The sequence below is a fragment of the Lepus europaeus genome, chromosome 9, assembly GCF_033115175.1.
Source record: "Lepus europaeus isolate LE1 chromosome 9, mLepTim1.pri, whole genome shotgun sequence".
NCBI lineage: Eukaryota > Metazoa > Chordata > Mammalia > Lagomorpha > Leporidae > Lepus > Lepus europaeus.
In genome coordinates, this window is record NC_084835.1 from 24,662,168 (window position 1) to 25,810,297 (window position 1,148,130).

The 1,148,130-nt window shown below is 47.1% G+C and overlaps 13 protein-coding genes and 2 pseudogenes across 39 annotated transcripts in view; 9 read left to right on the forward strand and 6 right to left on the reverse strand.

Annotated features, from left to right (window-relative positions):
• Window positions 1-124,561, reverse strand: part of CACNA2D2 (calcium voltage-gated channel auxiliary subunit alpha2delta 2) — a 132,032-nt gene extending 7,471 nt beyond the window's left edge. Inside the window, exons 1-22 of the mRNA XM_062199954.1 lie at window positions 124,338-124,561; window positions 98,993-99,074; window positions 59,586-59,702; window positions 20,677-20,736; window positions 13,440-13,484; window positions 10,315-10,456; window positions 7,831-7,962; window positions 7,647-7,704; window positions 7,038-7,088; window positions 6,825-6,924; window positions 6,545-6,703; window positions 6,180-6,287; window positions 6,006-6,084; window positions 5,436-5,485; window positions 5,157-5,246; window positions 4,895-4,966; window positions 4,628-4,702; window positions 3,345-3,419; window positions 3,192-3,263; window positions 3,050-3,121; window positions 2,895-2,956; window positions 2,018-2,094 (exon numbers count right to left, since the gene is read on the reverse strand). Of these exons, the coding sequence (XP_062055938.1) occupies window positions 2,018-2,094; window positions 2,895-2,956; window positions 3,050-3,121; window positions 3,192-3,263; window positions 3,345-3,419; window positions 4,628-4,702; window positions 4,895-4,966; window positions 5,157-5,246; window positions 5,436-5,485; window positions 6,006-6,084; window positions 6,180-6,287; window positions 6,545-6,703; window positions 6,825-6,924; window positions 7,038-7,088; window positions 7,647-7,704; window positions 7,831-7,962; window positions 10,315-10,456; window positions 13,440-13,484; window positions 20,677-20,736; window positions 59,586-59,702; window positions 98,993-99,074; window positions 124,338-124,561 (2,002 nt within the window). The remainder of the gene's footprint in view (window positions 1-2,017; window positions 2,095-2,894; window positions 2,957-3,049; window positions 3,122-3,191; window positions 3,264-3,344; window positions 3,420-4,627; window positions 4,703-4,894; window positions 4,967-5,156; window positions 5,247-5,435; window positions 5,486-6,005; window positions 6,085-6,179; window positions 6,288-6,544; window positions 6,704-6,824; window positions 6,925-7,037; window positions 7,089-7,646; window positions 7,705-7,830; window positions 7,963-10,314; window positions 10,457-13,439; window positions 13,485-20,676; window positions 20,737-59,585; window positions 59,703-98,992; window positions 99,075-124,337) is intronic.
• Window positions 124,562-170,489: 45,928 nt separating this feature from the next.
• Window positions 170,490-179,685, reverse strand: C9H3orf18 (chromosome 9 C3orf18 homolog). Of its 5 annotated transcripts, XM_062200980.1 has the most exons (6): window positions 178,413-178,604; window positions 177,112-177,229; window positions 176,600-176,992; window positions 173,985-174,010; window positions 173,193-173,340; window positions 170,490-172,100 (listed from the first exon to the last, which is right to left on the reverse strand). In XM_062200980.1, exons 3-6 carry the CDS (start codon window positions 176,831-176,833, stop codon window positions 172,020-172,022), a joined length of 489 nt encoding a protein of 162 aa, XP_062056964.1. In that variant the 5' UTR covers window positions 176,834-176,992; window positions 177,112-177,229; window positions 178,413-178,604; the 3' UTR covers window positions 170,490-172,019. The 5 variants fall into 5 exon arrangements, with proteins under 5 accessions (XP_062056964.1, XP_062056966.1, XP_062056965.1 ...); XM_062200982.1 differs by lacking the exons at window positions 177,112-177,229; window positions 178,413-178,604 and adding an exon at window positions 179,110-179,685; XM_062200981.1 differs by lacking the exon at window positions 177,112-177,229.
• HEMK1 (HemK methyltransferase family member 1) lies at window positions 179,605-212,107 on the forward strand. 18 transcript variants are annotated; one of them, XM_062200964.1, is made up of 17 exons: window positions 179,615-179,812; window positions 180,992-181,074; window positions 181,171-181,565; window positions 181,806-181,897; window positions 182,160-182,253; window positions 186,811-186,945; window positions 187,271-187,335; window positions 187,596-187,645; window positions 188,549-188,657; window positions 189,425-189,520; window positions 189,656-189,769; window positions 189,911-190,030; window positions 201,157-201,330; window positions 205,900-206,112; window positions 210,552-210,651; window positions 211,669-211,804; window positions 211,938-212,107. In XM_062200964.1, the coding sequence occupies exons 3-12, from the start codon at window positions 181,305-181,307 to the stop codon at window positions 189,945-189,947; spliced, it is 1,053 nt and encodes a 350-aa protein (XP_062056948.1). In that variant the 5' UTR covers window positions 179,615-179,812; window positions 180,992-181,074; window positions 181,171-181,304; the 3' UTR covers window positions 189,948-190,030; window positions 201,157-201,330; window positions 205,900-206,112; window positions 210,552-210,651; window positions 211,669-211,804; window positions 211,938-212,107. The 18 variants fall into 18 exon arrangements, with proteins under 18 accessions (XP_062056953.1, XP_062056958.1, XP_062056955.1 ...); XM_062200962.1 differs by having other exon boundaries at window positions 180,989-181,565; XM_062200965.1 differs by having other exon boundaries at window positions 180,992-181,565; window positions 205,862-206,112.
• A 761-nt stretch (window positions 212,108-212,868) lies between these two features.
• Window positions 212,869-218,356, reverse strand: CISH (cytokine inducible SH2 containing protein). 2 transcript variants are annotated; one of them, XM_062200985.1, is made up of 3 exons: window positions 216,886-217,996; window positions 214,627-214,857; window positions 212,869-214,415 (listed from the first exon to the last, which is right to left on the reverse strand). In XM_062200985.1, the coding sequence occupies exons 1-3, from the start codon at window positions 217,166-217,168 to the stop codon at window positions 213,883-213,885; spliced, it is 1,047 nt and encodes a 348-aa protein (XP_062056969.1). In that variant the 5' UTR covers window positions 217,169-217,996; the 3' UTR covers window positions 212,869-213,882. The 2 variants fall into 2 exon arrangements, with proteins under 2 accessions (XP_062056969.1, XP_062056968.1); XM_062200984.1 differs by lacking the exon at window positions 216,886-217,996 and adding an exon at window positions 218,225-218,356 and having other exon boundaries at window positions 212,870-214,415; window positions 214,627-214,847.
• Window positions 218,357-223,014: 4,658 nt separating this feature from the next.
• MAPKAPK3 (MAPK activated protein kinase 3) lies at window positions 223,015-253,253 on the forward strand. Its single transcript, XM_062200986.1, has 11 exons — window positions 223,015-223,096; window positions 223,368-223,644; window positions 244,213-244,352; window positions 245,458-245,522; window positions 245,982-246,061; window positions 247,938-248,061; window positions 249,219-249,294; window positions 249,568-249,692; window positions 250,170-250,255; window positions 250,484-250,564; window positions 251,912-253,253. Exons 2-11 carry the CDS (start codon window positions 223,420-223,422, stop codon window positions 252,062-252,064), a joined length of 1,155 nt encoding a protein of 384 aa, XP_062056970.1. The 5' UTR covers window positions 223,015-223,096; window positions 223,368-223,419; the 3' UTR covers window positions 252,065-253,253.
• Window positions 253,254-345,204: 91,951 nt separating this feature from the next.
• Window positions 345,205-801,077, forward strand: DOCK3 (dedicator of cytokinesis 3). The gene is made up of 53 exons (XM_062199955.1): window positions 345,205-345,262; window positions 368,372-368,455; window positions 416,842-416,882; window positions 424,937-424,992; window positions 458,086-458,182; window positions 541,733-541,881; window positions 554,507-554,591; window positions 575,627-575,668; window positions 576,236-576,390; window positions 617,143-617,224; window positions 623,517-623,577; window positions 624,827-624,974; window positions 683,195-683,283; window positions 688,405-688,530; window positions 696,696-696,820; window positions 698,239-698,401; window positions 698,906-699,012; window positions 699,575-699,746; window positions 700,124-700,221; window positions 709,490-709,573; window positions 715,039-715,139; window positions 715,544-715,625; window positions 720,929-721,099; window positions 723,940-724,132; window positions 728,340-728,467; window positions 730,738-730,884; window positions 733,065-733,163; window positions 743,879-743,973; window positions 745,836-745,911; window positions 746,306-746,406; window positions 746,681-746,739; window positions 748,648-748,796; window positions 758,827-758,912; window positions 761,759-761,785; window positions 761,919-762,014; window positions 765,190-765,250; window positions 765,745-765,838; window positions 768,013-768,161; window positions 773,142-773,228; window positions 774,503-774,607; window positions 779,177-779,318; window positions 780,312-780,478; window positions 780,631-780,717; window positions 781,150-781,329; window positions 781,934-782,017; window positions 782,139-782,255; window positions 785,452-785,573; window positions 786,827-786,965; window positions 787,452-787,599; window positions 793,113-793,231; window positions 795,227-795,314; window positions 799,609-799,691; window positions 800,568-801,077. The coding sequence occupies exons 1-53, from the start codon at window positions 345,205-345,207 to the stop codon at window positions 801,075-801,077; spliced, it is 6,114 nt and encodes a 2,037-aa protein (XP_062055939.1).
• LOC133766674 (protein SET-like) lies at window positions 554,607-573,237 on the forward strand (annotated as a pseudogene).
• Window positions 763,021-763,121, reverse strand: LOC133767387 (small nucleolar RNA U13; annotated as a pseudogene).
• Window positions 801,078-804,509: 3,432 nt separating the features above from the next.
• Window positions 804,510-807,623, forward strand: MANF (mesencephalic astrocyte derived neurotrophic factor). The gene is given in 6 exon segments (XM_062200987.1): window positions 804,510-804,547; window positions 804,549-804,610; window positions 804,613-804,729; window positions 805,355-805,482; window positions 806,174-806,315; window positions 807,198-807,623. Coding segments are annotated over 6 exon segments (672 nt in total). The 3' UTR covers window positions 807,383-807,623.
• A 1,813-nt stretch (window positions 807,624-809,436) lies between these two features.
• On the forward strand, window positions 809,437-812,452 carry RBM15B (RNA binding motif protein 15B). The gene has a single exon (XM_062200988.1). The coding sequence runs from the start codon at window positions 809,437-809,439 to the stop codon at window positions 812,125-812,127; it is 2,691 nt and encodes an 896-aa protein (XP_062056972.1). The 3' UTR covers window positions 812,128-812,452.
• Window positions 812,453-815,430: 2,978 nt separating this feature from the next.
• On the reverse strand, window positions 815,431-900,091 carry DCAF1 (DDB1 and CUL4 associated factor 1). The gene is made up of 24 exons (XM_062200990.1): window positions 899,952-900,091; window positions 885,900-886,017; window positions 878,406-878,482; window positions 875,596-875,669; window positions 872,553-872,666; window positions 861,106-861,243; window positions 857,097-857,609; window positions 856,693-856,794; window positions 854,128-854,286; window positions 850,565-850,744; window positions 849,892-850,101; window positions 847,521-847,690; window positions 844,217-844,341; window positions 841,385-842,648; window positions 840,069-840,267; window positions 839,541-839,623; window positions 838,967-839,051; window positions 835,616-835,849; window positions 833,694-833,787; window positions 831,960-832,064; window positions 831,336-831,409; window positions 830,866-830,967; window positions 819,534-819,786; window positions 815,431-816,400 (listed from the first exon to the last, which is right to left on the reverse strand). Exons 2-24 carry the CDS (start codon window positions 886,007-886,009, stop codon window positions 816,342-816,344), a joined length of 4,524 nt encoding a protein of 1,507 aa, XP_062056974.1. The 5' UTR covers window positions 886,010-886,017; window positions 899,952-900,091; the 3' UTR covers window positions 815,431-816,341.
• Window positions 900,092-929,944: 29,853 nt separating this feature from the next.
• Window positions 929,945-1,064,249, forward strand: RAD54L2 (RAD54 like 2). Of its 2 annotated transcripts, none has more exons than XM_062200992.1 (22): window positions 929,945-930,046; window positions 980,000-980,192; window positions 1,030,061-1,030,262; window positions 1,032,842-1,032,981; window positions 1,033,444-1,033,560; window positions 1,033,780-1,034,006; window positions 1,036,585-1,036,767; window positions 1,036,882-1,037,015; window positions 1,039,591-1,039,787; window positions 1,042,405-1,042,747; window positions 1,043,406-1,043,583; window positions 1,045,041-1,045,292; window positions 1,045,503-1,045,621; window positions 1,046,767-1,046,885; window positions 1,050,620-1,050,719; window positions 1,051,763-1,051,968; window positions 1,052,367-1,052,539; window positions 1,053,042-1,053,238; window positions 1,055,801-1,056,000; window positions 1,057,813-1,057,902; window positions 1,059,688-1,059,780; window positions 1,062,847-1,064,249. In XM_062200992.1, exons 2-22 carry the CDS (start codon window positions 980,054-980,056, stop codon window positions 1,063,839-1,063,841), a joined length of 4,404 nt encoding a protein of 1,467 aa, XP_062056976.1. In that variant the 5' UTR covers window positions 929,945-930,046; window positions 980,000-980,053; the 3' UTR covers window positions 1,063,842-1,064,249. The 2 variants fall into 2 exon arrangements, with proteins under 2 accessions (XP_062056976.1, XP_062056975.1); XM_062200991.1 differs by lacking the exon at window positions 929,945-930,046 and adding an exon at window positions 930,134-930,309.
• A 6,553-nt stretch (window positions 1,064,250-1,070,802) lies between these two features.
• On the forward strand, window positions 1,070,803-1,099,409 carry TEX264 (testis expressed 264, ER-phagy receptor). 2 transcript variants are annotated; one of them, XM_062200993.1, is made up of 6 exons: window positions 1,070,803-1,070,888; window positions 1,071,806-1,071,869; window positions 1,075,921-1,076,212; window positions 1,083,815-1,084,036; window positions 1,095,481-1,095,649; window positions 1,098,821-1,099,409. In XM_062200993.1, exons 3-6 carry the CDS (start codon window positions 1,075,955-1,075,957, stop codon window positions 1,099,087-1,099,089), a joined length of 918 nt encoding a protein of 305 aa, XP_062056977.1. In that variant the 5' UTR covers window positions 1,070,803-1,070,888; window positions 1,071,806-1,071,869; window positions 1,075,921-1,075,954; the 3' UTR covers window positions 1,099,090-1,099,409. The 2 variants fall into 2 exon arrangements, with proteins under 2 accessions (XP_062056977.1, XP_062056978.1); XM_062200994.1 differs by lacking the exon at window positions 1,070,803-1,070,888 and adding an exon at window positions 1,070,981-1,071,281.
• Window positions 1,099,410-1,103,182: 3,773 nt separating this feature from the next.
• On the forward strand, window positions 1,103,183-1,112,339 carry GRM2 (glutamate metabotropic receptor 2). Of its 2 annotated transcripts, XM_062200165.1 has the most exons (6): window positions 1,103,183-1,103,507; window positions 1,103,663-1,104,246; window positions 1,106,374-1,107,211; window positions 1,108,893-1,109,968; window positions 1,111,438-1,111,618; window positions 1,111,831-1,112,339. In XM_062200165.1, exons 2-6 carry the CDS (start codon window positions 1,103,797-1,103,799, stop codon window positions 1,111,902-1,111,904), a joined length of 2,619 nt encoding a protein of 872 aa, XP_062056149.1. In that variant the 5' UTR covers window positions 1,103,183-1,103,507; window positions 1,103,663-1,103,796; the 3' UTR covers window positions 1,111,905-1,112,339. The 2 variants fall into 2 exon arrangements, with proteins under 2 accessions (XP_062056149.1, XP_062056148.1); XM_062200164.1 differs by having other exon boundaries at window positions 1,103,183-1,104,246.
• Window positions 1,112,340-1,129,964: 17,625 nt separating this feature from the next.
• On the reverse strand, window positions 1,129,965-1,130,558 carry IQCF6 (IQ motif containing F6). Of its 2 annotated transcripts, none has more exons than XM_062200167.1 (2): window positions 1,130,544-1,130,558; window positions 1,129,965-1,130,333 (listed from the first exon to the last, which is right to left on the reverse strand). In XM_062200167.1, exons 1-2 carry the CDS (start codon window positions 1,130,556-1,130,558, stop codon window positions 1,129,965-1,129,967), a joined length of 384 nt encoding a protein of 127 aa, XP_062056151.1. The 2 variants fall into 2 exon arrangements, with proteins under 2 accessions (XP_062056151.1, XP_062056150.1); XM_062200166.1 differs by having other exon boundaries at window positions 1,130,487-1,130,558.
• Window positions 1,130,559-1,148,130: the final 17,572 nt, after the last annotated feature.

Genomic DNA, 1,148,130 nt, shown 5'->3' on the forward strand with positions numbered 1-1,148,130 from the left:
GCTGTCTGCCAGGGCCTGGAGGGCCACTGCCCAGCTTTCTGGAAGGCTCTCTGGCTTGGGCACCTTGGAGTGTCAGGACCTTCTCCTTCATACCCAGCCTTACATCTTCCATACTCCTTTGCTGGCCTTGGGGTGACAGATCCCATTCCAGCCCTGGCTAAGCCCACAGCCCCTGGGGCAGCCTGCCTTTCCCTATGGGAACACCTTCCCCACACCAGCTGACCCTCTCTGTGGGAGCTGCCAGTATCCCAGGCATGGCCGAACCCGCAGGAAGTAGCCAGGGCTGACAGGGCACAGGGGCTTCAGCACCCAGGCCAGTGCCCAGGATGGCGGCGTCAGCCTTGTGCTTCCAGCCTGCCCTGAGCCACCCCTCAGCCCCAGGTCAACACCTGAGGCTTCCGCGGCTTCCTGCCTCCCTTCCTGGATGGCTGTGAGCTTTGGAGCTCTAGCCGAGATCAGAGGAGGGGGCTGTTCAAGAGGAAGCCAGCCTCTTCCTCAAAGCCCCTGCCCTGCTGGGTGGGAGTGGGTGTGGAGGCATGGAGCCCTGAACCCACTGTTGAGTTGTCTTGAAGGGACAGGGGAGGCGGGGTGGGGCGAGGGTCTTTCTAGAGGGAGTGAGGAATACCAGGGTATGAGGAAGGGGCCAGGGCCCCCGGATCGCGCTGGAGAACACCCTGCAGGCGGGGCTGGGGAGAGGGCCGCCAGCCGGAACGGGTGTAGGGGTCAGAGGAAGGCAAGAACCAGAAGAGCCAGGGGGATGCTGGGAGGGGAGCCTGGCTGGTCCTGGGTGGGAGGGGGGCAAGCAGGGGTGTGAGGGCGGGGTGGGGTGCGCTGGTGCTGGATATACTTGCCCTTCAGTTTGCTGATTGGCACTGGGACAGTCCACCAAGAGAGAAAGCGAGGAAAACAAAAACAACACAAACACAAAAACAAACGAAAAGGGGGAGGGGAAGGGGAGGGGCACAAACAATATTTTATTCAATGGCTGTTTGAATGAAAATATTGTGTCTCATCATCATACCGAAAGGAAACTTCTTGCAAAAAACGACATGAGAGAGAAAGAGAGAGCAAGAAAACTCAAAGGAGATGAGCCCCAGGCAGCCAGGCGGTGGGGATGGGGGGGCGCCTGGTGGGGCCACAGCCCCAGCCTCCCTCCCAGTGACCTCGGGGCAGGCAGGGCCACAGGCTCTGGAGACTGGGGCCTCTCAGGAGAGGCCCAGGGGGAGCGGGCATGCAGGGCTGAGCCACAGGCAGAGGGAGGAAGGTGGGTGGGGGAGACTGATGATGGGGAGGGGGTGGGGAGGGAGGAGAGAGCACAGGGGGAGTGGGAGGGCAGGAGGGAGAGGGACACAGGTGGGCGTGAGCCAGGGACAGGGAGAGAAGGGTGTTGGGGTGGGGGGGAAGAGCCATAGCAGAGGTGAGCAGAGGGAACAGGGTAGAGAGTGGGAGATGGCAGAGGCCACACAGGTACAGGGGGAAGAGGAGGGAGACAGGGAGAAAGAAGGAAGGACAGAGAGAGCCAGAGAGGGAGAGGAGGGGTCAGAGGTCAGAGGTGAGACAGGCAGATGAGGGAGGGGCGGGAGGAGGAAATGAGGGAAATGAGAACAGACTGGGGGGGTGGCGAGGAGAGACCCTGGGGAGGGGGCACCACAGTGGGAGCTGAGCGGGAAGCATGGGTGGGAGAAAAGAGGGGAAGGGGTGTCTTCCAAGAATGCAGCCCCCAGAGGTGTCCAGGGCAGGCAGGCTTAGGAGGAAAGACACGGAAGAGGAGAAACCAAAAACAGAAACCTCAACGGAAACCATGAGAGGATGGTCTAGAACCAAATCTGAAAAGGCCAGCATGCAGAATTCCAGACTTTCAAAGGCCAGGGCCTCAGCCTGCAGGCACCTGGGGTGGGCAGACTGGGCAGGAGGGGCTGCCCTGCCGGCAAGCAGTGGCTGCCTGTGCTGCCCGGGGCCGGCCAGGGTGCGGGAAGAGGCAGGGGTGCAGGGCGCAGGCAGGGGCTGGGCCACTTACACTTGACCTGCAGGATCTGGTCGCTGAGGTTGGCTTGGAGGTAGAAGGTGCTGTAGGGCGGGAGCACCAGCCCTAGGCTGGGGAGGAGGGGGAGGAGCGCAGGTTACGGCTGGGGACAGGGCTGCCCATCCCCACAGCCTCAGAGCTGGGCAGAGAGGCCCAAGCTGTGGCAACCCCTCCTCCAACCACCAGGCCAACCTGACCCTGCTTAGCTGCGGGAGAGTCAGCACCTTGGAGATGCCCAGGGGCCTGGGTCTTTACCCAAGTGCTCCTGGAGGCCTCTGAACTCCAGCCCCAGAGCGAACCACCACCCCTGCGCACCCCAGCAGCCTCCCGCGACACCCGACCTGCCCGGCTGGCCTCCTCCATCTGACCAGCAGCAGACTCACAGAGGCTGGACACTAGCAGTGAATTAGCTGCAGGGGTGGGAGCTGTCACGGGAGTGGGTGCCATGGTCCCAGGACACTCAGGCCCCAGAGGGCCAGCTCAAGGCAGGCCAGCTCCACCATGGTGAGGGACAGTCTTAAGCTGGCCCTGGGGGGGCGGGACACAGAGGACGGCCTGTGCTGATGGGGCCTGTGGTGCTGCTCGAGAGCAGGCAGTGAATGTGCTGGGGCCAGGTCCTGGGGAGCAGACACCTAGGGATGCGGTCCAGGCGGCAGGAAGATGGGCTGCTGGGGGAGGAGCCATCGGGCGTGCTGCCCTGCCTCTGTCCTGTGCTGGTCCCAGGAGGGCCGGGGGTGTCCCAGGAGGTAGCGGGGGGCCCTGGCTGCTGGGACGGTGGTCACAGCAGGCTGCGGGGGGGGAGGGCTGCAGCCGGGCTCAGACGCCGGGACCCCCGCCCTCCGCCCACCCGCCCAGCCCCAGTCCCACTTACCTGTAGTTGGTGCTCCTTATAGGCACCCAGGTGTAGTTCCGAATCACCTCATCTACGTACCTCTGGGGGAAAGGCAGGTCAGGCACTCGGCGGTGAGGGGCCGGACGGGGAGGGAGGGCTGGGGTAGGAGGATGCCCCCGCCCCCGCCTCCTCACCTCATCCAGGGACTTGACCAACGTTCGGATCTGCCTGTGGCCCTTGTTGCCGTCGATCATACTGCGACGGATCTGGAAGGCCAGAGACGTGACCCTCTGTCCGCAGCACCTGCTCCTGGCCCGCCGCCCTCCTGCCCCTCACCTCCTCCTTGTTCTCGTCCTCCAGCTCTGCGTCCAGGAAGTCCAGAGTCACGGGCTCCCGGAAGTTGGTGGTCTGCGGGAGGCAGGGTGGAAAGTCAGGAGTCCTGCTCTTGGAGGGGTCCCCCACCCCCACCCCGGCCGACAGCTGGCTCACCTGGGGCCTCAGATTGGGATGCAGCAACACGTAGCCGTTCGGGTCAATGGCAAACACATAGCCGTTGGCTCCAAGCTGAAGGCGCAGAGCAGGGGCTCAGGGCTCTGGAGGACTTGGCAGCGACTCCCTGGGCTCCAGAGCTCTTCCCCATTCTGTCTTCTATCCTGCTAGGCAGTGCTGTTTGCCTGGCTTGGCCAACATGCCACAGAGCCATAAGCTAGCCTCTCAAGCCAGGCCAGAAGGCTGGGTGTCTCTGCCGCACCAGCTTCTGCCAAGGCTGAGCAGCTCCATGGCCGGCATCCTGTGCCTCTGTCTCTGCCGCTGGGTCTTGTGGAGGCCTCGGTGAGCCCAACCTGACCCTCCCCCGGCCCACAAGGCTGCTGCTCTTGCACCACCGTGGCCCTTGGCTCCCCATTCCTGCCTCTGCTCTGGCCTCTTCCTTCTTTCCAGCTCAGTAGCACGCAGGGGCAGGAGGAGACCCTTGGGCGTCCTGCAGGTCTGGGGGCTCCCCTCCAGGCGGGCAGGCCTAAGTGGGAGCCTGCACCCAGCTCTTACCCCTTTGAGGCAGTTTTCTCATTGTACGTGGAGGCCCACACCATGGCCTCTGCCCTTTCGGGGCCAAACAGGGACTTCATGTGGCTGCGGCTCACAGATACGGTCACACAGGCCCCGCTCCCGCCTTTTCACACCTGAGACCCCTGCTCCCTGTCCAGGGCCCTGGGCTAGTGACTGCCCACATCCTCCTTCCCTGGTCCACGATTCTGTGTTTCATCCCCAGGCCTTTGCCCAGAGGGTTCCCTCTGCCTGCAGTACAAGCCTTCCCCTGCTCTGTGCATGGGCGAGTCTGGCCTGCCGCCTGCTGGTATATGGCTGGTAGCTGCGAACAGTCGGTTTATACATGTTTGGAAAGAAATCAAAGAATATATCTTTATATCTCATGACCCATGAAAATTACTTGAAAGTCACTGATCAGTATCTACAAATAAAACTGTGCTGGAACAAAGCCATGGCTGTTTCTTTACACTTTGCCTGTGGCCACTTTTGTAGTATGACAGCAGGCTTGACTATAGGCTGGGAATTCAGGCTAGCAAAGACTAAAATGTGCATGGTCTGGCCCTTAATGGCTGTCCCTAGTTCGGGGCCCAAGGTCACCTCCTCAGGAAGCCTTCCCTGATTCCCTGAATGCAGAGGTCCCCACGGAGGTGCTGTCGTCCTGTCTCTGCTGCACCCGGCTGTGTCCCTGTGGGAGGCAGAGCAGGGCAGGGGCGCAGGTGGACACTCACTGTATAGTTGGGCGTCAGCCTCTTGATGTCATTCAGAGCCACGTCGATGCCCATCACGCCCAGGATCAGCTGGTTCTGGGAGCGGAGGTGTGGGGGAGGGGGTCTGTGATGGGCTCAGGTCCAGGGGAGCGTCCCTCCTCCGTCCACACTCAAGGCCTAGAGCTGCTCTCACAGGCAGCTGTCCGTCCTGTCCTGCCTCTGGAGACCTGCTCCAGGCACACCGACCCTCCCCAGCTACACCCAGCCCTCCTCCTGTGGGGACCTCACCTTCTTTTCTCCAGGGCCGTCCTGTGTCAGGTTGAAAACAGGGAGGGTCCCTGTTACCACCAACCCCAGCCCCTGAAGGGAGAGGAGGAGAATGGGGTCTTCTGTGGCCAGCTTTGCCCTCACCCCAAGGGCTCAGGCACAGGCCACCCCTTTCTCTTCTTCTTGGGTTACCCCCATAAAGGGGCCCTCAAGGGCTTCACCCTGGGGTACATCCCTGGGGGAAGGTTGCCAGCCCAAGCCCGTTCTTGCCCAGAGGCCTTACCAGGGCATCCTCATACACGTTGGTCCATTGCACCTGCTTGGCCTCCTTGCCTGCCAGCACCATAGGCCTGCCCAACACGTCTAGATATTCCTGGGGAGGGGCGAGCGGCAGGAGTCACAAATGCCCTTTCTACTGCATGCCCCTATTCTACCACCCTATGCGTGGGGAATTGTGTCCCAGCTCCCACCAGGGGGCGCTCTTGACCCACGGCAGCCCACTGCGCACAGCCTCTGGAGAAGCCAGGCGGCTGGGAGGAGGGGCTTTCCCCAACAGTCTCACCTGCGTGTTGATGCGGATGGCTCCGATGGAAGGAATCTCAAAGTAGTAACCTAGGAAGGAAGGCAAGGCCGAGGTGGGCCTGGCTAGCACTGCAGGAGATGCAGCACAGGCCCTGTGTCTGCAGCCCTGACTTGCCTTACAGGCTCCCTCTTTTGATGCTATCCCCTCCTCCCCCAACTCACATCCCTTTGTGCTCCCTGCCTTGCCCTGTCACTGTCAGAGTGATTGACAGGGGGCGGGGCAGAGATGGGGTGGGAGGAGGAGCCAGAAGCCTGAAGCCCCTCATTCCAGGATCGCAGGGACAGCCAGGTCCTCCCTGCAGCCAGGCCCAAGTGCACAGGGTGATGGACTGATCGGCAAACAGACGTGGGAACGGACTAGCTGGGAGACAGGTGGACAACAGACAGACGAGATGAGCAGAAAGATGCTGAGTCAGGTGCACAAGTCAGGAGGCACCCCAGCTAGAGAACAATGGGCAGCCACATGCATGGAAAGATGGCCAGATAGTGTGCGAGCAAACATCTGGACACACAGCTGGACAGGCCCCCGGCAGTGACATCGGGGGGGCACCTTTGTTGGCACAGGCCATCCACTGCAGCGGGGTGACGTCGTAGTTGTGCTGCCCCACGGAGAAAGTGAACACGCGCACCTGCAGGAGCTGGAGGTTACTGGCATGGCCACCAGGGGGCAGCCTTCCCCTGTCCTGCATCCGGATCAGGGCAGCCCGCCTGGGCTGAGCCTCACCGTCCGGTTGGGCCAGTTGTACTTCTCAAAGACGTCCTGCACACGGTCCTCGCCGCCATCCGTGAACATCATGATCATCTTATTGCAGTTGGCCCGAGTGATGTTGGACTGGCCAGGGTGAGCGCGGAGTCAGGCAGCTCCCAGCCCCTCCCCGGCCAGGGGCAGAGCCTCCCTCCCCACGGTGGACCTGGCGCTCTGGTCCTCTGGCCCTCCTCCCCCACAGCAGATGGTGCTCTGTGTTCCAGCTGCCTGTTTGGTGCTAACAAGGCCATCCATCTTGATTTTCCCGGTGTCACTGAGCCTGGGCCCCTGCCTGCCCCTGGCCGCCTATCCAGCCCCCGCCCCACCCCCGCCACAGGGCTCACGTTCTGCAGCTGGTCAAAGGCGTACTCAAAGCCGGCTTTGTAGCCCGTGGTGCCCTTGGCCACCATGCCCTGCACAGCTTCCTTGAACACCTTCTTGTTGCGCACGTTGGCCTGCACCAGGTGTGTGAAGCACGACACAGGCTGTGCCTTCTCGTTGAACTGCAGGACAGAGGGGTGGGGGAGGGGCGTCAGGCTGACCAGGGCAGCAGCTGGGGAGCAAAGCTGGTGCTGGCTCTGGCAGCAGAGCGGCCGCGTTCCCGTCTGCCGCCCTGGCACTCACCGAGGCCACGTTCACGTAGTCATCGTCAGAGAGCGTGTCCAGCATCTCGCACACGGACGTCTTCATCAGCTTCAGGGTCAGGCCGCTCACGCTGCCACTCCTGGAGAGGTCAGGCGGCGGCCAGTGAGGCGCCAGGCAGGCCTCAAGTGTTCCAGGCAGCAGAGGCCAGGCCCCGGCCCGGCCCTCCCCCCTCCCTCAGCACTGCTCACTCACACGTCCACAATGATGACCATGTCCTTGGGCGACGAGGCTCCCTGGATGTACCTGTCCAGGAGAAGCCTCAGTCAGGGCTAGTCATTCCTGCACCTCCATACTCATTCCACACAGTTCCACTGGGGAGCCCCCGCCCACGCCATGGGTGATCTGCTCCAGCAGCAGGTGAACAGGCCCCAGGAGGGTGTGCAGGTGAATCCAGGGCAGGCCGGGAGGTGGCTCCCTGGCCCCAGTGGGGTGAGGCAGGTACAGGGAAGGAGTCACTGGCTGCTGCTGCGGGAGGGGGGAGGGGCAGAGCGGAGGGAGGGGTGTCTGGGGCTCCCTGGGGTGGGGCAGGGCCAACCACCCAGCAGAGGCTACAAACGCCCTCTGGAGCCCCCATGGTCCCAGCTCTCAGTCCTGAGGGGTGCCACCGGTGGCCGGGGGCAGAGGCAGCTGGGAGGCCTGCCTGGGTGATGGGCTCCATTTTCCAGTGGCAACGATGTGTGAAATGAAAATTGGATAGAGCTGGCTGCGCCCTGCTCGGAGGCCTGGATACAGGAGGGAGGCAGGCAGGAGAGGCGGGGAGCCGAGGGGGTGTCCCTGCCCAGCCCCTCCCTGCCCGCTCACCAGGGTCTCCTGCGCACATCATACAGGTCTATCTTCTTGGGGGCTCGCCAGGGGGTAGCTGTGGGAAGACAGAAGGTAAGGGGGGCACCGGCAGGGAAGGGCCAAGCCCAGGGAGTCAGGCCTCCCAGGCTGCAGCTGGAGCAGCCTGGGGAGCTTGGTGGCAGGGGCGACAGCCGGCACCTACCCGGATAGTAGCGGGTGACGCCCGTGGCACTGCCGAACACCTGCCACAGCAGCGTGGGGTCCCGCCTGCGGTTCTCCATGAACACGTTCTCCAGGGCCTCTGTCCAGTTGAGTTCGTTGAGGATGACAGTGGCTGGGGAGGGGGAAGCAGGAGGCTGGGGTGGGGAGTGCCTGTGCGACACTGCGACACTCACGTGTGTGCTCCCCCCCTGGGAAAACTTCTCCCGCTCTCTGCCTATCCAGATTCCCCCTCATTACCCAGGGTCTGGCCGGGGCTGCGCCAGCTCCTCCAAGAAGACCCTGTAGTCCTTACCCCTCCCAAGTTGTCCCAGGAGCAGCTCAGTCACCCTTCAGCCAGGTCCCACGTGGGCAGGCAGGCAGCTGCGCCTCTGGCCCATGGGGAGAAAGCCACCCAGGTGGCAGGGAGTTGTGTGCCTGGACCCCTGCCCCCAGTCCATCATGCTGCCTGGAGCTCGTGGCTGTCCCCGGGGAGCTCACCCACTCAGCATGCACTCCAGGCCGCAGCCACAAGAAAGCAATTAAGGGCTCGCTGATGGGGCTGGAATTATTCAGCTATTAAGGCACCTGATAAGCTGGAAGCCACTCAGCTCCATGATTAATCAACTGGGGCCAGGAGCAGGCAGAGGTGGGGGTGTGGGCTTTGGAGGGCAGGGGCGGTGCCAGGATTCTGCTCTAATACAGACGTGTGCACTTGCACGCATGCGCACACACATACAGCCAGCATCCCCGGCAGGTATACCTGCACCTGACTCCGTTTCCAGCCAAGTGTGTGATCTCCTCACTCCCAGACACACCTGCCCAACAACCTGACCACTCCCACTCCCACTCCCACAGACGCAGGGCACACGGGCTCATACCCACTCGCTGCTCTGTGCCTATCAGAGGACCTGGTGTGTTCTGCCCTCACGACACCCCCACCCCTGCCCCTGTGACCCCTGCAACCCCTGCAGCTGCAAGCGTGTGGTCCCTGGGCCATGCTGACCCCTCCACAGCAGGCTGGCGCTCTTCTCAGATGAACGGGCTCCAGCCTGTGGCCCCTTGACCCGGACAGCCCCAGGATGACCTGAGCAGTCCCCCAATTGCCCTAAAAGTCTCCCCAATGTCTGTGGGGCACCTGTTCTCAGGCGCAGTGCACCCATGTCTGCACACCCAGAGAAAGCACCAGAAAGGGGCCCCTGCTTCTGCCAGGCCCTTGGTCTCACCCTATGTCTCACCTCCAGTTTCTTCTACCTTCTCTCTGCCCGGGGAGCCCTGCCACCATCTGTGACACCCTCCTCCCCGCCCTCACTGTGATCCTTGCCAAAGATCCACTGTGAGCGAGAACCCAAGAAGCCTTGCGGAGTTGTGATGCACCTGTCCTCAAGGCTCTGCCCACAGCCTAGGGAGCCAACACTCTCCTGGGCACCCTCTCTGCTGTCCCCGCCGAGCGCAGGGCCTCTGCTGTGTCCGATCCCTCTCCTCTGCTCTCCCCCTGTTTGTCCCCGTGGCTTCCCGTAACTGATTGAAATGTGAAAACAAAGCACATTTCTAGCATTGGCTCTGCCTGTTGAACAGTATGTCATGGTCCTATTCCTGAATTAGAAACTTAGTGACTTGAACAATTTCTATGTTTCTTTTTAAGGAAAAAAAAAAATAAAAGTCATGCCCTCAAATGTTTCACACACTACTCTGCTGGGAGTCAGTCCGGCAAGTCTCAGCCCTCCCGGCCTTGGTCTTCCCACCTGGCCGGCGACAGGCTGATGGCACAGTGTTCGAGAAGCCCCTGCAGAGCCAGCAGACGGGTGTCCCTGGTGCAGCTCCGGAGCCAAGAGAAGACCCTGCTCAGGGTGGACTGCCCTCCCCCAGCTTTGTGCCAACACCTGCCCGCCCCTCCCAGCCTGGCAAAGGCCTGCTACTCAGCACCCCCAACCCGCACCCACGTGCACACTGAGATCACGCTGAGTTGGCAAACGGGGACCATGCCCCCTCAGGCAGGCGATTACAAATTTAATTAAAAGTGACACAGTAAATAAAAAACATATAAAATGTAATTTGTGTGGGTAGCGAGGGGTGACTGGGGAGGGTGGTGTGGCTCCTGTTTTAATTAGCGTGGCTGTCTGTGATAGTGCCCCTCGACTGGCTCGGGCAGGTGGCCTCCGGGCAGCCTGGGGTGGGGGTGGGGGCAGCATCCTCCCCACTCCTGCCTGAGGGTGCCCAGGAGGCAGGCTGACCTGGAGGGCGGAAGAGGTCAGGATCCCTTACATCCTGGAACTTATCCAACAGCTCTGGGCCCTTGCCTTGAGACCCCTAGGCCAGTGGGCCTAGCAGCCCGAGGCTGCCCCTCAGGAGGCCACAGAGCCGAGCCAGAGCAGCAGCCTGGGGCCTTCAGCGCTGCTGCCCAGGCTCCCCAGCCACTATCTGACCCAGGCCTCCTCCTACAAGCCCTCCCAGGAGCTCCAGGACGCCCGCAGCTCTGCGCACTCACAGCCTTTGTAGATGTCCGTGGGGATCTGCACAGCCGTGTATGAGTAGTTGACCTTGTTCTTGAAGTTCGGGTCCTCGACGAAGTCCAGCCGCAGGGTGCTGGCCTTCGAGCCCCTGTCCACATCCTCACTCTCAGGGTCGTCCTGTGGGAGGCGGGGCCCGGCAGTGTCAGGGCTGGAAAACGGGGTTGGGGTCGGACAGGCCCACGGTGGGGGTGGGGAGGGCCTCATCCAGGAGACGGGGACGTCTCTGAGAGACTGCTGCCCTCAGAGACAGAGACAGATGGACTCAGGGACCCGTGACTCCCCTGCCTGCCCCCCCCACATGTGCTAAACCCCAATTCTGAAACCTCCCCTTTCCCCACGACCTTGATAACCAATTCTCAGCTGAGGAAGCCTGGAAGCCCCCCAGGAGCTACACACCCCCACACCTCCACGGGGCCCTGCCCATCCTGTGCCCGGAGTTCGTCTGGCATCAGGAAGGGGAGGAGGCGCACCCCCTGCAGCAGGGACGCATAGGGGCTGAACTGGGGGACAGACCTGGGGGGCTGGGCTGGGGGCTCACATTGAGCATTAGTGACCTCCAGAGGCAGAGCCCGTGGCGCCTGCTAGCAGCAGGACTGTACAGGCCCCCGTTGATTTTCTAAAATGAGCTGCAGTCGCCTGACAGGTGCCAATTACAGCATCTCGCGGCTGGGCAGGCTGGGCATGCGCCATGCGCCCCCGCCCACCACCACCACAGGCTGGCGGAGTGGGCCTGTGACTGCAGTGTGCATGCCGCAGCCGGGGGGGGGGGGGGGGCGGCGGCGGCGGCTCGGGTGCAGGTGTACCAGCGGGGGTGGGAGGAGGATGGAGGGGAGGGGAGAAGCCAGAGCCAGCAAGGGGAGGCGAACACAGAGGTGGGGCAGGGAGCACAGCTGGGGGGCTTCACACTGGAAAGAGGGAGCACACGGAGCTGCAGCCGCCACACCCCCCTGCCCCCCTGAGACCCTCATGACCACCCCTGGCCCAGGCTCAGCTCATTTCCTTGCCGCTGTGTCCTGGGCAGGCCCCTCCCCGGCCTTCCTGCCTGACTGTGCCTGTCTGGGAAGAGGGGGCCGAGCCTCTCCACCCAGGCAGCTCCACACCCCAGGGTGGGGGCTCTGGAGGGCCCGCCAGCTGCTTCAAGGGCATATTTTGTACAGCCAAATCCAAGCTGTCTGCTGCCCTCCCAGTGCCCCTCCCCCAGTGTGCCACCCCTGCACCCCCCCTCCCCAGCACGCCCCAAGGACCCCTGGAAGCCCCCGGGTGCTGGGATAGAGCCAGAGCAGGCGGCGGCCAAGTGTTCCGGCCGCCTGTGAAGCGTGCGCTGCTCACGTTCTGCTCAGAGGAGGGGGAGGTACGGGAGAAGAAAGCCCCCGAAATGTCAACGGCAGATGAAGGGCGCTGGAAAATTTAATCTCCCAACTTTCCCAACTAATGTGACATTTGGATTCCATTCTGATAAGCTATCAGCCGGCGAACTTTTTCCTTCCTTCTCTTTCCCCCACCCCCACCTTCTGGCTGGTAATTTAAAAGTAAATGGTCTAGAAAGATCTCTAACTGTACCTCTGGCAAAGATTAAAAAAACAAAACAACACAACAAGCAGGGGAGTCGGCAAGTGTGTGCGTGCTGTTATGTACACCGGGGTGGGCCTGGCTGAGTTTTCGGCTTAGCTGACCCTAGCCCAGGCCCACCCGGGTATCAATCCCTGTTTTGGGGGCAGCCCCTTGCCCTCCCCACCCCCAGCAGATGTCTAGGGGCTGGAGTCCTGGATACAGGCGGGGGTGCTGCTGGGAGTGTCTTGGTGGGGGCCTGGGCACCAGACTGGCCAAGGAGCCCCTCGGTGCCACCCCGGAGCCCAGGGCCTTGGGCTAGTGGGCAGCAGCAGTCTCCGGTTTATATTTAATGCACTGATTGCTAAAATTACAGCCCGCTGCCGAGGGGGGTAAGGAATTAGATTCAGGGTCTAATTAAAGGTTCGCTCTTCATTTGAATTTCAGATTCCAGCTTTAATTTTAGCAACTTCTCCGGGAGCCACGGAGCTCAGCCAAGGGGAAGCACACCTGCTTGAGCCCACCCCCCTTCCTTCTCAGGCCCCTGCTCTCCCCGAGATTCTCCCCGGCCGGCCCAGCCCTGCGTGCACTGCACAGCCCTTCTACCTCCTGGTGTCACTGGCTATCTCCTGTTTGCCCCAGGAGATCCCCCCACCCCCCAGGCCTGGGAAAGGAAGGCTGGCTCTTGGGCCTTCTGCACCGGTGAGTACAGGTGGGATGCCAGAGACTGCCACCCGGCCGCCATGAAGGCAGGCAGAGGGACTTGGGCCTTGACGAGCTCAGACATGCTGTCTTCTCCATAGCCACCTCCCCCCAAAATGGCTACACCCCTTTCACATGAGTTCTCTGGTGACGGGGACCTCACTACCTTACAGGAGAGCTCCGACTGCAGCCTCTGTGTGACATGGAGGCAGAGGGGCTCTGGGCTCTCTGGTCAGTCTCAGTGCCACCCCTTCTCAGGGGAGTGACGCCAGCCAAGCTGAACGTGTCCCCTGTAGGCTACCCCTACAGCTGGGGCAAGACTGATGGGGCTCAGGGTCCAGCAGTGAACCGGGGGCTGGGCGGGAGAACACTCAGTGCACTGTGGCTGTGTCCCCGCATTCCAGAAGGGGCCTGCACAGACTGGAAATGCACCTGGGTTTCACTGGGCCCTGCTCCTCCTGCCCACCTCCAGGAAGCTCCCCCATCTCTCTCTTCTCTACGCTGTGGCATCCAGCCCCCTCCAATTGCAGGGACCTGAACTGCCCTGTAGAGGGAGGTCTAAGGGTCTCTCCACCCTGCTCAGGCAGGGGGCCATGCCTGCCCACACTCTGCACATTGTCCAGCCCTCAGTGGCAATGGAGACACAGCCCTAGAGGGCTCGGGGTCCTGGGGGGATTACTGGAGATGGCGTGGGCAGGTGTCGCTGAGACAGACTTTGCAGGGTTGAGCTCAGAATCCTAGTCCTGAGTCCTAACACCCATTTTACAGCTGGGGCACAGAGGCCCAGGGAGGAGGCGTGGCTCCAGCACTCTCCCCATCCCTCCCCTGTGGCACAGCTCAGGGTACTCACCAGCTCAGCGTCGGCCTTGGCGTCATAGTACATGATGTCTTCCTCCTGGAGGGGCGGGGGGAGAGACCTCAGCACCCACAGCCAAGCATTCCTGAGATGGGGGCATCTCAGAGTGCTCAGGGACAAAGACTGTCCCCCTCCCTCCCTCCCTCCTCCACAGCCACCTGCCCCCTCCCCAGCCAGGCCCAGGAGGAGGAAGTGCCACAGTGGCTGGTGGGTGGGATCCTGTAGGCTCCCCAGCCTAGGGACCCAGCCCCATACTGCAGCCCTGCCGGGAGGCGGGTCCTTGGCTGGCCGCGCACAGATGCTGGCGGAGCCAGGACGGGGAGCGAGGAAGATGGGAAAATAGCGCGGAGCCTGGGCTCGAGCGAAATAATGACTCGGCGCCGCATCTTCCAATTTCTTCTATTAAAGAGCCTGCTCATTACGGGCATGTACTTATTAATTATCTGTGATTTGTTGTGAAATGCAAGGGGGTTGACACAACAGGAGCGGGGGAAAACAAAGCCCAGACTGCACGCCTGCCTCCCGGCCTCGCCCGCCCGTCCTGGCCCGCGCCCGCCTGCCCGCCGCCTGGGTTCTTGGCCATCTGCGCGTCATAATCACTGGCCGCCCCGGGGACCCGTAACACAAACGGGCTAATTTCATGTTTAATGATCTTTAATCAGAACCGAGCGCGGCTGACAGAGGCCGCCAGAAGGTGAGCCCGGTGTCAGCAAGGGCCACCTACTCAAGCGGGGCCGTGGGGCCAGCGCCGCGTCCAAGGCACCCTCTCCAGGTGCTCCTCAGTCCCGCTGGGGACAGCCCAGGCAGCCCCTCCCTCACTCAGGCCGGTTTCTTCCTGGCCTGCAAATGGGGGAGGTGAGCGTGTCTGCTTGCGAGGGCCTGGCTATAAGGCAGCAAGCGCAGAGCCAGCACTACTCGCACGAGGGGCAGGGGTCACCTCGGCCAGCCCCCCCGAGCACTCTCTGTGTGACCCCAGGGCTGGACGATTCCCTCCCTGAGTCTTGGGCTTTTCAGGCCACGGCTCGAGGTGGTGGGCACAGGGGATGGTGTCAGGGACCTGGGACGCGCAGGCTTAGTCCAAGCATCTGGGAACACTGCCTGCATGCTTGAGCCACACGTGGGCGAGGCCACAGCCCCCTGAGTGACGTGAGGCTGAGTGCAGCTTGACAGCTCCCAGAGCATGAGCCATCCGGGGGTGCGGGGCTTCCTCGTGACAGCCCTATGACCCCATCATACAGATGACGTCAGAGGTAAGGAAGGTTTTGCACCCTGGCTCCAACCTGCCCTAAAAGTTCATCTTCAGCCCCACCCACACCCACCCGTCCAGGAACCCCGGAGCCCAGGTGGGCTTGGGGCAGGGGCTGGGGCAGCGGCCCGGGCTCCAGGGTGCTCAGCCTTTCCCGGCGCCAGCGCCGGCGCCGACCAAAGTGTATAATGAAAGCTGACATTACATCAAACACAATAAGGAGTTTCGGTTGATGAAGATCATTCCTGAACACACAAACCCATTAAACTGAGGGGGAAAAAATATCAATTCAACACACTGGCTGGCGAAAAGAAAATGTGATTTGTTATCTAAAAGGGGGTTATAAACACGGCTCTGATGCTCTCTCCCTCGGAATGAAAGCAGGCAGGCGCGCTGGGAGGACTGCAGATTACAACCTGGGGCTTCACTTCCCAACTTTGTAGGCAAAGCTTCTGCAAGGACGAGAAAGGGCGCGGGCGGGGGCCCTGGACTCCCCTCCTGGGCTGCGGCGGCGGCGGCCTGCTTGCATTCACGGGGGCCGCCTCTCCAGTTGCCCCGACAGCTCTGTTTCTCCCTTGGTCCCACTGTTTCCCCACCTCAGTGGAAGATCAGATGTTGGTGACATCAGGGACACAGCGGGGACACAACATGCAGGATTCCTGCAGACTACAGGTGAGGCTCAGGAGTCTCTATGCTTTCTTTTCCTATGCCCCAAAACCCACATGTGTGTGGATAGCGAGGTCAGGCCATGCCCCTTCCTTGGTAAAGACAGGAGCCCAGGATGGTAGCAGGCAAGGTGACACATGTGAACTAATGCAGGGTATACACACTGATTGCTATGCTTGTGTGATGTGGAGCCAGGGGTGTGGCAGGATGGGGCCATCAAGGTCAGGGTTGGGGGAAGGTCCCAGGAAGGCCTGCAGGTCTGCTTTGGCCTGCACAGTGCCTGGATGTCCACCATTGGTGGCTACCTCCTGGGTTAAGCAATAAGGACGCGGCACTGTCCAGTGAATGAGTGGAGAGCCCTTGGCAAAGGGTCCTGGGTCCAAATTCTGACCCGGACAGGTGCGAGCTGCGGGGTCCTGAGCAGTGAGTGAAGACTGAGGCTGTCTCAAGGGCCCCTGCCTACAGGCTTGTCTGGTGGCCCCAGGAGGACTCCCAGGGAACACCCCCATCTCCCCAAAGAGGCCAGGCGGCCAGGTTAAATCACGCCAGCTCCATGGGGCTCTCCCTCTGGGCTTCCACCTTCCACTTCCACTTGCAAAATGAAGATGATGATGCCTCCCTAGGGTGCATACAGGAGGAGGAGGGAGGCAGGGCCAACCCACCTCCGGGTGGGGCCCCTTCATATTTGCACCTCCACAGGCCCCGGGAGACGCTGAGTGTAGAAAAGACCCCTGGCTAGGGTGATGGACGTTAGGACACCCTGCTCCATGACTCGGTACTTCCAGGGACATTTTGCTCTAACTGGGCTTGGGGTGGGGGGAACTGTGCTCTCCGAGCTCACACACATCCCCCCACCAACATGGACTTGTGCACATAGGTGACAGATGAGGAGTGGGCCTGGCGGGGCCCACATGGCCCAGTATTGGTGACACTTATGTTGGGACTTCAAAAAGTTCATGGAAAATGCACATCATAAAAATGATGCACAGATTTCAAATTTTTTTTGTACCAAAAGAAACGTCTTTTGGGGTGGGCTGTTGGCACCATGGTAGAGTCGCCCCATGGGACACCTGCGTCCCACTCTGAAGTGCCTGGCTCCAGTCCTGGCTACTCTGCTTCCAACCCAACTTCCTGCTAATGTGCACCCTGAAAGGTAGCTGGTGATGGCTCAGGTACTTGGGCCCCTGCCACCCAGATGGAAGACAAGGATTGAGTTCCTGGTTGTTGCAGGCATCTGGGGAGAGAACCAATGGATGTAAAAATGAAAATGCATAAAATATTTACACCTTCTTTTCATTTTGCCACAAACTTTTTGAAGTCTGCTTGCACATTCTCCTTGGGAGGTGGCACTGGGGAACAGGGGGCGGCAGGGGAGTTTGGGTGAACATGCGGAACAGTGGATTGCTGCCCTGGGAGGCAGCTGCCAGGGCTGGCCAGACACAACTGTGCCTGCCCACAAGCCCCTTGCAGGCCCCGGGGCCAGCCACCCAGCCACACCAGAGAGGAGGCCTGGCCTTCCCGCCTTGGCCCCTTGCCAGCTCGGCTCAGCTTGGCTCGGCCAACAGGACCATTTGCTGAAGAGAGCCGTCTGTTGCTGCCTTGGCAGGCAGGCAGGCAGCGGGTCCTATGACTGGGTCAGTGCTGCGGGCGGGGAGGCCACCTGTCCTATCCAGCCCGGCCCAGCCTCCCTCTAGATTCCCCAGGCAGAGCCACCTCCCCCACCAGCCTGTGTGTCAGTCCCATCAGACTCCCTAGGGAGGGCTCTTCCTTCCCTTTGACTCCTAGGGCATGGTTCCGTCTCCTGCAGGTCCTCGTGTTGGCACTGAGGCCCCAGGGCCATTGGCCACTGGCCTCTCTTTCCTCCTCTTGCCATGCCCTGGACCAGCGCCTCCCCGGGGGTGGCTTAGGTGGCACACAGTGCTGGCACAGTGTGGTGCTGGGACCAGGTCTGGCCCGGCAGGTGGCCCATCTCATCTACCCTAAGTGTTATGGGCAGCAGAGCACCTGGGCCTGTCTGCAGGGACTGTGGGAGGCGCTGCCTGGGAATTAAGGCAGCGGCCTCCCTGGTGTCCAGGGGCCTGAGCTGGCCGGGGCTGTGGCAAAGGGAGGAACGTGTATGGGACCACAACCTGGGGTCAGGAAGGAACACAGGAGGGTCTGATGTTCAGACGTGGCCCTCTGGATCTGTTGGCACAGCTTGGATCCTGCAGACTCCAGGATGCCCCACGTCCCAGGGCTGGTACCAGCAATGTTTCTGTGAGTGGGGGCACAGCCTCCTTCCTCAGAGGTCTGCATGCAGACCTGCTGGGTGCTGTCGACATGGCGGCAGGGCACAGGGTACACCCCACTAACTCTGGGTAATGGGATCCAGGCTGGCCCTGTGGGCCAAGCATCTCCTCTGTACACAGAACTGCCAGGTGCCACCCTCCCCATCTCAGCGCTACCTGTTCACTCTGTCACCAGGGCACCAAGCTGGGCACACGGGCAGTGGTGGGCAGCACCGAGTCAGGCCCGAGTGCTCCTGGCCTGGAGGAGCTGTGAGTGGGGTGGACAGATGAACCCTGGGGACGCTGGCCTGGGAAGTGTCTCTGACGCAGGCTCCAAAGGTGGGTGCTATTGGCAGTGGGCGCCAATCCCAGGGTGAGGGCCAGAGCCGGAGTCCTAGGTGGAGAACTAGAGGGAAAGGTTGTCTTTCTGAAGGGCGGGGTAAGGGCGTTCCTGGGAGGAAATCCAGCTTGGATAAAGGGCTTGAGTTCAAGGCTAGAGTCATGGCACAGGCCAGGTGCTTCTCCCAAGGCCTTGGAGAACACGGCTCCTTGCCTGTCGCTTCCTGAAGGTCACTACAAGGACATGGTTTCTGGGGTAAGCGGTGTCTTTGCCAGGGATAAAAACCACCTCTCACCAGCTTTAGTTGGGCACCCCCAGCTCGGACAGCCCCCACCTGCACTCCTGCTGCCAGCTCCTGGCAGCCCAGGCAGCGCCGGCCAGCGTGTGGGCTAATGGGCCTGCATTGGCATTGGCACCTTCAGCCCGGCAGGCGTGGAGGGAAGATCAGCCGGGAAGGAGGGGGTGACAGCCGTCCTGCTGTGCCCGAGACCCCCATGGGACATAGACGGGCAGCACACTGACCGGGGAGGACTGCAGGCTGGGCCCATGCCCACAGCTGGGGGCACCTCGGATCAAGCTGGGGGAAGGGTCAGCCCGAGATCACAGCCAGGGCCCGAGGGCTGGTGTGGCTAGATGCTCACCCCGCCATCAACAGCTTGGCACCCACGTGGCCTGCTATGTGGCCTGTTTGTACATGGTGTCTGAGGTGACAAGCAGCACCAACACCAGCAGCCCTTGCCAAATGGGGAAACTGAGGCCCCTGCAGGGTCCCCTAGGGACTGGCCTGAAGGGCATCTGTCTCAGCATTCTCTCGAGGTCCCTGAGACCCGGGGCACCCTCCTGGTGGGTCCCCACAGTGCCCACTCCAGCCTGGAATACACTGAGGTCATGGCAGGAAGAAAAAACAGGTTTGGGCCTCTGTGTTCCCTGTTTGAGTCTGGACAGGGAGGGAGAGGAGGCCAGGCTACGGGTGAGTCTTCTCATTCCCTTTTCCCCAATTCTTGTGCAAAGCTGAGGGTTCTAGGGGCCCAAAGGTGGGGGGCTTATAGGCTGGGCAGACAGGTCAGTGCAAGCAAAGGCCATGGGGCAGGAAGGGCCCTGCAGTTGAGTGTTCAGTGTGGTGGACATGGAGCAGACTGGTCAGGGAGGCAGGAGCAGCGGCCAGGGCTGGCCTTCAGAAGAAGCTCCCAACGCAGGGGCTGTCTGGAGGCGGTGGCATGGTCCGGGTGGTGAGTGAGAGCCAGTGGCTACTGCCACGTGCATTTCTGACTGAGGGCCTCGGGACAGGTGGTGGTGCAAGGAGGGAGGGAGAGAAGTGTCGGATCTCAGGCTCCAGGGCAGGCGATGGGCCTGGGGTCACTGGCTTGTGTCATTCACCTTATAAAGTCCTCTGAGGGCAGGCATTGGTCCTGCTAGCCAACACGCGGTGACTAAGCCTGCATCCCACATCCGAGTGCCTGGGCTCCATGCTCGGCTCTAGCTCCCGACTGCAGCTTCCTGCTAACATGGGCCCGATGAGGAAGCAGGCAATGGCTCAGGCTTGGGCTCCTGTCATGTGCAAGACCTGGACTGAGTTCCCGGCTCCCAGTTTTGGCCTGGGCCTGGCCCAGCCCTGGCTGTTGCAGGTAGTTAGGGAGTGAACCAGTGGGTGGAAGATCTGTTGGTCTCTTTTTGTGTGTCTCTGCCTCTCAAAAAGAAAAAATGAAAATTCATCTTTCATTTCCAACCCCTAGTGAACCTGCACCGGCAGTATCCAGAACCCACCAGGTGGCAAAGGAGGGATGTGGTGAAGTTGCGGGCAAGGCGGGGCAGGCTCAGGGAGACTGGGGGGGCAGGGACTGGGGAGGAGGAGTTGGATCATAGGCATCAATCTCTGCCACCAACAAGTCACCTCAGGCAGGTCTGACCACTCTGTGCCTCAGTCTTCTCATCAGTGAAGTGGGCACAACCCACCTGCTTTCCTGGGACAGGTGTGCTCAGGTGTGCCTGGCCCAGAGCTGGGCTGAGCCAAGGGTCTGCCCTACCCCACCCTCCTTACTTATCCCTGGGTTTGAGGGGCAGCTCTGCACTGACCTCCCTGTGTTGGGCACAGACATCACCAGGAGGTGTGGCCCTGATGCCTGAGTAGCTGTGGAGGACACAAGGCACTGGGCCTCAGTTAGGGGAGGGTAGACCCAGCCCCAGACAGCTCCAAACCCAACCCAGACTGGCCGGCTGCCCCTCGGCTCCCAGGAGTATCGCCTCGGCTCTGGTGGCAGAGCGGGAGGCTTCTCTGCCGGCTGTAGCCAGGACCCCACCCAGGGAAGGGACAGCGTCTTTCCCAGCTCCCTGTACCAAAGTTCGATGTGGCCTCCCTGGCCCAGGGGCTCTCCAGGCTCCGAGCGCCTCCCTGGGGAAAGACCACCTGGCAGCCACTCGTCCACTCATGGGAGCCTCCGGCGAGAGATGGGGTGCACAGGGCACTGGGCGCCTGGCAGCGGTGGGAACCTGCGCTGCGTGCTGGACAGAGGCTTCCGGAGCGACTCCCAGAGCCCTCAGTGCCCCTTGGGGACCTTGGGGCAGCCCCCCTCCCCGCACCCCCTTCTAGCCTTGCTGGGGCTGGGCCTGCCCAAGGTGTAGCTCTTTTTAAAAAATCAGTGCATGGATTTTTAACTGAGACCTGAAACGTGTGCCCCATGGAGAGCCAGTGAAGTGCTGACAGGTGCTTCTTACCTTGATGCTGTCCTGCCAGCGGTGGGCCTTCTGGAAGCTCTCTGCAGCGTCGGCCAGCCTCTGAGGGACAGAGGACAGGGAGGTCAGAGGAGGGCAAGGCTGCTTGCCCCATGCCCCACCACCCCACACCTTGTCCATCCCCAGACTCCAGGGCCCCGACCGGCTCATAGGGTGGGCACTGCACCCACCATGGCCAGGTGCACTGGAAACAGAAGCCTGCACAACAGGACTCAAGGGGCATCTCCACGGACTCCCTGCACTTCCCCTCAGCAGGGGGACCCCAGGGCTGGACCAACCCCAGGGCCACCTTCCACTCCCCACAAACGGGTGTCAGCCCAGTGTCGACAGGAAGGCCTTCCTAGCCGAGGGTGACTGCCCAAGTCACAGAGCGCTTGCCAGGGAAGTGCCCACCGGAAGTGGAAGTACCCACCACCCACCTCCACCCACCACACCTGCTGTCCCTGTTCCTGTCCCTCCAGGGCTCCTGAACCTTTTGTTCCCATGGGCCTGGCCACCCTTGGGGGCCGGTTCCAGTGGCCTCCTCCTGTGAGCAGAATGCTCCAGAGAGTGCAGCTGTGTGCCTGTGCAGCCCACACCTGCCACCACACACTCAGGGCCAGCCCAGGTCACTGGTGGAGCCCCTCACAGACCACAGGCTGCAGAGGGGAACTGACATATAATGGGGCAGAACCAGTAGGGCAGGAACCGTGAGATATGAGGGGCTTGGTGCTGTGGCCTTGGCAACTCAGAGAAGGCTTCCTGGAGGAGGTGCTGGGGTCGTCACCCACTAGCCTTGGCTCCCCTTTGCCCTCAGGCCAAGAGCACTGAATGGTGGGAAGGCTGTGAGACCAGGACCTAGGGAGCAGGCTGGCTGCAGCCCTCCTGGCCCCCACCTCCCTCTCCCACATAGGCTTGGCCGTTGCCACCATTTGTCCACCCTGTGCTGCCCTGCAGGGACCACAGGTCTTTCTACTCTAGGAGGCCGCCCGGCCATGTCCTGCCTCCAATCTTGGCCTCTTGCGAGCTCCCGGACCTCTGCTGGAAGGGCCCTCAGACCCACAGAGCTCACCACCTCTTGCTGCACAGGCCCAGGCACCTTGGAACCTCAGCCGCCTACCTTCCACTTCCACTTGACACTACTCACGCTGCTTTCTGTTTAGCCCCAGCTCACACTCTGTCCCGACCCACGCACTTGTGTCCTCCCTGTCCTTCATCCCTCCTCCACGCCGCCCTGCAGCTTCATCCAAAACCTGATCATGTCCCCGTCCCCTGCCCCCAAACCTTCCAGTAGCTCCCTACTGCTCTGCACGTATAAGGGAAGCTTCCTTGAGATTCAGTTAGGCCCGCCTGTGCCTGACTCCCGTCCTTCCTTTTCCAATTCTGGGGCGGACTCTTGGTCTAAACTGCGGATACCCTCCCGGAGTGGGTAAGGCCCCAATTCATAAGCCTGCAGTGCCCTTCCGCAGAGGACATTACGGTGTGATGTGTACGGTTAATAACACACGTCACTCATGTTAACTGAGCACGTACTATGCAGCAGGTGCAAGCTCAGCCCTTGGCCTGGAGGATCTGTGCAGCCTACGGCAGCAGCCCCTGAGGTCTTGACAGCTGAACCTTGGGCAGTCCCTGTGCCCCTGTTCCTTACTCAGAGGCCTGCTGCCTCCTCAGGGACCCCAGGTAGGGCTCTGCGGAGGCCACTGCCCTTCACGGGGGCTGTGGCTGGGGCACAACATGAGCCAGATTGGGTATCTTGTTCCAGAGAAGCCACAGGATAAACAGGGCTGGAGACAGGCAACTGACACCAGTGGAAGTCTCCAAACCTGGCCATGCCCTGAGGCACTGCCCCCTCCCTCCCCTCCCTCCACCCCCAGCCAGAGGGTGCCGGCTCCTCCTCGAAGGGCTCCGTGCGGGTGCGACCTTGAAAGCCTTGGGGCTGCTCAGGGTCCTGACTCAGCAGACAAGGCGTGGCAACCCCAGGGAGGGAGGGCCATAGCCCCCAGCCTCCTTTGAGCTCACGGGATCCCTTGGGCTCGGGCAGCCCGGGTCAGCCCGTTGACTCGTGAATAACGGAGTCGCAATAGCCACAGCAAAAGGATTACTTTTAATCCTCAGTAACGATCAAGCCATTATTATTTTTTCGGTGTTACAGATCAATCAGTCCATCCCCGGGCACTGGACGTGTGCGAACTGCTAAACAGGCAGGAATGGTGGTGCGAGAGGAGGGGGTGGCGTGGGCAGGCTGCGCAGGTCCCCTCAGGCCAAGGATGAGAGGCTGAGAGGCTGGGGGACACCCAGCAGGGCGACAGCTCTGAGTGGGGCTCTCAGCCTGGACCGGAACCCTGGCCGGGGTTCGGAGTGCAGCTTTCTCGAGCAGTGCCTGCACTCCTCTGCCTGGTCACCGCACCCCCCAGGGGGTGCATGGCAGCTCCGCCAGTGCCTCCTGGAGGCTTCTCAGCTGGCACTGAGGGTTCTTGCGCCCACCTCTCTATTTGGCCCAGGCCAGGCTCTCAGGGTCTTGGGCTCCTGTCCCCATGGTGCACCCGGTCAAGGCCAGCATGGGATGGCCAGGAGACCACGCTCACCCCGTCCCACAACTCAGCTTCCTACTGCTTCTCTCACCTGTCCCAGGGCATCCCGATGGAGCATGGGCAGGAGGCTGGGGACCGACACTGAGGCCAAGGTGTGAGCTGAGAACGCACCAGCTGGGGTCATGGCCTGGTTTGGGGGGATGTGCTGTGCTCCTGGCTCTGACCCTGAGCACCTGTGCCTCTGGGAGCAGCTCTCGGAGCCCCCTGCAGTGTCTGCTGCCAAGCCCATGCCCCTGCTGCTCCTCTCTGTTCACTCTGCCTAGACCCCTCCTGACCACCCCCTGACTCCTGCCAACTCCCTACGTCCCCACCCTCGCACCCTGGGAACCCTCTGCTGCATGTGCTTTTCCCGGTAGACTCTGAGCCTGGTGGGGCACTGTCTCATACCAGCCTCGGGCACACAGCAGGTGCCCAGTGAATGTCTACTAAATGAAGGCCAGAGTGTCCCTGGACTTGCGTAGAGGCTGGGTTTGAGCCTGGCCTTGCCTGGCCGGCTGTGTGACCTCAAGTGTGTTGGTTAACCTCTCTGAGCCTCTTTCTCTCACCGTAGGCGGTGGGACAGGTTGAGGGCTTCCTTTGAGGCTGCTGCTGCTACCAAGCCACTCATGGTGCCTTGCCTGGCATGCAATGTCCCCTTCAAGGCCATGGCATTGGAGGGGACCACGGTGGGATTGCTGAGCGGGGCTGCTCACAGCCGAGTCCATCAGGATAACAGCAGGCATTTCAGAGGCAATTATCAGAGAGTTTCACTTAACAATCAATTTCCCTCAGCTCCAGAACCATTCTTACAAGAAAAGGCAAGAAAGAGGAGGACTGGAGCGCGCTGGGCTGTGGACAATGCTCCCCCGGGGAGCAGCCCCCTCCGCGAATGCCTTCGGATTTCACTAAGTTAAACATCGCACAATTGCAGGGAGCTGAACACACAATGACTCGAGTTAAGGGACCCGGGGCCACAGTGGGCACCCTCCGAAGCCCCTGCCTGCTGGGAGGGGGCGCTTGGGGGGCTGGGGCCCTCAGGGGCTCTTTCTCCCCTCAGGGTGGGTGCTCCCCACTTCTCCTCATCTGTCCTCTGCCTCTTATTTCCCTGCCTGCGAGCCGCCCTCCCAGCACTGGGAGCCCAAAGGCCTGGGAACAACCAGGACTTAGTACAGCCCAGAGGGAAAGGCTGCTTGGGTCCTATGGTTACAGGGTGCAGGGCTGAGGTCTGGGGTGCTGTGGGCTGAGCTGGGGGTAGCAACCATGGTGGAAGGGGAGCTGTGAGCTGCGGGTCGGGGGCAGCGAGCCCACTGCACAGCCCAAGCACCAAGGTGATGTCCTGAAAACGCTGCCAGAGGTTCCCAGAAAGGTAACGAGGACACGACGACAGGGAAACACCAGCCTCTGCCCAGCCACCCACCTGCCCCAGGCCAGGGCCGCACTGGTCCTGTGCCAGGTGGATTGGGCTCTCTCCCCAGCAAGATATGATGATATGTAAAAGTGCATTTTTTTTTTTTTTGGAGAGAGAGAGAGAGAGAGAGAGAGTCTTCCATCTGCTGGTTCACTCCCAAATGCCAGCAACAGTCAGGGCTGGATCAGGTCGAAGCCCCTGGTGAGGAAGTGGACATCCAGGGAAACTTGATGTCCAAGCCTAGTGGGGTTGCAGCGACTGTCCCAGAGAGGGAGCCAGGTCTGGCCAAGGCGGTCCTGGCTGGTTGGGTTCGGCTGCCCCACCCCCACAGCCGTTCCTTGCCCTTCCCTCCTGGGAGGGGATGGGTGAAGCCTCTCCCAACCTTGGTGTCACTGAGTCAAGACCCCGGCAGGGGTGCCCAGCCTCCCGCTGCCAATGACATGCAGCCCCATGGGCCCTGTATTAGCTCTGTATTGTACACTGATAGGTACTAAATACACATTTCCAATTTCCAGAGCTGTTATGGTCTAATGAGTAAATAATATACATGTTTAAAACTGTCTAAAAACATATCTGCATAATTAAAATATCTGCATAATAACGAAGCGAGATGCAAGTCAGCAAGGAAGGAGCTAGAGTCCCTGGGCTGACAATAGAGGCAGAGGCAGGGTTGGTGGTACAGGCCCTGTGGGACTCTCCCTCCTGCTGCCCTGGCCTTCTGGGCATTTGTCAGTCTGTCCATAGCCTGCTCCAAGCAGGTGCAGCCCCAGCCAGGGAGAATCCCGGCCTGGCTGGCCTTGGTCTGGGCGGGGGGGGGGGGGGCGGCGCACGAATGGCGACTGCGACTGAGTCACCCCAGCACACCCTGGGCTCAGAGCTCCAGGCGCACAGCCTTACCATGACCTTCCCGAGGGCGGGCGCTCTCCCGATTCCTCACTTTGCTGGGTTCTAAGGGATGAAGGGGGCATGCCAGGCTGGCCAGAGGGGCCGACTGAGACACGTGACTTTCTCAGAGTGGTTGGTGGAGCCCCAAGAGCTCCTCTCTGGCAGGAGTGCTGCTGACCCGTGTCCCCCACCCTTTCTGAGTTAATGCACCTCTAGCCTAAATAGGAACAGCCACAGAACAATGAAAATCAAACACTCATGCCCTGCACCAAAACTCCAGCAACCAAAAACCATAAGGAAAGTAACCAAGGCTCCCGGTACCCGGGTGCTGCAGGAAGGGGTGGGGCACCATGGAGGCAGTGCCCTGACCTTTTCCCTCCACGGCTGCCCGTGTCCTCCACGAACTGGTAAAAAAATTTAGGAAAATGGGTTTCTTTCTTTTTTTTAGAAAAAGGTCAGAATACATGTAAGAGGGAAAATCTCATTCGCGTTACCGCGTCCTTGTGCCGCCTCTCCACCCCGGGCCCGAGCTTGCTGGCTCCCTGGGGGCATCACGGGCTTGGCTATTGATTCCTGGCCTCCCCGGCCCCTCCTGGGAGGGGCAGCCTGTGATGGAGATGGGCAGAGGCTTGGCTGGGAGTTCCCGGGACTTCCCATGTCCCTGTGGACGGCTGCCACGCTATATTTCTTCAAGAGGAGGCATGAAAGGAAACCCATGCTCTGCTGGCACTGTTACCAAAAAGTGGACACCTGAACATCCGGGTGAGGGGGCTGTGAGCTCTGAGACACGCCTTCCCAGAGATAGACACGCAGGAGGTGCTAAGGCGTTCTCGGGTGACAACGCAAAATCCCCTGGCCTCACTGCTTTACCTCCAGCTGGGGCCATGAGCAGTACACAAAGAATGGGGCAGTTGTGTCCATGTGAGCAGGCTGAGGGTCAAGGAGAGGCGCCTCAGTGGCTGGGCAGGGGCCCGCGTGGACCTATGGACCTCGAGCCCTGAGGAAGCCCTCCCCCTGCAGAGTTCCCGTCTGGCATCTGGCTGCATTGGGGGCTGCGAGTGGACCTGGCCAGCCACATGTTGGGAGCTGCAGGACTCTGCCCTGTCGCTGCTGCCGCCCTGGGCAGGCACCAAACCCCTCCAAGAGCCCTGAGCTCTAAGCTGCTGGGGAGTATTCCAAGGTACTGCCCTGCCCAGTCCAATCTCCCGGGGGCTGAGCCTGCCAACCGAGCCAGCACCTCTGCTCAGACCCCGGCGTGAACCTGCGCATCTCTGCAGGAGAACCAGCCCCTGGTGTGTGCGCCGGGTGGAATTTGTCCTAATCTTGCAAGTTTTGGCAGGTTTCCTCCCTTTGAATTACAACCCAGTGTAATTCATCAAGGGTTCCCTCATCCTTTAAAGAAACCACACTGATAGCATCAGGAGAGGGTATCAGGGCCGGGCTGTCAGCCGCTGCTCTCCGGTGACAGGAGCAGGGTGACGCGTCATTATCTGAGTGCAGCACGGAGCACGTCGTTGCCTCCTGTGCCTTCATCAGGCCACTCTCTAGACACAGGCGTGTGGGCATGGGTGTGCACGTGTGTGTGACAACGCCCCGCCCCCACGGCAGCGCTGGGGGCCTGGGTTCCTGCTGCTTGGCAAGCGACCCGGCACATAACTGGGGAAGCCGGCATTGCCCTTGCGTCTCCGACTCACCCATGGAATGGGCCCCAGACCTGGCCAGTCCCCTCCCAGGGCTGTGGGAGGCAGAAGGAGGGGGTGTGGGTGGAGAGCAGTTGCAGCACTCACTTTGGAGATACAACCCCAAGCTCCTGGCTTAATCCTTTCCTGGCCTTACCACAGAAGCCTGCAGACTGCCTCCCCACTAACCCCCAACCTCAGTTCTCTTGGGCCTTCTGACCTTGGCTTGATTCGGCCCCTCCTGAAGCTCAGAAGTACTCTCCCTCCTCAGTACTGTCTCTGCTGGGTACTGCAGTCTGCTGCCCCCAGCATCCTGGCCTGGACTCCCAAGTCCTGCCAGAGGCAGGTACCCAGGGCCCATTTGAGTGTTCTTGTCACTCAATGCCATCCAAGCTGGGCTATCACTTCCCAAGGTCACCATATGGAAGCTCTGAGTCCTCCACTGTGGCCCCTCCTCGCCTCAGGACCAGAACTGTCTGGAGCCCCCCACCTGTCTTCAGACCCCCATATCCATGCTATCTGACACGAGCTCACTTGCTTGGGCTCCCACAGACCCTAGGCCCCTGTCTGGTGCTCCTGGGTGCCTGGCTTCTCTTCCCCTCCTGCAGTCAGCTTGACAGGCCCCGCCAACCTCACTTCTCTTCCACCACGCTGATCTTGAACTCCTGCTGTGCCCTAAGATGGGGCTGCCCTTCCTCTCCCTCTTCCTCTCACCTGGCCCACCCTGCCTCGTCCTTTAGGAGTCAAGGAGTGTCCATCTTCTCCAGGAAGCCAAGTGTCTGGCCAGGCTGCGTCCGAGAGCCTGCTGCAGGGCTCCCATCACTGCACAGGTGTGTGACCTCCTCCCAAATGTGGTTCCTCAAGGGCAAGGACTTGGTCCTGGGATCTGCGCAGCCCCAGTGCTGGGATAGGCCAGCTCAGCAGAGAAGCACTAAGTGGCTTCAGGCTCCCATCATGGCCAACAGGGCAAGAAATGGTCAGGAGATGCCCTCAGGGACCTGCTAGCATGGAGGCCCTGGGATGGAGACACACAGACCAGGCCAGAAGCAGCTCTAGTGACAGAACAGGGATCCGAGATGTCCGGGTGAAGGTGTGGGCAGGGTGAGTCAGTCTAAGGGAGGGCGTCACTGGGTACCCCTCACAAATATTCCCAAGGAGCTGCTTCTGGGGTCGGAGCTGCTGACCTCTGCTCCCTAAGATCGCAACCTGATTCTGGACCTTGTGAAACTGTCCCCTGCCTGCCCCATCCGCCTGCTGCCAAGACAGTGACGGCATGGTCCAGATGCAAAAGCCACTAGGACTGTGCTGGCATGAGAAGCTGGGGCTGGACGACACCTCTGGGGAGTGTGATACCCCCTGCCCTGGCCCCAGGCTAGTGTATTCTCCTGCTGTGCCCCATCAGCTTCCTCCTCCAAGAAGTCTTCTCAGATACCTCTATGTCCCCTCACAGCTCAGGGGCTGGACACAGAGGGTGGTGGTTCTCGTGGGGAGGGGTAGATACGACCTTCCCGCCTTTCCATCAAGGAGCATTTACAGAGAACCTACTGCGTGCCTGACCTGGACTTGGCATGAGCGGTGCAGACGGGACCCTGCTCTCACATAGCGACCATCAGCAAGTTCTTCTTTGTATCGCACCTAACTTCCTCCCACTGCAACTCAGTCTCACTGCCCTGAGCTTGGAACTTGCTAGATGCCTCTGCAGTGACAGCTGTCTGGGCGGCAATTTCGCTGGCAGAATTTAGGAACCAGACGCCCCTCTGCTATGCAACGTGCAAGTGTTCCCACCAGAAAGCTGGGCCTGGGCCCCAAATGCAGTGAGAACAGCAGAGCCCAAGCCCCCACCCAGCCACCATGCTCCCTTTCCACGGTGTTATTTTTATACTTTTCCCTAAAACACAGCCCAAGCGGGCCCTTCTCGACTCTATTAACATTAGGAATCCAATCAGTAATCAGGCAGCTCATAATTTTCTGATTAGCTCTGATTAGGCCCAACCTCAGGAGAAGGAGTGGGGCAGTGAAAAGGGAGGCGGGGCTGGATGGGCCCTGGCATGTGCCTGAGGGGTATGGCTGAGCTGGGGGTGAGGGGCAGAGGCGAACGGGCCCCTGGTCCCTCTGTTGCCTGTCCTGGCGCAAGGATGTAAGCTGGAGTCATGGATTGTACTAGGCCAGGTGGGCTGCAGAGGCCAGAGTGCAAGGGGCAGCAGGAAAGGTCCCCCACCCCCACTCCACCTTGGCAGCAAGGACCCCTGGGCAGGTTAGACCCAGACTTTCAGCACCATGGACAGAAGCTTCCAGGCCGGCTGCTTTTGGGCAACCACCTGGGTCCTACCCTGCCTAGACCAGGAACGATCCATCATAACCTTGAGTGATTGGTGACAGTGACAGTGAGGCCCACTCAGAGGGCTGCAAGGTGTGATCTTGCATGAGGAGAACTGGACCTGGGTCACTCTTGCTGAACACACTACAGGCAGGGCCTGGCTTGAAGATGGCTAATTTCAGTGTGGAGACCAGGAGGCCAGGGGCCCGCTGGTTCCACTACACAATGGGGATCTGAGGCCTGGAGGAATGGCCCATGCCACGGCGCTATTCAGGCATAGAGTCTGGACCCTGCTGAGGCATCCCAGGCCAGGCCAGGTCTCCCTCCTGCCCAAGGTCTGTGTGATGTTTTTGCAGCATGCACAGATGGAAGCATTGGTGCTAGCCACACCAGACCTCCTAGGCCTGCTACTCATGCCCCGACCCCTGGCCTGTCCCTATCCCTGGCTGACAATGATTCCCCCTGCCCCCAACATCCCCTTCCACTGCACTTCCCCACAGGCCCAGGCTTTTGGAGCCATATGCTGGAGGCCTGCTCGGGTCAGACTCACAGCGGCCCTGCCCTGCCCCTGGCGTGGGATCACAGGTCACCACCCCTTGTCAGATGCAGCCATCTGGGTGACCCCTGATGAAATGCATGAGCACGTTCGAGGAGACGTGCACAGCTAATGCCATGCAAATTGGCACGGCGGCAATCAGCCTGACTCTAGAAGCTGCCCCACCGGCCGCAGGCTGCCTCATTGTCTTTTCTGTCAATTTGCATCTCATTACCCAGAAGTCTGTGCTCAGTGGAGGTTAAAAGATAAAGAGAACCAAGCAAGGCCCACTGTGTCCTACCTCCAGCTGGGGCACACCCCATGGGTGGGGAAGGGCTGCCTGGGAGACTTCCTTGTGAGGTGGGTGCACAGGGAGCCCTGCAGCCCTACCATCCTCCTTGCCAACCAACACTAGCCCTGCCACCCCCAGAACATTACTCCCATCGCCATCATCGCCGTCATCCCCACTGTCACCACTGTTCCCCTTTAACCACTGCCAACCTCCCCATCTTCACCTCCAGCATCACCTCCATCACCACTGCTGACTTTACTCCTGACATCATTGCCCATGTTTCCTTCATCATCATTATCACCTGCTCCACCACCACTTCCATCATCACCATCACCACCCACCACCATGAACTCCACCACCAGCATCACCTCCACTATAAACCATCCACCATACCATAAACTCTACTGCCGGCATCACCTTCACCATCGTCATCATGCCACCATGTTATTGGCTCCACTGCCAGCATCACCAGCCACCATCACCTTTTTTTTTTTTTAAGATTTTTATTTATTTATTTTTTTGACAGGTAGAGCTACAGACAGTGAGAAGGAGAAACAGAGAGAAAGGTCTTCCTTCTGTTGGTTCACTGTCCAGATGGCTGCAACAGCCGGAGCTGCGCCAATCCGAAGCCAGGAGCCAGGTGCTTCTTCCTGGTCTCCCACGCGGGTGCAGGGGCCCAAGCACTTGGGATATCCTCTACTGCTTTCCCAGGCCACAGCAGAGAGCTGGATCGGAAGCCAGGACTATAACCGGCACTCATACGAGATGCCAGCACCGCAGGCGGAAGATTAACCTACTGCGCCATGGAGCCGGCCCCAATCATCATCACCTTTATCACTACCACCGATCCAACTACCAAGATCACCTCCATCATCGCCATCACCATCATCAGCTCCACTGCCAGCATCATCTTCATCACCACCATCACTTTATTACTGCCACCATTACAGTCATCATGTCCCTGTTGCCACCTCTGCTGACACATCACTTCTTTTGGTTATCGCCACCTCCACTATTGTTCCCGTAACTACCTGCACCATCACCTCTGTGAACCTGACAAAAATCTGACGAGCAGAAAGAAACCTCTCACTCCGTCTTTCTCTGCCCATCACCCTCTCGCATCAGCAGGGGGTCAGGGGCCCTGTAAACAAATGACTCAGTGATGGGAACCTCAGTTTCAGCCCACATACGGCCTGGACACCAGAGCTTGTCCCCCAGTGCCTCAGGAAGGAAGCCCTTAAGGCCAGAGGCTGGGCAGAGAGACATCAGGAACCATGGTGCCCGGAGCTGCATGGGTGACATGCGCAGCCTGTGTTGCTCTCTGAATCTTGATGGTCTCATCTCTGAAATGGGCCTGCTCACAGTCTTGACCTCATGATGCTGTGAGGACAAGGGTAGACAAAGAGAGGGGGAGCCTCCAGCGCTTTGTGGGAGAGGAGGATGGTTAGGCCAAGCCCGGAGGCTTCAGGAAGAGGGGGCAACACACAAAACACGAAGAATTAGGTCAGATAGAGGTGAGAGGGAGGTGATTCCAACTGGGAGCCTTGGCAGGGGCAGAGGTATAGAGAGGGAGTGAGCGGGCCCCTGTGCGTGTAGGTCAGGGCGGGGGCGAGCAGGGGAGGCCAGGGCAGCTGGTGTAGGCTTTGGCACCTCCTGAGCCTTCCAGGACCCAAGAATTCACACCCTGGGGCCAGTATTGTGCTGAGGCAGCTAAAGCTGCTGCCTGCAATGTCAGCATGGGAGACATGAATGTAGTTCCAGGCTCCTGGCTTTGGCTTGGCCCAGTTCTGGACACTGCAGCCATTTGGGGGGTAAACCAGCAGATGGAAGACCTCTCTCTCTCTCTGCCACTCTGCGTGTCACACACACACACACACACACATACATATTTAAAAAAAAAAAACATACATCCTGGGTGTTGGCAGCACGGCCTCTTCCACAGGAGTGCATTTCATTGTTTCCACCTTGTTTCCCTCAATGGTGCCTCTAAACTCCACGAAGCCCACCTAGTCACTGCCCAAGACCACACAGTGGCAGAGCTTACAGTAGAACCCAGCTTTGCCCACACCAGGGCTGGGCTCTGACCTCTCCCTGCCTCCCTCACACCAAGGCAAAGAGATGAGGCTGGCCAAAGAGGAGGTTGGGGCTCCCCCCAGGGCCCACCCAGGAGAGTGGGACTGGGATCTTTTGGCCCAGGCCATCACTCTGCTGGACGTGGATGCCTGAGACCCCACCCTGTCACTGCCCACGGGCTCCGGTGGCAACAACACGGGCAGCACTCATGGCACAAAGCTGGGCACTGGCTGGCCCGGGCATGATGCTGGGGGCCCAGGCAGGGGTGACAGGCAGACAAAGACCTGTAGGTGGAGGGCGGGGTGGGCACAGCCCGGCTGCCAGGTGGCAACACCCAGGGTAAAAGCTGTTCTGCACACTGGCTGCATCCCGCTGCTGCAATCAGCCTCGACACTTGGTTATTATGAGGAGTAAAGGCGGCCGGCGGGACAGCTGGAGCCGTGGCGACAACATTTAAGGCGGTTGTCAGAGCCGTGGGACACGGACTGCCAGGCACTAATGGCTTCTGTGCGCTGCTGCCAAGTGAGAGGAGGGCGGGCAGGTGGAGGCGGCCTTGCTCCTGCCCGGGCCCCGTGCCCGCCCCAAGCTGCGCAGCCGCTTCACACAGGTAGGGCCCACCTGGGCTTACGGGTGCCTAGCAACAGCCACAGCGGGCAGCAGCCGCATGGCACATGCCTGCCTATTTGGGGCATCATTGCCACCGCCACCTCCATGCGGGCTGCAGTCTCTCTGCCTTAGGACAACAGAAAGGGACCCCTGAATTCAGTTGGCTTAGTCCCCATCTCCTCAGCCCATTGGGTTGGGCTTTGTGTGCGAGGGGTCCTCCTAGTGACGGACCACAGTGGACTCAGATCCACCCTGACAGGGATTTCAGTTTTCCTGGCCTCAATTTTCCTCTCTCTAAACGGGGGCCGGTGTTTGGCCTGGTGGTAAAGACACCTGCACCCCATACTGAAGTGCCTGGGGTCGAGTTCCAGCTCTGCTCCTGATTCTAGTTTCCTACTAAAGCACACTTGGGAGACAGCAGGTGATGGCTCAAGTGGTTGGGTCCCTGCCACCCAGGAAGGAGACCTGGATGGAGTTCCTAGCTCCTGGCTTCAGCTGGACTTGACCTTGGCAGTTGTGGGCATTTGGGGGCATGAACCCGTGGATGAGAGCTCTCACTCTCTTTCAAATAAAAATAATAAATAAATACAAATTTACAATAGGAAAACAGTACCATCACCCAGGGAGCCTGGCTGCGTTAAGAGGTGCCCCTGAAATATGTAGGTAGGCATGGAATTCCTGCACTTGAAAGGGCTTCTATAAGCCCCGGCACCAGCATGATGTGTTGTCATGGACAATGTCACCGAGTGCCGGCTGTGCCCTGGCACTGTTCATTAATCCCTACAGTAGCCCCAATAAAGCAGGTCCCATGTCTACCCATTTTGCAAACATGGAAACTGAGGCTGAGAGATGGTTACTCTGTCTGCAGATTCACTTCTCTGCAGGCATGGTGAGGAGTTGTTCCTGGGGCTGTGGTCACTAAGCCCCTCCTCCCATTCACTGATTCACCCTCAAGAAACCCGGAGACCCCTCTGGGAAAGAAGTGAGTCTTTGACTGTGGGTTAGAGAACATGGGAGGCAGGACACAGTGTGGCTGGGGGAGGGGCTCTGGGGGCAGGGGACCTAGGCATGCCTGAGCTCCATTGCTTGGTTCATTGCATGGTCTCAGGGCATTTGTCTCCTGCTCTGTGTGGGCTCTGAGTGCATGCCAATTCCCAGGGCACAGACTGAAGCTGGAGAGGCAGAGGGCTCCTCTGAAGAAAAGCTGGAGGGACCAGCGTGGTGGCATAGTGGGTTAAGCTGTCTCCGGCGACATCAGCATCCCGTATGGGTGCTAGTTCATGTTCTGGCTGCTCCACTTCGGATCCCTGCAATATACCTGGAAAAGCAGCGGAAGAAAGCCAAGTGCTTGGACCCCTACACCCATGTAGGATACTTGAAAGAAGCTCCTGGCTCCTGGTTTTGACTTGGCCAGTGCTGGTCTTTGTGGTAATCTGGGGAGTGAACCAGCAGATGAAAGCTCTCTCTCAAGCACGCACACACACTCTGTCCCTCTGACTTTCAAAACAAATGAACAAAGCTTAAAAATAAAGGGGGGGGGGGAGCGGCAGCACAGTAGCTTAGTGGGTAAAGCCACCACCTGTAGCGCCAGCATCCCATATGGGCGCGGGTTCAAGACCCAGCTGCTCCACTTCTGATCCAGCTCTCTGCTATGGCCTGGAAAAGCAGTAGAAGATGGCCCCTGCACCCACATGGGAACCAGAGGAAGATCCTGGCTCCTGGCTTTAGATAGGTGCAGCTCTGGCCGTTGGGGCCAATTGAGGAGTGAACCAGCAGATGGAAGACCTCTCTCTCTTTCTCTACCTCTGCCTCTCTGCAGCTCTGCCTTTCAAATAAATAAGTAAATGTTAAAAAAAAATAAAGGATGGGGGCCAGCGCTGTGGTGTAGCAGGTAAAGCTGCCGCTTGGAGTGCCAGTATCCCATATGCGTGTTGGTTCAAGTCCCGGCTGCTCCACTTCCAGTCCAACTCTCTGCTATAGCCTGGGAAAGCAGTAAAAGATGGCCCAAGTCCTTAGGCCCCTGCACCTGTGTGGGAGAACCAGAGGGAGCTCCTGGCTCCTGGATTCAGATCAGCTCAGTTCCAATCGTTTTTGCCATCTGGGGAGTGAAACCAGCGGATGGAAGACCTCTGTCTCTCTCCTTCTGCCTCTCTGTAGCTCTGCCTTTCAAATAAATAGGTAAATCTTTAAAAAAAAAAAAAAAAAAGGATGGAGCTGTGTGTCTTAAAGCCTCCATGGGACTCTCATGGCAGGAGGGCAGAGTCTGAGGCACTGCTGTCAGTTTGGTCATCAGCAATGACCCCAGTGACCCCTTAGGGTCATCTGCACCTCATGCCTGACTACGTAGATCTTCCAAGCTGTGACCTGCCTACTTTTCTTGGCTCTGCTTATATTGGAGACCACTGTCTGAAAGAAGGGCCTGGAGGGGCAGGTCAGGGCCAGGCCCACTGCCTGGAGGAGCAGACTTGAGCCCTGGGCTGGCTGGGCAGGCCCTAGGTCCATCCTTGCACACTTGTCAAGGGCTTACTGAAGTTCTGTCATGAGCCATTGCCATCCCATTTCACAGGTAGAGAAACCAAGGCTCAGCAAGAGGTGGGACTCTCTTAGGCCTGGTGAGCAGGGAGGCTGAGCCTAGAACGTGCTCACACCCTTGGGCCTGCTTCCCTTCCCTGCACCCACAGAGCTGGGTGCTCTCTGGAGCAGGGAGGGTCTCTGTACCCAGTGCCAACTCTGCCTCAGCCCACACAGGGTCCTCAGGCCTCTGGGCCATCTGGTTCCCAGCCCACCCCTCTGCCTGGTCCTGGCCTGCTGGCCCAGCCCTGGGGTTGGGCCCTCTCCAGTGTCCTAGAGCCCTGTGTTGCTCCCCTGACACTGTGGCCGCTGCAGGATTCCTCCCCAGGAAAAGAGAGTAACTGGAACCCTGTAACAGGGTCTCTTGGGGTCCACTGAGGCAGGTGTTCCAGGTAGGGGCTCTCAGGGGTCTGTGGTTTTAGTGGGGGGTGGGCCACTTGGGACACCTACATCCCATACTGGAGTGTCTGGTTCCGATCCAGCTTCCTGCTAATGCACGCTCTGGGAGACAGTAGGTGATGGCTCAAGTGCTTGGGTCCCTGCCACTCATATGGGAAACCAGACAGAGTAACTGGCTCCTTCAAATGAATATTTTTTTAAAAAATGTATTTTTAAAATGTTCATAGAAAAAACATATTATGAAAAAGTTATACACAATTTCAATTTTTTTGGGCATCAAAATAAATCCATCTTTTAATTCCATTTCCCACAAATGTTCTTAAGTACGCTCTTTTTTTTTTTTTTTTGACAGGCAGAGTGGATAGTGAGGGAGAGAGACAGAGAGAAAGGTCTTCCTTTCTGCCGTTGGTTCACCCTCCAATGGCCGCTGTGGACGGCTCATCGCGCTGATCCGAAGCCAGGAGCCAGGTGCTTCTCTTGGTCTCCCATGCGGGTGCAGGGCCCAAGCACTTGGGCCATCCTCCACTGCCTTCCCGGGCCATAGCAGAGAGCTGGACTGGAAGAGGGGCAACCGGGATAGAATCCGGCACCCCAACTGGGACTAGAACCCGGTGTGCTGGTGCCACAAGGTGGAGGATTAGCCTGTTAAGACACGGCGCCGGCCAAGTACGCTCTTACATGCTTGCATGCAAACACATGTGCATGTGTGCATACATGTGGAAACACGCATGCATGGGACCACACATGTGAATATGGGGATACACATATACATGTGCATGTCAACATGCTTGGGCACATGTGCACATGGCTGGGTCCTCACCTGTGGCCCCTGGACTACATTCATGCCTTGAACTCCCCTCTGCAGGTGCAGATGGGGCAGGGCTGCTTCCTGCCAGGGTTGGGAATGGGGTTCACTGGGTCCTGGTTCCTGGGGCCACAGGCTATTCCACCTGCCCCTCACGCCTGGCCATATGGATCTTCTGGGCTGTGACCTGCCCACTTCCCAACCAGATGTCCCCTCCTCAAATGTGCCCTCAATTTGTCTATTACTTTAGCTCCCACCAGGCCCTCACTTCAGCCTCTAACCTTTTCTTTACCATGTGAAAAGCAGAGAGGAGAGAGACAGAGATACAGAAAGAGTTCACTATTGGTTCACTTTCCAAATACCTGCAATGGCCAGGGTTTGGGCAGGTTGAAGCTAGGAGCCAAGAACCTAACCCAGGTCTCCCACATGGGTGGCAAGGACCCAACCACTTGAGCCATTACACACCGTCTCCCAGTGTCTACATTAGCTGGGAGTTGGATTTATTTGAAAATTGAGTTACACACACACACACACACAGAGAGAGAAAGAGAGAGAGAGATCTTCCATTTGCTGGTTCACTCCCCAGATGGTGGAAACATCCAGAACTGGGCCAGGCTGAAGCCAGGAGTTAGGAACTTCTTCCAGATCTTCCACATGGGTAGCAGGGGCCTCAAAACTTGGGCCATCCTTTGCTGCTTTTCCCCAGGCCATTAGCAGGAGCTGGATTGGAAGTGCAGTGGTTGGGACATGAACCTACACCCAAATGGGATGCTGGCCTCACAGGCAGCGGCTTTACCTGCTATGCCACAATGCCAGCCCTGGGAGCTGTTAGGAGCGGAGCCAGGACTTGAACTCCGGCACTCCGACATGGGATGCAGGTGTCCAAACTGGCATCTTAACTGCTAGACCAAATGCCCACCTCAGCTTGTGATCGTTTTGTTTTGTGTTATCTCAGCATGGAATAAAGGGAAAGGCCCCTCTTCTGGGCCTGGGCCTGTGCTGAGTGCCAATGACACAGATTGTCGGACCTGGCCCTGACTCAAGAGTTCTCAGTGGAGGGGAGGGACTTCCACTCCTCTCCAAGCTCACCCGCCCCCCACGCCACCCTGGACAGAGTTCAGCCAACAACAGCAGGCTACACAAGGAACTCTCGGGCACCAGCCCTGACCAACTGTCCCCCAGGGGCCTTTGTGATTCCAGGTGTCACTCAGGGGTCCCTACTGTCCCCATGTGACCACCACAACCATGGCGGGAGGGAGGGCAAGGTGGGTGTCACTCACCACTTTTCAGAGTCAGCAAAGCAGTGAGTGCTTCAGTTCACAAAGGCTGCAGGAGAAGGAGATGGGACCCAAACTTCCTGTTCAACTGCTGGGCCCTGTGATGGTTACACCTGTGTGAACAGCAATGCCAGCCCTGCCAGCAGCCTCTGAGGCTTGGGGAGGAGGGACCTGCCCAGGGGCACACGTGAGCCCAGGCACTAGCTCCCAGCCAGGCAGGTGGGGCTGAGGGGTGCCATCCTCAAGTCTCCCAAACACCATCCCATGGCAAGCCAGATGGGGCTTCCTCAGAGAATTGAAAGAACCCAAAACACTGGGAATCCCTTGTCCCCTTGGCTTCCAGGAGGCTCAGATCAACATCGAGGCTCAATGAGGCCAAATGCCTGGTCCTCAGGCTGCTTCCCTCGGCCCCTCCCCTCCTCAGCCCCACTTTGAATCCCTGTGCTGTGCTTTACTGGATGGGTGCTTGTGAAGAGCCGAATTAATTAGGGGATAAACCCAATTATATTCTCCCCAGCTCGCTTCCCTCCAGCAGGGCCCTGCTCCGAGCCCAGCCACCCAACCGCCCAACCACCACGGGCAGGCTGGCATCTGGCAGGCGCAGCCATCTCCCTGGAAAACGAGACGCTTCTTATTGAGATAACGAATCGCTCCATTTAGATCCAAATTAACCTCCCCCAATTACCCCATTTTCTACCACATTTCACCAGATCGAAATCCCCTTCTGCCTGCACAATCACGCGCTGCCCCCCTTCCTCCCAGGTCACGTGCACCTCAAAGGCCAGCAGGTACCCCCACCCCCATGGTCATCATCATCTTTCTTTCTGTTTTTGGGGGTGGGAAGCTTGATGCAGCCACTGCTGTAAGGAGTGGAGATTTTTATTTATTTTTTTTAGCTCGTTCTTTGAAATAAGGATGCAATATGGGATCAATTTTTGATGACAGTGAAGTAAAAGGGGAAAATAGTAGCAATTTTCTCTTCTGAACATGCCCTATTTAATGGAAGGGTGTCACGGCAGAGTTTTACCCAGAGGAGAGGCCTGGTCCCCAGGAACACACGGTCCGTCAGGGATGCTTGGCACCATCTCAGCCACCCCCTCCCTGGTGCCACAGTGCCCTCCCATTAGGACAGCTGCCAGGGCCCAGGATTTGGGGCAGGGAGAGGCTGAGCCTCCACCTCCCCTCCCCCTAGCACCAGGGTGGCCCCTCCCCACTTTGCTCTGCTGGTCTCAGCCTGCAGCAGGATTCCGGAGCTGGCCCCCAGGGACTCCGGTGTTAATTAGGGTTATAAAATCCTGTCCAGCCGCTGCAGTTGCCTTTGTGTTCAAACTGGGAAGCTGAGCTTCAGTTGGCCTGGAGCTGCTGAGTGGGAGGGAACGAGAGGGGAGGGGACAGCCTGGGTCCTAGGCAGGGAGCACGGGGGCGGGGCGGTCAGTCGGTCGGTGGGTCGGTCGGTTGGGGCACCCAGGCACTTGTCTCCAGGCTTGGAATAGAGAGGTGCGGCTGAGGAAGGGATCAGAGGACAAAGCAAGAGGAGTCCCTTGCTCCTCCTCTCCCAGGCAGGTGGAGGCCTCTGGGACCCAGCCCTGCAGGATCTACAGGCCTCTGCTGGGTGGGTGGAGATGCACCCCTGCTCTCAGCCGCCCCAGCTGAGGTTAAGCTCCCTGGGCGTAAGGCACGAAATTCACCCCAGGTTGATTCACCATGGAGCCCCTTGAGCTCTGGGGCTCCCTCTGCTGGTGCCCGAGCACACCCTGGCCAGTCTTGGCCCACCCTTCTGAGCCCTGGTCCTCTCTGGTCATGTCTCCTGATGCCTCCTTCATCTTGCAGTACAGAGACGGGGCGGAAAGGAGTGGGACAGAACCGCACCTGGAAAGCCCCGTGGGTCACGGCTACAGACATCCTGCTCACAGACAGACACAGACACACGCATGCGCGGCCAGTGATGCTGCAGGCCTGACGGAAACCACAGCCACAGTCATGCCGACGCCAGCCCCGGGGGCGGCCGCACAGCCAATACCTTTGGCTTCACACTGGGAGAAACCCACCAGGCTGCCTGGAGTCTTTTCCTGTCTGATACCCACAGAACCACCAAACACGCAGTGATCCAAGGCCCCAGCCATGACCTCCCAGAGCCCACACCAGGAAGGCGCTCCATGGAACAGCTACCGAGGGGTAGGACAGCCAGGCTCCAAAGTGCCCACAGCTTCCTGGAAGGCAGTGGTGGGGTGCAGGCTGGGCCCCTCATCCCAGCACCCCCACCACCAGACGCCTCCCAAAGCCGCCCCCACCCCTCCCCCGCTCGGTCGCAGCCAGGCCTCTGCAATAATTGGCAATTCTGCTCAACAAAACGCCAGCCCGATGGGGTAATAAACTCCAACATCTGTCAGAAGAGCGAGCGCCTACGGAATTGCCAAGAGAAACATTTTTCTCCGCATTCAATCCACATTTAAATCGAAAACAACCCCTCCAAGCCTGCGCCAGGCCGGCGGCGTGCAGCTCCGGGAGCCCACAAGCTGTTCCTGGGCCTGCGAAGGGGCTCGGACGAGTGGCGATCACTCACTCAAATTAACAAATCGTTTTATTTAGAAATGAAGAGAGTTTGTAAGTGACGGATGGCTTCAGGGCCACTGAGGAGCAGGGAAAGCACCAGCCATTGGCCCTGCTGCCCTGGGGGGGGGGGGCCAGCTCCATCTTCCCCTAGCAGAAAGGCCACAAGAGAACACGGGTCATGGGCATCAGCACTCTGCACCGTCACAGTTCCCCGGGTGCAGGCAGCTTTGGAATCACATGGTCATTCTGGGGTGGACACTGAGGGTCAATAAGGTGTCCAAGGGGCTGGCGCCGTGGCTCACTAGGTTGATCCTCCACCTGTGGCACCGGCATCCCATATGGGCGCCGGTTCTAGTCCCAGTTGCTCCTCTTCCAGTCCAGCTCTCTGCTGTGGCCTGGGAAGGCAGTGGAGGATGGCCCAGGTCCTTGGGCGCCTGCACCCGCATGGGAGACCAGGAAGAAGCACCTGGCTCCTGGCTTTGGATTGGCGTAGCTCTGGCTGCAGTGGCAATTTGGGGGGGTGAACCAATGGAAGGAAGACCTTTCTCTCTAGCTGTCAAATAAAAAGAAAACAAGGTGCCCAACTGCTCCTGCTGGCCTGACAAGAACACCAGCCACAGTCGGGGTGGGGGAGCTCAACTGAGGTTGACTGTGCCCGCAAACAACTTCCTAGGCTTGCAATTCCACCTTTGGGCTGTAGGAGGTGCTGTGCAGAGAGGCCTAAGTGCTGTGTCCAGGGCTGGGTCTGGCTATGGAAGAGCATTGCCAATAACAATTACACACCCAAAACAGGGGTCTTAGAGACCTGAATTCCAGACTGGGGCCACAAACTCACCATCTGTACAATGAAGGATACAGACTTGGACTGCCTCTAACTATAAGGGCCTCTGAAGACCAGGTACCAAGAAATGAAAAATATGGGGCTGGCACTATGGTGCAGCAGGTTAAAGCCCTGGTCTGCAGCACTGGCATCCCATATGAGCCCCGGTTCGAATCCTAGCTGTTCCACTTCTGATCCAACTCTGCTGCTATGGTTTCAGATTGGTGCAGCTCTGGCTGTTGGCGGCCAATTGTGGAGTGAACCAGCGGATGGAAGACCTCTCTCTGGTTTTACCTCTATCTATAACTCTTTCAAATAAATAAAATAAATCTTTAAAAAAAATGAAAGGCATGCTGCTCATAACAAGCCCAGTCCTGGCTAGATCTCTCTGTGGGGTTCCCATAGCACCCATATATCTCCATCATGTCCCCCAGAGCTCCCTTGTGCCTATATTACCCCACCTGGTCTGCCCTATGGACCTCACTGACCTGTCCTGCAATTTCTCATTGGCTGTGCAGCCTCTGAGGCATGGACAATGCTGTTCTTTTCCACCTCAGTGGTCCCAGTGCCCAGCACTTGGTAACTATTTGGTGAATGAATGAATAAATGATTGAATGAACATAAGGATCCCAGCTGCAGAGGCACTCAAATGCGTGAGACAGGGGCTTGATGAATGTCTGACTCTTATGACACACTCCCACACCTCCATGCTCTTGCTCATACCGTGCCCTCTGCTCGGAATGCCTTTCCCTCCCTCCCCTGCCTACGTCTTATTGCCCAGCTCAGGGCCCTCTCATGGGGCCTCTTCCAGCTTAGTCTCTCCTGCCCTGCACCCTGCCACAGCCCTGGCTACTGTATGGCAGGTGTTGAGCTGCCTTCCAAGCCTGGCTGCTCTAGACCAGGTTTCTTAAAGACATTTTGGGACCCGATTCCTCCTTGTACCTCCTCTGGCCGGGCTGGGTCTGTTGGGGGCTCAGGGCAGAGCTCACCTCTGAGAGCTTCCCAGGAGGTACTGCAGCAAACTCAGAGAAGTCCTTGGAGGGCAGAAGGGTTTGTGGAGGGGGAAGAAGACAGAGATGGGGCCAGAGGGGTGCAGCCCGACAGGAGAGGTTCCCAGGCAGGCAGGAGGAGGCTGGGCTAGAGCCAGGAGTGTCAGGGCCGGCAGTAGAGGTCTCGCTGAGACTTTTGTTTTTTTCTGCAGGCCACCTGCACGCATGAGGCCCAGGAAATGTTTCTCCTCCCTGAGCTGTTGGGGCTGTGAGCTCAAGGGCTCCACCCTGCTGACTCTGCGCCCTCACTGTGGACTCCAGGGTGCAGGCGGAAATGGGGTGCTCTGTCCTGGGCCTCAGGGGTTCTGCAGAGGAGGAGGGAGGAGACCTCTGCATAGGCAGTGAGGCCACGTCAGACCTAGAGGGGAACTTGCGGGACCTGGAACTCAGCTGGGTTACCGTAAGGCCTTGGACAAGTCACTTTCTCTTTCCTGAGCCATGATGTCCCATCTGTAAAACAGAGATACTCATGCCAGACCTGCCCACTGCTAGGTACAGTGGTGAGGCGACGGAGGCAGGGATGGGACAGCTGGGATAGGGCTGCATGCCATGAGTGGGTGTGTGCATGTGCTTCCCCCTGGGGCACAGATACACACGTGGGTATGCATGGACTGGGATGCACAGGTGAACACGATTCCACGCTCATCCGTGTGCATGTCTCTGCAGACTCATGGGGTGGGTGTGTACTCTGGGGTGCTTGTGTACTGTAGGTAGAAACGTGGGGACACGTATATGTGTGTTTTTTTTTTTTAGATTTATTTATTTGAAAGAATGACAGAGAGAGAGAGAGAGAGAGAGAGAGAGAGAGAGAGAGAGAGAGAGATTGATTTTCTATCTGCTGGTTCACTCCCAAATGCCTGTAACAGCCAGGGCTGGGCCAGGGCTGAAGCCAGGAACCAGGAACTCCCACATGGGTGGCAGGGACCCATGTACTCGGGCCATCATCTGCTGCTTTCCCAGGTACATTAGCGGGGAGCTGGATCAGAGCCATAGCAGCCAGCTATGGGATGCTATGATGAAATGGGATGCTGGCATTGCAGGCAGCAGCTTAACCTGTTATGCCCTAGTTGATTATTTTTAACTTAAAAATTTGGGGTGGCACTGTGGTGTAGTAGGTTAAGCCTCTGCCTGTGGTGCTGGCATTCCGTATGGGTGCTGGTTCAAGTCCCAGCTGCTCTACTTCTGCTCCAGCTCCCTTCTAATGGCCTGGGAAAGCAGTGGAAGAAGGCCCAAGTGCTTGGGCCTCTGAACCCACATGGGAGACCCAGAAGCAGCTCCTGACTCCTGGATTGGTATTGGCCCAGCTCCAGCTGTTGTTGCAGCCATTTGTGTGAGTGAACCAGTGGATGGACGCTCTCCCTCTCTCCCTCCCTCCCTCCCTAACTCAGCCTCTCAAATAAATAAATAAATCTTCTAAAAAATTTAAAATTTTATTTTAGAGTGAGAGAGTAAACTCCCATCTACCAATTCATTCCTCAAATGTCTGCAATAGTTGAGGCTTGACCAGGTCTGGAACCACAGCCCTGGTGGGGCCATGGGCCTCAAGGCTGCCAGCTGGGTCCCTGATTCTGCACAGGGAGAATTCCCAACTCGGCACTCAGGGGCACAGGGTCAGTTCCTGGCTTACAAGGCCGGGGCCCCAGGGATGCAGGGGGCACAGGTCTTTGACCTCAGGGAACCAGAACTGCATCTCTAATTATGGGGCTGCAGCGGGGCTGGCTCCCCCCTCCCCCCAGCCCTTTCCCCCTCCCCCGAGTCAGGAGGGAGATGCCACTCTGTCCTCAGGTCCCCACTTCAGAGTTGGAAGTTCTTCCTCATGCCTGCTGCACACATGCCCACCATGAGCCATCTGCTTAACTCCACATTCAAAGGACTTCAGCATAGAGGCCCACTCCACTAAGTCCTCCCTAACCAGGACACAAGGCTTGAGTCACCACCTCCTCTTAGAGGGGAGGACTGCCCTCTAGGAGGCACACGTGGCCATGCGGGGATGGGCAGCACCTGTTGCCAGGTGCCTCCAGCCCTGCCCCTCCCCCGCTCCTCTGCAAGCTGAGTGCCCAGCCCTGGGGAAGCTGCTACCCACAGCAGACTCGCCCGGATTCACGCCCATGTCCCTGCGAGCTGGCCCCCGGACCCCCACCACAAGGCGTCGGGTCCACACAGGACCAGTAACGTGCGGCTGTGTAATGGATGTCAGGGAAGTGGCAGGGGACAGAGGCAGCAGGGAGGCCAGGAGAAGGTGGCAGCACCCCTCCCCCACTTCCACTTGGGAAACCTGGAGCCCTGGCAGGAGTGAGGAGGAGACAGGAGGATCCCTACCTGGGATCTCCCCTCCACACTGCTCAGTCCACTTGTGGGGGACCCTGAGGAGACAGGAGTCTGCCCCATGCCCAGAAGGCTTGCCAAGGGGTGCCAGAGAGCAGGTGCCGAGAGGTTAGGCTGGGTCTTCACAAGTCGCCCAGCCCCAGGGCACCTTGAGCAGCTGCTGATGGCAGCAAAAAAGAACTCTAAGGCTCCTTCAGGGTTCCCAGCAGCAGTAGCAGGCTTGCCTAGGCGGGAAACAAGCAGAGGGTGTGTGTGCGCACAAGGAGCTGTTGCATGGCTGGGACATGCCCCATGTGCACGTCAGGCACGATGCTGGGTGGACATGCGTGCTCTTACGTGTGACGGAGGGGTGGGCAGGAGCTTCTGTTGGCAGAGCTGCATCTCGCCCGATGAGAAGCCCTGCAGGCGCTTTGCCAACCTGTGCCCGCAGGCAGCCTGGAGCAACGATGCAGGACGGGGCAGAGTTGGGAAGCCACCGAGGGGGGCGCAGGGCGGAGGGTGACTGGCAGCCTATCCCGGCCCAGCTCAGCCATGATTCCCTGATTCCTTGGATCCCCTGTGAAGACTCAGGGAGGCCTGACCCCTGATCCCCACCTGCCGTCCCCCTCCCCCTCCCATCTCTCCTTCCAAGAGGAAAATCACAGGGAGCACACCTTGCAGGGAGAAGGAATGTTTTTAATTAAAAGGGTAAGAGACTTTACTTCCCAAGGGAGTCTATGCAGGAGAAACGGCGAGAGGCGGGGCCTGGCGGGGAGTGGGAAAGTAGGCCGAGCTCCCAGCTCCCAGCAGGGGCCCCGGCATGGCAGACTCGGAGCTACACAGGGTCCCTGCACACAGGCCCCAGCAGCCCTGGCTTTCTACTCGGGGGGTAGACAGGAGCTCAGCATCCATGGCCAGGCCAGGGTGACAGCAAATTCTGACTAAAACAGCTGAACCTGCTGCACTGGGGCAGGCACTGAAGTGAGCAGTTCAGACGCTGGTTAAGATACTTGCATTCCAAATTGGAGTCCTTGGGGTCAAGGCCTGGCTCCAGCTCCTGTGTCTAGCTTCCTGCTAGTGCACATCCTGGGAGGCGGTGGTGAGGACTCAAATAATAGGGTCCCTGCCACCTACGTGGGAGACTTGGATTGAATTCCCAGCTCCCAGCTTCAGCCTGGCTCAGCCCCAGCATTTGGAGGGAGAACCAGCAGATGGGAGCTCTCTTTGTCTAAGTCTCAAAAAAAGCAAAACACAAAAAAGCCAGCTGCTGCCCTGCTCACTCTGCCTGGCCCCAGCTCTTGTGGCAGGGAGGGCAGATGTTCCTGCTCCCAGGGAGGAGGGTGAGGCCTGGTGTCCTCCGGTGGGAGCTGTCACGCTTGGTCAAGACCAAGGCCTGGGCCACATGTGACTCACGGGGGTCTGCCCACGTGTCTTGTCCACTGTCCACTACTCTAAGCAACCCTTGCCTCACAGCTGGAACTGTGGGGGCTGCCAGAAGTTGTCTAGCAGGTGGGGGCGGGCAGGCAGGAAATATTGAGGACCACTGGGGCTCCTGTCAGCCAAGTGCTTGCTGCACACCTGGCAACAGGTGCCGCCCATCCCTGCATGGCCACGTGTGCCACAGGCCATCCTGCTGTCCTACCCCCTTACCCAGCCTGCCTGCTACGCACATGCCCACCACGTGCCAGGCTATGCATAGGCAATGCCACTTACGTACCTCAGTAGTCCAGGGCTAGCACAGCTGGGGCCTGAGCAGTCCCTGGGTGTCAGCAGAGTACAGGGGTGTTCCTGGGGCAGAGCTTGGTCAGCCCCATGGGATCCTTTCCTCCTGGCACTGGGAGGGTGCTGATACCTTGAGGCCCAGTCCACTGACTTCCACCTACACACAGGCTCTGTAGCTGGTGCATGTATGAAGCGGGTAGGATGTATGTGTGTGTGCATGGAGGGTATGTGTGTATGGAGGGCATGTGTGTGCATATATGTGGAGTGTGTTTAGGATGTGCCTGTGTACCTGTATGTATGCACATGTATGGAGGGTGTGTGCATGTGCAGGGTATGTCAAGGGTGCGTGTGTGCACATGCGTGTGTACTGAGGATGAGTGTTTCCAGGGTGTGAGTGTGTGCATGTGGGGAGTGTGTGTGCATGTGCGTTTGTGTTCATTTGCATGTATATTGAAGTGTGTGTGTAGGCAGAGGGTATGTGTGTAGTGTGTGTATACATGTGTATGGAGGGTGTGTGTATGTGAGGAGGGTGTGCATGTGTATATGGAGGGAGTACATGTGTGTGTATGGGGTGTACATGTGTGTGTACAGTGTGTGTGTGTGGAGGGTATGCATGTGTGTGTGTAGGATGTATGTGTAGAGAGGGGTTGTGTGTGTGGAGGGTGTGTGTGCATGTGTAGAGAGGTTATGTGTGTGTAGAGGGTGTGTGTGTGAAAAGTGTGCATGTGTGTGGGGTGTGTGTGTGTAGAGGGCATGTTTGTAGGGTATGTGTGTGGAATGTGTGTGTGTATGTGTGTGGAGGGTGTGTGTGTGGAGGAGGGTATATGTGCGTATGTGCAGGCTGTGCTTATCTGCTGGCCCTGGGGACAGAGTCCTCCCGACTCTGCCACCAGCCCAGGGGGCTCCTCTCATCCCGTGGTGCCCTGCTCCTCAGCTCTCCAGCACTAAGTAGTGCAAGTGCACAGGAAGAGGATCTGGGGCCCCGAAGTCCATCAGTCTAAAAGTCAGCCCCCAGCAGGACCTGAAGCTCCCCAGCGCTGGAGCAAAGTTCCAAAATACAAGCTGAGGAAGGCTTTGCCCCTACATCTCCTGGCAGGGGTGTGTACCAGAGGCCAAATCTGCAGCAGGACCCTGGGATGGGCATACAGGGGCAAGGCCACACCCTCTGGCCCCTGTGACTGACTTCACACTGCTTACTTAGGGGCAGGCAGGCAGGCAGGCAGGAAGGAGCAGGTGGAAATAGGACCTCTTTTCAAACGCTCCCATGGCTCTGGGGGTCCAGCCCCCTCACCATGCAACCAGGTTCCCCTACCCCTAAAGCCACCTTCATCTCTCTCCTCTCCACGCTGGCAGCTGTCCAGGGTCCCCTCCCTTACCCGGCTGCGGCTTCCCTGCCTTGCTGCCTCGGCTGACCACTCTCCCAACCACCTTGGTGGCCTTTGTCCCAACTGCCCCACTTCTCATGGGTTGGACTCTAGCCGCCCAGACCAGTTGGAGACTTGGAGGGTCTAGCTCTGCTCCATTCCCTCACACTCACCCCTCTTCAGAACGTTTGTCCCCACACTCCAGGTAGCTGGGACCCTTTTCCAAGACATCTCAGAACGGGGCCCAATGATAGGCTCTTCCCTGCCAAGTCCCCTCCTGGAGACTTGGGTCCAAAATACAAGCTCAGAAAATCCCGAGCCCCCCGTTTGTGACAGCGGCACCCGTGGCGCCTGCCCATCTGCAGGATGGCCAAGCCTCAGGGCATAGGGTTGCTCCACCATCCCGCCAGGTGGACACGTGTTGCCCAGGTTACAGATAAGGAAATCCATTAAGTGCCAAACAGCTGGAGAGTGCATGCCCCAGCTGCAGCCTCACCTGGCCCTTCTGCTCTTGATCCAGTTGCCTGGTCCATGCCCTGGAGGCATCTGTGTCCTGAGCCTCAATGGTTCGTTTTGTCATTTCTTTTTAAAGATTTATTTATTTATTTATTTATAAGGCAGAGTTACAGGGAGGCAGTGGCAGAGAGAGAGAGAGGTCTTCCATCTGCTAGTTCACTCCCCAGATGGCTGCAACGGCTGGAGCCAAGCCGATCTGAAACCAGGAGCCAGGAGTTTCTTCCAGGACTCCCACACCGGTGCAAGGGCCCAAGCACTTGGGCCATCTTCTACTGCTTTCCCAAGGCATAGCAGAGAGCTGGATCAGAAGTGGAGCAGCCAGGTCTCAAGCCGAGACTTTACCTGTTACGCCACAGTGCTGGACCCAAGGCTCACTTTGGAAAAGCATACTTATGAAATGGATTGGTGGTCTTATTTCAGAAGTAAACAGGAGGGGCCAGCATTGTGGCTCAGCAGGTAAAGCTGCCGCCTGAGATGCCAACATCCCATATGGGAGCTGGGTTCAAGTCCTGGCTGCTCCACTTCCAGTGCAGCTTTCTGCTAATAGCCTGGGAAAACAATGGAAGGTGACCCAAGGGATTGGGTTCCTATAACCACATAAGAGACCCGGGGAAAGCTCCAGACTCCTGGCTTCAACGCGGCCCAGCCCTGGCTGCTATATCCACTTGGGAAATGAACCAGGGAACAGAAGCTATCTCTTTCTGCCTGTCCCTCCCTCTCTGTAACTCTGCCTTTCAAAGAAATGAGTAAATAAATCTTTATTTTTTTTTTGACAGGCAGAGTTTGACAGTGAGAGAGAGAGACAGAGAGAAAGGTCTTCCTTTTCCGTTGGTTCACCCCCCAAATGGCTGCTACAGCTGGCACGCTGTGCCGATCTGAAGCCAGGATCCAAGTGCTTCCTCCTGGTCTCCCATGAGGGTGCAGGGCCCAAGCACCTGGGCCATCTTCCACTGTCTTCCCGGGCCACAGCAGAGAGCTGGACTGGAAGAGGAGCAACTGGGACAGAATCCGGCGCCCTGCCTGGGATTAGAACGTGGGGTGCCGGCACCGCAGGCGGAGGATTAGCCAAGTGAGCCGTGGCGCCAGCCATAGAGTAAATAAATCTTTAAAAATTAAAATAATAACAAAAATTTTAATGTTCTTATAAAAAATGGAGTAAACAGGATGGGGTGGGCATACGGGCAGTGAGTTAAGTCTCTGCTTGTGATGCATGCGTGCCGTATCAGAGACCTTGGTTGAAATACAGGCTCCTCTTCTGATCCAACTCCTCGCTAATGCACCTGGGAGGCAGCAGATCATGGTCTTAGTACTTGGCTCTCTGACATCCACGTGGGAGACCTGGATGGAGTGCCTGGCTCCTGGCTTTGGCCTGGCCTAACCCTGCCTGTTGCATGCATCTGATGGAAGATATCTCTGTCCCTTCTTCTGTCACTCTGCCTTGCAAGTAAATAAATAAATCTTTAAAACAAACAAACCAAAAGAAGTAGTAATAAGCAAGATGCCATGTGGCCAACTGACTCATGTGGCTGAGAGCTGTGGCTATAGGGGCAGGGCTCTCCCCAGGCTCATGGCAGCTGTCTCCCCATCTCTGGGCCTCTGCTCTCTCATCTGTCTCTAGCAGCGCCCTCCTTAGTGCCAGCCGCCACCAAAAGCTGCCTGTCTCTGTGCTCCCCAGGACCGAGGCTCCCCACCCGCCTGCTGGCCCCAGCCTATATGGCTCATGCATGGATGCCCGCCTGGCTCGTGGCCTCCTCACATCCTGCCCTGCCCCTTACCGCCTTCCTGAAGATGCACCTGTCCATCTGCCTACCAGCTCAGGCCTTCTCAGGTGCTGCAGGACTGACAACTAGGAACACAGCAGGGGAGAAGGCTGGGCCTGGGGAGGTCGACGGGGTCGTGTACTCGGCTTTCAGACTTGAAGGCCACCTCTGCTAGGAGGACCCCCTGGAGACCACCCTCCCTTTTGGCCCTTTCTAGGTCCTGGCCCCTGCCCGGGCTGCCCTCGCTGGTCCCAGACATCTGCGCAGTCCACACCTGGGAGTCCTGTGGGCTGTCTACTTGCCCACTGACCTCTACCTTGTCCGGGGAGGGGCTGGACCCCAGGCTCCTCCTGGGTGGCTGGAGGATGGGGCCTCACGCCCCTGGTTATCTCTATGACCAGGCTCCAGCTGGTGTTGACACAGCAAGCACGCCGTGACTCGCATTCACCCAGCACACAGTGGGCAAACACAGGGCGGCTGCAGCAAGGGGCTGCCAGGCGTGGGCAGCCTCACAAATAAGGCCACAGGCCTGTGCCAGGAGGCCAGATGCTGGGAGCAGCCTGGGTCACAGAGGTGCGAGCTGGGGGACAGAGTCCCAACCAGGCTCTCAGAGAGGAGGGGCCTCTAGTTCGGGGCTGGTCCACGTGCTGCCACTGTCCACGGGGCCTAGCCCATGATGTGTCCCCAGGAATGTCCCCTCCTGAATTGGTGTTACCAAGACCCACGCATAAACTGATGACAGGTCTGTGAGGCCACGCTTGTTCCAACTGTGCAGCTAGGGAGCCTCAGATCTGCCAAGGGCTCAGTGGCTGCAGCAAGGGGAAGGTCAAGTCCCTGATTCTCAGTTACCTTTTGTGCCCTGGGCCCAGTCACATGCATCATGTGCCACGTTACACCTGTCTGAGAGGCACGCATGGCCAGATTCTTATTGTGGGCAGTGTCAGGTGAGGATGGTCCAGGACGTGATCACTGGGAGAGGGCTCAGCTAGACCCCAAGGAGTCCCATGCACACCTCTCCATCCCAGGGCACCTCAAGGTGCACTTGCACATGGTGCTCTGCAGGGCCAGATGAGCAGACAAGACTGTCCAGCACTGCACGCCTGTGCCCAGACGCTCAGCCCACAGGCCTCCCTCTGCCCCTGGTCTTTGTACTCCCTCTCCCTTGCTAAACCTTCCTGCCCCCAGGTCCCCCGGCCTGCGTATCACCTGGAGCACTCTGCACTCCTCCAGGGAGGGTCCTCACAAGTCTGTCCCTGCGAGCCTGGTCTGGGGCCTGCACTCACGACAAGCTCAGTGCTCAGCAAACAGAGGCTGAAGCGAGCACTGAGGCACCGGTGGCCTGGGACACAGTGAGCCACAGTCCACTGACCTCTTCCAGGACAACCTCAGGGGCCCCTGCCTGGGGCCACCACGGTACCTGGGCTGGCCTAGACTTCAGATGTGGGCCTGGGGAAGACGACTAAGGGGTCCACAAGAGGCCTGAGGGGCTCCTCACCATCCCTGCACCTGGCACCAGGCTGATGCTGGGTTCCTGGCACCACGCCCTCTGCACCAGCACCCCTGAGCCTGGTTCCTTCTGCCCAGTGCACAGGGGAGGCGCTGCTTGATCTGTATTCTAAGGCGCAGCGTATGAGGAGAGAGAAGTGACCGCCGTTCCCAGAGTGTGTGCTTCTGATGTGCAGCCACCGCTGCGGAACTCGCCTGAGTCCCCTGTCCCGACATGCAGGCCGCACTCACCGGCTCCCCTCCTGGCCTGAGCCTAGTCAGGCTCGCTCACCGCTGGAGCCAGGAGCTCTGGGAAGCTCCACCTGCCCCCTCCAGGCTGTCCCCGCAGGCTTGCTTGTACTGTGTGAACTGTCTTGCACACTTGGACCCCATAGCCCGCTGTCTGTCTTCTTGAAGTCTGGGGCCCTGGAGGGCAGGGATCAGCCTGGCTGACACGCCCCCCACTCTCCGCCAGCCCTTGAACACGAGGATTTCAGAACAAAGGGCCAGATGCTATTAAAACTCAATTAAATTTCTCACTTCTTTGATCCTAAATTAGGCTGGTCGTCCCTGCAGGCCTTCCCCTCTGCCTCCTGACATCTGCCCCCTTTGCCAGTCGGGACCCCCAGGGTGGGCACAAGCAAGAGGGGTCCTCCCTCAGTGCAGGCCTTCTCGGGGGGGGGGGCAGGGTCTCCATTGGGCCCTCAGTTCCTTTTCTCTATCTGGCTGCCCCTCCCCACCCCACCCCCCACCCGCCCTAGATTCCCTCTGCTGTGGTGGGAGGGGTATAGGGCGCAGCTCCAGGCCTCATTTGCGGCCCTCTCCAGCCCAGCCAGGCCTCCCTCTTCGTGTCCCCCGTCGAGGTCCTGCCCCTAGCCCCTGCCTGTGCTCTGCTCTCTGCCTGCAGTGCCCTCCTGCTCCCGGCCTTCCCCTCTGAGGCAGCGGCACCGCTCTGCCTCCTCCCAGACCCTGGGAGCTCTGGGAGGGGCAGGCGCATGGGCTCAGGAGCCAGGAGAAGCAAGGGGATTGTGACCCTGTTTCAGCCAGACAGTGGCCGGGGCTGGCATCCAGTCTCTAGGCCCCTGTCTCCTCTGGCCCTCAGCAAGCAGAGCTTGGCACCACACCCAGCCTCAAGCCAGATTGGGGAAGTGATTTGCTGAGTGACCAAGGGAACAAGTGGATGACAGGGAGCACGCGTGGCGTTCCGAGGGGGGTGCACCTGGTGGCAGCAGCAGGGCCATCAGCTGGAAGGGGCTCTTGGAAGTGAGTCTGAGGCCTGGGGGTCCTCAGCCAATGTGTCCCCAGTTGGGCAGGGAGGACGTGGAGGTTCCTGGCCCCACACACGCCTTTGTTCAGCCTCTGCTCTGGGAGAACGCAGTGATGGTCTCTGTGTGTGTCGGGAGAGGTCACACCCTGGCCCCCAGACCTTTCTTTGGCTGGCAGCTGAGGAATGGCCACAGCTCTTCTTACTCCCCCTGAGACCCTGCACCTTGGAGGAGGTCCCAGGAGAGGGATCAGAGAAGTCCAGCCCCAAATCTGTGACTCGTGTGCTGTGGGGAGCAGTGTGGCTGTGGCTGCCCAGGGCTCACACTAACCCTAAGAACCTACAGGTGTGTGGTGAGTGGACAGCAGCAGACTGTCCCTTCTGCACACATTCCAGCCACCTCCTTCAAGGAGCCCTCTCTGGCCCCCAATTCCTGAGTCCCTCTTCACACCCAAGTCCTCTCCCTCATTTCCTGGCGGGCCAGCCCTCTCTCTCATCGGGACTCCCAGGCAGAAGCGGTTGACTGATGTCCACTCTGTGACTCAAGGCTTCGCCCATCCTCAGGGACCCCCAGTCAGCTCCTGTGGCCGGCGCCTGGCTAGGAAGCAGCAGTGCCGTTTGGGTGCAGAGAACAATCACCGGGAAACGCTGCAATCAGGGAGAAAAGGCTGCAGGGGCCCTGGGCGCCCACGCGCACGCCTAATTGGCTGCGTGTGTCTGTGGGTCCTCTCAAGAGTGGGAAAGCGGAAGGGTCAAGATCTCTTAATGTTGGTAATGGAAGGGCGGCAGAAGCCACTGCCAGCCCCACATAAACACCTTTTAATTGCTCAGGGAGGGTGGGCGGAGGCAGCCCGAGCTGCAGCTCCCCTGCCTGTCTACCCCCCCCCCCCCCCACTCATTGTTACTGTGCCTCTTAGAGGCTCCCACCAGAACCCAGGGCCACAGCACTGGTGTCCATTGCACAAATCTTTCCGAGGCTCATCCTCCAGGCCAGGCAACAGGAGACACCCGTGATCTGGTCCACCCCCAGTCCCCCCGGCCAGCTGCTTGTCTAACCCCCATCAATGAATGTATCAGCTGAACTGGCCTGTGGTCGCCTCAGTGCCAAAGTTTCTCCTCTGAGTCCTTGCTGCCTCCACCAGGCAGCCTTCCCTGTTATCCCTCTGGACTCTTCCCCCTGCTCCATTCCGTCTGTAACTCTCTGAGGTTCCCAGTGTCCTTCTATTCCCGGTGGCTGCCCCTGGCTGGATCACCAGGACAGTGGCTCTCAATTGGGCAGCCTAGCCCCAGAGAATATGGGGCAATCCCTGGAGCCATTTTTGCCTATCACAGCTGGAAGCGTGGTGCGCTACTGGCATCTGGTGGGCAGAGGCCAGGATGCCGCTCCACACCCCACGGTGCACAGAGCAGAATGGCCCAGCTCGCTCAGACCAAGATTTAGAAAGCAGGCTGTCAGCGGCAGCAGTGGAACGTTCTCTTCCTGACATCGGCCGCCAGGCTCCCAGCTCCCGCTCCTCTGAACGCCCAGTCCGGAGCCCAGTTCCTGAACAGAGCCGGCCAAGCTGCCAACAATGCGTCAGTTTAATTGGGTTAAGTGGCCATTAGCGGCAAAAGCAGGGCGCTGTGAGCAGAAGGGTTTTTAATTTTGCCCTTTAAATGATGCTCACTCCCCAGAGAGGCTGCGGACGGTGGGAACGCTGCCCACCAGAGCCCCCAGCACCAAGGCCAGAGCTGTGCCTCCCCTGCCCTCTGCATGTGCATCTCACGGGGGTGCGGGGGTGCTGCATGTCCTGTCTCCACTGCCCAAGGACTTGTCCAAGGTCACAGCACCCCATGCCCTCTTGCCTCAGCCTCATCTACCTGTGATTGGCAAATGCCACGTGGTCACTCGCAGCAGCACCCAGGAGGGCCATCTGCAGGGTCCAGAGCCCAGCTGCCTGGACCCAAAGCCCAGTTCTGCCGTGAGAACTGGAGCAAGCGGCTCCTGGGCCGAGGTCCAGCACCCTTGGTGTAGCTTGGGGACAGGAGAACCCAGTGACAGGGGCAGGACTTGGAGCAAGCGGATGTTCAGCTTATCTCAGGCCCGACACTGGCAGGCCTTCGTAAAGGAGCCAGCAACTGTAGGAGTGAATTTTCCTGCCATTTTAGGGGAATCAGCCTGAAGCCTGACTGCATCTGTGCAGCACTGAAAAAATACCCCCAGACCTGCTGCTTGGTACCCCAGGAGAGTCTGCTGAGCTCCCCTGGAGGCGGGGCCTGGACAACAAGGCTTCAGGAGCTCCCAGGTGCTTCCACTGTGCAGCCTGGGTCAGAAGATCACTGCAGTCAGGCAAAGGTGCTGGCCTCTGGGGTAACAGGCAGGTCCCGAGGTGGAGCAGGGGGACCAGGAGCCTTGAGGAAGGGCAGGGCTTAAACCCAGGTCTGGCCTCTGGCTTGTCTGGGGTTGGAGTTGAAAAGGCCTCTGGCAGTTCAGGCTTCAAGCCACACTGGTGTCCTTCAAGAACCTGCCCTGGCCTGGGCTTCCCATTCCCTGGGAACCAGGCCCACTGAGCCACACTACCCTCAGCCTAGTCCTAGGAGGAGGCTGGCACTGCCTCCGCTGGGCCACCCCTCGCCTTAGCCAAGGGCTCTCCTCTGAGCCGCACAGCAGAGGTACCAGGGACCCCATGCACACGGTGGCCTTGACGACAGCAGCCCCTGGACTTGTGAAACTAGAGGTTTTACCAGGGAGAGTGCTTCACAGAGAGGGAGGCTCATGCCTGGGAGGGGATTGGCCCCACTGCCCCCCAGCACCAGCTGAGGGCCTGATATACAGGAGCCTGCGTGCCTGCTGCTGCAAGGAGGAAGCAGCTAGGACATCTCCACATCCCTCCTAGGGCTCAAGACTCTAAGAGGGCAGGCTCCGGCTCTATCTCCCCGGGTAGCCACAGTTCCAAGACTGGTCCCCTCCATGTCCCCGAAGGCAAGGACCCCACTTATTCCCTGACTTGGGGATGCTGGGTGCCTGCGTCCAAGGTCCCCCATCTGGCCTCCTCCTGCCTGACTCCTGGCCCCTGGAACCACTCCACACATCTTGGAAAAATCTGTTGGAAACATCTGATTGTCACTGACTAGATAAGACAATGAACTTCTCTCCTGTGCTGCTCAGCTCCCTCTTTGCAAGCCCCAAATTAAAATTCCAGACCAGAAAGAAGGATTTAAATTGGATTATTGGATGGGGTCCAGGGAGAGAGGAACAATGGAGTTGGGGGCGGGGGTCTAGGCCCCCAACACACATCTCTTCATATCAGGCTGCAAACAAATGTGGCAAAAGAGGAAGGGACCAGAACTCGACTTAAAACATAATTAACACCAAAGCTGCTCTTGAACAATTAAGACCGAGGAGGGGGAGGGGCGGCCCATTCTCACAGGCCTGGAACCAGGGGCGCTGGTTAGGAGGAGTTACTGGCAGGGAGGGTCCTGGGGGCACAGCTTCAGGGACACTCAGCACGGGGAACCAAGGGCCTGGCTCAGGGTCGGGGAGACCCAGGTTCAAATCCTGGCTCTGCCAAACCCACGTACCTCCGAGTCTTGGTGTCCTCCTCTATGTGGGGCGGCAGGGCCTCCCTCTGGGGCTGCTGTGACCATGACGTGTGGGGTGGGCATGGGGCACAGTGTGGTAAGCCTCTGCTTGCGGTGCACACGCCCCATATTGGAGCACCGGCTCAAGTGCTGTGCTTCTGACCCAGCTTCCTGCGAATGCACCTGGGAGGCAGCAGAGGATGGCTCAAGTACTCGAGTCCCTGCCACCCACATGGGAGACCTGGATGGAGTTCCAGGTTCCTAGCTTTGGTCTGGCTTAGCCCTGGCTGTTGTGGGCATCTGGGGAGTGAGCCAGTAGATGGAAGATATCTCTTTTTCTCTCTCTATGTCTGTGTGTGTGTCTTCAAAATAAATAAATCTTTATTTTTTATTTATTTGACAGATAGAGTTATAGACAGTGAGAGAGAGAGACAGAGAGAAAGGTCTTCCTTTTCTGTTGGTTCACCCCCCAAATGGCCGCTATGGCCAGTGCTGCGCTGATCTGAAGCCAGGAGCCAGGTGCTTCCTCCTGGTCTCCCATGCAGGTGCAGGGGCCCAAGTACCTGGGCCATCCTCCACCGCCTTCCCGGGCCACAGCAGAGAGCTGGACTGGAAGAGGAGCAACTGGGACTAGAACCTGGTGCCCATATGGAATGCTGGCACCGCAGGCAGAGGATTAGCCAAGTGAGCCATGGCGCCAGCCCCAATAAATAAATCTTTAACAAAATAAAAAGAAAGAAAGAAACTGCCCAGTAGGTGTGTATTTTTCCCATCTTTCTTCCATCGAAAATAATCTGTATTAGTGCTGATTGTACACCAGGCCATGGGCTGGAAAGGAGAGACATCTGTCCTCCCCCGAGGGGTAGGGTCCAGCACAAAGGGTGCAAGGAGAGGGGCGGGGCCAGGACCCCCGGGCTCTGGCTGTCCTCTGCCCCAAGCCATTCGAGCTGAATGTTCCTCTAGGGTTGGGCAAGGGGCTGTGGGGACTTCCAGTCCTGGGATCCCCAAGGAGCATGGCAAGAGGGTGGGACCAGGCATCTGAGGTGCCACTGAGGCCACCAGGCCTGGAGGCTGCAAATAGAAGTCCTAAGGGTCTGAAGGATGCCTCTTCCCACACAAGTTCAGGGCTGGGTGGGTAGCACTTTGTACATGGAGCAGAGGGCAGCAAAGCTGGAATGAGGGAAGAAGGAGACAGAGGAGGAAAGGAGGGGAGGGCGTCAGGTTGAGCCCAGTTCCTGGAAAGGCCAGGAGGTGCAGTGTGGAGTGCTGGCTAGGTGGGGCTAGCAGACAGGGTCCCATGATCTGTCTGGGAGGGACCTTTGGACCCCACTGGGGCTGCTGTCCCAGCCAAGGGCTTGGCTTTGCCTTCTACAACAGCTCACTTCCCCGACAGTCTCCCTGTACCTGTGGCTAGGAGATCTTGAAGATAAAGCAGGCATGCGCTGAACCCAGCTGTGGATCTTCTAGGTCTGCCATGGGCAGGACAACCTTGGAGTCCACTTTCTTTTCTTTTCTTTTAAGATTTATTTTTTTTTTCTTATTTATTTGAAAGTCAGAGTTACAGAGAGGAAGAGAGAAATTAATCTTTTATCTGCTGGTTCATTCCCCAGATGGTCACAATGGCTGGGACTGGGCTGGGCTGAAATCAGAAGCCAGGAGCTTCTTCTGGGTCTCCCACACGAGTGCAGGGGCCCAAGCACTTGAGCCATATTCCAATGCTTCCCCAGGCACATTAGCAGGGAGCTAGATGGGAAATGAAGCATCTGGTACTGTATCTGGTGCTCACATGGGATACCTGCGCTGTAGGCAGAGACTTAACCCCACACGCCACAGAGCCGGCCCTGGAATCCACTTTCTCCAGGCCTCTGGCCCTAGGATGTGGCCTCTCCCTATTCTATGAGACCAGGTTACAGCAGGGGTGACCTGCTGAGGGGCAGCAGGGCCCAGTGCCTGGAGAGGGGGATTCTAGTTCCCTCCTGGGGCCTGGGGATTGAGGGGTCTGGGCTGGGGTGGCAGCCCTGACTTGACCCTGCCAGCCTGGACATGGCTTGCATGAACTTTCTCGTTTTTAAAAAAGTTACTTTATTGAGATACAATTCACATATCAGCAAAATCGCCCATCTAAAGCACACAATTCCGTGATGTTTAGCATATTCAGAGTTGTATAACCATTGCCACAATCTAATTTTAGAATATTTTCATCACCCCCAAAGAAACCTTGTACCCATTAGCAAAGCTCTCCCCACCCCTTCCCCTCCAGCCCCAGGCAACCGCATATCTACTTTCCATTTCTATGGCTTTGCCTGCTCTGGACATCTCATAGAAATGGGATCACACAACATGTGGTCTTTTGTCACCAGCTTCCTGCACTTTGCATAATGTTTTCAAGTTCATCTACGTCACTGCATGTAGCAAGACTTCATTCTTTTTTATTGGCCCTGTCTACCTTCGACACAGGCTGCGCAGCTGCAGGTGCCTCTGATCTGGGGTCAGCCTGGACACCTCCTGCCTGTCTCCACAGCACCCACCAAGGGGTCTGCCTGCATTGTCAGGATGGCCCAGCAGGTACGGGCACCCTGCAGAACCCCTGGGGCTCACAAGCACATCTCTCTGAGGCCCAGGGATGAGGGTGGAGAAATGATGTGCCAAGTCATGGGCAGAACACAGGCTTCAGCCTCCAGCCGTCCATGCCATGGCTTCTCTGTAGAGTATCCGGGGCCCCTTAGTACCACAAGCCCCGTCATCAACAGCTCACTCTCCTGGCCAGGTCCTCGCCTAGGGCACTACCCACAAACAGCAGGGGACCCACAGCAATGGCAGACCCTCAGGCTGGGGGGAAAAAGGGCTCCCACCTTCATGCCCACACAGGGCCCCCAACACTCCAGGCCACCCCTTGCGCAGCCCACTCCAGACAAAACCCTCTCGCTCCCGCCTCAGCTGTCGCAGCCCATGAGGACACAGCTCTGCCTACCACAGCCTAAATTCAGAGGGCCAGGAAGCCATGTGCTGACCAAGGGTGAGAACATGGCACTCAGGACAGGGCTGCTCCACCTGGCCCTGCCTCAGTATGTCCCCAGCTCCCAGCCCCCATGCCTACCTTCAGGGCCTGCACCTTCCTGTCCAGCAGGCTCTCGATGTCCCCGGCCACCTTCTCCACCAGCTTCTGGGGCTCATTCTCCTGCACCTCAAACAGGTTCCTGTTGTCCTTGTAGATCTGGAAGGAAGCAGAGGCCGGGGTGAGGCTAGAGTGGTCCTACGCTCCCACGCCAGGGCCCCTGCATGCCTGCTCTGCAGGCTTCACCCCTTCCCACCCTGGCCTTGGCCCCTGAGAACGAGCATGGAAGACCAGGGCCCTCGGGCACCATCAGGGTCAGCTCCACAGCCTGCGTCCGGGATGAGGCCACTGTGTGGTTGGTGGGATCTGGTTGTCATCGTTGTCTCTGGGCCTCGGGGTTCCCCCTGCAGCACCAGGAGCAGCAGCCCCCTTCTTGCTCAGAGTGGCTGTGCAGAGCAGAGGGGGGTGGGTGGGGGGGTGGGTGGGCTGGCCAGAGGCAGGACGTCAGGAGTGATGGTGCCGCTAAGCACTCTATCCGCCCACAGGCCCACATGGAGGTGCTCTCACGCCCATGCACGTTTGTACACGTGCACACCCACATGCATATCACACACGCACAGCCAGCCCCCTCCTCCTGCCATGGGCTCAACTAGCCACGCTCCTTGCTGCTGCTGCTGCTGCTACCTCCGGGCATTCCTAGAAACTGTAGCCCCTGGGGGGCTTCTCTGTCACTGAGGGCATAGACCATGGAGGGCAGGGACCAGGGCAGAAGGAACAGGTCAGGGGGATGAATCTGCCCATCCCTCCACCTGGGGCTGGGGGTCTGTGCTCATGCGTACGTGATGTGAATCCGACAGCATGTGTGTGTGCATGTGTGAGACAGAGACCGGGCGGGGTGTGTGTGGGGGGAGACGGCACTACACATCGGCCTGTGTGCAAGTGCATTGTGTTGGGTATGGGGTTCTTAGGGCTTCTAGATGAAGCCTGGGGGCTTGCAGGACTCTCAGAAGCACATTTCTGCCAGAGCCTTTGTTCGTGGCTGGGGTCTTGAGTGTGGGCTCACGCATGCATGCAAATGTGTGCGGTATGTGATACACTCCTGCGTCTGTCTCCAAGCCTGATCAGGTCTGTGTGTCTATTCAGGTGACCCTAGGCAGTTGGGCCCCTTTCCCACGCGAGGTCACAGGCCAGACTGCCATGACTGTGCTGAGCCACCAGGCTGTGCAGAAGGAGAAAGAGGAGACAGAGAGGTGCTGAGGGGCGACAAGGAGGGGGCAGAGGCAGCTGATGCGAGACAGACAGGCAGAGATCAGGTCGGCAGAGGGACAGCTAGATGGTGGGGAGATAAGGCCTCTGCCGTCCGACAGGGGGAGGGGCCAGGCGCTGCCAGAGCTGCTGCCCTGCTGCCCACCCAGTGCCCGGCAGTGCAAGGGTTAAAGCACTGCTCAGAGCCGGCTCAGGCAATCTTCTCCTCCTCCCGCCACCCCCCATCCTCCCGGCTTCTCTTTTCTTTTTGTCCTTCTCTTAGAACAAAATAATTTGTGGTGAAGTCGCTCCTTCCCGCAGAGCAGTGGCAATTAGGGGGCGAGCTGCAAGGCCTGGCCGCGAGGCTGGGGAGGATGGAGGCCCCAAGTGGGCTCCAGGCCAGGCTACTCCCCAGACCCTTGGACGGGGGGCCCTCAGAGAGAGGACAGTGATAAAGACACAGGATGAGGAGGGGTCGGAGAACTGGGGTCACAGGGACATGCAGGGAGCTGCAGCCCAGTGCCTTACGGCTGGGGGAACTGAGGCCTAGAAACAGGAGAGGCTAGGTCAAGGCCATGTGACTGAAGGGCAACACCAGGTCTTCCATCTGCCCTGTCCCATCCTTCCCAGGTTTGGAGACACACTCCCCTTTCTCCAGTCTCGGACCACACCCCACAGCTGTGTTGTGGCCGTGGTCTAAGCCACAAAGGCTGAAGTCTCCACCAGGTGGTACCTTGGGCCCACTTGTGCCAGTAGGGGGCGCAGCAGCCTGGCTTCCAGGGTGGGGGTGGGGGGCTGGCGATGAATTTCCCCCGTCAAGGTCATTGCCAGTGCAGCAGTAGGTCAGGGCAGACCAGAGTGGCAGCCACCCCAGGATCCGAGGCTGGAGCCCACAGGTCTGACATCTCTCCTGGGGGAACCTGGGAATCCCTACCCCAGGGCCCTAGGGGCCCTTACAGCCTGGAGTGGTGCCTACACGGGGCTCGGGAGAAGAGGCTTCCAAGTGGCAGGGGCTCTTCCCAGGTGCCCGGTAGGGGACCTGAGAGTTTAGAAGTTGAGACCCTGCCCAAAGTCACCCATCTCTGAATCTCAGTGGCCAAATCACTAGACAGAGAATGGCTGTCCCACCTCGCAGGTGGACCCAGGACAGCAGCAGCCCTCTTGTCACTCCCGCTGCTGCTCAGGACTGCTAGAATTCTGCAGAAGGAGTCACAGTCCCCTCCCTGCCCCCGCCCTCTCTCTGCTAGATCTGCACACTTACGGCTGTCCAAAGCCATCAGCTTCCACGCCTCCAGCCCCACTCCCTCCTGTCGGGTCCCCACTCACTCTGTCCTTGTCTCTGACACCCCAGTCTCAGCCCTGGAGGTGACAGCAGGAGTCCAGATGCTGGGACACCCCTGACAAGGCACAGCGGGGCCAGCTCCCTTCCATCTCCCCCAGTTCTGTGTCTGTGTGCAGCAGATACTCGGTAAATGCATGTGCCCAACTCTCCATGTCCAAGAGCAGCTGAGACAGACCTCGGAGCCCAGGGATGGGCCTCTGTCCCGCTTCCTCCCTGCTCCACTTCTACCCAAGGACGGCCTCCTGCAAGCCCTGGTGCCAGCGTTTGGGCCTCTCCGGCCTGTCAACATGCCGTGAGCCTGCAGGTCTGGGGGGGCGCCCACTGCCAGCCACACCTGTTTCGCATACCGCATGAGGCACAGCAGTCCTAGACAGGTGGTCCCCCAGGGCCTCACTCCTCAACATTCTCCTGGGCCGGCTCCACTTGTGCTGTCTCCTGGGATGGGTCCTGAGCTGGGCCCAGAGTCCCAGGGGTCCCTGAGTGACACAGTCCAGGACATGGCCCCACCCTGGAAGATAGGTCATTACCACATGGATGTGGTCCAGGGAGGTGCTTTCCACCTGCAGGCCTTGCAGGGAGCCCAGGAGAGCTCTGGGGAACCTCAGAGCATGGATCCTGATCAGAGCTAGTTCCCTTGGAGCCCCAGCCTCCAGCCCTGCACCTGCGGCCAGCCAGGAGGCAGCAAGAAGCCCAGGGGCCACAGAGGTATGGGGCCTTGTTAACCACAGCAGGACCGCACAATGGTTGGTGTCCTTGGCCCAGAGTTAATTGGAAAGCCCCAACATCAGGGCGCCACCTCTCCTCAGGTGGTTGGATGGGGACAGTGATGGGGTCCAGCAGAGCCTCGGGGTGTTGCAGCTCCAAGCCAGCAGTGATGAGGAGAGGCAAGGGTTTCATTCTACACAGGACTGTAGAATGGTAGGGGACCTGTGGGAGAGGGCAGGTGATACAGCGGCAAAGGGGTTGTGAAACTGGGCAGGGGGCAGGGTGCCTGAAGCCATGAGGAATACTTCTGGAGGCTGTTTGGAACCCCTCAATTCCCCCACCCTGTGCTATGTACCTATGGTCACTGCTCACCTGAGTGTCCTCCTCCTGGAGGACACACCTACCCCCCAGTCACAGAGAGACCTGTCTCTCCATCCCTCCCCTCCCCTGGCGCCAGTTCCAACCCAATCCTCGGGGCCTAGCTATTCTTTGTTAAGAGACACATCTGGGGGCCAGCGCTGTCACGTAGCCGCTAAAGGTGCCATCTGCAACCCAGCAACCCATATGGGTGCCAGTTCATATCTTGGCTACTCCACTTCAGACCCAGCTGCCTGATGACAGCCTGGGAAAGGCAACGGAAGATGGCCCAGGTGCTTGGGCCCCTGCACCCACACAGGAGACCAGGAGGAAGCTCCTCGTTCCTGGTTTTGGCCTGGCGCAGCCCCCATTGTGGCCATCTGGAGAGTGAACCAATGGATGATATATATATATATATATTTCTCTGTCTGTCCCTCTCTGTAACTTAGACCATCAAACAAATAAATAAATCTTAGAAGGGCACTTCAAGGCCGGCGCTGTGGCATAGCAGGTAAAGCCGCTGCTTGTGATGCCAGCATCCCATATGGGTGCCGATTCGAGACCCGGCTGCTCCACTTCCGATCCAGCTCTCTGCTGTAGCCTGGGAAAGCAGTGGAAGATGGCCCAAGTCCTTGGGCCCCTGCACCTGTGTGGGAGACCCCGAAGAAGCTCCTGGCTCCTGGCTTTGCATCGGTGCAGCTCCGGCTGTTGTGGCCAATTAGGGAGTGAACCAGCAGATGGAAGACCTCTCTCTGCCTCTCCTTCTCTCTCTGTGTAACTCTGACTTTCAAATATAATAAATACATCTTAAAAAAAAGAAGGGCATGTCTGACAAGTCTCGGGGTTCCTCAGCCTCTTCTGGGGCCCCAAGCACAGTGCCCAGCTTTGTACTCCCTCAGATGGCCCTGCATAAACAGGAGGACGTGTGCAGGGGCAGTGACCTGGGACTGGAAGCCTGGCCCTCTCCGGGCTAAGGGGGGCCACCATCATCCCCACAGCTCCCAACAGAACTGACTGTGACAGGGGGTCAAGCTAGGAGCCCCGACATGGCTGCACCTGCACCTCAGCACCTCGGACAGCCTCCGGGGGAGACAAAAGGCCTCAGGACAAGTGGCCTGGGCAGACCCCCATCAGATGCATTTTGGAAGGCTCCAGAGAGCCAGCAGCAGAGGGGCCCAGACCTGAGCCAGCACCCAACCTGCCTAAGGTGAGGAGGGAGGTGGGAGGGGGAGGAACCAGAGATGGAGGAGGGGGATAGGAAAGGAGAAGCCTCAGGAGCACCCCTGTCTGCTGAGTGTTGGCTGCGGCCACCCCGGCAGGTGCTTTACACACTCATCTCTAGCAACTCTGAGGAGAGGTCATTCCAGCGTCCCCTCTTGGTGGACAGGACACCAGGAACCATCAGGCAAAGCCACACAGTGCAGCTGGGGCCTCACCGGCTCTGTGAGATCCAACGCCCTTGCTTTGGGTTCCAGTCTTGGTGCAGTTCTGTGCCTTGCATCTACCGTTAAACTTGAAGGTGAGGTCGGTGGGAAAAGGGGCTAAGGGATGAACAGGGTGTTCAACAGCGGGGAGAGGGACTGGGGCAGATGAAGGGGGACTGAGGCCACTCTGGAGGGGCAGGGGCACCGGCAGAAGCAGCCGGACTGACAGACTGGTAGACCGACAGACCAAGTCCCCAGCCCTGGGAGTGGAAACAGGCACAGGCACGCCTGCAGCTCCTCTCCACGGCGAAGGTGAACAAGCCCCAATCTCTGGAAGATTAAATTAGAAAGCAAATGGAACAAGTGAGATGTGATGCAGGCTCAGCCTCGCTGCTGGCTGAGTTCTTGGAGGCCTGGGCCTGAATTGGGGTCCAGCCAGGTGGCCCAGCATCCCAGACCCCCACCCTGTTCCACCAGCCCAGGGTGCTGGCAGGGTCCGGGCACAGGGGATCTATGGCAGGGGGACTTCAGAGCATCGGGCGGCGCCGGGAGGAGGCCCATGCTGCTCAGGGGCGTGCTCCCTCCGCAAATGCCGTGTGCCTCGCAGTCGCCGGCCCACTGCAGGTTAGGCTCGCGTGGAGTCAGCTGCATGTGGCGTCCTGTCTCAGTCAGGGTCTGTGCACTGTGACACCGGTTGTCACGTTGTTAATCAGGTAAGGACTGCCTGGGAGGAACACTTTCCCTGGAAGGGATCACAGACGCTAACCAGGCCGTGACAATGCGGCCTGGCATGGGCTATGGCGGACACAGGGGCAGCGTGGGAGCAGGAGCCATTGCTCCTGGCCGGCTGCCTGCAGCAGGGAGGACGTGGCCCTCCGGGGTTGGGGGCCCATCAACAGCACCCTCCTCCCTGCATCCTCACTGGGATCCTCACGAGCCCAGGGTAGGTGAGAAGCGCCCAGCGGCCCCCAGGTCCCTTGGCTGCCAGAGGCAGCTTCTAGAATTTCCTGCCAGCAGGTTTCCTTTTACAAAACTCAGAGGGGCATGAAGGCCCCGCCACCACCCCCAGCAACGCCTCCCTGTTTTTAAAGTTAAAGTTTAGTTGACTGTCATCCATTACCGCAATTAGTACATTATGTCTAATTATGCAATTAGTGTAAAAAGTGCACTTGCCGCTGAGAATGGGAAATCACGCCGCCTCGTTACGCTGTAAAATCCATGTCATAAAAAGGCTCAATCTCTTGTTTTTCAAAAGACACAAAAACCAACACAAAACAATAAACCAAATCCTCCCAGCCAGCTTCCCCGTGGTGGTCCCGGCAGACCCCTACCTCCGTGAGGCCTCTGCACCCTCCGAAGCCCCCATCTCCTATCCCAGAACACAAGGCCCATTCCTGGGCGTGGCCCTGTCCCTGCTCCTCTGACACTGACCTTGAAACTGTGGTGATACCGAGCACCCAGCTACTCTAGGCGTGGCTGGGAGCAAGGGCCCTGGTGTTAAGGCCTGGATCTCGGGCGAGAACGGTCTGGAGGGGTAACCCCTCCCACAGCTCCAGAAATGAGAGGTCTTCTCTCTGAGGTTCTGATGGCTACTCTGAACAGATGGGTACACTCTCGAGTATACTGGAGCAAACTGGAGGGATTTTCTCACACTCAGGGCTCCCAAATCTGGGAAACACTGCCTGGATAAGTAGTGAGCACCCTGTCACAGGGAGTATGCAAGCCCAGCTGTCAGAGATTCAGCACAGAAATTCCTCCACAGCCACAGTGTTTGGCTGCTAGGCGGTCACCCTCAGGGAATAGCACTCTGTGGCGGGGTGCCTGTGTGAAGGCTACAGGCTGTGACGTCATTTTCCCTAAGTTCTGGCCCCTGGTGGTCAAGGGAACGCTCTGGGGACAGGTAGAAGGTAAGAGGGGAAAATGACGGGAATGTCTCCCTACTACTAGGAGGTGACAGCCCCAAACGGCCCAGCCCATGGAGGGGCTGGGGAGGGAACATACTCCAGTGTCCCTGCCTGTCCTTGTCAGCACGGTGCATACTCCTGTGCACCTCAAAAGCAAATGCTGCAGGACCAAAGCCACCTGCACCCCATCTCCAGGGTCACAAGCTAGGGGCCACTGAGCAGCTTCCCTGAGCCCCTGCCTCCAAGCTCTCAACACTCCTTGATGTGAGATGCTCAACTGAGGCCTGGGGGTGAATGAGGCTGTGCTGGAGAGGCACTGTCACAGACAAGACCTGCCCTGGCTCGCAGGGTGACCACTGACTGCTGAGCCCAGACACAGCGTCCACAGAACAGAGGATCTGAGACATGGAGCCCCCAGCAGGCCAGAGCCCATGGGACATCATGGCCTTGCAGGTGCAGCCACCGGCATTGTGTACCCATAGGTTCTGGGTGTGCTGAGATGCCTGGGTGCTGACCACGCCCCTGCAGGAAGCTCTTACCAAGGCAGCTGGGTGGGGGAGAAGGGGATCCCACCAGAGACACCTGTCACCTAAACTCAAGATGATGGTCTTTGGACAGTTGCAGCCTAGAGGGCAGGGGGGAAAGCTGTGGCACAGCCCAGCCACTTGGATGCCAGCCATGGGGACATCCAGTGCTCCTCATCCTCTCATTTGGCCTGGAGAGCAACAGGGGTAGGCGACTTGAGCTGGAGGGGAAACCACACTATAGGCAAGATCCAGGGGCTCCTGCCTGCTCCCTCCCTGGGCCGGGAGCCGCACCGGCTGTCGAGGCAGCTGGGAGGGAAGCTGTGCCCAGCACACCAGCTGGCAACGGGGGAGTGCGAGTAAACAGAGCCGCACTTTCCCGGGTGGCGGCCGGCTGGTGTGGGCGCCCGTGTTGATGGGAAACAGACTGTTTGTGTCGGTGTCTGGGCCCCCTCGCCACCCACCCTGGCTCCGCTCTCTCCGCTGCCTCCACCTCCAGTTGGCCCCGCCTTCCTTCCTCCAGGATTCCTCTGGATCTCTACTGCAAAAGGACAGAGACAGTGACGGCAGGGCCCTCCGTGTGGCCAGACAGGACTCACCCCACTGAGCCATCCTACCCACCCCACAGGGCAGGTAGGGCTGGCATCGCCTAACAGCGGGAGGAAGCAGGGCTCTGGAAGAGGGGCACGTGGATGGGAGACTGTGAGGCAGGGAGCGGAGGTGCCTGCCTTCCTGCGCTTCTCAGACCCCAGCCAGCAGCGCCAGGCCCTGGGTGCCCTGGGCTCTCCTGCTCCCCAGATAAGCCTGGTCTGCTCTATACCTTAGTGCACTGCCTCCAGCAGCCCTGGCTCAGCTTGGCCTTGGTAGAGGACCGCGCCCTCGGAGCACAGCCCCCAGACCCTCCCTTCCATCCCGCAGCCCGAGTGCAGAGACCGAGGGTCTGGGTGCTGCTTGCCTTGCTGCCTCTCCAAGCCTGTCACCCTGTGAGCCTCCGTCTTCGGGCCTGTAAGATGGGGGTTAGCACAGGGTGCTGTCCACCCGTGCCTCAGAGCAGCATGCCGGGAGGGCGAGATGAAGGCTCTGGGAGCCAGGGAGTGGGCCGGGGAGGACTCCTCGTCACCTCAGAGCCCCATCTGAGGCGGCTGACCCTGGCAGAGATGTATACTCGAAATTCTTTCACGAGTCGGATTTGTGGCTCAGCCTAAGGTACGATTCTGAGGGCTGGGGAGCAAACGGCAGAACCCTGCTTCCCAGTCTGTGTGGTCTCCACCCTGCCCCCAACAGCACCGATAGCTCACGGTGGGCAACTCTCTGTAGGGCTGCGGCAGGTCCCCCAGGGACTCCACAGTCGCTAGAAACTGACCATGCCCCCGAGCCTCCAGTTGGATTTCAGGGTGGGGGTGCATCTGACTTTTTCTGTTCACCTCTCCCCATGACCTGCGACACCCAGGGGTTACCCAGCAGCTGCGTGCCTCCTCCTCCTCTTCTTCTTTTTTAAAAAGATTTATTTATTTTACTTGAAAGAGTTACACAGAGAGAAGGAGAGGCAGAGAGAGAGAGAGAGAGAAAGAGAATCTTCCATCCGCTGGTTCACTCCCCAGTTGACCGCAACAGCGGAACTGTGCCGATCCGAAGCCAGGAGCCAGGAGCTTCTTCTGGGTCTCCCACATGGGTACAGAGGCCGAAGGGCTTGGGCCATCTTCTACTGCTTTCCCAGGCCATAGCAGAGAGCTGGATCAGAAGTGAAGCAGCTGGGACTTGAACCGGCGCCCATATGGGATGCCGGCACTGCAGGCGGTGGCTTTAGCCACTATATCACAGCACTGGCCCCATGGCTCCTCTTTCACAGAAGAGGAACCTCAGATGCCAGAGGGTCAGACTCTGTCCACAGGGGTGGACATGGTGGTGAACTGAGTTAAATCACCACTTGGAACACCCACATCCATAGGGTTGGATTTGAGTTCCACCTCCACCTCTTATCCAGCTTCCTACTAATGCATCCTGGGAGGCAGCAGGTGATGGCTCAGGTGCTGGTTCCCTGCCACTGATGAGGGAGACGTGGATGGAGTTCCTGGCTCTTGGCTTCAGTCTGGCCCAGCCTTGGCTGTTGCAGGCATTTAGGGGAGTGAACCAATGGATGAAAGATCTCTCTCTCTCTCCGCTTTTCAAATAAACAAAATTAAAATAATAATAACAAAAAAAGAATCTGCCCAAGGGAGAGGCACCCTAGTCTCTTGTACCCATAGCTGAAAGCCCCAGGTCTGAATCCCAGCCCCTCTCTTTCCTGGCTGTGTGGACTGGCACCGGCCTTCAACCCCAGAGCCACACAGACCCCAGCCAGGCCATCTGGGACCTGCTGCCAAGGTAGAATGTCACATGTGCAGTGCTGGCTTCTGGTGGGCCCTCTTCCAGGGCTGTCCCCAAAACCCTGAGTGCCTTTCCTGCCCCATCCTGTCCTACAGGGACCAACTTTCTGGCCTCACAAGCTGGCAGTTTGCCCGTGGCCGCTGAGGCTTGCTGCTGAAGATGTCACCGAAGAATGACAGCACCAATGACAGCCGTGATCACAATGAGAGGCTCTATCGAGGCCCTCAGGCTGGCTGCTCTTGTGAAAACATGAGCTCCTGGCATGACAGGTGTGGGCCGTAAAGGCAGAGGCTGCCGCCTGCATGGTGTCCAGGGCCCCTTCCAGGAAAAGGCCATCCTGGGTCCTGCCCCACACCCACACACACACACAGTTCCAAGCACATGTGCCTGACCTTGCTTGCTCGAAGACCAGGTCACACACACCAACCTCAGGGTGCTCACACCCAAGACCCTGGCGGCCACCTGCTCATCTTGCTCTTGCCTTGCCCTTGGGCTCATGGAAAAAGCACCACAGCCCGATGGACCTGGCCAATGCCAGTGGATGCCCAGCAGCCCCAGACCTGGGTCAGGCTCTCTGGGTCCCTCCTGCCACCATCTAAAAGGTGGTCTGTAGCCATGTGAAATGTTTTAAGCAGCGGAACTTTGCTGAGGCTAAATTTGAAGGTCATGGCCCCATACCCCTGCTGAATACATCCTGAGAGGTTCCTTGCCTTGTGGGTGCGGGGCCTGGTGAGCGCAGGACAAGGCCTGACCGAGAGTGGCCTCTGAACTAGGGTCCCGGGAGAGCCTGGCTGAGCTCCTTGCTGAGTCCTTGCTATAGGCTGACCGCAAGGTCTGAGTGTCAGGCACTGATGAGGCCGTGGACACCAGCGCCAGGCTGGAGCTGCCTGTGGTGTGTGTGCAAGCGCACGGGGAGGGGGGGGGACACCCACGCAGGGCCCTCTCATCCGCCTCCTGCCTCAGCACCTCCCAGCTCCATCTTTCTCTCTCCCTTGGTTTTCTTTTTTCTTTCTCTCCTGCTCCCAGTTTATAGGCGCTTCTTGAATTTTATGTATCCTTGTAAGTGTCTTTAAATCTTCCAGAGAACAAGTCAGGAGTATAAATAAATAAACAGGACCAAGACACCATGGCTCTACACACACCAGAAATACGCCTAGGACAGTGACACGAAGGCACTGAGGACACAAACACAGTGGGGACATGCACTAGAGGGGACCGGCTCTCCCCCAAAATCCACAGCCTCTCCCTGGGCCTCCAGGAAGACTCCTGCTGGGGACCTGCTGGGAAAAATGCAGGGTGGTCGCCATCCAAAGGTTTCTCAAAGCTGGGGATCGGTGGTCTCTGGACCCAGTCTCCAGTGGGTGCTCCTGGGCAGGGGCCCCTCTCTACCTCAAGTTCCCCTTACTTCACAGTGGGGGAGGGGAGCAACCCTTGGCCCATCTTGTCCCAGCTTCTCTCTGTGAGTGCACAAGCCCCAGCAGCCACAGGGGCCGGCATTTACCTTCCCTGCGTCCCCGCAGTGTTTGCCATGCAAACGAACTGTGCAAACACAACTGGCAGACGCCATGTGGGCAAACACCAGGAGGGCCCCTCGCCTGAACAGCCATGAACTTCTAAGTAAGTGTGCTATGCTCAGGAGAGGCTGTTGCAGCACCTGGGTCCCCTCCGGGTGGGCCACCTCCTCACTGCCCAGCTTTCGGGGCCACAGGGTGGGGTGATGATGTTGCGCGAATGGCTACCAACATTGAGGGTGCTTGATGAAGCATCGAATCCTCACGGACTCCAGTGTCCCACTGCACAGACAAAAAGATGGAGGCAGGAACAATCGGCAGGGCTGGACTTCAGTGACTCCGTGGTCTAAGCACACAACACATGCAGGGCCCATACCATGCCCTGCACCCCACTCCCAGGAACCAGCTGTGCGGCCCACAAGATCCAAGGCTCTCCTGAAGCCCAGCTCTGCCCCATAGCCCTCCTGTGGGAAGCCACCAGGACTGCCCCTCAGCCATGCTCACTAGGCCACCGGCCCTGGGCTGTGAAAGTCAGCAAGGAACAGCTGAGTGCCCTGCTGGCAAACTCCATCCTGGATTTAGGTTTTGTTTTGTATTGATAGAGACAGAGGGAGACAGGGAGAGAGAGACACAGGCAGACATACACAGAGCTGCCATTCACTGGTTAACTCCCCTATGGCTGCGATGGCTGGGACTGGGCAAGGCTAAAGCCAGGAGTCAGGAACTCAATCCGGGTCTCCCACATAATGGCAGGGACCCAGGTATTTGAGCCATCACCTGCTGCCTCCCAGGATGCATACTTGTAGGAAGCTGGATTGGAAGAAGGTGTGGGACTCGAACCTAGGCACTACAGATAGGACACAGGCGTCCCAACCAGTGTCTTAACCACTGCACCAAATGCCTGTCCTCCCTCCCCTCCCACTGTCCATCCTGTTTGAATGTTCATTGAGATCTCGTTTTTTGTTTTTTTGTTTTTTTGTTTTTTTGTTTTTTTTTTTGACAGGCAGAGTTAGAGAGAGACAGAGAGAGACAGACAGAAAGGTCTTCCTTTGCCGTTGGTTCACCCCCCAAATGGCCACTATGGCCGGTGCGCTGTGGCTGGCACGCTGCGCCAATCTGAAGCCAGGAGCCAGGTGCTTCTCCTGGTCTCCCATGCGGGTGCAGGGCCCAAGCACTTGGGCCATCCTCCACTGCCCTCCCGGGCCACAGCAGAGAGCTGGACTGGAAGAGGAGCAACTGGGACAGAATCCGGCGCCTCAACCGGGACTAGAACCCGGGGTGCCAGCGACGCAGGCAGAGGATTAGCCTAGTGAGCTGCGGCGCCGGCCGAGATATCGCTCTTAATGGAAGCTGGGAAACCCCTTGCAGGAATCCAGCCCCCCAGGATAATGAGCCCTAATCCTTTGCCTGTCCACTGGGCCCTCCTGAATCCTCACTCTGTTCAGGGTACTCACCCATGGGGCCACCGTACCCCAAGGTCTCAGAGGGAGTGTGTGTGTGTGTGTGTTGGGGGGACACATGACTAGGTCTATTAAGGGGGCTTCCACTTGCAGAAAGGCATCCTGGTCATGCGAGGCTGCATGTCCAGGACCTTAGGTAAACGGAAGCCTGAGTGGGAGGGGTGAGCATCAGACCCAGCTCCCCTTCTGCGGCCCGCCCTGGGGTTGGCTCCAGAGGGTGCGGGTAGATGGGCCAAGGGCACGCTCACCTGGCAGACGCACAGCAAGCAGAGGTGGAGGCACTGAGGGCCCGCTGGAGAGAGAGGTTCACAAGGGGATGGTCTGCTAGAGCGAGCTCTCTGAGAACCGGGGGTCACCTGGCAGCCTGGGCGCTGGAGGCCGGCGTGCCCACACACTGTACAGCCTTGTACCCTCCAGCTCCCACTTTTCTGTGGCCTGGGAATCCGTCAGGTCCCAGCAGCAACCATCTACTGGGCCCCCACCTCCCCTGCCCTGAAACCTCCAGCATGAGGGAGGAGGTCTGAGCTTCCAGCTCCACCAAGGACTCCCTGAGCGGTGAGGCGGGGAGGGCAATGACGTCAGGAGGACAAGAGCAGAACAAATTGCCCCAATTATGTAAGGCAGCCCTGTGTCCCCCAGGCATGGAGAGGAAAGCTAGGAAGTCAGTCTTCCTACCCCACCCACCCGTGCCTGCCAGGCAGTCCCTCCAAGACAGCCCTCAGTGATCCCCTTAGGTCACCCAGGGGTGCTGGGCAGGACTCAGTCACTGCTCCTCTGAGCATACCCCAGCCCTGTGGCTTTTCCTGCTGCTACCCTAGGATGGGCAGTCTCCCTGCCTCCCTAGACCACCACCCATGTCGCTGTGGAGCACTGAGCTCCTCCACAAACCAGCTGTGGACCCTGCTGGCCATACCTGCACTACATCACAGCTCAGGCCTGCGCTTCTCAGTGCCCCTGGGAATCAAAGCAGGAAGCCCTCCACTTTGGGCCCAGAACTAGGATTAGATCCAGACCAGCACGGCCTCCGGGCTGCCCTGCCCCAACATGTGCACAATGTGGCTTCCCCCAGCCCTAGGACCTGGACCCCTAGAACTCGTCACCTCCCCTCATCCCAAGGCCAGCCCTTGGGAAGCCCTAGAGGTGGCCCAGGCTAAAGCCGCAAGGTAACGACCATGGCTGTGCTTCCTGGCCCCTCCCCGACTCTGCAGAGGTCCCTGTGACAGGCCTGGGAATACGCTGCCCTGCCAAGCAGGCTGGGAAACCCCATTCTACACAGAACACGCTTTGTGGAGCTGCCAGCACTCCGTGCAGCTCTGGCTATCAGGCTCTTTGCGTTTACAGTGCTGGCAGGTTTAGGGTTGCTAAACTGCAAATTTATCTCCTGCCATAAATCTGAATGATGCAGGAGCCAACGTGTGCCTGAGCGTGCCTGTGGGTGCACGCTGGAAGCATGCTTGCATGGCACACAATGTGGCGTGCTTATGGGAAGGGCAGGGGAGTCCCCATGCCCAGGGCAGGTATGCATCCTGGGGTGCGCATGTCCAGGTTAATATGTGCATGTGGGAGGGGCTTGCAGTGAACAAGACGGGGTGCATCCTTCCCTGAGTACAGCCCTAAGGCCCCTGTGTCCTTTGGTTCAAGTCCGGCACACACTAGGTCACCAGGAACACCTATGTGCACACAGATGTGCACGGTCTGTGTAACCTGAAGCAGACCCTGGCCCTGTTTCCCACCGTCTCAGAGGGACCGGAGCTCAGCACTAGTCACATGTTCAGAGCCAGGCCAGCCACTGAGCCCATGGACACCGAGACTGTCCCTTTCTCCTCCCTGATGTTCCAGGACAAGAATTCCCTCTTCTGGGTGTTTGGGGGGAGTGACAAGTGGGTCCCCAAAGAGGCCATTCCTCCTGCCCACCCCCACCCACAATGCTCGTGGCAGGTGAGAAAAACTACTATTCTCTAAACATGAAATATAAAGCCCAGTTTCCTTCAAGCAGGGCCCGCCTCCATCACCCAACTCCACACACGGATTTATTGAAGCTGAGAGTGCAAAACCCTCGGCTGATCACTGGGGCAAGCAGGTGCCTCCGCCCTGTGATCCAAGCCCAGATCTGGGACCACGCCGTGAGCGCAGATGATGCTGTCCGAGGCGGGCAGGAAGAGGGCGGCGGGAATCAGGTCCATATGCTCCTCATGCCCAGCTAATGGGCTGACAAATTAGCAGGTCTTCTCTCCAAGAGGTGATAGATGAGCAGTGGCCCAGGAGAGCGGGGGTTGGGCCACCTCCCCACAGCACCCGTAGGCTCAGCCCTGACTCTGCCACAGTGAGCCCAGAGGGTAGAGGCGGGGGTCGGTGGGTGACTCTGATCTGGGGGCAAGGGGAGGACAGAGAGGGCATAAAGGGGTAGGCCCATTCCCCAAACAATCCCAGCCAGGAAGGCCCAAACCCCTAGGAAGGAAGCTGATCCCTGCCCACCCCAGGCTCCGTTCAGATCACCTCTGACCTGTGCAGAGTGGCCCCAATGCCTGGAAGAGAGGGGTGGCCCAGCAGGGAGCCCATCCCAGGGGACTTCCTACCACACTCCCCACAGTGTAGACTCTGTTGGGTCCTGGGGGTCACCATAGGGTGGCTGCTTCTCCCACAGGTGCTATGCAGGAGCCAGGCAGGGCTCCCAGAGCCAGCGAGACCCCATCACAGAAGGGGACCAAGCAAAGGTGGAGCGCTAGGCTCGGCTGGTCCTCTGGGGGCAATTGGGCCTGACCATCACTTGTCTGATTTGCCTCCTGCTCATGACAGTCTCCTCCGCCAGGCATGCAGCACACCTGAGGCGAGGCGGACTCCCACCTTCCAGTAGCTGAGCCTTGCCCACTCCCCCTGACCCACAGTCTCTGTGCGCTCCCTGTGCAAACAGCCCCCAGCCCTGTCTGCCGCGGCCCCACCGCCCCCACCAGTGTACACAGAAACCGCCTGCTCTCTCCCAGGGGCTGCTAATTCCTCGCCAGAACTGCTCGGACGTGAAATTGGAGTGAGACAATGTGTGTTTAAGGAAATGAATCTCGAATCTTAAGAGGCTCGGGGAGCCCGCCCTGCACCCCCGGCACCCCGCCCGCCCACCCAGAGCCGGGAAAGGAGCACTCGCTCTCACGGAAGAGAAAGGCGGAGGTGATGCTCAGTGCCAAATTAACAACCGCCACAGCCAAATATTGTACTTGCCTCCAATCTTCCTTTATTTTTTGAAAGAAAAGGCTTTTACAATGCGAAAGAGGCTGTTGGCACACCAAGGCTGATGAGCGTTTTTAATAGGCGTGCTGGGCGCTCATGCCTGGCACGCCTCACCTTCCCCTCGGCTAGCTGTCTCCCCCCCACCCACAGCCACACCTAGCAGGGGCCACATGGGCTGATGTCACAGGTGCTGCTGTCTGGGGTGGCTGGGAGTCTGACACTGCGCCAGTTTTGCATGTGCCACCTGCCTCTGGGCTGTGTCCCTACCTGCGCGGGACCTTGCGAGCTCCCCAGAGCTAAAGTCTGGAACCACACTGCCCACAGAGGCCTCGACAAAAGTGAACTCTGCAAGGACTCCTGCCCACCCCCACTGGCCCCAAGCGTGCCCACCATGGACGGCCACCCTGCCTGTGCTCACCCTCCCCACCACCTGGGCACTGTTTCTGAAGCTGGGCCCCTGGCCTGTCTGATCCCCACTCCTTGGTCATTTTGTGGAACAAACACCACCAGCAGTGCTGGAGTCCAGTCCCTGGGACCAGCCTGCCTCCCTCTGCCCCTAATTAATGAAGCCGCAACCCAGGCTGGGCCCCTCCGTAGCAAACACCTCTACTCCAACCACTTGGCCATGCACCTTGACTTTGGTGGGGTTTCAACAGCAGTGCAGCCTTAGCTACACCTCCTCTTTCCACAAGGCCTTGATTTCTTTGTCTAGTGAGAAGAGGGGCAGCCTGTTCCGAGTCCCTGCACTCTCTCACCTGGATGGTGACTGGAACCTGCCCCGGCCCCACACAAGAACAGCTGTGAGCTCTTCCCACCCTCAGAGCTCAGGCCTAACCTCCTGGCAAGGTGGGGACATGAAGTGCCCCACGTACAGATGGGACACAGAGCTAAGAGAGCTCGTGGGTCTTCACAAGGTCCCAGAGCTAGTAAGGGACACAACAGAACCAAGATCGGAGCTGTGTGCACCTGCACACAATGTCCATCTCAGAGCCTAATTCCAGGGGACCAACCCTGACACGGCTGCTGGTGAAGTGGTCCCAGAAAGCCAACCCTAAGGTAGGCGCTGTTCTCACGGCGAGGGCGTCGCCACTGAGTGTGACAGGTGCAACCGATCAAACGTTCGCCCATCGTGAAGGAGATGGGCTACCTGTGAACGGGTGCAATATTTCAGGCATTTGACAGCCACAGACCAGTGTAATTATAAGGATTGTGGGATGGGATGGCTGTAGCTGGGGGCTATTGCTGCTTTGGAGAGAGACAATGAAAGACTCAAGTGTGATTAATCACGAATTTAAGGTGAACCGGCAAAGAGGCCCCCTTAACAGCTTATAAAGACTCTCCTCTCCTGCAGTCAGAGTGAGCAAAGCTGTGGGTCAGGCACAGGACTTAATCACAAGCCAAAGGCCCTCGGGGGTGGGCGTGGGAACAGGCTCAGCCTCAGCAAGCTGGCAACACCAAGACCAAGAGCCTGACAGGGAAAGAGTGAGGCCTTGAGCCTTGGGAGGTGGACATCTGAGTCATGGCACTCAAGAACCTGGAACCGCAGACCCTCTGGGCTCTCTGAGCCTGCAGAAGGAGCCCCTTGTCTCTGCGGAAAGCCAGGACTCCCCCTTGGCCGGGAGAAGTTGCAGGTGCCCCATGTGCAGACCCCGTGTGTGAATCTGTTTCCAGGAACAGGGCCCAAGACAGCCTCGGTCCTATCCCGGGGTCCAGAAAGCATCTGTGGGCTCATCCTCCCATCACCAAGACCCCACCCCCTCCATAAGCCAGAGTCCTGCTGCTGCCAGGCCCTCGTCCCTCCTTTACCAGAAATGCTCAACTCCCCTGCCCTCGGCTTCCTCCACGGAGCTTTCCCCTAAACCCCGATGTGCTCCTCTGTCCCTTCCTGAGTGCTCACAGCCTCTCCATCTGCATCCCCACCCGGCCCACAGTCGACAGCATGTTGCCTGACTTCTCCCTGCGCATCCAAACGTCCCCAGAACAAGGCAGAGCCGTGTCAGACCCCAAGGCCATCTCTCCCTCTTCCAGGCCCAACCTGGGCCAGGCTACCAAGGCCTGAGAAAGCCCTGCCACGGGGGCTGCTGGGCACCCAGGGACCCAGGCTTCCCCTTTTCCACTCCCAATTCCTGGATTCAAGCACCACCCCCTTCAAGGAGGTCTGATAAACTGGCCCTGGCACAGGTGAAGAAATCAAAACTCTAATGGGGAACTAGTCCATCCAAGATCCCAGAGATGGGAAGGGGCTGACGTGCCTGTGAACTTGGTCTGTCTGAGGCTTCCTGGCCACCATCTCTGGGACTCCCACTGGAAGGGGCAGACTTCAGGTTCTGGGAGCTTGGAGGCAAGGGCTCGCCTTGGGTTAAAGAGATGGAAACAGAGCCCATGGAGGACATGTTGAGGGGCTCACGCAGGGAACCCCAAGAAGAGGGTGCAGTGAGGGCAGGGACTGGTTGGTGGGTGCAACCAGGGAGTCAGGGCCCTGGTTTGGGGTGCTGAGTCAGGGGAGGGAGCTGTGATGGGTGTGAAGGTCGTGGTGGACACAGCCCAGGCTCGGGTCCTGCATCTGTTCCGCCCTGCCCCCCACCCCAGCTCGCTGAGCCCCATCTCTTCCCCAGGTTCCGGCGCCTGCTCTGAATGGCCAATGAGGCCATCTGATTGGCTCATCAAGGGCAAATAATAGCTTTTGCTGAATTCAGCTGCAGCCAATCAGAGGCAATCAAGCACACAAGAGGCCTGATGGGCCACGCGGGCACACCCACAGGCACCAGGCTGGCCCCTCAGCCTGGCTCCGGAAGCCTCCCTCCCCCACTCCTGTGTCTGAGCACTGGGGTGGGGGTCAGGGGAACCGAGGCCAAGAGGCCTGAGGGGAAAAAAGGGCGCGGGACCCAGCTGGACTGCACAGCATTTACTCGGCACCTGCTGTGTACCAAGAGTGCCGAGGAAGCTGTCTGCTGCTGGGGGAGACTCAGGCAGGGCACACAGGGGGCTCACGGGCGGCTCAGCCCCTGGTCCCCGGGGAGGAGGGGGCCCTCCACGTCAACCGCCCCCAGCCTGCCCTTCTCCGTGTTTCTGTGCCCAGCTATCGCCTCCTCCCCAAAGAGGCCCTGGGAAGCAATTTTTCAATCTCCGACTGCAAACACTAATACCGCCGAAGCTAATTTTACAGATTTCCACTCCGAGGCCTCGCCTTTGTCCCAGAATCCCTCAGCCTGGGAGATTAGCAGTTTAGAGACTGGAAAAAATAAGGTGTTTTAAAATTCAGCATAAAACTCTCCCTTAGACTCAGTGAGCTAAAAAAAAAAATTTTTTTTTTTCTTTGATTGGGAAAGAGCCTGTTAGGGAGGGAGGAGCCAGGTCCAGTCCTTGCTCCACCAGGTGCTACAGGAAAGGCGTTGTGCTGGCCCCGGCCTGGCTGCTGCAGCCGGACACAGTGGGGGGGGGGGCAGGCCCCACCCTCTGTGCTGGGCACCCTGCTTGCAGCACCCACAGGTCCTTTCTCAAGGCTCTGGGAGTGTGTCCCTCTCCAAGCCATCCAGGATTTCTCCAACCCTGTAAAGAAAGGCTTTGGCCCCAAGGATAGAGCAGGCCACAGCCTGCTGCCCACTCTGCCAGGAGGCCGAGTCCACTCCAGGGCAGGCCCATGCGGGGCCTGTCTCCCATCCAACCCCACACCAAAAGCCCCGGTGGCACCCAGCTCAGCACCGCACACGTTCGCGCTGGGACCCTGGCCCCAGAGAGGCGCGCCGAGCAGCATAATCACTGTGCTCTCGGGGGCCGCGAGCTTGGAAACGTCCTAATGAAAAATAAATGTATTTACAGGGAGCCGCCAGGACGAGTCAAAGTAATATTCCTGCGACCGGCGCGCGGACTTTTATTTCTTCCCCCTCCACGCTCCAGAGCTGCTCCTGCGGCGTGCAGAGATAAATATTTTAAATAGCGACACTTTGGCGATGCACGGTTATGCAAGACAAGGAATAATTAGAAAATAAATTACTTTTTTTAAACACAGCGTTACAAACATCAGGCGCATCGGATTACTGCGCTCCGCAGGCTCGGGGAGGCCAGCGCAGCAAGGACCCCGGGGAGCAGCCGTGTCCCCACTGCCCCAAGATGGGACAGCCCCGCCCTCCTGCTCCGGGAGGCTCCCAGAATTGAGCTGAAGACCACACTTGGCAGCTTCCAGAAAATCTCAGCCATGGGAAGGCTTCCTCCAGCGTCTCACCAGCAGTAGCACAGACTAAAAATAGCTTAATCTCCTTGAAAGCAAAAGGAGCAATCAGCAAAACAGACACTCAGGCCCGCTGGCTCCCCCTCCTCTCCATGCTCTGCCCCCATCCCTCCGGGCCTATGCCCAGCGTCACACATCGTCCACTGCTGACCGACCCAGGACAGCACCCACACTCCCCTGCTGAGGGCGTCTGCTGGCCAAGCCCCCAGGACGGGGGCAGGACAAGCAGTGCTTGACAGGGGAAGAACTGCGGTCTTAGAGGCATGGAGTCATCTGCCCAAGGCCAGAAAAGAGAGGACCGGTGTCGTGGCAGAACAGGCTAAACCCAACCCCAGTACTCCATATGGGAGTGCCAATCCGTGTCCCAGCTGCTCTGCTCCCCACCCAGCTTCCTGCTAATGTGCCTGGGAAGGCAACAGAACATGGACCTAGTACTTTGGCCCCTGCTGCCCATGTGGGAGACTCAGATGGACTTCCTGGGTCCTGGCTTTGGCCTGCACCAGATCTGGTGGTTGCAATCATGTGGGGAGTGAATCAGAGAATGGGAGATCTTGCTCTCTCTGTTGCTCTGTCTTTCAAATAAATCTAGAAAGAAAGAAATTAAGAGAAAAGAAGGAAGGAAGGAAAAGTGAAGGGGAGGGGAGAGGAGGGGGGAAAGGGCTGTGTGTGACGCAGGGCTCAGCCTCTGCACAGAGGAGCGTGATGACTTTAAATTAGTGCCTAACTTGAGTCTTTGGTGCTTGGTTCTCAAGAAACAAGCTCCCAGGGCAAGGAGGGCAAAGGCTGACAGGCAGGGAGAGGAGGGGCACAGCTCCCTGCAGGCAGGTGGGTCTGTCCCACAGTGGCCAGAGCACACTATGACTTCATTTTCACCCACTGGCCTGTGATGGGATCTGGGTCGTGTGTTCTGGCCCCAGCTTGCTATGTGGTTCACAGCCTGTCTTGGTCCTGTCTCAGTCCTGCCTCAGTTTCCCCAGATTGGGCAAGGTGATCTTGGAACAGCTGGCAACAGACGGTCCGGCTCAAGTCCCATTCCTGCTGCCCTCCCAGGCTTAGCCCTCCCTGCCAATGCTCTCCGCCTCGCCTCACCCAGTTCCACCTCTTAGCTTCTGTCCACCTGCCCTGACTCTATGCCTAACTGCCCGGGCCAGCAGCATGGACGGGGTCCTGCCTACCACCTCGCTGTATAGGGGAAAATGGAGATTATGCACAGAGGTCAGAGGGGGCACAGCAGGCCTGCTCCCAGGCCCTCTGTGGTACCCCTGAGGCCTCAGCAAGAATGTCTCCTTCTCGTCAGGGCCCAGGACTGCCTCTTCCCCTGCCCCCACGCTTCCTGGAATGAAGCCAGCTCATAAAACAGTCACAACTGGACTCTGGCAGGTGGTCCAGCTCGCCTGGTCTCAGAACGCCAGCAGGGGAGTTGGAACTGAGGCCTCCTTTCCTATGAAGTACCTTTCCTTGTAGCCAGCAGTTGCCTGCAAAAAAAAAAAATCACCCCGTAACCTCAGCTCCGAGCTTTTCAAAACCAGTCTCTGGCCCTGCTGCTGGAAGGCACTGTTGAGGGAGGAGCCGACCCTCCTCTCTGGAACCCTCTACCTTCGCCTCCAGGTCTCCAGGGACCCTGGTGCTTTGGCCCCCTGGGCCTGCAGGTCTGGGTTTGCTGCCCCATGTCCCCCCATCACTGCCTCAGCCACACATTTTCAGGCCCACTACCTGCAGCAACTACACCTCCCTCATCCCAGCAGGGCCTGAGGGCCGACGGCCTTCTCCTTCCACAGGGAAGGAAACTGAGGCCTGAATACCTGAGTTAGAGGGCTTCTGCTGATTGGATCGCCCTAAATAAGGTCCTGCCCAGGACCCACCCCCTCAACAGGTCAAGGTGGGGACTGAGGATGGCATCCCAAGTGGACAGAACAGTTACAGCCAGGGCACGTCCCCAGGGAGGTTAGAGGCCTGGGGCAGAGCTGGAGAGGGGACCCACCCTGTCTTACTCATAACCCATGGAGGCTATGGGAGCCGCCCCCAAGGGAGGAGCTGCCCCCGGGGAGGAGCCCCCAGCCAGCATGGCCAGGCTCAGGGCAATGCTCTGCATAGGCCATGAGGGCCCTGGGTGACTCCCACCTGCTGCACTCCCGGCACAGAGAAAGTGCTGGGTGGGAGAGCCACCAGGGAGCGGCTGGGCAGAGCTTGCTTTATCCGCAAAGCTCTCCCTACTGCAGGCTGAAGGAGCCAGGCCTGCTGGGGCTCCCCAGGGCACAGATGAATCTCAGACTGGTAGGGCCCCTCATGCCAGGGAGAGAGCCAGGCTGCTAATGTGTCTCTTGAGGCCGGGTCAACCTCCTGCCTCTCTGCCTTCTTCTAAACTCCCTCCTCTCATCTTGAGGCTTCTTGCTGCTAAATTCAAGTCAAGTCCTGTGCTGAACACACTCCTAGGCACAGGGCAGCAGTCGTCAAACTGTGTTCCCTGGAGCTCCAGGCAGTAGACAGGGGTCCCTGGCCTGCTGTGCAGGGTCAAGGGGAGCAAGAGGGAGGTCAGGAGGCTACCCCAGGCTTGTCGGCCCCTCAGCCAGAGGCCCTCCTGTCCATCCGGTCACTGGCCAGGGCCCTGCCTAGATTTCACTTCATCGCAAGGTAAAGGCTCAGAGGCTTTGGGCACTGAAAGGAGCAGTGCCCGTGGAACTCTCCCTCTTGCCTGAAGTCCCTAAACAGCAGGAAAGGGCCCTTTAAAACGGAGGGAAGAAATGACGGGGACAACATCGAGGAAGCTGGAAGCAGAGGGGCACTGGCGCCTGACTTAGCAGCCCTGGATGGCTCAACTATGCGGGCAGTGGGTTTAAGGCTGGGGAACCCCAAAATCTAAACCCTGAGACCCCAAGTGGACACCAGAAGAACCTTCTCCGGGGAACCTGCAGCCCAGCAGTGTAACTTGGGCAGATCACTCAGCACACACTGCCATGCCATGCCCACACTTGGTGTCCCCCCCTCCGTTGGTCTCGTGGCCCAGGTGGCTGTGTCAGTCCCACTCTTATCCTATCACATGACCCTCTCTGTCGGCTTAGCCAGCGGAGCACATGGAGCAGCAGACAAAGAGGGGAGACAGGCACGGTGGGGCCAGAGACCAAACCAACCAACAACAAAAATGAGACAGCAACCAGGCTGAGCAGGGAGAAGAACAGGTGGAAAACGCGAGGAAGCGTCAGTCACTCTTTATAGGTAGAGAGAACCGGGATGGCACTGGTGAAGGAGTCAGAGGAGGGGATGGCGGGAGCCTGGTGGGAGCCCTGCGGCACTGGACTGAAGCCACAGGCATCAGTGTGGGCACGCGGTTTTGAAGCTACATGGAGAGGGAGAGACACAGGTGAATATGGGTGTGTGCACACATTTCCCAGCAGCAGCGACGCCGCAGCAGCCATACATGCACTCAGCACCAGACCCTGATCTCCAAGTCCCATTCGGCAATATACGGAACCAAAGCTCCTCAGACAAGTGGCTGATGCCACAGCTGGGATGCGAGCAATCTAAAATAAGCTTGGGGCATCTGGTGGAAATAGAAGTAAAGGAAGCGCTCAGCAGAGGATGAGGGCATCGCCCAGGGCACAGGCGCCAGCCTGGGAGAGCTCCCCACAGCCCAAGCCGGAGCAATCTGGGTGATAAAACTAATACTGATATGACCCCGTTGTAACCTATAGAAGCTATTGAGTACCCATGAATTCATACTGACATGAACAAACAACCAATTGAAAAAAATCAATAAATCAGGGAAAAGAGCTCATTCTTCCTTACAAGAAGAATTCTGGCTAATACCTGTGGGAGAAAGGAGAGAGAGAAGTACCATCCAAACATCACAGTAATACCCACTGCAGGCAAACTCCACTGACAAAGGCCCAAATGAGTGGCAGAGAGTTTGAAGAGGAATGGGATATTTGCACAGCCTCAATGCACTTTCCCCGAGAAATGCATTAATTACAAATGCAAAAATAGCACCTTTACAACGCAGACACCGGCAGACACCACCTTAACCAAGTGATCAAGGTTAACATCACCAGGAATAAAATGTACTGACAACAAAACAAAATGTACTGACGTGGTATAAATCCTAATTTGACTCACATCTTTTCTCTGGTGTTCTTCCTACTAACACACAGCCTCCATCTAACCACAGGGGACATTAAACAACAGAATTGGCCAGTGCTGTTTTTGTTTGTTTGTTTTTTTTAAAGTTTTCTTATTTATTTTAAAGGCAGAGTTACAGAGAAAAGAGGGAAAAAGAGGGAGAGAGGGAGAGCTACCATTCACTGGTTTACTCCCCAAATGGCTGCAACAGCCAGGGCTGGGTCAGGTGAAAGCTAGGAGTCAGGAACTCCTTCCTGACGTTCTATGTAAGCGCAAGGAGCCCAAGCACTTGGGCCACTTCCACCACTGCCTTAGGAGCATTAGCAGGGAGCTGGACTGGAAGTGGAGCAGCCAGGACTTGAACTGGTACTCATAAAGGATGTGGGCATTGCAAGTGACAGCTTAACCCACTATGCCACAACACTGCTCACCCACATTTTTTTTTTTTAATTTGAGGGACAGAGAGAGCTCCATTTGCTAGTTCACTCCTCAAACACCCACAATGGCTGGGGATGGGCTGGGGCCAATGTCAGGAGCTAGTAATATGGTCCATGTCTCCCATATCTACCATGTGGGTTACTCAATCCATCACTGCTGCCTCTTAGTGTGTACGTTAGCAGGAAGCTGGAATCAGGAACTAGAGTGGGGAGCCAGAGCTGGGAATTGAACCCAGGCACTCTGATGTGGGATGCAGGTGTCTTAACCACTAGACTCCCAGGACTTTTTAAAGAGTGTCAAGGTCAGGGCCGGCGCTGTGGTGAAGCGGGTAAAGCTGCCGCCTATGGTGCTGGCATCCCATATGGGCGCTGGTTCATGTCCCGGCTGCTCTACTTCCCATCCAGCTCTCTGCTGTGGCCTGGGAAAGTAGTAGAAGATGGCCCAAGTCCTTGGGCCCCTCCACCCGCGTGGGAGACCCAGGAGAAGCTCCTGGCTCCTGGCTTCAGATCGGCACAGCTCTAGCTATTGTGGCCAATTGGGGAGTGAACCAGTGGATGGAAGACCTCCCCCCACCCACCTCTCCTTCTCTGTGTAATTCTGACTTTCAAATAAATGAATCAATCTAAAAAAAAATGTGTCAAGGTCTTGAAAGACAAAGAAGTATTAGAAACTGTCACAGATTTTACAGGAGACCAAGGAGATCAGACAACGAAATGCAATGTGGTATCCTGGACCTGACCCTGAATAGAAAAAGGACATTAACATAAGAGTTGGTAAAATGCAAACTAGGTCTCCACTTTGGCTAAGAGAATTATACCAATATGAATGTCTTAATTTGGATGTTTGTACTATGGCTACGCAAGATGAGACTTCTAAAGGAAACGAGGTAAAGGGTTAGGGAATTTCTGTACTATTTTTACAGCTTCTGTGCAAGTCTAAAATTATTTCAAAATAAAATGTTCTGGTTTATAAAAACTAGAATGCTATCCTAAAGAACACTGTGGCAATAAGGAGACAAGAACAAGAAGTTACCTTGGGGGCCAGCACGGTGGCATAGCAGGTAAAGCTGCCACCCGCAGTGTTGGCATCCCATATGGGCACTGGCTCAAGTCCCAGCTGCTCCACTTCTGATGCAGCTTGCTGCTTCCTGGGAAAGCAGCAGAAGATGGCCCAAGTCTTTGGACTCCTGCACCCCACGTGGGAGACCTGGAGGATGTTCCTGGCTCCTGGCTTTGGATTGGTGCAACTCCAGCCATTGTGGCCATTTGGGAAGTGAACCAGTGGATGGAAGACCTCTCTCTCTCTGCCTCTGCCTCTCTGTAACTCTGCCTTTCAAATAAAGTCTTTTTTTTTCAAGTGAGATCATGGGAAATTAAAATGTGGTGGTGAAATATAAAATTAATAAAAAGATTAGAAGATAAATCTTTTGAAGAGATAGGGATTTTTTCTTTGTTTTCTCTTAAATTTCCCAAGAGAAAAAAGGGGGCAGGTTTGAATTAAGGGTTCTACAGGAGAACAACAAGAGAAGGGAAAAAACAGATAAAGAAGCCACTTAGGAAGGTTTCCCAGAACCACAGGATGGCAGTACCTGGTTTGGAGGTGTCCATTGAGTGACAAGGACAGAAAACACACTCCACTAAGGCCACTCAGTGTGGAATTTCTCACCAGGCCAATGTAGAACATGAGAAAATATGTATGTTTCTGATTTTTAAAAACCCAAAACCACAAAACAGATCACAGGTGACGGATCGGGAGCAGACGACTCCAAGCTTCTCCCAACAAGCAAGGGAACAGGACAAGTGCTGACTTAGAAAAGTCCAGCCAAGCGTCGTGGCACAGAGGTGAAACTGCCACCTGTCGTGCAGCCATCCCGCATGAGCTCCAGCTCGAGTCCGGCTGCTCTTCGGCTCCCTGCTAATGGTCTGGGAAAGCAGCAGAGGATGGCCCGAGTGCTTGGGTCTCTGCCCCTCGAGGGAGACTGGGATGGAGATCCAACCTTCAGTCCCAGCCACGGTGGCCATCTGGTGAGCGGACCATTGGAAGGAAGATCTCTGTCTCTGTCCCTCTCCCTCTCTGTATCATTCTTTCTTTTAAAATAATACATGTTTAAAAAAGAGAGAGAAGGGACTGGTGCTATGGTGTAGCAGGTACGTCGGCTGCTTGTGACACTGCATCCCATGTGGGTGCTGGTTTGTGTCCCAGCTGCCCCATTTCCGATCCAGCTCCCTGCTAATGACCTGGGAAAGCAGTGGAAGTTGGTCCATGTGAGAGACCCAGATGAAGCTCCTGGCTTTTGGCCTGGCCCAGTGCTGGCCATGTTGGGAGTGAACCTGCACATGGAAGATATCTTTCTCTGTCTCCCCTTCTCTCTCTGTAACTCTTTCAAAATAAACAAATACATCTTTAAAAACTATGTGTATAAAAAAGAGAGAGAGATACAGAAATGGAGGAAGAGGAGGCTCAGGAACCAGGATGGAGGGATGTCCATCTCGGGAACACGGGCTGGCACTGTAGCTAGTCTTCACTGGAGCAAGGGGGACTTTCAGGGCTGGCGAACTTGCTAGAGGCCCATATCCATGCAATTGTAGGAGAGGACAGTCAGAGAAAATGGCAGGGAGTCTGGGGCAGAATGAGTAGAGATTTACAGAAAACAAATCCCAGACTCCATTGCCTGCAGGAGAAATAAAATCTAAACTAAACTAAAAAACGTATTGCAAGTGCAGTGAGCCCCAGCTCTGAAGAGCTTCTGTGGCATCAAGTGTGTCCTGACCTAGTGGTCACACAATGTGACAGCAGCACAGGGCGGGGGGCAGGGCTATGCACGGGGGAGAGCAAGGTTCCCCACTACCACCACAGTGGGAGGCTGTGCGTCGGGCAGCAAGAGCAAGGTTTCCCCTCCGCCACCGCAGTGGGATGCCCATGGGCAACATGCCTCACTCCCGTCTCCCCCTAGCGAGAGCGAGATCCCCCCCCCCCCACTGCAGTGGGATGCCTGCAGGACTGTGCATGGGTGAGTGAGAGCGTGCGGTCCCCCCTCCCCCCACCGCGGTAAGATGCCCATGGGTAACGCCTACAACGGAACCATGGCAGAGCAGCGACGTAAGTGTGTCATTTAGAGACACATGGGGCTTGCAGACGAGAGAGTGACAGCGCCCGGGGAGCTGGAAACAGAGGGGAGGGGCCGCTGTGCCCCTCACACAACCTGCCTGGTAAAGCTATTACTTTACACCAGTGCCTGTGTGATGCTGATCTAAAACCCTAAATTATAAAATCCATCTAGAAATGAAAGAGGAAGAAAGGAGAAAGGGAGGGAAGGGGAGGAAGAAAGAAAAGAGAAAAGAAAGGCAGACAGCCAGGGACAGGGTGCTAACTGCTTGGGTCCCAGCCTCAGACCTCAGGATGGAGACTCCCAGGGGGCAGCCAGTGACATCACCACTTCTGTTGATCCAACTGCAAATGAAGAGGCTTCCATCCCCTGATCAGCCCCTGTCCTCCACTCATCTGCAGGTAGACAGTATTGGTACCCCAGTCTGAGGTGCCACCCCAATAGCTCCCAAAAGTTGGGAGTAGGGGCTCGTGCTGTGGCCTCTGCCTGTAGCACTGGCATCCCACATGGGTGCTGGGTCAAGTCCTGGCTGCCCCTCTTCTGATCCAGCTCTCTGCTGTGGCCTGGGAAAGCAGAGGAAGATGGCCCAAGTACTTGGACCCCTGCATCCATGGGGGAGACCCGGAAGAAGCTCCTAGCTCCTGGCTTTAGATAGGCTCAGCTCCAGCCATTGTGGTCGCCTGGGGAGTGAATCGGTGAAAGGAACACCTCTCTCTGTGTTTCTCCCTCTCTCTGTAATTCTACCTCACAAATAAATAAAATAAACTCTTTTTTTAAAAAAAAAGCTGGGAGTCATCAGAAAGCAAGCAGAGAGACAGTGGCCTCCAGGCTCTGAGGAATGATGCCGGCCATAACGACCGCAGCAGAGGACAGCGCCAGGTGGGGAGGAAGAAGCTCCCAAGTCCCCCCACAATGCCGACGCTGCTGCAGGTGCTCCGTCTGTGTCATCCTCTGTTTACATCTGTGCCGAGGTCAGCCCTGCCTGGAGAGGGACTTGGGATGGGCATGGGTGGGACGTGGGGCCGAGTGGGCTACAAATGCATTTGCCAACTCTCACACCCTTATTGGAATTCCCATACCCTTGATGTAATTTCCAGGAAACGTACAAATGCACAACCTCTCAGCTCAGTGGGCTCCATGCACTGAATGGATACCATCTCTCCCAGGGAGAGAGGACAGAGGTGGGGCCTCCAGGCACGCAGGGTGGGAGGGCATTGTGTTACATGGAAGCTCAGACGCAGTCTGCAAACAGCCCAGCACACGGTGCTCCTTGGACGGTGGGCTCGGCTCCCCTAGCAGATCAGGGTACCAGGGGAGGGTTCCCTTCATCACCCAGGCCTTGACCAGGCCCAAGGACTTTCTTGTCCTCATCTACCTCAACAAGACCCCAGCCCCACCAGGGACCCACAAACCTGCTGGAGCTCCAGGATGTGGGGCTGCCTCAAATATCCAACCTTTTACATCCCGAGTTCACTGGGCACTCACTTCAGAAGGGACCCAAGGTTATCGGGGCTCCCCAGGGCCCCATGGCTGGACATGACCTTTCCCAGTTCTGTCAAAGGTTTCTAAGGAGGCTCTGTGGGTGGTATGTGCATTCCTGCAGGGCCTGCTGGCTCCGCTGCTGGTGAACCTTGTGCAGGTGGGAGAAAATGGCCTCCTTGGGCAGCCCAGGAACATGGTCCTACCCAGAGGCCAGTCTTAAGGGGAGGAAAAACCCCAGGAGGGATCCCGCGCAGCCTGCTGGGAGCCTCTGGTCTGTAGTGGGGGTGCAGCCAGGGCCTTCATAAAGCTGTGTTTCAAGGGAAGACTGTGTGTAAGCCCCAGGGGTCGCAGTCGGAGGTTGGAGGCTGCAAGCCTGGATGCACAGCTCCGGGTTTTCAGAGCTTGGTCTTCTACCTTCTCTGAGACGCTCCCAGACCTCGTTCCCCCTGAGTGGATCCTCCACCACTTAGCAACTGAGACAATTTACATAATGTATCGAGTGTGAGAGCAATAATGGCTGGGGAAGCAGGGTGCCTGTTCGTGTAGTTCGTCTAGTGGTTCCTTGGAAGGGAAAATATCTGCTCCCACACCACTGCTGCCTCTCTGACCATGCTCTGCCGTGAGCCTGCTAAGAACCATGTACCTTTCAGTGCTTGGCCACTGCCAAGAAGGGCCCAGAAAGGACATGCTAGCCTTGGGGTTGGGACTGCAGTGACCTCTGGACAGAGATGCACGTGGGAGGAAATTTCCAAAGCACCCAATTTTGGAACATAAAGCCACCCAACCGTGCTTCTGCAATCTGCACCCCTGCTGGGCCTGGGCCCTGCATCCTGATCCTTCCCGGAGGAGGCAGGCGGCTGCTGCAGCAGGTGGGAGGCTATAGCCAGCAGGCCAGGAGCCAGAAGCCAGGCTGCAGCTGCCCGGGAGGCAGTCACATTCAAACGCAAAGGCAGCAATGGAAAGGGAGAATACATAAAAATTACCAGCACGGTAATTGCTTTTTATATAAATGTTCTTTTAAAAGTTTCCCCCAGTGTGAAAGTCCCTCTCTAAAGAGAATAAATTCACTGCACACCAATTTATTCCACGCCTGCAGATGGAGCATAATGAAGGCTGCTCTGTCAATACCTGATCCAGAGGCAAGTGGCTGCCACTTGACCCAGCTTCAGGGACCAACTGCAAGACCACGACATGGTGGCGATGCAGGGCTGGGGAGCCTGGGGGGCAGCGGGCCAGGAGTCAGCAGCCCTGAGACTCCACAGTGCCTCAGGAGCTTCACACACCAAGGAAACCCACCACGGGCAGCTGTGACCACAGGGGGCCACAGGAGCTGGGGAGCACAGGGGCCCTCACATTCCAGGGACAGGAAGAGGGAGGCATTCTATAGGCTTTCAGGGGATCAGTTGTGGAGGCGACCTGCTGGGGACCTGCTCTGGGGGGGGGGGGAGGGCTGAACGTGGGAGTGGCAAGTCCTGTGCTGCAGAAAGCTCCCCCTGGATTTCACCTCTGCTCTAAGCCCCCAGGCACCCAAACTGTTCCTTCTGCCTTCAGGTCAGGGACTGGACCACGCCCACAAACTCCGCAGCAAGCCTCTCCCCAGGAGGCTCCTACTCGGTGCCTCTGTACCAGCCAAACGGGGACAAGGTCCAGGTGACCCCACCCCCACCCCAGCCTCCTGATCTCCACAGTGGGGTCCCTTGATCCAGCCCATATCCCAGGCACAAACACAATGGACTGGCATCCTGTCCCCTGCACAGCCACTGAGCACAGCATCAGGCGGAGTGACTTCGGGGAGGTTTGCTTGGCATGGGGAAAGGGTGTGTGAACGTGTGCGCCTCCCCCACCACTGCGAAGTCTCAGCTTCGCTAATTAATCAGCTAAGTAGTTCTCGCCTGCTCGGGTGACAGAGCTCTGGACACCTGCGTCCCTCTGATCTCACCCACCTCACACCATGGGTGGCACTCGGAGCCATGCAGTTGTGCACGTGCACACACTCGCTTGCCCGCACCCCTCCATGGACACACACATGCTCCCCTACTCATGCCCCCACTCATAGCACCCACATCCCGGGGTTCCCACATGCTCTTCTGCTAGCACACGTGTGCGTGCTCATGGTCCCCCTGTGGCATCACGTGTCTCCACTACTGTCTCCCCACATCATGTGTAGCCTACAGGCCACCTCCACAGCTCACCAGGAGCTGCCAGGACTAGTTACCTGACTGTGCCCAGGTAGGCCCCTGGCATGCTGGACATGCTGCCCGCCAACCATGGTCTCCACATCCCACATGATGGAGTCGCTGGATTGGAGCTGACCAGTTTCCTCTGTGTCCCTGCTGTATGTACCCGAAGGATGCAAAAGCTGAAGGCAGTGGGGAGCCTCAGCACTGTGAGGGAAGCTGTGGGTGGGGCTTAAAGCTGGGGACCAGCCTGGAAGGGGTGTGGTTAAGCGAAGAAGGTGGCTAGTGGACTTGGAAGATGGGCCAAGGAGCCCAGTGAGTTGGAGGGAGGCTCTCTGCACCCCTCACCAGAGACACACACCCTCGCCAGGTCTATAGTCACCTGGCCCCTCCCCAGGCCTGGGAAGCCAGCTCATGCGAGCAGCCCCTCCTCTCCAGGGCCCTCCTCCACAGCTCCTGCACTCTCCATTGCCTCCTCCAAGAACAACTGAGGGATCATCTCTGTGCAGACCCCCACCCAAACCTGCCCCTCCCAGGACATGTGGCCCCAAGGCTCAGCCCACAGCGCTGGTCTCAGTGTCCCCATGTGGGGCTGGACAGTCCCCAGGCAGTGTGTGACAGAGGCAGGGCCCCAACGCTTCCTTCTCAGTCTGAGCACCTTCTCCGTGCCAGCCCTGGGGTACCCGTGTACTCGGCAGGCATGGCCATTGCTGTACCCTGTGGGTGTGCACAGCCTGTCCTCCCCCAAGGCTGTACAACCACCCCTCACCCTCTTGCACACACACTGTGGCCAGTGCTCAAGCCCTTGGTTCCTTGATCCATGGGCACCAAGGATGGACAAGGAAGGGCCCGAGGGGTCTGTAGAGGACCTATCCTGGCTCCGCTTCCCCCTCTATGTGCAGCAGGTGGTGCCCTTCAAAACCACCAAGGCCAGGTCTGCGAGCAGCACGGGAAGGCCTGTGGCTCTGGAACTTTCTCCAGACATGCACGCACTCACGGCTTACAAGACAAGGGCAGCATCCTCAGAGAAGGGGAGGGAGCCCGCACTGGACCTCTATTTCCTGCCTGGTCGTGGTAAACGCTGCTCATGCTGCCCCTGGGGCCGGCTGTGGTTTGTCAAAACCAATTACTTCTCTGCCTCTGCCAAGTGCTTGGGGCTCCACGAATCTGAGGCGAGTGTCCCCGTGGCTGCTACTGATCCAGCGATGGACAGGAGTGGAGGGGAGGGGGGAGGGATTCACATCAGGTCAACCATTCCCGGGGGGACCCAGAATGGAAGCCCATTGGGTCCTCTGCTCCCCTCCTCCACCTCCCATCCTCCATCATCCAGACAGGCAGCCCTAGCACCCCTCCAGGGTGGATGCAGAGGCTGGGGGAGGGGATCAGGCCCCTGCTGTCCTGCTTAAAGGCCAGCCTCTCTGGAGACCCCAGAGGAGAGCCAGTGTGCTGGTCAGAATAGTATTTCTGACTGGTACAGCAGCTAAGCTGTCACCTGGGATGCCCATATCTGATACTCAGATTACCCGCATTCAAGTGTCTCTTCCTTAAACTGAGGGACCTCAAGGGACCCCCTTAAGAGTCCCTGACCCTTAGTGCTAGCCTTGGTCACTCTCATGCCACTGTCTGCCCCCAGACCTCCCCATTCTCAGTGCCAGTCCCTGGGGACAGCCTGGAACTCACTGGCTCTGTCCCACCCCCTACGCCACCACCAGCCAATCTCTGAGTAACAAGCCAGGAGGGCAAGCTGTCAACTGCTGGCTGACTGGGGCTGGGGCTCTGCCCTTTACCTCTGCCCGCCTCCTCCCAGGGTGGCCTCTGCAGATGGCTCCCTAGATTTCTGGCCTTCTCTGGGGCACAGGCCCTGGTTCTTCAAGCTCTGCCCTAGCCCAGTGGCTTCTGTGCCACATTCTAGGTGTCCCCTAGAATGCCCCAGACAGCGAGGAAGAGGGAACCGATTCCCAAACTCCTGGGCTGAGCCGAGCAGAGAGGACACCTGGACACCTCAACTCTCCAAAGTGTGGCAGTGAGGGGCACAGAGTCACCCCCGCATTGGCAGGGCTCTGTCTGCAGCCCTTCTGTGTTCCTGCTTCCCAAGGATCCTCCGTTCTCCTGTGAGGCTAGGACCGCTCAGATCCCCATTCCACAGGTGGAGAAACAGGGCTGGAGAGGCAGGAAGTGGGCCAGGCCCCCAGTGTGCAAAAGCCTGTGCCATGCCTGCCCACTTCCCTCTGTGCACCACCACTCAGCATTCAGTCGCTGCCATGGCACAGCCCTGGGTCCAACGCCAGCTCTGCCTCAGTTATGAGACAATCTCCCACCCCCAGCTGCTCCACGCCATGGGCGCTGACCTTGGATGTGTCCCCATGGTGACCTCTCGGCATAAACTGGAGGCCCCTCTCCCAGTGCCTGCACCTCCAGCCAATCCTACCCAGGGCTGCCCCAGCCACTCCACACCACGGCCTCCTGCCCAGAAGCCTGGGGAGCCACCCCCTGCTGAGATTACCCAGAATCCCAAACCTCCTTGCAGGGATCCCTGCCCCTGCTTGGCCCTGCCAAGACCCCAGGAGCAAGCTCTGAATTGGCCACTGAGGCTGCTGCTGCTGGTGCATTCCCAGCCCCCTCTGGGGTCTTCCTGTCATTGCACCCTCTCCCAGGGAGCAGAACAGGGAAGGTGTGAGAGGGGCAGGGGCTGAGAAGGGCACAGAACGCGGCCCAGCCTCAAGGGCTGTAGTGGAGCTGCTGACTGAGCCAGGGTCCCTGGGGCAGGCGTCCCAGAGCTCCCCACCCTCCGCACCCCGCGCATCCCCCGCGGGGTTGTGTGGAAAGGCACAGGAGCCCTCAGTCACCCAGCCAGCCTCAGGCAGGAGTTGCTGCCACAGATGAAGCAGAGTTTTTCTCCTGTGAGCAACAGTGGGGAGCAGGGGGACAACAACCACCCCCACCCCACCCTGAGTCTCCCAGCAGGTGCTCAGGAGAGAGCAACCTCAGACCTTGCAGGAATAGGGATGCCAGAGAGTGCCCCCACCCCCACCCAGGCAGGGCCAGGAAAGAACAGGAAGGAAAGGGGCAGGGACGGGGGTCGGCAGGGCTTAGGCCAGGCTCCCATGCAGCTGTCTCTCCATACCAAATTATGCTTGAGCAGCGGCCTCGCCACATTCCAGACTCCCTCCCAGGAGCCCCACCCCCCAGCCCCACGCATCCCCGCTGGGTGCCGAGCAAGAGGACCATATGGAGGGAATAATAAGACAATTAACTTTCCATTAAAGAATAATATATGTGGGTTTTAGGGAGGCAAGCGACAGCAATCCCTACCCAGCGGCACACTTCACACCCGCACCCTCACAGCTCCCCCCAACCCCCGCCCCGAAGCACCCCACGTCCCAGTCGTCTGCACCAGGAGACAGGGGCCACTGCTGGGCCTCACCAGGAGGTGGCTGGATGGAGGATAGGACCGCGTCAGGAGCTAGTGCACAGCCCCCGGGGATGACAGCTCCCAAGCTGCAGGAACCCTGAGGAGGGGCTGGGCGGTGCAGGGGTGAGGCTCACTCCCCACTCTCATCCACTTCTTAGCACATACGCAGGGGCAGCCTGGGCCAATCCTGAGGCAGGGGTTCACATGACCCAGGAGCTGCCTGCCTGCCTGCCTCTCGGCAGGGTGCACTGAACCCCAGTGCTCCAATGGGAGGACTGACCGTGGGATGTGGAGGTCCCAGGGCTACTTCCATCTTCTGGCACATTCCTCATCTCAGCTTCCTTCTTCCCCTCCTGCCCCAGTTCCCTCTACTATTTTGAGGTTTCCTGGCACCCTTGGCACTGCTGACTCCACCTGGGATGTCCAGATGCCCACAGCACACCCTCCCCAAGAAGGCACAGACGACAAGCCTCAGTGTGAGAGTGGCCATGTGTTTAGGAGTTGGTGGAGACAGCTGGGGCAGGGAAAGGCATGTCTCAAAGGCACCTGAAGGAGGACCCCGTCCCGCCTCCCGGAATGGGGCCTGGATGTGGCCAGGCTTTGCTTCTTGCAGGGAGCCAGCTCCAGATGTGGCACTCTGCGAATATTAATTACACATTCCCAGGGAGCACTGAGCAGACACGGCCAGGGGCAGACAAGACGGGGCCATTACCCAGCAGAGGTGAGGGCACATGGATATCACATGCCTGAACCATGACCGTCCAGAGGCACACTGCAGGGCAGGGAGCAGGATCCCCAAGTCCTGGGGTCCTGCATGCCCAACACCTCCCCCCGCACACCACCACTCAGGGCTGGCCTGCCAGGGCTCCTAGATGGGACTGGCCGGTAGAGGCAGTTGGTCAGGGCCTGGGTTTCCCCATTTTGTGATAGGACCATGGTCAGATCCAGATCAGGAACCCACCCCCGGGATGGTTCCTCCTCACATCTGATGGCAATCTCTCCTGCTCTGCCTTTCCACCCGGGCCCCCGAGTCATTCTCCTTGTACCCTCGACAGCCTGCCAGAAGGGCTCCTGTGTGTACCTGTCAGAGTGACTTGGGCTTCAGAGAGGGGAGACCTGCCTATCTCCACATCCTCCCCCAAGCACCCCCAGGGACCTGATGAATTATTCATCCTGATCAGCCTCATTATGCAAATGAGCTAAGAGCCCAAGCATATGCTCCGTGCTCTCCCCCAGGATGGGGACAATATGGTGCTGACGGGAGAAGGTGGAGAGGGCGCTGGAGAGGGCGCTCCGCCCCCAAGGGGCTCTGGAGGGGACAGACTGCAGCAGGGCCATGCTTCTGTGGCCTGGTCCAGGCAAGAGTGGGCCAGGCTGGGGTACCCAGGAGGGTATGGCTTAGGGGACTGGATAGCATGAGGACAACAATGGCAAATGACACCAGGCCTAGCAGGAGTTCCTGTCATGAGCTGGCTCTAGGTTAGATGGGGAAAGGTGTGGGGGTCTTTGCAGCCGGCACCCACATCTTGCTGAGATACGCCATGGTTTTCAACCTGCAAATGGGCCACAGTCTGCCCCCAGCCAAGCCCACAGGGTTGTGGTAAGGTCAGGAGGAGGAAAATGCCAAGGCAAGGAAAATGCTCCCAATGCCACCGTCTGCAGTTTCTGCACTTGTACAGCTGCCAGCCCTCGCGGCTCTGAACTCCTGGGGATGGGAGGGGCCGGCAGGGAGGACAGCCACGGAGGGGAAGAAGGCCGAGATGGCTCAGATGCCAGGACTTCTCAGCTGCAGGTGGGTGGGGGCAGCTTGGACTCAGCTGCAGGAGGCCTCAGGAGGGGCTACTCCCTTGGGGGCCAAGGCTGTCAGGTTGGTGGAGCTGGTGCCCGGGTCCAGGGCAGCATCCACCGCTGGGCCAGGCTCTGCTCCAAGCCTCCTGACCTGTCAGAATCAGGCCTGGATCAGGTACCTAGGCCTCTCGTGTGTACTGGAAGGAGAGCAGTGATGGCTTGGTCAGGGTCACGGGTGAGTTGTAGCAGGGCGAGGAGCCAAACCCGTTGGCTCCTTCCTATTCCCACGGGGTTGCCCTCTTCCTCTGGAACTCTACGCCAGCCTCCCACCTCTCCAGAGTGCCCTGGGCCAAGAAGCAGCCCCAGAGCTGTCAGCAGGAAGGAAGAGACCGAGGAAGCAGGTGAGGAAAAACTGGGGCAGAACAGAGAGCTGGCAGTTGGCAGGCAGGGGGAGCCAGCCAGAGCAGGACACCAGGTCAGCACTTCTCCGCTGCCTGCCGCCAGCTCAGGCCCGGCTCATCCTGTCCACCCTACCAAGAGGGGAGGCACAGCCAGGGAGGGGCGGCATCCTGCAGGAGTCAGGAGACCGAGCCCGGCCCCCACTGCACGACCAGCTTGTGGGGAAGATACCCTCGCTGGCCGGAGAGTCCCACCACACAAGAAGGAAACGCATCCTAAGAGAGAACAGGATTTACCAGGGAGAATCAAACTTGCTTTCTGGAAAAGGCGAGGGGTCTGCACCAGCCTGTCCACCACCATCCTCGCACACTCTTCCCAGCCACACCACGGTCACGGATGACCACCCTAGGGGGTCCCGGGCTCACCCAGAAGCACGCAGTGGCTGCTCTGGGCCAGGATCCCATCCCTGGCCTTCACCATCCAGGGAGATCAAAGGCCCAAACTGGAGCCCCAGGCCTGATGTGTGCATGGGATTTTCTCTCTGACAAACTTTCAGAGCATACAATAAACAACGTCCTCCAGCTAAGGACCCGAGGCTCGGAGGGGCCCTGACCCGAGGCGCATGGGTAACCCCTTCTGTGGAGTGCACTGTAGGTCCCGCTACGCAGCCAGGAGAGGTGCACAACGCACACTGCAAGAACGCTCCTTCCTTCATTAGCCCACGCGGCTGTACTTGGCAGTGCCCACTTAGAGCCTGGTTAGTGCTGAGTGCTGTTCCTGAGCCTAAATTGACTCCTGTTCCGGAACAGCCTTTCCTACAGCGCTTTCTCTGGAAGGCTCTGCTGGCTTCCAAGTGCAGCTGACTCATTGAGAGTTCACAGGAAGAGAGTGGGACGGGGGCTACTGCAGTTCCAGCCAGCAAACCAGGAACGGAGCAGTTCTCAGGCGCCGGGCATGGGGCAGCGAGCGGGAGAACACGCAGTAAGCTGGCGGCTCAGACCTCCAGGCCCGGACCCCCTTCCCTGCCTTGCCCACCTTGTTAGCTGCCCCGATCAGCCCCAGGCTGTGGCAGACGTCTAACATCAACACACCGACCGGCACCTCCACTTCCCACACAGCTGCGAGAAGCCGAGCACAGGGAAAGGACTAAGGATGCCCCCCACCCCCGTGCACCCTGAGCCCCAGAGGTCACATCTGCTGACCCCGGCCCTGAACAAGAATGACAGGAAGGCAGGGGGCTAGCCAGTCAGAGTCCCGGGCCTGGTATCACAATAACTCCATTTGTTCTGCTGTCTCCAGGCCAAGTATCAGCAAGGAGAGCCCCGCAAAAGCCCCCGCTCAGTTCTGGTCAGCGCCTCCTGGCCCAAGCCTCCAGCGACGAGATGCCTAGTGATCCACACCGGCCCCCGGGAGCCCCACTCCCACCACCCAGGGGCACCATCTCCGAGCCTGCGTTTCCACATAAAGAGCGACGGCTGCGGAGCCTGCAGCCTGACAGCAACACATTTGGCAGCCTTCTGGGGGAGACGGATGGGCTGCTCTCCACATCACTATTTCAAACATTAACATAATCTCCCAGGATGAATGTGGTTGCCGGCGCCCAATCAATCACCCCTCCCGCACCTTGCGCCCTCATCCCGCCTCGAGCAGGCTTCCCACTCCTCTCTCACCTGCCATGCGCCTTGAGTGCTGCTTCCGGGGGACATCTGGTCTAGCCGTCCCCTTCACTTTGTGGACAGTCCCTGGGGCGTCTGGGCACCCTGCCCTCACTGGCCCTTCTAGGGCCTGGGCTTCCACCATAGGCACTGCCTCCAGCACACAGCTCACCCACCTGAACCCTCAGACACCCACGCCCTGACAGAGGCAAGTGGCAGGGTCAGAGGGGACAGCTCTTGGCACCACAGTCACAAGTGTGTCACCAGGCCAAGCAGTCCCAGGACGGACCCGAGAGGCAGGTGGCTTGAGAGCCGTTGGGAAGGTGTGCTTGGTGGGAGGACGGAATCAGGTGCAGGGAGGGCGACAGGTCATCAGGCACCAGGGACCACATTCACACTCAGGAAGAGCAGACCAAGACGGGGGTGGCGGGGGTGTCACTGCTTGCCCAGTCATTTCCCCCACCTGCCTCCCCACCCCCATCCAGCAGCATCCCGCCACGCCGGAACCTCAACCATCCGAACACTCCCGGCTCCTCAATTCTGAAGCCCCACCCCATTCCCACTAGGAAGAGTGTCCCTGCAGGTCTCACCTCGCGGAGCTGCTGGACGCCTCCGAAAATGCGCATCACACCTTCGATCTCCTGCTCCAGGCGCCGGGCCCAGTGCTGCACCCTGTGTGTGGAGAGAGGAGAGCTGAGTCAGGAGGAGCCCCTGCCACCCAGGGGTGCCCCAGCAGCCACCCACTCACAGCCCGGTTTCCACTAGAGGAGAAACAGAGGCAAGGAGCCAGAGCGCGCCTGCGATTCCCTTTTGAGGCCCTCTCCCGGCACCCGGGTGCCCCTAGTGTGCTGTGGGCGCCTGGGGCGGAGAGGACCAGAGAGAGAGCTCAGTGGCTCCAGGAAGCCGGCAGGGAGAGAGGTTTTCCCGGAGAAGAAGCAGGCCTTGTTGTAGCCGCCTTGGTCACAAAGACTTCTGGAAACCAGGGAGACAGGGACAGGAGGACGCTAGGTGGGGTCTGCTAGGTGCTGACTGTCCCCAAGATCAGGTGGGGCCCAGGAAACACAGCTGTCACCACATCATTGTGGAGCCTGCGGCTCAGACAGCCCTGGTTGCCCAGCAGGAACCCCGAGGGCGCCCAGGGCCCAGTGCCCTCCTGCCCCTCTCTGGGAGCCAAGTGAGTCTCACAAGCCCCAGGACCCCTTCCCTGCACTACGAGCCTGAGCAGGCCTCCCTCTCAGCGGCGCCACCCTGGGATCGCTGGAGCCCCTCTCCACCTCGGCTTCCCCTTCTGCAGCATGGGGTGAAGGTGGGCTACCCCGAGGGCACCACAGGCACACACGAGAAAAGGGAGCTGAGGGCGCTCCCCAGGGGTCTTTGTGAGAGGACAAGAGGGACAGGCGGTTACGGGGCCCTGCATCCTCGGCCCCATGCCCCAGGAGAGAGAAAGGATCTTGACAGAGGCCTTGTTGGGGTCCAAACCCTTCAGACTGCCAGCTCAGGTGAACTCTTGCCAGGGGTCACCAGAGGGCAGTGTTCCACCCCTGGGAGCAGGGCTCCCCGGCCCCTGGCCTGAAAAGGACCTCAACTTGCCCTTCCCACCTGACTCGCTCCCTGCATAAGGACTGTTGCCCACAGGAGAAATCACCACAAGGGTTTAAATAGGCCATGGATCAAGTATAGCCAACAAGGTGTGGCGGGGGGCAGGTGCTGACAGCCCGCCGCCCTGGAAAGGTATCCCTGGAGCCAAAGGGCCCAGGAGACTGCCGCTGGCCCCAGTGCCCTGCCCTGGGCCTGCCAATTCCCCTAGTGCCACTGGGGATCTTGAAGGAATTCCTTTCTAGACCTCTAAGTCCAGAGTCCAAGCCCAAGCCCCCACCCCAGCCCCCTGCCCCAGATCCCTCCTCAGGCCTGTGGCTGGGGGGGGGGCTGGGCCAATGCCATTGTGTGTGCCCGGGTCGGTTGGCATGGGAACTTGGAGCAGGAGGAGGGCGGATCACTAATTGCAATTTGCAAAGCTGAATGTCAGGACCGTGATGGAAAAAAGAATCAACATCAAAAGAAAGCGGTATTAGCTTTGGCTTGTTGCTGGGTGAGCCACAGCCTGATTCCCACCTCCGCTCCCCACCACAGGGGGAGAAACACAACCCCGAGTCCACGTGGCGCCCAGGCTGCTAGCTGGGCTAAGGCAGGCAGGCAGGCCACAGCACCAGCCCATGGAGGGCAAGATGCAGATGAGATTCACGAGCTGCTTGGCCCCTGGCTGCTGGCCACCAGGCGCCGATCTCTTGGCCCTGGCTATGGGTGGACAATGTGGCAGGTGGGTCTTTGTGCTCTTGAGATGGAGCCCTGGTGGTGAACGTTGGGAGGGGCTGCCACCAGTTCTGTGTCCAGGCAGGCAGGTGGCAGACAAATGGGCAGGGTCGAGGATCTGACCTCCAAAGGAAACCATTAGCCCTGCCCTGGCCCTGACCCCGGCTCATCCATTCACTGGTCTAGGGGACAAAATGCCAACTGTAATCCTTCCAGATCACTAGGACAAGAGCATCCACTGTGTGCAAGGTGCAGCACCAGCGTGTCACCCGTCCTCACAAAGCAGCAAGCGTGATCACCCATAACGTACAGATGTGGAAACCGAGGCACTGAGGGTCTCAGTGACTTGCCCAAGGCCACCAGCCAGGAAGTGGGGAACATGGGACTCGACCCACAGGTGTGGTGCAGTCGCAAGAGCTGTGTTCTCACCTCCACCTCGGAGCATGAATCCATCGTAGTGGGAACATTTACACCACAGAAATCGGCACCTGCTGGAAATCATGGCTGCCTCCCTCCCGGAGAGCAAACTGCAAACATTACCAGTATGCCACCAGTGCCGCCCTGGGCTGTGGATCACTTTCCGCTCTACAGGTCTCTGTTTCTAAGATTTCACAGGCAAGTGGAAGAACATTAATTGGGAGGACAGACATGGACGCCAAATTCTTATTTTCCTCAGACAACACATGGCTATAATCTCCATCATTTCCTCTAAAAAGTCTACTGCAACACCAAAATAATTTTTAGAAGAACCAAATCTCAGGACAAACGTCAATTCTTCCACAAGATACATTCTCTGCCCCTGCACCTCCCTGTCGCATATGCATGCAAACCAGGCTGAGCAGCTCTAGCCTACTCTGCCGGGGCCGCGGGGCCTGGCCCACTGCGACACATCGGGACACACTCACGCTCTCCTGGGCCTTGGGCTGCTCTATAGTCCGGCACGCTGGGCCTCACAGCAGCCCCCAGGCCCCAGCTCCACTGCCCGACAGCAAATGCCAGGGAAAACAAGTTACTCCGATTATTCACCTAAATCAAACCCAATTAGGAAGGCAATGTGTGTGTCCTCGAGTTAAAAGGAACATGATGGATCACTCTTCTCAGCATCTCAGAGACGTGACTTTGTGGGTTCTCGGGTTTGGCCAGTGTCCTGGTGCCGGCTCCAGGGCTGACATAGGGGCACAGAGGAGCCAGGAGCTCACGATGCACCTGCAGCATTCCAGCCTCGTGCCCACAGAAGCTGCTCTCCAAGCCAAGCTCAACTCTGGCCATAGTCGTCTTTGTTCCAGAAAGGCAAGAGAAACACCACAGGGTCAAAGGCCAACTGACCAAACCGGCCCAGGTTCCCATCAGCTTGGGCCCCAGTGCCTGGCTCTGCCAGTGTGTCCCTGGCCAGACGGTGCTGCCATCCGGGAGGTCCACCTATTGGCTGCCCACAGCCTTGTGACTCTCCATGCCTGTCGCTGAGATGCCACTAGTTACTCTAAGTGCTTCTATGTGCCAAGTTAACATGACAGTGAGGAAAGAGTGTCTGGGAGGAGACAAGCACGCACCAGGGCCAGGCTTCATGAATGGTGTGGCTATGAGAGGCCGGGAAATGAATCGCCTCCTCCAATGTGCCCACACCTAGGGAGGTGAAGGCACTGTGGCCCCATTTCACAGGAGAGAAAACTGAGGTCCATGCACTTAAGAGAGAAGCCAGACCTGTCCTTCTGACTCCATTAGCTCCATGATTTCCTTTTCCCAGAGCAACGCAGATTCTGGGATGCCTCAAGGCAGAGGCTGCCTCGGCCAGCACCACGACCTTGGCATTCCGCTCCCTTGGAAGCTCAGCCTTCCCATCTGTGAATGGGGCTAACAATGACTGGCTGAATAGCTTTATGGTCATATTCACTGTCCATCACTAGGCAGTCCCCTGAGGGCGAGAAGCTCACCCAAAAGAGCCTCCTTCTCCAGAGCTGGGACCCTCTGAGTGCAGTGAACGCCTGGGGGAAGGTGGGCAGAGGGAGTGGCTGAGGGATGCCAGGGTCCACTTCAGAACAGGGAGTGGCAGGGAGAGGGGGGTGCAGGGGAGCCAAGCTATCCATGCAGACAGCCAGAGGCAGGGGAGGCCCCGACTCTGGGCTCTGAGGCCAGCTGCAAAGGCTCCTGCCGAGGGGAGGGGTGGGGCAGAGGGGAGAAAGGAGAGGCCGTGTGCGGATGCGGCAGCATAGATTAAACTGTTGCCAGTTGTTAATTTTATATGTGAAGTTGTTGATCAGAATGTGATTTAATTGTACAGTATAATCCAGGCTTTTGGAATAAATTATGCAGAAAACTCATCTATAATTAAACAAATCAAAAAACCAGAGACAGGTGACACTGCGGTTCACCCTCAGAGGGCACGGCATGGGGGGTGTGGGCGGCTGGACCCAGCACAGGGGCAGAAGGGAGGGCAGAGCAGCTTTGTTCAAGGGGTCGGACCCCTCAGCCCCCTCTGCAGGTCTGCCTGCCACTCACGCAGTGGCATTTTCTGCCTTCAAAGCCTGCTGCCTCTACCAGGCAGCCTGCCTGGATGGACGCTGTTCTGCAGGGCAGTCAGGTCTACAGCCATCCCCACTTGGCAGGGCAGCCACGGCCTGTGTGGGGGCGAGGGGCTGGGCCCTGAGGGTAGGTGAAGTGGGAGGCGTGGACGGGGCTGGCAGGTGGTGTGAGAGAAGAGGCCAAAAGGACACCACTTGCTGCCAAGGGCACCGTGAACCAAACTCGGCAATGGCAGAGGCCCCGAGTCCTTTGCTTCTCCCGTGGCAGGTTGACCAGCTATTCTCCAAGCTCTGGGGGAGGCAACAATTTTGAATAAAGGGCCACTTAATTATTCTGATTATATTTCAGCTGTCCTGCCACCTCTCATCTTGGATCCTTCGCCAAGGGCTGAAAGGGAAAGAAAGGAAGACGGCAGGAGGCAGGGTGGGGCAGGGAGACAGAAAGAAAGCCTAGGGAGTCCAGCGCTGGGCTAGAGGGCATCTGTGTGGAGCTGACCCCGCCCTAGCAGATGAGCAGCCACTCGGAGCTCCCAGGGCAGCTGCAGTCCCTGTCGAAGCAGCAAGCCCAAGGCCACACTCCAGAGTCAGGGCCTCTCCAGGGCCACCTCCCACGGGGAGCCCTCCTTGACCATCTGGGTAGGCATCCCTCTGTGTCCAGACTCAACTCTGGCTCTTCCAAGACCATGGATCAGACACACACTCTTAGGCCTCAGTTTTGCCATCTGGAAAATGGAGATAAAAGTTCACCACCATGTTCACCTCCCAGGACATAAGAGGAGGCAAATGGGCCCCAGGGCACTGCAGACCCCCACACCCTCGTGTGCACACAGGTCCCTGGGATGGTAGGACCAGTCTCCCTCCTACCCCTGCAGCTCCCTACATGTGGGATGGCTGTGCCCCCACCTCAGGGTCCTCCACCTGGGCCGCAGCCCCTGTCTGCCCTGTGTCAGCACCCCCACAGGGGGAGCACCTGTCGCCCCGGGCCTCCTCACATTCCTCAGGGCTCTGGGCCCAGCGGAAGACCCAGGGCTGCGCAGAGCAACGGTGCAGCCAAGGTCCCTCACTCTGCCGAGCACAACGGGACTGGGCAGCACTGGCCTCACGCTACCTGAACCCTGGAGGGGAAGCTGAGGCCAGCGTGGGAAGGGGGCACGCTGGCTCAGCGGATTCGTGGTGGAATCCCACTCCCCGGCCAGCGAAGTCAGACCCGAGCTTCCGAGGCGTGGGCCCATCTTCAACCTCCCTGGGACCCTCAGGCAGAGCAATGTGCAGCTTCCAGGAGCGCGGTCCCCACCCCCACCCACTCGTCCCACGTGCCACACACACCTGGGCCAAGACAGCCTCCGATTACCCAGGGGAGGCGCCGCTGCCGCCGAAGCTTGAAGCTCGAATTAGTCCGAGTCCTCCGGCCTTGACTACGTGTGCCTTGGGACCCTGCCCAAATACTGCTCCTTAATGAGGTTATTAATTACGGGGCTGTCCCTTCCTTTTCTCTGCTGAGAAAGAACTTTTCCTTCTAATTGGCGCTTGGCTGGGAGGCAGCGAGCCTTGTGCCTCCCTCTTCAGACCCACAGTGAGCTGGCGTCCGGCTTTAATTAGGGCACCAGGTCCAGCCCAGTGTTTACCATAACAGCCTGGGGGGAAGGAGGGAGCCTGGGAGCCCCACACCCCGAGGGGAATGGTCAGCGTCCAGGGTCACAAGGCAAATGACCATCAGAGCAGAAGCAAGGGCCCTCAGGTGCACTGGCAGTCAGGGGAGACTGGGTAGGGGCTGGAGAAGGCACAGGGAGTGAGGGGAGGCAGCAGGTGTGAGCGAGGAGGAAAACATGGGCGTGCGAGGGAGGGCATCACCTGTGTACCCAAGCCCCAGATCCAGGGCAGGGCTCGGGCAGGGTGATGGGGGGAGCAGGCACCAGGGTCCTGTGGCTCTCCAAGTCTCAGCCTCCCTCTCTTACAGAAGAGGAGTAGCCTGGGCCATCTAGGCATCTGCACCCCTGCCAGGGGTCTGCCCCTGAGAGTGGGTGGCACAGTGGAGACAGACCAGGGGCAGCCAGATCCCTGTCCTGTCTGTCTGGGGGAGGGAAACTGAGCCACAGGGCCACTCAGTGTCGCGCCCAGGGCCCTGGACGCCAGTCAGGACACACCCTGAGGGAGCTTGCGAGGGAGGCTGTGGGGGCACAGGAGTGCAGTGGCTGCCCCAGGCTGGCCCAGGAGGCTCCGCTCCCCCGCCTCCTCTCCCTATGAATTATTAAGGCTCGTTTATGAAGGGCCGCCCAGGCCTGTGGCTTCCCTGAATAATTCATGGCTCTCCCAGAAGCGCTGGTGCTGGAGCAGCCACTTCCTCCAGGAAGCAAGGAGGAGAAAGTGCGGAGGAGGAGTGGCCCAGACACAGCTGCCCTCCTCCCTGTCTCTGTCACACTGTCCCCACCCCGGCCCCATGATGCTTTCTTGCTTTCTCCTCACACCCCCATTCTGGTTCCAGGGGCGAGGCCCGGGTCTGTGCAGGCTCGCCCGTTCACCTGCCTGGGCCTCGGCTTCCCTTCCGTGCACAGAAGCTGGCCACGCTGGTGGTTTCCAAACTGCCCTGGCGGCGGCAGGATGGCCGGCCCGCCATCCTTCCCACAAGGCCCGGTGTGGTGCCCCGCTGCGCACCTGGAGTGTCAGCGTATTCTCGAAGCAGACTGCAAAACATGACTCCGTGGAACACTCGCCACAAACCCGAGGCTGCTCTGAGGGTCCCGATTCGGGACCCACGGGGCCGCGGCAGCTCCCAGGAGCTTTTGTTTTTTGTGTACTATGTTGAGACTCCCCTGCCCCCGCCCCCACCCCCGCCCCTGCCACACAGAGCCAGGCAGCCACACAGGTGCACAGAGGTGGGGGATCCTTTCCTGGTCTGAGATGAAACCATAGACCTCGCTGATGGCCCAGGCCGGCGAGTCCTTAGCATCGCTGTGTGTGAATCTCCCAGTCTCCAGGAGGGACTCACCTTGGAGCAAGGGGAACTCATGAACCAGCTGAGGCCTCCCCAGACAACCAGGGTCCTAGCGAGAGGCACCCGGACAGGTCTCTGCTGTCCCCTCTGGTCCAGGTCCGGAGCCACCTGCATGGGTGCCAACACTGACAGTGGGCATTTTGGGACAGCACTTCTGCCCAGCACAGGCCTCAGGGAGTCAGGGGCAGTGGGGAGGCGCCCTCTGCCCGGGCCCAGCAATGAGCACCCGGGAGCTCAGCCTCAGTGAGACAGCTCGCGGGAGGCGGTGTCCCCGCAGCCCTGGGTGCCCAGCCGGAGCTGTGGCAGGGGAGCTATGGCTGAGCCTGTGTCAGTAGGCAGAGGCAGGCGGAGGTACCCGTGCAGGTCACCAGGTGAGGCAGGAGGAACCCAGGAGCTCTGGCCTCCTGTTCCTGTCCACACCACAGCTGCAGCCTGGCCAGAAGTGGCAAGACAGACTCTGTCCCCATGTCACCAACCACTGTAGTCAGATTCTGTGATCCACACATTGCCATCTCCCCTCCCACCATCGTCCCCTTCCCCCAGCATGAGTCAAATCCTGCTGCGCCACAAATAGCCGTCCTCCATGCGTGTCCTCCACATGGCCTCCTGCCTGGAGGAGGACAGAGACCCCCCTGGGTCCTTTGGTCCCCTGAGGGCAGAGACCTCATGGAAGCTGTCAGGCCTCCTGAGGCCATGCAGCTACAGAGGGGAGGCCAAGTGAAGCTCTGTCCCCTGGCCTTATCCCTCCTCTACCTGGCCTAGGCACTTCTACCAGGAAGCCTTCCTGGATTCCCCCAGCCCCTTCTCAAACCCTGAGTGTTCCCCATCCTCTACCAAGCATCACCTTAGGCTGTGGCTACAGCCTGGTCCCACCACCAGGCAGCCTGCAGAGCTTGGCTTTGAGCCTGGCAAAGAAGGGTCTCCTGGAAACAGCCAGGGATAGGTTTTCCCAGACATCTTCCCCTCATGGGAGTCCAGTGGGCGAGACGCTGGAGGGCAGGGCTAAGAAAGGGGCTCCACCTTCAGCAGGAAGCTGAGCTCCAAGAACAGGGAACAGGACTGCAGGGCCCCTACCGTGGGCTGGGTGTGATTCCTGCTGAAGTCACACCATCCCCTTGGCCAGGTGCACGCTATTTTGTGCCCATTTTACGGATGAGAACTCTGAGGCCTGGGAAGATGCAGCCACTTGCCTAAGATCCCATGGCCAGTCTGTGCCAAAGTAGAACTCGAACCCAGGAAAGCCCTGGCACCTAGGCCACTGGGCCTCCCTAGTCTTGACGTCGACTCCGATGCACAAAACTCTGGGAACAGTATACAGAGGAGGGCCTTTTCCAGTTTTAGGAAGGGAACCCACTACCTTACCAAGCAAGCCAGGGCTGTACACACCGGAGGTCCTCCCTCACCGCCCACCAGAGCACCCCTGTGTAGCAGCATCGATCTAGCAGGGCAGAATCCCCACCCCAATCCCCCCATAATCGCCCACTTCCTCTGGGATTGCTCCTCACTGGTGCCAGGCTCCCCAGAGCCGGGCAAGCTGTGCAGAACTCAAATGTGGGGGCTCAGCTCGGCTCCCATGGCCTCCCCAGGGTGGTAGCCGGGCACAGAGGTGCCTCCCTGCCTGGGGCACAATCAGTGAGGCTCATTTCTGGCCCATTCCCCAGTAGCTCCCGCCCTCGTTCATTCAGACAACCAGTCAGTCATGTGACTGGTTACCAGGCACGTGTTGGGGTGCATGGATGGTCAGGCGAGTGAGCAGGGCACACGTGGGCCGGCCCTTGGGAACTGCACTCCAAGCAGAGCAGGCGACATCTGACCCATATGGGGCCTGATAAGCCCAGGGAAAGGAGTCCAGCAAGCCAGGGGGTGGGGCAGGAGTGCATAGCCAGGGACCTGACCTGGCCTAGGGTCTGGGGGATGAGGTGGGCTCAGCAGAGCTGCAGGGCGGTCCAGAGGGCACCGCACATGCACGGCCTTGTAATGAGCTCTCGGTGCACACTCACAGGCTCCGGGCATGCGGCTCCCATGCTCAACCCAGTGGAACCCTGAGCTTCAAGTGCCAGGCTCCCGGCCGCAGGGGGGATGACGGCAGCTGTGGGCCGGGCATGGCAAACTCCGGGTTCCCAGGGCAGGGCTCTCTGCTCCGTCCTGGGCACCCAGCCTGGGCAGGCACAGCTCAGCCCGGCCCCCTCCAGAGGCCCAGAGGTGTCTGGTCGGCAATTCAAACTCTGCAGCACCAAACCCGACCATGCCCTGGACCTGCTCCTCCCAGCCTCCTGCAGGTCAGCAGGTGACAACTCTGTCCTTCCAGCTGCTCGAGACAAACACCTTGGGGTCACATGGAGCCCCCTCCCTCTCTCACACCCAAACCCCTGGCGTGTCTCACCACCGCCATGGCCACCACCCTGCTCACGTCCTCCTCTGCTCAGTCCCTCCCACAGCTCCCAGCCCGCTCCCACAGTGGTCAGACTCACACTAACTAACGGCCCTGCCTGACCTGGCCACCATTACCCTCTGACGTCCTCTCCTCCATCTCCGTTCTCCTCCCGCCGCCCTGGCCATATTTGCACTGGCTAGTCCTGTGCTCAGAACACTCTTCTCCCAGACACCCACAAGGCTGCTTCCAGGTGTTGTTTTGCTTTTTTTTTTTCTTCCCCAGACTTCCTTTTTCAGTGAAGCCCACTCTGACCCCACGCAGGTAAACTGCAACCTCCTACCAATTCACGCTGTCGCTTCTCCGTGGTACTCACCACCTTCCGACACAGCAGGTCCTCTGTCTGTGCGCCCTCCCTGCCAGTGCCTGGCACATTCAGCATGCTCACATGTGCAGAGAGACGGAAGAGACAGCTGCAGTGAAGGAAGCAACACGCCCAGCGAGAACGAGCCAGGTGGAGGCCTCAGGCAGTACCAGGACTTCACTGGGCACCGCCTGCATGGCCAAGGCCGTGGAGCCGTCCCAGTGCCCTGCCTGCCACCCAAGGACAGCGCACCCCCTGCTGTTCCCCAGACCGCCTGCTTCCCAGCCCACACGTCCTCAAGTTCAGCTCTTGAGAAGGGCGGCAGGATAGACGGTCTCTCCCCATCGCTCAGAAGAGACAAGCAAGGCTGAGAGCGGCTGCCTGTTGGCTCTGGACGCTGTATTCAACGTGAGGTCATCCTGCTTATCCGCGGCCCCCACTCTCCAGGAGCTCCATCTGGCAGGGCCTGGGGGACCCTGGGCTGAGTGAGCATGGTAGCACCCGGGGGGCTGGGCCTTCCCACCGGGACAAGAGGGAAACAGACTGGCAAGAACGATCTCTCGGAAACAGATTTCATTCCTTCATTCATTCATTCACTCCAGAGATACTAACCTGTGCCCAACATGAGGGGTCCCGGGCAGAGCCTCCTGGCCCAGGCACCCCAATGCTCTGCCCTGTGCCCTGCAATCATGACCCTGAGGGCTGGCGGTACATAGGACAGCCCCACTGGACATCAGAGGTTGAGGACATTATCACCCCCTGACCAACCCAGCGAGATGCGAGCCCCTCTGGAAGACCCTCCTGCTGTGCCCCCCCACCCCGGAGTACCCACAAGGGCAACGTACTCACTACCCCCCCGATACTTTCCACCACAGACCGGTCCCTAGAGCCCCTTCTCCCAGGATGGGGTCGGGCACACACGGGTTGAAAGACTGCACGTTCCACCCTTATTATCAGTACACAGGAAACACGCCCATTGTAAAGACGAGGGAACTGAGGCACAAACTGACCCAAAGGTGGTGGCACAGGGGCTATCTTTACCGTGCCCGCCCCGCACTCCCCGGTCCCAGGTGCCTAGTGAGCAGCAGGTGTTTGCATCGAGGCCAACAGAGCCTGCAGCTCCGGTCCTGCAGCCACCGTGGAGTCCCCACCCTTCTACATTCGAGAGTAATGGCCTCCTGCATACGCCACCGGCCTGGAAATCACCTGTGAAATATATTTCCCCCGGCGCTGGCTCAGGAACCATGTAAATCACTCCGCTTAATGGCCTCTGGGATTGCTCCCCGCGCCCCTGCCCCAGCCACTCCACTCCATGCCAGGGAACTTGGGGCTGTGGGCTGCCAGGTGGCGGCGGCGGGGGGGGGGGGCAGTCAGGAGTTCTGGGCGCCCAAGGCAATCCTGGGTGCCAGGAGACACGGCCCAGGGGGAATGCAGCCTCGGGGAACACAGCCGATGGACAGACGTGGGGCCTGCCAGGAGCTTCAGGACCTGGGGCAGGAGCGCCCTGCAGGGCAAGCCTCAGCCTCCAGCCCCTGCCCCTGCCCCTGCCCCTGCCCCATGGCTTAGCCTAAGGGAAGGGCAGGTCCTGCACCACCCTGGCTGGGGAAGGCCCTGGCCCATGGCAATGCTGTGGCTCTCAGGAGCCTGGAATAGGATGTCTCAATCGGCCCTTGGAGGCTGCCTGCCACGGCTGGATGACCTCCCTGGGACACAGCGGCCCTGGCCACATGCACAGGCATGTGGGAACAGCTGGCTCCTCAGGGGCAGCACTGAACCTCGGTGCCTCTTGCCGGGCAGAGGTGGGGATCCTGTGTGCATCCTACCCTCTGAGCCACAGTTCTCTCCTGTGCTTTTTCATGTTTCTATGTAAGTTTTCACCTACCTGAAAGGGAGAGAAACATGGACAGACACAGAGGTCTTCCATCTGCTGGTTCACTTCCCAGATGCCCACAACCAGGGCTGGACCAGGCTGAAGCCAGGAGCCCTGAACTCCAATCTGGGTCTCCCACGGGGGTAGCAGGGGCCTAAGCACCTGGGCCATCATCTGCTGTCTCCCAAGCACATTAGCAGGAAGCTGGACAGGAAGCGGAACAGCCAGGACTCAAACCTGCCCTCCACTACGGAATGCAGGTGTCCCAAACAACTCACCCACAGTGCCACAGCGGCCACCTAGAGTTCTCTACCTTGGCGCACAGGAGGGCTCCAGAAAAGTGCTGATGGCCAGGCCCAGCCCCACTCAATAAAATCATACAGCTCCATGGGTACCTGGTTCTCCCTTCACCTCCCTCCCCAAGGCAGTCCTCAAAAGCAGCCCCTGGGCTAGGGCAACCCCTGGCAAGAGAGTAAGGGGATGTGCAGACTGGCCTCTGCCCTCCAATGCCAGCAAGGCCAGGCCCCAGCTTCCACAGGCACGGCCAGCGGGGGACTGTGGGCACCTGCACAGACCATGGGCTCCAGCTCAGCAAACGCTCATGCAGCACTTGTGCTTGCTAAGCCCCCAGGGAAGAAGACACGCGCTGCCCCGGTGGGCACTGTGTCCTGAAGGGAGAGGGCCCCTCCTGGGGGCACCCCCAGCCTATCCGAGCAGCCTTCCTGGCTGTGGCCTCCACCTGCACCAGCTTACGGTGAGAGGACAGCGAGGGCGAGGGGGTGGCATGGGTGGGGCCGAGAAGGGCAGGGAGCACGGGCGCCTGTGCAGAAGGATCCACGGCTCTGGAGCGCACAGGGACGCTGTGGGCACTGAGCTTGGAGGGGGGCAGAGGCTGGCTCAGACTCCCACGGTGAGCTGGACAGGTGCTAGTGCGGGTGAGAGGGGCAGGGGCAAGGGGAGGCCTACAGAGCCCTCCGCACCAGCACCCATCATTGGATACCTGAGTTAGTGCCTCCCTCTGTCCAAGTCTCCCTGCCTGGAAAACGCCCTGCCCAGCGCCAGGTGGGGGAGGGGGAGCAGTACAGAGCTGTGCAGGGCTCTAGACTGTCTCGCCCCTCTATTCCACGTGCACACAGGTGACAGGGGCCACCAGCTCCCAGCAGGCACCTGGGAGAAAGCAGCAGACCCGCCTGGCGGCAGGCCTTGGGCTGCAGAGGGTTAAGCCTGGAGTGCGTGAGCCCCGCCCCCTGCTTCAGACCCAGACTCCTATTGATGAGCACCTTGGGAGGCAGCAAGTGCTTAGGTCCCTGTCACCCACGTGGAGATCCACATGGAGTTCCTGATTCCTGGCTTCAGCCTGGCCTAGCCCTGGCTGTTGAGGACATTTGAGGAGTGAACCAATAGACAGAAGATCCATCTCTCTCTCTCTCTCTCTCTCTCTCTCTCTCTCTGTTGCTCTGCTTTTCAAATACACAAAAATGAACTTTAAGTAAATAAAACAAACTTTAAAAAAATAGCTTTCTGAACTTTTTTTCTTTCAAAGATGACCTGGATCAGAGGAGGCCTGTCCCGGTCCGGGAGACCCCCAGCTCTGCCCAGTAGAGGCAGCTCCTTCCCTGCCCTCGGATAGCCCCAGAGGACCTCGCTCCTGTGGCACAGGTGGGAGCAATGGCTGCAGGGGCACCCCGACCCAGGAGCAAGACAAGCCCAGGGCTGAGTCCAAGACCTGTGCCCCCGGCTGACCACCCCTGGACAGACCCAGCACTGGTGCAGAGACCAGAGCTCAGAGGGCAGTGGCAAGGCCAGGTGCGGGGTGGTGAGAATGCAGCCGTGCAGGGCCAGAACGCTGTCACCCGCGTTGGGGGAACCAGCCAACACAGCACAGGCCTCACTGCAGAGTCGGCACCACACCTCCCACATTGCCTGCCACCTCCCTCGCCCAAGATGAGAACCAAGTCTCATGGCCAGCATCCAGCAAAGTTGGCACCTACCACCCACCTGGCCACGTCACTTCCATTGTGGTGGCCCTCAGGCCGGGCCAGCTGTGCCACTCTGTCAGCGTCGCCAGCCCTGCCTACAGGCCCTGCCTAGGCCAGCAGCCTCCTGGTGCAGCCTGAGTGACCTCCTCCAAGCCCTGCCTGACCAAACCCAAGCCCGGGGCGCGAGGGCGCTGGCTGCTCCCGTCCTGGTTTGGGTTTAAGCTGTGCCTCAACTGTTGAGAAGCCCAAGGCAGTGCCCCTCTCTGGGACTCCTTTTCCCTACCTGTACCACTGAGGTGTTAAACTGGACCAGCGGGTCGCACGGTGCCCACTGGTCCACACCCAGCCCTCAGGCGAGGGTGAGGGAGACGGGGTGGCCAGGCCTTGCTTCTGCTCCCTGAGGTGCCTCCCAGGAAGCCATGATGGGAGAGTGTGATGGGGCCTGGGCTGCCCGAAGGTGAGCTGCAGAAGGGCCACACAGGGCAGTGACCGGGTGCTAGGATCTGAGCACCGGGCAGGTGCTGCTGCCCCCACCGCCATCCGTGTGACTTCGGCATCACTCAGCTTCGCTGAGCCTCACATTTTCCGGTTTGTGAAAACAAACCAAACAGATCGACCTCGCGGCTGGTGTTTGGCCTTGTGGTTAAGACACTGCTCGTCTTAAGTCCACAGCCCGTATCAGAGTGCCTGGGTTCAAGTCCTGGCTCTGTTCCCCATTCTAGCTTCCTACTAAGATGCACCCTGGAAGACAGCAGGTGATGGCTCAAGTCATTGGGTCCCTGCCACCCACATGGGAGACCCGGATGGAGTTCCCGTCTCCTGGCTTCGACCTCAGCCCACTGCAGTCATTTAGGTAGTGAACTCGTGGGTGGAAAACCCCCATCTGTCTCTGCTTCTCAGAATAAAATTGAAAATAAAAACTTTAAAAAAGGACTGACCGTGTTGGATAGCATCCGTGAGGTACACCACCCAGCACCCAGACTGACATTGTGGCTAAAACAACCACCTCCTTTACTAGGGTTCCCTGGGCACGGTTCTCGCCCTGCCCCCACCTTCTACTCAGCCACATGCCCACCATCGGCCTCTCGTCTCACCCTGCAGCAGACAGGGCTCAAGGTCCTCCGTCATCCCTGCCTTCTTGCTCACAAACCCTGGTCTGCAGCATCTCCCCCTCCAGCCCCAAGGTGACCCCCATCCTCAGCTCAAGGGCAAATCCTGATTAGTCTGAGCCAATCACAATGTACCATCTCGACTGCCAGTGATTGGTTTACAGAGGACATGTGACCTAGTACTAGCCAATGAAGTGGGAGGGCAAGTCGGCTAGGGGCTTCTGGGGAAGGTTTCCTCCCCTCTTAAGAGAAACCCAAAGGAAGCACCTCTTCCACCCCTCATGCCTGGGTCTGCACGTGATGCCTGGAGCTGTGGCAGCCATCTTGTTGTCATTAGGGAAGTCAGTGAAGGACAGACAGCCATACCAAAAGTGAGGGCCTGGTCCCACCCATCTCTCAATGCCCTGTCAGGGGACAAAGGGCCCAACCACACAGGAAAGCAACATCACACTGGGGTTGCCAAGGTGTGTACAGCAGCAGCCTTTTCTCCTTGTACTCAAACATGTTCCATGGATGCAGCTTTTGAGAGGCGGCAACGAGCCGAATGCCTGCTCCTGGAGCGCTCCCGTGACCTGGCACAGAGCCACAGGAAGGGCTCAGGGTTTTGGGAGTGTCCCACAGAGGGGCAGGGAGCCAGCTGGGAAGCCTCCTGGCCCAGCACGCAGGCCAGGCAGGTTAGCCTGGTAGAGGGCCACGGCAAGCAAGGGCCACAAGGTGGGAAAGTCAGAGAACCTCCAGGACCTGCAGGAGGCTCCACATGGGCAGGGGTGGAGGTGGATATTCCCAGGGTCAGTGGCCAGAGGCCAGAGCCAGCCCAGGCAGGCTCTTAGATGCCAGGCTATGAAATGGGGCTCTCTGCTCAGGCCGGATTCTGGGGTGCAACCCTCAATGGGAGACTCTGCAGCAAGCCAATGAGAGGAGGGAAGACTCCAAGGGCCCCTACCCCCGGCACACCCAGGGAAAATGTCCCTGCACGGAGACCCTGGGTGGGGAGGCCTGTCTGACAGCTCGTTCTCTTTTCAAACAAACAAAGCTGGCACAGGGCTGGGGTGGGCTGTTTTGTGGCTTGTTTGTTGGAACTGGTGGCAGCACCAGGCCTGACCTTTAAGGCTTCAAATGCAGCATTTCAAGCAGCGCCAGCGGCAGCGGCAGGAGAGCGCGGCTGCGGAAGGAAGTTACCACGACTCAAAGGCCACAGCAGGCTGGGGCCTCACAGCAGAGAGGCATGGCCCACCTGGGCCCACCCTACCCAGCAACAAACATTCTTCCCAAGACACCACGGTGTGGGTGCTTCTAGGTGGATGTCACCTGTCACCGTGCCAGGAAGTCACCCTGGGAACAGCAAGGAGCAAGCAATAGTGCTGGGCACTGGGCCCTGCCCACCAGGGTGGCCAGCCTACAGAACATGCGGCTGGATGCCTACTCCCCCACCCGGGGGCCTCAGTTTCCTTGTCTACGCAATGGTGCCTCCAGGGTTGCAAGAATCGACCAGAGTGGTCCAACAGACTGAAGAGAATCAGATTTATTGAACAGAATGCAAAGGAGCAGCAGGCTAGGGCAGCCAGAGTTGCTCTGCTACAGATACTACAACCCAAGAGGTATACTTGTAACTACAAAACTTATTAGTTAAGGTGACTTTTTGCCATGCTCCAATAGGTTTGTCCAGTTGGTGATTTGCATTTCTGGGCGGAGCTGGAAAGCCTGAACTACCCTTAGCTTTGGGACCCCTCCAGGTACCCTGGGGCAACCCTGCACACTACTGGCTCCAGTCAGCGAGCACTGCCTAGCACCAGGCCCCTGACTTGGCTGTGAGTAAGAATCCACGAGCGAGTCGTGCAACAGCGAACAGTGAGCAGCAGGCCACTGCATGGTCATGGTGCAGGCTCGCTGCGAGGGGAGTGAGCGTGATGAGGGTTAATGACAGGGGAGGCTCACGCTAAGGAAGGGCAGAACACTCACGCTTTTTCTGGAGAGCAGGCGGAGATTTCCCAGAATCTAATTACTGCCTTTTCTCTCTCTCTCTCTTTTTTTTTTTTAAGATTCATTTATTGGGGTGCCGGCACTGTGGCGTAGTAGGTTAAGCGTCCGCCCGTGGCACTGGCATCCATATGGGCACCAGTTCAAGTCCTCTTCCAATCCATCTCTCTGCTACAGCCTGGGAAAGCAGGGGAAGATGGTCCAAGCGCTTGGGCCCCTGCTCCTGCGTGGGAGACCTGAAAGAAGCTCCTGGCTGAGGATTGGCTCAGCTCCTCTAGGCTGCTGCATCCATTTGGGAAGTGAACCAGCAGATGGAAGACCTCCCTGACTCTCCCTCTCTCTGTTTGTAACTCTACCTCTCAAGTAAATAAATCTTTTAAAAAAATTAATTTATTGGGGCCAGCGTTGTAGCAAAATGAGTTAAGCAGCAGCACCAGCATCCCATACGGGCGCCATTTTGAATCCCAGCTGCTCCACTTCCCATTTAGCTCCTTGCTAATGCACCTGGGAAAAGCAGCAGAGGATGGTCCAGGTCCATGGCCCTGCACCCACGTGGGAGACCTGGATGAAGCTCCTGTCTTCGATTTGCCTGATGTGGCCATCTGGGGAGCGAACCAGAAGATGGAGGATGTCTCTCTCTTTATCTCTACCCCTTCTCTCTATAACTCTGCCTTTCAAATAAATAAATCTTTAAAAATCCTTTTTACATATATAGTGTACATATAATGAATAAATGCCTATTTAAAAATTTATTTATTTATTTGAAAGTCAGAGTTACAAAGAGAGAGAGATCTTCTATCCACTAGTTCACTCCCCAGATGGCCAGGGCTGGACCAGGCTGAAGTCAGGGGCTTCATCCAGGTCTCCTACATGGGTGCAGGGGCACAAGCAAGTGAGCCACCTTCTGCTGCTTTCCCAGGAGCATTAGCAGGGAGCTGGATCAGAAGTGGAGCGGCCAGGACATGAAGCAGCGCCCATATGAGAGGCTGGTGTCATTAGAGGCAGCTTTCTCCGCTACACCACAACGCCAGTCCCTTTTTGCTCCTTTTATGAGCCAATGCTTCCTGCCATGGCTGCTGGAAGCTGTGTAATTTAGCACACAGATGTATTACAATAATAATAAATAATTGCCTAATGCGCTGTAGGGCAACCTGGGTCCGAGTTGTATGAACCTGGTCCAGGCATGGGATCCACACCCATAGCCTACAGGCCTTGAGAGCGCAGGGACCAGCCCCTGGTGGCTCAACTGCCTGTCTCACTGTGGCTGTGACATGTTCTGCCATGTCAGCACCCACACGTAGCTCCCTGCCCCCACAGGAAGGCCACTGGCCTACAGGTTCCTGAGCCCTGGCAGCCCCTTCTGCCTTCCCTTTGCAGAAGCTCCTTCCAAATGCCAAGGACCCTGGGCCAACTCAGCACCGACCATACACAGGCCCCGACAACGCCAAACTGACGGTTCTCTCAGACGTCAGAATCCGCTGAGCCAGGGCCCACCCAGCCCCAGGGCCAGGGCCACGCGGACAGCGGACAGCTGTGTCTAGGAAGGCTCCATCCTTGATGGACAGAATCCACCCTTGAGAAGGAAGCGGCTTCTCTGGAGAGGCTCAGCACAGGAGGACACACAGGGGTCAGCAGGCCTACGCTTCGACACCCCAAACCATGCCTGCAGACTGCACGGATGTCTTGCTGGGGGAGGACCCCAAACCTGCAGCTGGTGCTCCACCGGCTGCCGCGCTGCTGCCCTTCAGTGTGCAAATGAGAAGCACCCACTCCCAGAGGGATGCGCGCCAGCCAAGGTCACACAGCAAGGGTTCCGCTCTGCACAGCCCGACCTCCACACCCACCCTCCAGATTCCCCCATGGAAGGGCTGTCTGCAAAGACGCTTCACTTCACAGAGACTCACAGGCTTCTCCCAGGAATCTAAATACCACTCAATTTGCAAAAATTTGAATTACAAGGACACAGCCTCTGCGTGTTTCCTTCGCACACTGTTGCCTTGCCAGTTGGTAGGTGATCAAACTTTCCAGCTCAGCCTTAACTCAGGCTGTTCCTGACATAAAAGTTTGCAAAACACTGGTCCCGACAACCAGGAGGCTTTTGGTCCCGCTGCCAGTGTTTGCCGAGCGGAGCCCTGGCATTAACCTCAAAGGCAGGTGCAGAAGGTGGGTACTGGGAGCACATTCTGGGCGCAGAGATAAACTGTGCCTGCACTACACACACACACACACACATACACACGCACGTCCACATCCATATGCATGTACATGTGCACCCACTCACACATGTGGATACACATGATCACACATGTGCATTCATACTGATATACATGTATACAATTGTGAGCATATGCACAAGTACATGCCTGCACACACAGGTGTGGAAAGCCCCACACACAAGCCTGCATGAGGACACGTGCCACGGCAATGGCCACACACAAGAGTAGGGACCCCAGAAACCACAACTGCATCCTAGCAGCCCAGAGGGCCTGGCTGGACACCAGGTGCTGCGAATGAGGCGAATCCCCCTGGATCCGGGCAGGACCCACCTGCCCTTCTCACAAACACCTGCCAGGCCCATCCTGCACGAGTTGTTGTCGCACCTGAACTCTGAGAGGCAGAGGATCAGGAGAACCCATTTTACAGATGAGGCCCTAGAGGCTGTGGGAGGTCCCAGTGTGAGGCAGCTGGTGAGAGGTCTGGCAGTCTCGGTGTTCACCCAGTCAGGGCTCACTACAAAGGCCTGGGAAAGGCTGAGGCACAGGGCCCAGAGTCGGGGGTTGGGGAGAGAGAATCCTAGTGGGAGCCTCTCGTCCTTCCCACCCACTCCTCCCCTTGTGGAAGGAAGACCACTTCCAAGGAGGGAGTCAGCGGGAAAGACTGCTGTGCCCCTCTGTCTCCGCGAAACAATCAGGCTGATCAGCACTCAAAGTGGGTCAGCCTGAAAAACCGCATCCAGACACCGATGGAGGGCCAGGGGCCAGGGGCCAGGGGCCAGGGTAGGAGGCCTGAGAAACCCTGCGCGGGAGGGGAAAGGGCCAGCGGGCTGGGGGTCAGGCCTCACCCATGGCGAGGGAAGCAGGGGCAGACAGACCCCAGACGGGTCTTCTCAGGGTGCTGGGATGCCAGAGGAGGGGGGCTGGGCAGGGAGAGCTTTGGCCCCAAGCAAGTGCCCAGCTGGGAAGTGGGCTGGGCCTGCCCTGACAGAGGCCCTGGGCCAAGGCAGGGAACCCCAGGGAACCACCGGCTGGTCCGCAACACCCGGGGCTCACCAGGCTCGGTCATCAGCACCACAGGGGCCGAGGGGATGGGGACAGCATCAGCCCACAAGGTCAGGCTCAGGCACCGCGGGCCCAGGTGACAGCGGCCGAGACTCCTTAGGCAGGTCCCAGGGCTCCCTGCGGATCCCCTGCCAGTCCCAAGGGGCATCTTGACCTCTGGACCTCTGGTCACCAGCAGACCCCCACCCGCCCCAGCTCAGGAAGCTGCTCAGGTTACACGGGACAGGAGGGCACAGGGGAAGCAGAAAAGCACAAACCACACACACACTTCCCTCTGGGAATACGAATATTGATTCTGTAGCTTCTTGTTTAGACAGTAGACACCAAGGAAAAACCAACAAGCAGACATGAAGAGAATTCCCCCCAGCGTGACAGGGCTTCCTACTGGCCCCGCAGGGGAAAGCCCCACCCTGCCTCAGGTGCCCTAGGCCCAGGGTCACCCCCCCCAATACACACTCCGGCCCCAGGTCTGGGCTCCAAGCCCAACCACCAGGTCTGAAGGCAAATCGTGGAGTGGAGATGGAATGGCTGGAAGGAGAAGAGAGAGAAGAGAGAGGAGACAGAGAAGCCACTCCTCCCACAGATACCACCACCCTGCCCGAAGGGCCCACACCTGTTTGTTTTGGCTCCCAAACCTTCAGCTGCACCCAGTCCTTCTCTAGGAATGAGCCCTCACCCTTGCCCCAGCCCCCAGCTCCCAAGTCCAGGCATGAACCCCACCATCTATAAGGTCTGAGTCTGCCCAAGGCCCTTGAGCCTGGCAAAATGGCTGAGAAGGGCTGGCCTTGATTCAATGCCTCGGGAGAGGGGGAGCTCTGGCTGGGCTGTTCCACGACAGCCTGGGGGCTGGCAGGGCAACCTTGGGCCAGCAAGGGTCCCTCAGGGTTGCCCCAAACCTGGAGCAGCAAAGAGGAACAGTGCCACAAGGGTCACAGCACGGAGGCCTGGGCCCACCGCCTCTTTGTTTTCTTCCCAAAGATTTGGGTTCCAGCCCCCACCCCCTTATCCTGGGCCTACTCCCCAGATGTCTCTGAGACAGACATTCCTCTCTCACTTCTGCCTCTTGTAGTTGTGGGCTTTGGACAGCTACCATCACCTTTCTGAGCCCAGTCGCCCTGTCCATGCAATGGGTGTGACCACAGGTTCTGGGGCCTGAGCTGTTCTCAGTGAGGAGAGGTCACCGTTTGCCTGGTGACCACACACACCACAGTCAAGCGGGGCTTCAGGGAGGCTGAGAGGGACATGGCCCAGTGTCTGTCCACAAAGAGCTGGTATCCCGTGAGTGGGAACCGCCCAAGGAGGTGCCGGGGGAGGCCCCTGGAGGTGCAGGCATGAGACCTTGAAGCAGGGGATTTAACCCCTGAGAAGGTCACGCAGTGGCTGGGGGTGCTGAGCAGAGACCAGAAGGCACTCAGCCCGTGGGAGGGCACTGGAGGAGAGGGCCCCTGCAGCCTCTGGGCTCAACAACGACACAATCACCGCGGCGGCACCTGACGGAGTCCCCACGCCCACCAGAGGCTGCACGCTCTCCCACCAATTCTCACAAGCAGCCTCTTAAGCAGATTCTACTATCTCAGCTGGGGAAACTGAGGCAAGGTCATCCCAATGCAGAGGGTCCGCCCAGGAGGCTGCAGTCCCCCACACTGCCTCCTCCCAGGAGCTGGCAGAGTCCACTCATCCACACCCACGGGGTGAGGAACTCGTGGTGCTCCCCTGCACACAGGCAGAGGGCAGAGGGCCCCGCTGCCTCCACCTGTGGTGCCAGCCTCACTCCGGAGGGAGCCGGTCTCTCCTCGTGACAAAAAATCCAGAGAGAGACTCGCCCTCGGACCGAGCGAGGATGCACGGAGAAAGGGGCCTCCTCCCTTCTCAGAGGTTGACCTGATCCAGCTGGCCAGAAGGAAGCTCCTATCAGAGGTGCCCTATCAGGGCAGGCACAACAAAGGGTCCCCCAAAATCCTTACTCCCAGAAGACGTGACGGGAGAGTGGCAGGAGCGCCAGCAGCAGCAGGCGGCAAAGCACCCCCCCCCCCCACCACCACCAAAGCTGCGGCAGGTTGGGGACGTGCAATGCTGCCTCCCTCCAACAGGGAGAGCAACAGGGAGGTGGAGACAGGGCCTCGGAGGCCCAGACAGACGCACGTCACCCACCATTAACCGGGGCTAGGTTGACGCATGCCCCGTCGTGGGCACTGCTCCCCATGTGTCCTCCGCTCAGAAGGGGAGCAGGCACTCTGGCTGTCATCCACCTGCTAGGGGCTCAAACCTCAGGCCCCCCACTGCTACCCCAGAGAGAGAGGTGCTGCCCAACACCACCCCCACAGCAGAGCTGGCAGAGGAGGGCGCAGCTAGGCGGGCCCCTCGACAGCTGTTGGACACAGCATTCAGCCAAGACTCCCTGGAGCAGGAGCCAGAGAAGGGCAGGGATGCCCGAGAATGGGGTGCAGAGGCCCAAAGACAGGACAAAAGAGGTGGGCAGGGCCGGGTGGGCACAGGTCGAGGGATGGGGAAGGAAGTGGAAGGAGCAGAGAAGGGGGTCAGGGGAGTGGGGTGGGGAAGATGCAGGGCACACAAAGCAGCAGGGACTGAATGCCACTGCCTGCCTGGTGGGCATAATGGGGAGGGGGAAGAGGAGGAGGAATTGGAGGGGGAGGGGGAGGGGGAGGCAGCAGCAGGTGAGGAGAAGTGTGCTCCGACTCCATCTCCTCCCGCCCCAGACACGCCAGGGCTCACACGCGCACGCACACGACACACCCAGGGCCACCTCATTTGAAACCCGGATCCAGGCACTGGTGGGGGTGAGGTCCTCCCTGCACCCGAGGACCTGTCCTCCCTCCGGAGTCTGCTCCTGTCCCCTTCTCAATCCAGCGGCAGCCTCGGTCTGCTTCCCCCGGCGGGCAGAGAGCCATGCCATCACTGCCATTACAGGAATGACGACCATGGACCCCAGCACTTGCTGAAGCCCCAGCAGCTTGCGACACTGGGCCCCTTCATGCTGGCAGCTGGCAGACGGTAATGAGGAAATTGCTTTCACATGGCCTACCCTCCTCACCCAGGGGCTGTCACCTCAGCACCCTGAGGCCGAGGGGGCTCACCCTCCACCTTGGAAATCCACCTGTATCAAAGTGTCCGCCTGGCCTGGCTCCACTGAGCCCCTAGCAGGGTCAGGGAGGCCACTCATCCCTGAGCAGCCCCCAGGGCCCTGTGGCCCCAGCAGCAGCTTCCGCCTTTCATATCAGCTCAACAAAAGCCCCAACTCCAGCCAGCCACGGTCACGGTGGGGCGGCAACCTCAGGACGCCCTCCCCAGTCTCGTTCCGAGGATCAATGTGCACCTGCATCTGCGGGCCCAGGGCAGCTGAAGGGCGCTGGTTGTCACGGCAAACCCTTCATGCCGCCTCTATTAGTCACCCCCCCCCCCGGGGCCTTAGGGCTGTATGCGTCCCCCCCACTCCATCCCCACTCTCATTCCCTAATTATGGTTTGCAAGATGCCCAAACCCTCAAATCCGCTCCAACTACACCGACACCAGGAGAGCATCCACAGCCGTCACAGCCACCTTGCCATCTCCCGGCTGGGGACAGGTGTCCACTCTGGTCAGGGTCTCACGCCACCCTTCCAGAGGAGACCCACACAGACCCAGCGGCCGCCTGTACCTCAGCAGGCTGCGGGAAACGGGAGTGGGGTCAGGAGCAGTGGAAGGAGACGCCTGCTTAAGCCATCACTCAAGGAGCTGCGACATGGCTAGGAAAGACATCTCTGTGGCTTGCCTTGTGCCTGGCTTTGAGGAATAAAGAACAACAAAAACACAGCGCTTTTGCTCAGTTCCAATGCCGTGGCTGAAGTCCATTTTCATCACAGCGAAAGAAAGACAACGCCCCCACCAGCCTTGAACTTCCACACGATTCTCTGCTCCCTGCGCACCCCAACACACACACGCAAGCAACCCAGACAGTTGACAGAGGACACGTTCGTGCCGCACCTGTAATTTGCCAACTGATCACCCGCCTGAGCACAGCCAGGCTGTGCAAGGAGAGAGACGACAAGACAAGGGAGGGACGCCGAGCAAAACCCTTTCCCGACTTTGCTTTTCCTTCATCCGGGAGAACCACAGGCTGGAGTCAGCAGGGTTCCTGGCCGAGCCAGGGGCTCCTACCCTTGTGCAGAACTGGTCTAATGACGCAGGGCCAGTCCTTCCCCTTCCCGGAGGCTAGACCTTTCCCTGTGGCCCCAGGCCCCAGGCCAAGGCACTAGTGGCAGAGTCCAGGGACAAGTGGCTCCTGAGACCCAGGCACAGGAAACAGAAGCAAGGTGGTCACTGTGCCCCAAAGGGACATCTGGGCAGACATCCGGCTGGGACATGGTGTTGGGAAAGACACAGACGATCCCTCCCAGCCCCAGACACATCTGGCCACCCTCACCAAGGGGAGGCCACTGAGTCTGCTGGCTCCTGGGGAAGGCTGAGGGGCTCAGGACTCCTGGGACCGGCACAAGCTGGCAGAGCTGGGGACGCTACTACCCTGCTGGCGGCAGCCTCCGTGGCGGAGGCAGGGGCACACAGGGGTCCTTCCTGCCATTCACCTGTCCTGACCCCCACACTTGCACCTCTCAACTGGTCTCGCCAGGGGACCCTGCCCTCAGGTGGAAGAGGGCCAGGAACAGCGCTGACCCTCTGTGGTGCCCACATCTTCTGCATCCAGACCCCCCAAAAAGAAAGAAGCTCATGAAGACAGGTGTGGAGGTGCCTGCACCCCTGGCTCCATAGCGCCTATCCCCATAGAGCTGGGAACGTGGAGGGACAAGCCGCCCAGCCTCTTCTGGGCGGGGGGTCCCAGCCGCCCCCTTACCCAATCCCGGATTCCCCTCAGCGGGACAGTGGCAGGACAATTAGCTGACAAGCTCAGACCCCGCATCCCGCGGCTTGGAGATCTCGCCTTGCCCCGTTTCGGGGGACTGGCGGGGAAGCAGGGACACCGCGGGGAAGTTTCGCGACGCAGCCAGAAGAGCTAGGACCGCGGCTGCCGGCTCTCAGGGCTCGGGGCCGCCGCCCCCAGACGCAGCGGGCAGCGGGATCCAGCGCCCTCGCCCCAGCGGACTGGCGCGGACCGCGGGGCGCAGAGGGGCGCGGAGCTCGGTCGGGGTCCCGCGGGCGACCGCGGACACTTACGTGTGCTGCTGTGGGAAGCTGTAGGCAGAGGCGCCGGGGGCGGCGAGCAGCGGGAGAAGCAGCAGCAGCGGCGGCAGCAGCAGCAGCAGCAGCAGCGGGCGCGGGGGCCGGGACGCCAGGCGCCGGGCACCGGGGCCGGGCCGGGGGCCGCGGCCGGGCCGGGGTCGCGCAGTACGCGCGGGGCCGGGCCGAGCGGCGCCGCAGGTCCGAGCCGGCACCGCCATGTTTCCATTCAAGACGCGGCGCCGCCGGGAGGGGGGCGGCGGCGGCGGCGGCGGCGGCGGGGCGGGGGGGGGCGAGGGCGGGGGGCCGCAGGCGGCCTCTCCTCCGCCGCCTGCTCCGCGCGAGGCCTCTGGGGTGCGCCGGCCGCAGCGCTTCTGCGGGCTGCGCGCCGCGATATCCCCGCCGCGCTGGCTCCGAGCGCTCTGAGCGCCCGGCCCGGGACCTGCGCTCAAATAGCTGCCGCCGCCAACCTGCCGGCGCCGCCCTCCCCTCTCTCCCCGCTACCCGGCCGGCCCGCCCCCGCGCGCCCCCGCCGCGGCCGCGCGCCCCTCGTGCCTGCGCAGCCCCGAGCCTGCCCTGGCGGCCCGTGCCGCTGACTGAAGCCCGGGCGCGCGCGTCCGGCGCCCCCGCCGCGGTCCCGGCGCCCAGGGTGCGCCCAGGCCCCTCGCCTCACCCCCTGGTGTGCCTCTTCGCCCCGGTTCTCGAGCAGAGCCCCCGGGCCCTGCGACCCCTGGCGGGCGCACGTGTGACCCTTCAGGAGCTCGACCTTCAACAGGCTGAAGGCCGGGAGTCATAGGTTTAATGGTGCAACGCCAGGCTTCGACAGGCTTCGGCAGGCCAGGAAAGAGGGCGCGGGGTCGAACTCAAAGCATACCTTGGAGGCTCAGCCCCTGGCAGAAAGAAAGGGCCGGACCTACTGCTACCCTGAGCAGCCGCGCGGGTCCGGCTTTGGGTGGGGAGCGGGTGCCGGGGTGAGTTATTCCACTGCCCTGGTCCCCCAGCCCCAGCTCCCAGAGCTTAACCGACTCTAAACTCCTCTAGGTCCAGGGAGCTCACTCCTGCACAGTCCCGACGTTTGTTTCTTCCCTGCTGTGGGGAGAAGGCTGAGCTGGTGTCAGTTCCAACTCTGCAGCTGGTGGGCCCCAGGGTGAATGTTTGCGCGGGTGCCCACCTCCGTGGCCAGGACAAAGGCGACCGGGGAGGACTGCTTGATAAACGGCAGCTCTCTGAGCTGGGGGGCGGCATCCCTGCACAGCCCTGCAACCTGCGCCGTGACTGCTGACACCTTCTGCCTGTCGCATGGGGACCAGGGACAGTAAGCAGCTGAGCAGCACAGCTGAGTGACACCCAGAAGCCCCTGCCTCCTGCTGTCTGGTTGGGCCTCCCGCCCACTTTCGCCCTGGCTCTGCAGGTGAGCAGGGAAGTGCTGCAGCTGCTGGCCTGAAGAGGGCAGAGGTAGGGAGGCCGGCAACAGGGCCCAGGGCAGACTTCACTTGCTCCCAGGCCTGTCTTGGGTCCCCTCCACCCTGCAACCCCAGGCTCATCCAAGCTCATCAGAGTGGCGGTTTTGTTCATTTGGGGGAGTTTCCTCCTCCACTGAAGTGAGTGAGCCTCAGAGGTCAGATTAACTTTTTGCAGCAGGCCTCAAACAATGAGGCTCCCGTCACATCATAGGAAGGCAGTGCAGGGGCCATGGAGTCCTGGGCCTCAGACCCGAATAGTCCTCAGGCCCAGTGGACAGGAGGGGCCTTGCGGGCTCTGGGAGGCCAAGGGAGGCCAGCTCTAAGAGGGGAAAAGCAGGACCTCACTGAGCCAGGTGTCTGAACAAGCTAGGTGCGGCCTCTTGCCCCAGTCCTTCCAGGCTGTACAGAAGGGCAGGGATCCTGCACAGTAGTCTCAACAAGCCAGGACTAAGCAGCCCCTCTTGCTGACGCCTGTCTTCAACACCCGTTTGTTCCACATGCCCAGGACAAGGCTGGCCTGTAGGGTCCTCCTGCACCTGTTACTGAACAGATAGCTCTGTTCATGGCCCCAGGGAACAGCATGAAAGACATCACTCCTCCATCACTCCTCCTGGATGCCCTGCGAGGCACACTCTGCAGGGGCCTGAGAAATGTCCAGGGCAGCCTCCCTGCCCTTTAGCGCCACGAGGACTGTCTATCCCTGAAGAGTGCCCTCGCCCTCAGGCACCTGTGGCCAGCCTGGGTGCAGCAGGTGGGCATTGGCAGTTGGGCATTTCGGTTGCAGCCTCCGCAGATGTGTACCTAATTGAGGCTGCAGGCGCCAAGGGAAAGTCTGGAGACTGGGTTGACAGGCCGTTAAAGGAAGACAAATAAGGAGAGGAGGGATTAAGGGTAACTAGTGGTAAGCATCTCCACGTTCCAACTTTTGATGCTCGCAGCATCCTTCCTGGCAGCTGGCTCCAGCCAAGGGTTAAGATCTTAGGAAGAAAAAATCAAAGCTTCCCAGGAAACAGGAGGACTTCCATAGTAGGCACATTGATGGGCTCTGCAGGAACGGCTGGAGCTTACTGCTTGGCTCCAGGTGTCCGTTCTGGAAGATGTGGGGAGGCAGGGGCAGGTGAAGCTGCAGTCAGCAGCAAGTTACCTGACCGTAGCAGGGGGCTCGGGCTTAGGGGAGGTCAGCTCTGTGAGCCAGAAAGCACTGAGAATCTACGATGAGCCACTCCAAGGGATAGGCAGTCCATCAGGAGCCTCTGGCCCCTCCTCCTGTCACCCTTTTGCACCCCAAGCTGACAGGCTGGACAGCTCCTTACTCAAGACTCTTGCACTGGGCCTTTACTCCTAAAGCACCTCCTGCCTGCAACATTCCCCCCGCCCTTTTCTCTGCCTCTTGAACCCAGGGCGTTTATGAGCACATCCATCCCCTTTGCCCCCCTGCCACTGGAGGGGCTTCACACCTCTGTCCCCTCTTTCCTGCCCCCTGCCCCAGCCACACACATAGGTGATGGCTTCTCTCTTGGGTTCAGAAACTCACTTGGACTCTGAAGTCTTGCCAAACTGAGACCCAAGGCTCCCTAGTTCCAGTCACCCCCTCCAGGCCTCAGACAGGACTTGGCCATTGAGAGGACACAGGAGGTGTTCATTTAAGGAATCATTTGAGTGGCCCATCAAGGGGCCAGGGGTATGCCCAGGAAGGGTGAACTGGCCTGGGTACCAGGGGCATTTCCTTTGGCGTCAGATATCATGGGTTACAAAGACAAATGACCGTGTCTCTCAGCACCTGATTCTTTGTCCATACACTAGGAAATGTGGCCCATAGCTGGCGGGGTTTTCTGAAGTCCCAAAGCACATGATACCCTGAAAGCAGAACTTGGCACTCAGCAAGAACTTACCGAGGGAGAGCTACAGAGAGACTCAGGCATCCCCAGGAAGGGCGGACCTATGTGCAGGCAGGCAGGGAAGGCTTCCTGGAAGGGGAGGAGGAATTCCATCTTGGTTTTATAAGGCAAGCAGGATAGCATGGGCATGTACTGGGCATGGGAGGAAGGGAGATTCCTAGGGGTGAGCATGACCTGAGCCGGCAACTGTCCCTCCAAGCCTCATTGAGCCAATTCTGCCTCCATCTAGGTCAGCTGGGCTGATCCCACCCCTGCCTCCTCCAGCCTTCTCTGACACTGATTTTCTGCCCCGTTTGGGCTGGACTCAGTAGGTCCCAAGGCCTCCAGCCAGAATCCACCCAGGTGTGGGCTGACTACCAGCACTTGCACCTGCCAGTGGCTGCCATGGCTCAGCTGCCAGTTTCATGGGGAAGACCCAGGGATGTGACTCCCCCATCTGAGTATGGCACAGATGCACCATGGCCCCCAGATGCAACTGATGGAGACCCACACCTCTGAACACATCAAGAATCTTTCAAGGATCCTCAGTGTAGTATCAGTCCACAGTTAGCTTAGTGCCATTCCTTGTAATAAATGGAGGGGGCTGGAGAGGAACCCTTTGAAGAAGTGCAAGCTGTTACCCCCCATACATCGAAGCGAGGGCTGAGTCCCAGGCTACACAGAACATCAGAGACCACAAGAACTCCATGTTAGCAAGAAGACTGAAGCACAAAGAGGTGAAAAAGCGTTGCGCAAGCTTTCATCATGACCGAGAGCGAGGTCGGGGCTGATGCTGTGGTGCAGCGGGTTAGTCACTGCCTACAATGCCGGCATCCCTTAGGAGTGCCTGTTGGAGTCCCAGCTGCTCCACTTCTGATCCAGCTCTCTGCTAACGTACCTATGCAGGCTTGGGCCCCTGTGCCCACATGGGAGATCCAGATGGAGTTCCTGGCTCCTTGGCTTCAGCCTGGCCCAGCCCTGTAACCATTTAGGGAGTAAACTAGCGGATGGAAGATCTCTCTCTTTCTCTCTCTCTCTCTCCCTCCCTCTGTCTCATTCTCTCTCTCTCCTCTCCCGCCCCCTCTTTCTCTTTCCCTCCTTTCCTCCCCTCTCCCTCTCTCTGCCTCTCCCCCCTTCTCTGTAACTCTCTTTCAAAGAAATAAATCTTTTTTTAAAAAAAGGTCAGTCAGAGCCCCTAGTCCATGACCTTTAATGTCATATCCTGACCTCTGCCAGCAGGGAAGCTAAGAACACATGCTGGGGCTTATGGGGAAGCCAGGCCTCCTTGTACTGCATTGCAGGCCCCTTGGGTAGGCCTCTACCATCATGTGTATAACCAAACCCAGACGGGGTGACAGAGTGGTGATGCTGGTTAATCAGGTAGGTGCTGGTAGGTGTAACAGGCTTGATCCATGGTCCAGGGAAGATTCCCACTTAGTGTGGGAAAACCACACATAATTATATCACATGAGTTAAATAGAGCGTGTGTTCACTCAGTGAAGGAAGGCCCCCTGGGGGGTGAGGGGCTTGAAAGTAGAACCAAAGGACAATAGTGCTTGGACAGATGAATGGCTACAGGTGAGGAGAAAAGCATCCCTGGCAGAGGGTCTGAGCAAAGGACCGAGCCAGAAGTAGGTGGGACCTCTTCCCTGGGGAAGGGGCACAGTCCCCCAGGAATGTGTGGAGAAAGGAGCCACAGGCAGGGAGATGGGGGGGGGTGCTCCCATGGGCAGCAGGGGACCAGGCTCAGCTCCAAGGCAAAGATGAGAAAGGACAACCAGACAGCTGCTCGCCTCTGTTCCCCGGACTCTAGGACCCTGGGTTACCTCCTCCTTACAGAAGAAGAACACAGGAGCTGGTGTCCATTCACTGCCTTGGCCACCCTCACAACCTCAGGTCCTCCCAGCTCAGGTAGGAGGGCGACGGGCAGGGCTGCTGGGCCCGGGGCCTGCTCGCCCCAGGGTCCCCTGTCCTGACTGCAGGAAGGGCCGCAGTGCTGGTTCCCACTGCAGCTGTTCTGGGCGGCCTGAGGTCTCCACAGCGAGGTCTGCACCCACCTGCTCATTTCACAGACGTAGAACCAGAGCCCAAAGGGGAGCAGCGTTAGCCTCATGGCTACAGGCAGAGGTCTAGGTTCTGTCCTCCGCATCCCTTCCTAGGCACTGGGGTCTTTGGAGTCTTCAAACTGCCCCCCAACCGTGAACCCTGACCTAAATGCCTGCCCCAGTGGAGTGGAAGATTGCTGGTGCCACCCCCACCCTGCAGGGCCCCGATGCTGGGCCGGCCCTCCCCTCGGGCCTTCCTCCTGCTCTGGCGAGAGGCAGCGAGGACAAAGAGAGAAATTCTCCCCTTGGAAGAGCATTAGGTGTGTGACCGGCTTTCAAATAAATAATGGTCTCCCGGGAGCCCCCAGCCAGTGCTGACAGCAGCTCTCAGTCTCTGCGAGACCCGCTTTCCTGCCTCCGGCTGGAAGGCAGAGGCAGCGTGACTCCACGGCCCCAGCAGGCAGAGCACAGGCAGCCTTGCGTCCATCACTGCCTCCGCCCCGGCCGCGCCCCCATGGAACGGCCCTGGGCGATGGCTGCTCTCACAGCCGCCCCTCCACGCAATCAGAAGAGGGTCGGGGCGGGCTCAGGCCTCCCACATCGAGGGTGCAAAGAGTTTCCTGGGCAGCGTCCTGTCCTGCCTGGTGCCGGGATCCAGCTGGCAGTCACCCTAGAAGTGACCTGTCCCCAAATTGGTCATCTTGCAAATGCAGAGAAGGAGGCACAGAGCACCCTGAAGACTAGGAGACTGGAACCAGCAGGCTCCTGAATGAACCAGCTCTGATGCATGTGGCAGGCATCAGGGATCATCTTGGGGCAGGGGCAGGAGCTCTCTGAGGGCAGGACCATCTACCTGTCCCTCCCTGCTCTCCCCCCAACCCCACAACAACAGCGAAAGGCACTTGAGTGACTGATGGATGTGAAACAGCAGGAGAGATCAAGACCAGAGGAAGCACCTGCAATGACTGGAGGACCTGCTTCTGCTTCATTATCGGCCCCGAGGCACTGGGGTCTCGGCTTCTGCTCGTGCTCCTCTGGAAGATCAGCCTCTGCCAGGCAGTGAAGAGAGGGCAGGACCGGGCTCCACCATCACTTAATTTAACTGATGGCCGCTGTTCTGTGCGGGGCATTTAGCACTCCATTTGTGGAGCCTGAAAGACAGACAAGGAGAGGCGATTCGTCTTTGATTCCTCAGGGGACGTCGAGGCTGCGTGTGGTGGGATTGTCCCTGCAGCAGCTTTACGTTATGAGAGGCTAGGGGTGCCCCACTTTCTGAGGTCCCTGCTTGGAGGGGCTACCTGTTCTCAGGACCCTGCCCCTGAATTCTTCACCATTGGCAGGAAGGGGAAGGGTCACAGCCAATAGAGAATCCAGCCTTTTCACTGCGGTGTGCATCCCTCTCACTCATGGCCCCATCTGCAGTCCTCCTGGCCACTCTGCCTGGGGCTAGGCCTGCAAGATCTCTGCCAGGTCTGCAGCCGGAGGCCAGGCAGGGGAGAGAGCAGGGAGGAAGGAGGCCTGTGGCCCCTCCCCAGCCGGCTGGAGTGAACCGGGGCAGTGGGTCTTGGAGGATCCTGGAGGATTCCTGGAGATCCACAGTCCCAGAAGTCAGGCTGTCAGCCTCAGACCTTCTCCAAGTGCACGGAGGTTCAGCGGCTTCCCAGGCCCTTGGAAAGGAGGGTGACCCCTGCCCCCAGTATCCCATGACATCCTCAATGGCGCTGACCCAAGACAGAATGGGTGAGCCATTCCACTCTGCCCAGGGAGGCCCGACTGCCTGAGGGCACCCCTGATAGCACTGGGAAAGGTGGAATAGGCAGCAGGGCCAGGAGTTCTGGCTCCTCATGCCACACAAAGGAGTGATGCAGGTAGGGGGAGAGGGGAAGTTCCCCTCCCCAGCCTGGGTGGAAACATGGGCCTCTCTCCTCTGCTTGTACCCCGTTAGGCAATGATGGGAGAATCAGGGCTGGATGGAAGATGTGGCCTGTGAGATGTACCGGGAAATGGGGACAGCCATGGGAACTGGTGGGACAAACAGGGCAGGGGCTAGCCTGAGACCATTTTCCCCTAGGTGGGCAAGCGGAAGGAGGGGTATCACTGTCCAGAAGGGGTAGGGTGTGGAAGGGCAGGTTGTCCAGGCTTCAAGTCCCAAAATGACCGTGGCTGGCCAGGATTCTGGTTCCCACCCCAGTTGGGTCCAGGATTAGGGCAGGTGGGAAGTAAGTTGGCCACCTGGGGGTAGACTGAGGTCCAGAGTCTTTTTCAAAGGACAGTGGGATCCCTGTGGACCCCTCTCTCCATCCTGTAGTTGGCAAACCAAGCCTAGTAATGCTCTGAGCAAGGACCAAGTCACCCAGTAAACAGTGCCACCTCTAGACTAGAACTCAGGCGCCCTGGTCCTTGCTTGGGGCCATATATGGCCTTGTCTGGTGGTTGGAGCTGGCTCCTGACCCCAGATGGTAAGTCTGTTTCCCACTTGCTGAGATGGGGCCAGAGTTATGGCCAGCAGAGCCAGGCAGTGCTGGGAGCCTCCAAGGCAGAGCCAGGTCTTCTTCCTGCAGAGCAAGGCCAGCAAAGAGCTTCACTGGACTCTAGGCAGGTGAGAGATGTGCTTGGGAGGCTGCACCAAGGTGGGAAGGTGCAGAAGTTGAGGAGGCGCCTGCGTGCTTACATTGCGCCCAGCTGGAAGGGTTTCTCCACCCAGCACTGCTAGGACCTCCCAGAGCCCTGCCTGGTGGCTGTGAGGCCCCCGTCTTGCTGAGGTCTTAATTTCTAAATGAGTGAGGAGGAGCTGCAGGGAGGCAGAGGCAGAGGCAGAGGCAGAGACTCGCTGAGAGAGACAAGGAGAAGCCTTGGGGAAGACCAGGACGTGGATGTAGCAGTTCGCAACAGGCCACCAAGGTCTTGCCAGAAAATCCAGGCCAGCTGCCACAGGGTGGCTGGGCACAGGCGGTGGACAGGAAAGCCAGCTGGTGAGTCAGACAAGGGGCGAGAGTGGGGACGATCCGGGACCAGGGCAGCAGGGATGCCAGGCATTTCAGGCCCTGTGGAGGCGGAGCACCACTGGAGCTGATGGATGAGGAAAGGACTGTGCAGTAATCCATCACCTCCTGCCCGCCGGGGCCAGCCCATCCCGCAGGTCAGATCCCTGGGAGCACGGTGGACCCCGTCCTCAGAGACACACATAACCACCTCCCAGACCCCTGTGCTGATCCCTGCCAGCCACGCCCCCTCCGATTGGACTCAGGGCTCCTTGCTAGCCCCAGCCACTCAGCAGCAACCCCAACACATGCAGTCCTCTGCTGGACCCTCCAGGCAAGATGCTGCCCACTCAGGCAGCTGGACGGTTGCCCTTACAGAAAGCTGGGCAGGTCTGCGATCTTCTCACCCTAGGCTCCATGACCCTTAGCCCTCTAGACCTGCTCTGGGCAGTCTTGGGACCCCCATCTGAGCCTCACTGAGTCTTGTCACACTGAGTCTTATCCCTGTAACCAGGCACTGGAAGGTTGGACCCCACTCTGGAGCACCCTACTTCCACCCTCCCCAGAGGACTGAATGTTCACTGTGCAGAGGAAAAGTTTCCCGGGCCATGGCAGCCTATGATTGTTGCACAAGAATTCTTGATGCTTCCTCCTGAGAGTACATGAGAATAAAAACTCCCATCGCCATCCCCCCTCTCCTCCAGCCCCTCTGGCCTCGCTTCCCACCAGGCACGGGCCCAGAGGGACATCTGATTCTCAAAAGAGCCTTCTAAGTAACATCAGTCCCTCTGGGCAGGAGAGGAAACTGAGGCCTGAGTGGTTCAGAGGGACTTTTTTAAGGCTGGCTGGGGAGCTGCAGAGATAGGCTCCACCTCCCGATCCAGCTCCTCCCGGGTTGACGCAAGAGGAGCATATTGTAATCTTTCTTTTTAATAAGCCCATCTTATCTCAATATGCAAAACTGTGCACACGGCATGCAAATTAGCATTTCCTGCCCGTTCCCAGGGTGGCAGTGCAGCCTCTGAGTTTCACCAACAAACCACAGTGCGGCCTCCTCTTTCCTACTTCCACTGAGCACCCTCTGTTCTGTCTGCCCCACCAAGGCCCTCCAGGCAGGGCTTTGTGGGAAAGGGTTAGGGATTTGCTCCACAGGGGAGGCAAGGGCCCAGGCTGCCCCTGTCCCTCCGCTCCAGCCTTCCAAGGACCCTGGCACAGCAGAATGGAGCGCCTGTACTGTGGGACGCACAGGACAGGGATTGCTTCCTGTTGCTGCAACACATGCACGCTTCCTGGAGGTGCGGGAGAGGACACTCAGATGACGGGGCACCGGGGAACCAGTAAAAGGTGTCCAGGTAGGGGCTGCTCCAGGAAAAGGCAGTGAAGCGTTGAAGGTCTGCTCTGCAGCGAGCAGCGAGCCTTCTCCTTGATGGAGGAGCCCATCGCAACGGGGCAGGCAGGCCAGGAGGCTGCAAGGCGGGTGGCAGGGCTGGATCCGAGCGATGCTGCAAATCATGGGAGAAATGTCCCATGAGCACAGGGTGGAAAGGACAGTCATCCCCGCGCCTGGGCCTGATTCATGGCTGGAGAGGCAGCGGACATCCGCTGGGCTCGGGTGACCTTGAGTTTGTTACCTAACGTTACCGCACCTCAGTCTCCTTGCAGGTGAAATGGGTTCAGCAAGCCCCTCATTTCCTCTCAGAGCTGCAGGGAAGCCCACGGAGCCCTGGCCCACTGCTGAGTCACCAAGTGTTTAGGGAAAGGCTACCCTCGAGCTGTCCTCCAGGCTCTGGAGGGAGGTGAGACAAAAGGGCTGCCTCCCACCCGACATCCAGATCTGGCACATGCAAGGCAGCATGAAACTGAGCCACCAGCCAGGGACAGGACTGAGACTGGGGCACATGTCAGAGTGACAAGTCAGTGAGGGTAGGGCCATGGGCAGAGGCCTGCCTGCTGGCTGCCCTGGTGCACAGAGAGAATGGGGTGGCGTAGGGGGCGGGGCGCAGAGTCTCAGAGAGAAATGTGCCAGGCAGGGACAGGAGAAAGGTGGCCCAGGTCAGTCTGGGATGGCATCTTCTGAGAGAAAGGCCTGAGGGGATGCCAGGAACTAAGCAGACGACTTGCCTCTGGCAAACTGTCAGATAGGGGTAGCTGCCAAGTTGTGTGGCGACGGCAGCAGCAGGGTTGGGGTGGGGGTGGGGGTCCGGAAGTCTTGTCTGCCTCTTCCAGGATGCTGGCTTTAAACTGGCTTTTAAGCAACAGGGGAGGCTTTATAAGCCTCATATGATGCACATCCCTGGTCTATAACAGACTGAAGTGGGGCTGCTCTGATGCAGGGTGGCAAGGGGGTCTGGAGGCTCCCAGAACAGTCAGAGGCCCACCTGCACCAAAGGTGGGTTTGGAGCTGAGGGTCGGGGAGGTGCTGGGCAGAAGGCCTCAGTGCCTAACAGAACCTGTCCAGCCTTCCGGGGCGACCTTGGGAAAAGTCTTTGCAGGTGCAGGCTGCTGCCCACATTTGCAGAATGGGGAGCTCCTGGAACCCCAGCCTTGCCTGGCCCTCAGTCTCTGGGACAGGTGTAGGGCAGAGACCTCTGTCCTAGGCTGCCCCTGTCATGAGGAAGAGGGTATTTATCCATCTTCGTGCAGAGCTGAGGTCTTGGTGAGCTCATCTGCCTCCCTACTCAGCTAATTGGAATCGCTTCTCCCCTTTCCCTCTGCCTTCCGTGAATTATGCGAATTCCCCCAGTCAGAGGCCAGGGTGATGGACAGCCCTGTCACAGCAGCCTAAGTGTTTAGAGAGCAATTGTTTTGGCGAAGGCTGCCATCCCTCAAGCTTGTGCTGCGCAAGGTGCCGTGGGGAGAGCCGGCTTGGCCCCGCGCCGCCCCTGCCCCGGCCCAGCCTGTCTCGTCCCGGCCACCACAGCCTGCGCCTCCAGGACGTTATCCTTGTCATAACAGTCAGAGCAGCCGAGAGGTATTGCTCTAAAACCCTCAACACACATTTTTATAACCTTTCTGTTTAATAAGAAAGAGACAGCTCCAATTAGCTGGGAATATTCTGCAGAAATGGAATTATTTTAAAAGCTCTGGCAATATTATAAAATAGCTTCAGCAAGTGAACAGCTGTTGCCGGCCCCGCCCGCCATGCGCACTGCGCCTCCCGCACCCTGGCACCAAGGCTGGGGCCCCTCGTCCCTCCCTGGATGTTCCAGAGTCCCTGAGATATGAGTTGTGGGGTGCAGGGCACATAGCCCCCTTACCCAGGCTAGGGGGAGGCAGCAGGCAGCTTGCACGCTGCCCTGGGCTTGGACCTTGGCTTTGCTGGAATCCTGTCTTTCTCAGACAAGCCCATGTGGGCATCTCTGTATCTGGAAGACCTGCAGCCCACTCCACCGCCTCGGGGACCCACACACTCTCCCCACTTTTACAGGACTCCCACCTGCTCCCAGGTCTTCCCAGCCTCTACAGTTCTACAACCGAGGGGGCGGGTGGGTTAGGGCAGCAACTGTGCCTTTTCTGTGTCTGCTCTGCCCAGGTCGCTCACTGGGCCAGGTGAGGTGTCACCTGGCGGCTCCCTCCTTCCTCCTTCTTGAGGCCAATTGCCACACACACACACACACACACACACGAGCCTCTCCCCTTCCCACCGGGCCTGCCGTGTTCCCTGTTCCCAGAAGGAGCCTTGTCTGGCTCCTCCCCCAGCGCAGGGGGCTGCCTCCTCAGTAACTTTCCTGGAGGTCCCATTGTGTCCCCCCCCCCCACCGCTGTATCTTCTCCACAGCCTGACCTGAGCCACTGGAGCCAGCCCAGCCTCTGTGTGGTGGTCCTGCCAGGCAGAGGGGAGAAGTCTGCTCTCCTGCCCACTCGGTCCACTTGCCCCCTGCCCACGGTACTGGGCCCCACAAAAGGTTCAGGATGAGCAGCTGATGACGTTTGAACAACTTTCAGGGAAGGAAAGATATTGGAAGGGGACTTCAGAGTCTGCCATTGAACTTGTTATGGAGGAGACTGTATCCTGAGACCGGATAGGAGGCAGGGTCCGGCTGCCAGCCTTAGCCGTGGCATTTGACCTTTGGGGTACAGGTGGGATTTGAACTCTCAGCTCAGGTGCAGTGGAACTCAGTGAGCCCTGCCTCAGCTGCTCACGTGACCCCAGGCAACTCCTCCCCCTTTCTGAGGGCAGGACTCCTGTGGCTGATGGGTCGGGACTCAGGGCAAACTGCCAGGCAGGGTGGACTCCCGGGGGTGCTCCATGGCAGAACGGGGGCAAAGACCAGGCCAGCAGGGGCTCGCTGGGGTCCCAGATGCCCTACCCAGCCACCCTGCCAAGTCCCCTCTAGACCTGGCCAGGGAGTGCGGGTCAAGGGAGGCTGCTGGGAGCAGCTGCGCAATGGGCCCCTCCCGAAGCCGCAGCCCCGGCTGCACTGGGCCCAGGTCTTAGGGACCCTGCCTGGGAAATGGGGACAGTCTTGGGGCATCCTTGGGAGGAGACCACAGCCCGGGGAACCGCAGCACAATGCAAATGCACCATGTGCTAAATGGGGAAAAATGAATTTTACACCCAGACAAAGTCACTTTTATCATGTTAACGACCATGGTTTGCTCATCGTGTCTGGTGCAGTAAAATGGGGCCTGTGGATGTGTTTCTTTTCGTTCTGCTTTTAAATGGAGGCATTTTCTCCCCTCAGAGCAGACAAGCCAAGCCCCTCAGATTGGGATGACAGAAATGCCGATTCAGCAAAAACAAAATGGAAGGTTTTTTTCTTTCTTTCTTTTTTTTTTTTTTTTTTTTTAAATCTTCATCTGTGCCTTCCAGCAAAAAGAGAGCTCAGAACGAAGAGCCGTGGTGTGGCATGAGTCACCCTGGCGGGGGGTGGGGGGTGGGGGAGCGGCCAGAGTGTTGGGGGGGGCGGGTATGGGGCAGGACTGTGGTTCTAAGCTGGCTCATCCCGTGAACCGGGACCTGCCTTCCCAGCTCCTGACTCAGTTTATCCACTAGAGTCAGGAGGGAGGTGGGTGCAGGCAGAGGTTCTTTCAGTCTGAGAGCTTCTCTGCCCTGCCCCCGCCCAGACATCCACATCAAACACTTCACACTGGTCCCGTCTGGGTCCAGAACGGCCTCTTCTATTAGGCTGGGCTCCCAGAGGGTAAGCCAGGGCAGAGTCATCGCCAAATCTATGATGCCCCCAGCGGCCAGCACGAGGGCCTGCATGGAAGGGGCAGAGGTGTTGGCACACGAGGCCAGGACCACTTCCCCGACATGTGCAAGCAGTATTCAAGGGTGGGCTCTGCCAGCCAAGTCCCAAGCACCGGCTTCCAAGCTGCACACAGCGCACATCGTGGAACGTGGCAACTCCATATTGTGCCCATCAAATTTCAGGAAAACACCATCTGATGCCTTGTACAGTTGCCCAGCACGGCACCCAGTACCCAGCTCCCCGGAGGCAGCGGAGATGGGCGCGGTGAGGGGGGCTCATCAGCGGCAAATGAAGAGGCCTTGGTGCTGGCATATCTAGGAAACCTCTGCCTTGACACCATGCAGCGCTGCCCCGGGAGGCTCTCCTGGGTCAGGCAGGCAAGACATTTGATGAGCAGAGATCAGTGGACAATTAGCCAGCCCCAGCGGAGGTAATTAATCAATGTTCGGGGCCTTCCATTGGGGCTGCCTGTCCCGGGGTGGAAGTCAGGCTGACGGGAGTGGACTCGGTAGCTATTGGCATCCTAACTGCCCACACAGACACTGTCACCACCACTGCTCCCAGCAGCTGTCATTGGTATCATCCCCATCACTGTCACCTTGACATCACCACCACCATTGGCTTTCACCGTCATGGTAGCACTGGTGCTGCCCCCCATCACCACCCACACTCACCTGTGCTCACTCTTCTCTGACCCCAGGCACCTCTCCCGCCCCCTCATTGGATTCTCCCCACAGTCCCAAAAGCCTCACAGGTGGGAGATCGAGGTGTAGAGGGGAAGGGCCGTGGTGCAGAAGCAGAGCCAGAATTCAGCCTGCTGATCTGTAACCCCTGCCCAACAGCGCCCACTTGCGGGGCACCCCTTCCTCCTCCATAATCCCCCAGGATGGGCTGGCTTAGGCCGCCACGACAACCCGACATCTTCATGGCTTCCAATGAGGAAGGTTGATTTCTTTCCCCTGCCAATGCCCTTCGTGGGTCAGCGGAGGCTCTGCTCCATGTCACTCTCTCCCTGGGACCAGGCTGATCAAACAGCCAAAGCCCAGAAGACTGACTGCTCTCTGGCAGAGGGGGAGCGGGTGCCTAAAGGATTCATGCCAGCTGTTCAATGCCAGGACTTGGAAGTGCTGCCTTCGCTCACCACTCATTGGCCAGAACCAGCCAGGCAGCCCCACCTGACCATAAAGGGCAGGAAGGGGCAAATCCACCTTTAGCCAGGAAGCAAGCAGATCAGATCTAACAGCAACTCTCAGGGTCCCTTTCCTTCTCTCCCTGCCTCCACCTCCCAGCCCATGCACTGTCCAGCAGGCTTGTGAGTAGAGTGAGCGGACCAGTCTTCTTCAGTCCCCCTGGAATCTCAGGCTGGGCTTCCTGCAGCAGGCCCCAGCTCCCAGATGCTGCAGAGTATTTCCTCAGTGAGACAGAGCCAGAGGCTTTGGGAACTCCATCCGTACTGGGGTGCTGGGTTCAACTTCCGGCTCTGCTCCTGGTTCCAGCTTCCTGCTAATGCACGCCCTGAGAATGCAACAAGATGATGGCCCAAGTACTTGAGCCTTTGCCACCCATATGGGAGACTTGAATGGAGTTCTTGGCTCTCAGCTTCAGCTTGGCCCAGCCCTGGCTGTTGTGGGCATTTGGGGAGAAAGTCAGCAAATGTGGGCTCTCTCTCTCCACCTCTCAAATAAATAAATACACTTTCAAATATTAAAATAAGTCAATAACCACAAAATTGTCTTGATTTTTCAAAGGATGCCTCTGGGGCCGAGGCTGGGTGAGCCTGTCCTGCCTCAGTGCAGCCGGAGGACAGGGAGGGAGGGGCTGAGCTGAGTTTCAGGCTGCGGCTCAGGCCACAGGTGCAGTGAGGGCGGCAATGCAGAAGAACAGGCAGAGACCAGCGGGGCGAGTTTCCTGGGGGTTCAGAAGGAAGAGATGTGGCCAGCTGAGGGTGAGGGCCTCAGTGGGCACAGAGGAGAAGAGTGGCCAGCTAGTGGCTTCCCCAGCTGGGGACCCTTGAATCTAGGCAGGAAGTTATAAGTCACCCTCTGGGGCACCATTCACATGCTGAGCCTCCAAACCTCTAACCTGGATGGGGGCTCTCTGCTGCTCAGCCTCCCCAGAACTGGGGAGAGAAATGGAGGGGGGGCTTCTAGGGGGTTCTGGGCAGGCAGGTCTGCAAAGGACTCCAGGTTCTTAATTTAGGGCTCATTTTGGTCCATCACCCCAGGTCAGGGAGGTGGCAGGAGGAGGACAGGCCCAGGGGTCTGATTCTCCTAGCACTGGGGTGCCTGTACCAAGAGATGTGGGTCCTCCCATGTCATCCATCATGGGCCACAGAGGCTGCTCACGAGTAGTGAACTGAACAATGATCCTTCCTTATGGAGTGCAGGTCTGAGGTCAGTGCCTGCCGAGGCGGGATGCAGCCAGGGTGTGGGGAGGTCTCCAATGAGAACAGCCCATACCTGGGGTCTTGGTCCAGGACTGGGGCTGTTTGCTGCCAAGCAGAGCTACCCCAGAGTCGGGGGCAGGGCCTGGGAGAACCAGGTCCATTTGTCACCTGGGGGCTGCCTGAAGGAAGTGGGTGGCAGGCCAGTGCACCCCCACCCAGCTGGGAGACGAGGCCTGGACCTACCTCCTCCCTACCTCCCCATCTGTTGTCCCCCTCTTTCCTTTTCCTCCAAGCAGCCTATGTCAGGGGAAGGGGACACAGCAGGGAAGTGACCGTGAAAAATCCCATCCACAAAGCAAGAGCCATCCTCTGCCTGCCCATCCACCTCCCTCAGCTCAGGACACCCAAATGCCCAGCCAAACAACAATTTGTCACTACTGCCCCTTGAGGGCCTGTCCTCCTTGCTGGTATGGAAAGCAGGGGTCTCCTGATGAGGCAGGAGCCACCAGCACCTGGAACCTGGGTCCCAGCTCCTGGCAAACACTTGGGGTCTGGTGTGGGATGGAGGAGCCACGCTCTGAGCCCCTCTGAGGGGAGGGCAGGCTTAAGGTCCTCTGCCAACAGCAGAGGGGAGCGTGGGCTGTGCAACCACGGCTGCCTCGCCCCCCATTTCTGTTCGCTGTCCCGTTCCAGGCCCCGCAGAGGGGAAATCTTTCTCCATCAGAGAGAAGGGACGAAAGGAGAAGTGATTTATTATTCTATTCCATTATGCCTGTTTCCAGAGAAACTAATTATGGTGCATTGTTGTATTAGATACTTTCAAAAAGATTACATTTTCTTACTTTGGCCGATAAAAAAATTAAATCCATCAGTTTTCCTAAACACATTACAGTAAAGACAGACTAGCTCCTTGTAATTATTAATCAGTCGGATTTGGGGACGCAAAGCATTTGACTTAAGCTCAATACAGCCACGAACAATGTCCCAGGATCGCATTTGGTATTGAAACAATTTTTCAATTTATTAAAAAGTCATTAAGGCGGTTGGGGTGGGAGGTGGGGGGAGCTGGACTAAGCCGCTGAGTCAGGGTTGTGCGTGGAGGGGTGCGTGGGTTATGCAAGCAGGAAGAAGCCCCAAGTGTGCTGCACTCCTAAGCCCCGCTTAGATCTAAGGGGTCTGTTCAAGTTGAAATGGGACCCTGAGAAGTCAGCCCTGCCCCCACCCCAGGGCCCCACTCAGGCCTGTCACCTGCCTAGACTCTACTCTTCCAGCTATGAGCTCCTTAGGACAAAGCAGTGACAGAAATGGGTCACCCACAAGCTACAATTTGTCCTACTGAGCCCTGAGCCCATGTTCCAGGGGTCCTGCACAGAGAGCTGAGTCAGCCCGACTCCCATCCCTGGCAGGGTGAGACAGGGAGGGAGATGGGTCCTCCCGCCAGCTCAGGTCCTTGGAGCCCCCAAGTGGGGACATGTGCCTGTTTGGAAGGACACCTGCTGTGGCCGGGTGCCTTGTTCCGGTTGCTGGCCCTGCTCACTCAGTCATTTAATTACTCCTCTGACACTTCCTGCTCCCAGGAGGGATTTGCAAGGGTTTAGGAGGCCAGTGAGCTACAAGCGCAGCTTAGCCTGAGTCCTGGCTCAGGTCGGAGCTGAGGGGTAGCAGTGGGACCTGGGCTTAAGTCCCAGCTCAGCCACCTGCAAACCACTGACCTTGGACAAGTCAGTCCACCTCACTGAGCTTTAGTTTCCATGTTTAGAGACAGAAGGTACTTCTGCCTGCCTCCTTACACAGGACAAGATGCCCACAGGAGCTGTGCCTGACCTTTCTGGGCTGGAGCTGTCACGCCAGCCCTCTGTCACTCTACTGTCAGGACTAAGTCCTGTCCTCGCTTAGCGGCTGCTTCACTTGTGTTGCAAATGCCCACCCCCCTCCCACAGCTCTTCCTTCTGCAGAACTCCACCCATTCTTCCTTCAGGCCTCTGCTTTAATAAGTTTCCCCAGATCTGGGTGAGGAGCCCTTACGGTGTTCACACTGCCCCTGGGCTGCATCTTCCTGTCACATGGTGTCCAGCCAGGGCCACCTCTGGCCGCATCAGTTCTGGGTTCCCAGAAGGCTAAGAGCTGAGGTCTGGTACCCACGCTCTATGTGCAACTGATATTGACCCAGCCTTGGACCTCGCAGGATCAGGCAGGCCTTTCCTGTGGGTGGGTCTAGGACCTCAGGACCGGGGACCAGACATGCTGGGCCCTCATAGACTCTCATGATCCAGTGCTGAAACACCCCCTCCAGAACACCCAGCTCTGCCCCTAGCCAGCCCTGTCCCCTGCAGGGAGGGATCCAGCTCCACTCTCAAGATGCTCACGTCCTTGGGACAATCAAGGGGCCAGGGCAGAATTTGCATTGCCCTTGGCTTCCAGGGAACCCTGCTCTGCCTCTGTTTACCTTAGTTTTCCCCCAAGTGTACAATGCCCCCTTCTTATTAGGTGAACGTAAATGGAACAGGGGATCACATATCTGAATGGAGACAAAGACTCCAGAGAGAAATGAGGACCTGGGGTGGGGGTGCTGGGGTTTAAGCAACAATATTAATGAGGGGTGGAGTGGGGCTGGGGAGGCAGGAGCTGGATTTGAGCTCAGCTGAGTGGCAGGTCTGTTGTGCTCCCCACTGTTCCAGACCACAAGGCTTCACAGATGGACACTGGGAATCCAGCTCCTTGCCCCTCCCTGCGCCTCTCACCTGCAGGCAGGTGGAATTGAGCACGTTCCAGACACTCCATTTCCCAGGAATTTATGGAGGGTTTTATCTTCCCTCCTTGATCACTGGCGAGGGGAAGGAGAGGGCATGCTTGGCTCCCTTCCCTCTGGAGGGAGAAAAGCAGCCTGCCCTGCCCCCTTAGCTCAGAAAGCACTGTTGGACCACACCCCAGCACCCTGCTCCCCCAAGGGGCCTCATCAGGGTCTGGCAGGTAAGGGAGGAGATAGCAGCCATTTAAGCTGTCACTAGCTCCACCAGCAGACTTAAATCACTGACACAGAGTGACAGTACCATAGATGACAGTGCAGGAGCCACGTGGGCAAAGCCCAGCAGAGGTGAGGGGGATGGGAGGGTCCTCCATGGATGGGGAGGGGGTCTCAGCTGCAACTGCTCAGCAGGGAGCCTCCAAACACCTGCCCTCCCTTCTACCCATGTCGGTCCCTGACAGATGTTCCCATACCCCTGGGCTGCTCTGGAGCCCCTCCACAGATTGGGACTCACCCTTCATATCCTCCAGATAAAGGCTGAGGTCTTGGTCCACGTCTTTCCCTGCCTGACTGTGGTCCTTGCACCCCGGGGCCTCACATCCATGGGCACCCCTGAGCATGTATGTGGGGGGGTGAGGGCACCTGGCAGGGAGCCTGCCTGCTCCCGCTCACAGGCGCCCAGCCATTGTCTCTGATTGCATGGTATTAGCTGTAAATTACAGCCTTTGGGAGGCCGCATGTAAAAATAAAATAAAATAAGTGTCAAAAGACAGAGAAAATATTGATTCTTCAGGGAGAAGAAAGGATGGCTTGGTTAAATTAAAACTTTGAGGGGAGGTAGCATGTGGGCAGAGGGTCTCCAGGACCCAAGAGCAGCCTGGGGCAGGCCATCTTTCAGGTGGCAATAGACTCACCGGTCCTGAGATCTTGGCCTGTTTGGGTCAGTGTAGGGGGACACCCAAGCAAGATGATGCCATACCCATGGGTGCATAAGACCCACCAGGGGGGACCACAGACATTGTCTCACAGCAGAGAGGGGCAGCTGAGCTTAGGCGCAGCCCGGTAGTATTGTGGGAGCTCTCCGTGGTGCTGAACCTATCTGCGGTGGGGCTGCTGTCTAGTCTGCCCTTCCCTCCAGGGAGAATCCAGAGCCTCTCCCTCCTTGCCAAGGCCTGGGGCCTATGGGGAGGCCCACATTAGAGCCCTGCTTCCCCCCACCAACACAGCTACCCCTTCACAAACACACCTCTTCTGGTCCCTCCTCACCCTCTTCTTACCTTCTCCCACTAAAAGATGGGAAGATTTTCCAAGATGGCCTCAGGGCTGACAGACTGATGGATGGACAGAGGCCCTGACTGCTATGCAGATGGATCGCTCCCTGGAAAGTAGCATTTCCTACTGGGGTCTGATACAGACTCCAGACCTATGGTCTCTTGAGGTCAAGGCCAGGTACTCAGCAACTTTGTACCCCCAGGCCTGTGGGATTGAGTCACATAGGGAAGACACTCAGAGTACCAGGGCTTTTGTGTCCAAGGGGCAAATAGGATCCCCTGGATGTGTTGCTGACAAGGGTTGAAGTAGCAGAAGATACTCCCACAACCACACACAGCCCAGACCTCCGGGCGGTCCTCTGTGGGGAGACAAGGGCAGTTCTTAGACTATAGCTATTTTTCTAAAAGCTGCTGGTCCTTAGGTTGTGGTGCTCATTTGTTTCTTCAGTGAGCAAAATGCACTCAAAGGACATTGGACTCCCAGAAACAGCTCCTAGGTTCTTGCCTTGCCCACCATAGCCTTAGGGGCAAGGGAGGCCCTGGGCAAGCCCTGCCAGGTTCCCATTGCTGTTCAGAGATGGGAGGCATGGCAGGAACATCTGCAGGGTACTTGCCATGAGGGACATAGGAACTGGGTGCAGAAAAGACTGGGCAGCTGGACAGGGCCTAAGCTGGCTCCTGCCCGATCAGGGAAAGGGTTCCTAGTGGCAAGCAGACCTCATCATCAGGCCCCCAAGCACCTCCTCCTGAACATCTCCCCTCTTCCAGCCCCTCACTCCAGTTATCTAGTGGCTCTCACATGCTGAGCCCACTGCCCCGATCTGTTTGATCTCATTCTGGGGCAGGATGGGACACTGAAGCTGGACAGTCCCTCATATGGCCTGAAGTTCAGTATCTGCTCCCTCATGAGCAGGGCACCCTGTGTGCCATAGCCTAAGACCCTGTCTGGGAATGCCCCTGGTTAAGGTACCCACGTGGCATCAGGATTCTGGGCTGACAGGTGTCTGTCTTCCTCAAGAGAGGGGGACAGCAGCCTCCAGCTAGGTCTCCCCCCCAACTTCCTGTGGATGGTTACATTGCATTCTCCACAGGCACTGAAAGCAAAAAAAAAAAAAAAAAAAAGCCTTGTCTTAGCCTCCTCTCAGCACCTGGACTTTCCTGACCCTGTAGCCCATGTCTGCCTTCTCTGGATTCTCATGCAGGAAGGTAACTCCAGGACTCAGGAGGTGCCTGGCATGGGTCCCCAAGGACCCAGGCCTGAAAGTCCCTGCCTCCTTGACCAGTCCACCGATCCCTGGTGTCCTTGAGCCATCCCCACCTCCCTGCAGCCTCACCGCCAAGTGCCCCTTTTTCCACTGCTTCTCCCCCAGGCACCCTCACCCCAGAGTCTCTTTGAGCTCCCTCCTTTCAGTGCCCTCCCCATCTGTGCCTCGCCTTGCCCAGCCCAGGGGCCAGGCTGGCAGATTTCTCCTTGCAGCTCCCTTATCACCATCTCCATCTCCTGCTCACCTTTGCTGAAACAAAATTGTTTTCTTTGTGCCTGCCCTGAGCAGTGGGGCCAGAGTGGGTGCAGGGATGAGAATGGGCTATTGTGAGAGGAAATTCAAGGCCTAAGGTCCAGGGACCTCCTCTGCCCCCTTTTCCTGCACTCAGACCCATCTCTGTCTCATTCACCCCTGGATATCTGACTTACCCTAGTCTGCTGCTCATGGCCACACTCATGCACCCCTCCCACCCTGGGACCGATCTCCCCCTCCCCCACCAGGGTGAACCTGAACCCCAAGGCCTGTGCTCACACAAGCAGATGCCTGTGTTCCTTTGGAATGCCCCCCTGCCCTTTGCATTCATGCCCCTCTCTGGGCACACACACTAAGATGTGTACCTACAAACCAGAGCTCCAGAAGGTCAGAGTCCAGACAAACTAGAAGTGTGACCTCCCCTGACAAGTGCCTGGGGGAAGCAGAGGCCCAGAAAGGTGGAGTGGAAGTGGAGAGCTGGCTGGGAAGTGCGGCTGCACCCAGGAAGGGGTCAAACCAGTTACCTCCACTGCTTCCGAAACAGGTCCCCAGCTGAGCCATGTGCCTGGGCACATTTCCTTGCCAGCCTCTTTTCCTGTCCAGAGCAAACAAGATCTCAACTCTGCCCTGGGGAGCCAAAATGCCCATGCCCTTCAACCCCTGCCCTCTACCCGCTCCTCGCCACCTCCAGCTCTCTCTCTCAGGACCATCTCTCCAACAGGAAAGTCATCTCAGGTCCAGCCATGCTCTGAGGTCCCCGCTCCTGCTGTGTGACCTCAAACAGGTCACCTCACCTCTCCATTTCCTTAGTAAACACAGAGACCAGCAGAGCTGACCTCATGTGCTGTCGTGAGGCAGAGAGGCTCACCTGGAAGGGACTTGGTGCAGGGCACACAGTATAATAGTAACAGCAACAATGATAAAGCCGTTGTCCTTCCCCACATCCCCCAACCCCCAGCTCCCCACCCACGGGAATCTTTTCTTCATCAGACATTGCCTTGTGCAAGACGCCACTTCCTTCCCGAGCACATACTCCTACACACTCATGCCTACCCGCGGGAATGTGCCCCTCGTGGGAATATGCCACAAACCCACACCTCCATGGGACATGCACACACATGCTCACACACGTGTGCACAAATGGTAAACAGAGTGTAATTCATTTGTAAAGGAGACTCCAGTCGTGCCGTCCATCTTAAGCTAAAATCCAATACTTCCTGGGCCTTGATGAGTGGAGAGAACAAGGCTGGCTCCCATGCACCTGCTAAGCTACCCTCTCTGCAGCAGCAGAACGCCAGCCATGAGGACCCAGCATCCCAGCCATGAGGACCCAGCATCCCAGCCATAAGGACCCAGCATCCCAGCCATCTTAGCAGGTCAGTGTTCTAAGAGATGCCAATAGGAAATGCTCTGACTTCAGCTATCCCACCTAACTCCCCTTCTCTGATGCTGTATTTTATTCTAGGCCTTTTGGGGGAAATGCAGCCAAGCAAGGGGGAGGGCAGGGGCACACCTGATGCCAGCCCCCACCTCGGTTCCACCTCTGTTTCTCCCTCCCAGCCTCAGGTCCCCCCTCAGCCACTGCAGCAGCTTGGCTGCCCTATTCTCTCTCTCTCTTTTTTTTTTTAACTGTTGGCATTTTACTATTTTTTTTTTAAAATGTATTTATTTGTTTGAAAAACAGAGTTACAGAGAGGCAGAGGCAGAGAGAGAAAGAGAGGTCTTTCATCCGCTTGTTCACTCCCCAGACAGCCACAACGGCCAGAGCTGTGCTGATCTAAAGCCAGGAGCCAGGAGCTTCTTCTGAGTCTCCCACGCGGGTGCAGGGGCCCAAGGACTTGGGCTATCTTCTACTGCTTTCCCAGGCCATGATCCAGAGAGCTGGATCATAAGTGGAGCAGCCGAGACTCGAACCGGCGCACATATGGGATGCCAGCACTGCAGGTGGTGACTTTACCTGCTACGCCACAGCGCCAGCCCCCAACTCCCCTATTCTTAAAATCTCCCCCATCCTTATGGGACCTGCACCCCCTTAGAGCCTGCAGCCACCTCTCAAGCACCTCTGGCGTTTCCAAGGCTTTTTCTCCCACCCTGGGTCGCCATTCCTCCCCTTTAGTCTGGAGAACTCTTCCATGTGACTCAAAGCATAGCTCCAACATCCCTCCTCCAGGGTGCCAGCCCTGGCCGTTCTGGGAACAGCCAAGTGCAGGCAGTCACCATGGTTAGAACCATGAGGTAGGGAGCAGTGACGGAGGCCAGGGGGACTGTCCCTGCGCCACCATGCAGGCTCCTGTGGGCCAGGTGCCAAGGTCGAGGGAGGGGGCAGTGCAGTCAATTTGAGATGCCTGGATGTGGCTCTGGAAAGACGCACCAGCCCTGCGCCCCGCCCGGGAAGACTGGCACCCGGCTCGCCGAGCGGAGCGCCCTGGCTGCCGGCTCTGGAGCTTTATGGCCCGCGGTGCTTCCTCCGCAATGGCCTGTGCTGTTTACGAACCCCTCTCTGGCTTGGAAATAGACTGTCTTTCCTGAACGATTTTCTCTTTTCCCATTTACTAAACATTGATTTCCCCCCTCCTGCGCCTCTAATAGAGCAGAAACCAATACGTCTTTGTTTGCTTTTCTCGCGCGTTCGGGGTGCGGGCGGCGGCGGGGAGCGCAGGCTGCGGAGCGAGGCCGGGCTGCCGCTCGCTCGGCGCATGCGCGCCCGTGCAGGTGCCCCCACCCCCGCGCCCTGCCCTTAGCCGCCGGGTCCAGAGGCCGGCGCCGCCAGGTGCCTGCGGGCTGCAGGCGTCAGGGACGTCCGGACAGGAAGTACAAGGGCTTCTATATGAGGTGCCAGTGAGCACCTGAGGCTACATTCGGAAGAGGCCAGGTGGGGCTGGCACATGCATTCAGCCACCAAACCTGTCAGATCACCTGATGGGGAGGAGAGGAATGCAAGACAGGTGACTGTCCCTGCTCCAGGGTCTCTGACACAGCTCCCTTGCTGCTTTCTTCTCAGAAGGGGAGGGGGTGGAGGTAAGCCCCAGCCTAGGGCTCATCCTCGTCCTGGGGCAGGAGCTCTTGCAGGGGTGGGAAGAGCATCAGATTCCAGGGGGTGGGCCGTGGGCTCAACACTGGCCCCGCTAAAAGCTTCAGGCTGCCCAACTGTGAAGCAGGGTTGTAACAGCTCCTCCTGAATAGGGTGACTTTGGGGATCAAGTGTGGCCTGGACTAGCATTGAGGCTGCACAGTGTCACTAAAAGTCCCTTCCTGGCTGGCACTGTGGCGTAGCAGATAAAGCCGCCACCTGCAGTGCTGGCATCCCATATGGGCGCCAGTTCGAGTCCTGGCTGCTCCAGTTATGAACCAGCTCTTTGCTATGGCCTGGGAAAGCAGTAGAAGATAGCCCAAGTCCTTGGGCCCCTGCACCTGCATGGGAGACCCAGAAGAAGCTCCTGGTTCTTGGCTTCAGATCAACGCAGCTCTGGCCATTGTGGCCACCTGGGGAGTGAACCAGCGGATGGAAGACCTCTCTCTCTCTCTCTCTCTCTCTCTCTCTCTCTCTCTCTCTGCCTCTCTTCTCTCTGTGTAACTCTGACTTTCAAATAAATAAGTAAATCTAAAAAAAAAAAAAGTCCCAAGTCCCTTCCCATCCTGGCCCTGCCTCCTCTTTGCCCTGCTGAACCCAGACCAGGGCAAGGGGGAAGATAACTGCTGGTGGGAGGACCTCTGCTGCCTGTGACCAGAGAAGGACCGCACATTTTCCTGGCTAGCCAGCGGTGTAGTCTCCCCCTGCCATTTTGGGTCCCATCTCCACCACCACCCCAACCAGAGTCCCAGCAAATGAAGCCTACGGAAGACCAGAATTCCCATGTGGCCACCAAGCCCCTAAAGCCCAGTGAGGACTCCAGGATCAGAATGTAGAGGATTCGGGGGCGGGGAGGGGCTGCCCGGGTTCGAGGCCCCAAAGGATGGGTAACCACGATGACCCCTGGTTTTGTGGTTCCATGTCCTTCCAAAACCCAGAACAGTGATGGGCCGGGTAGAAACTCATCTGTTTCTATTTAGAGATGAGAAAAGCAGGAGCCCCGAGCAGGGAAGGAGGTTGCCGGAGTCACACAGCAAGATGGAGGCAGAACTCAGAAGAAGGCCCTGGCCTTCTGACTCCAGGCAGGGATGGCTGCTGGTTGGGCACAAGGGCCTGGAGACAGGGATGTGTTTGCCACAGGCTGGGGCGTGTTTGTGACCAAGTGAGATGTAGGAGAGGCCTCAGGGCAGACACCAAGGGAAAAACTGAGGTTGGGGCAGATGCAAGAGGGGCCAGGGCACAGAAGGGCAGACAGACTAGGATACCCACAGACAGATGGGTAGCTGATGGACACATGGATAGACAAATGGACAGCCAATTCCAGCAGAGAGCAACGAATAGGAGTCAGCAGAGCCAAAGAGAGAAATAGGGGCACGTGTGCGTGAGCAAAGGCTCAGAGGTGAGTGTGGCTGAGTGTGACTTCTGCGCTGGGGGCAGTGGCCACAGGAGGCTGGTGTCTGTTATAGCAAATCGCAGAGGCCCAAGGCCATCAGCAAAGCAGGGCCATGGTCCTGCACAGAAAAGGGGCCATTTTCAAATGGGTCCAGTCTTTCACATCCCCAAGGATGCCACCCCCTGTATAGCCAGTGCCCAGCGTGTGCTTACAGGAAGGACCTGGATCACGGTGCCTTCGCTGTGCAGGGGCTAAGTGTGTGGCTGACAAGACTCCAGGATAAGACTGTGGCCAAAGGGGCCAGACCCAGGGCAGGGGGCAGGCAGGTCTCAGCCAGCCAGGAGTTAGCCAGCCACAGCCTCACGCACAGGGAGCCTCACTCAGCAGGGCTTGGGCCAATTAGGAAGGAAGGGGAGGCAGCAATAATTAAAAATTAAAAGGCAACAAGACAGCAGTTTAAAAATGGAAGGAGTGAGGAAAAACAATTAGCAGACAGGAGGCAACGGCGCGGGCGTGATACAAATGGAGCTGGTCACCGAGCACTAATGGCGTCGGGAAAGCTCATTTTCAGGGTGTCAGGACTGTGATTGAAGCGCAGGGTCTGCTCCCCTGAACCGGTTGCGTGCTTGTCTGAGGGCGGCGGGACCTGGTCTCCCTCCATGCATCTCAGCGGGGCCAGGAGGCCGAGGATAGACGCCTGTGGGAGAGGCTCAGAGGCATGGACAATCCAGGGGGTGTTGGGGGTGCAGAGCTGAGAGCCGGGGAAACTGAGGCAGGAACTGTCTCCCACCCCCAAGTGTCCCCACCGAAGGCGGCTGCGGTGCTGAAGTCACAGTCTTCCAGTCACACGCACCGGTTGCCGCGGAGACCAGGGACCCTCCTGGCAGAGGGAGGCTGAGTCAGTTTGAGTAATGGCGGGGAGCGGTGCCGCTGATGGGGAAAAATACATCTTCATAACAGGGGGAACCTTTTGGAAAATGGAATAAGTAAAATAATTGAGAGAAAGAAAATTGAGTTTTTATTGCTTTTTAAGTGTTTAAGTGGCGGTTTCATTTAGGGAAATTATCGCTGCTTTTATTTTTAGCTGCCCTGTGGGGTGGGGAGGGGTCTGGGGGAGGCATTAATTTAGGGCGGGGCTCCAGTGTCCTGCCCCTCCCCCTAGGAACTGCTGAGCACCCCCATTACACAGAAGAGGGAAGGAGAGACCTCAGCCGAGGTGCTGCAAGAGGCCATGGTGCCACTGTGCTTCCTGGTGCCCCTTGCCACCCCTCTAGGCTGGCCGCTGTGCCGCCTCTCGCTCTGCCCAGGGCCCACCCTGACCCACCTCCATGTCTTTGCCCACACAGGGACTTCCACTAGGAATGTCCCCCAACCTGGCCCGCCCTTGCTGTCCGGTGTGGGACGAGCAGAGGCCTCCCCAGGCTCTCCTGCTCCCCTGAGCCTCCATGTGTTCCATCCTGCCCACCCCTACTGCTCCTGTGTCTCAGTCCCTAGCCCAGCCCCATAGCATGGTGGGGGTGAGAAGGGGGTCCCAGCAAACCTTGCTGATCAGCAGCCTACTGCCCCTGGGCAGTCCTTAGATGCTCCAAGGGCCACATCCAAGAGGTGCCGGCTGAGCCGAGTTTATAGCCTCAACCACACTGCTCACCACCATACTCCCTGGCCCAGCCCTGGTGGTTACCTTTCCCCACCACAGGAATGGCTCAGGGCAAGGCCACTTGCCGGCAGCTCCCAAGTGGCCGAGGTGGCCTGCCTCCCCCTGTACCAGGCCCAGCTGCCCCGCAGGGCTGTCCTGGGTCTACTCTCCCATACTACCTTTTCCCCTTCTGGGGTTAGCCTCTCCCGAAGATATCCCAGACTCCCCACTGAGACCCAGCGGGAGCCTCCTGGTACCAATCCTCCTCACTCCTCGCAGGCCCCTCCTTCTACCCCAGGGCCCTCTTGCTCGGTTCCACTCCTGATCCATTTGCTCCCAGACCCCCTCGTCTCTGAGACAGACCTCCAGAAGCTGCCTACCCCGCTGCCTCCACGGAGCTCCCTGCCCCAGCAGTGTCTCAGTTCCTCAGCAGCAGCATGGTTTTCTTGGCCCCAGGGCCTTTGTTTATGCTGTCCTCTCCGGGCACTTTCTGCCCTCAGGTCATGAGTCAAGACGCAGAAACCGTGAAGTGGGTTGAGAGAAGTCCCAGAAGCGCGGTAACCTGCCCAGTGGCTCCTGTGTACCCAGAGAGGACCCCAGGAGACTGAGAAGGCACAAGCCCACCTTCCTGGCTGCCTTCATCTTTGCCCTCCTCCTCCTCCTCTCTGCCACCACCCACTCCCACCCTGGCCCCCTTGCTTATTGGCCTTGGCCAAGGCTCCTTTCCGCTCCCTTCCACTCTGGCCCCCTCCCCATGCATATCCCACTGTCGTCCTGGGCAGCCACCCTCCCATCTTTCCCTGCCAGCACCCCACCTGCTCCCCGCTCAGCCTCTGTCCCTGGCAGCCCTGTCTCGCGACTGCCACAGCTGCTTTGCTCTCCGAAGCTAAGTTGAATGGATCTGCTGTTTAATGGCCTCATGTGTTCATTACCTTGGGCAGAGGCGGGTGAGGTGGCTGGCAGGTGGACAGCTGGGGCAGCTCAACACCTTCTCACCTGAGAGTGCAGCAGTGCAGGTGAGTTTCCCAGGGGGTCGGGGAGGCAGGAGAGGCATATACACAGCTGCCCACACATGCATTCACACACACACACACACACACACACCTTGTTGTGTTTATATGTATAACATAGCCATGTCCCCACATCTCAGTTGGCCAGTGGGGCATGCATATACACACAGGCATGTCCATGTGCACACCCGTGCCCCATTGTCTCCCACACACAGGCTGTCCATGCCCTCACAGCTGGAAGTACCTCCTCTGTCCTGGGCCTGACATACAAGGCCTCTGATCAACCTCAGCAGATGACTCCAGCCGCCCCTCCTTGAGGTGTCCCTGGACACGCTGGGGGCAGAGCAGCCTCGAGGCAGCCTCTGCAGGCCCAACCAGAAGAGGGCAGGCTCTCCGTGGCTGTCCGTCTGGCTGTGGAGGTTTCTGGCACCCTGGGGCAGAGGCTCTGAGCTCCCCTCTACAAACCTTGCTGATCCCGAGAGGGCATGCAGGGCTGGGCCAGGCCTGGCACTCACCCTTCACCTCCCCTCTGCTGCTACCCTGGCTCTGGGCAGCACCTGGACTCCCACCCACACCTGAGCTGATCCCAGCCCTGGGGAAGACAGGAGAGGGCACCTCCGGGCAGAGGCAGAACTCAGAGGGAAATAAGCCCTCCCTGAGCACCTGCATGTGCTGGTGCTTCCCAGCCACTGCTGCACCTGCACCTCCCATCACCCCATCCTCTGCCCACAGGTCCCCTCAAGCTCCCGAGGGGACACCTTTTCCGTGTCACACACAGTCTGGTGGACCATCTCCAGTGTTCCTGGGCTGTTTTCCCAAGGTCAGGGGTAAGTCTGAACTGGGTCTCTGTGGGTGTGTGGGGGACCCACTTTACAGATGAGGAAAAGTCAAGACTTTGGGCGTGCACATGACTGTGAACTGAGGGCTCACAGATAGGAAGAAGCTGTGGCAGGAAGTGACCTTGGGTCAGGTTGCTGCCTGGGGTGGGCTGACCCCCACACCCTCCACACAGGTCAGGGGAGGGGTTAAAGCCCTGAGGTCAAGAAAGGAAGGTGTGCAGTGACCCTGAGCCCTGGAGGTCTTGTGCAGCCCACCTCCCTTCTCCCCTAAGGGACTCGTGAGACAGGTGTCCTGCTCGTGGGGTGGGGGTGTCAGTGGTGATCCAGGGAGGAACCTAGCCCGCTGTCCTGTTTATTAGCATGAGCTCACACCCCCTTCCCCGCCCGATCACGGGTCTCTGCAACCACCCACACCTTTCACGGTCTTGGCCCGAGAGAGGACCCAGAGAGGACCTAAATAATGCGGTTTTCCCTGGGTCTTTGTGTCCTGTAAAACTTTGGTAAAATAAAGGTATGCTTTTCTCTTACTCAGCTGTCTTTCGTTTTAGGGGGGTCGGCCACGGACCTTGCACGACGCTGCCTTTTCTCCCCTGCTGCGTTCTTTCTGGAACCTGAGGCCAAAGCTCTGTCTGGGCTGCCAGGGCCGGGAGCGGACCCTTGCAGACCGCAGCTGCGTCTGCATTTGGTGAACAACCCCCCACCCCTCCTGGCCTTCTATGTGTGGCAAGGAAACCACCGCCAGGGCCTCTTTCTGTCTGAGGTCAGCAGCAGCAGATTGGGATGTAGAAGGAAGTGGTCAAAGGGATTTTTGTCCAACGGGCCTGACCTTGGACGAGTGAGTGCAATGGCTGCTGTGCATGGCCCCCCAGCGCCTCTCTCTCCTGGGAGGGCATTGGGAAGGAGGGGCAGGCAGAGAAGAGGGAAAAGGGAGGGCAGGGGAGGAAGGTGAAGGGGGTGGGGGAGGACACCCACCTGACCTGCGGGGAGGCTGCAGGGAGGGGGAGCCTGAGCCGCAGGGGAGCCCTGCAGGGCTGCAGGAGACAGATAAGGCTCGGGAGAGAGAGCAGCGGCTGAAGGGAGTGCAGGGATTAGGGGCTCCCAGGGACTGTCCTGGATTGCGGGTGGATCCCAGGGAGAGGGGAGGCTGGAGGAGAGCAGAAGGAGGTTCCCCTACCCCCTGCCCTGGGGGAGCAGTAGGAAAGCCCCAGCACACTCCACCTCTGCCTCCCAGAGAGATGTCTCAGCACTGCAGCACATCCTGAACTCAGGGCTCTCCTCCCATCACAGACAAGTCACAGCCATGGCCCAGCCCCCAGGGGCCTTGCCTATATGCATCCTGATGCGCTGACAGCTCATGTGTCAGCCGGGGAGGGAGGGCAGGGGCTGTCCTGTGCAGCTGTGTCCTGACCGGCTCACAGCCACACACCTAGCCTTGGAGCCCTCCTGCCTGGGGCCTCCTACCTGGCCCATAACAGCCAGGGTAGGGAGAACCCTGTGCTGGATGCCTAGATCTCAGGGCCAGATTTTCACCTCATCCTCATCCCAAGTGCTGCCTCCTGAGTCCAGGGCCCCAGGCCATCAGCTTGAGACGCTAGCACTGGCCACGAGGCTGGGCCTGGGGAGCACAGCTCTGTGTGGGACCCTGCCCTTGCTCCCCTGCTCACCGTGCCCAGCACGTAGTGGGCAAGTGGCAGGCATGCACAGATGTCTGCGGTGGGTGGAGCCTTAAGGGTTAGAAGCTGGCTGTCCCGAGGGCTTGATGGGAAGGCCCCTCAGGCCCCTGCAGCACTGGGCAGGGACCTGCCTGGTTTGATCTTTCGGGGTATCCAGCCGATGAGCTGAGTGGAGGAAGGGCCGCCCAGCCCCAGCCCTGTGGGATGCAGTAAGGACCCGAGGGCTGGGAGCAGGTGAGGGAGATAAATGGCTCCTGTCCCAGGTGGGGGCCAGGGCCAGGGCCAGGGGAGGTGGCCTTGGGCCTGATAGATGACTCCAGCTGGGCCAGGAAGTCCAGGAGACCTCCAGCAGTGGATCTGCCTGGGCGGCACGGACCCAGCCATGCACAGCCTGTCCTGGTGCCCTCCCTAAGGGCTGAGAGCACGGGCAGGGGCCGAGCCGGCCCAACCTGTCCCAGAAGGGGACACTGAGCCCTGCTGGGCTCTCACCTGCAGAAGGAAGGTGTGGGCTTTCCCAGGTGTATTTGCCAACTCGAGGTGAGGGCGGGGCCTTCAGAGGGGCCAGGTCCAAGGCTGTGTTCATTCATTCGTTCATTTCCCTGCCTGTCCTTTCTGATCTGTGATGAGCCCCTCTCCACCCAGCGAGGCCCAGCCCCCATCCCCAGCACTTCCTTGTTCATTCTGCTCCCATGCAGCCCCTCGCCTCTGGTCTGTGTCTCCAAGAGACCCCTGCTCTCTTACTTTGGCTGGCTTTTTTGTCCTCTGGGCCCCTCCTGCCCAGGTCCCTGCAAGGTTAGCAGCTTTGGCTACCCAGGAGAAGCTGTCCTCCTGGGGTTTTGCTTCCATAGGGTCCCTGGGTTTGTTTCTTTCAGAGTTTGCAAGCGTCTTGCTGATTGGTTCACCTGTTTCTAATCTGGCCTCCCAAGGCACTGGGCGGATCCTGAAATAAGAGGCCCTGGCCCAGGCCTCCCGAGAAGCCAAGATCTCAGCTGCTTTCCTCTGGCCTTGAGTGCCCAGGTCTCCAGGACCACTTGGGTCTGGGCTGCTCACAGACTGCTAACTAGAGGACTGTGGCCAGAGCAATGGGCTGCCCGTGTCTGAGGGGCTTATGGCTTCGGATCCAGGCTGTCGGAAGGAAGCTAGATGGCCAGGATCTGGGGACCCCACACACCCAGAAAGCAGGTTCCCCAAGCCATGCCCTGGCTGGATCCTGCAGCTGGAGCCCAGAGAGTATACACGTGGACGTTGGCATCAAATCAGGGCACCTCCGCCCCTGACATGATGGAGACAAATGAGAGGTGTCTGGTGCTGTCGTGGGTGACAAGCAGGCTGGCGCGGCCTGATTGATGCAGGGCTTGAGAGGGAGACAAGATGCTGGGAGGATCCACAGAGGCTTCAGGGCACTGCCCCGTGGGGGGTGGGGTGGGCAAGGCCATGTTCCACAGGTGGGAGAGGCGGCCCTGGGGGCCTGCTCAGCTTCAGCCCCTGCAGGGGCAGCACCAGAGCCTTTGGCATCACCCGCATGCCAAGCCCTGAGTGGGGAGCCAGGGGGCAGTGGAGGAGCCTCGGCCACCAGTTCTGGCTCCCCTCCCCACACACTCCACCCTCTCCCTCTTCCTCTGTGAGCTCCAGGAAGGGTCCTCTCTGACTGCCCTCTGGGAATCAGCAGGTCTGGTCAGTGTGGACATCTTGGTGGCCAAGCTCCTAAGACAGCCCGGTTGCTTTCTGTGTGGTTCCTCCAGTCCAGCCAATTCCCTGAATGGAGAGGAGCCACGGCCACAGGCTCCTGAGATGGAAGGTGGTCCTATGTCTCACGGGGGTGTAGCCCCATCATTCCTCAACTCCTTTCGGGTCCAAGGCTACCGGATAACCTCAGGATCTCTTTAGAGGTCAAATCCAGCACTCCAGAGAAGGGATGCAGTGAGGCGCAGTATGGCGTTCACTTCTGCCACCTGGTGGCTGAAAGAGGTAAAGCACCTAAATTGCCGCCTCCAATTCCGGTGGCCTCCTGGTGGGGGGAGGAGGGAGCAGACGGATGTGGGGTGCGGGGGTGGGGGAGAGCCTCCACCATACTGAAGGGGAACCAAAGGCCAAACTAGAAAGATGAATGGGGATAGGGAAGCAGGGAGAAGCTTGAGCTGGGATGTGGTGCAGCAAGCCAGGCCCTGCTGTCCTGCCCGTGCCTTGCTCACAGATGCAACTGGTCCTGTCTTTGCAAGAAGCTCCATGGGGCTCACCGCAGCACACTGTCACCACTGATGTGTGTCACCATACAGCTCGCCCTGCTCTGGAGCAGCTCTGGGGTCAGGGACAAGGGCAGCTTGCTCACGACCCTCAACTGAACTCAGCAGAGAGTCCTCAGGAAAACCTAGACTTCCTTTCCTGCCCACCCCTCAACTACCCACCACTCTGCCTGCATTGCATCAAGGTTATGTCAAGGTCATGAAATCCATGGAAGGAATTTCAGTGTAGCATCCAAGTTAAACTTGGGTACCAAAAATGACCGCTCCTGGATTCCCAAGGAGCTTTCCCTGCCCTTCCCTCAGCCCCCAGGAGGCACAGCCTGCCTTGCCCACCTGTTCTCCGTGGCTGCTCTCCTGCCTGCCAGACAAGGAGCCCTGCTATCTCTCCAGTTGTCCATCTCCCAGCACCTCGGCAATTCTAACAAGAATAACCTGCAGAAATCTGGGTGATCATCTGGAGTCGGGGGAGTGAATTGGATCCCTACCTCACATCACGAAGCAAAAGCCGATTCCAGTTGGTACGAGGACTAGAGGGACTAAAGACGGATGAAAAAAATTCCCAGCAGATGACAAGGGAGCTTTTACACAGGTTTGATGTGGTACAGCCTTTATAAAGCACAACAAAAACCAGAAAAGCCATGGAGGAAAAAAATGGATGTGTCTGACTACATAAAAATCAAACATTTCCATGTGGAAAATATATCAAAGTTTAAAGACAAGCAGTAAGCTGAAGGGGAAATTGCAAATTTCATAACATTTAAAGGGCTTCATAAGCCTTTTAAGGGAAGGAAAAGATCAACAATCCCGTGGAAAAATGGGCCAAGCAGACAGGCACAGGCACAGGTCAGACAAAAGGAAACTCAATCATCGCAACCAGGCTCAACTCACTCCTCTAAGAGAGAAGCAGATTAAACAGGCAAAGCTGAGAATGGTTGATGCGCTTGCATCATGCTGGTGACCATGGGGAAAGCAGAAACTCAGAGCTGCTTGTGAGAAAGTCAATTGTGCAGCCTGTACGAGGGCATTAGCAGTGAGAAGGGTGGTCCTATGTAGTCCCTTGGCCCCTCCCAGTCCATCCTCCACCCAATTTTTCTAAACCAGAGATGGCCACATCCCTCCCTGTTCCAGACACTCTGCGGCTCCCTGCTGTGCACCAGATGGAGGTCAGATCCCCCACACAGCTTTTATTTTGCTCTTTTTAAAATTTGTATGTATTCATTTATTTGAAAAGCAAAGAGATATAGAGAGGGAAAAAAGAGAAAGATCTCCTGTCCGCTGGTTTACTCCCCAAAAGCCCCCCAACAGCCAGGACTGGACCAGGAGGAAGCCAAGGACCAGGAGCTGGGAAGCCCACCCAGTTCTCCCACGTGGACGGCAGGACTCCACACACTTGAATCATTACCTGCTCCCCCCCCCCCCCCGCCCAGGGCACACGTTAGCAGGAAGCTACAATCGGGAGCAGAACAAGAACTGAAACGCAGACCCCCTGGTTTGGGGTACAGGCGTCCCAACTGGCATCTTTGCCGAATACCCCCCAATTGGCTAAGTTTTCTAAAGATTTATTTATTTGAAAGGCTGAGTTACAGAGAGAGAGGGAAAGGGAGAGAGAGAGACAGAAGGCATCCATCTACTTGTTCACTCCCCAAACGACCACATTGGCTGGAGCTAGGCCAGACCAAAGCCAGTAGCTTCTTCTGGGTCTCCCACATGGGTGCAGGGGCCCAAGGACTTGGGCCATCTTCTACTGCTCTCCTAGGCACATTAGTAGTGAGCTGGATTGGAAGTGGAGCAACCAGGACTTGAACCAGCACCCTATGGAATGCTGCTGTTGCAGGCAGCAGCTTAACTCACCACAGCACGATGCCAGCCCCAGCCCCAGCACCAGCCCCAGCCCCAGCCCCAGCCCCAGCCCCAGCCATCGGCTTTTGAGGGTCTGTTCCTGGCAGCCACACATTCTGTAAACTCTGACTTCTAACAAACCTCTGGTCTCAGCACAGTTCCCTCTGCCTGCACCCCTTCTCCCAACCCAGGGGCAGCCTCACAGGGCCTCCTTGTCCTGTCTGGCTACTGTGCTCCTGCCCTCACAGTGTCAGCCCTAGTGTAGTGCCTGCCCCAGGGCTGGGCTCTGCCAGAAGCCCACCCCACCCCAGTGCTCCTGGAATGCAGAATTTGGCCACATGGACAGAGGGAGGTTCCCAAGGCTCTTGGACTCTGAGACCCTCTGGGGGTCTCTGCTGCAGAACCCTGGGAGGCTGGACCAAAGCCAGCCAGGGAGGGCCCAGGGCACTGGTGCCTGGAGACCAAGGAGGAAGAGCTGTGGCTGTGTGGAGGCAGCAAGAAGCTGTGTTTGAAAAAACAACACTGCTGTCAGTGGCGGTGAAACAATATAACAAATATGAGAAATAAACCTCGTTACCATGTAATGAGCTGCCTTATTAATGTGTTAAACTTGTAAGAAATGCTTAAGTGTTTAATTGGCACCTAATGAGGGTGCCAATTAGGGATCATTATACATTTCTTTAAAAATCCTCATTGGCAGGGGGCATTTCAATCAATGCCACAGGGCTGGTTCCAGGGGACCCTGTCCTAGCAGCCCATCTGCCTCTGGAGCCCACAGCCAGGTCAGGGCCACTTGGGTTGCATCTGGCCCCAAACCCACCAGTACCAGGACTCAGTTTCCCCTCTGCACCCTGGTAATCAAAGTCTGAAAATGGACTTCTGAAACAGACTTCTGTGGGGCGGCTGCCCACTCCCCCCACTGGACGTGGCCTGTCCCAAGGCTTGGGAGTCTGGGGACGCACCGAGGACCAAGGAGCCTGGGCGGGCAGGTGTTTCCAGAGGCTGAGTGAAGGCCTGGCTGGGCTGAGGTGCTGTGCAGGTGCAAAGCTCTTGGGGCTGGAGAAAGGCTGGGAGGCTGTGCTGCAATGCATCCTGGGATACTCTCGGGGTCTCCCAGAGGCAGATCTGGGTCTCTGTCGGCTAAATCCCCTCCTGGCCACCCTGCCAAGTAGCCCTGGTGTGCCCAGCACCGTTAGTGATGGGACTCTGGGTAGATTTGGGTCCCTCCCTCGGAGTCAGCCCCCTTCCCAGGGAGCAGAAAGCCAAGCAGGTGTTTTTCCAGGCCAGGCCAGAAGAGGCACGTCCGGAGCAGCAGGAACATGATTAATCACCAAACTAATTGCCAAATTAATCACCTGGGTAACTGCCAGAGCGCTGGGAGGGGAGCAGCAAGGGAGGCTGCCGCCCACCATGGGCTGAGCCCAGGCATGGGACCCTGGCACGGGCACGGGGCAAGAGGGCAGAGGCAGGAGGCTGGCTCTGCCCGAGCAGATGGCTTGGGTCCAAGGGAGGCAGCAGGCTGAGGGCCCTGGAGGCCAGACTGGGGCCTTCTGGAGTGTTCCACAGAAGCCTTGCAGGCCGTGAGTGGAGGGATGTGGGGGCAGTGGCAAGTAGGGCATGGTGGGGAGGCCCAGGAAAAGGCAGCAGGTGGTCCTTACGGTCATGGGGGCATGGCAGTGACCAGCCTGGGGGCTGGGGGTTGGGGCAAAGCCCTGGTTTCTGGCTTGGAGACTGAGAGGGCAGTGGGTGCCCCTGAATCAGCAGAGAATGAGGGCAAGAGACCGACCCCTCTCCTGCTGCCTGGGCCCTGAGCCTTCTTTGGGTGCTGCGCTAGGAGTGACTGGGAAGCAGCCGGAGAGTCTGCCATCCACGGGCTTTCAGAAGTCACAGGAAGCTGAGGGACCCCACCCTTCTCAGTGGAAAAACCTCCCCTGGCCTTGTGCTGCAAGGCTGCAGCTGGGAGCCAGATCAGAGGGCTCAGGCCCCGCCCAGCCTTCTCCCCTGCTCCAGCTGTCCTCACTCCTCCCTCCCAGATGGGATCCCAGCACCTGGACTCCATGTCCAGGAGGCAGAGGTCCGGCCAGGTTTGGAGCAGGGGACTGTCTCGTGGCTCTGACAATGGACGATTCTGCTGGGCAGCGGCAACTTGAGAAGTCAGGCCACTGGGGAGGGTAAGAGCAGAGGCTGAGCCAGGAGGTGTGGCCTGGAACCAGGCAGAGCGGGGACCCTGTGTGCCCGGGGTTGCCTGAGGCTGAGTCTGCATGGCTCCAAGTCCCCCTGCTGAGGCCCCGTGCCCCTGGGTCACCCTTTCGAAGTTTACTGTGTGGCTTATTTTGCAGGCATCAGCCTGGTGTTCCTGCTTGTCAGACACTGTTCTGGGCCCTAGAAATAGGGGCTCTTTTAAACGCTTAAGTAGGGAACACCTGCCCCACGTGGCAGGTGAGGAAGCTGAGGCGAGAGGTTCGGAGACTTGCCTGGGGCTGCAGGGTGGCTGATACGGGGCCTCGAGTGCTGGGGGCGCTCGAGAAAGCCCACTTGCCCCGGAGTCCTTGGGCAGGGGTCTCTGGAACAACTGGCACGGCACCTCTGACCAGCAACACTGACCGGCTGTTGTCCCGCCTCAGACAGAACGTGGGGCCAGCCCCACCCCCCAACCCCCGCCCTCCCCCCCCCCCCCCCGCCGCACTTGACCACTAGTGATCCCAGCAGGAGCTGCGTGTTTCCTGCTGTCCGCCTTGTTGGAGGTGATGAGTGGGGAGGAGGTAGCTCAGCTCCCGCCCTCCCCAGTGGGCCTGGCTGTGGAGACAGCAAATACCCTGCCTCACTTGTTCACGGTAGGGATGCAGCATCCCAAAGGAGGCGGCCCTCAGAGACGCAGGAGTAGACCCAGAGTCCAGGCCCTACCTCCACGAGGGATGCAGGCATAACCCAGACACATCAGACCTGGCCTTGGAGCCCAGCAGAGCTGAGTTCAAATCATGTGAGACTAATCACCGAGCCTTACTGAGCCTTGGCTCCTGGTGACAGTCTCACGAGGGCTCAGTGGAAGGAAGCTGCCTCCCAGCGGGGTGGGGAAGGAGGTGGCAGTGAGCAGTTGCCCATCCTTCTGGGCCGATGCCCTGGGTGGGCACTGAAAGGCAAGGACGAGACTGGCATTTACAGTAGGGGTCCCAGGTGGGCAGAGGTGTGCAGCGAGAGGGGCCCTGTATGGGGCTGGGGGATCCAGCCAACTCTGTGACCACCCAGGGATGTGTGGTCCTCCACCCGGGGGAGCCTGCCAGGAGTCAGTGCTGACAGGGACAGCAGGAGGCAGCTTGGTGGGGTCTCTTGGGGCCCAGTCCCCGTAACAACCTTAGTGACCCCAACAGGCACCTGCCATGCCCCAACCGCCCACCCACCATGGCTGCTGCATAAACTGGCTAGGCCTTGGGGGCTGCTCTTTGACCCCCACAGAGAGAGGCCATCCACATCCCAGGGGGGGCCCACAGAGCAGCTTCCCATGGCCCAGCGCGGGTAGGGGCCTCAGGGGCCCTGTCCACGTTCCCAGAAGCCAGCCTCCATGACTGCAGCACAATGACAGCATGTGTTTAGTGAAGGCTCTCCAAGAGCTTTGAATATGGCAGCTTGCTATGCTTTGAAAAGGGTGTGGCTCCCGCCAGACTGCTGGGACCACCCGATCGGGGACTGTGAGCTGAAGCAAACCTCTTCCTTCCTAAGAGGCTCGTCCTGGTGTCTTGGTTAAAACGACAGCAGGTGGGGGCCGGTACCTGGCATAGTAGCTCAAGCATCTGCTTACAGTGCCGGCATCTCATGTGGGCGCAAGTTCCAGTCCTGGCTGCTTCTCTTCCAATCCAGCTCTCTGCTATGGCCTGGGAAAGCAGTAGAAGAGGGCCCAGTGCCTGGGCCCCTGCGCCCGCGTGGGAGACCCAGAAGAAGCTTCTGGCTTCTGGCTTCAGGCTGGCCCAGCTGTGGCCTTTGAGGCCATTTGGGGAGTGAACCAGCAGGTGAAGACCTCTCTCTCTGTCTCTCCTTCTCTCTGTCCGTAACTCTACCTCTCAGATAAATAAATAAATCTTAAAACAGAAAAAAGCAAGTGAACACCCAGCTCAGTTAATTCTCATCTGTTCCATCCTCCCTTCAATAAGGAACCTTGAACACCTACTATGTGCCAGGTTCCATTTTGGAGGCTCAGGCCACCGCGGTGAGCTGACTCCCGTACTCAGCTCATACCGGACCTGCTTCTTGTAGGAGGAAGCAAACAACTCCAGTGCAGGAGCCGCTCAGAACCCCCAGACTCGCAGAAAGAAAAGTCTCAAAGCCAAATTGCCTTCCAGGCCCCCGTCGCTCACCCGCCAGGCACACCCACCCAATAATCTGGGCCGGCACCGCCATCTGGTGGTCACAGTGGGAATGGCTCCAAAGCGCCAAAGTCTGGCAAAGGAACTTAAGTCCACCGTACCTGGCTGGGAGAGACCTCTTATAGGGGGCTGGGAACAGGCCTTCTGGGCTCCTTTGGAGGGAGTGTGGGTGGGTGTGGTCTCCCTGGGGGCATCGCAGAGCCGCACCCCACCAGCGCCAAAGGAGGAAGACAGGCGGTCCGTTTGCAGGGCTCACCTGGTGAGCGCTAGGCCGGCCTCCCGTACCCCTTGCTCCCTGCCCCGAAACGTCGCCGTCACTTACATCAAATCCAGCGCAGGGCCCTGCCCCCCGGTCAGGGGAGACGGCTCCCCTTCTGAAGTCTCCTGTCCCCTCAGCCGGTGAGGGAGGAGGTGTTGCTGCCGTGGGTGCTGCTGTCACTCCCGTGGCCGGGCCCCGTCGGGGCGCCGACTGGAAAAGTTGGGACGGTTTGAAGAGAATGAGTCGGGGGGCCGGAGCTCCAGCATCAGGGAAGTCTTCCCTTCCTTGAGTCTTGGGAGGGAGCCCCAGGGTTAAACAGCCGGCGGTTCTGGGCCTGGGTCCCCCCAGCTGGAACAAGGAGGCACGAGGGGCGCCCACTCTGGGTTGTTGGGGCGGGAAATGGACCCCGGTTCTGCCTGTGAGCGCCCGAGGAGGTTCACACGCGCTTGTCCGGCCGCGCGTCCGACGGTCCCAGGGATTTATGGCCGGGACCCCCGCTCCTTCTTCGCCAGCCTTCGGAGCGTCCTGGTGTCGCCTCCTGGTGGAGCTCCTGCTGATTCCTTGATCTCTCCCAGCTGCTGTTCTCCGTCTCCTCGTCGCCTCGGGAACTGGGCCTCAGGGAGCTCTGGCCAGGGCCGGGCTTGTCCACACCGTTGGCGCTGGGGCCTTCAGGAGAGGCCGGGGCGAGGGTGAGGCGGGTTCGGCGCCGGCGCGCAGGTCAGGAGAGAGCAGCGCCAGCACCTGGGGGCGGCTGCGCCTTTCCACTTGAACCTCAGGCCCCTCGCTCCTCTCACCTCGTCCGGGTCCCGCCAGGTGAGCCCCCACCTCAGGCCTGTGTGGGGGCTGCTGTCCACACCGCGTCGGGGAGCGCCTGAGTGCAGCGGAGAACCCCTGGGCCGCCAGACTGGTGACCTGGCTAGGGGCAGCAGTGCCAGGAGCAGCCAGCGGGTGGCAGCATGGGCTGGCGTTGGAGGCCGGTAGGCAGGAGAGCCAAGGGGGCCCCATGCGGCAACAGCTCCTCTGTCCCTGGGGCTTGTCTGAGGCTCCTTCCCAGAGCGGTGGAGAAGGGCCCAGCCCCTGGCTCTGAGCCCCATGACTCTAGGTGGCTTCCAGAGGGGCCACTGAGGTAAAGCGGGATGCAGCAGGTTGTACCAGTCACAGATGACGGTAACTGGGACCAGGTTCTGGCCCTCCGTGTAGTCCAAGACCCATCCTGCACTCTCCCGCAAGGGTGCCTGTGGATGGTGTTCCACGGCCCGGCTCTCCCCGCACGAGCCAATGCACGTCTCTGGCTTGTGGCGTGCGCTCAACACATCACACTCCTGTGATTACTCTGATCTTGTCGTTATCACCCCAAGCCCTTTACAACTCTCCCACAATCCCAGCAAGTGGAACCCAGCTGCCCTAGCCCAGGCCCGGATCTCTAGGCCTCCAATAGAAGAGCACCCAGAGCCAGGTGCACAGGAAAGGCTAGGTAGGCCCAAGCTCTCATTTGCTGTCTGACCAGTGACCGGAGGACAGGGGCCTGTGAGCCCCACTGGCTGAGGCATCTGCTGTCCCCTAAATGCAATGGGAGGGATACAACCCACCTTTAGCCACTGTGGGCATCCAAGATGGTGCAGCTGAGTCCTGACCTGGAGCCTGGCTCCGGGTCCACACAGACAAACCTGTGGTGTGCAACTCCTGCTGCAGGGGCTCGGGAAGGGCTAGGGACACCCAGGGCGGGTGGGGGCAGCTGAGCAGCCAGCTCTGCACCCCTGTGCTTGTCCTGGCCCACACAGAGGCCTTGCCCACTGACTTGTCAGTGAGCGGAGCATGTGGGCCCGGCCAGTCTGGAGACACTGGCCAGGGGTGGGGAGGACGCAGCTGCCCTGACCGGCTGAGTGCCCACTGCCCATGGGAAAGCCCCCAGCTGCAGGAGGCTCAAGACATCCACCTAGGCCGCAGGACAGTGCCAGTAGCTCCAGCCATGGAGGAGGCTCAGTGGAGCAGGTGCAGGAAGAGGTCCAGGTAGAGACACACAGACTGGCTCGGGGTGGAGAGAGAAGGTGGGAGAGTGCCCCTGGCAGTGGAGTGGGGCACAGGACCCCTTTGCAACATGAGCTCATGCTCTGGGTGGGGGCTGGTCTAGCTGGGTAGGTAAAATTCACACGTGGAAGAGTTGGCTCTAGGGGAGGGCCCACACCTGTGTCCCCTCCAAGTGGGAAAGCCAATTAACATCCGCTGTGCCTACCTGACTTGGTCAGGGCCGGGGAGCAGACTCGCTGTCTGTTTCTGCCCAGCCAGTGCCACTACTGGCTGGGGACACGGAAGGGGCATCGAGCCACCTCACAGGCCAGAGAGCGGGAGGCAGACAGAGCTGGACTGAGCCCTCCAGCCAGCTGCCACCTCACTGGCCATACATGTCCAGGAGCGAGACTTGGGGAACCGCAGTCAGCAGGAAACCATGGGGGGCTTGTGGGCCCCGAGATCAGGTGAGCAGTGAGCAGGGGTGGCCTCTGCTACTTGCTGCAGGGGGAGTCTGGCTTGCTCTGTGCCTCTCCCTCCCCATTTGGACTGGGGGTGGGGGTCCTGTCTTCCATAGGCGTCCCCACGAGCAAGGCTGCCTGTCAGAAAGTGGCCTGGGTGGGGCGAGGCTGTGAATCACTTTTCAGGGTGCAGCTGTGCACTGGGAGCCAGCCCAGCTGTGCCCTCCCGACCCTGCCATCCCTGCCTCCCAGCTGTGTGACCCCAGGCTAGGCCCACTGCCTCTCTGAGCCACCCTGTGCTTTCTCTGTCTGATGTTTGTCACGGGGATTACATGAGATGGTGGGAGGCTGCCACCCCCTGACCTGCAACCCTGGCCCTGGTGAGTCAGGCAGAAAGGGGAGGCAGCTGGTACCTTCCCCTCTGCCTCTTCCAGGCAGCCTTCCCTGGCTGGAACTCTTTGAGCTATTCTGAGCCTGGGGTCTGGGTAGCCCAAGAAGAGAAGGATGCCAGATCTCAGCATTATACTCTAAATACTCGGGCTGCAGGCCACAGCCCAGCGGGACTGATGGGACAGGGGTGGGGGCAACAAGAGGTCCAGTTGAGGGGAACCCAGCCTTCGACATGACTGCCGCCAGGACTCGATCCCTGGGGATGCCCAGGATTCTGTCTTCGGTGGGCAGGATGTGAGGGGGGCTGGCTGGGGTGTGGTGAGGTCAGACCTGAAGCCCTGGCACTGCCTTCAGCCTCACCAGCGCTGTCCGATGTGGAGGAGAAAGGTGCAGATGCGTCCCTGGCCCTGGCAAGGACTGGCACTGGTAGAGGCAGCCGGTGTCTGACCTGCAGAGCCTCCAGTCCCGGTCTGGGCCTGGCCAAGGCTGCAGTATGGAATCCTGAGCCTGAGACCATGCAGCAAGGTGCCCAGGGCCTCGGCGAAGCCTTGCCCAGGGATACAGGTCGTGGGGCTCTGCTCCCTCCAGAAGACAAGAGGGCTCCAGGCCTCTGACCGAGCTCTCTGCCACCCACCAGGCTAGGTCTCAGCCCCGGCCATGCCCTCAATGACCCAGGAACTGGCCTATCCACGTCTCTCCCCGCCCCTTGGCGAATGTCAGCTGCTGTCACCTTTTAGGCCACGGTGGACACTGTGTGGGCCCGCCGTAGCTCTCAGGAGCTCCTCTGGTGCCAAGAAGTTCACAAGTCAGGGGCCTCTGAGAAGCTTACAGGACTCTCGGGGTCAACAGTGGTTTCGGCCACTTCACCCCAGCACCCAGCGACTTCGCGCTATGTGACTCTCACTTGGCTTCCATATTAAAGGTGGCTCCCTGGATTCTGTCCTAAATGTCAGTATGCAGCCCACCCATTAGAGCTGACCTGGCTCATCGTGGACGTGGCCTCCGACCTTGGAATAGAGGCTGTGTCTCCCCTGTTCTCAGAGAAACATCTGCAAAGACCCGGCTCCCAGGAGGGGGCGTCTCCTCTCCTAATGACTGCCCTGAGTTCACACAGGAACCCCAGGGCCACCACACTCACCCCCTCCCATCAAGCTCCCGAGGTCACCTTGCCAGCTAAACCCTGGGAGGGTGGCCCTTCAGAGCAGAGGGCGATCTGAGAAGCAGGCTGGCCCCTTGACGGGCTTCCCCCTACCAGGGCCTGGGAACTGGGAACCCTGCTCCCAGACAGGTCTCAGTCCCACCCACTGCTCCGCCCCTCCCATGGACCCTCTCAGAACTGAAGGCTCTAGGCCTGGGGCTTTCTCTGGGATGGGTGAGCCCGATTCATTCCTCGGTCCTCCCTGCATGCCTGCTGTGTGTTCCCTGGTACCCTCAGGGATGTGTGTGTGGGGTTGGGGCTGGGGGGCCGGTGTCCCTGGGGAGCACTGCCAAGAAGCTCTGGCAGGGCGGGGGGTGAGAGCGAGCACCAAGACAGACCCAGGCCCAGCTGGGATGCCACCCTGGTCACCTGCTGTGTCCCATCTGGGGCATCTCCACGCTTCTTCCCCTGTCTGCACATTGCTGCTCGCTTCTCAGCTTCCCTGGCCTGTGAAGGGTATGCTCCCGGTGATCACGTTTGTCCTCAAAGGCCAGGGTCCCCTGGGGCTCCCCAGATTTCTTCAGCCTGCCTAGGGGTGCAGCTGCACTTGGTAGGGGGGGTGTGCCCCCAACCTCTGGACACTCAGGCCCCGCCCTGCCTTCTCAAACATCCGGCCACAGATACGAAGATACAGAGACATGGTAGGCGCATGCATGTGCATGTGACACGGGAGTACACACACAGCCACCCCTTGTTTCCTGTGTGATGTCCTCCTCCTCCTCCCGGGCTGGACTCGCGGAGCCCGGGTAGGTTTGCCAGTGGGCGCTGGGCTCAGGACAGGGGCTGGGTCCTGCTTCTGAAAGGTGCACACAGCAAGGGCAGCCCGCTTGCCAGCATTTCTGTCTCCCCCACGGAGGTTTCCCCTGCATTCCAAAGGCGTCCCCAGTGTCTGCCTGCAGCAGGCTCCAAGGTGAAGCCTCACTTCATTAAACAAAGGGACTGCTTCCTTCGGAGGCGTCCATCCACATCCACCCTGGCGCGCCCCCTCTGCCAGCGCCGCAGCTGCCACCCCCAAGGCCTGCTCGCTCTTCACCAGGAAGGATCACTGATAGGATCAGACAGGTGTCAGACAAGGCAGCATTCCTAAAGGACCCTAACAGTCAACTGCAGGAGCCGGGGGCAAGTGGGCACCTCCATCCCACCCTGGGCCATGGGCTGGGGCAGTGAGGAGGGCACCAGTCAGCCACCAGCAGGACATGCAACAGGGCCCGTTCACCTCCATCTGCCCAGCTCCCACCCTTGGTGGAGGCTTCGGGACACGCTGGGGAGCTGGTTTCCTCAGGGCTGTGAGGAACAGCTGTGGAGTGGGAGAAGGTGGGTGAGGGGATGAGGAGGGGACTATGGGGACACGAGAGATGAGAAAGCAGCCTGTCTGTCACCCAGGCAGGCCCACCCATCAGGAGAGAAAAGGACAGGGATCTCCCCGGAGCCTCTGCCCAGCCCTGGTCCTTCGGGGCCAGCCTCGCTCCACAGGCCCTGTTTCTGCAGTTCCTTGAGACCCAGAGCCGAGGGGCTCTACAATCAGGCAGAACACACAGCCCGCCCACTGCTTCTCTCACCCCAGGCCCTTCAGGAATCCTCTGGTCTGCCAAGGGAAGGAGGCACCTTCCCAAGACCAAGGTCATCTGCACAAGGCCTGGCCTTGACCCATGTGGGTGACCCCTGGAGTACCTGCTGCTCAGCCTTACCTCAGGGCCTGTCCTGCAACTCCACCTCCAGCCCAGCCCTCCACTGTGGAACCGGGGCCTCGCCCCTTCTTCCCTCCCATCATGCTAGCCTGAATGCTCAGCTGTCTGGGGAAGGGGCACCTTTCAGTCCAGGCCGGTGGGACATTCACTGTGAAGACTGGGGCAGTCCTGGGAGAACCACAGGGTCACTCTGGGGTCACTCTTCCCCAACCCTTGTGAATGCTGCAGATGGCCTGTGTTCTGGGAAAGGCTGCGTTGTCTTGTTCCTTTGTGTATTTCAGATCCAGTTCCCTGAGGCACAAGATCACCCCCGGCCCGGGGGCTCAAGTCCCCTCCTTCCTCGTCCCACAAGGCCCTGTCTGCTTGGCCAGGAAGTGGCAAGCCTGCTGACCCATTCCACAGTAAAGACATGAGGCCTCCAAGCAGTCTGGACCTCAGGCCAGAGGCACTTCCTCAGTTCCATCAGGGAAAGCTACTGGGCTGCCACCTCCCAGCTGCCCCTCCTCCACACCCCCACTGCCACCCCCTGCAGCCCTCTGGTCCCCCCTGGGGTTTCACACCCTGAGTGCCACAGGCTATACTCTCCTTGTGTAAACATCTTAATTACATCTTTAATGTTCTCACATAGAGATGCTGTGAGTTAAATTACAGCTTTGTGCATCCCAAATTACCCACAGCCCTCCAGTTAGTGCAAGTACCAAAGTATTTATAGCATCTAGAGGAGGGAATAAATCCAGAACCTTCCCCATGGGGCCTCCTAGGCCCTCACCCCCTGACATGAGGTATTTGCCCAATGGAGGATCCACACATGCCCTCCCCGGGGCACCCCTGATCAGCCAAAGACAGTGATGTGATGAGACCACTACGCATGCCTGCGTGCATATGCATAGCCAGTGTAGCCCTTGGGGTCTGTCTCTGCCCAGTGCCTTGCCCTTGGCATTGGTTCCCAGCCTTCAGGGCTTAGTGGGAGGCCAGATACAGAGGATCCTCTTCCTCAGTGCATCAGCACTGGGAGACTCTTTCCACAGATGGGGTGGAGGTGGAGAATTTAAACACAGACCAGATTTCTTCAGTCTTTGCAAGGAGCACCCCCCCCCCTTCAAGCAGTGAGAGCTGCCCCCACTACTCTGTGGCCGGCAACCACCACTGTCAAACCAAGTCTCCAACCCTAGGTCCTTAATGTAGTCCAGGACAAGAAGACAGATGGAAGTGGATTGGCCTGCCTTCTGCAGCCCGCAAAGAAACAGAGTGGACAGCAGGACCTCACCTTGCTTCCCTCTCCCTATGGTCCCTGAACACTGAGGGCAGAGAAGGTGGCCTACCCCGAGGTCCCACTTCCTGGCGTGGGGGTGGGGTTGACTCACAGGTGGGGCCAGTGCAGTTTCCATGCTGCCCTGTGCTGGGATGGGCACACATCTGCCTGAGAATGCACTCATGCACGTGCCTGGGTCCTTTCTGCAGACCTGGTGGGCTGTATCCTCCCCATCTGAACCCCTACTGCATTTTCCCTGAGCTCCCTCTGGGTCTGGTGAGCTGCTGGCTGTGGGAGTTGGGTGGCTGGGGCAGCTCAGGGCCACGCGGGTGGAATGGGCAGCCCTGCTCCTGACATCCTGCCTTTTGTGCAGTTTCAGCTCCATCCCCAGGCCTCTCCCAGTCTGTCACAGATGCTGGCCCTGGGACCCACGCGGCTGCCTCTCCCCACCCCAGAGAAGGCTCCAGATTTTAAAGCACAAGTCTTTCCCTGATACTGGGGAACCTCCACCTCCAATTTCTCCCACCTCCTCTCTCACCCATGTCTCCCCTCCATTTCCTCCACGACAGAGAAGCAGACCTGGATATAAGCAGCCTGGACATGAGAAGAGAAAGCCAGCAGTGCCTCATAACCTTCCTGGCTCGAGGGAGGCCCTCCATGCCAGGGCCCGCAGGGCAGGAGAGGTCCGTGGCCAGATTCCCAGCCTGGCCAGAGCCTTGGAGATTCAGCAGGTGGGTCTGTAGAGCAGCTGGGGCCTGGTCTGGCCCTTTCCTGACTTGGCAGGGCAGGTCCTGAGAACAGATCTTGACAATCAGCGAGCAGGCAGCCCTATGGGCACCATGGTGGGCGTCTGTCAGAGTTCCAGGCCTGTCCCCAGGCCACTCATGCTTGGATGGCGTTGGCTACGTCGGTAAACACCAGCCGGCTGGGCCTCTGCAGAGGGCCCTGGGAGGGGACAGTGGTCTGCAGTGAGAGAGGCAGGGACATCAGAGACCTCAACCAAAGCCGTGTCCTTTCTGACCTAGTCACTTCCCCCCTGGCTTCCTGGTGCCTGCTTGTGCCTGACACCAGCGATGCCTTCTGCCTGAAAACTCATCCTAGAAACATGACCTGGCTCAAATGACTCCGCCCCAGCAGCTGTCCCCAGATGGCTCTGTCACCTCCACAGCACTTGCGGACTCAGGCAAGTCCAATCAACTGAAGTATGCATCGCTTTCTCCCAGCAGGGGGGCTCGACTCTGGACTTCTGGACCCCAGCATGAGGGAGGTGCCTGGCAACAACTGTCAAATGATCAGTAGCCCCAGAGGTTGGGTGGACCAAGGTTCTTAGTGTGACTTCCAGAGCATCCCAAGGGGATCCAGGTGACACAGAAGTGGCAGAAAACCAAGGGGTCTCCAGACTCTCGGCATGGAAACTTCCCAAATCCAGGAAGATGCAGGCTGGGCGGGGCAGGGGTGGGGGACTCTTCATGATGCTCTTGGGGATTTGGGGCAATGGTGTCCAGGATGACCACATAGGTCCTTGCCCCTTGGACACAGGAAGAGAATTTGGCTGGGGTCGCCACCTGCCAGGTATCTATCTGTCAGTGACAAGGAGTGCTCCAGCCCATTCCAGCCCGAGTCTGACCCTGTCCATAACCCACTCAGGACTGTGGACCCTGGAAGCAGAGGAACTTAGCCCTGACATGTCTCCCACCAGTCCTCTCCTACTTTCCCAGTCAGGATATGGGGGTGCACAGGACAAGAATTGGGACTTTGATTTGTGGCCAAGAGAACTGAGGCTCCAAGATACCAAGGAGCTTCCAAGATCAGCAGGCTATTGGGGCAGAAGCAGGCTGGAGTGTGGGGCTGCCCCTGGCCTGGCCTCACACAGAATGTGCAAGGCCAGGGAGGAATTCTCCAGCTTCTGAATAAACTGGGCCAAGCCCATATACCCAAGAGCTGCCAGCTGACCACCTGGCAGGTGTGGGCAAGCAGCATGGGAAAGGAGCGAGGCATGGGCGAGGGAGACATGAAGGGCTGCAGGCTGGGTTGGGGAGCCTGGCTGGTGCCCACCTTGCCCTGCACAGCCTGTGCAGAGGCGGCAGCCTGCATGGAGGCCGCGTCCCGCCCGTGTTCCAGCAGCTCCTGCTCCAGTTCGTCTTGTTCCTCCGTGGGGTCGAAGTTGTACATAGGCATGAGCTGGTGGCGTAGCTTCTCCAGCCTGGGGGTGGGGGCAGAGGCTTCTGGGGGCAGGACACACCCTTTCCTACCCCAAGCCCTCCAGACCTTGCCTGCTGTCAGCTGAGCCATTGCACACGGCCTTGTTTTGGGACCTATGATTTCTCCTGGGACTAAATGACAGACTTTTTTTTTTTTTTTTTTGCACATGCTATACCTGCTCCATCTCTCAGAAGGGTGACCTGGGGAGAAGCAGTTACCCAGTCCTGGGACTGGTTGGGGCCTTGGGCCACACAGCTGTCATCCATGGGGTCCATGAGGACTGCCTAGGCCAAGGCCTTGCTACAATCCAGGTTCTGAGGGATGTGGCGGGGGTGGTCAGGGGCAGTCAGAGTAGGGCAGCAGGGCAAGGGTGGCCGGGCAGTCAGGTGGGGGTGTGCCCAGCCTACTTCTCCTTCCCCTTACCACCCTTCCCAGTCCCACAGTAATCCCTGCCTGCCCTGTCTGTGAGGTCCTGGTGGAGCCCTCCAACCTCCCCAAGGGAGAGTAGTCACCCCCAACCCAGGACCAGCAGGACGAGCAGCCCCAGTGGTGGTGGCCTCTGTCTCCCTTCCCACTCACACATGCCCCTGGAGCCCAGCCCAGCACTGCCTATGGGCTGAGTGTTAGGTGGCAAGTGGGAATTACCTCTTCTTCTTCCTGATGTACAAAACCTGCAAGAGAAAGGGCAGCGTCAAATGGCAAAGCAGGAAAGCCCTGGTCAACCCAGTGGTCCCTCTGGTTGGGGGATCCATTGAGGCTGAAGAATGGGAGATCTGTGGGTGTCCCCATCCTCAGGGTCCCCAGCCTACACTCATGCCTCCCTTGGGTGTATTTAGATGCTGATAGCACCCAGACTGGGCCTGGGGTCTCAGAGGTAGGGACCAGCCTGCCCTCGAGCAGCCTGGCCCGGGAAGACCACACAGGTGGTGGGCTCCACTGTGCCGATATAGCTCCTGGAGCCTGCCTGTGACTCCTAACAGCCAAAGGGGCAGGAGAAGACACACAGCACCCCACCGCCAACTTTCTCCTGGCCCAAAGCCATGTATAGGTCAAAAAGAGCAGGAGAGAGGGGGAAAAAAAAAAAAGAGCAGAAGCTAGGGGGTGGTCAGGTTTTGCAGGGCTGAGGCTTAGGCAAGGGGCTGGGCTGGGTGCTGGGCTCCTAGAAACTTGATGGCCCACAGTCGACAGAGGCAGGAGGTGGGGCCTGAGCCCCTGGACGCAAGCCCAGGCTAACCCCTGAGAATTCAGACGCCCCTGAGCCCTTCCTCTGTGTGCAGGCTTCCAGGTGAAGGAGCGGGCAGGCAGAGAGGACCTCTACAAGCTCCAGAGGGGAGCAGGAGCCGCGGATAAAGCACTGAGAGAGAGAAGGGGAGGTGAGACTTGGGCAGCCACATCCGGCAGGGATTCCAGGGACCACTGCCACTACCCTGCCCTCCCCAAACTGGCAGCTTCAGGGAAAGCCACATCCCTAGAGCCTGTCCCAAACTCTCTGTGGCTCCAACACTCTCTCTAGTGCATTCACAGCTTCTATCCGGTTTGGCTTCCAGCTGGCCCAGAACTCTTCCTGGGAACCCGAAATCGGGAAAGAAACTAGGATATCCTTTGCTTGCCCACCCTTTCCAGGTGGCCCCATGTGGGGGTGCCCCTTGCTTTCCTGTGGGTGGGAAGATCTCTGGGGTCTTCTGGCCCAGTCCCAGCACCTTGTGTGTTGCTGCCCGCTCTCAAAGCCCCTCCCTCTCCTGTGACCTCGGGTTCAGAAGGCTCCATGGGAAAGGCCAGGATCTTCACCAACCTCCAGGCCTTTGCCCCTCTGCTCCAACTGCTGGCACTCGTCCCACATCTGCCTCTCCAAACCTTCCTTCCCCCACTTCTCACTGTCCATCTGCAGCCCCTCCTCCTCCAGGAAGCCCTCCTCCACTGATCCTGCCCACACCAAGCACTTTTCCTTCTGTGCAAAGCACACAGCCTAGCACCACTTTGCTCCTCCTGGCTAGTGTGAGGGGAGAGGAAGTAGCAGTCAGTGGACATCTCCAGACTTGGTCCCTGTGTCCAGGAGTTTTTCCTGACCGTGACCCCCTACCCCAGCCTTTGTCCCACAACCTACCTGCCTCTCCACCTGTGGCAAGCAGGCTCTCCCCAGAGCCCCTGAATGTTCCTCTAGAACAAAGAGCAAGGAGCAATCCCAAGTTGCACAGAGAGTAAGGAGGGCAGGTTCCAGGCTCTGCTAGGGCCCTGAGGTTAGGGGACCTGGGTTTGCTTTACCAGCACATGACGCCAGGGCAAGCTCTGGCGTTCCGCCTCCTCGCCCCAGGAGACCTCTCGGGCCAGGCTTCAGCCTCCGTATGCTGTGTCCAGGCCCTGCCTTCAGGCCGGCAGTTGGTCCTTGGCAGCCATCCCGAGCCTGTGGGGCCCATATGGTGATCCTGGTTTACCAGAGGCTCCAGCCAGGCCATGGATGCACTCTCCCCAGCTCTATCTGTCAGGGCAACGTGCTCCTGAGCCTGCGAGGTCTCCTGGGAGACCACCAGCACACTGCCCTCCCCCCATCTCAGTCTGCACAAGCTCCTGTGGTCCCTCAGCGACACTCTGAGCATCTGTGTGTCCCCTGAAAGGATGAGACCACATCCTCAGGGCTGACAGCAGCTGGAAGAGCCCCCTCCTCCCCACAGCCCCTGGATGCTTCCTGCAGGCTCCTGGGTTTTTAAAAATCTGCTGCTCACATTTCTCATAAGAATCTTGTCTCCCCAGCCCCTATGGGCTCCTAAAGGCCTGGTCCAGGGCAGGTACCCATTAACTTATCACCACGAGACTAAAAGAACACTCCTGCCAACAGTCCAACATGGGCTGAGTCTGCCACCCAGACTCCACAGCCCAGGGCCCAGCCTGGCCCTCTCCTGCCCTCTACTTCTGCTGCAGCCCCACAGCCCTGTGCCTCCTGCCTGCTGCTCACAGGAGCTCCCTCCGGCCTCCAGGACTCGGATCCACCAGCACCCTCCATGGCGCACAGCCTCCTCCCCAACTCCTAGGAGGCCTCATGACCCAGCTCAAACACAGATCCTTTCCAATTGTTGCAGTCAGATAAATTACCCCTCTCAGTGGACAAATCTCTGGGGAAAGGGAGGACTGTGTTGTCATAAGCAGACAGCTGCCTCCAGACTGGCGTCTCTATAATTCCAAACACTGACCCTCACCCCCCGACTAGGGGCCTCCTGGCCAGCCCCGGCCCGCCCCAGCCCACCCTGGCCCGCCCCAGCTCTCACCACCGCCACAGCCAGGCCAATCACCGTGATGACCCCAAAGGACAACAGCATGGTGCCCACGCCGGCTGCGCCATTGGCCACGTCAGGGACTCTGGTGTCATTAAAGCTGGTGGCTTCTGGGCTGAGGGTGGTGGTCTCAGAGGCTGGCCCACCTGAGGCAGGTGCCAGGCCAGGTTCAGAAGTGGGTGGGCGGCTGCTGAGCCAGCCCCTAGCAGAAGGGATCCTGTAGTTCATGCTGGCGTGGAGGGGCCCTGACCGAGAGACTGCCCGTCACCAGTCAATTGGTCCACTCGCCTCGGACATCGGCGCGCCCTAGCCGGGGCTTCTGCCACCTGTAGTGGCCACCTGCAGGGCCACCTCGTGGGTAAAGGGAGCTCCCTGCCTCCCTACGAGCTGGAAAGAAAAGAATAAAAATATGTGAGGCTAAGGACGGGGCCTGGTGGTGAGAGGAAGTCCCTCTAGCCCGGAAGCTCCTGGGGGAGATAAAGGTTCAAGGGCAGGGGTGTGGATACATTCAGAGGCCATCAGGACACAAGCTGGATACAGTGGCAGTTCCTGTGAGGATCTAGGCACAGGGAAATGAAGCCTTGCCACCCCTGTTTGTAGGGAAGGAGATCCCAGTGATCATACCTGGAAGATACAAAAGGGAGTGGGGAAGTTTGAAAGAGAAAGTCCCTCCCCTGTGTAATAAGTCCCCCACTCCCACCTCCTGACTCCCTGCCCCCCACAACCCTCATCCTGCTTAGGGAAAAAAAAATGCTGCAGAATTTTTTCCTTTCCTGGAGGGAAACACTTGCCTGAGACTCAGGCCAGCCTGTCTTTGAATTCCAGCTCAGGTACCTAACGGAATGGCCCAAGGCAAGTCACTCCGCCCCCGCCTCTCCGGGTCCCAGTTTTCCCATCTAAGGTGGGGTTATTGGGATAGTGGGAGCAGCCCACAGGATCACAGAAGCACAAATGTGGGAATGAACGGCTTCCTAGAAAAGACTTGGCTCAGCACAAGCCCTCTCCCTAGTGAGCGCCCAATGTTAGATCTGCTCCCAGGCCAACCCAGTTAGAGAAGGGGGAGTCACAGGAGTCTCTGGGCCCAGTGCACTGTGTGGTCCTGGGGTGGAGAGGCTAAAGGTGGTCCTCCCACAGGGCTTCTCTGCAGGCTCCTGGGGTCATTCGAGCTCTGACCCCTTCCCCTGTGGGAAGCTGGGGGCTTCTAGGGACAAGAGAAAGGTAAAGGAAGTGCCTTCCTACTTTGAGGTGACTTCTCCTTCCCTGAGGGGTGGAGGGGTAAGACAGGGGTGGGAAGGGAACCTGGCTGAGCTACAGATGGACAGACCCACACAGTAGAGGGCTTCGCAGTTCATGGCTGCACACATACTGCACCCGTGCAGGTGCATGAATGTGTGTGTGAGGCAGGTGCACACACATCCATGGTGGCAGGGCAGGCAGAGGGACCGGAGGTAGGTGTAGGCTCTCCCTCAGACTATGCTAGGTCAGGGGGCCCAGGTTCTTTCCTTGGCTCTGCCACTGACCCCAAGCATGACCTTGGGACAGACTCTTAACTCTTGCTCTGGGGCTCTACTGACTTGTCCACCCAAAGGAGCGAAGGAGCCCTGCTGACCACTCTCGGGGCCTGCGTGGGGGCCCGCAGGTGAAGGCAGGGAAAGTGGGGTGAAGGGGCTCGGCAGCGCGCCCTTTGAGAACCCGCATGCCTTTTTCCACCGGGTCCTGCAGTCCTCCCTGTCCCGATCCCCACGCCCGCCTCCGCGGCTCTGTGATGCCTCCATTTTTGCACAGAAGCAGCGACCTCAGCACTTACTTAATCCTCTCCGGGGCGCCGAGCTGTCAGAGAGTGTAAGGGTGGTGGTGACCGGCAGGAGGCCGGAGCGGGGCGAGGGGGAAACCCTCAGGTTCTGCAACCCTCAGGGCTGCAGGTACGACCTGAGGTCAGCGCTCGCGGCACGCTCCGAGCCGCGGGCCCGGGCCAGGTAGCCGCAGCTGCAGCGGGTAGCGCCGGCTTTTCCAGCCTGGACTGCGGTGGGCAGGGCCAGAGTGGGCAGGGCCTGAGCGCCCGGCGGGGGCGAGGCCGCGCGGAGCAGCCTCGGGGGAGCCCCGAAGCTCCAGCACCTCACCTCCCGGCCGCTCCGCGCCCCCAGGCCTCGATTGGCTACCAGGTCTAGAGCCCGCCCGGTATTGGCCCGCTAGCCTGTCGCTCGGCTCAGGCCCCGCCCCCAGCAGAAGCCGGGAGCGGGGAGGCTGGATTTTGGAGCTAGGACTCGGTTCCCCGAGACCACCTTTCGGCCCTGTGGCCCGCGCCAAGGTCGGGCGAGGAGCTGTGGGGGGCCAGGCCCTTCTCGGTCCAGGACTCGAGCCCCCGACCAGCCTGCGCTCCCCCTGCGCCGCGCAGACTCGCGCTCCCAAAACGCAGGCGAGGTCTTCCAGCCTAGGCTGAACTCTGGCCCGGCCCTCTGCTGACTCTGTAACCTTGGGCAAGCTCCCTGGCCTCCGCTTCCTACCGTGGTGGCGGGTCTGGTGTGGGGCCCCTTGGCTAGAAATGGGGAGTCTTCAGTCCAGAGAGGTTAGGCACGGGGTGGTATTGTTATCTGGATGGTGTCATCTTTGGGCACCCCGACCCAGGCAGGCCGACATACAACCAACCCTTCACGATCGCTAACGTCCTTGGCGTGGTCATCTCAACGGCGAAGTCCTCAGAGAGCCTTTAATCCGCAGGTTTGCAAAGGCACTTATGGGGTTGCCAGGTACAGGCGCCTCTCCGAGGCTTCCCTGGTCCGGGACGGAACGCGGAGAGCCACGTGTTTAATGGCAGTAAATAGTGTTCTAGTTAATGGTAGATTCTGGTGCTTGGCGGTGACAAGCCACGCTTTGTGGGACGCTGCCATGAATTTTATAAGAGCAGCAACTGAGGCCCGAGAGGACTGGGTACCTGGACAAGGCCTGGCGACGAGTCGCCAACTTTTAGGATTCGAACTCAGGTCTTCGGCATTCGGTTTCCAGTTCCCTGCTCCAAATCCTAATCGGAAGTGAGCGGGTTAAAACCCGCCCCCAACTCGGGAACCCTGCGCACTGCTGGGTCTGTCGCACCGGCTACGCTAGGCCACGCCCCCGACGTCGCGTCCAGGCCCCGGATCGCCGGTCCGTCGGTGACACGCCCCCGTTCCGGCCAGCTCTGGGGTTCCGCCGACACGCTTCCCCAGTCAGGTAGCTAAATCCCTTCTCCTTGCACCCAGCGCAGGCTGGACCAGGTCTTTGCTGTGTTACGCATTCCTAGGCCCCTAAAAAGCACCCCACACTCATCCCTGTAGTTTTCGGCTTATGGGTTTACGGGTATGGTGGGCGTGGAGTTCACAGCCTTCCCACCCTCCGCTGGGGTCTGGGGAGGGGGCGGAGCGGGGGAGAACTCAGCAGCAGTAGGAACCCTGGAGCAGGGAAAACGGGTCTGCCCGAGCCCTTTCTCAGCTTCCCCGGCCCGGAAGCGGGGCTTATGAGGGAGCGCCCTGAAGACTACGCACTTCCGGGCGCTTATCTCCGGGCCGGATCTCCCGGGCGGGTTCTCCCGGCGGGTGGGTGGGGTAACCCCTTTGACAGGTATGCGTTAGAGTTAGGGATTGGGATGGGGGCTCCTAGACTGCAGCACCCTTGAGACCTGTCTGGCCTCATCCTCCACAGTACAGAAGGGGAAGCAGCCTCGGAGAGGTGGGGGGGGGGGGGCGACCTCTGAGTCAGTGGCGGTGCCGCACGCCGCCTCGGTTTCTCCCGGGGTAGCGCAGGGGTGTACAGCTCCGCGTCTGGAGTCAGGCGCACCCGGGTTCGTGTCCTGCCTGGGAAGGTTTCTGGCGGGGTGTCCGTAGGCACGTCGCTTCCCCTCTTGAGCCTTGCTGCCTCTGAGGATGTGCCGTTTGGCAGGCGCTGGGTAAATGCTGGTTTGGACCCTAGTCTCTCTGGAAGTAACAGGGACCACTGACTTTCAACCTTCAGTTAAACTTACTTGTGACACTTGGATTATAGCATTCTCAACTTTTTTAGCTGGCAGTTTATGCCGATGTTAGGTTAAGTTAAAGGGGAATTTCCAGCATCCAAACAGTGGCAGTTCATGCAAGTGTCTGAAGCAAAGCCCCCCAGAAAGGAGAGTCTCCTGTCTTTTGTAACATTAGTTTAATTAGCAATGTTGAGTCCCTGCTATGTGCCGAGCTGGTTTCCGGGCCCTTGATATTCCTACTTTGCAACATGGGGTTGGTGCTATTTCTGTTTCACGAATGAGGAAACAAATACAGCAATAATGGTTTGCCCCAGGTCAAGGTCACTTACACTGGGTCAAATGCAGATCTATCCTACCTCCAAACCCATGCCCTGACCCACCGCCAGCCTCTTTTTCAGCAGGTATTGAACTAAGGTTCAGTCCTCTTCAACTGAAAACTTGGAGAAAACAGAACTGGCCAGGACAAGAAGAATCAAGCAGATGGGTGAGGATCTGCAAGGAGTCAAGAGGTGACAGAGCAGAAGCGTGCTTGTCCCACATGGCCCAAGTGCTCACCCGCTTCTCCCCTCCGTCCCTCCAGGTGGCAGGCGTGGCTGAGGAACAAAGCCATTCTGGAGAGCCAGAGCCTGTGACCGCTCCATCTACCCCGCCGGGGCCAGGGGTCACTCTTAGTACTTACCTCAGCAGCTTCTAGCACCAGGGGGGTTTCAGAACATGGGGGCACTCAGGAAAGCCCTTTCCTGGGACGTGAAACTTTGGGGCCGAGTGCTGAGGCCCCTGCTGTCCTGCCAAGGCAGGACGGGAGGCACCTGGGGCAGGACTTGCTGCTCACGGCAACCCCATCCGGCCTTAGCTGGGCTGTTGAGTGCCACAGGGCAGGTCAGCCACTGGACGGAGGTATTTGAGAAGAGAGGCATCCCTGAGGCCCGGGAATCCAGCGAATACATCGTGGCCCACGTCCTTGGAGCCAAAACAGTTAAGTGCAGTGTTGGTAGGAGGGCTTCACTATGTCCTTAGCTGAGATGGGTGGCATTTTCTGAAGGAATGTCAAATATTTATTCAACAAATGAGTCCAGTGTGTGTGTGCCAGGCACCAGGGGTTCAGGAATGGCCAAGGTGGCCAGAGCGGGGCCCGTGGGCATTGTCTGCATTCAGAACCTGGGTTGGGGCCTCTGGACCATGGGAGCCAGCAGCTCACCTTCTCTATGGGGATAGTTTCAGAGCCTGAAGCCAGTTCTTTGGACCCAGCCCCTGACACCTTGGCAACTACAGCGCATCCAGGAGCTGTGTAGCCACCGATTGCAGAGGTGAGCATCCATGGGTCAGACCTGAGGGCTCTGCATGGGGGAGCAGAGGCCCAGCCTTCCCCAGCCCCTGCCAAATTCATGGTCAAGGAGGAGGATCACATCCAAGGGTTAGGGAGGTGTTGGGGTGACAAAGTCGCAAGAGGGGGGCCCAGCCTTGGCAGGGGTCTCAAGGCAGTGGGAATGTGGCCTTGCCAGACAACCTGTAGGCACAAATGGTATCCTGGTTCTGGCACTGATGACCACCCGGCTGCCCCTTCTGCAGGATGCCTGTGCAGTACATCCTTGGGGAGTGGGATTTTCAGGGACTCAATCTGAAGATGGCACCCCCAGTGTTCATCCCTCGGCCAGAGACAGAGGTGGGTGTGTCACCATGACGAGGCAGTGTGCTGCCTCAGATTTCCTCCAGGGGGCGCTGGGGCCACATGGGTGCAATTGTCCGAGCTGGTTGGGTTAGTGAGGCCAAGAGGACAGAGGACTCCTGTGGGGCCCCTTCACTGTCCTCGTGTCCCAAGTCATGGTCCCACCCCAGGGCTGTGAGTAGCCCAGAGTCAAGTTGTGCCACCTCAGTGCTTAGCTTGTCCTTGGCATTTCCTCGGAACTATATTGGGGGACACCATGGGAAATAATCTCCCCCAGCAACATCTCAGGGGCGTGGGGAAGTGGCAAGGACTCCACGTGGACACCTGCAGGTTGGCTCTGAGTTGTGTGACCTTGGGCAGATCACTGCTCCTCTGTACCCAGATGATGAGGGGGTTGGGCCTACAGACCATGGACTCTGTGATTTGGTGGTCCTCTCAGGCCCACTGGTCAGATAATTGCCTGTGTTGGGTTTCAAATGATTAGCATTGGTGCTGTCCCGTGATGAGACACCCTGATCTTGGGAGAGGCCCTGTTGTGCCTTCCCCTGACCTTACAGAGGCAGAGCTGGGACCCAGAGAGAGTAGATTGAGGAGAGCATAGCCTGGTGGGCAGGCCAGAGGGTGTGATGTTCTGAGACAGGAACCCAGGCACACAAAACATTCCTGGGAGAAGCCAGGTCCAGTCCTCCTGGCCTCAGTTTCTGTCCCCCAGCCAGGAAACCGACGGCTCTCTGGCCATGGCATGCAGTTGGGAAGCTGGTTCTTCTCCTCACTGCCTGTGGTCAGGACAGGCACCGTAGGGAATCTGAGGCCTTGCTGAAGTCACAGGGCCAGCAAGGAAGGGAACATGAGAGCAGCACTTGGACTTCCTGCCTCCTGTGCGAGGCTGTGCCATTGAGGATTGGCACGATCTGGGGTACAGTGCAGACTCATAGCAGGATGTGGGCTGCCTCCTGCAGTCTGCTGGGTACCCACCCTGTGGCTTCCCCAAACGTGCAACCTCTAGCCAGGAAGTCGCTTGTCATCCCCTGAGACTGCCAAGGGTCATGACGTGGGAAGGCACTTGTCAGGATGATTTTCGAGTTCCCCTCAGAACTGACCTTGCTTGCACCAGACATGTGTTCTGGGATTCTGAGTGTCGGGTGTGGGTTCCTAGCTCCCATGTGGCCCCCCCTTTCTTGGACATATCTGGGCCAGGAGAGCAGCTTTGCTGTGAGGAGTGGGTTGGGACAGGACTGTGTTGCTGGGAGGCCAGGTCCTCACCTAACTGTACAGACATTTCTGAGAACTCGCCAGGCTTGCTGCAGTGTGAAGCCGCGTGGGGAGAGGGTGCGCTACCAAGAACTCAAGAGGACGTGGCCTGTGGCAAGAAGTGGGGAGATCGGGTGCAAGGGAGGGGTTGTGCTGCTGTGATCTCCCCATCCACTGTGAGGGAGTTTCTGATGATGGGTGCAGAAGTCTGATGCAGAGTTGCAGGTGGCACGTGGCTTGGAGCATGGAGGTTTTCCTGGGTTGAGAAGGCAGCTCGGCTCTGGCCTGCCAGTGTGTACAGCAGGAAACCCTAGGATGGGGTATGAGCCATTCTGGCGCAGCCTGGTGTGGAGAGGCTGTCAGGGTGGGGGTGGGGCCCAGGCCTTTATCTGTGATTGGTTTGGGGGAGACACCACCTTCTTGGGGTGCTTCTCCAGGATGTGATCCGGTCCGGGCTGACTTACTAAGGGATATGGAGTCCAGGGTTGGGCAGCGGCTCTAGGCAGAGCCAGCAACTGCCTGCTCCCCGCCTCCTTCTGGTACCTCTTTGTCCCTCCAGCCATCATATTCTTGGATTCTTCGCGTGTTCACCAGGAGGAGATACCTAGGACCTGTGACTAGCTTGGTTTTTAACTACCCGCAGAGGGCTTACCTGTAAGCTGGTGGGGGGCTCTTCATCGGGTGAGGGAAGAAGTTTCTAGACTTCCTGGGGGTCTTCACCCAGCCCTCCAGGTCCCACAATCAAGGTGAGCCTTGGCCGGCACCACGGCTCAGTAGGCTAATCCTCCGCCTTGCGGCGCCGGCACACCGGGTTCTAGTCCCGGTCGGGGCACCGATCCTGTCCCGGTTGCCCCTCTTCCAGGCCAGCTCTCTGCTGTGGCCAGGGAGTGCAGTGGAGGATGGCCCAAGTGCTTGGGCCCTGCACCCCATGGGAGACCAGGAAGAAGCACCTGGCTCCTGCCATCGGAACAGCGCGGTGCGCTGGCTGCAGCGCGCCGGCCACAGCGGCCATTGGAGGGTGAACCAACGGCAAAAAGGAAGACCTTTCTCTCTGTCTCCCTCTACTGTCCACTCTGCCTGTCCAAAAAAAAAAAAAAAAAAAAAAAAAAAAGATGAGCCTCCTGTGGTCTGGAGTGAGAGGTCACAGGAGAAGCACCTGGCTCCTGGCTTCGGATCAGCACAATGCGCCAGCTGCAACGGCCATTGGAGGGTGAACCAATGGCAAAAAGGAAGACCTTTCTCTCTGTCTCTCTCACTATCCACTCTGCCTGTCAAAAAAAAAAAAATGTATATATATATATATATATATATATATAGAGAGAGAGAGAGAGAGAGAGAGAGAGAGAGAGAGAGAGAGAGAGAGAGGTCACTGGTGGTGGTGGGGAGGGGAGTGGTCCATCAACCTCACACCTGCCTCAGGTGGGTAGTCTCTGAGACCAGAGGCCCCTCTCAGGGTGGCTGACCAGTGTGGCTCATGGACAGGTCATCTCCAGCCAGAGGAGGTCTGTCTGTGGCCAGAAAACCAAGACTCACCCTGACAAGTCTCAGTCACCCTGCCAGCCACTGGGCACATGACCTCACCACTGAGACCACAGGGTCTCAACCACAGCCCAGACTGCACACCCTGTGCTGGTCCCAACCCTCGACACCAACTTGCTACAAACCCCAGTAGTGCCTGGTGGTAGCTGCACAGCGAGCGACTGCAAGGTGTTCCTGCAGGTGCCAGGCACCCTCCGCGGCGTGCAGTAGCTTCCAGAGGGGCTTGCATCGGGGAGCACTGGGCCTGCTGGCCAAGTTCTGCCTGCCTTGAACTTGTTACTTTTAGAGTGACTAAACTTTGCTACTGGAGTTGGGAGGGCCCAGAAGAATGACATGCTTTCTGGGACTCAGCATGAGGAACTTATATGGAAAATGGGCCAGAGTCACCCAGAACCCTCTGCTCCAAAGCTGGTGGCTTTGATGCCTTGTGTGACCTGGGAGTGTGAGACTTGGAGGGTTGCTTCCTGATGCCACAGAGAGCTCGTCTAGCCCGTGAGAAGTAATCAAGAGGCCCCTCTGTGGGCCAAGCCCTGCAGGTGTGGGCCCATGTGACAGTCAGACTCCAGGTTGTGGACTCCTCCCATTGTGGAGTCTGGTGGGAAAGGCAAAGCCCCTGCCAGACTTTAGACCCCAGGTGGGGAAAGTTGCAGTAGGGCAGGCCTGACAAAGGGGTTGAGGAGGGCTTATGGAGGTGGGCCTCTTTTCAGATGGGAGAAGCACCCACTTGCTCCCCACTCATTCTGTTCCCTGAGCCAGTCCTGCCCTGGGGGTAGAATCCCAGGAGTCCTGAGCTTCTAATGAAGCTCCTCTGCCCATGTCCAAAGGGATGGCTTTGGGAAGGGGCCACACTACCCTTTCCCTGCTCCACACCTGGCTACTCGGGCCTCCTCCCCATGCTGGCTCCCATGCACAGAGCCTGCCTGCAACAGATGGCAAGGCGGGACTCAAAACCTTCTTGTTCCTTAGTGACAATGTCTGAAATGTTCTGCCACCATGGTAGATATAGTGCAGTTGGGTACTTACCACTACATCCGTGGTGTTTACCCCATGGTGTGTTTACCCCATGTTGTGTGTATGCCCCAGCCCCCTTTAGGAATCCCCTCTCACTCATGGAGGGACTTCCCTGTCTCTTTCTTGAGCCTGGGAGCCTCCCTGGGGACTCCCTAGCTCAGCTCTTTGAAGGAGCTGTGGCTGTACCAGTCCCTGATTCTTGGCTACCATGAGTCACAGGCCAGTCTCCATGGGGGCCTTAACCCCTGGGGTGCAGTTTCTTCCTGGGCCAGTTAGGAGGATCCATCAGATCAGAACAGGACCAGGAACAGAAGGAGGCGTGGCCAGGTCTATCAGGTGTGGTTCTTAGCATTTCTGTGAGCACAGAGAAGGGCAATGTCTGTAAGGGCTTAGTTTACTGAGCACCCGGGTGCCTTGCCGCAGGTAAGGGGCCAGTGCCTCACAAACGTGCTTCTATTTAGTCTTATCTTTTCCCCCAAAGAAACTTTATATTTAAGGAACACAGACTTCATGCATTTCATAAGAACAACTTCAGTAATATAGTGATTCTCCCCACCATACCCTATTTAGTCTTCATGAGTTGGGTTGTCCTCAACTGTGCTCAGTTTTACAGATGGGGAAACTGAGGCATGGGGCAGCAAGGGGACCTGCCCATGGCCCCAGCTGACATGCAGGACAGCCTGACTTTGGCCTCTTGCTTTCTATCACAGCCACACGGGAGCTGACTGTGATCCAGACCCCTCTGTCTTGCAGGAACTGGTTGAGTGGGTGCTGGAGGAGGTGGCCCAGAGGCCTTGTGCAGTGGGAGCCCAAGGCGGCCCCCTCATTCTGGAGGTGGGCTGCGGATCTGGAGCCATCGCCCTTAGCCTGCTGAGCCAGCTCCTGGAGGTGAACCCTGCTGCGCCCCTCTCCCCAACCCTGGCTAGACTGAGACTGACGCTCACACTCGCTGGCCTTCCTGTTGGCCTTCATCCCCTCCCCTCACTAGGAGCACTTGGGAGAAAATGACCAGAGAAGGGAGGATAGGGCTGTGCCAGCTTCCCGTGGTCACAGCCTCTCCCTGTGCTCCCCATCTGCCGCACTAGACCATGGCTGTAGAGAGGAAGAGGCTGTTGGCTGTCTCCTTCTCCTGGGGAGGGGTGGAGGAGGGTCCCCAGGCCTGACACTCCAAGCACCCTGCCTCCTATGCAACCTCTGTTTCTTCTTGGGGCAGAGCCGAGTCATTGCTGTGGATCGGGAGGAGGCCGCCATCTGTCTGACCCACGAGAATGCTCAGAGGTAGGCAGGCTGGTGGGGGGAGGTGTCAGGTGGGAGAGTTGGACTTTAAGGCTTGGACTTGACGCTTATTCAAGTATCAGATCCATTGGTGTCTTTTTTTATTTCTAATTGGGAAGAAAAGGGAGTGGCCTGGCAGCTGTCCCACAGGGTTATGACAGGGCATGGGTATCTTGCAAGTCTGAGAAGGTTCACTATCCCTTCCAGTCCCTGTGACCAAGAGCAGTGGTCAGCCCCATGTTCACCCCACCCCTTCTTTGCAGGCTTCGGTTGCAAGACAGGATTTGGATCGTCCCCCTCGATGTGACCTTAGGTATCACCCTCCCTACTCCTATTGTCCCTGAGATGGGAATCCTGGATGCTGGGTGCTGCTGGGTGGGTGCCACACTGGGGACAGCAGGAGAACTTCCCACTGCCCCCTCCCCACCTGCACATGGGGACACACACACACACACACACACATGGCATCTGAGAGCAGCCCTGGGTTACTGTTGTTTCCTTGGCTGACCTGACCCAGGAGGGACCCGGCTTCAAGAACTTTCTTACTGTCTGAATTTTCTGTAACCAGTGAGTTTCACTAGGGTTTGCTTGTTATCAAGAGATAAGCAGATGCTCAACAGGAAGCCTTTAGGACCAGAGTACTTGAGTGCCCGCCCTGCCTCCACCTGTCTTGGGAAGGAGTGGCCCCGACACTGCCCCCTCAGCCACAGCCTCTACAGGGTCCTCAGGTTTCCAGCACTGGCTCCATCACATCTACCACAGGATCCTTGAGTTTCAATAGAGCTGGTGTGGCAGCTGGCCTGGGCGGAACCAGTCAGCAGCCATCAGGATCGGCTCATGGAGAGCAGGCCTGCTCTCTGCCCTCTCAGACCATGCTGGCTGTAGGGCAGAGAGTAGCAAGGCCAGGGGGATGCAGAGGAGAGAGGCTGTTGTTTTATCAGGTAAAATGAGAGGGCTTCCTGGAGGTGACACATGAGGTTTTTGACAGGAAGAGGAGAGGGCAAGGACATACTAGGTGCAGGATTGCCCTGTCTGGGAGTGCACAAGTGTGGTTAGGCTGGGCACTGATCTGCAAGCGTGGCTCATGAGGTCCAGAGACAGGCTCAAGGGCTGGCTTGTGGGGCGGAACTACCCAAGAGACATGGTAGCTAGCGGAGCTGACACTCTCCCTGCCACTGGACCAGCTTGTGCTATGTGTCTGTTCCTTTGACCACAGAGGAGAGCTGGACACACCTTCTGCCCTGGGGTCCTGTGGACCTGGTCGTCAGCAACCCTCCCTACGTCTTCCACCAGGACATGGAACAGCTGGCCCCAGAGATCCTCAGGTGCTGCGGGTGGGAGGGGGGCAGGCGTGCTGAAGGGCCACACGGTCAGGAGGAGTGGGAGGCAGGAGCTGAAAGCGATAGCAGTATTGAGAGGGTGCTTTCCAGAGCCCACAGTCCTGCCTGCATTCAGCTCCTGCCTTCCTGCAGACTGCTGGACAGCCCTGAGCCTCTCTGAGCCTCTGAAAGGAAGCGGTAGTGCTGTGCAGGGCTGTGGGGAGGTCTCCAATGGCCCTGTAGCATCGGATGCAGGAGGGGCTTACAGATGGGGCATCATTTTACACAAGACTGAGGCTCAGAGAGGAGGGCACCTGTCTCAGGTTGCGTGGGAGCTTCGCTACCCGCTCCAGCTACTCACCTGGTCATCCTGTTATCCCACAGGGGCTGAGAACCAAGGCCTCCAGACAGGGCAGCAGAAGTGTGGGTTGGGGCATGGGCTCCCACTTCTTGGGCTCTCAGGAGCAGTCAGGACCAGTTCCAGACCCCTTCAGACCAAGAACCGGAGCAGCCCTGTTTTAGGCAGACATCCTTGCCTTGGGCTGGCAGTCAGTGAGATTCAGCAAGCTTGCCTGGCCCTGCCTGATGGGGTACTGCTTGCATGAGGAGGTGGGTAGGAGCTGCCATCTGTTCAGGGACTACCTCCTCTTGGTCCTCAGACTTGCAGCGTAGAGTACAAGTTCTGGAGAGTCCCTCTGGGAGAACCTTGTCTAGCCCCTCCACATTTCAGCTGCCCCACACAGGTTGTCACCTCCCACTGTTTTCCTGTGTAGTTATGAAGATGCAGCCGCCCTGGACGGTGGGAAGGAGGGCATGGACATTATCACGCACATCCTTTCCCTGGCACCCCGGCTCCTGAAGGACTCTGGGTATGGATGGGACAAATCTCCCAATGCGTGCCAGACACACCCCTGACACTCATTCTGCTCTGCCCCTCCTAGCAAACTCAGAAGTGCAGGTCCCAGTCCTGCCCAATTTAGCTGACCCATTTCTCTCCCGTGCAGAAGCATCTTCTTGGAAGTGGACCCAAGGCATCCAGAGCTTGTCAGCAGCTGGCTTCAGAGCCGGACTGGCCTGTCCCTCAGTCTTGTGGCTGTGCGCAGGGACTTCTGTGGGAGGTGAGGCTCTACCATCCCCTCTGCCCCCACAGCCACTCAGGCCATCTTCTGCTCCTGCTGCGAGGGTAGTGTGCTGCTCCTGCTCCTTGCTCATCCCCTGGAGCCCAGGATATAGCCAGTTCTTCATTTCTGTCTCCTCAGGCCCCGGTTCCTGCATATCCGGAGATCTGGGCCATAGCGTGGCTGTCCTGCAGATGCCTGGCCATGGTTCCAGCCTGCACGACTGCCTGGCTGGCCCTTATTGGAATGCTGCTCAGGGAGGTGGGTCATTTTCCAGGACTCTGGGTACTGGTGGCATTTCCCATGATTCTGTGGGTCCTGTGCTCTGTGTTGCTGGGAGGCCTGTGGTAGGAACAAGGCTCGAATGTTCTTCCTGTGGCATCAAAGAGCAGGCCCAACCCGTGTTTAGCTCAGGAGCTGGGCAGACCCAGGCTTCTGGTCTGGCTCCCTGTATGTTAGTGTGGCTGAGGGCAGATTCTTAGGGTCTCTGGTGGTGGAATTGCTTTGGGGAATTGGGAAATATGGACAGTAAAGTATGGAGAGACTGACAAATGGTGACTGAGTCTCTGTTATTGTGATTTGTGGTTCCCTTCCCCTCGCCCTCAGGCAGTGCTGGAGCTGAGAGCTTCCTTCTGTCCAGCAAGGTGGCTGTGAGTGCCCTGCTTGGTGAGGAATGTGGGAGGGAGTGTGGAGGAAGGCACACTCCAGACCTGGCAACTGTGGGCCTGGTACTGAGCATCTCTCATCCAGAGACTGCCTTAGCTCCGGGCTGCAGGTGTCATCACCTGCCTCATCCCAGGGTACACATTAGTAGGAGGCTGGAATTGGGATCCAGGCCAGGACAGAAACCTGGGTACTCTGATGTGGAATTTTGGCGTCTTAGCTGCTATGCCAAACATCTGCCCCAGTTTACTTTATAATCTTGTAACTTTAGTTACAACATCCTTCCAAGTTGACCTTGAGGTTTCAAATGATCCACCTGCCCCTGGCTGGGGTGGGGGTGGTGAGAAGCTAGACAGTGGCTATGATTTTGCCACCCCAGCTATAGTCTTCACAGACTCTTGGCCACCAGGACACTGAAAGGCACAGCCCTGCCCTCAACAGCAACAGGAAACCTGTACGTCAGTGGGTACTGGTGTGAGCTTGCATTGGCGTGGGGCCTAAGGAGCATGGCAGACTAGACTCATTCTGCCAGATATTGTCTCCTGTCCTGGTTCTTTCAAGGTCCTGACCCAGGGTGCAGCAGCCAGAGGCATTGTGGTCCAGTGGATAGCGTACTGTGCGGGAGCCAGGAGAGCTGAGACCCAGGGCTGTGTCTTGCCGTGAGAGCTCAGGCAGCTGCTTTCCTTTTGAGAAGCTGGCTCTTTTAAATCCAAGGCCAACACAAAGTGGAAGCCTCGTTTTAGTCCCAGTCACCCAAGTATCCTGTGTTTGTTGGCATCTGAATGCCCACTCTTCTCCAGGCAGGGATACCAAGGTGCCAAGAAAAAAATATGGCTTGCCTGGCATCCTATGTTGGGAGGTGGCCAGGAGGAGACAGGAAGGTTGGTCCCTGCTTTTGGTGGGTCTGTATCACACCCAGCCTGATCACACAGCCACAGTTGGGGGCTGTTTACACTGGCACTACTATACTACGGTTCCCAGGACCTGCCATCCTGCCCATACCCAGGCCCTACTGCAGGGACCCTGAGCTGCCCCCAGCTTCCTTTGAGGAGGACCCAGGGGCTTCATCTCTTGGCTGCGTCAGAAGGAAGCTGGGAAGGCAGGACTTGCTGAGACCCCCATGGCCTTAGACCTCTGCTCACCAAGGCCCTCGTGGTGCCTGTGCCCTTTGACTCTCACTGCCTTCAGTGGCATCTCAGGACACTTGCGCTGACCTCAGTGGCCTCTTTGTCAGCTTGGGCTACGCTTAGCCAGTGCTGACCCCTGATGGTTTCAGCCTCCTGGCCTCAGGCCCAGTGCTGAGGAAGGGCTGGTGAGCATGTCAGTGTGGTGCTCGAGAAAGTGTGACAATGGAGAGTTACAGCGTGGGGCAGCCGGGGTCACTGGAGCAGGAGCCACCTCTATGACAACTTCTTTCCAGAAAATGTGGGGCTTGATTCCCCTGGGAAAAAGGCCCCAACCAAGTGGACTGGTGGGCAGAGGCCTCAAGACTGCAGCTGCAGGCTGGATTGGACCTGGACTCCGAGACCCATATGCACATGGCTGTCTCTGTGGGGCTCACCTGGTTCCTTTATTGACTTTATTATCCCCCCACCCCCCGCCCTGCCGGGATCTGTGTGGTCCCTGTGTTGTGCAGCAGTCCTGCTCTGAAGAGGGAAGACGGTAGTGGAAAGGGCTCCGGGGCTGTCGTCAGGACCAGGGCCCACTGCTGACAGATGTGAGGGCTAGCGGCCCAAGCTGGGGGACCCTGTGACTTCTTTAGACCTGCAAGTCTCCCCAAGCACCCCAGGATGCTTTTCTCTACTGCGTGGACATCAGCCCCCCGACAGGACTCGCCATTCACTGTACACACCTTCCCTTGGCCCAGGCAGTACTTCTGTGAGGATGCCCTTGCCTGCCATTGCCTGCCTGAGTCATCCCCTCCTTCAATTTCCAACGCAAATGCTGCCTCCTCTGGGACACCTGCCCTGACCTCTGTGTTCTCTCCCTGCCTGCCCATAGCCCACATCTCTGCCAGCGCCAATGACATTCTGTCCCATGCATTTGCAAACTTTCCCGTCTCCTTCCATCTCTCTGGACACCCTCTGAGTCTGGCATACTCAAGTTCAGTAAATGTCTACTGATATACTAGCGGTATGTTCATACTCTAGAACAGGGCTGGAACTTCCCGTGTGGCCCGCATGTGAGTGACCTCGGCTCTCACGTATGCTAGTCAGCAGGGTAGGGCAGCTGTTTGAGCTGAGCCGTGGTCACTTCAAGGGCTCCAGTGCACGTGACCCCTGTATGCTACCACTCCAGCAGAACAAGCTGTCCTTGGCAGCAGCAGGGGCAGGCACCAGGTTTCCTGGAGCTCTTGGCTCAGCTAGCTCCCAGCCAGGCTATTGGCTAGGGCAGTGGTCTGGTCCTCTCTCATGAGCCCTCTACCCTGGTCAAGCTCCCTGGACTGGGCTTGGGACTGGCAAAGCAACCTGCCCCTCCGTGGTAGGCACATGAATGCCTCCCAAAGATGCTCATGTCCTAATCCCTGAACCCATGACTGAGTTACCTTCTGTGGCAGAGGGACTTTGCCAACGTGATTGGGATCTTGGGATGGAAAGGTTATCCTGGCTTCTTTGGGTGAACTCAGTGCAATCACAAGTGTCTTTAAAAGAGGGAGGCAGGTGGGTCAGGGAGAAGACTGAGGATGGCAGCAGAGGTACCAGGCGTGCAATTGTTGGAGGAGGAATCCTGAGCCAAGAAATGTGAACAGCCACCTCTCCCCTAGAGCTTCAGGAAGGAACATAGCCCTGTGACACCTTGATTGTTGAGCCCAGTGACACTGACTTTGGATTCCTGACCTCCAAAACCTAAGATGATAAATTTGTGTGGTTTTAACCACTACCTGTGTGGTAGTTTGTTCCAGCACCCCAGGAAGCTAAGCCAGGCGTCTGTGCCTGAGGTAGAGTGCTCCTGTAACACACACTGACAAGTGGGAGGGGCTTTGGAATCGGAATGTGGAAGTGATCAGAGGCTGGAAGGATTTTGAGACACATAAAGCAGTGCCTTGAATAGTTCTCCCTGGAGGGTGATGTGGCCGGGGGTGGGGGCAGGGGAAGCTGAGTTTGCAGGCCTGGGCTACCCAAGTCCCTCACCTCAAGTCTGACTATATTGCTAGGGAGCTGAACTTCTGGGAGCAAGAGGACTGGAAAACTTACTAGGGTAGACCCCAGAAAGGCTGGCCCGGGCCCTGGGAACAGGTGAGGAATAGAACTAGGCTGAGAAGAGAGCGCTCAGTGCTGGCCTCCCCGGTGCTCTTCAGTGGCATGGGGACCCCCTAGGCCTTCAGAGAGAACCTCAGAGACTGGCCCATCTGGTCCTGTGCCCCCATGGAGTTACATGGCTGTCCCAGCCACACTGAGTATGTGAGAATGAGCAGGGGTCATGTACTCTCTGGGTTGCAGGTACCATGTCTGTGACATGAGCCCACATCCTCTGGCTTTGTTTGGCCTGACCCCTCCATGTAAGCTGTGGAAGGTTGAGCTCTTTCTAGCCACCAGGCAATGCCTAACTTCTGCCAAGGGATGTGATAGGGCTATGTTACCATTCTGTCACTGAGGTAGATTTGGGTCATCCCTCGCGTTCTTAGCCTCTTGGTCTCCAGAGCTGAAATGGCCAGTTGGTGCTTTTGCCCTGTCCTTGTCCAGACTAGCACCCCTCATTTACTGAGGGGATCTTGGCAGCACCATCTCACCTGGCTGAATCCTGGTACTCATGAAACCTGGCCTCACCCAGGAGTCACAGGGAAAGCTCCTGGGAGGCTGGGCACAGGCCTCATTCTGGATTTGAGAGCTGAGAAGCCAAGGGCCAGCCCATCTGGACTCTTGGGCCCAAGGGTCAGCTTGCCCCAAATACCCCAGATACGCTTTACATGAAGCCAAGAAGGTCTGTTTGTCCTGGAAGGGGTGGGTCATGCCAAGACTCAGGCCCAATCCCTGATTCGCCCTCTTCCCAAACAGAGGGAAGAGGCTGTTTGAGGTCAAGCAGCCCTTGTCTCCTGACTCCTGGTCCAGTGTTCTCTGCCACCATTATTTCCAAGGGCCCATGGCCATTTCATTAACTGGTACTCAGCGGGCTCTCCATGGAGCTCCTAAACACAGAATTCTGGTCCATGAAGCTCTCAGGTTCATGGCCAAGTTCAGCCGCGTTAGCCCATCAGTGGTCGCTGGGTGTGTGAACAGATCTGGGACTCATTTCAAGCCCTGGTAGCTGTAAGAATAAGTGGACATCTCTGTCTTTGAGGAAACTTTGCTATGCACGCAGCCCCCAGCCCTTGGGGGATTCCTGAGGTATCTGGAAGGCTCTTAGGGCATCTTTGGTCTTAGAACCAAAAATCAGAAATGTGACAGCTTCAGAGATTTTCTGTTTTCCAATGATTCCCCCACTTCCTGCCCCTGCCCTGTCCTGCAGGAAAATGGTCAGGAATGGCCAGTTGTACAGTGCACACAGAGAGGGCACAAGGAGCCCAGCTTGACCTCCCTGGGGACCCTAAACTGGGCTCTGCCTTCTCACAGCAGAGATGTGGGCAATGGGGAAGTCAGATATCCCACCCACTGAGCCCAGGCGAGATGATTGCAGCTTGAAGCCCCACAGAGGTGCTGCAGATGAGGAAACTGAGGCACCCCAAGGGCAGGTCTCGTCTCTGGCTCCTAGCTAGTAGCCCTTCCTCGGCCAGCTGAAGACCCCCACCCTGTCTTACTTTCCAGGAACAGCCCTGCCTGCTAGGAGAGTCAGCCAAGTCCCTCTGTCCTTCTTGGAAGTCAGCATGAGGCTGAGCTACACGAGCAAACACAGCGAACCCCGAGCTGGCGCTCACAGAGCCTTGCTCGCCCTCAGACCTTGTGGCTGGGGAAAGGATTCAGGCTTCCTGCCAGACCTGCTCCACCTCCCTGCCTCTTGAGCTCCTGCTGGGCACTGGGCTCCAAGCAGCTGCTTTATATTTATGAATTTTATATTGCACACAGCTGCAGATGGGGTTTTGACTCATCCCCGTGTTGTAGTTGACACCAAGGCTCAGCAGGCTGCATGCATGGTTCGGGTACCAGAGCTGGACTGGAAGGGAAGACGAGGCAGCCATTGGTGCCCATTTGACTGTCAGAGACACTGGGGCTGGTCCAACTAGTTCCTGTGCTGTCCCCTGCAGAGTTCAGTGCAGAGATCCTGTGTACCCTCAGAGCAGGAGCATGGGTTGCCAGGGATATTCCCAGAGGGCTTTCTAGAAGCCCATCGGCTTCTCTTATGGACCCTTCTCCTGAGGCATGTGCAGCACAGGGCCGGGAATACAGATTCACAAGTCCTACTGTGTGCCGTGTTCCAAGGGACAACCAAACGGCAGGGCTTATAAAATACGGAACTTGAATAGTATACCCTGAGCCAAGTGCTTCTGGGATATCCTTTTTTTATGCCTTGATTTTTATTTATTTATTTTTACTTATTTAAAAGGCAACAAGAGTGAGAAGGAGAAAGATACCTTCCACCTGCTGGTTCACTCAGCAGATGTCCTCAACAGCCAGGCCTGGGACAGGCCAAAGCCAGGATCCTAGAACTCCATCTAGATCTCCCACACGGAGGGCACGAATCCAATCATTTCAGCCATCACTTACTGCTTCTTGGGTTACACATCAGCAGGAAGCTAGAATTGAAACCTGAGATGGGGCTTGAACCGAGGCATTCCAGTATAGGATGCAAGCGTCCCAAGTGCTGTCCACAAGCCCACCCCTGGATTATCTTAACCCTCATGACACACAAGATAGAGGCATTGAACCTCTCATTTTACTCACGAGAAAGCTGAAACTGAGAAAGGCTAAAGACCTGGCACCCACATGCTGTCTGAGCTGAGATTCTGGCTCAGGAGGAGTGACCAGGGCCTGAGGCCTTGGTCATCACACCAGGCCTGAGGAGGGGAGGATGCAGGATGGGGATGTACCTGGCCACGGGCCTGAGCCTGGAGGCCTGAAGGCAGGGAAACGTAGGGGTGAGGTAAGGTTTGGGGTACCCTGGGCTGAGATCTGAATGTGGGTTTTTGCCCCCTTGACCAGGTGGGCACTGAAGGGGTTCTTGCTGGCTGGGGCAAAAGGCTGTACCTATCCAGGTCCTGGAGTGGCTGGGGACTACACTGGTGGCATCAGGCATTATAGAACAGAATTGACTCATAACCCTTGCTGAAAGTTGGATGTGGGTTGGCCAGGACCCATGATGGGGCCAGAGTTCTGATTGGGACCTAGGTTGCCAGGAACCACTCTGAGCTAGAGACCAGGGCACCAGGGACAGTCGGGATGTGAGTTTGGGAGTGAAGGAAGCCCTCAGGACATCCCAGATCCAGATGCATCCATGTGAGGACACAGCCCAAACTGAGCCCTTACAGTCGAGTTGGGAAGACCACCCTCCCAGCTCGGGCACTGGCAACAGCAACCGGATGTCTGCCGTGTGACAACCTGTGCTCACTGCACAGATGAAGAGAGTGAGGCTTCACCTACCCAAGGTCACTGGCAGCAAGTGGCCATGCTGTGGTTTGAAGCTAGCCCTCTGACATCCAGCCAAGGAAGGCTGAGCAGGCCACGGAAGCCAACTGCAGCGCAGGATCACGACTTCCAGAGGGGCCCCAGAAGCTGGTTAGGGTGGTCCCAGGGCTGACGTGGGCTTCCAAGACAAAGGGGAATGTGGTGACCCAAATAGAAAGTGCCAGACTCGGGTGAGCTTCCTCCCAGCCACCTCTGGGCACCCAACCTTCACATCTTCACGGAGGGGCCAGGCGGAGAATCCTTGGTGTGGGGCAGGGGAGGGCAGTGACCGTGGCTGCTGCTGAAGGCAGACTGATGACTCTGAATGTAGGGCGGCCCTGACAACTGAGGGGGATATGGAGCCTGCATTTCAGGTCCAGAGGACTGGGGTCTAAGAAGGAGGCACCATGGCCGGCGCTGTGGCTTAACAGGCTAATCCTTCGCCTTGCGGCGCAGGCACACCAGGTTCTAGTCCTGGTTAGGGCGCTGGACTCTATCCCGGTTGCCCCTCTTCCAGGCCAGCTCTCTGCTATGGCCCGGGAAGGCAGTGGAGGATGGCCCAAGTCCTTGGGCCCTGCACCCGCATGGGAGACCAGGAGAAGCGCCTGGCTCCTGGCTTCGGATCGGTGCAATGCGCCGGCTGCAGCGGCCATTGGAGGGTGAACCAACGGCAAAAAGGAAGACCTTTCTCTCTGTCTCTCTCACTATCCACTCTGCCTGTCAAAAAAAAAAAAAAAAAAAAAAAGGAGGAGGCACCAGATAGGTGTGCCTAAAAAACCTTGAAGGCACCCACAGCTCAAGAATTGACCATGGTTCCCCGCTGTCTGCTTGCACTGAAACCCACTGTCTTTGCCTCATTCTGCCCAGCCCCCTAGAGGATGGAGCTTGTTCTTTGAAACCATGTTTCAATGCGGAACTCAGATATGAGGGAACTCAAAAGGTTCGTGGAAAAATGAAGTTGAAAGATAATATACATTTTCCATGAACTTAGATTTTAAAAAGATAAAGGCATCGGCTTATTAATATATTTTACAAGTTCAAATTCTTAGCATAAATTCCATCGAGGCCAACAGCAAAATGAATGTGAACGTTTTACTGGAAGCCAAGCTGAGAGTTGCAGCCTCCCTTGGCCTCAGCGTCCAGTCACTTGCAGAGTTTGCTTTTGGCAGCGAGAACCGCGGCTGCGTTCTCGTGGATCAGTGGTTGCGAGGGCAGTGTTCGTGGATGGACACGCAGTGTCTTTGATGGACAGGGACAGCAGGGACAGCCTTGCTCGGGCTCAGCAGCAGCGCTGTTCTCTGAGCGTGGGCAGAGGACTCCAGTGTGTCATAATTTGGGGCTGTGCCCATTGGAGTCTGGAGTTTTTTCAGTAATTAAAAACATGAAAGAAAAAGAAGGAAAGAAAGAATGGAAAAGAGAAAGGAGAAGAAGGAACTCATGGATGGTGGGGCCCCTGGGCACACTGAGGCAGCCCCAGGACCACTTGCTCCCTGGAAGCCTGCCCTGCCTGCTCCAGTGCCCTTCACGGGACTCTCTCTCTCTCTGTCTTTTTTTTTTTGACAGGCAGAGTTAGACAGTGAGAGAGCTGTGCCGATCCGAAGCCAGGAGCCAGGTGCTTCCTCCTGGTCTCCCATGTGGGTGCAGGGCCCAAGCACTTGGGCCATCCTCCACTGCCCTCCCGGGCCACAGCAAAGAGCTGGACTGGAGGAGGAGCAACCAGGACAGACTCCGGTACCCCGACCAGGACTAGAACCCGGGGTGTCAGTGCTGCAGGCGGAGAATTAGCCAAGTGAGCCGCGGCGCCGGCCAGGACTCTCTTACCCGGACCTGTCACAGCAAACACATTTGGTCCACATACCCCTGAAAGGTCCCTGTTCCCTGGTGGATGCTCCAGACTGCCAGTCACCAGTCAGAGCAGGGGAGAAAGCCCCAAGCAGGAGACATGGGGCAGGGGCTTCCCCAGACCCCGGGCAGAGCGTCCAGGGGTGGGAAGACAGGAACCCAGTGCTTCTGAAACCCAGAACATCTCTGGTTCTGGGTACCTTCATTTCTGGGAACTGACTGTGCTTTGGAAAGAGTGAAATGAGAAGCAAAACCCTCGGGCCCCAGCATCACCCCCCCTCCTGCATTCTGTCTTCCTTCCGCTGAGTCACAGTGAGAGCCGAGCGCTAAAGCTTCACTGAGGGCTTCTTGGGTAGGGCAGGGTTCAGGGTCAGATGAGGACACAGAATCTAGGATGAGTCCCTGTCTCCTGCCAACATCCTCTATGAGAGGCCCTAGGGTTGCTGGGGGCTGAGACAACCTCCTCCAACTTGTGGAGAGGGTAATCGGAGCCCTCATCTGTCCTGACGCCCCTCCCTTCCCCAGGCGCAGCGTTTACCCACAGTCACTTTCTGAGAACCTGTGGTAATCTAGGCCCGTGCGGTAGATGGTTTGGGGGGCCTTGCTCTTGGGGAGCCCATGGACTTGGGCATAGATGCCTCCTGATGGGCCCCAGTGAATGGCTGGGTCCTCAGGATTGCATTTGGTCTGCGATGGGATAGCCACAGGCGTCATTTGACACAGGGGAGACCAAGCCCCATCATGCATGCATGTCACAGACACCTGCACACCCCTACACTGTCACCCGCAAGTCCAGGGTTGTGGGACTTGAGCACTTGGGCCAGTGTCTGTGGTCACAGGCGTCTGTGCAGGGCCTCTTTGATGGGGAGTGCCAGGTTCCAGAAAGAGGTCAGGGCTGTGTGTGTGTGTGCACGTGTGTGCATGTGTTGTCATCACCCTATCTCAGAGGCTCAACCCTGAGCCGTGGGAGCTCAACACTGCACTCCCATTCATGGGATAGAAGGCCAAAGCCCAGAGAAGGCTCATGACTTGCCCAGTGTCACACAGCATGTTGGGGCAGGCCTGGGAGGGGAATGAGCCAGACCTGAGCACCATATCCATGCCTCTGACCTTTCTGGTTTGGTACCTGGGGCCGGATAACCTCCAAGGACCATGCTTCATCAACCTCTGGGAGGTAAGGCTGTTGATTCTCCCAGTAAACTCACCGAGTAACCAACCACAGGATACTCTCAAGTCTTACCGACCCCTTCCCAGGATTTTCCACACACCACACCTTTGCTTGGACTGTCCTGGCCACCACAGTTTCTCTCTCTCCTCTCTCCTCTCTCTCCTCTCTCCTCTCTCTCTCGTCCCTCAAGGCTTTCCAAGTTCTACTCAAATGCTTCCACCCTCGCTGGAACTCTCAGATCTCTTATCGTCCCACCAACTTCTGACCACCTCATTCCTACACTCTGGTCCCTCACTCAGTAAAGTTGCAATTGACCCTTTGAGCTCTGAGCTTGGGTAGAGGATCTTCCAGCCACAGCCAGCCCAGCCCAGCCCTTCAGACTTTACCAGTCACACTAGGGTGGGCCCCGGAACCAGAAAAGGAAACTTCTGCCCCCCAACTCTGCTCCTCCTGCAAAGGCCCAGCCAGGCCCTGTGCAGCCTCCGAGAGCAGGAGAAACTTGTGGCTGCCAGAGAGGGCAGGGGTGCTGCCACGTAGGCCAGGTTTGGGCCGTGATGTTTACTGTTCGAGTTTCATTTATTCCTCATACCGTGGCACCCCTCACCTGTATGCCAGGCCTGAACTGCTTGGCAAGGTAAGGGTTGGGGCCAGATAAAGTGTAGAGAACACGCAGGTTTAGTGGGTGTTGCTGTGTCTCTAAATGGCCCCAGACCCAGTTCTCCATTCTTTGCCCAGAGCCCTCCCCTTGGAGAGGGGCAGAGGGGTTGCCTTTACCTCCTGAAGCTCTGAGCCCCATTGCCGTCTGGCTACCCCCCGTCCCTGTTTGCCCACCATCTGCCCTAGTCCCTGACCGAACCTGGGAACCTGCTGCCGCTGCCCTTGATGTTACTTTGTCTCAGGGGATGGACCCAGCAGCTCATACTCTGGGATAGGCAGCTTGAGTCCAGCCCATGGTACAGAGGGGTCAGCTCAAGGAAGGGCATCAGGACCTGGCTTGGGCGTCCTGGAGAAAGTTAGGGAAGGGGGACAGGAGGGTAAATTTCATAGCCAAGGGGAAGGTGGCTTTCCCTTCCCCACACCTCATTTTCTCCCAGCTATGGCAGGCCCAGGCCTCTGTGAAAAGTGAGTTTTTCCTGCTCATCTAGTCTCAGATTCCTGTTTTGTTATCTATCACACAGAGAAATGGCCTAACTGGTTCTTGCTGGTGCGTGGATGAGCCATTCCATCTGCTGGTTCACTCCCCAAATAGCTGCAATAGCCAGGATTGGGCCAAGCTGAAGCCAGGAACCTGGAGCTCCATCCATGTGTTACAGGGGCCCAGGGACTCGGACCATCTTCTACTACTTTCCAAGGTACATTAGCAGGGAGCTGGATTGGAACCAGTGCTCCAATATGGGATGCTGGGGTGGCAGGCAGAGGCTTAACCCACTGTACCACAATGCCAGCCCCTTTGTGCATTTATTTTGTATCTGGCCACCCTCTTGGCTTCTGTTACAGGATTTGCTATTTGTTGCTTCTCTTGGACTTTTTTTTATTAACATTTTACCACTGAAAATGACAAAACTGTCTTTTCCTTCTAATACTTCTTGCTTTTATTTAGTTTCCTTGTTTTATAGCTTGGCTAAGACTTCCAGTATAATATTGAAAAATAATAATAACTAGAGCATTTGTGTCTTATTCTTACTCCCTGGGCATGCCCTAATAGCTGCCTATCAAGTGTTCTTGCTGCTAATTTTGGATAGACAGCCATTCTCTAGTTAAAGATGGCTCAGCCAAATCCTGGCTGACTCGGAATTTGTTGGTTTATTTTAGAAGTTTATTTATTTGCATCTTTCTTTTTTTAAAGGCAGACTTTACATGAACGAGGTAAATTTGTCTCTGGTTGGAAGTTACTTTTTTTTTTTTTTAAGCAGAGTTACACAAAGAGAAAAGGAGAGAGGAGAGGCAGAGAGAGAGAGAGAGAGAGAGAGAGAGAGAGAGAATCTTCCATTCGCTGGTTCACTCCCAGTTGGCTGCAACAGCTGGAGCTGCACCGATGCAAAGCCAGGAGCCAGGAGCTTCTTCCGGGTCTCCTACATGGGTGCAGGGGCTCAAGGACTTGGGCCATCTTCTACTGCTTTCCCAGGCCATAGCAGAGAGCTGGATCGGAAGTGGAGCAGTCGGGTCTCGAACTGGTGCCCATATGGGATGCTGGCAGTGCAGGAGGCGGCTTAACCCACTATGCCACAGAGCCGGCCCATATTTGCATCTTTCATTCATTCATGCAGGAACCCTTCAATGAGTGAGGACTGATTGCCAGGCCTACACTTGGTTCTGGGGTGTGAAAAAGAAAATTGACACAGCCTCAGCCCATAAGGAGCTCATAGCTCGGTGGAGCAGAGGCAAGTCAGTAGGCCCTGGACCTGGGGCCGTAGGCGTGCATTTGATCACTGTCGGTGGAGCACTGTGCCGGGCAGGGGGGATGGGCAGTGTTCAAAGGCCCTGCTGACATGCACCTCACAGTCTGCTAGCATTCAGGTTCCCACACAGCAGCTGTGACGCTCAGCAAGGCTTTGTCTGCCGCAGAGGCCAGGTCAGGAAGTAACCAGAAATGCCAGGGAGCTAACGACCTGCAGCAGCCCTACGCCATGAGGCCAGGAGGTCTGCGGCTTCGTGTCCCGTGTTCCTCACCATTTGGGTGGGACAACCCTGATCCTCAGTTGCCTGCAGCGGGAACCCACTCACTAACATGTCTGATTTGGCTATCTTTCCTTCCTGGTCTCACTTCCTCTCTCCTTTATGTCAACAATGTACGGGCTAAGATTTACCTGATTGCATGCTAACAAGTTAGTCTGCCATGATCTCGAGGCTGCTGGCAGAAGGCACAAACTGCCGGTTAAGAAACAAAGAATGGATGGGCATTTGGTATAGCCATCAAGACATTGGGATGCCTGCATCCCTGAGCAGAATCCCATCTCTGCTCCACATTCCAGCTTCCTGCTAATGTGCAGCAGGTGATGGCTGAAATAGTTGGGTTTCTGCCACCCATGTGGGACACCTGAATTATGTTCCTGTCTTCTGGCTTCAGGGTGGCTCAACCCCAGCTGCTGCAGGCATTTGGAGGGAAATCAAGAGCACAGAAGACGTCTCCCTGCCTCTCTGCCTTCCAAATAAATTTTTATTTTATTTTATTTTTTAGCCAATCAGCACTTTCTGCCACCACTTCCCTGCACCCCATCCCCCAAGGTCTGCACTGAAGGCCAGGTGGGTTGCATTACACAGAAGAGCCTTGAGTTTAGGGGACCTGGATCTTTTCTAGTCTCTGCAAGCAGACCTGCCCAGTAGGGAGATGATATCTTAGTGTATTGGACAGTAAACGAATTTGCCCTTTTCCCTGGAGGAAGACACAACATTTATCTTCTTCTTTTAAAAAAACTGATAGGTGGAGAGACGGAGACAGAGACATCCTCCATAGGCGGATTCACTCCCCAAATGCCCACAGCCACCGAGGCTGAAGCTGGGAGCCAGTAACTTAATCCAGTCTGCCATGGGGGTGGCAGAGACCCAAGTGCTTGAGCCCTTACCTGCTGCCTGCCTCCCACCGCTGCACTGGCAGGAAGCTGGAATCAGGAGCCAGGGTTTCAAAGCCTGGTACTTAAGTATGGGATGAGAGCCTCCTAACCTGTGTCTCAGCTGCTGGGCCCAACACTCGCCCTGCCTCTGCCCTCCGAGGCTGGTGGCCGTCATAATCACTGTGGTGAGTTCTGTTCGGAAGAAGGGCAGTCAGTGCCTCTCCTGGCGGGGGTGCAGAAACGGGAGAGAAGCACAGAGAATTCCAACACCTTGCCGGTGCTTCTTGGCGTCACTTCCCAAATAAGCAATTTGCCTTTGAATCCTTGTTTCAGTCTGATTCTGGGAGAAAACTCTCAAAATGGGGAGACAATGCTAAGTGGACATCAGTGGATTTCTGGAATTTCTGGAATTCCACCCCCGCCAATCCCATCGTCCTGTAAATAATGCAGGCAGCCCTGTGAAGGAAGCTGGCGCCCAGAACTGCTACTGCTGTGATGCCTGGGGCAGAGGTTTCTAAAGAATGCCTAGGGTTTCCTTTTTAACGTTTAAATATTTGTTCATCTAGAATTTATGGTAGTGGCAGATGTGAGGTAGACACTGGACTTTTTTTTTTTTTTTAAAGAGTATTTATTTGAAAGGTAGAGTTACAGAGAGAAGGAGAGACAGAAAGATCTTCTATCTGCTGGTTCACTCCCCAAATGGCCTCAATGCCCAGGGCTGGGCCAGGCCAAAACCAGAAGCCTGGAACTCCATTTCAGCCTCCCTTGTGGGTAGCAAGGGCTCAAGTACTTGGACCATCTTCCACTGCTTTCCTAGGCACATTAGCAGGGAGCTGGGTCAGAAGTGAAGCAGCGGGGAGTCAAACCGGCATTCATATGTGATGCTGGGGTCGTAGCCATCAGCTTAATCCACTGTGCCACAACACCGGCCCTGGAGTTTATTTTTTTTCCAAATTGTTTCGGGGTTAACACTTTGCTGTAGTGGGAAAAGCCGCTGCCTGCAGTGCCAGCATCCCATATGGGCACTGGTGCAAGTCCCCAATGCTCCACTTCTGATCCAGCTCTCTGCTATGGCCTGGGAAAGCAGTAGAAGATGGCCTGAGTGCTTGGGCCCCTGCAGCCATGTGGGAGGCCTGGAGGAAGCTCCTAGCACTTGCCTTCAGACCAGTGTAGCTCTGGCTGTTGCAGCTATCTGGGAAATAAAACAGCAGATGGAAGACCCCCCCCCACCTCTCTCTCTCCGCCTCTGCCTCTGCCTCTCTGTAATTCTGCCTTTCAAATAAATGAATAAACCTTTAAAAAATGCCATGTATTAGAAACTGTGCCTGGGGCTGGCGCTGGAGATTTGACACTCAGCATCCACTCTGTAACACTGCGTGGGCCCAGGGAAAAGTATGGCTGTGCCCCTACTCAGCTGCACAGCAGACAGATCTGCTCCACAGAGGATTTGGCTGCGGATTAGGAAGATTTCTTCCTATGAAAAAGTTTAACAACATTAATAAACATTTCAAAAACTGAAGTCAAATTTCAGTTTTAAATAGTTCTAATTTAAATGTTGACAGTTTATTATAAGCTGAAATAGTCTATTTTGTCTGACTTTTTGGAAATGTTTAAAATGCTCATACTTTGAATTTTAAATGTCTTTTGTTTGATTTTTTATTTTAATATTTTAAATATTACCAAAAGAAGAGTAGTTGTGTGAAAATCTTGATTATGATAGCATCATCAGTCATTTAAGTGGAATGAAGGCAAGGACAAAGAATGTTACAGAATATCTTCTGAATCAGGCCTGTCTCTGTTCTCTTTTTTTTTTTTCTTAAAGATTTTTTATTTATTTATTTGACAGGTAGAGTTACAGACAGTGAGAGAGAGAGACAGAGAAAAAGGTCTTCCTTCTGTTGGTTCACTCCCAAATGGCCGCCATGGCTGCTGCTGCGCCGATCCGAAGCCAGGAGCCAGGTGCTTCTTCCTGGTCTCCCATGCTGGTGCAGGGGCCCAAGCACTTGGGCCATCCTCCACTGCCCTCCCAGGCCACAGCAGAGAGCTGGACTGGAAGAGGAGCAACTGGGACTAGAACCCGGCGCCCATATAGGATTAACCAAGTGAGCCACGGCGCCGGCCCCTCTGTTCTCTTACTTAAACCTCAGGCCCATCTCTAAACACACAGACTAAAACAGTCATAATTAAGCTCAGGATTCTTTTATAGTTGCTGACTTTCAGATATATAAAAACAACGGAATTACAGATGTTTTCTCGCTGTAAAAGTTTATATGTGAGTAGGAGGAGAAAGCATGTTTTATTACAGTTTGATTTATGATTTTTCAATATTTAGATTTTGGTATGTGGGCCTCCACTTGCCTTTCTCCGCAGAGCACTGCCAACATCGGATCGGGGCCTCCGCTCCAACAGGAAGGAAAAGCAGCCGTGAACACAGGTTCTTCCTGCTGCAACAGGAGCCAGAGAAGGAGGGCTCCTGGTGCTCTTGTCCGTGTGGGCTCATGGCGAAGTGGGAGCCAGAGGCGTGGGTGGGGCCCGGAAGAAGCAGCACTCAGCAAGTCTACACACTCACACCTTGTGATTAAGGTAAGTGACACCATTATCCCCACTTCACAGAGCTGGAGTGAGCTCCCAGAGGGCTCAAGATTTGCTCGAGATACAACGTAAGTTGTGTGGCTCTGGTACCCCCCGTAACAGGGCACAAGGGTCCCATGAAAACCCAGTAGATGCCACCCAGCAGCTCTTTTCACACTGGCTGTGTGGGTACCAGGTCAAGTTCTCCCACAGTTGAATTTTCTGAGGCCAAGGCCAGCCTGACCGAGGCTGTAAGTGGCAGAGAATGTGGCATTTCCGTCAGCTGCCCCCAGTAGCCCCTGAGAACTGGCTGCTCCCTGGGCTGCCCCCGCTGCCGTGCTACAGTGGTCAGAGGACCCCGGTGCCCAGCTGTACCTCCCAGCTGTCCTCTGGACAGAGTCCAGGCCCTTCTCTCCAGGACTGGCCCCTGCAGGATGGTGAGCTGGGGATAGGTGGGTGGCAGTGAGGGCCACGGAGTGACCTGGGGGCATGAGCACCCCTGTCCAGCCTCGGCCAGGGGAATCCGCCTCCACTCCAGGCAGACTGGTGCTGAGTGGTTAAACGGCTGCCCCAAGGCCTCCCAGCCAGACGGAGGCCCTCCCTTCCCTTCTGTGCTGACCTTGACTTGCTCTGCCAGTGCCCCAGCTGATGGTCAGCACACTGATGGCCACCGTCTGGGAGAGTGTCCAGACCCTAACCCAGCCCTAGGTCACACCCTCCACAGCCTCCTGGGAGCTCCAGGAGCCAGGCATGGGCTCATTGCCCACCTGCAGCCTCCCATCTCCATTCTACAGGTAGGGACACAAAAACTCCCATGGGCATAGCAGGGCCATGGTGCTGGGACTACTCTGGGCAGCTTGATGCTGAACCCAGGGCCGATAGGCCCTGCTGTGGGACGGGGAATAAGGATAGGGACAAGGTTGGCCTGGAGAGTTAGAGCTGCCTGCCCATCAGCAAGGGGGCTCAGCGAACAGGACCTGGCACTGCTGACCCTGCTGACTGTCCTGCCTACTCTCCCTGGGCCACTCTGACTCCAGGTGCTTCCCACTCTGGGGCAGCTCTGTCACACCTAATCTCTCACCACACCCACACACTGCCCCTCACAGGCACCTGCACCCCTTTTTTCTCTACCCACACACCCATTTCTGACTGTCCAGTCTATGTCCCAGCCTGGGCACTGGGCATTGCAGAGTCTGTGCCAGACCTAGGCCTGCCCTGGCAGAGCCTTTGGAGTGGCTCAGCGTCCTCAAACTGGGATGGGGGAGTCTTAGGGGGTACCTGCAGTCAGGGAGGGCTTCCTGGAGGTAGAGACCCAAGCTGCGGCCTCAGCACCCTCCCCCACCCCACATCACTGGCCATCCTCGGCGCCTCTCCCTGGAATGGCCAGCAGGTTCCTGGAAGCGTCCCCTGGCCCTGCCGTGCTGGTTCCAAGAACTGCAGCTCCTGGCAGCATTTGCTTGGGATCCTTTCCTGGAACCTAGGCCTTGCCCTGCCGCGGTGGCTGAGGTCGCACAGGGCAGCCAGTGCAAGTCCTGAGGGAGGGAGCAGCTTGGAGGGGCCTCTGGAGGGAGGACACTCCGTGGACCAGACACTGACAGGTGGGTCCAGGACAGGCTGGGGGACGGGAGGTCAGGGAGGTGTAAGTGCTTTGGCCCCCAGTCAGCCATGGGGACAGACCCATGAGTTCTTGCCCAGAAGGGAGGCCCCTCCCTGGGCCACAAGTGGACTCACCCTCCACCCCCAGCCCTGACACCAGCCTTCATCAGATTAACTCTGGAGGGACAGGCCAGGGGACAAGGGACAGGAGTGGCAGCTTGTGAGCAGGGAGGGGGGTGGGACCCTTGGAAGGTCAGAACACCTGCGTTATTATTCCTGTTATGATTGCACCTTGGGTGATTACAACAACAGTCAGTCACACGCACCCCACCCCTGCAAGTTAGGTGATTGGGGGCCAGGCCCTGATGAATGGGCAAGGGCAGGGCCCAGCTCACCTCAAGGTCACCAGGCCTCCTCTTCTGGGGTGTGTTCTCCACCCCCACCACTTCTGATCTGGCACCAGGCCTGCCCACCCGCCTGGGACCTGCCAGATCACGTTGAGCAACCGGTTCCTGAGAAGCAAGGAAGGCTGTTTGGTTTAAAATTAACTCCCCCGCTCCCCTCCCTCCTGCGGCCTCCTCTGAGTTCTTGGAAGAGGCGCTCAGCTCTTCCTGGGAAGAGGCCTCCAGCCGCAGCAGCTGCCACAATTCTGGCGAAAACACCTCACCCGGGGTGGGGGTGGGGTGGGGGGTGCCTGCACCAGGCCCTCCTGTCCTCTGCCAGGCCCTGGGATCCTCTAGGAGCTCGGCACCCCAGGTTACCCGGTGAGGCTGAGCACAGAAAAGGGGTGATCACCCACACTCTGGGAGGAGAGGCCATTACCTCTGCTTCCAGCCGCGAAGCCCACGGCTCGCAGCCGGGCACTGCTGGCTTAGAGACCCTGCCTGGGCACCTCTTGGGTAGGAGAGGGAACTGATCCCGTTGGCAGCAAACCCAGGACCTTGTCCTACTCCAGGTGGCTCCAAGAGAGAAAGCAACCTTCCCTGCTTCCCCGGCTTTGTCTGCCTGTGCCCAGCCTGCCCACCCACGAGGTACCCGGCTGACGAGAACCACCAGTCAAGGAGGCCCAGGGCGCACACTGTAGGCCCCCATATGCCAGAGTCATGGTGCTGTCTGCCAGAGGTCCCATCTGCCCTCTCACCCAGACCCACAACTGCCTTTGGGCTCCATCTCCTTCTGGGTGAGCTTGCGGTTTCTGGAGCTCTTGAGCTCCGTGGCTCTGAGCTGTGGGGATGAGTTTGCTGGGAACCCACTCTCCCAGTAGCTCCTCCTACCACATCCCCTGGTAGAAGCTGAGAGAAACAGAGGAATGCTGGCCAAGTGGAAAGGTTAACACACTCAACACACCTGCAGGTGCACACACACACACACACTGGGGTGTACTTGGAGGTAGGGCTGATGGGAGCGGGGAGCCGAGAAGTGCTCGGGGAGGAGGCAGCTTTTGTCACGGGTGTGGGGAGGGTCCCTGGAGCAGGGCTCTGCCCCGGGATACCATTCCCTCTCTGGCCACACCCTCAGGGCATCATTGGTGCCAGTGTATTCATTGGCAGCGGGGACTGAGTGGGTGGAACAGTCCTGGAGTTGTGGCCACCCAAGTTTCCTCAGCTTTCCGTAGCTGCCCGCCATACTCTGGGCCCTGTGTATTTCCACCAGGTCTAGGTCATGGGAGCAACTGTCTTTCCACTGAGCGGAAGCCCTGGACGCACCCAAGAGGTTCCCCCTGCCCTGGGCCTGTTCCTCTCCTGCTCAGATGAGCATCAGCCTCCACTCTGCATCCCCCAAAGCCAGGCCCAATCACCTTCCAGCCGCCCTGTGGCTCTCATTTGGGGTAGATTGCAGCCTCCAGGGACTTGGTAGACAGGGGGAGCCCCATGGAGTAAACCCTGCTGTTTCCAGGCCGGCTGGGAAGAGACTTAAATTCCTGGTGCAGCTCAAATCTTTTATATTGAAACTGGTCTGACAGGTCGGGGTGAAAGGGCTGCGGAGGCCTGTCTAGGCTCCGCCTCTCCTGGAGCGGGGCGGTGTTCCTAAGGCCCAGAAGCTCTGTGCACAGACCCTAAGAAGGCTTCAGGCCCCTCACCTTGTCACTCCCTGTCTGTGAGCAGCCACACAGCGCTGGACTCCACCTAGGATCCAACTCCAATCCCCCTGCCCTTGGCCTGGTGGAACCCTGCAGAGCCCAGCCCCCTTTTCCAGAAAGCTCCCCCTGGCCCTCCCCACCCCTCCACGTGGCCCCCGAACCCCGTGCATGCTGTGCCGAGGGTTTAGTGAATCAGTCTGTGGAGGCAGAGCGAGCTGTGGTTACAACAAACGAGATCTGGACCTGGCTCTGCCTCTTGTGAGCTGTGTGGCTCTGAGCAAGCTGCCACCTACCTTTCTGAGCCTCACCCTCAGCTGTACATGGGGACAAACCCTGGGAGCACAAGCCCCACCAGGGCCCCAAAGCTGTGACCCTCAGCTCCCCTGCTGCTCACTTCACAGTAACCCTCCCAATCCCATACCTCACAACTCTGGCCATCTGCCTCCATGTCCTCATGTAACCATTCCCCCGAGCTGACCAGATGTCCCTTAGGAATGGGCATCAGGTCAGGTCACGGCTCTCCCGGCTAACCTCTGCAGGGGTGCCCCTGCCCTGCCCACCCCTCAGAGCAGCTACTGTGGATGCACTGGTGGTCAACTTCAGCTAGGACCCTTCCCCAAGGTCACCAACCCTTCCCCAAGTCACCTGCAGGGCAGCTCCTACTCTGTGCCTGGGTCCCTTGGCTCAGGGCCACCTGCTCCAGGGCTTGCCCCACCCCCTGCTTTGCTTGTCCTGTGCACTCATTTGTCCCCTTGTTTACTGTCTCTTGCACTAGCCCCTGTGCCCCATGAGGCTGGGGACTATGTCTGCCTTGTTCCCTGACGTGTTCCCAGAGGGAGTCTGGCCGGATTGGTGTCTGAGGAGCACGGTCAAAGGTCAGTTGTTGTCTGTGTGTTGTGCTGGGTCCCATGCACCCAGGTAGTGCTGGCAGGGGGTACCCCTTTTGCTAGCCAGGGATCCCCCAGGGGAAACATGTTGGCCAGAGGATTTTCACCTTTGTTAGACTGGGTCTCTGACTTGGGCCTGGGCAGAGCTGCCACTGCCCCTGTTCCAGGCAGGCATCACTAACTGGGAAAATGTCAGGAGTCAGATGGAGCGTGCAGCCTCTGTCCAGGATAGAGCCGGGCCCTGGCTTGAGCTAGAGCAGAGGTGAGGGGCTGGGACCCCACTGGCCAGGCCAATGGCTCCAGAGCTCTCAGCAGGCAGGGAGAGGGAAAGGAAAACTAGTATCCAAAAGCACTTTGCTGGAAGTCATCTCCCAGGCGCCTGCTCCTTCCGCCTCCCATAGGGACCCTGGGGTGGGCAGGCAGGCAGAAACCCTCAGGGTGAGCTCTGCTCTCTGCCCCGCTTACTAAGTGACCTCAGCCAGCCTCTTGCCCCCTCTGAGCCTCGGGTTCCTCTGTGGAGCGTGGTAGGATTTGGAGCCCACACTCAGTGTGGTGAGTGCCTGGCATGCACCATGTGATGTCCCCCTGTGTACGGTGAGGCATTTCCTTGCTACCTCTTGCCATGGCAGCCTTCTGATCAGGCCATAGCACCTAGTGGGGACAGCCTACCTCTGGCCCCTCTGGGTCTACTACCTGGCCACTAGGACACTCAAATCTAGGAGTGGAGCACACAGAGGGGTCACCTCAGGGAGCCACCGAGGAGCTGATTCAGGACAAAGGAATGGGGAACTGTAGACAGCCCTGGCAGGGCCACGGTAACCCCAGGGGTAGAGTGCCAGGCCCCACAGCCAGCCAAGGGCCCAGGCTGCCACCAGCAGCAGGGACAGTGCCAGGCTGGACATCTTGGCCTGGGTACCGCACCAGGAAGGGCAGCCCTCCCACACCAGTCTCCTGCTCACTCTTACCCAGTGGCATTCCCTTTCTTTGCCACAACCATCCTCACAGCCCCAGGCCTAGGCCTCTGGAGTCCTGCTGTTGTTCCTTTCCTGCCTTCTGTCACCAGCACAGCACTCCTCAGCTCTTCCGGCGCTCAACCCACCAGCAGCTGCTGCTTCTCGTCGGCAGCTTGGGAGGCAGCATGGTGAGAAGGGTCTCTGGGGGACGGTGCTGTGGTAGACTGGGCTAAGCCTCCGCCTGTGGTGCTGGCATCCCATATGGGCGCCAGTTCAAGTTCCGGCTGCTCCTCTTCCAATCCAGCTTTCTTTTATGGCCAGGGAAAACAGTAGAAGATGGCCCAAGTGCTTGGGCCCCTGCACCCACGTGGCAGACCAGAAGAGGTTCCTGGCTCCTGGCTTTGAATCGGCTCAGCTCCTGCTGTTGTGGCCATCTGAAGAGTGAACCAGCAGGTGGAAGGCCTTTCTCTCCCTCTCTGTCTGTAACTATACCTCTCAAATAGTTAAATAAAAAAAAAAAATTTTTTTAAAGTGTCTCTAAAGGAAGGTTGAGGAGCTATGAACCAGGCCCATGGGTGCTTTCCTGCAGAAGTTCAACGCATTGCAGGACCCAGCGGGAGCCCATCAGTGAGCGTGTCCCAGAGTCAGGCCATTAACTGGAGGGGTCAGGCGTCAGGTGCAGGACCCTAAGTGGGAGGACAGGGTCCCCCAGCCCCACCATCCCCATCTGTGGCCAGATCCTATCAGCTCCCTGGCCACCATCCTCAACTCAACTGCTCCCCTGCACAGAACGAGCCCTCCCCAGGCCTCCTGGCATCAGGAATACGAGGTTCCCGGTCATGCCTCAGCACCTTCACCCTCACTTTGTCCCTGGAAGCACTGGCTCTGCCTTTGCTGTTAGTTTGCTCAACTGAAGAGACTCTGTCCCCAGGAGCAGACCATGCGCTCTCCCCACTGGCCCTCTGAACTGGCATTTCCTTGTTTACACACCTGGGTCTGGTGCCCTTCTGGCACCCCACCCCACCCCCACTTGGCAGAGGCCTGGGCAGTGATCCAGCTGGCTTTCACCTCTGCCTCCCATTCCTCACGGGGAACAAGAAGAGGTGAGAGAAGGGCTGCTCCTGTGTCCCCCACCCCTGAGCCCCCCAGCAGGGACTGCTCAGCCACAATAAGCCTCTGGGCCTTGGCTAGCCCAGAGATAAAACGGGGTCAGGATAATAGGATCAAAGGGGAAAAGCCACGGACAGAATTTTAAAGAGGCCCCCGAGGGCTCCATAAATGAAAGGTACAATTTTATTGTCATTACAGAAAAATCAGTGGAAGAAAAAAAGATCACCAAACTGGTTTTTGTGTCATGGTAATTATTTTATAAAGTCTTATCAGTTCTCTCCCTCTCTCCTGAGCACAAAGCAGGTGCAGCAGCGCAGCCCTCGCACCAGCACCCTACTTCCCGACACAACACCCACACCCGCACAGGGCCTGCGCCACAGGAGACCAGCTCTGTGCAGCTCACCCTGCCCGGGGGTGAGCCAGGGCTCTGTTGGGGACCGAGGCTCTGGCTCCATTTCCCACATGCCCACCCTCCCAAGACAGGGCTGGGGCAAGAGGGAGAGGACACATTCACGGGTGAGTCAGTGCCAGGACACCCAGGACATGTCTCAGGAGGGGCCTTGTCTGCGGGGAAGAATCCGGAAGCTGGCATGGAGCTGGGGTCTCTGGACCACCTAGGGCTCAGGGCAGAGAGGTGGGGGGGCTCAACCCTGGACCACCCCCATGGAGAATAAATAAATAAATACTGTTGCATTGTGCAGCCCCTCAGCCAGGCCCACTCCCCGACAAGGGGGACTGTCACTCCCACTGCCCTCCCAGAAACAGAGGCTGGAGGTCAGCAAGGGCCTGCCCCAGCCTGTGGATTGAGAAACCAGGGCTGGACAAGTCTGCACAGTTCAGGTGGCTGGGGCAGGCCAGTGAGTGGGGGCCTGGGCCTGGTCCACGGGGTGAGACAGGTCCTGCCTGCCTCTCTCCTCTGACACAAGGCTCACCACAGTGGAGCCACAGGGGCCTGGGGATGCCGGCCTCCAAGCTGTGTGACACCTCCCCCCACCCTAGCCCCTGGCTTGCTCCCTGCTGGCTCTTCCTGGTGTAGCTGCCAGATGCACACAGGCACTGGGGGGCTGGAGAAGGGACAGCAGGAACCCAAGACCAGCTGGGGCCAGTGTCCCCTCCAGCATTGTGGCCAGGTGGGGCGGGGCAGGTGTGGGCTCAGTCAGAGCCGGAAGGGGTACTGTCGGAGGTAGTCAGCCATGCGCCGGGGCAGCGGCAGGCAGTCCACGTCGGTCACCAGGCGGTTGATGACAAGGCGGCAGAGGTGCTGCAGGCTGCGGGCGCTGCTTCTGCGCACAAAGGGCTGCACCAGTTTCAGGTGCACAGCAGTGGCCACGGGGGCAGGCAGCGCAGAGTCACTGGGCGTATCTTCCTTAGGGACAGGCAGGGCTGGGCTGGGAGCAGGATCAGGGCTGTCGCTTCGAGTGTCAGCAGCACAGGAGGCCACGTAGTGCTGCACAAGGCTGACCACGTCTGGGAAGGCCAGGATGCGTGGCCTGGACAAGCAGTTCGAGTCCAGGCGGAAGCTGGAGTCTGCATACTCAATGCGCACGTTGGTGGGGCCGCGGGTGGTCTTGACTGACAGCGTGAACAGGTAACTGGGGTGGGTGCTGTCTCGAACTAGGAACGTGCCTTCTGGCATCTTCTGCAGGTGTTGCCGGGCCTCACTGGCCGTAATGGAACCCCAATACCAGCCTGGGCAAGTGGAGAGGAGGAAGAGGGCCTGGTCATGGGAGAAACTAGCTGGGGTACCAGCCCCTCCTCCTTCACACTTCCCTGGAGTGCACTTTACCTCTCCCATCACACACTCCTGGGTAGGGCCATGCCTCCCAAGTCAGACTCAACAGGCACAGCTTCACCCCCCTCCCAGACCTCTCAGGACTGGCCTGCCTCGCTGGCGACTCACCAGATTCCCGAAGGTAGGAGAAAGTCTTGGCTATGCACATCAGATCCTCCTCGGGGTCCAGCACCTTTGATTCACTCTCTGGCTGGGCTGGGGTCTCCTCTGCCACCTCCTCCAGGAAGGCCACAGCAGGTAAGGGCTGCATGGCTGGTCCGGGCAGCTCCAGGGACTGGGCCCACAGGGGCCGCTGCCCGATCTGCTCCACAGCCAGCAAAGGACAAGGTCTAGAAGGAAACAGCAGGCAATGAGTGGAGGCCCCATGCTGCCCCATGTCCAGAGATCCCTAGGGCTGCAGACCAGCTGCACTCCTGTGGCCAGCACTCTCAGCATCTATTATTTTTAAAAAAGATTTATTTATTTATTTGAAAGGCAGAGTTACAGAGAGGCAGAGAGAGAGAGGTCTTCCATCCGCTGGTTCACTCCCCAGGTGGCCACAATGGTTGGAGCTGCGCTGATCCGAAGCCAGGAGCCAGGAGCTTCCTCTGGGTCTCCCACTTGGGTGCAGGGGCCTAAGGACTTGAGCCATCTTCTACTGCTTTTCCAGGCCATAGCAGAGAGCTGGATCGAAGTGGAGCAGCTGGGACTTGAACCAGCGTCCATATGGGAGGCCAGCACTGTAGGCAGCAGCTTTACCCACTATGCCACAGTATGGGCCCCTCCCCTGCACCTATTAAACACTAATTAATCTCTCTCTATTTTGTATCAAATTAGACCACAGCTTACTCCCTACAGGTACTTCCAATACCCTTGACATGCTGACTGGGATCACCAAAAGTACCTCACGCCGCCCTCCTGGCCGAGGGAGGCTGATTAAATAGCACTAATCTTGGCTGAGCCATAGGATGGGCCTGCAGGGAGTCCTCTGGGACGGCCCCAGAATTACAGCAGGAGGCCCGAGGCCACACTCTGCCCACCATGGCTGGGGTGTCTATTGGAGGCACCCAGGACAAGATGCCTTAGAGACTCAAGAACCCTCTAGCCTACAGGTACAGCTCCCAGCCTGGCTCCTGCTTGTCCCAACTGAGGGTTGGGGGGGAGGAGGGTGGCCTCTAAAGGTGCCTCCAAGTCTCACCTCCCATACATATGAACTCTCACCAAAGGGCAGGGTACTCAACCCCCACTCCAGCCTTCCCAGGCTCCATGACCTTGTACACAGCTTGCTCTTCACCAGGCATTTATACCCAGCCCACAATGTGGGGTCCCACAGCTCAGTTCAGGGGCTCAGCAACTCCACATCCTTAAATGGCTAGGGCTGGAGAAGCCAAGCTTTCCAAACTCTGAGCAGCAGCTGCCTCCTCCTCGGGGAAGCCCACCAGCATGGTGACTACCTGCAAGTGTTGCAGGGATAGGCCCTGCTTTCCGAGGGAAATACATCCCAGCCCGGGGCCTAGCCCAGAAGGAAGGGGTGGAGGAAAGCCCTGCAGGTGCCGAAGACAGCATGGATAAACTGCCAGTACTGCCTGTGGGGCAGCAGGCAGGTGGAGCCAGACCTGACCATGGAGACCACAGGTGACCCTGAGAAGGTGCTCCCAAATCACAGCCCTGTGATCGCTCACAGGGAGGAGGGGCCTGCTGACTCTGGCCCCCACAGCCTGCAGAGGACTTTTCCACACCCGTCCTGGCTGTGCTGAGAGCTCTGGGATACTGCTCAGGGGGCCAGAGGCTGGATTTTTAAACATTAATTTATTTGAATCACTTCTCAGCATAAAAGTCAAATTACTTGAGAAGCAGAAACAAAGACAGAGGGTCCATCTGCTGGCTCACTCCCTAAATGCTCACAACAGCCAGGGCTGGGCCAAGACCAACGCCGGGAGCCAGGAACACTATTCAGGTCTCTCCTGTGGGTGGCAGGAACCCAGTTCAACTAACTTAGGCCAGCACTGCTCCTCCCAAGGCCTGTATCAGCAGGAAGCTGGAATCAGGAGCCACAGCCAGAGATCAAACCCTGGTGTTCCGATGTGGGATGTGAACATCTCAACTGGTGTTTCAACTGCTGGGCTGCATACTGGCCCCACAGGCCAAGTTTTGAGATGACCCACCTGGAGCCCAGAGCTTGGCCCAGGCTCCTGTGGTCTGAGAATATGGTAGGTGGCTAACTGCTTGGGCTGGAGCCTCTGGGGGGTAGCCATGTTCAGACAGCTCAGCAGGGCCTCTGAAAAAAGTCCCCTGTGTGGGTGTGGGAACCTCTGGGGCCGGTGTGTTGTCTGAGTGTGTGAATGGCTGTGCTGACCTCCATAGGCTTCTGGTGAACCACTGAGCATTTGGGTGTGTCCATAGCTGTGTCATCATCAAGGCGGGGGCAGTGGTTGGTGTGTTCCAGGTACATGTGTGTGCCTGCTGTAGAATCCAGCCAGTGAGTCCTGCCTAGAGACACATGGCAGAGGGGTGAACCCAGCCCAGGGCTGGGGGGTTCCCCAGCTGCTCTCCATCCCAGGAGGGCACTAGCTGTACTGTAGCTGTGTGTGTGTGTTGTGTGTGTGTGTGTGTGTGAGAGAGAGAGAGAGAGAGAGAGAGAGAGAGAGAGAGTGTTAAAAATCTCTGACATCCAATACTGGTGCCGAGGTTTACAAGGGGGGCCTCAGCTAGGGGGAAGGGAAAGAGGCTGTGGGACCCCAGGATGGGGGCTAGGGGGCTCCAGAGGAGGAAGGCAGCGGTTGGGGGAGGTGTTCAGCAGTCCCAAAGTCCAGCAGGGAGGAAGGAACACACCCAGGCAGCCAGGGAGAAGCAGATTTCGCGGCACCTCCACACCCCTTCCCTGGAATGAGGGCTGCTCAGAGCAAGGGGCACTTCAGCCTGGTGCCACCTCTCACCCTTACTTGGTAACATGCCAGTTCTGATAACAGCAGTTATTGGGCCACTCTGCTCACCCTTGGGTGTGGGACACCCAGTGGAGCCGCCCCCTCTCCTTGAAGCCTCCTGAGCTCAGTGTGGAGAGCACCCAGCCCTTTGGCTAAAAGGGGATGCTGAGGGTCAGGCAAGTGGGTGTGTGAAGAGGGCACAGGCCAGCCCAAGACTCTGTCCTATCAGCAGCCCCTCTGTCGTCCCTCGCCCCAAGTCTTTGAGAAACCTGGAGAAGGGAAGTAGAAGCCAAGGTCATTCTCACACTGGGATCCCAAACTGGGCAGAGAGGAGGGGTGAGGCAATTGCAGGGGAGCCCCAGGCAAGACCAAGCCAAAGCCAGGCTCTCCAAAGAGCCGCTTGTTCTCGGGTGCCAGCCTGCGGCAAGGCTCTCAGGCTAGTCCCCAAGAATCGACAGTTTCGGGGCAGGGAGGGGACACCTAGGCACAGTAGGCAGGGCTCTGGGCTGGCAGGGCTAGGGCGCTCTGGGCCCTGGTCTGCGTTGGGAAGCCACGTCTTGGGAGGACCCTGCCGTCTGAGAACCCAGGCTGCGCCCACTGTGCTCCTCGGTCGCCGGCCGGCCCCTCCGCTTCCCACCACTGTGTGAGCAAAGGGGTGGGGTGGGGGGTCGCGATCCCGACAGCGCCGCACTCGGCCACCTTCTGCCCCGCCTGGCCCTCCCAGTGCCCGGCAGCGGGCTCTAGGCCCGCGCGATCCCGCGACCCCACGCACACGCCGGGCGGGGACGGAAAGCCGCGCTTACCCCTCAACGCAGAGGACCATGTCCCGGCGGCGGTGGCGGAGCGGCGGCTTGGGAAGGGGGCTCCGCGGGACGGTAGCGCGGGCGGGAGCCAGTGGGCGCGGGCGAGCCCGCGGGGAAGCTCCCGGGTGGACGGCGGCGGGCAGGAGACTGAGCGGCGGCGGAGCGGGCGGCCCGGGAGGGCGCCGGGGGAGGGCCAGGCGCGTGGGGCGGGGCGTGCCGCCTCCTAATCTTTTGTCCGCCGAGTCCCAGCCCTTCCCGGAAGCGCCCTCTTCCTAGAACCGCAGGCTGTGCGGTGGGGCCTGGGAGGTGGGGGAAGGGCGCAAGGGGGGGAGGGGGCCGCTGGGACCGGTATCCGGGGCCCCGCGATGCGAAAGGAAACACCTTTGACTAATTTCCAAGAACTTTCCAGGAAAACGGGGCGGGGCCCCGCGAGGCGACTAATAGCAGAGCAGGGGCGGAGCCGAGTGGCCCGGGCGAGCCAATTGTAGCGCGCAGAGCCGGGACTGACGTAGCCGAGAGGGCGGGACCAAGAGAGCCCTAGGAAAGACCCGGTGGGTGAAGTTAAGGAGCGGCCGAAGCTCGGGTCCCCCGAGCCTGCTTTCCCCTCTCTGGGTTTGGGCTCCCTTATCTTGCAGTCGAACAAGTGACAGCTCTGGGCGGGGTCTTGAGCCAGTCCTACTTGCTGGCATCAACTTCCAGGCGGTCTGTGGGGTTGTGCAAGCGCCTCCAGTTGGGCCGCATCTTCTGTACTCCGGGTGTGGGTGTCGTAGGGGGAGGTGGGCGGCCCGTGGTGGGGTCTGGAGAGAGACGCAGAGGGGCGGCGGGATGCAGACGGTGGTCCCAGAAATAGGCAGGTCAGCTGGGGTCGAGCCTGCGACCACCCAAACCAGAAAGATCCAGGCAAGAACTCTGGAGAAGGCACATCCCAGCCCTTTGTCTTTGGCGGAGCCGTGTAGGCTCGGCTCTGCTGAGGCAGGAGTGGAGCCTCTGTGCCCAGGCGGCTTTGGTGAGCCACAAAAGGTGCTGGGAGAGAGACCAGGAGCTCCTGAGCTCCGGAGGTAGTCTGGGAGTGGGTGACAGAGGCAGGCGGTGGAGCTGGGACAGCTGACTCCCGGCGGTGCTGGCGACTTTGGATCCCTGGACAGCTGGTACTGCCACCATTATGCAGATGAGTAGATCGGGCCGGAATCAAATTCCCTTGTCTGTTCCTGGCGAGATGGAGTGGGTTGCTAGGAAAAGACAGAGCCAGAGCTTGACCCTAGCTCACACCCTGACCCCCTCCTGCATTTTTAGTTTACTGGGGAGTACTCTAAGGCACTTGTGGGGTCTGTGCAGGCCTCCCCCAACCTCTAGAACCAGGACTGGGAAGGGATGGGACTTTGGAGAGGGCCAGGTTGGCTCCCTGGCCCCGTGCCCAGTGCCTGCCCTCAGGTCTCCTTGGAAGGAGGTGAGCTGTGATGTGCAGGGCAGTGGTTAGAGGCCTGAATGACAGTGCCCAGGCTTTCCCCGGGCAGACAGGGCTCAGCTTGTCCTGTCCAGGCTGGGGCAGAGGACAAATGGGACCTTAACACAAAACCCTGTGAAACAGGAAAAAAAACTAAAATTTAGGGGACCTACTTCTCTGTGATTTTGCTGATGGGAAGCCAAGGGTGCGGTGGGATGGATGCCTCACTGTCAGCTTTGAGGGTGGGGTCCCTGGGTGGGGCCCTCCTTCTGCAGTGGGAACGGTTCACTGCCCCACGACTGTGAAGTCAAAGGCACTCCACACTTGCTGTGCAGCAGAGCCATGGGTTTGAACTGGGTCCATAAGGGCCAGATCCCCAGCTCCACCTCGGGACTCCACCGTCCCCTCTCTCTGACGCTTCACTGAACACACTTTCCATGCCAGTCTCACTTCATTGTTGCAGGTACAAGCAAGGGAACTGAGGCTCAGAGAGAGTACAGCGTACCCTGGATCTCACAGCTACTGAGTAGTGGGGTGGCGCTAAGCGACCCCCCCACCCCAGACTTCCTCTCCAGGTGTCTGTGACGTCCCTTTTCCGAGGTATCTAGGTGTCGGCTTTGAGGTCTTCCATGAAGCTTCCCTGGGCCTGACCAGTCAGTGTTGGAGCACCAAAGGCGTCCCCTTGAAAACGTCCTCTCCAGGGGGCTGAGGGTAAACCAAAGGGTGCCAGGGGCTTTGGCCTTCCAACCATGTTTTGTGACTTTGACACCTGCTGCTAGGAACAGCGTGCTCCTCTTCTGCCCTGGCTGCCTGCCCGTCGGTCCTGTGTGCCCCTCTGGCTGGATCCTTGTCACCGCTCCTGCCCCACCCGTGCCCAGGAGCTCCCACTCTGACTGCTGGGCCTGCACTGCCACCCTGTGGCACTCCCTCTGGCGGCCTCAGCAGCAGAACCTCCACAGACCGTCTCTTCCAGGAGGACCCCTCTGCACAGCAATGCCTTCTGCATCTGGTCTCTGTCCTCCTGCCGGTGCAGCCCGCCTTCTCTCTGAAGGGCAGTCCACACGTATGTATGGGGGGATTCAGCCCCTCTCATTCTGGGGCTCACTTTCTGGACCCCTTTGTCACTAGAAGCTCTTCCAGACGCCTTGCTCTCCGTCCCCATGGACACACAGACATCGTGAAGGCCCGGTGCTGGGATCTGCCACCATGACCCCTCTTTTGCCCAGGCCCAGTTGTCCATGGACAGACTCTTCCACCACTGTGAAGGTGGGTGTGGCAGGGGTTGCTGGGACGTGAGCATGGAGGGGACGCCATATCTGAGTGTCAGTGATGCAGGTGGATGCTGCAAAACAGCCGTCTATGACGGACCCCCGTGAGGACTGTGTGCAGAGGGGCATCCGTTGGTTGGCACTGTTTACCTTTTGCATTTCTGTGCAGGTTATCATGCCCAGCAAGTTTTACTTATGTGATTACACATTTTAATAAAAAAGACTAGCTTAGCAATACAATTATACAGTCTTTAGAGCAGTTGTAATCTAATTCTGCTTTAAAGAAAGAAGACATCATCTCCAAGCGTGCTCTGAGATGTTCTTGGCTGGGAGAGGGAAACAGCCTCCACCCTCAGCTCCGGAGCTCTTCACCTGTGGGACTCGTCCAGCCTCACGTTCGCTGGGCCCAGCCAGCCATCTCCAAAGGGCAGAGCCTTCTCCAGCCCCCCAGCAGGATGAATGTTTGGGTCACAGGGTTTCCCCCAGAGCCCTGGAATCTAGGATCTGATTCTCAGGCAGGGCAAAGGGACACGAATGCTGGGGCCAGCTAGGCATAAATGCAGGTGAGAGTGTATACACGTGTGCACGGGTGTGTTGTGTCCACGTGTGAGCACATGTGTGCATGCCTGCATGTGTAGATGTGTGTGCGGAGGCAGGGATCAGGCGGGGAGCCCATGGTGTGAGGGTATGAGCCTGGCCCCGACGTTGTACTTGGGGTTTGGAATGGGGGCACTGTCAGAAAAGCTGCTGATTTGGGGTCTGCCCTCCCTGCTCTGGTCTCAGTGGATTCACGGAGGGTCTCAGCAGAGCCTCTGGTCTGCAGGCAGTGTTCAGTGTGGTCAGCTGAGGCTACTGCCTAGGGTCCCCGGCTTCACTGAACGCTGCTGGCTTGGAGGTCGCCTGCGGGGACCGGCAGGGCCATCAACCCTGCACACTGCAGCTACCCACCAACAGCGGCTGCTCTTCACTCACTTGCTCATCCCCACACTCAGAGGGGTCATCAGGCACAGGGGAGGCGGTTACCTAGGCAGAAGGGCACCAGGTTCCCACTCACAGCCCGGTCAGAGTGTGTCAGCGTGTGTGTTGGGGCGGAGGGCCAGGAGGAAGGCGCCCGTGGATTGGCAACTCTAAAGCTGGTCGAGGACAGGAGACACACCTTTGGGTAGAAGTTGCAGTGCGTGCAGTCCTGAGAATAGCCTGTAGATGGCGGCAGAGGCCCGCGCAGAGACTCTGTCCCGAGCGCGTCTCCGGCGTCCAGTTTGGGGATTGGGGTGGGAGGTCCTGTACGAACAGACAACCACAGCCAGGCTCCCTGGGGCTCTAGACAAGATATTTTTCCTCCGGGGGCTTTAGTTTCCTCTGTAAAGTGAGCGTTGGCCTGTGTTGAGAACACCTGCTCACAACAGGCCAGGTAGTTTAAGCCGGGGTCGGAACGCTGCAGGGCGAGCAGAGAAATCTCTCACGGAGGAGGGGGCGGCGAGCAGGGGTGAAAGGCTGCTGGGTCTGAGCAGATGGTAAACCAGGACTTACTGTCCCCAAAGGCCATCGACCGAGGTGGGCCAGGAGCCAAGGGTACGGAAGGGGAGGGTCGCCAGAGCCGGGAGGGGGGGGGACACCTAGGACGAACGAAACAACCAGGCGCTGCCCGCCACTTCGCCGGCGCTGGGTGCAGCCTGGGGAGCTGGGCGCGCCCGCCGCCTGCCCGCCAAGGAGGGCGGAAGCGGCCGGCCCTGCTGGAGGCCGCCTGGCGGTGCGCAGAGGAAGCACCGGCCCGAGAGAGAAACGAGACGTCCGGCACCGGCCCTTCCTGGGTCTCGGGCAGCCGGGGCCGCCAGCACAGCTGGGAGCGCACGTGCGAAGTTCTCCCTGGGCGTCCGGAGGAGGTGGCCGCCCTCCACGGGAAGCCACGCCCCCGCTTTTGTCCTGGCTCCGGGGCGGGGCTCGCCCGGGGACTCCTGCCCCGCCGCGCCCAGCCCCGGCCTGCCTGGCCCTTTAAGGCTGACCTAGCGGGGCCCCAAGTCGGGATGACGCGCGGGGAGGGTGTCACGTGGGTCGCCGGCGGCGCGACTCTCGGCCCAGGGCGCCCCTCGGCCGACCGCTGCCTCTGCCCCTCGCCGGCGCAGCCGCCAGGTGCACCCCCAGCAGGCACGCCCTCGCCAGGTACGACTAGCCAGAGTGCCTCCGCGGTCGCTCCCGGGACCTCGCGGCCACTTCGGCCGCCCGGCCCCTTCTCTTCCTGACACGTGCCCCGGCGGGACTGAGGAGCCCGGCGGCGCGACCACCGCCCCCTGCCGCACGCCCATCCTCCCAGGCCGAGTGCCCTGCGTCCCCAGCCTGTCCCCCGCCTGCCGCCTTTGCCCGGCTTAGGGGCTCCAGGGCTGGGGTGTGTTGGGAGAGCGTGGGCGGGACTCACTCTTCCCCCTTCCCTCAGGTGCCGCTGGACGGGCTAGGCTGGGGCCGCCTCTGAGCGCCCCGCGGGGGCCATGGAAGTCGAGACCGCAGAGGAGCAGGGGGGTCCTGCGCCCCCGCCAGGTGCACCCGGCGGACCCGGCCTGGGCGGGGCTCCGGCCCACGGGGGACGGCGGGAACCCAAGAAGTACGCGGTGACGGATGACTACCAGTTGTCCAAGCAGGTGCTGGGCCTGGGTGTGAACGGCAAGGTGCTAGAGTGCTTCCATCGGCGCACGGGGCAGAAGTGTGCCCTGAAGGTCAGTGACCGCTCCCTGAGCCCCGGGGTGACCTGGAGGGCCCGTCAGAGAGGCCTGTGGGGGCACTGCTAGGGCCAGGGCCCCAGCCAAGCCTCCTGTGCTTGGCGTCCTGTCCCCAGAGTCCGCTATAAGGTCAGGCGGATGACCTTCCCTGCTTTACAGATGGGGAAACTGAGGCTTAGCCTGGCTAAGTGAGAACGGGGTGGAGCCAGAATGGGCAGAGCCGTGGTACCCGGAAGCAGGGGAGGAGTAGCTCCTTGCTCTGTGGTTCTGGCCGGGTCACTGTATTCAGGCAGAGGGTTAGGCTAGGCTGCCCCTTCCACTTCCACGAGGAGCTCCTCTGAGGGGTGGGGCTGCTTCCTCCCTGCAGCCCCTGCCTGTCCCGGCTGGAGTGAAGGGAGCCTCCTAGTGCAGGGCATTGCCGATTGCACCTGTGGGAGGGAGGCTGCTCCTGATGAGTCACTGTCCCCATATAGGAAGGGGCAGGCCCTGCTCCAAGCCCCACCCACCCTGCTTCCTGGCCAGAAGGTGGGTCACCCATCCAGCCATAGGACCTGACACTCTGACACAGGTGGGATCAGGGGATGGTTTTTGGAGTGGCTGATCTGGCTACCTGGTTCTGGCCTCAGGTACACAGTTCAAGGCCCAGGACCCTGCCCCAATACCCAGGATTCCTTGAATCTGTTATCTCAGGGAACTTTACTCACCTGCAGCCTGTGCCAGTGGCCACCTGGATGGAGTGGATAGTGGCAGTGAGAGTGGTTTCTGGAAGCCACAAGTGCAGCCAGGGATGTTCCCATTTTACAAGTTGCCATTATGAGGCCCAGTGCAGAGCCCTGCTGATGTGCTGTATAATCTCTGCCCTGTGTTTGCCAACTCCGTGACCTTGGACAATATCCTGGATTCTTGAAGCCAAATTTCTGCCTGTGCTCAGAGGGAAAGATGAGTGGCTGATGTGAGCTTGAAGGCAGATAATGTGGGCGGAGGACTTGTGCGGGGCCTGGTGCCGGCCTGGAGAGGCTGCAGGACTTGTTTGAGGCACAGAATCTGCAAGTACCTGAGCGGGGACCTGGGCCCAGCTCTCTGCCTTTCCCAGGGCCACTAGGGCTTGTAGAGGTCATATCCCCAGGGGGACCCTGCAGGGGATCAAGCAGGTGGGGCTGTAGGAAGATCTGGGTGGGCTGTAGGGGTGGGGCCCCAGGTGTAGCATCTTTGCTTGCTAACTCAGAGTGGAATGGGGCTGGGGGTGTTTATGGAGCCCCGGACAGGAGAGTCTCAGAGTCCTTTAAGGCAAAGGTGGGGGAGGGGGATGAGGAGTGGAGTCGGCCTCTTCCTCCCCAGGTCCATGCAGCTCTTCCACCTGTGCTGGCTGGAGGGTCTGGTGGGTAAGGGGCTAGCTGAGGCCAGAGAACAGCCTTGCAACCAACGCTTTGGCCGTTTGAGCCAGGTCTGAGCTCTTCTGTGAATGAGGCAGGGATGGGTGGGAGCCTCGAGTGGTAGGAGGCCCACGCAGCGCCCCTTCCCTCAGGTGCCCTGGCTGATGGGTCACTTGGGGGCACTTCTGATGCAACGACTTACACAGCACCTCCTCTCAAGTCCAGGACCCCAGTGCTCTCCCTCTTCTGGACTGGGCAGACGTGGGCACCTTCCTGTTCTTGGTCCTCCACACCCCCTTCCTGACCAACCTAGAAGTGTCTGCCCAGGCAGGCAGCCCTCACTGCCATCGAAGATGGGGCTAGAACAATCACTGGCACAGTCATTGTGCCTGTGAGTGGTGACTGTGGCAAGAGGAGGTGTCCCACCTACAGCTTCCGTGTCTGCCAGGACGGCCAGGATCCGGGGTCTTCAGTGCAGGGGCAGGCCTGGGCCAGGGAGCTCAGGCAGCTCACGAATGGGTCCCAGCCCTCTCTCTGTCTCTGATTAACTCCACCCTCCCCAAAGCTGCCTTAGCTCTGCCTAGATGAAGGCCATGGGCTCTGTGTCTTTCACCTTCCAGGGCTGTACTCGGATCACCAGGCTGGAGTGTTCTTGTCACTGGGACTTGTTCAGTCTGTCTCTGTCACCCTCACTCCATGCTTGTCTTCTAGCCCTGTCGCCAGAGATGGCAGCTCGTGCTGAGCAGGAAGTCTGGAATGCAGCAGGCACTCTTAAAACAGGAAGAGCTGTGCTCAACGTCCCTGCGGCTGTTGTGTGAGGGCTGGGGAGCTGGGCCTCTTCCCCTTTCCCGCAGCTCCGATCACCCCGCCCGCTTGCCCCAGCTCAGCCTCCCCACACCCAGCGGCTCCTCCCTGGACCACCGTGTGCTTCTTTGACCCTTTGTTCCACCCCAAGTGTCCCCTGAAGCTCTGCTCTTAGGAACCAGGGGACTGCCTGCCTTCCAGGAGTCCCCGCTGCCTGCTCTTCCCGCTCACCTCTGGCTCGTGCCTCCTCCTAGGCCCCTCCTGGCGCCTGTCAGCGCCACCGCTCTGGGGCCAGGCCTGCAGATGTGTCACCCAGCAGGTGCTCCACCTCATCCATGACTCTGCCCCCGAAACCTCACATACATGAAGATCAGAGGCCAGAATTCCCTGCCCTCTTCACTCCCTGTCTGTCCTGCGGTGGCCATTAGCTTCCCGGCAGGCGGAAGTGACCAGAGCATGCAGTACGTCTAAATGAAAAGCCTTGGGGAGACGGGATCTGCACAAGGGAGGAGGGATGGGCTCGTCTTTTCTGCTCCTGTTCTCTGGACTGCAGTCCTGGGGACCTTCTCCTCTGGCCACTGGGCTCTGGTGTCGTCTTCATCCCTTCTTTGTCGAGGGGAGTGAATGATAGGGTGGCGTATGTGCATGCCCCCAGAGAGCCCTGCGGGGCCCCCTGGGTGGAGCCCCTGCAGCGAGCATCCTCCCCCTGGCCCGCCGGATCGGGGGAGGTTGCAGGGGCTGCCTCGCCCAGGGCAGTTCAGGTCCGCGTGGTGCCAGCTGACTGCCGTGAGCCAGGCTTCCCTGAGTGCTGTCCTCGGTGTGGCATTGCAGTGATGCCCCGAAGTGCAGCAGCTGAACAGTGGGGAATGGAGCTCTGGTCCCACGGGGCTTGAGGACTTGGCTGAACACATGTCACGCCTCCAGCAGTGGCATCAGAGGCCTCTGTAGTGCAGCCCACCTGCCTTTTCTATCCCAGGTGATGTCTTTGCTCCTGCACTGCTGAATCCCTTCCATCTGTCAAAATTCAGCCCCAGTGCCACCTCTTCCAGGAAGCTGTCCAGTGTCCCTGGCTTTTGAGCAACTTTTTGGAAAACTCCTTTGTCCCCTAAAGCCACAATAACCTATTTTGGCTCAACTCTGTACCCAGGGTCTTGCCTACGTTAGGCGCTCTTGATTGGCTCCTCTGAGCTTTGGAAGGAGCAGTAGGAGCTGGACTGTCCCAGGTTCTCCTCCTCTCCAGGAGAGAGGTTCTGGCCGTGGGGAAACGCTGCTCCCAGAGACCATCTAATCTAACAGCTCCTCTGCCTCCAACAGAGCCCCTGCGGAGGGCGTGGGGGGAAGGCAGTGCCTGTTCATGAGACCCTCTCTGCCCTGCCTGCCATCCTGAAACACACAGGGAGGCTGTCTCCTGCCAGGATGAGGAGGACGGTAAAATATGAGTCAGTTGCAGAGAAGGGGGCAGTGGACCCAGAACCTGGACCCTGGAGGCCGTGCCCTGCCTTGGTGGGGGACACGGGGCCCTGGCTCCACGGGCGGGGCTGGCCTGTTGAGACCCGTGCTGCCGAGCTGGATGTGGGGCCAGGTGGCAGCCGCTGCCGCCTCCCCTCCCGTTTCTAGACCGGTCTGATCAGCTGCTGCGGGGTGCTCGCTACTGAGTCAGCCACTCAAGGGGCACGTGGGTGGGGGGCTGGCAGCTCTGTGTGGTGGCGCCCCTGGGAGTGGTTTCACGGCATTCCAGGTTCTCCCCCAGGCCATCCCTCACCTGTAAAGAAAGAATCTGCGGAGCGCGAGGGCTGGCACACCGCGGGAGCCTTCTGCGCTGCCAGGCGTGGGCAGTTTGTTTTTCACAAGAAGATCCTGAGGAGGGCATCAAACCCTGTGAAATGCAAACGGTGGAGTTTTAGGTAGAGCTTAGCTGTCTGAGATGCTTCCTACAGTGCCTGGCTGGCCTCCCTGGTGACTTTGGAAGCTGAGCGCACAGCCTGCTCCCAGGATCCTCTCTGCAGGTGCTTCCAGGGACTTCTGCATCCTATCCAGGAGCTGATGCCAGAGCTCAGGCCCTGGTGCTGTCCTTCCAGAGTATTCTACGTGGCAGACCCTGTCCCCAGTATACAGCAGGAGGCATTGCGCCCAACTCTTGCTCTTCTGTCTTTGGACGAGGGCACCGGGGTTCAGAGAGGTCGGTGACGTGCCCAAGGTGCACAGCTTGTGGACAGCAGCGCTAGGACGTGAGTGTAGGCGGTGTGATGTCAGTATTGGCATCTAAGTCACTCCACCCTTCATGTGAGGCTGCAGGGGTGCGGCAGGGACTCTGGGACTTGGCCCCTGGAAGGATGGGCCCCGAGTGATGCCACCAGCGCTGGCTGACACCTGCCCAGTTCTCCTCACCGTGTGGAACTCTGTGCCTGTGAATGGGCAGGGGCTGGCCCCACAGGGTCAGTACACTTAGACCAGCTGTGGTGGTGGGGCTTGGCTGGGGCCTCCTGACTCACACAAGTCCAGCCCAGCAGAGCACAGAGCAACACAGACAGGAAGTCAGGCTGGTGAGTGGGCGGGAGGAAACTGGGCTGGGCCAGCCAGGGGAGCCTTCCTGGAAGAGGTTGCCAGCTCTAGTCCAGACTTCTGGTGTGAGAGAGCTGTGGATGACAGCAGAGGGCACAGTGTGAGTGACAACGAGCCTGGCTTAGACACTTGGCACCTGCTGTGGAGTGCCACTTCCCCAGGTGTAGACTTGTGTCCTCACGGCTGGTGTCAAGTTCCCAACAGGCCCTGGAGGGCCTTGCAGGGGAGTGCCCTTGTCAGGGGTGCTGCAGGAGCTCCCGGGTCACCTGGGCTGCTGCGCAGGCCACGTCGGGGAGGGCCTGGTCTCCATGACAGCAGAGGTCTTTGTCACATCTCATCTCAGTTTTGTAACTTGGGAAGTGATTTTCCTACTTGGATCCCTCATCTTTCTCTCCTTGGGCTGTGGGATGTTGTGGGGTGTCGGGTGGGGTGGGGGCGGGGAGCACTTGAGTAGCAGCAGCAGTCGGAGCCCTCCTTGATCCCAGCCTGATGGCTGCCTGCGTGTGTTCAAGGGTGATGGCCAGCGGAAGAGCTGAGGGCGGGGTCCTCTCCAGGTGCGGCGGCACGCCAAGCGTACCTGAGCGAAGGATTGTGCACCAAGTGCTTCACCAGAGCTCACTCTGCTGCTTCCAGGGCGGCGACACAGTGGCCTGGGTGTTTCCCAGGAGGGCGTTCATTCTGCTGTCCTTGATCCGTCTGTTGGAGAGCTCGTGTGTTCCCAGATGAGACACTGCCATCTGCAAGAAAAGCAGGACTTTGAGCTTAAAAATCCTGCCTGCCATCTTCTCCCCAAGTGGCTTGGAAATCTTTTTTTTAAAGATTATTCATTTATCCAAAAGTCAGAGCTACACAGAGAAGAGAGGTAGAGAGAGAGAGAGAGAGAGAGAGAGAGAGAGGTCTTCCATCCGATGGTTCACTCCTGATTGGTCACAACGGCCGGATCTGGGCCTGTCTGAAGCCAGGAGCCTCTTCTGGGTCTGTGCAGGGGCCCAAGGATCTGGACCATCCTCCACTGCCCTCCTAGGCCACAGCAGAGAGCTGGATCGGATGTGGAGCAGCCGGATCTCAAACCGGTGCCCATATGGGATGCTGGCGCTTCAGGCCAGGTGTAAGCCTGCTGCGCCACAGTGTCAGCCTGGCTTGGGAATCTTGTGCAAAACCATGGTGGTTGTGGTGCCGCTCAGCCCAGGCTTGGCTGTGTGGTGGGGAGCAGGCTTCAGTCCAAACGGCCTGCAGGACTCCCAGAGGGCCATGCTCTCCTTTGGGGTGGCCTGGGTGCATCTTTGGTGACACCTTATTGGCCTTTATGAGGACTCACCTGGAGTCACCCTGCACCTGAGCACCCCCCCCCCCCCCCCCCAGCTGGAGGAAAGAGCCACTTTAGCTTTCGGGACTAAGTAGATTAGGCCAGGTGCAGTCCTGCTGCGTGGGAATGGGGAGGTTTTACTGAGGCAGGACTGGGAGGCAGGAGAAGCGCCTGGGGGAGGGGGAGGGGCAGCCTAGGGAGCTCTTGGCAGTGCTGGCCAGGCCCGAGGTTCTGCGAATGCTGGCGCTCGCGGGTTCGCTGTTCTGGCTGCCTTTTCTTTCCCCGGGCTTTCTCTCCAGGTGCTGTCTGTCTCTGCCTCCCTCTCGTGTTCGTTTCTCCTTTCCACCCGTGTTCCCGCTGTCACTTGGTCCAGCCTCTCTCTGGCCTTGCTGCTCTGCCAAGGCTAGGTCTCTTGACTGCGGCCGGCAGGCAGGGGCCAGGTGCTGGGGAATCTAGTCAGCCTGCTGCTCCCCTGTCCCCAGGGCAGGAGCACCTGGCTGTACCGTACCACCCTCCCGTGTCCCCTGCTGCTGCTGGCCTTGACCAGGTGCTGTACCTTGGCAGTGGGACCAGTGAGTCAGGCGCACTTGGGCTGAGCTGTAACCTGAGACATCCCCTGTGCAGTGTGGGCAGTCGCTTCAGCTGTGATTTGGGTCTGAGGCTGCTGCTTGGGACAGTGATATGAAACTGGACACTTTATGACCTCCATTTCACAGAGGACAAGCACTGAGTGTGAGGTGCCCACACCAGCTGGAACGAGCACCCACGCCTCAGGCCTGCGCCCCGCACCTGCCGCTCTCAGCCCAGGAAAGGGGTCAGCGGAAGAGCTGAGGACAGGGTCCTCTCCAGGTGCGGCGGCACGCCAAGCGTACCTGAGCGAAGGATTGTGCACCAAGCGCTTCACCAGAGCTCACTCTGCTGCTTCCAGGGCGGCGACACAGTGGCCTGGGTGTTTCCCAGGAGGGTTTTCAGGGGCCTAAGAGTTCAAGGCCCTGATTTGCCACAGGCATCGCCCCCTTCCTAAAGGTTTGGCCTCCACAAGGCACCTGTAGCTTTCTTCATGGATTCTCCACATACACAAATGGCCCACCCTGAGGTGTGCAGAGGGCCCGGCAGGTTCTCTCCATGCTCTGGCAGGCAGTGGAACTCTGGCTGAGTGCTCCCTCCATGCTGAGCACAAGCCCAGCAGGACCTGAGAATGGAGTGTCACCCCCATATCGTGGGTGCAGAGAGTGAGGTTCAGAATAGCCGAGTTACTCACCCAGGGTCCCATTGCAGGGACAACCCCAGGCTGGGCTGGACCCTAGGCCTGGCTGGCAGCCAGGTCTTGGCTTTCTGCTATCCTTCCCTGTGTGCCGGCGCAGCTGGGGATCAGGAACACGCTCTGTCCATCTGTGTACTGAGGGTCGGTACTCTGCTTGCAAAGGGGCCTCCCTTTTGACGGTGCAGATACTCTGGGTTGGCCGTGGCCATGGCAGTGCTAGGGAGGCAGGCAATGAGACTGCTCCTGCAAGTAGGGCAAGGGTGGGCCTATCTGCAGCCAGGCACAGGTGCTTTGCTGGTAGAACAGGGACCACGGTGACACCACAGCAGGGTCTGCAGTCTGCTGGGGAGAGTTCTTGAACCTGAAGGCTTATGACTCAGGTTTGAGGACTCCTCTCCACCATACCCCATGGCTCAGATGCTTGCATCAGGCTGAGCTGCTCTCAGAATGTGTCCTTAGCCTAGGGAGGAATGAGAGAGAGGGACTGAGTTACTGTAGCTCATTCCCACCACAGGGCCGTCCCTCTTGGCCAGGGCCATGACCTCTCTTCCTGTGTCTGGGCCCACATGTGTTGTCAGAGTTGAGCAATGTCTTCTAGGGACCAGGAAGGGGTTGGTGCCCTCTGGCTAGACAGGAGCAGGGAAGAGTAGCCTGGGACCGGGAAGCTGCAAGCCTGGACATCCATTGTCCCTGTTGTCCCAGAGAGGAGCTGAAGGAGAGCAGAGGTTGACTGTGTTCACCCAGGCCTCCGTGGGGGGCTGCAGGGATGTGGATGAAGCCAGGAGTCGAAGGAGAGGTGGTGAGCAGACACAATGGAGGCTTCTGGAAGGGCTGCAGTGGGTGGAGTCTGAAGGATCCCTGGGGTCTCTATGCCAAGCTCTGAGTAGGACTCAGGCCCCCACCCAGATTTTATTCCTTTGCCATCTCTGTGACATTTCCTGCAGGGGAGAGACACCAGCTATCACTCTTTGGAGAGCTAGAGGGTCTTGGGTCCCTGCCTTCAGAGCTGGCCTGTTGGGTTTTATTTGCCCTGATGGCCCCCTGTGTGGGGAGGGTCCATTCTCCCAGTAACCCATGCCAGCTGCGTGGGCATTGCCATAGCACAGCCGGCTCGTAAGGGGCTGCGGTGCGGTGTCTGCTGGGAGACCCCCACAGGGACTTTATTTCCAAGGTTAGGACAAACATTGTGTCTGCCAGAGTTTTCCAGCCCTAGGATGGAGACGTCCTACTTTTGCACTGCCACGGGAGCAATAGAACCAGGATAAGGTTTCACAAATTGTGGAGCTGATTTTGACGGAATCTTCAGGAGGGTAATGGGCCTGGGTCCTCCGAGCGTCTATTCAGGGAGCTCCCAGGGGGTCTGTGTGGCCTCTCCCTGGCTGCCCTGCAGGAAGGCCCCGAGTGAATGTTGGGAGCGGCCCCAGTGGGGCAGGGGGAGTTACCGTTCTTCCATGTACGTCCTTTGACACCTGGGCGAGAGGGAGGAGCCCAGTGTTCTCCCACGGCCTCATTCCCACCTGTACAGTAGGCCTATGTATGAGGGCGTGCAAGCCCATCGCATAGAGGGGGCCCCGGAGCACAGGGAGATGACAGGACTGGGCCAGATTCTTACTCTTTGCGGAGGGGGCCACTGCTCAAAAGGACACTTGGGGAGCCGAGGGGTGTGAGGTGTCTGCCATGGGCTACCAGAGTGGGGTTGGGCCCCTCCTCCAGGCCACCAGGCTGGTGGTTGGTTTCCTGCCTTGGCCCCAGGTCTCCGCAGTGTTTTCTGCTACCAGAGTCCTTCCCCAGATACCAGGTCCCCTCTTCCTGCCCTAGAGGCCTCTCCCCATCTTCCTGAGCCTTTCCCAGCACACAGGGTCTGTAGACTCCTGATTCTCGGTTCATCTTTGGAAAGCCCAGCCTGGCCCTGGCTCTCTGAGGATCTAGGCCGTTTCCTGGGACGTGCGGGGCTGGAGGATTCTGCCTTCCTGGGACTTGCGGGGCTGGAGGGATCTGCCTTCCTGGGCTTCCAGAGGCCACACCTGGATTTCCCTGTGTTCAGGGGAAACAGAGGGGAAGAGCAAGAGGCCGCTGCAGGGCAAGGCCCACGGGATTCCTGAAGGCAGGATGCTCCAGCAAAGCTGGAAGCCGTTCCCACCCGTGACGCCGGCCGCGCCTCCGTAAACTCACTCCGTGACCTGTCACCGTGAGCTCTGTGTGCGGGTGCTCCTTTCATCCTCATGGTCACTGGGCACAGGAGTGCTGTCACTGCCTCCACTTTGCAGATTGAGCCAATGAGGCTCTGAGACGTTGAATGGCCTTCTCAAGGCCATGGGTGAGTCGGAGCGGGAACTGGCCTTTGCAGCTCAGTCTGCCCGACCTGGAGCCCTGTGGCCACAGCTGGTCCTGCTGTGAATGCTCCCTGGCCGGGGGTGGGGAGCACTGCCGCTCCCTGGCCTGCCCCAACCAGCATTCCTGTTCCCACTGCCCCCCGCCCCAGCCTAGCTTCCTCTGGAAGCTTCCTCCCCACTCCTCACTCCCCCCCCCCCCCCCCCCGAGACCTGGCACTTCGGCCTTTGTTTCCAGGCTGTCTGGGGCTGGCAGGAAGCAGACAGACTGAGGCCATCAGATTTGAGCAAATTGGATTTCGCAGGGTGTGTTGGCCGGCCTGCCAGCCGGGCTTCCTGGGAGGACGTGGCCTGCAGCCTCTGCTGCTCCTTCCTCTCCCAGACTGGTGGGCAGTGGTCAGGGAGGTTCCCAGTCTGTCCCCTGTCCCCGCATCTTTTGTCCCAGCCCTGTCCTAGAAGGGGCCCTGTCTGCTCATGGGTTCCCTCAGAAGGGGCTGACCTTCCCCAACCTGCCTGCTTGGCCAGGTTCTGGCTCTGGGAAGAGAGGATGGGGCGAGAAGAGGAACCAGTGTCTGTCGCGCTGGACCACATCTGCAGCCAGCATCCCAGGGGCAGTAACTCATCTGCAGACCCCCAGATCCTGAGGACAGAGAGCCTGTGGCAGGCAGGGCCAGTGAGCGTTGCAGGAGTTGGGAAGGGATCAGTAAATGGACCAGCATCTCTGGATGGGAGTTGAATCCTGGTTCCTAAGAAACTGTCAGACGTGGAGGTGGCCATGAGGGGACCACGTGACCCACGGAAACCACAAAACTTCCCTGAGCCTCGGTGTCCTCAGCTGCAGATGGTGGTTAGCAGTGTGGTGGTTAGAGTGGGGGCTGTGACACATCTGGAAGGGGCCAGGGGCGCTGTGGACCGCGGCCCTGTTGTGGTTGCCACCAAGAAGCAAAGCCTGGTTTAGATCCAGGAATGTGGGGCCAGGCTGGGAAGGAGCAGCTGGGCTCTCCCACCATGTCCCACTTCCCCCAGGCTGCTGGGTTCGAGCCGTGGTTCTTTTTACGCAGCTGAGTGACTTTGGGTGGATCTCTTAACCTCTCAGAGTGACAGGGTCCCTTCTGTTACAAGCGTGCTGCTAGGGGCTGGCACTGGGCACAGCAGTTAAGATGTTGCTTGGGAGGCCTGCGTCCCTTAGCAGAGAGTGCCTGGTTTTGATCCCAGCTTTGTTCCTAATTCCTGCTTCCGGTGAATGTGCAGCCGGGGAGGCAGCAGGTTGTGGCTCAAGTATGTGGGTCCCTGCTACCCATGCAGTGAGACTTGGATGGAGTTCCTGGTCCCTAGTTTCAGCCTGGCCTTGGCTTGGCCTCGTCCTGGCTTCTGCAGGTATTTCAGGAATGAGCCAGTGGATGGAAGTTCTCTCTGTCTCTCTTTGCCACTCATCCTCTCTCCGTAACTCTGCTTTTCAAATAACTCAACACATCTTTTTTAGAAAAGGGGGTGCTGCTGGTCCTTCTCGGGTCCCCAGGAGCCCTGTACGGGGTGATGGCAGCCCAGCACTGGGCGCCGGGCAGAGGTGGTTGCTAAGAGGCGGCGCTGACACTGACACGACTCCATCATCCCCTGGGCAACCAGCTGCGCCTGGCATTTGGGGTCACTGGCATCACGTGAGCCTCCGAGGAGACACAGTAAATGGGCAGGGCGAGAAGGAGGGCAGGATGTGGTCAGAACTTAATGAAGCCAGGTCTGATCTGGCGTGAGGCCAGCTAACCCACAGCTGTAAAATTGGTTCCATTAGCTTCTGTAATGAGCTGTGAGAGCGGGGAAAGTGAGCGCGTGTGAGAATAATGGCGCATGTCCGAGGCTCTGACTTTTCTGAAACTGTGGCTCCAGAGTCAGACTTGACGCTGCTGCCAGCTCTCCAGAGAGCACCGGGGCCCTTGGGGGTAGAGAGGGGGACGGCGCAGGAGCTGCCTCCGGCTTCACCAGGAAGAGGCCGAGACATTCAGCAGGAAATGCCTGCTGCTGAGCCCTGAACCCGGAATCAGTCCCATCTCTGACAGCTGCCTCCAGCACACAGACTGGAGCTGTGCTCCATGCTGGGAGTGGGCAAAGCAGCCAGCGACGGTCTCCCCACCCCCTCTTGGTGCTAGCAGCACCCGCTATTGTAATGGGGTCTCTTGTAAAGCTGGAGATGTGTCCCCATCGAAAACCAATGCCAAATAGCTGGGGACTTGGGAGCTGGAAGACAAGGTAGAGATGACCAAGTGAAGACTTCTCAAGGGAGGGTTATGGTAGGCTCAGGGCCCTTTCTTATCCATTGCCTCCGTGAACAGAGACGAGAGGTTCTTTGCAATGAGACCGGCGTGAGTCAAAACCCAATTTTTCCTGCTGTTCACTTCCACTGCCTGGTGTTTGACATTATAGCCAGGAATTGCAGCTCTTCCACATTCTAGCCTGTCCTGCCCTTCCCCAAGGTGGGCAAGAGTGCTGGAGAGACAGACCAGTCCTTGCTGGCTCTCTCGTCTCCATCCTCTGGCACCAACCAAAGCCAGAATCCCAAGAAAGGAAAGGGCCTGCTGACGCTCTCGGCTCCAGGGCTGCGTGCAAGAGTCCGAGTTCGATTTGTTCATCTGCCGCTTCCTGTGCCCTTTGCAAAGTGGCTGCTGAAGGTGTGGCTAGAAGGTTAGACTTAGCCGGCGCCGCGGCTCACTAGGCTAATCCTCCGCCTTGCGGCGCCGGCACACCGGGTTCTAGTCCCGGTCGGGGCACCGGTCCTGTCCCGGTTGCCCCTCTTCCAGGCCAGCTCTCTGCTGTGGCCAGGGAGTGCAGTGGAGGATGGCCCAAGTCCTTGGGCCCTGCACCCCATGGGAGACCAGGAGAAGCACCTGGCTCCTGCCATCGGATCAGCGCGGTGCGCCGGCCGCAGCGCGCTACTGCGGCGGCCATTGGAGGGTGAACCAACGGCAAAAGGAAGACCTTTCTCTCTGTCTCTCTCTCACTGTCCACTCTGCCTGTCAAAAATTTAAAAAAAAAGTAAAAAAAAAAAAAAAAATCTAAAAAAAAAAAAAAAAAAGAAGGTTAGACTTTCCCCTGTTGTATGCGCGTTGTTGCTAAATCCCTTTTAGAATTCAGTCTTAGGAAAAGTTCAGTGAGGATCTGTGCTTCTCTCATCAAAGGGCAGAGCCCACCTGGTTTCCTTTTTTGCCAAGACTTCCAGGAAGCTCCGAATTAAAATTTGTCCTCATTTGCAGTTAGGATCTAAGTGGGTTTCGGGTGCATTTCATCTTTTTCTTCATTCTGAAGAGAATCTGCTTTTTGTTTCTATTTTAAAAAATGTGGCTTCTGTCGTGCTTAGGAATGGTAAAAATGCCTTGAATCCTGGTGTCTAACCAGAGCTTGTGGGAGGACTCGGCCTCGGGTGCCTCTTGGGGCTGTGAGAGGAGCTGGACGTTCCTGGGCTGTGAGGCTGCTGGGCTGGTGTTGTCAGGACATCCAGAGCTCCAGCTTCTTCACTGGTCACTGCTTGCTGAGGGGAGAGGTTACAGGTCAGCCTCCGCCCCCGGGAGGAGGGGGTGTTCTGGAGGAGCCCGCAGAGCAGCCTGGGGCAGCTGTACAAGGACTACTCAGGACTGGATGCTGGACTTTAGGAGTGGAGGAGTCGGGGGGGCTGCTTGTCTGGGCTGGTAGTCATGGCACCTGCTGTGTCAGAGACGGGGTACTGTGAACACTCTTACTGGAGAAGAGCCTGGCCCCGGGCCGGGGGTGGGGGGAGAGTGGGGACACTGGTTGTGTGGTGGGCCCATGCACCTGGGTAGGGGGCCCCTCCTGGTTTGGGAGGTGGCTGCAGAAGGGGCTGGGGGCTAATTTCCCAAGTGTCTTTACAGTGTCGCTGTGGACATCCCAGCTCTGTCTGACAGAGGGTGCTTTTGGAGCTCTGAGCGGTGAGAGGGGCTGGACCTTGCACTGGGAAAGGAATTCTGAATGAGGCATCCATGCACGGCCACTTCCACGGGCAAGGCTGTCACAGGTGGAGCTGTGGCAGCAAGGCCCACAGTCTCGGGTGTCTCTCTGGCAAGTTCTCTGCTGGGCACTTCAGGATATAGAAAGTATTGGATGAGTAAATGGGCCGGTGACTGAGTTCCTTCTCTGGGAGTTCGAAGTCAACATCACAGAGACTGGGACACAGGCATGTCTGTGGGCCCACATACTCACCCCTGCCCACACCCCTGTGCTACCCTACATGTACACACCACTTTGTATACCTGCACAAACTATGCAGCCACACACACACAACCCACACACACATTACTACACATGCATGTGCACATATGAACACACCACCACAATGCACACACATGTACACATGTCAGTGCACAGTCAACACAGCCACACATATCACTATGCATTGTGTGAGAAATGTGTTACATGTCATGGCGTACACAGCTAAACACATGAGCACACAGCTATGCATTGCTGCACATGCATGTACACATGGTTGCACACACCCATGCAGCCATACACACATTTGTTTCAGAACAAGCGCCCTGACTCTTGTGCAGGTGGTGGCTTTAGCCAGCGCCTCTCCACCTTGGGGCCACCCCTCCTCTGAGCCCCTCTGAGGGTTGTGGTCTGGATGCTGTCTTACAAGTTCTCTTCTCCCTCCTCCAGCCTTGCCATCCTGTAGCCGAGAAGCCCCAGCGCAGTGACCTCATCCTCCCGAGCCTTGCTCTCCGCTGTCTGCGCACTGGGGCTAATGGCCCCCACCCTGCTGGCCTCACAGGGTGGCACCCAGCATTCCTGTGAGATGAGGGACAGCAGAGTGTTTTGTAAACTGCAACTGTTTTCCAGATAGGCAAAGGTTGCCTTTGTTTACCCTCAAGAATTCCTTCACCCACATGCGAGCCCTGTCCTTGGGTGGGAAGCATGGGGCGTGGAGGTGGTGAGGGGGCATGGCCTCCTCTGCAGTTCCCCTGTCCACCTGGGTTGCCAGAAGGGCACGGCCAGTGTCTGTGGGGCTCACTAGCTGATGTGCTCAAAAGGGTCTTGGTTGCCAGTGCCAGGGGCAGGTAAGAGAATCTGGCCAAGGAAGGTAGAGGGGAAAGGAAAGATGGAAACCATCGCATCAAAGGCAAAGGCCAGAGCAGAGTCACTTGCTCAGGAAGTGCCGGCTCCCACTCCATGCTCACTGAGCTTCAGAGGGGGCCACACCTTGAGTACAGCCAGAGCTCCCTTCCTTCCGTGAAAACCAGGGTTCTTCGTGTGTGTGCACGTGTGTGCGTATGTGTACGGGCGCGTGCCTGCTGGGCACAGCTGGAGCTGTGGGGCTGCCCGAGTGCTCTCATAGACCCTGCAGCTGATGTGGACTCCTTGGGAGCTCAGGGGACAAAGGACAGGAGTAGGTCTGTCGAGTTGTTGGAAGCCTGTCCCTTTTGCTTGACTGGGGACCAAGACACCATTGCCCACTCCTGGGAGCCCCCAGTGGGCTCAGGTGTGGGGATGTGGAGTCAGTGGAGGCCCAGGGACTGCTTCATGTTGGCAGTGATGTAGAAGTGGCACCAGGGACCCTGTCCAGAGATCCCTGCAGCTTCACACTGGGTAAATACAGGCCCAAAGAGGGAAAGGCAGTGGCCCAAGATCATGATGAGAACAGAGATGGAAAGCGAGTCTTCGGTGCCCATGCCTGGGGCGATGGAGCTGTTGTCTGGGGACATCTTTTGTGAAGGACGTGTGGAGTTGTGTACCTGCATGATGAGGCTGATTCGTAGCAATGACTTCTGAGCTGGAGCAGTCCTGTCCTGGTAGGCTCCCTGGAAGATGAGGTTCAATCTGGTTCACCAGAGAGGATGCCTCCCGGCAGTGGGGAGCACGTTTGGTCAGGGTGTCATGTCTACTATTTGTTGAGTCTCTCTGGGGCCTGCTCATTGTCCTCACGATGCCATGTGTTTTCCCCTCCTCCTCACATTATACATTTGTTCATGCAACCTATAAATATTCTCTGAATCAGTGCTCTGTGCGCAGCTTGTGCTCCAGTACTGAGACCCAGATGTGGCCAGGCACATTGGGCCTGCCCAACAGACCCCCAGTCTAATAAGGGAAATCCTATGGTGCTGGCCTGGCTGGGAGCTTAGCTGTGTGATCTGGGACCAGCACCTTCCCCTCTCTGTGTCTCAATTTCTCATCTGAAAAAAATTACTAATGGGGGAGGGTGGGATTGTGGCATAGCAGGTAAAGCCACCGCCTGCGAAGCAGACGTTGCATATGGGCACTGGTTCGAGTCCTGGCTGCTCCACTTCTGATCCAGCTCCCTGCCAATGCCCCTGGGAAAGAAGCAGAAGATGATCAAAGTGCTTGGGCTCTTGCACTCCTGTGGAAGAAGCACCTGGCTCCTGGCTTTGGCCTGGCCCAGCTCTGGCCATTGTCGCCATCCTAGGTGTGAACCAGCGGATGGAAGAGCACTCTCTGTCTCTGTCTCTCTTTCTGTAACTCTGGCTTTCAAATAAATAAATGCATCTTTAAAAATAAAATAGTAACAGGACAAGTCTTTGGCTAGCAATCAGGCTGCCATTTGCAGTGCCTGCATCCCAAATCATGGCGCCTGGGTTTGAGTTCTGGCTCCACTCTCCATTTCCACTTCCTTCTGATGCTCACCCTGGGAGGCAGCAGGTGATGGCTCGGGTACTTGGATCCTTGCCACCCACATGGGAGACCTAAATGGAGTTCTCATCTCTGGCTCTTATGGACATCTGAGGATTGAGTCAGTAGATTGAAGATTTCTCTCTCTCTCTCTGCCTTTCAAATAGATCAAATAAACAAAAAAAGTTAAAGATAAAATGGTGATAATGAAATCCTTTCCTCCCAATATTTACAAAGTGCTGTGAGCAGAGCCAGGCACATTGCAAGTGCAGGATCTGTATGTGTGTTTGTTTAAAGCGTTATCAAAGGGACAAGCTAATTGCAGGTTGTGAGCAAGTGCCGCACAGGAGGTAAAAAGGGCGATGACGTGGGAGCATTGTGGGGAGCTGGGAATGTTTTTTGTCTTTTTTCATCATTTATTTATTTATTTGAAAGGTAGAGTAATGGAGGGAGGGGAAAAGAGAGAGGGAGAGAGAGAAAGAGAAACACAGAGAGATCTTCCATCTGTTGGTTCATTCCCCAGATAGCTGCAATAGCCAGGTCTGGGCCAGGTACTCCATCCAGGTCTCCTCCTTGGGTGCAGAGACCCAAGCACTTGAGCCATCATATGCTTTCCCAGGCACATTAGCAGGGAGCTGGATTGGAAGTGGAACAGTCAGGACTCAAACCAGCACTCATCTGGGATGCTGGTGTGTGCAATGTCAGAACTCGCTGAACTGGACCCTTGATACCATGCAGACTACCACATATGGGTTGTACCTCTGCAGAAGCATATGTACCACATGAAGAAAAGCCAAGCGTGAAGGGAGAGTGAGGGACTTTAGAAGTCCTTTTAGACCACAGTGGGGAGCCTGGAGCAGGAGAAGGCTGTGGGGAAGAGAGGAGGAAACAAGGCTCTAGGGGGTGTGGGGCCGTGTTCAGGGTCAGGAAGCCAGAAGAGGTCTTGGCAGCTGGGCCTGGATGGATGCCCTGTAGAGGAGCCAGCTGGGGCATGGATTGTGTTTTCTGGAGAGAACCTTCTTCTCTTGCCTTGCCATTTGCAGAACTATTTGATTGATTGATTGATTGATCGATTGATTTTTTTAGAAATCTATTTATTTGAAAGGCAGAGCAACAGAGAGTGAGGTCACACACACACACACACACAGATCTTCCACTGCTGACTCACTCTCCAAATGGCTGCCACAACCAGGTTTGGGCCAGGCTGAAGCTAGGAGCCAGGAGCTTCTTTTGGCTTTCACATGTGGGTGGCAGGGACCCAGGTACTTGGACCATCTTCCACTGCTTTCCCAGGTATGTTAGTAGGGAGCTGGATCAAAGGGGAGTAGCTGGGGCTCAGTCACTCTGATATGGGATGCTGACAACTCATGTGGTGGCTTAACCTGTTATGCCATAATGTTGGCCGCAGGACTTTTTTTTTTTTTATTATTAAAGCCTTATTTATTTATTTGAAAGGCAATTACACACACACACACACACACAGAGAGATTTTCCATTCTCTGGTTCACTCCTCGACTGGGCTAAGCCACAGGAGCCAGAAATTCCATCTGGGTTTCCCAGTTGGTCAAAGGGACCCAAGCTCTTGGGCCAGCCTCCACTACCTTCCCAGACACATTAGCAGGGAGCTAGATTGGAAGCAGAGCAGCCCAGACTGGAACAAGTGCTCCAATATGGGATGCCAGTGCCACAGGGGATGGCTTAACCCACTGTGCCACAGTGCTGGCCCCAGGACTGTTTTAATGCCTGTGGAAAATGGGCTGAGTGGGGCAGGAAGTATGGAGGCTGCAACTAAGGGCGGCTCCACCGGCTCCTCTGCTTCAGCAAAGCAAGGCTTCAGGCCCAGCTGCGAGCTCCCTGTCCCACCCCCACCCACCTCCCTCTTCCCCTTCCCATCCCCTGCCCAACTTCTCCATCCTTTTTTGCTCAGGAACCAGTGTTTCCTGTTGGGTTGCATCCAGGGAGCCGCAGCTTGGACTTGCCTGTGCCCTTGAGCTGTTCCCGGCATGCTTAGAGGAACGGGAGGTAGAAACATTAGGAGAGGCACTGAGAGGACTTTCTTTGAGTGGAGGCATCGGAACGGAGCCCAGAAGGTTCCTCCAAGTGAGGGAGTTGACCTAATGGAGAAGGGGCTGGGGCAAGAGTTCACTGTCTGCAGCGGAGTGGCCCGGGGGTAGACATGGGCACCTGAGAGGGCGAGGTTTGTTGGAGAAGAGCTAGGGCATCATTCTGGCCAGAACAGAAAGGGATTGGGAGCTAGGGTGGCAGGAAATGCGGTGGGAGAGGGAGATGATTCCTGGCTTCCAGGGAGGAGCCATAAGTGGTAGAGAAGGGGCAGAGGGGGCAGGGCTGAGGACCCCATGGAGAGCAGTCCAAATGGGGGCTTGGAATTTTAGGAGAGGACAGAGAAGGCTAGTGTGGGGGTGAAAAGCCAGAAGAAGATCCAAGAGCCACTGGGGAGGCTGGGGAGGAGGCCAAGGTGAAAGAGCTACAGGGAGGGAGGGTGGAGCATCTTGAGTACTCCTGGCCAGAACCCCTCAGGACATGGTGCAGGCAAGCGCGTGTGCTGATGGGGTGATGGAGCCCTCCACCCCAGTGCTGTGAGCAGGAAGCTGGTGCTCTGAGGCTGTCCAGGCACAGCCCCGGGGTATCCTGGGCGGCAGGAGCTGCATGAGCCAGGGATCTACCATGCCCAGGCCCAGAACATCTGCTCATGCAGCACTCCCCCCCTCCCCCCCAGTTAGGGGAATGGAGCTGGTAGAGGGGCTTCTCCAGCCCCGGATTCCCTGTGCATTCTCCTTGTACTGCTGTATTCCCAGGCAGGGCTGAGGGGGATGGTTGCAGAAGTAGAGGGACCCGGCACACTGCGCCATCCCAGTTCACCTGTTCCTGGGGAGTTTGGTCCCCCAGCCTACCCCACAGTGCCCCATCCTGCAGAGGAGGGAACTACTGTAAGGCCAGGAGGGGCTGGGGCCTGCGGGTGCTGAGCAGGGCTGATCTGTGCCCTGGTCCAGGCGTTGACCCTGATCTTCAGTCCTCTGCTGTCAGGAAACAAAAGGCGCTGGGCCTTGGGGGAGCAACCATGCTGGGGGACGGCTTGCCCTGCTCTCCCTGCTCTGGGCCATCTCCCCCTTCATGCTGACTCTTACCCGTTACCCCAACCCCTCTGAGCAGAATCCCCCAGGGCCTTGCTCATTTCTGTGCTGGGCCCTGTGGCTGGCAGTCACAGCCCAGGCTGAGTTCACCTGAGAGATCCTGACCCCCTGCCCACTTGCGGCCTGCCTTGCCCCAGAGACTGGGGCTGACTCTGTTATTACCCCGACTTAGAGAGTGTGGGCTGTGACCAGCCCTGAACGTTTACCTGAGGTTACACCGCGTCACTGGAGGACTCGAATCCCAAAGCCAGCTCTCACTCCACCCGACTGTCCTCTCCCTCAGCCGGGGTCTTCCCTGGCCCTGGTCTCCACCTCTGGGTCCTCATGTGATACCTGTAGGCAGGGATTGAGGGTGGAGCCTGGGCAGCCAGGTGACCTTGGACACTCCAGCAGTGAGGCTGGCACGATCACCCTGCTCCCGCACAGCGACCTCCAGGGAACTTGGGAGCCAAGGGCTGACTGGGAGGTCGTGACCAAGCCGCTCGCTTTAGAAGCACTTTTCTTGGTAGTGACAGTTTTATTCCTGTATTCCTGTACCTGCTTCTGGAGGATGGGAAGTCTTAATTACCTCGGCTCCTGCAGGAGTGTGGCCTTGTCCCCCTGCACTCTGAGCTGGGCTCTGTGGCGAGGCCTGGACTGACTGATGTAGGCCGCTTCCCTCTGCTTTCACAGTGAGGAGCACAGGGCAGCTGCCGAGGACCTACTGTGTGCAGGATGCTGTCCTATGCAGCTGTGGGCACACTTCCCAATCCTGGCCTGGGCCACGCAGCAGCCATGTCATCCCCATTGGAAAAATGAGGCCCAACGGACCTGTGTGGCCCTGGCTTGGGACCCCCGGCATGTGTGTGATTTGACTACAGGTCACTCTCTGCCATTTTGTTTGCTGCCCCAGAGATGGGAAGCAGCAGCAGCTTTGGCCTCTGAGCCCCTCTCAGAACCTCCCAGAGCTTGAGCCAGGGTTGACCACCCCCAGTGCAGACACTCATTGGCCCACACGGCAGGGAACGCCGGACTCAAATCCTCATTCTGCCCCTTGTGAGCTGTGTGGCCTCGGGCAGGTCACAGGCCTCTCTGAGCTTCCATATCCTTGTCTGCCAGGTGAGAGCAGCAGGCTGGGAGCCTGACGCTCTGTGCCCACTGCCCACAGCTCCTGTATGACAGCCCCAAGGCCCGGCAGGAGGTGGACCACCACTGGCAGGCCTCGGGCGGCCCGCACATCGTGCGCATCCTGGACGTGTATGAGAACATGCACCATGGCAAGCGCTGCCTGCTCCTCGTCATGGAATGGTATGCCGGCCACCTGCCTTGGCCCTGGGCTCCTTGCTGTCCTCCGGGGCTGCTGCTGTTCTTCGGAGCACAGCTCTGGGTGCCACCCCAGCCCCTGCAGGGTGGGGAGCAGGCAACCACAGGCCCTGGATCTGGCCTCAAGGGTGGGAAAGAAACTACAGGGGCTCCAGTATGGCCTCCCCTGGGGCGAGTTCTGTTCTCGGAGGAGCAGCAGTGATGCAAGCTGTCAGAGAAGGCTGCCAGCCCTCGGCGTGTGGGGGCAGGGAGAGTGGGACGCACATGGTGCCCTCCGCTTCTTCCTTCCTCCCCGAGTTCGTGCTTCCAGGGCCCCATGGGATGCTGGCTGACGGGGACTAGAACCAGGAGCCAGGGGCCTTCTCCACCCTGTGCTTCTCCCGCCAGCCCTAGGGCTCAGCCCCAGCCTTGCTCAGACCCTGGGCCTCAGGTCTGAGCCTGCAGCTCCTCCCTGTCTGCCCCCACCTCCACCTGGTTATCCAGATTCTCGGACTTGGGGTCCAGACCCCGGTTCTGCTGCCTACTAGCTGTGCGACTGCGGGCAGCTACTAGCCTTTCTGAATCTCCGGCAGTCAAGCAGAAGGTGGAGGAAGATCTGAATGTAGCAGCAGCCTGTGCTTGACTCTGCTCCCAGTGCACCCATGTGTATCACATGCAGTCTTCATGACTGTGGCATTGGCACTATTATCCCTGTCTTACAAAAGAGGTAGTTGCACAGAGAGGTGAAGCGATGAGCCCAGGTCCCATGGCAGTGTGCTCGAGTGGCAGAGCCCAGGACATAGCACACAGCAGGTGCTCAGAGAACAGTGGTCTTGCTGATAGTAATTGACGTCTTGTTCTGCATTTGGGGAAGTTGGGACTTGGATGGCGCTAGAGATGCCCAAGGTCTCATGGCCAGGAAGGGGCATTGCTCACTACTCTCCCCTAGTTGGGAGTTCAGCTCTCCCACCCAGGCTGGCAGCCCACTGTGTGCTAGGTTCTTGAGATACAGGAAGGTGACAGTGGGAAGGAGCACCGGGCCTGATGATGCGGGCACGGGCAGGCTGGTGCCCGGTTCTCCCCCTCTGCTCACAGCCGTCTTCTCTTGCAGCATGGAAGGTGGTGAGTTATTTAGCAGGATTCAGGAGCGTGGTGACCAGGCTTTCACTGAGAGAGGTACGTGCATGTGGCTGGGCCAGAGGGGGCACTGGGAGATGGATGGAGCAGAGGTGCTGTGTGATTCTGGGCCAGTCCTGCTCCCTCTCTGTGCCTCAGTCTTCCCAGCTGAACAAAAGAGGCGGGGACAGAGGGTTTCTGTGAGTCCATGAGGGCATCTATGAGTCCATGGCTCCTTGCTGGAGACAGACTCTGTGTGGGCCGTGAGATGGAGGCCTCAAAACCTCCTGGCACTGACTAGGAGTTGAGCAATGAAGAGGTAGCCCAGGCCCAAGGAAAAGGGTCCAGGTGAGCTGGGAGCATTTGTGCTGAGAACTGGGGTGTCTGGGCAGGAGTGCTGCCATCACCCTGTGTTGTTCCCAAAGGCTGTGCCTGGGGGTATGATCGGGTGGGGATCCTCAAGTCTCCTGCCTTTTGCCTGGCATCACTGACACCCCCCTCCCTCCTCCATGTGTGCAGAGGCTGCAGAGATAATGCGGGATATTGGTACTGCCATCCAGTTCCTGCACAGCCAGAACATCGCCCACCGTGATGTCAAGGTGAGGTCCAGGACCCAGCCTGAGGGGCAAGGGAAGGGACAGTCACACTCCATGAGCCCAGATGGCTCCCAGGATGGAGGCCAAGTTCAAAGCCTCTGCTCCCTGGCCCAGTCTGCTCTTCTGTGCTCTAGCCAGGGGCTGTCCTTTTCCTTTAAACACCATATAATCTCAGGAGGAATGAGAATAATTGAGTGCTGACCTGGATCCACCAGGCCCTGACAAGCAGCTTGTTTAATCCTCACCCAGCACTGTGAGATATTATGGACGAGGAAACTGAAGCTCAGAGAGAGATTAAGTGGCTTGCCCAAAGCTGTGCCCGTGTGGCACTGGCATTCATTCATTTGTTCACTTGTTCAGCAAGGAATTTTGTGTCCATGCAACGTGCCAGGCCTCAGGCAGGGGCCGCCTGATGCTGTTGGGTCTTCTGTGAAGTCCCAGCCATGGTTTTAACAGAGTAGGCCCTGGGACACTGGCATTTGAAGGCAAAGAAGCCATTTGCTGGCACTGAAGAGAGGGGCCCAGGTAGTCCCAGAGGCTGGCCTGCAGGGTGTTCTGAAAGCTCGGCTCTCTTGTGCCGGGAGGACTGGGTCTCAGAGGATTTTGGGATCAGGTGGATGGAATGCAAACTGAGGCTGCCCTGCTGCACGTGCACAAGTGAGTGTGGAAGTGTCAGCCGCCACCAGGGTAGAATCTGCTCCTCCCCGGCCCTCTGCCCCAGGCCTAGAGCATTACCCACCTTGGCTTATGTCCTCCTAAGTCTGGGCAGAGGGGAGCTGAGAGCCAAGCTGCTGTTGTGGATCGTTCCTCTGGCTTACTACTGCCAGCCCCTAGAGTTATCTTTTTATTTTATTTTTTCAATTTATTTTATTTATTTGAAAGACACACGCACATACACACATACATCTTCCATCTGCTTGTTCACTCCATACCAGCTAGGGCTGGGCCACGCTCAAGCCACGAGCCTGGAACTCAGTCCTGGTCTCCGGGATGGGTGGCAGGGACCCAACTACTTGAACCATGCCCTGCTGATCCCCAGGGTGTGCATGAGCAGGAAGCTAGAATGGAGAGCACAGCCAAGATTTGAACCTGGACACTTCAATACGAGATGCAAGTGTTCCAAGTGGCCTCTTAACCCCTCGCCGAATGTCCCGCCCTGCAGTTACCCTTCGGTTCTGGATGCATGTGGAGTCACTCAGCTCACCTTCTGACTCCTTGCTTTACCTTGGCTTTTCTCCCTCCCCACCCCCCCCGCCTTTTTTTTTTTTTTTTTTTTTTTTTTTTTTTTTTTTTGTAAGAAGAGAAAAACCTTCTGCAAGAGAATCTCTGGCATAGACTAAACCTGCTTCTCTGTTTTTATCCCAATCCACGGCCAGATGACCTCCCATTCATGAGAAGTCAGCTTCAGGGCTGCCTCCTCCCCTCTGCCACTCTGCTTTGTAGCCAGGAGCAGTTGCCTCCCTGCAGTCAGCTGCGGGAGTGCTCTCCCCGGAGCCACCTCAGGCGGGGCCGCCCTGCTGGCCCTGCAGGCTCCATTCCTGTCTTGGCAGCATAGGCTCAGGAGCAGTCTGCCTCCCCTCATGCCTTTATGCCTGCGTGTCAGATGCTTCACGTACTCAAGGTCAGGAATCCCTGCCCCTAGACTCTCGATGGCACTTAGCCATTCACAGCCTCGGCTGAACACCTGCCTCACCTCCCCCCTCTGTGAACCAGGGTGTCACTTCCTAATCACCTTGGTCTTCTCCATGGGCCACATTGTTGATGGCCAGGGCCCATGTACTTACAGGGTGGACCTGCCCCCTCCAACTGGATATCACCTTGGGGCTCTGTCCCCGGGTGGTCCCTGATTGCAGACCAATGTTTTCTCTCCCTGGCTTAGCCTGAAAACCTGCTCTACACATCCAAGGAGAAAGACGCAGTGCTTAAGCTCACAGACTTTGGCTTTGCCAAGGAGACTACCCAAAGTGCCCTGCAGACGCCCTGCTACACTCCCTATTATGTGGGTGAGTCCCTGGGCCTTGCTCTGTACCTCCCCACCGGCACCGGGCACTGCTGTGGCATGGAGCAGCTGGTGGGCTGCAGAAACCAGAGGGTTAAAGCTCTGTGAGGAGGGGGGAGTTCTGTCTGCATGGAGGCGGGTGATGCTGGGTGGCGGTTGCGGGGGGAGGTGGAGGCTGCAAAAATATTCTCCCAAACTTCAGCTTCTGCTTTTGAAAATAGATCCAGGAAAATTCTGGCTGTGGCCTGTGAGCTGAATGACATCACAGCAGCTCTAAATATATACGTGATAAAAGGCTGCCATGAGCTCGGGATGGAGCCCAGCCGTGGTTGTTTTTCTCTGGTTTTTGTCTTCCTGGGATTCATACTCAGAAAGTGGGCAGGCCTTTGGAAAGACACAGGGCACTGGGCTCCTCACCTGCCCTGTGGGAGAGGATGCCTCTGTCCTGGGCACGGATGGGCCCCAGGGATGTGTACTTATTCGTGCTTCCTGCAGGAGCTGCCAGCAGCACCTGCCATGGAAGAGCCCCTGCTGCCGACAGGGCCCCTGCTTGAGAGCAGGCTCATGGCAGAGGGCTCTTGTCCCTCAGAAAAGGGCTTCCCAGAGGGCTGCTCAAAGCAGGGGACACCCCCGTGACATCAGAAATGACACCCTGCCTACCAGGACGTGTTCTGCCTTGCAAATCTGCCCGACCCGCCTCGTTGCACAGATGGGAAGACCGAGGCCCCATGGGTTGGTGGCCATGCTGGCCAGAATGCTTCTCCTTGCCAGTGACCTGAGCTGTGTCCCAGAAGGCAGAAGACGCAGCGCAGTTGGTGGGCTGGCGCCCTCTGGCCCATGGCAGCCACTACCCTACCCGCCCCCGCAAGCCCTGAGCTGGCCTTTTCCTTCTCTCCTCTCTCAGCCAAAGTTGAGCCTGGTAGAGGGGCTCAGGCTGAAGGAGCTAGGGGCTGTCTGAAAGCAGAGTGTGTTCCCGGGAGCAGTTTTCCTCCCCCAGTGTCACACACTTGCCTGCTTCCCAGAAGGTGCCAGACACCAGTCTGCTCTTTCCCCTCATTCCCAACCTGGGCACCTGCTCCCCACCTGGCCTGAGCATCAGGCTCCTGCCTGTGCTCTGAGACTCTTGGGACTGAGAGCCTCCTTTGCCCCCTCCCCTGGCAGCCCCTGAGGTCCTGGGCCCAGAGAAGTATGACAAGTCGTGCGACATGTGGTCCCTGGGCGTCATCATGTACATCCTGTGAGTATAGCCTTGCCGCTGTCCCTGTCGTGGTGAGGGGCTTGTGTGTGCTGCTCCATGTGCGAGCCACCCTTCCCTTCTGCTCATGGGACACCAGACTTCGGGCTGCCTGAGGGTTCCTCTGTGCCAAGGTGTCCCTGGGATGGACCTGGGAGGCCGAGGGCTGTGTTGCAATGGAGTGGCTACCTACCTGCCCAGTCAAGGGTTTAGGGCAGACAAGGAGTCCATTTTGGCCCCCCTCCCCTATGCCGAACGACCTCCTCCCGCCCCCAGCCTGTGTGGCTTCCCGCCCTTCTACTCCAACACGGGCCAGGCCATCTCCCCGGGGATGAAGAGGAGGATCCGCCTGGGCCAGTATGGCTTCCCCAATCCTGAGTGGTCAGAGGTCTCTGAAGATGGTGAGTAGAACTCCCCCCCACCCCCACCCCAGCCTGAGCCTGTCTGCTTGGACCCTGCAGCCTTCGTTCTGGGAGATAGCACTTTGGAGTCAAGCTGCCCTGTCTTCAAATCCTGGCTCCCCTCCTTCCCTGCTGTGTGACCCTCGGTGAAATCACCCACCTGTTTTACAAGCCTCAGTTGTGCATCTGCCAAATGGGCTCATAGCTTCGCTCCTCAAAACTCCACCTCATGTTTCCTGTTCATATTTTACCTGCTGGGGTCTTGTCCTTTTTGTCTATTGCTGCTTGGCAAATTACCTTGGATACTGAGTGCCTGAGAATAAGGAACCATCCTTAGCTCACTGTTTCTGAGGGCTCAGAACTTGGGAACACTTGCAGCCCTTGCCCCAGCCGAGCCTGTGCTTTATAGGGAGGAGGGGACTAGCTCCCAGAAACCCTGCGACCTCACCTCTCCCCTCTTTTCCCTGGCCTCCCTAGCTAAGCAACTGATCCGCCTCCTGCTGAAGACGGACCCCACAGAGAGGCTGACTATCGCACAGTTCATGAACCACCCCTGGATCAACGTGAGCACCTCCTGGCCCAGAGCAGGGCTGCCCAGCAGGGGGTGGTGGCTCCAGAGGTGCGGGGTTGGAGGGGGCCCGTGTACACAGGCGGATAGTAGCACTCCCGCTCCAGACTGACTTTGCACCTCAGCTTCCCCACAGAGACTAGGAAAAGGGGGCTGGCTGGGGGGAGCCGATGTGTTCCACAGTTCTCCAGATGCTAATCCATGGGCTTGGGACCCCTCCCAGCAATCGACGGTGGTGCCACAGACTCCGCTCTACACCGCCCGGGTGCTACAGGAGGACAAAGACCACTGGGATGAAGTCAAGGTGGGTGGACTCTACCTCAGTCTCCTTGCAGGCTCCATGGCTTTGGAAAAAGGAACTCTAGGTAGTTACACATGATCTGAGTCTTTGTCCCCTTCCCCATACCTGAAGCATAGGGTGTTAGTGGCTATCTCAGTGGTCCAACCAGGATACTCAAACCACTGGGCCACACTGTTCCATTCAGAGTGGTGCTCCTGATTCCCCAGCCCTCACTGAAGGAGTGCTTTGGATCAGGGGCTCAGCTTTGGTCCCAAATGGTGGCCATAGCCTCCATTATGACCAACAACACTAGGGGCTAAGTCAGCCTGACTTTAGACTCAGCAGAGGCCATGTCTGAGCACAGGGGGCAGCAGCTCATAGCCCAAGGACACCAGGGTGTGATCTCCCAGCCCCAGTGCCCTGCGGGGCCAGGGAGGTCACGTTCTGTGCAGATCTTGTAGTTCTTTTTTTTTTTTTTTTTTTTTTGACAGGCAGAGTGGACAGTAGAGAGAGACAGAGAGAAAGGTCTTCCTTTTGCCGTTGGTTCACCCTCCAATGGCCGCCGCGGTAGGCGCGCTGCGGCCAGCGCACCGCGCTGATCCGATGGCAGGAGCCAGGTGCTTCTCCTGGTCTCCCATGGGGTGCAGGGCCCAAGGACTTGGGCCATCCTCCACTGCACTCCCTGGCCACAGCAGAGAGCTGGCCTGGAAGAGGGGCAACCGGGACAGGATCGGTGCCCCGACCGGGACTAGAACCCGGTGTGCCGGCGCCGCAAGGCGGAGGATTAGCCTAGTGAGCCGCGGCGCCGGCCCAGATCTTGTAGTTCTAAGCAGGTGTTGTTGCTCGGTGCTCTGTCCCATTTACCCTTGGTGTGGTCCAGAGAGCCTCTCCGTGACAGCCTCCTCCACAGAGGACCGTAGTAAGGATTATCTGACACGAAGGGCTAGGCTCTGTGCTCGGCACACAGTGGGCACTTGGGCAGCACAGGCCATCACTACCATTATTTTATTTTTTAAATATTTATCTATTTGAAAGAGAGATGGAGAGAGAGACACACGCAGAAAGAATCTCCCATCCTCTGGTTCACTCCCCAGATGTCTGCCCGGAGCCCAGAACTGAATCCAGACCTCCTACTGGGTGGCAGCGATCCAAGCCTTGAGCCATAATCTGTTGCTCCCAGGGTGCACATGAGCAGGAAGCTAGAATCAGAAGCTGGGCTAGGACTTGAACTCAGACACTCTGATACGGGTTGCGGGCATCCTATGTAGCAGCTTAACTATTGCACCCAATGCCCACAACACTAATATTATTAAGGGGCTGTCAAGGAAGGAGGGTCCTAAACTCTTTGGCTCCTACTGTATCTGTTCCCAGGAGGAGATGACCAGTGCCCTGGCCACCATGCGGGTGGACTACGACCAGGTGAAGATCAAGGACCTGAAGACCTCTAACAACCGGCTCCTCAACAAGCGGAGAAAAAAGCAGGCAGGCGGCCCCTCAGCCTCACAGGGCTGTAGCAACCAGTAGCTCGTGGGATCTGGACAAGCCAGGCCGCTCAGCCTGGTATTGGACTGGAGTATGCAGAAGCCCTGGCCAGGAGGGCCCAGGGCCATCCTTTTCACAAAAGGATTATTTTGTTGTGTTTTAAATTTGTCACTTGGGACTTCAGGATGGAGGATCCTGAGCCCAAACCTCCTTCAGAACCCCTGCCCAGGCTCAGACCCAGGAGAAAGCTAATGCCTAGGGCTGGGAAGCACCTGCTGCCCCTGCAGCACCTCCGGCCAGGGGCCCCTGAATGAGGCCTCAGCTCTGTCCTGCCCTGGGGCATGCCTTTTACCTTTGGGCCACTGGGAGTTGTGGCTGGGCTTTCCTTCTTCTAGAGAGACACCCCACCGAGGGCTGGGCAGATGGGCCTGGCCTTGAGAAAGGCATTGGCCATTGGTTGCCATGGTGACCAGGGGACTGTGTTGCTGTCTGTGAATGCTGAGTGTGGGAGCAGGGGAGGGAGGAAGACCCACCTCTGCATTCTGCAGGAGGCTGCTCCTCTCTGCTCCCCTCTTTGGTCTCCCTGAGGCCACAGGGTCCTGGCTGTCAGCTTCCCTGGGTGGTCTAGCCCTCGCCCAACTGGATGGCACTCGGAGCTCTTTCCCCAAGGAGTCCCTGGTCCCAGCACACCTGTCATTACTCCCTACCCAAAGGTTGGTTTCTCCTCCCAGCTGAAGGTGGGGAATCATTTAAAACCCTTTTCCACTTTGGAAAATGTCACTGTGACACAAGCCATTATACTTCCCCTGCCCTAACTTGCTCACCAGATCCCAGGCCAGGAGGCCCCCCTCTGTTTATGGTAGGGCTGCCTTTTGGTGGTGTTTGGTGAGTGCGTGGCTTGGGGCAGGCCAACAGGCTCCCCCTGAACCAGGGGTCTCTACCCTGGGTCAGACCTGAGTGATGCTCACAGCGTCTGCTCCTGGCATTGGCCTGAGTTGGAGCAGAACAGAGCAGACCCCTTCCTGGCTGATCTGGGTAGTGCAGCCCCACCCTGCCCCGGGAGCCTCGGGCTGCTGAGTGCCTGATTCCAGTCCTGAAAAGTGCCTGACACCCAGCCGAGTTCTCAGTTCCTGGCCCCTCTGTCCGTGGCTGGGAAAGCCCAGACCATGGCAGACGGGACAGCGCTCTGGGTTTCACATCCAGATAGTAATAAAGGCCATTTTGGCATTTGCTGCTGGCTCTCGGGTTTCTGTTTGTCTGCATGAGTGGACCATAGTGGCCCAAGGGCAGCTGGTCACACCCACTGGTGACTTCACCCTGGCTGGAGAGGGTGAGTCTGGCACATGTGACCGGCTGAGGCCTCCCTAGGTGTGAGAAGGTCAGAGGAACTGAGCGATGGCAGCTGCCACATGCCCCCTGCCCCGCCCCTGCTCTGTGCCGCCTCTGTGTGCTGTGTGTGTGTGTGACACTCAGCCCCGGCCCTGTGTGCGCCAGCGTCTGCCCACAGTGGCCACCCCTGCTGCGTGCCAGCCTGCTGAAGGGCGGGCAGGGTGCCTGCTGCAGCGCTGAGCTATTTTCAGGAGCTGCCAGATTTCATTTGGCAGTGAGAATATCGGGGAGGGGAGGAGCGGGAAGCTGGAAAGACTGTCTTTTGACTACTCCAGTAGCACAGCACCCTCAGCTCTTGAGGGGAGCCCTAGCTGTGGCACCCCCCCCCCCAGCTCCAGCTCCAATCTTGACATCTCCCAGTTTTCTAAGAGCTCATCTGGCGCCCTCCTCTGCCCCCCATTCCCTCAGGGTGTGTGTGTGGGGGTGCAGAGCTGTTAGAAGGCAGGGACAGACAAGCACTTCTGAGATTTGCCGCTGCTTCCCAGCGCTGTGACCTTGGACGAGTCCCTGGACTTTTGCAGCCCCAGTGTCCTCAGCTGTGAGCCCAGCAGTGGAGGATCTGGGGAGACTGTGTGAGGCGCTTGGTGGGTGCCCAGCACCCTCAGCCGGGAAGAAGGCGAGGAGGACCTGGGGTGGTCTGAGGGAAAAGCAGAGCAGCCCCAAATGTCCTGGGGATTTCACTCCATGGGTCTGCCCTCCAGGGCTGCCTCCTGGGGCCTCCTGGGCCTCCAGGGGTGGAACCAGATTAGCTCTCAGGGCCCCAGGGGAGCCTGTGGTGCAGGCCAGTCTGCCTGGGGTCCTCTTGACACTGGGTGCACGCCGAGGTGGGCACTGTCCACCCGCTCACAAAGCTGCAGAGGCGCTGGGGGCACGTGGCTCACCTGTGCTACTAAGCACCTACTGGGCCTGAGCCCTGCAGGGTACAAGAAAGGCAGAAAGGAAAGCTGGAGACAGGGGTCTCAGAGTTTACATTCTGGAGGGAAAAGGACGAAACGTGGCACAGGTGTGGGCTGAACCACAGCTGGGAGCAGCCTGTGAAGGAAGATTTGGCCGGCGTAGGCGGTGGCAGCATCTTGGGGCAGTTTGAGCCGGAGGGAGAATTCTTGAGCCCCAGTGGCTAGGAAGGGTGCCTGGTTGGTTGTGGGGTTGGAGGCAGGGACTAGGGCCCCGGGACAGAGGGACCCTGTGCTCTAGGGCCTGTCCACATCTTAGCCCTCCAGTCTGTGTGTCTCCCTGGGGCTGGCCTTTAGCCTTGGCTGCCCTGGCCTTCACATGCAAGACCACAGCAGCAGAAGCCCTGGGGGGAGTGTGTCATCTACTCAGGTGCCTGCATTCAGGCCCAGGGAAGGCTTCTCACTGGTCATATGCAGCCTCTTCCTGTTGTGAGGGAGGGGCTGCAGGAGAGGCAGTTTGCACAGGACGTATCTGCTTGGCCACTTCCAAAGGCCCAGGAGGGCCTGGCCAGCAATCTGTGGCATTACGTGTTGCTCTAACAGGTCGGGGCTGGGAGGCTGAAACTTGGCCAGGTCACATTCCTCTGGAGACCTCAATGTCACTGTCTGTGAAATTGGAGCAAATTTCTGACAATCAGCTGCTATCAGGTGAGCTATGAAGCCAAGGGCTCAGCATTCACATCAGCTAGACCCGACATACATTTGCCCGGGCTCCCGGGGGGCTTCCATGGGAGCTTTCAGGGAAGAGCTACACATGTGCACATGTACTCGCACACATGTGCATACCACACATGTGTGTATTTGTGTATGTGAGAGAGAGAAAGAGAGGGATGCTGTGTCTTCAGAACCTGATGCTGGCTGGCTTCCAGCAGCCTGGCTCATTGATATTCTATGCCAGCCCCTCTCTGCCCTCGATTCAGCCTCAAAATGCAGCCCGCTGCAGCCTCTGCAGGGGTCTCAGTGTTTGCAAGCCTGCTTGCAACTCTGTCCCTGGCAGGCCTGGGGTGGGGCGAGCCCTGTGTGGCTGTCTCCAGACCTAGCTGCCCTCGGCCGAGGCTTTGCATCCCTGGTGGGTCTTCCCAGCTCCCCCCAGCCCAGGGTGGTAGACTTCTTTTGTCCTGTGGGGCTGCCAGCCGCTTAGCCCTTGGAGTCAGGATCAGCAGGCAGGGAAGGGCCTGGGAAGCAGAGGTTTCAGTCTGTGTGTGGGACGGGGGCGGGGGTATGTTTAGGAACCTGAGCTTTGGGCAAGGCTGTTCTCATTTTTGAGGCTCTCCATCAGTAAAAGACCATGGTGATCACATAGGGCCAGATGACTGCAGTGTCTTTGGCAGACACGTTGCCACCACTAGAGGGATTGTGAGGAATGCTCTGTGGTCTCAGGTAAACCATGCACTTTACTAGACCTCAGTCTTCATACCTGTTCAATGGGACTAAACCTCACAACGATGAGGCTGGGCTTTGGTGGAGAAGGGGAGGGGGTGGCCAAACCCACGAATACAGGGCAAGCATCTGTTAGGTGACGGGACCAGCTGCCCGGCACTCTGAAAACTCTGTCCTCTTTGTTTCCCCTGACAAGGCGACTTCAGGGAACCACCTCCGAGGAACTGGCAGCCTATGGGACAGGTTAATTGGAGTGTGGGGCCATCTGCTGGTCACTTGGGTAAACATTTGGTGGACACCTACTGTGTGCCAACATGTGAAGGAGCTGTGGGATGGTGGACAGACCCTAAAACACCAAAATGAATAGCTGCCATTGATGAGTGCCTACTGTTTGAGGGCAGTGGGCTGGGCCTTTACACGGATCTGCTCAGTTCCCACGTTCCCATTTTACAGATGGAGAAACTGAGCCCCAAGCTTTGTGCCTCGGCTGCACTGTCAGAGAGGGATTGCTGCATTTGGCTAGGGACAATCACTGAGGGCTTCCCAGCGGTGGTGACAACAAGGGCAAACTAGATTTGGGTAGACAAAGACTTAGAGGAAGGGGATTCCGGCTGGTAGGTACAGGGTTCTGTGTGAAGAACAAAGAGCAAGTCTGTTCAACAGGTAGGAGGCAGTCATGGCAAGGCAGTCTCCCATTTCCTCCCCCTGCCTCCCTTAGGAAGTCAGAGTGGGGTGAGACAGTGGGCACCGGTGGCAGCTTCTCCCTCGAGAGCACCTCGTGTATGGCGCATCCAGCTCCCCTTGGCCACCTCTGCCTCCATGGAGATTCCCCCAGCTTCGGATGCCAGTTTTTCAGACAATGCGTCCACCTGCTGCTGCTGTGGTATTATAGCTAGCTCAGGCGCTGGCTGCCCATGTTGGCCCCAGGTGTTTTCACATGGGACTCCCCGGACCCTCAGGATCTGGCAGAGCAGTCCTGGGGTCTCCCACCTTTGCTTCTAACAGAGCAATTCTATAGCCTGCAGCTTCTCCTGAGACTTCATTTGAACAAGAGTGTACATGCTTGAATTTGCTTATGGACCGCTGAACTAGACATGAACAGCATTTATCTCAAATCCCACAAGGCAGGCACTACAATCCCCCATGGACATAGGGAAACCTAGGGCAGGATGTGGGGCTCTGCCATGGCCAAATGGCTTCCAGGCTTATCCTTTCTCCTGCTGTTCCTGCCCTCAGAGAGGGCAGGCTCCTCAGGGATGGGCAGAGAACAGCGACCTATGTGGCTGGGAGGGTGGCTTCAGCCGTGGGGCTGGCCTGCTGGTCATGGCCGTCCCAGGCACTGGTAGGCTGGCTTCCCCCTCTCTGGCACAGAGAAAGCTGGGGCAAAGAGGAGGAGATGTGGGGGAGGAGGCATTGAGGGGCCTGCCTTATCCTGCAGAAACTGCCCCTGCTGTCAGGGCTGTGTTGAAGCAGACTGGACCTCACTCTTGCCTTGGCCTTGCTCTGTGTTCAGACCTGGTGAAGATCCTCTATGCACGTGCCAGTGTGGGGTCCCTCCCAGCTCAACCTCCCTTCCAGATGATGGGATCTTGACTCATGGACCATGGGTTTCTAGAGTAGGTGGAGGGTCTCAGGGCCCACTGAGAAGGACCAGTGAGTCAGGGGCTGGGCTGCTCAGCCTTGGGCCAGGCCTGCTCCAGTGACACCTTGAGCACCTAACATAGGCCAGGCATATCTTGTACTTGACCTTGTTTACGTTTCTGTTCTTTCAATAGCCCGTCGGTGGCAAAGCTATGCCCATCGTACAGATACGGTCACTAGAGCCTGAATGGCATCAGGAGGCTGTGCCCAACTCCTGCACGGAGCACATGGCAGGACCAGGGACCCCACTTCCCTCCCCAGTAGGAAGGCTGTCGCTGCTCAGAGTGTTGCTTGACCCCTGGCTGACCTGCCCCTCCCCTTGCCATCTTCTGTGCCCTGGTTGCCAGAGGAAGGAGTTGGGGGGGGGGTCTTCCTTGGCCCTTGGCCCCTGGACCTGGGCAGGGGGTGTCCAGCACATCTCAGGATAGTTGAAGGTCACTGTATCTCCCTACAGATGAGACAGCCAGAGTCTGAGGTCCTCTTTTGACTCTGCGTTGTGGTCTTGGACATCTGCCTGGCTCACTCTGAGCCCATCTCCTTGGTACGTGGTGACAGCCATGCCTGTTCCCTGGACTGTGCGGCTGGGAAAGGCAAGGCACCGCATTCTGCAGAGCTCCCAGCGCGTCATGGGTCCTGAAAAAGCTCACCTCGCCCAAGCGGCTGCGTGGGGGCCGGATGGCTGGCGTTCAGGGAAGTGTTGAGTCACAGGTGAAAGCCTTCAGAGAGGAGGCTGTCTTCCTGGGGGAGGCTGCCGTTAAGCTCCTGTCTGACTGAGCGGCCCACCTGCCCTCGGGGCTGCTCTCTCCCGGAAGGTCAGGCCGGGCCAGGGCCTACGGGGCTGTGTGGTGGGGCTGCCCAGGGCTGCTGGAGGAACAGGCGAGACAGAGGGGTGCTGCCCAATGGTCATGGAGGGAGCCAGGGACTGTGGGGCACCTGTGCCATCCGCATGAGGGGATGGACTGGCTTGGGGCGCCCGCTGTGGGCAGGTCTCCCTGTGCTGTTGGCAGGGGCACGCTAAGCAGACAGGACTGCTTCTCCAGTGACGGAGCCCACAGCCAGGGCAGGGTGATAGGCAGGAGCCTGGGGGTCAGGAAAACCTCTGAGGAGAGGAATGACAAGAGTGAAAGGAAGAGCATCACAGGCAGAGAGAAGAGCCTGAGCAAAAGCCCTGTAGCTGAGAAGGCCTCTGATGACCTGAGGAGCAAAACGGGTGCAGCCTACCTGGAGAGTGCCAGCCTCCACCAGCCTCCCCTGCATGGAGTGAGCGTGTGGGCAGCCTCAGCGGAGCCTCACAGGGGCCCAGGCAATTGGGCTTTCTGCAGGTGCCTTTCTCTGATGTCTGCCTCCGACCACCCGGAACAGGGTCTGGTCCAGGGCTTAGGATGGCTTGGCCAGAGGTGAACGGGCCCTTACCTGACTCTTGAGTCTACATATTGGACACCTGCACCTGAGACAGCTTCAATACTTACATGCTCGGTCCCTCGTGTCTCCTAATTAGGCTTCCTCTTTCCTCTGGGGGGAGAGAACATAGGTGATTGGCACTGGATGCAGGTGTAAGGAGGCTGTAGTACAAGGAGAAGGGCAGGTGTGTGGGGAGGCAGGTGCTGGGCAGCCAGGCCCAGGCAGTCTGGTGGCTGAGGGAGAGGCAATTTCAGGCCCCATTCCTGCCTTGTGCAGGCTCTGCTGGAGCTGGGGGCCCTGCAAGTCTGAGAGCCCTGGCTTCAAAGGCTGACTGTTGATGTCACCTTCTCTGCCTCTCGCAGGACTAAAACTGCCCAGGAGCTGGACACACACAAGGGATTTCCTGATCACATCCCGAGACTGGGGCAGGTTGCAACTGTGCGAATGTTGAAAGCCATGGCCTGTTGGAGTTGCAGTCCCTGCCCTCTGGCTTGGGTCATGGCCACTCTCTACAGGCTGTTTGGCTTTAACATAGTGTAAATGCCGAGTCTGGGCTAGAAAATTAAGTTGCACACTGCTGTGGCAGCAACAGGGAGCCATTGGAGACCCTTGGATTAAGGCAAAGAAAGTGGTTTGGGGCAGCTTTGCCTGGGGGTGGGCAATAATGAGGCCCAGGTGGGCGTCTCCTGGACTCAAGTGGCAGCGTCTCAGGCAGGCATCCCTTTCCCAGGGTGACAGGCAGTGTGGCTGGATGCTCAGGGGCATCCCAGGGTGACTCCCACGTATGTCACCATCAGCTCCCCCATTGGAGTCTTCCTTAACAAGCCTCCCACCCCTCCCCCAACCCAAGCTTTTGGTACCTGAGCCTCAGGTGTTTTCCAGGCAAGCGGAGGCATTCTCATGCTGTCAGCCCTACGGCTGCCCCCTACCTGGGGCTTGAGTCCATAAGAGGAGGGAGGCTGCTGAAACTCCGCTCATGCAATCCTGGCAGCTCCCTGAGAGACACGTGCATTTCTCACTCAGTATCTCCTGATAAAACAAATCCACAGGCCACACTGGTCCCTTGGCTCTGCCCTTCTGACCCTGTCAAAAGCTCCCTGGGATTTCGACCCTGAGAACCTGCCTCCTCCTGAATGGTGCCTGTATTTACCATAGGCCCGCTGGGCAATATCTCTTCACAGCTGGGTTCGGGGACCTTGGCTCCAGGTGCTGCCCCCCAGCAGTCTCTCTCTCTCTCTCTCTCTCTCTCAGTGGCTGGCAGTGCCAAGACCACTCTCATGTTCCCCACTGTGCAAGAAGCTCTTGGGATCATCTCTGCATCTGGACCAGGGTGCAAAACACAGAACGTATACTGCAAGTGGGTGGGGAGAGGGGAAAGCCTCTCTCCTCTCCCTCAAGTGTCTTCCGCAGCTTCCAGCCCTGTCTTCATGGAGTGTTCACTGCAGGTTCTGCAGAAGGTCGAAGGTCAGCCCATCAAAGTCTGTGGCCGCTGCTCTCTCTCGGTACGGAGCGGGAGAGTTTTGCTGTTAGGAGATGCCTGGAGCTCTGGGACTGGCTGATGTTTGTGTTCTTGAGCAAGGCTCTTCCCTACTTTGGAATCTCAGATTCCTGTAGTGTGGCCATGATGATGCTCAAAGGGTTCTTGGAAGTCTTTAGTATGAGAATACCTTAGAAGGCACCAGAACTGCAGAATCCGGTGCTCCAAGAGTTGAGTTGCTCCAGGTTGGAAGCTGTCAGGGGCCCGGGGATGCTCCCAGGGAGAGGAGAGGAAAAGGATCCAGAGGGAAGGTAACATCTGATCTGGCAGAGGGGGCCAGGGCAGTTAGGAGTCCAGAGGCACCCAGGCCCTTTCAAGGGCTCTCCTGTGCAGACATTGAGGGTGGTCTGTGGTTCATTTAGAAGAGTTATGACAATCAGAAGCTTGGGGTCCAGAGAGCCAAGAGCAGTGTTGGCCACCAGTGATTAGGCCTGGGGGCGGGGGGGGGGGGGAGAGTAGATGGAGGTAACAGGAAGTGCAGTTCTCTTCCCCAAAGGCTATTCTCATGCTCAGGAACTCGAGTTACCTCTCAGGCCTTGGGTGGTGTGGAATCAGCATCCTACCTCCTGCCTAAGACTGGTTCATAGGATGAGAAAGCCTCCCAAGCAAAAGATAAATGCCAAGAACACTGCCTGGCTCCAGGCCCAAGGAAGGCAGTCATTCAGTTCCCTGTTTGAGCCTTGTGCCTTGTTAGTCCTGGTCTATTTCACTGTACAAGAATTTCTTTTCTTTTTTATTTGAGAGGCAGAAAGAGGTAGAGATGATAAATATAGAGTGCTCCCATCTGCTGGTTCATTCCCCAGATACCTGCAATAGCAAGGGCTGGGCTGGGGCAGAGCCAGGAACATGATCTAGGTCTCCCATATAGGTACTTGAGGCATCAGCCTTGCCTCTCAGGGTCTGCATTTGCAGGAAGCTGGAGTCAGGAGCAGGAGCAGGAGCCAGGAATAGAACTCAACTGCTCTGGTGTGAGACGTGATTGTCTTAATTGTTAGGCTAAACACTCCCCCCTGGGCCAGATTTATGAGCCCAGAAGTCCAGGTCTGTTTTAAAGTTGGTGAATGAGCCACATAAAATACATGCCATACGCTCCGAGGCCTGACTTCTCCACTTCCCAGACTGCCTCCATGTGTGGAGCTACAAAACATTCATGCCTTGCTTCCTGCAAACAATAGTATTCAGTGGTTCAAGTCTGTGATTGATGGGCTCTAAGAACAGCTCCATAGGTTTCCCTATTGACCACTGTTATGCTCTGAGTAGCTTCCAAAGGGTGTTTTTGTTTTTTAAACATTTGTTTATTTGAAAAGAAGAGTGAAAAAGAGAGAGGGAAGGGAAAAACAGAGTGAGAAAGAGATCTTCCATCTGCTGTTTCACTCCCCAAATGGCAGCAGTGGCCAGGGCTGTGCCAGGCCAAAGCCAGGGGCCCAGAGCTCCATCCAGGTCTCCTACATGGGTGCAGGGACCCAAGTACTGGGGCCATCTTCTGCTGATTTTTCAGATACATTAACAGAGAACTGGATCAGAAGTGGAGCAGCTGGGACTTGAACCACTGCTCATATGGGATGTTGGCATCGCAGGTGGCAGCTTAACCCACTGCATCACAATACAAGCCCCCAAAGCTTGTTTTTAAAGTACAATTTATATAAAGTGCAGTCTTTTTTTAAAAATTAATTAATTAATTAATTTTATTTTTTGACAGGCAGAGTGGACAGTGAGAGAGAGACAGAGAGAAAGGTCTTCCTTTTGCCGTTGGTTCACCCTCCAATGGCCGCCGTGGTAGGCGCGCTGCGGCCGGCGCACTGCGCTGATCTGATGGCAGGAGCCAGGTGCTTCTCCTGGTCTCCCATGGGGTGCAGGGCCCAAGGACTTGGGCCATCCTCCACTGCACTCCCTGGCCACAGCAGAGAGCTGGCCTGGAAGAGGGGCAACCGGGACAGAATCGGTGCCCCAACCGGGACTAGAACCCGGTGTGCCGGCGCTGCAAGGTGGAGGATTAGCCTAGTAAGCCGCAGCGCTGGCCTAAAGTGCAATCTTAAGTATAAACTTAGACACCTTTTACCTAATGTCTATACCCATGTAACCAAGATATCAGCCAAGCTATAGGGCATTTCCCTCAACTCAGAAAGTTCCCAATCACCTTCTTGCTGCACCCCGCAATTACTTGTCTGATCTTTGCTTATTCTAGAAATTAATATAAATGGGATTTTGCAGTATCTAAGTATGAGGCTTCATGTGCCTGACTTCTTTTGGAGATTCATTCATGTTGTGTTAGTAGCTGTTTCCTTTGTCTTATTACTTCTCATAGCCAAGTGGAATTCCATTTTATAAACAATCACAATTTGGAGGTCACTGAATTGTTCCAGTTTCTGGTTATTATTGTAGAAATCTGCTATGAACATTCACACGCAAGTCTCTGTGTTGACTAAACTTTTTCTTTCTTTTGGGTAAATGTCTATGCCTGGAATGGTTAGTAAATACGAGAAGTGAAATTTCTGGGTGTACATTAAGAGTATGTTTAACTTTTTATAAAGCTGCCAGATTTCAGAAATGGTTGTAGCATTTTCCATTCCCACCAGCAATCTATGATACTTTTGTATCCTCACCAACTTTTGTTATTATTTTGATGGTTATGTGATAGTATCTCATTACAATTTCAGTTTGTGTTTCCCTGGTGACTAATGATGTTCATGTGGTTATTGGCCATTCTGTATCTGCTTACATCTCTAGCCCACTTTAAAAATTTGAATTATTGGCTGGCGCTGCGGCTCAATAGGCTAATCCTCCGCCTTGCGGTACCGGCACACCGGGTTCTAGTCCCAGTTGGGGCACCGATTCTGTCCCGGTTGCCCCTCTTCCAGGCCAGCTCTCTGCTGTGGCCAGGGAGTGCAGTGGAGGATGGCCCAAGTGCTTGGGCCCTGCACCCCATGGGAAACCAGGATAAGCACCTGGCTCCTGCCATCGGATCAGCGCGGTGTGCCGGTCGCAGCGCGCTGCCCGCGGCGGCCATTGGAGGGTGAACCAACGGCAAAAGGAAGACCTTTCTCTCTGTCTCTCTCTCACTGTCCACTCTGCCTGTCAAAAATTTTTTTTTGAATTATTTACCTTTTAATTCCTGAGTTTTTGGGCATTCTCTAAACATTTTTATTTCCATCCACTGTCCTAGATATATACAGGGAATATTTCTTCTACATTGTGGTTTATCTACTCATTTTCTTAATAGTGCTTTTGGTGAGCAGAAGTTTTTAGTTTTTTGTAGTTCAGTTGATGTTTTTGTCTTTTATGTTTAGCGCTATGTCCTAAGAAATATTTATTTATCCCAGGGTCACAAACATACCCTTCTAGGTTACTTTTTTTTAAAAAGATTTATTTAATTTTCTCTTTTTTTTAAAATTATTTTTGACAGGCAGAGTGGACAGTGAGAGAGACAGACAGAGAGAAAGGTCTTCCTTTTGCCGTTGGTTCACCCTCCAATGGCCGCCACGGTAGGCGTGCTGCGGCCGGCGCAGTGCGCTGATCCGATGGCAGGAGCCAGGTGCTTCTCCTGGTCTCCCATGGGGTGCAGGGCCCAAGGACTTGGGCCATCCTCCACTGCACTCCCTGGCCACAGCAGAGAGCTGGCCTGGAAGAGGGGCAACCAGGACAGGATCCGGTGCCCTGGGCGGGACTAGAACCCGGCGTGCCGGCGCTGCAAGGTGGAGGATTAGCCTAGTGAGCCGCGGCGCCGGCCAAGATTTATTTAATTTTCTTGAAAGTCACAATTACATAGAGAGAGGAGAGGCAGAGAGAGAGAGAGAGAGAGAGGTCTTCCATCTGCTGGTTCACTCCCCAATTGGCTGCTATGGCCGGAGCTGTGCCGATCCAAAGCCAGGAGCCAGGAGCTTCTTCTGGGTCTCCCATGAAGGTGCAGGGACCCAAGGACTTGGGCCATCTTCTTCTGCTTTCCCAGGTCATAGCAGAGAGCTGGATCAGAAGTGGAGCAGCCGGGTCTCAAACCGGTGCCCAGATAGGATTCCGGCACTGCAGGCTGCGGCTTAACCTGCTGCACCACAGCACCAGCCCCCTTTACAGGTTACTTTTTTCCTATCCTAGCATCTTATAATTTTAGCTTTTACATTTGGGACAATGATTCATCTGCAATTGATTTTTGTGTATGATGGAAGATCAAGATTGAGGTTTATATATTTCCATATAGATACTAGTAATTTCAGCACCATCTTGATGAAAATAAGTATTTTTCCCCTGTTGAATTTCTATGACAGCCTTATTGGAAGTCCCTTGACTATATGTGTGTGTAGGTCTAGTCCTGGACTCCAGATTTGTTTGTTGATTGCTTAGTTGTCTGTTTGCCAGTGCCATAGTGTCTTGCTTACTTTTATTTCATGAACACAGCACATGGCCTATTTATTTAGGTCTTCTTGAGTTTTTTTCAGCAATATTTTATGGTCTCCTATTATTTTGTATTTTTGGTTGATATTGTAATGGGAATTTAAAAAACTTAAATTTTTAGTAGTTTATAGAAATGTGATTGCTTTTATATATATTAATCTTGTATTCTGTGGGATTGATAAATTATTTGCTCTAGGAATTTTATCTTTTAAAATTTTTATTTATTTGAAAAGCCAAGATAGAGTATACATAGAGATGACTGAGAAAGAGAGAGAGAGAGAGAGAGAGAGACAGACAGACAGACAGATAGAGATCTCCCATCTGCTAGTTCACTTCCCAAATGCCTATACAAGCAGGGCTGTTTTTCTCCATAGTGCCTCCCAGGGTTTGCATTAACTGGAAGCTGGAATCAGGAGCAGATCCAGGACTTGAACCCAGGCACTATGATTTGGGATGCGGACAAACCAAGCGGTATCTTAATCACCAAGGTATACACCTACCATGCTCTAAGCTTTCTACATACACAGCTATATCGTCTGTGAATGAAGACAGCTTCACAAAGACAACTTTATGCTTTTCTTTCCCATCTTTATGCTTCTATTTTTCTTGCCTGGTTACACTGACTTGGACTTGTCACATAATGTAGAACAGTGGTGATGAGAACAGAGTAAGGCAGACGCAGTAGCTGGGGCTTGGTTTCTTGAGAAGTCATCCCAGAGTTTTGACCAGAGGAATGACAAGCTGTGATTTACACTTAAAAAAAATTCCTCTGGCTGCCTGGGAAGAATCAGGGTGGGCAAAAGTGGAAGAAGGGAGACCCACAAAAGAGGCTACTAGAATTCCAAGTGAAGAGGAAGAGGGCTTGGCCAGGGAGGATGGTAGACATGGGATGTATTTTGAAGTTGCAGTCACAGGGTTCCCTGTAGAATGGCTGTGTGTGGGGAGAGGGGCACAGGGATGACTGCTGGAGGACTGCCTTGAGTTCCTGGGGAGTGGAGGTGCTGGATCTCAGGATGAGCAGACCGGCTAGGGGCAGCTTGCTCACTCTTATTTTAAGATGCTATTAGACATCCAAGGTGTCAGGAAGGCAGCTGCAGCGATAGATCTCGAGACACAGTTCTGTGAGACATCACGATTTAGGTGGAGCCCAAAGCCACAGATAAGACAGAGAATGTGGGAAGAGATGGAAAACTGGCTCAATCCTGTGGCAGGGGCTCAGCAGATCTGAATGAGAGGGTGCAGCCAGGAAGGAGGAAAACCGAGGAGTGTGATTGTCCCTAGGCATCCGTGGGGAATTGGCTCAAGGACCCAAATCCACAGATGCTCACGTCCCTTATATAAAATGGCATAGTATTTACATATAACCTACACATAGCCTCCTATTTACTTTAAATCATCTGTAAGTTACTTAAAATACCTAACACCATGTAAATGCTACATAAATGGTTGTTTTACTGTGTTTTTAAAGGCATACTGATAAGAAAAGGATCTGTACATGCTCAGTACAGATGCGATCTTTTTCGGCAATATTTCAGTCTGCTGTTGGTTGACTTCAAGGATGCAGAACCCACAGATATGGAGAGTTGACTGTGTGGTTTATTGGAAGCCTCTCAAACCAAGTGTTCCAAGAAAGGGATGGCCACTGTGTTAGATGCTGTTGAGCAGGAAAAGCAGGACAAGGACAGAGAAGCTGGCATCAGATTCACCATCACAGACATCCTTGGTAGCCTCAGCCTTGGACTTTCAGGACTGGAAGTCCAACTGGGAGGGGTGGGAGCTGCAGCCGGGGAGGCAGAGGCAGTGAGCAGAGTGAAGGCACTGGCAGCTTTTCTCCCAGCACTCTGAGCAGAGCCTTCAGGAGCTCTGGGCTTCTGTTCTGAGTGACCAAAGCCCTTTCCTTCCATAGATAGAGAATAATGGACCCTGTGTCCTGAGAGTCAGGGCCTGAGCTGGCAAGGGCATTGAGCAGATAAGCCAGGTTGGGGAGGAGGAAGCAGATGCAGGCCTCTGTGCTCAGCACTGTCTGGGCTCTGTGTTCTGAGAGCCCACCTTTGAGAAGTCCTCCCTGCTCTTAACGAGGAAGGGTGAGCCCCAAGGAGGGTGGGATGTGGCTCCAGGGCCATCCAGCTCCACGTCCTGCCTACGTGTGTTTTACTCTCCTGACAAAGCTGCATTGCTTTATACAGGTGAGTTAGTCAGAAAGGCAATACGTACCCACTGGGAAATTGCAGAAAAGAAGGAATTTTGGCATATTTTACTTTAGTTTGTATCTACATGTATTGGTTCTTGCATAATTATAACCACACTGTGAGCAGTTTTTGGCTTGATTATTTTTCACTGAATATTACATAATAGATATTCTTCATATTGATATATGGCTTTCAGTGGTTGTCATTGTTTGCAAAAGATTGCATGGAGTAATATCCTTTATTCAATCAATTCGTTCCCTACTGGTGATCATTTATTATTTCCAGTATTTATAGATAGTATTACATTGAATATCTGTGTAAATAGAACTACCCTGATCCATTTTAACAGTACTTTTTATTTTTTATTTTTTGGTTTCTTGACACCCACTTGCTACAATGGCAGTGAGTGGGTCAGCTAAACCCACTGAACTTGGAGCAGGCAGCATATGTTCACACACCTAGCTGCCTGCCCTCTGTCATTTAAAACTTCATTTTATGAGCTAAAGAAGAGCTCTCATTGAAGCTCTGAGTTGTCTGTCTTTGGTGGTTAGAGAAGATGCTCATTTTCCCATCTGTTCTTTTATGGATTCTATTTCCCTTCATGGAAGGAAGCAGCTCCCACTGGATGACCTAAATTTATGTCTCCCCCAGTGGACTCTCTGAATGGCTCACCAGGTCACTCCCATGCTGGAATAGTCCAAGGTCAAATCTTTGTGTCCTGAGTACCTCCCCTGAAGGCTTCGCAGCAGCCTCCCACTGACTCTCATCTAAGACATCATCAGCTTTACCCCCAGCCATGTTCTCTAGACCTCAAAGAACCTTCAGAAAATATCCTGGACCAACTGACTAATCTAGTCCCTACTGATTGCCTTGAACTTTCTATCATCTGCTTCCACCCACCTGCCTCCACTGCCAAGGAAATATTGGGCTCTGGTCACATTGATCTTTGTCCTGCTTCCTTTACACCTGGGCTTCTTCCCTCCTCTGTGCCTTGGTTTATGAGGCTTCCTCCAAGAGTGTCTCCATATACTCCTGGGCCATGTCGTATTAAACTTATCTGAGGCCCAACCTTCCTGGGTTTTTCCAGTTCACTCAGCCTTCCCTGCTTTTGAGTGTCTGAAACATTCATAGTGTATAGGAGCTCTCTGAGAAGGCCCCAATAAGTAGTTTCCTTTCCCCCATGCAATTTCTGAACAAATTGAGAAACACAAACCTGGATGCAGGCCAGAGCATCACACAACTTGTGTGAGGTCAGATGGGGCTGTGAATGTACCCCAGAATTAGGCCCTCTTTCCCTTTCCCCCAGTCTCACTTGCTTTGGGTGAGATAGGCTCCATATGTTCCACAGTCAGGGGAGACCCACACAAGGAAAGGAACATTAAGAGTGAGAAATCCCCATTGCTTTATCTGTGCTTTGAGCTCCTTAAGCCCGAAGATATGTATGTTTTTTGTTTGTTTGTTTGTTTGTTTTTTAAAAGGAGAGAGAGGGTGAGAGTGAGAGTAGTATCTCCATCCTACTGGTTCACTCCACAAATGCCTGTAACAGCTGGAGGTGGACCAGGCCAAAATCAGGAGCTGGGAACTCAATCCAGATCTCCCTTTTGGGTGGCAGGGACCCAATTACTTGAGCCAGGAGCAGAGTTGGCATACTTGAACCCAGGCACTCTGATATGGGATGCAGGCATCCCAAATGGGATCTTAAGTTATGCTGAATGCCTGCACCTGTAGTGTTTCTTTACAGTGCCTTTGAGTAGATGAAGACGACTCACTCTTAGCAAGCTTTCCTACTTCATGAATGCCCCAACTTGACTTAAGCCTGAAATTCTGTTTGATGCTAGCTTGACTGTGCATGCAGAACCTGTACGAGCAAGCAGAGTTGTCATTCACTCAAGCTCCAGCAAGAGGGTGACAGGTCCTTTTCTGAAACAGGCTTCTGTAGGGGTGCAGAGCAGGAGGGCGCTATTGCCTGGGATCGAAGAAGACCCAGAATACACAGGCATCTTTTCTTAACTTACAGTTGCGCCAAGAGCCTTCTTTGGCCTTTACTAGACTGATGAATGAATGGTTGGATCTTGTGTGGCGTGGGGGATTAATTATTTTGAGCTGGACACAGGAGTCCAGGGACAGAGCCCAGTAACAAACCCCACTGCTCCATGGACTGCTGCTTTCTAGAGGAATTTGAGCCCTCACGTAGTGTGGAGCCCACCTGGTAGTGCCTGGATTCCAGAGCTGTGGGTGCACACACATCATTGCACCATGTAGAGTTAGAAAAAGATTTCTCTAAAAATAACCACTGAAGAATATTTAATTTGATAGCAAGACTGTGACTAATCCATGAAACAGAGAGTCTGTGTGACAAGACACAGTACAATAATGGGGAGAAATTCATGTTTGACCTTTAAGCAAGTGCAAAATGAAACAGATCTATGCCTTGGTGGCTGAGGATCCCGTGGCTGTAGGGAGAGTCGCTCTGAGCAGGGATTTGATGGTCACAGAGAAGATGGAATATGTAATTCTCAAGGGTGCTGCATCATGGAAACAGCTCAGGGAAATCAATACCTTTTGGTGTTAAATAGAAGAGGCTGGCGCTGAGCTAAGTGCTGGCTGATAAGAGGCATACATGAGAGTCCAGCTCAGCTGGGCAGGGGTGACCACCAGCTCTCCCTAGGCTGGGAGGAGAAGCAAACACAAGGAAACAAATTTCTGGGAAGCAATCTGAGTGGATGGGGAGGGGAGCGAGGCTCTAATGTTTAGCGAACATTTGCCCTGTGCCAAGCTCTGTGCTGAGAGCTTTGCAGGTATCATCTTCACCAGCATCCCTGATACAGAAACTGTTACGACTTCCTCTTGACAGAGGAGGAAACAGCTCAGAGGGGTTAAGCTACTTGCGTAGAGTCACCTAACTGAGGCTGGATGTGAACCCAGCTCTGACTCCAGGGCTCTCAAGTGCTATTCCTAGTTGCTCTGGGCCCTGAAACTTGAGAGAGACCAAGGCTGCCAGTGGGCTAGAGTGACAGATGGGGTTAGGACTGGGACAGGCTGGGTGCAGGTGTGGTTTTGGCAGGGTTCACCCAGTGGTGAGTTCTCATGAAAAGTTGCCATGGCTTTTGGCCCTGGCAGGTTTCTGAATAAAAATCATCCCTGTTCTGTAATTCGTGGCTGCACATCACAAATTCTGACCCATCACCCTCAGTGCTAGTTGGGGAACTGAAGGATTTCCAATTCTTAGTAGTGATCGGGTGAGTGCTATTCCTATTGCTCCAGGATAAGGACTTCGTGTCTTCCAACTACATGTCCAAGGTGTGCTCTTGTGCGAGAGTGCTTGAAAGATTTTTTTTTTTCATCTTCCACTAAATGTTCATCAAGGAAGAGATTAGCAATTTTCCTTGATCAAGTTAGGACCAATGGCTTCCCAGTATGCTTGGCAACACTCCTACCCTGGCCCCTTTGCATGGGCAGGATTGTGGGTGACAAGCAAGGTGTTGAGGCTGGCTGTGAAGCAGTGGGTCCCAGCACCCCTCACAGAGGCTGGAGAGTGGGCTGTGCAGGGAGGTGAGCTGCTCTTCTCCCTGGGCCTAGGCACAGAGGCACCATCTTGAGAATAATGGATGGGCTCTAGAAGAAGAGTGAAGGTCGGTGTGGTCCTGGGTGAGGAGTGGTGCTGGATGCTTTTGCACAGCCTTTGTTGGTGCTCAGAGAATTTGGCAGTGTACAGAGATACCTCTGAGCCCAGAAGTCAAGGGGTTGGGCCCTTTCCTTTCATGTGCCTCTTACCCACTGCTTGCTGACTCCAGTAGCAACAAGCCTGGGATCTTGTTGTGAGACCTCATGTTAGGGACTGTTCTTACTCATGTCTCTAATCTCTGATTCTGATCCAAGGCCTAATAATAGTTGGTGGCCCCCCAGGAGCTGGCCCTGCCTCCCACCCAGTCATGGCTGTCACTGCTCTGCACTTACTTGTTTCTTATTCATCACATCTTGGTCACACAGGCCTTTCCACTCCTTCATGCATCAGGTTCCTTCCCCGTCATACCCACCTTCCCAAATGCTGCTCCTTCTGTCTAGAAAACTTACCCTCTTTTTTACTTGGCTCCATTGTCAGGCAGTTTCAATATTATTTCCTCCAGGAAGTCTTCCCAACTTTCAAACTAGATTAGGCCCTCTGGCTCAGGATCTCTCTGTATACTGTTTTCTTCTTTCTTGGTACTTAGGTCTCTTATTAGAGATTTGCTGTGTGATAATTTATTCATTGTGTCTTTCTTCCCATTAGATGGTAAATCCTGTGTTGGGAAGGACTGAATTTTTTTGCCCTGTACCTGAACTGTAATAGGATCTCCCCTCTCTCCAATATTTATTTATTTGAAAGTCAGAATTAGAGAGAGGGTGAGAAAGAGTAAGAGATCTTCCACTGCTGGTTCACTCCCCAGATGGCTACAACAGCCAGTGCTGGGCCAAGCTGAAGCCAGGAGCCAGGAATTTCACTGGATCTCCCATGTGGGTGGTAGGAGTCTAAGCACTTGGGTCATCTTATGCTGCTTTTCCCAGGCATATTAGCAGGGAACTGGCTCAGAGGTGGAGCAGCCTGGATGTGAACCAGCACCCATATAGGATGCAGGTATCACAGGCAGTGGCTTAACCCCCTATGCCACAACACTGGCCCTTGTAATAGGTTCTTAATACATTTTTGGTGAGTGAATGGTTTAAATCTCTCACATTTCAAGATGAAAAGTATAGAAACCTGGTGTGTGGGGACCAAGTCTCAGTTCCCATCCTAGCCCAAGTCAGTCCCTAGCAAAATTCAGAGATGAGGTAGGTGGTGCTACACCGAATAAACAGGCTTTGTTTTGCATTTAAGTGAATTAGGGAAGGCATTGCGATTGGTTGCTTTTTATGTGTAGAGAAATTACCTCTGTCCTGATTTGCAATATCTGTTCTATTTTGGGCTGTTTTTCTCTTTTGGGACTATTTGTATTGGAGCAATAATTTCACCATTTGGCTACACAGAGGCCCAATTAATATTACAAATATGGTCCCATAAAATTCACTTCTTGACATTAGAGTGTTTTGTTACTAATTACTCTCCAAGGTTTTTAATTTCAATCCCTCCTTGGTGAGTTGGTGCAGAAATTCAAGGGCACAGTTATTTCTCTCAAAGGGAAAGGAGAACTAAGTAATGCCAAGTTTCTATCCATTTGCTCTTCCTTCCAGGGGGCATCTTGGTTTTGATTCTATCTCTTCCCTTTTTCTTGGCCAGGAAACAAACAACAAGCAAACAAAAGCCTTATTGGAACAAAGATAAAAATCTCTGGAACAACACGAGGCAGGTATCTGGCACAGTGGTTAGAATACCACGAGGGATGCACGTATCCCGTATTGGGGTACCTGAGTTCAAGCCTGATTTCACTTCTGATACCAGCTTACTGCTAATGCACACCCTGGGAGACAGCAGGTGATGGCTCAAGTACTTGGATCCCTGCCACACATCTGGGAGACCTGAATTGAGTTCTTGGCTCCTTGCTTTGACCTCACCCAGCTCCAGCTTTTGCAGGTATTTGGAGAGTGAACCAGTGGATAGAAGAGATGTCTCTGTATCTCTATGTTTCTCTGCCTTTCAAGTAAATAAATAAAAATGTAGAATTTCTGGAAAAAGTAGAAAGCATTCATTCAGTAATGTGTCCCTTTGAACAATATTTACTGAGCACCTACTATGTGTCAGATGCTGTGTGTTAGGCACTGAAGATGAGAGGAAAAATATAGCAGGCCACTGGCTCCAAGCAGCTCCATCTTGAGCAGGCAAGAAGAAGTGCTGAGGATTCTCTGACATCCCTGGACACAGGCAGTGGGTTGCTTCTCGTGGTGGGACTTGATAGCTGTGGGGCAATCAGAAATCTGGGAAACTGATCAATTCTCATTTGGAGACATGGGCTAACTGCAAGGAATCTGTATTTTAATAATATTTTGAATGGGTTGATAAAATAGGAACAGATGGCTAAAGTTTGTCATTTTGAGGAAAATAATAAAATATTGCACTGCTTAATCTGTCTCTCTTTCACACTCTTTCCTATCCCCTCCCCATGGCAAAGATATTCAGATGCAACAAAATTTAAAGCAAAATACTAATAATATCTTCTTAGTCACTTTAGGTTTCTTTACCTGAAAGGAACTCTTCGTTATCTACTCTGTTAGCCCTTTATGCCAGTGCTGCCTCCTAAAAGGTGCTGCATAAGTGAGACGAGCTGTGATATCTCTCTGCCTTGAAGAAAACTTATTCTGCAGATGCTTTCCTTCCCAGAGATGACCCACTCCTTGAGGAACCCAGTAGGGCAGAGGTGAATTGGGTAATAAGTGTTCTCGAGCCTACTGTCTACCAGGACCTGGGATTAGTGTGTGGTGAGGCATCTCCTGGTCAAGAGAAGGGATAGTGTCACTGTTATCACCTGCACTTTGCCTCTGGACCAACTATTTCTCTGAAGCTTTCCTACCATGCTGCTTGGACAGAGCATCAGATGAGATCAACTTCTGGGAGAGGGAAGTGAGTGCTGCGCTGGTGCCGTTGCCAGAAACTCTTGGGAGAATGAGCATCGTGTGCAGCTTACCCACTGCTTGCCGACTTCAGTGGCAAGAGCCTCCAGAATGCTCCTGGATAAACATCATCTTTGTGGCCACACATTGTTTTATGAGCTGAGTCATCACACTGGCTGGCTTCTCAAATGCTGCTGATTTTCCAGGCAGCACAAAACAAGGAGAGAAGATATGAAATGTAGCCCGTTGGGCTGTGGTAGTGAGCCAGGCTCATTTACTAAAGGTGATAAGGGACTTACCATTATGGAATTTGCTTATGATAAAACATATTAATCATTTTGAATTTTACTTAAGACAAAAAGATGATGCTGTCTTCATTTCTTATACATTATTTCCAAAATCTGTTTCATTATGGGCTATTTTTAATAGTCACTGTTTTTTTTTTTTTTTTTTTGACAGGCAGAGTGGACAGTGAGAGAGAGACAGAGAGAAAGGTCTTCCTTTTGCCGTTGGTTCACCCTCCAATGGCCGCCGCGGTAGGCGCGCTGTGGCCGGCGCACTGCGCTGATCCGAAGGGAGGAGCCAGGTGCTTCTCCTGGTCTCCCATGGGGTGCAGGGCCCAAGCACTTGGACCATCCTCCACTGCACTCCCGGGCCACAGCAGAGAGCTGGCCTGGAAGGGGGGCAACCGGGACAGGATCGGTGCCCCGACCGGGACTAGAACCCGGTGTGCTGGCGCCGCTAGGCGGAGGATTAGCCTAGTGAGCCGCGGCGCCGGCCAATAGTCACTGGTTTTAAAGAATTTCCTGCTGAAAATTTGTTCCTTTCTTCATTCATCAAGTTGCAATTTATTATCTGAGGTAATGAGTGAAACCCAAAAGTAATGGTGACATGATAAGTCAAACTGCAGACTTTTTTGTTTCTTAGATAAATTGTTCCACTGCATTTATCTTTTATATAGCTGTTCAATAAGATCTCAATGAATTTTTAATTAAAACTAGTGTGTCTGTTTCACGGAAGTTTACTCTAATTAACTCCAGTTTCTGAATTTAGAAATTTGTGACTTCCTGAGGTAAATATCTTAGTTCTCGTTTCCAATCTTTTTAATTATGGTCTCAGTAAGCATGCAGGAAGACCATTCACTCAAGAGTACATGTTAATTTCTGTTAGGGGCAAATTTCTGTAAGTCTCTGTGTGGGAGAAAAATCAATGAAGAGCGATCCTTGCCATCAATGAAGGAAGCAGATGTCTGTCAATGTGCAAGGTAGACATGTTTGAACTCTTAGGTAGGTGGTACGGGAAAGGTCTGAGTGGGCAAGAAAAAAATCTCATTTAGTGGAGAGCAGTTGGGGAAGACTTGCTGGGGAAAGTGGCCCTGAGAAGGCCCTCAGAGGTGAGAAAGAACTGAGGGTTTCCAGGGAGGAGAGGATGTGGGCTGAGGGCTTCTGTACGCGATGGTCCAGTGGAGCCAGGGAATAGGAGATACTTGTGTCCTCTTGGAGCAGATTCTAGGAGGTGATGAGGTCAGAAACCAGACATTTGGAGGCAGAAAATTGAGTGAATTGCATTCAGATAAGAGGATCTGGAGTGGATGGTTCTCCTTTGAATCAGGTGGGGAGAGGAAGAAGAGAGAAGGGTGGGTGGGGAAGAGAGCACCTACAGGGAAGGTGTTCTTGGGGCCATAAAAGGAGCCCTAGGAAAAAGACAGGGTGAAAATGTTGGACAGGGGCAACAACAGTGGGTTCCTGGGGATCCTGAGAAGTAGGTGGTGGTGGGAACACAAGAGTGAGTGGGTGGAGAGGAGGGAAGGCTAATGTGCTGAGGGTCCTGATTTTCAGAGGTGAGTTAGAAGTCAGTGCACATGCTGGGAAGGGTTGCATGTAGGGGGTGTTGAGTGGACTGAGAGCTCAAGGAAGGAAAGCCTCAGACCAGACGCTGTGCGGATAGGAGCAGGTGCATAGTCCTGCTGAAGGCCGATTCTCCATGACATGTGCTGTGCTCTTTTGCTTCAACTCAAGAAAATAATCTAAATTTAGTACAAACAGCAAGAGTATGGGAGGCTAGGACTTATCAGATGCCCTCCTTCTCACCTTGTCCCCCTTTCTTTTCTCTTCACTAGTTGGGATTAATGTCCTCCTTACCCTGGAGCTGAGGTGTATAGTTGTGGAGTGGAACTTTCTTCATTTGGAAAAGCCATCATTTAAGATGTATTCAGATTGGGCAAAAGAGAGTAAACTTTGGGGGAATCTGTCCTTAGGCTCTGTGACTTCATCATGTACATCCGACAAGGAAGTGGATATAGACGATGAAATAAAAGCTTTCAGACTGTTCACAAGGTCCACATGGGTGGGAACCACTTGCTGGATAGGGCTCCCTGGAGAGAGTTTTGTGGGGATGTGGCTTCATTCTCTGGTGGCTACTAGTCAAGGATCTATCTTCCTGGAACAGTTAGTGACATAGAGACATTAAAATGTTTTTTTTTTAATTGTATTTGAAAGGGGAGAAGAGGAGATAGATAGATAGATAAGATAGATAATCTTCCATCTACTGGTTCACTTCCCAAATGCCTGCAACAGCCAGGACTGGATCAAACCAAAGCCAGGAGCCTGAAACCCCAATTGGGTCACCCCCATGGGTGGCAGAGACCTAAGTACTTGAGCCATCACCTGCTGCCTCCCTGGGTGTGCATTAGCAGGAGGTTGGTCAGAAGTGGAATCAGGAATCTGATATGGGGTGTGGGCATCCCAAGCCACGTCTTAACTGTGCCCAATTTTCAACCCAGCACATCCTTTTTGTTGTGTTTGTGGCTCTCCCTACCTGCCCCCTAAAAATGTAGAACTGATTAATGAGAGACTCAGTCATTCACAGAACATTTTCTGGGCAGGAGAGGGCAGCCTTCATTGGTTGGGGGCAGGAGTCTGTAGCTCAGAAGGTGGGAAGGTGTGGCAATAGTCCAGGTGAGCACAGTCATGGCTGGGAGAAGTAATCAGTCACAACAGACACTTTGAAGGAAGAATCAACATGATCTGTTGATTATCAAGACAGTCTCTTTAATCTTGCTTCTCACTGAGAGCTATGTACTAGGTGCTGGAATTGGTACAGAGAGGACCAGGAAAATGATTTCGTCCTGGAGCTTGCCTTCTGGAAGCTGATCCTCTTAACGGGAAAAGCAAGCCACAACCAACACAGCTGGAATCTCAGACAAAGGTAGAAAGGATCCAGGAGGCTGGCTGCAGGACCAGGGCAGGTTTCCTGGAAGTGGGGGTGCTAAGCTGGGCTTTGAAGGGTGGGATTGTCCAAGAGTGATGGAGGTGATACCAGGGTATTGGCAGCGTTGGTGACAGAGATGGATGGACCAGCTGGGATTAGAGCTGGGAACACCCTGGTGGTCCCAATGCAGGTGGGAAGAAATCCTGCAGGCCCTTGTTCTTTGATGAGTGGTTGACCTGGGGTCACAAGATGACATTCGTAGGTGTCAGAATGAATGGATTCTTAGCGAGGAGCTGGAGGACGATCAAAGTTTCGGGAGAGATTCAGAACACAGGCTGCAGGGATTGTGCAGCTAGCACAGGCTAGCTCCGCGAAACAGTCCAAGCGGCGTCAGCGGTCTCCGCATTTGGGGACAAAGGCACTGGAGACTAGAACGCAAGCCACCTGGTTCCCTCGGGGAGAACCCGCGGGTCTCCGGGGATGTACTTGTCTCAGGATTAGGGCTGTGATAGCACGGTGGGTGATACCGGGCTGCGTCCCAAAAGGGTGTCGTCTTTGGCAGATCTTCCTTCTCCCACCAGAGGGCCCGGGGTCACCTCGGTGCTTCCAGCGGGAGGCGCTGGAAGCGGAAGCCCGTGGGGGGTCCCGGGGGTTTGTCGCTCACCTGCCCGGCCCCGCCCCCGCCCCCGCCCGCGCGGGCTGCAGTGGAGGACTCACAGTCACCAAGGGGCCTGCCCTGCCCAGGCCGGGCGGTCCAATCGCATCTCCCCGATTTCCCTCCCCTGGCGCGCGGCGGCGGCGGCCCGTGGATTCGCGCGCGGGCTCGGGCGGCGCGAGCCCGGGCGGCGCGAGCCCCCGCGCGCCGGAGAGTGGCGCATGCGCGGGCGTCTTGCGAGCCCGCTGAGGCGAGCCGAGCCGCGGCGGTGCCGGGAGCCGAGCGGCGGAGCTGTGAGAAAACGAGCGGCGGCGCGGGAGCGGCGGCGACGGACAAGTGGCGAGCTCTTGCTTGCGCCGCCTGGGGCTGCTGCTGGGCCGCCCGCGAAGCCTCGCGGTCCGATCGTGGCGGCGGTGGCGGTGGCATCCCGGACGGCCTGTGAGGGATGCGCCGCCCACTGCCCCGCGCCGCCTGACCACCCCCGCCTCGTCTCGCGGTGCGCCACAACCGGGCCCGCGGCCGTCCCCGCCGCGCTGTCGCCCGGCCGCCGCGCCCGCGGGGCCGCGCCCAGGCCGGCCATGTGGACCCCCACCGAGGAGGAGAAATACGGCGTAGGTAGGTGAGGCCCGGGCCTGGCCGCGGCGGGAGTTCCGGGGGGACGCGCCCCGGCTGCCCGCCCTGCCTCGATTCGCGCCCTCGCAACCCGGGTCCCTGCCCGCAGGCTGCGCGGCCTCGGCGCGCTACTAGCGCGGGGTGGGGGCGGGTGCGGTGCGGGGGTGGGCGCGGGTCTCCGGGTGCTGGAGAGCGGTAGGGGGCGCTGGCGGTGCGGCCTCGGCAGGTGCGGTTCTCGGGAGGGGCGGGCCAGGCCCGGGCAATTGCCTGAGGTTTCTGGTGTGGGGCGCGGGGCAGTTTTACCCAAATAGCCAAATTCTGGGAATCTGTTTTCTATGCTCCAGAACCTCAATTTTAATGAGTTTCCGCACCTCAGTTAATGGGCCCAATGTCTGTTTATTTTTGGATTGGAATCTTACCAAAAAAGAGGGGGATGAAAAACGTTGACATCATTTTCCTAGTTCAAAATTTTGCTGATATTTGCCTGCAGATGTTTGATCCGTTTTAATTTGTTTTGCCTTAGGTATTAGAAATAATCATCGTACATTAGGGAATGTTTTTTGAACCTGTATCAGTGTCTAGTGTTATTATTAAAAAAAAAAAAAAGCCCTGATTTTAGATGAAACCGTTATTCCTCTTAAAATCCTCTTTTTATCTGTTGTGTTAAACTCTAGAAGCAAAATATTTCTTTGAATGTTCAGCTTGTTTAAAAAAAGAATATTCAATAATTTAAGAGAGTCAGTGCTAGTTTTACAGTGTGTTTTGTGGCAATTAGGATAGGAGAGTTCAGTCAACCACACTGCATTAAGTGGCCTTTCATCTTGTTCGATTAGAAACCGATTTAAAATGTTGAGTGTGCAGATTTTATCTTTGAAAGCTTGTAACTAGGAAACTTTAGGTAGGGAATGTGTCTAAACATAGTTTTTGTTTTCTATTTTTATTGCAGTGTAACTATCAAGGTTCACAATTCACTACAAAATAACTTTAAATCTGCTGTGGTAACATTTTTAGGAATTGAGTTTGTTTAAATTTAAGGAGTTGCAGAGAGGTCTTCTATGCTGGTAGAAAATCTTGTTTGGAAAGGTAACTTTCTGAAGTTTTTAATTAGCTGTGCTGGGATGGAAGTGATAAAAGGAGCCCTAGTCCTCCAGTGTTGAGAAAGGATTGGGAAATGATGCGAAGAGCTGGGATTCACCTCTAGGGACATTTTACCCTTTCTATTAGAGTGTACACTGAATACTAAGTTGAGTCTGTAAATGAGGATTTGGTGGTTCATCCTCTCCTTAACTTGCTCTCAGAGCAGCTTAACTAGAATATCAAGTAATTCATGTGAAAGCAGTCAGCTACCCAGTAGTGTCTAAGTGTTTTTCTCCATCTGGGAAGGAACTCTCAAGTAGTGGAGATGATGAACTTCAGAATCCTGGCTTCTTTTTTACTGGTGTCCAGGACAAGTTACTCTACATAATTTTCTACAGAATTTGGGATAATACTTAACTATGTTACTGGGTTGTGAAAATCAAAGGAGAGCATATTGAGCACTTCATAAATGTTGATTTCTTCTCTTCTCCTTAGTACTCAGGTAACAGTGGCGCTAGGTGTGTTGGGGTCAGCAGCAATGCAAGGTAATCAAGATAGGCATGTAGTCTGTGAATCTCAAAGAACTAGCATTTGGTGTGTGATTTACTTAGCAAGATGGAATGAAGTTCTTGCATCTATGTGCTTAGCTTTAGAAAAATTGTTGTTCCCTATGGAGGGATACAACCTTGAGCACAGGACTGGACTTAAATGCTAGCTAGAGGGCCAGTAATTCTGAAGACTTCCTTAGCAGCTGTGGTTTAGTATAATTTAGATGCCTTTTCTGCCAAACAAGGCAACTCCCTCATTTTTTTCACAGCTTTCTTCTGTCTCTTCCTCACTTAGGATCTAAACAATTTTGTTTAAATTGTTTAAAACTTGGGACACATTTTTCCCGTAACATTTTATTGCTGTAGTCCTAGGACTTTTCAATAAAACCCAGTGCAGCCTATAAAGTAGCTTAAATATTATACTTGTAATAAGAAAAACAGTCAATTGAAATATTTTAGTTGCATTGTTAATTGCCGTGAGGGCTAGCTTGAAAATTTAACCATTTTCTTTGTTCCTATGAGAAAATGTTTTGAGTTTCAGCTTCGGTTTTTATGACTAACTTGGAGCACAGATTTCTAACTCTTATTTGCCAACCTGTAATCCTGCAGCAGAGAGGGAAAACTTATATTTATTTCCCAACCATTTGGAGAAATGTGAGGAGCGCCTCTTTGCCCTGATGTTGGTGAGGGAAGGAGTCTCCTGATGCAGTGGTGCGAAGTGGCTTTTTCCACTGCACCTATTTGTCTGTATTTGATAGTGGTAAGGCTTTTGAGATCCTATAGTAATATCTTACTGCCTTTTACATTTTTAGTAATATAGGGTTTCTGTACAGGTTATAACATTCTGAATTATTTGATTCATTTAGGGCTAGAATATACCTGAGATTCTCTTTTTATTGCAAAATTCTGTGATTGACTTGAGGGAGTGAGGAAGGCACAACCCTTCAAAAAATTATTTTCATACACTTGAAAAGCAGAGAGGGAGGAAGGGAAGGAGGGGGACAGAGAGAGAGATCAGTTTCCACCTACTGGTTCAGTCCCCAAATACCTGCAACAGCCAGGGCTTGGCCAGACCAAAGACTCAAGTTAGTGACTCCTTTCTGGTCTCCCATGGGGGTGGCAGGGGCCCACGTACTTGGGCCGTGTTACACTGCCTTTCCAGGCATTTTAGGAGTAAGCTGGATTGGAAGTGGAGTAGCCGGAACTAGAATTGGCATTCCGATTTGGGATATGGGTGTCTCAAGCAGTGGCTTAACCTGCTACACTACAACATTCACCCCTACCTGTTTTGGAGGATCAGTGATCCTGGTTATTGTCACTTATCCTATGTAGATTCCCAGAGTAATCCTAATAGTATCTTTGTTATACAAATGAAGAAACTAGATCTCAGAGGTTGTTATTTATTTATTTATTTATTTATTTTTGTCCTTCAGCAATTGTATATGCCCTTAATTTTCTTCTTGGCAATGGACAATATTTTCTGTCTTTGTCTAGTATTACAAAGGACTGTTCTTCATTGAACCCATTAGCCCATGCTTTGACTCCTTATGTCTCTCTCCCTCTTAAGAGAATCTCTGCTTTCCTTTCTGTTGCCATAAATGCTTAGAAAGTCCTGCATGCTGCTTCTTTATCTTTCCAAGAAGCTTCTTGCTCTAAAATGTATTAGGTGAGAAAAATTCAGCTATTTTTGTGAAACACCTGTCTTTCCTGATATAGATTGTACCCAAACTACCAAATATAGAAAGTATAAACCAAGAAAATACTTTCCTCACTCTTTAACAGCAACAGCAGCAAACACTAGCAATAAATAAAACAAAAATGTTTGTAGTTAAACTCATGGAATAGAAAAGTAGCAAGGATTTGAGTATATATGTATTTATTAGATATTGTAGAAGTGGAAACTGCCTCAGACGACCATCTGGTTTATTCTATTGTCGTGAGGTAAATTGTTTTAAGAATTCAGTACATTTATTGCTTATTGTTTCCTAATTGCAACTTAATAGGTCATGAAAATTTTTCCCATTACCAACCAGAATACCTTACATTTTAGATTTGTGTGTTACATTTTCTTTTGTAATTTGAAAAAGTAACCCATGTTATCTGCCTTACTTTTTTTTGACAGATGTAATTTTCATTGACTAATTACGGGCTTAATTCACCACTAATTATAATGTTCAACAAATAAAAAATAGAAATACCACAGTTCCACAGGAGTATAAACAAGGGCTAGAAATGACAGTCATATTATAAGGTGTCTATTTCATTCATATACTTTTTTTTTGTATTCTGTATTAACTGCCACATATCAGAAAACTTGTCTTTTTGAGATTGGCCTTTTTTACTGAGTATAATGGTTTCCAGTTGCATCCGTTTTGTTGCAAAACATAGGATTTCATTCTTTTTATGGCAGATTAGTAGTCCATAATGTAGATATACACTGCATTTTCTATATTCAGTTATCAGTTGATGGGACATCTGAGTTGATTTCATATCTAAGCTGTTGTGAATTGAGTTGCAATTAATATGGGACTACAGATAACTCTTTAATATGCTGATTTAATTTCATTTGGGTAAGTTCTCAGGAATGAGATAGGTCATATGGTAGACCTATTTTCAGATTTTTGAGGAATCTTCATACTTTCTACCATAATGGTTGTACTAGTTTTATATTCCTACCAACAATGAATTAGAGTGCCTTTTCCCGCATATGCTCAGCAGCATTTATTTATTTTATTTTTGGATGATAACCATTCTAATTGGGGTGAGGTGAAACCTCATTGTGGTTTTTATTTGCATTTCCCTGATGGCTAGTGATCCTGAATATTTTTTCATGTGTTTGTTGGCCATTTGAATTTCATCCTTTGAACAATGCCTGTTCATGTCCTTTGCCCATTTATTTTTTAAAAAAGATTTAATTATTCATTTGAAAGTTACAGAGAGGGAGGGAGGGAGGGAGAGAGAGAGATTGAGATAGATTGATTTTTTATCCTCTGGTTTAATCTTCAAATGGCCTCAGTGGCCAGAGTTGAGCCAATCTGAAGCCAGGAGCTTCTTATGGGTCTCCCATGTGGGTACGGGGACCCAAATGCTTGGCTCATCTTCTGCTGCTTTCCCAGGAACATTTGCAGGGAGCTGGATTGGAATTGGAGCAGCCAGGACTTGAATTGGGAGCCCATATGGGATTCCAGCACTGCAGGTGGCAGCTTTACCCACTATGCCAACAGCACTGGCCCTTTTGCCCATTTCTTAACTGGATTGTTTGTTTTGTTGTTTTGAGTTTCTTGAGCTCTTTAAAGATCCTGGGTATTAATCCTTTATCAGTTGCATACTTTGCAATATTTTCTCCTGCTCTTTTGGTTGCCTCTTCACTTTGTTGAGTGTTTCTATTACAGTGCAGAAGCTTTCTTAGCTTGATGTAATCCCATTTGTCTGTTTTTTGCTTTGATTGCCTGTGCTTCTGGGGTCTTTTCCAAGAAGTCTTTGCCTATGCCAATGTCATGCAGAGTTTTCCTGACTTTTTCTTCTAGTAATATGATGGTATCAAGTCATAGATTTAGATCCTTGATCCATTGTGAGTTGATTTTTCTATAAGGTATAAGGTATAAAGTACAGGTCTTATTTCCTACTTATGCATGCAGAGTTCCATTTTTTCCCAGCATGATTTGTTGAAGAGACTGTCCTTTCTCCAGGGATTGATTTTAGCCCATTTCTCAAAGATTAGTTGTTTGTGGATGCATGATTAATTTCTGTTCCATTGGTCTACATGTCTATTTTTGTGCCAGGACCAGGCTGTTTTGATTATAACTGCCCTGTAGTATGTCTTTTTAAATCTGGTATTGTGATACCTCCATCTTTGTTTTTGTTGTTTAATATTGTTTTAGATATTCAGAGTCTCTGGCATTTCCATATGAATTTTAGCATTGTAGTTTCTAGATCTGAGAAGAATGTCATTGGTATTTTGATTGGGATCATACTGAATCTGTGAGTTGCTTTAGGTATTGTGGACATTTTGACATTAATTCTTCCAGTCCATAAACAGTGGAAGATTTTTCCATGCTTTAAAGATTTATTTATTTATTTATTTATTTATTTGAGAGCTAGAGTTACAGACAGAGAAAGGGAGAGACAGTGAGAGGTCTTCCATCCACTGGGTTCACTCCCCAAATGGCTGTAATAGCTGGAGTTGCACTGATCCAAAGCCAGGAGCCAGAAGCTTCCTCCAGGTCCCTCACGTGGGTGAAGGGGCCCCAGCACTTGGACCATCCTCTGCTGCTTTCTCAGGCCATAGCAGAGAGCTGGTTCAGAAGAGGAGCAGCTGGGACATGAACCTGTACCCATTTCGGATGCCAACGTCACAGGTGGATACTTAACCTATGCCACAGCACCAGACCCCAGCTTTTTCCATTTTTTTTTGTTTCTTCTATTTCTTCCTTTTGTAATATTTTAAAATTTTCATTAAAGAGATCTTTCGTTAAAGATCTTTCGTTAGAGATCATTTCATTAAAGAGATTTATTCCAAAGTGTTTAAATTTTATTGTAGCTATTGTGAATGGGACTGATCCTAGAAGCTCTTTCTCAGCCATAATATTGTATGTGTATACAAAGGCTATTGATTTCTGAGTGTTGATTTTAGATCCTACAACTTTTCTAACTCTCTTACAAGTTCCCATAGTCTCTTAGTGGAGTCTTTTGGTTTCCCTATATATAAGATTGTGTCATCTGCAAACAGGAATGATTGACTTCTTCTTATCCAATTTGTATCTCTTAGATTTCCGTTTCTTACCTAATTGCTCTGGGTAAAACTTCCAGAACTATATTGAACAGCAGTGGTGAAACTGGGCTTTTTTGGTTCTGGATCTTAGTGGAAGTACTTCAACTGTTTTTTTTTTTTAAATTTTATTTATTTATTTGAAAGGTAGAGTTACAGACACAGAGAGGGAGACAGAGAAAAAGGTCTTCCATCTTCTCGTTCATTCCCCAAATGGCTGCAATGGCTGGAGCTGCGCTGATCCAAAGCCAGGAGCCAGGATCATCCTCCATGTCTCCCATATGGGTACAGGGGCCCAAGAACTTGGGCCAGCCTCTACTGCCTTCCCAGGCCATAGCAGAGGCCTGCATCAGAAGAGGAGTAGCCAGGACTTGTACTGGCTCTCATATGAGATGCCAGTGTGCAGGTAGAGGCTTAGCCTACTGTGGCACAGCACTGGCCCAGTGCTTCTGATTTTTCCCCACTCAAGGTACTGATTTGGGTTTGTCATAAATTACCTTGACTGTGTTGAGGGATGTCTGTTATATTTCCAATTTGCTTAGTTTTTTTTTTTTTTTAAATCATGAGAAGATGCTGTATTTTATCAAATACTCTCACTGCATCTATTGAGATAATCATATGTTTTTATTTTATTTTATTTTTTTGACAGGCAGAGTTAGACAGTGAGAGAGAGAGAGAGAGAGAGAGAGAGAGAGAGAGAGAGAGAGAGAGAGAGAGAAAGGTCTTCCTTTTTCTGTTGGTTCACCCTCCAAGTGGCTGCTATGGGTGGTGTGTTGCAGCCAGCGCGCTGCACCGATCCAAAGCCAGGAGCCAGGTGCTTCCTCCTGGTCTTCCACTGTGCTCCTGGGCCACAGAAGAGAGCTGGACTGGAAGAGGAGCAACCGGGACAGAATCCAGCGCCCGAACTGGGACTAGAACCCAGGGTGCCGGCACCGCAGGTGGAGGATTAGCCTAGAGAGCCACGGCACCGGCCTAATCATATGGTTTTAATTCTTCAATTTTGTTAATGTGATGTATCATATTTATTGGTTTGCATATGTTGAACCATCCCTGTATACCAGGCATAAATATCCCTTGATCCATGTGAATGGTCTTTCTAATATGTTATATTTGATTAGTTAGTATTTTGTTGAGGATTTTTGCATCTCTGTTCGTTAGGGATATTGGTCTGTAGTTCTCTTTCTCTATTGTGGTCTTTATTACTGATTTATTCTCTGTCTTGGTTATTGTTCTGTTTAGGCTTTGTATGTCTTCGTGACTCAATTTGGTATATTGTATGTGTCCAGAAATGTAGATTTTCCAATGTGTTTTCATATAGCTGTTTGTAGAAATTCCTCATTGTTTTTATTTCTGTGGTATCTGTCATAACATCTACTTTTAAATTTCTGATTAATATATTAATCTCTGCCCCTTCTTTTTTGTTTGGTTTGGCCAATGATGTATCTATTTTGTTTATTTTTTCAAAAACATGGTTTTCATTTTACTGATATTTTGTGTTTTTTTGTTTCAATTTTATTTATTCTCTAATTTTAATTCTTTCCTCCTGCTAATTTTGAATTTGGCTTGTTCTTGTTTTTCTAGGTCCTTGAGAAGCATTGATAGATCATTTATTTGATGCCTTTCTAATTTCTTGATATAGGCAGTAATTGTTATAAACTTCCTCTTGAACACTGCTTTTCTGTATCCCATAAGTTTTGATATCTGTGTTGTCATCTTCATTTGTTTCCAGAAATTTTTTGATTTCCCCTATGATCCACTGTTCTTTCAGGAGCATGTTATTCAGTCTCTTTCTGTATGCATGTTTTTTAGAGTTTAAGTTAATTTCCAGCTTCATTCCATTGTGTTCAGAAAAAGATACATGATATGATAAATTGTTTTTTGAATTTGTTGCCACTTGGTTTTTTGCCTAGCATATAGTCTGTTTTGGGGAAAGTTACATAAACTGATGTGTATTTTGCAACAAGGAGAGGAAATGTTCTGTGCATATCAGTTAGGTCCATTTGGTCCTTGGTGTAGTTTAGCTGTATTGTTTCTTTGTTGATTTTTTTTTTGTCTAGTTGATCTGTTCATTTATGAATGTGGGATGTTTAAGTCCCTTGTTATTATTGTATTGGAGTCTATGTCTCCGTTTAGATCCGATGATGTTTCTTTTAAATAGCCAGGTGTGCTGGCATTGGGTGTATTTACATTTACTGTAGTCATATCTTCCTGTTGAATTTATCCCTTAATCATTACATAATGCTCTTCTTTGTCTCTTTTTACAGTTTCTGTGTTAAAGTCTATTTTGTTTGATATTAGGATGGCTGTGCCTGTGCATTTTTGCTTTCCATTTACATGGAATATCTTTTTCTGTCCTTTCACTTTCAGTCTTTGTGTATCTCTGTTGCTGAGTTGTGTTTCTTGTACACAGCAAATTGGTGAGTTTAATTTTTTAATTTATTCAGCCAGTCTGTCTTTTAATTGGAGAATTTGTGACATTTACCTTCAAGGTTATTATTGATAAATAACAACTTTATCCTACTATTTTTCTCTAAATATTCATATTGTTTGCTTTGGATTTCTTTTGTACTTTTACTGGGAGGTTTTCTGCCTTCACATTCTTTCATAATGATGACTATGGTTCTGTTTCTGTGTGTAGTGCATCTGTAAGTATCATTTGTAATGCTGGGTGAGTGGTGACAAAATCTTTCAATTTCTGTTTCTTTTGGAAGGTCTTTATTTCACTTTTCATTTATAAATGAGACCTTTGCTGTGTACAGTCTCCTGGGTTGACTGTCCTTCCTTCCTTCATTCCTTCCTTCCTTCCTTCCTTCCTTTTTTCCTTCCTTCCTCCCCTTCCTTGCCTGCCTTCCTGCCTGCCTTCTTTCTTGCCTTCTTTTTTTTTTTTTTTTTTTTTGACTTGGCCTGTGTCTCTCTATTCTTCCTAGCTTGTTGGGTTTCTGTTGAGAAATCAGCTCTTAGTCTAATTGGGAGTCCTGTCAAGGTAATCTGGTATTTCTGACATTCACAGTTTAGAATCTTTTCTTTATGTTTTGCTGTTGAAAGTTTGGCTGTAATGTGTTGTGGTGAATATTTCTTCTGATCATGTCTGTTAGGGGTTCTGTGTGCTGCCTGTACTTAGCTGTCCCTATCTTTCTCCAAATTAGTGCAATTTAATGCTGTTATTTCACTGGATAGGTCTTCTAATTCATTCTCTTTCCACATCTTCAGGAACTCCTAGACATTTGATAGAATCCCATAAATTGTTCATTTGATAGTAGCCTGTATTGAACACTATTTTCAGTTTTTCTAATTGTTTTTCATTTTTGTTTTGTGTGACTGGGATGTTTCCCAAGGATTTATCTTCTAGCTTGTATATTCTTTGTTCTGCCTCACCAGGCCTGTTGTTAAGGATTTCTGCTGTGTTTTTTATTTGACATATTGAATTCTTCATTTTCTAATGTCTCAGATTGATTTCTCTTCAGTACCTCCCAGCAAAATTTTTCTTCCATGTCTCATATGGGTTTCTTTATCTCATGTATTTATTTCCCTGTGTTTTTGAGTAATCTTTTCCTTTTCAGGCCCTTAATCAATCCCTTCACCTTCACTTTTGAAGTGTAGTATTCCTTTTGGAGCATCGTACTGTATTCCTTCTTCTTTTTTAAATTTGGTGTGGCCACTTTTTTTAGTTCTCAGAAATCTTTTATTTAAGGAATACAAATTTCATACATTTTATAATTACAACTTTAGGAACATGGTGATTCTTCCCACTGTGCCTGCCCTCTCAACCACTCTCCCACCTCTCTTTGTCCTCTCTCTCCTTTTCTCATTCTTACTTTTTACTAAGATCTATTTTGAATTAACTTTATACATATTTGATTAACTTTGTTAAGTAAAGAGTTCAACAAGTAGTATGAAAAAAACCTGTCCCTTAACAGTCAAGACAAGGGCTGTTCAAAGTCATTGCATCGTGTTGAGAGGGAAGTTTATAGCAGTAGGTGCCTACATCAAGAAATTGGAAAGGCACCAAATACATGAACTTTCTTTCTTTCTTTTTTTTTTTTGACAGGCAGAGTGGACAGTAGAGAGAGAGACAGAGAGAAAGGTCTTCCTTTTTGCCGTTGGTTCACCCTCCAATGGCCGCCGCGGTAGGTGCACCGCGCTGATCCGATGGCAGGAGCCAGGTGCCTCTCCTGGTCTCCCATGCGGGTGCAGAGCCCAAGCACTTGGGCCATCCTCCACTGCACTCCCTGGCCACAGCAGAGAGCTGGCCTGGAAGAGGGGCAACCGGGACAGGATCGGTGCCCCGTCCGGGACTAGAACCCGGTGTGCCGGCGCCGCAAGGTGGAGGATTAGCCTAGTGAGCCGCGGCGCCGGCCCAAATACATGAACTTTCAACACATCTCAAAGATCTAGATAAACTACTGCAAACCAGACCTAAAACTAGTAGCAGAAGAGAAATAATTAAAATCAGAGAAGAAATCAACAGGATTGAATCAAAAAAAAAAAATTACAAAAAATCAGCCAAGTGAAGAGCTGGCTTTTTGAAAAAATGAGTAAAATCGACACACCATTGGCTCAACTAACTAAAAAAAGAGAAGACCCAAATCAATAAAATCAGAGATGAAAAAGGAAATATAACAACAGACACCACAGAAATAAAAAGAATCACCAGAAATTACTACAAGACTTGTATGCCAGCAAACAGGGAAATCTATCAGAAATGGATAGATTTCTGGACACATGCAACCTACCTAAATTGAACCAGGAAGACATAGAAAATCTAAACAGACCCATAACTGAGACAGAAATTGAAACAGTAATAAAGGCCCTCCCAACAAAGAAAAGTTCAGGACCAGATGGGTTCACTGCTGAATTCTACCAGACATTTAAAGAAGAATTAACTCCAATTCTCCTCAAACTATTCAGAGCAATCAAAAAGAGGGAATCCTCCCAAATTCTTTCTATGAAGCCAGCATCACCTTAATTCCTAAGACGGAAAAAGATGCAGCATTGAAAGAGAATTACAGACCAATATCCCTGATGAACATAGACGCAAAAATCCTCAATAAAATTCTCGCCAATAGAATACAGCAACACATCAGAAAAATAAAAAACCCAGACCAAGTGGGATTTATCCCTGGTATGCAGGGATGGTTGAATGTTCGCAATCAGTGTGATACACCACATTAACAAACTGCAGAAGAAAAAGCATATGATTATCTCAATAGATGCAGAGAAAGCATTCGATAAAATTCAACACCCTTTCATGAAGACTCTGAGCAAATTGGATATAGAAGGAACATTCCTCAATATAATCAAAGCAATTTATGAAAAACCCACGGCCAGCATCCTATTGAATGGGGAAAAGCTGGAAGCATTTCCGCTGAGATCTGGTACCAGACAGGGGTGCCCACTCTCACCACTGCTATTCAACATACTTCTGGAAGTTTTAGCCAGAGCCATCAGGCAAGAAAAAGAAATCAAAGGGATACAAATTGGGAAGGAGGAAGTCAAACTATCCCTCTTTGCAGACGATATGATTATTTAGGGGATCCAAAGAACTCTACTAAGAGACTATTGGAACTCATCGAAGAGTTTGGCAAAGTAGCAGGATATAAAATCAATGCACAAAAATCAACAGCCTTTGTATACACAGGCAATGCCACGGCGGAGGAAGAACTTCTAAGATCAATCCCATTCACAATAGCTACAAAAACAATCAAATACCTTGGAATAAACTTAACCTAGGACGTTAAAGATCTCTACGATGAGAATTACAAAATTTTAAAGAAAGAAATAGAAGAGGATACCAAGAAATGGAAAAATCTTCCATGCTCATGGATTGGAAGAATCAATATCATCAAAATGTCCATTCTCCCAAAAGCAGTTTATAGATTCAATGTGATACCAATCAAGATACCAAAGGCATTCTTCTCAGATCTGGAAAAAATGATGCTGAAACTCATATGGAGGCACAGGAGACCTCGAATAGCTAAAGCAATCTTGGACAACAAAAACAAAGCCGGAGGCATCACAATACCAGATTTCAGGACATACTACAGGGCAGTTGTTATCAAAACAGCATGGTACTGGTACAGAAACAGATGGATAGACCAATGGAACAGAATAGAAACACCAGAAATCAACCCAAACATCTACAGCCCACTTATATTTGATCAAAACCAATTCCTGGAGCAAGGACAGTGTATTCAACAAATGGTGCTGGGAAAACTGGATTTCCACGTGCAGAAGCATGAATCAAGACCCCTACCTTTCACCTTACACAAAAATCCACTCAACATGGATTAAAGACCTAAATCTATGACCCGACACCATTAAATTCTTAGAGGACATTGGAGAAACCTTGCAAGATATAGGTACAGGCAAAGACTTCTTGGAAAAGACCCCAGAGCCACAGGCAGTCAAAACCAAAATTAACAATTGGGATTACATCAAATTGAGAAGTTTCTGTATAGCAAAAGAAACAGTCAGGAAAGTGAAGAGGCAACTGATAGAATGGGAAAAAATATTTGCAAACTATGCAACAGATAAAGGATTAATAACCAGAATCTACAAGAGATCAAGAAACTCCACAACAGCAAAACAACCAACCCACTGAAGAGATGGGCCAAGGACCTTAACAGACATTTTTCAAAAGAGGAAATCCAAATGGCCAACAGACACATGAAAAAATGTTCAGGATCACTAGCAATCAGGGAAATGCAAATCAAAACCACAATGAGGTTCCCCTCAGCCCGGTTAGAATGGCTCACATTCAGAAATCTACCAACAACAGATGCTGACGTGGATGTGGGGAAAAAGGGACACTAACCCACTGTTGGTGGGAATGCAAACTGGTAAAGCCACTGTGGAAGTCAGTCTGGAGATTCCTCAGAAACCTGAATAAAACCCTGCCATACAACCCAGCCATCCCACTCCTTGGAATTTACCCAAAGGAAATTAAATAGGCAAACAAAAAAGCGGCCTGCACATTAATGTTTATTGCTGCTCAATTCAGAATAGCTAAGACCTGGAATCAACCTAAATGCCCATCAACAGTAGACTGGATAAAGAAATTATGGGATATGTATTCTATAGAATACTATACAGCAGTAAAGAACAATGAAATCCTGTCATTTGTAACAAAATGGAGGAATCTGGAAAACATTATGCTGAGTGAATTAAGCCAGTCCCAAAGGGACAAATATCATATGTTCTCCCTGATTGGTGACAACTAACCAAGCACCAAAAAGGAAACCTGTTAAAGTGAAATGGACACTATGAGAAAAGGTGACTTGATCAGCCCTTGCCCTGACTGTTGATGAACAACTTAATACTTTATCCCTTTTAGTATTTTTTTTGTTCTATTTAATACTATTAGTTGAACTCTGTGATTAATACACAATTATTCTTAAGTGTTGAAACTTAACTGAAAAGTGATCTCTGTTAAATATAAGAGTGGGAATAAGAGAGGGAGGAGATGTACAATTTGGCACATGCTCAATCAGACTTGCCCCCAATGATATAATTAGAAACGTGCCAGGGGATTCCAATACAATCCTATCAAGGTGGCGTGTACCAATGCCATCTCACTAGTCCAGGTGATCAATTTCTGTTCACAATTGATCATAAAGATAGGACTAAGAGTCAAAGGGATCACCCAAGCAAGACTAGTGTCTGCAAGTACTAACTGATAGAATTAAACAGGGAGAGAACGATCCAACATGGGAAGCAGGATACACAGCAGACTCATAGAATGGCAGATGTCCTAAACAGCACTCTAGCCTCAGAATCAGCCCTTAAGGCATTTGGATCCGGCTGATAAGCCCATGAGAGTATTTCAGGCATGGAAAGCCAAGACACTGTGGTAAAACAAAAACAAAAACAAAAACACCTAAATGAAAGATCTCTGCGAGTGAGATCCCAGTGGAAAGAACAGGTCATCAACGAAGGAGGTACCTTTCTGTGAAGGGAGGAGAGAACGTCCACTTTGACTAGGACGTTGTCTAAATATTATCAGAATTGGCGAACTCAAAAGGCCTCCATAGCCTTGGCAACTCATGACAAGAGTCTAGGGTGATTACTGATGCCATAAACGAGAGTGTCAATTTGTCAAGTCAACAACAGGAGTCACTGTGCACTTACTCCCCATGTAGGATCTCTGTCCTTAATGTGCTGTACATCATCATTTAATGCTTTAACTAGTACTCAAACAGTATTTTTCACTTTGTGTTTCTGTGTGGGTGCAAACTGTTGAAAGCTTTACTTAATATATGCTAAATTGATCTTCTGTATATAAAGAGAATTGAAAATGAATCTTGATGTGAATGGAAGGGGAGAGGGAGCGGGAAAGGGGAGGGTTGCGGGTGGGAGGGAAGTTATGAGGGGGGAAAAGCCATTGTAATCCATAAGCTGTACTTTGGAAATTTATATTCATTAAATAAAAGTTATAAAAAAGACAAAGTCATTGCATCTTGAATTGTTAATTCACTTCTGTATATTACCTTTTTTGTGCTGTATTAGTTATCACAGATCAGGGAGAACATATGGTGTTTGTCCTTTTGGGACTGGCTTATTTCACTAAGTATGATGTTTTCCAGTTTTTTCATCCATTTTGTTGCAAATGACCAAGTTTCATTTTTTTTTTGTCCTACTGTGTAGTATTCCGTGGTGTACATATCCCCTAATTTCTTTATCCAATTTCTTTAGTTGATGGGCATTTGAGTTGATTCTGTATCTTAGCTATCATGAATTGAGCTGCAAAAAACATGGGAGTACAAATAACTTTCATACACTCATTTTATTTCCCTTGGGTAATTTCCCAGGAGTGTGGTGATTGAATCATATGGTAGGTCTATATTAAGATTTCTGAGGTATCTTCATATTGTCTTCCATAGTGGCTTTACCAGTTTACACAACTACCAATGGTAGATTAGGGTACAATTTCCCCAACATCCTCACCATTATTTATAATGGAGGTGAGGTTAAACCTCATTGTGGTTTTGATTTGCATTTTCCTGAGGGCTAGTGATCCTTAGCATGTTTTCAAGTGTCTTTTGGTTATTTGGATTTCCTCTTTTGAAAAATGCTTATTTAAGTCTTCTGGTCATTTCTTAACTGGGTTGTTTTGTTGTTTTTGAATTTTCTTGTTCTCTTTATATATATATATAAATATATATATATAAATATATATTGGTTATTAATCCTTTATCAATTGCATAGTTTTTGAATAATTTCTCCCACTCTGTTGGTTGCCTCTTCACTTTGCTGAGTGTTGGCTTTGCAGTTCAGAAGCTTCTCAATTGGATATAATCGCATTTTTCAATTTTGGCTTTGAATTCCTGTGCCTCTGGGGTCCTTTCCAAGAAGTCTTTGCCTATGCCAGTGCCTTGCAGGTATCCCCAGTGTTGTCTAATAATTTGATGGTATCGGATCATAGATTTAGGTTTTTAAACCATTTTGAGTGGATTTTTTTTATAGGATGTAAGGAAGGGGTCTTGCTTTATACTTTTGCTTGTGGAGATCCAGTTTTCCCAGCATCATTTGTTGAAGAGACTGCTCTTGCTCCAGGGATTGATTTTAGCTTTGTTGTCAGAGATAAGTTGGGTGTAGATGCATGGATTGATTTCTGGCATTTCTGTTATGTTACATTGATCTGTGTATCTGCTTTTGTACCAGTACCAGGCTGTTTTGATTATGACTGCCCTGTAGTATGTCCTGAAATCTGGTATTGTGATGCCTCCGGCTTTGTTTTTGTTGTCCAAGATTGCTTTAGCTATTCGAGGTCTCCTGTGCCTCCATATGAATTTCAGCATCTTTTTTTCTATATCTGAGAAGGATGTCTTTGGTATTTAGATTGGTATCGCATTGAATCTCTAAAATGCTTTTGGGAGAATGGACATTTTGATGATATTGATTCTTCCAATCCATGAGCATGGAAGGTTTTTCCATTTTTTTTGTATATTTTTATATCTTTCTTTAGTGATTTGTATTTTTCACTGTAGAGATCACTGACATTGTTGGATAAATTTATTCCAAGTGTTTTTTTTTAATGAATTTGCAATTGGGAATGGAATTGATCTCAGAAGTTCATTCTCAGCTGTGGCATTGTCGGTATACAAAGGCTGTTGATTTTTTTTTTTTTTTTTTTTTGACAGGCAGAGTGGACAGTGAGAGAGAGAGAGAGAGAGAAAGGTCTTCCTTTGCCGTTGGTTCACCCTCCAATGGCCGCCGCGGTAGCGCGCTGCGGCCGGCGCACCGCGCTGTTCCGATGGCAGGAGCCAGGTGCTTCTCCTGGTCTCCCATGGGGTGCAGGACCCAAGGACTTGGGCCATCCTCCACTGCACTCCCTAGCCACAGCAGAGAGCTGGCCTGGAAGAGGGGCAACCGGGACAGGATCGGTGCCCCAACCGGGACTAGAACCCGGTGTGCCGGCGCCGCAAGGCGGAGGATTAGCCTGTTGAGCCACGGCGCCGGCCGGCTGTTGATTTTTGTGCATTCATGTTATATCCTGTCACTTTACCAAACTCTTCTATGAGTTCCAATAGTCTCTTAGTGGAGTCTTTTGGATTCCTTATGTATAAAACCATGTCATTTGCAAAAAGGATAGTTTGACTTCCTCCTTCCCAATTTGTATCCCTCTGATTTCTTTTTCTTGCCTAATGGCTCTAGCTAAAACTTCCAGGACTATATTGAATAGCAATGGTGTATCCCTCTGATTTCTTTTCTTTGCCTAATGGCTCTAGCTAAAACTTCCAGGACTATATTGAATAGCAGTGGCATCCTTGTCTGGCTCCAGATCTCAATGGGATTTCTTCCAACATTTCCCTATTTGGTAGGACACTGGCTGTTGGTTTGTCATAGATTGCCTTGATTCTATTGATGAATGTTCCTTGTATACCCAGTTTTCTTAGAGTTTTCATCAAGGGTGTTGAATTTCATCAAATGCTTTGTCTGCATCTGTTGAGATAATCATATGGTTTTTGTTTTTCAGTTTATTAAAGTGATGTATCACATTTCGTGATTTGTGAATGTTGAGCCATCCCTGCATACCTGGGATAAATCCCACTTGGTCCAGATGAATGATCTTTTTGATGTGTTGTTGGATTCAATTGGTAGTATTTTGTTCAGGATTTTTGTGCCTATACTCATTGGGGAAATTGGTCTATGGTTCTCTTTCTCTGTTGTATTTTTTTAATGTTCAGGAATTAAGGTGATGCTGGCTTCATAGAGAGAATTTGGGAGGATTCCCTTCCTTTCAATTGCTTTGAATAACTTGGGTAGAGTTGGAGTTAGTTCTTTAAATGTCTGGTGGAGGGGCCGGTGCTGTGGCGCAGCAGGTTAAAGCCCTGGCTTGAAGTACCGGCATCCCATTTGGGCGCTGGTTCTGGTCCTGGCTTCTCATCTTCTGATCCAGCTTTCTGCTATGGCCTGGGAAAGCATAAGAAGATGGCCCAAGTCCTTGGGCCCTGGCAACCACGTGGGAGACCTGAAAGAAGCTGCTGGCTCCTAGCTTTGGATCGGTGCAGCTCTGGGCCATTGCAGCCATTTGGGGAGTGAACCAACGGATGGAAGACCTCTCACTCTGTCTCTGCCTTTCTCTGTAACTCTTTCAAATAAAATAAATCTTTTTTAAAAAAGAATAAAAAAGCATAAATGGTGGAATTCAGCAGTGAAGCAATCCAATCCTGGGCTTTTCTTTGTTGGGATAGTCTTTATTACTGATTCAATCTCTGTCTTGGTTAATGATCTGTTTTGTTTTTTTATGTCTTCATGGCTCAGTTTAGGTGGGTTCTGTATATCCAAGAATCTTTCCATTTCTTTTAGGTTTCCTGGTTTGTTGGCATACAGATCTTCATAGTAATTTATGGTGATTCTTTTTTATTTTTGTGGTGTTTGTTGTTGTATTTCCTTTTTCATCTCTTATTTTATTGATTTGGGTCTTCTCCCTCTTTTTTTTTTTTTTTTTGATTAGTTGGGCCAATGGTGTGTCAGTTTTGTTTACTTTTTCAAAAAATCAGCTCTTCATTTTGCTGATCTTTTTTTTTTGTTTCAATTTTGTTTATTTCTTCTTCTCTAGTTTCAGTTATTTCTTTTTTTTTTTAACTTTTATTTAATGAATATAAATTTCCAAAGTACAGCTTATGGGTTACAATGGCTTCCCCCCTCCCATAACTTCCCTCCTACCCGTAACCCTCCCCCCTCCCGCTCCCTTTCCCCTTCCATTCACATATAGATTCATTTTCAATTCTCTTTATATACAGAAGATCAGTTTAGTACATATTAGGTAAAGATTTCAACAGTTTGCCCATATAGCAACACAAAGTGAAAAAACTACCATTAGAGTACTAATTATAGCATTAAATAACAATGTACAGCACATTAAAGACAGAGATACTACATAATAGTTTTTTTTAAAAAAAAATTAATTTTCTATGCCATTTCCAATTTAACACCAGGTTGTTTTTTTCATTTCCAATTCTCTTTATATACAGAAGATCAATTCAGTATATAATTAGTGAAGACCTCATCAGTTTGTACCCACACAGAAACATAAAGTATAAAAATACTGTTTCAGTACTAGTTATAGCATCACTTCACATTAGACAACACATTAAGGACAGATCCCACATGGGGTGTAAGTACACAGTGACTCCTGTTGCTGACTTAACAATTTGACACTCCTGTTCATGGCGTCAGTAATCTCCCTAGGCTCTAGTCATGAGTTGCCTTGGCTATGGAAGCCTTTAGAGTTTTCTGACTTTAATCTTATTCCGATAGGGTCATAGTCAAAGTGGAAGTTTTCTCCTCCCTTCAGAGAAAGGTACCTCCTTCTTTGATGGCCCCGTTCTTTACACTGGGATCTCACTCACAGAGACCTTTCATTTAGGTCTTTTTTTTTTTTTCCATGATATCTTGGCTTTCCATGCCTACTATACTCTCATGGGCTCTTCAGCCAGATCCGAATGCCTTGAGGGTTGATTCTGAGGCCAGAGTGTTGCTTAGGACATCTGCCATTCTACGAGTCTGCTGTGTATCCCGCTTCCCATGTTGGATCTTTCTCTCCCTTTTTGATTCTATCAGTTAGTATTAGCAGACACTTGTCTTGTTTGTGTGATCCCTTTGACTCTTAGACCTATCAGAGCCATCGGTTGTGAACTGAAATTGATCACTTGGACTAGTGCGATGGCATTGGTACATGCCGCCTTGATGGGATTGTGTTGGAATTCAGTTATTTCTTTTCTCCTACTAGTTTTGGGTTTGATTTGCTGTTGAAATGCATTGATAGCTCATTTATTTGTTGCCTTTCCAATTTCTTGATGTAGGTAACAACTGCTGTAAACTTTCCTTTTAATACTCTTTTTGCTCTATCCCATACGTTTTGATATGTGTTATTATCATTTTCATGTTTTCAGAAATTTTTTGATTTCTCTTTTTATTTCTTCAATGATCCACTATTCATTCAGGAGCATGTTATTCAGTCTTTATGTGTTTACATATGTTCTAGAGATTCCTGAGTTTTTGATTTCCACCTTCATGTGGTCCAAGAAGATGGATGGTATAATTTCAATGTTTTTTATTTGCTGAGACTTTTATCATGACCTAGCATATGGTCAGTTCTAGAGAAAGTTCCATGCACAGATGAGAGGAATATATATTCTGCAACTGTAGAATATAAAGTTCTGTAGATACCCATTAGGTCCATTTGGTCTATAGTGTCAGTTAACTGTGTTGTTTCCTTGTTGATTTTCTGTCTGGTTGATCTGCCCATTGCTGAAAGTGGGTATTGAAGTCCCCCATTACTGTTGTATTGGAGTCTGTGTCTCCCTTTAGATTCATTAACATTTCATTTAAGTAGCCAGGTGCCCTTTAATTAGGTGCATATACGTTTATAATGATCACATCTTCTCATTGAATTGATCCCTTAATCATTACATAGTGCCCTTCTTTGTCTCTTTAAACAGTTTTTGTGTTAAAGTCTATGTTGTCTGATATTTGGATGGCTACACCAGCTCCTTTTAGGTTTCTGTTAGCATAGAATATCTTTTTCCATCCTTTCACTTTCAGTCTGCGTGCATCTTTGTTGGTGAGATGTGTTTCTTGTAGGCAGCAAATTGATGGGTTTTGTTTTTTTTAATTCATTTAGCCAGTCTGTGTCTTTTAACTGGAGAGTTGAGGCCATTTACATTCAGGGTGACTGTTGATAAGTAATGATTTTGTCCTGCCATTTTTCCATAAGTATTCATGTTGTTTACTTGATTTTCCTTTGTGCTTTTACTTGGAGATTTTCTTCCTTTTCCTTCCTTCTTAGTAATGACCATGTTTCTGTGTTTCTGTGTGCTTCACATCCTTAAGCATCTTTTGCAAGGCTGGATGGGTAGTGACAAATTCTTTTAATTTCTCTTTGTTATGGATGGTCTTTATTTCACCTGCATTCATAAATGAGAAATTTCAGGGCACAATATTCTGGGTTGACAGTTTTTTTTTCTCTTAAGGTTCGGAATATGTCTTGCCATTTTCTTGTAGCCTGTAGGGTCTTTGATGAGAAGTCAGCTGTGAGTCTCATTGGAGATGCTGTGAAAGTAATCTGGCATTTCTCTTGTGCACATTTTTTTTTTGGACAGGCAGAGTTAGAGTGTGTGAGAGAGAGAGAGAGAGAGAGAAAGGTCTTTCTTTTTCCGTTGGTTCACCCCCCCAAGTGGCTGCTACAGCCAGCATGCTGTGCTGATCCAAAGCCAAGAGCCAGGTGCTTCCTCCTGGTCTCCCATGTGGGTGCAGGACCCAAGGACCTGGGCCATCCTCCACTGCACGCCTGGGCCACAGCAGAGAGCTGGACTGGAAGAGGAGAAACCAGGACAGAATCTGGTGCCCCAACCGGGACTAGAACCCGGGGTGATGGCGCTGCAGGCAGAGGATTAGCCTAGTGAGCCGTGGCGCTGGCCTCATGCACATTTTAGAATATTTTCTTTATATTTTACTGTGGAGAGTTTGACTACAAGGTTTCGTGATGAAGATCTTTTCTGGTCGTGTCCATTAGGAGTTTTGTGTGCTTCCTGTATTTGGATGTTCCTTTTTTCCTCCAAATTAGGGAAGTTTTCTATAATTGTTTCACTGAAAAAACCTTCTAATCCCAAGACCTGTATGTTGGGGCACTTGATAGCATCCCATAAATCTCCAACACTGTTTTTTTAGTTTCATAATTTCTTCTTTTTTTTATTTTTTATTTTTTGACAGGCAGAGTGGACAGTGAGAGAGAGACAGAGAGAAAGGTCTTCCTTTTTGCCGTTGGTTCACCCTCCAATGGCCGCCGCAGTAGGAGTGCTGCGGCCGGCACACCGCGCCGATCCGATGGCAGGAGCCAGGTGCTTCTCCTGGTCTCCCATGGGGTGCAGGGCCCAAGCACTTGGGCCATCCTCCACTGCACTCCCTGGCCACAGCAGAGAGCTGGCCCGGAAGAAGGGCAACCGGGACAGGATCGGTGCCCCGACCGGGACTAGAACCCGGTGTGCTGGTGCCGCAAGGCGGAGGATTAGCCTAGTGAGCCGCGGCGCCAGCCAATTTCTTCTTTTTTTGTTCTGACTGTAAAATTTCCAGCATTTTTCTTCTGACTTGCATAGTCTTTCTTCTGCTTCACTGAGTCTATTAAGGATTTCCACCACATTTTTTATTTGTTCTGTTGAATTCTTCATTTCCAAGATTTCATTTTGAAATGTCTTTAAGATCTCAGTTTCGGGGCTGGCATGGTGGCATAGTGGCTAAAGCTGCCACCTGCATGCCAGCATCCCGTATGGGTGCTGGTTCTCGTCCTGGCTGCTCCACTTCCAATACAGCTCTCTGTTATGGCCTTGGAAAGCAGTACAAGATGCCCCAAGTCCGTGGGCCCCTGCACCTGCATGGGAGACCCAGAGGAGGCTTCTGGCTCCTGGCTTGGGATTGGCACAGCTCCAGCCATTGCAGACAACTGGGGAGTGAACCAGCGGATGGAAGACCTCTCTCTCTCTCTCTCTCTCTGCCTCTCCTACTCTCTCTGTGTAATTCTGACTTTCAAGTAAATAAATAAATCTTTTAAAAAAAAAAAGACCTTAATTTTGTGGGAGAAATTTTCTTTCATGGCATGTACAAATTTCATTAGTTCGTGGATTTTCTTCTGATTACTTCTGAGTAATCCTATGATCAATTTTTTGAAATCTATTTCTGGCATTTCTTCAGTCTCTCCATCTTCACATTCTGTTTTGAGGTGTTGAGGTCTTTTGGAGGTGTTACGTTGTCTTCCTTATTTTTGTTTCTTGAATTACTGCATCTATTATTAGGTATTTGTGGAGATACTCATTGGTTTCTTTTTTTGTTTTGCTTTTCCCGTGATGGCCTTTATTTTTGGACTATGCTTCTGTGGCTTTGTGGAGTTTGGCTTTTACAGTGACTACCTATAGGCATGTGATGGGTGTGGCCAGGGATCTCTGTTCCATGCTCCAGGGTGAAGAGAATGTCCTAGGTGACACCCAGGTTGGACATGGTAAATCTCCTTTTTTTTTTTTAATCGGAAGCGAAGTTTGGTCTGCTGTATTGGCCTTTTTAAAATTATTTTTATTTTTTATTTTTGACAGGCAGAGTAGACAGTGAGAGAGAGAGACAGAGAGAAAGGTCTTCCTTTTTCCGTTGGGTCACCCTCCAATGGCCACTGCGGCCGACGTGCTGCGGCTGGCGCACTGCGCTGATCCGAAGCCTGGAGCCAGGTGCTTCTCCTGGTCTCCCGTGCGGGTGCAGGGCCCAAGGACTTGGGCCATCCTCATCTGCACTCCCGGGCCACAGCAGAGAGCTGGACTGGAAGAGGAGCAACCGGGACAGAATCTGGTACTCTGACCGGGACTAGAACCTGGGGTGCTGGCACCGCAGGCGGAGGATTAGCCTGTTGAGCCGCGGTGCCAGCCTGCTGTATTGGCCTTGTTTCATGCTCACCTCTTCTCCTCAAAGGAGACCAGTGGTTGGGCACTAGCTCCAGTGTGTACAGTATTTTTCCACGCTGCCACAAGAAGCACACAAAGGATCTGAGCAGTCCTCAGTGTTAAGCATGTTTCCTCAGCAATGACCCTCACCAGGAATCAGGGTGCCTCAAGTGTGTGGAGTCTCTCACAGTGATTGCCCAAAGTCCTAGCCACACCCTGAGCCCTCACATGCAGCCACAATGTTTTCATAGTCCCAGCACACAAGCCTCCCAAAATCACGAGCACCCAGGCCTCTGTCAGGGCTCCCAGACAGACTCAGGTGTCTCCACTTGGCTGGTTGCTGGGCTCGCCACTGAGATGAGCTGGTGCAGCTGTTATGTATGTCCAAAATGTCGCCTGCCCTCTTGGCTTGTTATAGGGCACCAGTGCAGGTTGGTCTGGGAGGATGAAATGTGCTACCTTTTTTTTTCTCCCCTAGTTTGGTAGGTACTTGTCCCCGACATGGCTCCAAGCCAGATTCCTGCCAGGGTCTTTTTTTTTTTTTTAATTTGACAGGCAGAGTTAGTGAGAGAGAGAGAGAGAGAGAGAGAGAGACAGAGACAGAGACACAGAGAGAAAGGTCTTCTTCCATTGGTTCACCCCTTAAATGGCCACTACCGCCGGTGCACTGCGTCGATCTGAAGCCAGGAGCCAGGTGCTTCCTCTTGGTCTCCCATGCGGGTGCAGGGGCCCAAGCACTTGGGCCATCCTCATCTGCACTCCCGGGCCACAGCAGAGAGCTGGATTGGAAGAGGAGCAACTGGGACTAGAACCCAGTGCCCATGTGGGATGCTGGTGCCGCAGGTGGAGGATTAACTAAGTGAGCCACGGCGCCAACCCTCTGCCAGGTTCTTACTGCAGCTTTATCACCTGTGGCTTGGGCTGCTGCAGTCTGGTCTCACCTTACTCTCCAGAGCTGGTGCTGACATTCTTGTCTGCTGGGGTCCTGAGCTGTGCACGTCCACACCCTCCATGTACGTCTACAGTATTCCTCTAATTTATGTGGAGTTTCCTCTGCCGTTTATTTTCTCTCACTCTTTCTTGAGACTGTACTCTCTCCACTTTTTAAAAAAACTATCTTCTAGACTAGAGCAGTGAGCTCCCTCCCTGTTCCCCCATCTTGGATCTCTCCCCTTCTTTGTTTCTTGTATTTATGCATTTATTTTTAGGCATTTGTGGAAACCCTTATTGGTTTTCTCCTCTGGTGGCTTTTATCTTTGAAATATGCCTCTGTGACTTAGTAGAGTGTCAGTGGATAAACAGAGGCACGTGCTGGGAACATCCAGGGAGCTCCTTGAAGTGCTCAAGGGTGAGGCAAGAGTGACACCACAGTTGGGTGTGGCAGATCTCTCTGTTGTCATCAGAGGGGAGGGCAGGATCAAGGTGGGTGGTGTGATCATAGCTTCAGCTCCTCTCTTTAAGGTCACCAATGCCTGCAATTAGCCCACTGTGGCTATACACTCCACCCATGCAGGTGCATGCACCATGCAAAACATCTGTGTGGTCCTTGGTGTGAACAAGGAACCCTCTGCAATATCATACCCCAGACACTCAGGGAACTCTGAAGCCAGGCACAACGACTGCCCAGAGACCCAGGTGTACAGCATGTTTTGTTGTGCAGTCACAAATTCCTATAGTCATAGCACACAAGGATCCTGCAAGTCACAGGGAGCAAGGGGTCCACTTTCAACTCGGCAAGTCTGCCCTGTGCTTGGAGAGAGCAGAGGCATTTCCAGAGCCAGCTGCCTATCGGTGATCTGCGTTGGCAGTTTGAGTCTGGGAGCCTGTGATAGAGTGGGAGACAGCGGACTGCCTCACAGTCCTAAGTGGGTGCCATACCCCCGCCAGCCCTTCAGGCCAGACTCAAAGTCAGTGAGGATCATGTATTTATCCCTCTGATAAAATCCCCTAGTTGCCCACACATGTGAGCTGCCATAGCTTCTACTCACATTAATATTGCACTTCCCTCAAGTTAATTGCTGAGAGCCCCTCACTGGGGAGTGGGGAAAAAGAAATGTGCTGTCTATTCACAGGGTTGGGTAGGCACCATTCTCCCTGCTAGCACTCAAGGCTGGACTCAAAGTCAGTGTGGTATGCGAAGTTCTCTCTCAGGCAGTCTCACCAATGACATGGGCTGCCACAGTGTCCTCTCACCTCACTCTAAAAAGTGGTGTCTCCTCCAGCTCTCAGCTGTGGAAGTTGCCAGTGGTATCCTTGCTTGTTGCTGCATGTTTGTACTGTCCATGCTGCTTCATGGCATCTCTCCTCTTTCCACAGAATTCCCACTGCAAACTTCTTCCAGCTGTCCCCTGAGATGCAGTTCCTATGCGTTTTTTCTGTTATCTCCCCTTGTTAAAAAAATCAGCATTTCTTTTCCCTATTCAGCCAGCTTGGCTGTCTTAGTTTTACCTAATTTCTTTCTGCTTTGTTTGCCACATATGAGGGGAGGGTAAGAAGAAGAACAACAACAACAACAACAACTTCTTCTTCTTCTTCTTCTTCTTCTTCTTCTTCTTCTTCTTCTTCTTCTTCTTCTTCTTCTTCTTCTTCTTCTTCTTCTTCTTCCTCTTCTTCTTCTTCCTCTTCCTCTTCTTCCTCTTCCTCTTCTTCTTCTTCCTCTTCCTCCTCTTCCTCTTCCTCTTCTTCCTCTTCCTCTTCCTCTTCTTCTTCTTCCTCTTCCTCCTCCTCCTCCTCTTCTTCCTCCTCCTCCTCTTCTTCTTCCTCCTCCTCCTCCTCCTCAGAAAGAGAGAGAGAGAAACAGAGATTAGTTTTTCAGATGGGGCTGGACCAGACTGAAGGCTGGCAGGAGCCAGGAACTCTATCCTCATCTCCCATGTGCGTAACAGGAGCTTGAGTACTTGAGCCATCATCTGCTGCTTCCCAGGCACCCCCCCCCTTTTAAAAAATATTTATTTATTTGAAAGTCAGAGTTACACAGAGAGAGGAGAGACAGAGAGAGAAAGAGGTCTTCCATCTGCTGGTTCATTCCCCAATTGACCCCAACAGCTGGAGTGGCGCTGATCTCAAGCCAGGAGCCAGGAGTTTTACCCAGGTCTTCCCATTCAGGTGCATGGGTCTTGGGCCATCTTCTACTGCTTTCCCAGGACATGGTGGAGAGCTGGATCAAAAATAGAGCAGCCGGGAGCTCGATCAGAAATAGAGCAGCCGGGACTTGAACCAGGAGCCATATGGGATGCCGGCACTGCAGGAGGCAGCTTTACCTGTTACACCACAGTGCTGGCCCCTCCCAGGCACCTTAGCAGGGAGCTGAGTCAGAAGTGGATCAGATAGAATTCAAATTAGTATTCCCATATGGAATGTTCATGTCCCAAGCAGCAACTTAACTTGCTGTGTCACAATGCCTGCCCCAAAACTTTATTATTTTTATTGAAATAAAACACAAAGTTCTCAAAAAAGAAGCTTAATTAAAAAAGAATGTGAAATATAGAGAAATCTGAAGGTGGAAAGGGAATAGGACCTGAAACCAAATCTCAAAGAACCAGTGTTCACAAAATTTGAGCAAATCTGTTGGTGAACAAACTACAGCTCACTGAAATAACCTGGGAGTAGTGGGCTCTTAAGTTATTTGATGGAAGCCTAACCTTTGAAGCCTCTGAAAGGACCCCCATCTCTTCTTAGCAGTAAAGATGTCCACTAGGTATAGAGAAGATGTCAAAAGCCTAGACTTTATTTTATTTTGAAAAGCAAGGATGTATTCAGTGTTTTATAATCAGGAGTTCACTATTTACAGGGAACTTCTCTATTCATTATTTTGCTTAAGCCTTAGAAGATAGTATTACCTCTCTCTGCTTTTTTAACTGAAATGAAAGAAACTTTAGCTGAGAGAAGTTAGTAACTGATCTAAAGTTTAAAGCTAGTAATTCTGACTTGAGATTTGAACCCAGGACTTGGATTCTAAGCCACAGATTGTTTTATTACACTATGTTGCCTCTGGAAGGAATTTATCAGTAGAGTATCTCTGCCTTGAGAGATGAGGCATACTACATTGGCTTTCCTTTTTTAAAAAAGATTTATTTATTTAAAAGAGTGACAGAGAGGGAGAGGCAGAGAGGGAGACATACACACCCACACACACACACTTACACTCCTTCCATCTACTGGTTCACTCCCCAAATGGCTGTAACAGCCAAATCTAGGCCAAACCAAAGCCAGGAGCTAGGAACACCATGTGAGTCTCCCACATAGGTGACAGGGGCCCAAGTACTTAAGCCATCTTCCACTGCCTTCCCAGGAAGTTGTTTGAAAGTAGAGCAGATGGGGCTGGCGCCGTGGCTCACTTGGTTATCTTCCGCCTGTGGCACCGGCATCCCATATGGGTGCCGGGTTCTAGTCCCGGTTGCTCCTCTTCCAGTCCAGCTCTCTGCTGTGGCCTGGGAGGGCAGTGGATGGAGGATGGCCCAGGTGTTTGGACTTCTGCACCTGCATGGGAGACCAGGAAGAGGCACTTGGCTCTTGGCTCCAGATTGGCGCAGCACTGGCCGTGGTGGCCATTTAGGGAGTGAACCAACGGAAGAAGACTTTCTCTCTCTCTCTCTCTCTCTCTCACTCTCTCACTCTCTCACTGTCTATGACTCTACCTGTCAAATAAAAAAAAAAAAAAAAGCAGAGCAGATGAGACTTGACTGGTACTCTGATATGGGACACTGGTGTCTCAAGCAGTGGCTTGACCCATGGCACCACAGTGCTGGCCCCAGGCTTTTCAATATAAACTCAAGAGTTATAGTTAAGATATTTTGCTTCGAGGCCGGCGCTGTGGCATAGTGGGTAAAGCTGCCTCCTGCAGTGCCCCCAATCCTATATGCTGGTTTGAGTCCTGGCTGTTCCACTTCAGATCCAGCTCTCTGCTACGGCCTGGGAAAGCAGTAGAGGATGGTCCAAGTTCTTGGGCTCTTGCACCCACGTGGGAAGACCCAGAGGAAGCTCCTGGCTCCTGGCTTGGGATTGGTGCAGCTCCAGCCATTGGGGCCAACTGGGGAGTGAACCAGCGAATGGAAGACCTCTTTCTCTCTCTGCCTCTCCTTCTCTCTCTGTGTAACTCTGACTTTCAAATAAATAAGTCTTTAAAAAAATAAGAAATTTTGTTTCTGTATTTTATATTTTATAAGGCTACATAATATTTATTGTTCTATACCGGATTGTAATGATTTATGTTGATAATGAGGATGGATATTGAGCGTGATAAGTTTGGATGGCAGGCTTTTAGACTGCCCTGATGGTACTTTGTCCTTCTTTTGAGATATTGTTAGTGGGGTGGAAAGAAATTGAAATCTAGCAAACTTTTATTGAGTGGTTATGTGAACCAAGAGGGATTTGTTTTTGTTTCTTATTTTATAAAGCCAGCAGGAAATTATCAATGTTTTAAACAGAAAAGTTAATAGTCAACAATATACAGTAGACTTCAGATTTACAGTTCATTTTATCATGCAGTTGTTAGAATATGGTTTAGAAACATTAAGCTAAATTATAAACATGGCATCATTTTCTGTCTAATATTTGTAGCCATTCTGAAGCATGACAATCTAAAGGGATGATCATTGAGGTTGAAAGCACTTTATATTCAGACATTGGAGCTGAATTTTTAGTAGTTTGTATTTTGAATTCTTATGTCTTTATTCTTGATTATAAGAATGATCTGAGGGGCCAGCGCCATGGCTCACTTGGTTGATCCTCTGCCTGCGGCGCCGGTATCCCATGTGGGTGCCAGGTTCTGCTCCCAGTTGCTCCTCTTCCAGTCCAGCTCTCTGCTGTGGCCCGGGAGGGTGGTGGAGAATGACCCAGGTGCATGGGCCCCTGCACCTGTGTCGGAGACGGGGCAGGGTGGGGGGGTGGTGGCGGTGCCTGGCTCCTGGCTTCTGATTGGCGCGGTGCACTGGTGTGGCGGCCATTTGGGGGGTGAACCAGCGGATGTAGACCCTTCTCTCTCTCTCTCTCTCTCTCTCTCTCTCTCTGTCTGTCTAACTCTGCCTGTCAAATTAAAAAAAAAAAAAGAATTATCTGAAATTATTCTGTGTGTGAGCATTATTTGATATGCTATATTAGTATTTTAATTCCAGTGTTATGCTTTTACTGTAACGAATAAACCTATTTATGGTTATGCTCTCAAGACTCTTGCATATACCCTGTTGACAGATTTTATGTGGAAAAGCAGTTTTTTTTTTCTCATAAAGGCTCTGGAAACTTTAAAAAAAATTTCATAAATACATCACCAAAGTACTTTAGCTATGGCTCAGGCACTTGCATTTGATTTGCTATATTACACATTAGGATACCTTAGTAAAGATAATTACTGTGTTGGGAAATGTCACTTAGAAACTTCCTGTTTTCTTGCTTTTCTACAATGGAAAAAAATGCCAGCCTTCTGCTTCCATCTGTTTCTCCCTCTCCTTTCAAAACTCATTTATTAGTTCTTGCTAAGTGAGAACTTACATTGATGGAAGAACTAATGTGTGATGATAACACAGAACCTTGTAGTATACAAATTTAATACTATACCTCTAACAGATATGCTTTTGATCTTTATTTAAACATACCCAGTGACAGTGCCCTAACTACTTTTTTTTTTAAAAACTTTTATTTAATGAATATAAATTTCCAAAGTACAGCTTATGGATTACAATGGCTCCCCCCCCCTTAACTTCCCTCCCACCCGCAACCCTCCCCTTTCCCGCTCCCTCTCCCCTTCCATTCACATCAAGATTCATTTTCAATTCTCTTTATATACAGAAGATCAGTTTAGTATATATTAAGTAAAGATTTTAACAGTTTGCCCCCACATAGCAACACAAAGTGAACAAAGTGAAAAATACTGTTGGAGTACTAGTTATAGCATTAAATCACAATGTACAGCACATTAAGGACAGAGATCCTACATGACATTTTTTTTAAAAAAATGATTAATTTTCAATGCAATTTCCAATTTAACACCAAGTTTATTTTTTCATTTTCAATTATTTTTATATACAGAAGATCGATTCAGTATATACTAAGTAAAGATTTCATCAGTTTGCACCCACACAGAAACACAAAGTGTAAAAATACTGTTTCAGTACTAGTTATGGCATTACTTCACATTGGACAACACATTAAGGACAGATCCCACAGTGACTCCTGTTGTTGACTTAACAATTTGACACTCTTACTTATGGTGTCAGTAATCTCCCTAGGCTCTAGTCATGAGTTGCCAAGGCTATGGAAGCCTTTAGGGTTCGCCAACTTCGATCTTATTCTGACAGGGTCATAGTCAAAGTAGAAGTTCTCTCCTCCCTTCAGAGAAAGGTACTTCCTTCTTTGAGGGCCCCGTTCTTTCGACCGGGATCTCATTCGCAGAGATCTTTCATTTAGGTCTTCTTTTTTTTTTTTTTTTCCCCCAAGAGTGTCTTGGCTTTCCATGCCTAAAATACTCTCATGGGCTCTTGAGCCAGATCCAAATGCTTTAAGGGCTGATTCTCAGGCCAGAGTGCTGTTTAGGACATCTGCCATTCTATGAGTCTGCTGTGTCTCCCGCTTCCCATGTTGGATCGTTCTCTCCCTTTTTGATTCTGTCAGCCTAACTACTTTTTGAGACAGTCCATTTTATTGTTGGACTGCTATAATTAGCACATTCTTTCTTATTCAATACTGACTCCTTATAATTTCTTCTAAGTCCTTGTTTTGTGGCTACATGTAAATAAATTAGATCTTAGCTCTTTGATAATTCATCCAATTTTAGGATTCTGAGGTATCTGCAAGATAGTATGGTTTAAGGCTTCAGAGCTAAGATTAGTTGGAATAGCTAGCATTCTTAAATGTTTACTATGTGTCCAATATTTCTGTGTTATGACTGAAATTTGCTTTTTCAGCCTCCACTGCTGACTTAATTGTACTTTAAACTTTAGCTAAAATGAAGTTTTCTCAGATTTCTTTGTCTGGACATATATCCACTAGTGCTGCCATGTGCCAGGATATTTTTCACTCATTATTCACTTCATATTTGATGCATCCTGTCTTTGTTCATAGTATTTCTTCTATATAGGGTACCTTTCCCCCATGTCTTCATCTCTTGAATCCTCTCCTACCTATTAAGGTTCCTCTCATATATTGCTGTCTTTATAAGTCCTTTTCTAGATCTTTAACTATATCCCTGTCTTTATACAACCAGATACTTTTTATTCTGTTAAGTCCTATAATACTTTGTACTTTACAGTGGTATGTTGTTGTTATCCTCTTCCATTAGAGTAATATCTTTTCAGCTTTTGGTCATGATTTATAATAATACATAGATTTAAAATTGTTGTCTTGTGTGTGTGTATATATATATGTATAGTGTGTGTATATCATATATGAAGTAGTTAAATGTTTTGTGATATAGTACTTTACTGTGCACTTTATATAGTATATTCTGATATTTTCCAATCATTTCTGTTTCATTAAAGAAATATTGGCATCTTACTCAGCAGATTTTTATGAACAGTAATTAAAAAACCACTGCTTTAAGTTATAAACTTTTTTTAAAAAATGGAATTGTTCTTTGTAGAGCTTAAAGATTTTTTTTTTTAAGATTGATTGATTGATTTGAAAGGCAGAATTACAGAGAGCGAGAGGCAGAAGCAGAGGCAGAGGAGAATCTTAACATCCACTGGTTCTGTGTCCAGATGGCCACAATGGCCAGGGCTGGGCCAGACTGAAGCCAGGAGCCAGGGGCTTCATCCTGCTCTTCCACATGGATGTAGGGGCGCAAGCACTTGGGCCATTCTGTGCTGCTTTTCCAGGTGCATCAGTAGGGAGCTGGATTGAAAGTGAAGTAGCCGGCGCCCATACAGGATGCTGGTGCTGCAGGAGGCAGCTTTACCTGCTACGCCACAGTGATGGCCCCTGGTTTTGCTTTTCAGTACAGGTCTGAAAAGAAGTAGTCAAGGTGCTTGGAGCACTATAGATGGAGGGAAGTAACTTTTTGGGAAGAAAAGTTTTGATGCATTTGAAGATATTGAAATATTTCATTCTAATGATTCAGTTATGTGTACTTGTAGGTAATGATACTGTGGTTGTCCCACAAGGCACTCATTGTGTTGACTAATTTGCTTTCTTAGAAACTGTAGCAACTTTCTGTGTTTAGGTATATAGAGTAATGATCTGTTTTAATTGACTTTGATGTTTTTGATTGTTTTTTTTTATTGTGGTAAGCTATACTTAAAATTTATATTTTATGTAATAGTTTATATTTTACCCATTTTAAGTGTACAGTTCAGTAGCATTGAGTATACTCAAAATGTTTTTAGCCATTGACTTCATTTCCAGAACTACTACTACTTCTTCTTTTTTTTTTTAATCATCCCACTGGGGTTGGAGAGCATCAACTCTGTGCTGATTAGATAATTGCCCATTCCTCCCTTGCTCCAGTTCCTGGTAACCTGTATTCTATTTTTCCTCTGTGAATTTGACTGTTCTAGGTACCTCATGAAGTGGACTCATACAATATTTGTACTCTGAGTCTGGCTTATGGTCACATACCATAAAGTATTTTTAAAAGATTTATTTATTATTAATTATCAAATAATAAAATTATTTATTTATTATTCATTATAAGATACAGAGAAGGGGAGAAAGAGAAGGGGTAGGGAGAGATAGAGACAGACAGATCTCTTCCATCTGCTGGTTCGCTCCTTAAATGGCTGCAATGGCTGGGGCTGGGCCAAGATCAAGGAGCATCTTTTGGGTCTCTCACGTGGGTGCAGGGGTCTAAGGATTTGGGCCATCTTCCACTGCTTAACCAGGCACATTGGATCAGAAGTGAAGTAGCCGGAATTTGAACCAGCGCCCATATGGGATGCTGGCACTATAGGCAGAGGCTTAACCTTCTACCCACAGCAAGGCCCCAGCAAAAGAATTTGAGGTTCATTCATATTATAGGTTTATTTATTTGAAAGAGAGTGACATAGAGAGAAAGAGATCTGTCCGCTGGTTCACTCTGCAAATGACCACAAGGCTTGGTTTGGGCCACAATGAAGCCAGGAACCAGGAACTCCATCCATATCTCCTGTGTGGGTGGCAGGGAACTAATACTTGGGCCATCTTCTGCTGCCTTCTCAAACGTATCTACAGGGAGCTGGCACAGCAGCCAGGACTTGAACTAGTGCTCTAATATAAATTGCTGGCATTGCAAGTGGTTTCTAACTTGCTGATCCACAGTGTCGGGCCCAGAATTTAATGTTTTTATGGTTGTATCATCTCTGTTGTATGTATGTACATCACATTTGCTTATCCATTCATCTGTTGATGTCTACATGGCTTGTTTCCTCCTTTTGGCTACTGTGAATAAAACTTTGATGTGGCCGGCGCCGCAGCTCAATAGTCTAATCCTCCGCCTGTGGTGCCGGCACACCGGGTTCTAGTCCCGGTTGGGGCGCCAGATTCTGTCTTGGTTGCCCCTCTTCCAGTCCAGCTCTCTGCTGTGGCCCAGGAATGCAGTGGTAGATGGCCCAAGTCCTTGGGCCCTGCACCCACATGGGAGACCAGGAGAGGCATCTGGCTCTTGGCTTCGGATCAGTGTGGTGCGCAGGCCGCGGCAGCCATTGAAGGGTGAACCAATGGTAAAGGAAGACCTTTCTCTCTGTCTCTCTCTCTCTCACTGTCCACTCTGCCTGTCAAAAAACAACAACAACAACAACAACAAAAAAAAAACAAAAACAACAACAACAACAACAACACAAAACTTTGATGTGCAGGTTATCTGTTTGATTCCTTGTTTTCAGTTTTGAGTGATTATACCTAGAACTTGAATTCCTGGGTCATATGGTAATTCCATGTTTAATTTTTTGAAAAATCTCCAGACTTTTTCCTCTTGGCAGTAGCATCATTTTACATTCCTATCAGCAGTGCATGAGGGTTCTAACAGCTCTTCATTCTTGCCAACATTCCTTATTTTCCACTTTTTTTTGAGTGATTATAACCATCCTAATGGGTGTGAAATAGTGACTCATTGTGATTTTGAGTTGTATTGCCCTAATAATTAGTGATGTGGAGCATCTTTTCATATGCTTATTGGCTATTTTTTTTTTTTTGACAGGCAGAGTGGACAGTGAGAGAGAGACAGAGAGAAAGGTCTTCCTTTTGCCGTTGGTTCACCCTCCAATGGCCGCCGCGGTAGTGCGCTGCGGCCGGCACACCGCGCCGATCCGATGGCAGGAGCCAGGTGCTTCTCCTGGTCTCCCATGGGGTGCAGGGCCCAAGGACTTGGGCCATCCTCCACTGCACTCCCTGGCCACAGCAGAGAGCTGGCCTGGAAGAGGGGCAACCGGGACAGGATCGGTGCCCTGACCGGGACTAGAACCTGGTGTGCCGGCGCCGCTAGGCGGAGGATTATTATTGGCTATTTTTATATTTACTTTGGAAAAATATATATTTAAATCGGCCAATTAAAAAAATGATTTATTTGAGGCCGGCGCCGCGGCACGGCGGCCATTGGAGGGTGAACCAACGGCAAAAAAAGGAAGACCTTTCTATCTCTCTCTCTCACTGTCCACTCTGCCTGTCAAAAAAAAAAAAAAAGATTTATTTGAAAGGCAGAGTTAGAGAGAGAGGGAGAGACTCAGAGATCCTCCATCTGCAGGTTCACTCGCCCAGTGGCTTTTATTCATATAAAATAATTTTTTAAAAGATTTAGTTATTTATTTGAAAGGCAGAGTTAGAGAGGGAGGCAGAGAGGGAGAGAGAGAGACTTCTATCTGTTGGTTCACTTCCCAAATGGTTCACTCCTGGCAGAGTTGGGCCGATCCCAAAGCTAGGAGTCAGGAGCTTCTTCTGGGTTGCCCATGCAGATGCAGGGGCCCAACGACTTGGGCCATCTTCCACGGCCATCACAGAAAGCCGGATCAGAAGTAGAGCAGCTGGGACTTTAACCGGCACCCATATGGGAGGCCGGCACTGCAGGTGGCAGCTTTACCCACTACATTGCAGCACCAACCTCTAAAGTAAATTTTAAAATAGCCACAAAATCATTAATATCTTAGTGTATAATTCTTTCAGTTTGTTGGACAGATATTTAAAACAAAGTTTGACAAAGCAGAATGTTTGTAACAGAACTGATAGATATGGGCCTGTCTTCATCCCTCCCTACTCACCTTTCTGCTTTCATTCCTTCCTTTCTACTCAGGTTCCACATGTAAGGGAGAACATGAGGCATTGTCTTTCTGTGTCTGGCTCATTTTAGTCAACATGATGTCCTCCAGTTCCAACCATTTTGCTGCAAATGATAGAATTTAATTCTTTTTTCTTTTAAAAATAACTGAATATTATTCCATTGTGTGTATATACCACATTTTCCATATCCATTCATCTGATGATGGACACCTTGGTTGATTTCCATGTCTTGGCTGTTGTGAACAGTACTGCAGTCATGATGGAGAGAGATAGTGAGTACCCAGTAGTACCCAATAGTGCGATAGTTGGATAATATGGCAATTCTATTCCTAGGTTTTTAAGAAATCTCCATACTGGCTGCACTGATACACATTCTCACCAACAATGTATAACAATTACCCTTTTGGGCCAATGCTGTGGCATAGCGACTAAGCCTCCGCCTGTGGTACTGGAATCCCATATGGGCGATGGCTCATGTCTCAGCTGTTCCTCTTCCAATCCAGCTCTCTGCTATGGCTTGGGAAAGCAGTAGAAGGTGGCCCAAGTATTTGGGCCCTTGCATCTGTGTGGGAGACCCAGAAGAAGCTCCTGGCTCCTGGCTTCTGATTGGCTCAGCTCTGTCTGTTACGGGCATTTTGGGGGTGAACCAGCGGGTGGAGGACCTTTCACTCTGTCTCTCCTCCTCTCTGTCTGTAACTCTATTTCTCAAATAAATAAATAAAAATATTAAAAAAAAATTCCCCTTGCACATCTTCAGCAGCTTTTGTTGCTCTGTATCTTTTGCATAACAGCCATTCTGACAAGAGTGAGGTGATAACTCATTGTGATTTTTTTTTTTTAATTTTTGACAGGCAGAGTGGACAGTGAGAGAGAGAGAGAGACAGAGAGAAAGGTCTTCCTTTTGCCGTTGGTTCACCCTCTAATGGCCGCCGCAGTAGCGTGCTGCGGCCGGCGCACCGCGCTGTTCCGATGGCAGGAGCCAGGTGCTTCTCCTGGTCTCCCATGGGGTGCAGAGCCCAAACACTTGGGCCATCCTCCACTGCACTCCCGGGCAATAGCAGAGAGCTGGCCTGGAAGAGGGGCAACCGGGACAGGATCGGTGCCCTGACCGGGACTAGAACCCGGTGTGCCGGCGCCGCAAGGCGGAGGATTAGCCTGTTGAGCCACGGCGCCGGCTACTCATTGTGATTTTGATTTGCATTTCCCTGATGCTTTATGATATTGAACATTTATTAATTTTTTTTTGCCATCTGTATTTCTTCTTTTGAGAACTGTTCTGGTCCTTTGTCCTTTTCTTTACTGGATTGGTAGTTTTTATGTTGTTTTTGAGTTGCTGTTATATTCTGAATATTAATATTTTAATATTAATGTTAAATATTAAAGTATAAGTAGCTGGAAAATATTTTATCCCATTTTTTTGGATGTCTCTTCACTCTGTTGTTTCCTTCCTTTGCTGTAGAGAAGCTTCTGAGTTTGATATAAGCACATTTGTTTAGTTTTGCTTTTGTTGTCTGTGCTTTGGGGGGAGTCTTATCCAAGAAGTCATCACCTGTACTGAATCTTGAAATGTTTCCTGTATATTTTCTTCTAACAATTTCATAGTCTTCAGGCCTTAAATTCATATCTTTGACCCATTTTGTGTTGATTTTTATATATATAGAGAGGTAGAAGTCTAATTTCGTTCTTCCACATATGTAATCCAGTTTTGTCAATGCCATTTATTGAAAAGACTATACTTTCTCCAATGTATGTCCTGGGCACATTCATCAAAAATTAATTGGCTATATATAAGTGGATTAATTTCTGAGTTTTCTATTTTGCTCCATTGATCTATCTGCATGGCTTTTTTTTTTTTTTTTTGACAGGCAGAGTGGATAGTGAGAGAGAGAGAGAGACAGAGAGAAAGGTCTTTCTTTTTGCCGTTGGTTCACCCTCCAATGGCTGCTGCGGCCGGCGCATTGTGCTGATCCGAAGCCAGGAGCCAGGTGCCTCTCCTGGTCTCCCATGCGGGTGCAGGGCCCAAGGACTTGGGCCATCCTCCACTGCACTCCCGGGCCATAGCAGAGAGCTGGCCTGGAAGAGGGGCAACCAGGATAGGATTGGTGCCCCGACCGGGACTAGAACCCGGTGTGCCGGCGCCGCAAGGCAGATGATTAGCCTGTTAAGCCACAGCACCAGCCTACCATGCCATTTTAATTACTGTAGCTTTGTAGTATACTTTGAAAGCAGGTATTGTTATGCCTCCAGCTTTTTCCCCCGCTCAGGATAATTTGGCTTTTCTGGGTCTTTTCTGATTTCATATGGATTTCAGAATTGTTTTGTCTATTTCTGTAAAGATTTAGCTAGTACAGACATTTTAATTATTTATTTTTAAAGATTTATTTATTTATTTGAAAGGCAGTGTTACAGACAGGCAGAGTAGAGAAGGAGAGAGAGAAGTCTTCCATCCACTGGTTCACTCCCCAAATGGCCACAATGGCCAAAGCTAAGCTGATCTGAAGCCAGGAGCCTGGAGCCTCATCTGAGTTTCCCACGTGGGTGCAGAGGCTCAAGGACTTGGGCCATCTTCCACTGCTCTCCAGGGCCACAGCAGAGAGCTAGATGGGAAGTGGAGAAGCTGGAACTTGAACCTGTGCCCACATGGGATGCTGACACTGCAGGCAGCGGGTTTACCCGCTAAGCCACAGCGCCAGCCCCCAGGCATTTTAATGATACTAATTCTTCATACCAGTGTTTCTATCAGTGAGCAAGGAATATCTTTCCTGTTTTGGTGTCCTTGATGATTTCTTTCATGACTGTTTTATAATTTTAATTGTAGAGCTCTTTTATTTCTTTGGTTAAATTTATCCATAACTATTTTTATGGCTATTTTGAAATAGAATTCTTTCTTGATTTCTCTTTCAGTGAGTTCATTATTGGTTTGTAAAATACTGATTTTTTTTGTATATTGATTTTGTAATTTGTGACTTTACTGAATTGGTTTTATCAGTCATGTGTTCATTTTATATTCTGCAGTCTGCTGAAATTCATTTATTAGCTCTGATAGGCCTTTTTTTTTAAATGTTTTTTTTTTCATATCATCTGTGAAGAGAGAATTTTGCTTCTTCCTTTTCACTTTAGTGCCTTTTGTTTCTTATTCTTGTCTAATTGCTCTGTCTAGAACTCCCACCATTACATTGAATCTGTGAAAGTGAGAATTTCGGGGAAAACCTTTCACTCTTTTACTATTGAGCATATTGTGTATTCTTCATATTCTTCTTTTTCTCTCTTTTCAAGCAAGGTTAGTTTTCATGTCATTGAACGCAAGCTTGTTCACTGCTTTGTTGGTTGTGTTGTTTGTACAGGTGTTTATTATGTGATTTTGGGTGTTTTTATGTCTTCCTGCTTCTCAGTGTTCCTGCCCCATTTTGCTGGTAGTTCTGTGACCTACCCCAATAACGATTCATTCCTTCCTGATTCAGTTCTAGTCATAGTCAGGATACTAAAACTTTATTTATATAGTTTTAGGGAATAATTAAAAACTATACAAATTAATATGTTTTTATTGGGGCTGGCTTTGTGCATAGCAGGTTAAGCTGCTGCTTGTGATGCTGGTATCCCATATTGGAGTGCCAGTTTGAGTTCTGATTTTCTGCTTTTGATCTAGTTTCCTGCTAATGCTCCTGGAAAAGCAGCAGCAGATGGTCGAAGAACTTGGGCCCTGTCACCCATGTGTAAGATCTGGGTGGAGTTCCTGGCTCCTGGCTTCAGCTTGGCCCAGCCCTGACCATTCTAGCAATTTGGGGGAGTGAACCAGTAGATGGAACACTCCTCTGTTTTTCTGTCACTGTGCCTTTCAAATCAGCCAATTAATCTTTACAAAAAGAGATGTGGTTTTTCTGGGAAGAATAGCAGGTAGAGAATAATAAAAATAAATTCAAGCTTCACACCCAGAGACATCACATTATATTTCCTCCTATGTTTCCATAAACATATGTAAATAATTTAAAAGTTGAATTTAAAGATAAATTGTCTTGAGTCAACATTATAGAGTGCTTTTCACATACGTTTTGCCTATTCTTTCATTTAGGGCTTCTCTAGCTGGCTTTTTTCTTTCTTTTATTTTTTAAAAATTATGTATTTATTTGAAAGAGTTACAGAGAAAGAGGAGAGACAGGGAGAGAGAGCTCTTCCATCTGTTGGTTCACTACCCAGATGGCCACAAAGGCCAGGGCTGGGCTGTGCTGAAGCCAGGAGCCAGGAACTTCATGCAGGTCTCCCATATGGGTTCAGGGCCCAAACACTTGGACCATCTTCTGTTGTTTTTCCCAGGTCATTAGCAGGGAGATGGATTGGAAGTGGAGCAGCCAGGACCCAAATTGGTACCCATATGGGGTGCTGGCATCATGTGGTGGCTTTAACTGGTACATCACAACACTGGCCCTTAACTCTGTATTAATTGTTCACTTCATAGAGCCCATTTTAGGTCTAAGATAACTTACAAAGTTGGGAGAAAGGAACTCATGCAACTGTGATGGTTAGAGATGGGTAGAAGCATTTCAAATGTTTAATGGGAGGTAAAAGTTGATGGAAATTATTGAAGAACAATTTATCCCTGAAAATAGAGAATTAGCAATAATTTTTAGTGGTGATTAAGAATGGATGAACGGAGGATAAAGATAGTACTGAGAGTACTTGATATGGAGATTGATAGTACAGTATCAGTTATAATTATATTGATCACAGGAGAAAATGAAAATTAAACTTTGTTTCTTGACAAGAGGGAATAAAATAGTTTTTTAAAGGTAAGGAAACATAGGTAGTATAATGTGGATTTAAGTCTAACTTGAACGTTAAGATAGCTCATTGTGTTCTTTTATTGATTTGGTAGACATTGAAGATCTGGTATGTGCCTGCCACTCAGAAACAATGAAGGAAGAAAGTCCAAGTCTACCCACTTTCAAGAGTCTTTTTTTTTTTTTAACTTTGAAAACTCTTAATCTAGAGGATTGTTTAAAGTAGGTTTGGGAAGTTGAATTTTATGAAGAAGATAGTTGAAATAATGCTAGTAGATAAGAATTTTAGCCAAGAATAATATATTAATGTAATTTTAGGAAGTTTATATAAAGGAAGCATTGCTATATATCCATCAACACCATCTAAAGCCTCAGCCCCCAAATATTCTGTTGCAGTATCTTTTAATGAATATTATTCTTTTTTTCTTAAATATTTTATTTATTTATTTGACAGGTAGAGTTACAGACAGTGAGAGAGAGAGACAGAGAGAAAGGTCTTCCTTCCGCTGGTTTACTCTCCAAATGGCCACCACGGCCAGCGCTGTGCTGATCTGAAGCCGAGAGCCAGGTGCCTCCTCCTGGTCTCCCATGTGGGTGCAGGGGCCCAAGGATCTGGGCCATCCTCCGCTGCCCTCCTGGGCCACAGCAGAGAAGAGGAGCAACTGGGACTAGAACCCGGTGCCCAAATGGGATGCCGGTGCCACAAGCGGAGGATTAACTTAGTGCGCCACAGTGCCAGCCCCATAAATACTGTTCTTAAATATGGAGTTTTCTAGGTTACCCTCTAAGATTTAATTTAAAAATTTTCTTTGCCATGAGTTTCTCATCATGCAGACAAGTTGAATTGAAAGACTCAGGACTAAAGACTCAATTAAGAATACCAAAATGAGTATTACATCCCACAGAAACCTGCTTTATAGACTTGTCCCCAGCAAACTGGTCAGGTGATAGTCCATCTTCATCCTTTCATTATTTGGACAAATTGCAGTTCACAGATACACACATCTCCAACAGATTTGTTTTACATTTTTGTTTAGAAAACTTTTCCAAATTTATTTATTTGAGGGGCAGAAAGAGACACAGTTCCCATCTGCTAGTTCACTTCCCAAATGCCCACAATGGCTCTTTACTGAGGCTGAAGCCAGAAGCCAGGATTTCAATCCAGCTCTCCTATGTGGTGGCAGCAACTGAACTGCTTGAGCTATCATTGCTGGCTCCCAGGATTTTCATTAGCAGGAAGTTGGAGTCAAGAGTGAACTGGGTATTGAACCTAGGCACTCTGATATCATCTCAAGTACCTTAACTGGTACCTTAACCTCAAGACCAAATGCATGCAGCCACGTTTATTGTTTAAAGGAAGGGATTATTGAGGAAAAACAAAGGACAGGGAAGTTCAGAATAGAAAATAAATACAAATGTAAGCTGTTTTGTAACCACACAAAACGTACAGAGAATGTCCTGTACACAATAGGACACACAAAATGTCCTGTACACACAAAGGACACAATGTGTCCTTTGAACACAATAAGGGTTCAAAGATCAAGATGTTCCCTTAGCAAGACTGAAAGTTTCAGTCTTTGTTTTAGGAATTTAGGCTGTAGTCCTTGTTTTTCGTTGGATCACTGGGTGTGTGGTACAGTCCATGCTTTTAATCAGATTTGAACAGAAGAATGATCATTTGACCCAGATAGCAGTAGATGAAATATTTGGTTCATGTGTCATGTAACTACTGAAGTTCTCCCTGAGATACAGTGCCAGATGGGGTAGTAATTTTTGTCAAACTACTACTTGATATGGGCTACAATGCATTTCTCTGATGCCTGAGTAGTGCGCTCCATCAGCTCCTATTGATTCTCTACTGACATTCCTGCGTTTTTGACTGCATGCTGTTACTGGAGCAGAGACTGGACAACTACAGTAGTCTCCTGAAGAAGGTGTTGGCACAACTCAGGCCCATCGGGAGCTGTTGTCATTCCTGAAGGCATGGTGCATCAAAGAGTCCCATGCCTGTCACTCCCACCTGGTGCCCAGGCTTTGCCTTCTTCATGCCTATTTTTATTTTTGTTTATTTTTTTTTTTGAGGCATAATTCTCATCTGTAAATTGAAAAAAAAAAGTAGAAAGATCTTAGACTATATTTACTATGCTTAACAACTTTACTCCCATAGCCAATATTTATTTATTTATTTATTTTTAAAATTAAACTTTTATTTAATGAATATAAATTTCCAAAGTACAGCTTATGGGTTACAATGGCTTCCCCCTCCCAAAACTTCCCTCCCACCCGCAACCCTCCCCCTTCCCGCTCCCTCTCCCCTTCCAATCACATCATGATTCATTTTCAATTCTCTTTATATACAGAAGATCAGTTTAGTATATATTAGGTAACGATTTCAACAGTTTGCCACCATATAGCAACACATAGTGAAAAAAAAAATACTGTTGGAGTACTAGTTATAGGATTAAATAAGAGTGTACAGCACATTAAAGACAGAGTTCCTACATAATTTTTTTTAAATTAATTAATTTTCTATGCCATTTCCAATTTAACACCAAGGTTTTTTTTTTTTTCATTTCCAATTATCTTTATATACAGAAGATTGATTCAGTATATAATTAGTAAAGATCACATCAGTTTGTACCCACGCAGAAACACAAAGTGTAAAAATACTGTTTCAGTACTAGTTATAGCATCACTGCACATTAGATAACACATTAAGGACAGATCCCACATGGGATGTAAGTACACAGTGACTCCTGTTGCTGACTTAACAATTTGACACTCCTGTTCATGGCGTCAGTAATCTCCCTAGGCTCTAATCATGAGTTGACAGGGCTATGGAAGCCTTTAGAGTTCGCTGACTTTGATCTTATTCCGATAGGGTCATAGTCAAAGTGGAAGTTCTCTCCTCCCTTCAGAGAAAGGTACCTCCTACTTTGATGGCCCCGTTCTTTCCACTGGGATCTCACTCACAGAGATCTTTCATTTAGGTCTTCTTTTTTTTTTTTCTTTTCCATGGTGTCTTGGCTTTCCATGCCTACAATACTCTCATGGGCTCTTCTGCCAGATCTGAATGCCTTAAGGGCTGATTCTGAGGCCAGAGTGCTGTTTAGGACATCTGCCATTCTATGAGTCTGCTGTGTATCCCATTTCCCATGTTGGATCTTTCTCTCCCTTTTTGATTCTATCAGTTAGTATTAGCAGACACTTGTCTTGTTTGTGTGATCCCTTTGATTCTTAGACCTATCAGAGCCATCGGTTGTGAACTGAAATTAATCACTTGGACTAGTGAGATGGCATTGGTACATGCCATCTTGATGGGATTGTTTTGGAATCCCCTGGTACATTTCTTTTTTTTTTTTTTTTTTTTTTTTGACAGGCAGAGTGGACAGTGAGAGAGAGAGAGAGAGACAGAGAGAAAGGTCTTCCTTTGCCGTTGGTTCACCCTCCAATGGCCGCCGCGGTAGCGCGCTGCGGCTGGCATACCGCGCTGATCCGATGGCAGGAGCCAGGTGCTTCTCCTGGTCTCCCATGGGGTGCAGGGCCCAAGCACTTGGGCCATCCTCCACTGCACTCCCGGGCCACAGCAGAGAGCTGGCCTGGAAGAGGGGCAACCGGGACAGGATCGGTGCCCCGACCGGGACTAGAACCCGGTGTGCCGGCGCCGCAAGGCGGAGGATTAGCCTGTTGAGCCACGGCGCCGGCCCCCTGGTACATTTCTAACTCCATCATTTGTGGCAAGTCAGATTGTGCATGTCCCAAATTGTACATTTCCTCCCTCTCTTTTTCCACTCTTAAATTTAACAGGGATCCCTTTTCAGTTAAAATTTAAACACCTAAGAATAAATGTGTGTTAATTACAGAGTTCAACCACTAGTACTAGAACAACAACAACAACAACAAATACTAAAAAGGATAAAGTATTACATTGTACATCTAGAGTCAGGACAAGAGCTGATCAGGTCATTGTTTCTTATAGTGTCCATTTCACTTAAACAGGTTTCCCCTTTGGTGCTCAGTTGAACCGATCAGGGAAAACAAATGATATTTGTCACTTTGGGACTGGCTTAATTCACTCAGCATGATGTTTTCCAGATTCCTCCATCTTGTTGCAAATGACTGGGTTTCATTGTTCCTTACTGCTGTATAGTATTCTATGGAGTACATGTCCCATAATTTCTTTATCCAGTCTACTGTTGATGGGCATTTGGGTTGGTTCCAGGCCTTAGCTATTGTGAATTGAGCTGCAATAAACATTAATGTGCAGATGGCTTTTTTATTAGCCAAATTAATTTCCTTTGGGTAAATTCCAAGGAGTGGGATGGCTGGGTTGTATGGTAGGGTTATGTTCAGGTTTCTGAGGAATCTCCAGACTGACTTCCATAGTGGCTTCACCAGTTTGCATTCCCACCAACAGTGGGTTAGTGTCCCTTTTCCCCCACATCCACGTCAGCATCTGTTGTTGGTAGATTTCTGAATGTGAGCCATTCTCACCGGGGTGAGGTGAAACCTCATTGTGGTTTTGATTTGCATTTCTCTGATTGCTAGTGATCTTGAACATTTTTTCATGTGTCTGTTGGCCATTTGGATTTCCTCTTTCGAAAAATGTCTATTGAGGTCCTTGGCCCATCTCTTCAGTGGGTTGTTTGTTTTGTTGTTGTGGATTTTCTTGATTTCTTTGTAGATTCTGGTTATCAACCCTTTATCTGTAGTATAGTTTGCAATGCTCTCTAATAATTTGATGGTTTCGGGTTGTAGATTTAAGTCTTTAATCCATGTTGAGTGAATTTTTGTGTAAGGTGAAAGGTATGGGTCTTGCTTCAAGCTTCTGCACGTGGAAATCCAATTTTCCCAGCACCATTTATTGAATAGGCTGTCCTTATTCCAGGGATTAGTTTTGAATCTTTGATCAAATATAAGTTGGCTGTAGATGTTTGGATTAATTTCTGGTATTTCTATTCTGTTCCATTGGTCTATCCATCTGTTTCTGAACCAGTACCATGCTGTTTTGATAACTACTGTCCTGTAGTATGTCCTGAAATCTGGTATTGTGATGTCTCCGGCTTTGTTTTTGTTGTACAAGATTGCTTTGGCTATTCGAGGTCTTCTGTGTCTCCATATGAATTTCAGCATCATTTGATTTCCAGATCTGAGAAGAATGTCTTTGGTATCTTGATTGGTATTGCATTGAATGTATAAATTGCTTTTCGGAGAATGGACATTTTGATGATATTGATTCTTCCAATCCATGAGCATGGAAGATTTCTCCATTTTTTGGTATCCTCTTCTATTTCTTTCTTTAAGGTTTTGTAGTTTTCATCATAGAGATCTTTAACTTCCTTGGTTAAGTTTATTCCAAGGTATTTGATTGTTTTTGTAGCTATTGTGAATGGGATTGATCTTAGAAGTTCTTCCTCCGCTGTGGCATTGCCTGTGTATACAAAGGGTTTTGATTTTTGTGCATTGATTTTATATCCTGCTACTTTGCCAAACTCTTTGATGAGTTCCAGTAGTCTCTTAGTAGAGTTCTTTGGGTCCCCTAAATAAAGAATCATATCATCTGCAAAGAGGGATAGTTTGAGTTCTTCCTTCCCTATTTGTATCCCTTTAATTTCTTTTTCTTGCCTAATAGCTCTGGCTAGAACTTCCAGAAGTATATTGAATAGCAGTGGTGAGAGTGGGCATCCCTGTCTGGTACCAGATCTCAGCGGAAATGCTTCCAACTTTTCCCCATTCAATAGGATGTTGGCTGTGGGTTTTTCATATATTGCTTTGATTGTATTGAGGAATGTTCCTTCCATACCCAGTTGGCTTAGAGTTTTCATCATGAAAGGGTGTTGTATTTTATCAAATGCTTTCTCTGCGTCTATTGAGAGAATCATATGTTTTTTCTTCTGCGGTCTGTTAATGTAGTGTATTACATTGATTGTTTTGCAAATGTTGAACCATCCCTGCATACCAGAGATAAATCCCACTTGGTCTGGGTGGATGATCTTTCTGATGTGTTGTTGCATTCTATTGGTCAGAATTTTATTGAGTATTTTTGCATCTATGTTCATCAGGGATATTGGTCTGTAATTCTCTTTCAATGCTGCATCTTTTTCCGGCTTAGGAATTGAGGTGATGCTGGCTTCATAGAAAGAATTTGGGAGGATTCCCTCTTTTTCGATTGTTCTGAATAGTTTGAGAAGAATTGGAGTAAGTTCTTCTCTAAATGTCTGGTAGAACTCAGCAGTGAATCCATCTGGCCCTGGGCTTTTCTTTGTCGGGAGGGCCTTTATTACTGTTTCAATTTCTGTGTCAGTTATTGGTCTGTTTAGGTTTTCTATGTCTTCCTGGCTCAATTTAGGGAGGTTGTATGTGTCCAAGAATCTGTCCATTTCTGATAGATTTCCCTGTTTGCTGGCATACAAGTCTTGTAGTAATTTCTGATGATTCTTTTTATTTCTACGGCGTCTGTTGTTACGTTTCCCTTTTCATCTCTGATCCTATTGATTTGGGTCTTTTCTCTTCTTTTTTTAGTTAGTTGGGCCAATGGGGTGTCAATTTTGTTTATTTTTTCAAAAAACCAGCTCCTTGTTTGGCTGATTTTTGTAATTTTTTTTGATTCAATCCTGTTGATTTCTTCTTTGATTTTAATTATTTCTCTTCTCCTACTGGGTTTGGGTTTGGTTTGCTGCAGATTTTCTAGATCCTTGAGATGACTTGAAAGCTCATCTATTTGGTGCCTTTCCAATTTCTTGATGTAGGCACCTATTGATATAAACTTAGTCTTAACACTGCTTTTGTTGTATCCCAGAGGTTTTGGTATGTTGTGCTTTTAGCCTCATTTCCTTCCAGAAAATTTTTGATTTCTCTTTTAATTTCTTCAATGACCCATTTTTCATTCAGGAGCATGTTGTTCAACCTCCATGTGTTTGCACGCGTTCTAGGGATTCCCGAGTTGCTAATTTCCAATTTCATTCCTTTGTGGTCTGAGAAGCTGCATGGTATGATTCTAATTCTTTTGAATTTGCTGAGACTTGCTTTATGGCCTAGTATGTGGTGAATCCTAGAGAAGGTTCCATGTACTGCTGAGAAGAATGTAAAGTCCTTAGATGTAGGATGAAATGTTCTGTAGATATCTGTTAGACCCATTTGAGCTATAGTGTCATTTAAATCTACTGTCTCCTTGTTGGTCTTCTGTCCTGTTGATCTGTCTATCTCTGAGTATTGAAGTCCCCCAGAACTATTGTATTGGGGTCTAAGTCTCCCTTTAAGTCCCTTAACAAGTCTTTTAAATAAGCTGGTGCCCTGTAATTAGGTGCATATACATTGATAATTGTTATATCTTCCTGTTGAATGGATCCATTAATCATTAAATAGTGCCCCTCTTTGTCTCTCCTAACAGTTTTTGTGGTAAAGTTTATGTTGTTCGATATTAAGATGGCTACGCCCACTCTTTTTTCATTTCTGTTGGCATGGTATATATTTTTTCAGCCTTTCACTTTCAGTCTGTATGCATCATTGTTGGAAAGATGAGTTTCTTGTAAGCAGCAAAAAGATGGGTTTTGTTCTTTAACCCAATCAGCCAATCGGTATCTTTTAACTGGACAGTTCATGCCATTTACATTCAGTGTGACTATTGAGAAGGAGTAACTTTGCCCTGTCATTTTCCAAAGATTTTTTCTAATATATGGTTTGAGACTCCTGTGATCTTTTGCTGTGAGGTTTCCTTCCTTTATCTTCTTTCATATTGGTGACCGTGTTTCTGTATGTAACACATCTTTAAGCATCTTTTGCAGGGCTGGTTGAGTGGCGACAAATTCTTTCAGTTTCTGTTTGCTATGAAAGGTCTTTATTTCACCTTCATTCACAAATGAGAGCTTTGCAGGATATAATATTCTGGGCTGGCAGTTTTTCTGTCTTAGTACCTGGGCTATATCTCGCCATTCTCTCCTAGCTTGTAGGGTTTCTGAGAGAAGTCAGCTGTGAGTCCAATTGGAGATCCTCTGAGAGTAATCTGGCATTTCTCTCTTGCACATTTTAGGATCTTTTCTTTGTGTTTCACTGTGGTGAGTTTGATTACAACGTGTCGTGGTGAGGATCTCTTTTGGTCATGTTTATTAGGGGTTCCAAGAGCTTCCTGCACTAGGATGTCTCTGTCCTTCTCCAAACCTGGGAAATTTCCTGCTAGTATCTCACTAAAAAGGCCTTCTAATCCTTTTCTTTCTCCATGCCTTCAGGAACTCCTAGAACCCGAATGCTGGGTTTTTTAAGAGTATCCTGTAGATTCCTGACAGTATTTTTTAGATTTATGATTTCTTCTTCTTTTCTTTGATTTGACTGTTTCCTTTCCCGTTCTCTGTCTTCTAATTCCGATATTCTCTCTTCTGCTTCACCCATTCTGTTATTAAGGCTTTCTAATGCGTTTGTCATTTGGTCTATTGAGTTCTTCATTTCATTGTGGTTTTTTGTCACTATCTCAGTTTCCTGTTCTACTAGTTGTTTCATTTCATTTTGATTCCTCCTTAATATTTCATTTTCACGAGAGAGATTTTCTATCTTGTCCATTAAGGATTTCTGTAGTTCAAGAATTTGTTTTTGAGAACTTCTTAATGTTCTTATCAATTTTTTGAGATCTGCTTCTTGCATTTCCTCTGTCTCTTCATCTTCATAATCTTGCATTGGCGTGTCTTGTTCATTTGGAGGCATCATAGTGTGCTCCTTGTTCTTGTTACCTCGGCTTCTACATTTGTTGTTTGGCATGTTGGAGATAATTTATGTGTTTTTTTTTTTTTTTTTTTTTTTTGCTGTGGTGTTTTTTTCTCGTTACACTATGCCTCTAAGTGGGCTGTCTGCTTTGATGGATCCTTAGGGGCTGTGATGGGTATGGCCAGAGAGCTATGCTTGATTCTTCAGGTTTAAGGCTGTGCAAAAAGCGTCTCACCCAGATTGTTTACTCCCTTGCTCCTTGCTGGATCGCTCTCTCTCCTTCATGCCTATTTTTGAATAATTATTAATGTCCTAGCTCTCTTTTCTGATTTTAGTAATCTCTCTCTGTTTTCTTCTTAGTCTTAGCTAAAGTTGTATAGATTTTGTTTTCTGGTTCAGGATGTTTTATTAGAGTACACATAGTATTCAGTTGTCTTTTCTCATTTTTTTTTCAAAGATTTATTTATTTGAAAGGCAGAGCTACAGAGAGGCAGAGGCAGAGAGGGAGAGGTCTTCCATCCACTGGTTCACTTCCCAGATGGCTGCAATGGCTGGAGCTGCAGCAATCCAAAGCCAGGAGCCAGGAGCTTCTTCCAGGTGCAGGGGCCCAAGAACTTGGGCCCTCTTGTACTGCTTTCCCAGGCCACAGCAGAGAGCTGGATGGGAAGTAGAGCAGCCGGGACTCTAACTGGCACCCATATGGAATGCTGGCACTGCAGGCAGTGGCTTTACCAGTTATGTCATAGTGCCGGCCTCTGTTGTTTTTAATATGGAATAGTTTCTTATTAAATTTAATTTTGGCATTTTTGGCAGATATGTCCACAGAAGTGATATATTCTTTTCAGGACACCTTATAAGTTGGCACATGATGTCTGTTACATTACTGATACTGTTAACTTTGATCACTTAGTTAAGGTAGTATCTTCAAATTCCTCCCTTATAATGTTACTATTTTTCCCTTTAAGTGTCTTATTGAGGGATAAGTTTTAGACTGTGTAAATATCCTGTTTCTCCTAAAACATTTGTTCACTGTTTTAATTTGAAATGATTTAAGCAAATTTTTATTTAATATGTGTGAAAGGCAGAGAAAGAGAGAGAATATTTTTTATTTTTATTTTTATTTTTGACAGGCAGAGTGGACAGTGAGAGAGAGAGACAGAGAGAAAGGTCTTCCTTTGCCGTTGGTTCACCCTCTAATGGCCGCTGCGGTAGCGCGCTGCGGCCGGCGCACCGCGCTGTTCCGATGGCAGGAGCCAGGTGCTTCTCCTGGTCTCCCATGGGGTGCAGAGCCCAAACACTTGGGCCATCCTCCACTGCACTCCCGGGCCACAGCAGAGAGCTGGCCTGGAAGAGGGGCAACCGGGACAGGATCGGTGCCCCGACCGGGACTAGAACCCGGTGTGCCGGCGCCGCAAGGCGGAGGATTAGCCTGTTGAGCCACGGCGCCGGCCCAAGAGAGAGAATATTGATTGATTGATTTCCATTGCTGGTTTACTCCCTAAATGCCTGCAACTGCTGGGGAGAAGTTGGGGTGGAGTTGGACCATGAGGATACCAGGAGCTAGGAACTCAATCCAGGTCTCATGTGTTGGTGGCCGGGGTCCAACTATTTCAACTATCTCTGTTGCCCCAAGGGTGTGTGCTACTAGGATGCTGGGATTGGGAGTGGAGACGGGACTTGAATCCAGGCACCCTGATACAAGGCAACCCAAGTGGCATCTTAACTACTATGCCAAACACCTACTCCTGAGATGTTTTTGGTTACAGTAGCTTTTATGTATTGTAACTAGCAAAATATTGTTAATTCTTAGGCATAAAGTAAGTATAAAAGACATGAAAACGGCTTTATTGAGATAGAGCTTATGTACCATAAAATTTATCTAAGTAGACACTAGAATCAGTTTTAGCATAAAGAATTATACAGCCACCACTGCAATCTAGTTTTAAAACATTTCCTCTTTTCCCCAGTTTTTATTGTTTTAATTTTAATTAGTTCTTAATGGATTCATTGTGATTTATCGATACAGCTCTAAGAACATAATGTTATTCCCTTCCTCCCTCCATCCCTCTCCTTCCTTCTTTCCTTCTCCTTTTTTAAAAATTTTTGATACAACATTTAAAAATAACATTATAGTAAAAAGGGCTTATTTACCAGGTAAGAAGTTTAACAAATAAAAAGCAAAAAAATCCTAGTTTAATGGCAATATAGAAAACAGCCTTAGATAATAATTGAATGGAAAAAAATGACTGTTTCACTCATATACAATAAATTTTAAAGTTATCACAGATCATTAAAACTGTAGTAGTATAACATTCTTAACCACTGGTTTGGCAAAGTTATAAAACGATTTTTAAAAAGCTATATTTCCAGCAATACTGATACACACAGACATTTCTTTTTTGTTTGTTTTTTTAAATTTTAGCTCCCTCATATAAGGGAGAGCATGCAATATTTGTCTTTATGGGTCTGGCTTATTTTGGTCAACATAATGTCCTCCAGTTGCTACCATTTTGCTGCAAATGGTAGAATTTCATTCTTTTTTTTTTTTAAGCTGAATTGTGTATATATATATATATCACATTTTCTTTTTTTTTTAAAGATTTATTTTATTTATTTGAAAGAATTGCACAGACAGGTAGAGAGGGAGGGAGGGAGGGAGGGAGGGAGAGAGAGAGAGAGAGAGAGAAAGGGCTTCCATTTGCTGGTTTTACTCCCCAAATGGCTGCAACAGCTGGAGCTGAGCCGATTCGAAGCTAGGAGCCAGGAGCTTCTTCCGGGTCTGCCATGTGGGTGTAGGGGCTCAAGGATCTGGGCCATCCTCCACTGCTTTCCCATGCACATTAGCTGGGAGCTGGATCGGAAGTGGAGCATTCGGGACTTGAACTGGTGCCTATATGGAATTCCAGCATTGCAGGCGGTGCTTTACCCAACATGCCACAGCATCAGCCCCCCTCTTTACCTTTCAAATAAATGAAGTAAATAGAAATTATTAAGCCTGTGATTATAAAGTAAATTGAAAGTATGTCATTGCAAAAAATAAAGGAAAAAAAAAAAGGAAGGAAGGGAGAACTGAGAGAGGGAGGGGAAGGAGGGAAGTATGGTTATCTTCTTTTTTTTTTTTTTTAAGGATTTTATTTATTTGAGAGGTAAAGTTACAGACAGAGAGAGGGAGAGACAGAGAGAAAGGTCCTCCATCTTCTGGTTCACTCCTCAAACGGTTGCAATGGCTGGAGCTGAGCCCATCTGAAGCCAGCAGCCAGGAGCTTCTCCCAGGTCTCCCACACGGGTATATAGGGGCCCAAGCACTTGGACCATCCTCTGCTGCTTTCCCAGGCCATAGCAGAGAGCTGGATTGAAAGAATAGCAGCCATGGCCGGTGCCACGGCTCAATAGGCTAATAATCCTCCGCCTGCAGTGCCGGCACCCCAGGTTCTAGTCTCGGTCGGGGTGCCGGATTCTGTCCTGGTTGCCCCTCTTCCAGTCCAGCTCTCTGCTGTGGCCCGGGGGGTGCAGTGGAGGATGGCCCAGGTTCTTGGGCCCTGCAACCGCGTGGGAGACCAGGAGGAGCACCTGGCTCCTGGCTTTGGATCAGTGCGGTGAGCCGGCCGCAGCACGCTGCCGGAGTGGCCATTGGGGGGTTGAACCAACGGTAAAGGAAGACCTTTCTCTCTGTCTCTCTCTCTGTCCATTCTGCCTGTCCAAAAAAAAAAAAAAAAAAAAAAAGAAGAGCCTCCAGGACATGAACTGGCACCCATATAAGATGCTGGTACTGTAGGCCTAGGCTGAAGCCCATCATGCCACAGCACCAGCTCCCCTATGGTTATCTTCTTAGATTTGTATCTATGAAATACATGAAATATGTTTTCTTTCTATTGACAAAAATTAAAAAAATGAAAATAATAGAAAAAAGTCCTCATAGTGCTCCAGTAAAGTGGATGTACCATAATTTGGTCTGTTGTAAATTGATGTTTGAATTATGTGCATTTTTGAATATTCAAACAGTGCTGAATGTATGTCCTTGTATGTACTTGCCAGCCCTCATTTGCACTTGTGCAGGTATATCTATATGATAAAGTAATAGATGTTGTACATATTGGATTCCTGAGTATAGGCATTTGTTAATGGTGGTTTAAAGCTCTTATTTCTTCTTTTTAAAAATATAGATATGCAACTCTTCAGCTTGTTCCTAGATACTTATTTTTTGGTGGCTGTTGTAAATGGGTTCTTTGGTTTCATAGTATTTCTGTTAATACCATATATTGGTTTTTGTGATATATGTATGTGTGTATACACCCATGTTATATATATACACACACAAAACCTTACTCTTATTGTAGTTTATTTTTTTTTTGCAGTTGATTTCTTTTTGGTGTTCTGAGTATGTAAAATCACCTACAGAGTGGTTATTATATTTTTCTTTTCTCTTTACACTAGATTAAAGACAGACTTTCTCTTAGTGTTTGCTTTGACATTTTAAACTAGTCTTAGTTGATTTGTGTGCATTAAAGATAAACTTTGATTCCCAGTAATTACAGATGGGGCTGTAAGTGAATTCAATCTGCCTCTCATCTTACTTACTTACCATTTCTTTTCTTTTCTTTCTTTCTTTCTTTTTTTTTTTGGCAGGCAGAGAGGACAGTGAGAGAGAGACAGAGAGAAAGGTCTTCCTTTTGCCGTTGGTTCACCCTCCAATGGCCACTGTGGCCAGCGCGCTGCGGCCAGCACTGATCTGATGGCAGGAGCCAGGTGCTTCTCCTGGTCTCCCATGGGGTGCAGGGCCCAAGCACTTGGGCCATCCTCCACTGCACTCCCTGGCCACAGCAGAGAGCTGGCCTGGAAGAGGGGCAGCCGGGACAGAACTGGCACCCTGGCCGGGACTAGAACCCTGTGTGCCGGTGCCGCAAGGCGGAGGATTAGCCTAGTGAGCCGTGGCGCCGGCCCATTTTTTTTCCTTTTGTGTGTCATTCTACATTGTCAGGTCATATACTATTTATATTCTATCATCCTTATTTCTACATTTGTTGTATTAGTTTTGTGCTTAAATTTATTCAGTGCTCATTGTTAATTATTTTTGTGAAATTTCCTCAGAACTTTATTTTGTATAGCTTCCTCAAGGAGGAAGGACAAGGTACTCTCCAAGTTTTTGATGTTCAAATCTGTTTGTAGCTTTTATACTTAAATTTTATATTTTAGGACATCTTTAATGGATAGAACATCCTTTGCTTATCCTTTCTTTCTTTCAAGTACCTTTAAAATGGAGGTTGCTGTGGCATAGCAGGTAAAGCCACCTCCTGCAGAGCTGGTATCCCATATGGGTGCTGGTTCAAGTCTCAGCTGCTCCACTTCTGATCTAGCTCTCTGCTATGGCCTGGGAAGGCAGTAGAAGACGGCCCAAGTCCTTGGGCCCCTGCACCCATGGGTGACCTGGAAAAAGCTCCTGGCTCCTGGCTTCAGATTGGCCTAGCTCTGACCATTGCGACCATCTGGGGAGTGAACCAGCGGATGGCAGACCTTTCTCTCTGTCTTTTCCTCTCTCTGTCTGTAACTCTACCTCTCAAATAAATAAATAAATAAAAATCTTTTTTAAAAAATGGAGATTTCTTAAGCTAAAAATGTATCTGTCGTATGAAACAGCTATCCTACATCTGGAACTATATCCAAAGGAAGTGGAGTCAGCATATGAAAGAGATACCTGTACACCCTTGTTTATAGCAGCCCAATGCACAACAGTGAAGATATGGAACCAATCTAAGGTGTTTGTCACTGATGACTAGATGTAGAAAATGTGCATGTGTGTGTGTGTATATATATATATATACACACACACACAAGATGGAATATTATTCAGCCATAAAAAGAATAAAATAATGGCATTTGCAACAAAGTGAGATCATTGTGCTAAGTGAAAGAAGCCACAGAAAGACAGATATCACATATTTTCTCTTTATATTAGAAGTTAATATATTATCATGTTGTTTGATATATAGATATAAATGTTGTCTTCACTGAATTATACCATCTACATAACAGTATACTCATCTTCCCTCACTTTATGAGCATTTTCATGAACTCTACATTGTGTAATATTACTATCCCTGTGTTTAAGAAAAAATAATTTGTGTATGTATATAATATCTATATATGACATGAGTATGGCAAAATGAAATCTTAACTTTAAAAAATGCTTCTAAGAGCACAAAAAAGGAAATGGAACACTGTGTAATTATTGTTAACAAAGAATGTATTTTCTGGGGCCTGTGCTATGGCAGAGTGGGTAAAGCTGCCACCTGCAGTGCCACCATACCATTTGTGCACTGGTTTGAGTTTGGGCTGCTCCACTTCTGATCCAGCTATCTGCAAAATGTGCCTGGGAAAGCAGTAGAAGATGTCCGAAGTCCTTGGGCCCTGGCATCCATGTGGAAGTCCCAGATAAAGCTCCTGGATCCTGGATTCAGCATGGCTTGGACCTAGCTGTTGTGTCCATTTGGGAGTGAACCAGTAGATGGAAGACCTCTCTTTCTGTTTCTGCCTCTCCTGCTCTGTAACTCTGAATTTCAAATTAAAAAATAATATCTATTTTCTTTTTATTAAGCAGATCTTTCTTTGTTTTTAAGATTTATTTTTTTATTTAGGAAGTAGAGTTTTATATATATATATATATATATATATATAGAGAGAGAGAGAGAGAGAGAGAGAGAGAGAGAGAGAGGAGAGATGGAGAGGGAGAGGGAGAGATGGAGAGGGAGAGATGGAGATGGAGAGGGAGAGGGAGAGATCTTCCTTCCTCTAATTCACTCCGCAAATGACTGCAACTGCTAGGGCTGGACCAGGCCAAAGCCAGGAGTTCTATCCCAGTCTCTCTCGCATGGGTAGCAGAGGCCCAAGCATCTGAGCTATGTTCTGCTGCTTTCCCAGGGGCGTTAGGAGGAAGCTGGATCAAAGTAGAGCTGTGTGGACTTTAACTGATGCTCATATGGGCTGCTGGTGTTTCAGGCAGCAGCTTAATACGCTCTGCCACAGCACAGGTCCCAAGGATAAATTTTCTATAGTAATTGAGCTCCCAGTTTACAAGAGCTGTGAGTAACTGGGAAAATTAGAGGGTAAAAATAAATGTAATTGTGTCTATTTCTATACTTACCTGTACTTAAATTTGCTCCAGTGATTATATTTACCCTGTGTTTCTGTTTGTTTACAGTTAATTCAAATAAAATTTTTAATAACAAAATGATTTTCTCCCATCTTGCCAGGTTGAAAGTTACTGTTGAGAAACATGAAGCTAACATGATTTTAATCCAATATATATTCTAAGAAATTAAAAAAAAATTACTTATTTGAAGGCAGATTATCAAGAGGGAGAGAGGGAGAAACAGAAAGAGAGGTCTCTTATCCACTGGGTCACTCCTGAAATGGCTGCTAATGGCAAGGGCTGGGCTAGATGGAAGTTAGGAACAAAGAACTTCCCTCCAGTCTACCATGTGGGTGCAAGGGCCTCAAGCACTTGAACCGTGCTCCTCTGTTTTCCCAGGCACGTTAGTCGGGAGGTAGATCTGAAATGGAGCAGCCGGGACTTGAACTGGTGCCCACATAGGATGCTGGCATCACCGCAGTGGCTTTACCTGATATGCCACAGCACTGGCCCCTAGTACGTGTGGCGGCAGGGGCCCAAGGACTTGTGCCATTTTCCACTGCTTTTCCCAGGCCATTAGCAGAGAGCTGGATTGGAAGTAGAGCAGCTGGGACTCAAAACTGGCACCTGTGTGGGGTACCAGCATTGTAGGCACCGGCTTAACCTGCTGTGCTACAGTGCTGGCCCCAATCTGTGAATTTTTAAAACATTTCTTACTGGGCCGGTGCTGTGGCATAGCCGGTAAAGCTGCCACCTGCAGTGCTGGGATCCCATATGGGCGTCGGTTCAAGTCTCAGCCGCTCCACTTCTGATCCAACTCTCTGCTAATGGCCTGGGTAAGTAGTGGAAGATGGCCCAAGTACTTGGGCACCTACACCTGCATGGGAGACCTAGAAGAAACTACTGTCTCCTGACTTCAGATCGGCTCAGCTCCAGCTGTTGTGGCCATTTGGGGAGGGTGAACCAGCAGATGGAAGATATTCTCTCTCTCTCTCTCTCTCTCTCTCTCTCTCTCTCTCCCTCTCTCCCTCCCTCCCTCCCTCCCTCCCTCTCTCTATATCTCTCCCTCTCCCTCTCCCTCTCCCTCTCCCTCTCCCTCTCTCTATCCCTATCTCTATCTCTATCTCTGCCTGGAAGACCTGCGGATGAATGACCTCTTTCTCTGTCTCTCCCTAACTCTTCCTTTCAAATAAAATAAATAATTTTTTAAAGGGGCTCAGGAGGTTAAAGCCACAGCCTGCAGTGCCAGCATCCCATATGATTGCTGGTTTGAGTCCTGGCTGCTCTTCCTATCTAGCTACCTGTTATGCACCTGGGAAAGCAGTAGAGGATGCCCCAAGTCCTTTGGCTCCTGAATCCACATGGAAGACTCAGAAGAAGCTCCTGTCTCCTGGCTTTGGCCTGGCCCAGCCCTGGCCATTTCAGTCATTTTTGGGAGTGAACCAGCAGTTGAAAACCTCTCTCTCTCTGTCTCTACCTCTCTCTATAACTCTGCCTTTCAAATAAATTAGATACATTTTTTTTAACACAACCATTTTTCGTGGAGCTGGTGTTGTGGCATAGCAGGTAAAACTGCTATCTGCGACACTCACATCCCATATGGGAGCTGGTTCAAGACCCGGCTGCTCCATTTCTGATCCAGCTCCCTGTTGATGGGCTGGCAGAAGCAGTGGAAGATGGCCCAAATGTTTGGACCTTTGCCACCCACATGGGAGACCTGGTGAAGCTCCTGGCTCTTGGCTTTGGTCTGGCCCAGCTCTGGCTGTGGCAGCCATCTTGGAAGTGAACCAGCAGATGGAAGATGGATCTCTCTCTTTGTAACTCTGACTTATGAATGAATAAATAAATCTTAAAAAATTTCCCGTATTAAGTAGATTGGATAAGGGACTAATATTGATCCCATTAGGGATTGAGATGGTCAGCTATGCTTTGAAATTTTAGTAAGACTCGATTCTGGTTCTCTTTAATTCTGTGCTGTTACCTTTCTGAGCATTTCTTGAGAGACTGGGGCATTGTGATCTTGCTAGTCCAGAAGCAGTATTGGAGATTCATCGTTGTCAGTCAGAGGTTTTCAGCTTAGCACACCACTTAATTTGGCAAATTCCTTGAGGGTAATACTGATTGTGTGTTTGAGTGGGGTCTCTACCCTTGTCAGGCATTTTGTTTCCAAAGCACTATAGGATTTCAAGAAATTTCTCATTGCCTGTGCTTTTGGAATCCTAGCTAAAAACTTAACCTGCTGTGCGGCTAAGTTCTTGATTTTCTAGTTTGTTGAGGCATAAAGTTAGGTTGTTTGAGATCTTTCCTTGATTTCATATAAGCATTTATCACTATAAATTTCCCCCTTAAAACTGTTTTTGCCTCAAAGACGCTGCTTGGGACACCTGCATTCCTTATTGACTGCTTGGATTTGAGTCCCAGCTTCCCTTTTGATTCTAGCTTCTTGATAATACTAACTATAGGAGGCAGCAGATGATGACTCAAGTGACTGAGTCCTTGTTGCTCATGTTGGAGACATTGATAGGATTCCTGGCTCCTGGCTTCAGCCTGACCCAGCCCCATGTTTTGTGGGCATTTGGGGAGTGAACTAGTGACTAGAAAATTTCTGTCTGTTTCTGTTTTCATCTCTGTGCCTTTAGAATATAAAAGTGCTACTTTTGTTGCATTTTATATGTTTTGGCCCATTGTGTTTGCTTTTTTGTTTGTTTCAAAAGATATTTTTTGGTTTTCTTTTGATTACTTCTTTGACCCATTGCTTGCCAAGGAGTGTGTTCATTTTCCATGTATTTGTGAATTTTCCTTAAATATTTATTTATTTATTTATTTGAAAGAATTAGAGAGAGGAAGATAGAGAAAGAGGAGAGAGAGAGAGAGAGAAAAAAAAAAGATAGAGATATCTTCCATCCATTGGTTCACTTCCCTGATGACCACAATAGCTAGGGCTGGGCCAAGCTGAAGCCAGGAGTTAGGAGCTTCTTTGGGGTCTCCCATGTGGGTGTCAGGGGCTCAGGTATTTGGGTCATCATTTGCTGCTTTTCTCAGGCCATTACCAAGGAGATGGTTGAAGTAGAGCACCCTGGACATGAACTGGTACCCATATGAGCAGGCAGTGGCTTTACCATTACACCACGGCACCAGCCACATATTTCTGAATTTTCCAATTTTTCTCCTTTTACTGATTTCTGGTTTCATACTGTTGAGTTAAGAAGAGATACATGATATGATTTCAATCTTTTTAAAATTTAGCAGGACTTGTCTTATAGCCTAACATATGATGTATTATAGAGACTCTGCGCTTGAGAAGAGAGTGTATTCTGCTGCTCTTGGGTGGAATAGTCTATATGTATCTGTTCTCCAGCTTTGGAGAGGAAGGTAAGACCAGACTGCAGCAGCCCAAGCCACTGACAATAAAGCTATAAGAAGAGCCTGGCAGGAGTCTGGCTTGGAGTCCTGTGGGGGACAGAATATGAGCCAGTATAGAGGGAAAAAAGTGGGGGTACATTTCTCTCTCCCTGACCACCCGGCATCCATGGCTTGTAACTAGCCAAGAGTGGGCGGACACCATTTTGAACATACATAACAGCTGCACCAGCTCGTGTCTGCATGCCCAGCAGCCAGCTGAAAGGAGATGCCTGAGTCTGGCTGGGAGAATAGACAGGGGTCTGGGTGCTCGTGACTGTGGGCGGCTTGTGTCCTGGGACTGTGAAAACAATGCAGCTGCGAGGGAGGGCACACGGTGCAGCTGGGACTTTGGGCAGTCACTGTGGGAGCTCCATACACTCGGGGCTCCCTGATTCCCTGGTGAGGGTCATTGCTTTGGGGTCCATGCTCACTCTGAGTGATCCGTGCTCACTGCACAGATCCTTTGTGTGGTTCTTGTGGCAGTGTGGATGTAAATTGTACCTACTGGGGCTAGCGCCTAGATGTTGGTCTCCTTTGAGGAGAGGGGTGAGCATGAAAATATGCCAACAGAGCAGAACAAACTTCTCTCCGATAAAAAAAAAAATGAAGATTTTTCATGCCCAATTTGGGTGTCATCTTCACCCTGGAGCACTGAACAGAGAGCTCCCTGGCCACAAACAGCACATGCCTCTGGGTATTCACTGAAAGAATGGAAACTTCACTAAGCCATCGCTTTAGTCCAAAGATAACATCCATCCCAGGGGAGGAAAAACTCTGACAAGTATCTCCACAAATGCCCAATAATAAATGCAACAGTTCAAGAAACAAGAATAAGGAAGACAGCGTGATGCTCCCAAAAGAACATAACACTTCAATACGGGAATGTGAAGATGAAGAGATTGAAGAAATGCCAGAAATGAGATTCAAAAAATTTATCTTAGTATTACTTAGAAATAATTAGAAACAAATCCATGAATTAATTCTGTACATGACATGAAAGAAAATTTCTCCCATGAAATTGAGATCTTAAAGAGAAATAAAAATGAAATAATGGAAATGAAGAATTCAACAGAAAAAAATAAAATATGCAATGGAAAGCCTTAACAGCAGACTCGGTGAATCAGAAGAAAGAATATCTAAGTTAGAAGACAAATTTCTGGAAATTTTGCAGTCAGACCCAAACAAAGAAGAAATTAGGAAACTAAAAAACAGTGTTGGAGATCTATGGTATATTATCAAATGCCCCAACATATGGGTCTTAGGAGTTCCTGAAAGCATGGAAAGAGAGAGTGGATTAGAAGGCTTTTTTTTTTTAAAGATTTATTTATTTATTTATTTGAAAGAGTTACACAGAGAGAAGAGAGGAGAGGAGGGGAGAGGGAGGGAGGGAGGGAGAGAGAGAGAGAGAGAGAGAGAGAGAGTGAGTGAGGGGTCTTCCAGCCACTGGTTCACTACCCAATTGGCCACAATGGCTGAAACTGTGCCGATCGGAAGCCAGGAGCTAGGAGCTTCTTCCGGGTCTCCCACATGGGTGCAGGGGCCCAAGAACTTGAACCATCATCTACTGCTTTCCCAGTCCATAGCAGAGAGCTGGATCGGAAGTGGAGCAGCTGGTTTTGAACTGGCGTCCATATGGGATGTCGACATTTCAGGCCAGGGTTTTAACCCACTGCGCCACAGCGCTGGACCCTAGAAGTCCTTTTGAGTGAAATAATTACAGAAAAACTTGCTTAATTTGGAGAAAGAAAGAGACATCCAAATACGGGAAGCACATAGAACTCCCAATAGACATGACCAGAAAAGATCTTCACCATGAAACATTGTAATCAAACGCACCACAGTAAAACATAAAAAAAAAAAATTCTAAAATGTGCACTGAGAGAGAAACGCCAGACTACTTTCAGAGGATCTCCAATGAAACTTACAGCTGACTTCTCATCAGAAACCCTACAGGTTAGGAGAGATTGGCAAGAAGTATTACAAGTCTTAAGAGAAAAAAACTCAACCCAGAATATTGTACCCAGGAAAGCTCTTATTTATGAATGAACATGAAATAAAAATGTTCCATAACAAACAGATATTGAAATAATTTGTCACCACCCATCCAGCCTTACAAAAGATGCTTAAGGATGTGCTGCACACACAAACACAGAAACATGATCATTACTATGAAAGAAGGTTGAAGGCAGAAAATCTCCCAGTAAAAATAAAAGGAAATCCAAAGTAAAGAATGTGAATATTTTGGAAAAATGGCAGGGCCTTGTCATTACTTATCAGTAGTCATCTTGAATGTAAATGGCCTCAACCTCTCAGTTAAAAGATTCAGACTGGCTGAATGGGTTAGAAACAAAACCCATTCATTTGCTGCCTACAAGAAACATATCTCACTGACAAAGATACCTGCACTCTGAACGTGAAAGGATCGAAAAAGATATTTCATGCTGGCTGGTGCTGCAGCTCAATAGGCTAATCCTCTGCCTGTGGCACTGGCACACCGGATTCTAGTCCCGGTCGGGGTGCTGGATTCTGTCCCGGTTGCTCTTCTTCCAGTCGAGCTCTCTGCTGTGGCCCGAGAGTGCAGTGGAGGATGGCCCAAGTCCTTGGGCCCTGCACCTGCATGGGAGACCAGGCGGAAGCACCTGGTTCCTGGCTTCGGATCAGCGCGGTGTGCTGGCCACAATGCGCCGGCCAGAGTGGCCACTTGTGTGGTGAACCAACAGAAAAAGGAAGACCTTTCTTCTTTCTGTCACTCTCTCTCACTGTCTAACTCTGCCTGTCCAAAAAAAAAAAAAAAGATATTTCATGCTAACAGAAACCAAAAAACAGCTGGTGTAGCCATCTTAATATCAGACAAAATAGACTTTAACACAAAAACTGCTAAAAGAGACAAACAAGGGCACTGTATAATGATTAAGGGAATAATTCAAAAGGAAAATATGACTATTACAAATGTATATGCACCTAATTACAGGGAAACTAGCTATCTTTAAAAGGAATGTTGAAGGATCTAAAGGGAAATATCGACTCCAATAAAATAGTAATGGGGGACTTCAGTATTCCACTTTTAGCCATGACCATATCAACCATACAGAGAATCAGCAAGGAAATAGCAGAATTAATGGACACTATAGACCAAATGGACCTAATGGATGTCTACAGATTGTTCCATCCTACAGTTGTAGAATATACATTCTTCTCACTAGTGCTTAGAACTTTCTCTAGGATAGACCACATACTAGCCATAAAGCAAGTCCCAACAAATTAAAAAAACAAATCAAAATCATATTATACATAATCTCTGACAACAATGGAATAAAGGTGTAAATCAACAACTCAAGAATCTCTAGAACATATATAAATATATGGAGATTGAACAATGTGCTCCTAAGTGAACAGTGGGTTATTGAAGAAATTAAAGGGGAAATCAGAAATTTTCTGGAAACGACGATGAAAATATAACTTATCAAAACTTATGGGATACAGCAAAAACAGTCTTAAGAGGAAAGTTTGGAGCCAGCACTGTGGCACAGCGGGTTAAAGCCCTGGCCTTAAGCGCTGGCATCCCATATGGGCACCAGTTCTAGTCCTGGCTGTTCCTCTTCCAATCCAGCTCTCTGCTATGGACTGGGAAAGCAGTAAAAGAAGGCCTAAGTCCTTGGGCCTCTGCACCCGTGTGAGAGACTTGGAAGAAGCTCCTGGCTCTTGGCTCTGGATTGGCACAACTCCAGCCGTTGCGGCCATCTGGGGAGTGAACCAGTAGATGGAAGACCCCTCCCTCTGTCTCTACCTCTCTCTGTAACTTTGCCTTTCAAATAAATAAAATAATTCTTTTTTAAAAAAAGAGGAGGTCGGCGCCATGGCTCACTTGGTTAATCCTCTGCCTGTGGTGCCGGCATCCCATATGGGCACCAGGTTCTATTCCCGGTTGCTCCTCTTGTGGCCTGGGAGGGCAGTGGAGGATGGCCCCTGCACCCGCATGGGAGACCAAGAGGAAGCACCTGGCTCCTGGCTCCTGGTTTCGGATTGGCACAGTGCCGGCTGTAGTGGCCATTTGGGGAGTGAACCATCGGAAGGAAGACCTTTCTCTCTGTCTCTCTCTCACTGTCTATAACTCTACCTGTCAAATAAATAAAAAAAGAGGAAAGTTTGTAGCAGTTGATGCCTTCATCAAGAAATAGGAAAGGCACCAAATAAATGAGATATCAGTGTATCTCAAGGACCTAGAGAAACAGCAGCAAACCAATCTGAAAACTAGTAGGATGAAAGAAATAATTAAAACCAGAGAAGATGGCCGGTGCCATGGCTCACTTGGCTAATCCTCCGCCTGCGGTGCCGGCACTCCCAAGTTCTATTCCCGGTTGGGGCGCTGGGTACTAGTCCCGGTTGCTCCTCTTCCAGTCCAGCTTTCTACTGTGGCCCTGGAGGGCAGCGGAAGATGGCCTGAGTGCTTAGGTCCCTGAACCCAAATGGGAGACCAGGAGGAAGTACCCGGCTCCTGGCTTCAGATCGGTGCAGCGCCAGCCGTAGCAGCCATTAGGGGAGTGAACCAATGGAAAGGAAGACCTTTCTTTCTGTCTCTCTCTCACTGTCTATAACTCTCTGTCTCTCTCTCTCTCTCTCACTGTCTAACTCTGCCTGGAAAAACAAAAACAAAAACAAACAGAAGAAAGAAAATTGAAACCAAAGAAACAATACAAAAGATCAGTGAACGAACAGTTGGTTCTTTGAAAAAAATAAACAAAATTGGCATGCCTTTGGCCCAACAAACTAAAAAAATGGGAGAATACTCAAATCAATATAATTACGGATGAAAAAGGAATTATAACAACAGAAAAAAAATCACAAAAATAAAAAGAAATTACTAGAAGAGCAATATGCCAACAAACCAGGAAACAGAAGAAATAGAGGGATTCCTGGACACATACAAACTACCTAAATTGAGACATGAAGACATAGTAAACCTAAACAGACCAATAACCAAAACAGAAATTGAATCAATAATAAAGACTCTTCCAACAAAGAAATGCCCAGGACTGGATGGCTTCTGATCTGCTCACTGATCTGCTGAATTTAAAGAAGACATTTAAAGTAGACATTTAAAGACATTTAAAGAAGAATTAACTCCAATTCTTCTCAAGCCATTGAAAACAATCCAAAGGGAGAGAATCCTCCCAAACTCCTTCTATGAAGCCAGCCAGCATCACCTTATTCCTAAACTGGAGAAAGATGTAACAGAGAAAGAGAACTGCAGGCCAGTTTCCTTGATGAACATAAATGCAAAAATCCTGAACAAAATACTAGCCAATCGAATCTAACAAGACATCACAGAGAGAATTCACCCAGACCAAGTGAGATTTATCTGATGTATGCAGGGATGGTTCAATATTCGCAAATCAATAAGTGTGATAAATCACATTAACAAATTGAAGAACAAAAACCATATGATTATCTCAATAGACTCAGAGAAAGCATTTGATAAAATTCAACACCTTTCATAATGAAAACTTGAAGCAAATTGGGTATAGAAGGAACATTGCTCAGCACAATCAAGGCAGTTTACAACAAACCAACTGCCAGTGTCCTACTGAATGGGGAAAAGTTGGAAGCATTCCCACTGAGATCCAGAACAAGACAAGGATGCACACTCTCACCATTGCTATTCAATGTAGTCCTGGAAGTTTTAGCCAGAGCCATTAGGCAAGAAACAGAAATCAGAGGGATACAAATTGGGAAGGAGGAAGTTAGACTACCCCTTTGCAGATGACATGATTCTATATATAAGGGATCTGAAAGACCCCGCTAAGAGGTTACTGGAACTCATAGAAGAGTTTGGTAAAGTGGCAGGATATAAAATCAACACACCAAAATCAACAGCCTTTGTATACACAGACAATGTCATGGCTGAGAAAGAACTTCTAAGATCAATCCTATTCACAAGTAGCTACCAAAAAAATTACTTTGGAACAAGTTTAACCAAGAATGTCTGAGAATTACAAAACATTTTTAAAAAAGATTATTTATTTGAAAGGCAGAGTTACAGAGAGGCAGAGGCAGAGGCAGAGGCAGAGAGAGAGAGAGGAATTCCATCCGATGGTTCACTCCTCGGCCTCAAAAGGCTTCCATAGCCTTGGCAGCTCATTTCAAGAGCCTCGGGTGCTTACTGATGTCAAAAAATAAGAGTGCTAATTGTTAAATCAACAACAGGAGTCACTGTGCACTTATTCCCCATGTGGGACCTCTGTCCTCTATGAGGTGTGCTATGAGAATTAATGGTAAAACTTGTCTTCAAACTGTATTTTATACTTTGTATGTCTGTGTGGGTGTAAACTGTTGAAATCTTTACTTAGTATAGAGTCTGTATATAAAGTCAATAAAAAATAAACCTTAATGAAGAATGGGATGGGAGGGGGAGTAGGAAATGAGATGGGAGTGGGAGTGGGAGGGCAGGAATGGGGGGAAGAGCCACTATATTCCTAAAAGCGGTACATAGGAAATTTGTATTCATTAAATAAAAGTCTTCTAAAAAAGATAGATTGATTCAAGAATAGCTGTTCACAATGTCTCTGTGGGGAGTTGATTGGTAGAGGATCTTCATCAGCCATCATGCTGTGCCCCCTCTGAAACTGACTTTTTAAAAAATGATTTATTTGAAAGGCAGAGTGATAGAAGGAAAGAGGGAGAGAGAGTGAGATCATCGATCTTCCATCTGCTGGTTTTCTCCTAAAATTGCTGTAATGGCCAGTAGTGGGCCAAGCTGAACCAAGGATCCTGGAACTCCATCTGCCTCTTCTATATTAGTGCACGAGTCTACGGACTTGGGCCATTTTCCACTGCTTTCCCAGGTACAGTACCAGGGTGCTGAATCAGAAGTGGAGCAGCTGGGATTGAGACTGGTGCTTTGATATGGGGTGTTGACTTTGCAAATGGTGGCTTGATGCACTGCACTGCAATGGCACTTGAAATTGACTTCTGAAACTAGTGACTTCCCACAGTAGGTATCAGTAAGTATTTTGAAGGAAAACACAGAAATTATGTGAGATGTCAAAGGGCTTTGGGTGTCCCCTCCAGGGAGCAAAGACTGGAGTATGGTCACAACTGGAGAAGGAATGAGTAAAGGATATCAGCTGGTTAAGAGTATGGAAAATGCTGCAAAGTGCTGGATGTTGGTAGTGTTTGTGTGCTCTTCATGGGAGATAGGAGGATTTTTATTTATTTATTTATTTATTTATTTATTTAGTGAATATAAATTTCCAAAGTACAGCTTATGGATTACAAAGGCTTTCCCCCCCAACTTCCCCCCCGCAACCCTCCCCTTTCCCACTTGCTCTCCCCTTCCATTCCCATCAAGATTCATTTTCAATTCTCTTTATATATAGAAAATCAGTTTAGTATATATGTAGATTTCAACAGTTTGCCCTAGGAGGATTTTTAAAAAAGATTTATTTATTTTAAATGCAGGGTTACAGAGAGGCAGAGGTAGAGAGAGAGGGGTCTTTCATCCGATGGTTCACTCCCCAAATGTTTGCAATGGCCAGAACTGTGCCTATTTGAAGCCAGGAGCCAGGAGCTGCCTCCAGGTCTCCCATCCACGTGGCAGTCCAGGGGCCCAAGGACTTGAGCCATTTCCATTACTTTCCCAGACCATAGCAGAGAGCTGGATTGGAAGTGGAGCATCCGGGACTCGAACTGGTGTCCATAGGGGATGCTGGCACTGCAGGTGGCAGCTTTACCTGCTATGCCACAGTGCCGTCCCCAGGAGGTTTTTTTTAAAACTAAATATAATCTCTGTAAAATAGTACTTTTTGTTGGGACAACGTCATGGCTTTGCATGACTTAGCTGGAACATCACATCTCAACTCTCAACCCCCTTTCCCTGGTATCCTATCAAAATGACTTCTGCTTCTTCTTCTTCTTCTTTTTTTTTTTTGGACAGGCAGAGTGGACAGTGAGAGAGAGAGACAGAGAGAAGAAAGGTCTTCCTTTTTCTGTTGGTTCACCCCACAAGTGGCTGCTGTGGCCGGCGCACCGCGCTGATCCGAAGCCAGGAACCAGGTGCTTCTCCTGGTCTCCCATGCGGGTGCAGGGCCCAAGGACTTGGGCCATCCTCCACTGTACTCCCGGGCTACAGCAGAGAGCTGGCCTGGAAGAGGAGCAACCAGGACAGGATCCAGTGCCCCAACCGGGACTAGAACCTGGTGTGCTGGTGCTGCAGGTGGAGGATTATCCTATTGAGCCACAACGCTGGCCTCAAACTGACTTCTGCTACACTTATAGTATAATTTACCAGTAGTGGGTTGCCTTGAAGAGGGAGCATTAACATCTTGGGTACTGGAAAAGTTCTTCTCCATTGAAAATTTAATTACTTGGTAGGTAAGTTTACATACTGAGTTACTGATTATGAGGGATAGTTAGTATTACTATTATTATTACTTTCTTTGAAATGGCTTCTTATGTATTGTTAGTAAGTAAGGCTACCATTTTAGGCCTCTTAGAAAACATCCCTGCTAATGGCCTGAGAAAGCAGTGGAAGATGGCCCAAATGCTTGGGCCCCTGCACCCACATGGATGACCTGGAAGAAGATTCTGGCTCCTAGCTTCAATAGACCCAGCTCTGCCGTTGGGCCATTTGGGGAATTAACCAGTGGATGTAGGATCTCTCTCTCTGTCTGTCTGTCTCTCTCTCTAACTGCCTCTCAAATAAATAAATAAATCTTAAAACAAAAACAAAAACAAAAACGGGGTTCCTACCACTTAAGGAAGATACCTGGATTGTGTTTCCTGCTCCTAGTTTAAAAAAAAAATAAAAAAAAGAGAATAACTATCTATGTTTCTGCTGATGATACTTCTTGCCTGTCTTCCTCCCTCCCTCCCTTCTAAAATTAAGAATTGGTGGGGTAATATGTGTGATATGTTTAGGAAAGTACTTGAGAGTACATCCTTATCATTTTTTTGTACCAATACTTAATTTCTCAGTATAATTTTTCTAGGTACAGCTTTTTTTTTTTTAAAAAAAAGATTTTATTTATTTATTTGAAAGGTAGAGTTACAGACAGTGAGAGGGACAGACAGAGAGAAAGGTCTTCCATCCTCTGGTTCACTCCGCAGTTGGCTGTGATGGCTAGAGCTGAGCTGATCCAAAGCCAGGAACTAGGAGCTTCTTCTGGGTCTCCCACACAGGTGCAAAGGCCCAAGCTCTTGGGCCATCTTCTACCGCTTTCCCAGGATACAGCTTTTTTTTTTTTTAGATTTATTTATTTATTTGAAAGAGTTACACAGAGAGAGGAGAGGCAGGGAGAGAGGGAGAGTTCTTCCATCCACTGGTTCACTCCCCAACTGGCTTCAGTGGCTGGAGCTGTGCTGATCCTAAGCCAGGATCCTGGAGCTTCTTCCAGGTCTCTCACATGGGTGCACGGGCCCAAGGACTTGGGCCATCTTCTACTGCTTTCCCAGGCAATTAGCAGAGAGCTGGATTGGAAGTGGAGCATCTGGAACATGAATGGTGCCTGTATGGGAAGCTGGCACTGCTGGCTGCTGCCTCACCTGCTACGCCACAATGCCGGCCCTAGTGCAGCTTTAATTTATCTTTTCTTTTTAAAGATATTTCATTAGCACTTTGTTCTGGTTCCCTGGCCTAGGATAGCTTAGCATTTAATGTTTTCATAGTTGTAGATGATACACACATTTTATAACTTATATTCTTTTGAAAGTACATTTCTAGTGTGTAGTGAGGCACAAGAGGATAGGAACTAGGGAAGGAATGATTAAGTTTAGGGCAGAGGGGAGTGGGGGATAAAATAATTAAAAGGCATTTTTTTCTTTTTTAGTCTTGTAAATAGCTTCAGAAAACTTATTTGTAACTGGGTTTGTTTGGTTTAAGGCTAAAGTGACTTACTAAGGATAGATATTTTCATGAGTCCATCTGTTGTTAATATCCTTTTTCCAAATTTGTTTTTATACCAATTTTTCTTAATCTTGTCAGTGGACATCATCTTTGTCTCTGTGGATTAAACATACCTTATAGAAGAATGTCATCATGAGAGCCTTATCACTCATTAACTATTCTCATAAGAAAAGTAGGAGAGTAGGCATTTGGTGGCATTCAGATGCTACTTCACAGACCTGCATCCCATATTTGAGTGCCTGGTTTTGGGTCTCAGCTACACGCCAAATTCTAGGTTCTTACTGATATGCACCCTGGGAGACAGCAGGTGATGGTTCAAGTACTTTGGTCTCTGCCACCCAATGGGAGATCTGAATTGAGCTCTGGGCTTTTGACTTCACTATGGCCAGCCACAGCTGTTGTAGGCATTTGCTGAGTGTACCAGCAGATAGGAGTTTTTGTTGTCTCTCTGCTTTCAAATAAATAATAAATGTTAAAGGAAAAATAAAAAGAAAAGTAGGAGAGACTAGGAGCAAATTGCAGTTTTTTGATGCATTTGCTTTCTCCTAATAGATAGATAAAAGTCTTGGGCCTTTTCTCTAAACTTTATTATTCCAAGTATTTTTTTTTTTAAAATTTTTGACAGGCAGAGTGGACAGTAGAGGGAGACAGAGAGAAAGGTCTTCCTTTTTGCCGTTGGTTCACCCTCCAATGGCCGCCGCGGTAGGCGCGCTGCGGCCGGCACATCGCGCTGCTCCGATGGCAGGAGCCAGGTGCTTCTCCTGGTCTCCCATGGGGTGCAGGGCCCAAGCACTTGGGCCATCCTCCACTGCACTCCCTGGCCACAGCAGAGAGCTGGCCTGGAAGAGGGGCAACCGGGACAGGATCGGTGCCCCGACCGGGACTAGAACCTGGTGTGCCGGCGCCGCAAGGCGGAGGATTAGCCTGTTAAGCCACGGCGCCGGCCTTAATTTTTTTTTTTGACAGGCAGAGTGGACAGTAGAAGGAGACAGAGAGAAAGGTCTTCCTTTTTGCCGTTGGTTCACCCTCCAATGGCCGCTGCGGTAGGCGCGCTGCTGCCGGGGCACCGCGCTGTTCTGATGGCAGGAGCCAGGTGCTTCTCCTGGTCTCCCATGGGGTGCAGGGCCCAAGCACTTGGGCCATCCTCCACTGCACTCCCTGGCCACAGCAGAGAGCTGGCCTGGAAGAGGGGCAACCGGGACAGGATCGGTGCCCCGACCGGGACTAGAACCTGGTGTGCTGGCGCCGCAAGGTGGAGGATTAGCCTGTTAAGCCACGGCGCCGGCCTCCAAGTATTTTCTTTGTAGCCCAGACCAATTTTGTAGTTAAATTTCTGCCTTCCATCAATATTCTCTATCTGTTATACATACTGACTTTAGCTCAGTTTCCTGTTAGTCCTAAAGGAATTTACAGTAGACCTTTGATTTTGTTTTGTTTTGCTAAAATAAGTTTTATATTATTTTGCTACAATAAAAGTTTTAATTGGTATTGTAGTGCTAAATTAAGAATCAGTTTTTAGTTGGGAAGGAGTTGTAGATTGTGATGACATTAATCGTGGCCAGTTTTATGTGCCTTAAGCCAGATTTTCTTTGCTGTCCTTTTACTTCCAGAATGTGTCATTTCACCATCCAGCTGGTGTGTGTTCTAGGAATGCAAATTCATTTAATTATTGGCCCAAGCAAAACATAATTAAGAAGACAAATCTGCTCTAAGAGATCATGTATTGAAAAGCCTAACAAATTATTTTTGTTTGAGCCACAAATTTTTCGCTGTCATTGATATATGGTTAGTACAAAAATGACTATTGTTGAAATAACTTCTCTTGTAATGTAATAATTCTAGAGTTAATTAAGATAATGATAGGATAATGCACCAAATGTAAGCTGTTTTGCTATTTTTTTTTTAACTCAGAAATAAAGAAACAAAGTATGTAAGGGACTGATAATATTTTTGTGTGTTTCCTAAGCAGTATCAAGATAGAATGTGGTACACTTGTCCATTAAAACTAGTTTTAGGGGCAAGCGTTTTGCTCAGTGGTTAAGTTGTTGTTTGAGTGCCTGTTGTTTGAGTGTCTCCGTTCAGATCCTGGCTTTGTTCCAGTTTCTAACTTTTTGCTAATGCACATCAGCAAGTGATGACTCAAATACGAGATCTCTGTTACCCATGTAGGGGATCTGGAATGAGCTTTGGTTCCTGGCTTGGACCTTCCCTAATCCTGGCTGTTGCAGGCATCTGGGGAGTGAACCAGGAGATGGAAGATTTCTGTCTCTCTCTGCCTTTCAAATAAGTTGTAAATAAAATATTGAAAAAAAATTATTTTTTGGAAAAATTATTCATGTGTTCTTGGACCTTGTAACAGGAATGTTGTAGGTGTTTAAAAAGAACTGTTTAGTGTAATGATGGCACAACTGTTACAGATTATTTAAGTGTTAAAAGTAAAATTCATAATAGTCCTTCCATCCTGAGATTATTGTGATACCATGAAATAGCACTAGTTGATTACACATACAGTAGTTTTGATGGCTTGAAATAAATCCAAGTATCCATTTTTTATTTTTATTTTTTCCTTCTTGTCTCAGAGGTTTATCAAAGGAAAATTATGTAATTCATGAGAAGTTTTATGAATTCTTTGTAAGAAAAGTATGTTATGTAGTTTTAAAATGTGCTAGTGAAGAGGTATGAAAATACTCAGTGATCACAAAGAGACAGTGAACAAATACTAAACCACTTGCATGTAGTGTAATGGTTTTACAACACTGTGATTCCTTCACCTAATTTGTGCTACTTTTGTCATAAATTTTACTCTGTACTGTTTCTGCTTTAGACTGGGAATTGGCAAGTATTTTCTCCAAAGGACCAGATAAAATTTCAAATATTTTAGGCTTTATGAGCCAAGAAGCAAAATTGAGGAAATTATGTAGGTAATTATATATCACAAGACAGGAAGCACATAACATAAAAATGTATGGAAATTTGTTTCCTTGCCTTGTTATATTTTTGTTCAAATTCAAAATATAATAATGGAGTACTTACACAAATTTTTTATAGTACATACCTGCTAATGAGAATAATAGAATGTTTTAGAGTAACATTTCAGTTAATTGGTGTTCAATGTTAATATTTCCTGTGATCAAAACCCATTTTAAATCTTCACTTTTTAATGTTGATCTAGTGTGACATTTTATGTTTTTATCTTTATAAGTACCTTTTCAGATAGATATATTACCAAATACTGGCATCAATGTACAGGCAAATATTTTGTGAATAGTCATCACTTGGAAGGTATTTATGGGAATTTTTTAGTGGCATCCCTTATTGTTTGCCTTTATTATGTTATTTAGTGGATTAAAGTACTTCCAACTGATGGTTGTGTGGAAGCTCCTCAGTTGCATTATTAGATGGATTTTGAAGTATGGAAATTTTCTTTGCATTTGTATTAAAGTTTACAAAATGCTGCAGGAACTGTACTTTGAGCAGAAAAGTATATTTGCTGCAGATTTGAGAGAAATAGAGATCCTGTTTCTTGTTTTAACTTTTCACAATGTGGGAAGTGTATAAATCACTTGAACGTTACTTGTGATTCAGGATGTCATAGAAATAACTCTACTGCAGTTATAAATAAGTTTCACATATAAGTGTGGTTTTAAGTTACATTCATTAAACATTGTCAAGACTACAGCAAAACCTCTTTAATAAGCCTTTTATTATTTGATAATTGTAGTTGAATGCAGTTCTCATTCAGAAAAAATTTAGTTTAAGCTTATCAGTTCTCCTCAAATTATAATAAAAATTGAGTACTGCTAAGCCAGAGTTGCTCTGTACTTGATCCCATCAATATATTCTTTTTCTGTTTCTTACAAAAATTCATAGGATGGGGCCAGATGCTGTGGCGCAGTGGGTGAACGCCCTGGCCTGAAGCACCCGCTTCCCGTATGGGTACCGGTTCAAGACCCGGCTGCTCCACTTCCAGTTCAGCTCTCTGCTATGGCCTGGGAAATCAGTACAAGATGGCCCAAGTCCTTGGGCCCCTGCACCCACGTGGGAGACCTGGAAGAAGCTTCTGGCTCCTGGCTTCAGATTGGCACAGCTCCGGCCGTTGCAGCCAATTGGGGAGTGAACCATTGGATGGAAGACCTCTCTCTCTCTCTGCCTCTCCTCTCTCTGTGTAACTCTGACTTTCAAATAAATAAATAAATCTTTAAAAAAAATTCACCGGAGTGAGGATATGTTAAGTCCATGATATTGAATGAAGTTTATTGTTTTCTTTCAAAGAAATCTTTGGGATTTTAAAAAAATATTTGTTTATTCATTTGTAAGTCAGAGGTACAGAGGTACAGAGGCAGAGAGAGAGAGAGAGAGAGAGAGAGAGAGAGAGAGAAATAGAAGGATAGATCTTCCATCTGCTGATTGGCTCCCCAAATGGCCACAACAGCTAGAGCTGAGTCTGTCTGAAGCCAGGAGCCAGGAGCTTCTTCCAGGTATCCCACGTGGGTGCAGGGGTCCAAGGACTTGGTTCATCCTTTGCCGCTTTTCCAGGCACAGTAGCAGGGAGCTAGATCGGAAGTGGAGCATCCAGGACTCGAATTGGTGCCCACATGGGATGCCAACACTGTAGGTGGCAGCTTTACTTGCTATTTCATAGCACTGGCCCCAGTTTATTGTTGTTTAATGGTTGAATAACACATGGTAGAGTCAAACAATTTCTGCAAGGTTCTTAGTAATTAATAATACCATAGACTTAAAATATCCTACATTTTCATATGCTTTGTAAATTTGCTTTACTAAACCTTTTTGTGCTTCATGTGTATTTTGCACTACTAATAGTTGTAATACGTTTTAGTAGATACTACTTCATGTTGTACTGAGTTAGTGTTGTCTCACCTTAGTCACTTCATACTTGGCAGTGACTATTTGAGTATATCTGAGCAGTATCAGTAACATCTGTCCTTGTCAAGGAAATCACTTGAAATTTTTTCCTTTTTTAAAAAAGTGTACAGTTCATTTTTAGTATATTCCATAGGGTTGTGTGACCATTATCACTATATAACTCCAGAATGTCTTCATCACCCTTAAAAGACACTTACCCTAGGACCTAGCAATGATAAATTTACTTTTTGTGTCAATGGATTTGTCTATTCTGGGACATTTACATAAATGGAATCATGAAATAAGTGATCTTAAATTTATGGCTTCTTTTACTTAGAATAGATTTTCAAAGTTCATCCATGTTTTAGCATGTATCAGCACTCTGTTCTTTTTCTGGGTGACTAATACTCATATATATATAAAATATATATCATATTTTGTTTATCCAAACCTAAGTTGTTGGACATGTGAGTTGTTTCCACTTTTTGGTTATTAATAATAACAAAAATAATAATCTGTTATGAACATTTGTGTACAAGTTTTTATGTGAACATATGTTTTTAGTTTTCTTGGGCATGTACTTAGGCATGGATATGTGAGGTCATATAGTTATTACATCTTTAATTTTTTGAGGAACTGCCAAACTGTTTTCCACAGGATATATACCATTTTGCATTCCTACTAGCAACATAGCCTCACTTATAATTTGTTGTCTTTTTGATTATAATCATCCATGGATATGAAGAGGTATCATGTAGGTTTTGATAAGTATTTTACTAATAGCTAATGATATTGAGAATCTTTTCATGTGCTTATTGGCCATTTGTCTTCTTTGGGAAAAATAGCTATTCAGATGTTTTGTTCATTTAAAAATTTGGTTATTTGCCTTTATTGTTAGTTATAAAGTTCTTTACATATTCTGGATATAAGTCTTGTATAAATATGTGATTTGTAGATTTTTTTTCATTCCATGGGTTATTTTTTCCTTTTATTGGTGATATCCTTTGTAGCATAAAAGTTTCATTTTGGTGAAGTTCAGTTTATTCTTTTTTTGCTTATGTTGTTGCTATCATGCTCATATTTAAGAAACCACTGCCTAAATCAAAGCCATAAGGATTTATTCCTGTATTTTTCTTAAAAATTTTTTTTTATAGTTTAAGTATGGTGCTTGTGTTACATTTATTTTATTATTATTATTATTTTTTGACAGGCAGAGTTAGACAGTGAGAGAGAGAGAGACAGAGAGAAAGGTCTTCCTTCTGTTGGCTCACCCCCCAAATGGCCACTATGGCTGGCGCTGCGGCCAGTATGCTGAGCTGATCCGAAACCAGGAGCCAGGTGCTTCCTCATGGTCTCCCATGTGGGTGCAGGGCCCAAGCACTTGGGCCATCCTCCACTGCCTTCCAGAGCCACAGCAGAGAGCTGGACTGGAAGAGGAGAACTGGGACAGAATCCGGCGCCCCAACTGGAACTAGAACCTGGGGTGCCAGCGACGCATGCAGAGGATTAGCCAAGTGAGCTGTGGCGCTGGCCATATTAGATTTATTTTGAGTTAATATTTGTGTGTGATATGAAGTAGGGGTGTAAGTTCATTTTTTTAAAGAGAATTTTTTTAAGAGAATTTTTTTTTTTATTTGACAGGTAGAGTTATAGACAGAGAGAGACAGAGAGAAAGGCCTTCCTTCTGCTGGTTCACTCCCCAATGGCCACTACGGCCGGTGCTGTGCCGATCCGAAGCCAGGAGCCAGGTGCTTCCTTCTGGTTTCCCATGCGGGTGCAGGGGCCCAAGGACCTGGGCCATCCTCCACTGCCCTCCTGGGCCACAGCAGAGAGCTGGACTGGAAGAGTGGCAGCTGGGACTAGAACCCTGCGCCCATATGGGTTACCGGCGCCCCAGGCAGAGGCTTAACCAAGTGAGCCATGGCGCCGGCCCAAGTTCATTCCTTTATCTGTGGATAGGCAGTTGTCCTAACATCATTTGCTGAAAAGACTGTTCTTTGCCTTGTTTGATTGTCTTGGTGCACCCTGTTGAAAACAAATTGATCATAAAAGGGAGTATTTTCTCCCTGGATTCTCAGTTCTGTTTCATTGATCTCTATTTCTATATGCCAGTTTTACATTATCTTCATTATTATATTTTATAGTAAGTTTTGAAATTGAAAAGTGTGGATCCTCCAAATTTGTTCTTCTTTTTCAAAATTATTTTGACAGTTCTGGGCCTCTGTATCTCTTTTAAATTGAAGTAAATATATGTAAAATAAATTACTGTTTTACCCACTTAAAGGTGTTCAATTCTCCAACATTAAGTTTATTCACATTATTGTATATCCATCTCCATCATCCGTATCTAAAACTTTTCATCTTCTTTACCTGAAACTCTATACCAGTTAAACACTAACACCCCATTTCACTTTTTCTAAGTCCCTGGAAACTACCATTCTGCTCTCTCTCTCTGTGAGTCTGAGTACTTCAGGGACATAATAATGGCGGAATCATACAAAAATTTCCTTTTGTGACTGGCTTATTTTATTTAGCATAATATCTTTAAGGTTATCTATGTTGTAACTTGTCAAAAATTTTCTTCCAAGGCTGAGTAATATTCCATTCATCTGTTGATAATGTTTGGGTTGCTTTCACCTTTTGATTGCTTTATAATAAAAGATCTATTTCTTTGAAAGGTAGAAGATCAGAGAGAGAAAGAGGAGACAAGACTGTGTGTGTGTGTGTGTGTCTAAGAAAGAGAGGGAGAGGGAGAGGGAGAGGGAGAGGATTGAGCTCTTCCATCCTCTGAATCACTCTTCAAGTGGCTTCAGCAACCAAGGCTGGGCCAGGCTGAAGTGAGGGGCTAGGAACTCCATGTAGGTCTCCCACATGAGTGGCAGTGGCCCACTTAAGCCATCTTTTGCTGATTTTCCAGGTGCATTAGGAGGGAGCTGGATCAGAAGCAGAGCTGCCAGGACTTGAACTGACATTCTGATATAGGATGCCAATTTTGCAAGTGACAGCTTGCCTATTTGTTTTGTTTTAAGATTTTTAAAATTTGAAAGCCAGAGTTACACAGAAGGAGGGAGGGAGGGAAGGAGAGAGAGAGGGGCAGGGAGTAGATCAGTTTTCTGGTTGCTGGTTCGCTCTCCAGTGGTTGCAGTGGCCAGGGCCCAGGCAGGCTAAAGCAAGGAGCCAGGAGCTTCATCTGGGTCTCCCACATGGGTTGCAGTGATCCAGGCACTTGGGCCATCTTTTGCTGCGTTTCCCCAGGCAATTTGCAGGGATCTCGATTGGAAGTAGAGCAGCTGGGACACAAACTAACTCCCATATGGATTGTCAGTGTCTCAGGTGATGGCATTTCCCACTATACCACAGTGCCGGCCCCAGGTTTTCTTAGAAGTTCGTAGTCCTCCATATCCATGGTTTATATATCCATTCAACCAACAGCAGGTCAAAAGAGGTAGAGGAAATTTTGTCCCTATTAAACATATATAGATGTTTTTCTTATCAGCATCTGCTACCTACTAATTGAATTCCCCAAATGCCTGTAGTGTCCTGGACTGGGCCATGTTGGAACCAGGAGCCAGAAACTCAATCCAGGTCTCCTACATAAGTGGCAGGAAACCAATCATCAATCACTTCAGCCATCAACCCTGCTTCTCAGGGTCCCCATTAGCAGGAAGCTGGACTCGAGAGCTGAAGACATGTCTCAACCCAAGCACTTCAATGTAGGATGTGGGTGTATTAACCATAGTGCCAGATGTTTGTTCCTGAGTGAGTTTTTAAAAGATCACTGTTAATTCTTTTATAATGTTTGGTGGAGTTCACCAGTATAGTCAAGCTGACACTCTATCCAGTGATTTTAATGTTTCTGACAGAAACAGTGGGGAAACAGAGCCAAGCAGTCTGTTACGTAATATGTTTATTCTTTGTGATATGCCTACAAATGAAGAATAGGTCTGAAGAGAGTTCCATGATTATAGGGAGAAAGCTCTACTCTCTTTGAAACCCTTCTGCCTTTCTAGCTTTTTCTTCCCTCTTCTTTTTACATTAATTAAAAAAAAATCATTTGAAAGAAAGTCTAGAGGGAAGGAAATTATTAAAAATTCCTATAAGTTTTCTGAATAAACATGAAGCTCTCAATTTCAAATGGTGAAGGCTATGGTTAATTTTAGTGTTCTTTTTGGTGACAAAGGTTAAAAGACAAGAGTGATGAATATAAATTTAATTACAAGAGCCTCATTAAAGAAATTGTTACAGTAGAATAACTGGCGATGTTAAATTCTTAAGTGCTCATGTGATTTATAAGCCATGTTTGCAGTTGTACTTGTTAATTTGTGTGTGCCTGCAAGGCTTTGAGGAAGATGTAGAACGTGAGCCTCCTGCTGCTCCCCTCCAGCAAAGAGTTCTATCCAATAAATCCTAGGGAATACCATTAATTTCTCACTTGGCATTCAGAGAAGGATGCTGATGTGAGTATATGATGTATCTTAACATTTTCCAAATCTGTAAGTCATTAACTAATAGAATTTATACAACTGCCTTTAAAAAAAAAGATTTATTTATTTGAAAGAGAGAGGGACAGAGAGAGATTTTCCATCCTCTGGTTTACTCTCCAGATGGCTGCAATGGCTGTGGCTGAGCCAGGCCAAAGCCAGGAGCAAGGAGCTTCTTCCAGGTCTGTAACTTGGGTAGCAGAGGCTCAAGCATTTGGGCCATCTTCTGCTGCTTTTCCCAGGAGCATTAGCAGGGAGCTGAATCAGAAACAGCCAGGACTTGAACTGGCACCTGTATAGGATGTTGTTGTCAAAGGTGGTGGCTCTACCTGCTATACCACGACACTGGCCCCAACTACTATTTTTTTTTTCAAGATTTTATTTATTTGAGAGGTAGAGTTAGAGAGAGGGAGACACAGAGATAAAGGTCTTCTATCTGCTAGTTCACTCTCCAAACAGCCGCAACGGCTGGAGCTAGGCCATCTGAGGATAGGAATCAGGAGATTCTTCTGGATCTTCCATGTGGGCACAGGGAAGCAAGGACTTGGGACCGCCTTCCACTGCTGTCCCAGACCATTAGCAGAGAGCTGGATCAGAAGAGAAGTTGGGACATGGGCTGATGGCCATATGGGATGCCAGCGCTGTAAGTGGAGGCTTAGTCCACTATGCCACAGCACCAGCCCCAACTGCTTTGTTTTTTAAGTTTGTGTTCAAAATTTAGTTTTCCATTGGGAATTTAAAATATTTGCAGAAGATTGGTAATGCTACAAGTACTTACAAATATTCCAAGAGAGTATAAGTTGCCAATAAGTAAGTTTGATGTCTTCAGTGGAGATCAGAAATAAATGTTTATGTATATACAAATGCGAGTAGATTAATTCTGCATTTTTAAAAAATTTGAGTACCCAATCTATTATTATTTTTAAAATTTTATGGATCATGTATTTAGAGTCCAATCTAAGGAATCTGCCTTGTCTTAGATTTCATGTATTTGATGTATACTGATTTATGAACATCTTTAGGAATTTCCCACGCTACCATCCCTCCCACCACTGCTCCCACCCTTCCTCCTCTTTCGTCTCTTATTCTTTGTCAGTTTTTACAGTGTACTGCTTTCAGTTTACTTTAAGCTCATAAAACTAAACGTACACTAAGTAGTGAGTTCAACAAATAGTATGAAGAAAAAAACACTGTTACTCAACAGTAGTGACAAGGGCTTTAAACAATCACTGAAGCTCAAGTGTCCATTTCACTAATATATATTACATTTTTTGTACTTTGTTACCACAGATCAGGAAAAACATATGGTATTTATCTTTTCTGGACTGGTTTATTTTAATAAGTGTAATGATTTTTGGTTGCATCCATTTGGTTGGAAAAGACAGGATTTTTCTTTTTTATGGCTGAGTTGTGTTCCATAATGTATATACGCCATATTTTCTTCATCTAGTTATCAGTTGGTGGACATCTGGGTTGAATCCATATCTTAGCTGCTGTGAATTGACCTGCAGTGAACAAGGGGGTACAGGTAACTCTTTCATATGCTGATTTCATTTTATTTGGGTAAATTCCCAGAAATGGGATTACTGAGTCATATGGTAGATCTGTTTTCAGATTTCTGAGGTGTCTCCATACTGTCTTCCACAATGGATGCACCATTTTACATTCCTACCAATAGTGGATTAGGGTACCTTTTTCTCCAAACCCTCACCAGTGTTTCTGTATGAGAACCATTCTGACTGGGGTGAGGTAAACTACCTCATTGTGGTTTTGATTTGTATTTCCCTGATGGCTAGTGATCCTGAGCATCTTTTCATGTGTCTGTTGGCCATTTGAATTTCCACTTTTTTTTTAAAAGATTTATTTATTTATTTGCAAGTCAGAGTTACACAAAGAGAGGAAAGGCAGAGAGAGAGAGAGAGAGAGAGAGAGAAAGAGATCTTCCATCTGCTGGTTCACTCCCCAATTGGCCGCAATGGCCAGAGCTGTGCCGATTTGAAACCAGGAGGCAAGAGCTTCTTCTGGGTCTCCCACGTGGGTGCAGGGGCCCAAGGACTTGGGCCATCTTCTACTGCTTTCCCAGGCCATAGCAAAAAGCTGGATTGGAAGTGGAGCAGCCGGGTCTTGAAACGGCACACATATGGGATGCTGGCACTTCAGGCCAGGGCGTTAACCCACTGCGCCACAGCGCAGGCCCCTGAATTTCCTCTTTTGAAAAACACTGGTTCGAGTCCTTAGTCCATTTCTTAACTGGATTGTTTGTTTTGTTGTTGTTGAGTTTCTTGAATTCTTTATAGATTCTGCATAGTAATTCTTTATCAGTCTCATGGTTGGCAAATATTTTCTCCCATTTTATCAGTTGCCTCTTCATGTTGCTGAGTGTTTCTTTCACATAGAAACACTATGTGAAATGCTTGATGTAATCCCATTCCATTTGTCAATTTTGGCTTTGATTGTCTGTTTCTCTGGGGTCTTTCGAAGAAGTCCTTACCTATGCCAATGTTTTGCAGAGTTTCCCCAATGTTCTCTAGTAATTTGATGGTATCAGGTCGTAGATTCATGTCCTTGATATATTTTGCGTGGATTTTTGTGTACAGTAGGGATCTTCTTTCATAATTCTGCATGCAGAGATCTAGTTTTCCCAGCAGCATTTGTTGAAAGTACTGTCCTTGCTCCAGGGATTGATTTTAGCTCCTTTATCAAAGATAGATTGCTTGTAGATGTGTGGATTGATTTCTGGAGTTTCTATTCTATTACATAGGGCTACACATCTATTTTTTTTGCCAATACCAGACTGATTTGATTAAAACTGTCCTGTAGTATATCTTGAAATCTGGTATTGTGATGCCTCTGGCTTTGTTTTTGTTGTATAAGATTGCTTAGCTATTTGGTGTTTCTTGTGTTTCCATATGAATTTTAATGTTTTTTCTAGATCTGAGAAGAATGTCATTGGTATTTTTATTGGGAACACATTTAATCTGTAACTTACTTTTGGTAATATGGACATTTTGATGATATTAATTTTTCAAATCCACAATCACGAAAGTTTTTTCCATTTTTTATATCTCCTATTTCTTTCTTTAATGTTTTCATTGTAGAGGTCTTTGAGCTCCTTGGTTAAATTTATTACAAGATATTTTATTATTTTTTGTAGGTATTGTGAATAGGATTAATCTTGGAATTTTTTTTCCACCATGGCATTGTCTGTGTATACCAAGGCCATTGATTTTTTGTGTGAAAATTTTGTATCCTGCCACTTTACCAAATTCTTTTATGAGTTTCATTAATCTCTTAGTGGAGTCTCTTGGTTCCCATATGTATAGAATAGTGTCATTTGCAGATAGGGATTTTTGATTCCTCCTTTCTTATTTGTATCCCTTTGATTTCTTTTTCTTGCCTAATAGCTCTTGCATAAACTTCCAGAACTATATTGAATAACAATGGTGAGAGTTAGCATCTTTGATTGTGGATCTCAGTGCAAATGCTTCCTACTTTTCCCCATTGAATAAGATGCTGTCTGTGAGTTGGTGATGAATTGGTTTGACTATTGAGAAATATTCCTCCTATACCCAATTTGCTTAGGGTTTTCATCATGAGAGGATGTTGTATTTTATCAACTGCTTTCTCTGCATCTGTTGAGATAAACTGTAGCATTTTTGTTTTTAAGTTTGTTAATGTGATATTTCACATTTACTGATTTGCGAATGTTAAACCATTCCTGCATACCAGGGATAAATCCCACTTGGTCTGGGTGAATGATCTTTCTGATGTATTACTGGATCAATTGACTAGTATTTTGTTTAGAATTTTTGCTCTATGTTGATCAGCAATATTGGTTTATAGTTCTCTTTCTCTGTTTTATCTTTTCTCTGGTTTAGGAATGAGGGTGTGGGGACGGCGCCCTGGCACACTGGGTTAATCCTCTGCCTGCAGTGCCAGCATCCCATATGCGCACTGGTTCTAGTCCTGGCTGCTCCTCTTCCAGTCCAGCTCTCTGCTGTGGCCTAGGAAGGCAGTGGAGGATGGCCTAAGTGGTTGGGCCCCTGCACCGGCATGGGAGATCAGGAGAAGCACCTGACTCCCGGCTTCGGATTGGCATAGCTCCGGCCATTGGAGCCATTTGGGGAGTGAAGCAACAAAAGGAAGACCTTTCTCTCTCTCTCTCTCTCTCACTCTCTCACTGTAACTCTGTCAAATAAATTAAAAAGAAAAACTTAAAAAAAAAAGAAATGAGGGTTATACTGCTTTCATAGAAGGAGTTTGGGAGGATTCCCTCCCTTTCAATTGTTTTGAATATCGAGAAGAGAATTGGAATTAGTTCTTCTTTAAATATCTGATAGAATTCAGCAGCAAAGACATTGTTCTTGGCTTTTCTTTGTTGGAAGGGTCTTTATTACTGATTTAGTTTCTGTCTTGGTTTATTGGGCTTTTTAGGGTTTCTGTTTCTTCATGACTCAATTTTGTTAGATTGCACGTGTCCAGGAATCTGCCCATTTCTTCTGGATTTTTCGATTTCTTTTTAGTAATTACTGATGATTGTTTTTAGTTGTGTGTCATCTGTTGTTACATTTACTTTTTCATCTTTGATTCTATTGATCTGGGTCTTCTTTTTTTGGTTAGTTGGGCCAGTAGTGTGTCAATTTTGTGTGTGTTTTCAAAAAACCAGTTCTTTGCTGATTTTTTTTTTAAAAGATTTATTTATTTGAAAGTCAGAGTTACACAGAGAGAGGAGAGGCAGAGAAAGGTCTTCCATCTGCTGGTTCACTCCCCAGTTGGCTTTAAGGGCCAAGCTGAGCTGATCCAAAGCCAGGAGCCAGGAGCTTCCTCTTCTGTGTCTCCATTTGGGTACAGGGGCCCAAGCACTTGGGACATCTTGTACTGCTTTCCCAGGCAATAGCAGAGAGCTGGATCAGAACTGGAGCAGCCGGGACACAAACTGGTGCCCAAATGGGATGCTGGCACTGCAGGCAGTGGCTTTACCTGCTATGCCATAGCGCCAGCCTCTCCCTGCTCTTTAGTATTGGTTTTTTTTTTTTGTTTCAGTTTTGTTTATTTCTGCTCTAAATTCAATTATTTCTTTCCTCCTTCTAATTTGAGCTGGTTTGTTGTTGTTTTTGTAGGTTCTTAGGATACATGGGTAGTTCCTTTATTTGGTACCTTTCTAATTTCTTGTTGTAGGCACAAATTGCTGTAAAGTTCCCTCTTAACACTGCTTTTGCTGTATCCCTTGTTTTGACACATTGTATTGTCATCTTCATTTGTTTCTAGAAATTTTTTGACTTCTCTTGTTATTTCTTCTATACCCACTGTTTATTCAGGAGCATGTTGTTCTGTCCCCATGTGTTCACATATGTTCTAGAGATTCTTGAGTTGTTAATTTCCAGCTTCATTCCATTGTGGTCAGAAAAGATGCATGGTATGATTTTGATATTTTTAATTTGCTGAGACTTGCTTTTTAGACTGCCATATCATCTCATTTATCCTAGAGAAGTTCCATGTCCTGATGTATGTTATGCAACTGTGGAATGAAAAGTGCAGTAGATATCAGGTCCAAGTGGTCCATAGCATAGATTAGCTCTGTTGTTTTTTTTTATTTATTTTTTTTTTATTTTTTTTGACAGGCAGAGTGGACAGTGAGAGAGAGAGACAGAGAGAAAGGTCTTCCTTTGCCGTTGGTTCACCCTCCAATGGCCGCCGCGGTAGCGCGCTGCGGCCGGCGCACCGCGCTGTTCCGATGGCAGGAGCCAGGTGCTTCTCCTGGTCTCCCATGGGGTGCAGAGCCCAAACTTGGGCCATCCTCCACTGCACTCCCTGGCCACAGCAGAGAGCTGGCCTGGAAGAGGGGCAACCGGGACAGGGTCGGTGCCCCGACCGGGACTAGAACCCGGTGTGCCGGCGCCGCAAGGCGGAGGATTAGCCTGTTGAGCCACGGCGCCGGCCAGCTCTGTTGTTTTTTTATTGATTTTCTGTCTCGTTGATCTTTCTGTTGATGAATTTGTGGTGTTGAAGTCCCTCATTACTATTGTACTGGAGTCTGTGTCTCCTTTAGGGCTATTAACATTAGTTTCAAATAGCCAGGTGCCCTGGCATTGAGTACATATACAATTAATTTAGTCACATCTTCCTGTTGAATTGATCCCTTAACCATTTCATAGTGCCCTCCTTTGTCTTTTTAAACATTTTTGTGTGAAAGTTTATTTTATCTGCTGTTAGGTTGGCTACATGTGTTCATTTCTCTTTTCCCTTAGCATGGAATATCTTTCCATCCTTTCAATTTCAGTCCATGTATTTCTTTGTTGGTGAGATATGTTTCTTGTAGGCTACAAATTGATGCCTCTTGTTTTTTTTTTTTTTTTTTTTACAGGCAGAGTGGACAGTGAGAGAGAGAGAGACAGAGAGAAAGGTCTTCCTTTTGCCGTTGGTTCACCCTCCAATGGCTACCGCGGTAGGCGCGCTGTGGCCGGCGCACCGCACTGATCCGATGGCAGGAGCCAGGTGCTTTTCCTGGTCTCCCATGGGGTGCAGGGCCCAAGCACTTGGGCCATCCTCCACTGCACTCCCTGGCCACAGCAGAGAGCTGGCCTGGAAGAGGGGCAACCGGGACAGGATCGGTGCCCCGACTGGGACTAGAACCCGGCGTGCCGGCGCCGCAAGGCGGAGGATTAGCCTGTTGAGCCGTGGCGCCGGCCTGATGCCTCTTGTTTTTTAATCCATTCAGCCATTGTGTATCTTTTAATTGGAGAGTTTAGGCCATTTACATTCAAGGTTACTACTGATAAGTAATGACTTGGCCCTGCCATTTTTCATAAATGTTTCTATTGTTTATTTTGGATTTCCTTTGTAGTTTTACTGGGAGATCTTTGGCCTTCACATTCTTTCATAATGATGACTGTCTTTTTGTGTTTTTGTGTACAGCACTTCCTTAAGCATCTTTTGTGAGGCTGGATGAGTGTGACCAGTTCTTTCAATTTCTGTTTACTATGGAAGGTCTATTTCACTTTCATTCATAATTGAGAGCTTTGCTGGGTATTCTGGGTTAATAGTTTCTTTTCTCTTAAGACTTGGACTCTATCTCTCCATTCTCTCCTAGCCTGTAGGATTCTGATGAGAAGTCAGCTGTGAGTCTAATTGGAGATCCTCTGAAAGTAATCGGGTTTCTCTTGTGCACATTTTAGAATCTTTTCTTTGTGTTTTACTGTGGAGAGTTTGACTACAGTGTGTCATGATTAAGTTCTTGTCTGATCATGTCTATAAGGAGTTCTATATGCCTTGTTACTTGCACGTCCCTTTCTCCAAATTATGGAGGTTTTCTGTAATTATTTCACTGAAAAAGCATTCTGATTTATTCTTTGTTTCCACACATTCAGGAACTCTTAAGATCCGTATGTTGGGTCATTTGATAAATAAATCTCCAACACTGTTTTTAATTTTTCTGATTTCTTCTCTCTCTCTCTCTTTTAATTTTTTTGGTCTGATTGAAAAATTTCCAAAGACTTGTTTTCTAGTTCGGATAGTCTTTCTTCTCTCTCACTCTTGCCTGAGAGTGTACTTCCTCTACTTTTTTTTCCCCACTATTTACCTCTAGCCTAGAGTGGTACACCTTTTCCATATTCTGCCATCTTGGAATCTTGTATGTTGTTTTCTTCACAACTGAAAGGTTTCATGTCTTTTAGGAAATGTCCCCCTCCTTTGCATTATTATACATATTTCAGAATCAAAGTATTTCTATAAAAATCCATTGGAATTTTGGGTAGAATTGCATAGTTTAATGATTAATTTGTGGAAGATCTATATTTTATACTATTAAGTCTTCAATCTATTAATATGTATTTCTTCATTAATTATGCTTTTGATGCCTGCTGTACAGTTTTCTGTGCAGAATTCAGTATGTCCCATTAGATTCATTCCTAGTTACTTGGCATTTTTGATGTTATAAATGATATATTTTATTTTTTATTTTAATATAAAAATTTGTTTTTTTTTTACTTTTTTTGAGATACCATTTTAAATTTATATTATAGTAAAAGGCTTAATATGCCACTAAATGAAGAGTTCAATGAATGTAAAAATATTGGCAGGAATATAGGCAAGGACTATAAACAATCAAATTCAAAGATGTCTATTTTACTAAATGATTTTTAAAAGTTTGGTTTTCTAACTGTTGGTATACAGGCTTGAAAATTACTCATATTGTATCAAATGTTTATTGTAATAAACTATGTCTGGGTTCTTTTGCATTTTTTACATATACAGTCAGAACTGCAGAGTTTTAGTTTGTACTTCTAGACATTGTATGTTTTTAAAAAGTTATTATTTTTAAAATTTATTTGAAAGGCAAAGTTAGAAATCACTCCCCAAATGGCCACAGTGGCCGGGGATGGACCATGCTCAAGCCAGGAACTAGGAGCTTCTTCTGAGTCTTCCATGTGAGTGCAGGGGCCCAACTACTTGGGCCATCCTTTTCTGCTTTTCCAGGTGCATAGTCAGGGAGCTGGATTGGAAATGGAGCAGCCGGGATTTGAACCTGCACCCGTATGGGGTGGTGGTGTTGCGGGCTCCAGCTTAACCTGCTGTGCTACAGCACTAACTCCCAGACATGTAATTTTTTTTTCCTGCTTTACTTGTACTGGTTGGCCCTCTAGTACAACAATGAATAGTTAGGATGATAATGGATATACTCTTCTGGTTCCTAACCTTAGTGATAAAATTCCTGTTCAGTCTTTTTTTTTTTATTATTTATTTTATTCATTTGAAAGGCAGAGAGAGAGGGAGAGAGAGAGCTTCCAACGGCTGGTTCTCTCCCCAAATGGTTGCGCTGCTAGGGCTGGGCCAGGCTGAAGCCAGGAGGCTGTGACTCCATCCAGGTCTCCCATGTGGGTAGCAGTTAACCAAGTACTTAGGCTATCTTTTGCCACCTCCTGGGTGCATTAGAGGGAGCAGGATCGTAAGTGGAGCACCCACAACTTGAACCAGTGCTCAAATGGGTTTCTGGCATCATAGGTAGTGTCTTAACCTGCTGCACCACAACACCGACCCCAGTGTTTAGTTTGTCAGTGTATATGGTGTTTGCCATACACAGCATGTAGATACCCTTTATCAGATTAAGGAAGGTCCCTTCTAAGTTAAGAATTTTTGACTGAAGTTGATACTGAATTTTGTCAAGTACTTTTTCTTCCCCCATCTACTGAGATGGTCATATAATTTTTAAAATTAATTTTCTATTGCTAAGCTGCTTGGAATTCTTGGAATAAACCCAAATTGTTCATGATCCATCATTCTTTTTATTCATAGTTGGATTTTCCTTCATTTTTTAAAAAGGATTTATTTTATTTATTTGAAAGTCAGAGTTACAGAGAGAGGTAGAGCCAGAGAGAGAAAAAGGTCTTCCATCCTCGGGTTCACTCCCCAAATGACCACTATGGCCAGAGCTGAACTGATCCGAAGCAAGGAGCCAGGATCTTCTTCCAGGTTTCCCATGCGGGTGCAGGGGCCCAAGCACTTGGGCCATCTTCCATTGCTTTCCCAGTCCATAGCAGATTGCTGATTCGGAAGTGGAGCTGCTGGGACTCGAATCGACACCAATATGGATGCTGGTGCTGCAAGCCACAGCTTTAACCCACTATGCCACAGTGCTGGCCCCTGTGGTTGGATTTTCTTTTAAAAATATTTTTTAACTATATTCATTAAACAGATTGGCCTGTATTTTCCTTTCTTATAAAGTCCTTATCAAGGTTTGCTATCATGCTGACTTCAAAATGAGTTTCCTTTTCCTTATTCTCTGTAAGAGTTTATTTGTAGTTGGTGTTATTTCTTCAAATGTTTGGACAGAAAATTCATATGGACCTGACGTTGCATTTGTTGGAAGATTTTAATTACAGATTCACTTTTCTTTAATAGATATGGGCTATTTAAAAAGTTTTTAACTTCTCTACCAATTTTTAAGTTTTGTCTTTAATAAATTTGTCTCATCTAAAATTTCAAATTAGTTGACGTTTTTCTGTAACATACTTTAATGATACTTTTAGTGTTTTTACTGCTAATATTTATATTGTGCCTTTTCTGTCCCTCCTTTTTTTTTTTTTTGCTGTCAGTTGTTTTAGGTGTCTGTCAATGTTGGTATTTTCTTTTTTTAAGGTTTATTTAATTTATTTGAACAACAGAGTTACAGAGAGAGAGAGAAAGGGAAAAAGAGAGAGAGAAGTCTTAGATCTGCTGCTTCACTCTCCAATGGCAGCAACAGTTGGAGCTGGACCAGGCCAAAGTTAGGAGCCAGGAGCTTCTTCTGAGTCTCCCATGTGTGTGCAGGGGCCCAAACATGTGGGCCGTTTTCTGCTGCTTTCCCAGGTGCATTAGCAGGGAGCTAGATAGGAAGTGGAGCAGCTGGGACTCAAACTGGTACCTATGTGGGATGCTAGCTTTGCAGGCAGAAGTTTAACCTGCTACGCCACAATGCTGGTTCCATGTTAGTATTTTCAGAAAAACAATTTTAGACTATAAGGCTTGATAACTGGTATGTAAATTTTTAAGATTAACAATGCTATTCCTGTTTTTTTTTATGTTCTTGGATCAATTTATCAATTTCCTTAAAAAGGTCAGAGGATTTTGATTGCTATGTATAGATTTTTCTTTGTTTTAGATTTGCTGTTTGATTAATTTCTGTTCTCACTTTTATTTTGAAGATTTTGTTTCTCAGCATAACCAAATTTATTTGGTAATTTTTTTGAAAGGCAGAGTTACAGGGGTGGGGGCACAGGGAGAGATCTTCCATCTGCTGGTTCACTCCCCAAATGGCTGCAACAGCTAGAACTTGGCTGATCCCAAGCCCTGAGCCAGGTGCTACCTCTGTGTCTCCCACATGGGAGCAGGGGGCCAAAGCAGTTGGATCATTCTCTGCTGCCCTCCCAGGCACTTAGTAGGGAGCTGGATCAGAAGTGGAGCCTGGCACTGCAGGTGCTGGCTTCACCCGCCACACCACAGAGCCAGCCCCTATTTGGTGATTCTTTAAAATTTTTTTTTTCTTTTTATTGTAAATGAGGTACTCTCAATGTTAAGTTTTTCATAAGCAATTGCTATATACTTGCCTAAAAGGATATGTGCATGCACATAGGTCATGCTGAAGGACAGAGAGAGTCTATTTACAGAAATGTCCTACATGTATGCATGCACATACCACTCAGGAATCGTGATTTTGTCATATTTCATTTTCCTGATCTGTTTAATATTACCTTTCAAAATATAGGTTAACTAAAATGAAAGAGGTTTACACAGTAGGAAAAGGAGTTATATAATAGTGAGAAAGGGAGATCATATGCTTTTTTTTTGTTTTTTAAAGATTTTATTTTATTTGAAAGACAGAGTTAGAGAGAGAGATAGAGACACAGAGAGAGGTCTTTCATCTTGTTTCACCCCCCAGATGGCTGCAATGGCTGGAGCTGCGCTGATCTGAAGCCAGGAGCCAAGAGCCTCCTCTGGGTCTCCTACATGGGTGCAGGGGCCCAAGCACTTGGGCCATCCTCCAATGCTATCCCAGGCCACAGCAGAGAGCTGGATCGGAAAGCAGAACAGCTGGGACTGGAACCGGTGCCCATATGGGATTCTGGTGCTTCAGGCCAGGGCTTCAGTTCGCTGCACCACAGCGCCGGCACCAGGGAGAGCATATGTTTAAGAAAATTTGGTGCTTAATTCAGTGACTCTGTATTTAAAAATGCTAATTGATGGATTTGCCTTGTTTTTCTAGTGATATGCAGCTTTCGAGGATCTGTCCCTCAAGGATTGGTCTTAGAAATAGGAGAGACAGTCCAGATTCTTGAAAAATGTGAAGGTAAGTATGAACTGTCAGTATTACATACATTTGTTTTAGTAAATTCTAAGTCGTCATTCTGACTTCATAATAGATCACATTGCAAAATACTGTGATAAAATTCCTCCTGATCTGTGTTCAATATAAAAGTATGAATGAGCTTTTTTGGGGCTCTAACCTAATAGTAATAACTAGACAATTGTTGACTGTCAGAACATGATTTTTGCATACTATGTCAAATGATTATTTTTCATTTTCTTCAAATAGATAATCTACCCATGCTCAGCTACATTTGGGTGGAATTGAATTATAATTATTTCATTTATGTGTTTCTGAGTGTTTGGGCATCTTTAGCTGTAATCAAAACAAAGCCTTAAGTATGCTCAATGAAGTTTAGCTTGACTACTGTCTTCTTCTGTAACATATATAGATATTTCCATTGTGCTCTTAAAATAAATCACATTCTTAAAAATTGTCCACTTAAATCAACAATGTTTATGTGAAAACTATAGTTAGGGAAAATCATGCAAATTCAGAGCATTAACAGAAACAAAATTGTTTCCATGAGAAATAGCTTGAGCTACCTAGTTCAGCAGTTCAACATGATGAGTAGCCATATTGTCTGACATAATGGAGTGGAACTGTTGGGATGAGGGCATGTAGACAATTCATATAAAATCTGGGCTGTGATCCAGTTGGACTGCAGTTAGGAAAGATATGGGAGTAAGTACAATCCACTTGACCCAGGGATTGAATGAGTTTGGGAGTTGAGATTTCTGAAAAGAAAGCTCTAATGCAGATTTTAGATTTTCTTAAAACAGAAGTATAAATCAGCACCTTTTCATGATAAAAGTATCTAGAAAAAAAGGTAATTTAAAAAATTATCTACTAAAAAATGAAAACACATCATATTCATTTGTTAAATATTCTAGGATTTCCTAATGAGATCTAAAAATAACATGAGTACCTGCCATCACTGTCTTTTTTTAAAAACTTTTATTTAATAAATATAAATTTCGAAGGTCAACTTTTAGATTATAGCAGCTTTTTCTCCCATAACCTCCCTCCCACCTGCAACCATCCCATCTCCCACTCCCTTTCCCATCCCATTCTTCATCAAGATTCATTTTCAATTATTTTTATATACAGAACATAAAAATAGTATATACTAAGTAAAGTTTTCAACAGTTTGCATCCACACAGACACACAAAGTATAAAGTACTGTTTGAATACTAATTTTACTGTTAATTCACATAGTACAACACATTAAAGACAGAGATCCTATATGGGGAGTAAGTGCACAGTAACTCCCGTTGTTGATTTAACAATTGACACTCTTATTTATTAAGTCAGTAATCACCCAAGGCTCTTGTCATGAGCTGCAAGGCTATGGAAGCCCCTTGAGTTCACAAACTGACCTTATTTAGGCAAGGCCATAATCAAAGTAGAAGTTCTATTTTCCCTTCAGAGAAGGGCCCATTCTGTCCACTGGGATCTTATACACAGAGATCTTTTATTTAGGTCATTTTTCTTGCCACAGTGTCTTGGTTTTCCATGCTTGAGAAACTCTCATGGGCTTTTTAGCCAGATCTGAATGCCTTAAGGGCTGATTCTGAGGCCAGAGTGCTGTTTAGGGCATTTGTCATTCTATAAGTCTGCTGAATGGCCTGTTTCCCATGTTGGATTGTTCTCTCCTTTTTAATTCTATCAGTTATTATTAGCAGACACTAGTCTTGTTTATGTGATCCATTTGACACTTAATCCTATCTTTATGATCAATTGTGAACTGAAACTGATTACTTTGACTAGTAAGGTGGCATTGATACCTGCCAACTTAATGGGATTTGGAGTCCCATGGCAAATTTTTAGCTTTACGCTTAGGGGTAAGTCTGAGGAACCGTGTGTTGAACTGTGCATCTCCTCCCTCTCTTACTCCCACTCTTATTTTTAATAGGGATCAATTTTCGGTTGTATATAAACACCCATCAATAATTCTGTGTTAAGTAGAGAGTTTAACCAGTGGTATTAAGTTGGAAATGAAAATAGTAAAAAGAATAAAGAAGTAAGCTGTTCCTCAACAGTCAGGGCTGATTCTCAACAAGGGCTGATCAAGTCATTGTTTCTCATAGTGTCAGTTTCACTTCTACAGGTTTCTTTTTAGGTGCTCAGTTAGTTGTCACAGATCAGGGAGAGCATATGATGATATTTGTCCCTTTGAGACTGGCTTATTTCACTCAGCATGATGTTTTCCAGGTTCCTCCATTTTATTGCAAATGACTGGATTTCATTTTTTTTTTTTAACCACTGTGTAGTATTCTATAGCGTACATATTCTATAATTTTTTTATCCAGTGTTCTATTGATGGGCATTCAGGTTGATGCCATGTCTTAGCTATTGTGAATTGAGCTGCAATAAATATTGAGGTGCAGATAGCTCTTTTATTTGTGGATTTCATTTCCCTTGGGTAAATTCCGTGGAGTGGGATGGCTGGGTCTTGTGGTAGGGCTATATTCAGGTTTCTGAGGAATCTCCACACTGTCTTCCATAGTGGTTTTACCAGTTTGCATTCCCGCCAACAGTGGGTTAGTGTCCCTTTTTCCCCATATCCTTGCAAGCATCTGTTGTTAGTTTATTTTTGTATGTAAGCCATTCTAACTGGGCTGAGGTAAAACCTCATTGTGGTTTTGATTTGCATTTCCCTGATGGCTTGTGATCCTGAACATTTTTTCATGTATCTGTTGGCCGTTTGGATTTCCTTTTTTGAAAAATATCTGTTCAAGTCCTAGGCCCATCTCTTAAGTGGGTTGTTTGTTTTGTTGTTGTGGAGTTTCTTGATCTCTTGTAGATTCTGGTTATTAATCCTTTATCAGTTGCATAGTTTGCAAAAAATTTCTTCCATTCTGTCAGTTGCCTCTTCACTTTATTGGTTGTTTCTTTTGCAGTACAGAAACTTCTCAATTTGATATAATTCCAGTTGTTAATTTAAGCGTTGACTGCCTGTGCCTCTGGTGTGTGAACTGAAATGGATCACTTGTACTAGTGAGATGGCATTGGTACATGCCACCTTGATGAGATTGTATTGTAATCCCCTGGCACGTTTCTAACTCTACCATTTGGGGCAAGTCTGATTGAGCATGTCCCAAATTGTACATCTCCTCCCTCTCTTACTCCCACTCTTATATTTAACAGGGATCACTTTTCAGTTAAAATTTAAACACCTAAGAATAATTGTGTGTTAATTACAGAGTTCAACCAATATATTAAGTAGAACAAAAAAAATACTAAAAGGGATAAAGTATTAAATTGTACATCAACAGTTGGGACAGGGCTGATGAAGTCACTGTTTCTCATAGTGTGCATTTCACTTCATCAGGTTTCCTTTTTGATGCTCGGTTAGTTGTCACTGATCAGGGAGAACACATGATATTTGTCCCTTTGGGACTGGATTATTTCACTCAGCATGATGTTTTCTAGATTCTTCCATTTTGTTGCAAATGACCGGATTTCATTGTTTTTGACTGTTGTATAGTATTCTATAGAGTACATGTCCCATAATTTCTTTATCCAGTCTACTGTTGATGGGCATTTGGGTTGGTTCCAGATCTTAGCTATTGTGAATTGAGCTGCAATAAACATTAATGTGCAGGCCGCTTTTTTATTTGCCAAATTAATTTCCTTTGGGTAAATTCCAAGGAGTGGGATGGCTGGGTTGTATGGTAGGGTTATATTTAGGTTTCTGAGGAATCTCCAGACTGACTTCCATAGTGGCTTTACCAGTTTGCATTCCCACCAACAGTGAGTTAGTGTCCCTTTTCCCCCACATCCTTGCCAGTATCTATTGTTGGTGGATTTCTATTGTTAGCACCTACTACACCACAGTGCCAGCCCCGATTATTTTTCTTGAAGAGTTTAAGTAGTCTATTTTGTATTCAGCCCCATATAATATCCTGGCCTTACCTGTAGCCCTGATTTTCTAAACTTTCCAAGGGTTTTGTGTTGGAAATTAACTCTTGATGGCTTCACTGTATGCTTAAATTTTAGTATTTGTTTTTTTTTTTTTTTTTTTTTTGACAGGCAGAGTGGACAGTGAGAGAGAGAGACAGAGAGAAAGGTCTTCCTTTTGCCGTTGGTTCACCCTCCAATGGCCGCCGCGGTAGGCGCGCTGCGGCCGGCGCACCGTGCCGATCCGATGGCAGGAGCCAGGTGCTTATCCTGGTCTCCCATGGGGTGCAGGGCCCAAGAACTTGGGCCATCCTCCACTGCACTCCCTGGCCACAGCAGAGAGCTGGCCTGGAAGAGGGGCAACTGGGACAGGATCGGTGCCCCGACCGGGACTAGAACCCGGTGTGCCGGCGCCGCAAGGCTGAGGATTAGCCTAGTGAGCCGCAGCGCCGGCCAGTATTTGTTTTTAAGCCTTCAAATATTTCAAGTGCTTTTTTGTCATATTTAATCTTTTCCTAGGTTATGCTCAATTATTAACTATTTAAGAGGGAGGGAGGGAGGGGAAGAGAGAGAAAGAAACACACACACACACACACAAACACAGAATAATCCCACCCACTGCTTAATTCCCCAGAAACCCACAATGGTCTAACTTGGCCAAAGCCAGGAGTAAGAAACTCAATTCAGATCTATACTGGATCTATACTGTGGGTGGTAGGGACCCACGTATGTGAGCCATCACCTGCTGCTTCCCAGGGTGCACATCAGCAGGAAGCCAGATTTGGGAGCAGAGCCAGGCATCAAACCCAGGCTCTTTGATATGATGCTTATCTCTAATTTAATTTTGATCCTTTATTTACTGTCATTTTATTGAGATTCTGGGAGGGAGCACTGATGAATATTTGTGTTTAGTCTACTGTTTAAGGCTGAAATCTAAAATTTAATCTTAAATTGAGTGTATTTATTGAATTCATTGATTACTGAGTAGTATTTGATACAGAGGTTTTCTTTCAGGATATATTTTTGTTTTCTCTTGAATACTTAAGTGTATTTCTCTTTGCATCTACCTTTCCAGTTAGTTGACTTAGCTTTCTGTTTCTTTCAAAAAAAATGACAGATGAAAAATTTAACATACAACAAGTGCCTCAGATAAGCAACAAAAATAGTTTAAGAAGTGTTATTATCCTGGTTTCAGAAGACTATTACTGTGAGTGTATATCTTAAGCAAGCAGTGAATAAAGGACCCCTGGTATATCAGCAGAGGAGCTCCAATATTATGCTATTGCCCACGTGAATGAGGATCATATGTCATTTACTGATACCTACCTTCTGTAGGCCATTCTTAGCTTTTATTCTGGTGATTAAAAAGTACAGTGTTAAAATTTCTTTATCCACCTGCATGGGATGAGTGTCTGCTTAGGATGAAAGATATATGAATACATATTTATACTAGAATATACGAGGTATAAGTTAATGTGTTGTAGCTACTATACAGATATCTGAATTACTAATTTTACTAGGACAAGAAGCAATAGAGAGAGGAACAGGGAAGATTTTATAAATGATTTGGTTTTGAGGTATCTCTTTGTCTTGAAAGAAACTTTTTACAGGCTCTAGAGGTTGATGAGTATTTAAAGTATTTGAAAATCATTTGTGGTGACTTCAGACTGTTGTCTGCTGTTAGTTGGTTGATACCTTTTTCTCTGTTGTAAGTAGTGACAGATTCTGTTTTAAGAGCTAATTCAAGAGATCAGAACTGTCACATAGTTGGCTAAGTCCTAGCTGCTCTTCTTCTGATCCAGCTCTCTGTTTATGGCTTAGAAAAGCAATAGAAGATGGCCTTAGTGCTTGGGTTCCTCCACCCACCTGGGAGACCCAGAGAAGCTCTTGGCTCCTGGCTTTGGACTGGCCAAGCTCTGGCCGTTTGCAGCCATTTGGAAAGTGAATCAGTGTATGGAAGACCTTTCTCTCTGTCTTTCCCCCTGTCTGTAACATTCCCTCTCAAATAAATAAATAAAATCTTTTTAAAAAAGTGCTAATTCTCAAATAGGTACCTTGTCTTCGTTACATGTGTCCGTGCTAGAAATTCAGCTTCTGCGTATTTCCTGGGCTCATGCTTCTGAGTGAAAGTATGCAGAAAATTCTTTGGCTTCAGTATTGAAATACTGTCTGTTTCTTGTGATACATGATTTGTTCTGGATGAGTTATGCCAATTATCCTAACTGTGTACGTTTGTTGATTTGTCATTTTCATGTCCTGCCTTACTGTCTAGATTTGTGCTCCATAGCCTGCTTTAACTTTAGGTCTTGTATGTACTCTTGTACATACAAGAAATCCTCAGATTTCTCACTTGACTCCAGCTTTCATTTAACCTTGAGTATTTCTACCTTCTGTCTTCTTTCTCATTGTCTTAGTCTGGTTTGACTTAGATGCCCATACCTGTCTGCAGCCCTAAAATTGATGTTGACTCTATTGTAAGAACATTTCCACTGTCAGGCTAGAGAGAATAAATCTGTTTTTTCCCCCTAAATTATAGATATAGTTTCATACATATTTAATAGAAAGTTTCTCCTTTAAAGTGATACTGAACAACCTGTTTCTTTCTTTCTTTCTTTCTTTTTTTTTTTTTGACAGGCAGAGTGAACAGTGAGAGAGAGAGACAGAGAGAAAGGTCTTCCTTTTGCCGTTGGTTCACCCTCCAATGGCCGCCGCGATTGGCGCGCTGATCCGATGGCAGGAGCCAGGTGCTTCCTCCTGGTCTCCCATGGGGTGCAGGGCCCAAACACTTGGGCCATCCTCCACTGCACTCCCTGGCCACAGCAGAGAGCTGGCCTGGAAGAGGGGCAACCGGGACAGGATCGGTGCCCCGACCGGGATTAGAACCCGGTGTGCCGGCGCCGCAAGGCGGAGGATTAGCCTAGTGAGCCGCGGCGCCGGCCAACAACCTGTTTCTTAAATTAGCCAATATTTAATAACAGAATCCTTTTTCCAAAAGGATCTAAGCATTATAAATGTTAATTCTTTTTTCTCTGAGCAGGATGAATCCAGCTATTGCCATAGTTATTTTGTTTGCAGAAAGGGAAAAAAACCATAATAAATACAGTCTTTGTGTTGTTCAAGTTGAATCTATCAGTGAGTATACAAAGTTAGCCAGAATTTAGTTACCTAGAAATCTTTTGATTTTCTTTTTGAATTTTGATTCACTCATTTTCTCACCAGTAGGACTATTCTATGCTAGTTTTTAATTTATTTAAGTTTAGTTTTTTTTTTTTTTTTTTGACAGGCAGAGTGGACAGTGAGAGAGAGAGACAGAGAGAAAGGTCTTCCTTTTGCCGTTGGTTCACCCTCCAATGGCTGCCGCGGTTGGCGCGCTGCGGCCGGTGCACCGCGCTGATCCGATGGCAGGAGCCAGGTGCTTCTCCTGGTCTCCCATGGGGTGCAGGGCCCAAGCACTTGGGCCATTCTCCACTGCACTCCCTGGCCACAGCAGAGAGCTGGCCTGGAAGAGGGGCAACCGGGACAGGATCGGTGCCCCGACCAGGACTAGAACCCGGTGTGCCGGCGCTGCAAGGCGGAGGATTAGCCTATTGAGCCTAAGTTTAGTTTTCTTAATCATAACTAGCCTGACTCTAATAGTCAAAGAATATCAGCAAGAGTGTTAACTTTCTGATTCATGTACAGAGATGAAACAAAGCATTTCATTATTACTAATGTTATTGAAAAATCATATAATAAAGAATTGAGGAGACTCTTATTTTGGGTACCATTTTTTGTTCCTCTCTATTATTTCGTGAATAAATATTCCCTGCTATTTAGTAATGGCATTTAACATTTGAAGTTTTATTATGATTATATGGAAAAGCTTTATCTTTTTGATCAAAAGAAAAGCTTGTTGGAATATATAGTTTATTTTTGATAATTTTAGGGAATGATTTATATATGAAAATTGCCTCAGAATTTGAAATCGGAGTGCTTAGTTTTGTTTGTATAATGTAGATTTAAAGACTTAACACTGGGCTGGCGCCCTGGCTCATTTGGTTAAGCCTCTGCCTGTGGCACTGGAATCCCATATGGGCGCTGAGTTCTAGTCCCGGTTGCTCCTTTTCTAGTCCAGCTCTCTGCTATGGCCCAGGAGGGCAGTGGAGGATGTGCTTGGGCCCCTGCACCTGCATGGAAGACCAGGAGGAAGCACCTGGCTCCTGGCTTCGGATAGGCACAGTGCGCCGGCTGTAGCGGCCATTTTGGGGGTGAACCAACGGAAGGAAGGCCTTTCTCCCTGTCTCTCTCTCTCTCTCACTGTCTATAACTCTACCTGTCAAATAAAAAAAAAAAGACTTAACACTACTAGTTACAAATGATAGATTTTTATAGATTTGATGGATTTTTCCATTGTGCTGGGAACTTAAGTTAATGTTTTAAAGTTATATAAAGGGCCGGTGTCACGACTCACTAGGCTAATCCTCCGCCTGCAGCGCCAGCATCCCTAGTTCTAGTCCCGGTTGGGGTGCCGGATTCTGTCCCGGTTGTTCCTCTTCCACTCCAGCTCTCTGCTGTGGTCCAGGTGCTTGGGCCCTGCACCCGCATGGGAGACCAGGAGGAGGCACCTGACACTGTGGTGGCCATTTGGGGGGTGAACCAACGGAAAGGAAGACCTTTTTCTCTGTCTCTCTCTCTCTCACTGTCTAACTCTGCCTGTCAATAAAATAAATTAATAAAATAAAATTAAAAAAAAAAGTTTTAGAACAGTTAGCATTTGCTCTGTAACCACTATGTTTTAGGCAATTGTAGTAGGCATTATACTTTCACTATTTTAGCTATTACTTTCACAATAGCTTTATGAAACATATTACCTGTATTTTTTAGTTGAGGAAACTAAAGCTTAAGGAGTTGAAGGAATATTGGTAGTATGTGGCAGAATGAGGATTACGATTCTTCTTGTCTGCACTGAGTATTAAGCTATTTGGAATCCATTGAATGACTCATTTTGGAAACACTAGTGATAGTCTAAACCACTGTTTCTTGAGAGCCACTTATTTCTTTCTGTCTTTTATTCATTCCTACTCATATTCTCTCTCCCCCAAGCTCCCAAGCTTTATTTTATTAAGTATCTGCCAACTGATTCTGGGAAAATTCTTAACTTTCTGAGCCTCTGTTTCCACAGCTTTTACCTTGATATGAAATTTTCGGTCTTCTAGGGGGATTGAGCATGACGTAAAAGTATTTATCCTTCTATGCAAGTTACCTAGTAAATGTTCAGTAAATCTGAATTTGAGGAAGGAGGAATCAGAGGGTCCTTAGGATCTTGTTTGGCTGCTCCTGCTCCTATTCCTCCTCCTCCTCTTTCTTCTCCTTCATTTATTTATTTGAAAGTCAGAGTTAGAGAGGAGAGAAAGGGAGAGGGAGGGAAGGAGGCGAAGGGGGGGGAGAGAGAGAGAGAGAGAGAGAGAGAGAGAGAGAGAGAGAGACAAAGAAAGAGAAAGAAAGAAAGAAAGAAAGAAAGAAAGAAAGAAAGAAAGAAAGGAAGAAAGAAAGAAAGAAAGAAAGAGAATCTATCATCCATTGCTTCATTCCCCTAAATGGCCACAATGGCCAGAGCTGGGCTGTTCAGAAGCCAAGATCCAGGAGCTTCTTCCAGGTCTCCCACGTGGGTGCAGGGGCCCAAGGATCTGGGACATCCTCTCCTGCTTTCTCAGGTGCATTAGCAAGGAGAAGGATTGGAAATGGAGCAGCCAGGACTCCAACTGGCATCTCCTATGGAATGCTGGCACTGTAGACACTAGCTTAACCTGCTGTGCTGCAGTGTTGGCCCCTGGCCACTCTTATGAACTTGAAAGTGATTTCCCAGGCTCCCACCTCACCCCCTTAGACCAGCAAGTTCCAGATGTCTATATACTATGGAGAAGGGCTTATCTGGAAAAATGTAATGAGTCTAGAGTTGCTCTCCAACCTTCCTATTTCACTTTTGCAGCCTGTCCCATAATGTGATCTGAGCTGGACTAGTTTTGTGGCAGGAGGAGTGGGAAGAATGGGTGTCCATGGTATCAGAAATTGAGATGATTTAATTAAGCAAGCACAGACCTTCAATGCTAGCATCTTTCAGGCTTTCCTTAACATAGAAGTCAGCAGGGTTGGGCAGCAAGGCAAACATGACTCTGGTTTTGAGATCCATTTCTAAAGTCTATTGGGTTGTATGGACTTTGCTGTTTCCTCTACTAGGCTACTTTATTAAATGAATGAAGATTTAACAGATGTATTTATATATAGTTTTCTACTTTTGGACACTTGAGCAATAGAAGTATTTTAAAATCTGGTTCTATGGTCATCAGGAAACCTTCATTCATGAGCTGTTTTATGAGAATTGAGTTAGTAATTGTAGGCTATTGGAGAAAGAAACTTCAGGGTTTGAAGTTTTATATAGATATAATATGTTTACCTCTGCCAGAGTCTTAAAGATAGCCTGTAGCAGGCAGAGGAGGGTCATAATTTATTTTGTAGTTTTGTGTATGTTCCAAACCAGTTTTTTCTAGGGTAAAAATGATGTTGCTAATGTAAGTATTTCACGGCCTTTGATAAGTGGTCCCAGGCAACTTCAACTGATATATCTTTTCTCTTTATGTTCTTAAGTCATACCTTTTTTTAAAATCTTTTATTTAATGAATATAAATTTCCAAAGTACAGCTTATGGATTACAATGCCCCCCCCCCATAACTTCCCTCCCACCCGCAACCCTCCCCTTTCCCACTCGCTCTCCCCCTCCATTCCCATCAAGATTCATTTTCAATTCTCTTTATATACAGATGATCAGTTGAGTATATATAAAGATTTCAACAGTTTGCCCTCACATAGCAACACAAAGTGAAAAAATACTGTTGGAGTACTAGTTATAGCATTAAATCACAGTGTACAGCACATTAAGGACAGAGATCCTACATGATTTTTTAAAAAAAATTGATTAATTTTCTATGTAATTTCCAATTTAACACCAAGGGTTTTTTTTCATTTTCAATTATCTTTATATACAGAAGATCGCTTCAGTATATACTAAGTAAAGATTTCATCAGTTTACGCCCACACATAACCACAAAGTGTAAAAATACTGTTTCAGTACTAGCTATATCATTACTTCACATTGGACAACCCATTAAGGACAGATCCCATATGGGACGTAAGTACACAGTGACTCTTGATGTACTGCCATTTCCTGGTGTACTTTTGTCTAGATATTACATTGACTTTGTGGAGAGAATAATGGAGTGATTCTTGAGAGACCAGGATTCTATTTCTGGCTCTTTTTAGGTGATTTATGACAGAGACCATGACCTTGTGATGTTTCAAGTCCTCCTGTAAGATATGTAAGTTAGCTATTTTTAGTGGAAGTTTCAAGTGGATAAATGAACTATTATTCTTTGACCTGTTACCATGGTGTGCCATGGTTAGTAGTCCTCTAGTTTTTTCCTTTACAGTTTATTTTACATGGTTCTGTAAGGATTAAAATTTTTTTTGTATCAGATATTTAACCCTTCTTACAGTTTTGTTTAATGAGCATAAATGAGTGAACAGTTTAAAAACAGGTAACAGTATATACATCTATTTATGAATGGATTGGAAGATTTTTTGTTGTCTTTAGGAGAGGCACCTTGGCAGATTATATAATTAATTTTAATAGTATTGGGCTGTTATCAGAATATTTAGGATTTCCCCTAGAGTAAGCTTATATACTGTCAAAGGATGAAAATTTGCCACTGTGGCCACTATGTTGAAAACAGTGTTTGGAAGCTTTTGCATTATGATAGAATACTGAGTATCTACTTCTTTATGAAGTGCTACCAAAATGAAATACAGGAATGAAGAAAGTAATATATCTACAAGGAAAAGAAAAGTTGGCAAGGAGTTGAGAGTGGGAACTCTGTCTTGGTAGACCTGAGATAGCTGAATCTTAAGCTGGTAGTGGGAATAGTTGAGAACTAAATGTGCTTACACAGCATATCACAGGGATAGGAAATTATGGCACAGTTGTTTCTGAAAGTTTTAGAAGCTTATTTTATTTATTTATTTATTTATTATTTTTTTTACATAGAGGTTAAAAAGAGCATCTGTAGAATTGGGAGATTTCTGGCACAGTTGAGGAAATATGTTCCATTTTGAAAGCTGGGGATTAAGTGGCAGTATGCCTACTGAATATTTGATACTGAAACATCTATCTTTAATTATCCATTTATCTCTTGAAATTCTGGTAGCAAGACCTTTATATTCTAAACAGGAGGTAGGGTTCTCTTCCCATGTGTCTGTGACACACTTAGAAAATAGCCGTTTTTTTTTTCCTTTTTTTTTTTTGTTCAGATTGTGAATGGATGGTTAAAAACTTTTCCAATAAGAAGAAAAACATGGAATAATAATGTAAAGAACTCAGTAAAACTCATATTTTTATTTTAAGACAATAGTTGAAAGAGTCTTTTGTGGGCAGTCTTACCAAGGCAGGAGGAAGGCTCTAAAGATGCTAACTGTGCCAGTTATTGATTCATTGCATAAGAGTTGCAAACTCACTCTTCCAAGTCTTTGCAAGATGCTTTTCTTCTTTGTCAGCTGATTCTGTTTAGGCTCTGTCAATAAAGAAGTACTACAAGGAGATGCTTAGGCTGGAGGGGAAAAAAGGGGAAAGGTTTTACCTGTTTTGGTTTTACCCCTTTGGCAGGCTGCTCTGCAGATGATCGATGCCTGCAGTATTTCCCTTGGGAGGCAGTGGTCTTGGTTCTGGTGTATGACCTCCAGTAATTCTTCACTGAACAGTCCGTGGATAGGGTGTTTGTACTAGCACTACATATCCTCATAGATCCGTGTCTTAGCTCTTTGAGACCTTTAAGTTGCCAAGCTTTCTTTTCTTGTTTACTTTTCCCTCAGCCTAAGTGTGATAATTGTCTTTTGCAGCTGCTGCTTCTCTCTCTCTTTAAAAAGATTTATTCATTTGTTTGAAAGTCAGAGTTAGAGGGAGAGGGGAGAGGGGAGTGGGGAGAGGGGGGTCTTCCATATGCTGATTCACTTCACAGATGGCCCCAACAGCTGGGGCTGAACCAGGCTGAAGCAGAGAGCTTTTTCTGGGTCTCCCACCTGGGTGGCCCAAGCACTTGGGCCATCTTTTGCTGCTTTCCCCAGGCCATTAGCAGGGAGCTGGATTGGAAGTGGAGCGCCAGGACTTGAACCGGCACCCGTATGGGATGATGTTGGCGTCATAGGCAGCAGCTTCACTCAGTATGCTACAATGCTGGCCCCTGCTACTTCTTTATATTCTAGTGCTTTCTTTTAAATTTTTCAGTTGTTTACCATCTTTTATCTAACAATTTTAATTTTTTTTTGCTTGAATGATTGATGCAGTTTCTGACTATCTCCCAGTTGATACTGTGATGTCAGGGTTTCCACAACAAATGATACAGCCAGATCATTGTGTAGTGAATCCTAAGGTCAGCCAGTTTCATCCATGCTTTTGGAGCCTCCAGTTAACTTTTTGTTTCCTTTCCCATAAATATGAGGGGGTCTTCAAAAAGTTCACAAAAGTGCATATTATGAAAAGTCTATGCATGAATTTCATTTTTTTGGCACCAAAGTAATTTTTTTTTTTGGATTTACTTATTTTTACTTGAAAGAATTATAGAGAGAGAGGGAGAGATAGAGAGTGAGATCTTCTATCTGCTGGTTTATTCCCCAGATGACCACAGTGTCCTGACCTGGGCCAGGCTAAAGCCAGGAGCTTCTTCTGAGTCTCCCATGTGGGTGCAGGAGCCCAAGAACTTGGGCCATTCTCTGCTGCTTTCCCCAATCCGTTAGCAGGAGCTGGATCAGAAGTGGAGCAGCCAGGAATCGAATTGGCACCCATATAGGATGCCAGCAACTCAGGCAAAAGTTTAACCTGATATGCCACAATACCAGCCCAATAACCTGAAACTTTATAACTCAGCCAACCTATGAACAGAATATGAGAGTTTTCAAACATCTTCTCTCACATACAAAAATCTTAGTGTTCTTCTCAGGTAAGTGTTCTCAAAACACTATTAGGGAATGTGTACCTCCAAAACAAAGCAATAAATCAAGAAAGGGAAGACTGTATTACTGCAATAAAACCTTTACCAGTTAAAAAAAAAAAAAAGAAGACGACATATGAGATACAGGAAATAGGAGAATCTAGTACAAGAGTGATTCATTAAAGTAATCCCTAGAATGAATGCAAAGGATCATAATCAGGATGACAAGTGTGTACCAGATATAGAAGGTATTCAGGGCAAATTAGAGCTGTATGACTGGAGAGGGACATAGTGAAGGCTGTCATCACTGTATGTCAGTTAAAAAATTATTTTAGAGACAGAGGGAGAAGGGGAATAAAGAACCAGAACACACCCTCATCTGTTGGTTGACTCCTGAAATACCAGTGCTGGTTGTGACTAAAGCTGGGAGCTGAAACTTAATCCAGGTCTCTCATGTGAGTGGCAGAATCCCAATACTTGAGTCATCACTGCGGCCTCCTAGGGAAGAGCTGGAGCTGAGAATTGAACACAGGTACTCCAGTGTGGAACACAGGCATCTTAGCCTCTAGGCTATACACCTGACCCCATTTATTTCTGTTTTAAATCTGAGAACAGAATGCCCAGTTGGGCTGAGCCCAGATTTTTATCTATACTTTGTTTCACATGTTGCTCCTTGCTGTGCTGTATAAGCTGAGATTAGTCATTTTATCACTGCAGGCCTTTGTGTATAGTACAAATAATAGTCTGAAGAGTATAAGTGAAAAAGAAGTAGCAGTCTTAGAAAAGCATTGTATCTGAAGGGGAAATAAGTTAGTGCAGGGAGGCTACCGTTTGGAACTGTGGTAATGAAGAACTGTACAGTGCTGATAGCAGCTCTTGAATTAGTGCTTTTATAATTTGGAAATTTTTTCTATGTAAAGTATTTTGTGGTCCCTTGTATTATCTAACATACAGTATGTTAAATACATAGGTTATGTATGGTTATATTTGCCCCTTTCCCTGTTTTGTTTTGATCCATATGATTTTGGGAGGCCGTGTAGAGAGATTTATCAGTGTCTGCCTTTATTTTGGGGCCAAGTGGAATATAGCATTTTTTTTCTTTTAACTTTTATTCACTTTTTTAAAGAAAGTTTTTATTTAATATTATAAATTTCATAGGCACAGCTTTTGGAATATAACAGTTCTTCCTCCATGCCTACCCTCCCACATCCATTCCCTCTCCCATCCCATTCTTCATTAAGATTCATTTTTAATTATCTTCATTTACAGAAGACCGACTCTATACTAAGTAAAGATTTCAACAATTTGCATCCACACAAACACAATAAGTATAAAGTACTGTTTGAAGACTGGTTTTACCATTAATTCTCATAGTACAACATATTAAGGTCAGAAGTCCTACATGGGGAGCAAGTGTACAGTGACTCCTGTTGTTGATTTAACAATTGGCACTCCTATTTATGACGTCAGTAATCACCCGAGGCTCTTGTCATGAGCTGCCAAGGCTATGGAATCTTCTTGAGTCCACAAACTCTGACATTATTTAGGCAAGGCCATAATCAAAGTGGAAATTTTCTCCTCCCTTTAGAGAAAGGTATCTGTCTTCTTTGATGGCCCCTTCTTTCCCCTGGGATCTCACTCACAGAGATCTTTCATTTAGATCTTTTTTTTTTTTTTCACAGTGTCTTGGCTTTCCATGCCTGAGAAACTCTCATGGACTTTTTAGCCAGATCTGAATGCCTTAAGGGCTGATTCTGAGGCCAGAGTGCTGTTTAGGGCATTTGTCATTCTGTGAGTCTGCTGTGTGGCCGGCTTCCCATGTTGGATCATTTTCTCCTTCTTAATTCTATCTATTGTTAGCAGACACTTGATCTTATTTATGTGATCCCTTTGACACTTACTCCTATCTTTATTATCAGTTATGCACTTAAAATGATCACTTTAACTAGTAAGATGGCATTAGTACCACCCAACTTAATGGGATTTGGAGTCCCATGGCAAGTTTTTAGTTTTACCCTTAGGGGAAAGTCCGTGGGAATATGTGCCAAACTGTACATCTCCTCTCTGTCTTATTCCCACTCTTATTTTTTACAGGGATCAACTTTCAATTGGATTTAAACACCTGTGATTGATTTTGTGTTAAGTAAAGGGTTCAACCAATGGAATTAAGTAGAAAAAGAAAATTGTGAAAAAAATGATAAACTGTTCCTGACGGTCAGGACAAGGGCTGATCAAGTCATTGTTTCTCATAGTGTCAATTTCACTTCTACAGGTTTCCTTTTAGGTGCTCAGTTAGTTGTCACAGATCAGGGAGAGCATATGATATATGTCCCTTTGAGATTGGCTTATTTCACTCAATATGATGTTTTCCAGATTCTGCTATTTTATTGCAAGTCCCTCCCTCCCTCCCTCCCTCCCTCCCTCCCTCCCTCCCTCCCTCCCTCCCTTTCCTTCCTTCCTTCCTTCCTTCCTTCCTTCCTTCCTTCCTTCCACCACTGTGTAGTATTCTCTGGAATACATATCCCATAATTTCTTTATCCAGACTTCAGTGACAGGCATTTAGGTTGATGCCATGTCTTAGCTATTGTGAATTGAGCTGCAATAAATATTGAGGTGCAGATAGCTCTTTTATTTGTGGATTTCATTTCCCTTGGGTAAATTCCATGGAGTGGGATGGCTGGGTCATGTGGTAGGGCTATATTCAGGTTTCTGAGGAATCTCCACACTGTCTTCCATAGTGGTTTTACCAGTTTGCATTCCCACCAACAGTGGATTAGGATACCCTTTTCCCCACATCTTTGCCAGCAATCATTGTTTGTTGATTTCTGTATGAAAGCCATTCCAACTGGGGTGAGGTGAAACCTCATTGTGGTTTTGATTTGCGTTTCCCTAACAGCTAGTGATACTGAACATTTTTTCATGTATCTGTTGGCCGTTTGGATTTCCTCTTTTGAAAAATATCTGTTCAAGTCCTAGGCCCATCTCTTAAGTGGGTTGTTTGTTTTGTTGTTGTGGAGTTTCTTGATTTCTTTGTAGATTCTGGTTATTAATCCTTTATCAGTTGCATAGTTTGCAAAAAATTTCTTCCATTCTGTTGGTTGCTTCTTCACTTTATTGACTGTTTCTTTGCAGTACAAAAACTTCTCAATTTAATGTAATTCCAGTTATTAATTCTGGCTTTGGCTGCCTGTGTCTCTGGGGTCTTTTCTAATAAGTCTTTGCCTGTGCCTATATATCTTACAGGGTTTATCCGATGTTCTCCAATAATTTGATGGTGTTGGGTCGTAGATTTAGAACTTTAACCCATGTTGAGTGGATTTTTGTGTAAGGTGTAAGGTAGGGGTCTTGCTTCATGCTTCTGCACATGGCAATCCAATTTTCCCAGCAACATTTTTTTGAATAGACTGTTTTTTTTTCCTCTAGGGATCGGTTTTAGCTCCTTGATCAAATATAAGTTGGTTGTAGATGTGTGGCGGTTTTAGCTCCTTGATCAAATATAAGTTGGTTGTAGATGTGTGGATTGGTTTCTGGTGTTTCTATTCTGTTCCATTGGTCTATCCATCTGTTTCTGTACCAGTACCAGGCTGTTTTGATTATAACTGCCCTGTAGTATGTCTTGAAATCCTGTGTTGTGATGCCTCTAGCTTTGTTTTTGTTGTACAAGATTGCTTTAGCTATTCGAGGTCTCCTCTGCCTCCATATGAATTTCAGCATCATTTTTTCCAGATCTGAAAAGAATGCCTTTGGTATTTTGATTGGTATTGCATTGAATCTGTGAATTGCTTTTGGGAGAATGGACATTTTGATGATATTAATTCTTCTAATCCATGAACATGGAAGATTTTTCCATTTTTTGATATCCTCTTCTATTTCTTTTTTTAAGGTTTTGTAATTCTCATCATAGAGATCTTTGACATCCTTGGTTAAGTTTATTCCAAGGTATTTGATTGTTTTTGTAGCTATTGTGAATGGGATTGTTCTTAGCAGTTCTTTTTCAGCTGTGGCATTGTGTATACAAAGGCTGTTGATTTTTGTGCATTGATTTTATATCCTGCTACTTTGCCAAACTCTTCTATGAGTTCCAATAGTCTCTTAGTACAGTTCTTTTGATTCCCCAAATAAAGCATCATATCATCTGCAAAGAGGGATAGTTTGGCTTCCTCCTTCCCAATTTGTATCTCTTTGATTTCTTTTTCTTGCCCAATGGCTTTGGCTAAAACTTCCAGTACTATATTGAATAGCAGTGGTGAGAGTAGGCATCCCTGTCTCGTACTGGATCTCAGAGGGAATGCTTCCAACTTTTCCTTATTCAGTATGATGCTGGTCAAGTGTTTGTCGTAAATTGCCTTGATTGTGTTGAGGAATGTTCCTTGTATACCAAATTTATTTAGAGTTTTCATCATGAAAGTGTGTTGTATTTTATCAAATAATTTCTCTGCATCTGTTGAGATAATCATATGGTTTTTATTTAGCAATTTTTAATGTGATTATCACATTGATTGATTTGTGAATGTTGAACCATCCCTGGATGCCAGGGATAAATCCCACTTGGTCTGGGTGAATTATCTTTCTTATGTGTGTTGCATTTGACTGGCTAAAATTTTGTTGAGGACTTTCGTGTCTATGTTCATCAGGAAAATTGTTCTGTAATTCTCTTTGTTGCATCTTTTTTAGTTTTAGGAATTATGGTGGTACTGGCTTCATAGAAAGAATTTGGGAGGATTCCCTCTCTTTCAGTTCTTTTGAATAGCTTTAGAAAGTTGGAATTAGTTCTTCTTTAATTGTCTGGTAGAATGCAGCAGTGAAGCCCTCTGGTCCTAGGGTTTTCTTCGTTGGGAGGGCCTTTATTACTGATTCAGTTTCCATCTTGTTTATTAGTCTATTTAGGTTTTCTATGTCTTCATGGCTCAATTTAGGTAGGTTTATTTCTTAGGAATATTCATTTCTTCTGGGTTTCCCAGTTTGTAGGCATACAACTCTTTGTTGAATTTCTGATGATTCTTTTATTTCTGTGGTGTCTATTGTTATATTTCCTTTTTCATCTATCATTTTATTGATTTGTGTCATTTCTCTTCTATTTTTTTTTTTTTGGTTAGCTGGGCCAATGGTATATCAATTTTGTTTAGTTTTTCAAAATACCACCTCTGCATTCTTGAAATTTTGTATTTTTTATTCAGTTTTGTTGATTTCTTCTCTCATTTTAATTATTTCTTTTCTCCTACTAGTTTTGGGTTTGGTTTGTTGTATTTTTCCAGGTCCTGAGATGGATTGATAACTCTTTTATTTGGTGCCTTTCCTGTTTCTTTATCTAGACTCCTGTTGCTATAAGCTTTCCTGTTAACACTGCATTTGCTACATCTTGTAAGTTTTTTTTATTTTTGGATAGACAGAGTTAGACAGTGAGAGAGGCAGAGAGAAAGGTCTTCCTTCTGTCGGTTCACCCCTCCAAATGGCCGCTATGGCTGGTGTACTGCGGCTGGCGTGCTGTGCAGGTCCGAAGCCAGGAGCCAGGTGCTTCCTCCTGGTCTCCCATGTGGGTGCAGGGCCCAAGGATTTGGGCCATCCTCCAGTGCACTCTTGGGCCACAGCAGAGAGCTGGACTGGAAGAGGAGCAACCAGAACAGAATCTAGCGCTCCAACTGGGACTAGAACCTGGGGTGCCGGTGCCACAGGCGGAGGATTAGCCTAGTGAGCCATGGCGCCGGCCTATATCTCATAAATTTTGATAAGTTTTTTTGTCTTCTTCATTTGTTTCTAGAAATTATTGATTTCTCTTTTGATTTCTTCAATGACCCTGAGTTCATTCAGGAGCACGTTGTTCAGTCTCCTTGTATTTGCATATGCTCTGAGGACTCCTGTGTTACTGATTTCTGGCTTCAATTCATTGTGGTCCAAGAAGTTTGATGATATGATTTCAGTTTTTTTGAATTTGCTGTGACTTGCTTTATGTCCTAGTATGTGGTCAACCCTAGAGAAAGTTCCATGCACTGCTGAGAAGAATGTGTATTCTGTAACTGTACAATGGAAAGTTCTATAGATATCTGTTAGGTCCATTTGATGTTTAGTGTTGATTAACTGTGTTGTTTCCTTGCTGATTTTCTGTCTAGTTGATATGTCCATTGCTGAAAGTGAGGTACTAAAGTCCCCCATTACTATTGTATTGGAATCTATCTCTCTTTTTGTATCTCTTAACATTTCTTTTCAGTAACCAGGTGCCCTGTAATTAGGTGCATATGCTTTTATAATTGTTACATCTTCCTGTTGAATTGATCCTTTAATCATTACATAGTGCCTTTCTTTTGTCTCTTTTAACCATTTTGTGTGAAAGTCTATGTTGTCTGATATTTGGATGGCTATGCCTGCTCCTCTTTGTTTTCTGTATGTTTGGAATATCTTTTTCCATCCTTTCACTTTCAAATGTGTGCATCTTTGTTGGTGAGATGTGTTTCTTGTAGGCAGCAAATAGAAGAGTTTTGTTTTATAATTCATTTAGGCAGTCTGTGTCTTTAACTGGAGAGTTGAGGCCATTTACATTCAGAGTGACTGTTGATAAGTTATGACTTGGTCCTGCCATTTTTTCATAACTATTTAATCATTTACTTTGGATTTCCTTTGTGTTTTTACTGGGAGATTTTCTTCCTATACCTTCTTCCATAGTGATGACCATGTTTCTGTATTTCTGTGTGTAGCAGATCCTTAAACATGTTTTGCATGGCTGGAAGGGTGGTGACAAATTCTTTCAATTTCTCTTTTTTATGGAAGGTCTTTATTTCACCTTCATTCATAAATGAGAGCTCTGCAAGGGACAGTATTCTGGGTTGGCAGTTTTTTTTTTTAAACTTTTATTTAATGCATATAACTTTCCAAAGTACAGCTTATGGATTACAATGGCTTCCCCCCCCCCCCCCCCCCGTAACTTCCTTCCCACCCACAACCCTCCCCTTTCCTGCTCCCTCTCTCCTTCCATTCACATCAAGATTCATTTTCAATTCTCTTTATATACAGAAGATCAGTTTAGTATATATTAAGTAAAGATTTCAGCAGTTTGCACCCACAAAGAAACACAAACTGAAAAATACTGTATGAGTATTAGTTATAGCATTAGATCACAATGTACAGCACATTAAGGACAGAGATCCTACATGAGGAGTGAGTGCACAGTGACTCCTGTTGTTGACTTTAACAAATTGACACTGTTGTTTATGGCGTCAGTAATCTCCCTAGGCTCTAGTCATGTGATGCCAAAGCTGTTGAAACCTTTTGAGTTCACCGACTCTTATCATATTTAGACAAAGTCCTAGTCAAAGTGGAAGTTCTCTCCTCCCTTCAGAGAAAGGTACCTCCTTCTTTGATGGCCCCGTTCTTTCCACTGGGATCTCACACACAGAGAACTTTCATTTATGTCATTTTTTTTTTTTTGACAGAGTGTCTTACCTTTCCATGCCTGAAATACTCTCATGGGCTTATCAGCCAGATCCGAATGCCTTAAGAGCTGATTCTGAAGCCGGAGTGCTGTTTAAGACATCCGCCATTCTATGAATCTGCTGTGTCTCCTGCTTCCCATGTTGGATTGTTCTCTCCCTTTTTAGTTCTATCGGTTAGTATTTTCAGACACTAGTCTTGTTTATGTGATCCCTTTGATTCTTAGTCCTATCATTATGATCAACTGTGAACAGAAATTGATCAAATGGACTAGTGAGATGGCATTGGTACATGCAACCTTGATGGGATTGAATTGGAATCTCGTGGCATGTTTCTAACTCTACCGTTTGGGTCAAGTCAGCTTGAGCATGTCCCAAATTGTACATCTCCTCCCTCTCTTATTCCCACTCTTATATTTAACAGGGATCACGCTTCAGTTAAGTTTCAGCACTTAAGAATAACTGTGTATTAATTACAGAATTCAATCAATAATATTAAGTAGAACAGACAAAAAAATACTAAGAGGGATAACGATTTAAGTTGTTCATCAACAGTCAGGGCAAGGGCTGATAAAGTCACCGTTTCTCAATAGTGTCCATTTCACTTTAACAGGTTTCCTTTTTGGTGCTTGGTTAGTTGTCACCGATCAGGGAGAACATATGATATTTATCCCTTTGGGACTGGCTTATTTCACTCAGCATGATGTTTTCTAGATTCTTCCATTTTGTTGCAAATGAACGGATTTCATTGTTTTTGACTGTTGAATAGTATTCTATTTTTTTTTTTTTTGACAGGCAGAGTGGATAGTGAGAGAGAGAGACAGAGAGAAAGGTCTTCCTTTTTGCCGGTGTTGAATAGTATTCTATAGAGCACATGTCCCATAATTTCTTTATGCAGTCTACTGTTGATGGGCATTTGGGTTGGTTCTAGGTCTTAGCTATTGTGAATTGAGCAGCAATAAACATTAATGTGCAGATCACTTTTTTACTTGCCAATTTAATTTCCTTTGGGTAAATTCCAAGGAGTGGGATGGCTGGGTTGAATGGTAGGGTTATATTCAGGTTTCTGAGGAATCTCCAGACTGACTTCCATAGTGGCTTTACCAGTTTGCATTCCCACCAACAGTGGGTTAGTGTCCCTTTTTCCCCACATCCTCGCCAGCATTTATTGTTGGTGGATTTCTGATTGTGAGCCATTCCAACTGGGGTGAGGTGAAACCTCATTGTGGTTTTGATTTGCATTTCCCTGACTTCTAGTGATCTTGAACATTTTTTCATGTATCTGTTGGCCATTTGGATTTCCTCTTTGGAAAAATGTCTATTGAGGTCCTTGGCCCATCTCTTAAGTGGGTTGTTTGTTTTGATGTTGTGGAGTTTCTTGATCTCTGTAGATTCTGGTTATCACCCTTTATCTGTTGCATAGTTTGCAAATATTTTTTCCCATTCTATCAGTTGCCTCTTCACTTTCCTGACTGTTTCTTTTGCTATCCAGAAACTTCTCAATTTGATGTAATCCAAATAGCTAATTTTGTGTTTGACTGCCTGCGCCTCCAGGTTCTTTTCCAGGAAGTCTTTGCAGGTGCCAATATCTTGCAGGGTTTCTCCAATGTTCTCTAATAATTTGATGGTGTCAGGTCGTAGATTTAGGTCTTTAATGCATGTTGAGTGGATTTTTGTGTAAGGTGAAAGGTAGGGGTCTTGATTCATGCTTCTGCACGTGGAAATCCAGTTTTCCCAGCACCATTTATTGTTTTTTTTTTATTTAATGAATATAAATTTCCAAAGTACAGCTTATGGATTACAAAGGCTTCCTCCCCCACAACTTTCCCCCCAACCGCAACCCTCCTCTTTCCCACTCGCTCTCCCCTTCCATTCCCATCAAGATTCATTTTCAATTCTCTTTATATACAGATGATCAGTTGAGTATATATAAAGATTTCAACAGTTTGCCCTCACATAGCAACACAAAGTGAAAAAATACTGTTGGAGTACTAGTTATAGCATTAAATCACAGTGTACAGCACATTAATGACAGAGATCCTGCATGATATTTTTTAAAAAAGATTGATTACTTTTCTATGTAATTTCCAGTTTAACACAAGGGTTTTTTTTTTTTTTCATTTTCAATTATCTTTATATACAGAAGATCGCTTCAGTATATACTAAGTAAAGATTTCATCAGTTTACGCCCACACATAACCACAAAGTGTAAAAATACTGTTTCAGTACAAGTTATATCATTACTTCACCTTGGACAACCTATTAAGGACAGATCCCATATGAGACATAAGTACACAGTGACTCCTGATGTTGATTTAACAATTTAACACTCTTGTTTATGGCGTCAGTAATCTCCCAAGGCTCTAGCCATGAATTGCCGAGGCTATGGAAGCCTTTAGGGTTCGCCGAATTCGATCGTATTCTGACAGGGCCATAGTCAAAGTGGAAGTTCTCTCCTCCCTTCAGAGACAGGTACCTCCTACTTTGATGGCCCTGTTCTTGCCACTGGGATCACACTCGCTGAGATCCTTCATTTAGGTCTTCTTCTTCATCTTTTTTTTTTTTTTTCCCCAGAGTGTCTTGGCTTTCCATGCCTAAAATACTCTCATAGGCTCTTCAGCCAGATCCAAATGCCTTTAGGGCTGATTCTGAAGCCAGAGTGCTATTTAGGACATCTGTCATTCTATGTTTCTGCTGTGTATCCCCATTCCCACGTTGGATCCTTTTCTCCCTTTTTTTGGTTTTATCAGTTAGTATTAGCAGACATTAATCTTGTTTGTGTGATCCTTTTGACTCTTAGATCTATCAGTGTGATCAGTTGTGAACTGAAATTGATCACCTGGACTGGTGCGATGGCATTGGTACATGCCACCTCGATGGGATTGTATTGGAATCCCCTGGCACTTTTCTAACTCCATCATTTGGGGGCAAGTCCAATTGAGCATGTCCCCAATTGTACATCTCCTCCCTCTCTTTTTCTCATTCTTATATTTTACCGGGATCACTTTTCAGTTAAGATTTAGACACCTAAGAATAATTGTGTGTTAATTACAGAGTTCACAAAAAAAAATACTAAAATGGATAAAGTATTATTTTGTACATCAACAGTCAGCACCATAGCTGATCAAGTCACTATTTCTCATAGTGTCCATTACACTTCCACAGGTTTCCCTTTGGTGCTCAGTTAGTTGTCACCGATCAGGGAAAACAAATGATATTTGTCTCTTTGGGACTGGCTTAATTCACTTAGCATGATGCTTTCCAGATTGCTCCATCTTGTTGTAAATGACTGGGTTTCATTGTTTTTGACTGCTGTATAGTATTCCATGGAGTACATGTCCCATAATTTCTTTATGCAGTCTACTGTTGATGGGCATTTGGGTTGGTTCCAGGTCTTAGCTATTGTGAATTGAGCTGCAATAAACATTAATGTGCAGATGGCTTTTTTGGGTAAATTCCAAGGAGTTGGATGGCTGGGTTGAATGGTAGGGTTATATTCAGGTTTCTGAGGAATCTCCAGACTGACTTCCATAGTGGCTTTACCAGTTTGCATTCCCACCAACAGTGGATTAGTGTCTCTTTTTCCCCACATCCTCGCCAGCATCTGTTGTTTGTAAATTTCTGAATGTGAGCCATTCCAACTGGGGTGAGGTGAAACCTCATTGTGGTTTTGATTTGCATTTCCCTGACTGCTAGTGATCCTGAACGTTTTTTCATGTGCCTGTTGGCCATTTGGATTTCCTCTTTTGAAAAATGTCTATTCAGAGTGGCAAGATGGCGGAATAGGAAGGGAGCACACTGATAGTCCGGGAAGAGACATTTTAATAAAAGTGGAGATACTGCGGGTTCAAGTAGAGTAGGGGAAGAAACAACAGAAGTAACTCTTCCGGAACTAGTGATTCACAGTGAACCTGTGTGGAGTGCGTGGGAGCCCACAGTTTGGGACACCAGTGGCAGACTCAACACATCAGCGCTAGAACGCGAGGTGAGCTGAACCTCAATAGCCTGAGACACCAGCGGGCAAGTGGAAAGAGGCGCCTAGAGGGAACGAGGCTTCAACCCTGTGGGGAAAAGTTCACCAGGCTAACTAGAAGAGAGAGGGAAAAAAAAAAAGTGACCGATATGGACACGAGTTTCTCTCTCTCCACTCACGTCTCAAAGGCGAGCAAGACAAAGAGCAGGCGCCATTTTGGACATACGTCATAAGCAGGGCGACCTCAGGTCTGCACGAGCCCTGAGCCTAGCAGAAAAACCTGACTCTGGGGGGGTCTATGTTCATCAGGGATATTGGTCTGTAATTCTCTTTCAATGCTGCATCTTTTTCTGGCTTAGGAATTAAGGTGATTCTGGCTTCTTTGAAAGACTTTGGGAGGATTCCCTCTTTTTCAATTGCCCTAAATAGTTTGAGGAGAATTGGGGTTAATTATTCTTTAAATGTCTGGTAGAATTCAGCAGTGAATCCATCTGGTCTGGGCTTTTCTTTGTTCGGAGGGCCTTTATTACTGTTTCAATTTCTGTCTCTGTTATGGGTCTGTTTAGGTTTTCTATGTCTTCCTGGTATGTTGTATGTGTCCAGGAATCTATCCATTTCTGATAGATTTCCCTGTTTGGTGGCATACAAGTCCTTGTAGTAATTTCTGATGATTCTTTTTATTTCTGTGGTGTCTGTTGTTACGTTTCCTTTTTCATCTCTGATTGTATTGATTTGAGTCTTTTCTTTTTTTAGTTAGTTGGGCCAATGGGGTGTCAATTTTGTTTATTTTTTCAAAAAACCAGCTCCTTGTTTGGCTGATTTTTTGTAATGCTTTTTGGATTCAATCCTGTTGATTTCTTCTTTGATTTTAATTATTTCTCTTCTCCTACTGGGTTTGGGTTTGGTTTGCTGCAGATTTTCTAGATCCTTGAGGTGACTTGAAAGCTCATCTATTTGGTGCCTTTCCAATTTCTTGATGTAGGCCCCTATTGATATAAACTTTCCTCTTTACACTGCTTTTGCTGTATCCCATAGGTTTTGGTATGATGTGCTGTTATCCTCATTTCCTTCCAGAAAATTTTTGATTTCTCTTTTAATTTCTTCTATGACCCATTGTTCATTCAGGAGCATGTTGTTCAACCTCCATGTGTTTGTACGTGCTCTAGGGATTCCCGAGTTGCTAATTTCCAACTTCATTCCTTTATGGTCTGAGAAGCTGCATGGTATTATTCTAATTCTTTTGAATTTGCTGATACTTACTTTATGGCCTAGTATGTGGTGAATCCTAGAGAAGGTTCCATGTACTGCTGAGAAGAATGTAAATTCTTTCTGTGTAGGATAAAAAGTTCTGTAGATATCTGTTAAGTCCATTTGAGCTATAGTGTCATTTAAATCTACTGTCTCCTTGTTGGACTTCTGTCCTGTTGATCTGTCTATCTCTGAGAGTGGAGTATTGAAATCCCCCATTACTATTGTATTGGGGTCTAAGTCTCCTTTCAATTCCCTTAACAAGTCTTTTAAATAAGCTGGTGCCCTGTAATTAGGTGCATATACATTGATAATCGTTATATATTCCTGTTGAATGGATCCCTTAATCATTATATAGTACCCCTCTTTGTCTCTCCTAATAGTTTTTGTGGTAAAATTTATGTTACCTGATATTAAGATGGCTATGCTCGATCTTTTTTCATTTCTGTTGGCATGGTATATATTTTTCCAGCCTTTCACTTTCCGTCTGTGTGCATCTTTGTTAGAAAGATGAGTTTCTTGTAAGCAGCAAAAAGATGGGTTTTGTTCCTTAACCCAATCAGCCAATCGGTGTCTTTTAACTGGATTGTTCAGGCCATTAATGTTCAATGTGACTATTGATAAGTAGTAACTTTGCCCTATCATTTTTGGGTTTCCTGTGATCTTTTGCTGTGAGGTTTCCTTCCTTTACCTTCTTTCATATTGGTGACCGTGTTTCTGTGTTTCTGTGTGTATCACATCTTTAAGCATTTTTTGCAGGGCCGGACGAGTGGCAACAAATTCTTTCAATTTCTGTTTGCTATGAAAGGTCTTTATTTCACCTTCATTCACAAATGAGAACTTTGCAGGATATAATATTCTGGGCTGGCAGTTTTTCTCTCTTAGTACCTGGGCTATATCTCTCCATTCCCTCCTGGCTTGTAGGGTTTCTGATGAGAAGTCAGCTGTGAGTCTAATTGGGGATCCTCTGAGAGTGGTCTGATGTTCTTCTCTCTTGCACATTTTAAGATCTTTTCTTTATGTTTCACTGTGGTGAGTTTAATTACAATGTGTCGTGGTGAGGATCTCTTTTGGTCATGTTTATTAGGGGTTCTATGAGCTTCCTGTACTAGGATGTCTCTGTCCTTCTCCAAACCTGGGAAATTTCCTGCTAGTATCTCACTAAAAAGGCCTTCTAATCCTTTCTCCCTCTACATGCCTTCAGGAACTCCTAGGACCCGAATGTTTTGTTATTTAGTAGTATCCTGTAGATTCCCGACAATATTTTTTAAATTTCTAATTTCCTCTTCTTTTCTTTGGTTTGCCTGTTTCCTTTCCTGTTCTCTGTCTTCTAAGTCCGATATTCTCTCTTCTGCTTCACCCATTCTGTTTTTAAGGTTCTCTAATGTGTTTGTCATGTGATGTATTGAATTCTTCATTTCATTATGGTTTCTCATCACTATCACTGTTTCTTGTTCTACTAGTTGTTTCATTTCATTTTGATTCTTCCTCAATATTTCATTTTCACGAGAGAGATTTTCTATCTTGTCCATTAAGGATTTCTGTAGTTCAAGAATTTGTTTTTGAGAGCTTCTTAATGATCTTACCAATTTTTTGAGATCTGCTTCTTGCATTTCTTCTATCTCATCATCTTCATAATCTTGAATTGGGGTGTCTTTTTCATTTGGGGGCATTGTAGTGTCTTCCTTGCTCTTGTTACCTTGGTTTCTACGTTTGTTTGGCATCTTGGAGGTGTGGCCAAAGAGCTCTGTTTGTTTCTTCATGGTTGCCTAAGCTAAGGAGTTTTTTACATATGTAAAGCGGTTCCTGCTCTTTGTCTTGCTGGGCTTTCTAAGGAGAGTGCAGAGAGAGGCTAGTGTCTCTGCTGGTCCCCCCCCCTTTTTTTTCTCTCCTCCAGTCAGCCTGGTGTAGTGCCCCCCCCCCCCCCCACGTGAGCTCAGACCATGCTCTAACCTTCCCAGCCAATGTCTTGGGTTAGCTTTCCTTCCAGCGCCGGGGCTCAAATTCTGCGGCTGGGCTTCTGTGGCTGGGCTCACTGTTTTCCCCACTCTCACGGCTCCCGTGTCTGCGGCGCGGCTCGGTGCGGGTTGGCACGGCTCTACGTGGCTAGGTGTGGCTCGGCACTGCTAGGCGCGGCTCGGCGCTGCAGTGGGCCACCTTGCTCTCCCTGTAGGTCCTCCGTGTCACATCCACTAGATCTGGAAGAGTTTCCTCTGTAGTTTTTTTTTTCTGAGTCTCTTCCTGAGGGTACAGTAACTCCACTTTTGTTAAACTTTCTTTTCCCGAACTGTTGGTGAGCGCCCTCACTCTTCTGCCATCTTGGCTCCGCCCCCCACCATTTATTGAATAGACTGTCCTTGTTCCAGGAATTGGTTTTAGATCCTTGATCAAATATAAGTGGGCTGTAGATGTTTGGGTTGATTTCTGGTGTTTCTATTCTGTTCCATTGGTCTATCCATCTGTTTCTGTACCAGTACCATGCTGTTTTGATTACAACTGCCCTGTAGTATGTCCTGAAATCTGGTATTGTGATGCCTCTGGCTTTGTTTTTGTTGTACAAAATTGTTTTAGCTATTCGAGGTCTCCTGTACCTCCATATCAATTTCAGCATCATTTTTTCTAGATCTGAGAAGAATGTGTTTGGTATTTTGATTCGTATTGCATTGAATCTATAAATTGCTTTTGGGAATATGGACTTTTCAAAAAAAATTTTTTATTTAGTAAATATAAATTTCCAAAGTACAGTTTATGGATTATATTGGCTTTCCCCCCCATAACTTCCCTCCCACTCGCACCCCTCCCATCTCCCACTCCCTCTCCGATTCCATTCACATTAAGATTCATTTTTAATTATCTTTATATACAGAAGATCGATTCAGTATACATTAAGTAAAGATTTCTTCAGTTTGTACCCACACAGAAACACAAAGTGTAAAAATACTGTTTCAGTACTAGTTATAGCATCACTTCACACTGGACAACACATTAAGGACAGATCCCACATGAGACGTAAGTACACAGTGACTCCTGTTGTTAGTTTAACAATTTGACACTCTTGTTTATGGCGTCAGTAATCTCCCTAGGCTCTAATCATGAGTTGCCAAGGCTTTGGAAGCCTTTAGGGTTCGCCGACTTCGATCTTACTCCGACAGGATGATAATCAAAGTGGAAGTACTATCCTCCCTTCAGAGAAAGTACCTCCTTCTTTGATGGCCCGGTTCTTTCCACTGGGATCTCACTCGCAGAGATCTTTCATTTAGGTCTTCTTTTTTTTTTTTTTTTGCCCAGAGTTTCTTTGCTTTCCATGCCTAAAATACTGAGAGAATGGACATTTTGATGATGTTGATTCTTCCAATCCATGAGCATGGAAGATTTTTTCATATTTTGGTATCCTCTTCTATTTCTTTCTTTAAGATTTTGTGATTTTCATCGTAGAGAGACTTGGAATATGACTTGCCATTTTCTCATAGCCTGTATGGTCTTTGATGAGAAGTTAGCTGTGAGTCTAATTGGAGAGCCTCTGAAATTAATCTGACCTTTCTCTCATGCACATTTTAGAATTTTTTTTCTTTATGTTTTACTGTGGAAAGTTTGATTACATGTGCTGTGGTGAAGATCTTTTCTGGTCATGTCTATTAGAAATTCTGTGTGCTTCCTGTACTTGGATGTCCCTTTCTTCAAATTAGGTAAGTTTTTTTTTTTTTTTTTACAATTATTTCACTCAAAGTGCCTTCTCATCCATTTTCTTTTTCCATGCCTTCAGGAACTCCTAGATCCTGTATGATGGGTCATTTGATAGTATCCTGAAGATTCCCTACATTGTTTTTATTTTTCTAATATCTTTTTCTTATTTTTTTGTCTGTATAATTTTCTGTGATTTGTCTTCTGAGTTGATATTCTTTATTCTGCTTCATGTATTCTGTTATTAAGGCTCTCTAGTGTATTTTTTGTTTGTTCTAGTGAATTCTTCTTTTCCAAGATTTCATTTTGCTTTCTCTTTAAGATCTCAATTTTGTTGGAGAAATTTTCTTTCATCTCAGGTATGGATTTCATTAGTTCATGCTTTTTTTTTCTGATTACTTCTAAATAATACTATGATCAATATTTTGAATCCCGTTTCTGGTATTTCTTCAAACTCTCCATCTTCACAAGGTAATATTGAGGGGTTACATTCTTTTGGGGGTGTCATGGAGAAGCTTGGACTTGAATTGGCACTCAGATATGGGATACTGGCTTCCCAAGTGGTAGCTTAACCCTCTGTTCAACAACACTGTCCCTATAGCTCCTGTTCTGATTCTCCTCTTCCTGTTAATATATTCCCCAGGAAGCAGCAGGTGATGGTTGAGGTCCTTGGATCTCTCATTTGGGAGACCTGGATTGAATTCTAGGTTCCTACCTTCTGCCTAGCTAACCCCTGTTTGATATGGGCATTTGGGGAATGAACTGATGGATGGGAGATCTCTATTTTTCTAGCTTTGTTTTATTTTTCCTTTCTCTACCTTTGCTTCTCTAGTAATAAAATATTTCCTTCTTTCTTTTTTTTTTAAAAAAAGATTTATTTGTTTATTTGAAAGAGGAAGAGGGAGGGAGAGGGGGAGAAGGGGGAAAGAGGGGAGAGGGAGGGGGGGGGGGAGAGAGGGTGAGGGGGGGAGGGGAGAGAGAGAGAGAGAGAAAGAGAAATCTTCCATCTACTGGTTCACTCCCCATATGGCTGCAACAGCCAGGTCTGGGCCAGGCCTAAGCCAGGAACCAGGAATGTCATCTAGGTAACCCACATGAGTTCAGGGACCCAAGTGCTTGGGGCATCTTCTATGCTTTCCCAGGCAAATCAATAGGGAGCTGGATCAGAAGTGGAGCAACCAGGACTTGAACTAGTGCCCATACGGCATGCTGGCACTGCAGGAGGTTGCTTAACTCGCTATGCAACAGTGTCAGCCCCAAAAGATTTCTTAGTTTTATAAGTGGTTGACTCTTTCCTGCTTATTATTAGTTGAATTGGGTTTGCTATACATATTTTTATTGATGTATGAAAGAGAATAAAAACCAGTATTTTATAAAACTTTGGTAGCAGGTGATGTCAGTTTCTTAGGTGAGGTTTTTCTACATGGAGTGGAATCTGGCAGAGGGCCAGAAGGGTTGGGAGTTCCACGTTTAAAGGAATAGTGGACATGGAAGTTCTGAAGAAATGATTTCTGAGGAAGTCATACAGCCCAGAGCGAGTAGTGAGTCTCAGGTGATTCAGCTTACCTGGAAAATAGGTGTGGTAGCTACATACACTTGGGGCCAGCTTCTGCATTACTGATAGATGTGAAATATGCATAATATCACATAGCTGGATGCTATGTGATATAATTATAAGCATAGAATTTTATATTTGAAGTGAGGACATTAACTGGTACATGGATTTAAAAAGGTCAAATTGTCCGTGTCTTAATAGCTTTTTTTTTTTTTTTTTTTTTTTTAAAAAGTAGAAGAGTACCTCAAGCCCTGTGCATGGCCCTTTTGGAATATTAGGTCCTGCCTCCTGTTGAAATACATGACTTCTCAAACCTGGCTACATGACAATGTGAAGATACATGTTGGACTTCCTTAGTGTCTGAGCTTCCTTTACAGAGCCTGGTGGCTTTGGAACAGCCAAGAAAATGGTCAAGATTATGTATCGTTATACTGGCGATTTTAAAAACTGATGTAACAGCCTGGTTTATTTCTGGTTTGGGGTAATGTGGAAGGGTATGCAATTTTGAAGTGTTTTGTTACATAGTCGTAATCCTTAAGGGAACTTAGACTGTGGACAAAAATGCACACGCAGTGCAGTTCTGTTTTCTTTCTGTTGTTGAGGGAGTTCACTTTTACACAGCAAGCACATAGCTTCCCTGGTTTCAAGAAGTTTTTATTCAGAAGTGCATTTGCCCTTCCTTTTGTTGAATTCTTTCCCCTTCTTTCTCTTGAAAACTAAGTTCCAAAATATAGTATCTTCTTTCACTAAATGTTTGTTCCTTTCTTACTATGGGCAGTTCATACAATGCAAAAATATTAAACAGTTGGTTTTAGTGTGTTATGTAACTTTGCTGTGTATCAAACTAATTTCTATAAGTTTTTCATCTTTAACCTCAAATCATGTAATTAATTAATTTATTAATTAATTGTGATTAATAAAAGCTAAAGGAAAATGATCCTTTATTGAGTTGATGATTAGACTTGCATTTAATTTCCTGGATTATTGAAAAAGTATTATACCAGAGTATTAAAAGACATGAAATATTTTATTCATAAATATAACCTTTAAAAGGATTGTATTTTATGAGGTCATCATTTTGATATGAATCATGTAAATGTTGATACTATGCTGTTTTTTTTTTTCTTTTTTTTTTTTTGACAGGCAGAGTGGACAGTAGAGGGAGACAGAGAGAAAGGTCTTCCTTTTTGCCGTTGGTTCACCCTCCAATGGCCGCCGTGGTAGGTGCGCTGTGGCCGGCGCACCGCGCTGTTCTGATGGCAGGAGCCAGGTGCTTATCCTGGTCTCCCATGGGGTGCAGGGCCCAAGCACTTGGGCCATCCTCCACTGCACTCCTTGGCCACAGCAGAGAGCTGGCCTGGAAGAGGGGCAACCGGGACAGGATCGGTGCCCCGACCGGGACTAGAACCCGGTGTGCCGGTGCCGCTAGGCGGAGGATTAGCCTAGTGAGCCACGGCGCCGGCTACTATGCTGTTTATTATACGTCTAGTATTTTAAGAGATTCACTCAATTGTCTTTATTTATTTATTTATTTTTTTGACAGAGTGGACAGTGAGAGAGAGAGACAGAGAGAAAGGTCTTCCTTTGCCGTTGGTTCACCCTCCAATGGCCGCCGTGGCTGGCGCGCTGTGGCCGGCGCACCGCACTAATCCGATGGCAGGAGCCAGGTGCCTCTCCTGGTCTCCCATGCGGGTGCAGGGCCCAAGCACTTGGGCCATCCTCCACTGCACTCCCTGGCCACAGCAGAGAGCTGGCCTAGAAGAGGGGCAACCGGGACAGAATCCGGCGCCCCGACCGGGACTAGAACCTGGTGTGCTGGCTCTGCAAGGCGGAGGATTAGCCTATTGAGCCGCGGCACCGACCACTCAATTGCCTTTTGGCACTCGTGTGTAATATAATCTATATGTTTTAAAAAAGTGACATTAAAAGAATAGTTGATGTGGAGAAACATTATTAGATATTAATTGTCTCCCCACCTATATTCATGGGTGTTAATTCAACTGCTTTGCTAGTTACAAAGCTGTGTTATTGGAGTAAAAGTGTATTTGTAAACTGTATGGGAACTATACATTAAGGATAAAACCATTTTCTTACATTAAAAAAACAGTATTTTTAGCGGTGGTAAATTTTACTTTTGGCTCTGTTTTACTGTTGTAATCTATTTCTTTTATCAATAGAAAAGTATATTTTTCTTTTTAGTTTTTAATTTTTAATTTTTTATAAGTTTTATTTAAGTTATACAAATTTCATGTATTTTATATATACAGATTTAGAAACATAGTGATACTTCCCACCCTGTTCTCCCTGCTGCTCATGCTCCCATTCTTCTTCCTCCTCCCTATCCTATTCCCACTGTTAATTTTTACAAAGATCTATTTTCAGTTTAATTTGTACTCATAAGATTAACCCTACATTAAGTAAGAGTTGAACAAATAGTATGAATAAAAAACAAAAGAACAACAACAACAAAACACTTCTCTTCAACAGTTGAGACAAAGGCTGTAAGCAATCATCAAATCTCAAAATGTCAATTTCACTACTATATATTACCTTTCAGGGAAATGTGTAAATCTTCCAGTATTAAACAAGAATTACTCATTGATAATTATTGATCACCAATAAAGCATAAAATATTTGCATGATTAGTGTGAGTTTATTCTTAATTCCCTTATTCTTAAAAAATGACCATTGACTGTCTCATGCTTTGAGACATAGATCTGTTTCACCTGGCTTTTATTTATAACTTATCTCCATAAAATGCTATCTAGAACTCTGTTCATTACTTAAGACTTCCATGAAAACCAACTAAATATAGAAAGTAAATTAGAAACATAAGAGAAAAAATCAACCAAAATGTGTTTCTTAATTTAGTGCCCTAGAACAGACTGGCCTACCACACTAAGCTTATTTTCTTAGTCTATCTAGTTTATTTCTTGAGTGTACAGTTTTTCACAAAAAGCCAAACTGGGTATCACTTAAACTAGACTTAAAGAAAATCCTTTATAACATTTAATTAACCAACAAGAAATAAATATAAAAGTTATATACCAAAAAGAACCATGGAAAGAATAGTACTAAATAAGCAAAGTAAAACACGTTATAATCCCATTCAGAACACATACTATGGGGCCAGCACTGTGGCGTAGTGGGTAAAGCCGCTGCCTGTGGTGCTGGTATTCCTATGGGCACCAGTTCGAGTCCCAGCTGTACCATTTCTGATCTAGCTCTCTGCTATGGCCTGGGAAAGCAGTGGAAGATGGTCTAAGTCCTTGGGCCCATGCACCAGCGTGGGAGACCTCGAAGAAGCTCCTGGCTCTGGATCGGCCCAGTTCCAGCCCTTGTGGCCATTTGGGGAGTGAACCATTGAATGAAGACTTCTCCCTCTCCCTGCCCCCCGCCCCTGCCTCTCTGTAACTCTGCCTTTCAAATAAATAAATACATCTTAAAAAGAAAACTTAGTATGAATGCAGATCATGATCTCACTTTTTAAAAAGTCGGTTTATACAAGATAAGATTGAAAATGACAAAATAGGAACCCAGCATTGTGCTGAAGCAGGTGGAGCTACCGTCTGCGATGCCAGCATCTCATATCGGCACCAGTTTGAGACCTGGTGCTCCACTTCTGAGCCAGCTCCCTGCTAATGGCCTGGAAAAAGCAGTGGAGGATGGCTTAGGTGCTTGCGTTCCTGCCAACCATGTAGAGACCTGGAAGAAACTCCTGGCTCCTGTCTTCAGCATGTCCCTGTCCTGACCTTTGTAGCAATTTGGGGAGTGATCCAGATCCAGCAGACAGAAGATTTCTGTCTCTCCCTCTCTATAACTTTGACTTGCAAATAAAGAAATAAGTATTAAAAAAAAAAAAGAAACTGGGCCGGCGCTGTGGCTCAACAGGCTAATCCTCTGCCTTGCGGCGCCGGCACACCGGGTTCTAGTCCCGGTCGGGGCACCGGATTCTGTCCCGGTTGCCCCTCTTCCAGGCCAGCTCTCTGCTGTGGCCAGGGAGTGCAGTGGAGGATGGCCCAAGTGCTTGGGCCCTGCACCCCATGGGAGACCAGGATAAGTACCAGGCTCCTGCCATCGGATCAGCGCGGTGTGCCGGCTGCAGTGCGCCAGCCGTGGTGGCCATTGGAGGGTGAACCAACGGCAAAAAGGAAGACCTTTCTCTCTGTCTCTCTCTCACTGTCCACTCTGCCTGTCAAAAAAAAAAAAAAAAACTGGAAAAATAATAAAAAAACAAAGTGTAAAAGCAAACAATAAAAACAAAGGTTCTAAAATGTTAACTGCGGGTTGGACATTATGGTACAAAGGCTTTAAGCCAACACCTGGGGTGCCCACAATCTATATTTAGTACCTGATTCAAATCCCAACTGCTCTACACTTCCAATCCAGCTTCCTACGAATGTAAGTAGGAGGCAACAGATGATGGTCGAGGTACTGAGGTCCTGGCCACCCACGTGGGAGATCTGGATGGAATTCTTGGATCCTGGCTTTGGCCTTGCCTAGCCTCAGCTGTTGTGGGCATTTGGGGCATGGCCCAGCAGCAGATGGAAGCTCGCGTTCACTCTTGCTCTCCTCTCCTTCCCAACCCCACGCTACTCACCACTCCTCTCACTCCCTGCCTAACTACCTCCCTGTCTGGTCACTCTGCCCTTCAAATAAACAAACAAATCTTTAAAACTACATTGCTAACTAAATATTATTATTATTATTATTATTATTATTATTATTATTTTTGACAGGCAGAGTGGACAGTGAGAGAGAGAGAAAGGTCTTCCTTTACCGTTGGTTCACCCTCCAATGGCCGCTGTGGCCTGCTCGCTGCAGCCGGCCCACCACGCTGATCCGAAGCCAGGAGCCAGGTGCTTCTGGTCTCCCATGCGGGTGCAGGGCCCAAGGATTTGGGCCATCCTCCACTGCACTCCCGGGCCACAGCAGAGAGCTGGCCTGGAAGAGGGGCAACCGGGACAGAATCCGCCACCCCGACCGGGACTAGAACCCGGTGTGCCGGTGCCGCAGACGGAGGATTAGCCTATTGAGCTGCGGCGCTGGCCTAGACTTATTATTATTCCTCTGACATTGGTACAGAAATAGTCTCTTGCTTTGTAAATTTCATTCACCTACCTAGACATTACAATCCTAGTGAAGAGAACCAAAAAAATGACAGCTTACATTTCAACTTAAATGTCATTGATTGTAGTTACTAAAAATTATAAACTTGACTAAAATAAGTTTAAAACTATATAGTAAATATGAAACTTCATAATGGATATCCAGAAAGATTACATTAAAAATATCAACCCTCCTCCCAAAAAATCAAAACCCTGAACTCTAAAAATGCCATTTATAAGCAAATATGATTAAAAATTAAGGTAACAAATGAGACTAAATTTCTCATGGACATGTTAATTCCTATTTTATATTGAAATCATTAAAGATTTTAAATTTAATAGTTACTCAGAGTATATTTTAAGCACTTCACAAAGAAAATGAAAAATAATATGAAAGTTTTAAAAAAATAATCACAGACTTAAGAGGAAAAAAAGCAAATTACAGATTTTAGAAAAACAGGGATTCATTAATAAAATTCATAAGCTCTACTATTTGAAGGAAGTTAATGTAAAAACTATAAGAAATTGAGAACACTTGATAATTGTCATAAAGGAAAGAGGAAAGCACACTAGTATGTAAATGTTCTTAACATCACCAGTGCTCAGCAATTACTTGCTGTGAAAAGAAGTGTGACAAGCCTAAGGTTCACTTCTGTCAACTTAACTCTGAATTCTACCTTCCATAATGGTCATGCAAAAAATCACTTTGTATATAAATCAAAAAATCACTTCAAACCAATTTAAAAAATACTTTTTTTTTTTTTTGACAGGCAGAGTGGACAGTGAGAGAGAGACAGAGAGAAAGGTCTTCCTTTTTGCCATTGGTTCACCCTCCAATGGCCGCTGCGGCCGGCGCATCTCGCTGATCCGAAGCCAGGAGCCAGGTGCTTCTCCTGGTCTCCCATGCGGGTGCAGGGCCCAAGGACTTGGGCCATCCTCCACTGCCTTCCTGGGCCATAGCAGAGAGCTGGCCTGGAAGAGGGGCAACCGGGATAGAATCTGGCACCCCAACCGGGACTAGAACCCGGTGTTCCGGCACCGCAAGGCGGAGGATTAGCCTGTTAAGCCACAGCGCCAGCCAAAAATTACTTTTAAATATTTAATTTCATTAGGCTAGACAAACATGTCAATTAGAAGAGAAACACTACTGAATATCACTCTTTTAAATATACATGACTATTATTTACACCCAAGCATCAGATTAATTTATGTGAGAGCAACAACTTTTAAACATATACAGAAAAAAAAAAAAGGTAGTTATTTACACTGCTGCCTAGCTCTGTGCTAGGTGTTTTCACATCTATAATCACAAACATTGCTGACTATTACTCTGTTAAATATGAATTGCTATTTATATTGTGAAATGCTTTTGTCAATCACCGAATGTGAGTGAAGCTATACTACACCAAAGAGCAAGCAGAACTACTGTAGTTGCTGCCAAAAGAAGATGCAGAACAGTATCAGCATTGTTAACCCTAAAGAATGAAGCCTCTATACAGAACAGGCCATGTGACGGTCAACAATCAGCAATCTTTCAAAAAAATACCAGGTACAATCTGGTGAAGACAAATCAAAAGCACTAAATGCAGCCCCCAACAGAAAATACCCTTTGATAAAAGTTTTTTTTTTTAAAGATTTATTTATTTTACTTGAAAGTCAGAGTTATACAGAGAGAGGAGAGGCAGCGAGAGAGAGAGAGGTCTTACATCCACCGGCTCACTCTCCAGTTGGCCACAATGGCCGGAGCTGTGCCGATCCGAAGCCAGGAACCAGGAGCTTTTTCCAGGTCTCGCATGCGGATGCAGGGGCCCAAGGACTTGGGCCATGTTGTTCTGCTTTCCCAGGCCATAGCAGAGAGCTGGATTGGAAGTGGAGTAGCCGGGTCTTGAACTGGTGCCCACATGGGAGGCCGGCAATGCAGGCAGTGGCCTTACCTGCTACGCCACAGCGCTGGCCCCTGATAAAAGTTTTAAACCTTTTATTTTACAGGTATAACATACAGTCCTCATTGGCAAAAGAAAAAAATGCAAATTTATTTATCCCTCTACCCTCAGCTAACACCTGCACAGGAAATAGAGATAGGAAAATGAAAAACACTATTTCTCTTCCATTGCATATGATAATTAAAAATAGTTTAATAAAAAATCATCAATTTTGAAAAGGACAGACTTGCACAAAAATCATTCTAGAAATTATTTAGATAACCAATTGTGAATTCAAGAGCACAAAGTAACATATGGTATCTTTCTTTCTGGGGACTTGCTTGCTTCACTAAGGATAATGGTTTCAAGGTCATTGATTTTGTTGCAAAAAACAGGATTTCGTGGGTTTTTTGTTTGTTTGTTTGTTTTTAACCATTGAGTAGTATTCCATAGTGTGTATGTGTGTGTGTGTGTGTATATATATATATATATATATATATATATATCATCATTTCTTTATCCAATCATCAGTTGATGGACATTTGGGTTGAATCCATATCTTAGCTATTTTGAATTGAGCTGCAATGTACATGGGTGTACAGATAACTCTTTCATATGCTGATTTCATTTTATTTGGGTAAATTCTCAGGAATGGGATTGCTGAGTCATATGGTAGATCTGTTTTCAGGTTTCCGAGGTATCTCCATACTGTCTTCCACTATGGATGCACCATTTTACATTCCTGCCAATAGTGGATTAGGGTGCTTTTTTCTCCAAATCCTCACCAGTGTATCTGTATGAGAGCCATTCTGACTGGGGTGAGGTAAACTACCTCATTGTGGTTTTGATTTGCATTTCCCTGATGGCTAGTGATCCTGAGCATTTTTTCGTGTGTCTGTTGGCCATTTGAATTTCCTCTTGAAAAATGCCAGTTTGAGTCCTTAGCCCATTTCTTAACTGGATTGTTTGTTTTGTTATTGTTGAGTTTCTTGAGTTCTTTATAGATTCTGGATAGTAATCCTTTATCAGTCTCACAGTTGGCAAATACACTTTTCAGCTTGATGTAATTGCATTTGTCAATTTTGGCCTTGATTGTATTTCTGGTGTCTTTTCCAAGAAGTGTTTGCCTATGCCAGTGTCTTGCAGAGTTTCTCCAGTGTTCTCTAGTAATTTGATTGTATCAGGTCATAGATTATGTCCTTGATCCATTTTGAGTGGATTTTTGTTTAATATTTCTGTATGCAGTAGGCAGGAGCTTCTTTGGAGTCTCCTCTGTGGGTGCAGGAGCCCAAGTGCTTGGGACATCTTCTGCTACTTTCCCAGTCACATTAGCAACGAGCTGGATCTGAAGTGGAGTAGCTGGGACTTGAACCAGCACCCATATGGGATGTTGGCATTGCAGGTGGCAGCTTTATCCACTATACCACTATGCTGGACCCTGTTGGAGAGTTTTGGGCAGAGTGGAAACTTAGTCTCAAAGAATTATTCTTGGCTTTGGAATTTGAATACTTGAACTTTTCCTAGTAATTCTTGTAAAGTGTCAACTCCAAACATTTGGGTAAAGTAGAGGAAGTCCATGCTTCTCACAATAGTCCCGTAAGCAGTATGCTCCTAGCTTAGAGGTTAAAGTTTCAGCAAGCTAAAAAATAAAAGAAAAAGAAGGTAATGGCTGATACTTAGAGATGGAATAGAAGATCAGTAAAAAATCTTTTTGGAGGTAATAGCAGTTTCACATTTTTAAGAATTCAATCCTGATATTATAACATAAATAGAAATTAAACATAATCAGTCCCCTGAAGTAATGCTTTCTTTTCTTCATTCAATTTTCCACAAAAATTTTTATTTGAAAATGTCAGAATATAGAAGTTTTCTTTACTCTTAAGTTCCTAATAGTGACAAAGCTATCAGCGTTTGCTCACCAGATGGGAAAGACTGCCATATTCTTCATATAAATGCATATGATGAGGAGACAGTAAAAGAAGCAAACTGCAAGCCAATATCCACGATGAGATTAGATGCAAAAATGCTTAACTGAAATACTAGCAAGCCAAATTCAACAGTGATTGAAAAAGATAATTCACCATGATCAAGTAGGCTTCATTCCAAGGGTACAAGGATGGTTCAACACAAGCAATTCAGTAAATGCAATTCATCACATTAACAAATGCAGGACAAACAACCATATCATCATTTCAATATATGCAGCAAAAGAAGTTGGCAAAATTCAGCATCCTTTCATTATAAAAAGCTTTCAACAAATTAGTCCCAGATGGTACATACCTCAACACAGTTAAGGAAATAAATGAGAAACCCACAGCAAACATAATACTGAACAGGGAAAAGTTAAAAGTGTTTCATCTAAGATAGGAACAATACAAGGATGGCAACTTCCATTGCTTCTGTTCTGTATAGTGCTGGATATTCTAGCCAGAGGATTTAGGCAAGAGAAGGAAATAAAGGACATCCGAATTGGAAGGAAGGAAGTTGGATTGTCTCTGTTTGTAGATAACATGATCTTACATATAGAAACCTTAAAGACTACACACAAAACTACACACAAAACTAATAAATGGATTACTTTAGTTGCAGACACAAAATCAACATGAAAAACCGATAACATTTCTAAATGCTAATAGTGAACTATCTTCAAAAGAGATCAAGAAAATAATCCCACTTACAATAGCTACAAGAAAACCCTGAAACCAAAAAGCAAAAAGATACTTAGTAATGCATTTTGCAAAGGAGATAAAGGATTTATACACAGAAAAATGTAGAAATTTTGATCAAAAAATGGAAGAGGACAGAAATAAAAGGGAAAAATAGCTCAGGTCTGTGGGTTACAAAAACTAATATTGTTAATATGTCCATACTGCATAAAGTGATCTACAGATTCAGTGCAGTTACTATTAAAATACTAATTATATTTTTCACAAAAAAATGGAAAACAAGCTTATAATTCTTATGGAACCAAAGAAGACCTCAATAGCTGAAATAATCTTTAGCAGAAAGAATAAAATTGGAGGAATTATGCTGCCTGGCTTTGAAATATATGCAGGTGCTTCAAAAAGTTGGAAAAGAGGAACTAGTAGCTGTTTATTTGTACAAGATAATTTTGAAATTCATGCATAATTTATACATAATATGCATTCTCCATGAACTTTTTGAAGACCCTTGTGCTGTGAGGCTAATCAAAACAAGTATAATCAACAAAACATAGATCTGGCATAAAAACAGACACACAGACCAATTTAACAAAATAGAGCTCAGAAATAAATCCAAGCATCTACAGCCAACTGGTTTTTGACAAAATGCCAAGAACCCACATTGGGGAACGTACTGGGAACATTGTATATTCACAATATCCTAGGTAATGAAACTAGATCCCTATCTTTCACCATAGACGAAAATCAACTCAAAATGGATTAAAGACTTAGATATAAGACCTGTATCTATAAAACTAGTGGAATAAATTGTAAGCAAAATGCTTCTTTATGATGGTCTGGGCAAGGAATTTTTGGATAGGACTTCAAATACATAGGCAAAATTAGACATGTAACATGGGGTTACATAAAACTAAAAATGCAACAATTAGAAGAGAAACCTGCCGGCGCCGCGGCTCACTAGGCTAATCCTCCGCCTTGCGGCGCCGGCACACCGGGTTCTAGTCCCGGTCGGGGCACCGGATTCTGTCCCGGTTGCCCCTCTTCCAGGCCAGCTCTCTGCTGTGGCCCGGGAGTGCAGTGGAGGATGGCCCAAGTGCTTGGGCCCTGCACCCCATGGGAGACCAGGAGAAGCCCCTGGCTCCTGCCATCGGATCAGCGCGGTGCGCTGGCCGCAGCGCGCTACCGCGGCGGCCATTGGAGGGTGAACCAACGGCAAAAAGGAAGACCTTTCTCTCTGTCTCTCTCTCACTGTCCACTCTGCCTGTCAAAAAAAAAAAAAAAAAAAAAAAAAAAAAAGAAGAGAAACCTACAGAATAGGAGAAATTATTTGCAAATCATACATGTAACAAAGTGACAATATCTGGAATATATGAAGAACTTAATAGTAACCTACCCCCTAAATAATTTGATTTAGAAATGGGCAAATGTGGGGCCGGTGCTGTCTGTGGTGCAGTGGGTTAACACCCTGGCCTGAAGTGGCAGCATCCCATATGGGTGCCCGTTGGAGACCCGGCTGCTCCACTTCCAATCCAGCTCTTTGCTGTGGCTTGGGATAGCAGTAGAAGATGGCCCAAGTCCTTCGGCCCCTGCACCTGCATGGGAGACCCAGAAGAAGCTCCTGGCTCCTGGCTTCGGATCAGAGCAGCTCCAGCCGTCGCGGCCAATTGGGGAGTGAACCAGCAGATGGAAGACCTTTCTCTCTCTCCCCCCCACTCTGTGTAACTCTTTCAAATAAATAAATAAATAATTTTTTTAAAAGAAATGGGCAAAGACATGAATAGACACAGATAGCCAAGAAGTATCTTAAAAATGCTCAACATTACTAGTCATCAGAGAAATGCAAGTCAAAACCTCGTTGAGATATCACTTCACCCAGTTATAATGGCTATTATAAAAAAAATAAGTGTTGTTGAACATATGAAGAAAAGAGAACTCTTAACATGTTGGTGGTTCCTCAAAAAATTAAAAATGGAATCATTATATGATTGAGCAGGCTTGCTACTTGGTATCTGTCCAGAGGAAATGAAATCAGTCTGTTGAAGATGTATCTCTGATACTTATTGAAAACACTTTTCATAACAGCAGAAATATGGAATCAACCTAAATGTCTATTAGCAGATGAATGGGTAACAAATGTGTGTGTGTGTATGTATATATATATATGTAACATTTCATTGTATGGGCATATTACAGTTTCTTTATCCATTCACCTATTGGAAGGACATCTTGACATCTTGATTGCTCACAAGTTTTGCCATATATATATACATACATACATATATACACACACACACACATAGATATATACGTACAGAGACACACACACAGTGGATACTCTTCATCCCTTTAGGACTGAAATTCTGTCATTTGCATACATTGCTCACAAGTTTTGGCATATATATATATATATATACATACACACACATATACACATACAAACATACAGACACACACACACACACAGTGGATACTCTTCATCCCTTTAGGACTGAAATTCTGTCATTTGCAGCCGCATGGATGAATCTGGAAGACATGTTGAGTGAAATTAACCAGATACAGAAAGGCTAATACCACTTGATCTTACTCACGTGGAATCTAAAAAAGTTAAACTCATAGAATCAGAAAGTTGAGTAGTGGTTGCCAGAGATTGGGGTAGATTGGGGTTGTGGGAAAGGGAATGGTTGATCCCTGGGTACAAAGTTCCAGTTAGATAAGAGGTATATGTTCTGGTGTTTACACAGTAAAGTGATTATAATTAACGATAATGTATATATAAAAATAGCTTGCATAGAGGATTTTGATCTCACTACAAAGATATGATAAATATTACAGATGGTAGGTAGGCTGATAACCCTGATTTGATCATTGTACAATATATATATATGCAACAGAACATTACGTTGTATCCTGTAAATATGTGTGATTATTGTGTGTCATTTTAAAAGAATGAAACTTAGGAAAATGAATATGATGATATTGATGAGGACTAAGACTATCTGGACATCAAGGGTGATTTCACTTTCTTTGTTAGCATTCTGAAATCTTGAAAAGGCTATATATTAGCGATAAAAGTGAAAGTAGAGAATATAATTGGAAAGTTAGATTGTGCAGGGTTCTTGGACAATAGATGTATAAAAAACCTTCAGTTTAAAATGTCTTTTTTCCTGTTGATTTGTAATGATTTAGAAAATATTTTAGTTGTTTCTTTCAAATATTATTAAATGGTTTTGGTTTATGTATAAGAGACATAGAATTCTTTCTTCTCACTCTTTTTCCCATTCTCTTAAATTCTTTTGAGTTATAGAGGGGGTATATGTGACAAAGTCTGGAGTAGAGTTTTGATTTTAAGAAAAAGTGATGACTAAAGGTCACTGAGCACAATTCTCATGACCCTCTTAATGGTGACATCCCATGGAGAGGATGATGATGTGTTTTTGAAGCTACTTAAATCAATGCTTGTCAGGGCTGGAGGTAGTTTGAGAGAGGATAACTATAAAAGAACATGGTATCACATTTTAATCACCATTATATGATGTTAAATGCATCAACAGTATACATTTGAAGTTCCTCGATGTCTTTTTATGGTTTGATACCTCATTTCTCTTTGGCACTGAATAACATTTCATTGTATGGGTGTATTACAGTTTCTTTATCCATTCACCTATTGGAAGGACATCTTGATTGCTCACAAGTTTTGGCAATTACAGATAAAGCTGCTATTTCTTTGTAATTTTTTTTGATGTGGGTGTTTGTTTTCAACTCACTTGAGTAAACACCAAATTGTATTGGAAGAGTATTTTTAATTTTGTAAGAATGGAGCTGGTGCTATAGCACGGTAAACTAAAGCTGCCGCCTGCGATGCCAGCATCCCTTATTGGTGCACCAGTTCGAATCTCAGCCACTTTGCTTCAGATGCAGTTCCCTGCTAATGCTCCTGAAAAGCAAAAAGATTGCCCAAGGGCTTAGGTCCCTGCCACCCATGTGGGAGACCTGGATGGAGTTCTGGCTCCTGGCTTCAGCCTGGACTAACCCTGACGTTTGTGGCCGTATGGGGAGCAAACCAGTTGATGGAATATCTTTCTGTCTGTCTCTACCTTTCAAATAAATAAATAAATAAATAAATAGATAGATAGATAGATAGATAAATCGATATAAGAACTGCAAAACAGTCTTCCAGAGTGCCTGTACCATTTTGCATTCCCACCAACAATGCTTAAGAACAATGACTATGTTCCCTATGTTAGCCAGCTTTTGTCAGTGTTCTGGATTTTGGCCATTCTAACAGGTATATAGTGGTATCTTGTTTTAATTCTGAGTTCCTTAAACACGTACAATAATTAGCATCTTTTTAAAGATTGATTTATTTCAAAGATATATACATATATATGTATATATACACACACACACACGAGAGAGAGAGAGAAAGAGAGAGAGAGCATGTGCGCGAGAGCGAGCGAACGAGAGCAAGCGAGCACCATCACTTCCCAGATGGCTATAATAGCTAGGGCTGGGCCAGGCGAAAACTAGTAGCCAGCAGCTTCTTTGGGGTTTCCTACATGGGTGGCAGGGACCTAAGCACTTGGTTCATCTTCCACTGCTTTTCCCAGGCCATTAGCAGGGAGCTAGTTGGGAAGTGGAGCAGCTGGGGAACAACCCAACACCCATTTGGAATGCTTTTCCTGCTATGTCACAGTGCCAGCCTCTACTAAGCATCTTTTTATGTTCTTATTTGCCATCTATATATCTTCTTCTTTTTTAAAGGTTTATTTATTTTACTTGAAAGTCAGAGATACACAGAGAGAGGAGAGGCAGAGAGAGAGAGAGAGAGAGAGAGAGAGAGAGAAAGGTCTTCCATCGGCTGGTTTACTCCCCAATGGCCACAACGGCCGGAACTGTGCCGATCTGAAGCCAGGAGCCAGGAGCTTCCTCCAGGTCTCCCACGTGGGTGCAGGGGCCAAAGGACTTGGTCCATTTTCTACTGCTATCCCAGTGCATAGCATAGAGCTGGTTGGGAAGTGGAGCAGCCAGGACTCGAACCGGCACCCATTTGGGATGCTGACGCTTCAGGCCAGGGTGTTAACCTGCTGTGCCACAGCGCCGGTCCCTCTATATATCTTCTTGGCAAGCTGTCTGCCTAAGGCTTTTGCCTGCATTCAAATTGGGTTGTTTTCTTACTGTTGCATTTTGAGAGTTGTTTTTATATTTTAGATAATAGTCTTTTATCAGATTATTTTTAATGAAGGCAAGCTTATTAGTTGTTTGTGAATCATGCCTTTTATGTTCTATCTAAAAAAGTCATCACCATACCCAAAGTTACCTAGATTTTCTCCTGTATTATCTTATAGGAGTTTTATAATTTTTCATTTTGCATTGAAATTTGAGTTAATTTTTTGAGCGGTGTAAGAAGGTTTCTGGTAGATTTTTTTTTTTATACCATTTGTTGAAAACAGTGTCTTGTTTCTGTTGTATTGGTTTTGCTCCTTTGTCAAAGATCAGTTGACTATTTATGTGAGTCTGTTTCTGAAGTCTCTTTGATATCATACATCTGTTTGCATATTTTGCGAATACCACTGTCTTGATTACTACACCTTATCTCACTTCTTTTATTGAGAAGAAGCTCTCTGAAGAGACTTATTCTGCCATTCCTACTGATGCAATTCATTATGGTTAACATACTGTAAAGTCTCATGTTGGTAAGGTTATTACTTTTCTGAATATTGATTTTCATTTTATTTGAAAGGGAGGGAGGGAGAGAAGGGAAGGGAAAGGAAAGATTTTTACATCCACTGGTTTACTCCCTAAATGTCTGAAGCATCCAGTATTGGAGCAGGCCAAAGCTAGAAGCCCAGAACGTAATCCACATCTCTTATGTGGGTGGCAGGGACCCAACTGTTTTTGCCATCACCTGCATTTGCAGGAAGCTGGAATTGGAAGCAAAGCCGAGATTCAGACCCAGGCACTCTGATATGGGATGTGGACATCTTAACTGCTGCGCTCACTGCCCGCCCCTAAATAACAACTCTTGGTTTCCCCTCCTACCATTGGAGCTGCTTCCTCTTAAACCCAGGTAGAGAAACTATAGGAAAGCTCTGAAAATAGCAAATTGGAATTGAGAAAAGGTGGTGATAACATTTCCTTTCTCTGAAAATTGTTCTCATTGTATAATTGAAACTTTTGTTAATACTGCTATACATGAATGCTGAAAGGAAATAGATGAAGAGGATCTGTACTGGCAGGTTGACTTTAGCAGTTAGATGGCATTGAAATAAGAGTAGTATGGTATATTGCACGGAAGAGTGAATGAGACCTGAAAGCAAAGTCTGGGCTGTATTCTGTCACAAAAAAGTCATGTGCTTTTGGCATTTCCCAGCCCCTAACACTTTTTTTTTTCACTTTTTATTCTGTTTCTTTTTTTAAACTTTTATTTAATGAATATAAATTTCCAAAGTACAGCTTATGGATTACAGTGGCTTTTTCCCCTCCATAACTTCCCTCCCACCCGCAACCCTCCCCTCTCCCGCTCCTTCTCCCCTTCCATTCACATCAAGATTCATTTTCAATTCTCTTTATATACAGAAGATTGATTTAGCATATATTAAGTAAAGCTTTCAACAGTGGGCCCCTAACACTTTTATCTGAGAATTTTTGTGTAGAATTTTTGTCTATCTCTGTTGAAGTTATTTCTAGTTTTTTTTTTTTTTAATATCTTAGTTGAAGTAACTTTATGCTTTGGGAATATATTCATTGTAATATTCCTTTTGGAATAAACTACTGGGACTACTGTAGATACTAATAAAGCCATCTTTTTTTTCTGAAAATACTTTTATTATGTATCTTGCAGAAAATGTGATTTTAATATCCTTCATATGCTTTGTTTTAGGTTGGTACAGAGGAGTTTCAACAAAGAAACCAAATGTAAAGGTAATGAAAAGTTTATTTTTTTCTAATGTAGGAAGGAGCTACTTAGTATGTTTGAAACAATATCTTTTACTGGCCCATCTTTTAATATTTTACAATAGTCAACAAACATTCTGTCTTTAGCAGAACTGTACCAGACTCTTTGTCTCAGCAGCATTAAAATAATCTTTCTGAAAGTACAGAAATAAGAATGTCATAGCTGCAGAGCTTATCTTGAAAAAACATATTGATGCTTTTAAATGTTTTCGCCCTCCTGTATTTGACAAAAAAGTAAATTGACGTATTCATAGGCATAGTCCTTAGTCCTTTGAAACTACACAATTAGTTAGATGAATTTGATTCTAAAATATAAAATGGAAAGAATTTTCAAATAATTTCAAATTAAATATTTCTCTTGATATTAATATTATTGTTAAAATGTAATTTTAAACAAATTATTAGTGGCACATACTAATTTAGTGTCCCAGCTTTGATGTGTTTAGTACAGTTGATATTAATCAGACAAAATAATAATTAAAATACAGTTAGGAACTTTCTTCTCCAGTAATGCATTTGCAGAATCTTCTTTGTGCTCAGCCTTAATGCATATATCAATTTTTCTTATATGTTTGTATTATACTTTTTCTCGTACTGAAAAATTTCAAAATTATCACATTATTTTCATTAAAACAGAAAATTGTTAATCAGTTTTGCCAGTGGAATCATTCATTTATTTTTAAGGTAATGATTCTGAGGAAACAGTATTGTCATTTAAATTTTTCATGGCCTGGTTTTCTTATTGTTGGCATTTTTCTTTGAAAAAATTTTTCTACCAGATAATTCTTTGTTGTCTAGGGCTGTCTTATGCAGTGTTGAATGTTGAGCAGCATATATAGCTTCTGCCCACTAGATACTGGTAACTACTCTCCCTGTTTGTGACAAAAAGAGATTCTAGGCACTGCCAAATGTGCTATGGATGCAGATTCATCCCTGGTTGAGAACTGTTGTTCGTAGCTCATTTTTTTCATATGCTTCTAATTTTGAAGTGGTATTTCCAGTGGTATTTTCATATGAAGAATGCTTATGTGGTAATAGTTTCTGTTTGTGTTTTGTTTTAAAAATCTTGATTACATTACCAGAAAATTACTTGAGTAGAGGAGAAATCTTACAAAGAATGGAAATCTGTAATTGTAATATTACATCCAATTTTTTTAGTGGTATTTGTGGTCTTGACCACCTTCCTACTTTGCTTCCTACATTAGTACTTGAGGGTTAGTATAAGGACTATGGTCACTGACATTATTGTATGTTTGTCAAAATGCCAAATTGATGCTTAGTGTGGTTTGAAAACCTTATTTAGGGAGACATGAATGGCAAAACTTACTTTAAAATGTTAACAGTTTTTTTGATTATCCATTGCTGGACAACAAAGTACCCTAAAATGTCAAGGATTAAACTAATAACTAGTTTATCTCTTATGATTTTGGGGCTTTATTGGGTCAGCTGAGTGTTATTTGGATACACGTGAGGTCACTTGGTACTATAATCATTTGGAGTCTCAATTGACTGGAATTTAAAAGAGGATGCGCTCACATGTTCTGCATCTTGGCTGGTGTGACTAAAAGGCTGACCTTAGCTGTACGATCAAAATATGTTTAATTTAGGTAGGCTTCTTATCTTGGCTTTACTGAATAGTGCTGCGCTGAACACAGGAAGGGTAGGTGTCTTTTACATGTGCTGATTTCATTTCCTTCATATATATATTCAGAAGTTAAAAGCTGGGTCATATTCTAACAAGCTAAAAAATTCTTCTTACTTGTTTTATTTATTAGAGAGAGATCAAGAGTGAGTGAGGGAATGTGTGTGAGACAGTTTCCCTGTCTGCTCATTCACTCTCCTAACTGCCTGGAACACTTGGGCTGGGACAGGTGGAAGCCAGAAGCTGGGAATTCAACCTGAGTCTCCCACTTGGGTGGGAAGGACCCAAGGATGTAAGCCATCACCTGCTGCCTCCCAGGTTATTCATTAACAGGAAGTTGGAATCAGGAGCATAGCCAGGACTTGAACCCAGGCATTCTAATTGGGGATATGGGCATGCCAAGCAACATTTTAACTGCTATGCCAATGGTTAACTCTTATTTTAGAAAAATATTTATTGATTTATTTTGAAATTCAGAGTAATATTGAGAGCCAGAGCGAGAGAGAAATAGATATTTTCTATCCATTTGGTTCATTCCCTGCATGGCTGTGGCAATCAATACTGGCCCAGGCTGAAGCCAGGAGCTTCATCCAGGTCTCCCGCGTGAGTGACTTGGGCTTAAACATCTGGGCCATCCTCTGCTGTTTTCCCAGGGCATTAACAGGAAGCTGGATTGGAAGTGGAGCAGCAGGGACTTGAATTAGCTCCCATATGGGATGCCAGCATCACAGGTAGCAGCTTTAACTGCTGCTCTACGATGCTGGCCACACTTCCCAAACTGTAAAGGGTAAGCTAACAGCACTTTTTTCCCAAACCATTCCAAACACCTGAAAGGGGGGAAACTTCTAAAACCAGACAAGGACACAACAAAGAAAACTATAGACCAGTATCCCTGATGAACATAGATGCAGAAATTCTCAATAAAAATACTAACAGTTGGAATACAGCAGTACATCAAACATACAATTCATCATGATCAAGTTAGATTTACTCCTGGATGCAAGGATGGTTTAACATACACAAATCAATAAATTTAATATATCACATAAACAGAATGACGAACAAAAATTATGATTGTTTTAATAGATGCCAAAAAAATTCAGTAGAATTTGCCATCCTTTCATGATAAAAATATTGGACAAATTAGGTTTATAAGGAACAAACCTCATATTAATAAATACTTTATATGACAGATCCACAGTGTGGATACAAATACAAATGTCTAGAGTTTCTTCCATTGTTGATTTCCAGTTTTAGTCCATTGTGGTCAGAAAAAAATACGTGATGTAACTTTTCTTTAATTCATCAAGGTTTGCTTTGTAGCCTACAGTGTGGTTTGTCCTAGAGAAGATTCTATGTGCTGATAAAAAGTATTCTGCAACTGTTGGATGAAATATTTCATAAATGTCTGTTAGGTTTGTTTTGTCTATAGTGTAGTTTAACTCTGATGCTTCCATGTTGATTTTTTTTATCTAGATGATCTGTCCATTGATGCAAGTGGCATATTGAGGTCCTCTACTATTATTGTATTGGAGCTTATCTCACTCTTTAGATCTAATGTTACTTCATGAAATAAGATTCATTGACATTAGGCACATACAAATTTACAATCATCATATCTTCTTGTTGAATTATGCCTTGATCATTGTATTGTGACCTTGTTTATTTTTACAGTTTTTGTCTTAAATCCGTTTGATATAGGTATAGCTACTCCTGCCTCACTTTGGTTTCCGTTTGTGTGGAATATTTTTTTTTCTGTCCTTACATTGTTAGCTTGTGTGTCTTTATTAGTGAACTGAGGTTCTTGCAAACAGCTTACCATTAGAGTTTTTTTTTTAATCCATTCAGCCAGTTGGTAGCTCTTAATTGGGATTTTAATACATTAACATTCAAGGTTATTATTGATAAGTAATGATAGTCCTGTTACTAAAAATTCTATTTTTAATATCTTGTTTTTAGTGGGTTTTATACTTTCACATTTTCATTTATGTTTTGCTTCTCTATGTAGGACTCCCTTAAGCATCCTTTCTAAGGGTGGTCTGGTGGTGATTAATTTCCTTAGCTTTTTTTTTTTTTTATCTTAGAAAGTCTTTATTTCTCCTTCACTTTTGAAGGATATCATTGATACAGTATTGATGATTGGCAGTGTTTTTCTTTCAAAATGTAGATTATATAATTTCATTTCCTCCTGATATGTAAGGTTTCAATGAAAAAATCTGTCAATCTAATGATAGTTCCCTTAAAAATGACATGACACTTTTTTCTTGCAAATTTTAGAATTTTCTTTCTGTTGTACTTAATTTTTTTATATCTAGAAACCTCTTATTTAAGGTATACAAATTTCATGCATTGTGTATATACAAATTTGGGAACACAGTGATTCTTCCCACCTCACCCTCCCTCCCACCCATGCTCCCAACCTTCTTCCTTCTCTCTCTCCCATTCCAATTCTTATTTTTTGCAAAATCTATTTTTATTCAATTTTATACTAATAAGATTAATCCTACATTAATTAAAGAGTTCAACAAATAATATGAAGAAAAAAAAAACAACATTGTTCCTCAATAGTCAAGAAGGATTGTTCCAAGTCATCACATCTATAGCCAATTTTACTTCTATAGATTGCATTTTAGGTGCTGTATTAGTTAGCACACCAGGTAGAACATACGGTATTTGGGTTTTTGGGACTGACTTATTTCACTTAGTATAATGGTTTCCAGTGCAGACATTTTGTTGAAAATGACAGGATCTAGTTTTTTCTTTAGCACTGTGCAGTATAGTATATTTATACCATAATTTTTTTTTTATTTTTGACAGGCAGAGTGGACAGTGAGAGAGAGAGACAGAGAGAAAGGTCTTCCTTTGCCGTTGGTTCACCCTCCAATGGCCACGGTGGCCTGTACGCTGCGGCCGGTGCACCACGCTGATCTGAAGGCAGGAGCCAGGTGCTTCTCCTGGTCTCCCATGGGGTGCAGGGCCCAAGCACTTGGGCCATCCTCCACTGCACTCCCGGGCCATAGCAGAGAGCTGGCCTGGAAGAGGGGCAACTGGGACAGAATCTAGTCCCGACTGGGACTAGAACCTGGTGTGTCGGTGCCGCAAGGCGGAGGATTAGCCTAGTGAGCCATGGCGCCGGCCTCTTGTGTTTCAATATGAAGTTTAGCATCATTTCTTCTAGATCTGATAAGAATGTTGTTGGTATTGTTATTTGGATTGTGTTGAATCTGTAAATTGCTTTTGGTAGTATGGACATTTTGAAGATATTAATTCTTCCAATCCACAAATGTGGAAGATTTTTTCATTTTTTTTGATGTCTTCTGTTTCTTTCTTTAATATTTTGTAATTTTTATCATAGTGATCTTTGACCTCCTTGGTTAAATTAATTCCAGAGTATTTAATATTTTATGTATATGTATTGTGAATGGGATTGTTCTTTCTCAGTCATGGTATATTCTGTGTATATAAAGATAATAAATGCAGAGGCTATTGAATTTTTTGTGTTAATTTTATATATCCTGCCTCTGTACCAAATTTTTATGAGTTACAATAGTCTCTTAGTGGAGTTATTTGGCTCCCCTGTATATACACAGTTTCAATGGCAGATAGGGATAGTTTTGCTTCTGCCTCTCCAATTTGAATCTCTTTGATTTCTTTTTCTTCTGTTAGTTGCAGGGATCACATGTTGTGTCTGAGCTCATTGCTACATGTCTGTACCTTCCTTGCTAATCTATAGCATACCTCTTCCTTCTGTAGAATTTCCACTGCAGGTTTCTTTCCTACTGTCCTCTGTGAATGTAATATGTCTATTTTTTCTTCCCCCCACCTAAAGCAGTACATGTTTTCCGTGTTTAGCCATCTTGGAATCCCTACCTTGCTTTTGTGGGTGGGAATTTGGCTAGCTGTGTGTGTGTGTGTGTATTGTGTGTATGGTTTTTTTTTTTTTTTGAGTTTTGCAGATGATGGTGATGTTTTATAACAGTATAGTGGTTATTTTCTAAAAATTTTCTATGTTGATTTACTGAAACCTTCCTGGTCTTTTGGCTAGAAAGAGCAGTCTTTTGTTGGGGTCTCTTTTTTTTCTAGGGCTGTTGGTATTTATAGATTTTATCTTCTTCAGCTTCCAGTAGTACATATGACGGGTTTTCAAAAACTTCATGAAGAATGTACACTATGTAAAAACTATGCTTGAGTTCAGATTTTTTTTGCACCAAGGTAAACTTATCCTTTAATTCCATTTTCTGTGAACTTTTTGAAGTACCGTCTAAATAGGTAGCCAAAAAAAAGGTCTCAGTAGTTTACCACTGTATTGTTTTTTGTGTCTCAAAATCTAGTTGATTTGCATTATTCTCTCCACCTTTCATAGTCTTCATATTTTTGTTTTTATATGATATAAAGTGTTAAAGATTGCTTTAGCAGGAGGAACAGTGAAAAGTGTGTCCCTTATGTCTTCTCAGAAGTGTATGTGATCTTGTGAGATTTAAAAATTTTTGTTACAAATTCTTCCTTTACAGATAATGAGTAATCATCATTTAGTTGTAGTTACATGGAATTATGTGCTTTATCCTATTTTTAGTCCAAAATACTCTAATATTAGGATTATCTGTTGCTGTAGGTCATCTTTTATTATGAGCTAACTTATAAGATACATTACTATAATCCAGTTTTTGATGGCCTTGTATGGTATAGATTGAGTTCTTTATTGATTATAGTGTAGACCAAAGAGTATACCAAATTTAGGCCATCTGTGTTTTTATTTGAAGGGAATTTCATAATCAGTAAAAAGAGTATGATGATTAGAACATTAAATTTTTCTTTATGGTTGGGTAGATTATTTTTTTTTGGATTATTATTTTTTGGGTGGATTTATTTTTATTTTTTTTGAAAGAGTTACAGAGAGGTAGAGGTAGAGACAGAGAGAGGTCTTCCATATGCTGGTTCACTCCCCAGATGGTTGCAATGGCTGGAACTGCGCCGATCCAAAGCCAGGAGCCAGGATTTTCTTCTGGGTGTTCCACCTGGATGCAGGGACCCAGGGACTTGGGCCATCTTCCACTGCTTTCCCAGGCCATAGCAGAGAGCTGGATCGGAAGAGGATTAGCCGGGACTAGAACTGGCGCCCATATGGGATGCTGGTGCTTCAGGCCAGGGCTTTATAAAACCTGCTGCACCACAGTGCCGGCCCCAGAACATTAAATTTTTTAAAGAATGCAATTCTTTTTTTTTTAACTTTTATTTAATAAGTATAAATTTTGAAAGTACAGCTTTTGGATTATAGCGGTTTTCCCCCCGATAACCTCCCTTCCACCCGCAACCATCCCATCTCCTACTCCCTCTCCTATCCCATTCTTCATTAAGATTCGTTTTTAATTATCTTTATTTACAGAAGACCGACTTAATATATACTAAGTAAAGATTTCAACAGTTTGCACCCACACAGATACACTAAGTATAAAATACTGTTGGAATACTAGTTTTACCGTTAATTCTCATAGTACAACACATTAAGGACAGAGATCCTATATGGGGAGTAAGTGCACAGTGACTCCCGTTGTTGATTTAACAGTTGGCACTCTTATTTATGACGTCAGTAATCACCCAAGGCTCTTCTTATGAGATGCCAAGGGTATGGAAGCCTTTTGAGTTCACAACTCCAACCTTATTTAGGCAAGACCATAATCAAAGTGGAAGTTCTTTCCTCCCTTCAGAGAAAGGTACCTCCTTCTTTGATGGCCTGTTCTTTCCTCTGGGATCTCACTCACAGAGATCTTTCATTTAGGTCATTTTTTTTGCCACAGTGTTTCCATGCCTGAGAAACTCTCATAGGCTTTTTAGCTGGATCCAAGTGCCTTAGGGCTGAAGAATGCAATTCTTATCTCTTAGAAATTGAAGTCAGAATTATGGTAAATACTAAACTGGAGACAGTTTGTAAAGAATAAAAGAGTACGTATTTAAAGAAGCTGTCAAATTGATTTTTTTCTTCTGTTTATAAATGTTAGCCAGAGTCTGAGAATTGTTTGTGTAGTTCAGAACTATAATTTAAATTGTTGATTAGATGATAATGTTGGTTTTGGAGACACATGAAAAATGTGTATGTAATACTGTATTCTGAGATTAATTTGATGGACCACCTTTAATATTTAACTTAAAAATTAAATTAAAAAATTTATTTTTGCTGTACTAAAAATCAGTTTTCTCCTGAGCAGACTCTGATTGTATATTGGCATGAAATTCCTGTATTATGTGCTTAGTATAACTTTGTATTCTTAATGTGCAATGGGATTGCTAAATTAGAAAGTCTATGTTTCAATTACTATTTTAGTATATGTGAATTGTTAATCAAAATTTACTTTTTCTAATGGGTGTCTTCACTCTTTTATAGGGGATCTTCCCTGCAAATTATATTCACTTGAAAAAAGCAATCGTCAGTAATAGAGGGTGAGTAATTGGCCTTACTCAATTTTTAAAACCTATTTACTTATTTGAAGGGTGGAGTTACAATGAGAGAGAGAAAGAGTGAAAGAAAGAAAGAGAGAGAGACAGGGATCTTCCGTCTGCCGGTTCACTCCTCAAATGTCCACATCGGCCAGGGCTGGGCCAGGATTCAGGAGCTTCATCCAGTTCTCCTATGTGGTCGCAGGGGCTTGAGCATTGGGCTATCTTCTGCTTTCCCTTGATGAATTAGTAGGGAGTTGGATTGGAAATGGAGTAGCTGTACCACAGCGCTGGCCCAACCTTACAAAATTTATTTACAGTTGTTATCAGTGGCAGGAGAAGGTTGTTTGTCTTTTTGGTTCATAGTATAAAAGACCCTACTGGCATATTTTTCTTGCAAAGGTATACATGCTTTATCATATGTAATTCTGAGGACATAGCATTTTTCTCTTTAAGTACTAGCAACTTTAATCTGTTTTCCTATATACTGGAGAAATAATTATAGTTGTTAATTATATAAAAACAATCATAATGGGTCTTATGTTTGTTACTTCAGATGTCCACATCCAGTATTGGAGTGCTTGGGTTCAAGTCTTTGCTCTGCTTCCAATTCATTCTTCTTGCTAATGTGTACCCTGAGAGGCAGCAGGTGATGGTTCATGTATTTGTGTCCTTGCACTCACTTGGGAGACTTGGATTGAGTTTTGGGCTCCTGGCTTCCACCTGACCCAGTCCTGGCTATTGTGGATCTTTGGGTTGTGAACCAATGGATGCAAGATTGCTGTCTTTCAAATAAATAAAATGAATTTAAAACTTTATATGTGAATTTTTTTTTTAAAGTCATGTACTATTTTCAGAGCTATCACTCACAGGATAAGATTGGAGATAATTTTGTCATTTTGTTCATTTATGTCAAAGTAAAAGAAGCTTAAAAATCTTTTATTTGTAAGTAGAAATTGAAAATATATTGAAGGGATACTTTTAAAATATACAATATCAATATATAAAAAGAGTTTGATAACAAATTGCAAAACCAAAGCAGTCTACATTTAAGAGACAAGTAAATATATCAAAATGCTGAACAGAACAATTGCATAAGTTTGAAATTGACATCCTGTGATTTGATTACTGATTTAGCCCTTGTCTATATTCCTGGGGAACAGTGCTCTTTCTGCTTTGAACTTGTTGAACACTTTACTTAGTTGAGTAATAAACTTGTAATTATAAAATAAATTGAAAATGTCTTACTTCAAAAATCAATAGAAAAAAGAAAGACCCAGGATGGAGGGGTGGAAGGAATTATTGTTATCTTCTTAGAATTGTATCTATGAAATACACAAAATCTGTTTTCCTTATATTAATATTTAAAAATTAATAAAAATAATTTCTTTACTGTTATATCCTTTTACAAAAGTTAATTTTGTAAAATTATGATGAATTTCAAAATTCATCATTTAAAAATATAAAACTTGGGACCAGTGCTGTGGCACAATGGCTTAAGCTACTTCGTGCAGTGCTGGCACCCCATATAAGTACTAGTTTGTGTCCTGGCTACCTCACTTCTGATCCAGTTCCCTTCTGATGTGCCTGAGAAGGCAGTGGAGATCAGAGGATGGTCCAAGTCCCTGGGCCCCTGCCACCCTCATGGGAGATAGGAAGATCCTGGCTCCTGGCTTCAGCCTGGCCCAGTCTTGGCCATTGTGCGATGGAAGACCTTTCTTTCTCTTTTTTACCTCTGCCTTTCAAATAAATGAATAAATCTAAAATAAATTAAAAAAATATAAAATTTAAGTGCTGTATAATTTTCAATTGAGATAGCTTTCTTTCGTAGAAATAATCTTTTGACAAGAGCGTACATATATATCAGAGTAACTTCTAGTCAGTTTGGGTTTACTCAGGAAAATAGAAACTACATAAATCACCTTGTGTGGTGGAATTTAATGTAGTGTGGTAGAATTTAATGTAGTGTGGTAGAATTTAATGTATTTATTCACATGTTTGAAAAGTGAAAGAACAAAAGAGAAATAACTGTAACCCAGATACTATAATTATACAAAATAACCTGTACTCTTACTTGATTGCTATAAAGAAGATAGTAGGATAGGTACCTGGATGATAGATTTTGTGACACTAGGTCTCAAATGGATCCAGTGAGAAGGAGACATTACAAGGTTTCTGGTGAAGAACATAGCAATAAGGTTGTTTTGCGAATGCCAAAGTGGAGGCTGGAACCAGTTTAAACTGGTGGGGTATTGTTTAGGAGAAAGAAACACACATCTCTTTACCACTTACTCTCCAACACTTTCGAATGTTCCTAGCTTACTAAGGAGACTGGAAAAAAGCTTGTGAATTGCAGCCTCAGGATCATTGCTTAGGAATATAGATTTGAAGATGGTATCTAAAATGATTGGTATGCCTTACAAATTAAAATTTGTTATTAGGGAATAGTAAGAATATAACTTAGAGTATTCTTATATAGACAAACAGCTAACATACTTCCCCTTCTCCTTTTACAAAATGTTTAAATCCACAAAGATATAAAAGGAAAAAAAAACCTTTTACACCCCATATTAGTGAGCTTTTCTATTGGTAACCTGCAACCTGATGGTTATAAGTAAGGACTATTTAAAAACAAGAAATAAGAAGTAGTGTGGGAAATGGTAATATCTGGACTTCGGGTTAGTAGAGCATGTGGATTAGAGGTGTGGGGGCAGCTAAGAACAAAGAAAAAGAGTTTATGGCTCACGGCATCTAGCTTGGCTGTGTGATATTGTGAGAAGTATACAATTCTAATGTTTCTCCCTCAGGGAGGGAGAGGAATAGAACAGGCATCCGGTGTCAACAGCCTTTTAGTGCCCTGCTCCAGAGAAAAGGGCTGGATAATACCCTGTGGTCCATGTGATTCTGCAAGATTTGGAGAAGGTGCATAGCTGAAACTTTTTCTCTAGGAAAGATGGAAAAGAGTGTGTATCCAGTGTCCTTCCTGTGCAGTGCCCTAAGGTTAATACATGAGAAATTGAGTGCAGCCAAGCCAACATGGCCCTCTGAAATTTGGAGAAGGCACACAACTTTGAGATTCCCAAGAGGAAAGAAGGAATGGAAATTAATAGAAAAGATCTGAGAAGCTCCTTGATTCTCAGTTGGGCTGATTACTGAGCGCCTTCCCCTGTAGAAGCCATTCCATAAAGACCAGGAGAGTTGACTACTTCAGAAAGCTACAAAGAATATGAAGAAATGGTGAAATATGACACAACCGAAGGATACAAACATCTAGTAAATGAATCTGAAGAAACGGACTTCTGTGAATTGCCTGATGAAGAATTCAAAATAATTATCATAAAATTCTGTGAGTTGCAACAAACAGAGGTAGACAACTAAGCAAAATCAGAGATGTGATACATGAGCATCATGAAAATATCAATAGATAGAAACCATTTGAAATAAAAAGCAAAAAAAAAAAAAAAAAAAAAAAACCTGAACCATTTAGACTTTCTGCAGCTGAAGAACACAGTAACTGAACTGAAAAGTTCAATGGAAAGCTTCAATAGAATTCTTGATGAAATAGAAGGATGAATCAGTGAATTCAGAGTTTATTTGAAATTACATATTCAGAGGAACAAAAAGAAAAAACAGTAAAAAAGGATGAAGTAAGCCCAAGGAAATTAAGGGACATAATCAAGCATACCAGTTGATGCAGTATGGGATTAAGTGAAAGTTAAAGAGAAAAAGGACAAAAAGTTTACTTAAATAAATGATGTATGGAGGCATCCACAATTTGGGAAGGGAAATGGATATCACTTCTTGAAGACTGTAAAATGCTGTTAAGATAAACTGAAAGAAATCCAAACCAAGGCATATTATAATCAAATTGTCAAAAGCCAAAGACAGGAATTTTAAAAGCAAGTAGAAAAAGGAACTCACCATGTACAACGGAATGTCGATATAAGACCATCAACACATTTCTTTTTTTTAAATAAATTTTATTTAATGAATATAAATTTGCAAAGTACAGCTTATGGGTTACAATGGCTTCCCCCCTCCCAAAACTTCCCTCCCACCTGCAACCCTCCCCTTTCCCGCTCCCTCTCCCCTTCCTTCACATCAAGATTCATTTTCAATTCTCTTTATATACAGAAGATCAGTTTAGTATATATTAGGTAAAGATTTCAACAGTTTGCCCCCATATAGCAACACAAAGTGAAAAAAAATACTGTTGGATTACTAGTTATAGCATTAAATAAGAGTGTACAGCACATTAAAGACAGAGTTCCTACATAATATTTAAAAAAAAATTGCTTAATTTTCTGTGCCATTTCCAATTTAACACCAGGGTTTTTTTTTTCATTTCCAATTCTCTTTATATACAGAAGATCGATTCAGTATATAATTAGTAAAGATCTCATCAGTTTGTATCCACGCAGAAACACAAAGTGTAAAAATACTGTTTCAGTACTAGTTATAGCATCACTGCACATTAGACAACACATTAAGGACAGATCCCACATGGGATGTAAGTACACAGTGACTCCTGTTGCTGACTTAACAGTTTGACACTCCTGTTCATGGCGTCAGTAATCTCCCTAGGCTCTAGTCATGAGTTGCCAGGGCTATGGAAGCCTTTAGAGTTCGCTGACTTTGATCTTATTCCGATAGGGTCACAGTCAAAGTGGAAGTTCTCTCCTCCCTTCAGAGAAAGGTACCTCCTACTTTGATGGCCCCGTTCCTTCCACTGGGATCTCACTCACAGAGATCTTTCATTTAGGTCTTCTTTTTTTTTCTTTTCCATGGTATCTTGGCTTTCCATGCCTACAATACTCTCATGGGCTCTTCAGCCAGATCCGAATGCCTTAAGGGCTGATTCTGAGGCCAGAGTGTTGTTTAGGACAACTGCCATTCTATGAGTCTGCTGTGTATCCCACTTCCCATGTTGGATCTTTCTCTCCCTTTTTGATTCTATCAGTTAGTATTAGCAGACACTTGTCTTGTTTATGTGATCCCTTTGACTCTTAGACCTATCAGAGCCATCGGTTGTGAACTGAAATTGATCACTTGGACTAGTGAGATGGCATTGGTACATGCCACCCACCTTGATGGATTGTATTGGAATCCCCTGGCACATTTCTAACTCCACCACTTGGGGCAAGTCCGATTGAGCATGTCCCAAGTTGTACATTTCCTCCCTCTCTTTTTCCACTCTTAAATTTAACAGGGATCCCTTTTCAGTTAAAATTTAAACACCTAAGAATAAATGTGTGTTAATTACAGAGTTCAGCCACTAGTACTAGAACAAAAACAACAACAACAAATACTAAAAAGGATAAAGTATTACATTGTACATCTAGAGTCAGGACAAGAGCTGATCAGGTGATTGTTTCTTATAGTGTCCATTTCACTTCAACAGGTTGCCCCTTTGGTGCTCAGTTGTCTCCGATCAGGGCGCCAGCATCTATTGTTGGTAGATTTCTGAATGTGAGCCATTCTCACCGGGGTGAGGTGAAACCTTATTGTGGTTTTGATTTGCATTTCTCTGATTGCTAGTGATCTTGAACATTTTTTCATGTGTCTGTTGCCCATTTGATTTTCCTCTTTCGAAAAATGTCTATTGAGGTCCTTGGCCCATCTCTTCAGTGGGTTGTTTGTTTTGTTGTTGTGGATTTTCTTGATTTCTTTGTAGATTCTGGTTATCAACCCTTTATCTGTAGTATAGTTTACAAATATTTTTTCCCATTCTGTCGGTTGCCTCTTCACTTTCCTGACTGTTTCTTTTGAAGTACAGAAACTTCTCAATTTGATGCAATCCCAAATGTTAATTTTGGTTTTGACTGCCTGTGCTCCTGGGGTCTTTTCCAAGAAGTCTTTGCCTGTACCTATATCTTGCAGGGTTTCTCCAATGCTCTCTAATAATTTGATGGTTTCGGGTCGTAGATTTAAGTCTTTAATCCATGTTGAGTGAATTTTTGTGTAAGGTGAAAGGTAGGGGTCTTGCTTCAAGCTTCTGCACATGGAAATCCAATTTTCCCAGCACCATTTATTGAATAGACTGTCCTTATTCCAGGGATTAGTTTTGAATCTTTGATCAAATATAAGTTGGCTGTAGATGTTTGTATTGGTTTATGGTGTTTCTATTCTGTTCCATTGGTCTATCCATCTGTTTCTGTACCAGTACCATGCTGTTTTGATACAACTGCCCTGTAGTATGTCCTGAAATCTGGTATTGTGATGCCTCCGGCTTTGTTTTTGTTGTACAAGATTGCTTTGGCTATTCGAGGTCTTCTGTGTCTCCATATGAATTTCAGCATCATTTGATTTCCAGATCTGAGAAGAATGTCTTTGGTATCTTGATTGGTATTGCATTGAATGTATAAATTGCTTTTGGGAGAATGGACATTTTGATGATATTGATTCTTCCAATCCATGAGCATGGAAGATTTCTCCATTTTTTGGTATCCTCTTCTATTTCTTTCTTTAAGGTTTTGTAGTTTTCATCGTAGAGATCTTTAACGTCCTTGGTTAAGTTTATTCCAAGGTATTTGATTGTTTTTGTAGCTATTGTGAATGGGATTGATCTTAGAAGTTCTTCCTCCGCCGTGGCATTGACTGTGTATACAAAGGGTTTTGATTTTTGTGCATTGATTTTATATCCTGCTACTTTGCCAAGCTCTTCGATGAGTTCCAGTAGTCTCTTAGTAGAGTTCTTTGGGTCCCTTAAATAAAGAATCATATCATCTGCAAAGAGGGATAGTTTGAGTTCTTCCTTCCCTATTTGTATCCCTTTAATTTCTTTTTCTTGCCTAATAGCTCTGGCTAGAACTTCCAGAAGTATATTGAATAGCAGTGGTGAGAGTGGGCATCCCTGTCTGGTACCAGATCTCAGCGGAAATGCTTCCAACTTTTCCCCATTCAATAGGATGTTGGCCGTGGGTTTTTCATATATTGCTTTGATTGTATTGAGGAATGTTCCTTCCATACCCAGTTGGCTTAGAGTTTTCATCATGAAAGGGTGTTGTATTTTATCAAATGCTTTCTCTGCGTCTATTGAGAGAATCATATGGTTTTTCTTCTGCGGTCTGTTAATGTAGTGTATTACGTTGATTGTTTTGCGAACGTTGAACCATCCCTGCATACCAGGGATAAATCCCACTTGGTCTGGGTGGATGATCTTTCTGATGTGTTGTTGCATTCTGTTGGCCAGAATTTTATTGAGTATTTTTGCATCTATGTTCATCAGGGATATTGGTCTGTAATTCTCTTTCAATGCTGCATCTTTTTCCGGCTTAGGAATTGAGGTGATGCTGGCTTCATAGAAAGAATTTGGGAGGATTCCCTTTTTCGATTGTTTTGAATAGTTTGATAAGAATAGGAGTTAGTTCTTCTCTAAATGTCTGGTAGAACTCAGCAGTGAATCCATCTGGTCCTGGGCTTTTCTTTGTTGGGAGGGCCTTTATTACTGTTTCAATTTCTGTGTCAGTTATGGGTCTGTTTAGGTTTTCTATGTCTTCCTGGCTCAATTTAGGTAGGTTGTATGTGTCCAGGAATCTGTCCATTTCTGATAGGTTTCCCTGTTTGCTGGCATACAAGTCCTTGTAGTAATTTCTGATGATTCTTTTTATTTCTGTGGTGTCTGTTGTTACGTTTCCATTTTCATCTCTGATCCTATTGATTTGGGTCTTTTCTTTTTTTAGTTAGTTGGGCCAATGGGGTGTCAATTTTGTTTATTTTTTCAAAAAACCAGCTCCTTGTTTGGCTGATTTTTTGTAATGTGTTTTTGGATTCAATCCTGTTGATTTCTTCTTTGATTTTAATTATTTCTCTTCTCCTACTGGGTTTGGGTTTGGTTTGCTGCAGATTTTCTAGATCCTTGAGATGACTTGAAAGCTCATCTATTTGGTGCCTTTCCAATTTCTTGATGTAGGCACCTACTGATATAAACTTTCCTCTTAACACTGCTTTTGTTGTATCCCAGAGGTTTTGGTATGTTGTGCTTTTAGCCTCATTTCCTTCCAGAAAATTTTTGATTTCTCTTTTAATTTCTTCAATGACCCATTTTTCATTCAGGAGCATGTTGTTCAGTCTCCATGTGTTTGCACGTGCTCTAGGGATTCCCGAGTTGCTAATTTCCAATTTCATTACTTTGTGGTCTGAGAAGCTGCATGGTATTATTCTAATTCTTTTGAATTTGCTGAGACTTACTTTATGGCCTAGTATGTGGTCAATGCTAGAGAAGGTTCCATGTACTGCTGAGAAGAATGTAAAGTCCTTAGATGTAGGATGAAATGTTCTGTAGATATCTGTTAGACCCATTTGAGCTATAGTGTCATTTAAATCTAAAGTTTCCTTGTTGGTCTTCTGTCCTGTTGATCTGTCTATCTCTGAGAGTGGAGTATTGAAGTCCCCCAGTAGTATTGTATTGGAGTCTAAGTCTCCCTTTAAGTCCCTTAACAAATCTTTTAAATAAACCGGTGCCCTGTAATTAGGTGCATATACATTGATAATCGTTATATCTTCCTGTTGAATGGATCCCTTAATCATTATATAGTGCCCCTCTTTGTCTCTCCTAACAGTTTTTGTGGTAAAGTTTATGTTGTCTGATATTAAGATGGCTACGCCCACTCTTTTTTCATTTCTCTTGGCATGGTATATATTTTTCCAGCCTTTCACTTTCAGTCTGTATGCATCATTGTTGGAAAGATGAGTTTCTTGTAAGCAGCAAAAAGATGGGTTTTGTTCCTTAACCCAATCAGCCAGTCGGTGTCTTTTAACTGGACAGTTCAGGCCATTAACATTCAATGTGACTATTGAGAAGGAGTAACTTTGCCCTGTCATTTGCCAAAGATTTTTTCTAATATATGGTTTGAGACTCCTGTGATCTTTTGCTGTGAGGTTTCCTTCCTTTACCTTCTTTCATATTGGTGACCGTGTTTCTGTGTGTAACACATCTTTAAGCATCTTTTGCAGGGCTGGACGAGTGGCGACAAATTCTTTCAATTTCTGTTCGCTGTGAAAGGTCTTTGTTTCACCTTCATTCACAAATGAGAGCTTTGCAGGATATAATATTCTGGGCTGGCAGTTTTTCTGTCTTAGTACCTGGGCAATATCTCGCCATTCTCTCCTAGCTTGTAGGGTTTCTGAGAAAAGTCAGCTGTGAGTCTAATTGGAGATCCTCTGAGAGTAATCTGACGTTTCTCTCTTGCACATTTTAAAATCTTTTCTTTGTGTTTCACAGTGGTGAGTTTGATTACAACGTGTCGTGGTGAGGATCTCTTTTGGTCATGTTTATTAGGGGTTCTATGAGCTTCCTGTACTAGGATGTCTCTGTCCTTCTCTAAACCCGGGAAGTTCTCTACAAGTATCTCACTAAAAAGGCCTTCTAATCCTTTCTCCCTCTCCATGCCTTCAGGAACTCCTAGAACCTGAATGTTGGGTTTTTAAATAGTATCCTGTAGATTCCTGACAGTATTTTTTAGATTTCTGATTTCTTCTTTTCTTTGATTTGACTGTTTCCTTTCCTGTTCTCTGTCTTCTAAGTCTGATATTCTCTCTTCCTCTTCGCCCATTCTGTTTTTAAGGGTCTCTAATGCGTTTGTCATTTGATCTATTGAGTTCTTCATTTCATTATGGTTTCTTGTCACTATCACAGTTTCATGTTCTACTAGTTGTTTCATTTCATTTTGATTCCTCCTCAATATTTCATTTTCACGAGAGAGATTTTCTATCTTGTCCATTAAGGATTTCTGTAGTTCAAGAATTTGTTTTTGAGAACTTCTTAATGTTCTTATCAATTTTTTGAGATCTGCTTCTTGCATTTCCTCTATCTCTTCATCTTCATAATCTTGGATTGGGGTGTCTTGTTCATTTGGGGGCATCATAGTGTCTTCCTTGCTCTTGTTACCTCGGCTTCTACATTTGTTGTTTCGCATGTTGGAGATAATTTATGTTTTTTTTTTTTTTTGCTGTGGTGTTTTTTTCTCGTTATACTATGCCTCTAAGTGGGCTGTCTGCTTTGATGGATCCTTAGAGGCTGTGATGAGTGTGGCCAGAGAGCTGTGCTTGATTCTTCAGGTTTAGGACTGTGCAAAAATGAATCACCCAGATTATTCTCTCCCTTGCTCCTTGCTGGATCTCTCTCTCTCTCTCTTTTGACTCAGTTGGGAAGTAATTCCGTACAGCTGAGTGGAATTGAGGGTAGTTGAAATCTGGCCTCTGTGAGAATTCGTTTGATCTACCCCTGGGACTACACAAAGATTTTATGCAGTCCTCAATGTGTTCTCAAGTTTCACCATAGATCCAAAATTACTGAGTTTGTGTATTCGTTGCCGCTTTACATATGTAAAATGGTGCCTGCTCTTTGTTTTGCTCAAGTGGAGAGAGAGGCCTCTGCCTTTCCCCACCAATGTCTGGGGTTTCTGAGGCTTTTGTCTTACCTCTGCTTCCCGCCCTGGCGAGATTCTGCGGCTCGGCTCCCGCGGCGGTGCTTCCACATGGTGGGCTCCCTGTAGGTCCTCTGTGTCACATTCACTAGGTTCAGAAGCGTTTCCTCTGCAGTTTTTTCTTGAATCTTTTCATCAGGCTACAGTAATTCCACTTTTATGGAACTAAATCTTCGCAGACTGTTGGCGCACGTCCTCACTATCCGCCATCTTGGCTCCGCCCCCTCCCCACTCTTATATTTAACAGGGATCAGTTTTCAGTTAAAATTTAAACAGCTAAGAATAATTGTGTGTTAATTACAGAGTTCAACCACTAGTACTAGAACAAAAAAATACTAAAATGGATAAAGTATTACATTGTACAACAACAGTCAGCACAAGAGCTGATCAGGTTACTGTTTCTCATAGTGTCCATTTCACTTCCACAGGTTTCCCCTTTGGTGCTCAGTTTAGTTGTCGCCGATCAGGGAACACAAATGATATTTTTCTCTTTGGGACTGGCTTAATTCACTCAGCCTGATATTTTCCAGATTCATTCAATAGATAACTCTTTGCTATGTTGATTTAATTTTTCTTGAGTAAATTCCCAGGAATGGGATGGATGGTCATATGGTAGATCTGTTTTCAGAATTCTGAGGAATTTCCATATTATTTTTCATAATGGTTGTACTAGTTTACATTCCTACCAACAGATATTAGGGTATCATTTTCTCCATATTCTCATGAGCATTTATTTATATTTTTATTTTTGGATGATAGTCATTCTAACTGGTGTGAGATAAGAACCTCCTTGTAGTTTTCATTTGCATTTTCTGATGACTAATGATCCTGACCATTTTTCATTTATCTTGTTTGGCATTTATATGTCATCCTTTGAAAATGCCCGTTCATGTCTTTTGCCCATTTCTTAACTGGATTGTTCATTTTGTTGTTGCTGAGTTTCTTGAATTCTGTATAGATTCTGGTTATACTCTATAGATTCTGGAAATACTTCTCCATTCTGTCTATTGTCTCTTCTCTTTGCTTTGTTTCTGTTGCAGTGCATAAGCTTCTTAGCTTGATGAAATCTCATTTGCCCATTTTTGCTTTGATTGCCTGTTTACGGGGTCTTTACCAGGAAGTCTTTTCCTATGCCAATATCTTGCAGAGTTTCCCCCAATGTTTTCTCCTAGTAAGTTGGTAGTATTAGGTCATAGACTAAGATCCTTGATCCACAGTGAATTGATTTTTGTATAAGGCATAAGATAGGTATCTTGTTTTATACTTCTATATGAAGATGCAGCTTCTTTTGTTGGAGAGATTTTCTTTTCTCTGGGGATTAATTTTAGCTCATTTTTCAGAGATTGGTTGGTTGTAGATGTGTGGATTAATTTCTAGGGTTTTTATTCTGTTCTGTTGGTCTACATGTCTATTTTTATGGCAATACCAGGCTGTTTTGGTTATAAATGTTTTGATTCAGTGTCATACATTGCCTTGATCATGCTGATGAATGTTCCTTCTGTACCCAGATTGCTTTAAGTTTTTATCTTGACAGAATGTTGTATTTTATCAAATGCTTTCTATGTATCTGTTGAGATAATCATATGGTTTTTATTGTTCAGTTTGTTAATGTGATGTATCACATTTATTAATGTGCATATGTTGAACCATCCTGCATACTAGGGATAGAACCCACTTGGACTGGGTGAGTGATATTTTGGTTGTTGTCAGATTTCATTTACTAGTATTTTGTTGAGTATTTTTACATTTGTATTCATAAGGGGATATTAGTCTATAGTTTTCTTTTCTTTGTTTTTCAGGTTTTGGAATTAAAGTGATTCTGGCCTTATTAGGAGTTTTGGAAGATTCCTTTCTTTCAGTTATTTTAATAGTTTGAGAAGAATTGGAATTAGTTTTTTTTTTTTTTCTTGAAGGTTTGGTAAAATTCAGCAGTGAAGCTGTCTGTTTCTGGGCTTTTCTTTGTTGGGAGGTCTTTATTACCTACTCTATCTCTGTCTTGGTTATTAGTTTATTAGGCTTTTTATGTCTTCATGACTCAAATGGAGTAGATTGTATGTGTCCAGAAATCTATACATTTCTTCTAGATTTCCAATTTGTTGGCATATAGCTTTTTGTAATAATTCCTGATGATTCTTTCGATTTCTGTGGTATGCATTTTAATGTCTCCTTTTTTCTCTCTGATTTTATTGAGTCTTCTCCAATTTTTTTTTTTTTTGCTAGTTGGACCAAAAAGCAGCTCTTCCTTTCAATGATCTTTTTTTTGTTGGTTTGAATTTTATTTTTTTATCCCTAATTTTAATTATTTCTTTCCTCCCACTAATTTTTCTTAAATATTTATTATATTTATTTAAAAGGCAGAGTTATATATATATATATAGAAGGAGAGGGTAGATAGATCTTCCATCTGCTGGTTCACACCCTAAATGGCCTCAGTGGCCAGAGTTGGACCCGATTGAAGCCAGGAGCTTCATCCTGGTCTCCCATTTGGGTGCAGGAGCCCAAAGATCTGGGTCATCTTCTTTTTTCCCAGGTGCATTATCAGGGAGCTGGATCAGATGTGGAATAGCCAGGATTTGAACTGGCACCCATATGAGATAACTGGGGTCACAGGTGGCAGTTTAACCTGTTAGGCCACAATGGCAGCCTCCTAGTTTTGGGTTTGGTTTATTATTGCTTTTCTGGGTCCTTGAGATATATTGTTAGATCATTTGTTTGATGCCTTTTCAATTTCTTGTTGTAGGTGCTAGTTCCTATAAACTTCCTTCTTAACACTGCTTTTGCTGTATCTCATAAGTTTTGATATGTCGTTTTGTCATCTTCATTCATTTCTAGGAAGTTTTTTAATTATCCTTTTGATTTCTTCTCTGACCCACTGTTCGTTTAGGAGCATGTTATTCAGTCTCCATGTGTTTGCATATTTTCTAGAGTTTCTTAAGTTGTTAATTTGCAGCTTCATTCCATTGTGGTCAGAAAAGATATGTGGTAGGATTTTAGTTGTTTTAAATTTGTTGAGACTTGCTTTATGGCCTAGCATATGGTGTATTTTAGAGAAATTTCCTTGCATCGATGAAAAGTATCTGTATTCTGCTGCTGCTGTGTTGAAGTGTTCTGTAGATATCAATTAAGTCCATTTGGTCCGTAGTATTGATAAACTCTCTTGTTTCTCTGTTGATTTTTTTTTTTTGGTCTTTTTGATCTGTCCACTGATGAAAGTGGGATGTTGAAGTCCCCCATTTTTATTGTATCGGAGTCCATGTCTTCCTTTAGATCCATTGGCATTTGTTTTAAATAGCCAAGCGCCCTGGCATAGGGTGCATTTATATTTGCTATTATCCCATCTTCATGTTGAGTTGATCCCTTAATCATTACTTAATGCTGTGCTTTCTCTCTTTTAGCTGTTTTTGTGTTAAAGTCTGTTTTATTTGTTATTAGATTTGCTACAATTTCTTGTTTTTGCTTTCTGATAATGTGGATTATTTTTTTCTACTCTTTCACTTTCAGGCTGTGTATCTTTGTTGTTGAGATGTGTTTCTTGCATTCAGTAAGCAGATGGGACCTGTTTTTAATCCATTCAACCAGTGTGTCTTTCAGTTGGAGAAGTTAGGCCATTTATATTCAAAGTATTATTGATAACTAATGACTTGGTCCTGCCATTTTCCCTAAATATTCTTATTATTTGCTTTGGATTTCCTTTGTACTTTTACTAGGAGATTTTTCTGACTTTAATTCTTTTTTTTGTATTTATTTATTTGAAAGGGAGAGTTACAGAAAGGCAGAGGTAGAAAGGGGGGAGGGAGCGAGGGAGGGAGGGAGGGAGGGAGGGAGAGAGAGAGAGAGGGAGAGAGGTATTCCATCTGCTGGTTCATTCCCCAAATGGCTCCAATGGTTGGAGCTGGACCAATCTAAAGCCAGGAGCCAGGAACTTCTTCCAGGTCTCCCACGTGGGTACAGGGGCCCATGTACTCGAGTCATCTTCCACTGCTTTCCCAGGCCATAGCAGAGAGCTGGATCAGAAGTGGAGCAGCCAGGACTTGAATTGGTTCCCATTTAGGATGCCAGCACTACAGGCAGTGGCTTTTACCTGCTACACCACACCACCAGCCCTTTCACAATCTCTCATAATGATGATTACTGTTCTCTATTTCTGTGTATAGCATATCCTTAGATATCATTTGTAAGACTGGCTGAGTTGATGACAAATTCTTTCAATTTCTGTTTGCTTGGAAAGTCTTTATTTCACCTTATTTCATTATTGAGAGCTTTGCTGGTTATAGTATTCTGGGTTGACAGTTCTTTTGCTTTTTGAACTAGGACCATGTCTGTCCATTAGGGAAATTTTCTGCTGTTATTTCACTGAATAAGCCTCCTAACCCACTTTCTCTTTCTGCACTTTCCAGAGCTCCTGTGAGAGTTTTGTTTGTTTGATAATATCCCATAAATCTCAAACACTATCTTTGGTTTTTTAATGTTTTCTTCTGTTTGTCTTTGAGATGTTTCCCAGGATTTATCTGTTAGCTCAGATATTCTTCTGCCTCACCATGTCTATTGTTAAGGCTTAACACTGTATTTTATTTATATTTGACATACTTAATTCTTCATTTCTAAGATTTCAGTTGGATTTCTTTTCAAAATTTCTATCTTGCAGCAAATTTTTCTTCTCTATTGTGTATGGAATTCTGTATCTCATGAATTTGTTTCTTTGTGTTTTTGAGTAATCTTACGGATTGTATTTTCCAATTAGTTTTCAGACATTTCATCACTGTGTTCATCTTCACATTCTAATACTGAAGTGTTATATTCCTCTCGGAGAGTCATATTCTACTCTTTGTATTTCTGCATTTACTTTTAGGCATTTGTGAAAACACTTGTTGGTTTTCTTCTCTGATGGCTTTTATCTTTGAACTATGCCTCTGTAGCATAGTGGAGTGTCTGCTACTTCAGTGGATATCTAGAGGTGTGTGTTGGGTGCGGCCAGGGAGCTCTGACCAGTGCTCAGGGATGGGGAAAGAGTCCAGGGTGACACTCAAGTTGGATGTGGTAGATCTCCTCTATTGTCCATAGAGGGGAGGGTGTGATCTCGTTGCTGGTGTGGTCACAGTGTTACCTCCTCATTGCCATGATGATCAATGTCCAGGTTAGCTCATAGTGACTACACTCCCCACCTGTGCAGGTGCATGATTCACACAAAGGATTTGTGTGGTCCTCAATGTGAGTACAGAACCCTGTGCAATGACCCACTCCAGGCATTCAAGGAACTCTGAGCATCTGAAGCTAGACGCAGCACCTAATCAAGGACCCAGCTACATCCCATGCCCTACCTTGCGGTCACAGAATTACCACTGTTAGAATGCTGCAGTCTTTCACAGTCATAGGGAGCAGGGGGATCCACTCTTAATTCCTCATGCCTCCCCTGTCCACACAGAGAACTTAGGCATTACCGAAGCCAGTTGCCTGTTGGTGTTCCACCTTGGCAGTTTGTGATAAGTGAGGGGAGCACAGTGTCTCACAGTCCAAAGTTGGTGCCCCTCCCCATGACAGCCTTCCAGGCCAGACTCACGTCAGTGGCAACTGTGGTTTTATCTCTATGGTAAAATCCCCAGGCATGCTTGCTTATCAGCTGCAGCATCCTTTACTCAGATTGATTGATTGATTGATTGATTATTTATTTATTTAAGAGGTAGTTACAGACATTGAGAGGGAGAGACAGAGAGGTCTTCCATCTGCTGATTCACTCCCCAAATAGCCGCAATGGCCAGAGCTGAGCCGATCTGAAGCCAGGAGCTAGGAGCTTCTTCTGGGTCTCCTGTGTGGGTACAGGGGCCCAAGCACTTGGACTATCTTCAGCTGCTTTCTCAGGCCATACCAGAGAGTTGGATCAGAAGAGGAGCAGTCAAGACTAGAACCGGTGGCCATATGAGATGCCGGTGCCACAGACAGAGGATTAATGTACCATGCCACAGCGCCAGCCTGTACTCAGATTATTAATACAGCACTTCCTCTCTGCTGGTTGCTGGATGCCCTTGTGGGATGTTGATAAGGAAGAAATGTGCTCTGCTTTCCTGAGGTTAGTTGTGCATGCTGGCCCCACTGCTACTTTAGGCCAGATTTTTTTTTTCTTTTTTCTTTTTGACAGGCAGAGTGGACAGTGAGAAAGAGAGAAACAGAGCGAAAGGTCTTCCTTTGCCATTGGTTCACCCTCCAATGGCTGCCGCGGCTGGCGTGCTGCGGCCGGCGCACCGCGCTAATCCAATGGCAGGAGCCAGGTACTTATCCTGGTCTCCCATGAGGTGCAGGGCCCAAGCACTTGGGCCATCCTCCACTGCACTCCTGGGACATAGCAGAGAGCTGGCCTGGAAGAGGGGCAACCGGGACAGAATCCGGCACCCTGACCGGGACTAGAACCTGGTGTGCCGGCGCTGCAACGTGGAGGATTAGCCTATTGATCCACGGCGCCGGCCTCAGGCCAGATTTAAAGTCAGTGTGGTCCTCAAGGTTCTCCCTCAGGGAATATCACCAGTGACTTGGGCTGCTGCAGTCACCTCTCACTTCTCTCCAAGAAGATGGCATCTCCTCCCATCCCTGGCTGTAGGAGATACTTTTGGTGTCCCTGTTCACTGCTTTGTGTTTGCACTATCCACTCTGCACCGTGTCTCTCCTATTTCCATAGAATTTATACTGCAAATTTCTTTCCAACTCTTCCCTGGGAATGCAGCCACTCTATCTTTCTTCTGTTATCTTCTCGTGGTCAAAATCAGATTGTCTTTTCCTTATTCAGCCCTCTTGAATCTCTGGTACTTCATTTCTTTAATGAATTTTTTTATCTATCTGTAACAGTTTACAATGAGCCTTCTCTTTTAAGATTTATATTTCATGTCACAGCACCTATTTTAGTTTTATTTTTTAAATTTTGGGATTAAGATTGTGATCTCATGATTGTGTAATCTCTTAACTATCTCTGCAGCATCTGTAAGCCATAGTTTAATAGAAATAGGTTCAGAAATTGTTGTTTATACCTGTTGCCTAATAGCTTGAAGAAATCACAATATCTTCTCATTGAGTTCAGTTTTGTGTAGAAATTCATAATGATTTTTTCTCATATATGACATCATTGGCTTATTCTTTAAGGAGATCAATACAACTTATTTGTTTTAAAAAATAAATCATGCTTATTTGAAAACTATTATAATAAAAATTTGAAATGATTGTTAAGGAAATAACTGCCTTGGATGCGGGTGACAGAAGGAGAAATGGGATCCAGTGCTGTGGCATAGCAGGTAAAGTTGCTGCTGCAGTGCCAGAACCCCATATGGGCACTGGTTTGAGTCCCAACTCTTCCACTTCTGATCCATCTCTCTACTAATGGCCTGGGAAAGCAGTGAAAGATGGCACAAGTCCTTGGGCTACTACACCCATGTGGGGGACCCAGAAGAAGCTCCTGGCTTTGGATTGGCCCAGCTCCGGCCATTGCAGCCATTTGCGAAGTGAACCAGTGGATGGAAGATCTCTCCCTCCCTCCCTCCCTCCTTCCCTCTGTAACTTTACCTTCCAAATAAATAAATAAATCTTAAGAATGAAAAAGATATCACATCTACTTTTTTCCCCTCTTTTAATATTCTTCTTCAAGTTGCAGTGTATGACATTTTTCTTTAGTTTTATTGAATTATAACTGGCAAATAAAAATTATCTGTACATAGTATATACAGTGAATTGTTTTGGTATGCATGCATTGTGAATTGTAATGAGATTCATGCACAGAGAGGTAGGACACTGAGGTTTTCAGCTGGAAGCAGTTTTATTCATGCTGGTACGGGCTCAGTGGATTCACATCCAGAGGCTGTACCCCCGATACACCAGGGCATTGCCTTGTATATCCTCAAACAGTGTTTGATTCTGCCCTCTTATATGTTGACATACATACTGATTAGGTACTCTAAAGCTATAAGAATATTTATAGAATTGCTGCAGGGTTGTGCACGTGCACATTGATACTAATTGAGTCATGTTGCTTTTTGTGTTTGTTTTTAGAAAGCTCCTTGTTTGGCCGGCGCCGTGGCTCAACAGGCTAATCCTCCACCTTGCGGCGCCGGCACACCGGGTTTTAGTCCCGGTTGGAGCACCAGATTCTGTCCTGGTTGCCCCTCTTCCAGGCCAGCTCTCTGCTATGGCCCGGGAAGGCAGTGGAGGATGGCCCAAGTCCTTGGGCCCTGCACCCGCATGGGAGACCAGGAGAAGCACCTGGCTCCAAGCTTCGGATCAGTGCGATGCGCTGGCCGCAGCGGCCATTGGAGGGTGAACCAATGGCATAAAGGAAGACCTTTCTCTCTCTCTCTCTCTCACTATCCACTCTGCCTGTCAAAAAAAAAAAAAAAAAAAAAAAGAAGAAGAAAAAGAAGAAAAAGAAAGCTCCTTGTTTGACATAGTCCTGATTATTTGTTTTTGCTTTGTTGCCTATGCTTGTGCTATTGATATCATATCCAGAAAATCATGGCATTTAATATTATGAAGCTTTCCCATTATGTTTTCTTATAGGATTATTAGAGTTTGAAGTCTTACCTTTAAAGTCTTTAATACATTTTAATTTGATTTCTGAATACTTATTTATTTACTTGAGAGACAGAGTTACAAACAGAGAGAGGGAGAGACAAAGAAAGAGGTCTTCTGTCTGCTGGTTCACTTCCAAGTGGCCACAATGACTGGAGGAAGGCAGATGAGAAACCAGGAAACAGGAGCTTCTTCTGGGACTCCCACGCGGGTTCAGGGGTCCAAGCACTTTGGCTATCCTCTACATGCTTTCCCAGGCCATCAACAGGGAGCTGGATCAGAGGTGGAGCAGCTGTTACTTGAATTGGTGCCTATATGAGTTGCTGGCACCACAGGCAGATGCTTATCCTGCTATTTCACAGCACCAGCCCTAGGATCCCATTTCATTTTCTTGCACATGGTTATCTATTTTTTCCAACCTTGTTTATTGAAAAGACTATCCTTTCCCCATTACCTGTTCTTGGCATCTTTTGCACATATCAATTGAACATTTATGCACAGGTATATTCATGAGGTTTCTGTTCTGTGCCAGTGGTCTGTATAGCTTTTTTATGGCAGTACCATGCTGTTTTGATTACTGTGGTTTGTAATATAGTTTGAAGTCAGAAAGTATGATGCCTTCAACTTTGTTCTTCTTCTTTTTTAAGATTGTTTTGGCTGTTTGAGATCTTTTGTGATTCCATATGAACTTTAGGATTATTTTGTTTTTGTGAAAAATGACATGTGAATTTTGATAGAGATTCATTGAGTAGTATTGCCATTTTAAAATATTACTTGTGATCCTTGAATATGCAGTATCTTCCCATGTATTTATGTTTTTAATTTCATCTTTTTAAATTGTTTTCAGCATACCAGTTTTTCACCTTTTCGGTTGAATTTATTCCTATATATCTTATTGATGCTATTATAAATGATATTTTTTATTTCGTTCTAATTTTTCTTTGTTAGTTCATAAAAATATTACTGATTTTTGCCTTTTGCTTTTGTTTCCTGTAATGAGGCCTTTTTCGTTTTTGCTAAAGTCTTAAGTGTTTTCTATTCATAAGATGATGTCATTGGCTAACAGGCAGTTTTTTGGACATCCTTGTCTTGTTTCTGACTGTAGAGGAAAAGCTTTCAACTTTTCACTATTGAGTATAATGTTACCTGTGGGCTCATTATATATGACTTTCATTCTATTGGGGTACATTTCTGTTATACCAAATTTGTTGAATTTTTTTTAAATCAAGAAACAATGCTGAATTTTGTCACATGCTTTTTCTACATGTAGAGAATGATTATGTGATTTTTATCCTTTATTCTGTTAGTATGCTGTATCACTTGTACTGATTTTACCTATGTTGAATCCCCACATTCCAGGTATATATCCCATGTGATTATGTGATACGGTATATGATCCTTTTAATGTGCTGTTAAGTTTAGTTTTCTGCTATTTTGCTTAGGACTTTTGGATCTGTGTTCATTAGAGAAACTGGCTTGTACATCTTTTCTGGCCCTGGTGTCTGGCTTTGGTTTTGTAAAATGATTTGGGAAATGTTTTGATTTTTTAGAAGAATTTGAGAAGGATTGGCATTATTTCTTCTTTAAGTAATTGATTTGACCATGAAGCCTTAATTCTGGGCTTTTGTTTTGGTGGGATAGAGTTTATATTTTTTAATTTTACTAATTAGCATCTGTTCATTTTTACCTATAGGATCCCCTTTTAGCATTTATTTTAAGGTAGGTTTGGAAATAATGAATTTCCCTAGCATTTGTTTGTTTGGGAAAGTCTTTATCTCATTTTTCTTTCTGAAGGACAACTTTGCTGGGTAAAAATATTCTTAGTTGGTAATTTTTAAATTTTAATAATTTGAATATGTCATTATTCTCTCTTTTGGCCAGGTAGATTTTTTTACTTAGAATTTTGATATACTTGTTGGGATTCTCTTTATGTCATGAACATTCCTCTTTTTCCTTTCTAAAGTATTTTTTTTTCTTTGTGACAGCTTGATTATTGTATGTCTAAGGTTGAAGTCTCTTTTGGATTGAATCTAATTAGTGTCTGTGAGCTTCATAAACTTGGATGTCCATATTTAGGGGAGTTTTCAGCCATTGTTCCTTTTAATAAATTTCTGTCTCCTTCTCTCTCTGCTGCCTTTCCAAACCCTCTGTCCCCGAATAATGTGAATGTCACTTCTCTTTGATAGTGTTCCATAACTCTTTCTTCATCTTTTTTCTTCTCTGTCTGGATCTTTTCAAATGACCTATCTTCTAGTTCACATATTTTTTCTTCTACTTAATCAAATCTGTTGATGTTGATGCTTTTCATTTCAGTTATATCTTCCTGAACTTCAGAGTGTTTTTGTTTCTGTTTTGTGATTTCTCTCTTTCTACTGAGCTTCTCATTTTGTTTATGTATTGTGTTTCTGATTACATTGAGCTGCCTTACTTGTTTTCTCTTGTAACTCATCTATTTTCCTTAAAAATTAATTTGAATTTTTGTCAAGTAATTCAATTCTTTATTTAATTTAGTTTGATTATTGGAATATTTTATATTCCTTTGATGTTTTCATGTTTCATTAACTTTTTGTGTTCTTTGAAGTTTTGCATTACTATCTTTGTATTTGAAGGTGCAGTCACCTTAACTGGGTGGTTACAGGAGAGAAATTCCTCCACCAAATAGCCTGGCTAAGTATTTAAGGCCCTTTCAGACTTTCCTGTGGATATACCCACCCACACCCCTTGTTCAGTGACAGAGACATTCTTAACATATGTGCCCTTTCTTGATCTCACAAAGCCAGGCAGGGTCCTGAGAAATTCCTATTTGTTATCCCTAGGCCATTATCTTGAAGTTCTTGAGTTTATTTTCTTCTTTCAAATTCGAGAGTAATGCTGGCTGGCTGTGCAACACTTGCATTCAGTCTATGGAGTAATGCTTGGAGAGCTTGCCTGGGGTGGGATGCCTGTGGACTAGTTATGAAGGGGAGTCACAGGTTATGTGTTCCAAACAACCTGTTGGTAGGTTTCCTGATAGAGTCTGTAGAGTCATTAGCAGGGGCTGTACCTGCTTTACGTTGTTCCTAACCTTCCCCAAAACATTCAGTATTCTTGGTGTGGTGATAGAGAAGTGCACCTCTTGATCAAGTGTCCCACACAACTGGTGGGAGTGGGTATTCATTCACTGTACCTTCCCTTTCTACTGTGGGAGAAATTATGGGCAATCGAATTTCTTTTAGCACTGAGCTGTCCTGCCTTGATGGAAGACTGGTGCAGGAAAAGCAACATTTTCTTCTTAATCTTTTCAGTCTGTCTTTTCTTGGATCTTTTGCTCCAGTAATGTGCTGGAACTTCTCTCATGTCCTCCTAGATTCCACAAAGTACTTGCTACCCATGGGTACTTGTCAAAATCAGTGTTTATAAGTATAGAAGACAGTGGGATCAGCTTATTCTGCCATCTTGCTGATGTCAGCTGTGTCACATTTTGATCTTAACAAACCAAAAGCTTTTATTTTAATCATCTTCTAAAGTTGATGGATATTGACCGTGCTGTGGCATTATTCCTAGATAATTTTGTTTAATCTAATGGGTAAGTCACACAAAATAAAAAGTAAAGCCAGAAAACATAGTAAAATAACATACACATTGATGATTAGTATTAATGCCCAGAGACATCTTTGAATCAGTGGTGCAGAAATTTTGTGGGTTAGATCCAGGTATGTATCTCTGAGAGTTGAAGAAGAATGGTAGGACTGGATGCAATGGTGAAAAAAGGAGCAAAGCTATATTAAGAAGACAGTAATACCCACAGTGGGAGGGGCTGTGTAAAGACACCAAGCTGCTGTAACTCGCAGTGTGGGGGTATTTATAAGAACTAAATGGGCTAGTTTCTACAGGTGAATGGGCCTGAAGTGGATTGGTCCCCATTGTTGCTGGGCAAGCAATCTATACATTGAAAAAACATTTTTTCTTTTTTTTTTCTTCCAAGGAGCTTTTCTTTTTTTTTTTAATCTTTTATTTAATGAATATAAATTTCCAAAGTACAGCTTATGGATTACAATGGCTCCCCCCCCATAACTTCCCTCCCACCCGCAACCCTCCCCTTTCCCGCTCGCTCTCCCCTTCCATTCACATCAAGATTCATTTTCAATTCTCTTTATATACAGAAAATCAGAAAAAAAACATTTTTTTCTTGGTTTAACAATTTATGGTTATGCCAGCTGCAACTGGGGCACCTGGATCTCTCAGAGTTGAGTACAAGATCTTGTTTTACTCAACTGGTACATGAAGGCAGAGGACTGTGAGATGGAGATTTGAACTAAAATGGAGTTGGTTTTGTTTCTCTTTGCTTCCTAGTTCTGGGGTCCCTCTCACTTTGTCAGCTATCTTCTTGTAGAAAGAAGTGATACTGCATGTTAATTCTTTGAAATACATTTCTCTGTACTATTTCTAGTGAAAGATTTTTTTTTTTTGACTAACAGGTTGGATATGGGCTCTAGTTGCCTCACTATTATCATATATAAAATCTTTAATCCTGGAAGATATTGTATTACTCCCTCAAAATTGGTATACATATTATAAAGATTATATTGAGTCATGCTCCTATTTCTGCAACCTTTTTTTAAAAAAAATTATTTTGTTTGAAAAAGTTACAGAGAGAGAGAGAATGGGAGAGAAATTGATCTTCCACCTACTAGTTCACTCCCCAAATGGCCGAAATGGTCAGTGCTGGGCCAGGCCAAGTTAGGACCCAGGAAATTTATCCAGGTCTCCCACATAGGTGACAGGGGCCCAAGCTTCCACTGGTTTCCCAGGCACATTAGCAGGGAGCTGGATCAGAATTGGAGCAGCAGGAACATGAATCTGACACATATAGGATGCTGGCTTGCAAGTGGTAGATTAACCTACTACACTACAACTCCAGCCCTTTTTACAGGCTTTTAGAAGTCTTTGCTGATAACTCATGACTAGAGCCTAGGGAGATTACTGACGCCATAAACAAGAGTGTTTAATTGTTAAATCAACATCAAGAGTTACTGTGTACTTGCATCCCATGTGGGATCTGTCCATAATGGTTTGTCCAATGTGAAGTAAGGCTATAGCTAGTACTGAAACAGTATTTTTACACTTTGTGTTTATGTGTGGGTGCAAACTGATGAAATCTTTACTTAGTATATACTGAAGCGATCTCTTGTATATAAAGATAATTAAAAATGGAAAAACAAAACTTGGTGTTAAATTGGAAATTACATAGAAAATTAATCATTTTTTTAAAAAAAAATCATGTAGGATCTCTGTCCTTAATGTGCAGTACACTGTGATTTAATGCTATAACTAGTACTCCAACAGTATTTTTTTCACTTTGTGTTGCTATGTGAGGGCAAACTGTTGAAATCTTTACTTTATATATACTCAACTGATTTTCTGTATATAAAGAGAATTGAAAATGAATCTGGATGTGAATGGAAGGGGAGAGAGAGCGGGAAAGGGGAGGGTTGCGAGTGGGAGGGAAGTTATGGGGGTGGGGAAGCCATTGTAACCCATAAGCTGTACTTTGGAAATTTATATTCATTAAATAAAAGATAAAAAAAAAGTCTTTGCCAATGCCAATATCTTGCAGGGTTTCTCCAATGTTCTCTAATAATTTGATGGTGTCGGGTTGTAGATTTAGGTCTTTAATCCATGTTGAGTGGATTTTTGTGTAAGATGTAAGCTTGGGGTCTTGCTTCATGCTTCTGCACATGGAAATCCAGTTTTCCCAGCACCATTTATTAAATAGACTGTCCTTACTTCAAGAATTGATTTTAGATCCTTGATCAAATAAAAGTTGGATATAGATGTTTGGATTGATTTCTGGTGTTTCTATTCTGTTCCATTGGTCTATCCATCTGTTTCTGTACCAGTACCATCCTGTTTTGATCACAACTGCCCTGTAGTATGTCCTGAACTCTGGTATTGTGATGCCTCTGGCTTTGTTTTTGTTGTACAAAATTGTTTTAGCTATTCGAGGTCTCCTGTACCTCCATATCAATTTCAGCATCATTTTTTTAGATCTGAGAAGAATGTGTTTGGTATTTTGATTCGTATTGCATTGAATCTATAAATTGCTTTTGGGAATATGGACTTTTCAAAAAATTTTTTTTATTTAGTAAATATAAATTTCCAAAGTATAGTTTATGGATTATATTGGCTTTCCCCCCCATAACTTCCCTCCCACTTGCACCCTTCCCATCTCCCACTCCCTCTCCGATTCCATTCACATCAAGATTCATTTTTAATTATCTTTATATACAGAAGGTCGATTCAGTATATATTAAGTAAAGATTTCTTCAGTTTGTACCCACACAGAAACACAAAGTGTAAAAATACCATTTCAGTACTAGTTATAGCATTACTTCACATTGGATAGCCCATTTAGGACAGATCCCACATGGGACGTCAGTACACAGTTAGTCTTGAAGTTGATTTAACAATTTAACACTCTTGTTTATGGCGTCAGTAATCTCCCTAGGCTCTAGTCATGAGTTGCCAGGGCTATGGAAGCCTTTAGAGTTCGCCGACTTCGATCTTATTCCGACAGTGGAAGTTCTCTCCTCCCTTCAGAGAAAGGTACTTCCTTCTTTGATGGCCCCGTTCTTTCCACTGGGATCTCACTCACAGAGATCTTTCATTTAGGGTTTTTTTTTTTTTCTCCCAGAGTGTCTTGGCTTTCCATACCTAAAATACTCTCATGGGCTCTTCAGCCATATCTGAATGCCTTAAGGGCTGATTCTGAGGCCAGAGTGCTATTTAGGACATCTGCCATTCTATGAGTCTGCTGTGTCTCCCAGTTCCCATGTTGGATCGTTCTCTCCCTTTTTATCAGTTAGTATTAGCAGACACTAGTCTTGTTTGTGTGATCCCTTTGACTCTTAGACCTATCAGAGCCATCAATTGTGAACTGAAATTGATCACTTGGACTAGTGAGATGGCATTGGTACATGCCATCTTGATGGATTGTATTGGAATCCACTGGCACGTTTCTAACTCCACCATTTGGGGCAAGTCTGATTGAGCATGTCCCAAATTGTACATCTCTTCCCTCCCTTATTCCCACTCTTATATTTAACAGGGATCTCTTTTCAGTTAAATTTTAACACCTAAGAATAATTGTGTGTTAATTACAGAGTTCAACCAATAGTACTAGAACAAAAAAAATACTAAAAGGGATAAAGTATTAAATTGTACATCAACAGTTGGGACAAGGGCTGAGCAAGTCACTGTTTCTCATAGTGTCCATTTCACTTCAACAGGTTGCCCCTTTGGTGCTCAGTTAGTTGTCACTGATCAGGGAGAACATATGATATTTGTCTCTTTGTGACTGGCTTAATTCACTCAGCATAATGTTTTCCAGATTCCTCCATGTTGTTGCAAATGACCGGATTTCATTGTTCTTTACTGCTGTATAGTATTCTATAGAGTACATGTCCCATAATTTCTTTTCCAGTCTACTATTGATGGGCATTTGGGTTGGTTCCAGGTTTTAGCTATTGTGAGTTGAGCTGCAGTAAACATTAATGTGCAGACCACTTTGTTTGTTTGCCAATTTAATTTCCTTTGGGTAAATTCTAAGGAGTGGGATGGTTGGGTTGTATAGTAGGGTTATATTCAGGTTTCTGAGGAATCTCCAGACTGACTTCAATAGTGGCTTTACCAGTTTGCATTCCCACCAACAGTGGGTTAGTTCCCTTTTCTCTTTCACTTTTCTCTTTTTGATTTCTTCTATGACCCATTGTTCATTCAAGAGCACGTTGTTCAATCTCCATGTGTTTGTAGATGCTCTAGGGTTTCCTGAGTTGCTAATTTCCAACTTCATACCTCGATGGTCTGAGAAGCTGCATCGTATGATTCTAATTCTTTTGAATTTGCTGAGACTTGCTTTATGGCCTAGTATGTGGTCATGCTAGAGAAGGTTCCATGTACTGCTGAGAAGAATGTAAAGTCTTTAGATGTACGTTGAAATGTTCTGTAGATATCTGTTAGATCCATTTTGGCTATAGTGTCGTTTAAATGTACTGTCTCCTTGTTGGTCTTCTGTCCTGTTGATCTGTCTATCTCTGAGAGTGGAGTATTGAAATCCCCCAGTAGTATTGTATTGGAGTCTAAGTCTCCCTTTAAGTCCCTTAACAAATCTTTTAAATAAACCGGTGCCCTGTAATTAGGTGCATATACATTGATAATCGTTATATCTTCCTGTTGAATGGATCCCTTAATCATTATATAGTGCCCCTCTTTGTCTCTCCTAACAGTTTTTGTGGTAAAGTTTATGTTGTCTGATATTAAGATGGCTACGCCCACTCTTTTTTCATTTCTCTTGGCATGGTATATATTTTTCCAGCCTTTCACTTTCAGTCTGTATGCATCATTGTTGGAAAGATGAGTTTCTTGTAAGCAGCAAAAAGATGGGTTTTGTTCCTTAACCCAATCAGCCAGTCGGTGTCTTTTAACTGGACAGTTCAGGCCATTAACATTCAATGTGACTATTGAGAAGGAGTAACTTTGCCCTGTCATTTGCCAAAGATTTTTTCTAATATATGGTTTGAGACTCCTGTGATCTTTTGCTGTGAGGTTTCCTTCCTTTACCTTCTTTCATATTGGTGACCGTGTTTCTGTGTGTAACACATCTTTAAGCATCTTTTGCAGGGCTGGACGAGTGGCGACAAATTCTTTCAATTTCTGTTCGCTGTGAAAGGTCTTTGTTTCACCTTCATTCACAAATGAGAACTTTGCAGGATATAATATTCTGGGCTGGCAGTTTTTCTGTCTTAGTACCTGGGCAATATCTCGCCATTCTCTCCTAGCTTGTAGGGTTTCTGAGAAAAGTCAGCTGTGAGTCTAATTGGAGATCCTCTGAAAGTAATCTGACGTTTCTCTCTTGCACATTTTAAAATCTTTTCTTTGTGTTTCACAGTGGTGAGTTTGATTACAACGTGTCGTGGTGAGGATCTCTTTTGGTCATGTTTATTAGGGGTTCTATGAGCTTCCTGTACTAGGATGTCTCTGTCCTTCTCTAAACCCGGGAAGTTCTCTACAAGTATCTCACTAAAAAGGCCTTCTAATCCTTTCTCCCTCTCCATGCCTTCAGGAACTCCTAGAACCTGAATGTTGGGTTTTTAAATAGTATCCTGTAGATTCCCGACAATATTTTTTAGATTTCTAATTTCCTGTTCTTTTCTTTGGTTTGCCTGTTTCTTTTCCTGTTCTCTGTCTTCTAAGTCCGATATTCTCTCTTCTGTTTCACTCATTCTGTTTTTAAGGCTCTCTAATGTGTTTGTCATTTGATCCATTGAGTTCTTCATTTCATTTTTTTTTTGACAGGCAGAGTGGACAGAGAGAGAGAGACAGAGAGAAAGGTCTTCCTTTGCCGTTGGTTCACCCTCCAATGGCTGCCGCATCCGGCGCGCTGCGGCCGGTGCACCACGCTGATCCAAAGCCAGGAGCCAGGTGCTTGTCCTGGTCTCCCATGGGTTGCAGGGCCCAAGCACTTGGGCCATCCTCCACTGCATTCCCGGGCCATAGCAGAGAGCTGGCCTGGAAGAGGGGCAACCAGGACAGAATCTGGTTTCCCGACTGGGACTAGAATCCTGTGTGCTGGTGCTGCAAGGCAGAGGATTAGCCTATTGAGCTGCGGCGCCGGCCCAAGTTCTTCATTTCATTTTGATTTCTCTTCAGTATCACACTTTCCTGTTCCACTAGTTTCTGCATTTCATTTTGATTCCTCCTTAAGATTTCACTTTCTCGGAGATTTTCTATCCTGTCCAGTAAGGATTTCTGTTGCTCAAGCATTTGTTTTGAAACTTCTAATTGTTCTTATCATAAATTTTTTGAAATCCGTATCTTGCATTTCTTCAATCTCATCATCTTCATAATCTTGGCTTGGGGTGTCTTGTTCATTTGCGGGTGTCATAATGTCTTCCTTTTTCTTGTTTCCTCGGTTTCTGCATTTGTTGCTTGGCATTGTGGAGATATTCTTTGGATTCTTCTTCCCTCGCTGTGGTGTTTTTTTCTTGTTATCCTATGACTGTATTAAATGGACTGTCTGCTTTTGATGGAGCCTTAGAGTCTTGAGATGGGTGTGGCCTGAGTGCTCTCTTTGGTTCATCATGGTTGACGCTATGCCAAAGGTGACACTCCCAGGTTAGGCGTGGTAAATCTCTCTCTCTCTCTCTCTCTTTCTTTCTTTCTTTCTTTCTTTCCTTCCTTCCTTCCTTCCTCCCTCCCTCCCTCCCTCCCTTCCTTCCTTCCTTCCTTCCTTCCTTCCTTCCTTCTTTCCTTCTTTCCTTCTTTCTCTCTTTCTCTCTTTCTCTCTTTCTCACTCTCTTTTTCTCTCTCTTTCTTTCTCTCTTTCTGTCTTTCTTTCTCTCTTTCTTTCTTTCTGAAAGGAAGTAATTCCGCACAGCTGAGTGGAATTGAAGGTAGTTAGCAGGCAAATGATATACCCACAGGAGCCAGAGATCGGAAGTTCTTCCCCAAGGACCACACAGGGAATCTCTGCTGCCCTCAGTGTGGGCTCAAATTCTCCTGCAGTCTCCCACTGGGTTGCCAAGGTTACCGAATTGTAGCATCTCTGGAGAGTACTCACATGAATTCTGTGAGTTCTTTCCCCCACCATCTCTTTTTTTTTTTTCCACAGTCTCAGTTCATCACCAACCCCACCCCCCCCACCCCCCCACCTCCGTCCCCAGAGTCAGGTTTTTCTGCTTGGCTGAGGGCGAGTGCAGACCTTAGGTCACCCTGCTTATGATGTATATCCAAAATGGCACCTGCTCTTTGTCTTGCTCGCCTTTGAGAGGTGAGCGGAGAGAAACTCATGTCCGTATTGGTCACTTTTTTTTTTTCCCTCTCTCTTCTAGTTAGCCTGGTGAACTTTTCCCCACGGGGTTTTAAGCCTCATTCCCTCTAGTCTCCTCTTTCTGCTTTCCCGCCGGTGTCTCGGGCTATTGAGGTTCGGCTCACCTCGCATACCAGCGCTCGTGCATTGATTTTGCCACTGGTGTCCCGAACTTGGGCTCCCACGCCCTCCACGCAGGTCCACCTTGAATCACTAGTTCTGGAAGAGTTTCCTCTGCTGTTTCTTCCCTTACTCTTCTTTGAATCTGCAGTATCTCCACTTTTATTAAACTGTCTCTTCCTGGACTATCAGTGTGCTCCCTTCCTATTCTGCCATCTTGCTGCTCTCGAAATTTTCTATTATTATTTCACTTCTAATCTATTCTTTCATTCCACATCTCAGAACCTGCTAAGACCCATATGTTGGGTTGCTTGATAGTATACCATAAATCTCCAACACTGTTTTAAATTTTTCTACAGTATTTTTTTTTTTTGGTGTTACTGAGATATTTCCAAAGATTTGTCTTCTAGCTTGGATGTTCTTTCTTTTACCTAAGTTTGTTGTTAAGTCTTTCTACTTTATTTGTATTTGACCTGTTGAAGTCTTCATTTCTAGTATTTCGGTTTGATTTCTCTTCAAAATATCAATCTTGTGAGCAAGTGTTTTTTCCATGTCACGTATGGATTTCTTTAACTCATGAATTTGCTTCTCATTGCTTCTGAGTAATGCTATGATCATTCTTTTGAATTCCTTTTCAGATGTTTCATGAATCTCTTCACTTTACATTACAATATTGAGGTGTTATTATGTTCCTTTGTGGGAGTCATATTGTCTTCCTTATTCTTGGTTCTTGTATTTCTGTGTTTTCAGCCATTTATAGAAACGCAATTTCTCCATTGATGGGCTTTGTCTTTGAATTGTGCCTCTGTTACTCAGTGGAGTGTCTGCTCCTGTGAACATCTGGAGTTGTGTGCTGGATAGTGCTAAGGAACTCTGGTCAGTGCTCAAGGATGGGGCAAGAATCTATGGTGACATACAAGTTGTACATGGTAGATCTCCTTTGTCAGTGGGGGTAGAGGGGCAGTGAAGGAGAGGGTATGATCATATCTGTTTACGTAACCGCAATCTCTGCTCTTCACTTCCTCGGTGATTAATGCCTTGGGTTAGCCTTCTGTAGGCACAGCCCTCACTCACACTGACACATGAACCACACAAAGGATCTTTTCAATCCTCATTGTAATGTCAGGACCCTTACTCAGTGACTTACCACAAGCTGTCAGGGAGCACTGAGCCTCTGACACCAAACCCAGTGATTGCCCATAGACCCAGCTGCATCGCACATCCTATCATGAAGTCATAGCATGTAAGGCTCCCACAGTCACAGGGTGCAGAGGATCCCCTCTCCGCCCTGTGAACCTGCTCTGTATTTGGACAGAGCAGAATCATTTCTAGAGTCAGCTGCCTGTGGGTTCTCCACCTTGGCAGTTTGTGCCCAGGGACTGTGAGTATTGAGGCATCTCACAATCCTAAGTGGGTGCCCAGCCCCCTGTTAATCCTCCCAGCCAGACTCAAAGGCAGTGGAAAACACAGATTTCTGCCTTTGTTAATATTCCCTGGTCACAAGAGTGAGAGCCGCCACAACCTCTTCTTGTTTTAAGATGGTGCCTTTTCCCCTCTGATTGCCATTTACCCTTGTAGGAGGACAAAGAGAAAAAAAGTGCTTTTCCTTTGCTGCATTAGGGAGTATCCTGCCCCCAACTGGTGCTCCAGACCGAACAGTGAGGTCCAAAGGCCATCCCTCAGGTAATAATACCAGTGGTGTCAGCTGCCACAGTCTGCTCTCACCTCACTTTCAGAACCTGGCACCTCCTCCAGCCTATAGCTGCAGGACTCCTAAATGGTGTCCCTGCTCACTGCTCACTGCTCACACTTTCCACACTGCTCCATGGCATTCCTCTTTCTTCTGTAGAACTGCCACGCGAACTTCTTTCAAATTTTCCTCTTGGAATACACTTCCTCCACCTCTTTTTCTCTGCTGTCTTCCCTTGGTCAGAATCAGCACATCTTTTCCCCAACCATCTTGGAGTTTTCCACCCCCACAGTTTTCATGTCATGAGTGTTTGAGTGTTTTGGGTCTTGCCTTGTTATCAGAGATGAGTTCACAGATCCTCTAATTTAAAGTGTGTCCCACAGCTAAAATCTCTTATTGTACTTATTCATTTCCTTCTTAGATTTGTCACTTTGTTGTGATTGTCTCTCTGGTTTCATGTCAGACCAAGAGTTCATTGAAGATAGGTGCCCTGTGCCTTTTTGTTCACTGATGAATCCTTGGCACTCGGTATAAAGATTGATGTCAGAGTACGTGCTGCTTGAGAGTTTGACAGATTGAGAGAAATCTAAGCACCTTACTGTTCAGAATCCCTCTACCATATGTAAAATTCTCTGCTGACAATGGTTTCTAAGAAAATGCAATACCAATGTAAGGAAGTGCTTATAAAACTTTTAAAAATCATTGTGTGGGTCTCTCCCTTTACAGGAAAATGGGAAAGGATGGGGACGCAGCCCTGGTGCAGTGGGTTAAGCTGCAACCTGCAGCATTAGCATCCCATGTGGGCTCCTGTTTGTTTCCCAGCTGTTCGACTTCCAGTCCAACTCCTTGCTAATTCAACTTGGAAGGCAGCAGAAGATGGCCCAAGTGTTTGGGCCCCACACTCATTTGGCAGAACCTGGATGAAGTTCTTGGCTCCTGGCTTCATTCAGCCTGGCCCTACCTTGGCTGTTGTGACCATTTGGGGAATGAACCAGCAGATGGAAGATAGCTCGCATGCTCACTCGTTCTCCCTCTCTTTCTCTCTCTTTCTTTGCCTTTCCCTTTAATTCTATAACTCTGTCTTTCAAGTAAATAAATAAATAAATCTTTTTTAAAGGTAAAAGATAAAAATGATTTAGAAAATTTTAATCTCAGCAGGACTTCAGTAGTGTTACTGTTTTTCATTGAAGAAAAAAGTTTATGCTTAAAAATTGTCCTTTAAAAATAGTATGTCTTGGCATCATTTCTAAAAGACTGGAATTCATATAATTTCTAAATGATTTTTATATTAATTCAGCTTAATTATATTATTGCTGAATATCAGTACAATAAAATATCTTTGATCATTTAGATGTATTTCTCTTTATATTTTCTGCATTTATAATTTGAGTTATATTGAAAAGTGTGGCAGATAAGTAATCTGAGATTTTTCTCAAAGATAATGTTGATGTCTGTCGTGGCTCTGTTTCTAGGCAGTATGAAACTGTGGTTCCGCTTGAAGATTCTATTGTGACTGAAGTCACAGCAACTCTACAAGAATGGGCCAGTCTGTGGAAACAACTGTATGTGGTAAGTAAATTATTCCTAGTTTACTGGATTACTAAATGTCCATTCTATTAAATGGAAAAAAAAAAAACAACCAAAAACAAACCTTAACCTCTAACAGTTCTACAGTTGTAAAATTCTGAATGCTTGCAGTTTTCAAATGTATGTTCCTAATACTAACTGAAACATAGTACACTGAGTTTTTACAGCCTGAAGAGAGCAATTATTCCTATGCTTGTATTTCTTCTACTGTACTCAAGTCACTACAATGTAGCTTCCCTAATACTAGAGGTCTTGACTCTTACTAGTTATTATGTCCCTGTATACTTTCATAAAGCAGGTGTTTACTGAATGAATGAATGAACTTAAAGATTATTTAGATTTTATCTTTTTTGAGCCTAGTAGTGGTTTAAGGCCAAGAAATTATATTAAAATTTATCACAGCTTCTGAACTTAAAGGATATATTATATATTATACTTTTTTGGGTCAGTAATTAATAGAAAATATAATGAATACAAAATAATGAAAAAGTAAATTAAATCCTCCAGAAACTTAGAGAATAGAGGATCATAGGACAAAAAATGTTTATAATATTTACACTAAAAATAAGTAATGGAGTTTGGGATTAGATGGAGTATACACCTTCTATTTTACTCCTTCCACTAATCACAATAAAAAGTCTTGGACAGATTACTGAAGTAATCTAATAGAAAAATTGTGGAATTTGGAGCAAAGAGGATAAACTCTCTAGGGACCATGGGGCACAAGGACTGAGTGAGTTCAGTGGTTTTGTTTTGACTTGATTTTTTCTCTTGCCTTTCATAAATCCTGCTTAGCCTCTAGAGAAGTCTGTAACTTGGAATGTCAGTAGGTGGAAATAGCAAACAACACCAGACTGCTTTAGGGAAAACCTCTTCGTTCTAGCCAAAGGATGATTTAGGACAGAAACCTTTTAACCTTGCCTTTTCTGTTCTCTGGGGGAACACTATAATAAAATCTGTATTCGCTCCTATTCCAATGGTCATTTCAGCAGTGGAATCTGTGTCCAGAAATCTGTTTTAAACATTTACCCTTTCTCAGCACCTGCTGTAAAAAGGAGATGCCTCTCTCCAGTAGAGCCTAGGGGCTGAACTCTAGTTCTACCCTCCCACACTATAGTAATGAGGTGGTACTCTTTCCCCATGGATCTTGTAAGCAGGACTCACTTCCACCCACCAGCAAGTCAGAAGGAGGAAATTTTCCCTGGAAGAGGTTGTGAGTCGGACTTTGGCTTTAACTCTTGCTCTGAAAAAGGAGGAGGTAACCTTCTGTGGAAGAACATATGGCTGAAATAATTGAATTCTGCTTGTTGTACTAATGACCTGTGCTCTCCCCAGCTGAGCTGTGGGCAGAACCCTTGTCATCCAACCCTTTCTCACCTCTTGCATTTATTTGGCAGAATCCCTTTCTAGTGGACCCTGTAGGACATCACCCTATCTTTACTTATCCTGCTAAAATGAAGTAATGCTCCTGCCCACCCAAGCCCATGCTGAGACAGTGTAGTGGAATTCTGTCATCTAGGTAACACACAAATGAGGAAAACTAGAAAAAACTGCAGAGACCTTAAAAACTAAATTAAAATTTGAACCACAGCTCATAAAAGTGAGCCTGGGATTGCATTCTGAATCTAAACAGTTGACCACCTGCTAAAATAGATTGTTTAAATCAAAATCAGAGTGTCATAGTAAAATAATTAAAATGTTCAGGACACTGCACCAAATTAGTAGTTGTACAAAATATCAAGAATATTTCATCTCCAGTTAGAAAAGACCACTGATGGTTAACCAGCACTGAGATGACACAGGTATTGAAATGATCAACAGTGATTTTCAGCAGCTTTTCTAAAAATGCTTTGTCAGAAACTACAAAAAACTCTTGAAACCAGTGAAAGCAGAATACTACAGCAAAGGAATAAAAAATATAAAAACTCAGGTAAAAAATTTTAGGACTGAAAAATGCAATAATGAAAAATGTAAGAAAATATTATATAGGCTTGACAGAATAGAAACAACAGAATAATGAGTTAGTCAATTTGAAGATAGATCAGTAGAAATAACTAATATGAATAATGTTGAGAAGACAAATTGAAAAGGTGAAACTAGCTTCAGATATTAAGTCTCAGGGGAAATACATATGCCGTAACATAATATCTAGTATTGTATTCCAGAGTACTAGACAGAGAGAGTAGACTGTGCAGCTCAAAAGTATTTGACTGCCTCTCTGTAGCTGCCTTTCAAATAAATAAATAAATCTTAAAAAGGAGTATTTGAAGAAATAATGGTTGAAAACTCAATTTGACAAAAGATACAAATCCTACAGATTTAAGATGCTGAATGAACTCCAAGCAGAATATACCAAAAGAAATCCATACCCAGACACATCAAAGTCAAATTTCTGAAAATGAAAGCCAAAGAAATCTTGAAAGCAACTAGAATGCATTGACACATTACCTGTGAAGAAACAGCAGTTGTATTGAGAATAGGGTTTTCATCAGAAACTGCAAGACAAAATCCCATCACAGTTTTCAACTGAGGGGAAAAAAAAAACCCAGATAGAACTCTAGAGTTATGTACCCAGCAAAAAATGCTTCTAGGATGAAAGAGAAACTAGCACTTACCAGGTAAAATGAAAGCTATGAAAATTTATCACAAGAAGATTGATTCTAAAAGAATGCTTTATGCAAAATCCATCAGCAAGAAAGAATGTGGTAATAATAGGACACCTGAAATATTAGAAGTGAAGAAAGCAATGAAAAGAGTAGATAAACTTTTCTCTTCCTCAGTTTTAAAAATTGTGTTTGATGTTACAAAGCAAATTTTTTAATACCCATGTCATTCTATATATATGTAGAGTTAATATTTAAGGAAGAAGTGTCATAAAGTAAGGACAGAAAGGAACATAAATTTTTTAGGGTGTCTACATTTAATACTGCAAGATTTCAAATACTGATAATAGCAGATTGTAATATGCTATATGCATATTGTGATATCAAAAGAATAAAATATATAAAATAAATAATAAAATATATAAAATAATAGAAAGTATCATAAATTAATCCTAAAATAATACTAAAAATTTCAGATAACATATAGAAAAATAAGAGTATCAAAGATAAAGTAGAGGAATAAACAAAGTATATGCTAATATGTCAGACTTAAATCCCAACAATTGAATAATTACAAGGTTAGAGATTAGCAGAGTAGATGGGTACAAAGACCAGAGTTTGTGTTCTTTCTATGAAATTCATTTTATAAAAGATGAGACAGAGAGACTAGAGGTTAAAGTTAGAAAAACATATAAGAAAAACTTGACATCTAGACAGAATTTGACTACTAGACAAAAGTCATCAAGAACTGAACAGTGCTACCAACCACAGGAACTAATTGAAATTTTTATAGTATTTCAATCACATAAAGTCAGAATCTAAATTCTTTTCAGACATTTTAAAGTTTACTAAGGTAGTTAATATGTTGAGTCACAGAAGAAATCTTAACAAAGTTTTTAATAATTGAAGTTGTACAAAAAGAACCTTCTGACCATATAAAAAATAAATGAAAAACAAAAAGTATGAAAATTCCCAAATACTTAGACATTAAATGACCCTACTCTACTAAATCATCTGTAAGTCAAAAAGGAAGTCTCAAGAGAAATAAATATGTTGAACTGAATGTAAATGAAAATACAACATGAAAATCTGTGGGATGCCACCAAAACAGTCCTGTGAATAGAATTTATAGCATGAAATTTTTGTGATAGAAAAAAATACACAAGGTCCAAAGTGAATAATTTCTACTTCTAATCTACCTTAAGGAGCTTTGAAAAAGCATAAAACACTACAGTCAACCCAAAGTAAGCAGAATGAAAGACAAAAAATTAAGATCATAAATTGATGAAAATAGGAATGGAAAAACAGAGAAAAATCAAAACAAAATATGACTTTTTTATAAAAAATAAAGAATACAAATTTCATGTATTTCATATATACAGATTCAGGAACATAGTAATACTGCCCACCTCAACCTTCCTCCTGCCCATACTCCCACTCTCTTCCTCCTTTCTCTCCTATTCCCACTGTTGATATTTACAAAGATCTATTTTCAGTTTACTTTATACTCATAACGTTAATCCTACACTAAGAGTTCAACAGATTTTATGAAGAAAAAACACTGTTCCTCAGCAGTAGAGATAGGGGTGTAAACAATCATCGAATCTCAAAATGTCATTTCACTCTTAGACATTAGCTTTTAGGTATTCCATTAGTTACCACAGATCAGAGGAAACAAGTGATATCTGTCTTTTTGGGATTGGCTTATTTCTCTAAGTATAATGGTTTTCAGTTGCATCTATTTTGTGGCAAAAAGACAATTTCATTTTTTTTTTCCACTGAGAAGGACCGATAAATTAATAAGCATCAAGAAAGACTGACCAAAAATAAGGAAAAATTAGAGTTACTAATATATCAGAATTAAAGAGATATCAATATAGAATGTCACAGACACTAAAAAGCAACACTGTAATGTACTTTCCATGCATAAATGACAATTAAAAGAACAAATCAAATTACTGAAAAACTCAAGTTGCCAAAACAGTCATCACAAAGAAATCTGAATATCACGCAACTCTCAAAGTATGTGAATTTATAATTAAAATCCTTCCAAAAAGAAATGTCTAGGGGCCAGCACCTTGGCACAGTAGGTTAATCTTCCGCCTGCAGTGCCAGCATCCCATATGGGCGCTGGTTTTAGTCTTGGCTGCTCGTCTTCCAATCCAGCTCTCTGCTGCATGGGAAAGCAGTATAAGGTGGCCCAAGTGCTTGGGCCCCTGCAGCTGTGTGGGAGACCAGGAAGAAGCTCCTGGCTTTGGATTGGCGCAGCTCCTGCTGTTGCAGCCTTTTGGGAAGTGAACCAATGGAAGGAAGACCTTTCTCTCTGTCTCTCCCTCTGTCTGTAACTCTACCTCTCAAATAAATAAAATCTTAAAAAAAAAAAAAAAGTCTAGGCCCAGATGCCCAGATTCACAGGTGAATTCTATCAAAGTTCTAAGAAAGAAATAGCACCAACTTTATTCAATTTTCCAGAAAATTCAAGAGAGACACTTGCCAGTTCATCTTATGAATTCACTATTCTGATACCAAAACTAGATAATCAGTACAACAAAAATGAAACAAGAGAGAGGTATCTTTTTTTTTTTAAAATTTATTTGACAGGTAGAGTTATAGACAGTGAGAGAGAGAGAGACAGAGAGAAAGGTCTTCCCTCTGTTGGTTCACTCCCCAAATGGCCACCACGGCCGGCGCTGCACTGATTTGAAGCCAGGAACCAGGTGCTTCCTCCTGGTCTCCCATGTGGGTGCAGGAGCCCAAGCACTTGAGCCATCCTCCACTGCCTTCCTGGGCCACAGCAGAGAGCTGGACTGGAAGAGGAGCAACTGGGACTAGAACCCAGCGCCCATATGGGATGCTGGTGCCGCAGACTGAGGGTTAACCAAGTGAGCCACAGCACTGGCCTGGAGAGAGGTATCTTTTATGAATATTTACAGAATTTCTCAACAAAACATTAGAACATTGAATTTGACCAATATATAAAAGAATAATACACAATAGTAAATTGGGATACATTCTGATATTCAAGATTGAGTCAATATTTGAAAACCAATCAGTGCAGCCATCATAACATTCCAAAGAAAAACCGTCCGATTTTATCAGTTGATGCAGAAAAGCATTTGTGAAAATTCAGTCCCCATACTTGCTAAAAACTTAGTGAATTGAGACTAGAAAGAAAGCTTCCTTAGCTTAATAAAAGTATTTATAGACGTCTACAGCAAATGTCATACTTCATTGTGAAAGACAACTTTCCTATTCAGCATAGCACTGAAAGACTTCAGCAATGCAGCGAGACAAGAAAATGAGATACACATATTATAATAAATGAAGAAACAAATTTTCTGTTCATAGATAATATGCTTGGCTATATAGGAAACCCCAAGCTATCTATAAACAAAAATAAAATAACATAGTGTTAACAAAATGCAACAAAACATTCTAGAAACGAATTAGTTTGTGTTTGTAGGATGTCTCCTCCAAGCACATATAGCCATGTATTAATGATTGTTTACAGCACTTGTTTCTTCTGTTAAGGAACAGTGTTGTTGTTGTTTTTATTTTTTTCATATTATTTGTTTAACTCTTTTACTTAGTGTAGGGTTAACTTTATGATCATTAAATAAACTGAAAGTGGATCTTTGTAAAAATTAAGAATGGGAATGGGAGAGGGAGGAGGTAGAAGGGTAGACACGTAGGTGGGAGGGAGGGTAGGATGCTAAGTAGCACTATGTTCCTAAATCTGTATATATAAAATACATGAAATTTATAAAACTTAAATAAAATTGTAAAAAAATGAACAATAGGAAACCAAAATTTAAAACACAGTATCATTTACAGTTGCTTAAAAAAGCAAAACACTTATGTATAAATCCAACAAAAGAAATACTAGATCTGTAAATGAAAATTACAGAATGATGGGGCTGGCGCATGGCTCACTTGGTTAATCCTCCGCTTGCAGTGCTGGCATCCCATGTGGGCGCCGGGTTCTAGTCCCGGTTGCTCCTCTTCCAGTCCAGCTCTCTGCTGTGGCCCGGGAGGGCAGTAGAGGATGGCCCAAGTGCTTGGGCCCCTGCACCTGCATGGGAGACCAGAAGGAAGCACCTGGTTCCTGGCTCCAGATTGGCATAGTTCCACCGCAGTGGTCATTTGGGGGGTGAGCCAACAGAAGGAGGACCTTTCTCGCTGTCTCTCCCTCTCAAAGTCCAACTCTATCTGTCAAAAAAATAAATAAATGAAAAGAATTACAGAATGCTGTTAATGGAAGCAGGTTTTTAAAAAATATTATTAGTATAAAGAGAACAGATTTCATATGTTTTAGAGGTATAGTTCTTTTTTTTTTCATTTATTAAACTTTTATTTAATGAATACAAATTTCCAAAGTACAGCTTATGGGTTACAATGGCTTCCCCCCTCCCAAAACTTCCCTCCCACCCACAACCCTCCCCTTTCCCGCTCCCTCTCCCCTTCCATTCACATCAAGATTCATTTTCAATTCTCTTTATATATAGAAGATCAGTTTAGTATATATTAGGTAAAGATTTCAACAGTTTGCCCCATATAGCAACACAAAATGAAAAAAATACTGTTGGAGTACTAGTTATAGCATTAAATAACAGTGTACAGCACATTAAAGACAGAGATCCTACATAATATTTTTTTTTTAAAAATTACTTAATTTTCTATGCCATTTCCCATTTAACACCAGGTTTTTTTTTTTCATTTCCAATTATCTTTATATACAGAAGATCGATTCAGTATATAATTAGTAAAGATCTCTTCAGTTTGTACCCACACAGAAACACAAAGTGTAAAAATACTGTTTCAGTACTAGTTGTAGCATCACTGCACATTAGACAACACATTAAGGACAGATCCCACATGGGATGTAAGTACACAGTGACTCCTGTTGCTGACTTAACAATTTGACACTCCTGTTCATGGCGTCAGTAATCTCCCTAGGCTCTAGTCATGAGTTGCCAGGGCTATGGAAGTCTTTAGAGTTCGCTGACTTTGGTCTTATTCCGATAGGGTCATAGTCAAAGTGGAAGTTCTCTCCTCCCTTCAGAGAAAGGTACCTCCTACTTTGATGGCCCCGTTCCTTCCACTGGGATCTCACTCACAGAGATCTTTCATTTAGGTCTTCTTTTTTTTCTTTTCCATGGTATCTTGGCTTTCCATGCCTACATTACTCTCATGGGCTCATCAGCCAGATCTGAATGCCTTAAGGGCTGATTCTGAGGCCAGAGTGCTGTTTAGGACATCTGCCATTCTATGAGTCTGTTGTGTATCCCGCTTCCCATGTTGGATCGTTCTCTCCCTTTTTGATTCTATCAGTTAGTATTAGCAGACAGTTGTTTGTGTGATCCCTTTGACTCTTAGACCTTCAGAGCCATCAATTGTGAACTGAAATTGATCACTTGGACTAGTGAGATGGCATTGGTACATGCCACCTTGATGGGATTGTATTGGAATCCCCTGGCACATTTCTAACTCCACCATTTGGGGCAAGTCCGATTGAGCATGTCCCAAATTGTACATCTCCTCCCTCTCTTTTTCCACTCTTAAATTTAACAGGGATCCCTTTTCAGTTAAAATTTAAACACCTAAGAATAAATGTGTGTTAATTACAGAGTTCAACCACTAGTACTAGAACAACAACAACAACAACAACAACAACAAATACTAAAAAGGATAAAGTATTACATTGTACATCTAGAGTCAGGACAAGAGCTGATCAGGTGATTGTTTCTTATAGTGTCCATTTCACTTCAACAGGTTGCCCCTTTGGTGCTCAGTTGTCACCGATCAGGGAAAACAAATGATATTTGTCTCTTTGGGACTGGCTTAATTCACTCAGCATGATGTTTTCCAGATTCCTCCATTTTGTTGCAAATGACCGGGTTTCATTGTTTTTTACTGCTGTATAGTATTCTATGGAGTACATGTCCCATAATTTCTTTATCCAGTCTACTGTTGATGGGCATTTGGGTTGGTTCCAGGCCTTAGCTATTGTGAATTGAGCTGCAATAAACATTAATGTGCAGGCCGCTTTTTTATTTGCCAAATTAATTTCCTTTGGGTAAATTCCAAGGAGTGGGATGGCTGGGTTGTATGGTAGGGTTATGTTCAGGTTTCTGAGGAATCTCCAGACTGACTTCCATAGTGGGTTAACCAGTTTGCATTCCCACCAACAGTGGGTTAGTGTCCCCTTTTCCCCACATCCTCTCCAGCATCTATTGTTGGTAGATTTCTGAATGTGAGCCATTCTCACCGGGGTGAGGTGAAACCTCATTGTGGTTTTGATTTGCATTTCTCTGATTGCTAGTGATCTTGAACATTTTTTCATGTGTCTGTTGGCCATTTGGATTTTCTCTTTTGAAAAATGTCTGTTGAGGTCCTTGGCCCATCTTAGAGGTATAGTTCTAAGAATATAACCATATTTCCTGTTTCCTTCTCTCCCTTCCCTCAATCTTTTTCCTTCTTTCCTTTTCTTTAATTTTTATAAAGGCACAATTTTAATCTACTCTATAATCACAGGCTTAATCCACCACTAACCATAATAGTCAACAAGTAAAAAGTAGGAAATAGACATGTTCATGGATTAGAAGAACATATATTAAAAATACCAGTTCTACCCATACTAATCTATATATTTAATATTATTTCTACAGCAGTCCTAGCAAAAATGTGTATAGTAATGCAAAGAACTAGGAAGCCTAAAAGTTTTGAAAAAGAAGAATAAAATTGGAGGAATCAATTTAAGCCTTTCTTCAGTTATAATAATCAAGACAGGATGATATTGGCAGAGGAGTAGATACTTAGACTAAGGGAACAGAATAGAGTTCATATATAGATCCATGCAATATGGGCAACTGACTTTTGACAAAAATACAAAAGCAATTATGGAGAGGAAAGATGGTCTTTTCAACAAATGATGTTGGAACAGTTGGGCATTCATGGGCAAAGAAAAAAATAAAAAGGAAGCTTCCTTAACATTATTCCTTCTACAAAAAATTAACTGGAAATGAATCATAGATCCAGATATAAAACAAAAATAAAACTTTTATAAGAAAATTTAAGAGAAACTATTCATGACTTATGGTTAGCTAAAGAGTTCTTAAACATGATACTGAAGCAGTGATTCATAAAACATTGTTAACATTGAATTTGCTTGGATAGATGTAGCTTTTAAACTGATAATTGTGGAATCACATAGCTGATTACTATTTAATCAGTATTCTAAGAGATGACCAAATTTTATATATGAATATTAAAGGAGAAACAGCTTTTGGAATAATTTTAAGTATGTTTGGAACAACTTAGATATGGTAATCTACATTTTTTGAAATGTAAATTTTATGAAATTGAGATACAGATGAAATGTATGATGAAAATTAGCATCTGAATTTTTTTGAGGTGGGAGAGTGAAGGAGAGACCAGGGAGAGAGAGAAAAAAAGAGAGAATGAGAACCCACTCCTGCTTGTTAGTATATTCCCCAAATGCCTACAGCAACAAGGGCTATGCTGGATAGAAGCCTGGAACCAGAACTTAGCCCAGGCCTCCCACATTGGTGGCAGGATCCCAGTTACTTGAACCATCCCCACTGCCTCCCAAGATGTAGATTAACACAAGTTGGGGTTAGGAGTCAGAGCCAGGGACCTAACCCAAGTACTTGATATGGGATGCAGGAGTATTAATCAGTGGCTTAACTTCTAGGGTAAATGCCTGCCCTGAAATTCAACACTTAAAAGTTGTGGTGTAGGTATAAAATACATGCTGGCATTCCAAAGGCAGTATGAATAAATGAATGGAAAATATCTCATTAATATATGTTTTATATTGTTTATATGTTAAAATAATATGTTGTGTGAATGAATTTACATAAAATGTATTAAAATTTAATAAGTGATATGTGTGCAGACCATAAAAACATTTTTTAAAGTTAAATTTTAATTAATTTTTAACATTTAACATGATTTGTAGATACAAGTCTAAGAGCGTAATTATATTTCCCTCCTACCTCCCTTCTTCCTTCTACCTTTCTTTTTTCAGTTTTTTGAGATAATATTTTAATATTATAATATATAATATACCATATAATATTTTAAGTATATTTAATATAGATTATATATTTTAAATGTATTATTTATTATATATTTTAAATTTACATTACAGTAAAAAGGCTTAAGCCTTCACCCAATAAGAAGTTTGACAAGTAAAAGGCAAAAAGACCCTAGTTTAGTGGGAATATAGATAACAACTGTAAACAGTAGCTGAATATATAATTTCTAAAAGTAAGAACAAATAAAATCCCCAGAGAAAAGTATTTAACAACTCTTTAAAAAGTCAACATTATAGCTACAACTACTACTCAGTGTTTTTCACTTTGTGTTTCTATGTGGGTGCAAACTGTTGAAATCTTTACTTAATACATACTAAACTGATATTCTGTATATAAAGAGAATTGAAAATGAATCTTGATGTGAATGGAAAGGAAGAGAGAGTGGGAAAGGGGAGGGTTGTGGGTGGGAGGGAAGTTTTGGGAGGGGGGAAGCCATTGTAACCCATAAGCTATACTTTGGAAATTTATATTCATTAAATAAAAGTTAAAAAAAAAAGTCAACATTATAGGCAAAACCATAGGGATTGTAGAAAGATCAGAGGTTCTCAGGGGTTGCAGATAAATTTTAAAGCATTAAAAGTACTATCATGTTGGAATCATGTGATTTTTCATTTTTACAAACCAATGGGATATCCCACACTAAACTTGAACCCTAATATAAACTGTGGACTTTAGATGATGATTATATGTCAGTGTAGGTTTATTAGTTGTGACAAATGTACCACTCTGGTGAGGCTATGTATGTATGAGAGTAGAGGGTATGTGGGAAATGTTTGTATTTTCATCTAAATTTTGCTATAAAACTAAGGTTTCTCTAAAAAATTCAAGTCTTAAAAATAATTAATGATACTCATTTGTTTATCTGGAGTGGTTTATGAAGTAACCCTAAATATAGGTTAAGGGAAGATACAAATTTTCTAATATTTAGATTTTAAATATAAATGTTAGTACTGTATATGTAGAAGTTGAGTCCAATTATTAATATTTAATAACTTCATAAGTTGATGTGATTCTTAAATCATAATGATTTAAAATAAGAACTGTACCAATTTGGAGAGTAGTACTAAATTTCTTAATTTTTCTTTACTTTCCTGTTAAAACAAGTCAGCAGAAACTCTATTACTGATAAGAGAGAGTGATATTTTTCATATGTGTCAACTCTAGAATAATTGATATGGAATTTATTAATTTCATATTGATAAAAATGCAGTCATACATCACTTAGCAAGGTAAATATGTTCTGAGAAATGTATTGTTAATCAGTTTCCCCATTGTGCAAATGCAAGAGTGCTTTCACAATTTAAATGGCAAATACATCACTAAGTGGTATAATATTATGGGACTGCTCTCATATTACAGTATGAAATTAATGACTGAAACTAACACATATTAGATTCTTACCTTGACCTGTTCTTCATATGTTACATACATTATTTTATCATTAAAATTTTTTTTTCATATTACGTTGGAAACTGAGCCTTAGAAGAGATGAGAAATGTGTCCAAAGTCATAAAACCAGGGACTGCCCATCCTGAACCCACTTCTGGGTTCATTAATCTGCAGGTGCTTATTAAATATGACAGGATTTCAAAAGTTCATGGAAAATAGAATTAAAAGATAAATTTATTTTGGTATAAAAGAAATCCACGCATAATTTTTTACAAAAATCATATTCCACAAACTTTTTGAAGACCTATTGTACATTGTTTTTTCTTCTGAATTAACTCCTTTGACTACATCTTTTTTTTTTTTTTTAATTAGACAGGTAGAGTTACAGACAGTGAGAGAGAGAGACAGAGAGAAAAGTCTTCCTTCCGTTGGTTTACCCCCCAAAATGGCTGCTAGGGCCGGTGCTGTGCCGACCCGAGGCCAGGAGCCAGGTGCCTCCTCCTCCTGGTCTCCCATGCGGGTGCAGGGGCCCCAGCACTTGTGCCATCCTCCACTGCCCTCCTGGGCCACAACAGAGAGCTGGACTGGAAGAGGAGTAACTGGGACTAGAACCCGGCGCCCATATGGAATGCCAGCGCTGTAGGCGGAGTATTAGCCATGTGATCCACGGTGCCGGCCCCCATGAATACATCTATCATATAAATTATTTTGGTTTTAGTAGTTGATTACTACTGTCTTCTGATAGGGAAATTGTGCTTAGATGAAACTTATATTATCTAAGAATGACTTCACCCTCAAATAAAGTAGTAGTGCCTTAAACGTATCTTTTTTTTTTTTTTTTTAAGTAAGCACAGTACGACAGCTCTGCATTCACCAGGGACTCAGGATGATTCTGTCCTCTTGCTCTACCTTCTCCTTACCATACTTCTGCCAGTACCCCAAGATGGCTTGTGCTGGATATGCAGATCTACATTCTGGACAATAGGAAGGAGGAAAGGAAAGGAAAAAATGACATGCTCTTGATCTTTTTAAGAATACTTAGACATTGTACTTTTTTGGGGCCTACTTCTTGTTGGTTGAAACCAAATCCAGAGTAACTTCTACCTAAAACAGAGACGGGAGAGTGGTTTTTACTCCAGATATCTTTCTGTATAAAGAATGCATAAAAATCAATAAGAAAACCAGTAAAGACCCCTCTAGGTAGTTATCAAAGATATAAACAAAGCATTCACAAAACATTACTTTAGGGGAGTATTCAGTCTTACATGCAGATTAAATCAGTGAGGTAAGAAATTCTTCAGTTTAACAGATATGAAAATGGAAATTATGCTGTGCCATTGAAGTCTGTTGAAAAGGCTACCTCCATTGTTTGCAGGTGATACCAAGTTTTGGTTAACACATTTGGAAAAGCCTTAAAAATTTTCATACTCTAGTAATTTGAATTCTGGAAATTAATTTTACAATGATAATTTTAGGGTCAGATATTTGGCATAGTAGTTAATATGCTGCTTGGGATGTCTGCATTCCATATAGGAGTTAAGTCTTGGCTCCGCTTCCAATTCCAGATTCCTGCTGTTGTATACCATGGGAGGCAGTAGATTATGGCTCAAATGGTTGGGTCCCTGAGACCTGGAATGAGTTATTAGGCTCTGGCTTCAGTCCCTGATGGGCCATTGCTGGCATGTGGGAAGTGAACCAGCAAATTGGAACTTTCTGGTTGTATGTGTATCTCTCTGCATGTCTAAATAAATAAATAAATAAATAATGCTAAATATGGGAATACAGTTCTCTATTTCATAAATATGTCCATTGCTTTTTATAGTAGCAAAAATAAATTTACTTCCCTAAATGTTCCATCAGTGGTCCACTTAAGAAATAGATGAGTTAGTACCTGAGCCACTTGAAAAAGTTTAAATAGTTTGTTACAAAATAAGTTAAAGATTTATGTATAAAGCATGTGTAAAGTGTTGTTTTACCTTTAGTTTGAAAACATATTTAGAAAAACTTAAAATATGCCAAAATATTAATGTAGATTACTTGATGGACAAAGGTGTTAGGTAATCTCTTTTTTCTTCTCTTTCTGTTTTTTTTTTAAATTTTCAATTGAGGGTGTAATTTTATATAAAAATAAAACATTAATGAAATGAGCACAAAGAATGATAGTGTGAAATACTACTTAAAATATTAAGTGATTAAGTAGTGTATATAAGAGTTTAAGGTAAGGAATTATACTGCCTAACTTGCTATGTTTGGCTTTTATGATATCACTAACAAGTATTTATTAAATTCTAGGGTTTTGTGGAGAAGCAAAGGTTTTTGGACCTGGCTTTGAATCTATCATCTTCTGTTATGCTAGTTATTAAATCTTAGTTTCTTGTGCTATAAGTGGATATTACCGTCTGCTTCAAGAGTTATGAGAGATGAAATAAAGCAACAAATCTCCAAAGTTGGCAATATTAACTACATATTATCCTATTTTTATATGAATTATGTCTCTCCAGATATACAGCATTGAAATTTTTACTGATATAGGTGATAATTAGAGTGATAGCAATGTTTATGTTAGTTCCCACATAAAGGGAAGAACATGCTCTATTTGACTTTCAGTGGTCAAGTATAAAAAAGAATGAAATTATGCCATTTGCGGCAAAATGGATGCAGATAGAGGACATCATGTTGAGTGAAATAAGCTGGACACAGAAAGGCAATTACTGTATAATGTCTTTCTAATCTCTAAAAAAGATTAAATTTGTATATAGAAAGTGATAGGGGCCGGTGCCACGACTCACTAGGCTAATCCTCTGATTGCGGCGCCAGCACCCCGGGTTCTAGTACCATTCGGGGAGCCAGATTCTGTCCCGGTTGCTCCTCTTCCAGTCCAGCTTTCTGCTGGGGCCCGGGAAGGCAATGAAGGATGGCCCAAGCGCTTGGGCCCCTGCATCCAGATGGGAGACCAGGAGGAAGCACCTGGCTCCTGGCTTCAGATTGGCGCAGCGTGCTGGCCGTAGTAGCCATTCGGGGGTAAACCAACGGAAGGAAGACCTTTCTCTCTGTCTCTCTCTCTCTCTCTCACTAACTCTGCCTGTCAAAATAAATAAATAAATAAAAAATAAAAAAAAGTGATAGGTCACATTGGGGTCCCTCATAAAAGCTAGGAGATAGAAAATGCCACTGGTAATTTTAAAAATTTTTTAAAAACTTTTATTTAATAAATATAAATTTCCCAAGTACAGCTTTTGGATTACAGTGGCTTTTTCCCCTCCATAACCTCCCTTCCACCCACACTAATCCCATCTCCCACTGCCTCTCCCATCCCATTCACGTTAAGATTCATTTTCTATTACCTTTATATACAGAAGATAATTTAGTATGTATTAAGTAAAGATTTCAACAGTTTGCACCCACACAGAAACACAAAATGTAAAGTACTGTTTGAGTACTAGTTATAGCATTAATTCACATAGTACAACACATTAAGGACAGAGATACTACATGGGGAGTAAGTGCACAGTGACTCCTGTTGTTGATTTAACAATTGACACTCTTGTTTATGGTGTCAGTAATCACCCTAGGCTCTTGTCATGAGTTGCCAAGGCTATGGAAGCCTTTTGAGTTCACCGACTCTGATCATATTTAGACAAGGTCCTCGTCAAAGTGGAAGTTCTCTCCTCCCTTCAGAGAAAGGTACCTCCTTCTTTGATGGCCTGTTCTTTCTGCTGGAATCTCACTCGCAGAACTCTTTCATTTAGGTCATTTATTTTTTCTCAGAGTGTCTTGGCTTTCCATGCCTGAAATACTCTCATAGGCTTTTTATTCAGATCCAAATGTCTTAAGGGCTGATTCTGAGGCCAGAGTGCTGTTTAGGACATCTGCCATTCTATGAGTCTGCTGTGTAACCTGCTTCCCATGTTGGACCATTCTCTCCTTTTTAATTCTATCAGTTAGTATTAGCAGACTGGTCTTGTTTGTGTGATCCCTTTGACTCTTAATCCTATCATTATTATCAATTGTGAACTGAAACTGATCACATGGACTAGTGAGATGGCATTGGTACATGCCACCTTGATGAGATTGAATTGGAATCCCCTGGCACATTTCTAACTCTACTGTTTGGGGCAAGTCTGATTGAGCATGTGCCGAACTGTACATCTCCTCCCTCTCTTATTCCCACTCTTATATTTAACAGGGATCCCTTTTCAGTTAAATTTAAACACCTACGAACAATTGAGTTCAACCAATAGTACCAAGTAGAACAAAATAAATACCGAAAGGGACAAAGTATTAAGTTGTTCAACAACAGTTAGGACAAGGGCCAATCAAGTCATTGTTTCTCATAGTGTCCATTTCACTTCAACAGGTTTCCTTTTTGGTGCTCAGTTAGTTGTCACCAATCAGGGATATAATATTTGTCCCTTTGGGACTGGCTTATTTCACTCAGCATGATGTTTTCCAGATTCCTCCATTTTGTTGCAAATGACAGGATTTCATTGTTCTTTACTGCTGTATAGTATTCTATAGAGTACATATACCATAATTTCTTTATCCAGCCACTGGTAATTTTTATGGTTGTCTCAAGATACTGGTTTGTCAGAGTTTTTTTTAAAGATTTATTTATCTACTTGAAAGTTCGAGTTACACACAGAGAGAAGGAGAGGCAGAGAGAGAGAAGAAGATAGAGAACGAGGTCTTCCATGCACTGGTTCTCTTCCCAGTTGGCCACAAGTGCTGGAGTTCTGTTGATCTGAAGCCAGGAGCCTGGAGCCTCTTCCAGGTCTCTCACGCGGGTACAGGGACCCAAGGACTTGGGCCATCTTCCACTGCTTTCCCAGGCCATAGCAGAGAGCTGGATTGGAAGTGGAGCAGCCAAGACTTGAACTGGCACCCGTGTGGGATACCGGCACCGCAGGCGGCGACCTTACCTGCTATGCCACAGCACCAGTCTCCTGATTTGTCAAAGATTGAGAACGTATGTTCTTAGATCCTCATAGATTCAGATTATGTTTAGGACGAATCTAACGTCCTATAATGGTCAAGTACATGGACTTTGGAAAGAGACTTCTTGAGTTCAAATTCTGATGCCACAATTATTAGCAGCATGAGTCTGGACACCTTAGTTTCCTTCTTAGAGACAGTGTTACATACTTCCTAGAGTTGTCATGTTGTTGAAATGACATAAATAGCTTAGAACCCTGCCTGGCCCATTTCAAGTGCTTGATTAAATGTATAATCATTATTTTGTTTTTGTTGCTACATAGTAGTAATTGTATTTATTAATTATGTTGGAGTCTGTCACTGTGGCAACTCTTTCACTTGCTTTTAGCCCTGTTGTTTTTCAAATATGAATGTATATGTTATCCATCTATTCCATCCTACCCCTAAACCTTTTAATCATTAGAGGGGCAGCCCCCTTTAGTTGATGTATTCAAAAATATTTTGTATATATGGTAGTTTTAAAAACTTTCTCCTCAACATATATTCTGTAAACTTGTATTTTAATGATTTTAGGTTGTTTTTCCAATTGAGGATAACTTTTAGTGTATTTAATTTTAGCTAGGTTTAAAATCTAAAAGTGTATTTTGGCAGACATTCTAGGGCTTAACCAATATCCAGACTCTTCCTTATTAAAAGATCTCCAATCTGTTTAGGTTGGCAGTGTGTTCAGTTCAAGAATCAATCTTTCCTAACTCTCTTGAAGCTAGAGAATACTGTGTGATCTGACTCTAGCTATGAGGTATAAGTAGAAGTTTCTCCAAGGGGATTCTGGAAATGACTGCTTTTCTTGGAGTACATTGTCACCAGGTTGTTTTGTTGTGAAAGCCTGTATTGGCGTGTTGTTTTAGCCCATTGTTCTTTATCCCTCTTTCTTCCTTCTTGATAAGCTTATGGTTGAGTATCTATATTATTGGTATTTGGCAATTAAGAGTAAAAAAAAAAAATCAGGTTCTAAAGATGCCAGGGCACAAAGATTGATGATGTCCAGGACTTTGTTGATGTCATAGAATCACTGTAGAAGCCCTGGACTATTTATCTTTTTGAGTGAAAAGGTAGTATTTTATTATTAGGTCCGGTTTTCATAGTGGTTAACGTGCAGCCAGCTCTAAGTATTATTGATTTAAGAGCTATCATTGAAGGAATAGTGAGTTGAGTCAATCTTGGGGCCCCTGTTGAGGCAGAAAAAGTTAAACCACTGCTTGCAACATCCTATCCAGCATCCTATCCAGACCTCTGGTTCAAGTCCTGGAGGCTCTATTTTTGTCCAGCTTCCTGCTAATGCACCTGGGAAAGCAACAGAAGATGGCACAAGTACTTGGGCCCCTGCCACCCAAGTGGGAGACTTGGATAGAGTTTCAGGCTTCTGGCTTTGGTTTGGCCCAGCCTTGGCTCTTGTGGCTATTTGGGGAGTAAAGCCAATAGATAGAAGGTTGATTCTCTCTCTCTCTCTTCCTCTCTCCCTTATGAAAAATTTCTTTTAAAATGTTTGATGTTCACTAATTTTATTTGGATTTTTATAAGATAGTAACTTGTTTTTATGTAAGTTTGTAGGGTAGCCTTCACTAGTATTTGTATCCATTGAAATACAAAGATACTGCTTTTTAATTTATTTCTATAAAAACACATTTAAAAATTATTCACTTTTTCTTTCAAATTAAAACTCCAGTGATTTGATTGTTTTACTCTTGTAGTCTATAGCTTTCACAAATGACATATTTAACTTGTAATAGTTTGAAACTTTTAGACTCCAAGAAGACATGATCATTAAAGAAAAAGTAACCATTTGTAGCTGAATGATTTAAAATGACTGTCTGCCTCTTCTTCTTGACTAGAGTTTCTGTGTGAAGTAAATTTTCATTTCAGTGTTCTTGCTGAAAGTATTTGTGGTAGAAATAATTTATCAGGGTTTTTAGGTTACTCTTGTGTTATATTGGGGAATTATTAATATGGAAAAAGCATCGGAATAATTATATGGGAACAGAAAGTTAAAACTGGACTGCTTGTATCTCACATGCCCTTACATCTTGTTCTGTGCTCCTAAATACTCCATCTTCTACCTGCTCTGTGAGGTAGGCAGACTGATATATGTGTGGCTAGCACTAGGGCAATGTAATGAAAGTAGTACAACACATGTAGGCTAAAAATTAAAAAACAATACTGAAAGAAATTAAACAAGACTTAAATAAATGAAGAGATGTATCATTCATATAGAATGAAAAATTAATATTATTAAGATACCAGTTTTTATGTAAGTTTGTAGGGTAGCCTTCACTAGTATTTGTATCCATTGAAATACAAAGATACTGCTTTTTAATTTATTTCTATAAAAACACATTTTAAAATTATTCACTTTTTCTTTCAAATTAAAACTCCAGTGATTTGATTGTTTTACTCTTGTAGTCTATAGCTGTATAGATGTAAGTTGATACCTTACATCAAAACTACTCTGATAAACATTTTTGGATTGAGATAGACAAGTATATTCTGAAATACCTATTTAAATATAAATGACTAGAATTTTCAAAGCTAATATATAAACTTAAGTCCTCACGATGTAAGTATACATTACAGTAATCAAGACAGTATGGTATTGACAAAAGAATAGACATATAGATCAGTGAAACATAATAGAATTCAGATATGGTTAAATTTTTTTCCATAAAGATGAGAAGGTACTTAAATGGGGAAAAGAAAAGTCTTTAACAAATGAGGATAAATGGATATTCACATATTCACGTGGAAGAGATTTAACACCAGTCCCTTACTTCACAGTATATATTAGAGCCAAGTATAAAAGCTAAAACTGAAAAACTCAACAATAAAAATAAATAGGAAATTTAAATAAAAGTATGGGAAATTTTAGCAATCTAGGATAGGCTAGACTTCCTAGGACATTAAGAACACAACCCATAAAAGAAAAAAAAATGACATATAAGACTCTATTAAAATCAAAACCTTTTGTCCTTTTGGCATATAGTATAATGAAAATGAAAACTAAGCCCAGAGCAGGAATATCTACCTATCTATCTATCTATAAAATTTATTTGATAGAGATACATAGCTATCCCATCTGCTTCTTCATTCCCTAAATAATGCCTGCAGTAGCCTTGGGAAGGCTGATGCTGGGAGCATCAGGAACTCAGTTCACATTTTCTGGATGAAGGAACCCAATTACTCGAGGCATTACCATTGCCTCCCAGGGTCTGGATTAGCAGGAAGCTGGAGTTAAGAGCTAGAGCTGGGCATAAAACCCATGTACTCTGATGTGGACTGGGGATCCAAACTGGCCAAACACACATCCCAGGAAAGTATAATTTTTCCACTCTTTATTTATTTTTATTGTCCTTTAAAATTTTTTATTTAAAGTATACAAATTTCATGTATTTCATATATACAGATTCAGGAACATGATGATACTTCCCACACAACCTTCCCACCTGCCCACACTCCTGCCTCCTTATTATTCCTCTCCTATTCCCATTCAATATTAAAAAAAATTTAATTAAAGTATATAATTTCATTTATTTGCTATATATAGATTCAGGAATATATTGTTACTTCCTTCCTAGTGTAGGGTTAACCTTATGATCATTAAGTAAACTGAAAATAAATCTTTTTAAGGAAGAAGAGTTGGAGTGTGGGTAGGAGGGAGGGTGGGGTAGAAAGTATCACTATGTTCCTAAATCTGTATATATGAAATACATGAAATTTGTGTAACTGAAATAAAATTTTAGAAAAGGAAAAAAATTTCTTCATCTAGTCATCAGCTGATGGACTTCTGGATTGATTCCATATCTTAGCTATTGTGAATTGAGCTGCAATAAGCATGGGAGTCCAGATCTCTCTTTTATATGCTGATTTCATTTTGTTTGGGTAAATTCTGAGGAGTAGATGGCTGAGTCTTATGGTAGATCTATATTCAGATTTCTATTGTATCTCCACACTTTTTTCCACAGAGGCTATACCAGTTTACATTCCCAGAAAGAGTGGGTTAGGGTTCCTTTTTCCCCACATTCTCAGCAGCATTTGTTGTTTGTTGATTTCTGTATGAGAGCCATTCTGACTTGTGTTTGGTGAAACCTCATTGTGGTTTTAATTTGTGTTTCTTCATTTGAAAAATACCTATTCAAGTCCTTTGCCCATCTTTTAACTGGATTGTTTTTGTTATTGTTGAATTTCTTGAGCTCTTTATAGATTCTGGATATCAATCCCTTATCAGTTGCATAGTTGGCAAATACTTTATTCCATTCCATCATTTGCCTCTTTACTTTGCCAAGTGTTCCTTTTGCAGTACAGAAGCTCTTCAGTTTGAGATAATCCCAGTTGTCATTTTTTTTTCTTTTTTCTTTTTGACAGGCAGAGTTAAACAGAGAGAGAGACAGACAGAGAGAAAGGTCTTCCTTCCGTTGGTTCACCCCCCAAATGGCCGCTACGGCCGGTGCGCTTTGGCCGGCGCGCTGCGCCAATCCGAAGCCAGGAGCCAGGTACTTCCTGCCGGTCTCCCTTGCGGGTGCAGAGCCATCCTCCACTGCCTTCCCAGGCCACAGCAGAGAGCTGGACTGGAAGAGGAACAACTGGGACAGAATCCGGTGCCCCAACTGGAACTAGAACCTGGGGCGCCAGCGCCGCAAGGCGGAGGATTAGCCAAGTGAGGCGGAGCCGGCCATGTTGATTTTATTTTAATTGCCTGTGCTTCTGGTGTCTTTTCCAAGAAGGCCTATGCCAATGTCTTGAAGTTTCCCCACATCCTCATCAGCATTTTTTGCTCTCTGCGTTTTGGATTTTAGCTATTCTGACAGGGCTGAGATGATATCTTATTTTGCTTTAGATTTTCATTTCCCTGTGGCTAATGATGTTAAGCATTTAAAAAAATATATATTTGTTGCTCATTTGTATTTCTTGTTTTAAGAGCTATCAACCGGCCAGCGCTGCGGCTCAATAGGCTAATCCTCCGCCTTGTGGCACCGGCACACCTGGTTCTAGTCCTGGTCGGGGTGCCGGATTCTGTCCCGGTTGCCCCTCTTCCAGGCCAGCTCTCTGCTGTGGCCAGGGAGTGCAGTGGAGGATGGCCCAAGTCCTTGGGCCCTGCACCCCATGGGAGACCAGGAGAAGCACCTGGCTCCTGCCTTTGGATTAGCGCGGTGCGCCGGCTGCAGCACGCTACCGCGGTGGCCATTGGAGGGTGAACCAATGGCAAAAAGGAAGACCTTTTTCTCTATCTCTCTCTCTCACTGTCCACTCTGCCTGTTAAAAAAAAAAAAAAAGAGCTATCAAATAGAGTCCTTTGGCCATTTCTAAACTGGATTGGTTGTTTCTTTGTTGCTGATTTTTTTTTCTTAATTTTATTTATGGAATACAAACTTCATGCATTTCATATATACAAATTTAGGAACATAGTGTTTCTTCCCACCCCACTTTCCTCCTGCCCATACTCTCACACTTCTTCCTCCTCCCTGTACCATTCCCATTCTTAATTTTTACAAAGATATATTTTCAGTTAACATTATACTAATAATATTCACCCTATACTAAATAGAGAATTTAACAAATAGTATGAAGAAAAGAGAAAAGAAACAAAAACAAACAACACAAAAAACATTTTTCCTTAACAATACAGGCAAGGGATGTTCAAAATCATCTCATCATGGTTAATTTTTTGAATTCAGTTTCTGGCAATTCATCAATCTCTACTACTGAAATATTGTGTTCCTTCGTGGGGGCATAATGGTGTCCTCCTTATTATTGTTTCTTGAATTTCTGTATTTATTTTTAGGCATTTGTGGAGTTAACTGTCATTTTTTCCCCCCTCTGATGACTTTTATCTTTGAGCTATGCCTCTATGGCTTAGTCAAATGTCTGCACTTTCAGTGAATACCAAAATGTGGGTATTGCATGTGGCTGGGGAACTCTTATCAGTGCTCCCAGTGTGGTGAATATCCGGGGTAACACCCACATTGGACTTGGTAGCTGTCCTCTTGTTAACAGAAGGGGAGAGGGAATGGTTACCTCTGTTGGTCTGACCACCTCCACTCCTCCAAGATGAGCATTGCCTAGGAGTTAGCCCCGTTGGTTCAGCCCTCCTCCATGGCACCACTGTATGAACTGCACAAATGATCTGCACAGTCCTCACTGTGTACACAGTTCCCACTGCAGTGAGCCTCCCCAGGCAAACAAGGAGCTCCGAGCGTGTGGAGCCACACCCAGTGATTGCTCAGAGACCCAACCACAACCCTGCACGCTCTCATGCAGTCACAATGTTTTCACAGTCTCAGAACCCAGAGCTCCCACAGTCAGGGAGAACAAGAGGATCCACTCCTTTTTGCTAGCCTGTCCAATCCACAGAGACACTGAGGGATTCCAAGGGATTCCCAGAGCCACTGCCCATGTGTGTTCTGCCCAGGTGGATTGAGCCCGATCCTCCCAGCCAGACTCAAAGTTAGTGGAGGGCAGATATTTTTCTCTTTGGTAAAATCCCTGGATCATATGCCTGCATAATATTCGCTGGCTGTAACCCCAGTCATTTCACAGTGGTGCTGGGTGTGGACAAGAGTTCTCACAGGTGGCTCTTCCCTTCTGTTTGGATGGCTCCCCTTCTCCATCTGTTGGTGAGGGGATACAGTGGAGCTGCTGCTGTTGCCTTGCTGATCATCTCTGCCAATTGTACTCAAATTACCTTGGCTGTCTCTGTTGAGATGATGGAGACTGTCTCTACTAATAGTGAGGTGCACACATAAGATCTGGAGCAGTTGCTACCTGCTGTGTCCAAAATGGCGCCAGTCCTCCTACATGTGGAGCCGGGAGACAGGGAGAGAGAGAGATGTGCCACTTTTTTTTTTTTTAACCTGCTCTAGGTGAGCTGTTGCCCTGTTCCCCTCAGGATTCTGGGTCGGTCTCAAATACAGTGTAGTCCAGTAGGCTCTTCCAGCTGCCTCACAGTGGCACAGGCCTGTGAAGTCTGCCCTTACCTTGCTTTCCAGAGCTGGTGCTTTCTCCAGATCTGGTTTACTTGGTTCTTTGTTGTGTTGTTTGTGCTCATTTCTGCAAGACTTCACCTTCCTCATAGGTCCATGACATTTCCACTGCTTTCGCAGGACCTCCCACTGTGGTTTTCCCTGCAAATTTCCCCTGAAAGTATACTTTCTGAACTTTTATTCTACTTATTTCGCCTAGTCTAGAGCAGACCCTGTCCTGTTGCTATTCTACCATCTTAAATTTCTTCTTCTTCCTCTTTTTTTTTTTTTGGGGGGGGGGGGCTGACTGAAAATTTCCAAAGATTTGTCTTCTAGCTTGGATATTCTTTCTTCTGCCTCGCCAAGTCTTTTTTTTTTTTTTTTTTTTTTTTTTTGGGACAGGCAGAGTGGACAGTGAGTGAGAGAGACAGAGAGAAAGGTTTTCCTTTTTGCCGTTGGTTCACCCTCCAATGGCCACCACGGCCAGCGCACCCCGCTGATCTGAAGCCAGGAGCCAGGTGCTTCTCCTAGTCTCCCATGCGGGTGCAGGGCCCAAGCACTTGGGCCATCCTCCACTGTACTCCTGGGACATAGCAGAGAGCTGGCCTGGAAGAGGGGCAACCGGGACAGAATCCGGCGCCCCGACCGGGACTAGAACCCGGTGTGCTGGCGCCGCAGGTGGAGGATTAGCTTATTGAGCCATGGCGCCAGCCCCAATACTTCATTTTTGTTTCTCTTCAAAATCTCAATTTGATGAGAAAATCTTTCATTCATGTCATCTATGGATTTCTTTAATTCATGAATTTGCTTCTTTTTGCCTCTCAGTAATCCTATGATTAATCTTTTTGAATTCCTTTTCAGGCATTTCCTTAATCTCTTTATCTTCACATTCTAATTGTGAAGTGCTGATTTGTTTCTTTTTTTGGGGGGAGGGTCATGGTGTCTTTTTTATTCTTGTTCCTTGGATTTAGCATTAGAATTTTTTTATTTATTTATTTGACAGATAGAATTAGAAAGTGAGAGAGAGAGAGAGACAGAGAGAAATGTCTTCCTTCCATTGGTTCACCCCCCAAATGGCCGCTTAACAGCCCGCGTGCTAAGCTGTTCCAGAGCCAGGAGCCAGGTGCTTCCTCCTGGTCACCTTTGCGGGTGAAGGGGCCCAAGTACTTGGGCCATCCTCCACTGCCTTCTGGGCCACAACAGAGAGCTGGACTGGAAGAGGAGCAACCGGGACTAGAACCCGGTGCCCATATGGGATGCTGGCGCCGCAGGCGGAGGATTAACCAAGTGAGCCATGACGCCGGCCCCCAGATTTAGCATTTATTTTTAAGCATTGTGGAGATACTTGTTGATTTTTTTCTTCTGACGGCTTGTTCCTTTGATCTGTGACTCTGTGGCTTGTTTGAGTTTCTCCTCTTTCATTGAATACCCAGAGGCATGTTCTGGGTATGGCCAGGGAGCTGTGCTCTGTGCTCTAGAGTGGGGCAGGTATCCAGGGTGACACCCAGTTTGAGCATGATAGATCTCTTTTTGTCAGAAAAGAGAGTATGATCACTTCTGTTGGTGGAAGCACACCCTTACCTTCTCTCTTCCAAGGTGATCAGTGCCTGGGTATTTTCTCACAGTGGGTGCAATATTCATCCATGCTGCTGCCTGGAATTGCACACAGGATCTGGCAGTCCTCACCTGAGCATGGGTACTGTTGCATTGAGTCACCACAGGCAATCCGGGAGGTCTGAGCATGTAGAGCCGTACATCCTGATTGCTCCAACACTCAGCTACACCCTGCAGCCTCTTGTGCAGTCACAGCATTCCCAGTCACAACACACAAGGCTTGCACAATCACAGCATGCAGAGGGTCCACTGCATCCCCCAACCATTTTCTGGCCACAGAAAGGCTGAGATGTGCCCTGAGCCACCTGCCTTTGGGTGCCCTGTCCAGGTGATTTGAGTCCTGGAGTCTGTGATATATTAAGAGGCTGGGGATACCTCATAGTCCTGCATGGATGTTGAGCTCCCCTGTGAATCTGCCCAGGCAAATGAAATTCAGTGGATGGCACAGAATTTTTCCTCTGGTAAAATCCTTAGATCACATGTGTGCCCAGAAGCCACCAGCCGTAGTTCTGCCAGTTGCCTGGCATGCACAAGAGCCTTTGCAGCTGGTATTGATGTCAGAATAGCTCCTTCTCCCCACCCGTTGCTGGATACATGTATCCAAGCTGCTGCAGCTGGTACTGCTGCAAAATTAGCGTCTTACCAGTAGCTGGGCACATGCACAAGAGGTTCTACAGCTGGAGCTTATGTCAGAAATGGTGCCCGTCCTCTTTCAGCCAGTGGTTGGACACCATTTTTGGGGGAATGAGGAGAGTGAAACGTGCCACCTTTTCTTCCACTGTGTTAGCAGGCATCCTGTTCTCATGACTTCAGGCCAGACTGAGAGAGTGTAGTCTGCTAGGCTCTTCCTCCACCTATATTGCTAATGGAAAAGGTCTGATCTCACTTTGCTCTTAAAACCTCATGCTTTCTCTGGCTCTCAGATGCTGGAGTCATATGTTGTTATTTCCACCTTTCTTCCTTTTCCATGGACCAGACTTTATTGGATAAGAGTTGATAGATGAACTAATCTGGATTATTCTTTTGGCCTCAAACCTAGTCTCAAAATGTTCCCAGACAGATTGATTATATTGATAATTAACTCATTGCTTCTCCATATTTGGCTCTGTGTGAGCTGACAAATAAAAAACCAGTATTCTCTTCTTACATTAATTCCTTGTGGAGTAAATGTTAACTTTTCTTTATACCCATTTTGAGACAGTAGCAGTATAAAAATAATACTGAAGTCTTGATCCACATCCAAGAATTTGGTTTGATCATCTGTATCAATAGAATGGGGTTTAAGAGATTATTTAAAGGTGTATGATTTTGTGTAGTTTACTATTATAGCTTTTTCTTCCTTCGTAGTAGAATAACAGACTGTTTTGGACTTTCAGTTATATAGTAGTTATAATTTCAACATGGGGGTTTTAGATATTTTGGGTTCAACTCTTCTTGAGAGAACATTGTGTTTAGTATAAGGAGAGATTATACAGTAGTAAAATAAGACTGAAAGAATTATATACAGGACCTCAATACTCCTTATACCATAATGGAATAATTTTATTTTGCTTACCCATAGATACTATTATGACCTGTGGCACTAATATCATAATGTTCACTACCACTGTTCTGTAAAAATAAAGTTTCAGGGAGAAAGGGCATCCTCTTGAATGAATGTAGTTTAGGCTGAGTTATTTGACTTCTTTTAAGCACACTTTCAACAGAACTACATCTATTATTTCAGACACACAATGATGGATTGATTGGGGAGCTTGAGTTATCTCAGATACTGCTCCTGTGAAGTTGAATGTCCTCTTATATTTGTGTGCAGAGAATTGGAAGAGCAAAATTATACCCAAGGACATTCATTCAATGAGACATAGCCAGCTCTGAGACTTGCTTTCAAAATGTGGATTATGACAGCAGCATATTTAAAAAGGTTCTAATATAACAGCTTCCTTAATTCTGGGAAATCTTTCTACCTAAAAGGAGCTGGAAGTGATTCTTTTCAGCTATGAAATGTTCTAAAGTTTGAAGCAAAAACTTGTAGGAACACAGAAGAGTATTTAGCAATGGTTTAAAGGAGATAAATCTGTCACTTAACGGCTAAACTGAGGGTTATGAAGCCATATTATCTTTGTTTACTTGCATAAAAGTTGAGAAGAGTAGAGGCCGGCGCCATGGTGCACTAGGTTAATCCTCTGCCTGCGGTGCCAGTATGCCATATGGGCACCAGGTTCTAGTCCTGGTTGCTCCTCTTCCAGTCCAGCTCTCCGCTGTGGCCTGGGTAAGCAGTGGAGGATGGCTCAAGTGCTTGGGCCCCTGCACCCACGTGGGAGACCAGGAAAAAGCACCTGGCTCCTGGCTTCGGATCAGCGTGGTGCGCCAGCCACAGCGCGCCGGCTGCAGCGGCCATTGGGGAGTGAACCAACGGGAAAAGGAAGACCTTTCTCTCTGTCTCTCTCTCTCACTGTCCACTCTGCCTGTCAAAAAATTAAAAAAAAAATAAGTTGAGAAGAGTGCAAAGTACATGGGCTCTGATTTTATACACCTGGACTTGAATTATTACTTGCCAAATTTTTAGCCTTGTGTCTTAATGCACATTGCTTAGGCATTCTGAGTCTTGGTTTCCTCATGTTTAAAATTGAGACAAGATCCAGCATACTGGGTTATTATGGAGATAAATAATAAGTAGACTTTTCTAAGTACCTGGCATGTTGGAGGTAATAAAATTAATCAAACTTTCATGATTGTTTTAAGATTTTTGCTAGTTGCCTTTGTAATGCCTATCTGTTTCAGAAGATGTCAAAGTTTCAAAAACCATTCTCTGACAACCTAATCCATAACTTAAAGATTCTGAAGTGTTTCAGAATTTATGCTTTTCCATTAGTTGATTCCATGAGACATTAATTTTTCTTGAATAATCTTAAAAACATTATTTTGAAATAAAGCAGAATCAAGCAATCTATAAGAAAAAAAGGCCCAGCTTAAACCTAATTTTAAAGATTAAGATTTATTCCTATTTAAACAATTGCATTTGAATTCATAAATGACTGGTTGATCTACTGTATTCTAACTCAGTCTGGACATTATGGCAGTATTATGGATTTGGACATAGCAGACCTTTTGTGCTTCCTGGTTACTAAGGGAACCCTAAAATTATTGTGAATGGTCCCATTCCACTTTCCATGCATAGTCATGAAGCCATCTGTATTGGGATATTGGCCTGCCAATAGAGAACTTAATTTCATTTAAATAGGAAAAGATCTTTTTACTGAGAGACTAGAAACTTCTATGTCTTGAGTGACTGGAAGCCTCAGAGAATTCAATACATCAAATATAAAATGGATGTGGACAACTGTCAAATGATTCCTTAAATCCAGTAAACATACATATATAAGCATGTGTGAATAAATAAATACATACACATATAGGTTCTTCCTGAAATATTTTGGGAATAATAAAATAATATGTTGAAGTTCATTTGGCTGCCATCTTATTCTTTAGTTCTTAGCTCAAGTTTCATTCAACATTAATTTTCCAGAGCAGGCAAAATGAGTGCACATGAAGCTCACAGGCAACAAATTGATAACTAGGACAATCCATTCCTTCACTGCCGAGCTTTTTATATGCATTCTACACACACATTTGAATTCTGATACAAAAAAATCATCTGCTAGCCGGCGCCGCGGCTCACTAGGCTAATCCTCCGCCTTGCGGCGCCGGCACACCGGGTTCTAGTCCCGGTCGGGGCACCGATCCTGTCCCGGTTGCCCCTCTTCCAGGCCAGCTCTCTGCTGTGGCCAGGGAGTGCAGTGGAGGATGGCCCAAGTGCTTGGGCCCTGCACCCCATGGGAGACCAGGATAGGTACCTGGCTCCTGCCATCGGATCAGCGCGGTGCGCTGGCCGCAGCGCGCTACCGCGGCGGCCATTGGAGGGTGAACCAACGGCAAAAGGAAGACCTTTTTCTCTGTCTCTCTCTCACTGTCCACTCTGCCTGTAAAAAAAAAAAAATCATCTGCTTTTTGTTAAAATCTTTTTATGGTGAAAATTTCATAACCTGAAATTTACCATTTCAGCCATTTTTAAGTAAACATTTTAGTGGCATTAACTAATGCACATTGTGCTGCAACTCTAATTGCCATCTATCTCCAGAACTGTTTTTTGTCTTGCCTGACTGAAACTGTATACCCATTAAGCAATAGCTTTCCATTCCTCCCTCCTATTAGTTCTGAGAAACCACTATTCTATTTTCTGTGAATTTGACTGAGTACCTCAGATAGGTAGAAATATAAAGTACTTTTGTGACAGCTTGATTCACTTACATTTAGGGTTCATCCATGTTATAGCATGTTCCAGAATTTCTTTTCATTTTTAAAGCTGGATAATAGTCCATTGCATGTATATACTGTCTTTTAAAAATCCATTCATCATAAGATCGAAGTTGGCGAACCCTAAAGGCTTCCATAGCCTTGGCAACTCATGACTAGAGCCTAGGGAGATTACTGACGCCATAAACAGGAGTGTCAAATTGTTAAGTCAACAACAGGAGTCACTGTGTACTTACGTCTCATGTGGGGTCTGTCCTTAATGTGTTGTCCAGTGTGAAGTAATGCTATAACTAGTACTAAAACAGTGTTTTTACACTTTGTGTTTCTGTGTGGGTGCAAACTGAAGAAATCTTTACTTAGTATATACTGAATCGATCTTCTGTATATAAAGCTAATTGAAAATGAAAAAAAACTTGTTTTTAAATTGGAAATTATATAGAAAATTAATCAATTTTTAAAAAATATCATGTAGGATCTCTGTCCTTAATGTGCTGTACATTGTGATTTAATGCTATAACTAGTACTCCAGTATTTTTCACTTTGTTCACTTTGTGTTGCTATGTGGGTGCAAACTGTTGAAATCTTTACTTAATATATACTAAACTGATCTTCTGTATATAAAGAGAATTAAAAATGAATCTTGATGTGAATGGAAGGGGAGAGGGGGTGGGAAAGGGGAGGGTTGCGGGTGGGAGGGAAGTTATTGGGGAGGGAACCATTGTAATCCATAAGCTGTACTTTGGAAATTTATATTCATTAAATAAAAGTTAAAAAAAAATCCATTCATCATCTGATGAGCACTAGGGCTGCTTCCATGTTTTGATTGTTGTGAATAATGTTACCACATATGTGCGTGTGCAAATGTATGTTAGTCCTCCTGTTTTCTCTTCTTTTGGGCATATACTTAGAAATGAAATTGCTAGATTATTATTTTCCTCCAATTCTTTTACAAATTAGGCAGTTCTTTCCTCAAAATGAGAACATAAAATGCAAGTCCCAAGAATCATTTTATCCATTGTTGTCTGTTAATAATTTTTCAAGTATTGAAATTGTATATTCTTTTACCAGAAAACTAATGTTTATAGTTAACTCAACAAACTGACAAAAATGGGAAGAAGAGAATAAGAAAATGGTTATATATGTTATGTAAATTAACACATACACATGCAAGCACACATAAAATAGTGAAGAGACTAAAGGTTTTTTAAAATTATTTTATTTACTTGATAGGCAGAGTTATAGTGGTAGGAGCAGGGAGAAATCATCCATCAATTGTCCACTCCCCAGGTGATCACAATGGCTGGGACTGGGCCAAGCGAAAGCCAGGATCCTGAAACTCCATCTGGGTCTACCATATGGGCAACAGGGGCCCAATAACTCTAACCATCTTCTGCTGTTCCAGGCTGGGAACTGGATTGGAAGTAGAGCAGCGTTGACTTGAACTGGCACTCATATAGGATGCTGGTGTTGCAGGCAGCAGCTTAACTGCTGTGCCACAGTTCCATCCCCTAAAAATTTTTTTTTTGTTTAAGTTTTATTTATCTGAAAGACCAAGTGACAGAAAGGGAGGGAGGGCGAGAGAGAAAAATCTTCCATCCACCGGTTCACTCTCCAAATGACCATAATAGCCCAAGCCTGAAGCCTGGAACTCCATCTATTCTTCCACATGAGTGCAGGAACCCAAGTACTTTGACTATTTCCTGTTGCTGTCCCAGGTGGGTTAGCAGGCAGCTGGACTGGAAGTGGAGCAGTGGAGACACGAACTGGAGTTCAGGTACTGCCCCTTTCAGTGGGTGTTGCAGGCAGCAGCTTAGCCTACTGCATCACAGTGCTGGCCCTATGTTATAGTTCTTATTTCTTAATTCATCATGAGGCCATCATTGCTGTATGTTGCTTTCTTCTAATACTATTCATTTGTGTTTCTCTTGCTTTTAGTAACAGCCTCCTGATGTCTGTATCCTTAGTTATCCTGTGATTTTTAGATTTCTGAAGTTGTGTATTGAATTTTACTATAAGCCACAGAAGTACTAAGAGGTGTCCCAGAGAATACTTTGGGTTCTTGTTTTTCTTGCCTCTTTCATGTTGAAGTAACCAGTTTCCCAAGAAACAAGCTAATAGTAGTTCAGTAGTATAAAAAAGCACCAAATGGCCAAGTCGAAATATCATCTTCTAAGTAATACAACCATTGCTGAAGTCATTTCTCCCATGATCTCTAAGCCACCAGAGCTCAGAGTTGCTAAGGTGGGCATGTAATACTGAGATGAGCCACTCCCATGTCTTGATTTTCATTTTGCAATCTGGCTGTAAGGGAGTCCATGCTCTATCATAATCTCTGAATTGGATGAAGGAAAAAGGTAATTACTAAAGTCATTTTGTCCACTGGTCCTTTGATAAGTATGCACGTGGGACACGGATAATTTCCCACTTTTTTTACTGTTCAAAGAGGTCCATCCACATACCTTTTCCCCCAGGCTTCTTTATCACCTGTGTTCCATTCCTGTTCTTTCCACATTTCTTACTATTCAGCCAAACCATTACAAATCCCCATGAATAAATGTGTATCTGTACTCCTAGTTATCTCTTACATCAAGTGTGGTGAACAACCAAATATACTGCTCAAATTTCTGCTCACCAGGATGACTTTTCTTCACTATTTTCTTTGTGCTCATCCTTCTGATAGTGGAACTATCATGCTGTAGCTTTCATTTTTGGGTGGTAATAGCATATTGTGGGGTCCCATCTGCAAGCCATGCTCAGTTTTTTTTTTTTTTTTGTTATCAGTTAACTGGCTGTAGTGAACATCCCAGAATGCTATAGGCATGGGTTAAGGGAGAGGATACAATACAATGGGATTTGGTGTCTAAGGGTATGAGTTATTTGTTCATGCAAGTTACTCAAGCCATTCACAGTTGGTTGAGCTCAGTCTGTTAACATACAGTTTCCATTTGATGACATATTGTTGCCATGCATGCCTAACCTTATGATTAGATCTGTCATAAATCACACAATTTATAATGGTAAGCTCATGTTACATAGTCACTTGATGCCCCAATGTTCAGGCCCAGTAGCAAATTTAAAAAAAAAAAAAGTTAATACAGAAGACGACCTAGATTTGCTCCAAAATCCTAATAGTTTGCATTGTGCTTGCCAGAAGCTTCATACTGTTCATCTCAATTTACCATGGACACTTCAAGTACACTGAATTTATTGGGTCTTAAGTCCCAAGTGTTAAAGCAGTTTACAGTGCAGCCTTTACTTACTATAGGACTCTCTCTTTATCCTGATTCACATTCAAAAATGGTAACCTTATGGTTAACCTTATGGTTGACTCTGGATGGATGAGCTAGAGTAGTACACTCACATTGATTCATGTTGCCTTCAGAATTTCAGAAAGAATAGTGGTGCCTTTTCAGTGAATAGGTGATTCAAAGTACAATTTGTCTTTCACTTGGCAGGGGACAACACAAATATGCCTAGACCTTTAGAAACCTCGAAACTTCACCGAGGTAAAGGCTTCTGAATTTTGAAAGTTTGTTTCATGTTATCAAAAAGTTGTAGCTATTATTTTTTCTGGATAGTGAGATTATATGTCATTTATTTTTAATTTTGCTTTAAGTATGTTGAGAACTCCATACCTCATTTTTAATCAGAAAAATACTTTGAAGCCCACTTTTTTTTTTCAGAATCTAACAGATTTTATTTTTGTCAAAAATGTCTATGCGATTGAATGATAACAGGTTAATTAAAATATTTATAAAATCTGAAATAAACAAGCTTATTAGATAAACTCATTGATGCACTAAATTAGGCAAAGAAAAATATATGTAACTGCATAAGAACAACCACACTGAACAGAGCAGTGGTCAGTAACGAACTGCAGAGTGGACCCCAGGCTTTAGCGCGAAAAGCACCCTGCGCAGACAGGTTTCAGGTGAAGCCCACTTTTAAATGAAACAATGTCTAAGCATTGAGAAAGGAGTTTTGTTCTCGATCCTGTTGCCACTGAGAAGTGTTTTCTTGTGAGTAGACCCTTGTATCTAGAACATTTTCTTTTTCTTTTTTTCTTTTCTTTTCTTTTCTTTTTTTCTTTTCTTTCTTTTTTTTTTTTTTTTTTGATAGGCAGAGTTAGGCAGTGAGAGAGAGAGAGAGAGAGAAACAGAGAGAAAGGTCTTCCTTTTTCCATCGGTTTACCCCCCAAGTGGCCACTACAGCCGACATGCTGAGCCGATCCAAAGCCAGGAGCCAGGTGCTTCCTCCTGGTCACCCATGCGGGTGCAGGGCCCAAGGACCTGGGCCATCCTCCACTGCACTTCTGGGCCACAGCAGAGAGCTGGCCTGGAAGAGGAGCAACCGGGACAGAATCTGGCGCCCCAACCGGGACTAGAACCTGTTCTGGCTGGCGCCACAGGCGGAGGATTAGCCTAGTGAGCTGCAGCGCTAGCCAGAACATTTTCTTTATTTGTGATATGTTTTTTTTAACTTTTATTTAATGAATATAAATTTCCAAAGTACAGCTTTGGATTACAATGGCTTCCCCCCCAATAACTTCCCACCCACCTGCAACCCTCCTCTTTCCCGCTCCCTCTCCCCTTCCATTCACATCAAGATTCATTTTCAATTCTGTTTATATACAGATCAGTTTAGTATATATTAAGTAAAGATTTCAATAGTTTGCACCCACATAGAAACACAAAGTGAAAAATACTGTTGGAGCCAGCGCCGTGGCTTAACAGGATAATCCTCTGCCTTGCGGCGCTGGCACACCGGGGTCTAGTCCCAGTTGGGGCGCCGGATTCTATCCCGGTTGCCGCTCTTCTAGGCCAGCTCTCTGCTGTGGCCCGGGAAGGCAATGGAGGATGGCCCAAGTGCTTGGGCCCTGCACCCGCATGGGAGACCAGGAAAAGCACCGGGCTCCTGGCTTCGGATCAGCGAGATGCGCCGGCCGCAGCAGCCATTGGAGGGTGAACCAACGGCAAAAAGGAAGACCTTTCTCTCTGTCTCTCTCTCTCTCTCACTATCCACTCTGCCTGTCAATAAAAAGAAAAAGTAAAAAAAAAAAAAAAAGAAAAATACTGTTGGAGTACTAGTTATACCATTAAATCACAATGTACAGCATTTTAAGGACAGAGATCCTATATGAGGAGTAAGTGCACAGTGACTCCTGTTGTTGACTTAACAAATTGTCACTCTTGTTTATGACATCAGTAATCACCCTAAGCTCTTCTCATGAGTTGCCAAAGCTGTGGATGCCTTTTGAGTTCACTGACTCTTATCATATTTAGACAAGGTCCTAGTCAAAGTGGAAGTTCTCTCCTCCCTTCAGAGAAAGGTACCTCCTTCTTTGATGACCTGTTCTTTCCACTGGGATCTCACTTGCAGAGATCTTTCATTTAGGTTTTAGTCTCACCTCCCCTTCCAGCACTGGCACGCAGACTCTGCGGCTGGTCTTCCACGCCGTGGGCATCCTTGCTTTCCCCGAAGGTCCTCCGTGTCACATCCACTAGATCCGGAAGAGTTTCCTTTGCAATTTTTTCCCGAGCCTTTCCCTGAGACTATAGTAACTCCACTTTTATTGAACTATCTTTTCCCGGACTATCAGTGCGTGCCCTCACTATTCCGCCATCTTGGCTTGAAGATCTGTGATATGTTAACAAGGAAGTGGCCTTTGTTTATTGTAAGATCTGTCTGTTAGATTTATTTTTTTTTAAAGATTTTATTTATTTATTTGAAAGTCAGTGTTACACAGAGAGATGAGAGGCAGAGAGAGAGGTCTTCCATCTGATAGTTCACTCCCCAATTGGCTGCAATGGCCAGGGCTGTGCCGATCCAAAGCCAGGAGCCAGGAGCTTCCTCCAGATCTCCCATGTGGGTGCAGGGACCCAAGGACTTGTACCATCCTCTGCCTTCTCAGGCCACAGCGGAGAGCTGGATCAGAAGTGGAGCAGCCGGGTCCTGAACCGGCACCCACATGAAATGCTGGTGCTTCAGGCCAGGGCGTTAACCCACTGCACCACAGCGCCGGCCCCTGTCTGTTAGATTTAAACTTGATATATTGATAATACCAATTTGCTATGACTGTTTGGTGTTTTAACGTACCTGTAACAATATCTGACATGAAATAGCTGTTCAATAAATGTGTTATCAAATGTTTGAATGAATAAATGTCATTAAAACCAGACAACCCCAAATTCCATGGGAAAAATCTCATAATGACTTGCTGTCAGGAACATTGGTTTCTGTGTGCTAAGTTAAAAGGAGATTCCCTTTATATTTTCATTGATTTATACTCATATATTACCCATTTGTATAGACCATTAATAGTTAGAGCATTTTTTTTTAAAAAAAAATGAGTTGCTACTTCGAGTTAAAAAATGTAAAACAGTAGTCTCAAAACAAAGTATAATAACTATTTGTTGAGTACCCTTGCCGTATATTTTATAGTATTCCTATTCTATTTTTTAAACGGTAACCTGTTCAAATGGAAAGTGAGGTCAGTCTTTCTGGTGAACTGCTTCAGATTCCGGCTACTCGAGGGTTGAATGTTGGAGCTACAAAAGTCCCCTGTTTAGTTTTCTGTTGTTGCCCTATCCAGTTACCACAAACCTAGAGATTTAAGAGAACACCCATTATCTCCCTGTTTCTGTGGGCCAGGCGTCAGGGAATAGTATGTCTCATTGGTTCTGTTTGATTTCACAGATTGTGGTGTTGGCAGCTCCTCTTTCCCTTCTGGATGCTTTCAGGGAAAATCCATGTCCAAGGCTTTATTCAACATGTGGACAGAATTTGCCTTCATGCAGTTACAAGACTTGACTCTCTCATTCCCTTGTGGGCTAGCAACTAGGAAGTGTTCAGCTTTTGACTCCCTTCAAAGTCAGCAATAGGAGGTCACATTCTTGCTTCACATGTCTTTGACTCTGTTCCACGTCTTTTTTCTTCACTTCTTCAGTTCCATCCAGCTTCTCTGTATGCCCCTTCTGCTTTTAAGAGTATGCCCTGCAGTGGAGGATGGCCCAACTACTTGGGCCCTGCACCCGTGTGGGAGACCAGGAGAAGCACCTGGCTCCTGGCTTCGGATCAGCGCGATGCGCTGGCCGCAGCGGCCATTAGAGGGTGAACCAACGGCAAAAAGGAAGACCTTTCTCTCTGTCTCTCTCTCTCACTATCCACTCTGCCTGTCAAAAAAAAAAAAAAAAAAAAAAAAAAGAGTATGCCCTGGTAATACAGGATAATCTCCAAGTCTTGAAATGGGCTGAGTGATAACCTTAGGTACATCTGCAGAATTCCTCTATGGTAGTACCTAGATTAGCATCTGATTGGATAACCAAGATATTGCAGTCTTGTGGAGATAATCTCTAGAATTCTACTTAACACAACTCCTCAGTTCTTCCATTTTAAAAATGATTTATTTTATTTGAAAAGGTAGAGTTACAGAGAGAGGGAGACACAGAGACAGACACAGAGATTGTCCATCTGTTGATTCACTCCCCAAATAGCCATGATGGCCGAGTCTTGGCCAGGCCAAAGCTGAGACAGGAACTTCATCCTTGTCTCAAATGTGGGTGGCAGGGCCCAAAGTACTTGGGCCATCTTCTGCTGCTTTCCCAGATGCATTAGTAGGGAGCTGGACTGGAAGTGGTGCCTGTGGAACTAAAACCAGTGCTTATATGGGATTCCAGTGTTTCAGTGGTGGCTTAACCTGCTGTACCATGATGCTGGCCTCTGAATTTCCCCAATTTTACATTCATACTTCCTCAAGTACCATCTTCCTTTACTTCCAATGGAGTTTTGAGGACTTAGTCAGAGGAATCTGTTGCTTTAGTATAATTTATAGCCCGCTTTGTTTTATCCATAAATAGGAAGAATTGAGATACTACATGTATGCAGCATAAGCTAAGTAAGAAGAGTTTTCTGGGGCTGGCATTATGGCATAGTAGGTAAAGCCACTGCCTACAACACCAGCATCCCATATAGGTGCTGGTTCGTGTCCTGGCTGCTCTGTTTCCAGTCCAGCTCCCTGCTAATGGCCTGGGGAAAGCAGTAGAATATGGTCCAAGTGCTTGGGTCCCTGCCACCACATGGGAGACCCAAATGAAACTTCTGGCTTTGGCCTGGCCTCGTGCTGGACATTACAGCAATCTAGGGAGTGTACCAGTGGATGGAAGATCTAATTTTTTTTTTTTTTTGACAAGCAGAGTGGACAGTGAGAGAGAGACAGAGAGAAAGGTCTTCCTTTTGCCGTTGGTTCACCCTCCAATGGCCGCCGCGGTTGGCGCGCTGCAGCCGGCGCACCGCGCTGATCCGATGGCAGGAGCCAGGCGCTTCTCCTGGTCTCCCATGGGGTGCAGGACCCAAGGACTTAGGCCATCCTCCACTGCACTCCCTGGCCACAGCAGAGAGCTGGCCTGGAAGAGGGGCAACCGGGACAGAATCCGGTGCCCCGACCAGGACTAGAACCCGGTGTGCTGGCGCCGCAAGGCGGAGGATTAGCCTAGCGAGCCGCGGTGCCGGCCGGAAGATCTAATTTTTTGTCTTTCCCTCTCTCTCTGTAACTCTGACTTTCAAAAAAAAAAAAAAAAACCCACAGGTATTCTTTGGCATGTAGAATTTCAATGATTGGTGTAATATTCTGACCAGAACTGGAGATACTTATTTAGATGTTTTAAAAATTCTTTCCATGTTATTGCCACACACATAAACCATACTTATAAATTATAACTGATAAATGAGAACAATTCAGCACAATATATGTTTTATGCTTTGCAACATATTATCAGAGTTTTTTTTTTTATCATTGGTAGTTAACTTCACATTGAGTAGTGGTGTAGTTTTTAATCCTTGGTTAAATATATCAGAACTTATGATATACCTACTGTCCCTCAGGAGTTTATATATATTTAATTTTTATTGTTTTCTATTTGTTTGAGAGGCAGAAAGGGAGAGGGAGAGAACAATCCTCTAGCCACTAGTTCCATTACTACTGGGACTGGGCTGGGGCTAGAGCCAGGAGGTGGGATCACAATCCAGGTTTCCCACGTAGGTAGCAGGAACTAACTACTAGTAACTCCCAGAGTGTGCATTGGCAAGAAACTTGAATCAGGACCAAATTAGGAATTGAATTCATACACTCTGATAATGGGGCACAGGTATCTTAACCAGTAGACTATATTTTAAGCAAAAGAGAAAGTTTATGTGAACTTCAGAGAGCTCTATTTTAAACAAATATGTTTTTGTAATGAAGATTATTTGCTGTGGTTTTAGTTTTATTTTTGTTTCACATGCTTTCTTCTCTTGAAGATTGCCTGTATATGTTTTGGTTATCTGTTGATTTCAAAGCAAAATTATCTTCAGTTACTTGTTCATCTTGCTACAGGAACCATGTCACTAACATAAGTGAAAGACCTTATAATACTAAACTTGTGATACCTACTCATGGGTGCTCCTTATTAGCTTCTGATGAGTTTGTCAGAAATGATTCAGCCAGAGACAGGTATTTGCACAGCAATTAAGAAACCACTTGGGACACCTGCATCCTAAATCACAGTGATTGGCTTTAAGTCCTGGTTCTACTTTCCATTGCAGCCTTCTGTTAATATGCACCCTTGGGGTAGCAGGTGATAGTTCAGGTACTTGGGTCTCTGCCACCACATGAAAGATCCAAATTGAGTTGCTGCCTCCTGGTTTTGGTCTGACCCAGCCCCAGCTATTGTGAGCATTTGTAGTCATCTAATGATTAATCTAATGATTAAGATATTTGGGTCTTTTTCTATCTCTGCCTTTCAAATAAAAATAATAATTTTAAAAAAGAAATTAATTTAACAATCCTCATGCTGTCACTAAGAAAGGTGTCAGTTTCTGTTTTAGTGGCAAGGTAGCTGACATGCAGGGAAGTTTGCTTACTTTCATTATCATGGAAGTGGAAGTAGAGTTTTTAATTTATGACTCATCGTATAACATAATTACTAACCTGTCTTCTTTTGCAAAATGCTTTCTGCATTCTAATTACATACCTAAATTCTAGCCCTGAAGGATATTTAATCTCTAGGACCTTGATTCTAAAAAATATATCCTCCTATGAGGAACAAGCTGAAACCATTATTTTATATAGCTCTTTGAAACTTAAATATTACTATGTGAATCTCTATGAGTTATAGGTTGTGTTTATGTTAAAAATATTTTTCACTCTTGTCTTCACATCTAAGAAACTTAAGTTTTTGAATGGTCTTTTTTTTTTTTTTTTTGACAGGCAGAGTGGACAGTGACAGACAGACAGAGAGAAAGGTCTTCCATTGCCGTTGATTCACCCTCCAATGGCCGATGTGGCTGGCGCGCTGCAGCCGGCGCACCGCGCTGATCCGATGGCAGGAGCCAGGTGCTTCTCCTGGTCTCCCATGGGGTGCAGGGCCCAAGCACTTAGGCCATCCTCCACTGCACTCCCGGGCCATAGCAGAGAGCTGGCCTGGAAGAGGGGCAGCTGGGACAGAATCTGGCGCCCCGACTGGGACTAGAACCCGGTATGCCTGCGCCGCAAGGCGGAGGATTAGCTTATTGAGCCGTGGCGCCAGCCTTGAATGGTCTTTTAAAAGAATTATTCTTACTTTTTAATTTAATGGTCTCGGTCCTTTTCATTAAGAAGATTTAAATATTTGAAATGTTTAAATGATGAAATTCAGGAAATTTGTAGCAAGTTTAGGAAATATAACTTAGGCATGCTGATTTTCCTGTGGATAACACTGGTAGTGTCAGCATGTCAGTTGAATAGCTCTAGTAGAATAAATGATACCATTTAGTCACAGTTTTAAATGTCCTGAATTGTATCATAAGTAAGGTGCTTTACCCAAGCATTTCCAAGCTACATTTAGGACTGATTGTTCCCACTTTTTTTTTTAAAGTAAACTTAAGCCTAAAAGAATTTGTCATAACTGTTCAAAATTATATTTTTCCATCTTTGTATATAGTTCAGTGTTTGGAATTGGCTTCTTGAATCTTTAAGATGAAGGAATAATTGAATGCATATTGGAACAAGTGTGCTCACAATGTCTCCTAAATGCTTTGGTGGCAGCATAGCCAGGATACCATGGGGGTGCTGATGCTGGGGGTGCTTGATGGGGGCAGATACTGTCAGATACACTGCTCATCAGGAGTGGCGGAGTCTGCAGGGGTTATAGTCTTGTCCTGGTTCACATTCAGGTTCTCTGCATTCACTAGGCTTCCGACATTACAACAGACTTTCCTTGCCTTAACAGCAGATGAATGTAGCCTTTTCTGGTAGGATTTAGTATTTATTTGTTATACTTTTTCCTAATTTAACCTGGGATATCCAGTATTTCAGATGTATTTGAATCTGAATTTTGTGCATATAATGATACAGATGGAAAGAACAAAAATTTGAGAATTAAATATGCCTGGGGTTTAAATCCTGTCTAGGTCACTCACATATGACTAATAGAAATTTGTAATGAAATAATGAAAAGAAAAATAAGAAACCACCATTCTGTAAGGAAAGGGGGTATAGGAGAAAAAGGAGAAAGGATATGAATTCACAGCCAGAACAAATTTATTCAAGAAAAATAAATTTGTAGAGGTGAGTGACCATCTGCCAGTGAGGGCACAGACTGAACATGTGTCCGAGGGCGCAATCCTCCTGTGGGTGGGGCCTTATGTCTTAGGATGGGCTAAGGGTCTGCAGTGGGGATGGGGGGCAGTAGACAGAGGTAAATTTCTCCATACAGGTTTTTCAAGTTTCATGTGGGCTTTCAAACCTGGGAAAGAATACAGGGGGTAGAGTGGGGAACAATACAAGGCATGGGCTGAGTTGGTCTTTTGAAAGAAGGCAAGGGTTGAGGGTTTAAATTCCAATTTTTATCTACTTTTAGGCAAGGAGCTAGAATCCCTGAGGCTTATATTCTTGTTTTATCACATTCTAATGGGCTTGCTGTGTGAATTACATTATTTATATGTATATAACCAAGTCTAGTGAGTGGCCCAAGGAAAGCAGCAAAGGGTGATTATGAGTATTATCCTTATCACCAACCCTCCTGATGGTTCTAATGTATGAGAGCACTTCAAAAGTTAATGAAAAATGCAATTAAAAGATGAATTTATTTTGGTATAAAAATTTTGAAATGTATATATGCAAGGAGTCTTCAAAAAGTTAATGAAAATGCATATTATGAAAAAACTGGATTTCAGTTTTTTTGTACCACAATAAAATTGCATTTTCTACAAATATTTTGAAGAACGCTATTATTGCCTGCTGTTAGCTTCTCCATGTACTCAGGAGATGATGGTACTGTGTTGCAAACTATCATTTCAAGTAAGTACCTAGGTATTCCTGGGACTTCTCCTTTTACCCACTGCTGAGCCTAATTTGTGATTTTAACTTTTTACTGAGGTCAACTGCTTCTTATTTTTTTATGTGGCACATAAAAGTAGATCATCCTTACTATGGCAAAATGCTTAACATCCCTGATCATCAAGGTAATATATACAAAACAACAATGAGGTGTCACTCACTCCAGTAAGATTGACTATTATCAAAAAGAAAGGGTAACAAGTGTTGGTAAGGATGTGGAAACGAAGCTTGCACACTGTTGGTGGTAATATGAATTAGTATAGCCATTGGGCATCTGCCTGTGATGCTGGTATCCTATATGGGTGTCAGTTCAAGATTTGGCTGCTCCAATTCCAATATAGCTCTCTGGCGATGTGCCTGGGAAAGTGGTGGAGGATGGCTGAAGTCCTTGGACCCATGCATCTACGTGAGAGACCCAGAGGAAGCACCCAGGCTCCTGGCTTCAGTCTGGCCATTTGGAGAGTGAATCAGTGGTTGGATAGAAACTCTCTCTTTCTTGCTCTGTCTCTCCTCTTATGTGGCTCTGCCTTTCAAACAAAAAAATTAAAAAAAGTTGATCAGAATTTGAGAAATCAACCAACTTCTTACCATTCTGCTGATACACCAAAGCTATCTGAACTTTAAGTTGGCTTTTCTAGAAGATATTTTAGTGCAAGCTGTGAGAATAGGGAAGAGTCCATAATTGGAGAGCAACTCCAGTAAGAAATAAGAAACTTTAGTGTCTATGGACTGGGTGTTAGAAGCACAGATATTTTAAGAGCCACAGATTGTCAAATCAAGATTAGTTGTCTTCACTGCAAATCCTTGTATAATTAGATCCTTTATCGTTGTTACCTTGTAAGTCACACAGTTGGACTTAGTTCATTCTGGCTGCTTTTGAGATTGAATAAAAATAAGTGGCCCAGTGTGAAATATAGGTTGAATTTTAATGATTATACTACCACATATTTGGCAGCTTGAGTGCTTTTGATCCATTTTTCCTTACTACATCCCAGAAGGTAGTCAAGGTTAATGGCTTCTTCCCTTTCTCTCTGATTTAAAAGGATATTGAAGATTGGGGAAATAGAGCATCATAGCCATTCTGAAGGAGGTAGTTTTTGTCTCACTGAATAGGCAAAATGAAACTAGAATCTAGGAGGTCTTGTTTTAACTTCAAAGTTTCCATTCTAGGAAATATAGGTGCAATTAAAATGAGCAAAGTAACGGTACTGACTAACCTGAATTGTAAAGATTTTTTAAAAGTTTGTGAGTATTTTATATGAATATATTCTTCATTGAAACTTAGACATTTCAAAAAAATTAGACATTTTCAAGTTTCCATCCCAGAAATTTTCATCCCTAGTATGTGACAGGCAGTTTGTATTATTCTCAAACAAGCATTATAATACTTCTGAATCAGGCCAGCCCTGTGGCATAGCCGGTAAAGCTACTGCCTGTGGCACCAGCATACCCTGTTTGTGCTGGTTTGAGTTCTGACTGCTCCACTTCTGATCCAGCTCACTGTTAATGCACCTCGCAAAGTAGCAAAGGATGGCCCATGTACTTGGGCCCCTATACCCATAAGGGAAGACCTGGAAAAGTTTCTGGCTCATGGCTTTTTATCAGCCTAGCTCCAGCCACTGTGGTCAGTTGGGTGTTGGCCAGTGGATGGAAGATCTCTCTCTTTCTCATTTGGCCTTTCAAATAAAATAAATAAATTTAAAAAAATGCTTTGATTGTTTTCATTCATTTATCGACTTCACTGGGTTAACTTAGAAGGGAGGATTGTTAAATCATTTAAATTACCTAAAGCCAAATTTTCCATGTTACAATTTCTCCACTTTACTCACTTTTGGTTCATTTGGCAGCTTACTTACAGTTTTGTGGAGTTTTGTTTTTGTTGGAATCTGGTTATTTTCTTTCTGTAGAGAATCTTCTGTTTCACTCCTACCCTGCAGGCAACAAATATTTTCCTTCTCATTGCAATCTTTTCTTTGATAATGCCTTTCAAATTCTCTTTCCAGTTCCAATATCATATGGAAATTTATCCTCTCTGTTAAGACTTAGTTTTCTCCTCCTGACTATTCATTTTGCTCTTTCATTGTTATTTACTTGCTGGTAAGCTCTCCTTGACTTGCCTGTTTTCTGCAGTAGGAATAGCTGCACCTTTAGCTGTCACTCTTTATACACTGCTTCTGCTTATTGAGTTTCACAATTTCATAAAAACTGATTCCCAAAGTATTATCTGCCAGATCACTCCTTATAAACAGCATCCCCCTATTTCTGACCACCTATTGGCTTGTTAGTCATATTTGCCCTCATAAACCACAGGTGACTAAAGGCCAGCATTTCCGTTCCACCCTATGTCCTCTCATCTTTTTTGTATCATCAAATTCTTATAAAAAATCAGCTATAGTAGAACCTATGTAAATCTTGGATAATCATTGCTATAGATGTAATTGTAGAGGGGTATGTAATTAGTGGTGGGCAATACTGAACATAGCACTTAAGTGAAATTTATACTGTCATCAGAGTAAAATGATTCATTAAATTGCTCATTCAACAAATATTGAATACTCTGCTCATTTTAAGGTGCCCCACGTTGCTTCTAGAAATATAACAGTAAATAGAAAAGATAAAATTCCTGGACTCTTGGAACTCACATTCTAGTGTGGGAAAAAAGATAATAGACATTACATGTATTTAGTATATTGTGAGATATACAGTGTTTATGATTGATTCAAAATATTTAGAAGCATCTTCTTAAAAATGCTTTGTAGTTTATATACCATAAAACTGATGCATTTTAAGTATACAGTTAAATGGTGTTTTTGAAATGTTTATTTTCATCTACTTGAAAGGCAGAGGGAGCAAGAGGGACAGAGAAAGAGCATGTGCACACACATGCACATCAGCTTCTATATGCTGGTTCACTCCCCAAGTGCCTGCAGCAGCCTAGGTGTGGTCAGATCAAATCCAAGAGCCTATTACTCCATCTGGGTCTCCCATATGAGTGACAGGGGCCCAAGCACCTGAACCATCTTTCATTGCCTCCCAGGATGTATCAACAGGAAGTGGATAGGTGCTGGAACTTGAACTGGCACTCCAATTATCGTATGCAGGTGTCCTTTGTGGCAGCCCAATCTATTACGCCACAATGCCTGTGCCACCACAGTAAATGCCTCACAGTTAAATGATTTTTAGTAAATTTGCAAAATAGTGCCATATTCATATTTAGAAGTACCAAAGATTTCTCATACACATTTTTAGTCAACTGCCTCTTCTACCAAGCCCCCAAGCAACCATAAGTCTGCTTTCTGTTTCCTTTCTAGGCATCTCATTTCAATGGAAAAATATATGTAACCTTTTGCATCTGGCTTCTTTTTTTTATTTTTATTTTTTTTGACAGGCAGAGTGGACAGTGAGAGAGAGAGACAGAGAGAAAGGTCTTCCTTTTGCCGTTGGTTCACCCTCCAATGGCCGCCGTGGTAGGTGCGCTGCGGCCGGCGCACCGCGCTGTTCCGATGGCAGGAGCCAGGTGCTTCTCCTGGTCTCCCATGGGGTGCAGAGCCCAAGGACTTGGGCCATCCTCCACTGCACTCCCTGGCCACAGCAGAGAGCTGGCCTGGAAGAGGGGCAACCGGGACAGAATCCAGCGCCCCGACCGGGACTAGAACCCGGTGTGCCGGCGCCGCAAGGCAGAGGATTAGCCTATTGAGCCGTGGCGCCGGCCTGGCTTCTTTTTTAAAGAATAAAGTCATTGCACTGATTTTCGAATTAAATTGTATATATTTGAGTTGTACATGATATGTACATTTACATAGTGCATATATTATTGTGATGTAAATGAACATATACATCATCACACGTAGTTGACAATATTTCGGTGGTAAGAGTACCTAAAATCACCAAATTTCCAGTATTCAATACAATCTCCTTGGTTATAGTCTTCATAATGTATGTTAAATCTTCAGATGTATTCATCCTATATAACTGCAACTTAACCCTTGGCTCTGCACTTCCCACTTCAGCCTTGAGTAATCACTATTTTCTGTCACTATACATACTTTTTTTTAAAAAAAGATTCCACATAAAAACAGTTGTATGTACTATTTTTCTTTCTGTGTCTGGCTTATTTGTTTTTTAATATAAAACTTCTATTTAATAAATATAAATTGCAAAAGTACAATTTTTGGATTATAGCGTTTCTTCCCCCCATAATCACCCTCCCACCCACAAACCATTATATCTCCTGCTCCCTCTCCCATCCCATTCTTCCTTAAGATTCATTTTTGGCTGGCGCCGCCGCTCAATAGGCCAATCCTCTGCCTGCGGTGCTGGCACACCAGGTTCTAGTCCCGGTGGGGGCACCAGATTCTGTCCCAGTCACTCCTCTTCCTGTCCAGCTCTCTGCTGTGGCCCGGGAAGGCAGTGGAGGATGGCCCAAGTGCCTGGGCCCTCCCTGCACCCGCATGGGAGACCAGGAGAAGCTCCTGGCTTCAGATCGGCATGGTGCGCCGGCTGCAGCGGCCATTGAGGGGTGAACCAACGGAAAAGGAAGACCTTTCTCTCTGTCTCTCTCTCTCTCCCTGTCCACTCTGCCTGTCAAAAAAAAAAAAAAGATTCATTTTAAATTATATTTATATACAGAAGATCAACTCTATACTGAGTAGAGATTTCAACAGTTTGTACCCACACAGATACACAAAGTATAAGGTACTGTTTGAAGATTGTTTTTACCGTTAATTTGCATAGTACAACACATTAAGGACAGAGATCCTACAAGGGGAGCAAGTGCACAGTGATTCCTGTTGATTTAACAATTGAGACTCTTTTTTATGATGTCAGTAATCACTTGAAGCTCTTGTCATGAGCTGCCAATGCTGTGGAAGCCTCTTGAGTTCACAAACTCTGACCTTATTTCTCTTATTTAGAGAAGTCCATAATCAAAGTAGAAGTTCTCTACTCCCTTCAGAAAAAGTACCTCTTTCTTTGATGCTCCCTTCTTTCCCCCAGGATCTCACTCACAGAGATCTTTCATGTGGGTCACTTTTTGCCACAGTGCGTTGGATTTCTATGCCTGAGATACTCTCATGGGCTTTTTAGCCGGATGTGAATGCCTTAAGGGCTGATTCTGAGGCCAGAGTGCTGGTTAGGGCATTTGCCATTCTGTGAGTCTGCTTTGTATCCCATTTCCTATGTTGGATCGTTCCTTCCTTTTTAATTCTATCAACTGTTATTAGCAGGCAATGGTCCTATTTATTGATCCGTTTAACACTTAATCCTATCTTTATGATCAGTTATGAACTTAAACTGATCACTTTAACTAGTAAGGTGGCATTAGTACTTGATAACTTAATGGGATTTGGATTCCCATGGCAAATTTTTAGCTTTACCCTTAGGAGTAAGCCTGAGGAACCATGTGCCAAACTGTACATCTCCTCCCTCTCTTATTCTCACACTTATTTTTTAACAGGGATAAAATTTCAGTTGTGTTTAAACACCTATCAATAATTCTGTGTTAAGTAGAGAGTTCAACTAATGCTATTAAGTAGGAAAAGAAAATAGTAAAAAGAGTAAAGTAGTAAGCTGTTCCTCAACAGTCAGAACAAGGGCTGAACAAGTCATTGTTTCTCTAAGTGTCAGTTTCACTTCTACAGGTTTCCCTGTAGGTGCTCAGTTAGTTGTCACCGATCAGGGAGAACATATGATATTTGTCCCTTTGAGACTGGCTTATTTCACTCAGCATGATGTTTTCCAGATTCCTCCATCTTGTTGCAAATGACCAGATTTCTCTTTTTTCCCCCACTGGGTAGTATTCCATAGAGTACATATCCCAAAATTTCTTCATCCAGTCTTCAGTTGATGGGCATTTAGGTTGATGCCATGTCTTACCTATTGTGAATTGAGCTGCAATAAACATTGAGGTGCAGATAGCTCTTTTATTTGCCAATTTAATTTCCCTTGGGTAAATTCTGAGGAATGGGATGGCTGGGTCATGTGGTAGGGCTATATTCAGGTTTCTGAGGAATCTACAAACTGATTTCCATAGTGGCTTAACCAGTTTGCATTCCCACCAAACAGTGGGTTAGTGTCCCTTTTTCCCCACATCCTCGCCAGCATCTGTTGTTGATAGATTTCTGAATGTGAGCCATTCTCACCGGGGTGAGGTGAAACCTCATTGTGGTTTTGATTTGCATTTTCCTGATTGCTAGTAATCCTGGACGTTTTTCCGTGTGTCTGTTGGCCGTTTGGATTTCCTCTTTCGAAAAATGTCTATTGAGGTCCTTGGCCCATCTCTTAAGTGGGTTGTTTGTTTTGTTGTTGTGGAGTTTCTTGATCTCTTTGTAGATTCTGGTCATTAATCCTTTATCTGTTGCATAGTTTGCAAGTATTTTTTCCCGTTCTGTCAGTTGCCTCTTCACTTTCCTGACTGTTTCTTTTGCACTACAGAAACTTCTTAATTTGATGCAATCCCAGTTGTTAATTTAAGCGTTGACTGCCTGTGCCTCTGGGGATTTTCCAAAAAGTTTTTGCCTGTGCCTATATCTTGCAAGGTTTCTCCTATGTTCTTTAATAATTTGATGGTGTTGGGTCGTATATTCAGGTCTTTAATGCATGTTGAGTGGATTTTTGTGTAAGGTTTAAGGTAGGGGTCTTGCTTCATACCTCTGCATGTGGAAATGCAGTTTTTCCAGCAACATTTTGAATAGACTGTCCTTACTCTGGGAATTGGTTTTAACTCTTTGATCAAATGTAAATTATTTGTAGATATGTGGATTGATTTCTGGTCCATTGGTCTATCCATCTGTTTCTGTACCAGTACCATGCTGTTTTGATTATAACTGCCTTGTAGTATGTCTTGAAATCTCGTATTGCGATGCCTCCAGCTCTGTTTTTGTTGTCCAAGATTTCTTTAGCTATTCGAGGTCTCTTGTGCCTGCATATGAATTTCAACATCATTTTTTCCAGATCTGAGAAGAATGTTTTTGGTATTTAGATTGGTATCACATTGAATCTGTGAATCGCTTTTGGAAGAATGGACATTTTGATGATGTTGATTCTTCCAATCCATGAGCATGGAAGATTTTTCCATTTCTTGGTATCCTCTTCTATTTCTTTCTTTAAGATTTTGTAATTCTCATCGTAGAGCTCTTTAACGTCCTAGGTTAAGTTTATTCCAAGGTATTTGATTGTTTTTGTAGCTATTGTGAATGGGATTGACCTTAGATGTTCTTTCTCAGCTGTGGCATTGTCTGTGTAGTCAAAGAATGTTGATTTTTGTGTATTGATTTTATATTCTGCTACTTTACCAAACTCTTCTATGAGTTCCAATAGTCTCCTAGTGGAGTCTTTGGATCCCCTAAATAAAGAATCATATCATCTGCAAATAGGGATAGTTTAACTTCTTCCTTTCCAATTTGTAACCCTTTAATTTGTTTTTCTTGCCTAATGGCTGTGGTTAAAACTTCCAATACTATATTGAATAGCAATGATGAGAGTGGGCATCCCTGTCTCATACTGGATGTCAGAGGGAATGCTTCCAGCTTTTCCCCATTCAATATGCTGGCCATGGGTTTGTCATAAGTTGCCTTGTTTGTGTTGAGGTATGTTCCTTGTATAGCCAGTTTGCTAAGTGTTATCATCATGAAAGGGTGTGGTATATTATCGAATGCTTTCTCTGCATCTATTGAGATAATCATTTGGTTTTTCTTTTGCACTTTGTTAATGTGGTGTATTAAATTTTTTTATTTTCGAATTTTGAACCATTCTTGCATACCTGGGGTAAATCCCACTTGGTCTTCGTGGATTATCTTTCTGATGTTTTGTTGCGTTCTATTGGCCAGGATTTTATTGAGGAGTTTTGCATCTATGTTCATTAGGGAAATTGATCTGTATTTCTCTTTCTCTGCTGCATCTTTTTCAGGTTTAGGAATTAAGGTGATGCTGGCTTCATAGAAAAAATTTGGGAGGATTCCCTCTCTTTCAGTTGTTTTGAATAGTTTGAGAAGAATTGGAGTTAGTTCTTCTTTAAATGTCTGGTAGAATTCAGCATTGAATCCATCCAGTTCTGGGCTTTTCTTTGTTGGGAATGCCTTTATTACTCATTCAATTCCTGACTTCATGGTTCATTTTAGTTAGGTTGTATGTGTCCAGGAATCTATCCATTTCTGGTCTGGCTTATTTCATGCACATAGTTTCCTCTAAATTCATCCATGTTGGCTTCTTTTATATAGCACAATGTTTTGAGGGTTTATCCACGTTGTAGCATAAATCAGTAAGTTATTTGTATTTATTGCTGAAGTATATTCAGTTCTATGGAGAACATGTTATTTATCCACTTGGCAGTTGATGGAAATTGGATTGTTTCTACTTTTTGATTATTATGAATAAGGTACCATGAACATTTGTGTACACATATTTGAACATGTTTTGCGTTTTGAGGATAGATAACTAAAAAAAGTTCTGGGTCCTATTTTTAAGTTTGTGTTTAACTTTTTTAAAAAGATTTTTTATTTCTTTGAGAGGTAGAATTACAGGCACAGAGAAGGCGAGACAGTAAGGTCTTCCATCTGCTGGTTCACTCTCCAAATGGCCACAACAGCTAGAGCTGGACCAATCCAAAGCCAGGAACCAGTAGCAGCTTCTGAGTCTCCCTTGTAGGTGCAGGGGCCCAAGTACTTATGCTGACTTCTGTTGCCTTCTCAGGCCATAAAGAGATAGCTGGGTCAGAAATAGGGCAGCCAGGACAACAAACAGTACCCATGTTGGGTGCTGGAGCTATAGGCAGAGGCTTTGCCTACTATGCCACAGCACCAACCCATATGTTTAACTTAAAACACACACACACACACACACAACCTGCTGAATTCCTTGTTTGTATTACTTTGCCACCAGCACTGTGTAAGAGTTCTGTTTTCTATACATCTTTGGAAATTCTTATTATTGCTGATTTTTTTTTCAGTATTTACTCAGTTGAAAGGCAGAGAAAGGGAGACACACACACACACACACATGCTTAGAGAGAGAAAGAGAAAGAGAGAGAGCCAACTCCCCAAATGACCGCAAGGGCCAGTGCTAGGCGAGGCTGAAACAAGGACCCGGGAGCTTTATCTGTGTCTCCAATGAGGGAGCAATGGCCCAAGTACTGGACCATCTTCCACTGCTTTCCCAGGCCATTACTTGGGGAACTGGTTTGGAAGTGAAGCAGCTGGGAAATGAACCAAAATAGAAAATTAAAAAGACCATAGTTGAACAGGAAAATAGGCAAGGGCTATAAACAATAATCAATTGAAAATCATTAAAACTATAGTAGTATTTAATTATTAACAATTTGACAAAGATTTAAAATAGCAACAAAACACTTTGCCACAAAACTTATACACATAGGTGTTTTTGTTGTTGTTTGTTTGTTCCTACATATAAGGGAGAACATTTGTATTAGTCTTTCTGTATCTGGCTTATTTCACTCAATATGTCCTCCAGTTCCAACCATTTTAATGAAAATGATAGAACACCATTCTTTTTTCTAGCTAAATAACATTCCATTTATATGTGTGATTATACACAAACATTTTTATGTGTATGCTCACATTTTCTTTTTTCCAGTTACTGGCTGATGGACACCTTGGTTGATTCCATGTTCTGCCTATTGTGAACAGTGCTGCTCTAATCAATGTCATGCAGGCATCTCTTTGATATGATGTGTTCTGTCTTTTGGTTATATACCCACTGATGGGATCTCTGGATCCTATGTAAAGTCTGTTTCCAGTTTTTACAGAAATGTTTATGATGTTTTTCCCAGTAGCTGTACTAACGTACATTTGCATCAGTAGTTTAAGAGATATCCTTTCTCCACATCCTTGGCAGCATTTATTTCTCTCTGTGTTTTTGGATAATAGCTCTCTGACAGGACTAAGGTGACATCTCATTGTGGTTTTGATTTGCATTTCCCTTATGCCTAGTGATATTGAGTACTTTTTAAATTTGTTTGTTGTCTGTTTGTTTTTCTTCTTTTATTCAGGTACTTTGCCCATTTCTTAACTCGATTTTTTTGTTGTTGTTGTTACTGAGATTTTTAGGTTGCTGATATATTCAACATATTAACCCTTTGTTGATATAACAAGTAGCTTACAAAGATTTATTTAACTCAGAAGCTTTTGCACGGCAAAGGAAACAAATCAGTAAAGAGACATCCAACATAACGAAATACATGATTTGAAAATATTTTCTCGTTGTGTGAAGCTGTTCTTTTCTTTGATGTATTTTTTTGAAGTTGAGAAGTTTTAAATTTTGATGAAATTCAGTTTATTCATTGTTTTCTTGTTATAGGCTGTGCTTTTGATGTGCTTAGGAACTCTTTGCCTAAACCAAGGTCATTCTATGTTTCTTCTAACAGTTTCATAATTCAGGCTCTTATATTTAGACCTATGTTCCATTTTTGGAATGTTAATTTTTATGTGTGATGTGAAGTAAAAATCTGATTAATCTTTTTGCATATAGATGTGCAGTTTTTCCAATAGTACTTGTTGAAAGAACTCTTCTTTTCCCCATTGAATTGCCTTGACACAGTTGTCAAAAATCAGTTGACTAAAATATATGAGGCAAACTTTGGGTGTTCAGTTCAGTTTACTTGATCTGTATTCCCACATTTATGCCAATACCACATTGTTTTGATTAATATAGTTCTATAGTAATTGTAAAACTGATAAGCAAATATGATTCCTTCAGGGATGTATATGTGTGATTCCACCTCCTTCTTTTGGCTAATTCTGGGTCCCTTGTAATTGCATATAAATTTTAGGATTAACTCATTAAAGAAATTGGAAAATGTCTTAGAATTAATGACTTCTTAAATTTTTCAAAGATTTATTTATTTATTTGAAAGACTGAGTTACAGAGAGAGAGAGAGAGAGATTTTCCATCTGGTGGTTCACTCCCCAAATGGCCACAACAGCTGGGGCTGGGCTGATCTGAAGCCAGGAGCCTGAACTTATTCCAGGTCTTCCATGTGGGTGCAGGAGCCCAAGGACTTGGGCCATCTTCTACGGCTTTCCCCGACCAAAGCAGAGAACTGGATCGAAATTGGAGCAGCCAGGACTAGAACTGATGACCATATGGGATGCTGGCACTGCAGGCAGTAGCTTTACCCATCCCAGCTTCTTAAAATTTTAATTGGAAGTCTTTTTCTTTCATAGTGATTTTACTCATACTGAGTAATATCTTAGATTCAGGAAATGTGGTGAAATATCAAGTGGTGATATAGGGAAGGAAAGAAATGATGTAGTGTAAGGAATAGGAAGTTCTGGGTTTGCAGTTGAATTATTATAAATAGAATAGTCAGGGAAGACCTTTGTGATAGGGCAACTTTTGAGCAGCGATATGAAGAAAGTGTGGAATTTCGAACTGTGGTGATTATCTGGAGAAATGGTTCAGGCAGAGCAAGAAGAAGTTCAGAGGCTGAGTTAGGAACACATTGGACTTTTTCTTGGAAAAAAAGATGAGATCATAACATTTGTAGCTGTATGGACGTAACAATGGAGAGAGTGATAAATGAGATCAGAGCTATTGTAAGTAAACTTTATGAAACTTATTTCTCAGATTAAATAGAATGAAAATCAATGAATATTTATTGTAAGGAGAAAATGAGGTTTCCCAAAGATAATGCAAGCATTGCACGATGTAATTTATCCCTTATCCATCTCGGGTTACTCCTTGGTCTTATTATACTTACTGTGTTTCAGTGTGGTGAAGTGGTGTTGCAATTTTAATAGAAAAGAACTTAATTTAAAAAAAATTAATTTATTTAAAAGTCAGAGTTAGAGAGGGAGAGACAGAGAAAGAGAGAGAGAGATCTTCCACTCACTGGTTCAATTCCCAAATGGCCTCAGTGGCTAGGGCTGGGCCAAGCTGAAGCCAGGAACTTAATCCAGGTCTCCCATGTAGGTGTAGGAGCCCAAGTACTTGGACATCTTCCTCTGCTTTCCCAGGCATATTAGCAGAGAGCGGCAGAGCAGCCTTTTGAAAGTCGAACTAGCACCCATATGAGATGATAGCGTTATGGGCGGCAGCTTAACCCATTACGCCAAAACCCCAGTCTCAGAACTTGGATTTTAAAAATGTCTTATCCTTATGAAGAAGCAACTAAAGTATAATCCTTTGTCCATAGTATGTAACTACTAGAACATTGAAATCATCTGTATAACATGAAGCGGATGTTTTCAGTAAAAGACTTCAGGGTATATTTTATGAACATTGTGATGACTTAAAATATATAAGTAAATTTTCTCTGCCAATATCTAAATGGATGTTAGTTTAGTTCTCTTCTCTTGCTATTAAAGTAACTGTTTTTCACATCCAGGTAGATCTTGCAAGGTATAATATTCCAGGTCTCTCATATGGGTGCAGGGGCTCAAGTAGTTGGGCCATCTTCTGCTGCTTTCTCAGGTATATTAGCAGGGAGCTGGATCAGAAGTGGAGCGGCTGGGATTTGAACTGGTACTCATATGAGATGCCGATATTGCAAGCAATGGCTTAACCTGCTGTGCTGTGGTGCCAGCCTTGAGATATAGCATTCTTTTGTTGAACTTTTCTCATTTCCAAGTTTCCATGTGAAGTTAGAATAAGATACCTACCATTGGATATAGCTCTGTTCCTGGATGAATGTAGAGAATATCCAATTAACTCTGTGAGCAAGAATGGCTCATACTGCTTTTCTTTTCCAGAAATCAGTTAAGTCCATATATACTCTTAGTATTCAGAACATTTTTTTAAAGATTAATTTTTATTTATTTGAAAGAGTTACAGAGAGAGGTAGAGACAGAGAGGGAGGTCTTCCATCTGCTTGTTCACTCCCCAGATGGCCATAATAGCCAGAGCTGTGCCAATTTGAAGCCAGGAGCTTCTTCTGGGTCTCCCATGTGAGTGCAGGGACCCAAGGACTTGGGCCACCTTCTACTGCTTTATCAGGACATAGCAGAGAGCAGGATTGGAAGAGGAGCAGCTGGGACTAGAACTGGCGCCCATATGATATGCTGGCGCTTCAGGCCAGGGCTTTAACTCACTGCACCACAGCGCCAGTCCCAGTACTCAGAAATTTTTATAAAAATTTAGCAGGTCTGCAGGAAAATTCTGTGACCATGCAAGGGATATGTGTAACTCAGAAAACATTGCTAATGTCCAGGACTTTTTTTTTTCCTGGCCTGTTCTTCCTTTTTTTTTCTTAACTTTTTTTCATTTATTAAACTTTCATTTAATGGATATAAATTTCCAAAGTACAGCTTATGGGTTACAATGGCTTCCCCCCTCCCATAACTTCCCTCATACCCGCAACCCTCCCCTTTCCTGCTCCCTCTCCCCTTCCTTCACATCAAGATTCATTTTCAATTCTCTTTATATACAGAAGATCAGTTTAGTATATATTAGGTAAAGATTTCAACAGTTTGCCCCCATATAGCAACACAAAGTGAAAAAAATACTGTTTGAGTACTAGTTATAGCATTAAATAACAGTGTACAGCACATTAAAGACAGAGATCCTACATAATAGTTTTTTAAAAAATTAATTTTCTATGCCATTTCGAATTTAACACCAGGGTTTTTTTTTTTTTTTCATTTCCAATTATGTTTATATACAGAAGATCGATTCAGTATATAATTAGTATGGTTAACTGAGGTTACTAAAAACAAAAAGCAATTCAAATCAATTGGCAATCTACAAAAAGAGTTAAAGATTTTAAAAGCTATTATTAAAATTGCTATATTGGTCTATTATGCTATGTTATACGTGTGTACATATTGTATGTCCACATGGGGAAATTTTATTAAGAGTTTTATTTTAAATGGCTTATAGATAAGATTGTCCATAAATTTAAGCTGCTAATATCAATCAAAGATACATTTTAATTTGTGTGACCTGAATCTGTGTATCATATGTTTTAAACTTGTTGGTAGAAAGAAACTAAAAACATTTTATATGGTTGTGCTTAAGTTTACTGGTTAAACAAACTACACCATGTTAGATATTTAAGAGGTGTTTTCAAATACATGATTCTTAAAATTTACAGAAGGCATTGGACCTTCTGGTAAATGTTTTCTTAAGTTGTTATCTAATGGTTGAAACAGTTTGCTAAGTATTCTTGTAATATTGCTATTGTCAGCAAACGATCTAGGACTTGCTCCCTCATTTCTCTATAATAAGCCCAACTTGTTCTTTCATTTCTCTATTCTCTTCAAGGTAGGAAACTAATTCTATTATGAAGGAATCTGTAGGATGCACAATTTAATCTTTAGACCTTATAAAAGAGATGGCTAACATTTTTCTGTAATAGCATAGCCAAAATAAGAACTTAAATAATAATCTCATAGCTAGATTCACTTCGCCATCAGCAAAGTAAGCAGTAAGTAGAAAAAACCTCCCTTTCAGACCAAAGGGAAAGAAAGTTTTAAAGTGAGAATATAATTTGCCTCATGGGCATTGTCTACCTTAGAAAAACTACTACAGAACATGCCTGTGACTATAGACTTGTAGTTCAGGCCACCGAAGATTAGAGATGGGACTTGGGCACTCCCTTGGCTTGCATCCTCTGGTCTGCTTTAACACAAACCAGGAGGAAAAGAAAGCTAGGCATCTGCAGCAATGGGTGGCAGGCCTATTAATGGCTGATTTGTACAGTGATCTGCCCTCCAGGAGACCCAACAGGCCAGTCCACTGCAGTGGCTTTCAATGTGGTAAGCCTGGGCTTCAGCAGAAGTCAGCTTGTGAAGAGCCCTGGCAGCTCTGCCAAGAGTTGGATCACTGGAAATGGACCTGCCCTGGAGTAGAAGGATGCCCAGGTCAGAGCCACAGATCTTTTTGGCTCTAAGCTGAAAAGCCCTTCACTCAGCCCAACTTCCAAAGTGACCATTGCAGCTGAGGTTATGGTCAAGTAGGGTCAGCAACATTGCAGGCAGAACTGTAAATTTCTTGTTAGAGATGCCCCCTGCCTTGACCTGGCCAGCTCTCCTCCCAGGCCAGCCAAGTCATGAAAGTCAACAGAGTGCCTTCCCCTAGGAGGTTCACACCTCCCTTAGGATGTACCCCATGTGAAGAGATAGATAGGTGTGGGCCTCTTAACCTACAAGGCCTAAAGCCCACCAGATTATTATCAAGCCCCTTCTGTCAGGTTCTATTTGCCTCTCAATCAGAAAACTTAATTGCAGCTTAGACAGCACCTTTCTTAGTTCCTCTAATAATGACTCTGTCCTTTGTTCTAGACCCTGTCTAGCACACTTGGGCCTCATTCCTTCGTAATCATAACCTCTACTCTACCTCCAATGGCTCTACTCCCAACCTGTGTGTACTGATGGTCCTCTTCCTCACTTAATGCTGTATAATTGTTCAAACCTGGTAAATGCCACTCTTAGGATCATTGGTTACTATCCTCACCCTGTCTTTTATGACCTTGTCTAAATATGATCAGAGTCGGCAAACTCGGAAGGCTTCCATAGCCTTGGCAACTCATGACGACAGCCTAGGGTGGTTACTGGCGCCATAAACTAGAGTGTCAATTTGTTGGGTCAACAACAGGAGCCACTGTGCACTTGCTCCTCATGTGGGATCTCTGTCCTTAATGTGCTGTACATTTTGATTTAATGCTATAACTAGTACTCCAACAGTATGTTTCACTTTGTGTTTCTATGTGGGTGCAAACTGTTGCAATCTTTATACTAAATCGATCTTCTGTATATAAAGAGAATTGAAAATGAATCTTGATGTGAATGGAAAGGGAGAGGGAGCGGGAGATGGGAGGGTTGCGGGTGGGAGGGAAGTTATGGGAGGGGGAAGCCATTGTAATCCATAAGCTGTATACTGGAAATTTATATTCATTAAATAAAAGTTAAAAAAAAATCAGATAACATAAACTTTACCACAAAAACTGTTAGGAGAGACAAAGAAGGGCACTATATAATGATTAAGGGATCCATTCAACAGGAAGATATAACTATTATCAATGTATATGCACCTAATTACAGGGCACCGGTTTATTGAAAAGATTTGTTAAGGGAATTAAAGGGAGACTTATACCCCAATACAGTAGTTCTGGGGGACTTCAATACTCCACTCTCAGAGATAGACAGATCAACAGGACAGAAGATCAACAAGGAAACTCTAGATTTAAATGACACTATAGCTCAAATGTACGTAACAGATATCTACAGAACTTTTCATCCTACACAGAAAGCATTTACATTTTCTCAGCAGTACATGTAACCTTCTCTAGGATTGACCACATACTAGGCCATAAAGCAAGTCTCAGCAAATTCAAAAGAATTAGAATCATACGATGCAGCTTCTCAGACCATCGAGGTATGAAGCTGGAAATTAGCAACTCAGGAATCCCTAGAGCCCGTGCAAACACATGGAGATTGAACAGCATGCTCCTGAATGAACAGTGGGTCATAGAAGAAATTAAAAGAGAAATCAAAAATTTTCTGGAAGTAAATGAGGATAACAGCACATCATACCAAAACCTATGGGATACAGCAAAAGCAGTGTTAAGAGGAAAGTTTATATCAATAGGTGCCTACATCAAGAAATTGGAAAGGCACCAAATAGATGAGCTTTCAATTCATTCAAGATCCAGAAAATATGCAGCAAACCAGACCCAAATCTAGTAGGAGAAGAGAGATAATGAAAATCAGAGAAGAAATCAACAGGATTAAATCCAAAAAAAAAAAAAATTACAAAAAATCAGCCTAAAGAGGAGCTGGGTTTTTGAAAAAATAAAAAAAATTGAAACCCCATTGGCCCAACTAACTAAAAAAAAAGAAGAGAAAAGAGCCAAATCAATTAAATCAGAGATGAAAATGGAAACGTAACAACAGACACCACAGAAATAAAAAGAATCATCAGAAATTACTACAAGGACTTGTATGCCAGCAAACAGGGAAACCTAACAGATTGGATAGATTCCTGGACACATGCAACCTACTTAAATTGAACCAGGAAGACATAGAAAATCTAAACAGACCCATAACTGAGACAGAAATTGAAACACTAATGAAGGCCCTCCCAACAAAGAAAAGTTCAGGACCAGATGGGTTCACTGCTGAATTCTACCAGACATTTAAAGAAGAATTGACTCCAATTCTCCTCAAACTATTCAGAGCAATCGAAAAAGAGGAAATCCTCCCAAATTCTTTCTATGAAGCCAGCATCACCTTAATTCTTAAGACGGAAAAAGATGTAGCATTGAAAGAGAATTACAGACCAATAATCCCTGATGAACATAGATGCAAAAATACTCAATAAAATTCTGGCCAATAGAATGCAACATCACATTAGAAAGATCATCCATCCAGACCAAGTGGGATTTATCCCTCTTATGCAGGGATGGTTGAATGTTTGAAAAAATTTCAGCGTGATACACCACATTAACAGACTGCAGAAGAAAAACCATATGATTCTCTCAATAGATGCAGAGAAAGCTTTTGATAATATACAACACCCTTTCATGATGAAAACCCAGAGCATGCTGGGCATATAAGGAACATTCCTCAATACAATCAAAGCAATTTATGAAAAACCCACGGCCAATATCCTATTGAATGGGGAAAAGTTGGAAGCATTTCCACTGGGATCTGGTACCAGACAGGGATGCCCACTCTCACCACTGCTATTCAATATAGTTCTGGAAGTCTTAGCCAGAGCTATTAGGCAAGAAAAAGAAAGTAAAGGGTTAAAATTGGAAAGGAAGAACTCAAACTATCCCTCTTTGCAGATGATATGATTCTTTATTTAGGGGACCCAAAGAACTCTACTAAGAGACTATTGGAACTCATCGAAGAGTTTGGCAAAGTAGCAGGATATAAAATCAATGCACAAAAATCAACAGCCTTTGTATACACAGGCAATGCTACAGCTCAGAAAGAACTTCTAAGATCAATCCCATTCACAGTAGCCACAAAAACAATAAAATACCTTGGAATAAACTTAACCTAGGACGTTAAAGATCTCTACAATGAGAATTACAAAACCTTAAAAAAGAAATAGAAGAGGATACCAAAAACTGGAAAAATCTTCCATGCTCATAGATTGGAAGCATCAACATCATCAAAATGTCCATTCTTCCAAAAGCAATTTACAGATTCAATGCAATACCAATCAAAATACCAAAGGCATTCTTCTCAGATCTGGAAAAAATGATGCTGAAATTCATATGGAGACAAGGAGACCTCGAATAGCTAAAGCAATCTTGGACTACAAAACAAAGCCCGAGGCATCACAATACCAGATTTCAGGACATACTACAGGGCAGTTGTAATCAAAACATCATGGTACTGGTACAGAAACAGATGGATAGACCAGTGGAACAGAATAGAAACACCAGAATCAATCCAAACATCTACAGCCAACTCATATTTGATCAATGATCCAAAACCAATTCCTGGAGCAAGGACAGTGTATTCAACAAATGGTGCTGGGAAAACTGCATTTCCTTTGTAGAATCATGAAGCAAGATCCCTACCTTTCACCTTACACAAAATTCACTCAACATGGATTAAAGACTTAAATCTATGACCCGACACTATCAAATTATTAGAGAGCATTGGAGAAACCCTGCAAAAAATAGGTACTGGCAACGACTTCTTGGAAAAGACCCCAGGAGCACAGGCAGTCAAAACCAAAATTAACACTTGGGATTGCATCAAATTGAGAATTTCTCTACTTCAAAAGAAACAGTCAGGAAAGTGAAGAGGCAACCGACAGAATGGGAAATAATATTTGCAAACTATGCAACAGATAAAGGATTAATAACCAGAATCTACAAAGAGATCAAGAAACTCCACAACAATAAAACAAAAAACCCACTTAAGAGATGGGCCAAGGACCTCAATAGACATTTTTCAAAAGAGGTAATCCAAATGGCCAACAGGCACATGAAAAATGTTCAGGATCACTAGCAGTCAGGGAAATGCAAATCAAAACCACAATGAGTTTTCACCTCACCCCTGTTGGAATGGCTCACATTTAGAAATCTACCAACAACAGATGCTCGCGAGGATGTGGGGAAAAAGGGACACTAATCTGCTGTTGGTGGGAATGCAAACTGGTGAAGCCACTGTGGAAGTCAGTCTGGAGATTCCTCAGAAACCTGAATATAACCCTACCATTCAACCCAGCCATCCAACTCCTTGGAATTTACCCAAAGGCAATTAAATTGGCAAACAAAAAAGCGATCTGCACCTTAATGTTTATTGCTGCTCAATTCACAATAGCCAAGACCTGGAACCAACCTAAATGCCCATCAACCGTAGACTGGATAAAGAAATTATGGGACATGTACTCTATAGAATACTATACAGCAGTAAAAAACAATGAAATCCAGTCATTTACAACAAGATGGAGGAATCTGGAAAACATCATGCTGAGTGAAATAAGGCAGTCCCAAAGAGACAAATATCATTTGTTTCCCTGATCGGCGACAACTAACTGAGCACCAAAGGGATAACCTGTGGAAGTGAAATGGACGCTATGAAAAACAGTGACTTGCTCAGCCCTGTGCTGCCTGTTGTTGCACAATGTAATACTTTATCCATTTCAGTTTTTGTTGTTGTTGTTGTTGTTCTAGTACTAGTGGTTGAACTCTGTAATTAACACACAATTACTCTTAGGTGTATAAATTTTAACTGAAAAGTGATCCCGGTAAAATATAAGAATGAGAAAAAGAGAAGGAGGAGATGTACAATTGGGGACATGCTCAATTGGACTTGCAACCAAATGATGGAGTTATAAACGTGCCAGGGGATTCCAATACAATCCCATCAAGGTGGCATGTACCAATCCCATCTCACTGGTCCATGTGATCAATTTCAGTTCACAATTGATCACACTGATAGGTCTAAGAGTCAAAGGGATCACACAAACAAGACTAGTGTCTGCTAATACTAACTGATAAAATCAAAAAGGGAGAGAACGATCCAACATGGGAACTGGGAGACACAGCAGACTCATAGAATGGCAGATGTCCTAAATAGCACTCTGGCCTCAGAATCAGCCCTTAAGGCATTCGGATCTGGCTGAAGACCCTATGAGAATATTTTAGGCATGGAAAGCCAAGACACTCTGGGAAAAAAAAAAAAAGACCTAAACGAAAGATCTTTGCAAGTGAGATCCCAGTGGAAAGAACGGGGCCATCAAAGAAGGAGGTACCTTTCTCTGAAGGGAGGAGAGAACTTCCACTTTGACTATGACCCTGTCGGAATAAGATCGAAGTCAGCGAACCCTAAAGGCTTCCATAGCCTCGGCAACTCATGACTAGAGCCTAGGGAGATTACTGACGCCATGAACAGGAGTGTCAAATTGTTAAGTCAGCAACAGGAGTCACTGTGTACTGACGTCCCATGTGGGATCTGTCCTTAATGGGCTATCCAATGTGAAGTAATGCTATAACTAGTACTGAAACGGTATTTTTACACTTTGTGTTTCTGTGTGGGTGCAAACTGATGAAATCTTTACTTACTATATACTGAATCGATCTTCTGTATATAAAGATAATGGAAAATGAAACAAACAAACAAACAAACTTGGTGTTAAATTGGAAATTACATAGAAAATTAATCAATTTTTTTAAAAAAAATGTCATGTAGGCTCTCTGTCCTTAATGTGCTGTACACTGTGATTTAATGCTATAACTAGTACTCCAACAGTATTTTTTCACTTTGTGTTGCTATGTGAGGGCAAACTGTTGAAATCTTTACTTTATATATACTAAACTGATCTTCCGTATATAAAGAGAATTAAAAATGAATCTGGATGTGAATGGAAGGGGAGAGAGAGCGGGAAACGGGAGGGTTGCGGGTGGGAGGGAAGTTATGGGGGGCGGGAAGCCATTGTAACCCATAAGCTGTACTTTGGAAATTTATATTCATTATATAAAAGCTTTAAAAAAAAAAGAAATACCAAACTATGTCCTATAACTGTATGTAATTACTAGGTCAATTAAAAAATATTTAAAAATAATAATTTAAAGAGGAAAATTAAGCTGAAAAAGAGAACTCATGCCAAAGGAATTAATGAAAGTCTGAATAGAAATCAATGACACTGAAAACAAATAATAATGACGACAAATTTTTTAATATGAGATCAGTATAATTGATAAAATTCCAGCCTGACTGGGGACTGGCATTGTGGAGTAGCAGATTAAGCCCCTGCCATCAGTGGCAGCATCCCATATGGGCACCATATGAGCTGCTCCACTTCTGATCGAGTTCCCTGTTAATGGGGCATCGGAAAGCAGTGGAAGATAGCCCAAATGCTTGGACCCTGGCATCTGTTTGGGAGACCTGGAGGAAGCTAGAGGCTCCTGGCTTTTGCCCTGCCCAACTGCAGCCATTGCAACCATTTGGGAATTGAACCAGCAGATGGAACTAACTTTCTCTCTTTCTCTCTGTCTCTGTCTCTCACTCTCTCTTTCTAACTTTGCCTTTAAACTAAATAAAAAATAAACCTTAAGAAAAAAAAATTTTTGCAGAGTAATCAAGGTTAAAGGAAAACAAGATGGAGGAAAAAGGTGGGAGCAGGGAAAGGAGAAAAGTTGCTGGTAATAGGAAAGAGGAAATGACTGCATATTTTATAGATATATAAAAGTATAATAAGTAAACATTATGAACCATATTATGTGAAGAAATTTGATAATTTAAATGAAATGGTCACATTGATTTATTTTTTCATTTTTATTTTAGAATTATTTAATCTTTAACAGATTCAGTATGATTGTAGATACAGATCTAAGAGCATAATGAAATTCCCCTCATTCCTTTCTCACACCCTCTTTCCTTCTACCTTTTTTTTTTTAGTTTTTGAGATAACATATTTTAAATTTATATTATAGTAAAAAGGCTTAATACTTCACCAAATAGAAGTTTAAGAAGTGAAAAGCAAACAGATCCTAGTTTAGTGGGAATGTAGACAATGGCTATAAACAATTATTGAATGTATGAATGACCATTTCACCCATATGCAGGTTTTTTGGGTCTATTAGTCGTTCATTATTTTTTCAATGTAATACAACCAGTGACAATGTAGCATATAAACATTTTCTGTGTGGTTAGATAATAATTATGTTCGTTTAGGTGTTAAGCCATTTGCTGTAAATAGTTTAGTTACAGGGATAATTTTAAGCATATTGCAATGGAAATAATTATACATTACATTTCTTTGTACTCTATTAGTTACCACAGATCAGGGAAAGCCTGTGAAATTTGCCATTTTGGAACTGACTTATTTCACTTAGTTGCATCCACTTAATTGCATCCAATTAGTTCTGAAAGACAGGATTTCATTCTCTCCTATAGCTGCGTAATATTCCATAGTGTATATGTATCACATTTTCTTAACCCAGTCAGAGCTTGATTTCATACCTCAGCTATTGTGAATTGAGCTGCAATAAACATGGAGGTATAGATAACTCTTTTATATGCCAATTTCATTTTGTTTTGGTGAATTCCCTGGTGTGGGGTGGCTGAGATATATGGTAGATCTATTTCAACCTCCTGCACAATCTCTGTACTGTTTTACACAGTGGCTGTAACAACTTTCATTCCCACAAACAGTGGATTAGGAAACCTTCTTATGTACTTTGGATATCTTTTCCCCCACATTTTTTTCCTTGACAACATTTATTGTTTTTGGTTTCTTTATGAGAACCATTCTAACTGGGATGAGGTGAACCCTCATTGTGGCTTTGATTTGCATTTCCATGATGGCTAATGATTCTCAGCATTTTTTCATGTGTTTATTGGCCATTTGAATTTCCTCTCTTGAAAAATAATTGTTCAGGTTCTTTGCCCACTTCTTTACTGGATTGTTTATTTTGTTGTTGTTGAGTTTCTTGAGATCTTTGTAGATTTTGGATAGTCATATTTTATCAGTTTCATAGTTTGTAAATGTTTTCTCCAATTCTGTTCATTGCCCCTTCACTTTATTGAGTGTTTCCTTTGCAGTGCAGGAGCTTCTTAGCTTGGTATAATCCCATTTGTCTGTTTTTCCTTTGATTAACTGTGTTTCTTGGGTCTTTTCTAAGAAGTCTTTGCATATGACAATATCTTGTAGAGTATCCCTGTTGTTTTATTCTAGTAATTTGAAGGAAGCATGCTATAGATTTAGATCTGTGATCAGTTGTGAGTTGGTTTTTGTATAACATGCAAGGCAGTGGTCTTCTTTCATATTTATGCATAAAGAGTTCCAATTTTCTCAGCACCATTTTTTAAAAAGACTGTCCTTATTCCAGGGATTGGTTTGAACTCCTTTGTCAGAGATAAGTTGGTTGTATATGTATGGATTAATTTTTGAGGTTTCTCTTCTGATTCGTTAGTCTACATGTCTATTTTTGTGCCAGTACTAGGCTATTTTGATTATAACTGCATGGTACTATGTCTTTAAATGTGGTATTGTGATTTCTCCCACTTTATTTTTGTTGTTTGAGCTTGCTTTAGCTATTCAGGGTCTTTTGTGTCTCCTAAGTATTTTAGCATCATTTTTATAGATGTGAGAAGAATGTCCTTGGTGTTTTGATTAAGATATCATTGAGTCTGTAAGTTGCTTTTGATAGTATGGACATTTTGATGATATTAATTCTTCCAATCCATGAACATGGAAGACTTCTCCATTTTTTGTGTCATCTTCTGTATCTTTTTCTCTCTTTAATGTTTTTAATTTTAGCTGAAGAGAGTTTTCATATCCTTCTTTAAATTTATTCCAGGATATTTAATTTTTTATAGCTATTATGAATGGGACTGACCTTACACACTGTTTCTCAGCCATATCATTGTTTGTGTATACAAAGAGCATTGATTTTTGTGTGTTGATTTTAGGTTCTACAACTTTTATAACTCTTATGAGTTCCAGTAGTCTCTTATTGGAGTCTTTTGGTTCCCCTAAATATAAGATCATGTCATTTGCAAACAGTGATGTTTGACTTCCTCCTCTCCAATTTGTAACCCTTTATTTTCTTTCTCTTGCCTAATGACTCTGGCTGCATCTTCCAGTACTGTATTGAGTAGCAGTGGTGAAAGTTGGCATCCTTGGCTGGTTCCAAATCTTAGTGAAAATGCTTCCAACTTTTTTCCATTCAGTATGATGCTGGCTGTGGGGTTTACTGTATATTATCTTGATTGTGTTGAGGAATGTTCCTTCTGTACCCAATTTGCTTAAGTTTTTCATTGTGAAAGGATGTTGTATTTTCTCAGATGTTTTCTCTGCATCTATTGAAATAATCATATGGTTTTTATTTTTAATTTTGTTAATGTGATGTATATCATATTTATTGATTTGAGAATGTTGAACCATCTCTGCCACCCTATTTTGGTCTGGGTGAATGATCTTTCTAATATGATGTTGGATTTGATTAGCTAGTATTGTTGAGGATTTTTGCATCTATATTCATCAATTATATTGGTTTAAAGTTGAGTTTTATCTTTGATTTACTCCTTTGTGTCTTAGTGGAGTTTCTGTTCCTTCAGTGAGTATCTAAAGGAGTTTGTGGGGTATGGTCAGGAAACTCTTGTCAATGTTCAAGGGTGGAACGAGAAAGCAGGGTGACACTCAAATTGGCCTTGTAGAGCTCTGTTGTCAGCAGCAGAGAGGATATGGTCATGCCTGTTGGCATAATCACAAACTCATCTGCTCTCTTTCAAAGTGATTGATGACCAGAGTTAGCCCACAATGAGTAGAACCCTCACCCATGCTGGTGCATGAACCACACAAAGGATCTGTGCAGTCCTCAGTATGAACATTGAACCCTCTGCAATCACCCACCCAGTCAGTGAGCTCTAAGCCTCTGATGCCAGATGGAGTGATTGCTCAGAGACCCGGCTACCCCCAACACCCTGTTGTGCAGTCACAGTGTTCACAGTCACAGCATGCATGTCTTTAGAGTCACAGAGAACAGATAATTTCCTCTCTGTCCTGTGAGCCTGGCTCATCCTTAGAGAGAACAACCATCTCCAGAGCCAGCTGGGCCTGTGGGTGTTCCACCTTGCCAGTTTGAGCCCTAGAGCCTCTGATAGTTTGAGAGGATGGGGGCACCTCACAATTCTGAGTGAGTGCCCAGCCCCCTGTCAGCCCTCCCAGACAGAGTCAAAGTCAATGGGAAACAGATTTCTTCCTCTTCTAAAATCCTGTGGTTGTGTGCAAGAGAGCCACCACAGCCTCTACTTGTGTCAAGATGGTGCTTTCCCCTCTCTGGTTGCTGGGCGCACTTCTGAGGGGATGTGGGTAAAGAAATGGTCTTTTATTTACTGGGGTAGGGCTCACCTTGCCACTGCCCCATCGCTGGGTCTCCAGGCTGCACTCAAAGACAATGTGGTCTGCAAGGCTCTCCCTCAGACAGTATCACCAGTGGTGCAAACTGCTGCAGTCTGCCATCTCCCAGCTCTCAGCACCTGGTGTGTCCTCTAGTCCCCAGCTGTGGGATTTGTGGATGGTGTCCCTGCTCACTGCTGTGAGTCTTCGCTTTCCGTGCTACTCCACGGTGTTCCTGTTCCTTCTGTAGAATTTCCACTGCAAACTTCTCTCCAACTCTCCCTTGGGAATATACTTCCTCCACTTTTTTTCTGCTATCTCCCCCTGGTCAGAATCAGCATGTCCTTTCCCTATTCAACCATCTTGGAATCCTGTGAATACATAATTTTTATAATAAAATTGCAATAAAGAAGTGAAACACTAATAAGTAATATACTTCAGTGATAACAGTGAACTGCCTCATCTTACATATGAGACCCTGAGAGGACCAAATTCCCTCTGATTTTTCAGGCCACTGTTGTGTTGGCAGATGCTCTGGAACTATACTAGATTTACCAAATTCACTCTCCCATCTCACTTATCTTGAGAGTAACTTACAGGGTTTGAAGCTCAAGTAGAGGAGGGTTTGATAGCCTCTCTCTAAATAAAATTAGAATCCTTTCTGTGAACAATGCCAAGAAGAGAAAATTGGATGATAAAAATAACAAATTAAAAAATATTGAAGATAACTTTTTTTTCTTTTGAAGACTTAGTTGCTTCCCTCAATTATACTGAGATATAATTTTTAAAACTATGATATTGCATATTATAATGTATCTAATTTTAGAGACTATCAGACTGGGGTGGTGCATTGTGGAGGGCAAGCTTAGCAGTTAAAACACTGCTCAGTGGAGGATGGCCCAAGTCCTTGGGCCCTGCACCCACATGGGAGACCAGGAGGAAGCACCTGGCTCCTGGCTTTGGATCGGTGCAGTGTGACGGCCTAGCGGCCATTTGAGGGGTGAACCAACGGAAGGAAGACCTTTCTCTCTGTGTTTCTCTCTCACTGTCTAACTCTGCCTGTCAAATAAATAAATAAATAAATAAAACAAAATACTGCTCGGTATACTGTATTACATATTGGAGTGCCTGGGTTTTGGGTCCTGACTCTCCTCCTGATTCCAGCTTCCTACTAATGCACATGATGGGAGTCAGGAGATGGCTCAAGTTATTGGGTCTGCCACCCTCTTGAGACACATGGATTGAATTCTCAGCTCCCTTCTTCTGTCTGGCCTGTTGCAGGCAATTGGGGAGTGAATCCGCAGATGGGAAATTTGTGTTTCTTTCTCTCTGCCTCTCAAGTACATATTTTAAAGGAGTAACATGGGGACCCTACCGTCCACACTTTTTGAAATAGACATTATTGGTTAAATACTTGTTATACATTATAGATAATACTTTATTAACAGCATTGAAGAAGATAGTAATTTCCCCAATTTACAGATGAAGAAAGGAGATTTAGAGAAGCAACAAAAAGCCTCTTTATACAAAGCTTGACAATGGAAGACCTAAATTTGTGTATAGGGTTTTCTGTCGCTTATTTCTGAGTTACAGATCTGGAGGCACTTGCTGTTAGAGAGCTTTCAAAATTCTGATTCCTAGGCTCCACACCAAGCATTTGAATCAGAGTCTGTGAAGATGAGGCCCACATTGGCTTAAGAAAAAACAAAAGCAACAACAAACTCTGCAGGTAATTCTAATGCAATGCGCATTATTCCACACGAATCAATACATTTCCTCCAACTGGAGGACAAAAGGCAGTTTTCATAGTATACTCATTTTAGTAGTTTACTTCAGACTCTACTTTTTTTTTTAAATAGATTTATTTTATTTATTTGAAAGACAGTTACAGAGAGAGGTAGCAAGGGAGAAGAGAGAGAGAGACAGAGGTCATCCATCTGCTGGTTCACTCGCCAGATGGCTGCAGTGGCCAGAGCTGAGCATGTTTGAAGACAGGAGCCAGGAGCGTCTTCCGGGTCTTCCACATGAGTGCAGGGGCCCAAGGATTTGGGTCATCCTCTGCTGCTTTTTCAGGCCATAGCAGAGAGCTGGATTGGAAATGGAACAACCAAGACTAGAACTGATGTCCACATGGGATGCCAGCATTGCAGGCTGGAGCTTCAACCCACTGTGCCACAGCACCAACCCCCAGATTCCATTTTTTTTTAAAAGATTTATTTATTTATTTGAAAATTGAGTTACACAGAGAGGAGAGGCAGAGAGAAAGAGAGAGAGACAGACAAACAGACAGACAGATCTTCCATCTGCTGGTTCACTCTCCAGTTGGCTACAACTGCCAGAGCTGTGCCGATCTGAAGCCAGGAGCCAGGAGCTTCTTCCGGTCTCCCACATGGGTGCAGGGGCCCAAGGACTTGGGCCATCTTCTACTGCTTTCCCAGGCCATAGCAGAGAGCTAGATCTGAAGTGGAGCAGCCGGGACTCGAACTGGTGCCCATATGTGATGCTGGCACTGCAGGCAGCAGCTTTACTTGCTACACCACAGTGCCGACCCCCAGATTCCACTTTTTATAAATGACTCTTTAATGAGGTGTTGCTAGGGTTGGTCATTCTGTGGTTCATTCAATTATGAGACTTGCTCAGAATCATTTATTTCACCTTTAATGCTAAGACCCAGATTGTTATGAGTTTACCATGTAATTTTCTTCTTGGAGGGATCTTTCCAGTGAGTCAGATAACCATGTCAGGCAACATACCTTTGTGCTATAAATGAACCTTATTCTGGGTATCTTGATTAAAATGGATAGAACTATGGTGATAGAACTCAATGGATTTACTTCTTCTACTCTCTCTACCAGTCTAGAAATTATAAAAACATTATGAGAATTCAGGGTGGCTGCATTGACCATTGTATAGAACTAATTATACCTGCTTGTTTTGGGGGTAGTTTAGAGTAGTGATTTCCAAATTTTTTGCATTGTGCATCATAACCTCTAAAATTACTTTTTTTTTTGGCAGGCAGAGTTAGACAGTGAGAGAGAGAGAGAGAGAGAGAGAGAGAGAGAGACAGAGAAAGGTCTTCCTTCTGTTGGTTCACCTCCCAAATGTCTGCCATAACCGTTGCGCAGCACTGATCCGAAGCCAGGAGCCAGGGGCTTCCTCCCAGTCTCCCATGCGGGTGCAGGGCCCAAGGACTTGGGCCATCCTCCACTGCCTTCCCGGGCCACAGCAGAGAGCTGGACAGGAAGAGGAGCAACCGGGACAGAATCCAGCACCCCTACCAGGAGTAGAACCCGGGGTGCCGGTGCCACAGGCGGAGGATTAGCCAAGTGAGCCAGGGCGTGGGCCTTTCTTTTCTTTTTTTATTAAAAGGGTAAGGAAACTAAAGCATGCAGAGGTTAGCAAACTTGCCTAAGGCTCAACATTTGTCAGAGTTGAGATAGAATACCCAGAATTCTGACTCTGAAACCAATTTTTATACACATGTTATATTGTCTCCAAGTTAAAGACTTATAAAACTCCAGAGCAATGATCAGTAAGTAGGAAAACAGGAAATGTTCTGAATAACTTTCAAGGCTGTTTTTCCTTGTGATGAACTTGAGTGGTAGTGGGAAGTATAGTGGTGAGTTGTTTGTATTTTTGTTTAAAGTTCCCAGCACTGTTTTCCGCCTATAGGTAAGAAAAAGTCACTTAAAAGGAATAAAGTAAACCAGAGGCAAGATTTAGCACAATAAAATCCCTGCTTGAATATTGAGTTCCTGCATGCCCTTGGAATAATGGCTTTTTGTGAAATGACTGATCCTGCATCTGTAGAAAACTTACATGCAAATGTGTACCTTCTGCCTTTTCCCTTTCTTTGTAGCAGCAGGGTGAATTAAATCCTAAAGGGGCTTGGTTGGCAAAGTAGCTGCTATCATTTCTGCCTTGTAGATACTGTCGCCTCAATGTGATAGCTATGAATAGACAGACACTATGCGGTAGTCAAGAGACAAATCTTTCTCCATGGCATTCCTCAGCTGTGGAATGTGTTTCATTTCTCACTCTGGAAATAAGATGTATAAATGGTCTGGCTTTTTTGTTGATTCCTAAGGGGATCATTGTACTAAGGCAAATTTGAGTGTTTCCATTTAGTAGTATTTAAAGTAATAAATAGCAGTGGGGGCTGGATTGAGACTCTGTTTAACCTTGTGACTTATAGCAACCCATTTGGTGTAGGGGCTGGCAGGGATTGCTTAATTTGATCTGTTTTTAAAAATCCACTGTGTGTGTATATGTAGGTGTATGTGTATAAGTCTGGGCTTAAATTTATTAAAACTACTTGGTATTTAATGAAAAGCCTGAAGGTTATTTTAAAAGTTCACAGAGTAATGGGATTAACTTTATTTTGGTGTAAACCCTTTCTGAAATCCATGCAGTTTTTTCATACTATGTATTTCCATGAACTTGTTGAAAAACCTAGATAGCTATTTCTTGTGCTGTCTCTTCACTTTCCTACTTCCTACATATAGTCTTTTTTTTTTTTTTGGACAGGCACAGTTAGTGAGAGAGACAGAGAGAAAGGTCTTCCTTCCATCGGTTCACCCCCAAAATGGCTGCTACGGCCGGCGCACTGTGCCTATCCGAAGCCAGGAGCCAGGTGCTTCCTCCTGGTCTCCCATGTGGGTGCAGGGCCCAAGCACTTGGGCCATCCTCCACTGCCTTCTTGGGCTACAGCAGAGAGCTGGACTGGAAGAGGAGCAACCGGGACAGAACCAGTGCCCCAATCGGGATTAGAACCCGGAGTGCCGGCGCCGCAGGTGGAGGATTAACCTAGTGAGCCATGGCACCAGCCCCCTTTTTTTTAAAAAAAAAAAAAAAAGATTTATTTATTTATTTGAAAGTCAGAGTTACACAGAGAGAGGAGATGCAGAGAGAGAGAGAGAGATTTTCCATCCACTACTTCACTCCCTAATTGGCTGCACAGCTGGAGCTGTTTCGATCCGAAGCCAGGAGCCAGGAGCTTCTTCTGGGTCCCCACATGGGTGGGCCATCTTCTGCTTCTTTCCTAGGCCATAACAGAGAACTGAATCAGAAGTAGAGCAGCTGGGATTCGAACCAGCGCCCACATGGGATGCTGGCACTGCTGGCGGCGGCTCTACCTGCTACGCCATAACACCGGCCCCATACACTCCTTTTTTCAGCTATTTCAGCAGTTGCCTAAATATTTTCATATTTCCAAACAATTTTCTTCTGTTTGTCTTGTTTTTTTTTTTTTATATGTTAGTATCATTCAGTGCTCTATTTATGGGGGTAAAAATTAAGTTCTGATTGTTCTTGTGTTTACATATGTTCTCTAACCTTCCTTCAGAATTTCCAAAATAACATCTCTTAAAAAATGAATATCTAGGCCAGCTCCACGGCTCACTTAGCTAATCCTCCGCCTGCGGCGCTGGCACCCCGGGTTCTAGTCCCGGTTGGGGCGCCAGATTCTGTCCTGGTTGCCCCTCTTCCAGTCCAGCTCTCTGCTGTGACCCGGGAAGGCAGTGGAGGTTGGCCCAGGTTCTGGGGCCCTGCACCCGCATGGGAGACCAGGAGGAAGCACCTGGCTTCTGGCTTAGGATCGGCGCAACACGCCAGCCATAGCAGCCATTTTGGCGTTGAACCAGCACAAGGAAGAACTTTCTCTCTGTCTCTCTCACTGTCTAGCTCTGCCTGTCAAAAAAATAAAAGATAAACTTAAAAAAATGAGTATCCAGTTTTGTTACCTTAGTTATGTAAGTACTTTTACATATAGTGAACTAAGGTTATATTTCCTGTTTTATGAAACTTTGTTTTTCTTCTAGATAGTAATTTTTTTTTTGTTTTCCCTGTTTTCTTTACTCCAACATTCTGACAGAAGTGAAAAACTCCTTTGGATATGTTCAATTGCTTTAGATATTTTATCACATTATTTTTTTTCTCAGTGATATTCTGTATGGCCTTGTGCTGCCCTTTGGTGATATAGCCTGAGAATTTTCTTAGCTTGTCTCCTAGGCCCTTTGACTTTTAAACTAAACCAGTTTCACCTTAACTTTTATTTACTTCCTCATTTGGTAATGCATGTTTCTTAGCTTCTTCATAAAAGTATAGTGGAGAAAATGTTTACTCAGGATTTTGCATCTTTAAAACCTTTGCTATATTGGATGTTAAATTATTTGTCACAAATAGGATAAGAATTTTGAAAGCATTGCTTTATCAATTTTTAGCTTCCAGTGTTGTTAAGATGTTCATATCTTGCCATGTTCTGATATCATTGTAGTTCCTCTGTGTTTTTCTTGTGATTAATATAAATAGATTTCATGTATTTTATAGGTACAATTGTCCGAAGATAGCTATACTTCTCTCCATCCCTCCCTCCCTCCATCTTTCTCCTTCCATCCTTCCTTCCTTTTTCCTTTAATTTTTACAAAAAAATAAAATTTAAATTTGTAGAAAATAATTTCATTTTTTATTGTTTTAAATTTTATTTAAGTTTTGCAAGCTTCATTCATATATATAAATTTAGGAACATAGTGAAACTTCCCTCCCTACTGTTTCTCCTGCCCATGCTCCCAACCCTTCTTCCTGCTCCCTCTCACATTCCTATTCTTAATTTTTACTAAGATCTATTTTCAATTTACTTAATTAACCTGTGCTAAGTAAAAGAGTTCAACAAATAGTATGATGAAGAAAAAAAAAGCAACAACAGTGTTCCTCAATGAAATAGACAAGGACTGTAAACAGTCATCCAATCTCAAAATGCCTATGTTACTTCAATACATTACATTTCAGGTACTCTGCTAGTTCCCTCAGATCAGGGAAAATGTATGCTATGTATGCTATCTGTCTTTTCAGGATAGGCTTATTTCACTAAGTATAATGGTCTCCAGTTGCGAAAAAAAAAAAAGCAGGAGAATAGTGTTGAGGAAACAATGAGATGCTAGCAAATATAGACAGATAGTGCAATGACATTAGAAAGACAGTTTGTGATATGAATGTGAAACTCAGCAAAGAATTAGGGAATCTAATATTAGAACTAAGAACTCAATAAATTAAGGGCTCTTCAGACTAATACTTGAAACCCTTCTTTTTTTTTTTTTTTTTTTGACAGGCAGAGTGGACAGTGAGAGAGAGAGAGACAGAGAGAAAGGTCTTCCTTTTGCCGTTGGTTCACCCTCCAATGGCCGCCGCGGTAGCGCGCTGCGGCCGGCGCACCGCGCTGTTCCGATGGCAGGAGCCAGGTGCTTCTCCTGGTCTCCCATGGGGTGCAGGACCCAAGGACTTGGGCCATCCTCCACTGCACTCCCTAGCCACAGCAGAGAGCTGGCCTGGAAGAGGGGCAACCGGGACAGGATCGGTGCCCTGACCGGGACTAGAACCTGGTGTGCCGGCGCCGCAAGGCGGAGGATTAGCCTAGTGAGCCGCGGCGCCGGCCTGAAACCCTTCTTAACACCACCATTCTTTCTTTGTCCAGAAAAAAATGTCATCTTGTGGATTATTGCAGTAAAAAGTATCTTGACTGGAATCTCTGCTTTTCTCTTTATCTCTTCAGGATCAATACTCAGCAGAGCACTGAGAGTGGTGCTTCCAAGATTTACTCATATTATATAATGTTACTACTCCAAATATGCAGCAACTTCCTATCTTCCTCAAAATAAAAACCAAAACGCTTAACGTGATTTACAAAGGCTCTGTCTAATCTCATCTCTGTTACCTCTCTATCTGCAATATCACCACTCTCCCTCTTCATTGATTCAAAGTTCAATTACCTCCCTGTTCTTTCTGAACAGGCTGTGTCCACTGCTACATCAAGGCCTCTGTGGTTGTTCTCTTAGGCCTGGAAAACTTCCCCAGATTTCATAAATATTACAGATTCATTCAGGTCTATACTCAAAAAGTTCAGCTCCAAAAGCAGCCCCTGACTTCTCTTCCTGAGGTGTGCTCTTTATGTTAATTGGTTAAATGAATCAATGAATGCTTTGTACATATGCATGAAATGGATTCCTGTGTATGCTTTGATAGAAAAATAATTCTGACTCTTTTAAGCTTAGATAGGTGGCTTATTTTTTAATAAGCAATGTGTGTGTCACTGCATATCTTCGAGATTTCACTTTTCCAAATGATGCAATTTGATTAGGCCTTGCTGCTACTTGAGCTGGCAGGAATTTTTGATGTCTGCCCTTTTGAAAGAATTGTGTACTGTTAAGGTGCTTATTCACTTTCTTCATTTATTCATCAACTAAAGAAAGAATAACAAGTTTCTTTTGCTGTAATTATAGTTCATGATTCCTGAAGGCTTGATCCCACAATGTGCTGCCTCCTAGGGTGCATTAGTAGGAAGTTGGATCAGAAGCAGAGTAGCCAGGACACAAACAAGCACCTCATTATGAGATGCAAGTGGCAACTTAACCCACTATGCTACAATGCCTGCCTCCCACTACCAATTTTTTTTAACCTAAAAACATTTTATTTAAGGAATACAAACTTCATGCATTTCATATTTACAAAGTTAGAGAATATAGTGATTCTTCCCACCCCATCCTCCCTCCCATCTGCGCTCTCAGCCTCCTTCCTCCTCCCACTCCTATCCCCATTATTATTATTCACAAAGATCTATTTTGAATTACCTTTATACTCATAAGATTAATGCTACACTCAGAGTTCAAGAAATAGTAGGGAAAAAAAACTGTTCCTCAGCGATAAAGACAGGTTTGTTAATCTGATGTATCACGTTGGTTGATTCGCAAATATTGAACCATCCCAGCATACCAGGGATAAATCCCATTTGGTTCGGGTCGATGATCTTCCTGATGTGTTGTTGGATTTGATTGACTAGTATTTTGTTGAGGATCGTTACATCTATGTTCATCAGAGAAATTGGTCTATACTTCTCTTTTCTGTTGTATCTTTTCTCATTTAGGAATTAGGGTGCTGCTGGCTTCATAGAGGGAGCTTAGGAGGATTCCATCCCTTTGAGTTTTTATGAATAGCTTGGGGAGAATTAGAATTAGTTCTTTTTTAATTATCTGTTAGAATTCAACAGTGAAGAAGTCCAGTCTTGAGCTTTTCTTTGTTGGTGGACTTTATTACTGTCAGTCTGCATCTTGGTTATTGGTCTGTTTAGGTTTTCTGTGTCTTCATGTCTCAATTTTGATAGATTGTTTATGTCTAGGGATCTATCCATTTTTTCTAGGTTTCCTGATTTGTTGGCATATAGCTGTTTATAGTATTTCCTGATGATTCTTTTTTATTTCTGTGGTATCTGTTGTTACATTTCCTCTTTCATCTCTGGTTTTATTGATTCGGCTCTTCTACCTCTTTTTGTGGTTTGTTGGGCCAATGGTGTATCAGTTTTTTTTTCAGAGAACTAGCTCTTCATTTCACTGATTTTTTTTATTTTTTTGTCTCAGTTTTGTTTATTCTCTAATTTTAACTGTTTCTTTTCTCCTATTAATTTTGGGTTTGGTTTGTTGTTGTTTTTCTAGGTTCTTTTTTTTTGTCTTGCAAAGGAGATTTTTTAATAAATATTATTTATGTTAACATATAATGGGGTTTTTCTAGGTTCTTAAGATGCATTGATAGCTCATTTATTTGGTGCCTTTCCAATTTCTTGAACTAGGCACCAATTGTTAGAAACTCCCTCTTAACTCTGATTTTGCTATATCACATCGTTTTGGTATGTTATCATCTTCATTTGCTTCCAGAAATTTTTTTATTTCTCTTTTGATTTCTCCTATCACACACTGTTCATTCAGGAGCATGTTGTTTAGTTTCCATGTGTTTGCATGGGTTCTGGAGATTCTTGAGTTGTTGATTTCCAGTTTCATCTCATTGTGGACATAGAATGCATGGTATGAATTGATTTCCCTTTTTTTGAATTTGATGAGAATTGCTTCATGGCCTAGCATGTGGTTTATCCTACAGAAAGTTCCATGCACTGGTGAGAAGAATGTATATGCACCTGCGGAATGAAAATTCTGTAAATATCAGTTAGGTCCATTTGGTTCATAGTGTGGATTAGTTCTGTTGTTTCTTTGTTGGTTTTCTGTCTGGTTGATCTGTCCATTGCTGAAAGTAGGGTGTTGAAGTTCCCCATTGCTATTATGTTAAAGTCTGTGTCTCCCTTTAGATCTATTAACATTTGTTTTAATTAGCCAGATGCCATGTAATTAGGTACATGTAAGTTTATTATAGTCATCTCTTCTTGTTAAATTGATCCCTTAGTCATTATATGGTGCCCTTCTTTGTCTCCTTTAACATGTTTAGTTTTAAAGTCTATTGTCTGTTATTAGGATGGCTACCTAGCTCTTTTTTGGTTTCTGTTAGCATGGAATATCTTTTTCCAGTCTTTCACTTTCAGTCTGTTTGTATCTGTTGATGAAGTGTGTTTCTTGTGGGCAACAAATAGGTGGGTCTTGTTTTTTAATCCATTCAACCAATCTGTGTCTTTTAACTGGAGAATTTAGGTCGTTTACATTCAAGGTAACTATTGATAAGTAATGACTTGGCCTGCCATTTTCTCATAAATACTCCTAATGTTTACTTTGAGTTTCCTTTCTGCTTTTACTAGGAGATTTTCTACCTTCACACTCTTTCATAGTGATGACTATGCTTCTGTTTTTCTGTGCAGCACATCGTTACGTTTCTTTTGTAAGGCTGGATAAGTGGTGACAAATTCTTTCAATTTCTGTTTGTTATGGAATGTCTTTATTTCACCTTCATTCCTAAATATGAAGCCTTTGCAGGGTACAGTATTCTGCGTTGACAGTTTTTTTCTCTTAAGACTGTGTGTCTCCTAGCCTATAGGGTTTCTGAAGAGAAGTCAGCTGAGTTTAATAGGTGATCCTCTGGAAGTAATCTGGCATCCCTCTAGTATACATTTTAGAATCTTTTCTTTATGTTCTACTGTTGAAAATTAGACTGCATGTGTCATGGTGAAGATCTTTTCTGGTCATGTCTGTTAGGATTTCTGTGTGCTTCTTATACTTAGATGTCCCTTTCATTTTCCAAACTGGGAAGTTTTCTGAAATTGTTTGACTATATATACCCTATAATCCATTCTCTTTCCACTCCAGGAACTCCGAAGACTCATATGTTGGGTCATTTAACAGTACCCCTTAAATCACTGTTTTTAATTTTTCAAATTTCTTTTTCTTTCTTTCTTTCTATTTTTCTTTTTCGTCTGACTGGAAGACTTCCAAAGATTTGTCTTCTAGCTTGGATATTCTTTCTTCTGCCTCACCAAATCTGTTGTTAAGGCTTTCCACCAGTTTTCATATGATCTGTTGACTTCTTCATTTCTAATATTTTATTTTGATTTCTCTTTAAAATCTCAATTTCATGATAAAAAATTTCACTTATGTCATGAATCTGTTTCTTTAATTTGTGGATTGAGTTCTGATGATTTCTGAATAATCCTATTAGTCTTTTTGATTTTGTTTCTGACATTTCTTCAATGTCTTCATCTTCGTATTCTAATATTGAAGTTCCCATGGCAGGGGTGGAGGGGTGTCATGTTGTCTTCCTTAATCTTGTTTCTTGAAACTGCGTTAATTTCTAGGCATTGGTGGAGATACTTGTTGATTTTTTTCCTCTGATGGCTTTCTTTGTTTTTTTTTTTAACTTTTATTTAATGAATATAAATTTCCAGTGTACAGCTTATGGATTACAATGGCTTCCCCCTCCCATAACTTCCCTCCCACCCGCAACCCTCCCATCTCCTGCTCCCTCTCCCCTTCCATTCACATCAAGATTCATTTTCAGTTCTCTTTATATACAGAAGATCGATTTAGTATAAAGATTGCAACAGTTTGCACCCACATAGAAACACAAAGTGAAACATACTGTTGGAGTACTAGTTATAGCATTAAATCAAAATGTACAGCACATTAAGGACAGAGATCCCACATGAGGAGCAAGTGCACAGTGGCTCCTGTTGTTGACCCAACAAATTGACACTCTAGTTTATGGCGCCAGTAACCACCCTAGGCTGTCATCATGAGTTGCCAAGGCTATGGAAGCCTTCCAAGTTTGCCGACTCTGATCATATTTAGACAAGGTCATAAAAGACAGATTGAGGATAGTACCAATGATCCTAAGAGTGGCATTTACCAGGTCTGAACAATTATACAGCATTAAGTGGGGAAGAGGACCATCAGTACACACAGGTTGGGAGTAGGGCCATTGGTGGTAGAGTAGAGGTTATGATTACAAAGGAATGAGGCCCAAGTGTGCTAGACAGGGTCTAGAACAAAGGACAGAGTCATTATTAGAGGAACTAAGAAAGGTGCTGTCTAAGCTGCAATTAAGTTTTCTGATTGAGAGGCAAATAGAACCTGACAGAAGGGGCTTGATAATAATCTGTTGGGCTTTAGGCCTTGTAAGTTAAGAGGCCCAGACCTGTCTATCTCTTCACATGGGGTACATCCTAAGGGAGGTGTGAACCTCCTAGGGGAAGGCACTCTGTTGACTTTCATGACTTGGCTGGCCTGGGAGGAGAGCTGGCCAGGTCAAGGCAGGGGGCATCTCTAACAAGAAATTTACAGTTCTGCCTGCAATGTTGCTGACCCTACTTGACCATACCCTCAGCTGCAGTGGTCACTTTGGAAGTTGGGCTGAGTGAAGGGCTTTTCAGCTTAGAGCCAGTAAGATCTGTGGCTCTGACCTGGGCATCCTTCGACTCCAGGGCAGGTCCATTTCAGTGATCCAACTCTTGGCAGAGCTGCCAGGGCTCTTCACAAGCTGACTTCTGCTGAAGCCCAGGCTTACCACATTGAAAGCCACTGCAGTGGACTGGCCTGTTGGGTCTCCTGGAGGGCAGATCGCTGTACAGATCAGCCATTAATAGGCCTGCCACCCATTGCTTCTGATGCCTAGCTTTCTTTTCCTCCTGGTTTGTGTTAAAGCAGACCAGAGGATGCAAGCCAAGGGAGTGCCCAAGTCCCATCTCTAATCTTCGGTGGCCTGAACTACAAGTCTATAGTCACAGGCATGTTCTGTAGTAGTTTTTCTAAGGTAGACAATGCCCATGAGGCAAATTATATTCTCACTTTAAAACTTTCTTTCCCTTTGGTCTGAAAGGGAGGTTTTTTCTACTTACTGTATACTTCGCTGATGGCAAAGTGAATCTAGCTATGAGATTATTATTTAAGTTCTTATTTTGGCTATGCTATTACAGAAAAATGTTAGCCATCTCTTTTATAAGGTCTAAAGATTAAATTGTGCATCCTACAGATTCCTTCATAATAGAATTAGTTTCCTACCTTGAAGAGAATAGACAAATGAAAGAACTTGTTGGGATTAGAATAGAGAAATGAGGGAGCAAGTCCTTGATTGCTTGCTGACAATAGCAATATTACAAGAATACTTAGCAAACAGTTTCAACCATTAGAGACTTATATGCTCCTAGCATGACTGTGAAATGAGTCAGCTGTAGCCGGCAGGTATTTTGAGAGTGTATGATCCAGGGATTTTACCAGAAGGAAAAATCTGCATTCTCCGCTGACTTTGAATTTGGGAAGATTGACAGGGTGTGGACACCCGCTTATGACTGTGAGATGCCCCCAGCCTCTCAACATATTATAGGCTCTGAGGCTCAAACTGCCTAAGCAGAGCACCCACAGGCAGTGGTTCTGGAACATCTCAGCCTCTGTGTGGACAGGACAGGCTAGCAGTGCAGAGTGGATCCTCTGAATCCCATGACTGTGGGAGCCCTGAGTACTGAGACTTTGGGAACTCTGTGACTACATGAGAGGGTGCAGAGTGTAACTAGGTCTCTGGGCAATCACTGTGTGCTGCTGCATATGCTCTGATTGCCTGTTGTGGGTCATTGCAACAGGATCTGTGCTCACATTGAGAACTGCATAGATCCTTTGTGCAGTTCATATGGAAACGTAGATGAGTGTTGCACCCACTCAGGGCTAACACCCAGGCATTAATCGCCTTTGAAAAGAGGCAAGAGTTTATTACCCCAACAGAGGTGACCAACCCCCCTTCTGTTAACAAGAGATTTACTGCTGTCCAACTTGGGTTTTACCCTGGATACTCACCCACCCTGGAGCACTGACAAGAGCTCCCTGGCCACACTCACAGCACACCTTTGGGTATTCACTGAAAGAGCAGGCATTCCACTAAGCCACAGAGGGATAGTTAAATATAAAAGCCATCAGAAGAAAAAAAAAAAAACAAGTATCTCCACAAATGCCTAAGAATTAATGCAGAAATTCAAGAAACAAAATTAAGGAAGACATGACCTCTCCCCTCAAAAGGAACACAGTAACACTTTAATATTAGAATGTGAAGATGAAGAGATTGACGAAATGCCTGAAGCAAAATTCAAAAGATTAATCAGAAACCCTCAGAAGCCAATCCACAAGTTAAAAAAATAGATTCATGACATGAGTGAAAATTTTTCTCAGGAAAGTGAGATTTTAAAGAGAAATCAAAATGAAATATTAGAAATGAAGAATTCAGTAGATCAAGTGAAAACTGTGGTAGAAAGCCTTAACAACAGATTTGGTGAGGCAGAAGAAAGAATATCCAAGCTAGAAGACAGCTCTTTGGAAATCTTCCATTCAGACTTAAAAAAAAAAAAAAAAAGAAGAAGAAGAAGAAGAAATTAGAAAATTAAAAACGGTGTTGGAGATTTATTGGGTTACTATCAAACAACCAAGCATATGGGTTTTAGGAGTTCCTGAAGGAGTGGAAAGAAAGAATGTAGTAGAGGGTCTATTTAGTGAAACAATTTCAGAAAACTTCCCAGTTTGGAGGATAAAAGGGACATCCAAGTACAGGAAACACATAGACTCCTAATAGGCATGACCAGCAAAGACCTTCACCATGACACACTGCAGTCAGACTTTAAACAGTAAAACATAAAGATTCTAAAATGTGTACTAGAGGAATGCCAGATTACTTTTAGAGGATCACCTATTGGACTCAGAGCTGATTTCTCAACAGAAATTATAGGCTAGGAGAGAATGGAGAGACTTAGTCCAAGTCTTAAGAGAAAAATGGCATTTTCTATGAAATAGAAAAGACTAGAGATCTATGACACTAGAGACATACAGCTGTTTAGAAAAAGCTAATTAGGAACCTAGATGAGACCTAGAAAGCAAGAGTGAATCTCACTCTAGGGACTGTGGTTCTATATGGAAACCCTAGTTGCTTCTGAATAGGACAAATGATTCTCCCTCTCCTAACTTGAATATACTTTGTGGAGAACACAGAAATACTACCATATGGGTGAAGTCTTTGTTCTTTTTTTTTTTTTTTTGACAGGCAGAGTTAGAGAGAGACAGAAAGGTTTTCCTTTTCCGTTGGTTCACCCCCCAATGGCCGCTGCAGCCGGCGCACCATGCTGATCCGAAGCCAGAAGCCAGGTGCTTCTCCTGGTCTCCCATGCAGGTGCAGGGCCCAAGGACTTGGGCCATCCTCCACTGCACTCCCGGTCCACAGCAGAGAGCTGGACTGGAAAAGGAACAACCAGGACAGAATCTGGCGCCCTGACCCAGACTAGAACCTGGTGTGCCTATGCCGCAGGCGGAGGATTAGCCTAGTGAGCTGCTGCTTTGGCCGAAGTCTTTGTTCTTAACATGTGTTGTGACTTGTGAGACAAAAATAGCTCCAGGCTCTTGTGTAACCTTCTGTTCTATTTAATACCTTCAATTTACTAGAAAAATGAATAGTCCATGATAACAGAGATAAGTGGAACTTTTGCATGATCCACATCAGTTTTGCTGCTTTGTTCATTGTCACTATATAAAGATATATAAACAGGAAGTAAGGGCAATTTTTAAGACCTTTATGTAAACTCCTCTTTACATTGCCTTTGTGGTTCAGAGAAATGAGCACTTTTCATAGTTTAACTCTTTCTCTTTCTCTTTTCATTCCCTTTTCATATCCCCTTTGCATTTCAACCAACATCAAATATGCTCTTTCAGAAACACAAAGTAGATCTTTTCTACAAACTTCGCCATGTGATGAATGAACTTATTGACCTGCGAAGGCAGCTCCTGTCTGGTCACCTGACTCAGGATCAGGTGCGGGAGGTTAAGCGACACATCACTGTACGTCTGGACTGGGGTAATGAGTAAGTATTAATATTATTTGGGCATTTAAGTTTCGTTTGTAATAACTCAGTCCTCAAAGAACCTATACTTGATCAAAATTTCTCTTTAATAACTAAAAGTTAATGTTATATTCTCCACTAATTGCATCATTTTTATTAGATATAGTTATTTCTTCTAATTAGCAAAAGGCATCTTTGGTTCTAGTCACTGAAACTCATTTAGCTTCCATTTTTGCTTCTGGAAAGAAGAGTTAAGAATTGGACTTGTAGTGCATGTTGGGATGCAATGGATTACATTGCTGCTTGGGATGTGTGGGTCCCATATTAGTGTCTTACATTGAGAACCCCCTCTGCTCCCTGTCCAGCTTCCTGTTAATGCACCTGGGAGAAAACAGTTGATGACTCAAGTGCTTGAACCCTTGTCACTAATGTGAAAGACCCAGATGGGATTTCTGGCTCATAGCTTCAGCCTGGTCCAGTGCCAACTTCTGTGGGCTTTTGGATAGTGATCCAGTGGGTGAAAGATATTCATTTTCTCTCTCTCTCTTCCTCCTTCCCTCCCTTCTTCTCTCTCTATCTCCTCCCCTCTCTCCCCCTCCCCTCCCTCCCTCCCTCTCTCTTTTTCACTCTCCTTCTCTGTCCCTCTTTCTCGCTTTCCCTCTCTCTCCCCCTCCCTCCCTCCCTCCCTCGCTCCTTCCCTCCTTCCTTCCCTCCTTCCCTTTCTCCCTCCCTTTCTTTGTCATTCTACCTTTCAAACAAATAAAAGTGAATAAATAAACATTTTTAAAAGTAAATTATTGAATTAGATTATCCTATGAGGTCTCTTCCAGCTCAAATTCCTTAATTCTAGACCTTTCTAATCAGAATATACTTTTAAAATTATCTTGTAGTGCTCTTTTGAAAATATGAATTCATGGCCGGCGCCGTGGCTTAACAGGCTAATCCTCCGTCTTGCGGCGCCGGCACACCGGGTTCTAGTCCCGGGTGGGGCACCGGATTCTATCCCGGTTGCCCCGCTTCCAGGCCAGCTCTCTGCTATGGCCGGGAAGGCAGTGGAGGATGGCCCAAGTCCTTGGGCCCTGCACCCCATGGGAGACCAGGAGAAGCACCTGGCTCCTGGCTTCGGATCAGTGAGATGTGCTGGCCGCAGCGGCCATTAGAGGGTGAACCAACGGCAAAAAGGAAGACCTTTCTCTCTGTCTCTCTCTCTCTCTCTCTCTCTCTCTCTCACCCTCACCACTCTGCCTGTCAAAAAAAAAAAAAAAAAGAAAATATGAATTCAGTGTCCTTTCCACCTTTTAGCTATTCAGTGAATCTGAATTGGCATAATCTACAAATGGAGACCCTACATTTCTACTTCAGGATATTCTTAACTATCTTGTCATTAAAAAATAGTCTTCCATTTCCATAGTGGGTATGATGATTTCCTATTGCCATAAAAGTAAAATTCAAAGACATACTCATGAGAAATTAGAGTAGATATTATTCAGATTTTGTTTCTTTCCAGATTTAGTAATTAGTAAATTTTCAAGTGCTTTCATCTTATTCTTTTAAAATTAGGTCCATTGAAGTTTTATATGAGCAGGTTGCTTCCTACTTAATAAGTACATGTAGCCTAAGTATATTTAAATTTGTGTCTTTAGCTCTTCTCCCTCTCAAGTCATCAATGAATGTTAGGAGGGCCCACTTAATAAATGAGACTTGTGAACTGTTTTTGGAAGCTGGACAGTAGATAGGTGGAAGATTAGTGACAAGAGAAGCCCAGCAAAGGTGGAGGAAACTTGAGGTAATAAGGAGGCCATTCTGCCCTACAGGCCCCAGAATCATGGGGTGAGGGACAAGTGGGCTTTGGAGCTTATGAAGGGATTTGGGGGCAGGCATTTTACAGTGCCTGGGTATATCACAGTACCTGGGTTCAGGTCCTGGCTCTGCTTCTGCTTCTAGCTTCCTGCTAATGTGCCCCATGGAAGGTAGCAGGTGATGATTCAAGTAGTTGGGTCCTTTCCATGTGGGAGACCTAGGCTAAGTTCTTGGCTCCTGGCTTTGGCCTGGCCCAGTTCTGGCAGTTGTGAGTATATTCATTCATTCATTCTCTCTCTCTCTCTCTCTCTCTCTCAATTTGAAATAAAAATGAAAATAAACAAAGTTTTTAATGGACTTGGCTTAAAAATATATGTAAGGGAATGGATATTTAGCCTGGCAGGTAGGATACCAAGACCCACGTTGGAATACCTGGGTGTGCTTCCTTACTCTGGCTCCTTACTTCAGGATCGTGCTAATGCACATCCTGGTAGTCAGTGGTGATGGCTTGGATAATTGGGTTCCTGACACCTACGTGAGAGACCTGGATTGAGCTCCAGTTTTGACCCAGGCAGGCTGTTGCAGGCATTTGGAATGTAAACCAGTGGATAGGAGCCCTGCTTATCTGTCGGTCTCTCTTTCTCTCTGTGTTTTGTTAAATCTCAAGGCCGGCGCCCTGGCTCAATAGGCTAATCTTCCGCTTGCGGCGCTGGCACCCAGGATTCTAGTCCCGGTCGGGGCTCCAGATTTTGTCCTGGTTGCTCCTCTTCCAGTCCAGCTCTCTGCTGTGGCCCAGAAGTGCAGTGCAGGATGGCCCAAGTGCTTGGGCCCCGCACCCGCATGGGAGACCAGGAGGAAGCACCTAGCTCCTGGCTTCGGATCAGCGCAGTGCGCTGGCCGGAGCGGCCATTGGGGGGTGAACCAATGGAAAAGGAAGACCTTTCTCTCTTTCTCTCTCTCTCACTGTCCACTCTGTCAAAAAAAAATAGAATAAAATAAAATAAATCTCAAAAAAAAAATTCCATATAAAGAGTAGCCTACCCCTATGAACAGAATGCCCTCCTGGATGTTTCTCCTTCAGATAAGCAAAATACAAAAGCCAATATTCTAGGGGAGAACAAGGCAACCAGAGTGTGAACGGGGACCTTATTGCAAAGACCTCTGCATTGTGGTTTAAGGGTTTCAAAGTATAATGACCAGAACATTTCAAGTGACCAGGAAGGGAAGTTTGTCAATCACTCACCTATGTACAGAACCTCTTGTGTATGTGTGTGTTGGAGGAATATTTATATGGATGTCATTTTTTTTTTTTTTTGACAGGCAGAGTGGATAGTGAGAGAGAGAGAGAGACAGAGAGAAAGGTCTTCCTTTTTGCCGTTGGTTCACCCTCCAATGGCCGCTGCGGCCGGCGCATCTCACTGATCCGAAGCCAGGAGCCAGGTGCTTCTCCTGGTCTCCCATGGGGTGCAGGGCCCAAGGACTTGGGCCATCCTCCACTGCCTTCCCGGGCCATAGCAGAGAGCTGGCCTGGAAGAGGGGCAACCGGGATAGAATCCCTCGCCCCAACCTGGACTAGAACCTGGTGTGCCTGCGCCACAAGGCGGAGGATTAGCCTATTAAGCCACGGCGCCGGCCTGGATCTCATTTTAATTAAATAAAAATCAGAAACACATTTCTTCCTGTGTTCCCTGTTCCTCCTATTCCTCTTTCCCTGCTTTCTATCTCTAACCTCCAGACATTTCTTCTCTTTGTACTTCTTTTCCTCAACCCCTTCTGCCTCCCGCACCCTGTTTTTTACTTTCCCCAATGGAAAATATAGTCACTTAAAAGCCTAAGCAAGAACTTTGTAGATCTGTCATTATTAAAGGAAAAAGACCTGTTGCTCCCACACCATAGGACTGTTCTCTAATTCTTGCTTTGCTAATTTGAACTGTCATTCCTGTTTTAAAATGAAATGGTATAATGTGAAAATAGTCATTTTATACCATTTGAGTATGTAAAATGACTATTTCACACAAAAGCTTAGCAATACTAACTATGTTCATTGTTCTCATTTTATGCCCCAATACTTCCACACTTCTTGTTTCACCTCTTTTATAAGTGCCATGAAATTTTGAAGCTTAGCACATGTTGACATGTGATGGATTTACCATCAGTGATTGCTTGATGTACTTTAATGTTTAAATTGATATAATTAAATATTCATCATATATGATTTAAAACTTATATGCTTTTTTTGTAAGTTCTTGCACAGACATTATAGGGCTGCCTTTTCAGAATTTATTTCAAAGGCTATTAATAACTATTAGTAGTTTATTGAATGTATACCTCCATCACTGTGGCAAGCGCATAATCTTACCTGTTAGATATCCTCTCACAATGAAATGCTGTGCACTTCCAAGATAAAAGCTCCATTTTTACCTGGTGAGGAAATTAAGGCTCAGAAGTACATTTCCCAGCCTTCCACAGTGAGTAGTAGAGCTGGTGTTTGTACCTGGAACTGATTCCCAAGCCTATATACTTTTGGCAGGACCTTACCATCTTCTGATTATTTGTGAATGTGAAAATAAATCCAGGCAACTTATTGTAGTCTTTATGCTATTTAATCTTTGTTCTACTCTCCAAATGTGAATACTGTCTGTCCTACTATATATATGTGTGTGTGTGTGTATGTATGTGTGTGTGTATGTAATTTAACATTCAGTTAGAACTTCCAAGTATAAAACACCCGGTTGCCCCTCTTCCAGGCCAGCTCTCTGCTGTGGCTAGGGAGTGCAGTGGAGGATGGCCCAAGTCCTTGGGTCCTGCACCCCATGGGAGACCAGGAGAAGCACCTGGCTCCTGCCATCGGAACAGCGCGGTGCGCCGGACGCAGCGCGCTACCGCGGCGGCCATTGGAGGGTGAACCAACGGCAAAAGGAAGACCTTTCTCTCTGTCTCTCTCTCTCACTGTCCACTCTGCCTGTCAAAAAAAAAAAAAAGAACTTCCAAGTATAAAACAGATCCTGTTTAGAGCTTAGATACAGAAATCTCCACAACTATATAATAATTTTTGTTTCTTAAGATTAAGAACTATTTATTTGACAAAAACATTGAAAATTGAAGTATTAAGTTGGTGTAGCTTGCATTTGTTAGACTGTTTGGATATGTAGACTCTGTATGTAAAAAGTTATTAAAATTGTATCAAGTAGAGAACAGCACTCATAATTTTGTGTTCTTATATGTTTGGGAACTATAGAAAATACAGAAAGGGCATGAAACAAAGTGTTCCAATTAACTAGTCATTTCTCTGCTCAAATATCCTAAACATAAAATAAGTCAGTTAATCTTATCTGTTAGAAAAGAGTCGCAGAATAGAGAGGCAGCAGTATACGAATTTACAGCCAGACTGAATTAATTCACAGAAAATAAATTCGTAGAGGTGAGTGACCAACTGCCTGCATGCACATTGATGGAACATGTGACAGAAGGCCAAGACCCCCAGGGTACGGGCTTTTTATATTTTAGGAAAGCTGGGGATGGGGGTGGGGCATGGGGCAGCATGCAGAGGGGGAATTCATGGAACTGGTCTTTCAGGTGTTCTGAGCAGCTGGTCTTTCAGGTGGCTGTGGGGGATGGGGTATGAAGGCAATAGATTCAAGGGCAAGAAATACATTACAGTGTTTATCTGTTTTGGGCAATGAGGGAGAATCACTGAGGCTTATGTCCTTGTTCCATCAATATCTACTCCAAGAGAATTATAAAATAATTTATCTAGGAATGTAATTTTAATTCATTAATATTTTCAATACCTTTCATAATTATATGGATAAGTTTTTGCTCAGTGTCTAATTTTTTTCCCTACAGTAAACACAGCATAACTAAGTTAAAATTGTAAATAACTCAGGACTGACACAGCTCAATTAATTTCTGCCTTAGAAAAATACCTAAGTAAGAAATGCTAGATATATTTATTTTTATTTAAAAGGCAGAGTTACAGAGAGGCAGAGGTAGAGAGAGACAGAGAGAGTCTTCCATCTGATGGTTCACTCCCCAGATAGCTGCAACGTCTGGAACTATGTCGATCCAAAGCCAGGAATCAGTGGATTCCTCCTGGTCTTCCACACAAGGCAGGGGCCCAAGGACTTGGACCATCTTCTACTGCTTTCCCAGGCCATAACAGAGAGCTGGATTGGAAGTGGAGCAGGCAGACTCAAACTGGTACCCATAATAGGATGCCTGCACTGCAGGCAGTGGCTTTAACTGCTATGCCACAGTGTTGGCCCTTGCTTTATTCTTAGTATAATTCATAGAATTTTTTGGTTTGTTTTTTTTAGCTAGAAAGTACCAATTTGAATAAAATGTAGATATTTTGTATATTTTTGTTTAATTAAAATGATGTTTCTGTGGATTGTGGTTCAGATTAAGTAATTGGTATCTTTTTAAAAAATTGTATTTATTTGTAAATGAGGGAGGGACCAGGGGAGAGAGAGAGAGGGGTCTTCCAGCTGCTGTTTCACTTTCTAATGCATGTAACAGCTGGGGCTGGGCCAGGCTAAAGCCATGCTCCTGGAATGCCATTCTGATCTCCTGGAATGCCAGGATTCCAAGTACTTGAGCCATCGCTTTGTGGTCTCCCACAGTATGCATTGGCAGGAAACTGGATCAGAGGCAGAGTTGGGCTCAGACTCAAATATTATAATATGGGATATGCGTATCCCAGATGGTAAAATTCACTGCTGTGCCAAATGCCTACCCTGAAATAATTTGTGCCTTTTTTTATAAAGTCACAAAATATAGGACAGATCACTAATATACCATTACAATTCAAGTTCTTCTGTTATTTCTTTCTCATTCTTCATCATTTTTTATTCCCTCCTTCCTTTTCTACTTTCTGTGTCTGATGTTCACATACCCTAACCCATCCATATTCTATTCTTCCCACTGAGTTTATGTCCTTCACCAAGGGAATTACTGTTTGAGTAACCAACAACAGCAGTTGTTTGGTTTCCTCTAAGCATATTTTTAGCTAGGACACAGAAAGATTAATGACTCAGTACTTTGTCTTTGAGGGATGATGATACTTTTCAGCTTCAGGACATCTGAAATTAGCAAAAACTAAGAGAACTTAAGTTGTAACCTTATTCCTTAAATCATCCAACATTAATTATATTCGAATTATTTTCTATGTTCTATGGTTCAGATGAAGAACCCTAAAAGAAAAACATAGAATATGGAACATCAAAACAAAATATAAAATTTAGAATTTCTTTTTTTTTTTTTTTTTTGACTGGCAGAGTTAGACAGTGAGAGAGAGAGACAGAGAGAAAGGTCTTCCTTCCATTGGTTCACCCCCCAAACGGCTGCTACAGCCTGCACGCTGTGCCGATCCGAAGCCAGGAGCCAGGTGCTTCCTCCTGGTCTCCCATGGGGTGCAGGGCCCAAGCACTTGGGCCATCCTCCACTGCACTCCCGGGCCACAGCAGACAGCTGGACTGGAAGAGGAGCAACTGGGACAGAACTGGCACCCCAACTGGGACTAGAACCCGGTGTGCCGGCGCCGCAGGCGGAGGGTTAGCCTAGTGAGCCAGGGCACCAGCCCTAGAATTTCATACAAAAATTCAGGACCTCAGGTAGCTAACATCTAAAAGAATATACAATCATGAGTATGTCTCCCATTCACAGCTGTGTCAAGCTTGTGAACATTGTACAAAATAGGTTCTAATAAATATTTACTGAATTACTGAAGTGAATGAATGATAAATGATAAGTAAGGGAAGACTATTTTGTGACAATTATTCACATAAGCAGTTAGTAAGAAATCTCAGTTCTATAGTGCATTTATGTATTTTTTAAAGATTTATTTTTATTTATTTGAAAGACAGAGTTTCAGAGAGAGGTAGAGACAGAGAAAGAGGTTTTCCATCTGCTGGTTCACTCCCCAGATGGCTGCAATGGTCTGAGCTGCACTGATCTGCAGCCAGGAGCCAGGAGCCAAGAGCTTCTTCCGGGTCTCCCATGTGGGTGCGAGGACCTAAGGACTTGGGCCATCTTCTGCTGCTTTCCCAGGCCATAGCATAGCAGAGAGCTGGATTGGAAGAGGAGCAGCTGGGACTAGAACCGGCACCCATATGGGATGCTGGTACTTCAGGCCAGGGCTTTAACCTGCTGCGCCACAGCGCCGGCCCCGAATATATTGATATGCATCAGTGTTTACCCCCTGCTTATGTTCATCAGGTTGAAGTTTTTTTTTTTTTTAATTCATTTATCTCTTTGATAATAATCCCTGTATTTCAAGCAATATTTTGACTATATAATATCTAAACATAATAATTACAACAGCAATAGCAATTCCCGATTCTAGACACTGTTCACATTGTTACATATGGATTAATCCTCACAGAAGCTTATGATAGTAGCTCAGACAGTGTGGCCTGGTGGAAGGGCCAGGATAAAAACTTGACAACCTGACATACTGCTGATTACTCTGCTGGACTGGCTCTGTGCTGTGAGGATAGAAAAGAAATCATGTTGACTATTTCCCGCACTTACTGTTTGCTATTCTCAGAGTAAACTGAGGCCAGGAACCTCTTTTTCAGGATGAAATTTGTAGTGAACATTGTTTTGCTTCTTACCATGCAATATGTCTGCCTTCCTCCATTGAGAATAGTTGCCAATTTAGCTTTTGCAAACCACCATTCTTCCATTAAAGATGGTTTTAGTAGGAGTTCAGTTTTTTATTTTTACCAATTAATCATTCTGTTACTCCCTAAGATAGTGAAATTGAGAAACTGAAAGGTACTGTACTCTAGCTACTCTTAAAAGAGGGAAAGCACTCTACTCTTATGAGGGAATTAGCATGATAAGAACATATGCAGAGCAAAATAATATAGTATATTCCCTGCATCCAATACCGTTGATTTGGTTCTTAATATGTGCTGTAGGGTGTCGTGGTTGGTTTATGGGTGGGTCATCACCTAGACAAGGAACTAAAGGTACCATAATGATAAGACTATTTACATAGATGACAGTCTCCAAAAGGCCCATTAATGAGTACACTGAACTACCACAGAGCATATATGCTCCCTCAGTACTCTCCTGGCCCTACTGACTTAGATGCCATCTGGATTTTCTTAAGCTGTTATGTCTAAAACATATATTTTGATTGGATTGTTTGCTCAATTCTTTTTTATTTTTGTAAAACATATTATTTCATATACAGTCAGCCCTCCATATTTATGGGTTTTGCATCGACAGATTCAACCAACTGCATTGTATTAAGTGTTATAAGTAATCTGGAGATGATTTCATATGTACAGTAGGATGCACATCAATCACTCTGTAAACACTATACCATTTTATATAAATAACTTGAGCTTCTGCTGATTCTAATATTCATGAAGGGTCCTGGAACTAATCTTCCACAGATAGCAAGGGATGCATGTATATTTTTGGAACTCTAGTGATTAAATAATGTATATGAAATGTTATCTCTTTTTTTATGAACGTTTAAATGGCAGGATTACAGAAAATTTGGAAATTATTTTTCTTAAAGATATATTTATTTGAAAGGCATAGTTAGAAAGAGGCAGAGAGAGAGAGAGAGGGAGGGAGGGAGGGAGGGATCTTCTATTCGCTGGTTCACTCCCCAGATGGCTGCAACAGCTGGAGCTGTGCTGATCTGAAGCCAGGAGCCAGGAGCTTTTTCTGGTCTCCCAGTTGGATGCAAGGGCCCAACAACTTGGACCATCTTCCACTGCTTTCCCGAGCCATGGATTGGAAGTGGAGCAGCTGGGACTTGAACCAGTGCCCATATGGGATGCTGGCACTGCAGGCAGCTGCCTTACCTGCTGTGCCACAGTACTGGCCCCTGGAAAATATTTTAAAATATCAGTTTTATAATTCGAGTTTCCTAATGCTAATATCATTTTTGTGATCTTTCTACTTTTGTCCCACATTTATATAAAATATCTATATCTGCAAAATTATTATCATATAAATTTATATTAGAAGAGGTATAGAAAGAAATGCTGTAGCTCTCTTTGCTGTCCATTGACACTGCTGCCTTTGTATGCCCTCAGTGTTAAAAGCGAATGACCTAGGGGCTAGCGCTGTGGTACAGCGGGTTAAAGCAGTCGGTTAAAGCCCCGGCCTACAGCACTGGCATCCCATATGGGCGCTGGTTCTAGTCCCAGCTGCTTCTCTTCTGATCCAGCTCTCTGCTATGGCCTGGGAAAGCAGTAAAAGATGGCCCAAGTCCTTGGGTCCCTGCACCCGTGGGAGACCCAGAGGAAGCTCCTGGCTCCTGAATTTGGATTGGCTCAGCTCCAACCATTGCAGCCATTTGGGAGTGAACCAGTTTTTGGAAGACCTCTCTCTCTCTACCTCTCTCTGTAACTCTGTCTTTCAAATAAATAAAAATTTTTAAAAAAGCTAATAGCCTGTAACTGTTTCAGAAAAATCAAGAATTCTTAATAGTAACTGATGAAATGTAGGCTTTATTGACCTAAGAATGCAGGATCCCAGTGGCAGAGAAATAAAGTATCTTGTAGGTTTAAATGCCTTAACTTCAATAATCAGACAAATTCAATGACATAATTTTACTATAAACCGTAAACTATTGTAGTTAAAACCCTTAGTATATTACTGAACTTATTATTATGCAAACTTTGAGGGTTTTTTTTCAGTATTTAGTATCAAAAATTTTTTTCTCTTTAAAAATTTGTAATTTTCCGTTCTGGCATGGCAGTATAGCAAAAAAAGCTGCTGCCTATGACACCGGCATCCCATATGGGCACCAGTTTATGACCCAGATGCTCCCCTTCCAATCCAGCTCCCTTCTAATTACCTGTGCAAAACAGCCTCTGCCACCCATGTGGGAGACTTAGAAGAAGATCCGGCTTTTGGCTTTGGCCTGGCCTAGCCCTGACTGTTACAGCCACCTGGAATGAACCAGCAGATGGATGATTGCTCTCTGTCTCTCCCTGTCTTTTTGTAACTCTGATGTTCAAATAAATAAGTAAAACTTTTTAAAAAATTATGATTTTCTATTGAAAGGAAATGTAAGTTATCCTTTAATGCAAGTTATGGTATATATGTAATATGTTGCTTGTAAAGGATAATGCCAATTGTCCTTTAGTAGAAAAATACTTTCATCCTTTAAAAGAATTACATGTTTTTCTTTTATATTGCCTGCTAGAAAGTGTACATCTAAATTTTAATTATTAATCATAATAATCATTTTATCCTATGTGATTAGTATGTTTGCATGTATCTTCTTCATATAGATTTGATTTTCATTTTTTATTAATCTTATTTTGACTTGTTTAGCCTCTTCAGATGTTTTCCTATAAATAGGGTGTAAATTTTAAATAAAGTTTGTCTGCATTTTGGATGTACTTCTGACTATTTTTAAATGAGTGGCATTTTTATGTACAGAGAGCCTATAGAGTTGGTTTTGCTAGAATATTCTAAAAATAGTTGATAGTATAGTTGAAAAAACAAGAAATAATTTCTCTTTCCATAGTCCCATGGGATATTTTTGCCAGACATAATAATTCATTGTCCTTGTTTTGAAGTAGGATAGCTGCAGAGCATCTCTGAGACCCTAATGAGAGGTGAATATATCTTCTCCTTAGGAAAAAAAAAAAATCAGACGTGAACACGCACTCATCCAGAATCTAAAGCAATAACAGGCCCATAACCCCTTGTCACTGCATTGAACTCCATATTTAAAGCTGTTGTCCTAGATCATGGAAAAGGAGCTAACATTTTTTTTTAAAGATTTTTATTTATTTATTTGAGAGGTAGAGCTATAGACAGAGAGGAAAGACAGAAATGTCTTCCATCTGCTGGTTCACTCCCCAAATGACCCCAATGGCTAGAGCCGGGCCAACCTGAAGCCAGGAATCAGGAGCTTCTTCCAGGTCTCCCATGAGGGTGCAGGGGCCCAAACACTTGGGCCATCTTCCACTGCTTTCCCAGGTCATAGGCAGAGAGCTGGATTGAAGAGGAGCAGCCAGGACATGGACCAGTGTCCATATGGGACGCCTGCACTGCAGGCAGATGCTCAGCCTGCTGTGCCATAGTGTCAGCCCCAGGAGCTAACATTTGTTAAATGCAAGCTGTGCACCATACTTGAAACCAAGAGTTCTCACTATGCCTAGAGTTATTTCCACTGCCTAATACTGCCACCCAGTCAGCCATTAATCACTGCTATTTCTTTCTGTCAAAAATTATAGTAGATCTTTTAAATACTATTGTCTCAAGAAGTCACACTCCTTGGTTAAACTTCTTGTGAATGTTTCTTAAGATATTGGTGCTAATACATAATCAGGTCTTTACTACTATTATTTAAACTAATTTTGAAATAAAACTTGACCAAGACATACATCACTTTGAGTTTAGTATCTTTTTTAGATAGTTCTTATGTATTGACTTTGAATTACAAATTTAGTTGATCATTCTGAATAATTTTATCATCCCAGTGAAAGTAATGTGTGACTGAACCTCGAATGTACCTGTAGGCTGGAGTGAAAGAGAAAAATAAACATGGCTTTTTAAGGATGATTTAAAAAAATCCATTCTTAAAGATCTTAAGCACTCTTAGAAAAATAGTATTGAATGAAACCTTTTTATCATCACAAATGGAATGACTTGACTGGAATTGTGTCAGACTTTAGAATCCCTCACTGTGTTAATGAATAAGTGAATAAAATTAGATGTTGCTGGATAAAGGCATGTTAATGCTAGTGCAGTGTCTGAACCTCTGTCCACAATATCTAGATGGTAAAGGTTCCCAGGCACATACAGAGAAATGAGTAATCTGAGGACGTGGCATGCTGAGTGTGGTCTTTATCTTTACTAGGCATTTGGGCCTGGACCTGGTGCCCCGGAAGGACTTTGAAGTAGTGGATTCAGATCAAATTAGTGTCTCAGATCTCTATAAGATGGTAAGTAACCGAACGATGGGTAGCTTGTTCACATATTCCTCATTTTTTTCTCCTTTTTTATTTTCCTTTATGATATTATGAAATAGTATTTCTAAAAATGTTCCCTTTCCTCTACTCCATTATATTTAAGGAGTCTTCCTTATTCCTACAGTACACATAAAACTTGCTTTTCAAATGGAAACACTGTGTTGGGTTGCTGGGCTCACTGTACTGTTCAGGGATCACTTCTCTCTTGATTTTGATGGTGAAAAGAGCTCCACTATCCTGCAGAAGTTACAAACATTATGTCGCTACCTCCATGTGTTAGGAAGAGGAGGTGGTTGAAGCTGGAAAGAGCCAGTTATTGGCTAATGCAGTGATTAACCCTACAAATAATGTACCAGTCTCTAGAGAAACAGGGCCTGATATATCCTTGGATTTACGTTGGCTTGGCTGATGCCCAGGATTACATTTTATAGAAGAAATAACTAACAAAAAGATACAACTTTAAAAATAAAACAAACCACAGAAACCTGAGGTAACAGTTAAACTTATGCTAAGGATATAGGTAAGACCTCACTTTGAGGTGTATTTATTGGTGAGAATTACAAATTTTAAAATCTCTTCAAGAAAATATAATATTTTTATGAAACAGGTTCCAGGTATACTGCCTGACTGTAGACCAACAGAAGTTTACCTAAATGATTTATGCATTATACTATCAAGTGCTTCTGCATATTTGCTTGTGTATGTAAGCACTGGCATGTTGTGATTACTTTATGCTGTACACTATATGGTAGGTGTGAGATATACAGATTAATGATACCAGACTCACCCCTTCTTTCAATAATCTCACAATCCAGGTATCAATGATATTTCCTTCCATATAGTACAAGTATGATTTGCTTACAGAATGTTATAGTCAGTTTTAGGGAATTGATGGATAGTCCTCCCATGCTTGCTCCTGACCCATAGATGAGTTTCATGTTAGAAACTCTCATAGAATCGAAAGACCACAAATAAACAGTTGTCATATGTGCACATCATAGTGTAATTAAGGTGTGCAGTGATGCTGTTAGAGGTATTGACTGATTTCTTGGGAGTGGGAAAATAGAAGTTAAAGACATTCTAAAATTAGACATATCAGGGAATTTGCAGTTCCAGGAAACTGTAAGACATTTGATAACTTTGATATGTAGTTATATGTTAGTGAGTAGGAGATAAGGCCAAGAAGGAGGCAAGAGCAAAATCATGAGAAGCTTTGTATGCCCCAAATTGGGCTATACAGTAGTGGGATAGAACCACGAGAGGGACACTATCAGATATGGGTTTCAAATGTTAATTCTGTACAGAGTAAACTGCAGAAGACTGGAATCAGAAAGGAGGAATACCACAGTAGTGATTCAGGCAGTAAACAATGGGTAGGCAACACTAGAAAATACAGAAAAATGCAATGAAAATGGGAATGTTTAGAAGTAGAATTAATGAATTTTGACCATCAATCAGATGTGGAAAATGAAGGAAGAATGAATTTGAAGCTATGAACTCCACTTGGAATGGTAGCTTGGAAGATGTTGAAGCAGTTTTTTTTTTTTTTTTAAGATTTATTTATTTGAAAGGCAGAGTCACAGAGAAGCAGAGGCAGAGAGAAAGAGAGGTCTTCTATCCATGATTTCACTCCCCAAATGGCTGCAACGGCCAGAGCTAGGCCGATCCGAAGCCAGGAGCCAGGAGTTTCTTCTGGGTCTCCCAGGCTGGTGCAGGGCCCAAGGACTTGAGGCATCCTCTGCTGCTTTCCCAGGCTATAGCGGAGAGCTGGATTGGAAGTAGAGCAGCCAGGACTTGAACCAGTGCCCATATGAGATGCCAGCACTGCAGGCAGCGGCTTTGCCTGCTAGGCCATGGTGCCAGCCCCCGAAGATGTTATTTTTATAAGCCAGCACTGTGGCTTAGATGGCTAAGCCTCCACCTGTGGCGCTGGCCAATGTGCCTGGAAAGCAGTGGGGGATGGCCCAAGTAATTGGGCCCCTGCACCCATGTAGGAGACCCAGATGAAGCTCCTGGCTTTGCCCTGGCCCAGCCCCAACTATTGTGGCCATTTGGGGAGTGAACCAGTGAATGGAAGATCAATCTCTGGTGCTGGGCCACCATAAAGCCAGGATCCTAGAATTCCATCCAGGTCTCCCATATGGGTGGCAGGTGCCCAAGTACCTGGGATGTCCTCCACTGCTTTCCCAGATGCATTAGCAGAGAGCTGGATTAGAAGTAGAGCAGCTGGGATTCAAACCAGTACCCATAATGAATATTGATGTCACAGGGGCAGTTTACTCCTCTGTGTCACAATGCAAGCTCTAGAGCATTTGTTTTAAGAATAGTATTTGGCTTCCTAATAGAATCACTAAAAACCAGAAAATATGAGAGTATTGCTTTAAAATTCTGATAGAAAATAAAATTCAGCCTAGAATTCTATATTTACTCAGCAGCACCATCAGTTAAGTTGTAAGTAGCATAAAGAGAGGTTTAATCATTCAAAGTCTAAAACTACAAAAATTCTCTATTTTTCTTTATTAAATTTTTGAAATTTTAATTAGTTTTTAACAGATTCAATGTGTTATGTAGATAAAATTCTAGGAACATAATAACACTTCCTTCCTCCCTCCTTTCCTGCCTCCCCCCTCTTTCTCCCATCTTCCTTCCTTCTCTGATGGGTTTTTTTTTTTTTGAGATAACATATTTTAAATTTACATTGCAGTTAATGGCCTTAATACTTTACTGAATAAGTTTAGAAATAAAATGCAAAAACATCCTAGTTTAGTGGGAATATAGACAATGGCTATAAACAGTAATTGAGTGGGAAAATGACCATTTCACCCATATACAATAAATTTTAAAGTAATCACAGATCATTAAAGCTATAGAAGTATGACTTTTTAAAATTTAGTTTTATCTAAGTTATACAGGTTTCATATATTTCATATATACAGATTTAGTAACATAGTGAGCTTTTCCCCCTTACTCTCCTTCCCCTCCACACTCCAACCCATCCTCTGCCTACCTCTTGGATTCCCAATCTTAATTTTTACCATGATCTATTTTCAGTATACTTAATGATCCTATAGTTAACCCTACTCTAAGTATAGGAGTCCAATGAGAATGAAAACAAAACAGAACAAAACAAAATACTGTTCCTTAATGGAAAAGACAAGAGTTGCAAACAATCATCTAGTCTCAAAATGTCTGTTTCACTCCAATATGTTACATTTCAGATATTCTATTAGTTAATTGGATTAGGGGAAACATGATTTCTTTCTTTTTTGGGTTGGCTTATTTCACTTAGTATAATGATTTCCAGTTGCAACAATGAAGTATGACATTTTAATCATTGTTTTGACAAAGTTTTACAAAACTTTAAGGAATACAGCTTCATACATATAATATATATGGATTTGGAAACATGATGATTCTTCCCTGCTACCTCCCTCCCACCCATACTTGATTTCTCTTTCTGGGAGATGATGATTAGCAAACAAAAAAAGCTATTTTTTAAACATTTATTTTGTAACCTGCAACTTTACTGAATTGGTTTATCAATTCTAACAGGTTTTTGGTGGAATGTTCAGGTTTTCCCATATGCAACACGATGTCATCTGCAAAAGTGGATAATTTGACTTCCTCTTTTCCAATTTGGATATCCTTTATTTCTTTTTCCTTCCTAATTACTTTTGCTAAAACTTCCAGAACTATATTTATTAATAGTGGAGAAGGGCTGGCACTTTGGTATAGTGGGTAAGCCACTGCCTGCAATGCCAGTATCCCTTATGGATATTGGTTCAAGTCCCAGCTATTCCACTTCCAATCCAGCTCCCTGCTAGTATACCTGGGAAGACAGTGGAGGATGGTCCCAGTGCATGTGCCCCTGTACCCATGAGGGAAACATGGAGGAAGTTCCTGGCTATTGATTTCGGATCAGCCCAGCTCCGGCCACTTTGGCCAGTGAACCAGTGGATGGAAGATTCTCTCTCTGTCTCTGCCTCTCTCTAATTCTGACTTTCAAAAGAATGAATACATCTTAAAAAAAAAAAAAGAGTAGAGAAAGTGGACATCCTTGTCTTGTTCCAGATCTGAGGGAAAATGCTTTCAGCTTTTCCAATTCAGTATGGTATCAGCTGTTGGTTTGTGATATATAGCCTTTATAATTTTGAGGAATGATCCTTAATATACCTAATTTGTGGAGAGTTTTCATCATGAAGGGGTGTTGAATCTTATCAAATGCTTTCTCTGCATCTATTGAGATGGCCATATGCTTTGTTTTTTTTTTTTGTTTGTTTTTTTTTTTTTTTTTTTTTTTAGACAGGCAGAGTGGACAGTGAGAGAGAGAGACAGAGAGAAAGGTCTTCCTTTTGCCGTTGGTTCACCCTCCAATGGCTGCCGCGGTAGGCACGCTGCGGCCAGCGCACCGCGCTGATCCGATGGCAGGAGCCAGGTGCTTCTCCTGGTCTTCCATGGGGTGCAGGGCCCAAGCACTTGGGCCATCCTCCACTGCACTCCCTAGCCACAGCAGAGAGCTGGCCTGGAAGAGGGGCAACCAGGACAGGATTGGTGCCCCAACCGGGACTAGAACCCGGTGTGCCGGCGCCGCAAGGCGGAGGATTAGCCTAGTGAGCCGTGGCGCCGGCCATATGCTTTGTTTTTAACTTTTATTTAATAAATATAAATTTCCAAAGTACAACTTTTGGATCCATGTGGTTTTTGTTCTTGATTCTATTGATGTGAATTATGGTGTTTATTGATTTGTGAATATTGAACCAGCAGAATCGACCAAGAAGAAGTAACAATTTCTGACCTCAAGGACAAGAATTTTAAAATAACCCAATTAGATTAAAATAAAGAGAAAAAAAATTTAAAAGAATGAAGAAAATCCATGTGAAATATGGGCTACTATTAAGCAACCAAATGTTTGTATTATAGGTTTTCCTGAAGGAGTAGAAAAGGAAAAAGGATTTGAGAACCTGCTAAATGATATAATAGTTGAAAATTTCTCAGGTCTTGAAAAAGACATGAAAATCCAGATATAAGAAGCCCAAAGAACCCCAAGCAGACTAAACCAAAAAAGATCTCTAAGGCATATTGTTGTCAAATTGTCAAAAGTTAAAGACATGGAAAGAATCCTAAAGACAGTAAGAGAAAAGCATCATTACATCTAAAGGAAAACCAATCAGATTAACATTAGACTTCTCTATCATATTTTTTATTTCACTGATTGAAGATTTCATCTCTAAAATTTCTATTTCATTCTTCTTCATGAGTTGTATGTCCTTAATAATATTTTCATTCATGTCATTCACTGATTTTCTCATTTCTCTAGTCTATCTGTATACTCTTATAATCTTGTTGAGTTTCTATACAGTCATAATTTTGAATTCTATATCTGTCATTTCATAGGTCTCCTTCTATTCAGGATCTAATTCTGGAGGATTGTTGTGTTCTTTTGGAGGCGTTGTGCTACCTTGCTTCTTCAAATCTCCTGTGTCCCTATGTAGGACACTTTGGCCCTTCTTCTTTATAAAGTAGGTTTTATTGGGAAAAAAAGTTTATGGTTTAGCCGAAATGCAGGGTATCACTTGGCTTCTTGCTTTGGCTTTGGTTCTAGTGATACCAGGAGTGTAGTCTCTGAGTGATTTCTTTTGTCTTAATCAATGTCAGCTGTGTCTGTAAGTGACCCAGTGGTCTAGTTTTCTGCAGTTCATAGGGATAGAAATGTGGCTTTGAGATGAATAAGAGTTTCCTTGCATGTGCATATTTGGTCCACAGAGAGCATAGTGTCAGTTTCTCTGGCAAATGTGTGATAACCAGGGCCTTGTTCTTGGTGCTGAGAAAGACAAGAGTAGCTGCTCCCTTGTTCTACCAGCAAGCCTGAGTGATGCTGGGGCTTGTGGCACCAATTGCTGAGGACCTAGGACTATGTGATGCAGATGAACGCTTCTTCATGTCCTGCTAAAGAGTCCAACTGGTGCTGTGGCTTCTAATATACAGCCATAATCCTAGGACTGGGGAATGTCAGTTGAACCTGTTCGAGTCCTACTTGGTGACTACAGGGTATATAGGAGGGTATGAGCCCAGAGAGGTGGAATAAAAATATTTTTATCTTATGTCCACCAAGTAGATTCCAGTGGCACTGAGAAATTTAGAACAAGTTGCTGTATCCCTAATGTTGTGGGATATGGTAGAGTTATTACCAAGATCTCCAAGGGTGGTAGTTGCTTACAGGTTGCTTCTGTTGTTAGCTCCCAGAAGCTAAGGTGAATTCCCCCAGCTCATGTAGAGTGCCTGAGCATGGTTCTGGGGCTAAAGTCCGAAAACTCCCATAGTTGCAGGATGCAGGGGATCTGTCCTTTGTCCCACACATTACCTTGCCTCCGACTGTGATGCTGGTAGGAGCAAAACAGGTGAGCTACATGGGTTTTCACTGTGTTTTGCGTGGGTCAGGGAGGGGGACGAAGCAAGGTGGCTTCCGTGCTCCAAGCCTGGCAGTCATTCAGACCCCTGTCAACTCTCTAGGCTGCAGTAAAAGTCAGTGGGTAACTGTGGAATTCCCTGTCCACTAAAACTGCAAGTGGTGGGGCATGCAGCAATGTCTTCCTACCTTGGTGTGGTAAGATGGCGGCCCACAGCTGGCTGCAGCATGTCTCTGACTTCTCTTATCCCATGGAGTCTTCACCGTTTTGTTTTGTTTTTTTCACTTCTTCCCCAAATTTTCCATGAGTCAGACCCCTGGAAATGCAGTCCTTGTTCTTTTCATATTTTAGAACAATTTAAGTTAATGTAGACATACCTACTCAGCCATCTTGGAATCTCCTTGTTAGTGCTTTTTTCAGGATGTTGTGAAATAGGTTGGACCTAACTTTCTATCCCATGCTCCTGCCTCGTACTTAGAGAAGCACTCTAAGTACAGGCACAGACACAATATGCAAAGTGATAAAGTTTATTTACAAGGTGAGGAAAACACACACTTACATGGCCATTGTTCAGGCAGAGTGGGCCAGGAATGGAAAAGAAAGAAAGATTTCCATACCCTGCTCGCTCTGGATCCATAAGGAGAGAGAGAGAGAGCGCATTTCCCTTTACCAGGCTTCTTATGAGTCTAGAAAGGGAAGTGATTACATGGTACTGCCCCCAGGGGAAGTACATCCTGCAGAAGGGGTCATGTTTTTAACAGGTGGGTGGATAAGATTACATTAGGCCAAGGAGGTGTGGCTTTCAGCTCATGAACCTCATCCAGCCACCTGCCTTATCTCATATCAAAGATACTACTGATGGGATGGTGCCATGGCTCACTAGGCTAATCCTCTGCCTTGCGGCACCAGCATACCGGGTTCTAGTCCCAGTCAGGGCACCAGATTCTGTCCCGGTTGCCCCTCTTCCAGGCCAGCTCTCTGCTGTGGCCAGGGAGTGCAGTGGAGGATGGCCCAAGTGCTTGGGCCCTGTACCCTATGGGAGACCAGGATAAGCACCTGGCTCCTGGCTTAGGATCAGCGTGCTGCGCCGGCTGCAGCGGCCATTGGAGGGTGAACCAATGGCAAAGGAATACCTTTCTCTCTGTCTCTCTCTCACTGTCCACTCTGCCTGTCCAAAAAAAAAAAAAAAGATACTACTGATAAATAAGTTATTCCTTAAGATGAAGGAGTATACTGAAAGGTGTTACTGTGTACAGTCAAGGAAACAGATTCTAACACAAATGAGAGGTACAAAGAGTACTCAGGTTAATAGCAGAGAGTAGTCCTAGGCTGACAGTTATTCAATATGTCTACAGAGTAAGTGTTGAGAACTGTCCAGATTAAATGAAAAAGGAAGAAAGAGGGTACCAGAAAGAGTATCTATAGGAGAAAATGTCTTCATAAAATATCTGACAGTTTTCACCATTTGGAAAATGCCTTTGAAAGGTAGTCTATTTAGATACTGGAGGGTATAGGGGAAAAAGCCTGTTTAGTCAGCCCTATATATTCACATTCCATATTTGCAGATTGAACCAACCATAGATCAAAAATGTTTTGAAAAATTCTTGTCATTATTGCCTAAACATTATGGTGTGACACCTATTTACATAGCATTTACATTGTATTAGGTATTATAAATTATCCAAAGAGGATTTAAAGAATGTGTGTAAGTAATATGCAAATACTGTTTTATATAAGGTATTTGTGAATCAATGGAATTCGTGTCTGTGGTTGGTCCCTGGAACCAATCCTCAGCAAATACCAAGGGATCACTGTAATATAAAGTATTTCAAAGACAAAAGTAGGAGAAGAAATGTAATTGAAGTATATGATTTGACTCACCTGTGAGCAATATTTGAAAGTTGCAGTTCAATAAACAATAGTTTTAACCAAGTCTTGACATAATAGGAAGATGGGTGAAGGGAAGAAGATGTAAACAAAAATTAAGGGGGTGGAGCCAAGATGGCGGAATAGTGAGGGCACGCACCGATAGTCCAGGAAAAGATAGTTTAATAAAAGTGGAATTACTGTAGTCTCAGGGAAAGGCTCAGTAAAATATTTGCAGAAGAAACTCTTCCGGATCTGGTGGATGTGACACAGAGGACCTACAGGGAGAGCAAGGACACCCACAGCTTGGAAGCCCAGCTGCGGATTCTGTGCACCAGTGCTGAATGGGGAGGTGAGACTAAAACCTTGGTAGCCTGAGACATTGGCGGGGAAATGGCAGAAAGAGCCTAGAGGGGACGAGGCTTGAAGCCCCATTGGGGAAAGTTCACCGGGCTAACTGAAGGAGAGAAAAAAATGAATAAATAAGGGGAACCAGCATGGACACGAGCCTCTCTCTCCATTCACCTTACAAAGCCGAGCAAGACAAAGAGCAGGCACCATTTGGGACATACGTAAAGTGGCGCCTGCCATCAGCCAAGCAGAAAAACCTGACTCTGCTGGGGAGAATTAACAGGAGATTAGGACCTAGTGAAGGTGTGAAGCTAATGACTGAGACTGTGAAAATCTGAGGGTGGGCGAGAGAATTCACGGAGTGCACAAACTCGGTAACCTTGGCAACCTGGTGGGAGACTGCAGAGAAATTTGAGACGACACTGAGGGCTGCATAGACCCTTTGTGTGGTCCTTGGGGTAGAGCAGACAAATACCCATAGGGGTCAGATTTCATACATCAACTACCCTCAGCTCCACTCAGCTGTGCAGAATTACTTCCCTTCTGAGCAAAAAAAAAAAAAAAAAAAAAAAAATGAGCGAGAAAGAGAGAGAACAACATGCGTGAGTCACCTTTGGCATACCCTTAACCCTGAAGAACCAAACAGAGCTCTCAGGCCATACCCATCTCAAGCCTCTAAGGCTCCAACAAAAGCAGACAGTCCACTTAATCTAGAGTCATAGTATAATGAGAAAAGCCACTACAGCGAAGAAACCAAAGAATATCTCCAATGTGCCAAACAACAAACGCAGACACCGAGGAAACAAGAACAAGGAAGACACTATGACGCCCCCAAATGATAAAGACACCCCAATTCAAGATTATGAAGATGATGAGATAGAAGAAATGCAAGAAGCAGATCTCAAAAAATTGATAAGAACATTAAGAAGTTCTCAAAAACAAATTCTTGAACTACAGAAATCCTTAATGGACAAGATAGAAAATCTCTCTCATGAAAATGAAATATTAAGGAGGAATCAAAATGAAATGAAGCAACTAGTAGAACATGAAACTGTGATAGTGACGAGAAACCATAATGAAATGAAGAACTCAATAGATCAAATGACAAACACATTAGAGAGCCTTAAAAACAGAATGGGTGAAGCAGAAGAGAGAATATTGGACTTAGAAGACAGAGAACAGGAAGGTATACACTTAAACCAAAGAAAAGAAGAGGAAATTAGAAATCTAAAAAATATTGTAGGCCGGCGCCGCGGCTCACTAGGCTAATCCTCCGCCTTGCAAGCTGGCACACCGGGTTCTAGTCCCGGTCGGGGCACTGATGCTGTCCCAGTTGCCCCTCTTCCAGGCCAGCTCTCTGCTGTGGCCAGGGAGTGCAGTGGAGGATGGCCTAAGTGCTCGGGCACTGCACCCCATGGGAGACCAGGATAAGTACCTGGCTCCTGCCATCGGATCAGTGCGGTGCGCCGGCCTCAGTGCGCCTACGGCAGCGGCCATTGGAGGGTGAACCAACAGCAAAAGGAAGACCTTTCTCTCTGTCTCTCTCTCTCACTGTCCACTCTGCCTGTAAAAAAAAAAAAATATTGTTGGGAATCTACAGGATACTGTTAAAAAAAAAACCAACATTCGGGTTCTAGGAGTTCCTGAAGGCATGGAGAGGGAGGAAGGATTAGAAGGCCTTTTTAGTGAGATACTAGCAGAAAATTCCCCAGGTTTGGAGAAGGACAGACAGAGTCCTAGTACAGGAAGCTCATAGAACCCCTAGTAAACATGACCAAAAGAGATCCTCACCACGACACATTGTAATTAAACTCAACACAGTGAAACAGAAAGAAAAGATCCTAAAATGTGCAAAAGAGAAACGTCAGATTACCCTCAGAGGATCTCGAATTAGACTCACAGCTGACTTCTCATCAGAAACCCTACAGGCCGGCGCCGTGGCTCAACAGGCTAATCCTCCGCCTTGCGGCGCCGGCACACCGGGTTCTAGTCCCGGTCGGGGCACCGATCCTGTCCCGGTTGCCCCTCTTCCAGGCCAGCTCTCTGCTGTGGCCAGGGAGTGCAGTGGAGGATGGCCCAAGTGCTTGGGCCCTGCACCCCATGGGAGACCAGGAGAAGCACCTGGCTCCTGCCTTCGGAACAGAGCGGTGCGCCGGCCGCAGCGCACTACCGCGGTGGCCATTAGAGGGTGAACCAACGGCAAAGGAAGACCTTTCTCTCTGTCTCTCTCTCTCACTGTCCACTCTGCCTGTCAAAAAAAAAAAAAAGAAAGAAACCCTACAGGCTAGGAGGGAATGGCGAGATATAGCCCAGGTACTAAGAGAGAAAAACTGCCAGCCCAGAATATTATATCCTGCACAGTTCTCATTTGTGAATGAAGTTGAAATAAAGACCTTTCATAGCAAGCATAAATTGAAACAATTTGTCGCTACTTGTCCAGCCCAGCAAAAATACTTAATGATGTGCTACACACAGAAACACAGAAAAACGGTCATCAATATGAAAGAAGGTAAAGGAAGAAAACCTACTAGTAAAAGGCAATAGGAAGCTCAAAGCATATATTAGAGAATATCTTTGGGAAAATGGCAGGGCAAAGTTACTGCTTATCAATAGTCACATTGAACGTTAATGGACTCAACTCTCCATCCAGTTAAAAGGCGCAGACTGGCTGAATGGATTAAGGAACAAAACTCATCTATTTGCTGCCTACAAGAAACACATCTTTCCAACAAAGATGCATGCAGACTGAAAATGAAAGGTTAGAAAAAGATATTCCATGCCAACAGAAACCAAAAAAAAAAAAAAAAGCAGGTGTAGCCATCTTCATATCAGACAAAATAAACTTTAACACAAAAACTGTTAAGAGAGACAAAGAGGACACTATATAATGATTAAGGGTTCAATTCAACAGGAAGATGTAACTATTATTAATGTATATGCATCTGGCCGGCGCCGTGGCTTAACAGGCTAATCCTCCGCTTTGCGGCGCCGGCACACCGGGTTCTAGTCCCGGTGGGGGCGCCGGATTCTATCCCAGGTGCCCCTCTTCCAGGCCAGCTCTCTGCTATGGCCTGGGAAGTCAGTGGAGGATGGCCCAAGTCCTTGGGCCCTGCACCTGCATGGGAGACCAGGAGAAGCACCTGGCTCCTGGCTTCGGATCAGCGCAGTGTGCCGGCCCCAGTGCCCATTGGAGGGTGAACCAACGGCAAAAAGGAAGACCTTTCTCTCTGCCTCTCTCTCTCACTATCCACTCTGCCTGTCAAAAAAAATGTATATGCATCTAATTACAGGGCACCAGTTTATTTAAAAGACATGTTAAGAAACTTAAAGGGAGGGTTGGACCGGCGAGGACCGCCACTCGCTCACTTGCTCGCTCGTTTGCTCACACTGGCGGCACAGGCAGTCAAACTCAAAATTAACAATTGGGATTACATCAAATTGAGAAGTGTCTGAACTGCAAAAGAAACAGTCAGGAAAGTGAAGATGCAACCGACAGAATGGGAAAAAATATTTGCAAACTATGCAACAGATAAAGGATTAAAAACCAGAATCTACAAAGAGATCAAGAAACTCCACAACAACAAAACAAACAACCCACTTAAGAGATGGGCCAAGGACTTCAATAGACATTTTTCAAAGAAGAAATCCAAATGGCCAACAGATACATGAAAAAATGTTCAAGATCGCTAGCAATCAGGGAAATGCAGATCAAAACCACTATGAGGTTTCACCTCACCCCGGTGAGAATGGCTCACATTCAGAAATCTACCAACAATAGATGCTGACGTGGATGTGGGGAAAAAGGGACACTAACCCACTGTTGGTGGGAATGCAAACTGGTGAAGCCACTGTGGAAGTCAGTCTGGAGATTCCTCAGAAACCTGAATATAACCCTACCATTCAACCCAGCCATCCAACTCCTTGGAATTTACCCAAAGGCAATTAAATTGGCAAACAAAAAAGCAGTCTGTACCTTAATGTTTATTGCAGCTCAATTCACAATAGCTAAGACCTGGAATCAACCTAAATGCCCATCAACAGTAGACTGGATCAAGAAATTATGCGATATGTACTCTATAGAATACTATACAGCAGTTAAAAAAAAAACAATGAAATCCAGTCATTTGCAACAAGATGGAGGAATCTGGAAAACATCATGCTTAGTGAATTAAGCCAGTCCCAAAGGGATAAATATCATATGTTCTCCCTGATTGGTGACAACTAACCTAGTACCAAAAAGGAAACCTGTTGAAGTGAAGTGGACACTATGAGAAACTGTGGCTTGTTCAGCCCTTGCCCTGACTGTTGATGAACAATTTAATATGTTATCCCTCTTAGTATTTTTTTGTCTGTTCTACTCAATACTTGGTTGAATTCTGTAATTAATACACAGTTATTCTTAAGTGTTGAAACTTAACTGAAAAGTGATCCCTGTTAAATGTAAGAGTGGGAATAAGAGAGGGTAGAGATGTACAATTTGGGACATGCTCAATAGGACTTGCCCCAAATGGCAGAGTTAGAAACATACCAGGGAGTTCTAATTCAATCCCATCAAGCTGGCATGTACCAATGCGATTTCACTAGTCCAAATGATCAATTTCAGTTCACAATTGATAATAATGATAAGGACTAAGAGTCAAAGGGTTCACACAAACAAGACAAGTGTCTGAAAATACTGATAGAATAAAAGAAAAGGGAGAGAACGATCCAACATGAGAAGCAGGATACACAGCAGACTCATATAAGGGCAGATGTCCTAAACAGCACTCTGGCCTCAGAATCAGCCCTTAAGGCATTCAGATCCAGTTGAAAAGTCCATGAGAGTATTTCAGGCATGGAAAGCCAAGACACTGTGGCAAAAAAAGAAAAAAAAGAATGACCTAAGTGAAAGATCTCTGCGAGTGAGATCGCAGATCCCTTTCTGTGAAGGGAGGAGAGAACTTCCGCTTTGACTAGGGCCTTGTCTAAATATGATCTGAGTCGGCGAACTGAAAAGGCCTCCATAGCCTTGGCAACTCATGACAAAAGCCTAAGGTGATTACTGACGCCATAAACTAGAGTGTCAATTTGTTAAGTCAACAACAGGAGTCACTGTGCACTTACTCCTCATGTTGGATCTCTGTCCTTAATGTGTTTACCTTGTGATTTAATGCTATAACTAGTATTCAATCAGTATTTTTCACTTTGTGTTTCTGTGTGGGTGCAAACTGTTGAAATCTTTACTTAATATATGCTAAATTGATCTTCTGCATATAATTGAAAATGAATCTTGATGTGAATGGAATGGGAGAAGGTGCGGGAGAAGGGAGGGTTGCGGGTGGGAGGGAAGTTATGGGGAGGGGGAAAAGCCATTGTAATCCATAAGCTATACTTTGGAAATTTATATTCATTAAATAAAAGTTAAAAAAAATAAATAAAAACTGAAGAAAAATAAAAAACAAACACAAATTAAAGCCCTGAGCTGTGGCCGGCAACGTGGCTCACTTGGCTTATCCTCCACTTGCGGCGCTGGCACCCTGAGTTCTAGTCCCGGTTGGGACGCCGGTTCTGTCCCGGTTGCTCCTCTTCCAGTCCAGCTCTCTGCTGTGGCCCAGGAGTGCAGTGGAGGATGGCCCAAGTGCTTGGGCCCTGCACCCTCATGGGAGACCAGGAGGAAGCACCTGGCTCCTGGCTTCAGATCGACGTGCTGCGCCGGCCGCAGCGTGCCGGCCCTGGCAGCCATTTGTGGGGTGAACCAATAGAAAAAGGAAGACCTTTCTCTCTGTCTCTCTCTCTTACTGTCTAACTCTGCCTGTCAAAAAAAAAAAAAAATATATATATATATATATCCTGAGCTGCAATAATAAAAAAAACCAGAGGCTGACCTTATAACATAGCTTGTAAATCCAGGGCCTGCACCACCAGCACCCAATCTGGGCATGAGTTCAAGTCCTGGCTCTCCACTTTCAGTCTAGCTCCCTGTTAATGTGCCTGGGAAAGCAGTGGAAGATGGTCCAAGTGCTTGGGCCCCTGCACCCAGTGGAAGACCAGGAAGAAACTCCTGGCATCAGCTTGGCCCTGTTCCAGCTGTTGCAGCCATTTGGGGATTGAACCAGCCGACGGAAAGACCTCTGCCTTTCCCTCTCTGCTCTGTAACTTTGCCTTTCAAATAAATAAAATAAAGCTTTAATAAATTATAAACCAGTTGATAATTATAAAATTAGAGCAGTATAAATATGACACTTAGAAATGTTTGATAAACTCTAGGGGAAAAAACAGTAGAGTTGAAAGTACTTTTCTCCAGGGAACAGAAGATGGTGGGCAGAGGACTAATACTTATTGCAAGATTTTTAGGGCTATTTAACTTTTTCAACTGTGCTTAAATTGCTTTTATTTATGTTTTTATTAAGATTATTGATTTCCAAAAAGCTTAAATTTCAAACCTTTTTATTTTGCTGTAATTTTTTTAGCCAATGTGTTTCCTTATTAGAAAGAATTATATATGATGAAGGAAAACTGATTATGAGAGTCTGCAATTTATTGAAAACCATTTAAAATGTTTGTGTTAAATTACATTAAGAAATGTACAATAAGGGCAGGCATTTGGTGTAGCACTTAAAAAGTTGTTTGGGATACCAGCAGCCCATATCAAAGGATCTGGGTTTGATTTGAGGCTCAACATCCAATTCCAGGTTCTGCTAATGTGCACCCTGGGAAGCAGTAGTAATGGCTCAAGGTGGGTCCTGGCCATTTTCATGGGAGACCTACATAGAGTGTCAGGCTTCTAGCCTCTGCCTAGCTTAGTCCCAGCTATTGTCTGGCATTTGTGGAGTGAACCAGTAGTGGACTTTCTGTCTGCTATCTTTCTCTGTCTCCCTGCCTTTCAGATAAATAAAAATAAATGGAAAAATTTTAAATAGAAACATACATGAAATATTTTGATTAAATCTCAGTTAGCAACAGTCCAGAAAAATATCCTTTTAGAACCTTTTGCATTAATATTTAAATGTTAATTGAGATTGCAAAGACTAAATGTTAAACTTTCTGATTATAATAATACTCTTTCTTGTATGTTTTTTAAAAACATTTATGAATAGGCTCATATTTTAACTTTCATTTAGAGCATTTTCTTTTTCATTAAAAAAAAAGTCAGGCCCAAGTGCAAGTGTTGAGTGATAATGATTAATAAAAATCTCTTTAAATACACAGTAGTATTTTAAAAATTCTTTATGATGAAAATAAAATGGAGCTTTTAGTGCTTTTTAATTCTTGCCTCTGTAATAACCAGTCAAAACCCACTTTCAGCAATACAGAATTGGTACTGCCCAAAATATAAGGCATACCAGTGAACAGTAGCAAAGTATTTGTGCTGATATTTTTTCAAGATTTGTATTTATTTGAAAGAGAGAGAAGAGGAGAGGAGAGAAGAGGAGAGGGGAGGGGAGGGGAGGGGAGGGGAGGTTTATTCCCCAAAAGACTAAATAGCCAAGGATGGCCTAAGCCGCAGCCAGCCGCCAGTATTCCATCTGTCTCCCATGTGTGGCAAAGACTCAAGTTCTTGAGCCATCATCTGCTGCCTCCCTGGCACATTAGCAGTGAGCTGAGTTGGAAGATTAGCAGGGACTGTAGCCAGCAGTCCAATGTGGTATACAAGCATCCCAAGTGCAGCTTAAACCACTGTGCCATAACACTGGTGGTGTTGATTTTAACTTCCTTCTTTCATAATATGAGTTTCCATTGTGACTAGAATACTCACACTATAATGACCTGCTTCACTGTTATCTTTCTCCATTAGCATGTATCGGGAACTATGTAAGTCAGTTGTCTTCTGTTGCTAATTAACCTTTTGAATAGTACACTGTTTATACTTAACACATTAGGAATACATCGGCTGATTAGATTATTTGCTAAGAATCTGACATTAATCTGTTGATGATCCTGACTAAAGATGCTTTATATTTCCTTGTAAGTCTCACAATACTTAACATAATTCCAAACATATATATCATAAAATTAATTTTTAAAAGATTTATTTATGTATTTGAAAGGCAAAGTTACAGAGAGAAGGAGAGACAGAAAGAGAAGAGAGGTATTCTACTGCCAGTTCCCAAATGGTTGCAGTGGCTGGGCCAGGCCAAAGCCAGGAACTTGGAACTCCATCCAAGTCTCCTGTTTGGATGCAAGGACCTAAGAAGTGGATACAAGGACCTAAGAAATTAGGCCATCTTCTGCTGCTTTCCCAAGTGCATTAGCAGGGAGATAGATCAGAAGTGAAACAGCCAAGACTTGAACCAGCACCCATATGGGATAGCGGCATAGTGGGCAGTAGCAAAACCTGTTGTGCCACAACACTGGTCCCAGAAAATTAATTTTATTATTCAGTTGAATACCATGCCCAAAGATGCATGGTTTTCCTATATTGACCTTCTTCTGTAAACCAAATGGACTAGAGACTTAAAAGGGCTGAAACTAGCTCTCTATTGAGAAAAAAAAATGGCAGATGCAATAATGTAGTGTATGCATTTCTTAATTTATGTATTTTTAATTTTGTGAACAATAACTATACATATTTGTAGGCTGCAGTATGACATTTCATATATGTTCAGAAGGGGTAATTAACATTTCCTCTTCTATATTACCTAATGGTTGGAAGCATAGAGCTGCTTCTATTTGTTCATGGAATATAGTGTATATATATATATGTGTGTGTGTGTGTGTGTGGTTCTTCCTCATAGTGCCATGAAAAAGTTTCCAGAATGCTAATAGTCTTGCTCGTCTCTGTCGACATGGTGTGCTTTCAGACTAAACCGGAAACTTTCCCCCAAATTTGATGCCTCTGAAGATGTTTATGACTTTACAATTCTCTCTGCCAGGCTTTACTACTAAATATGAATTACTTTTGTGTAATAACTAATTTTAAAGAAGTGTACTGAAGAGGAGGTAGAGGAGGAGGTGCCTCCAGGAGAGTGAGCAGCGAGCTGGAGAGCGAGTGAGGGAGCCTAGCTGCCTGCCCACCTGCCCGCCTGCCCTTCCCTCTCCTCCCCTCCACAAGCAGGAGCCCCAGTTGGGCCCTGCGTGCAGCCCCAGCCCTGCCCTCGTACTCATAGTCAGGCTAAGAGGGCAGCGCAAGCCAGCAGCGCCTGGAAGAGGCAGCCAGACTGAGTGCTTGTGGCTTAAGGGGAAGCTGCCTGCTCACCCCTCTTGCCTGCCCTTCTCTCCCCGTGCCAGTGGCCAAAGGCAGTGAAAAGCTGCTCAACTCCAACCACAACGGGGATGTTGAGACCTTAGGAAAAGAATAGGAAGAAACAATTGAACATATTGATGAAGTACAAAATGAAATGGACTTAATGAACAAGCCAATAAGGTGGTTTTGAAAGTAGAACAGAAATGTAACAAACTCCGCCAACCATTTTTTCACGAGAGGTCAGAACTGAACGCCAGAATCCCAGATTTTTGGGTAACAACGTTTGTCAGCCATCTCAAGTATCTGTGCTGCTTGGGAATGAGGATGAAGAGGCTCTGCATTATCTGGCCAGCGTTGAAGTGACAGAATTTGAAGATACTAGATCAGGTTACAGAATAGATTTTTATTTTGATGAAAATCCTTACTTCAAAAATAAAATTCTCTCCAGAGAATTTGATCTGAATGAGAGTAGTGATCCATCTTAGTCCACTGAAATGGGAATTTGGAAAGGATTTGAGGAAACATTGGCGTCAAATGGAGAACAAAGCCAGAAGAAAGAGGCAGCATGAGGAACCAGAGCTTCTTCACCTTGTTTACTGACCATTCTGATCCAGGTGCGGAGGAGTTAGGCGAGGTCTTCAAAGATGATATTTGGCCGAATCCATTACAGTACTTCTTGATTCCTGCTATGGATGATGAAGAAGGGGAAGGAGAAGAGGATGATAATGATGAAGGATTGGAATACATTGATGAAAGGGATGAAGATGAGGGGCAAGAAGATGAAGATGATGATGGAGGAGAAGGAGATATGGATGAAGGAGAAGATAACTAATAGAAAACATTGATGCATTCCAACTTTTTTTTTTTATTTTCTTCAGTCCCTGGGAGCAATTGCTGTTTTCTTATTTTTATATTTTTTTCTCTTGTTCTCATTCTCCCTGTTTTTAAGTTCTCTTTTCTCCAGCCCATGATTTTCATCTTATTGTGGGGAAAATATCTAAAGCAGAATAAAATGGGAAAATAATCTTTACCCCTTTCTGTTCCAAATTCATTTTTGTCCCTTCTTGTCTCAACAAAAAGTGTATGGAATCAACACCACCGTGTTCTGTCGGAAAAAGAAAACCTTCCACTCCCTTTACTCTGCTGGAAGCTGGAGGGTGCTAGGCCTATGTGTAGTAGTGCACAGAATTCTGGCTTTTGTCCTTCTTTCTCTATATATTGGGCTCAGAGATTACACTGTGTCTCTATGTGAATACAGAAAGTTAGCATTTACCAACACATATCTGTCTACCTTTTCTTGTTCAAAAAAAAGCTTTAAAAAATGGGGTTATAGAAGGTCAGCAAGGGGAGGGTTTGAGATATTTGCTTGGGTTAAGTGGACATTTTGACAACATGGCTTCTTTGCCATGTTTAATTTTGATGTTCAGTGGACATCCTTGCAGTCTAAGATGACATTTTTAAAAATAAAATTCAATCCTAATGATGACTTGAGCCCTGGTACTCAATGGGAGAATCAGCAGAACCTGTAGGATCTTATTTGGAACTGACATTCTCTATTGTAATTTTATTCCTGTTTGTTTAAAAAATTCTTTTTGTTTCATTGGAAAAGAAAGATAACACTAGTTTTAAAGTTAAAAGTGGGGCCAGCGCTGTGGTGTAGTGGGTAACGCCTCTGCTCTGGCTGTTGCAGCCAACTGGGGAGTGAACCAGCAGATGGAAGACCTTTCTCTCTCTCTCTTTCTTTCTTTCTCTCTCTCTGCCTCACTTTCTCTCTCTCTGTGTAACTCTTTCAAATGAATAAGTAAATATTTTTTTTAAAAGTTAAAAGCGTATAAGTTGCTTGGTTACAATAAAACTAAATGTGTACCAAAATATACCAATTATAGTAACAAAATAACAATTATAGATAACAAGTATCAGGTACTTATATGTATTATTTGGTTAATTTGCAAAAAATCCTATTAGATTGAGTTAGGTATAAATTTTTTCCTCACTTTACAGATGAGGAAATACATAGCTAGTAACTGTGAGTCCAGATCTGAAACCTGGAATCCTAACTTATGCTGTTTTGTTTTCAATGTTTTTATTTATGGTAAACAGATTTCATGTATTTCATATACATAGACTTAGGAGCATAGTGATACTTTTCACCCTACCCTCCCTTCCATCCATGCTTCCACTTTCCCTCCTCTTTCTTTTCATATTCTTTCTTTTAAAGTTTTACATTACTGTGCTTCTACACATAGGTTCCTAATTGCTATATCATACTAATTCTAATGTTGTAATTTGAGCCTCACAGCAACCTTGTTAAGGAATTAGGGTTACTATCTCAATTTTGCAGTTGAGAAAAATGTTTCTTGGAGGTATTCAGTGATTTTTTTGTTTGTTTTTGACAGGCAGAGTTAGACAGCGAGAGAGAGACAGAGAGAAAAGTCTTCCTTTTCCGTTGGTTCACCTCGCAAGTAGCCACTATGACCGGTGCATTGCGGCTGGCACACTGCGCTGATCCTAAGCCAGGAGCCAGGAGCCAGGTGCTTCCTCCTGGTCTCCTGTGTGGGTGCAGGGCCCAAGGACCTGGGCCATCCTCCACTGCCCTCCCCGGCCACAGCAGAGAACTGGACTAGAAGAGGAGCAAGTGGGACAGAATCTGGTGCCCCGACCGGGACTAGAACCCAGGGTGCCGGTGCCGCAGGCAGAGGATTAGCCTAGTGAGCCGCGGCGCCGGCCAGTATTAAGTGATTTGTCTGAAGTTTCGTAGCCTATGAATGGCATAGCTGGAATTGGAATCTGTTTTTTCTACTAGTAGTGAATGAACAACCTCTTGGAGAAATGTTTGGAAGGGAGCTCTTTTTGTTAAAGAGCCTCTAGAATGGAAAGCCTGAAGAAATTTGATCAGGCAGCTTAGAAAGTAATAAAGTGTGTGGAAAGGGCAGTCCCAAAGCAAATAATCCAATGCCAGTTACCTATATGTAAGTTGGTATTTAAAACTATAGAGACCAGTACTTGAATTCATGCTTTGCCACCTTCCTACTATGTGTCCTTCAGCAAATCACTTCCTTATTTGCCTCCCTCTAATATGAATAGCACTTGTCAAACATAATTATCAGAACTAAATGAGATCATGAATATAAAATACATAGCAGACTGCCTAGCCTGTAGAACGTGCTTAATAAAATCAATTCCTTCCCGTAGAGTAAAGTTTTCTTCCTTTCTTTCCGTAGCATTTGTCTAGCCGGCAGAGTGTACAGCAGAGTACATCTCAGGTAAGCAGCTTACTCATGCCTCACGGTTTTTCTGTCAACTGTTCTTTGAAGAGATCACCACTAGGATACAGTAGGTGACTTCTTGATTATATGATACCTTTCCTTTAAGGAGCCTCGATTCCAAAGCAGATGAAGCCAATCTCTACTCCTCTGTGCACTTACATAGTCCAATTAAAAGAACTGAGACTAAAATGAATCTGGGATAAAATGAAAATATTATTTAGAATATTCTAGCAGTGTAAATCAAGTGCATCAGGATCATAACAACATCTCTAAGAAATGGCTTTGAAAATGGTCCCCATTATGTTGTATATATTTGTGACCTGATGGGGCTTTCACATTCATGTCTAAGTTAGAATTATTCCCCCATATCTCCTTCACTGTTTCCTTCTCTCAGCTAGTTAATTGTCTACCTCGGCCCAAGTGGTCTGTCAATGTGGAGAAAACATCCTCAACCTCCCTCTTAAATATCCCCTTAGCAATGTGAACAGTTAGTAATTTAGTTTCAATTTTTAGTGATTAGCATAAGGAATAAAATAGAAATCACTTTTTTTGCCTTCTCATTAGGTAGATACAATGCGCCCACGTCATGGAGAGACCTGTCGGATGCCAGTGCCACATCACTTCTTCTTTAGCCTGAAGAGTTTTACCTACAATACCATTGGGGAAGATACTGATGTCTTCTTTTCCTTATATGATATGAGAGAAGGCAAGCAGATCAGGTAAGAGTTAGTTAAGGTGAGGTTGAGATATATTAGGATGGTAAGAGGAGAAGCAAGATAAGGTAAATTGTTCTTATTATCAGGGAGTTTGGTCCCAGTGTACTCTGAAGTCATCTTAACCATGTGTAGCCTCTTTTTCCCCCCTGTGCTTATTCCATGTGGAAGCTCAAAATCAAATCTTGGCTGTCACCACTCAGGGAAAGAAAAGGATGCATGTATTCAATGCCAAAGTAAAGACATATGCAAAATACAGAACAGAACAAATGCAGCAGACACACCCAGCCTAAGAGTGCATGAAGCCCTGGCTTATTGCATGTGAGAAACAGCATCCACAGAGAAAAAGACTGATGATATACTGTCTGAGGGCAGCCCCACCAATATTAAACACATGACCATAATAAATATGTAGTTTAAAAATTGTGGTAAGTATTGTTAAGGAAAATATATATGGTACTTTTAAATTCTTATGTTAATTGGAGTGAAGGAAAGGTCTTCTGGCATTCAAGTTAAGGCTTAAAGTAAGGGTAAGCAAAAAAAATGGGATAAGTTGGTTGAGAAAGAAGTCTATAGGCAAACAAAACTTAGTACATTTAGAGAACTGAGAGATCAGTGTAGCTGGAATGTAGTGATCTTCAGGAGAGGGTATAACAAGGTAATTGAAGAATTGGGCAAGAGCCAGAATATACAGGACCTTATAGCCATTGAAGAATTTTGGATTTTATTAAAAGTTCAAGAAGAAAAGATAGTCAAATATGAAAAAAATCTCAAAAAGCAAAGGCTTGAGTCAGAAACAATAAGAACAATGATGCGGCCAGTGCCATGGCTCAACAGGCTAATCCTTCGCCTAGCGGCGCCAGCACACCAGGTTCTAGTCCCGGTCGGGGCGCCAGATTCTGTCCTGGTTGCCCCTCTTCCAGGCCAGCTCTCTGCTGTGGCCTGGGAGTGCAGTGGAGGATGGCCCAAGTGCTTGGGCCCTGCACCCCATGGGAGACCAGGAGAAGCACCTGGCTCCTGCCTTCGGAACAGCCTGGTGCGCCGGCCGCAGCGGGCCAACCGCAGCGGCCATTGGAGGGTGAATCAATGGCAAAAAGGAAGACCTTTCTCTCTGTCTCTCTCTCACTGTCCACTCTGCCTGTCAGAAAAAAAAAAAAAAAAAAAAAAAAAAAAAAGAACAATGATGCATGTATAAAGGAAAAAAAAGAGAGGCGATTAGCAGTCAGAAAACATGTTGACAATAAACTCCAGGGCCTGAGTTTGTTTCATATCCATATTTGACTGTTCAAAGCTTCTTGAACAGAAAGAGCTCAGTAACTGTTTAATCTGAAAACAGAAGCTAGAGAACAACTCATAGGCCTAGGAGGACAAATCTAGAAATCCACAGCCAGAAAAAGAAGGAAAAGAGAAAGGATACAAGAAAATATTTTTAGAAGTAATGACTAGGCTGGCTCCGCAGCTCACTAGGCTAATTCTCCGCCTGCGGTGCCAGCACCCCGGGTACTAGTCCCGGTTGGGGCGCCGGATTCTGTCCCGGTTGCTCTTCTTCCAGTCCAGCTCTCTGCTGTGGCACAGGAGGGCAGTGGAAGATGGCCCAAGTGCTTGGGACCTGCACCCGCATGGGAGACCAGGAGAAGCACCTGGCTCCTGGCTTCTGATCAGCGCAGTGCACCAGCTGCAGCACGCCAGCCGCAGTGGCCATTGAGGGGGTGAACCAACGGCAAAGGAAGACCTTTCTCTCTGTCTCTCTCTCTCACTGTCCACTCTGCCTGTCAAAAAATAAAATTAAAAAAAAAAGAAGTAATGACTAAAAACTTTCAAAATTTGCTTGAAAAGCATATATCCAAGAAAATCAATGAACTTTAAGTGGGATAAATACAAAAATAGTCAATCTTTGACATGTCATAGTCAAAGGCAAGGTCTTGAAAACAGTAAGAGAAAATGGCCTGTCATATAGGAGAAAAATACAGTTAATGGCTGACTTACCAAAAGTGATGGAAGACATAGCAAATGTAATGATATACTCAATGATTAAAAAGAAAAATGTCAACTAATAGTTCTATATACAGTAAAACTACCTTCATCATGCAAATGGCAACACCAAATGCAAAAATTAATTAAAAATATATCAAATATCTGAATATAAGAACTAAAACTAAAACTCTTTTAAAACAGCATTTCTTTTTTATGATTTATTTAATATCTTTAAAAGGCAGAGTTACAGAGAGAGGAAGAGAGACAGAACAAGAGAAATCTTTCATCCATTGGTTAACTTCCCAAATGGCCACAATGGCAAGGGCTGGGCTGGGCCAAAGCCAGGAGCCCAGAGCTTCTTGCAGGTCTCCTCTGTGGGTACAGGAAGTCCAAGCACTTGGACCATCTTCCACTGCTTTCTCAGGTGCATTTACAGAGAGATGGATTGGAAGTGGAGCAGCTGGGTCTCAAACTGGTGCCCATATGGGATGCCAGCATCACAGGTTAACCTGCTAAATCACAATGCCGGCCACAAACTAAACTCTTAAAACATAGGAATAAATATTCACAGACTTTAATTTGGTGATAGATTTCTAGATATGATACCAAAAACATGAGTAACAAAAGAAAAAATAGGCAAGTTGAGCTTCATCAAAACTAAAATCTTTTGTACTTCAAAGGACAAAATCAAAAAACCAAAAAGAATCTTAATAGAATAAGACAAAATATTTGTAAATCGTATAGGCAATATATGATAAGGATATGGTTTCCATAATATGTATGAAAAACTCTTACTCACTTAATAATGAAAAGACAAGTAACCACAGGAGTCACTGTGTACTTATTCCTCATGTGGGATCTCTGTCCTTAATGTGTTGTCCAATATGAATTAATGCTATAACTAGTACTCAAACAGTATTTTACACTTTATGTTCTGTGTGGGTGCAAACTGATGAAATCTCTAAATATATACTAAATCGATCTTCTGTATATAAAGATAATTGAAAATGAATCTTGATGTGAATGGAATGGGAGAGGGAACGGGAGATGGGAGGGTTGCAGGTGGGAGGGAAGTTATGGGGGGGGAAAACCCATTGTAATCTATAAACTGTACTTTGGAAATTTATATTTACTAAATAAAAGTTAAAAAAAATGGACAAAGAAGCTGAAAAGACACTCCTCAACAGGAGATGTACAAATGGCCAATAATCACATGAAAAGATGCTCATGGGCCTACGCTTTGGCCTAGCAGGTAAAACCGCCACCTGCAGTGCCAGCATCCCATAAGGGTACCAGTTTGAGTCCCAGCTGCTCCACTTGCATTCCAGCTCTCTACTATGGCCTGGGAAAGCAGTAGAACATGGCATAAGTCCTAGGGCCCTTGCACCCACATAGGATACCTGGAAGAAGCTCCTGGCTCCTGGCTTTGGATCAGCACAGCTCCAGCTATTGCAGCCAAATGGGGAGTGAACCAGCAGATGGAAGACCTCTTTCTCTTTCTGCCTCTCCTTCTCTCTCTATGTAACTCTGACTTTCAAATAAATAAATCTTAAAAAAAAAAAAAGAAAAGATGCTCAGTACTCAACATCATTCATCAATAGGAAAATTCAATCAAAACCACTACTACTACCACTATAAAAAAAAAAAATAGACTACCATCAAAAAACCAGAAAACAACAAGAGTTGACAAGGATGTGGAGCAGTTGGAAACCTTGTACACTGTTGATGAGAATATAAGTGAGGCAGCTTTTTTTTTTTTTTTTTTTTTTTTTTTTTGACAGAGTGGACAGAGAGAGAGGGACAGAGAGAAAGGTCTTCCTTTGCCGTTGGTTCACCCTCCAATGGCCGCCGCGGCTGGCCCGCTGCGGCCGGCACACCGCGCTGTTCCGAAGGCAGGAGCCAGGTGCTTCTCCTGGTCTCCCATGGGGTGCAGGGCCCAAGCACGTAGGCCATCCTCCACTGCACTCCCAGGCCACAGCAGAGAGCTGGCCTGGAAGAGGGGCAACCAGGACAGAATCTGGCGCCCCGACTGGGACTAGAACCTGGTATGCTGGCGCCGCTAGGCGGAGGATTAGCCTATTGAGCCACGGCACTGGCTGTGAGGCAGCTTTTATAGCAAAAAGTTCTGCTGCTCATTAGAAAATAAAAAATATTATATGATCTAGACTTTCCACTTCTTCATATATCTAAAAATATTGAAAGCAAAATCTCAAAATGATATTTATAGTCTCATGTTGATTAGTAGCATTATTCACAATAGTCAAAAGGTAGAAGTAACTGAAATGTTCATCAGTAGATAAATATGTACATACAATAAAATATGATCCTTATAAAAGGAAGAAAATTCTGACACATATGTATGAACTTTGACAAAATTAAGTGGAATGAAATAAACTAGTCACAAAAAAATAATGTGATTCTATTTCTATGAGGTACTTAACAGTAGTCAAATTCTTAGAGACAGAAAGTAGAATGGCCATTGCCAGTTCTGAGGGTAAAAGGGGATGGAAAGTTGTTTAACAGGTATAGATACAAGTTTCCAAGATGAAAAGAATTCTGAAGATTAGGTATACAACATTGTACAACGGTGTACCTAATATTTAAGCATATGAACTATATTCTTAAAAATGTGTAAGCTCGTAAGTTTTGTGTTCTGCATGTTTTACCACAACTGAAAAAAAAAATTTTCTCAGTTACAAAATACTAAGAGAATAGAAGCTAGCAGACCTTTCTAACAAAAAATACTAAAGGAAGTCCTTCAGGCAAAGAAGAAATGACATCAAATAATGACTCACATCCTCACCTGAAAGAAAAGAATTCATGCAAAGGACCATTTAGAGAACAAAAACAACAAAGAGCTCCTGCAAATGAAAACATGGAGTTGAAACAAAGATGTCATTGAAGAGCTGATAGATAACAGAATAAATGCAGCAGAAAGTGAAGCAAAAACTATGAAGAAGAGAGAAGTATTTAGATAAGCAGTCAAGGAGATACAGCTTTGAATAATAGGAATCCAAAGGGATAAAATAAAAGAAATCATTGTTGAAATAATTAGAGGAAAATTTTTCTAGACCTATAAGACACACGTTTCTCATTCAAAAGGCCAATTAAATTTATAGACAACAGATAAAATTGCATATACATTAAGACACACAGCATAACATTTTAAATCACTGTTGAAAAATATTCAAAAGCCTTTAAAACTTAAAAAGAGATTGTTCAAAGGATTAGCAAGTAAAAAGCTATCAGACTTTTCTATTGCAACAATGAATAATGATGAATGTTAGAAGATAGTGAACCAACACCTTTAAAATCCTGAGAGAAAATTTTCCAAGCAAGAATTATTATCATGTAAGTACAAAGGTAAAATATATTTTTAAATATGCAGAGTTTTTAAAAGTTAATTTTTCAAATACTCTTCTACAGAGTACTGGTAAAGGATGTGATCTACCAAAATAAAAGAATAAATTACAAGATAGACTTGGGATCCCAGAAAATGGGTATCCCAGAATGACAATGAATAAAAATCTAATAAATCTAATAAAAATAAAAATGGGATTAACTGATTCAGATTTGAACAGCTTACAATGCTCTGAAGGAAGTTTCTCTAAGAAAATGAAATCCTGGAGCCAAAACTATGTCCTAGCAGGTAAGGCCACTTCCTGAGATTCCAACATCCCACGTGGGTGCTGTTTCAAGTCCCAGCTGCTCCACTTCTGATCCATCTCTCTGCTAATGGCCTGGGAAAAACAGCAGAGGATGGCCAAGTACTTGGGCCCCTGCCACCATGTGGGAGACCCAGATGGAACTCCTGGCTCCTGGCTTTGGCCTGGTCTGATGCTGGCTGCTGCAGCCATGTGGGGAGTGAATCAGTGGATAGAAGAGTCAGTCTGTCTGTCTGTCTGTCTGTCTCTCTCTCTCTCCCCCACCCCTCCCTCCCTCCCTCTCTCTTTGCTTCTCTCCCTCTTTCCCCTTCCCCTCCTCCCACCTCATCTAACTCTGATTTTCAAAATAAATAAATCTTAAAAAAAAATACAAAATGAAATCCTGCCTTCCAGGCCCACTGGGTTGGCATCATGACTCCCACACTGCTTGGCAGACTGACACCTGTCTTCTATTAGGTGAATTTCCTTATTCATAAAAGAATTATCTTTGTTGGGGCTGGTGTTGTGGTGCACCAAGTAAAGACTTTGCTTGCTGTGCTGGTATCACATATCAGAGTGTCAGTTCAAGTCCCAGCTACTCTGCAGTTTCAATCCAGCTTCCTGTTAATATGCCTGGGAAAATAGTGGATGATGGCCCAAGTATTTGTGCCCCTAACACCCATGTGGGGACCCTGATGAAGTTCCTGACTCATGGCTTGGTCCTGGCTGTTGAGACCATTTAGGTGGTGAACCATGAATGGAAGATCTCTTTCTCTCCTTCCCTCTCTTCTCTCTTTCCATCTCCCTCTCCTTCTCTGTCCTTTCCTCTCCCTCTCTTTCTCCAACACCCTACCTTTCAAATAAATCTTTAAAATAAACAAAGGAGTATCATTGTATAACTAATTTATTTTCTCTACACCAGTGGTGTGTCTGTTAATATTCCTGGTTCTCTCTCTGGACCGCTGCAAATTTAGCCAGACTTTCTAAGCCCTCAGGGTACTGGTGATTGATTTGATCATTCGACTCACTCTTCTTAAGGATTCTTTGTATACTAGGCTTTGAGAGCACAAAGCTGCCCTCAAACACTTACCTTCTCTTGATGATCATGGGAAAACACTTATGTTAGACACTTTGTATAGATGCTGTGCAAAGCAAGCTACAAAGTCCCATTTTTATCCTCCTGGATTTTACTTAGCATTCAAAATACCCTTGTGTAGAATAAACTTTTCTTGAAAATTAGCTGCTTCTGTAATTGAAGTAGAGGTCTCTGTCTGAGAGTCGAGCACTATGTATGAGATAAACTGCTGATGTGAAAAATTTCAGGAAGCCCCAGGAGGGAAATTTTCTTTTAAAATGATAGGTGAGCACTTTATTTATTGAAGTTTTGTTTCCCTCTGCAAAAGAAAATATCTCTTACAATGCAACCGGAGCTTATTTGCAGGATCTCAAGCCGTCATTGATAGACCTGCAGTTCAGTCTTGATCCTTCTATTCAGAACCTCATGGTATAGTCTAGCCTATCTTTACCTAGTCCAAGACAGACTTCAGCTCATTACCTGACCTCCCTATGAAGATTTTCTGTGAGCCTCAGCAGGAATAATAGAGGAGCTAGTTCCCTGCATCTGGTGATTGTGAACATCACTTTTTCCCCCTCTGCTTTTTATTCTGTTACTATGTGTATCTTCCCTTAAAATTAAAAGGCTCTAAAAATTCGTGTTCTCTCTGTTTCTGATTCATTCATATTCATTCTCCCATATGGGAGATCAGGAAGAAGCACCTGGCACCTGGCTTCGAATTGGCACAGCTCCAGCTGTTGCGGTCATTTGGGGAGTGAACCAATGGACAGAAGACCTTTCTCTCTGTCTCTCCCTCTCACTATCTGTAACTCAACCTGTCAAATAAATAAATAAAAATATTTAAAAACATAAATTTCCTGTTTTTGTAGTTTTGATCTAAAAATGAGCTATAGTGGTAACATAGTATGTAGTGCTAAAATTCCAATAGAAAGCTTACCATATTTTTAGCCTTAGGATGCAAGATATGGAGCCTAGAGCAAGCATGGCCACCAATGGGAGTCCTATAGAGGAGTAACTAGGATGTAGGAATCCCAGATTCTGTGTATGAACTCAGCCCATGTTACTGGCTGACCTCTAAACCATGCAAGTCAAAGGTCAAAGGCAGACTCAAAGCAAGTAGCAACTAAAGTTAAAAAAAAAAATTGTGATGTGACCTGCTATGTACCACAGGAAAAACAGATTATAGATTAATAAGTCTATCCAAGTTAATGCCCTGTTTTAAAAAATATCCTTATCCAGAACAAAACAGAACCCAAAGTCTCCAGTATAACCATTACCAAGTCCACCATAATCCAAAAATTATGGAAATGAAATTAACTCAACAACAGAAAATGAATTAGCTCAACAAAGCAATGGCTAATTTAATTAATCTTTCTCAGAAAATTGCTAAAGTGTAGAAGACATTGGAAAAGAAAACAGTTGTTACCATGTAGTAAAATGAAAATCCTTTGCAAATAAAGCAGTGGCTAACCTTTGAACAAGGTTTTCCAACTTTAATTGAAAACTAAAAAATTGACACAATATGTACACAGTTATTCCTCCCTCAGTTCTTTCTCCCTAGAATATTATTTGTGCAAGCAAAAAATGTTACAGAACTTGTAGTGAGCTGGTAACATTTATCAAGTGAGTGAATGACTTTTTAAAAACTCTAAAAATGGAATTCCAGTGTGAAGTCTATAGTTATGAAAATAGCTTTGAATCTGTCTGAATTCAAATTAAGGCATTCTGTCCTTTCCCCAATTTGAACTTCTACCTCAAGACTAGGCAGAATAATCCAAGCAGGCACACACTCATGTTCCTATTCCCAACATCAACTTTCTAAATCTCAGATTTGCATAGTATGCTTTAAGCTATTCCAGAGTAGTGGATGAAGATAAATATGAAGACATCAAACAAAATACAGAATAGAAGCTTGCTGTATTGCTTGTGTTTCTTTCCAAAAAGTCTTTTTGTTGTTAGAATATTTTTAGCTGGGGGAGATTTCAGCTGATTTGATTTCTCTGGAAATCTGGTACTTGGGGGAACAGCTTAACAGTAAGGCCTGTTTCTGATGCCTTTGGAGTCGAACTCCTGGAAGCTCTCTGGAACTGAGTTCTCTAGTAGTTGGAGGTGTTTCTGTCAGAACCAGAGACATTTCTTCCCAGAGTAGGGATTGTCTTCTCTGCCTTTACAAATCTACACATGTGGTTCATCTCAACATTAAAGATCATCTCAAGACACAGTAAGTTTTTAAAACTGGATGTTTGAATCTTCACAGAGAAGTTAAAGAATATAAAAGAAGTGAAGGAATTTTTGTCAACAGATTAATCAGTGCATCAGGATTTGTATTTTGAAAGATGTTCTGATACTTAAAATGAAAGACTGGAGACTCAGAGAGATTGGAAATCTGAGTGATAGATATGTAGGTTTGGTTCCATGGAGCAAGCTATATGGCTGTTTTTAGGAGTACCAAAAATCAAAAGAGGCCGGCGCCACGGCTCACTAGGTTAATCCTCCGCCTAGCGGCGCTGGCACACCGGGTTCTAGTCCCGGTCGGGGCACCGATCCTGTCCCGGTTGCCCCTCTTCCAGGCCAGCTCTCTGCTGTGGCCAGGGAGTGCAGTGGAGGATGGCCCAAGTGCTTGGGCCCTGCACCCCATGGGAGACCAGGAGAAGCACCTGGCTCCCGCCATCGGAACAGCGCGGTGCGCCGGCCGCAGCGCGCTACCGCGGCGGCCATTGGAGGGTGAACCAACGGCAAAAGGAAGACCTTTCTCTCTGTCTCTCTCTCTCACTGTCCACTCTGCCTGTCCAAAAAATAAAAAAAAAAAAAAATAAATAAATAAATAAATAAAAAAATCAAAAGATACAGTGGAAAAATAGCACAAATGAGAGGTAGTGTTTAGATTAGGTAGGTAGATCCTTTATAGTGTGTGGGAACCAGGAGTTCACAATTATGATTTGTTAGGTGAAGTTAAATGATAAGAGAGAAAAAGGGAAATTTTGACAAATTTAAAAAGAAAGTTCTTGGGTAGAAAAAGGGAGAGCATTTTTAAAGTTTTTCAATTTTATAATTTTTTAAAATTTTATTTAAGGTATATAAATTTCATGTATTTCGTATACGTAGATTTAGGAATATAGTGATACTTCCCATCATTTTCTCCCTCCTGCCCCCATTCCCACCCTTTCTCCTCCTTTCCCTCCTATTTATTTTATTAATTTTTACAGTGTTCTACTTTCAGTTAATTCATATAATTAACCATACACTAAGTAATGAATCCAACAAATAATATGAAGAAAAAAAACTATTCCTCAATAGTAGAGACAAAGGATGTAAGCAATCATTGAAGCTCCAACTGTCAATTTCACTTCTTTACATTTCATTTTTGGTACTCTCTTATTAACCACAAATCAGGGAAAACATGGATTTTGTCTTTTGGGGACTGGCTTATTTCACTGAGTATAATGGTTTCTGGTTGCATCCATTTTGTTGAGAAAGAATTTCATTCTTTTTTATGACAGAATAGTATTCCATAGTGTGTATATATACCATAATATTTTTTAGGATTTATTTATTTATTTGAAAGAGTTACAGAGAGACAGAGACAGAGAGAGGGGTCTTCCATCTGCTGTTTCACTGCCCAACTGGCCACAGCGACTGATACTGTGCCAGTCCAAAGCAGGAGCCCAAGGACTTGGGCCATCTTCTACTGCTTTCCCAGGCCACAGCAGAGAGCTGGATCAGAAGTGGAGCCGCTGGGACCTGAACCAGTGCCCATATGGGATACCGACACTGCTAGGTGGTAGCTTTACCTGCTATGCCACAGTACTGGCCCCAAGACTGGAGTTTAAAAATCTGCATGACTTTGGGGACCCAAGTCCTGTTCAGTCCACAACAGTGTTTTAATTCTGTTGTCTTTGAAAATCATTTTAGAATTCAAAGAGATTTTATTAGGTGAATTTGATTTTTATTCACTAAAGCCCTGTAAACTGTATGGCTCTGTGCTTGATTCTTTGAGGGTTGCAGTAATGTGGAAGATACAGTCCAATGCTCTACAGATAAAGACACTAGGCTTAAAGGATGTATGGAGTTGCCCAAGACCACCCTTCATGGTCATTCATTAGACTCATATAGTTGGCTATGTCTAGTCATGGCTAAGATTTATTACAGTGACATCATATGGGATACACAGTACTTAGTATGGCATCCTAAGGGAGAAAGACAGGAACTCCGGAGGAATCCATGCACAGGCTTCCTTGCGTTCTCTCCCTCATATGAAGAATCACACAGGGCATACTCTTCCAGTAGGGAAAATGCAGCAACATGTATATGATGTTTCTGGCCTGGGAAACCTGTTAGATACTCAGTGCCCAAGATTTATTGGGAGCTATCATATAGGCACCCTCTTTTTAGCATGGACCATATTTCAAGCTCAGTATGAAAGAAGGTGTTCAACATAAACAGTATTGTTCACACAAGCAGTCTAAGCCCAGTGAGCCACCTGCATTCCTCTATTGGAAATATCCCCAAGAGCCAAATTCCCAGATGGCAGCCAACAACCAACCTTGCAAGCAGACCTTTCCAAGCATAGTATTTTCACACCAGCCATGTTAACTCTTTTCTGCACAGAGAAGATACTGCACATTTGCACAGTCAGCTCTAATGCTAGGCTGTCAGAGTCACTGCTGTAATTGATGTTATAGGAAGAATGGGTCTCTTCTGACTGGAGGTCATGGACAACTTCAGGGCACTGTACATTTGAATATCAAAAGAGAGGCAGAGTGTGAACAATAGAGAAACAAATATTACTACCTTTAGAGAAAGTCAAGCAACCCCATCAGGCCTGAAATAAGTTATGTTGACAGAAGTAGAGGAAGGTAGGAAAACAGAAAAGACAAGATTTTGGAAGACCTAGACTATCAGATGGAGATTTGATCATCACTGAAGGTTTGTTTTCTTAAAGGAAGGCAAATAGTAGAAGATATGCCTGGGAGTGGTAGATAGGCTGCACTGGTGATTGGAGTGCCTAGAGTGAAGGCTATTTGGGATAACTGGATGGGTTTCCAGACAGCATGAGCTAGTGAAGATGCTCATTCATTTGTAATATACCTCATTTTATAAGAAATATATAAAACAAATGAAGAAGTCAAATGGTGAGTCAGACTGTGATACAAGAGTACCATACAGTTCCAGAAGATGACTCAGCCTGTCTTAACATGCACAGTGAATTTCTGTCAACTGTTGTTAACATTCTAAATACAAAAAAGAGATTGTGTTTCCTTAAAAATATTGTGCTTTTTCCATGGGTCAGAATACACAGAAACCACCAACCACCCATTCTAAGTCTGCATGACCATCTGGATCTTGTGCCAGCCCAAGAAACTAAGGCACATCTGTGACCTTAGTACACCTTTCATAAAGTTCCAAATACTTGCCTCACTTGTACCCTAAGCTCATGGTTAACAGGATTGTGACAACCCGTGTGCATGTAGTTCTAAATCTGTGCTTTGATTTCTTGGTTTTCAGATGTCGGCTAGCCTCTCAGATACCCATTCCTAAGTCTTGGAGATTAATAATGCCTGTCTCAGCAATTTCCATTCCTAGATTTGGTATACCTTCCTTCAATGCCAGAGCACCACCTATGTATCCTGACCTTAGTGCTGCCAAATGATTATTTTGTGCTTTGGTAAAGGAGGTAGTTTTAATATAAGAACAATTCCACCATGCAGGGGGAAGAGCCCTTTGTCTCCATGAACCACCCACCCCACAAGACCATGCAGAACTTTGCTGTCCAGTAGAACTTTGTGTGAAGGAAATGTTCTACACGTGATAGAGCATTATGGTACGCATGGTAGCCACTAGCCACATACGACTACTGAGCACTTGAAATGTAACTAGTGTGACCAATAACTGAGTTTGTAACTTCATTTAATTTTTTTAAAAGATTTTATTTATTTATTTGAGAGATAGAGTTACAGTGAGAAGGAGAGACAGAGAAAGGTCTTCCATCCATTGGTTCATTTCCCAAATGGCTGCAATGGCCGGAGCTGCGCCAATCTGAAGCCAGGAACCAGGTGCCTCTTACCGGTCTCCCATGTGGGTGCAGGGGCCCAAGGACTTGGGTCATCTTCTACTGCTTTCCCAGGCCACAGCAGAGAGCTGCATTGGAAGAAGAGCAGCCGGGACTCAAAATGGCACCCAATATGGGATGCCAGCGCTGCAAGCAGAGGATTAAGCTACTGTTACATGTTGCTGGCCCCATAACTTCATTTAATTTTAACACAGTACAACAGGGGGAGCGGAGCCAAGATGGCGGATAGTGAGGACGTGCGCCGTAGTTTGGGAAAATAAAGTTTCATAAAAGTGGAATTACTGTAGCCTCAGGAAAAGACTCAAGAAAAAAACTGCAGAGGAAACACTTCCGGATCTAGTGGATGTGACACAGAGGACCTACAGGGAGCCCACCGCGTGGAAACCCAACCGCAGGAGCCGAGCCACAGAATCTCGCCAGCGCGGGAACGAACGGAAGGTAAGACAAAGACGTCAGAAACCCGAGATATTGAGGGGGAAAAGCAGAGGCCTCTCTCTTCACTCACCGAGCAAAACAAAGAGCAGGCGCCATTTTACATATGTAAAGCGCCGCCAACGAGTTCACAAACTCAGTAACTTTGGAACTTTGGTGAAACTTGAGAACACATTGAGGGCTGCATAAACTCTTTGTGTGGTCCCAGGGGTAGATCAAACGAATACTCACAGAGGTCAGATTTCAACTACCTTCAATTCCACTCACCTGTGCCGAATTACTTCCCAGCTGAGTAAAAAAAAAAAAAAAAGAGAGAGAGAGCGCGATCCAGCAAGGAGCAAGGGAGAGAACAATCTGGGTGAGTCACTTTTTGCACAGCCTTAAACCTGAAGAATCAAGTGGAGCTCTCTGGCCACACCCATCACAGCCTCTAAGAATCCATCAAAGCAGACAGCACACTTACAGGCATAGTGTAACGAGAAAAAACCACCAAAGCCAAAAAAAAACAAAAAACAAAAAAACCATAAATTATCTCCAACATGCCAAACAACAAACGTAGAAACCGAGGTAACAAGAGCAAGACACTATGATGCCCCCAAATGAACAAGACACGCCAATGCAAGATTATGAAGATGAAGAGATAGAGGAAATGCAAGAAGCAGATCTCAAAAAATTGATAAGAACATTAAGAAGTTCTCAAAAACAAATTCTTGAACTACAGAAATCCTTAATGGACAAGATAGAAAATCTCTCTCGTGAAAATGAAATATTAAGGAGGAATCAAAATGAAATGAAACAACTAGTAGAACATGAAACTGTGATAGTGACAAGAAACCATAATGAAATGAAGAACTCAATAGATCAAATGACAAACACATTAGAGAGCCTTAAAAACAGAATGGGTGAAGCAGAAGAGAGAATATCGGAATCAGAAGACAGAGAACAGGAAAGGAAAAGTCAAATCAAAGAAAAGAAGAAGAAATCATAAATCTAAAAAATACTGTCAGGAATCTACAGGATACAATTAAAAAACCCAACATTCGGGTTCTAGGAGTTCCTGAAGGCATGGAGAGGGAGAAAGGATTAGAAGGCCTTTTTAGTGAGATACTAGCAGAAAATTTCCCAGGTTTGGAGAAGGACAGAGATATCCTAGTGCAGGAAGCTCATAGAACCCCTAATAAACATGATCAAAAGAGATCCTCACCACGACACGTCGTAATCAAACTCACCACAGTGAAACAAAGAAAAGATCCTAAAATGTGCAAGAAAGAAACGTCAGATTACTCTCAGAGGATCTCCAATTAGACTCACAGCTGACTTCTCATCAGAAACCCTACAAGCTAGAAGGGAATGGCGAGACATAGCCCAGGTACTAAGAGAGAAAAACTGCCAGCCCAGAATATTATATCCTGCAAAGCTCTCATTTGTGAATGAAGGTAAAATAAAGACCTTTCACAGCAAACAGAAATTGAAAGAATTTGTCGCCACTCGTCCAGGCCTGCAAAAGATGCTTAAAGATGTGTTACACACAGAAACACAGAAACACGGTCACCAATATGAAAGAAGGTAAAGGAAGGAAACCTCACAGCAAAAGATCACAGGAGTCTCAAACCATATATTAGAAAAAATCTTTGGCAAATGACAGGGCAAAGTTACTCCTTCTCAATAGTCACATTGAATGTTAATGGCCTGAACTGTCCAGTTAAAAGACACCGACTGGCTGATTGGGTTAAGGAACAAAACCCATCTTTTTGCTGCTTACAAGAAACTCATCTTTCCAACAATGATGCATACAGACTGAAAGTGAAAGGCTGGAAAAAGATATACCATGCCAACAGAAATGAAAAAAGAGTGGGCGTAGCCATCTTAATATTGGACAACATAAACTTTACCACAAAAACTGTTAGGAGAGACAAAGAGGGGCACTATTTAATGATTAAGGGATCCATTCAACAGGAAGATATAATGATTATCAATGTATATGCACCTAATTACAGGGCACCAGCTTATTTAAAAGACTTGTTAAGGGACTTAAAGGGAGACTTAGACCCCAATACAATAGTTCTGGGGGACTTCAATACTCCACTCTCAGAGATAGACAGATCAACATGACAGAAGATCAACAAGGAGACAGTAGATTTAAATGACACTATAGCCCAAATGGATCTAACAGATATCTACAGAACATTTCATCCTACATCTAAGGACTTTACATTCTTCTCAGCAGTACATGGAACCTTCTCTAGGATGGACCACATACTAGGCCATAAAGCAAGTCTCAGCAAATTCAAAAGAATTAGAATCATACCATGCAGCTTCTCAGACCACAAAGGAATGAAATTGGAAATTAGCAACTCGGGAATCCCTAGAGCACGGGCAAACACATGGAGATTGAACAACATGCTCCTGAATGAACAATGGGTCATAGAAGAAATTAAAAGAGAAATCAGAAATTTTCTGGAAGGAAATGAGGCTAAAAGCACAACATACCAAAACCTATGGGATACAACAAAAGCAGTGTTAAGAGGAAAGTTTATATCAGTAGGTGCCTACATCAAGAAATTGGAAAGGCACCAAATAGATGAGCTTTCAAGTCATCTCAAGAATCTAGAAAATCTGCAGCAAACCAAACCGAAACCCAGTAGGAGAAGAGAAATAATTAAAATCAAAGAAGAAATCAACAGGATTGAATCCAAAAACACATTACAAAAAATCAGCCAAACGAGGAGCTGGTTTTTTGAAAAAATAAACAAAATTGACACCCCATTGGCCCAACTCACTAAAAAAAGAAGAGAAAAGACCCAAATCAATAGGATCAGAGATGAAAATGGAAACGTGACAACAGACACCACAGAAATAAAAAGAATCATCAGAAATTACTACAAGGACTTGTATGCCAGCAAACAGGGAAATCTATCAGAAATGGACAGATTCTTGGACACATACAACCTACCTCAATTGAGCCAGGAAGACATAGAAAACCTAAACAGACCCATAACTGACACAGAAATTGAAACAGTAATAAAGGCCCTCCCAACAAAGAAAAGCCCAGGACCACATGGATTCAATGCTGAGTTCTACCAGACATTTAGAGAAGAACTAACTCCAATTCTTCTCAAACTATTCAAAACAATCGAAAAAGAGGGAATCCTCCCAAATTCTTTCTATGAAGCCAGCACCACCATAATTCCTAAGCCGGAAAAAGATGCAGCATTGAAAGAGAATTACAGACCAATATCCCTGATGAACATAGATGCAAAAATACTCAATAAAATTCTGACCAATAGAATGCAACAACACATCAGAAAGATCATCCACCCAGACCAAGTGGGATTTATCCCTGGTATGCAGGGAAGGTTCAACGTTCGCAAAACAATCAACGTAATACACTACATTAACAGACTGCAGAAGAAAAACCATATGATTCTCTCAATAGACGCAGAGAAAGCATTTGATAAAATACAACACCCTTTCATGATGAAAACTCTAAGCAAACTGGGTATGGAAGGAACATTCCTCAATACAATCAAATCAATTTATGAAAAACCCACGGCCAACATCCTATTGAATGGGGAATAGTTGGAAGCATTTCCGCTGAGATCTGGTACCAGACAGGGATGCCCACTCTCATCTCTGCTATTCAATATAGTTCTGGAAGTTTTAGCCAGAGCCATTAGGCAAGAAAAAGAAATTAAAGGGATACAAATAGGGAAGGAAGAACTCAAACTATCCCTCTTTGCAGATGATATGATTCTTTATTTAGGGGATCCAAAGAACTCTACTAAGAGACTACTGGAAGTCATCGAAGAGATTGGCAAAGTAGCAGGATATAAAATCAATGCACAAAAATCAACAGCCTTTGTATACACAGGCAATGCCATTGCTGAGGAAGAACTTCTAAGATAGATCCCATTCACAATAGCTACAAAAACAATCAAATACCTTGGAATAAACTTAACCAATGACATTAAAGATCTCTACGATGAAAACTACAAAACCTTAAAGAAAGAAATAGAAGAGATACTAAAAACTGGAGAAATCTTCCATGCTCATGGTTTGGAAGAATCAACATCATCAAAATGTCCATTTTCCCAAAAGCAATTCACAGATTCAATGTGATACCAATCAAAATACCAAAGACATTCTTCTCAGATCTGGAAAAAATGATGCTGAAATTCATATGGAGACGCAGCAGAGCTTGAATAGCTAAAGCAATCTTGTACAACAAAAACAAAGCCGGAGGCATCACAATACCAGATTTCAGGACATACTACAGGGCAGTTGTTATCAAAACAGCATGGTACTGGTACAGAAACAGATGGATAGACCAATGGAACAGAATAGAAACACCATAAACCAATACAAACATCTACAGCCAACTTATATTTGATCAAAGATCCAAAACTAATCCCTGGAATAAGGACAGCCTATTCAATAAATGGTGCTGGGAATATTTGATTTCCACGTGCAGAAGCATGAAGCAAGACCCCTACCTTTCACCTTACACAAAAATTCATTCAACATGGATTAAAGACTTAAATCTACGACCCAAAACCCTCAAATTATTAGAGACAATTGCAGAAACCCTGCAAGATATAGGTACAGGCAAAGACTTCTTGGAAAAGACCCCAGGAGCACAGGCAGTCAAAACCAAAATTAACATTTGGGATTGCATCAAATTGAGAAGTTTCTGTACTTCAAAAGAAACAGTCAGGAAAGTGAAGAGGCAACCGACAGAATGGGAAAAATATTTGCAAACTATACTACAGATAAAGGATTAATAACCAGAATCTACAAAGAAATCAAGAAACTCCACAACAACAGAACAAACAACCCACTGAAGAGATGGGCCAAGGACCTCAATAGACATTTTTCAAAAGAGGAAATCCAAATGGCCAACAGACACATGAAAAAATGTTCAAGATCACTAGCAATCAGAGAAATGCAAATCAAAACCACAATGAGGTTTCACCTCACCCTGGTTAGAATGGCTCACATTCAGAAATCTACCAACAATAGATGCTGGAGAGGATGTGGGGAAAAAGGGACACTAATCCACTGTTGGTGGGAATGCAAACTGGTGAAGCCACTATGGAAGTCAGTCTGGAGATTCCTCAGAAACCTGAACATAACCCTACCATACAACCCAGCCATCCCACTCCTTGGAATTTACCCAAAGGAAATTAATTTGGCTAATAAAAAAGCCATTTGCACATTAATGTTTATTGCAGCTCAATTCACAATAGCTAAGACCTGGAACCAACCCAAATGCCCATCAACAGTAGACTGGATAAAGAAATTATGGGACATGTACTCCATAGAATACTATACAGCAGTAAGAAACAATGAAACCCAGTCATTTGCAACAAGATGGAGGAATCTGGAAAGCGTCATGCTGAGTGAATTAAGCCAGTCCCAAAGAGGCAAATATCATTTGTTTTCCCTGATCGGCGACAACTGAGCACCAAAGGGGAAACCTGTTGAAGTGAAATGGACACTATAAGAAACAATGACCTGATCAGCTCTTGTCCTGACTCTAGATGTACAATGTAATACTTTATCCTTTTTAGTATTTGTTGTTGTTGTTCTAGTACTAGTGGTTGAACTCTGTAATTAACACACAATTATTCTTATGTGTTTAAATTTTAACTGAAAAGTGATCCCGGTAAAATATAAGAATGAGAAAAAGAGAAGGAGGAGATGTACAATTGGGGACATGCTCAATTGGACTTGCCCCCAAGTGATCAATTTCAGTTCACAATTTATGGCTCTGATAGGTCGAAGAGTCAAAGGGATCACACAAACAAGACAAGTGTCTGCTAATACTAACTGATAGAATCAAAAAGGGAGAGAATGATCCAACATGGGAAGTGGGAGACACAGCAGACTCATAGAATGGCAGATGTCCTAAACAACACTCTGGCCTCAGAATCAGCCCTTAAGGCATTCGGATCTGGCTGAAGAGCCCATGAGAGTAATGTAGGCATGGAAAGCCAAGATACCATGGAAAAGAAAAAAAAAAGAAGACCTAAATGAAAGATCTCTGTGAGTGAGATCCCAGTGGAAAGAACGGGGCCATCAAAGTAGGAGGTACCTTTCTCTGAAGGGAGGAGAGAACTTCCACTTTGACTATGACCCTATCGGAATAAGACCAAAGTCAGCGAACTCTAAAGACTTCCATAGCCCTGGCAACTCATGACTAGAGCCTAGGGAGATTACTGACGCCATGAACAGGAGTGTCAAATTGTTAAGTCAGCAACAGGAGTAACTGTGTACTTACATCTCATGTGGGTTCTGTCCTTAATGTGTTGTCTAATGTGCAGTGATGCTATAACTAGTACTGAAACAGTATTTTTTGTGTTTCTGCGTGAGTACAAACTGATAAGATCTTTACTAATTATATACTGAATCGATCTTCTGTATATAAACATAATTGGAAATGAAAAAAAAAAAAACCCTGGTGTTAAATTCGAAATGGCATAGAAAATTAATTTTTTAAAAAACTATTATGTAGGATCTCTGTCTTTAATGTGCTGTACACTGTTATTTAATGCTATAACTAGTACTCAAACAGTATTTTTTTTTCACTTTGTGTTGTTATATGGGGGCAAACTGTTGAAATCTTTACCTAATGTATACTAAACTGATCTTCTGTATATAAAGAGAATTGAAAATGAATCATGATGTGATTGGAAGGGGAGAGGGAGCGGGAAAGGGGAGGGTTGAGGGTGGGAGGGAAGTTTTGGGAGGGGGAAGCCATTGTAACCCATAAGCTGTACTTTGGAAATTTATATTCATTAAATAAAAGTTTAATAAAAAAATTTTAACATAGTACAACAGATCTTAATGTTGTGTTTTTAGCTTTAAAAAAATAACCTCAAGCTATTAAGTACTAAAACTTTTAAAGTAGTTAAGAAATATTTCTTTGCTATTGTTCCCCGAGGTAATTCTTGTGCTTCCCAGTTGTGTACTTTTAAAAAGTAAAAACAAAAACAAGAAAAGACTAGTAAATTATTTATATGTTAATCTGGCTTTAAGTTTGAATATTTCAGTTTCTGTTTTCCCTGTGCATTTGTTTTGGTTCCTATAAGCTCTGCTATTTCTGATATTATATGTATGTATCTGTTATATGTAGCTTTCTCTTCTACTGTGATATAAAGTATATTAAATAGCAAGACTAATTCTCATTGAGACACAGAAAAAGACACAGAAATAGTGACAAGAACAAGTTAATAAATATAAATAATGTATGTTCTGATATTCTTAGAGAAATTATGTAGTTATAGTAGGACCCATCTATAGGAGTATGTGTGTGTAAACGTGAGTGTATGTGGTAATACAGATCAGGGAAAACATTAAATAAATACTGTGATTTTTGTTCCTTTTCTGAATATTCCTCTTACCCTCTTTCATGATCAACAGAGAAAAACTTCTATAGTAAGTGCAGGAATAAAATTTTTGAATGTTCATATTCTGATGAAAGAATATGAAAGTATAGAACAAAAGATTATCAGTGTCAATATAGATAAGGAGGGAGGAATGAAACAAGATCAGGAAGGTTTTTTTATTTTTTTATTTTTTATTTTTGACAGGCAGAGTGGACAGTGAGAGAGAGACAGAGAGAAAAGTCTTCCTTTGCCGTTGGTTCACTCTCCAATGGCCGCCGCGGTAGGCACGCTGCGGCCGGCGCACCGCGCCGATCCGATGGCAGGAGCCAGGGGCTTCTCCTGGTCTCCCATGGGGTGCAGGGCCCAAGGACTTGGGCCATCCTCCACTGCACTCCCTGGCCACAGCAGAGAGCTGGCCTGGAAGAGGGGCAACCGGGACAGGATCGGTGCCCCGACCGGGACTAGAACCCGGTGTGCCGGCGCCGCAAGGCGGAGGATTAGCCTAGTGAGCCGCGGCGCCGGCCCAGGAAGGTTTTTCTGTACAAAACATGGAGTATTTCTGGGAGGTTCCCTTATATCATATGAGGTACTTTATAGAAAAATGTTGATAAACTGTAAATTAGTATAAATACATGTTATTAACTGCTATTGTCCTAATCAAAACCCTCGCTTCTTGTGTGGCTTTTGCATGTGTTATGTTACATGGAAGTACTGTGCATTGATGCCTGGAAGGAGAAATGTTTTCTTCTTCAAAGTTTGCTTTATTTTCAATTCAATTCTGATGAAAAAAAAAATAGATTTGGGGGTGGGGCTATCTTTTCTTATCAGTAGAGTACCTACTAGGAAGACCTGTGATTGCATTATGTTTGGTATGACCTTTTATACAACATGGTACTTTCTCATAAGACAGCATTTTTTTAACTTATGTCTAATAAATATAAATTTTCCAAAGTACAGCTTTTGGATTACAGTGGCTTCCCCCCCATAACTTCCCTCCCAACCACAACCCTCCCATCTCCTGCTCCCTTTCCCATTCCATTCACATCAAGATTCATTTTCAATTATCTTTATATACAGAAGATCAATTTAGTATGTATTAAGTAAAGATTTCAATAGTTTGCACCCACACAGAAACACAAAGTGTAAAGTACTGTTTGAGTACTAGTTATAGCATTAATTCACATAGTATAACACATTAAGGACAGAGATCCTACATGGGGAGTAAGTGCACAGTGACTCCTGTTGTTGATTTAATAATTGACACTCTTGTTTATGGCGTCAGTAATCACCTTAGGCTCTTGTCATGAGTTCCCAAGGCTATGGAAGCCTTTTGAGTTCACCAACTCTGATCTTATTTAGACAAGGTCCTAGTCAAAGTGGAAGTTCTCTCCTCCCTTCAGAGAAAGGTACCTCCTTCTTTGATGGCCCGTTCTTTCCACTGGGATCTCACTCGCAGAGATCTTTCATTTAGGTCTTCTTTTTTTTTTTCTTTTCCATGGTATCTTGGCTTTCCATGCCTACATTACTCTCATGGGCTCTTCAGCCAGATCCGAATGTCTTAAGGGCTGATTCTGAGGCCAGAATGCTGTTTAGGACATCTGCCCTTCTATGAGTCTGCTGTGTCTCCCGCTTCCCATGTTGGACCGTCCTCTCATTTTTAATTCTATCAGTTAGTATTAGCAGACACTTGTCTTGTTTATGTCATCCCTTTAACTCTTAGTCCTATCATTATGATCAATTGTGAACTGAAACTGATCACTTGGACTAGTAAGATGGCATTGGTACATGCCACTTTGATGGGATTGAATTGGAATCCCCTGGCACGTTTCTAACTCTGCTGTTTGGGGCAAGTCCAATTGAGCATGTGCCGAACTCTTAATCTCCCTCTCTTATTCCCACTCTTATATTTAACAGGGATCCCTTTTCAGTTAAATTTAAAACCTAAGAATAATTGTGTGTTAATTACAGAGTTCAACCAATAGTATTAAGTAGAACAAAAAAAATACTAAAAGCGATAAAGTATTAAGTTTTTCATCAACAGTCAGGGCAAGGGCTGATCAAGTCACCATTTCTCATAGTGTCCATTTCACTTCAACAGGTTTCCTTTTTGGTGCTCAGTTGTCACCGATCAGGGAGGACATATGATATTTGTCTCTTTGGGACTGGCTTAATTCACTCAGCATGATGTTTTCCAAATTACTCCATTTTGTTGCAAATGACCGGATTTCATTGTTTGTTTGTTTGTTTCTTTGTTTTTTACTGCTGTATAGTATTCTATAGAGTACATATCGCATAATTTCTTGATCCAGTCTACTGTTGATGGGCATTTAGGTTGATTCCAGGTCTTAGCTATTGTGAATTGAGCTGCAATAAACATTAAGGTACAGACTGGTTTTTTGTTTGCCAATTTAATTGCCTTTGGGTAAATTCCGAGGAGTTGGATGGCTGGGTTGAATGGCAGGGTTATATTCAGGTTTCTGAGGAATCTCCAGACTGACTTCCATTGTGGCTTCACCAGTTTGCATTCCCACCAACAGTGGGTTAGTGTCTCTTTTTCCCCACATCCTCGCCAGCATCTGTTGTTTTAAATTTCCGAATGTGAGCCATTCTAACCAGGGTGAGGTGAAACCTCATAGTGGTTTTAATTTGCATTTCCCTGACTGCTGGTGATCCTGAACGTTTCTTCATGTGTCTGTTGGCCATTTGGATTTCTTCTTTTGAAAAATGTCTATTGAGAGCGGCAAGATGGCGGAATAGGAAGGGATCACACTGATAGTCTGGGAAGAGAGATCCTGCGGGAAGTGGAGATACTGCGGGTTCAAGGAAGAGTAGGGGAAGAAACAGCAGAAGAAACTCTTCCGGAACTAGTGATTCACAGTGGACCTGCGTGGAGAGCGTGGGAGCCTAAGTTCGGGACACCAGCGGCAGAAGCAATACACCAGTGCTGGAACGCGAGGTGAGCCAAACTTCAATAGCCTGAGACACCGGTGGGCAAACGGAAAGAGGAGACTAGAGGGAACGAGGCTTCAAACCCTGTGGGGAAAATTTCACCAGGCTAACTAGAAGGGGGGGGGGGGAGTGACCGATACGGACACGAGTTTCTCTCTCTCCGCTCACGTCTCAAAGGTGAGCAAGACAAAGAGCAGGCGGCATTTTGGACATACGTCATAAGCAGGGTGACCTCAGGTCTGCACCGGCCCTGAGCCTAGCAGAAAAACCTGACTCTGGGGGGTGAAATAACAGGAGATTAGGATCTAACTTGGCAACCCAGTGGGAAACTGCAGGAGAATTGGAGCCCACACTGAGGGCAGCAGAGATTCCCTGTGTGGTCCTTGGGAAAGAACTGCCGATCTCTGGCTCCTGTGGGTATATCATTTGCCTGCTAACTACCTCCAATTCCATTCAGATGTGTGGAATTACTTCCCTTTTGAATCAAAAAAAAAAAAAAAAGAAAAAAGATTGAAAGAAAGAAACATTTACCACGCCTAACCTGGGAGTGTCACCTTTGGCACAACGTCAACCCTGAGGAAACAAACAGAGCTCTCAGGCCACACTCATCTCAAGCCTCTAAGGCTCCATCGAAAGCAGACAGTCCACTTAACCTAGAGCCATAGAATAACAAGAAAAAACACCACAGTGAAGAAACCAAATATCTCCAACATGCCAAACAGCAAACGCAAAAACCGAGGTAACAAGAATAACGAAGACACTATGACGCCCCCAAATGATAAAGACACCCCAATTCAAGATTATGAAGATGATGAGATAGAAGAAATGCAAGAAGCAGATCTCAAAAAATTGATAAGAACATTAAGAAGTTCTCAAAAACAAATTCTTGAACTACAGAAATCCTTAATGGACAAGATTGAAAATCTCTCTCGTGAAAATGAAATACTGAGGAGGAATCAAAATGAAATGAAACAACTAGTAGAACAAGAAACTGTGATAGTGATGAGAAATCATAATGAAATGAAGAACTCAATAGATCAAATGACAAACACATTAGAGAGCCTTAAAAACAGAATGGGCGAAGCAGGAGAGAGAATATCGGACTTAGAAGACAGAGAACAGGAAAGGAAACAGGCAAACCAAAGAAAAGGAGAGGAAATTAGAAATCTAAAAAATATTGTCGGGAATCTACAGGATACTATTAAAAAACCCAACATTCGGGTTCTAGGAGTTCCTGAAGGCATGGAGAGGGAGAAAGGATTAGAAGGCCTTTTTAGTGAGATACTAGCAGAAAATTTCCCAGGTTTGGAGAAGGACAGAGACATCCTAGTGCAGGAAGCTTATAGAACCCCTAATAAACATGACCAAAAGAGATCCTCACCATGACACGTCGTAATCAAACTCACCACAGTGAAACATAAAGAAAAGATTCTAAAAGGTGCAAGAGAGAAACGTCAGATTACTCTTAGAGGATCTCCAATTAGACTCACAGCTGACTTCTCATCAGAAACCCTACAGGTTAGAAGGGAATGGCGAGACATAGCCCAGGTACTAAGAGAGAAAAACTGCCAGCCCAGAATATTATATCCTGCAAAGCTCTCATTTGTGAATGAAGGTGAAATTAAGACTTTTCATAGCAAACAGAAATTGAAAGAATTTGTCGCCACTCGTCCAGGCCTGCAAAAGATGCTTAAAGATGTGTTACACACAGAAACACAGAAACACGGTCACCAATATGAAAGAAGGTAAAGGAAGGAAACCTCACAGCAAAAGATCACAGGAAGCTCAATTTCTCTTTGACATAGAATTAAACTCTGATGCTCTGTTAAAGCAATGTGTTAAAGTAATCTATTATGTTCTCTTGATGTCTGTTCAATTCTAATCGTTCAAAAACAGCTGAATTTTTATTAAGAGCTATGGGTTATTTAAATATGTGCTTATTTTCAAAGATTTGAATAATCACTTGTAACAATGATCAGATTTGGTCTATGTTATGTCATGATTTTAAGGAATCTTATTTCAACCAGATATTTTGGATTTTGAGCCTTCTTGGCATTCTTGACAGGCCTTCAAAAAATCAAAGTTTCAAACAATCTGGACTCTAAAATTTCCAGGGACTTTGGTTTTTCCAGTTTGGGCCCAACTGAAAAAAATTGAAGGACCTATGTCTCTCATCTTATAGAGACACCAACTAATCAGGCTATTTGGATTATATTAGAAGTACTGTCAAGATGTGACGTGGTATCAAACTTTAAGTTTCTATAATGGAAAATGCTATTAATACAAATGTTTGAGAATTAAAAGTCTAATGATTTTGTGTTACTAGACATGATAGTTATCCTAATGAGAAAGCCCCAGAGGCCTAAAGGGTTAAATACTTGTAAAATCTGACAGGTGCTTTCAAAAATACTGTGAAGTAAGCAAGTGCCTCCTGTTGGTTGATGAGTTTATAATTTTAAACATGGCGACTTAAAGTCTTTTGTCATCCATAGTTATATATGATTTGCTGCTCATAAAACTAAAGCGTTGTTGGTTCTGTGTTTAGCTGTCCTCCTATAGGTTGCTATGGACTTTTTCCAGCCACTTCTATTGTATTCAGTACTTTGGGATGGCTCTGTAAACAGATGAAGCCAATAATGTATTAACAGTACCAACTGAGAGAAAGTATGGTTAACTGAGGTTACTAAAAACAAAAAGCAATTCAAATCAATTGGCAATCTACAAAAAGAGTTAAAGATTTTAAAACTATTATTAAAATTGCTATATTGGTCTATTATGTTATGTTATATGTGTGTACATATTGTATGTCCACATGGGAAAATTTTATTAAGAATTTTATTTTAATTGGCTTATAGATAAGATTGTCCATAATTTTAAGCTGCTAAAATTAATCAAAGATACATTTTAATTCATGTGACCTCAATCTCTGCATCATATGTTTTATACTTATTGGTAGAAAGAAACTAAAAACACTTTATATGGTTGTGCTTAAGTTTACTGGTTAAACAAACTACACCATGTTAGATATTTAAGAGGTGTTTTCAAATACATGATTCTTAAAATTTATAGAAGGCATTGGACCTTCTGGTAAATGTTTTCTTAAGTTGTTATCTAATGGTTGAAACGGTTTGCTAAGTACTCATGTAATATTGCTATTGTCAGCAAGCTCCCTCATTTCTCTATTCTAAGCCCAACTTGTTCTTTCATTTCTCTATTCTCCTCAAGGTAGGAAACTAATTCTATTATGAAGGAATCTGTAGGATGCACAATTTAATCTTTAGACCTTATAAAAGAGATGGCTAACATTTTTCTGTAATAGCATAGCCAAAATAAGAACTTAAATAATAATCTCATAGCTAGCGAAGTAAACAGTAAGTAGAAAAAAATTCCCTTTCAGACCAAAGGGAAAGAAGTTTTTTTTTTTTTTTTTTTGACAGGCAGAGTGGACAGTGAGAGAGAGACAGAGAGAAAGGTCTTCCTTTTGCCGTTGGTTCACCCTCCAATGGCCGCCGCGGTAGCGCGCTGTGGCCGGCGCACCGCGCTGATCCGATGGCAGGAGCCAGGGGCTTCTCCTGGTCTCCCATGGGGTGCAGGGCCCAAGCACTTGGGCCATCCTCCACTGCACTCCCTGGCCACAGCAGAGAGCTGGCCTGGAAGAGGGGCAACCGGGACAGGATCGGTGCCCCAACCGGGACTAGAACCCGGTGTGCCGGCGCCGCAAGGCGGAGGATTAGCCTAGTGAGCCGCGGCGCCGGCCAGGGAAAGAAGTTTTTAAGTGAGAATATAATTTTCCTCATGGGCATTGTCTACCTTAGAAAAACTACTACAGAACATGCCTGTGACTATAGACTTGTAGTTCAGGCCACTGAAGATTAGAGATGGGACTTGGGCACTCCCTTGACTTGCATCCTCTGGTCTGCTTTAACACAAACCAGGAGGAAAAGAAAGCTAGGCATCTGCAGCAATGGGTGGCAGGCCTATTAATGGCTGATCTGTACAGTGATCTGCCCTCAAGGAGACCCAACAGGCCAGTCCACTGCAGTGGCTTTCAATGTGGTAAGCCTGGGCTTCAGCAGAAGTCAGCTTGTGAAGAGCCCTGGCAGCTCTGCCAAGAGTTGGATCACTGGAAATGGACCTGCCCTGGAGTTGAAGGATGCCCAGGTCAGAGCCACAGATCTTATTGGCTCTAAGCTGAAAAGCCCTTCACTCAGCCCAACTTCCAAAGTGACCACTGCAGCTGAGGGGACGGCCACGTAGGGTCAGCAACATTGCAGGCAGAACTGTAAATTTCTTGTTAGAGATGCCCCCTGCCTTGACCTGGCCAGCTCTCCTCCCAGGCCAGCCTAGTAATGAAAATCAACAGAGTGCCTTCCCCTAGGAGGGTCACACCTCCCTTAGGATGTGCCCCATGTGAAGAGATAGATAGGTCTGGGCCTCTTAACTTACAAGGCCTAAAGCCCAACAGATTATTATCAAGCCCCTTCTGTCAGGTTCTATTTGCCTCTCAATCAGAAAACTTAATTGCAGCTTAGACAGCACCTTTCTTAGCTCCTCTAATAATGACTCTGTCCTTTGTTCTAGACCCTGTCTAGCGCACTTGGGCCTCATTCCTTTGTAATCATATCCTCTACTCTACCAGCAATGGCCCTACTCCCAACGTGTATGTACTGATGGTCCTCTTCCCCACTTAACGCTGTATAATTGTTCAGACCTGGTAAATGCCACTCTTAGGATCATTGGTTACTATCCTCGCCCTGTCTTTTATGACCTTGTCTAAATATGATCAGAGTCGGCAAACTTGGAAGGCTTCCATAGCCTTGGCAACTCATGACGACAGCCTAGGGTGGTTACTGGCGCCATAAACTAGAGTGTCAATTTGTTGGGTCAACAACAGGAGTCACTGTGCACTTGCTCCTCATGTGGGATCTCTGTCCTTAATGTGCTCTACATTTTGATTTAATGCTATAACTAGTACTCAAACAGTATGTTTCACTTTGTGTTTCTATGTGGGTGCAAACTGTTGAAATCTTTACTTAATATATACTAAATTGATGTTTGGTATATAAAGAGAATTGAAAATGAATCTTGATGTGAATGGAAGGGGAGAGGGAGCGGGAGATGGGAGGGTTAGTAAAGATCTCATCAGTTTGTATCCACGCAGAAACACAAAGTATAAAAATACTGTTTCAGTACTAGTTATAGCATCACTGCACATTAGACAACACATTAAGGACAGATCCCACATGAGATGTAAGTACACAATGACTCCTGTTGTTGACTTAACAATTTGACACTCTTGTTTATGGTGTCAGTAATCTCCCTAGGCGCTAGTCATGAGTTGCCAAGGCTATGGAAGCCTTTAGGATTCGCCGACTTTGATCTTATTCCGATAGGGTCATAGCTATAAACTTTCCTCTTAACACTGCTTTTGCTTTATCCCATAAGTTTTGATATGTTGTGCTGTTATCCTCATTTACTTCCAGGAAGTTTTTGATTTCTCTTTTGATTTCTTCTATGACCTAGTGTTCATTCAGGAGCATGTTGTTCAATCTCCATGTGTTTGCATACTCTCTAGGGATTCCTGAGTTGCTAATTTCTAGCTTCATTCTACTGTGATCTGAGAAGGTGCGTGGTATGATTCTAATTCTTTTAAATTTGCTGAGACTTGCTTTATGGCCTAGTATGTGGTCAATCCTAGAGAAAGTTCCATGCACTGCTGAGGAGAATGTATATTCTGCAACTGTAGGATGAAAAATTCTGTGGATATCTGTGAGTTCCATTTGGTCTGTAGTGTCAATTAAATCTGCTGTTTCCTTGTTGATCTTCTGTCTGGTTGATCTGTCTATTTCTGAAAGTGCAGTATTGAAGTCCCCCAATACTATTGTATTGGATTCTAAGTCTCCCTTTAAGTCCCTTAACATATCTTTTTATAAACCGGTGCCCTGTAATGAGGTGCATATACATTGATAATAATTATATTTTCCTTTTGAATGGATCCCTTAATCATTATATAGTGCCCCTCTTTGTCTCTCTTAACAGTTTTTGTGTTAAAGTTTATTTTGTCTGATATTAAGATGGCTACACCGGCTCTTTTTTCATTTCTGTTGGCATGGAATGTCTTTTTCCAACCTTTCATTTTCAGTTTGCATGCATCTTTGTTGGAAAGATGTGTTTTTTGTAAGCAGCAATAGATGGGTTTTGTTCCTTAATGCATTCAGCCAATCTGTGTCTTTTAACTGCAGAGATGTTAAATATTAGAGAGCAGACATTCTTAGCATTTATTTAAATCTTTTCAGATTGCATAATACTTTGGAAAACATAAATAGGAGAGCATCAAACCATGTTATCAGTGATTTGCCCTTTTTAAAAAATTTATTCACTAATCCGCCTAGCGGCGCCGGCACACCGGGTTCTAGTCCCGGTTGGGGCACCGGTCCTGTCCCGGTTGCCCCTCTTCCAGGCCAGCTCTCTGCTGTGGCCAGGGAGTGCAGTGGAGGATGGCCCAAGCCCTTGGGCCCTGCACCCCATGGGAGACCAGGAGAAGCACCTGGCTCCTGCCATCGGATCAGCACGGTGCGCCGGCCGCAGCGCGCTACCGCGGCGGCCATTGGAGGGTGAACCAACGGCAAAAGGAAGACCTTTCTCTCTGTCTCTCTCTCTCACTGTCCACTCTGCCTGTCAAAAAAAATAAAAATAAAAATAAAATTAAAAAAAATTTAAAAAAAAATTATTCATCTATTTGAAAGGCTGAGGCTGAGGCAGAGAGAGAGAGAGAGAGAGAGAGAGAGAGAGATTTTCCATACGCTGGTTCACTCCCCAAATGGCCACAACAGCCAGAGCTGGGCCCATCCAAAGCCAGAAGTCAGGAGCTTCATCCTGGTCTCCCACACGAGTGCATGGGCCCAAGGACCTGGGCCATCTTCCACTGCTCTCCCATGCCATAGCAGAGAGCTGGGTCAGAAATAGAGCAGCTGGGATTTGAACCAGTGCCCAAATGGGATGCTGGCTCTGCGGGTGGCAGCTTTACCCACCATGCCAAAGTGCCAGCCTAAATGATTTGCTCTTAAATGCTGTATTTTCCTGTGATGTACAATCAAGTGGAATGAAGGATAGCCTTCTGTGCATTTAATAAAATGTGTTTCTTCAGTCTTCATTCATTTATTTATCTGTTGAAGATTTTGTTCAGAACTATTAAGGGTAGATTATCCTTAGAAAGTTGTAAATGGGCTATCTTGGACATACCAGGCAAAAGAGTTGTTGCCAAAAAAAGAGACAGAGTTGCTGTTCTCACATTGCTTTAGTGCCATCAAGGAATTTTCATGACTACTTTTTCTATAAATACTTCAGACTGTTTAGCTTTCAGCTAAGAAGGATGAAAATACAGTCTTCTGTAGTCCTCATAGATATAATTAGCAAAATACATGGAAGATAGTCATTCCTCCTAGCTCCCAGCTTCCCCTTGTGAACACATACCTTCCTCAGAAACACTATGACCTGAATGTTAGAGGTGGCTGAACTGACTTACCATTGTGCTGCTCTGTTAGCAGGACCTCACACTCATTTCACCCACATGTGCTCATTCCTCTGTATGATTTTTATTGTTAGGATTGGGAGCCTGATCCTGGGAAAAGCAGAAATCATGAGAGTAAAAATAACTGTTTATAGCTCCATGTATAACTGATTGTAAAGCTAACATTTCATTAAATTTTCATGAGAAATGCATGATTTGTAAAGACTCAGTAGGGGTTATTTAACTATAAAAATGCTGTTAAAAATATTTGAGAATATATGATAACGGATTTACTCCTAATTCTCCTTTTCTTTAGAGAATATGTAAAGAATCTATTTTCTGGGATTGTTTGTAATTCAGGAGTCTATGAATGTTTCAAATCTGCCAAATCATTACCCCTGTCTGCTCCCAGTCTTCTTTGCAAGATACAATGAACCTTAAACAGACTAGGTTCTGCCAGAAAGGTAGGATGGGAGCTTGACCTAGACTTACTAGTTGGACTCTCCATGTGGGCAGTAGGGATCCTGAGGTTACCTTTATGCAGCTCCTCTAGGAAACTGTGCTACACAGATACTCCCTGTATGTCTCTGGCACAAGGTTTGGTTTACAGAATTTCCCAGGTGTATTTGTCCATGGAACCCATCTTCCCCTCCAACACTTTCTCCCCCAATTTTTATTTCATAAGAATGGGCTTTGAAGTCAAATTGATCCAACATTTTGATTTTAAGTTCACGATTCTTTTACTTTCTCAAGCCAAGAATTTTACCTCTCTGACTTGCAGTTTCTTCAAAGATGAAATATCTATTGTGAGGATTACATGCAGCTTGCTAAAAAAATTTTTTTGAAACAATTACTGATACACAAAAGATGTTCATTATGAGGCTGCTGTTGCTGTTATGGCAAGCTGAGAAGTGTAAGAGCTCTATCTCCCATCGACATCATTTCTCTGAGCTTCAACCTTAGATTTCCAGGGCTTGTTTTCCATTTACCTACCTGTCCCTCAGAGACCTCAGATTTAGCATACCTTCCTGAACTTTATATCTTCCGCATCTGAAACTGCCATCAACTGCTAAGTATGGTCAGATGTGTGTCCTAAATATAACCCATATCTTTCCATGCCTTTTCCAAAACTGTATCATGGCTTGCCTGGTTGGAATATGTTTCCAACCTTACTTCTACACTGCAGACCAAGTGGTACTTGTAAAAAGATCTTGCTCCTTCTTGGATTCAAGCTTCAGGACCTCTCTTGAGGCACACACTTGGATTTTTCAAACTTGTTAATAAGCCTAACACCAATTTAGCTGCATTGTAAAAATGCAGATACCCTCCAGAGTCCTACCTGTGTTTTAGAGATTTTGATCAAGAGTATCTGGGATATCTACAGTTTAAGCTGCCAGGTGTTCTTGATGATAACTAAGTTTGAAGAATCCTCATTAAGTGCACACTGTGTTGCATGGCAAGGCTGACAGTTACTGAACTGTCCAATGTCCTCTAAATTCATGCTCAAAACTTCTTTCTTGAGACAAGCTAGATATGAATCATGAATCACTTGGCATTCTCTCTTCTGGAATCTCATTCACCTCATCCCTAAATACCCTTTAAAAAATGGCAAAGCCTAGCAATATTTTAAGAACTATTCCAGTACCTCCTTTAGGGAGCCTACCCTTGTCACAATAGTTTGCCCCTTACTGTGCAATTAGAGTTTTTACATTGTGTTGCAATTTTTGTTTTTGTAGTCATAGTTCTGTAACCTCAGATATGTCTCAGTTTCTGAAAAGTGATAGAAGTTAATGAATATTTGTTGAGAGAGCAAAAGGGAGGGAGGAAGTCTAGAAAGAACCTTTGAATTGTACACTGAAGTATCTAAGGAACAGAAGGTGGTAAGTAAATATGATTCCTGCATCCCGCCATCATCCCCCAGTTACCCATGTCTGACTCAACCAAAATAATTCTGGTTTTTAATTTTTCATATGTTGATGAACAGTGTAACTTTTTGTTGAAAAGCAGAGGAAAGCTGATGACCTGATACCATCAAATTCTAGAGAACTTTGCGGAAACTCTGCAAGACATTGGTACAGGCAAAAACTTCTTGGCAAAGACCCCAAAGGACAGGTAATCAAAACCCAAATTGACAAAGGGGATTACATCAAGCTGAGAAGCTTCTACACTGCAAAAGAAACACTCAACAAAGTGAAGAGGCAACCAACAGAATGTAACTGATAAAGGGTTAACACCCCGAATCTATAAAGAGCTCAAGAAATTCAACAACAACAAAACAAACAATCCAGTTAAGAAATGGGCAAAGGACTTGAACAGGTATTTTTCAAGAGAAGAAATTCAGATGGCCAACAGACACTTGAAAAAATGCTCAGGATCACTAGCCATCAAGGAAATGTAAATCAAAACCACAATGAGGTTTCACCAAACCCGTTAGAATGGCTCATAGAAAAATCAGCATACAACAAATGTTGGTGGGGATATGGGAGAAATGGTACCCTAATCCACTGTTGGTGGGAATGTAAACTGGTGCAGCCACTGTGGAAGACAGTATGGAGATACCTCAGAAATCTGAATATAGACCTACCATATGATCTTAACCATCCCACTCCTGGGAATTTACCTAAAGGAAATGAAATCAGCTTATGAAAGGGTGATGTGTACCCCATGTTCATTGCAGCTCAATTCACAGAAGCAAAGATGTGCAGTCAACCCAGGTGTCTATCAGCTGATGACTGGGTAAAGAAATTATGGTGTATATACACTATGGAGTACTGCTCAGCTATATTTAAAAAAAATCCTGTTTTTTGCAACAAAATCAATGCAACTGGACTCCATTATACTTAGTGAAATAAGCCAGTCCCCAAAAGACAAATACCATATGGTCTCCTCTGATCTGAGATAACTAATAGAGTACCTGAAATGTAATGTAGTAGAGTGAAATGCATGTTTTGATATTCAATAATTGTTTACAGCCCTTTCCTCTTCTGTTGAGGAAGAGTGTTTTTTCTTCATCATACCCTTTGTTGAATTCTTTTACTTAATGTAGGGTTAACCTTACAATCATTAAGTAAACTAAAAGTAGACCTTTGTAAAAATTAAGAGTGGGAATGGAAGAGGGAGGAGGAAGAAGGGTTTAGAGTAAGGGCAGGAAGGAGGGTAGGATGAGAAATATCACTGTGTTCCTAAATCTGTATATATGAAGTACATGAAACTTGTATAACAAACAAAATTTCAAAAATGAATTTAGACACCACAGCACTGGACCCTAGTTTAACTTTATGAAACCCCTTTGCGCTTTAAATGAAGTAGGAAAACTTGAAGAACTTGAAAAACAAAGCCAAATGATCTAAAGTGAAAAGTCAACCTGTGAGGGAATATTAGAGATGTCTTAGTCTGTTGAGTTGTACAGTGTAGTACAGCCTTGAGGCTACTTGCTTATTTTCAAGACCTGGAAGATTATCATGAGAGAGATGGCATCTATCTCCACAGAGAAACAAATGAGAAGCATAAAGATTAAATTGAAAGAGTTGTAAATTCTTCTGAATTTATTTGAGAACACTGTTTATATTTCCAAAACAGAGGCTTTTTTTTTTTGGACAGGCAGAGTGGACAGTGAGAGAGACAGAGAGAAAGGTCTTCCTTTTTGCCGTTGGTTCACCCTCCAATTGCCACCATGGCCGGTGCGCTGCGCTGATCCGAAGGCAGGAGCCAGGTGCTTATCCTGGTCTCCCATTGGGTGCAGGGCCCAAGCACTTGGGCCATCCTCCACTGCACTCCTGGGCCATAGCAGAGGGCTGGCCTGGAAGAGGGGCAACCGGGACAGAATCCAGCGCCCCAACCAGGACTAGAACCCGGTGTGCCAGCGCCGCAAGGTGGAGGATTAGCCTGTTGATCCACGGCGCCGGCCCCAAAACAGTATAAGGTATTCCCAAAACAGGATAAGAAGTATCCTTTCTGAAGAATGAGACTACCTCTGCCTTAGTACCTCACAGGCTGGCACCTCATTGGCAGTCATCATTTACTGAGGGGGACACCACCCATAGAGAAGTGTGTGAAATGCAGTGCTACCCAGGAATACAACTCCTGTGAAAGCAAGTAATCTTAAAATTAAGATACCATTAGACTTGTCACAAATTCAAATTATGGAATTCATTTGTAAGAACATGCTCAGTAATATAAAATTAGTATAACTTCATATGCCATTTGTCTATAGTCCATCCTTATAAAGTCAACTAAATACGGAGCAGTTCACTTACAACATGTCTTCGGAAAAGTAGTATTAACATCCTTTCTCTTGAAATAGATTAGAGAATGACTTTGGAGAGTTTCTTACTCATATTACTTAAGAGGGTGTCCTGTTGCTCTCATGTAGAGACATGTTTGTAAATTCTCATTAGTAAATTTATTTGGCTCTTTGACTACAGTTTCTTTTACCTCTTTGGGGAATATGCGTTGTTGCTATAGCTGTAGCTGGCAAATGCACTAAATCAGCATTTATCAAACAGTTCCTGAAGACCCAGTTGTTTTACATAATAAGGTTGTTGGGCCAAGTATCACTTGTCCCATTTGATGGTTAAAACACATACTAACATTTTAGGTCTCTCAAAAATCCTGTAGGGGAGAAACCTATCTAACTGTTTAATAGAATATTTGTCAACATTATTGGAGTCCTTGCAAAACAGCTTTTGCCAATTCATGAGAAAATTAGATATTTATTTGTCTTCAAATAATTTAAATGTTAACAGAAAATAGCATTTATTTATCACACTCATTGGAGATGCTACGAAAACAAGAAATAATTAGGTGTATGATTAAAGCCTGTGAAATGAAAAACAGTCATTTTCAGCTTCACAAATTATCAAGAAATCCAGAAACTAGAAGCATGAAAGGCTCCAGAAAATGTGAAGCTCAGGTGGACAATGTGAAAATTAACCTTTGGGGCCTCCTTCTGTTACTGAGGAGAAAGAGAGATGAAGTTCTTTGGGTCTCATAGGGCCAACAACCTGGTTTACCTAAGAAATTTGCTTCATCTACCCTTTTATTTTTGGTTCAGAGATTGTGTAACCCCTCCAAATAGTACCCCTCTCTGTGAGCAGCTCCAAATGGCATTCCATTCTTTTTAAAGATTGATTGATCGATTTGAAAAACAGAGAGGAAGAGACAGAGAGGTGGAGAGATCAATCTTCCATCAGCTGGTTCATTCCGCAAATTGCTGAAACAACCAAGGCTGGGCCTAGCTGAATCTAGAAATCAGGAGCTTCTGGGTATCACACATGGATGGCCGGGATCCAGGCACTTGGACCATCCTCTGCTGCTTTCCCAGGCGCATTAGCAGGGAGCTGGATTGGAAGTGGAGCATCTAGGATACAAACCAGTGCCCATATGAGATGCCAGTGACATGGGCAGTGGCTTAACTTGCTACACAATGTCAGCCCAAGCTGTTTACTTTTTAAAGTTTTATTTATTTATTTGAAAGTCAGAGTTACACAGAGAGGAGAGACAGAGACAGAGAGAGAGAGAGGTCTTCCATCCATTGGTTCACTCCCCAATTGGCCACAATGGCCAGAGCTATGCTGATCCAAAGCCAGGAGCCAGGAGCTTCTCCCTGATCTCCCACGCGGGTGTAGGGACCCAAGGACTTGGGCCATCTTCCACTGCTTTCCCAGGACACAGCAGAGAGTTGCATTGGAAGTGGAGCAGCCGGGTTTTCAACCAGCGCCCATATGGGATGCTGGCACTGTAGGCAGTGATTTTACCCACTGTGTCACAGTGCCGGCCCCTAGTTGTTTACTCTTGAATGATTCAGAGGATGGTAATCTGATACTAAGAACAGTTACATGACCTTCTGAAGAGTGCAGAAGTAATAATGAATTCTCCTGAAAAGATAGAAACTTCCTAAAACTACTCTTGCATTCATATAATCCATGAAGATTATTAACAAGTTAACAGTTCATTGTGTGACTGTTGCATTCATGGTAAACATATTATTTAGGATCTATCAACTACTGTAACGAACAGAAAAAAATAATGACTCAAACACAATAGAAATATATTTCTTGTTTGCATTATAGCCCTGTGTTGGTGAATTTGCGGTTAGTAAGGTAGTTCTTATCCATAGTCATTCAGAGACCAAGCCTGGTTTATACTTGATCGTTGATATGAATACATGACCTCAAGTTTGTACAGTGGATCATCTGTACTAGTATTCAGAAGAGGAAAACACATCAAATAAATATATACAGGCTAAGCTTAGAAGTTATTCATATCACTTCCATTCATTCACATTTCAGTATCTAAAACTCAAGTCATCAGGCCACATTCAACTTTGGGGACTAAGGGATGAGGGGATGGCAGCTATGAAGTGTAGTCTTGCTGGATACCCAAGAAGAAACAAACAAAACTTGAGTGAGCAGCTGGAAGAACATTGGTCACAATATACTTGATGCTTTTCAGTACTTAGACACAAAGTTAGAAGGTTTATTTGTACTGACCATCTTGTTTTCTCCTTTTGGGCCCATGGATGTTTTTACATAGTGTGTTAGTGGCGGTGTCCATCCAGTTTATAGTGAACTCATCAGCAAGCTTCCACGTGTCACACAGCAGTTCTTGACAGAAATTTTCACCTTCATTCATTCAACGTTTATTGATCACATATTATAGGTGAGACTCTTGAAACTACTAAAGATAAACCAGTGAGCAAATGTCATTGCCCTTAGAAAGCTTATTTTTATATTTAAGAGAAAGTAAACAAAGAAGATAATTCAAGTTCTAAAAAGAAGGAGTATAAGAAAGAAGTACTCAGTACTTATATAACAAAAACAAAACTATAGGCATCACAATACCAGATTTCAAGAAATACTACAGGGCAGTTATTATCAAGTCATCCTGTTACTGATAAAAAAATAAATAAATAACATGTAGGCCAATGGAACAGAATAAAAACCCTATAAATTAATCCACTCATCTACAGCTAATCTTTCAGAAACAAACTAATATAAATCGCTGTGGAAAGAACAGTGTCTTCAACAAATGGTGCTGGTAAAATTGGATGTACACATGCAGAAGTTCAAAACGAGACCCTCACCTTACACCTTATTACAAAAGTCAATCAAAATGGATCAAGGATCTAAAACTACTACCTGATACCATCAAACTACTAGAGGAAAATTTCAGGGAAGCTCTGTGAGACACTGGCATATGCAAATACTTCTTTGGAAAAGACTGCAGGAGCACAGATAATGAAAGCAAACAGACAAATGGGATTGCATCCAAGCTGTGAAGCTTCTGCACTGCAAAGGAAACACCAAACAAAATGATGAGTCAGTGGACAGAATGGGAGAAACTATTTAAAAGCTAGGCAACTGAGAAGGGATTAATGTCCAGGAAAGAGCTCAAGAAACTCATCAACAACAAAACAAACTATCTTGTTAAGAATTGGACAAAGGTCATGAACAGACATTTTTCAAAATATAAAATTCAAATGGCCAACAGACACATGAAAAAAATGCTTAGGATCACTAGCCATCAGGGAAATGCAAATCAGAATCACAATGAGGTTTCACTTCACCCAAGATTTTTGGCTATCACCCAAAAATAAAAAAACAATAAATACTGATGAGGATGTGGAGGAAAAGGTACCCTAATACGCTGTTGATGGGAATGTCCACTAGTGTAACCAATATGGAAGACAGTGTGGAGATTCCCCAGAGATCTGAAAATTGATCTACCATATGACCCAGACCTCTCACTCCTGGGAAATGAAATCAGCACATGGAGTAGTTATTTGTACCCCTATGTTTATTACAGCTCAATTCACAATAGCTAAGATATGGAATCAACCCAGATGTCCAATCAAGTGATGACTAGATAAAGAAAATGTGATATATACACTTTGGAATACTGCTCATCCATAAAAAAGACTGAACCTTCTGCCCTTTTCAACAAAATGGATGCAATTGGAAACCATTATGCTTAGTGAAATAAAGCAATCTCACAAAGAAAAATAGCATGTTTTCTCAGTTATGGGGCAGTTAATACGGTGTATAGAGTCACAGGAGTTATCGCACTCATTGCTATGTTTGTACTGTCCATGCTGCTCCATGGCTTGTCTCTTCTTTCTGTAGAATTTCTACTGAAAACTCTCCAATCTTGCCTGGGAATGCACTTCTTCTTTTCTTCTTTTATCTTCCCATGATCAAAATCAGCATGTCTTTTTCTATTCAGCCATCTAAGATTCAGCCTTTCCTTAATAATCTTCTTAAAAGAGTGGTCTAAAGTAACTTCTTCAGTTCATACCTCACACTGTCATCTTTCTCTTGCATTACACTAAAATGATCTTTTAAGAGTCACCAGTGATCTCTGTACTGATGTCTGGCGGACACAATAATTTTGTTCTTATCTCATGTGAATCTGAATGGCCTTGGACTTTGTTGACCCATCTCTCTCTTATAACTGTCTTCCCTTCACTAAAGCAGTATTTCATAATCTTTAGTTTTCTTCTTTTTTTTCTTTATCCCTGTGTATCTACCTTGCTAGTTCTTTTGTCTGTTTCTTAAATATCAGTGTCCCTGAGGTCTCTGACTAAAGTACTACTTTTCACTCAGTACATATTCTTTGCTTATTCCCATTTAGTCTCAAGGCTGAAGAATCTCAAGTTTATGTGTGATCCAGATCTTTTGAGATTAATTTCTGTGGATCTTAAGTTGCATGAAGAAAAAGTACCTTGTATACTCATATATCTTGTTCATATTTGCATTGTCATTTGTCACACAGAATTTAATAACTGTTGACTAACAGAACAAATAAATACAGATCAAACTAACCAAATAGTGCAGTTTTTTATTGTATCTTACAATTCTCATATAATATTTTAATCAGTCCTTTTTCTGATATCCCATGTATTCATTGAGTGTACATCTTAGGGCATAAGGAAAGTGAGTTTTTAAGAATCACATATTTTGTCTCTTAGCTCAGTTTTTCTGTTAGGATTGATAACAAAAACCTTAGGATGAAGAGATGGGAATAAGAGTCTGGGTAGGAATAGGAAGGAAGTAGGAACAAGGAAACATTTCTCCAAATGTTGCAAACACTGTTTCTGGGGTTATTAAATCCAATAATTTCCTTCAAGAATTACCTATATTATTTGAGGGATAAAATATTTAGTGGCCCTGTTGAATTCTGATAGCTATGTTAGCCATAATATTTCTCTTTGAGTTTTTCTCAAAATTTTTAGATAAGTCACTGTAACATTGTTTTCTTAGCCCCAAAATTATTTTCAAGAGTCATATTGGAAGATGTAAATTGGGTAATGTTGATTCTTTTGGGTCTAGTATGATGAATATTTTTATGATAGTTTGCTCACATCAGAGACTATGTATAAATGCTTGTTTATATAAGGTTTAACATTATCCCAGGGAATTTGTGAGTATTTGGGAAAAATACAAGACATAGTCCTCATTGCAGCCTTCAGGGAGCAGCACACATCTTCCAAGAGGTAAGACACAGCCACAACCGTCAAGTAAACAGCAGCACCTATCCTGCAGTTTGAAGTGTTCATTTTATGTTGCTTGGCATAAAACTTAAGTGTCTTGCCATGTGTTTTTGGCCTTGCCTATCATTGCAAGGTGCTATAAGTGTTTAGGGTTTCTCTTTAAAAACCCTTTTTATTTTTTCTGAAGCATACAATTCCTTACATTTCTGTCTCTTCTACATTTCAGTGAGCGTTTTCTGGTGAGACTGAACAAGAATGGTGGGCCAAGGAACCCAGAGAAGATAGAACGAATGTGTGCCCTTTTTACAGTATGTACAAATTCGCTTTCCATTCTTTGCTATTGACTCTAACTAGAGGCCTGCTATGTTGATATGGTTACCCTAGAAATGAACATTTATTATTTCCTCACACACTGGGGAGAATAGTACTTGATTTATGTTTCTATTAGGTTTTAATAAAACATTTATAGAAAACTGAAATTAGTTACAGTTTTTAAATAATTTTCTTATTAAAGAAATATAATCAAGTAGCTTTTACTGATACAGATTTTATAAGTTTATTTAATATAATAGTCAAAATCTGACAAACATCTTTCTTAAAATTCTTATTCAAGGCCACTGGGACTTTCTCTGATGTATAAGTGTAGGTTCTTTGAAGGCATCCAACAGATTACAACCTAGCACTCTCAGTAAGTCCATAGACAGAAAAGTAAACTAAATAGTTTTCTTTTAAACAGCAACCCAACAGATGGGTTTTTTCTGCTATGATCTGAACTTGAGTTTTTTCTGAGTAACCATCCTGTTGTTCAGGGCCTCATCAGTTCGGAGAAGACTTGGTGATCTACTTAATGAAAAGAGTAGAACTTCGTAATGCCATGTTGCCTCATGTATTTTCCAAGCTGATTTTGATATTTGTTGCCAATTTAAAACCGATTTGGCAGGGCCCGCGCTGTGGTGTAGGGGGCAAAGCTGCCACCTGCAGTGCTGGTATCCCATTTGGGTGCCGGTTTAATTCCCAGCAGCTCCATTTCTGATCCAGCTCCCTGCTGTGGCCTGGGAAGGCAGTAGAAGTTGACCCAAGTCCTTGATCCCCTGTACCTGCATGGGAGACCTGGAGGAAGCTCCTGGCTCCTGGCTTTATATCAGCTCAGCTGTAACCATTGCCGCCATCTGGGGAGTGAACCAGCCAATGGAAGACTTCTCTCTCTCTCTCTCTCTCTCTCTCTCTCTCTCTCTGCTCTCTGTTTCTCTACCTATCTCTAACTCTGTCTTTCAAATAAATAAAAAGAATCTTTAAAATAAAACAAATTCAGCTTTATTTATTTGATGACGAAGAAACCAGGACTGTATCACAGTTTTATTTATTTAAATTTTTTATTTTTCATTAAAAAATTTTAATAGAATTAAAAATTGTATTGATTGGATACAATGTGTTTTTTTGGAACATGTGTACATTGTGTAATGTTCAATCAGGGTATATTTATCCTTTTCAACCATTTAATGTTTCTTTTTAGTAAAAACCTCTAAAATCCTATCTTTTTTATAAATAATAGTACATTGACATGATCTATAGTCACCTTACTGTCCAATAGAATCCCAGAACTTTTTATTCCCATGTAGCTGTAACCTAGTAGTTGTCAATCAACTTTTTCCAGACCTTCTCACCCTTTTCCCTCCCCAGTGTGTCACAAGTTTAACCAGTTTTGACTAGCATAGATTCTTTGGTGTGTTTCAGTGATAACTGAGATACAATAAAACTCACTGAGCGCAGGGAAGTGTGATAGTCTGACATTGCCATGTAGACAGTCAGAGACTGTCATATGTAGTATGTAATTGATGATTGACAGTAATGTTTCTTAAAGCATAAAGTGTGCCACTTAAAGGCAAATAATACTTACCTGGAGATCTGATATGTTATTTTCTCTGAAAAATAAAACTGCATTTGTTCAGTTGGCTTTTTAATTAATTTACTACAATTTTGCATTTCAAAACATTACATAATGTTACTGCAGAATCAGACATTACTTTCACAGAGATAGCTTTTATTGGAAATGCTCTAGATGTACAGAAAGATATATAAATCTAGTTAAGTTAAAATAATGTTTTGTCCATCTCTGAGCTCGGAATTCAAGGCTTAAGAGATAATACAAGAAGAAGGAGTAGTTGATTAAGGGCATTGTATTGGTTTAGTCTGGAAAGATCAGTACTGTCTAATCAGAAAAGAACAATGGAGGCCGGCGCCGCGGCTCACTAGGCTAATCCTCTGCCTTGTGGCGCCGGCACACCGGGTTCTAGTCCCGGTCGGGGCACCGATCCTGTCCCGGTTGCCCCTCTTCCAGGCCAGCTCTCTGCTGTGGCCAGGGAGTGCAGTGGAGGATGGCCCAAGTGCTTGGGCCCTGCACCCCAGGGGAGACCAGGAGAAGCACCTGGCTCCTGCCATCGGATCAGCGCAGTGCCCCGGCCGCAGCACGCCAACCGCAGCGGCCATTGGAGGGTGAACCAACGGCAAAAGGAAGACCTTTCTCTCTGTCTCTCTCTCACTGTCCACTCTGCCTGTAAAAAAAAAAAAAAAAAAAAAAGGAAACAATCCAAGTTGTAGTTGGGATTTAAGTTAGACTGTTGGGTAACAACTTCTGACGTGAGAACACGTGAACACTGAAGTGGTTCTTTGAGTCCTCCTTTCTGAAATAAATGAGAAAGAAATGATATTTGTCTAGTATAGAATGTCTCAGTAACTGTAGGAGGTTTTCCTTGATCCTGATTCTTTGATATCATCTGGTAAAGCAGCAATAGAAACTGTTGATGCCTTGTTCTTTCAGTTTCTTGAGCAGAACTATGTGTGTGTGCTGTTCTTGAGTCCTTGAATATGATGAGCACAGTCCTTGTTTCTTGAAAAATGAACTTAATTATGATGGTATTTTAATATAATACAGTAAATCAAAATTTTCATTTAGGATTTTAATTATCTATATGAGCCAGAGGCCAAAGTTATAGCTCCAAGATTATAAATCAAAGACACACATAGCATTCTTGGTGTGCTCTTGTTCTGGAACATGTTCGTTCTGCCAATGCGCTGCTTCCAGAGTTCCCTCTGCAGTACAGCCTGGAGTTCTATAAAAGTCCCAGTGAGATTTGAGGAATTTTTACAAAGCACACATCTGAACAAGATGATATGATTCAGGATTTTCATGTTTTCTTTAAACTATATGTAATACTTTAGGTGGGACCTATTTTCTCATCATATGAAGACTGAGTACCTTCTAAGAGTTAAAGGAGTTCTCCAGATTAAAATGTATCCTACAAGGTCTCTAAGTAGCTGCAAGAAAATGCAGCCATAACTGTGGTCAATGCAGCCTGTTATCCTTTCTGAGCATCAGGAAAAGAGAACTGTACCAACTGAGTAGTTTGCAGTATTATTTAGGAGGTTTCAGAGTCATATTAAACTCACATAATCCATGGCACAACCCTATTCCCTGTGAAGCCAATTTTTTAATTATTTTTTTAGATTTTAGGGTTTCCCATGAAAGAAGAATTTTATCTAAGAAGGATTTGTTTCACACTTACATGAAGGTCCAGTACAATGAGGATTTTGCCGACTTTCATGATTAACAATGACTGTGTTTACATATGTGTAAGAATGTGTGTATTTTCTCCTCCGGCCTCAGAATCAACCCTTGGGGCATTCGGATCTGGCTAAAAGGCCCATGAGAGTCTCACAGGCATGAAAAGTCTCCGAAGGGAGAAAGGAACCTCCACTGTGATATGGCCTTGACTAAACAAGTTCAGAGTTGGTGAACTCAAGGGGCTTCCATTAGCCTAGACAGCTCATGGCAAGAGCCTCGGGTGATTGCTGACACCATAAATAAGAGTGCCAATTGTTAAATCAACAACGGGAGTCACTGGGTACAGGCTCCCCACTTAGGATCTCTGTCCTTAATGTGTTTTACTATGAAATTTAAAAACAACACTACTAGTCGAACAATACCCTATACCTTGTGCAGTTGTGTGAGTGCAGCCTGTTGAAATCCTTGCTTAGTATATACTAAGTTGATCTTCTGTATATGAAGGTAATTGAAAATGAAACTCGATGAAGGGCGGGATGGGAGAGGGAGAGGGAGAGGGGAGGGCCGCGGGAGGGAGGAAGCTTGGGGGGGGGGAAGCCACAACAATACAAAAGTTGCACTTTGTAAATTCACATTTATTAAATAATAATAAAAAATTAAAAAAGAATGTATTTTCTCATTACTAGATATCCAGTACCTTGAACACAATGCTTGGCAAATACTAAGGTCTCAATAATGATTTGTTACAGAAATAAGTGAATACATGCCTATTTGCTATTATAATTGGGTTACAAAGACAGAGAATGAACTTCTGCTGTTTTCACTGAATTAGTTGGCTTTGCATTTTATTCCTTTATTTACGCTGTTCCACATTCTGACGATGTCTTAGAGTTTAGAATTGAACTTATTATGTGATAACATCATTTATTAAAATATTTCTTCCCATCCAAAGCTTAAACATGAATAAATTGGCTTTGTTTTATATTTGTAAATCCCTTTCTCTCTATAGAAAAGAAAAGCCCAGACCCAGGGAAATAAATTAACTTTTCCATCTTTGATTTGGAATATTAGTAAGTAAATCTAAGATGCTCGGCCCTGAATTGCTGCCCTCACTCACCTCTCCACCACCATGCAGTTGGTGACCAGCTTCCTCGTTATGTAGGACTGGAGAGTTTAGTCCAGTGAGCAAATCTAATTCCTGCCGGGCAGTCACACTCAAACCTTGCTCACTAGATGAATGGTGGATGTATTACTCCTCTTCCTATCTTGGTTTTAATATGTTTTATGAGTATTTGAACATGGATAGCTATACTTGGTGCTTATTCTTAAGTAGTGTACATTTAATAACCCTATGAGAACAGTGTTTATGTACTTTGATTTAATAAAATATTTTTGTATTGAAATTACATGGAAATCAGATAATAATTTTGCTGAAAATATTTTCTTGCACTAATTATCTTAATTTTATTGACCTCAGATAAATACTAGTGAGTATTCTGGATACCATGTATACTATGGTCAAAAGGAACCCCTACCCAGCCACATGAAAAACACCAGCAATTGGGTCCTTTCCTTTTATTCACTGAGCTTGAGTCAAAGAAGAAATTCCTTATTTTGTCAGCCCATCTGATTAGTGTCTAGTCATCTTTAGTAACTGGATTGAATTGTCTAGATATGTTAGAGTATGGATTAACACAATCTAGGCTGTGTAGAAAAAGCCATTTCGGTTTGAAATTTGTCAAACATTTTTGTGCCCATCAATAATAGACATATTTCAATCTCAAAAGGGACTAAAAGTGGTACCCTGTTTTTCAATTTGTTATTTAGTACACATCTTAGTAACTGTCAAAATATTATGCTATTTTGAGAATTTCATTTTAAATTCAAGAAATTAGTGAAATAGAACCAGAAACATCCTTTTTCAATATCAGAGGCAATTTTCTTATAAAAATATATCTTGACAATTCAAAGATACCAATTTGTGTTAAATTATTTTGCAGCGTATTGATTATAAGCATATTAAGAATTTGGTGAAATACTATAACCATCTAAAATCTTCAGCTTCACCCTTGCACATTACTTTTTAACGTCTCCTTTGCTTTCATATGCAAACCATTCAACAGGGCAAGGCTGGGACTAGGATGAGGCAAACAAAACACAGTGTCCTGAGAATGAGTGCTGTCATAAAGTTTGCACCTTGCTTGCCTCATCCTAGTGCTAACTGCAACAGGGCATAAAAAATTAAGAACCTTAGGGACTGTGGATCTCAAAGCTCATTTCAAATCATGACTGCCACTTAATTATGCTTTTTCCTGCTTTATTCAAGAGACAAGCATTGGGGACCAATAAAAAGAAGAAAAGTAGAAAGAAAATAAAATTAAATGAAGTATTAATACACATTCATTTGAAAGTGTATTCTAAACATAAATACTTAAATATAAGAATGATTTTCATTACCTCTTTGAAAAGTTTCTAATTCTGGATTAGATGTATTCATTTAGTTAAAGCCTTTAAAAATGTCCAGTAAAATCATTTTCAGTTTTATAATTTGATACAAATGATAAATACCTAAATTTAGAAATGTAGATCAAATTATTGAAGTTTCACTGCCAAACTGTTTTATTTTAATATCATATAATCAGTGTGGAATATTAGAGAAATTCATTAATGAGCTCTTTTGGTGTTTCCTGTTTTTTCTGGAGTGAACAGGACTTTTTTTGGTACAGAATGTTTTTATATGATGTTAGTGAAGGCAATATTATAAATATTTTTAATGTAAGAAATGTTATAGATTTTGATTGGTTAGGTGGTCTAAATGAGAGCTGCAAAAATACTGTCAATAAATTAATCTTCCCATGACATATAAGGTATATAAGCTTTTGCTTCAGGAGTCTAATATACACTAAACTTTTATATACTGTAATCTCTTCCTCTATCTATAACATACACTGAAGCAGATCACTGTAAAGTTCAAAGTGCACTTTTAATATTCTGTGTATTCCTTGCCTAAACTTACTTATTTTTTCTTCTTTTCTTAGGATCTGAGCAGCAAAGATCTGAAGAGAGATTTGTATATAGTTGCCCATGTGATCCGAATAGGTACTGTACACCTTATCCATTCATATGACAAAGACTACTCTAACTTGGGATACATGTCTGCTATGCATGAGTTTTGTGTTCCCTCAGCCCTTACCTACTATTTCTGATCTCCAGATTAGAGTCCAGTTTGTACTGGAGCTCTGTCTTTAAGCTGTGTTAGCTGTGGTGGCTGGGTTTGATATAAATGAATGCATTTTTCTCACCTGAAATTTTCTGTTCCCTACTTGGTTTTGGACCCACTCTTTATGTTTCAAGTACGCTGATTTCTGGTAATCTCTCCATCACAATGACTTTCCTCTGTGCCTGTCTTCTTCCAGAAAGATATAGCAGGTTGCCAGGAGTGCCAGTTTGACAGGTGGTAAATACCCTTTGTTATATTTGATGTCTAAAATTATATTTCTATACTCTTTCTCACAAGATTAGAGTTACTGTCACCACTCCAGAAGATGGATGGCATCTCACTTCTATCCTAACAGAATGAAAAAAAGTGGTTTTTGCTGTTCTTCAATTGGCTTGTTCAACCTTATTTCAAGTTTATGATATAACTTCTAGGACTGTGACTAACCAATTCTTCCTTCATAGATTTAGGTTCTAGCATATCATGTATGTTTTTGTCAGAGAATATTTTTTTATCCCTAGCTAACAAAACAACTTTTTCTATACTTAGTAAAGCATTTGTTGAGGTTCTTGTATTTTCAAATCCTCCTGCTACTGTGGGTAGAACCTTGGTAAGCAGAAAAAGTAATCACCCATCTACTCCCTTAGCCTGTTCTCATTCCCACACTGGTTCAGGAGTGCCTTTACTGGTAGAGTCTGGATGGAAGAACACAGCATCTTCCTTATCTGTCCATAAATAATTTATATCTGGCACTAACAATACCAACTTTTGCATTCTTAATGTGCCTGATATTTTTAAATCTATTCAGCATGCTGGTTCTTCTAATTCTTGAAATTCTTGAAAATTGCTTTTTATTTTCATGTAGTTAAAAATAGTATTTTGGTGTTGGTTTACAGATAATTGAAAAGAATGATTGATGGCATGTGGTGCAGGGGAAGAGCCGATGAGCAGAGGCCTGTTTGTTGTTCCTCCATGTAAATATCCTTAGATAACTCCATTCAACCCTTGAGTCTTCCATCGTAGATGATCTCTTAGGTGCCTCTAGCTCTGGCATCCTTGGATGACAATCAGGAAGCTCTGGAGAGGAGCATGGAGTTCTCACTCTTATTGGTATTCTCTACTGTGCCCAAGGCCGGATGCTCCTGAACGATTCAAAGAAGGGCCCTGCTCACCTGCACTACAGGCGACCATATGGCTGTGCAGTCCTAAGCATCTTGGATGTCCTACAGTCACTCACAGAACTAAAAGAAGAAAAGGACTTTGTTCTTAAGGTTTACACGTGAGTAATGGAAATCAGGGATGTTAATGATTTTCAGCACTTCTCATGCTGTATGGACACAGAGTCACCTATTCTAGTCCCTATTCTACAATAGGGAATTTTTTAATGCAGAGATTTTTATGTAAGGTATGGATAGGGTATGGTCTAAACCTTAGATCAGGTTTTAACAAGTTTCCTCGGGGATTTCTGAAACAGCTGAATTTGGAGCCTTTTATTCTAATATGAAAGTCTAGTAGTACATATTCCTTTTTTCTACAGAATTAACCAGCCTTATTATATATTTTAAAAATAGCTAACAATATAATTTCTCATGTGTCTTGGGTATAAAATAGTCTTCGGTGTCTAATATTTGCCCACCAGATATTGTAGTTTGGCTGACTAGTGATGCAAATTGCTTCAATGAAGAAAAGCATTTTTTCTGAGAAGCTGAGATCTCACCCTTTACTTCTCCACTGTAGATCTATAAATCACATCGAAGCAGGCATGGTATTACTTTTAGTGTTCTTAGCCAGAGGATCTGCCTTTTAGAAGCCATCCATTTCCTCTTGATTTTTGTTAAGTAATAAGAAGAAATAGTATAAAGGAAAGAAACATGGACTTTGGGCATATAGTCCTTTACTTAGGGACAATTAGAAATAATACTATTTTTAAAATTATCAAAGATGTATGTTTGGCACAGTGATTAAGGCGCCACTTGGTATGCCTGACCCTGTATTGGAGTGGCTGGGTTTGAGTCCTTCCTCCACTTCCAGTCCATGCTAATTCCCACCCTGGGAAGGCAACAGATGATGGTCCAAGAACTTGGGATCCCTGCCATCCCATCCCTGTCTCCATGTGGGAGACCCCAATTGAATTTTGGCTTCCTGACTTCAGCCTGGTCCAGCCCTAACTGTTGTGGGCATTTGGGGAATGAACCAACAGATGGAACTCTATTGCCATCTCTCTATTCTTTCCAGTAAAATTAAAATAAATAAAAATTTTAAAAACCCATGGTAAGTTTTGTGAATTTCTTAAAGAAGTATATTTCTGAGAAGTATTTTTTAAAAATCTACCCTCTTTTAGTTTTAACCCAATATTGTCTTCCCAAATTAAATACTGTCAATCATTATATTATTATAGCTTCACCATAAAAACTGTATGGAGATTTTTCTGCATATCTGGTTTTTTTTAGATTTTTTTTTATTTATTTGACAGGTAGAGTTACAGACAGTGCGAGAGAAAGAGAGACAGAAAGAAAGGTCTTTCTTCCATTGATTCACGCCCCAAATGGCTCCAACAGCTGGAGCTACGCTGATCTGAAGCCAGGAGCCAGGTGCTTCCTCCTGGACTCCCATGTGGGTGCAGGGGCACAAGCACTTGGGCCATCCTCTACTGCCTTCCAAGGCCACAGCAGAGAGCTGGACTGGAAAAGGAGCAACCGGGACTAGAACTGGCACCCATATGGGATGCTGGCACCACAGGCGGAGGATTAACCTAGTGCGCCATGGCACCAGCCCCTCTGCATTATCTGTTATTCTACTTGACTCAGGCGTGAAGTGAACTTGGTTTACAATTGGACTTAATTTGAGCCTCTATATAATCAACTATATTTGATTAATTTCAAAATAAAAGACCAAACTCTTCATGGTCTATTTTGCCTTCAACTGAGTTCTGTTCAAATTTATAAGCTTTGTGGGGTAAAAATCTTTCTTTAAAATAGAAACTTGAAACTTTTTGACTGGTTTTCTCCTGCTGTGTATCAAGTAACAGACTTTCCCCATGTATGAAATCTCTTCATGGAGGGGTGGTGGAACCAGCTTCTTCATATGCCTTCCTCCCTTATTATCATCTTACTTCATTGTATCTCTTCCAAGGGCAAACAATTTATGGATATCACTCCAGAATTATGTCTGTTTGTATGTAACATTCCTTTGCTTCAGTGCAAATTCTCATTGCAGATAGTGTTTGTACAGCACTCTTTGTGAAATCATGTTGTCAGGCTTAATTGGCCTAATTATTTCTAAAACAACAGCTTGCAGTACCAGTATGTCACTTTGCAAGAAGTGGAATCTGTGCTTAGCTTTGTCTTAGCTCCTTCCTACTGGTTGTGTCTAATATATCAGTTCTTAAAAGCCAAAAAGAGGATAGGTTTTTAAATTGCTTTTGAAAAAATATTGTGGTTAAAATGCTGGATAATTTTTCCACTTCAAAATGTTAACAGCCCCAGAGGCACAGGCAACTAAAACCAAAATTAAAAATGAGATTACATCAAATTAAGAAGCTTCTGTACTGCAAAAGAAACACTCAGGAAAGCGAATAGGCAACCGACAGAATGGGAGAAATTATTTGTAAACTATACAACTGATAAAGGATTAATAATCAGAATATATAAAGAGATCAAGAAACTCCACAACAACAAAACAAATGGGCAAAGACTTAAACAGACATTTTTCAAAAGAAGAAATCCAAATGGAGAACAGACACATGAGAAAATGCTCAGGATCACTACCTTTCAGGGAAATGAAATTCAAAACCACAATGAGGTTTCACCTCACCCCCATTAGAATGGCTTTCATGCAGAAATCAACAAACAACAAATGCTGGTGAGGATGTGGGGAAAAAGGTACCCTAATCCACTATTGGTGGAAATGTATACTGGTAAAGCCACTATGGAAAGCAGTATGGAGATACCTCAGAAATCTGAATATAGCCTTACTATATGACCCAGCCATCCCACTCCTGGGAATTTACCCAAGAGAAATGAAATTAGCATATAAAAGCATTATCTGCACCCCCATGTTTATTATAGCTCAATTCACAATAGCTAAGACACGGAATCAACCTAAATGCCTGTCAACTGAAAACTGGATAAAGAAATTATGGGATATGTACACCATGGAATACTACACAGCAGTGAAAAAAAAATTCAATCTGGTCATTTGCAACAAAATGCATGAATCTGGAAAACATCATACTTAGTGAAATAAGCCAGTCCCAAAGAGTCAAAAACTATATATTCTCCCTGATCTTTGATAACTGATAGAGCACCTAAAAGGCAATCTGTAGAATTAAAATTGATACTTTGAGAAGCAATGACTTGAACAGCCCTTGTCTTGACTGTTGAGGAAGTATCTAATTCCATTGCTTGTTTTCTTAAGTGCTTCCTTAGTTAATGATAAAATTCATTCTCAAGGACTTAAAAGGAGAGAATGTTTCAATATGGGAAGCAGTCCACAAGCAGACACATAGAATGACAATCACCTTAAGTAGCACTCTGACCTCAGAATCAGCTCCTAAGGCAGCTGGTCTGGCTGAAAAGCCCATGAGAGCATTTCAGGCATGGAAAGCCAAGACACTGTGCCAAAAAAAATATCCTACATGAAGGACTTCAGTGGGGAGACCCAGTGGAAAGAAGTGGTCATCAAAGGAGGTACTTTTATATGAAGAATGGAGAGAACTTCTATTTTGCTTATGCCTTGTCTAAATACTGACAAGAGTTTGTGGATTCAAAAGACTTCCATAGTCTAAGTAGCTCATGTCAAGAGCCTCCGTGGGAGAGTCACACAGGGCTCGTTCCCCTCCCCACCCTCTCCCCTACTCCAGTGGTACTGACTCACCAATACCACCAAACCATGGGGAAGGACGCCTCCTCCCACAGGAAGATTGGTTCCTGGGCGGTGGTGATGCCCTTCCCCAAAACTCCCCCCTACACACACACGTGGCTCGGGCCCCTGATTGGATGTTTGTAAGTGCTTGTATGTGGGAGAAGGAAGAGGAGGAGGAAGAATAAGCAGTGATTTGTCTTCTCGGCTGGTCTCACCTTGGTTCTACATATTTCCCGCACTGAGGAGACAGAAGAGGAGCTGTAGCTGCCACCACCCTGGCCAGATTAGAGTCTCTTGTGACTTTGGCCTTCCCTTGGAATCAGACGCCAGTTTGCCCAGAGAAAAAATGGCAAAAATTATGAAGATGGTATCCAGTGACTGAAGTTAGAAAAACAACTGGAGAAAACAGTATCAAGTCAAGGAGTGTAAATATTTATTTATTTGTAAGGCAGAGTTACAGAGGGCAGAGGCCAAGAGAGAGAGAAGAGGTCTTCCATCCACTGGTTCAGTCCCCAGATGGCCGCAATGGCTGGAGCTGCACTGATCCAAAGCCAGGAGCTAGGAGCTAGGAACCTCTTCTGGGTCTACCAAATGGGTGCAGGGACCCAAGGACTTGGGCCATCTTCCACTGCTTTCCCAAGCCATAGCAGATTGTTGCCGTTGATTTCTCATCTCAATGTTGCAGTGGATTCGTTTCTGAGAGGAGCAGCATGGTAGGGGCAAGAGGCGTGGAGTCACCACACAGACCCCGGGAGTCGGGTGAAAGCAGGCTTGAGGCGAGCAGCCTGCAGACTCATTTATTACAGTTGGAACTACATCTTATATAGCCAAGACCAGCCAATCTGGTCAAGGGGCAGTCTATGCCCCAACCAATCACAGCCTGTTGTCAGGCAGGCTCCATTGCCAGGTGGGTTTCAAAGCCGTTCCTGAGTAACTGACACTTGCTTGCCAGTGGCCACCTTGGCATGGCCTTCTCAATCCACCAGAGCAGATAGCTGAATTGGAAGTGAAGCAGCCAGGACTTGAACTGGCACTCATATGGGATGCCAGTACTGCAGGCAGTTGCTTTACCCACTAAGCCACAGCGCTGACCCCCGCTTCTTCTTATTACTAAGCAGTGTTCCCTTGTGCAAATATGCCAGAATTATAAATCTGGTTTTCTGGCATTACATACATTTTATTAAATTAATGTATATTACTTGTGCTTTTTCATGAGGTACAGTATATTTCAATGCAAGTATGTAGCATAAATTGATCAAATCAGCCAGTTAGCATTTCGATTTTCTTTTCTGTGTGTTTGGAGCCTACCAGCTCTTCAATTCAAGTTCTTTATATGATATATATTTGTTGACTATAGTCACACCAATGTGAACACTAGTACTTAATACCTCCGTGTAACAGTGTTTTGGTGCCTGCTGTCCAACCTCCATTTATACCCATTTCCACCAGCCATTCACAATTTACTGTTCTAAGTTCAGATGCTAACTTTTAAACTTCACATACCAAAGATTTGGTATTTGTCTTTCTATTTAAGGCTTATTTAAAATAATGATTCTAATTCCATCATTTTGCTGTAATTTCTGAATTTGATTTTTTTCTTTTTCTGTATCCATTCATCTTTAAGTAGACACCTAGTTTGATTCCATATTAAAGCTATTGTGAATAGTGCTGCAGTGAACATGAATGTGCAGTTGTCTCTTTGAAATGCTGATTTCATTTCCTTTGCATGTATAGAAATGGGATAGCTAGGTCATACAGTTTGATGTATTTTTAGTTTTCTGAGGAACCTTCATAATGCTCTCCATAATAGCTGTACTAATATGCATTTCAGCCATCATTTATGGGGGTTCCTTTTTCTCTGAGAAAAATTTGTTACTTTTTTTTCTTTTTGTTAGAGTCTGATCTAACTGCAGTGAGATGGTATCTGATTGTGGTTTTGTTAGCATTTATTCATGTATTTGTTGGCCACTTGTATTTCCTTATTTTTTTAAGGTGATTGACCTAGTGATTTTTTTAACTTTTATTTAATAAATATAAATTTCCAAAGTTCAATTTTTGGATTATCATTGTCTAGTTTCAGAATCAAGATAATGCTGGCCTTATGGATTAAATCTGGGAAGAATTCACTCTTTTCTATAACAGTTTGGTATAATTTGACAAAAAAGCTATCTGGTTCTGAACTTTTCTCTGTTTAGAGACTTTTTGTTACTGACTGGATTTTTTTTTTTGAAAGGTAGAGTTAGACAGTATGAGGGAGAGACAGAGAGAAAGGTCTTCCTTCCGTTGGTTCACCCCTCAAATGGCCGCTATGGCTGGCGGCAATCCGAAGCCAGGAGCCAGGTGCTTCCTCCTGGTCTCCCATGCGGGTGCAGGGCCCAAGCACTTGGACCATCCTCCACTGCCTTCCCGGGCCACAGCAGAGAGTTGCACTGGAAGAGGAGCACCCGAGACAGAAACAGCGCCCCAACCGGGACTAGAACCTGGGGTGCCGGCACCACAGGCAGAGTATTAGCTTAGTGAGCCATGGCACCGGCTTGACTATATATTTAAAATGTTTACAAATTGAGGCTTTTTGAGCAAAGCCTTTATGGACATGTATGCAAGTCTTTTTATGAACATGTTTTTCTCTTGGATATGTAGTGATGTAAGTTGAAGAAATGAAATGTTTGAAAACAGGAGTATGGGGTTCCAAGATGGCGGAATAGGGAGGAGCTTACTGATCTAGTCCAGGAGAAGATAGTTTAATAAAAGTGGAGATAGTGTAGTCTCAGGGAAGAGTTAGGGAAAAAATGGCACAGGAAACTCTTGCATAATTAGTGGGACACGGTGGACCTATATGGAAGGCGTGGGTGCCCATGGCTCAGGATTTCAGCAGCCGAGAGCCTGTGCACCAGTCAGAAGAGTGAGGTGAGACAAGACTGCAGTAGCCCAAGACACTGGCAGAAAAGCAGCAGGAAGAGCATAGAGGGAACGAGGCTTGAAGCCCTGTGGGAGAAAGTATACCAGCCTAACTAGAGGAGAGAAAAAATAAAAGGGACGATAGGGATAGGATTCTCTCTCTCCAGTCACCTTACAAAGGTGTCCAAGCCAATAGAGCAGATGCCATTTTGGACATACGTAACAGTTGCACCAGCTCGTGTCTGCACCAGGCAATCAGCCAAGCAGAGAAACCGGACTCTGTTGGAGAGTAGGAGAGTAATAATAGGAGGCTAAGATGTAGTGACTGTGTGGAGCTTCTGAACCGGGACTGTGGAAAAAAAAAACTGAGGGTGTCCAGGAGAACACACAGTGTGGCTGAGACTTTGAGCAGTCTCAGTGGGAGATGTCACAAGCTTAGGCAGTCCTCACTACTCAGTGAGAGACATTGCAGGGGAATCTGAACTTACACTGAGGACTGCAGCACAGATGCTTTGTGTGATCCTTGGGACAGAGCAGACAAATATTATACCCACTGCGGCTAGCATTTACACTTACAGGCACTGATCACCATCGAGGAATTACTTCCCTTCTGACTAAAAAAAAAAAGAGAGAGAGAGAGAGAGAAAAGATTTACCATGCCAAACCTGGGTGTGTCACCTTAGGCACTCCCTTAACCCTAAAGAACTGAACAAAGCTTTTTGGCCATACCACAAGCCTCTAGAGATTCACTGAAAGCAGTCAGTCCACTTATCTACAGAGTCAGAGTACAATCATAAAAGCCGCTACAGCAGAAAAAAAAAAGAAGAAGAAGCCAACGAGTATCTCCACAAATGCTAAACAACAAACACAACAATCCAAGAAACAAAAATAAGAAAGACAACATGATGCTCCCAAAAAAAAACATGACACTTCAATACAAGATTATGAAGACAATGAGATAGAAGAAAGCAAGAAATGGAACTCAAAAAATTGATGATAAGAATATATAGAAATAATCAAAAGCAAATACACAACTACTGAAATCCATGCAGGACATGAAAGAAAATCTCTCTCATGAAAATGAAATCTTAAGGAGGAATCAAAATGAAATGAAGAATTCAATAGAACATGAAATTGAGATATTGAAGATAAATCAAAATGGAGAATTCAATAGAACAAATAAAAATGCAGTTTAGAGCCTAAAAAAAAAAAACAGAATCAGTGAGATAGAAGAGAGAATATCGGACTTAGAAGACAGAGCACAGGAAAGTATACAGTCAAACCAAAGACAAGAAGAGGAAATTAGAAATCTAAAAGATATTGTTGGGAATCTACAGGATATTATTTAAAAAAACACAACATTCAGTTTCTAGGATTTCCTGGAGGCATGGAGAGAGAGAAAAGAGAAGAAAGCTTTTGTAGTGAGATAGTAGCAGAAAACTTCCCGGGTTTGGAGAAAGAGACATCCAAGTACAAGATGCACACAGAACTTTCAATAGACATGACCAGAAAAGAGCCTCTCCACGACACATTGTAATCAAACTCACCACAGTGAAACATAAAGAAATGTTTCTAAAATGTGCAAGAGAAAATTGCCAGATTACTCTCAGAGGATCTCCAATTAGACTCACAGCAGACTTTTCATCAGAAACCCTATGGACTGGGAGGGAATGGCATGATATATCCCCAAGTATTGAGAGAGAAAAAACTGCCATCCCAGAATATTATATCCTGGAAAGCTCTCATTTGTGAATGAAGGTGAAATAAAGACCTTTCATAGCAAACAGAATTTAAAAGAATTTGTCACCACAAATCCAGCCCTGCAAAAGATGCTTAAAGATTTGTTACACACAGACAAACAGAAACACTGTCATCAATATAAAAGAGGGTAAAGGAAGAAAATCTCTCAGTAAAAGATCACAGGAAGTTCAAAGTATATATTAGGAATATCTTTGGAAAAATGGCAGGGCAAAGTCACTATTTATCAATATCAAATTGAGTTTAAATGGCCTCAACTCTCCAGTTAAAAGCCACTGGCTGAATGGATTGAAAAATAAACCCATATATTTGCTGCTTACAAGAAACACAATTGCCAACAAATGTGCATGCAGACTGAAAGTGAAAGGTTGGGGCTGGTGCCATAGCCCCCTTGGCTAGTCCTCCGCCTGTGGTGCCGGCATCTCAGGTTCTGGTCCTGGTTGGGGCACCAGATTTTGTCCTTGTTGCTCCTCTTCCAGTCCAGCTTTCTGCTGTGGCCCAGGAAGGCAGTGGAGGATGGCCCAAATACTTGGGCCCTACACCTGCATGGGAGACCAGGAGGAAGCACCTGGCTCCTGGCTTCAGATCAGCACAGCATGCCAGCCGTAGCGGCCATTTTGGGAGTGAACCAACGGAAGGAAGACCTTTCGCTCTCTCTCTCTCTCACTAACTCTGTCAAAAAAAAAAAAAAAGTGAAAGGTTGGAAAAAGATATTCCATGCCAACAGAAACCAAAAAAGAGCCGGCGTAGCTATTTTAATATCAGACAAAATAGACTTTATTTTTTTTCACTTTTTTTTTATTTAATAAATGTGAATTTACAAAGTGCAACTTTTGTATTGTTGTGGCTTCCCCTCCCCCAAGCTTCCTCCCTCCCGCGGCCCTCCCCTCTCCCTCTCCCATCCCACCCTTTATCGAGTTTCATTTTCAATTGCCTTCATATACTGAAGATCAACTTAGTATATACTAAGCAAGGATTTCAACAGGCTGCACTCACACAACTGCACAAGGCATAGGGTACTGTTTGACTAGTAGTGTTGTGTTTAAATTTCACAGTAAAACACATTAAGGACAGAGATCCTAAGTGGGGAGCCTGTACCCAGTGACTCCCGTTGTTGATTTAACAATTGGCACTCTTATTTATGACGTCAGCAATCACCTGAGGCTCTTGCCATGAGCTGTCTAGGCTATGGAAGCCCCTTGAGTTCACCAACTCTGAACTTGTTTAGTCAAGGCCATATCACAGTGGAGTTCCTTCCTCCCTTCGGAGAAAGGCGCCTCCCTCTTTGATGGCCTGTTCCTTCTGCTGGGGTCTTGTTCACCAGGATCTTTCATTTAGATTGTTTTTTGCCACCGTGTCATGGCTTTCCATGCCTGTGAGACTCTCATGGGCCTTTTAGCCAGATCCGAATGCCCCAAGGGTTGATTCTGAGGCAGGAGTGCTGTTTTGGGCGTTTGCCATCCTTTGAGTCTGCTGTGTGTCCTGCTTCCCCCGCAGGATCATACTCTCCCTTTTAATTCTATCCTTCATTATTTGCTTACACTGGTCTTATTTGTGAAATCTCTTTGACACATACCCTTTTTGATCGGTTGTGTATTTATACTTATCACTTTACCAAGTGCGCTGGCATTGGTTCCTGCCTCCATGGTATGATTGAGTTGAAATCCCCTGGCACATTTCTAGCTCCACCATTGGATGTAAGTCCGAGTGAGCATGTGCCAACCTATATATCTCTCCCTCTCTTATTCCCACTCCTATGTTTAACAGAGATCACTTTTCTGTTAATTTTAAACGCCTAAGAATGATTGTGCATTGATTACAGAGTTCAACCAGTGGTCTTATGTAGAACAAACAGCAACAACAACAACAACACCGCCAACAAGAATACTAAAAGGAATAAAATAGTAAGTTGTTCCTCAACAGTCTAGACAAGGGCTGGTCCTGTCATTGTCTCTCATAGTGTCCATTTCACTTAGCAACAACAAGAACAACAACAACAGAAATACTAAAAGGAATAAAATACTAAAAGGAATAAAACAGTCTAGACAAGGGCTGATCATGTCATTGTCTCTCATAGTGTCCATTTCACTTCAACAGGTTTCCTTTTTGGTGCTCAGTTAGTTGTCACCGATCAGGGAGAACATATGATATTTGTCCCTTTTGTACTGGCTTATTTCACTCAGCATGATGTTTTCCAGCTTCCTCCACTTTGTTGTAAATGCCCGGATTTCATTGTTTTTTTGCTGCTGTATAGTGTTCCATAGAGTACATATCCATAGTTTCTTTATCCAGTCATCCATTGATGGACATTTAGGTTGATTCCATGTCTTAGCTATTGTGAATTGAGCTGCAACAAATATTGAGGTGCAAATGGCTCTTTTTTTTCTCCCCTTTAACTCCATTTGGGTAACTTCCAAGGAGTGGGATAGCTGGGTCCTGTGGTAGTGCTATATTCAGGTTTCTGAGGACTCTCCAAACTGTCTTCCATAGTAGCTTTGCCAGTTTGCATTCCCACCAATAGTGGATTAGTGTCCCTTTTTCCCCACATCCTCGCCAGCATCTGCTGTTGGTTGATTTCTTTATGTAAGCCAATCTAACCGGGGTGAGGTGAAACCTCATTGTGGTTTTGATCTGCATTTCCGTTATGGCTAGTTATCCTGAACATTTTTTCATGTGTCTGTTGGCCATTTGGATTTCCTCTTTTGAAAAATGTCTGTTAAGTTCCTTGGCCCATTTTTTTATTGGGTTGTTTGTTTTGATTCTGTGGTGTTTTTTGATCATTTTATAGATTCTAGTTGTTAATCCTTTATCTGTTGTGTAATTTGTGAAGAATGTCTCCCATTCTGTTGGTTGCCAATTCACTTTCTTGACTGTTGCATTTGCTGTAAAGAAACTCTTCAAAACAAAAACTCTTAAAAGAGACAAAGAGGGGCACTATATAATGATTAGGAGATCAATTCAACAGGAAGATCTAACTATTATAAATGTATATGCACCTAATTACAGGGCACCCGGCTGTTTAAAAGATATATTAAGGGTTAAAGGGAGACTTGGAATCCAATACAATAGTATTGGGGGACTTCAGTACTCCACTTTCAGAAATAGACAGATCAACCAGACAGAAGATCAACAAGGAAACAGCAGATTTAATTGACACTATAGACCAAATGGACCTCACAGATATCCACAGATCTTTTCATCCTACAGTTGCAGAATACACATTCTTCTCAGCAGTGCATGGAACTTTCTCTAGGATTGACCACATAGTATGACATAAAGTAAGTCTCAGCAAATTCTAAAGAATCGAAATCATACCAAGCAACTTCTCAGACCACAATGGAATGAAGCTGGAAGTTAGCAACCCAGGAGTCCCTAAAGCATGTGCAATCACATGGAGACTAAATAGCATGCTCCTGAATGAACAGTGGATCATAGAAGAAATAAAAAACTTTCTGGAATCAAATGAAGATAACAACACAAAATATCAAAACTTATGGGATACAGCCAAAGCAGTGTTAAGAGGAAAGTTTATAGCAATAGGGGCCTACATCAAGAAATTGGAAGGCACCAAATAAATGAGCTATCAGTGCATCTCAAGGATCTAGAAAATCTACAACAAAGCAAACCCAAAACCAGTAGCAGAAGAGAAATCATTAAAATTCTAGGAAAATTAACAAAATTGAATCAAAACAAAACTTTACAAAAAATCAGCAAAACGAGCTGGTTTTTTGAAAAATAAACAAAATTGACACACCATTGGCCTAACTAACCAAAAAAAGGAGAGAGAAGACCCAAATCAATAAAATCAGAGATGAAAAGGGAATGTAACAACAGACACCACAGAAATAAAAAGAGTCATCAGAAATTACTGCAAAGAATTGTATGCCAGCAAACTGGGAAATCTCTAAGAAATGGATATATTCCTGGACACATGCAACCTACCTCTATTGAATTGTGAAGACATAGGAAACCTAAATAGACCCATAACTGAGACTGAAATTGAATTAGTAATAAAGTCCCTCCCAACAAATAAAAGCCCAGAACCAGATGGATTCACTGCTGAATTCTAAAAGACATTTAAAGAGCTAACTCCAGTTCTTCTCAAACTATTCAAAGCAACTGAAAGAGAGGGAATCATCCCAAATTCTTTCTATGAAGCAAGCATCACCTTAATTCCTGAACCTGAAAAAGATGCCGCAGAAAAAGAGAATTACAGACCAATTTCTCTAATGAATATACATGCAGAAATCCTCAATAAAATCCTGGCCAATAGAATTCAACAACACATTGGAAAGATCATCCACCAAGACCAAGTGGGATTTATCCCTGGAATGCAGGGATTGTTCACCATTCACAAATCAATCAATGTGATACACCACATTTAAAAACCTCAAAGGAAAAACAATGATTATCTCAATAGATGCAGAGAAAGCATTCGGTAAAATTCAACACCCTTTCATGATGAAAACTCTAAGCAAACTGGGTATACAAGGAACATTCCTCAACACAATCAAGGCAATTTATGAAAAATCCATGGCCAGCATCCTATTGAATAGGGTAAAGTTGGAAGCATTTCCACTGAGTTGTAGAACCAGACAGGGATGCACACTCTCACAATTGCTATTCAATATAGTACTGGAAGTTCTAACCAGAGCCATTAGGCAAGAAAAAGAAATAAAAGGGATACAAATTGGGAGGAAGAAGTCAAACTATCCCTCTTTGCACAGGATATGATTCTTTATTTAGGGGATCCAAAGAACTCCATTAGGGGACTATTGGAACTCATAGAAGAGTTAGGTAAAGTAGCAGGATATAAAATCAGTGCACAAAAACCAACAGCCTCTGTATACAAGGACAATGCCATGGCTGAGAAAGAACTGCTAAGAACAATCCCATTCACAATAGCTACAAAAACAATCAAATACCTTGGAATAAGCTTAACGAAGGATGTCAAAGATCTCTACAATGAGAAATAGAAGAAGATGCAAAGAAATGGAAAAATCTTCCATGCTGATGGATTGGAAGAATCATCAAAATGTGCATTATTCTAAAAGCAATTTATAGATTCAATGCGATACCAATAAAATACCAAAGACATTCTTTTCAGATCTGGAAAAAAATGATGCTGAAATTCATATGGACACAAGAGATCTCCAGCTCCCTGCTGGTGGCCTGGAAAAGCAATGGAAGATGACCCAGTTTGCATCTTATGTGAACTTTTTGAAGACCGCTCATTTATGCGGTCCTCTATGACTAGAGGAAGGAGAAATGGCTTTCTCTTCGGCCCCACCTTCACACAAGTGCATCCAATTGACAGAACATAACTAGCATCCACTGGGCAGGAAAGAAGAGGTGCTGGGAGCTCCATGTCTGATCCAGCTCCCTGCTACTGTGCCTGAGAAAGCAGCAGAAGATGGCCCAAGTGCTTGGGCCCCTGCCACCCACATGGGAGATCCAGATGGAGTTCTTGCTTCCTAGCTTCAGCCTGGCCCAGCCCTAGCCACAGCGGCCATTTGAACCAGCAGATAGAAGATCTGTGTGTGTGTGTGTGTGTATCCCTCTCGCTCTGAAACTCTGCCTTTCAAACAAATAAGTAAATCTTAAACAAAAACAAAACAAAACAAAAAAACCCTTCTGGGCTGGCGTTGTGGCACAGAGGGCTAAGCTACCACCTTTAATGCTGGCATCCTATATTGTACTGATTCAGATGCTCTGCTTCCAGCCCAGCTCCCATGGCCCAAGTGTTTGGGCCTCTGCCACCCATATGGGTGGAGTTCCTATTTCCTGGCATAAGTCTGGTTTAGCGTTGACCCTCGTGGCCACTTAGGGAGTGAACCAGCAGATGACTTCTCTCTCTCTCTCTCTCTCTCTCATTCTCTCTCCCTGTGTCTCTCTATATAACTCTTCCTTTCAAATAAATACATCTTTTTTTAAAAGCTAAAAAAAAAAAAAAAAACCTTGCCTGAGAGTCAAGTTTTTCTGCTAGGCTCAGGGCCGGTGCAGACCTTAGGCCGCCCTGCTTATGATGTATGTCCAAAATGGCGCCTGCTCTTTGTCTTGCTCGTCTTTGAGAGGTGAGCGGAGAGAGAGAAACTCGTGTCCGTATTGGTCACTTTTTTTTTTCCCCTCTCTCTTCTAGTTAGCCTGGTGAACTTTTCCCCATGGGGTTTCAAGGCTCGTTCCATCTAGTCTCCTTGTTCTGCTTGCCCACTGGTGTCTCGGGCTATTGAGGTTCGGCTCACCTCGCGTTCCAGCGCTGATGTGTTGAGTCTGCTGCTGGTGTCCCGAACTGTGGGCTCCCACACTCTCCACACAGGTCCACTGTGAATCACTAGTTCCGGAAGAGTTTCCTCTGCTGTTTCTTCCCCTACTCTTCCTTGAACCTGCAGTATCTCCACTTTTATTAAAATGTCTCTTCCCGGACTATCAGTGTGCTCCCTTCCTATTCCACCATCTTGCCGCTCTCCCGGTATTTGTTTTTTACTTGTTGAACTCTATTTTCTAGAGCATTAAGCCTTTGACTATAATGTAAATTAGAAATAGGCTATCTCAAAAATTGAGAAAGAGAAAGAGGGAGGAAGGAAAGGACAGATAGGGAGAGAGGGAAAAAGGGAAATATCATTTTATTTTTAGAATTTATTTATGAACTACATTAAATCTGTACTCTCTATATTAATTTCATGATGTAAAATTTTAAAAAGAAAAATATGAGACTCAATGCCTGAAAATTGTGTTAAATACATAGTTTCATATCTTACTATACCTATTGATCCTGAGAAAATCACTCAGTCAGTTTGAGGTTCTTTCTATATGACACACAGAAAGTAATAAAAATAGTCATATATTTTCCAGAGACTGGGTAAACAGTACATGTATCTAAAATGATAGAGCTAAAATAAAGTTCTCTCATTTAGAAAAACATAAATTTTGAGAATACATTAATAAAAGATAAATAGAATATTAAATGTATAACTGTGGTTATAATATACTCTTACCATATTATATAAAGTGTGTATTATAAATTATATGCTCAATCATCTATGGAAAATTGAAAAGTATTGTTTTTTCTTTTTTTATTTTTATTTATTTAATTTTTTTTGGACAGGCAGAGTGGACAGTGAGAGAGAGAGACAGAGAGAAAGGTCTTCCTTTGCCGTTGGTTCACTCTCCAATGGCCGCCGTGGCCAGCGTGCTGCGGCCGGCGCACCGCACTGATCCTATGGCAGGAGCCAGGTGCTTCTCCTGGTCTCCCGTGGGGTGCAGGGCCCAAGGACTTGGGCCATCCTCCACTGCACTCCCTGGCCACAGCAGAGAGCTGGCCTGGAAGAGGGGCAACCGGGACAGAATCCAGTGCCCCGACCGGGACTAGAACCCGGTGTGCCGGCGCCGCAAGGCGGAGGATTAGCCTGTTGAGCCACGGCGCCGGCAAAAAGTATTGTTTATTCCCCACTCATACACTTCATGAAAGTTATTCAGATTTTCATATGCAAGCATGCCATTAGGTTTTGTCACTACTAGAGCAACATTCTGAGTCATCTGACATAGGGTTTTTTTTTTAACTTCTATTTAGTAAATATAAATTTCCAAAGTACAGTTTATGGATTACAATGGCTACCCCCCCCCAATAACTTCCCTCCCACCTGCAACCCTCCCATCTCCCGCTCCCTCTCCCATTCCATTCACATCAAGATTCATTTTCAATTATCTTTATATACAGAAGATCAATTTAGTATATATTAAGTAAAGATTTCATCAGTTTGCACCCACACAGAACATAAAGTGTAAAATACTGTTTGAGTACAGTTTTTTTTAAGATTTTATTTATTTATTTGAGAGGGTTACAGAGAGAGAGAGAGACAGAGACAGAGAGAGAGATGTAAAGGTCTTCCACCTATTGGTTCACTCCCCCAAACACCTGCAATGGCCTGAGCTGGGCAGATCAGAAGCCAGGAACTTCTGGGTCTCTCAAACAGGTGCAGGGGCCCACTTGGAACATCCTCTTCTGTTTTCCCAGGCTATTAGCAGGGAGCTGGATTGGAAGTGGAGCAGCCAGACACAGACTGGTACCCATATGGGATGCCAGCACCACAGGCAGAGGTTTAGCCTACTACACCACAGCACCAGCCCCTAACCTAGTTTTCTAAAACACCTTTTCACATCCATCATATTGGTGTTGATGCATTACTCTGAATCCTTAATGACACTTTTATCCTGTAAATTCATCTTGAGGCGCAATTATATTTTTTGCCCAACGGTGGGATACATGGTATTTCTGTGTTTTTGTTTAGGCCCACCCATGTACGTGGCATTGTGCTACAGCTACTTTTGCTGCTTTTTAAAAAAATGTGGGGGGCTAGTGTTGTTACACAGCTGATAAAGCTGCCACCTGCAGTGCTGGCCGGCATCCCATACAGGCGCCAGTTTGAGTCCCGGCTGCTACACTTCGAATCCAACTCTCTGTTATGGCCTAGGAAAGCAGTAGAGGATGGCCCAAGTGCTTGGGTCCTTGCACCCACATGGGAGACTTGGAAGAGGTCCCAGTCTCCTGGCATTGGATAGGCCCGGCTCTGGCCACTGCGGCCATTTGGAGAGTAAGCCAGTAGGTGGAAGACCTATTTCTCTCTCTCTCTCTACCTCTGCCTCTGCCTCTCTAACTTTGCCTTTTCAAATAAATAAATAAATCTTTACTGAAAAATTTTCTAAAAAATAAAATAAATTTATTTATTTATTTATTTATTTATTTGAAAGAGTTAGAGGGAGAAGACAGAGATCTTTCATCCTGTAGTTCACTCCCCAAGTGGCCCCAACAGCCAGGGCTGAGCCAAGCTGAAGCCAAGAGCGAAGAGCATCATCTAGGTCTCTGATGTGAGTAGCAAGTGCCCAAACACTTGAGCCATCTTGTGCTGCTTTTACCTGGCCATTAGCAGGGAGCTGGATTGAAAGCGGAGCAGCCAGGACATACAGGATGTCAGCATCACAGGCAGTAGCTTAACCTGCTAATGCCACAACACTGGCCCCCCTATTTTACTGCTATTAAGGCGATTTTTATGATGCCATTCAATACTTTAATTTAGTGGCCATACTCTAAGTACAATTATTAAATCTATGTAGCTTTCTTTGCTTTTCTTTTGAAGTCAGTTCTTTCAGATAACCTTGGTAAATATTTAAAACTTGCATTGATTATGGTATTTTCAGGCTAATATAACTTACCCATGTTGATCTTCAAAATGGAGGGAATCCAAGAGTACACCATAACATAAAAAATTTTATAACGACAGAAATATCAGGTGGCAACCTCTCCTGAGAGTGATGCTTGGAAAATAATGTCTTTGTATATTTGGGATAGACATTACACCTGTTCAGGAATTTTCTGAGAACACTACCCTTGTGTTCTTTGCTTCATAGCCACATTATCCATGTAACTGCCTTAAGTTCAGGGTGCTTGTTTAGGAGCCATTCTTAAATGAGTAATCAAGGCCACCCTCTTTTCCCAGCCTTACTGAGGGATAATTGATAAATAAAAATTATATACATGCAAGTTGTACAGTGTGGTGATTTGATATACATATTTATTGTCAAATGAATATATATCAATCAGTGAATTTCATTAACATATCCATCACCTCACTTAGTTACCTTTAATCGTGTTTGTGGTGAGAACACTTAAGATCTACCTGTCTTAGCAAATTTCAAGTATACAATCCAGCATTATTAACTATAGGGTACTATGCTTTACATTAGATTTCTAGAAATTGCATATTTTATAACTGAAAAGTTGTACCTGTTGATCAGTATCTCCCCATTATCTCTCCTTTTCCCCGTGTACTTAATCCCTGGCATCTGAAACCTTTGTTATCTCTTAACTTTTTATTGTAGCCATCCTAAGAGATATGAGGTGCTATCTCATTAGGTTTTGATTTGCATTTCCTGATGCTTAGTATTGTTGAGCTCCTTTCTTCTTAATTTACTTTTTTAATCTTAGAGACAGAAAGACAGAAACAGTTCCCATCTGCTACTTCACTCCCCAAATGCCTAAAACAGTCAGGACTGAGCTGGACCAAAGCCAGGATCTGGGAACTCAATCCAGGTATCCTATGTGGGAGAAGTTACTTAAGCCAATATCTCCTGTGACCCAGGATCTGTGCTGGCAGAAAGCTGAAATCAGTAGCCAGATCTGGACATCACACCCGGGCACTCTGAGGTGGAACATAGGCATCGTAAACACTCAGCCAAAAACCCACCCAAGGGCACCTTTCTATATACCTGTTAGCTATTTGTATCTTTCTTTAATTTTTAAATATTCTCCATTTATTCATGCCTGCTTTTAATTTTATTTATACATTTATAGATTTTATTTATTTATTTATCTGAAAGGCAAAGTGACAGAGAAGGAGGGAGACAGAAGCAAAGAGAAAAGATTCTATCTAGTGCTATACTCCCCAAATGCCCATAAAAGCTCGGACTGAGCCACTCTGAAACCAGGAGCCAGGAGCTCTGTCTGTCTCCCCTGTGGGTGGCAGGAAGTTGGGTACTTAGACCATAATCTGCTGCTTCTCAGGCTTATTAGCATGAAGCTGAATCTGAGAGGAAGGACTATTCCTAGGCACTGTGATACAGCATGCAGACTACCCAGGCTGCGGTGTCACAGCACCTACTTCCCTTTATATGGCTTCTATGGAAAAATGCCTATTTAAGTATTTATTTATTGATTTGAAAGTCAGAATTACACAGAGAGAAGGAGGGAGGGAAGGAGGGAGGGAAGGAAAGAGAGAGAGAGAGAGAGAGAGGGAGAGAGGGGTGTCTTCCATCCACTGGTTCATTCCCCAATTGGCTGCAGTGGCCGAAGCAGCACCCATCTGAAGCCAGGAGCCAGGAGCTTCTTCTAAAGGGTCTCCCACATGGGTACAGGGGCCCAAGGACTTGGGCCATCTTCTACTGCTTTCCAGGCCACAGCAGAGCTGGATTGGAAATGGAGCAGCTGAGAGTCCAACTGGCACCCATATGGGATGCTGGCACTGCAGGTGGCAGCTTTACCCACTCTGCCACAGTGCCGGCCCCACCTATTGAAGTTTTTGAATAGGTTTATTTGGGTTTTTTTTCTTCTATTAAGTTATATGACTTCCTTATATGTTTTATTTATTTATTTTTTAAGATGTATTTATTTTATTTGAAAGAGTTACGCAGAGGAGAGGCAGAGAGAGAGAGAGTGATTTTCCATCCACTGGTTCACTCCCCAATTGGCCACAATGGCTGGAGCTGCACTGATCCAAAGCCAGGAACCAGGAGCTTCTTCTGAGTCTCCTATGTGAGTGCAGAGGCCCAAGGATTTGGGCCATCTTTTGCTGCTTTCCCAGGCCGTAGCAGAGAGCTGGATGGGAAGTGTAGCAGGCAGGACTCGAACCAGTACCCATATGGGATACCAGCGCTGCAGGTGGCGGCTTTACCCACTATGCCACAGTGCTGGTCCCAACATATTTTAGATTTTAACCCCTTATCAGATACATAGTTTGCTTACACTTTTCTCCCATTCCATAGGTTATCTTCATTTTTTTTAATATTTTCCCTCTATGCGTAAGTATTTAGTTTGATGTGGTTCCACTTGAGTATTTTTGCTTTTATTGCCAGCACATATGATTTTGTATCCAAATATTCATTGCCAAAACCATAGTCAAGGAGATTTGTCCTGTGTTTCCTCCTAGAAATTTTAATTTAAGTCTTCAATCCATTCTGAGTAAGTTCTGGTGTATGGTGTTAAAAAAGGGTCCAGTTTAATTATTTTGCATGAGGATGACCAGTTTTCCCAGCACCACTTATTGAAAATACTGCTTTGCTGTGGTGTATTCATGGTTCTTTTGTCAAAGAGTAGTTGAGTGTACATGAGTGCATTTATTTCTGGACTCTCTCTGGTTTTCCATTGGTCTGTATCTTTGTTTTTATACCAGTATCATACTGTTTTGATTATCAGGACTTGACAATATAGTTTGAAATCAGGAAGTCTGATATTTCAGCTTTATTCTTTCTCAAGATTGCTTTGGCTGTTGGAAGTCTTTTTACGCTTCATAAGAATTTTAGGATGGTGTCTATTTCTGTGAAAAATTCCACTGGAATTTGATAGGAATTGTATTGAATCTGTAGATATCTTTGAATAATAATTGGACATTCTAATGATATTCTTTTACTCTGTAAACACAGCATATCTTTCCTGCTTTTGTTTGTCTTCTTTAATTTCTTTTCTCAATTTTTTTATAGTAAGATTAATTTTCTATTCTAATTTCTTCATTCTTTAAAGATTTATTTCTAGGCAGAGTTACAGAGAGAGACAGAGCTTCCATCCACAAGTTCACTCCCTAAATGACCACAGTAGCCAGAGTTGGTATGATCCAAAGCCAGGAGTCAGGAGCTACTTCCAGGTCTTCTAAGTGGGTGCCAGGACCCAAGTTTCTGGACCATCTTCTGCTTTCCCAGGTGCATTAGCAGAGAACTGGATTGGAAGTAGAACAGCCAGAACTTGAACCAGTACCCATATGGGATGCCAAAGCCACAGACAGTTACTTCACCTGCTATGCCACAGCGCCGGCCCCATCTCAATTTTTTTAGTTTTCAGTATACAGATCTTTCACCTTCATGGTTAAACTCATCCCTAAACATTCTGTTATTTTTAATGTTGTTGTTATAGGATTGTTTTCATAATTTTTAAAAAATAGTTTATCATTATTGTGTAGAAATGCAACTGGTGGGGACAGTGCTGTGCTATAGCGGGTAAAACCACCACCTGCAGTGCCGGCATCCCATATGGGTGCCAGTTCGAGTCCCAGCTGCTCCACTTCCAATCCAGCTCTCTGCTATGGCCTGGGAAAGCAGTAGAAGAATGGCCCAAGTCTTTGGGCTCCTGCACCCTCATGGGAGAGCCTGAAGAAGCTCCTGGCTTAGGATAGGCCCAGCTTCAGCTATTGTAGCCATTTGGGAAGTAAACCAGCGGATGGAGGATCTCTTTCTCTCTCTTTCTCTCTCTCTTTGCCTCTCTGCCTCTCTGCCTGTGCCTTTGCCTATGCCTCTAACTCTGCCTTTCTAATAAATAAATAAATCTTTTTAAAAAAAAAAAAAGAAATGCAACTGCTTTTATGTTTATTTTGTCTCCAATAACTTCATTGAGTTCTTTTATTACTCCTCACAGATATTTGATAGTCATTAAGTTTTTCTGTATGCACATATTAGCAATGATCATGATATATATGACTTTGATTGTGTTAAGGTACATTCTTTCTATTTCTAATTTCTTGAGGATTTTTATTATGCTGAATTTTGTCAAGCAGTTTTGCTGCATCTGAAATGATCATAGAATTTTTGTCCTTGATTCTGTTAATTTGTATCACAGTTATTGATTTGTGTATTTTATTCTTATATCACAGATAAATCCCTTTTATTGTGTTTTATGGTTATTTTAATGTATGTTTGGATTAAGTTTAATATTATATGGAGGAATTTTGCATGTATGTTCATCAGAAACATTTGGCCTGTAATTTTCTTTTTGTATAGTATCTTTTTATTATTATTATTTGACAGGTAGAGTTAGAGACAGTGAGAGAGAGAGAGACAGAGAGAAAGGTCTTCCTTCCTTTGGTTCACTCCCCAAATGGCCACTACGGATGGCGCTGCGCCAATCCGAAGCCAGGAGCCAGGTGCTTCTTCCTGGACTCCCATGCGGATGCAGGGGCCCAAGCACTTGGGCCATCCTCCACTGCCCTCCCGGGCCACAGCAGAGAGCTGGACTGGAAGAGGAGCAACCGGGACTGGAACCTGGTACCCATATGGGATGTCGGCACCGCAGGCGGTGGATTAACCAAGGTAGCCTTGGTGCCGGCCCTCGTATAGTATCTTTACCTGGCTTTGACATCAGGGTAATGCTGGCCTTATAAAATTAGTTTATCAGTGTTCCCTCCTCTTCATTTGTTTTAAGAGTTTGAGAATAAGTAACATTAATTCTTCAAATATATACTAAAATTCACCGATGAAGTATTCTGGTCCTGAGATTTTCTTTATCAGGATGTTGTTCATGCTTGCTTCAATCTCCTTGTTATTGATCTATTCAGATTTCTTTTTTAATTCCAGAAATATTTTAATGCAATCGTAGTATAGTTATGAAGTCATTCTATCTGTTTAATATATTTAAGGTATTAATAAAAATGTTATACATCTCTATTTACTATCTTAATATAATTAAAGTATTTGGTTCTTATAGATGAGACTAATTCATATTTGCACTGCTAGTCAAACAGCATGTAAGTAAAATCTATGGATTATGACAGTGAGGCTTCTGTCCTCTAATCTGAAGACTATCAAAAGTGGATGTATTCTTTTTATTTAAAAAAAAATTATTTATTTATTTGAAAGTCAGAGTTACACAGAGAAGGAGAGGTGGGGGAGGGAGGGTGGTTCTTTTGTCTGCTAGTTCACTCCCCAATAAATCACAATGGCTGGAGCTGCACCAATCTGAAGCCAGGAGCCAGGAGCTTCCTCCCAGTCTCCCAGGTGGGTGCAGGGGCCCAAGGACTTGGGCCATCTTCCACTGCTTTCTCAGGCCATAGCAGAGAGATGGATCAGAAGTGGAGCAGCCAGATCTCGAACCAGAGACCACATGAGATGCCAGCACTGCAGACAGTGGCTTAACCCACTACGCCACAGTGCCAGGCCCGAATGTATTCTTTTGAAGCATTTGAATTCTAAAAAGAATTATTAACACATTTAAGGTAAGATACTGAAAACTGTATATAACTCTAATTTGAAAAAATTGACTGTGAGGGGGCTTCAAAATGTTCATGGAAAATCCACATTATCTTAATTTCATTTTCCCACAAACTTCTCAAAGCCGCCTTACACTTCACCAAAGATCATACATGCCTTAACATTTAGGTACCTACAGATTCATAGAAAGGCAATCATAAAAACGTCACTGCCAGTTCTGCCTTGGATTCCTCAGTAGAGAAAATAATAGGTTCTTGGAGTGAACCATTATCTTCAAATCCCAAAACAGTGGCAAGAAGAAAGAATTCTTTTGGTACAGGACTTACATGTAGCATAACTATTTTTACTCAGTAAAGAGAAGTATAAGATGTGATTATATATAAAAATTAGAATCTTGCTAGTTTGCTTAAACGTTTGTTTTTCAGATTTATTTTAAGTTAAACCTTCAAAAAAAGTTAAAAATCCAAGAGATTTAATATTGTTAGAGAGTAGCAGTGGTAGTGCAAAGAAGCTCCCCTCCTTTGTTTGTTTTGGTATAGGTGGCAGATCAGCATTTCACAAAGAAATAATTTATATTAAGATACATGAAAAATATACATATACATGTTTTAATGACCAAAGAAGGCACAAAATAAATTAAATTAATAAGAGAAAACATTGCCACTGGTTCTAAATTCTTGTTAATTATATAGTACTAGCCGGCGCCGTGGCTCACTAGGCTAATCCTCCGCCTTGCGGTGCCAGCACACCGGGTTCTAGTCCCGGTCGGGGCACCGATCCTGTCCCGGTTGCCCCTCTTCCAGGCCAGCTCTCTGCTGTGGCCAGGGAGTGCAGTGGAGGATGGCCCAAGTCCTTGGGCCCTGCACCCCATGGGAGACCAGGAGAAGCACCTGGCTCCTGCCATAGGATCAGTGCGGTGCGCTGGCCACAGCGCGCCAGCTGTGGCAACCATTGGAGGGTGAACCAATGGCAAAGGAAGACCTTTCTCTCTGTCTCTCTCTCACTGTCCACTCTGCCTGTCAAAAAATAAAAATAAAAAAAATTATATAGTATTAATATTAATATGAACTCTAAGATATGATTCCAGGTTTCTTGTAATTGAAAAGTGACATCACATAGACCAGCTCTATCTGCACTAGAAGACACTGCTGTAACAGGCTGTGGAGACTGGGCTGGGTCAATGTGAGATGTGCATGAGAAGCCTGAAGTACACTTAGGGAACACAGGCAAAAGTTACTGTGAATCATGTACTAGTCTGAGAATGTTCCTTGGGCGAATATCACAACTCCCTTTTTCATGCAGCTGTTGGCTATATCTGTCCTTGAAGGCAAATATTTTGGCCACTCTTTTAATGCAGATTGTTCCTTCTAATATATGAAACACAGATATTACTGCCTTTGATAAAAAAAATATATTTCCTTGAACTAATCTTGTTTTCCTAGTAATAACCCCTGGGTAAAGAAGCATGCTGTGATTGTGCGAGTGTAAAAGCCCTTATAAAACTAATAAATTTTGACTATTGCTCTGACAGTAGTCCCTGCTCATCCTTCAACTCGCAGTTCTAAACCTCGCTGGAAAACAGCACAACAAACTACAAAAAGGCAGTCTATTTTGAGTCCAATTAATAGTAACCGTATACCAAGACAGTACTATTGTTTTTCCGTTTACAGGGGCTAAGTGACAACTCATGGAGTGGAATTAGCTTTCAAATGCTTGAGTGAAAATTTCTATTTTACATTTACAAAGATACTCACACACTTTAAAGAAATGTTAACCATTGTTGAAAAAGCAAAGAGTGGTGCTTTGATGTATATCTTAATTCTAAATTGACAACATATTTTAACATAAAAAAACACAGACATTTGTATATCCTACTCATAGGCTTTCCTACAAATAGACCAAAATTTGTTAGGTACCAAAAAACTCAAGTTTTTTTTTTTTTTTTAAACTATTCCTCTGATATATCCTCAACTCTTATTTCTGCTCTGCAAGTGTCACCATTTACATTAAACATTTGCACGGTTCATTAGAAAGTATGTTCTGGGAAACTGAACTGAAGATTGTCCTTTCTCTGTGGCACTCCTCGTTGCATATTTTGTCAGTTTTCTTATAGCAACCAGATTACTATAATCTCTATTAACATTTAAAAAGTATCTGTCTATTCAGATATTCTGTTCGTGATTCAACCTTGATAAGTTGCATGTTTGTAGGAATAATCCATTTCTCTTCAGTTACTGAATTTGTTGGCTTATAATTGCTCTTAGTAGTCTCTTAGCATCATCCTTTGTGTTGCTTTGGTGTCAGTTGTAATGACTCTGCTTTATAATTTTATTTCTTTGAGTCCTCTTTTTTTTCTTGGTTAGTCTAGCTGAAGTATTGTCCATTTTATTGATCTTTTCAAAACAACACTTAGTTATGTTGAAATTTTCTTTTTTTTTTATTAAACTTTTATTTAATGAATATAAATTTCCAAAGTACAGCTTATGGGTTACAATGGGTTCCCCCTCCCAAAATTTCCCTCCCACCCACAACCCTCCCCTTTCCCGCTCCCTCTCCCCTTCCAATCACATCATGATTCATTTTCAATTCTCTTTATATACAGAAGATCAGTTTAGTATATATTAGGTAACGATTTCAACAGTTTGCCCCCATATAGTAACACAAAGTGAAAAAAAATACTGTTGGAGTACTAGTTATAGCATTAAATAAGAGTGTACAGTACATTAAAGACAGAGATCTTACATAATATATTTTTTTTAAAAATTACTTAATTTTCTATGCCATTTCCAATTTAACACCAGGTTTTTCCTTTTTTCATTTCCAATTATCTTTATATACAGAAGATCGATTCAGTATATAATTAGTAAAGATCTCATCAGTTTGTACCCACGCAAAAACACAAAGTGTAAAAATACTTCTTTCAGTACTAGTTATAGCATCACTACACATTAGACAACACATTAGGGACAGATCCCACATGGGATGTAAGTACACAGTGACTCCTGTTGCTGACTTAACAATTTGACACTCCTGTTCATGGCGTCAGTAATCTCCCTAGGCTCTAGTCATGAGTTGCCAGGGGCGCTATGTTGAAATTTTCTATTGTCTGCTTAGTCTCTATTTCATTTATTGTTGCTGTTTTATTATTTATTTTCTTGACTTTGAGTTTATTTTCTTGAGTTATAATGTTAGATTTTTTGAGATCTTTCCTTTTTTCCTTCAAAGAGGCATTTATTTTTACAAACTTCTCTCTTAGAGCTTCTTTTGCTGCTTCCCATAAGTCTTGGTATTTGATGTTATTCTTCATTTGTCACAAGAAATGTTTTGATTTTTCTTTTGATTTATTCTTTAATTCTTTCATTGTTCAGGAGAGTTGTTTAGTTTTCACATATTTGTAAATTTTCTAATTTTTCCTCATTTTAAAATCTAGTTTCATTTCATTGTGGTAAGAAAAGATACTTGTTGTGGTTTCAATCTTCTTAAATTTGTTTTGTGGCCTAACATGTGCTCTACTTGGAGAACATTCCATGTATGCTCAAGAATAATATTTTTTACACTGCTGTGGGATGAAATGGTGTTATTCGGGTCTGCTGTTTCCTTATTGATTATCTATTTGGACAGTCTGTTCATTGTTGAAAGTCAGGTATTGAAATCCATTGCTGTTATTATATTGTGATCTATCTTTTTGAACTATAAATATTTGCTTTCTATATTTAGGTGCTCCAGTGATGGGTGTGTATATGTATGTATGTATGTATGTGTGTGTATGTATGTGTGTATATATATATATATATATATAGTTCTAAATTTGTGATGAATTGACCCAAGTAATTATAAAGACTTTCTTCGTCTTGTGGCAGATTTAGACTGACAGTCTGTTTTGTATAATATAGATATAACTAGTCTTTGCCCTTTTTGATTACCATTTGAATGGAATATCTTCTTTCATCTCTTTACCTGTAGCTTCTGCATGTCCTTAAAGTGAGTCTCTTATGGGCAGCATTTTACTGAATCTTGCTTTTTTATCTATTTAGTCACTATGTTTTTAGATGGGAAGATTTAATCCATCTACACTTAAAATAATTATTAACAAGCAATTACTAGATATTGCCATTAGCTCTTTGCTTATTTTCTTTTTCTCACTGTCTTTATGATTTGTTGATTGTGTGTGTGTGTGTGTGTTCATGCATGGGCATACTGAGATGCTTCGATTCCTTTCTCTTTAACTTTTGTGCAGCTACTAGGGTTGTTTTCTCTGTGCTTTATCCACTACAATTACTATGTTTGTAACACAGTGTTCTGAATTTGACTACATACTTACTCTTTTTTTATATTTACTCTTAACCAGTCAGTTTTATATTTCCCAAATGTTTTCTTATTACTGTTTAGTATCTTTTCATTTAAGCTTAAAGAACACCCTTTAGCATGTCTTGTAAGACAAGTCTAGTGGTGATGAACTCTCTCAGCTTTTGTTTAGATGTTTTCATCTCTCCTTCCTTTTTGAAGAACAGCTTTTCTGGGTAAGGTATTCTTGTTGTCCAGGTTTTTTTTTTTCTTTTACCACTTTGAATATATCATCCCAGTCCCTCCTCTCTTGAAATATTGTTGCTGAGAAATCTGTTGATAGCCTCATGGGGTTTCACTCGCTTATCTTTTGCTGCTTTCAGAATTCTCTTTTGACCTTTGACTTTGACAATTTGATTATAATAGGTCTTAAGGTAATGTTCTTTGCTTGAGACTCTTTGAACTTTGTGAATCTGGATGTCCTTGTCTCCCTTGGAAAGTTTTCAACCATTATTTCTTTGAATAGTTTTCTGCCCCTTTCTCTTTTTTATTTCTTCTTCTTTGGAACAACCATGTGCTTATATTTTTTTCTGTTGGTTACTCATAGGTCTTACATGCTTTCTATCTGGTGTTAAACATCTGGCCTTTAGATTTGCTGATTTTTGTTCTGTGAGTTCAGGTCTACTGTTGAGCTATCCATTGATTTGATTTTTTACTTCTTCTGTTATATTCTTCAGTTCCAAGGTATCTTTGTCATTTTATATTTTCTGTTTTGATATTAAACATTTCATTTTGTTTCCCTGCTTCTATTTAGTTGTCTGTGTTCTCTTGTATCTCACTAAACTCATTTAAAATGATTATTTTGAATTCTTTGTGAGGCAATTCGGAGATCTCCATTTAGGGGCTCATTCATTGGCACTATATTAGTTTCCTTTGTTGGTATCATGTTTGTGTGACTCTTCATGATCTGTGTAGCTTGTGTTAATGTCAGTAAGTTTGAAGATGCAAGTACTTCTAGTCTTTGTAGACAAGTTTTGATGGGTAAACACTTTCTCTCTCCATGTCCTTGGATTTATTCTAATCCCACTTCACTGAGATGAAATTCAGGCCATGTAATTTCTGTTGAGTTCACAGATCTGTGTTTGGTGGGCCTATTACCAGGAATTTAGGCAACTATGGATCCTGTCTGGTCCTGGACTTACTGGACGGCCTCCAAGACCCTGGTTAATAGGTCTGCACTGGGACTAGGGCCCACACCTTGTTCTATTAATGGAAGGCCTTTTATCAGGTATGTAGACGGGTGTGGTTCCTGTTGGGTCCCTGAGAGGTCCTATATAGGCCCTGCTATATCATTAGATGGGTTCCTGAGCAGGCATAATTGCCCCAGACCGTGGCTAAGAGGTACAGGTGTTAAGCCACAGAGCTCTGTCAGGGTCTATAAGCCTGGACCAAAGTCTGCAGGCTTTATGGCACACATGACTGTATCCCCCTTGAATCCTTGGGCAAATAGGACTGCTCCAAGATTGTGACTAAGGGGAGCTAGAGCCAGATTACAGTACCACTTCAAGATCCAAAGCCAGGGTCCAAAGAGGTGGGTCTGCTTCCAGAGGTATGGATGGGTATGACTCTTCCTGGGTCCCCATGAGGGCAGACTGCTCCCAAATTGTGGCTGGGAGGGGCTGAAATTGGGTTACTGGGCCATGTATCCACAGTTAGATTGAAGTCTGCCAGATCTGTCTTCAGGGACACAAATGAGAGTAAACCATCATCCTTTTGGTACAGAGGAAAGAAGATTCAGGACTTTATTTATAATAAATTCCTTCAAAAGAAAACACTACTACCCATTTATAAGTCAGGCAAGGAAGTTTCTCAGATATCCTTCTCTCCTAGTCTAGGCCTTCCCAGTTTCCCATGGATCATTATTCACCTGTGACCATTACCTGCTGTTTCCATTATCAGTGTTGAAACATGTATTATTTGAATATCTTTACCAAATGTCTGCTCAGGGCATAGAAGGAAAATTCGAATAGGTCTGTGCCCCAGGAACTGATCTATTTTGACTTCTTGTGCCCACTCTCTCTAGCCTTAGTGCCTAATTGAATTTATTTGTATATTAGCTCTTCTATAAAATAATTCATTAAATAATGAGCCAGAGTAAACAAAGTCGGCCCAGGATGACTCATGTTCATATAAGAGTGAGAGGCTTACAAGAGGAGTTTCTAACTCAAATCCCAGTGTTGGCATATGTGGTCTCATGTTTTCTATCTCACAATTGGAAAACCTATCTGCTTCCTTTTCTCGTCTGCTGTTCTGCCAGTGACATGAAAGAACAGTTGCTTAGAGTAGAAAAGCATAGAATCTTAATAAGGTGTGCTACTTTCATATAACAACTTTGTTAACTGACTTAACAATAGGGTAATTTTAAGAGAGACAGAAAAAGAATACTATGAACTAGTAGATCAAACAAGAAGAAAGTAGAGAAATAAATTAGAAGACTGGTGGTTTAGAAAATGAAGTATACCAGGGCTGGCCTAGTGGATTAGTGGGTTAAGCCATCACTTAAAATGCTGGCATCCCATATTTGAGTGCCAGTTCAAGTTCTAGCTACTCAATTTCCAATCCACTTCCCTGATAATGTGCTGGGAAAGCAGTGGATGTTGTCCAAGTGTTTGGGCCCTTGCCACCCACATGGGAGACCTGGATGTATTTCCTGATTCCTGGCTTTGTCTTGGACCAGCTCCAGCTGTTGGGGCCATTTGAGAAGTGAACCAGCAGATTTAAAATTTTTCTTTCTGCCTCACTTTGTATCTCTTGTCACTGTGCCTTTCGAATAAATACATATTTAAAAAAAAAAAGAATGAAAACAAAATGAAGCATGCTATATGTCATCCATAGTGAATTTTTTTCCCTAGTGACCCTTGACCAATGTTAAGTTCCACTTAAAAAAATATATTTATTTGAAAGAGTTACAGACAGAAAGGAAGTGACGGATAAGAGAGATCTTCCATCTGCTGGTTCACTCTCCAGATGGCTACAACAGCCAGGGTGGGGCCAGGCCAAAGCCAAGGGCCAGGAGTTTCTTCCCAGTCTTCAACAAAGGTGGCAGAGGCCCAAACCCTTGGGCCATCTTCTGCTGTTTTTCCCAGGCCATTAACAGAGAGCTGGATCCTAAGCGGAGCAACCAGGACACCAACTGGTACCCATATGGGATGCCAGCATTGCAGGCATTGACTTTACCTGCTATACCACCACACCAGCCCGAAAGTTCCACTTTTATACCCAAATTACAAATTCTGTATAATTCCATCCTAATTTCTTAACTACTCCACTATGGTTACATTAATTGACATTTCTTTGAAATAGTAATATCAGTGTACATTTGTTTAGGGCTGTATGCTCTAAATGGTCTTTATCATCTTGGAGAAAAGAATATGGTAACATCTCAGTTAAGTGATTCAACAAGTTACTCACATTTCCTATTAAAAAAAAAAGAGACTAGTAGCAATCATATTTTCATTTTAAAGTTAATCTTTTGTTTAACCTGTACTTCAAAAAGAGCAGCAATGGGGGCCAGCATTGTGGTGTAGCAGGTAAAGCCACATTCTACATCGCCAACATCCCATATGGGCACCAGTGCATGTTGTGACTGTTCCACTTCTGATACTGCTCCCTGCTAATGCATCTGGGAAAGCAGTAGAAGATGGCTCATGTCTTGGGCCCCTGCACCCATGTGGGAGATCTGACCCTGAAGAAGCTCGTGACTCCTTGCTCTTGGCTTCAGCCTGGCCTAGCCCTGGCTGTTGTGACCATTTGAGGAGTAAAGAGTCTCAATTTCTCCCTCCCTCTCCCCCCCCACTTTAACTGTGCCTTTCAAATAAATACGTCTTTTATAAAGCACAATCATAAAAAATGCTGGGAGTAGTGGTAATATCACAGGCTGTGTAGAGCATGTTATTTTAAAATGTTATTCTTCTGTAGTATCATCATTTAGGTATTATTTCCCCAGAAACCTTTTATTTAAGGAATACAAACTTCATACATTTCATAATTACAACTTTAGGAACATGGTGATTCTTGCCACGATACCCACCCTCCTACCCTTCCTCCTATTCCCTCTCCTATTCCCATTCTTATTTTTTACTAAGATCTACTTTGAATTAACTTTATTTTTATGCCTTTTTTAAAAAAGGTTTACTTATTTATTTGAAAGAGTTACACAGAGAGAGGAGAGGGAGCGAGGGAGAGTTCTTCCATTCCATGGTTCACTCCCCAATTGGCTGCAACGGCCGGAGCTGTGCCAATCCAAAGCCAGGAGCCAGGAGCCTCCTCCGGGTCTCTCACATGGACACAGAGGCCCAAGGACTTGGGCCATCCTCCATTGCCCTCCCAGGCCATAGCAGAGAGCCAGACCAGAAGTAGAGCAGCTGGGACCAGAACCGGCACCCACATAGGATGCCAGCACCTCAGGCCAGGGCGTTAACCCTCTGAACCACAGTGCCGGCCCCTTTTATGCCTTTTTTAAAAGATTTATTCATTTATTTGAAAGGCAGAGTTACAGAGGGGCAGAGAGAGAGAAAGGTCCTACATCTGCTAGTTCACCTCCCAAATGGCTGCAGTGGCCAGAGCTGCACTGATCCGAAGCCAGGAGTCAGGAGCTTCTTCTAGATCTCCCAGGTGGGTAGAGGGGCCCAAGGACTTGGACCCTCTTCTACTGCTTTCCCAGGACATAGCAGAGAACTAGATCTGAAGTAGAACAGCCGGGACCCGAATCGCCACCTGCATGGGATGCCAGCAGTGCAGGCAGTGGCTTCACCAGCTATGCCACATTGCCAATCCTTCAATAAACTTTATACACATATGATTAACTCTTTGTTAAGTAGAGTTAAATAAATAGCATAGAAAAAAAAAGAACTGTTCATCATCCATCGAGAAAAAGGCTGTTCAAAGTCATTGCTTCTCAGCATTTCAATTTCACTTCTATAAATTACCTTTCAGTTACTCTATCAGTTATCACAGGTCAGGAGGAATATGTGCTTTTTGACCTTTTGGAGATGGCTTATTTCACTAAGCATGGTGTTTTCCAGATTCATCCATTTTGTCGCAAACAACAGGATTTCATTTTTTTTTTTAACCACTGTGTGGTGTTCCATGGTGTACATATTCCATAATTTCTTTATCAAGTATTCAGTTGCTGGGCATTTAGGTTGATTCCATATCTTAGCTATTGTGAATTGAGCTACAATTAACATGGGGTACAGATAACTCTTTGATATGCTGATTTCATTTCCCTCAGGTAAATTCTCCATACTGTCTTCCATAGTGGCTTTACCAGTTTATATTACCACCAACAGTGGATTAGGGTATCTTTTTCCCCACATCCTCGCCAGCATTTGTTATTTGTTGATTTCCATATGAAAGCCATTCTTTTTTTAAGCTTTTATTTAATAAATATAAATTTTTTAGGTACAGCTTTAGGAATATATCAGTTCTTCCCCCCATACCTGCCCCCCTACTCCCTTTTCCATCTCATTCTTCATTAAGATTCATTTTTAATTATTTTTATATACAGATCAACTCTATACTAAGTAAAGATTTTAACAGTTTACAGACACGCAAAGTGTAAAGTACTATTTGAAGACAAGTTTTACCATTAATTCTCAAGTATAACTCATTAAGGACAGAGGTACTTCATGGGGAGCAAGTGCACAGTTGATTTAACAATTGACACTCTTATTTATGATGTCAGTAATCACTCGAGGCTCATCAGTATTTAGACAGGGCCATAAGCAAGGTGGAAATTCTCTCCTGCCTTCAGAGAAAATACCTCCTTGATGGCCCCTTCTTTCCACTGGGATCTTTTATCTAGGTCATTTTTTGCCCCAGTGTCTTGGCTTTCCATGCCTGAAATGCTCCATGGGCTTTTTAGCTTTAAGGGCTAATTCTGAGGCCACAGTGTTGTTTAGGGCATCTGTCATTCTATGAGTCTGCTGTGTGGCCTGCATCTGGTGTTTCTGTCCTGTTCCATTGGTCTATCCATCTGTTTTTGTAGCAGTACCAGGCTGTTATGATTATAACTGCACTGTAGAATGTCTTGAGATCTGGTATTGTGATACCTCTGGCTTTGTTTTTGTTGTATAAGATTGCTTTAGCTATTCGAGGTCTCCTGTGCCTCCATATGAATTTCAGCATCATTTTTTTCCAGGTCTGAGAAGAATGTCTTTGGTACTTTGACTGGTACTATATTGAATCTGTGAATTACTTTTGAAAGAATGGACATTTTGATGATATTGATTCTTCCAATCCATGAACATGGAGGATTGTTCCATTTTTTGTATATTCTATTTCTTTCTTTAATGTTTTGTAATTCTCATCATAGAGATCGTTGACATTCTTAGATTTATTCCAAGATATTTGATTTTTTTTTTGTAGTTACTGTGAATGTGATTGATCTTGGAAGTTTATTCTCAGCCATGGCATTGTCTGTGTATACAAAAACTGTTGATTAGCCGGCGCCGCGGCTCACTAGGCTAATCCTCCGCCTTGCGGCGCCGGCACACCGGGTTCTAGTCCCGGTCAGGGCACCGATCCTGTCCCGGTTGCCCTCTTCCAGGCCAGCTCTCTGCTGTGGCCAGGGAATGCAGTGGAGGATGGCCCAAGTCCTTGGGCCCTGCACCCCATGGGAGACCAGGAGAAGCACCTGGCTCCTGCCATCGGATCAGCGCAGTGCGCCAGCCGCAGTGCGCCTACCGCGGCGGCCATTGGAGGGTGAACCAACGGCAAAAGGAAGACCTTTCTCTCTGTCTCTCTCTCACTGTCCACTCTGCCTGTCAAAAATAAAAAATAAAAATAAAAAAATAAACTGTTGATTTTTCTGTGTTTATTTTATATCCTGCCACATTACCAAGCTCTTCTATGAGTCCTAATAGTCTCTCTTTTTTTTTTTTTTTTTTTTTTTGACAGGCAGAGTTAGACAATGAGAGAGAGACAGAGAAAGGTCTTCCTTTCCATTGGTTCACCCCTCAAATGGCCGCTGTGGCCAGCACGCTGCGCCAATCTGAAGCCAGGAGCCAGTGCTTCCTCCTGGTCTCCCATGTGGGTGCAGGGCCCAAGGACTTTGGCCTTCCTCCACTGCCTTCCTGGGCCACAGCAGAGAGCTGGACTGGAAGAGGAGCAACCAGGACAGAATCCAGCACCCCAACCAGGACTAGAACCCAGGGTGCTGGTGCTGCAGGCGGAGGATTAGCCAAGTGAGCCGCAGCGCCGGCCCCAATAGTCTCTTAATGGAGTCTTTTGGATCTCCTATATATAGAATCATGTCATCTGCAAATAAGAATAGTTTGACTTCCTTCTTCCCAATTTGTATCCCTTTGATTTCATTTATTTTTCTTGCCTAATAGCGCTGGCTGAAAATTCTAGGACTATATTGAATAGTAATGGTGAGAGTGGGCATCCTTGTCTTGTTCTACATCTCAGTGGGAGTGCTTCCAACTTTTCCCCATTCAATAGGACACTGGCCGTAGGTTTGTCATAAATTCCCTTGATTGTGTTGAGGGATGTTCCTGTATACCCAGTTTGCCTGAAGTTTTCATCATGAAGGTGTATTGTATTTTATCAAATGCTTTCTATGCATCTCTTGAGATAATCATGTGGTTTTTGTACTTCAATTTGTTTATGTATCACATTGATTGATTTGTGAATGGTGAACCATCCCTGCTACCAGGGATAATTCCCACTTGGTCCAGATGAGTGATCTTTCTAATGTGTTGTTGGATTCGATTGGCTAGAATTTTGATGAATATTTTTGCATCAGTGTTCATCAGGGAAATTGGTCTGTACTTCTGTTTTTCTGTTGTATCTTTTTCAGGTTTAGGAATTAGGTTGATGCTGGCTTCATAGAGAAAATTTGGGAGGATTATCTCCCTTTCAGTTGTTTTGAATTGCTTGAGAAGAATTGGAGTTCTTAAAATGTATGGTAGAATTCAGCAATTAAGCGTCTAGTTCTGGGCTTTACTTTATTGGGAGGTTCTTTATTACTGATCCAATCTCTATCTTGGTTATTGGTCTATAATGTCTTCTGTGTCTTCATGGCTCAATTTAGGTGGGTGTATGTGTCCAGAAATCTGTCTATTTCATCTAGGTTTCCTGGTTTGTTGGGATACAGCTCTTTGTAGTAGTTTCTGATGATTATTTTTATTTCTGTGGTGTCTGGTCTTTTTTAAAGATTTATTTATTTAATTTGAAAGTCGGAATTAGAGAAAGAGGCAGAGAGATAGAGAGAGGTCTTCCATCCACTGGTTCACTCCCCAGTTGTCTGCAATGGCCAGAGCATTTTTTTTTATCTCATCAACTATATTAAATCTTTCAAAAGCCTTGAGTGCTCTAAGTGAACAAGTAAATGTTTCTAACGTTGTAAGTTACAGTATGTTTTTTAAAAAGTATGAAACTGAAAAAGAGCTCTCAAGAAGGATGATCTATGACCTCATTGAGCAAAATGAGCTGCTTCAACAAAGCTGGACAACAATACTGTCCACCTGAAGACAATCAGCAAATGGGTCCTGGACCTTCTGAAGGTATTGCTGACACGAAAATACCAAGGCAGAGAGCGGCTGTGTATCCAGACGACAGGGCCCTGACAAGGCCCAGGGTTCAGATATATTCTCACATGAGCAGGCCAAGGCTCTGCAGCTTCCTCTCACTCTGGAACCTGATGTGACCCTGAGAATCCCCTCTGAACCTTTTTTTTTTTTTTTTTTTTTTTGGACAGGCAGAGTTAGACAGAGAGAGAGAGAGAGAGGGGTCTTCCTTCCATTGGTTCACCCCCCCAAAATGGCTGCTATGGCCGGCACACTGTGCCAATCCGAAGCCAGGAGCCAGGTGCTTCTTCCTGGTCTCCCATGCAGGTGCAGGGCCCAAGGATTTTGGCCATCCTCCACTGCCTTTCCGGGCCACAGCAGAGAGCTGGACTGGAAGAGGAGCAACCGGGACTAGAACCCGGTGTGCCGGCACCGCAGGCGGAGGATTAGCCTAGTGAGCCATGGCACCAGCCCTCCTCTGAACCTTTTTAATTTTTTTTCATATGAGGATGTATTTATTTGGTTCTAAAAAACTGAATGATTGTTATTTTAAAAATTCAAACCAAAGGAAAACTAGAAACTCCAACTCCTGGTCTGAAGCCAGGAGCCAGGAGCTTCCTCCAGGTCATCCAATGCATGTGTAGGGGCCCGAGGACTTGGGCCATTTTCTGTTGCTTTCCCAGGCTATAGCACAGAGCTGGATCAGAAGTGGATCAGCCAGGACTTGATCTGGTGCCCATATGGGATGCTGGCACTGTAAGCAAGGCTTTATCCACTGAGTCGAGGTGCTGGCCCCAGGTATCTGTTGTTACATTTCCTTTTTCATCTTTAATTTTATTGATTTGAGTCTTCTTTTTTTGGTTAGTTGGGCCAATAGTGTGTCAGTTTTGTTTACTTTTTCAAAAACCAGCTCTTGCTGGCGCTGCGGCTCAATAGGTTAATCCTCCGCCTTGCAGCGCCGGCACACTGGGTTCTAGTCCCGGTCGGGGCACCGGATTCTGTCCCGGTTGTCCCTCTTCCAGGCCAGCTCTCTGCTGTGGCCGGGAAGTGCAGTGGAGGAAGGCCCAAGTCCTTGGGCCCTGCACCCGCATGGGAGACCGGGAGAAGCACCTGGCTCCTGGCTTCGGATCAGCGCGGTGCGCTGGCTGCAGCGGCCATTGGAGGGTGAAGCAACGGAAAAGGAAAACCTTTCTCTCTGTCTCTCTTTCTCTCTCACTGTCCATTCTGCCTGTCAAAAAAAAAAAAAAAAAAAAGCTCTTTGTTTTGCTGATCTTTTGTATAGTTTTTTTTTTTTGCTTTCAATTTTATTTTTTTCCTCCAATTTTAATTATTTCTTTTCTCCTACTACTTTTAGGTTTGGTTTGCTGTTGTTTTTCTGGGTCCTTGAGATGCATTGATATCTCATTAATTTGGTGCCTTTCTAATTTCTTGATACAGGCACCAATTGCCATAAACTTTTTTCTTAACACTGCTTTTGCTGTATCCCATAAGTTTTGAGATATTGTATTGTCATATTCATTTGTTTCCAGAAATTTTTTGATATCTCAATTTCTTCAGTGACCCACTGTTCATTCAGGAGCATGTTTTTCAGTCTCCATGTGTTTGCATATGTTCTAGTGATTCTTGAGTTGTTGATTTCCAGCTTCATTTCATTGTGTTCCAAGAAGATGCATGGTATGATTTCCATTTTTTTTTAAATTTGCTGAGATTTGCTTTATGGCCTAGCATATGGTCAATCTTAGTGAAAGTTCCATGCACTGGTGAGAAGAATGTGACTGTAGGATGAAAAGTTCTGTAGATATCTTTAGGTCCATTTGGTGTGTAGTGTTGATAAATGCTATTGTTTCCTTGCTGATTTTCTGTCTGGATGATCTGTCCATTGCTAAAGTGGGTATTGAAGTCCCCCATTACTATTGTGTTGGAGTCTGTGTCTCCCTTTAGATCCTTTACATTTCTTTTAAATAGCCAGATGCCTTCTAATTAGGTGCATAAACATTTATATAAGTCACATCCTCCTGTTGAATTGATCTCTTAATCATTACATAGTACCCTTCTTTTTCTCTTTTAACAGTGTTTGCGTCTATATTTTCTGATGCTAGGGTGGCTACACCACCTCTTTTTGGTTTCTGTTAGCATGGAATATCTTTTTTCATCCTTTCACTTTCAGTCTGCATGCATCTTTGTTGGTGAGATGTGTTTCTTGTGGGCAGCAAATGGATGTGTTTGTTTTAATCCATTAGGCCAGTCTGTGTCTTTTAACTAGAGAGTTGAGGCCATTTATTCAAGGAGACTATTGATAAGTAACAACTTTTGCCCTGCAATTTTTCCGTAAATATTCCCACTGTTGACTTTGAATTTTCTTTGTAATTTTCTGGGAGATTTTCTGCCTTTACCTTCTTTTGTAGTGATGACTGTGTTTCTGTTTCTGTATATAGAACATCTTTAAGCATCTTTTGTAAGGCTGGACAGGTGGTGACAAATTCTTTCGATTTCTGTTTGTTTTGGAAGGTCTTTATTTCATCTTCATTCATAAATGAGAACTTTGCGAGGTCTAGTATTCTGGGTTGACAGTTTTTTTCTCTTAAGACTTGGAGTATATCTCGCCATTCTCTCATACCATGTAGGATTTCTGATGAAAAGTCACCTGTGAGTCTAATTAGAGATCCTCTGAAAGTAATCTGAAATTTCTCTCATGTGCATTTTAGGATCTTTTCTTTATGTTTTACTGTGTAGAATTTGACTACAAGATTCCATGGTGAGGAGCTTTTCTAGTGATGTCTATTAGGAGTTCTGTGTGCTTCCTGTACTTGATGTCCCTTTCTTTCTCCAAATTAGGAAAGTTTTCTGTAATTCACTTGAAAGGCCTTCTAATCGATTTTTGCTTTTTCCATGCCTTCAGGAACTCCTAATACCCATATTTTGGATCGTTTGATAGTATCCCTTAGATCTCCAACAGTGTTTTTTTTTTTCTAATTTCTTCTTGTTATTTTGATCTGACTGTAAAATTTCCAGAGATTTGTCTTTTAATTCAGATCGTCTTTCTTCTGCTTCACCGAGTCTGTTGTTAAGGCTTTCTACCACATTCTTTATTTTTTCTATTGAATTCTGCATTTCCAGATTTCATTTTGATTTCTCTTTGAGATTTCTCTTTATTGGAGAAATTTTCTTTCATGTCATGTACAAATTTCATTAGTTTATGCATTTGCTACTGATTACTTCTAAGTAATCCTACAATCAATTTTTTGAATTCCATTTCTGGCATTTCTTCAATTTCTTCATCTTCACACTCTAATATTGAAGTGTTCTTTTAGGGGTGTCCTTTGTCTTCCTGATTCTTATTTCTTGAATTGCTGCATTTATTATTCTGCATTTGTCTCTACAGATACTTGTTGGTTTCTTTTTTGTTTTGTTTTGTTTTTCTCTTTTGATAGCTTTTATCTTTGGACTGTGCCTCTATGACTTAGTAAAGTATCTGCTTTTCCAGTGAATACCCAGTGGCGTGAGGTGGATGTGGCCAGGGAGCTCTGTTCCATGCTCCAGGGTGAGCGTGTCCAAGGTGACACCCAAGTTGGGCTTGGTAAATCTCTGTCTCTCTCTGTTTTTTTTTCCCTTGGGGGGCAGTTTGTTCTGCTCTGTTCACATATTTTCATGCTCACCCCCTCTCCTCAAAGGAGTGCTAGCCCCAGTGGGTACAGTGTTCATCTGCCTGCCCCAGGAACCACACAAAAGGTCTGTGCAGTCCTTGGTGTGAGCATGGATCCCACAGCAATGACCCTCATCAGGTAATCAAGGAGCCCTGAACATGTGGAGCCACCCACAGTGACTGCCCAAAGTCCCAGCCACACCCTGCGCTCTCACATGCAGCCACAGTGTTTTCACAGTCCCAGCACACAAGCCTACCACAGTCATGAGCACCCAGGCCCCTGTCAGTTCTCGCAGCCAGACTCAGGTGTCCTCACTTGGCTAGTTTTTAGGCACATGGGTGCAACTGTTATGTATGTCCAAAATGGCGCCCACCCTCTCAGCTTGTTACAGGAAGCTAGTACAGGGTGGTCAGGGAGAGGGAAACATGCCCCCTTTTTTTCTCCTCTAGTTTTTCAGGTACACTGTTCCCCACAGAGCTCCAAGTCAGGCCTATGCCAGGCTCTTTCCACAGCTTTATCTCCAGTGGCTTCAGCTACTGCATTCTGGTCTCACCTCACTCCAAAGCTATTGCTGAGGCTCTTGGCTACTGGGGTCCTAGTTTTATAAACCCATACCCTCCATGTAGGTCCACAGTGTCCCTCTAATTTTCACGAAGTTTCCTCTGCCTTTTTCTCCCTAACTCTTTCCTGAGACTGTACTCTCTCCACACTTTTTAAACTATCTTCCCCTAGACTAAAGCGTAAGCTCCCTCCCTATTCTACCATCTTGGATCAGTCCTCAACATTTAGTTTTTATTGCTGTTAAATTATCATATTTCTTATTAATTGATAATATAGGCACAAGTTATATTAGAAATCATTAATATTTCTATTAGTAAAAATTTGGGGACCGGTACTGTGGTGCAGTAGGTTAATCCTCTGCCTGTGGTGCCGGCATCCCATATGGGCACCGGTTGTAATCCCAGCAGCCATTATTCCAATTCAGCTCTTTGCTATGGCCTGGGAAAACAATAGAAGATGGCTCAAGCACTTCTGCCCCTGCACCTGTGTGGGAGACCTGGAAGAAGCTCTTGGCTCCTGGCTTCAGATCAGCTCAGCTCCAGCCATTGCAGCCATTTAGGGAGTGAACCAGCGGATGGAAGACCTTTCTCTCTGCTTTTCCCTCTCACGGTCTGTAACTCTACCTCTCAAATAAATAAATAAAATCATTTTTAAAAATTTGAGCATTTACTTCCTTAATTTCTATGTATTTTCATTGATCTGAAAGGCAAAGAAACACACAGGTTTTCTAACTGCTGGTTCACTCCTTGAGTACCTGCAACAGCTGGGGCTGGGCCAGGCCAAAGCCAGGAGTCCAGAACTCATTCTGGTTTCCCATGTGGGCAACAGAGACCCAAGTACTGGAACCATCACCTTCTGCCTCCTAGAGTGCATATTAGCAGAAAGCTGGAACTAGAACTTAAACCCAGAGACTCCTTTACGGGATGTGGGTGTCTCAAGTGGGCTAACTGCTTTGCCAAATATCTGATCCTAATTAGAGCATGTCTAACCTAAAGTTAACCCATAATAGAAATAGTTGCAGACTATATAATCATTCATCACAAAGGTACAAGAAAAGCATAGACTACATAGTTAAAAGTTTCTGTAAGGGTCCGGCATTGTGATATAGCAGTTTAAGCCTCTGCCTACAACACCCATATGGGCAACACTTCAAGTCTTGGCTGCCCCAATCCAATCCAGCTCCCTGCTCCTGCACCTGGAAAAGCAGCAGAGGACAGCCCAAGTGTTTGGGCCCCTGCGCCCATATGGGAAACCCAGATGGAACTCCAGACTCCTGACTTTGGCCTGGCCCAACCTTGGCTGCTGCAGCCATTTGGTGAGTGAACCAGCGGGTGGAAGTTCTCTCTTTCACTCACTCTCTCTGTTTCTCTCTCTCTCTCTCTCTCTCTCTGTAATTTTACCTTTCAAATAAATAAATCTTTTTTATAAAAGTTGCTGCAAAAGAGCATCTAAAAGTGAGAAAACCTAGAGCAAACTAGAAGAAAGCCCATTTATATCAATTATAACACATTAAAATTAGGTGGAAAAAAGTCTGTTCAAAAATAGTCAAAAAACAAATCTATCTAAGTATTAATAAGAGACTCACAAAGATAATAAGAGTCACAAAAAGATTGAAATTGAACAGACTGAGTATAATCAAATACAAGTAGAATAAAAATAAATATTACAATGTTAATAATAAAATGTAAAGTGAAAGGAAATTGTGAGTTGTGTCAAGAATATCGGGGATTGACAGAAAGAGAGCACCCACCCAATATAAGATTACATTTAATTTCCTGTTTTATCCTCTAAGAATACCTCATGATCTCATGGGAAGCAAAGGAAGGGCCAGCATGGATGTGGCCTTTAGCTCCAGACTTCCTGGAAGGTTCTCTCCTGATTGCTTGGTCTCTGGAAAGGAGAGAGCTGCTATTTGCTACCTGTTGAATTCAGAGTTCAGAATCCCACATTAGAGGAATTTTCCCAACAGTCCATGTACTTCATTTAAAGAAATAATGACCAAGTCAGTCTTAGCATTTCCACTTCTAAACTGGGATAAAGAAGTAAATCCAGAGCTAGACATTCTTGACAGCAACTCTGTCTGTAGCTCTCCACTGTTCCAGAAAGCTCATTTTCTCTCCATGTTGAAACAAGCATCATTTTGTGCCAATTTATGGTGGAATTTATAGTGAAGCCCTAATTGCCAAGACCTTTATGCATGTAATAATACTGACTCAAAGTTGTCACAGAAGAAAGAAGTGCAGTAAAAGAAGATATTTTCACATGCATCTCTATGGATAAGAGATAAAAATCAGTATTACGTGGGTACCCAGCCACCTGTCAGTCCTCCCAGCCAGACTCAAAGCCAGTAGGGACTGGGATTTTTCCCTCCACTAGAATCTTTGGCTCACATACGTATACAAGAGCTACTGGACGAATGTTAACCTTTCCCCCACCACTACCACCAGTAAAGCTGAGAAGATGGTGTCCTGTCTCAGCCAGTTGCTGTGCACACACACACAGGCTTCAGCAGCAACTGCCTCAGCCCAAAATGGCACCTGCCCTTCCTTAGCTGTGCAGTGAACTTATGCTGTTGTGGGGAGGATGGAATGAGATAAATGTGCCCCTTTTACTTCCGCTCTGTCCGCGGGTAACCTCTAGTAACCACTAGGCCCTAGGGCTCCAGTCCAGACTCATGCCATGCTCTCCCTCTGGCTAGATCACCACGGGTTGGCTACAGTCTGGTCTCACCTCTGTCTCCAAGCTTCTGACCGCTCCAGCTCTTGGCTGCTGTAGTAGTGTGTTGTGTCCTTATTTGTGCTGTGCGTCTGTACCTTCCAGAGTCCACTGCATTCTTACCTTTTGTAGAATTTCCAGTGTGGTTTTCTCTCTAATTCTCCCCCTGAGAGAGCACTTCCTACAATTTTTTTTCTACTTTTTATCTTTAGTCTACTGTAGTACATCATTCTTTAATCCACCATCTTGGAATCCCCAAAAATTAGTATTGATAGAATGTGATTCAAGAGATAATCTGAATAAGATTGATGTGACAGACACTTGCCAAGGGCTGTTGTTATCAAATAAACAAGGCACAGATTGAAGAATGTTCCTAAGCAGTCTGGTAAAGAAACCATGTCCTTTAACTACTTTCTCTCCTGCCCATAAATGCAGTGAGCATAATTTGTAGTCTATGCCAGAACATTGTGGTAAGCAGAAGGAGCAGTATTGATGCCTGAACAACAGGTGTAAATGGAATATCCCAGCTCACCCAGCTATATGGTCTTCATGGTCCTTCCAGCTCTAAACAAAACTTTTAGTCCAAGTCCAGTGCTGTAGCTAGTAGGCTAAGCCTCTACCTGCAGTACCAGCATCCTATATGAACACCAGTCAAGTCCCAACTGCTCTTCCAGTCTAGCTCCCTGCTAATGGCCTGGGAAAGCAGTGAAAGATGGCCCAAGTGCTTGGGCCACTGCACCCATATGGGAAACCTGAAAGAAGCTCCTGATTCCTGGCTTGGATGAGCTCAGCTCTGGCCATTGCAGCCATTTGGGTAGTGAACCAGCAGATGCAAGATCTTTTCTCTGTCTCTCCCTCTCCCTGTCTGTAACTCTACCTCTCAAATAAATAAATAAAATCTTAGAAAAAAAGCCTTTTAGCCCAATAAGCAGAGCATGCATTCCCCATTGCTGGTAAACATTTACAAAGCATTGTTCACAGAAAAAAATTTCCTTAAGACAGAAATTGCACAAGCCACACTTTGATCACAGTTCTGTTAGCTAAATATAGTGTGTCTTATCAGTCATCCAGAGGAAGAAAAGCATATAGTCATCCTAATATTAAAAAATTGACAAAGATAAACCTTTATTGTCAAATATTTAACCTTTCAGTTAGTAAACTAAGCATAAAAATACTACTTGTTGCACTTTGAGGGAGCTAATGGATGTCACAGATTTCTGTAAGATCATAACAAATCAAAAGGAGGATGTGGAGCAAATACAGATAAATCAATCTGTGAAGTAGCATGGATACAAATAAATAGTTGGTGCATATGTTAGTAGTATTGATAAGCATGTCAAACTTGAGATCGTGGTTTAATTCTGTGAACCACATGGACTTCTTATTAATTTCCAATGCTACTAAAACAAGTTACCATAAATTTAGTGGATTAAACCACAGAAATTCATTCTCACTGTTCTAGAAGCCAGAAGTAAAATAAAGACGTTGGCAAGCCTGCAAGCTCTCTGGACAGTAGAGGAGATTCGATTCTTTGTCTCTCTCAGCTTCTGGTGGCTGTCAGCAGTTGGGGCCATATTACTCCAGACACTGCTTCTGCCACACATTACCTCCTCCTCTTCTCTCTATCTTGTCCTCTTCTGTGTCTCAAATATCCCTCTGCCTTTCTGTTGGATTTAGGGCTACTGGGATAATCCAAGATAATCTCTCAGAATCCTTAATTACCTCTGCAAAGACCCTTTTTCCAAATAAGATGACATTCACAGGTTCAGGAGTGTCTTTGCTTAACAAGAGGGATTTGGCAACATCCTCCACAGCTGCAACCACACAAACTTTTTGTGAAGCATTTCATTATCAGACTTGTCAGAAGAAGGACCTTCTAATACAACCAGCACGAAAAACAGTACTACTTCTTCCTTATTAGATTCTCAGATATGTATTTTCAGTAGAAATATGGATGTAACCCCATTTAGGATTTAACCAGCTCCCTTTTGAGCAATAGTGGCACATCTAGAATGGAACACATTTTTTGATTTGTCAGCTTGGTCTTAGAAACTCCATTTGGTTAGTCGAGTATTTTTATAGAAATGGTGGCTATTTTTATTCATCCTTGTCACTGCTTCTCTATTCTTTTGCACTACAGATAAGGACAACATGAACTAGTGGTCAATATCAGTGGCTCCTAAATCTATACTTTATTGCCCTTCATTTTACAAAAGAATAGGATTCAGGGGAGCTGGTGTCTAAACTTAGGTCTGACTGGTTCCAAAGGCAGAGACCTATGCTTATACTCCAGCTCCACCTCATTCTCATTTGTAAAATGGACATGACAACACCTGTCCTATAGGATTGTGATAATTAAAATTAATTTGAGAAAATACCCCCCAAGAATTACCTACCTATAGTAGGTAGCCTTTTAGAGATGCAAACTTGAAGGTAATACAACTTTAAAACAACTCTTCAAAAAAAAAATTCTTGAGTGTTTTTCTGAGTTGCCCACTTTCACTTTGTGTTGCTATGTGGGGGCAAACTGTTGAAATCTTTATTTAATATATACTAAACTGATCTTCTGTATATAAAGAGAATTGAAAATGAATCTTGATGTGAATGAAAGGGCAGAGGGAGTGGGAAAGGGGAGGGTTGCAGGTGGGAGGGAAGTTATGGGAGGGGGGAAGCCATTGTAACCCATAAGCTATACTTTGGAAATTTATATTCATTAAATAAAAGTTAAAAGAAAAGAAAGTTGGGTGATTACCCATCCTTAATTCAGGAATTAAGGGAGTAATGCAGTAGTAGAGGAGAGGCAAATGATAAAAACGTGCAGTAAGGCATGAAAGCAGGACTCTGAGCTCTTTGCCGAGCAAGTGTTGCACTCCTGCTCTGCTGCATCTTGGAAATCTGGAGTAAGGAACTTGATACCTCCCTCCCTCTGCCGTATTCCCTGACTAAGGTTCCTGGAGATTTAGTGGCTGAAGTGCTACTTCACTGCCCGTGCTTGTTAACCCCTCTGTGGGGATGGTGGGCTGCTATGGAGGCACACAGGTATTTTTTTTTAAAGATTTATTTATTTATTTTGAAAGGTATATTTACAGAGAGTGAGAGGTAGAGACAGAGAGAGAGATCTTCCATCCACTGGTTCACTCCCTAAATGGCCACAGTGGTTGGAGCTGGGCCTGTCCGAAGCCAGGAGCTTCTTCTGGGTCTCCCATATGGGAGCAGGGCCCCAAGCATTTGGGCCACCTCCTACTGCTTTCCCAGGTGTATTAGCAGGGAACTGGATCAGAAGTGGAATAGCCAGGACTGGACCCAGTGTCCCTGTTGGATGCCGGCACTGCAGGTGGCAGCTTTACCAGCTACATCAAAGCACCAGCCCCCTACAGATCTCTTTTAGATCACAAAATGCCTGGAATCTTAAAATTGAATACAAACTATCCACATCAGTAGTCACAGTCTAAATGTTAATTTGAATGGATATACAATCATGTTTCATTATAATCAAAACCCATTTGATTATTTAATAAATGCTCACAAACGTACTTTTTCTTATAAAATATCCTAGTGATTAAAATATGCTGATATCATTTCCACCTAATTTCAGATGGCTTGAATAGCTTCTCTGCATTCAGCCCATGCTTCTTGGCAGATTTGCATCTTTACTTGTACTTATAAATTTATTGGCAATGACTTGCACCATAACCTTCCATCATCCAATTTGCCTGTGCTCCTATATTGTGACCATTAAAAGTGTCTCCGTGCTGTGAGTGGCATAGAGTGTCACTGTGACCTGCAAGCCTGCTCAGGGCTTCTGTGCATCTCTGCCCTGGCGGTGGTGGGCAGGAGCTGTCCATATGCTGAGCACAGGGCCTGCTCTGCTCTTGGTATGTAAATTCACAGAGAAAAATGAATGGATAACAACAAAAAATGGTATTGGGACAGTGGCAGTCAGCAATTTTACACAGGAAGCTTTGGGAGATGTTGTTAATTGTAGTCGACCTAAAGTTGAGAAAAAATTGAAAAAAAACAAGATGAGTTTCCAGTGCTTTGGGAAGTGTGAAAGCTGCTAATGAACTCTATTCTCCTGTAGCAGGAGAAGTAACTGAAATTAATGAAGCCCTTGCAGAAAACCCAGGACTTGTCAAAAAAATCTTGTTTGAAGATGGTTGGCTGATCAAGATGACACTGAGAAACCCTTCAGAACTAGATGAATTAATGAGTGAAGAAGCCTATGAGAAATATATAAAATCTGTTGAGGAATGAAAGTGGAACCCTTACACGAACTAGGATAGAATAACTTAATCCAGCACAGTTATCTTAAATTAGTGGTGGACAAGACTTAAAATAGCAACTTTCAGCAATATGATGGGGGGAGATACTACTTTCAACCTTGGTACTGGAAGAAAATATCCCCTAACTTTGTAATGATTGCAGATGAACACAATTGTCATCTTTTTCACAATACCTTGTGACTTTTATACTAGGCTCTAGGCCCTCGTATTCAGAATGCGTGAAGCTGTCTGTGGTAAAAACTAGTTATACAAATAATATAATTCAAGGATAATATTGTTATCTTAAGCCTTATGTAATACTGTAACTTTCTTATACCCATGCCTGGATTGGGGTCAAAACATGTAATGATCTTTCCAATTAAAGTAACTGGGAATGGAGAGCAGTTTTTGTTAGTTGTACAGTGCCAGAGGAAGAACAGTACTATCTTAAATTTGTAATATACTGCATTTGCCAGAGCTATTTTATACAATAAAGCAACAGCTCTGCAGCAAAATAAGAAACACAAGAAAATTTTCAACTTCCTCATTAAAAAAGTGTCTCCAAGTGTCCAAAGTCACCCCATTTGAGAACCATTGCTATTTATGTAGGTGGAAGTTAACCTTTTAAATCCAGTAGTTTTTATGTCATATTCCCCTATGTTTATATCCTTGTTAATTAGTTTCAAGGCACAACAATATTTTAGTTTGTTCCTTAGTGCTTTGGCTTCTTTTTGGGCCTTTAGAAGAAGGTTACCTTTTGCCCTCTAAACTTTATTGCCTCTTTTCTCTTCATTCCTCTCAGTGCTTATATCTGTTCTCATATCCATGAAATACTCAAGATATTCTTTTGTGCTACTTTCATCACTTTTACTTTAAAACCATTTTACTTTGCACAGCAGAGTTTTGAGGTCAAAGAGTTTTTTTATCTTTTCCGTCTTGTAATCTTCAGCTGTTTTGTGGCTATGGTAAGAGGGACTATACATCAGGGACTGAGGCTCAGAACGTTAAGGGATCCCTCAACTCCTCTAGGTTTTATAAAGTTCTTTTAACTCCAGTATTCTGTAATTTAAAGACATCATTCTTGCCTTCAAGAAGTTGACAGTTTTGTTAGCAAAACTAAATATAAAATAATTGTTCAATGAAAATTAATTAAGTTACAAAATAGAAGTAAAAAGAAAGTTCCATGGGAATAAATAGGAAGGAACAGTTCATTCCAAGGTCATACTCATTTTAAATTTTTTATTTTATTTGAAACAGGGCTAGAGGGAGAAAGAAATAATTTCCCATCTGTCAGTTCACTCCCCAAATGCTCACAACAACCAAGACCAGACCAGGCTGAATCCAGAAGCCAGTAAATCAAGGTTTCCCATGTGGGTGACAGTGACTCAACTACTTTAGCTATCATCACCTGCTGCCTTCCAGGTACATCCCAGAGTATGCACGAGCAGGAGGCTAGAATCAGGAGCAGAACTGGCCCTTGAATCCAGGTACTCCAATACGGGATGTTGGTATCCCAACTGGCATTTTAGATGCTATGCCAAATACCCACTCAAAGCTCACATCCATTCTTGGAAGAGGGAGTTACAGATAAGCAGAGGTATAGGATATAGGCTAGATTGATCTTCATGGTAGTGAAGTAGTGTTGGAGACATTAATATAAACTCATGGTTGCATATAGAAATACACACACAGGCTGGTATGTGCAGGTGTATTTTCATGTTCTAGGAGTTGAAATAGCCTAGAAACAACATCTCAGTTGCAGAGACCAAATGCGTAGCCCAGATCTTGAGATCTTGATTTTTCATACCATCCTCTGATAAAAGGAACCAGGGCTCTTTGAAGAAGTGGCTGAGCATAGGATAGAACAGAAAGTACACAAAAAGTAACCTTGAAACAGAAAATACCAGAAAATAAGGAAGTACTTGAAAATTTCGAGTGTTTTGAAAATATTCACATTGATGGAATTTGTCAAAGGAACATAAGAGCCAACTGAAAGAACTTCCAATGACTGAAGTTGAAAGATGTTAAGAAAAAAATAAATAAATGGTGTTGAATTTAACTCAAAGTATAAAATGAATATCTATGATTAAATCACTGGAGGGGAGCATACAAATATCCTATTTTGAAGGATTCTAAATAATATATATAGATATAGATACAGATATAGATACTTAACCTTCAAGGTAGTGGAACATAATTCCCTACTCCATAAGTGTGAGCTTTGTGAAGTAACTTCCAAAGAGGACAATATGGAAAAGTGCTGCTAGGGAGTGGAATGCAGTAAAGAAATCTTGACACTGACTGCTTTACCCACGTGATCAGTATTAACAGCAGCAATGATAAGTCATGTAAATATTATGTGTCCTTGATGTGATGCATTTGGAATGACATTTGGCTCTGTAGTATTCTTCCCCCAAAACAAATTACTTCAGTGCAGTCAGAGAGAGAGAGAGAGAGATTTCAAGTGAGTTCTCTACAGAATACCTGACCATTACTCCTAAAAACTGTCAGAGTCACCTAAAGGAAAGTTTGCAAAATTGTCAAAGTCCAGAGAGGTCTAAGAAGTTTATAATTCAATGTAATATGCTATCCTAGATGGGATCCTGGAATAGAAAAAAATCCATTGGGTAAAAACTATGAAAATGAATATAGACTTAGCTATATGTTGTCACAGTGTTGGCTCACTGTGACAAATGTATCATAATAATAAAAATGTTAATAGCAACAACTGGAAATAGGATATATGGAACTCTGTAATATTTTTGGAATTTTTCTATAAATCTAAAACTTTTATGAGATAAAGATGCAAAATAAATGGAAAAAGTATGTCTAGCATTCTTTCTTATTGTCTTTCCATACTAATGAGCACAGATCCCTTTCTTGAAGACAATGATCAGAGTAAGCATTTAATGAGTAGTCTTCAAGTGACAAATAATATACTCTGTAAAAGTAAAATAAGATTTATGTTCAGAATTTTCATTGTGTATTTTAAAGTTTTTCTCTCTTTTTGTAAGACAGTAAAACGTCTGATTGTCAGATAACTGCATAGCTTTCTCAGAGTAAACATAGCGAAGAATCGTGTCTCAAGACTTACCTTTCTGTGAGTAACATGATTATGGCAGAGAACATGTGCAAAGTGCTCATTAGCAAATCATTATCTGTGGGAAAGAAAAGAGCCAGATTCCACATAAACAATTTTTTTTCATTTATTAAACTTTTATTTAATGAATATAAATTTCCAAAGTACAGCTTATGGGTTACAATGGCTTCCCCCCTCCCATAACTTCCCTCCCACCCGCAACCCTCCCCTTTCCCGCTCCCTCTCCCCTTCCTTCACATCAAGATTCATTTTCAATTCTCTTTATATACAGAAGATCAGTTTAGTATATATTAGGTAAAGATTTCAACAGTTTGCCCCCATATAGCAACACAAAGTGAAAAAAATACTGTTTGAGTACTAGTTATAGCATTAAATAACAGTGTACAGCACATTAAAGACAGAGATCCTACATAATATTTTTTTAAAAAATTACTTAATTTTCTATGCCATTTCCAATTTAACACCAGGTTTTTCCTTTTTTCATTTCCAATTATCTTTATATACAGAAGATTGATTCAGTATATAATTAGTAAAGATCTCATCAGTTTGTACCCACGCAGAAACACAAAGTGTAAAAATACTGTTTCAGTACTAGTTATAGCATCACTGCACATTAGACAACACATTAAGGACAGATCCCACATGAGATGTAAGTACACAGTGACTCCTGTAAACAATTAAACTTACCTTTATCCACCCCTGGAGGGACGCCCTCATAGCCTAGAGCACAATGGTACCAAATAAAAAAGCAGAGAATATATATTATTCTGAGGATAAATGTAGTTGATTAATTATATTGAGCATTTCAAAACTAAAACAATGTTGCTAATTTAAATATATTACACCAGGGCAGGAGTTGTGGCACCACAGCAGGCTAAGCAACTGCTTGTAACACAGGCATCCCATATCAGAGTGCAGGTTCAAGTACTGGCTGCTCTGCTTCTGATCCACTCCCTACTAATGCAACTGGGAAGGTGGTGGATGATGGCTCAAGTGCTTGGGTCCTTACCCATGTGGGAGACCAGGATGGAGTTCCTTACTCCTGGTTTCAGCCTGGCCCAGATTTTGTTGTTGCAGGTGTTTAGGGAGTTAACCAGTGGAAGGAAGATAGTGTACTCTCACTCTCTTGCACGTGAACGCTCACTGTCTCTCTCTCTCTCGCTCTCTCTCTCAATGCTCTGCCTTTCAAATAAATAAATAGATCACAACAAGGACAGTTTAGATTGCTGATTGATAAGGAAATAACATAGGTTTGATTTTAATCTTGAGAAAATGTTGCAGAAATATTTCTTCTTTGAGTTTAGTAATGTGAAAGATAAAGAAAACTTTTTAAAAAACTTTTATTTAATGAATATAAATTTCCAAAGTACAAGCTTACGGATTACAATGGCTCCCCCCCATAACTTCCCTCCCATCCGCAACCCTCCCCTTTCCTGCTCCCTCTCCCCTTCCATTCACATCATGATTCATTTTCAATTCTCTTTATATACAGAAAATCAGTTTAGTATATATTAAGTAAAGATTTCAACAGTTTGCACCCACATAGTAACACAAAGTGAAAAATACTGTTTGAGTACTAGTTATAGCATTAAATTACAATGTACAGCACATTAAGGACAGAGATCCTACATGATATTTTTTTAAAAATTGATTAATTTTCTATGCCATTTCCAATTTAAAACCAAGTTTTTTTTTCATTTTCCATTATCTTTATATACAGAAGATCAATTCAGTATATACTAAGTAAAGATTTCATCAGTTTGCACCCACACAGAAACACAAAGTGTAAAATACTGTTTCAGTACTAGTTATAGCATTACTTCACATTGGACAACACATTAAGGACAGATCCCACATGAGATGTAAGTACACAGTGACTCCTGTTGTTGACTTAACAATTTGACACTCTTGTTTATGGTGTCAGTAATCTCCCTAGGCTCTAGTCATGAGTTGCCAAGGCTATGGAAGCCTTTTGAGTTCTCCGACTTCAATCTTATTCCAACAGGGTCATAGTCAAAGTGGAAGTTCTCTCCTCCCTTCAGAGAAAGGTACCTCCTTCTTTGATGGCCCCGTTCTTTCTACTGGGATCTCACTCGCAGAGAACTTTCATTTATGTCTTCTTTTTTTTTTTCCCAGAGTGTCTTGGCTTTCCATGCCTATAATACTCTCATGGGCTCTTCAGCTAGATTCAAATGCCTTAAGGGCTGATTCTGAGGCCAGAGTGCTATTTAGGACATCTGCCATTCTATGAGTCTGCTGTGTATCCCGCTTCCCATGTTGGATCATTCTCTCCCTTTTTGATTCTATCAGTTAGTATTAGCAGACACTAGTCTTGTTTGTGTGATCCTTTTTACTCTTAGAACTATCAGTGTGATCAATTGTGAACTGAAATTGATCACTTGGACTAGTGAGATGGCATTGGTACATTCCACCTTGATGGGATTGTATTGGAATCCCCTGGCACGTTTCTAACTCCACCATTTGGGGCAAGTCTGATTGAGCATGTCCCAAATTGTACATCGCCTCCCTCCCTTATTCCCACTCTTATATTTAACAGGGATTCCTTTTCAGTTAAATTTAAACACCTAAGAATAATTGTGTGTTAATTACAGAGTTCAACCAATAGTACTACAACAAAAAAAATACTAAAATGGATAAAGTATTACATTGTACATCAACAATCAGGACAAGAGCTGATCAAGTCACTGTTTCTCATAGTGTCCATTTCACTTCAACAGGTTTCCCCTTTGGTGCTCAGTTAGTTGACACCGATCAGGGAACACATACGATATTTGTCCCTTCTGGACTGGCTTATTTCACTCAGCATAATGCTTTCCAGATTCCTCCATTTTGTTGCAAATGACTGGATTTCATTGTTTTTTACTGCTGTATAGTATTCTATGGAGTACCTGTCCCATAATTTCTTTATCCAGTCTACTGTTGATGGGCATTTAGGTTGATTCCAGGTCTTGGCTATTGTGAATTGAGCAGCAATAAACATTAAGGTGCAGACCGCTTTTTTGTTTGCCAATTTAATTGCCTTTGGGTAAATTCCAACGAGTGGGATGGCTGGGTTGAATGGTAGGGTTATATTCAGATTTCTGAGGAATCTCCAGACTGACTTCCATAGTGGCTTTACCAGTTTGCATTCCCACCAACAGTGGGTTAGTGTCCCTTTTTCCCCACATCCTCTCCAGCATCTGTTGTTGGTAGATTTTTGTATGTGAGCCATTCTAACCAGGGTGAGGTGAAATCTCATTGTGGTTTTGCCCAAAACAGCACTCCAGCCTCAGAATCAATCCTTGGGGCATTTGGATCTGGCTAAAAGGCCCATGAGAGTCTCACAGGCATGGAAAGCCATGACACGGTGGCCAAAACAACCTAAATGAAAGATCCTGGTGAACAAGACCCCAGCAGAAGGAACAGGCCATCAAGGAGGGAGGCGCCTTTCTCCGAAGGGAGAAAGGAACCTCCACTGTGATATGGCCTTGACTAAACAAGTTCAGAGTTGGTGAACTCAAGGGGCTTCCATAGCCTAGACAGCTCATGGCAAGAGCCTCGGGTGATTGCTGACGCCATAAGTAAGAGTGTCAATTGTTAAATCAACAATGGAAGTCACTGGGTACAGGCTCCCCACGTAGGATCTCTGTCCTTAATGTGTTTTACTATGAAACTTAAAGACAACACTACTAGTCGAACAATACCCTATACCTTGTGCGGTTGTGTGAGTGCAGCCTGTTGAAATCCTTGCTTAGTATATACTAAGTTGATCTTCTGTATATGAAGGTAATTGAAAATGAAACTCGATGAAGGGTGGGATGGGAGAGGCAGAGGGAGAGGAGAGGGCCACAGGCGGGAGGGAGGTTGGGGGGGTGGAGCCACAACAATACAAAAGTTGCACTTTGTAAATTCACATTTATTAAATAAAAAAATTAATAAATAAAAAAGAAAATAAGTATGTTAAAGGATAAACAGGGGACTCACGCTGTGGTGTAGAGAATAAAGCTGCCGGCCGCAATGCCTGCCTCCCATTTGGGCACTGGTTGAAGTCCCAGCTGCTCTACTTCTGATCCAGATCCCTGCTAATGTACCTGAGAAAGCAGCAGAAGATGGCCCAGGTACTTGGGCGCTTGCATTCATATGGGATACCCACACGAAACCTCTGGCTCCTGGCTTTGACCTAACTCAGCCCCAGTCATTGCAGCCATTTGGGGAGTGAACCAGCGAATGGAAGATCTCTCTCTGTCTCTACTTCTCTGTAACGCTGCCTTTCAAAAAATAATCTATTTTTTAAAAAGGACAAAAAACTCATTGGTAATTTGATGGCTTTGGAATGATAATTTGGCAATTCTGTAAAGCTAAATTTTTGTCTATAGTCAATTGTGAGTAGACTGCAGAGTTTCAGAATCTCACGCTTTGCAGCCTGCAAATTAATCTGCATGGCATTTGGTTTCAGTCTGTTCTCCAGAGTCACCATGAGCTTCTTAAAAAAAAAATTATTTATTTATTTATTTGAAAGTCGAAGTAACGCAGAGAGAGTAGAGGCAGAGAGAGAAAAGTGTCTTCCATCTGCTGGTTCACTCCCCAATTGGCAGCAACGGCCAGAGCTGTACTGGTCCGAAACCAGAAGCTTCTTCTGGTTCTCCCACAGGGTGCAGGGGCCTGAGGACTTGGGCCATCTTCTGCTGGAAAGGCCACACAGAAAGCTGGATTGTAAGTGGGATAGCTGGGACCCAAACCGGCACCCACATGGGATGCCGGCACTGCAGGCGGCAGCTTTATCCACTGCACCACGGCGCCAGCCTCCACCATGGGCTTCTACCCAGATATATCTCCTTCACCTTCCTTGATATATACATTTCTCCCCTACTTTTCCTGGACATGTGGTTTTTCTCACTACTCTTACTATTTTCCTCTTAAATCTAGATGAAGCTTTTGATAGCTCCACAGATGGCCATGATGCAGAATATTTTCAAAATCTGTCTTCACTTTAGTTAATGTAATTCTGGTGCAGAATTAGAGAGTAAATAAGTAATATATGAGCTAGAAATAAATGACCAATTGACTTTGAAAATTATTCTGTTTATTTCTTCAACAAATGTCACAGTAAGCATTATCTATATACTATAGGTTCTGCTACTTGGTGAGATTATTAGCAAGACAAATTCCTTGCATTCTAAGGACCTAGAGAGAAGTACACACATAAAATAGGTATATACTAAGGTAAAACATATTCCTCCAGAAATAGGAATTCCTCCAGAAATAGGATCTCAAAAAGCTAGTGGTCAGGTCTGATAGGATATCAAATATTGAGAATTGAGAATGATGAAGAAAGCTACCCAGGAAAAGCTTCATAAAACAGACAATATTAAGCTGAATCTATTTTTTTTATGGAAAGAAAGAAAAATAGTAGAGCCCTCGTAGCTACCAGACAAGGGATGCACATAGATAAAGGTGTAAGGCTGCTGAGATTTTTCAAGATAAATGAGAAGCCTGAAGAGAGAAGAGAGGGCCTGATGTAACTTACTTAAAATGGCTTCCTAACAAGCATGAACTAGTCTAACCTTTGAGGATTCTGAGAAGGGTAGCTATGACCAGATGGGCATTCTGGAAAGGGAGATGTTGGAAAGCCCATTAAAAAGGTAAAAAAGGGCAGGTGCTTGGTGCAGTGGTTCAGACCCAACTTTGAATACCCACATACCATATCAGAGCCCCTGGGTTTGAATCTCAGCTCTGCTCCTGATTACAGCTTCCTGCTAATGTGCACCCTGGTAGGCGGCAAGTGATGATTCAAGAACTTGGGCCTCTGCTTCACATGTAGAAGACCAGGATGGAGTTTCTGGCTCCTGGCTTCAGCCTGAGCCAGCCCTAGCTGTGTGAGCATTTGGGAAATGAACCAGCAGAAGGAACATTGCTGTGTCTCTATTTAAAAAAAAAAAAAAGAAAGAAAGAAAAAGAAAGCTATACTGGTCCAGAAGAGAGATGATAATGGCCAGACCAGATCCCTGAAGAGGAGAGGTCAGATGTGACAACTTTTTAAGATAACAAAATTTTTTAGAACATGATAACTACTGGAAGCGTTCTAGTTTAATGAACTAATGGGTTCCATTCAGTGAGATGGCATCTTTGGGAGCAGATTGGAGATATATCCCATAGAGGTCAGCTGCTTAGGAAGGAATCTGAGCTGGAGATACCACTTTAGGGCTTGACAGCCTCTAGTAGTAACTGAAGTCATGAGAATAGATGATATTGTCTAGGAAGGCTTTTAGATGAAGAAGGAAATGAGTTAAAGGCAAAACTATGAAGGCCACCAATATGTATGGAGTGTTGAAAGGGAGAAGGAAAACAGGAACAAGCCATCAGATGTCTGGCATCTTAATTGTATTTGATGGGTGATGGGGCACATGTAAGTGAAATAATAAACATTATCACTGTTGGTGTAGTTGACAAAGCACCAGTTCCACTACATTGCAAAGGGACCAGTGAGTATTTATTGAACAAATACTGAAATTACTCCTACATGTTGTGAATGTGAAGGTAATTATTAATGCTCATCTTTTGTAGTGATAAGGAATATGTTATTTTTGACGAACTAATATTTCAGTTAAAGTAACTATTGATCATGTAAACCTAGGAAGTGACAAGAAAAAAAAACAATAGAGGCAATTCTCTATTTGAATCCTCACCAGCTAGGCACTTCTCTGATGCATTGACTGGTTGGACAAGATGAGACAGTATTCACGTCAGACAGGAAGGGCTGGGAGCACTACTGCCAATACCTCTCAATTTTTATTTCCAACCAAGTTGCTAAGTCACAAATTCCATTTTAAAGGATACTATATTCTCCTTTTGCTTGAGAGGAATTTTATAAGCAAGAAGTTATCATTAGATCTCTGGGTTTTGAGAACCTCACTTTTAACCATCACCACAGCTCTGAGTAAGAGAGGCTTATTTATATGGCCAAGAAGTCCAAAGAGCTGCTGATTGGGTAACCAACTGAGCTAATGACAGAACTCCTTTATCTCTAACTGGCCACTATACAAACCCATTTATTTAGAAACATGTAGTGCATCATACTGCTGGATAGCACATGTTGTAGCTTGTTTTGGGGTTACCTCCTGGGAGTTCCCATGCTCTACTAGAACTTCTGAGTAACCAGTGGATGATCCTGTAGGTTTTCCTTGGTGCATGAGTTCTATTTTCTGGGACCTGTAGCTCTAAACCCCCCTAAACAACAGGGCAAACAAAGGGCAAGTCCAGGGCCATGGGGACTCTTTACATGTCAAATGGGATTTTCAAGAGCTTACCATAATATCAACCCAATTGTTTCATCAAAGTGCTTGCATTAAGACGAGAAATTCCCAGCTCTAAGCTCTTTTCCAAGTGGTTGTGTAGTTGCAGCTCTTTTGGAGTTGCATTTTTAATAGGAGAGACACTAAAATGGCAGAATTTGGTGGAAGTGCGATGTTCCTCCTTTCTCTCTTTTGTCCTCCTCCTGAAGTCCCTAGGAAAGCATCTAGCCTTCTCTGCTAAGCTGCTTCCCCTTGACCACAGAGGACTTCATAATGAACCAACTCACTACTCTTTCATGCTTTCTTATCTTGGTTTTATTGAATTATAACTCTTAAGTAAATGGTTTCCATGTTGCCTTAAGCTTAGCAGGACTTTCCTCATGACTGGTGTAATGACAGTTGAATGATAGTACATAGCCAATGTCATGACAGTTTCTAAACAGTAATATTTGTTGAGAGGAACCACTTTTCTGCTGTCATGAACTTTGTTTTCTGGAGCCTGGTGTGTGTGTGTGTGTGTGCTAGAAAAAAAAGGGGGGGGGCTGTCACATGATAGAATACTACTTCAAATAGAAGCATCTTTTGCTGTTCAAAAAATATTATAGAGTTTTTTTAAGGGTTTCTACCCTTTCCAAAGAGTTATTCTTCTATGCTTAACAGGAAATTAGCCTCATCTAATTTAGTAAAACTTATACTTATTTTAGGGAAGTGAAAAATTCTTTTTCGCTTCAATGTATTGTTACACATTGGAATGTCAGAGCACGTTTAAAATACTTTAGAGCCGTGATGCCTATCCTTCTGTTGCAGGTGCAACAACGAGAGCGAGTGGTCCCAGATCCACGAGAACATCATCCGAAAGTCCAGTGCCAAGTACTCTGCCCCCAGCGCCAGCCATGGTGACGTATTTCTTTGATTAGATCACTTTGTGTTGGCATTTGTGGTTGCTGGAGTTCACTGGTGCTGATTGGCAGCTCTTTGTAAAGTTTAGTTCCCTATAGATGTTCATTCTACTGCCCACTTTGTATAATTCTTTTTTAATAATTCAAAGCCTTTCCTACTGTATGCTGACCAGAAATACATTTTTTTATCTATTATGGACTCCATGTACCTTGATAGGTAACTTGAGTTCTCACTTGTATTCAGAGAGAGGAAAATTTTGTGTTTCACGGTTTATCACATTGTGAAATCCGTATTTTTATGAAGAAAAATTATACTCCCGGACCCCCGACCCAACAAAAGACAGATACTGGTATCCACTTTCTTTCTGTTCCTGTTTATTGTTAACATCATCAAGATAACTTGACACTAGTAATGACCAACAAATATTCTTACAATGCCAGTCATTCTGGCATATCTTTTATGTAACCTTCTTTGTTTTCACTTTCCTAGATCTTGTCAGAAATTAAAAGTTGGTCTTAAAAGACAGTATAAAGCCTCTACAAGGAATCATTGTTTTTAAAGAGTGATAGTTGTTGAGGAGAATAGTTTGTTTTTTCCTCCAAGGCGGTCAACAGACCCTTAACTAGGAGAATTTTTAGAGAGGATCCACACAAGATGCTGTGAGGGTTGAGACTCTCAGCTGAATCTACTCAATTCCTCTAAAACTTTTAGTATGGGGTCCTGAGAGCCTTCTCACTAATGTTATATGGCACTTCCTCTGTGAGTATGCCTGGATGCCAAGGAGCCCCATGTGATATATTGAAGAAGCAACATCCAGCATACTAAAACTGGCCTAGCCCAAAGAGACACATAAAATTTTGTTTTTAAAAAATATAGGAAGGTTACTGTCTATTTGGAAAACTCATTCACATGAATATTTGTCATATTTTTTGCTTTACTTACTTAATTTGTGAAGAGGAGTACTTTGCTACAGATTGATGGGGCATGATATGATTAAAACACGGAGAACATTTACAAAGAGAAATGGTAGCAAAGCACTTTTTTAAAACAAAAACTAAAAGCGTAGTTTCTCCTTCATATCAGCAGGATAAGAGGATGAGTTTTGTCTCATTCCCCAGATGAACAGGAACAATGCCATCTTCAGTGTCTGATTTTTTGTTCAGGATTCAGAGAGCCTCAGATAGGCTGGCCATACTGTGAGGAAGTCTCCGTGATTGTGGAAAAATCATCAGGAGAAGCAGGTTGCTGCTTTTTTAAGAGTGTATCAGAAACTGCTTGAGACTTGGAAATTATCTGTTTTAACCTCCTCATTAAATAAATTCGGATATTAGGGCCTGGCGCTGTAGCATAGTGAGTTAAGCTGCCGCCTGTGATGCCAACATCCCATTTGGGCACTGGGTTCAAGTCTCTGCCACTCCACTTCTGATCTAGCTCTCTGCTAATGCTCCTGGGAAAGCAGTGGAAGATGGCCCAAGTCATTGGGACCCTGCACCCACAAAGGAGACCTGGAGGAAGCTCCTGGCTCCTGGCTTCAGCCTGGGTTCCTCTTGTCAGAGGAATATTTCAGGTCTTTATTAGTCTCCAAAATTAAGAATACATCCATATAAAATTTTAATTTACTTTTCTAGAAACTGTCACCTATCTTTTTTTAATTTTTTTATTTGACAGGTAGAGTTATAGACAGTGAGAGAGAGAGAGAGAGGTCTTCCTCCTGTTGGTTCACTCCCCAAATGGCCACTACGGCTGGCACTGCGCCGATCCGAAGCCAGGAACCAGGTGCTTCTTCCTGGTCTTCCATGCAGGTGCAGGAGCCCAAACACTTGGGCCATCCTCCATTGCCCTCCCAGGCCACAGAAGAGAGCTGGACTGGAAGAGGAGCAACCGGGACTAGAACCCAGTGCCCATGTGGGATGCCGGCACCGTAGGCGGAGGATTAACCAAGTGAGCCACAGTGCTGGCCCCCTGTCACCTATCTTTATTAAACTTCATAGACAGTTCATTGCATTGACCATTCTGTTTTAGATGTCATTAGTGCTTTTCTTTCCATTCAAGTCATAAAAATGGGAAAAGAATTGCTTCATTGGCTTTGGGTACTGAGAGTAAATGTGCATTCAACAATAACTCTCTTCTGTGCAGCTTCATATATGTGGCTCTCAATTTGTATTGTTGGCCTCTTAGATGAGTAGCAACAGACCGAACTTTTAGCAATTCCAGTTAGCGTGTAGATCATTAAGGACAAGTGAAGACAAATAAAATAGTTAACACCGAAGTGTTGAGTTTATTTTTAAATGACCATGAATTGTAGCTTTGTTTACATATCTTGGACTGAGATTAATTTACATAATTCTCATTTAGCATTCCCCCAAAGAGGGAGTGGGGAGGTAGGTCTCAGGGAACAGAGCAAAGTTGTTGTTCAGTATTTCACACAGGTATCATTTTGTCCAGTTACTTTTTTAAGAGCCAGTCCTTAAGCTCAGATTAAGTGTAGTAAGAAAATGGTGGTCTTGGGAACAGCATAGAGGTGTAGTGGGTAAAGCTACCACCTAAAGTGCCAGCATTTCATATGAGCACTGGTTCATGTCCCAGCTGCTACACTTCCCATCCAGCTACCTGCTATTGGCCTGAGAAAAGTAGCTGAAAATGGCCAAAGTGTATGGGCCCCTGTCACCTCCATCCATGTGAAAGATTCAAATGAAGCTCCTGACCCAGCCCTGGCCATGAAGGCCATCTAAAGGCTAAACCAGCAGATGGAAGATTCTCTCTCTCTTTCTCTCTCTCTCTCACCCTCTCTCTTCCTTACCCTCACCCTCACCCTCACCCTCTCTTCACCCTCTCTCTTCCTTCTCTCTCTAACTCTGACTTTCAAATAAATAAACAAATCTTTAAAAAAAGAAAATGGTATTCTTATTTCAAGCAATCAAAGTAGTCAGATTGACAAGGAGATTATATAGACTCAGTTACTTTTTTTTAGTTCTTTATCTTGAGATTCCCATTGCAATAATAGGTTGGTAGAACACTCAAGTATTGCTAAGGGACTGTTTGCCAACTAGGTGGGCAAATGGGTCACTTTTTTAAAAATTATTCTTAAAGACATTCTTGCCCTGAGGACCATGCCTTAGCATTATTTGACATGCGTCTCAGTCATCCAGGATTTCAAAACCAGAAAGAAACTGAAAAATCTCGACCCCTACAAAAGGGAATGCTGTTTTTATATCCTCTATTTATGGTTTCTTTCATTCTTCATGAGTCTTTCATTTCCTCTTGTGCATAAACTGAAGCTTTCCTCTTATTTGTCATGTTTAAAGGTGGGGAACAGCTGATCAAGATCTCTTTGGTAACTCAAAGGCTAGCTATGGTTCTGCAAGTATCCAGACAAGCTTCACTGCATCTCTAGGCTATTTTGGTAGCTTTAAAAAGCAGAGATGAAGGGCAGTCAGTGGGTATTTGAAGAAATCCCTGCCAGTGAGGACTACTCAGAGCGTATCTGTTGATTTGTTTTCCTTTGCCCTCTAACCACCATTCCCTCAAATTCTGGAGATTGTCTCATCCTCAGCTATTTTCTCCATGGTAGGCTGTACCCTGGTCAGTGGATACTTGTTTATCCAGGATAAAATTTCAACAAGGATGAATGAGTTGAAGTTGTGAGGGAGGGGAAAATATATCCCAATCTGCTATCCTCTGTAACAGTCATTGTGGTCTTGGTCTGGCCCCCAGACGTTCAGGCACATAAACTAATTGTATTTTAGTCCACTCAGTAATTAGGCTGTAAAAAATTATTTTAGATAACTCAAAATCAATCCCAAACACTGATTATCAAACCAGAATGAAAACTGGAATATTGTTTGCTTGCTTTTCAGGACACTGTGATCTTGGTGTTAATGACCCAGGGTTTCTTGGGAAGTGTGAGTTTGGTAGAACCAATGAAATAATCCTGAAATTTTAGCTGGGCTGTAATAGAAATATATTTCCTCCCCTGGCCTAGCTGTGAGAGTACATTTTCCTAGATACTACAGTACTTTTATCTGCCAGTTACAGTGTCTGGCAGCTTTTTGTTCCTCCTCCCCTCCACCATTGCCACATGATTCTTATTTCTAATCTTCTTTGTTACTGTCTCCAGGTCATCTTCTACTCTTCTTTATTATCATAACACGTTCTTCCCTCGTTTCTGTACATGTTCATCTTCTGCACAATTCTCCAGTTTATAAGTTAAAGAGGATGCTTCCTGCTGACCCATAATTCAGCCCTACATTCATCATCTTGGTGTGACAGCTAATCCCATTCATGGTCTCAGAGTTGATAGGCTCTAATTCCATGTAGGAGTGGCCTTTTATGACCTTCTGGCCCGTGGCTGTCTTGGGGACTTTTAGGAATGGAGGAGGGGATTTCACAAGATTCTAACTTTGTTGGAAAAACTCCAGAGGTGCAAATAATGAGCCAGAAACCAACACAACATGAAGAGACATTAGAGAGTCTTGGAAGTTCTGAATGAAAATCATTTTTTAGGAGGATCTGAAATTCTCATGAGATCTGAGGCAAGGTTTAGTTAGGCCCACAAAAGGTCTTAGGTGTCCTTGTGATGCAGTGGTTCTGTGCAGGGAAGGTGTGAGATCTATCTTAGTGCAAGGTTGAAGCAGCAACTTGCTTCCCATCCTTTGGCATACTCCTACCTTCCAACACAATACATCTTAGGTCCAGCCTGTGGGGTGCACTGACCCAAGGTCCTCTTGGATCATACTTGTTTCTAGTCTGCAGATTTCTCTGCGTTTTTAAATGTATGACCTCGGTAGTTTAGCCCTCTGATTCCATATTCACTGAAGGCCAAGGAGATCCCAGGCTAGATGCTGGGAAGCAGAGAAGAAAGTCATTCAATCTCCCTGACTTCAGTTTGTGTTTAATAGAGTAGTTGATTGATTTATTAAGGTCACCTTCACTTAAATGCCTTTAGCTTTCTAGAATTTTGCTTCAAAATAAGTTATACTTTTGGTATTAAAACTTTTCCTGAGAAAAATGCTGAACTTTGCCCGTTTTCCTCTGGAAAGTGTAACTTTTTATGTCTTTTCTAATACTACATAACAGAATGGAAATGTGGTTCTAAGAAAATACCTTTCTTTTTGCAGGTTTGATCATTTCTCTTCAGCTTCTTCGTGGAGACATGGAACAGATCCGGAGAGAAAATCCCATGATTTTTAATAGGGGATTGGCAATTACAAGAAAATTGGGATTTCCTGATGTCATCATGCCAGGTAGGCAGCACTGCTTGACGCTGGGGAAAACGTTGGAGTTCAGTGCCCCTCTCAGGAACAGGTGGTGAAATGTGCTATGGAGGAGCCCTGCAGCCATTAATGGCCTCCATATCCCAGGATAGATCACAGACTACAGTTTGTAGCCAGTGGCCCTTTTGGCTGTTATAGGCATTTGTTCTTTCAGAAGCCCCCACATTACTTTCACCATGCAGAATGACAATCCAGCATTTGGGCTTTGTTATCTCCTGTGGAGAATGAATGATAGACAGCAACATGGAACTCTACATGGAGATGCCTTTGTACCTTTCTCTTCTATCGCATTACTTGGAAAAGAGCTGCTTCACAAGAACTTCCTGCTTAAAGAGAAAAACATATCAAAACATGCCCCTGCAATATCAGTGAATCCCATTTGTGTAGAAGTAGCAGATATATTTTAATCTATAGGAAAAATATTACAAGCAAGTTGTATAAATTTGGCACTTTGAACAATGCTACCTGGCCAGTTTCTCAGGAATTGACTCATACTTTTCACCTACTACCTGACAGAGAGCAGCCAGGGCAGAGACTGGAATGCATTGTTTCTCGGTTGTAGTTCCAGTAGGTTAATACCCGTTCATGTTTTTTAACTGGGTGAGTGGAAGTAGAGATGAAGAAGTGGATCCAAATGGACCATCAGAACCAAAGGGGCTATCGGTAGTGATGGAGCAGTAGAGGCATGATTCAAGTGGATGGCAGGTGCCCTGGTCCACAATTGAAGGTGCAGGCAGAGAAGAAGTTCAGAACAGGCAGATGTCTGGTTATCTGGATATAATCCAGGAATAGGGAACCCACCTCTCAGTTGAGTTTTAATGTACTATTAAGAACTTATTTGCATCTGCTTAGAAAGGCTAGGCCAGGCTAGATTGGACTGATTGGGACCACTTGAGGTATCATCTATTTGGAGTTATTCATGGTGCTCTAATTCTCTTATTGTAACATTAATCAGCACATACCCAAAGAGGAGCATGGCCCAAGCTTAGAGGAGGCCCAGTTGATGGATCCAGCTGCCTTCCAACTCCCAGGCTATGCCCAGATTTGCTTTCGATCTCCTCCGTCTGTCTTCACAGATAATGTGCATGCAGAGCAGGCCTCTGTGTAGTCTTCATCTCCTCATGCCTGCAGGAGAGTCTTTCAGATGGGAAGTTTAAGCCATTAGTCAGTGATACTTACTTTCGAAAACTAAGGAGATGTCATGCTTATGAAAAGGCCCCCAGGATGTTTCATCTTGCTGTCCTGACACCATTCCTTAGCTCCCTGTAGACCTGGTAATCAGGATAAGAAGAGCCCAAGCATAGTCCCTGATTTCTAAGGCAATGTAGCTTTGAAAAAAAAAGAGACAGATGATTATCAAAATTGATCTGGTGATCTATTTAAATTACATATCTAAACTCACATGGTGGAATAATGGATTCTAAGAGATATACTATAAGTTCTTCCTCTGAGGTCTTAATTTGTCTAATATTGGGCATTATCTTTGTAATAGTCCTAGGGATTAAAATCAAGTGAGCAAAGACTATAAAGGAACAAACTTCAGTCAAAATGTATTCAAACAAAATTTGATTTTAAATTACAGTGTCTCAACCTCATCCATGGAAAGAGATGGTTTTTCAGAGTACTCTGCAACTCTTTATGTTGTTGGCACACATATTTATAAAGGATTTTTGGGTGTGTTGGAAATGGCTTGATATCTGCAATATCAAGTGTTGGTGAGGCAAGCTGGAGTTAAGAGAATTTTTCCCTCCCATGAGGGAGCTAAGGGACCATTGTGTAATTTGTCCCATAAAGCAAAGAAATTGAACAGTGCTGGGATGTCCAGAATGGAGCTGTGAATATGCTGCTTCCTGAGTTACCTACTTTTGAAGTTTTCTGTAGCTGAAAATAAGTAGTCCTTTGTGTATATTCTGTCCTCTCCTCCATTCTTCCTCTTCCTGAAAAAAAAAGAGCTTCCCTTACATATGGCAACTCTCCTCCCAGTGTTGTGGGCTGTGAATAATTGGCAGCACTGTTCACATACCCCAGTATACTCTCAGAGTAGACTTGCCTTCCTTGGATGTGGTGATAGTCCTGCACCTGCACGTCTTGCTGGAGCAACAAAAATGTGTTTTACATTGTGATCAGCCTTCGTGGGAAACAATGGTTGTAGCAAGAAGTTCCTTGGTACAACCTCTTGGCTACCTATCCACCTGCAGCTGGTCCACCATTCATCTGCTGGGCTACAGCAGTCCCCAAGCCCTCAAAGTGTTTGTGTGACTAAGTTACAAGAAGTGGCAACTTCATCATCTTGACACATGAACATATGGAGAAAGAACAAGGAAACAAATTGTTTCAGTAACTGTGAACATTTCAGTACTGGAGTCTGAGAAATTAAAGTAAATTGAAGAAAAATTAGAATTACTCAAAAGCTGTGATCCTTATTTTAAAACTACCCAACATTTGGCAGAAACTGCCAGACAGACACTCATTTGGAGAGGACTTTTTTTTCCCCCCCTTTGGTCAGGATGACCCAGTTAGGTTCTTATCAAAACATAGTGGCAGAGCTGCAAAGACAAGCTATAAGCATACCAACACCTAACTTGCCATTTCTGTAAAGGTCTTTCTGATAACCAGTCAGTGCTTTCCACAAGAGTATATGTATATATATGTACCATGTGGGTGCTGCAAGCACCAAGATATCCCATTTTGTGCCACAACTAATGCCCTAAATACACAGCCATCGAGCTGTGCTCAGGACCCAAGGCAATGAACAAGAGGCAACAGTGATGCTACCAGCATCCCAGGAGGCATTACCACTGGGGTCCCAGAAAAGGCATGCCAACCTAGCAAATGCTATCTTAATGACAGATGAGCACATACAGCATTTGGTTTGTTGGTCACCATACTTCTATGAACATTTCCTCCTTTCCTCCAAATTCATTTTAATTCAATATAAAAGCTAATAGCTTTAGCACACTTTTAGTCCTTTCCTAGATTTTTAAGAATATAAGCAGGAAAAAAATTGACATAGGACTGGTGTTCCAGGTAGACAAGTTGATATTAACATTGTTCTCTATGACTCACATCTCAGAATTAGCCATAATAAAACTGTAAAGAAAACTGGCAGCCAAAATAGTGTGACCTGAAAGGAATGATACAAAGCCTCATGCTCAGCAAGGGGGTGCGCCCTTCTCCAGACCATGCCTAACCCGAAGAGATGTGCTCACACCTGTATGTCCCCTGTGTGTCCTAGCTTTCTTGGAAAGTCTGTGCCCTTGGGTCAGTGGTGATACAGGGCTCTGTCCCAACTCACTAGAAAGTGCACTATTTTAACCTGTTTTCTAAGCCTTAAATTCCTAAGGTTATCATTGACGGTGGGTAATAGGGGCCACATTTTCTGTTGGTTAAATGGTCTTCTGTCTTGTCATAAGAAGTCCACCTATGAGTCAGTGTTTTGTTCCAATTAATGACTAAACTTTTCCAGAAAACAGTGGTCCTCTAATTTTAGTGTGCATCAGAATCACCTACAAGGCTTGGGAAAATGCCAATTTCTAGGCCCACCCCAAGAATGTCTGATTTAGTAGGATTGAGATGGTACCTGACAATTTGCATTTCTCACAAGCTCTCCAGTGATGATGATGATGCTTGCCTTCTTTGAGAACCATATCCTGGAAAGTATTCTGCTTTGGGAATGTTTCGCCCTTCCCTGAGTCAGATCTGAGGCTGTAAATTGGTTGCCCTGAACTTGCCCATTAGCTGTGCAGGCATGGCATGCCTCTGGAGGACTCTCTGACACTTGCCTCTATGCTCAAAAATAAACTCTGCCCTTTCCTCTGACCCTTGGTAAAAAGTACATCATGCTTCATCACCAACCTCCAAGTGATAGTTCTTTCTCTTTTCCTATTTGTCTTAATTGTTCTTGTTTCTTTCTGTGCTGTCCCCTCATTCTCGCTCCTTTCTTTCTGATGCAGAGATGAAGATAGTTGGGTGTAAGTTCCTGCTTTTGTATGTCCTGTCTGCTTATTGCCTGCTTTGCTCCCATCTTCATTTGTTTCATGGAATGTTCCAATACTGGATGGGGTGTCATGTACATTATTAATCCTTCATCAGTCTCACCTTCTTGAGTAACTGATAATACATAAAAAGATAACATTACCAGCCCGCCCTAGAACACTGTATTTCTTTGGATATTCAGTAAGATCTGAGGAATTTGAGGCTATATTAGAATGCTTAGAAAATATTAACAAGTCTGAGTGTATAGCTACAGGTAAGGATTTTTATGTGAAACAGATGAGTTACTCCCATTAACTTACTGGCCCACGAGAGAAACTAATACTGACCCACAAAAGAAATACTAATGATGTTACACTATGTCTACGCCTTCATCCTATTAGAGTAGAAGACATCACAGATTTTAGAAACCAAAAATATGACATTGGAAACGTGGTGAGAAAAATATGCAGCACATAGTTACTGGGTACTCTTAAGAAGTCCACCCAAGATGTTTTTTTCTTTCCTATTATTTTTTGTCAGTTGATCAAGAAAACGAGGGCTACTACAAAAAAAAAAAAAAAAAAAAAAAGACTGGCTTACATGCCCAAAACTGTCCAATTTTTTTGGTAGCTAACATCTCCACATTTTCATGAATGCTATCAGGACACTTGCTCTGTTCTGCCTACAGAGAGAATTGGCACCATCCCAAGCAGGCTGCTGTGTCTATGGGGAGGAAGTCAGTTCTCATTTTTTAAGCATTTTAGAAAAAGAAAGCACTTCCACAGAAGGCTTGCCTAATCATATCTGGAGGTGGTTGTCTACCTATACCTTGTGGTATAAATAAAATAGTATTAAATACTGTTAAACTTGAACCCAAAGCCTACTAATATGTGGTATGATTTATACAGAAGGAACATGCATATAATAAGGAATCCACGCCATGCCCAAATATGTATGGGTCCTCCTGGACCATTTCTGCTGAATAAGAATTCTGCATAGGCTGGAACCATATGAGATATATGAGGGGACTTCAGCAGTTTATGGAAATGCATATTGTGCAAACAGCTGTACATGGCTTTCAAATTTTTTGCATAGATATAAACTTACCTTTTAACTCTATTTTTCCATGAACTCTTTGAAGTCTCCTCATATGTATCCAAACTCTAAGGCTAAAATATCTGACAAAAGAAACTCTAGTGCCTGAGTTTCTCTGACAAAAGGAACTCCTCTCAGAAGAGACCTGCAAATGTGTCATTAGCTCTTTTTCTAGAGTAGTACTGGGTTGCACATCTCTAGAGAGTCATATCTGTCACTGCTGGATGCCGTGGCACAAGGCAGCTCTCACAGGGTTCCCCATCCCTAATGAGTTCTTTGGCTGAATAGCACTGTCTGCTCACACCTCTCACTCTGTAAGGACTCCCGAGTCTATCAGGCCTGTCATGATAAGCTGGCCTCTGGCTCATCCCCTGTTTCTTCCCAGTAGCTGTTTGTGTGGAATGGCAGGAATCAGGATTTTTGATGTCTAGTTGCAGTAAAGTGCAACTGTTCTTCACACACATTCCAAGCCAGATATTAGCAAACTATAACCTACACACCAAATCCAGCCAGCAGTCTGTTTTTTAATTTTTTTGCCAGCTAAAATTGGTTTTTGACATTTTAAAGGATTGTAAAAAACAAAGAACATACAGCAGAGACATATGTGACCCCCAAAACCTGAAATATTTACTATCTGACATTTTACAGAAAAGTTTGCCAAACCCTGCCTCCTCTTAAGTAAATAGTTCCTAACCTGCAGCTTCACTAACGGCTAACATTGGCTATTTTGTGAGGTTGGATATGGGCTGTTTATTCTGAGGCCCTTTTACAAGAATAAACTCACTTTGTTCATCTCCATTCAGGAACCTCTATTGCATGCCACTTGAGCACTAAGGACTCAGAGATGTAAGGCATTGTTGGTGCTGTAAGATGCTCTGCCAATCTTAGGGAGTAAAGGGCACCAAACAAAGGGATGCAGGGCTGCCCAAGGCTCTTCCTAAAAGGGTGACCAATTCGCAGGGTCATTTAACATTCCCTACTCCCATTCCCTGCAGAAAACCCTCACTCTTCTACCATTCCTCCATGCTGCCTAACAGCTACCCAACCCCTCGTCCGTGGGCAAACTTCATCAGTGTTCTCCCAGCAGAACCCTACTTCTAATCCTTGGTAGTAAACCATGGAGACTTCAGAATCACCTGGTGATTTATTTTTTTTTTACTTTTTAATTTAATTTGAGAAGCAGAGACAGAACTAGAGAGCTCTCATCTCTCCATTCACTCCCAACCTGCAACAGCTGGGACTTGGCCAGGCAGAAGCCAGGAGTCCAGAACTTAGTTGGCAGGGATCCAATGGCTTGAGTTATCACCTACTGCCCCCCAGGGTGCACATTAGCAGGAAGCTGGAATCAGGAGTGAAACTGGGGCTTGAATGCACACACTCTAATATGGAATTTAGGTGTCCCAGCTAGCTCCTTAGCCATTAAGCCAAATGCCCATCCCTAGTTTATCCCATTATATTAATAATAATCTATGGTTCCAGTTACATTTGGATTTTGGAATCTCTGTTTTCAAGATTGATTCAATCACCTTGTGTCCTGACAGGATCAAATTGATGAATTTGAGTCCTCTCTCCTTTTTACTCACCTTCCTCTCCCATACACACAAACCCCTTAGTGATTTTTTTAATTAATTGATTTATTTTTGAAAGTTACAGAGAGGGAGAGACAGAGATCTTCCATCCACTGGTTCACTCCACAGATAGCTGCAATGGCCAGTGCTGGGCCAGGCCAAAGCCAGGAGCTTCATTCAGGTCTCCCATGTGGATGACGGGTTCAAACATTTGGGCCTTCTTCTGCCATCTTTCCAGGCCATTGTCAGGGATCTGGATTAGAAATGGAGCAGCTGGGACACAAATCAGCATGTGTATGGGATGCTGGTGTCACAAGCAGCAGCTTTACCTGCTATGCCACAATGCAGCCCCACACGTGAGTGATATTAATAGATATCCAAAGGAAGCGGATGTTTTGAAACTCATCAGAACTCAAAACAGAGACCTTACCCAGCCAAGTAAGAAAGTCTATGCTGACCATCCAACACATGCAACATACATCCTTTCCTACTTGAGCCACAGTATTTTGAAAACTGTAATTGTACAGTTGTACCCCTAGGATATGAAGGTGAAAACCCCAAAAGTCTCACATGTATGTCAGTCCTGGCCAATCCCTGTTCCATGCATGAAAAATGTTCAGACACTTCCACAACTAGAGAAACATTCAGTACAGAAAAGATGACATTGTCATGTGTCTCTGACCAAATGAAACTAAACAGAAACAGTCCTCACTTCTGTCATTGTGATTCCAGGTAATGAACACAGTCAGACTCAGAAAGAGTAAGGGAGGTGGGGGTCAACGTGGTAGCCCAGCAGGTTAAGCCACCACCTGCAATGCTAGTATCCCAAATGAGCACCAGGTTGAGTCCCTGATGCTGTGTTTCTGATACAGCTCCCTGCTCATGCACTGAGAAAGCAGTGGAAGATGGCCCAAGTCCTTGGGCACCTGTACCCATGTGGGAGACCTGCATGGAGTTCCTGGCTCCTGACTTTGGCCTAGCCATTGTAGCCATTTGAGGAGAGAACTAGTGGATGGAAAATCTCTTTCTCTCTCTGTCTCTGACTCTCTCTATGTAACTCTGCCTTTCCAGTCAATAAATTTTTTTAAAAAGAGGTGAGGATTGCAACACACACAAAAAAAAATTAAAGAAAAAAAGGAGGGATTGTTAAGACAGATATGATTAAAATAAGTGTTTATTTAATACTTAGATTGTAGCTGTTCTTTTGGAGAGAGAGAGGGAGATTGAGCAGTCTGAGCACCTACAATGTAAGAGAATTCTCTGCCTTGGACAAGCCTTGGAGAACACCTTTAAGATTCACACTTAGCAACACATAACTAACCAACCTGGGTACTGCTGCACCAATATTGGTAGAGTGTTCATTGTTATTAACCAAGCTTGGAATGCCCTCAGCACCCATCCAAACCCCAGAGGATCCAAATGCTAGCCTGGTCCTCCATGCAAGTAGGGCAGTGTATTTTCTGTGGTCATAAGGACATGATATTCATTTTCCCACAGGTGATATCCGCAATGATTTGTACCTAACTCTGGAGAAAGGAGATTTTGAGAGAGGAGGAAAGAGTGTACAAAAGAATATTGAAGTGACAATGTATGTACTTTATGCAGATGGAGAAATCTTGAAGGTAAGACTTGGAATCTAATGTTGTAATGATTTTTCAAATGATCCCATACACACTTGTCTTAGCCTTTTCTTATCTTCAGAAAAACCCTACAGTGTGCTTTGAGAAAGACTTCCAGTGTCATGACCTTTATAGATGTTCTTCCTGGTGTTTGGCTTGATTCCCTCCTGCTTCAATTCAAACCTGTTTCCTCTAGTTCCGTCCTATAGCTTACCTCTTACACCATAATATGTAGCAGAGCACTGCCTACTTTTGGTAACTGTTAGTAGGCCCCACTGTTCCTTTTTGTTCCTAGAAGTAACACAAAAAGTAGGGTTTGAACTTTGGTCAAGGATGACAGTTAGATATTTGCTGGTACCTGTTTAGTGAGACAACGAACAACAGCCTTGGACCTTGGAAGATTCTTTCTAGCCATTGTAGGACAAGGATCATCTGTTACTCTTCATTGAAAGTGAAGACCTGCAGTGCTGTTTTTCCATTGTTAGTGTGTCACTTTTCCCCTCAGTCATGTCATTGTGAAGTTCCTGGTGAATAACAAGGCACCATTGGCTGCATACTTGGTAGAAAGTATATTAGTCTTTTATAAACCTCGCTTCTCTGTGTGAGCAACAGCCCTGGGAGGTAGGTAGAACAGTAATAATCATTCCTATTTTACAGAGAAAAAGGGTAGAATTAGTTGCAGTTATTTCCCAAAGCAAAACAGAAATAGAAGAGAATGTTGAAGCAGTGATTTAAATGATTTCTCTTTTTAAAAACCCAGCTCGAGGCCCTAACATGTTCATTGTTTATATAAAGTGTACAGAGAGCATTAATGTCAGCTGCTCCTATCACCCTTGTGTGGATAGGGAGCTTCTCCTCTCTGTGTTGCCCAAAGCTTTCTGTCCTCAGACTGCATGTCAATATTTGCAAGCCAGGGTCAAATGAAATCGGCCCTGTCTTATTTATATCCAAGGAAAGTCAAACAAAGCAGCCAAAAATGCCAGTCCAACGTCGGCTGATGGAAATTAAAAAACAGGCTCTCTCTACCTTGCCACTTAATTTTTTTTTCTTATTCGATAATATGTGTGTGTAGTTGACTTCTCCAATGGAACTTATTGTTTCCTTTCTCAGTGAGGATGAATTGCCTACCTTAGTGATTCAAACAAACCATCCAGCTTCCCTCCAATTACTTGAGCAGTGAATATGGTTACTTCTGCCCCAAGGAAAATACGCAGCATTGTGATGACTGATTCTTTATACTATTTACACAGTTGCTCCCAAAAGTATTTCCTCTAAGTCAACTATATTTTCCCATATCATAGATTTGGCCTGATATGAAAATGAAACCTTCGGATAGGAGAAAGTAGAGCATTCTGATAACACAGAGAAGTCCATGTGCTTCCTCCAGGAAAGTGATTCCTTGTTTTGCTTCTCTCTTCTAGGATTGCATCAGTTTGGGTTCAGGAGAGCCAAATAGGAGTTCCTACCACTCCTTCGTCCTTTACCACAGCAATAGTCCTCGTTGGGGAGAAATTATCAAATTGCCCATCCCCATTGACCGGTTCCGAGGTTCCCACCTGCGCTTTGAGTTCAGACATTGTTCCAGTAAGTGAGACTCTCTCCACATTCTCTTAAGGATATGACTATAATTCTCCTGTCTGGAATGGAATTAAGTGGAATCTTATTGTTGGGGCAAGAAAACAAGTCAGGAGTAAATGGATACCCAGAGGTGGGATGTCATCAGAGGCCATTCTTTGGACTGTAAAAGCAGTGGTTCAAAACTGTGGCATCTGAAAGTGGCCCTTTCTGGTGTCCAATGTCATTCTCCTATGAGTGTTTCCTTTATACCTATTAAGTTACTGCTTAAAGAACCCTCAAGACCAGCAAGTTAGTTCCTGTTGGATCTAGGTAGCCTGTATACCTTGGGATATCAATGGAAACTCATTCCAATACATTTCTGATCATTCCTGCCAAGAGCTTGCCACCTAGTTAATAAAAGAAGTAAGGGGAAAATAATTTAGGTGATAAGCATGAAAAGAGTTTCTATTAAAAGCAAGGTGGGGCATGAAAGTGGGGACAAAAACAACTAACACTTGGCTCTGATTGCAGCAAAGGACAAAGGGGAAAAGAAACTCTTTGGCTTTGCATTCTCACCCCTGATGCGTGATGATGGTACCACCCTCTCAGATGACATTCATGAGCTTTATGTGTATAAGGTATGGGGCCCTATAGTTTCATCCCCACCCCTTAACCCCCTGAGACCAGTTTTACCCATGGTTCTCAGTTAGGTGATTTTCACTGTGCAGGCCAGAGGACCCAGGTTAATATGTTGGTGGGTGACAACATGACAGTCGTGGGCAGGCTTTTGTCTTTTTAGTGCAGAGGCCTTCCTCCCACAAGTAATGCCACCTCCTACTCCACTGGATGGAAATCCATTACCAGTCCCTCTGTGCCACTGTAGTCTTGGCTAGTACATTCTAAGACCTGCTATTTGAGATCATGGTATTGTCAGCTGTCACAGTGTAACTGCTACCCAAAGTTGTTTGCACCCCAGGTAGAGGCAGCATGTTGCATCACATTTTGTTTAAAGGGCACGTGAATTGTTCTGGGCTGTTTCTGAACAGAAAACACTTTTCACTTTTCCAAGAAGACCTGAAGCCTAAGGCCCAACCATAGGGACATGAAAGCAAACATCAACTCAGAAGTTCCCTGGGACCTAGTTGTTACACATGGTGTGTGGTTCAGAAACCATTCTGAGTTCTCTGTTCTTGCCTACAGTGTGATGAGAATAGCACATTTAACAACCATGCTCTGTACCTGGGCCTGCCCTGCTGCAAAGAAGACTATAATGGCTGCCCTAATATCCCTTCAAGCCTCATCTTTCAGCGCAGCACCAAGGAGTCTTTCTTCATTTCCACACAACTCTCCTCTACCAAACTCACCCAGAATGGTAGGTGATGATGCCTGCACAGTAGTGCCTTCCAGTGTTCTCTGTTGTTGGCTGCACATTATTAGGGCATGTTGAGGGAGACAAAAATGATGGCTTCTTTATGCCATCTTAAAAAGGCTCCTTTCCCTTTGAAGTTGGAGGAATCACTCAGCAATAGCATCCCATGAGGTTTCCTATTGTTTTAGTAGCTCCAGGGGGCACATTCAGCATTCATAATTGTTTCTTCGGTCCTGATAACATCACTTACAAGCCTGTTATGGTAGTGCTCAGAGCGGCTTCTGTTCCTCTAGATCCCACTTGTCTTTGGCTGAGAGAGTTAGGGCTTCATTGACTTTGAAATAGTCAGGATTCACTATCTATTTTGGCTTGTTTTATAGTTGACCTCCTTGCTCTGCTGAAATGGAAGGCCTTTCCAGACCGAATCATGGACATCCTAGGGCGGCTGCGACATGTCAGTGGGGAGGAAATTGTTAAGGTACGTCTTCTCATCCATTTGAACATACTGCCTAAGGAAGAATGTGGCAGGAGGGGCTGGCATTGTGGCATAGCAGGTTAAGCTGCCGGCATGCCAATTCAGTCCTGGCTACTCCATTTCCAATCCAGCTCCCTGCATAATGCTCCTGGGAAAGCAGCAGAAGGCGGCCCCTGCCACCCACGTGGGAAACTTAATGGAGTTCCAGGCTCCTGGCTTTGGCCTAGCCAAGAGCCCTGACTGTTGAGACCAATTGGGGGAATGAACCAGCAGATGAAATATCTCTCTCTCTCTCTCTCTCTCTCTGTCTCCTTCTCTGTCTCTGTCTCCACCCTTCAGGCATCATTCTTCTTTTCAAATAAATCTTTTAAAAAATAAAAGAATCTGGCAGGAGATCAACTTCCCAGTGATTTCTGCCAGGAAGCCTCCCAGATCATTTCTCCAGCTACATAGTAGATGAATAGAGTAGTTTCAGAGGTTTGTTGTATGTTTTGTTTAGGTTGGATTTTTGCCTTTTTTGTTATTGTTATCAGCTTTTAATAGGGGGAGATATGTATCATATCAGGTTTGTTATGTTTTAAAAGTTATGCTTATAATAAAATCTTTTCTGACTTTGATCTGTAGCTAACAAAGTGATAATTAAATGTAGTAGTAAAAGCACGCTTTTGCATATAATCCTGATAGCCTATGCTGCCTGCATTCCTTAAGGTCTTCTCTTCTTCCTTAAGTCTCTTCCTCATTTTCCTTACTCTGTAACCTTTTTGCCACAAACCCAACCTGATGTATTTCTGTCTATTCTCCTGGTTATAAAAACTCTAAATATTGCTTATTGGCTTATAGCTGCTGATTTTCCCGAGTCTCTCACTTGGAATACTTCTTTACTTCCTCAACTGCTTTCTTCAAGGTGCCTTTGTGCAATTTCCCTTCTAGTGGCCTTAAGCTGACAGCAACTCTGTTTCCAGTTGTCCTTGTAGAGCAGTGTTTACACATCTGGTTTAAGCTCAAGAAAACCCCCAGGCATTTCCTAGTAGTGAATCCTATACAGTGGACTAAACTATACTACGTTTTGGTCATCAGCAAGAACAGTGGAATGTAGACCAGAAAAGTCTGGGGAAGATATCTTGTCCATAATGAGCATTTTCAGCTCTTCCATCACAGTTGTCAAATCAGCACAGATGGAATGCCTATAATTTAATTTCACAGCTCCATTGACCTGATAATGTACAACATGGTATATCTAAATAAGGAGTAATTTTAAAGTCTGTATACTTTCATAAAGTTAATGTATGAATTCTGTCTTGATCAACTAAGATTATCATAAAATATTTTAGCTTTTCATAAATTAATTTTAGTTTTGAAACAAGATAAATTATGCTCATGTTTTTCTTCTAATCATATTAAAAAATATCATCCAGTACATAGAAAAAAATATTAAAACGTCTAAGGTGTTTTTTTTTTTTTTTTAATTTTTGACAGGCAGAGTGGACAGTAGAGGGAGACAGAGAGAAAGGTCTTCCTTTTTGCCGTTGTTTCACCCTCCAATGGCCGCCGCGGTAGGTGCGCTGCAGCCGGCGCACCGCGCTGTTCCGATGGCAGGAGCCAGGTGCTTCTCCTGGTCTCCCATGGGGTGCAGGGCCCAAGGACTTGGGCCATCCTCCACTGCACTCCCTGGCCACAGCAGAGAGCTGGCCTGGAAGAGGGGCAACCGGGACAGGATCGGTGCCCCGACCGGGACTAGAACCCGGTGTGCCAGCGCTGCAAGGCAGAGGATTAGCCTGTTAAGCCACGGCCTTACGTCTAAGGTTTTTTAAGAATGAATTGTCAGGCCGGCACACCGGGTTCTAGTCCCGGTCGGGGCACCAATCCTGTCCCGGTTGCCCCTCTTCCAGGCCAGCTCTCTGCTGTGGCCAGGGAGTGCAGTGGAGGATGGCCCAAGTCCTTGGGCCCTGCACCCCATGGGAGACCAGGATAAACACCTGGCTCCTGCCATCGGAACAGCGCGGTGCGCCGGCTGCAGCGCACCTACCGCGGCGGCCATTGGAGGGTGAAACAACGGCAAAAAGGAAGACCTTTCTCTCTGTCTCCCTCTACTGTCCACTCTGCCTGTCAAAAAAAAAAAAAAAAAGAATGAATTGTCATATTCCTGATAAGAGAGTATCCTACGAGTCTGTCTGGATTTAGCGTCAATAATTTGTCTCCAACCAGCTATAAGAGAATATGTAGCATTTTGAAATATTTTTCTTTACCTTTTGTTGTAAAAGTTCAAGCATACATAAAAGTAGGCAAATAGTATAAAGAACCCTATGTGTGTCCCTCACCTAGCCCCAGTGAATATTAAACCATTACCAGTCCTGACCCAGCAACACCCCAATCTATATCTTTTAACTCATATTGTTTTACAATAAATTGTAAATGTATCATTGAAATTGAGATTTGACCATCAGAATGTTAGATTCGATTTTTATTTTTAAAAATCCATTTAGGGCAGCACCACTGCTCACTAGGCTAATCCTCTGCCTGCGGCGCTGGCACCCCGGATTCTAGTCTGGTCGGGGTGCTGGATTCTGTCACAGTTGCTCCTCTTCCAGTCCAGCTCTCTGCTGTGGCCCAGGAAGGCAGTGGAGGATGACCCAAGTGCTTGGGCACCTGCACCCACATGGGAGACCAGGAGGAAGCACCTGGCTCCTGGCTTTGGATCAGTGCAGCACCAGCCATAGTGGCCATTTGGGAGGTGAACCAATGGAAGGAAACCTTTCTCTCTGTCTCATTGTCTAACTTTGCCTGTCAAAAAAAAAAAATCCATTTAAATTTTTTACTTGAGAAGCAGAGAGAGAGACAGATACAAGGACGGAGAAAGTACTTCATCTACTAATTCATTCTCCTGCTGCCCACAGCAGCTGGAGTTGGGCCAGTTTGTAGCCAGGGTCTGCATTAACAGAGAGCTGTAATTAGGAGCCAGAGCCAGTAATCAAACCTACAGATTCCAGTATGGGATGTGACATCTTAATCCCCAGATCAAATGGCTTCTCCCAGAATTTTTTTTTTTTTTTTGGACAGGCAGAGTGGATAGTGAGAGAGAGAGAGAGAGACAGAGAGAAAGGTCTTCCTTTTTGCCGTTGGTTCACCCTCCAATGGCCGCTGCGGCTGGCGCATCACGCTGATCCGAAGCCAGGAGCCAGGTGCTTCTCCTGGTCTCCAGAATTTTTAAAGACTGAAAGCGTCCATCAGTATTTATGATTCTCTGCCTTTGTTTTTGTATCTGAAAAAAAAAAAGACACTTGCTCAAAAACAAATAATAGCACCCCAAAGAACAGTGAGAATTGTTTTTACCCTTCATCAGCTTTATCCTCCATTCTCAAGGGATACTAATTCTTAAATAAAGAAATAGTTTCTTTTTGTAGAAAGATTTTATTTAATAAATATAAATTTCATAGATACAGCTTTTGGAATATAGTGGTTCTTCCCCCCATACCTGCCCTCCCTCCCTTACGCCCGTCCCACCTCCTACTCCCTCTCCCATCCCATTCTTCATGAAGATTCATTTTTAATTATCTTAATATACAGAAGATCAACTCTATACTAAGTAGAGATTTCAACAGTTTGTACCCACACAGACACACAAAGTATAAAGTACTGTTTTAAGACTAGTTTTACCATTAATTCTCCTAATACAATGCATTAAGGACACAGGTCCTACATGCGGAGCAGGTATACAATGTCTCCTGTTATTGATTTAACAATCGACACTCTTATTTATGAGGTCAGTGATCACCTGAGGCTTTGGTCATGAGCTGTCAAGGCTGTGGAAGCCTCTTGAATCCACAAACTCTGACATGATTTAGACAGGGCCATAATCAAAGTGGAAGTTCTCCCTTCAGAGAAAGGTATCTCCTTCTTTGATGACCTGTTCTTTCCACTGGGATCTCACTCGCAGAGATCTTTCATTTAGGTCATTTTTTTTTTGACAGAGTGTCTTGGCTTTCCATGACTGAAATACTCTCATGGGCTCTTCAGCCAGATCCGAATGCCTTAAGGGCTGATTCTGAGGCCAGAGTGCTCTTTAGGGCATTTGCCATTCTATGAGTCTGCTGTGTAGCGCGCTTCCTGTGTTGTATCATTCTCTCCTTTTTAATGTTATCTATTATTATTAGCAGACACTTGGTCTTATTTATGTGATCCCTTTGACACCTATTCCTATCTTTATGATCAGTTATGCACTTAAACTGATCGCTTTAACTAGTAAGATGGCATTGACACCTGCTACCTTAATGGGATTTGGAGTCCCATGGCAAGTTTTTCGCTTTACCCTTAGGGGTAAGTCCGAAGGAACATGTGACAAACTGTACATATCTTATCTCTCTTATTCCCACTCTTACTTTTAACAGGGATCAATTTTCAGTTGAATTTAAACACCTAAGAATAATTGTGTGTTAATTAAATAGTTTAACCAATAATATTAAGTAGAAAAAGAAAATACTACAAAGAATAAAACAGTAAGCTGTTCCTCGTCAGGACAAGAGCTGATCAAGTCATTGATGCTCATAGTGTCTATTTCACTTCTTTTTTTTTCCATTTATTAAACTTTTATTTAATGAATATAAATTTCCAAAGTATAACTTATGGGTTACAATGGCTTCCCCCCTCCCATAACTTCCCTCCCACCCACAACCCTCACCTTTCCCGCTCCCTCTCCCCTTCCAATCACATCAAGATTCATTTTCAATTCTCTTTATATACAGAAGATCAGTTTAGTATATATTAGGTAAAGATATTCTACAGGTTTCCTTTTAGGTGCTCAGTTAGTTGTCAGATATCAGGGAGAACATATGATATTTGTCCCTTTGAGACTGGCTTATTTCACTCAGCATGATGTTTTCCAGCTTCCTCCATTTTGTTGCAGATGACTAGATTTCTTTCTTTTCTTTTTTTTTTTTTTTACTGCTGTGTAGTATTTCAAAGAGTACATATCCCATAATTTATACAGTGTTCTGTTGATGGAAGTTTAGGTTGATGCCATGTCTTAGCTATTGTGAATTGAGCTGAAATAAACATGGAGGTGCAGATAGCTCTTTGATTTACTGATTTCATTTCCCTTGGGTAAATTCCGAGGAGTAAAATGGCTGGGTCATATGGTAGGACTATATTTCAGATTTCTGAGGTATCAACAAACTGTCTTCCATAGTGGCTTTACCAGTTTACATTCCAGCAACAGTGGATTAGTGTGCCTTTTTCCCCACATCCTCACCAGCAGTTGTTGTTTGTTGATTTCTGTATAAAAGCCATTCTTATGGGGATGAGGTGAAACCTCATTGTGGTTTTGATTTGCGTTTCCCTAACAGCTAGTGATACTGAACATTTTTTCATGTATCTGTTGGCCATTTGGAGTTCCCCTTTTGAAAAATGACTGTTTAGGCCCTTTACCCACTGATTAACTGGGTTGTTTGTTTCATTGTTATGGAGTTTCTTGATCTCTTTGTAGATTCTGGTTATTAATCCTTTATCAGTTGCATAGTTTGCAAATAATTTTTCCCATTCTGTCAGTTGCCTCTTCACTTTCCTGGCTGTTTCTTTTGCAGTACAGAGACTTCTCAATTTGATGTAATCCCAGTTGTTAATTTTGGTTTGGCTGCCTGTGCCTTTGGGGTCTTTCCCAAAAGTCTTTGCCTGTCTCAATATCTTGTAGGGTTTATGCAATGTCCTTTAATAATTTGATGGTGTCACATCATAGATTTAGATCTTTAATCCATGTTGAGTGGATTTTTGTGTAAGGTTAAAGGTAGGGGTCTTGCTTCATACTTCTGTATGTGAAAATCCAGTTTTTCCAGCACCATCTGTTGAAGAGACTATCCTTGCTCCAGGGGTTGGTTTTAGCTCCTTGATCAAATATAAATTGATTGTAGATGTTTGGATTGATTCCTGGTATTTGTATTCTGTTCCATTGGTCTATCCATCTGTTTTTGTAGCAGTACCAGGCTGTTTGATTTTAACTGCCCTGTAGTATGTCTTGAAATCTGGTATTGTGATGCCTCTGGCTTTGCTTTTGTTATGTAAGATTGCTTTAGCTATTAAAGGTCTCCCGGTGCCTCCAAATGAATTTCAGCATCATTTTTTCCAGTTCTGAGAAGAATATCTTTGGTATTTTGATTGGTATCACATTGAATCTGTAAATTGCTTTTGGAAGAATGGACATTTTGATATTGATTTTTCTAATCCATGAACATGGAAGATTTTTCCTTTTTTTTGTACTTTCTTCTATTTCTTTCCTAAAGTTTTATAATTCTCATTGTTGAGATCTTTGACATCCTTCGTTAAGTTTATTCCTAGGTACTTGGTTTTTTGTTTTTTGTTGTTCTTGTTGTTTTTGTTTGTTTGTTTTTGTAGCTATTGTGAATGGGACTGATCTTATAAGTTCTTTCTCAGCCGTGGCATTGTCTGTATATACAGAGGCTGTTCATTTTTGTGTATTGATTTTATATCCTGCTACTATACCAAGCTCTTATATGAGTTCCAATAGTCTCTTAGTACAGTTCTTTGGATCCCCTAAATAAAGAATCATATCGTCTGCAAAGAGGGATAGTTTAAGTTCTTCCTTCCCAATTTGTATCCCTTTAATTTCTTTTTCTTGCCTAATGGTTCTGGCTAAAATTTCCAGGACTGTATTGAATAGCAATGGTGAGAGTGGCCATCCCTGTCTGGTACCAGATCTCAGTGGAAATACTTCCAACTTTTCCCCATTCAATAGGATGCTGGTCATAGGTTTGTCATAGATTGCCTTGATTGTGTTGAGGAATGTTTCTTCTAAACCAAATTTGCTTAGAGTTTTCATCATGAAAGGGTTTTGTATTTTATCAGATGTTTCCCTGCTTCTATTGAGATAATCCTAGTTTTTGTTCAGCAGTTAAGAAGTATTTTCTTTTTTTTTATTTTTTTAAGTTTTTATTTAATGAATGCATTTTTTCATAGGTACAACTTTAGGAATATAATGGTTCTTTCCCCCATACCCACCCTCCCACCCTAACTCCCATCCCACCTCCATCTCCCTCACCCATCTCCTTCTTCATTATGGTTCATTTTCAGTTTGATTTTATGTACAAAGGACCAACTCCATTTTAAGCATAGATTTCAACAGTTTACACACACACACACGACATATAGAGTACAATTTGAGAACAAGTTTTGTAGTCTATTCTCATAGTACAACTCATTAGGGATGGAGGTCCTACATGGTGAGCAAGTGCGCACTGACTTCTGTTGTTCCTTTAACAATTAACACTCTTATTTATGAAGTCAGTGATCACCAAGGCTCTTGCCATGAGCTTCAAGAAGTATTTTCTAAAGATAAAGCCTAGCCTGCTACATCCTCACCCAAGTATATTTTATATAATTGGGCCACAGTAGATAACAAGGAACTATTGAACTCTGGGATCCCAGGAAAGTTAGCTTATTTTTCTCAAAAGAATTTGGCTTCAGACTCACTTAGATTTTTTCTTGTTTATTAAACAATAATTGTACATATCTATGGGATAAAGTGTGATATTTCATGTATGTATGTTTGTTTCCTGATCAAATCAAAGTAATAAACATTTGCCCCTCTCTGACATTATTTTATGATTGGTACCTTTTCTGTTTGCTCAGAAAATATAAAATAGATTATTGTGAACTATAGTCACTGAACTGTGCTGTATAACACTAGCAACCCATTCCTTTTATCTAACTCAGATTTGATACCCACTATTCAACTTCCTTTTATATCCTCCTATCCCTCCTAGGCTCTAGTAGTTACTATCCTATGTTCATACTGAGTTTTTTTAAGCCTCCACTTATGAAGAGAAAATACAATATTTGTCTTCTGTGTCTGGCTTATTCACTTAACATAATGTCCTCCATTTTTATCCATTCTGCTACAAATGAAAGAATGCACACACACACACACACTCACACCACATATTCTTTATCTATTCATCTGTTGATAGGCACTTTAGTTGATTCTGTATCTCTTTTTTTCTTTAAAGATTTATTTATTTATTTGAAAGGCAGAGTTACAGAGAGGCAGAGGCACAGAATGGGGAGAGAGAGAGAGAGAGAGAGAGAGAGAGAGAGAGAGAGGGGGTCTTCCATCCACTGGTTCACTCCCCAAAAAGCCGCAACAGCTGGAGCAGAGCTGATCGGAAGCCAGGAGCCAGGAGCTTTGTCCGGGTCTCCCATGCTGGTGCAGGGGCCCAAGGACTTAAACCATCTTCTACTGCTTTTGCAGGCCATAGCAGAGCTTCACTGGAAGTGGAGCAGCCAGAACATGAACTGGTGCCCATATGGATGCCAGCACCGCAGGCAGTAGCTTTACCCACTATGCCACAGCACCAGCCCCTAATTCTGTATCTCTTTTTAAGATATTTTATTTGTTTATTTGAAAGGCAGAATTACAGACAGAGAGATACAGAGAGAAAGGTCTTTCTTCTGCTAGTTCATTCCCTAAATGTCCGCAATGGCCAGAGCTAGGCCAATTCAAAGCCAGGAGCCAAAAGCTTCTTCCAGGTCTCCCATATGGGTGCAGGGGCCCAAGCACTCGGGCCATCTTCTACCGCTTTCCCAGGGCATTAGCAGAAAGCTGAATTGGAAGAGGAGCAGCTGGGACACAAACCAGCACCCATATAGGATGCCAGTGCCTCAGGCAAAGGCTTAGCCTACTGTGCCACAATGCCAGCCCCTGATTATGTGTCTTAGCTATTGTCTATAGTGCTGCACTAACCATGGTGATGCAGGTACCTTATTGATATAATGACTTCATATATTTTTCATATATATCCACTAATGGGATAACTGGATCACATGGTAGTTCTATTTCTGGATTTTTAAGGAATATCCATACTGTTTCTATAGTGGCTGTTAGTATAGTATTACTAATAGTAATACTCTTTTATAGTATACTAATAGTATACTATTTTATATTCCCATCAACAGTGTTTATAAAAGTTCCCCATTCTCCCTAGCCTTCCCAGAATTCATTAACTTTTTGTTCTTTTGATAATAGCCATTCCAGCTGGGGTGAGGTGATACTTCATTGTGATTTTGATTTGTATGTCCTTGATAGTTAATAATATAGAGCATTTTGTCATAAATGTGTTGACAGTATATATTTCTTTTGTGAACTGTCTATTCAAGCCCCTTATCCATTTCTTTTTTATTATTATTAATATAAACAGATTTCATTTATGGAAGTTTTATCATATCTACATGTTCCTAAGACCCAACCCCTTGTTTTTTTATGTTTCAGTTTCTACAGGACATCCTGGATACACTTTTTGTAATTTTAGATGATAATACAGAGAAATATGGCCTGTTAGTTTTTCAGTCTTTGGTAAGTCACCTTCCTAACTTTTCTTTTTTTTTTTTTCAACCTATGTAAATTAGTTCCACTTTTATTTTTTTTTCATTTATTAAACTTTTATTTAATGAATATAAATTTCCAAAGTACAGCTTATGGGTTACAATGGCTTCCCCCCTCCCATAAATTCCCTCACACCCACAGCCCTCCCCTTTCCTGCTCCCTCTCCCCTTCCTTCACATCAAGATTCATTTTCAATTCTCTTTATATACAGAAGATCAGTTTAGTATATATTAGGTAAAGATTTCAACAGTTTGCCCCCATATAGCAACACAAAGTGAAAAAAAATACTGTTGGAGTACTAGTTATAGCATTAAATAACAGTGTACAGCACATTAAAGACAGAGATCCTACATAATATTTTTTAAAAAATTAATTTTCTATGCCATTTCCAATTAACACCAGGGTTTTTTTTTCATTTCCAATTATCTTTATATACAGAAGATTGATTCAGTATATAATTAGTAAAGACCTCATCAGTTTGTACCCACACAGAAACACAAAGTGTAAAAATACTGTTTCAGTACTAGTTATAGCATCACTGCACATTAAACAACACATTATGGACAGATCCCACATGGGGTGTTTAAGTACACAGTGACTCCTGTTGCTGACTTAACAATTTGACACTCCTGTTCATGGCGTCAGTAATCTCCCTAGGCTCTAGTCATGAGTTGCCAGGGCTATGGAAGCCTTTAGGGTTCGCTGACTTTGATCTTATTCCGATAGGGTCACAGTCAAAGTGGAAGTTCTCTCCTCCCTTCAGAGAAAGGTACCTCCTACTTTGATGGCCCCGTTCCTTCCACTGGGATCTCACTCACAGAGATATTTCATTTAGGTCTTCTTTTTTCCATGGTGTCTTGGCTTTCCATGCCTACAATACTCTCATGGGCTCTTCAGCCAGATCCGAATGCCTTAAGGGCTGATTCTGAGGCCAGAGTGTTGTTTAGGACGTATGCCATTCTATGAGTCTGCTGTGCATCCCACTTCCCATGTTGGATCATTCTCTCCCTTTTTGATTCTATCAGTTAGTATTAGCAGACACTTGTCTTGTTTGTGTGATCCCTTTGACTCTTCGACCTATCAGAGCCATCAATTGTGAACTGAAATTGATCACTTGGACTAGTGAGATGGCATTGGTACATGCCACCTTGATGGGATTGTATTGGAATCCCCTGGCACATTTCTAACTCCACCATTTGGGGCAAGTCCAATTGAGCATGTCCCAAATTGTACATCTCCTCCCTCTCTTTTTCCACTCTTAAATTTAACAGGGATCCCTTTTCAGTTAAAATTTAAACACCTAAGAATAATTGTGTGTTAATTACAGAGTTCAGCCACTAGTACTAGAACAACAACAACAACAACAACAAATACTAAAAAGGATAAAGTATTACATTGTACATCTAGAGTCAGGACAAGAGCTGATCAGGTCATTGTTTCTTATAGTGTCCATTTCACTTCAACAGGTTGCCCCTTTGGTGCTCAGTTGAACCGATCAAGGAAAACAAATGATAGTTGTCTCTTTGGGACTGGCTTAATTCACTCAGCATGATGTTTTCCAGATTCCTCCATCTTGTTGCAAATGACCGGGTTTCATTGTTTCTTACTGCTGTATAGTATTCTATGGAGTACATGTCCCATAATTTCTTTATCCAGTCTACAGTTGATGGGCATTTGGGTTGGTTCCAGGTCTTAGCTATTGTGAATTGAGCTGCAATAAACATTAATGTGCAGATGGCTTTTTTATTTGCCAAATTAATTTCCTTTGAGTAAATTCCAAGGAGTGGGATGGCTGGGTTGAGATGGGCCAAGGACCTCAATAGACATTTTTCGAAAGTGGATATCCAAATGGCCAACAGACACATGAAAAAATGTTCAAGATCACTAGCAATCAGAGAAATGCAAATCAAAACCACAATGAGGTTTCACCTCACCCTGGTGAGAATGGCTCACATTCAGAAATCTACCAACAATAGATGCTGGAGAGGATGTGGGGAAAAGGGGGCACTAACCCACTGTTGGTGGGAATGCAAACTGGTTAAGCCACTATGGAAGTCAATCTGGAGATTCCTCAGAAACCTGAACATAACCCTACCATACAACCCAGCCATCCCACTCCTTCCTAACTTTTCATGTGTAGTATTCCTGTCACTTATTTCAAAAAATCTAAGGGAAGGAATTTATTGAAGTTAATCAGTACTAGGTATAGATATACTAATAGAAAGAGACTAAGCAATGTCAGTCAAGGAAGACCAAACAGTTAACCTACCAGATAGATCCTTCCAAGATCAAATTTGAAAAGTTCATTGTAGCAGATGTAGACCTTGGCTTTGTAGTTCTGGGTCCTCAATCTTATCACTCTTTCAGGTTTGCCTGTCCCCTGACACAGTTACCTATAGCAGCAAGAAAAACAGAGACTAATAGAGGAAAACATGTGGTCCATTTTTTTCATTTACACACTGGGATATAACCACCACAAAGAGCAGAAACTCATTCATGCTGGCCTCTAGAGAACTATGCAATTCCAGAGATCTCTGGAAAAATCTCCCTTTACATAGTTACTTCAGAACCAGAGTCTCAGAAGGTGCTTAAAAAGAGTGGACAGTGATCTGAATGTTTAGTAAATTTTACTTAATATAAGGCTACTTCAAAAAGTTCAATGGAAAGTAGAATTGGGACATGCTCAAGCTGACTTGCCCCAAACGGTAGAGTTAGAAACATATCAAGGGATTCCAATTCAATCCCATCAAGGTTGCATGTACCAATGCCATCTCACTAGTCCATTTGATCAATTTCTGTTCACAATCGATCATAATGATAGGACTAAGAATCAAAGGGATCACGTAAACAAGACAAGTGTCTGAAAATACTAACTGATAGAACAAAAAAGGGAGAGAATGGTCCAACATGGGAAGCGAGATACACAGCAGACTCATAGAATGGCAAATGCCCTAAAGAGCACTCTGGCCTCAGAATCAGCCCTTAAGGCATTCGGATCTGGCTGAAGAGCCCATGAGAGTATTTCAGTCATGGAAAGCCAAGACACTCTGTCAAAAAAAAAAAAAATGACCTAAATGAAAGATCTCTGCGAGTGAGATCCCAGTGGAAAGAACAGGTCATCAAAGAAGGAGATACCTTTCTCTGAAGGGAGGAGAGAACTTCCACTTTGACTATGACCTTGTCTAAATAAGATCAGAGTTGGTGAACTCAAAAGGCTTCCATAGCCTTGGCAACTCATGACAGGAGCCTAGGGTGATTATTGACGCCATAAACAAGAGTGTCAATTTGTTAAGTCAACAACAGGAGTCACTGTGCACTTACTCCTCATGTAAGATCTCTGTCCTTAATGTACTGTACATTGTGATTTAATGCTATAAGTAAGATCTCTGTCCTTAATGTACTGTACATTGTGATTTAATGCTATAACTAGTACTCAAACAGTATTTTTCACTTTGTGTTTCTATGTGGGTGCAAACTATTGAAATCTTTACTTAATATATACTAAACTGATCTTCTGTATATAAACAGAATTGAAAATGAATCTTGATGTGAATGGAAGGGGAGAGGGAGCGGGAAAGGGGAGGGTTGTGGATGGGAGGGAAGTTATGGGGGGAGGAAAGCCATTGTAACCCATAAGCTGTACTTTGGAAATTTATATTCATTAAATATTTAATATTAATATTAATAATTAATATTAGCAACACAAAGTGAAAAAAATACTGTTGGAGTACTAGTTATAGCATTAAATAAGAGTGTACAGCACATTAAAGACAGATCCTACATAATATTTTTTTTAAAAATCAATTAATTTTCTATGCCATTTCCAATTAACACCAGGTTTTTTTTTTCATTTCCAATTATCTTTATGTACAGAAGATCGATTCAGTATATAATTAGTAAAGATCTCATCAGTTTTTTAATTAAAAAAGGCCAGCACCGTGGCTCAACAGGCTAATCCTCTGCCTAGCGGCGCCGGCACACTGGGTTCTAGTCCCGGTCAGGGCGCCGGATTCTGTGCCGGTTGCCCCTCTTCCAGGCCAGCCCTCTGCTATGGCCTGGGAAGGCAGTGGAGGATGGCCCAAGTGCTAGGGCCCTGCACCCCATGGGAGACCAGGAGAAGCACTGGCTCCTGGCTTCGGATCAGCACAAAGCGCTGGCCGCAGCACGCCGGCCGCGGCAGCCATTGGAGGGTGAACCAACGACAAAAGGAAGACCTTTCTCTACCTTTCTCTCTGTCTCTCTCTCTCTCACTGTCCACTCTGCCTGTCAAAAAAAAAATAATAATAAAAAGATAAGTTTATTTTGGTGCAGAAAATTGTAAAATTGATACATAATGTGAAGTTTTTTAAAAATTCATGGAAAAGGCATACTGTGAAAAAAAGTATACATGGATTTCAAATTTTTGCACCAAAATAAGCCTGTCTTTATTCCATTTTCCCACAAACTTTTTAAGGTATCTTTGTATATACCAGTCCCAATAGAGGAATATAGCATATATTCAGAGAAAAAAGATACTCCAGCTACAAAATAATAAACAGGGAACTGAGATGAGAGTTAGAAACTTGCATAATTTGGCCAGCACTGCGGCTCAATAGGCTAATCCTCTGCCTGCGGCACCGGCACACCGGGTTCTAGTCCCAGTAAGGGTGCCAGATTCTGTCCTGGTTGCCCCTCTTCCAGGCCAGCTCTCTGCTATGGCCCGGGAGTGCAGTGGAGGATGGCCCAAGTCCTTGGGCCCTGCACCCCATGGAAGACCAGGAGAAGCACCTGGCTCCTGGCTTTGGATCAGCGCGGTGCACCGGCCGCAGCAGACATTGGAGGGTGAACCAACAGTAAAGGAAGACCTTTCTCCCTGTCTCTCTCTCTCTCTCTCTCTCTCTCTCTCTCTCTCTCTCTCTCAGTCTAACTCTGCCTGTCAAAAAAAAAAAAGAAAGAAAGAAAAGAAAAGAAACTTGAATAATTTGCCCCTCTGACTTTTCTTCTTCCTTATTTCCTTATTTTCCCAGCTGCCAGCCCATTTCTGAAGAGCACAGATTTTCATGAGCTCATACAACTCAGAAGACAATTTTTTTTCCTCTAAATTTTTCAAGCTTGAAGGGTCCCCTCAGTGTTTGTCCCACCTATATACAGGTGTTCCTCCATGTACGCCTGTCCTTACTCCATGTTTTACTACTCAGAATTATTGTGAAATGAAAAGCTCAGAGAACACAGGCACAAACTGATGAGTTCTGGGTCTAAACTAGGAGGCTGTGGAAGTAGAAAGATAAAACATAGACACAGAATCTTACATTCACTACCCATGGGGAACACTAAAAGAAACACTAATATTTGCCATTCTCTTCTGCCATTCCCTGAAGAGAAACAAGAGTCTGTTCCCCACTAGGGATAGGTCTAAGTCCTCCAGTGAACCTTCATGCCCTATTCTTCTCCCCAAGGTCTTCATCATCAACCTGCTCCGAGATATCAAATATTTCCATTTCCGACCTGTGATGGACACATATATCCAGAAGCACTTTGCTGGAGCCCTAGCCTACAAGTAAGTTGCATTTGGTATCTTTACTGGGACTTGTATTTGAATAGAAAAATGGGCTTTTAAAAAGTTCAATCACAATCACTTTTCATTTAGCTGGTCTTTAAACCTATTTGTTTTCTTAAATTGTGGTAATGTACATATACATAAAATAAACCTTCTTAACCATTTGCTAAGTATTTGATTCTGTGACATTAAGAACATTGATATTAAGAAAAACATTGGTAATGTGCAACTATCACCAGAATTCCATCCATTTTCAGAACTCTTTTCATCTTGCAAAGCTGAAACTCTAAACCATTCACAATAAATCTGCCATCCCTACTCCCTCAGCCCCTGGAAACCACCATTCTACTTTCTGCATTGCCTTTGGGTTAAAGTGGAGTTTCTGGAACTGTTCTCTTTCCCAGGGAGCTCATTCGCTGTTTGAAATGGTATATGGACTGCTCAGCAGAACTGATTCGGCAGGATCACATTCAGGAAGCCATGCGGGTAATGTACTAAGCTTACTTGACTTAAGGGACCCACCCTTGCAGTTATTTGTGAGTAATGTCAATGGTGCAGTGTGCAAGAAAAGCCAGGACACTGGCTTGCTTTCAGGAATGATTGCCTTGATCTATATAATCCCCCTGTCCTGATCCCAGTTTTACCCCTGAAGACCTTGAATCCTAGTAATTTTATCCTAAAGCTGGAAAGAAGGATGGTGTGCGCATGGCTTCTGGCCATCCTCCCTTGCACTGGTTCTCCCTTCCATGGGCTAAGGTATTGTAACGCCTTCTAAACCAGTGTTGGTAGGCAACAGTGATTAGAATTAAAATCTTCCAATACTAGTCCCTCCTTTGGTGGTTACTAAACATTGTTTTTTGGAATTATTTTAAGTAAAAAGGGCTGTGTGAATGAACTGTATGTGGATATTTTAAGATAAGTTTAAAACCTTGGTCTGAGGAAGAACCTGGGGTCCATGTTTGGGATCATGGCCATTACTTTCTGCCTGAGCAGATTCCCTGACAAAGCATCCCTTTGCATTGCTAGATAGCTTCAATTGGAGTTGACACTTCTGTTGGCAGCTTATTGTCATGACTGCTGCTTCTCCTTTAAAGAACCATGTATGAAAATATTGATTCCATTTTTGATCAACAGTTTTCCAGAAAGCTGAACTTAAAGCAAAGACCTGTTTTCTCTGTCTCTGACTTTTCTTGTACTTGATTTACTTTTTTTAGTTGCTTTTTAATCGTGTATTTCTCACTCTTCCAGTTACCAATTTTTAAAAATGAAAGCCAAGTAGTTTCTCTGTCCTCTTTTACTGTCATATCTTCTTTTTTTAAAAAAAAATATTTATTTATTTTAATCGAAAGTTACAGTTACACAGAGAGAGAAGTAGAGGCAGAGAGAGAGGTCTTCCATCCACTGGTTCATTCCCCAGATGGCCACAACAGCCGGAGCTGTGCCTATCCGAAGCCAGGAGCCAGGAGCCTCTTCCAGGCCTCCCACGCAGGTGCAGGGGCTCAAGGCTTTGGGCCATCTTCTACTGCTTTCCCAGGCCACAGGAGAGAGCTGGATGCAAGTGGAGCAGCCATGTCTTGAACTGGTGCCCACGTGGGATGCTGGCACTGCATGCAGTGGCTTGACCTGCTACGCCACAGCACCGGCCCACTGTCATATCTTCTACCCTGAGTACTGGGCCTGTGTTTTTCTTTTTCTTGTCCACATGGTAACTGATTTAACAGATGATTCCTCAACCATCATCAAATTAAAGGGCAGAATCAAATCATAGATAGATACTCTACCTTTTCTCTCTGTATTTTGTAAAAACGTGAGGCCATAAATCTCATTTTTGCCTTGATTCATACAAACATCTACTGAGGAGACCACCATCTGTCATGGATACCAGGATGAAAAGATGAATGAGACCAGGCATTGCTCTTGAAGAACTCACCCCCAGTGTACCAAAGGGAGGCAGCCACTAAGATGGAAAATTCTCTCTCATTCTTTCTCTCTCTCTCTTTCTCCCAAATAAGTAAATCTTTAAACAATAATAACAAACAAATGAACACTGTAAAGGAAACAAGTTCATAGGATAGACTGGCTGGATGGAAGGGTGTGCTTCAGATCCAGGGTTTATGGAAGGCTTCTCTGAGGAGGTGATCTCTGAGCTGAATTCCCAAGCTGGGTGGGTGAGCATACCAGGCTTAGGAAGTAGCATTATAAAGTTCTGGAAAAGAGCTTATGTTTTCAAGGAACCAAAATGCAGTTGCTAAGTCTGAAGCAGAGACATTCAAATGTTAGATGGGATTATTTAGGGGGTCGTGCTAAATCTTACTAGGCGGTACTATGGAAGTGTAGAATTCTGGAGTTCAGATTGTGGTAGAGAGAAGGAAGAGTTCCATTTGAGGGACCCTTTTCCGAGGTACGTCATACTTGTTCTTGTGATTTCAAGATTGTTTTCTAATATATCTAACACTAAGACTTTATCAGGCCATTTCCTCTTCGTCATCAAATTTCAGTTCATAAGTTCCCTTGACCCAACTAGTAAGTCTCCATCGAATCCTTTTTCATCCTTCTCAAGATGTTTGCTCCTGGGAAGTATCACAAGCTGTAGAACAGGAAGTGCTGGTTATTCTTCTTTATTCAGTATGTCTTGCTGGTCACAATCCCACTTCTTTTACTTTCAGAATCTTTGAGAAAAGCTTACCCTAAAGAAGATGAAAATAAAGGTCCTGTATTTTCTTACTTGATCACACTATTTTTCTCCTTGTAAGTGACCTGTAGTGGGTGTCATTGTGGGCTTGAGTATGATTCTTGGCAACGTGTTCCAAAAACAGCACATTTTTCATTGCTAAGCTATATCCGTTCCTCAACAGAGAGCCATGAAGAGGAAAAATGGAGCACAGTAGAGTTTCTTGTTGATAGAAAGGATGTAATAACTTCTAGGTTGTCTTTTCCTATCAGGTGTATTAACTTAAATGGAAAGAGCCAAGACAGCTACTTCAGCCACAGTTAAGTGCCCCATTGTCTCTGCACAGGATTGGGAACACCCTTGAACTTTGAACAAATTCCACAGAATCCACCCTTCATCTTCTGCCCATCTCTCCTCCCCAAGTTGAGTCTGTCAGAGGTAACCAGCGTCATGTGGTCTCAACCAAGCTGATGTTGATCCTAAAAACAAGAGGAGTAGGCAAGGACAGAGTCAGGTGATGAATGACTAGAAGTGTGTTGTTCTTCATGCCTCATCCAGGTTTGCACAGGCTTATACTCCTGTACAGGGTGTTTTGTATTTTCAGAATCTAATAGAGGAACTAAACCCCCTAGTCCTAAAGAGACGAGCAACTCTGCTGTCCAGTTCTACCCCTCTGAAATTGGTGGACATTTTCAAGCTAGTTGATAATCTCTCAAGGTAACTATTTCAAACTGAAAAAAAAAAAGTGACAGTGATGATGAGGACAAATGTCCTGTTTTGAAATTGGAAGTGTCTATAGCACATAATTAGATTTTTCAACCTGTCAGGTATCCTAAGATTCCAGTTTTTTTTTTAAATGTAGCTTGTTTTCTGTCTTTGTTTCCAGTGGTCACATAGTTGCTGATCCTTTCTGCCCCACTCCTGGGGTTCAGCTTATGACAGTAAGATGTTCAACAGGCTCACCTATACTACTCATATACATGCTGCATTTTTGAAGAATCTCTCTGGGTCTAAGCATACTTTTGTTTGTGTAGGTGACTTAAATGAGACAGCCATTCTGATTTCTGTAGTCTGCTCCAGGGTGTCAGTAAACATTGACTCTGTCTCTCCTTTGTCCTTAGCTGAACCCACAAGTCACCTTGATCATATAAAGTGAGAATTCCTGAGAGAGAAGAGCATGCTACCTGCATTTGCTCTTGTAAATGAAAATTTGTTTTCTTTGTTCTGATAGAAAATGCCTCCTACTACAAAGCATCGCCCAGTAAATGAAGCCCAGCCTAAGAATTGTATGCTTTCTGTTTCATGGGCCTGAGAGTCTCCACAATTATAGACTTACTGAAACAGTGGCAGAGTCTTGTCTGAAAACGTCTCGATTCAGAAATTAACAGACTTCTCACATTCTTTATAGATGGGCCTTAAAAGGCTACTGGAACAGAGACTTTAGCATTTATGGAAACAAAGTCCCCAGTGTAATTTCATCTATAGAATCTTCTGGTGCAATCCTTATAAAACATCTGTGTCTAAACTAGCATTCCTTAATGCCAACTGGATTGTGTGTGGGACACACAACATTAAGCTTTACTTTGCCAAACCTTCTGGCAGATGGTTAGATCATGAACAGTAGCTCAGGACTTGTGTATATGTTTTTTAGTAGCTGAGCACCATTTATTTAATCCTTAGGTAAGTTTCCCCACAGAGTCTCTGCCTCTGCGGTGCCTGGGAAATCTGTGGCATTTCTTTGATCAGTCTCGGGTCTTGAATCTGTTCTCTTAAAAGAGAATTGCTCTGCTCATAAGCATAAACCAAACTTCAGGGACTCAGGCTCGTACTCTGCTTCCCAATCATTTTGCAGGAACCTTGTCTTTTGTATAGTTTGTTAACTGTTTATGGCAGATGCTCTGGCTGGAAGGAGGTGAAGAGGGTGTGTCAGGCATACCAGCTGCTATGCAACCTGTAACAAATTTTCTCCAGACTTTTTGTTTTATTTTTTTTCATTTGAAAGAGACATAGAAATGAATCTCCCATCCTCCAGTTCACTCCTCACATGTCTGTAACAGCCAGGACTAGGCCAGGCTGAAGCTAGGAGCTGAGGTTTCCCACATGAGTAACAGGGACCCTGCTGCCTCCTGGGAGGCACATTAGCAGGAAACTGCAATTGGGGTGTGTAACAGGCACTTGGATGTGGGATGCATGTGTCCAAAAGGTATCTTACTACACTAAACATCTGCCCATTTTCCAGTTTTCTGTAATCCCTGGGAAGAAGGCAAGCTCTGTGTCAGGTCCCAGGTATATCTCAAAGATGTGGATCATTACAGAGGATCATTCCTTCTTGTAGTAAACCCCAGATTGGTTCTTGCGTCTTTGCCTATATTATTTGTAGTATTATTTCCAGACTGGGAAGGAAAATACAGAGAAGCCCAATTCTTTGGATCCTGGATTTTCTTGAATTCAATTCTTTTCATAACAGTATATGACTCCTTAAATCCAACAGCAGAAAACATTCATGAACTCATTTGATGATTCTCTATGAAGACAGCCTCTGCTTAGTAATGATTTGTATTTTTCAGAAAGTTTTGTTTGTTTGTTTGTTTTGTCAGGCAGAGTGGACAGTGAGAGAGAGAGACGGAGAGAAAGGTCTTCCTTTGCCGTTGGTTCACCCTCCAATGGCCGCCGTGGCCGGTGCACTGCGGCTGGCGCACTGCGGCTGGCGTGCTGCGGCTGGTGCACCGCGCTGATCCGAAGGCAGGAGCCAGGTGCTTATCCTGGTCTCCCATGGGGTGCAGGGCCCTAGCACTTGGGCCATCCTCCACTGCCTTCCCAGGCCATAGCAGAGGGCTGGCCTGGAAGAGGGGCAACCAGGACAGAATCCAGCGCCCCGACCGGGACTAGAACCCAGTGTGCCGGCGTCGCTAGGCGGAGGATTAGCCTATTGAGCCACAGTGCCAGCCTTTCAGAAAGTTTTAAAAGATAAAGGTCTGTCTCCATAGTTGGCATTGCTCATCACCTTGATTTTATTGTTGAATTATTGAATTTGCTCTTATCTTTCCTTTAGTTCCCTGCTAGGTAAGTTCCTGGGCATCTTCAGTACATCTCTGTCACTTTTTTCCCACACTTCCAGGCCTTGGAGTACCTTTTCAAGTTCATTGTGCAGTCACGGATCCTATACTCACGAGCCACATGTGGGATGGAAGAGGAGCAATTCCGTTCCAGCATCCAAGAACTTTTCCAGTCCATCCGGTTTGTGCTCAGTCTGGACAGCAGAAACTCAGAAACACTCCTTTTCACTCAGGTCTGTGAGCTGCTGGGAAGGGTTGCTGCTGGATCCTTTGTCTGTCTTAGCAGGTTGTTTATTTGTCTTCTGGCTTCCAGAGTTGAAAAAACCCGGCCAGGATCCTGCTTGTTGGTAAGGGATGATTGACAAGGACACCCTGATAGAATAAAATGTTACTTTTATCTCAAAGCCACTATCCCACAGTTGTCAGATATAAAACCAGCTTAATGGCTTTCTGGTGGAGAAGCACACACTTGTTTTCATGAACCCTCTCGAGAGCAAAATCTTTTAGCCACCATATTATTCAATTTTTTATAAACATGTATATAATATAAACATAGTATATAATCAGAATATTTAAGGAATTTTGCTTCCTAATTAGTCACTATATTAATAACAGAAATTTTTATGTTAGTACTTAGCAATTACAAAATTAAGAATGAAGTATTGAAAAACAGTTGAGACTAGCTAGAAAGCTTTAGCTAAGAATTTGGATTAGATTCTGTTAGAAAAATGAGTTTGGGAAGGCAGTTTGCTGCTTTATGTTAAACTGTCTAGCCAGTTAATCTCTTACCTTCCCTATCAAGGATTCATTACTCCTGTCACAACAGGGTTATTTTCTCTTATAAAATTAATGTTATAATTTTATCTAATGGATTATGGTTATGTCACTTTTTGAAGCCAGCTATTACACCAGCCTGTCAGCAGTGATCAGACAGTCTGTCTTATATCAATTCATTCAATCACTGGTATGTTGTTATTGAGAATGCATGTTTGAACTCTATCTCACTGAAGATTAGAACAGTCTACATTTTTTATTTTCCACTTGCCTATGTGTTGTCCTTTGATTCCAGTTACCTACAGACCCCTCAGGATCAGTTATTGCTGGGAGCTAGACTCCATAAGAGAATAACTCAAGGTTTCCAGGTGCCTCTGTGAGGAACACTCCTTCTGGGATTTCCCCTCCTATGTGCCCCAAGCTACTCATCTCCTCAACATGTCTCTCCCAAAGCCCTCCTCCTGTTCCTTCCAACAAGAGCAAAGGGTACCTACTCCTGCCTTAAGAAAAAATAACAAATATGGGGAGACCAGAGGTAAAGCAAGACAAATATGCTTTCTGGGAACTTAGCAGTGCACCATATTCAGTGGCATGCTCCTACTACATCAGGATAAATAGCTTCAGACTTCTCACAGCTTAGAGCTGGGATCATGTTTCTTGAGCTGCAGGACTCTCAGCAAGAATATTATTCAGGGAGACTTTCTATCTTTGATTATAACCAATGAAAACTGTCAAGGTAAAAATATCCTGCTATCCTGGTGCATAAGCATAAGAAATTTCACCATTTAAGAGAAAAATCAGCTATTGTTTGTTACTGGTTATGAAGCATCTACGTCCCATCCTTTGTCTTCTGTATCTAAGCTGCTAGTGTCTTTGTACTGGTTCTGTTTATTACAAACCAGTCTCCTTGGTATTACATAGGATTACAAATCTGCAAATAGAATTCCCATAGGTTCTGTACTTGGGCCTGACCTGAACACAGCCCACAGTATGACAGACCTGTTCCCATGGCTCAGATTTTCACTTATCTGGGTCATGGTCTACTGCCTGATGAAACAGTAGAGACAAACAAACACCTTCCCTACTTGCCTCACCTTCTTGTCTCAAGGTGACAACTTCTATTTAACTTTATAAACCTTGGGTTAATAGTATAAGAGAACTAAGAAGGGGGAAAAGCCTCCTTCATGCTTCTTCCATTTAGACAAGAGAAGAAAATGAGACCCAGCATTTACTGAGGCCTTTTGTGTTCCAGGCACTCTACTGGAAATTTTATGAACCTAATTTTTTTCCTCATACCAATATCAGGAGATAAGTAATAGCATCATCCCCATTATATAGATGAGAAAACTGAGGATTAGGCAGTAACTCGCCAAAGGTTATGTGGCAGGTAAGTAGTAAAGCTGGGATTTCAACTCATGTTTTTCTAATTCCAAAACCCATTCTCTTTCTCCTACAGTGATCTACCTCCCTAAGGCTCTGGAACTGTTACATTATCAGATTGTCCTCAAGAGGCTACTTCATGGAGCTCAGATCCTAGAAGAAACTCAATATCTATCTATCTCTTTCTGCCCCTCTCCCCAAACCCCAGCTGGCCCTTGCCTGAGCCATCTAAGTCACTGACCTCTAAAGCCACATCATCAGCAATCCTCAAGAGTTCATGGCTAATCAAGTTCACACAATCTCCATCCTTTTTAGTTTATAAATGAGACTGTGAGTCATTATGTAAGAAGGAAAAGTCTTCAGATTCCGTTGTTGCAAATAAATATCTCTTTCTTAGGGAAATGGTCCAGCTTTCAAAGCTGGATTGTTGACTGCAGGGCTGTGAGTCGAGTTTAGCCAATGCTGCTCAAAGGTACTTGACTTTCTCTGCCATTCTTTCTTTGAGAGAATCCTGTTTTGAGATTGGAACCAATATTAGAATGATAAGAGCTTGATCCTAGATACAAACAAAAATCTGAATCATTTTATGAGCATAAAGAGCTATGGATCTTAAGCCACATTGAGCAAATTTATCTTTAATAACCCTTTCTGTGATCAGCAACTCTTTTGGAAAGAGTTGAAAGCTTTAAGTGGGCTGACCCACAGTAAATTCTCTTGTTTTGATTTCCTTTTGGGTTCTCCTTGCCTCATGCTCTAGAAAGGCTTTAGGGCCAGATAAAGTCAAGGGCCAGAGAGGAGCCCACACAAGACAGGGATGCTACAGTGCCTTCTCAACCTCTCACCACATTGTATCCTTGAGCATGCAAGATATGACTCCTACCTAACTTTGAGCTAACCACAACTTCATTTGATTCTTCAGGCTGCACTCCTCAATTCTTTCCCAACCATCTTTGATGAGCTGCTGCAAATGTTCACTGTGCAAGAAGTGGCAGAGTTTGTGAGAGGAACCCTGGGGAGCATGCCCAGCACTGTGCACATTGGGCAGTCAATGGATGTAGTAAAGCTGCAGTCCATCGCCAGGACAGTGGACAGCCGCCTCTTTTCTTTCTCAGGTAAATGTAGTTGGGATGAAAGTTGGAATTGCCTTTTCTCCCGTCCATGATGATAATCAAGTAATAATCAAAGGGTCAGTTTTATTAACCCTCATGCAAGAAAACAGTGACTTTATTTGCAGAGTCTTTTGGAAAACTTAAATGTTAGAAAATGCATCCAGGCTGGCGCCCTGGCTCACTTGGCTAATCCTCCGCCTGTGGCACCAGCACCCCGAGTTCTAGTCCCGGTTGGGGCGCCGGGTACTAGTCCCAGTTGCTCCTCTTCCAGTCCAGCTCTTTGCTGTGACCTGGGAGGGCAGAGGAGGATGGCCCAAGTGCTTGGGCCCTGCACCCGCATGGGAGACCGGGAGGAAGCACCCGGCTCCTGGCTTCGGATCGGCACAGCGCTGGCCATAGCAGCCATTAGGGGAGTGAACCAACGGAAGGAAGACCTTTCTCTCTCTCTCTCTCTCTCTCTCTCTCTCTCTCTCTCTCTCACTGTCTAACTCTGCCTGGCAAAAAATTTAAAAAGAAGAAAATGCATCCAAGACCTAGGCCTACTGCTGCCTTCATAATTTATTCCTAGGGACCTACATCTTATGGCATGTCCATGGCATAGCATATTAATCTGTTCAAGTTTCTATAGTTGGATGACTGACAAATGGAAAACATTTATTTCTCACAGTTCTGGGGACTGGGAAGTTCAGGGATCAAGGCATCAGCCAGTTTGGTGTTTGATGAAGACCCACTTCCTGGTCCATAGATAGCCATCTTCTCTGTGTGTCCTCACATGGCAGAAGGGACAAGAAAACTCCCTTAGGTCTCCTTTAAAAGGGCGCTAATCCCATTGATGAAGACCTGCCCTCATGACCTAATCACCGACAAATTCTATTACTTTGGGAATTAAGTGTCAGCATACGAATTGGGGGCAGGTGTTTGGCCTAGAGGTTTAAGATGCCACATTGGAGTGCCTGGGTTCAAGCTCCCTGATCCCAGCTTCTTAATAATGTGCACATTGGGAGGCAGCAGATGATGACTCAAGTGATTGAGTCCCTGCCAAGTAGGTGGGAGAACTGAATTCAGTTCCTGGATCCCAACTTCAGCCTGCCGTAGCCCAGGCCAGCTGTGGGAACCATTTGGGGAGCAATTTCTCAGATGAGCACGTGTTCTCTTTCCCTTTTTCTCTATAGCTCTCATGAGAGGGAAAGAGAAGGAAAGAAAAGGAAAAAAAAAAAAAACAGTGAACTTAGGGAGGCAAAGATGAAGTATAAAAATTTAGTCTATAGCAGGTAGCACCCCTGTGGGAGCCAGACTCACAAATCCAGCTAGCTACCAAGGATAGAAACTACCACACCCCAGCAGGATGAGAGGATAGAGGGAAAGGAGAAAGATCAAAAGAAGGCTGTAGCTCAAGAGGATAAGGATAAGCCAGGGAAATAAAAGAGGCCCTGAAAGGAGACCCTGAGGAGCCTGTACTTTCTTGTTCCTTCCTTTACCTGTCAGATAGATTCCCTTTCCTCTCTTTGGAAGAGCCACTAGGATTAGAGAGAGAAACTGACAGGGAGCCCTCCATACTCCCAAGGGGTCAGGACAACCCAACTAATACATCAGGCAGCCCAGGCTGCCTTTCAGAAAAAAAACTCTGGATTCATCCCTGAAGCCACATTCTATGTGATCAGGTTTAGCCTTGCCAAGGCACCATGTATTAGATAGCCAAATGTTAAGATCAGTATGAGCCTGGTGCTTTATGTAGAATATCACTATCCTAAAGTAAACTTTTGGGGCACATAAATACATCTGAAATTAGAGCAAAAAGTTATTAAAATTTCTAGAATTAAAATTTTGGTAGCTAACCTTTTAAGTTTGAATTTCTAAGCATAAGAGCAGTAATTTCTCATTTCAGTGCTGCATAAATTTTCACTGACTTTGCCAGTATATGGTACTGCTGATGGTAAAGCTGTCCCCAAGAAAGTCAGCTTTTTTTCTGTCAGTAACTGTTCATGATAAGCACTTCTATCTTAGCTCCTGAACTGACAATTGTATCAGTGGTGTGGGCACTGCCACTGAGGCCATCGCACACACTCAAGCTGTGTGCACTGCTGAGGAAGATGCTTTGAGAACATATGGAAAGGAGGTAGCAGACCATGTCACCATTATACTTGATTCCTAGCTTTTTTTTTTTTTTTTTTTTTTTTTTTTGGACAGGCAGAGTTAGACAGTGAGAGAGAGAGAGAGAAAAATCTTCCTTCCGTTGGTTCACCCCCCAAATGGCTGCTACGGCTGGCGCACTGTGCCAATCCAAAGCCAGGAGCCAGGTGCTTCCTCCTGGTCTCCCATGCGGGTGCAGGGCCCAAGCACTTGGGCCATCCTCCACTGCCTTCCTGGGCCACAGCAGAGAGCTGGACTGGAAGAGGGGCAACCGGAACTAGAATCCGGGGTGCCGGGGCCGCAGGCGGAGGGTTAGCCTAGTGAGCCGTGGCGCCGGCCTGATTTCTAGCATTTTTAAAAATACTCATTTATTTATTTGAAAGGGAGAGTGACAGAGAGGCAGAGAGAGATCTTCCATCCTCTGATTCACTCCCCAAATGGCCACAATAGCGAGGACTGTGCCAGGCCAAAGCCTAGAACTCCATCTGGGTCGCCCACATGGATGCTGGGGCTCCAAGTGCTTGGAACCCCCTCCACTGCTTTCCCTAGGCACATTAACAGAGAGCTGGATCTGAATAGGAGCAGCCAGGACTTGAACTGGCACTCTGATATTCGATGCCAGCTTTGCAAGCAGCAGTTTAACTCATAAGGAAAAAATTTTAAGCCTTGGAGCACGTAATTGGATTTTTAAATGACAGGCCGCTAGATTTTATTTCCATCCCATTTTTATTTAATGCCCAGGTTGTGGCATCTTCCCTGAAGCAAGAGGCTCTTTACCTTTTCTGCCAGCGATATCCCTTAGCTAACACCACCTCTCAGAGCATGCCCGTTTGTCCTCTTCTTCAGCAGGGTCTAGTAACAAACTCTGCTTTGTCTTCAAGCAGCTAGGTTGTTAGAAATCCTAGTCAGGCAGAATTTGGGGCTTCAAAATGTATTGTCAACTTTTCCTTTATCCATGTGTCCTTTTAAATGTAGAGTAACTGTTATTCCATACTATTTGAACATGTTTTTAATTTTTTTGATAAGTTCTTATGTGTCATGTAATTTGGCCTTGGATGAAAAAGATTTTCTTTCTGAATTTCATATGGTTCACTTAACTGTGGTCAAATATGAATAATATAAATTGCCATTGTATTACTGATAATCTGACTGAATCATGCTGGCCAGTTATAATGGGACCTGCAGGGCCACACAGTCACTAACCTCGTGGGAGTACAGGACACCAGAAACATGTTCACCCCTGTCTTTTACTTTTTCTCCTGACCAAAGTAAATGCAGAAGAAGCCAACAGCATCCCATTCACGGATAAGAAAAATCAAGCCAATGGGAAGAGTCAGCCTACCTTGGGCCTTAGAATTAATTAATAAGGGAGTTTGAGCTAGAATTCAGCCTTCCTGAATTCAGAGTCCTAGACATTGTCAATTCCTGATGAAAATGCCATTCAGGTGACATTAGGTAGAAAGCAAGAATACATATGAATGTATGCAGTAGAATTGGGGGCAAGCATTAGGTACTGATCAAAGGCTATGACAAGGCAAAGGTGGTGCTTGTTCCTTGCATTGCTGCAGACATACCAAAGAACAGTTTGACAAACTGAGGGGATGGTAGGCCTGATGGCTGTGGCCAGTAAATTCTTACAGGGGTGGGGGTACCAGACCACTTAGTTAGGGCACGAAGGGGAATCACCTATAATGCATATCAAATCTATTCAGTATAGATACTAAGCATAGCATTTAAATGGATTTTTCACTGTAAACAATGCTTTTAATTTGGTCTTTAATCATTAAAGAGATTTCATTTGGAGGCAGATTTCTAACATCCATCCTGCAGAAAATGCCATGGATGCTGGGGCTAGAAATAAGAACAAAGAAAAGAAAGATGGGAGAAAAATGTCATGGGATGGCTTCTAATTTCCAAGCAGTGGGGACTTATAGGCCTTTGTAAGGGAAGGGACCTCCTTCTTTGCTCCCGTCTCACCACAGCTTCTTTGAGACCAGCTGGGTCCCATCATGCCGCTGGCTGCTGAGAATAGCTAGTTCTCCTCTGAAGGCCTTCTTCTCCTTTGTGTTTTCTCTCCCAGAATCCCGCCGCATCCTGCTTCCTGTGGTTCTCCATCACATTCACCTTCACCTGAGGCAGCAGAAAGAGCTGCTCATCTGCTCAGGAATTCTTGGCAGCATTTTCTCCATTGTCAAGACCAGCTCTCTGGTAGAGGTCCCACACCCACTCCGCCTGGCTCCACTCTGCTCTAGTCTTGTGTTACCGTAGCCAGTGGCAGACCAACAAAGGTCACTTTGTTTGCCTCTCAGTCAGAGGTGCTCTCATCAGTGACAGAAAGATGCCCAAGTGAAGGGAGGCCTGTGTGTTCCCAGGAGGCTTCTCCCTACAACCCATTCTTGCTATTTTTAAAAAGTTGCACTGCCTTGAATCTACCCAAAAATATGGTTATCTGTGTTATCAGAAAGCCCAATACTTGCCATGCTCAGTTTCTATGGAAAAGTATTAGTTCTAGTTTCCCGGGGTTGTTCTTAGGATGCTACGCAGGAACACAGGGAAGCACATCCCAGGCTGAGAGACAGCTTGCTCATGCAGACTTTCCTGTCAGCTTCCTGGCAGCTTGATTCCACCCATATGGCATTCCTATACTGTGCCAGATGAGGTCAGGATACACAAGAAGGAAGTGTTACCCATAAGCTCTGAGCCTTGTGGCATGATAGAATTATACTTTAGAGGTCAGGTTTCATCGAATAATACTTCTGCCTATTTTCTTTCCTCTTTTTCTCTTTAAATGAAATCTTGTGGGAGGGGGGAGATTGAGATTGGGAAGTAATGAAGGAAAAACAAACATCAGGCATAGATGAGGTTAGAAATTTTAATGACATTTATTTTATACATTTATAATAACAGTATAAATGCTTATTTCTTGGAAACTATAGGAATGAATAAAGAAAGAAATTAAAAACATGGATTTTTTTATTATGCCATTTTATCAAGTTAGAGTTTCTACACTATAAATTTCAAGTGGCTATCCATGTGGAGCAGGAAAGGCATCTGAAAGAAAGAATATGTTTGGTTTGAGCAGGGAGAGAGACCCAGCAGGGCACTCTGGAGTCTAGACTTAAATGCCATCTGGTAACAGGGACCCAGCTTGGCAGAGGGGCTATGAGAATGGTGGTGGCTCTATTGTTTAGTCTTGATTCCAGGCAACACTTAGCAGGTCTCAGAGAAGCCACACCAAGCACATAAGTCTACTAGTAGCTTAAGGTCATATCTGATGGAATGGGAAGCTTATTGCTAAAGGAGAGAGATTGGAGCCAAAAAAGAAAAAGAAAGAGGAGAACAGGAACCACTAAAACCTGAGGGAGATGGGTTTTGTTTTATATATGGGGCTAGAGAGTCAGATGTAAATAGTTATTTACAGTCACAAATAAGAGCATTATGATCATTTTGACAGGAAAGACAACTTGGCTCTAAGAGTTGCTTGGGTTCTTCATGTGGAATAGGTCAGAGTATAATTATATCAGATGGATAAACAAAGATGAAATTTAAGTTCTGTAAGAGCAGAAAGATCATCTCTCTTATTTGCCTTTATATGTTCAGGCTCACAAACAGTGATTGGTACATGGAAAACAGTTAATGGATGATATTTTGATGAATGGATGGTGGATGGACATTAAAACCAATACTAATATAAAGATCTTGGAGAAGGCTCAATGGAAATCTTTTATGAGATCATTAAAATCAAGCTATAGAATTCAGGATGAATGTGAGAGATCTATAGAGGGAGATCACTGACTATTCCAGAATTCAGAGCCTGGTATCTAGGAAGCAGCCTATAGTGAGTATACATGCATCATTGTTTTTGTGAGGCTGTCAGAGAAAGAAGCACTGAGAACCAGAGTTTTCAGGTGAACCAGGGAATACAGGCAAGAGAGCTGAGGAGCCAGGAGTAGAACCTGGGCTACATGGGCAACAGAGCTGGCAAAGACTGGGAGCACTCCAGAAGAGAGACCCTGAGGAGAGAACAGCATCCTCAGAAAAATGAGTTACCTCTGTGTGCACTACCACCAGTGAAGGTGCTGCCTCCAGAGCCTGTGTTATGGATACTTTATCATTTCTTAGTTTCATCATTTCTCAAAGTGTTAATCACAGTGTCAAAATCAAAGAAAACATTTAACTTAAAACTTTTGTATCTTCCTTGTATATCAAAATTAATGTATCTGCCTGAGATTCAGGACTGTGTATGGCACTGGGTCAAAAGGGACCCAGCCACTGTGCCTGGGCAGCAGTCACAGATGTGCCTCACATCCTCACAGAGCCTTTGTCCAGAGTCCTTTGATTCGCATGTTGGTGAGGCTGAGAACTTGGTGTTGAAAATCCAGTCAAAAGAGCACTCCTCATGTGGCTGACTTAGTGCTGCCAGCTGCACGCCAGCCTGACCTGGTGCTAACAGTGTGCTCTCTCGCTGCTCACTGCAGGAGGCAGATGTCATGGAAGAGATAGAGATGATGGTGGAGAGCCTCCTGGACGTGCTCTTGCAGACTCTGCTCACCATCATGAGCAAATCGCACGCTCAGGAGGCGGTAAGAGGGCAGCGGTGCCCGCAGTGCACAGCCGAGATCACTGTTAGTAACTAACAATCAAGTTTTCTTGCCTTCTTTTCTAACCTGGGGCTCCTCCATGTCACCCCCCACCATCTCACCACCCCACCACCTTCACCCCAGTCTCCCCTCCTGCACGGTTGTCAGCATGTTGCCCTCTTCCCTTTCCTGACCTGACTGCTTTCCACTCTGAAAGTTCTAGGTTTGCATTCCCAGGAATCTACTTTAGGGCAGGTTTAAAAGATGTGTCTGATTCTGTTTTCCTGTGTGCTGTATCAGTTAGCCTTTGCCGTAGCCACATCATTGTCTATGATGTGGAAGGATGTAATAAGATGTAGTAAGAGGGCCAAGTGTTGGGGGGAAAAAAAAAAAAGGACAAAAGGACTCTTCCTTCTAGGAGCCTGCTTTAAGTGCCTTACCAGTATTGGTTCATTTAGCAATTCCAGTGGAGGGATGCATTTTATGTAGATAGCAGTATAATTTATTGAGTACTTCTTTATGTACTGAATTTTGTATTTTAGTGTTTTATATACATTAATTCATCTGACCCTCACAAGAAAGGAAATTATGGTGTGTTCTAATTTGTCAGATAAAATTGAGGTTCAGTTACATGTATATATTTTGCATCTATATGAAGATGCTTCAAAAAGTTCATGAAAAATGGAAATAAAAGATACCTTTATTTCAGTGCATAAAAGTGTTGAAATCCAGGCATGCAAGGAGTCTTCAGAAAGTTCATGGAAAATGCATACTACCAAAAAAACTATGCATACATTACAAAAAGTTTGCACTAAAATAAATTTATCTTTTAATTTCATTTTTTCATAAACCTTGAAGTATTCTCATATAAGTATAATAATTTCAGAGATACAGAAAGACTAAAAAACCTAAAATCCCATTAACTTAAGGACTTTTGAAAATTGTTCAAATGAAGTGTTTTTTTACTCCTACCTTCTGAGGAGGCCAGTGATTGGCTTCTCCATTCTAAAAATGGCCATAAGATGGTCTTTGTAGTCCCTCAAGCAGGCTTTTCTTCCATGTATCCTATTGGAACTCAAAAAGATGATAAAAACTCATATCCATCTTTAAATTTTAACTTGTTTTAAAGGCAATAGCTTGACCCCTGAAAAAGGTCAGTTTGAACTCCTGTGCCTTTCAGGCAGTCAGGCTGAACTAGGTTCCATTTGCCTGGTCCAGTGACTGTGCAAACCCTGTGAAGTCTCCAAGGAGGACCTTGTAGAAGGGCTGCCCTATCCCAGCAAAATGGACAGGTTCCAAATTCTGTCCAGAGAAGGCTAAGTTTTCTGTTCCAAGTAGCCCCTAGCAAGGGTGGGAACATTTTTCTGCCAAGGGCGCCATTTGACTATTTAGAATATCACTCATGAACCATAGAAAATTATCACCTTAAAAACTAAGCTGCTGGGGCTAGCACTGTGGCATAGAAGGTTAAGCCTCCGTCTGCAGTGCCAGCGTCCCATATGGGTGCCAGTTTGAGTCCCAGCTGCATCATTTCCAATCGAGCTCCCTGCTAATGTACCTGGGAAAGCAGCGGAAAATGGACCAAGTTCTTGGGCCCCTGCACTCCTGTGGGAGACCTTGATGAAGCTCCGGGCTCCTGGCTTCAGCCTGGCCCAGCCCTGGCTATTGTGGCCATTTGTTGAGTGAACCAGTAGATGGAAGACCTCTCTCTGTTTCTCCTTGTATTTCTGCCTCTCAAGTAAATAAATCTAAAAACAAACAGACAAAAAGCTAAACTTACCTGCTATAGATTTATTGAAATTCGAGTCCTGCCTGCCATTGCCTTGGTCAGGGCCAGACCAAATGATTTTACAGGCTTTACGTGGCCTATGGACCAGAGACGTTCCCCACTCCCACTATGGCAACCAAACAAAGGATGATTTAACCAAAACTTTCCCTAGGAAAGAGTGAGAATATATATGTCACTTTGTAGCACTACTTTGATGGATATTAAGATTTTTCAGTAGCCTCATGCTGCAGAGGCCTTAGCAAAACTCTCAAGTAATTTCTGGCTTCCCTTAGCAGAAAAGAAAGCTCATTTTCAGGGCCAGAGTTGTCAGCTTCCATGATCATTGGGGCCATCTCAGACCCTCCCTACTTTCCTTGCCCTCTGTGGATTGGGGAAACATAACACTTGTGTCTGACTGTGCTAAGTGTTTTTGTTTTTGTTTTAAATTGGTCTCCAGGGTGAGTATGTGTCCTGCCTTCTCTCACTACTCCGCCAGATGTGTGACACCCATTACCAGCATCTCCTGGACAATTTCCAGAGCAAAGATGAACTCAAGGTAGGCAGAACGCTGAACTTTAACCAAAGAAAGGAAATATATAGCCAACACCACTTAGGAACTTTTCCCCGTCAAGGGAACAAGTGCTAAATGACCAGCGGTGCCAATTGTATTGGTTTCATCAGTCCCACTTTACAGCTGAGTATGTGGCCTCCAGGTAGTCAGACCCGCTGTACTTGGCAAGTTTTCCCTGACTGATAGCATTCCTGTGACCATGTATTAGAGGCTTCTCTGGACCACATTGGTTGTCAGCAAACCAAGCACTCCTCCCTTCCTCAGCAACTTGTTAGTCACCCTTATACAAGTCTTTTGCCCCATCAAAACCAAGCTTCGCTGCTTAAATAACTGATGAAAATCATGGTGAGAACTTTTATTCATTTAAATGTATTTCTGGAAGATATCTGTAGAGAGCAAAACTGTACACTGTCCATTGGCTACCAGACCATGGATCTGGAGCACTGAGGGACAGAGAGTGCAGAGAATTGGGCCTAGATTCCAGACAACAGGCGAACACTGCCCAAGCTGAAAATGGCATCAGCTGCTGACAAACTCCTGGGATTTCTGTCTTTGCATTATAGCATGCTACTGAGTTCATCCCCAGGAAAATGGGCTGTTGCAGACCTTGTCTATGCCCTGTCTTTAATCAAAGATAAGTCACTTGTATTTCATAGTAGTAGGTTCTACTGCTTTTCTTTTGTGTGATCTTTATTAATCATAGTATGTCAGTTAATAAATGTCAACTTTAACTTCCTGTTTCCTGATCTTGCTCCCCTTGCACAGACATGGGTCTCTGCAGATTGGTATCATTAAGTCACTATATTTAAACCAGTCTTTCTTATTTATGAATCTTGGCAGCCCTTGAAGTGAGCCAGAAGTCAGCCAGAGCCCACATACAGGTCAGGTGATACTTGAGCTGGGCCACAAAACCCAAGTCAAATTCAGACTTGACTGTTCTAGATCCTTTTCTTCCTATGTCTGTTACACTAACTGATTCTCAATTAGGCTGGCATCATTTTCTAACTTTTTAATTAAATGGTTATTTTTGTCATAGTAATAGATGGACCTAATTTTAAAAACCAAAGCATGCTACAAAGCTTACAACATAAGGCAGTGATTCCCTGGCTCACCCTGACTCATGCCCAGTCCCTGTATCCTAAAGTTATCCACTTTCAAGTCTTGCTTCTTTTTTTAATAAGTCTATATTTTTATATTTTCTTTCTCCTTTCTTTAAGATTCTATTTATTTATTTATTTGAAAAGCAGAGTTACAGAGAGAGAGAAAGAGAAGAGAGAGGGGGAGAGGGAGAGAGATCTATCTTCCATCCTACTGGTTCACTCCCCAAAGGGCCACAACAGCCAGAGCTGGTCCAGGCTGAAGCCAGGAGCTTCTTCTGGGTCTCCTACATGGGTGCAGGAGCCCAAGCACTTGGGCCATATTCTGCTGCTTCCCCAGGCACATTAGCAGGGAACTGTATCAGAAATAGAGCAGCTGGAACTCAAACCGACAGCCATTTGAGATGCCAGCACACAGGCGGTGGCTTTACCTGCCATGCCATAATGCCAGCTCCATCTCACACTTCTTTTGGAAACTTCTACTGCTAGTTTGTGGGTATTAAGTTTTAGTTATTACTACTTTCTTCTTACCAAAGAAAATCAGGATGATTCTCCTGAATTATTCCTCTCTCACATAAAAACTTTTCTTCCCACTCTTTCATTGTACTTTCTATGCGTTTTTACTGAAATGGTTAGTCAGCTTTTCCTTATTATGGCAAGGTAAGTACAGTGGTGAGCTAAGAGCTGATTACATGATTACATTTTCTTCTTTACATAATTTTTTATTTTTATAAATTAGTTACCACTTTTCTTGTTTTTGCTGTATTTTAGCTTTCAATCTGGCTAAGATTTTCCACTGACATTACCATCTTTCTAATATACCTCTTCTAACTTTCTGTGTCTTTAAATCTAAAGTGTGTATCTTGTAGACACAATCGGGTAATATTTTCTTTTTTAATCCAGGCTGTGCCTTTTGATTGGAATGTATCCATTTACATTTACTGTAATTACTGATATTCTAGATAGTTTTGCTATTTGTTTTTTTTTTCATTTTCAATTCTCTTTATATATAGAAGAACAATTTAGTATAAAGATTTCAACAGTTTGCACCCACATAGAAACACAAAGTGAAACATACTGTTTGAGTACTAGTTATAGCATTAAATCACAATGTACAGCACATTAAGGACAGAGATCCCACATGAGGAGCAACTGCACAGTGGTTCCTGTTGTTGACCCAACAAATTGACACTCTAGTTTATGGCGCCAGTAACCACCCTAAGCTGTCATCATGAGTTGCCAAGGCTATGGAAGCCTTCCAAGTTTGCCGACTCTGATCATATTTAGACAAGGTCATAAAAGACAGGGAGAGGATAGTAACCAATGATCCTAAGAGTGGCATTAACCAGGTCTGAACAATTATACAGCGTTAAGTGGGGAAGAGGATCATCAGTACACACAGGTTGGGAGTAGGGCCATTGGTGGTAGAGTAGAGGTTATGATTACAAAGGAATGAGGCCCAAGTGTGCTAGACAGGGTCTAGAACAAAGGACAGAGTCATTATTAGAGGAGCTAAGAAAGGTGCTGTCTAAGCTACAATTAAGTTTTCTGATTGAGAGGCAAATAGAACCTGACAGAAGGGTCTTGATAATAATCTGTTGGGCTTTAGGCCTTGTAAGTTAAGAGGCCCAGACCTATCTATCTCTTCACATGGGGCACATCCTAAGGGAGGTGTGACCCTCCTAGGGGAAGGCACTCTGTTGATTTTCATTACTTGGCTGGCCTGGGAGGAGAGCTGGCCAGGTCAAGGCAGGGGGCATCTCTAACAAGAAATTTACAGTTCTGCCTGCAATGTTGCTGACCCTACGTGGCCATCCCCTCAGCTGCAGTGGTCACTTTGGAAGTTGGGCTGAGTGAAGGGCTTTTCAGCTTAGAGCCAATAAGATCTGTGGCTCTGACCTGGGCATCCTTCGACTCCAGGGCAGGTCCATTTCCAGTGATCCAACTCTTGGCAGAGCTGCCAGGGCTCTTCACAATCTGACTTCTGCTGAAGCCCAGGCTTACCACATTGAAAGCCACTGCAGTGGACTGGCCTGTTGGGTCTCCTTGAGGGCAGATCACTGTACAGATCAGCCATTAATAGGCCTGCCACCCATTGCTGCAGAAGCCTAGCTTTCTTTTCCTCCTGGTTTGTGTTAAAGCAGACCAGAGAATGCCAAGTCAAGGGAGTGCCCGTTTCCCATCTCTAATCTTCGGTGGCCTGAACTACAAGTCTATAGTCACAGGCATGTTCTGTAGTAGTTTTTCTAAGGTAGACAATGCCCATGAGGAAAATTATATTCTCACTTTAAAACTTTCTTTCCCTTTGGTCTGAAAGGGAGGTTTTTTCTACTTACTGTATACTTCGCTGATGGCAAAGTAAATTTAGCTATGAGATTATTATTTAAGTTCTTATTTTGGCTATGCTATTACAGAAAAATGTTAGCCATCTCTTTTATAAGGTCTAAAGATTAAATTGTGCATCCTACAAATTCCTTCATGATAGAATTAGTTTCCTACCTTGAAGAGAATAGAGAAATGAAAGAACAAGTTGGGCTTAGAATAGAGAAATGAGGGAGCAAGTCCTAGATCGCTTGCTGACAATAGCAATATTACATGAGTACTTAGCAAACCGTTTCAACCATTAGATAACAACTTAAGAAAACATTTACCAGAAGGTCCAATGCCTTCTATAAATTTTAAGAATCATGTATTTGAAAACACCTCTTAAATATCTAACATGCTGTAGTTTGTTTAACCAGTAAACTTAAGCACAACCATATAAAATGTTTTTAGTTTCTTTCTACCAACAAGTTTAAAACATATGATACACAGATTCGGGTCACACAAATTAAAATGTATCTTTGATTGATTTTAGCAGCTTAAATTTATGGACAATCTTATCTATAAGCCATTTAAAATAAAACTCTTAATAAAATTTCCCCATGTGGACATACAATATGTACACACATATAACATAGCATAATAGACCAATATAGCAATTTTAATAATAGCTTTTAAAATCTTTAACTCTTTTTGTAGATTGCCAATTGATTTGAATTGCTTTTTGTTTTTAGTAACCTCAGTTAACCATACTTTCTCTCAGTTGGTACTGTTAATACATTATTGGCTTCATCTGTTTACAGAGCCATCCCAAAGTACTGAATACAATAGAAGTGGCTGGAAAAAGTCCATAGCAACCTATAGGAGGACAGCTAAACACAGAACCAACAACGCTTTAGTTTTATGAGCAGCAAATCATATATAACTATGGATGACAAAAGACTTTAAGTCGCCATGTTTAAAATTATAAACTCATCAACCAACAGGAGGCACTTGCTTACTTCACAGTATTTTTGAAAGCACCTGTAGGATTTTACAAGTATTTAACCCTTTAGGCCTCTGGGGCTTTCTCATTAAGATAACTATCATGTCTAGTAACACAAAATCATTAGACTTTTAATTCTCAAACATTTGTATTAATAGCATTTTCCATTATAGAAACTTAAAGTTTGGTACCACATCACATCTTGACAGTACTTCTAATATAATCCAAATAGCCTGATTAGTTGGTGTCTGTATAAGATGAGAGACATAGGTCCTTCGATTTTTTCAGTTGGGCCCAAACTGGAAAAAACCAAAGTCCAAGATTTACTGGAAATTTTAGAGTCCAGATCGTTTGAAACTTTGATTTTTTGAAGGCCTGTCAAGAATGCCAAGAAGGCTCAAAATCCAAAATATCTGGTTGAAATAAGATTCCTTAAAATCATGACATAACATAGACCAAATTTGATCATTGTTACAAGGTGATTATTCAAATATTTAAAAATAAGCACATATTTAAATAACCCATAGCTCTTAATAAAAATTCAGCTGTCTTTGAACGATTAGAATTGAACAGACATCAAGAGAACATAATAGATTACTTTAACACATTGCTTTAACAGAGCATCAGAGTTTAATTCTATGTCAAAGAGAAATTGAGCTTCCTGTGATCTTTTGCTGTGAGGTTTCCTTCCTTTACCTTCTTTCATATTGGTGACCATGTTTCTGTGTTTCTGTGTGTAACACATCTTTAAGCATCTTTTGCAGGCCTGGACGAGTGGCGACAAATTCTTTCAATTTCTGTTTGCTATGAAAAGTCTTAATTTCACCTTCATTCACAAATGAGAGCTTTGCAGGATATAATATTCTGGGCTGGCAGTTTTTCTCTCTTAGTACCTGGGCTATGTCTCGCCATTCCCTTCTAGCTTGTAGGGTTTCTGATGAGAAGTCTGCTGTGAGTCTAATTGGAGATCCTCTAAGAGTAATCTGACGTTTCTCTCTTGCATCTTTTAGAATCTTTTCTTTATGTTTCACTGTGGTGAGTTTGATTACAACGTGTTGTGGTGAGGATCTCTTTTGGTCATGTTTATTAGGGGTTCTATAAGCTTCCTGTACTAAGATGCCTCTGTCCTTCTCCAAACCTGGGAAATTTTCTGCTAGTATCTCACTGAAAATGCCTTCTAATCCTTTCTCCCTCTCTATGCCTTCAGGAACTCCTAGAACCCGAATGTTAGGTTTTTTAATAGTATCCTGTAGATTCCCGACAATATTTTTTAGATTTCTAATTTCTTCTTCTTTTCTTTGGTTTGCCTGTTTCCTTTCCTGTTCTCTGTCTTCTAATTTCGATATTCTCTCTTCTGCTTCACCCATTCTGTTTTTAAGGCTCTCTAATGTGTTTGTCATTTGATCTATTGAATTCTTCATTTCATTATGATTTCTCATCACTATCACAGTTTCTTGTTCTACTAGTTGTTTCATTTCATTTTGATTCCTCCTTAATATTTCATTTTCACGAGAGAGATTTTCTATCTTGTCCATTAAGGATTTCTGTAGTTCAAGAATTTGTTTTTGAGAACTTCTTAATGTTCTTATCAATTTTTTGAGATCCGCTTCTTGCATTTCTTCTCTCTCATCGTCTTCATAATCTTGAATTGGGGTGTCTTTTTCATTTGGGGGCGTCATAGTGTCTTCCTTGTTCTTGTTACCTCGGTTTCTGCGTTTGTTTGGCATTGTGGAGATATTCTTGATTTCTTCACTGTGGTGTTTTTTCTTGTTGCACTATGTCTCTATATTAAGTGGACTGTCTGCTTTCAGTGGAGCCTTAGAGGCTTGAGATGAGTGTGGACTGAGAGCTGTGTTTGGTTCCTCAGGGTTGACGGTGTGTCAAGATGACACTCCCAGGTTAGGCGTGGTAAATCTCTCTTTCTTTCTTTCTTTCTTTTTTTTTTTTTTTTTGATTCAAAAGGGACGTAATTCCGCACAGCTGAACGTAATTGGAGGTAGTTAGCAGGTGAATGATATACCCACAGGAGCCAGAGATCGGAAGCTCTTTCCCAAGGACCACACAGGGAATCTCTGCTGCCCTCAGTGTGGGCTCCAATTCTCCTGCAGTCTCCCACTGGGTTGCCAAGTTAGATGCTAATCTCCTGTTACTTTACCCCTCCACCCAGAGTCAGGTTTTTCTGCTAGGCTCAGGGCCGGTGCAGACCTGAGGTCACCCTGCTTATGACGTATGTCCAAAATGGCGCCTGCTCTTTGTCTTGCAAGCCTTTGAGAGGTGAGCGGAGAGAGAAACTCGTGTCCGTAACAGTCACCTCTCTCTCTTCTAGTTAGCCTGGTGAACTTTTCCCCACGGAGTTTCAAGCCTCGTTCCCTCTAGTCTCCTCTTTCCGCTTGCCCGCTGGTGTCTCGGGCTATGGAGGTTCGGCTCACCTCGCGTTCCAGCGCTGGTGTGTTGAGTCTGCCGCTGGTGTCCCAAACTTGGGCTCCCACGCTCTCCATGCAGGTCCACTGTGAATCACTAGTTCCGGAAGAGTTTCCTCTGCTGTTTCTTCCCCTACTCTTCCTTGACCCTGCAGTATCTCCACTTTTATTAACCTGTGTCTTGCCGAACTATCAATGTGCTCCCTTCCTATTCCGCCATCTTGCTGCTCTCCCTGCTATTTGTTTTATATAGGCTTTATGTTACATTTGTTTCTGTATTCCTGTTACTCATTACTGCTTTCGTTTTTGTGTGTATGTGTTTTTAGCATACCATTTTTATTTTCTTATTGTGTGTATGTTTAAGTATAGTTTTTTAAGTTATTTTCTTTTTTGTAATTTTTTATTTGAAAGGCCACAATGGCCAGGGATGAGCTGAGCCAAAACTAGGAGCCAGGAGCTTCTTCCAGGTTTTTCACATGGGTGCAGGGTCCTGAGCACTTGGGCCATCCTCCACTACTTTCCCAGGTGCATTAGCAGGGAGCTGGATCAGAAGTGCAGCAGCTGGGATACATACCAGCACCCATATGGGATGCCGACATCACAGGTGGTGGCTTAACCTGCTATACCACAATGCCAGCCCCAAAATTACTTTCTTAGTCACTGCCCTAGGGATTACAATTAACTCCTTAACTTAAAACAGTCTAGTTTGAATTAATATCAGTCTAATTCTAATAGCTTATAAAAACTTGGCTCCAATATTATTCAGTTCTTTCCTCCACTCCTTTGTACTACTCTTGTCATACATATTGCATCTTTTTATTATTTCATTATCACATCTTCCTGTATTCTTCATGTGGATCCAAGTTATTGTCTAATATCCTTTTATTTTAGTCTGAGAGTTTTCCTGTAGTGGCTCTTATTGTGAGGAAGGTCTTACAAGTAGCAAATTCTATCAGCTTCATTTCTTCATTTTTCTTCACTTTTTATTGATGTCTTACTGGATATAGGATTCCTGTTTGATATTTTTTCTTTAAGTATGTTGAATATGTCTGCCTTCTGTGTTCAGTGTATCTGAGGATCATTTGTTAGGGTGAGTCATTTTTCTTTTCTTTCTCTCAAGATTCTCTTTGTGTCTGACAGTTTGACACTGATGTCTTTATACATGAGTCTCTTTGATTTTTATCCCATTTGGAGTTCACTGAACCTCTTAGATATATACATTAACATTTTTCATCAAACTTAAGAAGGTTTAGGCCATTATTTCTCAAGTATTATTTCTTCCCTTTTCTCTCATCTCTTTTAGGCATTCCCATTAAGTGTGTATTTGTGCCCTTAATGAAGTCCCACAAACCTCTGAGGCTTTATTCATTTTTATTCATTACTTTATTTCTGTTCCTCTGAATAGTTGATTTTAATTAACCTATCTTCAAATTTACTGATTTTTTTTATTCTGCCAGCTTAAATCTGTTTCTGAGCTCCTTTAGTGAGTTTTGTTTTCAGTTATTGTACTTTTCAGTTCCAGAATTTCTAATTGATGCTTTTTAATTTAAAATATTAGTTTTATTTTAAAGGCAGAGACAGAGACATACAAAAATCCTCCATCTGCTGATTCACTCCCTAAATGCCCACAACAGCCAATGTTGGGCCAAACTGAAGGCAGAAGCCCAAAATTTAATCCGAGTCTCCTGTGTGGGTGGCAGGGACCCAAGTACCTGAGCCATCACCTGCTGCCTCCCAGAGTGCACATTAGCGGGAAGCCAGAACAGAGACAGAGGAGCCACTGCTCAAACCAGATGCTTACCATTATGGGTTACAGACATCCCAAGTGACAGCTTAACCACTAATTCTCTATTTGATGCCAAACTCTATTTGATGCTTTTTAAATAATTCTTATGTTATTGATGTTTTATGTTTGGTGAGACATTATTCTTAGGCTTTCCTTTCATTCTTTAGGCATTATTGCCTTTTGTTCTTTGAGCATATTTATAATAGCTGATTTAAAGTTATTTTCTAGGATGTCCAAACTTTGAGCTACCTTAGAAAACTTCTCTTGATTCTTCTTGTTCCTATGTAATAGCATTCATGCTTTGCTGATTATTTTTATATCATAACTTTTTATTGAAAACTGGACATTTGAAATAATATGGCAACTAAAGAAATCATTCTGCCCTGACATCCCAGGATTTATTGATGTTGTTTTTTACTGCTTTTGTAGTTGATGATGCTTATTTATTTAGTGACTTTCTAGGACCAAGTCTTTAATATCTGTATTCTTTGTAATGTGCAGCCACTGAAGTCTCCATTCAGTTAGATTAATGATCAACTAGTAACTATATAGAGATTTTCCTAAATTCTATGATCAGTAAGTCTCTATCCTTTGCTAAAGGGCTGTATTGTGCGTGGTAGCTGACTTTTGGTCCTCTAGCAGTTTATAGCTCTGCCTAAACCTTCACTTTCTGCTTGCACAGAGCCTCAATTTCATCCAGAAGCAAGAGATTAGGGCTTCTCAAATCTTTTGTACGAATATGCAAAGCACTGTACACATGTATTACCTTGTAAATTCCCAAAAGTATGTCAGAGCTTTGCAAAGCCCCCTATAGATATCTCATTCCTTAGTTTTTTAAAAAATTTTTGACCATTCTCTTGTTTCCTCCAACTAATATGGCTACCCTCCACAGCTAGATTTTTTTTTTTTACTTTACAGATAGAGTTAGACAGTGAGAGAGAGAGAAAGGTCTTCCTTCCATTGGTTCACCCCCCAAATGGCCACCACGGCTGGCACAGCGCCAGTCCGCAGCCAGGAGCCAGGTGCTTCTTCCGGGTCTCCCATGCGGGTGCAGGCGCCCAAGCACTTGGGCCATCCTCCACTGCCTTCCCGGGCCACAGCAGAGAGCTGAACTGGAAGAGGAGCAGCCGGGACTAGAACCCAGCACCCATATGGAATGCCGGCGCTGTAGGCTGAGGATTAACCAAGTGAGCCACGGCGCCAGCCCCCACAGCTGGAATTTTAAATTCTATGGCTAATTTTTTCCTCAATAAATGCCCTGGGAGTAGACCTTTCCTTACTAAGTGATCTCTGAATTTGATTAAATAAGGGTAAGCCCAAAGAATTAAAACTCTTTCAAGGAACTACCAGGCAGGTCAAATAATAGAAATTCTCCTGGAATGGAGTTTTTTAGGAGTTCCAAGACCATTCTGTCCCTACCCGAGACTACCAAACTGTTGATTTTTAAGACTGCCATGGTTCCATAGCTGCTTGTTTTCAAAGCTGCCATGGAGTCAGGGAGATGGAGTGGAAATAGGACAAGTTAAAAATGTAACTTAAAGTTAAAAATGTTCACTGTTCTCACTGAGATTCATCCATTTTTCTGGAATAAACACTCCTCAAATTGTTGCAAGCCTTTGATTTACCAGTCTTAGCTTTTCCATTGCATTCATAAAGGAGTATATTTCTAGAGGTTTTTATTCTGCCATTCCTAATATACTCCTCCTATCACCATATTCTTAAAGTACAAAAAAGCATTTTCTTACAATTAAGTGCTCAGGAGTTGTGTCCTAGAGAATGAGGCCCTTGGACTTAGATACTGGTTCTATTGGGCCCTTGTCTTCCCTGTGCTTTGGACTTTGAACACTTGGGTCTAGAGTGATATAGAGCTGCCTCTGTTCTGCCCAATTTGAGTCGGCTCCCGTCTGCCTGTGAGAGTGCCAGTAACTCACTCTCTTGTAGTCCCCTAAGAGAAGCAACTCACAGGGAGAACCAGAATCTAGCCCCATGGTCCCATCCAATTTCATGGTCTATAAGACCAGGAGGGAGCCTGTTCAGGAAATGCATGCTGTGGTGGTGGTATCTCATGTCAACTTTTTCTCTGCAATCAGGAATTTCTGCTGAAGATTTTCTGTGTATTCCGGAACTTGATGAAGATGAGTGTGTTCCCTCGGGACTGGATGGTGATGAGACTGCTCACAAGCAAGTGAGAAAGGGCCCTGTACCGAGAGCTGTTCTCAGACTAAGGAGAGTGTGTAGATAAGAATGAGGGGGAGTGCAAGAGAGAGATCAGGGCCAAAGCCTTGGGAAGAGAGAGGAGTAAACAAATGTTTGGAAAGCATAAACATAAGGACTTGGACGTTGACAAGGACAGGAAAAGAATGTCTCAAAGATAATTCAGAAATGGAATCTAAGAGCCTGTAGATGAGAATAGAAAAGGAATTGTAAAGGATGTAAAATATAACACCTCAAAAAAAAAAGGGTTCCTCCTTAGGAAAGCCTGCTCTGGCCATTGACCTCCGTGGTTCTGTAGCTAGTATAGGCAATGGCCCAGGCCCTCCTCTTGATTTGAGTTGTGTTATCTGCCAGACAGTGCTTACCTCCCACAGCTAGTGATAATTACCTACTTGAAACCTGGCTGAAAGGCTCCTACCACTTCTGACTTATAGACACAAAATTTACTCTAAGACTGACCCACTTTGCTTGCCCCATTCATATTTCTACCGTGCACTTCCTATTCTCAAACCAAACAAGAGATACATGAGATAAGGGGCTGGCTCCTTTGGTCTCCCTCTACTTAGAAGAAGACTTCCTGGCATGTACTCAATAATCTGATGCCTCTTCCTGCTGATCTGCCTTTTATGTTGGTATTACACAGAATGCAGTAAAATTATTTATGTTAGCTATATGAGGGTATTTCAAAAAGTACATGGAAAAGTGGGATTTAAAATGAGTTTAAGAAATAAAGTATGAGTTTATTTTAGTGCAAAAAAATATAATCTATGCCTAGCTTTTCCCATATTTTAGAAAAAAAAGTGCCAAAATAAACTCATACTTTTAATTTTATTTTTTTTTCATGAAAAATTTGAAGTACTTTTGTATTAGCAAAGTACCAGCATAATCTTTCCACTTTGTACTTTTTATAGGACTCTAATTTTCCCCCAAATTATAAATATTTAGTATAGAATAGAAAAATGGTTACAAACAACATTCCATAGATATTTCCTCCAACTGATAATTCTTCATCTGAGTGCCTCCTATTTCTGTTGGCTCAACTTCACATTCCTCAGTCTATCCTGCAGGAGCAGCCTTTTCTTTCAAGGCTATTGGACTGATTTATATGATGTGTTGTTTTTGCCTTGTCTGTGTTTTCCACAAAAGTCCATGTGGTCACTAGTAGACGTAAGTGTCTTTAACAGGCAGTCAAGGCTCTCTGTAATTAAACTGTCACCTATCTCTCCCACTTTACTTCACTTCAACCCATGCCTCTCAGCTCCAGCAAGGCAATCTCCCATTGTCTCTTATCTGTGCCCAGACTTAGATGGATATAAGAATCTAGACCAAGGGCTGAAACCAAATGACTCATAGATGAGAGCATGAGCAAATGACAAAAGCAAAAGTATAATATAAATATAAACTCCAATTATTAATTAAAATTTTTAAAAATATGTCCTAAGTTCTAAAAAGTTATTATAATATATATTGATTACCCAAAGATCCAAAAAAAATACTGAAATCACTCTAAACTGGAAGACTCTTAACCATAAAACCCTAACCCCCTTCCTTTCATAGTCAGTGAAACTAAGGCTCAAAGAAAAGTATCATGGCCATGTAATAGCAGAGCTGGGTCCAGAACTCACAGATGTCCTGTACCATCCTGCCAGCTAAGGTCATTTCTCCAAGACTGGTTTCTGTGGAGTTTATATTCTCTTTCCTTTATAGTAACATATTACATGAGAATAAGTTATACTTAAGAAGTTTGCACACAGGCCATAGACAACTGATGCTAAGCTGTCAGACGCCATTGTTAGTCTTTTAATTCACCAATGCCTTGTTTCCTTGCTGCAGTATTATAGTCACTACTGTCCAGTACCTGTCCTCTGCACTGCACAAGAATTTCACAGAGACAGACTTTGACTTCAAGGTAGGAATTCCTTAAATCCATCACTATCTTTGCAATAACCACAAAAAGCAAATAATCAAGATCCCTGGTTTTTACACTATTTTAAAATTCATAGAATTAATACAGCTTCCAAGGCAGTTGATAATAAGAGTATGATCTGGGAGCCTCCCAGATGCAGATGTTGTGGGCCAGACACTCTTCAGTTATGCTTTCTAGTTAAGTCAACACTATTGACTTCAAAAGGAGTCAAGAAAGGAAAAAGAAAAGAATTTCTGTGTGCAAGGATATATTAAAATGAAAAAATATACCAAAATCTTAAGATTATAAAATGAATTCTATACTAAATACATGTATTTAGTAACTTTCCCTGCATGTAACTCAGGCTGTCCTGTTTCTTTTGTCTCTGTCTCCCTAGGTGTGGAATTCTTATTTTAGCCTGGCAGTTCTGTTCATAAATCAGCCAAGCCTTCAGCTAGAAATCATTACTTCAGCCAAGAGGAAGAAGATTCTAGATAAGTAAGACAGATGTCTCCTATTCACCGTTCACTGCCCTACCACTCACCCTGGCAGGACTGTTTCCATGAGAGGGTTCCTTCAGAAGTCCACAAGATTCTCACCTGCGTAGTTTCCCAAGGGGCCATGTGTGAGAGTTTATTCAAGAGCCAAATGGCTTAACATTTTGAGAAGCATTTAAACAAGCAGTGCTGAAGTACTGGCCTCCTCAGGTTTGCAGCCCTGTCTTTCTAAACCTTCTTCCACTAACAGTTGGCTCCTGTGTTACTGTTCCCAGGTATGGGGACATGCGTGTGATGATGGCTTATGAACTGTTCAGCATGTGGCAGAATTTGGGTAGGTCTTTTCTTCCTGTTCCTCTCTTCCACATATTGCATTGCCAAATAAAAAGTAACAAGACTAGTAGCATCCCCCCAGGCTTTTTGAGTGTTAATCCAGACCCGAGGAATCCGTATATATCTTTAACATAACACCTCAGATGGATGGTGTAGCACATGCACATAAAGCTCTTAGCAGGAGAATTTGGCTAAGAAATAAGACCCCAGTAACACATATGCACAATCCCTTTTTTTGTAAACTAAAGTCCAAGAGGAAAAAAAGGAGATGAGCACTCTAATGCTTTTTTCTGGCTTGAGCCCATACCCGTAAGATCCTCTCCGTTCGTCATGTCCCAGTCTGGGTGTTACAGGCTCAAAACCATAGATTTTTAGAGATGCCCAGGACACAAAGAAGGACAGTTATGAGTCTACTTCTTCGATTTCTGGTGCCCAGCACCAACTGAATGAAGGAATAGATAAGTGAATTTTAGCCTCTGAGTGAGATTGATTTTGGCCTCCTTTCTTTCCACAGCTTCTTCCATATCCACTTCTTTGAATCTAAGTTGGTCAGATTGTTGTTTTGGGTAGAATCCTGGGGTGCCCTGGTGACTGGCTGTGATACTGTAGGATTCTGAGTGACCTAAAGGATGCTATAGAAGCTGATGTTACTATTTCAAGTGAAGTCTGCTTTTAGCTAAGTTCATGGTTCTGAAGCCAAAAGAATATAGTCATAAAATTTTACAGTCCTCTGTTAACCATCTCTGCCACTAACTTAGAGGCAGAAAGCAAGATGCTCCTGCCATTACTAAGGCTGGATGTGTTACCCAAAGCAGATCTTCCAGCTTCAGGACTCTTATTCCTTGCATCCAGCATAGTTTGGATATACATTTTAACTCTCAAGTTGATTCTGAAATTATCAGAATATGACACTGGCAGCTATACCAAGATCTGCTAGATCTGGCCTAAGAAAGCCATTCTTGTCACATTACTTTTGGTATAAATTACATTATCCTGTCTCTAGTTTTATTTGGCTGCAGCAGTCATTGCAAAGCCCTCTTTCTTAAGTCTCTGAAGACTGAAAACAGAGTACTGAGGATGGTTCATTCTTTTTCGCCATTGCAACAAAGAGTCTGTCCTATGGTCCCAAGAAGTGGCCCTAGCTTCTGGAAACACTCCCCAAGTGGCAGACCAGTCAGAGGAAAACCTTAATTACTCACTTCCCATGGAAACACCTCATTAAGGAAGTTAAGGAGTGAGCTGGTCTGATCTGAGTCGGTGTAGAACGATCATCAGGAATACTGTGTGAAGACGGGATGAGGATGGGCAAAGAGGCTGTTGTCTCTAAACCAGCACATCAGGGTATAGGGCTCTGCAGGCAGCCCCAGCTAACTCAGAAAAGACCTCTTTGGCATTCAGTGAAGACGCTCATAGACTTCACCTCTGGTAGCTGGATGCACTGTCGTTTAAGTGATATCCTCGTTACTTAAATGTGTCTGGGCTAGAGGCAGAAACCCCAGTGGAAGTGAATGGTATTTAAGGACAAATACATGATTTTCCTTACTAAACACTGTGAGTAGACCATCTGAACCTACCACAAGTTACTCCAAAATCACATTCTGTCTGTAATAGCAAACTGTGTTTCTTGACCTCAGGGAGATTTTAGGGTACTTTGTAGAACCTCCCAGGAAATTCTTCAAGAAAACAGTTTTATGCTTTTTTAAAGATTTGTTTTAACTGGACTGGACTAATTTTATCCGTGAGCTCTATAAAACTGAGAAGGGGAAAGATTTTAAAAACTTTAAGCAAAAGCTTACTTTTCTCTCTGAATCTCCCAGTACAGATCATAGTATATACATCCCACTTGGGAAGCTTCTATGGAAGCAGCAACGCAGTCATAAACAAGTATCTGTTGGGTTTTGTTGTTCAGGTGAACATAAGATCCACTTTATTCCGGGAATGATTGGTCCTTTCCTGGGTGTGACACTGGTTCCCCAACCAGAAGTGCGGAATATTATGATTCCCATCTTTCATGACATGATGGACTGGGAACAGAGGAAAAATGGCAACTTCAAACAGGTAAGACAAAAGTTGGCGTTGTCCAAGATGCTGTCCTCTATGTGAACACCTTCTGCTTAGGCAGGTGGTCAAATGGCCAAGCATGGTTCCAGTGGTTTTTCCCTTACTTGCTGGCCAGAATTAATTTGTAGATTTTCTTCATAATGTTGAATACCAGAGGAGTCAGAGGAAAGGGATGAGCACCACCATGTAAAAGGAACTTTCTCATCAAGGAGAAAATGACTGAAACTAACCACATTTCGTTCAGGAGAGAGCTCTGGGAACATGCTGTCCTCTTCTGCTTCATGATCTAGGCATTTCTAGGGCTGGAGCCCACACCAGATGACTTTTCATGACTCAGGGTAGCCCAGAATGTCAGAGACTGTGCAGAGGGATGGGTCCAGGAGATGTAAGAACCTTGACATCTGACTAAGAATCTTCAGGCTGTCCCTCTGGTGCAGCTCTTCTGCCACCACTAAGGCAGCTACAGGACATAATACTAAGATCAGTAGGAGGTAGTAGTAGGGAAGCCAATTTTAGCTAATTAAATAAACAACTTGCTAGCAGCAGAAACTGTCTACTGTGAGCTGACCTGCTTTGAAAGATGGGGAGTTCCTCTTTTTGGTGGTGGTCCTGAAACAGAAGTTTCTAGAAATTCTCCAAGGGAAACTTCTGCATTGGGTTGGGAATTGTGCCAGTTCCCCACTAAGATCCTTCCTGACCCTGTGATTCTGGAATAAACCAGTGATCTCAAAACAGGTGACTGTAATAATGAGGAAAAGAACAATAATTTTAACTATTTATTTATTTACTTTAAAGCTTACATGGAGTAAAATTCAATCTTTTTTATTTAGCTCTATCAGTTTTAGAAAATACATACAGTCATGTAATCACCACCACAATCAAGATTTTTTTTTTAATTTCTAAGAAGTTCTATTTTGCTGTCCTTTTGTAGTCAAACCCTTCCCCTGTGCTTAGCCAATTCAACCACTGATCTAGTCTCCATCATTCCAGAGTGCCTTTTACAGAATACCATGTAGTTTCAACCAAGCAGAACGTAACCTTTGAGATTGTTCTTTCACTTAGCATAATACTTTGAGAGTTTTGTCCATGTTTTGGCATATATCAGTTTTTCTATTGCTGAGTAGTCTTTAGTTTGTTCAGAAATCATTTGGAAGACATTTAGATTATTTCTACTTTTGATGGTTGTGAATAAAGCTACTAAAATCATTTATTTATGGGTTTTTATATTAATGTAAACTTTTATTTTTCTTGGGTGAATACCTAAGAATAAGATTAATGGATCTTGTGATAAATTATATTTAGCTGTGTAAGCTAAAAACCAAAGGCTACAAAACTTTTTCCAAAATGGCTACTCCACTTGGAAGTTCCAGCAGCAGTATGTGAGAATTCCATTTACTCCATATATGGACAAATATTTACTGTTTTCTGTTTATCTATTCTAATAGGTAAGTTGTTGTATATCATTGAGTTTTTAAGTTCCAATTCCCTAATGACACTGAGCATCTTCTTGTGTGCTTATTTACCTTACTGACATTTCTTTGGTAAAACAATTATTCAAAACTGTTTTCATATTCAGTTGGGTTGTTTATTTCTTGATATTGTTAAGTTTTTGAAGGATTCTTTGTATCTTTTGTTTATAAGCCCTTTGTTGAATAAATGATTTATAAATATTTTCTCCAAGTCTTTAGCTTTTCTTTCTATTTAGTAAATAGCATCTTTTACAAAACAAAATTTACAGGCTTTTATGAAGTTCATTACATCACTGTTTTTCTTTTATGGATTATGCTTTTAGGGTCAAATCTAAGAACTCTTTTCCTAACCTGTGGCCACAAAAACTGTTTTCCTATGTTTTCTTCTAGGAGATTTATAGTTTCACATTTTAAATTTAGATCTATATTGAGTTAATTTTTGTATAAGGTATGAAGTATTTGTTTTTGCATAGATAGACGTAGTTGTTCCAGCACCTTTTGTTGAAAAGACTATCCTTTTCTCCCTGATTTTTCTTTGTACCATCAAAAACAATCAATTGACCATCAAAGAATCTAAAGCTTCAGTAAGACATGAGTAGTAAGCTTTACTGATCTGTTGCACAAGATGGTGGCTTAGTTAATAATGTGTATTTCAAACCTGCTGAAAGATAAGATTTTAAATGTTCTCACAAAAAAATTAGTAGGTGAGGCAATATGTTAAATTATCTTGATTCAGTCATTCCTCAATGTATACATATATCAAAACATCAAGCACAGTGTACTCCATAAAATGAGACTGCATCAAAAATTCATAAAAAGTAGTATTAAAAATAGGTTAATTTTGGTGAAAAAATTAAAATCTTTGCATGTTAAGGGTCTTCAGATAGTTCATGATAATACCTATTACAAATAAACAATGCATGGAGTTAAAATTTTTTGCACCTAAACAACTGAAGTGTGGGTCAGCTTGAGTCTACTAAACCAGGAGCTGGGCTGAATTCTGTTACAAACACTGCATGAAGAAGTTTCACTGTGTGGAAGACTAAGTTGGGGCTCACATTTCAAGACTCAGATCATGAATTGTGTTCACCACTAAGACTGTCATGAATAGCTAACTAATATCCAGTAAAATCCCTTTGTTAGAAAAAATACTAGTGTTGCCTCCCTTTGCCATCAAATACATTAAAAGTATTTGATCTTTTAATCACCCCAGTTTCCACTTTCCACCCCCCTGTCAATTCAGGCTAGCATATAATCAACACCCGTATTTGTTGAAACTGTTCTCTTGAAGGTGATTCAAAACCTTCTAAACAGCAGAATCCAATGACATTTTGGTCTTGAATATGATTGTTCTTTCTACTGCTTTGTCTCTGTTAACTACCTCCCTGATGCTTACTGCCTACTAAAAATACTTTTTCTAATTATAAAAACAATATTTAGTGTGGGAAATTAAAAATTCAAATAAGCTATAATAAAAAGTTTAACCCATAATACTATTATTATTAACTGGAAGGGGTAGTTTTTGTCTTCATTTGGCTTTTTTCCAGTACATACACTTTGTTTAATTTAAAAAAAATTGTTGAAGGTGTTGGTTTTTTCATCCCCTTTTTTGGGTTACAACTTATCATGACTACTTCTTTTTTTAAAAAAAATTATTTATTTACTTGAAAGAGTTACACAGAGAGAGAAGGAAAGGCACAGAGAGAGGTCTTCCATCCACTGGTTCACTCCCCAGATGGCCGCAAACAGCTGGAGCTGCATTGATCTGAAGCCAGGAGCCAGGAGCTTCTTCCAGACTTCCCATGCAGGTGCAGGGACCCAAGGACTTGGGCCATTTTCTACTGCTTTCCCAGGCCATAGCAGAGAGCTAGATTAGAAGTGAAGCAGCAGCCGGCGCCATGGCTCACTTGGCTAATCCTCTGCCTGCGGCACCAGCACACCAGGTTCTAGTCCTGGTCGGGGCGCCGGATTCTGTCCTGGTTGCTCCTCTTCCAGTCCAGCTCTCTGCTGTGGCCCGGGAAGGCAGTGGAGGATGCCCCAAGTGCTTGGGCCCTGCACCCCATGGGAGACCAGGATAAGCACCTGGCTCCTGCCATCGGATCATCACGGTGCGCCGGCCGCAGCGCGCCTACCGCGGCGGCCATTGGAGGGTGAACCAACAGCAAAAGGAAGACCTTTCTCTCTGTCTCTCTCTCACTGTCCACTCTGCCTGTCAAAACAAACAAACAAACAAAAAAAAGTAAAGCAGCAGGGACTTGAACTGGAAGGCATATGGGATGCTGGCACCGCAGATGGCAGCTTTACAAGCTACACCACAGCACCGACTCCTTGACTACTACTTCACGTCAGTTAATCCTCCTCTATAGTACGCTGCTGGTTCAGAGACTACATGGTATTCCCTTATATGGCTTGGCTCCTAGTTTTAAAAATTGGGTTTGTTGGGGCCAGCACTGTGGCACAGCGGGTAAAGCCTCCACCTGCAGTGTTGGCAACCCAAAACTAGCAGGAGAAAAGAAATAATTAAAATTAGAGAAGAAATAAACAAAGCTGAAGCAAAAAATAAAAAATCAGCAAAACGAAAAGCTGGTTTTTTGAAGGAACACTATATTGACACATCATTGGCCCAACTAACCAAAAAAATGGAGAGAGAAGATCCAAATCAATAAATTAGAGATGAAAAAGGAAGTGTAACAACAAACAACACAGAAATAAAAAGAATCATCAGAAACTACTACGAAGAGCCATATGCCAACAAACTGGGAAACCCAGAATTGGATGGATTCTTGGACACATACAACCTGCCTAAATTGAGCTATGAAGAAATAGAAAACCTAAACAGACCCATTACTAAGATGGAAATTGAATCAGTAATAAAGATCCTCCCAACAAAGAAAAGCCCAGGGACCAGATGGTTTGACTGCTGAATTCTACCAGACATTTAAAGAACTAACTACAGTTCTCAAGTTATTCAAAACAATTGAAAGGGAGGGAATCCTCCAAATTCTTTCTATGAAGCCAGCATCACCTTAATTCCCAAACCTAGAAAAGGCATAACAGAGAAAGAGAAATACAGACCAGTTTCCCTGATGAACATAGATGCAAAAATCCTTAACAAAATTCTGGCCAGTCGAATCCAACAACACATCAGAAAGATCATTCATCCGAACCAAGTGAGATTTATCCCTGGTATGTAGGAATGTTTCAACATATGCAAATCAATCAATGTGATGCATCACATTAATAAACTGAAGAACAAAAACCATACAATTATCTCAATAGATGCAGAGAAAGCATTTGATAAAATATAACACCCTTTCATGAAGAAAACTAATTAAATTGGGTTTAGAAGGAACATTCCTCAACACAATTAAGGCAGTTTATGACAAACCCATGGCCAGCATCCTATTGAATAGGGAAAAGTTGGAAGCATTTCCACTGAGATTTGGAACCAGACAAGGATGCCCACTCACCATTGCTATCCAGTATAGTCCTGGAAGTTTTAGCCAGATCCATTAGGCAAGAAAAAGAAATCAAAGGGATTCAAATTGAGAAAGGGGAAGTCAAACTATCCCTATTTGCAGATAACATAATTCTGTGTATATAGGGGATGCAAAAGACTCCACCAAGAAACTATTGGAACTCATAGAAGAGTTGGTAAAGTGGCAGTATTAAGTCAGTACACAAAAATTAACCACCTTTGTATACACAGACAGTGCTGTGGCTGAGAAAGAACTTCCAAAATCAATCCCATTCACAATAACTACAAAAGCAAATTAAATACTTTGGAATAAATTTAACCAACAATGTCAAACATCTCTGCAATGAGAATTACAAAACATTAAAGAAAGAAATAGAAGAAGATACCAAAAAAAAAAAGGAAAAATCTTCCATGTTCATGGATTGGAAGAATCAATATGTCCATTGACATGTAAAGCAATTTACAGATGCAATGTGATACCAGTCAAGATACCAAGGACATTTTCAGATCTAGAAAAAATGATGCTGAAATTCATATGGAGGCACAGGAGATTTTGAATAGCTAAAGCAATCTTACACAACAAAAACAAAGCTATAGGCATCACAATACCAGATTTCAAGACATACTACAGGGCAGTTATAATCAAAACAGCCTATACTGGTACAAAAACAGATGGATAGACGAATAGAAACACCAGAAACCAATCCAAACATCTACAACCAACTTATATTTGATCAAGGAGCTAAAACCAATCCATGGAATAAGGACAGTTTCTTCAACAAATGGTGCTGGGGAAACTGGATTTCCACCTGCAGAAGTATTAAGCAGGACCCCTACCTTACATCTTACACAAAAATCCACTCAACATGGATTAAAGATCTAAATCTATGATGTGACACCATCAAATTATTAGAGAATATTGGGAAAACCCTGCAAGACATTGGCACAGGCAAAGAGTTCCTAGAAAAAAACTCCAGAGGCACAGACAATCAAAGCCAAAATTAACAAATGGGATTACATAAATTGAGAAGTTTCTGTACTGCGAAAGAAACAGAAAAGTGAAGAGGCAACTAACAGAATGGGAGAAATTATTTGCAAACTATGCAGCTGATAAAGGATTAATAACCAGAATCTACAAAGAGATCAAGAAATTCAACAACAACAAAACAAACAACCCAGTTAATCAGAGGGCAAAGGGCTTAAAGAGACATTTTTCAAAAGAGGAAATCATGGCCAACAGACACATGAAAAAACGTTCACTATCACTAGCTGTCAGGGAACTGCAAATCAAAACCACAATGAGGTTTCATACAGAAATCAGCAAACAACAACCGTTGGCAAGGATGTGGGGAAAAAGGTACCCTAATCCACCGTTGCTGGGATGTAAACTGGTAAAACCACTATGGAAGACAGTTTGGAGATACCTCAGAAATATGAATATAGTCCTACCATATGACCCAGCCATCTCACTCCTGGGTATTTACCCAGGGGAAATGAAATCAGCAAATATAAGAGTTATCTACACATCCCTGTTTATTTCAGCTCAATTCACAATAGCTAAGATGTGGAATCAACCTAAATGTCCATCATCGGAAAACTGGATAAAGAAATTATGGGATATGTACTGGAATACTACACAGCAGTAAAAAAAGTAAAATAAAATTTGTTCGTTTGCAGCAAAATGGATGAATCTGGAAAACATCATACTTAATGAAATAAGCCAGTCCCAAAGGGATCAATACCATCTATTCTCCCTGACCTGTGATAACTAATAGAGCACCTAAAAGGAAACCTTTAGAAGTGAAATTAACACTTTGAGAAGCAATGACTTGAACAGCCCTTGTCTTGACTGTTGAGGAACAGTTTTGTTTTGTTTTCTTTTGCTTTTTTCCTTCTTAATACTATTGGTTGAACTCTTTACCTAACACAGAATTAATCATATGTGTATAAAGTCAATTGAAAGTAGATCCCAGGCTGGCACCTCAGCTCAATAGGCTAATCCTCCACCTGTGGCACCGGCACACCAGGTTCTAGTCCTGGTTGGGGTGCCGGATTCTGTCCTGGTTGCTCCTCTTCCAGTCCAGCTCTCTGCTGTGGCCCGGGAGTGCAGTGGAGGATGGCCCAAGTCCTTGGGCCCTGCACCCACATGGGAGACCAGAGAAGAACCTGGCTCCTGGCTTCGGATCAGCGCAGTGCACTGGCCGCAGCTGCCATTGGGGGGTGAGCCAACGGAGAAGCAAGACCTTTCTCTCTGTCTCTCTCTCTCACTGTCCACTCTGCCTGTCAAAAAAAAAAAAGAAAGAAAGAAAGAAAGTAGATCCCAGTAAAAAATAAGAGTAGGAATAAGAGAAGGAGTAGTAAGGTTGTAATTGTGACACTGTATAGTTCTGCATACATTCCTACGGACTTACTTCTAAGGGTACAGCTAAAAACTTGCCATGGGACTCCAAATCTCATTAAGCTGGGTGGTAATAATGCCATTTTAAGTGTTAAAGTGATCACATTAAGTGTTAAATTGATCATATAGATAGGATTAAGTGTTAATGGGATCATATAAATAAGATCAAGTGTCTGGTAATAACAATAGTTAGAATTAAAAAGGAGAGAATGATCCAACATGGGAAGTAGTTCACACAGCAGACTCATAGAACAACAACCACTCTAACAGTGCTCTGACCTTTGAATCAGCCCTTAAGGCATTCTCGTCTGGCTCAAAAGCCCATGAGAGCATTTCAGGCATGGAAAGCCAAGACACTGTGGCAGTATCCTACATGAAGGATCTCTAGTGAGATCCCAGTGGAAAGAAGGGGCCATTAAAGAAAGATACACTTTTCTCTGAAGGGAGGAGAGAACTTCCACTTTGCTTATAGCCTTGTCTAAATACTGACGGAGAATGTGGTCCCAAAAGGCTTCCATAGCCTTCACAGCTCATGTCAAGAGTGTTGGTTGATCCACTGATATCATACATAAGAGTGTTAATTGTTAAATTAACAACAGAGGTCATTGTACACTTACTCCCCATGCAGGACCTCTATCCCCAAGGAGTTGTACTGAGTTAACTGTAAATCTTATTCTCAAACAGTTTTTTTTTTTAATTTTTGACAAACAGAGTGGACAGTGAGAGAGAGAGACAGAGAGAAAGGTCTTCCTTTGCCGTTGGTTCACCCTCCAATGGCCGCCGCCACCAGCGCGCTGTGGCCGGCACACCGCAGGCCACAAAGGCAGGAGCCAGGTGCTTCTCCTGGTCTCCCATGGGGTGCAGGGCCCAAGCACTTGGGCCATCCTCCACTGCACTCCCGGGCCACAGCAGAGAGCTGGCTTGGAAGAGGGGCAACTGGGACAGAATCCGGCGCCCCCACCGGGACTAGAACCTGGCGTGCCAGCGCCGCTAGGTGGAGGATTAGCCTGTTGAACCACAGCACTGGCCCTCAAACAGTTTTTTGTATTTTGTGTGTGTGTGTGTGTGTGTGCAGATTGTTGAAATCTTTACTTAGTGTAGCGTTGGTCTTCTGTGTATAAAATTAATTGAAAAGAGGCTGGCGCTGTGGCACAGCAGGTTAAGGCCCTGGCCTGAAACACCGGCATCCCATATGGGCACCGGTTCTAGTCCCGGCGGCTCCTCTTCCAGTCCAGCTCTCTGCTATGGCCTGGGAAAGCAGTAGAAGATAGCCCGAGTCCTTGGGCCCCTGCACCCGCGTGGGAGACCTGGAAGAAGCTCCTGGCTTCAGAGTGGCGCAGCTCCAGCCGTTGCAGCCATCTGGGGAGTGAACTAGTGGATGGAAGATCTCTCTTTCTCTCTCTCTCTACCTCTCTGTAACTCTTTCACTTCAAATAAAATAAAATAAAATAATTACTAAAGTTAATTGAAAGCGAATCTTAATGGAGAATGGGACCAGGAATGGGAGAGGGAGGAGGAAGTAGGATGGAAGTGGGGATGGAAGGGCAGGTATGGTGGGGAGAATCACTGTATTCCTCAAGTTGTACTTATGAAATTTGTATGCATTAAATAAAAGGTTTCTAAAAAAAAAGTTCTAATGAAGGGTTAAAACTTTTATCTCACATCATTTATAACTAATTTCTCATCTCAGAGGAAGGTTGGTGATGCCTATTAGATAAGTGACCAAACACTGCTTTGTGCCTTGCAGATCTGGAATAGAAACTGATGTTTTTCCTGATGATTTAAGTATCAATAATAAATGCAAGGAGGCCAATAATAGGGCAGTGGAAGGGATAGCAGCCTCAAGGGTGTCAGGTCCTGTGAACACAAGCAGCAGAAACTATTATCCTGAATTGAGGACCAGTCCCCCTATCAAACTTGCTTTTTGACTAGCTGGATTTAAGGTGAAGTTCTAACATGTGTGTTTTACACATACACGTTCTTTTGAATGGATATTTTTTAAGAAAAAAAAATGCTTGACAAAGGCCTGTTTTGGAGCCAAAATAATTTTCTCTCCAGAAAATCTTTACCTTGGGCCGCCGCTGTGGCACAGCAGGTTAACACCCTGACCTGAAGTGCCGGCATCCCAGATGGGCGCCAGTTCGAGACCCAGATGCTCCACTTCTGATCCAGCTCTCTGCTATGGCCTGGGAAAGCAGTAGAAGATGGCCCAAGTCCTTGGGCCCTTGCACCCACATGGGAGACCCAGAAGAAGCTCGTGGCTCCTGGCTTCAGATCGGTGCAGCTCCAGCCGTTGCGGCCAGTTGGGGAGTGAACCAGCAGATGGAAGCTCCCTACCCTCTCTCCCCTCCCCACCCCCGTGTGTAATTCTGACTTTCAAGTAAATTAATACATCTTTAAGAAAAAGAAAATCCTTGCCTTTTGTCCTTAGATTGAGAAAAGAGTACGTGAGACATTTAAATCCCCTATCTTTAAACCAAGAGAGTGAGATGCCTTCCTGACTGGGGGAGATGGCGTGGTCTCTTGGTGCTATAAATGAGATCCTGTCTTCCCTGGCACATTTTTGAAACAAGATCAAAATCAAGAAGCAGTTTTCCACCATCCTCACCTGTGATGGGAACTGGATTTCTGATTCTTCATCTGAGGTGAGCTCAGGTTGACAATATTTCTGCTTCCTTCTAGGTGGAGGCTGAGCTGATTGACAAGCTAGACAGCATGGTGTCGGAAGGGAAAGGTGACGAGAGCTACAGGGAGCTCTTCGGCCTGCTGTAAGCTGCTTCAGCCCCAGGCATCCCACATTTAGGGGTGGGAAGGTGGGTGAAGGGTGCCAACCAAGGATAGAAGTGAAGACTGCACTGAGCAGGCTTCAGAATTAGGATATCAAGAGAGATCCAGGTTATTGCTGGTGGTAGTAACACTTACCTCTGTCAACAAGAAAGCAAGCTCTCAGATGTAACCATAGTCATCTGAAAAAATGGAGACGAGTAATTAGTGAGCTCCTGGATTTGCTGACAGAGGATCATCTTGTGTCTTCATAGCAAGCACTGCATCCAGTCAGGCAAATAGCTGATGGGACACAATCAGTTTTGGGCCTAGAGCTAGGATTTCTGGGAGGGAAAACAAATCTTCCTTTGGAAGATTTTCCTGTATTTTCTCTGCTTGGTAAGATATTACAGCCAGCTTGAAAAACACTATAGGAAGCTCTTGAACAAGTCATCTCCTCTCCAGGATTGTTTCCCCTTGTGTGAACTGAGGTGATTGTGCTAAATGACATTGAGGTTCTCCCAACCCCACCATTCCGAGATTTCTTTCTTGAGCTTATGAACGTCAGGAGACCTTCCAGGACTTGCCATGGGGCTATGACCAGAGGAGGACTTCAAGGGAACTGTTGCCTCCCAAGCAGAGAGTGATGTTGCTGTTTTGTCTTCCTGAAAAAATCAAATCATAGACATTTACAACTCTGGAGTACCATCCCATCTCACTCATCATTTCTAGCTCTGAGAGTTTTTGTTTCTTTTAGTACCACTTTGAAAACAAAACAAACCTTTAATTCATTTTTTCTGTGTGTTTGCTTAGAACTTCAGTGTGTACAATATGTATTAACACTTCTTGTTTTATACTCACAAAACATCTGTGGGGTGGGCAGGGTGAAGATCATCCTCCTTCCCACTCTTGAGATGATGAAATTAGGCACAGGGAAGTGCTTGTGAGCCCTCAGTAATGTGACCAGTAAGAAGCAGCTTTGGAAGAAAGATCCAGATCTTCCAGTGTCAAGAGGGGAGAATCTCTCTGCTGTATCGTACCCATTTTGTTCCTTGATGAGTTATGAGATAAAATGTAAACTTATTGAAATTTAGATAATTACAATTTGTGAAAATGAATCTATTGTTCAATATATCTATTTTAGCTGAACATGCTTCTAATTGAAACAAGGCAGAGAAATCTCTCCCTTGACCACCAACAAATGACTTTACTACAAAAGAAGTTCAAAAATAACCCACAATTACTATTTATATGACCAAATATTATTCATAAACTCTTCTGATATCACTGAAAATTGAGAATCACTGATAACATGGAACAGTGTTTCCCAATTTGTGCTTTAGGAAGATGTTTGTAGGTATGCCTTAAAAAAGTGAAGGGTGGTTGTTCAGCCTAGGGGTTAAGATGGCCTCATCTCACATCATAGTACCAGAGTGTAGTTCCCAGCTCCAACTCCTGATTCCAGCTTCCTGCAGACCCTGGGAGGCAGCAGTGATGGCTAAAGTAACTGAAGAGTTCCTGGAACCTCATAAGAGATCTGTCTTGCCTTCATGGTTCCTGTAGGCCCTGTCCCAGGCCTTGCAGGCATTTGGGGATGAAAGTACCTTTTTTGTATGGTCTCTCTCTCTCCCTCTCCCTCTTCCCCAACCCCTCTCCCTCTCTCTCTCCCTCTTCCTCTCTCTCTCTCTCTCTCTCTTTCCCTCCCTCCCTCCCCCTCTCTCTCTTTCTCTCTCTCTTTCCCTCTGTGTGTATGTATCTATCTCTCTCCCCCTCCCTCCCTCACCTCTCGTTCCCTCCGCCTCTCAAATAAATGATTAAATAAAACTTTTTAAATTTTAAGTGGATTATGAACTAATTAGTTTAGAAAAGATTCAATTAAGCAAAATTGAACAAGCTTATTTTTTTGTAGGACTTCTCAAAGCCTTTAATGTGCAAGAGGGTATGAAAAATCTCCAAAAGGAAGGTTTCCCATGATGTGGGCTCAAAGAACATATAGCAGAGTTGTTCAGAATACAGTTTGAGAAATGCTTGTACAGTGGCTTTATCCACACTACATGAAGGCCAGGGTCAGTGGTCTTACCTGGTCTTGCCTTCTGTCTCTAACCGAATAAGTCACATGGGAAGCCTCTTTCCCAGAAGGCCTGGCCCAGGTGCTTGCTTGTGCATGGTGACAGTTGTTGTCATAGCAGTAGTATCAACAGCAGCCGTGCTGAGGGTTTGAGTCCCTAGTTCAGGGTACTCAGCTAGGCCTGTCTCTCTCCAGCTGACTCTCATGACCTTAAAGAGCAAGAAACAGTACAGAAAGTGTTCAGGAATAAGTTGTGTGGAGTGAGATTTGGATCTGGGCTCATTACTAGAACAAGCACAAAGAATTTAGTTCATTGTCCTCTATAAAAAACCTATAGCATAGCAGAGGGTCTCAGAAGCCTGGATTTTGAGAGAAGCCAGAAGCTCTCCAAAGGTCTCAGGAGCATCCCTTACAGTGGGGATGGCTAGGTACAGCTCCTGGATATAGTCACTCGCCCTCAGGCTGGAACCCTCAGGCTGGTGGGACTCCTTCTCTTGGTTTACATAAAAAGATTAGTTTGCATGTTTGTTGAGGATGGCTCTGGGTAGTGATAGGAGCAGTCAGCCATCTGGCAAAACCAGGCTTATCCCTCGGTGGGCTCTTACACAGCTGCATCTTCAGAACAGAATTCACAACATACACATAAGGAGTCTGAAGCTTTTAACTGCTTCCTCAACTCTGCCTCAGTGGCTTCCATAGCAACTTGTACAGGGAAATGGGAGATGTGTTTGTTGCTGTCAGTTCAGTAACCTCCTTGTCTTTGCTTTCTGCTGCATGGAGTAGAACCCAGCTGTTTGGGCCCTACCCCAGGTAAGACTGCAGTGTGGTAAGTCTGCTGTCTCCAGACCCATCACAGTCCCCAAGGGCTCTCAGACCTCACTGTTGTATCCAGGAAAGGCTTACAAATTATGGGGTTTTTTTTTCTCTTCCCCTCTTCCCATAGCCTCCTGGAGAAGGTTGAACAGGAAACATGGCGTGAAACTGGCATTTCCTTTGTGACCTCAGTCACCCGCCTCATGGAACGCCTTCTTGACTACAGGTATTTTCTCAGACACCTGCCTAACATCTTCATCTTCACTGGTCAGGATTCTCTTTCCAGCAAGGGCATTCCCCTGACTTTAACAGATCATGTGCCTTTCTTAAGGAAAACTGTTCTGTTGTTGGATATCCTCACTAGTCATTAAGATGACCAAGAACAAGAAAAGAGAGAGCCTTCTCCCAGGGTAGGCTAAGGCTTTCTAAGACTGCTCTACTCCCTGTCCTAAGATATGGGCACATGCATCCCTAGGAAGCATCCCAGGGACATTCAGCCATCTGGCTTTCCAGCCAGAAAAGTCAAGGCTCGGGAGAATGGGCATAGCAGTGCAGGAAGAGGAAAGCTATCTCCAGAGTACGGAAGGAAACTAGATGATATTTAGTGAATCTGCATGGAAGCTGAGCATGGAAATGTCACAGAAGTATAACCCAGGAGGACTTTCAGTTGGCTTTTCCAGGGATTGGTGTTTTCACTTTTCCATGCCTAATTCTTTCCTGAAGTCAGTTTATTTCTGTTCCCTGTTCCTGGCCATGAGCAGATTAGAGAAAAGCACCTGTGAGCACAGAGATCTTTATGTTATGTTTGTTCAATCTTCAGAGTCCATGTAGAATTAGAGATTTTTCACGAAAGCTTGTCTTCTCAGTCCTATGGCTTTTAAATTATTCTAAAAGTAACAATAAAACTCCCACTTAAGCCTAAATTATTCTTTCTGCCAAGAGTACATTTTGGAGGCCTAGAGAAAGGTACTGAAGAATGATAAATAAAACCCAGCTCCCAGCAATAGTTGTCTCCTCTGTGTTGTAAAGTGTACAGACACTAAGGAGGCACATTTTCTACCCATGCATCAGGAAATGAAGGCATTTGGGCCACTTCCAATCGCTGCTAAAGTAGAGTAGAAGGTGTTGGTGTACAGAAGACCCAGGTGTCCAGAGCACACTTCCTGAGCAGTATGCTTACACCTCAAACACGCCCCTTTCTCTTTTTTTTCTTTTCTTTTTTTTTTTTTTCATGTCAGATGGGTCATGTGAGGCGTCATAACAAGGTTTAGAGGGAGGCACATCTCACACAGCCGTGTGATCAACCCAATCATCATGCGTAGAACAAGCCCCTTTCTGTCATACAGCTGTGCTTGTGAAAGCTTTGGCTCATTCTTTCTGAGCCTTACAGTGTCAAAGCTGGATTTCTGGGGACCTCTTTTATAGCAGAGGACTCATTTGCATCAGGTCCTCAGCCTCCCCTGCACCTACCATCAAGGAGGCTTTACCAAGTCAGGAGCATAATTGGCTGGATGATGACAGTTTATCACATTTTTGCCTCACGTGACAGAAGAGAGCTAGCTCCTTGAATATGGGAGCTTATCCTTATCTTCCTGATCCCCTGTATATGAGCAAACCCCCTGGCAGGTGCAGGGGTTAACGATGATTGAGGAGATGGACTTGCTGAGAAAGCCATGCAGGAATAAAGGAAATCTTTTTCTTTATTCTAGTGCAGTTTAGTTCCATGAGAGCTGTTAAGAAATACTTGTTGAAAGTATAAATATACATGTATTGATTATAGAAATACTCAATAGATTGCATTCCACAGTATCACACTGAATATGAGACTAAATTTTAGATTAGCAAAAAATGACAATCAGAGGAGTACTTCTTCAACTTTTGTGTTAGTGTCTTTAATTTTTATGTGAATCCCAAACCTTCCATGTCAGATTTTAGAGACCTATGTCATTGTTATCAACTATTTGCTAGTAGGGTCAGAGTGAACAGTATGTCTTGGTTTTGTTTCAGGGAGAAGCAGGGAGAACTCATTTTGTCAGATGGCCATCAAGAGGCTCAGAGACTAGACTTAGGGTTTCTCATTCCTAGCTGTGCTGTTCCTCACTGGGTCCTGTCCCTGTCCCTGAAACAAAACCAGGACACTGTCCACCCTGACCCTACTAGTCCTCGAACAGACCTGCAGCTTTCCCCCACAGCTGCTAACATACAGAAGCACAAGAAACTAGATCTTTGGGGCTGGCGCCATGGCTCACTTTGTTAATCCTCCACCTGCGGCGCCGGCATCCCATATGAGCACCAGGTTCTAGTCCCAGTTGCTCCTCTTCCAGTCCAGCTCTCTGCTGTTTCCCAAGAAGGCAGTGGAGAATGGCCCAAGTGCTTGGGCCCCTGCACCCGCAAAGGTGACTAGGAGGAAGCACCTGGCTCCTGGCTTTGGATCGGTGCAGCGCCAGCCATAGCGGCCATTTGGGGGATGAACCAACAGAAGGAAGACCTTTCTCTCTCTCTCTCTCTCTCTCTCTCTCTCTCACTCTCTCACTCTCTCACTCTCTCACTGTCTAACTCTTATCTGTCAAACAAACAAACAAAAAAAGAAACTAGATCTTCTCCAAAACAGTATGGAGTCCCATGGAAGGAGACACAGTGAAAAGACTGGACTCTGACTGGCTGTGTGGATAGGACACTTCGTATGAGATTCACCAGTCTGGTTCTCTTTCTCCTTCATCTCATTGTGCTGGGCCTTTGGTTCTTCCCAGAGGAGCTTGGCTTAGGCTAGCCTCCTCTCCCTTGGTAAGGATCCAGGCTCAGTATACCTATTGTCCTGTTTCTCACAGGCCAGCCATGATCCCCTCCAATACCCAGACCCTACTAGGGACAAATAAGCCCAGCCCTGGATGAAGCTGTAGGTGAATAAGAAAGAACTAGACCTGCTACTTCCACTGAGAGATGGTTCCAAAGACTAGTGTACAGGAAGGAGCCTACAGGGAGAAATGCCACTTGAATGGTGAGCATGTCAGCTATGCCATCATTGCTGTGGTCATAGGATCCTGTATCTAGATTCCTGGAGCAGAGAGTCTTGGCTTCTGCTGAACGCTTTCCCAGAAAATGAAACCTGCCATTTAGGGAGAACTCTGTGTCTTCCTCTTGGGAACTTGAGGGTTTGGCTTTCCATTTTATGACACACCCTTCTATGCCAAAGACATTGATAGGTGTCAGTTAATGCCCTGATACAGCATCTGGCTCTGTACTCTGCCTCCAAAACAGGGCCAGTTGAACATGGACCTTTGAGTCCAACACGCAGAGCTCACAGTACAGTCTGTACTAACATCCAGTGACACTGCAGTTCTGTGTATTGTCCCAGGGCGCCACTTCATGTCATTGGTGTTCACTTGTGCTCTCCTTTCCAGGGACTGCATGAAAGGAGAAGAAACAGAGAATAAGAAGATCGGCTGCACTGTTAACCTGATGGTGAGAGTCTGCCTATTGGGATAGTTTCTGTCCTATACTGTGATTTACTTGACTTTCTATAATTTATGTGTGTAATAAGGGTTTGAGGCAGGACATCAACTCTTACTTGTATCTTGGAGGCCTGATTCTTACCAGCCATATTTCCAATTGGGAAAGGACTGATATGAGCTTTTCTTTGGGCAGAACTCTAGCCTGGCCTCTTGCCAGTGCCCTGCCAACCCTGACCTACCCTGATTCACAACCTGCCTTGATCCTCGGTCTGCCCTTCCGCTTTCACACTACTCAGAGCCATGATATACCTGCCTGTAGTTTCACTCTAACAGTCCTTCTTTCTGGCTGGCCCTGTCTTTCTGGTACTGGCTGCCTCCAGAGTCCACCCTCCCCCTCTTACCTGACACATCCAGGGCTTTGGCTGGCTACCTGGAGCTCAGGTATGGCCTCCCCATGTGGCAGATGCTCTCATATTTATTTGTGTTTCCTTTTATCCCTTAAAGAACTTCTACAAATCTGAGATTAACAAAGAAGAGATGTATATCCGCTATATCCATAAGCTTTGTGATATGCATTTGCAGGCCGAAAACTACACAGGTGAGTAAGGAGAAATGAGAGCTGCATCTGCCCTTAGGTAGCAGAGAGTCTCCAGACAGGTGTGCCTGTCAGCTCTCAGCAGAGAGTTGGGGCATTTCCTCCAGCTCCCTTGTGGCATGTGGTACAGAGTAAGCAGAAGAACTTCCTCTTGTGCCTTCATGCCATGTCCTCCACTGTCCACCCCTCTGAGACCTCAAGGGTGACCCCCAAATTCTGGTGCATCAGCTTTAAAGTGTCCTGTCCTCATGAATATAGCTTTTCTTAGGGCCTTCAAATCCAGAGTCAAGTGATAGCACTACAAAAGAATATCCCCCTTACCCTTGGACTTCCAGAACTCACAGACAGGTCCACCTCGAAGTCTAGCCTCTTCCCTTATCACTGCACAGCAGCCCACATTGAGCTCCCAGTATAGAGTGTGCAGAGTTCATCTGACTTCTTGACAGGCCACTCAGGGGCTCTTTCATGTATCTACAGTTTAATCCATTACTAGGCCTTTCTATCCAGAACAAATTTTAAAACATTTCCAAATGCCTGTCATACTCAGTTTACTGAGAGCCACACTGAATCAATAGAGTATATGTGTGATGCATGTGTGTTCTTTCTAATCACTTTTTGCCATAGTTCACCCAATACACACATCTTGGCTGTGATGACCAGATACTATTTCTTGGCCCTTAGAGTACAGGACTTGAATTTGTGTGACCTAACAGGAAATTCAAGCTATCTTAATTTTCAGCTATGACTAGAACTGGATGGATTTGCAGAAACAGAGAATCTGCCATCTTTATCTGTAGATGTTATGGAGGGTTTGGCATATATGGCACCTCTTCTGATAGTACAACTTGACAAGAATTAAATCTAAAGTGACTGAGCTGGATCTGCCATTCTCTGCAGCCACTTCCACCTATGATGCCAACAATCATTTGAGAGAGTAGTGAAGAAAAAGACTTTGATAAGCTCTGTTTATCTGTAGAGGCATTTGCTAAAGCTTGGGAGGTCTGGGCCATGAATGAGAGGCTGAGTCAGGGATTTGGATAGAGAAAGGAGTTAAGCCTTGTCTTTGGTGCCTCCAGTATCTGCAAAGAATACGCACAGGGAAAACAATATTTTACATTATTTTCAAAATTCCAGAGGAAGGCTGTGAGTGCCACAGAGAGAAAAGGCTCCTCTGTCCTCTGAGGGAAGAAGTTTCCCAGATTCAGATCCTGCAAGGAGTGTGTGTCCCTGCCCAGGAGGTTCTAGTGGCAAGGACACAGACAAGCCAGGATGAGGACCCTAGAGAGTTGCACAGACAAACCTGGATGAAACAAAAAGTGGGTCACAAAATGATTAGAAATGAGATTCTTCATAGTCATAGGTAGAGTAGAGCCTTGAAAGCCAGGCAGAAGCTAGAACAAATTAGCTTGCCAGTAGAAGGTTCCCACTAAAGAGACCAAAAGGAATAAGAGAGGACTCTGTAATGAGGATCCTGAGCAGTGGCTGCCACTCAGTGCGACTTATCTCCTGGAATTCAGGGAGCCACACTACTTACTGTGTTTTTGCATCACCTCCTCTTAACTGTTCCACAAGTAAAGTGTTGCTAGGCCTCCACTCAGAGTTCGGTATCAATTTAGTTTCCTCCAGTAATGGAGCCTCTACTCCAGGCCCATCACACAATTACAATTTGATCTTATTAGAAACTGAAAAGATGAAGAGAAAGGGTCATTCCCAGGGCCATGCTGAGGACAGAAAATAGAGCTGAAGACAACGAGAGTGGCTGAGGGAGGGCTGAGGGAAGCCTTGGTCAGTGCTTATCCCAAGTGCCATTTATAAGAAAGTTGGAAGGGAAGTTGTATCAGTTGAACAAAAAGGTACCTAAGAACTCTGACATGTCAGTGTCTCCCAAAGCAAGGCAGTCTGTGCACAAACTCTGCTTGCTGAGCCATTCTTTATTTTTTATCTGGAGCCCTAAGCAGGTGACCAGGCCATGGTAGGAAGGTGTCTACCAGGATCTTTGACTCCTTCAATGCCATGGACAAGGGTTGTTGGCTTGCTGGGCAATCTTACTGCCTAATCTTTGATATCCAGTATTCCTGACCTGAGCTGCACTTGCCTTGTCCTGGCATGTGTTCAGCACAGTCCCCTGGTACCAGGCTGCTCCTGGGCCCTGAGAGGAAGCTGCCTATCCCCCACAGAGGCTGCATTCACCCTGCTCCTCTACTGTGAGCTGCTGCAGTGGGAGGACCGACCACTGCGGGAATTCCTCCACTACCCATCTCAGACAGAATGGCAGCGGAAAGAGGGACTGTGCCGGAAGATCATCCACTACTTCAACAAAGGCAAGGTAGGTGTCATTAGGCAAGCCTTTTAGCCTTCAGCTTTTGCTGTAATGCACATATGACATCTTGACACTATAGGGTTGGTAGCAACTGCACAGGGTAGTGAGTAGGGTGGTCAATGGGTGGGTGCCCTTGTGCATATCAGTTTTATTTTCTCTGGAGAAAAAAATAGCTAAATTCTGTGGCTTGGAAGGCAGTCTTTTCCAGGTTGCGGGTGTATGAGAAAACCCCACATACCAGCTTTGCAATCTGTAAATGCTAATGCTCCTATAGCAGAGACTACTGGAACTTCATTTGAATTTGTTAGATCTACTTAAAGAATTGATGTGGCTTTCTATTCTGCTGCCATAGAAAATGTGAGGGGTAAAACTGAACAGATTTTATTCATGGTCAAAGGAAGCCTACACCACCTTGTACTGGTACATTTCTTATCTTGGATTTCCCTTCCTTACTGCACAGCCTGGCCTCCTTGTATTGAGATTACTGTTCATCAGACTTGATTCTTTGGGGTTGGCAGCATTGTCAGTGCTGGTTCAGTCTTTGTAGGGGCTTCCTGACCACCCTCCTCCCATCTCTGGGAGAGTTCTCTGTGGTGCCCTTTGACCACTGACCATTGAGTGTGGCCCTTGCAATGACTGGAAGGCTGGGTATATAACTCGCTGAAGCCATTCTCTCATTACTCAGATTTGACCATATTTTGAAAAGTTAAAGTAGTGAGGGCGGTGTGGTGGCATAGCAGGTTAAATCTCTGCCTGTGAGGCCAGCATCTTATATGGGTGCCAGTTAGAATCTTGGCTGCTCCACTTCCGATCCAACTCCTTGCTAATCCACCTGGGAAAGTGTTTAGAGGATGGCACAAGTGCTTGAACCCCTGCACCCACCTGGAAGTCCCAGAGAAAACTCCAGACTCTTGGCTTTGGCCTGGCCCAACCCCTGCAATTGTGGCCACTTGGGGAGTGAACCAGATCTCTCTCTCCCTCCCTCTCTCTCTGACTCTGCTCCTCTCTGTAACTTTCAAATAAATGAAAAAGAAATCTTTTAAGAAGAAAAAAAAATGGAAATAGGATCATTCAAAGAACTGTAGTGGCTGAGCCCCTTACTCAAATAAATAGAAATTAGAGTTTTTTTAATGAGTTTTTTCATCATTAAAAAGAAATATTTAAACATGAATGATTTTTGCCCATGAATCAGAAGCATTATTCATTTTACATGAGACTGCTTTGTTGAAATATTCACTGAAAAAACATTTACTCTTGAAGAGAATGCACCAGTAAGTAAGAAACCTTTTCAAAACCACAGTTCTCTATAACCTAGCCCAGAAGGAAGGTCTGTACTCAGTGTCAGCCAGCCCGTGTAACTGATCCGCAGTCCTAGGCCTGAGCCTACTTTCCTAGTAAAGGCCTGACCTAGGGCCCCTCATTGGCACAAATTTAGACCTGTCCTTCTGGCATCTAGCTGACCTGGATGCCCAGAAAGCCCACCAAACAGCACAAGCATGGTGTGAGCATTCATCAGCATGGAGTGGAGATTTATCCAGATCCAATTCTTACATGCTCTCTACTGTTCTATATGTTTGAAAATTCCTGTGTTAAAATTTTTAATTAGGGCCGGCGCCGGGGCTTAACAGGCTAATCCTCTGCCTTGCGGCGCCGGCACCCTGGGTTCTAGTCCCGGTCAGGGCACCGGATTCTGTCCCGGTTGCCCCTCTTCCAGGCCAGCTCTCTGCTATGGCCCGGAAAGGCAGTGGAGGATGGCCCAAGTGCTTGGGCCATGCACCCACATGGGAGACCAGGAGAAGTACCTGGCTCCTGCCTTCGGATCAGCGAGATGCGCTGGCCGCAGCGGCCATTGGAGGGTGAACCAACGGCAAAAAGGAAGACCTTTCTCTCTGTCTCTCTCTCTCTCACTATCCACTTGCCTGTGGGAAAAAAAAAAATTTTTTTTTTAATTAGTACTGAGTAAACATCAGGCACACCAATGACTCCCAGTCTATCCAGCAGAAAGAAAACTCTATTAAAAGGAAGAGAAAGGGGTCAACATTGTGGCATAGTGGGTAAAGCCACCACCTGGAATGCTAACATGCCACATGGGTTCCGGTTTGTATCCCAGTTCCTCCACTTCCAATCCAGCTACCTGCTAATGGCTTGGGAAAAGCACAGGAAGATGGCCCAAGTACTTGGGCCCCTGCCACCCATGTGGGAGACCTAGAAGAAGCTCCTGGCTCCTTGCTTCCACTTGGCCTAGCCCCAGCCATTGTGGTCATCTGAGGAGCGAACCAGTGGATGGAAGATCCCTCTCTGTCTCTCCCTCTGTATCTCTTTCAAGTAGAAACAAATACATGTTTTTTTAAAAAGGAAAATAAAAGGAGGAATAGACAATAGTGCCTATTAGTGAAGGCCACTTCAGCTTTCCTCAGGCACCTGTGGGATACATCTGTCACCATAATGGGTCACTCCATAGTAATAGCCTGGGGACCCACTAGACGAGGATCAGCTGAAGCCTATCTTAAGGTTCAAAACTTCCCTCAAAGGAAATTTTCAGACCCAGCACCAAGTTCCCGGGTGCCCACCTTAGTTTCCATATTTCTTTCTTAGCTTAAATGATCTTAATTTAAAGGTCCGCATTTCCTTCATTAACTCATTAAATAAATACCAAGTGTATGCTTAGCATTGTTCTAGGCTCTGAGAATGAAGTATATAAACTGGATTTCTGTCCTCATGCAGATTATCATCTAATCAAGGTTAATACAAGAAAAGCAAAATTTTTAAAAGATTTGTTTATTTATTTAAAAAGGAGAGTTAGAGTGACAGAGAGAGAAAATCTTTTATCTGCAGATTCACTCCCCAAATGGCCACAATGGCCAGGGTTGGGCCAGGGCAAAACCAGGAGACTAGAACTCCATCTAGGTCTCCCACTTGGATGCAGGGACCCAAAGACTTGAGCCATCTTCCACTGCTTTCCTGGGTGCATTAGCAGAGAGCTGGGTCAGAAGTAGACCAGCTAGGACTTGAGCCAGCACCCATATAGGATTCTAGCATTGCAGACAGCAACTTAATCCACTGTACCACAACACCAACCCTAATATTTCTTTTTTAAGTAATATAACTTCAAGGAACAGGCATTTTGCCAAGCAGTTAAGACGCTAGTGTCCCACGTTGGAGTAGTAGATTTACTTCCTGGATCTGATTCCTGACTCCAGCTTCCTACCAATGCAGACTCGGGGAGGTGACAGTGATGGTTCACAAAGGAGACCTGGATTGTATTCCTGACTCCCAGCTTCAAGCCCAGACCCCTTCCATTGTGTATACTTGGCCAATAAATCAATGAATGGAAGTGTTTTCTCTCACTCGCTCTAACAAAGAAAAAACTAATTTAAAAGTTTTTATAAGATTTATTTATTTATTTGAAAGAGTTACAGAGTGTCAGAGGGAGAGACAGAGAGAGGTCTTCCATCCACTGGTTCACTCCCTAAATGGCTGCAACGGCCAGAGCTGGGCCTATCCAAATCCAGGAGCCAGGAGATTCTTCTGGGTCTCCCACACAGGTGCAGAAGTCCAAAGACTTGGGCCATCTTCTGCTGCTTTCCCAGGCCATAGCAGAGAGCAGGGCCGGTGCTGTGGCTCACTTGGTTAATCCTCTGCCTGCGGCGCCGACATCCCATATGGGCACCAGGTTCTAGTCCCGACTGTTCCTCTTCCAGTCCAGCTCTCTGCTGTGGCCCAGGAGGGCAGTGGAGGATGGCCCAAGTGCTTGGGCCCCTGCACCGGCATGGGAAACCAGGAGGAAGCACCTGGCTCCTGGCTTTGGATCAGTACAGCTCCAGCCATTGCGGCCGACTGGGGAGTGAACCATCGGATGGAAGACCTCTCTCTTTCTCTCTCTGCCTCTCCTTTCTCTGTATAACTCTGACTTTCAAATAGGTAAATAAATCTTTTTTTTTTTTTGACAGGCAGTGAGAGAGACAGAAAGGTCTTCTTTTTCCGTTGGTTCACCCCCCAAATGGCCACTCCGACCAGCGTGCTGAGGCCGGCGCACTGCGCCTATCCGAAGCCAGGAGCCAGGTGCTTGCTCCTGGTCTCCCATGCGGGTGCAGGGCCCAAGAACTTGGGCCATCCTCCACTGCCTTCCCAGGCCAAAGCAGAGAGCTGGACTGGAAGGGGAGCAACCAGGACTAGTACCCAGTGCCCCAACCGGGACTATAACCTGGGGTGCCGGTGCCGCAGGCGGAGGATTAGCCAAGTGAGCCGCGGTGCCGGCTGGTAAATAAATCTTTAAAAAATTTTTTTTGATTGGACAGCTTCAGAGGAACAAACAGTAATGGGGGGGCCAACGCTGTGGTGTAGCAAGTAAGACTGCCGCCTGCAGTGCCAGCATCCCATATGGGTACCAATTCGAGTCCCTACTGCTCCACTTCCAATGCAGCTTGTTTGCTATGGCTGTGAAAGTACCTGTGCCTGAGTGGGAGACCCAAAAGAAGCTCCTGGCTCTTGGCTTTGGATCGGTGCAGCTCTGGCCCTTGCAGTCAATTGAGGAGTGAACCAGCGGATGAAAGACCTCTCTCTCTCTCTCTCTCTCTCTCTCTTTTTCTCTCTTTCTCTCTTTCTCTCTTTCTCTGCCTCTCTTCTCTCTGTGTAACTCTGACTTTCGAATAAATAAATGGATCTTAAAAAAAAAAAAGACTTCTGTTCACAAAAAAAAAAAAAAAACAGTAATGGACAGGGAAGTACTTGTCCTTGACAAGGTAGTTGAGGAAGGCCTCTTAGAGGTGAAGACATTTGAGCAGAGACCCGAAAACCGTGCTTGGGCTAGAAAGCCACCAAGCTGTGTGCTGCGCTCCGCACATTAGTTTAGAGGCGTATGTTCTTTGTGACATATGAGTTGAAGCTACAGGAAGTCTTGTTGTAACCTCTGGTATGTTTGATGTACGTATGGGCCATTCTGGGATTGCCCGAGGTGCTGAAATCCTGTTCCTATTTCTGATGCAGAGCTGGGAGTTTGGGATCCCACTGTGCAGGGAGCTGGCATGTCAGTATGAGAGCCTCTACGACTATCAGAGCCTCAGCTGGATTCGGGTGAGCTTGGCCCCTTTCCTGACCCCAGCCCTGACCAGAGGTGCCCAGGACCCTCTGGGCATCAATTCTAGTGAACATTCACCAGGAGCCCAACCTTTAATTTATTGCTGTACAGAAGCATGACACTTGTATTCTGACTGAGGAACCAAAACACGTACCTGACAAATGATTGTATAATCTGGACCCCAGGGGCTACTGGTGATTGGGGAGGGGAGAAGCCAGCATAGGCAGAATAGGATGGGAGTTTCAAAGGGAAAGTGGCAACTCAACCTCATAGTTCTGTTTAATGCTGGTTTGTTTAAGGATTCTTTCTCTAAAAGCTTTGTTAAGAGTTTTCCCCATTTTGGCTTGTAGTCACTTTTAAGTACCTGTTCTTGCTCCCTTCTTGAAGCAAAATATTCAGAGTCTGCACCAAATGTTTCCTGCTCTCTGATCCTGAGTTCTGAACCAAAGTAGCAATTGATTTCCTCAGCTAAAAGAGACCAGCAGTCTCATCTCATCTTCCCTGCACCCTCCTCTTAATGGTACCTTTATCTCCTTTGTTCCTTGATCTAGATTGGGGCTTTGGTATGGTCCTTTACCAGCAGCCCTTGACTGGTTCTTAAAGGTCACGGCTCCCTAAGCAGGCTGGCTTGATTGCATACATGAGAGCCATCTTGCCAGGAAAATCAGTCCTTTTTTTCTGAACACAAAGCTGGGTGGGCCAAAACTAAAATGCTTACCAACTTGGTTATGACAGACACCATATGTATTGATTACCTTTCCAAGTTTAATACCTAAGCTGAAACCAGTGCCAATGATGCTTGCAGCTGATCCTTCCTCACTATGGTTGTTAGCATCTTTAATCAGGTGATTGACAAACAAGAGTGGATGAATTGTACTTGATGAAATAGCACTAAGAATTGCAGCTCCAAGTAAGAGATCAACCTGTGGAGTGAGTGTCAGTTAAAACCAGAAATCCCTGGGCATAAAAGGTCAGTATAAAATGTGTGTCCTCATGTGCAGGAAGCCCATATCTCCATGGGGCAGATACATCCCCTGGAAGAACATTGAGGGCAACTGCACAGGGCTGCAGAGAGTAAGCCTGTCCCCAGCCCACCATCAGACAGCTGTGGAGGAGGACTTCTTCTTGCATGATGCAACTCCATGGAGAGAAGCTAGCCATGGCTAGGGACTCACTTCATCCTTACCCAGATTGAGTTGCCTAGGAGAATTTGCTCTGGCACCAGAAGCAGTTAAGCCACCCTGAAGGCAGTTACTTTTCTGGTTCACAGAAAATGGAGGCCAGCTACTACGACAACATTATGGAGCAGCAGCGCCTGGAGCCTGAGTTCTTTCGTGTTGGCTTCTACGGCAGGAAGTTTCCTTTCTTCCTTCGGGTGAGTCCATTCAAAGGGTCACAAGCACTTGTATTTTATATACATAATTCACTTAAAACTTGTACTTTTTTTTTGTCTATTCTGCTGAATACTTCTTTCCAAAAAACTAACTAGTCAACAAAAGGATTTTAGCTAACAGCTCCAGCTGTTTCAGTCTGCTGTCTTGTTCTGTAACTACCACAAATGAGTGAATGTGGTTTTCCTACTAAATCAACAAAGTTCCTTTAGGAAGTAACCAGCTTCTAGGAATTGCCCATAGGTGACTTCCTGCTTCTGCCTTTGCTGCCTGGACCTCCCATTCCACTACTCTCTGCCAGCAGGGCACTGGGCAGCCCTGACCTCAGCAGCCTAGCTTCCTGGAGTCTCTCAGCTAGGATGGGGTTCTCCCCTCTTGGCTGCACTGGAGCTGGCACAGCCAGGATGGAGAACTGCACTTTGAGAACACTAGGGAGACAGTCCCCTTAGTTCCCCAGGGCCCTTACCAGAGCTGCCAAGATGAAGCCTAGATGTGGAAGGCCTCTTCTAGGCAGCCAGTTCTCTGACCCAGGATGACAACAGCATTCCAGAGAAGGCTGGGCTGGAATATAAGCAGTGTGGAAGAGATGACCGAGTATAGACTTGCTGGCACTGTTGAGCAAGTGTGATTTTCTAATTTATTCTGTATAACCCACGAACCCCATGAGTAGTCAGCCTGGGCTTGCAGGCTATTCCCCAGAGAGTTGTTCTCACATGACCTAAATGAAGCTGTCCAGATGAATAGGCCCTGGAGCTAAACCTAAGACCAGCTCTGATTGTTCCAGATTCCAGTATCTCACTAAAGTTCAGTGTCCACACATCTCAGCAAGCAACTAAGAAAGTTCATAGGTTTGTTCATAGCATTGATATGTTTGGGATCCTGTCTTACTCGAGAAGTTGCTTTAGTCTACTGGACTTGATAACCTGAAAACAAAATTCAGTCTGCTAGCAACAAAGCCCAGGATAATCACATTTCAAATGTAAGATGGGTCAACTTGCGCTTTTCCTGGACAGTAATCATTTTAGGCTAAAAGGAAAAATGATCTGTGTGGGAACTGGTAACAATAGGGCAGCAAGTTCATCCTGCCTGGTTGAGATCCCCAGAAGGCTCCACTCTGTTCCAAAGGAGTGTTCTTGGTAACAGAATGGGAGTGAGTAGAGAAAGTTCTTAGGAACTTTCACAACTTCACTTGTAGTGATCCCCCTCCCTGACATTTTGGTAGTAGCCTAGTTGCTGCCCCATCAGCATGCCTCATTTTACAATAGTAGAGAGTGGAGGTCAGCAAAAGAGGTGGCAGGAATTACTCAAGAAGTGAAACCAAAAGCATCTCCAGAAAGTTCTTTTACAAACTGAATGTCCAGATGTGGCTTCAAGGGCTCTTATAAAGGAAGGAGAATAGCAAAGGGTATTAGGAAGTGCTACTCATCAGTTCATCCCGTCTCCACATAGGGACAAGTCTCTGTGAGCTGTGATTCATGCATACAGGTTTTCCTAGCCTTTCCTTCCTTCAGTCGCTGAGTTCATCTGTGGGAAATGGAATACGTCCCAATGGAAGTAGCTGTTTTTGATTGTAGATGGTGAGGACAAAGTAAAAGCCGGTTTTGTCTTGTTTGGGGATGTTGGGGCTCCTGCCTAAATGAACAGATATGAGGCCAGCAGCAAGCCTCAGCACTGTGTGCCGTCTTCCTCTACTCCTTCACCACCCATGAACACAGTCCATTTATTACTTTAGCTCTGTCAGCTTGATTTCTCTGGACCATCTGCCTGCCTTGCCTCACAAATGTGATTACAAATCTTCAAGGAGACCGGAAAATATTCAGCCTTCCCTTCTTGGGGGAATTTGTATTTCCCTTCATTTCACCCGTGAACAGATCCTGGTGAGAGTTTTACATACTTGAGTGAACATGAAAGATCAATTCTTATACAGTTAGCCAACGGCAGATTGAAAATACGAGGAAAAGACAGTTAGCTCTGTACTGAATGTGTAAGAAATTTTTCTTGTCATTATTCCCTAAATAATTTAGTGTAGCCACTGTTTATAAAGCATTTCTATTGTATTAGGTAGTATAAGTAATCCAGAGAAGATGTAAAATATACAGGAGGATGGCCTAAGTTGTATATGAATACTACACCATTTTATATAAGGAACTTGAGCATCTACAGGTTGTGGTGTCCACAGGGGTCCTAGGTTCAACCTATGTGGGTACCGTCAGACTGCTGTACTTTCTTTGCTGGTTCTGTTTATCAAGTAAGAGACTTAGAAATTTCTCTGTCCTTTGATGTTAGCCTGGCCAACCTTTTCCTCCTGACCTTGACTTCCCCTCTGGTATTGCCCTTCTGATTCATCTGGACACATGGCCCAGCCTTAGCTGAGTTCTCTCATAGTAAGAGAAGAAATAAAAAGGCGACAGAAGTCTGTTTTGAACAGCTTGATGTCTTCCATCAAGGCCTGTGATCATCCCTGTCTGAGAAGCATATGGCTGGCCCTGTGTAGCCTCTCTCTTTTTCTCTCTTCTTCTGAAGACATGTTGGGAAGGGGCTGCCAATGCCTGGCACCTCTTTGGTGAAATGGGTCTGATAGTCTGAAAACTATGTCACTAGTTGGTTTCAAAGGAAACCAGCCTTCCACTCCTGACCTCGCTGTGGGGTCAGCAGCACAGCAGGGGTTGTAGGGGAGGCAGGGTGCCTTGTCCACCAAGAGACTTCAGTCCACAAAGAGAAAAACTAAGACCTAACACAAACCAAATATAATATAACATAAGATTGTAAGAAACGTGATGTTGATTTGTTCTGCTAACACATTTGCAACGAAATTTACTGTCAAAGGTGCTTACAATTACTGAATACTTCCTGGGCGTTGGGCAATGTTTAGACTGTTTCTTACAGCTGATAAAAGTGATCCTTCAAAAGCACATACCTAGTTACCCCACCCCTATTTAGAATTCTTTGGTGGCTCCCATAGCAGTTGTCCCTTGAAAACATGCTGGGATCTTCAGCCACCGTTTTGCAAGTTGTTCACACACACAAACCTTTCCTTTTCTTGTCTTGGCTGTTGTTGCCCTGGTCGTCACTGTACCTACTTCATTATCCTTTCCTACTCCTCCCTGCTAGACTAATCTGTGTGGGCCTTTCAGGACTATCTTTTAAACAAGATGTTTCTTTTTTTTTTTAAGATTTATTTTATTGGGCTGGCGCCGCGGCTCACTAGGCTAATCTTCCACCTGCGGCGCCGGTACACGGGGTTCTAGTCCCGGTCGGGGCGCCGGATTCTGTCCCGGTTGCCCCTCTTCCAGGCCAGCTCTCTGCTATGGCCCGGGAAGGCAGTGGAGGATGGCCCAAGTGCTTGGGCCCTGCACCCCATGGGAGACCAGGAGAAGCTCCTGGCTCCTGCCTTCGGATCAGCGCAGTGCGCCGGCCACAGCACACCGGCCACAGCGCACCGGCCACAGCGGCCATTGGAGGGTGACCCAACGGCAAAGGAAGACCTTTCTCTCTGTCTCTCTCTCTCACTGTCCACTCTGCCTGTCAAAAAAAAAAAAAATTATTCCGGAATAAAAAAAAAATTAAAAAAAAAAGATTTATTTTATTTGAAAGACAAAGTTACAGAGAGAGGCAGAGACAGAGAGAGAGGTCTTCCATCCTCTGGTTCACTCCTATCGAAAGCCAAGAGCCAGGAGCTTCCTTTGGGTCTCCCATGTGGGTGCAGGGACGCAAGCGCTTCGGCCATCTTCTGCTGCTTTCCCAGGCCACAGCAGAGAGCTGGATCAGAAGAGGAGCAGCTGGGACTAGAACCAGCACCCATATGGGATGCCGGTGCTTCAGGCCAGTGCTTTAACCCGCTGCACCACAGCGCCAGCCCCAACAAGATGTTTCTAAAATTCCACCCCCCACCTTGCTTCCCTTTGTGGCTAAGGTATCCAAGTATCCTGTACATCACCCCCAAGACTGCATACCACCATGCAGTTCTGCCTCCATCTGTCCCTCTTCCTCCTTGACTGTCATCCCCTTTAAGACAGGGACTCAGCATTATGCCCCATGCCTAAGGGCCTGGTGCAAAAGAGACTTCTTGGGGCTGGCACTGTGACATAGCAGGTAGAGTTGCCGCCTGTGGTGCCGGCATCTCATGTGGGCACCAGTTCGAATCCCAGCTGCTCCACTTCTGATCCAGCTCTCTGCTATGGCCTAGGAAGGCAGTGGAAGGTGCACCAAGTCATTGGGCCCCGGCACCCATGTGGGAGACCCAGAAGAAGCTCCTGTCTCCTGGCTTCAGATCAGCATAGCTTTGGCCATTGCAGCCAATTGGAGAGTGAACCAGCGGATGGAAGACCATTCTCTCTCTCTCTCTCTCTCTCTCTCTCTCTCTCTCTCTCTCTGCCTCTCCTTCTCTCTCTGTAACTCTTTCAAACAAATAAATAAATCTTTAAAAAAAAAAAAAGAAGAAGAAGAAGAAGAGAGTTCCTGGGATATATTTGTAGGATGATTAACTACTGACTACAAAGTTAAGGTAGGGGATTTCAGGTGAAGCATGGAGTGTGCTTTCATGTTTGTGGCAGAACAAAGAATACGTGTGCCGTGGCCATGACTACGAGAGGCTGGAGGCCTTCCAACAGCGGATGCTCAGCGAGTTCCCACAGGCTGTCGCCATGCAGCACCCCAACCATCCTGACGACGCCATCCTACAGTGCGATGCCCAGTGTATCTTTTGACACTTGACTGGGGGGAGGGGCCCTGGGAGGTGAGTCCCACTCAGTCAGCTGCCCCTGGCCCCTTCACAGGCCAGGTTACCCCTAGTCCTGAACCTGTGTGTGTTCTTAGCACTGAATCCATACCTAGCAAGATACTCCTGCCTCCCAGAGGAAACAGTGGCATGCCCTTACCCATGGGTGGCTTGTGGATACCCCTAAGCAAGACTTCAGTGGAGCCTTTATCCCTCAGGCTGACTGCTACCAGCAGCTTAGTCCTCCCTGCCCTATGAGGGGCCTGCCCAGCGAGTCAGGAGTAATCACTGTGCAGGATGGACCAGGGCTCTTGTCACAGGGATACCACCTGTGCTGTGTTCTGCTCCATTCCCTTGTGCACTGTGACTGCCCCTCGTCTTTGTCAGAGATCCAGGCATGCAGGGAGCAGAAGGAAATAGAAGTGCCTGTGGTTTGTTGGCACATGGGAATTGAATGCTTACATGGGCCTGCCCTTTACCCTCCCTCACCCAACTTTCTTGGAGACCATGTGATAGCCACTAAGACTGTGGCATACTTGTTCCAGAGAGGGGAGGGCAAGCAGACCCCAATCTGTTTTCTCTCCACCAGTACTCCAAATAGTATTAAAAGTTGTTTTGCAGTAAATATAATTTGTGTCAAGGGAGTGGGAGGCAAGCCCAGGACCTTGTAACCTTCTCTCTCTCCTGTGGAGTGGAGATCTACTCTTTTTTTCCCTTCTTTCTTAAAGGGCAGCAGAGAACACTTGACTGGGTGCTCAAGAGGCTCACTACTGAAGCAGGGAGGGAGAGAGGCAGAGAGAGATTACTAAGCGAGCTTGGGCCTGATTTGCCCCTTTGAGATCTGCTGCCTCCGCCTCCGCTTCCAATAGAGATCAGGCTAGTGTGCTCTTCTCTCCTTGGAGATGACAGGGGTCAGCAGTTCAGGTCCATTGCTTTGGCACGCCTGGGTTTCCCCTTCACTTCCTGCCCAGACTTGCAGATCTATGCAGTGACGCCCATTCCAGATTATGTGGATGTTCTGCAGATGGATAGGGTCCCGGATCGCGTCAAGAGCTTCTATCGTGTCAACAATGTGAGGAAGTTCCGGTACGACAGGCCTTTTCATAAAGGCCCCAAGGACAAGGAGAATGAATTCAAGGTGAACAAATCTAGGAAAGCAGGGGCAGAGCTCACAGCAAGTCCAGGGGAGAGCACACTTTTTTGGGTTCTTGTCACTGTTAGACCCCTAGGGTAGGTAGGGTGTGGCAAAACTTGCCTAACTGCCTGCACTTGCCTGTGCCCTCCTTGCAGAGCCTGTGGATTGAACGCACCACACTGACTTTGACCCACAGCTTGCCTGGCATCTCTCGATGGTTCGAAGTGGAGAGGAGGGAACTGGTGAGACACGACTCAGACAGGGCTGTGCGTCACACTGCTCCCTCAGCACTAGCTCTGGGACCTTTCTCTAAGGACTAACGAAAGAGCATTTCAGCCACTTGCCTGCCCTAGGCTCCCCCAGATCATTCCTGTGCTAGGAGCTGTGTACTGCTCTTATCCAATGCACACAGTATCCCTAGACCACACTATTTTTAAGGTTCCATTTTACAGAGAAGAAAACCATTCAGGAAGCTGGAGCACTCTGATTTCAAAACTAGTGCTCTTCAATATTTGCTGTGCTTCCAAGTGCCTGTAAATCAGAAAGGAAAAATAGAAAGGGTCAAGGGGTCTGAAGTCCCTAGAAGCAAGAAAATGGAACCAACATCAGAAGTCTTAGATCCCTACTCTCAGGAACATGATGAGTCCTGGATGACACTGTGCTGTGTGCCCCAGGTGGAGGTGAGCCCTCTGGAGAATGCCATCCAAGTTGTTGAGAATAAGAACCAGGAGCTGCGGGCCCTGATCAGCCAATATCAGCACAAGCAGGTGCATGGCAACATCAACCTGCTCAGCATGTGCCTGAATGGTGTCATTGATGCAGCTGTTAATGGAGGCATTGCACGCTACCAGGAGGTGAGCGGGGCCCCTAACCGAAACCCATGCCAGTACTTGTATGGAGAGATGCTGTGCAGGCTCCTCCTCTTAGGATCGCAGTGTCCATGGACAGCCTTCCCAGCTGACCGTCTCCTTGCTAAGCTAACTTGGGATGGCCCTGGGATGAAACCCCCAACTTCTCCTTATTCCTGTGGCACAGCTCCCTAGTAGGCCCTTTCTTCATTTTTGTTCTTTGAACTCTGATAAATGGGTAATCCATCTGATTAGGAAAGGATTGTTAAATGGCCTCCAAGAGGCATCCTAAAGCCCAGCCCTATATGAGAAACAAGTTGTAAGCTGGCTAAGAGGCTAGGCTCTGGTCCCAGGCCACCAACCCTGCTTGTCCTATGCAGGCTGTTCAGGCTCTGGGAGACGTAGCCACCTTCAGTCCTTCTCAGAACTAGAAACATCTCTGAATACCAGATGTTCAAACAGGCTAGGAGGGAGGTACTAGTGTGTGTACCCATGAAGAAGCAGCCTGGCTGCCTTTTAGGTGGCACCTTTGGACTCAGACCTCCTGGGGGGGGGGGCATCTAAGTAGTAGTCCTAGGAAGTGTTCCTGATTTACCTTTTCCTGTCACAGGCCTTCTTTGATAAAGATTACATAACCAAGCACCCAGGAGATGCTGAGAAGATCACCCAGCTCAAGGAGCTCATGCAGGAGCAGGTATGGTTTGCAGGGCTTGGAGGCTCGTGGCCTGTGGAAAAGGCCATGTACTGCAACATGTCAGTAATTCTCAGGGGCTGCTCCCTGGTTGATAGAGTGGCCTTGTTTGTCACCCTTATAGGTCCACGTCCTTGGAGTTGGGCTAGCAGTTCATGAGAAGTTCGTACACCCAGAAATGCGGCCTTTGCACAAGAAGCTGATTGATCAATTCCAAATGATGCGGGCCAGTCTCTACCATGTAAGCTGATCCACGTCCTGCTCCTGCTGCAGAACCAGGTGTCATTTCCTCTAGACCTGTGCCACAAGCCAGACGAAAGTGGGAGGAAGAAGCTGTCCCTACCACAGAGGGGCAGAAGGCAGAGATAGGTGCTCAGGATCCGCTTTCTCACTCTCCCAAAGAAGGAGTCAGATTCAAGGGCAAAGAAAAGTTTTTCAGGTACCATGATAGTGAGTAGAGGTTTTAATTATATTGAAGAAAAGAGCTAAAGGATATGGCCCACCTGTAGGGAGATATTTTTCATCCCAAGAGTCTCAAGAGGTAAGATGTGGCCTGAGCCAACACTCTCATCTCCCTTCTCCTCTCCTCTCCCTCCCCATCTTCATGCCTCCCTTCATCTCTCTTTTTCCTCTCCTTACCTTTCCACCGTAACTTCCTTTTCTCTGTCCTCCTCCCTCTCCCTGTCAGTTTCCTCCATGTCTGGTGACCCAGGCTTACATCTGGCAAAACCTAGTACTTTCATGCTATTTATTTATTTTTTTAAGATTTGTTTTATTTATTTGAAAGACAGAGTTACAGAGAGAGGTAGAGACAGAGAGAGAGGTCTTCCATCTGCTGGTTTACTCCCTAAATGGCTGCAGTGGCCAGAGCTGAGCTGATCCACAGTCAGAAGCCAGAAGCTTCTTACAGGTCTCCCACATGGGCACAAGGGCCCAAGGACTTTGGATCAGAAGTGGAGCAGCCAGGACTCAAACCGGTGACCATATGGGATGCCGGCGCTTCAGGCCAGAGCTTTAACCTGCTATACCACAGCACCGACCATCTTTGCTGACTGCTCTTAAAGGTGTTTGTCAGGTTCTGGAGTTAGACCAGGCCCTAGAACAGGATAGGGAAACTTTCTCTGCCAAGAGCCATTTGGATATTTATAACATCGTTTGCAGGCCCTGAAAAATCATCATCTGCTATAGATTTATTAAATTTCAAGTCCCACCTGAAGCTGGCTTGACAGGACTCGACCAAATGATTTCACAGCCTTAAATGACCCACCAGCTGGACATTCCCCAACTCTGAGATCTCCCTAACTCTGTCCTGGCTCCTTAGCCTCCACAGCAGGATTTGGCCCAAAGATTGGTATGTAAAAGGAGGGCCTGTATTCCAGCACTCATTTTCCTTGGCAGGTGTTACAGGAAATCCTGGCTGGCTGAGAATAAGGTTTAATGTGCCCTGAGCCCTGTATTCACCTACCCTCACTACATTTTCAAGAATGGGGCTGACTCTAAATGTTCTCTAGAGAAGCCTTCCTTCTAAATATTCTAGTTCCCAGACCTTGAGGGATACAAACCCAATTGTCTGCTGCTACCCAGCACCCAAGCCTAGTTCTCTTATTACCCGGAACTACTGGGTAAATGTGGCTGGGAAGGTAGGAAGTACAGCTGTTCAGTACTGGGCCAGGATGCCATGGACAAGAAGATCCCCTTTAGGAGATGACAGCTGGCTACAGAAGCCCCGGGGAGTGTATTAGCATTTTGTTACTTTAGCTAAAATACCTGAAAGGAGATTTTGGAAAAGAAGAGGTTTATTTCAGTTTACAGTTACAGTTCAGGATTTGTAGGCTCTGTCGTGTGGCATCTGTGGAGACTGGTCATGGCTGGTACAGAAGAATGAACACATGGTAAGCAGAAAGCAGAGAGCACTAGTGAAATGTGGACTGTGAAATAACCAATCCTCTCTCAAGAAACACCCTCTGAGGGCACACTCCTAATGACTGAAAGACTTCCCAGTGGCACTACCTCTCAGACACCATGATTAGATCAAATCTTTATCCTTAATTCCTCAACCAGTAATATTAAAACATTGGAGTTTAAACATCTGTATGAGTTCTGGGGAGACAAATCCTACTCAACCCATAACAAGGTTTGTCTCCTTAGACTCAGTGGTTGTGACCACTTAATGCTGAGCAGTTTTATTTGTGGATACTGTGGGTTGTGGCCATCTCAGTCTTTCCAGGCTCCCAATTTAGGTCACAGCCTGTTCCTGTACAAAAGCAGACAGCAGGAAAAGCAAAAATGGGGGGAAAAGCTTGTCATAGTCTGAGACACACTTTACAGACAAAAGTCCACAAAACCTGAAATACTTCCTTTTTGTCATGATTCCCCATGCTATCTTACACTGAAACTTACAGAGAAGGTCTTTCTCCCTTAAAATGTTGGTGTCCATTTAATCAAGAACTTGGGTAGTGTCACTGAATCCGAAGGGTACAGACCATCACTTCTCATTGCACCGTGTCCTCTGCTGACTTGGCTACCCTCTGCTGTGTGAAGACTTCCCCATCACAGCAGGTGGCCCAGGCAGGCAAGATCCTGGCCACCGAGGAGGTCCTCTGCCATGACAGCAGTCAGGTCCCTGCAGCAAAAAGCACAAAATGCACACCCACGTATGTGAAGGTCTCTAGAGACGCACTGCAGCTCCCTGCATGCTCTGGAAGAAGAGGGTGGAGAATCTGCTGCTGCTATGGGCAGAGCTCAGCAACATTCTCAGTGGACTTAGGGCCCCTGAAAGCCACAGATGATGAAGGGCTTGAGGAAACCTGGCACAGCTGTGCGCTCCTCCCTTAGAGCTGCAGACGGGGACACAAACCAACATGCTGACACCTGGGAAGGTTTGAGATGAGACGTTTCTGCCAAGAAGTCAACATACTTAATAAGAACTTAATTATGTTAAAATTGAACTGTGCTGTTTTTCAATTACTTACACCAGAATTTTGTGTCCTGTCTCCCCATAGACTGTGTCACAGGCAACACAGCCCAAGTCTCTAAGAGCTGGGCCGTTTAGCAGTCCGAGGGATTGGCCCAGTTCCAATCCTTGTGTGAGACGCACCCGCTGACTAACTGCTGATGAGCTCTCCCTCCCTTCCTTCACAGGTCATCATCTGCATTTCCTGCAGTGACAAAGCCTGTAAACTCGGATCTGATGAACCCAAGAACTCAGATACGCTTTTCTTAATGGGCAGCCCAGAGTCTCATGGCTTGTGGTCTGGGTCCCAGTGCAGTTAGGAGGGTCTGTCAGTCATGAAAGTTCATCAGTTCTGGTTCAGCCAATAGTATCTGATTCTTCTTTGTTTCTTTTGTATTTTCAACCACCAACCAGCTCCTCCCTCCTGCCCCTAATTACTTACCTTTTCTTTACTCTCTGTGAATGGGCCTTCATTTCTCAACAGGAGTTTCCAGGTTTGGATAAGTTAAGTCCTGCATGTTCAGGCACCAGCACCCCACGGGGAAACGTTCTGGCATCCCATAGCCCTATGAGCCCTGAGAACATCAAGATGACCCACCGGCACAGGTACGGCCTTCGGGACAAAGGCGGGTTCTCCCCCAGGAGGTAAGTCTGAATGTTAAGGGCTAGAAGAATGAGTTCCAGAGTGCTTGTGCACATTCCCTCACATACTCTCAAACCTGAGAACACAGAGCTCCTGCCACAGGACTCACAAGCTGCTTCCAGTCACTGTCTTGTCTGACAGAAGCATAGACCTGGTATTGTGGGGGAACATGGAAGAAGAAGCCTTGGGATAAAGTGTTGAAAGATAAGTAGTAAACTACTAGGCAGAAAAGAATTGGGGTTAGGATGGCAATGAGGTAAGACCCAGGCAAAGTGAGTGGCATGTGCAGAAGTCTCAAGGTGTGAACAGGCTAGCCTGATTGCTACCACAGGTAGAGTTGGTAGCTGGAATACAGGATTCTGTGGAATGAAGGGAGCCAGGACCCACTCTGATGGGGCCTTGTTTGTGCAGGCCTTTAGACTTGATCCCAAGGAGAATGAGGGTCACCAATTGGTTTTAAGGAGGAAAACAACGTAGTGAGGTGGACGTTGAAGATATGGCTGCTGTAAATTCAGGATCCCTGGCTTGTCAGGGCTCCGCTGAGGATACCCTAAGCCTCCAGGGCAGGAAGGCCAGGTTGAAGGAGAAGGCTGGCGAAAGGAACACCTCACTCGGGCTTCTTTTCCAGTGTGAACAGCAGCTCAGCACTGAGTGAAAACCGAATACATAAGAAGTAACAAACACATGGGGGTCTTTCTGATATTGTTAGAGGAGAGCTATTGGCAAATGTGTGGCCACAGGTAGGGAAGGCAATCCACAGAGAGTTCACAGCCAGATATTTTGATAGCTCTTCCCTTCCAGACAGACACCTGTCCTAGGAGTAGATCCCATCATGTTGTAGACAGTGGGGAGGCACTGGCTCAGACCTACATCCCCTAGCAAGGCGTGTGTGTGTGGGATCCTTGACCTCATTCAACATGTCTCCCTTTCATTTATCCTGACAAACTGCTGATGTCATCAGACTGAGTAGCTGTTAAACCATGTAATTCTAGCTAGAGGCTGTGCCAGCCCACTATAGTCCCTCCCAAGACCAGGGAGGGGCTCCTGAACAGCAAGGTGGGAGCAAGCAGCAAGCAGACCTCAGATGGGTATGCACATTGGCAATAAAACTTCCCCAGTGGTGGCTAACAAACCCCTCTCCTCTGTCCCCCTGCCACCCAGCATGGCTCCTCAACCGCGGGCCTGACTCCTCCCTATTTCCCACTCTTGCTCACAGCCCCATGAACTTGATGGGCACAGGCCGCCATTCATCATCCTCTCTCTCCTCACATGCGTCTAGTGAAGCGGGAAACATGGTGATGATGGGCGACAGCTCCATGGGCGAGGCACCTGAGGACCTTTACCACCACATGCAGGTACCAGAGATGTCTAAGGAGAATGGCCCAGGTACCATACCTAGAAGAGTGGATGTTCTGTTAGAGGGTCTGGTCTGAGGTCGGAATTCAGAATACCCTTCGCCACAGCTAGCAAAACCTCTTTCACACACCATCCCAAATCTCAGTTCCCAGGCTGTATTTCCCACAAAGGAAATCCAGTTTCTATCCTGGTTACTCTCAGAGAGATCCCATAGGAAAAATTGTCTGCTAAATTGTGCTCCTGCCTAGCATTCTGAGGGCCAAGTCCTGCTTCCTCCGTGGGTACCAATCCAGCAGTCCTATCCCCAAGTGGATGGTATGGGTAGCCCCTAGTGCTGACCATCAGCCTGACCTCCATCAGGATCCAACATGCAGCATCAGGCATTAGGTCTGGGGCACCTCAGAGCAAGAAGAAGCCAACCGTGGCCCAGCTCTGTAGCCCTGGTAATTCAGAGCTCTATCCCACTAATTTTTCTCCCTTTGCAGCTCATGTATCCCAACCCCAGGTACCAAGGCTCAATCACCAACGTCTCTGTTCTGTCCTCGTCCCAGGCAAGCCCTTCTTCCTCCAGCCTGAGTTCCACTCACTCAGCGCCATCCCAGATGATTACCTCTGCCCCTCCCAGCGCCCGAGGTAAGGATGGCAGGTGCTGCTTGCACAAGGGAGAGGAGAGGGCTGCATGAACCCTACTCGTTCTACTTTCTTCTGTGGCTGTGTCTTTGAGGGCGGCCCTGTGACTTAGAGAATGTTCGTTGGTGGTTTCAGTACTAAGGACTCCAGGGTTCCTACCTCCAGAACTCTGCTTCTGGCTGGCTTTAGGCTGTTCTGAGCAGCAGCTGCTACTGTGCTGCCAGTCATTGCATCTCTACCTCAATAAGAGAAACACAACCTAGGAGAAAGCTCAGTTCTTTCCCGCTGAAACGTTTGCCAGAATAAAGATCAAAGTCAAGGCAAAAGTGACTTTATTGTCTGGAAGAATTGAGCATCATGACAAAATAAAGGAAGTTTGAAGGTTAAACTTAACCCTACATTGTGATATTCTAAAACAGTAATAATCAAAAACCTTTTCTTCCATTGGGAAAGGCATAATCAGGAGAGAGAGCTCTGTAAAAAACTATTTATTTTGCCAATTATTGCTTGATTTCTTATCCAATTGAATAAAAATATTTTCCTCTGAGAGCCAGCATCTTTGTGACATTCTGATACCCAGCCATGCAGTGAGAGTTGATTCTGTCCTTTTAGATAGAAGTATTCACAGTAGAATGGAAATTAGCTGTGGTGAATAAAATAGTGCTTCCTGGGGCTGGCTGCACAGAATAACAGTGATCTGAGCATCCAGTCCCTGGCTGCTCCCTCAAGGCTTCAGAATGAAGAGTGGATCTCTGTGTTCTTCTCATTATTATGAAGACAAAAATAGCACAAACATACGACATGGGAGGTTATTAAGGAGATAATCTCTCCAAAACACACAAACTTATGAGGTCTGTAGTAGCAGTGAAGGAGAGAACAAGAGCCTTGTGGCATGATGGAGAGATGCAGTGGCCAGCTAGGAAACGCCATAGCCGAGAATGGAGGGAAGAGTGGCAAGGTTACAACAGGGCAGTCCCAGACTCACCTGAAGCATCCAGACCAACTTTTCATTTCTTGGGAGAAACAGGTGCATGAGAGGAGCTTAAAGCCTCCTAACCCACCCATGGCCAAACAGAATTCAGAGTACACCCCTCAGGCTAGTATCCATTCTACCAGCCATGCTCCTTTTAAACATGAAATAGGTGATTCAGAAAATGGGACCCAACATTTTGAAGCGATGTAAACAAACCAGTGAATTGGCACATGCTGAAGAGTTGTCAACTTGTGAAGACTTCGGATACAGAGAAGGAATGCTGATTGGATTATGAAGAAGGCACCCTAAATGGTGGCTTTGGAAGTAAAAGGAAGGAAACTCTGAGAAGTGAGCCTTGAATGTCGTAGTGGAGGTGGGCATGAAACAGTGTCTTAAGGTAAATGTACCTGACAAGACCTGCAGAAACAGACTTTGTAATCCCATTTGTTTGAGTTTTCTCCTAAACATCTATAGGATGTGCTCAGCCATATCTACCCTTTTTATCTAACCTTAGATAAATATAAGCCTTTTTCTGGGTATTCTTGCTTAAGGCAGATCTCTGAATCATGATTGTTGATAAAGACAGAAGGCTGCAAAAGATGGACATTTTAACTCGGATCTGCTATGGCCTTGCTCAGATACTTTCTGCAGGCTGTGCCTGGTGCTCAGTGCTCTGGAGAACAAAGGGGAAGAACAAGCAAGCCTTGCTTCAGGGACCTCACAGGATGGCTGTCACACCTTTGTCTTTCCAGCTGTTTTATTTATTCACTCATCAAGCATTTCCTGAGCCCTAGGTAAGGAAGCTTTGTGACATCTGAGTTGAACAGAAAAAATTCCTCTCTCCTTGTTTGAAAATACCCTTCTTTATTTCACATGGCTAGGTTATCTGCTGTTGCATACCAAACCACATCCATAGCTTAGTGTCTTAAATCATCTCTCACCCTTCTGTGGATTACCAGGCCTCACTGAAATCAGATGAGCATTAGGGCTGAATCACCTGAGGCCTAGCTGGACTGGATGTCCTAGATGGCTCACTTGCATGGTTGGCACTTGATGGGAGCTATCAGCTGGGGCTGTCAACTGGAGCCCCTGTATGTGGCCTTTCCATGTGGCATAGGTTTCTTAACAGCATGATGGCTGACTTCCTCAGAGCAAGCATCCCAAGAGACTGACAGAAGATGCAAGATGCTTTCATACCCTGCCTTGGATATCCCAGAATGCCCCCTTTGCCAAGTCTATTAGCTGGTTAAATTACCAAGTCCAACCTAGATGTCAGGGAGGGCAGTGAGACTGCACCTCATGTTGTGAGGAGTGGCATATGTGTTTTGGGAGGGAAGACCTAGATGATCATCGTTTTGGGAGATACTCAGAATAACAAGACCACAGGATATCACACAGAACAAGTTTAAGAAAAGCCACTTCCCTTTCTGTGGTAGACAATAAGTGCAAAACTAGACAAAATGGCTAAGTAACTGGGCCCAAAGTAGGGAATGATGACAAGGGCAGAGGAAGTAACAAGAGAAAATCCCTTCTAGACAACAGCATCCATACAGCCCATGTGTGGGCCCATCTGGAGAAAGCCACAGGCCTCGTATTGTGAAAGAAGGCAGAAAACCATGTGTGATGTGCATTGCAGAGGATGACATGTTTTCCAATGGATGTGGTAGATGCATTCTGGGCCAAGAAGTGAGGGAGGAATCCACTCTGCAGGATTTGTGTATGGTGTTAATGGTTAGAGAAAAATCTCATGGAAAATTGGAGTTACTTCCCCCACATTCAGGAGTGGTCATGAGATCAGTTGCGGTCTTTACCATACCCAGGGGTTTGTCTGCTGAGATTTCTGTTCTTGGAAAACCTCTCAGATGAATGATGACCTGCAAAGCAAGTCAGCAGCTCCCCCTGGTGGTCACAAGACTGGGGCTAGGAAACCAGGGGATTTTGAATGCTCCTCCTTGAATAACTCGTCACACCAGGACTGACCTCCCTGGGGGTTACCAGACTCCTCCAACTCAAGTCTGTGGACATGGAAGCCCTTGATCACATTTAAATGATTCCAGAAAATTAGTTGTCACCCTTCATACCTTGGGATTGGCAGCCTAGGAAGGGCAGAGAGAAGTAGGAGGGAAGTGAGGCAGTAGAGTTGAAAAGTTCAGTGGCAGCACAGAGCACCCTTTGTTACAGCACCAGAGGTGCCACGTGACATGAATCCAAATCCTCCATGGAGCCCCTGGAGCCTGAAGGCTGCTATCCCTCCATGTTAGTTCCCCAGCATGGATCACAGAGGACATAGACATGGGCTTGGCCTTGTGAGCCAGCCTGAGAGCTCTGTGAGCAGAGGGAACAGGAACCAGGTGGTATGCCAGGATCCAGCCACACGCTGGTGTGGATGGAGCATTCTGTAGGAGTGCGAGACCATGGACCTGGTGTAAAGATGCTGCATGTCTGTGCATGTTTATGGAAGGCAGCCCTGGCCAGAGCTGAGCTGCTTGCTAAGAAGACACCATACACATAAGTAGGAAAGGAGCTATTTTCTTTTTTCTTTACATATCTGTCTTCATGAGGTTGCCCAAGAGCACAAATCCTAAAAAGAGATCATAGAAATTAGTAAAATCACCAAGTAATTTTTAAAAAGGGGCGGCAGGCCCAGATTCTTGAAAAAGGATACTTAACTTATTCCCTTATCAATGAGGGACACTTTAAAGACTAGGTTTTAAAGCCAGCCCTGGCCAGCGCCGTGGCTCAACAGGCTAATCCTCCGCGTAGCGGCGCCGGCACACCGGGTTCTAGTCCCAGTCGAGGCACCGGATTCTGTCCCGGTTGCCCCTCTTCCAGGCCAGCTCTCTGCTATGGCCCGGGAGTGCAGTGGAGGATGGCCCAAGTGCTTGGGCCCTGCACCCCATGGGAGACCAGGAGAAGCACCTGGCTCCTGGCTTCGGATCAGCGCGATGCACCGGCTGCAGCGGCCATTGGAGGGTGAACCAACGGCAAAAAGGAAGACCTTTCTCTCTGTCTCTCTCTCTCACTATCCACTCTGCCTGTTAATATATATATATATATATATATATACACACACACATATATATATATATATATCAAAAAAAAAAAAAAAAAGCCAGCCCTGAGACCATGCAGATGGGATTGCTCAGCCCAGTAGTGGGAAAAGTTACACAAATAGTAACTGAAAGAAGTTATGTTACTGGAATTTATTATACTGACTTTTGCAAGTATATAAGCCTCAACTTCTTGGACCAAAGTGAATACCACAGAAATTTCTCAAGGACTCCTGGGGCAAGCTAGCTAAAGAAGACCAATTTCTAGCAAAGTCCTGACGGTGCTGGCCCTGCCCACTCCAAAGAAAGCCTCAGCGAACTGTGTGTTTCAAAGGAGCTGCAGATTCATCCCTCAGCTGGATCCCACGGATGGTCTCAACCATCCAGCTTCATCAGGGCCCACCACAGAGGGATTTCAACCACTTGAGCCAGCCAAAGGCCCTAAGGTCCTAGTAATCCTCCGGTGAGGGGTGTACCGCCCCCAGTGGTTTCTCATGGACATGGTGGAGTCTGCTACAAGAAATAACATTTATTTTTGAAGGCCTCCTAAATTCCCCACCCCCCAGGAAAGCCAGCAGGTTGTTCTTACTGTGTGTGTGGAACGTCTTCTGGAAAACCAAGGGTTTATGAGTTCCTGGCTCCACAGTTGCATCACGAATCTGTGGGGACTGGCTCACACCAGATACGGTGTGATCCAGCTTCCATCTCATCCCCTCAGAACACAGGGTATCACTGCTGAGACGGCACAGCAGAACATGGACCAAGTCAACTCAAGAGTCTATGTTGGGTTAAAGCCCCACAACTTCCAGTTTAGTTCTGTGACCCCTGACTTCACTGAAAGGGCAAATCTCAGAGTGGTCCTGATATCCTGTGTGCAGGACGCTGGGTCCCCAGCCAGCCTGGCTCTCAGGCTACAGTAGAAATGGCAGCAAGGCAGAGGCCAGTGCTGGGGGCCTAGAATCTGGGAAGAAGCCTCTGAAAAAAGGTGGTCAGGGGCCAGCTGAAAACAGGGCCACTGGCTTTGGGAGAAGGTAAGTGTGCAGAGACACAGTATGTTGAGAAAAATCTGTGTGGTTGTGTTACCGGCCTGTCTCTGTCTCTATGTGGTGGCTCCATTGCAAGCTGGACTGTACCCATGCCTTGGTTCCATGAGGGAGCCCAGCATCCAGGTCACACCCATCCCCTGAGAGCTCTGGGTACAGGGGCCCCTTGCCACTCTGCTCAAGTCCTCAACTCTCCTTCCCCTTGCCTCTGAGCATGGTGGGGAGCTCTGTCAGTGAGTCTGCGTCACCCCAGCCTGCAGTGTCTGCCTCAGCTGGACAGCAAGTGCAGCCCCCACCATCACTGAACCACCGGGCTGCACTTCATTCCCCTTGTGCTTGCTGAGCTCATCCTCATCCCAACTGCAAAGGACCTGTACCCTGGTTCCCCAGCTGCTGGGCCTTCCATCTGTGGCTTGTCATCTGTGCGTGATTGTTCTCACTTGGTTACAGGCTCTCCCTCTCTGCCAGATAAGTACCGCCACGCCCGGGAAATGATGTTGCTGTTGCCCACACACCGGGACCGCCCAAGCAGTGCCATGTACCCAGCAGCTATCCTGGAGAATGGACAGGTAGTAGACAAGCGTGTTGGCTTGGGCTGCCCTTGTTTCATTTGCTGGGTCTTCTGCATTGTTCTACAAGTCTCCTTGCTTCTGCCCCAAGATCCCTCAGAAGGCTGCTGGACTGGATGAGGGATGTGGTGAAGCTAAGGACCAGCAGTTGAGACACAGTTCAGGTGTGGGTAGAATGGCAGCAGGGTTAGAACCAGCATGGCTTATGTGACTGTCTTCTTCTGGCAGCTTCCTGGATTCCTCTCCTGTAAAAACTCTAGAAAAGGGCCAGTGCTGTGGCTCACTAGGCTAATCCTCCACCTGCTGTGCCAGCACCCCAGGTTCTAATCCTGGTTGGGGCGCCGGTTCTGTCCTGGCTGCTCCTCTTCCAGTCCAGCTGTGGCCCGGGAAGGCAGTGGAGGATGGCTCAAGTCCTTGGGCCCTGCACCCCTATGGGAGACCAGGAGGAAGCACCTGGCTCCTGGCTTCGGATCGGTGCAGCGCGCCAGCTGTAGCGGCCACTTAGGGGGTGAACCAATGGAAGGAAGACCTTTCTCTCTGTCTCTCTCTCTCACTGTCTAACTCTTTCTGTCAAAAAAAAAACAAAAACAAAACCACAACTCTAGAAGAGGATATTGGTTCTTTGCAACCTGTCCCAAGAAGGCACAGGTGAACATGGTCTGGAGGAAGTCCTTCCTTGTGTATGTGAAGGACACCCTCAGTGGAGCGAGCTCTGCATCTTTCGTCCATCTGCCTGAGACACTGTGCTGGAGCTGCTCTCCAAATACCCGGCCTGGACACCTGGACCAGGAAGCTACAGGAATTAACTCCCTCCCCTGGAGAATCTGCCCTGCCCTCCCATCAAAGTCCACAAAAGTCACCCTCAAGTGCGCAATACCTGACCCCAGAGAGGTCTCCTTGGCAGCTGCCTATCAAAAAGTCTTAGACTATGCTTGGATACTGCCCTTTCCTCTACCTTCAGTGCTACCACAGGCCTGTGTTGGGCCTCTCCTGGAGAGTGATGCCGCCTGTGCTCATGGGGGAAGGAGGCCCCTAAATTCTTTGGTTTTTGTTCTAATTTTTATGTGTTTATTTACTTTTATTTGAAAGGCAGACCAAGACAGAAAGAGAGATCTTCAATCATCTGGTTCACTCCCCAAATGCCTGCATAGCTGGGGCTTGGGCAGGCTGGAGCTAGGAGCCCAGAATTCAGTCTGGTCTCTCACATGGGTAGCAGGATTCTAAGTATTTGAGCCATCACTAATGCCTCCAGGGTACACATTAGCAGGAAGCTGGAATCAGAAGCAGATCCCAGACTAAAATCCAGGCATTCCAGCGTGAGAGGTCAGCATCCCAACTGCTGCACCAGAAGCCTACCCCTCTCTAAATCCTCACTGCCAGTGGGTCTCCCTCGCCAGGCAGAAGGATGCACACAGACACTCTCAGGTACTTAGGTCCTTTTTCTTGGGCCTTGCACAAGACAGCCTGGGTCCCAACCAGATACTGGAAGGTATACATGGAAGCATCAGAACTAGACACTGCATGTGGTTGTTCTTAGAGCTGTGAAATTCTCAAACACAAGCTGTGCCACTGCTTTGATTTCCCCACTTTTTTTATTTTTAAAAAAATTTATTTATTTATTTGAAAGGTAGAGTTAGAGAGAGGGAGAGACAGAAAACTCGCATATGCTGGTTCACTCCCCAAATGGCCACAATGGCTGGAGCAGGGCTGATCTAAAGCCAGGAGCCAGGAGCTTCTTCCAGTCTCTCACATGAATGTAGGGGGCCCAAGTATCTGGGTCTTCTGCTGCTTTCCCAGGCACGATAGCAGGCAGCTGGATCAGAATTGGAACAGCAGGAATCAAGCCAGTATCCATATGGGATACCAGAGGTGCAAGCGCCAGCTCTCCCACCCCCAATATGATCTTGACATGTCCTGGCTCCTGGGCCCATAACACTGCCTCCCAAGGTGTAATAGGTTGGTTTCCATGCTCTGATGGTTTTCTCTTTCCTTCAGCCACCAAATTTCCAGAGGGCTCTGTTCCAGCAAGTGGTTGGAGCCTGCAAACCCTGCAGTGATCCTAATCTGTCTGTGGCCGAAAAAGGTATGATTACCCTTCTCCAGATGGCCTCCCCGCAATTATCCCTACCCTACATGTCTGACTTGTTCTTGAGCACAGATGGCCAGGACTGAGCCACACACCAACTCTCAGGTCTGTTTGTCCAGTGTCCTGACCAATTCCTGCGCTTACTGTCTAACCCACATCTGGCATGGTGCTAAGATTTGGATCCTGTTAAGTGTGTCTCTGTGTCTCCCTTTCCAGGGCACTCATCCTCTGAGAGGCCCCAGTGCCACCTATATTGAATCCAACTTTAGGGAAACTTAGGCTGCTATATGCGAACCAGGCAACCACTCCCTTATAAGCTCCTCCTATCTGCCCCAGAATTCAAAAGGTCCTATGACCCCTTTGGTCCCTTTCAACCTGGGCCCACAGGGACCTCTTCTTGGAGCTCAGAATAGACATGTGGCCAGATAAGCAAAATGGGATAAGCAAAGGCAATGGGAAGAACACACCATAGCAAAGTGGATTTCCCAAAGACAGGCTTCTCTTGGTGAAACCATGGGTGCCCCAAAGGGCCCCAGTCTTCCTTTTTCTACACTGCAAGGCCATGAGTCATACCATGAGGCTGAGCAGTCCTCTGTAAAACTGACTGTTAAACAGTGGCGTTTTACCATGTTAACACTTCTACAAGGTGATGGAAGGACCAGACTCAGCCCATTGTGACCGTGGCCTGAAGCCCCAGACACACAGGCTTGAGAGTAATAGGTAACAGTGCTAATAGGTAACAGTGCTGAGCCTTCCTGCCACTCAGAACCTGGCCCCAAATCAGCCCCTCTCCCTCTGTGTTCTCTCATTTCTGCTGGTGTTTAGGGTACTTTCACAGCCTGCCGTCCCCTATCCCATCAGACTATGTCCCTCCAAAATTGTCATCATGTCACTATACCTGCTCACCAAATGCTGTCTGCTGTCCCCGCTGTCATTGTCTCTCATTTGCTCATCATGGAAGATATACCTCGAAGAAACCAAACACTGGGTCCACAACCTTTGTGCCTAGCAGGCAATGGCATCAGGTACTCGGCCACAAAGAGCCCAGAGACTCTGGCTGAAGACAGCTTCCTGGCTTCAAGGCTGCATGTAGTGCTTCTTGGATATTTGTACCCATGACCCAAAACAAAGTACCCTTTTAGCTTTAAAGGCCAGAATGTACCTGGCTTTTCTTCACCTGAGATGCAGACCAATCTCAGAACTAGCCAAGAGCCCAGACAGGCTCCGAGCTGAAAGGGGTATTGGTGGCCAGACCAAGATGCCTCACCAGCCCAACAAAGGAGTGCCTCAGGGCCAGGCTGCAGCAACAAGCTTGACATGCCCACCTGTCAGAACAGAGGCTGAGCTGAAAGCAAACATGTCCACAACACAAGGCTAGCACTTCATGGGCAGCAAATTGAACATTTGTGTAGTAGCAACACCCAGTTCAGAGTGGTAACTTCCCAAGGCTTCTCCTGGATCCCCCAGGACAGGAACTGTACATACTTGTTACCATTGCTCGTGGCAGCCAGGGTCCTGAGTCTCCTGAGCACTCTGCCTCTCACTTGCAGGTACCTTTCTTGTCAGGCTGTGACCCTCAGATCAGGCAAGTTGTCCTCAGGCTGGCTGGAGCTGATCACTTAGGAACGAGAGAGGTGACAGGACATGGGGACTGCCCCTCTTCTGGGACAAGCCATTCCATTGCAGCTCTTCCACTAGCTGCATGGCACTTGTGCTATATGGTGGAGGTTTGCTGAATGCACTGCTCACAGATACCACACTTAAGGCAAGCTTCATGGTTTCTGGCTCAGATGGAGCGGCTTGGACAGGCACCCATTTGTGAGCCATCTTTCTTCCCCCATAGCCTTCCATAGGGCCCTTGTGGGTAAATATTGGTAGCCCCACAATTCCAGGGGCTGGGGGTGCATCTGAGACCTTGGGCTGTTGAACCCCCTGGGGAAACCGATCGGACTCACTTCCCAGCTTCTATTCTCTAAGAATTGGTGGCTTTTTATGGAGAAGGTGCCTTTCTTTTGGGGGAAGAGTGAGCTTTAGTGCTGAGAACCAGGAAGTCCATGCTGTATCTTAGATGGGGTGAAGCCAGGCCTGTTCCCAGGCTCTGTGAGGAGGCCGTCTGGTGGAGTCAACCTGATGCCCATCAGACTGAGAATTCTTTACTCCCTTCAGTACAGCTGAGTGCCTGCCCATTGCCCGGTTGCTGCCACTCGTTCCTGCCAGCAGCCAGCAGCCACGCCATGGGACTGGGCGTCCTCCTCAGAACCGAGGCTGTGTAGGCAGTGGAGCTTCACTGTTCGCTGCAAGCCCACACCAGTTACTCAGCAGTGAAGAGGAAGAGGCTGGACATCACCACCTTATCTTTGGATTGCCATGAGGCCTAGCTCCTCTTAGCCATATCCTCTTCAAAGGGAAGACTCTAGCTCCTTCCCTTCCAGCTTCCATTAGGGACTGGAATTCCGTGCGCGCACACACACACACACACACATGCCCGCCCCAACACACTGGCTTTGCCAGGAGGAACGCAAGCTCCAAGTGCCACAGGCTCACTTTTGCTACCGCTGGTCGCTGGCCACCTGGGTTGTGCATTTCCTTCCTGCTGCTTAGAAGCCCAAAAGGGACACTGGGCTTTTCTAGCTCCCTCAGAGAAAGAGCACATTTCTTCTCACTGGTGTTTGTCCCCCAGAGGAGTCATCCAAGACAACTCACAATGGTGGCACCCTAGGGTCCATCCATGGCTCCTCGCTACCAAATCTCTCACCTCAAATGTGGCTGGGGGCCAGCATTTTGGCACTGGGCTCCTTCCTTAGCATGGGACACTCTGTACTTCTTGGCACTGATGGCACAAGGGGCCAGTAACTGGCCCTCTCTAGATGCCCCCAAAGTCCCATGGGCTCCATGGGCCTCCCTCCCCTCAGGGAGCAGTGAGTCCAGCTGGACCTGACTGTAATTCCTGGGCTTTATCCTTCAGCAGGTACACTGAGTATCTGCCCCTTGCCTAGAGAAACCACCTGAGCATCCCAAACCCAGCCAGTGTGCATAGGAGCACCAGGGATGGGGCAAAGGTCAGATGTTCACGCCAGGGCCTTTGTGAGGCCAATTTTGGGGAAAGCTGATGTCCACTTCCTTATCATGCTCTAGAAGCTCTGAGAGGAGGCAGTCTTTGCCTCCTTCCCATCCTTCTCCATTGCTTCTCCCACTGGGCCTGGCCAGCATGGGAGCCCTGACTTCACCTTGGACAGGTTCTATGGCCTGGGCACTCTCTGCATTCTCTCTGCCCCAGCCTGTTCTACTCTCTTCTTCTGTTTCCTCTTCTCCTGGCAAATCCCAGGCTATAGATACTCACCCCTTGCCACACTTCTGCTTGTCTCATCCTGAATTTTCTTCAGACATCAGCTCACTGATCTCACTCTTGCCATCCTCGGAAGCCAGTTCAGTAGCTGGCCACACCCCTCTTGGCCACAGTGCCTTGCTTGGCCAGTATTGTGAGCTCTAGGAGCTGCCATGCCATTCCTATGTGTGCTGTTTAAACACAACTGGAACAGCCACAGACTGTAGGACAGTCTTCTCCCAGAGGGTCACTTAAGAAGTAATCTCCCTTCATGCCATCTCTTTCCACCCTTCAGCGGTGCCAGCAGCCCCCAGCAGCTGGAGCCTGGATAGCGGAGCCCGAGAGGCCCAGCCCTTCCTGTCTGCCCACATGGGGCACATCCTGGCCCCCTCAGTGCCTCCCCGAAGCCTGCTGCATGGTAAGAAGACCTCCAGCGGGTCCCCCAAATAGTCTGTGGCTCAGACCCTGCTCAAAGGCCAGAGCACAGCCACCCAGGCTGAGAAGATAAGCCACTCTCTGGGCCGACTCAGCCAAGGAAAGAATGTCTCCCACCACACAAAGGATCCTGCTGGGCCTTGGGGTCAGTGAGCTTTCTGAGTACAGCAAGTTAGCTCAGTAAGGCCATCCCAGTCAGGGAGGCTGAAGACAACAGAACCGACTACCAGGCATGTAGCTCACCAGCTTGTCATCGCCCGGTAATGGGCTAGAGGGGCTGCAGCCTGCGACTTGTCACACCACTGGCTCTGAAGCACTTGACCTCCCTGACCTCCTGTGTGGAGTGAGTCTCTTTTACCGCTGCAGCCTGTGTTTTGGAAAACATCAATGTAAAAAGGTTATTCTATGGCCTTCCGTGCCGATGGGTCCCCAGGGGACTCTTGCCATGCCTGCTTAGTTGGCCCAGCGAGATGGTGCTGGCATGTACCTGGACAGGACCCCAGTGAGGCTTTGTTTCTGTTCCTTTTGCAGGTCATTACTCCCTACACTTTGACGCCTTCCACCACCCCCTGGGTGATACTCCTCCAGCCCTCCCCGCCCGGACCCTGCGCAAGGTAGTGTACTGAAGTGACAGCCCCACCAGACTGTGAGATGAGCCATCTCTCCGTGACTCACCCCTGGGGTCTGTAGAGGGACCTGAGCCCTGTCCTACATCTGTCCCTGAGAACCCAGCCTGGCAGAAGCTGGGGGTAGCCAGGGCCACACTTGAGCTGGTGACCAGTGCGTCCCACAGCAAATGTGAGGAGAGCAGGGAGAACAGAGGGTCCTGCAGGTGCCCACACATGGTACCAAGTGGGAGCCATGAGCACTGAAAAACCTGGGGGCTGTCTGCCCACACCACAAGCTACCAATACACCATAGTCCGATGGCTAAATAAACTTATTAGGTGGGTCACAGAGTATTTTAAACTAGAGTCCAGTAAAAGAAAGAAGCTTCAGGTGCCACAGTTTTATGAAAACCTTAGAGTATACTCCTGAGAGTATAATGTAAATCTTGCTGTTAACTTTTTAAAAATTTTTTTCTGCTAAATGGAAAAAAGAGCCTCATAGATTTTAGCAGCAGAACACACTCATCCGGTCCACTGCTCACTGGGGTTCTCTCTACCTTCCCCAAATGGCCTCATGCACCAGCTCTCTGTCAGTACCCCAGACACAGGGAGCAGCGTGGGATCTAGCTCCAGGGGACACCAATGTCCAGTAGAGAGACTTGGGCCATTTTTTTGGCCCACAGAAATGCAAATGACTCTGGGGCCCCACTGGTTTGCCTGAGAGTAGGGGAAGGAGCTGGGAGGTGGCTGCTGAAGCAATAATGTGCTATTGATGAATGTGATTTTAAAGTCATTTAGTAAGTACTCTTGGTGTTCAAGTGGTGGGCCAGACAGCCCACCTGGAGAGAGGGATTCTAACATGCCCACCCTTTCCTTCGCACAGTCTCCTCTCCATCCTATCCCAGCCTCCCCAACAAGCCCCCAGTCAGGCCTGGACGGCAGCAACTCTACCCTGTCCGGCAGTGCCAGCAGCGGCGTATCCTCCTTAAGCGAGAGTAACTTTGGGCACTCCTCAGAGGCCCCACCTCGCACGGACACCATGGACTCCATGCCGAGCCAGGCCTGGAATGGCGATGACGATCTTGAGCCACCCTACCTCCCTGTCCACTACAGCCTCTCCGAGTCTGCTGTCCTGGATTCTATCAAGGCGCAGCCATGCCGAAGCCACTCAGCCCCAGGGTGCGTCATCCCTCAGGATCCCATGGACCCGCCTGCGCTGCCGCCCAAGCCCTACCACCCCCGCCTGCCAGCCCTGGAGCATGATGAGGGCGTCCTGCTGCGTGATGAGGCCGAGAGACCTCGGGGCCTGCACCGCAAGGCCTCACTGCCTCCTGGGAGCACCAAGGAGGATCAGGCCCGCATGGCCTGGGAACACGGCCGAGGGGAACAGTAAGGGCAGGGAGGCGGCTGGGACACCGTCTTCAGTGAGCAGCTTGCCCAACCACTCCAGGTCTGAAAAGCAAGTACCCCAGGGAGCCAGAGCGGCTTGGCACTCAGGAGAGAACCACCCAAGTCTCCGTTCTACTGCCGTGAACTCCTGTGTTGCCATGTACAGAGGCCGCAGCAGCATGAAGGGTTGTGGCTTCTCTTTTTATTTAACTTTTTACGTTTCCATTTCTATGGTTTTCCTTTCCTTTACGCAGTAGATGCTTTCTTCCTCCTGCAGTTCCAGGCCACGTGGAACTACGTGGAGATATTGCACAGACAGAATTGCTTTGCAGCGTTGCAGGGCCCAGGAGCAGGAGCCCAGGCCCTCCCTCCAGGGTAGAGATGCACAGAAAAATGGAAATTGCACTAGGAACCTCTTCCTTCGTTGTGTGGACAGAAAAGTTCATGGTTGCATTCAGGGATTGCAGGGACCACATGGGCTGTCATGGGTGGACAAAGGGGCCACAAGCTGTTTTGCACAAATGCCTACTCAGCTGTCCACTCTGCCATCCAGGAGTGTGCAGCTGAGGAGCCGGCTGGACCAGCCTGCCAGCCCAGGCACGTGACTGGTCTAGCTGCACGCCTAGGACACACTGCCAGGCTTCCCAGGCCAGCCCTGTCTGCTACTCCACCTGGAAATGTTCTCGCCATCACTTTTTTTCTGACTGTTTGCTATCTTCCACTCTTGATAGACTTCTTGCCCCAAAACCCTGTGAGAAATGGATCTGCAAGGGTGATTTTCCACTCTCTGGGGCTTGAGTGGAGGTGCAGAGCTGGGGGGCTATCCTGACCACCTCCCTCCTAAGGGAAGCTGAGCCCTTTCCCATGTGTTAGAGAGCTGGTGCAAGAGTGAGGCTGGGCGTGGCAGGGTCGGAAATCCTCTGAGCTTTCAGAAGTGGCCAGAATGCCTGCCGTAAGCTCCTGAATCAGGGATTTTCAGCACTACCTCCGAGCCATGGGGTTGGCTGTCCAGCCAGGCTTCCAGGCCCTGAGGACGTGTGATCAGGTTCAGCAAGAGGGTGTGAGGAAACTTCTTTGGGAAGCAGAGAGCCATGCAGGTAGAATCATCATCTCCCAAGTGGCCAAGTACAGCACCCTACTCCAGGCCCATGGGGACTGCCACTCAGGGTTCGGGGTGGGCAGGGGTAGTTTCTCCAGCCTCCCCAGTCTACTGGGCAGAGCGCAGTGGTGTCTTTATAGGAAATGCTTTATAGGGTGGGGTGGGTTATATTGGTGTTTTACCAGGGTGCTTCTAAATTACTTATAAAAAACTGTCTTTGAACATTTTTTCTTTCACTTGCCTGAGTTCACATGAGTGATGGTTACAACTTTGATGGTCACAAGGCTGCCTTCTTGTTGCCCCCCAGTTCCTCTACTGGCCTGCCTGACCTCGGTGGCCTGGCCCTGGGCCCTAGCCCCTTAGCCCTTCTCCACAGCTCTTCTTTCCAAACAGAAAAGGCTAAGGTCAGGGTGTTTTTCTCTTGTAAACAAACGACGACTTATTTAACAGAAAGGATAGCAAGCAACCTGTGGGCCAGCTGTGTCCTCAGAGTGAGTCCTTTCTGATACCATCAGATCCTTCCAGGCAGTGTGGGCCAGAAGGCTGCCGAGGGTGTAGGTCAGTCGTGGCAGCCCCTCGTTTGAAGGGCAGGCCTGATTCTAGCCAGGAATCACTTGCAAGCTTCAGTCTCTGGACCACCGAGTACTGACAAGTGTTAAGAGTCAGGGGCCAGCCTTGGGCTGGATTCTTAGGTAAGAGAGCATCTGTGATTCTAAGGCCCTTCCGAACCTCCAACCCTGGGTAAGGCAGGCATCACCTAAGTCATCTGTCTGCTCCACTTTGTGGCACTGAAGGTAGAAGGGGGGTGTGGGTTCATTGGCTTCGCTTTATGTAAAGTTAGACAGGTCTGTGTTTCCCCTCTCCATTTCCCCTAACTGGATGACATGGACACATTCCGAACTCCCCCCGCTGGGAGGACCTGCCAGGCTGAGGGGAAGTAAGGCCAGAAATGCGAATCCTTTAAGATTGTGAAATACTGGTTCTCATTCTTTAAAGCTTATTTGTAAATACCTATTTGAATGCTGTGTATTTGTACAGGAATTTGAGCAAAAAATGTATAGAGTGTGACGTCCAATTGGTATTCAGCCCTATAAATGTGTTTTTAATCTCTGGCATTCTGTGCTTATTTAAAACAATTAGACTTCTAACCATTTCTTTTATGTATTCATGTTTAAAGAAAAAGTGATTTACAAATGATCCTACCTGTACCAGAAAAGCAAAGTTAAAAGGAAAAAATTTGTACCAGTGTCCCAAAAGGTATTTTACTGTATATATTGTGGTAGCATGTTATAAACCCAGCAAGTAAGTAATGTGAATTTTAGATGTAAATATCTGCCACTTGATTTCTCCCCCTCCCTGCCCCCTGACTGCTGTGATGTGAATTAAAGATGAATACCTGATACCGATCCACTGAGTTCACTGAACGGGAGCAGCGCAGGTCTCTCTCAGCCCCTGTCGCCGGGCTCCAAGCCCTTCTTAGCCCCCACGGACTTGTCCCTGCCGCACTGAGCCAGCCCTTCCCGTGGCCTGCCTCGGCAGGCGGTCCCGGATGAGGCTTCCGCCAGTGCTTGTCCGCGGACCTCGGGACCCACGCAGGAGGGCCTTGGAGCTTAGGTGGGAAGCAGGAGGCGGAGAGCCAGCCACCTAGAGCACGCTTCCGGGGCTGCGAGGGGCCGGGGGGCTCTTCCAAGAGTGACAGCCACGCCCCCGGCCGTGACTCCCGATTCAGGCGATCCCAAAGCGGTCCCCTCAGAGGTCCCGAGGGCAGCCCGGCCGGGCCGGCCTTAGCTCTGCAGCGCGACAGCGTCCACTCGGCAGGTCCGGGGAGGGCGCACTCGGGGCAGCCGGGGCAGGCACGCAGGCGCCTGAGCCTCAGCCTCAGCCTACTTTTCCAAAGGCTGGGTCTCCCGCCCACGTGGTGGTTGTAAAAAAGGAAAGAAACCTCTCCCAAGCCTAGCCTGCCGCCTCCCCCGTCTCCCCGCCGGCCCTGGAGGGTCTCTGCTGACCCCAGGACTCCTAACCTGCGCCGCGAGTCGGAGCCCTGGACGGAGAGTGCCGCAGGTATTTTGGGGGAAGGCGTGGAACCTAGGGCAAGGGAAATGCGGGACAACCCAGCGGATTCAAGGAATCCGGACTGCACTGGATCGCGCGGCGACCGGCTTCCGCCCAGGCGATTGCCCCTACCCAAGATGGAGGCGCATGCAGCTTCCGTCGCAGCCGCAGCGCTGCGGCGCGGGTTCAATCAGCAGCCGACAACTGTCTAGGGCTAAAGCGCCACCAACCAATGGGGAAGGGTAGCGTGGAGCCGGCCGTCTGGGCTCCGTGGCACGTGGACCAATGGGAGCGCGGCGTATGGGAGGGCGCCGGGGCCGCCCGCCAATGGGAAGCTACGGCGCGCGGCCGGGACTTGGAGGCGGCGCGGCGGCGCGGGTGCGGTTCAGTCGGCGGCGGCGGCGGCGGCGGGAGAGGAGGATGTGGGCCACTCACGGGCTGGCGGTGGCGCTGGCCCTGAGCGTGCTGCCGGGCAACCGGGCGCTGCGGCCGGGAGACTGCGAAGGTGCGGGGCCGCGCTCCGCGGCTGGCCTGGTAGCGGCGCTGGACACCGCCAAGCCACCCGGCGGCCAGGGCCAGGACGGGCGGGGGCGGCGGCCGCGGGGCCCGGCGGGGTCCGCCTGAGGAAGGGCGGCAGACGCCGGCCTAGAAAACACTGGCCCGCTGAGGGAGCATTGAGAGTAGATCGTGCGAGAGCGTGGCCTGAAAGCCACATCGCGCCGGAGTTTTTGTCCCTTCTCATCGCTGTCCGGAGGCTCCCGGGAGCCGTGCGAGGGCCGCGAGTCGGGGTTCAGTGTTGCATTGGGAATGGCCGTTTCCACCGTGATCCTTTCTCTCCCGCCTCCCGTGGATCCATTTATGAGGTCACAGTGAGTCCCGTCTCAAGGACACTTGTGCACGTTCGACTGAGGGAAAGATGCCGGGAGCATCTTCTGTGGTCGTTAGGGTGATAAGCTCGTGCCCCGTAAGCCCTGGGCGTGCCAGGGTACCCGAGCTCGCGTGGACACCTGAGAAAAGCCAGTGAAGGAGAAACCTCTCGTGATGGGTCTCCACGCCTCCTGTTAAAATTGTAGTGGATCGGGGACAGCTGGGTGATGGCTGGCATCCTCTCCCCAACTTCTCTTTTTCAGTGTGTATCTCTTACCTGGGAAGGTTTTACCAGGACCTCAAAGACAGAGATGTCACCTTCTCCCCAGCCACTATTGAAAAAGAGCTCGTGAAGTTCTGCCGTGAGGCAAGAGGGAAGGAGAATCGGCTGGTGAGTAGCTGGCGCCCCGCCGGCTCCGGCTCCGGCTCCGGTTCGGGCTCCCCGTGAGCTGTCAGGCAGGCTTCTTGCTCAGAGGCATGGCCTTGCCCTGCGTTCAGGAGAGCTGCCTCTCCGCTTCACCGCTCAGCACGTGTTCTTGTGATATGTCCTAGCCCTGTTAGGATTTGTTAAGCACCTGCTGGGCGCTGGGTGTATGGGTGGGTGGAGCATCTGATAACAGATCAGAGTGTTTGGTGGAGAGGGCGGGTTTGGACTTGGACAGAATGGTCCAGAGAGATCTCTGAGGAGGCGGCATCACTGAGGTGAGGTAAGGGCACCGCAGGCAGAGGGAGCAGCCCGTGTGAGTCCCCAGGAGCCAGAAGTGTGTGAGGTGCTCCTGGAGCGGCCAGAGCCCAGTGGAGGACAAGTAGCCCTAGGGCAGGGCTTTTGTAGCTTTAGTTGCCCTGGAAGTCTCTGGTTTGTCTGTCATTCTGTTAAAGGTTTGAACCCTGGCAACTCTTAAGTTCATCGGTGAATGGCAGCTCTAGGACCAAGCACGTGCATAGAGACCAGGGCTTGCAAGGACTGAAGCTGACCACCAGTACAGGCAGGACACCAAAAAGTGAGGCCCTGGCAGCAAGGATTTGTGGACGGCAGCGTGTTTCGGAGGAGACGGCTCAGCTGTTGTCCTTTCTTGCTGCAGTGCTACTACATCGGGGCTACAGATGACGCAGCCACCAAGATCATCAACGAGGTGTCGAAGCCCCTGGCCCACCATATCCCCGTGGAGAAGATCTGTGAGAAGCTGAAGAAGAAAGACAGCCAGATCTGCGAGCTCAAGTACGGTGAGTGTGGCCAGGCCCTGCCAGATGAGTGCCCTCCAAGCTCACTGTCAGGCTCGGGGAGGAAGGCGAAAAACTCAGTCCCCTGAGAGTGGGTCCTGCAGCGTGGCAGGCGAGGACCCAGCATCGAGGTGGGTGGGGTCAGAATAAGCCACACTGAGGAGGGGACATTTCGGCAAACCGAAGAAGGGGGTGACTTGCCAAGAGGCGGGGCCCGGAGCACATCCCAGGCAGAAGGGCTAGGTGGTGTGAAGGCAGCCAGGTGGCCAGTCACAGAGCACCTTGCAAGTCGGCAAGGACTTTAGCTTTCACTGTGAGTGACGGCGGGAACATCACAGGAGGGCTCTGACCTGACCTGGCTCTCCCAGGCTTGTCCTGGCTGCAGGCTCTGAAAAGAGCGGGCGATTCGAGGAGGTGCAGGAGCCCCACAGCATCTGTCTGCTGACTCACTCTTTACTGCACAGAGCCCCTGTGCTCCCAGCGTCAGGCCCCCTCTGCACGGTGAGGCAGCAGCAGTGGTTGTGGGTTTTTTGTTGTTTAAGAACTTGAATCTCCAGGGGCCTGTGTTTGCCCACTGCCATCAGATGCCTGGTCTCAGAGTGAGCCTGTCATAGGCTGAGCTGGTTGCAGGTCACTCTGGTCCCAGGTGGTTATGGAGAATGAGTCCTGTCGTTCGGTCAGCGGCCTGCAGTTGCTGTTTTAGGGTGACGGGGCTGGGAGCCGTGTCCCTTCAACACGGCCTTGTCTGGAAGTGTCTCTTCTCGCAGCAGCCGGCAGAGCTGATTGTTCTGAGGCAGTTCCGCCATGCAGGGGTTGACACATCCTGGGACCACTGGGGGCTGTGGCTGCTCCCACCCAGCCAGTCACTCTCGCTCCTCTCTCCAGACAAGCAGATCGACCTGAGCACAGTGGACCTCAAGAAGCTCCGAGTGAAAGAGCTGAAGAAGATCCTGGACGACTGGGGGGAGACGTGCAAAGGCTGCGCAGAGAAGGCCGACTACATCCGCAAGATCAATGAACTCATGCCTAAATACGCCCCCAAGGCGGCCAGCGCACGGACTGATTTGTAGTCGGCCTGACCCCCTCCGCCCCGGAGAGGGGAGCAGCAGCTCCGCTGTCTCTCCCCAAAATCGCCTTTTTGTAATTTATTTTTTAAGTGGGCTCCTGACAACAACAGGTGCGAAGCCTGGAGCTTTCCGTGACGCCAGCTCTGCTAGTGCCCCTGGGGGGGATTTACTCCCTTCTGTTGCTGGTTTACTCTAGGACTTCAACATGTGTCTGGGATTTTTTTATTAAAGGAGAAAAAAGTTCCAGCTGTCTTTCGACAATTAACGTGAATACTGAAACAGGGTTTTGCCCCCTAAGGATCTTACTGCATTATGCTTTGTATTTTGCCATTTGTCCCTCAACTCACCTATGCCAGAAGTAGCAGGGCAGGACATGGGTTAGAACCAGCTGTTGTATATGGCTTCAGACCAGCGTCTGGGGAGAAGGTCGGGCTTGGTACCCTGCCCCTGATGCACTGTCCCCGAACAGGAGGCTTCCCGGCTGTTGGGCATGGAGCACTGAGTTGAGGGTGTGTGGGAGGGTCTTCCGTCGGACAGAAGCTCTGTGGAATGTGGTTTTCCACATGGTGCCCTCGCTGCGTTCAGTACTGAAATCTCTCAAAGGTGTTTGCGGTCTGGTGTCAGTCCCACGCTCTGATTTAGATTCCTGCCAGCTTCCCCAGGAGGCGGTCGGAGGGCTGCCTCTCCTGTTTAGAGGAATCCAGTTGAGGGCCCGAGGGCTTGTCTGACAGTCCTCTGGTGTCGCTTGGGAAAGCCAGTTGTCCGTGAGCTCTGGCTGCTCCGCTGTCCTGCAGAGACCAGCTGAAAGGAAGCAGTCACGGTGCTGCCCGAGGAGCTGAGCTCAGCCCCTCCTTGGTGTGGTTTCTAAGCCCAGTGCGCCCGTAAGGGGATCTTCCAGCCTGCCGGGGAGCCCGCTGCTCCCTCTTGCAAAATCTTTGCTTTTGGACCTGCCAGGCCGGCTCCATCAGGAGAAACGGGCTGGATGCGCTGCCCATCCCGCGCTCCCTGTGCCCGAAGTGGGGCCAGGTCCGGCAGTGGCTCCGGCAGCCAACCTTGGAGGACGAAAGCGGCCCGATGGGCCCTGGCACACGGGCACCCTTGCCCTCACAACGCCGAGGGAGAAAAGGTCCTATCCTTGGGGGTGCGCAGGGGAGCACGGCAAGCTGTGGCAACTGCTGGCACCGCCCCGGCCTCCCCAGCCTGCTGTGTGCCTGGATGCCGCAGCAGAGGGTGAAGCCCAGTGGCACCAGAGTGGCAGCTCCGTGAGTTGCGGGTCTAACTGCTGCTGAGCGTGCGCCCCGCCAGGTTGCACCTGCGTGCATGTGCCTGGTGCGTGATCCCCGTGGTCTTCCCAGGGACTGCTACAGGTGAACCTGAACACGGAGCTGGGCGTGGGCAGTGCACAGGGCCTAAGGACTGGCATGGCTGTCAGCGCTGGACCCCGGCGAGGGGACTGCAGGGGGGGATGGGGGTCGCTGCAGCAGAGCACCGGGTGAAAACGACACTGGGGCCAAGGCCCCAAACGCCGAAACTGACGAATGCTGCGTAGACGAAAGCTACCGTTCCTGTTCCAAGCAGCGCAGACCCTGGCGCCGGCAGAAGGCTGCCGGGCCCTGGCCACGAAGCTCCTCTGGGCGCACGGGGTCGAGGACCAGCCCTGCACGCTGCAGTCTGAGGCGACGCGAGCCGACCCGGCTCTTGCGGGCGCTCCCATCACTCCCCGCGACGCCCGGAAGCCTTAGCCGGCGTGGCCGCGTGGTGGCGCCCGAGCGCACCTCCGCCTGCCCCGGGGTCACGTGGCACGGGGCGGCGCACCTGGATGACGCACCCCGGCGCAGCGCTCGCTCCGCCCACCTCCGTCACGTGGGCCGGCCGGCGCCACTTGATAACGCGGCGCCCGGGCCCTCGGCGCCGCTGCCGCCCCGCCCCGCCGCCACAGCCGCGCCGATTCCTTTTGTCCAAGATGGCGGCGCCGGGGGCGCTGCCTCCTGGGCCGCCGCCGCCGCCGTCACTGTGAGGAGCCTGCGGCCCGCCCGCCCGCCCGCCGCGCCGGCGCCATGAAACGGCAGAGCGACCGAGACTCCAGCCCCAGCGGACGCGGCTCGTCGTCGTCGGCAAAGCGGCCGCGGGAGCGCGAACGGGAAGCGGAGGCGGGCGGGCGGCGGGCGGCGCACAAGGCCTCCGGCGGCGCCAAGCACCCGGTGCCGGCGCGGACCCGCGACAAGCCCCGCGGAAGCGGCAGCGGGGGCGGGCATCGCGACGGCCGCGGCGCGGGGGACGCGAACCACCGCGCGAGCGGCGGCCGCTCCTCGGTCTCCGGCGCCGGCGGCGGGGGACGCGGCGGCAAGGCCTCGGGGGACCCGGGCGCCTCCGGCGCGTCGCCCCGCGCGTCCCCGCTGCCGCCGCCGCCCCCGCCGCCGCCGCCGCCGCCCGGGGCTGAGCCCGCAGGCCCCGGCTCGTCGGCGAGCGCACCCGAGTACAAGACGCTGCTCATCAGCAGCCTGAGCCCCGCGCTGCCCGCCGAGCACCTGGAGGACCGCCTCTTCCACCAGTTCAAGCGCTTCGGGGAGATCAGCCTGCGCCTGTCGCACACGCCGGAGCTCGGGCGCGTGGCCTACGTGAACTTCCGGCACCCGCAGGACGCGCGCGAGGCCCGCCAGCACGCCCTGGCCCGCCAGCTGCTGCTCTACGACCGCCCGCTCAAGGTAGAGCCCGTGTACCTTCGCGGCGGCGGCGGCGGGAGCAGCCGGCGGAGCAGCAGCAGCAGCGCCGCCGCCTCCACGCCGCCGCCAGGGCCCCCGGCGCCCGCCGACCCGCTCGGCTACCTGCCGCTGCACGGAGGCTACCAGTACAAGCAGCGCTCGCTGTCGCCGGTGGCCGCCCCGCCCCTGCGGGAGCCCCGCGCGCGCCACGCCGCCGCCGCCTTCGCGCTGGATGCTGCGGCCGCGGCCGCCGCCGTGGGGCTGTCCCGGGAGCGGGCGCTGGACTACTACGGGCTGTACGACGACCGCGGGCGCCCCTACGGCTACCCGGCCGTGTGCGAGGAGGACCTGATGCCGGAGGACGACCAGCGGGCCACTCGCAACCTCTTCATCGGGAACCTGGACCACAGCGTGTCCGAGGTGGAGCTGCGCCGCGCCTTCGAGAAGTACGGCATCATCGAGGAGGTGGTCATCAAGCGGCCCGCCCGCGGCCAAGGCGGCGCCTACGCCTTCCTCAAGTTCCAGAACCTGGACATGGCCCACAGGGCCAAGGTGGCCATGTCCGGGCGGGTGATCGGCCGCAACCCCATCAAGATAGGCTATGGCAAGGCCAACCCCACCACTCGCCTCTGGGTGGGCGGCCTGGGACCCAACACGTCGCTGGCGGCTCTGGCCCGGGAGTTTGACCGCTTCGGGAGCATTCGGACCATCGATCACGTCAAAGGAGACAGCTTTGCGTACATCCAGTACGAGAGTCTGGACGCAGCGCAGGCCGCCTGCGCTAAGATGAGGGGCTTTCCCCTGGGCGGGCCGGACCGCAGGCTCCGTGTGGATTTCGCCAAAGCAGAGGAGACTCGGTATCCCCAGCAGTACCAGCCCTCGCCGCTGCCTGTGCACTACGAGCTGCTCACGGACGGGTACACCCGGCACCGAAACCTGGACGCCGACCTGCGCGTGCGGGATAGGACCCCTCCGCACCTCCTCTACTCCGACCGAGACCGGGCCTTTCTGGAAGGGGACTGGACCAGCCCCGGGAAAGGCTCCGACCGCAGGAACAGCTTGGAGGGCTACAGCCGCTCTGTGCGCAGCCGGAGTGGTGAGCGCTGGGGGGCCGATGGGGACCGCGGCCTGGCCAAGCCCTGGGAAGAAAGGCGGAAGCGGAGGAGCCTTTCCAGTGACCGTGGCCGGACAGCCCACTCCCCTTACGAGGAGCGGAGCAGGACCAAGGGTGGTGGGCAGCCCTCTGAGCGGGGCTCGGACCGGACCCCTGAGCGCAGCCGCAAGGAGAATCACTCCAGCGACGGGAGCAGGGAGGTGAGCGGCAACTCCCTAAGCAACAGCAGGCACGGGGCGGAGGAGCGGGGCCACCACCACCACCACCACGAGGCGCCGGACCCCTCCCACGGCAAGAAGACGAGAGACAGCGAGCGCAATCATCGGACCTCGGAGGCCGAGCCCAAGCCCCCGGAAGAGCCAAAACAGGAACCCAAAAAGCTGAAGAGTCTGTCCGAGTATGCGCAGACGCTGCAGCTGGGTTGGAATGGGCTGCTGGTGCTGAAGAACAGCTGCTTCCCGACGTCCATGCACGTCCTCGAGGGGGACCAGGGTGTCATCAGCGGCCTCCTCAAAGACCACACTTCGGGGAGCAAGCTGACCCAGCTGAAGATCGCCCAGCGCCTTCGACTGGACCAGCCCAAGCTCGACGAGGTCACACGGCGCATCAAACAGGGGAGCCCCAATGGCTATGCGGTGCTCCTAGCCACCCAGGCTGCCCCCACTGGGCCTGGCACTGAGGGGGTGCCCACCGTGGAGCCAGGCCTGCAGAGGCGACTTCTCAGGAACCTGGTCTCCTACTTGAAACAGAAGCAGGCTGCGGGGGTCATCAGCCTGCCGGTGGGCGGATCCAAAGGCAGAGACAGCACGGGCATGCTCTATGCCTTCCCGCCCTGCGCCTTCTCCCAGCAGTACCTCCAGTCAGCACTAAGGACACTGGGCAAGCTCGAAGAAGAACACATGGTGATAGTTATAGTCAGAGACACTGCTTAGCCCAAACCTGGCTTTTCCAGGAAGCTCCCTGTTTGTGTCACAAAAGCAGTTATTTTAAAATCTGATCCCCTCCCTGCCCTGCCCTCTGGGTTTGAATTCCCTGCTGGGTTATTTTATTTGGCCGGGATCCAAGTCCTGTCCACCACTAAAACGAAGTTCTTAGGTTTCTGAGGATTTTTTGGTTTTTGTTTTTTTACAGTGATGAGAAGGGACGGTTATGTTCATTTCTGATGTATGAGATGCTGTCTGCTGTGTTCTGTATTTTTTTATTTTTTTGACTGTGGAAAGTTGTCAGTAAAGCCTTTGTCAGAGGATGCATTTTTAACCCTGTTGAGAGTCCTGGTTTAATCACGTTTTCTCTTAAAGAGTGGAAGACTTGCCCAGTGCATGCACACAAAGGCCAGCACCGCCGCACCCAGAAGTCCTGCTGCAGCAGTGGCTCTCCGCCCTCAGCTCAGCGCGGGGCTGAGTCAGGACTGGGCTCTGGACCCAGCTGCACTGGCGTGAGTAGAGCCCATGCACATGCAGGCGGCAAGCTTAAGTCCTGGCCAGCAGCGACTGGCAGTTTTGGGCTTTTTGTTTTCCTGCCTGTCCTAAATGCTGTGCGTGTCCATCAGTTTCAACTGGGGCTGCTGGACAGCGTGCCTAATCCTAATGCCAGTTTGCCAGTGGGAGTCTTCAGCAGATGTGGGGGGGTCTCATAGCTGGGGGAGGAGCAGTGTAACCATGCCAAGTGGTCCCGGTGCCACTGACCTGTCCAGCCACCCTCTGATTCAGCCCAGGGATAGCCAGCCATTGGGGGAGGGGGGAGGAGGTGGACTTCCTTGGTTAATTCCTGGACTTCACGGATGGTTCTTAGTTTTGGCTCTTCCTTTGGTTGTCAGGGCTGATGTGTTAACAGAGTGGGCCTGTGCTGTTCACCTAGAGCTTGTGGGGGGACACCGGTGCCCTGGCCTGAAGCTGCGGGAGAGTGCAGTGGGCTAGGGAGATGCCCTTGGTATCTGAAGTGGTTTCCTTTTTCCCAGGTGCAGTGGAGGAGCTGTGCCTGGACCTCTTGCCCCGGTGCTGAGAAGGTGGGGACCACTGAGAAAAAGGTACTTCTCTGGGGGGAAATGAGGTCACAGTAGGTAAGGTGTTGGCCATGCTCAAGTTTGAAACCATTTAAGCCAGGCAAGGGAGGAAATGGCCTTGCAGGCATCCTCTGGTTCCGGGTAGGAAGAAAGGCGGCTTACAGGAGGTCTCAAAATTCTGCCTTGTCCTTCTCTAATAAGGTAGTGTGGCCATGGCTGAAAAACCAGAGGCCAGCTGTGTCAGGGATCAGGGAGGAAAACCAAAGCACACAGAGACGGTCACCACGTGCCCTCCTTCAGTGTTTGGGTGGCAGCTTGGCTGCCCTAACAGGGATGGTTGTCAGGGCTCAGTGGAAGCTGTGGAAAGAGTAACGAGCCCACAGGTCAGCCAGGAACTCCAGGGTCCTCCCTGTGAGTCTAGGCCACCACCCCAGCCACTGTGAGGCAGCACAGGTGACAGCTGGGATTTCAGAGGCTGTGTGTGAGGCAGGGGCTCTGCGTGGCTGCTCGCTGGAGATGTGGAACAGGAAGGTGCCTGGGGAAGCAGCACCGAGCTTCTGCTGGTGCCCCCGAGAGAACAAGCGTTCCTAACAAAACGTTAGCACAGAAGGTGTTACTCAGGTTTATTTGTACTTGAGCAGTGGCCAGAGATACTGGGTATCCAAGCAAGTCAGTTGGCCACAAGAGGACACGCCTGCACCCTTCCAAAGTTGGTGCCACAGAAACAAGTAGGCCTTGTCCAAGGCATGTTGGCTGGCCCTGTAGATCTCAGCCTATGCCTGAGCCTTGGGCCCTGGAGCTGCCTTGCAATATTACAAGCAGTGCTTTGCTGGGCTGGAGCGTGCAGGACCCTGAACTGCCCTCCTAGATCAGTACAGGGAAACAGGCCAGAAACCTGGGTGGGGAGGACGCTTTAGCCGTGGCTCTGTCCACCCCTCATCAGGGAAGGGTGCCTTGTGGCTCCCAAAAAGAACTGAGTTGTGGTGAAGCACCACAGCCCACTGTGGGCCCTTCCTCCTCCCTTCGCAGCCATTCCCTTCCTGTGGTTCTTAGGACACAGCAGGGCCTGTGACCTCTCACAAGGGCTAGTGCTAGTGACAGGCCTTGGTTGTTTCAGGAGATTGGTCCAGGGAGGAAACTTCACTGTAGGTGCCCAGTGCCCCCACCTGGGGATCTGGTGCTTGAAAGCCAAAGCCTGAAAAGGCAAAATCAGACGGGGGGGGGGGGGGGGGGGGCTGGGGCTGGGGCTGGCTGTTCCGCGCATCTCCCTGAGGGAATCCGTTTCTGCCGTAGTGGAACACAGAAGGTTGATGTTTCCTGGGCCTCTCCAGGCACTTTCCTAAGGGCGTGTTGTCAAGGCAGCCAGGATTCTGCTTTCCCATTAGAGGTCCCCACGGCAACCTCGGAGACTCTAGGCAGGTGCTCCCAAGAGCTCCTGGCAGAGATGAGGGAGACTGGCTCGGATGACTTCATGGCTAGAATCCAGACAGTGCTTTGCTGCTTCTGAATTTTGAAACCATTTTCTTCTAATGTGTTCACCAGCAGACAGACCGCTGTGCGAGTCAGGTGCCAGCTGCCCATGGAAGCTGAGGCCTGTGCTCTGCAGAGGACCGAGAGAGCCGTCTGTGTGTGGCTTCAGAGTGTAACAGCCTGCATGGTGCCCTGCGGCCCAGCAAGGCTTTTTACCTGTCCCTGGAGAGCTTTAGCTGCCTTGTATTGCTTGTTTATCTTCTAACAACCAAATGTGTCCCCTCTTCTCGCAGTAAAATCTCTTTAGCTGTAGAATGCCTACGTAACAGAAGCCAGGAAGCTGCTATTTGGGCAAAATCAAAGGAAGAAAGGAACCAGGGACCAGGGCTAGACTGAACAGAAAGGTAGGAGCCCCTAACAACTTTAAGCACACGCCAGTACGCGCAGTAGCATTCTGTCCTCGGTATCCCTGACTTGCCAGGACAGGGAGCTCCAGTCCAGTGTGGATCCCGTTTAAGACGGTAATGGCAGTCCGAGCCGGGGGGACATAATGCGCTCACTGAGGCCCCCAGGACTGCCCTCTGGATCCGGAACCTGGGTACAGAGCGCGCATGCTCGCCTCAGCACAGCACCACGGTCAGGTTAGACAGGGACTGACGGCAGAATGTGTTCTGAGCGCCACTCCAGGCATCTTCTCTGGGGCCTGGCTAGAGTCGAAGGAAAGGGTCATGCCCACTGTGGCAAGAGAACAGGGAAAGGCCATAAACAAAGACAGACTTGTAGTTTATTTTGTATTTTTTTTTAAATAAATACACTTTACATTAAAGAAAAAGGCCTTTGATTTGTAATTTCCACATTGGGGAGAAAGGGAAGGAAAAAAAGATTTTTGAAAAACTGAATCACAAAGAAAAACAGAGGGAGTGAACTTATATCCTAAGTTACCTCAAATCCACAAAACCAGTATCCACAATGACAGCGCTGCCCCCAAACCATGAAGGTGGTAAATCTAGCACCGACTTGGCAAGCAAGTGGCACCCGCCTCCCCCTCCCTGGCACAAAGGAAAACAAATTAATCTGACAGTACATGAGGCAAAACAGGCTTAAAAATCATATATTATATTTATAATAAAATATTCTTAATCCTTATCAATTTAAGAAACCACGATTTTCCTTTTCATTTAAATACGTATGTAAAAATGCCTCTAGATTGTTCTTTAGACATCATTTTCTTCCAAAGAAAATGAAGTGCAGGGACAAGAGACCTGGTGGATATAAGTTCATACCCTCAGTTATAAATGCCTGTTGGTTGGTGGGTTTTTTTTTTTTTTTTTCATTTTTAAGTTTTGTAAAAAACTATTTTTTGTTCTTTAAGTAAAGAACGTTATACAAAGAAAATATATTGTGAAATACCCCAGAGACATGTTTTTTTTTTCCCTTGAGGAAAGATATGTCCATCCTAGGACAGGAGGGAAGCAGAGTAGGGCCAAAGCCCTGCCGTCTGTGTGTTGCTTCTGGTAGGCCCCTCGGATCCCAGGCAGCCTCTAAACCATCACCTCTGGAATGCAGGGCTTGCAGTCCTTCAGAGACAGCCCCGTGAGAAAGGAAGGGAACGTATTCTGAATTCATTCCACTCAGTTTCTCGCCTGCCAACATTTTCCAAGTGGTGCTTGCTCCTCACTCATTCAGAGATAAGATGATGTCATCTTCCAGATCAGAGTTGTCAGAGCTGTCGGCTAAAAGGGGAGAGGGGAGAGCAGGTTATTTGTGAGGCCTGCAGGAAGGAAGCACTGCATTCATGTGTATCTATGACAGGGCAAAGTTAATTACAAGTTTCCAGAAAGAAGAAAACACAGCAATTAACTCCCCAGAGCTGGCTCTGGAGAATGTACCTGTTGTTAGCAACAGCTGTCACACCCCTGGGACCTCTCGCTTTCCTACCTGAAGGGCCTGGACACCGTTGGGGGCTCTACTAGGGGGCCCTGAAGCAATCAGTGAGCAAATTAAGATTTTCCACCCCTGGCACTTTGAATAGCTGCCAAGGGCTAAGGGGAGCAGTGAATTAGCCCCCAGGACTCCTGGCCTCTTGGTATCCTTCAGGGATGGCCAGAGGAGGCCCACGTGACCTCAAGGCATCACAAAAAAGCAGGCTGACTCCAAGCAAGAGAGATTTTTCTTAAAACCTCTTTGCCACTCCTGTCTCCAGTCCTCAGAAGACCACAAAAAAGCAGAGACCACCAATCTAGGGTTCACCGCTCCATCTAATATGCAAATCTAATTTTCAACCTAATATGCAAGGACCACATTCTCAGAGTGGTACAGGCACACATGCAGCGATGCCACAGGAGGAGCTGTAGGCCTTACGATGTACTGAACGTCAGCAGGAAGCAGCTGTCACCCCTGGAAGATAAGAAACTGCTGGACCCTTTGCCATCTCAGGCAAGTAATGAACACATCTAATGCTGTGGAGGGGGAAGCTGGGGTGGCAGGAAGGACTCTTAAAATTCAAGTCAGTGCCGCATGCCTGGCTAATCCAGATGAGAGAGAAATGTAGTGGGGCCTCACTGGTAGACTCATACTTGCTGAGTGAAAGAAAAGCAAAGGTCTCAGTGCCCACCGCCGTTAGCTAGGGCAACACTTGACCAAGTGGACAGCACGATCCTGAGCTGATTGGAGGTCTGCAGTGCCTGGCGGCTCTTGAGGTTCCCGTGGGGAGGAAGGGAATCTGCTGGTTGCAAAGAATCCCTCATCAGCCTCTCCAGTCCCTGAGAAAAATCAAGCTTGGAGCAAGCTAAGGAAGAAAAGATGCATTTTCCCAAACCTGCCTTCACTGCAAACTCCTTTGGGCAAAACCTGAAGTAGACAAAGTCTAGTCCAGGATGCAGCACGGCCCCCTGAGGAAGCAAGTGCTCCTGGGTCTGAATAGGCAGCAGCGTGCCTCGTTCTGGGGAAGGGAGGCGAAAACAAGGTGGGGACGTCAAAAGCACTGACACCTACAACACAGCTCAACAAGCAAGCCGCCTCCACTTCAGCACTGAGAGCTCCCAGAGGAGGAAGTACCCGAAGACTGAGGTCTCCGTCCCTGAAGCAAGCACGACACTGCTATGCCGAGACCCTACCACTCACTTCCTGGTACTATGGCAGGCGCTGGAAAACCATCCCCCAGCGCTCAGGCACTCTGAGCCACTGGCGCCACCACTGCCTGCCATCAGCTGCACAGCTATTAAGAGCAAACAAAGACTGCCAAAGCAGCACAGCGAGGGTCACAGCTCACTCTTCAAGCAAGTAACTGCCAGGCTCCAGGTTCAGGTCTGCATCTAGAATCAATGCAATAGACCCTACCAGTTCCAGGACTTACGTCAAGTTACACAGGGACCCACGGATGTCCAAAAAGAGCTATTGCTCCCGAGGATTCACATGAGGCAAACCAAGGGGCCTGAGCACACGGGCTGCTCTGCCAAGAGGTGCTGTGACTCTTAGGAAACCCAGTAAGAGCACTGGTGTGCCCAGTGTCAGCGCCAGCTCTCCATCCACATCTTAGTCCTGGAATCCAAGCTGAAATGCTTGCAAGCTGTCATCTGTTTTCATATAAATACTCAAATCCAAATTAAAGTAACAGTATTCTAACAAAATGAAAGTTGTCCTTAGCAGGCATCTCCTAGAGGTGGCAGTGATTTTTCAGGCCCAGTACATACGGTGGTTTTATATTCAAGAATGGAAAGCAGGCCAGCGCCACAGCTCAACAGGCTAATCCTCCACCTGCAGCGCTGGCACCCCTGGTTCTAGTCCCGGTCGGGGCGCCGGATCTGTCCCAGTTGCTCCTCTTCCAGGCCAGCTCTCTGCTGTGGCCAGGAAGGCAGTGGAGGATGGCCCAAGTGCTTAGGCCCTGCACCCGCATGGGAGACCAGGAGAAGCACCTGGCTCCTGGATTTGGATCAGCCCAGTGCTCCGGCTGTAGCAACCATTTGGGGGGTGAACCAATGGAAGGAAGACCTTTCTCTCTGTCTCTCTTTCACTAACTCTGTCAAAAAAAAGAATGGAAAGTGTAAGGGGGAGCATGCAAGCTCTGTCAGCAGTGCCCACCTCAGGGATGTTGCTCGGTGCTGCTGAGAGCTGCCCCTCTCAGAACCACGTGCTGCTTTATCCAGGAGTCACCAGCACAGGCAGGAGACAACTGGAACTTGACTTCAGACCCCTGTCCTTGTGGGAGTTACAAAAACTGAAGCATGGGAGATGACACAAGTTGAAGCTAGTTCTTCAGGACTCAGGAAAAGGAAATGAACAAACAGAAGCCGCACAGAAACGGCCTTCAGAAGGGACTGGGCCAGAGCAGGAAGGAAGAGCTGCTCACAGGAGGGCCGTTACATCTGCCTCACATCACACAGACCAGCACCCCTGAGGAGCTGCTTCTGATCTGAGCCTCGCCCTGCGGAGAGCCACGCTTTCCCCCTCTCTGAAGCTGGTCCTCCAAAGCACAGGCTGACTGCACAGCTCCAACCTATTTTTGGAAATAAGTTTCATTAGCACAGCCGTCATCATTTCACCTCCATGCTGTCCCTGCTTTCTGATTACAACAGCAGGGCCCAGGTGGCCCACAAAGCATAAAATATTTACTGTCTGCTCTTACAGAAAAGGTTAGCCAAACTCTGCCTGAAAGAAAAGAGGTGACAGTTTTTTGGTTTGGATACACAGTCTAAGGGGAAAGCAGGGGATCAACGATGGGAAAGTGCTTTCCCCAAGGGAACCAGAGTGAGTCAGCAGTTAGAGGGCACAGAGCCCTGCCGTGGCCTGCCTCCTGGGTTGGACTGGCACCAGAACAAGGATCTCACTTGGTGCCATGGCTCAGCCCAAACCCTACACTCTACTTACTATCCCCCAGGATCAGTTCCACTTCTTCATCCGCATCAGAGTCTTCGTCTTCGCCATCCTCTCCCTCCTCCAGGAGGTTGGCCAGCTCCTCGTCAGAAGGAGAGAAGTCATTGTCCCCATCCTCTGCAGCATTCTCATTGTTCTCGTCCTCCTCCAACTCTGCCTCCAGCAGCTGATCCGTGTCCAGCTCATCCAAATCATCAGTGTCGTCGTCATCTTCATCATCGTCTTCTTCCTCCTGTTCTTCCTCTTCCTGGTAAGAGAGCAGTAACTCCATTAGGGACACAGGAGGAAGCGGTCAGCAGACGGTGTTAATCTAGACAGCAGACTCTGGACCAGCCAGACTTGTTGACGATGGCAGCCACGTCCCCAAGATGCTCAAAGCACCTCCTGTGCAAGAATGACAGCTGCCGGAAGTATTAGTGATCACGCAGCCCTTATCCAAGGAAAGCAAAACACACCCCACAGCATGCCGCCACCCATATTCTGAGCCCGAGAGAGCTCTGTCTGCTGCACAGCTACAGCAGTGAAATCAGATTTTTTTACCTGGAATCTAAAAGGCAAAGCTTTAACAAAAAGAAGAAAGAACTCTGCTGCTGAGCTGTCAGGTTCCTAAGCCCTCAAGTTCCTGCCCTTGATTCTCTAACCAAAAACGTGGGCAAACCCCTAGCAGTGCCATCACACACACCTGATGATCTCAACACTGCAGCAAGACAGACTTCCAGCAGGGACCACTGACACACAGCACCTCCTGTTACACTCCCCCACAAAAACATGCTAGTTAGAGACTGTGCCTCCTGCCACTTCCTTTTTCTTTTCTTTTTTTTTTTAAAAAGATTTATTTTAAAGGCAGCACTAGAGAGAAAGTTGACAGGCTGTACCAAAGATGATCTATTAAGGGATGATGTCAGAACTACAATACAAGTGTGATTAAAACCCCAGGCAGGGGGCCGGCGCTCTAGTGTAGCAGGGAAACCTGCTGCCTGCAGTGCCGGCATCCCATATGCACACCGGTTCAAGTCCTGGCTGCTCCTCTGACGATCCAGCTCTCTGCTGTGGCCTGGGAAAGCAGTAGAAGATGGCCCAAGTCCTTGGGTCCCTGTACCCACGTAGGAGACCCAGAAAAAGCTTCTGGCTCCTGGCTTTAGATTGGCGCAGCTCTGGCTGTTGTGGCCATCTGGGGAGTGAACCAGCAGATGGAAGACCTTCTGTCTCTGCCTCTCTTTCAAATGAATAAATAAATCTTTAAAAACAAAAAAACCTAGGCAGGCTCTTTCCTCTGCGTTGCACTACCTCCTTAACAAAGGAAAACTGACTAAATACCTACTGTGTGCCAGTTTCTGATAGCAAGTCCTTGAAATGCATTTTCTTTTTTGGTTTAAAACCCATTTCACGGTATTTCATTATCAAAATCTATGATCAAAATTCCAGGACAACTAAGGTCACTTTACTAACACAACATCTCATCCTGACTACTATGAAGTGCTCTTAACTACTAGAACTGGAAAGATCTAGATGAGTAAGAAACAGCATGAGAATGTAATTTGGGCAAAATCAGAGGAACTGAAATAACATTAGGATAAAAGATATTCTCTGAAAAAAGCTGTTTCTTGAGTCCTCTTTCTTAAAATATAATTTACATACAGTGAAGTTCACCTTTTAAGTTCTGTGACTTTGGATAACTTCATACAGGAGTGAACTACTACCACAATCAAGAGAAAGAATTGTTACATCAACCCCCAAAAAGCCTCAGGCAGCCCTTATAGTCAACTCCTATCACCTACTCTCAGATTCTGACAGCAACAGAATGTCTCTACTTTTCCTTTAGCATGAATGTCATTTATATAATAAATGGAATCATATATAGGCTTATTTTTTTTGCCTTAATGTATTTAAACTTTTCAAAAACCTGAGTCACTGATTTATAGGTCTATAAACTTTGGTAAATGTTTCGATTTGTGTAACTAACAACATAAGCTACAGAACAGTTTTATTACCCTCCTCCCACCAAATTAATTCTTGTTCCTTTAAAGTCAATACCAGTCCCCTACAACTAATAACATAGCAATGACATATTTTTGTCTTTATATCTTTGTCTTCTGAAGAATGTCATATAAGTAGAATTACACAGTATGTGGCTTTATTAAGAGTGATTTTCACTAAGAATAATGTATTTATGGTTCATCCACGCATTGGGTATATCAATAGTTCTTACTTCTGACTTGTACTCCACTATGGATTTACTACAACTCCATTTCCCAGTTAAGCACATTCAGGTCCTTTCCAGTTTTGGTAACTATGAATAAAGCTACTATATTAACATTTACTTTATTTATTTGGAAGGCAGAGTTAGAGAAAGAGAGCTTCCATCTGCTGGCTCACTCACCAGAGAGCTGCAACATTCAGGGCTGGGCCAGGCTGAAGCCAGGAGCTCATCTGGGTCTCCCACGTGGGTGCAAGCACTTGGGCCACTTCCCACTCCTTTCCCAGGCACATTAGTGGGGGCTGGATCAGAAGTGGAGCAGCTGGGACTCAAATTGGCAGATGTGGCAGGCAGAAGCTTTACCTGTTAACGCCACAACACTAGCCCCATCCTTCTGTTCTGCAGAGAACTTCCCAACGGCCAGAAAACCACCCTTGGCTTCATAAATAGCACATTCTGACATCTGCCACAGATTTCAGCTTTACATTAGAATCTAAATTGTTTCTCAACAGCCTTCTCTACCTGGTAAGAATGACAGGCATTCCCACACAAGTGCAACCAACATGTACACACCTATCTCCCTGTTCAATCATCAGCTGTCATTCTAACCCCTGCAACATCAAAATAGAAGAATTTACTTCACACATCAGCTTGATAAAAGCTGGGACAGGACAAGCCCAACCTAAGTTTAAAAACAGTTTTTTCATCTTGAAGGTGTTACTGCCTGCCAAGCACTTACAAGACCAACAGGCTTTGTGTGTACCCAGCCCCCACCAGCTGTGACGTACACCAGGCTCGTGCAGCAGGGCAGCTCTGCTTTACGGACTGCTGATACTCTTGGAAGCACCATCAGAGACCTTCCGATAGGCTGTCTGAGCCAACGACTTAGACTTTTCAACAATTCCTGGCAGCAGAAACTGGTCCTTTAAATACTCAGTAGTCTTAATAATTGCACACAAGTGTGTTTATCTGTATCAGATCATTGGGTGTGCAAATTTACACATGTAATGGCCTCAGATTAATCCAAAGCCTTGGTCACAGGGGTGCACAGGTGGATGGCCACTAGGCATCCACTCCCGTGAAAGGAGCTCAGAGCGCCGGAGGCAGCACGGATTCATGGAAACACAGGCGAGGTCACAGCCCACCCATGAGCACAGACATGCATGCAAGTAACTGGGAAAGGACAGGCAGGATCAAACTTCAGGAAAAAATAATCCCGATTACAACTTTGTCCTTTTCTCCAGTTATATTTTCATACTGGCCTTGACCAAATTTAGCTCTGATCTATTAAGTAAGGACCACAATTTAAAAGTAAGTATAATAGGGACAGGCATTTGATGTGGTGGGTTAAGATACCATGTGGGACATCCACTCCTGGCTGCACTCCCAATTCCAGCTTCCTGCTAATGTACCACCCTGGGAGCCAGCAGGTGATAGCTCAGTTTCTTTGTGGGCCCGTTACCCACACAGGAGACCCAGATGAGTTCCCAGCTCCAAGCTTCTGCCTGGAGCACCCCCGGCTGTTGCAGGAAATTGAGGAGTGAACCAGTGACCAGGAGATTTCTGTCTGCCTCTGTCTTTCAAATAATCAACTTTAAAGACACGTACAGTAAAGGAGAGTCTCCGCGCCCTGCCTGTGTCTCATGCTTTTATGGAGCAGAACAATTATATTTAAGACAGCACAATTTTTAAAGGCAGATTAAACTTCAAAAAGGCAGTGGCTGGCCAGCAAATGCAGGAAGATAGTTCTTTAATTTCTAAAAACTCCAGGAGATACGGGGAAGAAAACTACCAGGAGTAATACTGGAAAATAGGTCAAGCAAAGTGCAAGCTTTGAACTACAGAAAACCCAAATTTTTCCTGTAGGCTACAAACCCAGCCTTGCAGCAGAAGAAAAGGTTGTGTATTTACATGAGGACATCACAAGTGCCCTGATGGGGGTGGGGGGGACGAGCAGGAAGAAGGGCGCCATCTGCACCAGAGCTGCAAGGGACACGAACATATGTTCTCACTGTCCACTCGTTCCCCGAGGCTGCCTTTCCTTACGGATTTGTCACCCTGGGAGCGGCCACACACTGCTGTTCTAAATCTCCCACCTGAAACCAGCGTCATGAAGCACGGGCTCCTGAGCACCTGTCAGAACTGCTGTGTAGAATAGTTTCTGTGCCTGACTCCAAAAAAGCCTTTTAGAAGCATTCTGTGCTGGTCAAGAACCCGAATGACAACAGGAGCCCCTCTCCTTCCTAAGACTAAAGTGTCCCAAAAAGTAAACACTAAAAAAAAAAAAAAAAACCTTATTGGAATCCTGGCTCAACTCCACCAACATCTAAATCATGTTAATGTTTGGATCTAGAAATCCTATGATTTTTAATTCTCTAACGCTTCTTTTAGGCTTTGGAAACAAGAATAGAAGGATTCAGGGCCAAGCCATTTTCAGTTAAGCCACTACCAGACTTCTCTACAGGAAAATTCCAGACTCTTCTCTCTCTGACCTAAGTTAACTTCGTAGTTACCCAAATCCCCCAAACCCTGCAGAGATAACCAACTTCCCCTTCCAGGACAGAGAACAGGTAACTGGCATCGGCTCCCTCAGGTGCCCGCTGCTCCCCTCTCCACTTCTGAGGAGGAAGCCAGGCCCCCACTCTCGCTCTGGGCCACAGATGCCATTTTTCTCATCTCCCCTCTGCCCCCCACATCCACTTTCACATTCTTCTCCACTGGCTCCTCTTTTATGCCTAAAGTTCCAAACTTCTCCAAACCTAACACTCCATCCACACAGCCCTCAAATTCCTGAACCTACAGATTTTTGAAAGGAATGGCCTTCACCTGTGCCAGCCTGCAAACTCTCAGCTGTCTCTGGCTTATTCATCTGTTCCTCTCCCTCCAACACTCCTCCACCGGCAGCAGTTAATGAGAAAGCCAGGCTGTCTCTGTTGAATCCGACTCTATTAGCGTGATGATCGATTTAGGAGTATGTTCCTTACCCTCAGAAGGTCACTGTTGCTATCTGAAAATGTTAGTGCGTGTATATATAAGCTCTTCAGAAAGCACCTGGAAAACAAACGTTTGTTCTGATTGCCATTACCGAAACCCTCCTAAAAGGAATAAGAAGACCTAAACAGGTAACTTTTGGGCTTCTTTGCAGTGGCTACCACTAGCCAATCCTGGATCCCAAGTCAGCCTGCTGACCTGATCATTGAGTCTCTTCTAGATCTTGCCACTGAGGCACAAGATTCCTCCAACTTTTATTTCTGCTTTCACGTTTCCTCTCATTCACAAACCCTGAACTCTCAGTAGCCAGCTCTATTCATCTGTACTACAGAAACTTAAAAACCTTGCCATTCTACAATGAATTAAAAGCACGCCTAAACCTAGCACCTTTTCCACACTTTCCTCAGTTACTATGTCAACATCTCAAACATTTGTTTCACTTCTCCCACTTTCACAGCTTCACACCCAGTCAACTTCCACTTTTCACAGGACCGGGGGGCCCCCCAGTGCTCCCTCCTGTACGCTTTCAGAACACGCTTCCCCCCAGCCGGCCTCCAGGCTTTCCATTCTGTGGATTTAATCCTCCCCAGTCAAAACCCCATAATACTACTCATGTTATAGAATCGCAACAGAGGGCAACAGCCCTTTACTGAGTATCCAGTGCCAGGTTCTCTGAGTCTTAATCTCCCCTGTTAAATGAGGTAGCTCTTACTCAGATGTGACCACCAGAATCAACTGAGAAAACATTTTCTAAAAACATGTGCCTAAACCATGTACCCAAGGATGATGGAGCCAAACTTTCCAAATGACATTCACCCAAGTGGATTCTGGGTTCTCCCAGGACCTGTGCAATGCACCCCTGCACAACATGACAGCTGAAATACCTTGTAGTTCTCAAGTTCTGCTTTCCTGTAATAGTACACCATTTCCAGAGACTCCCAGTGACAGAACCACAAAGACAAATCCAGGTACTCCCAACTGCCCTTCTCCACCACAAACTGTCTTTATGATTGACACAATTTTAATTTTTTTTTTTAAATATTGGTGCAGCATTTGTTTCTATGCCATTCACGACCCTTCTTGAATTAATCTAAAAACTAGGATACCTTATAAAATTTTAATTCAAACCTGACCCTACTGCCTTGATACTTTAGAATGTCATATTTTGCTAAATTTAAATTCCTTCTTCTTTTACCATTCGTTTCTGGTTCTGGCATTAACTTCCTTAAAAGCTATGGGTTCATTTCAGGGTCAGAAATGCTTGTATTTTTCTCTCTTCACAGAATCTTCTAACTCCAGAACATTTTAAAGTGTTCTCAGGGGGGCAGGGAGGGGATGAGCAGGGAAGAGCCTTCCCGGAGTCCTCATGCGCCGCTCTGACCAGGGTGCAGTGGTGTGTAATTAGGAAGACTCTTCCCATCCGCTCCTAGGCAGTGGAAAGCACACAGGAAGCACAGCACAGTGTGGCCCAGATTCCAAACTGGAGTGGAGAGGAGACAGCATTATTCTTTGTGGAGCTTTTTCTTTATAAATTTAAGGTCAACTATAATTAACTGAAATGTATTAGCTTTTCAAAGTCTAACAACAATGATCAATTACTAATCTTTGGCTCTATAATTTTCTAAAAGTCAACCTCAAAGTTGACTGAATTGATTTTTACAAATACAGATACCAATCTTCTAATGGATAATAAAAACTCTGACAAGTAACAGGCTTATCTGGGCTTTCCTAAAATGCAGGCAGACTAGCAACCTCCAGAACCAAACATTTATGCCTGTCAAATACATTGTGTATGCTTTCATTCATCAATATGGAGGTACAGTTCATCCCTTCCTGTTACAATTTCCAAACTTAATTACATATAATGGTTAAAGGTTGGGGCACCGGATTCTGTCCCGGTTGATCCTCTTCCAGTCCAGCTCTCTGCTGTGGCCCGGGAAGGCAGTGGAGGATGGTCCAAGTGCTTGGGCCCTGCACCCGCATGGGAGACCAGGAGGAAGCACCTGGCTCCTGGCTTCAGATAAGCGCAGTGCACCAGCCGTAGTGGCCATTTGTGGGGTGAATGAAGGGAAGGAAGACCTTTCTCTCTGTCTCTCTCTTTCATTGTCTAACTCTGCCTGTCACCAAAAAAATAAATAAATAAATAAATAAAATTAAAAAAAACACCTATTTTTATGGTGTGTATCTCAATAAAGCTTTTCCAAATAAATAACCATTTTATTCAGGTAGTTTATGCTGGACCACTTAATGAGATGGCAGCTGACTCTATGCTTCTGAGTTTATTTTGCTAAGGTGTAAAGGCAAATTCAAAGGTGCTGGTCACAGGTGTCTGCACACCTAAGCCATAGATGTCATACCTGGAACATCTGGGACCTGAGAGCAGATATTTAGACTAGGACAAAACTTTGAGTAGCAAATGAGTCATATGAAAATTAAAAGTCTCTAGTTTCAAAATCAGATGAAATATAAAGGAACAGAATTTACAAAAAAAAAAGAAGAAGAACCTGCAGCTGGCACAGGAAGAAGCAGTGAAATCAGAGATAGTAAATATAGCAAAAATACTACAAGATTCTAGGACAAATGTGGAGCAAGGAAATTAAGGTTACAAAGAAGACTTCCTTAGATATACAGTGTCATCCTAACATAGCTCTAAATCAGAAGCAAAACGCTGAGGGCGTGTGGGGAAAGCAGGTCTCCAGTGGCTGTCCTTCACACATAACACACACCAGATGACTGGTAAGGGGCATGTGTCAATGCAGCGAAACAGGCCTAGATCTGGAGAAACCCGCAAAGCAGGCTTATCTGCCCATCACATCCATACCAAGCCAAACACCGAGTCCTGTTAGAGCTAGAAAGGTTCAAGCTCTTCTATAGACTGGGCCACTGAGCTACTCATGGGCCCTCTGAAGCCTGCCCCTCTCGATCCTGGCTGTCCTGGCCGCACAGCACGGATGGAAGTCCTACCCACCACCCTATGTGCTCTCTAGGGTCTTCTCCTTAATCACTGAAAACTGAAGTTAAGCAAAACTGCAGAAGGAGATCCGGTCAGTCTCTTCCCCGATCCAATGCTCCTTGAAGAGGATGGGAGAAACAATGCTTAATTCTCTTATGGTAGTCTATTGCTTCTACATAACCAGCCACCTATCTCCCAGTGCCTTCTGCCTCTCACCACTCCACACTCTAAGAGCCCAACTCAAAGAACAGCCTCCATTCCCGAGATGCCCGGGCAAGCCCAGGTTCCCTTCGAGCGCTGACCTCTCCTCAGAGACAGACACTGGACATCACAGGCACCCAGGTGATGTTCTCCAGAAGACTGCCGCCCAGGATCTTGTCAACTGCAAACTCTTGGAGGGGAAGGACAATGGTGTTGGTAAACAGTTTCAAATCAAGCTGCTTTGCTTCAGATTTACAGTTAAATATGTAACATCCAAAAAGGCTCAGACAGAACCGATACCCACAAGGGAATAATAATTCCAGAGGACCAGACAGCCTACAGCCACCAGAATCACTGTAATGTACAACCAAGTGGCTTGACAACTGAACCTTCTAGGTCCATTTAAGAGTACATCTTGGCCGGCGCCGCGGCTCACTAGGCTAATCCTCCGCCTTGCGGCGCCGGCACACCAGGTTCTAGTCCCGGTCGGGGCACCGATCCTGTCCCGGTTGCCCCTCTTCCAGGCCAGCTCTCTGCTGTGGCCAGGGAGTGCAGTGGAGGATTGCCCAAGTGCTTGGGCCCTGCAGCCCATGGGAGACCAGGAGAAGCACCTGGCTCCTGCCATCGGATCAGTGCGGTGCGCCGGCCGCAGTGCGCCTACCGCGGCGGCCATTGGAGGGTGAACCAACGGCAAAAGGAAGACCTTTCTCTCTCTGTCTCTCTCTCATTGTCCACTCTGCCTGTAAAAAAAAAAAAAAAAAAAACATCTTGGCCGGCACCACGGCTCAATAGGCTAATCCTCCGCCTGCGGCACCAACACCCCGGGTTCTAGTCCCAGTCGGGGCGCCAGATTCTGTCCCAGTCGCTCCTCTTCCTGTCCAGCTCTCTGCTATGGCCTGGGAGTGCAGTGGAGGATGGCCTAAGTGCTTGGGCCCTGCACCCCATGGGAGACCAGGAGAAGCATCTGGCTCCTAGCTTCAGATCAGCACAGAGGCCACTGGGGGTGAACCAACGGAAAAAAGGAAGACCTTTCTCTCTCTCACTGTCCACTCTGCCTCTAAAAAAAAAAAAAACAAACAAACAAAAAAAAAAAACTACATCTTGTTTCATAACAGCTGAAGTGAAAAATTATGCATTAAGGGAACAGAGTGTCTAAGGTAGAATGAAAAAAAAAAACAGACACTATTAAGAAAGCCATTTGGGGCCAGCACTGTGGCATAGTGGGTTAAGCTGCCATCTGCAGCACCAGCATCTCATGTGGGTGCCAGTTTGAATACAGGCTGCTCTACTTCCAATCCAACTTCCTGCTAATGCACATGGGAAGGCAGTAGGAGATGCCCCAAGTCCTTGAGTCCCTGCACCCATGTGGGAGACCCATAAGAAGCTCCTGGCTTCAGCCAGGCCCAGCCCTAGTTGTTGTAGCCATTTGGCAAGTGAACCGGAGGATGGAGGATCTCTCTCTAACTCTGCCTTTAAAGTAAGTAAATAAAATCCTAAAAGAAAATCCACTCAAGGAAGCCATACAAAATTTGGAGGATTTACACCACTTCCAAGCTCTGCTACCAAGACAGACTAACAAAATGCACAAGGTAAATAGCACAACGTTCACGAAAACATTAAAGAGCTCAAGTATCAATCTGAAGCCCTGTCCACTGGACCTCTATCTTGTAACCCACACGGGCTTTAAACACTGCTGGTCCCTCACCCGTGATGCCAAGGCCTTCACAGGCCCTGCGGCTGGAGGCACTGAAGGAAGGCTTTCTTCACTAGAAGATCCCTGGCAGCACCTCGTGATCCCTAACGCTGGTGCTAAGTCTGCATTAGGATACATGTGCTGTGTGAAAAACCATGCTGCTGAGGACCTCCTTTTCAGGAAAGAACCAAGGAAGATTCCCATGGCATTCAGAAGGCATCATGACAATGCCATCTGTGAGGAGGGGAGGGAGAACCTCCAGCCAGGAGCAACCTGGCCCTGGACAAGGCTCTGCTCTGATCCCACAGTGATCACCAGCACTGTCCTACACACACACACTTCTTTCCCTCACTCTCAGAAAACTCTATCTGGGGATTACAAATCTCTGAGCTCTAATAAAATACATGCTGGTCAACCCGCAGATACCACCAGCAACAACAGAGCACACACGGGAGTTTGTTTCAGCTATCTGAGCCAGGTGGACTGCACCACTTTTGATGTACAGGTGCTACAGTATTCAAAGAAGGATTTCACTTAGAGAACTACAGACTCATAACCTGTACAATTAACAGTGAAACCCACACCCCTCTTTAGTTAGCATTAAGCCCTGCTAGAGAAAAGCATGGGTCTTTTGCCCATAAAATTAGTCTGAAGATTTAAAACATCTTTGCTTTTAAAAATTTATTTTAAATGTTAAGAACAAGTTGTTTGGGAAAGCTATAACAGTAACAGGAAGCTATTTCATTATCAATCCTAACCACTGTTTGCGCTTTACCAGACCGATCATGGATGACGGAGAGAGAACTGTGGCGTTGCAAGCCAAGGCAAGTGCACTTCCTCTCATCCCAGCGAGGGAGGAAGAGATCTGAACAGAGGAGGTAAAACACCTGTTTTACAGGCCTTGGGCTCACTTCTGTTTCATCTCCCAGTGTAGTGCTTCTCTTTAGGAACCTTTGTATTCATGGAGTTCAAAATTTTTTGCACCAAAATAAACCTATCTTTTAACTCCATTTTTTTCACAAACCATATTCTTGTGTAAGTTGCACTCTATTACTCTGAAAACGGACTATGCCACAAAACTGAGGAAATAGTAAACCAGAATTTTAACAAGTTAACCCATTTCTATAATCCACATCCTCAACAATGTGACTTTAGGGCAGCTGATAGCATTTGTGTATCTTAACCCCAACACTACCATGCACCCCCCACCCCAAAAGCAAAATCAGAAGAACCTAACTTCCAAGAAGAAGACTGCTGAGCATAAAGGAATCTCAAAGGTCACTGAACTGACCTGGTCCTCTTCTTCATCTTCATCCTCTGCCAGCCGCTGCCTGCCTACTTCATACAGTCTGCACACTGTGTCCATGTTCAGTGCATCCATGCTACCTTGATTCTGGAATAAAACACCCAGGCCAAAAAGATCAATGAGCTGTCAGAAGGTTCACATCTACACCTTAGCTCTGACGGGCAGCCATTACCTAATGAGTACCTAAAATTCTTGAGCAGACTGAAAATATGCCTGGAACACAGAGACACACAGGATGAAAAAGCTTGAGCAGTGAGCGATATAAGCACAGGAGAGACCACTTTACTAGTTTTCTCTTACAGCGTTCATCTCCCAAAACTCATCAAATGAGGTTTATCAATAATACCATCAGAATATATCAACTTTAGAACACTTATGTCCAACAAAATGCCTGCAGTGCAATTTTAAAATGATCCTAAACACCAGAAAAAACAGACCCTCTGTAACCCCTTTACCTCAATAACAGCCAGATAGCAGTCTTTGGTGTCCGTGCACAAGTCAAAGATGTTCCGTTTCACATCAATGGTCGCTGGGAAAACAGCAAGACAAGACTGAGATCTGGGCTACTGCTGTGATCGTAACACCTGCTCTTCCTGGGGCAGGCATGTGGTACAGTGGCTAAATCGCCCCTTGGGGCCCCAGCATTCCATTTCAGAGTGCCTGATTCAAGTCCTGGCTACTCCGCTTCCTGCTAATGCACACCCTGGGAGGACTAGACGATGGCTCAAGTACCAGGGTCTGTGCCATCCATGTAGGAGACCCAGGAGCGAGTTCCTGGCTCCTGGCTTCCACCAGTCCCAGATTTGGCTGTCACAGGCATTTGAGGAGTGAACCAGTGTATGGAAGCTATCTTTCTCTCTCTGTCTCTTTCTCTGCCTTTCACATAAAATGAAAATAAATTTAAAAATATTAAAAATCAGCTGCTTTTCCTCTAAAGGAATTCTAGGTGATGGTTCATAATCACCTCCGTAACTCCTTTGTTTTCCAGTGAAAACTGACAGTGCTCCGTAGAAATAAGAGGTGCCTAAGTAAGGAACCCCAGAACAGGACGATGATCAAGTTCTGCCCCTCACACTTACCTATAGGTTTGTAGTCAGTTGCATTAAATGTTCGGAAGGATGACCCAAAAGGGCTCTTCATCCTTTCTTCCATTAAGTCATCTTCATCGTCTGCCTGCAACATAGCTGGGGGTGGGGGGAGGGAGAAGCAAACAATTAAGAATCAGAAATGTCCCCTATTCAGAAGTGCAGAAAATTTATCAGCCAATGAGGATTTCACCGTTTCCTTGTAAGTAAATTTAGTTGCATCCAATTGGTTCCTCTCACAGTACCCTTGCATAGTCAATCTACTGTGGCAAATGGTGTCACAGCCGAAGACTTGCATTGCAAGACAACAGACATGAATAGTTTTAAGTTCATATTGATATGTGGAAAGTTATTACATAAAATTTCTTTCTATACAAGACTTGTGATCTTCAAAGTCAGTTGCCTTTCCTCCTAAATCAAGGGTGGGGAACACCCAGCCCATGGGCCATACAAGCCCCAGGAAATCATTTGGTCTGGCCCTGCCAAAGCAGCTGCAGGCTTGATCCAAAATTCAATAAATCTACAGCAGGCTAATTTTTAAGCTGATTTTTTTAAAGTGTTACTGTTTTACTTTTTGTTGTTGTTGTTGTTGAATACACATGTGTTTTACTGGCAGTCCAGATAAACAGTATATAAAGGAAATTTTTCTTTTGACAGAAGATAAACTGTGCTAAGTAAAATGCCTTCTCAATTTATCCCAAAGAAATAGTTTTGAACCATACAAATTTTTAAGAAAAATAAAGACTGCCCAAAGGGATTAGCATATAACACATTTCCAGAATAACTCTCAAAAAGAAATTTAAAAATACACATTGACTACCTAAAAAAAAAGTGTCACTTGTGGCAAAAAAAAAAAAAACCTACATGAAGGATCTCTGTTACTGAGACCCCAATGGAAAGAAGTGGCCATTAGAGAAGGAGGTACTTTTCTCTGAAGGGAGGAAAGAACTTCCACTTTGGTTATGGCCTTGTCTAAACACTGACAGAGACTGTGGATTCAAAAGGCTTCCACAGCCTTGGAAGCTCATGTCAAGAGCCTAGGGTGATCACTGACACCATATATAAGAGTGTTAATTGTTAAATTAACAACAGGAGTCACTGTGCACTTATTTCCAATGCAGGACCTCTGTCCTCAATGAGTTGTATTCTTAGAATTAACTGTAAAACTTTTTCTCAAACAGTTCTTGTGTGTGTGTGTGTGTGTGTGTATACAAATTGTTGAAATCTTTATTTAGTATAGTCAGTCTTTTGTGTATAAAGTTAATTGAAAGGAATCTTAATGGAGAATACGACTGGGAATGGGAAGAGGAAGGTAGAAGTAGGGTGGGAGAGAAGATGGGAGGGCAGGTCTGGTGGCAAGAATCACTATATTCCTAAAATTGTACTTATGAAATTTTGTTTCTTTAGGAAAAAATAAAATAAAAGCTATTTTATAAATAAAAGAAGTGCCAACACCATATGGTTTTATGAAATAAGTTGATACTTTTGTATGGTCCACAAATGATGTTATAAACATCCAAATAGCCCACGGCAGAGAAAAAGATTTCCCACCACAGCTGTAAATCAACAATTCCACCTTCTCTTTTGTCAAGAGTTGTACTATCATTTTGTTTCTTATATTATGTCTTTCAGATGCTTTCCAATTCACAATAGATATTTCCAAAAAGAACTTAACAAATTAAGTGAAGGGGGGTAGACAATAATGAAGAAAATTAAAAAGTTTATTACCTCCATACATCACAGTCCCTGTATGGTTGAACACCACACGACACTGATCCAAAGCAGGAACAGTGTGTAAAAGATGGAAAGTTCGAAGGTCCCACTGGGAGGAAGAGGGGTCAAGGAAAACTTATTTTTCAGCGGACTTCTTAACTAACTTCATGAAGGAAATTCTAAACTACTGCATTTTTCATCTGGCTAGGTATCGATTACATTTGTCATTTTTAGGAAGGCAGACAGAGAGATCTCCCATTTTTCTGCTGATTCACATCCTAAATGCCTGCAACAGCTGGGGCTGGGCCAGGCCAAAGCAGAATTACAGAACCATTACTCAGTCAGTTCTCATGCACAGCTGGGCTAGGGGCCCAGCTTCTTAGGCCATTACTTGCTGCCTCCCAAGGTGCATCCGCAGGAAGCTAAAACTGAGAGCACAGCTGGGACCTGAACCCCGGGCACTCCAATATGGGATAACGGCTTCCCAAATGGTAGCCTAACCGCTGGGCCAAGTGCCCAGCTCAGTACTGATACATTGGAAGTCAATACAAGAGGCCGGCACTGTGGTGTAGCAGGTAAAGCTGCCACCACAGTGTCGGCATCCCAAATGGGTGCTAGTTCAAGTCCTGGATGCTACACTTCGGATCCAGCTCTCTGCTATAGCCTGGGACAGCAGAAGAAGATGGCCCAAGGCCTTGGGACCCTGAACCCATGTGGGAGACCTGGAAGCAGCTCCTGGCTCCTGGCTTCAAATCAGCGCAGCTCAGCCTTGCAGCCAACTAGGGAGTGAATCAGCAGATGGAAGACCTCTTCTTGCCTTTTCTTCTCTCTCTGTGTAACTCTTTCAAATAAATAAATTAAAAAAAAAAAAACCTCAATACAGGGACCAGGCTGTTGTGCAGCAGGTAAAATCACCGCCTCCAGTGCTGGCATCCCATATGGGTGCCGGTTCCAGTCCCTGCTACTCCATTTGTGATCCAGCTCCCTGCTAATGCACCTGGGAAAGCCACGGACAATGGTCCAAGTGCTTGGGCCCCTGCTACAGCATGGGAGACCCAGGAAAATCTCCTGGTCTGATTTCAGCTTGGCCCAGCCCTGGCCATTGCAAACCAGCAGATGAAAAACCTCTTTCTCTAACTTAGCCTTTCAAACAAATTTTAAAAATAAAATAAATCTTTAAAAAACAAAAACCATAAACTATTTTTAAAAAAGGTCAATACATATTACTGAATGATGTCCCTGAAAATATCCTATGGTACCTCATGTATATGAGCTCCCTTCCTCCAATAGTAGCACTTTCCTTTCCCTCTTATGGCTAGCAATTAATTTTTTTGTTGTTTTTACGAATTATTTTATTTAGTTGAAAGAGTTACAGAGAGATTGCAACTATGATTGCAACAGCAAGAGCTGAGCCGATCCAAAGCCAGGAGCCAAGAGCTTCTTCCAGGTCTCCCACCCAGGTGCAGGGGCCCAAGGACTTGGACCATCTTCCACTGCTTTCTCAGGCCATAGCAGAGAGCTGGATGAAAAGTGGAGCAGCCAGGGCTCAAATCAGCGCCCATATGGGATGCCAGCGCTACAGGCTGGGGCTTTAATCCTCTGGGTTTCTGCGCCGGCCCCTCGCAAGTGATTTCTATATAACAAACACAAAACCCTTCTGAAGACAGAAAAAAACTCCATCCAATATTTCGAGATTAAGGAGGCAAGAACCTATGGCGACTCTTCCCAATACATGGAAAATATACTAGTGAAAGTCATCAGGAATTTCCAGCATAAACATGTGTATGCTGGAGATACCCTAACACTCCAACCGAAGGACAGGCATCATGTTACTTCCAGTGTGGATACTTTAACCAAGTATTGGTGGAAAGAGAAATTATTTCTACATCACAAACCATAAAACAAAACTGAAAATAAGAAATTAGTGTAAAGGATACAATCTCAGTATTAATGATGACTTCCAGCCCATTCGGATGAAAAACGCCACTGATGTTCATGTTGAACTTGTCAAACTTGTGGATGGCCTGTGCAGAGCGGACATCCCAGAGGACGCCATCATTTAAGACAAGATCATCTGTAGGATTAAAGGTGGCACAGTTCCTCTTGTAGTTGTTAGCAAGATCTGGGTTAAACAGAGTCAACAGCTTGTTGCCAGTCTGAATATCATAAATCTTTAGAGAAGAAGGGGTAGGAAGAGAAAAATCAGACCAAACCATCCACTGACAAATTTAAAGAGAAACTGTTAAATATCTCTCTCATGTATTCTAATCCCTTCCCAATGAATTACAAAAGCTCTAATAGTGTAAAGTAACTGGAAAGCAGAAGATCCAATCCAAGCAAAGTTCAAGTACTTTGGTTCCCATTCAAGGCTTGAATAACCCCCTTCCTATGATAGGAAAATAAAAAGTGAAACTGCATTAAAGATAAGAAAACTCTTCTTCCCTTTTCCCTTTTCAAGAAACAGAAAAATGTTTCTAAGATAAAAACTGAGAAATTCTCCATATGGATCAATCAATGATTACCCACAGAATACTCTTTAAGGGTCACTTTTTAAAGAAAAACATCTAAGAAATACTCTTTTCTTCTTAAAACCTCCCAATATACCTATTTTAGTCCACCTACTAAGTTTCCAAAGGCTACAATGTACAACTCATGCAGAGACCAGATCTTTCCCATCAGTTTACAAGTGTGCTATATTTCCAATCTCTAAAAAAAAAAAAAAAAAAAACTCTTTTGATACAGAAACAAATAAGGAAACACCACAAGGAAACAAACATATCCAGATCATGGGACAAGACAACTAGCCTGGTCTCTTTTTCAAAAGTCAGTGTCATGAGAACTGGAGAAAGGGTTCTTGGCTTTTAAACCATTAAACATAATAACCAAATGAAATATGTGATCTTGGCTGGATCCTAGTTCGGAAAAAAAACAACATATTTGAAATCAAACACATCAAGAACAACTGGAAAAACCGGGCATGGGCTGGATATTAGATGAAATTTGAGAATTACTCTAAATTTCTTAATTTGGATAAGTGACTATGTAATGAAATAGTTTTATTTTAAGAAGATACATGTTCAGAGACTGGCGCTGTGGCATAGTGGGTAAGGCTGCCACCTGCAGTGCTGGCAACCCATATGGGCACCAGTTCAATTCCTGGCTGCTCCACTTCTGATCCAGGTCTCTGATATGGCCTGGGAGAGCAGTGGAAGCAAGCCCAAATGCTTGGGCCCCTGCACACGCATGGGAGACCTGGAAGAAGCTCCTAGCTCTTGGCTTTGGATTGGTCCAGCTCCAGCTGTTGCAGCCATTTGGTGAATGAACCAAAAGATGGAAAGCTTCTCTCTCTGTCTTTGCCTCTCTGTAACTCTGCCTTTCAAATAAATAAAAATATTTTAAAAAAAGATGATGCATGTCCTGTAATGATGCTTCTAACTCAATTTCAAATTGAGGAAAAAACATTCATACAGAAAGTATGGAAAAATATTAAAGTGATGAATCCAGGTAGTGAACACATGTACCATTCTTTCCATATGATTTTAGTATGTTTTAACATTTTCAAATGAAAAGTTGAGGGAAATCCTCCTTTACCATGCTAAATTTACCATGCTAAATTCTCCCCTCAAGCCATTACCCTACTTCTCTGCTTTGTATCCCAACAAAATAATTTAAAGGAACTGACTATACTCAATGTGTCTATTTCACTCCTCCTATGAAACCACTCTAACCAAGATTTTGTCTGATCAGTGTACAGCCTATATTTTAAAGATTTATGTACTTATTTGAAAGGCAGAGCAACAGAGACAAAGAGGGAGAGAATGATCTTCCATCCGTTGGTTTACTCCCCCACAACAGCCAGGTCTGGGCCAGGCTGAAGCCAGAACTCCACCCTGGTCTAATAAGTGACAGGCGTCCAAATATTTGGGCCATCACTGCTGCCTTCCCAGGCGTATTAGCAGGAAGCTAAATGGGAAGCAGAGCAGCCAGGACTCGAACTGGTACTCTGATATGGGATGCTGGCCTCCCAACAAGCAGCCGAACCCAGTGTACAACAACCCCGGCCCCAGAACTATCATGTATAACTAAATATATTTGTAACTATATAATAACCTCTATGTTGTTCAACACTCCCACTCAGTTCTCATCCTTATATTCAACTCATCAGCAATTTCTGACTCAACTGATCAATCATTCCTCAAAACACAGTCTTCCATTGGCTTTTAGGTCTTTTTCCTGGGGTTTCCTTTTGACTTTCTGGTCATTCTCTCTGGTCTCCTCCCTAAGATCCTCCTCATTTGGCAACTTCTAAACACTGGCACATGCAAGGGCTGTCCCTACACCTCTCCTTTAGCCCCCTTAATCTCATCCAGGTTCATAGCTATAAATATTATTGATATATGCACAACTCTCCTAATTTTAACCCCCATCCCAGACTTCTCAACTCCCAATCTGTACATTCAATTCCCAGTTAATGTCTAAAAGAATCTCAAACTTCACATATCCAAAACCTCAGGACTATGGCCCATCATTTTTCAAGGCCTCTGCATGTCTATCTGGATCATGCCCCATTACTCATGATACAATATCCTCCTGCCTGGAAGGTCTACTTTTACTTCTCTCACAGAAACAAATCATGCTTTAGGAATTTCATATCCAGTCATGTATCTTCTGCCACCCTCCAGTTGTCTTCACCTTCCTCAGAAGAAAAGCTAAAGGTCCCAACTACCTCCTCCACGATGCTACGGGATATGTACCCATCACTGACCGTAGCTCTTACCCTCTCCTGTCCCTCCCAGCTCCCAAACAAGGCTGTTTCCTGGCCACTCCCTCTGCCTTAGAATGACACCTGCGAGACAGTCACAAGTCCTTCAAGAGCTCTGCTTAAACACTATCCAATCAGTGAAGCTAACAAAACAGTCCCTGACCACACTATCAAGCATTTCTTCCCTCTTACCCTGCTTCTTTCTTTTCCTCTGCAGCAACCCACCATCTAACATGAGCCCAAAAAGGCAGGGATTTTCTCTCACCTAAAACTTGGTAAGAACTCAAAGATATCTGCTGTGCTAACAGCATCTTCCTCAAGCTGCAAGATTAAGTTCAGAGTCAGTTATTTCACATTTTTCCTATATAACTTAAAACTACTTTAATACACTTGCAGAGTTTAACTGGAAGGACTATCACTGTATAATTTCTAGATACCCACTAAGCCCTCACATTCAGCCCAGAATATTTCTGAATTAACAAATGGGCAAAGTGAGCTTGAAAGCAGAGGTTCCTTCAGTACTTACGTGGGCAATGTCTCCCTTCGTGCCTATGACTCGGTCCTGAGAGTGCTTACTGAATTCCACATAGTGGTCTTCTGTGAAGGAATGCCTACAGACAAAAGCACTGAAATGTCAAGATGTCAGGACAGACTCCTGCACACACTGCAACCTCTTACGCCTTGGCTCCCACAGAGGAAACAACTGTACAGTGAGATTAAAGAGAATATTCCCTCCAGCAGTTTGTCTAGGCATACCCTGACAGGGATTCCTTGGTTGGAAAAATGACCACAGGGCACATGTGCCTTTGAAATACTAAAGATTAGAATGTAAATGGCCCATGTGAACTTGGCAAAATATAAAGATGACCATTTGGAGTTAAGTGAAGGATCTGCTGCCCAAATAGGCAAGTATATACTTTCCAGGAGCATCTAGAAATTAAAAGATAAAATTTTATTAAAACATAAGCCTAAAATGAAGAAGTTAACAATAACTCACAGCATCCTACTTTTCCCAAAAGGCCTCTAGTCCAAGAAACAGATGGAGCATAAATTATATAAACAAAACACTGGAACACCAGACTACAAAAGCAGATACATACTTCATATCAAATACTGATTTCATTCCCCAAAGTGCAGACAAAGGCTGGCTCCAAGTAGCAGATGTCAGCAGCAAGGACCCGTCCTGAAAGAAGGAGGCCCAAGGAGGGTAAATGTGGGTTTATATACATGTAGATGTTGCTATCTACCATTAGTATTTTTAAAATATGTACATAAAAGCATTACTGGATTAAAGAGAAAAAACAACTTTCAGGAGCCAAGAACTAATCAGAAGTCACTAAGATTTAAATACATGTACCTGCAGTGTACTAGAAAATAAATTTAACAGTGCATTAAATCCTTCTGGGCTCGTAACAAAAATACAATGGCTCCAAAGAGGAAGAAAACTTGGAAAGACATCAAAGATAACCACTTCTCTTGATACTTGGCACACTCCTCAGTTTCCCTTGGAGTCTAGTCGATTTCACCTAGACTTTAGAGGTAAGGATTCCTCACAAGAAACTCCAACAAAAGAGGAGTTCACCAACCCATCTTAGAAATGAGAGCACCCAGGAAGAAGGGACCCTCACCCTAGAAGGTTCAAGGTGTGTGATAGCCGAGTTGTGACAGTTGTAACTGGCCTCCTCCTGTCCACTAAACACATTATAGAGCTTCAGCTGCCCTGTGCAGGTGCCAAGCATCAGGAACCGCTCCCGTGCTGAGAACGCACAGCAGGTGAAGCCACTCTCATCTTCATTGGCTTCTCGGAACACTGAAATAGGACGGAATCTAAGCAAAACAAAAGAGAATCAGAGACACAGAATGTGCAGGGACTCAAAAAGAAAACTTGCTAGAAGGACTTAGGTTTGAATAGGTGTGAAATAAGTTCTTTAAAATATCACACTAACCTTCACTGGTTCATTTTCAAATTTAAATGAGAGAAAAGGACCTCCACTTACAAATTTAAATAACAAAAATTCCCATATTTAGGGGCCAGCACTGTGGCACAGTGGGTAAAGTGGGTAAAGTCGCTGCCTCCAGTTCCAGCATCCCATATAGATGCCGGTTGAAGTCCCAGCTGCTCCATTGCCGATCCAGCTCTCTGCTATGGCCTGGGAAAGCAGAAGATGGCCCAACTCGTTGGGCCTCTGCACCTGCATGAGACCTGGAAGAAGCTCCTGGCTCTGGATCAGCCCAGTTCCAGCTGGGGCCATTTGAGAAGTGAACCAACAGATAGAACTCTCTCTACCTCTGCCTCTCTGTAACTCTTTCAAATAAATAAATAAATCTTTTAAAAAAATCCCACATTTAAAACTGCGATCCCTTTTCATGAGACTTTGAAGGAATCACAATGTTCAAGGAGGCATCTGATGCAGCAGTTAACATGCTGTTCAGGATGCTCACATTCCTCATCAGAATGCCTGTTTGAAGTCCTGACTTTGATTCCAATTCAACTTCTTTTTACAGATCCCTGCCCCAATGTGTGAGATCAAGATTGAGTTCCTGGCTCCTGACTTCGGTCTGGTCCAGCCCCCGCTGTTGCAGGCATTTGAGGACTAAACCAATAGACGGATCTGTTTCTGTCTGCTTTTCAAATAAAAAGAAAATGAGTATTTTAAAAAATTCACATCGGAAGGCATTTTGGACCAGCACAAAACGAGCTGAGATCCTGGTTAGGGAGCGTGGGCTCTCTAGTGGTAACACAATATTCAAGTATCGCCATTAATGACATAAAGACTCTATGGTAAACAAAAGGTGACACACACTGCTTATGTACTGATGTGACAAGGAATGGCATTTCAGACCAGGAAATGGCTGACTGGACTAATCACTCTATGCAGACATCACCCCAATACTCTGATTTAAATAATTCCAATTCCCAGGATGGGAGAGGGCCTCTTCTTACCTGCTAAAGATAAGGTGCCTATCAAAGCATCCACCATCTACCCCTCCATACTTTGGAAATGATGCCCTGCGGTTAAGCCTTGAGGTAAAGTTTATTGGCGCTTGCCGCCTCTGTTTTGGCTCAGGACACTGGTGAGGAGTAAAGAGAGAGAAAGGTGGGCAAGTAGCAACTGGGTTCTTGCATCGAGCATGTTGCTCTCTAAGATATTCTGTGATGATACTGTCCAGCGTAGGCGGGGAAGGAAGATGTCTGTCCAGCTGCTTTTTTATGGCTGGGCTTTGGCTGTAGGCGCCATGGTCCGACTTTTGCCGCAACACTCTGATTTTCCTGCCATTGCAAGGTGATGGCCTCTCTCTGATAAAACTGATCCTACCAATCAAAGGGGAGTTGCCTGCATAAGATGGGCCAGGCAAAGCTAGTGAACCCTGAGGGGGCCGTGGCTGAGGATGGACAGCGGGGGCAGAGGGGGCAGAGGCACCCACGGCAGCATGGCCGCCCAGTCGAGTTGCAATGCCATTGGCAATTCGAGGGGTTCGGGGAAGAGAGACAGGTGAAGCAGCAGCAGTTACTGGGGTGAAGGCAGAAGAATGGGAGGCAGCAGTCATGGGCAGGTCGGCCTCTTTCGTCAGCACCGTCGCTGTTTCTCCAAGCCCTTTAGAAATGAGATGGTTTCGTATCAACAGAAGCAGCTCTTTCTCAGGGAAGGAGATCCTTGACTGGGCGACAACATCTGCCTTCTGCAGTCGTGCTAGGGACACATCGGTGCCAATGAGGAGCGGCTTTCCTGACACCCGTTCAATGAGCTCAGCTGCGTATTTGCAGAACTTGACGTGGTCACTGCGCTTGTCCTGTAGCACGGGCTCCTTCATCAGCTGCTGGATCTGGCAGCTGCTGAAAAGGGGCAGTTTGCTGATGATCTGCCGGACAGTGCTACTGCGAGACAGGCCCACCAGGGCCTTGCAGGCCAGGGCACGGATCTGGTCTGCATCGGTGATGGGCATCTTAATGGACAGCAAGGACAAGAGAACCTTGATGCCATTGTTGGACTGGACCACATTCCACATCTTGGCCAGGGTATGCTCGCTGCTTTTGGGGGTCTGAGGCAGCTTTCTCCGAGGAGTTCCAGAGATAAATTTGCCAATACTGGATATTCGGTTATCTGGGCCACACACACAATTGATGATAATTTGAAGTGCTGACTTCTGAATTTCAGCATCATGGATAAAGAACTCACCCTCAGCCACTCCCAAAATAATGCTGATACCTAATGGAGGGAAAAAACTCGCATCAATCCTTGTAAAACTCATGACTGATTTCAATGGTTTCAGACTCAAAATGTGGCATTCTAATCATTCCCTTCTACTTTTAAAGAAGAAACTACCTCACTCTTTTAAAAAGTATAAGGAGTTGTTTGCAGAAAATACAATTAGTTCTTCAAGTATGTAGCTTTATGATACAACATCTCCTATATAGTTACTAGCATTTATATAGAAATTATTAAGGTTCATTTTTCCTAGATTAAGAGGAGTCAAAATAAGTTAAAATCTTCAGCAGGAAAGGAGAAAGCCCTCGGCTTGGCTGCCAGGAGACCATTTCTACCCTTCCCACAACACACTAAGAAAGTTAAACCAAGCTCCTGCACCTTGGGCTTTGTTCCCAGACTGAAGCACCCCAGGATGTACATGCCCACCTCAGCAGCACCCCCATCAAGCCTTGATCTTAATAAACTGTATCTCGGCCGGCACCGTGGCTCAACAGGCTAATCCTCCGCCTTGCGGCGCCGGCACACCGGGTTCTAGTCCCGGTTGGGGCACCGGATTCTGTCCTGGTTGCCCCTCTTCCAGGCCAGCTCTCTGCTGTGGCCAGGGGGTGCAGATGGAGGATGGCCCAAGTCCTTGGGCCCTGCACCCCATGGGAGACCAGGAGAAGAACCTGGCTCCTGCCATTGGATCAGCGTGGTGCGCCGGCCGCGGCAGCCATTGGAGGGTGAACCAACGGCAAAAGGAAGACCTTCCTCTCTGTCTCTCTCTCTCACTGTCCACTCTGCCTGTCAAAAAAATAAATAAAAATAAAAATAAAATAAACTGTATCTCAAAGTCTATTTACCTTGTGTGTGATTTTTACCCATTTTCAGCTGCCTGCCAGTCACTGTTTTTGTTTTCTTAAATATTCACGTTGCTTAAGTTTTTACTATCTACGCAAAAGCATTTTTCCCATAAATCTTTATATTGCATAAATCTTTATACTGCAAGACTCTGTAAAGGGGCCGCTGCTGTGGCAGGTAAAGCCACTGCCTGCAGTTCCAGCATCCTATATGGGGGCCAGTTCAAGACCTGACTGTTCCACTTCCAATCCAGCTCTCTGCTTTGGTTTGGGAAAGCAGTAGAAGGAGAACCAAGTCCTTGGACTCTTGCACCTGCAAGGGAGACCTGGAAGAAGCTCCTGATTTTGGATCAGTCCAGCTCCAGCCATTACAACCATTTGGGGAATGAACCAGGAGATCAAAGACCTTTCTCTCTGTCTCTCCCTCTGCCTCTCTATAACTCTGCCTTCCCAATAAATAAATGAATCTTTGAAAGAAAAAAAAGACTCTGTAGCGTACACGGTTTTCAGGAATACAGAAATGTCTGTGCCACTCAAAAAATCCAAATTTACTCGTATGATTCCCTTACAAGAAACCTGTATGGCACCACCAACAAGAAAAATACAAGGTATCCTCCTCCCCTACTGTCTGGTTCTCATATCCCCCCGTCAGTTCAAGTAAATAACTAGGACCACAGCAGCAAAGGAAAACAAACCCAGACAAAGGAACAAAAAAAAGGGAAAACCTACCCACAGTGGAGACGGTAGAGCCAGCTTCGTCCAACACATCCACTGATTCTGCCAACTGAAGCTGGATTTTTGGCACCACAGTAAGAATAGCCAGGACATCCAAAGCAAAGCGCACAGTATCATTCCTGGACAGGAAGAAGAATTAATCAAAAGGAAACTAAAATACAGCCATAAGAAAAGAAAAAAGGAAAAAAAAAAACAGCTTACAATAAGAGAGATACTCATAAAATAGATTAAAACCGCTACCTATGTGGTTCTATCCCTAGCCACAGCACTGATAGATTTTTAAGTCACCATGACATTAGTTCGAAAAAACATAGTGATAAAACTTTTACCTCAATCTGCTGAGATTAAAAACCCTACTCAATGCTAGTGAAGATATATACAGACAAAAGTTCCCAAACTTGGTGGGAATAGAAATTAAGATATTCTTTGTAGAAACTTATCTGGAAATGAGAAAAAGATTCTTAAAATGTCCATAACTGGGGCCAGCACTTTGGCCTGACAGGTTAGGCCACGATGTGCGGTGCTGGCTGCCCACATTCATGTACTAGCTGCTCCACTTCCAATCCAGCTCCCACCAGTATGCCTGTGAAAGCAGCAGAAGATGGCTCAAGTGCTTGGGCCCCTCTGACTCCATGCAGAAAGACCTGGAGGAGGCTCCTGGCTATGGCCTGGCTGTTGCAGCCATATGGAGAGTGTATCAGCAGATGGAAGACCCCTCTATCTCTCCCTCTCTGTGGTTCTTTCAAATAAATAAATAAATCATCTTTTTAAAAAAAAGTACAAACACGCATTTATGTATTAAGATGTCTACTGCCACATTTAAAACAGTAAAGGAATTAGGAAACCGTGCATAGACACAGGAATACATGTGTTACAATACAGTACATTCATATGATAAACTACTCTGCTGCCACTGACAGTTTTTAAAATATTCTAAATAGCAAGGGAAAAGCTGAAGATAAAATAATAAAACAGAAAATATAAGATATAAAATTAAAAATATGACAACACCAAGAATTGACAGGCAGGCAGAAAAATTAAAGCTGCCATATACTGCTGGTAGGAGAAGAAAATGGTATGATCATTTTACACTCTGGCAACACCCAATAAATGCAGAACCTACACCTAGGTTATACACATCATATCCTCAAGAGAGATTCCAAAAGGAAGTTACAGTGCCATTTGTGAGCACAAATAAAAAAGGAAAAAGACATTTGATGTTCATCAGCAGGGGGACACTGCAGTAAAGAAACACAGTAGTTTCTGTTAAATACCAACATGCATAAGTCTCAGAAACAAAAATGGAAAAAACAAGCTGTAAAAGATGCACATAATATTCACCTAATTTAGAAACTTACAAAGCAGAACTATATTATCAGTTATAGACATGCAGCTATATATGAATAAAAACATAAACAGAGAATATATTTCAAATTCTCAAGACTTATTACTCGAGGCAGGAAAAGAAAGGGAACTAAGGAAGAGGCAAATATGGCAATAAACCAACCGTGGCCACACAGTAGTTGCTATATTTGCCATATCATTCTTTGCATCTTTCTGTATTATGGAATATTTCATTAAAAAGATGAATCTGATAAAATACTACAATCTCAATTATGTCTAATTTACAGACATTAAGGCACAGTCTAAGAAGGATCTTCATTTCTCTTTGCAATGTAAGGCTCTAGTAAAGCAGAAAGAAGTATTTATTTTGTTTATAAAAATAAGATTTTTAAATCAATAAACCAAACAAATTTACCAGACAGAAATATATTTTAAATAAAAATCTTTTAAAATGTATTTACATCCTTCCCAGTTGTTTTTAAGCTTTCATCATTTTTTAAAGTAGCTCTCCGAGTAAATGTAATAGCCTACTTTTCAGCAGCTACAACTGTGGATCTATAAGTGTGGTTAGGGGAACTGGAAGGTCTCTAGGACCCTATGATGTCAAGTTATTTTCATCTCTCACTCTCATTCTCTCACAAGTGCATAGTAGAATCATCCAGAGGCTATGTAATAGGTGATGTCACAAAAGATTGAGTAATGAAGCAGATATGAGATATTAAGCCAAACATTTTTTAAAACTTGCTAAAATCATCTGGTTTTATTTTGAAATTTTTTAATTAAAAATGCTAACTAACATGCTACAGGTTGACATTATTTTTAAACAGCTTTATATTTTCTCAGTTTTAATTTCTAAAACAGTAAACATCAACAGATAAAACACAAAAACAACAATTTTTATGGTAAAGGGTTCCTGAGACCAGAAAATTTGACAACAGCTACTCCAAAAGTACCTCACTAGAATTAATATACTGGGCTATAGTAAACGAGCTATAGTCACCCTAAATAAGTCTCTCTCATCTTTATAGCAGTAGCTCCAGAGAGAAAGAAGGTCAAAAACTACCGTTGATAAATTTTGTCACGTTATATTTTTTTTACATCATCTTACAACAGAACGCACCCAGCCTCTTCTTGATTACCCAGTTGCCCTTTTATGAGCCTTATCCTGTTCAGCATGCGAACTGCTTTTAAATGAACTGTAAATATTCAGCACTGTGATAAATTCCAAGACAAAAAAGTCTATGCCAAAGTAAAATTAACATTCTATATGGTTGTCAAGTAATAATAAGACATTCAAAGCCTAAGTACCAAAGAATACTGCATTTCAGTCTCAAAAAAGGACTTCAGGGGCCGGCGCTGTGGCGTGGCAGGTAAGGCCATGGTTTGCAGTGCTGGCATCCCATAGGGCGCCAGTTATAGTCCCAGCTGTTCCATTTCCAATCCAGCTCTCTGCCATGGCCTGGGAAAGCAGTGGAGGATGGCCCAAGTCCTCTGGCCCCTGCACCCATGTGGGAGAGGAGGAAGCTCCTGTCTCCTGGCTTCAGTTCAGCACAGCCCCAGCCATTGTAGCTAACTGGGGAGTGAACCAGCAGATGGAAGACCTCTATCTGCCTCTCCTTCTCTGTGTAAGTCTTTCAAATAAATGAATAAATCTTAAAAAACAATAAAAAACAGACTTCAACTCCAACTCTGCAGCTATAGCCATGTAAACAATGTGACTTCTCTGAGGGTAGAGATGTTCATCATTATCTACTGAGCAATATTCACAATCACTGAAATTATATAAAAAGCACTCTATAAATTAAATGTTTTCATGGTTAATCTACTTTCTCAGATAAAAGTCCAAAACTCAGTTCAACAGAAGTTTATCATACACAATGCGCAAACCAACATCAACTTTAGCAAAAGCAGTAAGCAGGAATGAACTTCATCTGAAACCTCCCTCTGGTCCCACCTTGCATAATAGGTCTTCCAATTGCAGGCAATAGAAATAAGCTGCAACAAGAGTTGCACACAAGACAGTTTGAGGAAGACTTCAGCTGGTTCCCAGTACAGCTGTGCTGGGCCATATTCTATCAAAAACTCCATCATCTCCACAATCTGTTCATGGGTATATGAACATGCCTAGAAGGAGAGAAATTTATTTATTATTATCACATTTAACTCTTATCGCCCAGCCACTTTCTTGAACTTCACTGGTCAACAAGTTTGATTTTAACTTAAAGATCGTTTATTTTTTGAAAGCCAGAGTTACACAGAGAAAGAAGAAGAGACAGAGACAGAGAGAGAGAGAGAGGTCTTCCATCCACTGGTTCACTCTCCAATTGGCTGCAACGCCAAGGCTGGGCCAGGCCAAAGCCAGGAGCCAGGAGCCTCTTCCAGATTTCCCATGTGGATGCAGGACCCCAAGCACTTGGGCCATCTTCCATTACCTCCCCAGGCCATAGCAGAGAGCTGGATCAGAAGTGCAGCGGTCAGGATTACAACTGGCACCCATGTGTGATGGCAGCACTGCAGGGCTTTACCTGAGCAGAGCTTTCCCTGCTACGTCACAATACAGGCCATGGTCAACAAGTTTTAGTAACAAAGCTCAGGGGCCAGCATTCTGGTATAGCAGGTAAAGCTGCCACCTGCAATGCCAGCATCCTACATGGGCGCCAGTTTAACTCCCATGGTTGAAGTTCCACTTCTGATCCAACTCTCCGCTAATGCACCTGGAAAAGCAGGGGAGGATGGCCCAAGTACCTGGGCCCCTGCACCCACATAGGAGATCCGGAAGAAGCTCCTGGCTTCGAACTGGCGCAGTTCCAGCCATCTCAGTCATTTGGGGAGTGAATCAGCAGATGGAAGATCTGTCTATGTCTCTCTCTCTCCCTAATTCTGGCTTTCAAGTAAATAAATAAATCTTTAAAAAAAAAAATCCAGCCGGCGCCGCGGCTCACTAGGCTAATCCTCCGCCTTGCAGCGCCGGCACACCGGGTTCCAGTCCCGGTCGGGGCACCGATCCTGTCCCGGTTGCCCCTATTCCAGGCCAACTCTCTGCTGTGGCCAGGGAGTGCAGTGGAGGATGGTCCAAGTGCTTGGGCCCTGCAGCCCATGGGAGACCAGGAGAAGCACCTGGCTCCTGCCATCGGATCAGCGCAGTGCGCCGGCCACAGCGCTCCTACCGCGGCAGCCACTGGAGGGTGAACCAACGGCAAAAGGAAGACCTTTCTCTCTGTCTCTCTCTCTCACTGTCCACTCTGCCTGTCAAAAAAAAAAAAATCCTAGGTAATAACAGCTTTCAAATTCTACAATTCTTGAGTAAATAATATTCTTTAGATGAAATGACTATTTAATGTTTCACCTTTTGTTTGTAGTATTTATAACTAGACTCACATATATTTTGCCATAAAAATTTACAAAAGATTCCTTTGTGCATATATTTCACAGCCTAAGAAGATAAGCACCTCCATATAATGGTAACTTTCAATTTATCATTTCTAAAACATGTAGACACTGATCTTATTAAATAAGCTGGATCAGAAGCAGAAGAGCCTGGACTCAAACTGGCACTCTGATACAGAATGCGAGCATCACAAGGGCTGGCTTAACCTATTGCACTACAGCACCAGTCCCAATGCTAAAATGATAGAAAAGTCATTATAGACACATCTTTCAGAAAAGAAATTCTGCACAGCAAAATGCAGGATATTTAGTACTTATCTTAAAAGAAAACATCATATGCATACTTCAGTTCACCTTTTGGTTCTAGAATCCCAAAGAAGTAGCAACTTAAAACTGGAAGCAAACAAAGTCTTTGAAGTTCGTCTATTGTGTCCACTTTCAATTTTTATGTTTCCAGACAGGGCAAGTACAACCCAACAATGTGCATCTCAAAGAGACTCCACAGAACTGACTGCAAGTTTTAGGCCCAAAATGCAACATGGATTGGAGTATTAAAGAACTTTTCCTTTTAAGACTACATCTCAGCCGGCGCTGCAGCTCACTTGGCTAACCCTCCGCCTGTGGCGCCGGCACCCCAAGTCTAGTCCCGGTCGGGGCGCCGGATTCTGTCCCGGTTGCCCTTCTTCCAGTCCAGCTCTCTGTTGTGGCCCAGGAAGGCAGTGGAGGATGACCCAAGTGCTTAGGCCCTGCACCCGCGTGGGAGACCAGGAAGAAGCACCTGGCTCCTGGCTGCAGATTAGCGCAGTGCCGGCCGCAGCAGCCATTTGAGTGGTGAACCAACGGAAAAGGAACACCTTTCTCTATTTCTCTCTCACTAACTCTGCCTGTCAAATAAATAAGTAGAATAAAAATTTTTAAAAAAGACTACATCTTCTCACCTTGTATGGGGGTTGAGGGTGAACAAGAATGCCACCCTCAGTCCTCTGAAGTGACTGCTTCACTTGTTCCAATTTAATGGCCAGGTGAGCTTCAAAGTACTTGCGCAAGGCCATGCAGGTATGTTTCCCAGTTTGGCGGCTAGCAAATATTTCATCATCACTCAAAAGTGCACCTTGATCTTCCAAATTTAGAATCTCCAAAGTACTGATCTATTAACAAACAGAAAAAAAATTAGGAGGAACCAGTAGGAGGGGAAAATAAAATTTTAAAAAAGTGGTAAGTTTTCATGCTCAACAGGACTGACGAAGTATTTTTATGTTTACAGCCATATGAAAGCAAAACAGTAAACCCATTTCAAAAAGTGACAGAGCTTTTAATTATGTTGAAAGACATACAGGTATAAACCTGTGACTTTTAGAAAAGTTAAAATTATCCAGAGCAATTCCTCATACAGCTATAACCAAGGCAAGTCCAATGGCCAGAGTCCTCCAACCATTGAAGAGGAAGCAAAACTTGTGAATACAGGGAGGAAAGAAAGACTTTACACAAAGAGTAACAGCAAAACTCCTCCAATCAAAAGCTTCCTCTCTCCAAACAAGTGCTGCTAAAGGGCAGCCAAGACGAGCAATGCTCCTACTCACAAGTGCAAAGAAGCCACTGAAAGAACCTCACCAAGTTCACCAGCCGACGAAGACCATCATAGCGGTCAAAGAGCTCCAAGACAGCTCGAAATGAGAAACAAATTGAGAAAAACATGGTAGCATGGCAGCATCCTGAGGCATGAGAACACTCCATTAACCACAGGGTATAGTTTACCACATCAGATAGAACGTTGTGTGGATGCATGCAAACCTGCAAAAAGAGTGAAATAAAATAATATTTTAAACATTTTGGACAAAGAAGCCTTAGGAAAAGGACAAAAACTCACCATATAGTTATCTCTGCAGACTAAAAGGATCATTCCTAGTCAAGTCATTCTTGAAGGTTAAGTTATAATTTTAGAACATAATCCATTCCAAATCTGAAAACTATCTAAATAAATTCAAACTGTACTTACTGAGCTGTCAACAGGTATTTCAATCATTTAATGCTCTTGGTGATTGTGTCACAAAGGTACTGGATTCCCATTTAACATGAGAGACGTCCCTCAAAGTCATGAAAGTGGCTGGGTCTACTGATACAAAGTCTGCAAGTTTAGAATTAACTCTTTCACTCGCACACTCTGATGTTTACTGTGCATTAGCCAATGAGCTGTAAAGCACTCCTCAGGTCTGCCTAGTACTTTTTTCTGTATCTTAGCCATAATTAATTTTTTATGTACGAGTACACATACAGATTTCCTATTTTCAGAAGGCTACCTATCACTGTATAATGCTGAACTCAAGAAAAGAAAAAAATTAAAATAAAAATTGGATATCTTACTAATAAAGAAAGTGTAATTCAAGAAGAAATTGCCAGGGCAAGCACTGTGAACACCAGGTTAAGCCACCCCTGAGAATGCCTGCATCACACATCAAAATGCTTGATTCCAGGCCTAACTACTACACTTCCTCCAATCTGGCTTCCTGCTAACGCACCTGGGAAGCACTGGATGGCTCGAGTACTTGAGTTCCTGACACCCACAAGGTAGAGTCTGATGGAGCTCCTGGCTCCTGGCTTCAGTGGGACCCAGCCTAGCTATTGAGAACATTTAGGGAATTAACTAGCTGATAGGAAATGCAAACTATCTTTCTCTCCCTGCATCATTCTGCCTTTCAAATAAATAAAGCTTAAAAAAAAAAAAAGGAAGAAACTACCAGCTTCACTCTTCACCAGAAAAATATCAGGAAAATGTTCCAGGCATAGAAATGAAAACAGTTCCCTAGTGATGCTCAAGGGACCATCATTTTTCAAATGTATAATCCAATTACATTCTTTAAAAAACTCACTACATGGGGCTGGCGCTGTGACACAGCAGATTAAAGCCCCAGCCTGCAGTGCCAGCATCCCATATGGGTGCCAGTTCAAGTACCAGCTGCTCCACTTCCAATGCAGCTCCCTGCTCGTGTGCCTTGGAAGCTCCTGGTTCCTGGCTTCAAACAGGCTCAGCTCTGGCTGCTGCAGACATTTGGGAAGTGAACCAGCGGATGGAGGATGGATGGATGGATGGATCTCTCTCTCTCTCTACCTCTCTGTAACTCTTTCAAATAAGTAAAATAAATCTTAAAAAAAAACAAAAAAACCCTCACTACATATAAAAAGGATCTTAACTGGAAAAACAGCAGAACCAAATGGGGAATCACTTCAACCCTGAGAACAGTTCGGAAGATTTTATTATATCACAGACTGTTAATACATACAAGGCAGTCTATTGCTTTTACAATAGATTGATTCAAAGATATAAAATATTAACTCCACTGAATGACATCTGAAAAGTAGCTGTAGACTAATCTTAATGCCTGAGAACTGCCAAAAACTAAATAAAGTCCTTAGACTCCAATCCATCCTGTATTTTTCCATAGAATCAGAAAAAAACTAGACCACTGTCTATATAAAATTTTTGTATTTAGAATGCTTTGTGAAAATCATTCATGTACCTTGCTTCTTTCATTAGAACTTACTTCTTCAACTATACTTTTCTTCTTATCCAAAAGTTGTTCTGTGGATTCACCTTGTTTTTTAGTTTGCGAGACAAAGAACTCTCATTCCATTGGTTCACTCCTAAATGTCCACAACGGCTGGGGTCGGAGTTGGGTCTGGCCAGGAGCCAAGACACAGGGGACTCAATCCAGGTCTCTCATGTGGGTGGCAGAAACTCAATTACTTAAGCTGCCACCTGCTGCCTCCCAGGTTCTACACTAGCAGGAAGCTGGATAGGGAGCCAAGACTCCAAACTCAGGCACTCTAATGTGGAATAAAGGTATTCTAACCTGCAACTTATCAGCTAAGCCAAACATTCATTCCATAAACGTGTTCTTTTCTTTTAAATTTAAAAGGCAGAGGCCGGCGCCGTGGCTTACTTGATTAATCCTCTGCCTGTGGCGCCGGCATCCTATATGGGTGCCGGGTTCTAGTCCCGGTTGCTCCTCTTCCAGTCCAGCTCTCTACTCTGGCCCGGGAGGGCAGCGGAGGATGGCCCAAGTGCTTGGGCCCTGCACCCGCAGGGGAGACTGGGAGGAAGCACCCTGCTCCTGGCTTCGGATTGGCGCAGCACCGGCCATAGTGTCCATTTGAGGAGTGGACCAATGGGAGGAAGACCTTTCTCTCTGTCTCTCTGTCTATAACTCTCTTTCTAAATCTGCCTGGCAAAAAATTTAAAAAAAGGTGTTAAATTTGAAAGGCAGAGAGACAGAAACAAAGAAACAGATGGAGAGAGATCTTCAAGTACTGGAGCCATAATCTGCTGCCTCCAGAGGTGTGCATTAGCAGGAAGCTGCACTGAAAGCAGAACTGGGGTGGAACTTTGGTCCAGGGAATCAGGCTGCCACCTACAACACCAGCATCTCCCATATAAACGCTGATTTGAGTCCCAGCTATGATGCTTACAATCCAGCTCCCTGCTAATGAGCCTGTAAAAGCAGCAGAGATGGTCCAAGTGCTTGGCCTTTGCCACCCACACGGGAGACCTGAATGAAGCTTCTGGATCCTGGCTTCTGCCTGGCTCAGCCCCAGCCATTGTGGCCTTTTGGGAAGTGAACCAGCAGATGGAAAATCTCTCTGTAACCCTGACTATGAATGAAAGCAGAGTATCCAAGACTCAAACCAGTCACTCCAATGTGCAATACAGGTATCCCAAGTGGTGACTTAACCAAGGTACCAAATGCCTTTGTGAATGTACTTCTTTTAAAGAGACTATTCTCGGGCCGGTGCTGTGGTTTAGCAGGTAAAGCCACCACCTTCAGTGCTGGCACTCCACATGGGCACCAGTTTGAGTTCTGGCTGCTCCACTTCCAATCCAGCTCTCTGCTATGGCCTGGGAAAGCAGCAGAAGGTGACCCAAGTCCTTGGGCACCTGCATCCAGATGGGAAACCCAGAATAAGCTCCTGGCTCCAGATCCGCACAGCTCCCGCTGTTGCAGCCACCTGGGGAGTGAACCAGCATATGGAAGATCTATTTATCTCTCTCTCTCTCTGCCTCAGCCTCTCTGTAACTCTGTGTTTCAAATAAATAAATACATCTTTAAAAAAAAAAAAAAGGGAGAGAGACTATTTTCCACCCAGTCCCATTCCCATACTTCCAGCTGGACTGGACTTACTCTTTCCATGGCATCCTGGTTGTAAGACAAGTAATACAAGCACATGGATACACCAGTTGCAGCCATAGACGGTCGAGGAATTTCCAGCAATTTCTGTACTCCACCATGAGCAACAAATTCTGTGGCAAATTTGTTATGGAGCAGGAGAGATGCTAAGTGCTGAACAATAAGGACACAAGTTACCACCAAACAATCCAGAAAAAAAAAACTTACCTCTTGACACAATATTAAGCTGCTAAATGCAAGAGTTCTCTAAGTAGACAACTACCTCCTTACAAAAGAACAAAGCCAATATTGGTTAGACAAAAAGCATCTAACAATTAAGATTCCAACAGTTGCAAAGAAGGTAAAAAACAAGAAATGAAAAACACTGTTGTGATTTTATTAGTACATAGCTTCCCCAAATGAACTGCTGCTAACCCTCTCTATTATAATCAGCTCTATGTTCTAGCTTTGGGTCAGTTAATGAAACCTCAAAATTTGCCTTCTTTTAAATTGATTCTCAATATATTTCCAAAGAACAATCTTGAGCAAATTTCTCAAAACTAGTAAACTTTAAAAACTAATCAATGCATTTTAAATATATCTTTAAAAGTTTTCTATGTTTTGCTAACTTCCCATTTAATTCCCATTAGTTTCTTTGGGTGGACCTAATCTCCTGCACCATTTTAATGTATAACACAAAATGACTCTGAACCCAGGCCAATGAGGACAGGCCCCCAGGAGAGCTAGAGCCATTCTTCCTGTGTCCCATGCCAAGGTGTCTTCCAAGGACAAACAACAAAGATTTGCAATCACATGGTTTGATAACCATACAGATCTCTCCAACTTCAATGGCAAAAACAGCAGGTAAATACCCTCTTTAGAATTTCTCTCTAAACCCATACTCTGGCTAATCCTCATACACAATTCATGTCCCTTCCCTCGTATTTTTTTGGTCTAACATAGCCTTTTACTCTTTGACCTAGTCCTTCCCCAAGAAGCAGCTAAACCAATTATGCCTGACCTCCTTCAAATTTAAGATTTCTGGGGTATCAAAGACATATTTCCTCATTTCTATTGCATTTCAATAAATTCTAGAACTGTACTGTTCAGTGCAGTAGTCAACACATGTGACTAATTTCACTAACAGTAATTAAAATTAAATAAAAAGTTCAAATGCACTAGCTACATTTCAGGTACTTCAAAGTCACATATGGCTTAGAAGCTACTGTACCGGGGTTGGCACTGTGGCATAAGTTAAGCCTCTGCCTGCAGTGTCCACATCCCCTCTAGGCACCAGTTTGAATCCCAACTCCTCCACTTCCAATCCAGCTTTCTGCTGATACACTTTGAAAGCAGTGGAGGATGGCCTGAGTGCTTGGGCCCCCGCACCTACATGGGAGACTTGGAAGAAATTCTTGGCTCCCAGGGTTGGCCTGGCCCAACCCTGGCTGTTGCAGCCATTTGGGGAGTGAACCAGCAGATAGAAATAGCTCTCTTTCTCTCTCACACTCTACTTTCCAAATAAAGAAACCTTAAAAGATCCAGTGAGAGCATTATCTCTCCTATGAAGTCTTCTCTGCAAACTATCATGTCTCAGGAAGAGAAGACCACTCCCTTCTTTTATCATAACACGGGTAACACTGAAAAGAAATTACAGGCTTACATGTCTGCCTTAACCAAACCATAAAGGTTTGTAAAGATTTCCTTGCTTGCTTGCTACTTCCCTCCTTCCCTCTTTCCCTTCCTTCCTTCCTTCCTCAGCCTCTTTGCATCTCTAAAATTTGAACACAGTACTTGGCCTATAAAAGGCACTCAATAACGTTTACCAAGTTAGGAGCAGGCACTGAGACACAATGGGTGAAGCTACCACTTGCAACACCAGCATCCCAAATCAATACTTTGTAAGAAAGCATGTATTGTAAATGATACTGTCAATGTATGTTATGACACCATTATTTTCTTTTGGACTGTTGTTCGTGTTATATATCTTAAGGAGCAATATTAATGACTCACATTTCAATAGTGCCTTGTTCAATAGCTACCTGTTGGGCAGAACTATCTGAGAGTCACAATATTATTTATCAGCTTATTTCTCTCAATTCTCTGTTGATAAGCTAGATTTAGCTGTCTTCCCACGTTTAGCCCCTTTGCAACCTACAAAATCATTTGCCCTTCCTGAGTTTGGGTGCCCCTATTTCTTTATTAATTTCCTGGTTTATATTGTTTTCTCTGGATACTCTAACATTGTACAATACACATATAGTTAAAAATTTAGAAGAAGTGTTGTATGCTCTATGTATATGTAATTTTCCATTTCTATTCAGCAATAATGGAAGCCACTCCTAGGTCTAGACTTCCTTTGTACCTCAACATTCAACCCTCTAGGGTTGACCCCTAAATTCCCATGCAGACACTCAATAAGCCTCATCACTTCTATCTAAATGAGAATCTGCTCTATTCTGACACATCTAGCAACAGAAATGCCCTCAGCAATAAAAACCAGGGATGCTATATTCCAAAACACTTAAGTGCTTCTCTGTCAATAAAATATTCAATGAATGAAAATTTTAAGAACTTTACCTTGAGGGCCTCAAACGTAAGCAGGACATCATTAGTCTGTTTCAGGTCAATATAGAACATCATCAACTCTCGTGATCCAAGTTGCATGAATATGGGAAGTAACTGAAATGAAAACCAAAACCAAGCCTCAAATTTTGACTTGATTTTTACTTATTTCCTATTCCCTTATGACAAAGGAGGATTAAAGAAATGAAACATCTCACCCCTTCTCCCCTTCTACCTTATGAAGAACAACATATAAGCCCATTTTGGTCAAACAGATCTTAGCAGAAGTGATCTGCAAAATACTTTACCAGTTTGAAGCAGAGACTTTTCTGTGTAGAGTAAGAACATATTAATGTATAAAATATACTAGAAATAAAGTAGTCCTGAAGTGAGAACAGCACTGTTCCCAATTAGCTTACCTCCTGATACTCTCCTAGAGGGGTCAAATACTGAAGAATGAGGCGCTGCTCAATAGCAGGAGTCATAGGATAAAGGGTGTAATTGGTGCCAATCACCCAGGGGGACATTTCTGACCAGCTGCTATTAGACAGCTCAACAAACACGCGATCTGGATCTGAAGAGGAGAACCCCAACTTCTGCTTGGCTTTCCTAAAGCTCTCTCTGTCACCCTGTTTTGCTGACTTGTTTTTCTTCAGTCCTCCTTCCTCAGGTTTGGTTACTGAATTCACTCTGCTACTGGTCTTGTGGCTTGAATCAAGATGAAAGGAGATCTCGACGTCTCCAGAAGCTTCCTCTTGTTCTCCATCCACTGCATCTCCCGTCATGTCACCATAGTCCATATCCACAGCTTCCTCATCCAGAGGCAGAAGGGGCTCAGAAGAGAGCTTCCGTGGGCTGGGACGTTTGCTTTCTAGCCGCAAAGCCACCTCCTGAAGCTGTAGCTCCCTCAACCTTCGAAGCACTATAGCCACCTATCAGCAGATACAGAATAAAGAGTTATTTCTCAAGTATCTTCACATAAGTGACTCAATAATAATTCTTATTTCCACTTAAGGAGAAGTAGATACTCATGCATTAGTCCAGTGTCTAGTATTAGATTTGATAAATATACTGACTTGAGTTATATAATTTGATGAAATAAACAGCAGCCTCAAAGTTCTGCTCCCATAAAATCTTGCAGAAAACCTAAATCAGGGCCAGTGCTGTGGCTCACTTGGTTAATCCTCCGCCTGCAGCGCCGGCATCCCATGTGGGCGCCGGGTTCTAGTCCCAGTTGCTCCTTTTCTAGTCCGGCTCTCTGCTGTGGCCCGGGAGGGCAGCGGAGGATGGCCCAAGTGCTTGGGCTCCTGCACCCGCATGGGAGACCAGGAAGAAGCACCTGGCTCCTGGCTTCAGACTGGCACAGCGCTGGCCATAGCGGCCATTTGGGGAGTGAACCAATGGAAGGAAGACCTTTCTCTCTGTCTAACTCTACCTGTCAAATTAAAAAAAAAAAAAAAAAAACTGAACTCGAAGATTTATATGCAAAACACATCATTCATAAATCCACCTATCACAAATGATCTCTTTGGGTCAAGTAGGGCTGCACCATCACATCTGAGGAGGCAGAAACTAGATACAGTCATGCTTTTTAAAAAGTTTCTTTGAAAATCGAACATGAGGGTTTCCCAAACTTTCAGCTACTGTACGTTGTATTCTGTTTAATATTGTCATCTAAAATGTACATAATTACAAAATCTATTTTTCAGGTTCACTTTTTTTCTCTCTTAAGTAATTACTTTTTGGGTCAACCCTAAAAGCTGGTATCATGCTTAGTTGTAAAAAGAGAGGCATGTCTTCAATTTTTGAACTAGTTTAAGAACAAATTAGAGGGGCTGGCATTGTGGCAAAGCAGGTTAAAGCCCTGGCCTGAAGCATCGGCATCCTATATGGGCGCCAGTTCTAGTCCTGGCTGTTCCTCTTCCGATCCAGCTCTCTGCTATGGCCTGGGAAAGCAGTAGAAGATGGCCCAAGTCCTGCATGGGAGACCCAGAGGAGGCTCCTGGCTCCTGGCTTCAGGTCAGCACAGCTCCGGCCGTTGCAGCCATCTGGGGAGTGAACCAGTGGGTGAAGACCTCTCTCTCTCTGTCTCTACCTCTCTCTGCAACTCTTTCAAATAAATTTTTAAAAAATCTTAAAAAAAAATTAGAATGGAAAATGAACAGAAAGGCAAGCAGAAGGTTATATAGTCAAGTTTAGTAAAATGCTCACAATCAATTTAGCTAGTATATAAACAACTGTTCACTGCAAAATTCAACTTTGCTGTGAGAGAGTATTTCAAACATTTGTAAGGTAAGTTTAGGGGCCGGTGCCATGGCGTAGTGGGTAAGCTGCCACCTGCAGTGCTGACATCCCTTATGAGCACCGGCTGAAGTCCCGGCTGCTCCACTTCTGATCCAGCTCTCTGCTTCCTGGGAAAGCAGTACAAGACAGCCCAAGTCCTTGGGCCCCTGCACTCGTGTGGGAGATCTGGAAGAAGCTCCTGGTCCTGGTTTTGGATCGGCACAGCTCCGGACACTGCAGCCATCTGGGAAGTAAACCAGCAGATGGAAGACCTCTTTCTCTGTCTCTGCCTGTTTGTAACTCTGCCTTTCAAATATATAAATAAATCTTTTAAAAGAGCTAAGTTTATTTGTAAAATATTTTGAAATCATATATACATGTCATCTTCAAAAAGTTCATGGAAAACATATTATAGAAAAACTATGCATGGGTTTAAGTTTTTTTATTTGTTTTTTTTGTTTGTTTTGTTTTTTAAGATTTTACTTATTTGAAAGACAGAGTTATAGAAAGAGGTAGAGCCAGAGAGAGAGGTCTTCTATTTCACTGGTTCACTCCCCAAATGATCACAACAGCCAGAGCTGAGCTAATCCAAAAAGCCAGGAGCCAGGAGCCTCCTCCAAGTCTCCCACGCACGTGAAGGGGTCAAAGACTTGGGCCATCTTCTAATGCTTTCCCAGGTCATAGCAGAGAGCTGGATCAGAAGAGTATCAACCGGGACTTGAACCAGCGCCCATAGGGGATGCTGGCGCTGCAGACTGGGGCTTTAACCCACTGTGCCACAGCACCAGGCCCTAGGTTTTTTTTTAAACTGAGAAAAATTTCTCTCTTTTTGAAAATATTTATTCAAGAGCACCTCCTAACAGTCCAGAAGAATATGTCCTCAGTGGCTGATCAGCCTCTGGGGCCCATCTGACAGAGATAGAGAGTGGAGCACTCCCATTCATTGGTTCACTAACCAAAAGTCCACAATGGCTGGGACTGGGCCAGGGTTGAAGCCAGGAACTCAATACAGTTCTCCCACATGGATGGCAGAAACTTAATTACTTGAACCATTATCAGTGTCTCCCAAGGTTTATGTTAGCAGTAAGCTAGAGTCAGGAGCCAGAGCCATGCATCAAACCCAGGTACTCCAATATGGAATGCTGGATTCTTAACTGCTAGGCTCCACACCAAGTATCTTTTAATTCCACTTTCCAGGAATTTTTAAGTGCTCTTGTTTATTAAAAAATTTATTGCACAAATGCTGAAGAGGATAATATTCTTCATTTGATATAAAATGTCATGATCCTTCAGCCAACATTATGGAGCAACAGGTAAAGCCGCCACCTGCAATGCGACCACCCCATATTGGAGCACCTATTTTGAGCCCCAGCTGGTCTACTTACAACCCAGCTTCCTGCTAATGTGCCTGGAAAGGCAGTCAAAGATGGCACAAGAACGTAGGTCCCTGGCCCTGATATCGGAGACCCAGATAAAGTTCCTGGATCCTGGCTTCAGCTCTGCCCAGACCTGGCAGTTGTAGCCATTTGAGGAGTGGAAAGGTATCTATCTTTGTCTGTCTGTCTGTCTCTCTCTCTTCCCCCTTACCCCTGCCTTTCAAATAAATAAGTAAATCTTAAAAATTAAAAAAATCCTTGAAAAGATAAAAAATAGCGGCCAGCGCCATGGCTCAACAGGCTAATCCTCCGCCTTGCAGCGCCATCATACCGGGTTCTAGTCCTGGTTGGGGCGCCAGATTCTATCCCGGTTGCCCCTCTTCCAGGCCAGCTCTCTGCTGTGGCCTGGGAAGGCAGTGGAGGATGGCCCAAGTCCTTGGGCCCTGCACCCACATGGGGAGACCAGGAGAAGCACCTGGCTCCTGGCTTTGTATCAGCGCGATGCGCCGGCTGCAGCGGCCATTGGAGGGTGAACCAATGGCAAAAAGGAAGACTTTTCTCTCTATCTCTCTCTCACTATCCACTCTGCCTGTCAAAAAAATAAAAAAATAAAAAAAAAAACTCTTATAGCAAGTAATCTTGAAATACAGAAGCTATAAGTTATATTCGAGTACTAGGTAGAATCTACAACTTCAGATTCAAGTAGCAAGAAAGAACTCATGCATACACTCTCATATTATAGAAAAATTCGTTCTAAGATGGTCCTTACCAATTGTGAATTTTCATCCCTGTAGTTGGCAGCAATGTCTTGATTTTCCATAGCACCTCCTAACAGTCCAGTAGAATATGTCCTCAATGGCTGATCAGCCTCTCGGGCCCATTTGAAAAGATTCTCAACAATTCCTTCCTATAGTAAAGGAAATTAATAGTACAATTCTGGAAAAGCTCATTTTCATAATTAAAGACATAAACAAAAATTTCAATCTTGCGGGAAAAAAATGTTAATAAATAATTTTAATGCTGTTTCTAAGAGTAAAAAATGCCATTAAGAGTCAACAATATGTGACTTATTTAAATAAAATATTTGCATCTGTGCAACAGAATTCAAATTAGTCAATAAAACTCAAGTTAACAATCAACTATTCCCCAGAATATTTTAGACATCAACTCCCAAAAGGTTCCATGATGAATGAGGGAGCAACTAAAAGTATCCTTTAAGTTTACAATACATAAGTAAAATACTTATGCTGAGAAGTCCTCCATCAAAGAAATATTTAACTGCATATATCCCAAACTTTTTCATTAGCTCTTATTATAAAATACAATACAAACAAACATGCATGGTCCACAGAGAATGAAAATAAACTATGTTGACCACCCAGCTTAAGGAATACAAACCTCTCATGTGCCTCCCCCTATACCACACTTCTTCCTTCTCCCAAGGAGTTAATTACTACTAAATTCTAACAATTTTGTTAAATTCTTAAAGTTTTATATACTTTTAACTGTGTAAATTGTGTGGCATTATATGTATTTTTTTCTCCAACTTGTTTTTTTTTACTTGTTTTATTTGACACAGAGAAAGAGAAACTGAGCTCCCACAATTTACTGATCCACACCCTAAATGCCCACAAAGGCCAGGGTGGCTAAAGCCAGGAGTCCAGAAACTCAATAAAGGTGTTCCACGTTGGTGGCAGGAACTCAATTACTTGAACCATCATCACTGCCCCCAGGGTCAGCATTAGCAGGAAGCTGGACTCAAGAGCCACAGCTGAGAATCAAACTCAGGGATGTGGGACACAACCACCTTAACCATTATGCCAAATGCCAATTCCTGCAACTTACTCATTTTATTCAATAGTATGTTTCTTAGATTCATCTCTATTGCTGCATATAGCACACTAAAACAGCACTCACAAAGGCTGCAGATATTAATTTACTTAATCCTATATGATTATCAACTTTATATCACTGAGTATATTCGTAGATGAGGAAAACTAGTCACAGTGAGGTTAAGTAACTAAAGTCATCAAGCTTAGTAAGTGGCAGAGCTAGGATATGACCCCAGAAAGTATACCTCCAGATGCTAATCACCTCCACAAATTGCTGCTGCTTTTTGTTGGCTTGACCAACAATATCAGAAACTATTCTTGTGCATGCCAAGTCCCTAGCATTGACACATAAGAACAGAACTGCTTAACTCACAGGGTATGCACACATTCAACTTTATAAGGCCAAATTACTTTCCAAAGTCATCAGAACAATTCAAATTCCTACCAAGTGAATAAAAGCTTTTTTTCCTACATCTTTGCCAACACTTGACCACTATCAGAATTTTTCTTTTTGGCAAACTAATGGGCATAAAAATAGTATTTCGACTTCCTTGTTCATTAGAGAGGTTTATTTGTAGCTCCCTCAGGCCTTTGCTTTTGTGAAATACTCTTGCATTTGTCAGTGTGTTTCATTAAACACAAGTTCTTTATTTTTACATAATCATACTTAATATCTGCTTTTTTATCTTCAAATATTACAGGGGTTCATAATCATTTTCCTACATATTATCAGGAATTTCAACCATTTAAAAAAATAATAGTCTGGGGGGTAGGCATGTGGCACAGCAGTTAAGTCACCACTTGGGACACCTGCATCCCCCTCCGCAGTGCCTGGTAAAGTCTCAGCTATTCTGCTTCCTAGCCAGCTTCCTAATGCATACCCTTGGAGGCAGACGATGGCCCAAGCACTTGTGTTCTAGTCACTCGTGGGGGAAACTGAATTGAGTTTCAGCTCCTGGCTTCAGTGTGACCCAGCCCTGCTGTTACAAGCATTTGAAGAGAGAACCAGGGGATGGAAGACCTGTGTCTGTCTCTCTTTCAAATGAAAACAAAAAAATAAAGTTGCTTCCAGTTTAAAAAAATTAAAACTCTAAAGATCACATTTTGAGAAACTCTGTTGTAAAAAATTTACTGATATGGAATATATTAGCCACCTATTTCAAGTTTTTTTTTTTTTTTTTTTTTAAAGATTTATTTTATTTAGGGCCGGCGCCGCGGCTCACTAGGCTAATCCTCCGCCTTGCGGCGCCGGCACACCGGGTTCTAGTCCCGGTTGGGGCACCGATCCTGTCCCGGTTGCCCCTCTTCCAGGCCAGCTCTCTGCTGTGGCCAGGGAGTGCAGTGGAGGATGGCCCAAGTCCTTGGGCCCTGCACCCCATGGGAGACCAGGAGAAGCACCTGGCTCCTGCCATCGGATCAGCGCGGTGCGCCAGCCGCAGCACGCCTACCGCGGCGGCCATTGGAGGGTGAACCAACGGTAAAAGGAAGACCTTTCTCTCTGTCTCTCTCTCACTGTCCACTCTGCCTGTCAAAAAAAAAAAAAAAAAGATTTATTTTATTTATTTGAAAGAGTTATACAGAGAGAGGAGAGACAGAAAGAGACAGAGTGGTCTTCCTTCTGCTGGTTCACTCCCCAGATGGCCCCAATGGCTGGAGCTGCACTGATCCAAAGCCAGGAGCCAGGAGTTTCTTTCGGGTCTCCCATGTGGGTGCAGGGGCCCGAGGACTTGGGCCATCTTCTACTGCTTTCCCAGGCCACAGCAGAGAGCTGGACTGGAAGAGGAGTAGCCAGGACTAGAACCGGCATCCATATGGGATGCCAGCGCTTCAAGCCAGGGTGTTAACCTGCTGAGCCACAGCAGCAGCCCCTCAAGTGTCTTATATTGTTTCCTTTTTCAGGAATTATAAAAATTTAACTATGCTCTTTCACATACATATTACCTAAATTTTTAAATTTTTTATTTATTTTCAACTTACTTATACAGTAGAGAGACAGACATAGATCCCACAAATGCCTGCAACAGCCAGAGCTGAGCTAGGTCAAAGCCATGAGCCTGGAACTCAATGCAGATCTCCCAGAATGGGTGACAAAGATCAAAGTATTTGAGCCATTACCTGCAAATTCCCAGATGGCACATTATTTCTAGGAAGCTAGAGAGGAAACAAAGGAGCTGGGAATTCAATCAGGCATAGTAGGGGTGCAGGTGTTCCAAGCAGTACCTTTTTTTTTTTTTTTAATATTTTTTTTTTTTTTGGCAAGCAGAGTGGATAGAGAGAGAGAGAGAGAGAGAGACAGAGAGAAAGGTCTTCCTTTTTGCCATTGGTTCACCCTCCAATGGCCGCTGCAGCCGGCGCATCGCGCTGATACAAAGCCAGGAGCCAGGTGCTTCTCCTGGTCTCCCATGTGAGTGCAGGGCCCAAGGACTTGGGCCATCCTCCACTGCCTTCCCAGGCCACAGCAGAGAGCTGGCCTGGAAGAGGGGCAACCGGGATAGAATCCGGCGCCCCAACTGGGACTAGAACCCGGTGTGCCAGCGCTACAAGGCAGAGGATTAGCCTGTTAAGCAACAGCGCCGGCCCCAAGCAGTATTTTAACCACTGCACCAAACACCTAGTCCTATCTATGGTTTTTGTTCTACTTTTTGCACTCCAGAACTATTTATTTTGACCAATGTATTTAGATTTACCAAAATAATCTGAAGACATTGTCTGCTATCTTCTGCTTTCTACTTCTACCACCATGGCACAGTCTGCTCTATTTGATTATCTGCAGCAATCTCTTTTTTTTTTTTTTTTTTTTTTGGACAGGTAGAGTTACAGACAGTGAGAGGGAGAGACAGAGAGAAAAAGTCTTCCTTCCATTGGTTCACCCCCCAAATGGCCGCTATTGCCGGCGCACTGCACCGATCGGAAGCCAGGAGCCAGGCACCTCCTCCTAGTCTCCCATGAGGGTGCAGGGCCCAAGCACTTGGGCCGTCCTCCACTGCCTTCTCGGGCCACAGCAGAGAGCTGGACTGGAAGAGGAGCAACCGGGACTAGAACCTGGAACCCATATGGGATTCTGGCGCTGCAGGCAGAGGATTAGCCAAGTGAGCCACGGCGCCGCCCCTATCTACAGCAATCTTTTTATTCTGATTGCTCTGAATTTTTTTGGTATTTCTCATCATGCTTCCTCTTTCTGAATGGTCATTTCTTTCATTAATTTGTAAAATCCTAGTCTCATCTCTATGATCACCTTGCTCATCTCTTCTATTTTCTCTTCCTGAAACTACTTTTAGAAACACTATGAATTTCTAATTCTAGCCCATGTCTCAACTTCATTCTTATTTTTAATCTTATTTCTTTTTTTTTTTTTTTTTTGACAGGCAGAGTGGACAGTGAGAGAGAGACAGAGAGAAAGGTCTTCCCCTTGCCGTTGGTTCACCCTCCAATGGCCGCCGCGGTAGGCGCGCTGCGGCTGGCGCACCGTGCTGTTCCGATGGCAGGAGCCAGGCGCTTCTCCTGGTCTCCCATGGGATGCAGGGCCCAAGAACTTGGGCCATCCTCCACTGCACTCCCTGGCCACAGCAGAGAGCTGGCCTGGAAGAGGGGCAACCGGGACAGGATCGGTGCCCCAACTGGGACTAGAACCCGGTGTGCCGGCGCCGCAAGGCGGAGGACTAGCCTAGTGAGCCGCGGCGCCGGCCTTTAATCTTATTTCTAGAAAACCATTATTGGTTATCCCGTCAGATCCTCCAGTCCATTATATCTTCAGCTGTGTCTAAATATCATTGTAAACATTTTTTTTAATTCAGTAACTGTAATTTTCATATCTAGCAGTTCCCTGGTTCATTTCCCAAATGGCTATTTTTCTTTTCAGAGTGCCTTGGACCTGACTCCTTATTTTATATCCAATAGTTTTTAAACTATTTTTAAGTAAAAAAAAAAAATTCAGTGAGATTAAATACCTTCACAGTGTTATATAACCATTACAGTATCTATTTTTCAGAACTTATTCATTATCCCCTATAGAATCTCTGTACACTCCCCTACCTTCAGTAAAGGACAATCGGAAGAATTAAGTGACACACAAACCAATCATACATGGATGTCCCAGTTTTTTGAGGAGTCAGGATTTCAGTTCCAACTCCTCAAAGTTTTTTTTGTTGTTGTTGTTTTTTTCTATATTGAGTGTTACCATTTAGATTTTACAGTTTTTCATTTTGAGCACCTAGGGACTTACTTTTCAATGAGTTTAATATTATAGTTATCCAAGAATTTATATGTTTGTACAAGAGAAGCTTTTTTGTGTGTGTGACAGGCAGAGTTAGACAGTGAGAGAGAGAGAGAGAAAGGTCCTCCTTCCCTTGGTTCACCCCACAAATGGCTGCTATGGCAGGCACGTTGCGCTGATCCAAAGCCAGGAGCCAGGTGCTTCCTCCTGGTCTCCCATGCAGGTGCAGGGCCCACGCACTTGGGCCATCCTCCACTGCCTTCCCGGGGCACAGTAGAGAGCTGGACTGGAAGAGGAGCAACCAGGACAGAATCCAGTGCCCCAACCGGGACTAGAACCCGATGTGCCGGCAACGCAGGCAGAGGATTGGCCTAGTGAGTCGCAGTGCCGGCCAAAAGAGAAGAATTCTTAAACTGCTCTGGGCAGTTACCTTGACAGACCTAGGTCTCCTTCTTTTCTAAAACCATTTCTTATTTTCTGTCTGCTTCCTACCGCATGGGACGCTATGAGTATTCAAGGAAATGACAGAAGTCAAATGCTTGGTTCAGGGTTGGCACTCAGTAAACAGTCATCAATTTAACTGGCACCAAAGACATTCTAAGGGGATTTTAATTCTCCAGAGAATAAATTCAAGGAAATTCTGACTTGAGAATTACACTTTGAGATTTCATTCTATCCTCCCATCCCCAATAATTTAAGACCTCAAAAAGAAAAATGTTAAGGAAACACTCTTAAAGAGTAAGTTTCTAAACATACTGACTTGATGGGATTATCAGTGTACCTGAGAAACCCATTACATAGACATTAAAATGAGATATTTAGGATAATGAAGAAACTACACAACCAATTTTAAATAAAAATAAAATTTAAAGCTTATTTAACTATTTCTAAAAGGAAAAGCAATTTTGGAGCCAGTGCTGTGGCACAGCAAGTAGAGTCCCAGCCTGTGGTACTGACATCCCATATGGGCACCAGTTTGAGTCCCGGCTGCTCCTCTTCTGATCCAGCTCCCTACCGATGTGCCTGGAATAGCACTGGAGGACAGCCCAAATGCTTGGGCCCCTGCACCCTCATGGGAGATCTGGAAGACGTTCCTAACTCCTGGCTTGAGATCGTCCCTGCTCCAGCCATTGCGGTCATTTGGGAAGTGAACCAACAGATCGAAGACCAATGGATGGATCTCTATCTATATTTCTCTTGCTCTCTAACTCTGCCTTTCAAATAATTAAATGAATCTTTAAAAAAAAAAAAAAGCTATGGCTGGCACTGCGGCTCACTTGGCTAATCCTCTGCCTGTGGCACCAGTACCCCAGGTTTTAGTCCTGGATGGGGTGCCGGATTCTGTCCCAGTTGCTCCTCTTCCAGTCCAGCTCTCTGCTGTGGCCCAAGAAGGCAGTTGGAGGATGGCCCAAGTGCTTGGGCCCTGCACTGGGGCAAAGTGGTTAAGGCACCTGCAGCCCCAGCATCCCACATGGGCACCAGTTTGAATCCAGGCTGCTCCTCTTCCAATCCAGCTCCCTGCTAACATGCCTGGGAAAGCAGCAGAGGATAGTCCCAGCCCTTGGGGCCCCTACACCCACATGGGAGACCCAGAAGAAGCTCCTGGATCCTACTTCAGATCGGCCTAGCTCCAGCAGTCACCATTTGGGGAGTGAATCAGCAGATGGAAGATCTCTATCTCTGCCTCTGCCTCTCCCTCTCTAAAACTCTTTCAAGTAAGATAAATAAATCTTTAAAAAAAAAAAAAAGCAATTTTTAAAAAGTGACTAAATTGTAAATTAGTAAACTGCTAAGTGGTTCTAAAATAAAAAAGAGGCAAATTTTAAAATTATAAAATGTGGGGCCAGTGGTGGCGTGTGGCAGGTAAAGCCGCCGCCTACAGTGCCAGCATCCCATATAGGCACCGGTTTAAGTCCCAGCCACTCCACTTCTGATCCAGCTCTCTGCTATGGCCTGGGAAAGCAGTAAAAGATGGCCTATAGTCCTTGGGCCCCTGCACCTGTGTGGGAGACCCGGAAGAAGCTCTTGGCTTCGGATCGGCACAGCTCTGGCCATTGCAGCCAACTGGGGAGTGAACCAGTGGATGACGGAAGACCTCTCTCTCTGCCTCTCCCTCTCTGTGTAACTCTGACTTTCAAATAAATAAATAAATAATCTTTTTTAAAAAATTATAGACTGAACGGCACAAGTAAAAGTAAACTTTCTAAAAACTTCTTTTTCATACATATATGAACTAGGTTACATACATATATGAACTAGGTTGTTTAAAGAAAACATAAAATGTGCTACTGTGGTTCACAAAACTTGAGAAACATCTCTCTAAACTATGAGATGTTTGGGGCTAGCGCTGAGCACAGTGGGTAAAGCCACTGCCTACAGTGCCAGCATCCTATACAGGCACTGGTTTGAGTCCCAGCTGCTTCACTTCGAATCCAACTCCCTGCTAATGCGCCTTGGAAAGCAGCAGCAGATGGCCCAAGTCCTTAGCTTCGGATCCTGGCTTTGGATCGGCCCAGCAGTGGCCAATGCAGCCATTTGGAGAGCACCAGCGGATTCACACACTCTCCCTCTCTCTCTCTTTCTCTCTCTCTCGCTACAACTCTGCCTTTCAAATAAATAAAATCTTTTTTTTTTTTTTTTTTTTTTTTTTTTACAGGCAGAGTGTACAGAGAGAGAGAGGGAGAGAGAGAAAGGTCTTCCTTTTGCCGTTGGTTCACTCTCCAATGGCCGCCGCGGCTGGCGCGCTGCGGCTGGCACACCGCGCTGATCCGAAGGCAGGAGCCAGGTGCTTCTCCTGGTCTCCCATGGGGTGCAGGGCCCAAGCACTTGGGCCATCCTCCACTGCACTCCCGGGCCACAGCAGAGAGGGGCAACCAGGACAGAATCCGGCGCCCTGACCGGGACTAGAACCCGGGGTGTCGGCGCCGCAAGGCGGAGGATTAGCCTATTGAGCCATGGCGCCGGCCCAAATAAATAAAATCTTAATAAATAAAAAGAGATGGTTGAAATATCAGCAGCCAATCTCTCTAGAAAAAAATATCTGACTCATTCATTAAAAGCTAAATATTTTTAATAGAAATACTGACTCAAACATAAAAACATTTGCATAAGAGATTTCAGAAGGATAAAGATCATATAATCCAGTGGTAACATAACACAACGTCAAAGAGGTTTGTAATCTATTCTCTAGTACACTGGATTCAAGGCAATTTTATTTAGGTGCTGGCTCCTAGGAGAAATTATTAATTCAACCATTAATTAAGAAACAAGAAAGCTATTCTTGCAGAAAACGTTATTATGGGGCCGGTGTTCTGGCGTAGTAGATAAAGCCGCCGCCTGCAGCACCAGCATCCCATACGGGCACCAGCTCGAGTCTCAGCTGCTCCACTTCTGATTCAGCTCTCGGGTATAGCCTGGGAAAGAAGCAAAAGATGCTCCAAATCCTTGGGTCCCTGCACCTCATGGGAAGACCTGGAGGAAGCCCCAGGCTCCTGGCTTCGGATCGGTGCAGTACCAGCTGTTGCAAACAACTGGGGAGTGAACCAGCAGATGGAAGACCTCTCTCTCTGCCTCTCTTTCTCTCTGTGTAACTCTTTCAAATAAATAAATCTTTAAAAAAAAGTTAAATGAAGACTATATCCAGATCTTCCATTTGGTACATACATTTAACTCTAATAAGCCATCCAGATTAACAGAAGATTAAGTTTTTTAATATCCTCACAATTAAAACAAGCTATATGCCATAACACATTCAAAGCTAAGAAATAAGATGTTTGTTTCTTCTAAAAATAGAGCAACTGGGGGCCAGCACTGTGGCACAGCAAGTTAACGCCCTGGCCTGAAGTGCCGGCATCCCATATGGGTGCCAATTCAAGAGCCGGCTGATCCTCTTCTGATCCTTGGGACCCTGCATCCACGTGGGAGACCCAGAAGCAGCTCCTGGCTCCTGGCTTCAGATCGGCGCAGCTCTGGCCATTGCAGCCAATTGGGGAGTGAACCATTGGATGGAAGACCTCTTTATCTCTCTGCCTCTCCTCCTCTGTGTAACTCTTTCAAATAAATAAATAAATCTTAAAAAGAAAAAAAAAAGAGCAACTAAGTTTTGACATTTGAAGGATACATACATAGCCCCCTCTCTCCATTTTCTTGTCTTCATGACAATTATTTTTAATTGAAATATCAGTATACTGCTCCCCCCAAACACATGCATGAATGTAAGCTCTCATCTTGCTAGCAAAATATTCCTAGAACCTAGCACAAAACATGTGGGCACTGGTTCAAGTCCCAGCTGCTCCACTTCCAATCTAGTTCCCTACTAATGTGCCTGGGAAAGCAACAAAAGATGACCCAAGTGCTTGGGCCCCTACACCCAGATGGAAGACCCAGTTGAAGCTCTTGGCTCCTAGCTTCAGCCTGGCCCAGCCCCAGCCATTGCAGTCTTCTGGGGAGAAGAACCAGCAGATAGAAGATGTCTCTCTGTCTCTTCGTCTCTCTAACTTTGTCTTCAAATAAAATAAATCTTTTAAGTTTGTTTTTTTTTTTTTTTTTTTTAAATTTGAAAGATAGTTACAGAGAGAGGTAGAGCCAGAGAAAGAGAGAGAGGTCTTCCATCCACTGGTTCACTCCCTAAAAGGCCGCAATGGCCAGAGCTGAGATGATCCGAAGCCAGAAGCCAGGAGCCAGGAGCCTCCTCCTGGTCTCCCACGCGGGTGCAGGGGTCCAAGGACTTGGGCCATCTTCTATTCCTTTCCAGGCCATAGCTGAGAGCTGGATTGGAAGTGGAGCAGCCGGGACACGAACCGGGGCCCATATGGGATTCCGGCACTGCAGACCAGGGAATTAAGCCGTTGAGCCACAGCGCCAGCCCAATAAAATAAAACTTTAAACAAAAGTTAATCACCAGAAAAAAAAAATCACTCATCATCAAGGCTAAGTGTTTGAATGAGATCATAAACCCACTCTAAAACATCTAATCATGGGGCAGGTGTTTGGCACAGTGGTTGAGCTGCCATACAGGATACTAGCATCCCATATCAAAGTGCCTGGATCAAGTTTCAGCTCTGCTTCCAATTTCAGCTTCCTGCTAATACACACCCTAGGAGGCAACCAGTGATGGCTCAAGTATCTGAGTCCCTGCCACCTATGCAGAAGACCTGGATTCAGTTCCAAACTTCTGCCTTTGGCCTGGGCTAGTCTCAGCTGTTGCAGGCAGGTAAACAGCAAACCAGAGGATGAGAAGAGCTCTCTGTCTCTGTCTCTCTGCCTTTCAAAGAAAACAAAACGTTTAAACATTTAATTAAAAAGAAAACGAAAAATTATATGATCTTAAAATTTTCTAAAAAAATATAGTACACAAATAGCAAATACTCATTCATTAAAATAGCTATTTAATTTTTTTTATTATGGCTTGTACAGATTTCCGAAAATTTCTATAACATTATTTGAGTAAGAAAAATCCATAGGCTGGAGTTGTGGTCAGCAGGTTATGTTGCCACTGCCTGTGACACCAGCATTCCACAGAGCACTGGTTCAAACCCCCACCAGCTGCTCCACTTCCAATTGACTTCCCTGTTAATGTGCATGGAAGGCAGCAGTGGATGGCCCAAGTGTTTAGACTCCTGCCACCTCTGTGAGACCTAGACATAGTTCAGCTAGCTTCAGCTTTGCCCAGTCCCAGCCATTGCAGCCATCTAGGAGTGAACCAACAGACTGAAGATAACCTTCCCCTCTCAACTGCCATTCAAGTAAATAAATACATTTTAAAGAAAAAACCCTTTGGGCTGGCACTTTGGCACAGTACGCTAAGCTTCCACCTGTGATGCTAGCATCCCATATGGAGCTGGTTCGTGTCCCAGCAGGCCTTCTTCCGATCCAGCTCTCTGCTAATGGCCGCAGTGGAAGATGGCCCAAGTGCTTGGGCCCCTGCACCTGCATGGGAGACCCGGAAGCAGCTTCTGGCTCCTGGCTTCGGATGGGCCTAGCTGCAGCCACTGCGGCCCTTCAGGGAGTGGACCAGCAGATGGGAAGACCTCTCTGTCTCTCCCTCTCTGTTTGTAATTCTGCCTCTTAAATAAATAAGAAAAAACCTTAATTATTTTAACACCAAAGACAAATGAAACAGATCACTATTCGATTAAAAATAAAATGATGACATTTCTTTTTAGTAAGTACCTTTTCTTGAAAGACAACAGCAGTTTCTAGCCCTGGCATGATGTCCAGCAGGAGTCTGCAAGCTGCAGTGTTTAAAGGTGGTTCTCGGCTTGTCATCACATATGCATTTACCAGCTACAAAGAAAAAAACAATACTTTTCGTCTGAAACGCAATCCAGTCAAATTAAGGAAGTCTAATAAATCTTTAACAAATTAATATTTCCATCATTTTCTTAAAGGCACCTAACAATCACAAACTAAACTTTTTATTATTATAAATAGTTATGATCCATGATGAAATCATAAAGAATTTCTTCAGAAGCTTTAAATCCCCTACAAAACAACTCAGCCACCACAGAAATTAAAGCTCAATGGGTATCGCAAAGAAATCACCCCCTAACTCTTTATACTTTAAAAAGATTTATTTTATTTATTTGAAAAGTAGAAGTAGAAAAAGAGGAAGACACACAGAGAGAGGTCTTCTGTCCACTGGTCCATTCCCCAAATGGCTGCATCAGTCAGAACTGGGCCAGTTCAAAGCTAGGAGCTAAGAGCTTCTTCCAGGTCTTCCGTATGGGTGCAGGGCCCCAAGCACTTGGGCCACATCCTCTGCTGCTTTTCCCAAATTAGCAGGGCACTGGATTGGAAGTGGAGCAGCTGGGACTCAAAATTGGCACCCATATGGAATGACAGTATTGAAGGCAGCAGCTTTACCAATATACCACAATGCTGGCCCCTACACTTTTTCAGAAGTATAAAACAAAGCAAGACAGACCTCAGTTCTTGACAATAGTTAATAAAAACTTGAATTCTATAATAAACAATATATATGTATGTTAAGTAAAGTTTTCTTGGTGCTAAGTATACAACGGTAGGGGACGAGGTTGTGGTGCAGTGCATTAAAGCCTCAGTCTACAACGCTGGCATCCCATATGGGCACCAGTTCGAGTCCCAGCTACTCCTCTTCGGATTCAGCTCTGCAATGGCCTGAGAAAGCAGTGGAAGATGGCCTAAATCCTGGCTCTTAGGTTCAGATAAGCTCAGCTCTGGCCATTTCAGTCATTTGGGGAATGAACCAGCAGATTGAAGACTTCTCTCTCTGGCTATACCTCTCTCTGTAACTCCCTCAAATAAATAAATCTTTAAAAAAAAAAAAAAAAAAACCCGGTTGCCCCTCTTCCAGGCCAGCTCTCTGCTGTGGCCAGGGAGTGCAGTGGAGGATGGCCCAAGTTCTTGGGCCCTGCACCCCATGGGAGACCAGGAGAAGCACCTGGCTCCTGCCATCGGAACAGCGCGGTGCGCCGGCTGCAGCGCGCCTATTGCGGCAGCCATTGGAGGGTGAACCATTGGCAAAAAGGAAGACCTTTCTCTCTGTCTCCCTCTACTGTCCACTCTGCCTGTCCAAAAAAAAAAAAAAAAAAAGTATACAACAGTAAAAAATTACAGTCTTACCATCAAAGACTTACTAGAATCCAAGATAGATGACTGTCAAGAAGACAGATAGCACCATTGGCATGCTACACTAGCAATCCTAAGTAAGAAACCACCCACCATAGAGAACTCAGTGAATGCTGGAGAGAAAAAGGGATTCTAAGACAGAACTTAAGGAAGAAGAAGGGCATTGTCTAAAGAAGAGTGAGAGGAGGCCAACAGAGAAAAACTGACGTTGGAAAACAAAAGCCAGACAGATTAGATTTTTATGTCAAACTAATAAATTTAAATTTATCCTAATGGCAGCAAGAAACCATTAGTAAATATTAAGGAAGAGGTACCATGATCATGTTTTATAGTTTAGAAAATTTCTGTACTATAAAGAATGGATTAAAGGAGGATAAAACAGGAAGAAACCAGTTATGAGGCTATTGTAGTAACCAAGTGAGAAATGGCAGTGGTTAAATTAAGGTCTGACAGCAAGGATAGAAAGGAAGTAGATGGATTTGTGAAGTTTAAGGATGAGGAAACAACAGACCTATAAATACACTGAATAAGAGAGGTTGCAGTAGAGTCAAAGAAACCTTCTAACTGGATAGCTCATTACTGAGCTAGAGAACAAGAGAATCAGACTGTGCAGCCAATGGTTAGACATAGTAGAATTTAAGGGACCTGTGGGCTACATCTAGGTGGCATTATCTAGAAGACAGCTGAAAGCAGTCTGAAGCTGAAAAGAGACACTGGTTACACAGAAATAAAATTGGGAGTCACTAATATTCCAGACCATAATAAAGCTTAATACTGAGCCTTCATGATATGCTGGGCTCTATGCCACACCCTTTCCATCCCCAATTTCACTTAAGGATTTCAAAAATGTTTTGAGTGAGTACTATCATCTCCACTCTATAGATCAGGAAAATAAGGCTTGGGGAATATAAAGCTTGAAGAGGCCCAAAGATCAAATTGTCAATGAATAATGGAGCTATATTTAAACCTGAAACACAGACCCCAAAACCACAAAACCCCTTCTCTCAAGCATCATGGTGTTCTGTCTCCAAAAAATCTAACATATGCAATTTTGGGGGCAATTACTATGTTCAGGAGCTGTGAGTGAAGCAGACCCACATACACATTCTCACTTGCTCATTCTTTAATACGCACACTCACTCACTCACTCTTCACACAGCTTTGAGTTAACAAGGAAGCACCTTTCTATTCCTCCACATTCCAAATGCATGTACAGTGTCAGCGTGGAATCACACCACATATACATCGCTTTTATTTTTCCTTTCAGGAACTCAACAGGACTCCTACATTCTCAAACTCAAAATCATCTTACCCAAGAATGAACATACATGCCTTGAAAATCCTTATCAATATCTATCTGGACACAGTACACACCAAAGAGGAAATGTGCTCACAACTAGGACTTTGGCAAGAAAGAAAGCCATGATTACCTTATTCCAATTGAACCAATACCAAATTTAAAAACCTACCCACGCTATTCCCAATCTTGCCAAAGCCGTAGGAGAAAGCAAACTATTCACACACACACACACACACACACACAAAACGATAAAGATATAGAGTCTGCTGATGATAATCTCTGGAGAAAAGTAAGAAGCAAACCTACTGCATTCATGAAATCATCATTCTTGAAGAGTATTCTCAGCAAGTGGCCCAGCATACATTCTGGATCAGCTCGACCTAGCAAAAGAAGAGGGGAGGAACAAAGGAATGAGTAAGTCATCCCAGTGAAGCAACTTAGACCTCTGGAAAGGCACCTGAGTTGTTATAAATATCATTAAAATGCCAACAAACATAAATATAACCAAAGAAAGATTGCTGTGATAGATCAGATTTCATAAAGAACATTCTCTTAAAAAAATTTAAACATAAAAGCTTCAGACACTGCTCTTTAACCTTCCCATCTCACAGTATAATGCCTACATAGCAATGCTGAAGTCCATAAATAAACACTGGGTCCTGACCAGCACCACCAAGGGTATACAAGGTCTACAGAATAATCATAAAGGAGTCTAAATGAAAGAAAATCCCTGGCCACCCAGTCACAGAAAGGCAGAAAGCAAGCCCTTGATGAGTAGTCTGGAGAAGATAGGTTCCACGTCCAATCTCTCCATCAAATACAATGACAACAGCAGCAGAGATGCATCCTCAGACCTGTAAGGACACCTCGCTGTAGGTTATGGGGTGAATCTCACTCCCTAAAGATAACCTTGTAACAGTAACCCTGGCCATCTCAACTCCCTAGTTTCCACAGAAAGAAAGACAAGGGATCTAGGATCTATTCAATGCACAGCCTAAAGGTAAAAGAATTAATGACCAAAAGAAATGGTATATTTTTTAAAGAGATACCATCTATTTTAATTTCCTTTCAGAGCACTAGAGAGGCAAATTCAGTTAAAAGATATAATATAGGATGAAGACAAGATGTGAGCTGCTGACAGGAAGTTTCCACCAAGCTTTAATCAGGATCTCAAGGTAATCCATAATATACCATAAAAACAAGTAAGGGCCTCAGGTTCCTTACTTTCTGTTTATAAATGATGAAACTGAAATCCTTATTTTTTATTATTCTGCCAAAGATAAATATAGCTTAAATTAAGAGGTAGGAAAGAAAAATTTTTTTCAAAGTCTCTACTGAAAAAAAAAAACGATGCCTCTCAAACAAATATTAAAAAAGGGGGATATATTATTCTCTCTCCTTCCCCATCACTAATTCATCCTTTTTAAGGCACTGACAATAAGCATGACCATCTCTCTTATAGTTATTTTCATAGTTGTGGGTATTAACTTAATTTTGCTTTCAATTTGCATATATTTTCATTTTATTTGAAAGGCAGAGAGAAAGAGAGCTCCTCCATCTCCCCAGATGCCTGCAATATAGCCAGGGCTGGGCCAAGCCACAGCTGAACTTCATTCAGATCTCCCCCATGGTGGCAACATCTATTGTCTCCCATGTGTGTATTAGCAGGAAGCTAGAATCAGGAGTGGAGCCCAGGCACCCAGGTAAGACATGCCAAATGTCTATTCCTTAACTTAATTTCGGATTTCGTATTCACTTTTGTACTCCTTCATGCTCTGAATGTCTTACTAAAGATGTGGATTAACCAGTGAGTATTCCTCAACAGTCACAAGAAAGGTCTAGGACAAGAGCAGCAGGTAACATCACTAAACAACTCCGTTTGAAATGCCTGGCTTCTTTACATTTGAGAATGAAAGTTTAAGAAACAGAAACAAACCCTCAAACATTCAGATAGACATACAATGTTCTTAATTTTTAATTCCCACCTCCTGGCACTCTTTTCACACATAAAATTTCAGGCTCTTCTCCAAAAATGACTGCTTCCGGCTAGAGATTATCTGCAGTATGCACCCATACATGACTTAAGCTTTGCCCATTGGTAATCCACCACAGAGAAAACATAAATGGCAGTCTCATGTCTCGCACAATTCTATATTATGGCAAACACCATACCAAAGCAGGCAATCTGTCAGGATTCTAATAAAATTAACCCAACATAAAATTAAGTTAACCAGAAATGGCATTAAACATAAAAAGTGCTGCTTATTATTCAAAGTTCCAAGTATAAAGTTCCCAACTAAAAGCAAGGAACTAAGTGTATTTTCCAATGTATTTCCCCTGGAGCCGGCGCTGTGGCTCAGGTCTCTTTCTGCTTCTCCTCTCTCTGTGTAACTCTGACTTTCAAATAAATAATAAATAAAATTAAAAAAAAAAAAAAGTATTTCCCCATCAGTAAAAAGATAAATATTACCAGAAAGATGAAGGCAAAGAGGAAAACATCTTTTGGTATAAAAAAAAAAGTCACAATGAGTGTTTCAAGTTCCTAGAATCATATTAACTCATTAAAACATGCCAAATTAATTTAGTGCTTTTAAGTCAGTTACATACTATCTGATATGTAAATATCACAAGTATTTTCCATTTTTCTAGGAAATTTTTTTTTGGACAGTGAGAGAGAGAGACAGAGAGAAAGGTCTTCCCTCCGTTGGTCACTCCCCAAATGGCCGCCATGGCCGGCACTGCGCTGATCTGAAGCCAGAAGCCAGGTGCTTCTTCCTGGTCTCACATGCAGGTGCAGGGCCTAAGCACTTGGACCATCCTCCACTGCCCTCCCGGGCCCCAGCAGAGAGCTGGACTGGAAGAGGTGCAACCGGGACTAGAACCCAGCAACCATATGAGATGCTGGCGCCACAGGCAGAGGATTAACCAAGTGAGCCACAGTGCCGGCCCTAGGAATTTATTTTTCCTCATTGCCCCTACCTTCCTTACATTTTAACAAACAAAAGATCTTAAAACTTACCAGAAGATGATGTTCTATCAGTTGAAAAGTATTTCTTTTAGCAATTTCCTTTCATAAGAAAAAAGAACCCAAGCTTAAGAGAGAACATATGTCTTACCAGGATGTCGATCATCAAATGGGTCTGGATCTCCTTTACGATATTCTTCAGTTTCTTTTTCTATCAATTCAGACATCCTAGCACAAAGGGAGGAAAGGGTCAACTCTGGAACAAGTGCACCAAAACAATTCGCCATGTCCTATAACAGTCAGTTCAACAGCCAGGTGTAAAACACAAATGCACAAAGTTAGAAAAGAGGTCTCTTTCTGATTGGATCTGAATAATCACCCCTCAAACTATTCTTACTCTCAAACTGATTCCTCTCTAGACCTTCCCTACCTCAAAAGACAAAGCCTCAGAGTCATCACTACAATCTTTTCTCCTCATCCCACAATTCTTATCAGCTCCACTTACAAATACCTCCTGACTCTATTCACTTTTCTAAATCATAACCTCTCCCATTCTTAGCAAGACCACCATCAACTACCTATATTACTTCCAATAAGCTATCCCTTGATCATATTCCAGTTTCATGCTTGAGCCAATTAATTCTCCACATGATAATACCTTGAATTAAACCCAAGTATCACACGGCCCACCTGGCTTCTGCCCACTTCACCATTCCTCTGCCCTTCCTTCACTGAGCTTCAATCACGTGGGCTTCTCCGCTCCTCATCACTCTGACTTCAGGGCCTTTCTATGTGCTGCTACCTTCACCCACAATGTTCTCCCCCTAGTTAAGCCTCTATTCCTTCCCCAGTCAACACTCATCTTCTTTCTCCCACTGCAGGTAAGTTTTGCCAGAACGTCATATAAATGGAATCATATGTACTCTTTATGTCTGGCTTCTTTCACCTATGTCCTTTTAAGAGTCATCCATGTTGTATGTATCAACAGTTCCTTTTTATTCATGTCTTTTTTATAAAACAAGAAAAACTAAATTTTGAGTACACTAAGCCAAGAATTAATTTTTTTTTAAGATTTCTATTTATTTGAAGGAATAATAACAAAAAGAGAGACAGAGACAGATTCCATCTGCAGGTTCACTCTTCAACTGCACACAACAACTGTAAGTAGCTATGCCAGGCCTAAGCTAGGAGCCAGGAGCTCCATCCAGAAGGCAACAGAAACCCAAGTACTTGGGCCATCACATCCTGCCATCTAAGAGGATTAGCACAGAGTAGTCAAGAGTCAAATAAGGTACTCTGATACAGGATGCAGGCGTCCCCAAGATTGACATTTCAATCTATTAAAATGACTTCAGGCTGGCGCCGTGGCTCAATAGGCTAATCCTCCACCCTGCAGCGCCGGCACACTGGGTTCTAGTCCTGGTCGGGGCACCAGATTCTGTCCTGGTTGCCCCTCTTCCAGGCCAGCTCTCTGCTCTGGCCCGGGAGTGCAGTGGAGGATTGCCCAAGTGCTTGGGTCCTGCACTCCATGGGAGACCAGAAGAAGCACCTGGCTCCTGCCTTCGGATCAGCGCAGTGCGCCAGCCACGGCGGCCATTGGAGGGTGAACCAACGGCAAAAGAAGACCTTTCTCTCTCTCTCTCTCTCTCTCTCTCTCTCACTGTCCACTCTGCCTGACAAAAAATAAAAAATAAAATAAAAATGACTTCAACTATAAGGCCATCACATTCTTCAGTATCTAATATGCTCTGTCCTATCTCAAACTTTACAATAACTTGGCATTTTTTCTTAAAGATTTATTTATTTGAAAGTCAGAGAGACAGAGAAGGATAAACAGAGAAGAAAGATCTTCCATCCACTGGTACACCCCTCAGATGGCCGCAACAGCTGGAACAGGCCAAGCCAAAGCCAGCAGTTTCTTTTAGGTCTCAAGTGGGTGCAGGGGCCCAAGCACTTGGGCCATCTTCCACTGCTTTTTCCAGGCCATTATAGAAGGGTGCTGGATCACAAGTGGAGCATGAACCTGTGCCCACATGGGATGCCAGAACCACATGCTGTGGCTTTACCCACTACACCCCAACACCAGCCCAAGTTGGCATTTGACATAGCTGTTAGGTCACTTCCATCCCACATGAGAATATCTGGGTTGGAGTCTTGGCTCTGTTCCTGTTTCCTGCTTCCTGCTAACATGTACCCTGTGAAGCAGCAAGTAACAGCACAGGTGGTTGGGTTACTGACCACATGGGAGACCTGGGCCGAGTTCCTGGGTCTCAGCTTCAGCCTGGTAAAGCCCTGGCTGTTGCAGTCATTTAGAAAGTAAACCAGTGATGGGAGAGTTCTCCCTCCCTCTCATTCACTCATTCTCCCTGCCCCCGCTATCTCTTGGTCTCTCAAAAGCATAAATAAAAAATTTTAAAGCTCTCTACTAAATTTTACTCTCACCAGACCAAATTTCCTACTTTTAACATTGAAGTTCTGTGTAAAAATTCATGGGCCAGAGTATTTAGCCTAGCAGTTAAGCCACCAGTTACAGCATTCACATCTCACACAGTAGTATCTGGCATCAACTTCTGGCTCCAGCTCCCAATTCCAACTTCCTGGTATTTCAGACTGAGGGAGGCAGCCTTTGGAGGTAGTAATTGAGTTCTTTAACATGGGGGCCAGCACTGTGGCGCAATAGATTAAGCCTCCACTGGCAGCACTGGCATCCCATATGGGTGCTAGTTCTATTCCTGGTTGCTTCCAACTCAGCTCCCTGCAAATGGCCTGGGAAAGCTGTGGAGGACAACCCAAGTCCTCGAGCTCCCACACCCACGTGGGAGACCCAGAAGAAGCTCCTGGCTCTGGATCAGCCCATCTCCAGCCATTCCAAATACTTGGGGAGTGAACCAGCGGATAGAAGAGCACTCTCTCTCTCTCTCTGCCTCTGCCTCTCTAACTCTGCCTTTCAAATAAATAAATACATCTTAAAAAAAATAGTTACAAACTATCATACTATATTCTGAGAAAAACTGTCAAATTATAAAAATAATATTAAATATAAAAAAAAATAGATGGAGGGTAGGTATTTGGTACAGTACTTAAGATGCCACTTGGGATGCTCACATTCCATACTGGAATGTTTGAGCTCAAGTCCCAGCCAGTGAGGTCCCTGCCACTCAGGAGAGACCTGGATTGAGTTTCTGGTTCCTTGGTCTTTCAGGGAGTGAACCAGCAGATGAGGAGTATACCTATCTCCCTCTGCTTCTCAAAGAAAAAAAAAATTATTTTGATTTTAAAACCAGATGAGCCTGAAATTAGAAGTGCCTGAAATTCATTTGTTCCTTTTAGGATCTGTCAAAATCTCCAAACCTGAAGGTACTTCAGAAAACATTCAATGAACAGACCCACAACCCAGAAGATGGAAGGAGCTGGGAGATGCCCGTGTCTAAAATAAACTATACTTGGAATCCACCCTACTATCTATTCAACTTCCTGTCTAACTCTGGAGATCTTTTAAGATCTAGCAGAACACAACTTTATTTTCCATTTCTATCTTATTTTCATCCTCCATTCTACTCTGGTGGGGCTAATTCCCTGATTGCCACAAAACATGTCATGGTTCCTTCTCCCTTCAATGCCTTTTTCAGTTTCCCTAGAAAACCAAGTAGGAGGCCAGCGCCGTGGCTCAGTAGGCTAATCCTCTGCCTTGCGGCGCCGGCACACCGGGTTCTAGTCCCGGTCGGGGCACCAATCCTGTCCCGGTTGCCCCTCTTCCAGGCCAGCTCTCTGCTGTGGCCAGAGAGTGCAGTGGAGGATGGCCCAAGTGCTTGGGCCCTGCATCCCATGGGAGACCAGGAAAAGCACCTGGCTCCTGCCATCGGAACAGCACGGTGCGCCAGCCGCAGCGCACCTACCGCGGCGGCCATTGGAGGGTGAACCAACGGCAAAAAGGAAGACCTTTCTGTCTCCCTCTACTGTCCACTCTGCCTGTCAAAAATTTAAAAAAAGAAAACCAAGTAGGTCTGCTCTTCATCCAGCTTTATTCTACCATCTTTCAAATCTCTGATTCAAGAACCTTTACCACATCCCCATGGCAAAGTCTACTGGAATTAGAATCGAAATCCGGAATTCAAACCTAAGCTTTCCACTGCGTGTCTAGTCAGTCTTTACCAAGTAGCCCAGGGGACAATCATCTTAATTTTAACAATGTAGCTTTCAGTGATACTATTGGTGATAAACAAGGAAGCTGAAGTTCAAGAGCTTCTTAGAAAAAAAAAAAAGAGCTTCTTAGAGCTGACACACAAAATGTTCCCAAATATTTGTTGAATAAATACAAGAAACACATTCAGAGGCCAGCACTGTGGCGTAGCAAGTAAAGCTGTAACTTCAACGACAGGCACCCCGTTTGGGTGCTGGCTCAAGTCCTACCTACTCCACTTCTGATCCAGCTCCCTGCTAATGCACCTGGGAAAGCAACTGAGGAAAGCCCAAGTACTTGGGCCCCTGCCACTCATTTGAGAGACCCGGACAAAGTTCCTGGTTCCTGGTTTTGGCCTGGCCCAGCCCTAGCCATTGCATCCATTCAGGCAGTGAACCAGCTGATGGAAGATCACTCTCTCCCTCCCTTCCTCTAATTCTGCCTTTCAAATAAATAAAATAACTCTTTTTTTTTTTTTTGACAGGCAGAGTGGACAGTGAGAGAGAGAGAGAGAGAGACAGAGAGAAAGGTCTTCCTTCTGTTGGTTCACCCCCCAATTGGTGTTGCAGCCGGCGCGCTGCGCCGATCCGAAGCCAGAAGCCAGGTGCTTCTCCTGGTCTCCCATGCAGGTGCAGGGCCCAAACACTTGAGCCATCCTCCACTGCCTTCGCAGGCCACAGCAGAGAGCTGGCCTGGAAGAGGAGCAACCAGGAAAGAATCCGGCGCCCCAACTGGGACTAGAACCCGGAGTGCCGGCGCCACAGGCAGAGGATTAGCCTATTGAGCCGCGGTGCTGGCGAAATAAATCTTTAAAAAAAAAAAATATCTGGGGTTGGCACTGGCACAGCAGATTAAACTTCATGTCATGGCTGCTCCATTTCCAATCTAGCTCCCTGCTAATGTGCCTGGGAAAGCAGTGAAAGATGACCTAAGTCCTTGGGCCCCTGTACCCACGTGGGAGACCTGGAAAAAGCCCCTGGCTTACGACTGGCCATCCAGGGAGTGAACCAGCAGATGGAAGCGCGCGCTCTCTCCCTCTTGCTCTGTCTCTGTCTCTCCCTCTCTCTAACTTTCAAATAAAATAAATAAATCCTAAAAAACAAAACAAAAAAAAAAACCTCTTTCAAGTTCTTGCCACTCTCATACCCCTACAATATTTACGAAGCATACTGCCTGATTTAGCACTTCATTATATGCTGTTTTGTACCATTCTGAATTGCTTCTTATCTGTTAATCTGAGTTGCTTCCCATGTGGAGATCTTGTCGAGGACAGTGTTCCCTTATTTTAGGTTTCCACTGCTGAATATCATAGCATACTGAAAAAGTTGAGCGTCAAAGATCGTAAAACAATCTTGACAATAACACATTAAGCATTTTTAGTTTAATTGCTCAATCAACACTTGAACGCACAACAGCCATCCTTTAATGACTCCTTTCTCAGTTATATCAACACACATATACGTAAATGCATGGCACTTTTTCCTGAATCCACTCTGTCTGCATCTCAACTATTTTAATAGTTTTAAAGCTTAATCATTCTTAATAGTTCTTGATTTCCAGTGCCTCCAAAAATTAAAAGTTTCCACCATCACGCCCAAAAAAAGCCTGTACTTTCCTACATTCTGTAAGTATCAAGAGTAATTTGAGGGCTGGTGCTGAAGCTCACTAGGCTAATCCTCCACCTGTGGCGCTGGCACCCGGGTTCTAGTCCTGGTTGGGGCACCGGCTCTGTCCCGGTTGCTCCTCTTCCAGTCCAGCTCTCTGCTGTGCCCCAGGAAGGCAGTGGAGGATGGCCCAAGTCCTTGGGCCCTGCACCCGCATGGGAGACCAGGAGGAAGCACCTGGCTCCTGGCTTCGGATCGGCGCGGCACTCCGGCCGCAGCAGCCATTGGAAGGTGAACCAACAGAAAAAGGAAGACCTTTCTCTCTGTCTCTCTCTCTCTCACTGTCCACTCTGCCTGTCAAAAAAAAAAGAGTAATTTGAAACAAAGCATTTACCCATGTTTAAACTTTTGTAAGACCATAGTTCTTTCACCATAATGAGTTAATAGATCACTGTATAAACAAAAATTTTTCATAGCTTTGATAGCAAAGATTAGATGATAAAGATCCCTAAATTCCAGTGATCTTCTCCTTAGAAAATGCACAAGCATCCTTCCTCGGTCTTTACTTTTCACTTTGTTTCTTCCTTCATCATTCATTCAGTGAAATTATGTACCATAGAGTTACTACATACCAGGCAGTGGGCAAGTCATTGCCTGAGCAGACACCAAGAAAAAGACACAGCTAAGGGATGAGACACATGCGAAACATGTGTAGTCCAATGTGGTAAGAAATATCATGGGTGGAAATTTTAATAAAATACGCAAATGGTTAGTTTCTGATTTTAATAATAAAGAAAGTATCACAGACATCTAGGGAAGTCAAAGTCAGGGAAGGTCTTAATGGTATGATTCTTGAGTCATTTCTTCGAAAGACAAGAATTTGTCAAACATGCCAAGAAAAAGCATTTCATGAAACAGTAAGTGCAATGACAAAGACATCAGAAAATATGGAACTATACCTTCAGAAGAATACTATGAAGCAGAAAAAGGAACAGCCAAATCATAAATGGCCTCATAGGCCACACTAAATAGTTTGCATTTAGGAAAAATGTAGCCACAGAACATTTATTAGCAGAGGTAAGACACTTGTGTGAGAAAGATAAATCTTTCAGCAAGGGAGAAGATATACTAGAAAATGGTAAATTGGAGACAGGGTGATAAGGGCACATTGCCTATTGGACAGTCAAAAAAACATGAATGATAGCTAATGAAGCAAGTAATAGTGGCAATGAACAAGAGTAAAGGAGGAAGTCGAAATCCCCAGGGCTTGGTGACTGAGACTGTGCTGGTAGAGGAAGCAGTGACCCTTTTTTTCAGTTTGAAACCATTTAATTTAAACACCGAGGCAGAGAGTACAAAAAGCTTAAATTAAGGATGAGGAAGTAGGCAGGGCTACAGATGAGAAGCTGCACGTTATACGTAGCATGTTTCAGGTGTCTGTGGAAGAACCAGGAAGATATGTACACCACCTAGCTGAGAAATAAGTCTGAATTTTTTTTTATAAAAAAGGATATGAAGCAGCAGGAGAGACTTAAAAGTTAACATGGGATAATGGATGAAATCACAGGGATAAAATTATCAAGGTAGAACATTTAGGGTAAAGAAAGAACAGAAACACAAAATCCTTGGGTTAAGAGATACACAGAGGAATCCATGAAGGAGAATGAGGGCAGGAAAAAAGGCCTGAAATGTAAAATAAAAGCAGGAAAAAAAAATGGACTTGGAAATCACAAAAATGTTCCTACATATTCCCCACACCCATTTTTGCACTCTTTTAAAATTTGGTTGTGTGCATACATGCATGTATGCATAAAAATCTAGTGTATAAGTGTGCTTTTTACAACTAAAGCATTACTCGTACCTGGTAAGAATAGGGACCATGTCTTGCCCACTGCCATGTTCTTTTTCCCACTGCTCCAGCAGGGTAGTGAGCTCAGCTTTGGAGTCCACATGTACCGCTACTGTAGTCATGGCTTGGCCTAAACAAGCAAAAAAGAAGAGGGAAAAAATAACCAATAATGAATACAAGTAAATAAACCCAACACACTTCCCATAAAAGAAAAAACAAGGAGGTAGTCGAAAAGAGATACCCTAGGGAAATACTCAGAGAGAGAAATTTAACCCTTAGATTCATCACACAATTTTCTGTGGTACAATGAGAAACCCCGAATACTCACCAAATCATGATGAATAAGTCTTTTCACCTCTCTAAGACTGGTCTCTCATTGAAAATGTACATATGATTAACATCCATACAATAATCCCAGATCTAGCTCTCTGAGGTCCAAAACCTTGAAAGTTATATTGTTTTAAAGCAAAATATGATAAAAACTGCTTATAAAAAGTTTTGTTCTTGTTGTCCTCAGGGGAAAGTTCTACTGCAGATAAAAAGTACATTCCTGTTAATTCTTAACAAAAGATCAAGAATTGAACTGTATGTTGTTACCAACATGAAAGCTGGGAAGGAATACCAAAAAATAATTTGTCCTTCAAGCTTCCTAACCTATCTCACAACTGATTTCTTGGGGAGAGGATAAGAGGCTGGAAAAAGAGAAAGAAGGTTGTTGGTTTGAGGAATGCAAGAATGTGTAGCAATGCATTAGATAGGGAGTTGAGGCAGCCACTGGAGAATCAAATTCAGACAACCACACAGGAGAGGCTCATAATGGGCTCTTAAAGGGGTGATAAAGGAGACACAAATGTTTAGATATTTTAAAAGATCAACTTTGCTACACAAGTAGCCTCAGGACCAAGATATCAGATCCTGTCATGCAAAATGTCTATTTTCACAGAAAGAGTAACCATTCCAAAAAGTTTCGCACCACAAAGAGATTATTAGCCGATCTAGGATTATTATTCTCAGTAATTTATTTTCATTTTATGTGAAAGGCAGAGAAATAGACAGTGATCTTCCATCCACTGGTTCACTCCCCAAGTGTCTTGTAATAGCTAAGCCTTGGCTGGTGCCGCGGCTCACTTGGCTAATCCTCTGCCTGTGGCACTGGCACCCCAGGTTCTAGTCCCGTTCAGGGCGGCGGGTTGCTCCTCTTCCAGTCCAGCTCAGTACGGGAAGGCAGTGGAGGATGGCCCAAGTGCTTGGGCCCTGCACCCGCATGGGAGACCAGGAGAAGCACCTGGCTCCTGGCTTTGGATCGGCACAGTGTGCCGGCTGTAGCAGCCATTTGGAGGGTGAACCAATGAAAAAGGAAAACCTTTCTCTCTGTCTCTAACTGTGCCTATCAAAAAATTAAAAAAAAAAAAAAAAGCTAAGGCTTGGCTAGGTCAAAGTTAAGAGTTCAAAACTCAATCTGGGACTCCCATATGCATGGCAGGATTCCAAATATTTGAACCATCATGTGTTCTTTACCAGGATCTGCATCAGCAGGAAGCAGCATTGGAAACAGAACTAAGACTTGAACTCTGGCATTCTGATATGGGAGGCAGGCATCCCAAGCAGCATCTTAACTGTTGCATCGAACGCCAGATTATTGGCTTTTGCTTTTATTTATTTACAAAGAAAGAAAGTTCCCATCATTGGCTACTCCTCAAATGCTCACAAGTGCAAGTGCTGGGCTAGGCCAAGACCAAGAGCTGAGAATTCAATCCAGATCTCTCATGGAATTGTTAATTCTTCTTAAGACATCTACTGTAAGAACAATGATAGAAAAAAAGAAAAGAAAAAAGCCAGTCAGCCAGTGCTATGGCACAACAGGTTAAGCTATCCCCAGTGATACCAGCATCCCATAACCACACAGATTCAAATCCCAGCTCCCTGCTAATCCACGTAGGAAAGTAACAGAAGATGACCAGGAGTACTTGTATCCCTGCCACCCACTAGGAAAACCCAGATGGAGTTCTTTGCTTCTGCCCTTCTGCCCGACCTGACTGGCCACTGCGAAGTTGCAGTGAACCAGCAGATGGAAAATCTCTGTCTCTCTCTTTCAAATAAAGAAATATTTATCCACCACACCACAGGGTAGCCCTTTAAAGACTGTTTTTTTAATTTGAGAGGTAGAGTTACAGATACTGAGAGGGAGACACAGAGAGAAAAGGTCTTCCTTCCGTTGGTTCACTCCCCAGATGGCCACAACAGCTGAAGCTGCGCCAATCCAAAGCCAAGAGCCAGGTGCTTCTTTCTGATATCCCATGCAGGTACAGAGACCCAAGCACTTGGGCCATCTTCTACTGATTTCCCAGGCCATAACAGAGAGCTAAATTGGAAGAGGAGCAACCAGGACTAGAACCGGCGCCCATATGGGATGCCGGCGCTGCAGGTGGAAGATTAACCTATGCCACGGCACTGGTCCCTAAAGATTTTGTGGATGCAGAGGCCCAAGCACTCGGCCCATCTTCCGTTGCTTTCCCAGGCACATTAGCAAGGAGCTGGATTGGAAGTAGAATAGCTGGGTCTCAAACCAGCATCTATATGGAATGTTGACTTCACAGGCAGAGGCTTAATCTGCTATGCCACAATACCTTATAAATCTTTAAAAAAAACGGTGTTGTGACGTAGTACGTAAAGTCACCACCTATGATGCCAGCATCCCACAAGGGCACTGGCAGAGTCCCAACTGCTGATCCAGCTCCCTGCTAATGTGCCTGAGCAGGAAGCAGAGAATGGCCCAAGTGCTTGGGCCCCTGCACCCAAGTTGGAGACCTGGAAGAAGCTCCAGGCTCCTAGTTCCATCTAGCCCAGGCCTACATGTTGTGGCAAATTGCAGAGTGAATTAGCAGATGGAAGATCGATCTCTCTGTCTCTCCCCTCTCTGTAATTGCCACTTTCAAAGAAATAAATGAAAAAATGTAGGGCCGGCACTGTGGCATAGCGGGTAAAGCCTCTGCCTGCAGCGCCAGCACCCCATATGCGTGCCACTTGGAGTCCCAGCTGCTTCACTTCCAATCCAGCTCTGCCATGACCTGGGAAAACAGTACAAGATAGCCCAAGTGCTTGGGCCCCTGCACCTGTGTGGGAGACCGGGAACCTGGCTCCTGGCTTCAGATCGGCACAGCTCCAGCTGTTGCAGACAATTAGGGAGTGAACCAGCGGATGGGAGACCTCTCTCTCAACCTGTCCTTCTCTGTGTAACTCTTTCAAATAAATAAATAAATCTTTAAAAGAAATTAAAAATGTACACATGGAAAGAAGAAATACCAACTCAATAAAATGCTAGTTGTTTTTATATAATTTTTAAAAATCTTGATGCTTATCTTGTGTAAGTATGGTCATTTCTGCTCACTTTTGCTTTTTTTTTTATTTTTTTATTATTATTATTATTTTTTTTTTTGACAGGCAGAGTGGATAGTGAGAGAGAGAGACAGAGAGAAAGGTCTTCCTTTTTGCCGTTGGTTCACCCTCCAATGGCCGCTGCAGCTGGAGCATCGCGCTGATCTGAAGCCAGGAGCCAGGTGCTTCCTCCTGGTCTCCCATGCGGGTGCAGGGCCCAAGGACTTGGGCCATCCTCCAATGCCTTCCCGGGCCATAGCAGAGAGCTGGCCTGGAAGAGGGGCAACCAGGACAAAATCTGGCGCCCCAACCGGGACTAGAACCCGGTGTGCCAGTGCCGCAAGGTGGAGGATTAGCCTGTTAAGCCACGGCGCCGGCCTATTTATTTTATTTCAAAGTCAGAGTTACACAGAGAAGATGAGGCAGAGAAAGAGGTCTTCCATCCGCTGGTTCACTCCCCAGATGGCCACAACTGCTGGAGCTGCAATGACCCGAAGTCAGGAGCTTCTTCTGGGTCTCCCACATGGGTGGCAGGGGCCCAAGGACTTGGGCCATCTTCTACTGATTTCCCAGGCCATAGCAGAAACCTGGATCGGAAGTGGAGCAGCCAGGACTTGAAACGGTACCCATATGGGATGCCAGCACTGCAGGTGGTGGCTTTACCCACTAAGTCACAGTCCTGGCCACTAAAATGCTAATATCTGTGTTTTAATAAAGCAGACAGAGGCTGGTGCCATGGCTCAATAGGCTAATCCTCCACCTGCAGTGCCAGCACCCCGGGTTCTAGTCCCGGTTGGGGCACCGGATTCTGTCCCGGTTACCCCTCTTCCTGTCCAGCTCTCTGCTGTGGCCCGGGAGGGCAGTGGAGGATGGCCCAAGTGCTTGGGCCCTGCACCTGCATGGGAGACCAGGATAAGCACCTGGCTCCTGGCTTCGGATCAGCACGGTGCGCTGGCCACAGCACACCAGTCGCAGCCAGCCACTGGGGGTTGAACCAACGGAAAAAAGACCTTTCTCTCTCTCTCTCTCTCACTGTCCACTCTGCGTGTCAAAATAAATAAATAAAGCAGACAGAATGCCCAAATTTAGTGGATGGTGAGTTGTATCACCTAGGCTACTCAAAACTCCAAAAGAAAATATTTACCCTCCCACTCCAAAAAAAAAAAGATGACGAAAGAAAATTCTTCTTTTCTATAAAGAACCTAGATTTTAAACTTTCTAACTAAAGTCATAAAAACAAAATACAGCAGGGATGACAGACTACGGACTTTTGACCTTAACTTGAGAAAATCCAGACTGCATTTTTGACTGCTACCTACTAACCAAATACAAATTTTTTACAATACATTTTTTAGTTGGAATAATTCTAAATTTATAAAAACTTGCAAAGACACCACAAAGAACTCCTGTATATCCCTCACTCAGTTCAGTTTTCCCTAATGTTACCATCTTATAGTAATGCACTGTCAAAATTAAGAAACCAACCTTGGTACATCACTGACTAAACTCCAGACTTGACTGATATTTTGCCAGTTTTTCAAATATGTCCATTCTCTGTTTCACGACCTCATCTAGGATACTACTTCGCATTTAGTTGCTATGTCTCCACAGAGTTCTGTTGGGGGAGGGGGGGGACAAGCTTCCTTATTTTTCATGGCTCTGACCATCCTGAAGAGTACTAGTTAAGATACGTAAAATGGGGCAGTAATTTCAACAAATTTTATGCTAAAGCAAAAGACCTAGAGATTGGACAAAGCAGTAACATACAGTAACAACAAAAATTAACCTCTTCAGATACACCCTAAAGTATGAGAAAGATGGCCAACCTTTTTAAAATTGATTTATCTATTTGAAAGGCAGAGTTGCAGAAAGAGAAAAGGCAGAGATATCTTGCATCTACTTGTTCACTCCCCAGATGGCCTCAACACCCAGGGCTGAGCCACGTGGAAGCCAGGAACTTAATCTGGGTCTCCCACAGGATGACAAGGGCCCAAACACTTGGGCCATCTTCCACCAACTTCCTAGGCCATTAGCAGGGAGCCGAATCAGAAGTGAAGCACCCATATGAGACAGTGGCATCACAAGAGGCAGCTTAACCTACTCCCCTACAACGCCAGACCCCACTACCAAACAGAATTAACACCAATCCTCAATTCTTTCAAAAATTAAGGTATAGAGATACATAATTTATAACTCATTCCATGAAGCCAGCATTACCCTAACATCAAAGCCAAATGAAGCCATTATAAGAAAGGAATTATCAGGGCTGGTGTTACAGCACAACTTCTGCTTCCAACACAGACATCCAAGGTCAGAGCCCCAGTTCAAGCCCTACTGCTTTGCTTTCTATCTGTTCAAGTGCCTGGGAAGGCAGCAGAAGATGGTCCTACTATTTAGGCCCCTGCCACCCCTGCAGGGGACCAGGATGGCATTCCTAGCTCCTGGTTTCAGTCTGGCCCATACTTGGCTATTGCTGTTATTTGGGAAATGAACCAGTGATGAACAGAGACCAACTGATCTCTCTCTTTGCCTTTCAAATAAAGAAAGAAATGCTCTTTATTAATGGAGATGCAAAAATTCTCAAGAAAATACCAGCAAATTGCCAGCAGTATATTAAGATCATATATCATGGGGCTGGCACTGTGGCATAGTGGGTAAAGCCAATGGCCTGTGGTACTAGCATCCCATTTAGGCGCCAGTTCCACTCCCGGCTGCTCTACTTCCAATCCAGCTCCACTGGGAATGCAGTGGAAGATGACCCAAGTGCTTGGGTCCCTGGCACCCACATGAGAAATTCAGAAGAAGCTCCTGGCTTAAGCCTGGTTCATCCCTGGCCATTGGAGCCATTTGGGGAATGAACCAGCAGATGGAACATCTTGCTCTCCAATTCTGCCTTTCAAGGAAATAAATAAACCTTAAAAAATACAGATGACGACCAAATGGGATGCAAAGGTGGTTCAATATTTGAAAAAGAATCAACATAATATACAACAGAATGAAGAAAAGTCACATGATCTGACAGAGGAAAAAAATGGACAGAAATCTAGCATCCTTTTCTCATTAAAAAAAAAAAAAAACACACTCAAGGGCCAGCGTTATGGCATATGTAGTAGGTTAAGCCTCCGCCTGTGTCACTGGCATCCCATATGAGCATGGTAGAAGTCCCAGCTGCTCCACTTTGATCCAGCTCCCTGCTAATGCACCTGGGAAAGCAGCCAAAGATGGCCCGAAGTTCTTGGGCCCCTTCATCCACGTGGGAGATCCAGAAGTAGCTCCTGGCTTTGGCCGGCCCAACGCTGGCCATTGGAGCCATTTGAGGAGTGAATCAGTCAATGGAAGGTATTTCTCCCTCTAATTCTGCCTTTCAAATAAATTTTTAAAACGTCTTAAACACACACACAGTAAAGAAGGTACAGAAGAGAACTCCTACTACAGATAACAGGCATGTGGAAAATTCCACAGATAACTTTATACTCGATGAAAAAAACCAGCCAGAATCAGAAGCAAGACAAGTATGCCTACTTCTCCCACTTCTACTGAACACTGTACTAGAACACGTCACCAGAGCAATTAGATAAGAAAAATAAAGAAAAGGTATCCAAGCTGGAAAGAAATAAAATTAGCTTTATTTGCAGATGACAAATCTTTATATAGAAAATCTCTATATACAAGGAGTCATGTAAAAACTACCATAGCTAATAAAATTAATTCAGCAAAACTGCAGGGTACAATAACATAAAAAAATCAATCATACTGCCATACACTAACAATGACCAATCTAAAAGTAAACTAAAAAAATAATTTCATTTGCAACGGCACCAAGAAGAGTAAAATATTCTAATAAATGTAACCAAAAGGCACAAGACTTGTCACTGAACACTACAAAATATTGCTAAAGACAAGCTAAATATATACAAAGACATCATGTGTTTATGGATTAAAGGATTTAAAAGGGCAATTCCCTCCAAAGTGGTCTGTAAATTCACACCAATTCTGAAATTCGAATTTCAAAGAACGCCAAAATGACCACAACTATCTGGAAAAGGAACAAAGTTGGGGGACACTGCTGTGCCATAGTGAGCTAAGCCACTACCTGCAGCACCAGCATCCCATATGGGCGCTGGTTCGAGTCCTGGATGCTTCTCTTCTGATCCAGCTCTCTGCTATGACCTGGGAAAGCAATGGAAGATGGCCCAAGTGCTTGGGCCCCTGCACTCATGTGGGAGACACAGAAGAAGCTCCTGGTTTCAGATAAGCCCAGCCCCGGTCGCTGCAGCCAACTGAGGAGTGAACAAGTGGATGTAAGATCTCTCTCTGTCTCTCCCTCTGTCTGTAACTCTACCTCTCAAATAATCTTTAAAAAAAAAAAAAAAAAAAAAAGTTGCAACACTCAATGCTTCTGATTTGAAAACTTACTATAGGTTGGACATCCCAAGTTTCTCCAAATCCAAGGTTTTTTGTTGTTGTTGATGTTCTAGTTTTTAAAGATTTTTTTTTTTAAAGATTTATTTATTTACTTGAAAGGCAGAGTTACAGAGTATCATCACGACGTCACAAGTGGAAAATTCAAAACCATGAAACTTAGTTTCATGTACAAAATTATTAAAAATATTATACAAAACTATCTCCAGGCTATGTGTATAAAGTATATATAAAACAAATGAATTTCATTTAAACTTGGGTCCCATCCCCAAGATATCTCATTATGTTATACAAATATTCCAAAATCCAAAAAAAAACCAAATACTTTTGGTCCCAAGCATTTTCAGATAAGAAATACTCAAACCTGTACAAAACTACAGCAATCAAAAAATATCAACACAAATGCCATTTAATAAATGGGCAAAGGATTTGAATAAACATTTCTGCAAAGATATAGAAATGGCCAACAAGCAAAAGAGAAGATACTCAACATCACAGTCACTAGGGAAATGGCAACCACAATGAGTTCAAAATTTAAAATGTAGTAGGATGACTACAATAGATGCCAATGCTTATAATGTGTTTTTGAAAACCTATGGAGAAACTAAAACACGCAGTGTTGGTAGGAATATAAAATGGTACACCAGCTATGGAAAACCATTTGTGGCGGCTCAAAAAACTGCCGTCTGTGTTTTATTTAAGAATTACCATTTTGTTAAGTTAAACAAAGAATTAAACCAGGGCTGATCCCAGTGGGTTAAGCTGCATCCCATATGGGTGCTGACTGAGTCCCAGTTGCTCCACTTCTAATCCAGCTCCCTATCAATGCCTCGGAAAACCAGAATTTGGCCCAAGTGCTTGGACCCTGCCACTCACATGAGAGACCCAGAGGAAGCTCCTGGCTCCTCTCATCAGCCTGGCTCAGCTCCTGGCCATGTAGCCTTCTGTCCAACAGATATAAGATCTTTCTCAAACTCTGCCTTTCAAATAAATAAATGTTAAAAAAATCATATGACCCAACAACTCCACTATAACGTATATACCCTAAAGAATTAAAAAGTCATTTAGACAAGTATTTGCAAACAAATGTTCATAGCAGCATTATTCACAAGAGCCCAAAGGCAGAAATAATCCAAATGTTTATCATCAGATGAATGGGCAATCAAAAGCCAGTGTATTCATACAATGGAATACCTAGCCATGGAAATAAAATACTGATAATGGTACATGCTACAGATGTGGGTGAACCTTGAAAACAATGCTGGCCAGCGCCGTGGCTCAACAGGCTAATCCTCCACCTTGCAGCACTGGCACACTGGGTTCTAGTCCCAGTTGGGGCGCCAGATTCTATCCTGGTTGCCCCTCTTCCAGGCCAGCTCTCTGCTATGGCCCGGGAAGGCAGTGGAGGATGGCCCAAGTTCTTGGGCCCTTGCACCCGCATGGGAGACCAGGAGAAGCACCTGGCTCCTGGCTTCAGATCAGTGCGATGCACCGACCGCAGTGCGCCGACCGCAGTGTGCTGGCCACGCGGCCATTGGAGGGTGAACCAACGGCAAAAAGGAAGACCTTTCTCTCTGTCTCTCTCTCTCTCTATCCATTCTGCCTGTCCAAAAAAAAAAAAAAAGCTAAGTGGAAATAAGTACCCTAAAGGCCATACATTATATGGTTCTAGTAATAAGAAATATCAAGAACAAATAAACCCAAATACAAGGATCAATGCTGTAGTGCAGGGAGTAAAGCTGCAGTCTGCAACACCAGCATCCCATATGGGTACCAGTTCGAGTCCCAGCTGCAGAAGATAGTCCTAATACCTAATACTTGGGCCCCTGCCACCCACATGGGAGACCTGGACAGAGTTCCTGGTTCTTGGCTTCGGCCTGACCCAGTCCCGACTGTTGCAGCCATTTGGGGAATAAACCAGTGGATGGAAGCTCACTCACTCTCTCACTCGCTGTCTTTCCCTCTCTGTAACTCTGCCTTTCAAATAAAATATATCAATCTTAAAAAAAGAAAGAGTTAACTGGTGGTGGAAGGGGAAACGGGAAATGACTGCTAAAAGGGTATGAAACTTCCTTTGGAGGTGAAGAAAATTTAGTGAAAATAGAAAGAGGTCATGCCACCTCTGTGAATCTACTGAACACTTTAAAATGGCTTGTCAATTATATTGCTGTATAAATGTACAGTTAAAATTTTTCTTACATTTTATTTGAAAGGCAAAGAAACAGAGCGAGATCTTCCATCTGCTCCAAATGCCTGCAACAGCCTGGAGCAGGCCAGGACAAAGCCAGCATCCCAGAACTCAATCCAAGTCATCTATCTGATGGCAAGGACCCAAACATCTGAGCCGCCATTAGCTGCCTCCCATACTGTGCATCAGCAGGAAGCTGGATCAGAAGTGGAGAAACCAGGACTAGAACCAAGTACTCCGATATGGGTTGCAGACATCCCAAGCAGCAACTTAACTGCTGTGCCAAAGGCTTGCCCCTATACTTTTTTTAAATGGGGGGAAAAACTGGTCCAGGAGGGAATATCTCTTGCATAATTTAAGCAATAATCCAGTAAAGAACAGGAAGCACAATTTAAAGAGAACACTACTTCTGACAAAGGTCAGTTAGTTAATTTAAAGGCATCCAAACACTCAACTTTCACAGTTCAACTTAGAAACACATTTATAGCTCTGGTATCATTTTCAGAACTTCACAAATTAATCTATGACTGAAGATAACTATAACTTTGGGAAACAATCACTTGCACAAGGAAAACACAAACTTAAAAAAACTAAAATGAGACTATGAATGCTAGTTCATGTTACTGTCAATCAAGGACTGCATTAATACAAAATATAAAATTTTGGTATGTATTATTCAATTCACCATGTTTTAAAGTGAGTTCTTTAAGTGGTATGCAGAAACTATGACCTATCCAATAGTGACATAACAGTTACCAATGAGTGAATATCTAGCAAGGAACAAACACTGAATTAAGTAATTTACTTGAATTATTTTGAATTTTAACAACCATTCTGCCATTTTTCACAGACCAGGAATGGGCTCAGAGAGACTTTCAAGATCAAAATCAGGCCAGCGCTGTGGCTTAACAGGCTAATCCTCCGCCTTGCAGCGCCGGCACAACAGGTTCTAGTCCTGGTCGGGGCGCCGGATTCTATCCCGGTTGCCCCTCTTCCAGGCCAGCTCTCTGCTATGGCCCGGGAAGGCAGTGGAGGATGGCCCAAGTCCTTGGGCCCTGCACCTGCAAGGGAGACCAGGAGAAGCTCCTGGCTTCGGATCAGTGCGATGCGCCATCCGCAGCGGCCATTGGAGGGTGAACCAACAGCAAAAAGGAAGACCTTTCTCTCTGTCTCTGTCTCACTATCCACTCTGCCTGTCAAAAAAAAAAAAAAAAAAAGATCAAAATCAAAAAGTTGCTACTTGGTAGCAACCTAAAGACTCAATACTAACTCTGCTGAGGTACTTTGTGAGACCTTGGTTATTAAACTTCTCCAAACTGAGATTTCAATTTCCTAGTCTGTAATAAGGAAATGGCTGTTGTGAGACGAAATAATACTGTCCACACAATGGAATACTATAAAGCCTCAAAAGTGTATGTGTGTGTGTGCACACGCGCATTCCCTTAGAAGGGCTGCCACCCGAAGTATTTATGGGAAATATGCCTACTGTAACTTATTTTCAGATGATTTCACAAAATAAGCAAATAAGTATTAAGTAGAGAAAATATGGTAAAATAGTAACAATTGTTGAATATCAATAAACAACTGTTCATTTTATTTTCCTTTCAACTTTTTTATAGGTTCAAAAGTTTCCACAATAAAATGTTGGAAACAACTGAAAAACATTTCCCGTCTTAATATGGACCAACAGTAAAATACTATCAAGCGAGAAAATGGCAGGACCTGTGTACAGTATGCTACATTTTGTGAATAAAAAATGTATGTGTGTATGTGTACTGCACTAGAATACAACATTTCTGGCGTAAGATACAAGAAACAGGAGTATTTCTGTAGGATGAAATTCGGAGATTTTTTTTCACTGTACTGTACTTTAAACCTCTTCTTTTTTTTAAACAATTTTCCACTATTTTTGAACTTTTCAATTAAATCACACAGTATGTGCTCTTCTTTGCTTATACACTATAATGGAGGGCCTATTTATACAGATCCTCTTAGAAGGTTACAATCCTAAAACAGCTGTGAGCACGATTAAAAAAAGGAAAAAAGTCCAAATTTAGAGCTCCAAGCGAAAATCTGATAATTACTAGGACATGCCATGCTTAACTTCCTATTCCTATCCAAGACTAGCTCCTTTACAAAAACATAGTAAAATTGGTAATAAACCAACTCCAATCACTTAAAATTACCATGTATCAGACCCCTCCCCTACTAAATCCAGCAACTGTACAACCATCAGACACTGCTGAGAAACTATCCAAAGGGGCAGGCACTGAGGCATAGCGGGCAAAGCCGCCGCCTGCACTGCCAGCATCGCAGGTGGGCACCGGTTTGAGTCCCGGCTGCTCCACTTCAGATCCAGCTCTCTGCTATGGCCTGGGAAAGCAGAAGATAGCCCCACTTCTTCGGCTCCTGCTCCCCCATGGGAGATCCAGAAGCTCTGGCGGATGTGGCCATATAGGGAGTGAACCAGGGAATAGAGCATCTGTATCTCTCTCCCTGCCTCTGCCTCTTTGTTTTTTGTTTTTTGTTGACAGGCAGAGTGGACAGTGAGAGAGAGACAGAGAGAAAGGTCTTCCTTTTTGCCGTTGGTTCACCCTCCAATGGCCGCTGCGGCCGGCGCTTCGTGCTAATCCGAAGCCAGGAGCTTCTCCTGGCCTCCCATGCGGGTGCAGGGCCCAAGTACTTGGGCCATCCTCCACTGCCTTCCCGGGCCATAGCAGAGAGCTGGCCTGGAAGAGGGGCAACCGGGATAGAATCCGGCGCCCCGTCCGGGACTAGAACCCGGTGTGCTGGCGCCGCAGGCGGAGGATTAGCCTGTTAAGCCACAGCGCTGGCCAACCTCTGCCTCTTTGTAACTCTTTCAAATAAATAAAGCTTCAAACAAAATGCAAAATATCCGAGATGTTGCATGCAAAATTATTTTCCTACATTCCCCACATTCTCAATTAGCTCCTTAGCATCCAAAAATAAATCACCGCTTGAAAATGGGTAATAACTGCTATACACAAAGACCAAGTCTTGAGGGCTTCAAGCAGAAAAAATACTAAATCGATTCCTACTTGAAGTCTAAATATACACGCTTACATAAACCTTAAAGGTGAACTCCAGTGAGCTGGAAATAAATTCAGGAGATCACTACCGACGAACCTCTCACTCTGTCCATTACCACTAGCGCGTTTAGAACAGGAAGTTGCTGCTAACAGGAATAAAACACGTAGATTAATTAAAAGGCTTCACCAAAGAGACAAGACTCGGGAAAAGCGGAGACCAACAAGATGCGGACAAGGACGAGTCATGTGCGACTCCAAAGTACTAGCGACACTCCAAACGACTTCAACCAATGTGAAAACAGCACTGTCACTGCATAGGAGGAAACGCGAGGGAAAGCGACCAGGAAGAGCAGTCGGAGTTAAGCAAACGCCTCGGACGCCCCAGTAGAAAACAGCCCGGAAACAAGCTCCCAGGAAGCTCTCAGCAGGCACGCCGATGCCTGGCTCCACCCGCGGGACCCGCACACCTCTCTCCACCCCTCCCGTCCACCAGGGAGGTGGGAGCAGTGCGGGAGAGCTCCGCCCCACTCGCCCGGTCCAAGAGCCGGGAGGGTGCAGGGGGAGGTGGCGCGAGGCCGAGGGAGGGAAGAGCCCGCCCAGGTGACTGGGGCTGGAGGCGGAGACACAGCCGGGCAAGGGGGCCGCCGTACGGCAGGAAGATGGAGCCCCCCAGCCCGTACGGAACCGAGACTGGGGCGGGACGGGAGGAAAAAGGTGACAAGGGAAATGGGTAGAGACGAGCACACCACTGCCCCTCACTCCGGGCGGAAGAGTTACTCTCGGGAAGCTTCTTTTGGGGACTGCAGGGAGAGCATGGAGGCCCCGCCCGGAGGCCAGGACTCCGGAGGAAAAGTCCTGCAGGCCCCAGGCCCAGCCTCTGCGGCGGCCCGGCCCGCCCCCTCCCCGCCGGCGGCCCAAGCAGGTGCTGCCCCTCCCCCAGCCCGGCGCCCACTCTCCCGCCCGCCCGGCCTCGCTCCCTGGCTGCTCTCACACCTCCCGGACACCCAGCTGCCCCCTGTCCCCACTCACCTTTCCGGGCGGCTCCGCCGCTTCCCCCCTGACCCCGCCAGAGGCCACAGTTCACACACACCGCCTCAGGTCCCGCACTCACTCGCCCTCACTCACACACAGCGCGACCACGGCTCCAGAGCGGCCCACATATTATGCGTCACTCCCGTGCTACGTGCCCCGCGCGCGCGCGCGCGCGCCGCTTGGCGCGAGGATCGCAGGCGAGGGGCGGGAGAACGCCCGCGCGAGCGGAGGGGACGGAAAAAAAAAAAAAATCGGAAAGCCCCAAGGATGCCTGGGAAATGAAGTCCCGCGTCCAGGGGCGCGGCCCGCCAGCACCGATCCGCGGGCGAGCCCTTCGCCCAGCGCATTGACTGCCGGGACTTGTAGTTTTAAGATTTAATGCGAATGGCTCTGTGCGCCTCGGCCGGTGTGTCCTCGGTTCTGCCTTGTGTGTCATTTGAGAACCAGTGTCTTAATCCTCTCTCCTGTCCCAGCGTACCCAGTACATCCCAGACTCGGAGCACACCGGGAGTCACAGCCTCCATTAAACAATAGAAGCTGGTTTTCGCTTTTCCAGACCTAGCCTGTAGGAATCAGTGAATTTTTTATCGTCAGATACGACATGTGAGACAGAAATGGAGACACCAAAGCCCGTAGGCGAGGGCAGAACTGGCCTTGGAATTCATTGAATTCCGTTCATTTTACAGCTGGGAAAAATGAGGCTCAGAGAGAGTGCCTAAAGCCGATTAGTGAGATCCGAAGGCTCTGACAAGAATCGCGGGGGCCATGAAAGGTTGCTGCGACTCCACCTGACGAGATCCTGCCCGGTCTTCGAGGCCTGGTGCGGCTGAGTCTCCCCTGGGAGTCCTGAAGAAGTTTCTGGTATCTCCCTGATGCCCTCACAGGGAGGACACAAGACACAGCAAGCTGCGGCCGTGCCAGCGCCCACACGGGGACATGGGCTGAATGCTGGGTCCTGGATTCCAGTCGGGACATCGCCCTGCTTCCGGACAACAGCCCTTTGCCTGTATCAGTAGTGACACCTTCCACTTCCTCTGACTCTACAGCAAGCTTGGTTCTGAGCCCGATGTTTGAGCTGCTCTCGCCCGTTAGTCCTCACTGCCACTCACGCAGGAGGCACGGGTTAACCACCTTCATAGGACAAACCTGAAGCCAAGGCGGTGAATCAGCGAATGCCGAGCTTAGTGGGCTCATACCCGGCCTCTGCCTTTCCTCCAGGGTCGGAAACCGAAACGCATGGGGTTGGCGTGTCTGAGCCTTAGCTGCCTTCCCTTTGTCCGCGTTCTGGGCCCCGCCCCCACTTCCTCACTGGCTGTCCTCGAAGGCAGAGCTCTTGTGGGAACCCGAGGCCCGGCGCCTCTGTTCCTGACACTGCCTCGGTCTTGCCACCAGATGGCAATGCTCTCCTTTGGAAACCTCACCTGGGGCCCTGGGTTGGCGGTAGGTGTGAGGACCCTCAAGGAGAGGCTTGGGAGCAGCTAGGGCCCGGGAGGCTAGAGAAGGGAAACAGGACGCACACGAGGCTGTCTGGCCGCTGCTGTGTGTGATTCCTGGAGCTTCCTCTTGCTACGCCAATACCCTCCGCACAGCCACACCTGCAGGAACTCCCAGACCCCACCCTCTGTGACAAAGACAGCACCCAGGCACACACACTGCAGCTGTGCTCCCTGCGTGTTTCACAGGAGAGGTGCTACCCACACGTGCCCCATAACACAAGCACTCACACCTGTGCCTCAAAGCCGATACTTTCACGTGTAAGCATTTGCAAGCACAGTGCCACAGGCCACCACAGCATGCTTAGTTCGGGCACATTAGTCCTCAATCACTGGAAAGAGACTTTTTGGCCTCTTTGGTGGGAGACGCCTGCATTCTGTCCCATCCTGTTTCGCCTGCCACTCTGATGCTCTGGTTGAAAAAGAGGAATGCCCCACCTCAAAGTGGGAAGAGGCTCGGACAGGAATGCTCCACCTACTCCTTCCCCAGCAGTCCCCGTCTCTGGGGTAGGAAAATCAACAGCACCAAGTCCTCTGGGCCTCAGGCTGCTGCACCACAACACGGGCCCCTGACAACCTCCTCTCCTGATCACCTCCTTCTGGGCTCCCTTGACCTGGGTGCTCTCACCCTGGTGCCACCCCACAATTCCTGTGCCTCCTCCTCCAACTGCTGGGAGCTGGGAGGGAAGGGCTGAGAGTCCCACACCCACTCCTCTCCCCCTTTTGCTGGGCACAGCTGCTGCTGCAAATGCCCAGCGGCATCGCAGAGCTACCAGGCTAGACAGAGAAAATGCCAGTCATCCGACGAGGGCCCTTCCTCTGCCTTCCTCACAAAATGAGTAGAGGGTGGGAAACGTTACCCCATGCCCCCAAGAAGCGTGCACAGTGACCACCCTGGTTGCATCACTCTTGTGTTACAGAGGGAGACACAGACTCCATAAAGAAAACAGCTGGAGCTCTTAGGTTGCCCAGTGGCTGCAGGAGGCGCAGTCTCCTGAAGTCTGTCCCCACCTCCTGTCCCCAAAGGGACAACTTCATTGAAGGGCCATAGGCCCAGGTGGGACAGGAAACTTCAACCCCTGGCTCCCGTGTATCCAGCCAGAGACAGCACCAGACCCATACAGTATTTCAAATAATTAACATGCAGTAGGAAGTTAGAAATGAGCCTGTGTGTATAAGAGGCACGTAAGGAAGACACGCTTCTGTGGAAAGGAAAGCCTCAAAGACACACCCTGGAAGCAGCCCGGAAGTTAGCACCGTCCTGCTCATACCCCGATAGCTTTCCAGGCAGTTCCAGCCTTCCCCCCAAAGACAGCACCCCAGGAAAACCCTCTGTGCGCAGTGCTAGGGGGCCACCCTGACAATTCTGGATTGTGAAACCTTCACAGCCTCCCCTCAAGGCGAGCACCCTAGGAGACTCGCCGCTGCCCCGTGCCAGGTGGACTACTCAGCCTGACAGCACTGAGTGGCTAAACCTTGGGAGGAACTTGACCTAATTCACACTCAGCAAACCCTCTGACCTGGAGGGCAGGGGAAGGGGAAGAAGCAGCAGGAAGAAGTGGACCCCACCCCTTATAAGCCTCAGTCTGAATACAGACTGCACGCTCAGCCCTTTCCCCGCGATGGCCTCCTGGCCTACCAAGTGTACTCTCTTCACTGAACTTCGCTGCCTCGCTTACCACTACTCTCTGTCCCACGTCTGAGATATTTCTTGTGCAAAGGCAAGTACCCACGAGCAGCCGATCTCTGGTCACATTCATACAAAGAAAAATTACTCATCACTTAATCTGAAATTCAAGTTAAACTAATTATCCTATGTTTTATCTGGCAACCCTACTCCAGTGCTGCTAGTCAGACACAGGACCCCCCCCACCAAGATCTCACTTTAATCATTTCCAAAATGGTAATGGTAGGAAGCAAGTCAGAGCAGCTGCTGCCCAGTGAATATCAAGACAATTCAAGCAATCACAACTCCCTCTCCAGGGGCAGGCATTTGGCCTAGTGATTGAGATGCCTGTGTCCCACACTGCAGTGCCTGGGTTCCATACCTGCTCTGGCTCCTGGCTCCAGCTTCCTGCTAATGTGCACCCTAGCAGGCAGCAGTGCTGTTTAAGTATTTGGATCCCTGCCACCAACATAGGAGACCTGGACTGAGTTCTTGGCTCCTAGCCCCAGCCTGGCCCTGCTCCAGACATCGTAGACATTTGGGGTTTGAGCCAGCAGATGGGAGCACTTTCTCTCTGTGCCTCTCAGATAAATTAAAAAGAACAACAACAACAAAAAATCCTTATCCAAAAGCCGCTGGTCTGAGTAATAGAAGGCTCAAATTCCATCCCCTCTTTGACCCTCCTCCAACCCCACCCTAATGGTGAGGGATGAAAACCGCTTCTTTTAACTGTTGGAAAGAGCTTGGAGAAGGCAACAGCTCCGTGGTTCACCCCAGCTTTAGAGGCAAATGGGCCTGGGGACCTGGGCTCCGATACTGGTGTTCCCCTTTATCAACTGTGGGATTCGAGCCCAGTTACTTCTCTTGAGTTTTGATTTCCTCAGCTGGAAAATGGGAATGACAGCTCCTTCCCAGGGCTGTTCTGAAAAGTAAATGTGATGGGGCTGGTGCTGTGGCGTAGCGGGTAAAGCCACCGCCTACAGTGCCGGCATCCCATATGGGCACTAGTTCAAGTCCCGACTGCTCCACTTTTAGTCCAGCTCTCTGCTATGGCCTGGGAAAGCAGTAGAAGATGGCCCAGGTCCTTGGGCCCCTACACTAGCTTGGGAGAACTGGAGGAAGCTCCAGGCTACTGGCTTCGGTTGAGTGCAGCTCCGGCCGTTGCGGCCAGTTGGGGAGTAAATCAGCAGATGAAAGACCAACCTCTCTGCCTCTCCTCTCTCTCTGTGTAACTATTTCAGATAAATAAATAAATCTTTTTAAAAAAAATTAAATATAATGCATGTAGTGCCTAGCTTGGGGCCTGGTATACAGTGCTGGAAAAGTCGTCGCTCTTCCTACTTTGAACATTGCTGGCCTCTAGCTGTCCCTGTGGGAGTTCTCCAGGCCCGCAGTTGGCACCCTGGTTGATTTCTCTTCGCTTACAGTACTGTCTGCTGGAGCAGCTCAGGCTTTTCCCATTTAGATGAGAAACAATCTCCTTACAAAAGAAAAGAAAGGCACATTTGAGAAATACTGGGAAGTGGAAGAGTAGCCTCTCATGCTCTCATGGGGCTCACCTGTCCACTCTGTCCTAACAGAGAACTGAGTCAGAGGGTGGAGGCAGAAGGACCTACTCTAGGCCTCCTCAAGCTCTTCAAGGACTATGGGAAGTCAAGATCAAAGAGCCCCTTGGACATGAATGTAGACAAGCTGCCCTCCCCAAGCCAGCCCGTTGCGCCTGCCTTCCTGCTGGGAAGGGGCCTGCATTGGAACAAGGTTGCCCAGAGCACACTGACCTTCTTCTCTGGCAGCACGGTGATGCTGTAATCACAGCAGCAGCCAGAGAGGGTGGCCAGAGATGGTGTGAACCTGGGCCGTCCTCACAATGGATATGCCCAGCACAGAGCAGGGGCTGTAGCATGGAGAGGGTCAAACTCCGTCTTCCAGATACCCCCAGGGCCTGTCATCCCGCTCGTCTAGCTTCCTGTTAACATCCCCGCCAATTCCTGGGGCTCTGCCCTTCCAAGAGGCTATACTCCAGATTGGAGGTTGGGGGACAGGTGCAGAGAAGGTCAAAGCAAGCACCCCAGCCTCTTGCCTCGGGTTCTTGGAATTGTAAATTCTTCCAGAAGCAAACAGTGGTGGACTCAACACTGGAGAGAAGGCATATTAGGCTGGCTGCCTGACTCCCAGGAGCCCTGGACTTTTGGCAATGCCTATATGTAGCCATGAGATGTTTCCAGTACATTCAAGGATCTCTGGCCTGGCCCATGAAAGGTACTTTGGGACCTGCTGAGGTTGGGTTAGATAAAGCTTCCCATTCTGTCTGTTCTTAGAGAAGAGTGGCTTTGTCTAACTGGAGGATGCAGGTCTGACCCCAATTTAGAGGTCAGAGACCCTCCACCATTACCATCTGGAATGATCACCTGCTTCCCATCCTGGCTATCATGGGCCTGGGCCTCCCACAGATGTTGCCAAGTAGCCAGGAGTACCCAATTAGGCATGGAAGCCAAAGTCATCAAGGAGAGGCATGGGGGGGTGTCCTGGGTTCTTACCGTGGGGCAGTTCTTCTCTCCCTCAGAGGTGAAGATGTCACTCTATGAAAAATCACATGATGTTCCTGGAGGAGCCTCCCCTGCCCAGCTCTTACCTTATCAGGTCCAGACTTGTCACAAGATAGCCTTTGTGAAGTCACGAAGCTGGCTGCCTCCCCTACAGGACCAAGGGCCAGGATGACCAAGCACTAGTGGGCATGACAGGAAGAGTGGCTTCAGAAGCAGCACTGGGACTCTGCAGAAGTTTGTAGGGTCTGGAGGGCTTGCTGATCAGCCTCAGGTTGTCATGGGAGAGGGGGTCCATTGGAGATCAGGGGGTGGGGATGATTTCTCAGGTCCTGGCCATTGCCAGAAGTTGAGAACAGTCGTGACCTGGGGTTGTAGTCCTAGGCTGTGGGCTTGTCCCTGGAGATCCTAGGGGGAAGGGACCCTTGCCCCAGCTGAGTACATATAAGGGTCCTAATCTTGGATGTCTGGATGCTCCATGGAAAAGGAAGCTTAAAACCTCTGAGCCAGGGACCAGATCCTTCCCTCAGTTCTCTCCACCTGTTTCCTGGGCAAGCACATGATACTAAATTCTGATGCAATGGAGAACAGCCATGCTGGCCTTGGGGTACCCTACCTGTTGGATTTCTCAGAGGAGGAAGAGTGTCAGGAAAAGAAACTACAGTGTCTGGTTCTCATTCTCGCCAGAGTGCAGACCCCCACCTCCTTAGCACCAACGAGGGGAGAAAACAGGAGGGAGGAGAAAACTTCATTCCATAAAGCATGGACAATCCATCACTGGTATAAGAGATCTGAATGGACAGGGGCACTCTGCATGTGGATGTGGAAACCATGGAGAACCACTTGACAAAAGCCTTGTCTTAAAAAACAAATGAAAAAAACTATGGGGGTGGGCATTTGGCCTAGCAGTTAAGACACTGCTTAGAATGCCTGCATCCCATAGCAGGGTCCCTGGGTTCTAGTCCTGGCTCTACTTCCAATTCCAGCTTCCTGTTAATGCAGATCCTGGGAGGCAACAGGTGATGGCTAAGTAGTTGGATCCCTGCCACCCACATGAGAGATTCAGATTGAGTTCCCAGTTCCTGGCTTCGGCTTGACCCAATTCCATCTATTTTGGGTATTTGGGGGAGTGAACCAGTAGATGGAGAGAGAGAGAGAGAGAGAGAGAGAGAGAGAGAGTGAGAGCGAGCAATCTTGTCTACTGGTTCACTCACCAATTGCCTGCAACAATTATAGCTGCGCCAGGCTGCTGCCAGGATCCTAGAACTCCATGTTAGTCTCCCACAGAGGTGGCAAGGGGTCCAAGCACTTGGGCCATCTTCTGCTGCTTTCCAGGATACACATTAGAAGGAAGCTAGATGAGAAGCAGAGTAGCTGAGACTGGAATAGGCACGCCGATAGGGGATACTGGCATCACAAGCAGCAACTGTGTTTTTAGTTAGGGTCTGGAGCTCCTCCATGGACCCTGTGTTAGAGGGGGATGCAGAACCTAGCAGGGATCATGGGCCCACAGTCTGGAGACTGAGTGACCATGTCCAGCTGTCTCCCTTAAAAGGAGGACTGCTATTCCAGGAAGTCCTGGGGCAGCCTACAACCCAAGAGCCCTGCATCCCAGTCCAGGGCTCTACATTTCTCCAAAGGTAAGTACAGACCAGAAGGTTGGTAACTTTGGGGGGAGCTGAGCTAAGGCAGCATCCCTCTGTGTCTTGGGGACTGTAGGTCTGGCTCTGGCGTCATTCAGATGTTGAGAATGGCTCCTACTATGTGTCTCCTCCAACACTGAGGAGACCTCTTGGCCACTTGTTGCTGTGTTCTTGCCGTGCCTCCTCTGGGGACTCCTGACGCCTGATCTTTGGAGCCATAGGCCTGGCCTAACACATAAGAGACCACAGGGTGATCCTGGGCAAGTTTCCTTATTCATCTCCTACATACAGGGTTTTACTAGATCTGTGATTTCCAAATCGTATGTATTAGTAATATTCTTCTGTCATAAGCCCATTTTCCCCTGTGACATCCTGTGCTCCTCTTAGGTAGATAAAAGGACCATTTCAGGTTTGACTTGCCATGAATCTGTGCCTACCAAGCCCAGAACCTGCGAAGAGGAGAGACAGGACAAAGAACACCAGGTTAGTGGCCACCTCAGATTCCTGCCTCAATATCTCCCTCGGCACCACTTCTAGTCCCTGGGTTCACTTCCGCTTATGTCCAGTCACTGGCACATCCCTGCCCACCTCTCGCTTCCTCTCTGCTTGCAACTTCACTTCTTGCTTGCAGGCTCTGAAATCAGCCTGCAGGGCTCTGTGGCCCATGCTCACACGGGGTTCTAAGTCAGGAGCGCAAGGACTACCTCTCTGTACCTGAGTCCAGCAGGCAGGGAACAGGAGACTCTTGCTCCATGCTACATTTATCTTTGCCTAACTCGCCTGAGATCCCTGCAGCCTCCGGACTTGGTCTTGTCCTTTGCTGAATGCAGGATGTGTTTTATTTCATGGGGCCACCAGCCTCACCTGCGAGCTGGAGGATGCCCAGGGCAGCCTGGGTAGAGAATAAACATTGTCCTCCCCATTTTATCCGCCCCCACCCCTCGCCCCAGGATGCAGAACAGAGAGAATGCAGGTGAGGTGGACTTCCCATCCCATAAGCCAGGGAGGTCTGGATGCCAGGGGCTTTTGTTTCAAAAGAATCCATGAGAAGCATCATGGCCTTAGCCTATTCTGAGGAGGGCAACAAGTCAAGAGAGCAGCATAAAGGTGCCATGGCCTTATTGGAGGGCAAGGGAGCTGCACTGTAGCTGGAGTGGCACAGCAAAGAGGAGCAGAGCTTCCTCAGGTGAGGCCTGCTGAATGGGCAAGTCCACCACAAGGCCCGTCAGTAGGCTGACAGGCTAGTCCAAGGCTGTACCTTCAAACCCTCTTCAGAGCTTTATGAGCTACCTGTGTCAGGACCCTGTCCCTACTGGAATCTCCAGGGGTGGGGCACAGGCAGCAGGGCTTACCGAAGCTCCCCAAGGGCACATTTACTACTCAGCCAAGGCAGAGAGCTGCCGCTCTGGGAGGCTTAAGCTGGCATTAGACAGGATATGGGCAAGATGACCTTCACCCTGAGATGGGGCTGGAGGCCCTAACTATTGAGGAGTGAGGAAGCTGGTCCTTCTGCTCCTGGAGCTCCCCTCTACTCCACCATCTCCCATACACACGCGCCATGCACATGCCAGCAGAACACCTACTGAAGAGAAGGCAAGACAGAAGGCTCAGAGATCCAGCCCAGGGAAGGGAAGGAGGCACCTGGCTTCGAAACTTGCCCTTGACCCTAGCTGGGTGGCTCTGACAACCCCTGTGAGCCTCAATTCCTTATCTGTAAAATGGGGATAATAATGCCTGCCCCAAAGTGGTTGCAAAGAAGACAGCAGGAAGCACTGGCTCATGGGAAGGACTCCAGAGATGGAGCTGCTGGTAGCTGGGCTTTACTAGTCATCCACCCATCTCCCTAAGTCCAAAGAAGAGAGATTTTCAAAGGCCACATAGCAGCCAGAATCAAATCCCCTTCAGCTCTGAGGACCACATCACAGCAAGCCATTCTGTATTGAGCTTTAGTTCCCCTCACCAGCAAGAAGCCAGAAATTGTCACCAGAGCATCTCAAGAAGCAATCAAGAATTATCAGACATCTTTAAAGTACCTGATTGGCTGAGGCTGCGTTTATCCAGTCTGGCCACCTGGCCTCCTGTGGACTACTTGTCCCCAGTTCCGTTTGATGTTCCTGATACGGAGAAGGTTCATTACCTTGGTGCCAAGCATGTAGCTACACCAAGGCTGCTAATTACATAAGATGCCACTCTGCCCTGGGGCCTGGGCCTGAGGGTAGGAAGGAGGAAAGCAGGGAAGAGAGACTCTTGGCTTTCTATGTAGGCTCTTTTTGCTCTCTTTGACTTTTAAAAAAATTATTATTGAAAGGCAGAGAGAGAGAGAGAGAGAGCAAACTTATCTGCTGAATCACTAATTCACTCTCCAAGTGCCCACAGCAGCTGGCGATGGGCTAGGAGCCAAGAATGCAATCCAAACCTTCCATATGGGTGATAGGAAGCCAATTACTTGAGTCCTCACTACTGCCTCCCAGGGTTTGCATTGACAGGAAGCTGGAATCAGGAACTGGAGTCAGGAGTCCACCCCAGTACTCTGATGTAGGATGCGGGTGTCTTAACTGCTTGGCGAAATGCCTGCTCCCTATACTCAGTGACTTTTAAGCCCCCCTGAACATGGGCTACTTTAATAAAAATGAGATGATGTTGAAAAGTAAATTGTACAAGTCATTATGCAGTTGTTAAAACCCATGCTCATAGAAAGTACATCACTAGGGGCTGGTGTTGTGGTGTAATGGGTTAAGCCACTGCCTATAAGGCCGCAGCATCCCAAAAGGGCACTGGTTCATGCCCTGACTGCTCCACTTCCAATCCAGCTCATAGCTAATAGATCTGGAAAAACAACAGAAGATGGCCCAAATCCTTAGGCTCCTGCACCCACAAGGGAGACCCAGAAGGCCTGGCTTTGGCCTGGCCCAGCCCTGGCTGGGGAATGAACCAGCAGCTGGATGATCTCTCTCTACATACCTCTCCCTCTTTGTCTTGTAATGCTGCCTTTCAAATAAATAAATCTTTTAAAAAAAAGAAAGAAAGAAAGCATATCACTGAAAGTGAACTCTAGTGTAGACTGCAGACTTTGGGGGATGACAATGTGTCAACACCATGGATTGAGCAGCAAATGTACCACTCTGGTGCAGGATGTTGACAACGTGTGAGTCTGTGCATGTGGGAATGCTGCACTTTCTGCTCAATTTTGCTGTGAACTTCTTTTAAAATGGTCTATTTACAAATAAAGTAAAACTGACATATGCAGAGAATGGTACTCACCCTTCTAGGTCCTTATCTTCCTAAGGATCCTCTCCCTATAAAATTAGCCATATATATCAAAGTCTGTACACATGTTCACGATGCTCATGGGCCCCTGTAACTCAATTTTGGTGTTAACAGACTTTAAATTCTCAACAGTTAAACTGAGTAGGGAGCAGGGCAAGGCAAGGAAAGGGACAGACAGTGTCAGCCTATTATACATTCAATCACAAGAGCCCCTAATGTTTGCAGCAGACCCTAAGCACCTGCCTTTCTAGCAAGCTCTCAGTTAAGGCCAGAGCTGTTGGTTGGTTTTGTTTCGTGCTTTGAGCAATAAGGCACCAAAACACCCACACTGCCTTTGACTCCACTTCTCAGGTGAACTCCCTCTCCAGCAAAAAGCAGCACTCAGCAAGCAGGTGTTACCCTTGACTCTTCTCTTCTCCATCGCCACTGTCAGTTACTGAGATCTGGTGACTGTGACTCCATTTGTCCATTGTGCTCCCTGCTTTCAGGATAAACCACCACCATCTCCTGCCTGGGGCACTGCAGAATTGCCCCCGGCAGGAAGCCATTCTCAGAGGTCTTTTTTGGACTCCAGAGGCAGGAAGCCTAGTCCTTCCTTGCCTCCCTCTCTCCTCTGGGACTCTCAGTTCAATTGCCTCTGCCTGGTTGCTTCATAGCTCTCTGCATCTTTGAAACTTGACACCAAATTTCTGATACATAGAATCCAACTGGTCCACTTGCAATCAGGTATTCTCCCTGGGCCAATCAGCTAATGGGAGGGGACTAAGACACACAATACAAACCTGGTCTCCAGGCCTCACCCCAGTGAGTGAGTGGTTTTATAAAGGAAAAAATGGGCTAACAAGACCCCCAAGATGCCTAGATCCTTCAGGGAGAAGTGACCCAGCGCTCCTCCCGCAGTGGTGTAACTACTACGGATTGAAGCCTTGCTACTGGTTTACAAGCTGTGCAACTCTGTCTCTGGGGTCCAAATGGAATTCTCCCAATATTTGTGGGATGAAGTGCCAAGAAAGCCAGGAGATAGGCCTGCCCTTCAGGTTTATGGGAGGCATCACAGAAGAAGTGACAATTGGGCTGGGCATTACAGGGAAGTAGGTTTACTAGGTGGGAGTAGAGATTTAGCAAGAAGGAAAGGTGGCCTTCTAGAGCCTGAATTGCTGCAATCACACAACCACTGAGCACACAGTGATCAATAACACATTGGTGGGCCGGTGCCACAGCTCAATAGGCTAATCCTCCACCTGCGGCGCTGGCACACCAGGTTCTAGTCCCAGTCGGGGCGCCGGATTCTGTCCCAGTTGCTCCTCTTCTAGTCCACCTCTCTGCTGTGGCCCGGGAAGGCAGTGGAGGATGGCCCAAGTGCTTGGGCCCTGCACCTGCATAGGAGACCAGGAGGAAGCACCTGGCTCCTGGCTTCGGATCAGCATGGTGTGCTGGCCGCAGCGGCCATTGGGGGTTGAACCAATATAAAAGGAAGACCTTTCTGTCTCTATCTCTCACTGTCCACTCTTCCTGTCAAAAAAAAAAAAAATGGTGATTGCTATGAGAGTAGTAGGGAAATTCCTGCAAATGGCTGAGGAGTGGCCAAAGAGGGCATTAAAAAAAAAGACCTAAATGAATGATCTCTGTGAGTGAGATCCCAGTGGAAAGAACGGGGCCATCAAAGAAGGAGGTACCCTTCTCCGAAGGGAGGAGAGAACTTCCACTTTGACTATGACCCTATCGGAATAAGATCAAAGTCAGCGAACTCTAAAGGCTTCCATAGCCCTGGCAACTCATGACTAGAGCCTAGGGAGATTACTGACGCCATGAACAGGAGTGTCAAATTGTTAAATCAGCAACAGGAGTCACTGTGTACTTACACCCCATGTGGGATCTGTCCCTAATGTGTCGTCTAAAGCCAAGTGATGCTATAACTAGTACTGAAACAGTATTTTTATACTTTGCGTTTCTGTGTGGGCACAAACTGATGAGGTCTTTACTAATTATATACTGAAGTGATCTTCTGTATATAAAGAGAATTGGAAATGAAAAAAAAAACCAACCTGGTGTTAAAATGGAAATGGCATAGAAAATTAATTAATTTGAAAAAAAAATTATGTAGGATCTCTGTCTTTAATGTGCTGTACATTGCTATTTAATGCTATAATTAGTAATCCAATGGTAGTTTTTTCACTTTATGTTGCTATATGGGCAAAATGTTGAAATCTTTACCTAATATATACTAAACTGATCTTCTGTATACAAAGAGAATTGAAAATGAATCTTTACATGAATGGAATGGGAAAGGGAGCGGGAAAGGGGAGGGTTGCGGGCGGGAGGGAAGTTATAGGAGGGGGGAAGCCATTGTAACCCATAAGCTATACTTTTGAAATTTATATTCATTAAATAAAAGTTTAATTAAAAAAAATAAAGATATCTAAGCCAATGATTTTCTGCTCTGAACTCTTGCTGATAGCTGTTCTCACAGGAGTTCAGGCTGGATCCTAATTATGTTTGTGTGCCTGTTTCCCAGGAGCCTCAGGTACTATGTGGTTCTCACCTTTGTATAACAAATCCCTGGTGTCTGTCGCATGAAACTGAATCCTTTAATGACAAATGTGTGGGCAGTGGCAACCCTAATGGTCTCTTCAATACATAATCATAGAATCCAATCCCCCCACCAGACTTTGGGGCTATGGAGGTGGACTGACCACCCATCTGGATGAGTCAGACACAACCCTAATAAGAATGCTATGCTATACCAAGATAATTGCAAATGTGCAGCTAGTGTGGAGAATGCCAGCCAACTTTTTATAGAGTTAAGACCCTGCTCCCCCTAGAAGGAGATGGTGGAATTGACTGAAAGCAGCAAAGAGCATGGCGAAGCTGTTATTCCCACTTTACAGATGAAGAATCCAGTTCAGGAAAGTGAAGTGGTTTACCTAAGGTCACACAGCATGTGAGAGGAGCTGGTCCCTCCCCACCATATCTGAGGAAAATCTCTTCCTTGCTTGAAGGGTGTTACAGTCCTCCCAAATATCCTGAATTCTCTCCAGAACTCAGAGCACTGTACGTGGGGACTAGTCCTCACTCCCTCCTCTGAAAAACATGGATGCATCATGTGACTACTGTGCAGAAGACCTCCTCATCCCTTACTGAAACCTGTGCTCAGAAAACCCCCAACCTAAGTCTTTTACTCTGAGGTAAGTAAACGCACTGTGTAACGTACAAGTGGAAAATGGAATTAAAAGATAAGTTTAGGGGTGGGCGTTTGACATAGCCATTAAGACAAGGGTTAGGATATCTGCCTTCCCTGTTGGCATGCCTGGGTCAGAGTCCTGAGTCCTGCTTCTGACTCTAGTTTCCTGTTGATGGGAACGCTGAGAGGCAGCAGTGATGGCTCAGGTAACAGGGTCCCTGCCAGCAACGTAGAAGACCTAAACAGTGCTCCTGGCTCCTGGCTTTGACCTTGGCCCAGGTCTGGCTGTTGCAGGCATTTGCAAACAAGGGGATAGCAGCTCTGTTTCTTTATCTGTTTTCCTCAAATATTTTCAAAGAGATAGTTAAGTTTGTTTTGGTGCAAAAATTTAAATCCATGCATAGTTTTTCCATAATACACATTTTCCATGAAGTTTAAAAATATTTATTTATCTGAAAGGCAGATATATATAGATACATAATAAATATAAAATAGATAAATAATATATAAATATAAAATATTTATCTGAAAGGCAGATGTATATACATATATATGTATATATATATATATATAGAGAGAGAGAGAGAGAGAGAGAGAGAGATCTGCCAGCTGCTGGTTCACTCCCCAAATAGCCCCAAGAGCAGGGGCTGGGCCAAGCTGAAGCCAGGAGCCTAGAATTCCATCCCTGTCTTCACGTGAGTGCCAAGGGCTGAAGCACTTGGGCCATCTTCTGCTGCCTTGCCAGGCAGAATGCTTTCAAAAGTGGAGCAGCCAGGGCTCAAACTAGCACTCTGATTTGGAATGCCAGCACTGCAGGTAGAAACTTAGCTCGCTTTGCCACAAGAGCCCCTCATGAACTTTTTAAAGAATTTAAATTTAAATAATTTAAATTTCAAAAACATTTTTTGCACCAGAATAAACTTATAATTCAATTTTCTATGGACTTTTTGAAATTGTTTTTTTGTTTTTTGCTATATTTGAATTCTTAGATCTAAGTTCAAATTCGGGCTGCACCAGTTACTAGTTGTGACATCTGAGCTTCTGTGTCCTTTTAAAAAAAAAAAAATTTAGGACCGGCCCCGTGGCTTAACAGGCTAATCCTCCACCTTGCAGCGCTGGCACTCCAGGTTCTAGTCCCGGTTGGGGCGCTGGATTCTATCCCGGTTGCCCCTCTTCCAGGCCAGCTCTCTGCTATGGCCCGGGGATGGCCCAAGTCCTTGGGCCCTGCACCCGCATGGGAGACCAGGAGAAGCACCTGGCTCCTGGCTTCGGATCAGCGCGATGCTCCAGCTGCAGCGGCCATTGGAGGGTGAACCAACTGCAGAAAAGAAGATCTTTCTCTCTGTCTCTCTCTCTCACTATCCACTCTGCCTGTCAAAAAAAAAAAAAATTTAGGCCCGTGCCATGGCTCAATAGGCTAATCCTCCGCCTGCAGCACCGGCACAGTGGGTTCTAGTCCCGGTCAGGGCACTGGATTCTGTCCCGGTTGCCCCTCCTCCAGGCCAGCTCTCTGCTGTGGTCCAGAAGTGCAGTGGAGGGTGGCCCAAGTGCTTGGACCCTGCACCCCATGGGAGACCAGGAGAAGCACCTGGCTCCTGCCGGATCAGCGCGGTGTGGCGGCCATTGGAGGGTGAACCAATGGCAAAGGAAGACCTTTCTCCCTTTCTCTCTCTCTCACTATTCACTCTGCCTGTCAAAAAACAAACAAACAAAATTTATTTATCTGAAAGGCACAGCTGGTGGTGGTGGGGGGATACAGACAGATCTTCCATCTGCTAGTTCAGTCCCTAATTGGCTGCAATGGCCAGAGCTGAGCTGCTCTGAAGCTAGGAGCCAGGAGCTTCCTCCGGGTCTCCCACATGGGTGCAGGAGCCCAAGGATTTGGGCCATCTTCTGCTGCCTTCCCAGGTGCAATAGCAGGGAGCTGGATGGGAACTGGAGCAGCCAGGACTCGAATCAGCACCCATATTGGATGCTGGCACTGCAGGTGGCAGCTTTACCCACTATGCCACAACACTGGCCCCTTCTGAGTCCTTTTAAAAAAAAAAAAAGAAAGAAAACTTGAAAAACAGAGGGATCAGTGTTATGGCATAGTGGGTAGAACCACCACCTGCAATGTCAGCATCTCGTATGGGTACAGATTTGAGTCTTGGCTGCTCTACTTCCAATCCAGCGCCCTGCTATTGGCCTGGAAAAGTTAGTGCAAGACAGCCCAAGTGCTTATGCCTCTCTACCCACCCACGTGGTATTGCAGTGGATTCGTTTCTGAGAGGAGGAGCCTGGTGGGGGCAAGAGGCAAGGAGTCACCACACAGACCCAGGGAGTCAGGTGGAAGCAGGCTTGAGGTGAGCAGCCCACAGACTCATTTATTTCAGTTGGTACAACAGCTTATATAGCCAAGACCAGCCAATCTGGTCAAGGGGCGGTCTATGCCCCAACCAATCACAGCCTGTTGCCAGGCAGTTTCCAAAGCCATCCTATCACAGCCTGTTGCCAGGCAGTTTCCAAAGCCATTCCTGAGTAACTGACACTCGCTTGCCAGTGGCCACCTTGGCATGGCCTTCTCACTCCACCACATTTCCCCCTTATCGTTTATTTTTGAGCAACGGGAGGCATGATTCTTGGCCATACCATTGTTGACCCCGTTTCCATGTGGTCTCCGTACGCAGCTGTGCCTGTCTTAGGTTGTCCCTCAGGGGATCTTACCCGTCATTGACTAACTAGTGCTCAAATCGAGAGACCACAGGATTGCTTGCTCAGATAGGGGTAGGAATGAGCAATAACGGTTATCAGGAATGGCATGACCGCACACAGGCTGTGGGCCATTTGAGTGGCTGACCAAAGCTAGTGGGGTACACAACAGTAACAGATATGGCTTTGGGCAGTTCCTCAGGGTAGGATGATAGGGCAGGTGCGTCTGCTAACAAGGTGGATTCTCAGTCTTGTTCAGCTGGTTCTTGTTGGCTGTCAATTGCAGGCTTGATGTTTCTGGCTGGTACCCAAATGGGCTGTTCTGCATTCTCTGGAAAGACACAAGCATATCCTGGACCCTTGGTTAATAAAAGCCTTTTTACAGGCGTTGGAATCCAGGGCCTGAATTTTGCATACACTTCGACATTAACAGCAAACATGCTGATGGCATGGGATCTAGCGGCTGCCCTGAGAGCTTGGGGTGTCCGAGTACTGCCACAAATGTGGGGATCCTCACTGGGTGCAGATGGGATGACCTTGCATGAGTTATTGTGTAGAGGTCCTTTAAGTTCATCCCACAGGTATGTGGGGGGTGGCTGACTAGGCATTGATACCTTGTTTGCTACCTTGTTTTTTTCACCGTCAGAGTTCACCTCTCTCCAGTAAGGGAAGATGACTTGGTTCTGAATTCTGGGATGATCAGTCCCTTATGTGAATTCGCCGGGCGAACCGAAAGTAAAAGGAGGAGCCGAGAAGCGACGTACGCTTCTGGGCGGTGTGTGCCTAACCTGGGGTCACTTAGACCGAGGACAAGGACAAGGAAAGGGGCGTAGGAGGGAGTTCTGTGCTCACCCTCACAGAACCGAACAGCACACAAAACACCGAGGGGCCTACTTGCCGACATCCAGGGGGGACCTCGCTGAGTCCGACACGCTGTCTCTTTTTCAGTCATGTTGGGCGCCAGATGTTGCAGTGGATTTGTTTCTGAGAGGAGCAGCGTGGTGGGGGCAAGAGGCAAGGAGTCACCACACAGACCCCAGGAGTCGGGTGAAAGCAGGCTTGAGGTGAGCAGCCCACAGACTCGTTTATTTCAGTTGGTACAACAGCTTATATAGCCAAGACCAGCCAATCTGGTCAAGGGGCGGTCTATGCCCCAACCAATCACAGCCTGTTGCCAGGAAGTTTCCAAAGCCATTCCTGAGTAACTGATGCTCGCTTGCCAGTGGCCACCTTGGCATGGCCTTCTCACTCCACCACAACGTGGGAGACCTGGAAGAAGATCCTGGCTCTTGGTTTCCAACTGGCCCAAGCCAGCCATTGCAGCCATTTGGGGAATGACTCAGCAGATGGAAGATCTCTCTCTCTCTCTCTTTCTGTGTCTATCCCTCTCTCTAATTCTGACTTTCAAATAAGTAAAATAAATCTTTAGAAATTTTTCTCTTAAAAACTGCAGTAACACACATATAACACAAAATTAACCATCGTAAGTAAGTATTTCAATGGCATTCAGTACATTTACAATGTTAAGCAACCAACACCATTATCTAGTTTTGGCTTTTTTTTTTTTTTTTTTTTTTTTTTGACAGGCAGAGTGGACAGTGAGAGAGAGAGACAGAGAGAAAGGTCTTCCTTTGCCGTTGGTTCACCCTCCAATGGCCGCCGCGGTTGGCACGCTGCGGCCGGCGGACCGCGCTGATCCGATGGCAGGAGCCAGGTGTTTATCCTGGTCTCCCATGGGGTACAGGGCCCAAGGACTTGGGCCATCCTCCACTGCACTCCCTGGCCACAGCAGAGAGCTGGCCTGGAAGAGGGGCAACCGGGACAGGATCGGTGCCCCGACCGGGACTAGAACCCGGTGTGCTGGCGCCGCAAGGCAGAGGATTAGCCTAGTGAGCCGTGGCGCCGGCCTGGCTTTTTTTTTTTTTTTTTTTTTAAGATTTAATTTAAAAGGCAGAAGAGTGACAGAGACAGAGATCGTCCATCTACTGGTTCACTCCCCAGGTGGCTGCAATAGATCAGGCTGGGTCAGGCAAAAGCCAGGAGCCTGGAACTCCATCTGGTTCTTCCATGAGGGTGTCTGGGGCCTAAGCACTTGGGCTGTCATCTGCTACTCTCCCAGGTGCATCAGCAGGAAGCGGCTGGAACTTGAGCTAGGGTTCTTATATGGGATGCTGGCATTTTGAGGAGCAGCTTAACTAGCTGTGTCACAATGCCAGTATGTTTTCTTCTCCCCAAAATAAAACTCCATACCCATTTTTAAAAAAAGATTTATTTATTCATTTATAAGTCAGAATTACAGAAAGAAAGAGAGAGAAAGAGATAATCCATCTGCTGGTTCACTCCCCAAATGGCCACAAGGGCCAGAGCTGGGTCAGGAGCCAGGAGCTTCTTCCAGGTTTCCCACATGGATGCAGGGGCCCCAGTATCTGGGCCATTCCTCTGCTTTTTCCAGGCCATTAGCAGGGAACTGGATTGGAAGTAGAGCAGATGGACTCAAACAGGCACCCATACGGGATGCTGGTGCTGCATATGTCAGCTTAATCCACTGCACCACAGCTCCGGCCCCAACCCCATACCCATTAAACAGTTACTCTCCATCCTATCATCTCCCAGCCACATGCAATCACTAATCTATTTTCTGGTTCTATGGATTTTCTGGTTCTATGGATTCACCTATGTTGAATCAAACAATATGTGGCTTGTCTGCATGACATCTTTCATTTGGCATGTTTTCAAGGGTCTCCTTGTGGTAGTGTGTATCAGTACCTCATTCTTTTTTTTTTTTTTTTTTTTTTTTTTTTTTTTTTTTACAGGCAGAGTGGATAGTGAGAGAGAGAGACAGAGAGAAAGGTCTTCCTTTTTGCCGTTGGTTCACCCTCCAATGGCTGCTGCGGCCGGAGCATCGCGCTGATCCGAAGCCAGGAGCCAGGTGCTTCTCCTGGTCTCCCATGCGGGTGCAGGGCCCAAGGACTTGGGCCATCCTCCACTGCCTTCCTGGGCCATAGCAGAGAGCTGGCCTGGAAGAGGGGCAACCGGGATAGAATCCGGCGCCCCTTGCCGGTGCCGCGGCTCACTAGGCTAATCCTCCGCCTTGCGGCGCCAGCACACCGGGTTCTAGTCCCGGTCGGGGCACCAATCCTGTCCTGGTTGCCCCTCTTCCAGGCCAGCTCTCTGCTGTGGCCAGGGAGTGCAGTGGAGGATGGCCCAAGTCCTTGGGCCCTGCACCCCATGGGAGACCAGGATAAGCACCTGGCTCCTGCCATCGGATCAGCGCGGTGCGGCGGCCATTGGAGGGTGAACCAACGGCAAAAGGAAGACCTTTCTCTCTGTCTCTCTCTCACTGTCCACTTTGCCTGTCAAAAATTAAAAAAAAAAAAAATCTGCTAGGAACACATAGGTTAAAAAAAAAAAAAAAAAGAATCCAGCACCCCAACCGGGACTAGAACCCAGTGTGCCGGCGCCGCAAGGCAGAGGATTAGCCTGTTAAGCCACGGCGCCAGCTAGCACCTCATTCTTTTTATGGCTACATGATAGTGCATTGTGTGGATGTACCACATGTGATCTATTCCTCTGTCAATGGATATTTGGGTTGTTTCACCTTTTGGCTTTTGTGACTACTATTGCAATGAACAGTGGTGTATAAGTATTTGTATGAGTTCTTGCTTTCCATTCTTCAAAGTTTGCTAATTTTTACATGAAACACAGAAAGAGAAAGTGAGAGAGTGAGATTTTCAATCCATTGGTTCACTACCCAATTGTGCAAAATGGCCAAGGTTGGAGGTAGAGTGAAGCCAGGAGCATGGAATTCCATCCAGGAATGCCACTCCCGTGTGGGTGGCAGGGATCTGAATAATTTTTAAGTTGTTTTTAATTATTTGAAATGAAGAGCAACAGAGAGAAGAAAGAGACCTTCCATCCACTAGTTCATTCCCCCATTGGTTGCAGGATCCTAGAATTCCATCCAGGTTTCCCATTTTGGTGGCAGGGTTCCATGTATTTAAGACATCTTTGGCTGCTTTCCCAGGTGCATTAGCAGGAAGCTGGATCAGAAGCAGAGCAAATGGGAGACAGGAACTAGCATTCTGATATAAGATGCTGTTGTTGCTGGCAGTGACTTGACCTGCAATCCAGCACCACAGCGTGAACTTCAGGGACCTGAATACTTGAGCCATTATCCACTGCCTCCTGGGATGCACATTAGCAGGAAGCAGGATTGGAAGTGAAGCAGGGACTTAAATCCAGGCAATCTGAAACAGATGCAATGATCCCAAGTGACATCTTAACCACTGCAACAAATGTCCACCCCTTTTCTTTCACTTCTTTTGGGTGTACACCTAGGAGTGAAATTTCTTTTTAATATTTATTTATTTATTTGAAAGTCAGAGTTACACACAGAGAGAAGGAGAGGCAGAGAGAGAGAAAAGGAGAGAGAGAGAGAGAGAGGTCTTCCATCTGCTGGTTCACCCTCCAATTGGCCGCAATGGCCGAAGCTGCACCAATCCAAAGCCAGGAGCCAGGGGCTTCCCCGGGGTCTCCCATGTGGGTGCAGGGGCCCAAGGACTTGGACCATCCTCTACTGCTTTCCCAGGCCATAGCAGAGAGCTGGATCAAAAGTGGAGCAGCCGAGACTCAAATTGGCACCCGTATGGGATTCCAGCACTGGAGGCAGCAGCTTTAGCCACTGTGCCACAACGCCAACACCCTAGGAGTGAAATTTCTGGGACATAGGGTAATCTGGTTTTTGAAAGAACTGCCAAACTGTCTTTCTCAGTGGCTATCCCGTGTACATTTCCACCAGCAGCACAGAAGGTTTACATTTTTTTCACATCCTCATTCCTACTTGTTATTTCCTGTTGATTTTTCACAGAGCCAGCTTACTAGTTAGGGCTTGGTATTTCACTGTGGTCATGATTTGCATTTCCCTAATGACTAATGATGCTGAACATCCTTTCATGTGCTTACTGGCCATTTGTATGTCTTCTTCAGAGAAATGTGTTTTCAAGTCTCTTGTTTTCTTTCTTTTTTTTAATTTGACAGATAGAGTTAGACAGTGAGAGAGACAGAGAGAAAGGTCTTCCTTCCATTGGTTCACACCCCAAATGGCTACTACGGCCAGAGCTATGCCTATCCCAAGCCAGGAGCCAGGTGCTTCCTCCTGGTCTCCCATGTAGGTGCAGGGGCCCAAGCACGTGAACCTACCCGGGCCACAGCAGAGAGCTGGACTGGAAGAGGAGCAACTGGGACTAGAACCTGGCAGCCATATGGGACGCTGGTGCCGCAGGCGGAGGATTAACCAAAAGCCACGGCGCCAGCCCACAGTTCCTTGTTTTCATGTCAGATGTCATTTTAAAAAATTTATTTACTCTAAAATATAACAAAATAAAATAATAAAAATAAGATAAATAAATAAAATTTATTTACTCAATAGGCAGAGACAGAGAGAGAAAGAACGAGTGCTCCCATTCATTCTCCAAAATGCCCACAACAGCCATGAGGCTGAAGTCGGGAGCTGGAAAAGCAGTCTACATCTCCTATATAGGTGGCTGGAACCCAATTACTTGAGCCAACACCTGCTGCTTCTCAGGGTCTGCATTAGTTGGGAGCTGAAATCAGGAGCCAGAGCCAGGAATTGAACCCAGGCACTCTGGTGTGGGCCTCAGGCATTCTAACCGGCATCTTGACTGCTAGGACAAATGCCCACCACTACCCATTTCTAATTTGGATTGCTTGTATCTTTGTCAAACTGTTGGAGTTATTTATGAATTATTGATATTAAACTTCTATAGGATATATGATTTGCAAATTTGCAGATTTCTTGCACTGTGTAAGCTATCTTTCACTTTCTAGTTATTGATGTACTAAAGTTTTAAATTTGGGGGCTACCATCATAGTGTAGCAGGTAAAGCTGCTGTCTGTCACACTGGCATCTGATATTAGTGCTAGTGTGAGTTCCAGCTGCTCCATTTCTGATCCAGTTCCCTGCTAATATACCTGGGAAAGCATCAGAGGACGACCCAAGTGCTTGGGCCCCTGCACTCACATGGGAGACCTGGATGAAGCTCTTGGCTTAGGACTGGCCCAGCCCCAGCCATTGCAGCCATTTGGGGAGTGAAGCAGAGGATGGAAGATCTCTTCTTTGTCTCTCCCTCCCTCCCTTTCTCTCTCTCTCTCTGTGTAACTCTGCCTTTCATAGAAAAATTAATGAATTCCAAGCCTTCTACTTTTATAATGCTTTTTTATTGCATCTAAGAACATATAGCATAAAATGTATCATTAGCCATTATACTGTAAGTGTATTAGATTGACATTGTTGTACAACTATTATCACTATCCATCTCCAAAACTATTTTTTAATTTTTATTTATTTATTTATTTATTTTGACAGGCAGAGTGGATAGTGAGAGAGAGAGAGAGAGAGAGAGAGAGAGAGAGAGAGAAGTCTTCCTTTTGCTGTTGGTTCACCCTCCAATGGCCGCTGCGGCCAGCACACCGCGCTGATCCGAAGGCAGGAGCCAGGTGCTTCTCCTGGTCTCCCATGTGGGTGCAGGGCCCAAGCACTTGGGCCATCCTCCACTGCCTTCCCGGGCCATAGCAGAGAGCTGGACTGGAAGAGGGGCAACCGGGACAGAATCCGACGCCCCAACCGGGACTAGAACCCGGTGTGCCGGCGCTGCAAGGCGGAGGATTAGCCTGTTAAGCCATGGCGCCGGCCGACCAGAACTTTTTTGTCTCCCCAAATTGAAACTCTGTATCTATCTCCAACTCACCTCCTGGCAACCATTATTCTACTTTCTATGTCTATGAAATTGACTATTTGAGGCATATTATAGAAGTGAAATCATATAATATTTGTCCTTTTTTTAAAAAGATTTATTTATTTATTCCAAAGGAAGAATTAGAGAGAGAAAGAGACAAAGGGAGAGACAGATATAGAGAGCTCTTCCATCCACGGGTCCACTCCCCAAATGGCTACAACGGGTGGAGCTGGACCCATCCAAAGCCAGGAGCCAGGAGCTTCCTGTGGGTCTCCCACGTGGGTTCTGGGGCCCAAGCACTTGGGCCATCTTCTGCTCCTTTCCCAGCTGCAGTAGCAGAGAGCTGCCTTGGAAGTGGCAACTAAAAGGGATGCCACAGGCTAAAGCTTTACCCACTGTGTCACAATGCTGGCTGCCTGAATATTTGTCTTTTTTATGTCTGGCTTAATTCACTTAGCACAGCATCCTCAAGGTTCATCCATGTTGCGGCATGTATCAGAATTTCCTTCTGATAATAAATGAATAAGATTCCATTATACGTAGAGGCCACATGTTGTTTATCCAGTCATCTGTTGGTTGTCTCTTGGGCTGCTTCCACCTTTTGGCTATTGTGAATGATGCTGCTGTGAATGTAGATGCATAAATATCTGTTCAAATGCCTGACCACGCTACTTTTTTCTTTAAGATTATTTATTTATTTATTTGAGAGGTAGAGTTACAGACAGTGAGAGGGAGAGACAGAGAGAAAGGTCTTCTGTTGGTTCATTCCCCAGACGGCTGCAACAGTTGGAGCTGTGCCAATCCAAAGCCAGGAGCCAGGTGCTTCTTCCCAGTCTCCCACACTGGTTCAGGGGCCCAAGGACTTGGGCCGTCTTCCACTGCTTTCCCAGGCCACAGCAGAGAGCTGGATTGGAAGAGGAGCAGCCGGGACTCGAACTGGCGCCCATATGGGATGCCGGTGCCGGAGGTGGAGGATTAACCTACTGCACCACAGCCCTGACCCCTGACCTCACTACTTTTGAATATATATCCAGCAGCAGAAGGATGGCAATGCTATGTTTAATTTCTTGAGGAAGCACTGCACTGTTTCTCTCCCACACGTGATGTACCAGTTTACATCTCCATTAATGTGCAAGGGTGACAATTTCTCCATATCCTCGCCAATAACTTATTTTCTAGTTTTTTTTTTTTTTTCTTGACAGGCAGAGTGGACAATGAGAGAGAGAGACAGAGAGAAAGGTCTTCCTTTTTGCCGTTGGTTCACCCTCCAATGGCTGCTGCGGCTGGCGCGCTGCTGCCGGCGCACCGAGCTGATTCGAAGGCAGGAGCCAGGTGCTTCTCCTGGTCTCCCATGGACCACTCACTCCTCTGCACTCCCTGGCCACAGCAGAGAGCTGGCCTGGAAGAGGGGCAACCGGGACAGAATCCGGCGCCCCGACCGGAACTAGAACCCAGTGTGCTGGCGCCGCTAGGTGGAGGATTAGCCTGTTGAGCCATGGCGCTGGCCTTTTTTTTTTTTTTTTTTTTTTTGATAGGCAGAGTTAGACAGTGAGAGAGAGAGAGAGAGACAGACAGAGAGAAGGTCTTCCTTTTTCTGTTGGTTCACCCCCCAAATGGCTGCCACGGCCAGCATGCTGTGGCAGGCGTGCTGCGCCGATCTGAAGCCAGGAGCCAGGTGCTTCCTCCTGGTCTCCCATGTGGGTGCTTGGCCCAAGCACTTGGGCCATCCTCCACTGCCTTCCCGGGCCACAACAGAGAGCTGGACTGGAAGAGGAGCAGCCGGGACAGAATCCGGCGTCCCAACCGGGACTAGAACCTGGGGTGCTGGAGCCGCAGGCGGAGGATTAGCCTATTGAGCTGTGGTGCCGGCCTCTTGTTTTCTTTCTAAAAATTTATTTATTTATTTGGGGGCTGACGCTGTGGCGCAGCGGGTTAATACCCTGGCCTGAAGCGCCGGCATCCCATATTGGCTCCAGTTCAAGACCTGGCTGCTCCACTTCCAATCCACCTCTCTGCTACAGCCTAGGAAAGCAGTGGAAGATGGCCCAACTCCTTGGGCCCCTGCACCCACATGGGAGACCCGGAAGAAGCTCCTGGCTCTTGGCTTCGGATCAGTGCAGCTCTGGCCGTTGCGGCCAATTGGGGAGTAAACCAGCTGATGGAAGACCTCCCCCCCTGTTGTAATTCTGACTTTCAAATAAATAAATATTAAATTATTAAATTTATTTATTTGAACGCAGAATTACAGAGAGGCAGAGGCAGAGAAGAGAAATCTTTCATCCGCAGGCCCACTCCCCAAATGGCTGCAACAGCCAGGGCTGGGCCGATCTGAGGCAAGGAGCCAGAAGCCTCCTCTGGGCCTCCCACGCGGGTGCAGGGGCTTGAGTACTTGGGCCATCCTCCATTGCCTTCCCAGGCCATAGCAGAGAACAGGAGCTTAAGTGGAGCAGCCGGGATCTGAACTGATGCCTGTATGGGATGCCAGCACTTCAGGCAGTGGCTTTACCTGTTATGCCTCAGCGCTTTACTTTCTGTTTTTTCAAAAAATTATTTTGGGGTTGGTGTTGTGGTGGTGTAGCAGGTTAAGCTTTTGCCTGTGATGCTGGCATCCCATATGGACAGCAGTTGGAGAGCCAGCTGTTCCACTTCCAGTCCAGCTCCTTGCAAGTACACCTGGGAAAGCAGTAGAAGATGGCCCAAGTGCTAGGACCCCTGCACCCACATGGGAGATCTGGAAGAAGCTCCAGACTTCTGGTATTAGCCTGCCCCAATCCCAGCTGTTGTGGCCATTTGGGGAGTGAATCAGCAGATGGAAGATCTCCTTCTCTCTCTCTGTAACTCTGCCTTTCAAATAAATAAAAAATATTTTTAAAATTATAATAGCTGCATTAATGGGTGTGAAGTGGTATCTTATTTTATTTGCATTTCTCCCAGTGATTAGTGATGTTTCATGTCTATTCATGTGCTTATTGACCATGTTATATATCTTCTTTGGAGAAACATTTATTCAAGTCTTTCGTCTATTTTTGAATATAAGCTTTAATTTTGTTGTTTCAAACTGTAGGAGTCTTTATATGTCCTAGATATTTATTATCAGATAAATGATTTGAACATATTTTCTCCCATATCATGGATTGCTTTTTCATTTATAATGTTCCTTGATTGCACACAAGCTTTTAATTTTGATGAAAGCCAACATATCTATTTTTTTCTGCTGTTGCTTGTGCTTTAGTTCTCAAGTCCAAGAAATCATTATTAAACCCAATGTCAAGAGGTTTTCCCCATATGTTTTCTTCTAAGAGTTTTATGGTTTTAGCTTTTACATTTAGATTTTTCATCCATTTTGACTTAATTTTCCCATAGGATGAAAGGTATTCTTTTGCATGTGGATATGCAGCTTCCCAGCACAACTGGCTGAAAAGAATTGTCTTTCCCACATTGAATGGTCTTGGCACCAATGCTGAAAAGCATTCGACTACAAGAACTTATTTCTGGGCTCTCTCTTCTATTCAGTTGGTCTATCTGTCAACCTTTGCATCAATATTATATTGTTTTGATTACTGTAACTTTGGAGTAAGTCTTGAAGTCAGGAAATGTGAGTCCTCCAACTTTGTTATTTTTGCAAGACTTTTTTGGGGGTGCTATTTGGGACCCCCTGAGGTTTCACCTGAATTTTAGGATGGGTTTTTCTGTTGGGATTTGAGAGGGATTGCATTGAATCTCTAGACCACTTTGGACAGTATTGGTATCATACCAATATTATCTTTCAATCTATGAACACTAGCAGTTTTTCCACTTAGTTGCCTTCTTTAATTTCTCAAATGTTTTTCTTTTTCTTAATGAAGAATGGGATGGGAGAGGGAGTAGGAGGTAGGACAGTTTGGGGATGAGAGGGTGGGTATGGGGCGGGGAGAACCATTATATTCTAAAAGCTGTACCTATGAAATTTATATTTATTAAATAAAAGCTTTCTAAAAATATTTTTCTTTTTCATCTGCTTGAAAGGCAGAGTGGCAGAGGGAAAGAGGTCTTCCATTCACCAGCTCACTCCCCAAATGCTTGCAACATCAGGGTCTGGGCCTGGCTAAAGTCAGGAGCCAGGGACCCCATCTAGATCTCCCACATGGGTGGCAGGGACCCAAGTGCTTGAATCATCATATGCTGCCTTCCAGGATGCATTAGCAGGAAGCTAGATGGACAGCATAACAGTGGGACTTGAACTAGTACTCTAATATGGGACACAAGGCCCCCAGCAAGGAATGGTCAGAGTACCAATCAGTGTTAGGCTACTGAGAGAAGTGAGCCAGCTATTGAGGCATCCTTTGCCCGTTTGGAGCCTAGCATGATGTTTCTCTTGCTTGAGGAAGCACAGAACCTCCAAAGGCTTGGCGCTTGTTGCTTTCTAATCCATGAGCTTGCCTTTTCCAGAAGGACACCAAAATGCCTTTTCACAGGCAGAGCCTTTTCACTACTTCCAGAGGAGAGGCTAAATGGAAAACCAGGTGTGTATGTGTGCAACACTGTGGTGGAATGAGGTGAAAAGGTCATATCAAGATGGCTGCTGAGGTGAAAGGTCATGCCAAGATGGCTGCTGAGGTCAAAAGGTCATGCCAAGATGGCTGCTGACAACAGAAACTGCCTGGCAACAGGCCGTGATTGGATGGCTTTGGAAACCACATGACAACAGAGGAAACCACATGACAACAGAGCCTGACACAACAGGCTGTAATTGGATGGCTTTGGAAACTGCCTGGCAACAGGCTGTGATTGGTTGGGGCACAGACTGCCCCTTGACCGGAATGGCTGGTCTTGGCTATGTAAGCTGTTGTACTAACTCAAATAAACGAGTCTGTGGGCTGCTCACCTCAAGCCTGCTTTCACCCGACTCCCGGGGTCTGTGTGGTGACTCCTTGCCTCTTGCCCCCACCAGGCTCCTCCTCTCAAAAAGAATCAACTGCAACATTGTTGAGAAATCAACTGCAACATCACACAGTGGTAACATTTCCTTCAGGTGCAAATGACTGGCATGGCCTTCTGGAGAGTCAGTTCCCATGGAGGGGCCAACTTTGTAGCCCAGTGGGTTAAGTCACTGGCTATATCATCCGCATACCATATGAGTGTCAGTTTGAGTCCCAGTAGCTACACTTCTGATCCAGCTCCCTGCTGATGCACCTGGGAAAGCAGCAGAAGATGGCCCAAGTTCTTGGGCTCCTGTCACCCACCTGAGAGAGCTACATGGAGTTCTAGGCTCCTGGCTTTGACCGGAAACAGCCCCAGTTTGTTGTAGCCATTCAGGAGTGAACCAGAGGATGGGAGATCTCTCTCTTTCTCTAACTCTGCCTTTCAAATAAATAAATACATCTCTCTCTCTCTCTTTTAAATATATATTTGTGTATTTGAAAGAGTTACAGAGAAAGAGGGAGAGACAGGGAGAGAGAGATCTTCCATCTGCTGGTTTATTCCCAGATGGCTGCAGCATCAGCGATGGGCCAGGTGGAAGCCAGGAGCAAGGAGCTTCATCCAGGTCTCCCACGTGGGTGGCCATGTTCCAATGCTTTTCTTCTTCCTCCTCTTTTTAAAAATTTTATTTATTTATTTGAGAGACAGAGTTACAGACAGAGGGAAAGACAGGGAGAAGTGTCCTCTGTCTGCTGGTCTACTCTCCAAATGGCTACAACAGCCAGAGTTGAGCTGATCTGAAGCCAGAAGCCAGGAGCTAGGCGCCAGGGGAGCCTCTTCCAGGTCTCCAACGTGGACACAGGGGCCCAAGCACTTGGGCCATCACCGCTTTCCCAGGCCTTAAGCAGAGAGCTGGATTGGAAGAGGAGCAGCAGGGACATGAACCAGTGCCCTACAGGATTCTTGCACTGTAGGCGGCAGCTTAGCCCAGGATGCCACAGCACTGGCCCTTCCGCTGCTTTTCCCAGGCCATTAGCAGGGAGCTGGATGTGAAGTGGAGCAGGCTGGATTCAAACCCGCCCATATGGGATGTCAGCACTAGGCCCCAACACCTGCCCAAGCAAAGAAATCTTAAAAAAAATTTTTTTTCCCCATGGATAGTTTGGGATAACACATGTTCATTTTTGTAATTACTTTGCTGTGGAAATCATTATGTCTGGTTTCTAGATGTATGAAGGCCCAGGTGAAAAGGGAAGTGGAAATGAGAAAGGCATTTTTATTCTTTTGATTTTATGAGGGAAAACAAACAAAACCTTCCAACGGAAGATCCACTTCTGTATTAAAAAAAAATCATTTTGCCAATATTCACGGGTTGGGAGGAGGAGGAGGGAAGCGGGGCTGTGGGGAGAGGGCTGGAGTCCGGGTGGCAGTACTTCCCACCTGATTCCCTCACCTCCGCTGGAGCGTCACTGGTCAAGGAAGCCCCTTCTGGCCTCAGTTTCTCGTCAGACAGGAGAGGAGGTGAGGCTGCAGAACGAAAAGGCGGGAGTCACGCGGTGCACAACAATTTCAGGGCTCCTTGAGGCTGAGGCGACCGCTGGGAGAGGCGCTGTCATCCACGACCCTGCCCCCAAGTGCAGCCCCAGACTCCTGTCTCCGCCCCGGCTCCTAGCAGCGCCTCCGTCCCAAATAACAGGCCTCCTGGGTTGTCCCCGAGCGAGGAACGGAGGCTCGTCTGAGGCGCTAAGTGGTTGGTGAGCGGAAAGCCATCCCCTTGAGCCCACCTCTGGAACTGTTACCAGGCAGATTCCGGCCTGGGAGCTTCGTGCCGCATTGACTCCCGAGACGCTGCTCTGAGGTGGATACTGGCTGCCTCCCGGGAAGAGCCGCCGTGCGCCCCGCTCAGGGCAGGAAGAGCCTCCGGTCGGATCTCAGCGGAACTTTCCTGTCGGCGGTGCGTGTTCCCGTCCGGGCGACCGGGCGCGCGGGCCGGGAGGGGGACTCTTTCTGGCGCGGACCGCGAGCGGAGGCTGCGAGCGCCGCCGCCGGAGAAGACCGTCGCTCGGCTGGAGCGAGTCCTCGGCGTCCGGGCCTGGCCGGCTGATTCCCGCCTCAGCCGCCGCCCCCGCCACCACAGACTGCCCGGGCGGGCTCAGCGGGAAGCGAGGTCCCTCGGCCCTGCCCGATCCGGCGCGGCCCGGATTCGCGGCGTGGGAGGTGAGAGCCGGTGCCGGTCCCCGGCTCCCAGCCGGGGCCGCTGAGACCCGCAACAATGGGGGCCGAGTGGGGACGCGGCTCGGCCCCTGCAGTGCAGCGGCCTGGGGCAGCAAAGCGGTACCGGCGGCCCGGGCCTTGGGGGCACTGGGTCCGATCTGGGAAACTCCGTTGGCCGGAGGCTTGGCCGGGGTCTTGGCCTCGACGCGGGGGCCTCAGGGACTAGTTATTTGGGATTTTGCGGCTGGGGAAGGGAGGCACAGAGGCACGGAGACTCCACTGTAGTGACTGCGAGCTCGGCTTTTGATGCCGGCGCCCCAGAGGCTGATTATAGCGGGGTGGCTGGGGAGGGGGTGGTGTTTGGAATTTTAGGGGCCTCTGTGGGCCTGATCTCTAAGGAGCAACCAGATGCGTCTCCTCCACACCCCCTCCGCAAGCTCTGGGAATTGGGCAGATTGGGGTAGGGCTGGGGGGAGAGAACATGGAGAGTTTAGCTTCGCTAAGGTAACTGGTGGTTAGTTCCTGGAAAGGCAGAGGCTCAGCTAGGCACGGAAGAGTTGAGCGAAGAGGTGAATCTGCGGGCCCCAGATGCACCGGGCTGCGGAGTTGTCAGGCAGAGAACTTGACACAGGAGTGAGTAGTGAGGGCGGTGAGCGGTATTGGCTGCCGAGGTGTTTCCAGGAGGCCGGTGGGAGTTGTGATTTGGAGAGTGTAGAGGAGGCTCGGGTAGGCTGCTGAGGCTGGAGAATCAGTTTTATGTGGGTCACAGTGGCGGCAGCCTGGGAGGCAAACAAGGGAACTTTGCAGAGTGGGCTTCCTGGTGGAGAATGACCTCTTACTGCGGGGGAGTGGGTGACTCAGATCTGCTAGTCTCCTGTTGCTTGCTAACTAACCGACGTGGCTGCCTATGTTGGTGGCTGGAGGTTGGGGTGGATGAGCTTGGGTGAGTGTATTCCTGGGTGAAGGGCAGTGTGAACCCTTCTTACTCCACGTCACAGACAGTATTTTAAGTAAGGCGTTTCTTTGTGGTATTTCCATCCAAGGCTTTCCTCTGTTCATTTGTTTCTTTCCTCCTTTGTTTTTGAATTGTGACTCATACTTTCTTCTCTGCACTGTGGCTATTGTTTGTAATGATAGACAAACTCAGACACTATAATACATGTCCGTTCCAGGGGTTTTCAGTGCAATTCTGATACATCTGAATCGATTTAGAAGCCTCTTTTCACTCGTCTGTGGGCCATTACTTAGTGTATGCAACTCTAGAGGGGGATGTGAAAATCCCAGCAGTTCATGTTGTTGAAAGCTCTTTACTTCCCTAAATCCATGACATTTCATTTTCTTTTACTACTCGAAGTCATTACACTGAGTCTGACAAATCTCAGTGGCTGTCATTTCAGGACCCCTGTTAACTCTCATGGGACTTTATCTTCCCTAGAAGTGTTATCCATGCTCAATGAATTTAGTCTATGCTCTGTGTCTGTCTGCGACAGTATCTGCCATTCAAAGACGGTTGCAACTCCAACTCTGAGGCTTGCAGCTGTGCATCAGCGCTCTGCCTAGTATTCAGGTGAACGTCGGTGTGTTGTCTACAGATAAGGCGTTATAGGGAACCCCACATGACGGGAAAAGCAGAATCATCCTCCCAGTTTTAGATGAGAGTTTACACAGGGGATACTGCCTAATTGGAGTCTAATAGAAAGTTTCAGATGAGGTGTGAGGCAATTCTGTTCGTATTTATATTGATAGATTTATCCTAAGGATTTTTTCCCACTTAAGCTTTCTTTAAAAAAAGAAAAGAAACTTTATTTGGGGCCTGGCGTTGTGGCATAGTAGGCTAAGCATCTGCTTGTGGTGCCGGCATCCCATATGGGCATGGGTTCGTGTCTCTGCTGCCCCTCTTCTGATCCACTCTCTGCTAATGGCCTGGGAAGGCAACAGAAGATGGCCCATGTTCTTGGGCCCCTGCACCGCGTGGGAGACGCAGAAGAAGCTCCTGGCTCCTGGCTTCAGATCACTCCAGCTCGGGCTGTTGCATCTATCTGGGGAGTGAATCAGCAGGTGGAAGACCTTTCTCCTGTCTCTCCCTCTCTTTGTCTACCTCTCAAATAAAACAAAAAAATTTTTAAAAAAGTTTATTTGGGAGCAGGTGTTGTGGCACAGCAGGATAAGCTGCTGCTTATGATGCTGGCATCCTGTATGAGTACTGGTTTGAGTCCTGGCTGTTCCACCTTGGATCCAGCTCGCTACTAATGTGCCTGAGAAAGCAGTGGAAGATGGCTGAAATACCTGGGCCATTTGGGGAGTGAACCAGCCTTTCAAATAAATAAATCTTTTAAAAAAAAAATAAGTGTGTTTGAATGGCAGTGACGGAGACATCTTCTGTCTACTGGTTCGTATCCTGAATGCCTGCAATAACTAGAGCTGGGCCAGGCTGAAGCCAGGAACTCCACTGGGTTTCAGGAACCCAAGTACATAAGCTGTCATCTGCTGCCTCCCACGGTGTATATTAGCAGGAAGCTGGCTCAGCAGTGGAGGCGAGACTGGATGCCATACACTCTGATATGAAATGTGGGCACCCTAAGTGGTCGCTTAATCTATATTACAATGCTCATCCCTCCATTTTTATTAAAAAAAGAAAGTCATTTATATTCCTTTAATACTATTCTTCTAAAAATTCTTTTAGAAGTGCTTATTGGGGTCTGGTGCTGTGGTGTATTGGGTTAAAGCCTCGGCCTGCAGTGCTAGCATCGCATATTGGCACCAGTTCAAGTCCCGGCTGCTCCACTTCTGATCCAGCTGTCTGCTCTGGCCTGGGAAAGCAGCATAGGATGGCCCAGGTCCTTGGGCCCCTGTACCCCCGTGGGAGACCTGGAAGAAGCTGCTGGCTCCTGGCTTTGAATCAGCTCAGCTTTGGCTGTTGCAGCCATTTTGGAAGTGAACCAGCAGATTGAAGGCATATCTCTCTCTCTGGCTCTACCTCTCTCTCTCTCTCTCTCTCTCTCTCTCTCTCTCTCTGGCTCTCTGGCTCTACCTCTCTATGTAACTCTGTCTTTCAAATAAATAGAATCATTTTTTTAAAAAGTGCTTATTGGGGCTGGCGTTGTGACATAATAGGTTAAGCCTCTATTTGCAATGCTGGCATCCTGTATGGACATCGATCAGTTCAAGACCCTGCTGCTCCACTTCCAGTGCAGCTCCCTGCTAATGTGCCTGGGAAGGCAGCAGAAGGTGGCCCAAATGCTTGGGCCCCTGCCTCCAAGTGGGTGACCTGGAAGAAGCTCTAGGCTCCTGGCTTCAGCCTTGGCCCAGCCCCAGTTGTTGTAACCATTTGGGGAGTGAACCAGCAGATGGAAAGTCTCTGTCTCTCTTCCTCTCTGTAGCTCTGCCTTTTTTTCTTTCCTTTTTCTTTTTTTTTGACAGGCAGAGTGGACAGTGAGAGAGAGACAGAGAGAAAGGTCTTCCTTTTCCGTTGGTTCACCTCCCAATGGCTACTGTGGCCGGTGCACCACGCTGATCTGAAGCCAGGAGCCAGGTGTTCTCCTGGTCTCCCATGGGGTGCAGGGCCCAAGCACCTCGGCCATCCTCCACTATACTCCCGGGCCACAGCAGAGAGCTGGACTGGAAGAGGAGCAACCGGGACAGAATCCGGCGCCCCGACCGGGACTAGAACCCGGTGTGCCTACGCTGCAGGCGGAGGATTAGCCTATTGAGCCGCAGCGCCGCCAGCTCTGCCTTTCAACTACATAAAAGAAATCTTAAAAAAAGTGTCTATTTTATTTATTTGAAAGATGGAAGGATCGCCGGCGCTGTGGCTCAATAGGCTAATCCTCCACCTTGTGCGCGGCCATTGGAGGGTGAACCAACGGCAAAAAGGAAGACCTTTCTCTCTGTCTCTCTCACTGTCCACTCTACCTGTCAAAAACTAAAAAAAAAAAAAAAAAAAAAGAAAGGTGGAGAGACAGAGATCTCGCATCTACTATTTCACGTCCAAAATCCTGGTAACATCTGGGGTTGGTATGAACTGAAGCCAGGAACCCAATCCAGGCCTCCCATATGAGTGGCAGGGAACCAAATACTTGAGCCATCATCTGTTACTGCCCAGGTTTCACATTAGCAGGAAGCTGGAATTGGGAGCACAGCTGGGAATTGAATCCTGACACTCTGATATGGGATGCAGGCATACCAAGTGCCATCTTAACAGCTTGGCCAAATGCCTATTCTTTAATGCAATTTTTTTTTTTTTCCTAAAGATTTATTTTGGCCAGCACCGTGGCACACTAGGCTAATCCTCCACCTGTGGCGCCAGCACTCCGGGTTCTAGTCCCAGTTGGGGTGCCGGATTCTGTCCCGGTTGCTCCTCTTCCAGTCCAGCTCTCTGCTGTGGCCTGGGAAGGCAGTGGAGGATGGCCCAGGTGCTTGGGCCCTGCACCCACATGGGAGACCAGGAGAAGCACCTGGCTCCTGGCATTGGATCGGCACAGGGCACCGGCTGTAGCGGCCATTTGGGGGGTGAACCAACGGAAAAGGAAGACCTTTCTCTCTGTCTCTCTCTCTCTCTCTCTCACTGTCTAACTCTGCCTGTCATTAAAAAAAAAAGATTTATTTTATTTATTTGAAAGGCAGAGTTATACTGTGTGCGTGTGTGTGTGTGTGTGTGTGTGTGTGAGAGAGAGAGAGAGAGAGAGAGAGAGAGAGAGAGAGAATCTTTCATCTGCCCAAATGGCCACAATGGCTGGGGTTAGGCCAGGATGAAGCTAGGAACCTAGAACTCCATCTGGGACTCTCACATGGGTGGCAGGGGCCTAGTTTCGTGGGCCATTTTCTGCTGCTTTCCCAGGCACATTAATAGGAGCTGGATCAAAAGTGGAGCAACTAAGTCTCAAGCTAGCAAGCACACTTCCTGGATGTTGGTGTTGCAGGCAGTGTTTTTTTTTTTTTTTTTTTTTTTTTTTTTGACAGGCAGAGTGGACAGAGAGAGAGAGAGAAAGGTCTTCCTTTTGCCGTTGGTTCACCCTCCAATGGTGGCCGCGGCCAGCGCATCGCGCTGATCCGAAGCCAGGAGCCAGGTGCTTCTCCTGGTCTCCCATGCGGGTGCAGGGCCCAAGGACTTGGGCCATCCTCCACTGCCTTCCCGAGCCATAGCAGAGAGCTGGCCTGGAAGAGGGGCAACCGGGATAGAATCCGGCGCCCCAACCGGGACTAGAACCCGGTGTGCCGGCGCCGCAAGGTGGAGGATCAGGCAGGCAGTGGTTTAACCCAGTGTGCCACAATGTTGGCCCCCACGTTTTCTATCTTAAGTTACTCATTTGTACGTAAACCATTTATTTATTGCATTATCATGTGTAATTGTACTGTGTTGGGCACCTCCATAATGGCAATAATATTTTTAAAATTAGTGCTAGTTTCTGTTTCAGAGATGAATACAGCTCTGTCAGAAAAGTGATTCAAGTATATCAAGCTTTTGATTAGTAAGGCCATTGAAGTTTTTCTAACATATTGATTTTGATCAGTGACAATTTAGTATCTTCACTTTCTTGCATGTAAAAAGTTTAGCTTAACTGTTCAAATTGGTATGGCGTTGTTTTTGCATTATTCTGTTTAAATTCACATGTCAAATTTAAGTATTCCTGTAGACAAACCACAAGATAAAACATTTTCTGAGTGTGTCTCAATAAACAGTGCTTTATAAATACTGTATTTGTATTCAAGTTCCTCAGGAAGTCATCCCCTCTTTCTCTTCCCACTGTGGTTTTGGTAGTCTGAAGGCATTGCTTGACCTCAGTATGTTCACTGTATATAGGCTGGGAGTATCTGCTCATCACTTGGAGTGCTTTCCCTTGGAACAGGAGTAGCATTGAGGTGAGGCTCAGTCTTTTGGAAGTCATTTGCCTCTTCATTCTGATCTGATAAAATGAAACTGCCCTTTGCTCTTTTCCCTCTGTCAGTGTATAATCAAGGTGCTTCAAAAATTTTAGGGAAAATTGAATTAAAAGATAGCTTTATTTTGGTGCAAAAAATTTTTGAAATCCATGCATAAGTTTTTCATGATACACATTTCCATGAACTTTTTGAAGACCCCTTGTGTCTTAACCAAAAATAAATTACATTTAAAATCAAGATACTTGTAAAAAATTCTTTGAAATCTCTCATTATTTTAAAAAAGATATATTTGTTCATTGAAAGGCAGAGTTACATAGAGAAAGAGAGAGAGAGGAGACACAGAGATAGATCTTCCATCTGCTGATTTACTCTTAAATGGCCATAATGGCTGGAGCTGGGCTGATCTGAAGCCAGGAGCTTCTTCTGGGTCTCCCATGTGGGTGCAGGAGCCTAAGTACTTGGGCCATCTTCTGCTGCTTTCCCAGGCACATTAGCAGGGTGCTGGATCAGAAGTGGAGCAGCTAGGACTGGAACTAGTGCCCATATGGATTACCCACTATGCCACAGCCATACCCACACCCCTTTTAATTTATTTGAAAGCCTGGATTACAGAGAGTCAGAGACAGAGGTCTTCCATTCGCTGGTTCACTCCCCAAATGGCTGCAAAGACCTGGGTTGGACAAGGCGGAAGCCAGAAGCCAGGAGCTTCTTCTGGGTCTCCCATATTGGTGCAGGGGCTCAGGCACTTGAGCTATCCTCTGCTGCTTTTCCAGGTGCATTAGCAGGGAGCTGGAAGTAGAGCAGCTGAAACTTGAACTAACACCCATATGAGATGCTAGTGGTGCAGGTGGCAGCTTTACCTACTATGCCACAGTGTTGGCCTCTCTTTTTTAATCTGGAATGTTCACTAGATCATTGTTGCTTTGAAGGCAAGGCAATTGCTTAATGATATATTTTTGGCTACCTTTTAGTCAAATGGATCAACTTCAGAGCCTCTTGGAAAGAAGGCTTAGAGTTTTAAATTTCTGTAAAAAAAAAATTCCGGGTCGGTGCCGCGGCTCAATAGGCTAATCCTCCGCCTTGCGGCGCCGGCACACCGGGTTCTAGTCCCGGTCGGGGCGCCGGATTCTGTCCCGGTTGCCCCTCTTCCAGGCCAGCTCTCTGCTGTGGCCCAGGAGTGCAGTGGAGGATGGCCCAAGTGCTAGGGCCCTGTAACACGTGGGGCTAGGCCAAAGCCAAGAGCTGGGAGTTTCTTCCAGTCTCCCATGTGGGCAGCAGTGACCTAGGGACTTGGGCCATCTTCTACTACTTTCCCATGTGCATCAGTAATTGGATCAGTAACTGGATCAGAATTGGAGCAGCCAGGACTTGAACTGTTGCCCATATGGGATGCTGTAGCTACAATCCATGGCTTAACCTGCCACCCCACAGTGGTGACCCCTGAGCTGGTCTTTATCTAGTATTGGTAGGCAGGAGTCCATCCTGAAAAGTCCAAGGTCATTCCTGGCACTGGTAGGCTTTTTCCTACCAGTTACTATGGAGAAGCCAGGAAGTAAATGTTTGGTATGTCTTTGGGAGCAGTGGGCGTTCCCATTGACAGAGTACTGGAGAATGTCAGGCAGCTTTATGTTCTGTGTGGCCCCTGACTGGACGTTTCTCCAGCTTGTTTCTGCTAGCATCAGAGACTTGGCTTTTGCCTAGAAGGCTCAGGTGCTGGAGAGAGCTGTCTTCTTTCTCTAATTGAGGCCACTTTGGTAGAATCTAGCACTCTGTTCAGATTTGTTTTTGATGAAAAGAAGGTTCACAGGCTTTGTTAAAGAATTGTTCAGTTTCATTTTTTCCTTGTGAGAGGAAAATAAAAGTTCTACTAATATTCAAGAGAAAAATAAGTAACAACCAGAAGTGATTTGAAATAATGCCCCTAAATCACTTCTGATCTCCTAATCAAATCCCCACTTCTAGTCACAGTGGTCTTGAGTTCCAGTTAAGAGTAAATAATATTCCTCTGGCCTCAAAAAGCCACAGACATCTAGAGACTGGCATGTCTCTGCTTCAACATCTCATAAGGACATTTGTGACCTGGCTCTTCTAGAATCTTCTGGTTTCTCCTCAGCCACAATGCCTTTGGCACTCAAGGCTCAGTTACAGTGGACTCCTCGAAGGTCCCAGCATGCTCAGGCTGTTCCTTTTGCTAACTTTGCTCCCCACTATAGTGCTTGGCCAACTCTCAGACTTGAACCAGGAGTTCAGGCAGCACCTTCTCTTAATAAAAGCCTTCGTTGATTTCCTCCAAGTTCAGCTGAATGCCTCTCCACTGTGTGGCATTGCAGTCTGCACAAGCTTTTTTCATGATCACATGGTACCGATGCTACTGTTAGGTTTTGATGTTTGTGTGTTTCCTTTGCCTAGGTTGTGACCTACTTGAAGGTAGGATCTCATCTCATTTATTTTTTATCCCAGCACTTAACCATTTCTGGCACAGAGTAGCAACTTGGCAAATGTTTGTTGAATGAGCAAATAAATGACAAGAACTCATTCTATGTGGAGCTGGTGTGACTTCATGGGTACATTTGAGCCTCACTGAAGCAGTGCTTCTGCCTTTGTATTTTCTGGTTTTAAAGGCAAGACTTTGTTATGAAAATGTTGCTTATTTGCTACATTCAACTGTTGAGGCTTAGGGTCTGTTACTTGCTCTCTCTGGGTCTTGCAAAATCCTTTGGGGGGCCGGCACTGTGGTGCAGTGGGTTAAAGCCCTGGCCTGCAGCACCGGCATCCCATATGGGCGCCGGTTCCAGTCCCAGCTGCTCCAATTCTGATCCAGCTCTCTGTTATGGCCTGGGAAAGCAGTGGAAGATGGCCCAAGTCCTTGGGCCCCTGCACCCACGTGGGGGACCCGGAGGAAGTTACCGGCTCCTGGCTTCAGCACAGCTCTGGCCATTGTGGCCACCTGGGGAGTGAACCAGCGGATGGAGGACCTCTCTCTTTGTCTCTCTCTCTCTCTGTAACTCTCAAATAAATAAATCTTTTAAAAAATTTCCTTTGGGAGAAAAATGTGACAGTTTTTCTCTGGTATTGTCTAGATCTTCCATTGGCTGCTTACTGCTCAGAGCACTTTTTCCTGATGTGTGAAGAAATGACAGGTCATTTTGGAACACAAGGTTACCATACAACCACTGGCAAGTTCCTGCCTGCCTGGAAATGAGTAATGGATGTAGCACTGGGATGTTAGGACTTTTGTTGGCTGCTGGGCCTTTTGAAGACCTAGAGCTCAGTGTCCCTATGTACAGGAATGAAGATTATTTGACTAAACTTAATTCAGAAATTTAGATTCAGTGATTTCAATTATCTGTACCAGTTCTATGCTCAATCTAACACTGCATTGATACCAACACTGTCATATTAATTCTTTGTCAGAAAGCTGTGTTCTGAGTTATTTACCTAGAAGTTACAGAATTATGGAGATTAATTCAGTCACCATCTTTTTTTTTTTTTTTTTTTTTTTTTTAAGATTTATTTATTTGAAAGGCAGAGTTAGAGGAAGAGAGAGAGATATCTCCATCTGGTGATTCACTCTCCAAATGGCTGCAACAGCCCAAGATATATATATATATAGAGAGAGATATCTTCCGTCTGCTGGTTCACTCTCCAAAAGGCTGCAACAGCCAGAACTGGGCCAGGCTGAAGCCAGGAGCCAGGAGCTTCTTCCAGGTCTCCCACATGGGAGCAGGGGCCCAAGCATTTGGACCGTCTTCTGTTGCTTTCCCAGGGAGCTGGATCAGAAGTAGAGCAGCCGGGACTTGAACTGGTGCCCATATGGGATGCTGGTGTCACAGACATAGGCTTTACTTGTTGCGCCACAATGCCAGCACCACCCTCTTTGTTCTTAGTAATAAAATAACTATTAGAATACTGTCTAAATTACTTTTATTTCATTTTCATGGTTGATCAGATCACATGGAACTCCTGCTGAAGTCTGAGTGGTGTTAGGTGGCCTGTCAAAGCCTACACAATGCATTCTTTCTTGTAGGTGATGAACATAGTAGACTGCAGAAGGGGAAATCATAAAAAGCTATAGTTGGTTAAAGATAACAATTGTCATGAGATAAAAAGGAAAACTGAGGCAAAGTATAAGGTATCTTAAATGTGACAGCAGCTGTTAAATGGAAGATACTTTGTGAGCAAAGTTGAGATGTTAAGAAGGAAGTTGGTGTTATAGGTGAGAAGCAATAAAAACATGAAAAAATTCAACCAGCATAGGCACATTGTAGCTACTAGCACATGCTACATGGTTTTAGGGCAGCATACTGAATTGCTAGATTAGATAGAAGCAAGGACTGCTTGCCTTCCTATGGTGAGGGTACTCTGCATATGTTGTAGTTTATAAAACACTTTAGCATATGTACTTTACTTCATTTTCCTGTGAGGCAGATAACCCCATTTTACAGATGAGGGAGCAACCCCAAGCAAATGAAGTGGCTTGCTTTCAAGTACACAAAGTTATTAAGAAGAGCAGCTAGGATTTGATGGCAGTTCAGGATCCTTTTAATGTCTTCATAGGATATTATTATGGCTTCAAGTTGGGGTGTCAGTATCCTTCATTCCAGGATTCCGGTTAATAGAGGACCCACACAGAGAAGATAGTGCGATACACAGAGCATTGTCTGCTCTGTGAACAGCAGCCTAGTAACTCTGGAACAGCTTGATGGGGGAGTTACCCTCACTGATAACTTAGTGGTCAAGAGAAAAACCCAGAATCAGGTTGAGATGGTATTACACTTAAGGCCTATGACACAGAAAGGGCCTTTGTCCTAATGTGAGATATAGAAATTGGAAGAAAAATGGAAGTTTGGGAAAGAGTCCTTTGAATGTGTGTGTGTTCCATTCAACTGTCTCTCTCACCCTGTGTCTTTATCTTTTTCATCCCATGTTTCACCCACTTCCTGATCTAGCCTGGCTGCTGCTTGGCCACAGTGCACAGCTTTAGTTCTGCCTTCCCTGGGTTTTGAATCCTTTGCCTTGCTACGCCAGTTGCCATCTCTGAATTCTCTTCTCTGGCTGCTTCCATTGACTTAAGGCTGCCCATGTCCAGTGTTTCTGGGGAGTCAGGAAAACATGCTGTCTGGCTTGTAGGCAGGTCCCACTACTTTACTTAAGCTGAGCTCTCTGCCCTCCAGGATGCTCCTGTCTCCTAAGGGTCTCATTTCCCACACCAGCTGTCTGCATGTTTCCCAAAACTCATCTTTTTCTTCTATCGGCTGGTTCACTCCTCAGATGGCTGCAACGGCTGGAGCTGCGCCGATCCAAAGCCAGGAGCCAGGAGCTTCTTCTGGGTCTCCCATGTGGGTGCAGGGGTCCAAGGGCTTAGGCTATCTTCTACTGCTTTCCCAGGCCATAGCAGAGAGCTGGATCGAAAGAGGAGCAGCTGGGACTAGAACCGGTGCCCACATGGGATGCCAGCTGCTTCAGGCCAGGGCTTTAACCCGCTGTGCCACAGCGCCGGTCTTAAGTTCAGGCATTTTAAAATGGGACAGAGGGGGACGGCACTGTGGCATAGTGAGTAAGGACACCGCCTGTAGTGCTGGCATCCGGTTCAAGTCCCTGCTGTTCCACTTCCAATCCAGCTCTCTACTATGGCCTGGGAAAGCACTAGAGGATGGCCCAAGTCCTTGGTCCCCTGTAGCCGCATAGGAGACCTGGAGGAAGCTCCTGGCTCCTGCCTTTGGATTGGCTAAGCTGCTGCTGTTGCAACCATTTGGGAAGTGAACCAGCAGATGGAAGACCTCCTCCTCCCCCCCCCCCACCTTGCCTCTTCCTCTCTCTGTAACTCTGCCTTTCAAATAAATAAATACATCTTTTTTTTTTTTAAAAAAAAAAGGGATAGAAACCTATAATTCATATCTCAGTGTTAACCACTATTAATAATTTGATCTCTTCTGATTCCTTATATCCCCAGACCTCTGAATATGATTTGACTATCTGTATAAATCTGTTTATAATGAAAATATTGGTCTTTATGGCCATGAAATATTTGTCATTCTGTTAATAAATCTGTATTCTAATTTAAAAAAAGAATTTTGTCTATATTCAGATTTTTCTCCCACCGTACATGCTGATAGGTGTGTGTGTATGTATGTGTATATGTATGCAAGAGAAAGTAATTCCTTTTATATAATGTACCTACTTTTCTGTAACTTTTTTTCATTTAATGCCTTTACCTAGGCATTTTTCCATGTTTCAGATGCAAGTATCTGTGGTTTCCTATAATAGCTGTATTTTATTGCATTGTATATTTGTATTAGTTTTTCCACTTCATTGTGACATTTGTTTTTTTTTTTTTGTAGTTCCAAGCTTCTTTGTATAAGTATCTTTGTATATACCTTTCTATAATTTGTTTACTTTTTTTAAAAAAGATTTATCTTTATTTATTTGAAAGGCAGAGTTACAGAGAGGCAGAGGCAAAGGCAGCGAGAGAGAGGGAGAGAGGGAGAGAGGGAGGGAGGGGGTCTTCCATTAGCTGGTTCACTCTGAAAATGGCTGCAATGGCTGGAGCTGGGCCAATCTGAAGCCAGGAGCCAGGAGTTTCCTCCAGGTCTCCTATGTGGGTCCAGAGGCCCAGGGACTTGGGCCATCTTCTACTGCTTTCCCAGGCCATAGCAGAGAGCTGGGTCAGAAGTGGAGCATCTGAGATTTGAACCAGTGCCCACATGGAATGCCAGTACTGCAGGCTGTGGCTTTACCCAATATACCACATCGCCAGCCCCAGTTCACTTTTTTATTTTTTTGAGATTTATTTATTTATTTGAAAGGCACTGTTACAGAGAGTCAGATGCAGAGAAAGAGAAAGAGATCTTCCATCTGCTGGTTCACTCCTCAGATGGCCATAATGGTTGGAGCTGTGCCAATCTGAAGCCAAGAGTCAGGAGCTTCTTCTGGGTCTCCCACGTGAGTGCAGAGGCCCAAGAACTTGGATCATTTTCTGTTTTCTTTCTTTTTTTTTTTTTTAAGATTTATTTATTTATTTGAAAGTCGGGAGTTAGAGAGAGAAAGAGGTCTCCCATCTACTGGTTCACTCCCCAAATGTCTGCAGTGGCTGGAGCTGTGCCGATCTGAAGCCAGGAGCCAGGAGCTTCTCCCAGACTCCCCACCCGGGTGCAGGGGCCCAAGGACTTTGGCCACCTTCTACTTCTTTCTCAGGCCACAGCAGAGAGCTGGATGGGAAGTGGAGCAGCCAAGACTCGAACCGGTTCCCATATGGGATGCCGGTGTTGCAGGTGGCAGCTTTACTCGCTAAGCTGCAGTGCTGCCTCCCTCCCCCCACTGCAGTTTACGTTTTCTTTAAGATTTTTTTTTATTTATTTATTTGAAAAACAGAGTTACAGAGAGAGGTGGAAAGACAGAGAGAGATCTTCTATCTCCTGGTTCACTTCCCAAGTGAACACACAATGGCTGGGGCTGGGTCAGGTTCAAGCTAGAGCCCAGGAAGCAGAGGCAGAGGATGGGGGATGAAGGGAGGGAAGGAGGAAGGGGGAGGTCTTCCATCTGCTGGTTCTCCCCAAATGGCTGCAACGGCTGGAGCTGGGCCAGTCTGAAGCCAGGAACCAGGAGCTTCCTCCAGGTCTCCTATGCGGGTGCAGGGGCCTAAGCACTTCGACCATTTCCCACTGCTTTTTCCAGGCCATTAGCAGGGAGCTGGATTGTAGGTGGAGCCACCTGGACTCGAACCATCCATATGGGATGCCAGTGTCATACATGGAGGCTTAACCTACTATGCCACACGCTGGCCCCATTTTGTTAACTTTTTAGAATAAATTTCTTTTCTTTCTTTCTTTCTTTTTTTTTTTTTTTTGACAGGCAGAGTGGACAGTGAGAGAGAGACAGAGAGAAAGGTCTTCCTTTTTCTGTTGGTTCACCCTCCAATGGCCGCCGCGGTTGGCGTGCTGCAGCCGGCGCGCCACGCTGATCCGATGGCAGGAGCCAGGTGCTTCTCCTGGTCTCCCATGGGGTGCAGGGCCCAAGCACTTGGGCCATCGTCCACTGCACTCCCGGGCCACAGCAGAGAGCTGGCCTGGAAGAGGGGCAACTGGGACAGAATCCGGTGCCCCGACCAGGACTAGAACCTGGTATGCCGGCGCCGCAAGGTGGAGGATTAGCCTGTTAAGCCACGGCGCCGACCTAGAATAAATTTCTACCAATAGAATTTCTGTTGTCAAAGATTATGTATGTCTCCTAAGATATAAATTTATATTTCTCTTTTAACACTGAATCTTATCAGTATTTTTAATCTTTGCCAATTTGAAGCCCAGATAACTAATTTTCATTTACATTTCCTAATTGAGGAAGATAGCCATGTTTTCAAGTATTTATTTCAAATATATATATATAATTTTTATGTGTTTTGCCAACTTTTTTGCTAGACTAATATAGTTTTGTTGATGTGAGAGTTGTTTGACTAACAAGGAGATTAATTTTGCCTGTTATATTATTATAGCAGCTCACATAGTGTATACTTACTCTCAGATACCACACTCTACTGTAGTGATTTTCTTTTTTTTTTTTTTTGACAGGCAGAGTGGATAGTGAGAGAGAGAGACAGAGAGAGAAAGGTCTTCCTTTTTGCCGTTGGTTCACCCTCCAATGGCCGCTGCGGCCGGCGCATCTCGCTGATCCGAAGCCAGGAGCCAGGCGCTTCTCCTGGCCTCCCATGTGGGTGCAGGGCCCAAGTACTTGGGCCATCCTCCACTGCCTTCCCGGGCCATAGCAGAGAGCTGGCCTGGAAGAGGGGCAACCGGGATAGAATCCAGTGCCCCAACCGGGACTAGAACCCGGTGTGCCGGCGCCGCAAGGTGGAGGATTAGCCTGTTAAGCCACGGCGCCGGCCTGTAGTGATTTTCTAACAGCTCTATATGAATGTACTGTTACTGTCAGTATTATTGCTCAGTGAGTGAAATGAAATCCAAAGAGTAAGTCTTGCCCCAGGTCAGAGCTGCGATTAAAGTCATAGGGTTGAACATCAGTCTGCCCCATTAATACTTACATTACATGGCCCCTCATGCATTCCACTTTCAGAATATTGCTTTCTCTTTGTCCTCCTGAAGAGATGGTCTTCATTTTTTTTTTAAGCCAATCCCTTCCAGTTGGGTTTTATATATTTCTCTCCCTCCCTCCCTCTCTCCCTCCCTCTCTCTCTCTCTCTCTCTATCTTTCTTTCTTTCTTTCTTTTTTTAAATATTTGAAAGTCAGAGTTACAGAGAGAAAGGGAGGGAGGGAGAGGGAGAGGTCTTCATCCGTTGGTTCATTCCCCAGTTGGCTGCAATAGCCGGAGCTGCGCCTATCTGAAGCCAGGAGCCTGGAGCTTCTTCCGGGTCTCCCATGTGGGTGCAGGGGTCCAAGGACTTGGGCCATCTTCTACTGCTTTCCCAGGCCACAGCAGAGAGCTGAATCAGAAGTGGAGCAGCCGGGACTTGAACTGGCGCCCATATGGGATGCTGGCACTGTAGGTGGTGGCTTTACCTGCTGTGCCACAGCACCGGCCCCTCCTGTTTCTTTCTTAACCTTGTTTTATCAGTTACCTGCTTTTTAGTATCTTCCTAAACTCTACTCCCCCGCTTTTAAAATCTACATAAAGGATAAAATGGCAGGTGCTGAGGCACAGTGGGTTAATCCATGGCCTGCAGCACTGGCATCCTATTTGGGTGTTGGCTCGAGTCTTAGCTGCTCCACTTCTGATACAGCTCTCTGCTAGTTTGCCTGGGAAATCAGCAGAGGATAGCCCAAGTGCTTGAGTCCTTGCACCTATCTGGGAGACCCAGAAGAAACTCTTGGCTCCTGGGTTTGGCCTTGCCCAGCCCTGGTCATTGTAGTCATTTGGAGAGTGAATCAGTAGATGGGAAGATCTTTCTCTGTCTGTAACTCTGCCTTTCAAATAAATAAATAAGTCTTTATTAAAAGGAAAAGAGATAAAATGCCATCAACATTGTTTAGTTCTGGGCCTCTTCTGCTATGCCTTGCCTTCCTTTTCCTGGCTGTTTTATCTGAAGTTTAGTTTTAGTGCCATTTCTTCCTTGCTTTTTCTATGTCTCTTAATCCTTTGTTGCCTAGCTTTAGGTTCTGCATTTTTCCTGAACAATATTTCTGAGTTCCTCGTGGTCTGGAGCAAGGATTTATTTCTTGATACTTTTTTTTTTCTTATTCTGACTAAAATCCTCCTCCCTATTATGCTTACTGGAAGAGAAGCTACAAGGGTGGGCTTTTTATTATGGAAAATTACAAGGCTCCGGATTCTGTCCCGGTTGCCCCTCTTCCAGGCCAGCTCTCTGCTATGGCCTGGGAAGGCAGTGGAGGATGGCCCAAGTCCTTGGGCCCTGCACCCCATGGGAGACCAGGATAAGCACCTGGCTCCTGCCTTTGGATCAGCGCGGTGCACCGGCTGCAGCGGCCATTGGAGGGTGAACCAACGGGAAAGGAAGACCCCTCTCTCTCTCTGTCTCTCTCTCACTGCCCACTCTGCCTGTCAAAAAAAAGAAAAAAAAAAAAAAGAAAATTACAAACATATATAACAGTATAGAGTACATTATAATGAACCTTCCTGTATCACCCAATTCCAAAATTTATTAACACTTCCTCAATTTTTCAAAGTGCTCCCCACCTTTTTTGTTGTTGTTGGCGTATTTTAAAGGTAAATTGCAGATATTGTCACTGAATATTTGGCTCGCTCATGAGAATTTTTTTTAAAAAGATTTATTTATTTATTTGAAAGGCAGAGTTAGAGGCAGAGGCACAGAGAGAGAAGGTCTTCCATTTGCTGGTTCACTCCCCAAATGCCTGCAGCTGGACCATTCCAAAAGCCAGGAGCTTCTTCCAGATCTTCTATGTGGGTGCAGGGCCCCAAGCAATTGAGCCATCTGCTGCTGCTTTTCCCAGGCACATTAGCAGAAAGCTGGATTGGAAGTGGAGCAGCCAGGACTTAAATCAGTGCCCATATGGGATGCTGGCATTGGAGATGGCAGCTTTACCCACTATGCCACAGTGCTGGCCCCAAGAATTTATTTATTTATTTATTTTAAAGATTTATTTGAAAGAGCTACACAGAGAGAGGAGAGGCAGAGAGAGAGAGAGAGAGAGAGAGAGAGAGAGGTCTTCCACCTGATGGTTCATTCCCCAGTTGGCTGCAATGGCTAGAGCTGCAGCCATCCAAAGCCAGGAGCTTTTTCCAGGTCTCCCACGTGGGTGCAGGGGCTCAAGGACTTGGGCCATCCTCTACTGCTTTCTCAGGCCATAGCAGAGAGCTGGATCGGAAGTGGAGCAGCCAGGTCTTAAACAGGTGCCCATATGGGATGCCGGCACTTCAGGCCAGGGCGTTAACCCACTGCACCACAGCACTGGCTCCACAAGAATTTATTTTTTAAGCATCACTTTCCTACTATTTTCTCCTCAAATAAAAATTAACAGTATTTCCTTAAAAGAGAATACTGACTTTTTAATCTAGAACCTGATACCTGCTTTTCAGCTTGGGTAGTTTACAAGCTTGTGTTCTCATCTTTTTTTTTTTTTTCTTTTTAAAAATTTATTTTTAAATTTTAGATGAGTATGTAATACATGCACATTTGTAAGGGGTACGGCAGCTTTCAACACCTATATAACTTATACTGAACAGATCAGGTTTCTCATTTCTGTACCTTTTTTGTGTTTGGAGCCTGCTGACTCTTCTGTTCCAGTTCTTTATGCTGGATATGGTCCACCATTGCGACCTGTAGTCACCACCATGGTGCTGCAAAACTGCAGAACCTGTTAAATTCGCCATACTATGTTCAGTATTCATTGTTCATCCCTATCACTTGCTACCCCTCCAGCTTCTGGTAATTATGATTAAATTCAAATCCTACATATATGTACATAGATATAGGGATACAGGATTGTGTTCTCATCTTGAACTGTGGTGAGGATAACAATGATAGTCTTGCCTAGCAGGTGTCTCACACAGCACTTTACCTGCAGAGGGGAGCAGATATTTTCTTTCTTTTTTTTTTTTGACAGGCAGAGTGGATAGTGAGAGAGAGAGACAGAGAGAAAGGTCTTCCTTTTTGCCGTTGGTTCACCCTCCAATGGCCGCTGCGGCTGGCGCATCGCGCTGATCCGAAGCCAGGAGCCAGGTGCTTCTCCTGGTCTCCCATGTGGGTGCAGGGCTCAAGGACTTGGGCCATCTTCCACTGCACTCCCGGGCCATAGCAGAGAGCTGGCCTGGAAGAGGGGCAACCGGGATAGAACCCGGTGTGCCGGCGCCACAAGGCAGAGGATTAGCCTGTTAAGCCACGGCGCTGGCCCAGATTTTTTTTTTTTTTAATTTTTTTGTTTTTATTTATTTTTTATTTTTTACAGGCAGAGTGGACAGTGAGAGAGAGAGACAGAGAGAAAGGTCTTCCTTTTGCCGTTGGTTCACCCTCCAATGGCCGCCGCGGTAGGCGCGCTGCGGCCAGCGCACCGCGCTGATCCGATGGCAGGAGCCAGGTGCTTCTCCTGGTCTCCCATGTGGGTGCAGGGCCCAAGCACTTGGGCCATCCTCCACTGCACTCCCTGGCCACAGCAGAGAGCTGGCCTGGAAGAGGGGCAACCGGGACAGGATCGGTGCCCCGACCGGGACTAGAACCCGGTGTGCCGGCGCCGCAAGGCGGAGGATTAGCCTAGTGAGCCGCGGCGCCGGCCTTGGCCCAGGTATTTTTAACACCTGAAAGTCAGCTAAAGAAGAAACACTGAACTTGGCTTCTAGAATCCTTTACTTGTCTTGATTTTCTACCTGCCTATCATATGTGCCTTTTATTTTTATTTTTTTAAAGATTTATTTACTTATTTGAAAGGTAGAGTTACAAGCAGAGAGAAGGAGAGACAGAGAGAGAGAGGTCTTCTATCCACTGGTTCACTCCCTAAATGGCTGCAACAGCAAGAACCAGGCTGATCAGGAACCAGAAGCTTCTTCCCAGTCTCCCATGCAAGTGCAGAGGGCCAAGCACTTGGGCCATGTTCCACTGCTTTCCCAGGCCATAGCAGAGAGCTGGATCAGAAGTGGAGCAGCTGGGACTTGAACTGGCAGCCATATGGGGTGCAAGTGCCACAGGCAGAGGCTTAACTTACTGTGCTACAGCACTAGCCCCTAGATGTGCCTTTTAAAAATACCATCCTATTCTAGATGTGGATGTAAACCAATGCTGTTGTTTTCTTCTTGTGTTACCTCAGTCTGGTCCTTAGAGTTACAGCTTTTCCCTCTCTCCTCTTTAGGTTATCTAAGGGATAACCTAATCCTGGTTTGCTTGTTTGTTTCTTTTTAAAGATTTATTGATTTGAAAGGTAGACTGAGGAAGCTATCTTCCATTTACTGGTTCACTGTCCAAATGGCTGCAACAGCCAGAAGCCAAGCCAGGAGCCTGGATTTCCATCCGAGTCTCCCACATGAGTGGCAGGATTCTAAGTACTTGAGCATCTTCTGTTGATTTTCTGGGTACATTAGCAAAGAGATGTTTTAGAAATGGAGCAGCCGGGATTTGAACTGGTTCGCTGATATGTGATGCTGGTATCACAGGCAGTGGCTTAACCTGCTGTGCCACAATGCAGAAATGTCTCACTCTGCAAATCTGAAATCACATCCATTATCCTGACCCTTAAGCCAGTTTTTACTCCTCTAGGCTGTCCTTTCCTGGGAAAGGGGCCAGCACCGTGGCGTAGAAGGTTGAGCCTCTACCTGAAGTGCCAGCACCCATATGGGCACTAGTTCAAGTCCCTATGCCACAATGCTGGCCCCAAATATTTATAATTTTTTAAAAATATACATTTATTTGAGAGAATTATACACACACACACACAGAGAGAGAGAGAGAGAGAGAGAGAGAGAAAGACAGAGATCTTCCATATTTTGGTTCATTCCTCAAATGGCCACAACGGTCTGATCTAGACCAATTCACAGCCAGGAGCCAGAAGTCAGGAGCTTCTTCCAGGTCTCCTCCATGGGTGCAGGGTCCCAAGCCATTAGCAGGGAGCTGGATCAGAAGTGGAGTAGCCAAATCTCAAACTGGCACCCATATGGGATGCTGGCCCCATAAGCAGAGGCTCAACATTTCGTGCCATGGTGTGGCCCCTATAATTTTTTTGATGCTTCTTATACAATACTGTTGTAAAAATAATCTTAAAAATTTGCTGTATTGGCTAGCACCGCGGCTCACTAGGCTAATCCTCTGCCTGCGGCGCCGGCACACCAGGTTCTAGTCCCGGTTGGGGCGCCAGTTCTGTCCCAGTTGCTCCTCTTCCAGGCCAGCTCTCTGCTGTGGCCCGGGAGTGCAGTGGAGGATGGCCCAGGTCCTTGGGCCCTGCACCTGCGTGGGAGACCAGGAGGAAGCACCTGGCTCCTGGCTTCGGATTGGCACAGCGTGCCAGCCGCAATGCACCGGCCGTGGCGGCCACTTGAGGGGTGAAGCAATGGAAAAAGGAAGACCTTTCTGTCTCTCTCTCTCACTGTCTAGCTCTGCCTGTCCAAAAAAAAAAAAATTGCTGTATTAAAATTTCTTCCTGAAATTTGCTCTCCACTATCTATTTTATGTTGTTAGAAATGATGTTCTTAAATGAGTCAGAAGCCTCTTTGGCGGGGCCATCTCTTTTATATGTTGGCAGATTTGCTTGTGAACCTCACCAGTTTACCAATTTACCAGTTGACCTATCTGATGGTATAACTCCTCCATCAGAGATTTGTGACCTGATCTCATCTCCTATTGCTGTAAATGTTCATCTGCTGACTGTGTAGTGGATATTTCAGATTAAATGTTAAAAAAAATTTTTTTGGATATTTGAAGAAGACCTCTTTTAATCAAAATCAGGGCCAGGCCAAAACCAGGAGTCTGGAATGCCGTCTAGTTGGGCTGTCATCTACTGCTTTCTCAGGCACATTAGCAGGGCGCTGGATTGGAAGCAGAGCAGCTGGGATTCAAACCAGCACTCCATTGTAAAATGCTGCACCATAAGCAGCAATTTAACCTGCTGCACCACAGTGCTGCCCCCCATGGCAGTATCTTAAAGACCATATCCATGTTGAGGGCATTTTGGCCAAGTGTTTCTTCTACTATTCCATAGGCGAACAGCAAAGAATGCCTTGTGAAGTATATAGTAAGTAAATTCCTTATGAGAAGTCAACTGTGTAACAGCAGCATCTGCAAAGTAGCTGATTGTAGTAGAAACTTACTTTTTCACATTTAATGTGTCTAAATTTTGTCTGATTTCCCCTCCAGAGTAAATCTATCCAGTTTCCTAACCTCTAGTAAGGAATCTTAAAGCTTAATGAGTGTAGAGCATTTGGCTCTTCCATAAGTCTTTCCCCTGGCTTCCTGGAGAATATTTAAGTGTCTTATACTTGATAACTCTTTGCCTCTGCTGATTGCTTCAGATCCAAGCTGATAGATTCCAGAGCCCCTTTCACTTCCAGTCTTAACTATGGGTGGGCCTTTCTGTGTGGGTTATTCTGGCTATCTCTGAGTTCTTTCCTTCTGTACTATTTTATGCACCATTATTTGTAGAATTGGTATATCCAGTTTTGTCTGAGAGGAATGCTGGTCTTGGGCCAATTTTTTACTTAACTGTTGGGTAAAAATGTATTCCAGCTCCAGAGATGAGTTCTCAGAAACCAATTTTATTTGTTTAGAAAACAGCACTTAAAAAAAAAAAAAAAAGATTATTTATTTCAAGGGCAGAAGCAGAGAGAAAGAGAGAGAATCTTCGAAAACTTTCATCTGCTGTTTTACTCCCCAAATGGCTGCAATGTCCAGGGCTGATCCAGGCTGAAGCCAGGAGCCAGGAGCTTCTTCCAGGTCTCCCATGTGGGTGCAGGGGCCCAACACTTGGACCGTCTTCTGCTTCTTTTTCAGGCACATCAGCAGAGAACTGGATTGGAAATGGAGTAGCTGGGACTTGAACCTGCATCCATATGAGATGCTGGCATTGCAGGTGGTGGCTTTACCCGTTCTACCACAGCGCTGGCCCCAAAACAGCACATATTGTGGTGGAAGATATTACACACATATTGGGAATAAAAACAGATTTTGCCTAATGGAACATTGGTTGCCTGTATGACAGTATAGCAGTCTCAGCTATAGGTGTTTCCAAATGGGCTGGAGCCATGATAAGAATATACATTGTTTTTGTGAGAGACATTGTCAAGTGTGTTTTATGTATATGTAGGATTTATTTGTATTGTGGTCTTATGGAGTCCCTGTTACTTTGCTGGGTCAAACGCTGTGTGAATCCTTCCAATCCTTCAGGTGTAGGTGATATTACCTCAGTTGTACCAATGAAGAGAAACTAATTAATTTGTTGGAGTTCAGTCATGCTATTAAACCAGGTCTCTGACACCAGAGTTCTCACCCTGTGATATATCTACCACCTCCTCAACGGAAGTAAAAGCTGAGCTATGTGTAGCATGTAGTCTTTGGTCTGTGCTGGTATCTGAGGAGGTAGCAGCAGCACCCTAGGCCCTCGCTAGCAAAACATGGAAAAGGAACCTCATATATCTCTTACTCCCTCATCGAGGCTTGAAGAACAATACCATACTAGCCTAGCTTATTTTATCTCTGAAATAGTTCCAAATCTGGCCTTTCCCTAGCCTTTTCTTTTTTTTAAAAAAAAATTTATTTTCATCTACTTAAAGGACAAAGACACACACACACACACACACAGATTTTTTTCCATCCACTGGTTTACTTCCAAATGCCCACAACAACCAGGGCTAAAGCCAGGAACCCAGAACTCTATGTGGTTAGCAGGGACCCAACTACTTGAGCCAGCATCTGCTGCCTCCCAAGATGCATTAGCAGGAAGCTGGGTCAGAAGCAGAAGTGCCAAGATTCCAACTGCCACTGCAATAATGGGATGCCAGTGTCTCAAGTTATGGCTGAACATACTGTACCACAATGTTTGCCCCTTGCCTGGCTTATTAACTGGGCTTCTGTTTTCTATCCCCTCTTATTCCATCTTACCCACTTCTTGCAGAAGATTTTTCTTCCATACCAGGTTTTTTTTGTTTTTGTTTTTGTTTTTTGACAGGCAGAGCTGGACAGCTGAGAGAGAGACAGAGACAGAGAGAAAGGTCTTCCTTCCATTGGTTCACTCCCCAAATGGCTGCCAATCCAAAGCCAGGAGCCAGGTGCTTCCTCCAGGTCTCCCATGCAGGTGCAGAGCCCAAGGACTTGGGCCATCCTCCACTGCACTCCTGGGCTACAGCAGAGAGCTGGACTGGAAGAGGAGCAACCACAACCAAGACAGAATCCGGCGCCCCAACTGGGACTAGAACCCGGGGTGCTGGCGCCGCAGGTGGAGGGTTAGCCTAGTGAGCTGCGGCGCTGGCCCCATACCAGGTTTTGAGTACTAGCAATGTGTTAAATACTGAGTTCAGGTGTCTTCATAGTATGAATTATATTTAAATTCATTCGCTACTAAATCCTCTAAGAAACTTGGAAGGAGGGGCCAGCGCTGTGGCATAGTGGGTAAAGCTGCCGCCTGCAGTGCCAGCATCCCATATGGGCGCTGGTTTGAGTCCTGGCTGCTTCACTTCCTATCCAGCTCTCTGCTGTGGCCTGGGAAAGCAGTAAAAGATGGCCCAAGCCCTTGGGCCCCTGAACCCGTTTGGGAGACCCAGAAGAACCTCCTGGCTCCTGGCTTTGAATCGGCACAGCTCCAGCTGTTGTAGCCAATTGGGGAGTGAACCAGCAGATGGAAGACCTCTCTCTCTCTGCCTCTGCTTCTCTCCTCTCTCTGTGTAACTCTTTCAAGCAAAATAAATAAATCTTAAAAAAGAAAGAAAGAAAGAAACTTGGATGGTAAGGGATACCTCCACTTTACAACTGAGGAAACTGTGGTCCAGAGAGATTCAAGTAACTTACTCAAGGTCAGTGGCAGGATGAGTGGGGATTTCTTTCCAGTGTGAAACTACATACACAGTGCTTTTAATGCTCTGAGCCACAGATCTGACCATGTCACTGTGCTCTTCCTTGGACGCTGGAATCCAGTCTCCGTGGCAGACACTAGGATGCGCCATGTTCTTAGCTCTGCTGCTGCTTCAGGCCCATTTCCTTTTCTTCTCCCATACTTCCTACTTAAGATTTAAAACTTCTTGAATTTCCTTAAAGCCACTCTGCTCTTTCTTGCACTGAGTCATTGTTCATGAAGTTCTCTATCTTTGAATTCCTCCTCAGTCACCCCTAGTCAGTACTTTTGCGTCTTTCCCCACTCCCTGAATACTGCCTAACTCTGGTTCTTTCCCAGAATCCACTGCAGGCCCCACTCTTCTTAATGCTTTTCACCTTTCTTTACCTGAAGTGATTTTGTGTCTTTGTGTCCCCAGTAGAGAGTAGTTATTTAAATGTTTGTTAAGCTAAACAGAATGTTTGGAGATGTGACTTTCTAGGAGCAACCTTTCCAGAGACCATCAAAACTTCACAGTAGTGGGCTGTTTGGTTAACAGCTTAGAGTGGGTGGAGATCAGTTTCTAACCAGAAGGATGTAAACCATTTACTAACAAGAGGACTGAAGTTTTCCAGATTGAACTATCTTTGTAGAACCATTCTCCAGCTTTTTGTTTATTTGTTTAATATTTATTTATTTACCTGAGAGCAGAGTTACAGAGAGAGGGAGAGACAGAGAGATCTTCTATCCGCTGCTTCACTCCCCAAATGGCTGCAATGGCTGGAGCTTTGCTGATCTGTAGCCAGGAGCCAGGAACTTCCTCTGGTTCCACATGAGGGTACAGGGGCCCAAGCGCTTGGTCCATCTTCCACTGCTTTCCTAGGCCATAGCAGAGAGCTGGATCAGAAGAAGAGCATCCGGGACTAGAACTGGCGCCCATATGGGATGCCGGCGCCACAGGTGGAGGATTAATCTACTGGGCCACATTGCCGACCCCAGCTTATTAAAATTGAATCTCTGAGTAGTACCCTATGAGGCTGCATCCTTAAATAATGACATTGGTTTTATATGATGTCTGAGCTTTCCAAGTATTGGTTCTCACTCCTTCCTTTTTAAGATTTATTTTATTTATTTGAAATAGTTACAGAGAGAGGTAGAGATCTTCCATTTTCTGGTTCTCTCCCCAAATGGCCGCAACGGCTGGAGCTGGGCCAATCTGAAGCCAGGACCCAGGAGTGTCTTCCGGGTCTCCCACTTGGGTGCCTACTTTCCCAGGCACGTTAGCAGGGACTTAAAGCGGCACCCATATGGGATGCTGGTGCTGCAGGCCCAGGCTTTAACCCACTGCGCCACAGCGCCAGCCCCCTCACTCTTTCTGTGAAGCTTCAGAGAACAACCTGATCCTAGACCTCAGAGCCTCTTTTTGTCTGGGAACAGAAAATGTGCATTTGGTGAAAGAACTTCCTGGTTTGCATGCCATGACCTTCACCCCACCCCACCCCACCCCACACAGTGTATTTGTCAGAAATCATCAGGGTCAGCAGTTAGAATGTAGTGATACCATAACATTGCTTTGCTGAGAAAGGTTTATTTTGTCTGTACCCCCTGTTTTTTTTTTATTTTTATTTTTTTAACTCTTCTGTGTGTAAGCATTTGATAGTACATTTTGTGAGTTTAACTGACCATTAAATCTGCAGATAATGAGTGTTGCCTCCCCCAGCACTGGAAAGGACACAGTGGTGGGAGGATTCCTTACTAGGAGGTAGAATATCAGCTTGTCTTCCACAGGTCACTGTCCCTTTGCTTTCACTAATGTTCCTCTCAAATAATTCCCTAAACATGCTTGTTTTTTTTTTTTTTTTTAATCTTCTTTTTAAAATCTTTTACTTCCTGTCAAGTTTAGACATAGCCTAGAGAGGGACTTGGGCTTTTTTTGGAAAGCAAAATTGAAGAAGTTATTGAGTTACTGTTAGGCTTTTCTGGATTTTGAGTCTGTTGGTTTGTAGCATCTTTATCCTGGTGTTAGTGGCGCGTGTAGATACCAGCCTTCTGAAATGTTTGAAGCTGCTGCCAGGGCCTGGTAAGGCCAGGAAATCTACAAATTAGGACTATCTTCCTCAAAATGAGGTAGACAAAATAAGGAAGGTGCTGGCTTGGTGGTGTAGTGTGTAAAGCCACTGTCTACAGTGCCAGCATCCCATATGGTTGCTGGTTCAAGTCCTGGCTGCTCCATTTCCAATTCAGCTCCCCGCTAATGGCCTAGGAAAAACAGCAGAAGATGGCCTAAGTGTTTACGCTGCTTCCAACCATGTGGGAGACCCGGATGAAGCTCCTGTTCCTGGTTTTAGCCTAGTCCAACCCTGGCTGTTGCGACCATCTGGAGAGTGAACTAGCAGATGGAAGATCTCTTTCTCTCTCTGTTTCTCCTGCTCAGTAACTCTTATTTTTTTTTTTTTAATATTTTATTTACCTATTTGAGAGGCAGAGTTACAGACTGAGAGGGAGAGACAGAGAGAAAGATCTTCCTTCTGTTGGTTCACCCCTCCAAGTGGCCGAAGCGGCCGGAGCTACACTGATCCGAAGTCAGGAGCCAGGAGCTTCTTCCTGGTCTCCATGCTGGTGCAGGGGCCCAAGCACTTGGACCATCTTCCACTGCCTTCCCAGGCCACAGCAGAGAGCTGGATTGGAAGAGGAGCAGCTAGGACTGGAACCAGTGCCCATATGGGATGCTGGTGCCTCAGCTGGAGGATTAACCTACTGTGCCATGGTGCCAGCCCCCTCAGTAACTCTTATTTACAAATAAATAAAGAAAAAATGAGACCAGTGCTGTGGTATAGAGGGTAAAGCTGCTGCCTGCAGCACCGGCATCCCATAAGAGCGTCAGTTCAAATTCTGGCTACTCCACTTCCAATCTAGCTCTCTGCTGTGGCCTGGGAAAGCAGTAGAAAATGGCCCAAGTCCTTGGGCCCCCACACCCTCATGGGAGACCCAGAAGAAACTCCTGGTTCCTGGTTTCAGATTCATGCAGCTCCAGCCATTGCTGCCATCTGGGGAGTGAACCAGCGCATGGAAGACCTCTCTCTCTCTCTCTCTCTCTCTCTCTCACTGCTTCTGCCTCTCTGTAACTCTGCCTTTAAAATAAATAAATAAATAAATAAATCTTTTTTTTTTTTTTTTTTTGACAGGCAGAGTGGACAGTGAGAGAGACAGAGAGAAAGGTCTTCCTTTGCCGTTGGTTCACCCTCCAATGGCCGCCGCGGTTGGCGCGCTGCGGCTGGCGCACCGCGCTGATCCAAAGGCTGGAGCTACGCCGAACCGAAGCCAGGAGCCAGGTGCTTCTCCTGGTCTCCCATGGGGTGCAGGGAATAAATAAATCTTTAAGGGCCGGCGCTGTGGCTCACTTGGCTAATCTTCCACCTGCGGCGCCAGCATCCCATATGGGCGCTGGGTTCTAGTCCCTGTTGCTCCTCTTCTAGTCCAGCTCTCTGCTGTGGCCCAGGAAGGCAGTGGAGGATGGCCCAAGTGCCTGGGCGCCTGCACCCGCATGCGAGACCAGGAGGAAGCACCTGGCTCCTGGCTTTGGTTCGGCGTAGCTCCAGCCTTAGCAGTCATTTGGGGAGTGAACCAATGGAAGGAAGACCTTTCTGTCTCTCACTGTCTGTAATTCTACCTGTCAAATAAATTTTAAAAATTATTAAAAAAAAAAAAGAAAGAAATAAAGCAAGGTACACTTCACTCTGGGCCAAAGGAGAATGCATTAGATTTGAAGTCCTCCATTAGATGTAACTGAAGGGGCTGGTGCTGTGGCGCAGCAGGTTAAAGCCCTGACCTGAAGCGCCGCATCCATTATGGGCACCGGTTCTACTCCTGGCTGCTCCTCTTCTGATCAAGCTCTTTGTTATGGCCTGGGATAGCAGTAAAAGATGGCCCAAGTCCTTGGACCCCTGCACCCACATGGGAGACCTGGAAGAAGTTCCTGGCTCCTGACTTCGGATCAGCGCAGCTCCAGCTGTTGCAGCTATCTGGGGAGTGAACCACTTGGTTAAAGACCTCTCTCTGTCTCTACCTCTCTCTGTAACTCTTTCAAATAAATAAAATAAATCTTAAAAAAAAAAAAAGATCTAACTAAAAATAGGAGGTTGTTACATAGAATGCAAAATGAGGAGTTAGGAATGAAGGGACTGGAGGGACTGGATAAAAAGTGTAAGATGAGCTCTTGGAGCCTGCTGTTTCCATTTAGTTCTGTAAAGAACGTTCATTAGTAATATTAAGAGTCAGCAGAGTATAGACATTGGCTTATTGGCTAAACTAGATATATAGCTTATTGAAACTACTTCAAGGAGCTGGTGCTGTGGCATAGCAGGTAAAGCCACCGCCTTCAGTGCTGGCATCCCAAATGGGTGCTGGTTTGAGTCCTGTCTGGTCCACTTCTGATCCAGTTCTCTACTGTGGCCTGGGAAAGCAGTGGATGGTGGCTCATGTCCTTGGCACCTTGCACCCACATGGGAGACCCAGAAGAAGCTCCTGGCTCTTGGCTTCAGATTGGTGCAGCTCTGGCCATTGCTGCCAATTGGGGAATGAACCAGTGGATTGAAGACCTATCTCTGCCTCTCCTTCTCTCTGTGTTAACTCCAACTTTCAAATAAATAAATCTTTAAAAAGCCAGTGACATAGTTTTTAAAAAAACTACTTCTGAAGTTCATATAATTGGGTGGGATAGTGGAGGGTGGAAAGAGTTAAGAGAGGGCAGTCACTTATGTACTTAGTATAGGAAAATTTCAACATGAGAGTTATAAGTGAATCTTATGTTTTATGGAAAGCACTAGTTTTTAGCTGTACAAGTTACATTTTTAAAAAATTTTTTTCTGTGATGCTGAGCTAACAGAACTCACCAGTGCATGCCTGGACCTACAGGGCTTGGGCCCTCCTACTTCCTGAGGTTTTGAGTTCATATGTTTTTGATGTGATTTGATGTGAAGTGTAAAGACAGTGAAATAGAGACAGAGAGATCTTCTGTCAGTTGGTTCATTCAAATGCTAGTAGTGGCAGGGGCAGGCCTTTGGCTCAAGTCTGGAGCCATGGATGGGAACTCACTGTCTCTCTCAAATAAAAATTAAGAAAAAGAGAAAACTGTACTGTTTGCCTACTATATGTGTGTGTGTTGAAATAATTTTGTTCTCTTCATAATGATGTTGTACCTTATTGGTTTATTAGTTTGGTGTTTAACAAATATGTCTTTAGTAAATTATTTCACAACAACAAAAGCAGCTTTTCATTTGAGGATCATGTGTTTGATTCCTTTCTACAAGTCCAAATGAGGGAAGTCTGTTTCTTCCCATTTTGTTGATGACAATGGAGAGTATTTGGCTCCTGAAATGTGTGTGTAGACCTTAGAGCAAAGGGGGTTTTCACTCCTGTACACTAGTCAGTCTAATTACTAGTCCTCAGATGCTTTAGGAAGCCTGTATGAATTGCCAGAATTGAGTGTAAGGAACATACTGCATAGTTATTGTAAATAATACTTTTTAAAAACTACACTTCTAAATTGATATTAACTGCATAAAGGTTTTTTTAAAAAAATTATTTATTTATTTATTTGAAATGCAGAGTTATAGAGAGGCAGAGGCAGAGAAAGAAGTCTTCCATCCACTGGTTCACTCCCCAGATGGCCACAACGGTCAGAGCTGTGCTGGCCAGGAGCTTCTTCCGGGTCTCCCATGTGGGTGCAGGGGCCCAAGGACTTGGGCCATCTTATACTGTTTTCCCCGGGCTATAGCAGAGAGCTGGATTGGAAGTGAAGCAGCCAGGACTCGAACCGGCACCCGTATGGGATGCCAGCACTGCAGGCAGCAGCTGCAGTGTTTCTTTTCTTTTCTTTTCTTTTTTTTTTTTTTTTTTTTGCCAGGCAGAGTTAGACAGTGAGAGAGAGAGAGTTATAGATAATAAGAGAGAGAGAGAGAGAGAGAGAGTTTATTTTCTGTATTGCTCTTTCATCCAACCACTTTACTGACTTCACCCATGTTCCTAGGTTTGTCTGTATATTTTCTCTTTGGGGAAAAATATAATCTTGACTGCAGACATTTTTTTCTTTGTTCTAGTTTGTATGCTTTTTGTTGTTGTCTTTTTTTAGAATCTCTAATTTGTTGATAGTGTGCAGCCTTGTCTTGTTCCTGAATTTAAAGGGCTGCTCCCAATGTTTCGTAAGAAGTGTGACCGGTGCTTCTGGTAGATGCCCTGTATCTCTTTCTAGGTTGCTAAAAATTTGTTTTTGTAATCATGAATGGGTTTTGTATTTTATCAAAGCCCTTTTTTTCATCTTTTGAATTAGTTCTATGTCACCTATTCCACTAACTGGTAGTTCTATTATAATATTTAAAGAGTCTCAGCCTATTGACTCTTGCTTCTGTTTGATTAGTTGATTAGTCCCTCCTGTGTTTGAAAGACTATCTGTAGGGCCGGCACTGCGGCTCACTAGGCTAATCCTCCGCCTGTAGCGCCAGCACCTTAGGTTCTAGTCCTGGTCAGGGTACCAGATTCTGTCCCGGTTGCTCCTCTTCCAGTCCAGCTCTCTGCTGTGGCCCGGGAGGGCAGTGGAGGATGGCCCAAGTGCTTGGGCCCTGCACCCGCATGGGAGACCAGGAGAAGCACCTAGCTCCTGGCTTCGGATCAGTGTGGTGTGCCGGCCACAGCGCGCCGGCTGCAGCGGCCATTGCTGGGTGAACCAACAGCAAAGGAAGACCTTTCTCTCTCTCTCACTGTCCACTCAGTCTTTTTTTTTTTTTTTTTTTTTTTTTCTTGGACAGGCAATCTGTAGGCGATGTGTGTTGGGGGAGGTGGGTGAGGGGAGCAGGGGGTACTTGATTCAGTTATGTCTCAGCGTCGTTTTTGCATTTGCTGCTAGGCAACCAAAAGTGTATCTTTTGCCTATAACCACTTTAGTTTTAGTTAATTTCTTGGACCATGTGGGAAAGTATGAATTTAAACTTCACACTGGTTGAGGGCTGACTGATGGTTACAGACTCCCACTGGCTACCTGTTTTCCCTCTTTCCACCTAGATTGAAACAAGTTTTTATGCTGTCTTTTGTGTTGGTGAACAGATATTTTTCTAGTCCACTCTTTAGAGTGTAGCTCTTCAAGGTCCTGGCTGTATATTGTGGTCACAGTCACTTCTTTTTAGTTTCTTTGAGCTCAAGGCATTATCTCTTATTTTTCATTTTTTCCCCAGGATTGTCATCTTCTTTCCCCAGAACTACTGCAGCATATACTCTCTAGAGTATTGGTCTGTGTTTTCAGTTTGTTTTTCATTCTTGGTCCTTGGGGATTTCTGTTATCTTTTTGTGAGCACAGCTTTGTATTTAAAAAGAATACTTGGTACCGGCGCTGCGGCTCACTAGGCTAATCCTCCGCCTTGCGGCGCTGGCACACCCGGTTCTAGTCCTGGTTGGGGTGCCGGATTCTGTCCCGGTTGCCCCCCTTCCAGGCCAGCTCTCTGCTGTGGCCCGGGAGTGCAGTGGACGATGGCCCAAGTGCTTGGGCCCTGCACCCCATGGGAGACCAGGAGAAGCACCTGGCTCCTGCCATCGGATCAGCACAGTGCGCCGGCTGCAGTGCGCTGGCCGTGGCAGCCATTGGAGGGTGAACCAACGGCAAAGGAAGACCTTTCTTTCTCTCACTGTCCACTCTGCCTGTCAAAAAAAAAAAAAAAAGAAAGAAAGAAAGAGAATACTTAGTATAGTTCTATTCATACTTTTGGGTGTTTTTCTGTGTAAGAATTTGGAGGAACTCTTTCCTTCCAAGCTGGAAGTCCTTGTCTGTCTTGTACTTTTTTCATTGTGTTGCTATCTTGTTGCTTCTCTCTCTTTCTTTCTAAAAGATTTATTTACTTATTTATTAGGTGGTTATAGAGACAGAGATTTTCCACCTGCTGGTTTACTCCTCAAATGATTGCAATGGCTGGACCTGGGCCTATGCCAGGCCGAAGCCAGGAGCCTGGAACTCCATCCAGGTCTCCAGTGTGGGTGCAAGGATCCAAGCACTTGGATCATCTTCCGCTGCTTTCCCATACATTAGCAGGGAGCTGAATTGGAAGTGGAAAACTGGAACTTAAACTGGCACTCATATGGGATCCTGGTGTCACAAGCAGCAGCTTAACCTGCTGCGCCACAATACTGGCTTCTCATTGGTTTCTGCCATATAGGTTTTTTTTTTTTTTTTTAGAAGATTTATTTATTTACTTTAAAGAGTTATGCAGACAGAGAAGGAGAGGTAGAGGTAGAGAGAGAGAGAGAGAGGTCTTCCATCTGCTGGTTCACTCCCCAGTTGGCCGCAACGGCCAGAGCTGCGCTGATCCGAAGCCAGGAGCCAGGAGCTTTATTCTGGGTCTCCCACATGGGTGCAGGGGCCCAAGGACTTGGGCCATTCTTTACTGCTTTCCCAGGCTATTGCAGAGATCTGGATTGGAAGTGGAGCAGCCAGGACTCGAACCGGCGCCATATGGGATGCTGGCACTGCAGGCAGTGGCTTTACTCACTACGCCACCATGGTGGCCCCCTCTGCCATTTAGTTTTAGAGTTGTTGATTTGGAATCTTTCTTTGATGCTGTCCTGCTTTCATGATTCTGGTATACCCAGTGTTTAACTACTCCCTCTCAGTATTTTTTTCTTTTATAAAAATTTCTTTTGCATAGAATATTTTTATAGAAACTTGCAGCAAAAGTAGAATCAGCAGGGAAGCTGTAAAAATGACACATTTAATCTTGGTTTTTGTTACTTCTGAAATCTGAAATGAGATGGATGTATTTTGTAGCTGTTGATCAAGGTAACAGAAACACTAAAGGCAATTGTAAATCTGTGTGGGTCCCTTTATGTAACATTTTAAAAAACTGTATCCAAGCTCAAAATAGATAATTATATTCCTTTTTTTTTTTAAATGATTATGTTTTTATTTGAAAGAGTTACACAGAGAGAGAAGGAGAGGCAGAGAGAGAGAGAGGTCTTCCATCTGCTAATTCACTCCCCAGTTGGCTCCAACAGCCACAGCTGTGCCGATCCAGAGTCAGGAGCCAGGAGCTTCTTCAGGGTCTCCCACGCAGGTGCAGGGGCCCAAGCACTTGGGCCATCTTGCTCTGCTTTCCCAGGCCACAGCAGAGAGCTGGATCCGAAGTGGAGTAGCCAGGACTTGAGCTGGCGCCTATAAGGGATGCTGGCACTGCGGGTGGTGGCTCTTACCTGCTATGCCATGGTGCTGGCCCCTGTATAGTATTTTTTTTTTTAAGATTTTATATATTTATTTATTTGAGAGGTAGAGTTATACACAGAAAGAGAGGGAGAGACAGAGAGAAAGGTTTTCTATCCGCTGGCTTTCTCCCCAAATGAACGCAATAGCCAGAGCTGAGCTGATCTGAAGCCAGGAGCCAGGAATTCTTCCGGGTCTCACAGGCAGGTACAGGGGTCCAAGCATTTGGGCCATCTTCTGACTCCTTTCCCAGGCCATAGCAGAGAGCTGGATTGGAAGAGGAGCAGCTGGGACACAAACTGGCGCCCATATGGGATGCCAGTGCCATAGGCGGATGCTCAATCTACCACACCACAGTATATATAGTTTATATAGTATACTATGGCCCCAGTTTATATAGTATTAAATCAAAATCTAAGTGGAGGCCTGCCCAATATGTCATAGAAAAGCTAGTGCAAAAATAACTTTCATTAAGAGGATTGATCCCTTAAAATGGGGATGTTTGAATATGAAGATGCCCTTTTTTTAGAATTGCTATGGACGCCCAAGTTTTTTGTCTTTAGTTATTGCAAGAGGTGATGAGACTGTAGAAACTGCTGTGGTGTGGGGTGTTCAGTAGGATGGCCGGGTGGCAGTTTCCGGCCCTGGCTTAGAATGCTCTGCAGCTGTCACCATTGACTTAGCTGGGTCTTTTGTTCAGCTACACTGTTACGTAACAGTGAGTTATGCTCCTAATTCTTGTATACTGTGGTGAGCAGGAGGGAGGATTATCTCTTTGTCATGTCCTTTTTCTAGTTCTCACTCCTCTTTCTGTTTTTGGACACTTTCGTTTTGGCTTCAGTGCTGGGGGAAATGACCACTTAGGATTCACAAGAATATTTAATAACTATTTGTTGACTGAATGAGCAGAGGATTGGAACTTCATTAACCCTGGAGTTAACCCTGGACTCCTACAAGCCTGGAGTCTTTGCCCTTGAGATTTGGCAGTTATCTCTAGGTGTTCCACTTTCATTCTCTGCTCTCAGTTGGCTAGATTGTCTTAGACAGTGGTTGCCAACTGTTGTGGGTTGGCATAGTGAGCACTGATGAGGCAAGGGTTTGAGGTTTCATTCTAGGGTACTTTCTTGCTCTGGTTAGAAGGCAGGCAGGCCACCCCAGCTAGTATTCTTAGCTGCACTGGGATGAATGAGTGTCCTTGGGTAAGCGTGTTCAGGGCAGATGGTTAGTGTAATTAGGAAAGAAAATGCATTGTAAATTTCCTGATGGGATAATAGTGCTGTCTTTCATATTTGTATTAGAAGTATAATTTTATATTGTGTTTAAATTTGATTTGGTATTGATAGTTATTCAAGTGATACAGACTTCTTTGGTGTTCAAAAATTACATTTTTGGTATTCTTCCTCTTTCAGAGTCATAGTCTTATTGCTTTTTGCTCTACATCTGAGTTTTTTTTACTGAAGCATGCATTTTTTTAAAAAAAAAGATTTTATTTATTTGAAAGGTAGAGAGAGAGAGAACACAATCTTCTATCCACTGATTCACTCCTCAAAAGGCTGCAGCAACTAAGGCTGCATCAGACTGAAGCCAGTAGCCTGGAGCTCCATCTCTGTCCCCCATGTCACTGGCAGAGGCCTAAGCACTTGGACCATCTTCTGCTACTTTGTCAGGAGCATTAAAAGGAAACTGGATCAGAAGCAGAGCACCTGGGACTTGAACAAGTGCTGGTGTTGCAGGTAGTGACTTAACCTGCTGTGCCACAATGCTGGAGGCATGCATTTGTAGTAATCCCACAATGCCTGATATAGTGCCTTTATACAGAAAATGCCTAGGCTTTGGAGTGAATAAATGGGTAGCTCTTTTGCCTTTCCTTTTGATCATTCTTTTCCTCAAATAATTGTCAACTGTTTTTCTTTTTTTTTCTCTTTTGAGTATTTATTTAAGATTTTAGTTCATCCCAGCCTTTGCCCAATGTCCCTGCTTGGTGAGTTCTCCTGACCGTGTGGTCCTTGTGTGAATTACTTTGGTCTTCTTTACTACCACCACCCTCCCCCCACTATTTAGTATAATGACTTTTGGCCTTATCTCTTTGGAACAGCCTCTTTGAAGAGTGATGGGTTGTACACAGCTGGTTATGTGCACAGACCATACTGTAGTTGCTGACAGGTGGCCCTTCTTCCTGAGAGTTAGCGTCTATTATTTTCTACTTACAGAAATAAAGTTTTCTTGCAGATCCTCTTACTTGAAAAATCTATAGCCTGGGTTTTATCCAAAGTCCATATGCTTTTCCTCAGAGAAGTTTTAAGAATATGTGTTTGAAAGAAGCAGTTGTACCCCCCCCCCCCCCCAGCTCTGCTATCTGGCTTTAGGTCAAGTGTACACTTTATTTTTTCCACTATCTTTGCTAATGTCAATGGTTTCTTCAGTTTTTATGTCCAGTGGTCGAATAAAGAGAAACCTGTAGCGAGAGTTTACATAAGTAAATCTGATTCTTTAAAGTGGTGTGAATCATAGATTATCTTATTTCTACGGTGCTGAAGAATATGTAGGGGTATGTGTGTGTGCGCATGTGTGTATGTATGTAGGAACCTAAGAACTGGGGACAAGTTAGAATAACTTCAGGCATGAAGTGAAGCATGTCATCAAGAGAGATTACATAAGGCTCCTCAGAGGACTACTCAGAACTGGGCCACATCCACACAAAGAGGGCAAGCTGGTGAGTCCAATTTCTACCTGCTTGTGGGGTGCCATTTGTTTATGACACTGATCATGCCTAGAGCCTTCCAGAAACAGCCCAAGTGAGACTTTTGCCTCAGAGATGATTCTGACTCCCTGCTGGGCTCAGGAGGAAGAGGGAAAGAATCCCACCCCTTAGCAAAGGGGCATCCTATCTCTGCATGGGGATGCTCAGAGGATTAATTAGCCTTTTTAGCCCTAAGCCATTGTGTCTTAAGGGAAAGGAAACTTATTACTGATAAACTATAGAAAATATTCAGCTTTATATTTTAAAGTAATATATTTTTATATGTGTTAAATGTTTAAATCTTTAGAGAATTGGAATATTTTCTTCTTTGCAGTCTTAGAAAGCTGTTTATTTTACTTTATGTGTTTTCCTAATGACATTTTATGTAACCACGGACCAATTCTCAAAATAGGAAATTCATTATTAATACAGTACTATTATCTAATCTCCAGACTATACTCAATTTTTTCCTAGTACTGGCCTTTGTAGCCATACCCTTCCTTTCTCCCAGCATCTAGCCCAGGATCCCACATTACATTTAGTCTCCTTTAACCTGAAACAGTCCTTGGAGGATTTTTTTACATATGTGATGAGGCATACAGAGTTAGTCCCAGGAACCTCACCCTCTCCCCTGCTTAAGTAGTATATATTTAAAATATTTATTTATTTGAAAAGCAGAGATACAGAGAGAGGAGGAGAGAGATTGATTGATTCTATCCACTGGTTCACTCCACAAATGGCCGCAATGCCCTGAGCTGGGCCATGCCAAAGCCAGGAGCCAGGAGCTTATTCCGGGTTTCCCACTTAGGTGCAGGGGCCCAAGTACTTGGGGCATGTTCCGCTGCTTTCCCAGGCACATTAGCAGGGAGCTGGATCAGAGGTGGAGCAGCTGGGATTTGAAGCAGTGCCCATATGGGATACTGGCACTTCAGGTGGATGCTCAACCTTCTATACCACAGTGCTGGCCCCTATTTATTTATTGTTAAAGGCCGAGTAACAGAGATAGATCTTCTCTCTGCTGGTTAACTTCCCACATGCCTGCAACAGCCAGAGCTGGGTCAAGCTAAAGCCAGGAGCCTACCGTTCTCCCATATGGATAGCAGAGCCCCAAGTGCTTGAACCATCATCTGCTGCCTCTCAGAATGCATTAGAATGGATTCTAAACTCCAGCCCACATGCCTGTATAAGATGTGGGCACATCCTAATCAGTGGGCTCTGACTTGCTATTCCGCATTGCCCATACACTCCCTTCCACATTTGAGTAGCTACTAAAAATCACAGCTTTGATAGCTTAAGGGAGTGTGTTGGCCAAGGGAGGGGGAGCTATCTGATAGCCTGGAGATGATTAGTCTTTTTTTTTTTTTTTTGACAGGCAGAGTGGGCAGTGAGAGAGAGAGACAGAGAGAAGGATCTTCCCTTGCCGTTGGTTCACCCTCCAGTGGTCGCCGTGGCCAGCGCGCTGCGGCCGGCACACAGCGCTGATCCAAAGCCAGGAGCCAGGTGCTTCTCCTGGTCTCCCATGGAGTGCAGGGCCCAAGGACTTGGGCCATCCTCCACTGCACTCCCGGGCTACAGCAGAGAGCTGGACTGGAAGAGGGGCAACCGGGACAGAATCCGGCGCCCCGACCGGGACCAGAACCCGGTGTGCCAGTGTCGTAAGGCGGAGGATTAGCCTATTGAGCCGCGGCTCCAGCCCATGATTGGTTTTTTATTAGCCATTAGAAACGTGGAGAACCCTGCATCTGAAACAGATTTGGTTCCTTTGTGAATTGAGGGGGTAGAACCTCTATGATATCCACTTAGAAACCCTTGTACCATTCGATTACTAATTGAGGCCTGTGGGAAATGTGGCTGTCTAGCTGTTGCATGGAAGTAAATCCCACAGTTACTTATGGGAAGTCAAGATATGAATCTTCCCATAACTTCAGGAAAAAAACTTTTTACTGTGATTTAGCACAGTGGCACTGGATTTGTAATACCAATGACCAGTTCTCTGATTCTCTGGGCACCCAACTGGATGTTCAACATTTCAATTCAATTTTTTTAAAGATTTATTTATTTGAAAGTCAGAGTTACACAGAGGGAGGAGAGGCAGAGGGAGAGAGGTCCTCCATCCAATGGTTCACTCCCCAACTGCTGCGCCAATCCCAAGCCAGGAGGCAGGAACTTATGGCCTCCCACGTGGGTGCAGGGGCCCAAGAACTTGGGCCATCTTCTGCTGCTTTCCCAGGCCATAGCAGAGAGCTGGGTTGGAAGTGGAGCAGCTAGGTCTTGAACTGGTGCCCATATGGGATGCTGGTGTTTCAGGCCAGGGCATTAACCCACTGCGCTATAGTGCCAACCCCTTCAGTTCAGTTTTGACCCTACCTAGAGATAGAGCAGATCTTGCAGGTTAAAGGGCTCAATCTCTCAATACTGCCTTTATTTCCACTGCCAGTCTTGAGTCCCAGGTCACCTGTAACTTCTGATTAATCAGCTATAAATAGAACATTCCCACAACCCCTCTCCTTAAGTTTGATAATTTGCTAAATGGCTCATAGAACTCAGGAATACACTTTACTTGGATTTACCTTTTTATTACAAAGGATACAACTCAAGAAACCATCAAATTAGGGCAAAGTATTAGTGGGGGCGTGCAGAGCTTCTGTGCCCTCTCTCAGTGTGCCACCATCCCAGTACTTTGATGTCTTCATCAACTTGGGAGCTCTCTGAAGCTCATTGTTCAAGAGCTTTTCTTGAGCTTGATCTCTAGATCCCTATTCCATTTCCCAGAGCTAAGTGGGTAGGAATAAAAGTTTCTCTAGTCGTTTGGTCTTTCTGCTGACCCATTCCATCCCAAGGCTGTCTAGGGGTCTTACCCTATATCTCTTCAGTAGCATAAACTGGTGTGATCAAAAGGGACAGTCTTGTTACTCAAGAAACTCCAAAGGTTTTAGGACTTTTCTATCAGGAGGGAGAGAAAAAGACCAAATATATTTTTGTTTTATACCACAGCACCATAAGGGGATTTGCAGCTTACAGACATTACCAATCATGTTAGAGCCATGAGAAACAGAGCCAGAGTTCATCGGTGTCTTTAAGGAGCTAAGTGCATAGAGTGCCCAAGTCACTGGCAAAGTAAGACAAAAGCTTAATAACCATACAAATACAGTAAATAGCATATTATTTTTTTCTTGTAAAATGAGGTGAAAATATGAGTATAAGTTTCACCAAATAGTAGTCATACATTATAAATCAAACAACTATATCATGTAGTTACAGCTATTTTAATAGAATTGGCAATTGAAAATCTAAAATGATCAGCATCAACTCAGAAAATCAGTGATTATTATTGTGTTGTAAAAGGGTTCATGTCAGGTCTCCGCCATAGTCTCGTTTAAAAGAGCTTTGATTTGTGGCCGGCACCGCGGCTCAATAGGCTAATCCTCCGCTTGTGGCGCCGGCACACCAGGTTCTAGTCCCGGTCGGGGCGCCGGATTCTGTCCCGGTTGCCCCTTTTCCAGGCCAGCTCTCTGCTGTGGCCCGGGAGTGCAGTGGAGGATGGCCCAAGTGCTTGGGCCCTGCAGCCCATGGGAGACCAGGAGAAGCACCTGGCTCCTGGCTTTGGATCAGCCTGGTGCACTGGCCGCAGTGCGCCGGCCGCAGCAGCCGTTGGAGGGTGAACCAACTGCAAAAGGAAGACCTTTCTCTCTGTCTCTCTCTCTCACTGTCCACTCTGCCTGTCAAAAAAAAAAAAAAGCGCTTTGATTTGTTGAAATACTACTTGCACAGAGCTCTTCAGGGTCTTGCCTGGTGGGTAGTTTGTATCAATACAGAGAAGTCTTTGTCACAGTTCATGTTGTGTGTTCACAGGGCTGCCCATATCAGACCACCCACCCTGTGCACAGCTTGTATTTGTCTGTGTTTGAAAGCACCTAGACTGAGCTTCGTGGCTCTGTGATAGAGTTCAGGAGAGGGAGGAGCCTCAGAGGGCTGTGCTTTGGGAAGAGATTGGTGACAGGGAGTAGAGGTATTGGTGAAGCAGGAGTTGCAAGATGAGACTTTTTTTTTTTGACAGTGAGAGAGACAGAGAGAAAGGTCTTCTGTTGGTTCACCCCCCAAGTGGCCACTACGGCCGGCGTGCTGCGCCGATCCAAAGCCAGGTGTTTCCTCCTGGTCTCCCACGCGGGTGCAGGGGCCCAAGCACCTGGGCCATCCTCCACTGCCTTCCCAGGCCACAGCAGAGAGCTAGACTGGAAGAGGAGCAACCAGGACTAGAACCCGGCGCCCATATGGGATGCCAGCGCTGCAGGCAGAGGATGAACCAAGTGAGCCACAGCACCAGCCCCCAGTAAGATGAGACTTTGAGTATGATTTTACTTTTCTCCAAGTCTCTTCAGTCTCATCATCTAGCAGTTAAAACTGATCTGCTTTTAGGCAGATCTAGGTTCAAGTCTGGGTTAGGCTCAGGGGAGACTGGGCAAAGTGGGCCTTCTTGTCCTGCATATGTGGACTTATCTCAGTAATGTCCATCTTAAATTAGAGCTGTCTGGAAAGAGACACAGGCTCAGAAGTTGAATGGTGACATAACTAGCCAGAATTGCTTACACGCTTACCTGATCATCCACTATATTCAAAGAACTTCTGTCCCTACCCCCCTTTACCACCTTCATATGAACACTGATGTTTTAATGTGTGAGTGAATTTTTCAGAGCCCAGGTTTGTGTTGGGTGGAGCAGTGCCTGCAGTGCCAGTGTCACATAGGCTTCTCATAGCCAAGACTGTCAACCCTGCTTTAGCTCATATCTTCCCAATCCCCATTCTTCCAAACTGTCTGGGACTGACCCTGCAGAGGTGTCCTGCTGAAGATCTTAAGCTACGGGATTTTTGAGAACACTGGGGACCTCAGTCCTTGGCCATTTTAAATGGGGCTTGGATAGTGGAGATTCAGTGGAATAAAGTAAAAATGTGACTCTGCAACTGTAGTCTTACTTCAGTCATTGAAACAGTTTGCTTTTAGTGGCTAATGACATTTACATAGTAACTAGCACATATCATTTATATGTAAGGTTAATTTTATAGTTTTTTTTTTTTAAGATTTATTTTACTTATTTGAAAGACAGAGAGAGTTACAGAGAGAGGCAGCAGAGACAGAGAGAGAGGTTCTCCATCCGTTGGCTCACTCCCCAGATGGCCACATATACCGGAGCTGAGCTGATCTGAAGTCGGGAGCCAGGAGCCTCCTCCAGGTTTCCAACGTGGGTACAGGGGCTCAAGGACCTGGGCCATCTTCTGCTGCTTTCCCAGGCCACAGCAGAGAGCTGGACCGGAAGAGGAGCAGCCGGGACTAGAACCGGCACCCGTATGGGATGCCAGCACTTCAGGCCAGGGCTCCAACCTACTGCGCCACAGCACCGGCCCCTTATAGTTTTTTATTTGGATATAGCATGGAGTAGTTCAGATATTTCATGATCACATAATTTGTTCCTCTGCTAATTACATTTTTTAAAAAAAGGATTTATTTATTTAGAAGGCAGAGTTACACAGAGAGAAAGAGAGATCTTCCATCCAGTGGTTCACTCCCTAAATGGCTACGTTTGGGGCTGGGTGAGGCTGAAGCCAGAAACCAGGAGCTTCTTCCAGGTCTCTCATGTGGATGCAGGGACCCAAAGCACTTTGGCCTTTCATTGCTTTCCCAGGCCATTAGCAGGAAGCTGAATTAGAAGTGGAGCAGCCATGGCTTCAACTGGTGCACATATGGGATGCTGGCATTGCTGGTGGTGGCTTAACCTGCTATGCCACAATGCCAACCACTGCTTATTACATTTTAAATATTTTTATTTATTTGAAAGAGTTGTCAGAAGGAAAGGGAGGTAGGGAAAAGGGAGATTTTATATCTGCTGGTCACTCCTTAAATGTCTGCAATGGCAAGGGCTGGGTCAGGCCAAAGCCAGGAGCTTCATCTGGGTTTCTCACATGGGTGGCAGGAACCTAAGCACTTGGACCAGCTTCTGCTACTTTCCCAGGTCATTAGAGAGCTAGATCAGAAGTGGAAAAACCTGGACATGAACCAACACCTACATGGGATGCCAGCATTGCAGGCGGTGGCTTAACCTGCTATGCCACGGCACTGGCTCTATGCTTTTTACATTTAAAAAATACAATTATTTGGGGGAAAGCAGTAGAAAATGGCCCAAGTCCTTGGGCTCCTGCACCCATGTGGGAGACTTGGAAGAAGCTCCTGGCTTCAGATTGGTCCAGCTCTAGCTGTTGGCAGCCATTTGGGGAGTGAACCAGCGGATGGAAGGCTTCTTTATCTCTCTGCCTCTCTATAATTCTGCTTTTCAAATAAACAAATAAATCTTTATTTAAAAAAATCACAAATTTTTCTTTGTGATGCTTGAAAATTTGAAGGAAGAGCTCATAAATCTTTAAGTCTTACAGTCTTAGGACAGCAGTTTTCAAATGTTTTGGTTGTATAACTCTTTTTTTTTTTTTTTAAATATTTACTTTATTTGAAAGAGTTAGAGAAAGGTAGAGGCAGAGAGCGAGAGGTCTTCCATCTACTGATTCACTCCCCAAATAACTGCAACGGCTGGAGCTGAGCTGATCCGAAGCCAGGAGCCAGGAGCTTCTTCCAGGTCTGCCACACAGGTATAGGGGCCCATAGACTTGGGCCATCGTCTACTGCTTTCCTATGCCATAGCATAGAGCTGGATCAAAAGTGGAGCAGCCAGGACTTGAACTGGTGTCCATATGGGATGCCGGCACAGCAGGCCAGGGCTTTAACCCACTGTGTCATAACGCTGGTCCCAGAACTCTTACATACCTTTAAAAATTATTGAGGGCCTCAAGGAGCTTTTGTTCATGTGGTTTATATCTATCAGTACTAGAAATTAAAGTACATTTAAAAATATTTGATACACTAAAAAAAAAAACTCACTGTATTTTAACATAAATAAAATTAATGAAAAACATTTTCTAAAAAAAAGTAGGAGAGTAGAATTGTTTTACACATTTGAAAATTTCTGGTAGAGACAATTGGATTCTCAGATCTGCTATTCTATATCTAGTCTGTTGTGATTGTTTTGTTGTTTACTTACTGCATTGTTGAAACACATGAAGAAAACCAGTTCACACAGAAATGTAGTTGGAAAAGAGAGGAGTGTTTTTTCTTTTTTTTTTTTTTTTTTTTTTTTTTTTTGACAGGCAGAGTGGACAGAGAGAGAGAGACAGAGAGAAAGGTCTTCCTTTTGCCGCTGGTTCACCCTCCAATGGCCACCGCGGTAGTGCGCTGCGGCCGGCGCACCGCGCTGTTCCGATGGCAGGAGCCAGGTGCTTCTCCTGGTCTCCCATGGGGTGCAGGGCCCAAGGACTTGGGCCATCCTCCACTGCACTCCCTGGCCACAGCAGAGAGCTGGCCTGGAAGAGGGGCAACCGGGACAAGATCGGTGCCCCGACCGGGACTAGAACCCAGTGTGCCGGCGCCGCAAGGCGGAGGATTAGCCTGTTGAGCCACGGCGCCGGCTGAGAGGAGTGTTTTAATAGTCTTTTCAGATAATTGTGTGTATTCTGTGATAGTGTACCAAAATTTACAGGCATTGGTTTCTTAAAGGTTAATTGCAATGTAGGATATGAAAGCAGATCAAAGAACTTTGTCTATTTTGTATATAAAAACCCATTGCCCAAAAACAAAAGAGAAAAAAACCCATTGCTGGTGCCAGCTGTGGCATAGCGGGTAAATCCATGCTGCCTGCAGTGCTGGCATCCCATATGGGCGCCGATTCTAGTCTTGGCTGCTCCACTTCCAATCCAGCTCTCTGCTATGGCCTGGGAAAACAATGGAAGATGGCCCAAGTCCTTGGGTCCGCACACCTGTGTGGGAGACCTGGAGGAAGCTCCTGGCTCTTGGCTTCAGATTGGCGCCACTCCAGCTTTTGCAGCCATCTGGGGTGTGAACCAGAAGATTCTGGAAGACTTCATTCTCTCTCTCTGCCTCTCTGTAACTCTGCTTTTCAAATAAATAAATCTTAAAACAAAAACAAACCATATTGCTCTAACCTGCACATTTTCAGGGTGGTATGCATGTGGACCTAACTGGCACTATGGTAGCTCAAACCATGCATGATTTTGACTTTGTGGCTTCCATGAAGGAGTCCCTGAGTCACCCCTTGAGAACTCCTGGTTTTCAGTCTGGAAGGGATCTTGAAGATTAACCCAGGCCCATTTCTCTGCCTGATTGCTCTGAGAGTGGGTAAGTGAAGCTGGGAAAGAGAACTGAGTTGCATAGTCATGCAGCTGGTTACCCATTGAGATAGGGTTGTGACTGGAATTTAGGTTTCGTAGCTGATTCTATAAACATGTCTTTTAAGTGCCTCTGTAATGTGTGGTACCAGTTCACTGGGCCTGCCTCCGTTGTGTTGTCTTTTGGAGTTCTCTCCTGTTGCCTTGTTCCTTGTCGTCTTAATGTGTTTCTTTTTGTCATAAGTTCTAAATTTCTGAAAGTCTGAATATATTATAAAGTGAAAGATGTTGAACTGTGTCAGTTTAGCTCAATGGCTGCTTCAGGTAATTAACAGATAAGCAAAAGGCACTTGGTCTACCTGGAGGTTTAAAGTCACTTTGAGTGTGATTGGAACAATGTCTTTGTCTTGCTCAGGAAAGTGTTTGGCAGTAACTTTTTTTTAAAAGATTTATTTTATTTATTTGAAAGACAGAGTTACAGAGAGAGGTAGAGACAGAGAGGTCTTCCATTTGCTGGTTCCTTCCCCAGTTGGCCACAACGGCTGGAGCTGACAGTAACTTTTGTATTCACAGTGGATCTCAGCAGACTGGAAGAACCTGGGGGTACTATGTGTTAACTGAACTATTTCTTTGGATTACATGAATTCTTAGACTAATGGACTTCTTTGAAGGCATTGTATTGAATTTTGAATTTTCTTTTTGCTTTTAAAGAAGTTTTGTTTCACTTGCAAATAAGGTTAAATCCACCTTTTTTTTTTTTTATTCTTCATGCAAGAAAAGGCAGTTGCCCTTGCCATGGAATTGCTTTGAGATCATTTGAGGAAATTTAATATATTCAAAGTAAAAAAAATTGAGGAGTTTAGAAAGGATTCTTTTATTTAAGAGACAGGATTATGATGCCATTGAGGACCATGAGGATGTCCTTGAAACTGCATCGTCTGCCCCAATGAAGTAGGCAGGCATACCAGTTAAAATGATTTAGCTTTGTTAGCTGGAAGATCACGCCTTCGCCATGCCCCTGTGTGACCTCACACCCTACCTGGTAACTTTGCCACGCCCCTGTGTGACCTCATGCCCCTACCTGGCCACACCTGGGTACCCACCAGCCAATCAGGTTAATTAACCACTCCCCTTTGAGAGTGGATTAAAGGCCTGGGACATGGTGTGTCCGGCTCACTCTTTTGGTGATAGCATATGGTGATATTGTATGGCACCCCAAATTCTGGTATTTTAGGGGGTCATTTCCTACATCACCGTGGTGATGAGATAGTGAGTATGTACTCACAGTCCTGTGTTTTCAGTGTGGACTCTCCAGAGATGGTCTGTTTTGTGAGCAAAGACTGTGTGTGTGTGTGTGTGTGTCCGTCCGTCCGTCCGTCTGTCCTCCTGTGTTTTCCCTCTGGGATATTTCTAAGTGCTGTGTTCACATTATTAATTCTGTTAATTCTTGGCCAGACATTACTCCACAGGCAGGTGTCATTGTTGGTAAACTTCGCAGGACAGAATAGCCTTTTCCTTTTCTCCTAAGATTGCTGTGAGAGGCTGGACTAGAATTGGTTGTGTGTTTCTTCATAATTATAGCCTTCTTTTTGCAATCCAGTGTATTAAACTGTAGACTTATTAACATGCTTAGGGTTTGATTATTTGCTTTTCAGAGTGGTTCTTTTTTAGGATTTCTTTAAATAGCGAGTTCTCCTGTTTCATTAAAATAGAATTTGATTCCCAGAGTTGGCTTTGTAGAAACACAGAACCTCGTAAAGGTGCAGTACCCCTATCACTATTCTCTAGTTTGTCTTTGTATTATAGGCAGAGTCTGGTGATTTGAAACAGTGTTTCATATGGAATGAGGAGTACATGGGGGAGGTCTATTTTTACAATATCAATTTTAACCTTCACATTTGTCTAACAGTTCTACTAAGAGCCAGGTTCTTGACTCGGGGCTCCGGGTCCTGTGTTCTGAAAGGCTGTTCTGCCACCCCCATCCCTTACCCCCTACTCCGTGGAGGTGTCTTGGGGGCTCTTGGAGACAGAATGTAATGACTTTGTGCTGCCCCTAGGCAAACTTTCCCGATTTTCCCAATGTTGCCTCTTGGAAGGAGATGGTAACAGCAAAATTTTACCTTTAAGTAGTTGATGTGGTTCTTAAAAGCAAAGAAAAGAATACGTTATAAATCTCTGTAAAGGAAGATTTCCTTCCCGTGGAAGGGAAGGAAAGAGAAAAAGCAAATTTGATGGGATTGAAGGATCTCATTGCTTTCCAGTCTCTTCTCTATTATTGTCATCTGGTAGTCTAGATACTATTTTTGTTGTTTTTAAAATTAACGTGTAATAATTGTACATGGCACAGCGTGATAATTTGCTAAACACATGCAGTATGTTATGATCCAATCATTACATTTACATCACCTTAGACATTTATCATTTCTTTGTGTTAGGAGCCTTTGAACTCCTCTCTAATTCCTTAAAAAATACATTAAAAAATTGCTGTGAATGATAGTCCTCCTACTGTACTATAGGACAGTACAGCCTACTCCTTCTATGTCACTGTATTTTGGTACCTCGTTCTCAACATCCCTGTATCCCCTCTATTTTCTGGGTACTATGTTAAAGAATTGTCTATTTTAAAACTGTTTTGGGGGCCAGCATTGTGGTGCAGTGGGTTAAGGCCCTTGCCTGCAGCGCTGGCATCCCATATGGGCGCTGGTTCATGTCCCAGCTGCTTCACTTCCCATCCAGCTCTCTGCTATAGTCTGGGAAAGCAGTGGAGGGTGGCCCGGGTCCTTGGGCCCTCGTACCCGTGTGGGAGACCCGGAGGAAGCTCCAGGTTCCCTGACTTCAGATCGTCTCAGCTCTGGCTGTTGCGGTCATGTAGGGAGTGAATCAGTGGATGTAATACTTCTCTTTCTCTCTGTAACTCTCTCTGTAACTCTCTTTCAAATAAATAAAATAAATATAAAAAAAAACTATTTTAAATCGAGGACTGAATCAGTATCTCTCGTGTCATAACATTGTGTGTGGTTGTTGGATTTTTAATTGATTTTTGCTTGTATCGGGAGTGTGGGGCTGAGGTTTGTTGACTGGGGGCATCTAGAAGGCTTTTCCTTGTTACTGTTTACCTGTAAGTGGTGTCATTCATCACCACACAATTTCTCCTCCAAAATGACAGGAATTCAGGTTACCTCAATATAACTGCTAATTAAAAATTTTACTCTAAAAGCCACTCCATAATCAGTCAAGCATGCTTCCAGGAAAATACACTTATCTCAGATAGTAGGATAAAATAGGGGTTATGCTGATTATGAGCACTGACTTGCAAACAGAGTAGTTGTTGAATTATATGTAATTTTTATTTTTCATTTTTTGAAAAGATTTATTTATTTATTTATTTGAAAGAGTTACATAGAAAAAAAGAGGCAGAGAAAGGGAGAGAGAGGTCTTCCATCCACTGGTTCACTCCCCAAATGGCTGCAATGGCTGGAGCTGTGCTGATCTGAAGCCAGGAGCCAGGAGCTTCCTCTGGGTCTCCCATGCAGGTGAAGGGACCCAAGGACTTGGGCCATCGTCCACTGCTTTCCCAGGCCATAACAGAGAGCTGGATCAGAAGTGGAGCAGCTGGGACTTGAACCAGTGCTCATATGGGATGCTGGCACTGCAGGCAATGGCCTTACCCGCTATACCACAGCACCAGCCCCAATATGTAATTTTTAGGTCCATTTCACTACAAATGTTGAGAAATAAATTTTACTTCCAAAAGTTGCTGAAAATTTAATTGAGTTACTGCTTCTAATACCTACTGAATGAACCAAAGATATTTAATAGTTATTCTTTTTTTTTTTTTTAAAGATTTATTTGAAAGGTAGAGTTACAGAGGGAGAGATCTTAAGTCTTTGGACCCCTGCGCCTATGTAGGAGGACCGGAGGAAGCTCCTGGCTCCTGGCTTCAGATCAGCACAGCTCCTGCCATTGCGGCCAAATGGGGAGTAAACCAGTGGATAGAAGATCTCTCTCTCTCTCTCTTTCTCTCTCTCTGCCTCTCCTCTTTCTGTGTAACTCTGACTTCCAAATAAATAAATAAATCTTTTAAAACAAACAAACTGGCACTCTGTGGATCTGCCAATGTAGCAAGTGTCAGTTTAATCTGCTGCATCAAAAGTTGGCCCCAACTGCTGTAAATTTTAACTCTTGGCAGTCCTAAACTTAAGTTCTAATTTTCCAAAACTCTAAATGGATTCAGTTTGCTTTATTTTTTCCCCTGTTTTTGTTAAGCAGATAGAAATTGTGTTTCAAATTATATCTGAACCTAAGTAAAAGATTGCAGTATTGAAAAAGTTTTTGTGTTGAATAATTAGAGACTTGTGCTGCAGTTTTATTTTGGGAGATGGGAAGAATTTAAGGATGATTTGATTGTTGATGTTGTGTCTGTAGTAGCTTGTCTTTTTTTTTTTTTTTTAATTTTATTTATTTGAGAGGTGGAGAGACAGAGAGAAAGTTCTGCTGGTTCACTTCCCAAATGGCTGCAATGGCCAGAGCCGGACCAATCTGAAACCAGGATCCAGGAGCTTCTTCCAGGTCTCCCACACAGATATAGGGGCCCAAGTACTTTGGCCATCTTCTGCTGCTTTTCCAGGCCATAGCAGAGAGCCGGATTGGAAGAGGAGCAGCCAGGAAATGAACTCTCGCCCATATGGGATGATGGCACCGCAGGCAGAGGCTTAGCCTACTACAACAGTGCCGGTTCCAGTACCTTGTCTTATAAAAGATTATTTACCATGTTCTCTCCCCTCCATTTTGTTTGGATCACAGGACCAAAAAGGTAAACCACTTTCCTATATAGCCCATGTGAAATCTTTAGTAAAGATTGATAGTGTGGTTAGTATGGCCACTGGTGTTCAGAAGAAGGAATATGATTCCAGAAGTTTGGGACACTTTGAAAAACCTTCTTGGAAGAAATGGGGCTGGAACTGGGCAAGAGGCAGGCAAGAACCTGAAAGAAGACAAGGCTGCAGCAGCATTTTGGACCCCTGACTTGATTGGGAGGAGTGACTGTGGCAGAGCCAGCTGCCACTAGAAGCCTTTCATTCAGGTGATTGGAAAATGAATGATCTCTTTATAGTGCTTGAAGGCCAGCTAAGACCCATTTCTTATTGTCCCAGCTAAGACCCATTTCTTACTCCCTGAGTATTCCCAGTTATACCCACTGCAAGGCTTGATGATCATTCTGCCCAGAACACACTCCTTCTCCTTGGCTCCCTATGTAAAATGACAGCTCCTTCTGGCACATACTAGATTTCAGCACTCCCTCCTGTGTCGTCACAGCCTGGAATAGCACCTGGGAGTATCTATACATATATGTGTGTGTGTGTGTGTGTGTATACATATAAAGAGAGTTGATGCTCAACAAACAGTTGATGCAGGGAAGAATGAGCAAATGGGAATTATGAGGAACATAATTTTATTATTACTTTAAGATATTTTCTTGTCAAAGCATCCAAGGGCAGCTTGAACTGGGTAGGGTCTCCAAAACCTGTCTCAGGGTAGCATACTCGGGAAGGCTGAGATTTGGATATGTTAGCTTCCCTTGCTTAGAAAAGCTCTGGGAGATTGATCTTCAGCGTTTTTTTTCTTGAAAGTTTTGTGTTCCTAAGTGAAACCGTTGGTAATTCTGCTGGCTCTTGTCTTCCTCCTAGGACCCCTACAGCGGACCATGAGTCGGTAATGCCCATTGAGGACCTCTGGGAGCCATGTCAGACGAATCCGCCTCAGGGAGCGATCCAGACCTGGACCCGGACGTGGAGCTGGAGGATGCGGAAGAGGAGGAGGAGGAGGAGGAGGTGGCAGTGGAGGAGCATGATAGGGATGACGAGGAAGACCTGCTGGATGGTGAGTGGCTCTAGTGAGTGGCACGTCGCCTTATCCTTTGTTCTGATGGAATTTTTTCTCGGGGAGTGTGGTATTTTCACTTGAATTTTGTAGGCTCACAGCGAGAAGACACAGACTGCTGTCTTAGCAACAATGAGCTCATGCTGAATTATAGTTCTTTCACACAAGCTTTGTTTTAGAAATGGAAGAACCTTTAGCATTTAGCTTACCGATGACAGATGTATAGACTCTGGTCCAGAGATTTGGGAGTGAAGCAGGGTTGCCCAAGAGAAGTCGATGGCAGGCTCCTTATGGTAAAACTTTGCAGCCTGGAGGTCTGGATCCTTTCAGCAGATGTTGGGTAGCTGTGGGTGGCCTGTGAGCTTTCATCGTTCTGCTCCTGTTGAGGGAATTGTCTGGGGGAGAGATTCTCAGGTTCACACCTTAGAGAGCTGACTGCATCTTACGCAGTGCTGCTCTGCCTACTGTAAACTGCTCCTATTGAGAGGGAACTATGTCTCCGTAACTGGTAGGTCGCCCCTAGACTCCCTCTATGGGGTTTGTTCAGCTCACTTCCTTTGCTCCCAATTTCTAGAAGTGACACTGGCATTGTTCTTTTCTTTCTTTATTTAAAGAAATAACTTTTTCTAGGGCCGGCGCCGCGGCTCAATAGGCTAATCCTCCGCCTTGCGGCGCCGGCACACCGGGTTCTAGTCCCAGTCGGGGCACTGGATTCTGTCCCGGTTGCCCCTCTTCCAGTCCAGCTCTCTATTGTGGTCCGGGAGTGCAGTGGACGATGGCCCAAGTGCTTGGGCCCTGCACCCCATGGGAGACCAGGAGAAGCGCCTGGCTCCTGGCTTCGGATCAGAGCGGTGTGCCAGCTGCAGCGCGCCGGCCGAGGAGGCCATTGGAGGGTGAACCAACGGCAAAGGAAGACCTTTCTCTCTGTCTCTCTCTCTCACTGTCCACTCTGCCTGTCAAAAAAAAAAAAAGAAATAACTTTTTCTTATTCCTTTTTTTCCACATTTATTTGAGAGACAGAAAGAGATCTTCTATCCTCTGGGTACTCCCCACATGCCCGCAACCACCAAGACTGGGCCAGGCTCAAGCCCAGAACTAGGAATTCAATCTAGGGCTTTCATATAGGTAGCAGAGACCAACTACTTGAGCCATCACTGGGAACACATCAACAAGAAGCTGGATTCAGGAACAGAGTCATGTCTTGATCCCAGGCACTTCAGTACAGGTTGCAGGATCCAGATGGCATCTTAACAGCTAAGCCAAACATTGTCCCAGGGCTTTTTCTTTTAACCTTGAGTCTAATGTTAAGTCATCTGTCTAACCACAGTCTTTGCTGTATAGCATTTAGTTGTTTGTAAGATTCTGCTCACTGAGGAGTAGACTATCTGTTCCTGTTTGTCTTCCTAACAGACCACTCTAGTGCAACTGAACATTACATTTGGATCATCATTACTTGGATCTGAAGGAGCCTAGGAGGAAGCACTTCTGCAGTTCTCCAGATTCTAGCACTGACCTTCATTCTTTGCTGATGTTACTGTCTTCAGTTCTCATTCATTGTAACAGCTACCATTTGATTCAAGAATCAATTTTCCCTCCTTTATCCTGTCCAGAAATCTCTGTCCCATCTCTACTTTACCCTTGGCAGGGAAATGATCATTTCACTTATTTTTCCCCCAGCAGTAGCATTTACTAAATTGTTAGCTTATTCAGTTGGAATCTCCCCTACTGATTCTGCAGGTTGTTTCTTTAAAGTATAACGAGTAGAAATACTGGAAAACAGTGACGATGTGAGAGTACACTGTCTTGCTTGGTTCTCTTTGTTCTTGAGAATGGTGTTAGAATCCCTAAGTGTGTGCATCACTTTCTATTTTTCATTACTTGGGTTCTCAGTATTATATTTTCAGAAACCTCTAGTACTCTTGTTATGTTAAGATTAAATTTTAGATGCCTCTAGTGACTAAGTGGATATATACATGCTGTCTTCCTTCCTGGCTTCTTGGGATCCTCTTCGCCTTATCAGATTCTTAATTACAGTTGGTATCCATAAGTTCTACATTGTGTGTTCAACCAAACTTGGATAAAAACATTCAAAGAAAAAAACTGCATCTTTACTGAACACATTCAGACTTTTTTCTTGTCATTATCCCCTGGATAATACAATATAACAACTATTTATGTAACTATTCTATTAGATAATAGAAGCAATTTAGAGGTGATTTAAAGTATACAGGAGGATATACATAGGTTATATGCAAATACTGTGCCATTTTACATAAGAGACTTGAGCATCCTTGGTTTTGGTGTCTGTGGGAAGTTGGGTGTTCCTGAAACCAATCCCCTGTCGTTACTGAGAGGTGACTATATTAAAAAATTATGTGACATGTTCCTGAGGACTTTATCATTATTTATTTATTTTAAAAGGTTTATTTATTTATTTGAAAGTCAGAGTTACACAGAAAGAGGAGAGGTAGAGAGAGAGAGAGAGAAAGGCCTTCCATTCGATGGTTCACTCCCTAATTGGCCGCTTCGGCCAGAACTGCACCCATCCAAAGCCAGGAGCTAGGAGCTTCTTCTGGTCTCCCACATGGATGCAGGGGCTCAAGGACTTGGACCATCTTGTACTGCTTTCCCAGGCCATAGCAGAGAGCTGGATTGGAAGTGGAGTAGCCGGGTCTTGAATTGGCGCCCATATGGGATGCCGGTGTTTCAGGCCAGGGCATTAACCCACTGTACCACAGCGCTGGCCCCCATTATTCATTTAAAAGTGACAATTTAATTGTGTCTCGACTTGGAATAGTACAGTTGTACAATTTTTTTTTAAAAGAATACTTGCTTAATTCTTAGGTTAAATATATTTATTTATTTATTTGAAAACAAAGAGAGCTCCCATCTACTTGTTCTTTCCCCAGATGCATACAGTACCCAGCACTGGGCCAGGCTGAAGCCAGGAGCCAGGAACTCAATCTGGTCTCTCATGTGGGTCACAGGGACCTGAGTACTTGAGCCATCATCTACTGCCTCCCAGGCGTGCATTAGCAGGAAGCTGGAATTGGGAGCAGAGCTGAGCCTCAACACAGGCACTCTGATTACAAGATACGGTCATCTCAAGAGGTGACTTAACCACTGTGCCGCATGCTTGCCCCTAATAAATATTTAAAACTTGAAGTGATTCATTTTTATTGTTTATTAAGATTAATTTTTTTTAAAAAGTCACATTAGGTATTGCCCCATTTTCTTGCTCTGCTAGAGTACCCAACTTTTTGGAATTTGACTCCAAGACCATCTTTATATTTCACTAGAATGACTTTTCATTCCTAGAAATTAAAGTCAGTTCTGTTGCTTGTGGGGGCTCTGCAACTGTTTTAACTCTTAACTTTTCCTTTCACATGAACACTGCAGTTTTGCAGAAACATCTGGGCCCTATTTCTTTAGTTTTGCCCTTGCTACCTTGGCTTACTGTCATTCTCTGTCCTAATGGACAAAGTGGCCAGTTATTCTAAAATTAGGAACAGCTATGAATAATCCCGTCTTAGCTGTTACAGTGTGATGCGATCCTTTGTTTTCTTAGAGCAGTGGCTTCAACCTGGAATGGTTTTGCCTCCGAGGGGACAGTTTACAATGTGTGAAGACATTTTTGGTTGTCACGGCTCCTGCAAGTGGGGATGAGCATGTTAATAGTGTTGGTGGAATGCTGAGCACCCTGTAATAAATGGGGCAGCCCCTTCCCCAATAATGATGTGGGCCAGATATCAATAGTGTTGCAATTTGAGAAGCCCTTTCAACAAGGAACTGTTATTTGGCCCTTTTTATTTGAAGTTTCATCTCTATTGGATAACAATAACTTACTAACAAGATTATGACTTTTCAAAGAACTGGTCAACCCTTCTGCTGTGTTTGTTTCTATGTAACTTCCATTTTATAATATTATTTTTTTTTATTTTTTAATTTTTTTTAATTTTGACAGGCAGAGTGGACAGTGAGAGAGAGACAGAGAGAAAGGTCTTCCTTTTTGCCGTTGGTTCATCCTCCAATGGCCGCCGCGGTAGCACGCTGCGGCCGGCGCACCGCGCTGATCCGATGGCAGGAGCCAGGTGCTTATCCTGGTCTCCCATGGGGTGCAGGGCCCAAGGACTTGGGCCATCGTCCACTGCACTCCCTGGCCACAGCAGAGAGCTGGCCTGGAAGAGGGGCAACCGGGACAGGATCGGTGCCCCGACCGGGACTAGAACCCGGTGTGCCGGCACCGCAAGGCGGAGGATTAGCCTAGTGAGCTGCGGCGCCGGCTCCATTTTATAATATTAGTCCTTATACTTCTTTAAACAAACAGATAAATCTTTTAAATTTTACTTTATTGGGGTTTATTTTGGCTTTCTTTCAAACTTATGAATGTGCATAGCTCATTAATTTTCATTTTTTTCTAATACAAGCATCTAATACAAATTATTTCCTGTTTAGTACTTACTTTAGCTCTATCCCCTTATAAGCATTTTGACACACTCTGTCTTAATTAATTGTCCTGATAACCTTATGTGTTGGTGTAGAGATATTTTACAGATGAGGAAACTGAGGTTCAAAGATGAGTGGCTTACTCAGTGTAACTTTGAGATCTTTCATCTGCTAGTTCACTCCCCAAATGGCTGCAACGGCTGGAGCTAAGCCAATCTGAAGTCAGGAGCCAGGAGCTACATCTGGGTGTTCAATGTCGGTGTAGAGGCTATAGTACATGTGCCATCCTCCAATGCTTTCCCAGGTGCATCAGCAGAGAACTGGATTGCAAGTGGAGCAGCTGGAACTCGAGCTAGGGCTTTAACTCACTGTGCCACAGCCCTGGCTCCTACTCAGTGTAACTTAACAAGAAATTGACAAAGCTGAGCTTTTGCTCCTTTTTCAAACTTTTTCTGTCTCTGAGACCGTGGGTTCTTTTTCCTTTAATTAAAATTTTTTTGATTAGTATTTAAAAAATTTTTGTGGTATACAGTGTAATATTTCAGCACGTGTATGTAACATATACTGATTAACTCAGCTATTTATTTATTTTGAATATCCTTTATTCTTTTCCTTGTGGGGTTTATACTTAAACATGTTTTCGTGATGCTAGTTATCTGTCTATTGCTTCTGTCTCAAAGACTCCCTTAAGCATCTTTTGTAAGGCCAATCTGGTGGTGATGAATTCCCTTAGTTTTGTTTGTCTTGGAAAATCTTTACTTCTCCTTTATTTATGAAAGATAGCTTTGTTGGGTAGAGTATTCTTGGTTGTTGGGTTTTTCCGTATGTCAGAGTGTGGACTGATATATCATTTCATTCCTCCCGGCCTGTAAGATTTCTCATGAGAAATCTGCTATTAATCTAATAATCTGCTATTAATCTAATAGTCTCTTGACACTTTCCTCTTGGAAATTTTAGAATTCTTTGTTTTGAGAGTTTGACTGTAATGTGTTGGTGAAGATCTTTTTTGCTTATGTGTAATTGGGGTCCTATGGGCCTCCAGTACTTGGATGTCCAGATCTTTCTCAAGTTTGAAGAAAATTTCAGCTATTACTTCACTAAGAGATTTTCTATGCCTTTTCTCCTTTCCTTACACTCAAGGAACATCACAATTTGAATATTTGTTCATTTAATAGTGTCCCAAAGGTGAGACCATAAATTCTTATAATATCCTTCCCTTGCCTGTGATGTGTTTGCTTCTTTCCTTATTTGTGAGTTTTTTTTTTATGATGCTTTAAAAAAAAAAAAATTTATTTATTTATTTATTTGAGAGGCAGAGTTGCAGAGAGAGAGAGAGAGAGAGGTCTTCCATCCACTGATCCACTCCCTAAATGGCCACAATGGCTAGAGCTGTGCTGATCTGAAGCCAGGATCCAGGAGCTTTCTCTGGGTCCCCGACATGGTACAGAGACTCAAGGACTTGGGCCATCTTCTACTGCTTTCCCAGGCCATAGCAGAGAGCTGGATTGGAAGTGGAGCAGCTGGGACTCGAACCAGTGCTCATATGGTATGCCAGCACTGCAAGCGGTGGCTTTTACCTGCTATGACACAGCACTGGCCCCTTGTTTGTATGTGGGTTTTTTTTTTTTTTTCTTTAAAGATTTATTTGAAAGTCAGAGTTACACAGAGAGGAGAGGCAGAGAGAGAGAGAGAGGTCTTTCATCTGATGGTACACTCCCCATTTGGCCGCAACAGCTGGAGCTGAGCCGATCCCAAGCCAAGAGCCAGGATCATCTTCTGGGTCTTCCACATGGGTGTAATGGCCCAAGGACTTGGGCCATCTTCTACTGCTTTCCTAGGCCATAGCAGAGAGCTGGATCGGAAGTGGAGCAGCCAGGTCTTGAACTGGAGCCCATATGCGATGCCGGCACCGCAGGTCAGGGTGTTAACCCGCTGCGCCACAGCGCCGGCTCCTCCTTGTTTGTGTTTTGAGGGAAGAAGTTGACTGCTAATCTCATTGAGTGGAGGTGAAATGAAGTTAAATCTAACAGCATGAGTAAAGGCAAAAGTAGAAGGAAAAGTATGACAGATGCTCGGGAGTGATGAGTTCTCTTGTTCAGTAAAACATCATATACCTTTAGGATGATGAATGAAATGAGATTGGAGACATGGTTTGTGATCAGATCACAGGAGGATGGTTCAGAATTTGTTTTATAGGTGGCGTAGAATCAGTGGAAGTTTTTACTGAGGAGCAATCATCTGGCTTCTGATTCTAGGAGTATTTCTCTGGCTATGTACATGAGACATGGCCTAGGAAAGACCAGTTTGGTCCATGATAGAACTCTGTGGGAAAGGGTAATGAGGGTTTGAACTGTTTGGATCTGTTGGCAGCACAGGAAGAGTAAATGGTCAACTGTGGTACTGCAATTTATGGGATTTGGTGACTTACTGGATAAGAGGTGTGGGTTGAGGAGGAAACTGGTAAAACCTGGGAGGATGGTGGGAAACCTATGATAGGGAATGCTTGGGGAAGATAAGATATTTTGTCTTTGCTACGGTAGATTAGGGTGTTGTCTCCCTGTGATACTGACCTTTGAAGATTGGTGAGATACCAGTCTGAGAAGTGGCCATGGTAGAAGGTGGAGCTTTTGGATGGTGGGGAACAGTACCATGACCTTGTCTTCAAAACAGCCTGCAAGTGGAGAGAAGACAGTGCTTTTTGTTTATAAAATGTTAGGGGACCCATCCATGTTGTGAGACATTTTGGATTTGATTTCCCATTTCTCTCTTTTTCTCTTCTCTTGATGTCCATGCTGGCCTTCCTTTATTCTTTTGGGATAACAGGGAAAGCTAGACATCGGCACCTTTAGGGTCTGTTGTTATTAGAGGTAGAGAATCCAAAAATCTAATGCTCTAGAAATGGCTTTTCTATGTAATGGTTGTTCTAACTCATCATTTTCTTCTAGTTCTACTTCAAGTGCAGTCTATTCCCCCCAGATAAGATAATTTGAAATACTTAGATGAAGGGAATTTCTGGAATAATCCAACCCTTACCAAAAAGTTTCTTTCTAGTTGCTGCTTCATATATGTTCCAGTGGATGTGAAATTGTGACATAGCTTGTTAATGTAGTTAGTCATATGCTTTCATGGCTTTGTAAGGGGGGAATTTGTGGGCTTTGCTTGTTCATTGGCACATTGTTTTCTATGGTATTGTGCCACCTTTTAAGTCTGTAATAGACTCTTCCTTGACGGCCTTGTCTACTGTGATTGATAGGGAGCCTTGATAAAGGTCTTTCCAAGGGTTTATCACTCTGTACAAATGGCAAAAATCCCAACATTATTTTCCCGAAGTAGTTTCTTTCCTTCTGGAGCGGTGAGACATTGGAGAAAAATGGCATGAAGAAACCTGGACTTGAATATGCACTAAAGTTTTTGGGGTGGGAGAGACTTTCTGAATTTAATGTGTTTGTCTAGCAAGAATTTTATGTTTATTATTAACATTCACCTGGATTTATGGATCCAATTTCTGGTTTCACTTCAAAATTCCAGTTATTCTTCAGGTATATGATGAATCTTAATTACTGATGAGATTTCCCTTCCCTCTAACACTTGAATTTCTTTTAGACTACCCTTCATATCTGAGAACACTCTACTCATTATTTGAGCTGTTTTGGCCTATGTTGTAGATGGCCTTACTCAGTTAAGACAAGAATAAGATTTTTTTAAAGGAGTTTTATTGGAAAACAAACCAAAGTGCAAGCCAGAAGAAGCTATTGGCTTAATGAACTCACTGACATTCTGAGGATGATGATTACTTGCCACAGGGTTTCATTTCCAAACTTAGTTTCTCAGTTTCTGATAGGGGTCCTGGGAGTTTATGGAACTTTAGGGTCAATGTGACAAACCTTATTGGAGCATCAGTTTTATTGGAAGATGGATTAGGTGGTATCAGGGGTTGGAGGTTCAGTATTTTGGTAAAAACTTATTTATTTATAATAAAAATTGTGACATAGAAATTATAACACAAGTTTTAAGGCAAAACAAGATCTTCATAAACATTTTTAGAGTAGAGTTTGATGGTATTCTGAGAGCCCCAAAGGGAAGAGAACATTTTCTATAGCATTTTTTAAGACCCCTCAGTGAAAAAGTTTGAGAAATCCTGGTGTATGTGGATCTGGATACAGACTAACTTGATAGGCATATATTTTTAGAACACACAGGTCTTCTTCATCTTATTTATTTATTCATTTAAAAAATTTGTTTTGGGGCCAGCACTGTGGCATAGCAGGTAAAGCTGCTGCCTGCAGTGCTGACATCTCCTTTGGATGCGGGTTCGAGTCCCGGCTGCTCCTCTTCCAATCCAGCTCTCTCTATGGCCTGGGAAAGCAGAAGATGACCCAAGTCCTTGGGCTCCTACACCGGTGTGGGAGACCTGGAAGAAGCTCCTGGCTCCTGGCTTTGGATTGGCCCAGCTCTGGCTGTTGCAGCCAATTAGGAAGTGAGCCAGCAGGTGGAAGACCCCTCCCCCTCTTTTTCTCTGTCTCTTTCTGCCTCCTTCTCTCTCTGTGTAACTCTGACTTTCAAATAAATCTTTAAAAAAATGTATTTGTTTTTACTTTATTTGAAAGAGAGACAACAGGAGCAGGGAGTTGGGGGAGATACCTGTTTTTCCATGCCCTGGTTTGCTCCCCAGATGCGCACCGCAGCCAGGACTGGAACATGTGAAAACCAGGAGTCCAAAACTCCATCTGGGTTTCCCACATAGATGGCAGAGACCCAAGTACTTGATCTGTTACCTACTACCCCTTGGAACAGGAGCTAGAATCTGAAGTGGAGCCAGAACTTGAACCCAGGCACGCTGATAAGGGATGTGATGTGGATGTCCCAAGTGGTAGCTTAACTGCTGAGCCAAATGCTTGCTCCCTCGGCATTTTGTTCTGGTCTTTTTTACTTGGCATATCAGGCTACTAGGGTCCTGGACTTGAAACTAGGCAAAGGCTTGCTTTGGAACCTGTTTCCCCCCTATTTGGAACCCTTCTGGAACCTGTTTCATAGTGCTCTTGTTGACAAAAAGCCAGCCTCCTGGCTATCAGCTTCGACTTCAGGCTGACCCCCTTAATCTTGGATCAGCAGGTAAGGATAGACGATTTTCTTCTCAACTCCTGGGCTTCTGCCTCTCCAGTGGGGAGTTTGGTTTTTTCTTTTTTTTTTTTTTTTCTTTTTTCTTTTTCCTGACCCTTTCTATTTATTCTCTTTGCTTACAATTTGAAGAATCAGGAGTAAAGTGTTCTAGGCAGAGAGCCAATGCAAAGGCCCTGGGATGGGAATAAATATACTTATTTAAGAATCAGCAAAGTAAAGGCCATTGTGGCTGTAGTGTAGAGTTAGTTTAAGAGCAAAGGGCAGAGCAGTCTAGGGGGAGATCGGCAAGGGGCCTGAGGATGTAGGATCAGTGGTGGTGGTGGTTTGAGATATGCCTGGAACCCTGTGTTTTTTTGCTTGCGTTCTAACAGGTGTTAATTTAGACACTCATTGTGAGTTCTAGACATACAAATAAATAGCAACAATCTGCAGGAAAAAAATTTTGAGCAATTAGAAGCAGAAGAAATGTAGCTGAATTTTGTTTCATGAAGAATTGTACCTGGGAGAAGTGTCAGCAGTCCAGTGGGAATCCTAGCCAGTGTTTTCCTCCCTCCTGTAGAACCCCGGGAGATTGCACAAGTCTGCATAGGTCATGGAAGTTGTGGTTTTCACCGTTTATTATTGCCTGTCCTATTAGGCATCCTTATTTTGAACCTAGATGTCGTCTTCCAAAAATAGTTTCAAATAAATGTTATGAACTCTGATTTCCTAATGTCCTAGATTTTGCTTTAGAGATGGCTCTGGAATTTGAATAATATTTCAAAATTTAAAATATGAAACAGCTTGTTGACTTTATTATTTAACAGTAATTCCTGTTCATAAATAACATGTGCTTACTACAGAAAAATTAGGATAATAAAACAGTGAAAACTGACTATTCATCATGTGACATGGTCAGTTGACATTTTGCTGTATATTTTATCTTTTCCTCCCCTGTATGCATACATATTCATACAAATGTGTGTAAATACGTTTTTCCTGATCCATTTGAGAGTTAGTTATAGACAGTAAGACTTTTTACCCCTAAATACTTCAGCATGTCTTTCCCGAGAAGAAGGACATTGACTTTGACAATCATGATGATTATTCACCAAGGAAATATACCCATCGTATATCCACTCCCTGTTTGCTTTGCAGGGTGGATTGTTTTTCTTTCCCCCCTATTACAAATAAAGTCATGAGGAACATTCCTGTTCAATCCTTTGTATGGACATGTGCTTTTATTTATTTATTTATTTATTTATTTATTTATTTATTTTTTGACAGGCAGAGTTAGACAGTGAGAGAGAGAGAGAGAGACACGGAGAGAAAGGTCTTCCTTCTGTTGGTTCACCCCCCAAATTGCCGCTGTGGCCGGCGTGCTGAGCCGATCTGAAGCCAGGAGCCAGGTGCTTCTCCTGGTCTCCCCTGTGGGTGCAGGGCCCAAGCACTTGGGCCATCCTCCACTGCCTTCCCAGGCCAGAGCAGAGAGCTGGACTGGAAGAAGAGCAACTGGGACAGAATCCAGCACCCCAACCAGAACTAGAACCTGGGGTACCCGCGCCACAGGCGGAGGATTAGCAAAATGAGCCACGGTGCCGGCCACTTTTTTTTTTTTAAAGATTTATTTATTATTTATTTGGAAGTCAGAGTTACAGAGAGAGAGGGAGATATACAGGGAGAGAGATTTTCTATTTGCTGATTTGCTCCCCAGCTGGCTGCATGACCAGTAGTGGGCCAAGCTGAAGCCAAGAGCCAGGAACCTCATCTGTGTCTCCCATGTGGGTGGCAGGGGCCCAAACATTTGGCTCATCTGCTGCTGCTTTTCCCAGGCCATTAGCAGTGCACTGGATTGGAAGTAGAGCAGCTGGAACACAATTCGGTACCCATACGGGATGCTGGTATTCAGCTGGTGGCTTTATTTGCTACACCACAATGCCCTCCTGTCTCCCCTTGCCCACACCCACCTTCCGACATGTACTTTAACTTTGCTTGCATAATGGATTTTGTCAACTCTCCTGGGTATCCGAGTCATGGGGGGAAAATAGGATAATAGAACTGAGCATAGAATATGGTGGCATTTTGCTAAAGACATCCCTTTAGATGAACCATTATCATCATTCAGTGAACAAGGTATTCTTCTGTCTATGAATCCTAAATGATGACTCTCCAACAAATCACCATGTTATAAACAAGACTACCAGAGCAGGCTGTCATGTGCATTAGTTGAAAGTAAGTTCTTGGGACTCCGGTGTTGTGGCACAGTGAGTAAAGCCATATAGGCCCTGGTTTGAGTCCTGGCTGCTCTACTGTGATCCAGCTCTCTGCTATGGCTTGGGAAAGCAGTAGAAGATGGCCCAAGTCCTTGGGCCTCTGCACCTACATGGGAGACCCAGAGGAAGCTCTTGGCTCCTGGCTTCAGATCTGTGCAGCTCTGGCCATTGCGGCCAATTGGGAAGTGAACCAGCAGATGGAAGACCTCTCTCTCTCTCTCTCTCTGCCTCTGCCTCTCTGTAACTCTGCCTTTCAAGCAAATAAATAAATCTTTAAAAAAATAAAGGAAGTAAATAAGTTCTTGATTGAAAGGCATCTAATAGTTAAAGACTGTAAGGAGGGGCTGGTGCTGTGGTGCAGTAGGTTAATTCTCTACCTGTGGCGCTGGCATCCCATATGAGCACTGGTTCTAGTCCCTGCTGCTCCTCTTCCAATCCAGTTCTCTCCTTATGTCCTGAGAAAGCAGTAGAGGATGTCCCAAGTCCTTGGGCCCCTGCACCCACGTGGGAGACCCAGAAGAAGCTCCTGGCTGCTGGCTTCGGATCGGCTCAGCTCTGGCCGTTGCAGCCATCTGGGGAGTGAACCAGCAATGGAAGACCTTTCTCTGTTTTTCCCTTTCAATGTCTGTGACTCTACCTCTAAAATAAGCAAATAAAAATAAAGACTACAAGGAATCAAGTTGCATGGAAAGCTGCGTAGTCCAGTGAACATCTGTGCCATTAAAACAATGGCATATCTCAAAGAGAACAAGGGATGTCAGGAGAGCAATACAATTTGTGAGAGCCTTAGGGGAAAAGGATGCATTCATTCATCCAGTCGAATTTATCACACTACTGTTCTTTGCTGGGTGTTGTACATAAGCAGTATGCTAGAAGGTGTTAAGTGTTATAAAGAAAGGTAAGGTCTGAGTGAAGTGTCAGTGTGGCATAGTGCTATTTTATGTAGAATGTCAGGAAAAACCGTTATTGACATGATGATTTTTAAGTTGAAACTCAAAGTTAGTACAAGGGTCTAGCCAGGTGACTGTCTAATGAAGGAATATTCCAGATAGGTGGGATAGTAAGAGCAGTAGGAGGATTTGAGTAGAGAAGTGAAATGGAGTGACTTTGCTTTTAAAAGGCAACTCTGATACATTCGGAATAGGCTGTAAGGGGGATCAGAGTACATACTGGGAGACCAAATAGGAAGATTTTGCAAAAATCCAAGCAGCAGGTGATGGTGGCTTGGTAGAGGTGGTAAAAGTAGTTGGATTCTGAATATGTTTTAAAGATAGATTCAATAGGATGTGTTGATTAATTGGATGTAAGTTGTGTGAGAGAAATTAAGGGCGGATTCAATGTTTTGACCTGAAAAGCTGGAAGATACCCTTTTTTCTGGGTATAGGATGACTGGAGCTGAGACGCAGATGGGAGACAGATAGGAGTTTGGTTTTGGAGACATGTTAACTTTAATGTCTTATGCCTCCAAGTTAAGATGTCCAAAAAGCAATTGGACTGCTGAGTACAGAGGAGATAAAAACATGGGATACGTCTGCATACAGATGATGGGACAGAATGAGATATCTGAGAAGTAAGAGTGAAGAGAAGTCACCTGAGCCGCTAAACATAGGGCACTTCAGTATTTGGAAGTGGAGAGGGTAGACAATGACCTAGGAAAGAAAATTGAGAAGAAATGGCCACTGACGTAGAAGGAGAGAGACCCAAGAGAAAAGTGCTGTGGGAGGCTGGTGCTGTGGCGCAGTGGGTTAATACCCTGGCCTGAAGCACCAACATCCCACATGGGCACCGGTTTGAGACCCAACAGCTCATCTTTGGACCCAGCTCTCTGCTATGGCCTGGGAAAGCAGTAGAGGATGGCCCAAGTCCTTAGGCCCCTGCACCCGCATGGGAGACCCCGAAGAAGCTCCTGGCTCCTGGCTTCGGATCGGCTCAGTTCCGGCCGTTGTGGCCAATTGGGCAGTGAACCAGTGGATGGAAGACCTCTCTCTGCCTCTCCTCTCTCTGTGTAACTCTGACTTTCAAATAAATGAATCAATCTTTTTTTTTTTTTTTTTTTAAAGTGCTGTGGAAGCTAAGTGAGCGAAATTCTTAGAGAAGGAGCAAGTTGTCAACGTGTTAAAGGGTACTGGTAAGCCACCTAGTCTGAGGACTAAGAATTGACATTGGGGGCTCAGCATTGTGATATAGTGGGATAAGCTACTGCTTGCAGTGCAGGCATCCCATATGGGTGACGGTTTGAGGCCTGGCTGCTCCACTTCCAGTCCTGTTCTCTGCTAATGTGCCTGGGAAGGCATCGGAGGACAGCCCAAGTGCTTGGGCCACTGCATCCATGTGAGAGTCCTGGAGAAGCTCCTTGCTCCTGGCTTCAGCCTGGCCCAGCCCTCGCTGTTGTGGCTATTTTTGGGGGTGAGCCAGTGAATGGAAGACCTCTCTCTGTTTCTATCTCTCTGTCTCTCTGTGACTCTGCCTTTCAAATAAATAAAATTAATCTTTAAAAAAAATTGACATTGGGTTTAGCAGTGTGGAAGTTCTTGCTGCTCTTGATGAGTTGGCTTTTTTTTTTTTTTAAGATTTATTTTATTTATTTGAAAGACAGAGTTACAGAGAGAGGTAGAGACATAGAGAGAGGTCTTCCATCTGCTGGTTCACTCTCCAGATGGCCACAATGGCCGGAGCTGCACCTATCCGAAGCCAGGAGCCAGGAGCTTCTTTGGGGTCTCCCACATGGGTGCAGGGTCCCAAGGACTTGGGCCATCTTGTACTGCTTTCCTAGGTCATAGCAGAGAGCTGGATTGGAAGAGGAGCAGCCGAGACTAGAACTGACGCCCTTATGGGATGCCAGCTCTTCAGGTCTGGGCTTTAACCCACTGTGCCACAGTGCCAGTCCTGATGAGTAGTTTTTTTAAAAGTTTGTGGAAAATGGAAATAAAAGATAAATTTGGGGTTGACTGTAGGTCATAATAATGTTATGAGTGCATGAAGAATTAGAAGAGAGGAGCTGTTTGGTCCCAAACATTAAGGAACTGGAAATTCTAATTGTCTGATGTGATCAGTTTATGCTGTATAAATGTGTTGAAATGTTGCACTGTGCCCAGTGAAATTACACAGGTATGAAATACTCAACAAATACTTTAAAATAGAAGATAAACTTGTTTTGGTGCAAAAAGTTTGAAATCCGGACATAATTTTTTACAATGACATTCTTAATGAATTTTTGAAGGCCTTCTGAACAAGAGAACAGAAAAATGAGACAGTATTTGAAGGAAGATTTGAGTTTAAGGAATTTTTTTTTAAGATTTATTTTATTTGTTATTTGAAAGTCAGAGTTACACAGAGAGAGGAGAGGCAGAGAGAGGGGGAGAGAGAGAGAGAGAGAGAGAGAGAGAGAGAGGTCTTCCATCCACTGGTTCACTCCCCAATTGGCTGCTTTAGCCAGAACTGCGCCGATCTGAAGCCAGGAGCCAGGAGCTTCTTCTGGGTCTCCCATGTGGGTGCAGGGTTCCAAGGACCTGGGCCATCCTCTACTGCTTTCCCAGGCCATAGCAGAGAGCTGGATAGGAAGTGGAGCAGCCGGGTCTTGAACCGGCGCCCATATGGGATGCCGGCACTTCAGGCCAGGGCGTTAACCCACTGCGCCACAGCACCAGCCCTGGAATTTTTTTTTTAATTAAGAGGTTTTTGTCAACTGTATGCCAATGGGATTGATCAGAGGGAGAAATGATGCAAGAGAGATTGGGTGCAGTTTATATTTGCTTAAGCCATTCTGTGACTGTGGCCTAGGAAAGCCGTTGGCTCAGCAATTCCTATATAGTAGATAGAGAAGGAACAAGCAGCATGTTCATCTAAACTTTTGTGATCCTTAGGCAAATCCATCTTGAGCCTTTAAATATGTATTTTTTTTTTTTTTTTGACAGGCAGAGTGGATAGTGAGAGAGAGAGACAGAGAGAAAGGCCTTCCTTTGCCGTTGGTTCACCCTCCAATGGCCGCTGCGGCCGGCGCATCGCGCTGATCCAAAGCCAGGAGCCAGGTGCTTCTCCTGGTCTCCCATGTGGGTGCAGGGCCCAACGACTTGGGCCATCCCGGGCCATAGCAGAGAGCTGGCCTGGAAGAGGGGCAACCGGGATAGAATCCGGCACCCCGACCGGGACTAGACCCCGGTGTGCCGGCGCCGCAAGGCGGAGGATTAGCCTGTTAAGCCACGGCGCCGGCTTAAATATGTATATTTTTAAAGATTTATTTATTTATTTAAAGGTATAGTTATGGAGAGGGAGAGGGGGGAAAAGGAAGAGGAAGTGAGATAGATAGTGATAGAGAAAGTCATTCTCCAAATGACCACAACAGCCAGGACTGGGCCAGGGATCTCCATCTGGGTTTCTCACGTGGTTGGCAGAGTGCAAGCACTTCAACCATCTTCTAATGCATTCCCAGGTACATTAGCTGGGAGCTGGATCAGAAGTGTAGCAACTGGGGCTTGAACTGGAACCCCGTTGCTGGTGTCCCAGGTGGAGCCTTAACCCTCTGCGCCACAGTGCCAGCCAAATCAGATCTTTTTATTCTGTGATTTTCCTGTCTTTTGTTTTTCATTAGAAAGTTGTATTACCCTTTCCTGAGACAACTTGAATACCGGTTGTGGGATTGATTCAGAGTAGCATGAGTCAGAGTTACCATGATCTCTCTGTTAGGAATTCCGTGGTGCCAATATTGATACCAGTTCCTGTCTTTCCTTTCTGTGTGCCACAGAAAGAAACACAAAGGGGTACTGTTTGGGTATGATGGACAGAAGATTGTTTCGCAAACCTGTGTCAGAAAAGGATGCCGGTCATTGATCCATTTGTTTTTATAGGACCTTTAGCATTCTGTCCCAATAATCTAAGGAGTAGGAGCTTCTGCTTATGGGTTCAGTTTGCGTTTCTCTGATTGTTTAAGATGTCAAGCTCTTTTCTATATGCTTATGACCCTTTTCACATTTGTGCAGTACCTGAACACATCTTTTGACCAGTTTTCTTTGCTTCCACACACTTCTTAGTGATTTATTGAAATTCTTTATATGTAGCTTTTAATGTTTAATAAATATTTTCTCCCCTCTATGTTGCCTGGTATTTCAGCTTATTTTTTTTTATATTTATCTATGCAATTATCTTTACAAGTGCTCTTTTTTTTTTTTTTGAAGATTTATTTTATTTATTTGAAAGAGTTACAGAGAGAGGTAGAGTCAGAGAGATAGAGAGGTCTTCCATCCACTGGTTCACTCCCCAGATGGCTCCAATGGCCAGAGCTGAGCTGGTCCAAAGCCAGAACCGGGAGCTTCTTCTGGGTCTCCCACATGGGTGCAGGGGCCCAAGCACTTAGGCCATCCTCTACTGCTTTCCCAGGCCATAGCAGAGAGCCAGATTGGAAGCAGAGTAGCCCGAACTTGAACCGGTGGCCATATGGTATGCCGACACTACAGGCCGGGACTTTAACCCGCTGCCCCACAGTGTCAGTCCCAATATTTCAGTTTCTTGATTGTTCTTTTGGTGAATAGATATTTTACTTTAACAAAATAAGGTTTATCATTTTTTTCCCTTTATGGTGAAGGCTTTTTGTGCCTTGTTTAAGAAATCTTTGGGTATTCAAGGTTATGAACAAACTCTTGAGTTATCTTCTAGAAGTTGTAATGCTTCACTTTCACCTTTAGGTCTGTGGTCCAGCTGGAATTGATTTTTTTAAAGTCTTTATTTATTTATTTGAAAGGCAGAGTTACAGAGAGGCAGAGAGAAAGAGAGAGAGAGAGTGAGAGAGAGAAAGAGAAAGAGAGAGAGGTCTTCCAACCGCTGTTTCACTCCCCAAATGGCTGCAACAGCTGGAGCTGGGTTGGTCCAGAACTAAGAGCTAAGAGCTTTTTCCGGGTCTCCCACGTGGGTGCAGGGGCCCAAGCAGTTGGGCCATCTTCCACTGCTTTCCCAGGCCATAGCAGAGAGCTGGATCAGAAGTGGAGCAGCTGGAACCTGAACTGGCACGGAGACTTTGTGCTTGTATTCTAGCCACTCTTTTTTTCAGCTGTTCCTTCCTTTTCACTCATCAGGCAGCAGAGCAAACCAAAACTGCCGGGGACTCCCAGATAGACACATATTTTCTGTACACCACTGAAAAGGTTTGTTGTTTTATCTTTAATATGACCTTTCTCTATCAGTATACTTTCTAGCCCTTTGTATTCACAAAATTAACACTTAAGGTTTCACCTAATAAGATGGTTCAGAAGGCTCATGACATGTGTTTGTTTATTATTTTGCCAAGGTGAGATTTCAAATGATTCTGTTCTTAGACTGGGGTATGTGGACCGATAATTTAGCCCTACCCTCCTTAACATCTCTCCTCAATCTCCCCTTCTTTGCCCCAAAATCATAAATTTGTCATCAAAGGGTCATTTACAAATTTCAGTTATACTTAAATGCATTTTGTGGATGAAATTACATGCTGTAGCAGCATGCGCTAACCTTGGGGTTTTACGAAGGTGTCTTCTACCTTGCCTCCTGTGCTTCCCAGCATGGTGTGTGCTGTGAAGTCTGGTGCTTATGAAATCCTGGTCTTTGTTCACAGCCCTTTCTCTTAACTGCTGAATCCTTTTGGAAATATTTGTGTGTGTGTGCTGTGTACATGGTTTGTGTGTGTGGTTTATAGCCTCCATGCTTCAAAGTGCTTACCAGTAGAATGGAAAAGTAAATTCAGTTCTGTTTATTTTCTCCCTCTGTACAGGTTACTAGCATAGAACCAACTCTACTGTCTACTGTTCTCCTAGGTTAACAGACAAAGCAGTAATGAGTTTCAGAAGATTATTGCTGTGGTGTGTGTACCCAAGTCCTCTTTCATATAAGAGAAACAGAATGAGCTGTTGGTGTTTCTCTTTGCCCATTCCCTCTTTTTTTTTTTTTTTTTTAAAGATTATTTATTTCAAACACAGAGTTATAGAGAAGCAGACGCAGAGGCCAGAGAGAGAGAGGTCTTCCATCCACTGGTTCACTCCCTAAATGGCCACAACGGCCGGAGCTGGGCTGATGTGAAACCAGGAGCCTGGAGCTTCTTCCAGGTCTCCCACATGGGTGCAGGGGCCCAAGGACCTGGGCCATCTTCAGCTGCTTTCCCAGGTGCATTAGCAGGGAGCTAGACTGGAAGTGGAGCAGCCGGGACTCAAATTGGTGCCCATAAAGGATGCCGGCACTGCTGGTGGCGGCTTCACTTGCTATGCCATAGCTCTGCCCCCAGCCCATTGCCTCTTAAAAGGGGCGGCACTTAAGACCTCCTGGTTTCCCTTTGCTTATTACAGCCACCCTTACATGGGGCACTAGTGGAGTTTTTGTGTTATGGAAAGATTTGTATGCTATTCTATGTTGCTAGCACCAGTTAAAATGGATTTCTAGAAGGGAGAATGGATGTGACTCTGAACAGCTATGGGGGCTTTGTCTGCTTGAGCCCCAGAGTTGCCTCCCAACCCTCTGAGGTTGCACACAGGCTTTTGTCTTTATTCTTTTAAAAGTTCTTTCAGGATGTGGAGATCCCATTTGCCCCTTCAGCTTGGAGCTCGTAAACCCACTGGAGTTCCTAGGAAATCGCTTTCTGTGCCTCTTTGAGAGAAGCTGCCAGTTACACCCCCAAAAAAGGTTAGGAAACCCAGCGGGGATTGACATGGCCCTTGTACCAGTTCCGGCCCTGACACCTGTCTCTGGTTATATAATGTCAGATAACTGCAGAATCCCAAGCCATTTTGTTTGCTAACACATAATGGCAGCTGAAGGAAGCACTGGCTTCTGAAGTTTCCAGGAATGATATGCTTAAGTCTTTAATTCTATTTTTATTTCCCCCATGTTTCAATCACTTTGGGAAGTAAACAAGAAAATATCCCATCACCTCTTACTATTCAGTCTGTAGCCCATTTCTTTCTGAAAATCTTTATATTAGAGAGATGAGAGATCCTTGTAGGTAAAATTGTGAAAGGAGGTCTTTTCAGGATAGAGTGGCCAGCCTGTTGCCATTTGAGTTCTTTAGCTGGAAGTTTTTTAGCCTGGAAGGAAGGGCCCTGCCAGCCCCCAAGAAGTTTCCCCAGGAAGCTAGCCTCATGTTGGTCCATAGGGGCTGAGGATCTCGTTACCCTTGAGTGAGCTGCAGCTGTTTCCATGTAGATCCAGTCTGTGTACTTCCCCTTGTCTGGGCAGTAGAGTTTCCCTTTTTTCAAGTGTGGTGATGGCTAGATGAGGGATTGCTTCTGGAATTCTGGGAGATGGAAGGATGGGGAAAATAGAGCTGAATTTGTGATTCAGCATTCAGGTTTGGCATAAAAATTTTGGTTAAATAGAGACAAAATTAGTGAATTTTATCTCATAGCTGGTGGAATAATGAAGTTGAGTGATTGGAGAAAGTAGAGGATGCTTTAAGAATCTGTTCAGGCTGGCGCCACGGCTCACTTGGCCAATCCTCCGCCTGTGGCGCCAGCACCCCGGGTTCTAGTCCCGGTTGGGGCACCAGGTTCTGTCCCGGTTGCTCCTCTTCCAGTCCAGCTCTCTGCTGTAGCCTGGGAAGGCAGTGGACGATGGCCCAAGTCCTTGGGCCCTGCACCCATGTGGGAGACCGGAGGAAGCACTTGGCTCCTTGCCTCGGATCGGCACGACGCTGGCCGTAGCAGCCATTAGGGGAGTGAACCAACGGAAGGAAGACCTTTCTGTCTCTCTCTCACTGTCTATAACTACCTGTTTAAAAAAAAAAAAAAAATCTGTTCAAACATCTGAAGCAGTGGTAATCAGTTTTGGCTATTTTAAGTAACAGTATTTTTCATAATTGTAAGTTTTCTTTATATTCTGGTTATATTAATCCTTTGTTAGTGTAAGAAATATCCAGTGTATGGCTTGTGTTTTAACTTTGTTTAATCGTATTCTTTGTTGTTAAAAAAAAATCTGTACATTTATTGTAGTCAGTTTAAGCACTTTCCCCCATTCTTTGGTAGTCATTTATGTCATGAGTGGAAAGTTAAGAGGACATAGGAGGCCGGTGCCATGGCTCACTAGGCTAATCCTCCGCCTGCGGCGCCGGCACCCCGGGTTCTAGTCATGGTTGGGGTGCCGGATTCTTTCCCAGTTGCTCCTCTTCCAGTCCAGCTCTCTGCTATGGCCCGGGAGTGCAGTGGAGGATGGCCCAAGTGCTTGGACCCTGCACCTGCATGGGAGACCAGGAGAAGCACCTGGCTCCTGGCTTTGGATCAGTGTGGTGCGCTGGCCGCAGCGGCTATTAGGGGGTGAACTAACGGAAAAGGAAGACCTTTCTCTGTGTCTCTCTCTCTCTCACTGTCTAACTCTGCCTGTCAAAAAAAAAAAAAAAAAAAAAAAAGACATAGGAGAGGCATACTTTAAAGATTGAAATGTGAAAGAAACAAACAAGAAAAAAAGATTAAAATGTGGTTTCATCAGCTTTAATTTGAATTTAGAAATTTTTAATTTGTGAAATTCTAAATATTTGTAGAACCAGGCATACACTTAATTTTTTCTTTAATAATTCTTCATATATTATTTAGATACTTAACTAGAATCCTTAAAGAAATCAGACTTAGTCTTTCTGCCTTTAGATCAGAAGTTCCTGCTTTTGGCTACTTTACGGAGAACTTGAGGATTCCTGCGTGTGGCAGGCAACAGAGGAAGACAAAATCTTCATCGTGGTGCTGAGCAGAGTCAGAGTTAAATGTCTGCAGCATGGCACTGGGATTTTAGATGGGCTGAAAAGGTGTGTGGCTGTGTTTACAGACAATTGTTTCTTACCGTTTTTAGCCTTGGCTGAAGTAGTGACTCTCAACTGGGAGTGATTTTACCCCTTAGGGAACATTTGGAAATGTCTGGAGATATTTTTGGTTGTCACAACTGGGAGGGTAGAGACTAGGACGCTGCTAAACATTCTACCGAGCACAGAACAGCCTCCCATGTCAGAGATTGTCTGGCCCAAAATGTTACTGCCGAGGCTGCGATGCCCTGTGCAGCCTGGTATGTTGTACAGATGATTTGTGGTGTCCCTCCCCGTGGGAGCAGAGTGGGAAGGCTGGCCTTTTCTTTTCTTCATGTCTTAGTTGTTTTTTGGCTACTCACAATCATATTTGTCTCCTTGCTCTCATATTTCATTTTTAAAGATACGTTTAATTTAGAACTCTTAAATGCTCTTTAGTATTAATGAGATAGAGATGTTTTTCTTCCCAGGAAGTAACTGTGATGAGGATTTTTTTTTTTTTTTCTTCAAACTGGCTTCCAGCATTGTTTCGAAGGTAATCACGTTTTGGTTTGCATTAATTTTTTTTTAAGCTTACCTAGGTCTATAGGCAAATACATTGACTTTGTAAGACATTTTGTGGAGTTACAGGATGCTTGTTCTGTGGAACATCAGTGTGTGATCTCAGATGACATAATATGTTGAATAAGATTTGATACCTCAATGGATTTTTTAAAAATAAATACTTATGTATTTTATTTATTTGAAAGAGTTACAGACTGGGAGACAGACAGACAGATCCTCCATCTGCTAGTTTGCTCCCAAATAGCCTCAATGGCTGAGGCTGGGCCAGATGGGAGCAAGGAACCAGGAACTCCATCTGGTTCTCCCATGTGGTGTCAGGGGCCAAGTACTTGGGCCATCTTCTACACTTTCTCAAGAGCATCAGCAAGGAACTGGATCAGTGACAGCACCAGCACTCAAACTGGAGCTCTGATACAAGATGCTGATCATGCAAGCCATGGTTTCACCTGCTGCAACATATTCCTATACCCTGGATTTTTTATTCATGTGGTTTTTTTTGCTCTAGTGGCAATTTTTTAAAAGCTCATTAAATTTTTTTTTTTTTTTTTTTTTTTTTTGACAGGCAGAGTGGATAGTGAGAGAGAGAGAGACAGAGAGAAAGGTCTTCCTTTTTGCCGCTGGTTCACTCTCCAATGGCCACTGCGGCCGGCGCATCGCGCTGATCCGAAGCCAGGAGCCAGGTGCTTTTTCCTGGTCTCCCATACGGGTGCAGGGCCCAAGGACTTGGGTCATCCTCCACTGCCTTCCCGGGCCATAGCAGAGAGCTGGCCTGGAAGAGGGGCAACCGGGATAGAATCCGGTGCCCCGACTGGGACTAGAACCCGGTGTGCCAGCGCCGCAAGGCGGAGGATTAGCCTGTTAAGCCACGGCGCCGGCCATGCTCATTAAAAATTTATTAATTATCTGTTATGTGGCAGACATTTTTGATAGGCATAGTGATGAATGAGGAGGACTGAATTCCTGCCCTCAAGGAGCCACATTCTACAAGGAAAGACAGATGGCAAGTAAAGAATCAACTTTTGGTTTTGTTTTTATTCTTAGAGTTGTATTTCCTTTCTTTATTTCATTAATTTATTCTTTATTGTTTCCTCCATACTACTTACTTGGGTTTAATTTAATGTTCTTATGATTTATTTAAAATTTACTGTTTGAAAGACAGAGACAGACCTATTGTCTGGTTCACTGCCCAAATGCCCACAACAGCTGGGGCTGGACCAGGCCAAAGCCAGGAGCCTGGAACTCCAGCTGGGTCTCCCACAGGGGTGTTAGGGAACCAACTATGTAGAGCGTTGCCTGCTGCCTTCCAGAGTGTGCATTAGCAGTAAGCTGGAACTGGGGGCAAAGTCAGGGCTTGGCCCTAGGCATCTGATGTGGAATGTGGGCATTCCAAGCAGTACGTTAAACACTGCACCAAATACCTGTACCTCTCCAGTTTTTTGAGAAGAAAATTTATATAATTGATTTTCATTTTTTAATCTTTTTTAAATATGTTCATTTAAGGCATGAATTTTACTGTATAACTTTAGCAATATCATAATTTTTTTTCAAATAATTATTTTATTTATTTGAAAGTCAGAGTTACACACAGGGAGAAAGAGAAAGAGAGAGAGGTCTTCCATTCTGCTTGTTCATTCCCCAAATGACCGCAATGTCCAGAACTGAGCTGATCCAAAGCCAGGAGCCGGGAGCTTCCTCCAGGTCTCCCACGCAGGTACAGGGGCCCAAGGACTTGGGCCATCTTCCACTGCTTTCCCAGGCCACAACAGAGAGCTGGATCGGAAGAGGAGCAGCTGGGACTAGAACCGGTGCCCATATGGGATGCTGGTGCTGCAGGTTGGGGCTTTAAGCCACTACGCCACAGCGCTGGCCTAATATCATATGTTTTTTAAAAATAGCTTTATTGTATGTAAAAAAATTTTTTTTAAAGTTTAACAGGCAAGGCATTCAGCACAGCAGGTAAGTGGCTGCTTGAGATGCTTTCATCCCATATTGGAGCCTGAGTTTGAGTCCTGAGTTTTACACTGAGAGTTTAACTTCCTGATAATATGCACCCTGGGAGGCAGCAAGTGATGGCTCAAGTACTTGAGTCCCTGCCACTCATGAAGGAAACCCAGATCGATTTCTGGGCTCCTGGTTTTGGCTTGACCCAACCCTGGCTATTGCAGGCATTTTCAAATAAAAGTGAAAATAAACAAATGATTGATGTATGTTATCTCTTCTTTAAAAATGAAATTTATTTTGTTCATTTGAAAGGGTGAGAGAGAGAGATTTCCCATCTGCTGGTTCATTTCCCAAATGCCCAAAACAGCTGGGCAAACCAGGAGCCTAGTACTCAGTCCAGATCTCCCACAGGGGTGGCAGGAACTCAGCTACCAGTGTTATCATCACTGCCTCCCTGGGTGCGCATTAGCAGGAAGCTGTAGTTGAGAAGGACATGAGACGCAAACCCAGGCACTGTGATGTGGGAGTGGGTGTCCACAGCAGTGTCTTAATCACTTGGCCAAATACCTCCCCCCGACTACTGTAATTATATTTTCATTTTACCTGTTCTAGAATTTCATATAAATTAAATTATACAATACATGTTCTCTTGTGTGTGTCGTCTTCTGCTGAGAGTAACATCTTTGACATTCATCTGTGCTTGTGTGTGTTTAGTTTGTTCCTTTATAGTCCTGAGTGGTATTTCGATTGTATAAATAAATATACTCAAACTTGTTTATCCATTCGCTTGTGGATGGATGTTTGACCCCTATGAATAAAGCCACTTTGAACATTCTTGTAAAGGTGATTTGTTGTTTGCTTTAAAATTAAGTTATATTTTTATTGCTCTTGACTAAAATACCAGTAAATGAATTCCTGGGCCATATAATAGATTTTCCAAAGTGATTGTACCACTTTAAACTCCTGCCAGCAGTGTAGGAGAGTTTTGTTTGCCTTCCTCCCCCCCCCCCCCCCCCCCCCCCCCGTAATCCGTGTCAGCACTTGGTATGGTCAGTTTTTAAAATTCTAGTCATTCAGGCCAGCACTGTGTGGCTCAGTGGGTTAACGCCCTGGCCTGAAGTGCCGGCATCCCATATGGGCGCCGGTTCAAGACCTGGCTGTTCTACTTCCTGTCCAGCTCTCTGCTATGACCTGGGAAAGCAGTAGAAGATGGCCCAAGTCCTTGGACCCCTGCACCCACATGGGAGACCCGGAAGAAGCTCCTGGCTTCTGGCTTAGGATCTGTGCAGCTCTGGCTGTGGCGGCCATTTGGGGAGTGAACCATCAGATGGAAGACGTCTCTCTCTCTCTCTCTCTCTCTGCCTCTCCTCTCTCTGACTTTCAAATAAATAAATGAATCTTTAAAAAAAAATTGCAGTCATTCTAGTGAGGTTCAATGGCATCTCATTATAGTTTATAAAAAAAAAAAGATTTATTTATTTATTTATTAGAGAAGCAGAGAGAGAGAGAGGTCTTCCATCTGATTGTTCACTCCCCAGATGGCCACAAAGGCTGGAGCTGTGCCAATCTGAAGCCAGGAGCCAGGAGCTTCCTCAGGGTCTCACATGCAGGTTCAGGGGCCCAAGAACATGGGCCATCTTCTGCTGCTTTCCCAGGCCATAGCAGAGAGCTGGATCGGAAGTAGAGCAGCCGGGTCTCGAACTAGCACCCATATGGGATGCGGGCACTGCAGGCGGCAGTTTTATCTGCTATGCCACAGCACTAGCCCCTCGTTATAGTTTAAATTTGCATTTCCTTAAAGATACTGAGCATCTTTTCATATGTTCGTGATCATTTTTATGTCTCTTTATAAAGTATTTGTCCCATTTTGCCTTTTTTATTATACTGTCTATCATCTTACTGAATTGTAAGAACTTTTAAAATATATTGATACAAGTCTTTTGTTAAATATGTGTACGGCTAATGTTTTTGCCAAAACTGTGATTTAGCTATTTTTTGTTAGTGTTTTTTGTTTGTTTTGTGTGTGTGTGTGTGTGTTTGAAAGAGGGAGAAAGAGACAGAGATAAAGAGCAATCCTCTGTCCTCTGGTTCTGCAAATGACTGCAACCGCCAGAGCTGGGCCGGATTGAAGCCAGAAGCTAGGAACTCCATCCAGTTCTCCACACGGGTGACAGGAACCCAAGTATATCATTTACTGCCTCCGAGGCACACTAACCAGAAGCTGGATTCGAAGCATTCTGATATGGAATCTGGGTGTCCCAAGTGGCAACTTAACCTCCTGTGCCACAATGCCTGCCCAAAAATGCCTACTTTTGCAGAACAGAAATTTCCTTTCTTTCGTTCGTTCGTTCGTTCGTTCGTTCGTTTTGAAAGTCAGAGTTAGAGAGGGAGAGACAGAGAGAGAGATCATCCATCCAGTGGTTCACTCCCCAGATGACTATGACTGGGACTTCGCAAGCCCAAAGCCAGGAGACAGGAGCTTCATCTGGGTCTCTCAGTTGGCTGCTCAAGTCCTGGGGCCATCTTCTGCTATTTTTCCATGTGTATTAGCAGGGAGCTGGATCAAAAGTAAAACATATGGGACTTGAATTGGCACCTATTTGGAATGCCAGCATTTCAGACAGCAGCTTAACCCTCTGTGCTACAACGCAGGCCCCCAAAAGTTCTCAATTTTATTGAAGCACACTATCAATTTTTTCTTCTTGTGGTTTGAGCTTTTTGTTTAAGTACCCTAAAGTAACCAATATTTTCTATTGGAAATTTTTTAGTTTTTAGGTTCTTTATCCATTTTCAATGATTCTTTCTGTTTGAAGTGGAATTTGGTGAGAATTGAACTTCATTGTTTTTCTATATGGATATCAATTGAAAATGGTTATCCAAGCACTGTGTATTAGAGAGGTTATCCTTTCCACACTGAATTACTTTGGTACCTCCAAAAAGAATCTGTTGACCAAAGCAGTATAAGATGGTCCAAATCCTTGGGCTCCTACACCCATGTGGAAGACCTAGAAGAAGCTTCCAGCTCCTGGCTTCTGATCAACCCAGATCCAGCCATTGCAGCCATTTGAGAAGTGAACCAGCATCCTTGGGCCCTGCATCCGCATAGGAGACCAGGAGAAGCACCTGGCTCCTGGCTTCGGATCAGCGTGGTGCGCCGGCCGCAGCGGCCATTGGAGGGTGAACCAGCGGCAAAAAGGAAGACCTTTCTCTTTGTCTCTCTCTCTCACTATCTACTCTGCCTGTCAAAAAAAAAAAAAAAAAAAAAGAGAAGCAAACCAGCAAATGGAAGACTTCATTTCTCTCATTCCTCTCTCTCTCTCTCTCTGCCTCTGCCTCCCTATAACTTTGCCTTTCAAATAAACAAATAAATCCTAAAAAAAAAGAAAAAAAAAAACTTGAGCAAGAAACAAAAACCCAAATACCATTAAAAAAAAAATAGAATCTATTATCGCCGGCACTGTGGTGTAGTGGTTGAGGCTTCCACCTGCAGTGCTGGCATCCCATATAGGTGCTGGTTTGTGTCCCGGCTGCTCCACTTCCAATCTAGCTCTCTGCTATGGGCTAGGTAAGCAGCAGAAGATGGCCCAATACTGTTAGAAGATGGTCAATACTGTTAGGTTCATTCTCTCAAAACTGATCTAAAGAGTTCACACAATCCCAATTAAAATCCCAAGTTGGTATTTACATAGAAACTGAGTCAAATTTTTTATGAATACAAAAATTTCTAGAATAATCAAAAGAATTTTGAAACAAACAAACAAATTAGGAATTTCTACACTACCTCATCCAAACCACAATAATTATGGTTATGCACAAGGACAGACAAAGAATCATAAGGACAAAATAGAGTCGAAATCTGAACACACATCTATGGTCAATAGATTTTCTTTCTTTTTTTTTTTTTTTTAAGATTTCTTTCTTTATTTGAAAGTCAGAGCTACACAGAGAGAGGAGAGGCAGAGAGAGAGAGAGGGAGGGAAGGAGAGAGAGGTCTTCCATCAGATGGTTCACTCCCCAATTGGCCTCAACGGTTGGAACTGTGCCAATCTGAAGCCAGGAGCCAGGAGCTTCATCTGGGACTCCCATGTGGGTTACAGGGGCCCAAGTATTTGGGCCATCCTCCACTGTTTTTCCCAGGCCATGAGCTGGATCAGAAGTGGAGCAGCCAGGATATGAACCTGTGCCCATATGAGATGCTATCATCATAGGCAGCAGCTTTATCCACTCTGCTACAACACTAGCCCTGACTCTTCTATTCTCTGAACATAGCATATCTCCATTTATTAAGGTCCTTTTAAATTTATCTCAGTAATATTTTGGATACTTGAGACTTGCTGGTCTCTCATTACATTGCAGTGCTGCAGCTGCACTAGCAAACAGTGGAAGCCGTATTGCCTTTTTTGATCTAGCCTTATCATTTATGCCTTAAGCCCACCTAGATTTAAGGGAAAAAATCCACTTTTTTTTTAAAATTTTATTTATTTATTTTGACAGGCAGAGTGGACAGTGAGAGAGAGACAGAGAGAAAGGTCTTCCTTTTGCCGTTGGTTCACCTTCCAATGGCCGCCCTGGTAGGCGCGCTGCGGCCAGCGCACCGCGCTGATCCGATGGCAGGAGCCAGGTACTTATCCTGGTCTCCCATGGGGTGCAGGGCCCAAGGACTTGGGCCATCTCCACTGCACTCCCTGGCCACAGCAGAGATCTGGCCTGGAAGAGGGGCAACCGGGACAGGATCGGTGCCCCAACCGGGACTAGAACCCGGTGTGCCGGCGCCGCAAGGCGGAGGATTAGCCTAGTGAGCCGTGGTGCCGGCCGAAAATCCACTTTTTAATTGGTGGAATGTCAAGGTCATACTCTAGAACAATGCATAAGACAGATAATATTGTTGGATTCATCTTTGGGAAAAAGTCTGCCGCATTTCACCTTCTGGCAATAGTAACATTCCTTCTACTAGAGAAATACACTGCCCTCAAAATCTCATCTCATTACAACATCAACTCTAAGTCCAGGATTTTATTGCCTAACTCAAATCCATGTGTATGTATGGCCCTAATATATAATAGTTTGGTTCTAATCACTGTGTACAGTTTTGTTTTTTTATTTTGAAAGTTTTGTGTGTAAAGAGCCAAGTTTTCTGCCCTTCCACTTACACAAAATGTTGAGACAGGAAAAGATACTTTAATTCCAAAAATGAGTAAAGAATGGGAGAAGAGATGATAGACATCAGTTATTTATCCATAGCAATTCTGAAATCCTAAGCTGAACACATTTTGCCAGTCCTTGATTAGAACTCAATATTATTTACTGGGACTGATTGTCTAGGGCCTTTGGATCTGTCCTGGGGTCTTATTTCTGCCCCCTGAATAATCCTTCCTTTTCACAAAAAGTAGCTGTGGTTATGGCTGAATAATTATCTCTTCCTACTACCTCTAGAAATTTGAGCATCCAAAACTGTTTTTCATTTTGTGTCTATCCTTTTCAGTTGACACCAATGCAATCCCATTATAAACTTGTTCATCCATATGTAACCACTTCATGAGAGCTATATCCACAAATCTCTTTGAGATAATCTCCTTTTTAATTGACTTTTGTGGAAGGTTTCTATGAGATAATACTCTGAAACTTTTTCTAAGCCCTGTTGTTTTACTGGTAGGCATACCCTTAAGATCTGTAGAAGGACTTTTATCTGTTTGAAAGGTTCTATGAGACACTGTCTTAAGATTTCTGAGATTGGGGCTGGCACTGTGGTTCAGCAGGTTAAATTGCTGCCTGCAGTGCTGGCATCCTTTATGGGCACCAGTTTGAGTACCAGCTGCTCCACTTCCAATCCAGCTCCCTGCTAATGCTCCTGGGAAAGTGATGGAAGACATCCCAAGTGCTTGGGCCCTTGCACCTATGTGGGAGACCCAGATGAAGCTTCTGGCTCCTGGCTTTGGCTGACGTAGTTGTTTAGGGAGTGAACCAGTGGAAGATTCCCCACCCCCCTTTCTGTGACTCTGACTTTTAAATAAAATAAATAGATCTTTTTAAGATAAAGATTTCTGAGATTGTAACAAAGGACTTTGAATGCTTACCTGGGTTTGATCTCCATTTTCCATGTTACTGCCATTGACAAGGTTGCTAAACTTACATAGTGTTGTGTGCCTCTTTTCTTTCAGTTTATGACATTTTCCTTTAAGCCTTTGCCAGTAATCTTCTTGAGGAACAAGGACCTCAATCCAGGTCTCCCAGGTCTGCACCATGTGGGTGCCAGGGACCCAGGTATTTGAGCTGTCACCACTGCCTCCCAGGGTTTGTTGTTAGCAGATCACTGGAGTCAGGAACTGAGGCAGGTATCAAAACCAGAACTCCACTGTGGGATACAAGTGTCAAAACCAGCATCTTAACTGCTAGTCAAACACCTGTGCTATGTGATATATTTTGGAGATAAGCTGTTACATGCTTACAGATTTGGTATTGCTATATTTTCCTTTTTTATTGACCACCCTTGTCATTATGAAACATCCCTTTTTATTTCTAGTATTTTTTTACCCTAAAGTATGTTTTATCAATATTAGTAAAGATATACCAGCGTCTGGTTAATATTTGTTAGTGTTTATATATTTACTTTTACTTTTTTTCTCTTTTTAAAGAATCTTATTTGAGAGTCAGAGAGAGAAACAGAGACAGAATTACCATACACTGATTTACTACCCAAATGCCTGTAGTGGCCGATGGTGGGACAGGGCTGAATCTAGAGCCAGGACCTCAACTGAGTATCCCACATGTGTATTAGGAACCCAGTTACTTGAGCCATTATTACTGCCTCCCAGGGTCTAAATCGGCAGGAATCTGGAGTCAGAACCCAGAGCCAGAAATCAAACCCAGGTACTCCAGTGTGGGATGTAGACATCTTAACTGCTAAGCTAAATACCTGCCACTCACCCCTCTACCCCCTAAAAAACAATCAAAAAAAATTTTTTTTTGAAAAGTATAGAGACAGAATTTCCATCTGCTTGTTCATTCCCCAGATGCATGTAGTTAGGCAAAGCTGGGCCAGGCCAAAAGCCAGGAGCCTGCAACTCAGCCTGGGTCTCCCACGTGGGTGTCAGGGACCCAAGTACTTGAGCCATCATCTGCTGCCTCCTAAGGGGCACATTAGCAAGTAGTTGGAATAGCAGAACAGGGGCCGGTGCTGTGGTGCAGCGGGTTAACGCCCTGGCCTGAAGCGCCAGCATCCCATACGGGTGCCGGTTCTGGTCCTGGCTGCTCCTCTTCCGATCCAGCTCTTTGCTATGACCTGGGAAAGCAGTAGAAGATGGCCCAAGTCCCTGGGCCACTGCACCTCTGTGGGAGACCCGGAAGAAGCTCCTGGCTCTTGGCTTTGGATTGGCGCAGCTCCAGTCATTGCGGTCATCTAGGGAGTGAACCAGCAGATGGAAGACCTCTCTCTCTGTCTCTACCTCTCTCTCTGTAACTCTGTCTTTCAAATAAATAAAATAAATCTTTAAAAAAAAAAAAAAAAAGGACAGACAGGACTTGAACCAGGCACTGCAAATGGAACTTGGGTATCTCAAGTGGCAACTTAACAGCTGCACCAAACTCCTGCTCCAACTTTTTATTATTTTGTCACTTGCTAGGATCAGATAATTGAGTTTTATTCTTTTTTAAAAATCCAATCTGGAGCCAGCATTGGCACAGCAGGTTGTCATTGCCTGTAATGCTGGCATACTATAATGAGTGCTGAGTTGCATCCTGGCTGTTCTACTTCCAATCCAGCTGTCTGCTAATGGCCTGGGAAAAGCAGCAGCAGATGGCCGAAGTACTTGGGCCACTGACATCCATGTGGGAGACTTGGAACAACCTTCTTCTTCTTCTTCTTTTTTTTTTTTTTTTAAGGTTTATTTATTTATTTGGAAGTCAGAGTTACAGAGAGAGAGGAGAAGTAGAGAGAGAGAGGTCTTCCATCCGATGGTTCACTCCCCAATTGGCCCCAACAGCTGGAGCTGCGCCAATCCGAAGCCAGGAGCGAGGAGCTTCTTCCAGATCTCCCACATGGGTTCAGGGGCCCAAGCACTTGGGCCATCCTCTGCTGCTTTCCCAAGCCATAGCAGAGAGCTGGATCGGAAGTGGAGCATCCAGGACTAGAACCGGCCCATCTGGGATGCTGGCACTCCTGTGCCACAGCGCCAGGCCCTGGAGCAGCCTTCTTGCTTCTGGCTTCATCCTGGCCCAGCCTTGACTGTTTTGTCAGTGTGGGGAGTGAACCAGCAGATGGAGGATCTGTCTCTATCTCTCCTCCTCTCTCTGGAACTCTCAATTTCAAATAAATAAGAAAATCTTCAAAAAAAATTCACTCTGACCGTGTGAATTCTTAAAATTGGAATCATTAAGGCTGGCCCCCCGGCTCAATAGGCTAATCCTCTGCCTTGCGGCGCTGGCACACCAGGTTCTAGTCCTGGTTGGGGTGCCGGATTCTGTCCCGGTTGCCCCTCTTCCAGGCCAGCTCTCTGCTGTGGCCCAGGAGTGCAGTGGAGGATGGCCCTAGTGCTTGGGCCCTGCACTCCATGGGAGACCAGGAGAAGCACCTGGCTCCTGCCTTGGGATCAGTGCGGTGCACCGGCCACAGCGCGCTGGCTGTGGCGGCCATTGGAAGGTGAACCAACGGCAAGGGAAGACCCTTCTCTCTGTCTCTCTCACTGTCCACTCTGCCTGTCAAAAAAGAAAAAAAAATTGGAATCATTAATCTATTTATATTTAATGTAATTACTGATAGAGTTGTGTTAAAGTTTTTATCATCTTAGTGTTGTTTTTCTATCTCATCTTTGTTCTTAATGTTTTTGCCTTCCTTTGGATTAATCAAACTGATATTTTTTTTTAAGATTTTATTTTTTTAAAGATTTTATTTATTTTATTTGAGAGTTAGAGTTAAAGACAGTACGAGGGAGAGGCAGAGAGAAAGGTCTTCCCTCTGTTGGTTCACTCCTCAAATGGCCTCATCGGCCAGAGCTGCGCCAATCCAAAGCCAGGAGCCAGACATTTCTTCCTGGTCTCCCACATAGGAGCAGGAGCCCAAGGTCCTGGGCCATCTTCTCCTGCTTTCCCAGGCCACAGCAGAGAGCTAGACTGGAAGTGGAGCAGCCAGGACTAGAACCGGCCCCCACATGGTATGCTGGCACCGCAGGTGGAGGATTAACCTACTACACCACAGTGCCAGCCCCCAAACTGATATTTTTAAAAAGATTTATTTATTTATTTAGAGTTACAGACAGAGAGGTCTTCCATCTGCTGGTTAACTCCCCAAATGGCTGCAATGGCTGGAGCTGGGCTGATCTGAAGCTCCTGGCTCCCATGTGGGTGCAAGGGCCTAAGCACTTGGGCCATTTTCTACTGCTTTCCCAGGCCATAGCAGAGAGCTGGACTAGAACCTGTGCCCATATGGAATGCTGGTGCTGCAGGTGGAGGCTTAGCCTACTACGTCACAGTGCCAACTCCAGTCAAACTGATTTATTTTTAAAAGTGATTCCATTTCCTCCCTACTGGCTTGTTCGTTACATAATCTTTTTAGTGATTATCCTAGATTATATTATGCATCCTTGTCTTATATAAGATTCTGGTTTTGTTTTGTTTTTTTAAGATTTATTTATTTGAAAGAGTTATACAGAGAGAGGGAGAGAGAGAGAGAGAGAGGTCTTCCATCTGCTGGCTCACTCCCCAGATGGCCGCAATGGCCGGAGCTGCATCGATCCGAAGCCAGGAGCTTTCTCTGGGTCTCCCACGTGGGTGCAGGAGCCCAAGGACTTGAGCCATCTTCTACTACTATCCTGAGGGCCATAGCAGAGAGCTGGATTGGAAGAGGTGCAACCGGGACTAGAACTGGCGCCCATATGGGATGCCGGCGCTTCAGGCCATGCGTTAACCTGCTGGGCCAGAGCACTGGCCCCAAGATTCTGTTTTGATTTGTTCTCAAACCACATCCTAATAAAGGACCTTAGAACATTTTAATATCTACCTCTTTCCTGTCTTTTATGTTTTTGTTCCCATGTGTTTTTAGTTTTACATATATTTTATTTAAAAAAATTATTTGAGAGTCAGAGATAACAGAGAAAGAGAGAGCATTTGTATTCCTATCTCTGGTTCACTGTCCAAATGCCCATAATAACCAGGTCTGGACCTGAGCCTTGAGTCAGGAACTAGGAACTCAGTTTATATTGTCTATGTGGTTTGCAGGAACCCAGTTACTTAAGCCATCACTACTGCCTCCAAGGGTCTGTGTTAGCAAGATGCTTGAGTCAGGAGCCAGAGCCAGATATTGAGCATGTATTCCAATGTAGGATGCTGTCATTTTTCTTTTGTTTTGTTTTTAAGGGTTTATTTATTTATTTGAAAGCCAGAGTGACTGAGAAGGTGAGACAAGAGAAAGAGACCTTCAGTCTACTGATTGATTCCCCTATTGGCTGCAACAGCTACAGCTAGGCCAGGCTAAAGCCAGGAGCTAGAAACTCTGGGTTTCCCACATGAGTGGCAGGAGCCCAAGTACATGGGCCATTTTCTGTTACTTTCCCAGGTGCATTAGCAGGGAGCTCCATTGGAAGCAGAGCAGAGAGGACTTGAATCAGTGCTCTGATAGGGATGCAGGTGTCTATTTTAAATGTCACAAAACATTGTTGTTCTTATGTTGTCAGGATTCTTTTAATTTTTCCACATATTTGATCTTTTTGTTATTCTTTGTTCCTCTTTTTTTCTTTAAGATTTATTTATTTATTTGAAAGAATTACATAGAGAGAGGGAGAGACACAGAGAGAGAAACAGATCTTGCATCCACTGGTTCACTCCCCAGATGGCTGCAGTGGCTGGGGCTGGGGCAGGCTGAGCCAGGAGCCAGGAGATTCTTTGGGGTCTCACATGTGAGTGGCAGGAGCCCAAGTACTTGGGCCATCTTCACCTGCCTTTCCCAGGCCATTAGCGGGGAGCTGGATTGGAAGTAGAGCAACTGGGACATGAACTGGCTCCCATATGGGATACCGGTGTTGCAGGCGGTAGCTTTACCTGCTATGCCCCAATACCAATCCTCATTTGTGTTTTCTAAGAATATTTGCTTTTTATCTGAAGAACTCCCTGTAATATTAATTTTAGTGTAAGTTTCCTGGCACTAACTCAAGTTCTGTGCTTGTTTGAAGATTTCTTTGTCTTGATTTTTGAAGGATATAGTACTCGTACAAAATTCTAGATTGCTAGTTATTTTCTAACAATACTAGAAAATTTCCACTGTTTTGCATCTTTCATGGGTCAAACATCTGTTGTCATTACTTTGTGATCCTTGAAGGGAATGTATTTTCACCCATCTGTGACTGCTTGTAAGATTTTTTGTTGTTGTTGTTACTGATTTTCAACAGTTTTGCTATAATTTCCCCAGCAATAGTTTTATTTATCCCACCTGGTATTCACAGAATTTCACTTCTTTTCTTTCTTTTTTTTTTTTTTTAAGATTTATTTATTTATTTGAGAGGCAGAGTTACAGAGAGAGGGAGAGACAGACAGAAAACTCTTCTATCTGCTGATTCACTCCCCAAATGGCCACCACGGCTGGAGCTTCTTCCAGGCCTCCCAAATAGGTGCAGGGGCCCAAGCACTTGGACCATCTTCCCCTACTTTCCCAAGCCATCCACAGAGAGCTGGATTGGAAGTAGAGCAGCTGGGACTTGAACTGGCATCCATATGGGATGCCAGCACTGCAGGCAAGAGGCTTAACCTACTATGCCACTATGCCGGCCCCCACAAAGTTTCTTGATTCTATACATGTTGTTTCTACAGTTTCTCTTTGATTCCATTTTTATGTATTTAATTTCTGGTGACTGTCAGGAAAGAAGAAACAGAGTATGAAGCCACAGCCAGACCAGGTGTATTCAGAAGAATAAAGCCTGGGAGGGGCTCCTTCCCTCTGGAATGCATGGCAGAGAGTAGCCAGTGAACACACAGCAGAGACAGAGCACCTTCCCTTAAGGACTAGTGGTTTATATAGTTCAACTTGGCAGGAAAGGGTTTGGGGGTCTGAGCTAAAGCTGGGCTGCCAAGAGAGAGCTTGGGCTAGTTCTAAAGGTCCTGTGAGAGTACGGTGTGAACTGGGAGGGGTGTGGGCTGAGGTTGAGGCTGAACTTGGGCTGAGCTGCCGAGTTGTGGGGAGAGAGCTTGGGAGGAGTGGGGAGAGCTCAGGCTGATAGCTGGACTCTTCAGATAGTGGTGTGTCCAGCAGTCCAGGCAGGGTGAGGCAGGTTAAGGCAGGGTGAAACTGTATTAGCCAGACAGAGAAATGAGGGCCTATTTTCTTGTGCCTTTTGAACAATTTTTCTCCCCCTATTTATATACTTTCTTACCCAAATCAACAATGATTCTGGTTCTGTTGTCTGTTTTTCCCTCTTAGTTTTTGGTAATTTAGTTTTATCTCTTGGCACTTCTAGTAATTTTCCATTGGACATGGTATATAAAAACTATAGGACTGTGTAGTTTAGAACGGGTTTCCTTTTCCTCTTTTAGTCAGAGTAGATCTCATCTCCTTAATCCGGTTGGACAGAGCTGAATAGAGGTTGGATTATAAGGCATTTTCTACTTCTGTGCTCCTAGAATGTAATAACATCCAGAGGATCCAACCAAGAGCCTCAGTGTTCCCTGGGGCCATCGGCTCCTGTGGCTCCTACATTCTAATCCTTGTTTCCTTTATGCACTGGATTTGCATAAATACCTGTTCTGCTTGACGCTGGTATTATTTTTAGTTTTGTAGCCTCCTATTTCACTCAGCTTTGAGATGCAGCAAATGACCTGAGCTGAAAATGGACTGAGTTTTGGCTCAGTTCTGCCTATCTTTTGTCACCAGAATTGTTGTACCTTGTGTCTCCAGCTTTTGTTTCTTTAGCCTGATGACACTGTCAAGCTCTCTTGTGCCTTAAAAAGATCCGTGTGTTTAAGTGGCTTAGAATCTCAGCTTCTTGCAGGTTTCTCTGAAATCTTGCCCCACCCTGATTGTTTCATCATCTCTTCAATGCCTTCAAGGGATTTTGTTTTGTTTTTAATTTGAAAGTGAATTTCTAGTGATTTTGGTACAAGCATTGGTTTGCTCCAAGTTATCCCTTTTTTAGTTTGTAGGCAGTAGCACTAACTCAGATTTTTTTTTTCTTTTTTAATTTTATTTAAACTAACCCAGCTTTTAAAAAATAGATAGTTTTGGGGCCGGCATTGTGGCATAGCGGGTAAAGCTGCCGCCTGATGTGCCGGCGCCCGGCATCCCATTTGGGCGCCGGTTCTAGTCCCAGCTACTCCTCTTCTCTTCCGATCCAGCTCTCTGCTATGGCCTGGAAAAGCAGTTGAAGATGGCCGGAGTCCTTAGGCCCCTGCACCCATGTGGGAGACCCAGAGGAGGCTCCTGGTTCCTGGCTTCAGATCAGCGCAGCTTCGGCTGTTGTGGCGAATTGGGGAGTAAACCAGCGGATGAAAGACCTCTCTCTTTCTTTCTCTCTGCCTCTCCTTCTCTCTCTGTGTAACTCTCAGTTTCAAATAAGTAATAAATGAATCTTTAAAAATATATATAGTTTTTATTTGTTCAGTTCACAAACTAATAAAATTCAGTATTCTAGTGTGTAATTCAGTGATTTTTTTTAAAAAGTATATTCAGTTGTAGATTCATCACCACTGTCTAATTCCAGAAAATTTTTATCACCACAGAAAGAAACCTCATTACTCATAAGCAATCACCCCCTCGTCCCAGTGCCTGGCAACCACTAAACTACTTTTTTTCTCTACAGATTCTTCTGTTCTAGGCATTTTGTATAAATGGAATCAAACAATCTGTGGCTTTTTCCCTTAGCATAATGACTAAGCCAACTTCTTTTGTGTTTTTAGTAAAATACAAGGATACGTTAAAAAGTTTATGGATTAAAAAGATTTTTATGGAAAATGCATATTATGAAAAAACCATCTGTGGATTTCAAAAATTCTGTACCAAAATAAACTTATCTTTTAATCCCATTTTCCATGAGTTTTTTGAGGTACTCTCATATACATAGCATAAAATGACCATTTTAATCATTTTAAAGTGTATAGTCAAGTAGCACCAAGAACATTTACATTATTATGCCATCATCACCACATTTTATCGTTCATCCATTAATGAACATTTGAGTTGTTTATAATGCTGCTATGGACATTGGTGTACAATATCTGTTAGAGTTTCTACTTCCAGTTCTTTTGGTTCTATACCTGGAAGTGGAACTGCTAGATCAGAGGCATAGCTACATCTCTCTTTTTTGAAGACCCTTCCTTCCTACTGTTTTTCACAGCAGCTGTGTCACTTTACATTCTCACCAAAGTGTGTATGCGCTCGTTTCTCCATGTCTACAACAATACTAGTTTGTTGTTTTCTCCTGCAAGGCAACTTTTAAATTAGTCTTTAAAAAATTCTTGTAGGACCTTGAAGCTTATAAGTTGCTAGCATCGTAATTTAGTATTGCTAGCAATGCCTAAATTTCTAACTTTGAATAAATCATATGTTCATGGCACCCACTCTACCTTTTATTCTTTTTCCCTCTTTTTTTTTTAAATTTAAATTTTAATTTTATTTTTTTTTTGACAGGCAGAGTGGACAGTAGAGGGAGACAGAGAGAAAGGTCTTCCTTTTTGCCATTGGTTCACCCTCCAATGGCCGCAGCCGTAGGCGCGCTGCGGCCGGCGCACTGCGCCGTTCCGATGGCAGGAACCAGGTGCTTCTCCTGGTCTCCCATGGGGTGCAGGGCCCAAGCACTTGGGCCATCCTCCACTGCACACCCTGGCCACAGCAGAGAGCTGGCCTGGAAGAGGGGCAACCGGGACAGGATCGGTGCCCCGACCGGGACTAGAACCCGGTGTGCCGGCGCCGCAAGGCGGAGGATTAGCCTATTAAGCCATGGCGCTGGCTTTCTTTTTCCCTCTTTTTCCAAACTTATCTTCAGTATCTGACACCTAGAGAATTGGGGATATACAAGATGGAGATGAAGCCTTTCTTCAGTTTCTTGAGCTCCACTGTCCCTTCTGTCACAAAACTTTTGTATGTTTACTCTGCAGGAAATGTGATTGTTCTTTTTTTTTTTTTGACAGGCAGAGTGGATAGTGAGAGAGAGAGACAGAGAGAAAGGTCTTCCTTTTTGCCATTGGTTCACTCTCCAATGGCTGCTGCGGCCAGCGCATCGTGCTGATCCGAAGCCAGGAGCCAGGTGCTTCTCCTGGTCTCCCATGCGGGTGCAGGGCCCAAGAACTTGGGCCATCCTCCACTGCCTTCCCGGGCCATAGCAGAGAGCTGGCCTGGAAGAGGGGCCACCGGAATAGAATCCAGCACCCCAACCGGGACTAGAACCCGGTTTGCCGGCACCGCAAGGCAGAGGATTAGCCTGTTAAGCCACGGCGCTGGCCGTGATTGTTCTTTTCACATAATTATCTTATGCTTAGCCTTTAGATCTGTACTCAATCATCATTTCTTCCTGCTTTTCTAACTCTTCTCACTCAATAATTTCCCTCTATGATATTCTCTCTCTTTTTTTTTTTTTTGCCAGGCAGAGTAGATAGTGAGAGAGAGAGACACAGAGAAAGGTCTTCCTTTTTGCCGTTGGTTCACCCTCCAATGGCCGCTGCAGACGGCGCATCGCGCTGACCCGAAGCCAGGAGCCAGGTGCTTCTCCTGGTCTCCCTTGCGGGTGCAGGGCCCAAGAACTTGGGCCATCCTCCACTGCCTTCCCGGGCCATAGCAGAGAGCTGGCCTGGAAGAGGGGCAACCGGGATAGAATCCGGCGCCCCAACCGGGACTAGAACCTGGTGTGCCAGCGCCGCAAGGCGGAGGATTAGCCTGTTAAGCCACGGCGCCAGCTAATGATATTCTCTTAACACCTGATTTTACTTTGGTTTATCACAAGAGTACTTTCATAGTTGTATCCCTGTTGTAGACATGTTTTGCTCTTTTAAAGAGTGGGTAGACAGAACTTTATAAGGGTGGTGATCACCAAACATTGACAAAGTAAATATAAAATCTCAAAAGAAAAGCAAGAGAATGGAAGAAGCAAAAATTTAAATACTTCTCTGGAGTGAGACTGTGGGGAAATTATTGTGTATATGTTGCTGATGGCAATGCTATAAGTCAGTTTAGCCTCTCTGGGTAACATACTGATTGAACATAACTAATCCACTGGTTGGCAAACTAAAGCCAGCAAGACAAATTTAATCCACCAACTATTTCTGTTTTCCATTTTTTAAAACTGTAGTAAAATAATGTGTAAGTTTTATTTTCTTAATCATTTCTAAGTATGCAGTCCCGTAGTATTAAGTACATTCATATTTTTTAAAAAGATTTTATTTATTTGAGAGGTACAGAGAGAGAGGAGAGTCAGAGATGAAGGTCTTCTATCTGGTGGTTTACTACCCAAATGGCCACCACTGCCAGAGCTGGGCTGATCTGAAGCCAGGAGCCAGGATCCTCCTCCTGGTCTCTCATGCGGATGCAGGGCCTCACGCACTTGGGCTATCTTCTACTTCTTTCCCAGGCTGGATCATATTTATATTTATATTTATATTTATATTTATATTTATATTTTTGTAAGCCATGCATACCATCCAACTCCAGACTCTTCATCTCACGCACAACTGAAACTCTATACCCATTAAACAGTAACTCCCCAGTCTTCCCTTTCCTCATGTAATATTTATCTTTTTGACATTTATTCATAGCATAATTTCCTCAGTGTTCATCAATGTTATAGCAAATGGCAAAATTTCCTTCCTTTTTAAGGCTGAGTATGATTTCATTTTGTGTATACACACACACACACAAACACACACATACATACACACACCACCTTTTGCTTTATCCATTTATCTGCTGAGTTGCTTCCATATTTAAAATTTTTACCTTTTTGCAAAAGAAAGAGTGAGTCTCCATCTGCCACTCGTTCACTGCCCAAATGACCCTAATTGCCAGAGGTGTTCCAGGCCGAAACTGGGAGGCAGGAACTGAAATCAGGTCTTCAAGGTGGTGGCAGTGACCCAACCATGTGAGCTGTTTCCCTGTTAACTCCCAGGGTCTGCGGTCACAGGAAGTTGGAATTGGAAATGGAGCCAGGACTTGAATCCAGGCATTCTAACTGCTAAGCCACATACCCTGAGTCCCTGTGTTGCTTCCAAATTTTAGCTATTATGACTAATGCTGCTATGAATAAGAGTGTTCAAATACTTATTGAAGACTTTGCTCTCAATTCTTTTGGTTATGTACCACTATGGTTTGAATTTGTCCCCTAAAGTTCATGTGTTGAGATCTTAATCCCCAGTGTAAGTGTTGAGAGGTAGAACTTTTAAGGGATGATTGCTCAAGTGGTTGGGTCCCTGCCACCCAAGTGAGATACCTGCTGTTATCAATGAATTAATACTACTATCATGGGATTGGGTTAGTTATCTCAGGAGTGAATTTCTGATAAAAAGGATGAGTTTATCCTCCTTCCCTCTTGTGTGTTTTCTCTGTCTCTGTTTCTCTGTCTCTCTGTTTTTCTTGCATGCCTGCTCTCGTAGTTTCTTGCCCTTCTGTCTTCTGCCATGGCTTGACACAGCAAGAAGGCCCTAGCCAGATGCCAGCACCTTGATGTTGGACTTCTCTGCCTCCACAACTGTGAGAAATAAATTTCTTTTCTTTATAAATTACCTAGTCTTTGGTATTCTGTTACACCAAAGTGAATTGCTGGATTATATGGTTCTATTTTTGCTTTTTGAGGAAAACACCATACTATTTCCCATTGTACTATACTGATGTACATTTCTGCCAACAGGGCACAAGGGTTCCAGTTTCTCCATATGCTTGTCAACACTCATTATTTTCTGTTGTCTTTTTTTCTCCCCCCATATTAACCCTCCTGGTGGTGTGAGATAGTACCTCATTGTAGTTTTGTTTTACATTTCCCTAAGGATTAGTGACATTGAGCATCTTTTCTTGTGTTTATTTGGCCACTTTTATTTTTTGGAGAAATGTGCATGCTAGTCCTTTACCCATTTTTCTAAATCACAGGCTTTTTTGTTTGGTTTTTGTTTGTTGAATTTTGGAGTTCTTTATATATTCTGCTTATTATTACTTGGGTATATGACTTGTAAATATTTTCTGTCAGTGCATGTATTGCCTTTTTATTCTGCTGAAGTACAAAGTTTTAAATTTTCACAAAGTATGAATTATCTAGTTTTTCTTTTGTTCCCTGTGTGTTTGCATATCATAGTCTAGAAATAATTGCCAAATCCAATGTAAAGAAACTTTGTCCTTTCTTTTTCTAACAATTTTATAGTTTTAAGTCTTAAATTTGGATCATACATCCATTTGAGTTAATTTTTAGAAGAATTTCATTCTGCATATCCAGTTTTCCCAGTACCACTGAAGAGACTGTCCTTCTCTGTTGAATAATCTTGGCACCCTTGTTGAAAATCATTTGAGCATATCTACAAAGGGTTTATTTTCGTGCTATTATGCTGGTCTTTATGCCAGTACCAGCCTGTTTGACTAATGTAGTTATGTAGTTAAGTTTGAGTGTGTGAGTCTTCCCACTTTATTCCTTTTAAAAATTATTTCTGCAAACAAAGTTTTATTGGGACACAGCCATATTCTTTTGCTTGTTTATGTGTGCTCTTGAGTTGCAGCAGCAATGTCGAGTAGCTGTGACTGAAACCTTATAATCTGAAGTATTATCTAGTTCTTTGCAGAACAAAATTGTTGCTCTCTGAAAATTAAAACTCATTACTCTAGCTGTAGTGGATTGTACCACAAATAAGTAAATCAAAAAGAAAAATAGGAGTGAGTGTTGTGGCACAGTGGGTTAGGCCATAGCTTGGGACATCTACAGCCTGTATTGGAGTGTCGAGGTTCAAGTCCCACCACCACATCAAAGCCAGCTTCTTGCTGTTACACACCTTGGGAAGCAACAAATCATGATTCAAGTGCCTGAGCCCCTTTCACCCACATGAGAGAACTGGATGGAGTTCCTGGCTCCTGGCCTGCCCTAGCTGTTGCAGGCATTTGGGGAGTAAACTAGAAGCTGGAAGATACCTCTCTAGTGCTTTGTGCTTGTGCCCTCATTGAATGAAATGTACAAATTTTTCTTCTTTCAAAGCTACTGGTTTGTTCAATCACATTTGTGGTAGTGCTGTTCATAACTCATTCCCAAGGAGCTTATGTAAGTGTTCTTTGGTGTTTATATAACTGGTCATTACTGCTCACTGCTGGCTCACGTGAAGGAGAAAGTTCAGGGGTATTTGCACCCAGATCTGCTTCTGTGATCTGAATGAGGGTAGTAATAGTCATTAACTTGCAAGCCTTGCCAATACAAATTTACATTTGTTGTCTGTCAAAGCACATGTTGCTTTACCTACTTGTTGAACTTTTTCTCCTTTTTCTTAGTGGCTGTTGGTGAGTTATATTACAGAATTTGAGAAGGACTACTACTTTTTTTTTTTTAAGATGTATTTATTTATTTGAAAGGTAGAATTACAGAGAGGCAGAGGCAGAGAGAAAAAGAGAGATCTTCAATTCACTAGTTCACTCCCCAGATGACCACAGTGGCCAGAGCTGGGCCGATCCAAAGCCAGGAGCCAGGAGCTTCTTCTGGGTCTTCCATGTGGGTTCAGGAGCCCAAGGACTTGGGCCTTCTGCTGCTGCTTTCCCAGGCCATAGCAGAGAGCTGGATTGGAAGTGGAGCAGCTAGGACTTAAACCGGTGCCCATAGGGGATGCCGGCACTGCAGGCAGCGGCTTTACCCGCTATGCCACAGCACCGGCCCTGAGGGTTACTTCTTGAAAGTTAAATTATTTAGCTTAAGTTGTAAATTTATGTGATTAATAGCCAGAAGGCCAAAATGGCCTATAGTGTAAAGTTAACTTTTATCTTAGGGAAAATTTATTTATAGAAGTTTTGAGGTTGGCGCCGTGGCTCAATAGGCTAATCCTCTGCCTTGCGGCGCCGGCACACCGGGTTCTAGTCCCAGTCGGGGCGCCGGATTCTGACCCGGTTGCTCTTCTTCCAGTCCAGCTCTCTGCTGTGGCCTGGGAAGGCAGTGGAGGATGGCCCAAGTTCTTGGGCCCTGCACCCGCATGGGAGACCTGGAGAGGCACCTGGTTCCTGGCTTCGGATCAGCGTGGTGCGCCGGCGCCAGTGGCCATTGGGGGGTGAACCAACCGAAAAAGGAAGACCTTTCTCTCTGTCTCTCTCTCTCACTGTCTACTCTGCCTGTAAAAAAAAAAAAAAGTAGTTTATTAGAGGCATGGTATATATTATGTTATGTAAAAACAAGAAACTTCCTGATAGGTATTGTGAAACAGCAGTGAAGCACCTGTAAAAGGCTGACTTTCATGACAATGAACTATAAATATGAATATATCTATAACAAAAGCTCTTTAATAAGCAAAAGTTAGTTGTTGAACCCAGCAGGCAAGGATTCATTCAAGGAATACTGGTTGCTAAGGAGCTGATACAGACCTGTATCCTCTGTGTAAAAAAAAGTAGGGAACCTGTATCTGAACTAAGTATGCATGAGAATTCTGTGTCCTGCGTCTGATCATGTTAAAATTGCTGCTGCATTTGGCCACATTCAGCCCTCTGCGGGTCAAAGGGGTTTGCTGCCAGGCCTCATAACTTGGAATTAGTGGATCTGTCTGGGCTGTTGAAAGGCCAGCAAGTTCTGTTCTTTCTCCTCCTGGGATCAGCCTACTCTGAGATGCAGAAGCCAGACAAGGAAATAAGACAGTTGCCTATAAGTTCACACCACCCGACAGATCAATTTTAAACCCCTTGACCTGCCCTTCAAGATCTGCTGTCCATACTCTGACTCTGTCTTCTCTGCCTGCTTTCTAACCTTCCTTCCAACTGTTCCTCCAAATGGTTGCTCAACAAATTTGCTTGTGAAATAAACAAAACAAAATAAAAAAGGACATGGAGAATTTCAAAGGTCACAGAACTAGACCAGAGGACCCAACAACACATTAAGTGGAAGTGGGCCAATCCAGCCCCCAGTGTAGTTAGTGTATAGGCCAAGCTGCAGTATTGGTGGAAGTGGTCATTTAGCAACAGACACCCGCTCTTGAGAGTCTGCTTTCCAGCTACCTATTTGTTCGAAAGGAAGAATTTGATGACCACCTCTTTTAGGAGACAAAAATTTAGGAAATTTAGGACAGTGAGTTAGGAGGAGGAAGGTGACAGCAATATTTTGTGAAATGTTAGCTTTTGGGAGAAGAAGTGCTGCTTAAAGGAATGATAGTTCTTTTCAAAGAAAACAGAATTGCTAACCTTTCTTCCTGTAGTATTTCAGATGGAAATTAGAGAGGACTGAAGAGGATAGAGAATTTGGGAGAGCAACTGGTCAAGCTTGGACCTCTACTTTGAAGCTTCTCTTTCTTTCTTTTTTTTTTTCTTTTCTTTTTTTTATTTCATAAATGTGAATTTACAAAGTGCAACTTTTGTATTGTTGTAGCTTCCCCCCCAAGAAGCTTCTCTTTCAATTCTCTTGTTTGACTGAACACATAAGCAGTAGTACCTTGCTTCCTCTGAACAATAGAACCTGTCCCTGAGCTGAGGCTCCCACTGCATCATTAGAGTTTCCTTGCCACCCTGCGCTCTGGCCTCTTTGGGAGGCCTTTTCTAAAAGGCCTACTACAGATCTGTTGGTAATAGAGCCACATTTCAACCTCTTGCAAGTCTTTTTTTTTTTTTGCATTTTCGTTGTTTATTTGACAGGTAGAGTTAAAGACGGTAAGAGAGAGAGACAGAGACAGAAAGAAAGGTCTTCCTTCCATTGGTTCACTCCCCAAATGGCTGCTATGACTGGTGCTGCGCCGATCAGGAGCCAGGTGCTCCCTGGTCTCCCATGCGGGTGCAGGGGCCCAAGTACTTGGGCCATCCTCCACTGCCCTCCCAGGCCATAGCAGAGAGCTGGACTGGAAGAGGAGCAACCGGGACTAGAACCTGGTGCCCATATGGGATGCTGTCGCCGCAGGTGGAGGATTAACCAAGTGAGCCACGGCTCTGGGCCCTCTTGCAGGTCTTAATGGTATGGCAATATCTCATCAATGAGCATTCCTTGACTGATACCCTCCTGGGCCATTCCCCTGTTGATCTTCAAAAAGCAAAGGTTACCTGAAATCTCCAGTTTATCTTGATATGAGGGCCAAGGAAGGTGCTTCCAGTGCTACTGCAGAGGAATCAATCTCCTGGGCTCACTCACCCATATTTTAGCCAATATTGAACTGCACATGTTTTTTCCAGCCATTCTTTCTTAACACTGTATTTCTTTTGCTTATGCTCCTAGAATATTCTTTATTTCTTTACTAGCTAGTGCCTACAGATGAAACCTAGATCTTAACGTTTCCTAAGGAAGCACCTCAGTGCCAAACACTAAGTAAAGCTAGATTGTTGTTCTTTCCCCAACTGTTGTCATAGTTAGGCAGTTATCACACTGCATATTATGTGTATCTCTGTGTGGTCCATCCTGCTGTGCCATGGCACAGGGCCTGGTGTACAGCAGTTGCTCGAATGTGTATTAGGCTAAACTGAAAGCAGAGAGCAGAAGAGACAAGTTACTAGCTTGTGATAGTTTCACATGGAGAAGTTTAAAACAAAGGTGTTGGGGGAAAGAAAGAATTTAAAACGAAGGTATAGTCTATAACTTTATGAGTGTATAACAATCACTTTGTGATAAAATGCAATTTGTACATGTTATTTCAGCTTCTGCCTTTGCTTCCTTATTTCTGATGTTTGTAAAATTATTTTGTTTAATTTTTATTTTCATTTTTATTTGAAAGGCAGATCCCCTTGGTGGTGGTTCACATCCTGAAAATCCCACAAAGCCAGGGTTGGGCCAAGTTGAAGCCAGGAGCCCAGAACTCCATCCAGGTTTCCCGCATGGGTGGCAGACCCCCAAGTACTTGAACCATCATCTGCTGCCTCCCAGGACTTGCTTGGTAGGAAGCTAGGGGAGCCAGCACCGTGGCACAGTATGTTAATCCTCCACCTGCGGTGCCAGCATCCCATATGGGCACCGGTTCTAGCCCTGGCTGCCCCTCTTCCAATCCTGCTCTCTGCTGTGGCCTGGGAGGGCACTGGAGGATGACCCAAGTGCCTGGGCCTCTGTACCCACATGGGAGACTGGGAGGAGGTTGCTGGCTCCTGGCTTCAGATCGGTGCAGCCATTTGGGGAGTGACCCAGCAGACGGAGGTCCTTTCTCTCTGTCTCTCACTCTGTCTGTAACTCTTCCACTCAAGTAAATAAATAAAAATTAAAAAACAAAAAAAAAAACAAACAAACAAAAAAAACGGTAGGAAGCTGGGATTGGAAGCAGAGCCAGGCACTCCAGTATGGGATGCAGGTGACTAAATTGCACCTAACACCAGTTCCTTATTTCTGATTTTTGATTAGGATGTAAATTGCGGTTTGAGGTCTTCACAGAAATAAATATTGCTACCTAGTATAGCTGACCAAGGTCCAAGAGCTTTGTGTGCTCTGTGTTTTAGTTCTTTATTTGGGCTATCTTAGATAGTCATCGCCACAACCCTTTGACGTCACTGTTGTTATTTCATTTTTATAACTGATGAACAGAAAGGTAAAATGGGGACAGAACTGAGGTTCACAACCCAGCAGTCTGGCCCTAGTGTCCAAACTGAACCCTTAGGCCCTGTTATCTCTAAGGAAACATTAGTTTCCAACTCTATGCCATTCTAGAACCCGTGGTCGATATGAAAGGGACCATAGAAGCCTGGAATGAATAGGACAAGGAAGAGGCCATACTGAGCTATGTAGAAGATGATCAATAGTAGGAAGTCTAGGACACTCCTGATTCCTTGACTGGGATACTGATGGTGAAAACAGCCTAATCGTTGCTTACTAGTGATGCCTTAGTACAGAGGGTGATGATTCATCATCTTTCTTTTGGCTTAGGTACAGTAACTTACTGGTTCACTTGTTAAGACTTACAGCAACCCCATCTCTCTTTACCAAAGCCTCTAGGCTTAAATATTTCTTACTGTATAGATTCTTTTAAGTCCATACTAATATAAAAAGAGTGCTGAATAATTAAATAAGAGGGACAGATATCCTTTACAGAGAAATTCCTAGTAATAAATGTGAAAGAAAAGAGATAGAGAACCACCATTAGAATATTATACTTCTTCCGGGAAATGGAGCTTGATTCTCTTCTCCCTGAATGTGGGTTGGGCTTATTGGTTTGCTTCTAATGAATAAAATATGGAAAGAGAAAACACAGTAATTTAAAGTAAAACACAGTAATTTAAAGTCGAGAATCCTTACAAATAACCAAGTGATTCAAGTGCATAAATAATGTTGATGGCAGGTATCCTTGATGTGATGAGAAGGGCACTTCACCTCTGTGATGTTCCAGAAAAACTTAACGCCAGTTCAGTCTTGAGAAGACATCAGACAAATCCAAATTGGAGAATAGTTTAGAGAACATCTGACCAGAGTCTGGTATTTCATGGACTCTAGAAAAGCGTCAAGATCATGAGAGATAAGAATAGACTGCCGCTATTTAAGGGAGACTAAGGGGACATGACAGCTAAATGCAATATAGTATCTTGGATGGGATCCTAAAATAAAAAAAGGACGTTAGTTGAAAACCAAATAAAATCTATAGTTTAGTTTAAAGGAAGCAAAAAGCCACCAAAAACACAGACCAGCTGGGTTCTTCCTGCCTCAGAGCCAGTTGGCATTGTCAAGAGCACCTCAGATCTGGCATTTATGTTCTAGTGTTGAATTCCTCTTAACTTTGGGAAAAACCTTTTGGTTGTGTACTACCTGTATCTGAGGGGCTTTAGTGGATGTGGGGCATCAGCAAGATGGGGAGAGGGCTGTGCACATAGATCTTACTCCAACCCTGGTCTTTACTGGTGTTTGATGTCACAAATGACATTTCCTCTGCCAGAAATCTCTTCCCTTCCCTCCATCTCCTCTGAGATACTACGTTTAGATACTCTGCTTAGCCTTCTGAGCCTACTTGCATTTTACCTCCTGTATAATTCCTTTGTGATTGTTGTATAAAGTAGCATCTGTCATATTCCTATGATTTTAACAATTATTCTTGGTTTAGCTAATTATCTTTGGCTGAAAAAAAGGTATTAAACCTTTAACTTCTTTAGGTCTGTCGACCTGCCCATTCTGTGATATTTAGTATATCTTGCCATGTCATGTCTGTGTTTATATATGGCCTGTCTTCCGAAATAGAACACAAACTCCTTACAGTGAAGGAGTCTTTTAACAAACATCTCTTGAGGCTTCTAGGACAGTGCTTGCCCCAGTGTAAGCCCTCATCAGATGGTTGGCAAGTTGAGTGAGTGAATGCTGTAAGACAAACAAGGAGGAGTATCCTCCCTGTTGACAGAAAGAGGTGAAAAGGTTTGCTTAGAGTCGCACAATAAAGTATGAGCTGATTGAGAACCCAGCTGCTCAGATACCCTTCCCTGAGCATTCTGAGGCCAGAAAGCCCCTCATTCTGAGCTTAGTGCTAAACTGTAGTGGGAGACATGATTGGCATTTGCTGTGGGCCAGACTTGATTCTAGGCATACATACTATTTAATTCTTACAACACTTTGAGGTATGGTATCACTACCTTCATTTTGTAGATACATCCATTGAAGTTCAGAGAGCTATAAGTAACTTGCCTTAGGTTACCAGCTAATAGGTTGCTAAGTTGACATTTGAACCAGATGTGTCTGGCATCAAAACGTATCCCCCATTCCCACCCCAGTAAATGCACCTCTTGGTTTTTTGTTTGTTTGTTTTCCCAGACCCATCTCTGGAAGGCATGTGTGGCCCTGAGCGTGCCCAGCTGGGGGAAGATGGGCAGCAGCCGCCACGGTGCGCCTCAACTACCTCATCTCAGTCTGAGCCTTCAGAGCAGCTTAGGCGCCACCAAGGCAAGATCCTAGCCTCCGAGGACCCCAAAAAGAAGAGAACCCAGAAGCCCTCCCACATGAGGAGAAACATACGGTGAGCTGTGTTCTGGGTAAAGGGGCAGGGAAGGAGTAGCAGTATCACCTTCATCTAAAGGCTGCCCATGGCAGAAACACTGGCTTATGCTGGAGAGTTCTCTCTCCAAAGGAGAAAAGTGGCTGGCCATGTGCCCCATCAGTAGTGAAGATGCAGCGCAGGACCACTAGGCCTGGGCTATCAGAGGGTGCTTCGATCTTGACCCCAACAGACCCTGGGTGGCAGCCCAAAGATGATAGGGTGTTCTGCATTGGACTTTGTTTCTTCCTTTCTGTTTCCTCACGTTTCAAAACAAGAGGAAAGATAAAAGTTGAGTTTTCTGTCTGGCCAAAGCATGGCTTCCTTGAGCTAAAATATGAGCAAATGTGAACCTGCTTAACTTTCCAAATCCCCAATACTCCTTCCTTTTTTTTTGACAGGCAGAGTTAGACAGTGAGAGAGGGGGGCGGGGTCTTCCATTTTCCTTTGGTTCACCCCTCAAATGGCCGCTACGGCCGGCATGTTACGGCCGGCGTGCTGCGCCGATCTGAAGCCAGGAGCCAGGTGCTTCTCCTGGTCTCCCATGCGGGTGCAGGGCCCAAGGACTTGGGCCATCCTCCACTGTACTCCCGGGCCACAGCAGAGAGCTGGACTGGAAGAGGAGCGACCAGGACAGAATCTGGCACCCCAACCAGGACTAGAACACAGGGTGCCGGCGCCGCAGGCAGAGGAGTAGCATAGTGAGCTGGTGCCAGCCATTACTCCTTCCTTTCACCAAAACAATTTGTGCCAATCAAAGTAGAGAAATGGTGTCTTTTTCTCCTCTCACCTTCACTTTAAAAGAAAAAGGCAAACATTACAACTTGAACATAGTGCTCTAAGTTGGGGGATAGGAATGTAGAAGCCCTATAGTCCTACTTCTCCACATAACTATTTTTTTAAAAAGATTTATTTATTTGAAACGCAGAGTTACAGAAAGGCAGAGACAGAGAGGTCTTCCATCCGCTGATTCACTTCCCAGATGGCCACAACGGCCAGAGCTACAGTGATCTGAAACCAGGAGCCAAGAGCTTCTTCTCCATCTCCCAGGAGCCAAAGGACTTGGTCATCTTCCACTACTTTCCCAGGCCATAGCAGAGAGCCGGATTGGAAGAGGAGCAACTGGGACTAGAACTGACATCCATATGGAATGCCAGTGCCACAGGCAGGGAATATTAACCTACTGCACCATAGCGCTGGCCTCCCACATAACTATTTTTTTTTTTTTTAAGATTTATTTTGTTTATTTGAAAGACAGAGTTACAGAGAGAGAGGCAGAGACACAGAGAGAGGTCTTCCATCCGCTGGTTCACTGCCCAGATGGCTGCAATGGCCGGAACTGTGCCAATCCAAAGCCACGAGCCAGGAGCGTCTTCTGGGTCTCCCACATGGGTGCAGGGGCCCAAGGACTTGGGCCATCTTCAACTGCTATCGCAGACCATAGCAGAGAACTGGATCGGAAGAGGAGCAGCCGGGACTAGAACTGGTGCCCATATGGGATGCCAACATTTCAGGCCAGGGCTTTAGCCTGCTGCGCCACAGCGCCGGCCCCCACATAACTATTTTTAATACTGCTTTTCTTCTTTCTGACTTGTATATTATTCTGTTTTACTCTTTTTAAAAAAAAGATTTATTTATTTTATTTGAAAGGTAGAAAAACACAGAGAGGGAAAAACAGAGAGAGAGAGAGGTCTTCCAATCACGGGTTCACTCCCCAAATGGCCACATGCCTGGAACTGGGCCAAACTGAAACCAGGATCCTGGAGCTTCGTCTGGGTCTCCCATGTAGATGCAGGGGCCCAAGCACTTGGGCCAACTTATACTGCTTTCCCAGGCCATAGCAGAGAGCTGGATCGAAAGTGGAGCAGCCAGGACTCAAACTGATGCCCATATGGGATGCTGGCAACTGCAGGTGATGGCTTTACCCACTGTGCCACAGCGCAGGCCCCTTCTCTTTTACTCTTGATTTGTTATGTGCAGAGATGAGTCAGCAGGGGCATCTGACAAGAAGTTGAATAATATGGAAAATAGGGGCAAGTGTTTGTCCTAGTGGTTAAGACGATGCTTGGGACACTTGCCTAGAATGCCTGGGTTTGAGTTCTGAAAATCAGTTTCCTGTAGTGAGCACCCTAGGAAGCCACGTGATGGCTCAAGTAGTTGGGTCCCTGCCATCCATGTGGGACACCCAGATTTAGTTCCCATCTCCTTACTTTGGCTTGGCCCAACCTTGGTTGTTGCAGGCATTTGGGAAGTAAACCAGCAGTTAGAGCTCTCCTTCTATTTCTCTCTCTCCGCCTTTCCAAAAAAATTAATTAACTAATTGATTTAAAATTTAAAAGAATGTATGGGAAGTTTGTTAGCCCAGAACCACTAAGGTTTGAAATCTGTTGTCTCTGTTTCTCTTTTTTCACTCTTCTGGTTGCATGGGTTTGGTGGGACTAAAGTGGCTACTCCTCTTTTGCTCTCAGTTCTCTAAGCTCAGTAGTGGTGATTTCCCTGTTTAGCTTGCCTTACATTGTCTGAATTTTAAGCCAACTCGGGCACTCTCTTCTAATGTTTAGAAAGCTACTCCGGGAAGATCAGTTGGAGCCAGTTACCAAAGCAGCACAACAGGAAGAGTTGGAAAGAAGAAAGCGTCTGGAGCAGCAGAGGAAAGATTATGCAGCCCCCATTCCCACAGTTCCCCTGGAGTTCCTCCCAGGTAAGCGGTAAAGGAGGCAGCAAAGGCCCTGTGCTCCAGGGAGAAGAGACCTTTGGCAGGCACAGTGGTCAGGGACAGACCTGGAATAAAGTTATAGCCTCTCAGGAATCCTTTAAAGTCCTTCAGCTTCTTAAGAGCACCCAACCAGAAGAACTACATTTAAAAAGTAAAGATAACAATATATTCCTTGAATTGCTTTTATTTAGATTGCTATGTGTAACTTTGAATCTCAACATGCCACAGGATTAAGGACCTAGTTTTCTAGTCAGTTGGATTGCAGGAAGCCAGAACCGATAGAGAAAGGGAGTTTTGGAAAGAGGACTAAGAATTGAGAACCTCTGCCTCTTTTCCCAGTGGATACTCCCCATAAGAGAGCAGAGAAGAAGGGCGAGGATTCATTCTAGGAAATATGTTTGAGCTAAATATGGTTCTGACCTGCCTTTCCTTCTTTTTTTTCCCTAGAGGAAATTGTCTTAAGAGCAAGTGATGGTCCCCAACTGCCTCCTCAGGTCTTGGCCCAGGAAGTCATTTGTCTGGACAGTAGCAGTGGCAGTGAGGATGAAAAAAGCAGTCGAGATGGTAAGATCGAGCCAGAGGTGCCTCCCCTTTCTCCTGACCCTCTGTTTTCTCCTTATTTTAACTCAAAGCTGGAAGAGAGAAATAATAAAAATAAAAAATTTTGTAACTGCCAACAGTGGTAACATTAGGCTTCTGTGTCCTCTGCTTTGACAATAGGCAGTAAATTATCTCTGCTCCCATGTGTTTTTGTTTTTCTGTTGTTGTTTCTTGCTGTCTCAGAGGTGATTGAACTGAGCTCTGGAGAGGAGGACACTCTGCACATTGTGGACAGCAGTGAGTCTGTCAGTGAGGAGGATGAGGAAGAGGAGAAGGGGGGCACCCATGTGAATGATATCTTGAACCAGCATGACTCTCTTGGGCGGGTCCTTGTCAACCTGAACCACCCTCCAGAGGAGGAGAATGTCTTCCTGGCCCCTCAGTTGGCCCGGGCCGTGAAACCTCATCAGGTACAGCAAATCTAGACTCTTCTCCTTTTCTTTGCTGTGGACATTGCCTGCTGGTGGTTATTAGCATCACAGTATGTAAAGTATTTGTTTGATACCAACAACAGCTATTGGAAAGGTCTTTTTTTAAAAAAAAAAAAAAAAAAAAAAAAGATTTTTATTTGCTTTGAAACACAGAGGGGAGGTGGAGAGAGAGATATCTCCTGTCTGCTAATTCACTGGCCGAGGCTGGGCCAGGCTGAAGCCAGGAACTTGGAACTCTATCCAGATTTCCCATGTGGATGACAGGGGCTGACATACTTGGGCTATTTTCTGCTTTCCCAGGTACATTAGCACAGAGCTGGATTGGAAGTGGAGTGGCCAGGACTTGAACCAGTGCTCATATTGGATGCCAGTGTCGCAGGTGATGGCTTAACCCACTGTGCCACAATGCCAACCCAGTATCAGAAAGGTCTTGGTGCTTCCTGATTCCTGATGAATTTCTGACACATGAAAGAGAGTTTGCCCTACCATGCAGAAGGTTTTGGAGCTCCTGGCCTAATAATCTCGTGCCGTCTGCTGCAGGATCAGGAAAACAGATCCCTAAGAGCAGTGCTTTGATTAGGAGGAGAGTGGATGCAGGAGAGAGGTGAGAGAAGTCAGAGGGGTTTTCTGATTGGAGAGAGTTGAGCCGTTGATGTTGATCCAGAAGCTGGGAACAGGATCAGTGAGTTAAAGCTCTGTGAAGCTTGAGGAGGTTGATTCAGCTTAAGAGCTCTAACAACAGGGACTGGCATTGTGGCATAGTAGGGAAAGCTGCCACCTGGGGCACTGGCATCCCATGTGGGCACAGGTTCGTGTCCTGGCTGCTCCATTTCCAATCCAGCTCCCTACTAGTGGCCTGGAAAAAGCAGTGAAAGATGGCTCAGGTGTTTGGGCCCCTGCCACCAGGGAGACCTGGTTGAAGCTCCTGGCTTCAGCTTAGCCCAGCACTGGGCATTGCAGACATCTGGACAGTGGAGGATTGGTATCTCTCTCTCTCTCTCTCTGTCCCTCCCCCTCCCTCCCTCCCTCTTTTCTCCCTCCCTCCTCCCTCCTTCCTCCTTCCATCCCTCTCTATAACTTTCACTATCTAAATAAGTAAGTAAATCTTAGGCCGGCGCCACGGCTCACTAGGCTAATCCTCCGCCTTGCAGCGCCGGCACACCGGGTTCTAGTCCCGGTCAGGGCACCGATCCTGTCCCGGTTGCCCCTCTTCCAGGCCAGCTCTCTGCTGTGGCCAGGGAGTGCAGTGGAGGATGGCCCAGGTCCTTGGGCTCTGCACCCCATGGGAGACCAGGATAAGCACCTGGCTCCTGCCATCGGATCGGCGTGGTGTGCCGGCCGCAGCGCGCCTACCGCGGCGGCCATTGGAGGGTGAACCAACGGCAAAAGGAAGACCTTTCTCTCTGTCTCTCTCTCACTGTCCACTCTGCCTGTCAAAAAAAAAAAAATAATAAATAAATAAATAAGTAAATCTTAAAAAAACATGGCCGGCGCCGTGGCTTAACAGGCTAATCCTCCGCCTTACGGTGCCAGCACAACAGGTTCTAGTCCCGGTTGGGGCGCCAGATTCTATCCCGATTGCCCCTCTTCCAGGCCAGCTCTCTGCTATGGCCCGGGAAGGCAGTGGAGGATGGCCCAAGTGCTTGGGCCCTGCACCCGCATGGGAGACCAGGAGAAGCACCTGGCTCCTGGCTTCGGATCAGCATGATGCGCCAACCGCAGCGGCCATTGGAGGGTGAACCAACGGCAAAAAGGAAGATCTTTCTCTCTGTCTCTCTCTCTCACTATCCACTCTGCCTGTCCAAAAATAAAATAAAATAAAATAAAATAAAATAAAATAAAATAAAATAAAATAAAAAAGAGGGCCAGTGCTGTGGCGTTGAAGGTTAAGCCTTTGCATGCAGTGTCTGCATCCCATATGGGCACTGGTTCGAGTCCTGGCTGCTCCACTTCCAGTCCAGCTCCCTGCTGATGAACCTGGGAGAGCAGTGGAGGATGGCCTATGTGGGAGACCCAGAAGAGGCTCCTGTTTCTTGGCTTCTGCCTGGCGCAGTCCCGGCCATTGTGGCCATTGAGGGAGTGAACCAGCAGATGTAAGATTCTGTGTCTCTGTCTCTGTCTCTCTCTCTCCTTCCCCATATCTACTTTCAAATAAATAAAATAAATTTTTAAAAAAAGGAGATCTCTAACAATGGGACTCTTTTTGTAAAGGGCTACCATGAGGGGATGATGAGCTCCCCAAGGCTGAGGGCAGGCTGAGTGAAACACGCTGTCAGCAACTTGGTACAGCAGATTGTTATGTCAGAGGGAAGTGTATAGTATAGAGTATATATAGTGTATAGTATATAGGTGAATGCTATTCTGCATTTTCTCTAAGAATATTGTCACCAGCCAGTAGACCAGTCAGGGTATAGGGAAACTTCTGTGGCTGTCCACACCAGCTGTCCATTAGAACGCCTTTTTTCTGCTTAATTCTGATGAATTTGAAAGTGAATAAAGCTAGAGCCCTGGTCTTTACCAGTCCCTCTGACATTTATCTATGTTTCTTCATTGTCAGATTGGTGGAATCCGGTTCCTGTATGATAACCTAGTGGAGTCCCTGGAGAGATTTAAGACCAGTAGTGGCTTTGGCTGTATCCTGGCCCACAGCATGGGTCTGGGGAAGACTTTGCAAGTGATCTCCTTCATCGATGTCCTCTTCCGCCACACGCCAGCCAAAACAGTCCTTGCCATTGTGCCGGTAAGGATTTGGGGACAAGCTTCACCTAATCTCTTGTACTTTGCTGTGCCCTGAAAAGCTTGATGAGCTCAGCTGTAAACATTCCTTAAAACTTTTTCTTTGGCTTTCTGATAGGTTAATACCCTTCAAAATTGGCTGGCAGAGTTCAATATGTGGCTCCCAGCTCCTGAAACCCTTCCAGCTGACAACAAGCCTGAAGAAATCCAGCCTCGATTTTTTAAAGTTCACATCTTGAATGATGAGCACAAGTAGGTGGCCTGCCCTAAGCTCTCTGCCCCATTCCTTTTAAATTATTCCCTGGGATCCAGTTGTCCAGGCAGTCTGAGAATATGCCCCATCCTCCCAGGTTCCCTTGGCTTCTTAATGTGTTCCTCTCTCTGCTTTTGCATTCCATTTTTTTTCTCTGAGTAGCTTTTCAGTAAAGCCAGACTTCTGTAGCCTGGGAAGTTTCTTGTATTATGCTTTAAGATGCTTTTATAGCATGAAGAATCTGTGGACATGGTCACACTTTCCCATGTGTACAGTAATAAAACTCGGCATGATAGAATGGAACCTTCCATCTTCTAGCTTTTTACTCTTTGCATTTATCTTAGAAACTTAACCATCTTCTTGTTCTTTAAGATTTATTTATTTGAAATGCAGAGTTACAGAGCAAGAAGGAAAGACAGAGAAAAGAAATCTTCCATCCCCTGGTTCACTCCCCAAATACCCTCAGTGGCCGGAGCTGGGCTGATCCAAAGGCAGAAGCCAGGAGCTCCTTATGGGTCCCCCACATGGGTACAAGGACTGAAGTACTTGGGCCATCTTCTGCTTTCCCTGGCACATGAGCAAGGAGCTGGATCAGAAGTGGAACATCCGAGATCCAAGTCAGAGCCTATATGGCATAAGCAGCTGGGACTTGAACTGACAGCCATACGGCATGCCAGCACTGCAGACAGCAGCTTAACCCACTGTGCCATAGCATCAGCCCCTAAACTATATCAGCACTAAACTATAGTTGGATTTTTTTTTTCTTTAAAATAGTTACTTATTTGAAAGGCAGATGACAGAGATACTATCTTCCATCTGCTGGTTCCCTCTCCAAATGGCTGCAACAGCCAGGGCTGGGCCAGGCCAGAGTCAGGAGCCAGGAACACCATTAGGCCTCCCACATGGGTGGCAGGAACGCAAGTACTTAGGCCATCATCTGATGCTTCCCAGGCACTTTAGCAGGAAGCTGGATTAGAACCAGAAGTGAGACTCAATCCCAGGCCCTCCAATATGGGATATGAGTGACCCAAGCAGTGGCTGTTAACCCCCTGCAGTGCAATACCTGCTTATACAGGTGGCCTTAAATGGTACAACTTCCAAAACTTAAAAAAAAAAATTATTTTATTTATTTGTTATGTAGAGTGACAGAGAGGGAGCGACAGAAAAAGAGAGATCTTCCATTCACTGGTTCACTCTCAAAATGGCTACAACAGCCAGGGCTGGATCAGGTGGGAGCAAGGAGCCAGGAACTGTATTTGGGTCTGCCATAAGGGTGGAAGGTGACCCAGTCTTCCACTGCTTTCCCAGGTGCTATGCATTAGCATTTGCAAGGAGCTGGATCAGAAGCCCAGCAGAACTTGAACCGGTGCTCCCAATATGGGATGCTGGTATTGCAAGTGGTGGCTTAATCTACTGAGCCACAATACCAGCCCCAACTTCCAAAACTTTGAAAGGTACAAATTTTGTTTTTGATTTAAATAAAATTATTTATGTCTCCATTTTATAAGGTCAACCTGATTTCCAAAAATCTAAAGCTATTTTTTGATCCAAGCTACCTATCCTTATGGTGCTTTCCCTTCATTGGCTTGGATTAATTAAGAAGATAAACTTTATATTTTGTGGAGGCTGCCTTTGGGATGTTGGTTCATACATATCAGAAGCAGGCAGTTATCCTAGTGGTTAAGACACCTGCATCCTACATCAGAGTACCTTGGTTCCATTCCGGTCTTCTAATGCCAGTTTCCAATACAGACCCTGGAAGGCAGTGGTGATGGCTCAAGTAAGTGAATTCTTGTCCACAGGTGGAAGACATGAATTGCATTCTCAACTGCTGGCTCTGGCCCAGCTCCAGCTCTTCGGGACATCTGGGGAGTGTACCAGCAGAAGATGAGAGCTCTCTGTGTCTTTGTCTATCTCTGTGCCTCTCTAATAAATTCCATATATATAAAAACCAGCAGACCGTGATACCATGATGACTTGTTCTCCTTTCTTAGGTTTCAGGACTGTTAGTGCATGTACAGTCAGTGAAGTACAATAAGGACTCAGGTGTTTAGGAGTAGAGTCACTGTGCTGAGGGTCAGCTGGGCTCTGCTGCTCTTGTCCCTTTACAGTTTATCCTCGGCTCTTTACTCCCTGGAACCTGGGGAGGTGAAATGCAGAATGTTGCCTTTTCTTCTGTTATTCCCATGTGTTTGTCTTGAAATGTTCCCTCAAACCTTGAATTGTAGTCATGTGTATACCTCCAAGGTGGTTGCTATTTTCTCTACCTTTTGCCACTGCTGTTTGACCATCACCAGTAAGCCAGTCCATCTGCACTGCAATTAGTATCTCTGGGATGTTAGGCAAATCCTTGGGTAGTTGGATAGCCCTATGCTTGGCACCACATGAAATCTTTGGCAATGAAGAGCCCTGAATGTATATCAACATGACTTTGATTGTGAGGAATTCTTCCTGGAGAGCAGCAGAAACAGTAATACTTTTTTCTCTGTCCACCTTTAAAAAAAAACAAAAAACAAACAGCACTCTTGAGATACAATTCATATCTCACACAATTTTCTCTGTTCACTCTTGCAGGACGATGGCATCTCGTGCTAAAGTGATGGCTGATTGGGTGTCAGAGGGTGGGGTGCTGCTGATGGGGTATGAAATGTACAGACTCCTCACTCTGAAGAAATCCTTTGCCACAGGTAGAACGAAGAAGTCCAAGAAACGCTCTCACCCGGTCATCATTGATCTGGATGAGGAGGATCGCCAGCAGGAGTTTCGGAGAGGTGGGTAGCCTTTCCCAGGAATACTCTTGGGGGGTTTTGAGGAAAGAGGAAATAGTGTCTGTTGATAGCACCTAGTCAAATGTGAAGTGCATTATTGCTGTGAGTTGTCATGTAATGGAAGTCCTGGTCCCCCCGCTAGGTGGAACGAGCTCCATGGCTCTCAGGAGGTGCTGCTTGCTTTGCCAGCAGTGCAACTTTGATGAGGCTAGGCCATCCACTGGTGAAGGGGGACTCCTGTCCATCTTTCTCTGTTTCTCTTACATAACAGTTGGGAGAGACCCATTCCCTTTACTACTTCTTAGAGATGTTCTGAGAAAACATTTAGAAATTAGGTTAAATTCCTAATATAGGGGCCAGTGTTATGGCATAGCAGGTTAAGCCTCTGCCTGCGACACCTGCATCCCATATGGGCACCAGTTTGATTCCTGGCTGCTCCAATTCCAATCCAGTTTCCTGGTAAAGGCTTGAGAAAAGCAGCGGAATATGACCCAAATACTTGGGCCTCTGCATCCATGTAGGAGACCCTGAAGAAGCTCCTGGTTATGACTTTGGAACAGCCCATCTCCTGCTGTTTGAAGCCATCTGGGGAACGAACCAGCAGAAGGAAGATCTCTCTCTTTTCTCCTCTACTCTTCCTCCTCCTCTTTCTCCTGCTCCTCTTCCTCCTCTCCCTGTAACTCTGCCTTTCAACTAAATCTTTTTTAAAATTCCCTAACAGAGTAGTAGTGCTTATGAATTTCTAAAAAGGAATTTATACCAGTTGCTTTAGTGGAAACCATTCCTCTAAGTCCTAATTCTTCCCTTTTCTGAGGAGCTTTGCTGATTTTGAAAACTGTTTTTGTTTGTTTTGTTTAAAGATTTATTTATTTTGTAAATAAATCTATCTTGTTCTATTTTCCATGAAGTTTTTTAAAAAGATTTTATTAGGGCTGGAGCTGTGGCGCAGTGGGTTAAATCCCTGGCCTGCAGCGCCAGCATCCCATATGGACACCAGTTTGAGTCCCGGCTGCTCACTTCCAATCCAGCTCTCTGCTATGGCCTGGGAAAGCAGTAGAAGATGGCCTAAGTGCTTGGGCCCCTGCATCCACGTGCGAGACCAGAAGAAGCTCCTGGCTTCAGATAAGCTCAACTCTGGCCATTGTTGTCATTTGGGAAGTGAACTAGCGGATGGAAGACCTCTCTCTCTCTCTCTCTGGCTCTACCTCTCTAAGTAACTCTGTCTTTCAAATAAATAAAATAAATCTTAAAAAAATTTTCTTTATTTTTATTTGAGAGAGAGTTACAGACAGAGAGAGGGAGAGACAGAGAGAAAGGTCTTCCATTTGCTAGTTAACTCCCAAATGGCAGTAATGGCCGGAGCTGGGCCAATTGAAAGCCAAGAGCCAGGAACATCTTCCAGGTCTCCCGTGTGGGTACAGGGGCCCAACAACTTGGGCCATCTTCTGCTTTCCCAGTCATAAGCAGAGAGCTAGTTTGGAAGAGGAGCAGGTAGGACACGAACTGGTGCCCATATGGGATGCCGGTGCCACAGGCTTAGCATACTTTACCATAGTGCTGGCCCTGAAATATTTATTTTATTTTAAAAATATAGTTACCAGAGAGAAAGGGAGAGATCAATCTTCCATATCTCATTCATTCCCCAAATGGCTACAATAGCTGGGGCTGGGCCAGGCTGAAGGTTAGAGCTAGAAATTCCATCTGGTTTTCCCACCTGGATGGCAGGGGCCGAAGAAGTTGGGCCATCCTCTGCTGCTTTCCCAGGCACATTAGCAGAGAGCTGGACTGGAAACAGAGCAGCTGAACCGATGTTCATGTGGTATGCTGGTGTCAAAAGTGGCAGCTTAGCTCACTGTGCCACAATGCCACCCCAGAAATAAATTTTTAAGGGCTCAGCTCAGAGCCCATTTCATTTTATAGGTCTTCAAGGGTGGGAAACCTTCTTTCTGTGAAGGGCCATTTGGATATTTATAACATCATTCACAGACCATATAACATTATCAACTTAAAAATTAGCCTGCTATAGATTTATTGAATTCTGAGTTTCATAGGAAGTTGCCTTGGCAGGACCAGACCAAATGATTTTGTGGGACTTGTACAGCCCACAGGCCAGACGTTCCCCACCTCTGAATGAGATTATATTTGTTCTAGGTTTGCTTCTGTAGTAGAGGTGGGATGAATTTATCATTTAGCTGACCAGTGAAAAACTATGGGAAAGCCTTGTCCTTTGTCTGGCTCCTACCAGCCAGCCCTCAGGTGGAGCCGAGCATCCAGACACATTTTAATCCTAAGCTAGCACTCTGTAAATTTCCTCCCTCTGCTGCCCGGCTGGTGTAAACTCTAGGAATGCAGGTCAGTTTTACAATTAGTCTAAAGAAAAAAATAAGGAAAGGGATGGGGGAAAGGGGATTTTTATTGCAAGGGTCAGTGGCCAGGTTAGCGTCACATCAAATGCACAGGAGCGTGGCTGGCTGGCTCCCTTTCATCATTGGGGGCTGACTCTTGCTTTCCTGCTTCCTTCATTTCTTCTGTCTCCTCCAGGGTGCACCCCTACTTCTCATATTATTGACTAAGAACAGACCCTCTCACCCTCTGACCGCGGATCCTCTTCCCTCCCTAGAGTTTGAGAAGGCCTTATGCCGCCCTGGCCCTGATGTGGTGATCTGTGATGAGGGCCACCGCATCAAAAACTGCCAGGCCAGCACCTCACAGGCTCTGAAGAACATTCGCTCTCGCCGCCGGGTGGTGCTGACTGGGTACCCCCTGCAGAACAACCTCATCGAGTATTGGTGCATGGTGGACTTTGTGCGTCCAGACTTCCTTGGCACCCGGCAAGAATTCAGCAACATGTTTGAACGCCCTATCCTGAATGGGCAGTGTATTGACAGCACACCTCAGGATGTCCGTCTCATGCGGTACCGGAGCCATGTCCTGCATAGCCTCCTAGAGGGCTTTGTGCAGAGGTGAGCCATCCTCAGGGGCCCCTGGTGCAGTGGGCATGTGAGGCTATTATGAAGGGGAGATATTGGAATTGGAGGACCCCTTCCTAGTGGCACAGTAGAAAAACTTGCTTTTATGTGAATAGCTGGTAGATGTTTCACACTGTTTCAGTCATCTGAAAGTTTGGCTTACAAGTACTTCTCTCAAAAATTTTCTTTAAAGTTACAAGAATCTGCCTCTTGCTGAGAGAAGCAAAAGAGAGCCAGTGTTCTGCTGACATAGGGGAGAGAACAGATGCAGTGGTTCTAAAGGCCTGGCCTTACTAGCTCCCCATCTGAGTAGATGGAGCTTCGACCAGTCAGAAGCAATCTTCTGCTTTTCCCTTGTTGTGATGACATGTGTGGATAAAGCTCAGAGAGGCAGCCTTGAGTTAGACTAAGAACCTGGAAATCCCCTAGTCAGCTGTGACCTGGATAGGTCTCTCTTCTTTTTGTTTTAGTTTCTGTCTTTAAGGTGAGTTTCTTCCAGTGGTTGCTGAACCACTCACTCTGCATTGTTGCAGAGTAGTGCACATTGAGATCCTGAAGCAGGTAATGAGGCCAGAATGGGAGGTTCTGTGTTTATCCTGCAGTGACCCCTCCTGGTCACCCAGCCTCGCCACTTCTGTTCTCTGCCCTGTAGGAGAGGCCACACTGTACTGAAGATTCATCTGCCTGCCAAGGAGGAGAATGTGATCCTAGTGCGGCTCTCCAAGATCCAGAGAGATTTGTACACACAGTTCATGGACCGCTTCCGGGATTGTGGTAGCAGCGGCTGGCTGGGGCTCAACCCTCTCAAGGCTTTCTGTGTGTGCTGCAAGGTGTGTGGGGTCTCAGAGAAGACTGAGATGGGGACTAAGGACATACGTGGTTCCCAGTGAGGTACTTTGCTGAGAGTGCTTGATAAAGGAAAAATAAACTGAGAGGGAGGCCACCTCAGTTCATTGCACGGGGAGTTTGGGAACTCCAAGGAGAGATGTGTGGTGATGTGCCACACATTGCTCTAGGTGCCCTCACAGGTGTAGTATAACTGAGACCAGAGTGATGCCAAACTTGGGAAGTCATTTTGTTTCTCACTGATTTTTTTTTTCACTTGTAAAAGGGGATGGTAGAGGAATATTGTGAGACAGACTGGTTTGACTGCTAGTATAATTGGGATTCAAGAAATACATGGCTTGGCCGGCGCCGCGGCTCAATAGGCTAATCCTCTGCCTGCGGCGCCGGCACACCGGGTTCTAGTCCTGGTCGGGGAGCCAGATTCTGTCCCGGTTGCTCCTCTTCTAGGCCAGCTCTCTGTTGTGGCCCGGGAGTGCAGTGGAGGATGGCCCAAGTGCTTGGGCCCTGCACCCCATGGGAGACCAGGAGGAAGCACCTGGCTTCTGCCTTCAGATCAGCGCGGTGTGCTGGCCGCAGCGCGCCAGCTGTGGCAACCATTGAAGGGTGAACCAATGGCAAAGGAAGACCTTTCTCTCTGTCTCTCTCTCACTGTCCACTCTGCCTGTCAAAAAAAAAAAAAAAAAAGAAAAAAATACATGGCTTACATAAAGTATTAGGAGTGCCTTTCATTCGATTTTTTAATTAGATTGAGATCTCTCATCTGGTTATGGAAGGACCTGTGTCTTGGACTTGGTTTTTCTGGCTTGCTCTCAACAGATCTATTAGGTATTATTCGTGATTGACAGCTGCTTTAATAAGTCAGCTGGAGATGTGTGTAGGGGACTGGTGGGGTTTGAAAACTTATGTGGCCACAGACCTAGACCAGAGCTAGGAAACTAAAGTCAGTGTGGTCTGTGGTGATGCTTTGGTGCTAGTGTTTCCTTCCGTCTCCTTCCTGCCCTTTACCCAGGAGTTCTCATCTCTCGACAGCACAGTTCCTGCAATGACATGTGATTAGTCATCTAAAAGGCAAACACATTGCATCCATAGGGAGAGATTAGTCTTGTTTCCTATTTCATAGAGTAGCTGAACAGTGAAACTGGGACATTCTTATTCTTATTTGAATATGAATCAAACCTTGTGAAACAGACTTTTTGATTAGGTACCACACACTGGTGTGAACTCTCCCACTCATGTGTTATGGTGGTGAGAGATGAAAGTGAAGACAAATATGCAGGTTCTTTGACTGTGAAGCCATCAGAGATACTGTGATTTTTGGTGTACGGTGTGTACCATTGGCGTGGGGGTATGTGTTTGAGTTGGTGCACAGTTCCAGTCTCCCTGTGTCACCTATGGAATGTTCTCTGTCCTTTGCCCCCCTCTCCCTTTCCTTGAACCTCAGATCTGGAATCACCCTGATGTGCTGTATGAAGCTCTTCAAAAGGAAAACCTGGCTAATGAGCAGGACCTGGATGTGGAAGAGCTTGGCTCTGCGGGGACCAGTGCCCGCTGCCTGCCCCCAGGAACAAAAGGCAAGGGGGAAGATAACACTTTGGCTTCCTCGATGGGAGAGGCAACCAATAGCAAGTTCCTACAGGGAGTTGGCTTCAACCCTTTCCAGGAGCGAGGCAACAACATTGTCACATATGAATGGGTGAGTCAAAGAGATCATTCAGTAACTAAACTGTTCAAGGGATATGCAAGGCCTACCTGAGAAGGGAGTGGGAATGTACCTGTACTATACTGCCAGGGTCTCTGCAGGAATCTATAAAGGTAGCCAGTGAACTGTGCCTGGGAGGGAGAGTTTTATTTCTGGTGATCTAACTGTGGGTCTGCTCCAAACTGCCTCATTTCTTTATTACAGGCTAAGGACCTTCTGACTAATTACCAGACTGGAGTCTTAGAGAACTCTCCCAAGATGGTACTCCTTTTCCACCTGATTGAGGAAAGTGTGAAGCTTGGGGATAAGATCCTCGTGTTCAGGTAGGAAGAGAAATTCCCAGCTAAGGCTATGGGTCTTATGGTAAGACGTGGCATGGGCCACACCAACCCTGCAACCAGGTGCTTTTCATAAGGACCGTCTTACATCTCATCTCTCTTAGGGTTTTTCTTTATCCAGTGCAGTTTCTCCAATTCAGAGTCCTAGGCTAACATTGGAGATTATAGTCTAATCCTTCAAGCTGTGGCCCAGGCCAAATCTGGCTAACCTGTTTTATTCAACACAAGACTAATCAATTTTTACCTTTTCAGAGGGTTGTTTTAAAAAAAGGAAAAAAGAGAAATATACAGCAGGGAGTATCTGTGGTCTACAAAACCTAAATATTTGTTATTTGACCTTTTACACAAAGTGTTTACTTGCCTGGGTCTAATCTGCTTATATTCCTCCTTGGTCTTTTTTTTTTTTCTTTTTTCTTTTTTTAAGCTTTGGTATGTAAGATCAAATAAGTGATGTGATTTGTTCCCAAGTCATATTCTCAGTCTGGCTAGGGCTGGGAATCTCATCAGGGCCTGACTCCCCCCCCAGACAGACATAAAGTAGATTGTTTCTTCCTTGTTCCGATCAGATTATGCCCTGGGACAGCCCAGTGCAGCAGCCTGGCTTCAGAGCCTCAGAGTGAAGGCTTCCACATGTGACATACTTTGAGAGCACAGCAGTGATTCTAACCTTGAGACAGCCTAGTGTTCCCCTGATTTTATAGGTCACTTCTGAGGAGACTGGCTGTCTACTTATTTTGGAAACAGCTGAGCGATTCTGTCTCCCTAATAAGACCTATTGATTGCCAGAAGCCCATAATCAGATGAAATATACATTCATGCAGCACTAGTTTTTGAATGCTGAATGCTATCTGTTATTGTGCATTGAGCTCAACAACAGGATTTTTTAAATTAGGAAGTAAGGAATGGAGAAAGTGGAGAAGCTTTTCAATGAAGTGATATGGTAATAAATGGATGACCCTCTTCCCTTTATAACTAGGGAAAATATCCTTGGTTTTCTTGCTGGGGTTACCTCTAATGGGGAGAAAGTTGTGGGGGCTCCCATTCTCAGAAGGTTGCACATAAGTGTGGACATTAGGAACAAGGTTCTTTTGGACGTGGGAGCCATCTGAACCAAATGTTCTCCCTTTTAGCCAGAGCCTTTCCACCTTGGCTCTCATTGAGGAGTTCTTGGGGAAACGAGAAGTGCCCTGTCTGCCTGGTGCCGAGGGACAAGGAGCACAGAAGTGGGTTCGCAACGTCAGCTACTTCCGTGAGTTCATTGTTACTTTGTCCCTAGAGCCTTGGCAAGGTCTTCTTCCTTTTCTCCTAGTCTACTCTCTATCAAATGCATAGGAATAGTTGTGATTATCCAAGGAACAGGAAGATACTAAAAGCCAGCTGTTGTGTACATGGCTCTGTACTGGGCTGGGGGCCTTGGGAGAGATAGGAGAATGCAAAGAGTTGGAAGACTTAGGCCTTTTCTTCATCTGAGATATGATAATCCAAGGACAAATGTGAAGTAACCCGGAATAAGTACCCTGATTTCAGTTCTAAGGAAGATAGATTCATTGTGCTGAAGATGGTTAGAGAAGGCTTCCCAAAAAGATGCGAGGAGTTTGAATATACAAAACTAGTGAGACCTAAAAGTCATTCCAGGCAGAAGGAGCAGAGTGAACACAAGCTGGATTATGCATTCTCTGTGGAGGAGACAGTACCACAAAAGGAATGAAAATTAGTTTTCTGGGTGGTCAGCGTGAAAAAAATGTAACCTTTTTAAATGTGCAAATCACAAATGCACATACAACACACATACTAGAATTTCATGGAGGAATAGTGTGATTGGGAAAAAGTTGTCTAAAATGTCTCCTTAGGGAACAGTAAGAAAGAAAAGTAGTTGAGAAATATTGACCTCAGCACAGTTGACATTTGGGCCAGATAATTCTTTGTTGTAGGGCTTAAATAGCAGCATCCCTGGTCTCTACTCACTAGGTGGCAGTAGCGGTTCCCAGTTTTGACAATAAAAATGTCTCCAGACATTTCCAGATGTGCCAGGGGAATGGGAGGGTGGAGAAATCATCCTCCTTGGAAGCCACTGACCTAAAGGGAGGATTTAGAGACGTGGAAGGAAACCAGTATTGGAGGAGGACTGGTATTATGGTGCAGTGGATTAAGCTGCTACCTGCAATGCCAGCATCCCATTTCATTGCCAAGTCGAATCCTGGCTGCTCCACTTCCAATTCGGCCCCCTGCTAATGCTCCTGGGAAAGCAATAGAAGACAGCCCAAGTGTTTGGGCCCCTGTACCAGTGTGGGAAATTCACATGAAGCTGCTGACTTTGGCCTGGCCCAGCCCCAGCCACTGGGGCCAGCTTACTAGCTTGTTCACTCACTCGCTCTCTCTGTCCCTCTCTCTGCAATTCTGCCTTTCAAGTAAATAAAATCTTTTAAAAAAGAGATGTGAGGTTCACGGGGTGGCTAGGAGACCCCCAGCACAAGCTCTGGCCCCAGAACTTGTTACTGTGGGATGGCCCACTGAGTAAGTGGTGAACTGTACTTGGAAATTTTAGGAACTCAGGTTGGAAAGGCAGGTTGAGGTCCTGATTGAGAAACCCAGTACCAGGCTATTAAACTATTGCCTCTGTACTCCATGTGGTATTTTATACCCATGACTTTGCCCTTTATCAGAGGTGAGAGATTTTGTCTGTCCTCTCTTATTCATGCTTCCTCATAACTGAAGGGTTTTTTTTTCTGCTTCCTTGGAGCTTCCCTCCTTTCATTCATGTGTATCATTCCACAGTTCCTGATCAGTTTCTTTTGTGTATAGGAGACCTAGATTGCATTCCTGCTTTTTGACTCCAACTGCCTCTGTCCAGCCCTGACTATTGTAGTTACTTGGGGAGTGAACCAGCAGATGAGAGCTCTGTCTGTCTCTCTCTGGTTCTCAAATAATACACAGTTTAAAAAAAATTTTTTTTTAATTTATTTGAAAGTCAGAGCTATGGAGAGAGAGGGAGAAACAGAGAGAGAGAGGTTCTCCATTTCTTGGTTCATTCCCCAGATGGCTGCAACAGCCAAGGCTGGGCCAGGCCGAAGCCAGGAGCTTCCTCCTGGTCTCCCAAGTACTTGGGCCATCCTCTGCTGTCTTTTCCAGGCCACTAGCAGGGAGCTGGATCAGAAGCACCCATATGGGATGCCTGCATCACAGGTGGTGGTGTTACCTATTACTCCACAATGCCAACCACAATAAAAACTTTTTAAAATGAAAATTCCTGTTAGAAGAACATCAAAACTCAAAACTCTTAGACCTTTATTCACCAGGACTTTAGGCCAATGTTTTACCAGCTCTTAAGCACTCCTAAGTCAGGAACCCTACCCTCAGAAACTAAAGGATTATAATGTATTGTGGTGTAGCGGGTAAAGCCACCGCCTGCAATGCCAGCATCCCGTATGGGCACCAGTTCAAGTCCTGGCTACTCCATTTCCGATCCAGCTCTCTGCCATGGCCAGGGAAAGCAGTAGAAGATGATCTAAGTCCTTGGGCCCCTGCACCCATGTGGGAGATCCAGAGGAGGCTCCTGGCTCCTGGCTTCAGATCAGTGCAGCTCCAGCCCTTGTAGCCAATTGGGGAGTGACCCAGTGAATGGATGATATCTCTCTCTCTCTGTGTAACTCTTTCAAATAAATAAATAAATAAATCTTTTAAAAAAATAAAAACATATAATCTGTTGCACATGAGAATCACCTAGGAATATTTTCAAATGCCTAGGCAGATATTTTCAGATGCCTAGGCATCTTACTGTAGACCCATGATAATGTTCGGGTGATGGGATCTGAACACTGCCATGTTTCTGTTTGCTTTGTTTTGTTTTTGTTTCTATTTATTCATTTGTTTATTTTAAAGATTTACTTATTTATTTGAAAGACAGAGTGACAGAGAGAGGGATGGAGACAGATCTTCCATCTGCTGGTTTACTTTCCAAACAGCCACCAAAGCCGGGGTTGGATCAGGCTGAAGCTGGGAGCCTGGAACTCCATCTGGGTCTCCCATGTATGTGCAGGGGCCCAAGCACTTGGGCCATCTTCCACTGCTTTCTCAGGTGAATTACCAGGGAGCTGGATTAGAAGCAGAGCAGCCAGAACTTGAGTGCCAGATCATATGGGATGACGGTGTCACAGGTGGCAATTTAACCCACTGTACCACAATACCAGCTCCTGCTTTGTTTTGTTTTTGAAACTTTTCTCCCTGGGCCCAGTGCTGTGGCATAGCAGGTTAAGCCTCTGCCTGTAGCACCAGCATCCCATAAGGGCGCTGGTTGGGTCCTGGCTGCTCCACTTTCAATCTAGCTCCCTGATAATGCTCCTGGGAAAGTAGTAGAGGATGGCCCAAGTGCTTGAGCCTCTGCACCCATGTGAGACCTTTAAAGAGGCTCCTGGTTTTGGCCTGGCCTAGCCCCAGCCATTGCAGGCATTTGAAAAGTGAACTAGCAGATGAAAGATTCATTCATTTTCTCCTCCTTCCCCTCACCCCCATTCCCCTGTAACTCTGCTTTTCAAATAAATAAACTGAAAATCAAAACAAAAACAAACAAACAAACAAAAAAAAACCAAAAACTTCTCTGCCCCTCCATCTGTCTCTCTGCCTCTTAATTAAATTTTTTCTTTTCTTTTTTTTTTCTTTCCTTTTCTTTTTTTTTTTCTTTTCAGAAAATGAGGCTGACGTTTAATCTAGCAGTTAAGAGGCCCCCAGCTAACGATGACTCAGGAGGCAGTGGTAATGACTCAAATAATTGGGTCCATGCCACCCATCTGGGAGACCTGGATTGAGTTCCCTGCCTCCCAGCTTCGCCCAGCTCAGTCCTGGCTGTTGGGGACATTTGGGGAATAAACCAGCAGATGGGAGCTCTCTCCTCCTTTCTGCCTCTCAAATAAATAATTAAATATTTAAAAACAATACATTTGCCAAGTGATTGTGCCCTCACTTCTTGTGATTTTCCTTTCTTCCTAGGGCTGGATGGTAGCACCCCTGCCTTTGAGAGAGAGCGGCTCATTAATCAGTTCAATGATCCTAGCAACCTTACCACCTGGCTCTTCCTTCTCTCCACACGGTGAGTGAAGCCTGAGAAGAGAGGCCAGAGGAGTGTGTCTGGGCAGTTGGTCCCTGGGAAGTACCTCAAAACTCATCCAGGTGCTGTCAAAAGAGTCTGCTTAAGTCTGTAATTTGTCTTTGAGGTCAGAGAGGGAATCCCAAAAAGAAGCTGTATTAGAAGGGAGTCCTGGGGCCAGCGCTGTGGCATAGTGGGTAAAGCCACCACCTGCAGTGACAGCATCCCATGTGGGCTCTGGTTTAAGTCCTAGCTGCTCCATTCTAATCCAGCTCTCTGCTATGGCGTGGGAAAGCATAGAATATGACCCAAGTCCTTGGGCCTCTGCACCCTTGTGGGAGACCTGGAGGAAGCCCCTGGCTCCTGGCTTTGGATCAGCACAGCTCCAGCCATTGCGGCCAATTCAGGGTGAACCAGTGGATGGAAAACTTCTCTCTCTGTCTGCCTCTCCTTCTCTCTCTATGTAACTCTTTCAGAGAAATAAATAAAAGTTTAAAAAAAAAAAAAAAAGGAGGGAGTCCTGATAGTGTCATAAACGTCTTTGAGATCTTTGTTAAGTGGTTGTGGTTAGCTTTTCTCAAGGAGTGTTGTGAGGCTTAGATGATTTGACAGATGTGGAAGTGCTTTAACAAGCAGAGAAAGCACTATCACTGTAACTCTTAAGGGCTGATGGCGTCGTCTCATGACAAGCAGCTTGAAGACTGTACTGCCTCTGTTCTCAGAATGCCCTTCTCAGGGTACGAGCCCATTGTTTTCCTAAGCTGGTAGACTAAAAACACTGAGAAACCTGTGTGCTAAAGTTCCCACTTGCCAAGGACATCACTCAGAGGCCTTAATTTTTGCAGAGAGCTGAAGAGTCAATTTTCCTTCTGAGCTGTAGGCACTTCCATTTTAATTTCAAGACACACTTTGCAGTGCCTGACAGGACAACAAAATCCTCAAATATGTTGTGCTTAGAGGAAAGAGAATGATACTGGGGTAGGAGTAACAGAGGGCAAAATGGATTTGAAAATATCTCTTTGTAACTGTTGACTTATGTTTTAAAGGGCTGGATGCTTGGGTGTGAATCTGATTGGTGCCAACCGAGTGGTGGTGTTCGATGCTTCCTGGAACCCTTGCCATGATGCCCAGGCAGTATGTCGGGTATACCGATATGGCCAGAAAAAGCCCTGTCACATCTATCGCCTTGTGGCCGATTATACCCTTGAAAAGAAGATCTATGACCGTCAGATTTCCAAGCAGGGCATGTCAGGTGGGCCATCTTTCAGGCTCAGGGGAGGCACATCATAAAGGCCACTCTTCTTACAATATCAAAGATGGGAGAGGAGGGGCAGGATGTGGGAACACAGACAGACTTTGAATCGCAGGAATCTAGCAGTTCCTCCCATCTTATTCTGCTTATTGCTTGAAGAGGTTAACCACAACTTGTTGAAGGTGGGTTTGATAATCAGAGCCAAGCTAGTTATGCATATTTCTCTTAGGTGATGTTTCCATTTCATCAGGGCTTTGACTTGCAGATATAGGATGACGTTTGTTATTAGTGACAGTTCTGCCATTCACAACCTCCCATCTCTCTGCTAACCTTGGTAGTTGTGTATTTCCAGTCTTCCTTGCCATTTGTTGACTTTCTCCTTGTCTTCTCCCTTCCAGATCGGGTGGTGGATGATCTAAATCCAATGCTGAACTTCACCCGGAAGGAAGTGGAGAATCTACTGCACTTCGTTGAGAAGGAGCCAGCTCCCCAAACATCCTTGAATGTGAAGGGGATTAAAGAGTCAGTCCTGCAGCTTGCCTGTCTGAAGTACCCTCACCTTATCACCAAGGTAAGAACCTGGTATGTGTGCAGTCCCTGGCATGACATCCTCTGTCAGTGCCTTGTTTGGCAAGCTTGCTTCCTCTACCTGAAGCCTTATTTATGCAGATAGCTTAGACACAAGTGTTTCTTTTCCTCCCCCTTCCTGCCTCCAGATGCCTAACCTTACCTCTAGTCCCTGTCCCAGGATGCTGAGCTCAGCCACGTGGAACAGTTTGGTCAGTGTGAGATTTCCTAGCAGAAAGAGAAGGGAAAAGTTCTGAAATGTAGTTGCTCATTCTCTGGAATCCCCCATTCCTTTCGATATGGAAGGCAGGCTCAAGGGTCTACAGCTGGTACAAGGTTAGAGTTATGAGTCATGCTCTTGACAGAAGGCCAATAAACTGCCTCCATGTCTGAGCAGGCTCTCACTGGTCCTGCACATTACTGGTCTTGGCTTCAAAATAAGATTTGTGCATCAGTCATGCTGGCACAAAGACTGCTAATTAAATCAACACCCTCTGTGTCCCTAGGAGCCTTTCGAGCATGAGTCATTGCTCCTCAACCGAAAGGATCACAAGCTGACCAAAGCTGAGAAAAAAGCAGCAAAGAAAAGCTATGAGGAAGACAAACGCACATCAGTCCCCTACACCCGCCCGTCGTATGCTCAGTATTATCCTGCCAGCGACCAGAGCCTGACCAGCATCCCTGCCTTCAGTCAGAGAAACTGGTGAGTCACTCAAAGGCAGGATCTGCTGCTGGGCCAGGCCCAGACACCTTTCATCTGGTTCCTTTTTTAAGCAGAGAGAGCTCCTACAACTGCTTTTTGGCTGCTGTAAACTGACAAGTTCTGTTGTAGGTGCCAGAGCAGTTCCAGAGTTTTAAATGACTCGGATTGTGACTGTTCTGGCTGGAAGAGTGAGCTGCTGGCCTTGTGACTCAGGAGACCCCTGGTGGACCCCTGGGTGGTGTCACCTGTCCTGGGGGGCAGGGGAACAGATTTAACACTTTTTTCTTAAGATTCTAATGTAGAAAAAATACTTGCCAAGTAAGATTCTAAAAGAAATGAAACCATGTAAGATTTTACATAAGACACTGATTTTGTGTGAGTGGATTTGTAGATTTTTATATAGTAAATTGATGATACTCTCAAATAGAAAGTCACTCCTTTTCAAAGCCTTTAGACTTTTCATGTCTGTGTCATTTTCTAAGAAATTATTGTCTAGGAGTGTCTGCTCTTACTCCCGTTCCTTTTTTTCTCTTGTTTGGTCTTTTTTTTTTGTATGTAACAGCCAGAGTATCCTAAACTTTTAGCCCATGGGAGAAAAGCCGTGTTGGAGGAAGATGTGATAAATGGTCCAGACTGGGCTGTGGGATGTCAGCTGTGTCTCTGTCCCAGCTCTGACTCTGGAGTCATCAGCTTTTCACAGCATTTGATGAGCTGTACCACAATCCTGCTGGTTCTTTATCCTGTCTGGGTACTTGTGAGCAGCCATCCTGCCCACATTCTTAGCCCAAGCCCCTGCCTAGTATGAGGCGTGGGCTGAGTTCCTATTTCCCTTCTGACTTTTGATTCTGTGAGGAATCTCACTGACAACTGATCAAGATTTCTAACTCCTAGCCATTCTGGGAAGACATAGAGGAAATTGGCACCAGACTTGTGATATATGACTTACCTGAAAACCTGGAGTTTGCAAGTGGAAAGGCCAGAAAGACCTACAATTGAGAGCAGTGTGACTGAGGAGACGTGAGGACCAACTCAAATAGTAGAGTGGAGTGAAAGTGGTCTTCCATGTGCCAACCTGCACTCAGATGGTTGAGGGAAGGCCATTCCAGTTAAAGGTAGTCTGTTTTCAGCCGGCGCCGCGGCTCACTAGGCTAATCCTCCGCCTTGCACTCCGGCACACCGGGTTCTAGTCCCGGTTGGGGCACCGATCCTGTCCCGGTTGCCCCTCTTCCAGGCCAGCTCTCTGCTGTGGCCAGGGAAGGCAGTGGAGGATGGCCCAAGTGCTTGGGCCCTGCACCCCATGGGAGACCAGGAGAAGCACCTGGCTCCTGCCATAGGATCAGCGCAGTGCGCCGGCCGCAGCGCGCCTACCGTGGTGGCCATTGGAGGGTGAACCAACGGCAAAAGGAAGACCTTTCTGACTGTCTCTCTCTCACTGTCCACTCTGCCTGTCAAAAAAAAAAAAAAAAAAAAAAAGTAGTCTGTTTTCTAGGCACAGAGGTCAAAGGTACAGACTTCAGAAAACTTACAGTGATTCTTTTGTGTGTGCATATGTGGAGTTTATTTGTAATGCCTAGACAGTGATTAAAAAAAAAAAAAGAAAGAGGGCCGGCGCCATGGCTCAACAGGCTAATCCTCCGCCTAGCGGTGCCGGCACACCGGGTTCTAGTCCCGGTCGGGGCGCCGGATTCTATCCCGGTTGCCCCTCCTCCAGGCCAGCTCTTTGCTATGGCCCGGGAAGGCAGTGGAGGATGGCCCAAGTGCTTGGGCCCTGCACCCCATAGGAGACCAGGAGAAGCACCTGGCTCCTGCCTTCGGATCAGCGTGGTGCTCCGGCCGCAGCACACCCAGCCACAGCGGCCATTGGAGGGTGAACCAACAGCAAAAAGAAGACCTTTCTCTCTGTCTCTCTCTCTCTCTCTGTCCACTCTGCCTGTCAAAAATTAAAAAGAAAAAAAAAAGAAAACTTGAATCAGGAGTAACTTTCTTAAAGCACCAACATCCGGTTGAAAGGAAGGTAAACATCATTGGCTATGGGGTAGCATTTTAGCATGTTGGTAATAAGAAACACTCAGTGAGTGCTCAGGCAGGTTGTGGCACTGTGCCATTTGGAAACCTGGCTGTTATATACAGTGCTATGACTGCTGCTACTTTTGTGGTGGTCCTGAGTAGAGAGACACCCTTGAGAGTAGCCCAAACAGAAGCCTGGAGGAACTTGATGAAAATATTCCACTGTGGCCTGAAGAAAATTCCCCCCTTACTGCATCTTTGCATCACCCTGATTTTCCCTCTTCCAAATTCTAGAGGAGCAGATGCTGCCACACATCCCCAGAAAGGTATCATTCCGCTAATGCCTGGTACTACTAGACTCCAGGAGGCTTAATCCCTCTGTCTTTTTCTGCCTCTTTGTCTCAGTCCTACCTCGCTCCTTTTAAATTAACCAGACTCTGCAGGTTCTTCTGATTCTTCATTCAGTGGCCACTGAGGGCATAGAATGGTACAGTTTGGAGAGGCCCTGCAGCCTTTCTGTTTCACTCTCTTAGTGTGGTTTTCTTTCTCTCATAGGCAGCCAACACTGAAAGGTGATGAAAAGCCTGTGGCCAGTGTTCGTCCTGTCCAGTCCACTCCCATCCCAATGATGCCCCGGCATGTCCCACTGGGAAGCAGCGTAAGCTCTGCCTCCAGCACAAATCCATCCATGAACTTCCCGATCAACTACTTGCAGCGTGCAGGAGTCCTTGTGCAGAAGGTGGTCACCACAACGGGTGAGGAACTCCTGGATTCTGTTCCAGAGTGCTGTCCCATGTTAAATTGCTTTGTTCATTCAGGAAGTATTTATTAAACATCTTTTGTGTTCTGGGCCTTACAATACTTTGCACTGTAGGTAAAAATAGAGAAGACAGTAGTTCCAGATCTTGAGGAGTTTGCGTTCTGGTGAAATATCTTAAGTATAACATAGAACTGAATTTGTATGTTTGACCACTGCAGGGATTCTGAAAAGGTCCCTGGAACAAATGTTGGTTCAGAAGTTCAAATGTGCTGACTCCTGCTTGACTATAGGGGTATCAGGACAGCAGTCACGCTCACCATGTAATTGGAAGACCTGAATTGTCACCTGCGTCTTTCTTTTTGAGTTTGATAAAGATGAGCATGTTGAGCCAGTGAGTGGTGGTGGGAGATGGGTAGCCCATCTTTCCATGAATTTCATTCTGTGAATCCGGGTGACGGGGAAGGAAAGCATTTTGTGATCCTGTTTTCCATCTTTTTATTAGAAATGCTCACAATATATCCATTTTAATGAAAATATTTTTACTTTTTTGAGAATGAATATAATGCCCATTCATTGTAAAAAATTTGAAATGAAGGATGGATATTGTGGCACATTAAGTCACTGCTTGGGATGCTTACATCCCATATCAGAGTGCTGATTTGAGTCCTAGTTTACCTCACTTCCAATCCAACTTCCTACTAATGTGCCTAGGAAGGCAGCAGGTGATGGCTTTAGTACTTGGGTCCCTGCCACCTACATGGGAGACCTGGATAGAATTCCTGCCTCCTAGCTTTGGCCTGATTGTTCCCTAGCTGTTGTGGGCATTTGGGGAGTGAACCAGCAGATAGAAGACCCCTCCTTCTGTCTCTACCTCTCTAAATACATAAATAAATAAATATAAAAATTATTTAAAATATTTGATTAACATGTAATACTTGTACACTTTTATTTAAAATTTTTGTGTAACATATAATATTTGTTTTTTTTTTTTTTTTAAGATTTATTTACTTATTTGAAAGTCAGAGTTACACAGAGGAGAGGCAGAGAGGGAGAGAGAGAGAGAGAGGTCTTCCATCCGCTGGTTTACTCCCCAGTTGGCTGCAACAGCCGGAGCTGTGCCGATCCAAAGCCAGGAGCCAGGAGCTTCTTCCGGGTCTGCCACACAGGTGCAGGGGCCCAAGCACTTGGGCCATCTTCTGCTTTCCCAGGCCACAGCAGAGGGCTGGATCAGAAGTGGAGCAGCCAGGTCTCGAACCGGTGCCCATATGGGATGCCGGCGCTACAGGCCAGGGTGTTAACCCGCTGCGCCCCAGCGCCAGTCCCAACATATAATATTTGTATAGTTCTACATAGGGCAGTTGCTTGCTGAACAGTGTACTTCAGCACTCTGCTGACTCTTGAAAATACCCTTCCCCAGCGGTGGGGTAATGCCAGTAAGGAAGAGGAGGAGGCCACTGGTGGAGCCTAAAGTGATGTGGGGTAGATACATGCTGTAGCTTAGGGAGGAGGGAAAACATACCATCATAACCATTTGAGCTAAAACGTTTTCCATATGAAAACTCTTGGAATTTTTCATGAAATCAAGGGAAGTTGATCGGAGAGGTGATCAGACTTCTAAATAGTTTCTCATCTTCACAGTATCCTCTGTGAAGACAGTTGTGAGTCATCCTGATTTCTTTGCCTTCTCTGATCCTCTGCTTCACTAAGAGGCTTTAGGGAAGTCAAAGAGGAACAGGAGTGGATATGGAACTTTGCTTCCTTCAGTTGGGCCCTGTGTAATCTAGATTTGAAATCTGTTTTTCACTAGATATTGTTATTCCTGGGCTCAACAGCTCCACTGATGTTCAGGCAAGAATTAATGCTGGTGAGAGCATCCACATCATCCGTGGGACAAAAGGTGAGCACATGACTGGGGCCCATGCTCTGCCTTAGTTGAAAGTGTTGGGCTGGGAAACAGTAAATCCATATAGCTTGAGCTGGGAGAGGCACAGGAATCATCTCATAAGAACGTCACATTTCAGAGAAACATGAGAAAATGGCATTTCTGGGAACTTAGAAGAGTTGGTTTGAGCCCCTGGGATATTGGTCAGTGTATCCCTTGAAAGAGGAAAAGTAGGGTCCTTGTTTTCCTGTATTTTGCTGTCAGGCCAGGGTGTTAACCCGCTGCGCCCCAGCGCCAGTCCCAACATATAATATTTGTATAGTTCTACATAGGGCAGTTGCTTGCTGAACAGTGTACTTCAGCACTCTGCTGACTCTTGAAAATACCCTTCCCCAGCGGTGGGGTAATGCCAGTAAGGAAGAGGAGGAGGCCACTGGTGGAGCCTAAAGTGATGTGGGGTAAACAGAGGAGATCAAAATTGGAGGGAAAGAATTGTAGAATGAGATTCAAACTCACATATGCTATTGTGTCATCTGTACCTACTTGCTTGGAGCAGGTGGTTGTCCCTAAGAAGTATATTCTGTGGATGGATTAGTATACGTAGGTTGTGTGATAGAGTTTAAAAGTCTGCCTCTGCCTCTGTTCTCCTTACAGAGGGAGACGAGAGGGCTGAGATGAAGAATCTAGGATAAACAGTGTCAAAATGGATTCTGAGCCTGTCCTTCATGCTAGCCTTAAAATAAGGCCCCACTGTGTGGGGCACCATGAAGGTTTTTCGTTCAGTAGGGAGATTTCATCCTAACTTCTCCTGGGTTTGAGTACCTTTAGGCTTATGGGAAGGTACTATGAAATACATGGACACACTGAGATAAGTGTACTCAGTATCCCTATTGGGTTCTTCTAGCCTAGAATAGGGGTTGGCGAAGTATGAGCCAGGACCATATCCAGCCTGCTGCCTGTTACTATATCTGCAAGCTAAGGATGGGTTTTTCAGTTTCAGTTGGCTGAAGAAAAACCTAAAGAGCAATATTTTGTGACATGTGAACATTATATGACATTTACCTTACAGTGACATTTACCTTTCAATGTCCATAACTCAAATATTGTTGGAACATAGCCACGCCCAGCTATTTTCGTGTTACAGCACAGAGCTTGAGTAGTTGGAACAGAGACCTTGAAGCTTATGAAGCCAAAAATCTGTTTTGCCCTTTAAGAAAGTTTGCCAGCTCCTGGCCAAGAGACAGCTTGACATTCCAGGAGACTGATCAAATGACATTCCTAAGACTGAGAAGGTAGAGTGGTGCCCTGTGGGAATAGATTGCAGGTCTTAAATTATTCTTCTCAGGGGAGAGTGTGCTGAGGCAACAAGGCACTTTTCTGTAAGAGGAAGAGGAAGGCCTGGGCCAGAATCTGGGAACATAGGTTATCAACTTGTTTTCTCTCACAGTGCCCTATTTATTTCCTCCATTACCTTTCACCTTTCCTAATACTTTCTGGGGTAATTAATCTTAGATTTCCCACTAGAGGTTAAGCTTCATGAGACAGGGTGCTTTTCTGTCCTACACTCCCAGATACCTCAGTGTCTGGAACAGTGCCTGGTACATGGTAGGCCTGCTATCAGTGCTTGTGGAATAGATGAGGATATTATGGGTCACTAACTTTCTAGCTACTCTACTCCTTATTTCAAGGATCTTGAGAAGAAAATATCGTTAATTTTATACCTCGTCCCGGTCCATGATGCCTCATTTCCCTGGGTTGGCTATCACATGTCTGCTTAACAGTCTTCCTTGTGTCTCTTAGGGACGTACATCCGTACCAGTGATGGGCGAATCTTTGCCGTCCGGGCGACTGGTAAGCCAAAGGCCCCTGAAGATGGTCGGATGGCTGCCGCAGGTACCATGCCTTTTACTTTTCATTGACCTACACAATATTCTTTTGGTTTGGTTTAAAATCAGCTATTTTATTTTTAAGTACAAAAAGTACAAAAAGGGATTAAAGTAAAAAGTAACTTTTTCTCCCCACCATGATCCCAGCCATCCATTGCTTCTCCTTGGGGGTGCCACTGTCATTTTTTGTTTGTTTTAGAGATATTCTATACATAGAATAGGATTATGTGTCTGTGTGTATATGCATACACATTGAATATGTTCATATAAACAGTACATGCACACACCACTTTGTATTTTTAAAATAAATCCTGACATCCTGTCATATATTATTTACCCTTTTTTTTCAATTACTAGTCATAGCTCACTCCTTAGCTTTCCTTCTAAATATGTCCCATTGAAGGTTTACAGAGAATGAGGTATAAGCATAATGAGTTACCCAACTTCCCATGAATGTACATTTACCTCTTACTGCACCACTCTGACACTGCTGTTTCACAGATGGGTGGGTGTGTCTATAGAATACATTCCTATGGGTTGGGTGGCTAGGTCACAGGTATGTGTATGGCACATTAATGATGTTGCTAACTTTTGCCAGATTCCCATCAATCAAAGTGGTTCTCATTTATTCTCCTGCTGGGGTGTGAAAGCTGCACTGCTCTTGTACTCAGCTTTGTGTTCTGGAAACTTGTATACAGACAAGTTGGAAGAACAGTACACAGACACCCATATACCCTGCATTTAGGGGCTGGCGTTGTGGCGCAGTGGGTTAAAACCCCAGCCTGCAGTGCTGGCATCTCATATGGGCACCGGTTTGAGTCCTGGCTGCTCCACTTCCTATCCAACCCTCTGCTATGGCCTGGGAAAGCAGTAGAAGATGGCCCAAGTCCTTGGGCCCCTGTAGCAACATGGGAGACCTGGAGGAAGCTCCTGGCTCCTGGCTCCTGGCTTCAGATCAGCTCAGCTCTGGCCATTGCAGTCATTTGGGAAGTGAACCAGTGGATGGAAGACCTCTCTCTCTGGCTCTACCTCTCTCTGTAACTCTATTTCAAATAAATATAATAAATGGCACAGTAGGTTAATCCTCTGCCTGCAGTGCTGGCATCCCATATGGACGCCGGCTCTAGTCCCGGCTGCTGCTCTTCAAATCCAGCTCTCTGCTAGGGCCTGGGAAAGCAGTAGAAGATGGCCCTTGCTTGGGCCCCTGCACCTATGTGGGAGACCAGGAAGAAGCACCTGGCTCCTGGCTTTGGATCAGCACAGCTCCAGCTTTTGTGGCCATTTGAGGAGTGAACCAGAGGATGGAAAGACCTCTCTCTGTCTCTCCCTCTCACCGTCTGTAACTCTACCTTTCAAATAAATAAATAATCTTTAAAAAAAAAAAAAAAACCTGCATGTATATCCAATGATTGTTCATTTTTGTAATTCTTCTGTTTCTCCTTCCCTTTTTATTTTTGAGCCATTGTAACTTGAGGGCATCATGTCATTTATCCATAAGTTCTTCACCACACATCTCCTTTCAGCTATAGCATCATTATCACATTTTTTATTTTTCATTTTTTAAGAGATTTATGTATTTGAAAGGCTGAGAGAGAACACATGTTTCCATCCACAGCTTCACTCTCCAAGAGCTCTCAGTAGGTGAGACTGGGCCAGGCCAAAGCCAGGAGCCAGAAACTCTATCCAGGTCTGCCACAAGGGTGTGGCAAAGACCCAAGCAAGGCTTGAGCCATTCATCTGTGGCCTCCCAGGTGCATTAGCAGGAAACTGGATCAGAAATGGAGGTAGGAGTCAATCCCAGGCACTCTGATGGAGGGTGTGGGCTTAACTGACTATACTGCAACACCCACTCCCATTATCACATTTTTTAAACAAGTTAGTGATTCCAGAATATTACCTAGTATCCAGGCTATACTTCACATTTCTTAGTTAATCCCAGCTGTCTTTCACAGCTGTGGATTTTGTTTTATTTTTAAATCAGATGGTCTGCCTTTTAACTTCCTGTTCCTCTTCCGCCACCACGGTCCTTCCTCACCCCAGGCACTGTCTCCTGCCCCAGAAAAATGCTGAAAAGGTTTTTTTTTTGATAGTTAACCTTCATGTTTCTTTCTTTTTTTTTTTTCTTAAGATTTATTTATTTATTTGACAGGCAGAGAGAAAGAGAGAGAGAGAAAGTCTTCCACCCACTGGTTCACTCCCCAGATGACCACAACAGCCAGAGCTGTGCCAATCCGAAGCCAGGATCTCAGAGCTTCTTCAAGGTCTCCCACATGGGTGCAGTGGCCCATGAACTTGGGCCATCTTCTGCTGCTTTCCCAGGCCACAGCAGAGGGTTGGATTGGAAGTGGAGCAGCCAGGACTCAAACTGGTGCCCAAATGGGATGCTGGCACTGCAGGCTACAGCTTTACCCCCTATGCCACAATGCCAGCCCCCACTCTGAAAAGTTTTAAGAATGGTATCTTAGAAGCTGTTGCTGTGGTGTATGTAGTAGGCTAAGCCTCCACCTGCAGCGCTGGTGTCCCATATGGGCACTGGTTTGTGTCAGCTGCTCCTCTTCCGATCCATCTCTACTATGACCCAGGAAAGCAGCGGAAGCTGGCCCAATTTCTTGGGTCCCTGCACCTGCATGGGAGACCCAGAAGAAACTCCTGGCTCCTAGCTTCAGATCAGCACAGCTCTAACCATTGTGGTTTTTTAGGGGGTAAACCAGTGGAATGAAAGACTTTTCTCTCCATCTTTCCCTCTCTCTGTCTGTAACTCTACCTCTCAAATAAATAAATATAGTCTTTAAAGAAATAAATAAAAGAATGGTTTCTTAGTCCTTCATATCCATTCTTTCAACCTTAGTAGAAATTTAGAGATTGGGGAAGCTGGGGTACAGAGATGTTGCATGGTTTCTAGGATCAGAGGATTCCTTTCTGTGTGATTGGGTCAGATTGACTAGACGGTGTTGTTTGGGCATCAGACCATTAGAATGTGGGGAATGCAGGATAGGCGTTCTTAGGTAGAATTCCCTTCTACCTCTCTTCTTTCCCTTATTCTGATTCTCATTTACCTGTCTTTTGTCTCCAGGTTCCCAGGGGCCTTCTCAAGAATCCACAAGCAACGGCAGACACAGTGCCTCATCACCCAAAGCCCCTGATCCTGAGGGGCTGGCCAGGCCCGTCTCTCCTGACAGCCCGGAGATCATCAGTGAGCTTCAGCAGTACGCAGATGCAGCTGCTGCCCGGGAATCCCGTCAGAGCTCCCCAAGCACCAATGCCGCCCTGCCTGGCCCTCCGGCCCAACTCGTGGACAGCAGTGCTGTTCCTGGGACAGCTCTTGGGACTGAGCCTCGACTTGGGGGTCATTGCCTCAATAGTTCCCTCTTGGTGACTGGCCAGCCCATTGGTGGCAGGCACCCAGTGCTGGACTTAAGGGGCCACAAGCGAAAGTTGGCCACTCCACCTGCCGCCCAGGAGTCAACCCGTCGGCGGTCCAGGAAGGGCCATCTACCAGCCCCCGTGCAGCCGTATGAACACGGGTATCCAGTCTCTGGCGGGTTTGCCATGCCACCCGTCTCCTTAAACCATAACCTCACCCCCCCCTTCACTTCCCAGGCTGGGGAGAACTCCCTGTTTATGGGCAGTACCCCCTCCTACTACCAGCTGTCCAATTTGCTGGCAGATGCCCGCCTGGTATTTCCAGTGACTACTGACCCTCTGGTGCCAGCAGGCCCCGTCAGTTCCTCTTCCACGGCTACCTCAGTCACTGCCAGCAACCCCTCTTTCATGCTCAACCCCTCTGTGCCAGGGATACTTCCCAGCTACTCACTCCCATTCTCGCAGCCACTCCTGTCCGAGCCAAGGATGTTTGCGCCTTTTCCTTCCCCTGTCTTGCCCAGCAACCTTTCGCGGGGCATGTCTGTCTACCCAGGCTATGTGTCCCCACATGCAGGCTACCCAGCTGGTGGCCTCCTCCGGTCCCAGGTGCCTCCGTTTGACTCTCACGAGGTCGCCGAGGTGGGGTTCAGCTCCAATGATGATGAGGATAAGGACGATGATGTGATAGAGGTCACTGGGAAATAGCTGGGGAGTCCCTCCCCACCTCACTCAAGGCCCCCAGCAGGTTGCCCCACAAACAGGAAGGCAGTGATCTGGGCTTTGTGAGAATAGGGCACTTGGCAGGATGGAAAAGGACAAGTTCAAAGAAGGGTGATTGGTCATGTTAGGGCTCTGTTGCTGTTTAACAAAAGAGGCAAAATAATAATAATAATAAATCCAACAGAGCAGCAATAGGGAGAATTCAGGGACCCAAAACAGACAGGGATTAGAGGGGCGTGGCCACCTGCCTCTCTCTTCCTTCCTGCCTTGCTTATGCTGTCTGCTTGCTTGCCCACCCACCCGTCTGAGTTAGAAGCTCGCATCCCATTTCTGTCTTTGGGAACATTCTCTCCCAAGAAAGCTGCCTTACTGGGTAACTTAGCTTGGCCTAGGAAGGGGAGGGGAGGGAGGGAGGGTGAGTGAGAGAGAGAAGGAGGGTGGGCAAGGGGGGCAGACTGAGATCCCGTGGGACATGGGGTCATTTTAGGGGGTGGGAAGGAAGCAGACCAGGTATGTGTGTTTCTGAGTGTGTGTGTATGTTTATGTATGTATGTATGTACATGTGTGCAACAGAGCAGGGGTGAAGATGGGAGGGAAGGGAGGGAGGAACCAAGGGGGAAACTAAAAATGAATTTATCTTTTTTTTATAATGCAAACCAGAGTGTGTTGGCCACTATTAATGTAAACATCAGGGTGAGCCTGGGAGTACAGCCATGGAAATCACAAGTTTCCTTCTAAGTTTTGTGAAGAGAAGGCCTAGCTAACAAGTCGCTGGTCTTCAAAGTCAAGTCTGTTTTAGAATTTGGGGGAAATCATGAGAGAAAATGGGCATTACTAATCTCTGTCTTTTCCCCAGTGGCTGCCTCTGAGCAGGGCTCCCTTCCCGGCTGGGCGGCTGTGTGGGAAGGAAAAGCATGGCTGTGAATGAGTGAGAGCTGGTGGCGTTGTGGCTGGAAGAGACTGACCGAGCCCCTTGCTGCCCGCCCTGCTGGCCTTTTTCTTCTTCCCTTCCCTGCTAGAGAGCTCCATGTTAATTTATTTCTTATGGGCAATTATTTATTGTTTGGACTTTTCATGTGTCTTTTTTTTTTTTTTTTTTTTTTTTTTTTTAGGGGGGCACGGGGAGGATAGGGGCAAGGAGGGTAGGAGATAGAAAGGGAGGGAAGTTTCCAGATATCCCAGACTCCGTAGCTGCTGGTGAAAACAGTCCTGGGTGGATGGTGAACTGACCAGGGAAGAAGACTTAGGCTTGACCACGGTTTTGATTAAACAGCTGCTTTTAGGAAGTGGCCCCTCGGGAAGATCAGGGAATCCCGAGACTGGATAGTGAGCGGGGAGACTTACTTAGCAGAAACTGAAACTTAGGATCATGAGGTTTGCTATTGGGAAGTTGATGTGGAGCTGTGTCCTCCTGGGATGACCTTACAGGCTGTCTCTCCACCCTGAAAGGTGAAGCCATGGATAGGAAGCTGCTGGCCTGCGGGAACAGACTATCGTCCTTTTAGGAAAGGTCTTGGCTTTCCCAGCCAGTCAGGTGATCAATGTGGTATCTCCTGTTTCCATCTTGGAGGGAACACAGAGGAGCCCTGCCTCAGTAGGAGCCCTAGGCCTGGCTGTTATCTTAAAAGAGCACATCAGTCATTCTGAGTTCCTCCTTTCTTCTTCCCAGTGCCGAGGGAGGGGCATCTAGTGCTTCAGCATAAACACTGGCTGTCTTCGTGTTGGTGTGTCTGTGTGCCCCCACCCCTGAGACTGCCAGGCTGTTCTTTATGACAAGCAAACCTTGTCCGGCTTTAGAGCTTTCCCACCTGCCCATGGCTCCTTCCTAACTGGGCAGCTGCAGGAGGCAGCTTAGCCAGGTCATCTCGATAGTCCTGCAGCTCTCATGACCAGTCCATTTCCCCTGGGCATTAAAGACTTCGGGGGCTGTCCCCAGAGAACAGACAGGAAGTACTGATGGGGTATATGTGTTCATGCGTGTTTCTGTGCTGTCCCAGAACACCTAAAATGGAACTTAGGAGCTTTCTTCGTTTTCATAAGCATTCTGTCAGACACTTAACTCTGCTACTCATAGAAGCCTTAGATCTACAATTTAGCTATGCAAATTATTTTAATAATTTAAAAATAGCAGTTCCAACCAGTGCTTTCTCTTTCAGATGCTTCCCAAGAATGGGTGGTGAAGGGACTCAGTTGGAGTAGGTACTCAGGTTGAGATTGGTGCAGTAGGAGTGAACTAGTCTGGATCTCCAGTTTGCACAGCACACACAGAGCCTGGCTTACCCTGAGGCCTCTCAGGTGCTGGGGCATTGAGATTCCAGTATGTATGTGTGTGTGTGCATGTGTGTGCGTGTGCATGTGTTGTTGTTGTTTTTCGGAGAAAAGGAGTATTTATTTGTTCACTTCTAAGATACACTGCAGCAGTCTCTCAGAGTCCAGAAACCAGTTCCTGGAAGGAAGGGCTTTAGAAGTGGCAAGGAAAAATGAATGGTGTTCAGAGGGGCAGCACATGCCTGCTCGCCACCCACTGGCCCCAGGGGCTGGGTCTCACTTCAGCTCAGTAGAAGCTGTAATTCTGGGAGCCTGGCCTGGCTACGTAAGGCTTTCTCTGATATGTGGAGCTTCTGTTCCATAGAGAGGTTGGAATGGGGTCATGGGAAATTGGACTGCTCCCACTTTGTGGGTTTTGCTTTTTGTTTTTTGGAGATGTGAACCTGAAAACAAGCTGACTTTTCTGCTGTCTCCAAGTGTGCTGGCAGGCACAGGTACATGCTTACCAAGCATTTGTATGTGTATGAGGGAAGCGAGAAAGGTCTCAAAGCCTAAGACCCCTGTTGGACACTTTGACGTTAAGTGGTGTTCCCATCGAGTCCTGAGTGAGGGAAGGCTGGTGATGAGAGGGAAGGCAGATCAGGCCTGGCATTTTCCTTCTCTGCGTCTTCCGTCGAATGTCGTTAAAGGCCTTCCAAGGCCTGTCCTTCTAGACTGGCCCAAGCTCTTAGCTTGGGAAGCACAGTATACATAATAATTCAGGATTAGCATTTGTAGTGATGCTTGATTTTCTTTTCATCATATCTTGTGGATAAAAATTGACCCGGGATGAAGTAGCTATTTGAGAAAAAAGTAAGTGACCCATGTTGGGTCAGATCTTTTACTTAAAATCGGCTCTCTGCAAAGTCCTTACCCCCTTTGAATTGTGCTTCTCAAGCACCTATCTCATCATCCCCTGACTCTGTCAGGTCCTTGGAAATCCCTTCCCTAGGAATTAGTGTATAGAGTCTGTGACTCACAACTAAATATTAAATTTCCCATTCTGGAAGCATAAAACAAAGAGCTGGGGTACACTTTTGCTGATTGGCTGAAAGAACTAAGCTTTAGCAGTCTGGGCAGGAAAGTCATCCCCGAAGCTGTCAGCCAAGCATGGCCCTCTGTGACAGCCCCTCTAAGCCTGTCATTGCTCTGGAATTGAGCCCTCAGCCCATGGGAAAGGTCTTCTGGGAATTTACATTCCTTGTTTGTAGTGTTCCTGGATAGGACCTCCTGCCTCCTAGTTCCCTTTGATTTTCCAGAACAATCTCTCTCTTCTGAGCCATGGCCTTTGTGTCCACAGCTAAGTGGCTCTTCCCCTACTAAAACTCCTGAGGGATGGCTGTCCTTCCCCCAGGAAGTCAGCACCTCGAGGTCTCTGAGGATGCTGTGCTCTCCGTGGGTCACCTTCAGACTTTCCTCCCTACCTGCTCTTCCCTCTTGCCCTGTGTATTCCACCGTGACCGGTTCATGTCTGTCCTGTGCCGCACGCCTGGCCCTAGGCCTTTCATGACTACCCGAGTCTTGCAACGATGAACTTCCTGAGCAGGCAGTATCGAACTTCTTTCCACTTCAGGGACCTGAGTCTGCTCCCTTCCCTTCTCGCGGGTCTCTGAGATATAGTAATCCATTGTGTTGGGGGCAGATAGCCAGGCGGGCTGCAGAGTCTGGGGTGCAGAGGACTGGGGGAAGGTTTGGGTACTCTCTGCTACCACTACTGGGATGATATTTACAAGAGCGGGGACCTCTTACTGTGACCTGACCCAGGATCCTCCCTGGAGGAAAGCCTAGCCCAGCTGTGTATGTGTGTGTGTGTGTGTGTGTGAGTGAGTGAGTGAGAGAGAGAGAGAGACTGTGTGTAAAATGACTTATCTGGTTGTGTTACTCAGGGTGGGCTGGGGGCTTACCAGAGAATCCTCCCCCAGTCTGCCCAAGACAGGTTTTTCCTTGTACCCTCTTGAGGAGTTGGGGGTGAGGGTCCAGGTGGGTTGAGGGGGTCATAATGGATAACCACTAAGCCCACACTGCTGCCAGGGGGAATGGGGAGAGATGAGGTGGCCCCAGGGACCTGGCACCTGGCTTTGGTTTTCCGTCTTATTTCCTCAGGACGCCCCTGAGGCCTGGGACCTGCGCCTGGCTTTGAGGAGCATCTGTGGCTGGGTGGCCCAGCTGCTGGTGTGACCATGGGCTTCCCTCCGCTCTCAGCAGGGCAGGCGCTCCTGCCCCACAGACCGGGCAACTGGCTGTTTCTATGACGTATTTATTTTTACTTGTGTTTCATGTCACTTTTTTAAAAAAGCAAACAGAACAATTGTAAGTCAGTATAACTGCCTATCAGTTTTCTTTATTTCTCTTTTTGTAAAATAAAATTTAAACTCAAGAAGGCAGTGTTGTTTGATCAGGCATTTGTCTGGATAGCACCCAGGGCATGGTAGGCACTGGATAGTACCTGGAGGTGAGAGGGCGGAGACAGCACAGATAGGCTGCTTCTGCTTTTGCTTTCCCGAAGAGTTCTGAGCATACTGGGCCACCACTGCATTTCAAGGCTTGGAAACAGCCCAGCTGACTTAGAGCAGCTTAAGGCTGGCCCATCCTCAGCTATGGCAGGTCCTGCAGGGCAGTCCTGACCAGGCTGTGAATGGCCAGGACCTGGGTGTTGTATCATCACCTTCTGAGATTGGTGTCTTTGAGTGGCTGGTGGCAGCGTGTGCTGAGCATCTTAAACTTCCTGTGTGTTTGGTTTTCATCTGAGTTGCTGAATCTAACCACTGTCCCTCAGAGAGCTAACTTGGGCCATAGAGTGTGAGGGGCCCCAGGGACAGAGGGGACAGCCCACTCTGGCTCCCAGATTTAATTTCTTTAAGGGGAGGAGCCCTGGGGGAACATTGTCTGGAAATCATTTAGAGGAAGGCCAGAGGAGTCAAAGGCCAAGTCTGGGATCACAATAGGAAAATATGTGCTGTTGGGACATAGCCCTATAAGTGAAGGGTGGATGGAGCAAATGGCTGTGCCATTAGGTCTCAGACCTATTACCAGGGAGTGAAAAAAGTGCCTTGTGAAGTGGGCTGCTGCCTCCTGGTGGCCGGCTGAGGCCTTGCACTGTTGGAAGCACCCTGTAACGAGGTCCTGGAGCATGCTGATGCCTGCAGCTGGTCCCAAGAGGGGTCTCCTTCCACCACTGAAGTGCTGAAGCTCCTAAGGCACACCCTTGGGCTGTGATGTGGAGCTCTGGAGTTCTCTAGCCAGGCCAAAGGAAGTCAGCAGAGAAGATGCGGGAAGGGCCGCTATGGTTTCCCAAGAAGCAGGAGTGTTGGTTGTGGACACGCGATAAGCAGAGACTGTGTGCCTCTGAGCCAGTGCCATGCCCCCTCTTTGTCATAGGAAATGCTTTCAAGTCAACAGCCCACTTGGCTGGAGCATCTGAAGGATTTGGTTATGTGCTTGACATTCATGGATAAATCAGAACTGCCATGACCTGCTGGCCCAGTCCTGAATGCCTGTGCCCAGTCTTCCCAGAGTGCCGGGACAGGCTTGGTTGTGTGGCTGAGGGTCAATCTTCCCTGCCCCTGGTGGGAAGAATGTGAAGCCGGTGAAAGGATGCCAGGATTACCACTGCCTCTGCCCAGCCTGCCCTTTGGCTGGTGCAGGAGTGTTACCCACACGATGTATGGCCCCATGGCTGCTGACTTCCCATGGCCACCTTCCTGGTGACCCCCTTCTCAAACAGGCGTCCTTGTCCTTGTCAGAAGCACCAAGATGGCTTGTGGCTCAGCCTATCTTGTTTCCAAACTATGGGCATAGCTGTCATCTTCCCTGCCACCTCCACAGCAATGCTAGGTCTCTCGGGAGGGCAGGTTTTAGCTTCCGGAGTCTAGCAGAGTGTTTTGTGGTTTGTAGATAATCAGAAACATGGCTGAAGACGGGAGCTGTCTTCAAGGAATTTGCACTTGACCTGGGAGTTACATGGGTTGTGCTACATCAGGGCAGACCAGCTCCCTCTGGCCGCATCCCCAGCACCGAGGGAGGCCCTGGAAGGGAGGCATCCTGTGGAATGCGAGCCTCAGGACGGCAGGGTTGTGGCTTTGCCCACTCAGTATCCGCAGCCCCTGAAACTGCCCTGACAGGGATTGGTACTCAATAAATACCAGGTGGATGAATGGCCAGATAAATGACCACCCCTGTGCTCGCAGAGGGGGAGTAGCTGGGTGTGAGTGGAGCAGGAAGTAGGTATTTGCGCCGTCCACAGGTTGGATCCACCAGCTTCTTCCCTGAGCTCTCAGATCACGCTCTCTCAGCTACAAAACGGGTGCAAGAGGCCCTGCCTTGTTTGGTAACCAGGTCTGTCACGAAGCCTCAGCGACAGTAAGGGCCTGGAGTCGGAGTGGTACAAATGCTAGACTGGTAGTACTGTCCTGCGCCCCCTAACCCACACAGTCCCGGCATCCTGGACCCCCGGCCTGGCGCTGCCCCCAGCCCCGGAGCTGTGGCTGAGGTGATCCAAGCCCGCCGGGCCCAGACCCTCCTGGGGACTGGCGCGCGCCCGTTGCCATGGGGACTGGGCGGGGCAGGCCTCCGCCCTCCCGGTCCCTACGCACGCGCCCACGGCCACGGCCACGTCCCGCCGCGACAGGGGGCGGAGCGGAGCGTGAGCGGCGAGCGCGCGCAGGCTCCGCCACCGAGCCTCAAGCCGCTTGCTCCGATCGGCGTCCGCGGCTTGCGGCTGCTGAGGTGAGGGCCGGGCCCGAGCAGAGGTGTCCGCGCCAGGGACCACCCCCTTCCGCCTTGGCGTGACCGCCGGAATCCCCGCCGCCGGGGCCACTCTTTGCATAGCGCCTGGCCCTCAGCAGGTCCCGGCTGGGTCCGAGGGCCTGAATGCGACCTTGGGCTAGCTCTTACTATCTGGGGCCCGCCCATCGCCTCAGCCGCGGCTGCAGGACAAGTCCCCGGGGCAGCGGGGCTGGAGGGAAACGGAGGCAGGAGTCACGTTTTAACTCCGCCCCCATCCCGAGGCCGCGCCTCGCTGTCCGGGCTGCAAACTTTAGTGTCTAAGTTACGGAGGTGCGCGGGCTCGCTGAGGTCGACGGCGAAGAGGAGGGGGCTGGGCAAGCTGGCGAGGCGCCGGTGAGCTGGGGCTGGGAGCCGGGAATGGGAGGCGGCGGCCTTCCTCCCCCGCGGGCCCCGGGGCTTCCCGCTCTCCGCCTGCGCCCAAGTTTTTGCTCGCCGTCGGGCCCTTTAAGAGCCCGGCCCTCGGCCGCGGCGCACGTGAGCGGTACCAGGAAGCCGACGCCGGCAGCCCGCTCTGACGCTCCCCTGCCCCCAGCAGCAGGCTTCCATCCCGGGCCTCTGACCCTAGGGGAAGCCGCGGCCTGAGAGAGGGCACAGCTGCCCGAGGCCGGCGGTTTCAGCGCCGGGTGCGGTGGCCGGATCCCTCCAGGAAGATGGGGCAAGAGCGGGGCCCCTAGTGAGACGCCCAGACATTGTGGGACTGGGTTTGGCTTCGAATGTCCCCAGGGCGCCTGAGGATGGAGTATGGGTGCCTGTGGAGGCCCCCTGTGGGCGTGCCCTAGAAAGTGGGTAGGCAGGGCCGGGTGCCCGGCTCCCCGGTCATTTCCTGGGCTGGGGTGACTGTTGCTTTCTGCCCCTAGCCTGGAGCTGTTGGCCCGTGCCGCGCTGGATGCCATGAATTGCTAAAAGAGCCTGGCTTTTCAGGTGAGCCTCCCCAGCCCTTCCTTCTCGTGGATGAGAAGGGGACTGTGCATCCCCTCTCCAGGCTCCTGTGCTAGCCAAAGCTCTGGGCACCGCAGGCCTCTACCCCACCTCTTTCTGAGCAGTTTGGAAGGTGACAGGAAGAGAAAGAGAAGAGCTAAATTCCCTAGAGGGTCAGAAAGTGTGCAGCTGAGAGGGCCATGTGGCCTACTTGCCGAGAGCCTCCATCCAGCCTGGTGTTCAGAGATTTCCTTTCTTTTTCTTTTTCTCCCTTCCTTTCATCTATATGTTTTGAAAGTCAGTCACAGAGAGAGAGGTCTTCCATCCACTGGTTCACTCCCTAGATGGCCACAACAGCCAGGGCTGGGCCAGGCCAAAGCCAGGAGGAGCCAGGAGCTTCCTCCGGGTCTCCCATGTGAGCGCAGGGGCCCAGACACCTGGGCCATCTCCCACTGCTCTTCCCAGGCCATTAGCAGAAGTAGAGCAGCGGGGACATGAACTGGGTGCCAGTACGGGCTGTTGGCACAGTAGGTGATGGCTATGAAGCCAGGAAGCGGATGGAGGGCGGAGGGGCAGACTGCCTAAGTTCCCACCAGCCACCCGCCCTCCTGCGTTCTGGTCAAGATGGCCATGTTCAGGACCTGTCAGAACCTGGACAGTTTCTTAACCTCCAGCTGCTTGTTTCCTGATGCACGTCTATCTTGTTGGATTGTTTGAGGACTAATAAAGTAGCCGCATCGGAACATTTAGGCAGTGCCTGATATAGAAAAGTGTCCAGTTAAAGATTGGTTGCCATCATCAAAGAAACAGCAGTGGAACTAACTGTGGACAAGAAGAGTAGGATGCAAAAAAGATAATGAAACTGACAGGCAGGAGCACTGCTGTCATAGCACCAAAGGCTTAAAAATTTCCTTTATCAGGGCTGGTGTTGTGGCACAGAAGGTTAAGCTACTTCCTGCAAAGCCAGCATCCTGCATGAGCCCCAGTTCAAGTCCTGGCTCCTCCACTTCTAACCAGCTCCCCGCTTATGCACCTGTAAAAGCAACAGAAGATGGCCCAAGTACTTGGGCCCCAGCCACCTACATGGGAGGCTTGGATGAAGCTCCTGGCTCCTGGCTTTTGCCAGGCCCAGCCTCGGCCATTGCTGCCATCTGGGGAGTCAACTAGCGGATGGAAGATATCTCTCTGCCTCCACCTCTCTCTGTAATTCTACTTTTAAAATATAAATAAAATAAATTTTTAAAAAATTAAAATTAAAAAAAAAATTACCTTGAGGCTGGCGCTGTGGCGTAGTAGGCTAAGCCTCTGCCTGCAGCTCTGGCATCCCATATGGGTGCCGGTTTGTGTCCGGGAAGCTCCTTCTCCAATCCAGCTCTATGTTTATGGCCTGGGAAACCAGTGGAAGATGGTCCAAGTGCTTGGGCCCCTGCACTCACATGGGAGTCCCAGAGGAAGCTCCTGGCTCCTGTCTCCTAGCTCCTGGCTTTGGGTTGGCTCAGCTCTGGCTGATGTAGGTGGAGCTGCAGGGGAGTAAACCAGTGGTTGGAAGACCTTTCTGTCTTTTCCTCATTCTGTAACTCTGCCCCTCAAATAAATAAATAAAATCATTTAAAAATTTTTACCTCCTTTGTAAGGCAAAAATTAGGCTCAAAAGACAATTCTTCTTCTTGCCTTTTTTTTGTTTTGTTTTGTTTTTGTTTTTGCCAGGCAGAGTTAGAGAGAGAGAGACAGAAAGAAAGGTCTTCCGTCTGTTGGTTCATTCCCCTAATGGCTGCTATGGCCGGCACTACGCCAGACCGAAGCCCGGAGCCAGATACTTCCTCCAGGTCTCCCATGTGGGTGCAGGGACCCAAGCACTTGGGCCATCCTCCACTGCCCTCCTGGGCCACAGCAGAGAGCTGCACTGGAAGAGAAGCAACCAGAACTAGTACTTGGTGCCCCAACAGGGACTAGAACCCGGAGTGCCAGCGCCGCAGGTGGAGGATTAGCCAAGTGAGCCATAGCGCCAGCCAAGACAATTCTTTTTCAACATAAAATATTTTTAAAAAAATATTTATTTAACGGCCGGCGCCGTGGCTTAACAGGCTAATCCTCCGCCTTGCGGTGCCGGCACACTGGGTTCTAGTCCCGGTTGGGGCGCCGGATTCTATCCCGGTTGCCCCTCTTCCAGGCCAGCTCTCTGCTATGGCCCAGGAAGGCAGTGGAGGATGGCCCAAGTGCTTGGGCCCTGCACCCCATGGGAGACCAGGAGAAGCTCCTGGCTTCGGATCAGCGCGATGCGCTGGCCGCAGCGGCCATTGGAGGGTGAACCAACGGCAAAAAGGAAGACCTTTCTCTCTCTCTCTCTCACTATCCACTCTGCCTGTCAAAAAAAAAAATATATATATTTATTTATTTGAAAGGCAGAGTTATAGAGAGGGAGAGATGGATCTTCCCTCCTCTGGTTCAGCCCCTAAATGGCCGCAGCAGCTGGAGCTGGGCTGATCTGAAGCCAGGAGCCAGCTTCTTCCAGATTTCCCACGTGAGTGCAGGAGCCCAAGCACTTGGGCCATCTTCCACTGGTTTCACAGGCACATTAGCTGAGAGCTAGATTGGAAGTGGAGCAGCTGGGTCTCAAATAAACACCCATATGGGATGCCAGTGTCACAGGCAGCCACTTTTCCCATGCCATAAGCACTGGCCCCAGCACAAAATCTTAAAACCCAGAACCCATAGGGAAGACCTATTTCCATGGACGTAAGTTTTCCACAGAGCTGAAGTGTTGCCTTTTCAGCTCCAAAACCCTTTAAGTTTTAGATATTAATTTAATATAGCTTTAAAACTAAACGTTTAAGAAGAGAGATTTGCCATCTGCTGGTTCACTCCCCAATTGCCCGTAACAGCCAGGACTGGGTCAGGCTGAAGCTAGGAGCCCAGAATCACAGCCAGGTCTCCCATGTGAGTGGCAGGGACCCAGATACTCAAGCCATCATCTGCTGCTTCCAGAAGGAAGCTGGAATCAGAAGCTTCCCAAGCATTCCAACAAGGGATGCGTGCACCCCATGCAGCACGTTAACCATCGTACCTAATACTCATCCCCAAATATTAACTTTGAATGATTGGAGTGAGAATGTTCCCCAGTGGCTTGCACTCTTCCCTTGCTGTTTCAATGGTCTCCTGCATGCTGGGACTTTTCCCCACGCTGTGCGGCTCAAGTCAAGCCCTGTGTAGAAGAGGGTCCCAAGCTGCATGGAGGACTAGGCAGCCTACCTCGACTGGCTCACACAGCAGCCTCTGTGTTGTGTTCCTTGTGTGTCTTTCCTTCTCGCAGCCTTTCCTCCTCCTCCCCTTCACTGTTCCTAATCTTTTATGGGTTGGGAATGGGGATGAAGCTTGTTATTGTTGGTGGTTCAAGTCTGGGAAGTTTCGTGCCGGACTTTGTTCCAGCTGCTCGGGCTGTCCTGTTCTGATCTCTCGCCTGGTTCTGAATGGGTGAGCACGCTGGGCTGGGCAGCAAGGTCCCTGCAGGTCAGGTGTGCGGAGCAAAGCACAGTGTGCTATGAAGGTCTCTCTCCATGGCACATTGTCCCCTTGGGTTTTGTTTCTCGTGGTCTCCCTGTCTGTTGGTAAGTAAGTGTTTGAATGCCGATACTGCCCTGTCTTTCCTCAGCCTCTGGCCAGGCTGGGCTGGCAGTGTGGGGGAAGTGCAGGCTGGCTGGTGTCTGACCCATCATGGGAGAGACTGGTCAGGGCCAGGAGTATGACCCTGGCTGACTCACTCTTGTGCCCCTCTGTGACTCAGTTTCCCCAGGTGTGACCAGGGCTGCCGGCTGACAGAGCTGCTCCGAGAGCTTCAACGACTGTGATTAAGAAATAAAGAGGCTTGTGGCTTCAGTCATCTTTTATAGCTCCCTTCTAGGTCACTCTGTGTGTAAACACCTCTGGCTCCTCCCCCTCCTGGGTCACAGCACCTAAGGCAGGGCTGAGGTTGGGCCAGAAGCAGCTGGCGGGCAGGGCCGGTGGGCACATTGGTCAGAGCAGGCTACCAGCCTCCTCTCCCTTGTCTCCTTTGCAGCTGCCTCAGGGTGCTGTGTGGGGGGCCTGGCGCCATGTCGGACCTGCTGCTGCTGGGCCTGATCGGGGGCCTGACTCTGCTGCTGCTGCTGACGCTGCTGGCCTTTGCCGGGTACTCAGGGCTGCTGGCTGGAGTGGCAGTGAGTGCCGGCTCACCCCCCATTCACAACATCACTGTGGCCTACAAGTTCCACGTGGGGCCCTATGACGAGACCGGGCAGCTCTTCACCGAGAGCTGCAGCATCTCCCCCAAGCTCCGCTCCATTGCCGTCTACTACGACAACCCCCACACGGTAAGGAGCCACCATGGGGTCCTGCCCCATAGGTGGACCTGGGCCAGGGAAGTTTGGGTTTTGAGGAGGATGTGGGAAAATCTTTGACCTGGCCTTTAGGCCACCTCATCTCTGACCTGGGATCCCCTTCCAGATTTATCCTGGACTTCTGCTCTCTTAGGCATCTATTTACTTGCTGGATTCTAGCTCTCTTGACTCCCCTTGCTCATGGCTACTCGTGGATTTCTGAGTGCAGTGGACCATAGCATTGTGAGTCAGTAGCTTCTGCTAGGACTTTGGTCCGCTGCTTCCTCTTGCTGTCTCTCGTTTCCATGTCCATTCGGGACCAGGGTGCTAAGGACAGGCTGTTCAGATTCTGCCCACTCTAGGATTACATCTTCTTTCCTTCCCTTGCTCTCCTGCTGTGGCTGTGGGCTCTCAAGGCCTGAGAGGGCAGCCCCTGGATATCGGGCTTGGAATCCCACCTCTCCAGCCATCTCGATGCCCCCTGACCAGTAACAGGGCATTTCCTTAGCCCTCAAACTGTCTGGTTGGGAGAAGGCCAAGTGGAGCCAGATGAGCTGTTCAGAATGCCCAGGATACTGGAATCAGAGACTCACGCGGCATCACTGGCACCCTGTGGGCGTCTGGCTGTGTTAGTGCCTGTGGTGAGTCAGGGCTTGCCCATGTAGACTCTGCTGTGCTACAGGGTGGTGCTGCCCACAGCGGGCTGGGCTGACAGCTCTCCGAAGAGTTCTGCTGAGCCACGCCAGACCAAGTATTGGAAACCCCAGCCCTGACTTCCCTGCCTGGCAATGGGTGCGGGCAAGCCCTGCAGCCGCCTCGCTGTGGCTGGAGCTCCTGGTGAAGCAGGAGCGTGCTGATTCTGCCTCTGTGCCAGGTTCTGCTCTACACCTGCACCCTAGAGCTGACTCAGAGTGGCACTGCCTTCAGGAAGCTCCATGTGGTTGGCAGATCAGCCCCACACAAGCGATTCTCCCACAAGGCACTGGGCTCAGCGTCCTCGGAACTTGGAGCTGTGGATTCCGAGAGGCTGCCTGCGGCTTTCCCCAGGGGCCTCAGAGAAGACGTGGAGTCTTCTGGGCCCTCACACCTGAGTAGGATTTTGCTCTGCTACCATGTGCCACTTAGCAAAGATGGCTGCAAGAACAGAGGCTAGAGTCCTGGGATAACAGGGGAAGTATGGCCATTGGGCATGGTGGGCGGCAAGAGGGGGAGTGTCCAACAGGTGGGAGGAAGGGCCCTGCCCACATCTGCCACTCTCGTTTCAGGAAACTGACTGGAGGGCATGTGGGGGAGGGAAGCAGACGAGGCAGGGAAACCATCAAAATGGTCAGGCCGGGCCCGGGTGGAGGATGAGTGGACACTGAGGTTTTGCAGTCACGTGGCCCGGAGGTGGCACTGACTGAAGTCGGGGGCACTGGGGCCTGAGTGGGATGGGCCGGCCGTGGGTTGTGGGAAGCTCCTGGACCAGATGCCACCTTCCACCCCTGCAGGTGGGCTGTTGGGTAAGTCCCTGCCCCTCCTGTCCTCTCCCTTGCTCCCTGGCCCATGTGGAGAGTCCTGTGGCTGCCTCTTGCCTCTTCGGTGTGGCACATCTGCCTGTTCTGGAAGCAGCACGTTGCCTCTTGGGTCTGAGGGACTGTGGCCGGAGAGCAGGTCCTGGTCCTGTCCCGAAAGTGTCCCAGTGTGTGATCTTGGGTATTTCTTTCTGAGTCTCTGTTTCCTCACCTGCAGAGTAGTGATAAAATAGGAGTACCTGAGTCACAGGTGCTCTGCTGGCAAAGTGAGGTGATCCAGGTGAGCCATCCTCCCCAGCTCCTGGCTGTCAACACACGCCAACGGCAAAGCAAAGGGTAGAAAGGACTCACACCAGCGTGTGTGCCAAGGACTCAGGCCGAGCAGTTGGGACCCAGGCCTGGACCCGTGGCCCAGCACTGGACCTGTCGCTGGCACAGAGGATGAATGAATGGGTCAAGGTGGCCCCTCTGATTTGAGCCGGGTCACTCCTGAAGATACCTATGTCTGCATTCATTGCTGGATCACACCTTGGCACCTGAGATGGCTCAGGGACACTGGGTCCCCACCTACTCTGGCAGCTGGGCAGTTAATTCTCTGCCTGGTGGAGATCATAAAAGGTTCAGGGAACCTTGGACCCTAGGTTTAAGGTGCTCTTGGCTACCATGGACTGTCTGGTTAGTCAGGAGCTCAGGCCTCCTAATCCATACTCCGGATATTATGGAAGGGGAAGGAAACTGAGGTTCCAGTAGCAGAAGCAAGGTACTGTGGTCTCAGGCTTTTTATTTTTCATTCAGCAAATGTGTGAGCATCTGATCGGTGCCAGGCTCTGTGCTGGGCCCTGGGGCATGCTGTGCGATGTCAGGGGGGCCTGGAGGAGGGGCCCCCATCTCAGTGCTGGAGAAGCTGAGGACTCACTCTCGCGGCCCCAGAGGTTGCCTCCACCAGCAGCACTCATTGGCAGTGTCCAGCCTGGCACCATGCATATTCTGGTTCTCAGAGAGAGACAGGATCTGGGCAGCCCTGTTGACTGTCCCAGCCCAGCACAACAGGAGGCAGAATCTGCTTCTCTGTGGGTGTGGGGAGGAAGTGAGGCCGTTTGTGCCTCTTTGAGTGGGGCAGAGAGTAAGCAGCTTACAGGTGCACCTCACTGTCAATGCTGCCTACCCCCACAAGGTGGTCCTGACAGCTCCCCAGCCACACCCACTCCTGGCCTCAGCTCCTGTCCCTAGCTGGCAGGGGACAGGGGATCATTCCTGAAAAAGGCCTGGTAAGGCCCCGACTAGTCTGACTGTGGGCCCAGGAAGTGGCAAGAGAGGCCATTGAGGCAGGACAGAAGGAGTTGCTGTGGACCCTTTCATGCCAGATGCTGCTTGAGCTGTTAGCCCCGTGTCCCAGAGTCCTGTGTGGAGGAGGCTGCAGGGTCTGGGCCAGGGCTTCCTGTGAAGCAGGAGGAATGGTTCCATTCTCCATCAGCAACGGGCTTGGCGTGGTGGGGGGAGGGCCGAGGAAGGGCAGGGTGTTGGAAGTGGACCAGATCGTGGCAGTGGCTCACTGGTGTCCCTCCCCTGTCCAGGGCCCAGCATTCATGGAGTATGGATCATTTCCTTCTTCAAGGTACCTGAGGGAGTGGGGTGAGTGCCAGAGACCACGGTGAGGTGTAGGTGGCTGTCTAGGGATCTGCACGCCTGCCCCCAGTCACCTTTACACACTGCTCCACACTGCCCTTGTGTAGCTGGGGTAGGGCCCTGCCTTAAAAAAGCTGCTCTGGCCTGGCCACGCTTCTGGGGTGGGTGCCGGGGGTGTGGAAAATGACTTTAGCCTTCCCTTCTGGGCCTGGCCCTCTGGGAGCCTTCAGTGTTGGAGGGGAAGGAGCTGAGAGGACCCCGAGCACCCCCACTTGATCCTGGCCACCTCTGGCCTGTGAACAGGTAGGTCCTTGTAGCTGGGCTGTTTGTCATTGTGCCTGTGGGTCTGTCCTGGCTACCAGCCTGGCCTGCCACCTCCTGCCCCACCCTCTCCTGCCACCTCCGCTGCTGTGTTTGGGGCTTAAGCAACCTGCCTGTTTGCCCTTGTGGGGAGCCCGGCAGAGGCAAGAGGGGTGTGGCCACCAGTTTCCCTGGCTGAGGTGGGCTAGGATTTGCTGCTTACTTCCCCACCTGGGGGAAGAGTTTGCCCTTGTCCTGGGAGGGTGGGGGTCGGGTGGCACTTTGGGTCTGCCTTCAGGGAGCTGGGCAGTCAGCGAAGCCCCCCCCCCCCCTTAGTTCGCTGAGGCTTGAGGCCCAGGGTGCAGGGGCGGAGGCTGTAAGGGTTCTGACTTAGGCCCGTGCCAGTCCCCTGTCCCCTCCACATGTTGTTAAGGTCCTGCCTGGGGGTGCGGGTAGAGGGAGGTTCCTGAGACAGCCCCAGGACTGCCCTGTGAGGGTGGCACCTGTGGACCCCTCCCTGCCCCCATCAGCCCATGTCCTGACTGGCGCCTGTCCTGCTTTGCCTCTAGGTGCCAGCCGCTCAGGCACGTGGCATGCATGAGGCTTTGTGCATTGACCTGGCACCCGAGAGGTGAAATGATGCCCAGCTGCAGCCTCCAGCAATGGGCAGCTGTTCTGCCCTCCTGGGAATCCCAGGGCACATGAAAGGCACTGCCCCTTTCCCCCATCACCTTGGGGAGCTCCAGGTTGGGTAGACTGGTATGGGAGAGTTCAGGGCAGCCCTGTGAGGTGCACAGGTTGTAGGCACAGGGCTGTCCATTTCTACCAAACCCAGTGGTGGGTTTGGGCTGGGTCAACTGACACCATTTCTCTTTCCTGGGTCCTGGCAGATGTCACGTCAGTCTTGTCCAGCTCCCAGGCTCAGTGAGGTCTTGGCCAGTGCAGGGGCCCTGAGGTGACTCCCTTCACTATGGCCTCACACGACAGGGTTGGCTGGGCCCTGTGAGACCTCTCTGGAAGGGACAGTGGGCCCAGCATTAGGTTCTAAGCAGACAGCCCCCATCTCCCCCAAGCTGGGACTCAGGAACCCAGGAGGCTTTGCAACCTGGGCTGTTCTAGGGCCTGGCTCTCCTTACTGGTGCCTGGGTCAACTGCCCCATGCCTTCAGCTTGTATTGGACTGCTCAGCAGGTGGTAGGCTTGCTGAGGGATCTCCTAGGCTGCACCTGACCAGGGCACTGACCAGGGCAGGAAAAGGGGCAGGGAATGTCTTCACTTGCAGCATTGAGTGATCACTCAGGAGGCAGGAGGTCACTGTTGCCCCCCACCCACCCACCCCATACACATCTCCAGTATCCTGTCTCCTGATGGGCTGCCTCCCTGCACCGTGCCAGGGGCTCCTCACTTCCTCCAGGTGGAGGGAGAGGAGGCTTGCTCAAGGAGCAAGGCTTGTGTGTGTAGCTGTGTGCGTGTGTACTGTTGCTGAGCGTTTGCTGAGGGCCTTCCGTGTGTGCGGGACCCCTGCCCCCTCCTGGGTATGTAGGAGTAGAGAGGAGGGGCTGCCTGGTGGGGAGAACAGAAGGCTTTGAGGCGGAGGCTTGAGCTGAGGCTCCCAGGATGGGCAGGAGGTTCCCAGGCAGAAGGGGCTCTGGAACAGGGTGCAGAAGGACATTGCAGGCAGAGGAAGTAGCTTACGCAGAGGCAGGAAGCACGGGAGGATGTGGCGTGTTTGGGGAGCTGCGAATAGTTCCATGTGGGCGTGCGGCGGGGGTGTGGCGGGTGAGGAGGCTGGCGAGACGGGCTGGGCCAGATCCCGGCTCCGTCCCTGCCTCTGCCACGTAGATGTTAAGTGGGCGCTGCCCATCTGGGCCCTGGCCCCTCCTGGAGCCTGGGGTTGCAGAAGGGGCGTGTGAGTGAGTGTGTGGACAAGTCTGGGCAGCACCGTGTGGGCCGCTCTCAGAGCCTTTTGTGATGGGCTTGGGAGTTACGAGGCAAGTTGGGAGCCACAGGAGGTTCTGAGCAGCTAAGCAGAGTGTGTGTGCATGCTCTGGTGCCTTTGAGGGACGTGAGAGAGTGTTGAGCTGGGAGCCCCCACAAGGGCTATTGAAATGACCCAGGAAAGACCCTCCAACCCAAACCCAGGCAGGCCACGGGGTGGAGAGGAAAGAGCAAGTGACCTCTTATCTATTTCTCCGTCAGACCTATATCAAGTGATCCTTCTGTATCGCATAGGTTGCCAGGGTCATGGACAGCAGTTAGACTTCGTGGCAGGCACTGGCCCTTGGCCTGTTAACAGGAGGCCTGCCAGAACCTCCTGTCTGGTGATGGTGGAGTCTTCTGTTATGAGTGGGGCAGTTGCACCATCTAGAGCCAAGAGATGGTACTGCAGCCACCTCTTCTCTTCCCTCCGTGGGGTGGGGCTTCAGCTGAGAGAAGTGATTGCCAAAGTAGACTTAATATAAGCCAGACAGTTTACTGCGAGTATTGGGGTGGACTGGGAAGAGTGCCACTGAGCCACCCTGAAAGGCTCCCCAAGAGTGCACGCGAATCTGAAGAGTGGGCAGGGAGGACGGGCACTCTAGGCCAGGTGAGGGACAGTTTTGGGGACTGTGTCACAGCTGCTAATAAACTTCAGCTGTTCTGGAGCACTAGCAGAGTTCTGAGCCTGGGCTCAGTGTCGCCTTTAGATGGCAATTCTAGAAGTGGATATCAAGGGACCAGGGCTCCCAGGGACCCAAGGACCTAGTCTGTGTCACACAACTCAGGAGTAGCGGCCTGGCCTCCCTCTCTGCTGCTATGCCTCTGACCACTGTGCCCTGTTGCTGCCGTAAAAGTGCTGCACCAGGCTTGATGCCTTGGGATTCAAGGGGGCAGCAAGGAGGCGAGGGCTGCAGAGAGCTGGGGGTGACCCATAGGTGACCATAGGGTCCACTCAGAGGTGAGAGCCTGGTGTAGGTGCCCTAGTTCCAGGCAAAGTGTGATCCCAAGGCAGGGCTGGGTTGATGGGATAGAAGAGCATATTGGGTGCCGAGGAAGCCCCGGGCCCTGGGTTAAAGGAGAAAGGAGTCTTCAGACTGAGCAGAACCCAGGATTGCAAGTACAGGACCAGTGGTGAGTGTCCTGGATTCAGGAACATGCCGATGGGAACGGGTAAGGGGCTGGCCTGAGAGCTGGTACAGACTTGACAGCAGGAAAGCTGGCGTGGGCAACAGGTGGCAGGAGGCGATGGAAGTGCTGGGCCTCACGGGGCTTGGGTTGGTCCTAGGAAGTGTTGGAGGCTCACGTAAGAGCCCCGCCTGGCTGGGTTTGTGCGACCTTGGGAAGCAGGGAGGGGTGCAGAGTGGGAAGTGCAGGCACTGAGAGCCTTGGAGGGGAGCCGACAGTCTGAGGCCTAGCCAGGAAGGGACTTGGGAGTGGGGAAGGGAAGGTCCTGGGATGGGGGTTAAAGAGGTCTGGAGGCCCTGGCGATGGCGGCTGGCCCTACAGGAGGGGCTGGGAGGAGGGCCCCTCACAAAATGTCAGCAGCAGCCCAGAGTCCTGCACCATCCCATGTCGGGATTTGACATCTGGCTTGGCACACGTGAGCGCCCACACACACATGCATGTACACACTCTTGCCACCCTGGGGTGTGACCCTGGCGGGCGCTGGGTTCTTTTCCTGGTTCCACTCCCCACTTTTGCTCCCTTGCCTGCCATCATTTCTCCACCAGTGAAGCCTCCAAGTGATGGGGGTGAGGAGCTGGTTGGGCTGACGGTCTTGAGGCCCTGGGTCTGGTGGCCCTAGGGGCGGGGACCAGCAGGTCACATCAGGAGCTGGGCTGCACTGGGCTGTGCGGAGGGTGGCAGCTCAGAGGCCCTGCTCGTCCTTCCCTTTCCCTGGCTTCTGGAGGCCGAGATCAAGTCAGGTCTCCAGCCTGGGTGCAGTGATTTGCTGCAGGAATGGGTAAGGTGCGGATGGATGTCCTGCGGCAGGTTGCCACTGGCAGCGCCACGGACATCTTGCAGCAGGAAAACTACCGACTCCATCCTGGCCTCTGAGGCTGCCTGGCCTGTGGGGGCTGGTGGTTCTGCCAGGCCAGAGCTGGCACAGAGCCAGGAGGAAGGAGGGCCGCAGCCCTTTGCCGGACGCTGACACCCCCTCTGCTTTCCCTCCCCAGGTGCCCTCTGAGAAGTGCCGCTGTGCAGTGGGCAGCATCCTGAGTGAAGGGGAGGAGTCACCGTCCCCCGAGCTCATCCAGCTCTACCAGAAATTTGGCTTCAAGCTGTTCTCCTTCCCAGCACCCAGCCATGTGGTGACAGCCACCTTCCCCTACACCACCGCCCTGTCTATCTGGTTGGCTGCCCGCCGTGTCCACCCTGCCTTGGACACCTACATCAAGGTGAGGCACAGGCCTGGTGTGTGTGGGGAGGGCAGCCAGGTCCCTGGGGAGCACTGCCCAGGGTGGGAGGAAGAGGTGGTTTGCGGAGAGAAGCACCTTGGGACTCTTGTGAACAGGTGCCTGTGGAAGATGGGCAGAGGCTGTTGGCCTCGCTTTCAGATGCCTGAGACCTTGTGGAGGGCCAGAGGATCTCCCAGGAGCTCAGAGAGTTTGTCACAGAAACTTGGCCCGGGCCATTGTTGTCTGACTTCACTGCTCATGCTTACTGTGCTCAGGTGGATGGACAGGCCCAGACTGTCTACTAGAGGCCTGCAGGGCACGTGTTACCCTGGCCCTGCCTCTCCCTGGCCTGTGCACCTGTTCCCTGGGCAGGACTGAGGCAGCAATGGCACGCCCTGTCCACGTCACTGCCTGACCCGGTCATTGGCAATGCCAGCAGCCCAGCCTGCCTGGAGGAAGGACGAGGGGCGGCCACCGGGAGGTCTCACAGAGGTCCCTGGTTTAAGTGTTTCATGTACTTGGCTACTACAGAAGCAACCCTGTTTGGGCTTGGAAACATTGGCTGGACTTGTGTTTATTGAGTGTCTGTGCCAGGTGCTGTGCGGCGTGTGATGTGAAATATGGTGCATGGAGTAAGCATTCACGGGGTGGGGAGAAGAGTGGTAGCACGTGTCATTCAGAAGCAGCAAGGCTGCTGGGAAAGTGCGGGGTGAGGCGAGTCGGGCCTGCTGGACTCAGTGGTCAGGGCAGCCTCCCGAGGGGGCAGCCTCTGGCCAGAGCACTTGGAGAGCCTTTGGAGAGGAGATCAGAGGGTCCTGGGCAGAGCAGGTGGGGAGCTCCGGTTTGGTTCCTGTGCAGTGACAGCAAAGGAGCACATCGAGCCAGGTCTGTTGCAGAAGGGCCACCAGGTCCCTGGGCAGGGAGGGTCTGGATCGTGCACGGGGCCAGGTGGAAGTGCTCCCGAGGCTGCGTGCGTCCAGTGTGAATGGCGCAGCTGGGGCCACGCCAGTGGCTGTACAGGTGCAGACAAGGGCGGAGTCTGCGATGTATTTTGGGGTGGAACTGACAGGCTTTGCGAGGCACGGCTGTTGGGGAAGGGAGGAAGCAGAAGGGGTCGCAGAGGGCTCTGCTTCCCCCGGCCCAGGTGGGTGGGCAGGCACATAGTGATGTGGAGGATGGTGGGAGGACCTGGTTTTTGGGGAAACCAGCCCTGTGGTCTGGGTCAGTGAAATGGCCTGAGAGGCAGCCGAGTAGGGGCTGGGGTCGGCAGTGATGCAGAGGGCGCGGGGGTGTGGATATGTCTGGGGACATCAGCCTGCTGACAGCTCTGACCTGGGAGGCTGCCCTGCGTCTCTTAGCTTCTGTGGGGCCAGCGGGCAGGGGAGAGCCTGTGGCAGCAAGGGCCATGCAGAGGGCGTGCCCGGCGCAGCTGGGGCAGGGAACAGGACGAGCAAGTCTGTATAGAAGGGAGCTTGGTGGATTCGTGACTTTGCTGTTCAGAACAACCGGGGACTGGGACAGGGTAGTTGGTGATGGAAGTGGGCACTCACACGGGTCCTGGGTAAGAGGTGCAAGGGGCCCGTAGAATGAATGAGGCCCCAGGTCACCCGCTGTGGCCTAGTAGTCCCAGAGGGCATTGAAGAAAGAGGGTGAGAAGCCCTAGAAGCAGGAGGGCTGTTGTGGAGCCGTGTGTTGGCAGGGAGGAATTGTCTCTGTGAGCTGGAGGGTGGCGGCCAGAGGGTCCTGGGGGGCAGGTGCTTGCCGGGACTGGGGTTGGGCTGGTGCTGAGGGTGGGAAGGGACACGTCAGCGGCCCAAGCCGCTGGACTCCTGTATTCCCTCAAGGAAGGGCCCGTGTGTGGTAGCTGGGGTCCTGCCTCTGCCGTCCTCAGCCTTGGGGCTCATCTGGAGAAGCACCCTGGGAAGAGAGTGCCTGGGTTCTGGGGCTTGGAACAGGGCGCTCAGCCTGTGGTGCGGTGGCAAGCCACTCAGCCACCACAGCCTTTTCCTGGCTTCGGGGTTTATTTTTAGACACCTTTGTCCAAATCTCCGGGCCCCTGACAGCTTCACAAGTTGCCTGGTTTTGACGTCACCTCTTTGATGAGAACCCTTCCTCCTCCCTCTCCCTCCTCCCCCCACCCCCCTCTCCATAGGAGCTGTGCTCTGGGCTTCATTCTCCCAGGGTGAAGACTGGGCTAGGGGCTTCTCCCCAAGAGCTCTGGGAGGTGCTTCTGTGGGCATGGTCACCAGCTGGCGGAGAGGAGGGGCCAGGCTGCCCCCAGAGGAAGCCTGGCCCAAAGTCCTCAGCTTTTGATAACAGGGTTAAAAGTCCCCCTGATGAGGAAGGGGCTGGCTCTGTTCCCCAGTCGCAGCCCGCGGGGGACAGAGCCTGGCGCTGTGCGAGGAGGGAGTATAAGGCACCTCCCCTGCTGCTCTGGGGTCAGAGGAAGGAGGCTACTAATGAGACTCTGGGCGCTTCTTACTCTGCCGGCCCTGACAGCTGGCTGCCTTTGACCGTGCGGCGCGCACGCACACACCCCCTCCCTTTCCTCACTGGATCTGGGACTGCTGTGAAGGTTCTTCAAACGGAATGACAGCAGCCGTCAGCGTTCTGTTTCAGGAGGGGTGAGGGAGGCCAGGGGCCCTGCTGCCAGGAGGAGGGAGGGAGGGAGGGCTGGGCAGCTCACCTGCCTCCCCAGAGGCTGGGGTGCGGACAGAGCCGCCTGGCTCTCAGGGGGCCTGGGATGGGGGCGGGGGCGGAGGCGCAGCTGCTCCCTTGGCAATTGCAGATGTGCCTGAGCTTGGGGCAGGATTGGTCTCAGGGGACAAGGGACTTGAGGGTCAGGCCTCTCAGGACTCTGGGAGAGATGGCGAGAGCCCAGCTTTGTGGCCTGCATGACAGCCTCAGGCTCTCTGGCTAGCCTTCCCCAGCCTAGCAGCCTGGCAGCCTGGCAGCCCGAGCTACAGGAGCTGGAACTCTGCCACCCTCCTCGTAAACTCCTGGGCCCCCAGGCTGGGCACTCTGAGACGTGTGTGTGAGGGTCTCTGGGTGCTGTGTGACCATCCATCTGTGGGAGGTGACCAGCTAGGGTCAGGCTGCTCCCCTGGGATCTCAGGAGGTGGCCTCCAGGGCAGGAGGAGACCTTGAGGCCTGGAAAGGGATGATCTTTGGCAGCTGCTGGAGGCAACTGAGCTTGCCTGAAATTGTTAGTGTTCACAGGAGATGGGGCCCAGCTGTGAGCCCAGAGCATTGGCAAAGGCCTCCAAACTCATCGGGTAGAACCAGGTTGAATGTATCCAGTGAAGGCCTCAGGCACATGGAGCAGACCAGAACTAAGTGACTGGCCTGGGGCTCCCACGCATGGAATTGTGTGTAAAAGGTCCCCAGCACAGTACTTGGCTCGCGTGGATCTGTAGCATTTGATGGGGCAGTCATTGAGAGTGTTCAGGCCTAACCTGACCTCTAGAATCTTCTCTATAAACCCCCTTCTCCAGAGTCTGTGTCCCCAGGTGTTTCCAGGAAAGGATGCTTATCAAATGGTTTCAGCATCTTCTCCCAAGCAAAGGGAGACCCAGGCTGTTGTCCACACCGGGGCTGATTGGCCAGTGCAGGCTGGCTCCAGAGGTCAGACATGGGCTCACTCAGAATTGGTGAGAAGAGTGGGGGACAGGGTGGTCAAGCGGAAGTAGTGTGCCTACGAGGGGGACCTTGGTGGCAGGTCCTGGGAGAAGTGGTTGGCTGAGCCCATGCTCCCAAGGGGCATAAAAGGGACAGTGACCCCAGACCCCAGTTCCCACACTGCTATGGGGTGGGAGCATAGGAGCTGTGTCCAGGTTCCTGGGCTGGCATCTGGGGTTGGGGCTGCACTTAGATCTTTACCTGCTTCTGCAAGAGTTGTCCTGGGTATGGGTTTCACAGAGCAGAGGGCATCTGCAGCTTTGGTTGGGAAAAGGGCTTGGGAAACTCAACTGAAAAGCTGTGTGGTTGGAGATGTGCACCTGCCCCCAGGCCAGCTGCAGAGCCCGGGGGTGCTGCACCAGTGTGAGTGGGGGTGAGGCTCCAAGAGAGGCGGCTGGGTCTGGGGGAGCATGCCAGTTGGGGGTGTCTCTGGTGTGGAGGTGACCAAGTCCCCATTAGGGGGCGAGAGCATAGCAGTGCCAGGGGACAGCCAGCTGGGAGCTATGGAACGGGGACCTATGGAAGTGGCTGCCTGTTGAGCTGTGTGTTGGTGACGCTTGCTCAGAGCCTGTGTTCTGCCCAGTGGATACGGGCTCCTGTGTCTGTGTCCTCTAAGCCTGCCGCGGTGACTCTGAGGGAGTCCCTAGGTGGGTCTGAGTCCATGCTGGATCTAGAACACCAGCGGCGACCAATGGGACCTGGGTGAGGCCAGGTGAGGGAGCCCTATTGGGAATGGGAAACCCGTGGTCCTGCCTGTCTGCCTGTCATCTTTGCCAAGCCAATGTGAGAAGGCTCTGGGTTTTACTGTTGATAAAGGAGGCCCGCTTGTGCTCCACTGTTGCGAGTACTAGGGAACCAGCTAGGAGGCAGTCACAGAATCCCGAGCAAAGCCAGCATCCCCGGGCTTTTACAAATGATGAGCTTGAGTCCTAGGGAGGGCAGGTTACTCAAGGTCAAGGGATGAAGCAGTGACAGAGTCCACACTGGGTCCCCTGGATTGAGGAGTGTTCCTTGGTGCCTTTTGCCATCTGTTCTCAGCATGTGTGGAGCTGAGACCAAAGGCCGAGGACTTCCTGAAGTTGGGATACACTTGGGATGGAGCCTGGGATGGCAGCACTGTGTCAGCACCCACCTGACCCTCTGTCTCCAGCCTGGACAGAGTTGGGAGCAGCTGCTGGTCTGGGAGATGCTATGGGAGCCAAAGGCATAGGACAGGAAGGACCTGGCTGCCCATGTGCCCAGCAGGCACTCATTAAGTGTGGCCTTGGCAGCTGCTCTGGGCACAGGAAGCAGCTGTTGCAGGCGCCTCATCAGGCCTCATGTCCTCACCCATTCCCAGGCTTCCCTCCCTGGGTCCACAGGACCGGCTCACCTGCCAGAGCCGCCACCTGCTCAGTGACCGGCTCTGGCACAGGGAAGGCACTCTCAGCCCTAGCACACTTCTCCTGCAGCCACAGAGCTTACCCCTGCCTGGGGGCGAGGGGATGAGTAAAGTCACTGGGAAGGCAGAGCAGCCCTGTGAGTGGTGGCATTCAGGCTGAACCTGGAAGGAGGGAGAGTGGTCTCTGGAGAGAAAGGCAGATCAGGCAGAGGTGCAGGCACCCAGTGAGGCTGACATTGCAGAGGAGGAGCAAGAGTTGAGTCACTGCTTCTGCAGCCATCGGGAGCCATTGCTGGCATCTGAGCAAACGAGTGACAGTGTCCAGACTGGGCTTCAGTGTCTTAACTGAGAGGAGCAGCCTGAAGGAGCCTCTCCTACCATGCCTGGGCTTCCCCGGTCCCCCTTAGGGAGCTGCCTCTGGGTATTGAGATATGGGGGGGAACCCACAGGAGACCAGACCTCTCCCCCACTGCCCTAGCCACTGGAAGCTGCCCCCATCCTCTCTGCCTTCACCCCTCCCTCCTCCTCTTCCCCAGGACTGAAAGCACAAAGGCAGGCTTTGCTGGGGCGGCGTGGGAGCCACCACTCTTGAAATACCAGCTCGGATCGGAACTTGGCAGCCCTGTGGGCCCCCGGGGGCTGAGGCTCGTCTGAATGGTGCTGTGGGGTTGAGCCATCACCAGACCAGAGGGAGCACCTTCCCCAGAAAGGCGGGCCTGACTTCCCCAGGAAGAGTTCTGTTGAAGGCTTGGGATTCAGGACTAGGAAGCTGAAGGAGAGTCTGGGGTGCAGCTGTGCCCTTCGGCCGAGCGCTCACATGAGACTGAGGCGAGGCAGCTCTCTGGTTATGCAGGAGAGCCGGAAGGTCTCCCCTGAGGGCTGGAGAGAGGGCAGAGTGTCAGTTGGAGCTGAGAAATTCAGGCCTTCCCCTCCTCCCCTCCTCCCTCACCTGCCCACCTGTCCTTCCCCTCCGGCTCGTCCTGCCTCCTCTGGCTCCCAGGTGCCTGGCTCCATGGCTCCATCTGCACCGCACAGCCTCCCTGCTGCTGGATAATAAGTCAGCAGCGTTCTCCTCCATGTGGGAGCCGGGCAGGGCTCAAGGTCCTTGAGTGCAGACGCTGCAAAGAGTGACTGGATCTCGGAGGGGGTGTTGTGGCGCCTGTGATGAGGGGAGTCGGATTTGGGAGGGAGAGCATGGGCTGCCAGGGCTGACCCACCCAGTGCTCTGGTTGAGCTCCCATGTGTACCTTCTCCCACTCTCCACAGCCCTCTGGTTCTGCCCCACAAGGCCCAAGAAGGCCCGAGCAGGGCTGAGCTGGGTCGTTTTGGCCATCTGAACCCTGGAGAAGGGAGATGTTTGGCAACACTGCGGAATCTGGGCTGTCCTGGTTCGCGCTAGCGTCAGGGGCTTCAGGGCTTGTGTCCATGTGCCTGCACAGAGGGACTCGTCTTCGTCCTGCTGCTCCATGCTCCAGCCCGTCATGATGTTGCTGCCCGGGCCCCTCCCTGAGCTGCCTGGGCAGACAGAGCCTGGGTAGCGCCAGGGAGATGAGCAGAGGTGTAAATTGTGTGGTGGGCTGCCGGCTCTGAGGTGAAAATGAAAAGTGTTCAGGCAGCAGCAGCAACAGGAACAGCAGGCTGGGGTGCCAGGCACAGCACCCCGCCTCCCCGCCCCTCTCCTGCACATCTCCCTCCTTCCAAAGTCTTCCCCAGGCTCCTGCCCAGGTCTGGTCCTGCCTGCCTGGCTCCTCTGCCATTCACAGGGTGCTCCCAGACCAGCCCTGGGCCATATCTCAACCCCAAGAGCGCCTTTACCTCTTGCTTCCGTTTAGTTTTCTAATTGGCCGAGTGGTGCACAGAACAGCAGGCCGTGCCATAGTTAGCGTGATGTCTTCGACTCCGGTCGTCCCTGCATTGTTTGGATTTGTCTCCATTGTCTTTTCTTGAAAAACTGGTGTTCTCACTTTTTCCAGTTCCTCTCTTCTTTTGGGAACGCTTGTTCTAATCCCTTCCTTTCGAAGTTGGGGAAACTGAGGCCCAGAGGGAGCTTTCCATGTGTCAGAAGCCAGGCCAAGGCTCCCGGGTCCTGTCCCCTCCCTGATAGGCCTGTCTCACTCCCAGTCTTTTTTGTCACTCAGAGCTTTGGGCCCTCCTGCTGCGAGGGGAGAGTCAGGTTCTCGCTGCTGGCATTGCACGGCCCCCAGAGCAGCCCACGGGGTGGCTTAGGTTCTTGGCCAGAAGCTGTTGGAAGGCCTGGTGGGGAGAGGGAAGCTGACGGAAGTTCCTGGGCAGAGTAATAACAACGTGCTACATTCTAGCCACAGCCTCCCTGCTGCACCTCCCCCAAGCCTCTGCACATGCCATGCAGACCGGCTGCCGGAGGGGCCTCCGGGGCCTGAGCCCCCACTTTCAGGGACCGCTGTGTGTGCGGGCGGGTGCACATCATCAGCGTCTGTAATTAAAAATGAGCGTGCATCGCTTCACCCAGCGAGGAGATGCCCCCGCCGCGGCTGGGAGGCAACAGCTGCTTGCTGGCTGTGTGGCTCCCTGGCCGTCCAGCCTGGCACAGAGTGATGGTAGGGCTGGGCAGCCAAGACCTAGGGCCCCTTAGCCCAGAGAGGCAGGAGGTGAGGGGCTAGGATGGGGCAGGGATATATTGGGCAGATCTCTTGTAGGAGAAGTGTGATCTCCACCTTGGCCCACTCCCATGGCCGCCTCCTTGTGGACATTTGTGGCCACCGAGCTCTGAGCAAACCCAGCCCCTGTGTAGCTTGGGAAGTAGGATCCACCTCCAGCCTACTGCCTGCACCCGACGTCTTCTGTCTCTCATCTCCTCCCCACCCCAAATGAAGCCAGGCACAAGCCCGAGCTCCCTCCTCCCTGCTAGTTCAGAAAGGCCTTGCAGCCCCTGTGGATAGACCTGGCCCCTTTGTGGAGCCCAGGGCTGAGCAGGCTGAATGCCTCTCCCTGTCCAAGAGATGGGCTGGGCCTGAGGAGAGCGGTGTGCCGCCCAGTAGCTGAGGCAATGCCCTGGGCACCCTGTGGAAGGCGTGTGACCTGCTCTTCCATGGTCTGCCTGTACTCCTGGGTGGGTGAGTCCATGTTGGTGCAAGGTGGGGCTGTGAGGGGAATGTGCTGGTGACCAGGACCTAGAAATCCCTGCATGCCGGGTAGGCCCCAGGTGCCCCTCTTGCCTCTGATTAGGGAAGGCCCAGGTGGGAGGAATGGCCCGGAGGTGTGTCTGGGGACCAGGACTCCTGAATCTGCTTTCCAGCAGTTCCTCATGACACCTTTCGTGATTCACTGTCTTCCTGTTAGGTGGCAAGGACTGTGGACATCTACATCCCTCCCACCGGGGAGAGGGGCCCAGGGTCTCCTCAAGTCTGTGTGTAGAAGTGAGCTGCCAGCGGCTTCAGCGGTGGCCAGCCCAGGCTCCCCTGTCCCCTTTGGCTCCCTGGACCGTGGAAGGAGGTGTGCCCAGGGCTGTGAGGACGCCAGGCCCATCCAGATTCCTATACCCGGCAGTCCCAGCCCAGTGTGCCATTGAGCTGGCGTCCTTGGCCATTGGCAGTCTGCTCTCCAAGGGCTCCCTGGGGCCAGCTGAGGGAGAAGCAGCTGGCCTCGCCTTCCTCCAATGATTTTCCAATATTTACCGGCTCATCGACGTGCCACCTGGGCTGTAGCTCCTACTGTGCAGTGAGGCCCTAAGAGCCAGCCCATGGCCACTCTGTCCTCCCTCAGAGGCTGCACCTGCTCAGGCGGGAAAGGACTATGCTTCCTACCTGGTCACTCTGGGACAGTGCAGATGGTTAGCATGCCCCTCACTCACTAGACTCAGGCTTGCTCAGTGGGCAGAGCATGGAGGGGAGGGGAGGGTCTCCCAGGAAGGGCTGCAGGAGCAACTTAGAAACCCCTAAGTCTGAATTTTGACAGGATCTAGCATATGTTACAATGGATTGAGGATGAGCAGTTTATGGGGCTTTTATTAGCTCTGTGCTTCCTTCCTCTGGGTGGAGGGGCCAGGATCCCCAGGTGGCAGGGGGTGGGACAGTGGCCTGGAGACAAGTTCAGGCAGCTGGTGCCCCCTGTGTGGGTGCGTTGAGGAGGGAGGGCTGGGCAGGGAAGGAAGGATTGTGCAGCCGGGCCTCACTTTTCTCTCCATCCTCTGTCTCTCCGATTCCTCTGTTCTCCCCGATGGCTTTGAGATGAAGGCGATGGCAAGGATGGAGGATGCGGTTTCCATGGCAACGGGGCTGTCCACAGCCAGGCAACTTCAGAGCCCGGCTCTCCGGAGGAGGCAGATGCGCAGAGCAGCCGCAGAGCTGCCTCCTGCCTGCCAACGAGGGGGCTGGCGGAGCAGGTGGCACAGGGTGGCTGCCTGGTGCTGCCCACCCCGATGCCCAACCTAGAAGAGAATATGGAAAGAGCACGGCTTCTTTTTATCCCTGCTGCTGCCAAGCTTCCCCAAAGCAAAGCTAGGGAGGTAGCCCGAGAGTTGGTAGGGCTTGGGACAGGGTCCTGTCTTTGCCCACGGAGTCTCTGGGAACACTCTGAGCTGTCTGCAGCCGTTGAGTAGCCGATAGCCACTTGGCTGCTGTGCTTTTGGACCCTTTGCCTGCCCAGAACATGGGGGTACTAGTGGAGACCATGCCCCGACCAGATCTGGGGACGGACCCTCTTTGTGTCTTTAGCCACCAGCCAAGGCACTGCTCTTGCTTCGGGAAGCCTTCCTGACCTAGCCTTCAGTGCCCTGGTGCAGTTTGCTGAGTGGGGCTCTGGCTTGACAGATGCCTGCCCCAGAGTAGCTCCTGCTTCCTGGCCTCCTGTTCTTGTTTAGCCTCCTCCTGAGGGCCAGGGCGGGGCCGGGCATGTGAGTGGGTGGAGGAGCAAAGGTGTGTTTTAGGCTGGGGGGAGTCGGTTGGGCGTGTGGACTCATGAGGTGGAAGGGGTCCAGAGAGCAAATGGGTTGGCAGAAGAGATTGGATTCGAACTGTTAGAAATCATGACTTGGCCTTTCTGACCTCGGAAGCCTCGGGGCTGGGGTGTTCCACTCCGCTGCTGTGCACATAGAGGCATAGGATGAAAAGCTTTGCCCAGCACCCATGGCGTTCAAGGCCCAGCTGCTGCAGCCAGACCCAGGCCGTCCACCCTTCACGTGGCCTAGACGTACGTGCCCCCCAGCTGGCTGAGGTCCTGGCTGGCCAAACCTCTTAGCTGGTTCCTCCTCCTCTTTGTGCTCCATGCACTCATTTTTACCCCTCTTCGCTTGCTTTAATTGGAGGAGGTTCCTTAACCCCAGGGTTGGCTGAGCCTGCGACAAGCGAGTCCTGGAGTGGCTTCTCCCCGCCAGGCGCTAAGTCTCTCATTACTGCTAAGTGGAAGGCTCATTCCAGAGCTCGTGGTGAGAGCCAGCGGTGCTATAAATAGCCGTGTTGTGAAGGTTGGCGGGCGAGCGGTGACAGGGCAGGGCTTCGCAGTCGTCTTGGTGGGTGATTGTGTTCCAGTGTGGGCCAGGGGGCGAGCTCCAGAGCGAGAGATACTTGACCCCCGTTCTCATTGTCCCTGCCTGTCTCGGGCGACTCTGGCAGGTGTCTGCTCTCTGTTCCACATGCTGGCACTGGCGGGTGGGGAGCAGTCTGTGTGCAGCGGAGGGCAGGTGGAGTACCTGTCAGAACCTGGGCTCTAGAAGCAGCTGCTCCAGCTGTGCTGCCGCCCCTCCAGCCCAGGGCCCACGTCCACTGCCTCGGCTCACACCTGGGCCTGCGTGTGAGGAGGTGTGGGCACAGTCTCAGGGGTTGGCATAGTCTAGAACTAGCAGGGCAGCAGGAGCGGAAGGGGGCTTAGCTGGCCTGGAGCCTCTGTCCAGCCTCTGTGGCACCGTGTCTGCAAGGGCAGAGCCCCTGGCCTTGTCTGTTGTCTGTGACTTGGTGTGCGTTGTCCAGGGTGGGGAGGAGGTCAGAGCCAGGGGTCCTCTGATGGCTTGGCCCCTGGCGCCATGGTTTATGGGGTCCCTGTCTTGGGTTGGTCCAGGGGTGATAAACTACTTGGCTCTGTGAAACCGTGCCTTTTAGAATCATTTGTCAGTCCCAGGCATGCATATAGGATTTAGTAGGCTCCTGAACTTTTCCAGCACCTGCCCCTGGGAGTTGTCCTAAGGCCTCCTGGGTCCTCACACTGCTGCCCCCTGCAGTGTGGGGCCCTGCTCAGAGGGTCCTCCCTGTGTCTGCCTCCTCAGCAGAGGTCTGGGAAGTGAAAGAGATGATGATGGGACCAGAGCCAGCCCTGTGGGAGGGAACAGGCCGGAGACAGCTCCCGGGGCCACCCAGGACCAAGCGGGTCAGGGGCTCCGGAGGACTCATTCCACCCTTTGTCCCTCTCTGGCTAGGAGCGGAAGCTGTGTGCCCACCCTCGGCTAGAGATCTATCAGCAAGACCGGATCCATTTCATGTGCCCCCTGGCTCGGCAGGGAGACTTCTATGTGCCTGAGGTGAAGGAGACAGAGCGGAGAAGCCGGGGACTGGTGGAGACCAGTGACACCCCGATGGACGGCACAGGTAGGGAAGGGAAGGGAGTGAGGGTGGGGCTCTGCCTGGAGGCTCCTCCCTATTTGGGTTGGCACCGTGGGTGCCAGACTGTGCTTGGCAAAGGGGGAAGCAGACGTGCCTACCCCAGGACCTACACATAGAGCTGCCCGTTCTGACGTGTGGCTCCACATAGATGTGGATTCCCACTCGTTGCCCCCAGCAACTCGGATACACAGATCCTGCACAGATGCCTTTCCGAGGCATCAGGGGTGCCCTTGGAAACGGCCCACAGACAGCTGGGTGCTCTGAAAGGGGCCGGGGCTGCTCAGGAAAGGAGTCGGGGTGTACGATGGGTATAGATCGGGAAGATGAAGAGGGGAGCAAGGTGTTCTCTTGCCTCCAGTGTGGGACCCCACCCAGAGCCAGCGCTTTCTGTCTACGGAAGAGCAAGCAGGGAGCATGCAGGGGGAGCGGCGAGGGCAGTCTCCTGCCCCTTCCCCCAGAGCCAGCCCACGCCCCTGCTGGCAGCCGTAATGCCCCAGGTCCAGGCCGACAAGCTGCTTGCTTACTCTCGGCCCACCCCCTGCCGTGATCTCTTGTGAGCTGGGCTGTCCCTGAGGGCCTAGCACTGGAGGAGCCCATGACTTCCTGGATTCTTCAGAAGACAGTCTGCCCATTCAGTCTTCAACAGCCAAGGTCAGCCTAGAGAGACATGTGTTGACAGAGGCCGAGGGGGAGGGTGCTGGGAGACAGTCTCTATTCCCTAGGGCCTATGTCCAACACAGTTAACTTCATCTGCCACTTAATTACCTCCATGGGGTACTGCTCCCTTCTGCCCACAGGGCCCCTACTATGGGCACAGAACGTAGCACAAGGTCAGCAGGCCCAGGCAACCCCCGGGGCGGGAAGGAGGAGCACCTTGACCTTCCTGCCACCTCCCTCTGCTGCCTGCCTCCCCCCTCCCTGGCTCACCCACCCAGCTTCCTTCCCTCCCAAACACCACCTGCCAGGGGCGTTGAAGGACTGCCTGGCACCCGGTACAGCTGGCTGCAGCCGCAGCTCCCACACCCCCCAGCTCCTTGGCCCATCCTCCTCCCCCCCAGCCTGCCTGCTCCTTGGTGTGGGGGCCAACCGGTCTACTCTCTTCTGAGAGGGCCTGGCCCAACACCCATAGTGGACTCTGGGTATCCACCCACCAGGTGCACACCCCTTTCTTCCACAGCAGCATGTGGTGGGTTTGTGTGAAGGGTGTCTGACCACCCAAGGTTTGGCCTGGCCCTCTCTGCCTCCCGGCTGGGTCGCAGCTTGGGCTGAGAGGTGACAGGGGGTGATTAGCTGCCTCACGCCTGTTATTACATTGATGTATTATTTAGCTCCAGAGAGGCGATGAATATTTGATCTTGCACTGGCTGTGGGCAGAGCAGGAGGGAGGGCCCAGGGTGAAGGTGGTAGCTTCACACCCCCTGCCCCAGCAGCCCTGGGGATTTATGCATCTCCCTGCCTTGCCTGTCCCCTGGGTAGAGATGGGGGATAGGCTCGGGGCACCGGGGCCTCCTCCTATGTGGACCATGGTGGGACTGTAGCCATGGCACTTCCCTGCCTCTGGCTCCTCTGTCAGAGTGTCCATGTGTCCCCAAGGGGCTGTCATCATCCCAGCATGCCGAGCCCTGGCCTGCAGGAGACTCCTGGACTCCTTCCTCTGATTACTGCTGGCCCAGGAGCTGGGAGGGAGGAAGCAGCCTTCCAGGAAGCAGACAGTCCCAGTGCTGTGGTCTCGGGAGAGCCACTGGGTGGGCGGGTGGATCGAACCCGACAGTTTGATGGGGCTGGGGAGAAGCCGTCCCCTCCCTTTGTGCTGTTCAAGCCTGCACCCCCAGGGTCACTGGTCAGCATTCAAGGAGCGAGGAAGGGGCTGGAATGTCATCCCGGGCTCAGAAGGACCTTGCCATGACTACAAGCTCAGCTCTGCCTCCTTCCGGGACCCCAGTATAAGAAGGGCCCTGGGCCAGCAGCTGGGCACTTCCAGGGCTCCCCTCCCTTCTGCCGATGGGGCCTAGAGGACATCTTCTGGAGGAGCAGACCCCCCTGCCAAACTCCCCACTCCCAACCTAGGCCCCAGCTGAGGCTCAAGGAAAGTTCCAGGCTGAATCCAGAGGCCAAGCAGAACCCAGCTGCGCCTGGCTCGGGAGAGAGGAGCCCCCAGGGAAGCTGGCCCAAAACACACACACACACACACAGGCACACAGGGAAGCCGGCCCAAAACACACACACACACTCACACACACACACACACGGTGTTCAACAGTTGCTCCTCCCTCACTGAGGATGGGCGCACTGCTCTTGTTGCTCCTGGACAGGGCAGATGAAGCGCTGCTTGCTTAGAGGCTGCCATGGGAGTAAGAGGAGCAGGCTGGGGGGTCTGGGCCATCAGCCCAGCTCAGTGCTGTCTGGGGGCTCCTGCCACCAGCAGGTGCTCTCATGGCCCCTCTTTACCAGTGGGAGGTGGGTGGGGTGGTTAAAGATTCCAGGCTAAGCCAGGGAGGGAGGGAGAAAGCCCTTAAAATGCTTCAGCACCCTCCTTCCTTGCAGTGGCCAAATGCCTCAGCCTCTTCTCCAATGGGGCTCAAGGGGGGCCAGAGGCAGGGCCAGCTGCCTTCCTTTCCACATGCGGCTGCTTCTTGGGGTGCTCTGCCAGGGGAGAAGGGCTGGAGAGTGGGTCACCTGGTCCGTTTTGCAGTCCTCGTGCTTTGTGGACAGTGTTTTGTAACTGGCCCTGGACAAGCCCCCCCCCCAGCCTGAAAGGGGTGGAGGGGACACTACTTGGGTCTCTTTGTTCTCCCCTCAGCTCCTCAGCTCCTCACCTCCGGCTGAGTGGCCCTTAATGGGTGTGGGGGCAGGGCAGCAAGCTTTGTGGGAATGCAAGGAGCTGGGGCTAATTCAGGGAAGGGAAAGGAGTGTGCACAGCCAGCTGCTCTCCTCCTTCCCCCATCCCTCGAGCCCCTCTCCCTGGGCCTGATCATTGCTTGCCCCAGCCAGGCCAGAGGGCAGAGGGCAGAGAGCGGCTGGGAGCAGCCTCCTGAGCCGGGGAGGCTATATTATTCATGAGCAGACTGCGCGTGCTGAGCTGGGGGCAGAGCCCCTGCCTTCTCCCGGGAGAGGTGGGGGTCTTGACTAACCTGTGCTCCCTTTTCCCGGGTACAGGAGCAGACACGATGAGTGACACGAGTTCCGTAAGCCTAGAGGTTCGGCCCAGTAGCCGGGAGGCTTCGGCCACCACGCTGTCCCCTGGGGCCAGCAGCCGCGGCTGGGATGACGGTGACACCCGCAGTGAGCACAGCTACAGCGAGTCAGGCACCAGCGGCTCATCCTTCGAGGAGCTGGACCTGGAGGTCGAGGGGCCCTTGGGGGAACCACGGCTCGACCCTGAGGCCAAGCCTGTGGGGGCCACTCCCAGAGCCCAGTACCACTGAGATGGACTAAGAGTAACCTGTGGCCCACACCCTCCCGAAGTACAGTTGCCAAGGAACCGAGCAGGCTGTCCAGCCCTCTTCCTCCTCCACCTCCCGGCCTGGGCTGGGGCTGGGGGTGCCCAGGGAAACTGACTTCCTTGACCCCAGGCTTCTAGCTAAGCCTTCTCCTAACTTACTTTTGGTTCCCAGGGCCAGAGGAGCCTGAGACTATTAGTGGCACCAGCCCTTGGGGCTATTGCCCCTGTTGTATCCTTTTTCAGACTCACATTAGAGCTTCCAGAACCCAGAATAAAGCAGATGTTTTTCTTGTTTCACCTGGATTTGGGTTGTATATTTGTTTGTCAGTTCCACTTTGGGGAGCCTTATGCTGATAAGCCTGGTATTGGCAGGACCCTCTACTCCCCACCCATCCCCCTAGCACAAGGAAAAGAAAGAACATGGCCAGGTACCCTGGGGTCATGGGCAGGGGTATTAGGGGCCCTGCCTGCCCTGCTCTGTGATCCCAGTGGACAGCTGCCCCTGCACTGCACAGGCTACTGCAGAGCAGAGAGAGCAGGACAAGGGCTATGAGCTGAGTGCAGGTGCCCTCCAGGGCTCAGCAGCAGGGAGCTCCCAAGCCTTCCTTTGTCTGCTTGCAAAGGATGCCTTTGTGTCTGTGGCTGTGCTCATGCTGGGACTTCCCCAGCAGGTGAGGACGTCCCTGCTGTGCCTGCCAGTGCCTGTGTGCCTGTGGGTGTGCGCCACGGATGGGCTGTGGGTGGTGGTCCTGGGTGAGTGAGGCTCTGTCCCAGTGAGCATCAGCAAGGGATTGTGGCTGGGCATGCGTTTGTGTGGACGGCTGTGCGGCTCCGTGCCTATGTTGCTGGCTTTGTGTGTCTGTGTATCTGACTGCAGGACTGTATGAGGCAGGATAGCTGGGAGAGTCTCTGGGGACTTTGTCCATGTACAACTTTATGTGCATGACTGTTTGCTCCTGCGTAAAGCTACGTGTTTTGCTGTGTGTCTACCTGTACAGCTATGAACGTTACAGCTGTTTGGCCATGTCCATGGGTACAGCTGTGTGCATGTGGCTGAGTGTGGAAGGGGAGGTACATGTCTGTGTGTGCACAGCTGGCAGTGGTGGCCGCACAGCCGGTGTGTGACTGCACATCCATGCGCTGCAGAGGGACTGTACGGCTTACCTGCTGTGGCCTGCGTCATGGCCTTCTCGGGCTGGTGCTGTCTGTAGCCATGTTTCTGTAGAAAGCCCTGCGCCTTTTAGAGTGTGGCTGCTCTCGCTGTGCAGCTCCTCTCACCTCAGCACCCTCCCGCTGTCAACCCCTCTGCTCCAGGGGCCATCCCGTCGCTCACCTATCCCAGTGAACAGTCGTTCTAAGCCAGCCAGAGAGGGTGAGAGCAGCCGGTGGCAGAGTCAGAACTGGAAGACCACAGGTCTGTCTCCCCAGCCTCGTCTGACAGCTCTAAACCCTCCTCCCCCTGGCACCTCGTCTTCCTTTAACGATTTGGGTTCCTGTTTGTTTGGGTTTGATGCGACTGTTTTGTTTGAATGCTGTGACCTTTTCCAGAGCAGTGGGGTATCAGGTTTCTGTGTCCTGGGAAAAACCCTGTGCTCGGTGGCCGTTGCCTCCGACTGCCACACACACATGTGGGTGTGTGTGCCTGAGGGCCGGGGCTTGGTGCTTCTGTTAGCCCCTATCTGAGCCAGCTTTGCTTCCATTGACACCTGTGGAGAAAAGGGCACCGCCAGGGGGTTGTATGTAGGCTGCTGTGCCTCTTAACCCCTTAGTCCCTTAGCTGATAGTGTGGGCATGTTGGGGGCAGATAGCACAGGTCTGGGGCTGGATCTGGGCACAGGCCCTCTCCCCAAATCCTTCAACACAACCTGGCACAGTAGCTGACCTACCACCCCCTGCCCAGGGGCATCCTTCCCCATCCTGCTGTGAGAGGGAAGAGTCAAGAGCATCTTCTCTGAGTTGTCCTCCTGGGCTCGGGCTCTCACTCCCTCCTACCCAGCAGTCAGTTCCAGGAACCTCCCCCCCCCCCACCTCTCCCCTCCCAGATCCCCCCTGCAGGCCTCAGGAGGGCTGACCCGGGGCCTCTGACCCAGCAGCACCCCTCCCCCCACCCTCGTTGATGTCTCTGCCTTAAATGTGCTTTGTACGTGAGAGCAGGGATTAATGCGTGAGTGTGTGTATGGGAGAGCAATTTGAAAGGTCATCTACAGGAAGGAAGCAGCAGCCCCATTCTGTGCTGACCTCCCCCTCCCCCCACTCTTTTACCCCTAGTGACTCAGGCCCCAGCTTTCACGTGGGGCCTGGCCTGTGGATCAAGCTGCAGTCCTTCGGATGGATGTGAGGACAGGGACAGACTTGTGGCAGCAGGCCAAGCACTCTACCTATCTCCCAAATGCCTCCCCACCTATACCCCAGTGGCACCCCTTGATGCTAGTCAGCTCCTCCGTGCTCGCAGATGGGCATCTGCCGCACTGTGCGCACCTTTTGGGGCTTCCTAACCCCGTGCCCCATGCCCTGTTCTGGCCACCCTCTCGGACGCAGTCCGACTGCAGGGTGGAGGGGGCGGTGAGGCACCTGCTCCAGCGCTGAGCGGGAGCGCCCGGGGATTCAGCACCACGCGGCGGACAGCTCCAGGCTCGGTGGACCCGCGAAGAGCGGGAGCTGTGGGAGGCGCAGGGTGAGGAGCTGGGGGGTGGGGGGGTGAGGCAGGACGGAGAGGTGGGGGCCGGGCTGGGAGCGGGAGACCCGGAGTTGGGAGGAAAGGAGGAGGGACTGGGGGCGGGCCGGGGGCGGGGGCGGGGCGGGCCGCGATTGAAAGCTGCGGGGCGGCCGGGCGGAGCGCGCAGAGCCAGCGAGCGAGCAAGCAAGCTGGAGCTGGATCCCCGCGCCCCCTGCTCACTCCGATTCTCTCCGCGCCAGAGCGGGCGCGCCAGGTAGGGTGAGCCCGTGGTGCCGCGGCTGCTGCCTACCTTTTCAGCCCTGACCCCACGTCCCGAGGCCCCGCGAGCCTTTGAGTTCTGGGCGCCCCGGCCGGGGCGCGCAGACGGCTCTTGGTCCCGGGGAGCTCCGGGGAGCGGGAAGACAGCCCCCGCGTCCCGCCTTTCTTCCCCCGGAGAACGCACGTCTTGTATCGCGCTGCCCGGTTCCTCCTGCTCCGGCGTCCTCCGGTCCTTCTTTCTGTCTGTGCCTCTTTGTCTCAGGCTCTCGGGATCGCTTGCTCCCTGCCCAGATTTTGTGGCCCAGGCCCCCAGCTGCGGGGACTCCAAGGTTCTATCCCTTGCCCTGCCCCTGAGTTTCGGGTCCTGGCCTTCTCTAACCAGCGCTGGCTCCAGCCTCCATCTGGGTCCCTATCCCCATCCGAGGGGGGCTTCACCCCTGCTTCTCTCTCCTGTTTGCTTGGTTGAGCTGCTGCTTTCTGGGTCCACACCTGAGCCTGCCCCAGCCCTGGTACCATAGTGGGGTTGGTCCTGCGGAGCGAAGAGGGCAAACCGGGGGCCCTGGTCTCTGCGGTCAGGACACAGGGCCCTTGAACTTGCGGCTGCCCTTCTTCAGCCTCAGTTTCCTTTCCTGTTTTGAGGAAAGACGTTCATCCCCCTCCTAGCCCTGCCAAGCCTGGTGATTTTAAGAGCCTGTGTGGGGTAGGTGTGTGGGAACGCAACTGGGATGCACAGGAGAGGATGCAGGGTGGAAGAGGCAGGTGGCGAAAGGACTCCTACAGGCCAGGGCCAGCGCGGTCCGGGCCCTGAGGCCAAGCACAGGCAAATTGGGAATGGTGTCTTTCCCCACTGGGTTTGGAGTGAAGGAAGCTCCGAGACACCACGTCTCCAACAGCATCCCGCACAGCCGCCCAGCCTCGGCACTGTTTGGAGAGTCTGACACGACAGATAGCCCTGCCGCTGGCATACACGTTCATGTCTACCTGCCTTGCTGGCCCAGCACCTGTGGCCACTTGGTGCCCTCCCGCTGCCAGCCTCTCCACCTTGCTGTCTTACTCCCGGGGCCTGGGGTCCCTGTCCCTTCCTCAGTCAGGAGACGAGCCAGAGGCTGGAACACTAAGAGTTTCCCCGGGCTCCAGTCTCCCCAGAGGTGGGAGAATGTACCTTAGAGTCTGCTTTCCCTCTGCCTGTGGGCCCTCAAAGAGCAGCTCCTCCCCCCCCCCCCCCCCGGAAATCTGAGGCTCAGGATGGGGACTGGATACCCCTGCCCACCCCAGTTGGTGGCTCTGATGTGGCCTCTGCTGCAACGGCTTTGACCTCCAGGTCCTGAGTGTTTTATACGAGGCCTTGGGTAGCTTGTGATTTGCAGAAAGCTTGGCGCTGGCTGTGGTCTTCTATCCTTTGCCTGGGCCGCTGCCCCCCTGGCTGCCTCCCAGGGCCCATTTGCAGCGCAGATGAGGACAGAGAGGTAGGTTCGGGGGGCATCCCAGGAGCTTCTCAGCCTGGTTTAGTGACACCACCCTGTCCCTGGTGACCTGGGTGAAGGGTGGGAAGTGGCAGAGTCAGAAAGGGCAGTCACTCTCAGGTCCCTCTTCTCCTGTTTGTCTGTCTATCTCTCTGCAGGAGCTGGGTCCCTTCTTCCTCTCTTCCTGTCTGTCCTTCCTGGTCCCTGTTTCCTCCTCTCGTTGCCTTTGCTGCTTCTGCCCTCCTCACCTGGAGACCCAGGTCTGCTGGACCCATCCATCCCCTCTGGGGCCATGGGATCGCTGCTTGGGCTCCTGGCACTGCTGCTGCTATGGGGTGCTGTGGCTGAGGGTCCCGCCAAGAAGGTGCTGACCCTGGAGGGGGACCTGGTGCTGGGCGGGTTGTTCCCAGTGCACCAGAAGGGTGGCCCGGCGGAGGACTGTGGCCCTGTCAATGAGCACCGTGGCATCCAGCGCCTTGAGGCCATGCTTTTCGCACTGGACCGCATCAACCATGATCCCCACCTGCTCCCTGGTGTGAAACTGGGTGCACACATCCTCGACAGCTGCTCCAAGGACACACACGCCCTGGAGCAGGCGCTGGACTTCGTGCGTGCCTCACTCAGCCGCGGGGCCGATGGCTCCCGCCACATCTGTCCCGACGGCTCTTACGCCACCCATGGTGACGCTCCTACTGCCATCACTGGTGTCATTGGCGGCTCCTACAGCGATGTATCCATCCAGGTATGCACCCGAATGGGGTAGGGAGGAAGGCCGGAGGGTGACCCAGAATTCCCATGGGGCAGGGGCTCCCAGACTCCCACGCATTGGAAAAGAGACTAGAAACTTCGCTTCAGTAGCTTTTTACAGACTATGAAAGTGCCCCTGCCACATAACAGGGGTTGTGTTTTAGAGATTGTGCAGGAGAACCACACACATGCACACACTCACACCCCTGATATTGAACAAACCTCAGAGGCTCTGGAGCCAGAGCCCCAGGTGTGAATCCTGGCTCCCCCACTTGCTGGTCGCATGGCCCTGGACATATTGCTTCTCTTTTCTCTGTCTCTGCCTCCCTGTCCTAAAATGGGACTTGGGGCACTTTGTACTTTTAGGTTGGTGATGGAAATGAGTGGAGTGGTGTCTCTCAGAGGTCCTGGATGTCACAAGGGCACAAGAGGCCTGGCTGCTGTTATCATTAACTCATTTCATAAATGGGGAGACCGGGGATCAAAGAGAGGCAAAAGGGAGATGAGAAATCAGGGCTGTCAGCTAGGGGTCTCCTAATTTGTCAGATCACTTCTCCCTGGGTGGGACAGAAGAGAATGGGGAGAAGCCAGCAGTGGGCCAGGGAAGAGCAACAGGGTGGGGGAGCCAGGAAGGAGAGAAGCAGAGTGTGTGTGTGTGTGTGTGTATGGGGGTAACTCAGGTACTGGGTGGAGGGTGCAGGATTTGAGCGAGTGAGAAGGTAAAGAAACCTGGCCCCCATCTCCTGCTCTCCCACAAGGTCTAAGCGCAGAGGGCCCTGTTGCTCAGCTTCAGCACATGGTGTCTGTTCAGCTGATGTCCCTTTGTTGCCCCCTGAGCACACCTGGCTGCTTTGGTCTGGGTTCTCGCCTCTCATCCATATCCTCAGCCGCTGGGTGCCCAGAAGAGGAAGATGAGGCCAGGGCTGGGATCAGGGCTGGGAGCCAGGGCAGGGCCTTTTGCTGCGCCTCAGCTTGTTTTAGGAGGCTGACTGAGGCCACTGCCACCAGGGGAGGGTGCAGGACCCCGACCTGTGATGCTTGTGTAGAAGAAATGGGGCAGAAACAGGAATCTGAACCATGAGGTCAGCCTCTGGCCTGGGATTGGGGAAGCCTGGCTACTGCCCCTGCTGTTGGGACTGGATCGGCTGTCCCGCTAGACTCAATTCCTAGAGAACTGAGGTGGCAGCGTCGACAGATGTGACTGTGTCAGCAGCATCTGCAGTCCTGGCTGGGGCTGGGGACAGGTGGGCAGCCTCCTACTGTCTGACGTCCACAGGGGTCTCCACAGCTCTCCAGGGACTTGTCTCCAGGAGCCCATTTAGCTCCTGCCCACCCCTGGTGGTCCCCACTCCTCAACATCAGCCTACTTTTTCCTTGTCCTGGTGAGCACCAGCAGGTCTTTATCCTTAGGAGCCTATCTCACTGACCCCTCCTCACTCCTGCCCTCTCTCTGGCTCACATCCCTGTCATCTTCCAGACGCGAGCACGGCGGCCTCCCATACACCGTCATCTTTATTCCCTTAGCAGCTTTACAAGGCTGAGATGAGAAACTGGTCAGGGACCGGAGGATGGGAGACAGGGTGCGAGGCAGTCAGTTCCGGAACAGGGAGCCTTGTCTATTTCAGCTTCGGGCATCCAGCGGAGATGAGGTCTTAGGTCTTCCAGGGTAGTGGGAATCTCCTGTGGGTCAGGGGGGAGATTTTTCCTGGTTTCTCCATCTTCCGATCAGGATTGACTCCTGCCCCCAGACAAGTAGAGAGCTTGGGTGCCCTGAGCGTCTCACATGCCACCCGGTGCCTCCCTGTGCTCCTGCTGCAGCCAGGTAGCAGCCTCTCTCCAGCCCAGTCTTCCCATAGCTCGCTGCCCTGGGCCTCAAGGATGGTAGCAGAGGGATTAAGATGTGGCTGAGAACCCGAGTGCCTGGGCCCGGTTCTCCTTCCTGGCCTTCCAGAAGACTCCTTCACCCCCTGGGGAGAGCCTCATCAATCAGGACGCAGGCCTGCTGAGCAACCGAAGCCTCAGGGCTGACCTTGTGGACACTCGACCCCAAGGGCTGCTAGATGCATCTGCCTCTGCTATTTGACCTGGCCCCTGACCACTGCCCTTCCTGCCCCTCCCCCAGGTGGCCAACCTCCTGCGGCTCTTTCAGATCCCACAGATCAGCTACGCCTCCACCAGTGCCAAGCTGAGCGACAAATCCCGCTACGACTACTTTGCCCGCACAGTGCCCCCTGACTTCTTCCAAGCCAAGGCCATGGCTGAGATTCTCCGCTTCTTCAACTGGACCTACGTGTCCACTGTGGCGTCCGAGGGTGACTATGGCGAGACAGGCATCGAGGCCTTTGAGCTGGAGGCCCGCGCCCGCAACATCTGTGTGGCCACCTCGGAGAAGGTGGGCCGTGCCATGAGCCGGGCCGCCTTCGAGGGTGTGGTGCGGGCCCTGCTGCAGAAGCCCAGTGCCCGCGTGGCCGTCCTGTTCACACGGTCCGAGGACGCCCGGGAGCTGCTTGCTGCCACCCAGCGCCTCAATGCCAGCTTCACCTGGGTGGCCAGCGATGGCTGGGGGGCACTGGAGAGCGTCGTGGCGGGCAGCGAGGGGGCTGCCGAGGGCGCCATCACCATTGAGCTGGCCTCCTACCCCATCAGTGACTTTGCCTCCTACTTCCGCAGCCTGGACCCCTGGAACAACAGCCGGAACCCCTGGTTCCGGGAGTTCTGGGAGCAGAGGTTCCGCTGTAGCTTCCGGCAGCGAGACTGTGCAGCCCACTCTCTGCGGGCTGTGCCCTTCGAGCAGGAGTCCAAGATCATGTTTGTGGTCAACGCCGTGTACGCCATGGCCCATGCGCTGCACAACATGCACCGCACCCTCTGCCCTAACACCACCCGCCTCTGTGACGCCATGCGGCCGGTCAACGGGCGGCGCCTCTACAAGGACTTCGTGCTCAATGTCAAGTTTGACGGTAATAGTGCTGGCCAGTGGCCATCAGATGATGGGGAGCAGGACTTCAGAAAACATAGCATAGTGTGAGTGGAGGACCCGGCCAGCCAGCAGGGCAGAGAGGACTCCCACTGGAGCCGGGGCTGAGCAGTGAGCAGACCTCTGCTCCTTTGAGGGTCTCTGGGCCCAGCCTGGGCCTTGCCTGTCTTGCCAGAGGTGGAGACCAGGGGACCCCAAGCCCATTCTCAGCAACGAGAGTCACATTCGTGCTTGAGGGTAAACGTCAGGACAGCCTTTCACAGGCAGACGCAATGTCTACTCCTAACCCCGAGTCCACCCCAGGTCCGGGTCGTCTCACAGTATAAGGGCCAGCTTACAGGAAAACGAGCGCCTCAGGATCGTCACCAACTCCAGCCGTGAGAGGGGGCTGGGGCTGACAGGGCTCGTAAGCACCAGCCCAGGGTTAACACAAGCAATGCAGTTTGTCCCTCGGTGTCTGTTGGGGGTTGGTCCCAGGACCCCCGAGGATACCAAAATCCATGGATGCCCACATCCCTTGCAGCCAGTGGTGTGGTTCTGGTGTATAAGCTACACTTATCCTCCCTTATACTTGAGATCATTTCCAGATGAATACCTCAAACAGTATAAATGCTAAATAAGTTGTTAGAGAATAATAAGAGAGGAAAAAAGCCCATGCATGTTCAGTGCATGCAACTATAGTAGTTCTTACAGAAGTTCTCAAAGTCTCACCTCTCTGGTGGGTTGCGTCCTTGGCTTTGGGGCCTGCAGCTGCAGAGGGCTGACTCATCCCGATCAGACTGGCATTCCAGAGTTTCCGCTGGAGTCAGGGGTTAGGGCTGGAGTTTGGGATCTGATTGAGCTGATGTTGGAGCAAAGCTAAATTCCATCTGCTGGCTTGCGTGGAATTGACAGCAGGGCTGGAGACGGATTTTGAGAACTCTGAGGCTGAGTTGGAAAATGTAGGGCCTTGAGCAGGGAGGACTTGAGTTTGATTTCAGGCTGTCCCACTCACCGTGGGGCCAGAGGCCTGTCATCCTCTCTCTCGAACCCTGATTTCTCCCTGGGACCTGGGATTGTGGGGGAGGACTGCCGTGAGGCTTCGCCGGGATGGACAGAGAGCACTCTCTGATGAATAGCCGTGACTACAGGTGGCCCTGGGGATCGGGACTTGGTCTGCACTGGGATTAGGGTGGAGATCGGTGGAGGCTGGAGCTGGGAGGTGATTGCTGGTAAGGCTGGATCCGAGGTGGGCTTCACTTTGGGTTCTCTGCATTAAGTCTGGTGGGAGAGCTCCAGGGTCTGTCATGATAAAGTTAGCATTTGGGGCCTGGATGGCACAGTGTTGGAGATGGGGCCCGAGGCTGGGTTTGGTGAGCCATGGCTAGGGACTGGTGCAGGGACTCGGTGTGTGGAGATGCCTGGCCTTGAAGACTGGAGTTACGTTTGGGGTTCAAGGGTGGCGAGGGTTGGGGTTTGGTGTTTGAGCTTGGGGACAGGATTTGTTGGACCTTCTCATTTAGAAAAATGGCTGAAGCCAGGACTGGCTTTAGCGTGGGGTAAGGACCGGAAAGGCTGGAGGGGGCCTGGTCTCTGGGGCGTGGGTTCTGTTTTAGGGTGAGGGTTGAGGTCGCCTCTGAGTAGCCCCCCATCCAACACTCTCTTCCTTCTCTGCCCCCTCCCAGCTCCCTTCCGCCCGGCTGACACTCACAATGAGGTCCGCTTCGACCGCTTTGGTGATGGCATTGGCCGCTACAACATCTTCACCTACCTCCGGGCAGGCAGTGGGCGCTACCGCTACCAGAAGGTGGGCTACTGGGCAGAAGGCCTCACCTTGGACACCAGCCTCATCCCCTGGGCCTCCCCCTCCGCAGGGCCCCTGCCTGCCTCTCGCTGCAGCGAGCCCTGCCTGCAGAATGAGGTGAAGAGCGTGCAGCCCGGTGAGGTCTGCTGCTGGCTCTGCATCCCGTGCCAGCCCTATGAGTACCGGCTGGATGAGTTCACCTGTGCTGACTGCGGCCTGGGCTACTGGCCCAACGCCAGCCTCACCGGCTGCTTCGAGCTGCCCCAGGAGTACATCCGCTGGGGCGATGCCTGGGCCGTGGGACCTGTCACCATTGCCTGCCTGGGTGCCCTGGCCACGCTGTTTGTGCTGGGTGTCTTTGTGCGGCACAATGCCACGCCGGTGGTCAAGGCGTCAGGCCGGGAGCTCTGCTACATCCTGCTGGGTGGCGTCTTCCTCTGCTACTGCATGACCTTCATCTTCATCGCCAAGCCCTCCACGGCGGTGTGCACCTTACGGCGCCTCGGCCTGGGCACCGCCTTCTCTGTGTGCTACTCAGCCCTGCTCACCAAGACCAACCGCATTGCGCGCATCTTTGGGGGGGCCCGGGAGGGTGCCCAGCGGCCACGCTTCATCAGTCCCGCCTCACAGGTGGCCATCTGCCTAGCGCTCATCTCGGGCCAGCTGCTCATCGTGGCCGCCTGGCTGGTGGTGGAGGCACCGGGCACGGGCAAGGAGACAGCTCCCGAACGGCGGGAGGTGGTGACGCTGCGCTGCAACCACCGTGACGCCAGCATGCTGGGATCCCTGGCCTACAATGTGCTGCTCATCGCGCTCTGCACGCTGTACGCCTTCAAGACGCGCAAGTGCCCCGAGAACTTCAACGAGGCCAAGTTCATTGGCTTTACCATGTACACCACCTGCATCATCTGGCTGGCTTTCCTGCCCATCTTCTACGTCACCTCCAGCGACTACCGGGTGAGCCACCTGCCACAGGAGTGGGAGGGCAGGGAAGGTGGGGACTCAGGTTCCTGGTATCTCATTTAATCTACCGATAGCTGTGAGGGCCCCCCCCCCAGGGGAGGGGTGGGACTGAATGGGGCCAGGCAGGAATGCTGGGGAGATGAGGAAGCAGGATTAGAGTGGAGAAGAGATTTCCCAACCTAGATGTCATCACCTAGCGTGGGAGATGGGGGTGCAGAAATACGTCCCAAGGAGCAGAGGCTCTGCCCTTCTCCACTGAAGGGCTGGCAGAGGAGGGGTTAAGAGATGCAACTGAGGAGGTAGCAATGGTGTAATGAAGAAGGGTGGGAGAGGGGATCGAGGAGCCGAGGCTGAGAGAGGTTAAAGCAGGCAAGACTGCATCCCCGCTGCTGCTCCCAAGCAAATTTGGTTCCAACTGGCACTGACTGTGCCCCTGGGTCTCTCCACAGCTGCAAAGGGCGACGCCCACTGGGACAGGAGGGTCAGGAAAGGGCTCTCCGAGCAGACGACAGGTGGCTGAGCACCACATGATAAGAGGGCGCCCTTGGCTAATCCTCATGACTCCAGAGTCAGTGCCACACCAGGAAACAGAGACTCAGGACGTTCAATCACTTGGCCAAGGTCACTCAGCTGGAGAATGCAGAGCAGGATCTGAACTGATGATCTTGACCATGAAAGGGACAGGAAAATGGAGGGAAAAGCCTCAACAATGGCCCTTTCTCCAGCATGGAGCAGAGAGGCGGTGACACTGCTAGGGTCCACAGACCGCTGGGCTTGGCTGCTCTGCTTGCACCTGCTGGGCCACCTGCTTGGGTGCTGAAGGCCAGGATGGGGGAGGGAACCGGCTCTGACTCAGCTTGCATTTGCATATGATTTACATTTGCATGCCAATCATAAGTGGCTAAGGACTCACCCAAGACATGCACATATATACACACACTGCCCACCAATACATGTGCACACACATACTGGTGCACAAGCACGCACATAGCAGCCCTCATGCAGACACACACATGTGCACACATGCTTCCCTGTCTATACATGCACCCATACCAGACAGCCCACATTCACACCACACATACCACACTCCTGTACACACTAAGCACTTCATACCCACACCCACACAGAGATACGGGCACCCCCATGCATGCACTCCATACCTGTGTCCCCCTATACACATGCATACTCTGCAGGTGAACAGGCTCCCCTGTATGTTCAGCCCCACAGCTGGAACTCTGCTCTCCCTGAGAAAACAGTGCAGGCCGACACTGGGACTGGGCCCCATCTTCCTAGAAATCCTCCATGGGGCTTGGCAAGTGGACCCCAAACCCGGTAATGGACTCTTTACAGGCTCCCCGACTCCCTCCCTGACAGCCCAGAAAGGGGGCTCCTAAGACCAGGCCCAGGCCTTTGGGGCAGGCTCTTGCGTGACCTGGGCCTGCTCACCCACTGGGCCACTGCAGGTGCAGACCACCACCATGTGCGTGTCGGTTAGCCTCAGCGGCTCCGTGGTGCTCGGCTGCCTCTTCGCACCCAAGCTGCACATCATCCTCTTCCAGCCACAGAAGAACGTGGTCAGCCACCGGGCGCCCACCAGCCGCTTCGGCAGTGCTGCTGCCAGGGCCAGCGCCAGCCTCGGCCAAGGTCAACATCCTAAGCAGCCCTCTCCACCTGCACCCCCGCCGCCCACCTAGCTCCTCAGGCTGGCTGAGATCCCTCTGCGGGGGGTGGGGGGGTTTGGGGGGGGACTGACGGCCCCGGCCAGGAGAGGACGGGAGGGGCTGCTTTCCCTGTTGCCTGCCTGCTCTCTCTGGAGACCTCAGGGTCATCCCCGCCATCGGGCTTCCTTTCCCCAGGGTCCGGCTCCCAGTTTGTCCCCACCGTTTGCAACGGCCGCGAGGTGGTAGACTCAACGACGTCATCGCTCTGAAGCCCCCCGTAGTGCTGCCCTGACACAGCTGCTCCCGGCACCCAGCATAGATCTGCGTCCAGGGCCAGGAGGAAGTTGGCTGGAGCACTGCAATAATGCCCACCCCATGCCCGCCCCCAGAGTCACTGCCTCCTGCTTGCCCCAACCCTTCGGAGTCCGAAGTCGGGGTCCCTGGCCTGGGAGCCCCTGCAGCGGTCACAGGTGCCCTTGCAGCCGTTCCCCTCCCTGCCCTGTCCAGGGCTCCCAGGGGAGCGAGCCAGGGTGCACTGCCCCAGAACGGGCTGGCTGAGGACGGCAGGCCCCAGCCCCCAGTCAGCAAAGGTGCTTCCAGCCCAGTCCTTCCCCTAGGGCCTTTTTAATTTTTTATATAAGTTACTCTGGGGTGGGGAGGGTGGTAATCGTGCGGGCCATTCCTCCCCCGGCACAGTAGCTTGTCCTGTGGTTTATTTTGTATTATCTGTAAATAAACAGTCTTTATTTAAAAAAAAAAATCACTCTTTGCCCTTGACCCAGGGGGCCCCTTGCAGCCACCACGACCTCCCGATCTTCCTTCCTCTAGGATCTGTTGGCTCTGCACTGTGCCTGACGATAGGACCGGGAGGTGGAGAGGAACAAACCGCCCAAGGCTGTCCGGGGCTGAGGTATCAGCAGACAGGCTCAGCTGGCTGGCCCTGCAAGGGTTTCCCCGAGGCTGTCCTTGGGGACTGGGGACAGCGTGGGCGTTGATGGGACGGGAGGGAGGGGGCAGCAGACTGTGGCCCCAAGGAGCGGCCAGCCTGCCTGCCTGCCTGCCACTGGAGGAGCCACTGGTCCGTGAGCAGCCAGGCTGTGCGTTCGGTGCAGAGGGAACCAAGGGACGGATTGAGGCCAAACGCTGCCTGTTCACAGGGCACGGACAAGCCTGGGGGTAGGGGTGGGAGCAGCAGGGAGCTGGAAGCCTGTAGGAAGTCGGGGTGGGGGCGCCCAGCGCCCTTAGGGGCAACACCCTCCTTTACCGTTTGGGCTTCACCAGCAGAGGGCGCCAAGGCACAGCCTCGTTCTCACGGTCTGGTGGCAACAGCTGCCCTCGTGTGGCCTAGAGGGCGGTAGGCGCCCAACCAAAGAACCTAGGGGTTTGGGGGCCCAGGTAGTTCAGAGAGGCGTGGTCCTGCGTCAGCAGGGGGACAGGTCAGGGACATTTGTTATTTTCAGGTGAACTCGTTTGCATGCACAGACTGGCAAGGCTCTGGAAAATAAGGTTAACAATTTAAAAAGTGGCAAAAAAAAAAAAAAAGAAAAGAAAAAACAAAGGGATGGGAGTGGCTTTTCCTCCAGCCAACATCTGGGATGTGAGGATGACCGAGAAAATCTAGAAGGCCTGATTGGATTTGAATGTCATCAACCATGAATACTGTCCCACACAACATTTGGGATAGACTGACACTAAAGTGGCGTGTTCTCCGACACTCAGACTTTCCTCCGCTGACTGTGGCGGCCCCATTGCCATGGTCTCTGTTCCAGCTGCCTGGCCCCAAATAGCACAGGCCTGGATGCAGTTCCTGGTGGCCAGGTGCAGGGCGTGGTAGTCCAGGGGCCAGCGCTGGCCCCCGCCTCCGCTATGTTTTCTTGCTCTTCCTTGGCCACCTTTGGCTACCTGAGTCCCCAGTCCCTGGTCAAAGCCAGATGGGGCTTTAATCCCTTGCCCCTAAAAAGCAACACTGTGCATTCCTTGAAGTGGTGGTGACCTTGGTCACAGCTAGGAAGGTACCGGGTTGCTCTGGGAAGGGGCTCCTTCGCTCCCTGGCCCACGTCTCCAGGGACCAGCCAGGGCTCTGGGGCAGGAGGTGGGTGAGGAGGCCCTCAGCACCTCGCACCTGCCCACCTCGCCCGCCCTTGCAGAGCAAACTCCATGCTCCCTGTCCCGAGCACTTGGCAGCCCCACCCCTGCATGCATAGTGCCCATCCTGTGTTACGTGGGCAGCCCCTCACAGCGCTGTGGGCCCTGGCTCCTCAACTCCTGGTCCTCCCCACTGCCGCAGAGACCCAGCTCCCCAGCTCACCAACCCGAGTGCCCCTCCTGGTCCTGGGGGCCTGGCTTGTGCTCCCACCCCTAACCCCCAGCACCATCATCTGGGTCTCTGGAAGACATAACAGTTCTGCCTGGGACAGGGATGGGGGCACGGAGACCCCCATTCTGTCTGCTTATGTTAGAGAGCCGTGCCCCTTCTGGAGCCAGGACCGGAGACGCCCAGGATCTGGTCGGGTCCTCCTGGTGACCCCACTGGCCCTGACTGGAATGGCCAGGTTGCTTTGCTCGGGCAGCCAGAGTTTACACGGAGGCCCAGGTCTTTCTCCATGGCATTGTTAAAGGACCTGCTCAGCCCCCCTCCCATCCTGTCCCCTGTCCCTCTGAAAATTGAAGAGTGGTCCCTAGCCTGTCAGGGCTGAGGCGGGGGTGGGCTGGCTCTCTTGTACTCAACCATGGGTCCCGGTGGCCTGGGTGAAGGTGGTTCCAGCTGTTCTGCTCCCTGCCCCCCAGTCCAGGGAGGTGGGCACGGGCTTGTCATCAAGGCAACATGCGAGCCCTGTCCAGGAGTGCACCCTGGAGACAGGACATCTGAGTCCAAGAGGAAGCTGCTGATGTGCTGTGTGGAGCGGTGGGGGACAAGAGGTAGGCATGACCTGGAGCTGGGAGCAAGAGACCCACGCTCGCCATCCCGGGAGTCCTGGGAGGGGGCCTCCCCAGAGCCACCCTCCTGCTATCGCCCCATCCCACCCTGGCTGCTCGGACTGCTGCGCCTGGCAGGTGGGGAGGGTGGGGAAGGGGGCATTCCTCAGAGTCTCAGAACCCCAGAGTCTACAAAGGCCCCCACCCCAGGTTTTGGCAGGAAAAGGAAAGAAACCCGGCGCCGCTCCTCCTGTGGGCCAGAGGGGTTAAGAGATGGGACGCCCTGGGGGCGCCCGGGGAGAGGGAGGAAGGTGGTGGGGAGGAGAGAGACCTGCAGGCTTCAGCCCCCGAGGGCTCTCGCCAAGATGCCAGCTTTTTTACAATAGAAAAATGGCTTTATTCTTCTGTGCAGACAGTGCCAGCTCCCTCTAAACAGCACCAGCATTGCCAAAAAACACAGAAAGAAAATACAAGTATAACCTCCAGCCTCGTGGTGCACAAAGAACCATCGTCAGCATTTCTGGTGCAGCACGCGAGACAGGTTTCCATGCAGTTTTACAGAGAAGGGAGATGGAAATACTTTCATCAAAACGGGATCATCCCATATGCCTGGCTTTTTTTTTTTAGTGAAGGTCTAATTTTACTTGACTCTAATTGAAGAAAATGAATGTGAAGTAAAACTGAATAAATTCTTCAGCCTCGCAGTCACTGCTTCACCGCAGAAGGTATTCTCTCTCTAGAGCGCTCTACGCGGAGCGTGAGAGACGGACCGACCCTGAGAGGCAGGCATTCCTGCCCTCCCAGGGCCGCTGAGGAGAGCTGACCAGTTGTCCATCTTCTTGCAGCCCGAATGGGAGGGCTCATTGCCTAGGGAAAGCGCGTGGTTGAGGTTTGGGTGCTGAATGGCCCCCAAAGGCCCCATGTGTTTAAAGTTTGGTCCCCAGTATCTTATGTGAATGGCACGAGGAGGGGGAAATGCAGTCCCATGCTGGTGTCTGAAGGTGTGGCCTTTGGGAAACGGTTGGACTGGGGCACTAGGGTGCAGCCCCCGAGGTAAGTGCTGGTGGCTTTGTGAGCAATCGCACGCACAGACGCTCCCGCCTGCCATGTGATGCTCTGGCCCAGCTCGGGCTCCACAGCAAGCACACCAGCACCAGGTGCCGAACCAGTGGGGCCGCCCAGTCCTGGCCTGCGAATGTCCCAAACCGTGAGTGAACATTAACCTCTTCCTTGCTTCAGGTGGGAACAAAAAGCTGGCCGAGGAGCCGTGATCCGGGCCAGTGGCTGTGAACACTGCCCCCGGCCCTGGAACTGTGGGCCGTGCGCCCGTCATTGAGGCACTGCAGCCACACACAGACAGGGTGGTCCGCACACCCTGGAGGAAGGGCCCTTGCTGCAACCTACTATGTTCACTTAGCTCCTGAATCTTTCCTGGAGTTGTATAGTTTTTACTTTTACATTTGGATGTGCGATGAGATGGGGTCGGTATTAATTTTCTCTCAGTGGCTACTATTCAGGTTTCCAGCACCCTTGGTTAAAAGTCTCTCTTTTTCCACAACTGAATTGTATTGGCTTCCTTGCCTTATCAATTGACCATCAATCAGTGGTTTTGTTTCTGGATTCTGTTACGTCTTACTGCGACTTGTTTATCCTGAAAGGCGTCACACTGGGTTAACTACACTGCAGCTTTTGAGTAAATCTTTGTTTAAAAATTTTATTTATTTATTTAAGAGGTAGAGTTAGGGAGGGAGAGAGAAACGGAGGGAGAGAGAGAGGTCTCCCATCTGCTGGTTCACTCCCCAAATGACTGCAATGGCCAGAGCTGGGCCAGTCCAAAGCCAGAAGCCAGGAGATTGTTCCTCGTCTCCCACGTGAGTGCAGGGGCCCAAGCTCTTGGGCATCTTCTGCTGCTTTCCCACGTGCCTTAGCAGGGAGCTGGATTGAAAGAGGAGCAGCCGGGACACAAACTTGTGCCCATGTGGGATGCCGGTGCCACAGAAAGAGGTGTAGCCGGCTTTGCCACAGCACCGGCCACTTGAGTAAATCTGGAGATTGGGGAGGAAGTCCTCCAATTTTATGTTTTTTTTTTTTTAATGATTGTTTTTGTTGTTCTAGTTTGAATATTTCAAATATATAGTCAACGTATTTCAAAATTTTAGAATCACCCTTTCAAGTTTTACTTAAAACATCTGTAGAAATTTTGAGACTGCATTGAAGTCAACTTGTGAAAAACTGTGATCTTAACAATATTGTCATTTAATTCATGAATTTGGCATATGTTTCATACAGTTCAGTCTTTCTCATTTCTTTCAGCAATGTTTGTAGTTTTTAGTGTAGGAGTCTTACAGTTAGGTTAGTTGTTCCTATTCCTAGGCATTTTTTTTTTTATGCTATAATAGGGAATGATTTTTTAAAATTCTTTTTTATTTTTAGTCTTTTATTTGAAAGGCAGAATGACAGAGAGAAAGACAGACAAAGAGAGATCTTCCAATTGCTGGCTCCCTCTCCAAATGCCTGCAACAGCCAGAGCTGGGCCAGACAGAAGTCAGGAACCCAGGACTCAACCTAGGTCTCCCATGTGGGTGGCAGGGACCCAACCACTTGTGCATTATCTGTTGCCTCCCAGGGTCTCCATTAACAAGAAGTTAGAATGGGAAGCAGCACACAGACTCCAAGCCAGGCTCTCGGCTGTGGGATGTGGCACCCAGCTGGCAGCTACACTGCTGTTCCATAATGTTCACCTCTGGGAAATTACTCTGTAAAATATTTCATTTTCTAGCATGTTGTTAGCATATAAAAATTTACTTGGAGCAAGATATTTGACTTAGTGCTTAAGGCGCTGGAGTTCCATGTCAGAGTACCTGGTTTCAAGTCTCAGCTTTGCTCCCAAGTCCAGCTTACTGCTCAAACACACCCTTGGAGGCTCAAGTGACTGGGTCCTGTCACCCACATGGGAGACCTGGGTTGATCCTGGCCCTGAGCTTCAGCTTAGCCCAGCCCCAGCCTTGGAAGGTATTTGTGTGTGGAGTGAACCAGTGAACGGTGAATGAAAGTCCCCCCCACCACCACCACCCCTCTCTCTGTCAAGGAAAAAAATATATAGAATTGAGTTTTGAAGTTGTGGGACATTACACAAGACCATTTTTTTTATCCCCTCACCATAGCTCCGTGTGTGTGTGTAGTGAGATCTCACTTAGCACTTGGTCAAGGCTACAACACCCCATTACTCACCAGCGCTTATTCTGTCCCACGGCACCTGCGTTCCTCAGCCCACACCTCGCCACTTCCGCCCTCCGTTCCCTGGCAACCACCGTTTCCTCTGTGCTTCTGTGTTTTGACCTTTTTAGATCCCGCATGTAAACGACACAGGACTTGATCTCAGGCACCTGAGGTGGTATGCGGGGATCTCAAGCGGTGACCTAATCCGCTCCACCAGGACACCTGCTTCCATCCGTACCGTTTTCCATGGCGACCGCATCAGCATTGCTACCGACAGGGTTACAGGGTTCTCCTTCCACACGCCAGCCGGCACTCGGTGTCCTTTGTCTTTCTGATCATGGTGCTGTGATGTCTCACCGTGGCTTTTGTTCGCATTTTTCTGGTGATTAGTGATGTTGACCAGCTTTTAATTTCCCTGTTGGCCATTGTATGACTTCATTTGAGAAATGTCTACTCATGTCCTTTGCCCATTTTTAGATTGGGTTGTCGCTGTTGTGTTGTTTGCATTCCTTAGATCTTTTGGATATTAACTCCATATTAGGTGTATGGTTTGCAAATGTTTCCTCCCATTCTGGAGATTGTCTCTCCACACTGGTGGTTAATTTTTAATATAATTCCACTGACAGGTCCAGTGCCATGGCTCACTTGGTTAATCCTCCACCTGCAGAGCTGGCATCCCATATGGGCGCCGGGTTCTAGTCCCGGTTGCCCCCTTCCAGGCCAGCTCTCTGCTGTGGCCCAGGAGTGCAATGGAGGATGGCCCAAGTACTTGGGCCCTGCACCCCATGGGAGACCAGGAGAAGCACCTGGCTCCTGGCTTTGGATCGGCGCAACATGCTGGCCATAGCAGCAATTTGGGGGGTGAACCAACGGAAGGAAGACCTTTCTCTCTGTCTCTCTCTCCCACTGTGTATAACTCTACCTGTCAAATAAAAAAAATATGTAATTCCACTTGGGACTAAGAATATGTATTGTATGACTTCAATTGCTTTGAGTTCTTATTTATTGTTTTATAGCCCAGAATATGATTTACTCCAGTGACTGCTCCGCTGCTACAGAAATTAACTGCTCTACCATAGGCACTGCAGTTAATGCTCTGTGCTTTCTACTCAGATGCAGGTGACAGTAGTGGTTTTCACTCTTGTGTATTGGCATTTTATTTATTAATGACTGAGCAGAGAACATTAAAATCACAAATTCTGATTCTGGATTTGTCTATTTCTGCTTTTGGTTTTGCCTGTTTTTTGGAGCCATAAACATGTTGAGGATTTTTGTGTCCTCCTTACAAAGTGGACTTGTGAGTTGTCAGTCATTAACTGTAGTTACAGTTCTTGCCTTGGAATTGAAGAAGTCTGATTATCTATATAGTTACACCAACTTTTTGTTGATTATTGGTTGGGTGGTCTAGCTTACTCTACTGTTACTCTTTCAATCCATCTGTGACTATATTTAAAATGTGTCACTTGAAAAATGTATTTATTTGACAGGCAGAATGACAGGGACAGAGAGAGACTGATTCTCCATCTGCTGGTTCACTCCCCACATGGTTGCAATGACCAGGGCTGGTCCAGGCCGAAGCTGGCAGCCAGGAACTCCGTCTGGGTCTCCACATGCGTGGCAGGGGCCCAGGCACTTGGAGCATCCTATGCTGCCTTCCCAGGTGCATTAGCAAGGATCTGGATTGGAAGTGGAGCAGCCAGGAGTCTTACCAGCTCTCTGATATATGATGCTGGCGTCGGAGGCAGCTGGCCCACTGCGCCATGACACTGGCCCCCCTAAAATGTATCTCTCTCTTTTTTTAAAGATTTATTTATTTTGGCCGGCACTGTGGCTTAACAGGCTAATCCTCTGCCTTGCGGCGCCGGAACACCGGGTTCTAGTCCCGGTTGGGGCACCAGAATCTATCCCGGTTGCTCCTCTTCCAGGCCAGCTCTCTGCTATGGCCCAGGAAGGCAGTGGAGGATGGCCCAAGTACTTGGGCCCTGCACCTGCAAGGGAGACCAGGAGAAGCACCTGGCTCCTGGCTTCGGATCAGCACGATGAACTGGCCGCAGCGGCCATTGGAGGGTGAACCAACGGCAAAAAGGAAGACCTTTCTCTCTGTCTCTCTCTCTCACTATCCACTCTGCCTGTCAAAAAAAAAAAAAAAAAAAGATTTATTTATTTCAAAGTCAGAGTTACAGAGATGCAGAGAGAGAGAGAGAGAGGTCTTCCATTCGCTGGTTCACTCCTCAGGTGGTCACAACAGCTGGAGCTGCGCCAGTCTGAAGTAAGAAGCCAGGAGCTTCTTCCAGATCTCCCACACAGATGCTGGGGCCCAAGCACTTGGGCCATCTTCCACTGCTTTCCCAGGCCATAGCAGAGAGCTGGATCTGAAGTGGAGCAGCTGAGTCTTGAACCTGTGCCCACATGTGATGCCGGCACTGCAGGTGGTAGCTCTACCTGCTACACCACAGCGCCAGCCCCAGCAGAATAATTGAGTCTTATTGTTTGTGTCTGATGGTGCCTTCCTTTTAAATAGAGTTTAGTTTATGCACATTCATTATCATTACTAATACTCAAGAGTATCCTCTTTGTTTTGTGTTCCATCTGTTTCTGGTTTCCTTGTAGCCTTCTTTTGGATTAATTGAATAATTTTGGTACTTAGCTTTATCTCTGTAGTCAACTATTTATATTTGTTTGATCTAATTTTAGAGATTATTCTTTGTATTACAATATTCATCCTTACCTTAGAGCAGTTAAATTAAATTAAAATACCAAGTTAATTTGCCTTAAATTGATAGTGTACCATTTCATGTAAACTACAAGAAATGTTGACAGTATAATTTCATTTATTCCCTTGTAGCACTTGGGCCATTTTTTATCAGAACTTTTATGTCTATATATGTTATAAACAGCAAAACTAACTTATGACTTCTCTGAGAGTGATTGAGAAAATGGAAGGAGATCCCATATGTTCAAGCTTTCTCCTATCTTCGATCTAAATCTTCTCTGTGTGCTTCCTGCTCTCCGGCCCAGGTCCTTTTGGCCTCCAAAGTTCATACTAGAGGTCAAGGCCTGAGCTAAAACCCCTTCTATGTTCGCTGCCCCAGCTTTCACTGTCCTGGCTCACTGTACCTCCCCCTCCTGCCCCGGAATTCCAACTTTATCATAGAACCAGGCCTTGTCCGAAGTCTACACCCTCTGTCTTATCAATGATCCTCCCAGAGAAGCAAGAGCAAGTTCGCCTTTATCCTCAGGCCTAGTCCTCCAACTGGTCTTTGCCCCTCCCTCCCATTCCAATTTTACCATAAGAATAGCAAAGGGAGTAGTGACTCCATCCTTCTGAGCTCCCTGTTAACGGCAAAACAAATTAGGTATCCACCCTTCTGATGGCTCTTTTGCTTTTTTTATTTTCTATTTATTTATTTGACAGGTAGAGTTATAGACAGTGAGAGAGACAGAGACAAAGGTCTTCCTTCTGTTGGTTCACCCTCCAAATGGCCACTACGGCCAGCGCTGTGTCGATCCGAAGGCAGGAGCCAGGTGCTTCTTCCTGGTCTCCCATGCAGGTGCAGGGGCCCAAGCACTTGGGCCATCTTCCACTGCCCTCCTGGGCCACAGCAGAGAGCTGGACTGGAAGAGGGGCAGCCAGGACTAGAACCCGGCTCCCACATGGGATGCCGGCCGCAGGCAGAGGATTAACCTAGTGAGCCAATGGCGCTGGCCCCTGGCTCTTTTGTTTTATCATGAGCAAGTCAGACAGGATAATCAGGTCTTTTGATGGGTTTTTTGTCCCCACCTTGTAACTGACTACCAAGCTGACCAGCCAGGTCTCCCCAATTCCTACAAACTTGATTTCCTGGCCTCATTAGCAAGCATTTCCTAGGCTGGCACTTTAAACCAGCTGGCGCACAGGGTCAATTACTGTTTTCAGACATCTCTCCTTTCCCCTAATTGCCCCTTACTCTGTCACCTATCAGATCCTCCTTAAAAATCTCTGTCCAACCATCTACTCTGAAGGATGCTCTCCCCTATTAAACCTAACATAATGGTGAACAATCTCCCCTGGACTTCTTGTCCCTGGCACATCAGCCCACAGCCCACAGTCACCTTTGGGTCCTGTCTGGCAGCTGCCTGAACTTTTTGTTTCAAAGGCCGTCCCCCTCAATGGCTGACTGTTGACCAGGCATCATTGGCCTATGGTGTTCTTGGGGTAAAAAGCAACTGTAACTAGACATAGGGTGTGAAGACATTTCTCTCTTGAATTTAGGAAGATCACTTGCCAAACTTATTTTCAATTTGTTTTTACAGGTTTCTGACGATATGAGAATGGGTAACCAGTACTCAATGAAACAGCAATGGGTAATCAGTACTTGTTTTAGCCCCTAAGGTAGATTTTGCAATCTCTGGTTTAATGTCATTGATTTATAGCTAGAGTTTTATAAAAGGAGTAGGGTTCCATATGAATGCAATTTTGACCTTAATTGAGATAGAGGTATAATATAATATCATCATCTTGAGTCATTTAGGTTTAACTGCTAAATGTGAATTGGGTAAAGGCAAATGAGATAAATGTGTCTAAATATACACTTTGGTACTCTTAGCATCTTATATTCTGTAGAAAAACTATTTGGGTTTGTTAACAAATATGTTTTCATAAACTGTCTATGAAGAATAGTTCAATACTGCTTAAATGTAACTAAGGCTGAAATTTGATGTGTTACCTTATTTTAAAAATGTTGTCTTAATTTGGAGAGTTTTAACAGGTTATTTCAAAATGTAAAACAAGGAAATCAGCAGATAAAGGGTTTTGTTTGTAAGAATTAAGTTGAGTAAGGTATGTGGAAGTCACAGAAGGTTATGAAAGAAAGAAATTTTTGGATACAAAAGCTATTAATCTATCTCTCTTTGACATAGAATTAGAATCTGATTCTCTGTTAAAGCAGTGAGGTTTTTGCAATACATATGTTAGTAAATATTTTAAAATTGTCTTAAAAATCTGTTCAAAATCTGTAGCATCTCCTCTTGATAATTTTGTTTAACTGATGACCCTCTGTCAGTTTTCTAGCTAGTTCCAGTAAACTATTTTCTCTTCCCTATTTTCTGATTCTGTTAAAACTGTTCCAAATTATGGGATTTGATTCAGTGCACTAGCTTTTAAATTTAAGGTTTTCTTTCTGATTTTTGGAATGACCAAAGAGACACAGATTTTGTGTTATGGTAAACTAATCTATTATGTTCCCTTAATGTCTCTGTTAAGTTCTAATTGTTTAAAAACAGTTTTTTATTAATAGTTATGGTTTGTTTAAATATATGCTTTTTCTAAAACATTCGAGTAATCACCTTGTAACAATGATCAGATCTGGTCTGTCTTATGTCATGATGTTAAGGGATCTTATTTCAACCAGATATTTTAAGCCTTCTTGGCATCCTTGACAGGCATTAAAAAAAAAATCAAAGTTCCAAAGAATTTGGACTTTGAAACTTCCAGTTGGACCCCTGGAAATATCAAAGGATATATATCTCTCATCTTGTACAGACACCAACTAATCAGGCTATTTGGATTATATTACAGGTTCTGTCAAGATGTGAAGTGGTGCTAAATTTTAAGTTCCAATAATGTAAAATGCCACTGATACAAATATGCAAAAGTTAAAATGTCTAATGATCTTGTGTTACCAGATGTGGTGGTTGGCTTAATGAGAAAGGTCCAGAGGCTTAAAAGGGTTAAATGTTTTGTAAAAATCCTACAGGTGCTTTCCAAGATACTGTGTGGAGTAAGCAAGTGCCTCTTGTTGGTTAATGAGTTTATGATTTTAAACGTGGCAATTTAAAGTCTTTTGTCATCCACAGTTTTGTATATCAGATTTGTGGCTCATAAAACTGAACATTGTTGGTTCCGTGTTTAGCTGTCCTATGGGTTCTGATGGACTTTTTCCAGCCGTTTCTATTGTGTTCAGTACTTTGGGTGGTCTGTAAACAGATGAAGCCAATAATGCATTATAGGTTCCAACTGAGAGACAGTATGGTTAATTGAGGTTACTAAGAGCAGAAAGTAATTTGAATCAATTGGTAGCTTACAAAAAAAAAAAAAAAAGATTTTAAGAAGCTGCTACTGAAACTGCTTTATTGTTCTATCTTGTATGTTATGTTATACATGTGTACATATTGTATGTCTACATGGGAAACTTTATTAAGAACTCTTTCTATTGGCTTATAGATAAAAATTGCTCATAAATTTAAACTGCTAAAATTCATCAAAGATACATTTTGATTCATGTGACCTGAATCTCTGTATCAGATATTTTAAATTTGTTGGTAGAAAGAAACTAAAATTGTTTTTACATGTTTGAGCTTGAGTTTGCTGGTCAAACAAGCTACACCAAGTTAGATATTTAAGAGATGTTTCCAAATACATGTATTCTTAAAGTTTATAGAAGGCATTGGATCTCTGGTAAATGTTTTCATAAGTTGTTATTTAGTGGTTGAAGTTGCTAAGTTTTCATTTATTATTGCTGTTGTCTTTAAGCGATCTGGGACTGGTTCCCTCATTTCTCTATTCTAAGCCTGATTTTTCCCCTCATTTCTCTATTCTCTTTAAGATGGGAAACTGACTATACTGAAGGAGTCTCCAGGATGTACAGTTTGATTTTTGGATTTTATAAAAGGGATGGCTAACATTTTCTTTAATAATAGCATACCCAGAATGAGAGTTTAAGTTACCATTTCACAGCTAGGTTTACTTCACCTCGGGCACAGTAAACAGGCAAAACCGCCCTTTCAGACCACACAAAGGGAGAGAAAGTTTTAAGGTGAGGACATAGCTTTCCTCATGGGCATTGTCTACCCACAAAAACCACTACCAGACATGCCTGTGACTATAGACTTCTAGTTTAGGCCACCGAAGTTTAGAGCTGGGACTGGAGCACCCCCTTGGCTGGCATCCTCTGGTCTGCTTTAACAAAAACCAAGAGGAAAAGAAAGCTGGGCATGAGAAGCAACGTAAAGATAGGTGGTAGGCCAATTCAGGCTGCTCTGTACAGTGATCTGCCATCAAGGAGACCCAACAGGCCAGTCCACTGCAGTGGCTTTCAATGTGGAAAGCCCTGACCAGCCAAGAGTTGGGTCACTGGAAATGACACTGCCCCGGAGTCCGAGGACTGCAGGTCAGAGCCACAGACCTCACTGGCTCTAAACTGAAAAGCCCTTCACTCTGCCCAGCTTCCAAAGTAACCACCGCTGCTGAGGGGACGGCCAGGTGACATTGTACACAGTAACTGTACATTTCCTCTTGGAGATGCCATCTGCTTTTACCTGGCCAGCTCTCCTCCCAGGCCAGCTAGGGAATGGAAGTCAACAGGGTGCCTCCCTCAAGGAGGTTCACATCTCCCGTAGAATGTACCCCATGTGAAGAGATAGGTCCGGGCCTCATAATTGGCAAGGCCTTAAAGCTCACCTGACAATTATCAGGCCCCTTTCCTCAGCTTCTATTGGCCTCTCAATTAGAAAACTTAGTCGTGCCACCTTAGGATCATGGGTTGCTATTCTCACCCTGTCTTTTATACTACTCTATCTGTTTAAGTGTTTACAGGAGGTGATAATGGAATGAACAAAGCCCTCACCAACCAGGCGGTCAGCCAATTGCTGCTACAGGGATATACTCGGCTCCCCACCCAGGAGATAGCGGCTTGAGACATCACCTCATGCCGGCAGAGAGTACCTCGTCATCCCATGTCAGCAGGAAGTGGCTCTAAATACAGATCATCATCCCTCCACCCCTCCTGGACTCTTGCTTTATATAAAAAATAAAAGAGGGGAATGTTAGCAAAATGGCGCAGTCTATGTGGCACCATCTATGCCTCGCTCGCCATCTTAGGCCCTGGCCCCCGGGCTTAGGTCCTAAGCCCCATGGTCTAACCACCACTGTCAGCTCCACCCCCACCCTAATGGGATTCACTGCTCCTACTTCCCTGCCTGTCCCCAGCAAAGGTTTAACAGGACCTGTTCCTGAACACGTTTCTCTCTCTTGATCTCTCTCTTACCCTCTTGCCCTCTCCCCCCAAGCCTGTCGGGCTTCCTCTCTCGCCCCCCAACAATAAACCTTTCCTCTAACTCTGGTGTTTGGTGTGTTTTGTGGTGGCCTTACAAATACTATTCTGTATCTAACCACGTATTTCTTATATTTTTGTCATTCATTCATTCATTTATTTATTTCAGAGGCAGAGTTCGAGACAGGGAGAGACAGGAAGATCTTCCATCCACTAGTTCACACCCCAAATGGTTGCAACAGCCATGCTGGGCCAATCTGAAGCCAGGAGCCAGGAGATTCTGCCGGGACTCCCACGCAGGTGCAGGGGCCCAAGCACTCGGGCCATCTTCTGCTTTCTCAGGCCATAAGCAGGGAGTGGAATCAGAAGTGGAGCAGCCGGGACAGGTTGAGGCTTAGGCCACTATGCCACAGTCCCGCCCCCCCCCCCCCGCATTCCTTCCTTTTTCTTTTTCTTTTTTTTTTTTTTTTAAAGCTTTATTTATTTGAAAGGCAGAGTTACAGAGAGGCAGAGTCAAGAGAAAGAGGGCTTCCATGTGTTGTTCAGTCCCTTATTGGCTGCAATGGCCAGAGCTGGGCCAATCGGAAACCAGGATCTTCTTCCCACTCGCCCACGCAGGTGCAGGTACCCAAGCACTTGGCCATAAGTAGCGAGCTGGATGGGAAGTGGAGCAGCCAGGACTTAAGCGTCGCCCTCCAGGCCCGCTGGTGCCCCAGGTTGAGGTGTAGCCCACTAGGCCCCCGCAGCGACCTCCCATCATTCCTTCTTGCGGATGTAGGTTTCTGTCCGAGGTGAGTTCTCTTTAGCCTGAGAAACTTTGATGCTTGTCCTGTGGGTCTTGCTCTGACAAAATTTTTTAGCAACAAATTCTCTCAGCTTTTGTCTGATGATATATATACTTTTTAAATGTTCTTATTTGAAAGAGAGGAGGAGAGACAGGGAGAGAGGGATCTTCCATCTGCTGGTGTACTCCCAAAATCGCCCTAGTCGTCAGCACTGGGGCTAGGCCAAAGTCGGGAGCCAGGCCCTTCATCCGGGTCTCCCACGTGGGTGACGGGACCCAAACCCTTGGGCCATTTTCTGCAGGTTTTCCCAAGTGCATTAGCAGGGAGTGGGTTTGGAAGTGGAGCAGCCAGGACTGGGACCTGCATGCATATGGGAAGCCGGCGTCATAGATGGTGATTTAACCCACTGGGCCCCAGCCCCTTCCTCTGTTTCCTGCGAAGTCAACTGTCTTCCCTGTTGCTGTTCATCTCAGTGTGACTGTGCTGTGCATCTTCTCCCCATTCCTTATTTTTTTTAATTTTCCATTTTTAAAAGGAATAAAGGACTTACTTGAAAAGTCAGCACTGACCCCAAGGCACTTTAAGAACAGGAAAACGTGGCTCTTATTCAGAGAATAATGAATCAATGGGAATAATTATTAGATGACTCAAATGTTACTTATCAGACAAGAACTTAAACAGTTAGAATTATTGTGTCAAAAACTGGCAGAGGAGGAGCCGGGGTTGTGGCCCAGCGGGTAAAGCTGCCGCCCGTGACGCTGGCATCCCGTGTGGGTGCCAGTTCGAGTCCTGACTGCTGAGATCTGAAAGTTTACAGGCAGCAGAACCCAGCCAAGCGGCTACACCTGAGCTTTGTCGTGGCGGCGGTGCGTGGTCTTGCACCTGGGGGAGTGAGGGACTGGAGACAGCTGGGCCAGGGAGCCTCCTAGGAGAGGTTTCGAAAGTAGACGGATTCAGTGGGCACAGTGGTTTCTCTCCTGTCCTTCCCCTTCTTAACGGAAACATGGACACAATGGCTGGAATTGTGGGAGTCCTCTGGAGAGCACAAGGACCCGGGTCCCGCCCCACGGGTGCCAAGCGCACAGAGGGAAGGCGGTGGGGCCCCGGGAGCGCGTCCTGGACTTCCACCGCTGGGAGCGGGCCCGCAGGAAGCAAACAGGCTTCATTTCGGCCAAGTTGCCGTCTTTGGGCTTTCTCTGCAGTGAGGGCCTGATACAACTCTGAACTGCCATGGGAGTTACAGGAGCAATTTCCTTTTCATAGCTTTCTTTGTGGGAACTTTGAAACATGTCCAGACACAGAGCAAGTGGTCCTCGCCCAGATCAGCAATGAGCATCTCACACTCAGTCGTGTTCCTGGGTGCCCACCTCCTCCCCGGGGCTGACTTTCACAGGTGTCGCTTTTGTGGGTGCCATGTTGTCTTCAGCCCACTTGCATCAGATGAGCCTCTTCATGCCCCACCCACCCCAGACCTCAACCCACCTTCTCCGATGCCCATGTAGCCTGCTTGGACCTCCAGGGACGAGGCCCCCAGTGTCTGTGGCATCCCATCCCCACCCCAGCTCTCTTTGGAACCACCCCTCCTTTCAAGGGGGGAAGGAATAGGGCTGCAGGGGCCAGCCTCTCTCTCTGCCTTGGCTGGGAACCGCTTGGTCTCCCTGGAGTGCGTTCCTGCATGTCTCCATGCCCTTCCAGGTGGCGCTGGGGAGGGGCTGGAAGGCAGGAACGGGCGGCAGCACTAGGCCCTCGCCCTCTGTCCTGGGACCACGGCAGACGCGGCTCTTGCGTGGTGGAGCTGTCCCTCATGTCCCCATGCCTCGGGCCCTGCTCTCCTGCCGCCTCTGCACACTCGGGCCTGCTTTGCCCAGGAGGGTCCTGGTTCACACGTGCTGTACCCAGCGAATTTACTCACAGTGCCAAGGTCCAAGGTCACTCTAAGGCCAAACCCCATGTGAAGCTCTGTTGATACTCAATGAGGAAATTTAGCTGTGGGCGTGCCCAGCACTCACTTTCTCCCGGTTTGGCCGACTATAGCTCTTCCGCATAATAAGCACTTGCTTCCACACTAACTGGAAGTGGACTTGAACAGACTCAACTTCTACACAACAAAGCTGATCAGAAACTTCCTTACAGCAGGGTGTGGGAGGGGTGGGGTAGTGCCCTCCAGGAGCAGAGTGCCTGTGCGCACAGGTGGGCAGCGGGACGCTGGTAGGCCCGGTTACACGTCGGGTGTTTGGCAGGTGGGACTGGGAAGGACAAACAGCAAGGCTCCAGGCTGCTGCGGGCTCAGGCGAGGGGCTTGAGGTGCAGGGTGAGAGGAGACGAGATGCCTCACCCAGTGCAAACCCAGGGAGACCCCTGACCCCTGCAGCCCTCCTGGCTGCTCCTCCCAGTCCTTGTGGCACAGCCACCAAGGGAGGACCCTGGGAAGGGCCACAGACCGCAGGCTTCTGGGATGCGGGCTCAGACAAACACCGGAGGGATCCGGGATGAGGGTGTAGGACAAAGCAGAGACAGAGCGGGCGGGTGAGACGGAGGGAGACTCCGCAAGGCAGAGGCCCACTGGCACCGGCACCGGCAGGCCAGCAGAGGGAATGGCAGTCTGAGGAAGGGTGCAGAGCAGCCTCTGAGGCTGTGGTAGGAGCCGGAGGCCGCCTGCTGCAGCCACAGCGCCCAGTGCAGAGGGGCAGCCTGCCCGCCTCAGCCCTCCCTTCAGGCTTCCCGGCCCCCAGCCCCTGAGCGCTCTCCCCGCCCTGGCCCTGCCTGCTTCTCCTGGGAAGTGGCAGCAGAGCGAGTGTTCAGCCCCCAGGGAGGAGGCGGCAGGCACAGCAGCTGTCCCTAGGCTCCTGCTCTGGCTGTGTCCCCACTCCAGGAGGCACGGCGCCCGCCCTGTCCCTGCTGTTGCTATGCTGAGGGGCCCCGCCTTGTGGGCTGCCTGCGAGCCCTGTGCTGGCCCTGAGGGCCCTGCCAGCAAGAGCTATGGAATCCTGGCCCTCCTAGCTGGCCCAGGCCGCAGCCAGACTCTGGTGCCCTGCTCTGAATGGAGATGTGTAGGCATAGCCTGCAGAGAAGCAGAGCCCGGTGCCTACCGCCACTGTGGAAGAGGCTGGAATGTGGCCCATGGAGGTGCTGGAGCTTGGCCTGTGTGCCCTGGGTCTCTCAGATGCTGGGTTGGTCAAGGGTGCCACTGGGGGCGAGAGCGGGGGGTAGGCAGGTGCCCTGGGGACAGGGACTCTAGAACCCTCACCCCCACCCCCAGGAAATCTTGCTGTGGGCAAGGCAGGAAAGCGCAGGCCGTGCCCTCCCCCGAGGACAAGCATGTGGTCAGCCAGTGTCTTTATTGGGAGAGGGATCCAGTCTCCTGGGCTCTGCCAGCGCCCTAGGTCATGAGGATTTCGATGTCGAGCTCCAGCCGGCTGGCTCTGACTTCATAGCGGCCCCGGATCAGGCCCCGGGTCTGGCTGGCATGCCAGCGCCAGTGAGACTGGATGACGCAGGCCGCTTGGCGCGCCTGGAGGAACCGTCTGCGGGCCTGCCACATCCGGACCTGTGCCTGCACCTTCACCACCGCCCACTCCTGGCAGGTGTAGAGTCTCAGCGCCAGGCGCCGTCTTTGCTCCAACATCTTGGCCTGCATGGACCTCCACCAGCACTGGATGATCCAGGCTCTGAGCGCCGCGTGCAGCAGCGTCCGGCGCACCACGGTGCCGCGCCACCATGACTGAATCCTCGTGGCTGCCTTCTCTAACTGATCGAGGGGGAGGAAAAAGAGAAGCTCCGTGGGCCGCCCTCCTAGTCCCATCCCCACCTCTGGTGCCCTGGGGGGATGGGGGGCCCGGCCCAGGTGGCTCTGCTTCCTTGTTTCTGGCCCCATTGATCTTATTTCCAAGCCCCCACTCACCTTGAGACACTGCTCACTATCTGTCGGGAAGTTGCCTTCCGTAAGGGCCTCGCTCACGTTTTGTGTGTCCATGGTCCTGGTCTTTAGCACCCACTCACCCATCACTTGGGCCATCATGCTAGGCTGCAGCCCCGCCCTTAACTGTTAGGCACACCCAGTGGACTCCGCCCACCTCCAGTCTCCACTTTGCAGGTCTGCCAGTCGGAAACTTGGCCACACCTCTCGCCCCTCTTGGCTTCCTGAGTCTCTGTGGGGATGGACCAGTTACTTGGTTTATTGATTCCCCTTGCCGGGGGTGCCTGCCGTAATCTCCGGCACTCAGTTGACTTCTCAGACCCAAGGGGCATTGGAAGTCTTGCTCTGTCTACACTGCCAGCCACTGCTGGTGGCAGTGAGGAAAGAGGAGTGTGACTTTCCTACAAGTAAGTGGTGTTACCAGAAGGAGACCCACAAACCGGGGGCTTTCCCGAGGGGCTCCAGCAGCCAGCACCCTCGTGGAGTCGTATGTTTCTGTGTAAAACGGTGAAAGCAAAAAAAAGTTTCTGTGATTGGTGGGGAGCTCTGCGTCTTCTCTCACTGCCTCTGTTTGCCTTTGTCCTCTCTCGGCTGCGAAGGCGGCTCCTGCTGGGGTGGGGCTGGATGCCCTGCACCTGGGCTTAGCCGCACAGGTGCCTGTGGTGCTCTCCAGCCATTCTGCGTTTGCAGCATTCACCTGAGTCATGGCATGAGGCGGCGTGGGGGCAGAAGTGCTGTTGGCCCAGAGTGCCTAGCACCGCAGGTATGTGGGCTGGGAGGAGTTTGGGTGGGCATAAAAGCCTAGCTGGTTGAGACACCTGCATCCCAAGCCTACACACCTGGATTACATGCCTGGCTCTGGCTCCTGGCTCCAGCTTCCTGCTAGTGCAAACCCTGGGAGGCAGCTGGTGATAGCTATACTAACCGGATTCCTGCTGTCCACTTAGGAGACCAAGGTGGTGTTCCTGGCTTCCAGCTTCATCTTGGCACAGCTCGGGTTGTGTATATTTGGGAGAGTGAATGAGCAGTTGGGAATTCTCTGCTTCTCAAATACATTTTTTAAAGTGTGGAGCAAGGCCGGGGTGTGGCAAAGGGTTAAACAGCCACCTGCATCACCAGTATCCCATATTGGAGGCATCCTGTATAGGCGTTGGTTCGAGTCCCAGCTGTTCCACTTCCAATTCAGCTCCCTGCTAATGACCTGGGAAAAGCCACAGGAGATGACCCAAGTGTTTGGGCTTCTGCCACCTTTGTGGGCGATCTGGCTGAAAGTCCTGGCTCAGCCAGGTCCGTTGTGGCCGCTCGAGGAATGAACCCGCAGATGGAAAATCTTTGTCTTTCTAACTCCAACTTTCAAATAAACCTGAAAATAAAATTCATATGAGGAAGCACTAAAATTTATGTGGCTAAAAATGCAGGGAAATACTATAGAGGTAGGACAGTTAATATAAACATTGTTAGCTTTGTGATATTTGCCACTTTTTTTTTTTTTTTTTTTTGGACAGGCAGAGTGGACAGTGAGAGAGAGAAAGGTCTTCCTTTTGCCGTTGGTTCACCCTCCAATGGCTGCCGCCGTAGCGCGCTGTGGCTGGCGCACCACGCTGATCCGATGGCAGGAGCCAGGTGCTTCTCCTGGTCTCCCATGGGGTGCAGGGCCCAAGCACTTGGGCCGTCCTCCACTGCCTTCCTGGCCACAGCAGAGCTGGCCTGGAATAGGGGCAACTGGGACAGAATCGGTGCCCCGACCAGGACTAGAACCCGGTGTGCTGGTGCCGCAAGGTGGAGGATTAGCCTAGTGAGCCGCGGCGCCAGCCTGCCACATTTTTTTTAAAAAAAATTATTTGGAAGGCAGAGTGACAGAGAGGGAGTAAGTAGTTCACTCCTCAGATGGCCACAACAACCAGGGCTGGGCAAGGCCAAAGCCCAGAACTCCAGCTGGGTCTGCCCCAGGAGGTCAGGGGCTGAAGCACTTGGGGCACAGGAGGCTGGATCAGGAGCAGAGCAGCTGGGACTCAAGTGAGCGCCCAGACACGGGACGTGAGCATTGCATGCTGAGGTTCACCTGCTGCACCACCACACTGGCCAACATTTCAACAATTGGTAAGCTGATTGCTTTTTACCCTCTGTAATTCTGGATGCCTTTTCTGAAGGTAGGCCTTGGCACGTGGCCCAAGCCTTAGTTCCCACAAAGCCAGGGTCTGCCCTGCGAGCTGTAAGATCGCAGTTGCTTGGCCAGGCCTCGTGGGAGTTCGTGTGGAGCTGGGTTTCCAGGATCCCTGTTAGGAATGGGAGTGCAGAGGCAGGTGAAGCTGGAATGCTGGAGTCCCTGGGGGGTTGGGAAGGCCACTCTGGCTCCTGTGTGAGCATGCATGAGGACCTGCTGAGTGCCCACAGCTGGTTGGGACTGTGCATAATCCACAGCTCTGTTGACATGCATTTAGCTTCCTGTGGCCTCTCACCACGGCTATGGTGCTGTCCGTCTGGGAGTCCTACAGGTTCTGGTCTCGCTACCAACCAAGCAATCTCTTTGCCTCATGTTTAAAGTCCTTGGAGGGGTGTATCCTACCACTTCGTTTAGTGCTGGTCAATCTGGCTGAGCAGAGCTCTGGTTTAAGCCACTCAAAAGCCTGCATTAAACTGTCCATCCCAGTCAGACGTCCACTTCCATAGAAAAGATCACTTCCCGGGGGCTGTGGGCATGGCCAGCCTTGCCCAGGACCTCTCTCCTGCTCCACGCCGGCCTGGTTGGGTGCTGCCGTCACATCCCACCTTTGCTCCTCCTTGGCTATCCCTGGGGAGAGCTGTGCGCCCCTGTGTGGAGGCGGTTGTGTGGTTACTGCAGAGTGGCAGCAGGTGCGGGTGGGGAGCAATGGCTTCCTGTGTCTCGCGGCTGCCGCCCTGGGTCTCTATTTTCTCCCTGATCCTTCCCTGGCTTCCTGTGTGCTTGATTTTTTTCCCCCCGATCATAAATATAGAAAACGTCTGTTGCTAAAATTTCAACAAGCAGAGACACATACAGTGGAAAGTTAATGTGGCATGAAAATTGTCTTCCAGTGTTATTCCTCCATACCTTATAGCTCATATCATTGGCTTAAATGTTCAATGAAAATAATTTATTTTCAATTAGACATCTGAAACACGGATCTATGCCTGTGAAAATTCACATTTCAAACCCAGATTTTTCTGGGTGATGGGTATTTCTTTCCCTGCGTCATTGCCAGTGCCAGCTTGGGGGACACTGCAGACGATGAGCTAGACACTACGCATCCACGTTCCTAATGCTGCTTTGTTCCTGTGTATTGTTTTAGTAATTGCAAGCTCACATGACATAAAATTGACAATTTTAACTACTGTAAAGTATGATAATGCCATAGCTCCTAGTACGTTCATAATGTTGTGCAACCACCACCACTATCTAATTATGGGTTCTGACTTCATCTAGTCTCCAAAAGATGCCCCGGCTGGCACCACGGCTCAACAGGCTAATCCTCCGCCTGCGGCGCTGGCACACTGGGTTCTAGTCCCAGTCGAGGTGCCAGATTCTGTCCTGGCTACTTCTCTTCCAGTCCAGCTCTCTGCTATGGCCCGGGAGTGCAGTGGAGGATGGCCCAAGTGCTTGGGCCCTGCACCCCATGGGAGACCAGGAGAAGCAACTGGCTCCTTGCTTTGGATCGGCGCAGTTCCGGCTGTAGCAGCCACTTGGGGGGTGAACCAACAGAAGGAAGACCTTTCTCTCTGTCTCTCTCTTACTGTCTAACTCTGCCTGTCAAAAAAAAAAAAAAAATGCCCCACGTCTGTTAACCAGTCCCCACCCCAGCCCTGGCATCATCTGCTATTGGTTTCTCATTTGCTTATCCTGAACATTTCATATGAATGGAATAATACAATGTGTGGCCTGTTGCGGCTGACTTCAAGGTTTGGTCATTTTCGTTATAGCCATTTTATTTGGAGTGACATGTTATCTAACTGTGGTTTTGATATGCATTTCCCTGTTGCTCCGAAACCCCATACTTGTTGGCCATTTGCATATCTTCCTTTGAGAAATGACAATTAAGATTATTGACCCTTTGCAAGTAGAATTGTTCTTTATGCTTTCGAGATTTTTTTTTTTTAATTTGTACTTTCTGGATAGTAATCCCTTCTCAGATACTTTGTAAAGGTTGTCTCTTCACTCTTGTTGTACAGAACACCCTGGTTTCACATAATTCCATCTGTCTTTTTTTTTTTTTTTTTTAAAGACTTATTTATTTTGGCCGGCGCCATGGATCAATAGGCTAATCCTCCACCTTGCAGCGCCGGCACACCGGGTTCTAGTCCTGGTCGGGGCACCGATTCTGTCCCGGTTGGCCCTCTTCCAGGCCAGCTCTCTGCTGTGGCTAGGGAGTGCAGTGGAGGATGGCCCAAGTGCTTGGGCCCTGCACCCCATGGGAGACCAGGAGAAGCACCTGGCTCCTGCCATCGGATCAGCGTGGTGCGCCGGCCGCAGCAGCCATTGGAGGGTGAACGAACGGCAAAAGGAAGACCTTTCTCTCTGTCTCTCTCTCTCTCACTGTCCACTCTGCCTGTCAAAAAAAAAAAAAAAAAAACTTATTTATTTTAACATATCACTGGAATCCTATTACTTTTTAAAAGGTTTATTTATTTGAAAGAGTTACACAGAGAAAGGAAAGACAGAGAGGTCTTCCAACCATTGGTTTACTCCCCAGTTGGCTACAATGGCCCAAGTTGCGCCAATCCAAAGCCAGGAGCTAGGAGCTTCTTCCAAGTCGTCTACGCAGGTGCAGGGACCCAAGGACTTGGGCCATTTTCTGCTGCTTTCCCAGGCCACAGCAAGGAGCTGGATGGGAAGTGGAGCAGCTGGGTCTCAAACTGGCGCACCCATATGGGATGCTGGTGCTCCCTGGGCTTTAACCTGCTGGACCACAGCACCAGCCCCAAGACTTTTTTTTTTTTTTTTTTGACAGGCAGAGTGGATAGTGAGAGAGAGAAAGAAAGATCTTCCTTTGCTGTTGGTTCACCCTCCAATGGCCACTGCGGCCGGCACATCATGCTGGTCCGAAGCCAGGAGCCAGGTGCTTCTCCTGGTCTCCCATGCGGGTGCAGGGCCCAAGGACTTGGGCCATCCTCCACTGCCTTCCCAGGCCATAGCAGAGAGCTGGCCTGGAAGAGGGGCAACCGGGACAGAATCCGGCGCCCCAACTGGGACTAGGACCCGGTGTGCCGGCGCCGCAAGGCGGAGGATTAGCCTGTTAAGCTATGGCGTCGGCTGGCCCCAAGACTTATTTATTTGTTTGAAAGGCAGAGAGAGAGAGCTTCCATCCACTGGTTCACTCCTCAAATGGCTGCAATGGCCAAGGCTGGGCCAGGAGCTTCATCTGGGTCTCTCATACAGGTGCAGGGACCCAAGGACTTGGGCCATCCTCCACTGTTTTCCCAGGCCATCAGCAGAGAGCTGGATTGGAAGTGGAGCAGGCAGGACTAGAACGTGCACCCATATGGGATGCTGGTGTCACAGGAGGTGGCTTTACCTGCTATGCCACAACACCAGTCTTGTATTCTTGTTCTTGGCTTGTGCTTTTGAAACTGTATCCAAAGAAGTCTTTGTGCTTGAAGTGTCTTCACTAATTTTTTTTAAATTTTTTAGGTTGGTTTCTTTATTTGAAAGTCAGAGTTACATAGAGGGAGAAAGAGAGGCAGAGAGAGAGAGGTCTTCCATCTGCTGGTTCACTCCCCAAATGGCCACAACAACCAGAGCTGCGCCTATCCGAACCCAGGAGCTAGGTGCTTCTTCTGGGCCTCCCAAGCGGTTGTAGGGGCCCAAGGACTTGGGCCATCTTCCACTGCTTTCCCAGGCCATAGCAGAGAGTTTGATGGGAAGCGGAGCAGCTGGGACTTGAACTGGCACCAATATGGGATGCTGGCATTGCATGCAGCAGCTTTACCCACTCGCCAAGCGCCAGCCCCAAATTGTCTCCTTTTTTAAAAAAAAAAGTTTCCTAGTTTCAGGTTTTATATTTAGGTCTTTGAACCATTTGGGGTTGGTATTTAGGGTGAGAGATGTGAACAATTTAATCCTTTACAGATGGTTACCCTATTGTCTCAGCAGTATTGATTGAAGGGCTGTCCTTTCTCGAATGTATATTCTTGGCCTCTGCTACGGATCTCTTGACTGTGGATGTGTGGATTGATTTCTGGTTGTTTTTTTTTTTTTTTTTTTGACAGGCAGAGTTGTTAGACAGTGAGAGAGAGACAGAGAGAAAGGTCTTCCTTTTTTGCCGTTGGTTCACCCTCCAATGGCCGCCGCGGTAGGCGCGCTGTGGCCGGCGCACCGCGCTGTTCTGATGGCAGGAGCCAGTTTGCTTCTCCTAGTCTCCCATGGGGTGCAGGGCCCAAGCACTTGGGCCATCCTCCACTGCACTCCCTGGCCACAGCAGAGAGCTGGCCTGGAAGAGGGCCAACCGGGACAGGATCGGTGCCCCGACCGGGACTAGAACCCGGTGTGCCGGCGCCGCAAGGTGGAGGATTAGCCTGTTAAGCCACGGTGCCGGCTAATTTCTGTGTTCTTTTCAGTTGGTTTACAAGTCAGGTTTTAAACCAGGTACCATGCTATTTCAAAAATTTTTTTTTTTTTTTGACAGGCAGAGTGGACAGTGAGAGAGAGAGACAGAGAGAAAGGTCTTCCTTTTGCCGTTGGTTCACCCTCCAATGGGCGCCGCGGTAGCGCGCTGCGGCTGGCGCACCGCGCTGTTCCGATGGCAGGAGCCAGGTGCTTCTCCTGGTCTCCCATGGGGTGCAGGACCCAAGGACTTGGGCCATCCTCCACTGCACTCCCTGGCCACAGCAGAGAGCTGGCCTGGAAGAGGGGCAACCGGGACAGGATCGGTGCCCCGACCGGGACTAGAACCCGGTGTGCCGGCGCCGCAAGGTGGAGGATTAGCCTAGTGAGCCACGGTGCCGGCCGCTATTTCAAATTTTGTTGCACGTTTTGAGGTGAGGTATCATGATACCTCCAGGTTTGTTCTTTTTGCTCAGGATTTCTCTATCCTGGATATTTTATCATTGTATAAGAATTGTAGGATTTTTTTCAGTTTCTATGAAAGATGTCACTGTTACTTTCACTGGAATTGCACTGGATCTGTGAATCACTTTGGGTAGCCTGGACACTTCAACAACATTGACTCTCTCAGTCCCATGAAGGAGGGCTGCCTTTCCGGTTCCGTTTTTTGCATGTCTGCTTGAATTCCTTCTTCAGTGTTTCCTCTCCAGTGCAGAGCGCTCACTTCTTTGGTTACTTTTTTTTTTTGCTAGGCAGAGTTAGAGAGACAGAGAGAAAGGTCTTCCTTCTGTTGGTTCACTCCCCTAATGGCCGCTACGGCTGGCACTGTGCCGATCTGAAGCCAGGAGCTTCCTCCTGGTCTCCCATGCGGGTGCAGGGCCCAAGCACTTGGGCCATCCTCCACTGCCTTCCTGGGCCACAGCAGAGAGCTGGACTGGAAGAGGAACAGCCGGGACTAGAACCTGGGGTGCCAGCACTGCAGGCGGAGGATTAACTAAGTGAGCCATAGCGCCAGCCCGTTGGTTACATTTTTTTCATAGGTCTTTTTGATAGATGTTGTGAATATGATTATTTTCTGGACTTCTTTCTCAGCATATGTCACTGGGGTATAAAAATGCTACTGATTTTTGCATGTTGATTCTTGTATCTTGGATCTTTACTGAAATCATTTATCAGTTCTAACAGCTTTTGCTGGAGTCTTTTGGTTTCTTTCTATATCAACTCACATCATCTGTGAGCAGTAAAAATTTGGCTTCTTCATTCCTTATTGGTTGCCCTTTTTTCTCTTGTTTTGGCTGAAGCTCCTAATACTATGTTGAACAAGAGTGGCAGAAGTGGGCATTCTTTGTTCCTGATTATAAAGGAAAGGACTCCAGCGCTCCCCGACTCAGTGTGATGCTGGCTGTTGGTTTTCAGATATGGCCTTTGTTGTATGGAGGTATATTCCATCCATACCAAGTTGATGGAGACTTTTTGACTTTTTGCAGGGTGTTCGATTGTATGGAAGGTTTTTTTCTGTGCAGATTAAGATGATCATGTGACTTACGTCTTACAATACATTACTACCCTGTATTACTATCCTGTTTACTGATTTATGTATGATGAATCATCATTGTATCCCCGAGGTAGGTACAATTTCCTCATCTTTTTTTTTTTTTTTTAAACAGGCAGAGTGGACAGTGAGAGAGACAGAGAGAAAGGTCTTCCTTTGCCATTGGTTCACCCTCCAATGGCCGGCGTGGCGGGCGCACTGCGACCAGCGCACCGTGCTGATCCGAAGGCAGGAGCCAGGGGCTTCTCCTGGTCTCCCAGGGGGTGCAGGGCCTAAGGAGTTGGGCCATCCTCCACTCACTCCCGGGCCAGAGCAGAGAGCTGGCCTGGAAGAGGATTAGCCTGTTGAGCCACGGCTCTGGCCCATCTCTTTTTTTTTTTTTTTTGACAGGCAGAGTGGATAGTGAGAGAGAGAGAGAGAGAAAGGTCTTCCTTTGCCATTGGTTCACCCTCCAATGGCCGCCGCGGTAGGCGCGCTGCGGCCGGCGCACCGCGCTGTTCCGATGGCAGGAGCCAGGTGCTTCTCCTGGTCTCCCATGGGGTGCAGGGCCCAAGCACTTGGGCCATCCTCCACTGCACTCCCAGACCACAGCAGAGAGCTGGCCTGAAAGAGGGGCAACCGGGATTAGAACCTGGTGTGCCAGCACTGCAAGGTGAGGATTAGCCTATTGAGCCGAGGCGCCAGCTTCAATTTCCTCATCTTATACAATGGTTGGATTTGGTTTACTAGCAAGTTTGTTGAGCTTTTTTGCTGCATTTTAATCGGGGATATTGGCTTGCAGTTTTCTCTTTCTGTTGGGTTTCTAGTTTTGGTGTCAGAGTAGTGATGGCTTTGTAAAAAATTTAGCAGAGTGACCTTCTGCTCAACTTTTTGGGCTAACATGAGAAAAATGCTATTGGTTGTTCTTACGTTTTGTAGGATTCAACAATGAAGCCGTCACATCCTGAGATTTTCTTTGTTGGGATGGTTTCTACTATTGATTCAATTCTGTGCTTTATTATTGGCCTGTTGAGATTTTCTATATCTTCATGGTTCAGTTTTGTTGTTAATGCTTCAGTTTAGTTGTTGCATGCATCCAGAAATTTCTTCTAGGTTTTCCAATTTGTTGATAAATAGTGGTTAATAACACTGCCTAATGATTTTCTTTATATTTCTGTGATATCAGTTGTAATGTCTCCATTTTCACCTCTGATTTTATTTTGTCTTTTCTCTTTTTTTTCTGGTTAGCCTAACGGAATGTTCATTGACTTTATTTTTTCAAAAGTTCCAATTATTTGTTTTGATCTTTTGTCCTTTTTTCTTAAGTTTTCATTTCACTGATTTCTGATCTTTTTCTTTACACTAACTTTGTGTTTGGTTCTTGGTTTTTCAATTTCTTGAGTTGCATTTTCAGTTTGTTTGAAATATTTCGTTTTTTAATACATTGTTGCTACAAACTTACTGCTATAAACTCCTCTCTTAGTTTTGCTTTTGCTGTATTCGATAGGTTTTGGTATGTTGTGTTTCCATTTTTGTTTCAAGTAATTTGTATTTATATATTTATTTTTGACAGGCAGAGTGGACAGTGAGAGAGAGAGAGACAGAGAGAAAGGTCTTCCTTTGCCATTGGTTCACCCTCCAATGGCCGCCGCGGTAGGCGTGCTGCGGCCGGCGCACCGCGCTGATCCGAAGGCAGAAGCCAGGTGCTTATCCTGGTCTCCCATGGGGTGCAGGGCCCAAGCACTTGGGCCATCCTCCACTGCACTCCCTGGCTGCAGCAGAGAGCTGGCCTGGAAGAGGGGCAACCGGGACAGAATCCGGTGCCCCAACCGGGACTAGAACCTGGTGTGCCGGTGCTGCAGGCGGAGGATTAGCCTATTGAGCTGCGGCGCCGGCCTGTTTCAAGTAATTTTAAAAATTCTCTTGATTTGCTCATATTGGTAATTCAAGAGCGTGCTGTGTAGTTTGCACGTATTTGTATATACCCCAAAGTTTCTCTTGTTGATTTCTAATTTTATTTTGCTCTGGTCACAAGTGATGCATTAGGTGATTTCATTTTTTTTTTTTCTAATTTATTGAGACTTTGTGGTCTAACACATGATTTGTACTGGGGAATATTCCATGTGCTGGTGAGAAGGATGTCAATCCTGCAACTGTTGAATGAAATGTTCTGGAAGTGTCCTCTTGGTCATTCAGTCTAAAGCATATCTGATGCTCTTTATTTTTTGTCTGAATGTTCTGTTCATTGATGAGATGCTGTGTCCATTGATGAAATTCCCTGTTACTGTATAGGAGTCCATCTCTTTCTTCACACATAATGTTTACTGGGTGTCCAGCACTGAGTGCATGTCTATTTACAATTGTTAATTCCTCTTACTGATTGACCACTTAATCATTATATAATGACCTCTTTTCACAGTTTCTGACTTAGTCTATTTTATGTAATGTTAAGTACAGCTTCTTCTCACGTCTGGTTTCCATTCGCGTGGTCTGTCTTTGTCCATCCTTCACTCTCAGCCTATCTGCTACTCTGCCAGTGGAGCAAGTTTCTTCTAACTAGCAAATCATTGCTTTTTTTTTTTTTTTAATTATTTGAAAAAGTTACAGAGAGAGACAGAGAGAGCGAGCTATGTCTCCCATCTACTGGTTCACTCCCCAAATGGCAGCAATGGCCGGAGCTAAGCCGATCTGAAGCTAGGAACCAAGAGCTTCTTCCAGGTCTCCAACATGGGTACAGGGGCCCAAGGACTTAGGCCATTCTCTGCTGCTTTCCCAGGCTCATTTAGCAGGGAGCTTGATAGGCAGTAGAGTAGCTGGGACTTGAACTGGCATTCATATTGGATACCAGTGCTGCAGGCTGTGGCTTTAACCCACTGCACCACATTGCTGGCCCCCATTGCATCTTTTTTTTTAAAAAAAGATTCAGGGCCGGCCCTGTGGCACAGGTAAAGCCATGTCCTGCAATGCCAGCATCCCATATGGGCGCCGGTTTGAGTCCCAGTTGTTCCACTTGCGATCCAGCTCTCTGCTATGGCCTGGGAAAGCAGTAGAGGATGGCCCGAGTCCTTGGGCCCCTGCACCCATGTGGGAGACCTGGAAGAAGCTCCTGGCTTTGGATTGGCACATCTCCAGCCATTGCTGCCATTTGGGGAGTGAACCAGCAATGGAAGACCACTCTCTCTTCTCTGTCTCTTTGTAACTTTTAAATATATAAAATAAATCTAAAAAATATGTATCACTCAGCTAGTCAAAATGTTTTGATTGAGAAACTTAGTCTGTTTGCATTCACGGAGAGTGCAGTGGGGTTCCCCCATTTAATGCTCTTTGCTTCCCTCTTGCTGTGCCTAGGATCCTCTATCTTGAGTTACAGTTTGACTACAACAGTGCCCTGTAGAAGACTTGTTGTGGTCATGTTCGTTAGGGCCCTTGGAGCTTCCCAGCCTGGATGTCTGTATCTTCTATTCACAAAAATTTTCAGCTATTCTTTCATTGAACAGTTTTTCTGTCTTTTCCCTTTTCTTCTCTTTTGGAGAATATTTGTTGTACTATTGATGTTCAGTAAAGTTTTTAGGTTTTCCTCATCTTAATTTTTTCTGCCCAAGTTATTTCAAGAGACCTACTTTGAAACTCATGAATTCTTTCTTCTGATTGATCTTGAATGTTGTTGAGGTGCTCAACAATTTAATTGCATTTATTTCATTCTTTCCTTCTGGCTTTTCTGTTTAGCTCTTTTTTGTGACCTTTCTTGACTGAATTTCTTATTCACATCATTAATTATTTTCCAAATTTTCTTGAATGATTTGTATTCTGATATCTCACTGAGTTTCCTTAAAATCAGAAGTTTGAGTTCTTAGGCAACTCGCGGATGCCTTTTTGGCGAGGGTCAGTTATTGATTGTTCTGGAGGCGTGTTCTACCTTGCTTTGTCATGTTCTTGTCATGTGTTGATACTTGCACATCTGCTGGATCAGTTGCCTCTGCCAATATTATAGGATGTCTTTCTTTTTTAAATTACTTATTTATTTGAAAGGAAGAGTTACAGAGAGGCAGAGGCAGAGAGAAGAGAGGAAAGATTTTTCCATCCACTGGTTCACTTTCCAAATGGTCACAACTGCCGGAGCTGTGCCTATCCAAGGCTAGGAGCTTCTTCCGGTCTCCCATGAGGGTGTGGGGGCCCAAGCACTTGGGCCATCTTCCTCCTGGTGGCATCACAGGTCCCCTGCAGGGTGGGAGGCCAAGGCGGCTCTGTGCCACAGGGGCTTGTGGAGGGGAGGGCAGGCGGCCGCACTCGGCGCTCTTCCTCAGGGGCGCCCCACTCAGGGCTGGGGGCTCGGGGCTCGGGCTGTGAGTGCACAGGCTTCTCCAACAGCCGGTACTCCGAGGTGTCTGTGCATGAGTGCGGACTGCCAGAGTCGCCTGCTTGCCCTCTTCACCGAGCAAGGCCTCTCCCAACTGGACAGACAGGGCAGGAGCTGCTGCTCAGTTCCCTGTGTGGTGGGGCGCACTCGCTCTGCTGCTCGGCTTCTCACGCTCCAGCAGCCCAGCTGCTGCTGGCTTTGGCCGGGTCCTCCTTTGTGCGGGGGAATGTGCCGGAACCTCTGGGCTGCTGTCCTGCCCCAGGTAGACCTGTTGGTGCCTTTGCACAATTTCCATTGCTTCGTGGGTGTTCTCTGCTGGATAACAGGGCATTCTCAAACACGATTCTTTGTACGTGGTTCCTCTTAACATTTTGAGTATCTTCGAAGTGATCAACTTAGTCCTCCTGTAGCCAGCACACCATGTGCGTCCCTCATAAATACTTCATTTTTGCTTATTTCTTCCTGTATGTAGGTCCTGTTTTGCTGTTTCTTTGCATGCTCCATATTTTTTTGCTGAATAACTGTGTTTTGAATATTGCTATGATACAGATCTGGAAATCGGATTATTCTGCTTCCCCAGAGTAGGAGGGCTGCTTGCCGGAGCTGTTGCCGTTTGTGGAGTAAAGTGTGTGTCCTTGGTTGTGTGTGGCTTCTGAAGCCCTTGTTCTGTTGGCCTGGCGTCGGCTTGTCACCGAGCACAGGTGTTCACACCCGGCCCCGCTCGCGGTGTTGCCGGGAGGGCCCTGGGTGCAGACGAGCTTGCCCCTTCTCTCTGACTCCGCCTGGGAACAGCAGTGCACAGCCACGTGGCTGATGACTGCATTAGCCTTTGCTTTTTTTTTTTTTTTTTTAAATGACAATGATGATAATTTTTCCAACTTAATCACTTATTGTTTTTGAGGTAACATGTTCTAAGTTTACATTATAGTCAAATGTTTAATGCTCCACTAAATAAAGAGTTCAACAAATAAAAAGAAGACCATAGGAAGGTAGGCAAGGGCCATAAACAGTGATGACATGAGAAGATGTTCAGTTTCACTAATATTCAGTAAATTTTAAAATAGTCATCAATGGGGCCGGCTCTGTGGTGCAGGAGGTTAACGCCCTGGCCTGAAGCACTGGCATCCCATAAGGGCACTGGTTCAAGACCCAGATGCTCCACTTCCAATGCAGCTCTCTGCTATGGCCTGGGAAAGCAGTGGAAGATGGCCCAAGTCCTTGGGCCCCTGTACCCACATGGGAGACCCAGAAGAGGCTCCTGGCTTCGGATCGGTGTAGCTCCAGCCATTGCGGCCATCTGGGGAGTGAACCAGCGGATGGAAGGCCTTTTTATCTCTACCTTTCTCTGTAACTGTCTTTCAAATAAATAAAATAAATCTTTTTGTCTTTCTTTCTTTCTTTCTTTCTTTTGACAGGCAGAGAGGATAGTGAGAGAGAGAGAGAAACAGATCTTCCTTTTGCCATTGGTTCACCCTCTAATGGCTGCCGTGGCCCGCGTGCTGCGGCCGGCGCACCGCACTGATCCGAAGCCAGGAGCCAGGTACTTATTCTGGTCTTTCATGGGGTGCAGGGCCCAAGGACTTGGGCCATCCTCCACTGCACTCCCGGGCCATAGCAGAGAGCTGGCCTGGAAGAGGGGCAACCAGGACAGAACCCAGCGCCCCGACCGGGACTAGAACCTGGTGTGCCGGCGCCGCTAGGCGGAGGATTAGCCTGTTGAGCCACAGTGCTGGCCTAAAATAAATCTTTAAAAAAAAAAATCACCATTGGGACGGCATCCCATGTGGGCCCCGGTTCTAGTCCCAGCTGCTGCTTTTCTGATCCAGCTCTGTACTATGACCTGGGAAAGCAGTCGAAGATGGCCCAAGTGCTTAAGCCACTGCACCACGTGAGAGACCTGAAAGTGGCTCCTGGCTGCTAGCTCTGGCCATTGCAGTTACTTGGGGAGTGAACCAGCAGATGGGAGATCTCTCTCCCTCTGTAATTCTGCCTTTTAAGCCAATAAATAAATCTTTTTTTAAAAATACTTTATTTATTTGAGATGTAGAGTTACAGACAGTGAGAGGGAGAAACAGAGAGACAGAGAGAAAGGTCTTCTATCAGTTGGTTCACTCCCCAAATGGCCGCAATGGCCAGAGCTGCGCCGATCCAAAGCCAGGAGTCAGGAGCATCTTCCTGGTCTCCCACATGCGTACAGGGACCCAAGGACTTGGGCCAACTTCTGTTGCTTTCCAAGGCCACAGCAGAGAGCTGGATTGGAAGAGGAGTACCCGGGACTAGAACTGGCGCCCATATAGGATGCCGGCGCTGCAGGTGGAGGATTAACCTACTGCACCATGGCGCCGCCCCTCTAAATAAATAAATCTTTAAAAAAAAAAAAACACAGGCTAAATAAAAAAGCAAAAGCAAAAAGAAAATAAGAAATGCCTGTGTGTCAGTTTTACTACAAATATAGTGTTTTGTCAAACTTTTAAATCCTTGTCAAACAAATTGTTAGAAATGATGCACTTCTGCAGTTTTAATGGTGACGAATTTTTTTTTCTTGACAGTTAGAGTTATAGACAGAAAGTTCTGCCTTCCGTTGGCTAACCCCCCAAGTGGCCGCTACGGCTGGTGCTGCTCTGATCCGAAGCCAGGAGCTTCTTCCGGGTCTCCCATGTGGGTGCAGGGGCCCAAGCACTTGGGCCATCCTCCTCTGCCCTCCTGGGCCACAGCAGAGAGCTAGACTGGAAGAGGAGCAACTGGGACTAGATCCGGGGCCCACATGGGATGCCAGTGCTGCAGGCAGATGCTCAACCTACTACACCCCAGCACCAGCCCCTAGCCCCCGCTTTCTGAATGTGCAGAGCCTGACAGAAATAGGCACGTGGGCCGGTGCCGTCCTGCCTTGTGTCCACTCTGGGCCTGGTGACTGTGCTGTTTGAGTAGTGGAGACAGTGAAGGCAGCCGGACAAACTGGGATGTGGCAGCTTGATGAGCATAATTAACCACACAAACAACCTGGAGTCATGCGCTGTGACCTGAAATCCTGCCCCATTGCGTGGGTCAAGACAGATCAAAGGTCAAGGCCTTTAAGGAGGGCCGGAGCTGTGGCGGGAGAACGTTGTGAAGCAGGGTAAGGTTGTAAAATGCTGGTAGTCGATGAGCTATGGCTTTTAGATTGGCTTGCACTTGGCCAGAGTTATTTATGTGCATGGAGCAGGTTGCTCCCCAGATGGTGCAGAACCACCCCCCACCCACCCTTTTAATAGTGTGGAGACACAGAGACACACACAGACACACAGACAGACACACACGGGTGAGGCGATTACCTAATACCATCTGGGCTGAGGAGTCATGTGGGTGTTGCATCAGGGCAAGGCCGTGCTGGAACAGGCTAATGTGTTCAGCCAGTACAGCTGACACCTGTGTATCGGCCTGAATGGTTTGTTGTCGCGTGCAGACAGCAGCTGCGCTCAGCCTCGGTCCTGCTAGTGAGAGTGACAGTCCTGCTCCCAAGAGGAGTGTCGGGATGCATGTGGCCCTGCTGGGAGCCAGGAGAGGGCTTGATGGGCTGAAATGTAAGGGAGGGCCCAAAGGCACTGGGACGGGTCTCAAGGCACAGACTTGGGTCTGGATGCTCTTGTTGTCCTTGCATTGGAGCCCGGGGGGAAGGAGTGGGAACGTGGGGATAAAAAGTGGATGAGATGAGTCCCGGGTTCCATAAGAGCACAGTCTACCTTCGTGGATGAAGCTGGAAACTCAAAAATGGGTTGTCATAGCCCTAGGAGCCGAAAGATAGGGTGGCGACAAGCTCCCTCGTGGACAAGCTCCAAGCTGTGTTAAATCAAGGGCAGTGTATGGAAAGAATGAACTCTGCGTGGTGACCCAGTGGGACAAATGGATACTGCGGAGAGTGAGTGACTTGGCTGTAATTTAGGGTTCCGTGTTGGCAGGAGTGAAACCCACAGTGCTGGTAACTGCAGAATCGGGAGGAGTCGGACTGCCTACTTTAGGGAGACGCTTTGGTGGGGACCAGAGTGACAGGCCCAACACTTTTCTGAGAAGTGCGGTTCCAATTTCAGCCCACTGTATGAAGGTATTGGGACTACTGGACCCAAGAGGTAGTGGAAGGGGGCAGAATGGTCCTCATCTGTGGCAGGGGAGATCTCCGGGGACGTGCCCCAGGCAGAAGGGGAGGGGGTGAAAGCAGCAGGTGGTGTGGGAGGTGTAGGGCAGCAGGGGTGAACAGTAACTCTCCTGACCCAAGTCGAGATGGCTTCACCCGCCCCCCTCCCCGGAGGACACAGAAATCCGTCAGCTCCATGGAGGAGATAGCAGTCGGAGGACGGTAAGGTTACTGGCAGCTCTGGCGATGGTGTGGGTAGGCACACTTGCCTCAGCCTGCCCAGGCTGCTGCCACCAGCCAAGAGCTTCGCGGTGGGTGTCGTGGTAGAATCCTAGGCAGTAACGTAAGCCTGGGAGGCCCATGGAAGGCAGAGCATTCGCTTGGCAAAATGTAGAGCCAAGAAGTTCTCACTGGGAAACTCAGAAAGGCAACTTTGAGTCCTGCAGCCAAGTCCCGGCGAGGTTTGTCAGCCGTGGTCTCATGGCCCAGGGCCTGGGGCTGGTAGGGGTGGTATTTTCCCTTATGGTCTTGGGCTGGGGCCTGTCGTCTGTGTTTCCCCTGACAATGGGGGAGAGGGCAGTCATCACCGGCATTTTCACCTTTTGGGCAGCAGCCCAGGACGGGTAGGCTGGGGCTTGGTCTAGCTGCCCCCAGCTGCCCCTATTGTAGCAGCCCTGAGCAGCGTCTGTTGTGAGTGACTGCAGGACTCACAGAACCAAGTAACTGTTGAGAGTCCTCAGGGGTGCATCACGTAAAGGCTTGAATGACACTTTTTTCTGACAACTGGGACGTTTCCAGCGGCAGGCGGTGTAAACTGGACGTGCATGTATGGCCTTGAGCCAAGAAGAACCTGGTGACTTCTAGGCAGGAGGATGCCTGACTTCAGGTAATGGTGGGTGGGGCCGAGCTGCACAGCACAGCCAGCCAGTTGGGGTTAGAATCTGGAAAATCAAACAGCTGTCAGCCAGAGGTGAGACTCTCTGGGGCCATTTGAAGAGGTCAGATGAATGTTGAACACTGGCATCACTGGTTTCATTTAACGTGGAGCTGCAGTTCCCTGCTGTACCCAGACCTGGT

Bases quoted from the DNA above. Each gene is read 5' to 3' on its own strand.
- GRM2 (XM_062200164.1), top strand. From the start codon at position 1,103,797: ATGGGATCGCTGCTTGGGCTCCTGGCACTGCTGCTGCTATGGGGTGCT. The intron at 1,107,212-1,108,892 runs GTAATAGTGCTG...GCCCCCTCCCAG, and splicing joins GCTCAATGTCAAGTTTGACG to CTCCCTTCCGCCCGGCTGAC. The intron at 1,111,619-1,111,830 runs GTCAACATCCTA...TCCTTTCCCCAG, and splicing joins CAGCGCCAGCCTCGGCCAAG to GGTCCGGCTCCCAGTTTGTC.
- RAD54L2 (XM_062200992.1), top strand. From the start codon at position 980,054: ATGTCAGACGAATCCGCCTCAGGGAGCGATCCAGACCTGGACCCGGAC. The intron at 1,039,788-1,042,404 runs GTGGGTAGCCTT...TTCCCTCCCTAG, and splicing joins CCAGCAGGAGTTTCGGAGAG to AGTTTGAGAAGGCCTTATGC. The intron at 1,042,748-1,043,405 runs GTGAGCCATCCT...TCTGCCCTGTAG, and splicing joins CTAGAGGGCTTTGTGCAGAG to GAGAGGCCACACTGTACTGA.
- TEX264 (XM_062200993.1), top strand. From the start codon at position 1,075,955: ATGTCGGACCTGCTGCTGCTGGGCCTGATCGGGGGCCTGACTCTGCTG. The intron at 1,076,213-1,083,814 runs GTAAGGAGCCAC...TTCCCTCCCCAG, and splicing joins ACTACGACAACCCCCACACG to GTGCCCTCTGAGAAGTGCCG. The intron at 1,095,650-1,098,820 runs GTAGGGAAGGGA...TCCCGGGTACAG, and splicing joins CACCCCGATGGACGGCACAG to GAGCAGACACGATGAGTGAC.
- DOCK3 (XM_062199955.1), top strand. From the start codon at position 345,205: ATGGCTTTGCATGACTTAGCTGGAACATCACATCTCAACTCTCAACCC. The intron at 746,740-748,647 runs GTAGGTCTTTTC...TTTGTTGTTCAG, and splicing joins CAGCATGTGGCAGAATTTGG to GTGAACATAAGATCCACTTT. The intron at 780,479-780,630 runs GTGAACAAATCT...CCCTCCTTGCAG, and splicing joins ACAAGGAGAATGAATTCAAG to AGCCTGTGGATTGAACGCAC.
- HEMK1 (XM_062200962.1), top strand. From the start codon at position 181,305: ATGGGGGCACTCAGGAAAGCCCTTTCCTGGGACGTGAAACTTTGGGGC. The intron at 182,254-186,810 runs GTGGGTGTGTCA...TCTGTCTTGCAG, and splicing joins TCCCTCGGCCAGAGACAGAG to GAACTGGTTGAGTGGGTGCT. The intron at 187,646-188,548 runs GTATCACCCTCC...CTTTGACCACAG, and splicing joins CCCCCTCGATGTGACCTTAG to AGGAGAGCTGGACACACCTT.
- MAPKAPK3 (XM_062200986.1), top strand. From the start codon at position 223,420: ATGGAAGTCGAGACCGCAGAGGAGCAGGGGGGTCCTGCGCCCCCGCCA. The intron at 246,062-247,937 runs GTGAGGTCCAGG...TCCCTGGCTTAG, and splicing joins TCGCCCACCGTGATGTCAAG to CCTGAAAACCTGCTCTACAC. The intron at 248,062-249,218 runs GTGAGTCCCTGG...CTCCCCTGGCAG, and splicing joins CTACACTCCCTATTATGTGG to CCCCTGAGGTCCTGGGCCCA.
- IQCF6 (XM_062200166.1), bottom strand. From the start codon at position 1,130,558: ATGGACACACAAAACGTGAGCGAGGCCCTTACGGAAGGCAACTTCCCG. The intron at 1,130,334-1,130,486 runs GTGAGTGGGGGC...CCCCTCGATCAG, and splicing joins ATAGTGAGCAGTGTCTCAAG to TTAGAGAAGGCAGCCACGAG.
- CISH (XM_062200985.1), bottom strand. From the start codon at position 217,168: ATGTCAGAGATTTTTAACACTCTCTCTCTCTCTCTCTCTCTCTCTCTC. The intron at 214,858-216,885 runs AATGCTCAGTGG...ATTGCCTGCTGT, and splicing joins CACAGCTATGGACACACCCA to TTCCTTCTAGACCTTGTCCT. The intron at 214,416-214,626 runs GTGAGTCGCCAG...CCACTTGCCCAG, and splicing joins CTCCTACCTTCGGGAATCTG to GCTGGTATTGGGGTTCCATT.
- C9H3orf18 (XM_062200982.1), bottom strand. From the start codon at position 176,833: ATGAACTACAGGATCCCTTCTGCTAGGGGCTGGCTCAGCAGCCGCCCA. The intron at 174,011-176,599 runs GTGAGAGCTGGG...TTTCTCTTGCAG, and splicing joins TTGGCCTGGCTGTGGCGGTG to GTTTTGTACATCAGGAAGAA. The intron at 172,101-173,192 runs GTGGGCACCAGC...CTCTCACTGCAG, and splicing joins CACAGGCTGTGCAGGGCAAG to ACCACTGTCCCCTCCCAGGG.
- RBM15B (XM_062200988.1), top strand. From the start codon at position 809,437: ATGAAACGGCAGAGCGACCGAGACTCCAGCCCCAGCGGACGCGGCTCG.
- DCAF1 (XM_062200990.1), bottom strand. From the start codon at position 886,009: ATGACTACAGTAGCGGTACATGTGGACTCCAAAGCTGAGCTCACTACC. The intron at 854,287-856,692 runs GTAAAGTTCTTA...CTTATTGTTCAG, and splicing joins TTACGTTTGAGGCCCTCAAG to CACTTAGCATCTCTCCTGCT. The intron at 819,787-830,865 runs GTCAGTTCAGTG...CTCTCTTACCAG, and splicing joins AAGATGAAGAAGAGGACCAG to GAAGAGGAAGAACAGGAGGA.